The sequence below is a fragment of the Athalia rosae genome, chromosome 1, assembly GCF_917208135.1.
Source record: "Athalia rosae chromosome 1, iyAthRosa1.1, whole genome shotgun sequence".
Taxonomy (NCBI): Eukaryota; Metazoa; Arthropoda; class Insecta; order Hymenoptera; family Athaliidae; genus Athalia; species Athalia rosae.
In genome coordinates, this window is record NC_064026.1 from 14,452,432 (window position 1) to 15,562,709 (window position 1,110,278).

Below are 1,110,278 nucleotides of genomic sequence, written 5' to 3' on the forward strand. Positions count from 1 at the left end.
TCCTGTTTCTTTCGATTATACCACTAGGTAACGAACGAAATATAGGTACATTTTTCGGAGAGTCACGCGATTCTTTGAATGTAAGCTTCACTAAATCTTTTCATTGATAAATTTTCCACATCATAACAAATCCGAATATTTTACAGCCCTAAACATTGGCTTGGACTTTTGTTTGGCAAAGGTCGGCGATGCTGAGGTGAGTAACGCCGAAATATCTTATTGCATCTCTTTCGTTCCGAACTAACACTGATTTAGACCGATGCCGTTATTCATTTACTATTACACCCGCACAAGTGTACGTATAAAGGCGTGAGAATTCCTCGTGAATGGATTGTATGCAACTTGTTGCTCCGATATCAATCTTTAACCATCCTGAAGTTTATTCGTATGGCAATAGACACTTCGTACATATTCGAGTTCGTGAGCTGAACTGAACCGGATGGTGAAAAAAGAAAGTCGCTGGAATATCTGTCAGCCATTTATTGTCTCGAGTAATCATATGCCGATAAAAATATCCATCTGATACGCGAAAATAATGTGTTACTCTAAAATGAAACCCGAACGGTCGACGCATTCTGCCATGAGATGAATGGATATGACAAAAAAGAATTATCTGCGCAAGGGCTCCGTCATCCAGCGAAATGTAAGTGAGACACATTTTCCAAATACGTACAGTTAGACGTGTATAATATTGAGTTTATACTCATTTTTCTTTTATATTTTTTTGCGACATAGCCTCATCTTATCATTCTGCGAGCTACCGAAGAATTGAATCGGCCCTTTGAATATGTTGTCCTCACGAGAATGAAACTTGATTTTGGATTTAGTATTTTTTAACCGCAGTTGACTTTTATTCCACTACTTGTGAAGAAAAAAAAAAGGTGGCGTGACGAAATTCGTCCATGCTTTTAGGCTTTTTTCTGTCCACGTTCCAGAATATTTTGGTTTCTCGTGGGCAGCCCTGTATATTCAATTACGCATAACCGACGGCATGATTTATTGCTATGAAATATAGATGATGTATGTCTATCTCAAGAGATGATGAACACGGCTTGAATTTAGCATCATTTTAACAATAGGCTTTTAGCTTTGCTCCACCGATCGATTTTTCTATATTTTAAAACTTGGAACTTTCACGGATCCGATTACAAAGCCATGATATTCTGGTTTAGACACCAAAATGACTCGGCTCTGCACAACGAAATCTCCAGGACATGATCCCATGGATCACTTGTACGCTGAAGGAGCGCCGGAATCATCTCAAAATACAGGCCCTCACAAAAGGCTGGAGTAGAACATGATCGTAATTGAGTTCCGACGTTATAGCGTAGTGATTTTTGGAGACCCAAAAGTTATAACATTTTTACAGCTCATCTTATCGTGACCGAGTGTATCGTGATGTGGGTATGTGGTAGACGATTTCCGATGAACTTGTCAAGTTTTATTAACCAAATTGATATGAGTAATCTTGCAAAGTATTAAGTTTGCGTTCCAATAAATTCATTCATAGTAAAAGATAATTCTTCGTATCTATGATCTGATGACAGCAAATTTTTGCTTTCATTCAATCGATGAAATTACATGAGAAGATAAAATAATTTCTCACCCCGATAACTATTTTTTTAAACCCGTTCAGTTGAGTTTTTGTAAACAGAATCCAGAATAAATCGAGTGATCAGACTGAGCTTTTCAATTGGGATGTTACAGAGTATTATACCGTATCGAATTTTGAAAAGCCAGGCGGTGAATAACACTCGAACGTTATTGTACCCAGTTCATTAGTTCGATTCTGTAGGCAAGTGGAACAGCTAGCCGACAATAGAACATCGTAGACAACGTCATAAATTTGTCGAACGTTCGACTCCGCAATTCGAAATCACTTGAACTGATCGCAAACCCCGGTGACTAGTGGCTTTATTGCAATTATCGATAGAATGCGGCATGTCGTCGACGCTGGTCTATGTACATACCATTCCTCAAACGAACTGTATCCTCACTCGCATTATGCATCTCCGATACGTCAAATCGGATAACAAGCTTCCTTACGTACTCCAAATAGCTTGTTTACCATTGTCCGCGAATTATCGAAGACTAAAAAATAAATTTTTACGAACCTCACCCAGTCATCACTCAGCGAAGCGAATTTAATAGATTCCTCCAAACATTTCGAATAACTGTCCATATTCTCGTGAGTAGATATGATGTAATCATTTTTAAGCGAGACATAATTCTGACAAGATATATTCACAATGCAATTTATTGAATCTAGATACACATGAAAAATATCACGTCTCGTGAAGATGAAATGTTTTCATGTTACACAGATGACAGAGTGACATTAATCTCAACTAGTGATCGTCTTAAACGCCGCTGTTCTCTCGGATCCAATCACGGAAGAATGAAACTTTGGTGTAGACACCGGGACTTTTGGGCACTGCACAACGGAAGCCCCATGAAACGAGTCCGTGAAGTTCTTCGCCCACGACGAGAGGGCCACCAGAGTCACCCTGCAAGGCAAATAAATACAATATGAGATCTGAGCGATGACGTTAGTAAAGTACCGAGACATAAGTATGTATCCACGACGAAAAACATTATAGTTATGTAAAAAAACCGCCATGCAGGTGCGAAATTGTCTCTTCCCGACAGATATCTAAGGCTCACATTTAGGGAATGTCGACGGTATTCCATTGGACAGTGAATAACACAAGTTCACACTGATCCTGCGAAAAACGAGAACAACTATCTGATAGCAAAACCGAAAACGTAGCGATAATCTCCGTTGTGAAATGAAAATCAGCGCCAATTATTAGAACTCAATCAAACGTATCGATTGTGACACCGATTCCTATTCCTTTATAACTCGTGTCACAGGTCATTCGACGATGGTTGTTTTGCCGCCAAAGTGCAGCCCGAAGAATGCCTGTACCTGTCCTGGTTCTCATACTTGATGGACATACTCTGTGACCATAACCCACCGGGTGTTCAAATGGCGAACAATAACTTCTTTCCGCGCATCTAATGAAAATCGTCGCGAAGAGGCAATAATTTGTTATGGATTCAACGAATTTTACGAGCTTCTGCTGATAAATGTTATTTCAAAAAAAGTGAAAAGGACGATGGTACATACGTTGATCGATAGGATACTTTGTTACTCTCCGAATCAGTGCGATCATTTTCATTTTCTCTTCGTAATGTTAATACCGTGACCAAAAAAATGTCTGAAAATGGTCCCCGAAGCAGAAAAGGAAGAAGAAGATCGTGATTTTCATCAACTTCGAGCCCTCATAACCCCGGAAACGCTGGCCAATTTTGTTCTGGTTTTTCGTGGATATTCGTAGGGTGATCACGAATAATTTTGGTCCGAACTTCCTCGCGAAATTTTCAGCCGTCCGCGAGAAAAAATGCCCCCGTTCCGAATCCAAAGAGTAATTGACTTGAGAAAAGATTGCTAGCTAGCACTCGCCTACCCACGATACTCGCGGCGATTTTTTGCCGGAATCTTGATATGAGACACGATAAACACGAGTAACAACCAAGCGATTTGATATGTACTCGAATTAACGGGGGCGAAGTACAACATGATACGTTCCACGATAGAAGATAGTGGAATTTGAGGAAAGATAAATCTCAGGATTCAAACCCACCTGGCAAGCGTCGATACCACCTTCATCAGTTCCGGCACACAGCATGTCCTGGGTTATTCGTCCTTCACCGTAACCGGCGCGGCAATATTCTTGTGTGGTAATCGGAACTTCAACGATTTGAAGAGTTGTGGCCGATGGTCCCATATACTGAAAATGACGAGATGGTGAAGCCGAGATTTTTTGAGGGGAATCAATCCTTTTGAGCGATAAATTGTCTAACGCTTGAAATATTGGAATTCACAATTACGACGGATGAAAAATAATTACTGTGAGAGTTCCCCATCCAGAAATAGTAGAGATGGAACCAGGGGCTGGTCCCTCTTCGGACTGCGCGGGAAGACGGATCGGCTGAGCCTGAGCCGAGAAGGTAATTGGCTCCACCAGCTGTGACGGTCAAATTTTTAGTTAATTGATCGAAAAATCAACAGTGCGGTAACATGGCCAAATTACGACATTCACGACGTACACTGGACAACCATATACACCATATACCTTGATCAGACTGATGTCATTGCTGTGCGTGACAGGGGTATGATGAGAGGGGTGGCTGATAATTTTTTCGACCTCATAAACAATGCCACCTGCATTTTTCACCGAGCTACCAACACGTACGCTGAATCGGTTTGGAGCGCTGGAAGAAAATAATCCACTTTGGAATCACACCATATATCTTTTCCTGATACTTATCTCCGCAAACTGAAATTCGCTTTTTCACTCACGAAGTAACGCAATGGGCAGCTGAAACGACCCAGTATTCGGAAATGATAGATCCACCACAAGTATGACGACCATTCCGCAATAGTGATATCTATGCCAACGTAAAATGAAATAGACTAATTATGAGTTATTACCGTCAGTTGGGTTGGTGCAGTATTATGAATGTTCGCATTATGTTACATAACGTCATGGCAATCTCTTGTAATGATGAAAATGAAAGAGTATTTTCGAAAAAAATCCTGATCTGTTGAAGGTATGCTCTGGATTCAAACTGAATAATTTTGTAAATTGAATACCAGCCTTGTATACCTATGAATGAATCAAATTGCGTCAACTCGGTTTACCTGCCATGGAACTTCTTCAATGTCCGCGTCCCTGCCGCCGACAATTCGTCCACCAGGAAGAACCGGAGAGGCTGCACAAAGAAAGAATAAAAAAGAATTCGAAAATTTTTATTCAACAACGGATCCGAACTTGGCGTTGGGCCAACGCGGATATTCAGCGTTATTTCATTTTTTAAATTGTCTCGAGTATACGTGGTGTGTTGGTATAACACTAATCACTGTGCGACGGTAAAATATCATTCCACACACTTTATGAAATTGCCAAAAGGAACGCTCATTACCAAAAGCAGCGCTAACGCCGAGCAGCAGAATGACGGAGGTCAACATAATTATGCTTCAGAAGAAAACTGAGCTATGATTGTTTTGTCAACAAAGTGATTTTATATGTACGTATAAGGGTCGTTATCGTCGCCGATTTTATCACACCGGATCTTATAGATCGTCAGTCATGATTTTCCAGTGATTGCTTCGAATATCATGACAGTTATCGGCCCGCATCCAGAATCAATTTTTGATTAACGATCTCTGCCTTGATCCACGGAAGATTTAGGACTATGATAATTACAGATAATGTACACCTTCGTATTATTTTATTTCGCCTCGTATTTCTCGCAAAATAACATTCTTAACTCATTATTGAGCGGTACTGTGCACAAATTGTGATTATAGAAAACGATTCTTTCCTCACAATTTTTTCGTACGTTGGATCGTAACGAATAAGAGCGTCTTTCGGAAAATATGATGTGATGAATAACGTGGCGTATCTATGTTTCTTTGATGATATTTCCGATCGTATTTCTTGGATTTTTAATCTTAGGAAATTCATATATACACGTGTATATGATGTATCCGTTTATGTCGAGATTACGCTATCTTGCTAAATAAGAAATCAGAAAGAGTTCGCGTACATCTGCACGTCAGAAAACTCTGATAGCCGCATACTCGACTCGCGATTTGAATTTAAACCCTCTGTCAAATCGGCCCGATCTGATCAAACCGCCATATTAATACACTATGTATGCATGTATGTACATTCAGGCGATGTGCAACGGGAATATTTAGACCGGTAAGGGGTAGCGCTAATCTGCAAGCCCTTTCTATAACAATGTTGGGTGGAATACTGACTATGGGGTGGACGTCATCATGAAACGCGGTCTCCACCTATGGATTTGATTGTGAGCCAATGAAGCGAATTTCAGACCACCATCATAAATCGAATATGAGACTTGTCCTCAATCGCTGCAGAATCTGCTTCTTTATCATCTTCTCGAATTCGTTCATATTTTTTATTATATATTACTTTCATAGTTGACTCTAGATTTCGTTCGTTCGGAAATCGATTACAGAGTAGAGAATATGGAGAAAGAAGATGCTTTTCTTAATTTAGTTGCAAGTTTGTTTCTCTGAATGTATGTTTTAATTACTGGTATATAGCGCTGGATTGATAATCGAAAGCTCTTTTCGATGCCTCGCGCTTGATTTGTTTTTGCTCTATTTAATGCAAAAGAGAAGTGTCCACTGATCTCTTAGAGATCTCTTAGAGATCAGTGGAAGTGTCACGTTAATTGTAACCATACAGTGCCGCTGTCGGGTGAAGATTTTACCAACTACTTCGAAGGTGGCGGTGGAGGAGATACCTGAGGCAAACGATATCTGTCTAGGTCGTTGCATGTACTACCGACTGTAGATTAACAATGTATAAAATTGCGATTGTAACATTTGTTTCCCTCTTCTTTATCATTTGTCGACCAAAAATGTTATAACTAAAGACATTGCAAAGTCAACGCTTTTCCTGGATGTGGAAATGATCCTATGTATACATATAGCTGACTGTCTTTCATACGATTTATTTCTATTTACTTCCGATTTCCATCACTGGACGCCATCATGTATAGTTTAACCAGAAACAGCAACAACCGAAACCAAAGCTAAATATTCATTTTATTCGAGTTTGTTGCATTTTTCACGTTTGTTTGGACCGAACTTTTACCGTGTTTCAGGCTAATTGTAAATCATCCCTGTTAACAATTTGATTTGTGATCAATTTCTGTCATACTCTGTTCAATGGTGTCACCATAGGTGTCACTCTTCGGGATTGATTCGAATGTACAACTATGGAATATACATATGTGTATACTGGGCAACAACAGAAAGTAGGGTCTTACAGTAATCGACTCGATGGACACCAACAATTGTATCAGTACAACGAAATTTTGCGTTGCTGTCAATCCTTGATAACAGAATTATAATTATATGGATATCAAATGAAAATTCCAAATTCGCATACTTAACAGTTCATCATATATTGAATACGAAATATTGCATACAAAATATTGAATATAATATACATTTGAATATGGAGTAAATAATAAACCGCCATGAGTAGTGCGCGCCCGTTATTTTGAATGTACTTGGCGCGAGACTCTATACCGAGTCTCTTGATTTGTTATCAACCACAACTTTTTTTTATCAGTCATGTTGTGGAAAATCTTGTGGAGGAACATTTTGGTCTGATGCAAGAAGATTGTTGGTTTCTTTTCCGGGGTAGTCAGGATCACATGTAACCCAATTCGGAGGTTGGAACATTTTACCAGTTGAGTAAACAGTACATGAGCTTGATGGAAATATTACAATGACATCTTTTGAGTTTCCAAGCTCGGCCACCGGATTTTCTGAAAAAATTCGTGTTGAATTAATTACGACTGGTACAATGATATTATTTTTCTAGCTCGAACAATTTTCAGTATTCCGCTCTTCAAATACTGCGGAATGAAAGAGTTAAATGAACAAGTACGTCATAAAGACTCATCGAAATTGATACTTGCCAACATCCTCCGATTTCACTGTATCAGGCGGTAGTGCATTCCGACTTTCGAACCAATTGACAATCTTAGCTGAAAGACGTGAAAAATCTACGACGTAGAACGTGGAAAACATGTGTACTTTTCAAGATGTTGTAAAAAACTCTCGCAAAAGAAAACAACTTGATAAAGCGAAAGACTCACATTTGACATACGGTGCTCCTCGGTCGAAAATAAAATCTATCAAGCCTCGCCAAACACGTGGATATATAATTTCCCAGAATACAAATTTGCCGATAGTCTTGAAGCGATTCCAAGGTTCCATCTTTACCTGCAGAGCAGATAAAAACGCCTATTATATGCACATGATCTGCAAAATACTAGGATCAGACAAAAAAAGAAAAATAATCTATTTTACAAACAATTTGTATCGTTACCAATTTTCGAATTATAAAAAACAATAATTTCGAATCGGGCTGTGACCTGCCTCTGGTTGCTTGTCGGCACCGGTTAAGGGTGTCGGCCTTTATGCGTGTACGTGATCACTATATCGTTTACGTAACCAACTCGTTGACTTCAACGCTAGTCGGTGGTCAGCATTGGAACTAAGCCCCACCGGACAAGCGAGGCTATGTATAGAAATCAGATGCGAATGATTCGCCTGATCGAAGGTTCAATTCACCAGGCAAATTGAAGAAGAAAGAACAGAACAAAGTATAAGCATGTAGACAAGGCAACCGATATAGATCACATAGAGTGGTCCAATTAGTCTTATTTTTCCGTATATTTCATAAATCTGAGAACGCAATATTATCATTACAATGTCGAGATTTGCTGCAGCGAATCGCCGCCAATAGTGTCAGTCGCTAGCCAAGAATATATCTGTTACTAGTCTATTGTATCTCGAGAACTATTCAATGAAATCGAATATATTTTGTAATACGGAGAGTTCTCGTACGGAAGACCTTACAGGCAAAATTTGATCCAGATCTGTCGAGCGGTTGTTGAAATATCAATCGTCAAAGTTAGTGAAAAAACAATCTTTTTTTCCTTCGCATACTCTAGCTTGGGACACTGGTGTCTTTCGAATCGTAGCACGGATTTCTTTCAAATTTGATACAGAGATTTTTGCCATCGTACTTTCGAAGCCTATTGATTTTCGTGGAAATCCGGAGTCGCGTTGATAAGTTTGAGCAAAATTAATAATTGAGGTGCATGAATCTATATGTATTGTATCAACGAATTCATTATCGTATGACGCATGGTGTTGTGTTTCTACTATTTGCCACCAGCAGACGCCACGCATCGGTAACTAGCGGAGTAGAGACCCTTTTCAGTAAAGGGTCTTCATAGCGGACCATCCTCGTTAACGATCGGGTCGTTATTTTGTAACGGTGTCTGCATCGTCAAACGTTGTCGCAATGCATGTTCGTGAGTATCTGCAATCAATATCAACTATTTATTGGTGCATATTTTTTGTACTTGTACTTTTTTATTTTCTTATTTACTTATCGCATTGCTGTAAGCGCTAACATTTCTGTCGTATCAATTCTCCGCTCGTAACGGATAACTATTTTTGACGAATAATACTTGATTTCATTATTGTGAAATTGCTTAAACGCGCTATTTATGATTCGAATCATGTTTGAATCTATTCATTCTCATGCTGGTTTCCCAAATATGCTATTTGAATAGCACAAAAAAATAGTAAAATAAACGCCAGAAACTTACCAGAGGCAAAAAAGAGCCGCCAAGTATCCTTGGAGGCTACTCTTTCAAAAACTTGCGATCTATATTTGCAGTGAAGTATAAGAGGCAGTCGTAAAGCCAGGTTGTCTGAAATCTTACGAGTAAACACACGCAAACTTAGCGTCACATATTCTGATTTTACTGCAAATATAGACCGCAAGTTTTTGAAAGAGTAGCCTGCAATGGTACTTGCAACAACTTTGGTAGTCTTCAAAGCACACCATCTTGCAGTAATCATACTCTAAAGCTTACTGGTATATCATTTACAATTTTCAGTTTTTCCGTTTTCCGAACATGTTCTTAAGAAAATACAAAGTAGATATTAAGACGCATGATCGTTAGATTTTGATCATTTCGACTTGCGAAATGGAAATGAGAAAAGTTGTTCATGATTCTGAATTTGGGCAAATTGTAGATGGCGGATCACTCATAGAACGTAAATTGTTTAGAATGCATAAATTTTAAGATTGTTTTCGAACGAAATAAAAAAGTGTACAATCATGTTAATTAACAATTGATTAATAAATCATTTTATATCAAGTACAGTCGCTGTACAATTCAAGGGGTGGAAAATCGGCATACAATCAAGGGTCAAATATTGTGGTTACAGCACAGTCACGAGTATTATTTGTGATGTTCAATTAAATAATGTAGTCTTAAACCATATGTAACATTCTTTAATATATGATAATAACGTCAAATTACAATTCACGCGTACAATGAGTATCGCGATGTAGCAATACTCGAACACTTCCCACCTATGGTGGGTTCCAAATTTAAGATTTAAAATCGTCTCGTGATAATACCAATCACCGACTCTATAAGCATATAACAATATCGCTCTTGTGTTTCCATCCCGATAAAATTTTATTTTATTTTAGAAAATATGCAACATAATTAATCCTTCGATAAATGAGGACGAGATATATAAAAATAGTCTGCATGATTTATAATTAAGACTATGATTACATAGTGAGGTTCGCTTCGAATTAACAATATATTTCATTCTAATTGTAAGTGACATTATATCCAATCTCAGTTGAACATTTTAAACATAATAAATATGATTATGATTCTATTATACAATTTCTAATAGTATAAATAATTACTATTTGATTAATAATTGACGGCGATCACAAGTGAAATATCAAATGTTGTGAAACATTTGTTCTCTAAATAGATCGCACGAGATCGTTTTGTTTCGTTATTATTTTAGTGATAAATTTATAACTACGATCAATTCACAGGTTACGCGGCTGGATACGACGTAATAATATATAATACCAATAACAAGTGTCTCTGATTGTGAAAAACAGTAGAAAAAAGTAGGACTATATGTATGAAAGTACAAAAATGTTATCAAAGTCATTTAATAGCTAATACAAAGAGAGACACAATCCATCTATAAGTCAAGTATCCAAATCCGCGACAGAACTCTCATTTGAGCAAATATTCGAACTTACAACTTCTACTTTCACGTTTCCTTGATTATCATTACAAACATTCTCACCGTTTTATCAGGAATAATTTTCGTAAAATACATGAGGGATGCTTCGAATGTTGAGAAAATTAGTTTATGATCGGTTCAATTGATTCTACAAATACCAAAAATAAGGTTTCTGAAAATATCAGGAGCTTTCCAGAATTGTACAGAGTGATTATCTAATTACAATTGCTCAGGCCCGATGTCTCGAAAACTACTAATTGAATTAAATTTAGCTATACACGAAAGGAAAATCTGCTGTTAAGGGTAAAACAAAAACTCAATCACGCAAGTTACGATCAGTGGTGGAAATGAACGTTTCAAGTAATATAAGTTAAACGTAGGTAAAACCATCTGTGCATTTAGGAGAATAAGTCAATGATGCAACGCCTACCGTACGGAATTGATGAGTTCAAGTAGGTTCTGATTCTGTCAACTATTTTATTGTGTGAAATGTGATCGCTTTCATATTCACCGGTTTCAAGTAAATCGCGGAGAACAATTGAGCGATTAGAAATCGAAATTATGATGATACTTGATCGCAAAATTGGATACTTCCAATCATTTATTGTCGACAATTTTTTTTTTATCGTTATCAATGAAATCTCCGTAAATTTAATCTACAATTCATCAACAACGATCCGACTTAGCAGACCGAACTGCTCTCTTATCCTCATTAAGAATAATCATCAAACAGAATATACATAAAAAAAAAAACATGGAAATAATGGTGAACGTTAGATAAAATTAGCGGTAATTGTGAAAAAAATAACTTAATTGAGTAAAGCGTTTAACGCTAATAGGAAATTATCCTGAATGTCGTAATACTATTTTGTTTCCTTGATGGTCGATATTGATAGACAAACGAAATATATGTTATGCGAAACAATACAAATCATGCATAAAATTTCATAGAAAATTTACGGCACCAAGCAAAATTGAGACTTGATGCTGATGGTTATTTAAGTATTGAATGCCACTATCAATTGTACAGACCCGGAGGAACTTGCAATCGATCATATCACTCAACGAATTCACACTTACGTCGGAGAAGAGGCTCTCTGTTAAAATTGTTTTTGAAACCTGAAATCTGAAGTTCGATATACCCGAATCTTGCCCTAATTGTAGATTTTAGCTTGAAAGCGATGTAGAGGAACATTTCTGTTCAAAGAGATACGTTTCTTCCAATGAAGACATATTTCGACGCATGATTGAATTCGTGAGTACCGGATCTCGAGTTCGTAGGTACGTAAGTACACTTGGCTCAATCATAAGTGATGTAGCTAGTCATTACGCGATGAGATTTAGGTTGGCACAAAATATCCCTAGAGGAAATTTACAGCAGTGCGCAGCGAAGGTAGCAATCGCGAGCGGTTCGACCCGCATCGATCGTACGTCAATGTCATCGCGTAGTGTCTAACCATGCCACTTATAATTAAGCCAAGTGTACATACACTGATGCGTCTAGGACTTTTGACAATTCTAGAACTTCACGTAGCCATGTGCTGTTATTGGCTAGTTACTCGTGATGTCTTGCAAGCTCAAAAATTAGGGGCGTACGGTTATAGTTATATCGATGCAACAAAAAGCTCAAAATTCCAACAACTCAAGAATCGAAAAAATCTTTGGCCTGAGTTATTTCATGAACAGAGAAATTCATAACCAGTAGAGAAATAGTTATAGGTTAGATGCCAATAGTCAATTATGATTAGAGAAATTTGATTGGTTGATATGTTGGTTGATTGAAATATTTATCTGTTGGAGATGATTTCCTCGTCTATCAGCTGGGTTTGCGTCATTGAAGTTTTGCCTATCTTCGTGATTCGCTTGGCTATCTGTGGACGGTGGGCAAACAAGTCTGTCTAGGGCCAAGTTAGTGGTGTTGTCATGTTGTTCACTTGTGAGTCCAGAGAAAGGCCGATTGGATACAGAGACTGTGACTTCTCTGAAAATATATATAATTGCGATACTATGATTTATCTTTTTATCTTAACGACATTTTCGGAGAATAAAAGCTTTTTTTGTGTCGTGGAACTGAATGAAAACAAAAACAGAAGAAAATAGTGGTATCTTTACCCAGGTGTCCATGAACTTGGAACAGTGTCTTCGTCATTTGAAGGCGGGTTATTGTGCGCGGGCTCGATCGCGAAATTTCCCTCTCTGTTGTAGGTCGGATCTGCCTGAACCCAGTCCGGATTACAAAAAGCGCGAGCCTTCACCGGGACTTCTGAGTTGACGGTGTACGTTAACGGGACACCTTCTTCCAGGTTACCGTAAGTGAAGGGATAATTGTCTGAAAGCAATCGTTTGATTAGATAGTTGATGATAGTTTAACAGCACCACCTCAACATTTACAGATCTGTAATTTAATCTCTAACAAATCTGAAACACTTATGATATGCTACTGAAAAAATGACTTCGTTTGCTAAGGCATTTTCATTGAATAAGCTATCGATAATTCGAATTTTGGTGGACAATCGCCCTTGGATATTCAACTCACTGTTATTTTGGCTCACAGAAAGCGGAGGTGCGCTAGCCTCGGTAGGCGTCTGTGTGATACGGGAAGAATTGCTCTCTGTGTCAGCAGATAGGTCCCGATTCTTGCACCGTGAGAAGAGCTTTACTGTAATAATCGAAATAAATTATTAAATCAAACATGAAGATCGAGATCATTTTCGTAAAAAAGATCAAGCAACGTTACACTCGTGCAATGAGATATAACAAAAGACTCACCAAATCCGCAAGAGGCTGCAGAAATGATCAAACCGACGAACAGAACAACCAGCCAATGATACTGAATCTTTTCCATGACATTATCGCCGTCCTGGTTGTTTCCGGTGTTCCGATCTAACGAGAAATCAGACGACTTTAACTACATAACTATACCTATAAAGTAAACTACGATTATAAAATGAGCGACGTTTCGACGGGGAGCACTGAATGGCTCCAAAATTCTTGCCTTATTTTTTACAGTGATAAGTTTCATGTGTCTCATCTTATACGAGAGTCTAAATGGTTTTATTACCGTTATTTTCGTTATGAACAATCGCATTCTTGGTGCAGCTTTCTGCTTCCAATTGATTGGATTCTGTTATTTTCACCGCAGAATACCTGAAATAATTGAAATCATAACGTTACGTCTCTGTAGAATTTTCTGTTTACGTTTTATCTACTAAGATCTTCGATCGAATGGTACCGGTAAAATCCAACCGCATGATGCCGTGTAAAAATGAAATTCTGTATAAAAAATTCGTAAGTATACCTGAGGCCATATCTATGCTGAGGCTATTCTGCTTTAACTTACCCCTCAAGGCAGGCTCCGCACTGGCGTCCATGGCGCGCTGGTTTCGAACCCTCTAATCTATTGTATCTCATGCATATCGTGTAATTTGCACACAGTTTACTAGCCTCGTAGCAGTACTGATTTTGTAAACAGTCTTTATCGTCGTTACAGTCACTTTGCGCAATTGTTGTCGAAATCTGTAAATAAAACACATTACGGTTAGGGAGTTTGTTCAGAACAAAAAATGAAATAACACTCGTAACGTTGCACATAGTTATGAATTTCAAATCAACACCATCGCAAGAATGCGGGTATTTCACATGAAACAATTATATCGGTGCATTGGAAACATTTCTTTATTTCGGTGCAGTATTAGGTATATATTGATACGTACTTATACAGTAATTTGTAGATTGATTCGAATATTTTCAAAACCGAAAAAGTTCTTGGCAGCAGATGTCGTGTATCGAATAAGCCATCCATAATCTCGAACTGCTGATTTGAAGAATATGGAAATAAAGCTTCGGTGCGAATCTATAATTTACCATGGGTAATAAAACTATTACACCTAAAACTGCAAAAACGACATGGACGCCAAATTTTTTGACGTCGCCATTAATGTACACGGGGAATTCCACGTCGTTTCGACGAATCTTGGTTCAAATCACTTTTGCGATTTTTTTCCGAATTTTCTCGTCCAGCCGTTTTCGAGTTTTGAATTTTCGGAAACTGAAAAACTCAAAACAGCGCCGTGATCGATTTCTTCGAGAAAATTCTCGAAAACACTATGGCGAACGACAAACATTTTGAAACCAAGTGGAGATCTTTTTGTTTCGTTTTTGGTTGTTTTTGATATCACCAACATTCTTCCTTCCAACAGGTCAGTTGAGGACTTATTTTAGAAAAGGAATGGAAACAAAGTTGAAAGAACTCGAAAACGGCTTGACAAGAAAATTTGAAAAACTTCACAAAAGTGTTTCAAGCCAAGAGCCATCGTAAAAAAATCTCGTTGGAAACATCGAAGAGGGGGACTTTTTTTGATTCGTCGAAATAACGTGCAATTCCCCACATATATTAATCAGTTAGGGACACAATCTTCAGACGCCTCGGCGAATTCCAGAACTTTCATCTCATCCCTCGAATTTTATATACGGTATCTAGTATGTTCTTAATACATGTTTAGGGCGCCGCAAACTTTGGCACTATTCGCCAATTTTCATGAGGGCCTAATGTCCAAGAATTTATAAAATAATCGATGAAAAATAATTATTCTTATCTTCTCTGTTATTGACGTATAAAGGTACATACATCTGTACCGCTTCTCTTGATCATGGAGAAGGCCCAAACTTTTTGCTTGAGTATATCAATATTCACAGTAATACTAAAAACCGTGAAAATCCTGTATGAGATCAAGTATTTGGAATTTCAGGCAAAAGAATTGTCACCCTAATGTTATACGTACAATATTGATAAAAATAATAATAATTAAAAAAAAAAACTATACGGTTACCAATATTGTGATATTTTTATCATACAATTACCTATACAAGATCAACTAAATCGGAGGACTCATGATAATACGATTTTGTGTGATTTGTGCTGTGCGTAAAAGGCGGATCGTATATGTAACAAATTTCCGCCATGGCGGGATAGTCTATATACATATGTATATGCCGTTATAACGTGAGAAAGAAGAACCATATCATACATTAATAATGCATCCATAAGATACAATAAAAATGACAAGTTTTGCATTAGGTAGTGGCCGGTATAATTTACATATTGTATTCAGATAAGACCATTAAGTTTCTCATTCCCCCCCCCCTGCCCTAAATTCTGAAGTCAGACATCTGCACTGATAAGGATACAATCACTATTGGATATGCCGATCAGGGATATAGGTACTAAGAAGAATATACCAGAAACGTCATCGTAACAAGATAGTGCACGTGTATTATATGCATTAATCGCCGCATCCGAAGGTCAAGAGACAGAACATGACGCGAAGTAGCAGCCTTAATTAAAAGCGCATACCCTATTATACCGAAATGACAGCCATATATATCCATGTTTATATACATATGTATACATATGCAATATCAACGTACACAAGTATACACATATGTATAATATATAGTGTAAATATATATAACACTATCTTAAGTTCGCGTGCCGCTTGTTCAGTATACATACAGTTAGATAAATAAGGAGTTGTATTATACCTATAGTTGTCATTGCTGCCATATTCTGGTATATTATACAGAACTTTATCAAACTAACAAAACCTGCACACAAATTATAATTGAATTGCTCCGATGATCTTCTGATGCATTACGTCGTGACGTATAAGCATATAGACACGTTGTCCATCGTGATGAGACATTTTTTAATGTTCTCTGCTGTAATCTTTGTGATACTCGTGCAAACATTTGTATTTAATATCGATCACTAAAATTACTTAACGTGAAGTTATCCGCGACCCATGTCGCAGGGTGCCTGACGCAGATTTTACGAGTGGAATAGTTGATTGTATTGGATAAATGAATAATTCGAAGGAATTGAAATATACTGTGTAGATTAAATATTTAAATTGGTGTATAAGGAGTCCGAAGAGAGCATACATGCGCATACTTGAATGATAACAACGAACCACATTTCTTGTGCGATTAGTGTAAAAATATCATTATTTCCCGATGCGTCGCGCGTTTATAGTCTTTACGAAGAAACGGATCTTGTCTGATATATGCGATAACGTCACGCGCTACGCACGACACGCCGTTACGAACAAGAGGGAAAGGGAGGCACGCGCGTGCGGAAAGAACACGACGAGAACAATATAAAATAAAAGGATGTGCAAACGAAAATATAAATATGTGTGTACATATATGCGTTGGTCGTACAATCTATTGCGGAGCACGAGCGTGATACATCCGATGCGATGCGACGAAACGCGGTGCCCCAAGATCTATGCATGGCTGTATAATATAGGTAATCTAAATCGTCGTTATCGTTATTTGGATATTGTTTATCTTTGTATATTTTGACCGAGCGATCGTGCGCACCGCTCGTATTGCATATTATCTGTGTTGAAGTACGTCCATCAGTTTTATGTAAAGTTGTGTGGGGGAATCTCGAAGCTTGTACGTACGTAGTATAAGTGTATGAGTCACGACGCTCATCCGGGGCTGCGTGCTCGATGGTGGTAGGTGAGAAAAAAAATTAAAAAAAAAGGACTAACATCAAAGCTTTCCAATTTTTCACCGTCAGGTGAAACACGGTGCAGATGATTATTGTATATAGCGTCACAGTCATTAATATCACTATCAGGTAATATTCACATATATGTATCCATACGTGATATATTTATTCCAATATATTTTCAAATGAGATTGTATTTCTCTTCAAACTTTAGACAATGCGTATAATGGGCCACGTTATCGCAATTTAAAAATGTGCAGTTCATGTGCGGTCAGTTCGTCCCAGTTTAATACATCCGCCTGTATTGAGACGTATAATTATATCTCGCCGCAAAATATCTATCCGCATAATGTGATTTCGCACGACTTCTTCATTGTGAATTTTTAGGATTTATGCGATGCGCACGTAAGTTGCGGTTTAGTCAACTATGAAGTTTGTACCCTGAAATAATACAAAAATCCAACCTACTTCTTTCCCTGCATCTGATTTCCCCCGTGAAAATCTTCGCATTTTTATTCGCATTTCGTTGTCCCTCAAATATTTGTGCATGCGCGATGTTCTAAATGATACACTATTGAATATATGTATAGATGTATCTATACTTCATCAAATATATGTATGTAGATATCTACTACTACGTTCGTCTAAATGATTGGAAAAATTGGAGAATGGATATCTTCTTTCAGTCAATCAGCATCAATTGACAAAAAAAGGAATTTCCGAAAATAATAATGTTCACCGTTTTTTTAAGTATTTCCAAAAGTAATTGCAAACACTTTTTTCAAGTTGTACATATCTACTTACAATTAATATAATTCTTTCAAATTTTCAGAAGTTTCTTTCGTTTTTTAAAATTCGTGAATGGTTGGTGATAATCCAAGCGTATTTTTGAAATAAAAGTTCAAGTACATATATATGTACATACATAATGTAAACGCATACATGCAGGTATACGATATCATGCAAATATGGACTTCATTCTTTTTCATCATTCATATACGCGATGCGCCGCGATGAATCAAACGCTGATATCAAACATCGAATGCTGATAATCAAATGTGTGTTTATAAATCACAATCACGACTCGATCGTTTTATATCGTTCTACAGATATTATTGAATTTGTCATAACTGCTATTTTAATGATACACGATTAGGATATAAGAGGAATAAATATTCGTCTTTCTCGCCCGCGGCGTTATAGTCAAAGTGTGTAAAATATTCACGCGCATAACGCATACCGGTGCTCTGATATTCCTTCGAGAACGTTCTCGTAAGTTCTACGTCACAATTGTACCGCGTAGCGAATACCCGCGTATAATGAGGCATCCCATGCCGAATCAACCGTCAAGATATGACTTTGAGAAATGTATTATACATTTGTTTTAAATTTCCTAGATAACAACACTCGCCTCAAAGACCACAAGAAAAAAAACTAAGAATACTTTTTCCCCCTTCCTTGCAAACTGCATTCTTTACTACCGAAGCAATCCCAAGCCTGCGATAACCCTCGATAAAATTCATGAAAACTTTATGCAATGTAAGATGATCAGCTTAGAACGATACGTGAGTTTTAGAATGAGGGATTTATCCAATTTTCAAACGGATTTCAATATTATTACACAATTGTCGCAGTGAGTGTCGCACGAATCAAAGTTTGCAGTTCAATTATCAAGTATGAACACCCAGGATTAAAAAAAAGACAAAGGATGAGGAGAAGTAGAAAAGAATAATAAGAAGCGGGAATCGCTACGTCTCGTTTCGAACTTTCGATCAAAATCATCGTATTCGTTTGTCGTAAAAAATTTCATGTACAGAATCCTATCGAAAGAGAAGAAACCAGTTTTTTGAACAACTTTAATAGTTCTCTGAAAAGAATAAAACAATATTGGTCGATTTTCCAAGGTTAAAAACAGTATTACAAAACGCATATGTACGAATGATGATCAAATGTGACATGATAAGGCTCGCAACAAGGCGTAAGAAAATCGCGACACGGAATACGACCCATATGTATCATAATCAGCCGCGAGGACTATACAGAGCGTGTACGGCGCTACTTCACAGCTTCCGGTAACAAGACGCATGTCCACGGTGTGTCGACGTATGTCCGTTCGTAGAAATTGTCGCTCCTCGCGCGAGATGCGACAAACAGATTACAACGTTTTAGCGCTGTTATGATATCCCAATTGGGTCTTTTGAACGACAATCTGACGGTTTTGGAGGGGTCGTTCGATGATCTTGATGCGTCAAATATTATTCGTCTACGTGGTCAAAGAATTTCGTGCATGGTGCAGAGGTACTGAACAGTAAACTGTATATTATATAGGTATGTGATTCGAGTGAAAAACGTATTCTCTGTCTTTGTACATGCGACGTCATTGTCACGACGAAGCAACGATTCTCCGATTTCTGACTATTTAAAAAATTCAAAAGTACCATCTAACATTCCGTGTCCAATGAGCGAGGAATTTTTTCTTTATTCCGGAACGATATCGGGACCATGAATATCTTGTTGGGAGATGAAAAAAATCATCTACGTTTTCATTTAATATGAATAGAAAATTATACTAATAATCTCGCAATAGATCGCGCGATGGACAGAATGACGAATTGATTGCACCACAATCGTATGATAACGTACTACTTTATACTGTGAATTAGTCGTTCCGTTGTACAATCTATAATGTGACACACTCGTCATCGGTGATGTACATATGTATACATACACTGCATTGTACGGTATAAGTAGTGCACCATCGCCACCTCGGGCGAAAATGGTAATCAATTCATAAATTCAATAAGATTAGGCTTACCAACTGCATGAATACCAATACGGCATTAGTCCAAATCATTACTGCCCGCATGGTGACGGTTGCCTGCAACAATTGAATGGAACTTTGAATTATAATTATCGATTCTAATGATAACTGCTTCATTCGGTACGATAATTAAATTGCTTCGCGCACTGCGATGAATTACGGATCGTGTAAAATTATAACCCGTTATCTGTGAGACATTTAAAAAAATGAAAAAGAACGAATATCTGTGAAGAGAAATGGTTACATGCGACCGATACACTGAAAACGAGAAATAGTGAAATGAAAATCATTCAAATTTCACTGAATTGAATTCTGCAAATCGAATGAAATCGTTTGTGCGAAAAATTACATTCGATTAACAAAAACCTTGTAATATACATCGATGGATATATCAGTGAGAGCTATAACATCCTAGAAGAATAGAGATCTTGTTTCAAAGACGTAACCCACAAGTGGAATCTAAACTATAAGTTCGTTTTTTTTTTTTTTTTTTTTTTTTTTTTTTTTTTTTTTTTTTTTTTTTTTTTTTACTTCTCTCTTTGTTTTGTTCGTTCTCGAGGATCATGTCCTCATTGGCTGAACGATAGCTCACCACCGGAAAATATGGGATACGCGCGCTTCTGCGGTTTTTAGCCTTCGATATAATAAATGATTTGAAAAAGAAAAAATTCGGCTCATGTGTGCGATATACGTGTGTTACGTGAACCGCAATATACATGAAATGTGTACATAGAGTAATCCCGAGTTACATTTATAGTGCGTATTTTGATTAAAACAACTGTAGATATGCGTATACCATTTCGCGTGTATTATACTGCACTCCAAAATGGCTGCCGCTCAAATTTCAAAAGATTTTCAGCAGCGCAATTCAGATTAACATTGAGAAGACCGGTCCCGTTCTGTGTATATCTTTCGAAGAATACCGGAGAACGGAATCTCAAGTCGCTATTCGGAAATTGCTCATTTCGATGTACCTGAGCCGTAAATAAATGAGTCATCGATGGGAACGGTCGCGACCGAGTCTCCATCGTTTGTCTATAGATATAATATCATCTTTTGATGCTAATGTATAGATATACATATATGATGTTACATCTTATCGGTAAGTTTTCCCACGCAAAAACCTGACAATATTATCATACCTTGAAGTGAGAATAAACGATTACCTGCCGGTTAATAAAAACTCGTTACAACAGAGGTCGAAGTAGAGTGACGTCAGAGAAAAAGGAAGAAAGGGTTGGATATCATCAAAGGGCGAATGCGATGAAATAGGGAATTTTATACCATTCAAATAACATATCCACGGTCATCTGTAAATTATAGCGAGGTCGCGTGCGAGGTGGGAATTATAACACGTATAAAAAAGATAAGATTGGGGAAAAAAAAGACATTAAAAATCAAAACCGTAGGAAATGATTATACGAGTAATTAGGTACTTACACGTATGCCTACGCGACGAATCTAGCGTTTTGTAGATAACGTTAATAAAATAGCGAAAGAGAATTGAGGTAATTAAACTAAAGTTAATCGCATTATCGCAATCTGGCTACCGGGAGAAAGAAAAAATAAATAAATAAAACAAATAAAGATAACCCATTCATGCAAGGATGCGACGAAAGCGAAAACGGCAATGCAGGAAACTAAGGCAAGTTGTTGCATCAGCAATTGCCTTTATTGTTCTTCGGGTTTGCAGGGGTGTTTTCAATAATTCTGTGAGCTGATCGCGTAATGGTATATAAACTCAATCTAATTAAAACTATATTTGTTATTGGAGTAATTATCCCGCACATCGGTTATCATATTTTTATTAATTCGCAAACAAACAAAACAAAAAACAGCGACTTAGAGATCGAAAACAAACGATGGGTGAAGATGACGTCGTTAAACGTCCTTGATATGATCGTGATGGCTTCGCATAGAAACGAAAAACTGTTCACCCCAAGGTCATCTTTCCTTGTTATCCTCGTTTATCGGATTATGCGAGCGCCTTTAACTGACGTCACGAGCTCGAAAGCCTGACGGACGCTGTCACACGTGCGCAGCTGTTGAGTTGTCAAAACTTCTAAATATTGCAATATTCCTGTATGAAAATATCATAGTTTCTAAAAATCTCAAGGGCTACGGGGATCGTTCTCCCTTCCTAAGATGATACATGTCACGACTTGTCGGAAGACGTGTCAACGAACCGTATCCTGTACAATGGTGAAAATTCGAGAACGTATCAACAACGTTTCAAAAACCACTAGATATACATAATTAATATGCAGGAAAGTACTTCACCTTTTGGAGATTTCAGATGAAACTTCACTATCCAATCACTACGTAAACATTTATGTATATATATATATTTTTTCAATTTTTTTCTACAGTTTTTCACGAAAAACTTGAGCGCGCGAATAAACCCCATGCACTTGTCGTTGATGCTGCAGGCAGACTGTATGTAAACGCGACGAAAGCGAACGCGAGTTGTGACTCATCCGGACTTGTTGGGACTTGCTGGTTGCAGGTGCGGTGTGGGGGAAGTGAGGGTGTCTCGTGATGCATTGACCAATAGGGTGAGAGAACGGTCAGAGGGATCGACCGCTGGCTTCGATCTCAACGATCCACAGACTTCGATCGTGCGGCGAACCCCCAAAATCTCTGTCTCCAGGTGCATGGTGGGGCGCGCACCGAACATTTCGTTATGTCTTCCTCGTTCCTTGAAAAAAAATTTTCAAGGTTGTCGGTACGCCGGCTCGTCACGATGACCTGGATACCATTCTCCAAATGGAGTAATTTCGCCGTCTTTCAAACGCCGAAAAATTATTAGGAAGCGTTATCATTGACGTCGGGTTCATTGCCAAATAAAATGCCACCCCAAAACTACTTCAGCAGCACGAGAAAGTTCCGAGGGAATCAAAGAAATCAAAAGTAATTTCAGTTTTTTTTCCTCCATGCGCGTCGTTGAGATTTTTGTTAATTAAATGGCCGAACTAACTGTAAGTGGGTAAATGCTAGTCACGTTAATGTAAGCATCTTACGAAATTCGGTGAAAGTTACTGTCGGAACTGACGGATCATCGGTAATTACCATATCTACATTCAACGGTACGACCTTGACCGACCGCGAGTGTTCTACAGACTCCTTCGCTATGCACGCGAGATAACAACTTGGTTACGGATGGTAACGAGTAACCGACGGTCCATAACGTCTCTGGCGTTTATCGGTAAAGGCTCACCTGGCCTGACGCACAGCTGACCTGAGGTAACGGAGAACGCTCTCAAATGATCTGCGATTGCGTTCATTAGTCGGTGCAGTGCACGGACTGCATCGTTTATCCACAAAGTCACGTAGATCAAGGACATCGGTACGCTGATCAAAGTGTAGATGGCGTTGATACGATATTTGAATAAAAGAGCGGCGAAATCTGTAAAATAGAAATCAAAATATCGTTCAAATGATTTTTCATATGATTAACGACGGCAAAATTCAAGCGAGCATCTACATCGCAACTTCATTTTCGATCGTTAAATAACCTCCCATTCCAACGGGTAACAGAATTCAATAGTAACGCAAGTGTGGGGCTGGCTGATCAAGACCCGTAGAATGCAGGTGGGAAAATCTCCCTTTACTTTTATCAACGGAACTGAAACCGTCCCAGTTCGGTACAAGTGGTTCTTCGTATCGATCGATTGATTCCCAGCTTCTGACCGCGATTACCGTTCAGGCAGACTAATAATAATAATAGTGAAAAAAAATACCATCATAATAATAAATACCACTTCAAAATGTATAATTCAAACGTGCGATTGGGAAATTGGATGGAGGATATTGCTCTTTCGGAGGTAATACTTTTGTAAGATTTATTACGTAATCAATGGGTGAAACGAATTCCGTTTTCTCTGTTGGTGTGAAACGGAATTTCAAGTTTTAATGTTTTGCATTTTCATTGTCTGCTTTGAGTTCAAAAGACAATTTAATACATTTGAACAATACCATTCGTCGTATAAATCCGTGATTAATCTTTAATAACGATAACGATAATGACAAACGCAGGAGGAGGTGAAATTATACATCACGAAGCGAGAGCGAGAAGATTTGCTGGTACAACACACGAGAAAAGTATTTGCAAATGTATTTCGAGAGGTGCAGCTGGCAAAACCAGGGGACTTCATAACTTTTGGTAGTTCGGTGCAGCTCCGAGCACCTGATATGCCGGGCTTCCGACCCCAGAGCAAACACAAAAATTACGGTGTTGTTCTTGCCGGCACAATGAACGAACGCGACATCGACAAGGTTCACCATTTCTTCGACGGGTGTTGCTTAGTTTGCTCCCCGGTATTGACGCCGCCCTGCGTCAGAAATACATTCGTAATCAAATCTGCGGATTGTCAAAATCGAGATGGTCACAATCTTAAATTTGGACAAGAATTTCTTCTTCAGGTAAATTTAGCGCATGATTGGAGAACTATCGAACGCCCAACGATAAGAAATTTTCTACTATACGACCGTCGAAATAATTCGCATCTTCCGGCCGTGATGATTTCACACCAGTCGACGATCCCTCGAGGATGATTTGTTAATTAAATGTGTTTCGACGACTTCAAATTCACGCGACTTTTTCTCGCTGTCCTAACTAACAGCTAATCGAGTCAGGTGAAGAACCCCTCTACGTTAGGGCCGAAACTCCTTGCGTGGACGCACCGCACGGACCACTGGGACATAATCCGGTAAGACTGAGCAACCGAGCAGACTGTTATTCCAAGTGGAAGGTTTTATACTGGGATCCTAATATGAGGTTTGAGACCGAAGGTGCTCCGTTTCCACCCTCGACAAGGTTAATTATTATTTGCGTCTTGTTCGCTGTTTATCCCTACTTGTTTTTCGTCACTACGTTGGGCTCACTTGTTCATCTCATTCTATGTCTTTCTACGTGTTTAACTCGACAGGGTGGTCATCGGTCACGTGATGACGGGGCTCTGCTTGGCCGTGGAGTATTCCGAGTGGTATTTGACCATCTTTGGACCGGATTGCGGGATATCTGTTCACACTTACGCCGACGTTCATAAAAGAGAGACCGCCGAATGTTTGTGGATGTTCGTCACCGATAATATATCTTCGGAAAACGCCGATTGCCCCGATTCGAAACAAGTATGAACCAAAATCTTCGGCTGTATGCATGAAAAAATACAACCACTTCTCTTACAAAATATCTACGGACATCTATGAAGCGGACTGAAAACGTTTTTTCTTCTCAAACTATTTCTAATATTCCAACAATTTTTTTTTTTTTTTTACCATCATGGAATGCGGTGTATTTCCTTTCTGTGCGTTCTATCACAACCCGTGGAGAACCCCGGATAATTAGCCCATAAGGCATGAGCCACGAGTACGTAATAAATGCTTTATTGGTACCATATAATCATATAATCAAACAACAACAAAAAAAAAAAAAACAACGAAGATAGAAAGGGAGAAAAAAGAATATCATCGGTCGTAGCTCGTGCGCGCGTGTCCCCGCAGTCAACGGTTGTGTAATTACATTAACGAGCTTACACTTACAATTAGAAATTTATGGTCAACCGATGGATGATTTGAAAAATTTGAAAACCCGATTCCGATTAACGTTACATACATTCGTTCGCGTCGAGGGAACTCAAGGTGGACGACGCAACCCCTGATTCGTTGATTCCATTGACGAGAAAATATCGTCGATGCGATATCGACTACTTACTACATCGTTGATTCGTACCTTCCTCGAGGAGTTAGCGGCGTAAGAGCAATAATAAACACATAAATAACTGCGGAGGACGGAGTCGGTTAGCTTGTGCAGGTGGCGTCACCAACCCTTAATTACTCGCTGCAGCCAGTACCCTGACACGCTCAAGTTTCGTCCTCCTCGAGGTTGATTGCTCGTTCAACTTTATTGCCGCCAACAACAGCACCTCACCTCATAGTAATCGAGGGAAGCTACCTACTCCGACAATCGGTGGTAATTAGTTGGCTCACTCTACCGCCGATATTTTCAATTCCGTGTAGTGTTCCCGTTCGTCGACGTGCAGAGATATCTCGTCAAATTATTTGCGGATCGAACTTCCATTGGATGGGTATAAATGACGGACTGTCGGCGTAATTCGGTATTCATTGGGGCGACGATATTTGGAACTTTTTACTTTTTATTTCAACGCGAAAATAAAAATTGTGTTAATGAGTATGAAACGTTCAGCGTGAGAGTCGCATTAATAGAATCGAGCTGAAATCGTTGCTCGCCGGCACCATCAATCCATGGATCATTTGAAATTGTAGGTGTGCTCACTGCAGAGGAAAGATGAAAACTTGGGAATAAATTTGTTAAATCTTCATACAACGAGGTCGAGATTTCAATACCAGATTATACAGAGAGGGGGGGTGGGGGTGGGGTATCCCAATTCTCGGGCAAAGAAATTTTGAATGATTGTCGCCGGGGTGAAAGAGCCCGTGATGCCAGTCGGTGACCTTGTGCATTGTAGAGAAGGGTGAATGTATATCGAGACGAGTGTAAGACGCGCTGGGGTAGGAGAAAGAGAGAGAGAGAGAGAGAGAGAGAGGGGGGTAGAGAAAAGGCGAGGACGCCGGGCGTCGTCACTCGTCCATCTTACTTATCAACTCTTCAGCCTTTAGCGGGGTGCAGCCCCCCCCCCCCCCCCCCCCCCGAGTCCACCCCGTAACCACCCTCGCCACCTTAGAGCCACCATCTTCAACGGAATCTCGGGAAGCAGGCGTCGCACCAGCCAGCCAGCCGTACGTCCGACCAGGCAACCACTTTACATATTTAAATCCGGTCGTTTATATTGTCTGTCAAGCTTACGAGCAAATTGGATAGCCTTAATTTAACTTTTAAATCTAACCCCGCGTCACTAGATTTCTCGGATTGGCTACATTTGTTACATTTGTTGAGAACGGGGGGGGGGAGGGGGAGGGGGAGGGGGGTTCCCCGGGGGACAAGCCACGCCGCAACTTGTACAGCTTCGCTTCTTTCTTCGGTTGCGGGTAAATACGTCGCGGTTTAAGCGGTGGAACGATTCCGCTCTATATCGGAGGGACCCTCCTCCGACTACTCGTAAAAAGCGATATCATCTCACTCATCTGCCTCGAAAACCCCGCGTATATATATATATATATATAAATATATACGACGATAGTCTGCATCACTCGTCTTTCCGATCCTGTAAATATACGCGGTGCTTTAAACTTTTTATCTTCTTCACGGATACGTGCGACAGGGCGTAACGGATCAACGAATCTTTTCGCCTGTTTCGGCCGGCCGTACGGAAGGGAAGAGACGCTCAACGGAAAATAAAAGGAAGGGGGATCGGGTCCCCGAAAGTGATGCGGTTTTTTTCGCCAACCATTCCGCACTTCATCGCTACGGAAGCTGAGTGCAGCGGGCGAGTTGCCAACAATTTTGAGATTCTCTGCGGCCGGCGAGTACCGAGGGTGAGAATCGGAGAGCGGTTTAAGTAACACGGTCTCGCTGGTATACCGCTGCAACTGCGAAGAAATACTGCAAAGCGCCGCGTTGGCGTAATCTAATAAGCGTTGAAAGGCACATTAGCCGAAATTTACTTTGAGAGTAGCAACCGAGAGTGGTCCACCGCGACTACGACGTTCCGGGGAGTGGGGGGGGAGGGGGGCCTGAGAAAAGCTCTGGAGGGTACGGGGCGACGTTCGCTCCTGAAGCGGTGTCCTGACGAAAGTAGTACGGTAATTCACCGGCGCCTCGACGTTAACACGACGTTAGGGAAACTTTATCGGACCAATTTGCAAAATTGTAAACCACGAGGTTGTACGTGTATCCGACATCGAGATATATTATGTATATATACGCGTTGAACGCGAATTCAACGACATCGCCGGAACTATACGAATAAGTTTACGCGCGGTATACTGTACGTTCAACGTTTCGCACTGTTTACGAGCGGCAATCTTGGTGGTAATAATTTTTACGGTCTATCGATAATTTTGGTCGACTTGACGGTAAACGTCGGGCAGAGATACGATAATCCACATTTCGGGGTGCCTACAAGTTTTCCGAGTCAATAAGTTTCTCTACTGCACGACGTCCGCGGGGCGCGGGGTCTCTATAGCTTCTCACTTCGGAATTGTTCCCAGTAAAAGTATGGAAGTTGCATCCCGTCGTTCGTTAAATCTCGTCTCGTGATTAATCACGGGATTCTCGGCAGTGGAACTGTTATACGGTAAAGAAGAACGCTCCAAATCCGCTTGACCCGTACAAGAAATGAGGCAGGAAACTATCTCTGCCTCAAAACTTGTTCGGTTTCTTCACCTTATAACGAGGTATAGGTATGATCTGTACAGCGATAGAACGGCTGCAGCTGGGGCACTATTTCTTGCTTCAAAGTCTCGTCTGAAAAATAAAGTTTAACAACGAAAAATTTACACGCAATAAACTGTAGTTACGCGAAAAAAATAATTGATAACGATAACCGAAATTCGAAAAATGTTATTTCGCTAAAAGAATTGTGTTGTAAGAGTTGTTTTCGCGTTTAGCCCCAGATATACCATAATTTTTCCGATCAACCCGTCCTTGCAGGGGCGATCGTCCGCACGATCTGCGTGCACACGAATAACGTATAGACGCCGGACACACGTATAGGACGGGCGCGAGAGGCTGACAGCGAATGAATCCGTTGGCTTGTGAGCCGTATCTCTATAGTATGATTTAATGGTAACCCGCATGTGTCGAATAGCGTTTTCCCTAAAGTGTAAAATTTTATATTCTGAAAACGGACGAACGCGGTGATCCCATAATCCCTCAACCGCCGCGGGTCCCGCTCGTGGATGAAAAGGTATAACGGAAGAGGCCGCCGCCGCGGCGGTGCTCGACCCGTGTCCATGGGCGGCGATTCGACGACGGTAGGTGGAGAGGAAAGGATCGAGGGATGAAAACGAGGGCCGAATACCGGCCGGGAGTCGGGTATAGACGTTGCGGGTTCGTTCGCCGTGAGCTGATCCTGGAAGCGCGCGGTCATCGATATCACTGATACATCGGCGATACGTCGTCAGAAACATCGGGAGCACCGCCCGCCACGGTGATTGATCACCGATGCGGTCGTCGGCTCCGTCGGCGTGTACAGCGCCCCGGGCTTTCGCTACCCGGCGGCTTCACCTTACGGCGTCGGGTATAACCCGCAGAGTCCCGTAATGTCCCCGCTTCGTACGGACAACCTGCACGGGCGTAGTCGCACGATATCTATAACAATTTCGTACAACGATTGTTGCGATAACTGCTGTGCGTTGCTGCAAGCGGTGGTCAGGTTCCAGGTGCAAGGTGCCGGATGTGGATACGCGGCCGCTTAATCATTCCCTGACTGCTGCAGCGACACGACGCTCAAAACGCAACGGAACATCTCCGAGAAAGGATCGTTCCGATATCCACCTCGATGGTATGGAATACGTGGAATTGCCGCGCGACTAGGTGATATTGATTGAGGTTTAACGACGCAACGCGGATTCACCGGTACTGAAAAAATCTCTTGCTATTTTCTAGGAGTTTCGATATTACAGTCTGTACAAATGCGACCGTCATTCGATCAATGAACGCTGGATATGAATTGTAGGCGTTTACCTCTGTTGGGATAGGCGTAGATTCAACGGAGATTCGGCATCGGAAAAGTAAGACAGGTAGGATTGCGGAGCCCTCGGTAGAGGTAATTGGCAAACTCGCTGAGATAAATAGCCTTAATTTTACCTGAATTATACAATTATTGAAAAGACATCCGATCCGCACGTGTAATTTCAGCGCAAAAATCGATATCCTGACAGACAAAAACTTACCTACTACAAAATTGGGAAACAAATTAATTGACCAGTAATTTGAAATCGAATTCACTAAATCTCCAAAAAAAAAGAAACGAGAATCCTTCTATCATTGTTCCTCGAAGATGCGGAGTTACGATCCGAAATTCATGGAATTTTCATGAGAAATATTTTCGCACGGGAGCACTTCGATCACAAACAGTTTCACTCGAAAGAAAAACGAGTCGACGGCATTCATATTTACATACATACGTATTTTTTTCTTTTTTTTCTCTTATTCAAAACTAGAAACCTTAGAATCCGAACGAGCTTATAGAGTGATAAAAGTGACTGGCGTGAGACATCCTGGGAAAAACTTTTACAAGGATCACGTAGGATATTATGAGTGAATAGAGGAGCCAATTATATCGCGGCGTCGTAATTACCCGAGGCATGGCACACATTGCCGCGTACACAGGAGACACCAAAAGTCATTGTGGAAAGGGATGCTTTTCTTATTTTTTATTTTACACATCCATTTCTGTAGTTTTTATTTTACGGGAAACCTTTATAGGTCTATATAACTCGCTACAAAAGTTCCCTCTCACAATCAGTCGCAACGACATCCACACATCCATCCAGGAGGACGCACATACATCCATCCAGGAGGACGCGGACGTCGCGCAGGTTCTGGCGAAGGTCCACGTAAATGTCCGTGGAAACGGTGAGAGATATCAAGAAGACGACCGAGTGTCCGTCGTATATTATCTACCGGTGCACATGGATCGGATGCGGGGGTGTGCGGGGCCGCGCGGAGAATCGCCGCTTCATTGAACCTGACAGACGTTGTAAAACATTGGGAACGGTAAGCTGACCATTACTCTTAAACCATTGAAAAAAATCCCTCAGCGGACCGCCTCGTTCCACGTCTGTATTGTATTTATATATCTATATAGTTTTTATACGGCACCCATACGTCATTCAAATCACAGCAGGAGCAGTCCTCAAATTACGATATCGTATATCGGTAATAGGTGACCAGGTATGCGACCGGTCGCCATAAAAATTATTCCCCAAACACATACACTTGTACGTATAATGCGAACACGGGAATATAGGTTTATGACGTTATGACGCGTACACGTGTGCAGTGAGAAAAGGGTGAGTCTCGACTGTAGGGACACGCGAGTGGATTTTCTCTCGAACAGCCGGAGCGAATTCAATTTTCCAAAACTAATGCCACGCCTCATCCTCGCTGTAACGTTGATTCACGTTTAGCGGTAGATGACCGTACATTAGGGGTAAATGAAGCGTATCGGACCACCGGGTAAATTGGAGGCACATCGCTTGCCGCCTGCTTTATTTCTGTGATAAACACACCATTTCCGTGATACGTTTGTAACGACGTCGTGGTTATATTTTCGCGCGAAATCGGATCATCCCCAGTGATTGTTTGTCATTTAGGAATGTCGCTCGATTCATGAAAATTGTCGTCTCACGAAGTTGCAGCGTCCGGCTATCGAGACTCGCCGAATTCGGGCGTCGCTTGGTTCGCGGTGAATTTCTTACTTCGGTCGGTCGGGCGAGATCCGGAGAGAATCTTATTCGCTACGCGATATATTGAGAAGATTTTCCTCAAAAGCTCCGCAGTTATATTTTAATATTGACTTTATAGAGGAAGATAATGCCGCATGTGTTACCCGGCGACCCGGGGCTGCGTTGTGGAGTGGCGCTGGAGTGTGATATACGTTATACGATAGGTTATATATATGTATATGTAATACACGGTTATATAGGTACGTAAACGTATACACAAAACCATATTATACATCTCGCATAAATATGGGACTGGAGGAGATATACATACACATAATACGCGTAGGAATAATTTCAGGAGCTTTTATTTTCACCGTGCACAGAACCGCGCCCAGCCGTCTTGAATATGAGAAAACGATACGTAAAAACGGATCTCCGATGTACTTCTGTCTTCAATCAATTCACCCGTCTAACGAGGACGGTGAGATAAAAATTGATCGTACAGAGATGTAACTACGAGTCGATAAGAAATAGGCGATGGTAAATGGAAAGTAAGGGCGAATAACCGTTGCACGCTTAGAAGAGGAATGGAAAAACAAAAAAAACAACAAAAAAATAAAATAAAATACGAAAGTCGGGTGTCGGTGTAGCGCGAGGAGGGTTTTTAGACAAGGTGAAAGTATGGGGTGGCTGAAGAGTGGAAACGTGGATAAGGGTATCGGAGACGACGGTGGCAACTGGCTCGTGTCCGGTCCGCGACTTGTCCCCGCATTACCATATCATTGAAACTTGTAAGAATTCAATTTGTATGGCACACGTGGCCTCCGTCGGGATGGGTCGAGATGAAGGGATATTTGCAGATGGTGCCTGCCTTCCCCCGGGGGAGAGAGAGAGAGAGAGAGAGAGAGAGAGAGAGAGAGAGAAAGAGGAGTGGGGACTCCGTCAGGACGGTCCGTCGACGGAATAAAATCGTATATACGGAACGCGATCGGTGAAGCCTCGCATCTACTATCCGCGGGGCTACGATTTTCAAGGGTCGCCCGCCCTTTCCTTCGGCGGTAAACACCGGACGCGCGTCGTTCACCGCGCTCAATCGAAATGAAGCTAACCGCCGCGACTAATTGTAGGTACGAAAACAAACGTAGTACAAATTGAACACCATTCTGCGAAGAATTGGTCGATCGGCAAAAACGATCTCGATATAAATTTGAAAATTTCGAAGCGAACGAATTGAACAAGGCAAAGATAGTAGTGTCGGGGATCCGTCGACGGTGTCGAAGATGCGGGCGTTAGTAAGATTTCAATTTGAAATATTTTTCGAATATAAAATTGAGATACGATATCGAATATAGTATACAGCTGCCGCAACAGCAGTATATAATTTGAAGGAGATATTTTTATGTTCTCCTATCGTATCTCTTTCTATTTCTTCGAAGTAAGTCAATTCTTTCAATCAACGAAGCCGCACACGTATCTCACCGCGCATCACGGTTAAATTACTAATTGGAATCTCGTTGATGTCCCTCCATCTTATACCGAATATCGGATCAATATTTTTTATGCTCCCATAAGCCCGAAACTCACCGGGTCCCGATATAGCTGTAAAGATTAAGAAAAACCCCTTTAACGATTTTATGGCCCGATCATTAGACGACGCTCACAAATATTCACTTATATATATGACTGACATTCGAAGGGTCCGGCAATGTGTTGGAATACTTCTGAGATCTCCGCGTCGCATCCTTCTCATTTCCGCACAGGCTTTGTTGCCGAATATGAATCACGCGGGAGACGATAAAAATTTTCCAAAAAATCCGGTTTCAATTAGTCCACCCCACGATCAGCCGATCCGGATTCGGAGTACCGAACGTAGGTACTTGTACTCCGAATGAAAGTTACAACTAAAAATGGCGGACGTACGGAGTAACGACGTCTGCGGGTATTTCGTAAATTGTTATAACGGTGATCTAACAAGTAGTGGAAATTTCGAGTCTCGGGGTTATTTATAACTCTGTAGGTAGAGCCCGTTGGAAGTATAACCGAAATGAAAATACAAGATATTCGGCGACAGGTGCAACCACCATAAAACGGTTCTGTATCCGCGCCACGGGATAATAGAAAGCACTATAAAGCAGTATAAATCCGGTTGGATATTGAATGGTTGCTATTCCGTGGCCTCGGTATGTAGGTATACGTACATACGTATATACCGCGTATCTACGTATCCGTCACACATCGACGTCTACCCCCCCCCACCATACACTTTCGCGGCAGTACGAACGTCAAAATCCATACGCACACGTGTATATAAACGCGTATAAGGCTAAAATTGGTTTAGCCCATACCGATGCCGGCGTATAGGTGTATCTGCCCCATCGACCCCATTATTATAATCTCTCGCGGAGCCTGCAGCACGATCCGTAGAACCGCTATCCACTTCCTGCACCTATAATACAGCTATCTCTGATACGGAGAACCGACCACCTTCTGCGCCGAATGGTTTCGCGTAGCCTGGCTTTACGGTTTTAAGCTATCGAACCGCGTACGTATGATTTTCCTTCGTACGTCACGCCGATATATCAACTCATCTCTGTACCGAGCAACCGGGTCACACACGATGCCTTCTTTCCTCGCACATTTTATTCATACACCGGACGCGTCTACGAGCATTGGATCAAACTATCCTCGAAAGTTTTAAAAACTCAACGATCGTCGTACCGGTTCAAATTATGGGGTAACCCGTAGTCAAAATAATTCCGATATAGGTACGCGGGTAATCCAGATCGTGGACGCAAGATCAGCTGTGATTTACCGATGTGTTCGTTGTCAGTAATCGTCGTTGGTCGTTGTACCTGATTTGCAACGCTCCTGACGAGATACTCTCGATGTTTTAATAGGGTGTTAATTTTTTTTGCCATAATAGTTTTGATCGAGAGATGATTTTCCGTAACGAGGAAATCGTTTTCGTTGTCGAGACATAGGTGCGGGATATGAGGATAGCAATGACCGATACGTAGGCGGTATACCTATTCAAAGATACCGGCGTAACAAGGCTGCATTATTTATACGGATAACAAGGCTTAGGCATCTCAAGATCTCATTAGGAAAGGCAAATCCGTGCGATTGCGAGAGAAGCCGGGTGTAGCCGGGTTCCCAACGACGGCCCCCCCGCTAGGCATTTAGCATATTTAACCCTGTAATTCAAGCAATCCAACTCCGGATCCAGATTCTGATTAAGCGAGGGCGTCGACACGCGACCTGATTTATAAACCGACAAACTTCCAACACCCCCCCCCCCCCCCCCCCCACTCGTACTCGCTATCCGTCGAAATCATTTTTGTCCTTCGCGTTGGAGATACAATTTCGATCTCCTTACGCTCTTATGTCCTTTTCACGATGATATTGTTTCGTTGGAAAAATTCACTTCGCCGATACACGTTGCATAAAATGAGAACTCCCGAGAGTCTGGAAACAACGTCGTCAAGCGACGTGAATCGAGTTAACGGAAGACATCAAGAGGCGACTTCGAATATTCGCCATCTTCGAGATTGAAAATCAATTCTTCTTTCGAATGTTTGAAACACCGTTCGGAATGTCAATCGGCGATCGCGCGAGCGATGCTTGTCTATGATATAATATCCTTTAAGCATGTGTATATTGTATACCCGTGTATACATGTATGTGAGCAGCCATAAGTAAGGCATAAAAAGTATTATTTATTGGACGTATACAGCCGGACAGGTATAAGAAAAAGAGACGCATTCACCTCTTATATAGGTAGGACTAATAACGAGCTCTTCTGGCAATAAAAGAAAACGATTAAAAATCATATGATGCACCAGCGATATATTACAAGCGGATCCCATGAGATATGCTCTGCAGTTCATACGTGTGTTATACCTGTAAGCGTGAAATAAGAAACTAATATCATTCCGCTTATTTAATTTATCAAATTTAGCGCCGGTATGACGTCCATGGTCGCGATGCAGTTATCACACATATCTATGTATGACTTTCGATCGTTATTCGAATTTGGATAAAAAATATCTTCAACGGCGTATTCGCATCAGCTGATATATTTTCCAGTATACATACACGTACGTATATAACGTCGTTCGTTACACAGTTTCTGTACCACTTACAGTCAACTTCGCCGATAATTTACTACCCATTTACTGTAAGGCGCCTGTTAAGAGTTTCATATCCACGCTTGTTTATTACGAGGACCAAGTAAAGTGGCGGTATTAAATTTGTCCGCTTTTTGTCATCCGCGTCACTCTTGAAATAACCATTACGTTTAACGTAAACGAGCAACAACAACGGCTACAACGAATCCTCGTGTCGCGACCGAAGGGTGCCTTAAAATTTTGTAACATCCCGACATCGCGACTTGTGTTTCCAAAAATCAAATCACACCACACGTGTTGAAACAGGCGACGACACGTCGAATTCCGGCGATTTATTTTAACTTTACTTCAAAAACTACAACGCGATCGGTCATATGAAAGAAAAAAAAGAAAAAAATCGTTCTCACATGGCCTAACAAGACGTAAAAGTTGTCGTTATTTTCGAATCATCGAATCGCCGAGCTCCTCGAATGTGATTCTTCATTTTTCCGATCATCTTACAATTCTGGTGAAAATATGTGACATTCATGCGGGAATGATATAACTTATTCGCATACGTCCGAATACACAAGTGCATACGGGTATACGGTTGCAGCAGCGGTAGAGAAGTCGACGGGAGCACAGCGTTTTCACAGGCGTGATTCTCCGTGTCGGTCGTTTACACCGCGGAGAGTGGAGGATACGCAACGCCTCTCGCAGAGAAACGTTAGGACGATAGGCGGTTGTGTATAGGTTTCCACATGTACGTAGATGTATAAAATGAAGAATGAACGGCTGCACCGTAGCCGCAGGGCGAAGAAAGAGGGACGATATACGATATAAAAAGCGAACGGATATGACGGGCAATCTCCTAGGATAGCCGCGGCACGTTTCGCGCATACAATTTGTTTCGTGGTCGGAATATGCGAATATCACGTTTCCACCCTCATAGTACTCTCGACTTGTTTCTTTCCCTGTTCCCGCGAACGCTCGCCCGTGATACACGGGGCAATTCGATACCTCGTCACCCGCCGATGATATCTCACGCGCATCGGGATTCAGTTATATATGTATGTTCAACGGGAATTACAAAATCGAAGTGATTTTTTCTAAAGAAAGCTGACCGCGCTCGCGATAATTCGAAGGATTTTCAAAATCCAGTGTAACCGAGGGGAAAGATAAATGCAAATTCGGGGGAAGGGGGTGATTAATTAGGATCTTTCCCAAATAATCTCTGCGTATCAATTGCTATATATTCTGACTCATTGTCAGCTTATGATCATGTGTTACGTCATCTTTTAATTTGGACAATCGATCTTATATACGGTTTCCAAAGATGAAAAGTCTCTCTCAAATACAAGGTAACAATTTCGCCGGTCCCATCGCAGGTGATGGTAACCCTGTACTTGTCACAGGTGACCGCATCCCTGTACCCGTCACGTCGGTCAAGCTCTTCCGAGTAAGGGAGGCGAAAAAAAAAAAAGTTCAATCCCCCCCCCCCCCACAAATGACAGGGCGGGAGAGTCGCGCCGTCGAGAGTTGCAGGGAGTATAATCGAGGGAAAAAAAAGACCCGTGAAAATTATTACAGTCGAGTGTGGAAATAATGTACAAAGTAATTAAGGACAAACGATGTTGGGAGGCGGACGCGCACGTATAAAGGACCCTTCGCGCCCGTGGCCGGTGTCCGGGGTGCGACATTTACATAGTTATTAAATCGTGCGACCACCGGGGTCCTCGTCGCGGTAGAGCCGCGCGGATGGGGAAGATACGGGATACGGTTCTCACTGGCACTTCGCCGTTGCAGCAACGATTTCGTACAGATCGGGCGAACCGAGTGGAGGGGAAGGGATAAGGGAAAAGGGAAAAGGGAAAAGGGAAAAGGGAACCGGGAACCGGGAGAGGTAGGATGCGGCCATTAGATGCGCGTTAGATGCTGGATAAGCACTTGTTTATGGCCAGAGTCGGTCCATTGGTCCATTGGTCCATTAGTCCCTTCGCAGCAGCCACCAGCCGGGTCCGCCGAACAACAACGGTGGAAAATTGCGACGTCGGGTTAATTGTTGGTAAATTACGAACGAATCATCGAATCGAATCATCGCACGGAAAATATTAATTTTGATTTTCTCGTACCCGTTAACGATATTGATCGAAGGAAGAGGCGACTAGGGTTCGATAGGGAACGAATCGATCCGATCGGCACACGAATTCTTTCGACTTAAAAACCTTCAATCGTCGATGGCGAAAATTGTTATTGAAAAAATGAGAAATCAATCGTTCTTCAATTCTCGACGAGATCAATTTATACGATTTATACACGAGTATACTCCGTTAAAACAATCGAGCGATATTATTGTAATTTAATTAAAGTTTCAGGGAATAACGCAGAGTCTCTTAAATCACCCTGCATGACCTCTTCCGGGCGCGTAGATATATATATATATATTAATCCATAAGCTGCGGAACGGGTCGCAAATCCAGAACCGTGTACTGATTGGTTAATCTGATAAAATCTCTCGGTGAAATTTATGTGGAAAACAAAACACTGTCTGCATCCGGCTGAGTCCCTACAAAACATGATATCACCATCATGTACCCATGCAAACCATATTATATGTATACACCATATTGCCGTGTACACGTTCGTATACTACACATACATATATACAAAAGGTGGACGTAATGAGTTGGAATCCGTCACTGCAACCTCTTCCCGGCTACTCTTAACATCTGGAGAATCGAACACGTATAATTTGAACTTCAAGGTATCCACGTCGTGGAGACGTCGATTCGTTAGGATGAAAATGAGGGAACCATCGGCCACATATAAATTGCGACGTGACCTCTAGCTTTCGGTTTTTCATTATTTTTTTTTCATTTTTCTCTTTCCCATCGTCTCGTCTTGTGCCGATGCAATGCGAAGATGTGCTTGATTCGAGCAGCCAAAGAGTTGATCATAAACAAAATTTTCAAAGTTCTTCAGAGATCTCGATATCCGATCCGTATAACGGACGAGAAAATCGAGAATATCCTTCTATCAAATTTTGGTGCTTTCCTGCGGCGGATCCTCGAGGATTTTGGTGAATTTCGCGAGGTTATTCTTCCTCGGTTGATCCAACCAAAAAATTCCAACAAAATTCAGTCGGATCTACGGAATTAAATCGTGGTTTTTGTTCGGACATTTGGCGGAAGTGCAACATTGACCGAGGGGTACGTGTATATATATATGTAAATACAATCGGAGCGCATCCATCACTCGGCTGGAGATTATAAATAATCGTTATTATCCAAAATATGATCGCCCTGCCGATTCTCTTCGGTCGAGTACACCACGCTACCTCGGCTGCTGTACGGTCGCCGCATTTTATCCGCGGTGTCGGACTTTGATTGGCCAATCCGATAGAATCCGCTATGAATTTATGACACCGCTGGTTCGGATGCGGATCGGCACACCAAACTTCCCGGTATCGATTCCGAGTGATAAAAAATAAATAGATTAATAAATACACAAAACGACACTCGACCCCCCCCCCCCCTCCGGCAGCCGTGTACCTCCCGACCGAATGTAGATCGACCGACTCGATATACGGATTACTAGAAATTTCCATTTTTTCGTTCCTCCCAATGAATTTCGGCTTTCGCAGTCCCGTGAAAAAAAAAAAAAACAAAAAAAAACAAAAAAAAAAAAAAAATCAGCTGCACGTTAGGTCGCATCGATCGGACGATGGAAACAAAATACGCTCTCTTCTTCTATTTTATATACGTGTACATTTTAATGGCGGCTACACGAGTGTAACATGTGTTTCCGAGGTATATAAGGTAGTTAAACATTGAGAAAGGACAACACCGCTCCGAAGGTATTCTCGTATACTAAAATGGCTGTTGCGTTAATTAAGCAATGCGAATTTATCTCACTTATTAAGTCAGGAAGCCGCACACCCTCCCTCACCCTCGCCACCTTCCTCGTTTTCCCTTTACCTTCCTTTACCCCGTAGCCCTTTGCCCCCGCTACATCGTAAATCTCTCGCGGCCCCCGCAACACAGGGACAAGCCAACAACGCGCCGAACAAAGCTCCCGTCTCTCCGCTTTCGCTCGGTATTTTCACCGAACGCGAAAACCGCCGTGACTCTGCTTGTATTCGTAATTAATATGGGGCTTAAAACGTCAAGATACTCCACTGGTTATAATGCCACCCGCGGCGGGCACACCGTATACACTACACCTTACTCTCCATCTAGTGCAGAACGCGACTACATATCTAGGTGTCCCTACTCCAACCCCGCCCAAGCCCTTTTTCATAAAGTAATAATTGTTTGTCGCCCGCTGGTATCCAACGACCTGCAACGCGCAACTTGTACTCGCGCGCCCTTACGCCCCGCCGCCGTCGCGTCCTGCGTTATCGGGGTTCGCATCACCTAACTTACCTCGTAATATTTGTTCATTTTATCCAACGAGTATACCTACGCTAGGTGACGTATAGATTTCGTTTTCTCCCGTAGACCGCGTGACTTTTACCCTCCAATCCGTCGCGTTGCTGCACTTGTAGAATTTTTCATCTCCTTTATGTACTCACTGATTACAGTTTCCAAAAATTTTCTTCACCCAACGAATACGGCGTATACTGTCTGTGTGCGCGCGTGTCGTGGGATCGAATCAATCGAGAATTATTTTTTAATGAATTTCAACAATTCGATCGCCCTCTCTTTGCGCCGGAGCACGAATGCGCTTGTCCGTTGGACGACATGATAGCGAGATTATCGCCCTCCGTTCATATATGTATATATGTACATACATACATATGCGCACGCATTTATATGATCCATTAAACAGAGCTGTTAATAGTGCGCTCTGACGTAGCAGCGCTGAAGATAACGCTCCGCATATCTGATTAGCTGCTCATTACGCCCGAATCTCACTTCGAAACTGCACGCGTTTACCTCGCTTACCGCGCCAAGACTCGATAGAAATCAAATCGAATCGTCGTGCAGAGGTGGAGGTCGAAGGGATGCGACGATCACGCTTATTCCCTTTTATTTATTTATTTATTTATTTATTTATTTATTTTCTTCGTTTTTCGTCAGACGAGATAATCTCCACTCCCGTGAGTCCGTGATGCGCGCGTATTTGAGTAATTAGATCGCATTATTTTCACCGAAGCTGTTGAGATGCGGGAGTCCCGGACGCTTTTACCCAATTACAGAGAACCCATGCATAGTGTTGCTGCTACTACCGCGTTACGCGGCGTAGTTCGACCGCCGCCTCAATTGCATCGTGGGCAAGTTTACCTCATCGGTCATCATTAGAGTGCCCCGTGTAGGCCGCGTCCTTACTACCAGGTGCAGGTCGACCCGGTACCGGTCGTTTTATTCTCTCGTCTCATCGCATTCAGAAGGGATTATTCAACCTGGCGCGTGAAAAAGAACGCGCTGCTTGGCTCCGGTACCGGTACGGTATAGTCACCGACGAAAGAACGGGTGGATAGCTGCTTTTGTACAAGGATTATCGCGATGATGACCGCGCCAGGCTCTTTTACACGGTAATGCGATTTTAATGTTTATTAAATTTACGAGCTTTGTAGCTACCAGCCCCCTCCCCCCACCTCCCCCCCCCCCTCCACCGTACTCTTCTCCCCCTCCCCGCCACCCCTTTTGTCCGCACGCTTCACCAAAACGACCGCGACTCTCAGTCTATTTTCGTGGTTAAATTATAAAATATGGCGAAGGACGCCTGACCTTGAACCCGACCAACTTCTCGATACGACCGAGCGAGCTCGCCCATATTATTACCATTATGTTCTCTCGTTTGTTTATTTCTCACTCATTCGGTTACAACAGGAGGTAGGATATGTCTCCGCACGAATCTGTGGAGATCAGCGATCCCCCCCCCCCCCCCAACCGAATATTTTCATTCCTCGTACCACGGACAGTGCAGGTGGAATTTCGAAGTGATAATTGTACGCCACCTAGTCGATCGATTCGATCTCGATGATAATTTCTCTTGTACAAAAATATTCACGTTTCGAGCCCGCGCGGGGTTTTAATTTATTCGCGATAGCGTGACGCGAAACGACGTCGATACATCTTTAATCGTTACGTACAAGTGCTCGCCAAACGAGTAGAGTGCGCGTCGCGCGCGTCGATCGTTTTCAAAGTTTCGTCGGTTCGAAAATATTCCGAGGGATGATAACCCGTGTCTGATCGTTCGCGCAGTTGTAAATCGTACACGCGTTACGATACTCTCAGCCGTGAAATATACGAACGCTCGTTTCTCTCCCCTCACATTTATACGCTATGGCGGATAACAAAACTGAAAGCGAACAACAGTTTAATCTCAATTTGACGCAATGAAAACAGCCGCGTTGTGTACGGCGGTCGCCGATCCCCGTCTCCTCACCCTATATATGCCGTGAACGTATAGCTATACATATATATCTAACTTATACGTATGCGCGCAATCGGGGATCGGCCACAATCCCGTGAAATCTTTAGCCGCGCGATAACACGTGCCGTCCTACGTGTAGCGTGCGCTCATCGTGTAACGCAAGGATCCTACAGTTTACGGACGTGTATACTGTACATTATACTAGCGAGCGAGGGTGTCGCGAAGCGGCCACGAGCCACGTGCCCAATGACACTATCAATTTGGTATCAAGGGATGGTATTATAAGCGTGGAACTTGTTGTGTGTATACATTGTACGTATAGTACATACCCGTGCAGGGCATAAAAGTGTTTGGCGTGGACGCACTCGAGCGGGATTGAGCGTCGCACGTATCTGGGTATAATACCGACGCGTACCCGTATTTCGCCGCCTCCGCTGGGGCCGTCGTGTAATACGAATCGTGAACAAGGGTGAGAGCAAACAAGGGTAAGTCGGGAAAGCTTCGAGTCACGCCTTCGGGCCGCGTGCCGACGTAGTTCGGCGACTGCACGCACGCGTTGCTCAGCTTCGCGATTACAGTTGAGAACCGAATTGCGATCTCGTGTAACTGCAGGGATGAGACGAAGCCCGTTCAGGATCCTTGTACTTCACTTCCAATACAAGGACTCGTCCCCGTAAAATTGAAAAGAGGACGAGGCACCGTTTGCCGAGATTTTTTTGAGAAGTCGTTGCGAACGTTTCGAATCACTTCAAGTCAAATGATTGTGATTTTTTTGGGTTTCGGAGGGTTCCGTTTAGCCAGATCTTCGTTATCTCTCGAACTATAATTGTAAAATAACTCGGAGGTTGTCCACGGCGTCTGTGCGAGCAAGAAATCCGACTGTACGTATGTGACGTTGAATAAAAAAAAGAGGTATGCAAACGTCGCCGGTATATTTCCACTTGGGTATAATCTCGGTTTCTCTACGGGGAGTCGGGCGGCGGCAGAGGGCTGCGACGTCGGAATCGGATTGGTGTAGAAGAGAAGAGGAATTGGTTGGTTGGTTTTTGCTAGTCATCGGCTAGATGACTTCGGGTTTCCAGAGATCGCGGGGGGTGCATTAGCGCGAGGAGCCAGAAAGCGATCGCTTTCGCTAATGGAGTGTCGCTCCGCGTTATCGTTCTCCTTATCGGCTACCTCGTCGTCACACACACGTCACAGTCGGGAAACGAAATCGGAGTTACAGTGACGACGGTTAAATCCCAACCCCCCAACCCCCCCCCGCGGAGCTTCGGCATTTTTCATGCAGATCCGAACCTTGTTATATACCGGGGATTCGAAAAGCTTGCGGATTTCGAAGGACCAAACGCTCCAAATTATCTGACTAGTTTCAAGCTTTAATCGCAGGATCGCAGATCTGCAACACTACCGATTTTCGTTGTTTCGCTCCTTATTAAAACAATCGCTGAGTGATTCCTCGGTTTTTTCAGCCTCGTGAACGTCTCGTGCATCGATGCGAATGAGTGGACTGGTTTTCCGTGTGTGAGGACCTTGTTGAATCAGAGTTTTACATCCGTATCTATCGATTAAAAATTTTTATCACGCGATTTTGAAATTGATTTTGGGAAAATATTTGAATAATTTACCGGAAATTGTCATCGGTACCAACGTACAGATATTCGCGACGACTAAATTTTTACTCCTAAGTTATAGTTTGTGGTACATACATATATTGTTTGTACTTTTCGTGCAATATTGTATATACATATTCCCGTACGACATGTTGATGTCGAGGGTCCCCGGGAGATGAAGAAGGAATCCTAATGATCGCATTAATCATTCTCAGCTTGACTCGTCCGAGAGGATTAAACTGACAATGAGTGTTAATTTTATCCATATTAAATTTTTTTTTCATCTGTCCAAGCGGAGATTTGCAATCGGTGATTATTCATTAAACGCGATGACACATTTTTGAGGAGCAAACCTTTTCTCCTCGAAACGGTCGGCGCGTATCTTCCTCCTGCGCCAACTGCAGCGGATTCGCCCCACCGTGTGAATTACACCTCGGTGAATTTAACTTTGCAATACCACCGGCACGGGGTAACGCGCAACTCTAATCGCCACGGTGCCGCGGTTCGTCGTTTATTTTGTCGGCGTACGGCTGCTCGTACAATGAAACATGCGTTTCATGGAGTGTCGTCATTGCGCGAACATCTACCAAAGTCGAGTTTAACGATTCTACCGAACGATTCAAGAATCATTAGTAGACTCGGCGGAAGTTGGGCCTTGCACGAGAAATAAGTACGACCCCCGGGGTAGTACCGCTGGCGTTAGGCGTCCGGAAAATGGCGAGATCCTTCGGAAACTGGTGGCGAGGAATGAGGACGGATATACTGCCGGGGCTTCACCACTACCGGCACCAAACTACGTAACGCCGTCGAGGCTCGCAACTTTGGCCCAGCTGCCGCTGCCGCTGCTAACTTATATATATATACGCTCACGAATAGTTGATGACATGGCGGCAGTTGTTCGACAAGTGTCTGCATACGAGTTATTGAATATCTCGTACAAAGATTGAATATAGATTTAGGCTTATCGAACAACTTCCGTCGACGAGGAGCGAGCGGGACCTTCTCCGGATCGAAAGTGTTCGGCTATTTCATCATCGTCGGACCGACTCCGGCGAACGCGATATTTTCAGGATGAGAAAACATTTCGGTATAGGGTGGCCCGGTATTCGGGGTCGCTAGTTCTCAACTTCCGGTTCCCGGCGAAGTTCACCGCGAAAGTGTTCTCGAGCGACCTTGAAGACAAATAAATACGATCGTCGAGGCCGACTCGGATACCGGTACAAATGGGATTTGCTATTTTTTTTTTTTTTCTTTTTTCAAATCGAATGTCGGAAATCCGAGGTCGAAAGGCCGCGGTACCCGACCGTGTACGTAATTAACCTTCCGCGCCGCCGACGGAACTCTGGTATCCGCTGTATTCGTCGGCTACGCGTGTGCAATAATAATTATTGCTTAATCGATAATCGCCGAAATATGATGGAGCTTTCCGCGTTTACATTGGTATTATTGTACCTGTAGTTGTGCAGTCGGCGTTACCGGCGTGCAAATCAATTATTACAGAAGTATGCCTCGTCTATAGGGGAGGGAACGCGTATGACGTGAACGAGATCAACGGTCGAAATCAGCGCATCAGTTCGGATCCGATTATGATAATTTCATTATTATCGCTAAACGTATTATGAAGATATTGAGCTAATTGAATCTACCAAACTGCTGTTTTGGCATTAACTTCCACAGAGATTACATACATTTTGTCAAAAACACCGACACACCGCAACCAGCCTCGAATAACGCCGGTCGCTTTTCGGCGTATTCTACCATCCGTATACCCAGTGATACACGTACACGGTGGGCAAAAAAGTAACAATACGAAGAAAGCTGAATATACGTATCTTGACAATTTCTCTTTCCCTCTTCGATATTGATGTATTCTTCAGCGTCGACTGTCGGGTCATTTTTACAGAAACTTTTCAAAAAATGTCCCGCACAAGGCGCTTTTTTTTTTTAGTAAAATAAATGTGGAGAGTCTTGGAATTTGTCAAAACTCATAAGCTTCAGATTTTTATATTTCGTTTGAAAGAAGTTTTTCCAAATTATTCGACGAGTACGGCGGTATTTATTTACGTCGGTTCAAACAATTATCCGATTTCCGGTGACACCCTGTGCGTTTACCGCTATGTTCCGCGTATGTTCGTGCAATATGACACGCGAAACCCGTACATGTATAATATACAGGGGCGGTTATGCATCGTTGGTGGCCCATAATATTAGCATTTGAAATTCTGCTCGCGCAAGATTCGCACAAAATAGTAGCTACGTTATATTATATATATATACGTACAAGCCATGCGCTGCCTTCACTTCTCTTCTCCATTTAATGTCACTACACAGCTATACGCAATAATTCTACATCCGCTATATTCGAAGTACCAACTGCTCCGAACACTCCCGTATAACAATTGGTGTCGAGTGCAGATTCTCGTGCTGAACCACGAGTTGTCAGTCCGGTGAATCCAATGTAATTGGTGATCGCTAAATTAATTCCTAAACTTGGAGGGATGTCGAATGATTTTGTAAAAAAATTTCGAAACATCTTCGAATATCTCCGATATAGATGAGCAATGCCTATACCGCTTGCGGGGTGTCGAAGAATTTTTCCGGAACAGGAACATCGTCGCCTGGCGTTTCGACCTTCGCGAATCGATGGATTTCCGTTGACGAAGAATCGATGTTTCATCAATTTTTTCTAACGCTAACGCTGATTGTTTCGTTGGATAAAAAATTTTCGCAACGGCCATCAGATTTCTCTGAGAAATCTATATCGCAATTATACCGTAATTCTTTCCTCGAAAATATGTAGCCCGGACGAACACGTACTCATAAAGGACGACGTAAACGTATATAATACATACATATATATATATAGACAATTTATTGATAAGGTTTTACAAACGACTCCGTGCTGCAGTAAAGACGGAAAGTATAAGGTGGAACGAACGGAGGGTGGTAGCGTCGCGAGAGGGCGCAATCGAAGAGTTAGAGCTAGTTTTAAACTTTGAAGTCTACATACCGGGTGGCCATTACTTCGTCGCGAAAACTTTCAAGTTAACTTGGTAAAATATTTATTCGTTACATAAAATCTGACTATACCAATCGCGCAGGGGATGCGGCGAGAGCGATAAAACTAACAATGTGTATACATATTCATAAGCATACATCACTGCACCCGTAGAGTCGTATCCGCGTATAAAACTGAGGTTCGAATCGTTCGGACTTTTTAGCAAACTCAATATCCGATCATATATTTTAATGGAAAACTTTTTCTCATTTCTCTTGTCAAAGTCCCGCTAAGATAATTTAATTTCTGCCCCTTTGCAGAAAGTATATACATACACGCGGGCTCGCCGCCCAACTCCCGATTTCTCTCCATCGGTACATAGGTCTAGGTACCGCTTGCTTCGGGTTAGGTTGGGTTATTTCACCCACTGCGACTTTCCTACACCATTCGACTTTATCCCCCCCCCCTCCCCCCTCCCCCCCGACTTTACTCCGTTTCGCGTTTACGTATATAACGGCACGGGTCTTTGCCAACTTTTTTCATACCTATTCCAATTAGAATATTTTCCATTGATTTAAAGCCTGCGCGAGTAGGTATTAACGGTTTAATCTGGCTATAAATTCAAGGCGTCGATGCCTACGCCGTTTTCTCCCCCCCCCCCCCCCCCCCCCCCACCCTCCATATACAGCTATATATACCTTTGATACTCACTCTCCATTCTCCATTCTCCACTCCACGTTCTCCGTTCTCCGTTCTCTCCACTTTACACTTTTCGCCCACCCCCGCCCCCGGTGGGGACCGCGCCACTTGGCGACACCCCGAACTCTATATTAAGGGAGGTAACCGGGGGGTATTTCGCTGGCGAACACGGCCGCTACTACTTCCGACGACGCCAACTTTACGAGCGTGTCGCAAAGTATTAATCACGGCACTCATCTTAAATCGCTCGATGGTATATCGCTCGTAAAAATGGCGCGCACGCCTATTTACGGATGCTTGCCAGGTTATATTCGAATGTCGAAGAAAGCTTGCACAACGAGAGGAACGCGGAACTCCTCGCAGGAGGGTGGAGTCGGCGCCCGGCGTCGTCGCGAAACGCCTTCCGCCGTCTATTCCCCCCTCCGTACCCCCTCGTCCCCCCTCGTCCCCCCCACCCCCCTCCTTTACTACCCCCTGCTATTTCTGCTTCAGTCCTTTATAATTTCCGGTTCCAAATTAACTTGGAAAAAAAAAAAAAAAAAAAAAAAAAAAAAACACGGAACCGCTTCAATTTCTACCACGCAACATCGTCGTAGACGTGTAGGTGCGTCGTGTGTATATGGGGAACGACTATCGTCCTTAGGCGAGCATGTAAATTGTACGAGTAATTTGCAAACACCGGGCGTACTTTTTCACCCCATTCTTACGAGCGTCTTTCATTATACTATGCATACTAGAGTGGTATATATTTGCGGTGTAATGATGCGCGGTGACTTTGGGAGCTAAATCTTCAGGGAGGATTTGGAATTTTCGCTGGAAAACATCCACCTACGGGTACCTCGGCTAACGGTATAACGAGTGCGATAAGGTTGTGAGAAGCGTAACCAAAAATCCTACGATATCTGCCACGTATCGTATCGAATCTTCACCTAGCTCGTCGATCGTCAAGTTTTTTTGAAAAGAAATTGAGTTATTTTCAACATTCGAAATCTTCGGAAGAGATTCAGAATATATCGTGTATGTTGTCGGTATCTTCGGTCAAAAATTTGACTTGCCATCCATCAAAATGTTCCGTTAATCGTCCGATATAATTAATCATCATAGCTACAAAAATAATCTCATCAAAGATGCGCCTGATTGAGATGAATTTGAAATCATTGCGAATTCGAGCTTTGATTCCTTCGAAGTCAACTGGTCCCGCGAAAACGTTTCACGCTTACCAATTGCTCAAGAGTCTTTCAGTTCTTTTTCCTACCGAATCGGTTATATAAACGACGCCCGCAATGTTCGCTGCGCGTTCTACCGATACACATAGGTACATGTACTGCACGGTGTACGTGTGTACTTATTATCTACGTACATAAATACAATACGTACATACAGCCGTTTATATATAATAAGAGATTTCCTAGGGAGCGCGCGCGCTTATTCGCTGTACCGCGTAGAGCAAAACAGACGAAGGAACATCGCTGATCATAATAAAAGCGGCGAAGAAGCTGGGGGGGGGGGGTCGGGGGGTGGCGGTGGCGCAGGGGGTGCAGGGGAAAGGTTAGCAAAAGTTGTTCGTCGGAGGGGTGCGGACGCGAGGATGAGGATGAGGACGAAGATGAGGACGAGGATGAGGGGAAACCGAAATGGGGGTGAAAGATAAAAATGAATGAGAATGATATTACGGCGGGCTGAGGGGGTGTGGTGTAGGTTGCTCGCTGTACGAAATGGAACTGGGATTGGCGGGCGAGTCGACGAGGTATACGTGTAGTACATAAGCGAACCAACACGCGGGCTCACGAGGATATTTCACGTATACACCTACACGCGGATCGACCAGAGATACATAAAACTATGTATAGAGTTGTGTAAAGGCTGATTTTCCGCGTGTTGCGCGCAAGAATTTCGCGGGGTTCTTTGGTTTTTTGCTAGCCGTGCTGCAGCAACACCGCGGGAAAGGACGGCGGCGGCGGCGGCGGCGGCGGCGGCGGCGAGGGAGGGAGGGAGGGAGGGAAGGAGTCGGGGGTGAGGCAGGAAGATAAACATGACGGGATAGCAAATGTAGGAGCGATAAAACGATATGAAAATCCTGCAGCCGGATATAAAAGTGTTGTTCCTCGGCTCCCGCGCGGGCTTCTTCTCTCTTTTTAGCTATTTTCTCTCTTCTGGCTGCGATCTCCCATCCTTTTCTCGTTTTCTTACTATCCGGCTCTCCTCCGTTCGCAATCGTCTCGAACAAGCAGATCCTTATACGTACGCAAGTATAGGTATACCCACCACCCAGCAGCGGGTTACGCCGCCGTTATTGCCAACCCCGGAAATCTTCATATTCCTTGGTTCGTTTCACATCTTTTTTCGAGTAGCGTCAACCACTCGGAACGCCGCACGTCCGGGTGAATCTTGTTTTGGCCGCTCATACATTTCACCGATTTCCCGTACACCGCGACATCCGAGCCTTTTTTAAATTATCGTATTTTCCCACCCCAATTGGGTAATCATATTGTCGGCGAATTAGAGTCGAATCGATTCGCGATCGTTCCATAAGCGTGCACAACTCGTATACCGCTGGAAATCGGCATCGGTATATCCGCGAGCTAGCTCCGGCCAGCCCCTGTTTTGTTTCAAGAGGTGGGGAGACCCGGGCCACACACGCGACGTGTGATTCGCTCTGGCAACCATCTATCTATCAGCTTTTATCGGTTTTACAATAAAAAGTATAATAATGCGGAATGTTTTCCGATTCTCCCCGTATGATATACCAAACCACCCGCTCCGCGGACGCCGCCATGTTGGAATCACCCTCCGTCGCCCCCCCCCCCCTCCCCCCCCCCTCTCGATCTCTGCAGTTCTTCCGCGATACTCGCCTCGCCGCTACGCTACAGCCCTTCCGCACAACCGGCACTAAATCTTTTCACTTTCCCTCTGCGCCCCTCTCGCCCGAACCCGACCTCAACCGGCACATAAAAATGTCGCATACCGATTTCGGACCGATAGAGGATCACCCCGATCGCAACCCGCAGATTGTACACATTCCGCCCCGCTGTCGAATTCTCTTATTGAATTCGCAAAATTTCGTAACGTTTAATTCCGCGCCGCGTCGCCCGTCTCACCGCGCGGCTTTTAATTTATCATTCTACGAGCCGGAAATATCCGGCGAAATAGCCACGCGTTGGTACGTAAAGTTTTAATTGATCGCCCCTGAAAATAATATCTGGAAAAAAAAAAATATGGGGATAGCTCGAATTATTATGAGGTAACGAATAATTACGCGATTTTTCACAACTTTGAGCCGAGTGATTTTAGAGATTTCCTACAGCTGAACGGAATTTCGAAGCATCGCGGCGAATCCAACGTTTTCACAATTTTATCGCCATCGAGTGTAGAGTTTCGATGGAATTGAAAAATTTTTGCACGGGAAACGCTATCGAAAAGCGAAATGTTTATCACTGTATCATTATACCTATGGCATATTGAGACGATTGGGTTATACGATATATGCGGCAACGCGGTTTTCACTATCGTATCCTAGAAGATAGTTTCCATATCTCACGAGCTTTAGTTCCACGAACACGTTTTATTATACGACGGTATATACATATTATAGTTATTGTTGGACTTGTTTTTATACATTTTTTACAATGCTCTCGATGTGGACAACGTTCCATGCAAACGATACGTAGCCCGTCTAGAAAAATAACAAAAAGTAACGATCCGATCGCACTCGAGTGATTACGGTGATCGGGGGTGAGCCGAGCTACTTTATACGGTGGACGCTGAATATATGATAATTAGTTTTACTTTGTTTCATAGATAACCGCGCGGAGCTCTCCTCCGTCTCATTTACAAAATATATAGCGATAGACAAAAAATAGAGAAAACACTTAGTTGGAAAACAACATAGCGTTGGAATCCGTGGGTGAATCTCGGGTTGCCTGGTGGTCACGGGGTGTAATTGCAGAACCCCACCGTCGCTTCCTTTCTTCAATCAGGTGCCGCTGATGTCAGATTGTTAAAGGGTTTTTTTCATACGGAGTCTTTCCATACCGATAACTATCATTCGATGACTGGATGAGTCACCGAGTCTTTGGCAAAACTTGACGGGAGCTCGCTCGTTCAAATTGTGACGATAATCTACATTCACGATGTGATACGAGTCGATATAGGAGATACCCGAACTGTGAAATACCAATTATTCGCCCATGAAACGTCGAGCGATACATTCAGAGCCATTTAATTGCGATCGTGTTTCGTTAGCTTCATTAACTTGAGAGACGAGCGTCGCGTTGTTTGGTCGTACAGGTACAGTCGTCGTGATATATATGGGGTTATATATATCGCGGGCTGTAACTGCAGGTGCCACATAGAGGTATGAATAGGCGACTATATTTCCGGAGTCACGATTGACTGGTCATAACTGTGTATTATATAATAAAACCAAAGTTAGACAACCACCGAAAAACCAGTCGCCTTGTTTCCGAGCGTGTACCCTGAGGGGCTCCAAGATCTCAATTCAACGCTATGCAGGTATCCGGTATGGCATGCTCGCGGGAAATCGTTCGGCGATCGATTGTGACAAAAAAATCTATCACGTTCGAAGGTATTTTCTTCGGGTGATGTGTAGTTGGAAATCAGTTATGATTATTCGAAGAAATAAGATAATTAGAAAAAAAATAATCAATTTATTCGCTTCGCCGAGTAAACGAAGAATACGTGTATTGGTCACCGATCGCGATCGCTCCGCACTCTCGCATCGAGCGATTATATTTTCATCGATTGCGTTTGAGTAATAAAACGATAAGCGCACAAACAGCACGATACCAGGCGTGTAATATCTGTGTACTTTGTACGTATTACGCTAGAATTGATTAAACCCATAATTACTAGGCACGCGCTGGTCGTGAGCTATAACTATACTCTTGAAGAAACTGGTATCGTGGTTAGTTGCCAAAAGGAAATTAAAATTTCGGATAATTGAATTTCTTTTCAACATACATGCGGGTATATAGATTTTTTTTAAACGATTATTACCTTTCATGTAACCCGCGCTGAATGTACAGCGATTGATCTCTCTAACTGGAAAACGGTTAGCAGTCTTCTAACTCGGTCCGGAGAGTCGGTCGCCGCAGCGAACACGCGAGTTACGAGTAGTACGTAATATCCGATTGGATAGGTTGTGTCCACTTTAAAACCACGTGGTCCGAAGCGGTCGATCTTTCGATTTACCAATTTCTCGTATCTTCTTCTATTTCTCATTTCATTATTTATTTATTTCTTCATTTTCGTTTCTGAGCGGCGTTCGCCGTCGAATAACATATTAAATGCTCTTCGAGAAATCTACCTAATAGGATGATATAAGATGTAACTCATGAGATGTTACGACGATCAGAAATGTTAAGTACGTACGTACCCCCGACGTAAGGCAGTTTCTACCTAAGGGATGAATTTTTTCTTCAGTCTTTTAGTTTTCAATTTTTTGCCTCCCCCTTTTGTTCGGCTCGTCGATACACCCGTGTTTATAGACATGTTACAGTTGAAGTTCTGGCGATTCGTAATGTATGACCTCGGCGTGCAAAAATGTTATGGCGGGGATTCGAAGTTCTGGGATTCCGCAGTCGCGGTGACACATCGTTCCGTAGATGCGCGTCGAATATAAAAATACAATATCACTTAACGAATACCTACCCTCTGTGTACATATCCATATGATGCACACATGTTTATTTCCACTTCAACGGTAGCTTATATATATACATATATATTAAATAAAATAAAATCAATTCGTACATAGAAATGTTTACATACCCAGTGCGCATAAAATACAATGACGTAAACTATCCGACAGTTACGTATAGTATAGGCGTAGCTAAAAAGAAATAAGAAAAAAAGTGAAAAAACGGGGGCTCATATTCCAAAGGCTTCGAGGCGATCGTTTTAGGTGAAGATTTTATGCCGCAGCACTTATTGTCGGCTATTATATACCAGTGTAAACATTGATACAATGTGGAAAAACGGGGGGTGGGGTGTCGAAACGTCGTAAATATTCCCCTCGATTGAAGAGTTTTTATTTTCCAGATACAAATAAAAAAAAAAAATGGAGATAATTTTTTTGATTTTCCAACGATCCGCAAATTCGACGCACGAATTCAGAAATCCGAAATGTTTCTTCGGAGGCATAAAATACGTCACATCGATGAATGTATATATATATATATATATATATATATATGTGGACTGAACTGTTATACGTACGTACATATATATTTAGCCGATTTCCGACCGAAATCCAATTACGGCTTGGCACGCTTTTATTTGGCAAAGTGACATCTGATGACCGAGTAAACGGGGTTATATCGCGACTATGTTCGTTTCACGGATAATATGCGCTCGTGCGGTATACGGATAAATTTCCGACGCAAATACGAGCGTCGCGAAGGTGTGCGCAATTTATAAAACGATCGACGACAATGTTTTTGCGTGCGTTCTTTACGTTTCGTGTACTCCTCATGATTTATACGTATACGTACGCGTGTATGTTTGTCGAATCTTACACGTGTGTTTGTACGGGCGCACTTTGGCGGAAATGACAATGAACATCGTATTGACAACGACCCTTAACACCGGCTCCGTCCCACCATTCAAGGAGATGAAACGCCACTAAAGAGAATCGGGCGTATACAGTGACGCCCGTAACTGCGGGGGGTAAGGATGGGGGGCGCATAGTACTCTACGTTAGAAATGTATCTACGAGTATACCAGGTGACTCGAAAAACGAGTTATTCTTATTCTTCCCGAAGAAATCCGTTTCACGATTCCGCTCTCGACTCATCGTCGCGAATAGAAACGTTTCCACGAGGTATAGGAAATATCGAAATTCGGATGGAATGAAAGTAGAGCGAAAAAAAATTATAGCTTCACGATTTCGGCGACGAATCGTTAGTTCGAAACGATCACTACCTGCACGTCGCAGTTCCATGTGTAAGGGTGAATAACCGATTCAAAAGAAAAACCATAACGTCCCAACGTGCAGTCATTTCGATTCGTTCGATTCGTTCGATTCGTTATCATATAATTATAACCAATTAAGTATAGATTGTTTGAACTGCGATAGAATTCAGGCAAATTTTCATCGTGTTCGAGCGATACGCGATCGATCGTTCATTTTTGGGTCACCCCGTATAGACGAGGCGCGTATGTCGCCGTCTCCGACTGTGTCTATTCGTCTCCCCATAGAGCTAGGTACGCGTGGATAAGCCAAGTATGTGGTGTGCGAGTAGCTAGCTGGCTCTACGGGCGGATGGTTGTTCGGGATGAGGAGGATCATGGGGACGGCGTGTTCCATCCCCTCGCGCAAACTTAATCATAACAGCCTGTTAGCTAAATGAATAGCTGCTACAGCCCCGTAGTGTAACAGTTCAGCCTTCTCTCTCTCTCCCCCACCCCCCACCCCCCTCCTCCCTTTTTCTCTTTTCCTCTCCATCACGCGCATATCATCCCCTTCGCCGAGGATCCTCTCTCCACCATGACTGACTGACTCCAGGGGTGAGAACTGAGAACCTAGTTTCTAACTATTGCTCGAACGTTTTACCCTTCGTTACGCTCCGTCTGACTCCCCGGCTGGGTATCCGTTATTAAATTAATCTATCGTTTAGTAAATTGATCCCGAGTATCGTTCGGGTATTTATCACTTGTTCCACAGTTGCTCGTTGCACTTGTTTCTCTAATGGAACTTCGACCCCCAGTGCCGGTCCTTAAAACGTTATTCGTACGCTATCTTCGTGGATGATGTCATTTTTCACATCGACTGATTTTTTCGAACGAAATTAGATAGGCCAACAGAAAAAGAAAAAAAAAGAGAGAAAAAAACGTCGCCTCGCAGGGATTCGTCGCGAAATCGATATCCGAAATGAATAAAATTCCTTTTTTCATTCAACTTCACATTAATCTCGTTTCAAATGTACGACAGATCATGGGTGGGGAGAAGCCTACAGTTGCGCAAATTTTGAATTGAATTTGACTTCAGCGGTATGTGGCGAAGAGAGATATAAATTCGCAATTTGATTTTCGCAGTCAGAAAAATATAGGTATAACAAATCTCGGAGGAGGCGAGGGCCTATTTCTCGAACGTGCAATCGGAAGCTGGTGTGATCAATCTCTCAAGGACTCAGTGATTCGCTGAGACCCTCGTAAACCAAATCTTTTATCCCTCTTATCCGGGACTTATTGAAAGCCGAATCGAACCCCCTTGCAGCAGCGGATTCCTCGAGATTTCTTACGATTTCGTGCACGGATCTTTACCGCGCATCTCTCCGTTACCCCGGTATCGTCTCTCCCTCATTCGTTCATCTCGCATCTCCCCTCCCTCCTCTCCTTTCTTTCTTTCTTTCTTTCTTTCCTCGCCGCCGTATCCATTGTGTCATTAAACTGACGCCCAAATCCGCGAACATTATACGTATTACGTATAGATGTACCTTCTCCTCAACTTTATCCATTCCTTGACAAAAGAAAGTCGAACATTTTGTCGTCGGTAGCCCGAAACCGATCCCTCCCTCGCCCACCGTTTTCTCCTCTCAATTCAATTAGACGCGCCGGTGATAGTTGTAACCCCATGGACTGTACGATCGTCAGACGAACGCAGTTAGTACGATTTTTCACGATTTGAAAATAGGTAACCGCGGTGGTATTTTCAAATCAGACAATTATCACGTGAAATATTCTCAATGACTCGAATGTTCTGTACTACGTGGATTATTTCGTCGAACTTATATCGGTGAAAAAATTGTCTCGCGGGTCACTCGGGAACAAAATAAAATACCGATTAGATTTGACTGAACGTCATTTTATTATAGATACAATATTGTATTGGCCATTTATTAAATCAGAGATATGATACACAAGCAATTATAATATTTATAATTTATACAATGCTTTATACAAGTCCTTCTAAACTTATTTGTAATTGTTTTTTGTATTTTGTTGTTTATTTTGTTGTTTTTTCTCCTTTTCGTTTATCCAATTTTTAATCTTCATAAGTATTCTCTTTTCTTTTCGTCTCATATCAATTTACCTAATACTGTACAGTGATTATATAAATACTCGTGTGGTAATTCATTTTATTACTTTTAATTAATACGTAATTATAACTTTAAATTTAATAATTACCTATTATATATTGGTGTGTACGTTTCGTATTACAGTATATTCATTATAATTTGTTAGTGTGGTTCAGCATACATACTATGTGTGTGTGTGTGTGTGTGTGTGTGTGTTGTATGTGGCGTTGTGCAGTTTTCGTGTGTGTGTTTTACCTTACGAGATCAATAGAATTTTTTAGTTTTTCTGTTTTTTTTTTCCTTTACTTTTCCTTGCTTTCAATAGATATAATATATTCATAATATAGGTATGTACGTACGTAATTTTGTGTATTGTATGTGTGTTACCCATATCATCAACTCCGCATTTAAAACGCCAAATATCACATTTACGTTAATTATATATATCTACATATTATACAAAATTCTTTCATCGGATCGTTCCGATCACTTTTTAGTCATTATTTTGGTGTAATTATAGTTGCGCGCGGTTATCGCCTGCCAATCATAATTATATTTTGCTCGATACGCGGCACTCGCAGTCGTCGTTCGAACTTTTCTACGAAACCAATATAATATACGCAAGTAAATAGGGACGTTCGATACGGCGCGATTGCGTAACGCGAAACGAGTGCCGATATATTAAATTGTTCGTACACACTCGCAATACTATTGAATTATTTCAAACGAAATACGCGTACTTTCTCTTCTCTCGAAGATTGACTCGAGCCTACAAACCAATACAACGGTCGTTTATGCAGTCGCCTAATTTAAGGACGTTTATTCGAGTCGCCGATCAACGGAATGCAGCGACGTTCTCTCATCTCTCAATGTCAAAAAGCTACGGTCCGCATCATACAATCAGAATTTGCACTTTTTCTCAAATCCCCTCAGAAGATGGAAGTATCCAAATTTCAGAACCTCATTCAGATGCGGCGTCAGAAGAACTGTTCCACATTGCTTTACGTCCGACGACGTCTCTACTTTTCGACGTTTTTCCCCCTTCCCTTCCCTCCTGTTTATTTCTATTTTATTTTTTATTTTTTTTATCGTTCCTCGGACGATCACATAACGACGATTCGCGGTGATACGAAAATCGAGTTCTACGGTGGGAGATTTTGAGTATTCAGGGCCCGTATTGTTGCTCGAGTTCTCTCCTGAGTCTCTTCGCAGCCGTGTCTCCGTTTCCGTCACCCTCGCCGTCGCTGCATCCGTCGTCACCCTCTCCGCCGACACCCTCGACTTCCTCCTGACGTCTCTTTGCGGTCGCCATTTCCGCCGCGTGTTTCTTACGCCACTTTGTCCGCCGATTTTGAAACCACACCTGTAACAGAACAGTGAGAGAAGAAGTTTAGAAAATGATTCGTCGATTTCGGGCAAATTGACGAAGGTAAGAAAAAAATAAACGACCCTGTCGTTCGTCGGTAAACTGTCGCTTCGCTACAAATGAATTATTTTTTTCCATCCGTACGTGAGCCAAATCTTTCCGATCAAGTTCACCGATTTGTCATATGCCTGGAACATGGCGAGTTTTCTCGAGCCAATTTCGTAACTCCCGAACGACGAATCCGCAGTAGATTGAATACACGTCACGAGAAAGATCGAGTTACAACGTGAGAGCCGGAATCGATTAATTTTCCGAAATGCAGAAGCGGGGTGCATTCAATGGCTCACTGGAGACGATTAAAAAAAAAAAAACAAAAAACAACTGAAAAAAAAAGTTTAGCGAATAAATATAAATACAATGGAGAGAGAAGCGTTAGAATTTGGAGCGAGTGCGGCGAGGATCTGGAGCGTCGATGGCCCCCCTACGCCTATAAACCTCCGAGGAACATCTCCTATAGGTCGGGCCGCGGTCGGAGCTTCGAGACTCTGTGTCCCCGCAACAATGTATTTAATTAACGTAACTACCGTCGAGGGAGGGCACCGACGCTCCGACGGTAGTGATTGCAACCCTACGCCGCCGCGACGCCTCGACTTCTCGACCCCGATTCCGACCGAGGTACGTACGTAGGTATACGGGATATAAGGTATACGCTTACGCCAGCCGACCGTGCTCCGAACGTCCGTGCGTACTTGTGGGGTTGGATTGAAAAAAAAAATATCCAACGCTAAGGAGCGGGCGTCGTGTCGCGCGGGATCCTCGCCTCGAGCAAATTAAAAAACGAAAAAAATGGCGACTCCCGACGACCGTAGCGCTCGTAAAAGCTAACGGATGTTTTGGATGAAAATTAAAAACTCCGCGGATGCAAGTTTCGAGGGGTTATTAGAAGGAGAGCGAATATCAGATCAAGCAGACGGGGTATTCAAAAAATATACAGCTTCGTTTAGATTTTGTTTTCGCATAAAGCTAGATGGAATTCTTTCACCGCGAACCTGCGGTTGTTTTATTTCAATTCTCGTTCTACGTAAGAATTTTCGATCTTCCAAAGATGGGAGGAGGATTTCTATCTCCAAAAACTATTCCACGTAGATTTAATAAATCTTTAGTTAAGTGTTCCTTGGAGTTTATATTCAGAATGGTATTTATTCTGATGTATACGGCAACATATTTGAAGACGAATAGGGCAGTTCGTTCAGGAACGATCATTTTTAAAAAGCGAGAGACGATCTTCGATTCGAAATAATCATTTTTCCCGTACGATAAGCTAAGAGTTTGCGTGCTGCGATGTAGATAGAGCGCCGAGCGGCCCTATTACGTCGTTTCCGTTTCACCCAAATACCAGTCCGCCACCAATTGCGGTTTCTTAAGAGTCGACTGCAGGCTCGGAACCAAAATTCAACAAACCAAATATTCCCCCTGTAACACGGGGCTCATATTTGCGCGGCGGTTTTGCGGTACGGTGAAAATCTAATCTAGTCGATTCGGTGTACGCTTGTAAATACGTATACGTCGCGTCTATTCTCTCTCGACAAGGTCAAACGAACCCCCCCGTGTACCGCGCTGACGGATAATTTTGTCGCCTCTGGAATTCGGCCGCAGGCGAGTGATTCGAGCACAAAGTGACGAGGAAAAAAAAGAAAGACTCGATTCGCTGCATCTGCAGGGTTCCGCGGTAGCGGTCATTAGAGCGCGGCTGCTTCAATTATCGGTAACGGGTTTCTTCGAATTTCACCTCATACTTGCGAGGAGAGAAACGTTCGATTACCGAGCCGACAACAATTTCGGAGTCGGTATCGTACACGTTAACGATAAACCGGAAATACGAAATTCCGCAATATTATTATATTATGGTGAGAAAACGACACACACCCCGCTGCTCCGTCCTCGGTTTCTCGCCTAAAAGTATAAAAGCAAATATACGGCGAACACTAAAATCCGAATGCGTATTTATTTATATAAATATAGAAGTGTCGTATTCTTTCGGGGTACCACAAATTGTCGAGTTATACGAGAGAAACCGTCTTATATTGGATATCAACGTCATTCGTATATCGGGGTATAAAAGAAGTTTATCCCTGCCGCTAACCGAATTTCACCGTAAAATGTCCGCCGTATTATGTGCGGCGGTGGTGTGACGTAAAGGAAAAAAAATAGAAACAAAACGTTCGGATCTGATCAGAAAATTTGACACGGTCGGAACGTCGTTCTCCTTTTAAGAAAATTAATCGTTCAACTTATCCGATTCCGCGCGACGACGATAATTTTCAGTTATATCTGCATCGATACATATTTTTGATTCGTCGCGGCGTCGTGCGTTTCGATTCAAAGGGTCATCGCGCAGCCCGCGCGTGTATCGCGGTACCGACACGATCTCACATTCAGATTTCAAGTGATACGAACTATAATATAATTTGATATCTTATCTATCGGCTAATAAATCCCGACGTGCCTGGTTGCCCGCACGCTTATGCTATAAACCGCTTTGAAAATTTTTTAGTTTGTTAGGCGGTTAATGTACCAGCAGTATATCTTCGCCCCTTATTACCCTCTTTACCAAGCCGTGTACACACCCCTGCGTATCGTATATCTGTGTCTTGTACGTATACCTATATGCACGTATATATAAGGTATACACACGGAACCTTTTGTCCCGGGATAGCTGCGGTTTTATACTTGGCTTTGCAGCACAATACCCAACGTTTAGATAATCTTGATTTAATGAATCCAACAGTTGCAGGAGGCATGTGCGAATATATATATATAACTGTATATATATATGTATACATTAATGTACACGTACACGCCGTACAACGTACGCGTTACGGGGTCGCCCGTTTTAACTCCCCTAAACAAGGGACGAAGCTCACAACTCCCCGTGCGGTAAGACGATTCGAAAAATTACGTAAAAAAAAAAAAAACGATTCTTCAAAAAAAAATACAATCCCGAAAGAATCGGTACTTTTCGTCCGGATCTATACAGCCGGACGAGAGGACGTGAAATCTGGTTTTTCAGAGATTCTTGCAGACGCCTAGCCGGCGAAAATTGCGATATGGAACCGCGCTCGTTCCGACAGATGCGTTACTTCGATTCGCACCGTTGAAAAAACAACAGCGATACTTTGGATTTTAGGTGAGGGTGCGGGGTATGACGATTTTCTCTCCATCCAACGTGTGTATCGACGGTGACGAAAATCGTGGTTGAGCAATCTTCCCGGGATAATCGCGATCTACCGCGCGTGACTGATCGTTGCGTGTTTGAAATATCGCTTCGCGTTACGTACCGCGCGATTGTATATTTTAGGGTGTTATCCGAATTCAACCCCCGCAAAAAAAAACTCCCGCTATTTTAAACTGTGAAACGTACCCCGTGTATACGCCGCGTGTGGAATGTCGTTGTTCGCGAGTGAACCGCGACGATATTGTCGTTGATCCTAAAAACTACCGAAACGCTGCACTCGATCGAGTGATGTCGTTGCGGCGCGTACGTGTATATAATGCGCGACATCGAAGCCTAGGGACCTTTGAATCGTGCCCGATGATCCGTGCGTCGCGCTTCCACCGATGGTAAGTTTTAAAACTCCTTCCGTGCCATTTGCTGTACGTTTTATTCGAACGTCGCGACTCGACAAATTCAACGATAAATCTCGTATTCCTTGTATGCCTCGTTCAGCTCACTCTATATTTACACGTTTTCCAGTCGTCGATGTCCCGGGGAACGAGTTTACGCCCGGATATATTCCCTGCTGTTAGACACTCGCGTGTGACCTTTTTCAACCTCCTCGTAGGCTACGGAATTTCAAAAATTAGTCAATCCCTGCGGATCGGGCTGAACCGCGTACGTGACGAGGATAATACGGAACATTCGTATAATTTCTGTAAATTTTCAGAATTTCCAATTCTTCGTCGAAATCCAGGCGATATGTACCTACAATAGTCGACGGTTCGAGATTCGGGGAAATATTGAAAGAGTCCGAAGAAGAGGCGGTAAGAAGGTCCGGGTGCGAGAGAGAAGAAAATTGGAGGGGTTTCCCGTCTTCGGCGATAATGCGCATCTCTGTATTCCGGTCTCGTCGCGCTACGCCATATCGATATGTTTCAACTCACCCCCGTCTTATACTTCGGTTCCCTCCTTCCCATTTGTGTTTTTTTTTTTTTCTTTTTTTTTCTTTCTATTTTTGGTTTTCCATCTCTCTTTCTGCTCTCCGCCCCGTTCACCCCTATCGCCGATCGGATCGCCTCCTCTCATTCGGCGGCGAAGGCACGCTCTCGCTTTTGCTCGACGAGATCAAATGGCTTCACCGATTCCCGTTATCCCCCCATATATTCAATTTTTATACAGGAATCAAATTTTGCACGGCGGGGAGAAAATTTTATAACTCCAGTATATGAACGGGTACGCAGGCGAAGCGTTTTACCATGACTTGTTTTTCCCAACCACCGACTACGTCTGGATTCTGTTTTTCCCATGTACCTATATACTCGCCCCTCGTTTCCCTTGTACGATACCTCCGACTTCTACTTCCTTGCTTCGTCGACTCGATCTTTGTTTTTTTATCTCTCTAGTCGCGTCCTTAATTCGATCTGATGCGCCGCCGAACCCGCGAGGGAAAACTTCCGATAGGAATATAAAAATATATTTCAACCGTAGGTATAGAGACTCGCAGTCGGATTATTCTCATCTCACGGAATATTCGATGTATCCGTATCATCCCTGTACACCGAGATGTCGTTCTCACGTGGTTTTTGCATCAGCGATCCGAAATCCATCATCAGAGTTTTTACGCGACTGATCTTTCCGTCTTCCGTTCGTTCTTGACGTTTAATTCTAGTAAAAGCTCGTAACCGTAACACGTCCACCGCAATCTATAAACGGGCGCGTGCAATGACATTTCTCTCCTACTCCCTCAACAGCTTTGAATATATGTACGTTTAGAATCGCCAAAAGGGGGATGGGACGATGTAAAAAAACTCTACACTCCTCACTTTCAAATAGTGTAGTATATAATGACCTTAATGAATTTGGGCAGGTATTCGCATTTTTATACTCGTCTCGTTTACTCCACTCATTTTTCGAGGTCAAACGTCATTCGTTTTCATGCGGTTGCCGGTGATTTCCCGGCGTAACACCCCACCCCCGAGTCACAGGTCCGTGAGGATAAAAGTGTGTGTATAACACCTTGTACTTTTTTTAATTGCTCTGAGTGAAAATACAGGTAGAAACGGTATCCGCGTCGAATGAAGAATTTCGCCGGTTCGCATCCGTGCAATACATAGGTATCGGAATGTCGTATCCGTATACCTATACGGGGCTGAATACGCTAGACCGGAGCTACGCACAGCGGCGCTACAATACTCGTGAGGCGGGCAATTATAATGGCACGTTATGGAGTCAAGTGCATGTGCGGCAATTTTGATGGTGATTTGGTGTTCGGAGAGCCGAATATATCGCGTGGGTGGTGGTGAGTAGAGGAGGTGAATGAAGGACGCCGCCTGCTGCCATGATTTATCACGGGGGGGTGGGGGAGGCTTCCACCCCCCCCCCCCCCCCCATCGACTGTACCTCCTCTCTCGGGTACCAATGATACATGGGGCGGACGCCTGCGGCACGGTGTATATATAATGTTACGGTATGAAACCGGCGAGGGGCTGCCTCGTTCCTACTAATTGACGTCATTGATATTGATATTCGTCCACGACGCGAGAGGATTATACAGCCGTGGTAAACAGCTACGCGTACCCCACCCCCCCCCCCCCCCCCCCCCCTCCCCCGCTTCCTATTCTCTCTTCCGAATACACCCTCCTAAGCGACAAAATTTAACCCCCACCCCCTCCCCCCCCTTTCGACTATACGTACCGCACCCCCTCCTCCGTGCATTCGCGATATCACCGACGTATTTAAGCCGATCGGTTTTCATAGGAGTTTGTGGGTTTTCGACCATATGTACACTTCAAGTTTTGGTGCGGTTTGACCCGGTCAGACCTTGACACGTCGCGTAATCGTGGTATAATTAGAATTGATATTCGTCGACTTTCTAGGTTTCGTTGTTCGATCTGACAATGACCTTTTCGAGAGTCCCCCCCCACTCCGAGCACTTGTTACCCCGCAATGCGTCAAGATTTTCCGACGAAAAGTTCAAAGTTTCGTTCGTATTTTTTTACTTGATTTCATCGGGAGGAGGATAAAATTTGCTCATTTCGAGAAATCTGGTGATTTCTGTTGTGAAAATACCTGAGGTTCAGCTTCGATTCGCGCGTCAAGATGTACCACAATATCGAGGTCGTACGGAAGATTTAATAATCGACTCATGTAAAGTGAATTCGTTTTGAATAATTTTTCGAGTGCACGATTCACGCGGAATAAGATGCTCTACCTACGGGAAATCCGGCGGAGTCGTTTATCTTCTCCAAAAATCGTTCCAGACCCGAAGATTATATTTTGTACCGCGAGGGTGCTCTATAATAGATACAACGGAAGGAAGAAGAGGAGAAGAAAGAATAAAAAAGAATAAAAGAGAAGGAAGAAAGAAAGCTGGTACGGCTGCGGTGCATATACCTATATACCTATATATATATATATATATATATATGTATGTATGTAGGAGCTAGTGAATCGGCATTCCCCGGGTAAAATCCGAGGTAATTGAACGCCATCCCTTCCTCCGTCGAGCGAGCGTCTTCCCTCTCTATATTCCCCTCCCTTCTTCATCCCCCTCTCCGCGATATTCCCTCGCTGCGTTTGGCCCGCGCCATCACTCACAAACACAGACTTGTAGCTTTCAATAAAAATGTAAATATGGCCGCGCTGAACGAGCCAATGACAGCGCTACATCGGCGCGGCAGCCGCGACGCGCTGCTACCACCCTTACCCAGGGGGTTTTCGGACTAACAGGGGTGGTCGAGGCAGCGGCGTCGCGACGGCTGTGTAACGGAGGAAAGAGGAGGGCGTACGTCGCGCGTCTTTCCCTCGAACCTACGGGATTCCCTCGCGACCGACCGTACGGGACGCGGTCGTACCGCGCAGGGCGCAGGTGCCACGGGGGCTTGTCACGTCCGCGTTCACGTCCTCGCTGCTTTCGGGGCTCAACTTTTTCTCTTCATTCTCCATTTTATCCAATCTCTTTTCTTTTTTTTTCTCTCTTTCGTTCGTTCGTTGTTTTTTTTTTTTGTTCTTTTATCACCGGAAAGAACCTCCCTCGATCCCTCCACTCCTCACCGGGCGATCGTTCGCCACGATTTTGATCGACTGTAAACCACTTGTCAACCGACCTCTTTCGCTCTTCTATATACACATCGAGTAATCGATTGTATTAATCGGATAATTTTATCATTTAACCAACCGAACAACAATCAATCAACGACCGATACTCGATTTATTGCAAAATTGGACAAACGAATGACAGTTCATCGTTGTCTTGAATATTTTTCGAACTTCGGGGGGGGGGGGGGGGCGCGTCTTTGAGAATACGAAAATTCTTTTACCTTGACTTGTGATTCGGACATTCCGAGTGCGTAGGCTAATTTTGCGCGTTCCGGACCCGCCAGGTATTTCGTTTGTTCGAAGGTCTTCTCTAGGGCGAATATTTGTTGACCGCTAAACGTAGGCCTGGTGTGTTTCTTCTTGCCACCCTCGTGGTCCCCGAGGCCACCGCCTCCCGCGCCGGTCATCGCTTGCTGACATCCGAGCTGTTGCGAAACTGCAACAAAATATATCATTCGATCGTAGCCAAATTTCATTCGAATCCTGCAGGTGCGTGCAACGAAGCGGCGAGGAAAACAGTTTCGCCGATCGAAAGGTGGGAAAAATCGAGGCACGCAATCGTTGTTGTCGCATAAAGTGTTCAGTGATAATGTTGTGCGAGGTTTCGTATATAATCAACGCCGCGCGAGCAGAGCGAAAGGCTCGGAAGGAACGGTAGCCGGAAAAGGGTCAATCGAAGGGCGTCCCAAGGAAATAAAGGACAGGGCCAAGGCAATAACCGTACAAACGCGAAAACAAGGAGAGCCCATGAAATAAAGCAATCATCCCGAGGGGCAACAAGCCGTATAGCGCCCTCTTGTCTTATTTATTTTACGAGCGGGATCCGGGCGTCTGTATGAAGCAGCGACAGCTCATTGGTTGGCCCGGAGATAGACGGAGAGAGAGAGAGAGAGAGAGCGAGAGCGAAGAAACAGAGATTGCCCGCGACGAGAGGGAGGGAGAAAGAGAATTGGAAAACCGGCGACGCATCCTCCACCCCCGGAGGACCCAGGGGGTCTCGCCCAGCCCGCAGTATAAGGTTCCTTCAGGAGCTACGAAGACGTTTTCACATACATACGTATAATGTACATATATGTACAGCTGCGACGGATACGCTACCAGTTTCTAGAGGCACGTACGTCGTACGAACATCTGGAAGTCGGTGCGTGCCGAGAGAGCATCTTCGTTCAGCTTTCAACGTCCCGAGGGAAAATGTCACCCGGTATCTCGAAATCCTTCGCAGGTAATCGTCGTTAAAACCGGACAAGCGACGTTATCCAGTCAGACCTCTCTCACATTTGTCCCCCGGGACCGATGATCGTTCGTCTTTTCATCCGATTAATTGATGAAAAAATCAACCACATTCACCAACTACAATTTTTACCTCCTATATAACGACAATCACCGCTCAACCCCTTCATCTTTTCGCGCAAACTGATGGAAAAGAGCCGCCCTGTTTTTTTTTTTTTTTTTTTCATCGCCTTATCGTATCACAAAATAACAAACGACGTTGTCTCGTGGTTTATTCGAGCAGCTGCACGCCATCCCTTGTAAATGTATATAATCTGAATTTCTATGCAATACATGTAAACGTGCATACGTCTGTACGTATGTACCCTATACAGAGACGAGGCGTCGCGGCGCGGCGCGTTCCGTTCAACCTTTTTCTTGCGTTTTTGTTGCCAAACTTTTTTTCTCTCCGTTAATTATCATAGGCAATCGTTATCCGGTGCGTTGGGCGGCCGTAATTAAGAGCGGGCAACCCTCCCTCCCCGCGCTTCGGGCTTTGGGCGCCCAGTGGTTGAGAGTGGGGGTCGGGCGATGCGGGGGGTTTGAGGGGCAAGGGGGGAGGGGGGAGGAGGGCGAGGGGGAAGAGAGGGGGTCGGGGGTGGGGTATCTCCGTCGTGGGACTTTAATTTAATAAAGCAATTTGTAACGGAATACAGAACGAGGCTTTAATGGCCGCACGGCGGAGCAGCTAGGGGCTCTAACGAGCTGCTTACCGCACACTCTACGTTCGCCCCGCTCACGCCTACACAAACGGTACGCGTCCAGGGCGCACATATTACACATATAATACACACGTGTGTTGTGTAGGTGTAGTACTCTTGTATACGTGGTACCGTAGATGTACGGGATATATCGAAGCGGTACCTTGACGCCGAGAGCTTACAAAGATCCGAAAAGAAAGCCCGAACTTTTATTCACACGCCGAAAAGTAAATTACGACGGACGTTATTGTACAGCTCCATTGTATATCTATGTATAACGTGATACTCGTTGCGAGAAAATTAAACCGTATAACGCGCGTGTGTATATCGCGCTATTGAAATTTCGGATTTTCGACTTCGCGGAGAACTCGTTACGATGATCGATTTCGAAAAGATTCCTGTATTCCATTCGAGAGAGACGGGTATATAACGTTAGCGACGTCGTCGACTCGGAATACGATATCGGGTTGTTTGTTATCCCGGTGGACCGACGGATAGCACGCGCCGCGTCTAGCTACGGATCGCCAAACAAAGATTGGCCGGTGGCTGGTCAGCAAATTTTTTACTACGCGTCTCCCAATTCCCCATCTCTATCTCTCTCTCTCTCTCTCGCTCGCTCTCTCTCTCTCTCGACCCCTTCATTTTTCTCCGTTTCCTCTTTTCCCGTTTCTCATTTTCTTATTGCTTGTGTACACACGCGGTACTATGGGCACCTGTGAATATGTCCGCGGTTCTCTTTTTTTTCCCTTCATACCCCGCGTGCCTCTTGTCACCCCGAGATAACTACTACGTCGTGCAGCGCGGGATCAAAACGCGGAATTAAAGTAACGGGGGCGATGTAGTTATGCGGCACCTTTTCTCCTCTTTCAGCTCTCTTACGTTTGCCTTGTGTTTTATCGGGGATCGGCGGGCGTAACAGGCATAAATAAAAGGATCGGTGTGGTTCCCTTGGCAGTCATTTGGCTAACGTCTTCAGTCCTCACGAGACCCGTCCGGCGATCATCGTACCTATATAATATATCTGGATATACGTGGGGGTACCTTATCCCCCGCGCGCGCGCGTGTGGAGCCGAACAAAATATATAGGTACATACGTCCGTAACGGTGTAAGATATCTTCTTTTTTTTTTTTTTTTTTTTTTCTACGTTTTTTTACACTCCCTTATCCTTTTCTTTTGCAAAACGTGAGCTCGGAGCTATATACGCCGGCCGTAATACGATGCAACGTCCAGAGGAACCGACGGGGTGTCGAAGGGGAGCTATACACACGGTTAAAATATTGCCAGAGTTATATTCCCTCCGAAGCCCGGCGTTGGCGGGGAATGCGAAATAAAAAAAAAAAAAAAAGGGACGGAGGTGGAGAGAGAGAGACGCCTTTCCACGCCAATATTGAATATAATATTCCGGTAGCGTCGACGACGCGAAGAGGAACAGACACGCCGTACGCGCTCTATATCTGTCTCTTATACTCCATGTATGTATATACACATATGATGTCTAACACCCACACAGCTCGCGCGGACACGCGGAGCTCGTGGGTGTATCATGAATGATGTACACATCTTTACACGGGTGGGTACGGTGTGTATGTATGTATGTATTTGGGTATGTGTATCAGTCGCGGGTCGAGGTAAAACCGAGCGCCGAATTTCCGACCACCGAAGCCAACCCTCTTACACGCAGCACCCCATATCCCGTTCCGCGCTATATACGCTTTCTGCAGCACTCGGATCCTGAGGCCCTCCTCTCCTTACGCCACATGTGTTACCGCGAGAGTGATCTATGCGTTTAAAGGGAGCCGCCCGCCTACTGTCACGCGTGTTCTTTTTTTGGTGTTATATGTGATTTTGCCAACAAGCATTTATACGCGGTTTTCCACGTTCGGGAGTGTATAAATTATTAACTTTGGAAATTTGTCGACGACGAGGGTGGCTCGAAACTCCCTTTTTTTTCTTCCTTAACGCCGATCTTGTCTCTCTTCCGATTTCATTCACCCGAACATCGTTGAATTGAAACGCGCTAAGTTCGGTACGTGTGATTACAAGTATCCTGTATCGAGTTAATTGATGATTGAGATTTTATCTCTAGTCGAATTGGATTTTTAATTTTTTTTTTTAATCGAACTTTCTTCACCGGGTAATCGCTCGATCGACGAATGCGAACTCAAACGATTCGCTCAGTGTATCCGATCGAAATCTTTTTTTTTCTTTTATTTCACCGAAGGGATATTCGGCCGGTAGGAAGAAAATATTCTGTTTTCTTTTTTTTTATGCTTTTCGAGCACGCGATATTTTGTTTCGTTTTTAATCGACATCGACGAAAGACTTGCGACGGTATATGAAAAGAGGATTGAAATTTGTGAAATCAATTCAATACTTACGAGAATGTAATCTGGCTCGCCATGCCAAAGGATCGCTAACGAGTCCTTGAAGTCCTGGCCAATAAACGGCCGGATGCCGAGGTTCCGTCCTCTGTTGAAACTGTCCCATACCTGTAACGAAATTACAATTAACCACGGGCGATCCATTGAGCGATAATCGTCGGAATAAGGGGAAAATAAAACTACAAACATCCGCACGATTCGTACAGATGCGTTCGGTCGATCGAAGCAATTGTAATTCAATTTTCTGTTAGACGATCATATTTGTGAAGCGGTATAATTATCAAGCAATCATCGAGTCACGTATCGTGGATTAAATTATACTGTACAGTGTCTCGTATCGAAGCAGGATGTGTAATATTCATAAAAATTATCCATTCTTACGTGTGTCTCTCTCTGTATATGCGTAATGTGTAGGTATATACGCACACGTTCATAGAACGAAACGATTGGCGTGTTATTTCGATGGAAACGCGAGCCGCTTTCGCGTGTTAACGGGGCGTTGCAGCGCGATGACGATCGCCTCGCGTCTCTACACGGGTATACACATATGTATGTATTGTACCTCGATGGAATGAAGTAATATTTTACTTTCGTGTTCCCTCGCGTACATCTTCATAGATATAATAGTCGTATAATTGAACACATTCCGACGATGTTATTACGAATTGGAAAAATCTTTGGTACAAAGGTGATCGATGTATACCTACACCCGAATAATTGAACACGCGATACACGCGCGTAAGTAACGCGTTTAATATTATTTGTAATTAGAGAGATGGATCGCAACGAGAGATCACGTTGTGTACGTATAATAATTGGTTTGCGGGTCCTCTATGAATATTAGGTAGGTATATAATATACCTGTGTAACTGTATACCGCACGCCTGCAGTCGGCGGTAGAAAATATAATCGACTATAGGTATACACGTATACGTATACGGCGTGCATGCCGGTATGAAAATTAATAGACGGAATACAAATGATTGGGCTTAACAACTCGTATAACTTTAATATAATAAACTAATAAAGTTGTTGTTTTTTTTTTTCATTTCCTTCTTACGCGTCTTTCTCTTTTTTACGACGAAGATCATTAGTCAGTCGTGATCAAATCGAGCGTCGCTGTGTGCGATATGATACGTTGATTTTTTATAGAATAACTATTTATACGATCTGAGATAGTAACGTGTATTGTATGTACAACCTATTACAGGCGCAATAATGAGCAAACGTCAACCACGTTTGTAACAAGATACACCTATTTACGAATAAGTAGCTTGGATACGTTAAATTTAATATCAATCTCGGGCAAATTTACAGCTGCTGGGGATTTGTGAATTTTGTTCTTCCTTTTGGTTTTTTTTTTTTCTTTTATTCTTCTTCAAACGACGCGGCGAGGTGTGATCGACATCAATCGAACCGTTCGTTATACCCCCGAATAAATAACGCACGTTATTATTCACTGCTATAAAATGATACGAACGAATAACCATCGAGGTATCAAAAGCGCGCGATGAATACATCTACCGTAGGTTCATGTAGTTTCAAGCGACACCGTTTTCACCGCGTGTATTACACACACCCGTGGGAAATTAAAATGAACAGCGTGCGTATGTGTACGATGTACTCTGAAGAAGAGAGAAAAAAAAAAAGAAATTTGTTTGAAAAAACTTCTGACAGATGCGGTGTAATTCAACGTATACGATACGTCGATATATCTATGACCGATCTATCACGTCGTTTCGATTGACTTTCCAGAAACCCAAAAAAAAAATTTATGACACGGTTGATTTTCTACATTCTGCAGCGAGCGACAGTCGTCAGTTCGTGAAAATATGCTCCATGTCTAGACTCGGAAAAAATGCTACCAAAAATTATTGGAGCGATCTTCACATCGAGATCGATCACGTAGAATAGTTCGTCAGGTTTTCGTAAACGTCAATTCCGCGTTACATCGAACGTTGCGCGTACAGTAAAATTGACCGACCGAATGATTGAGAAACACGTTCCAGTTCGCAGAAATTTCTAAGACGAAAGTATAACATGGTATCGGCGTTACGGGAGTTATCTGCCGACAAAATTGCGTTCAAATTGATGGCCAGTTGTCCACAAGTCCATCGACCTATATACGGAATCTTTTAATGGTACATCATCGGCAACAGAAGTATCCTCGTTTTCCGATCATCGCGACTTCGTGACGCTCTTACGAAAAGCACACTATTCGATTTCTGCCTACGTGCTATAGTCGAGGTAAGCTGTGCGATCGACGACCTACCAGCGGAGGCGGTGAATCCCGTGTGCATCGCGTACCGCGGTGCGGCCAAGGGTTGAGGATGAGGTGCTGGCGGCAATCCGTGCGAGGTGGAAACCGGTACTTGAGGATGCGTCGCCGCCGGTCTCGAGAGAATGGTATCGATGCCGTGCGGGTTGCTTCCGACGGACGTAATCGAGGTGGCGGGACTTTGTTTACCGCTGCCCGTTGGCGACGGTTGTCCCTGCGGCTGATTCGCGAGTTGCGCGGCCGAGACCCCCGACAATTGCAGACTCTGTTGTTGGTGGTGTTGTTGTTGCTGATGACTTCTCTCGGCCATGGAATGTAGGGCTGCCAACGGTTGGCTACCGAGCATCCCACCGCCAGCGGCACTCAGATTTAGGAACTGGAGAACGTGCGGCGAGGCGGCCGCGTGAAAATCGTGTAGCCACGGAGGTCTGGGGGGCGGTGGCGAGTGGCTGGAAGGCGGCGGCGGCGAACAAGAACCGAGGGAAGAGCCCGCGGAGGAACTCCGGTCGCCGTCCAAGTGGCTTGCGCTCCGACGATGAGCGTCGCTCAACGATGACATGTCTGCACCGGGTTCGCTATTCTCTAAACTACCCACGTGTACCCCTGATCTGATCACTCTCAAATCCGCACAACCTTCCGCACTTTCCCCCGCGCAGCTCGTCTTAGTCAAGGAGCACACCATTTCGCACCATGCATAGTTCAGGGTTGGCCTGAAGTTATCCAGGGGACGCGAGTTTTGTTCCTTTTAGCCCAGCGTTACGGACAACCGGCCGTTAGCTTCGCAGCTTTACTTCTCGTCGATGTCACCCGCGGATTGAGATTGAGTAGTTTGTTTTCAACCTGTGCGGTCACAATTACGACGCCGCACGAACACGATGACCTTCCATCACGTTAACGTACGTACGACAGTTTTAATCCACGACTGAATTATTTCACCTAGTTAATTTTCCGACAATCCGACGAGAATACACCCCCGTTTCGACGAACACTCTCGGGATCGTCGGTATCGTTGATATCGAAGTTTTTTGAGACCGTGCACTCTCGGTCGAAGGCACTCGGAACCTTACCACGGTGATTTACAACGTGGACACAAACTGATGGACACTCTTAAGCGAATGAACTAGTAATTCCAATGCTTTGTCGTCCGACAGTCCGGCATCCCTCCTGGTACGGTCTCGTTGACTTCTGCGATCGCGAGTACGAGGCGCGGTTGTCTCTGAACGGAATACCGTCCGGGAATGTCGTCGTCGAACTGACCCCCTCGAGTCGAGTCGGGTGTTGGTCCACGTCGGGGGTTCTACTCGCAGTCTTTCCTCTATGCCGAGGAGAGATACATCGAGTGTAAGCGAGTCGGATGTGAAAAAGAGGAGGACGGAACGGAGAGGGAGAGTTTCCGAACGACCGGAGTGCGCCTGTCCGTATTTTGTGGGCGTTACCGGAGCTACGGGATTGGACGTCGCGTCGGGTTACACCGGAAGGGAACCCTGCCGTAGGCGGAGCCTCTCAATCTCGCATTAGCTTCTTGTTAAGCGTCTTTCATTGTGTGTTTAAACCCGTAATTTATGATCCTGACTGAATAAAACAAGAGCTGGTTCCTACGGTTTGTGACTCGCCTCGGCATCGCCTTGCCCGGAGCGAAAGCGGAGCTTCTGGAAAAACCTTTTTATCTCCAAACGTCGGAACGAACGCTCTTGAATTCCACGTATATAATGTGCTCGGTGTCACTCACCGTACACCCCTCATACAAGGACTTTTTCGGACATTTTGCCCATCATCTACGGTTCACCTTACCCGCTGCAACGCTCATCCGATCTCTGACCGACGCGACGTCCCGGCGTAGTGGTATTAAGATTAATTGTACATTTCTTGTTTGCTCTTTACGACAGGGACTTGCTTCTGGCGAAGACCATTCATCTACCATCTGCAACCGGGACACTCTCCTTCCTCTTCATATATTCGTTTCTATACCTAATACAAAATGGCGGGATCTAACAATATCCTCGCGTGGGTGTCGTTCGAATCTATTGTACCGTACGAATAAACAGCACCTACGTAAACTACTACTAGGTCGTTTCGAGTCGAGTTCACGTCCAAATTGTCACGGAGTAAATTTTTTTTTTTTTTTATTTTTTTTTCTTTCGTTTCGTGACAAACGACGACATGAGAATTTTGCAAAAAACGCTCCGCAGTCGGTATGTATAGTACCTACGGTTAAATACTAATTTTTTTTTTTCTCATCCCATTACACCGTCGTATACCTACATACATTCGGAAAAAGTAAGTTTCCCATGGCCCGCTGGTTGAATTTTTCCGTACATACGTATATATATACATACACGAATCCACACGTGCCCCGAGGACATTATAGCCGTGCAGAAGTTCGTAGGTGATATTAATCGGTAACATCGGCCGCGTAATTGAGATGCAATTTTCCAGCACATCAAATTTTATTAATGACACACGATATGCCGCGAGTGGGGAAAGAGAAAAAAATTGTATAGAATGTACGTAGGTATACCGACGCGGGATCGTTGATCGTTGGAACAGATCTATAGAAATAGGTATGTGGGTCACGTTAGTTTCACCGATCGTAATAACCCAAGCTATTTTCATCGATCGTTGTATATAGTTTTGAAACGTGACGAGGTGCTGAGGTGTCTAATAGAGCGATGAAATGTTTCACGCGTTTTATTTATTGGCAAGAATCGTCCTTACATCGTCACGATTCGAGTTGCGTTGGTATTGACGCTCCGTTTGGGTATATATATATATATTTATATATATATACCTAGTACGTATCACGGTGGCAATTGAATCGGATTAGTTATGCAGTTAGTCGGGCGTGGATAATCCGAAAGCCGACGTGTCAATCCGCACGCGGGGATTCCCTTTTTCCCTTTTCATAAACCGTACGTATATATACGCCATCCATAAAAGACTGACCTAACGTAACCTTTTCATTTTAACTGCAGTCTAATGACGGCATACTGCAACGACAGACCCCCTCGCCATGCAACCAAACTAGATTTCTCTCCGCTGCGATCCAACATCGCGTTATAATATAGGGGCAGAATCAACTGTGCAGTACGGCAGTGAACTCAATTTGCATAATTGTATCATACACCTAAAATTTCAGTACCTATACGCTATTCATTACCGCGTAACGCGCACTGTATATCATATATATCCTAAGTATGTATATACAGGTACTCGTATAGACGTAAATCGGTGATCATTCGTGTCCGTCGTATATTCGTGGTGTCGATGATATTTTATCAAACCAGTCCAGAGGTGATTTCAAGACATTCGAATTTCAGATAAGCCCATATACATATATATATTGAAGGACGTTTCGATATCGAATGCATTTTGAAAATAATGCGAATCATGAATTTCTGCTCATTTTCGAAACGACCTTGTTCCGTCGTTGATGAGAATGACGAGATTTGTAGAAAAAGCTCCGATACATGATCCGCGCTTATATTCTCGACATTTCACGCCAACAAAATCAGATCCTAATCACGGTCGGTATGGGTATAAGCCTCTGACGTCTGTCTCGTACAACGATACGCGCTTTCCGCGCTGACGAAAATCCTCGAAATTATATGGAAACGGAATATTTTGTGGAAATATTATACTCCCTGACGTTTGAATGGATACATGTTAAAAGCTAAGGGCGGCGTTCGTCTAATTCTATCGTCTAATGCTCCCCAAATGCGACAGCTTCTTTGACGTGATTTCAGATATAATTTTCTATTTGTGTGTCTGTAACGCGCTGTTGCACCGTTGCACCGCACTGCTCGGTTTCACACACACACACACTGTAGGTATCGTCTATAGTTTTGTGCGCGCGCGACCATACCCACGTACAACGTTACTCACCGAAACATCCCATCACATGCGAACGGCAGCTGTAACGTATACCTATAGGTGTGAGGTATACGTGTATCGCACAGAGATACCTATACAGTTATAGGTAAAGTCGGCGAAGCAAACGAGCAGCTCAGAAGTCAACGATGATTCTCTTCTCTTCTCTCTCTCTCTCTCTCACGAACGATCCGTCATCGCCAGGACCAAAGGCGTCCAAGCGTTATATTGGGGCCATTGAGGCGATCTGAAAACTCTAAGGACTCGTTGGCACGGGCCCTGCAGTCCTCGCTCACAAATTCTCACAGCTTATCCCGATCCCGATTCGTTTGCCATTGCAACAATGTCCGCAACGATCACTGCACACTTTCAAAAGGAACCTCCGATAAATGTATACGTGGTCACGGACTTCCCTCTTGTTCTTCGATTTCGCTGAAACACATCTTTTAGCAGTTCGTGAGAATCGGTGGGCGATTGGAGAAAAAACAAAAAACAAAAAAAAAGAAAAAAAAAGAAAAAATTAGCAAATCTGGAGTTCGGTAAGGGGGAGCGTCAGCTATAAAGAATCGGTCGTGTTCGACGGAACGGAGATACGCGATGAAAGGAATTGGCGCGAAAAAATTGGCTACCACGTTTTGCAAACGTGTGCGGCACGCGGTAAGTAGTAACTGTGGGAAATTACGTGATCCGCGATGCGTCAGTGTCATCGCAAGCATTGTCAGAGGCACGCATTTGGGTTTCGGTATCTTTTACCTAACGCGATATTAATGACGTCAAGTTTGTGGCTTAAATAATAACTGGGCGATGATGGATCGGCGTTGTGCGTGCGTCGTAAATCGGTAACATTATCATTATTACGCAGTCGCGTTGTTGTTGTTGCTGTTGACGTCATTGTTATACTGTCGCTCCCGCGGTTAATAATATTCCGTATACGTATATACGAGCCACCAGCCAGCCCCGACCATTACAATACTGCGTACCTATATACCTATAACACTCCGGAGCTATACATGTATATATTATCGTCATGTAGTCAGAAATACTCGGCAGATGTACGGTGATCGCGGCGGGGTCGCACGCTGCAAGAATTATACTATCGTGTGTAAATTTTCAAAATAATTAAATGCACAAATTTCGATGATCCAGGGGAACCGTAATTACCCGCCAGTATATAAAACCGAATTACTTCATACCGAGGATATATAATCCGCGAATGACACGGTCGCGAAATCGACCCTCGCAATAAAATTTACACCCCCGCTTAGTGAATCGCGTATACCCATAGGCGGGTTGACGTTTGATACGGACACGCTCGGTATAAGGCGTTCACCTGGCGTGCGTGATTTTTCGTCACGTTTGAATGTTCTTCGTTGAATTAATACCGAGGTGCAACGAATAGAATCTAAGCGTAAGTATAAAACAAATGCTGATATTGTTGAATCGGTATGGCGAGTCGAACGTCAAGTTCAGCCCTTAATTGTGTTCCGTGAACTCGAATCACGACATTTTTCCGCCTCGTTATACAACCGCTATCGTATAACAACCGTGTTAATCGGGTACGAAATTTATGCTAAATTTTCCGCTCGAATGATTAATTTGTCGCGGTTAACTCGTAATTCGTAATTCAATTTCAACGGTACAAAACTCGACACAACACAAACAAATAAGTCGGTCGAAATGATATTCAGATTTGTGGACATAAATTCAAGACTTTGATGTTAACTAACTTCGTTCCGAACAATCACTTGTTCGGAACAAAGAGGCGAGATATTCTCGAAACGGTGTGACCGGATATAGCTATATTATACGCCGCTTTTCGCACGACATTTTTCAATCGTACTGCGCGGTGTCCAATAAAATCGACGGTTGAATGGAATGTTTGAGGGATGAATCTTATAGGAAGTCAGAAGTTCTGAATGAACTCAACGTCGGGGATCATTCCGGTACAAGGATTGACCGTAGAGTTTCAAAGCTATGTAAGGTATTATGAGGGCATGCATTGTGACTTCCGAAATCGATTCTGTAGTTTGACTTTCTGTGGAACCCGACAAAAAATTTCGAGTAATTGGACACAATAAGGTTTCCTGAGGCCCGCTACGGTGGGGTAGGCGCACGTATATATACACACTGCACGGGGAGAGGTTCGCCGCTTCGGACACCTATGTATGGCTATATATTATCTGGCGGGCTTTGCGCACCAATCTGTCCTTCGACAATGCGTAAAGCCGGCAAATTAGGTGGCGGGTCCCGGGACAGTAGCGACAGCGGCACCGGTAACAGTATAACTTATACATACCTATATACCGATGCGTGACTTTCAGCTGTGCTTAGCACAAATAACGCCGTTTGAAATCCTCGTCCGCAGGCAGCACGACTCTCTGTACCACTCCGTTCATTGTCAATTGGTGGTCCATTGTTGCCCTTTCTACTTCTACTTTGCTGCAGTTTAGCGCTGTGTATTATGAGGATAAATTTCTACTGCCTCCTCCTCCTCCTCCTCCTCCTCCTCCTCCTCCTCCTCTTTTTCCATTTCTTTTTTTTTTTTTTTTCTTGTCTTTTTTTCGTCAACCCCCCGTATCTAGGTTTTCTGTTACAACTGTTCTGATTATTCGCGAACGGTCGTAGACGATTCGGATATTCGTCGAGAGCTTTTCCTGTACGGTGAGTCGATGGAAAAATACTAATTAGCTAAAATTACGACGATCTTATATTGGAAGAAAGTTTGAAACGTGAGGGTTTTCTCAACGCACCCTTCTGCCGTGTCTTGGCGGATCTCACTTCGCAGTCTTTTGTTCCGAGAGACTGCAGTAGCGGGAGAACGCCCGCCCCCTCCCGGTCGCGCGTGATACGGAGGAGAGTTATTTGTTCGTCTGTATGTATATATATGTATAAATAGGGGCGCGCGATGATCCGAATATTATATAAAAGTAACGGGCCACTAATTTAATAAGGGACGTTGGAGGATCGCGACGTTCTCTCCCTATATTTTATACGTATAGATATACTCCGTGGGATATATATAATACGGCGCGGAGCCCCGAGCTCTGTCTGTCATGACACAGATGTGTCCCCGAAACTCTCAGCGCGCGTTCTGTGCTCAAGCGCAGGCTTAACGCGCGTTGCAAGGCCGCTATATTTCACCTAGCATTATCATCTCTTTTTTTCCAAGCTCATTTTACGACCTGTCGACTAAGCATTAATAATGCCAACCTATAATAATACGCGCCGGTTGTAAGAGGAATTGCTTTCTTATTTTTGTTTTTTTTTTCTCTTTTTCTTTTTCTCTCTTTTTTGCTCTCGTCTTTTTTTTATACTTCATTTTTTTATCACCATTCCTCCGCCTCCGCTAGGCTTCCGCTAATTGAATAACTCTGAATCAACATTCACGTGCGACCGGGACAAGTTAGTCATATCGTTCGAAAATTGTCAAACTTCTAATTAATATTATTTCTTTTCCTTTCGTTCCGCTGCAGCCTGTTGGGGTGCGGAGTTGAAAAAAAAAATAAAAAAACCAAAGCTGGTTCTGAAATCGAAAAAATGGTCGACTCACGTGAGTTACCAGACCGTACGTCACTTTTTTGCCTCTTCAAATCGATCAACATTTCTTCTATCCGTCGCCTACGACGGATCCAAAATCTTCGACGAATCTAATCATGTACTCAACGATTGGACAACTTGGAAACGTGTGTTGGATTCAAATATCGTTGCTCAAGCATCCGAAGATCTCTATACGTATAATATCGACTATTAATGATTCGATCGTTTGTTCCATGTGTACCGTATAATTCGAGCGAAATTCTATGTCCAAAATGTACTTTTCGCAGTTTCGACAACTCGCTCGCAAGCGACGCGACGGTGTGTGAGAAAAAAAAAAACAATTCTTCTCGATTCGAAAATGCGATTCGAGGGTCGTCGGCCGTGCGACAGATATAGCCGCAATTTGTTCACCGTTCAGAGAAATCGCTTCCTAACTCCTCGTCGGCTGTGCGTTCCGCCTGCACCCTATACCGTAGAAATATATTTGTATTACCCCCAACGACACGTACGTACGAACCGATGACGTCGGCTGACGCAGGGGTACACCACGTGCGTCCTCTGTACTCGAAAACTGCGCGAGTTTAAGGGCAATTTCATATCGAAGCTTATAAATAAACGAGCGTGTTTTTTTAACGTTGTTATTTCTTCGCAGGTTTTATGTGGGCGACGGCTATATAATACGGGATTTTATAGCGTGTTCTCCATTGTACAACGACTAATCGTTTGACACGAAAATTTCGATTCGTCGATTCGATCGCTGTACGAAATGGCTGTCAAAGTATACCCTTAGATACAACACGTCCGTATAACGAACGGGTGTTATATCTATAATCGCAAGTACATATATACGTATACGTATACGTATATGTTTCGAACCCCGAGGATAGACATTATTATACGCCGGTGACGTTGAAGATTAACAAATAAATCTTGACGTATGATTTGAATGAAATGATCGTGTATATGTACAGGTATAAGTATATACTCCAGTAAACGCGGGTCCGGTTTTATCGCGTCGATCTAAAAACCTTGTTAACTTTTATACCTTTCATCCCCGTATGGACGTGATCCCTGTGGACAGCCCGAGGATCCGCCCCGCCTCCTCCTTCTATTCGTAATTTTTGTTTTTCTCTCTCTCTCTCTCTCTCTCTCTACTTTTCTCTCCCTCCCGCCCCTCGAGGCTCCGGGCTTCCCCTTCACTCCCTTTTCCTCGAATTTCCCATCGCACACCTGAAAGGCATTCCTCTCGCCACCCTATTGCTGCGGATCGTGAATGACCGGCACATCCGGTCTGCCGCTTCTGAGTGAAACTAGCCGGCTATAACGCGCGTATACAGAAACTCACAGTCGTTAGAAATCGCATTACCAGATGAACCTGACGGTCAACGAATCCGAGGACAAATATATATCGTTCTCTATATTTACCTTTGACCTGATCTGTACTACGAGACGAGACCCTCGAATACTCCTCTTATAGCTGTATACGGTTGAAGCGGTCTTTCGTGCGTACGTACAAAACAAACTTTTCTTATTTCTTTTTCTTTTTATTCATTTGTACTACATATATATAATGGACGTTCACGTGTATCCTATTCCTAATTTACCTCACCTTTGTTGAATTTTTATTATACATTTATCCCCGCATCTTTAGTCCGCATTGATGAGAAATAATATTTACTCTTCTCACGGCTCCCTGTATACCTATATAACCTTGCGTAAGAAGTTTACATCGAATGAGTACCGCGTGTAGGTACGTAACGGGTGTTGGTTTAATTTAAAGTTTTTTCAAACGAAAATGTCAAAAGTTCTTCCCAATTATCATTCAATGCGCGTGCGATCGCAGCCGATCGCAGATCACAACTTGTATACCTGTGGTTTTCAAGTTTCCGGAAAATTTGAATGGAAAAAAACGTGATTTTTGGAATTTTTACAGCGAAGCACACCCCCCCTCCCCCCCCGTGCATTACACGGGTGTATTACGCCGTAGTATAACGCAAACCGAAAGGTAACATGCAAGCGCAAATATTTGCGTTTACCGACCGTATGCGACGTTGATTTATCAGAGTTTTCCGCTTGTAATACGAATTTATTGCCCTCGATTTTTTATTCGCCCGGTTATCGGGAGCTCCGTGGTTCGCGCGATTTCGGCCTATAAGTTCTCCTCCCCCCCCCCCCCCCCCCAATTTCCCAACCATTCGTAAACTTGACAAAGAAATGACGCGTAAGTACATGTATATCGTCACCGTTGTCATCGTTGCGTACGAAGGAGGATAGCGACGATGCACACGTCGATTACGCGGTCGAATGAACTTCCGACTAACCGACTTGTGTGAGACTGAAACAACATTTTAGCCCCGTCTCGCGAATCTCTTTGAAATTTCAGGTTTCCGATTTATTGTATGTACGTACGTACGATGTTTTTACGGCGTGTCGTCGCATCACCGCGCATTCAATCGTTAAACGCCGGGGGATACGAAACGTTTACTTTTCCCCGGATTCTGGTAAAAATCTCTTTTTCCCCAAAATACCGATATGTAGAAGAAAAGCGAAGAGTGAGCAAACATTTCGGATTTCGGTAGTCAATGTTACGTTATACCCTCGCGTTCTTTTCGCGGAGTAGATATTGTATATACGTGCGGCCGGAATAACGTCGCAATATGCAAGTCGAGGTCGGGTACGACGTCGGGAATGGGTTGGGAACGATAGCGGGGGTCGAGGAGCGCCACCCCGAAAGAGAAAGAGAGGGGAAAGGGGAAAGGGGAAAGGGGGGGAGAGAGAGAGAGAGAGAGAGAGGATCGTGTGGTAAATCCGTTGACTATAATTGTGGGATTACCGAGATAATTGAATGTCGCCTCAACTCACGGCCGACGTAGCCGTCTACCCGTAGACTTGTAAATGTTTTTAATAAAAATGTAAATATCCCCACGCGACAAATGAGCGAGTAACTGCAATGTGCACCACCTCCTCCTCCACCGTACCGTCCTCCTCATAGCTATATTACCGTCGCGACGCGGGTAGCCTTCTGCTCGAACGACCGTATCCACAAAAATGGCGATTCAGTTTCTCTGATCTCAATCGAATCATCGCAACAAGTGACATAGAAGAGAAAGCGCTAGAGAAAAATCAACTTTCTCAACCTCTTACATGTACCGCAATTGTGATATAATTCGCACATCGTATCGTCCATATTTTATTCATCTTCACGCATTTATTGGTGCGTATACGTTGTTCCGTGTAATCTCATTGCCTGCAGTAGTCCTGCAATTTTGTTCTACAGAGTCCGTTCTGTGACCGTGAGCGAACGCGCGTTCGCATTTATAGGTACAGGTGTGGTATAGTTTCGGCCGTATGAAATTTGACGATAGAACATTCCTCCTTTCATTATTCAACGAACCTGCTGCTTCTTCACCGCGTATAACATCCGCTTCGGTTTTCTCCTCTCCCCCTAGCCCCCCCCACCCCCAACCCCCAGCCATCAGCTTCTTCTTCTCCTTCGCCCTATAAACCGCGACGAGTTCACCGCGATCCCCCTCCACCTCGTCCCCCGCCGAGGGAGACAACGGCTAAAGATTATCTACCCCGCGATTCCATTGTAATCCAATGAGATATTATGCGAAGCAAATTGCAGCCTTGTTCAGTCTGTTTAATCGTGCAATTAATTAGCGCGGGACGACGAAGCGGTTACCGCGAGATCCGACGTGGAATATAGTCCTGCAGCGAACGGATTCTCTTCCCCTTCTCGAAATTTTCCAAATTCCGCGGATCGAAACGCGGTGTCTCCCTTCTTTTTTTTTCTTTTTTTTTTTTCTCTTTGGCAAATCCTTTTCGTCAAAACAATTTTCAATGTCCGCACAAGCATTATGCATCTGTACATTTTTCTGGTGCGAGAAAATTTCACTCTTCTTCGCGATCGGACTTCAATCTCATCGTCAGCGGAGCAAAAAGTTCCTCGATGAAGCGTGTACCGCTTGTCAGACAAAAAAAACAGCGAAATTTCAAGTCTGAAATATTCAAAGGGCACATCTGACACGAACCCGGAAGACGGATGAAAAATCGCACGCGGTGACGCCCGCATATGTATGTACGCTCGTGTCATTTTATTAATTATATTTTTTTTTATTTTTCGACGGGAAACAAACGTGAGCTACGAAACAAGTTACTACTGGAGTAAGATGGCCGTGTGAAAAAGGGCGCGAAACTCCCCTAAGCAGCGTTTTGCCGCGCTACCAGCGACACCCTCGTGCGTCAGCGCTATACGGGGCGGCGGTCGCGATGTAATCCCGGATTCAGCACTCAATTTGGCGCGTCGCACAGCGGTTTGTCCACCTCCCTCCTCCCCCCCGACCGCCGCCTCTGGATGTTCCGTGCCACCCTGTATACCTATATGTATACGTAGTAGCTCTCGTTCTCTCGCTCTCGCGGGAGGGAGCTTCGACTCGGTCGGTCGGTTGAAGAAGCGTATAAACTGTAAACGTGCGGCGGGGTTGCGCCCCTCGTTGGCATTTAAATTAGATTAGATAAGTTAGTCAATGCGGTATTCGAAGTAAAAGCCTGGATTTTACGTGGCATTCGGAGCTTTCTTCACCCCTCCCCGGGGGATATCGTCCGACCAATCGAATCGAATCTTCTACAAAGCTGCAGCACAGTCGTTAGCCGCAACACGCGCGTATCCGATATACGTCCGCACTTTATTTTACACGCGGGGTAAAATCTTGGTTCCCCGAGACTATATATGATTCACGAACGACGTTGCGGACGGAAACGCACGTCACACGAGTCGAACGACGATATCGACGATTGTTTTTCGAACAAAAAAAAAAGAAAAAAAAAAAAAGAGCTCCCCGTATAATTCCATTATACGAAAGAAGAAGCATAGCGGGCCGTTTCTCACACCCCGTGGTATAACTTTGATATACGTACGCATCGCACTTATCAATGCAAAAACCCTGCATATTACGACACGACTCACAACAAATATATTATAACAACTGGTACGATATTTATGGTGCGTTGTTTTACACGTAAATAGGTGAAGCTATCCGCGTAACTCAAGAGTGCGAAATATATCAAAGTCAGTGTATTCGGTATAAATGACAGTATATATATCTCTTTTCTCCGTGTATAGACGCGGACAAAAAATATCAAGAGGCTGTTCACGGGGTTTCTAAAATTTATAACTTTTTTCCCCGCGAAAGTCGGAATGCATGTTTGTCACCCCGTACTCCCCGTACGTCGTTGCCCCTGATATTTGCTTTTCTATACAACATATACATAGAGCCAATTTATCGGGACTTTTCTCTCGCAATCGAATTATCGCGATTAGCAATTAATGGATATCGTATTCGTTTGAGATGGAAACCAACACGTCTATCTCGAAAATTCGAGTAGTTTGCACCTCATGATTCGGAAGTGTGAAGTCATTCCGCTCCCGAAGCAACTTCGAGCCAAAAGTTGGGAACTTCATTTTTCAGCGGGGGATGTGCGGTACAACGATCGGAGATAAACTCAAGTATTTCCGTACATTACAGCGCGATAACGCATCGATCGCTATCTCATACACAGCATTTAACCCTAAGAGAATCAAAGTATTGTACATTACGGTGATTGATTGGCGCTGACGGTTCACCGTAGATTTACCATAAACTGTCAAGGTTATATACCTCTACGGGGGTGGGGGGGGGGGGGGGGGGGGCAGCGGGAAACGCAATTCCCGGAGAGGAGGGTCGACTTCCGTATACTTCGGGGTGGGGGTTAGAGGCGTCCTCCTTCCCCCCCATAAACAAGTGCTTACCGCAATCTAATGCGTCTGTAATGGCTCTGGAACCCGTGGAGGCTGCGCCTGTATCTGGGCCGTTGTTCCAGGCCGGGCCGCAACGGCGGCGGTACGAGAAGGTAGGGCGTACGGGGTGAGGGGGGGAGGGGATGGAAGGGGGGGGGGGGACGGAAGGGCCCGGTTCGTACCGCGATTTAATTACTATGTAAATGTCGCATTCCCCAACCTGCCCGACGCCCCCGCGTTCTCCGCACTCCCCTTCATCCTCCTTCCGTCGCGGAACGCCCGGTGTCGCCCGATGTCCTTAATTACTTTATACGTTATCATAGCCCCGGTGTCGTCCCGCACCCCCCGACCCGCGGAGGGAGCGGGGTAGCGGGGAGCGGTGGCGATACCGCACCCGGCAAAGGGACCGTCCTCACTCCATTGCGTTATACTAACTACTTTACTCTCCCGCGGCCCTCCGAAACCCACTTCCGTTATCCCTCACTGCACGCCCGCCGCTTACCACTCGCGTAGGGATTACGCTCCGTTCGTCGCCGCGCGGGGCAACGCCGGCTAAACCTTCCACCATTTTGTAAACCCCGTAGCGAGCGTAATATCCGCATCGTATGTAAAGAGTGCCTGTGTATATATATATATATATATATATATATATATATATATATATATATATATATATATATGTATATATACCGATAGGTATTGGTGTACGAATTGCTCGAACCCGGCGAGTACCCCGTACCTTACAACTTTTCACCCTTTCCCTCAAATTCTAATGGAATATCGACGAACGATATGAACTACGCGAATATTATTTTGATTTTCATTTTTATTTTTTTTTATTTTATTTTTCCATACCAAATTTACATTGCTTTATGTACCGTATACACTGAATCCGAAATTCTTCGCACAGCATATAGGTATATACGTGGAAGCGTACTCCACATGCGCGATCCTAAATATTCCAAAGTTTTGCTCCTTTTTGTTTCAACAATGATTCTCACCCCGAGGATTAAACGAAAAGCAATCTTCTCGAATCGAGTCTTTGAGCTTTTTCAAGATTTTACGGTTCTTTTGAACCGTTTGTAATTTAGATAAAAAAAAAAATCACACATCCTATCCATCGCTAGCATCTCAATTTTTGCTCCTAAAACAACAAATTTCACCTGATTCCCCGCGCGGTGACCGGTGGTCTCCACTCCGTTTCGCTTTCACCCCATCATTCTTCGAGTCAGTCTCGTGCGTTGGTGATTACGGCGAAAACAAAGGTCATCGACCGTTTGCGATCGCGGTTTGCTACGGCGCGGGAAAACAATTTCGCCTCCTAAGCTTCGCGGTGTAAGTCGACCGCTCCGCGGGACAGTTCAGTGATACGGATGACCCACCGGGATGTCCGAAGTGGTCGGATAATGTGGTAAGGACACAGAATGGAAGGCGGTCGGTGGCCGGTTTGTCAGACGCTGATATGCCGCCGCGAAAGGGGTCGCTCGCGCTCGACGAGCTCTCCATTCATCTTGCGTGCGCCTCGATCCCGCGTAGAGAATCACCCCGAGACGATACCGATTCGTAGACTTCGAACGCGCGGCTGATTGTGAGACCAGAGAAATAAAATAAAACAGACCCGGAGCAGAATTCGAGTGAGTTGAATTCGTTTCAAGAATTTGGTGAACGAAAAAAAACAAGAGGGAAGAAATATCGAGGAAAGAAAAGAGAAGAAAATAAAATGTTGAATCGGAAGTGCGATCATCGATCGTAATTTGTGCAGGTATCAATCTTGTTTTATCTACCGACCCCCCGTGAGAATCCATGCAAAAAGCTTCGAGGGTGTTTTTATCCCGTATATATACGGGCTGCAGCCGTCCCCTTTCGGTCATGTTTTCCCCTCAAACCGCTAACTTTTTGGACACATCCCCGGCGTGTATAGCGTCTGACTCGCGCACGGCTAGCCACGGGGTGAACCATTCCAAAGATGTTCCTGATTAGATTGGCGAAGAAAGGGGGAGGGGGAGGGGGGGGGGGGGGGGGGGGGAGCCTATGGTATACCGTGGTACGGATCCGACCGACCGCTAAAGATGTCTTCCCCGCCATCGTGGTATTATACTACAGGAGCAATTGAATTCCGAAGAATGGATACTTTCGATAAACGAGCTCCGGTTCGCTGAGATGACCACTCCGTACAGGATCTTGATAAACGCGGTATATCCAGCCGATATTTACCTCACCGAATCTATAAACTAGCACAACCACCCTTTCGCTATTTTCAAATATCCGATGAAAGTGGAAAATCTGTTGTCAGTTAGGGCACGAAAAAAAAAAAACCGGTCCAAAATTTCACCCGTCAAGCGATCGACGATATCCCATCGTTCGTTGCGACGTTCGTTGGATCTTTGCGAAGATCGACATAGGTATAGATAGGATTCGGATAAAAGAAGTTTCAGCTCGAACAACATAATTGCACTAGGGAAATAACTGTAGCGTAGAAGTGCATGGAGTTTACGACGCAGTCGGTAATTATTATTATTATTATTTCACGTTATGGTTTTACACCGCGCCGTTTTAATTATCGCTATTCCGATTCAACTGATAAACAACGTAGTAGCGTTCTATAAGGTATACAGAGCTGCGTCCATTCGGAGTACCGGTTTCATTAATCTCAAAGTTAAAACGTAATCCGTTAATGAAAGTACAAATCATATCGAGCACCGTAGTCGTATTATATACATATATACATATCGCGTTACGGTGCAGTGCAGTTATTGTAACGTAGTACAGTCGCTCCGCTGCGCCAATTCCAACGGTGAAAACAACAGGAAGCATTCATCTTAATGACGTCATCGTGATGCTGCGATTAAAAACATCGGCACGATAAATCATCGCGCGGGGACCTGCCGAGCCGGACGAAAGGAGGGAAAAATGGTAGGGGTGGGAGGGGAGGGGAGGGAAGGGGAAGAGGAGAGGGTTTATCAAACAGAATGTTGAACGATAAAGTCTCGTTGTATACGGTGTGAAAATTCGGCAAACGATCCACGCTTCTGTGTCTCGGAGAAAATTCATTCGAAATAGGCTAAAACCTATACACACACTCGTCACACAATTGTATACGCGGATGTATGTATATTTTGCTTGTATCGAAGTTCGCCTATACAGAGGGGAGAGACTGAGGGAGTTTTGAGTTACGAGTGCTCTGTGATATCAATGCATCAATTTGGCTAAACGAAGGATTAATTTAATAACAAGTCAGCAGGGGAATCGCCCTATGATCTATAGATGGGGGGAAAAACCAGAATCGGGGACGCTTCTGCAACCATATACATAGCACGTACATGTACCTATATATGTATGTATATGCCTTCGGTGTGTACTCCGAAAAAAATTAGATTGCATTTTTTCTTTTCAAGTTCTGTCGTCTTCGAAGTTTCGTTTTTCCGTACGAATAACATGTAATGTATCTATGGTGTAAAATAAATTTTTTTTTCTTATTCGTCAAATGAGACTTAAAATAAATATATTCTTCCACTGTTTTGATGGGCATGATGTTGTAGGGAATCAAATTCTCTACAAAAAAAAAAAAGCTCTGACGAAGAAATTTCGTCGCTTATTTTCAAAACGCCCGATTATTGTCAGCAAATTCTTTACAACTTATACCCACTTAGTTGCTGGTATTCGAAATCAAATGACTTTTCATTCGACAGGTTCAAGAGAAATTCACATCGGAGCTTTTCCGATGAGAATTAAATTCCCTATGAATGAATGTCCATCGTGATAGTGAAAGAATTTTTTTTTCAAGTTTTATTTGACGAGTAAAGAATAAATTTTGTTACATGCTGCAGTTTATATGAGAAAACTAAAAACTGTTGAGCGTCGAGTAAAATCATAGGCTTGCGGGAGGTTTTTTTCACATCCACTGGAATCTTTTTGAGATTATAGAAACAAAACGTTCTTTTGGAGCACTTCAATACATCGACTGATCGGGCTTTGACCATTCCTGATTGGGCCCGAATCATGACCCGATCCGGCTGGCCGGGTCAGGCAAACCGGACAGATACCTTAACCGGCCCAGACATCAGGCCAACTGATTAATTTTCTGCTCGGGATGTAGCTGCCGCGCTTGTATAACATCCATTTTTATCTGCATTTATCCATACATACGCAAATCTAATCGAAGCCTATTTACAATTAGACCGTGTAATACAACTTTGGGGGGCGGGGCAATAACCCCCAGTTTTATTTTTCATTATCACTCTTTCGAGAGCAATTTATTTAAAATGGAACAATTCGGCGTTGATATCAATTTGCATTAGAAATAATTAACCTGTTGAACTTCGGGCATATTCAAGTCATTCCTCCGATACTTTTTCAAAACGAAGTCTTTTCTTAATTTCACGAGCTGATCGTCATCCGGAAATCGGTAAGCGTGCAGAGTGTTTCTCGTCACACACAGCGTATAAGCTGGAACGATACGAACTTCGAGAATCGGTTTATCACGACCATACGTAACGTATGACCGCACGTATGTTGATACTCGCGCATATCGTGAGGTGAAAGAAGAAAAATGGAAAAAAAAAAAAGAGAAAAAAAAGAAGAAAAAAAAGAAATCAAGAGTAAAGATGGAAAAGATTTTCCGTTCTTAAGTGGGTAGCACTCGTACAAATCGACGGTAGAGTGTTCACGTGGCTATATATGTGTGTATAAAGCTGGTTGTACTTTATAGCTGAAACCTTCCCTCCGCCCCCTGGGGCGCCGCTCTTCTCGACAGTGTTCCAGCTTTTCTCTTTTCTCTCTTCTCTCTTCTCTCTTCTCTCCACACTCTGAAATACGTTACGGTGCTGCAGTATCACTACCAGCTCCGCTACGCCAGCAGCAGCACCACCACCACCACCACCACCACCACCATCAGCACCGAACGAATAGATGTTGGGTTTTATCCCCCTCGGTATAAACATGACGGGTTTTACTGTTTGACGTTTGTTATCTAATTGGTCGTTACTCCGGCCGCGCCACGAGACCCATCCCATCGCTGCTCCCGGTCGGGCGTATTCCGCGTTATTCCAACGCTGAATACTTCAAACCCTCCACGGCCCTCGAACCGACCCCGACACCCCCTTTCCGAACCGTTGTCACGCCGAACGTGGGATGACCGTATATATCTGTAATACATCCGGACTCTCGTAATATATAAATGCGGCAAGTATGTGCCTATAACGCGTAAACCCGCACGCGTTATTATTTATCGAGTGATGCCCGATGCATTCATTGTCTTCTGCTTCGCGCCAACTTTTTCAGAATTGTGCGATAGGTGTTGCTTATTTTCACCCCTCCCCAAAAATGATACACCGAGAAATTCGGGGAGTTGGAAAAAAATCCGAAACTTTGCGGAAACGCGAGCTTTCTGCAACGTGACGGAGAAGGGGTCTTAAGTTTCGTCGGATTCGGCAACTTCTATACGGACGTGTATATGAGGTGAGATTTCCAAAAAAAAGAAAAAAAAACACGCGAATTTGTCCCACATTACGCGATCTATACATACCCGCTGAAAAATAAGTTTGCGTGTACATGAAAATGATATTGAAAAAGAAACGGGTGGTCCTTACACCCCCACCTACCCTCGGGTATCAAGAGTGAGTCGGTGGTATAAGCTGGTGCAGCCGGTTTGTATATACGTACATTTGTATATATGTATACGTATGTATGGGATAGCGAAGGTGGGAATAAGTTGGCGGTGGTGGCGATCGTGCCCGGGAGAACGTAACTGAAAAGAATAAGAGCTGATGGTGGTTCGCCAGGGCGGGGATTGCTAAGGGGGGGAGGGGGTGTGTGTAGCTGGCGAGAAGGAAGCGGGCAGCAATATCATAAAGTAAGTCTGTGGCGTGGATGGCCGCGGCGCGCCTCGTAATGGACAATAACTACGATATACTGCCTCATCCCGACTCCCGGACCACCTCACGACTCTCTCAGTTTCCTCTCCGTTTCCCGCCCCCTCCCCTCCCCGCTACCGTTACCGCTGCCGCTGCCGCTGCCGCTTTTCGCGCATCGCCTTTACCAACCAACTTTGAACCTCCGCACGCCATTCGTTTCACTTTATTCTCGCGAAAGGTTGAACCCCGCGCGAAACGAACGGGCGAATACCGCGGAGAGCTGGATGTATATTTTATAGAATTCACGTTTACGTTACGGGGTGTCGCTAAAAGAACGGTCAATTACGAAGCGTCCCTCACTCCGCCTTCACTTTGATTTTATTCGAAAAATTAATGGAAAATCGCGCAAGTTTTGACCACCCGCTTCGGTCCACCGTAGAACCTTGATATATGGACTTTCCATTATGTAACGGCAGATGATGTTCTCCGCGCGATGATTATTAGGAGGAACGGTGAAAGATTGCGAGCCGCCAGAAGTCGGTCGCTACTACTACTCTGCTGATGCGAAAAGTCGCGTAGCTGAATACATTAGGGTATAAGAAATGTCAACGACGGATACCAACAAATAAATCACAACCACCTCTTGACGCCGCCCGCTATGGAACTCGACGACAAACTTCTTCGTAGATGACTTCTCCCGTAGGGTGTCTTATATCCGCCAACGGTATTATATACGTTCTCCTCCTACAACCGGAAATCGATTGACCTCAGCGGCAAACGCCGAATACACGGTGGTCTCAAGTTTATCAACCGTTAACGCTTGTGCATGATATGCTTCAATTCGCATGTCCCACGAATTCCTCGTATATAGCCGACAATTAGATCCGCTTGCGTTTGTCTGGGATAAAAATCGTTCATTTTCTGTTTCCGAGTCTATTTCGACGAAGTGTGTCGAGGGCTGAGGAGAACCAGGAACGCTAATTATTCGAAGTTATCTGCCGTGGAAATATGAGCATGAAAATATTTGAAAAATCTGAATGATTAATATTCTGAATCACATCCTTCCTCGATTGACATAAGTTCGTGTTTTTTCGATTCTGGCAACAACTTTTGCGGCAGCGATGCAACTGAATAACCGTCATTCCGATTTTGCAGCCGTTGATGTATCGCACGATAACGCGGGAATATCGAAATGGATTTTCCATTTTTGAACGGATGGAAGAGAATTAAAACGGATCGGCGGTGCGCTATAGTATAATTGCAATTGCTCGTGTTCGGGTAGACGCATGGACGCGTGGGCGTAATAAACGTGAATATATGTTACACCCACCTATAACGCGAGTAATTCTTCACTTCGGGACAGAAAATTGGGGTGGGATGGAAGCCGGGAGTCACATCGACGTTTGATATTTTTATGCGGTGGCGCCACTGCGGCGAGATTTACGACGCAGATATGTGATCACAAAATGGCCGACACTAAATCAAATATGGTGCATCGGAAAACATTCGACATTATTATTGGGAATTTTATTGGTGCAAGAGCAATAAAACAGACGGACACCACGTGATTTTACGAGCATGGATATTATGTATATACTTCGGGTGTCGAACTGCTTCCACGTGATGCACTTCGATCGATTTTCTAATGCGCTAGAACATTAAAAACTTAGGTTATGTCACTCTGAACTCCTTTCGTTTCAATTTTCAACGGCTCGTACACGATCACCCGGCCTTATAGAGCCAAAGCGAAACAAGGTGACCGTAAATTCTCCAGACGGAAGGAGACGATTTTTTCGTCGACAAATGTAACGTAAATAATGAAGCCGTATATAGCTGCGCATGAATACCGATGACTATGTTGACTCGAGGAAACGTAATATTTCCTCCAGATTTCGAGTATCATTTTCTTCTCGAAGAGATAAAAAAAAAAAAGAAAAAAGAAAACGGGGGTAAGGTGAGGTGCGAGGAAGAATATAAAAAGTAAAGTGAAAAAAATTGGAGACGGCGGGGTGGATGCTTTCCTACTTCCTCTTATTTTTTCACTTTCTTCCCTCATTTCTCTTTCATTTTTTTTATTTCCCTCTCATAGCTCTTGTTATTTTCTTTATCGACGACAGCAATATCAGCATCCTTAGCGAGGGGCCCTGCGGAGACGACGACTGGGTATCTCTTTATTTATTTTATAAACAGATCCCGGTGACGTCACAACGTCGTCAACTCAACGGAATACCAGACAAACTGTCTGGCACTTGGCTCTCGGCTGTTGTCTCAACAAACACGATCCCAACATCGCGTGTATAGCATCGCGTACAAAACGAACCACGCGGACGGATACGTCTATATCCCATGAAGACACATACACACGCATACATTTACGAAACCGTGCAACACACCCCATGAAATCTACAGGTGCGTTTATATACGCCTATCGTTTCTTTCTTCTTGTTATTCTTTCTTGTAATAATAAGGGTGACAAGTTACAGGAATATATCCAGCTATAACGAAGCGGGATATCGTATTGTAGCAAATGACGAATCACGGTGTCACGAATCAAGTCGAACGACTTGATTTGAGTATCGACTGTTCAAAACAACGTCCTCCATTGTGCATATCCAACCCTCGCGCGATCAACGCGATGAATTATTGTTCATTGTTTTTAGAGGCTGCAGGTGCTCCTCAGACCGGTGCATGTGAATCAATCGTTGCAATTTTACGAAAGAAGAAATTCACTGCGAACATTCTGACCGAACAAAAAAAATATTCAAAGGTCGCTAAACGCCGCGAGAATCCCTGCTCTTCGAAAAGAAAAAAACCTACTGCTTTTCCTCCCCATTCCACTCGCTGTTTAATTCAATATATGTTTTTTGATCCTCATCATTTTCGGGAGGTCGTGAGCGAAATTTTGCACAAAAATATATTGATATATTGAAGCCGAGTTCGTTCATTTTTGAGGAAAGAGTTTCTTTTTTGTCTAGAGATTTGGCACTGATTTCTTCATTGGTAATAATAAATTTGAATTTTTCGGGTGAAAACCGGAGTGAAAAATAAAAAAAAAAAAAGAGTTAAAAATTTCACCACCCCAACGTTGTCAGGGCCGCTCACGGCCCCTACTCGGATCGGATAGAGGATTTCGGCTGTTGTTTAATCCGGGCTTTTCTGCACGCCGAATGATCCGCGTGCAGTATGGTGTTGTGCTGCTGGGTATATCAAAAGAGCGCCGGGCCCATAGAGAGACGACCTCGAAGACCCCGTCGCCTAATAGGCTGATGGCGAAGCTGAATGAAGGTTTCGGCTTAAATCTTGGTTTAATCCCTTTGTTGGCAACCCCGCACCCGCCACGCCCGCACACCGGAAATACCATTCTACTTTTACGGGTCGCTACATAAGTCAGCCAAAGAAGTCAAGAATTCCATTCACTGTGGAAGTTGACCGAAGACCAAATATCATTGAATACTTCTTCTTTTATTTGAAAAAAAAAAAAAAAAGAAAAAGAAAAAAAGAAAAAAAAGATTTCTTTTTTTTTTGAGACTTTTTTCTCTCGGAGTTGTGGGGAACAAATGAACGCCAATCGCCTCACGTTTTCGCCATCGGCATTGAGCGCTATTTTTTAATGTAGATTGAATTAACGTACCGCGAGTAGCGATATACACGGTTGATCGATCGCCGAGCGAGAGGATCGGAAGGGTAATCGGGTGAGGAGCATATATATATATATATATATATATATATACATTTCCGGCGAAATGGGCGGGAGAGAGGAGTGGGGGATAAAAAAAAAATCGGATATAGAGATTTCGACGGTATATAAGAAGAAAGGTAGATCCGGTTATACCCCATACCCCGGCACCTATACGCCGTGGCGGACCCGGTTTAATAACAATAACGAAGTCGAGCTCTCGCCTGCAGCGGAGGGCGGCCAACTTCGGGCCCTCCCCTCGATATCCTCGGAGAACACTAGCCCGCGAACACCCCCCCCCCCCCCCCCCCCCCGTCCGTATATACCGGTAGAATTTTCTCTCCTTGGAAGAAATAAAAGCGGAGTCGTAAGAGCCCGGATGATTAATATCCAGCCGACAGTTTGTGAAGCGAGCGCCCAATAAACGGGATAAAAATACTCGTGAAAAATAGCGCGCTCATTAGGGGTACAGTCACATCTGTGACTCTGAGAGGAGTGAGAGGGGGATGACGGGGGCGGAGGTGGAGGTGGAGGTGGAGGTAGAGGCGGAGGCGGAGGCGGAGGCGGAGGAAGAGGAAAGACCGGGGGGGGATAGGAAAAGCGGAAAAGATTTATTAAAGTAATCACGGATTATTTTAATATTCCAATGGGCGCGCGTCCCATTCGTTGTCTCGTTATGTGGAACCATGACGCATAACGTATAGATCGTCAGACACACACGGGGACGTTGCACCTTCGTATTTATTCCGAATCTCGCAACGTGCGCCATTCCTTTTTTCTACGTGCTCTTACTATACGGCGAATAACCGTTGCGCTCGAGTTTTACATTTTATCGCTCACTTGCAGAGATTTCCGGTCGTACTTTCTCGCCAAGGGGAAGTGAAATCGAATATTCTCGAACCACTCTGAGGAACGCGCGTCGCGTGTGCAACCGTGAGCGGGAAAATCGTTCTTTCGCAATCCTCGAAATATTCTGAAAGCGACCCCGCACCGCGCCGAGGCGTCATTTCCAAAGATGACTTCGATCGGATCGCGAGTCGAAAATCCCAACTGCCGATCGCGTCCTCGCTCGACTTCCGGATTGTATTATACGAGTCAACCCTTCACCTTCACCTCCGTATACTCGTTAACACCGAAAAACCCGAGTGTTCGGGGATCGAAGGAGTCAACAGAAGTCGCAAGGCCTTCCTTCCATTTCAGAGTCCTCAATGAACCGGGCAAAACGTACCGGTGTATTCATGAATGAGTTCAGACGTGAACTGCAGAGCCCAGCGGGAGATGCGCCACCGACAAAGCCGCTGCGTGTGTACGAGTATATATATACATACGTACACGTGTACGAAGCTGCTTTTCCGAGCTACGGTAGCGAGGGTGGGCGGGGAAACGTTGCACCTGATCTTATATACCGTAGTACTATTATACAGTACGTACGGTAGCTGTGGACACGGGTACGCGGTGAACCCACGTAAGGAAGGTAAATGCTCGCCACGACTCCAAAGAACCTTTCCATGGCATTATCGGCGTCGTAATTGACGCACCGTTTCACGCCAAAGGCACGTCCGGTTATAATTTTCTTCGTAGAAATACGACGCTGTTTCAGGATTACGCGCACATCCGATATCGATACCTGGGAATTCGGAGAGCGAGAATTCCGCATTCGTTTTTTCGCGGTCCTCGAACGACCGAACGCTGGAGTCCGTTGGAGAATCGCTTCGTGTGCGGGTTGTCGGTGGATTTTTTTGATTTTCTTGATCCGTCGATTCATTAACGTGTGGGATTTAAAACAAATCCGATAACCGCCCCGTATCGACTCCACGTGTACCTGCAGACGTAAATGATATGGATGCGGATATTTTATTGAGCTCCGCGTATACGGACAAATGATGTTTGCTGAAAAATAATCCGCGTAATTAGTACCAACAAATTATATGGAAAATGTTTAATGGGAATAATAAGTAATGGAACGAGAGGAACGACGTGAATAATTTAGCATTCGTGTTTCGCTCGGGATTATCGCCGTGATGCGCGGGGCGCGATATAATCTTAATACATTCCAAGATCTATTTGAGAAATTTTAACAAACGACATCACATCGGTTACATCGTAAGCTCCTGAAATATTATTCCGCGGCTTTATATTTGCATCGTGCCCCCCCCCCCCCCCCCCACCGCGCAACTCGAATGGAAATTCGTACGGATCAAATTAACGATCTTTTCCAAATTATTCAGCGTTAGCCGAAAAACAACTCAACTTTGTGGTACGTACAGTTACTGGGGAAATAGGAATCATTACTTTCGTCCTGTAAAATGTTGTAAAAATCGAAAAAATGAAAAAAAAAATTGAAAAAAAAATGAAAAAAAGAAAAAGAAAAAGAAACAAGGCGAAGGCGAATATCGAACGAACGTTCGTACATACGGACTTTTCTCCACCGCGGTTCTGACGTCTGATTCTCATCCCGTTTTTCGCAGCGATCGGAAGGGGCGCAGGTGTCTCGGGTTTTCGCTAACAGTATCCTGCAGTTTGCTCCTGTAAACAGAGTCTCGCTGTTCCCTCTTCTCCTTTCGTTCGCCCCTTTCAGCCGGTACAGCGTCGCTATACCGTGATACTTTTGTTATTCAGAATCTCGTATGATTGCCTCGATTTGTCTTTAGGATAGCTAAGGGGGACATCAACCAATGGAACGCTGAGTTTTCCGCCGTTCTCAACTGCCGCAGGTTTCCCGAGGGTTGTCGTTGTATTACGCGACAGGGATAAAGATCGGGGGCTTAGAAAGTAGACTTTTACTTCTCTCGCGCGTACAGTCTCTTCTTCGTCGGTTTCTTTATTCCCGGCAAGTTTTGCAGACGCTGCATATACACCACAGCTCCTTTACCTCGACCATTTATGAGGTTTTATCGTTCGTCGTTTGTTATTTTCAGCGATTCGTTTGCCGCGAAGCCCGCGGTAACGTCGATCGTCGTCCGCGTTTGTCAAGCTTATCGTCGCCTCGATTTTCAGAGATCGTTCGACGCCTCGATATTCTCATCGCGGTCGTCGTACGCGTGTTCGGTTCACGCGTTTCCGATCAACGTACTCGGACACTTCTCAATTCGTATCGCATCTAACGTTGACGAGTGATTCCATACGCGCTCGCTATTGTACAACCATATGTATATCCGCGCTTCGCGATGTCCGTTCATTTCGCAGGTAAGTGTACGTGACCTTTTGTCGCGATATATTTTCAGTGCGCAGTCACTCAACGCGCTCGCTACCATTAATCAACTCGACGTTCAAAGCGCTGAATATATTAGCAATTGAATTGGAATTTGTCCGACTCCTATAGACTACCGTTCCCCTTTCAAACCATTCGAATGATTAACTGGTTTTCGGCGTCTCGTGACAAATCCTGCTTCCGTTTCTTTATATTGGGTGAAAATGTAACGTAATTGGCGAATGAAGAAAGAAGAAACGACGCGAAACGAGTAGCCGAACGTTAAAAAATCAAATAATCGACGGATTAATATACAAACACACTTTCCATTCGCTGTGCGCAGATAATTGTGATATGTATTTTCCGGTGCTTGAATTCGAAGCTGAACGTCCGAAGACAACTATACAATGCCGCGTAAAGTTGTCCGCATATAGTTGGGCGAATGTACAATTTTTATTAATTGAATTCGATCGGTTCGCGGTATCGATGATATAATCGTACATCAACTCGATATTATAATTCACAAGGTTATTTACGCGTAACGTATAGTTATATACCCCGTAATGACACTGTACCGGACAAATAGATATATCGAGATAGGTGCAGATGCGGTTATCTTTATCAAACTAATTATAAGGCAACAATATGTTCTGCGCTCGCGGTTGTGGTTACCACCGTTGTGTATTAGAGTCGGTATAATATCGGTACGGAGTGAGTATAGTAATAATGTAATATATTGTGTGATCGATGAGGGCTGATTGAGTCGTAATATCGCCTTGCCATCTGTCGCGTGCCTCAGTTATTACACGCTGGTAAACATATAGCTATCGATTCATTACACTAGGCAAACTAATAAAACGACCTCCTTATGCCACCTAAAACTGTACAATCAAACCTACAATTTTCCTCAAATCCTTTCGTTCGACCTCGACTCGCTGCTGACGTACGTTAAATTCACTCTCTCCGTATCCGCGTCGGTTCTTTTAATTTCACGATTCTTGCGAGAATAAAAAATTATCTTCCACGGTGTTTTATCCACATTTTGAAATGGCCCGGTCAAAGAGAGAAAAAAAAAAAACGAAAAAAAAGCCCCGTGTCTCGGGAGAGGGGAAGTAACTCCATTCGAACTCACCCCGCGGTGTTCGTGCGTATGAGAAGAATAATGTGAACCCGTATCAATTTGTTCGTACAAAACGACAAAATCACGAGAAGAAAAACTTTATGCAAAGAAACAAAAAAAAAACAACGAGTGGCTGATGCAACGTCCGATTTGCATCCACGGTCGAAAGTCGGCTCGCAAAAACCTTTCGTTGTTATATATATGCACACGTAAACCAACATGCATAGAATATCGAGGCTCGTGTTTGGATATGATAAAATCTTTCATTGCCCCCCCCCCCCCCCCCCCCCCCCCCGTGTCCTCTGTAACAGCAGTATACAGCGGCAACTGCTGAATTTTACCGTGCCAATACACGTGCGTCCATATTACGCATGTGTATGTACAACTGTGTACCTGTGTGCAGCCTGAACTGCGTGTGTGAATTTATATATATATATATATGTATGTATGTATATATTTTTATACGGTGTTACGGTGGTATCCGTGAGCATAATGCGTTATTATAGGTGGGATGAGGAGGAACGGGGCGCCTTTTGACGTTGGTTAATCATATATAGTGAGGATTAGGGCTATTTAACATGCTCCATATCCCTCTTATTTGCTCGGGACAGTCGCTACGGGAGTCAATACAAAGCAAACACTGCATCGGGGTAGAAGTGGGCCGCGAAGGGTGTCGTCGTCGTAGTCGTCGTCGTCGTTGACTGTTGTCCCTCGTCGGCTCCACCACACCTCATCTCGCCCCGAAGTGCGGTACGTATGGGTTCCGTGACGCCGACCGTCTACATAGCTACGTTATACGTGACCCTCACAATGGAACCCGAGAGTCGAACTTATATACCGACGCCGTAGAGGTGATCCCGCGTGTTATTGTACAGCTGCCTCTTCTCCGTCGCTTCTCTGACGCTCTATCCGTGTACATCATATGCCGGCTAGACTCTGTATGCCGTACATATGTGCGCCCTTCGTCCCACGGCTTTCATTCACTTACCTCTGATACATTATACGCAATAGTTCCGTGTACCGTATACCTACGCCGTCGTAACGTCGGGAGTAGGTGCAGTCAGGCGTTATATTGCTACTAAACTTACAACTATAAGGTACGTAACTATTCGTAACCGTATATACCATTGTATGTATTTACGTACACGGGTGTACACGTACTGTATGCATCGTACCTATGCTAAGCGCGTGCCGATACTTTCGTAAAAATGTCCGACCGAGTCGATTGGAAAAGTTTACGTATCGTGCGATTGTATACAAAGAGACTTTGGATATGGATTCGTTGAAAGTTGGATTGATTCGACAAAATTCCGTGCGATCTCTAGTTTTCACAGTATTGTCCGCTTTCGCCGAAAATAGAGACAACGATGAGAATAGAAGGGAGACGAAGAGATACGACGAAAAGCCAAACGATAAGACGTCCAATTATCATGGGATTCTTCGAAAGCTCGTCGCTGTACACATCGATCGATAAGATCGATTGATCGTCCGTACGATGGAAAATAAAATTGATAATACTTCGCTAAATACTCTGTACTAACTTACGGGGTGCACGTGTACGTCCCACGTACATTTACATAAAAAAAAGTGGGTACGTGGGCTCTAACGAAAAAATTTTGAAAAATTTTCGTCCAAAAAACGAACCGGGAGACCCTAATTAATATAAATTACACGGCAATAAGTTGGCATTAATGTAGGTTCGGGGGGCTATCCCTCCGTATGTACGAGAGTCGGGGTTTACTTATTGTAGTTTTTGTACATATATATATGAGACCGGGAATCTGGCGAACGGGCGTAACGTGTACGTGCGAATATGGGTATATTATACACGTATATATCCTATACGGTGTGTACATTCGGTCCCCATATTGCGTATAGCCCTGTATAGGAAGTCGAATTGGGCCGGTCCGGACCCTCCTCCCTCTTGGGCCCGTCACAACTCACAACTCATGCAGTGCAACTTATAACGTAACACTCGCGATAGCTCCTCTCTCTCTCTCTCTCTCTCTCTCTCTGTCTCTCTCTCTATTTCTTCTTTTCTCTCTTTCTCTCTCCATCCACCGTATTTAACGCCGTTTGCCACATTATTATTGCCCGCTTCATTCCTAATTTATTGCCTCGGCGCCGCGTATAGACGCTGTATAACGCTCTCCTTTTCCGACCCCTCACTTTTTTATTTCTGAAGAGCTCGCGTCCATGTAATATGTATACACCTAATTTCATTGGTATACCTATATATATATATATATGTAGCTGCGTTTATAGAGGACCATTAAAAAAAAAAAAAAGTAACTTCTCTATTCAACATTTTACCATCGTTCCAACTGTAACAAAGAAAAAAATACTCCTTCTATCGGACCGATCGAGAAAAAAAAAAGGCACAAATTTCCGATTTCTTAATTGCTCTGCAGGGATTCCGGTGAATAGGTATGTATTGTGACTCTCTGAAAGAGATATTTTTACCGCGAGTTCGCTGTTCATCCCTAGAAATGGTCATGAATGAATTAGGGTAATTAATAGTATTCATCGTATAAACCGCGTAGGCTGCTGTTGAGCCAATAAAATTGTTCCCGGGCTGTTGCCGTCGTTTCCCTCGTCTTGCACTTCCTATAGACTACAGACACCAGGCACCACCTGACCGGATTTCGTGCAGCGTATTCCGCTGGTGACGTAACAAAACGCTAATTGTAAACGCTAGCTTCGGTTTGCCGTTACAACTGTATATAGCTATGTGAAAACTCCTTGTATACATTTGTGTCGTTAAACTCGGTTGGCACGGAGCTACAATTATTTGACTGCCTAATTTAAAGCCCGTTAAATAATAATATCTACTGCACGGAATTATAGGAGTCGGTGAGGTAAAATGTTCGCGTTATACGATACGACGTATACGACGTTCTTCGGTCGTACGGCGCGGCGTGCCGCGGCTTGTTACACCGCTGCCTGGGCAGGTTCATTTCTCTGCTACCAATTTGACGCCGTTTAATTAGCCAATTTATACGCAATTTCCGGTACTCAAAAATTCTCATGTATACTCACGAATTACGAGGGTGATCCCAACCAAAAGGGTACATGCTGCGATAATTGTACGCGGTATACGTATATATATACATACATATATATATGAATTGAACTCGATTTTTTCACCGTTTCATTTCTTTTATTTCCATTGCGATTTGATCGTTATTACACCGTATGCGTGATGCGGTTTAATTTCATGCAGGATATATATACCTATATATGTACGTACATTTCCCGTTCGCGTGTAATTATATTGCCTTGTTTATCAATCGTCACAACAATTCGAGTATAATTTATGTATCACGTGGTTGAAATGTTTAATAATCTCACATACATCGTGTTGATCCTTATCTCACGCTGTTTTACGAGATTTAATTATACGTACGTGATACAATCATGAAAATTCAAGGATCGAAAACGCATGATTAATTGGCGTTTGTATATATGTTTCATTTCAAAGCGAACTGCAAAATATACATGTTACAGGTTGAACAGATATTATTGTTATGAAAAACATATACAGGGGTAAGGAGGGACAAAACGAAGGCAACGGGCAAAATGGGGTACCCCAAAATTCTGTAAAATTTTTTTGAAAAACGATCGAAAAGAACTTTAGATTATTATTTTAGATTTATTGAAATTTGTTTATCCTTTGATAACTAATTCCAAGAAGAATATTGACGGTAATAGTTTCGAATGTTAACATACACCACGCACAAAAATTAGCGGGCCGCCCTGTTTTCGCTCCAAAAAACGTCCGACTTCGAAGCCTCATGACTGCTCGAGAAATTGGAGTAGAACGCTGCAAAAAAAAAGCATTTTGAAGCTTGAAGCTTCACCTTTCAAATGCTTTCGGTCAATTTGAATTGTGTTTCTTCGTTCACTAGTTACACTCACTTGATTCAACTCATGTCGAAAAGGCGAAATCTACTTTCGACTTTGAGAAGGTGTACCGGGTGCCTGAATCTTCGGATTTGAATTTTTTTGATATCATTTTGAAAGTTAAAGTTTCCTCTTTAAAACGAATTCTCAAAAAAGTTTTTACGATTTTTTTTACTTGAGTTAGGCGACTCTAAAGCTGCGCAAAAAATGCATTCACAGTCGCACACGAGGTGTACATCTTACCAAGCAACCCCCACGTGGAACACCTTCGGTAATGCTATTGCCGAAGGTAATGGTAAAATCTTCTCTTTGCGTTCTGAATTGAATGACGCGATAGAAAAAAAATAAAAACAAAATGGCTGGTACGGATTTAGTAGGAGACACTTCGAGCTTGAACTCGGTGCCACGGGCTACTTGTTCCGCCATTTTTACGCGACCTACAAGGGGTCAAAGCTCAAGTTTCCGCATTGAGATGCGGAATGGGTGCCTTCGAAAAGTAACCGAGCTTCAAAAATTCAGATGAGAGAATACTGCAATAAAGTTTCGTGAAGTCGATGTTTCGGGCTTCAAAATCATTTTTGAAAAATCTCGATAAGATAACTGGGTCGGTCAGGGCATTCGATCAAGGATTTGTGGACAATAATCGCTTTGGAGTTACATAACTCATGCAAAAAAAATCGTAAAAAATTTTTTGAAAACGCGTTTCAAAGAAGATACTTTAACCCTTGAAATTTCATTAAAAAAATGTAAATCCAAAGACTAAAGCACCCGGTACACCTTCTCAAAGTCGAAAGTAGATTTTGCCTTTTCGACATGAATTGAATCAGGAGAGTGTCAGTGGTGAACAAGGAAAGGCAATTCAAATCAACTAAAAGCATCTGAAAGGTGAAGCTTCAAGCTTCAAAATGCTTTTTTTTGCAATTTTCTACCTCAATTTCTCGAGCAGTTATAAGGCTTCGAAATCGGACGTTTTTTGGAGCGAAAACTGCAGGGTGGCCCGCTGATTTTATTTCCGAAAATCTTCCTCATTCGCTTCTTACACAAATAAGAGAAAGAAGTTTCGTCGTATTGGAGTTTCACAGACCTCGGGTTTTCCTCAAGTACCCCGTTTTTCACCGCCTTCCCCTGCAGATACATTTTTTCGAGTAGATGCATAAAAAAAACTCTTCCGACATTGTTTTTTTTTTTCACCTGATCACGGTGCTGTACACATATACACGGGTATATATCCATTCATCTACGGGTATCCCGTCCTCCATTGCCGTGCAGGTAATATATCTGCGACTACATCAAAATCTCCAAACGACGCGTTTCCCCTCGCTGATATAATAGACATTTTCAACCCCGTGAATTAGCTCCCGTTTGTTAGCCGGTAACACATAAATAACGCGTTTAAAAACAAGCCAATGAAAGACGCCCGGTCCAATACCCCCCTGCAAAAGTGTTCCCCGTGTCGGTTAAACTTCCGGTTTCCCTCCCTGGTGGAGTTTTAACTTTCGGAGGCGGAGGCGAAACCAGTGAACTACTCTACGGAAAAATAGTCGTAGCGATACACGTGCAGCTTACGCGCGTACAGATTTTCGGTTACTCATACGCGATTGGTCCCACCAAGAGTCGCTGAAACTCCAAACCTCGAGAATTCATCCTCCCTACTCCTCGTCTCGCAGGTAGCGATGTACCGTCGCCGCTTTTTCCATACCAACAATGAGAACCGATCGCTTTACCGATTGTCGGGAGCCACTTACACATCTACATCGCGCACCGGAGAGCTGGCGAACGAGACTTGTTAAACGGGAAGAGGAAGTGTTCCCGATCCGGTAAGAGGGGACGTAGCCCCGCCCAAGTTCCCCCTCGAACGGAACGGAGGAATCCAACAGGAAACGCCCAGAGCCCCGACGCCCGGTAGACCGGGAAGTGAGGGCTAGACCCTTTCCGGTGGCACATTCGAAATCCTGCGGGACGAGAATCGAGCCGCTTATGCTCGAGCTCTGGATGGCTGGCGCATCTTTGATCATTCACATTGGATAACGAGAGATCGGCCCGTTCGTTAATTTTCGCAGTCCGTTACATATTTCACGGATGGATATTGTCGGTTGTACGCCGTGTCGCCTGATTTTTCCGATCCACGTGTAAGAGAAGAGAACGCGCGCGTATAACTTTCGTCACCGTTCGAGTTGAGGTATAAAAGTGGTGACAGCAGCTTCCGCGCGGAGGGACTTCGTACATACCTACAATACGCGGTACTACACTCGGTACATCACGAGAACATAAAAACCGACGGCGTGTCGTAAGGTGGTTATTGTAATTTCCGGCGTGAGAGTTTGATGTGGTGGGAATTGTATATCTATATTAATATTATATACCTACTTAGGTTCACGGAGGATATAGATATAATGTATATATATATACGATAATAATAAATATAATACGGTAGAAGAGAAGTTCACGTAAGAAAGATTTAGGTATTTTCACTCTGGCTGGCAACAATATTAAGCTGGCTACATCCTCGTTGATTTATTACCATAAAGTTGGTATTTATAAACGCGCCTTGCGATAAAGCTCGGCTAAATCCCAGCTAAAATATAATGTTGATACACTGCCGAGGATATCTTGTTCACTTCGAGGAGAACACATACTACTTACGTTATATTACACCTATACCCTAACTACATATAGGGTACGCGCATATTAGCAAACGTACGTACGTGCAGTGCGCGTATACCTACTTCGTTATACCCGCAATTCGTAGTTACGTTGATTCGAGTTAGCTTCGGTTATTATTACACACAGGTGAAATCGCGATCCCGCGACCACCCCCGCTGAATCGCACGACCCGACTATATGTATAGGGTTGGTGTTTTTGTTTGTATATGCCTCTGTGAGAATGTAACCTGGGCAGATACGAGCGGCTATATAATAACCACCTTAAATTTGCTCGCAAACAAACGCGTTGCAGTCTAGCGATGTAACGCGAGCGCGTATACACGCACACATACATGTATGTATAATGTAACAGTAGGTATTATTATTATCTTCGTAATATAAACTCTCGTATAAAACCGATTTATAGCGGCTCACTTTGTAATTTACCTGTATTCGTTTATACAGAGCCAAGTTCAAGAGAAATTAACACCGGAAATAGTAAATCATACCTCATGCGATCTTACATACATACATACACGCTTTGTTATACCACATGTCATATCAATAGTTGTACAACGACGACCTCATGAAACGATCATGTCCAATTGTCCAATTGACACTCGTAATTTTAGGACGCAAAAACAATGCCTATACGTTTGGAGAAAATTCAAATTTTCGAAGGGCATCTCGAAATCACGATGAGCAATATACGTAGAATCTATGACGACTCGATCGTGAGCTTCGTCGACCGGTACCGATAAAATATCATCGCGCGAGTGGATAACACCTCGTCCCGTACAATTGGCTGCACTACGGGGATATATATTCGTGCTTTCAGACGGCGTACACCTCGTATAGACGCACGCGCGTGCAGTCGGAGGTTCGCGCGAGTGCGGGGACGCGGGCGCTTCGTCGCGCTCTAGTTCGGTGGTAACGGTGACGTTTTTCCCTCGACGTGTCTACTAATTGATACTAATGCTGCCCTCGAGCTCTAGCCCGCCACCCCCCGTTTCGCCCCCCCCGGTCCAAAAGGGGCCAAGCCGCAGTCTGTAAGTGCGTGTTTAGCGCAGCCACCCCTCCCACCCCACTCGCCAGATGCCGCAGTTAAACCCTCGATTAAGTGCCCTTCGCAATCCCTCTTTTCCTCCCGCCCTGCGTCCCCTTCCTCTCTTTCTTCCTACACCTACCGACGAACCCCCACCCCCACCCCGACCCTCGTACTACGTGTACACCGCACCTAACCCTCTTGTAGGTAGATACCCGGCTACTGCGGAATCCTCGGCGCCCCGCCCGAGAACTCGATGGATTGATAGCTGGAGCCTGTGGCCTTCTCTCCAGCGTATAGCGCCTGCTCTCGCTCGTAGTTCGTGGGCTTCGTGGCTCGTGGCTCACCGCCATCCGATTGATCGCTACCCTCTTCAAACCCCCTCGCTTATATACGGCCCTGCTGGCCCCAACTCCATCCGACAAATATTACAGTATATGTCCTAGCTGGGCGATACGTTTCTATCGCTCAATTTTTATTCCACCATTTCCATTCCCTGGATGCGATGAAATTTTTTTTGCGCGATGCGCGGCGACGTACGAATTTAGATATCGAATTGAAATCTCGCCTCAAAAAATCGATCCTCGTTGTTCGAAAAAAAAAAAAATGATTTACCCGATTTTTCCATATATATGCATATATATGTATGTATAACGCGAAGGTAAATCAGTTAATGGGTTCGAAAAATGTTCTCATCGTCGTTAAATCTGCTCTTTCATCTCGCTACGTGTATATACACGTACATATATTTAATTTTCTTCGGAACTTATGGCGTAATAGCGGGCGTTACGGAATCCCCTTGTTCACAGTGCTTGAAAATAAAAGGGAGTTTAGCGTACACGATGTATTCCTCCGAAGGAGATCAGCCCCCGTTGTGTACCCTTGGAGCGATCGCGCTCAGAGACCATTATGTCGAACGAGGGGGCTGGGGGTGTTCCCGTGTTGCAGTGACTGGCGTCGGCGAAGCGGTCGAATAAATTGATCCCCCGGCTTATTAGGTCGGTCGAACCCTTATATTGCGCGAAATGTCAGCGTATAACAGTGTCGTAGGCCGGTGCATAGCACGCGACCACTCCCATGTATTATCGCGCCATATGATGCCTTATTACATTAACATAATCCCATAGCCGACAAAAGTTGCCTTCGGTCGAGTCCGCGATTCAATGTGGAATCCAGCTGAAAACCGAATAGTAATAATCGGATACGATTCTCGTCGTGATATCGCGCGTACCCACACCTATATGGTATACAACCTCGCGAGCAGCAACAGCGCCCGATGTAATACATCTCGATAATAAATAAAGCAAAGTCGACCGTTCGCTGTGGTACCCTATACATATATATATATGTATATATAGGTACGCGTTATATGGTGTGGCTGGCAACAAAATCAATATCAAGGAATGGCTCGCCCGACCGCCAGACTCGCGCCTTCCTTTCTTCCTTCCGTTCCTTGTTCCATTCTTTCCTTCTTTCTTACTTTTTTTTTCTTTCTCTCTCTCTCTCTCTCTCTCTCTCTCTCTTTCATCGCGGCTCATAGTCGAACGGAAATCGCATTCTTCGCGGAAAAAATCCCGTAAGCGTTAAAGCTTACGCCTCTGAAAAACTCGCGGATTGAGAAACTTTTTGAACAACCCTTGCCACACCATCAACTGTACGTATACATATATATATATGTATATTGCGCTCCAGACTCACCGCCGAACAACGACACAAAATCTGACACCGCACAGCCGTCCTTGGGGAGGTGAACGGAATCTCCGTTTCACCATCGTTGCGATCCCTGGAATCGTACGAACCGTATGAGTGGCATGCGTGATGAAATGATCCGTCGTTTTTTTTTTTTTTTTTTGTTTTTGTTTTTTTTTTAGTTTTTCCGTTCGCCTCATACACGCATCGCACGTGCACGATCGGTTACCTCGGGATCAGATTATTCATGGGCTTGAACGAATCCTGATAGGAAAAAATTACATTCAGTTTTTGGGTGGTAGGAAAAAAAAAAGAGAAAAAAGAAAATTTCGCGGACTCTGCGATGCTGAAGATTGACGCGAAGGTTCCGCGGCGTACGATCCAGCTATTTCAGATTTATGTTACCTGCAGATATGAAATTGCTTTACATATTACAAAATTGCCGCAATAACTGTATGCACACCTATGCGTCCGTGTATACTATGGTACAGGTGTGTGCAACGTGTGTATACGAGAGTTACGGGAAACGCAAAATATTTATAGAGTATACCACAGAATGTATCGTACGCTTCAAACCCCTGCGCGATTGCAAAAATATGAACCCATATATATATATATATATATATATATACGTATCGAAAACGTTGTCCAACAACGTTTTTCGTTACACCCTTATTTTATAAGCCAGCTCAGTTATTTTATTTTTATAGCTGTACAGCTGTAATATCTACGCATAGGTATATCGGCAATTATCGTTTGTTGTATTACGAATTTTCTAATTTTCGTACACGCAAAGTTCGACGGATCCAATAACGCGATTCGTTGAGGAAAATTAACACCGCAACATGAAAATCATGCAATTATGATAGAAGCTTCGAAAGTACTTTAACCTGGTCATGTGGTTGTCTGCCACGTGGTACCAGTTGGATAATAGATTAAAAAAAAAAAAAGAAGAAGAACATTCTCGAGTAAACTCGTTGTATTGGTAAGAGTGCGATGTCATTCATGAATTCTTAACGCTCGGTAAATCCATTATTATTGCGGCATAATATGTGCATATCCAATCAATCGAATGTGGTTCCTTTTCAGAGGGCGAGGAAGCTTTCATTTCGTTTTGCTAGTCTGGTACGAGACATTTGTGAAAATTCGTTACGAAAAGCACACGCATCGATCGACTGTTTATCAGTCATTATTTGCTCAGCCCATTTTGTATTCAAAAGGTTGTCGGTCGATATTCCCAACGAACAAAATCGAGGCTCACGCGACCATTCTCGATCCGACCGCTCCTCGGAGACGTTCGTCAATTTCATTCGAATCGCGAAATCTGCACGCGCGTGAATAACCATAAACTTGTTCGAAAATGAATTCGAAGTTACGCGAATTGTTCGATCCGAGAGAAATTGTCGCCGCTCTCTGGCCGTACAGATATTCCTGTTTTCTCTACACTCACTGTAACGCCAGTTCGAAAAACTTGCGAGCTCTCTACGCCGTATTTGTAACGTCGTTTTATTTGGTATCGTTGGCCTGTTACGTGATATACGCCAAGGACGATTACGAGATGGCCGATGTTTTCGCCGGTTACACGGCAATCGTGACCCAGGGACTGTTGATACCAGTTAACACCGTCGTCTGGTTCTTCGTGGGTCACGCGTGTTTCGTGGAGTCGGTCACGTCGTTGACGCATATCGACCGAGAACTCGTTGACGTTTGTTCGAAACGAGCGAACTTCGATGCGACGGTCATTAGACAAGTTTCTCATTTCGTCTTTTCCGTTTTATTCTACTTCCTGCTCACTCCGTTGGTAGACGTTCACGATTTGCAGCTGCGCTCGGGATTGGGTGAAAGGATAAAAAATTTCTTTTTCATTTACTACAGCGTGATGGTCAACAGTCTGGTGATCTTCGTCTTCGTTGATTTTGTTCATGCGATTGGCGATCGGTACGAGTTGATCAATTCCGCATTGGCAGACATTCGCGATGATCATAATTCAGAGGATCGGACGAACGAGCGTACCTATCGAAGATCAGCTAACGATAAGTGCGTCTCGGAGACGATAAGTCGACTAAGAATTATTCATCGTAAATTATTCACCGTTTCCGAAACAATAACCAAAGGATTCTCTGTACAATTTCTCATTTTTCTTCTATTCATTTTTTTCACAACCGTGCACAATTTTCACCGTACTTATAAAATTTACACCTTGCATTGCCGCGAGCCTAATGCCACCGGTATTTTGATCGAATTGTATAAATTCATCACCACTGTCGGCATAATGACCGAATCGCTTTGTGTTTGTCATCGAGCTGTAAGAGAGGTATGTCAAATTGAAAGTGGATTTCTTCCCTTGCTTGTCATAATTTCAGATGAATAATAACGATCGTTACGTTATTACAGGCAAAACGAACCGCGAATCTGCTCGATTCATTGATCAACCGTAGCGACGACGTGTACTTAGAGGTAAGAGTTTTCCTATTTCCCGGTGGTAATGGACCACCGGTAATTCTCTTCGACTGAACAAAAAAAAACTGTACAATAGAGATGTAAAATCGCGTGAGTTGAAGCGTATACAGCGTTTGCCCAGGTATCAACTTTTCACCACCAACTGATACATTGCGAGCTGCAATTTTCGCCGTTTGGATTCCTTCGATTGAATCTCTCGACCCTCCGAAGCGTGAGTGCAGATTTTCCTTTTCTAAGAATCTTACGGATAATCGACGAGGTCCACGGTCTGACATATAATCGCACAGCGGCGTCAAAATTTCCTTACAGATCGCCGGCGCCGTGACAACTTACCTGGTATTTTTAATCCAAGCGGATCCTAAATTCAAATGCCCAAGCCCACGATGAATGGCGGTAATATTCTCCCCCCATCATTCGAACTCGGAGCTTCCTCGATCAAAAAGAACGAACGTTACGGCCGCAATTGCGAGACGTCGAAATTCACTGCAAACGATTGTAAATTTTCATTCTCGTCACAACACGTGTACCGGTAAGATTCGAGATGTGAACTATACATTGCTGAACTCTTGCGCTGTCTTCCCACGAGCTCCGATGAATTTGGATGGCGCGTATTGTCGCAAATTTTTATAATACTTCAACGAAACGGGGAAAAAAGTCAGACACGTTGCTCGGAGACATCGATGGAAGTGGACAAAAACGAAATGAGATGTATAAAAAAAGGTACAAATGTCGGAGCATAGAAGTGGCGCGGTATACTTATACGTATATATAATACATAGTAGAGAAAAGGGGTGAGGCAAGGACTCGTTCGATGCATCCGCCGCTCGCCGCGCTACGCCTCGCAACATTAATTAAGAGCCCTAATGACGCCGTAAAATGTTAATTCCCGGGCTCTATTACAGGCTCTTATAGGAAGTCGCTGCCCCTCGCGTGTCTCTTCGCGACTGACTAAATAACGCGCCGCACACAAAACAAGGACGCGTCTCTCTCTCTCTCTCTCTCTCTCTCTCTCTCTGATACATCGCGTGTGGGATACAAGATCGAATGAAAATCGCTCTCCGACTATATCGAAATGATCGCAATCGCGTTATCTGATCGTTAGAAAAATTTGTGTGTAGTATAGGTTGAAGAGAACTATAAAATCCCACCGAAATTACACACCTATACACAAAACATTTGTCTCGGCGTATTACACAGTCCCTGATATACCCATCCCTCGACTCTAAACGGCAATGAGCGATTCTTTGCAACCTGCAGAAGAGGAAGAGAAATGACGACACGGAAGGTTCAATAATAACAACAATCGTCGCAATAACTATAATAGTTATAATGATAACAATGATAATAATAATAATAACAATAGTAGGAAGATCAACAAAAAGTATTATACATCGTTCATATCTTTGTATTCCGAATGAGTTTTATTTTCCGCCGGTTGGCTATTAACTTTTACGCGGAACGTTTACTTTTTAATCTCGAGAAAAAAAGAAGAGTTGCTCGCTTATATTTTTAATTTAATCCCCTTCCCTATCTACGGCCCATCCTTTCAATCCACTCCGCGGCACCGACGCAAGCCTTCATTTTCCCTTTATGTATATGTATATGTGTATAACTATTACTTCTACACGGCTTACGTACACATTTATATATATGTATTGTACAGATAGATGTATGTAATATGTACCGCGTGCAACGCAACCCAATCTCAAAACAATCTAGATTGCGTATATATATGTAATGCAGATGACTTCTCGATGACAATTATACTGGCTTAAGTAATGTATGTGAAAATAATCAAGGATTGGGATAAAAATTTTTCGATATATATATATATATATATATATATATACGTGCGATTCACATTATCAGCGATGATGATAAAAATGTATCCAAAAAGAGGAGTTGATTGCGGAAAACCAAATCTCGGAGAGAAGAGAAGAAAATCCGTGAAATATTATGAGTGTAACTCGTGTAAATGAAAGCCGAGTACGAAAATGATCTGTTTTTAATTTAAAAACAGGATCCTCAGCTTTTATTGCTGGCGAAGGAAGAGAGTCGCGAGCGTGGTAGGAGAATACTGGCCCTCGTCCCGCGCGCCGCGCGCCTCGAAGTAAAATCGCTTGTTTTTATACCAGGGTAACACGATGCCACCATTACGTTTAATCTGGCGCAAAAATGCTGAATATAAACCTTAATATAAAGAAGGTTGCGAGCGCGGCCGATGGCCAGGGGTAGAAAAGTAACGAGAAGAAGGAGAAAGAGGAAGAGGGAAAAAAAGGGAGGAGAGTAAAAAAGGGGGAGTGCAAATGAAGCTCCGAGGATTACATTCACCCTTCTCTATATTTTCCCTCACTTTCTTCCTCTGTCTCCACGTCCCTCTCTCGTCCTTATATCCAGTGGGTACAATACCGGGAGTTTTCAGCTCCTGCAGGCCATACCTATACCTTTATATCTCGCCGACGATCCCGCACCGCCGCAACCTACGGGATGGCTCATCGCCCACCCCGCCGCACCTTACCCGTGATACCTTCGTAATTTTGAAAACTCTTCACTGCTGATTTTTTTTAGTTTTTTTATTTTTTATTTCTTATTTCTTTCACCCGACCCTTTCTTTGTTCACTTTCTGTTTCTTCTCTCTTTTATTTACCTCTTATCCCGTTTGGCGCACTCACCGTTTATTCTGGTCATATAACTACGGTGTATAGGTATACCGCATACGTACCACTGGTCTATTTCTACTGCAGTCAAGCTAAACTCTTATTATTTTAATAACTGTTTCTGTGGCGGCAGCCGCGGTATAATACCAGCAACGGCAGCGTGGCGTTGCAAAAATGTGGACAAGTTTCACCACCCTCGTCCGTACAATTGGCTAACTAGCGGAATTTTTTTATCTCGCCTCGGTCGAGATTATTTCAAAGAACGTTTGGATACAAAAGATTTTTATATGTACATATACACCGACTAGTTTAAAGGCGTCGTCCTCGCAACAAAAGTGACAAACACTCGGGAAACTTGGTAGATCGAAAAAATTGAGCGGTCCTAATTTTTTCATTCGCATCGTGTGGTCTGAATCACGTTCGGCTTGTGCCAGCGGTATAGGCCTGAAGAGGAAAAAATCGCGAGTCACACCCCTCGATCTATATCGTCAGTGGATTTCATGGTTTCAACGGAGATGATATGGTGAAAAATTTGAGCCCATGCGTATAACGTGAACGGCGAATCAATGGAGGGTAATTAACAACAGGTGGAATCACCCACACCACATTTTGACTCGACGCAGCAGCAGCAGCAACAGCAGCAGCAGCAGGGTTTGTATCGGTGGCGAAATTTGCACGGGCTTTGGGCTATCGAGCGGCGATAGGTTTATAGCACCGGTGAGCCGGCTCCCAGGTTACCCCGAGCTGCTGGTCAACGTGTGGCGCAGCTCGATCTCTCGGTATTTGCTTCCAATTGTAACTTGCAACCCCCCCCCCCCCTGTACTTACTCTACCGTAGGGGGACAGTGACTCTCCGTTTGTTCGACACTTCACTTTATACCCATGTCATGGTGTGCGACGTCTTGTCTCGCTGCGTGGTAACGTAATTCCAACAACAATAGCAACACGCGTCGCATTCAGACTACGATGAATTTAATTCGTTAATCGGCGGCGCAATTGACTTCAAGGTCGAGTCGAATCAAAGGCCACCATACAGGTTTTTGTACATCTGAACGTTCATTATTCCGGTTGAAATTAGAGGAATTCGAGCTCTCGTTTACAATTAATGATAAGATAATTGAATCGCATTGTTGCGACGGCATTTTGAGGATTGCTGGCAAAACGACTGTGCACCATGTTTCTGGTATCTCTCGTTTCTGATAACTCCGGGCTTGCTGTTCGAATCCTGCAACGGCTAGGAACGTTGATCCCCTTGACTTTATGCGAGTCTATAATTGCCGCGGTTGACGACCGATCGTTCGATGATCGGGACACCGAAATCCGCGGCGATCGTTTCTAATTGCAGGAATCCGGAATACGGGAGGATCAGCTTCGCTGGCGGTTCTCTATACCTGCGCGTCGAACTTTTTGCACCAAACACATAAGAGACAACCTATATCGCGGCATGTGACAGTAATTATTGTATATCCTACACTATTATGGATATATCCTACGTGGTTGGAACTAACCCGTGCGACGTTACGTACAGCTATCCTAGAAATCCCATCAGATTAAACCCGCGTCTCTATGCTGATCCTCAGATCAAGGTTTTGTAAGTTTCGTGGAGGACCTTGCAGAATAATTTGGCCTTCGCGCGCGTCTCGTCAAAACTGAAACTATGGATGTACGTACACGTGTAATACACTTACCGCCGTTTGTGTAACACATCGAGATATGTTACTTTTTTTTCTTCGTTCGGTTATATATATATATATGTATATATTTTCGAAGGGCACATGTGTAGCGTAGCGAATGCTAATCTAGCTCGTCACACGTCGTCGACGACAAGAAATTTGAGAATCTAGAATCCGCAATGCGTATAAGTAAAGAAAAAGAGATGTAATCGAAATTTGTACGTACTCCGTGAAAAATGATGTGTGCAATACGTGGGTGAAAACCACCATACACACAAATTCTTTTTATACCATTAATTGATTTTTTGAGGAGAGAGGAATCAAATCCCCTCGAGGGAATTTTCCTTAGGATCAAATATGAATTTTACGACAGAGGAATGGGAACGGAAGTTGGAACGCCATGAATATCCGAGCATTAGAACGCCCTCTGGGACATGAAAAACTGCGAGGATCTTGAATAATAAGGCGACTCCCGGCGTGATTCCCAATCGCCCGAAAACCCGAAGGAGAGCGCGGGCGGAGACCAGGTGCGTCCAACGGTCGAATCGTTTTATTCCGTGCCCCGAAACTCACGCCGTCTGCACCGCTACCGCCACCACCGTACTTTTTGCTCCGTATTCTCATTTATATTCCTGTAATACCAATGGCTATTCATTTTTGAACACAGGGGCTTACCCGACCAAGTAACTAGCGAGAATCCCACTCGACCGCGTATACCGTTTTACTTTCGCTTCTTTGTTTTTTCTTTTTGTTTTTTTTTTTTAACTTTGCGATTTCGGTAGAACGAAACTTGGAATTGAGAATGACCCCCAAAACTGATTTCTAAGTTGTCAAGGGTAAATAATTGAAACTCTCTACTCTGAAGAAATACATTAACATATTAACATAATAATACGACAATATACATATTATAAATGACTATTATATATCTCGTGCATTGAGATTTATCAGCAACCGTATCGATGGACTGAATGGTATTATTTTTGGATCTACTCGAATAATGTAGTACAAGCAGAGATACATTTCTGTGGCACGAATGTTAGAAGAATCGCCGTCGTTCGCCGGCGAATATCAAATACCCGAGTTTTATCAACTGGTATAATTTATATCGCGTTGACTGAAAGGCGGTCAGCCTTACAGGATTCTTACATCCCTCTCGCACATAACGCACAGGGTATACTTCCCATAGGTACTTATAGCGTTTGGAAGAAGTTTGTGGAAATCTGCAAGTGTGTCATCCTAACCAGATACCTCTCAGAGGGGGCCGCGGCTCGTCGTCAACCGTGTTGTGTAAGACGCTGCATAAAAGTGCTCGACTGCAGCCACATCCGCTACCACCCCTTTGACGGTCCATCCATGAACTCGCGCCAAGTATCTCAACGATGATTTCACACACCTTAGCTACTGGTCAAAATCGACCCGCTTGGGGTCGACCTGGTGTTAATGATTTTCACAATCGTATGAAAGTCGGTACTTTGTAGTCATCCACGCAAGCAGTATGGATTATCTATGCCAGCAGACTGTAAGCCAATCAACTGAACCATCCACATCATGGCTTTCATGCAATAACATCACATTTGCTCCCACTCTCTCCCGTGCGATTTAGGAAACTTCTTGCTATTCAATTATTATTGAAATCCAGTGCACTGTAAAGCAATGCCCACCACGAATGGCGTGTAAGCCAGAATATAGTAGAAACGCAATCGAGATGTGACATGGAAAATTAAAAGTAAAAGAATTGTAATATCTGCTAGTTTTCTTCTGGTAGAATCTGACCTTGTGTTCCGGATAATTTGAAAATCCTAGGTTCTGTATAAATACAACAATTTTGTAACATTTCAAATCAACTGCCGTGTTATTCTTCATTGTCGAACAATTGTTGCAATTGTTGTTACTCTTCAATTATTCACCGGCTGCTGAACATTTGATTGTGAGCTCATTGCCCATTGTAAATTTTGGGTGCTAAAACAACCTATAATCAACGTACATAGCTTTTTTACAATTGAATCTTTTTTCTTTCAAACTGCGCCCATTGATTTTTCGCTCCAGTTTTCGAACTGATCTGAAACGAGCTAGCTTTCGAGTTGGCTTAAAACGTCCTCTTCTTCATCTAGAAAGTGCTCTTTTTCGCTCGGAATCGGAAATATACTATTCTTCGTATCGGGCGTCTCGTCCCAGTGCCCAGTATCATCTAGTATCCATTAACGCGCTAAAGTATTCCCACGATCTCTTCGGTCAACGTCGCGTTGCTGTACCGAGTCGTCATCTGTGCCGCAGATTCTTGCCTCGGCTCCTGTGCTCCATTGATGATAATGAAGCTCACTGTATTACGCGACCACTTTGAATCGTGACGTTGACCGAAGATAAATTCGCCCTCGGGTGATTTTCACATACCAACAATAAGTAGCATCGCTCTGTATGACCTTCGTATGACCATCTGCTGTTACCGGTCTATACTATACCTTTCTTTAGAAAACCATTATTAATATCTGAAAATAAAATTACAGCTTGAAAAATAGCTCCTGAAATACTCTTTCATGATGCACCAGTAATTAGTTATTCGTATTTGAAAAATCAAATTTTATTCTTCAAATATCTCGGAAAATAATGATTTAACCTAATCATTCGAAATATCAGATAATTGCACCTCCTTTTTTCTACTAGGAATGATCGATTTTTTATGAATTAAGAAATTGATAGTGATAATTTTTATTGTTACCGGGACAATCGGGATTTGTTTTTTGGACAGTCAAGGTGATCGACTGACGATAACCGCAGTTATGACTTGACGAACGGATTGTCCCGGTAAAATAGCAATCATCACTATTAATTTATTTATAACTATTTATCCATGAAAAAAAAACGATCATTCCTGGTAGAAGAAAAGAAGCAGCAATTTTTCGGCACCCCGAACGATCAGGACAAATCATAATTTGCCTAGATGTTTGGAAAGTAAAATCCGATTACCGATTATTTATTTATGTAAAGCGATTGTGTATCTTGAAAGAGCATTTCGAGAGCAATTTTTTGAGATATAAGACACGGTTGTTGACTGACAATAATCGCAGTTATGACGATTTGTTTTATGGACAGTCGAGTATATCGACTGACGATAATCGCAGTTATGTCGTCACAAACTGATTGTCAAAATTAAAATAATGAACAAATCTTTTCTCTTGATAAATTGTCCTCAACCCCATAATTCACAAATCAAGCTCTTGCCACCCCCGTTCAGTTTTTCATTAAGAAACATCACGAACATTCTTTCCGACGGAATATGCGTCAAATTTTCGAAGAGCGAAAACTTTCGAAAAATGGCCACATTGGAAAATTCGTATGGAGACCGTTAGCTGGCTCGCTCAGATCACCGTTCTTGTGTAGCAATACCACCCGACCTCTTACATCTCTCTCGGAACATACCCCCCGTGCACCTTCCGATACCTCGCACACACATACCGCACAAGGTATGCTCTTAGCACTTGGAAGGAGCTTGTGAACTCCTGCAGGTGAATCATCCTCTCCTGGTGCCTTCCAGGGTGCCGTGGCCTTCAGCGATTTCACGACCATCCCTTCCAGCTCATCTACTCGAGATCAATTGACTCACCGTACAGCTTGAGCCTTCTCAGCCGCTTATTAAACCACCCCCTCCTCCTATCCTTGCCATCGGCACCATATCTTTCGACAGCAACTACCCCTCCTGCCACCGACCTTCTCCCACTGCCGGCCTTTCCATGAGCTCGCGCCTCAGCCTCAGCGCTGACTCAGCAACCCTCCGATGTTCGTAGGGATTTTTCAAGCGTGCTTATCCTGTCACACGTTACCGCGGAGGTAATTCTCGAACTTTTCAATTCCCTTGCCATTATCCGGAAGGGGTACCTAAGCCGTCCACCCTTCCATATTCTTAACTCTTTGGCGAGGTCCACGCGCCTTCTAAGCTTTTGGATGACTTTGTTACGAAACCGCGCTCATTGTCAGTCACCAGACCGGTTAGTAGCGTCAAACACTGCTAGAGGGCCAATGCACCGGCCGTCTCTCACTACCGAAACATCGCGCGTAAGACTTCAAGTTGGTCACTGCCGCCAAAGATCTCTGATCGGCGTGATACAATGCCGAATCTCCAACTGCATGCTCAAGTAGATTAGATCAATTATTGTTTCGATATGTTAAATATAGTACGACGCACATCAGTGCTAGCATGCCGAAAAGATTACTAGAGCTCGCAAATATAGCCTGTCGGATAGAATACTAGGATCTCGGGATAAAGAGCATATGAGCATAAAATAGCTAATAAGGATAGCGTAAGATAGCCGATAAGTTAGCAATATAAGTACATCCAAAGCTAAGAATAAAATAAAATCTTATAGCTCGCGTGTTTGACTATGTGTACAGTGCATTACCAGCTATCTCACCACTAGAGTTCGATGCTGTACCAGCCAGAATAAACAAAGAAACTTAATAATTCGACACCAACGTCAAATATTTCTCTACCGATGAGCCCAAGAATCTGGCGGAGGGGGACGAGACCCCCAGACCCGTTTACGGACTCCACCGGGTGCCTAACCCCCACGCTTTGGCTTAACTTTACGCCTTCTCCCGTGCAGCTCCTTCAACTAGACTAAACCCTGCAGCATATATCGCATTCTTCGCCTTCTTCCTCTTTGCCTACGATGGCTGCTCAGCCGCCTCTACTTCTTCAAGCGTTTCGCGCAAGGGCGCATCCATTCATTCGTAAGACACATCAGGATCTGGCCGACACTCTATTCTATTTATTTTCCGCCTAGTGTCCGCCACACGCGACCACGACTCATGAATTTCGCCCTTAGGCCATCATCCCTAACTTACAAATGTACAACAATTCTTGGCACCTCGCGTTGAGCGCCTTCGTTGCAAATTTTCGGTCCTATTCAAGTTCGCGTTCTCAGCGGATCTTGCTGCCATCTGTGCGTGATCACCATCATCATCGGCAACACGACCTGCCGACCGGGCATTGTGCACCTGCGCTTCGCGTTGTAGCGCACGCACCAGCTGCGCTTACGCACTCGCTAATTGTAAGGAGAATTCTCCCTCAATTGAAACGACTTCTTTTTGATTGCTGCAACCGATCTTTCCGTTAACGTTGCACTAAGGGCTCCATATGGTCCTCTGCCCTTTCCGGCCCTATCCGCCCTCCAAAAAATGGTTCAATTATCGCTATTTCTGCGGATCTACGCGCGGCCATCTCTTATCGGTCAATCACCTTGTCCACGTGCCCAACAGCGACCGTCAAGCCACTTGCCCTGAAAACTGAATTGAAACTCCTCACGCAGATACACGGAGTCTTATCGTGTCTTTTCGGATTTCCCGGCTTTCTCCCGCACTCGTGTCTGATCTTACGGGACTTTTTCGCTAGCTAAAACACCGTAAAGATTGACTTTCCAAGCCCCGTTAACGGATTCCACGTATCGCCTTCAATAGCCGTGATCGTCTAGTGGTTAGGACCCTACGTTGTGGCCGTAGTAACCCAGGTTCGAATCCTGGTCACGGCAATGTGCAAACATTGTCACGGCGGAGGTGAATTTTTTTTTTCAATTTCAGATTCTTGGTTTTTTTTTATACGCTACGATGAAAATCACCAACTGAATACAGAAAATGCAACAAAATATTTGGATCGACAAGAATAATATAAAATAATTTACGCAATGGAAAAACAAATTATGTAATTCAATCAGTCGTAACGATCATATTATCTGCATTTTGTAATAGTTTAGGATTTTTGCCTTACATATATTATAAATGAAATGTATTATTCAAATTAATTTTTGTACATCCTTTACCCAATGGTGTAAGGTCGTAAGTACAAAATACAACTTCTTTCCATTGTCTCTTACTGCTCATAAAGATGATGGATCGTACATTTTTTTATCTTTTTTCAGAGTACGCTGAAAATGTTCAAAAAAGCGTTGAAATGCTAAATTGATGATTGTTCAAGTTCCGCACATTTCCAAAACATTCGCAAAACAAAAAGAGATGTTAACGATCCGACCTGATCAAACACACAAACTATCAGCTTTGGTGTCTTCGCAGGCTCATAATTCGCAAGAGTTCTATGTGCAAATAGTAAATGCCAAAATGTGAAAATGGATGAGTGCGCGAACTTCAGTACCATCGTACCATCAACATCGTATTTTTGGTACATACGACCTTATAATAATAAGCACGTGACGTATTTTCCAATTAAAATCGAGGTCGCATAACTTCAATTTCCAATGCGACTTTTGTGTGGCAATACATTATTTACGTTGGAGACTCAGAGTCAGCGAATTTCTAAGTTAATATAAGACTAAAGTCAGGATTTATTCCCTGTAGTCCATTATTTCGATCGAAACTGTGATAATACATGGTAATCCAGCAACGCGTTAACGTTGTACTTCAAATTGGAACTCATATAGTACTTTTATCATAATTCATCAACACAAATTCACCATAACTATGATATTCACACGGTATTTTTTAACGTTGCTGGGAGTGATAGCTTTGCAAACTATTGGTACGTATGTATTACATATCAAAAATTACACACGTATAACTCAATGATCTTGATTCTTCGATCATGGGCAAGGAATCGCAAGTTAAAATACAAATTCGAATAAAAAAATTGTAGACTTTACCATCGAATTTTAGGCAGAGCTAATGAAATACAAACCTGCATAGATTTGTGCAACAGTTGCGGGGGAACCGCGATTTTTGAAGATAACGCCTGTAAATGCCACGTTGCTGATGATAATCATCGAGGTATAAGATTGGTGATTTACAATAAGTATACATGTATGAAAAAGAGGATACACCCTGATCAAAGAATCCTGATCTAATTGTCAAACGAAAATTCTTTATTCGTCGGTCAAAAATAACACTGCGAAAGAATTCTGGAGTATCCGTTGAAGAATCGAAAATATCATATCATAGTTGATCTTTGTTTAACCATTTTACAGGAGCCGAATGCATCTGGCGAATAAAGAGACAAGCTGGAGATTTAGGAATGGACGTAGTATCATGCGATCTTGCGGATGCAGATATTAATCGACCTGCTCGATGTCTTCTGTCTCCGGGAAGCCGCAGCTTCAGAACTCGGAGTAAGAAAGCGCAATTTGAAACTTCGAATTGATCAGAAATTTACTTTGGAAATTCTTGCAGGCGACGCTGATTTGATCGCCAAATATTTTTCGGGAAACGGTTACGCGGGTGGTCTGAGTTCGTTGTTGGGATCCATGAGTCCCCAATCAAAAAATGATAATTCTCCTGGAGAATATGTGAGTTCAAGTGTAACCGCAAGCGAAAGTGATTCTAATACGGTCCGTAATATCTTTGGACGTTTCTTTCACAATTCACAAATCGAAAGATGATTGAATGATTTTATTTCTGATCAGGTCGGTGCGCCACACCAGGATTATGTTGGAAATTCTATGCCGACGAACGCATATACTGTTTACAGCATGCAACCGGCTGAATCAATCCTAGGTATTTCACCGTACCCATATTTAGTTGGTGCACCTAGCAACTCCTATGTCGACAACTATAACACTATGGTGGGAGCGCAGAATCCACAATTCATAGAGCATTCTGAAAGGAATCGTCTAGATTCACTTATTGAAGAAGATGGTAGTCAGATCACCGGTAAAGTTGCTGCAGAGAGCGGTGACCTCGATGACGGTGGTTTAATGAATGCTGAGGAGACGAATCTTGGTGCAGCAAAAGACTCTAATATTCTAGATGTAGCTGACAATTTGGGTGATAAAAATGAGGAGGGAATGGTCGTTGGCAGTGAACAAACAGAATAACAGCAGAACGATGCTCTCGATTCTTTGAATTTTAGTCCAGCAGAAAAACCAAATATCAATGAAGCCGAGGAGCATGTAGGTATCAAACGAAAAAATGCACGTTTGAACAAGAGAGTGATTAGATAAGAAGCAGGTGAAAAGTGCTTTCAATCGTTTTGTTACGTAATTATAACATTGAATGTTAGTAAGGTTTTATATTGACAGATAATTGTACACTAGTAAATAAACGAATTCTTGCCTCCTTTAATTTGAACAGTCCTTCATTTTACAGAGTTACGTGATATCGAATTATGTAAGAAAAAATTCAATATTGAATAAACAGGTCCAAGCAATTTATCTTCACCCTTCGCCATTTCCTTTTTTTGACAACGATGAGGATTGCTGGAAAGATTGATCATAGATATATTGAACTAATCTGATGACCGAACATCATTTCAATTTTTCCAATCATGCGTGAATTTTTATTGTTATATTGACCAGTCTTGAATTTAACATCATCACTCAACTTTTCTCATCTTTCCGTTACCATCTGTTATTTAGCTACACTTAAATATTGAGAAAATACTGGTCACTATAGATATTAGCCAAATGATTACTAAAATTTATATTTACCATGAGGCAATTTTTCGAACCTAGTGTTCGCAGCAATGTTTATAAATCGTACAGAGATCGAAGTTCATGTGATTTTCGTTCCTTACCGTACGTATACTCAAATGCCTCGCACGCGACCTCCACTTTTCGTAGTTCCCCCATCTTTTCAGATTTTTACTCTCTCTTGAGACACAGCTGATAAAAGGCACTCTTGAATGTAGTTCGGCAATATCCGACCGTTACACAATTAAGTATGTTTAATTTAACGAAAATGATGGAACTAAATACTAAATAAGTTAATTAAGAATATTTAGTCAACATAGTTTGTATTCTTCACTTTTTGGCGCTGCATGTTCATTATACAAAAGAGTAATTAAGACATTTTGTTCAGTAAAAATCGAGGGAGAGTCGATTGGTTTTTTTGTTGCCAAATTTCTAAGGCTGGATTTTTACCAAGACTCTGATTCGACATATTTACGCGATAAAATATGCATTTGAAACAATAAATATCTGTACTGGGAGTATAAAATACCGATGAGAATTCGGCTCACATGTCGTCGTCAGATCAAAAACAGGTACTCGTAGTGCTAGATGATTTTCTTTGCGTCTATCTCGATTCCGAGCAACAGTCTTTTTGTTCACATCTTTTCATCGACATTTCGAACAATTCGAGTCCCTGACTTCCGCTGTTTGGCTTCTCCTATTCTCGCCGCTTCAGAGACGGTGTCTGGAAGCTTCACCCCCAAAGTTTCAGGAAGGATCAAAGACAAAAAACTTGCACTAATGGCCACGACGCCAAAAGACAGTAGTGGTAAAGACGGCATGATTCTCGCCTGTGAATATAGAGAAAATTTTCAAAAATTATAATAACAGAATTGTTAAATGCAAATAGCTGAAAAAGTATTAATGTTCCGCGTCTCATACGCTAAACTCCGTATTTACCAGCAACGGCGTTTGCGGTGCAATCATAGAGCCGATACGACCGATCATGCTACAAAAGCTGAGAAGAGAGTTCCGCAGTGGAGTGGGAAACATTTCCGTGGTAAATATGTAGACCATCCTATAGGACATTGTGATGCAGAATTTTCCACTCAGGAAAATGATCAGCGGCAAATTCCACGTACCTAAAATTAACAACGGGAAAATTTGTTAGTCGCATATTTTGGATTCGACAAAGGTTCGCGTGAGACAGCTTATTTTTCGTGGATGAGAATATAGTGACCTGCAGGCACGTATACTGTGAGTATACAAAATACACCGCTCAAGAAAAATGAGCCACTCAATGTCGGTTTACGCCCCACAAAATCAGCAAGAATCCACACGAGAAACTGAGCTGGTAATTCAACGGTGGCTGTCAACATAAAGTTGATATACTTGTCACCCGGTACCGCTACCGACCGCAAACAAAGTCCGTAGTATACAAAGACATTGGCCAACCAGCAAAACGTACAGACCACGAGTCGAATAAAAAGAGTTTTGTTGCGAATGATTTCTCTTGCCACAGAAATCCGAGAGGCCTTTGACTTACTGTCCTAAAAAATATGAAATAAACGTGAGTGGCGTAGATGGATACATGACATAAGTTGCTACGTGGCAATATCATACGATATAATCATACCAGAGAATGAATAATTTCCTTCTTCTCACTCCTCAGGAGTTGAATCGATTTTTCAGATATCGGAATTCTATTTCCGGATGCAATTTTACGTAGGACTTCTTCTGCCTCTTCAACCCTACCGCGGCTGAGCAGCCACCTTTGTGGGATACAATTGTTACGATCTTTGTCTATCACAAGAGTATTTCTTTAAAAATGATGATTCATCTTGATGTTATTTGTATTTTCACAAACCTCACTGACTCAGGAACTAAGTAAGGTATAAATATTGCTAATAATCCTGGTGCATAAAAAACTCTGAGCAGATTCCGCCAGGATCGAAGCCACATCGCGAATGCGCCCAGCAAGATATACCAGATCACTGCCAGACATGCTGGCAGATTACCCAACACTATTCTTTTTTCCGGTCCTACAAACTCCATACCTGTGCAATTTAAATATTGTCATTTTCTACGTGGATTCAAATGCACAGCTGGACCGATAAAAAAAAAACAATTATCTCCGTATTTACCCAGAACAAACATGGCGCCCCAGACTCCTGATCCTGCCATCGCATCTAAGAACTCAAATATAACAAACATTTCATAATTGACCGAAAATGAACGAATCAGCCCTAAAATCGCACTGATCACGGTGCTCACTGCCAACAAATTCCGTCTACCGAATCTGCGAAAGAAAGTTTCACTTGATAATTGAAGTTGCAAAATGATTGAACGCATTCACAGACTATAATTACCTATCTGACAGATAACCGGTAAATATCATACCGATGAATTGTCCCAGATTATTTATCGACCCTGGCAATGTGAGCTTCCACAGATTATTGCTGCATGTGAGATTAAACTACAATAAAGGAACAAAAAATTGTCAATTATAATACTCGAAATGGTCTGGCGATAACAAAGATCCCTTATATGTATTCTTCATTCACTTCATTAAGAATGCTGGATTCGTGCGGTTCGTATATCCATTCATCGCATTGTTCAGTTTCTGTGCTGAACTTCGTCGTCTCGCACGAGTCCGTTGAATTTTTCACTACGAACCGCGTGCATAATTCAGGTTCATCGTTGGTGTATGGAACAGCATTCGATAACCAGGACGGATGGAGAGTCGTATTCGCGGGATCTTCGCATTCTTTCACCGAACACCTACAAGCCAGATAAATCCGGTCACAGGCCAAGTCACCCAATCATTGGAAGAATTATCTGCATTGTGGCCAATATCACGTATCATTGTTCATTGACAATATGAATTTATCAATGTATTCGATTATGGCTACGAAAGCGTAAAATGTTGATGTCCGGTCAAGGTCAAGATCTAAGCACTTTTGAGACGAAAATGGGAACGAGAAGATTCGTAAACGTTACGGCCGATTTCATGGTAGTTTGAGGAAGACTGAAGAACAATAACACACACCTGTAACTCATTGTTCCCGTAGTAAAAGCGTAACTCATACTGCGACTAGCCGAAAGTATCAGCGGCAAGCTCAGTAGGAAAAAGATGGTCACGGTATAAGGGCCGAACTTGTCAATTTCCGGAAATTCACCTGGTATCTCTTTCTGGCTCTGGTCTGGTTTATGCAATTCATTTTCGTCCGTGGGAGTCGGACTATATTGTAATTTTGCCATTAGAATTATTTACAAATTAACAGAACATACAGGCTCACTTCCATTCGATATGATCAACACTGCACCGAGATGACTCGAACGCCTCATTTATACTTTATTTGAGCCGCAATAGGCGTAAGTCGAGGTAAATTTCAGAATTTATTAAAGCCATGTGATGTCAGTTGCAATATACGACCATAAGATTATTTGTCAAGGTCGGAGCAAAATTTCACGAACTGAAATCCTCCGTACCGTGAGTAAGATTCTTATAATATATTGGATCGCATTTGCTTAGCAAAGTTTGTTATCAGATATTGGGGAAGTAAGAGGATAGTAATAAATATTTCCATTTTCTGAGATAACGTAATCTCATACGGTAACTGCAACACGGTACATGGCAAACAGCACACGCGTTGGGGCAATGTTTCTCATAGTACATGATGGTACACACACGCAACGTACAATTAGAAAAAGGATGACTATTTGCAAACTTCGCGTGTGATGTTAGAAGTTTAGAATAATCATTGAATGAGCTGGTGAGGATGCGAACGTTTTTACTTTTCTGATTGCAATCAAGAGCTATATTTAGATCGAAACAAATATACGTATAACGACGAAAATATTGTAATTGCATTCATCATCGTGCGATAAAGCATGCGGAAGATCCAAGTTCCCATTGTTTTTCGGTAGGAGCAAAAAAGTGAAGGATCAGAAGTCTCAAAAATAGTTTACCAATCGTATTCAAGCTTTTTTTAGTTTGCGCGGCACTCATCGGTCAACGATCATATAGCGATAAAAGAAATGATATTTGTTCATTCATCCATAATACTTATAAATAACTAAAAACCAAAATATTTCTTTTATTTCACAAGCAATAGAAAAGAATTGGAATTGTTTACAGAGAATATTCATTTTCAGTATGATTAATTATCAAGGTTTGACAAGCGTTGTGTCTTGTGATAGGCAACCTAGGTCGCATTGTGTACCAGTAGCGTTTCAATTTCAGATATATTTGAGACGTGAGGATCTAAAGATAGGGAATAGTGAATTGGATGAACGAGATTAAGAAAAAAAATACGAAATGTTAAATTTTATGAAGAAAACAATCATTCGAATTACATCGATCAAAACAAATTCACAATCACATCAGCGGATCATAGATATATAAAAATACAATAAATTAGGCTTGCAGTACACATATGAATATATTTTCTCTATATAAATACAAAAGTTTTGTACCAAAAACCAATGAAAGAGAGAAGATTTTTAATATTCAGATTACAATAACAATATTAGAGCAGGAAGTTCGCCGCAATGATGACAGGCAAGCTTCGTTATTTTGACAGATTAATTTTCGACACACAGATGTTCTGTTCTGTTAGAAAATTGACGTGGTTGTCTGCTGAGATAAAACACAATTTTTAAAAGCATATACCAAAATCGTACTCATTCATAGCGCATAATCATATCGTAATCAAAATTATTATCGTCACATCGTTATCAATACCATTTTTCAATCAATCAATATATTATAATATAATCAGACTGTAGCCCACGTCGTTGATTAGCTAAAGTTGAAATTCGATGTACGCCGTTAAAGGTGATTCTAAATTACTCGGAAGCCATCCTGCAAGATGTAGCCGTTATAAAACAGTTGCCCAACTCACTCGTCAACAAGTTCATTCATAACGCTCCTTAGTGAACATTCTTACAAGTGGCAAAACTAATCGCGAGTGATGATGTTGATATAATTATCACTTTTCACACACTCCTTTCATATCAACATGATAGATGATATCATTCACGCAGAATACCTTATACAAAAATATTGTGACGTATTCACGTCGAATACATCACATTTTCAAATTCATGGCTCATCGCTTTAATCACGCTATACATTTCAGTTATACTTAGAATTATGTCACATTTAATTTTTATAATATAGACATAGTCGCGCGACAAACAATTAAAAATTATATGTATATACTTGGCTGATCGTGGTCAACGCGTCATGGTATTTGTGCGAGGTAACTTTCTCGCATCGATGTTCGTTTCTTACTCTAGTAAACATCTCGAATATCGAAGTAGTTAGATCAATCAGAATCTCATCGTACTACGATAATCATTATTAACTGCTTACTCCACAGTAAGCTGTAAAATTGGTTGTCCTCATTTGCAAAAAGTTCAAGTTATAATTACGATAACTGGATCAACGCAGCTCTCGTGCAATCCCACTTTTGAACACGTTCGATGATAAAAACATAGGGCCTCATGAATTCCTGTTTAAAGTCTTCTTTTCATTCAAATAAGTCGCGCTTGATGCAAATAAACGGAGCCTTTCGACCAAACCACCCATTTCTCGTTTTATTTCGAAACCCATCTTAATTAAGCAATTTATTAAATCAGGTTCAGGTTTGGAAGACAAAGATCTAGTTTTTTCTAGACGATTATCTAATCCAATGCGATAAAAAATACATCAGCCCTATAAAGGGTTTTCGAAACTGCTCGCATTTCGATACGAGCGATTTTTCTAATATTTGTATTTCTATACGTGTACCCGGGTAGAGGGGTTTTTCAATTTTTCTAATCACAGCCTTTACATGTTTAGGCAGCGAAGTTTTTTCGGCGGAACTCTGGAAGTGAATTGGAAGGAATCTTGTCTAACGACGTTCTCAAGATTGTCGTTATCCAGTCGATCGTCAAGGACGCCATCTTCTTGGTCCGCGTCCTTCAAATCTATCACGAACTCCTTATTTCCCATCAACGTAGTCAGGCACATTTTCAGTTCTTTCACTCTCGCTCTCACCAACATTTCCAAGGAAAATAAATGTTCATCGTTAGCTTCCGGAAGATATTTATGCATAAAATCTGCTAATCTAAAAGAACAAAAGACCGCTAGTAATTGCAAATCAATTTTGCGCCATTTTCATAAACAAATTATTTTCAACCAGTGTTCAAACTGACCTAAGAACGTATTCGACGTTATGACCGCTAGGACCAGAGCATTCGGTAATTTGCGTTGCAATCGATGTGACCGGAGCATCTCCAAGCCAATGCTGATTTGATGTTGTAGCGATATAAACGAGGGCGGGAAAACTACGGGTACCGTCTTTCGAATAAAAAGTTGTAAGTTGTGTCAAATAGCCACCCAGAGCACACTCTCTTTTTTCCAAATAAGGAAGGGCTGTGCTGCCACGAATTTCAAATGCTCTCCCCCACGCTATACCCTAGAAATGAAAATAAAAGAAACACCATAGAATCAGTGGTAAATTTTTTATTCGCAAGTAAATCAACATGACAAGTCAGCAATCGAGCTTCTGTCGGGGGTACTGTATTTTTAACAATGAATTCTCACCTCTTTGTCTTCGACCAGAGTAGCTACACGTGCAGGCTGAAACAAAATAAACAATCAATGAATGGAAGTACATCCCGAACTTCGATAGGTAACTCAATTAAGTTTGCAGCTTTGCGGAATCCTTTAAAACATATAAATAAACAATTGTAATTTTCCTAAAAGTAGATGAAATTAAAGTAAAAACACCATGAATAGTAAGCGCGGGCAATACCAGTTAAACATTTTAGAACTTATAGTATATACATCTACATCATGTTATTATTATTTTTAGAACACATTTCTCCTTGTTTTTTTTTTTTTTTTTTTAACAAGAGAACACGATACGAAAAAAGTCATTTCACAAACATTCTCTAATAAAAACTTAGAATCAATTGAAAAGGTGAAGTAAAATGTCGGGGAGCAATGTAAGGGAAACCACGAAACACAACACCTAGTTGATATCGTGATTCACGCGACGTCTACAAACAATTGTCGATGAAACTCAAACAACAACGGGAACTATATAGTGTGCACGTATATCAAACTAACGTATTCATGTAATACTGAGATAGGAGTACTACAAAATTAATGAAGTCCGGTTATCAATAAATGCAATAAAAATTAATAAATTATTAACAAATGCAATCGATCTCCAGTTTATTCAGAGGACTACAACCCAATTATTGACAGGTATGAACAATACCGATACGGGATATCGAAAATGAAGTTCGCAATCGTCTCCCATGGTAGGTTTTCGGTTTATTTGCACTTTATCACCGCCGTATCACCCCAAATTATCTGCTGTATATTGCTATAGGTTGAATTGCGAGACACTGGAAATGAAATCGATACACTCGTCTGGTTCAACTGGTGAATCGCATGGTGAATTTACCTCTCATTCCTCGCACGTCTTGTTTCTCTTTATAATACTTGATGATAAATTAGAATAGAGTAAAAGGAATCACGCGAACTACAAATTTTTTTTTTTTTTTTGTTTTATTGCAGAAATTTTTGAATTTAAACCACTTTTGCATGTCTCCTTTGCATTGAACAGAATTATTATGTTTACCATAAACCGAACGTTCTAATAAATTATATACAATTACGGCTCGATCCTTCAATGATTTCAGATGATCAAATAAAATGTAGGGCAGCAATCTATGGCAAGGTAACTCGAAACTATATCGGTCTGAATCAAGGCGATACCATGAGCAAAAAGCATGCGCCGATCGAACTTGTATCGTCTATATTTACTCCGCGGGGTCTTTTAATATTTTTGAGTGAGGCTAAAATTATCTTTGAATACGTAGAAATACTCAATAATAAACTTATGCGCTATTCGCGATCTTGGCATCGGTCAATCAATCATCTGATGTTTTAAAAGTAAAAATTGAAGTCGGATCAACAATTACGTCTTCTTTCCAGATTCGATATCCGTAGTTTGATGAACCCGAACGTCATTTTGAAAAAGCTGCTGATGATTTCAAATTGGCAACCAAATGCTTGTTTGTAGATGATCTTCGACCAGGTCAAATAATTTATACAGAGTGACCAGTGATCTGTCCGTATTGTTGCAGTGGTAGTGTTTCCTCAGGACAAATATATAGCAGACAGCAGAACAAACGAAATACAGACTACGCTTTCACAAATAAAATTGAAAATGATATAGGTATTTTGATGGATGCGCTTCGTCCGAAACTCCGCGTGTGTGTAACAAATAGTACCCTACGTACTATTGCATGCTACACGATCAAGTCCAAAGAACAAAATGATTCACATTGTATCGATAATATCGATAACGGAGCAGGAATTGATCGCCTCGGGTCTATGTTTATGAGCGGAGAAGAAGAAACGTAAATTTTCAGAGAACCACGAAGATAACGTCACCGCACCGATCAAGTTTTACTAGTTTTTGCTGAAAGATATTGTGATACATCGCTCGTTCGAATCGATGATCACGTCGGGATTTGCAATAACGATTTGTTAGATTGAACGCAATAAGCGAAACGAAAGCAATTATCGTGATAACGGATGATACATTCCATCCACTCGCGATCAAACTGCACGTGCCAATGTCATGGCTTATTTTTCTTTTGCAATATCGTACGTTGCACACGTGAGATGAAATTTTATCGCTAAGATACAATACATGTGTAATGGCCTGCTTGAAACAAAAGAGACAAAGCGCTTCCGATCCGAGCACAATATGGAGAACGTATTTCCTCGAGCTTTAGGAATATAACCAGATGAAAACAAGTTTGATTTATAAATCCCGGGTCGAAAGAACGTCTGGCTTTGGTGGGCTTCTCTTTCTTTTTTCTTTCAATAACTAACACCGCTCTAATGATGGAAATAACGCTGGTAAAAGATCAACGAAACAAGATAACAGAAATACTACGATATGTACACGTTAAATTCTTGTATAGAATTCTCTCGTTCTATGTATTATATCCGCTATATTCCTGTTATTTGTTTTTGAGGAAATTTTTTTATTTTTTCCAATACACTTGTGGGATATCAAATTCCGACGTTATAAATTCCATCAATGTTTTTCAGTTGTTCGTAAACACAATGAAACAGCTGTGATTACTTCATTGTCGTTTCAGCATTGATCGGCAACGAAAACAATCGTTTCATCGTGTCACGTGTGAGTGTACGTGTAAATTACGATGCAAATGAAATCGTAATTTACATATATGATAGTTGAAAATTTGACGAGGTACATAAAGTGGTTGAGATTTGAGCCGGCCTTTTATTCTCCGTGCAGCCGTGAATGGTTCAATCGTCTCCTACCGGAGCTTATTAGCTGCGGGTTTAAGCTTTGAAGCAATATTCGCAAATTGCTCCCTCATAGAGATGAATTGACATGTCATGCGAGTAGCGGAGAAGCGGAGTGCGCTGCTAAATTCATCGCACAAACTCTGATTGTAAATGCGTCCAACTTATAAAACATACCCAGAGAATAGTATTCTAATAACAAGTTGTAGAAGTCCAGCGAAATGTGACCCGAACAACACGACTAATAATAAAACCAAGCTAACCGTGGAATTTGCGATTTGAAAACAACATCATTTTTCCTAACGATTTTCAAGCGTGAGGTGTGCAAAAATCACAGATGCTATTTGGGAAAACAGATGTATTTATAGCCCGTTGAAGTTCTTTGAACGATTCGCGGAGTTCTAATACGTCGGTTGTCTGAAAAAACTGTACTTTGTTTTTTCAAACAAAGAATCAGCATTGAGAACAAAGATGACACTGACGTTATTTCATAGTGCACAATTGAAAATCAGAAAGAAGAGTCAAAAATAAAAATATAACATTTTAAAAGTAAAGCTATATTCGCACACACGTGCCATTCGCGATTTATGTATAACAACGCATATACTACGCATACACATTCACTATGAATGTGCGTATGCATAGAACGACAGGTCGTAAAAGACGAGCCAAACACACACGTGCGAATACGTATACAGATTAAAATTTGGTTGAATTTTCACCAATAGATATTTACATATGATATTACGTTATTTCGACCTCGAACTGAAAGAGGAATGTTTCATGTCTGTATTTATTTAGTACATACGGGGTGTCCTATTTCGAGTGAAAATTTTGATCAGTTCGAAATCAATCAAAAGACAGTTCTAATCCAACTCGTAGGGTTTCGAGGGTAAGTAAGTCTAATTGTATTTGGCGTCACTTTTGACCAATTCGAATGGCGTTTATTACTTCAAATGGAATCAGATTTTTTGCCGATATCAATATTGTATCTAACTGAGTTCAAGAAGATTCAGCAAAGAAAAAATCTTAGCTCGGAGGACCCGGCAATTAAGATTTTGAAGTTCCAGAGGCGCACAAGCTGAGTACCGCTGTGTGTTAAGTTGCCTGCAAATAGGCGCACAACTTTTGAGCACTTATGTGGACGAGAGACCGCGAACAAGGAACAAAGATGATAATAACAATATTGATAATAGTAACAATAATTTCCCCTAAACTATGAGTCTCGCTGTTGGTGTGCTATCGGTACAAAAAATCCGCGATTATGGAATATAAAAATTAGATAATAGAGAGCCCGTCACATATTGCGATAAAACGTTGCCACGCGGATTATTTATCATAATCTGCTGCGTATTCTCTACACGGAATGAATCAAAGATTGATCCATATTTTCTATCCGCACTTTTCATTGTATTTATAATGGTAGTAATTGCGCATAGAGAATCAGAGCCTGGGTGTTGGCCATTTGGCATCCGCTCAAGACGGATCTCCGCATATCATCGCGAGGAGGCAATTCGCACATATCGGTCGATAAACTACTACATTTGTTTTGTGTAAAAAAAATTCTCAAACTCCGTCGTCGTCGTCGTCGTCGTTGACTCTCACATTCTAATCTCCGGTGTTAATTTTTCGCAACACGCCCAAGGAATCTGCTCGATTGAAATGTAAATGATACCTGGTAGAATCCTCGTAATTTTTATTAACTATTTTTCCGCGATTAGTTTGTTTGATTCGAGTATACATATTTATGACAATTGAATATCGTGTTAACAGATATGATTGCAAAATCAAATGCATCGTGATTTATATGTTTTTTTTTTTCTCTTTGTTCCGTTTGCGGTTTTTGGCACGCAACGAGTCATGAAAACCTTTCCTTCTTTTGTTCGACGTGGTGACCTTGATCGATTAACCTGTTGACCCAATGAAACTAATAGACTGCGTTCTCTCTTATCAAATTTCAATTTACTAATTACCTTTTCAACAGTGCCTCGATGCGTGACGTTTCCTTGCCAAAATCTCCTGTTAAATCCTTTTATGTGTCCGGTAATGCTTTTCTCATATTCAAATCCAGGGTGCCAGCAAAGTGATCCATATCCAAAAATCCAAAGTCCCGTCAGTTCATCCATATCGATTATATTTTAATACTTTTTCTCAATTTATTTATCCGGTAGTGTTAATACTTTTCTCTATACCTCCGTAAAATATTTGTACAAATTCACGCACAATCTGTTCGCTTGCTCTATATTTTGCTTGGCAAATAATTCACAAGTTAATCAACTAAAAGTATAAATCGCTATCTAACTTCCGTCGAAAAAATAGACGAGTTCAACAAACGCTTGTTATAATACGCGTCAGTTTCCTCGCTGCAAATCGAGCTAGGTAATTATTAATAAACAAAGGGAATCCTTCGCTTGGAATATTATCACAGTGAGCTTTATTTATTATTCTACGATGAAAATTGATGATCAGTGATTGGTCTTGTTATCTTTTCTCCTCAAATTTTCCATTTCCGCATATACTTCGATCAACTGAACTCGGTATGCGATATCTGTTCCGATTCATTCAGCATTGTATCAACTAAAAAGACAACGGTAGTTACTGATATCACAAACGGTAAAGAATAGAATACATCCATCTAATAGCTGCCGGTTAATGTTCCACTAACTTCTACCAATCTTATATTTTTTATTTTTTTTTTAACGATCAGTTTCTGATCACCAATCAATCACTCCGGAAGAAATGTGTGCGACTGACAACTGTAACCGGTAGTTGTCCTACCGGCGTATTTATAACGACCGATGATTCGTAATCAACGCTCTCGTCGGCGTGAAGTTCTGTTCTATTAATCGCATCGGGCATCTGGGCGATTATATACAGCTGTCGTTCGTCAACAGTCACTCGCGTAAAGGTTTCCGTGTGCGGTGTGTGCTAATTGTGAGAGTGGCGAATTTTCTGTGTGAGAACTTCCGACGATTTGAGATTATGGACCTCGCGGTGGGGCAGATTGTAGACTGATTTCGTGGGCGGTTCATAACAGTTGGCCGGGTGCGCGGAGCGAATTTATAGTATCATCGTATCGCATCAAAACATTCGGACAATCACCGGTCCCGGCAGTTCACCGACCGGAGTTAGGAGGGACTGATCGGTCTGACGAACGGGATCCTGACGGACGAAACGAGGCCGCAGGTGTCCAAATTTTTCACCAGTCCTCGTGTACTACTGCGAATTTGCACTACTTCAAAACCAACGACTACTTGGTAGTTGTAGCTCAAGTTCCAGGTGAAACCACCGTCACGACGGGACGTCAAACACTTTCTGGGGACATCGCCCGTCGAACCGTCCAGCAACGTCAAACCAGTACGTGCCTTCCTTATGCGCGCGCGCTTTGCTCTGCGCTGATCGTTGCACCGCCGACGAGAAGAGAAACTTTGGATGATGAAACACCCGCTGATCGTTAAGGCAGCTAGGGTTGTAATTCCGAATTGGCTTCTCGGTTATCATATTTGAAAATTGATGTTTTTCGCACGAGTCACTGGTAATCTGCAAATAATGATTAACCGACGATAAACCTATAGGTTTATGTTTTTCAGTTTTAAATCTGCAGTTTTGTAGACCCGACGAAGAATAATAAATAATAATCGTATGCGCAAACGTTGCGTCGCTTTTCGTCATCTGGATATCACGCTTCCGTTGATCTGGAAAATCAAAGATTTGCAATAAACTATTTGATAATCGTGATGGAACGATTCATTCATTCTCTGTAATTTTGTTATCAAAATACGGATATCGAGACTTGTTATTCTTCCTAATTGTGGGTTGATTGACATCCCCCTATTTGGAAATATGATTATGTTCATTAATGTAAGCCAATATTTTCCGCTGATTAAAGTAAGGTAGATAAATTTTGTCGGTTTTCCAAAGGATACTTGTGGTTGCTTAACACGTGAGCATGATAGGAAATGGTCAATTCTATGTACCTTTGGAACATCAATTTTCAATGAGGCTATCAAACGCCAAATCAATGGGCTAATTAGCATTCTTGATGATTTTGTGGGACGATGAAACTGCAAATGTCATGGCCACGAGACAATCGCGCTTGTTACGTCTTCGGTCCAGGTACACGATATGATAATAATATATATACATACACATATTTTATACTCCGAGGTGAAAATTTCAAACAGAAGTCTGACACCCTTCTTACGTAGCGTATCATATTTCCCTACAATCCCTACATCTTTCCTGCACAAATAGTCTACATTACAACCAGCACGGATGGGCTTACTGAATTAACTGCATTTACTTCTTTACATTAACACGTCTTTGAAGGAAGAAAAAATAACGTAAAATTACGTGTAGAGGAAGAAAAAGTTTCAGGAAAAAGAAAGGTATACGCAATAGACTGGGCTCTTCTTTTTATGCTCGGAAACCCGCGAAGAACGACGAAGCTCTAACAATATTAGAAAATTATAAGTGTAATACAACACATGTAATACGCCGAAAAATTTTAACCGACAATGAGATATGCAATTATATAATAATAATTATTATCATAATAGTTACTAAGGAGAAAGTAACAAGCAGGCGGGTTACATGCTTCGTTGTAATGTAGACGAACAATATTCTGCGGCGAAAGCAAATGTGGGGATGTACCTACGATTTGGATTTCAAATTTTTTTTTTCCTTCAACGAAGCCCCTACCCATAACGTGATCACAGGTGCTTCATTTGATTATTTCATATACTTTATGAGTATTCAAGTTTTACTCGATTCTCAAAAAATTTCAAAAAAGTTGAAAGGATCGTTGTAAACTTCGAATATCAACCAGAAATATATGGAAAAGCTTTGCGACCCCGCGACAATAACGAATTCTGCCCTGGAGTGTCCGTTGGGGAGGTGGTTTTACTTTCTGAAATTGGATCAGCCGATTGCCGAGGCAAGAAAGGGCATTGCATCAGCTTTCAAGGGCTCTATTTCCAGTGGAAAGTTACCACGGGAGTTGCCTTTCCCTACCCTAATCCAGTACTCCGACGAGAACAGACATCGCGTGTAGCAGCTGCGAATGCTGGTGGAATTTTTTCAGCAAAAATAAATGGAGTGGCTTTCATATTATTCTCGAGATTTTTCGAGTCGTCATCTCTCAATATCACACCGAACGCTATGCTCAATTTTAATTTCAGTTTTTGTTTTTCAAGTTTACTATGCAATCGGGTTCACCATTTTCAAGTTCAAAATGTTGACCTCAGATACTTATAATTAAAGCGACCAAAAGATAAAATATTACAGAAGCCTTGACTCGGAAAAATAATTTCATAAAACGAAATAACATAGAATCAGCCACAAAAGAAACAATCAATCGCGTCGATTCGGCGCGAGCCTCGCGAGCTTGTTTTAGTATCGTTATTCGTTATTTATTGTCATTTTGAAAAATGACGTCGCGGGACGCGCACCCGCGATCGTACGCTCGATAAAAGTGTAAATATCAGCGAGGAGACGTTGAATGAGACCGCGAATTTTCTGATCGCGAGAGCGACGCGAAATTACAGACGCACGCTGTGTAATCGCGAATATGAAACAAACGGTCAACGTTCTCACTCACAAATTTAATCTTATCATTATCTTGTGAAATAATGTTTAATTAGATGAATTTCGCTTGAGCAGTTGTGTACGCCGCGTCTATAGCTACCCGAAAATATTCGATGCTATACGAACACGCGCATTCGTGCAATACTTGCAATCAGGTCTGCTCGCAATACTTTGGCAGACATTTGAAGCTAGTGAAGTATCGTGAGGTAGGTGAATAGCGAATTGATGCAGATATGTGAGCAAGGGATTGTCCCTAATCTTCGTTCAAGATATCGACGATAATTATTAGGCGAGCGTATCAAGTCTTATGTAGATCAATGGTACTATTCACGAAGATCCCAGATGGGAGGTGGCGATAACAAATATTTTTTAGCCCGATATCGCGGCATCGGTGTACAACATTTGAATTATAAAATTATAAAAAGAGCTTATACTCCGCGTCTGGGATATTATCCAAATGAATAATTATGTATTGCTCGAGGTAAACAATTATTATCATTGATTCGATTTGTGTCTGTAAATATTATGCGAATGTTGGCATCCTTAATAATTTCGTACTGTAAAATGCACGATAAGAACCAAATGAGATATCAGAAGAAATAACATGATTATTCACGTAGCTTTGGCCTCTGATTTACGTATGCCGCGCTAACGACGATAAAAATCATTTGGTGAATCGTACGATACATCATACATCCGCAAATACATATATGCAACTATCCGTTATCGCGTGGTCGCACTAAATTGTCCGATGTCTGAGAAAGAACTCGGAAAAAAATTCACAACTATTCGGTGTTTGAGGAGAAGCTATGATGAAATTCGACCGTTGATCGGATCGGATCTTATGGTAAAATCGACTAAGAAGTTCTACGTGGTGCGAATATTCGTCAGTTGTGAAGGGTGGATCATATAAGTTCACAAAAACATCAAATCAAAATGAGCGTATGCAGAAGTAGAAAATTTTTATTATTGAAGCACGCGGTAGTATCAGAAAGAAAAAAAATCATAACACAGCCGTGTAATTTGAGCAACGTTACGAATTAATCAATTAGCTACAATTCGCTGCCGATCGCGTATAATTTTATAGACAAAATCATATCGGCCGTACAGCCTGTCGTGATAATTCAAGCTTCGCCAATCGGTCGTTTGTACAATATATATTGTTATTATTATTAAAAGACGTCGCGACGGACAAGTGCACCAGCACGTGCGTCTTCGTCGTCATCGTGGTCATCGCCGCGTATGTTACGTAGGAAACTTGATGACATCGTCGTATGTTTTCCGTATTTACTTAATTTGATCAACAAATGAACGGAAGATAAAAAATGCAATTACTTGATTACAATAATGTTCCGTTCAAGTGTATTATTACAATAGAAAATTCCGGGTTTATTCGCTCACGTAGAGCAACCGACGAGGCGGAATATCCGCATTTCGTTGCGCCGATACAGGTGATGATGCTGCATCATCTGATGGATTTGGGTTCGTCATACATCCTGCAAATAAAACCGATCCAGATTCCGAATCCCAAAGCAGGAAGATGAACGGCCGATCAGCTCTAAAACGTTGGACTGTGGAACCCATCAGCGGAATAACTGCAACCCCTGCAGTAAAAAATAATCATTGTATTTTACGGAAATCAATATCATTTGCGAAAAAAGTAGTGATGCTCCGTCAAAGAAGGAAGGAAATAATGAGAAAAAGTTTATGGTATTAGCCGCTGCACCGTCGCTTGAATATTATAACGCATAAGTCGGCAGAATATGACCTTGTTAGATTAAAAATATACCGGCTACAATCGGCTTTGGTGGTGTCTGGAAATACAGATTAAATCACCGGGAATAAACCTAATTCCAATCATGTTTTGAGATATTACAATAGCTATATTGGAAGCACGTTTTCATGTACTAGAATTATGATACTGGCCACGTCAAGCTACGTCAAATAGATCTTATCGATCTAAAGGCTTCCTCCAGACGTGTTTGATTGTAGGATCAATTGAAAGTATCAATGAATTGAAAACGTTTCAACATTTATGATGATATTGGTCCAGATCCATGCATATTATTCGGAATAAAAAGCAGAGTTCTAGAAAACGATCGTAACGTCCAACAGCCAAAAAAGCCTCGCCATGAAATCCTTGTACAACAAAATTGAATTTTCCACGATGAATGCGTATGCGCAAGGGACATTTTTCAATTCCGGGCATCTCTGCCAAGACCTCAATTTTAATTAAAAAAATCTGGGACTGCGCGAACGCAAGTCCCAACACTCAAAAATTGTACGCACGAGTGCCCAAATTGGAGCAATCGCAAGGGTCAGCCCAACCAAAGTGCAATGGATGAGCCTCGCCCTGAAGGAACAGCCTTCCTGATCACGGTAGACCTTTGCGCCAGGTAAGTTTAGTTCAAGCGTAGACGGATGGTTAATCATTATTCTTTCGACTCAATATTCTCGCGAGTTTCTAAACTATTCTACTCCATCTATCGGCGTGTATCGCAACATCCATCCGAGGCAAGTTGGCGGTGCTCCGTTGTTTTTATCCAATTTATCTGGTCTTATTGCCTGTATGAGCGGTGTGAAGTTTCTAATATCTATTTGATCTTCACGTCGCATGAACATATTTACAGATAAATATTGCAATCACATGTTAACGATCAATAACCACGACCGTCGAATTACTGTGCCAAATTCGCTGTTTTGAGCCTCGTCATGGTCGGTTATTGTAAATATTTTGACGAATTATTTTCGATTACCGATACGTCTGTTTGTTTTTCTATCATTATGACCTGCACGCAACGAGTTCGCAGAAATTCGTTGCGTGCACGTGGATACCGATTTTTTGCTTTTGTAAATCGCCCACTTGAAAAATGAACAGAGTAGTGCACTTATTGAATTATCACACACCTGTAACCGCTGCCGCTATTGTTCCTTCCTCGTTCACTTCAATCTTAGCATTATGGAGAACATTCCCAATCTTTACAGGACTGCTTATGATTCCCGAAAGATTCGCGTTCAGGTCAAACAAGTCTCTGAGTCCCAGCTGGATAACATGAAATCATAAAATAAGTCGAACAAGGTCGAATGCTGAATGGTAAGAAAAAAAAAAAAATCAAACTCTGGCGTACATTTTCCAATGCTGGTCTCAGATCCATTTTACTTTCGATGGTAAATCGTGGTACGGAAAGAAGAACTTCGGTGTATTTCAAACTTTGCATAATAAGTGACAGCGGAGTGTGTGACAGATCCCTCGACAGTCCATTAATCCCATCCTCTTTATCAGGCAGTAGAAAGAGCATCGAAAGTTTGTCATCCTGAAGAAATTCGAACGTAGATTGAGAAAACCAAAAATAAAAAAAAACAAGTAGTAAATTCGGCTGACCTCAATTCATCAGTCCTGAAAACTCTCGCACAGTTTTTTTGACCAGAAACAAAATTAGAACAATGCATTTTCACTAAATGAAAGAAAATGCAATAATTTTTTTTTGCCGATGAACAAAAAATCTTCCAACTGATCGCTCAGAAATTTGCATCCAATCAATATTGACTTGAGTCAAATAGCATAATTTGTTCCAAGGGAAGCCAAAATCTACGCCTTTCCTCCCGTGAATATACACCTTGGAAAGATATGGTCAGACAAACTATTGATAATCAAGCTGTAAATGAATGTTTGATGGTAGACCTCAAACCGTGGAAATCGAGCGTAAACCTTACTGTTCGTTTTGAAAGTGATTATAAAGAGACCTAATGGATTGACCATCTGCAAATAATGAACATTAGAGACTCAATTTTAATCCAATTACCGCATACGGAACTTGGACCACGTCAGCGTCCAATGATGGAATATACGCGTAAGGATAATAAGCGAGGCTCTCCATAAGGTGAACATTCCGGCATCCAATGTTTGGTACTCTGAAGCATCTTTTAGCAGTTAAACTCCGATCGAATGAAGTTTTCCAATTTCCTTTCATGTACAAAGCGTTCGTCAGCAACAGCCGAGTTCCACCGCCCAGACTACCTGAGAGTACATTTTATTATCAAGATATTATTATTAACTGCATCGGAAGGTCTGAATGGAAAAAATATCTTAAACAAAATTTATTTTACTATCCACTAACGCACCAAAATTGCACTCGAACGATTGCAAACTTCCTGGAACGTTACGTAAGATAATTATGGTCGAAATTTTTTTTCAAAAACCGGTTCCTTATTCTACCATAGCCATTTACAATTCCCAATAATTCATCATTCATAAACAAAGTATTACTGCTCAACAAACGTTCCCCTTTTACAGTGTGAACATACTTCAGCCAATTTGAGTACACGCATACTATAACCGCAGATGTTGTGTACAAAATGAGTTACAGGATTGGCTCATCACGGGACGCATAACTGATGAGTACAACACCTGTCTGCCGAAGGTCATATTTTAGGCGGAATGTGGAACGTGCCGAAGGATTCAAATTCGACGATAATAAAATAATTATCAGTTGATGATATTGTGCCTGACTGATCCGAACTGATCACAAGTGGCATCCTCATGAGCTCTAAGGACAACGCGATATCATTTCTACTTTGCTCTCTGGAAATGTCTTTTTCTGCTATTGATTTCGTCTTTTCAAAATTGTGCTGAAATATTGAAAGATCGATAAATGTAGAACGAGATACGAAAAACAGGATCGCGCATCGGCACAGTTCCGAGGCCGATCGGTCGGGTCGTTATTGAAAGTTCTAATTGTTCGGCGTTGCGTTTTGACAGAAAATGAATTTCATCGTGAATACCACAGTTTATAATATTTTACCCGGATCAACGATGGACTGAATGTTTCCTCTAGTCTGTTTGCGGACCCATTCGTTGATGAGATTGGCGGAACTCGGAGCGTCAGCAAAGTTTACCGTCTGAATATCACTGTCGTAGTTCTGCCTAAGAAGTTCGCTGTATCTCTGATTGATTCCGATGTCATTTCCGGTCCAGAGGCAAGTCGCGAGGTTCAGTTCAACGCCCGCTTCTCTCGTCGCCTGTAACATTGTCATCGAATGTGATTTGGAAAATTATGACCAGGACGCGGGGCCTATATCGTTGTCCTCAGCTGACATTGAAATTTTTGAAAATTTATCCCAATGTATTTCTTCAAATTCGTACATGAACTTTGTGACTATGATAATTGGTCTGTTCAATATTACATCAATGTGCCCAGTTATTACAAAAATACAAAAAAAAAAACACTATTCAAGTTTTCTGTATTGCATGACGAAAGTTTTGTATGATCATGATTTGTTAATCAGTCTGAATTTAGAGATTCATATTCCAAAAGAATTCACAACGTCCAACGGTTGTGTTAGTCAAACAACGGCTCTTTCTTCGAACGTCAAAATTGATCGATTACTTTGAGCTTTATTTTTTTCATCCATTCATGCATCGACCACAAAGTTACGTTCATAGATTTACTTTGAGCTTAAACTCGAAGTTGACTTGGAGGAGATTAATTCCAAGCTAGTTTCATACCTTGAACGACGCCAAAGAACGTTTTGCCGCTGATCTTAGGCTAGTTGGGTCCGAAGGTAATCTCAATAATGAGAGAATTTCAGTTCTTGTACGTCCCCCAGTTCCTTCAATTAAAGCAGTCAGCGCTGCCTTCACACTAGCAGGTGATATGATGATATTGTCGACACTATCCTCTGTTAGACTCTGTCAATGGGAATAATTAGTTGTGAGTTCGAAATTTCGCATTGTACAAGTGAAGTTTGAATTCAGAGAAGAAAAAAAAATTTTCAATCGGATATTGAGCATTCTCGAAAACTATTAGCATGTTAATCATCGTTTATTGAACAATGACTGGAATTATTTTTAAATAGTGCCCACGTCGATCATAAGGTTCTATTTTTACCTGAAGCAGTTCAATGTCGAAGAAATTAAATCTGTCATCAACTTCGACGGCTTGACTTGGCGCCGCTGAAAAAAAATGAATGACAATCAAGTAATGTATACACCGCATAATGCTCAGAAAGAATAAATATACCCAATAACAAATGTAATGAATTCTTTTCATGATTTCATATTGTTTTAATCAAATTTGACAGTCGCAGTATGTGAGCTTTCATTTCGTCGATCGAAATATGTATCGTATAAGAATTGAAACTATTTGAAATGTGCAAATAACAAGTTTAACGGGATGCGGTCCTGTTTGTAGCGCTTGCTTGCCTGGGAAAACCCCAGTCGATTAAGCAATTAGCGATTTGTTTTTATTCAAGGCTGATTGCTTCGAGCGTCGCTCGATGCACTCGAATGTCGAGCCGAAAGCACATGCACAATATCTATATGTATATGCGATTTTATCCATAAGCCATTTGTTTAATTGACTTGACTATTGTAAATCCAAGTAGAAAATCCTTTGAACTATTACACAATTCTGTGAAAATTATTCAAAGTTGTTCGTACGATAAGAAATAATACAAGCAGAATTTATAGTTAAATTTTGCGTTGATCATAACGTAGTTATTTGAAACAAAAAATCACAAGAGAACTCGAATCAGCTAAGTTTACTAGTCTGTTTCGCGTAGAAGTTGCTAATCGCCGAGTGCGACGTAACGACGATCGACCTTAAACAACCGTTGCCGTCGAATTTGATAAACACTAGAGAATTTGGATTGTTATCAGTCGCCACCTCAGATTCTTGATTTTAAAGGATGCAAGGACATGCGTTGAGCTATCTTTTTTTTTCTACAACTTCCTGAATACCGATCTCTTCTGAATAACATCTAGAGATGTCGAGAGTACAAGGTATTTCTTTAGCGATCACAGTTTTGAACTTGTCAGTCTCGAGGACACTTGGGGCGTTGTATGGTATGAGATGAATTTTGGTCATTTTGAAAATCAATTGGAACAATTCTGATCAGTTGTAATATTTTCACGTTGTAACTTCCACAATGAATAACGATCCACGGATGTCATTAAGAATGACGAAATAAAAAGCTCGTTACTGTAATAAATAATAATACTAATGAGCTCAACAATAAAAAAAAAAGTAAATCCGGGCCATGGTCGTATCTCGCGTGTTGTACCTGTTATACTCGCGAGGAGAATTACGCTGAACAATAGAATGCGGCGAATCATCATGCTTATGCTCACAAACTAATTCCTTTATTATATCACTTTTGAAAATATTAAGCGCACTTTTTACTTTTTTTTTTTTTTTTTTTTCAAATATCCGTGTATTTTAATATTATGTTTAATATTGCTTATCCGGCACCGCAGCGTCTACCCGCGAAGAGCGATCGTTCGGAATTCAACTGAATGATGGATGAAACTATTTCCCGATCGCGAGTCAGCTATTCCCGTCGAAACTCCCGGGGCGATTGAACGAGAAGAACTTCATCGGCTTGACGAGATTCCCGGTCGCCCTCAGAGTCAACACGGCTGGCTGGACCCTCCCGATAAATGACAATCCCGACGATGACCTTTAGCTGTTCTTAGGATCCCCATGATAAATAATTTACCCCCACTGATTCGAGTAGAAGGCTCAGAATCTGATCAGCCATTCGTTTATTCCCTTTCCCATCGCCATCGCACTTGCGAATTGAATAAATCTTCAATTCTCATTCGGAACGTGCAAACACGTCAACTTCTCATCGGTACGTCGTTAAGTTCATACGTCATTACTATACATATGTATTTCTGATCAAGTATATCCCAATTTGCATACCTGCACACGCACTTCATATATGTTAATCTCGCAAAAGCAAAATGTAGAACCGATATTACATGAACTTCGTGTACTAAAATTCATAGTTGAATATTCGATGAAAGGATTGCAAATATCGATTATTCGAATTCATTAGATAGATTTATAGTCGCGGGTCTTCGAGTAATGAATTACGTAGTAGAAGAAAAAAAAAAATTTAATTTTAAGCCACTTTACAGGTTGGCGGTTTATTGAAAGTAGTATAGTAAGGTAGATTCAATAATTTCTGGAATTCCCTCCGAGTGAATTTTTTTCGTTTTTTTTTTTTTTTTTTCTGGAACGACTGTTGCGTACGTTATATTTGACGAAGAATTTCTGACATTCGCTTCTTGTTCAATTCCTTTCGGCTTTGAGTGATAACCGGTTTATGCAGAATTACGTTATCAGAGTCTGTTTTTCAGAATTAATTCAGCTAATATTTACTTCGATATGTGTTAATATATACCAAGATGAATTTACACTTCAGGTTCTCATTGTATATTAATAATAAATACGCGGGATTTCCGAATTTGGAAATACGGTGAATGGATCCGATTGTATCGTCCGTTAAGAACTCATCTGTACGAAATCGTTTCGCGGACTCACTAAACGCGCGTCACATCTCTGGATAACTCATACATATCTTGTCCTCGATATGGATTAGTCCCGAGTAAATATACCAGAATTTTTGGCATTTGCGTAGCCTATGTTACATGCAGTGAACCGTTGTTCCTATGCCCTAACGAGTTGTTTGTTGACCAAAGTAATTAAGGTCATAAATGAATGGGAGACTACTCGACGAAAATTCTGGGAGACTAGGTGTTACGTAATACATTTGGAAATATTCGAAATGGTAATCAACAGCCGAAAGTTTAGTTAATACTTTAGTTTGTTAATTTTCACAGTAATAATTCTAATGAAATTGAAAAAGATATGAGAAAAAAGTATGAGAATGAAAGTTTGGTAGATGAATTTTTTATTTAATATTCTTTGCCGAAACGTACAGAATAAGGCAAATGAAATGAATGAATAAAAGTAGATTTTTATGATAACAAAATAATCTCAAAATCAGAAGTATTCATCTTCTGTACATTATCGTACAAATAATATAGAAGCGAATTTAATCACCAGAAGATAATGATAATGATCTGAAATCAAATAATTGATCGTCAAATCGATATCAGATAGACAAAAAAAGATGAATGTACAGTCTGAGAATTAGAGAGCTTTTATTTCGGGGAAATAACTGATTTGATTGTGAGATTAACTCAATTCTATTATTGAAACTATGAATTTTAGGAAATATACAAGCCCACAATTGCTCACTTGATGATAAAATAAATGACAGTAGAAATAGACACAACTAGGTATATTTACAATTACACAGTAGTAGAGTTAGTCGGAATCTATCGGATTAGACTTTTTTATGAACGAATCTAACAGAGCCCTGAATTGTTTTTGATTTGTACCACTGGCAGGGCTTCAGTTATTTAATACACAATGACCCGCACGGTGCAGATCAGCAGATCGGAAATGATTAGGTTTAGCTCTATCGGACGGATTGTCAATCGATCGACAAATTTCTTATCCCTTTGTTTTACCGAAAGTAGGAGCTGCGGGAGGTGAACCGGATGTGTCCTCTCCAAACCGAGAGGGGAAGGAAACCTCTACGTTACTTCCCGTGGTCAGCAATGGATTTGTAACTTTTCCAACAAACACGACGGTTCCTGTCGTCTCATCTTCGATGAAAAATAGGAACGGGTGACGAACGTGGAATGTTCTGTCGGATATCTTGTTCCCGATTTGAACCTCTGTAATCATTGAATAATTGATAATTATTTTGATGAAAAAAGAATTTCGAATATGAACCTTCCTTTTCTTCAAGTTAAGTTAAATTCATGCAGGTAGTGAAATATTTTTTACCGGTAGCAGCGTACGCCACGGTTCCAACTTCGTCTACTTGAAGACCTGCCTTCTGCACGAAGTCGGAAACCACCAGACGTTGTGCCATTTCTTTCGCACGGGCGATTCCAGGGAGACTAGCTGTGTTGTCAAATATGTCACGGATTCCCATCTGCGATCGATATTCAGAAAAAAATAGATCACAGTGTGTGCAGTTCATAGATCGTACAACACGGTAAAACTCTGTTTTGTTTTTTGCTCCATTTACGCGAAAACAAAACATACAAATATATCTCCCGACCGACCTTCTGATGTTCGAAACTACAGGAAATAAGATCACGTTAAGGAATTACAGAAGGTCGTAAGCGGCATCACACGATTTTTCGTGATCATCGTTGAATGTGAAAAAAATTAATGACTGATCAATCAAAGGCAAAGGTGGATACTATATCCTAGCTAGAATGTTAATCGAAAAGAAAAAGTTTCAATGTCAAAAGGTCTCATCCGTCAACATACGATCATTAGCTATCGAGTTCTTAACTATTGTTAATTTTTATCTATAATTTCATTTTAATAGCAATTAATGACTTCGAAAATATTAAAATACGGAGCGAGATACGGACTGACATCGTACTTCTGGCGCATGCAACGCCGATAATACTTATTGTTAGACGATAAATTTAATGGATAATTCACCTCGCGAAGCACTCCTTCCAAATGAGACGTATAATCGAATTTAAATTTCGGTATTATAAGATCAACCGGAATATAATCCATCAGCCATAGCTGTCGTCTTAGAACGAAGGGGTTAATGTCCTGAGTGAGTTGCTGAAGACCGGTCCTCGCTCTGGGCAAAACTATGAACATAGCGAACTTCTGACCCTATGGTAGGAGAAATTCAAAATCTTCATTACTTGTGGTTGTTGTTGTTGTTGTTATTATTTTTGTTGTTGTTGTTATTGTAATTGTTATTGTTGTTATTATCATTAGAGAACCAAATAAAAACGGGCATTGTGATTATAATTCGCATAACCGAAGAACTTTGTCCCAAGCAATGGTTTGTCAATATTATGCCATCAATTATGTTTATAAGCTGCAATAAATCTTTTAAGAAACTGTTTTCTTCTTTCATTACATCTTTCTGAATCGGAACAAGGAAACCAGGCGTTTTTGACTGACAAACCTGTTTTCGAGATGTTAAATCAAGAATATATGTACATACACGTATACATACATACATATACGGTACTATACAATATGCTGACGCAACCGATCTTGTGAATGAAGAATTATTGTATTAAAAACAATATTGTTATCTTTTGTCTGGTAGTCGGTGACGTAATTATAATTGTCGTTGCTATATTGAATCTGTCGTGAAAAAAGAGAAACCTACACGGTATGGTAGTCTGAGTATCTGGGCATCCAACTCTGGAGATTCCGAGTAATAATAATGTCCAACGTTGTTCATGTAAGGGACTTGAATGGTTTTATCGATATCCGTGTAAAATACTCCGTTCCTGGTTAAGCTTGGTGAAAACGGATAACGCCACGAACCCATGAAATACAATGCGTTTATCACCAGAAGAACTGAATCCTTCAAACTCGCCTCTGTGTAGCAAGAAATTCAATTCAAATAATTACTCATAACTCTTGTGATTGATATAATTCACACATAACGTGAATTTCGATCCAGTTAGTACAGTAAGTGAATGGTATTTCAAATCGGACTCACCATCGGTAATTAGGTCTTTAATATGGCCATGCGTCACGTTTGATACCCACGAGTTTATGTCTTTTGCGGTGTTGTGTGAATCAGTTAAATTTGCGATTACTACGTCGGTTGAGTAAAATGTTTTTAGAATAGCACCGTATCGTTGTCTGGGCTTAATCGACTGGTCGACGACGAGACGAGTTGAAATGTCAAAGGAATACTCCGGCCGACTCGCCTGTACAGAAATTAACAGAACATTAATTAATAACCAAAACGATTTACATTTTCAAGATTGAAGTAGTTCGAACGTAAATAAAATGAAAAACCTGTAAGGACCGGAGGACGCTAGAAAAACGATCCCGAGTCGCTGCTCGGCCACCAGGAAGTTCCAAAGCACCGGCAAGTTCGTGAGCAGTTTGACCTTGAGCTCCTTCGTAAAGTAGTGCAAGGGTAAGTTTTATCGATATCGGAGATATCAGCATATTCCCCGTATATTTCTTCGCCAAATTCTGTCAATTACAGGTATAAGACACGAATAAATAATTTCAGAAATTAACATGGAGGTTCTCATGTAAAATCAACAGGGCAAACCTTTCCGATTGATTTCATGATTATTTTTAGCTTCCTCACGACCTCAGAAATAATTCGGGCATTTTTTCATGTTCTACCCCTCTCCCGATGCCTCAAAAGAAACTTTCAGAATTTAAAAAATCGCATTCAGAAACGTTTTCTCTTGGTTCCGACGTTTTCGAACAAAAATTTAGGCTATCGGAAAAAAGGGTAAAATTTTCACAGAACCGTAATCATTTCTGAGGCTTAAAGAAAACTGAAGAAAAAAACATGGAACTAATCAAAAAGAGTGACCCTGCCGATTTCACAAAAAAATCTGGTTTTCTTTTTAAGTTTTACCCTGCAGAGACCCCAGTCGAAGACGTCGAATCGTTCGCCTTGATATGGAACGTAATCATCATCGTCCCAATTATTTGCAGTATTGTTGCCAGAAGTAGATGCAGGAGCAGATGCGTTGCTTTTCAAAGTTTCCGCAGCCACCATAGGAACCAAAATGGCGACCATGCCGAAGAGCACGACCATCACGGCTGGAAAAAAAACGATGCATTACATCGAGCATTAGATGGATATTGAATAATTTGAAAAATTTTACGCCATTCGGTGTAATTTTGATATTTCTTAGCACGATAACTTTCGTGCAAGGAAACCTGCACCTTGATGGTATGTAAAATTAATGAGGACATAGAGGTGTGAATAAGAAACCCTCTGTTTTTCAGTTCTTGATATACCTAACGATAAACGAGCGATAAAGCCCCAGGTTTTGATAAACTTGCACTGATTGTTTGATTCGTATACGAAACAAATATCTGGAGACCATGGAATATCCCGTCATTCGTCAACCTCCCGGATACCGCGGGTAACCATTCCCGCCGGGCACACACGTAAACTGGCATATATTTGCTATGCGGTACATGAATATAATACGAATGTTTAACACGTTTTCATAAAGGTGTATGATATTCATACAGAATATACGGTGACAACCACACTTTTGAAATATACTTTAGTTCATTTTTTCTAATTCAGATTATACGATCCAATTCCGCATATCCTGGCCCCTAGATATATTATATTATATTGGTTGTAATTAATCGCGTGTCTACAACAAAAAGTAATTGTCAATAAACCGAGCTTTATATTCAACAAAGCTTCTGTTTGATTATTCGATATATATAAGCAAACTTCGATTTGGTGCAATATTTTATTCATGTCAAGTTTAGTTGCATTTCACACTACAAAACGTCGTCGTATGATCAGTATTGTAGATTTCAACTATACAGTACAACAAGTAGGTCTATAAATAATTTTATTTCACTGCATATAGCGCTTATGTATTTGTATAGTATCAGAAATCACCTGGAATATGATGCTTATATTTCATAAGATATATGCATTATCTTTTGTAAAAATTATAATATCGCTATCTGATACAATCGAAAGTTGGTTGAATTATTTTTTCATAAATTATAATTTACTTTGATGTGTATAGGAAATATTCGAAGATACAAAATCAAAAAAATGTAACAAATGGAGAATTAGGTGCGTCCATTGGCTCGTGCAGGATTAAATTAATATAAGATATATGCACAAAGAAAACCTGTCCTTGCAACAACGGGAATATCCTGTATATGCATGTAGGCGGAGAACTGCAGGAGGAATGAAAATAAAAATGAAGGACTTGAAACCGGGCCGTTGTAAAAACGTTGAAGATCAGCTTATCGTTTGGAAATTTCTTCTTATATTCGTCAGAGAATTTAACTTACAGTTTCTGTTGTTATATTGGATCGGTTAACTTACGACGCGTCAAATGGATCGGTATAAAAGTTTAATTGGTTTTCATAAAATTTGCACGATTCTTTGAGGATACATTTGAAAATGTTATGTTGGGTTCAACTCGTGATCTGGGGGTGGTGAGAAGACGCGACGAAAATTTATCCGTTAATAAATGGCTCCCAAACGCGAACGATATTTTCGAATCCAAGTTTAAACTCTCCCCACGATATAGGTAAAGCATAAATTAAGTACCTGTTTTTTAGAAATCTGAATCGTCGTGGTATAATTAGGATCTAAAATGGATTGTTTCATAATCGCACCCAACAACCCAGTTTTTCGAATGAGAATTCTTGAATATAGGATAGAAATTTACGGCGTCCTATTGGTTGTCAAATGATAAAAATCCTGAATGAAAGATAACATTTACAGACATTTTTCTCCGGACACGATAATAATTAATATTCAGCTGTAAATAAAGATCATAGGTCAAGTAACTCCAATAACATCGGTAGCCCGTGGCAAACACATGTACTGGGAAATATTCCTTTTTCCATCCACAAACCAAAAATTATATGTATGTTAAATAAACGTGGAGGGATGACATATTTATTTTAAACACGCGAACACTTTTTTTAACAATCCAAGATTTTCAAGTCATTTTTAAGCGAAATTTGGCGTGCCAAAAAACCAAAAAAAAATTATGAAAAATGATGTGACCGGTGGAAATTTATTGTTAATCAATCAAACGAAACTCACTCGCACTCGAAGACGTCATTCGGATCTTCTCTTCCATTATTTGAAACGAGGAGATGACTGTATCGCGATAATCTCCTCGATTATTGAAGACGGGAACGGCACTGGAACAGCTCCGCGATCGCCGAAGGTACTCACGAACGGTGGTCGCTTCTAGGTCTATACCTGCTGTCAAACCGGTGCGCAGAGAAGTAATATAACTTCTCCAGCGATCAAGTAGATATGTATGGTATAACACAACTCAGTGGCATAAAATACGTATAAAATATCCGTGTTCCCCCAAGCTACTCGCGAACGTGTTCGTCACAAATATCCATTAGTCTGTGTATAAACTATAGTATATATGTACGCATGCATAATACACAAAAATATATCACGACGATGACGCTCGTACGCTTCCTTGGCCGTGTGAAAGGATGATACATAGGTTCACCAACTTATCACAATGTTATACACATATCGTAGCTGTGATATATATTAATCAGCTGACCGCTGGTTGGATTTCCTCAACTTATGCCGAGGAATTCAGGGGGTGCAGATTGCTGAAAGAACTCATAGGGTACGCGGAAGGACGTTGAAAATCTAAATACTAGCTCGTTAAAGTATCAATGGCAACGTCCGAAAATACCCGGGTTACGAACCACGTAACCTTGTGCGACCTTTAACTCTAAGTTAAAACCTTGGCCTTGATCTTAGCCCTCGTAATACTGTAACGACGGCAACTTTCTAGTGCGCGTTTCGTATTTCTGTTTCTGTACAGAACAATTCAATTCGATCTAATCGCGTCTGCTTACCGTATCAGTTGAGAAACATCGCCCATTTCGATATAATAACTATGTTTTATTAATGGTATAAATAGCGTGGGTGATCATTGTTATCAATAATTATCACAAATGTAGGTTTGCAAAATTTCTGTTAAAATCGATTAACTAGATTCATCGTCGGCTTTTTCTGCCTCATCCTTGATCGGCTGCTTCTGCATGGCGGCGTATTTGTCGATTGCTCTTTTAACGAGGCTGGTAGCAGCGGAAATCCTTTCTGGAGTCATATAGGTCCGGGCCAATTCTGTGACTGATTCCTTAACCTGGAGCAGAATAAAGTAGATCAGTGACATTCATGAGAAGATAACTCAACTTATAACACAATTATAATTGTAAGTGAAATGTAAGTTTCCCAGATAAGTTACGATCTCAAACTCATGTACCGCTCTCACCCGCCATTTTCTTTTATATCCCAATACGAAAAGAAGAGGCAATTCGAGGCTGTTACAGAGTTTATTAATTTTTCAAAACGCACGCGTAAATTCCTGAAGTCTTTCAACTTTTCACCCACTTGAACCGGATTAAAATTCATGTGAGCTCCATTTTAGTTAATAGAATTTTTCCCCCCAGCCAACTGAAGACTCTTCAAATTTCTCTGCAGATGGAATGATAAATAGAACTTTTTCTCTTACCTGTGACTTTCCCAAACCGAGAATGGTTATCGTGCACAAAGGGGTGAAAGTGCAGACCGATGTGGTAAAGATTCCGCCGAGAAACAAGAGCAGCAATAAATTGAGCAAATATATTCCTGCGCGGGCTCCATATCCAAGAGCAAAGCTGGAGACCGGGGAAATCATTGACCATAATCCAGAATTCCAAGTTGATTGTGGCACTGGAGTGGCAGAGGGTACCAAATATCCTTCGTATCCCGACTGCACCGAGTACCCAGGATCTTTGTACTCGGGATACGTTGGATAATAAAATTGAGGTGGAGCAACGCTACTCTGAGGTGAACTTCCTGCCGGTGTATTTCCGTATTGCGAAACTTGCTGAGAACCTGGAGTTGCTCCTGAAGAAACGGCGGCGAATTTTTGCTGAGGGGAAGAACTGCCTTCGAGTGGCTGCAATGTGGCGTTACCAAAAAGTGCTCCAAACACCATCGACATGATTACCAGGAAGCGAGTCATTTTGCACAGAGCCTGTTGGGTCAATATTTTATAAGAATAATGAAAATTTGTAAGAAAAGAGTACGAACAATGTCACTAAGACACGTTTCATTTGTCATCTTCGAACACTTCCAGTTATAAAAATTCCAGATTTCCGGATTTCCAGATTCGCAAATATTGATTAATTTAAATGAATTTCTCATCTGACAAAATGTTAAGAAATAGCAAATTTATATTACCTGTTGTAGATCGTATTTATGTTCACTTTTCTTCTTCCAATTTTCTCGCTCGTAACACCCGAACCAAGTTTGTCAAATTCACGACTAACGTTTGGATTTGGAGAGTTGGCCTCTTTTATAGATGGTAGCTACCCTTAACGGTTCAGCGGGTGGCTCATTAGCTAAGCATAGTCAACGCCCTAAGTACAGTGCCCATTATACAAACGGGAACCGCTTATCCATTGTATCGTATTTACTGCACCAGTCCCCTCGGCCGAGGTGCATGTTTGTAAAGGCGCGGTACCCTCGCATTCTTCTGCAATATTTGAACAAGGAGGAATTTCTTACCTGTTGAATTTGCCTAGCAAGTACGGTGAAAAGCAGAATAGTGGATGGTACCCTAAATGTGCAATAAAGAGATTATAGAAGATAGCAAAGATTGTTGGGGAGATGCAGAAAATGCGAGTACCTGGCGTACGTATTTTTTTGGACGCCCGATGAAGGCATGAACAAGCAAGAAATACGCAAGCGAACAACGCCAGGCATCTTTTGTATCACCTGTCTCAAATTTATGTTATTAAATAATTCTGGTTTATAAACATATGTATGTAGGCAACAACATTTTTATCTTTCCCATTTCAGATTTCCCTCACGTTGTACTCTGTGGGATTGCTTTTAAAAGAATTTTATTGACAAGGAAAATACATTTGTATTGTCATGTATTGCAAAGTTCAGGGATGGGAAACTTGCTTTAATCGGTTCGGTAAAAACCCAAGCAAGTAGATGTGATAATTCCTTTCATTTGTTATTGTTACTTTCGTTCGTTTTTTTTCATCTTTCATGATTATTCGCCGCGGCCCATAATTCTGTCTAATCTCTAAACGCATGGAAACTCCCGTATGACGGCATTCATATTTTTATCATTCAATTAGCAAATGGAACACCGATGAATGAGTCACAATAACGGACAATTCTTATTGAAACATCGGTAATTAACTCAAATAGTTTGTGAAAGGACGCAGATGCAGATGTAGGCCACGCGATAAATATTATATGGCCTAAAGAGCTCCTAAAGTCGCATTAGAAAAATCAAGAATGCTGAAACTAATATTAGCAACATACAAATTTACGAAGCCAAAAATTGGATCGATATATCAATGCGACATTATGCAATTATATATACATGTTATATATTATATATACATGTATATACCTTATGCTTTCATATTGAAAAATCGGAATTCTTCTGCAATATGTACTTAATACAGGGGGATCCGGAAAGAAAGAATAATGGACCCATGTTTACATTTTTAGCTCTATAGCAAGACTCTCAAAAAGAACAAGGTTACATAATTTTTTATAGGTACATACAAACCAATTTCTCATTTATTCTTTATTATCGAAAAAAAATATAGATAAGGATTTTTACTATCTATACTTTCCTAGCAGCAGGATGTGAATAACAGGAAATGGAAAATTGAATTTTATGCTGGAATGATGGAGTCATTCGACCTTCAAAAACATTATTCACGTGGCTTTCTTATCACCCCAATGCCTCAGACATATCTCTGATCGCTACCATACATTTATCGAGACTATAATTCATGCAAGAGGAAGGATCGACAGACCTTGTTCTTTGCTTTACATGTATGCATGTGATTACTTTCCGAGAAGGAGCAAAGTGTGCTGAGTGCATCTCCCATTGGAAATTCCTGTCTAGTTTTTGTGGTGTTGCACGTGAACGTACGTACATACGTTCTATAACTCGGAAGTCCAAGAGCTTCATATTAATTCACGTTTGTGATTTATTTTGAATAACGAAGTAATTTGTTTGTGAAGCGAATTGATAACATGAAAATATGGAATCAGTTTCATTATAGGTTTCATGGTTTTCGAAAAAAACAATCCTCTTTCAATATTCACATATAAACGAAATGGCTTTAATAGATATCACAGAGAATAGTATTACATTTCTTTTCATAAATAACCAATAATAATAAGCACTTCGATCACTTGGGCTGTAAAATATCTAATAATCAATACACATTATCTACAAATACTGTATCTTGGAGGGCCCAGTGGTTGGTCCTTCTAGCATGATTACTAATTTTTCCGCCTCCTCAAAATCATTGATTCTTCAAGGATTTGTTTCCTTAATTTTTCAGTTTCATCTTCGCTGCTGCTGCTATCTGATGATTTACCCTTCAATTTTCTCTTCTTGGTCGAAGATATTTTGCCATTCGTTGGATGTTTTCTTTTCTTACCATTCAATATTCTTTCGTTTGATTCAAGAATGGTGATTTCATCTGACCCTATGAGACCATCCTCCTCGCTGTTACTTACACAAAACGAATCCTATAAATTATATAAAAGTAAAATAAAGTAAGTAGTTGGAAGTAGTTTCTTCAACATCAAAGGTACAGGTAAGCATCAATGAACAGTATCAAAAATTCTTTAATATTATTTATTATTGTTATACTCACATTCAGATAGGTTGAGTTTTCTTTGTCCATGGACTGAGAAAATACTTCTTCATAAGGGATAACACGTTTGGGTAATCGGAAATGGAAACCGCCTGTCTGGACTTCTTGGATAGATTGTAAATAATGTTTTTTCATATCAATCTTCTCAGGAGATGGCTGAGTGTAACTTATGAAATCATCTAAATCATCATCAGCCCCTGAAGATCCGCTTGATGTATCAGATAGTATTTCAGCTTCGTCATCCAAAAAGCTAGATTTCTTACGATTTCGTACTCGAGATCTTCTACCATTATCCGAGCAACGATCCTGTGCCGCAATTTTTCGCCTGTCTGATACATTTCTGCCTGCAGAACTTGATAGTCTCAAGTTTGGATCAGCATTTTCCCCAGAACGAAACGAGTAGACCTGTTTCTTTGGCCGTGCAACCTTATTATGATTTGATAACATGTGATAGATGTTGAAATCACAATTTTTTTTAACCTCAGGTTTAGAATCAATCCGACAAAAAATATCATCTTTAAATTCGAAATCATCATCAAAATGGCCCTGGCTTGTGCCTGGCTCCAGTGTTATATTTTTTTTACTGTCTAATTGCTTTTTTGTCGACATCTCAAGACTCACCGGTGATTCTGACCGCTCAAATTTTTTAACTGGATTAGTTGGGGATATATAATCCTTTTCCCACTCGGAGTTATCAAAATCTGAAACTAGTGAGGTCTTTGTTGAAGATTTCTGGATTCGCCTATTACGCAGTAGGAAAATTGGCGATCTATCAGCATCAATATTGTATGATGATTCGTTTTGGCTCAATAACTGTGGCATATTTCCATCATTTATCAGTGGTCCAGGTTTTACCACTGAAGATTGTTCATTGAATTGTTTATTTATCTGGTCAGTTACAACGGTACAGTCTAAACGTTTTGGATCCTCTTCAAAATCATCATCCCATTTGAGATCGGATAAGTCTAGATCATCGAACTGTGGTTGTGCAGCTTCAAGGGATCTGACGTTATGTACATTTTTGCTTTTCTGACTAAAATAGGGTGACACCAAAATGTTCGTGTTGTTTGAATCGTCCATGGCAACTTTTTTGCTACCTAATTTTTTCATTGGAGACACTGCAGCTGTATTAACTTGCTGGATTTTATCCATTTTAGCCAATTGTTTCAAATTCATTCTCTTAACAGGTTGATTGCTTCTGTCAAGTAGTTCAAGAATTTGTGTTATAGTCGATGGAGTGCTATCAGAGTGCGATTCATTTGCATCTATCAATTCTGATTTTATATCATTTTGTTTGAATGATACGCCGTCATTTTTCTCATCCCAATTTTTATCTCGCAACTGTTTTTTACTCACGGTATGCCTCGGTGTGCTTATCTCAGCCACAAAGAGTACATCGTCATCCTCATCCATTAGCTCTATGGAATGTTTGGTTACACTTTTCTCATCACAATTCATTTTGCTTGCTGACGTATTCACTGCTTTTGTCACGGTAACTGGGACAGTAGGCTTGTGATGAATGCTAATACTCGGACTTAAACAGTCTTCTTTTTTTGACACAAAGAATCGCGAATCCCGGATCAAATCTACGTCGACTCTGATACATTTGTCGTCCGCGCCGCATACAGATGAAAGATTTGTGTCATTAGCGTCACGTAATTTACCGAAATTCAGAGATTTGCTTATGCCGTGGTCTGGTCTCGTGATTTGATCCTTTTCAGATTGAGATTTGGGTTCATGGGATTTATTCGAATTACCATTACGCCTGGAACCTCCCAAATTCTTATGCGTCCTTAATCGAAAATCTACTTCACCCTGGCTTGAAGGAACTTCACTGTCGGAAGAGTCATCTAAGATACTTTCGAAGCACCCCTTAGTCGAAAGATTGTTTTGTTCTTCAGATTGCTGCTCATCATCATCCGAAAGTTCATCCAACAATCTCTCAAAAGTACCTGGCTCATCAAGGAAATTTTGTACTGGTAGTGAAGTATGACTGTTATGATCTTTATTGTGTATTACTTCATCTGCAAGAGTAATCAACATGTTATAACTTTGATGTTCGTCGTCAATTTTCAGCATTTCCGGCAGCGAACAATTCGACATAGTTTGTTGGTCATTGTTGAGAATCATTGTTTCATCCGATCCACATGAATCATCGAGTAAATCTTCAAAACGACGTTCTCCAGGTGTTGTAGAATTATCGATGTTAGAATTCTCAAAATTATAGACTTGATTATGAACCGTAGCACCTACGTGATTGTGCTCTTGATCAAAGTCTAAATTTTCAGTTTCTTCAAATGTCTGATCTTCCACAGGCTCTTCTAAGAATGCTATACATTCTAAAACATCTAAGCTAGGTACTAGATTGTGAAAAAAATCTTCGATTTTGTCATCTGTTGAGAAGTCTAGACCAGTTTCATCCATTTGGTTCGACTTGTCATATGATTGCTCTAATTTTGATGCTTTGATTGCGCATAATGTTAAGAACTGTACTGCGACAGTATCAGAAGTAAAAAATTTTACAGAATCTGTTTTTGAAATTTTCTTTGTCGAATAATTTGCTGAAATGAGTTGTGTCACATCAGCTGCATTTTTCTGAGTGTTTTCATTTGTTTCTGGTTTCTCCAAAAATCGCAACATCGACAATTGAGTAGACCTTCCCTTCTCTGAACTAGTCTTCCCCTTGTCTTGGCTGGACTTTTTTTCATCATTTTGAACCTGTAACACTGCAAAAGGACAAACATTTGACACAAACGGCCCAATTTATAATTATACTTTTACTGACCTGCATTGCTTTTTGCAGTGGTTGTTACTCTCTTGATCTGAGGCTGTACATTGTCATTCTTTCCATTGCGTTTCCGCTTATTCGTAGCTTTTGGAGTCTTAGCTTGTAACACGATATGCATTTTAGTGCACACTGGTTTGAAATCAAGAGGTACCATGCGGGGACTTTCTTGAAACATGGATGAAATTACACTACTTGAATGAAGAACTTTCTTATTTAGGGAGTCTCGTTTAGCTATGGTTGATTTCAGCGACTAAAAAAGTATGAAATTACAGAACTTGATCTCATCGTTATTTCACAAGCTATTAACTTACAACTGTCTGAACGAACTGATTGCACTATTACCTGATGTTCTCTACCATCAGTAACCAACATAACAATGCGTCCATCCCGCTTGCGACCTGTACGACCCATTCTTTGAACCAGACGAATGGGAGAGCTTTGTGATACATCAAAGCAGACAATCAAATCTACTTCTCCAACATCCAAGCCTTCTTCACCTGTGACAATTATTAGTTTGTTTTGAGTAATGTGATTTGAAAACATGAAGACATTCAGGATCAATTTCTACCAACCAACTGATGTAGAAATAAGAACGTTAGCTTCATTATTTCGAAATGCCTTCATTGTTTGCATTTGTTGTTTCTGTTTCTGACCTGCTTGGCCGACAAACATCTTGGGCCGAAGCATTGGTCTCAATTGCAACAGCGCAACGTATACTTCAATAACGCTATCTCTGTACTGGAATTGATAGAAAAAAAGATGGTATGTAAAATCTATGTTAAACTGTCCGCAAATTTTGTGTACAAAATACGAACTTCGACAAATACAATGGCTCTAGTCTCTTCGTTTTTCATAGCAAATGTGTTAAAGTGCTCCAACAAAATGTTCTTCAACTTGCAAACCTTGGTATGACCGAAAACTAAGTCTTTCGGAATCTGAAATAAACAATTAGTATGAAAAAAATTGTACCAGTTTCGAACAATTCAGATAAAATTTTATGGCAAAAAGTAATATACGTAAGCACACACTTCTTTTATGGTACCATCTGGTAAAGGACGAACATCCGGGAATGGGCCAAGAAATGATTGTATTTCTACAAGTAATTCTTGTAATGCAGGTTCTTGGGTTACCCAGACATCGGTAGAGTGGGCTGTTGAGTTGAAAGGGATTCAGATATCGCTGTGATTAGCAGATTTTCTGGTTGATATGGTGCCAAGCCAAAAATAGTAAATAAATAATTTCGAAAAACAATAAACATACTTTGACAAAATGCAATAAATGCACGAAGGCCATGTCGTGTCAATAAATCATAAGCATGATATAAAGACATACACCTGCATAATGCTTTCGTAATTTGGCCATGGTTTGCTGGCTTGTTGGTTCTTGCTTGAAATTCTTTATATACATAAAATATCTATAAACAAATAAATAAAATAATTGAAATAAGAATGGCATACTGCATAATGAAAATCGTTTTCAAAATAGAAATCGAGTTTGCATAATTGGATATTATTACAGTGCTGTGTTTATCAATACTTACTCTCCCTTTACTCAGTGTACTTGCATTACCCTGCAACACATTATACTGGATGAGGACTCGTACATAACGATCCATAATCCCAACATACTTTTCTTTAAATCTAGCCAAGTCTGCATCCAATTGAACCAGTATAATATCCATTTGCCTATTATTGAGGTAGGGCTTGATGTCAGGTGATGTTTCATCGCGTAGTTCTAAATTGGAGATGCTTAAATTTTGGATAACCTGAAACACGAGATGTAATTTACGTGACATCAATACCTACTCTAAGCAGAGAAGTCTATAGAAAAGCTTTATCATGATTTTGATGAATCCCTATTAGATATCTTGTTGATTATTTTTATATTCAACTCAATGTATAACTTCAGATATAATCATTTCAAAGTTTACCTGACAAACATCCTCTACTCTACTGCCGGGTGTAGCTGATAGTGCAAGAACTCGAAAGCAAACGTTTTTTGTACGTAAAAGGCGGAGACTCTGAAATTATGAGAAACCTTATGTGATCAACATTCTATTCCTGCTACTCTGATGTTCAATAAGTCAATATTGTCCACTCAGATATTTCTATGATTCAGTCAATGAACATACCTCGCAATAGGCATGTTTTCCCATAGCCTTATGAGCTTCATCTATAACTACACATCTAACCAAGTCACCAGGTGCTATCTGCTTATCCAAATCGTTTTGAAATACTTGAGGAGTTGCAAATATTACTCGTTTAGTAAACCATGCTATTTGTCGATTCTTTGGGTTCATTGAGCCTTTAACAGCATAAATGGTGTGGTCAGAATTGTTGACATGGTACAGATAGCTATTCTATCAAAATTCATTACAGATTTACTGCATTACCTGTAAGCTCAATTGTGTCAGAACTAGGGATTCCCATAATATCATGGCATGCAGATATTTGTTGAGACACGAGCGGCTTAGTAGGAGCCAGAAAGACTATTTTTCCTCTTGGGTACCATCTCCAAAAATTATACATCACCACAGCAGCAATGAAAGTTTTACCGAGTCCTGAAACAAAAACCAATGAAGATTCAGCTACCAAGTTAAATCAAGATGCTTATCGAATTTCATGATAAGATCAAGATCTTTATCATGTTTTCAAGCCATTAAACGACGTTTCGCTACAATTTACATTGATGGTATTAACATAGTACCACTGTGACATGGGCATTGATTTTGGATTCAATCAAAAGTAAATAAAGTTATGTCAAAACATGTAATTACCAGTCGGTAGACAAACGAGGGTGTTATTAAATAGCGCATTTTGCGTTATGCTATATTGGTACTCTCGCAATGGATAATTCAGTGGATAAATCCAATTTATGCCAGCGGACAAATCGAATCCCTTTGTGTCAGGATCTGAAGAAATTCGCAGACCTTCCTGTGACAGTTCCATTTTCACATCAACTGTATCTAGTATACTCAACGCTGTAAAGAGGCTCATAGATAATTTCGCATTGATTCCAGGCATTCATATCCAATTATCGGACAACTCACTTTTCGGAATAACTTGCAAACATAATCATCACGGTATTTTTTTTTTTAGAGTAATATCCTTCTGAACTCGTTTCATTTTTTCAGGTTATATGATCACACTCTCAACCCATTTGTCGCAAATTTTGAAGCCAGTAGTAGCGGCGTTCACAGCATATTAAAAGTTTGGATTCGTAGTAGCACCTAACCTCTCTTTAACGAGGTCCGTCTTCACGATGCATCAATGTTAGTTATGCGGTTTCCATAAAAACTGATCCGACAATTGTGCTTCAAATATTATTACTGACTTCAAGTGTTGTCACTAAAAGTTTGATAATTGCTTCAAAACAAATATTTTAGGCTTCTCCAAAAATGGACTTGGCACAGATAAGAAATGTTAGTATCTTCTGTCAAAATTTTTCATAAAATCAACACTGTGAATAACTCGGTTCCTCGGTTCCTCGATCAAGCAGATCTTGAGTGATTGCTTTTATTATTTGTTTGCAGTTTAAAGACTTCCTCTTGTTGTACAATCAAATTTCTGACACGTGCTTCAGGCGATGCACAAACACATTCAATTCTAGAGATATTAGCTTGGACGAGGTGAGATCAACAAAGATTCACTTGGTTTGATATTGTATCTCTCTTAAGTCATCTCATACAAAGATTTTTTCGTAGGAAGCTTGCATAAGTAATTGCGTACAAAAACATATTAACGCCAACCACAAAATAATGGAAGTATATGTGCAAGTACAACCAATTTTAGTCAATAAAAGAATAAAGGAAATGAATGCTGCAGCAGAGGCACAGCAACAGCAATTGCAGCAAGACACGCAAGTTCCAGAAACAAGTCAAAGTTTGTGACAAAATCTTCCAGCTGTATGATACAGATTTCATTAGTTAATTACATTGTAAATATTTCAAATACAAACTGTTGAGATTGATATGTTCAGTTATTGAATTTTTCTCATAATTATTCACGTAAACTTCCTGAATATCTAACTAGCTCTTTAGACATGGAAAAAAATTTTTGAAAAGTATATTGAAAAATTAGTCTGTGACAATTCTTCTTCAGGAATTGATTCGTTTATTTGGATAACATGTCTTGTCATAAATACATAAGCATTAGTTTATTGATGAGAACGTGTATGCACAGGTATACTATATGTATGTTCTCCAAATATTATTGTGAGGTTCTCACAATCCTGATTTTTAAACATATTTGTATTGCCCCCAAACGTTTTATATTGCAACAACTTATTTTGCTTGCCACAAATGATAGGAGAAAATAATCGAGACATACGAGATGCATTTTAACTAAGCATTTTAATTAAACAGTAGTTGCACCACAGTAAAACATCCAGCCAATCTTATGTGATTAATATAATTACACTTATTTTTGACTTTTATTTTTTAATACAGATAAATCGTGTCATATTAAAGTTATAATTCACATCTTAATGTTCTACAAACACTGGTGTAAAAACTTTGCAAACTTCAATGCCTGCATTATGATAGTAATGTTCTTGTCACTGAAATCAACAAACTTCAAACTATACATAGTCCGACTACTATGCCTGTATTATGTGAGATCTGTAATATAATAATCCATACTTATGCTAGAAAGGTTCAGGGTTAGCGGCATGCCATCTATGATCCACTCCATACAGCAGAGATGATTTGATGAAAATAATGAATAAATTCGCTTTGATAATTAGGTAAGTTATTTCTTTGATATATCTTGAATTGCTAGTGCTCGAACATTTGGTTTCCATATTTCCTAAGGATTGTGTTACCATTCCGTAAACGAGTGACGAGCCATTTATAAGCTCTTTGTTTTTAATAGCGCGGACAATAAGTTGTGTTTGTCGATTCTCTATCATCTAATATGGCAACTGATCGTATAGCAATTTTATGAAGTACCTAATCTGAACAATAAATGCAGTATCATAATTTTGTCTTGTTAATCTCTCTACTGATGGTATTAGAATTCAAATTGAGTAACATTTAGTTTTTCATCGGAATACCGGACTGTCTTGGCACTCCTAATACGATGCAAATAAATAATTCTAAGGTCAACAAAATATAAGTTATTTTACACAGCACTCTTATAGTTAATGGGAAATATAATAAATAATTATCACTAAATAGTATTTTAAAAATCACAGAAGTTATAACGAAATGATTTGTTACGACACATTTTTAAGCGAGATTATTATTTCTTACTCAGAATATATTCGAGTATATTTTGTACTTGTATTATCCATTCATATTATCTGGACGACAATTTATAGATACCTACGCATGCATTCATTTTTTTACAGGTAATGAATTTGATTTATATTATTCAAGTTATTTATTTTCTAATACGATGACTTTTTTCCTCCAGCTATGGCCGTACGAAAGTAATAATTATTCTTATGTCTTTGCCAGTAAAATATCAATCACGGCTACATATCATTATGATGAAGAAATAATAGTCCCTATTTGAACTATGATCAGTGCCATATGAGTGCTGTAGTAGAAATATATTTCTTTTTAGCAAACAAGACAACTGTAAGAAAGATGAGAATATAAGTATAATCAACGGTATCAAAGTTCTCTACTCATACGCAATAATCTGACTTGCATTGTTCTAATTATTCTTTGCCTGCATTTTATCATCTACTTCAGTAACTACAATATACATTGTATACTAGGGTATAGTGACTAGGCCCGATTTCAACATACAATTTTCAAATCTATAAACAGTTCTATCTAAAGTATCAGCGTAAGTATTTTTATTTTCTGAGTCAAAAGGATAAACCATGTTGATCTACATAGCTAATTGAAAGTGGAAATTCTGTGTGCCATACACACGATGCTCTCAGGACTTACATTAAGTAAATGGTCCAATTTTCTTATCGCCTATTGACCGAAACTCAGGATAGTTGAAAAAAATATCCTAACGTTTGCTCCTGGCTTTGGCGGTTCAGAGTTCTCTGGAAAACTCTTACGTTTGTTTACACTCGATATATCTTTCACGCGAGTACAATAGACATAAAATAAATATTCCAAATGGAAATGTATACATTGATTATTCATTAAGTTAATATCGATTACTATTGTCATTTCTTGAGATATGCCAGCCCCAGAAAGAAGTCATCAAACCCAGATTAAACCTATGTTGACTACAATTGCTGGTCATTCAATGTCAAGAATTTAATTGTTTCCATCAAGTGCCTTATCATCTTGATAAAAATCATGATAATCTTAGAAAATTCTCAAAAGTGTACGTCGGATATGACTGCATACCTAGCCAAATATCGCAATTGTGTCTTGTCTTTCCAAGATCCAATAGTTCAAACGACAATACCTAGGATACAGATATGACCATAACGTTCTAACAGTTCACAGGGCGAATGGATACCAATTTTGGTGAAAATTCCATAAACAGATTAGTATTTTAACTTAGAACAAAGCATTATATCTACCAAAAATCATCAGACTCACTCAGCTTAATGAAGATCTCATATTCTTGTTCTGCAAATCTAGCATGAGGACGTCATTGTATTGGCGTGGCACAGATTTTAATTTACTTGACTGACGTGGCAAGTGGAAACATACCTCTACATCCGGCACGCAGAATGCTGGTGTAGATGTTTCATTTCTAGGCATTAATGACTGGACATTTTCATGGCTGAAAACACAAATCATTAAAAACTATATGAATGTAGGAAGAAGAAAACATGCTTCAACTTTATCAGAATTTACAGTTTTGAAAATGGGACTGTAAGATATAGTTTAGATAGTATCAACAGACAATTTACACATCAATTAATAAGTCTGGTTTACAATCGACCTGTCATATTTGCCTTAAGGATTTTGTAATCCGATCAAACCAGCGTTAACTAGGGCATCATATGTCTTGCTATTCCACTTGATTACTTGACAATAAGAGATCAATACAATAAAATGATAGATTTTTAACATGAATTACAACATACAGCATTTCTATTGTTCTAGCCAGGACGGTAGGGAGGAGTTTGGCGATTTAACTTTGATGTTAAACTGCTTCAATGTAGCCTCCAATGCTGTGTGGTTCCCGGAAAAATAGGCTGACACAGCATTATGAAACAGAAGCAGCTGCTTATGCATTACTTTGATCTAAAATCAGATAACGAATAAAAATTGATAATTGATGCTGAAGATGATAAAAAAAAGTGTTTCAATGGTAATTTGTCCATTTATATGTATATGAACATAGAAACTGAAATTTTTCATACCCTATTCTCATCCAAAAACTTAAGTTTTATTGAAACGTCAGATCGAAGTTTTTCAAAATTTTGTTTATGTTGTTCATAACTGGCTTGAGCTTCTTCCACTCTAGATGCGCTACTAGCATCTGTTTTCGCAGCTTGCGCCAAAGCTTCTAGATCAGTTCTGTAAGCGTCATATTCTATTCTGTTGAAATTGAATGACAATTAATCACTTCGTATTAAATACAGTTCCACCAGATCAGATACTCAAAGCGTTGAATAATTACCTAGCGGTTTCATACTGACGGACAGTCAACAGTGTATCCTCAATAGTCTTGTTACAGAGAGTGTTAACAGACGAGACAAAGAAGTTTAAGGCCCCCAAAAGTGTTTCCCCATTTTTAGTAAGGTTACGCTGTGTTTCTGAATTGTACAGAAATTCTTCTTGCAATTCAGGCGATTTCTGTGCCAATTCTGAAAATGCTTCTCCCAGCGCATGCTGAGTCTGCACCACATGATGAAAGTGGGATGCCAGGGCTCTGGATAGCCGTAATACGTTACAATATTTCCGCTGTGTGTCTCTCAAAAGTTCAATCTGAGCCTCAAGCTCTGCAATGTAATTAGTCAATAATTTTAATCATACCAGTCTTATGGATAGTACGTAATTCTGTTGGGTAGCAAAAACGGAAGTCACAAGATTTGCAATAACATGTGAGATTTTCTTACCAGAATCTACAGTGCGTGACGTTTTACCAAGCTTTTCATACATCAGTTGCTTGGTACATTTATACGTGGAAATGCTCCAGTTCCTAATACTTTCAATCTTGCTTTGAGCAGAACGCATTGTCTGAGCATCGCCATTTGAAAGTGGTGTATTTGGGGTTGTCACAGTTGCTGCCGACGGAAAATATCGAATTATTGAATATTTATTTAGATGAATTATATGACGATTAGAAAATAAACAAACTTGATACAATTCATTGCCTAACCATTCTGTGATGTTGGACTGCCAGCAGGTAGATTCATAGTAGCAGGTCTCGATGGTCCGCTACTGTGATTGTTAGGATTGTGCGGTGGTGGTGTTCCAGTATGTACTGCATTTTCGCTCTCATTTAAGGATGGAGCATCCTTGAGCATTTCGTGTATGCTACGTTCCATTCCGCTTGGTGCTACAACAGTCTGTGACATCTCACCTTAGCAGGGTGGAAATAGTACTCGTTATTGATGAGGATTGAAAAACAAATTCATGTAGTTCATTATTTTGTTGAGTACGTTTTTCAAATTTCGTTCTATCCAAATTCAATCTTCAAAAGCAAGAGAGAGCAATGGAATTTAAGGGTTAATATCATATTTTCTGTGATCCCTTGAGATTTTTATATTGATTTGATAGACCATCAAGTTACAAATACAGCTTATCATTTAGGAAAATCTGGTAATCATTTGTAGATCCAATACAGCTATTTATCGGATGGTTTTTTTTGATGAACACGTAATTTATTGTTGTCAAATTATAACCTACTGGTGTACATCCTGAGTATCATACTACTTGTTTTAAGACCCCTGAAAACAGTGTGTTTTCTAATTTCTTGCATCCACGCATGCATTCGAACAAACAGTTTTTAGTTTTGCACAAAAGTAAAATAAAAAATGATGCAAAGCATTATGTTCCGGATATTCTTATGATTTGATTCCACTGTAAATAACTCAAAAAGAAAACGTTTAGACCACTGTTATTTGTAAACAAAGGTATTAGATGGTACGTTATCTAATCGATCAAGAGTATGTATCAGCTGGAAAGTTGAATGGAACTTAATTTTGCTAATATCTGACAAATTGTAGTTGAAATTAGGCACAGCAGCAGAATGAATCTCATAACTAGTCATAAGCAAGGTGATTTTACAAAACAGATATACCCTCGGAAAGCGAAAGAGCAATTATCAGAATGCTTACAAGAGAATCCGAGATAGTGCCTAGAAGCATTATTGTTGCAGCAGTTCTGAGATTTAATTATTATATGATTACTAAAACAGGACGTATATCACTTAAACAGATGACATACTGATGATATAAAGTAAACGATAAAATTTTTTTGAGCTGAACATAATATCTATACATTTTATATTATATGATGCAGGCTTACATACACCAAATGTTAATATTTATAGTATTAGACAAGTAGATGTGAGCATTTAAACAATACGTGAATCCAAGTGATTTTCATCAATTAAGCACATTTGGTAACACGTACAAGTATAAATATATACGTCGGAAAGTAATGTATTGTTAATCGTGTACGAATTATAGTCGATTATTGATAACAACTCACCGCTGAACCGTGCTCGCTGTTATCGACGAGTTTTTACTGATTTCGATACTTTTATCATATACATCCAGTTGTGGTTACAATTCGGGTGAACAATTGTTATGACGTCATTGTAAAAAGTCAAAAGGGGCGTAATGCACTTGTCATTTCACACTTGCAGAGAAATTCGTCACTTCGATTTTTTTCGATTAAATCTGTTATAAATATCCGGTGTCAGACAAGAAAAAACATTGTACTTGATAATAAATGGTCACAAATTATTTTCGACTTTTATTGGAGTTCGTGGACACCAACGAATTCAGAGCTACAGTGGGCACTTCACGAAAACCTGCCTTGAACGTACATACGTACGCACCAAACAAGCTGTCATGGAATTTACACATGCATGCTAAAATAGTGGTTGACTTCATGGCTGTGGTGAAAACTACCTCAATGAAGTTGGCCGAAGAAAATTAATGTGTGAACCAACTAGGCGGAAGAGAATTCTTCGTTAACGTTTTTAATTACGACGTTGAATAGCGGTAAAAGTCAGGTGGTCACAAGTTTAAAAATATGAATTCGGAGAGGGATTTGGACTCTGAAGACGAAATAGAGACAAAAAAAGTTCGATATTCGTCACCCGCTTGTGATCGAAGCAGCGAAAAATATCCTAACGAAGAATTAAGAGGTTTAGTTAAAGGTGAACATCTATCTTGATGATTCTACATACATACTATTAAAATTTTTCGATGAAATTATCAGTATTTAGAAACAAACAATATCATGGATGTTACTTTCTCATCAGGTGTAAGTGCAAATTATCTTATGAATGAAGAGAATTTTCTCTCAACTGGGTGTCCACATCTTGATGTGATTTTGAAAGGTGGTTTTCCTAATAGAGGAGTCACACAAATTTATGGTACAGCTGGTACTGGAAAAACTCAAATTGCTCTGCAACTCTGCTTGACCGTGCAGCTTCCAATTTCAGTGGGTGGTTATGATGCTGGTATAAATATAATACGTCTTTCCTTTCATAATACATTTGCTTCGGAACTCGTATCCATCAAAGAACTTACTTTCGTTTACACATAATAATGGACAATCAAAAAAAAAACATCTGTATAGATAATTCAGATAAATGCCATTTCAGGAGCAATCTACATATCTACTGAGGGAACATTTCCAAGCAAGCGACTACAGGATCTACTTCGATATTCGAAGTTAGCTGCACAATTCAACATCACTGCAAATAATATATTTGTCGAAAGAGTGATCGAATCAGTAAGCACTCTTGGATTCAAAATAAGTTTTAGTAGGAATTCTGCAGTTATTGAAAATATTTTTATTGCTCATCTATTTTTATATTATTTCTTCAGTCTGAACTGGAGAAATGTCTTCTTCAAAGAATTCCGTATTTAATGGCATGTCGCAAAATAGGATTATTGGTATTAGACTCGATTGCTGCACCATACAGAGGTGAATATTCTACCACAGAACTGAAGAACAGAGGAAAAGACTTATGGAATATTTCACGTCAATTACATACATTAGCTAGGCAGTATAATCTCACCGTTGTTTGTGTTAATCAGGTCAGTTAAGTTCAATCATAATTGAGTTATCATAGTAATATGTATATAATTTATTTTTGTATAAGCATGAGAGGCTTTTAGTCACCCATTTATACAAGTATCGTGTTTTTAGATTTAGTTTGCCTCTAATATCATGTTCCCGGGACATTTATTTACAGGTGTCTGCAGTAGTTTCACCTAGCAAATATGAAGCTATTTACGTTGACGAAAGGCCAGCGCTTGGTATAATATGGGCTAACATGATCACTAATAATTTTTATCTTTGCAGAAATGATACTCACAGATATTTCCATGTTATGCAGTCATCATATTTGGGTCGCAGTAGTATTGAATATAAAATTACTAATTCAGGTGTTATGGGGGTTGCATAACATTCGCGACACAGTTTTTCCAGTTTTTGGCAATAAAATATAAAAAGATAATTCAAAAACTATCTAATTCACCCCTTACTTGATTATTATCCGTCAGAGTATATATATACTTTAGACCTTAGTTTCTGTTGGCTTGGCTAATGCTTGTCCATTTCAAAAATGATTGCAATAATTGTGAGATGTAGTCAGGGGTGGATGTAGTGCACAATTGTGATGTGATTGACAATATGTCAGCACAGATTTAATGTGAGTTTGTCAATAGCTGTAAATGCACTATCATTCAACACTTGCAATGAGTTTGTGGGTACCCACTGATTAACGGGCTCTGAACTCTCGAATGGATCTGGTGCGATGACGTCTAGATTTTCCACTTGATTTTGTAGTATTAGTCTAAAATGATAAAGAGTAAAGTAGTATCAATACTCTGACAAAAGACTAAATATTAATTATATTGTAGCTCACAGTTCAAATTGGATGAATTGAATTGATGAAAAAAATTTTCTCTACTATGAACAAAATATAATTATTTTGCCTATATGAGTGAAGAAATGTTCTGTGCGGTTCTGTGTCCTGTCTCTCACTGTACGTATAATCTCCAATGATGGTATGACCTATGTGTGAACAGTGTACTCGCAACTGATGTCGACGACCAGTCTTGGGGCAAAGCAGTACTTTGGTCGCTGGCTTCCCATTTCTAGTACCTCTTTCAAGTACCAACAGTGCTGTGTAGGAATTTCGGGGTCTTTCGCAAAAGGCACTACCTCCTGTACACATTTTATGATTTCCGTTCTTCTCACGTACATCATCTCCTATTTCACAAAATACAATGAGATTTAAAAACTCTATGACACAAAGTCAATCCTATGTATAACAACCTTTTCTTTCCCTTTAGAAATTCTGACCAACGTTTATAAGAACAAATCCTACCAACAATGGATCTACTTACCCATGATGTACTTTGGGTTTATGCTAGTGAATATTTGTTATTAGATATCTGCTTCATATTATTGAAAAAGCTTACAGTGGAGTTCATTTGAGTCTCATTTGAGTTTGAATTACAATAAAAGTTCGGTACTAACCAATTGGTTCTGAAATGATAACGTGTCTCTTATTAATGTGACCATGAACTAGGGCTAGATAATATTTCTTTGCCTTTCTTTTTTCAAAGGCATTTGTGGCAGCCTTAGCAGCATATTTGTTTAGAGCCAAACAAATGACTCCACTCGTGGCATAGTCCAGGCGGTGAACAAAATGAAACTCATGGCGCAATTCTGGGTTCACTAGTTCAGGAAATATGGCTTGTACTTCCTTTTGTAAAGTTGTCTGTAAGTAGACAATACTACATGAAATAATCATAGCTTTACAAATTACTCAATTTCTATCAAATTCATTACTTTCAATTCAGGATTATTACTGTTTATGACCAAGTCATAAGGCTTGTTTACAACCAGAAAATTATTGCTTCGATATAGAACATTGACAGTATTGTCCTTATTCTTCTCCATTGTGTATCTATTGGTTGGAAATTTTTTTCTAAAATAGCACAGTCAAATATCCATAAACATCAATAGTAATCCGTTTGCAGCAGTGAATTCATTTCCTTTGTCCTTACACACATGTTCTTCTCATAGACATGCTTTTATTTGAACTCAACCAAAACCCTGCACCTGAAGTATGGGTTCGGATAGCCAAGGCACTTGTATTAAACTGAAATATCGATTTGCAACTGAATTTTATTAAAACTCTTCCCTCATTCCGGATTAACGTTTGAACATGTTCGATTAATTTAAAAGCCGAAAATATATCTAGTTCGTTACTAAAATAACGATTTGAATCATTACCCTTGCAATGAATTTCTTTTTCATAGTCGGAAATGGGTTGGCAGTACTGGCATTCTTGTAACGAGAAATCCGTTTGAAAGTGATGTGCACGGGGAGGCGGCGGTGCTTACTGCGAGTTCTGTGGTATTTTGGATCAGTTTTTTAAGAAGAAAGTATTGGCTTATATTATACGGAACGGCGCAACTGGGAAAAGGAATTCGCAATATTGCGGAATCATGTTCCACGATAAAAAGAGTGTCGATCGCCACGTACAGGAAGTATTTCGGAAGCTGAAAGAGGAAAATGAGGTATGAGGTTAATAACGTGCTAAAATTACTGCCGACGCCGTGTCGTCCCATGCCCATACAATGTGGATGGTCCCGCCAGAAGTCATCTTCATGTTCTCTTTCCTAGCGGCAATACTGCTGAATCCCCGCATTCTCCTAATTCTGCAACTAACTGAGCCATTTTTTATTTATTTTTAGCTATCGACTTATACAATGTCACATGTTTATGTCTTATTATAATCTCCGAAGGCCTTGACTCGGAACCACACACAAATATAGTAAATGCATAACCTATATATTCCCTTTAATGCCGCGTCAAAATGCCCAAGATTGGGTCTTGGTAATTTGCACAATTCAAAAAATGCTACTTCTGATCATTCTGACAAAATGATGACGTACGTAATAATAAATAAAAGTTGAATGCCGATCTCAATTTAAGGTAGAAAGAATCCATGCAAGATCGCTCAACGTATCAATTTAAAGCACATTATATTTTCTCGAGTAGAAAGTCCTGCACAGCGAATTTTCTGGAACAATGTCCGTTTGTTATTTAATCCGAATTTTCCCTAACTTATTCATCTCAATTGGTTTCTGGTATAAAATCTTTATTGTTAAACACAAGCTGACATAACAAAGGTTCTTTGTTTGTTGAACTGTTGGTAAACTAAAAAAGATTCATACCGAATTTCAGAGAAATTTAAGAAGTTACAATATTGCCAAACTTTATTACCAAGTGGGTGATTATGAGGCAGCCAGGAGATACGTGTCCAGTTATTTAGAAATACGAGAGGATTCCGCTGGCGCACACAAACTCTTGGGTCAAACTCTTGAAGCCTTAGACCAAAAAGAAGCTGCTCTAGCAGAGTACAAATGTTCCCTTGAAATTGAGGGTCGACAGGACGACCTTGTATTGAAAGGTAATTTTATTCCTTGCGACCAACCAATAAATGATATTTTCTGTAATGTTAGGTGTTAATAATTTATACCAGAATTCTTAGAAAAAAATTATGTTTCAACTTTGGTTTATTATTCCTGATCTTACTAAAAGGTTTGCCCTGACCAGATTAAATGTATGACGGATGTTTGTCAAACTAGAAAAAAAATTTAAAAGCCTTCTGTTTTTGAGAAACATGCCAAGTTCAACTACGTTACACAAAGTCAAATTACTGCTGCGTATACCACAAATGTTATGATTTTCTTGGTATCAAAACATCCAGTTCATAGCTGTTATTTGTTATGAAATAGTCTGCGAGCTTTTGGCTGATATCAATGTGGGCATGGATGTGAGCCGAGCGAGGTACTGGCTGGAGCGAGCTGACAGACAATTTGGACACCACCCCATTATATTTCAGCTCAAAGAAAAACTTTTGACTGCTGATAGACCTAATGATAATGCCGAGGACCTTGAAGCTCTCATAGCATGTGAGTAAATCTGTTGTTTGATATTATGTAACTTGAATGAAATTTTTTTTCCAAATCGATTCATGATATTTTGAAGCAGAATCAACATAAGTACCTAATTATTGTAGCCGAATTAGCTGTCAGACCAATGGATGTAACGTTGCGTGTCAAATTGTTGCGCCACTATATGGAAAAAAACAGACTAGAAGATGCATATAAACATGCTGTGGATGTGGAAGCCACCTATGCCTTTAGAGACAATATTGTGTGGTATCAGGCCATCTGTGAGATGCTTGCAAAGTGCAAAGACAGTAAGCGTTCTGATTGGGCATTTTGGGTTCTGTATGTTTCTGCTTTGGAACGGTTCGCAGCTCTTTCCCTCAAAGAGCAGGGGGATGGGCCGAAGAAAACTGTTCCTGAAGCTGCACAAGCTGTACTGAAGTTAGTAAAATGACGATTACATCCTTGCAAAAAAATATCTAACTGTCATGCAACATCAAGTAAAAACAGTATATCTCCTGATCTCTAAAAACATTAATTTCCATTGATACAATGTGTTTTTACAGTTTTGACCAAAGCTTGACAGAGGCAGAACTTCACAAACAATATTCAGATGATCCAACATTTGCCGAGCATCTATTTGCCCATGCGTGGGGTCAACTCCACTTACACTTGGCATGTTTGTTGCTCCGAAAAACTAAACGGGAACAGGGTAGTTGGAGCGAAGCAGGTCGCCTATGTTCACCACTCTTGCTGTGTGCTCTACATGCAAATCCTCCTGATCCTACAGCACTCTGGGCTGCAAGACTCAAGGATCATCGTAGAGCTCAAGTCAATCTGTGGTATAGGGAGGCATCGTACAGGTGCAGTCAAGCGGGTGAGTCAAATTCACTCTAAACTGAAAAAGAAATTTAGTTTTTCTGGCTAGTTATACTGGTACACGCTCTAGTGTTTCTAGTGTTGGGACACAGGACATCAAAGTGTCATGAGTTCCCTACGCTTTCTATTGCGGGAACGGATTGTTTAACAAAGGGTACCAGTTGAACAGCTATACTACATACCCAGTGGCACACTCAGTGCATACTAGCTGATACAAACTCTAAATTCAGCACTCAGAAAAGTTCAATAATTTAATAATAATACAACTACGGTTTAAATTTTAAGGACACGTACTTCAGGACTACGCGAGGGAGGATACAAAAAGATTCCTTGACAAAATTGATAAATTTTGCACAGGAACTTGGAGGGTGCGTGTTTACCAGGTAAGCAGATTATTCATTTATCTTCGTGTGTTCAATTGAAGATATTTTCAGGTAATTGATTACACAACAAATCATTGTTAAGGCCATTATCATGTCTTTCTGGATTTATAATTGAAGAAATTTACTTGACACTTTTGTAATTGCAGAGGATATTTGTTAGCCGAGTTCAACAGAATTTGATGAAAACATCATACTTTGCTCATCATCCTGCATCCAATCCTCCACTCAGATTGTGTACACATAACGAATTGAAACACCATGACGAAGGTGCATATATTGAAGTATATAAGTATGAAGTAAATTGAAGTATATGAAACTTAGTGTTAAAAAATACCCGTTGTCAATATCAAACGAGTTACTCTATTTTATTTAGAGCAGAATTTGAAAAGGAATTGAATGTTTCATTTTAGTGATGACGAATTCATGTGTTACAGTCTCTGAAGAAGTTTGGCCAGCTTCCTTACACTATCAAGTTTGGTTAGGTGTTAAAAGTCGACCACATCATAGTCAACGGAATATCTCCAATGGTCCTCATCCACATCAATATTCGCACGTATTTCCTGAGCTGCAGTTTTCTGTCTACAATCTGAATCATGCAGCTGCCGATAGTCTGAGTCGTTTGGATATCGATGCTTTTTTGAATGCAGCAGGTCAGTAACTTAGTCATTAAGTAGTCTCTGGCAGTGGGATGAAAATGTGGCGGTTAGTAGAATGTGTGGCATATACGTATATATCCTTTATTCTTATTTGCAACTCAATTCTGAAATCTTGGCACTAACAATATAAAGTCCAGTTAATAATATGACTATCCCTCTTGTAACAATGATGAGTCAAATTCAGACTACGCTATATCAAACTGTAATGAAAAGAACCGAATGTGAAATCACTTTTACTTCCCACACAAAATTATTAAGAACTGTTTCACTATATTATTTTTCATTTCTATGATAATTTATTGACGCACATTTAGAATTCACAATTAGTTTATCAGTAAATTGAACTAAAGGTCAATAATGCTACATATTCATAATATTTCCGTCATCTCATATGAAAGAGCTTTTTAATCTAATTTTTTTTTAAATATCAAAAGTCGACTCATGTGAACATGGTGAAAATATTGAACGCATTCGAATTTTGATTGTATTATTTTTGTGGAAACGCATGGTTGTATGTGTATGTATGTGTATGATTGTGTGACAGTTTTGTGCGCCTCTGTCGTTATGGAGGAACAACAGCGGAGTGGGTTCTTCAGTCCTGACAGGCTGCCAACTCTACCAGCTGACATCACCAACACACTTTGTAGCAGTGCTCAAGAGAAGTGGTGGGTATTATAAATGTTTCTACATCCAGCCGATTTCCCGCATATTGAGACGACGTTTTATAGCTTTACTTGAACGAATCTTCCTACAACTTATCATAAGCATCCGTTGGATCATACACGAAAGAGATTGTACCACTTGTGTTTTTAATTTTGACAATTTTACAATCAACATTCACTGATTGTTGTTTCAAAGTTTTTTGAGTCTCAGTTTAGTTGTATATAAGATTCACGTAACGAAGTTCATAGTTGCGAGCATATATAAAAGTAGCTATTAAAAATGATCAGATTTGTTATTTTATCAATTTTCAGTCAACAGAATGTATTACAGTATTTATTAATATCTAGAATACTAATATTTGCCACCTATTACGACGTCGCAATTAATACGATTGGATTTAATTGAACTCTATTCAACTCTACATACAAAATTTCAACCTTCATGGGTAATAACAGGTGGACAGCAGCCTACAAGATGTATCGTGAACAGGAGGGTCTTGGTAGTGAGATAGGAGAGATAAGACAAATTCTGCAACGTGGTCTGGAAGTTATTCGTTGTATAGACAATCATGGGTTACATCCTTGTCTTTTGGTTCATCTGGCACGTATATTCCAACACAGGGTGCGTATTTGTCTACATCAAAGAGCACCGTTTGAGAAATTTCTCACATTCAAGGCTTTTATGAAATTTTTATGTGGATCATTTTAGGTCAAAGTAACAAAAGAGAAAAATGAAGAGCACAGCAACATACCAGCACTTGAAGCTCGTAGTGAGCTTTATTGGTCTGCTGCTGTTCCTCTTCTGGAAAGGCTTCTGAATAATCAAGCAATCCGCAGCACGGGTACCAAGTTGTTCGATTATCAAGGGTTAATATTAATTCGTCTTTACTTAATCTAGAGAATTGGAACATGAATCATTACATTGTATTTCTTCCAATAACAGAAAAGGAATGAATAATGTGGAACTAACGAATGCTCTGGATGAAGGTAGATTGCTGTTAGCTCAAAGATATCTGCGAGATAAACAATACGAACAAGCAATCGCAGCATTACAGGTGTTGAAGTGTCCAGAGGCTTCCTTCCAGCAAGGACAGGTTGGTTTCATGATAAGTCCCCATAATAATGTTGCTTGATAGTATTATATTTTAGGAAAGTATATTTTGTTCTATCATTTTTACAGATCTATCAAACACTGGCAAATGATCTTGTGAGTTCTCTACCTAGAGAAAGTTTAACATCGGAAATGCGGTCGCAACATATTATTATGTTATCAAAAGCACGAGATGCCTTTTATTTGACTCTTGATCGCTTACGCAGTCCAGTCACCAATCCAAAACATCCACTCAACTCGGAACTTTGCACACACATTGCTGGGATAGAAAATGAACTCAAACGCATTGACCCCGATTTATGGCGCAACGAACGTAAGTTTTTCACTCAGCTGAGTGTTAGTAAGTTGTGAAAAAAACGACGTATTTTACTCTGTTAAATATTCTTACATTTAACCCTCTCTGAATGCATTCGCAGTGAATCGGAACGAGTGCGATGAAATATCTGACGAGAGTTATTCGTCTGCGCACAGTACAGAACATCCAGTTATAAATACTTCTTTTGGTAATACTACACACAAATTAAATACACCTCAGAGAGGTACCCACCGCACACCAAACCAGTCCAGTACACCTTGCAGGCCCCAACATCAAGATATTATAGATTTGTCACGTCAACGAACTGTAAGTTATAGTTTTAAAACAGTTTGAGGTTTATACTTTGATCCAACCAATTTGACGATTCCCATATGATGTTACTGAAAATATCGCACGTTTTTTAAGTCTCCAATACTCATTGATTTTCATTACAATTTAGGAAGCAAGACCAAGTCCTGAGCGGCTCGATGCCCAAATTCGTCAGCTGATACACTCGAGAGATAATGTAATCCAAACAATAATGGATCAAAACAAAGCTCTTCTTGAAACGAACCAGGTTGTAGTGAAACAGTTGGAAGAGTTGAAAAAAGAAGTGGCGGATTTACGGAAAGAAACTCAAAAGCAACGTTCTCAAGTCCCTGTGAATCCAAGTCTTGAAGAGGACTTGTATGTACTAGGCGAAGAGGATTATGGAGATTTGAATTATGGTGCACCTCCAGCGTCCCAGCCCCCAGGCCCAGCTTCTTCGTTCCCAGGAAATATGTTTGCGTCGGCACAAAGACACCCAGCTTATTCTACTCTCGTCTATCCTCCTGCTGCATTGCAAGGATATTATACAGGAGCGATACCATTCGCTGATCCTGCAGCACATATTCCTTCATTATATCCACCGAGTGTTTATCCGATGCCTGCCTTGTACCCTCGACCTGCTGTTGAGCCAAAAGTTGGTTCCATATCAAAAATATCTGACAATGTACTGCAACCAGGACTCTTCTCTGGCAGGTTACCAAATCAGATGCCTGACCATAGTAGTAATCCCGATCAACCATTACCACTGCAAACGCAGAGACTGGACTATTCCAAGAATGATATTAATGTCAAGGATGCACCACCTAGCAAAGCTCCTCCTGTTAACGTAGTAATTACTACCTCCGATACCCTACCGACTACTGCGCCGACTGTTCAACCAACACTGAGCGTAACTATCCCTGCTCACCACAGACTTGGTTCAGGCTCTCAGGCTGCTAACGTTCCACATAATTATCAGATCTCGATGCCTCTGCAAGCGACCATTCCAACTACTGTTAACTTACCCCCATTATCTACTACATTGACAACAACCATTCCAACAAATTTGTCTGTTACTGAAAAAAACAGTAGAAATTCGAGCATCCTGTCAACTGGTGTTGCTAATGATTCCAATGAATGGTATGTCGAGACGGAGCACGACCCAATTCCAGACTTTGTTCCTGTTGTTCCACTACCTGCTGAAATTGAAATAACAACTGGAGAGGAAGGTGAAACGATGTTGTACTGCGCAAAGGCTAAACTTTTCCGATTCGTTGATAAGGAATGGAAAGAACGAGGTGTTGGTTACGTCAAGCTGCTTCGTAATTCTGAAGGGAAAGTTCGTCTACTTATGCGCAGAGATCAAGTATTGAAAATTTGTGCTAATCACTTGCTACGACCTGATATGGAGCTTTCTAAAATGCCAAACAACAATAAAGCACTGATATGGGTTGCTAACGACTTTGCTGATGAAGAGGTTAAACTAGAAAAATTATGTATCAAATTCAAGACTGAAGATGAAGCTGCCAACTTCAAGCTTTGCTTCGATAAAGCTAAAGCTAGTCTACCAACGTCTGTTGAAAATATTGTAGAGGCAGGCAGCAAGACTGACAACAAATCTAACAATTCGGAAGTTGCTCCGGTAGTAAGTGCAACAAAAGAAGTTGCGAATATCCCAGTTGTTGTCGGGGGATTTTCTTTCACAACAAAACCTATTATTCAAGAGAAACTACCGACCGATTCCGTTAAATCTTCACCAAAATCTAACGAACCACCAAAGCCGAGTCCGTTTGCTGAGTTTTCTTTCACTAAACCTGTATCAACCAGTACGTCGATTGGTGTGACAACCACAACTAGTACTGTATCTGATGGAACCAATTTTGTACCAAAAGTTCTCGATTCTAAGTCTACTGGGTTTTCGTTTGGTACCTCGAGTGGTCTGAGTACAACACAATCAGCCAGTGTCTCTGATAAAGTCAGTTTTCCACCAAAACCAATCGATGTGAAATCTACTGGATTTACGTTCGGCAAACCAAGCTTACCTGTTGCCTCAGCTACCACTGCATCTGATGGAATTAACACCGTCAATCAAGCCGTTCAACTATCATTGAAGAATTTCGATGGAACAGGATCACCTAAAAATGGTATGTCCTGATGGATTTTGATGTAATCAATAACTGTCACATACTCTATATACATGCTTCATATGTTTTTTTTTGTTTTGTTTCACCTGTTCCCACTACATACTCATGCTCAAATAATGTCCGAGAGTAGTTAAAGTACAGTGGTTCTTGTATTTCAAAGAGATAAAGGAATGAATAATCAGTTTCGAATGCAATAACTTGCGAATGTTTGCTTGTGTTTTATAGGTAGTACATCAATTGCACTATTTCCCTCTCGAATGCCGTTGAGGCGTCCTCATGCCCCTGCACCGAATGTTTTGGCTGCAGCAAATATTGCTGGTATGTGAAAACGTTCACAAAGTAGTAGTGTTTTGAGTAGATCCATTTACTGTGTTTGTCCAAAATCTGCCTACTTCCATTTGCTCCTTTTTTTTTTTTTACTAACAGACAAAAACGGTCGATACCTAAATTCCTAGGATTAATTCACAATCAAACATCACCATAAAATAAAATGCGCAAATAGGCCAATGTCATCCGGCAGGACATTGTCTTATCTTGAATTTCCGCAGTGAATACCAGCCATAACTACTTTATATACTGAGTGAACTGTTGAAAATACATACGTTATAGCTTTCAAATCTACTAAAATTGATATTCTCAGATCATAAATTTTTTTGCTTGTGGTCATTGCAGTTTCATGTGTTACCTGTTTTGCCTTGCCTGCAACGCTTTGTGTTTAGTTGGTATTGTAATCCGCTCTATTACTTGTTCGCGATGTGTTTCTATCTCAATCGATGTGTTTCGGTATTATTTGCAAATTAAAATGACTCATCATTCTAACAGATTTTTTGTTTCGTTCAATCAGTAGAAACACCTGAGAAATCGAATGAAAGTTCTCTTCAGAATACTACCAAAGATGATGATAAGGTGGAAGAATTTGTCCCAACTGCTGAATTTTCTCCGGTTATTGCTCTTCCGGACATTGTAGAACTCATTACCGGTGAAGAAGGAGAAACTGTTCTTTTTGAGGAACGCGGAAAATTATTGAGATACGACACTGACTCTAAGCAATGGAAAGAACGAGGAATTGGGCTAATGAAAGTGAGAATTTGATAGTTTATTATTGTAATTTGAGTTGTTTGGTAATGCAAATAATGTAATATGAATATCAGCACATTATCTATTGTTCAGAAGGTTACGAATCATTCTAATTAATTTCCAGATCTTATTGGAACCAACTTCTGGAAAAATTCGCTTGCTGATGCGAAGGGAACAAGTTTTAAAAGTCTGCTGCAATCACACACTTTTGGCACAACTCAAATTCTCATTCATGACTGGTAACAGCAAAGCCATTAGTTGGTGCGCTCAGGATTACAGTGAAGGGGAAGTCAAACCAGAAATGTTTGCTATACGTTTCAAAACAGCTGATCAAGTGAGTTTAAAACAGTCACTGATCAGTGGTTTATGAGAAATTGAATATTGTAGTTGGGCATTTTCAATATGTATTTTTAATCAATAATGATGAAACTTTTTCCTTTTAGGCATCACAATTCCACGATGTCATAACAACCCAACAAAAGAAAATGGTGAATGATCGCATTCCGGCAACAACACAGACCAATGCAAACAACATAACAGCCCAACAGAAAGTCGATCTCAACAGACAAGAAAAGTCATTAGCTGAGATGTTCAAGCCTGCAGTTGGTTCCTGGGAATGTGAAGCCTGTTACACTAGAAATGACGCAGCGAATAATAAATGCTTGGCTTGCGAATCACCTTCACCTAATGTCGCTAAATCATCATCTCTACAAGCACCTGTAACTCTTAAACCATCGATACAAGGATCATTTGAAAGTACCACATGGAACTGTAACAACTGTGACACAAAAAATTATGCATACAACCAGAAATGCAAAGCTTGTGGTAATGACTCACCAGCAATAACTACTCAAACTGAGGTTTCGCCAGACAAACTGCCACTTTCTCAGCTTTTTAAACCTGCGAGTGGATCCTGGAAATGCGAGGGTTGCTATGTTGTTAACAGTTCCTCGAATAATTATTGTGTTGCTTGCGACACACCAAAAGATCCTTCTATGCCAACTAAACCAAAAACAGTTGGATTTAATATTGTGTCTTCATCTGTGTCGTCACCATCGTTTTCATTCGGTATTACACCAACTGTACCGAAAGAGTCTACCGGTGGGTTTACGTTTGGTATGCCCAAGTCTGACGTTAAAGCTGCTGGTGATTCTACTACTCCTACTCAATTCAATTTTGGAAATCAGCCTCTCAACGGCAGTACCCCTTTCAGCTTTGATGGATCTCAGAACTTAGGAATTGTACAAAATTCTGCAAAACCCTTTACGTTTGGATCACCGGGAAAATCATTTGATTTTCATTTCCAAGCTAAATCTCCGGTAAAATCACCCGGTGGTGGTGAAACAAGCGAAGACGAAGTGGCTGAAAGTGAAGACGTTTATTTTGCTCCAGTTATTCCGTTGCCTGATAAAATTGATGTAAAGACTGGTGAAGAAAACGAAGATGTACTTTACAGTCACAGAGCAAAATTATTCAGGTATGAGGCCACTGGAAAAGAATGGAAAGAACGTGGACTGGGTGATATAAAACTTCTCAAGCATAAAGACACAGGAAAACTACGATTATTAATGAGAAGGGATCAAGTCCTTAAGTTATGCTTGAATCACGTTATTACTTCAGATATGGAGTTCACCGCAAAAGATGATAAGACCTGGCTTTGGTATGCTGCTGATTATAGCGATGGTGATATTTCTCATGAAAATTTCGCCTGTCGTTTTAAGACACCTGAAATAGCACAAGAATTTAAAACTGCCATCGAAAATTCCAAAACATCCATAGCGACTCCTTCGGAAAAGCCTATTCCAAAAACACCTTCAAAATCGCCTGTCACCATGAAGAAAAATTTGTTTAATCGTTCCACTTCATCTTCAGATGTTGAAATTGTTTATGAAGCATCGGTCACGCCTGAAGAAAAAGCTGCAGCGTTGGAACTTCAGTTGCCAGAAAACTTTTACGCCTATAAGAGAAGACCTGATTGTCCTGGGTGTAGAGGGTGCAAAAATTCAGAAACACGCTTGGCTGAAAGAAATTCAGAGGCATTTGAATCAAGTATCGAGACACTTAAGCCATTATCAAATACAAGTGCATCCGGTACCAAACCCATTATATTTGGCATTCCAAAATTGACAAATGTGTCTACTACTGAAACAACGTCGGCATTAAGTTCTGCTAGTTCAGGAGATGGAAAAGTATCATCTTTAGGTTCCACTGGAAGCAGTACACCAACATCAACCAGTTCCTCTAGCACGGTTTCTTCATCTTTTGGGGAGAAGCCAGTGAGCAATGTCTTTGGAAAAGTCAGCTCAACTACAAGCCTCTTAAATACTGGAACACTGACATCTGGTAGTGGCTTCTCAACTCAAGCCTCTATACCCTTTGGGCCTCCTTCGTCTACTAATTCAACAAATATCTTTGGAGGAACTTCGACTGCATCGTCGCTAATATTTGGCGGAAATACTCAAAAAACTGGTGGTTTTCTGTTTGGCGAAGCTTCTAGTCAAATCAATTCTGCTACTACGTCCTCTATACCAACTCCAGGATCTAATACAACCAGCGGTATTATATTTTCTTTCGGTGGTACAAATGATAAGAAAACAGATTCTGGATCTGACATAAAAGCACTTGAAGATCAAGCGAGCAAAATTTGCACTCCTGCGCGTCTCACTGCTGTAACAACTGCATCTATATTCAGTGGAACAAAATCATCTGCGCCAATCTTTGGTACGCCAACGGTATTTGGTAGTACCCAAAACTCTACAAACACCACATTCACTAATATCTTTGGCGGAGCTCCAAAATCTAACGCAACAACTGTGACAAATATGACTGCTCCGGCTGATACAAGAAATACTCAAACATCGGAAGAATCCTATGCCAGATTATTGTCACCACCAAACTGCATCTCATTAGATACTCCAGTTACTGGTTCCATGGCAAATGCGAGTTCACCCCAATTTGGATCCGTGGCAAGCAAACAATCAACTTTCCTCAATAATGGTGCAACGACTGAAGCATCTTCCACTGATGTTATTGCAAATTCCATATTTGGCACTAATAGTTCAGTCACTCAAGGTCTTGGAATGTTTGGTAGTAATAAATCAATTACTCCAGTTTCTGGAGGAACGGCGAGCAAAGAATCGCCACTAGGTCAAATTGGTTCAGATTTAGTCGTGTCCGAGCAAAAAAAAGAGGATAGGTTCACTTTTTTACCAACCGAAAATGTTGCTACTTTCTCTACACTTGCGGCGAATCCACCGCAACAGCCAGCATTTCAGAAAGGTAAGTTTATTTCATACCTGCTGTCTTATTTGTGTATAATCATATTCAATGTATACTTACGTGACAAAACATACCTTTTTAGACCCTAACTTTTCATTTGCTGGGGCGGGTACTTCAGTATTTGGTTCAAAACCATCTCGGAATACAACCACTTCAAAATCATCAACTCAGCAGAATGTAGTTCCGGTAAAAAGTAAAGAACCTGATGAACAAGAGGAAGAACATGATAATGGCGAAGAACATGATCCCCATTTTGAACCAATTGTTCCACTACCTGATGCTATTGAAGTTCGTACAGGAGAAGAGGATGAAGAAAAAGGTTCGTAGATCATGGATGGAAATATTTACATAGAGAATTTTCATCAGCAGCAAATCGCCTTGATAAAATTTTAACCACATCTGTTATCATTTTAGAATTTTGCCAGCGTGCCAAACTATATAGATATGTAACTGCAACTAGGGAGTGGAAAGAAAGAGGTGTTGGTGAAATGAAATTATTACACCACCATGGCCATGGTTCTTATCGTCTATTGTTACGCAGAGAACAAGTGCATAAAGTGGTTTGTAACTTTTTGCTGACGGCTGATCAGGAATTTCATACTCTCAATAGCTCTGATAGAGCTTGGTGCTGGGCAGGCATGAATTATGCCGAGGAAAACCCTGTGCTAGAGGAATTAGCAGTTCGATTCAAAAACCCGGAGCTCGCAAAACAGTTCAAGGATGCCATTGATAAGGCTCAACAAACCTTACGAGAGAAACTGAACACCAGCCAAGGTAGTTAGTCTATTAAAACCTATAAGGCACTCAATCCAAGGACTTTGAACATTTATTGCTTCAACCTGTATCGTATTCATAATTCTGTATGTACAATTTATATTTAACGTGCTTTATAATTGACAATCCGTACGTTTTTTTTTTTTGTTTTTTTTGTGTTTTCTATCTCTTTTTAATCATTAATCAACAATCGATAGTATGTCAAGGGGTGGTATAGAAATAATTGGTATTTAAAAATGTTCTTAGATTTTATTCTTGCTCTGTTTTACACCACTGATGTTCGGTATCAATATACCCTCTTTCATACTATCAGCTTTAAGTAATCCCATTGCTAAAAATATATTGCTTTGTGATGTACCCAGCTTTATAAGAACTAGTGTTATTTCACTCTAAATAAAAATTTGCAACACATCAACTTATCCTAATTTTCGTAATTCGCTCGAGTAGTTTTATGTATGAATTTGTCTTTTACAAACGTATTGAAATTACACCGCACACACGTTATGTAAATGATTCAAAATAATTAGATATCTAATTCGAAGATTAAATGTGGATAGTGGAGATTATTTTTCCATTTGCACTGAGCTTGCTGTTTGCTTTATGATCAGGGTCTATAGTTTATTCAAATACTATGTAATTTGAATGTGAATTACAACAGCAAATTTACCCGAAAAGTAACACCAATTTGCTACAATTCTTCCGTTCTGTATGTCAATTATATGATTGTTTCTGCGATTTAGTCTATAGGGTTGCGTTATAGAAATGATAAAGTCACGCTATTAACAATTTCATTTGCCTGGCCATAATGAGTAGATTAGCAATTCAAATACTCTAAGCTTGATCGCAAGAAGAAGAGCTAATGCGTTATTACTTGAAAGTATAGGTGAGTACCTATTATGAGTAACTATTTACATTTCGAACTGATCCAATCGACAGGTTTCCATATTTCGATTGCAAAGCAAATAGGAGCTACAGTAATGCGATATAGCTTGCGAATTTCACTAGCGCAGAGATCTTTTTTTGATTCGACTCAAGAGTTCAACCTAACATGGCTTCTTTCCTGTCAACAGTTTTAAAGTACGAAGAAACACAGGATTCACCTGAGGATGATGAACGTGATGAGGATGAAAATGAAGATGAGGAGGGAGATGACCTTTACGCAGAAGACGAGGAAGAGGAACATTCAATAATGTTCGAAAAACGGGCAACTTTGGTTGCTCAAGAAGAAGGGGATATCGCATGGAAAAATATAGGAATGGGGGATCTGAAAGTTCTTTATGATCACAACATTTTCGGTTCAAGAATTGTCCTTGAAGCTGATTCTACAAAAGAAATCGTCAGTAACACAGTAATCAGTATGCAAACGGAAATGCAGGTAATGAAAACATGGTTACTGTCGCGGTTCAGAAAGTATTCTGTCGTTATACCTTTGCATTATTTTTTGTCATACAGGAAAATGGAAAAGAGTGCACATGGTCAGCAATAGATTATGCTTTTGAACCACCTAAAAGGTGTAACCTAAAGGCCATCTTCTCATCTGTACATGTTGCACACGATTTTTTCATGGCTTTTGAAGAGGTAAGCATCCTTGAATTCTATATTTAGAGTTTAATGAATACAGCTTAAATTCAGTTTTCAACTGACAGACTTTGTTTTATAGGGCCAAGGTTTTGCTAATGAGTCAGAGATCTTAGAACCGGAGTACTACATACCCAAGGAAGAATAAAATTAAGAGAGAATAGAATTTTCGGCATTTTTTTGCAATGCTAATAGTCAATCATGAACTGAAAATACGTTTTACTCTACCATTGAATTTTTCAAGTTTATAGATTTATTTGTATGATATACCTAGTTGTTTCTTATACATTTCGAGTATCACATCATTGTTAATTTTAAGATAGGATTGAATTCTAGGATGAGGAAATTATTTGATCCATCGTTAATAGACAGGTACTGAAAAATGTGAATTTTATTTCCAATACATGAGATTTCACGATCAAATCATTCGTAAGATTATTTCAATTACTACTCTACCTATACCTTTTCTTGCTACGTTTTTAGAGTCCGTGAAAAATTACCATTATTACGGTCTATGCGATATTCGTCCTAGCTTATTGTGTTAGCTGTAAATATAACTATACGTATGTAATTAGCATAAAAGGCGATACGGGGTTTCAAAAATACTTGTATAACTTCACAGGCCTTTGGCTAAGAACTGTATGGTAAATAGATACTCAATTATAGCGTATTGTCGCTATGAGGAATCGGCATATCACCAGTCAGAGTTCTCTCAATATTTACATTCACAGAACATCACACAATAGATGTCTTCAAAATAACTGTACAACTCTATTTACAATCAATCTCGTTTTCTCGTAATATCATTACTTCTTTCCTGAATGATTAATATAAACCTGTCTATTTATTGTTAAATTCTATGAAAATTGCTATAGTAGAAATATGATACAGTGGGCTAATCTATGATATGCATTCCTGGTAGTGAATTCAAGTAAGAGATGACTGCCATAGCTACCGTTGTAGCCAAAGCAGGATCATTGGCTAGATTTACTGCATGATAAGCTACATCTTGAATTGGGAAGGATCTGATAGTTTCAAGGACTATTTTTTCAAGTTCTTTTTGCTGCTGTGGTGTAAGGTCATGTATAATTATATCAGGTACCGATCTAAACTTATCTTTTGCCATGTAGGCAGCTGTACATCCTCCAGCTGCGCCTCCTGCAAATAGAAAATATGAATACACAAAATATCTTTCAAAATTCTACATTTACTTCAACAAACTAGAATACCAATGGCTAATCCTATGGGGCCCAGAAAAAGACCTCCAACAAGCGTTGTGACTCCAGCTATAGCAGCACCTTTGAAACTTTCTTTGATTGAAACACGAACAGTTTCAAGTTCTGTGAGCTTAGAGACTGCTAGCAGCAGATTCCGTCTTTCTTGCCTCTCCATAACCTGGAAAATAATAGAAGTTCAATACATTCAACTAAAGAATAGTTTTCCAGTTTTGAAGTTACAAGTTCCTAGACAATAATATGGTATATGTTAGTCGTTAAAATGACCAGAAATTTAATCCATTTCGTGTGAGGTTATGCATGTGTTCGTTAATCTTTTCTATCCATAACATTGAATCAATGCTTGCACCGGTAGCAAGTACAAATATATACAAGTGACTCGCACTTTTACACCGTAAGTTGGGTTATCCTCCTCATCTGCTTATTCATAGAATAATTTCTTTAAAATTTGAATTTGACATACCTTGACCAGTAGTGGAGAAAATAAACTCTCAAAGGACTTGAAAAATAATTCCAATGAATGATGACAAAAATGTAATAAGTATAAGTATAATAACTATATCATTGACTAAAGACTGAATATGCACTAATAAAAATGTGATTGCACTGATGAATATGAACCTGCAGAGAAGCCCGGGGCTTCCCAAAGGAAGGGCCGTGGGTTTCGACCCGATTATCGTTTTATCACGGTCAGAGCCCTTGTAAATCGAACACTAATCTGGACTGTGGCACGAGCCGACGAGATAACGAGAGGTCATTTTAGAAATTTTGATTGAGAAAAATGAGAGATCGTTTGTCGAATTTTAATACCTCATCGGTTCTTGGCAGTGGTTCTTGCCAAACAGCGCGGTATTTGGACTTGTGACATTTTTGTTACCCATACACTATACCACAAAGAAGCTATACCACAGAAATTTCATCCCCTCTCTGGTATAAATACGTTCCACAGGTCCACGTCAGTGAAGTATTCATGCACGAAGAAGCGGATTTGCGGTGTTTCAATCCCAACATAGTTTCAACGTAGGACTTCGGCAACGACGCACGTAACATAACCTTTAGAAGAAGTTGTGTAGTACAGTATTGCAAGCGCTCTAACTTGACAATCACCCGAAATTCATATGCTAGAAAATTTTCGCAAATCATAAGATAAAAAAGGTAAGTACGTATTTATTCTACTCTGATATTTGCTAAGATATTGTATCTACCATCAACAAGATGTAAAAAACTAGGCCGAACATTGATTGTGAAACATGGATCTACTACCAGCTGTTACCCTAACAACTAGAATTATCCGATGATGTTATTGTTCTTGTTGTTCTAAGAAAGAAATGCTAATATTTTGCTTTCAGATCATTTATCCACAATGAAATTGATAGTGTTAATATGCGCTATTCTATTAGCTAAATGCGGCCTGACGTATTCTCAGGGTCAAAGAGTTGCACCAGGAGTACCGCCCCAACATTATCAACAGGTTGGTAATAACCATCGTTATTATAGTCCCTCAATTTTATTCTAGACATCACTTAAATACAACATTTATTCACCTGATTTAATTCTGAAATGTAGCCTCCTCAACCGCATCAAGTTCATCAACAGCAACAAGTTCATCAACAGCAACAAATGCACCACCAAGTTCATCAACAGCCTCCAGTTCATCAGCAACAACAACAACAGCAACAGGTAATGAGGATAGGTTTCTCAGATTTAGACGAAAATTCTTGGGTTTCACTTGATGGCATTTACTCCACATTTATAATTACTTTGATACACTTGGAGACTTTTATATTTTCAATCATCCATGAAGCAATCTGGAGATGAAACAGTTTTTTCTTGTTATAGGTATTTACTGTCACTAATGAACTGTGTTACAATCCCATTTCACTTTGAATCGTTGTCAATGAGAGATATAAGTCAGAGTTCTATGGTATTGAAAGTTTATAGAAAAAAAGTACCTACACTGTTTGTTATCTTGTTTTACTCATTTATTAATTGTGAATAGGTACAAGATAGTTTGTCTTTTCAAGTTCTAAAATATTACAGTTTCAGCAAGTACCTGTACAACAAGTCCCAGTACCACACCAACCTCCAATGCAACATGCCCCACAGCAACAACAGGCGGCACATGGACATGGTCATCATCACGGGGCACCACAGCCAGGACAAATTCTCAATGCTGCTAACATTGAACATGAGAAAGCGTAAGTATGAAATAAAAAATTGCAATGTTAATAACAATATAAGTTTGAAAATTATTTCTTACATTTAATTTTCTTCTGTTTCAAAATTCTAATGATATTATTGTTTTCTAACAGTCACATAGCAGAGCACTTAGACATACCAATGGATACCAGTAAAATGACTGACCAGGAATTACAGTTTCATTATTTCAAGATGCACGATGCTGACAACAACAACAAATTGGATGGCTGCGAACTTATAAAATCACTTATCCATTGGCACGGTATGTAGATTGATATATTTTTATATGTTTCCAATTGTTAGATCTTATGAAAAATTTGTATCTAAACAAAGGCTTTGGTTCAAGAGGTATAACGGTTTTTAAAGTGTTGTCAAGTGTTCATCACATGTTGCATGTTCAAACATCTCATCGATTATTGATTTTACATTCAACGGAGTACTAAGTATTCTTTCATTCATTGTTCATCCCATACAGAAAATTAAATTCGTTTAGTTCAGTAATTACGGCTAGCTGCGTGGTATACTTGCATTATTTGAACTAATTCTTGATTCTGACTCAATTTTAATCCGCAAAAACATCGAACGTGGATATTATTATTTTCGAATATTGGATATTTTCAATTCATTTCGTCATTTATGATCACTGTACAAGCCAATTTTCTAAGCAATTTCCAAACTAATAGTGCACGTGATCGAGCTTGTCATTCACCATTAGATATCACATGTGAATCTGTGTTTGTTGCTTAGCTACAACTACTGTTATCAGCTTTTAAGTGATGTCTAGCATTGTTTCGTATCTTTGTTGGTTTCTGGTGCGCAGAGCAGGGCAATAAGGAACCTGGAGCACCTCATGTTGAAGAAAAGCTCTTCAAAGATGACGAACTGGTTGCTTTAATTGACCCAATTTTGGGTATGGATGATACAAACAAAGATGGTTTTATCGATTATCCTGAATTCATTCAGGCACAGCAAAAAGCTGCTGCCACTGGACGACCATAAATTCGTTCAGGTGAGATTGGGATTGTTAATTTCAATATCCCTTTATATACAATTATTATGTCAAGCCGTAGATTGCCTGACTTTAAAATCTGAAGGTATATCATTCAAAGATTATTTGAACGCAAATAAAAACCTTCCTTCCTTGAATAAAAACGAAAAATATCTTAGACTTTCACAGATGAATTTCTAAGTTTGTTGCAAAATATTACTGAATACTGAAAGGATTGAGGGAAATACAATGGTCAAAGTAATAAAAAGTAACAAGATAATGAATTATATAGTGTGTTATAACAAGAAATAATGTCAACTAATTTTGGTTCACCAATTTTAGAAGAAGATTCAGATTTGAAGCGGGAGGCCTACACCGACTCTGAACTGTCAAATTTGGTCGAATCAGTTTTGGCTGCAAATGATGTTAACAAAGATGGATATATCACATGGGCTGAGTATTATGCCACATACATCTAAACAATTACGGTCACATTCCATGTAAATAATAAAAATTAAAATCTTTATATTTATGAACAAATAATGAGTGTAACAAATTTGAAATTATTTTCTTGGAATTTACACACTCAGCGTAACACAGTCCAAAAGTACATTTTAGAACATAGCTGGATTAGCAGAGATCACGATTCAGGAATCAAAAGTGCTTGGTGATTATAAAACGGTGCTCAAAGTACTGAATATGTACTTCCTAGAACCTGAGGCTAAATTTAGAAATGAAAAAAATAATCGAAAACTCTGTTATTTAGCATTCTACCATCAGCATATGCATATAGAACAGGTAATTAGTATTTCTCTGTCAATCAATACTGCAATTTCACACCTGTACATAAGTATAGTAGTAGCCTAACAAAAGTTGAACGCAACAATCTGTATGTTATTTTATGGGATTGCTTGACCCTACCGTACGAAATATCTCAATACACGAAATTATTCAATCATGTTGAATTTTGAGTAAGCTAGTCTCATTTTTTAATAATTTGCTAATTTATGAAGATCTTTTTCTGATATACTCTCTGCAAATATACCGATGCTCGAGCTAAGTTATCAATATTATTTTAATCTACTTTGTAAACTTGGGATATGATAAATTATAATTGTCACAACTGTTAAAGATAGACATGATTTCGGATTGCTAATATATGTGTACGGTAGATTGTAAAACTAACTTCATGAAGTCAAAATACTGCCAGCTGAATGTGTAAAGCATGATGCAGAATAATTAAACTTAGATTGTTGGATAGATATGAACAAAATGAATACCGTATTGTTGATCTGCATGATTTTCTATCAACTTGTTTACTACGTGCGGAAAAAAATTGTAAATAAGAATACATATGGATAAAATATCTTGAAACAAGTACTATTTTATGATTTGGGTTGTGCAAATTTTATGACGAATATAATACTTTAAAACAGATGAAGATTTTATGAGTGGGTGAATTGTTTTTGTGTGTTTTGATGCATTTATATACATAAGTATATTTAAAAATAAAAATAACAAAGACTAAAATAGCTAGTGTACTACTCTATACTATGTAACACTTGATACGTTACAGACAAGCTACTGATCGATTGACCAAAACCGTAATTGCTCAAATGAAATGGCAATTTGAAATTGGAACGTATCAAGTAAATATTCTATTTTATATAAAAATATAAATCCTTGTTATTTTTAAAGTTAAATCCTTGTTATAATTCTTCTTGAATTTCTTTTTCACATGTCCTATCAATCCATTTATCTTTAGATAAATAATGCTTCTTTCTTTTCAAAGCAACGTTTATCATAAATCATAGATAATTGTGTACTTCTGGTAGACAATTTAAAGTTTGTGATTTTTACAACTAGATTTCTAGCAACACATCAATACTCCCGATTCACACGCTGAAATACGCCTAAACTATCGGTATGTATATTTCATTGTCAGTAATTTTACAAACCTCATAAAATGACGTATTTCGAGCACGTGGCTACCTCTTTGGTGGGTACAATCCTGCCCAATCAAATGAAAGTCCACGGAAGTTCACTGGTGGAGAGTTTGGGGACACTAGTTCAAATAATACATTATTCGAAGAAGCTTTCAGAGTTCATTGCAGTTTACTATTAACACCATCAGTGACTGTAGTTATTGTGAGATACAAATGAATTCGACGAAAGACGATGAAAACTATTGGAACACTAGTGACAAACTAGCCTTCAATTTTGAAGATGACGAAGTAGGAATTTACCACCATCTGTCAAACTGAAATTTCAGTATCATCTTTTGGTTTGTTGTTGTTTATTGATCAATAAATTCGTTTCACAGGAAGGTCAATTATTTGGAATATCAAAAACAGGAACTGCTCGGCTGCGAGCTGGAATATCAGATATCGGTGACTCCGAAAATTACTTAAAATCAGATGATACACACTCTAACCTCAAACCGTTGCTTTCTGTTATTTCTGAGCAGACGTTGACCAGTAGTACGTACTATGATTTATCTATTCCAATTCTTAGAGTTACATCAATACAATGTATCATTGACACCATCAGAGTCATACCAAGGGATTGGACACTGATAGTCGAAACAGACCCCAAAATTCAAATCCTAATTTGAAATAGGCAACTTCATTTGTTTCTAGTTTTGGCAGCAGATAACTTGCAAAATACTCATGAAGAGAAGCCTATCGTCCAACCAGAGATAACTCTGAGAAGAATACTACTGGGACAGCCATTTATGCTAGAACAATACAAATCGCTTGCCTGTAAATCAGAATTACTAGATGCAGCTATTAATTCTGGTGATGGAAACGCCATTCTAATTGTCCGTAATGATCCCCAAGCAAAATTGTAGTCATTTCGATATGCCTCTATAAAGTAAATTATTTTTTTCTAGGTAATTATATTTATTGCAAAAACACTGAAGCGGGTGTTGATTCAAAGGCTACTTGCAGCCAGACCTGAAGCAGTTAATGTATACATCCGATATCTTGCCATAACGTTGCGCACTAACGAGCTCACTGATCTTTTAACGTAACCTTCTTTCCTATTGTTTCTCATCAGTATTTGAATCGAATATTTGTTTTTATACATATAGCTCTGCTAGAGTCTAAAGCTAATTTAAAAATGTCTCATGATTTTTCAGGATGTTGGGGCGCTCTAAAGACGCAGCTGTGAGTATCAAAGAATGAACAAATAATATTATGCTGATAAGCATAAATAAATCTTGTAGTTTTCAGATGACAAATTTACAAATTGTTACAAAGAACACACATCAATTCGAAAGGCTATTACAAAAACTGCAGCATTGTTACAGAACGCATTTTACAGCTTTACCAGAGTGCAAGGAAACCTGTTACGTACAGAATTACATCAAACTCCTTGGTAAATAATCAAAGTTTTTATAAATATATTCTTTTACCAAACGTCGGTATTCCAGTAATCTTTGTGGGCTCTGATTATATGGATTTTTCAGAGTGGCAGGTTGCAGTAAAGGCTACAGAATTAAGCGAACCGTTGAAAATGCATTCTTCAGTATTAGATTGTCTGCAACATGCTTGCCAGCATCATTGGGGAGCTTCTGATGGAGCAGTTGTATCAGCTGCAAATCTCTCAAAGGAGCATGCTGTTTCTCCTCGACAATTTCAAAGCGTCGCACTTAGTACCAGGGCATCATTGCAAGCCTGGGATGATGTTGAAGCTCTACTTCTGACTAAGGTACTTTTGAATATAAAGTCAGTGTTACAATATACTTATCTTTAGTTTGATTCTTAAAAAAGTAATTAGAACAGCGTTAAATGGGTACATCAATGAGTGTATTTGCAGGGTTGGCTTGGCAGTAAAAAATTGCAAACCACCCTCTCTATAGAAGATATTTCCAAAATTCTCCATCAAAATCAAGCGCCGTCTTCTTTGCTTGCCAAGTTTTTGAGCTATGTAGATAACTTAGATAAACGACTAGAACTGGCAAAAAAGCTTCAGTGTCACCGAGCTGTTATCGATGTGAGTAAATGCAAATATGTGAGAAAGGAAAAATAAAAGATCGTTTGAATAATTACACAATTTGACTAATTTCTATAGGTATTTGTACTACAGAGAGATCGAGCAGCTTTGATGGACTACAAATCCAGTCTCCACTCGCAATCAGAGCAATACTTTTATGCTGAAAATGCACTTCGTGTTTCCTCAACAAAGTGGAAAAATTGAAGTTCTGCATAAGATAATAAATACCCGATACATGCATCACACACATCGTAATCAATCAAATCTACTTCCTCCAAATCGAATCTCTTGACACCCGAATTATCCATTTTATTGCATTAAGCATTGTTACTATTGTTATTATAGACGCTTGAGCCCAACGCTTCGGTGAATTGAACGCCTGCTCACTCACCTGGCTTAGATTAATTATGGGTTGTAGAGCTTTGAATTTCGAGTTATTGTTGTCACACAATCACATATAATAATACAAGCTACTATTCAGACTTCAACTATTTATATAGGTGATTCGATTCAAATCTCACAGTTCCTCTGTCAGTCGCAAGCAAACAGCATCTTGTTAAATCTTAAACATGCTTTTGCCCCAATTTATCTACGTATTGGGCATAATTGGGATTGTCACAGCAGATAATATTATGCAGAAAGCTATAAAAGCATTTGCTGATTCAAATTTTGTTACCTGCCATATTCTCCTTTTCACATATTCTGATTCGTTCAGAGAGCAAAAAATGTTACAAGAGTTTTACCAAGTAGCAATTCAAAATAACTTCATACCAACTGCTCTGGAAAATATGAATGATGACCAAAGAAGAAATGGTTCTACCTCTATTCGAAGAGATTGTGTCAAACCACTTCGATCATTCATTATGGGAAATGTAACATACATTGCAGAATACATGGTAAGAACTAATGGCACTTGATAACAAAATTCTGATTGAACTGTACGAAAACGGCCAGAATTCAACTAGTTAATATCAAAATCTTATGCATTGACTTAATTTAATAAGACCTTGTACGCTTAAATATGACATTGCCATAAATCGATTTCGACTTTTTTGAATCATTAAATGACCCCCTTCACGTATTACCTGAAATACTTTTGCAGATAGCAGAGAAAAGAAAAGGAAATATTGCAACAGATATATGGTTGTTATTTGTTGCAAATGACTTTGATCAAGAATTGATAATCTCTCAAGTAGAACTCTCCATCAGCAGTGAGGTCTATATTGTGAGAAGAACACCCAACGGTTATAAGTTTTGGGAAATTTATCGCCCTACAAAAAATAATCCTGTTCGAGTAATCTACCATGGTGATTGGAGCTTTGCCGGAGGTTTCAAAACTACGCAACAAAGCAAAATACAACGACGATGGGATTTTGGGGGTGCAGTTTTTCGCGCTGCAGCAGTTGACATGGTATAGAATGTAAACAGAATTTATTAACATTAGTGGTATCTCATAATATGATGATTTTCAGAAATCATATAAAAATTTAGACCTCATTAGAACAGTTAAAGTACTTGCAACTTTATGGCAGACATTAGAAAAAGAATTCAACTTTACGTGAGTAAGATAGAAAAATTTGTTGGTATGGGGTGTGACAATGGTAAAATATGATTTGTTATTTCAACAGTACAGAATATGTAATGGTACCAGAGAGCAGTTCAAAATCTTGGTTCCGTGATGGATTGCAGGATGTTATTAAAGGAATACTCACCAGAAAAGAAGCTGACGTCTCTATCGCAGGAGTTGCAGTTGAATCATCGGACATAGATCTCATAGACTTCAGTGAACATATCATGGAAATTAGGTAATTTCTCCTTAGGTTAAATATGATACTGTAATGAATATATGGCATCAGTAAAGTGTCACACTTCTACTATACATATCTGCAGATTTAAGGTATTCGTAAAAAAATGTGGAAGTCAGTGTGACGAGTGGTTTCATTTCTTAAAACCACTGAACCCAATGGTATGGTATTACGTAGGATTCGTAATTGCAATATCTCCGGTGACAATATTATTTGTGCATCGTATTGGTTGCAAACTTGGCACTGTCAACAACCAGTGCAATTTTACCGATGTATGTGTTATGGTACTTCAAATGTTATGTCTACAAGGTATGCATCAAATGAGCATGAACGATTTTTTAACATTGGTATATGCTACATCAGATTCCAGTAAGCTATAAATCTTTATTATTGCAGGAGGAAACGTGGAGCACAAACTGCTCTCAATGGGTCTGTTGCTGGTGTCTTTCAATATATGGGCATTTATGTTCCGCACTGTGTATTCAGCAGCATTTACTTCTACGATAGCTGTGAAACAGTTTGTACTCCCTTTTATATCCTTCAGGGAAATGCTGAAAAATCGTCAATATGAACTTGGTGTTGTCCCTAACAGCAAGGAATTCGAACTTCTTTATGTAATCAATTATTTTCTTTAATTCTGGACGTAGATTTACATGTAGTACTACTAATCTAGAATCCAAATCTCACTTTCCGATCAAATGAAAAAATTTGAAAAGCAAATGAATTATCTAATTTTTAACCATAGTTCTGTGCTAAGAATCTGACTTTTTCAATTTCAAAAATATTTCTAAAATGTAGCAAATGTATATCTGCTTAATTTGTTCAACCATTAAGAATCAGGGTTTGAAATTTATTAAAAAAAAATGCTTGCAGCATGCGAAAAGTGAGTTTATGAAACAGCTGAACAAGGCTATAATGGAGCAAAACATTACCAAGTTACCAACATCACACCTAGAAGGACTACAGTGGGTTTGTTCGAGAAAAAGATACGCATTTTCGGCGAGTGTAGCAACAGCTCTTGAATTACAATCAGCATTATCTTGTGAGCTTTCCACCTTGAGAATTGAACACATAGAAAGAATTGCGGTTGTGATGACGAAAAATAACGAATACTTGCCATTCATCAATAGAAGGTGAGATTAAGAGAAATACATGACACGGCTGTAATGTAAGCACTCTATTATTTCTAAATATTTAATTCGGGAATTGAACGGCATTTCTGACAGAATACACGAGTTGCATGAAGGTGGAATTATTGGAAAATGGATCCATGATGTAACAAAGACCCATGTACATGCCTTTCAGAATTCGCAACCTTTTGAAAAGACAGCAGTTGCATCCACAAGGGTTATACAACTAATATTGCTCGGTGGTATCTTGTCATCTATTGTACTACTTTTGATCGAAATATTTTATTATAAGATAAAGAAAAGCACACGAGTATAGCATTGATAATCAATAAATAACGAGAATATCTTTATAATTTATAATTGGATGGAAAACAAAATGTTTCAAGATAACAAAGAAGCCTAGATATTAGTTTTACATCAAGTAGTCTCAAATATGACCCCCAACGTGGACAAAATCATTCGTTCGTTCAAACGTTCACTCTCTTCTCAGCTTTCTGAAAAAAAAAAAAACACCATTCACTCTCTGTACTATAAAACAATTATTTGAGAACATTGTTTTAATGCTGCTAAAATTTTGCAATATTTAGCAATAATCTATTTAAAACTTGCAAATTGAAATAATTTCTCACCTTGATTAGAGAAATATTAATTTCCTTCCGTCATATTATTTGCTGTAAGATCTAGTTATATGAATTGCAAAAAGTTCTGCACTATCAATGCTAAGTTACTTCGAGTGTTACTGAGATTTATTTTTTTTGGCTTAAGTGATTTAACTGTACGCTTGTTGGGTTCATACCTTTTATTAAAATAATTTTTTGCTAACGGAATGAAAATTAAGCATTAAATTATGCATAATAGTAGGTAGTAAGCTCAAAAACTAAAACTTATTGTATTAATTCAAAACACTACTAGAACGATACGCCTTCATATGTGATATTAATGTGTAGGATAATGTCATATTCTCAAATTTCAAACATACCTGCCCAAAGGTGGCTCTTTCAAGTTGACAGGTGCTTTCACTCTTTTGGGTCGATAGGGCTCGCTTACGCTACAAGTACTGTTATTGCTATCAGTGACTGGTTCTGAGTTGTGAATACTGGACATCTTCTGACTTGTATTGCTGATGAAAAATAATAACCCATCAGTTTAAAACTTCAAAGTCAAGTTGTTGCCTTTATATGCTCAGATATAAGCGTAAAATTATATTATACGTACGTGTCATGGGTGCCATTTTGCTTGCTACGATTTGGATTAGTGTTTGGATGGACGTCATCGAGTTTCTGCAAAACCACTTTGGCGCTGCTTGGATCTTTGAGCTTTTTGGCCCTACTCAACTTAACCGACTTTGATTTAAACTTGGGCGAGCAATCTGAATCACTAGAATCAGTTTTAGATGTTATAGTTCGTTTTTTCTTTTGCTTCTGTTTCACTGTGTGTTTTATCTGAGCAGTTTTTGGAGAGTCTTCGAATTTCGGCAATTGCACACTGCAGTTATTTGAAAGTCTATCATCAATTAAATTGTGCGGCTCTTCTGGCAGCTCAGTAACCAGGCCATTGACAACAGGTAATCGAAATTCATTTATATTAAAACTAGACGGTTGAACCGGTCTAAGGCATCGCAACATCAGTGTGTCTTCATCTTCATCATCAGTGTCGAATCGCATTCGGCGATCGGTGACAAATTCAGTTGAACGATTGATTGTTATGTGTCTGTAACTTTCATCAATATCTTCTGATAGGTTTGAAGACTCATATGTCATCTCGGTGTTGGTAATGGAGTTTCTGTTACTATTTTCTTCAGCTAGATTTGAAACATGAGGTCCAATATGCTTTTGATTATCAGCAACTCTAGATGACGCGATTTCTGGTGCTCTCAGACCATTTATGCATTCTGTAAATTCCATCGAATCATCGTCGAAACATTTTCCCAGTTTATTCTCAGCCTCTGGTTCAGAGTCTGATGAATCCAACTTCCTAACATTGCGCTTCTTTCGACAAATATCTGATTTCCTATCTTCTCCAGCAATAACATGTCCTTTCCAAACGTTTACACTCTGTTTTGTACTTAGAGTTTCTCTAATCGTCGGAGAAACTTCACTGTTACCAAGTAACCAGCTTGGTCCTTCTAAGGGGTCGTAAATTCCAGAGTGGTTATTCGTCAGACTCATATTCTCTATCTTTTTCTCTCGCAGGCCAACAGTATTTGCTGCACAGACCTGCAATTTTTTAGCGGAAGGTCCATCTGATTCTTGTCCTTCACGTGCAGTAGTATCCAGATGCCATGAATCTTCCTCATTAATTTGCTGTCGAGAATCTCTTAAAACATTTGGTCGTGTGGTTAATTCTTCATTATTTTGGCAATCTTGCAGCTGCAATGTATTTTGGTATGTCATAAGCACAGAATTTTCAATAAGATTTCAGCATAATACTAAAAGTTCAATGTATTTGAAGAGACTGTGGTGAACTTTGGGTGAAATTGGGTCATTAGATATGTGTCTAATTTTTTTTAGACGAAATTAAATTCACGTACCATTCCAATGTTTATAGTTTGTAAATTGTGTAGTATCTTAGACACGTCGCATAGAGTTACACTAGGGATTCGTGTCTTACTGATGGGTGATTTTTCCGAGCATTTTTTTGTCCTGCCCGAAAGTTTGTCAGAAAATCTTCCAGATAGTCTCAATTCGGGTCTGGAAAGTATTTCCCCATCTTCTTCTGTAGAATAATAATCAGAAAGTATATTTCAGTTTTGGAGTAGGAAATAACGTATCGTTTTTGTTGTTGAATCATAATAGACTTGCCATCAGCTCCGATGTACTCTACTGGTATTATTCTCTCTGGTAGTCTTCGCCTGCGTTCACCGTCCTGCTAATAACACGTTTTCAGGGTATATATTCAAGGTGCATTGCCTAGAATTGCTGCAGATTTTGAAGCAACAATATGATTACTACGTACATATTTGGTCCTTTTGGTGTTTAAAAATGTTGATACTGTTGATACTCGTGGCAGATTACTATTGAGTGTTGAGTTGAGAACACGGTCAGGAGATGCCTCTTCGACGACACTGAGATTTGTGAAATTGTTCAGCTTCTGCATGTTTACCCTGCGCAAGTTTATTGTCGGCTTGGTGATTGTGTGTCCGCTTACCATAGGTTTGACCATTGCTTTTGTTGGAGACTTCATTGAAAGCCTTTTCATTGATTCCTTCTCTGAAAAATCGTGTTTTCTTCGTTCTCTGTTTCTGTACTTGAATATGGGATACAACGAATGCAAATGTGAACTAAAGGTTTTTGACATTTTTGGAATGACTATTGATGATTGATATTTACAGATATTGCAACTCTGTATGGCGGTGAAACTCTTGTTATATTGACAGTCAAAATAATTGACAAAGCTACTCACTAGTGACTGAGGCAGGGCTATGTTGTATGGCAGTTTTGGATGATCCCGAAAATTCTTGACAACGCATGATAGTGTTTGTCACATAATTCGTCATTGTTACTAACATTGTCAACATTTCCTTGGCATTATTTTGAATGTGTCCAAATCCCAGCTGTAAAAAAATATATGACAGCGCATTAATGTGTGCAAAGTTTATATAACTCTAGAGAAAAATCTCCTCTTTTATCTTTCAATGAATTTATGAATATGGAAATGATTTTACATTAAGAAACTGATTCGTATTACTATAATGAAAGCATAGAAATGTCATACTTACATCTCGTTTATTACAAGCTATATTTGCGGACTGTAGTTGGCTTGTGAGTCGAATGTTTTCTTTAAATAGTAGTTGGTTCTCTTGTTTTTGCATAGATAAAGCCTTGGCTAATGAAATATTATTGCTTTTTAGCTTCCCACATACTAAAATATATCATAGTCATTAAATTGTTAGCCTCATCTATTGCTTGACAAATATCCTAAAATGTTTGTAACAATGGGTAACTCACGCGGATTGAAAAGCTTGACTCTAGAATTTCCTCCAAAACGCTGACTTTTCTTAACAAGTTTCCTAGCTTTATTAACACGTCGTTGCTTCAACATAGATGGCATCTTGGCTGTATCTATAATTTTTTTAATGAAGATTTACAGGTGATTTTGATTCTTCTTCAATTGCAAGTAATATCAAGCATTCTCCAGAGCAATGGTTCATCAGCTACTAGCTACTAATTCTGTTATCGGTGGCATCATGGTCCAGTCCAATTCAATCAAACCATGCAACGAAGATAGCTTTTTTTTAATTTGTGAGTTATAAAATTGATGGAATATTATATTTATTTCCGGAAACCCAGTCGCCTATCTCTCCTGAAACTGTTGTTACAGTTACGTTGTTGGTAAAGATTTTAGAACTAGTCGTCTATTGAAAATATCCTCCGGTGGTATACGTATGAATTTAATCATGTAAAGATAAACGTATCTTGTAAATAATCCCTGTACATCCAAGCGTTCAAACGCTTCTGAATTTGTGGGTATCTCCAAACTGCAGCAAGTTCTTTTGATGTCGTTTTATTTATCAATATTTGAAGTTTTACCTTGTACACGAATTTACAAGAACAAATAAAGGACTCGTAAATAGACACTTGATCTAGAAGATGCTGGACATATTAAAAAATCAACGGCCAGGGTAATTGTGATCCTATCGCGTTGAGACTACCGCGCCAGCTACCAGTTTTCAAAAGAAACACGTTAGCACGTCCTGAAACCATCATTCAAATCCACAAGCAATTCAATTTCCTTTTTTTCGTACAAAGTGTATGGAAAAACGACACCTATTTCACGTTTTTTTGTATCTACGTCATATGTGTACTCTTTAACGCTGCTAACGGCTGCTACCATTCCTATTCCTACCCAGATTAGACCCAGATTACCGAATAAGCGCCACCTGTGACTAAAGAAAATGAAATCAAGTATGTAACGACCAACAACGTCGTAGACGTCATACCGATGAGACGAGGGTATAATCAACGGTCACTGTTCGGAAACAGAAATTGTTGCCTTAAAGTTGCCTGCTTTTTTGATGGTGGCTGGGGTGCATTTTACAACAAATATTCGGTGTGATTAATTAATTACAGTGTACAGCTGTCATTGCAGCACAAATAACGTACTGTTTAACAATTGCGTATATTTTGGTGAATGTATAAAAGCCGGCTTGATCGTGTGAAGATAGTTGCAGCTGCGTCAAGATGCAAGTAAACGCATAACTCCAACATTTGAGGTTTCCAGCCCTGGCGGCGCACGGGAGGTCAGTGCACGTCACGCAGTTATTGTCTTTAGACGAGGAATATTTGTTGGATTCTCTCGGCTCGGGGTGAAATACGTGAAATTCCTGGGAATCTCTCGCGGTTGAACATTGCCAGGCAGTGCGCGAGAGCCTCAGGTAAAAAAACCTCAGTGACAAGGGTGGACATTTGATTTCCCCAACGAATCAGTTTTTCTCCGGTTAAACCGTTCTTGTTCATCGTCGGAGCCGTCGTCTTTTCTTCGTCTTCATCGTCGTCGGTCTCGTCGTCGTCGTCATCATCGTCTACTTGTGAAGTGTTGTGTATATCACTAAAAACGCTATCTCTCGGTTTACTACGTCGAATAAACTTGCTCCATCCTCTGGGACAGACAGATTGTACAGCAGGTTATGTCAGCTGGATTGGCAGGAGCTGTTTCAGATCAGGTCAGTCTGTTGACACGCTACCAACTTATTTGCCATTCATCACCCTTTAAGTCGAACCAGTGACTTAAAAAATTGTGTATTTTTCCATGCTACGGGATGCAGCGGATGAAAGGACAACCCAACAATCAGGGTAAGTATTCAATTTCATTAACATATCGTCCAAACGTTAGGTGGTACCTATTTAGTTATATGACATGATAAGATATACCAGACAAGGGCCATTCCAATTTGCAAATGCATCGACTGTTTACTTGCTATTTCATCTATTTTCTAGCAATTAAGTGGCACTACATGTAAGTCAATGAATCAAAATGTAGTGTCAAAGTTATCTGACTATCAATCTACCGTCTGAATTTATAATTCCAGCTATATTTTCTCATTCATGATTGTCTCTGGATGAGAGTATTTCCCTAAATCTTCATAGCCAGCCACAACTACGTAGCAATCTCAACCAATACTTGGAGATTTTGGGTTGATGCAACTATATGTGAAGATTCAGCTATATTTCTCTTTAGTGCAATGAAAAAAATACCAATTCACTTATGTTGTGCATTTCATACTAACAATCGTATAATAGAGCAGAATAATAGATATGCATGTCTGCATATTGTACAATGGCTCTGTTGTCAAGGTCGCTCCTGGTACACATAATTCAAGACTAAATTTACTAGACTTGCGCTACCGTGGTATATAAATTTATCAATGAATTTTTATAATGAGCTTAATGAAGAATCTATATATGTAACAGTAAGCAATGGTCCCAAGGAGCACCAGCAACAACAGCAACAGGCGGAACACGTGGCTGGGGAAGACACAGGGTTTGATTCATGGAGAGGAGGAAATAATGTTCAACATCACTCCAGCTACCCGATCGGTACAGGTGACCCATATACACCGTATTATGGCACTTCATTCCCCTACCAGGCGTTTGGAGCGGGAGACGGCACTTGGTCAAACGGAACGGACCCGGTCGCGTTTCTCTCAGGATATGGAGGACAGATGGGTCACGACTCGTACGGAATGGATGGGATGTTTTCAGCAAGCGCAGGTGGAGGATTTAGTACTTTTGGCCAACCAACATTTAATTACTTTCATGGAAACGGGGACTATAGCACATGGGGTACGCCGAGAAAAGCACGTTACGAAGACTATTACCAAGCACCAAGGGGTAACGAGAATTACCCGACGCCTGGTGGGGCGGAAATGAAATCTGTAGAACAAAGTGTACAAGGTTTGTCTATTGGAAGTGACACATCACGACAGGAACAGCAGTTACCACCTAATCAGCAACAGTCTAACAAAACTGAGTCTAAAGAACCCAAGAAACTGACATGGGCAAGCGTAGCCAGCCAACCTGCAAAGCCTGTACCACCTCTTTCTGCTTCCCAGGGTATGAAGAAGAAGGCAGGAATGCCTCCACCTCCAATGGTCCCTGGAAAACATAATATGGATATTGGGACTTGGGGTGAGGGAAAAACCTCAGCTCCACCACCAAAAGCCCCTCCCCCACCTCAAGTACAACCCCCAGTTCCATCCCCACCTCCTCCTGTTCAGAGACAAAGGCCACGGCCACTTCCTTCCTGGGTCCAACAACCTACAACCCCACCTTCACCCCCTCCGCCGCAAATGCAGATCCCACAACAAGTAGCCCCTCCTCCACCGACGCACCCCGTTTTAGATGAGTTAAAGGTAAAAAATGACTATAATCCCACAGAATTTGACCAGTCTGCACCAGGCGCTAGGTTTTTTGTCATTAAGTCATACTCCGAGGATGACATTCATAGATCTATAAAATATGAAATCTGGTGCAGTACGGAACATGGCAACAAGAGGCTAGACCAAGCTTACAGGGATGCTAGTCGGGATGGAGCTCCGTTGTATCTATTTTTTTCTGTCAATGGATCAGGCCATTTCTGTGGAATGGCACAGATGGTGTCTTCGGTTGATTATCAGAGCAACAGTTCTGTTTGGTCTCAAGACAAATGGAAGGGACAATTTAGAGTGCGTTGGATTTATGTAAAGGATGTTCCGAACGTTCAGCTGCGACATATTCATTTGGAAAATAATGAAAACAAATCTGTTACCAACTCAAGAGATGCCCAGGAGGTACCCCATGCACGCGGTCTACAAGTGTTGCGCATTTTGCACACTTATCGACACTCTACAAGTATTTTCGACGACTTTGGACACTATGAACGAAGGCAGGCTGAAGAAGATCAACGAAAGGCACCGCCTAATCCTATACAACATCATCATCCCCCTCCCAATCACAGGGGTAGGGGCCATTCGGGTGAACCTCCTCATCATCATCATCATCACCAGCACCAACAACATCAACATCAACATCCACACCAACAGCACCCGCATCAGCATCAACGCAAGGTTAGTTATCTTTGATTTTTGCATAGCATTATTGTACCAAGTATTAAAGCGCTAGCATTATATTCCATGCAGAATTTGATATAAATATACTGTTGGATTCAAACTAGCTGCAACATTGTATAACTGTAATGTTATTGAATCTGTTTAGGAACGTGAGGGTGGTCGAGGAAGAGGACGTGGAGGTCCTCGCCAGTAGCAACGATTACAAAAGAAGCATAATGATAATAACAATAACCACCATGAAAGAAGGACGCTCCGACTAATTATCAAAATATTAATTACCCCTTCGCTTATTCCCCGGACCTTCAAAGGGCTTTTCACTGCTGTGGGAGGAGTCACGTCTTTAAAGCTAACCCCTTTTGTTAAACGATTGATCTGTACGATAATTAGCATTGCATTGAACATCCCAATTATTATCTCATAAAGTTTATTGTGAACGAGATTATTCTATTTCATCGGATTATGATAAACGTGCACACGTTTAAAAGTATAAAGTGTAGTGTATCGTGCAAATGAACGAAAGGTGTTTCATAAACGTACAAATTAAAAAAATATCTAACAAAAAGTAAAACGCAGAACTGACAGAAAACCCAAAAAAATATAAAATGATAATAAAACAAAAAAAACTATGATGTGGACTAACATGTAAAAATGCTTGAACGGACTTTTGTTAAAAATCAAGAAATGACGATAGTTTGAGCAAGTGCCGGTTTGGATTACCTTTTTGAAACTGCAATGAACATTATAATCTGGTGCCTGCAACTAAAAAAGCCCTCCCTTCTTAATTGAAATAATACTGTGCGGAGGCTCCCCACGAGGTTTTATGTTTTCTATGTAATTATGCTCGATCAATGGATAATAACAAATTATTGCCAGCTGGTTGTTTTAGAAATATAAATAATTATCTATTGCGAATTATAATATTACCAATTATTATATTAGTCGTGGACCGCAGCAAATGATTTAAAATTATTACACGAGCAGATGAAATAATATTACAGTTACTCTATTGTGACATGAATTATGATTGTACTATTTGATAAGAATTCCATGAGATATGGTTCTCATTGTTAACAGTATCAGTTTGTTTTTTTTTTTGGCGAACGCCAATGATTACCATCCATCCTTTACTCTATAATCTTTTCATTACGATCCCAAACTCGTTGATGTTTTCATATTCGCTGTAGTATTATCGGTGACTGGCTTGACAGGAAAATCAGTGATGATACATTTAAAAAATAATCCAATTGATTGATGGAAAAGACAAATAATTCGAGGTCTTGCTAATGCGTTATATTTTGTTGTGCAGATGTATTACAACCCTTATTCATCATAAGAAGATTAAGCACAATGCTTTAAGGTGGATAGGGCCCTCTGCAACTGTTGCGAAGCATTGTCATAGTTCGCTGTCCTGGTTCTCTACCTATCAGTGGGGGTGATGAAGGAATTTCTGGTTTTGGGGGCTCCGTTGCCATCTCATACATCAGTTGACCCACCTGGATCATTCAAAATGGTATGCTACCAGTATTCTGTTCACAATGATCCATACTGTGGTATACACACATAATACATCGTTATTTTATGGACAACGGGCAAGTTATAGCAAAATTGTATCAGTATAGATGTATTACATTATACAGGGCGAGGCATTCATAGTGATCCGGCTGATTTTCTCTCAAACGAAGCGAGATATGGAAAATTGTTTTGTATGTACAATAGTCTCATGGTTTCAAAGGGGACACAAGATAGTGTTGTTTATTTTTTTCTTAGTCGAAGTATCAAGGTCATTTGGAGGTCAACTTCGTTTCTTCAAATGAAATCGCGTATTTTTGCCTGCATAAATCGAAAGGGTACTCAATTCTGAGGTAAAAAGTACGATATAAAAGAACCAATAGGTGGAGAGATATTACATAAAGAAGAATGAAGAATCAGTTGTCTGCATTTGCCGAAATCGCGCAGAAGTTGCGTGAGAATATGATTCTCTGCATAGATGAATTAGTGTCTGAAAAATTTTCCATATCTCACTGTGCTTGAGAGAAAATTGCCCTGATCATTTTAAATGGCCCAACCTGTATAATTAAATATGTATAGCGAGAACTATGATCCCAAAAGAAATAATAATCCTACTACGAATTCAAAAAAGTTACATTGAAATTTATTGAATATCTAGCTATGGTAGGCTAATGGGATAAAAATGACTCTAGTTTGCTAGGTTTACCTCAAACCTGTGGTCTCGATCTTTGAAGTAATGAGGTGGTATACATTCATGAGGAATTGTTGTTTTACACTCTGGTAATTCCTGCTGGCATGCGATAATTGGATGGCCAGCTCTATCATTCTGGATCTTTGATTACAAAAAAATACAAACATCAATATTGCATACAAAACAATACCGCAGAACTTTATCAAGCCTAATGAATTAAAACAACTGATCTGTTTGCAATTTAATATAGTTGATTTTACCTGGTCAGCCCATTTCAGTTCTTTTTTAGGCTGAGAAAAGAATTTCTCGGGCTCATCTTTATACTGAAGTGCACAATAATTATCAACTGGTATAGGTTCTGTAACAGTTGTTAGGCCTGGGCATAGTTCTTCTGGAGGTGGTGTAGGTTGTCTTAATTCGCCATGTTCACCTTCATATTTACGTAGAGCCTGTTCTGTAAACTGTTCAACACAAGGAGCTGTATCAAAATCATCTTTAAATGGCTCTCCGACCGTTGGATCCAAGTCTCGCTTGCTGTCAGCTTCTTCCTGAATCTTTTTAGCTGTTGCATCTATTTCATCTTGAATAAGACCCTCTCGCACAAAATAATTCCGGATATTATCTCGTATCTGTTCACAGAATTTTTCTGGGTTTGCTTTTATGTATCGATATACATACAAATCAGCTCCAGTTATGATGAAACGATGATTAAAACAATTGATTTTAGCTCCTATCAAAAAATCTTCGGGGGTGTAATATATTGGGTTGTCTCTACCAGTGCCTGGCTTAGGTACAAGCATTGTACTTAAAAATGTACCACCTCTGCGTCCAGAGTTACGCTTTTCTGGTTCTGAAATCTGTATCGTGCCGTTGCTTAAACTATACTCCAGAATAAATTCACGCCCTTCGTCTTCGGGGTGGACAGCTTCCATCTTCATCGAGTAGCGAAGCTTTTTTGGAAAGTTGAAAACTTGGCGAATTACGTCGGTCCTAGGTGGTTTAGGAAGCATGCTCAAACATCCAGCCAGTGTATCCTCAGGTGTGCCAAATTTTATGTGTGGTGGAGGAACATATTCGGGCAAAGGTTTCTGCTTTTCACTTGGTGGTTGTATTCTCTCTGGCTGAACCAAACCAAGCATTTCTGAATAATATTTTCTGGTAAATGGATCGCAATCATAAAGGAAGAAACGACGTCCAAAAACAAATATCGTATCGCCTATTTTGAGATCTCTTGGTGTATAATACTCTATCACTTCCGGATCCCCATATTCCATGTAAATTGCTGGGTATGTAGATGGCTTATCCTTCCAATTTTTTGGCAATTTGGTTCTTTTCAAGAGCATTGCAGTTGGATCTTTGCCATCATTCGGCTGATGAACTTCGCGGACTGCAATTGTGTCATCAGTCAGGAAGTAAAGGATTTGATAGCAATCATCATTCCAAGTTGCATAAAATTTAAGGACCATAGTGTCATATTCTAGAAACCGCCGTCGAGTATCATCTGCCACTGGGGTTAATCTAGTTGGCACTTTATTTTTCAATTGACGTAACTGCGTATAAGGATCAGGAGGTGGTTCTTCTTTGTCACCGACATCTACTCCTTGGCTGCGCAAAAACTCTCTAGTGAACAAGTCACAGTCTACAGTATGGTATACCACACCATAAATTCCTGAAAAATCAACATGTAAAAATGATGAATGAGAACTAGTTTGTCATTGTGTTGAATGGATTGAATGCTTCTATTTATCAAGGAAAGATATCACATCCACTCCATGCACGTAAATCAACTGGCCTGGTGCTGATAATTGTGTACAAGAATTAACTTTGTATTTCAAACAGCACGCACCCAGATCTATACCGACGTTGAGATCTTTCCAATGGTACGTATTCCCTCTGGTATTTTTAAGTATTTTTCCTCGTTTTACTATTCTGCCTTGCTGCAAACCCGAATTGTCTATAGGGGGCTCCATGACTGACATTGTGTCATCTTCCAAGAAATAAATTATATTGACGTGTCGTATGCGAAAATGTTCATTTGGCGAGTTGAATACACCTTGTCGGAAGAATGCTTTGAAATTCAAGCATTTTTGTGCAAAAAGTACATAGTGTGGTATAACTTGTCGATAACCATATTCACGCACTCGACCATAAGTCAATGAAGGATCGTACCTGTATCAAAATGTGTATCTTCTATTTACATGAAAACTTTTCAAATTCAGTGTTTGATTTACCGTCCCCCACAAAATATACCAGAACGTGGGGTCTTCAAGATTCAAGAAATCACTAACAGAAGGCCATATTGAACCCTATAGGTTTTGTAGAAAATGAACTCAGTTGCATGTAAACAAATCTACTGCTACTTTTATTAGAAATCTACATACTCTATGGGATTCTCAGGTCCAGCAAAAGCGCTGGAGGCAGTATCAATGGGTCTTCTCCCAATGCCAATGTTGCTGTCACGTAGTATACGGAATCCATTCAAATAATCAAATTTCTGCTTCAGTTTGTGATCCTGGATCTTTAGAAGCGAGTTGCATTTTAGTTTTTATGATGTCCATATTCTGTATATTTGATTTTTTATAGTGTACTGAACACACATCTGAGAATACTTACTGTTGCATCTCGAAAAGTATACCCCGGTACAAGGGGTAGACTTTCCATTGCTACAGACAAATCTCTAATACATACGCTTATCAAAACATTATTATATGACAGATGTTATAGGTGAATGATGCTTCCAAGAAAGCCTGAAGTAACTGAATGTGTTTCTATAGCAACGCTACTCTGTTTGTACTATAAAAACTCATTCTGTACAATACATTGATTGTTTGGTTCAAATATTATCCCTATAGGATTCTTGACAAGCTTGCAAGTTGCAGTAGAGTGAGTGTTGTGAGGAAGAGAAAAAATATGAAATTTCAATTACTGAGTTTTATTGCACTGCGAAGAATATTTTTATGGTTTCTGGGCTTTCCTACGCATTTTGGTGACATTCTACTATTCTACTATGTCACTGTATGAGTCAAACATCCATTATCTTGTTATTTGTTGCGTTTGGAATTAAACATATTTCATTACAGACTATTTGAATGCTATCATCCATCAACAGAAATCCATTCGAGATATTTTGAGATAAATAATTTTTTTGAGACGAAACATTGTAATGGTTCTGAACACCTTGAGTATGTATTTTTGCAAGACATCATTTCTTATTTACCTACCTTGGCTCATTCTCACAAACGTCCTGTAGCTAAGTGCAATTAATGCCTACTTCACAGAAGATATGAAACAATATTAGAAGAAAAATTATTTTGCATATATTTCAGCTTCCATTTCTTTATTTCCTAATAACAATAGCTGTATTGGATGGCTTTCACTTTTACTAACAAGCTAAGTCTAGTTTAACTTTCGATTCAGACAGTGATTACCTGCCTAAATACAGCCATACAGGCAGCAGACAATAAGCCTGCAACTGGTACAGTGATTAACCATGCAAAGGCAATGTTACGAAATAGCGTCCAAGATACGCCACCTCCACCACGAGACACCCATCCGACACATACGATTGAACCAACTTTGCAGTGTGTTGTTGATACAGGAAGACCAGCTTTACTTGCCAACAGAACTGTTAATGCTGCACCCACCTGTTATAGTTATTCACATTTTATTGATATTAAGATAGTATAAGAAGTGGGAAGAATGGACATTGTAAAAGCATCATAAATAGCGATGTTGAAGTAGTCATTTGAAACTAAATTTGATGCGCTATCCAGAAAAGCCAACCTGAATTAATAATGCGACATTGTAATACATGCATGAAGCCCTCACCTCAATTGTAAATCCGCTAGCTGGTGTAATACGTGCTAAATCTTGCCCAAGAGTTCTGATAACTTTTCTTCCCCATATCCAGAGTCCAATAGATATACCTAATCCTCCGTACAGAAGAATGAGTAGTGGAGTTTCTGTTTCTTGGCGTACAGATCCATCAGCATAGACTGCCCACAGGGCAATCAGAGGTCCTATAGCATTGCTAACGTCGTTCCCTCCATGAGCGAAGCTTCCAAATGCAGCAGTTAGAACTTGGAGAAATGAGAACAACCTTGATACTTCTGGTGGTTCTTCTTCATCCATGCCAGACTCGATATTGGAACCTTCCACATCTGCTCCACTGGCCAATAATAAGGGACTAGCACTTGTATTTCCTCTGAGTTTTGGAGTCTCTTCTTGATTGTTACTGGCCGAGGGGGCAGGGGAAATGACAGACAGTGCAGTTGTTTCCTTTCTATCACAAGCACCAAATTCAGTGGTTCCTTCATTAGCTTCACGAGCAAGTAGTATCCGCTTCTTCTGCCATGGGACTATGAATATATACACAACAACAGCCGACAGCAAGCCACTAGATACTGCAGCTGTTAGGCTACCCCACCATGGTATATTATCCAGTTTCAAAACTGTGAATAAACGATGCTGATAAACATGTTTTTACATAACATTTGTATGTCATTACATTACAATACATGTAGGTAATAGACTCACGTTTTGGCCCGTCATGTGCAACAGAAAGTACATTTGTAGCAATAGTTAGGCCATATGCTAAGGGAAGAAATCTGAGACCTTGTTCAAAGGGTTGGTTGGCTCGTAGCACGGCTTTTCTCAGTAGCAGAAAAATAGAGACTGAGACTAGGCCACTTAGTACCGGACTAGCAAACCATGAGGCTGCTATGCTTCCAAGGGCCACCCACTTCACCTGAAAGAAATAACGAGCTATTATTGTACACATTTGACATTTTATGGTAAAGTAAGATAATTGATCTGTGGCTGTAGATCAAATGATATAAGTGCTTGTTTATTTCCTAAGGTGGGATGAATATTTTTGATTGCAATATGAATATGAGAGGTAGTCAGTAAACGTACCCCTGCAGTACCTCTGCATACAAGAGAAAAGCCAACTGTTGCACCCACGATGGAATGGGTTCCAGAAATAGGGAGACGCAAAGCAGTTGCGATAATCAACCAGATGCCTGATCCAGCCAGGCTTGAGAGTGCACCCAGCATTAGTTCTTTTTCATGTCCTTCATAAAGTGAGACATCAAGTATTCCTTTACGCATTGTATCAGATACCTGAAATTAAGTGGAAGATACCACAATATTAATTAGAAAGCCTATCTGGTACATGGTATTTAGTGAATAGATGGAAGTATTGTAACTTTACCTTATATCCTATCAGTACCGCTCCAGCAATCTCAAATATCGTAGCCAACACACAAGCTTGTACTATTGTCAGAACACCTGCACCTACGCTGGTTCCAAAACTGTTTGCAACATCATTTGCTCCAATTCCAAATGCTAATATGAATGCGACAATGAATCCAACTACTACTATCCAGATCAGACTCTCGTCGTACGGTATGGCCATTTTTGAATTACTGTATTCGAAATCTATTTTTTCACTTTCAATTCTTAGGATATTGTAACCCTGCTATCACTAAAATTTATAGCACATCTACGTCCACTTAGTTTTGCTTGTTACTATATTTATATATGTGTATAATTGTAGTATGTAGTGCATGTATCTGTAACTACTGTTGACAGTTTAGGAGACACGTGTTGAGGATGAAGGACTATCCTATTAATTGAGTATGACTATATATCTATGTTGTATATAAATACCTGTCTATATCAGAATATATATTTCATTTTATACTTAATAAGTTCAATTCAGTTTTTATAACTTTGTACACATAGCGGAGGTAGAATTTTAGCATAGTGCTTGATTTCTCTAGCATTATGATAGAATTTATCATACTTATCATAGGTCAATAAATATATTTTGATTATAATTCCAAGGAGCTAGTTAACAGTATTGTTTCTTATGTCGCAGACTTTGGTAAGATTTAAATGAAAAAAATGGACTTTACTACTTTTTTTTAACCACGTCGTTCTGGCATGGAAGCAAGAAATAAGCTTCTCTCCCCACATCTGCAATGAATAAATTTCAAATTCAATTAATACCTTTTTAATACAGAAACATCCCTTACCCTGTAGTATGCATTAGATAATCACAATCTCCTCAAATTTAGACTTGTTTTAAAATACTTCAGATAGAGATTTTATCTGTCTGCTGCAGTATCCGAGATTTGAACAGGACGCTCTTTTCTGAATCACTTATCTATTACCTGGCAACATTGTTGCGCTAAATGTTGCAAATATGTTATTGATCCGAAAATATACCCTGATAGCATACCATTTCCAATAGGCTTCGAATTATACACCCCACACAAAGTTAAGAAAATTTGTGTTACCCAATCACACCACTTTTGTGACAAGTTTGAGTTTACGGAGACACTAATCAACGAACAGTATTGTTTAATTTAAAAGAACGTGGTGATTGTTCTACTTCTACGGGGTATCATATATTTGAATTTCGAACCGCAAGTTTGAGATTTCTACTGCATCAACGAAAGGTCAAGCTAGAGGTGGTTCCTATAGAATCTTCTACATAGATCTGCAGGCTGATATTAAAGGCAAATGTATGTTAATTATTTGACCGTTAATTTTATTAGATAATCAATAGGCGCGAAACGTACTAACATTGATCTCTAAATAGGTATGTGTATCTGATTGTGAGAAAAGAGACAAGACGGTTTCGATTCGATCATCCGAACACGTTTCCTCCGACAATTGGACTCGTTGTCTTCAACCATTATTTATTCAAAATGCCACGAAAAATAGAACACACGATTCATTGAACCAATACGCATCACATTCATATATCTATATTCTTGAAGCTAAAATTAGTAGACTAGGAAATAGCAATAGGGGACAAAAGAGGGTGAAATATTGATCCGTCCGACACATTGCCTGTATAGTCTTATGTCGTATGGTATGGACGAGTTTTGAAGATTTAGTTGTTACTTACAATATTTCATCTAGTCTGTAGAATTCTTTAATTATATCAGCCACTTATAGCCCGTTATTTTCTATTTTTAATCGATACAAATTTCTCCTTTTTTTTGATGATAAGACAACAGACTGCGAATAAACTAGCGGCGTTACACGCCTCGGATGTCATATTATGCAGTCATGATTGTATATGATTTTGATTTTTACCCCCGAACGAATCGAACTAATTACTGTTTAATTTGAGGTTCGACAAAGCTGTCAGTATTTACCTTCACAATTAAATATCTTGGTATAGTTTATTTGAGGGATTGCACTTTGAACGTGATTTTATTTCACTTGAATTAAATATTCTATGCAAGTATTTATACATTCGTCAGTTACACAAATGCACCGTTCGATTGCCTCATGCGTTCTTGACGCCTTTATCTAGGCTACCAGACTTGCATTTGAAGTTTCCAGCTGACTTGCGAAGGTCTCTTACCTTCAGTTAAAAGCTCTTACTAGGAGCTCTGTGGGTAGGGTTTTTTTCTCGCTCTTTCCAATTTCCACAGTGGATTATCAAGTGCGTTTTTCACAGAGAGAGTGCGGCACAGACCAATATCGGCCATATTCAGGTCCCGTAAGCGCGGTATTCGAAACGAAATTCAATTGAAAGGTCCATAACATACGTCGTTGACTGAAGAAACGCATATGCGTTGTCAATGGCATAAGTCAAACGTTGACTCGTTACGTTGACTGAAGAGACGTTCACTGTTTAAGAAATTTAGCAGAGCTTAGTGTTTAGTCAACTGTTGTTCGAACGATTGTTGACTGAAGACGTTGACTGAAGATTTTTACTTCATTCAGCGCTGAAAAAACGCTGAAAACGTACGGCTGAAGATGTTCAATCGCTTCAATATTTGCGGTGCATCTACTGGTGCAAATTCAAAACTTCCGGAAGTTTTTCCGAAAATGGCGGGACCAATCAGCAGAATCACTTCCTCACACCCTCGTTTTTTCAATGAAGTGACACATGACGTCCACGTTACAAACCTTGCGCCGTCAAGAGTGTCGATTATTGTTCGATTCGGTTTATTGTATTTGAGAAAAGTTGAGGATAAAATTGTTGAACCGTTGTAAACCTGTGAATACTCTGCAAGCAAAGAGGTGTAGATTAGTTGCGAGGTTGATTATCGTACGTGTACCATACATCTAACCAAAACATGCTGATTACCTATTTGCAAATTAGTCATTCATGTCGACACGAAAGTGATAGTTATTTAAAGTATATCTAACCGAATTAATTCTCCCTAAGAAGGAGGCTATGCAATTAAATCTGTGATTGTGATCGACAAATGTTCTAGGTTATTAATCCACAATAATAACCCCGCATTCGGACAGGCGGCTTTGCGCAAGTTCCGAGGTTTGGCTCGGCTCGGATTTGCTACACGTCATTCATTTTCAAAGGGATTTATTTCAAAGACTGAATTTTAGTCAAGTATGGAGGCGTTATATCATCAGACCAATAAACTAGTACAGGAAACCCAACATTTGTTTTCTCAATTGGAAAGAAAACATTCAGATTTAGATCTCCAAGCAATTGAGTATGACATACAGTCAAAGATAAATCTGATCAACAGGTAGATTAAATTTAAAATTACCTCGCTCATTATTTTGATACCAAAGAGCCCAATATTGAGTGACAGCAATCAGGCTAGTCTTTTTATTCTTTTATGAGATTTTCAGTCCTTGTACAGAGAATTTCAAATTATTTCATAAATCTAATTAATTATCACTGGTTCTTATTTCAGCAATTGTGAACGACTCGATATTCTGTGTATGAAAGGTCCTGTATCACAGAGACAAAATGCCAAAATGCGAGTTGATCAATTGAAGTATGACGCACGTCATCTATGTGCTGCTTTAAACTCATGGAGAAGTCAACTTATGCGCCGAAAAAAAGAGGAAATCGAACGAGAAGCATTATTGTCTCAACAGTTTACTCCCAACGATCAAATAGACATAATGATAGATCACAATCTTCAACATCACTCCAGTTTGCGAAACGCCACCCATGGTGTAGACGACTTGATTCAGCATGGTAGTGGGATTTTAGATGGGTTAAGATCTCAAAGATCTACTCTCAAGGGTGCTCATAAAAGACTTGTTGATATCGGAAACACTCTAGGACTCTCTAACACTACTATGAGACTTATTGAGCAGAGAGCTCGACAAGATGGATTAATATTAGTTGCCGGTATGGTTGTGACATGCTTTGTTATAGTGTTGGTAATAATGTACCTCACATAATTAACACTGCACTCATCACATGTAAATATAATGATTATGGTTATGGTTAACTATGATTATCAAAGACAATTTCAAATAATGTCGAGTACATTGCACGGAAGCTGATCATCTGACAAATTTGATTGTTATTCTGACATAAACATTTATAGAGACAAAGAACGTTGCTTTTTGTTGTTGCTGACAGTAGTACAGTTTGTCTATTTCTCTTCGAAAATATTGTAACTAAAATTCATCCAATGTGCGATGTAATTATTTTATTCCAAGAATAATTTTTATTTTAGTTTGTCATTGTTAAAACTGTTTCATCTGGCCTCTCAATCTAACTAATTTTGGTAGAGAAAAACGCATCGCAAGAATATTTATGCTATGATAGCTTTCGTTTCATACGTTCATGGTACAGTATCGCGGTGGTAGGCGGTAGAACAATGTAATATAAAAATTCTCTACTAAAAAGATATTTTGAGATATCCGCAGTCATTTTGTTCCCGCACTGCCCGAACTCGGAAACTCGTTCTGGAATTAAGGACAATTCGATTTTTATAAAAAAAACCAGTTGATATTCGGTAAATCAAATCAGTCCAATGAGTCGAAGTCGTTTGGTACTAATACATCTTCACATTTTGAATCGCCAGTGAGTTTCTGAAGGCACTGACTTCAACTTACTATACTATGTATAGACCAATGAATTTCGTTTACCTGCTGTCATTGGGAAATGGGTATTATAAGGAAAGAAAGAGGGGGTAGGACCCAAATCCCCTCTCAGTTCGTGCTCCCCTCTCCCAGAAATACGCATCCCCACCAGGTTCCTCTCAAGTAACGCGATTTTTTAAACGCGCATCATTTCGAAGGCTGCCTTTCCGGCGTCAGGAGGCTGTGGCTGAGCGATGAGTTGTACCTTCTGTTTGTTATTAAATTCGTAATTAGTCAATGAAGAGGATAGTGGAGACCGCTGTCCGGTGGCCTTGGATGAGTTTGAGTTCAGTCCACGTTTCGATTCTTTATTCGTGACTAGATCCACACTCATCCAAGGATGCTGGACCGAAGCACTGATTCAGAGCCAAACTAAGGTGACCCCCTAGAATTACAACATGCGTCCGAGAAAACGCGGCAGCTGCAAGCTTGTGTTTGTTGAACATTAATGAATAAATATAAGGGTATCGTTAAAATATAAGATCCGTAATTGTTTTATTCGAAATCTTGTTTTGTACTCGATCGTCCAAAAATTCTTTTTAGTTTCTTTGTGCGTGAACACCTGCCGTTTCTTCCTCCCTCCCCTCTAACCGTCCTTCTCGGGTAACGGTAAAATTCCAAGCCCTGTGAGGTTTCTCAGGCAAGGCACTCGGCCAAAACCACCCTCGCGTCCGTATTTGAGAGAGATGAACACTCAAATAGCACAAAAGATTTTAAAGCATGGATTCACGGTCAGTTCATGCAAGCAAAACCACTACTTTTCACGAACGACCTTACTAAATCTACCTTTCTACACCGTGCGAGTATACCTGTATGTATGGGATTTCTCTCCAGGATAATTACTAAATTGTTAGGTATACATGGGTATACATATAGAGACATAATGGATCGCATGCAATGAAAGCGGTCTTTGAAATTACCATTAAATTTATACAAGCAAAGCGAAAAATAACGGATGGAAATTTTCTCGAGAACACCACTACTACTAAACTTCTACGAATCTTATAATTTTTCGCCAATTTTCGAATCTCTGTGACTCATCGAGAAATTAAATTTACGCTCCTTTGAAAAGTTGATGGTCGTAAGTTCGGTTGCCTAGAACATGGCGCGTCATAATTGTAAGCATTCTATGCATGGTTTGGTCTCTTATTGAATCTGCAGGTGTTAGAGCCGTTGAAAGTAGATATTGTACAGAGCAAGGGCGAAAAATGTAGACATAATTTATTTGCATCGTGCATACATCTATATGCAGGCATTTATTACCTCGTAACGTACATAATAGAGATTATGTACGTACATGGTATAAGAGACAATCATTTGAATAAACTGGATTTACAAATGGTCGTGTGGTATAAATATTTCAGTACACGACTAGTATAAGATTTTGTTGGTAACAATATATCTTTACAACAACTATTTACTCTACATATATAAATTATACTGAACTTCATAAACATGTGACAGTAGGTTTTCAAACTTGAGCTTACTCAAAATATGATAGCACATGAGTATAGCTGTAGTATCAAATCAGTGATTATGTAGTGGCGATTGAATGATTTGATTATGTTTATACAATGGAGTTTGTTCCATTAGTTTTTATCAGACTGACAACTTTTAATCCACGCAACATGATATTCATGTGATCGTGCTACGGAATAAATAAGTTTTAGTACCTTGTAGCTTATTTTACAAATACCAAGTAACAAGAATACTATGCACCTAGTGGATCTTCTTATATTTTCGTGGCTTTGTTAATGTATAAGAGCTCGTACCTTCGTGCACAGCCACACATTTATTGGTACAATATGGTACAATGATTTACCAGATTTGTTAATCATAGGACAATAGATGGAAAGGAATATAAACTGGTTACTTTATCACAATATTATTGACTCTGATATTGTAATTCTGCTCTGTCCTATGTGCCAGAATATCTAAGTAGGAGAAGAAATTGGATAAACAATGCTTTCCAAATAATTCAGGTCGTTGACTTTGATGATATTATCTTCATCAAGTGCTCTGAGATTCCAAATTCAACTGAGCTAATTGAATATGCTCTTCTACATCCTCTGTCTGGTAGGAAGAATCCGGTTGGGAGCTGAGCTCTTCGATTCCTTTTCTTATCTGTGATTGTAACTGATGAGCAATTTTTCTAACTGCTGAGTGATTTCTTTTGATGTGCGATGCACATGCAAGTATGCCATCCCAAGGTGCAGCTGACGTATGACCGAGATAGAGTTCCATCCACAATTCTATACTGACTGGTGCGACACTCGGCCAAATAACCCCTGGATTTGGTTCGTAGAGTGGATTCAACCATTTTTCTAAAGACTCTGGCTGATTTATGTGGGACCACAGACTAGTCGTTCTTTCAGACAATCTCAAACGAATACGTTCCGCCTCTGAATCTCCTAAGAATGTTCCATAGCTCGAACAATAGGCGTGTCTACAAAGCTCGATAAGCAAATCTGTTGTATATTCAAAACTGAACTGAAATTGATGATGAAGTTGGTAAAGGCAATCCAGAAAAAGTAGAAAGGTTGGAGCATGTGATGGATTTTGCGAATGTGGTGAATGATAAGGGCCATGACGAGTGCGACTAAAGAAGGTATGACCAGCCTGCAACCATTCACGTTCGACTAAAGCTTGCAAACCTCTGACAGTCCGACAGTCAGGATTCAAAATTGCTTGGGCTAAACTAGTCACAACAAGGGTACAGTCTCTGCCAGCACCACCTATGAAAACCCAATGTTTATCTAAGTTCAAATATATAACTTAATATATGTTCTAATAGAACAATAGTAACTGTCCACCATGAACATAATGAATGGCATTGACAGTTCCTTTTATGAGGTACCACCATTGAGCGCTATTGTTTAATAATTATTCAGATATTACATGATCCATAAATGTGTATGGGTGTTCAGTTACAAAAAGCTCAGAGCTGGGACTACCTACCATGGACTAAGACCGCTGCAGCTTCTTGATGAAGACATTGAGCAGCTACGCAGGCTGCGTTGAGTGCAGTTTGGACTGCAGTCAGCCAACCGCTGCTTTCTAGTCGAGAAAGCCACTGCGATGTGGAGCATTTCGTATCATTGCAAGCATCAATCAGTTTACAAAAACTTTCTGCTAAGTCCGCTGAACGTGGCACAGGCTTGTGAACCTTGCGCCATTGTGGATAAGCAGTTTCTGATTCTGTGCCACCCCCTCGATTTCTAGCTGCCTGAGCCTGAGTTACAGACCGTGTATCGACAATGTATCTAGAAAAATATCTACAGTAATACTAGTGTCATTCGAATTTGTTGTAAGGCAATAAAAATTGCCTTGATTTGCCAATTTTGAATCGCTTTTTAACAGGACAGTGTTAAAAACTTTCATAGTGCTTCTAGATCTTTAACACAAAGAAAACAACAACTTTTCTGTAATCTTTTTCAACAGTATCGATATCAGTTCATTATCTTGTGAGTTAGTTGTACCTCATTGATAATAATTGAACTACTTAAATATAAGTTGACAAACCCTCTCCTTCCTGGCCCTAATACCGCGTTCAGAAGTCTTTCGTCTTCTTTGCATCGTTTCCCTATGGTCCCAGACATTGGCTGACTACTTCTCATCAGAATACTCTGTAATAAAAAGTAGTGGTATTGTATTATAGCAATGAATCGTATTCATTCAGTGTAAAGATTTTGTACCCCTCCTTCATGTCTGTAGCACAGAACAGGGAATCTGCCACCATCTCTAAACTTGGCAGCTAAGACGATAACTTTATCTTCTATATGTCGTGGGACAATAACTGCTGATGGATAGGAATTACAAACTTTGTAATCACGATTTAGGTAACAAATACGCCATTCATCTGCATGAGTTGCTAATAACCTAGACCATTCTGAAACTGGTGCAAATGCGGTCCATCCATCTTCAACTTGTGTCGTTGAATTAGTTACAGATTGTGGCCTATAGAAGAAAGGGTACTGCAGTGATTGATCTGAAATTTAAAATACATGTGCAATTATGTTATAGTAAGACTTTTGCTTGATATATTTTCCCACAAATGTCATGAATGGTTATTCTTTTAGACGAATTTGATGACTCGAAAGCCATAATATTTTTGAATTCACAAGTCCCAATGCATCCTGTGTATTACCTAGACATGCAAGCTTTTCAAGCGAGAGAGCTACATTATTTAAGTCTTCTGTAGAGTTAATATCCAATTGATAAATACGAAAATCCTTGCACTTCAAAATGATACTGCCTCCAGGGTTTTGGTTATTCGACTTTTTCTCTATGATATCAATGTTGCGGTGCAATAGCTGAAACACAAATAGATCAGTGATGTTCACACCCAGTGAGTCCTGAAACCAGATGGTAACAATCATGATGTAGGGATGATATTTTCATCACAACTTTAACGTAAAATCATCAGGGTTCCATTCATTTCAGATGGATGATAGTTTTCAGAACAATCATAATTCTGAGACAGTATCACAAAGTGGAAACTGTAACATTTTTGATATCATATTGAATCTTTTGTTGAACCCTTATTCTAAATACATATTGCAGGTTGTTTACAACGGTTGAGCGGTAAATATATCTTGAAATTAGATTGGTCCAGTACCCAGAGCTCTTGTGAAGCCACCTGTCTTGAAGACAGAATGAGATGGTGTCCGCTAATACACAGCGTTCCATCTAAGCTAGGATTCCTATCAGTTTCATCACTTTTATCAGTGAGAACGACGTTATCTACTTTAGGCACCAATATCAAGTCGGCGAATTCCATTATCCTAGTCGTTGGTTTTCTGGAAATGACAAGACAAACTATCATTGACTCAAAATACGTGCATTATTGACAGATCGCTGTAACCTCAAATTAATAACTTACGTGCTGCTGTTTTCTTGAATTGTTATTGGTAAGTTGTTTAATCAACTCTGCAGAGTAAATTGTCAAAATATTCGGGTCACATATCCTTTGGTGCAGTTTAATTGAATCTTTTAGTGACAGCTGTTTGTACTCTTGAGAACAAGAGAATAAATCTGTGCGCGAATATTTACGGGTGTATAAATCACCTGATTACAAATAGGAATTTGCAAAAAAATTCTACTAATTTCTAATTGTTTATAGGGCGTATACTAAAATCTGGACATTCTAGGAGGCAACATTCTTTAGCAATATCATTGTGAGGTTTCAGATTGACGTGCAATGCATGGTTTGACACTTCTTTAATGGTATACGTCACTTGTGTATATTACCTTGATTTGCATAATCAACTACAAATACAATAGATACAATACCACTACACGTGCATCACCATAGATAAAACGACCACATGACTTGAAAGTTCGGGTAGGTTCCGAGGGATGGCCCTATTAGTTTAGTATATTATATAGGTATAGTGAGAGCTGAGAATTGAACTGGGAACTTGGTAGAACTTCAGAAGGAAAGCCGAAAGCCCCGTTCAGCGCTCGTCGTGTGGTGGGTGCAGGGAGAGAGATATTTCCTAATATTTTACAACGATTGTTGGCTTCGCCTGGCATGTTATTGAAGAGAGAACCACCGTATTGCTGACTGATGCGTCATCTGCTGAACTTTCGTCGATTAGAGATGAGTACATGAACGTAAACTAATTGGTAAGATCCTGTTTGTGTTTTTATCAATTACAATAATACATCCTCTACTCTATTCATTACCATTTCACACAAGTGCAGCATCCATTCCTGCTCTTGTCAGTTATGCCACCTATTGTTCTGATAGTCTGAAAATATGGATTGACTCTTAGCCAGCTAGTTCATTTCAATCCATACAGTAGTCCTTTCTCCCGATAGAATTTACACAAATATGTATGTCTCTTGAACCAGTATCCGCTACATCGAGCTCCGATTCAGATTCTACTTCCTACCCTTGTCACAGCATTGTTTAAATTGCATTCCACATCAATACAGAATGCTCAATTTACAGATGCTTTTTATTACATAGAATTTTGTACTATTCAGACATTTAATTGATTTTCACAATCTAGTGATGTAATGCCTAATTATTCTATTTTTAATTCTTGTTTGATCAGAAACCCAACTGGATTTTGTGCTAGCTTACTGATTCGGGAATAGCATGCGCTAAGTAACAATAATTTAGCTGGTTATAGTACAACACTCTTAGTAATCAGGTACCATAAGATATAGTTTGTAATCTCAACTAACAAAGCCACTATTTGTTAGTAAAGCATAAGTTATGAACTATCTTCTCATTTATGATAGATTCACATACAGTTACCTGTCATCAAATGCTCAATTCAAATATTGTAATTAATCTCTACTATACCTTTACCGTCACACTATGTGAAAGTAGGAAAATTAAATCCTTGTGAAACTTCCAGTTATTATGGTTATTCAAGATATAATATTTACTCTTTTTATTTAGATACTTTTTGGTACATGATTGTAATCAATATGGAGACTTTGGAAAATGGAGAAAATGCAATGCAGAACTCAGTTGATCAGAACAAGTTGGATCTCACAATTACGGAAATGGATACAAATGCTGATGAATCTGAGACAAAATTAGATGAAACAAGCAGAACTGAACCTACTGATGAAACTAAGCACCTAGAATCAAAGACAAATTCTAATATTAGCGATGATGTCAAGGCTAAACAGCAAACTGAATCAAACAGGAAGGAAACTGACATAGAAACAGTAAAACTTCAAATAAGTAAACTTGAAGCGGAACAAAACATTGATGAAGCAATCGATGCCAAGAGTCCTGCCAACGAAACACGGAGCACAGAAACAAGATCCTCATCATTGTCTGTTAGCAAAGACCTCAAGATCACCGAAGAAGAAATAAAAGGGGAAAGTGTCTCTAAGGAGGGGAGGAGAAAACGTAGAATATCAAGGTTGGTGGAGCCTATTATACAGACATACTGTTTTTTTTATGTTCGCTTGGTTTTACGACATAGGCCTGATTCTTGACAAGAAAATTATAAACCTTTTCCAAAGAATGCTTGAATTACTTCTTGATCAGAATAGACTTGAATATGATTTACAAATTGAACAACAGATCTCTTTCATCCTGTAGCGATTTTATATTGGTTAAACATTCCAAAAACCAATCTTTAGACTAGTTTTTCGAATAATCTCTATTGGTGTTTCTAACAATTTGTATCACTATTCAATTCACTATGACCTTTGAGAATTAGTATAGTTTTGAGTTTTGCACTGAATATACCTAATACATAGGAAGAATTAGAAAGTTCCAAGATCCAGATTGTTCTAGAACAGTATCAAGTCTTACTCTTCATTGTGCTTTACTTCACGTATTTTTCTGTCTACTAGCTTGTCAGACAAATGTGATTCATTATTTGGTCTTCATTGGGGTTTACACCACAGAGAGGGCAAATATTTTGAACCCAGTTTCAGCTCTGTAGACTTAGAATTAGAAGAATGAATGACACTTATGCTTGTGTATACCACAGAGAGTTTGAGACACATATTTGAAATATTAGTACCATAGGATAATGTAAATATATTTTCATCTCCAGCATTGTAATAAGTCTTAGTTTTATCCATAACTCATCCTCTGCATTCCTGCAATCTCATCATAATATTATTGTGTTATTTATAGAGTTACTGTTCACAAGACTGTTATTAAGACTGTAAACAACTAGAGTTTTTAGTAATCCAGTCATACATATTTTAATCTCAATAGTGTCATTGGAAGCCATTAAGTTTTGACGGAACAAGATGCTTTAGCTCATGATTTTCGTTTCATATTTCATGACATACGCCACTTGTTTCAAAGTTGTAACACAATCATCAGAAAGTGTCCTTGACCTCAATAATTGCAATGCCCTTATGGCTATCATGTAGACAGTAAGACTCAATAGTATCGAACTATTCAGGAGTTTTCATTCTTATTACTTTCTAATTTTGATTTGGCTTAACTGTAGCTGAATTGAATAGATAGAATAAGTCAAGAAATGAGAGGATTAGTGTGTGCTGTGTTTTGAATTAATTTGTGACTGACATCTGAAGAAAGGGGTCTTGAATAAATGTAAATTATAGAAATTGGGAAGTCAAATTGAATAGGATCAAAAAGTGCATAATTATATTGTATGATTATTGGATAGAATTGAATGATTTTCTGTTTTCAGTGTACAAGGAGGAGACTTGTCTGCGGACAAAAATGAGCGAGTTAACAAACCCAAACGATCTAAGAGTGATTCAGACAAGTTTTGTTGGCGCTGTCATAAAGAAGCTGTTGACAGCCAGTGTACAGCCTGTCCTCGTTCATGGCATCGTAGATGCATGGGTGGAGGCCCAGCACCAACGTCTGAGAATTGGATCTGCGGGGAGTGTGCTGCGATTTTAAAAGCTGAAAATGCTGAAACACGTTCACCTGCTATGACACAGTTATCTGTGGAGCAGCTCTGTACCCTTTTGAAACACGTAGTTGGAAGAATGCGGGATTATCCAGGGGTATGCGCACTAGCATAGTGCCATAAAATTTCTAAAGTACCTCTGTACTTTAAAAACGCTTTATAAATCCTAAAATGGCAAGATGATACTTGCTCGGGAGATTGAAGTAATTGCAACTAATAAACAACTTTTCTTTCTTCTGTACAGTCAGAGCCATTCTGGAAGGCAGTAGATCTCACTGAAGTTCCCAACTATTTGGATTACGTTGTTAAGCCAATGGATTTGAGTTTGCTAGAGTCCAACGTTCGCTCAAAGCTCTATGGAAGCACCGAAGCTTTTATGGCTGATGCCAAGTGGATTCAACATAATTGCATTGTATTTAATACTTGTACGTATTTTTATACCCTTTAATTATTGTATATTTTATAGTAATAATGGAATAGTTCGTCTCTTTGTTTCGTTGGAGTATGATCTTTTCATTTTCAGGTGGTGGCGTTTACACAGATACTTCTAAATTAACGAATGCTGCAAGGCAAATCATAAAAGCTGCTAGACAAGAGGTATCTGAAATTGAAGCTTGTCCCGATTGTTATGGACATGCACGAAATCTGCCTAGACCTCAACCAGCATGGTTCGTCGAACCATGCCGAAGACCACATCCACTAGTCTGGGCAAAGCTGAAAGGATTTCCTTTCTGGCCAGCAAAGGCCATGTCTCGAGTTAATGGCCAAGGTCATGTAGATGTACGTTTCTTTGGAGCTCATGATCGGGCTTGGGTATCTCCTCGAGATCTGTACTTATACTCTAAAGATCCTCCTGTCCCATTACCACGCAAACGAAAATCAGATATGGATGAATGCGTCCGTGAATTAACGCGACATTGTCGCAAGTTGGAAATGGCCTTTGGACAATTCAAATTTGCACCACCAAAAATACAATATAATCCCAGAGATTTATCTCAAATAACGTTAATGCTGCCAAACTATGACCCTTTTGTGCCCGGTAATTTAACAGCATCTTTGAGTCCTCCGCCACGCAGAAAGGGACCTTTGAGAAAACGGTCGCTGATTCTTAAGAAAAAATCTCCAACCAGGGAGGCGCTCATGAACAATAGTTCAGATTCTGCTAATGAATCTACACCGAGAAAAGATTCTGAAAGTGATTGTGACAAATTCATTGAGGCGGCCAGAATTCCACTAGTTCCATCCACGACTGAAACTAAAACAGACCAATCCAAACCAGTATTGTCCAGTAAACGTGCTGATCTTCAAAATGAACCTCAAAAATTACCTGCTAATGGAATTTCTCATAAAAACAAAAAACCTGGATTAAAACGTGGGAACATTATTAAAAAACAAGGTGTTGAAATCCAGATAGAGAACAAAAATCACTCAGTAAGTAAGGGTAGTGACGGTCATAGCAGTTCTGAAAATGAAATTGCACTGGATATTAGACAATCCTTGAAGTTGGTTGATGACACCTCACATGAAGAGAAACCTTTACCATTGGAGATTGAAAAAAAATCTCAGAAATTACAAAAAAATGATATTGAATCACTGCCGGAATCAAAAATCAAATTAAAAAATAATCAGAAAATAAATAAAAACCAAGCCAAAGGCTATAAACCGAAAACTAGAATGGTTAATCAGGTAATTGCGGAACGAGCCAAGGCTACAGCTGCCAACCAGCCACAAGTGTTACCCGAACCTATACAAGATGAGAATTCTTACAGAGATCAAACACCAGTTGCTAGTGTATCATCAAGATCAATCAGTACTGATTCCTCTGCCAATCTAACCGACACCATAGCTAATTCTTCATGTAGCTCGAATAATACAGCAGATGCAATTCCTAATACTATTGTTAATACAAATTCATTAACGGCTATAGCTATGACTGCGTCAGGTTCGATTCCTACAATTGTTAATGCTGGAAATACTGCTGAGTCTGTAATGACTTCAATTTTATTAAGGAACAACACTCCATCAGAGGCTGGAAAAAGAGCGAAATTAATCAAAGATTCCTTTACAATGAACGAAGCATCAGCCATAATTAAACAGGAACCTAAGGAACAACACCAACACCAACCACTAAAGAAGGAGTCCAAGGCACGTAAATCCTTCCTCAATAAGCCTCCAGTTTTCCCTCAAATTCCAGCACCGTCCCCACCAAAAGCTCCAGCAAGTCCACCTGATGCGATGGTTTACATTCCTGGACATAGAACAGAAAATGAAAGTGATCATTTGTTACTACCTCCAGAGGCAGGTCCTCTCAGTGCTCAGCTTCATCGTGGAGGTCAGGACTTAGCTAGGCGAATGGCACAACTGATGGTAGAAGCTCTTGCCGAGGCAGCTCAAGTAGATTCAAATCATCCTGATAATTCTGAAATTAATCAACGAGCAACAGTACACTATCTCAAACTACAGATAGAACGAATGAGATGGCAACATCAACAGCATCTAGCTGAACTGAAGCATAATACAGGTACGCTAACTTCAAAATGTACGAATAAGTAAGTAATTATGTTTTTTTTCACACTTCCAAGTGTGAAGGTGAATTGAAATATCTACTTATCAAAATCATTTCTCAAAATTTGTTTCAACAAATTTTTCAAGTAATTCTATGAATTCTAAAGTTGAGGATAGTATGTTTTTGAGCGTTTTTTTTTCAACCGATTCCCAGATCTGAAATTAAGGGAAATGAAAGCGAGCTGGGAGGCTGAACGATATAGAGCAATTGAAGAAACTCGACGTGAAGCAGAAGAAGAGCGGTTAAGAAGTATTGAAGAGACGAAACGAAAACAATGGTGTGCATTGTGCGGAAATGAAGCTTTATTTTACTGTTGTTGGAACACGGCATACTGTGATTATCCATGCCAGCAAGCTCATTGGTCCAGCCACATGCGGACTTGTGCTCAAAATCCACCTCCAAACACCATTATTACTGCAACTGCGAACGTCAATCAACAGCAGGTGATGCCAAGGCTTGTGATAACTATGCCGCATGCATCACCTAACGTATGGGGGGCCTAGAGCCAAGATTGGTGTAAATCTTTGAGGCTTACTTTAATGTGTGAAACAAATTCATGCATAGCTAAGAAATATTAGGGTTTATATAGTTTTACAAGTGGAAGGCAGTGGTTACATTACTTTATAGGTGAAAATGATTCTGAAAACTTGACTGCAATTTTGATTGGAGCGTTTACAAAATTTTGATTTTCCCCATTTTGGGTTGTCTCCTCGCGATGATCAGTTCTATAGGTCAAGACCGTTGTTCACATACTTTCTACATTTGACAAATTGTTTCCTCCTATACAAGTTCAATATTTTTTAAATAAAATGTTAATTCCCCTTGGAAATAGTCAACGCAATTTATTCTTGCACGTAGAACATTGAAATATAAGAGTAAAACATTCATGGATTTGACTTACACTATTCATGCTCTGGACCCTTCATGCTATGAAGAATTGTGTTATTCGCTAGCATTTATGTTTCGTTCATTGCAAATATTCAAAATTTAAAAATAACTAATATAGTGATAAATATAACGTCATAATAAGTATTCAAAATTTAAATTGAAACATATGGAATTATATAATTGAGATTTGAAAGTCTTGATACAATAAGAAAGACAAAATAAGGCAGTTGTTTTCTGTCATGCAAAATGACTTCTTACATACATATATGGCTATATACGGATATAAAAACCACAAAAAAATGCGTATGGTCCTTATTGAATTGTCAAAACATCTGAGTCACAAATTCCGATACTGTCATGCAATACTAACATACTACTTTGTAATCTATGTATATGCTATTGTCCTCATAAAATGCTGTCATCTAAGTACTAATGTATATCTTCTTGTATTTACAGAACGGTTTTATCAAACCATGTGCTCCAGGTGGTAACATATACACTCTCCAAAATGGTGAGTTCAGACTTGTGCCAACTACAATACCATGTCCAACAATCAAAGCTATTAAAGTACAGCAACACTGAAATACCGAGGTATGTCGTTTGGTCATTGACGAGATATTAACATTATGTTAATACCACAAGTAAGTGGCAAAGTGGCAATTATATTTATATTATTATATTATAATCGATTTAACATTCTACGGTTGTAAAATTTCTGTGGCAGCAAAGTATGAGATATCATTTCTATATCTTCATGGTATTTTCGGTACTCTTGAACGACCACGGCATGCAAAAAATTTTGTTGAAAGGGCAAAGATTGATAACATTTTGTACTTCTGACCCTTCTAATATCGGCTCCGAGTTTTGGGCTGAATTTGTTCTTATGAAAAGCATATGAATTCGCAGCAGATAAGTTTTGAAATTATAAGGGATTGGAGGAAATTTTTCGATTTGGTTAATTTGAGTGATTACAATCCACTTGATGAAATATCGGGAAGTTCTTGCGTGTGCTTTTGTAAATGAATTCCGGACGCTCTAATTAGCTCATAGTTTACCTGAGATTATGAAATGAAATTTATTTCAAGCTAAACATTGTTATCATAGTCATGGATTATAGATCATTACATCGTAAGTGAATATGATCATAGCATCGAATAACCGAATTTCTACTTAATTGAGAAGTAAAGCATATTTATCTTGTATGGCATCAAAAAATGAATCTGCAGCGAAACGTAGCGGTGTATCTATTTAAACTTTTATTATTAATATCTTAATTATTTATTAATAAGCACTCCGCAATCTGATTATGGTAGACAAACAGAAAGATTATATATCTTTATATACATATGTATGTATATCTATTGATAATTTGAAGCTCGATCACCTACGACAAGAGCGTGTATTTTTACAATCTTGGAAGTGATGATGTTTTGATTACAGCATCGTTAAATGCGTGGAGAAATTATCTCTCGTATTGAGGATGTATGTTATCCAGTGACTTGCTGATAAATTTGCACACTATGACAAAAATTCGTCCCTTAAACACGACTTGCAAGGTAACTATGTTGAATTGTGTCGACCGTCACAAAAATATTTTTCGTTTTAAGGGGCAAACCATCCTCGTGTGTGTGTTTTAAAAAGTCACGAGACGGGAATGACCCGAATAATGCTCCTCTTATCCTTTGTAGATAAGCTCTTTCATTATAAGTGATTCATGTAGAATCAATTGTTAATACGAACATTATTCAGTAGTTTCAGGGCCTAGAAAGATTTCTAAGCTTATACATTCGTTAGTACACCATACAACAATATAAATGTAGTCCATTAATTGTTATGTACCACATAAGTAAAACAACAATACATTTTATTTCCTAAAACTGGGCTACACATTTCATTCTAATAAAATACTATTTCTTTACCATATAAATAACAACTCATTTGTACCTTTAAGCACCAGAGTGTATATACCGGATGTTTCAAATTTCAAATAGTCAGAAGAAAAACTGAACATTTTGCAGTTTTTTGTAAGCAATAATTCAGAATATGATGTCACTTTTAAGGTCCACGTACAAAAAAGTATGTTCGAATATGTAAAATTTGTATGTGTCCAGGGGGGGAAGCGGCGTTTATTGGGAGCGCAATGAAATGGGATTGTCGATCAATATTATATGCATTGATTTGAAATCATTTGGAATTATTGGGGTGGTTTGGCTTGTCTGAAGCCCCCCCGGATATATCATCATAGATTTCAATACCATCGGTATTGATAAATCAGCATACATCAAACTTTTTAAATCTTACGTAATACATCGCGCCAGTTTTGAAGGTCAATTCGTAATCAGTGGGCCAAAATACATCGTTTCACTGTAAAGGTTGTTATCAGAAAGGGCTTTTCTTACTTCTGCACCCGCATTTTTTCCATCACGTATTTAGATGGAATCAAAATATTCCTTTTCTTCTTTACTGCCTTTTCACCTTTTTACATCTAATTTTTCATAATTACTATTCAGTTCCTATCTACGGCGACGAACGACGGTTGCCATAGTTTGAAGTGTATACCATGCTTACTTTGCTGCACCATTATACGTATTGCCATTGCCATGAACACTGTACCCAAAATCATAAAATATCCACCATAGACGACGTACTGTAATGAAAAAATCCTTATCCCATTATTAAGTAGAATTCAACCATGCATGTATGTTACATCTGAAGCACATACACAATTTAATCGTAGACAGAAAACTGTGATCTTCGCTTATACACGGAGAGATTAGAACATTTATGCCAATAGATAAAATTTGATCAGCTTTGGAATAAAACAGATTTCCATATCATGTCTTGAAAATCTAGCATACGAGATTGGAAGAGACGCGCATCAATATCTTCGAGGGTACGTTAATGATGGGCGTATAGGATCTTTATAAATTCTAATTATGAATTAAATTTCCATACCTGTAGTCGGATGGATAAAGCAAACACGCAATTTCCAGTTACTGCAAAGGCCAACAAGCTTTGTAGAAGTAATGCCACCAACATATTTATACCGAATATAAATCCATAACTTTCATCAGACAAGTTCTTAGCGACTTCAGAGCTGAAAAGTTCAGGATTAACTACCCGTTTTTTATAACTATTAAAAAAAAATGCTTACCTTACTACTGTGATCATTGCCTGGTATAAGGCTACAAACGTAATGTAAGAAATGTACGAACACCATATATTTTGTGTCTGAGATGCAACGATGAGTGCAGCACCTTGGATTAATGCAAATACTGATAAAACTGCCTCTCCGACGACAGACCAGTTCAGATTGAGCTTTCCAATCCCAAACATAGACAGGGCAACTGCAACGATATGAAATAATTGAAATATCTGCTGTACAAGTAAGATGCAAAATGAAATTCACAAAATTAACTGTTGCTGCTTGCCAATGACTGTAAGGACTGCTTCGGCTAGCCCATTGTAAACATTGTCCGATTCTTCCATTGAATTTTTCCAGAGAAATTGTATGTAGTTGCATACTTGGAAATAGCCGCAAGTAGCAAATGCCCACCATACAGACCATTTGAGCTGATCAGGATTCGAATATGCGAGCAAAAAATCTCGCCACATTGAACGGTACACATTTTTAATTTTTCCAAAAGTACCCCGATTTGCGTCGGACTCTTTCACAGTCTGGATTTTTAGCTGAGTCTGGGATGATTCGTCAATGCATCGCTCTGCTTTGATCTGTATTGTTTGTTGCGACTGTAAACATTCTTCGGCACATTCAGACGTCTTTGAACGATGAAAATAAATAGATTGGGACACAGGCGGTAGAAAAAAAGCCCAAATAGTTGCAAGAACTAAACCTGTACAAATAGATATTGAAGCTAATTTAGGGATTAAAATTATCGGATCTATGTTGAATATACGTATGTGATAAAAATTGGCGCAATTACACATGCACACTGTTTGCATACCGGCCAGTGTGAGGTAGAGCAGCTGATGATAATCAAGAAGATTAAAAGATACTATTAACTGCGCTACTACACTTGCAGTGAATCTTCCCAATGAAAGCGCAATCCTGGTATGACTGGTCACTTTTTGATAGTGAAGTTTGCTGATTTTGGTATATATGTATGTCAGGTACGCTATTTCTGTTGATTGAAATAGACCGAAAAAAACTTCATGAAATTTCATATCTTGTATGGTACGACCCCAGATCGTTATGATAGCTGATGAGCTTCCCGCGATACCACATAATATGATGACCGGTTTGTAGCGAAGGTAATCGGTCAACAGAAGCACCGCGAATGACGTTGTTAAATAGGAATACGTACCAACTGGAAATATCTCTTGATAAACCTGGAAGATATATACAACATTTGATGATTTCGCGAATGATATCTAATTCCTTAGTCCCAAAGACATTAGAACTTTCATGAATGTGTTTGATCATCCGACAATTTTCAAATTTCAGATCGCTATTTCAAATTTATAGCTCTGAGTTTTTTAAAGCGAACCTCGGATCGACGATAAATTTGGCCCAGCAACCTTTGGGGCGTTTCCTCACGTATTTTAACTGTAAAACTAATTTTTTAAGTCGATGCAATAATTAACTGCAGAGCGATGAGCCCTTTGTCACTGTAGTTCGGCATTAGCGGGAAAGATGCAGTTCATGATTCTTATCCGAAACCAAAAAAAAAGCAAAATCGTTCTGATCAGAATTTTTTTTTTCAAGTGAACTAAAGAAAGGTATAAATAATCATAAAAGCATAACTTTTTCAGATTTGAAAAGGAAAATGTGTATTTTTAATACAAAATAATCAATTTACCGTGCCGTAGAAGTTATCTACAAAAATTTTTTAACAATTTTATTAGTTTACATGAAGGAGAATTCAATACTGACGAAAACGAACTTTGATTCGAGTCGATAGGATTTTGTGAATATATTCCTGGATAGTTTATCCATCCACTTAGGCAATAAACAAAGAAGAAATGATTTTTTCTGGATCTTCCAAATCAGGATTTCCCCCTTAAAATGTTCAGACTGGAATCAAATAATTGAAAATTCCGTGTAAAACTTATTCATAGATTACTTGAATCTACTTGCCTGTTCTTTGGTAAAATTCATCCACTGTCCGGTGAAATATTCAACGGAAAATGGGTCAGACGGTCTGAATTCTTTGAAAAATCCAAATACGCACAACAGTAAAGATATCCTCGTATAAGACATTGCCACTTTCTTTTGAGTATTGTTAGCGACTTGATTACCAGAACATAACAATAGATCTTTATTGAATAGTAAAATTATAAGGATATACCCGCCAGGACCGCTGTACATCCCCACGCTTTTTCTCATCTATAATGCGGTGCGCGCACACTTTTCTTTCCAACCTTGGGTCATCTGGACAATTCTTTTCGCATCCTCTTCATCTATTTGCTTTTTCTCTTATTCTCATAAATTAATCGCTAACTGCTAATCATCCCGCTTTTCGAATGATTCTTTGTATTGATTTTACGGTTTATATCACAGCAGTCCACACGGCGAGCCACTTCGTAGACACTTCGTCTCATTAGGCACAAACTAGAGCCATTGCATAGAAACAGGATGATTTTTCTAAGGTATCGTTGGAAGTTTCTTCGTTGGTATATTTGGGGCAGTTGGGATAATCAAAAATGCAGAAAATTCGACACTATAACTAATAGTATTATTTCAATTGGAAACATTTTTCACAATAACTAGATAGACTCTAAAATGTTTATAAACAAACCAGTAACCTCGATAGAAAAATTATTAATTTTCTTTTACAAACTACGCACTGTACATACCTATCAAATATTCATCACTAGTCTCACGTATGTACATACAAGGCATGACTAACAATAAGAACATCTCATCAATACATTAATAATAAAAATGATGAAAACTTCTCCTGATACTGAAATTAATACCTGTTATTTTCTTCAGACCTATATCGAAAGTATTATTATTTGAAAATGAAGTTATGCGTTAACTATGAAATAGATTGCCCAGGACAGATCAAGTAACAATAAATATAAATCTACCTATTTACATTTCCACAAAAAAAATTCAGTCTAATTTTAGTGAGTTATGCGAACCTCAGCAAGTTGCCAGTGTCTACACTGTATAACAATGTACAAACAGATAAAATTTTGTAGATCTGTATAATATTATGTTTTGTTACAGTTTAATTTCTACTACGATGAACGGCGAATATCCTCACATACTTGCCACAGTTGAAACCGTTGACCAATTCTCTGATTTTCCACTATGGTAATTATTGCCATCAGCATGAATGCTCCACCCAAAATGAGGAAATATCCTCCATAAACAAGGTACTAGAACAAGAAAACTCTTGTTATGGCCATGGATGGGATTTGAACTAGAATAAGTATTGATCATAATGTAGTGCCAGGTAATATCTAATTTTTGAAGTCGCTAGATATTACGCATGGGGTTTACTGCTCGAAAAGATTTCAGTCAACACTGAGTTTGATCCACTTCTCGTCATCAACAGTTTCCATTATTGTGACATAATTAACTAACAAAGTTCATGATAGGAAACAAGTTTAATGGCAGCAGAGTCTGAATAGTGGTCTTGAGATTGTGTTAAACTGCACTCATTTATTTCTGAAGAGGAATGCGCGATTACCGTTTATCAAAAGAAAATGAATTTGACATGATATTCTTACCTGTAATCTGATTGTCAGATTGAGAACCTGGCCACCGGTCACTACAAAAGTCAGTGCACTTTGCAGAAGAGTGGCCAAGAACGTGTTCAACCCAAATATCAATCCATAGCTATCCTCCGATAATTTCTTAGCAACTTCAGAGCTGAAACGGAAACAAATAGAGGTTTGTTATATAATCCCGACCTTAATTTTGTTTTTGAGAATCTACACTGGAAAAGATTGAATGCCAAGCACTCCCAAGGAATCAGTTATAATAATATGCTTACCTTGCAACCGTGATCATCCCTTGATACATGACTCCAAACAAGATATATGCAATGTAAGATAACCACAGGCTGTATGTTTGTGCTGCGATAACTAGCAAGCTTCCTTGCATTAATGCAAAAAATGATAATATTGTCTCTCCAACCATTGGCCAGTTTAGTTTCAGCTTTCCGATGCCAAATGCTGCTAATGCACCTATTACAATGAGCAATACTGGAACTTAACTACACATCGATACGAGAAATTGCTTAGTAAAATTGGAATATAACATTGCGATTTCACTACGGATGGTATTACTTATGAAACTAATTCTGCCAACATCTTACCTAGGATAGTCAGACTTGCCTCAACGGCTCCATTATAATACTTGCCTCCTTCCACTATTGAGTTTTGCCAAAGTAATTGTACATAGGTGATGACTTGCACATAGCCACAGGTAGCAAAAGCCCACCATATCGACCACTTGAGTACGTGGAAGTCTGAGTATGCTAACAAAAAATGTCTCCAAAGTAGATGATAGGCGTTTCGAAATTTAGCCCTGAGGGTCTCGTAAGGAACTTCTTTAAGATTTTTATTTTCTAAGACCTGATGAGGATTGGATATTTGTTTGTCCTCTAGTTCTAATTCACTTGCTGAAATTCTATGTCTATGTGTGGACGAGACACTTGGTAGAGAATCTTGTGGTGGATGAAAATAAATAGATTGAGCCACTGATGGTAAAAAACATGTCCACAGTGTTGCAGTAACAATACCTGTAAGTAAAATCGTTATGTATTGTTCGTCACATATGTACCATAGTCCCTGAAAATAGTCACTCTGAAATAATAATGAATTTGATCATGAGAAAAAAATATTTTACCTGTTATTGTGAGATATATGAGCTGGCCATAATCAAGCATATTGAAAGATACTATCAGCTGTGACGCAACGCTTGCAGTAAACCGTCCCAATAATATTGCCATTCTTACATGACTTGTGACTTCTTGATAATGAATTTTGCTAACTTTTGCATAGATGTATGTATAATAAGCGACTTCTGTTGCTTGGAACAGACCATAAAAAAATTGGACAATTTCCATACCCCATATAGTTTGGGCTGAGATCATTATGATGAATGTACAACTTCCTGCAAGCCCACATAGTATGATGACGGGCTTGTACCTCACAAAATCTGTCAATAAAAATACTGCAACCAGCGTTGTTAAGTACGAATATGTACCTACTGGATATATTTCCTGGTAAGCCTGAAACATGAATGTTTTTGGACATATTTGCAATGTTGCCTGAATACTTTAGATGCTATGACTAAGGCCAAGTTTGATACGTACCCTACTCAGGACAATATATAGTTTTATAAATCATTCTTCAGAAGATGAGTAGAATATTTATTTAAGATATGTACATTTCCTAGTGAAAAATATATGCTTGCCTGTTGCTCGGTGAAATTCTTCCAGGGTCCAGTTAAATATTCAGTGACAAATGGTTCAGAGGGTCTGAATTCTTTCAAAAATCCAAAAACGCACAGAAGCAACGATATCCTGGTCCAATCCATTGATGTAATTTTTAATTATCCTTTTGTTTAATTCAATATCATTTCTCAAACATCTGATTTCGTACTGCTCGCAATCACAGCGACACTTCATGCATCGCGCGTTAAAATGCGCGATCATGTGTAGTGCTTGAGAACACCATGCGTGAGAAGGGTATAAAGATAATCTTTATTCACTCTCAACAGATACGGTTGATAATTCAGCCATTAACCGTTGTCACTCGATTCATGTATTACGAGTGCAAAAATGCGATGAAGGGACCTCAAAGAGGAGAAAACCTTCATCGCCAAACCACCGCACTGTAGTTCGCTGTAATCCGCCATTATGGTACTCATATGTCATATCCGTTCCAATCCATTCTTGACCTCTCGAGTTGGGTCGTCGATGTGAATTTAAACAGCGATTAGGAAGTTCCGAATACAAATTTTTACACGATTTACCTGGATCACCTATATGCGCCGTAACGTCGACTATTTAATCTTCAATCCTCTATCAAAAATGATTTTACTGAAATCTACGGACAGGTTTCTTTTATTCCGAACTATTTAGCCCGATTGTTATAAAAGCCAATTGACTTGCTTCCTAGAAGCAGATCCAGAAATTCAGTAATATTGAGAAGCTAGATGGCACATAAATTCAGAAAATGAAAGATAACATGAAATAATATCCAGATCTAATATTTGGAAATAAATAATTAGAATCATGAAATGAATTATTGTGATAATTTAGATTACCCAGGCAGTAAGAAAGAAGAGCTAGGTCAACTTTTAAGGTCAGCGTAGATTGAAGTTTTTTGATCAATGATGTCAGAGCTGACTAAAAAATACCTTTTCAGTCGTGGATCGACGGATATTCTTTCTTTATAAACGAAAATCTTCCACTATTACTTACGCATTGTCTCCCACTATCGCGATTTTCTAGTATTGTAAGTAATTGTACTATCCTAGATTGAGGTAATTATATTTGATTTTGTGTAAAGTAAATGATAGCTACGTGTAGGTCATCAAGATCGAACGGTTGCTTATAAAGGCGCCATATGAGATACTGTACTAAATATACTATACAGTCGACGTAGTATGGCGTTCAGATTAAATGTCTTACCATTAGATTTGCAATCATTTTTTACGATCCCACTAGAAATGAAACGTAAGTTTGGCATATAACTTTTATTTAGCATTGTGGCATTTGAATTCAGAACAAGGGCCTATTTTCAGAAAACTTTTGTAGATCATACCACAGACTTAATCAAATGCAGTACACGATTGATACGGTATCCTAAAACGAGTATGTAACTCACTAGCCAAAAGGATGGGAGGATTTACAAAGGAAATAACAATTTTGTGACCTAAAAATGAGGATACATTTATTTTGTCTTTTATAATCAATGCAACCTAGGTCACCAAATACATTATTAAATAAAGACTGTGGAGGAATTTTAATTTAATATATAATATATATTACATGTATTATGACTGATCCGATGGTCTTATATCGGCGTTGGTTAAGTAACATTAAGACGTGTGATGGCTCCAGCCAACCAGTCTGTTGCACCATTAACCGTGCAATAGTCAAACTAGTGCCAGAAAGTGCACCGATCGATAGTTCGAAAAGTGGTGCTGATGTTGTGCAGTGCAGTCCCCGTATCGAGGAGAGGTGTGTCGTGTTCGTTTGTTTGTCTACAAACATGTTAAATGTTGGTCAGGTCAGGTTGAATCGAGTGAGGGTGTTTTTCATACAGTCCGGGATGAGAAGGAATGTTAACAGGGTCAGTCAGACACGATCCCTGTGTGTCCCCACTTCCTTTTACTTTACGTGGTGGTCGTTATTTATGGTATTAAAAATTAAATATATACTGTTTGGATAAAATCAAGTGTTAATTAACAATGTTTTTTTTCTTCGTTACTTTTCTCACATATTAATTGTATAAATTAAATTATAAACCAACACTATTTTAAATTACTATTAACCTATTAATGGGTCGCGATACATTCCTTTGTCTCATTGAGCCGAGTATCATGCCACAAATTGTTATGTAACACGGACTTTCAATTTATCAGAATGTGATTCCGTTAAGAGTTTATAATTTATAATACTACGGTACATAAATTTCAAATAATCTCTCAAACCATGTTGTTTTTTTCCTTTTTTTCTTACTATTCTTTTTTCCCATTAAACACGGACATGTAGAATTAAAACAAGATACGAAGGGTGAATTTCAGAGTTATTATTAATTCAAACACAATACCTGAATATATTTCTTAAAAAAATTACACAAACTTTGAACAAAATTTGATGATTATCGCAAATGTTCTACAGTACTTTACTTATTACTTGTAAATTACATCAAACTTTATTCAAAGATCTACTCCAACTTTTCATGATACTGTTAAATATTTCCAATTCACGATGTATTAAGACTGGAGAGCAGAAATGCAGTTTCAATATTTATACTCTTAAGATTTTGTTGCCGACGATGAAGATGGTTGGTATTAATTATCTTTATTACTTATTATTATAGTATTATGTTAAGTGTTGATGATAGCTTTATATTCTGGTATCCACTTTATTATCAACACCACTCCTAGTTGTGAATTATTCCAAACCATGGTTTGTATTCACTTTGATGTCATCATTGTGACGAATTCTGGAAAAATAAAAATATATTTATGGCTACAATTTTTACAATAGATTATCAGTCAAACTTTGATAGCAATAATTCATTTTTTTTGTTACTTTGGAATATCAATTCTAAATAAAAAACATTAACAAACAAATTTTTGCACAACACAATCAAAAAACATTCATTTAATCAAAGATACTATCAATTGCGATGAGTTAAATGAAAGATGCTACTACAGAACTTTGACATCAAAGCTCAAAGTCATTCCAAAGATGCAAAAAAATATGTCAGGTAACTATTTCGTCATACATGTTTATTATCATAGATATTTCTCCACGGCCCTGAAACTCGATTTATAAACTAGCTGGAATTGAAAAGCGAGATTTACCTTCGTAATTGACTTGACCGTCACCATCGATGTCAGCTTCTCTTATCATCTCATCGACCTCCTCGTCTGTAAGCTTCTCGCCAAGATTTGTCATAACGTGTCTCAGTTCAGCAGCTGAGATGAAACCATTGCCGTCTTTATCGAATACCCTAAACGCCTCTCTGATCTCTTCTTCACTGTCAGTGTCTTTCATCTTACGCGCCATCATTGTTAGGAATTCGGGAAAGTCAATCGTTCCGTTACCTGAAATATTTTCACAACGCTTAAAAAATCTTCAGATTCCCCAACTCCAGATGTTACAGCAGTCATGGAGCTTCATATGTATATATCCCTAAATTGTCTTGCTAGATATTCTGAAAAAATTTGTCTACGAAATTTTACGCACCGTCAGCATCTACTTCATTGATCATATCTTGTAGCTCAGCTTCCGTTGGGTTCTGACCAAGTGACCGCATCACTGTGCCCAATTCCTTAGTTGTTATCGTACCGTCACCATCCTTGTCAAAGAGTGAAAACGCCTCCTTGAACTCTGCAATTTGCTCTTCTGTGAGTTGGTCAGCCTAAGAAGACAATCAATCAATTTTTTTCTTGTTAGTACCTGCAATAAGGCGATACATAAATTTTTAAATTAAAAGAATATTCAATGAATTCTATATTCTTTGGCCCAACATGAGGGGAAAATGTAAATGTGAATGTATGCTCCAGACGCCAAAAGTTTTTATCTATGGTATCAACATATGAGATAGTATTTTATGACCGGCACAGTAGAATACGCAATAGTCATGATTAGGTGTGTAATCATGCACATGAATGACTTCATCATGTTTGATTCTATTCCGAAAACCTTTTATCTCCCAAATTCCAAGTATTTCATATTCTGCTTCTACTCAAGATATTGGATAAAACATGAAATATTACACATGTACAATCGTTGCAAACAAGCAAGAAATATGGAATTAATAAGGAATATTTTGAATCATGAATTTCAGACTAAATAAAATATAACTACTGAGTCACTGCAGGTAACCTACACATTATGAGTTTATATTAAATTCATGTGGGAGTATTGACGCAGTTGTAAGAGTGAGTAGCTTTACACGTATACAGGAGAATATGTGTAGTATGTGAGCACAAATGGCAGGTATATGTGTGAATTGCTTTGACATAAAAAATAATAGTCTGCCACTGCACATGTGCTTGATTGCAAGAAAATTTTTATAACAATAATTACATGTTAGTCATATATCAGCTTATTAATAGTAAGATAAAAATTATAACGATCTATGATAACATCAGAGTTTCCGGCAGATTGATAAAAAATATACAACATACGTACACTAAATTTTATACGCAAAATTTTTGTGAGCTAGAACCAATAAAACATTCAGAATAAAAATGTGTCGAAATTTTGTATTGAACACAATAGAACACACAAAATGAAATCTTGTCGATTACAGGTAACCATCAATATCTAATCTTTTCACGATAATTGTGACGGCACCAATACTAACATTATTAGTTTTTACGGTCAGTGATTAAAATTTTCAGTTATATCAAAGGACTAGGGTTGGAGCTCAGAGATACGATAATTCTTAACTCTTTGTATTAATCATCGATAGGCATTGGATATTGGTTCAACAAGATCTTTGAGAAGCATACCCTCTCGATTATGAATAGTTCACAGTATCGGTAATCATCGGTATACCTCATATGGTCACGCCTCAAAGATAATGTATGTTATCCTTATTTATTGATTTATTATATTTGGCCAGACTGAGTCAGTGTTGCTTCAATATTTGTCAGATACTAGGAATAACATGAGTTTACTTCATAACGTAATGAGAGAGCGAAACGAAAAAAAAATCAATAATATTAATTTTAATAAAACGTCGATTGAACAATAAACTTCTTCCAATAACGCACAGTATCCGGTGATAGAAAACGGTAATTTTTTTAAGATCGTGAAGAGGAGCTCTTTCTTCCAGAATTGCCAAGCATGGATGATGGATCATATAGTATATATACATATATATATATATATATAATACGTCGTTTCCACGGTACAGTACAGACTATGCTGAGACTTAATCCCTTAATTAGATTATCCCCCAGAGCATAGTCGTTCGAATAACAATATTGAATTGCAAAAAGTTACTTTCAATAAACGGGTAAAATCCACAGATTATTCTTAGCTCCCTCTGATACCTCTATTCATATACATACACATACATTTACAATTCTACAACCTCCTGCTATACACCGCGTGTATAGTTTATTTTAATTTGAACCACCTACTATCAAGCAAGCCAAAAAAGAAATGAAAAAAAAAAATCAATAAAACACATTAGGGTAACCGAAGCGTGAAATATCCAGACGTAGGATATACAAAATGTATTGAGAATTTATTTTTTCTCGTTTTTTTTTCCACTTTTTATAAATTAATGAATAAAAACCTCGAAGAATATCCACGTACCATTTCGCAACTGTTTGTCGACCTGTGGCTCTCTCAATACTCGTTAGTACGAAATTAAAAAAATAACCTCACTACTTCACAAATCGAAGGTTCGAACGGTTCTGCTGCCGTTTGCGGCAGAACGCTGCAGGTGAACCGAACAACGTCGCTCTGTGGCAGGTTCGCGAATTCTCGGGGTGGCGCCGGCCAACGGATCGAGGGTTGTAGGTACGGGGGGATGGAGGGAAAGAGGTCCGCGGGGGCGGGGCAGCCGGGGAAGCTGAGGGCGAACAGGGTCGGAGACGGGGAGAAGAACTACGGCACCCGGGGGGAGGGAGAGAAACAGAAGAGGACATGACAGAGCTGCACTGAGCAACTACGAAAATCAATAGCGGGTGTATAAGGCCGCCATAAAGGCTGCCGTGCTATTACCGGTCTTTATGTTGCAAATGTATATAGACCAAGAATGTTGTTTATGATAATTTATATCCCATAGGACTAGACGTAAATTATATTTGTATTTATTTAATGGAATCGAGTCTGCCGACTAATTGATATTGTTATTATTATGACGTTGATTCATACATGTAATATAGCTGTATGTATCTTAATTTCCGCTTACACGTGGTTAAATAGCCATGTATATAAGTACGGTGTATACGTATAGCTACATCACTGCTGATATTATAGTGGCTGATAAACGAAGAAGAATTGAAAATTAGCGAAACAATGAGGCACGATCCCGGTAGTGGATCGTAAACGAAACGGCGTTTAAAGTTTTAAACTGGTAATACTAATTGTAGTTTCAAATTGAAGCGTCATATTTGACTAAATAATTTAACCGCCTAGTTCATTCGCTGAATTTATCGTCGAGAATGGGTAGCTCTAGAAACCAACGACGTAATACGAATAGAAGACAGGCCCTTTGGGAGTTTAAGATAAAAGAATTCAATAAAAAAGAAATGAAACAAAAGGACAGTCAAAAAGATCAGTGGAATCTAAAAATGGCATGATAGTTTGAGATATGAGAAAAAATTTGTCGGCATCGATGCGAATTTCTAATATGCATACATAGAATCCACTATCGCGGTAAGAACTGTCAAAATAATATTCCGAAAAGTTTGAAAATGTACATCATATGTTCAAAGTTTGCCTCGTAACAAATTCACTTTAGCTTCCATACCTAACAATTCATATTAAATTCCTTCTGAAGATGTAGTTGCGTTAGTAGCTTGCCCTTCTATTATCCTATTGAGACGAGAAAAGTGATTAAAAAATATAATTATCGGGCTAAAAATTTTGATTTGATTAGTCAATTCAAATGCGGGTAATTAACCGTTAAATTTAAACCGAACTCGACTAGTCATATTGTAACGGAATGTAACGCACGAGTTCTGGTTAGGATGACGAATTTGTAGAACGGCAACATTACATTAGGATATCCATTATCAAGTTTAAAAAGTCCGTAGAATCAAATTCGAACTTGTATATTTTATTTGTCTACACGGTTTAATTGATGTTAATATTTTAACTTACCATCGCAGATTCTGCTAGATATTACCGGCACACTACACAAACTCCACTACGAACCAGCGCTGCTGACACGAAATACACTTCGGACAATAATGGAAGAGAGTCTGTCGTCCAGGGCAATACTGTGTTACTACGCCACGATAGTGTAGTTACACTGCATAACTGTACGTATCAGAACAAAAAAAAATAACATCCGAATTAATTGATGTACGGTTAAAATGAAATGAAAAAAAATTTTTAAACACTTTATTATTATAATTTATCATACATTTATCAACAGTTGAACCATATATATCGAGGTCCGCCTTCGGATTAAGTTTCAGCCGCGCATGTGAGTAGGCTTTATAAGCGCTGGGTGCGGTCTTGTTTACAAGACTTCCTTGTCGACTCGTCTAACGTCCAAACTAAGCTCAATTCTGATTGGCTGCTACGCACCTGCAATGCGTCAACCACTGGAGCCTGTGTACAGTTTGCGAACGGGTCAGAGTGGTGCTGGCAGGGCTGGCTGGCTCTGGGGTTGCAGCGTGCGCTGCCAGCCTGCCTGTTTCCCTACATTTTCCATCCCTCCGATCCTCTACCTACCCTGTCCTTCGTTTCTTCCATATTCTTCTTTCGGCCCTTTTCCCTTCTCTATCCGCTGTATCCAATTTATGTACCGCCAGCATTTCGCTGCCCCTGCGCATTATGCATTCAGATATTGTACACCTGTCTAATAATTGTTAACGTCATTTCATACAGCTAACCTGATTTTCATTACATTATCGTACGATATCACGTACGAAGTCAACGGATTTTTAACGGTTTATTATTCGTTGGGTTCCTATCGGTACTCTTACCTTTGTTTTTTCAATTACTATTTATAATCATCCGATGACCGCTGTTATGTTTCGCTGTTTCCTACCATAATTTAAGCTGAAAATCTATCGGTCGTTGATAGTAGTGATGACCAACTACCCGCAGGGTCTATGTAATAATCAATCGTTCGCCAGTCAAATTTTCATTACATCTAAAGCCGTTCTCCGTTCAAACCGCATAGAAATATATCCGTTGCGCATTGGTTACGCGCAGGCGGGCGCGCAATGCGACACAGGACATAATCTCGTTAGAGATTCCTGAGAAGTGAACTTAAATCTTAAAACAATTATCTTTATCAATGGTCTAACGCACGAACAAGCTACTCCTCCGCTTGTCGATGTTTATTATTAAACTTTCAAAGATCTACACTGACATTTTCAATTCAAATTACCGTTAATATAGAACGTTCATATTGAAAATGATTATGTAGCGAAACGGTTTTCGGGGTTTCCGGGGCGCGTCTCGTACATCATATCATTTTATTTTGAACAATTTCATTTATTTTTGCGCTATTTGCTCTTCGGAATAGCAATAATTAACATTCAACAATTTTGTATTCCACTTTCCATTAATTTATTTCCTGTTCATTCGAAGAAGGGAAATAAGTACATATAGATAAAATAAATAGGAATAACGAAACGTAGTCGTCTAATCATCGAACGCCAGCATTCCAAGGGCTTTACATAGAAAAATCCCTATGTATTATACATATAATGCGCTTTGAGTTGCGAGTCCCCATTTCATTGGCTATAGTACGATATCAGTTGTCACGTATCATACATACTAATATACTGCGAACGTATACATATTAGAATGTGGTGTACACGTTTCTCACGTAACGATTATGCTCATGAGTATATACATATAGATATACAGGTATACGACATACATCATGTATGTATACATGGAAATTAGCGAACACTTATAATCATTGGGGCTTTGACGTTGCCTGCTGCTGCCGCTACTGTCGTGAAATTTTTGTTACAGAGTAAATATATTCAAGTCTTTAATACCTATGTTTCTATAAGACGTGTGAATCACCATTTGGAACTGTACAGTTTTTTTGTTTCTTTCAAGTATAACAATTACGTTACACCAACTAGTATAGGCGAAAATAAGTCTAGAAAATTCAGCCTCCAAAGATAAATGAAAAAACATACTTGTACACGAGCTTTCGTGGGTTCTTATCAGACAACAGGATATAATAACACACAAATGGTATACTCGTATGATCGTAGCAATCGCCGTGTTAATTTAAAAATTAAATACATACTGATTGTGAAATGTTTTTTGTTCGCATTATTAATTTTTACGGTGTTATACTTAATGCTACGGTGAATCGAATCTTTCGTGGTATAATATCCGCCAGGTAATCGATGTTGTGAACCTAAATCAAGCATTATGAGTAACGACATAATCAGAAATATCAATATGATCTGATACCATGCGATTTTAGGTTCCGGATATACCTGTATCTATAACGTGGCCTGGTTTTAACTGTGTCACCGCAGAAAACAGCTGATATATTAAGGATTGGAGCAGGTATAAGGATTTGCTGTTTTATTCTTTCATCGATGAACCTATATAGTCTCTGATGAACATCGATTCAAATATTATGTTTCAACATATAATTGTAAAGATGATGTTCATCGTACGTACGTTACGTACGTACAACGGATATCGCTGGCGTTTAGCGTGGATATAACACGCTGCCGAAGTCGAAAGTAAAGATCAATGTTGGCCTGCAAATACGTGTGCGGATATGTAGTGACTACAACGTTGGAACACTGAGGCATGGAAAAAAAAACAAAGAATTCCGTAATACTATTAGATCATAACCGCGATTTAATCGCAGTGCAATCGTAGCGGAAGTCAATTACTTGCAATGCATGTCGTAATGGAAATCAAACTATATCTACTATAAGTATACTGCGTGTACAGCTCACCGAAGAATGAGAGAAGAAAAATTCTAAACGTACGTCGTAGGAAATCCGAGAAAAAAATTGCTTGTAGCTACAGAGGTAACGGATATTTCCTGCTCGGGGGCTCGTGGAATTAATTAATATTAATTGGTAGGCGATTGGGGTGGGTAATCAGTCAGAGCAGCGGGAGACAACTCTCGAGTCTTGACAGACAAAGAATACCCGTACACAACGATGAATACGAATAGCTTGTTCTACCTATTGTGCAGGGCTTCATTTCAGGGGATGTAAAAGGTGCTACGAAATTAAAGGCGGAGGTAGTGAGGTGGCCGAGGTCATCCAGGCCAGCGGTTTTACCGCAGTGAATTCATCTGATTAATAAAATCTGATAAACCGCTATGAACTTATCTTTCCTATAGTAGTTTCTTACAGGTACAGTACAGCATTATTGTTGTAATCTGGATTATATTTTTTCATTGTTCCAGAGCTTTACTGTTGTTTGTTTTTGTTTTGTAGTCTTTTGAAAAAAAAAAAGATTTGAATTTCCACTGTTATGTATGTTTATTTTTCAAGCTTCTTCTGTGATCGTCAATTGATCACAACCATATCTTCTGATTTCAATAAATTAATCGAAATCGGTCATATAAGTCGACGGAGTTAAAGGTGGACCATGAATTTCAGGCAATTAATATGAGAGAAGGTAATTGAATCAGGATTATATTAATGTCAATTGTAGCCAATTCGCACGTCGGTCGATTTCTTATTAATTGTAAGTTATATCCAATCCACAGATTATCAGATTATACAGATTAAGACGAACGTAACTTTTTACGTCGGACATAACATAATTTTCTACAGGATGATACCATTAGCGTACATCTATAGGTACAAAACCCCTGTGATGTCTTCAATTGATACATATTCATACATATGTATAAGATCAAATTATTCACCAGTTTATAGGGCAATATTACAGAGTACATGTATGTACGTACACCCGGCTTTAAAAGCAGCTTTTTTACAGTACTGCAATTTGTAGTAAGTAGATCTTATTTGCACCATTCCTATCTTTCGAGCAGTTCAGGGGGCACATTATTAACATGTAAACTGTTTCTTTATACAAGTTTGAATTAATCACCGGCGCCTAGCGTGAACTTTATTACAACGTGCTAGAGAATTTAGATCGTAATTACCTCAACCGTATTAGTTAACTACAGCACGCCAATGAAGGAACCTTATTTCCTTATTTCTTATTTTTGTTCTTTTTCTTGTACTTGATAATCCTCGTATTTTACCATAATTATTGAAGCTAGAGATTACATGGCATTGGGAAATCATCTCATAGACATTGGATTATAAAAAAAGAATCGAAATTTTCCGATAGAGTGAAAATGATCGAAATTACTTTAGATAAAATTTTATTATCGCAAATTAGGGAAACTAACGAAATTTTTTTAAATTGTATATCCTCCACTGCAGATATGCGGATAGCACGTGGCATCAAACGTCACATGCTGCAGAACTCTTGATCTAATAAGTACTCCCTGTTATGTAACAGAAAAATATATCACACGTTCCTCACTTCGCTGTGACCGCGTCTACTCGGTATTGCATATTTGTCATACCATAGATATATGACGACTGACTGAAACGAATAGATAAGCGCACAATTATGACGGATCACAAGGTATTTGAAATTTTCAAGTCTCTGATAATTAAGTCATGTTCGTGCAGGGTCATTTGGTGCACGACTGGTTCATTGATCAGCACATTATTGTATGATTTAGTGTCTTATTTTGATTCGTTGAATCACAGTCATAAAAAGCAAACGATGTGATCATAGATGATAAAACCTAATGGGATTAGAATTATGGGAAGAGAGATGATTATTGAGTAGTACGCATCACGCAAGACATTATCAATAAAATAATCATGAGATTTATACGGTTGAATTCGGTATTGTATTATTTCGTTTTTATTTACAAGGTAATCATTCATACCTGACGAATGTGATGTACATTAATTACATATTATATCTAGATAAACAGGTCACAGAATATATAACATGTATATTTAATATATTTATATATATATATTTATAATACTTATATATTTTTATGCACGAGAGGCGTATTTATTTTACAATTTTTTTTCCAATAATCTATTCAAACGTTAATGGGATGGAAAATATGGGTAAAATTGGATTAGTCGTTTCAACTTCTAATGCTGTTGCCATACAATCACTTGCTGCATCCACTTCCCCCAAAGATTCAAGCACTTTTCCTAAATTGTACCTGGAAGATTTGATTGTTATTTGCTTATCGCTTGCTCCCATAGAAAACATTTTGAAAAACAAGAACGACCCTATATCGGTGATAGCTGTACACAATTAAAAGGGCATGTAACAGTCTTACCAAGTTTGATGAGAATTGGGATCTATTTTCGCCGCTTCTCGGAGAGTTTTTTCAGCAAGCCTCTGACTCCCCAGGTAGTGATAAATTAGCCCCTATAAAAAAAATGTATATTTTGTGTTGAGTTGGGGAAACACAAACACAACATATAGCTTCAAAATATAATTTGACAAGGGGTTCTCTTTTGAACTTGACAGATGATCTGATTTCACAAAACTTAAATGGCTGTAATATTACCAAATGTTGAAGGCTCTTTATGTGTGAAGGATTGATCGAAACTGCATTCTGAAAACATTGCTTGGCTTCAATGTATTCTTGCTTGTGCTCGTGCAGAAGGCCTCTCTGCAAGGAATGGTAATAATTTTTTACTCCATGAAGTTTCAGCGAATCTAATAATATCATGACAATGCTGATAATTCTTAACATTTTTCTTTCAAGTTATAGATTTTTATATCAATAAGAGCATTTTTTGGTACATTGTCATTATTCGGTACTTACAGTGTACATAATGTGGTGACTGAGTGGAAATATATTGCTTGCTTCTTGCAATGACAATGTAGCTGGCGTAGGGCGGTCCAAGTCCAAATAAACCTCAGAGAGCAACAGCCAGACCTGAAGTTGCAGAAGCCAAGCTCTCTGTGGTCCTGGTCGAGGCGTAAATGAACTGAGAGACGAAGCAACTTCGGACAGTGCTTGCTCGACCCTGGATGCTGCCAACGAGTGGGCATGCAATGAACCTAGTTAGATAAAATTCTTGATTACATATCGAATCGAATAACACTAGAGAGTTAAACGAACATTACTAACTTGAATCTTTGTCTGACATTTCAGAAGTGTATAATTGAAATACGCTTCGTGTTTCGCTACGCTTTTCACTATGTTGATCATTGCAGTCTACATTTGTTTGGTCCTCGTATAAATTCTTCCATAGAAATAACATATGTTTCACAGTAGTCAGGGCTTCCTCCCCTCCTACACTATGCAATTCTAGATGTGCTTTGACATAAAGTAAATTCAAGTTGTCTGGGTACTCGTCCAAAGCAGTTTCTACAAGTGATAATGCTTCGGCATACTGCTTATGCGCAGAAAGCAGCAAGGTTAACAGGTGGAGGGACGGAACATGCTCTGCATGTAGATTCAATGCAATTTTAACATGTACCATCGCCTCGTTTATCTGCCTGTTTATCGCGTACTCATGCGCTAAGTAATATTCCGCTAGATGGTCATTAGGATCGCACTGCTGAGCCCTGTTGAATAAAGTCATCCATTAACCAATTGTAATGCGATTACAATGTTCGTATCACAAATTATGCACAGGATATAATATTACTTATGGAAACAGTCGAGCGCTGCGTTAGAGTGATGTAACTTGTCCTGCTTGATGTTGGTCGTCGATGAAAGCATGCTGTGCCCAATTCCTATGTATAAATGACAACGTGACTGAAGTGCTTGCGGGCTAGCAGCTTCTTTCAGTAGAGCTTTGTGACTCCAGTCAATCCCTTCTTGAATCTGGAACAACATATGTTTAGATATTTGTGAGAACTGATCACATGACATTGCTGTTATAGATATTTACCAAATTCAGGTGCGCATAGCAAAGTCTGGCAGCTAAGAGACACGGCATTACTTTTTGTGGTGAGAGTCGAGTCACAATTTTCAGAACTGAATATGCCAAAGCATGTTTACCAAGGCTGATAAGACACAGAGCATGTTGCATCCAAACATGAGCTTCACCATGTGAAAACTTCATGGCCCTTTCGAATGACTGCAATAATAACATTGTTTAAGGTAACGGAATACAGCTTGCAACGATAGATTTATCATGAGAACTGTTCTTCTGAGCAACTATAGTAGCATAATTCTTAGCAATCAATATGAAACATGCGGTAAAATTCATCAACTACCTCGTGTAAAAGTCCGACTTGACCCCATCGCACAACGGCAATGGTGAGCAGATCATGTACAGCTGTTGCATTCTCAAAGGCGTGTATTCTAGCTTCTTTAAATTCAGGTGACTGACTCAGCACTGTATCTCGTACTGCCATAGCCTCACTGATCAGTAGGAGCAGAATTATCTCCTCGCACTCGCTCCTTGGGTCGAATAAATTTAAACCTGTATATTTCTTTGGTTTCCACGGTGACTCCGTCAAGTTGCTATTGGAATGATGAGCTGGTTTACGGTTTCCTTAAATTTCAGAACAATGTAAATAAAAAACTGGGATCAAAAAATCCTACATTCCTGAGTAGTTTACTTAGTTATTTCCGAATGAATTATAAAAGAATTAGAAATAAATATTGAATTAACAACGACTAGAAAATTATAAAATTATAAAAGAATTAGAAATAAATATTGAATTAACAACGACTATAACTATATTAAATTGTCAGAGTTATTGAATACATCCGTCTGATCTACGATATATAGAGTGTGAATTTTGTAGTAGTACCTGATATATCTAAATTGCCTTCGGGTCTCGTATAAGTATTGCCTGTGACACCTCGCAGTAGGACTTCAGCCAGCTGTCGGGTCAAAGTTAAACGAAGTCTCTGGGTGGCAGTAGCTTCCACAGCAGACAGCATACTTCTACATGTAGGATTATAGAATTAGTTTCGTGACTGTGAGAATGTAATATAGATATGCTCAAGGCTTACCTATATCGGTTTATAGCAGCTTGGATGTTCATTGCTTGTATGTAAAGTATAGGAGCTCTTTGTAAAGCTGTTTCTAAAATTGGACCAATTGATTTTGTAGAACTTGGGGGAGGTTGAGGAGAATAAGAACCTGCGGAAAACGGTATATTCGGTTTTCATTTTGAAATGGTGGTTTGTACAAAATAACAAGTTAATTCTTTCTTCACATAAATAACTGCAAAACTGGTATGCTTACCTATACTATTGGAGTTTAAGGTACTGGTGGTGCTGATTTGTTGCTGGAGAGCAATCTTGTCCTGTTCCTGCAGGTACAGCATAGTTAAATCTCCGGCAATTTCAAAACACTTTATCATCTGTTCTTGCCACTCTGCAACCTTAAATTTCGACTTCAAATTTGGTGGCTGCTTCTCGAGGCAGAGACCTGCCATTATGCAAAAAAATCAAATTGTCTGTCAAGTAGATGAGAAAACAGCTGTATTGGCACTTCATGTTCTGAATGTACGTGTGAGTGTTGTATGACAAAAACTAACATTAATGGTAAAAAGGACAGTCTAGTAATGAGACCAAGAAGTGCCAAACCAGTGATTAGGCATAAAGAATAACTAATTACTACCTTTTATTGCGTATGACTCAGCTATAATACGCAAACTCCTACAAGGTAATTGCTTCTCTGTTAATGTATGGAGTTCGGCCTGTTGATAGTGGTAAAGAGATTCTTCATACATTCCCATTGCATAGTGCAGTTTTCCTAGCAGTAGATGGGCATCCAAAACAACAAGCGCCTATGTTTGAATTAAATAATGTACAACGATCAATTTAGATATCTACTTAAAAGATTTATAGAACATAATTTCAGTAAACTAGATGTACCTTCTCTCCTTTCTCATTGGCAGCCAAAAGAAGATGTTTTTTTGTTTCTACTAGTCCAGCTCGAGCTTTACCTATATTTGCCTCAATTGGCGGCGTCTCTTCTAAAAAGCTCTCCAACCTTCCTTCTCCACATAAAAAATTTGCTAGACATTCTGTAAGGTATAAAGGTTGGTTTCACTTATGTAATTTGATGGTCACGTCTCAGAAGTAATTTTTTCAATGCTGTATTATAAGGAGTTACATTTTTACAGGTGATTGGAGTTGGCTTACTGATAATCAACAGTTTATTGCATGGTATAACTACACAACTAGCCTGAGAGATAATGAATGAAAATTATGACAATTAATTCACTAGGTATGACTTGGTGAACTTTAGTTTGCAGAGCAAAAGATAGTTACATACAGTACCGTTAGATACTAATAACTTTCTGAATAGAGCTAGACACATGAATATTAAATATTTCTTGTACGTGCAATTAAAAGGGAGATTCTGAGATTTTGAAAACGAAATTATGAAGTCATGCATGTGATGAAGTGTACGAACCAAAACTTGCTTCTTGACTCTTTAGAGTTTCAGCCAATTCTATAACTTTTTTCCAATTGCCATCCTCCCGGTTTTTCTCGATCTCTGTTTGAATCCGTATCGTATTGCCCCTTTTACTTGTCATTTTGTCGGTTATCAAGACCACATCGATGCAGCTAACTACCAACGTCCTACACCACACTGCATCACACTCCCTTCAACGTCCCTCCACAAACTGTCAAATCAGACCAGACAACCTGTCAAACGCCCATGGATTACGCACCCACATAGTCCCTTGCTCTCCTGTCAATTGGTCAAAATTCATCACTGCATGCCAAATTCCCTTCTAGTGTTCGCAAACGCATTTGCAGGCTCTATTTTTTCACCACATGCGAATTCAACCACTGCACATCTACATCATGCATATGCTCAATGGATTATGTTGCGATTTATTCCATGTCGTTGGTGAAACAATATCATTTGGCGGGAAGCCGATTTTACTCCTGGAATTACATTCGTAAGGGACGAGCCTAAAATCTGTGCTCATTGTTATAATTGTGAATTCCTTTGAGAGGGAGCAATTGAATATTAGGGCCCTGAAGGTGAGCAGCAAGAGCGATACTCAGTTGCTAAAAAAATTGTGGAATAATTTCTATTTTCTTCCTGTTTTTTGAGGAGCTTTTTTTTCGCTTTTGTCATTCCTTGCTCGTCGTAAGATAGCGTAACGTATTTTCATATTACATGCCTTTGCATTAAAATGTATGTAGTTACATTCTGTACATGCCACCTCCTATCATAACCTAGGATTTTTCTGCTTTAATCTACTCTTCGTCCTCCAACGATTTAGAGTATTCGTCTTCTCTGGATCAAAACGAGGTTGTCAATACACATGCTCATTAGTTGCAATCTAATAATTATTAGATAATATTGCAAATCAATCTAGTTATACTTTAACATTAGCCATTGCAGCAGTCTATCTGGTCATTAGTTATAGGGACACATGTTGCTGTGATCAAACTTTATGTTAACTAGTATGTTAATCACTTTTATTGTTGGTTTCAGGAGATAAAATGGAAGACGCTATAACCACTCGTTTCAAAAATTTGATCATCAGCAGCAATGATGCATTGGAATTCAAATTGATAAGGAAACCTGATGACGTAGATGACGATAAACTCATCTTTAAACCTGAAATGTCTCATCAGGTTTTTGGCGATAGGTACATATCAATGAGTTGTAGCTTTCTCAAAGATTGCCATCATCAATTAATGGGTGAACATTTCCACTGTAACCAATTTATCAAATCCTAATTTGTTTCAGCGAAAATATATTTGGATATCGAGACTTACGCATTAAGCTATATTACTCAGCTGGCTGCTTAGAAACCTACCTAGGAATGACATACACTGAAAAAGCAGATAAGTCAATATGCGAGGGTGTTGAAGCCGATGAAGTTTTGCCGAAAGTCCGTGAAAAGTTAGCATCCGAAGTGCATAGCAGTATTGACTCGTTTCTCGTGGCGCTTAAAAATGATGAATCTTGGGCACCGCCAGGAACCTTGATTTATTCTTTTTCTGTAAACGGTGAGCAAAATTTTAATGTACAATATTTGATACAGATTTACTGCTTGTTGAAAAAACTTTCACTTCGAATTCGAGATTTTAAGAAAGGAAACAAGCAGTCATTATTATATGTTATTTTCCTTTCCAGACAAAGAAAAAGGCCAGAGACATTTTGAAGTATACAAAGCTGACATGAGCTGTAAAGGTTTTAAGGAGTACCACGAACGCCTGCAGACCTTTCTACTCTGGTACATAGATGCTGCTAGTTTTATTGATATCGATGATGACCAGTGGCACTACTTTAATATGTAAGTATTGTAACGCTGCTTGTTGAAAAGTAATACGCATTGTTTGAAATATTCTTGGGGTACAAAAGTGGATTTTGTAATAATGATGGGTTTCTTGCGTATAAGGTTTGAGAAGTATACTTCCACTGTGGGATCATACCAGTACGCAACGGTCGGTTTTGCAACAGTCTACCAATATTATGCCTATCCACGCCATGCGAGACCTCGAATTGCCCAGGTTCTTGTCCTTCCTCCGTTTCAGGGACATGGTGTAGGGGCTCAGTTACTTTCTGCCATTTATAGAGAGTATGTTGGGCGAAGTGAAGTAAAAGATATCACCGGTAATACACTACCACCTGTTTATCCTACTAATGCTTTGGATTTTGAACTGTCCGCAATGTCATCATTTTTGTCAAATATTAATATGTTTTGATATTTATTTTTCATAGTCGAGGATCCTTCTGTAGACTTTCAGCGTTTACGAGACTTTGTTGATGCAAAGAACTGCCAAACTTTAGAAAGTTTCAGCAATAAAAACCTGATACAAGGCTTCAACAAAAACATGGCTATAGAAGCGAGTGCAAAATTCAAGATAAACAAGGTAATTAGGTGAAGTAATGTGATTGGCTGTACCATTTCTTATTAACCGTACATTAATAGCGATTAATTGTGATAAATTTTTTCAGAAACAAGCTCGTAGAGTTTATGAGATATTGAGATTACGCATTACCGATGTATCAAATGAACAGCAATACCAAACATATCGATTGGATGTTAAGAGAAGGTTAAATGTTCCATATCAACGAGAACAAAAGAACTTTAAAAAATTACAGAGAGTCTTAAAATCTGTGGAGGGAGGGGCAATTATTGATGGCCCATCTGCCGACCAACGAATGCAGATACTTGATAAGCAATACAGGCTGCTGGAAGAGGAATATAAAAGAGTCATAGATCGAATGGAAGTATCTGATTGACTTAACTTGTTAAAGCTTGTGAGATTTTGATACGAGACTGCAAACATAACAGTACATTAAGTTTATGCATAGAGGAAATTATTTTTCCAAGACATAGTTCATAAAGTTAGATTTGTTTCAGCAAACGTGTTGTATGAACGTTTGCTATTGAATGCTATGAAAGTAATCATGGGTTAAATAGTAAATTCAAGAGCTCGATACGATTATTGTTTCAACGAAAATGAGATCGCTTTGTCTGCTGTACATCATTACGTCTTATTACGGAGTTCACTTGTTTCAAAGTTCATGATCACAGTATGATTGGCAGTGGTTTGCAGTTCTCATATACTTTTTGTGATAAATCTTATTCTAATTTAATATTTTTCTACAATCTTCTGTCATTTAGAAATTACGATACTTGAAACCATGAATGTAAGTATATTAAAATGTGTATGCAAGATATTAGGTTTTATTATTTTTCACAGTAGTTACTCGATACGTCAATTGAAGCTATGTAAAGGTGTTCAGCGTCATAGGAGACACTGATTCGAAAGTTGGGAACGATAGCTGAGACATGAACCTACCTATGATATTCTCTACGGATCCAAGATTTAACCGATGTGTATAGGGTCTGACATATTGTTAGCCGCGATTGTTAAAAATATACTAATTGAAATTATCAGTTTCGAACACGGTACGATATTAGGTGGCTGAACTAGGCGCCTGGATTTCAGCCAAATTCGTAGTTCGCAGTTCCAAGTGATAATACTACTCAATGTTTTTCTCATATCGAAGTCCTTAATTTGTTATAACTTTAATACTAATGAATATTTGTTCGCATGCTGTTGTCTCTGGCTACTAATGCAATTTACTTTATCAATCTGCCAAAGTTCTGTGATATGGGTATGCGTTGCGATCTCAATATGTATACATACAGTATACATAGATACACAACACGGAAGTAGTCGGAGAAGCGCTCCCTTCCCATTTTCCAAAACCGTGAACTGATGTGAACTGGTGCGAATCGGCTGACGACTCTTCGGCTTGAAAAATGTCATAACTAATCGCTTGTGATGACATCAAATATGATGGATTATGAATTCAAAGTGAAAACTCAGAAGGATCGTACTAAAGTTGAAGATTTGTTTGAGTTTGAGGGGTGTAAAGTCGGGAGGGGGACCTATGGACATGTATACAAGGCGCGGAGAAAAGAAGGGTTAGCTACTCTTCTAACCTAGTATTAGAGTAGCATTCGTTTGGAGATTTTCAGTCAATATGAGTTTTAATGGTTCATTTGTGATTGCATGCCTAGCATTGAAATTGAAACAAAAATATTTTGTCAAACTTAATTCAACAAATAGTCTAAGCATCGAAATTTTTTTACTTGTTGGTCGCTTAATGTCATTCTTGCAATTCTTTTTTCTGTGGTACCATTGTTGGTTTTCCATGCTATTCTGATTCCCATCGGCAACAAAAAATATTTCTACATGTTCCAAGCTGTGTTCCATGTGTAAAATTGTATCAAAATTGCTACAGAGTCCCTGATAGCGAGTTGAAGTCACGCCCAGATACAAAAGATTTCGGTCTGAAACAAATCGAAGGCACTGGACTTTCTATGTCAGCATGTCGTGAGATTGCAGTAAGTACAAGTTTTGCTCCATTTATAATTATATCAGAAATTACTTCAGTAAGCTGGTAACCTTTTTGACCCATAAATTGTTGTATGGTATGGGTAAGTGATTCACAGATTCACTACTATTAATTGACTATAGATTAGATTCTAGTTCATTTATTGTATTATTGTCATCATTTTGAGTTGAATGAGATTATTTGCTGTTGTTCGAACTAAAGCTCTTTCAAGTTACTATTACCATATGGGTTTTTGCAATGCACTGCAAATGATTGAATAAGAATCTAAAAGCAATGGATCGGTTATAAATGACTGAAGCTCTAGAAATTGAATTTAGTGTATAACAAAAGTTCTGACTTAATTTTAATAGCTTCTGAGGGAATTGAAACATACCAATGTGATAACATTGATACGAGTGTTTCTATCTCATAATGATCGAAAAGTGTGGCTCCTTTTTGACTTTGCAGAGCACGATTTATGGGTATGTTCTCTTTCTATAGAATTTTCTATAATTTAAATATTCCAAATTGACAACCGATAATGAAGAATATTAACTGATATTAACAATTTCAGCATATAATCAAATTTCATAGAGCTGCAAAAGCGAATAAAAAACCTGTTATGGTTCCAAAGGGTATGGTGAAGTCACTTTTATATCAGATTTTAGATGGAATTCATTATTTACATTCAAACTGGGTTCTTCATAGAGATTTGGTGAGATAATTTAAAACTAATTACATTTCATTTATAATGTTTTATAATTGCAAAGAACTTTGTATTATTTATACCATAATACTGCCTCAATTGTAATGCAAATAGCTGATTGTAACTAAGAATATTCTCAGAAACCAGCAAACATACTAGTGATGGGGGAAGGTGTTGAGAGAGGGCGAGTGAAAATAGCTGACATGGGATTTGCACGTTTATTTAATGCACCATTGAAACCTTTAGCAGACTTGGATCCTGTTGTTGTAACTTTTTGGTATAGAGCTCCTGAGCTTTTACTAGGTGCAAGACATTACACAAAAGCAATTGGTATGATTTTCAAGTGTGGATAATATTTTCATCATAATAAGGTGTATGTTCAACGGTGTATCAATTTCCTTTAGATATCTGGGCTATCGGATGTATATTTGCTGAACTTCTGACATCAGAACCTATATTTCATTGTAGACAAGAAGATATTAAAACTAGTAATCCATATCATCATGATCAACTTGATAGGTAAGTTTCTGGGAAGGAGTGATCAATATTTTTACCCATCTATAACTCTGTACTGCAAGAAAATTGAGTAATAAAATCATCTCAATTGGTGGTGAATATATGGCGGTGATCTTTCCACTTGCAGGATATTCAACGTTATGGGTTTTCCATTGGAAAAAGATTGGGAAGATATCAAGAAAATGCCAGAGCATCCTACGCTCTTGAAAGACTTTAAGCGGTCAAAGTAAGTTTATCGTGATTAGTGCAAGATTATTTGAAACCATATATTTATGAACGTAACTTACATGTTGTGACGCATAGATCCATGCTGATGCAACATAAATTAATTTTTTTATTCTTACAGCTATGCAAATTGTTCACTAACCAAGTATATGGATCGCCATAAAATTAAACCGGATAGCAAGGCCTTCAATTTGGTGAGACTTTGAACTGCATATTTTGTGTAATCATCGAGTGTCTACATTAATGAGCCAAAATATTCCCAAAAATCACATTGGTTATGCATTTCAGAGATACTGATATCTGAATGTACCTTCGTGATAAAATTAAAGTTTCATGCATATTAGTAAATATGAAATTATCTACCTCAATTTTAGCTGCAAAAACTATTGATGATGGACCCTAATAAGAGGATAACATCAGAACATTCCATGCAGGATGCGTATTTTCAGGAAGAGCCTTTGCCAACCCAGGAGTGAGTTGTCTCGTTTGAATACTTTAAATGTTTCTCAGTTCCCCATTCTTTTTTTCCTGTAGTATTCATGATTAATTTTTTCAGTATTTTTGCTGGTTGTGCTATCCCATATCCAAAAAGAGAATTTTTGACTGACGATGATACCGAAGAAAAAAGTGAAAACAAGGCGAGACAAAATCAACAACAAACAGTAAGCATATCTTTTGAACTATCGTCCAGCCATGGATTGAATTTTGAATTCTTACTTTTACATTATGTGCTCGCACCCAGCTTTGTATGATTTTATCAATTCATTCTTGCATTATTGATTATTTTTATGACAAAATGCTATCTAGCATTGAATTATCTCTCAGTAGTGATTACTCACGATATTTTTATGTTCTGTCAGTGATTTGTTTCAAACTTATTAATTATTTTCATCATTTAATTTGAATCATTGAATTATTCAATTACGTCAATCCTTTTATATTACATAGAACTGGCATATATCAAATTTGAAATGGTAGTATTAGAGGTCGGTTGATTCAATTCTTTGTCTTACACATTCAAGACTTTTATTTCTGCCCACCGGTTTGCTATGTTTTGTGCTATGCAATCAAAGATGAAGACGATTAACGAATCACTCAATATTTCTAAACACTTTTGCTTCTTCATCTATCTGGCTGTACTGTGAGAGATTTACTTAGTCTAAGCTTTCATAGGACATAGTTTATAGGAGTACACTATTGAATACATTTAAGTTTGACGAGCGACGAAATATGCAGTGACACCTGGACGAGTCTTGCCATGTATAGTTATAAGTCGTTAAGCCGGAGCCCGAGTGCATATCCGGTCATTTTTTACTGCCTGAGTGAATATTATGCGGATGAAAGTTGACCTCGCGAAGGTCAACAGAGGTTTTGTGCCTGTACGGTGCTTTGCGAACTCGCTGACTGAACTCGGCGAACCGTTCTATTAGATCTGCAAATGATAAGTGTCATTAGTTTTAATGATCAATTATGCGTATAGGGACAATGCGAGAGAACTTATTTGCAGCAACGACCCAGTATTGCATTAGTGGATCATTTCCATCTTCGATCCACGTTATTAAAAGTGATGAAATATGGGCGTGCAAATGTATATATATGTGGCGTATATTTGATCTAATGCAGGTAAATACAATGATTGTAATGATGAGGAGCGGCAAACTATTGAGAAAGCTCACATAGTTGAAAGATGTCATTATCGCTGTTAATGAGTGCAGTGTCGCATTTTCAGATGTACGAACAAAAGTAAAACTGTTGCTGCAAATGGCAATTCCACTGTATTGTCAATTTAATTGAATATATTTCGTTCTTCGTAGGTATCAGCTAAATGTTAAAAATGTGAGCTGTTTACTGTGAAGATTACGAGATTACATTGACTGAATGTACAAGGTCAGCCTGGTCGTCTCAATTTTTCTAGGCTTACTAACATCAACCTTGCTTGTGCATGCACTGAACCTGTAATGAAGCGTTGTAGTCAGAAAAACATGACTCACATCGGTAAAGTACATAATTAGTTATCGTGCAGGCACTAGTTTTAATATTTGCCATAGAAAATATGATAGATTCCACAACATTTTCAGCAGGTATGTATTAATCAAGACTCCAAATAACTGAATTTTCATTTTTATTATGTTAGGTCCATGAAGATATCCAGATATTTGTTGTGTGAATACAATTAAAAAATTTGAATCATTCTAAAACTGTTTCTAAGTTTTCAGAATATTTCAGTTAGGGAAAGTTTTACGTCTAGGCATAATTCGTGTGAACCGATGTACATGAAAATTGCACAGACATAAGCGAAAACTTGGTCAGGACGGTCTTTTGAAATATTACAAAATTCTTCTTTGCGTTACATTGAATATGGTGGCCACCAAATTTAGTTGTAAGAGCAACATGTTAAATTGAAATCGTTCTTTACTATATCATTTACACAAGTGTAACCATTAAATGTTTCAGACTGATTGTGCCAACGCAACAAAGGGAGGTACGTGCCAAATTTATGGTGGGGCGCCAAAGCTGTAGGTGAGCCAGCCGGTAACCGTATTTTTAGATCTTAAAAGTGTTATAATTGTATCCAATGATATTGATGTTTACTGTATTCTGTATTTATTTTTTCAGAGGAAATAACATGCAGATTTGAAGCAAATCCGAACTGATTAAGGCTGGGACTTGTTAAGACTGAAAAATTATTAAATAAGGTAATTGAAAACTTCTATGGCTACTATTCTTATCTTCGAACTTATACTTATGAGTTATGATGTATTTCAGATTTAAGTGATCCAAGCTATTCTGAGAGTAAACGGGGAAGTATTTTTTTTCAACCGTAATCAGTATCATATCTTTGTTCGGAATAGCAATGACCCGACTTGTACTGGAAAACAGGATTACAGGATTACTGATATGCCACTTGTTTACAAGTAGGCCTGTCCAAAATTTAAAAAAAAACCGAACATATTGGAATCAATTAATATACTTGAAAATATTCCAGACACCAACGTTTTCGAATGACCAAACCATCTTATCCCCGAAATTACAGTGGTAATTTCATCGATATCGACCTCCTTCAGATTAGATCTGTCAACCGTTTTGGCTGAAATTTTGAACACCGCCTTATGCAATATCAAATAACTCAGTGCTATTGGTGTACGCTGACCAAGGCTATTATGTCAAGACAGAACATGTTGTTGCACAACGACAATAATCACCCAGTGAATATTTTGCTATCGACCGTGTTGGGATTCATTTGGCCAGGTATTTAGTTTCATGCATTTCACATGAAATCATGACAGTTTTTGATCTGCAAAAATTTTTAGTATCTGTTTCGAAATGTTCTCTTTCATTAATTTATTATTAGTCATTTAATTTCTGCATTTGACATTCAGCATAGCAGAAGACTTTTATACTGTTAGACGTAAGTATTGTTGATAATAAATGAAGTTTAACAAAGTTAAGCCTTGTATGATTCAGTTATAGTCCCTCGTCCTTCCAATAACATTATTGTTTGATGAAATTATATCAAAAATAGAAAATAAGCAGCCGTTGTTCTGATTTGATTGTAATGAGAATTGATGTTCTGACTACATGATTGTCGGTTATCGTGATTACGATCATTGTGTTACGTTCGGTGTTTGTGTACCTATTTGTTATCAATCACCAATTAGCAATTGACTCGTGCAATAGTTCGATACAAAAATTCTGTTCCTGCAACGCACAATCGACACAACCGATGGGCATTGCATATTCATAATTTTTATTTACATAAAAATTTAGATCTCTTCAAAGTTTAAAAATCACTTCTTGTTATCATTTCAGCAGCAAAACCAGCAGCTCCAGGGGAACAATGAGCATGGTCATGCGCAAAATCCTAAACGTGTAAGACTGAACGGTCCACATGGAGGTCCCGAGTTTCATCAGCACCAGAACCACACTATGACCCACCAGCAGCCAACTGGCATGGTTTATTCTACCACGCAGCCTACTCAGCAAACAAACTTCCACCAACGTTTTTAGAAAATCATTTAACAATCATTGATTATTTATATCATTATATCAATTGAATGATGTATGTACCTATGACATTTTGATTGTAATATTGGAAGTCTATTTATATAACAGTACTTTAAACAATCTGTGTATGTCAAATGAAATTTTAAGGATTTATCTTTCTAAATTTGGTGCACCTCAATTGAACTTGCCCCACAACGATTCAACTAATTTGCACAGTTACCAAAAATAGGAGATATTACAGCACGGAATTTCTGGTTTGCAATCATGGTCCTAGCAATAGCATTGAACAAAGTCCTAATTTTAACACTTGACAAAAGTATAAGTGATAAGTGTTTAATAACAATAATTACATAAATGTGTCACGGTACTTGAAAGTACTATATTTCTCTGAAACGGCATTCAAATTCGAACGTTATCTAACTTATAAAACTGTTATGATATGCCACTAGTGATCCTAAGTAGGATGGTTCTGCAGAACGTTCAGTAGACTAATGTAAGTTCCCTACTGTTCATGAAAATTATACATAATACGCAATATTCAAAGAGACCTGTACTTGGCGTGGTTGGAATTTGCTAGATGCATATGAACGTGGCTGCTGCTATTGTCAGAAATCTTTAGTCCTGATACTAATTCGGAGTTTCACTCTCTGTATAAGATCGTTTAATTCTCTACAAAATGATGTTCTATAAAAAAAGAAGAATCAAGTGCAAATTCAATTTTGACCGATATTCGATATCGCATGTGCATGATTATAAAAACTATACGGATATTTCAAGTAAGTGCATAGCTTGGCGGTGTTTGCAACGACATTGCTATGTGAAACTGCACATGCATAAGTACTCTCTAACGCATAAACACTCGCACTTTAATTAGTCCAATCTATCAATGTCAGTATTTGACCTCCTTCATGAAACTATATGACTTCGAGATAAAATATCTGTGATTTTTTACCTGAAGAGGCGTGTGTGCTTACACCTTCATCAAATGGTACGTTGCGTATGAACCACGTCAGGGTGATATAGTCTTTTTATTTGAATGAACGACTTGAGGTGAGGTCGTTCGTTTTCAGCGACAAATCCGGTCACGTGACACTATTTTAAATTCCCCAGCGCTTAAAAAAAAAACTGAACAGTTGAGCGTCGCGTTGTCGACGTGGGGAATTTAAAATAGTGTCACGTGACCGGATTTGTCGCTGAAAACAAGTGACGAGTGACTGCATGAAACCGCACCTTTCAAAATTCAAAAAATATCGATATGTCGCGGAATTACAAATTTGAATATTAAACGTGGGAATGAATTATCAAAGCGCGGGTGTAAAACGATTAATCGAATAGTTTGACAAAAGGTACAATACATGCGACAATGCATTGTCGACCATATATAATTTTGTAATTTGTTTCTAAGATAGCAAATTACTGTTAATCGGTTGAAATGGTTTTGTTTAAATGATTCGAACAGTACAACCGATCGCTTATACTTGCTGGTACACTCGACCCTCTAATATCATAAGTGGACTCTCTGATCTCTTTGTCGCAGTAATTGTATCGGTAAACGGCTTTGATCGGTGAAGTACGTATCACGTACCTATAGAAAACTACATGAATTCAAACGCATGTACATGTAGATACTTATATTAAATAATGTATAAATTCTAGTCGTCGACTAACGTCGCAGGTGGTATTCAGTGATCCAGAATCCCAAGAGATCGCAATTCGCAGTATGTAGTCAGGTAAGCGGATCACGATGACTAGGACGACGTTTACTGTGACAACATAATTGCGACCCTACCACCATCAAATTGCGTTCATCTTTCATCTTAGTTAAACCTCGAGTATCAAGCAGACTACCGACGAACCAACTAGCAATTCCTTTCCTCCTCGGATTGATCGTCAGCTCTGGGTTGCAGTTGGGGCTAAGTGGGATCGCAATCATTTTAAAGATCAGTACGCAGGCGCGGCATTCTCGCGCGTGTTGCTTGCTCTCCGAAGCAAAACTCCAGGTTTGTATTTTAATGCAGTACCGATGGTTTAAATGTTGTGTGAAATATTAACGAGCATACATATATTTGTAAATTAATTTCAAACAGAATTAGAATAGACGAGAAAGCCAAGTAATGTAAAAAGCGAAAATAAAATAAAAAATTTAATACATCCGAGTTCAAAAAGTAGGATTCGACAGTGCAGTTGTTGTTCCGTGATTGTTCAGTGCAAGGATTTTCCAATTGGATTATTATATTTACCGATCTGCAAACTGACGGTGCTATAAGGACAGTCAACAAGTATGGTAAGAACTGATGTCTTATTTCGCAATATCTTTGAATATATCTAAAGACACACCTGCCTGCTGTCTGCTTTGTACAAACATAATCTATTGCATACGGTAGATTCTAATATTTAATAATTACGCAAAACGTTATATACGTATGCCTAACTAACATCGCCTCGTTTACATAATACTATAATACTTTGCCTGATGTTACCTATTATAGAATAACGTGTTTATCCGTATATACAATTTTTTTCTCATTGCGATTACTATATATTTCCATTTTCTTTTCTACCTACAATCAAGCGTATTTGGAGCATGAATGATATTCATTTAACAACTGAAAATCAGTTTTTGGCATATTCAAATGGACTAAAAAAAAGCACGGGTACCTATAAGATCTCTCGATTGTCAATATGCGATTCATCACATATTTTAACATTTAAATGCGTAACGAACGTGGATGTGGCCTCCAATAGATTTTTTTGAAAACTAACAAAGAAATTTATGAGGATTACGCTGTGGTAATGTTATTTTTTTTTCTCCTCTTTCAAGTATATCTAAATGCATATGTCACCAATGCATATATAAGTTATAAAGTTAAATAAAGGAGTTGTGGGCTTTGTAACCGTGCCTTCCGCGCACGTGCAGCACATGCGCGACTTATAAGGGAATTGAAAAGAAACTAACGCTTCGAGATCCGTGACACAATGAAAGTCATTGGTATAATAATAAGGAAAGTTGGGAAAATTCAAATGTGAGAATAAACTGAAATCGAAATTCACGTGCTCTAATGTAACGCGATAAACTGTATACCGCGGTGATACCAAAATGACCTGCACCCGCCGCCGCAGTTGCGCGTTAATTTTTCGTTCCTATTCCGTTCGCAAGTAATCATTCCAACTGCGATTAAACAAAAAACTATTCAACCGCTACGCAAAATCACACAATCGTTCGAGTGATAAAAATTTTCAAATTCCGAAACTGTACAATTCTAGTTTTTTTTTTTTTTTTTTTTCTTCTCTCATAAGAAAAATAACGTTTCAACGAGAATCCAATCTGCTGTTCATAGAGAAACTATGCGATATTTGTCGCCGTCCGGTTTTTGAAGTTTCGGTTTCAGATTGATTATTATATCAGAACGTGGAACTACGTTGCGTTGAAAGAAAACCTGTTACGAATGCTAATCTAAAGGTTCTTGATTCTGCTAATTAGACTCTGTTTCTTGGTACGGTTGGTTCATATACGTTAAGAAGAAAAAAAATATTTAAATACGACATAACGCATCGGCAGCTGTACAACCGGCGTCCCGATGAAAATATGTTGAATAGATGTAATTAACCGCCGTCCAAACGGATTTTGATGCACCATTTTATTGAACGTTTATTATTACGTATTAATATGTTATACTTTTTCGCAATTGCGTTACGCGATATTCGTATACGTACCTACATAATCATCGTCTTCGTCGAGCGATCATCAATGGGATCTTCTAAAGGACCGATAACGGTATGGGCTTAGCTACCTGCTCGCGCGACGGAAGAGAAAACGAATTCAAATTACGTCCACGTACGTCGTACGGATGCGGTTGATATGTCAAAACAATCCGTGACGGTCATAAAAAAGTCAGGGTATTGACAAAACTCACGTGTATATAACAAATACCCGACTGGACTATCCTCGCGGTATAGCTATTGCGTGTAGTTTTCAATCTTACAAAATTCTACAACCTTCTCGATTCCCGAAATTTTTCGAACTCGGATTCTCTTATTATTATCAATCGTTCACCAATGTCATACCAAATTGATTTCTAACTCTGTACCCGACAAATAACCGGGTAAGATATTGATATTCGAAAACGTTTTCGATCGGCAGACGGATTTTAATTAATTCTCTCAAATCGAAGATCCGACAAAACTTATTCCAAAATGAATTTCGAACAAACGTTGTCGCACGTGCTACGCGACGCACCATTTCACGAATACCTACGTCTATAATAATTGTAATTTGACCCGCGATATGCACTCGCTAAGCGTAATACGAATCGTTTTAATTCCAATCGATTCGTAGAATCGCAATACTTGAGTCTGCGGAGTGCGGACGAAGAACGAGATCTGCAATGTGCGAGGAACGCTTTCGATCGCCACTCTTATTCCTCGCCGCGCAATTACACGCCTGTACATATCGGCTGTCCGTTCGTTGAAAAATTGAAAATTTCGACGAACATTGTGCCTAAATGACAAAAAACTTGAAAAGAGAAACATCAAACGATCCTTCGGCCTTTCAGTTTAACTCAGCTACAGCGGCAGCAACAACATACCTACTTATAACGACAGCATTATAAACCCAAGTGAGTGGGCGGGACTGGCGTTGCAGAGGGTCGAGAGCATGTGTCACGCATTGGCAAAGCTAAAGCTAAAGGCAAAGGCAAAGACATGAGCGACCGGATCAGTGGGCTGATCGGCAAATGTGGGAGTACTTATTCCTCCGGTTCCTCCACGTTTCCACAGTTACGAGGTTCCTTTCGAGTTTAAAATATGCACCAGGCTGACGCCGTGAAACGAAAGAATATCATTCAACAAAATAGGTACAGAAGGGACAAGGAGCTGCTTGCGACGAAATCCAATCGAAAGGCGTAAAAATAATAATAATCATTATCGTTACCATCATATTCGCCTTACGCATAGAACTGCCGGATTTTGGACACAGGTTTTCATCGGATGAAATCCGAATACATAGATTTGAGAATGATAAAAGAAAAGTAGCGTTATATCGTTGAATACATACGTATTGTAGTAAACCTTATCGCGTTGTGACGCTGATAATGATAATAACGATGATCACACGCAAAAAAAAAAAGTCTGTAGTGCAGTACGAGAATACGAGGTTCGGTATTGTAAAGAGATCAACTACTAGTAGAACAATCGCTGCTCGTAGTGCACGGCCAAAAGATATTCGGAACGTTCAATACGCAGATGAGTTTTCTAAAATATTGGTACTTGTGTCCCAATCACCGCGATCCCTTTTGACGGGCTGCAAATAATTACACGCGTACGGGCAAGATGAACCTTGAAAGTTGTGGGAAAAGTGGTAATTTGAATGAAAATTTGATTATATTCAAGCGAGGAGAAAGTGGTGGAATCGAGTATAAAAATTAGGGATACTTGAAAATTTTTATAAAAAAAAAGATCGAGTAGTTGATAAATTTTGGGTTCATCCAGAGAACGGGGTGTCTGATTATGTGGTTTCTTGGGACCCTCATCTTCCCGGTCATCCCGAACATCCTCTTGTAATAATATTTTTTTTGCCATCTTCGTTCTTGCCCTCGCGCTGAATCGGTTTCTTTATATTTTTTAAAACACATGCACGTCGAGGTCTGGTGGGATTAATAACGCGGATTTCCTAGAAGTTTATTCCTTCTTCAAAACCGTTGACGAACCGCAGGCTTATAAGCGTATGATATTTTATACACAACGAATTATTACCATTAGAATAATGATCGGCAAGGATTTTATACCGTATTTGTAAAATGGAAATCTATGACTGTGATATTACGTTCGTCGTGCGGGAAGGTCGTTCGACGGATCGTCGATATATTTCATTTCAAAATTTCATTACTTTGTACATGGCTATAACATTAGAAACGTGTCCGTTTTGATGCCGTGATATTTGCATTGAGGACTGTCTATACATATAGATAAATACACAGATATATTTGTATTGTATGATAGAAAATAGTCTGTACGGTACGTCCTTCATTCTGTAACACCTATGCTCCAATTTTGGCAATGCGTTGGCAATCGCGTTGCCGAAGGCCGATTCTGGAGGTTTTTTCTTTCATTTTTCTCTCTGGTTTATTATTTCGCATCCGAATCGCCGGTAGCCGCATCGGAATCGTTGCACCGATGGCAGTTCGATTGTACGTTGTGGTAAAATTACGGATGATAGAGAAATTTGCAGTTACATCATTGTTCTCGAAGGTGTACGATACCTACGGAGTGAAAGTTTTCGGACTATCGTAAGCACATAGTTTAATATCTGGATGAAAATATCTTCTGCAACATTTTTTATTCAATAATTGTTTTCGTAGACCAACAATCACTTTTACTGCAGAACATTATTTCACGTATAGGTAAAAATCTTCTACTATGAACGGGTACTGGGTACATATATATATATATGTATAATTTTGATTATGCATTTTACGATAATATTACTTGGACGTGTAACGTCTCAGCACACATACGTGTATGTATACCTGTACGGTATATTTTTAACGAAGTGAAAGCAGATCGCAAATTCCTGCATGCTCGAATTTTGCCAAGACATTTTTTTCAATCGAGTATAATATTTAATGATAACTTTTTTTTTTTTTTTCTCACCAGAAAAAAAAGAATTGACAAAAACGCAACCTCAACCGTATATGCACGTAATATTGACATTTCGCTATTCCGCGTATAACGTGAGCTGTAATAAATTTCGTAAATACTTATGTATAATTATAAAGATTTGGTCGAAAAATTTACGTTTATAACGACGTACCTACGCCACTCCTGCATGGAAAAATATGTAAACTAGAGTTCGTATGTGGACGGATGCAAATATCCATACGATATGCGTGATATCAGGTGAAATATCAATGCGCGTTGCATTCGTCGATCATTTTATTTATCATTTATCGCTGTTTCTTCTTCTGGAAAACATGTAGCGGACTCTCTTTTCTCGCGATACAGCTCTTACAACGGTCTATGAATCCCACGTTTAATTTCATCTACGTCTCCGTAGGTGTTTGCTCTTAATAAAAATGATCCAATTATTTTTTCTTTCAATTCGACCAACTTCGCTTTTCCGACCGTTCCGAAATCCGAACATCAATCATTATTAATTTTTCTTTCACGACGAGCCATAGTTTTATACCTCGTATTCAGGAAGGTGCGAAAGGTATAAAAAAAAAAGACGAAGCTAAGCTAACTTGTTGGTTGTATTACAGGAAGTATTGAAATTGGAATGTCGTGTAGGATCAGGGCAGTATTCTTGAGATCCTATGTAGCCTGTAGGCAGCTGTCGAACTTGAAGTGTGACAGTTGAAAATATGGTTTCTGGATAATATATATATATATGTAAATATATTTTTTTTTTTGTTCACTGTACCAACATCTTACATTATATACCTTTTTTTTCAACACCGTCAAACGTATTTATATAAACTAGTTTTTCATCGTTACGTGCTGCGCATGGTGAACATATCTGAAAAAAAGCATAAATGAATAAAAAATTTTAACCAACTAATTAAGCTCCTATATACATATGCGCGCATATCCTGCACGCGTGCCGCGGGCCATACAAGTCTGTGGTTACCAGACACTCATATACGATGTCGCGTTACTTCGAAAACATCTGTATTCTATATACTTGTATGCGTCTATATAAACTAGCGAATATACTATGAAGGCAATGCATTAAATCAACGCGATTCGAATCGATTATAATCAACAATTATGATAAGTCGTTTGACAATATGGTCCTGCAGTGTACGTACGGTACGAGTTCGATCCAATATTTTTCTCAGCTACGCCCATTCTGCAGAAATATTGTTGGACTGAAAACGATTGAAACAAGATTTAACAAAAAACTGTATACTCGACGATCAGATGTACGAGAAAGTCACGCAATTACGAGGATGTAAAAATCAAGAGAGAGTTAAAAAATGCGACAATCAAACGCTCGTGAATTCTTCCCCGATGCCAGGCATCTGATTTGCTCATTCGTTCGTTAGTTCGTATACATTTTTGCAAGATATTCCGAAATAACAAATAAAATCAGCTGAACGCAGATAAACACGTGCAGCATGAAACATTTTACTCGCCTGTAATCTTCGCCATTAATTAAAAGACGAACTCTATTGTCTCGTTACATGTTATTGCGCGTGGTCGTTTTTTTTTTTTTCGTTTTATTATTATCGTCACTTTTTGCGTTTTCAATTATGTCGGTTTTCCAACCGTATTATTTGCGCAGCCGTTAACGAAGTTTTCCGCAAAATGTCTACGACTATTTATCAACGAATCATCCGAATGGATATAATTTGTTTCGCGAATCTATTTCATTTTATCGCTGCACACGTTACACAGCTCAGGAAGCCATTCAAATATCGTGCATATATCGGATTCGAAAGAGCAAAAAAATCAATCGTCTCATTCATTTTTTTTTTATTACAATTCCGCTACCACGTGCATCCGTTACGTACGTGTATGTACGTACTTTTCTTTTGTCTCATCGACGTCATTATTGTATAAAAAAACTTTATACAATTCTCCACCGCTCGGATGATTCATCTGGAGATATTCGATAATTGTTCAATCAATTATATCGATCAATGGAACAATAAACACCTGATTATACATTTAAAAATCGCTCGCATTGTACCCATAATACAATTAGGAATCATTTTGCGTCGTGGTGTGTGGGACGTATGGGTTAATCGTTTTGTGCATACAATATCTTGTGCTACACTCATCGCCGGTAGAACGATGAAAATGATATTAATTGTTGAAAAGAGATAGAAAGAAGAAGAAAAAAAAAAAAAAAAAATTGAGGCAACGAGCCGCATAACATTATACGTATCTACGTGTGTCTAGCTTGTGGTCAAAACGATTTGCAGAGTACTATATGCGAGCTATAGCGTCGAGCACGCGTCCAGGTAACGTAACGGTTCCATTTTTAATTTCACCTTTTTTTCTTTTTTATCTATGATCTTTGTATTTTTCGATGTGATATATCGGTTCCCATGTGACGAAACCCCTCAATCGATCCGTTGAAAATCAATATTAATTATTTCAATTGAATTTTTGACCGCCTACTATAAACAGTTGCGATCCGTTTGCAAAGATCTTATTAAACACGTATGTATATCGAAAGTGTCTCTCGGAATAATTGATCAGCCTGCAGCACGCGTGGGTTAGCGTTGACTCGATCTATATGTATGTATAATGGAACAATTAAATTATCGATCGCTTTTGTTGATCTACATATAGGATTTTTATTACAGAACATAAACTGTCGGTGATTTGTTGACGAGAGTTTGAGAGAGAGAGAGAGAGAGAATATAGAAAAATAATTAGCTCAAATCTGATTCCGGAGATCGCGATACCTGATTATTTTCACTTTTACCACAGTATTATCGATATTTAACCAGAGAACCAGATGTTTTATCACGGTGAATTTTAATGTTTGGTCAAGACGTACACATCTTTCTACGCATGTATGTAGGTATATGATATATCTTGCAGTTGAACTTCCTCTGTGTGGCCAGTGACTTGTACAAGTGTCGTTTCACGGGGGACGTTCAGAATTACCATTGACGTCATTCGAGGGATTTTAACATTTTTACGAGTAACGCTCCACCGATTCCGAAAACTAGAAAAATCAACTAAAATCATTAAATTCAATCGGAGGAACGGCCTGCCTTTTTTTATTGGGAAAAAGGGCGGGATGGTTTTTTTTCTCGAGTGACACGTATATATATCGAAACGTCGGACTACCTGTACGTGTGAGTAGATTTGCGCGCGTTCGACCGAAATGCGGGGTGCGCGAGCGAAGTTGCCGATGTAGAGAGCAACTGCTGATAAACTACGGTTACCTCAAGACCAGGTCAACGATGCCCATAAATGAGCAAGTGTACCTTGAAATTTCTGAAAGGTAGCGGAGTCAGGACATGGAATAAAGGTGCCAAATGTGGCATTCTGTATGAGTAACCCAACTCTGCAAGGTAGACTGATTATACACAGGGAAATGTTTCTGCAGCAACGCTTTCATATCTCTACTTTAGAACCATATTGTACATGTAACACACACATTTATGTACATACTGTATTTTACGCACGTTGCCCCTAATGTGTGCGATGTAATAAAATTTTACCTCGCTATTTTCGAGGTTGACGAAACAATTTTTTCTCATTTTTTACCATATTTCTTTTTTTCTTTTTCTTCCTTCATTCCGTGCGGGGTTGAACGTTTGCCATCATTTTTTTCCCCTCTCTTGTGATTTTTTCTCCCCTCACTTTGGACGCAGATGAATTTTGAATCTCGATATATATCTCGCAAGTTCGATGTAAGTTAGTGACTTATGAATACACCTATGGCAGGTGAATCATTGTGGTATTTGAAAAAAATTCCACCCGTTTCCGGCGGCAGCACATTTAGAATTCCACGAACATCTCGCGAATCAAAAGGATAATTGATTATTTATTTTATATATATAATATATATATATATATATATATATATATATATGATGTCTATATTTGGAGATTCTTACGCGACTTGGCTTATTAGCTTTTCTTATGGTAAAAGTCTTCGCCTATGAGTCATTCGAACGAAAATAAGAAAGAGTAAATGAATTCAGAAGAATTAATCCTTCAAGAGTGCAACGGGGTGGCCCGGATCCCTTTCTTTGTATCCCTTTTTTTTTTTTTTTTTTCTAATTTATTCATTCATTTTCTTCTCGTCAAATCGATGGTATTCCGTATACACATAATTTCGAATACAATTAACGAACATCATAGGAGTGGTAAAATTTTCACCGACACAGAGATGTTAATCGGAGACGTTAACTGTACATCGGAGAAAATGTGTGACATTTATTGATGACGATGATTGTTTTTCTTCTTTTTCTTTTTTTCTATTTTCTACCGAGTTAAATAATAGAAAAAATAAGAAGGGATACGTGTTCAATTGAAACAGGTTTCAATTAAGTCCGAAGTATAGTGTAGTTTTAGTTCGGCCAAGAAGCCTGGCGAGCCCTGGTTTCTAAATAGGCCCATGAATATTGAGGAACGGAGAAACGAATGGCGAGTCGCGAGAGAGTGAGACAGGAAAGAAGATAAGCGAGGTCGACAAGGTACCAGATATGGTTGTCTCCGACCACACTGGCGCCATATATCCACTGCCTACGATTAGCTGTTAGTCCTCCAACATCAATGACCGTTGTTTGCTATACCGCGCATTGGCTGAAAGATGTGGTATACGTACACGTCTTAGGACCTACCTTGGTTTTTCTTCATCTTTTTTTTTTTTTTTTTTTTTTTTTTTTCTCTCTTTTCTGTAACATGTGTAGACAAAACTATACCACTTTATGTAGAACATAATAGAAATTTCAAATTTATCACCAGACGTATAGTTCTCTCTTTTTTTTTTCTTCTGGTTCTTCAAACGATGCTATTCAACTGTTGACTAATTAATTTGGCGGTATGGTTATCTGTTTTCAAGTTTCTTTTTTTTTTTTGTTTTTTTTTTTCTCATTCTTCCAACACGAGTCGCGAGCGAATATTCCTCGCATGCGTGACGAAAATAAATAGAAAAAAAAAAGAAACGAACAAATAATAGAAAAAAAGATTACACCACCCGGATGGGGAGCGAAAGAATCGAAAGACATTTTTGTGTGCACAGGGTGTATGCGTTGTTAATGAATGTTCAAATTTGGCGATACAGTACCGATGATCGGTCAGGTGACTGAAACGGTTGGAAATTTTCTGTACCCGTGACGGGTGAAAAACGTTGTAACCGAATCACGACGTTGTGTCTTTGCGAGGATGTTATTTTTTTCATACACGTGGGCGTCGATCTCCGTTACTTTGCCAACGTTTATCATTACCCGCATACATTTATTCTGAAAAGTTTCACTTTTTGAACTTGCCACAGACGGCGGCCGACCGAATCATTTTGCAATTACGTTACATTGTGAAACTGCACTAAATCATCGGTTCAATTAATTGTACCAACGTCTCTGATTTATCATTTCACAACAGAAAAAAAAAGCAAACGAAAACAGAAAAGATGAAACTTGCAAAATAAGTTCCCGTCGAAGATTCATCGAAGTTCGTTTATCTTTGTGCGCGAGATAATAAGAAATAATGAAAGAACATCTAACAAACTAACGAATAATGTCAATGATTACTGATTACTCAGCGAATCCTGTAAAATTTTTAGTAAAAAAATGAACGGAGTCGAATTTATTTGCGGGTATACAAGCGATGTTAATAATCGGTAATTTGGTCTTCGGTCTGCACATGTGCTGACACGACTGTTATAAGACTTTACGAACGGTAGTGAAAGGTACGACCTATACTCGACGGTATAAAGATAATTAGTTCGCATCGTAACGTTAGAAATGTTTCTCAGCGCGCGTTCGACAAATTTTAATTAATCGTAGATTAATTAGCCATTAAACGATTTGTTTTTTTTTTTTTTTCTTTAAATCATTTTCAGTAGGAAGGAATAATAGACAATGAACGAATGTCGTGAATTTTTCCGTTGGACACGAGGATTGCGCCATGTATAATCAATAATTGTTGGATGCGATACCGAAATTGATAATCATCGTGTATGTTTCGAATTTGTTTTTCAGTTTTTTTTGTTTTTTTTTTCCCTCTTCTTTGAGATCGTCGTTCCAACGATCGCGCGTTCAAATCATGTGTTATTCATTATTACGAACACACGTGCATTCAAATTCTTTAACCGGCACCAGGTTCACGCTTTTTACAATACAACCCGCGCCCATTATCTAGACGATTTTTTTTACAATGAAAATTTGAATTTACGCAGATACCTTTTGTCGTGCAAAAAAAAATACTGCCGACGAAACTATTCCATTGTACACACGAAGAATGGAAAATATCTTTGGTTTCGGAATAGAATCGAATCTTTGACTTTGAAATAAAAAAAAGATAAAATCTCGGTTGCGGAACAAAATTTCTGATCTCTTGATCCCGGAATTTTATGCGTTTCTTACCGCGTCTATCGGATGCTGATGAGAGTGAAATATAACGGGGCCGCTTATCGAAGTGTGATCAATTTCACATTCTCGAAGGAATTTTCAATTTTTATTTATTACGTGCGCATCGGTTAGGTATTCCGATTGGAATTTTCACAATATCATTCGACATCACTGTTGGACATAGTTCGAGATACACGGGCAATAAAAATGTTACAATTCCGACATACCGCAGCGATATGCATTTCACCGGGACATCGTGAAAAAGTTGTGGGTAGAAAAAAAGAGAAAAACAAATGTATATGTATATACATATGAGTGTAAATATGTACCGAGCGTATGTACGAGCACTCGACCACGTGTGATCTTCAAGTATCAATCACAGCTGTTGACATTTGTGATTTGTAGCGACATTACCGGTTCTTTTTGCTGCATACGAATAGCTATTCAAATACGCGATCCATCTGTTATCCTGTCACCATATAATATAACATCGTATAAGCATGTGTGTGAAACACTTATAATTAGTAAAGATATTTAATATCCGACGAGAAAATTCGTCCTCGTTGAATATTTTGAAATGATCATCCGTAGCTGCAGATGCCCGCATCGTCCGCGTTACGTGTAACGATGGATTTCCATCGGTGGCGATCTGCATGTTGGAAATTGTTCAATTCCCGTTCCTCACAATCCGACGTGATCCACGTTTACAGCGCGATGAGAAATGGAAAATAAAAAAGAAAATTTATAATTCACAATTTATATTTATATTTAATATGAAAAATCTCGGAGTATTCCTTCGGGTATTCTATTTTTAACCACTGACTCGAACGCGCGCGGTGATCGTGACGCAATCTCGTTCTCTTGAAAAGTAGCATTGCGGCGAGTATACTTACCATATATGGTAATATCATACGTAACATTGAAACACTTACATTGATAAGTGTAAGCTATGCGCGCACTGTAATCTTCGTCCTGCGGTCCTTGCAGATCCTGCAACCAAAGTTCTTTGAATCATGAATTTACTCTAGATGTTTGCCTCACTGTATCTATACGTACCGACTTCTGCATAATCGTAACTCAGAATTTTACGTTTACAATTATTACCGCTTACTCCAGCTGTAGTCTTCAACCTTTCTCAATTTTGCTAACATTTTTTATATTACATGCTCATTGCAGATTTAGGCAAATTAGTCGCTCGTTTAAGCCTTTTAATGTATGTAAACTTGTGGTCACGAGTTACCTGTTTTTTTTTTTTCTGTTTCTTTTTCTTTTTCTTTTTCTTTTTCTTTTTCATTTCTACAACTGCTATGCTGCCATTAAAAATGAAAACACGTGTTTCTAATTGGAGGCAACGATTTGAATAATCGTCTACTGTTCGTTTCAGAACATTATATCGGTGTAATTAGCCAGAGATTAGCTGCTCTATACATATTAACTGTGCATTATATGAATAAATATATTTGAAAGAAAAAAATAAATAAATGAAATAAAATAAAAATTTGAGAATTGATTTATGCGCGGTGAAAAATGAAGTGAATTGCCTGAAATGTTTTTCGCGTAGGCAATAAAGAGATAAAATCGAAAAATGTAATTTGGAATTTATATTTATGCACAGCTGATAAAAATTTCATGACGAGCCGAACGTTCGCTGCTGTATCGTCGAAGGAATCTCACGGTGTCGAAGAGAAAGAAACAAAAAAAAAAAAACAAAAAAAATGGAATTAAAATTTGAATATAAATACATCCACTCTGATCTGAACATCGGCGGTGCTAAGTCGCGTCGTTTTGAGGAGATGAGATGAGATCTCTTTAGGTTGATAGACACGATGAACTTTAATGCAGTAGAAATACCGGCTCACGTGTGTACGTGTAACGTTATATCGATACTCCTGGAGTAGTCCTAGTAGTATTTTTCTCTCTTGATCACTCTCTTTCTCTCCTTGGATCTCTAGCTAGGGGGCACGAGAGTCCTTGAGCTAAAATTTGCCGATCTCGAGTCTATATTAATTGTTGAATCAACGAACACCGACAATAAGCCAGTGTATTCTTAGGCACTCGTATACGTTAACGAATATGTGTCAGTACTACGACCACATGAAGCGGTCATAAACGTATGTCTGAGCTTAGCCGTGATAAAAATCACCCTTATTAACATTCCATCTTCAATTGTTTTATTTTTCGATAGTTTAACGAATTGTTGACGCAACGATAGCGTATCGAAGTCAAAAATAGGCACGGCGTCGAGATGCGAAATTTACTTCAGCGAAGACCGAAAAGCAAAGAGCTAAGTTTTTTAGAAAACGCTCGCTTGCGGACGTCCGGTCATTTATTGACTCTCAATTGGAACTCGTACTATTTTCTAATTAATTCTAACGCATCGACCATCGATATTGATTGCCTGCATTATTAAAACTGGTAGTGAAATTTGGATACCGATTTATTTATTTTTTATTTTTTTGTTTCAAATCTGTCTCAGGTGTGACCACGTGAAACTACCAATCACAGATGCGGTCGAGATGGATTCGCACGTTGGCCTGGATTACATCGTCGAAAACCCGGATTACTGCAGTAAACTTGCTTCGGGTAAATATCGGCGGTTATTTTTCGAGTAATGAAAATTTTTCTACGAACAAGGCGTTTGACGATTTGAAATTTTTTTTTTTTCAAGCTTTAAACACAGCAAATACTTCGGTAAAGAAACAAGTGGTAGAATTGCTATCAGCTCTTTGCGTATACAGCCAAGATGGAAGACAAAGAACGATCGATACTCTCCACACTTACCAGGTACGTCGTATAATACCGATTATTATCCTACCTGACGATGAGATGTAACTGCGAGTTTTGAATTACCATAATAATTGACATTCAAATTTTACTTGTGATAATATATGTATGCAGGAATTGAAAAGGGAACGTTATCGGTTCCGCGTCGTTGTGGATGAGCTTCAAAACGCCACAGGCGGCGATTACCGGACTGCATTACTCGCCTTTATCAATTGTTTGATTATCTCGACTCCGATCTTGAAAGATCGCGTACGAATACGAAATGAGTTCATCGGTAAGCCGAACATAACTTGAACTGATATTAAATCGAAACAAAGCACTTCGTACCACGGACGATCGCTCATGATATCCGCCGCGATTATGATGTACATGATCGTTTTCCTTCCTTCTATTTCAATGTTGTTCTACGTAGCATTTCGATTCAATCTTTTTTTTTTATCAAAACACCAAGTCACGTAAATATATCGTTCTTCTAGGTCTCAAGCTTGTGCCGATACTCAACGAACTCCGGTGAGTGATGTGTTTCTTTTTTCCTTTTCCTTTTTTTTTTTCTTTTCTCAATTCATTATTGAATCATATTCGCGACTCTCGGGATTAAAGATCGCTCCCGGTAACCCATACCCACGCAGAATATGCTGCCATTTATTTTATAACGTTATTATGTTTTACGGAACGAAATATATATTCTGTTGCCTCGTATTACAAGTATTATATTACAATTATTTATAAATCGCATAACTCATTTCTTCCTAATCAGTGTGAGCGGTTAGGAATCAACGATCTCTCTCGTTGTGAGTTTCTTTTTCCTCTTTATACTGGACCGAATGTTGAATAAATATACAAATCTCTCGACGACTTCTCTACCAACGACATGCACCGAGTTCTAACGGCCGACGATGAGTCATAATTCAGGATCTGCGTTCGAGTCGATGAATATTCTCGGATCCTGATTCTCTAACATTCATTCAATCGCAAGTTAGTTTATGCTTCTCAATGTTTCGGTCAATAAACTCCGGATCGATCGACCACCCATTATATCTTAAAATTCCGAATTTCTGGTCGCTTGATTATCGAAGAAAAAGAGAGAAATAGATTCGGGGGGGGCGAGGCAATTTTCTAAAACTTTCAAGTATCATCGCGCAGGGAATGTAATCGTGCGGATTATGTGTATTCCTATACCTGTAGGTATACAGCCACCCGTGTTGAATTGTGATTTGTGCGAGGGCAGATAATAATTACCGATGAACGGAGTTGAAGAACCTGGATAATATTTCAATAACGCGTGCTACTTAAGCCGACACGCCAATCGACATCCGATTATATTAATATTAATATTTAAAGCTAATCGAATCGTACGTCACTGTACGTGTATGGTATCCAAACATTCCGCACTTTCAATAATCGTATATTTGTATACGATAACGAGTTACGTGTAGATTTTTTATACGGTGCGTGAACTCCTTTATAAATGAATATTTTAATTGTAAAAAAAAATGAGAATTCGAATCAGTAAATATCTGCATTATCGGTATGGACCGAAAGAGGGTCTCTGTAAAAAAATTTCTATCCAGCGTAAAATCGTATGCGGGTGTGAATGATCGATTGATTTTCATTCCTTCGAAAAACGTTTGAAAATGATTCTGTTCCTTCGACAAAGAAGGGTTCGATAATTAGTCCCGTTGAATTTTCAAACGATCCGATGACGTCCTCGTTTGATCGCTCGGTAACGAGCGATAGGGTATAAAATAGATGAGATAAAATTGAGAGACAAAAGAAAAAGCCAAAAAGAGAGAAATTGAACCGATGAGTAGGACCGTTTGAGAGCCATACTGTGCGAGAAATAGAATTAAATCCACTCCACATTCTTAGTAACGTCGATTTCTCTAGTAAGTGTGTACCGAATTAACTCGGTGTCTATGCCTCGTATCGTCCTCGACTTGAAACGTTCCACGCTGGACGTTCGCCGCACGATCTTCGCGCCTGTCCTCCTGCAACTTCGACTGCACCTGCACCACGAACTTTTGCATCTTAAATCTGCAGCGCTGGAAGAATCTGGTGCACTGTTTGCTCTGCTCGCAGCGCTCGTTAGCAATTTCTAGTCGGACGGACAGTCCTATCCAATGTTCGAACGTCCCGAGTTCCGATATCATATTGTACTTGAATTAAGACGAATAGTGCACCCTTGAAACGCAAAGTGCACCACGGAAGGAAAGACTTGAGGTGAATTAATTCCCAGTGAGTTGGTCGTTCCGATTATTCGAGTTGCCGATGTCAAAAATTGAGCTTCCGGTAGTTTTTTTTTGTTTTTATTTTAAAAAAATTGCGCGACCAACTTTCGCCGAAGCTTGAACCGATTGTTTCAAATTCGCGAGTGGTTGAAATTCGTCGTGGCCGTTTGAATCGGTTATATTTTTTTTTAGAATTTTCTGGCAGACAATATTCAGGTCCGCGTGACTCGAACAACAGACCTCGCGATCCGGAGTAGCGTGAAAGGGATAACCGCCTTATTTTTCGAACGTGGGAATTATTGCCAAAGTTCTGTCGATTTTCATATACATATATACATGGGTACATACATAGGACATGAGAGATTTTGACGTACAAGTCACGTGGCTCGCGAGGAGGATGATGAATAAATTTGCAATTAACTGATTAAGACGCTATTTTGCATCTCTGCGGAATGCATACTTTGACCTTGTCTAATTGTTGAGGAGGAATGTGTTAGCGCAATTATATCCGTCCTCGAGAATAAGACAACAGTCTTGCGGAATTTTACGTAGAGAAGCTCGATCGAAGATTCGATCGTGGAAATAAAATCCAGTGAAAGTTTATCTTTTATATTATATACTTGTCATTTTTCTATCTTACCGAATCCAACCTCGACTGATCTATATACACGTTTGAGAAATTCGCCGGAGCGATTCTCACCGTTAATATATAACGTCGATCGATGTACAATGTTCATTTGTAGAAAAGAATCCAGCCGCGTACCGGATTTGCAAGTTCAACTTGACGTTTTCGACGAACAACGAGAAAGCGACGAAGAACAATCTCTCCAGGGGCCATCGGGAATCGATTTATCTTCACATTTAGATATCTTCTACGCTATACTCAAACAGGTATAATGATAATCGTGAAATTTTTTAAATATCGAATGATGTTGTCCACGAGGAATGCAGTCTGGAACGCAATTTGGTTTTTTCTCCTCTCTTTCATAATTCTAGATCGCAGACACTCCACAGGAGATACCATTTTTGAGTATCTTGCAACATTTGCTACGTCTAGATCCCAAGGAACCCGCTAGCGACTTGGCTTGGGATACCGCGGAAACTTTGGTCCATAGAGCAACCCTTCTGGAAAACAGAGAAGACGCTACAAAGCTTCTTAGATCACCGAGTCTGCAGGTATGTAAAGAATTTTCAATATCCACACCTTTGCTCGTTCACATACCGACTCAAAATTTGAATCAAAGTGAAAGCTGAGGGGTTCGAAAATTCGAAATTAGGTAGTACGAATCAGGCACGCATTTGATTTCCATTAATATTCATGTGTATATAATAAAGCGATGTACGAAATTCTCCTACACATGTATAGGTATATACTTCACATCGTAAGACGCACGGTAGCTCACGAGTAATGAGCAGACTGTCATTATAAATAGCAAAAATTTACATGCCAATATATACAAAATGTACATAGTAATAATATAATATCGTCTTCTCGTAAACGAAACATTTCCGGATTTCATTCATACATATTTCACAACCGAGTATGATCAGTTTGTTTTTTTCTGTCAAATCTTGTTCAAAATAGTCGAATCGATCCCTGTGCACCGTTCGGGAAATTATTCGGTGCCGATGATTTTGTTTTTATTTTATTCGCAAAAACCCAATAATTCGGAAGGTTGTGAGATGAGGAGCGGGATGGACCTGCAGCATTATCTGGTTTCCTCTCGTAACGTTCCAGGTGTCTTTCACCTGTCAATCATTCTCAATGCTCATTACTCATTTCTTTGATTTCGCAATCATTGTACAGACGCCACTCCCAGGATTGAATCCCACGACAGTGATCATCCTTCATCAAACATCAACGATGTACCTACCTTAGGATTATAAATGCGCTCGTCATACTCTAAAAGGAATGTTCAAAAGTCTCGAATATACAACAATCGTTCATTCATTTTCAAGAGCAATATCATTGAAAATACTCGACGAATGTCGGCCAAGGTTGCGTCTAATTCTTCGAGCCCCGAACTTCTTTTTATTTCATTTTAATTTCAAGTTTTATCGAAACGGTGTTACGTCTGTTTCTCCCCAGACGAATCTATGCTGTTGGGGTCGCGGTGGCGATCAGATATGCACCGGATCACGAAAAACTTCCGGTCCTCCTTTACCGCCTTTGCCACCTCCGCCTCCACCGCCGCCAATTCCCGGTGCATTTAACGTCGCAATGGATGTCGTACCGCCCCCGCCTATGCCACCCCTCTTACTTTCGGACAATAACGTCAGCCGGAATATCGGCTCGCAGAGACCACCCCCGATTCCGCCCCCGCTACAGGTTCCTCATGTGCAAAGATCAGCGACACCGGAACCGCAGAATTATGTTACGAAACTTTTACCACAGCAAGAAATTCCCACACCTAAAACTAAAATGAAAACAATCAACTGGAACAAAATTCCGAACGATAAAGTTATTGGAAAACGTAATATCTGGTCACTGGTTGCTAATAATCATCAAAATACTCCGATGACCGATCTTGATTGGGCGGAAATGGAAGGTCTTTTTTGTCAGCAAATGCCACCGATGCTTCCACCGGCCGCTCTGTCGACATCTTACTCTTCATATGGGACCGACACGGAAAAAAAGCGAAAGGAACCTTCCGAAGTAATTCATTCACTTATTAAAGAGACTTACTTTTATAACCCGTAATTTTTATGATTTATATACTCGTTTCCGAAATTAGATCACACTTTTGGACGGAAAGAGAAGCTTAAATGTAAATATTTTTCTCAAACAATTTCGGAGGTAAGTTTTTCCTTTAACAAATTGTAATGCGGTAATGTCGTATCCTACTTATTGCGATTTCTATCCTTTTGTCTCGTCTCTTATTTTTTGAAATAGCTCCAACGAGGACATAATTCAATTAATAAAAGAAGGGGGGCACGACGACATCGGTGCAGAAAAATTACGTGGCTTGTTGAAGATTTTACCCGAAGTAGATGAACTGGAAATGCTTAAATGTTTCGACGGCGATCGAACGAAGCTTGGCAATGCGGAGAAGTTTTTTCTCCAGCTCATCCAGGTGCCGAAGTGAGTTTCTTGTTTTTTTTTTTTAAATATATCTATTTTTCTTCGGAAAACCTTTGTATTTTAATGCGCTGAATTTCGTGTTTACATACCTTTGCCTGTTTTCGACGTGATATTAGCTACAAATTGCGCATAGAATGCATGCTCCTTAAGGAAGAATTTGCGGCAAATATGAGCTACCTTGAACCGAGTATAAATTCGATGATCCTTGCTGGTGAGGATCTCATGACGAATAAACCGCTCCAGGAAGTTCTGTACATGGTACTGGTGGCAGGAAATTTTCTCAACTCCGTAAGTTTCTATTTATGTATACGCATTTACGTTTGGACAATATTATGGGTGGTATAACGTTATAAATAAATCCTGCGCGAAAAGAAATCCAAAATAGACTCGAGACTCCGCATACGTATGCATCGTTAGCGCCGCTATGTATTGCTATAAATAAATCGCACTCGCGGCGATTTACGGAATGAGATCATGGCTCGGTAAATCAAAGGAAGATTCAGTCAAGGGTAAATAAGACTTCTGATATCCTTTTGACAGGGTGGATATGCCGGTAATGCTGCTGGTGTGAAATTATCATCGCTTCAAAAGTTGACGGAAATAAGAGCGAACAAACCGGGAATGAATCTCATTCATTATGTGGCATTGGTGAGTTGTTATTTTGTGCAGCAATGATAATAATATTATAACTGCACGGCGACGTTGTGTTTTGAATGAATAAAAATGTTATTCTCTTTAAAGCAAGTGGAAAAAAAGAGGAAGGACTTGTTGTGTTTCACAAACGAAATGAAAGCTCTGGAATCGGCTACGAGGTAAATTAATGAAACAGCTTGCCAAATCTATAATATTTCAGTTAAAACTTCGCATGTATTTTACAATTATCATTTGATTTTTATTAATGTCATATTCAGGACAACCATCGAACAATTGAACAACGAGTTTAATTCGTTAGACACGAAAATAAAGAACGTAAAAAATCAGCTGAATATCCCGAGTACCGATCGTGATATTCAGGAACAAATGGCTCCGTTTCTCCAGGTGATATTACAAATTTGATAAAACACCGTGAAAGTTGTGGTGATTTCCCGCAGCCTTATCATATTGATTATTAACGATTTCGCCCTCGTTTAGATCGCTGAACGGGAAATGACAGCGTTGAAGAGAGACATGGAGGAACTCGAAGAAGTGCGTCGTTCTCTCGCTGAGTTTTTCTGCGAGGATACGAATTCATTTAAACTTGAAGAATGTTTCCGAGTCTTCCAGCAATTTTGTCAAAGGTTCAAGCAGGCGATTGCCGAAAATGAAAGACGGCGTACGCAAGAGGAACAGGCAATGGCCAGGCGAAGACAGAGGGAACAACAATTGACTGCGAAGAAACGTTTATGTAATTTAATCAGCTTCGGAAAATATGACTTTTCATTTGAATTTTTCATTAAATTTTACACTTTCAACCATAAATTTCTTGGCAGTGAGTAACCAGGCCGAGACTCCAGGTTCGGAATCAGAGACGAACATAATTGATTCTCTACTTTACGATATCCACGCTGGATTCCCATTAAAGCAGATTAATCGGGGCGATATTAAGGTAGGGAGGAACATCCGTACATTTGTCATTGTAAAGAATCGCTACTGATTTTCTTTAATAAAAATCAATGCCACTGAATTTGCCTATAGATGAGAAGACTGCAAAATGGAGGGGTCACTTCAGAAGAGGATGTTTCGCTCTCTGGTGCTCAAGGTATCCGTTGCCGCGTTGGTTCTTGCTCAGGGGGACCCGATCAACATATGAGCAAAGAGGATACTTACTCTCCTGGTAAATGACACGAAAACGATCGAAATTTCCAAAGTTCTTCGAACAAAGTTTGTACGAGATTCCTTTTATTTGTTACACAGATATCACGCCCAATGGAAGTTTACGACGTCGCAGAAGTCGAGTACCATCGGAAGAAGACGATGGTAACTTGATGGACTTTTTAAGGACGTCCGGAAACGATAACGTCAGAGATCGAAAGTCTTGGGGAAGTCTCGGTATGTCTGTTGTAATATTTTTCCATTAATGCACTTTGGACTTTTCAGATGCGCACGAATATTTTATTCACGTATATTTTTCAGACCGATCGTGGGCCCGCAGAGCCCGAGGGCAACCGAGACGCGGAGATCTCTTGAATGCAGATTTCTCTGGTGATCGAGAACGACCGAATTCGCCATCACCTCTCGTAGAAAACAAGCCATTTTTACAGGAAGAAGAAACGAAACCGACCGGGTAAGGGTATATTCGTACATAAACAGAGTATAGTCGTGTCACTTCGATGAATTTCACGAAAATTTTTTCTTCGAATCTTAGGAAAGCATGGCGACAGAAGATCGAGGCATGGTTATCGGAAAATGAAAAAGAAGAACGCGCTGGCGAAGAGCTTCAACGTCGGGCACGTCAATTGCAGGCGAACCGTCGGTCTTTCGAAGATTCTGGTAACCAGCAGCACTTGAAAAAAATGAAAAATTGTCATGACTCTACCTTCTACGAATGTCCCTTTGTAAAATTCTTTTTTTTTTTTTCTGAATTCCCTATACAGGTAGCGAAGGCAAAAGCTCAACGATGAATGTATTATTCGAAGACAAACCAGCGCAGCAAGAATATTCAAGAGTTTATTCGGACTGGCGTCCTACCGTAGAAGAAACCGACGTCATGCGTACCATGGAGGCCATTGAAGGTAGGCTGGTTTTCACCGTAATATCGATTAATAAATGAGCGTCAGTTTCAATATCATACGTTATTGAATTGATTTTAATCCGTTCTATTTTAGAAGTTCAACCGCAATCACCTCAAAAAGATAAATCTTTGTGGCGAAAGTCTACTTTGAACGTATCGAACAGCTCGGAAGAAGTTGATCCTCGATATCTGAAGAGGCTAAATTTGAGGGCGAGTATGGAAAACGTCCTTGCGCCAAGCACTTTACAAGTAATTATCATATGATCCTAGTATTCAATTGGTTTTGTTGATGTTTATATTTTACTTTTATTCATAAATTGAACTCTGCTATGCTTAACCGATACATTAATAACTATATCAGGCGATCCGAGAAGAAGAGCGTAAGAAGAACATAATATCGAGTGTACAGGGTCCAGACGACTTGACGATATACATCCGTCAACCCTATTCTACGAATTCCAAGATACCGCAGGAAATGGACACCTTCGAAGAGTCTGCGAGTCCGCAGAACAGGAAATGTTCGATGAAACCTGCAGTTAAGAGTACATCCACGGACGAACCGATAAGTGATAAAATTGAGATCGATTCCGACAACATTGAAACACCACCTGCAACGAGACGAGTATTCAGCCCGCCCCGCGAAGTGAAACCAGTGGAGAAAGAGCCCTGCCGAAGAGAACGTTGCAGCAGTTCTTTGCAAGCCCGCGAATCCAAAGTTCCGCAGTTGAAGGTATCAAACCCACCGACAGACCAGGGAACCGGACATTTCGATCGTTATTCCGCAGCGCGACGAACTCGTAGGTATAAAAAAAGCCAGGACGCCATAATCCACAAAGAAAATAAACACGAAATCGAGTCACCCGCGATCGAAGTTACGCAGGAAAAACCCCAGAGACCGAGATCCCTGCTTTTGACGTCCGAAGACCAGAAAACCGACGATTCAGATTCACTTCTACGCATATGGCAGAACAGATTGAAGCAACGAAGTTCCATTAAAAAAGACGACATTAATACAGCTCTCAAGGAAATTGAGAAATCTGGAGAAGATCTGCAACATCTGGCCCTAACTACGAATACCAATTCGCAATCTCAGAGGAATGGTAATATCCGAGGTAGTCCGGTTGTACAACCGGCGCCCATTATTCCTGTTACCAACACCGTACTGAGCCCGGTTATGCAGGAAACTCGACCCAGGGAACCAACGGTGATAGTTGTTGATCAGGCAAGGGCTATTCCAAACCGTGAAAGAAATCGAAGTATGATTGACCCTAGCCAAGTGAAGGAAGCGCTTCGCATAAGCGCTGAGGCGTGTATGGCGACTAATGAAGATAATAATAGAATAGAAATAAACACACCAAAGCAAACGTCGATGTTTAAAACTAAGTTTATACCGGATATTAGCGTCACTTCCAATACTATGACGAAGGTCAAAGCGGAGCAGGAATTCAATGACGAAGGTTTCGAGGAAACGCAGAGTCTTGTCTCCGAGACGTTGAGTCAGGGTACGTCGTCGGGTGGAAATTATGAAACCGACGCTCACGACTCAGCCAATAATTCATCCGCTAAAATAATGCAGTGCGATAATAACGATGAAACGGATAACAGGAACGGCGGATCGAAGGGGAAGACTCTGAAACCAACTTCGAAGCTGCAATCTTATGTACAAAGGACTTCATCTTTAAGACCGGTTAGAGGCGAGAAGACGCGGTATCCGCCCAAGAGAACGGGCAGTCTCGAAAGAGCTGAAACACCGAAAATAAAGAACTCTAGAAACGAAGTGGAACGATCAAGTTCCAGAAGTAGTTTGCGTAGTTCGCGAAGTTCATTGAATAGTTCTACCTCAGTTAACACTGTAAGAAACATGGCCCCCGGTCATCATCAATTGGGAGGATACACATCCGCGATTCGCGCACTTACGACCAATCTACGTAAAAGCCCGGCTATATCGTCGTCAGTACCACCTGTTCACAACGCTGGAAGAAAACATACGAATCAAAGAAGTGGAACCAGCAGAATTCCGGCTAGTCGAAGCAGCAGTAGCGGCAGTAGTATTGGCCCCGCGATTAGAAATGTACAGAAACCCAATTTGGTGAGTGATTCGACCAAGTTGATGGAATTATCCTGCTGAAATTCAACTCTGCAATTCTGAATTTATTCTGACAATATTCAAATGCTTCTTTCAGGTAAACAACGTTTCGGATTCGAAGTCGGGCAATTTCAGGAATCGGCCTGTCGTAACATCTCGAAGTAGCAGTAGCAGCAGCAGTATCGATCCCCATTCCCAGCAGCAGATTCTTCAGCAGAATCGCTCGACTCCCGAAAGATTGGCGGGAGCTAGTCGTAGTAGATTGTTGCAACCACGAGCCAGTAGCATTGTTCACAGCCATAGTTTCATGCGACCGACCGCAGCCAGTGTTAATAAAGGTTCTATTTCAAACCTACCCAAAAGCATAAGAAACTTGGCAAAGTAGATCGAGTTGCGTGTTACCCCGTAACTGTGAAAAATGTACATTTATACAATTATCATTTTACGTAAATAATAGTTACGCAAAACGTATTCAGACTTTTACTTCTGAATAATTTTTTTTTTTTTTTTGTTGTTTTTAGTTTATAATTGTACGTTGATTATTTTATCCGCCTGAATGAAATTGTGACAGGAATATATAATCTATATTTAGTTATAAAACATTATATCAGACGGTTAAAACAAACATATATATATATATATTATATAAATCGAGTCAAGCATGCAGTAAGAGCATGATAGCGGATCTTGAAATATTTAAGTAGAATAAATCAATTATCATTCGAAACAATACCTTATAATTCTGTAATGAACTTTGTAATTAACACTGCGTAACTCATGTATGCTATATAATCGCGGACTATGAGATGAAATGGTTGTATGAGTATCCACGTATTATAGGTAATTAATAATGGTCGCCTATTATATGCTCAGTATGATTGTACCTGCCCGTGTATAAAGACGATTCATTAATCTGCACGTACGTACATCAATAGATTTTTCATACCAATACATGAATATATCAGACTAGTTATTTGTCCAGCCCACCCCTTTTCACCCATCGTATCTGGTATATTGATATTTCCAAATGTTCCGTCAGTATGGAACATTTTGGTAGATAGACTTTCGGTCCACAGTTTGAACGTTCGATTGCATACAAAATAGCCAGCGATATTTTTATACACATTATTTACTTTGCGCGTAGATGATGCTTTATTTTCCCCAGGGCCACACGAATCGAATTTTCTCGTTATAATATTACTTGATTTTATCTTCCGCGGCCTGCGATGAAATTGACTTAAAAAAAAAAAAGGAAAGCATCCACCATTTTATGATCTTCAGCCAATATACCTGTACTTACCCTGTATACAATTAGTAAGAATTAGAGACGATATTGCAGGAATTTTAACTGCAAGGAATAATATCCAAAAAGTGTTTCCATGTTGGAAAAATCGGATAACCAAGGTCAATGAGTTGCGATAAATAATCTGAATTACTTGTGAATTTTATTAAAACTAGATAACAGAGTACGCAAATTCATAGAAAATAGAAAATAAAATAACAATGATATTATGTGAGAACGAAAAATAATAGATTATATATCGTATAAAATTATCACGACTCAGATTTTTCATCTGTAGTTTCTTCCTTCATCTGAAGTTTTACTGCACAATCCATTGAATTCATGTGCGCCGGGGAGGACATCCTAATGAGCGCGGGGTTCGCCACCGCTATTATGTCATCGCCTCGTGACGCTATCACCTGCAGCGTCAAGGTTTCACGAACAAATTATTTTTTCGTACATCGTTTAATTTACAATTTATCTTACAAAACTGTACAGATAAGTACCACCATAGATCAATATATCTATGGTAGCACAGAACAGAATAATCATACCTTTAGATTGAAATCATTTTCTTCTGCGCTATTATCCGCATCTCCTTCGTCCTGTGAAAAATGAACGATAAGCTGACATTTGTTAGATGGGCATGTATCGCAAACTATGATAGTTCCGATGCTACTGAAATAGTTAACTTTTATGCACGAGTGTTGAAAAGAAACAGAAAAATTGTGAACGAGTCTGAAGTAGCATTCGTTCATAATATTTAGAAAATGAATTCGAAATTAAATATTTATCAATTAAACTCACTTGCAGCGACGGAGGTCTTTCGTTTGAGAAGGAAAATTGGGTGTCCGAATCACTTCCCTCGGGACTCGGGTTGAAAATGCCGTTACTCTTCCTCTGCCAAACTGGACTGAAACGAAATAATCGACTGTAACAATAAACGCGTAGTACGAAGTATAAGATCGTAGTATACAAATTTCAATCTATCAACGCAAATAACAAGGAATTTATGTTTTTTTAAATGATACACATATGTACACATAATTTAAGTTTTTACTTGGTAATAAGACAAAATTTATACATAGATACAAGAAAATTCCGTTCATAATCCGAATACGTAAATTGGTGCTTTTAACGGCAATGGACGCATTTTTTGAATAGACAGTGCAGACATAAAGCAGAGATATAGGAACCCCTACATGCTTCCGTTCAATGGGATATTGAAAATCTGGTTAGAATTTCTTGAACATAAAAAATAAAAAAAACAACATATTCCAGCATCGTAAAATTATTCTTTATTTACAAAATCCATAATCAATAACGAATGTAAAACTAAAAAGAGGTAATAATCAGTGGACGTATGTAAATATGTAATGCACTTGTTATTTCTAGATGTAGCCTAGATACGGATAGAATAATGAGTAGGTTCTTCCCTCAAAAATTCGTTGGATGACGTGGGATTTCGCTACCTTATTTCTCGAGAAATCTTAATACATTTTGCGAAAAATAATATTCAGTAGTGCGATGCTTAAACACTTTTTCAATCTCATTAAAGATGAAGTATAAAATCAGAGAAATTTGCGAGGTACAATATAACATGCACTTACCTTTTCTAGCACACCGCGTACCAATGTTTAAATTTGAAACCGTTGAAAACGAATTTTCTGTAGGTTTCAGATAAAAAACTATACCGCTCTTGTTGTGCCACGGAAATATCGTTTGCGAGGAAGAAAATCACGTGATATGAGAAATTTCTCGAATATTGCTCTACATTATTGTTGCTGTTTCCTTTTTTTGTTTTAATTTGTCATATATAATTTGATACGATCAGCAGCACACATTATGGCGTGATGGAGCTAAGTTATGCATTAATATTTAACAATCTTAAACCGAAATAATTACCTTGATGATCTGCGCCGCTTCGTAGTTGAGTTGCTGGAGTCCAGCAGAGCCTGCAACACCAAAACTGCTATAGGCAATCAAAGTTACCAATATGGATGGCCCACCTAGAAAAATAGATTTGTGTATCCGAAAACAAATATGTTTCGATACGAAATAAACTACACGATATGATTCAACATTAACGATCGAATGCGTAGAGTTAAGAGACATTATTATTGCATTATTATTATTCACCATACAGGGCAAAAGCTTTCTATAAACCAAAAAACAGCCGCCAGCCAATTTGTAAAGCAGGGGGAATGACGTAGAATTGTTAACATACTCCTCCACATGGACTGCAGAAATTCTAATAAAAAATAAGATTTTGCAAGAAATCAAGAAGAATCTGAAAGCAGAGGCGATTTAAATGAATGACGAATAGCTTTCGTAAGGTGAATCATTCAAAAAGATAATTATCGCTAATTGTTTGGCGACCATAGTTTACCGATCAGTTACGCTATAATACTTAATCCTCGTCGTTTGTTTCTACTCTACAAAAAAAGGTAAACTTATCATCGATGCAGTCGACTGAGCTCACGTCAAGACAGTTGTTGCAAAAAAATGGAGATACTTTCAGATAAGGATTACGATTATTTCTGGGCACAAGTCGAGCGACTCGGTTCTTTTACCCTCTTTTTTCATGGTATACGTGTACAGTGATGGTAATAACAGTAACAGATTGTTTAGCGGTATAGATTCAAAGTTTTTAGCAACGAATACGAAAGAAGCGATATTTTGTATCGCGCGAAGGAAGAAATATGTATTTATATAAAAAGAAACGTTACGGACACTGCAACAAAAATTCCCCGTCGATGAACATCGGTAAAAACAAGTCTGTGAGTAATGTGGAGGGCTATTGGTTCTGGTCTAAGTCTTCGTCTTCGTCGTCGCCGTCGAGTGCAATGCAGATGAAAAGATTGCGGTGAAAATAGTGGTATATACGGTATGTATGTATTGTATGTATATCCCCGGTAGTATCTCGTGTTGTCGTGGAAGATAGATTGAGACAAACCGAGTAAAAACTGAATCGTCCGCGTGTGTCGTAAAAAAGTTTCCGTTTGTCGTGAAAGTCGGGACGGGGAAAAAAAAAAAACCAAAAAAAAAAAGTGGAGGAAAAAAACTTGGACAAAAAGTTACGACCAAAAATACTGGAAGGTAGAAGTTCGGTAGTTGTATATCCTACGATGCAAGTCAACCGGTTTATACATATGTATAAGTATACGCCAGTGATTTTACCAAGAATCAACAAATTTTTATGGAATAAAACAATTTATTTATGTTTTTATGTAACGTTAGTGAAAACAAAATTGACAGGGATCACATGAACAATCGATATAAATACTATAGTATTCACAATATATTATATACTTTATGAATCCTTATGAAATGTAACAACAACTGCTTTATTTTGTACGCATGTAATAATTAATTCAACGATAAATATATAGGCATATATCATATATATATATATACATGTGTATCGGCAATTGGGAGCAACTTTTATTCGACAAAGTGAAAAGGTGTGCAAGGGCTACTTTGGCTGATTGCACCGCGCCGCATGGTATGAATTAAGCAACGAACCACTTTGCCGTTGATGAACCTTGATTTATGAGTTGTAACGTTTTGCTAATCCTGCATGATTTTTCGATGTAATTTATTCCCGCTCTTAATATGTATTGCATAGAAAGTTTTTCAGGAATCTCTTCTTTTTTTTTTTTTTTTTTCTATATTAATGCTTCGCGGGAAGTTGTCTGCAAACAGAACTGTAATGTAATACGAACGGGGTTACGCTATCAGGACGCTTTTGAAAGAACTGATAAAATTGTTTCTTTTCGATTACCTGTTAAGCAGTAGTCCTCATTTTCTATGCCGTCAATCTTCCAATTGTGCGATTCAGGATGATATTTTGCTCAGGTTTTCGACTGGAGGATTTTTCTTGCGACTCTAGTGTTACGACGACAAAATTCAGTTGATAGATTTTGCAGTCTTTAAACAAATTGTAATAGGTCGTGGTACTCACTGTTCAGCTGTAGTCACTTAAGTCGACAAACTCACGTGGGTCAAAAACAATTTCCAAAAATGTACAGATGACTCGATTATCCACCGGATTATCAACTGGAGTTGTTTGAACGACGAAGAATCATAGAAAAAGCAATACAACTCGCAAAAATGATGACCTCAAATTTCATAAAAAGCCAACAGCAATCTGAAATGATTCTGGTACGTACTTTGTCTTCTATATATGTAACTAATGCGTTCATTTTCTCATCCCGCATCCACTTTTTTCGTCATTTTCTAATTTGGACGGACAGTCCTGGTCGCGTTTTGCTGGTTAACGTGTCTTACAGTCCTCCGACTATCCTGTTTTTTCTACCAAGTCGTGGTCCAAATAGTTTCTTGTAATCCGGAATCTTCTCCTCGATACTTGTTACAGATTTCCCAATAATTCTCCGCCCCGGTCACCGTCGAAATTGACGTAGTTCTCATTTTCCCAAAAGTCCGCACTCTCAGTGTGTAAAGCTGAAATAAAAACAAAGAATTTTCCACGCAATTTTATAGGATGTATCCCACCATCCGAATGATGTTAATATTAAAAACGGCATAGTTTCAGTATTTCAGATACCTGCACGACGCGTATAGTAGCTCGCATCAATTCTTATTTTCACACATGCACAAAAAACTTGCGTCACGCACATGTAAGCATCACACGCAGTTTGACAACTTTTTAATAATTTTATTTTGATACTGTAGATACGGCATAAAGAAAATAATAAAAAAAAAAAAAAAATTCCCCAATATAGAAATCAGAAGTCGGCATGAATTTTTCCAGGTAATTGTACACCCTTGGAATATTGATGTCAACGCAACCACATAAAGTTTGAATGGTGAAGGTCGTAGATCGGATCTCGATGTGATCATCCGTTAGCTCTGATTGCCACCAGTTTATAGAGACTAGACTAATCTATATACCGGTGGCAGAGAAACAGGATGTTCGTAGGAAATTCCGTAGGCGTGATAATGGCGTTTATGTATTATTAATTTGACATTATATTCACACCCGATTATTAATACACAATACGCTGATCTGAAAAACATGCAACAACAACCGTAGTGAATTTCTCAAAATCTATGAAAACATGCAAAACAAACATATAACGCACACGTTAAACCTGCGCCCAAGTTTTCTATCTCTGTCGTTTGTTTCATCTGTTTTTCAACTTTAAATGAACGCATGACTACGCGAAGATGAGAAGCTAAAAAAATAGAATGAATATTATAATATATTCGTGTAAAGACAACAGTTTTTTTCTGGCTTGTTTTGCTTGTAGAGTAAACATTTGTCGAAATACCTGAACATATACTAGAAGAAATAACGATAATTAGCTGGTCCCAGAGTCGTGCGAAAAAAAACGAATCGTTGGTCGTCTTTGCTGGTTTCGTCAACATCTCTTTTGACGTTCAGAGATGCGAACAATAAGCCGGACCCAAACAACATGGCAATTAATAACAGAAGTTTTCAGTGGATAATTTGAGCAAGCAACTACATTTTCGTTGTACAACTTGATCAAGGTGTGGCGAACTGTGCGTCCGTGATAAGTAAGAGAAATACGAATGATAGAAAAAAACCTGCAGGAGATATTCACTCGTTTTTTAGGATACTCGTGCCCATTTAATTTGATGAGAAGAAGATCATTGCTACTGACTCCAATAACGACAACCATTAATCTCGAGGACAATGTTTTCTTCGCGATCCTGTATCTGAAGCAGCGGTTTTTTCGTCATGTCGTGCAAATGCAAGTGCAACAAAGAGAACGTACTGAAAAACAAATATCATGAATGGGGTGACGCGATGTCGCAGGGAATTCGTAAACGACTGATAGAAAAATATCTATGACAGAAGGGGATGCGGATAACGTATGGGATAATATAAAAATAATCGATGTGAGTATGAAACAATAAAAGTGCAGCGGAAAAGCGTTTAAACAAATATGATAGCATACTTAACCTTTGGTTCAGTCCGAAGCGGTATGGAGGGGTGAGTCATTATTAATGTGCATATGGTTAGTTAGGCATGCTACAAGAGCGATGCATGAGTGATCAGAGTGATCATTTTAGCAGATGAGGAGGGCTAACCTGCGCGGAATCCTCACTCTCACCCTCTAGTTCGAGACGATAACGTTTAGCTCTCTCTCCATCCATATCGTCGCCGTTTTCTCGCGGTCTGGTCATAGAAATGCTGAAAATCATTCGATAGTCACCGATCAATACAGCGGACATTAAGATCAGCGGGACGATTCTGTAAGAATTCTGTAGAGCTGCTGCTACGGTATACGACGGTAATGAGTTGGTTGGCTTGTTTGAATCAATAAAAGTTACTCACTACTGGCTCTTGGAGTAATGGTATCCAGAATCTCTAACGACTTGTCGAGCGAGAGGAAAAAGTTCGTCCCTTCTAGTGAGTAGCGCCGGTACAAATTTACAGATCTGCGCAGCAGCCTCGTTAACGGAAACTTCGTGAAGTGTTAAAGGCTTTTCGGGTTTTCGTTTGCAATCAAACCGACCATAAATAGCCGCGTATTTCCTGATTTCGTCCATGCGACGGGGATCGTTGTCCGGCATCGCCATCACCATCTAATTTCGGAGAAAAATTATTGCGTAAAATTCACCCCATCATTCCGACACGACGAACAACCACCCCGCTACGAACCCCTTGACATCCGGTAAAAGGAATCGATAAATGATAACGAAAATGCAAAGCCGAAGAAATTTCGTGCTCGCATCTTATTCGAGATAGATCGATGACGAGGAGGAGACTGACCTCTAGGTTCTTGCAAATTTTTTTCTTGATGTTGTGCGGTTTTGGGTCAAGCGGTGGAAGAGTCAGTGCAAGTCGTTCGGCCACGTCGGACAATCTTTGTACCTGAGATTGAAGAAGAGCGGGAAGAGGCTGCGACGGACTACCGGGAGCACCACCGGCACCCCCAGGACTCGATGTGGTACCGCTGCCGCAAGACGACTCGCAAGTTCCCACCTAAAATTTATTCAATCTTGCGTTTTCAGACGTACAGAATTATCGATGCCATTTTCATTTAGTAACGGTAGAAGTCGCATAATTCAACGAACGCCCATATGGAAAATATGGACACGTTCTATTCGCTAATTGTTCGGCCGATCAACCGGTCTAACGAACTTCAACTTCGGAAAATTATTGAAAATCGGGTAACTGAGAAAAAATTCTGAACAAAATTACACTCCCAACGAGATTTGAAATACATCGACAAGTAAACAACAAGGCACCGTCAATTGTGAGCAGACGATTCGAATTTTTAAAATCGCTAAAAAAAATATCAAACAGAAGTAACAATACCTGCAATACTCCAGGGCTTTGGGCGCTGGGATACGAAATAGAAGCGCTGGGGCTAGGGGTGTTTTGAAACGTGGTCGAAGTAGTCGATGTGTTGGTGCTGGGCTGTTGGACGACCGGACTAGAGCTTCGACACGGCAAAGGAGTTAGTGGTAATAGTGGACCGTTGTAATTGGGTTGCGTTTGATTGTGAGCGGGGAATTGGGCCCTAGGACTTATGCAGGGAAAATTCAAAGCTACGTTCGATTTACTCGTTGGATTCGGAGGTATTACCGGAGTTTGAAACATCGCTGGAAAAAAAGATAAAAGAATGGTTTAATTGATTCATTTCGTTGATTATTCTCTTTTTTCTTCATAGCGATAGATTTAATCACATGGTTCTATGCGATATAAAATAATAATCGTGAGAAATTGCATAAACTCACAAGGATTTGTATGCCACTCTTGGAGGGCTTTTTGCATTCTTCTGACGTGAAGAGGTTTACTGGCCATGCCTACGAGCGCCATTATTTCTAGAAATTCTTCTTCCCCAGCATCGCATAATTGCTGGAGGTCATCGCCTCCTGTCGGTATTATAATAATATGAATCACAATGCGTTGAACCAGCTAATTAAGAATTAAAGAATTTTTGAAAAAAAAAAATCAAATAAACTCGGCTGCGCGTTTTAATTGTTTCCCAGCCATTTTTACTTCCCTCACTCTGAAGAATAATGAAGAATAACGATGAAAAATGAAAGAATGAAGAAACGAGAACCAGAAGAAATTTGAAATTATTAGCTAAATATTGCATACCCATTTCGAGAAGCGTGTCGTAATATCCTAGCAGAGAAGCACGCTGCATGACACGATACAATTGTAATTCAGCTTCGTTTTGAGGTACCGAAGTCTGCACGACTGTAAAACAAAAATAGAAATATACCCATATAGATTTTATACGAATACACACACACACCTAGATGTATCACACAGTTTCCGTCAATTTCTTTCCCCAAGATTTCTTGCCGACATCGTTAGTGTTTTGTATTCTTTCTTGCATGCGTTTTTTTTCAATTTTTTTTTCTGTTTTTTTTTTTTGTCTTTGTTCGAAAGTGTACAGCGTATATTATACTCGATATCGTACGTATACGCACGTGTATATCTATACATCGTTGGGAGAAAAAGTTGGCGGTTTTTTGCCACCCCGCGGACAGCGTCGTCTCGCGATATGTAATTACTCTTCGTCATTTTTCCAATGCGACTATCGAAATTACAGTATCTCCAAAATTCTGCTAATCTACATTGAACGTTTCGGTATAAATATTACAAAGCGTCTTCAATCTCTGCCACGTGGTGCGGTAAATTCATCGGTATGGGAAATGAAATACAAATTTTTTGTCGGTGTAATGGTGCAAAATAATCGATGCGAAGATTGCTCAACGGCCTCTCCTTCGGAAATGAGAAGAAAAAAAATAAAAACTGAAAAAAAAAGGTTAGAAAAAATTCAAAGAAAACAAAAAAAAAAAAACAAAACGAGACTCTCGAAGTTATAAAAACCACGGACGTATTACTCAGCGATACCAGAGAGCGATTATCTCAGTTGTAAAAATATAATAATTCACAAGGAATCACCTCGAGAGTAATGACGTCCGTCTCCCTCTCGCACGTCATTATACATTCCTATTCTTGACCTACCCGACGCGTTGACTTAGAGACCAAGTACATGAGTCTAGTCAAAAAAACACACGATACATTACAACCGCGTATAAACAATGCCGAAAAAAGTCGATATCCTCACAGCATCTGTGCATGAAATACCGAAGAAAGAGGTGCAGCACGCACACGTTGTTTTTTGTTACTTCGTAAGGTTCGTTTAAAAAAGCGCCGAATGCGTAGGTGCATATATCTATCCGTTGCAACGTGCATATGTATGTTGGTGAACAGATAAATAAATTTCCCGTATACGTATATACATACATATTTACTTTCGTATATACGATGTAGTACACGCGTACACACACATACATGTACCCCGTGTAAGTCGCGTTTTGGTATAGGTGGACACACACACACACGCATATATATATATGTATATATTATAAGGTATCCGCGACTAGTTTCTTGCAAATTTCGTGGAACGGTTGAAAAAGCAGCACGCGGCGGCGTGCACACTCGTACCGCGTATAAATTAATACAAGGTAGAAAAAACTAGCCGTCGGTCTTATTACGAGCCAGTCTCAGTCCTGAGCGACGATGGTCTCACGCTTATACCTACGGGCTTCTTCGGGCTCTGCACAGTATTTTCGCTGCACCACCACTAAGCGTTTGTCGTCGCATTTTCAACATCGCGGAATCTGCGAGCACCCTGCAGGGTTCTACGCCGACTCACTCCCTGGCATTATTCCTTATCCCTTCGTCGTGTCGAATAAATTTAATTATGTGGGGACAAAGAGACGGAACAGTATCCAGAACAGGTCGATATGGAGCTGCCGATAGCGAGGGAATCAAGGGTGATTCTTTGGCGTTCCAAAATGGCGTCCGTAAATAGGTGAATCGGTAGGTACCGGAACCACAATGGCCGATGAACGAGTTCGCGGTACCTCGTGCTGAGGTTGAAAAATTTCAGCGACAAATCTCGACGAATTATCGGAACCCTGTTCGATCCGATGGAACGCGTGCGGGTTCACTTTCCACCGAACATTTCAGAGTTCGAACTTCGGAATATTTCAGAGGGTCATGAATCACGCGATCGTCATCCAATAAGGCGCAGCAGCACGCGGACGAGCGATTAAGAAGAAATTGTACTTTATACATATATATATATATATATATGTATATAAATCGTGTGAGTCGCTTGCATATACGCGAGGTTTGAGTGTAAAAACTAGGTACAGGTACGAACTACCCGATAAGCGAGTACCCGCGAGTCCATTTTCATCGTGGACGTCAATCAAGAGATTCTTGTAGGGGTATACAAAGGTAAAACATTACACAAATAACGCTATGCAGGTTACATTATCGAGATGCGAAGCCAACGGACGGCTTACGCGGAGATCCTTGGTTAATGCAATCGTTGTCAAAAATATCGACGAACAACTGTTTCCATTTACGAAACAAATGGATGGATCTTATATGAAGAACACAATTTTTTCGCTAGTCAACGTAGATACAATAAACACATAGATACATGTTCTGTCAAGGGAGCGAACGATGCGCCCCTAAAATCCAACTGATTTTTATTATTAAACAACGTCGAACCTTTTGTGCGCCGTATAATATTTCGTATAAATAATCCTCCTCTCTCCACTTTCCACTTTTCATCTCCGACTTCTGCTTTTTATTTACCGATGACATTGACGTATATACGGAGAGACAGAAAAAAAAAAACCGATAACTTCTCGCCAAAAGTTCAAACTCGGATAGGGTATATAAATTTCAGGCTCTCACAATCAGATATCGATAAGATTCTTTTTTCTTTTTCAGCGAAGGTGATACCCGCAAGAGAGAAGTCTCTTCGTCCACATTGATGATGGATCAAGTTGACGACTAAAAATTAGCGCCTTCTCCTCCAGAAGTTATCTAATCTTCGTATATTTTCTACCACGTTTCTCTCTCCCAATAATCCGCTTGTGACGATAAAAATGCGGCAGAAACACAAGCAAAATTCATACATAATAATTCAAGTCGTCCGATATATATACATATATACCAACGTGTACTTTTTCCATTTTCATTCCCTGCATTGTCACGTCGTTTTTATCTTTCTCCTTTTCATCTCGTTTGTTTTTTTTCTTTTTTTTTTTTTCTTTTCTTTTTTTTTTTTTTTTTTTTACCCTCCATCGTTCCTGTAAATGGCAGTTTCTTTCGTCGGACGAAAGGCACTTCTTTTTCTATAAGAAGCGCTCTGCCGCTGCATCGGTGTGTATAGGTATGTGAGAAATATTACGAGGAGCCCGATGCACGGTTGGTTACGGGGAGGCGAAAGAGGATGGAAGTTCGTGGGGTTGAGGCGAGCAGCGCGAGGGGTAAAGGAGAAAGGGCGGTACAGGGGGGGGGGTTAGGGGTAGACAATATGTGCCTCTACACCGACCGGTCATTTACATAACGACTTTTTAGGTACGAAGCACTTTTTATCAACGTGGGACGTGATGCGAGCGCGGATGGTCTCCTTGACGGACCTGCGCCACGTAAATCTACGGATGACGCGAGAAAACGAAATTTAACTTTTTGACCGCCAACCCGACGATACCCCGTCCGCGGAGTTATACGCCGAGTTATGTTACACACACCTACTGTCCTTTACACTCTTACGTCCGAATACTACGCTATTTTCTGCAGATCTCCGTTCCACCGCAGAATTTGTATCTTTTTTTCTTTTTTGACGTTGAGCGAAAATTTCGGAATGATATACATTCGCGTTGGAAATGAAAAATTTTCCGTTCGGGTTCAACGAACTTAGCCCAAGGTAGGGAATGGTGCGATCAACATAACGAGTCATTACGCGGGGTACATTTTCACGCGCGTGCACGAGGTATGACAATTGTCAAGAAGGGCATTCAAGAAGTGTTGGTTGAATCGAGGTGTACGTAACTTCTCAGTTACCTGTACAGCTAGCACGTGTGTACGAGTTCGTTCGGTCCCGGAGAAAAGGATATACGAATACCAGCGGAATTGGATGTTGGTATGCATCACGAAGCTCGTTCACAATCGGAGGCGTGAAAAGACGCAATCCCACTCCCGCGGAGAACCATAAACTCATTTGAGTTTGAGATAAAATCGAGGGAACCGGAGATAAAAAATGGCGAGACGACCGGACATTATCTTTGCATCGTGTGTGAATTACACGCGCTACCCCTGCGGTCGAATTTCTGGTGCGTAAAGATGGTAATTGAACGGCGTGTGTAACACGTGTATACGTATTACGTTTATTCATTTATTTTCTACTTTGTTCTCATCATTGTTATCTTATCCGATATTTTCCTCTTGGCAAATAGTCGCCGTTGGCAGGGCCATCATCGGAATAGTGCAAAGAAAGTCCGAGCGGGACACGGTCCGGGCGACCGTACAGCAGTTTGAGTCGCGGTCGTTCGAATCCTGACAGCGGCTACCCGACGACTCAGTCCATCTGCTGTGTTTTGTTCGACGAGGCAAAAACTCACCTAACCCTTCCTTGATTACAATACCAGCAAAAAACGAAATACTAACCGCTGCGAACGCTCTCTAAGAAACTAGACCTGTTTTTGTTATTGGCTGCGAGGAGGTATAAGGTACGACCACGTACACCACCGTATTCTCTCAACCTACGGTATACACCGAACACCACCGTGCCGCACGACTAATACACATCCACGTAACGCACATCTTGGGGAGTCGCTAAGGGAGAGACGCGGAAAAGACGCGAGACCTTTCTATATTCCCGTATAAACTCTGCTGCGAGTAAAATATCTTCCGCGAAATCCCACTATTGTAATTACACCCGCAATTCCGCTCGTTTATCAATATCGAGTAAATATAGAATTTCATTCGAAATTCGGAACTAGACGTTCGTTTGTTCTTTTCCTCTCCTCTTCTAACGACCGTGGGTTTTTTTTTACTCAAAGATTTCAGGATGTCGCGCACTCCCCGCAGCGAACGCGGTGTCGAGTTCCTCAAAATTTTCGAATATTCCACCTCTTAGATCGCTGACCTGATCCATCTTGAATCCGATTGCAAAGGGGGTGTGGGTCAGGCTGGACTTTCGTATACTGGAACCGCGGGGCGGATCGACGAATTCCCGCGCTCCAGAGATGGGTGCGTCGGGACTTGGGTAGGGGAAAAACTGACGAAATAAAATTTTTTTAAAATAAAATAATTGTCTCGAATTTGTTTTTTGGTCCTTTGAAAAATTCTTCGCCGCTATGCTCTGACTGACTTATGCCGTTGTACCACACTTGCAGGCGATATCGACGTGTGGTCACGTGCATGTGCACAAGCGGGAGCGTTGTTTTTTTTTTTGTATTTTTATTTTTATTTTTATTTTTATTTTTATTTTTACCCGACGGAATGAGTGGTTTTTAGAAATGTATATAAGTCACCCGAGAACCGGACGGTATATAAAATGGTGCAGAAGTGAGATGGACATGTGATGCGTCGACCGCGGAGGCTCCGAGGGTATATCAAAGTGAAGATCGGGAACCTGCTGCGGTAGCATTTAGTGACGACAACGATGACCGGTTGATAAAAAAATTTCTTTCATACGGTGCGGATCCGGAGTAGGTATACAAAGAATTCTACGTTGTGCTGTATAGGCGCGCTACACCGCCGTCGTTGCGGACCATCGGTAGCTCGTCCTCTTTTCGTCATATATCACTCTTGGCAGATTAAATTATGGCCATAAAAGCCATAAATTGATATCCGCGGCGCTACGGTTCTGTACGGGTACAGCAGCGAATCGACTGACCCCTGTGCGAACACGGCGGACAATTTGATGCGTTCGTTCTACTCTTTCCACTCCTAATTCCATCGTCTTAATAAATTATATTGCAAATATAATATAAATATAACAAAATAACTCTATAACCGGATCAAGATCGTCGTTAGTCCGATCGTATAACCCGCGGTGGATTCCCCCTCGTCGTTTTTTCGTCCAAACTTCACCGTCGCAGTTTTAGTTTTATCAATTTTCTTTTTCCAACCGACGATCCGGACTTCCACGAAGATGTCGGACTCGGAAATCAGCGTTGCAGTTCCGACGATTCATTATTCGGATTCTGTCGTTTCTTCGTCGATGCGAAAAGAATACATTTCTTCGGTTGTTGTTGTTTTTTTTTTGTTTTTTTTTTTTTCTCTAAATAGTTTCGAAAAATTATGGATTTTATATACCGGGGAACGGATAGAAAAATTCGAAGTCTTCAGAAACCGAATCATCGGAATTTTTCCCGATGCGTTCAGCTTCTGTTTTATTACGTTTCTTATTTCGTTTGATTTTTTTCTTCACCCCTTCTAATGTCCCTTCACTGTTCTCGCGATGCGAATGATTGCGACCAACCCCCTCTTGACCCCCCCCCCCCCACCCTCGAAGGCTCGTTACCCGTGATATTCCTACCCCAGGAAATAACCAGTAACTGTCAAACGGTCGGAGGGTGAATAGGGAACCACCCTTAAAATCGCTAGGGTAGGGCTTAGGCACGGTAGGCAGGTCAGGTACGAAAGTCCTGCCCCAAAAACACGCCTGCTTACCCCGGGCACCCCTGAGGCTCCAGGTACAAGCCGGAACACGGCTTTATATGTACGTATATAAATGTAAAAATATACGTATGTAAGTGTAGCGTACATATGTACGTATGTACAATCGAGTGAATGTACGTTGGGATGTTTGGTGGGTGTGTGAGTGAGGCGACGTATACATATAAAGGCGCGTATAAAATGTTCCTCGTGCACCTCAGGGTTCTGCGGGAACGGAAAAAAAAAAAAAATGGCGCGGTCCTTCCCAACGTGTGTTAGCTACCGACATTTTGTGAAGAGTTCGAATACGTGCAATAATCGAATTCCAATTTTTCGTTCGCTGGATGCGACAAATTGTTGCTTCATTTTTTTCGTTGAAAATTTTCGATTTCATCGAAAAATGAGAATTGAATCCTGCTGCAATCGTGCCATCCTACGAAAAAGCACGATCGAAAATTGAGCCGGAATAATGAGGAGAAATTCTGAAATAATTAGAGTAATTATTCCCTGTATAATAATGTCAAGTATACCGCAAGTCCACTGTGTTTGTTTCAGAAAATATATATATATATATATATATGTATATATAATACGTACACCTGATGTGGTACACACAGCTACTGTACTGTATAAAAGTAACGAGGTGTAATTCCGTTGAACGATCTTGTTATACGCCTGCGGTAACGTCTTTAAAACATTTAGGTGATAAACTTATACCTAAGTAGTGTACAAGGTATAAGGTATAAGGTGGGTACCTATATTATACCTACTATATACTCGCATCAGTTAAAGGAAGCAATTCAAGTAAGCCGTTGTATTTCATTACAGCAATTCAACCGTCTCTGTGGATTTAGTCCTTCACATTTTTCAACATTAAATTATGTCATTATCTCACACGATCGGCGTAAGGTACAAACGTATATAATCGCTGCATAAGTTTTGTACCTACGTACGTACGTCTAAATATAAATTTCATTCTCGATATTCATAAATGAATAAAACTTTTCAACATTCAAGTCGACAATCGTACGCTTGCGGCGAATTTAATAACGACAATCGTTATTATATACATATGAAACGAAACCTATAGTTCCAGATTTTGCCATTTTTTTTTTTCTTTCTTTTTTCATCGAAATTGTTTTCTTCCAATGATACGTTTCTCTGATTTTCATCACTCCGGTACAGGTATAAGAATGTAAGCTGATTGTGAGTACGAAAAATTGATTTTACCGCACCATCGTGAACGCATAACCAAGTGCATCAATTTGAATAGCTATTTTTAGTAAAAATTTAGCATGCGATATACGTATACCTACGTACGTGTACGTTCGAAATTATATCCTTGAGAAAATAATAGAGTGTAAAATAAATAAATAAATGAATAAATAAAAGCATCCAAAAAAAAAAAAAGAAGAGAAAAAGAATTCATACATTTATGCGACTGGTCGGAAGATCGCGGCAAAACAATAAGAAATGGGATTCCATAAGGCAAATAAAGAAACGAGTAAAATATCCCATACCTCTAGAGGACGCCGTAAGGATAATCGCGGCTGCGAAAACAACGAGCGTATAGCGCGTCGCGTATACGTAGTACACGTATGTGTGGGTTTATATAATATATATACATGATAAAAACACGTCTGGTAAAAACAATTAGCGTATAGGTATATAAGGTGTGGTATAATAATATCTGGATTCGTCCGAAGAACTCATCCATCCGTTATAAAAAGCGATTTAAAGGAGACAGACGAGAAAAAATGAAGGAAAAAAAAAAAAGGCAAAAAATCTCGTATTTCAGAAGTATTGGAGAAGTTGGTTCGCAATGCATGATACCAGATGATAATTATGCGATTACAGTTCTTTCGAATTTCTTCTTCTTCTTTTACTGCCACAAATGACATACGCATGATATACGTTTATAACGCTCAATTATATTTACACCAGGGAAAATTCAATTAGTGAATTATTTTAGTTCCAATATTGTTCGTATAAATAAACTGATTTCTTGCTTTTTTATCAATTGATCATATCGCGGAGTTCAAATAATCGATTCGTTCAGAATAGTCGAAAGAATTTTCGAAACAACTACAATTGAATGTCACGGATTTCCTCGAACGTTTGCGAAAATAAAAGAAACGAAAATTCTGTCATATTCAAAATAAAGAATCGAGTAATTGACAATTTTCATGGTTGAAAGAAAATTCCAAAAAAATTAGCATATCGAAAAATTTCGCACGATAAACCTGCAATATATAAATTATAATACACCCTAATATTAAAGCTGAAGACTAAGTGATTCAAAGACACGGGTGAAGCATGAAGATAGAGCGAATTAGGTCAGAAAAAAAAAACAGAAAAAAAAACTGGAAAAAGAAAAAAACAATCCATAAAAAAACGTTCATATACATAAAACCTGTAACCTGTTTCCCATGGACCTCGTACACATAGTTGGGTACTCCGTGTGAATAATATATCATAAAGGATTCTGGTATGTATGGTACCTCGCACGAAAATTTTTTTACTCCATTCTTATAAGTTTGTTTTTTCTATCTATTTTTTTTTACAACTTTCCTTCTACGATGAGAAACCGAGAGTCGGAGGCTGAAGAGGAATACATTAGAGGGCAAAAAAATTAAGGAAGAAAAAAAAGTGAAAGAGGTATAGATGCCCAAGACCTTGCATGACGAAGAAGGGGAGCTGCACCGTATGAACATTAGGGCTCGTTACGCAAGGGTGACATTTTTTGTTCTAAGTATTAATCCGAAAGGGTGATGCAGCGCGGCGACGACGGCCGACCTGGGGGTCAGGAAAGGACTTGAGGGCAGCTGGACGTTATGGACTTTCCCGGACTTGCCCTCAGAACCCCTATACCTATACATCTATATTCGTATACATATCCTGCTTACGTATGCAGATCGTCGACCTTCGTCCGTAGGGTCTTCTTCGTCGCGGAAAAAACACCCTCCTTGCACAACTAGCGACCGCGGCGTAAAGTAAAACAAAAAAAAAAAACAAAAAAAAAATAATACGTGGGGAAAAAACAACCTTAAAGATGCACCCATAAGATCTCGGGATACATTCGGATTCTTTTTTTGTTTCATTACAAAAAAGAGCCTCTTGTTTTTCCCTAGCAACCTTTATCCTTTTTTTTTTTTTTTTTTCTTTGCGTTTCTGATATTCCGTGTGCGTGTGATTCACTTTACCGCCACGATTACGCCTGGTGTGAACAAATACACAGGGTACTTTACATACCTATATGCGTACAGATTTTCACCCGTATCAACCCATGAGAAATTTTCTTTCGTCTAGCTCCTGGGATGGGAAGTGCCGATGCTTCTTGTTCTCAATGACTAATTCTTACAAAGCTCTACACTCGATCATCTATTATAGGAGCGAGTATGAGGTGAGTTCTATTTTATTCGACTGCAGTTTTTCGTTTGGTTTCTTTTTGCTTTTTCGATAACTTTCATTGCGTCGTACTACATTGGATTTGATTATAGTGAAATTATCCGGCGAACTATGATATATGATTTTATATCAGGGAAATTCATTTGTTCTCAAATTCCTCACTCGAAAACCGTTGAGCGATGAATTTTCTCCGTAGACAAAATAAATAATTCGCGCTATCTGAGAAATCAAAAAAATTCAGTCGTTCGTTTCTAATGCTCGTATACTTTCATATGTCAAACATCGAATTTACTCATGCGCGCATTTTATTTCAAAGATGCAGAGAATCAAACGAGGTCCTGCATGCGCACATGACTATTGTCAGCAGCGCGAGGTTATTTACTCAAGTACAATAAAATGAGGTATGTGCATACGCATAGATGAAGAAAAAAAAAAAAAAGAGAGAGAGAGAAAAGAAATCGTCCCTTATTCTGCAGCCCTGACCTCAGATGCAGGCGGCAGGGATACAGCTTCGCGGTCATATAACCCGTTCCTTTTTTTCCGAGCACCCCGAATGAACGTCGTATCATATACATATATGCGTACAACACATCTATGTACATATTATACGCATTCACGAATTAGATGCTATTCGGGCGCAACCACCCACCGTCAGTTGACGGACATTATATAGCATTGTAATGAGCATAATGAATATAATACGCTCGTAGCGTCCGCCGCCACCGGTTTATTATACGCACCCTACGTTACGCGCGTATGTATATAATGTATGTGAATTACACGTGCGGCACCCACGAATCGAATGAAATTATTTTCAAATTATATTTATGTATACCTGTACGAAAGACTCGGTTCGCCAGAAAGTACATGGATATATCTATCCACGTCTTTACATATACATGTAAAAGTCCCGACATCAGATCCTATTATATAAAATTCTTATTCGTCACTGATTGCTAACGCTTGTTCTCGCTGCGCTGAAACGCCAATCGTGAATAAGATATTCTAGATTCAAAAGCGTCGTTGGTACATACACCGTATTCGAGAATACAGTCGCGGCTGCAGTGAGAGCGAAGCAAAAAACGAACTCGAAAAATTCGATGGATTAAAAAAAAAAAGCGAGGTCATTTTGAAGGGTTTTTTTAATTCGGTGTAGCAAAATGAAGCGAGTCGGCGATTGAACAGAAGTTTGTTTTTGATTACCGAACGACATTTATCACCTTAAAATCTAATTACATGCATCCAAAGGTATCTGAGAGAATATTTTACCGCCGTATCAGAAACAACGATTTTGTCGTTCAGTCACCCAGACGGAAACTATATTCTTCCGGTCGGGGCTGCAATAGTTTAATTATTTCGGGGGCTTTTTTTTTTGCTTTTGAAAAATCGGCGAAAAGTGCGGTGTGAAAAAAGGTAGAAGAAAAGGTGGCATCGATATACTTACGAGTTCCGTTCACATTTCTGCTGAATATTCTCGGCGCTGAATTTTGCTGATGGGTTGTCGATTGCGGTAGTTGCGGGGCGTTCGGGCTCGAGACCACGTTTGTGATTGATGCTGAGGCGCTAGTTGCGACGGCGGAAACAACGGAGGCGGCGGGGGTGATGTTCGCCGTGTTCGGGGCTATTGCGGGGGCAGGAGACGGCGTCGCGACGCCTCGGATTATCTCTTCGCCCGTGTTGGAGGAGCTGCTGCACCCTCCGGCGTGGACATCCATAGCGTCTTCTCGGTGTGCGATCAAATTACGAAATCCATGCAATCTTTTCAAAAAAACCCCCACCCCACGATTCTCAAAGAATATGTATCGCGGCGAAATTCAACGACACCCGGTCATCCGTCATCGGGACGGCAAACGGCAGGATAATTTAATCGGTAAAATATCAAATTTGTTGTCACAGTTGGTTATTTCGTTTTTTTTTTTTTACATCAACAGCAAAGGCACAAACCCTCTCGAACGCACCAACACCCACTTCCAAAGTAAGATACAAATTCGTACGGATAACGATACAATAGGTATTGAAAATTGAAAAGGACTACTACGTTCAAAACTAGTGTGTTAATTAGAATATTCCAAACCAAGAGAAGACGAAGAATAGGAGGAAAACTTGGATTATTTAGCTAGCGGGAAATTACTTAAATTCGCACAAACATATCACGCAAGAAGAAAAATAACAGAACCGCAATCACTCACACGCAAATATTACAATAATGTTACGATAATTCAAACAATATATTCCCGTTCCCGAGTACGATGCGAGACACCGTGATACGTATATGGTCAACTATAGCGGGCTATAAAATTCGCGCGCCATAAAATCTAGACGGTGAGTAATCCTTATCATACACGAAAACTCCGTATACATTTACAACGAGCACTTTCTATGAGCAAATTATACAAATAAACAATTGAATGCGTGTATATAAAATTGTTCAATAAATCGATCGAATTCCGTATTTCCGTGCTCGAATGAACTATTACATTCATGTATCGGATCAATTGGTTCCAGAGAACGACGACGTTAACAGCTCGAGTTCGTGCTGCACATTGTTTGGTCTCGGTCTCAGGCTACGTCGACACCTCCGCCGGTTCCACCACTTCGCCGACCGCCGACCGCCGCCGCCGTAGTATCCACCGGTGCAACGAGCCAGCGACTCCTCCCCGGGACTCTTCAGCCTCATCCCCCCATCCTTCCCACCCTTCCGCTACGGGACTGATCTCCACCCCACCTTCACGTTCGCCTCACCCCGCCCCGGCATCGTGACCCCAGCCTCTCCACCTTACCGAACTCCGCAAAAAACCTCCCGCCAGTTTCCCCCTTTCCCCTTCTACGTTTCTCGGGCAGGGAATTCTTGGGGGCAAAAACTAGCCTCCCTCCGCGAAGCTTTTCCCTTCTGCTCCGCCCCTCCCCCGAGCACCCCGAGGAACCGCGGCCCCGTTCTCATCCTCTTCTTCTTCGTCTTCTTCTTCTTCTTCTTCGTCTTCTTCAGCCCTCGCCGGACTCAGGTTGGGTTGTGTGCGGAGACCATGAGAACGGGGGCAATGACGACGGAGACATTTCGGCTGGAGACCGGCGCCACCCCTTCGTACCCCTTTCGGATCACCATATCCCTACCCTCCCTCCGGGCATCTAGGTGTATCTAGCCTGAGATCCGGTATACTACTTTTCGCGCTTCCCCCCCTCTCCTCAATTTTTTTCCTCTCTCCGAGAGAACATCTCCGCATCACCCTATACCGCTTCGCAGACCTTAACTTTTTTGCACGAAAAAACCACCGCGTGCTTTTTACTCGTCGTTTCGCAGGATATATAAGTTTTTTTTTTTTTCTTATCCTTTTTTTTTGCTTTTTGCCTCTTCCCTTTTTTGTTTCACTTGGCATTTTTTGTAGGAACAGTGCCGCACCGTGAGAGAATTCTTCAATTTGCATATTGGATCCCTGATACTGGAATTATTTTTCCACGTGGGATCGTTAGTTTTGAATTAGGACCCCCCCGTTTCTGCATGCGGAAGAGACGACTTGCAGATCTTTTTTTATCGATCATGGAAAATGGTATAAGTGCCTCACTTTACTCGCGCAATCTATTAAAAAATATTACAATAGGTACATTTATAACTTGGTCCAATTCTACGGGTGAAAACCTTCTTTATTCCAAACGGTCAACGTGAAATTGAATTTCATATCAGGTCACTGACACTGGAGCAGCCACAAAATTGCCGTACAATTTGTAAATATACGACGGCATTTACCAATCTATAGCGAAAACACACCAAAAACGATAATATGATTACCATAAGTTACCGCGTTGCCTTGGGGTATAGCAAACTTAATTTGCAAATTCGCAATTGCATTGCAATCATCTCACTGGATAATTCGACTAGGAAATAACGCCGTACCACGGAGAATTATGAAACAACGGAGACGCGGACTGCTGGAATCGGTTTCGGAATTATGGATTTTAACATAAAAGCAAAACCCCAAGCAAACTGGGGCAAATAACGGGGTGGCTCGCATCGTAAAAAAAATTAGTAAAATGGAATAAGATTCGGGGTTTTCCAGCTACTTTTGCCCTACAGGTCACCTGATATCAGGCAAAATTCAATCTCGGCATTATACATACATCCGACAATGTAACCCTCACTTGACATTTTTCGGGGAACTCCAGAAATCAAAGTAAGGAAAAACAGCACGAATAACGGTATCCGTGTGCTAGTAGGTCGCAGAACGTGATTGGATCAATTTTAGTCATCCGAAACACATAGGGTAAGTAGGTAGCAGAACGTCTCCGGTGCGTGAGCCCCGGAGTAATGGGAACGTTAAATAAATTAACAATCGCTTGTTTATTTTTTGTATAATGTTTTATTCACTTGTGGATGGTTACAAGCTTACTTTGCCTTCTTACTCTTAATCTTTCTCATGTAGAACTCGAGTTCTTTGCCTTCCAGAATGTAGCCATCGGCTCTTCCACATTGTCCGGGTCTGCTGGCCACGCAAGCTGTGAACAATTTACGATTACAATTATTATTATGGCCGCCAAATACTCAGTTTTCTACAGGATTTTGGTATTTTCCTCAGAAAAGAGTGTATTAGCCATCATAAACACTCAGAGTAGGTAAGGTGATCATCATATCAGCTCGTTGATAAAAAGCCGACTTTTGGATCGGACATGGTTGTTTTAATAATCTCTTGGTAATTTCACAAAAAATGACCAATAGCATCATCATGCAGTTGACAAATGAAAACAAAAAAAAACTAATTCACTCACCAAGAACACGCCCAGTTGCGAATTGTTCTTCAAGTGCAGGTTCTACTTTGGCAAAACGTTGTCTTGCCTTGTACTTTAGTTCCGTCTTCTTTGATCGTTTCTTATTCAGAATTTCTTCTTCTGCTTCTGTCTGTAAATAAATAGGTAAGTTCTTAGTCCCAAGTTTGAGCTGCGTGTTCAAAAATTCTTTACATATGTTACTCGCTGATGAAATTAAATTGCATTCTAGATGCAGAAACGGTAAATGTGAATAATATAAACACGACGCAATGCAGTGGATAGTTTTTCTTATTTTTAGTAATTTAATTCAGATCTGAACAAATAACATCACATAACGTAACGTTTTCTTCACGAAATACTTGACCAATGGTAATCAAATGATGTAATGTGTATTATTCAACAAGATTGGCAAAGTGCTAATAACTTCAGGATTTCTCTCACAGAAGGCTATTAAAAAATACATACCAGCTTAGCTCCTCGTTTACGTCCCAGTGGTAGAACATAATGCGACTCGTACCATTGACGGAATGGAGTGGCGTCGATGGTGACAATGGCATTCTTGACGAGAGTTTTGGTACGTACAAGCTCGTTGTTGGAAGCATTGTATACAACATCAATAATACGGGTTTTGCGGGTGGAGCCTTCTGATCCCCATGAGAAGTTGCCGGTATCCAAACGGAGTGCTCTGAACTTCTTGTTTCCTCCTCGGGTACGAACCTTATAAACAACAGTTCAGATTTTGGATCTTGTGGAACACAGTAAGAAATTTATCTTGGATAATAGATATCTTCAGAACGCTGTGGAATTTGAGCGTGTCCTCATGGCACTCAGACAAGCAATTTTCTCATCATATTTTAGGTGATACCACAAAAAATTCATAAGTATTTATGCTGTATTTTTTAACCAAACAACAAAAATGATATGGTAATTCAGATTTATGAACAATTTATTGGACATGATATGACATTGAACATGTCCATCCGGTTCTACCCTAAAAGAAATAATCCTTACTGGTTTTTTGAGATGTGGCAATGCATTTTCAACAAGTAACTTGTGGGAATTGAGTAAACTCATTACCTCCAATTCAAATGCCCGCATGCTCAAGGCAATAGCATTGTACAGTAATAAAAAGAACTCACAGTGTGTATACGCTGAGGACCAAGTTTGGTGTTTGCAGCAGGACGTCCTAACTCGAACTTCCTCTTCTTACGCAGAGGCTTCCTTTTGCCTCCAGTAGCACGTCTCTTATGCCAATGATCTCGGGATATACCTTAGGGATAACAAAGGAACTTGATTAATTTCAACTGTTATGCCGACACAAATTAATCCAAATACGCGAACCAGTGAGGTTATGAGGCTCCAATTTTAGCTCTTACGACAAATGTAGAAATACAAATCTAACCGTTCCAGAATGACCAAACAATAACATTAAAGGAGGCCTGAATACACTTGACGAACAGCGACAGTGTCGAATAATAACACTGAATTGAGATATTCCCATCAAAATCACATGTTAAACTATCACAACACTTTGGCAGCGTCAGACAGCAATAGATTATTTCATGAACTATAACCGATATTGAACGCAAATAATTATTGGGGCTCGTAAATGAAGGTCTTTAGAAACGATAAATCGGTTTTGCAGTTTCAAAGAGACAAATTTAGCGATAGATGCATTTTGATTAAGGTCTGCTTCGGAAAAAGTAGGCACTCACCCATCTTGCTAGCGGGCTAAAAGAAGCAGGAACTGATCGCAAACAAATATGTCTGGTTGTAATGTCCGGTATGAATACGATTCAACATGAATATTATGAGTCATGATATCATGAGCTATAAAGCACACTGGTATGATTATGAGTACAAAATTAAGGGAATTCAAAAATGTTTCAATTTGTATATCATGAGAGACAGTCTATTAATAATTTTGGAGAGATTTAGGATGGAATTTTATTGTCGTAGTGGCTTGTTGACATCATGGCAGCGGCCACTGCTAAACGAGAATTGTAAAAATGGCGGATGAGAGTGAGGATCAGTGGTTATATGGTGATTCAGTTGACGGAAAAGAAGCTTCCACTGCTGTTCCGGAATTGGCAAATACAGAAAATGATGGAGCTTCCGACACTCAAGAAGATCCGTTGCCTTTGTCCGAACAATTACCTTTCACCGAAGAACCACCGGGTGTAAGTAGATCTCCTAACTCTAACCTAAATCTTGAGTTGTAATTATTAGTTTCCCTTCGCTCATTTCATTTTCTGAACGCCTAATGACTACGAAATTACTCTACTCGCAATGAAACGAATTCGGTAGTTTATTTCTTGTAACCCATCACACCGTATATCCTTTGTATTCGTTACTACCAGAGTTTGTCAATTATAGGTTAATTCTATTTGCTTAGCATAGACGTATTCACTTGGTTCCTCACTGTAATCTTACATCAAATTCATGCACACTGAAGTAATGTTTATATATACATTGTTGTATTAATTTGATATTACATGGTTTATTGTAGGAATCCGAGCACGCAGGTCCTTTGGACGACGAGCAGTCAGTACCATTGGAACCAGAAATAACGCCCAGTGAGCTAGAAAGCAATGAGAATGGCACGAAAGAAGTATCAGGTCAAGAAGATGGTGACGCAGCCACTGATTCTGACTCAGATGACGACGTTCACGTCGTTATTGGAGATATCAAATCCACCCCTGCATACAGCAGTTTAAATATCAAAAGAGGTGGGCTGCTTGGATCAGCAACTGGTGTACCAGATAAACTGAATAAGCAGCCAGGAAAATTCAGCATTGATGAATTTGAAACAATTGGAGTTATAAATGGAATGCCAGCACATGAATTCAACCTAGACCAACTAGAAGATAAGCCCTGGAGACAGCCGGGAGCTGATATAACAGATTATTTTAACTATGGTTTTAATGAAGAAACGTGGAGAGCATACTGTGAAAGACAAAAGCGAATGAGAAGTGAATCTGGTGTTGGATTAATCTTGAACGCTGGTGGTGGAGCTAATAATCCAGGGGGTGGTATGCGAGTACCTCAAGTAGCAATTACTAATGATAATAGTAAGTATTCAGGTATCATGGGTCCGAAAAGAGCGGGTCCACCCCCTGGCCGAAAAATGGCAGGGACTATAGATGTAATTGGAAGTTCTGGCCTGGCTTCTAGAAGAAATTTAGACAAATCCCCACCCAAAGAAAACGTGATTCAAGTAATGACTGCCGACAGAAGAGAATACTCTAGGAAACCGGGGTTCCCCGATATGAGCGTCCCACCTCCTGGAGCAGGAATGCCACCTCCGTTTGACATGCCTCCACCAGGTTATGCTGGGGAACCACCGCCCTTTTATATGCCAGAAACAGATCCCTATTATCAGAGCTACGAACCCACGCAGGACAGCCAATGGGGAAACGACCCGGTAAGATGCATTAGTTGAAGATAGAAAAGAATCAAGTGCATAATGTTGGAGAAGCCGTTAGAGAACATTTCGTTTTTTCAGACATGGCAGCCAACCAATCTTGCAATTCCATTGACAGAAAGTGAGGAAGACAAAGATGCTGGACCAAAAACTATACCTACAATGGTTCCGCCAATATCAATTCCAACCCTACTGCCTCCCAGAGAGCCCAGGGAAGGAAGAGAACGAGATAGGGACCGCGATTCCGTTGCACGTGATAGAGATCCTGTGGTACGAGAAAGAGATAGAGAACGTGATAGAGATAGAGATCGAGAGTCTGCCCCGAGAGATCGGACCAGAGAAAGAGATACAGAATCTGTCGCTAAAGAAGATGAGAGGGATAGAGATAGGTCGAGATCTCAGCATCGTCACAAAGACAGGTAAGTGATGAAAATTTCTATTCTCATTCATCTTTGAAAAGCCACATTTGTTAATGAAATTGTGTTCATAGTCTAGGCATTAATAATGATATAAATTACTCTCAGCAGGCACAGGCACCGGTCAAGATCGCGTACTCGCCGACACAAGTCAAGGTCACGAAGTCCTACCAGGCGTAAGAAGAAATCTCGTAGATCAGAGCGGGAACGTTCCAAGGAAGAAAGTGAATAGCTTTTTATATTTCCGTATGGCTGTAATTAAGAACATCTAACGGCGTGTATTGAGGTCTGTATGTACTGAAATGCTTCTATTCCTTGACTGCACACTTACCAATTTGTTACTAAAAAAGTTAATTGGATAAGCCGCTGACGATATACATTACCATTATTTGAATACTTCTAAGGCATCAACGTTTCATTGTATTATATGAAAGTATTTCGAAAACTTGTATCTAAGGTCGGTGTATATTTTTCTCTACGCGCCAAAAATGGAGATCAAAATGTACGGAAATTTTCTGAATTTCACGGTACAACAGATCATTGTTATAGAAAGTTGAAATAATAAATCTTGATTCAACAAATTAACCGTGACGACTTTTCCTGTTTTGTTAGTAACAATTACTTATGAACATATAAGTTCAAGTAATAACCAAAACACCTGTTAATTATATTTACAAATAAAGCTAACAAGTGGGTGATTAATACGTGAATTGGTGATCGGCGAATCTGAAAATCTATTCCATTCTTAGTTATGAAACAAGACTCCACCGTAACATGGATTAGAATGAACAAGCCACAACATTACAAGGAAAAAGGTGAGAGATGAAAGCCAAAGCTCTGGGTGATTCCCATTCAATGTATGGTTTTATATCATAATGTTATTACAGAAATGGTATTTCGTTAATAATTAAGAGTAATTATATTTATTGGTAAATCACTTGCGGGTACATCAATTGACCGATGTATCGTCGAAACAATATCGATCATCGCACATGCGTCTTTTTCCCAACTATTCCGTTACTTTTATTTTATTATTTTTTTTTTGTATTTTAGTTTTTTTTTTTTACCTCCAAAACTTCATCATACACAATGGAAAAAAATGTTACATTTGTACAGCCATCATATACATGTTACATTTAGGACTACCGTAATTCATTACCATTTTTTAAAATGCTTATGTGTATATATCTGTGTGTGGAGCGTGTTATGTAGCTATGAATGAAATATGCTGTATAAAATCAAAACAGATCGGCACAACTATTTGCGTTGTTTGACTCTAAGAGAATTCCAGAAACGTTTCTATGGATATACGAAATGTCCGACGTATTGAGAATCGTCTCACGAATTTCAATATGTAATAGACCTTGGCAATTCATTAACTGCTTGAAATTTTTCTTAGAACGGCAAGTCTTCTCTGTCCACTAATACTTTTGCATGCGACTCTCATACCCGGGGAGTACAATTCAATCCAATATTCATAATCACATTAACAAAAAAGAAAGGTTTCTTTGAACAGTCAGAAGAATTGATTTAAATATTGTCACAAAAAAATGCTCTCATAAACTATAGCAGGGATGAGAAAAAATGAAAAAACAATCTCGAATATCATGGTTATTTATAGTATATTCATAGCAACGTCCTCTTTAAGGTTTCCCAACCCAAATTATCTTACGTGCAATTAAGTTTTGAGTTAAATGGTAGGATTGACAATAAATAAGATCTAAGATAGTTAATCATTGCGTACAAAAAACAAAACTAAAGCGATATTAAACGATACAACTAAAAATTATAATGATTAATTATAACTGCATCTACATCGTAATCTGCTCTCGTAGTAAAAACAAACATTATTTATGACTATACCGAAGTATTTGTAACTTGATTAATGGATTATTTATAACTTCATCAATTATCAAATGTGGTTTTTCATATGGCTTACGTGAAGCCTGCACTAAATAACTCTAAGAACTCGATAGACAGTAATTTCATCTAATCATCTGTGTAAAATGCAGTTGGAACTCTATCGGAATAGAAAAAAAAAAGAATAAATAAAATAAACTGAAAATAATATTCGATTATTGGACGCGCAAAAAGCGCAATGTGAAAAGTATGTCTAAGTTTGGCTGCTAAGTAACACTAAAAATACCTGACACTCATGACAGACTAACAAGTGAAATGCAATTCAAATAAATCTGAGCTCTACGATTATAAAAGAACACACAGGAAAACAATGTTGAATATCAATATTATCGAAACGTAGATATGAATGTCGATTCATGTACAATCAGTCAACGAAATTTATTCATGAAATGTGCTAGGCACTCGTAAATTGTTAGATTCAACCAATAACAAATGTTCGAGGGAATTTAATATTTTACGTGTGTTAATTACACCGTGCATTTGATGTTTGAAAAAACTTTCTTCACAAGTTCGCGACGAGGATGATGCAATTGTACTTATAACTTTATCCGTCAATTGTGAAATGCATCATACCGTATTAATAGTACTGTATTCAACACTCTTCTCTTATGAGACACGCATCTATTAGTTGGTGTCAAAAACAAGGAAACGAAAACTCAATAAAATAAAAAAAAGAACGGATCGAATAAACTCAATTATTGTCCATTAAGGGATTGCTTCGCTCTTTGATCATGTAAAAATGTTCATGTTTTAGATCCATATTTTCTATATGCTCGGACATTGACTTTTATTGGGCTAAATTTAAAACCTCCAGACCTATACCAGGTGAGTGAAAAACTTCGCTAGTACATTATGAACTGCCTTTGATTGCTTGTTTTTTTGTTTCTTTTTTTTTTTTTTTTTGAATTGTGACAATAACATATCTACTCACACTGCTCTGCCTGTTGTAAAAAACATTGTCGAAAATGATTTTTGTGGCTATTTCATCTTTCTACATACTATACACTAATATACAAGTTATGCAATTTTCCATATACCTGTCCATCCCACTTATTTATTTAGTTACTATTTCAAATATACTGCTTCTCTCGATCATACATTAAACATTCCTGGTTCATAATTACGCGCCGCTAAACTTACAACCAGTATGCTTGTCGCTCGAAATAACAAATTCAAAAATGTAATTGACTTTTGAAAAAGTTATGTATGTTTAGCGGAACACAATCTGTACAAGTTGTCCGAAACACTATTTTTATCAATTGCTTTTCAGTTGCCAAACACAACAATATCATTGGAAGATTTTGCAATCAAATTTTTGCACATGATCTTTTTCGTTTTGAAGAATTATAGTTACCTCGCTATTAACCGTATACACAATGTATTTTGACATGTAGTTTCGAGAGACAGCAACTACAGTTTAATTAGCAGCATAGAGTGAACCAGTACTGTTATTGATTAGCTCTAAGAGTTCATTTATATGTTGTGTATTGGAATATGTGATTAAGAGAATAGCGCGCTACTGTACATCAGTCTTAACATCAGGGCGCACCATTCCCATACTTTCAAGATTTAAAAAAAAAAAGAAAAAACTTTTTTTATAACTGAGTCCAACGCCATGGCAGACAGACCAGTGGGTGTCTACAAGTGGGAGGTCGCAGATCTTTTATAATACAATTAGCGTGTAGTAAAATCATATACAATTGTTACAATATTTAAATAGTACTTATATCATATCGATAGATTAAAGTTAGGTATAGATATATAGATACATACATATATAGATATCCATATCTACATATCCATATATATAATTAGTATTTATATTTTACTCAATATTTCAAAGTGTTATGTAAGAGTATGCGACTCTTTGAGATGAGAGCACCCGCTACATTCGAGGGTTCGCAAAAAGTATGTATTTTTTTTATGAATCCTGTATCTGGCATGGTGAAAAAAAAACGAAAAAAAAAAATAACATCAATAACTTGTGCAAAGCGAGGCACCATATTTATTAACGAAGAGAGCCTTCAACTTCATTTTCTGAAACTGCCCTGTCACATCTCAACACAGGAAGTCTCTACACTAAAAAAAGCCTTGCGGCCATGAATCGGCAAAGCACTGCTTGCATAAGAAATTGGCATACATACAGCCTGAGAATAATACATAATACTCGAAGATTTTTCTCACAACCATTGCTTGACTAATGCCGCGTTATTAATATGCCATAAGAAGAATTTCATCAGTCAAATTGATTTTTTATAGTTAAAAATTTGGTAAAAATTTAAAAGCAAAATATTAAGACAATTTCATTTAATAAATGCGAAGCCCCTTGCAGAAGAATCAATGATTTTATATTTGCAATTGTAAGTGAAATGCGTTCGACTTTATAGTGAGAATGTACAAGAAGTTTTTCAGTATCTAACTGACTGACATAAAGACGATACGCGTCATATGGGAATCACTGGGCAAAAAACCAACTGAGTATGTGAATTTCAATATTTCGTTTTACACATAATTTATAAACTATACAGCGAACAATTACTTCACACAAAGGCGCCTATCTCCGTATTAAGAGAGTCAAGGTATGTCGACACAGCTGACTACAATACAGCAAATTCAACTAGTAATTTATGTTATAATAAATTTTGCCTAGCTTTAATCGAATCATCATTTTCAATACAAATAATTTCATGGTTCATTGACATTAGTGAAAGCTTAACACCAGAAAAATGATGCCTGATTCACAAGTTACAAGAATCGATGCTCTGAATTATTTTTGTAATGTGAATATCTAATCACAAATCAGAATTAATGTTTGTAGCCTTAGTAACGACGCCACAAAGTCAAAATAGATAATGACTTATGGTTCCATTCGAGGATCAGATGACTACGCTATCTCATTGATTATCCTTGGTTGAATGAAGCTATGGAATTTCGATTGCCAAACACTTTTATTACGTGATAATGTTATTGAAGTTTAATCAGGCTGACGTCCAGGTCTCAGAACGATTGGAAACATTTTCAAATAATGCAGAGTATTTTGAATAACGTAACTAAAATTGATCAAGTTATCGAAAGAATGCATCAAACTGCAGAGGATTTCTTGTTACGTGATGTAACATTGCAAATCAGGCATAAAATAATGAAGAAATTGATGGATTGAAAGGCTGTGTATTAAATGCAGTTTTTATACATGGCCATGCCTCTGTTAGGGTAATGGCCAAAAATTTTTTTTTCACTCTATATAAAAAATTTACACTATTTATACTCAAAATTGTTAGTAATTTGAAGGAGCTTAAGTAGATAAAGACATAGCAATTAGATATTAATGTTCCACTAACGTTCATACTAAACATTAAGTAAGGTCAGGGTGTCTATATTATCATATTTATAAAGTGTTATGTAGTGGGCTTGCTTATGTATATGTATATATATATATATATTCCTAGTGATTAGTAATAGTAATAATGAATAAACAATAGAAGGAGGCATTAATGAAATAATATTTATAACATAATAATAATAATATACTTAGTAATAAGACATGAGAGAGATTTTGCGTTCGATTTTCAGTTGGTTTACTCCGACGAGATAATAATGCGATAAAAAATGCGTTTTTTTTAATTTACAGATGACGCGTGATTTACAAATGAAGGAACTGTATTCCTTATACTATATATATGTTCATTTAATATTTATAATTCGTGTGTTAATCCTGTCAACGAAGGGTGGCTGGAATGTCTGTCAGTCCGGTTGTGGTGTGTGACGTCAAATTCGTTTATGCGCGGTTCTCGAAATGCCCTCTTGGTGAAATATTAACTGGGATCTTTCAATGGATAAGTAGACGGTATGTTGAAAAATTGAAAGATTTTTATATGATGTCTAAGCTTTACCTCTAACTTAATAAGTACCGTCTTCCGGCTACTAGTCCACTTGCTGATTTTACATGACTTGCATTCATTAGTTTTATTATAGTATTTTTTTTTTTCAATATAGATAGCCAGTCGTTATTCCTCCGACAGGAGAGAAGGTACCTGAGATATTCTCAATTTCATGAATTAATTGTTATTTACAATATCTTACAAAGAAATTCGTGATTTTTTCCCTTTTCTTTTTATACAAAGTTCTGGTGCATTGAGTCGTTGGCCTTTTTTTTTTATTTTATCATTATTTATTTTATATTTATATAAATGAAATATCTTACATTTTACAGTAGGCGCAACTCACTTGGGTTTTTTTCGACAACTCTGTCTCTATTGGTAATAAACTAGAAATATTTTATCACCTAAAAGAATCGACGTATGTCTTGTATTTCTGTAAAATTGAAGAGAATTTTTTTCAATGCAAAAATTTAATACCAAATAATTAACAGCAATTCTACGCTTTATTTCGAATACAAAATCGATTATGAAGTTATAAGAACACACTGAGATTCAGTTGCCAATACACGTACGTTTAAGTGTATTGCATAACTTATAGCCGCATAATGCGATGATTATGCATTGTATTGAAAAGACTTGTCCTCTAAAATGATTCGATGACAAAATGATACTACACGAACAAAATTCACCCTCAACAGAAACTACCCGACATTCATCCATTCATCAAATTCCAATAGAGACAATGTTTTTTTTTTCCTTTTTTTTATAAATGAAATATTTCCAGAAATTGAAATTACAGTTTTTCCCAGTTAACTTGGTGACTCATTTTCTTTCACTTTTCAATTTCAACTATAGAAGAGCATTTCGAGCCGTGCACATAGTCATATAATACACTCGGAATAAGGGATGAGGGAAGTACACACACGTTGTGCGAGCTGAATTGTTGATTTTGCGAACGTTTCCATTTATACAATATACAAGTAAATTCAATTATATTCAAATATACCACGAACGATGGATGGGTTTCGAGTTATGTTTGGGGCAGAGGGGAGAAAGTGGGAAAGCAGTATTGCTTTATGCTGAGAGCGTCTCTTGGTCAAAATTTCTTATTTTTACAATTGGGTAGAAGAAGTTTGACATTAGAACATAAATCATATTTAAATTTAATTAATTAGTAATTATTATAATACACAATATTCACAGAGTCCGTTAAAAATGGGATGAAATAAAATAATTACTGAATTTACGGTTTCTTCGCGAGGGGTATTACCTATACACATTCGTTAATTATTTATATCACAATTTACAAAATTCGGCTACTACCATGTTTTTGACTCGAAGAAAAAAAAGGAAGTAAAACAGTGCTGAAAATTTCTGAATATTCCGTGGCTTTTTTTCGCCTTCAAAATGTTATGTTATTTTTCTCAATCTTTTCTTGTTCTCTTTGTTCTAATCTTTTTTTTTGTGTTTACTTCAAGTGATGAAAAAAAATAATTAATGGCGGAATTATCATATATATGTATATAAATATTTAAGTGGGGTCAGGTCAAAGGTCAGGTCAGTAAAGGTCAGTTCAGGTCGGGGTCAGGTCATGTCAGGGGTGCTCAACTTCACTCCCATGTCAAACGCTATGCTAGTTTTAAAGAACAGCTGACTCTATCCTATTGAATTGTCTTCTCTGTCAAATCAATCAATGGGTATTTTTTAAATCGCGCATCAGAATAACAATAATACTACGCTCATGTGGGCACAGCATTCTCATGTTATACTCTACCCATCGCTCACATTGATAATTGCATGCAGCGCTAAGGTCTACCCTAGCTGTCTAGACATTTCAACTTGCTATCGAGGTTGAGTCACATCCAGTGAAATCGACTTCTATCTTTTTTGACATAATCTGAATAGTCATTTTGAATAACGTTTGCACGTAATTTGATCTTTGAAGTTGCGATTAGTCCGACTGAAACTGTGGTTAGTAGTCACATGCTTCGTTCAAAAGGACTACTTTGATTACTTCAATACTTTTCTCCTGAACATGGGGGGAGAGGAAAGAGGGTGAGGGAAAGGAGGTGTTCATTCAACGTGTGGAATCCAGCCAATCTTTGTATAGAATAATGAATGCAATACTAAATTTTCTGCAAAAACGTACAGCCTACGGTACTTTGCAATAACGTTTTGGCATTTCATAAAGGCAATTTCGGATACTATACGAAACACGTACATCCTCTCTGTACTGCACGAAAATGCGCTTCAGTATGTGTCAAACAAAAAATTCCTTTTTTATCAAAACACATCAAACGAATCGAGTGTGACTGAATTGTTTTATGAAGAAAAAATGTCAACTATTATGCGAATATTATTCAGAAATTGCTAAGCAAACATTCTCAAGTCTTAATACTCAAAAATCTAATAGCACACAAAAAACCTTCAAACGATATAAATTATTTAGCGATATTATTCATTCTATCAGAAAGACTGGATCTCATACTTTGCTTGCGAAAAGTCGCTATGGTGTTACAATTCAGAAATAGAAATGTGAATTGCGAATCGTGGAAGATGATATATCACTCAAAGGGTAATACATGATAAGGAAAGCAACATCCAATCAACATTTCTATATGCGTTGATTTGGAAATGAGAAATATGCAACGCGTTGAAATCAGAATAAACATCTTTCATTAGACAAAGAATACTCGTAAACCGCAACTACTGATATTCAATCGCAATCATGATTCAGTCAACTCTTTACGCGTGACAAATTCATTTCTATTTTTGAGTTGTAATACTGCAGAAGCGAAATAGTATTCGATGGGTAATGAATTGTGTTTGGGATGTGCGAAGAATTTGTGTCATATTTATAAAACCTGAGTAGGTTGTTGGGCTGGAGCTGAAACTGAACCGGCAGCGGAAGCTGGGGGGCCGATGGGTCCGAGATCTCCGGCTCCGGCAGATGTATTAGACGGGTTTGTAACACCCATAGCAGATGCAGTTTTCATAAAGAATTTCTCAAGTTTTACAATTATATGCTTTCCATATGTATACTTGCGGAGACTCCCAAGATGTGGTCTTATTTTATGCATCAAGACTTTGCGTTGAGCAGGTTCTGCTACATCAATCATCTTTTGAACCACGTAGTTAGCGTATTGATCTTTCATCATAACATTCAAAGCACTGAAAAATAAAACAGTAGATATCTGTAACTGTTGTACGTGACGTTTGCCATTAAAATTTATTTTTCACACCACAGGCCGTCTGATGCTGGTGTTTCGAAACCGATTGGTGTACTATTCGGGTATTTTTTTTACGAAGAATGGCTATGGTGTTGGAACTTACTTGTCATTGAAGCCGCAAACTTCTTCTATAAGTACGGCTCGCTCTTGCCTAGTAGCATGAGTCACACACTTTTCAACGACATTACTGGCAAACTTATGTTGAGATAGTGCCAACACTTTTCCTCTGACGCTTCCGATCAACTGAGCTTTATCTTCCGGTTTTCCATGTTCTGAAAAACATCGAACTAACTTTGATTAAAATTATCAAGCAACGAACAAATATGTCGTAATTCGACAATGTAGTAAAAATAGCTTAATAAATTCAACCTCTTATTTCTTTTCGTTTCCTACTCATATACATATAACAGAAATTTCAACTAACCGAGCACGTGTTGAATAACGTAATTCCCGTACTGATCCTGAATAAGTTGATCAGTAGCAGTATGTAGTTCCTGCAAGATTCCCTGGGTTTGTTCTGGTGTACAATGTTCCAGTATACGTTGAATGACTCTACAGCCGTAAGGATGAGTGCTTAACGAATATACTTGGCCGGCAAATGCTCCGATAACGAACTGAAGAGCGCGAGGTTCGACACATTCGATACATTTCTGAACAACGTGATTTCCATTTTGGTCTTTCACACATTTCAGGACATGACCATCCAACTCGCGTACTATTTCCTGTTGTTGTTCAGGACCGATTGATTCGAGAGCTTTTTGAATCACTCGACATCCATACATTTGCAGTGCTAGGGGTAGAACATGACCGCGAACCTGAAAACCAGATTAAATTAGTGTTTATGGTAACGTAGTGAACAAATTATTGCATTGCGATCTTGAAACATCATCAGAATACATTAAACAATCATTCGACACCGTCAGCTGACACGCAAAGTTTTTCATCACTCGTGTTAAAAATATATTTGTGATTTTACTAGCGAAAAATCGGAATCGCGATAACTTACCTTCTGGGCGAGTGTAGATTTTTGTTCAGGTGTACCAAATTCGAAGAATTTTTGTATAACATAGTTTCCAAAAACATCAGTCATCAATCCATAGGCAGATGCTAAGATTTCCTGAAATACTAGTTGCTTTTCGGCAGCAGAAGCTCGTTCTAGTTTTTGCTGAATGAATCTTGAGCCATGTTGATCTTGGCTGAATTCCACTATGTGGTTGGCCAAATCACGCAACTGTAGACTTGGAAATCTGAAACGATACAGATGAAACATGATAAGATAATAACGTGAATTTCCGCATAGCTTGTGTCCCATCCATATTTTGGATGAAAATTAAAATTCTCAAGTCAAGCTGTTAATATGTGAGATAAAAAGTTCATACCGGTTGTTCCTGAAATCTTCGAGCAAACGAGACCGTCCACCAGCACCCTTATCTCCAACTCCGGTCGCGCCGCTGCGACCTGGTTTTCCGACAAGATTCGGAAAGAGTGAGCTACTGGATCCAAAAACACCATTAGCTGTCAGAGGAGGAACTGCACTAGCTCGGAACTTTGCCTCTGCACCAGGAGCAGCAGAGACACGACTTGCACCACCTACTAATCCACCCAATGATCCTCCCAGAGCTGGAGGCGGAGTCAGTGATAGCCCAAGGGGACTCGGAGATGCCGTTACCGTTCCTACACAAGTATCATCAATATAGCTGGTTATTGTACAACATCTTTGACACTCAAGTAATACCGTAATTAATTGACTCTCTAAATGGAATGTTTACTCTTCTTTAGAAATGGTTTTGTTGACTCTTGACAAATATAGAAGGAATTTATAAAATTCCTAGAAATAGTCTCGAACGTTAATCGGTTGTAAAATACTTTCACTAGATAAAATTTGCACACTACTATCGATATTCATCTTTATGGAACCCTGACTTATCCGTAAAGTTATTCGTTTATAATTACCAAGCGCGCCATAGCTTTGCGGCCATTTGGCTCTGCTGTATTCTAGACTCGGACTGAAGGCTGATGTGTTTCTATCAAATGAATCTCGCCTGCCGGTGGACGAGGCTCCCAGACCTAATCCTGCGAACAAATCACAGTTTTCTTATCTGACCATACAGAACTGCTCGGCATACAAAAATGCAATAACATAATTAGGGATAAATGGAAATGTACAGTTGGATTTACGTATGAGTAAAACATTGATCATGTACAGATGTACGATTCAAATTACCATGCAGCCTTAATTCGTTTCGGTCTGTAAATGCAGCCATACCTGTAGTCTGTAGTTGGGCGGGAGACCCAAGTGCACCTAGCGGGGACCCGCCATACCCTAGTGCTGCTAAGCCAGCAGCTAATCCAGAGCCTTGTTGTTGTGCTTGTTGCACCGCAACTGCTTGTGCCTGCACCACTGCAGCTGCCGCACTGCACGCCAGACCTGCACCAAAAGCCCCCAGACCACACGCATTCTTAGTTACTAATTAATTAGCAATGTTATTAACCTTCTACCCATTATTAGCTCAGCTATTTAGCACCGCATATACACTAGGCACATTGTTAAAACATGGCATACGTATCAATATGTATTTACATACATATGTGCATGTACACATATACACCGGTGGTTTGTTTCACACTTGCTCATGGACAGTGAACATGAATTTTTCTTCAAAACACTGACTATACACTTACTATAGTAAAAAGAGTGCTCTGTACTTTATGAAAATAGCCAGTAGAAATTTGGACCACCTGATCGATAGATGTACGACCTCTTACTTCTCATTTATCATGTGGATCAGTTTACTTCTCCATTTCAATCAAATTCTGGATAACCATTGTACGTGACTTGAAACATGTCATGAAAATTAGGTAGAAAGCACTCTATATATCTCGAACGTTTCATCTTGTTTTCAAAGATAACATTACATCACGTAGTGCATGGATAGGAATTCTCAAACACTGTCCATAATATGCACACTGAATGAACAATGGGTTAATCTACAGGTTGTTCGTTATTACAATAGACTGTATATGGTTTGGATTCTGACGTGTTTTATAATTTGCAAAACACTAACATTTGTGGAAGTTAGTGCGGGTAACTATAAATGTGGCATTCTGTATATAAATTAAAAAACTTGGAGGTGAATATACAAAATAACATTTTTCTGATCAACTAAAGCAAGATAAACTGACCCAATTTTATGTATATGAATTCAGAGTAGATGAAGATGATTGTGCAACCGATTGGTTGTTGAAAAAATCATGACTGACAAAGGGGAGTAGTTATAGAAACAAATTGGACTCATGCTACTAATGACAGTTGAGAAGGAAATTTGGGTAATGTTGCCAATATTACACAGGACAGCATGATATGTAAGTATTTAGGCCTGTGCGAAAAGGATTTTTATATGTACGGAGTCCGATATCGAAGTCACCTGACTTTTTGATATAGCATTCTACCCAATATGTATATTTCCCTTATTTTATTGCATTCAGCCAAGGCGAATGATTTTCTCGATCAGTAAGAACTGGAAGTCTGTTGGCATCGTTTTGTTAAGCATTTGTCTGACTTTGCTGTGTTCTCTTATGTACAGTTGTGTATCGAGTGCATTTTGGTTCATAACATTAGAAGGCCATTCGCTGACAAGCTTATACTGAAATGATTTTTTGCAATATCCTCTTCAAAAGGCCAAATTTTTTTGACAAATGTTAATTTTACATTACTCACCTAGACATTCTCCTGGTGCAGCGTTGCTGTGTGACGTTGGAGTAGGTTGAGAATATAGACTCGGTGGTGGTGGTGCCGGAGGACCTGGCTGAGGTTGGGACGGTGCTCTGTTGACAAGAACGGGTGCGGGACTAACTAGTCGCATCGGAGTTGCAGCTGACCCCAACCCACGAACGCCTCCCATTACTATGGATCCATTTTGATCATAATAAGCAGGTATCACCTGGTACTGGCCCTGAACCTGAAAATCAGATCTCTGTGAAACCTTTTAAAAATTACTCATAATCAAGCTGGATGAACAATTAAAAGATGATCTCATCATTTTGAAATGACTGATGCACCTTGAACCTATCTTATATCCAAATATGCATAATTTCCTCAGTCACCGTTGTCACAAGGGTTGTTAAATAGCATCATATCGACTGAGAATATTCATGAACATAGTCAGATCAATGACGAGAGGGCGTTTCGGTACTAACCGTTTGAGCCAAGTTGTTTGCTGTATCCTGGGCAGCAACTGCAGCCGCTGCAGCAGAAGAAGGTGTCAAGGGTCTTCTTGGAGGTGGAGGAGCAGCAGCCTGTGGCGGAGCTTGCGGGAGTAAGCCAGCGGGATATACCCAAGGTCCAACTCCATAATACTGGGGAACGACAGGTGCTGCTCCAGTAATCAATGCTCCAACATAAGGCTCCTGTCCACTGATTACAGTGTATGGGGCAGTGGGGAAATTTTGTTGTTGCTGTTGTTGTTGTTGTGCCTGAGATGCAGCCAAGTATTGCTGCTGCTGTTGTTGCTGTTGTTGCTGTAAAAGTTGAATCTGTTGCGGTGTCGCAGCTTGTTGCTGGCTGCGAAACAGTTGCTAGAAAAATGAAAGGACAAAATTGTGACAACTATTTATTTACGAGTAAGTCATTTACAAGTAATTGACATATCATGAAATAATTGAGGTGGCGCGAAATAGCATCAATAACTATTTACATTGTTCGAATCAAAAACATTACTTCCATAGCGCTTTCTTTGCTTGTAACTGAAATGATGATTAAACCAATGTGAAAAGCAGTTACTCCGAGGAAGTCATGATTATTTTTTGTCTTCCTCCCGTTTTCGTAATGGTTTTTTCCGGAAGTTCAAAGAAGTTTTTTATGGCCCCTCGCTCGAGGTGTAAGCAACGTTTTACTTTGGATTAATAATATCGTGAAAAATGTTCGTGGGTCCTCAGCGGTTGAAATTTGGTTGAAAGGTGAGTAGCGCGCTAAAACGAAGGGTGACATAGTCGTCACGTCGATGAACAGAGTGAATCGTTTACTCGCGTACAAAACCATTAGTAGTACGTATTCGGGGGCATGAAAATAAGTCGTAAAATTGAAATAAAGAGGGGCCGGAACCGAGCAAAAGAAAAAACAGGGAATCAACGTTTCGTCGGAACGCGGCGAAACACTGACCCACGAAGAGTATTCCTCTTTCTCATTCTCTTTCCAAGCCGGTGGTTCTCGGCGTTCATCGCGACTCTGGACTCTCTTTATATTTCTTTTTTCCTTTTACCCTCTGCCTCGAGTAGAGAAAATGAAGAAAAAATAAGCAAAACAGAAAGACATGTACTCGTACCCACGTGAAGGAGAAAAATAAGAAACTGAAGAGAGAAAAGCCGCAACGAAGGTGAATCTCCGCAACCGTTGAATTTTCAGAAGTTTCCGCGGTGCCGGAAGAGTCGAGTACCGGCAAAGGGACGAAACGCAGGGGAACGAGGGGGACACTGAGTAGGGTCAACGACCTCCATCGGTCGTTCACCTTCCCCGACACACCGTGGTGGTTGGTTGCGCCATCATGGCAATTGCGGTACCTTCGTACAAATTCACCATTAACCGTGGCGGGGAGTAGCGAGCTGTATATATGCAGGTGTATGTGCGTACACAATGTAGGTAGGTACATCCATAGCGTACGTATGTACAGATATGCGATAAAATCCAACAAGTAAGACCTTGAACGTGGCACCAAGCGGAAGAAGCAAGACAGGAGGCTGCAACAACGACGTTGCAGGAACCTGGAACGCTAGTCCCATAAAGAAACGTCGGTGCTCACCCGTAACAATGTTTTCAAACTTGCGGACAATAAGTTTCTGATTGTTACACGTACACGTAACTTTTGATTCCTTCTGCAGATTTCCAGTTCCCCTCGGATATCGCCGTTAAAGACGGTATCACAAACGGACGGGACGGTGGGGGTCTAAGGGACTTGGTTACGGGGGGCACCTTACTCAAATTACGATATATACGATATCCGTGAAGATACAAATCAGATGTGACTACATCGCATCAATTTGCGGATTTTCTAAATGTAAAATATATCGCGGAATTGTTTCGTTCAACTCTTTCCCAATATCATATTCTACATTGGGATATTCTTTGTCAAATTTAGGGCTACGCAAAAATCCATCTACAAAGGATCTTATTCGCTGTACAGTCAGAAACAAGGACGCTGGTACTCGACGTTCAGTTTCCGTGTGCGTCAATCAATTTACCTCGTCGTACGGTGAACTGAAATTGGTATAGCGCGATCGAGAATGATAAAACAAAAAGAAGAGAAAAGAAAAGTTACTCAATAACATGTAAATGATGCCGTACTCGGAATTCACCGATTCCAATCAGATTCCGGGATAGTTGCATCGTCTGAATTTATAATTCCCGACTCTGGTGTTTCCCCCGAGTCGAAATCATCTCGGGTGGTAGAAAAATTGATTAGCACCGTCTTATCACCGAGGGGTCCTATCCGCGAGAGAAATTCCGAATCCGATACGGTACGGTAGTATCTTGTACCGAGGTCTCACGATCGGTCAAAGAACGAACGATGACGCGTCTCGTGTACCGTACCTAGTTGCCTAGTTGAAGCACACACCTACTTTCACCAAAGGACTCAAACCATATTATACACATGTGTACAAAAATAAATAAACGAATAGGTATATAGAATAAAAAGAAGAACATGCGTAAGTTTCTCGAGGTCCGCTATTTAGGAATGTGATTTATATTATAACCGTATGGTAAATAGTCTGCAGAATGTATGAAAGATTTTAGGAATCCCATAAGCCATCGGCGTGTCGAATGATGATATACGCTGTATTTCAAGACCACGAGACATGAAATAAAAGTAACAACTGATAGCCACGCAAAGTCCGTTACTCAACCGCGGACTCCGTGCGAACCGTTAGTTCACCTGGTTGGTGGTATAGGTATAGCTACGGGTATAAAATATACGTATGAAAATATATGTATATTCGTGTACGGAATACAGGTCGTTTCAAAAAATTCATCCATTAACCGGAGTCCGTGGATTTCGGGGAGAAGTTAATAAGCGTAGCTTCGCCTCTTCCGTCAAGGTTCTTGCATAAACATCTCCGTATCTCTACGAACGATAATAATACGTGCCCGACGTTCAACATCGATGATAATGTACGCCCGACCGTTGTAAGAGATACAAAAGAGAGACCGGCGGAACAGAGACCCGCTCACTTATTGCGAGTCGTGCGGAGCTGTTGCGCTGCGCTTTGATCTAGTTTTGAAAACTCTCAACTACAAACTTTCTAGGTACGGACTTACATATTAACATCGCGTCTACACCGCTGCTGCACCGAGACACTCGTGGGTATTATTATAAAATCATCAGATACACGCTGGTAAAACTGAAACCTATACCAACGATTTTCTGCATAGGTGTAACCCATCCGATACGTTACTTCTTGTCCCGAGTATACCGTACATCTCCCTTACCTCTGCACCACCCTGCTTTTCGCACGTGGAAATCGCCGGTGAAAACTCGTTGGGACAATAACGAGCCAAAATTCATCGTGTGAATCATTTTTCGACCAGATATTATAATTACACGTACGCAAGTGAGCGAAACTGACCGAAACAGAGTAGAGAGGTAGCTAATTTGTGAACTTGCCAAGTTCAAATTGTCATTCTCTTGTCATACACGCGCGCACCTGGTTACGTCATGCGTCCGTAACGTACTTGTTAAATTTGAGAATTCGGCAGAAAGAACAAAAAAAAACAAAAAAAAACCAACAAATTATAAAGAGAAAAACCGGGTGAGACAGTAACTGATAATGATAAAGTTGAAAAAAAAACAAAAAAATAAATAAATGAAATTAAACAAAAAAACTGAAGGGATGGTTTTGACGACATAAAAAGTCGCGCCCCGCAGGGTAATCGCGTGTGGCCGCACCTTGTGCGGGGGGTGGCTTTTAACCAAATGACGAAAGATTTTATTATCGGATGGCCTTTAGGGCGCGGCGACGGTGGTAATGGGGCACCTTCCTCCCTTCTTTTCCTCCTCCCAACTTCGTTGTCAGCCACACCTCATTTTCATATACCATATAATACCGTCCCCGTGTCGTGCATTCCGCTATGAAAACGTCAAAAGAACACGACCGTGTGCGCACGTCACACGATCAAACGTGATTCTGGAAGCTTAATGCTCGAAAAAATTGTTGGTAGACCCGGCAAAATTTTCAGACGGTTTCACCGTTTTTCGACTCCGGGTTACGCAAAAGTGGCAGAACTCGGGTGACTCCGAAATCTATAACGGAGAAAAGAAAACACTCGATGGATAATAAGACGAAGTTTCAGACAATTACCAGTTTTCGCATACCGAGCGGATGTTACGAAAAATTTTATCGAACGAAATCATCAACGGGTTATTTCTTTTTTTCACTATCTACCGCATCTTTCTTTTTCTTTTTGTTTTTTTTCCTCCATATTCTCATTTATCCGCAGTGGTTTTCCTCGGACGTGGTCGTCGCGCTAACAATCGAGGGTGACAAAGTGAAACTGTCAATTTGTTTTATTAGGACAGTGAGATATAACATGTACACCTCGTACCACCCTCTCATTTGACGACACCCTGCACATAGCAGCTTCGTGTTAACGTCTGCCGACCCAGTGAGGTGTACCCGCAAAAAGGAACGGCGGAAAAAAACAACAAGCGAAGAAAAAGAGACAAGATAAAAAAAAAAAAAAAGAGAGAAAAACGCGCAAACATTTTTCAGGGTGATTTTTATTGGACCGTTATCGCGTCGCGTTTGTTTGCCTTTACTCTGTCACTCACGGCGACGTTCGGACGTTCGTAGTATCGTCATGAGCTGTAGTACAGTATACTATATACCTACACACGTTGCAAAGTTGTTTGTTCGGTTGTACGCAGTTTTAACAAACTGTACGAGCGAAACACACATCGAGGCATTTCTATGTTGGGCTCCGTTACACGTAGAGCGCAATAATTTAAGCTCTAACCCTAACGTGGCCAATAAACCGAATGAAGTGAAAGATAGCGGAGGGCGGATATGGCATAGTTCTTTTTACTCGACGTATACCTTTTACGAGCCTAACCCAAAGATTCTCACGATACCGCTACGGGCCTGGTCAACGAGGGAAGCAAAATTGCCGATAGCAATATTATACCCAGATACGACTGTACGAGTTGCTTGCAGCTGCAAAAGGCTGCAGGCTCCAGATTAGAGCCGACGAGAAGCAGACGATATGTGCCGTCGGTTTTTTGCTCCGCTTTTTTCATTATCCCGGTTTATTTTCGTATCCCACATCCGCGGTTTCGGGACTTCCGCGATGATAATATTTCGCGATGAGGTATTTTTTTTACCCCCGCAAACGCACGATTGATAGATGGAATTAGGGTGCACCGACAACGAAAGTAACATCGTTGTCAACAATAATGACAACAATAACGACGATAAGGATAATTACAGGAACGTCAATTCGTTTATGAGTCGCGGAGACGTTTGCGAAAAATGAAAAGAATTAATAAATAGAAAATTTCGATTCAGCGATTCAGAAAATACTCCATTTTCGAGTTTGTTTTTTTTCTCAAAAAACGAATCGGTTGATAGCGTCTGAAACGTGTAGAAACGACACGCGGCGTATGCAGGGAAGGTAAAAACATGAAGGAAAGGAGAGAGAGAGAGAGAGAGAGAAAAAAAAAGGGGGAATCCGAGAGGAAAAATGAAAATAGAGAATGGTAGGAAGAAGAAAGAAAGGGAGAAACGTAGTAGACCCGCAGCACAAATCCTGTCTGGGGCGCAATAATTTTGAGAACTCCGTCAACACCGGGGAAAAAAAGGTATAAGAGACGAGAAGTTAGATATCCATATAGGTGGGAGCATAGTGTTCTCGCCTTCTCGGTTGGATTGCTGGAGGGTGATTTCAATACCCTGAGGACGAGAGAGCGAGAGCGAGTGGGTGAGACGAGGGGTGGCTGGAAGGGTGAAGTGACACGTGTACGTGTATACAAAACACACCCACACACACCACCACCACCACCACCACCACCACCACTACCACCACCGCCACCACTCCGACCTTTATGAAATGCTACAACCTTTGCGGATCCTGATTGCACGTTGTCCTACGGTTTGGGGTTACGTAGTAGTGTGTCGTAGCTGGGATCCCACCCCGCCGCACACTTACCCGACTCCAACGGTGAGGTTTACACCTACTACAAATTCACCCATCTCGTCCGAGCTTCCCCGATATAATAATATGTGGGCCATTGTCTTTTTTCCTTTTCTTTTTTTATATCGTTGATTTTTTTAAATACGGAATGTGACACGAGGCGAAGGAAGGGCGTGCACCAGCGGTACCAACCCCCGCCTTCCTTTCTTTCAACCCCCATCTACACCCCTCGAAGCACACGTCATCCCCCCCCCCTCCTCCCACCCCCCGTACCGACCACACCACATCGACTTGACTGGTGTGCCGAACTCACAGACGGACGATCAATGAACCGTTTCCATTTTAACCACCTATACGTACATCTGGGCGTACATGTGTGCATACGTGGATAAATACTCGTACCTGTGCCCCGCGGATCTTCGCAAGCGAGGGTAAAACCGGAGGACAAGTTTTGCGATATACTCCGTGTGTTTTTCGACGTATATCATTTCTATATACATTTACTCGCGGTTTCGATTGTGCGACAGTGCTGTACATACGGCAAAAATATACGCCGTTTATATATGTGCGCGTGTGTGTGTGTGTACTGCGGTCGACGGGGTATGTTCAGAACTAGAAATATCGATAAAAGACCGAACTGTATAAAAGAAGGGTTTTCATACGCCGTTGGTACACCGTGCGCTAGTTTAAACGGCTTGCATCAATCATAACATACCTGTAACGGTGTTTTACACGTGTCACACAGAATGTGCACTTCTCTTCGTATCGGATATCCGATCTCTGATACTTCCTATCGATCGTCGTGATTTTTTTTTTCCATCTTTGTTTTTTTTTTTTTTTTTCTTTTTTTCAAACACATTTTTCCTTCAACGGTTCGCGAACCTGGCGCGGACTCGAAGCGACCCGAAAATCGCGCAGAACGTGTGAATATCTTCTCTATTTGTCGAGAGACAATTATTCGATATCCGGAATATGAGCAGGAGGCGTGCGGAACGCGGCACTCGGCTGATAACGGAGGTGGAAAAAGATGAAGAAGAAAAGAAAAAAAAAAAAAATTTACAGAAAGTACGTATCATAGGTATACATACACGCATATCCATTGTACACACGTCGGCAGATTTTACTACTTCCATTTCTTTGGTTATTTTGACCGTTGAAATCACGCCGTTTCGTCACGATTCGTGACAAAAAGAAAATGTAGAAGAGAAACGTGGTATGTATAATAAAAACGCACCCGATGGATTTATTCGACGGTACATAACAAGCACCGATCCTCACGATTTTCGTGCACTCACTTCTAATTAATCGCGGTATGTACAGTGCACTCGAGAAACGCTTACCGCACTCGATTCTACTCTCTAATACGATATACCGCGTGAGCTAATACAGATGCATAAATTGCCTTTTTTTTGTATTTTTTTTTTTTTTTGTCGTTATTTTCATTTTGATTTTTCCAAGGTAAAAATAATCGACCGCGCAAGTTCAACGACGCTCGAAAATAACATCGAATGGCTGCAAGTGTTTCAACTGGTTATCGAATGATCAGTTTTTTTGACTTTTTTTTTTTTTTTTTTGTTCGCTAATACTTTTTCCTTCAACAGTAGTCATAAATCGCCTGTAGACGTACTTTGGCGATCGTCTAGCGATCAGATGTTTAGAAGCAAAAACCGGATGAATATCGGAATAACCGTAAAAGCCCTGTTAATTAATCATATTTTTACGATTATAAGGACATGGTTCTTTTCAAATTAGATAATGAACGTACTGTTCGCATAGCGCGTGAGCCTGCGTGTTTCACGTTGTATTAAATAATGATCCGCGAATATGGCCCAGTCGGCACTAAATATATAAATACATATAAACGTCTGAGGTAAGGTCGTTAAATTGACGAGTCCAATTATACGACGAGATAAAAATGGCATTTTTTCGTCGCTCGATACGCGCGTAAAAACTAAAAAGCGTCGGGTGACGAACATGAATTCACCAAGTGTTATCTTATACGAAAACAACGAAACAGAATACTCGTATAAAATAAAAACAAAGAAGCTTCGAGACCGACCTATTATTATCAATTCACAAATTTACGTAGCGAGGAAAACGCTGTTTCCGTTGTTACGCAGTCTTCGTTATTATATTATATATTAAATACCATAATAATAGAGAAACTAAAGCAGAGGGGACAGCAGGAAATCGCGGTGGTCGTGCGGTCGCCGATAAGAAAACTGCGAGTGCAATCCGTCCGAGTGGAGTGCGTATAGAGGCATATCAACAAACTTGTCAGCGCAATTTTTATTTTTCAACGTTGTTGTTACATTGAAATTTCGTCATTCTTTTACCCCGTTTATAAATGGCCAACGTGAAACTTTGCGCACCCTTCGCAGCGGCCGCACCGTTGGATTCCCTTCGAACAAAAAAAAAAAAAAAAAGAAAAAAAAAAGCGAAAGACTCGCGAGATATCGCTCGTCTACCGTACTTCGCCCTACAACATTCGTGATCGGTTCACTCTACTGCGGGCACATCGTCAGCGGAAATCTGAGCTGCAACCTCGAGGTCTCGAGGCCTATACCTACCTACCTACCTATCTACCTACCTCTACCGTACCCGTCGTTTATCGTCAGCTTTATAATGCTCAGAAAAAACTCGCGACGCGCGTGCATCGGCTGCAGTTTTACACATACGAAAAATAACTTGACACCCTTACGCGGAGCGTACCCACGTACGTATCTCCATACCGCGCGTTATTATGTATGCCTATGTAATAACCGCGATTGTTCTTCCTCTTTTATACGATTACAGTGCGAACGGGAAACAGCTGCAATTCCTTTGGAAACATATGCGAGTTCGCTCGTTTTCCAGCTATCTTTACTTTTTCTCAATTTTTTTTTTTTCAGAATTTTGCCTCTCTTTAATTTTGTTCCCTCTTCAGCACGCTTTTGTTGAAATAACGCGATACGTATTACGAGGCGCGTGGTTTTTTATATTTTTCCGCAGGCCACACTGGCCCAAAGCCACCTACCTTACGGAACGGTGGAATTTAATGACTTTGCATGGCCGAGGCGTCGCTCTTCGATTGGATCATCAAAGCTCGAGATATTCGAGTTACTCGAGGTGCGTCCGAGACCGCCCGCCCGCCCGCCCCTCACCACCGGGATTCTCACGAGTCGTATATACATATATTTGAGATTCTTTAAAAGAGAGAAAAGAAGAGAAAAAAAAAAAAAAAAAAGGTGAATAAATCGATTCTAAGAAGTCAATATTACCGATGGCGGTTCGTATAAGCGGCGAATGAGTTGAAACTAATTTCACTCGAATAAAAAGAAAGAGGAAACGAATATTCCCGTTGCACGCCGGCTCGAGTGAACCGTTAAAAAACCGTCATAGGAAGTTCCTCGTAAACTTCTGAAAATACCGGTAAGAAATAATAAAAAAAAAAAGCAAAAAAAAAACAAACAAACTACAATTATAATAAATGAAATTCAAAAACCGTGCCGACATGATATTTAGCGCAAGGAAAAAGCACGTGGTATGTCGTCCGAGTTCCGTACAGAGAATAATTCCCGGAGCAAGAAACTAGAATCGCTTGTACCGCCCGTGAGAAAAATGAGATTTTTTCTTTTCTTTTTTTTGTTTCTTTCTTTCTCAAGTGTGCGAAGAATCGTAGGAAACAGTCGTATTTCCTGCGTACGATTTAGATATGTTATAGAGAATAATTAGACGTATAATAAATGGGAGAAACGGTGAGGACACGTCGCGAACGCGAGGAGTGCGAGTAACATTAATCCCCGGGGCATTTTTCGAGATACAGTTACACGACGCCTGCGTGACGCAATCCGTCAACGAAACCGGAATTGCGCAAATCTTGCGGCTGGTTCTCACGTGCCGGTCACCGGGCACCGGGCACCGGTCGGTCGTTCGGTCGTCACCCGCTGCGGAGCAAAAGAAACGAACGCTCATTGTTTCGGTCTCGGATTCAGTTTTTCCGGATTTTTTTTCATTACCTCCGACCCGGAACGAGTACCTACGTCGTTCGCTGTACACGCGCGTGAATAAGTAGGGGGATAATTTCTGTATTTCGCGCGGAGTGTGAGATCGATTACGGGCAATACCTTGTCGGCGGCGAGTCTTGCGACGAGGGCTTCCTTCAAAGGACCGAGCCAATGATGGGCGCCGACGAATCTTTTGTTTATCAGCTTCGTGTGCGGTGCTACCTGAGCGTAAAGAGCGTCTAATTCCAACACGACCATTTTGCTAGTCGCAGGTGCGATTCCGCCTCAATCGAGGGGAATCCGAACGCTGTTATCGCACCGGTGATCGACGCACTTTATCACTGTTCTCACGTATCTCATTTATCACAAAACGCGTTAGGTTAACGTTGCGACTCGACGGTGGGGATTTTATTCATCATCCATCCGGTGTCTCGGTTTTCTTCCTTTGTTTCCTACTTTTTTTTTTTTGGTCTACCTGTAATTTGACATATTACTTGATCCGGAGACGACGAGCGGAGACGGTCGAAAGGTGGGATGCTGCGCTCTCGAGGTTTTCTATCAAATCGTAGAAGATCGAGGCGACGTTGATTCCTTCATCTTCGGGTTCACTGGGTTAATCGTTAGATCGGCGATGCTCCTCGCGTTGCTAAAACCAGTTGTTACCCGAGCCGATCGGAAACGGGAAGTTCCGAATTTTCAGTCGACGAGACCAACCATTCCGGCGTAGGAGTACCTTCGCCCCCCCTTCTCACTTCTCACTTTGAATCTCGCGCCGCCCGTCAGGGCTGTTCTTAAATTTTTCAAATTTCATCCACGCGCGAATCACCCGCGGGACCGGGAATCCCCTACTCCCCTTCGACGGTCCGTATTACCTCCGTATTATCTATGCAGTTTTTCTCGTCCCTATCTCCTCCTTCTCGAGAGTCCGTAAAACAGGAAGAAATAGGACGACTCTGGTCGAACGATAAAATTTAAAATGGATACTATGAAAGTAAAAATTCAAATCAAAGTACACTAAAAACCGAAGAACTTTTATTACGTATGCTCTACTATTACGTACCGAATGAAAATGATATTCGTCAATTTTTACACCTTTGTTTTTTTTTTTGTTTTTTTTTTTGCTTATTTCATACGCGATAAATCAACGACTTCTAAACGCAGACAAAATATCCGTCATATAATAATTATTACATCGGAGCCGATTGACAAATTCAAATATAACCAGCACACGGTCCGTGTCACGCACGGAGCTTCCTTTATTTTCTGAAACCCTCTTTTTTTCTTTCCGTTCCTTCTTCTTTTTTTTTTTTTATTATTTCGTTCCTTCCGATTACCGACGGACTGTCCAAGAGATTCGGGGCCGCAATGGTCGGTAATCACACGTCCGAGTATGTGTAACACGTCTTTTTACCACCACTATATAAGTAAGACACACACACACACACTCCAATAACGTACCGGACTTACGTCGCGCCTTCCCGGCTACCGCATAGAAAGGCGGTTCAGAACTGACTACACTCGCTGTTTGACTGACGCCGCGTGACGCGTGCATTTCCCCCACCCCGTCGGCCCGCGACCACCCCTGCGGAGTTGTTCGCCATTGCCGTTACACCGCCACTTCCACCCCCTCCGAAGGTAGCGGAGACCGAGGAGGCTTCTTCTTACCCGCGGTGTGTAGCGCGAGGCCTTCGAAATTGAAGGTGAGAATAGGCGGAGGTGTAGCCGCGTTATACCTATATCATCATTTTTTAAAGCGTCGCGGCGCGCATTTCCATGCTACCGAAAAGAATAATACAACAAGCCGCTGTGGTCGACGGTGTGTACTTAACACCCTCGACTACCTTGGCGATCCCGAAATTCTTCTAGGTATTCGCTATACTCCAATTCCCTAACTAAATTTATACAGATCCGAGAGCCCCCCCCCCCCCCGCCTCCCCTGCCTAATAGGTTTCCCTAACCCAAGAACTTCGAGGGGGTTAATACGAATTTCGATTTCGCACGCGTGAACAGTGTCTTCGAAAGTCTGACAAATTTCTATAAACAAAATGGCGCTACGCGTAAGAACGTTCTTTAAAATTGTCGGTGGTCACATTTTGTTCTCAAAGTGTTCGAGGTCGCGTTGACATTTCACTTTGAATATTTCCCCCCTTGTATGATTTATGATTCGCGGTGAGTCCGAAGCGTGACGGGGTTCGATATATGTATAGTACACACGAGGTACTAGCGACGAAGTTATATACGCTATTATATATACGTCCGACGTTATATCGGCGGTGTACAGCCGATTCCGAGGACGCGAATTCCCGACTCAAGAAGCTATTACGTGTAGGGAAAATAGTTATAATTTCAAAACTAAACCCCGATGGTTTATTTTTTTTCTTTCAAGACCGGACGCTTTCGCAGCGTCTGTATGCGAAATCGTTATTACGCCTCGTTGTTCCAACACAACTTATCGGATATACCGATGCGATTTTACGCGACCTATTCACCTACCCCGCGTGTACATTATTCGTCGGCCGATCGGCAAGGGAGGTTAAATATATTCGCGAAGCGATTGGTGAATGTAACAGATACGTGATAAGATCGTTACCGACGTAACCAGCACCGGCTACCACTACCACCGCGAGCAGCGGAGGTCGGGGTTGTTTTCTCTGCCCGCGGGGGCAGGAGGAGAGGAGACCAACTAATTTTGAAGGACGCTGTAGAGGCTGAAGAGCTCCACTCGAGGGCCTACCCACCTATATCTACCAACCAGCGTCTCCGTGACGAGAGCGAGAAAAAAAATGTAAAATGAGAAAAAAAAAATGTAAAATAAAAAAGCGAGAGACGAGAGTCGCAAAGAGGAGAAGGACGCGGGGTACAGGCGACGGGAAGGTCTTTGGTACTACAATGTCGACGTCGTCGCCCGTGGCCAACCTTCCAGTTCCCTATTGTCTAGCTCGAAAGTATGGAAGGTGAAGTTAAAATCACACGGTCGGCAACATTTTTTCGCACCAGATATCGCCGTTCTCGAAAAAGGTGCGGGACGGAGAAAAAGAAAAAAAAAAAAACGAAAAAATTCCTTTTTTTTTTTCTTTTCAACGCGGCGCTGGCGCCCGTTCGCGGATCGAGGTGTTTCCGTCTGCCCCGAACTCATCCGTCAGATGAAAAAAATTGTCGTACGCGGTAGGTATATGTATAACCGGAGAACACGACGCTTCTAACGTACTCGGCGATCGCGGCAATGGCGCAACGTGAGAAAACCCTCGGTTTTTCATTAACCGCGCCGGAGACGTACAAAACGGAAGGATCATGGCTGCTGCTCGCTGAGTCGCTTTAACCTTGAAGAGGAAAGCTCGTGGAACTCGAGACACGGTATCGCTATCCGCTTAGTCGCCGACATATTTTGTCTCACGTCTCGCGTGTCTCACCGGCATAAAGTTTTACACACGCTCAAGTGCGTACTGTATTCGTAATACACACAAGTGGAGTACTCGCTACTTTCGAATAGATTGGCTGGTTGAGGAAGAAAACCTAGAGCCCATACCGAAAAGCGCACGTTTATTACCGGGCGGTGAAAAAAATCCAAAGGATAAATAAATGTTGGTGGCTGCAGCGGTCGCGCCGCGCGAACGATAATATACCTATACATACATACATACAAATATCTCTTCCGCTCTAAAATCGGAGCAAATAATACCCCATATTCGAAGAATCATTTTACGAAGTACGTGAGATATTCAGGCGAGAGGATTTCGAAGTGGTAAACAAAAAAAAAACCGACTCGATATGAACGTGGTAGGGGCGGGAGGGGGGGGGGGGGACAAAAAAGACGCAATAAAACGAAATTAATGAAGGGAGAAGGAATGCAGAAACTGAAAGAAGAGAAGGAGAGAGATAAAAAGAGAGAGAGAGAGGGAGAGAGAAAAAAAGAAGAAATGAGAACCATCGCTTTCGGAGGGATGAACGGTACGCACGCGAGTTGGCGTGTAACACCCCGCCAACCCTTACACGAAACACACCACGCCCCTACCAACGGCTGGCTCGCCAGCCGGAGGAACTTCTCGGCACGCACATCCAGCGCGAACGGAGGAAGGAAGGAAGGAAAGAAGGAAGGCGAACGAAGTCCGAACAACCGGTCCGAAACGAAACTATACGGAAACTAACCTGGATAAAATTCGATTTGTAGCAACGCTTTCCCAAATTATAATATCCCGCGAATAAATGAGGTTATCGGTGGGTACGGGTAACGTAATAAATTGTGCGCAACGTCGCGCGACATCGGATTGATCATATTTTCATCATTTTTCTCGCGTTTATTTTCGATCCGATAAATCGTATAACGAAATTATATGTATACATATACGTTATCGAATACTCGAGAAACAATTTGAGAAAGTGATTGCTCACCTTTGTACTTTGAGAACCGTCGGGCGGAATGTAAGGTGAATTCACATTGTGTTAGTTGCACTTGGTCACGATTTTACCGTTTCTTTGTGTTTTCACACTCGAAAATCGTGCGACTTTGCGCTCGTGGGGCGCGGAACGAGCGCGGCGATGGTAGCCGACGACGAGAGGGGTTGAACGAGTTTCGAAGGGGGGTTGGTTTGTCGGGTGCGGAACGAGTGGGGAGTGTAAGAAGGGGTCAGGGGTCAGGTAGCCTACATTCAGCTCGGCGGGCGATCCATTTTAATTAGCATCATAACTGGGATCGCACACCCGCGGTGTTTGTTACACAGTCTTCTTCAATTTCTCAACATTTTTCATCTACCTTCTTATTTTCAAAGTCCGCGTTTCAATTTCTGTCGTTGAAACGCTTCCTCTCTTCCGCGAACGGAGCGCATCGACCCCCGCCGTGTACTTAGAAATCGTTTCGACCCATCAATGAACCTTTGTACAATGTTTGTAAACACATTTGCACGCCCCTACTTTCGAAGCGTCGTTTATCGCACCGACCAAGCTCAGATATATCTAAACCGAAAACCGAACGGAATACGAACGAGTTTCTAAAGCAGCGAGACGCGAAAAAAGAGATCCGATAAACCGAGGCTGACCGGCTGTTCTTCAAAATTTGGAAAATCGTCGAAGCTCGATTATTTCCGGTGGTTTTCCCCGACGAGTTTGTATTCTGGGTGATTTTTTTCCTCTCGGACTGGTAAATCTTTTATTTCGGATTCATTTTTTATTGGAAAGTCACGAAATTACCAATTTCTGTTCAGATCTGTACCGGAGAATTTTTTCTACAAACGAGAAGATAACGCTGGAGGGGGGTATTCGTTACTTTCTTTTTCACAGCGCCAATAATAATTTTGGCTGAAAGTTCGTACCTCGTATTAAAATCGAGCGGTATAAATTTGTGATCCGTCATGATGATGAAAATGCCGAATAGAAGCGGGCAACTTTTAATAAAAAAACAAAGAAGAAAAAAAAAAACATAGGGAAGAATCGGACGTCGATTGACGACAACCGATCGGATCACGGATAAAATGCCGATATATGTGCTTCGACTGAGCTGATTCGAGGTAGTCTTTTTTCTTTTGATTTATTTATTTATTTGTTTTTCTTCAACAGAGGATTCCGGTGTCATTTTCTTCACCCCTTTCGCTCATTTACGGTGTCCGCGGACCGAGAGAGAAGAAAGAAAAATAAACCCGTTTCATACACAGTTCGCGGAGCATTTTTCGTTACAGGGTATACGAGGGTTGGACGAATAGCTTTGCGGATGAGACACTTTAACCACGAGGTTCGTTACGTAAGAAGCCCAAAAATATCACCAGCTGAGTGACAAGCGTCCGACCTCCTCGGCAAGAGCGTAGTCTCCCCTCTTCCGACAAACGTAACAAACGAGAGAAGTATTATACGTGTACAGTGAATGCGGTAAATATGTATTATACAGGCGTTAGTTTGCAAAAAAAAAAAAAAGACGAGAAAAGGAAGAAGTTTCAAACATTGGGATCACCGAGATCGTCGCTCGAGTAGCTTGAAAATAAATAAATAAACGAGCGCAAATCAGAGGATCCTTGTCTCCGACGAATTTTCACAGGGTGTTCGTTGCCGTCACATATAGACATGAGTTTTCGGGGTCCTCGGATTCCGCCGAGTTTAGTCTCGTGTTCGAGAAAAGATTCTTCTCGTTCTCTCGAGACAGAGCTGGGACTCGAGATTTACGCCGGACGACAAAGGTACGGGGGGGTATATAAGACGAATAAGAATAGGAAGAAAATGAAGATGGCACCGTGTACTCGAACCGGGGAAACTTCCGACTCTACGCCCAGTTGTGTAAGTTCATTTGTTTCAATCCCCCGCCCCGCCGCCTTTAAATCCCCCTTTCCGCCGTCGCCACTCGAAAGTCGTCGAAGCGAAGTCTTAGAGGGCGGTGATACAGATTTTCATCGGAAGAAGTCAATGCTCTTTATGCTCAATGGGCATCAAGTCAACAACCCGCGTCGTCGGCTGGTGCACCTTTGCCTCGCGTCCGTAACGTCCGTTGACCGAGAGTCGAAGAGGGAAGTAAAGGAGGAGGAAGGGGAAAAAGTGTATAAAAAATAAATAATAATAATAATAATATGAGGAGGTTGAGGAACGGGAGGAAAACGAGAGAGAGAGAGAGAGAGAGAGAGAGAGAGAGAGAGAGAGAGAGAGAGAGAGAGAGAGAGAGAGAGAGAGAGAGAGAGAGAGAGAGAGAGAGAGCCAGAAAAGGGGGGAGAATAGGGAGAGGGAGGAAGAGAGGAACGAGCGTGAGTCGCTTCATGCACCGGTGAGCACCAGTTCTCCGACTCTCCTCCCCCGCCGTATTATCTCCGCAACCATAAATGCAATTTTGCCGAGGACTGTACTCGGAGAACGGAGACGTCCGCACGGGCGTCTCGTCGTCGGTTCGTTTGTTTGTTTTTTTTTTTTTTTTTTCTGTTTGTTTGTTGTTAAATCACCGCGTGTGCCGCTTTTTTTTATAAACACCTTTTTTCAACAGGTAGGAAATTTCTGTTGCGCCAAACAGTGTTCACAGCATCCACGTGACCGAAATCCAAAGATGCAATGACGGTACGCTGTTGGAAGATTGAAGGGAAAATGGTTTTGAAACGGTAGCAGTTACGCCCGTAGAAAATAAATTGAATAATTATAACGACGACGACGACGACGACGACGACGAGACGAATGAATGTTAATGTGAAACGTAAACGAAAAATAGAAAAATATCGAAATAGATTTTCGGTACTTTGGTTACCGTGGAAACATCCGTCAACAACGATACGGATTTCTATTGAAATCGTATAAATTTCTTCTGGCACGAAGATGCCGGTCGTTTCTCTACGGTTTAACGTCAAGTTAGGTTCACGTGAATACGTATGTATAATAATAATATCGCGAGAGCGATCGCCGTTCATTGGTTACAATTTCGGTTCTTTTTTCACCGTGTCTCATAAGCAAAATCGGACGACTGATCGAGTCACAAGCTTCCAAGCTTCCTCAACATGGTAACATTCGTAACCGAGTGACATAAGAGCATAAATCTATTTACTTAACGGATCTCGAAAGGATAAGACGGTAAATGTTAAAGAGAAAAATAAAAACTATGCCATCGAGTGCCACGACGCAGCTATGCCCCACCTAAGTATTCCTTCTTTATACCGTTACGGTATTTACAGGCATACACATATACAAACACGGCACGGTAAGCACGGATTTAAGATCCCGAAAACAATTTGACATCGAATAAATCTCAGGGATATCAATTTTCAAAATGACTCACGATCGTATACCTCGCTCATTTCTCTTGCTCATTATCATCTGGCGTCACATCTTTTTATCTTCATCCAGTGATTGAAATTTCTCTATTCGCGTCTGTTCAATTCTCACGCTCTCTAACCACCGGACTTTTGCAAAAATCATCGCGCTGCTAATAAAGAAACTCGACCTATCGCAACAAATATCTACTTCGACGCTCGCGTAGATATACATACTTCCGATTCGTACGGTTGCGGGTATATTTAAAACTACCGAGAATTTCACGATCGACATAATTTACGTAAGTAAAAATAATCACCGGTCACCCTCGATCGACGTGCGTCGCTATACAATAAATCATGCCGCCTAATAACCACGTCACGAGATATAGTTTATTAAAGTTCATTCGATATTCAAATAAAACTATAATAAACAACGTTAGATGTGTGAAACGAGTTGCCCGGGGGAGCGATGACATTTCGTAAACAGTTTCATCGTTTGTAAAACTCGGTTGTATTCATACGTCGCTGGTATAAATATAGTAGATATATACGTGTATCTATACGCGTAATGTATAGTACACGAAACCCACGCGGGCGCGGGATGTGATACGTTTCTCTTTTTAATTCAAATGTATTCACGGGCGATTCCTACCGAGCCCTGAACTTGAACCAGATCTGCTGTGAAACGCGTCGTGCATATACTACACCCTGGTACACGCTGCAAGCTCCCCCACATCTTACTTCTTGTCGGAGGAATTTTTTTCAATTTTTCTTCTTTCTTCCTCCTTTATCTTCCGTACGCTCTTCCGCGAACCATTGACGTGCGTCGTAAGAGAAAATCGGGATACGCGGACATTAATGAATTGCAAAAATGGCGTATATTTCGTACATTCGGTTGTTAGTCCCTTATCGGTGTACCGCGCGATAGACGGCTCCTTATTATTGGCAATTATCGGCATGCCTCTATCTGTACGTAGAAAGATGAAAATGAAGGATAACAACGAAGGTATCTCGGTACTTGACTCTCCTTTGGAATATCTCGTGGGATTAAAGTATGAATAGAAAACAAATTTCAAAAATAACGATGGTTTTTTTCCTCCACCGGCGCAGTAAAATCAAGTTGGATCCATCATCGAAGTAGGTAAGTGGACAGACTGCGCTGGTCGCATTATACAAACTAGTAGCTGTTGTAGAAAACGCTTTTGTCAAGCACTCGCTCTTGTCGGCGAGCGTTCAATATACACATATATATATATATATAGTTTTCAGATTATCACTGTAGAACTAAAGCTCGTGCAACGAAGCTTCACGTTCGTATACGCCTACGTCACGAATACACACGTGTACACGGATATGATACACGTATCGGTGTTCCATTTTCCGAATAGATTCAAACCTGCATAGAGTAGAATGGCAGGGAAGAGAAGAGGGGCAGGGGAGGGGGGGATGGAAAACCGTCACTCGATGATTTATGCGCATAGGCGCGCTGACGACGAACACGTTCGAATTACCCGCGCAAGTGCCGGCCCTCTCACAGGTTGGTTTGTGCCTCGTAATACAACGGTGGATAGACAGAATTACACAGAATTACTCGTACATTTCCAGAAAAAAACGATGATCCGAAATTACAGAGTGAAAATGTGTGACACCAACGGAGAGCGTGAAACGAGAACCGAAAATATGGATGAAAATCAACGACGTAAGCTCAAAGTAAGGACTGTGCGTTGTATCGATTTGGCCGGAATAAGTGCCGAAGATAGACGCCGCGCGTATATCGACTACTTCGACGAACATTACTGCGATCAAAAAATGATAAACCTTTCGTCGAATATCAGGGAATGATTGCACTCGTCGAGATGTCGATGATTTAATATGAAAATTAACGACCGTTCGGAATAATTGCTAGGCGAATAATTATTAGACAAATCAATGATATTTTCTCGTCGAAGGAAGACGAATAAAATTTTTCTATCGTCGTTAAGAAATATCGAAAACTAAACGAGATTACGGCCCCACCTTCTTAGGCTACCTTGAAACGAGTGACTAGGTACCTTTCACGAAATAACTATTAATCTCTATAGATTGAATGGCCATCTGTTCGTCCAGCTCTACGAAGTATCGAATTTTATTCGTATGTAATACGTGGATGTATATTATTAAACTGAACCGCCAAAGATCAAAGAGGATTCGTGTATTATCATCATTGTTATGAAGATATTTTGTCCGGCTTTGGACCTAAACTCGACGAAAAAAAAGAGAAAAAGAAAATCAAGGAACGAAAAAATTGGCAACCATCCCGACGATGAATACCAGTGACAATGCGTGCTCCTAGCGGATGATAAAAATAGAAACTTTAGTCAACGTAGATGTGTAATAAAATTTGTCTTTTTCGCTGGGTAACAACTGCGTCTCACGTGTCATTTGAAACAAAATAAAAAAATAAATAAAATAAAACAATCAATTTTCTCATCGATTCCGCATATTTCTCACGGTGTGGAAAAAGACGCGTGTACGTCGAATGAAATTTCTTCGCGTCGAGAACATCGTCTGATCATGCAAATGAAGAATAAAAAACAAGCGAAACGTTCTTCTATATTTTCTTCTTCCTCTTTTTTTTTTTTTTTTTAGAATTCTTCAAGTAACGTACGATCGAAGTGTATAATGATTGAAGAGTAATGCGCGTGTGCAATAACTGAAAACGACTCGTTGTCAAGAGCTTTGAACTTTCCAAGTATTACGTTAAGAATAACTTTTTTAATAGCCGGAGAATTTGAAATGTTGAAAAAGGTCTTTGTTCGTTGAATATTACGATTCCTTTGATTTCTTTCCTTCTTTTTTGAGAGAAAAAAAAAAAAAAAAAAAAAAAATTTCCAGTTTTTATTTTCAAGATTACTCGGTATCGAAGCGTGCGTAAAAGTAACTTCCCGAAGGAAGAAACTGTGAGATGTATTGGGTAGCTCATTAGCGCCGCCCCCTCGTTTAAAAATAACCCTACCTTCAAATTACCACTCGCAAGAGATTCTTTTGCAGCTTTTTCCTCCCTAACTTCAACCAGTTCCTCGTTCCTCGTTCGAAATATTCATCAGTTAGTTATAAACTACTCTACTATACCGTAACGTCTTGACTCTAAATTTCACTATACATTTCGGGACTTCGCTTCTTGTAACTTATAATTCCGTCGGTACGGCATAGGTGACAAAAATTCGTAGACTATCGATGACACGACGGAGGTGGTAGCCAGCTAATGTGACGCCCTGATTCCATTAGCACAAAGCGGTCTTAAAATAATCATCATAATAAGTTCAACAGAAGACTTTTCTTCTTATTTTTACTCGCGCAAAAAGTAGTCCGTTCAAGGAGTGACAAAAAAGACGATACATTTTTCAATACCTTTGCCAAACGTATATTCTACGTATATTACTTTTTTTTTCTTTCAGTATTCTCTTCTATGGAAAACTTGCGACGAAAATTTGCAGACTCGGACGACCAGATAGCGGAATATCGTTTCAATTTTTTTTTTCGACGTATGTAACTTTGCATTTAGTATATGATTATGACCGTCCGGCAAATATCATGGAAAGGTAACGGTATTAAAAAAAAAATGGGGGGGAAAAAAAAAAATTATACGACCAGAACGTGACGTCGAGAATTTCTTTTGGTAGTCGCTAATATGGAATCCAAGTACATATGTCTCGTCGATAATCATTGCTGACCTTTCGGAAAAATTGTGCAAATACGTTGCGGTGAAAATTTATTAATCGAGCATCGGGACTCGTGTCGAGTACTGCCTCAATTTTTCAAAATGAATTATTATACGCATGGTCGAATATTTTCGAAATCCAAAAATTGAATATTTTTATTCGATGAGACGACGAACGACCGGTTGATAAATTGAAAAAAAATATTGATAAAAATGAATGAATAAATAATCAACTGTAGCGAAATTTCTCCGCCAAACGGTCAAGGCGCTACGTATACGTATATCTGTTTAGTGGAATACCCGATATTTTAATTACGTAATTTTGTCACCTTCGTCAAAACAGTATCTCTGGAAGCCGAACGAAGTTTGCCAAGCTGCGCCACCTCAATAATCCCACAATCCCACAAGGGGAGACAATAAAAAGAGAAACCAAAAAAAAAATTTGAAGGAAAAAATGAATCGCTCTCACCTGGACGTCGAAAGGTGTGGCAGTGTCTTGTGGCTGCAATTGGCCTTGTTGTTGCTGTTGCTGTTGTTGTTGGTGTTGTTGTTGTTGCGAGGGTGGAGGTCCTTGTTGGGGGGGTGGGCCCTGAGCGCTGAATAGTTGAGCTGCGTGAGAATGTGGATGAGGTAAATGGTGCGCCGGTGGGGCTTGATGATGCTGTAAGTGATGCGGAGCCGGACCAAAAGCGGCCATGAAATGCTCCTCGCTACCGACTACATCGACCCCCGGTTTGAGAAGCACGACTCCTCCAGCCCCCGTCGACACGGCCAGGGTCGCCGAAACGTTCTTCTGGAATTCTTCCTCTCCCGGGGAAGGTTGTCTGCTACCGGGCGTTCGACTGTCGAGATGAAACGAATCAAGGGTTAGAACCAACGACGATATTCGTACGATATATCTTCGCATAGCACAAGAGCGACTGACGAAACGATACTTTTTCTTTTCTTAGACAGTCTTCTATCGGTCTAGAGCCCGCGTAGATCGAGGTTCGATTTATTGATAATATTTTATTTTATTTATTTTTTTTTTTTGTAAAATTCGCATGCGATGAAGAATCTTATGAGATGGAACGAGGACACCGCGCGAGATCTTTCGAAATTGTTTAAAAAAAAACATTCATAATAATTTCATGCAACGCCACAGTGTAAACCACCGGTAAACGTGTAAACAAGTTCAACGAATAATAACCCATCTCTATAATTATGTATTACACTGTATCATGATACATCGACGTAGTGATAAACGAGTGAGAAATTTTAAGGAGTAAAATCGGGGGTAATTTGATTCCAGTAAAAAACAAAGAAAGAAGAAGAAGAAACAAAAAAAAAAAATAGCATTGAACGAAACATCGTAACTAGTATGCTGAACGAAGCAGGAACAGTAACAACAGCGGCTCATATGCAAATTACAATATTATACGTGTACAGGTATTATATACGATTGCATTGCGGCGCGGCGAGCGTTATAAGTGAGAGTAAAACGAGAAACCATGATATTATTCAACAACGATGACGACGTTGTTAGTCGTTGGATAAAATATCATCTTTTATCTAGGACGCGCTCTCCATACCATGTATTATACGTGTACATACACAATATTACGCACAAATAAATGCATCGCGCACACATTTTTACCAATATGAAGAAGGAAAATAATACATAGGCCGCGTTTGGATAAAATCAACATAAAAACTAATGAAACGCGAACGAAGAAGAGCAGAAAATGCTGACGAAGAAGCAAAATAATGTAAATATAATGCAAAAAAACAAAAAACAAAGAAAAAAACATTGCATATATTTTTTCGCCAGCTTATATATTAGCAATTCGTGGCATGGGGCGCGCCCGATGATAACCGAAGATGTGCAAATGAAAGGTGGAAACCTCATCGGAATTTTTTTCGTCTATTGAATATCGAATAAGTCGTAACGTGAATTACCTTGCATAAATATTGTTCGATCGAACGAACCACGAGGTCGATTTGGTTTTTTTTTTTTTTTTTTTTTTTTTTTTATTAAATCAAAACCCTGTATACTTATTTTATTCTCGTCGTATCGTATCTTAGATCAAGACACATCAAGCGGTGTATGACGAGAATATCTCACGATCTTCAGTCTGGAGTATCAATTCTCGTATTCAATATGTTTACTGTTCACTATAGCTGGACCTGCAATTAGCGACTCACGTATATTACATCCACCGAGTTTCAGACTCGACTTTTTCACGAGGACGCGCACACGGCCGTCTCAAGACTTGACTCGAAAAGGATACGGGTAACCATTGCACAAAGAAAAAAGACAACTACCCCACAAAATGACCTTCAATTTGAGACAACCTTAGCTTTAACATTTGACAAGATTCGGAACTGGTGAAAATTTTTAAGCGAAAATAAAACGAAATGATATTTCCATCGCGTTGCCACGATTTTTCATGAATTTCCAATGCATCCTCGATTGAAAGTTAATTAGCCTCGTTATGCATCGTCGGAATCAACAGCGCCGGAAAAAAAAAAAGAAAAAAAAAAACAAATCTAATCAGAGAGGTTCGACGAAATACGGAAAGATAGATCTGCTTCGATAGATATTTAAAAAATAACGGACGTGAACAATTTATAAATTAATTTATAGCTCATACATCGAATGAAGAACGGGTCGACCGGAGTCCGACTACTTCCTTGATTTCCTTCCTTGATCGGAGAATTCTTGCAGAGAAGGACGTAACTATTCAGCCGTTTAACTTCATGATACCGTAAAGTTTCGAGAGTATGCGGTTAGTTTTTTAATTCGGTCTTATTTTTATAAATTTTTGTTCTACACTTTTGTTTCTTTCCTGGATTCATCGGAGTGCTGAGAAACGACACGCCACGATGGGCGAGACAATTTTCTGGCATTTGATTACGTGATAGAATTATTGAAACTTTTCCAGGACAACTTTCAGTACGGTTTTACCACCTACACTACCTATAGATTTTGCCGTACGACAACAAATTAGAAACTTTGAAAGCGTATCGTGACACTTGTAATTTTTCATTTAAAATAACTGTAGATCCTGCGATTATGTTTAAAGAGGTTTTCGTAATACTCAAAAGTACCGGAATCGTCCCCATTAAATCCCGTAGATCGTGGTGTCTCAAGTTCTCGAGGAAAATTGATATTCTAATAATATAAATTTATTACAGAGTCAAGAATTCAATTACATGGAGATAGAATGACGCGTAGTGCGTGCAGTTGCCTCGGATTCTTTGGTTCGTCTTCATAATTATTTTGTCCTCCTCCACGTGCCTTATATGTATAATATAAATCCCGCGATCCGTCACACGTTCTAACTGGTATACGGTCGAAGGATGATAAATGAATAATTATTCACTTTGAAACAAAATGTCTAAGAATGACGCATAATCCTGTTATGTTTTCTTCATTTTTTCTCTCCACTTTTTATTTTCTCCTCATACCGTAAAAAGAAAAAAAAAAGAAAAAAAGAAAAAAGAAACCAGGCTCGCGTCGATATTACTTCTATATTAAGATAGTGCATGACGTCGTTTTTGTCGACCACCCCGCAATTATAAATGTCAGGGACCTTATAGGTATACAAACGCTGTCAGATTTGTATTCCCAGCGTTCGCCAACTGTATGTATATATATCTATATATATATATATATATGACTCTTCGTACCTCCAATCTCTACAACGTACTTGCTGCTGAAGACGAAACGAAAGTGGTAGCCATCTAAAACGCTAACATTACCCGCGGCAATTTTAAATATAAACGTTAATTTCCAACCGCGAATATCCTTTCTCGTATGAATAAGAGATTTCAGAAAGAGAGAGAGAAAGAAAAAAAAAAAAATAATGCGAAAATGCGAAAATGCATTTCAAACATGGCTAAAGAGGTTCTCACGCGCTGCGCAAAGTGGTTTCATTCTTCATTATTCTGAGGTCACGTGTTTTCTGGTTTTCTTTTTCGCGATACAGTTCACATCGCAATTCCGAATGGAATCTTACGTGTTCGTTCGAATGAATAAATCAATTCGGATAACAATCTGGTTTTAGCTGTTAAAAAAAAAAAAGAGAAGAAAAGAAAAATTCTGATTCAGCCTCACCGGAGAAAAAACCAATTCGCCGACACTGCGGGTTATAATTACGCAACGGTAGACGCTCCGTGGTCACCGCTAATACAAAATATTCTTCAACCGGTAGATCGAACTGGACATCGATACCGACAATGTAAAATGTACTCAAGCGCACGTAATAACAACGACGACGAAATGAGTAATCAGTCATTCTGACGAATAATGAGCAAATTCGGAATTAAGATGGTAACGGGTATGAAGAAAAGCCATTAGTTGTGGCGTCACTCGTGCGAAGAAGGACCAACCGTCGATGTCAATGGTGAATCTGGAAATGTAGTCGTTGCAGAAATGAATCTGAGAATTGAAATTTCACTCAAGTTGAAGGAAATGCAAGGGAAAAATTCACCGACGAAAATTTCTCGAGTTTTATAACTGGGTTCGAGTGAGAATTACTCTAATAGTCAATCGAGTGGTTAGTGCAAAATACGACTAAGAAAACCGAATCGTCAACCCTGATTTCCAATCGGTAATTATTTACGATAAAACGCGCAGGTGGCGTGCAACGTGATTCCGATCGATAAAAATATAATTTCATTTGTATAATTAGATTCGAGTGAAAAATTTTTCTCCTCACTGTATACGCGTACTTGTATACGTCGTTGAGAGCAGAGGTAACGATAAAAACTTAATCGTCAATTTTGAGGACATTCGAGAGCGACTCGAAACGGTTTCCGCCGACCGCATGTGGGAAACGCGCGATCATTCTCATGGTCTCGGATGTAAAATTCACCAAAAAATCAGAATGAAAATCTATAACACAAAAAATCATTCCTATGCAATGCCGTCTAGTGGTAAAGAAAAAACATACGATGAGAATTTTAGGTCATACCGTTTCTCTCTTTTTGTTTTTCATTGTATACTCGGATCACACACACCGCAAGGCCCCTCTGCGGGCAACGGGTGGCGTATGAGAAATTTACTGTACATACGTATATCGGTAATAACGTATAGCCACGTTATGCATATATATATATACCTACATGGGACGTCATGCATCGGTATTGAACAGGTTACGCAATAGAGAATTTGTGTCGATCGATCACTGGGTTACTGTGGTTAGAGCCTATAAATCCTAGAGATTTACCATTATTCATATATATATATATACACACGTTATTTTATACCCCATCGCTCCCACTCTCACTTCTTCGTCACATTTCTTTCTATTTTTATTTTCCTCTTTTTTCGTCTCAGTTCTCTCTCTCTCTCCCTCTCTATTCTACCTTGCATAATTAAGGTGATTGACGTGAATGAGGTAATAAGTAAAAACACACCAACCGCGTTTATGTTGTACCTACTTGAAAATATTTTCAGCTAGAGAAAAAAGTAGAAACGTATTCAGGTATTCATATAGATGAAAAAAACGCGTTATACCAACGTCGCAAGATCGAGGTGAGCTTTTATCCGGAAAGCCGCGTGTGATTCCATATTTCTAATCAGAGGACATGAATCAAAAAACGATTTTTGCCACCGACGCGTTACGAGTCATCAGACATCCGTATTCTGTGGGCAATTTGTGACAAAGAATCATTCAATCGGACTCGTATACAGAAAAAACTTTTGATTGGATATTAATTGGCTACACGAACAGATCGCCATTCGATGAGAATTTCTTATATATTTATCACTTGTATCGCTCCACCTATGTATAATTACGTGTGGTGATAATGACAGTTTTTTTAGAACTATTGATCGTCGATACGTGCGTTCGTAAGACAAAATTCAAAGAGAATATTTTTACGTTACTTTTTTCTTCAATTCAGATAGTCGTTTCACTCCCTGACATTGCTGAGAGATTGTACGTATGATTTTTTTTATTGTTTTGCTGTTCTCCTTTTTTTTTTTCAACATAATCACAATATTACAACGTGTGTCTGACAAGAACGGATAACGTGTCCCGTTAACAGGTTCGCGTGTTTTTCTATTATATGCACGGAGTCTCGCTCGGAGTGAAACGAAATGAATTTGATAAATTGCTGTTAGAATTAGACGATACAGCCGGAGGGTGGAATACAATTATAAATATGAGCTAGTTCACGACATCCGATTAGAAAATAGAGAGAGAAAAAAAAAAAAAAGAAACCACGTTCGACCTACGTCTTCTGGAATCTGCGGAAATGTATAACATTCGTTGAAATCGATAGTACTGAGTGTGTGAGCGAGAGAAAGAGGGGGAAAGAAAAGAAGGCGACGAAACTTTGGCATCAATATTTGAGTTTTTTAGCTATATACCCCCCGTCGCTTTTATTCAACCTTGTTTTCCACGAAATTATCGAAGAAAACTCCGCACGATTCATTTTTTATGGAAAAAAAAAACAACCAAAAAAAAACATTCCCGCATGGGTAGAATATATTTTAAGACTCACCAAGATCGTCGAACCAGTGATCAGCATTGTTAATGAACCGAAAAAAAAAACCATCTCGATCTCAAAATCGTAAAATTGATGGCAAATGAATTTCTCACTGAACATTATTACACGTATTATAGAGATCGTATAACGCAATTGCGTCAAACCTAATCTTGATCTGAATTATAATTGTTATCGTCGTTAATTAGTTATGAAGTAAAATGTGGAGAAATCGAGTTCATCGGCTTGGATGTAAGAAAGAAAATTGGAAAAATAATTAAATAATTAACCAAATGAATACATAAGGTTCCCGTACACATCGCAGAGGCTAATACGTGTGTACTCCACATGAATTAATTTCCGGTGTGACACGAGACCGTGTTTGGTAAGCAAATTTAATTTAATTGACGGACAAGCAGCGCGCATCAACACGATGCAATGAATAATCCAATCGCATGATAGCTGGATGTAGATGCGTAACGTAGGTAATCCACGAACTAATTCATTAACTCATCCTCATTCGCGACGTGTGCATATCTTGTGATTTTTTTTCTCTCCTTCATTCGGTCCTCTACGTTTTGTCATCGGCCATTTGTAAGCTAATGTCAGACGAGTCCTCGCTATCACGTTTTCCCCAACAGTTTCATTTGAATAAATAATTTATTTATTAATTTTCCTTTTTTTTTTTCATTCGTTTAATTGGTATTATCGATTGTGGTTCAGCCGAGAAAATAGAGGAATCGAACGTAGTAAACGAATATCGTGTTACGAATTCCGGCTTTCGCTACACGAGTTTCCAAAAAAAAAAAGAATAAAAGTTGACGGTAACGTGGTCGGGGTAAGGTGCAGACGAGGGCTGCGCGAAGAACGGTAAGCTTTTATTACCACCTAGGTAGGAAGAAGACCAGCAGCAATATAAACGGCAACTCACTTACTCACTGACTGACTTACTCAACATTCTTTAAAGTTTCAACTTTCGAATGATACACATTTGCTTTGTGTCTCTGAACGTGAAGTCTACTCTAGAGAGACCGTATTTGCCAAAAAGCTTAAAGACGAGAGAAGGAAAAAATTATCATAAATAAAGAGAGAAATAAAAGTAAAAACTGAAAATCCGTTAAATTCTAAAGAGACTCGTTCCGGCGTTTAGAAATTCTCATTAAACGATCGTTGAAAAGGAGACAAAAAGTACAAAGCGCAAGGCGGTTCGTACTACCCAACGCGCAATTATGTACTATGCATATATGCCTATACCTATGATGTGAATGTCGGATATTTCCGCTCAACATTTTGGTTTTATTTTTGTATTTTCACTTTTTCGCTGTGACATCGTAGATACCGCGGAGTCCTGGAGAGACGAGAGAGAAGGCAGAGACAGGGTAGAAGGAAAATGAGAGAGATTTTATGTGAAAGCAAAAGAGACAAAAGGTGAAACGAGGAGTGTATTTGAAAATGAAGGGAGAGGAGACAATTGTAACTCACGTTGGACGATACCTCAGAAAAATATACACGAACTCAATTCATTCCGCAGCGGTAAATCCGTACAAATCAAAAAAGATTTTACATTTCAGAGGTGTACATTTGATCCGAACGCGGTATTACCACATCGACAAAGTTTCGGGGTAAAACTTGAGCTGGAAAACTCGCGACGTTAACTGAAATAAAGAATAACCAAAACCGCAGAGAAGCTTGACCCTGTCAAGGTCTCGCAAAAGGGAATGAAAATGTGAAAAAAGTAAAAGTTGAAAACGAGCAGAGACCGAGAGAAAGAAAAAAAAAAACGACGACAACAACGAAATATCATGTACAAAATCTCTCGATTTTGCACCGGGGACCGCGGTCGTTATTCGTTTATAATTTGCGCGTGTAACGACCTCAGTAGCGCAGGGGCGGAAAAAAGAAAGAAAATAAAATAAAATAAAATACAACACGAAAAAAGGAGCATTAACGAAGGCGAATCTCGCAGACCCGATGCAAACCAAATTTAAAAGTTTTCTGAACAATGTACGACAAGAACAAAATAAATATGAAAAAAAAAACAAAAAAAAAAGGTATAAAACGCAGGAATTGTCCCTGCGCCAGTAGGTAAAAGGTGAATAAACGACCGCGATATGTTCCCACACATATATATATATACACACATTATACACATATCGCAAAGTACACAGATGTCGATAACACACGCTACACTTTTTAGCTGGATATGAAGATTCCAGTAGAGAGAGGAGGTTAACGGTTAAATAGCATGTGCATGCAATATAACCAATAGTTACACGTAACACTTAATATTAGAAACATTGTAATCGTTTAATTTTCTCTCGCTTATATTCACTTGTATTTACCCGCGAAATTTGGCTGCTTTCTCTTTTAGAGATATTATAATACCTACGAGAATTACATTCGCAATTCACGTGCGGACGTAAGAATGTATCGAAATGTACTTTATACATTCATTATCTCTGCGTTACAACTGCATACGTATATCTGCTAACGATTACGACTTAATCTCACCGAATCATTAATAATAAAACAGACTCCAACTATCGATACAATAATTTCTTCGCGCCTCAAGAAACTTTTTACCCGCTCTCTCTCTCTCTCTCTCTCTCTCTCTCTAAATATTTGCGCACACAACACCCTGAATTACGATCATATTTTTCATCCCGTCAATAATTGTTATCGAAAAAACGTATTCGGAACGAAATAATATTAATAATAACTGTTATTAGAATCTCAAAATATCTCTTAATCAGATTATTGCAATTGAATGAGCTATATAAAAATTATTCTCATTCCCCGCATGTTATGAGTATAGATTTATGTAAGTACATGATACGCGTCTTCAACCAGATCTCGAAAGAAGCGGGAATATTCTACATATTTTTATACGAAAAAAAATGAAAAAAAAAAAAAATGAAAAAAAACCCGATCGAAAAATTAATTAAGAACGTCCGTGTGCGATCATTGCCTTCGTTCATTAATGGCATGCAAATTCACGGTCGGAACGGTACTATATGCTTTTATAGCCATATAGCGTGAGTAATGAAATGAGCGGAAAAAACAGGACGAAAAAGAAAAAGAACTGCAGATCCCGTCTAATAAAAGTCCGTCGTACGTACGAGAGGTGTTTCCAGTTGATGTTTGATTACAAAATTTTGCGAACGTAGACACGGCCAAGCCTTCGTAATCTAAGTGAATGAATTTTTGAGCATTAAATTAGTTGGAAAATTCTTTTACGAACACAACAATGATTTTATAATTTTCTAGGATGTCGATGACGATGAAAAAACGAATATTTACGATCACAGACGATCCTCTGCGGATATTTCGAGCGGGAGTTATAAATCGAACTTGGGGTATTCGAATGAATTATGCGAGTAATTCGATTGAACATCAAATAGAAACGTTTTTAACGTTTGAAAATGATTCTAGCTCTCGAATTAGGTGTGAGTAATATACATATGTATACAGAATATTGATTCCAATACACAGATATTTTATCGATAAGATCCAATGAGAGAAAGTGAATCTTATTTTGATATCTCGTCGTGAAGATGAGACTGAAGTGGGTGGGGTCCATTGAAAGGTAAAAGGATATAATAATAAATAAATAAAATGCGTAAAGATGAAAGAGAAAAACCCACGAATTGTATCGCTGAGTGAAAATTCGTACAGTGGCTATTTTCAACCGTATGAAAATCCTTTGGCTAAGGGTAAGTTGTTGCAACAAAGGAACTGTATGTGTATCATTAAATTTTCTGGCTCTTCTCTGATATCCGCAGGACGACTTTGAATTTTCAAAGTAACGAAAAGACAAAATTTTCATTATGAAATCTTCGGGAAAAACGAGTACGTGATTTATAATTCTGATTCAATATCAGTAGACAATGATAATCGAAGCGATTAAAAAAACGATAGGAGCCCTTCACGGAGAATATCAGCTGCCGATAAGATGAAGTCAAGTTTGGTAAAACAGCTACCGCTAGCCGCGGAATGAAAACGGGGATATGGGTTTCGCGGAACGATCGCCAGATGGAAACGGAAACCGCGACTAGGCTCCGAAGCGCCGGTTGAACCCAGCGGCGGCGAAAACGAGATAAATAAGTGAATCGAAAAAAGAGAAATACAGCGAGTGGGAAAGACGCGGGGGACTCCAATACACGCTGTCATCGGCAGCGTGGAACGCTATTGCCCGCCCTTGACAGCTATCACCTTCTATTACGTTTACACTCAATGAGTCGCATCTGCTACACTTTTCCCCTTTTCATCCTTTTTTTCCGTTCCGCTGTTCGTTTCAAAATCGGCACCATCGGACGGGTCGCAATCCGTTTTCTCGTAATTCTTATCAGCTTCTTTTTCGAGTCTGTTGATTCAGATGCGGGATTCTATACCCCGACGCGCAAAATATCGTGACGAATTTTCGCGCATAAGATTGTACGCCCCCAACTGACTTTGAGGTATTTCGTCAATTTCCTGCGAGGACTGTCGCGCGATAATATAAATCCAAATAATAATCGAACTGCGTCGAAACGAATCCCGTAATAGGATGTCGAAGGATTAAATCGCAACTTACTTAAATCCTTTGTCATCGTCAAGGCCATTCTGTGGGCCCAGTCCGTTGCCCTGGGGCCCGTTGTCGTCCTTAGAACCATCGAAGGGGCTCGCGGAACCCTTCTCTTTCTCCTTCTTGTCTCCGTCTGCGTTCTACGTGACGAACGGAAAAGGAAACAAACCAGCGTGAGTTCAGTGAGTATGATCCGTAAAATGGAAAATCACAAAGTCAGTAAACCCAGATCAAAAATAGGTAAACTATATACAGGTTACGGTTACGGAATCGCCAACAATTTTTCAAGGTTTTTACGGACCGCTTCGCGTGGCGGACGTTACGAGAGATGTACATGCACAATCCACCCGAGTGGCTTCACTTTTAATTAACAAATAAGACGTGAGATTACGTAAATCATATTTAGTAAGTCAATTAGAAGACGATTTGGTCAGAATCTGCGATTTATTTTTGTTCCAGGTGTACCGGAAAAAAGGAGAAGGAGTTCTTTTTCGTTGAATTTTTAATTTTCAATCGAAATAACGAAAACAATTTCATCTCACCAATCTTAGTGCTCCCATCCGAGGTTCCAAATCCTTAGGGGTTGTGGGGCTTGATCCTAAAACGTATTCCACCATTTTGACACCGAGACCACCAGTTTCGCTGAAAAATAGCCCACTTCAATGAGACCCATAAATCACATAAATAATCATCTCGACTCGCACAGATACCTATCTACACTGGGATAAATGTTTTTAGTATTACAATCGATTTTCGTCAACCGAACTCTTCAATCCCGCGATAACCACTGTTAACACGGAATTCGAAGAGATCGGATATCAAGCTGGATAATCATCTCGGATCGACAGAAGTTCGAATCACGATGAGAGAGACTTTCTTAATTTTCTTTTTGAACATAAACGAGCATTTCAGTTGCTAAAAATGCTTCAAAGATTGCAATGCAGGCGTTTTGTACGTCAGAAATTTTAAGGGGGAGATTGACGTTTGAACTGTACATGAATACAATATAATATGTACAAACCTGCTCCTGGGACTGAGAACCGCCCCAACTTCTGAAGTCTGATGGTGGTAGCCGGTCCCAACACCAACTCGTCTTCCGGTCCCCATCGAGATCGGTTGTGAGACGGCATTGTCTGTAACAAAACAAATGGAATTTGAAAAATGGAAAACCCGTTCACCCTCAAGTTTCAAATACAGGTACCAAAAGTGGAAACTCCGCTGACGTCACAAAGTCACTATTGTTTCTCGCAGCGACAAAATCAGCTTGAGAAAAAAAAAAAAAAAAACGAAGACCCTCGAAGACCGCTTCAGCTAATCGGAATCTTTTTCACAGGACTCACGGATCGATCATTTCGAGACGGAAAGAGACTCGATCTTCGTCATCGGCGAATTAAGGGGTAAATAATAAATTCGAATCGCTAAAAACGAAACCCCAGTGGCCCCAATCGTGGGTGGTCGTTCCTGGTAGGCGGCGGGACGTTGCCCCCACTTTTCCCTACGTCTCTTCACCTCCGACGCTGCTGCTAACAAGCGTCTGTCGCCATGGCAACAGCCGCGTTGCACCCATCCCCAGAACCCAGGAATCGGAACTCGCCTACGCGCTGCTCTCACCTTTGCGGATGACGGTATATCTGTATTGTACGTTATAGGTGTACCTATATACGTGGAATATATCGATATACGTTTACATAAGGTATATAGGTAGCGATACACCATTAGACAGGCCACCTAGTAAAATATGGCGAGCCAACGACCAAACGAACGATATTACGGTCGGTTTGACCGGTGTGTCGTGTGTTTTTGCCGCACGTTACTTTATTTCATACCGGAATGGAATTTATTGTGGTAGTAGAAATTAGGGTAGGGTATTCCTTCTGTACGCACATACGCAAAGGTGTGATCTCGCCGTACAATCTCAAGATTTTTGTGAATCAAATCAGATCAAACCCGTTTTTCGAACATGTGATCCCTTTCATTCGCATACATTATTGTAAATAGGTGTATTTATGCGGTTTCGATCGAACCGCGAGATGTAGATTATCCAAATTTCATTATGCAACGAAATAAAACATAAAAATTGAGTCGAAAGTTCGCCCTCATACCTGCGAACGATTCCAACGAATTTTATAAAGTGAAAAGGGCGTCGAAAAGACAAGAAGAAAGGCAAAAAATAAAGAAAACTTGTCTGTACGGTAAACGGTATTTTTTAAATGACGAAAACACATTTCTAGACGCAGTCGACTCACCCCGTTGGACACGTGTGTTACAAACTAGACTCATTATATCATACCTGACGTTTCACCTGCCACGACCTAGCCCAACATTTTCACAATTTTAATACGAATTTCCGTACGAGTTCACCACTAGTCTGCATGGTGAAAAAAAAAATGAAAAAGATAAAAATAAAATGTGAGGAAAAAAAATGAATAAACCACGAACTATACAACCTGCAGTCATCGCTGTATAGTTTGTCGTTCGTTGTCTCGCTAGACTGAATCGCTTTCGTTAATTAAATAGATGTTTTACGAAGGCGAGTTTTTCTCATTTTTTTTTTTTTTCTATTCTTTTCCTCTCAAACATATCTGAATACAAAAAATAAAATTGAATCCGCCGACTGTCTCCTCTTGTGATTCACGATTCCCATAAAAGGTTTTAAACTTTGACTTTTCGTTCATTTAATTTTAATCCGTCATCTGTCGTCTATACGACGTGAAATAAGTTCAGGTATATCCATATTTCGTTAACGCTACTAAACAAACTTCTGCAGCGGTTGGATTTATCTGAACTCGAAGTAGCCGGATCGTCATACTTGAATTTCACTTCAAAGTTATCTCAAGTAAATAATGATGTTCTTGAAGCGTGTCGATGTAAACGTTCAAGTTCATGATTTCCGCGTATTTATTGATAAGAAATACTCTCTCTCTCTCTCTCCATCACTGATCCAATCGAACTCTCCAACGGTGCACTTAAAAATTACCTGAAAATTTTTCCGGTTCTCCAAAAACGTTCGACTATGCACGGTATCAGAAAACTGAAGTATTGTGCTTTTCTTCTCCTACTCCAGTCTCAATCGATTGTCGAAAAAAGTCGATTAAATTTAACAATTCGGTAGATAAAACCTTTTCTATTTTATGAAACTAGCTGTAGAAGAAACAAGAAATAAATATTGACAGCAAACAAATTCATAAGTAAAAATTTCATTATTTTCTTCCGAAGGTAAAAAAAAATTGATGCAAAAAGGAAAGAGATAAAATGAAGAAGAGTATGAGTTAATTATCAATAACGATCGAAGAGAAGTAGAACAAAAAAAAAATTCGCCCACCTCGTTCCGCCCCCGTTCGTTGCCAATATTTTCGGAACTTTTGCTCGTGTCGATGACATCGATATCTAAATTACTTCGACGTGGTTATTGAAAGAGGAGGAAAAAAAAAAAACAGAAAACTCTTGGGCTGAATTTTGATCGCACGTAAACCAAAACTCGATTCATTTGGTATATCTAGTACACGTAACTTGATCTAAGAATGAAACAGAAATCCTATAATTGGTTGCGAGAGTTCGTGTGTTATCTGTGATACAAACGAAAAGAGGGTCAGAAATGTGGGGGAACAAGGGATATGACATTAATTAAATATCGAGTATTGATAATCCAGTGAAAAAGATAGGGACGCGCAATATCGTTCACCGAAATTCACTCTGAAATTGAATGGGTCGGCCAAGATCAGCTCAAACGGACTTTCGTAACTTTTCACTCATAATTATAGATCGAAGCGTGCTGATTAAAAAAAGCAACTGATACCATTTTTCAAAACCCTATATTTTACTCCCTCCATCCTCGTGTGTAACTACATCGCAGAAATAAATCGTAGGCATCTAGATAACAGCTGTTAATCAGATTTCAAAGTGAACTGGATCAACGGAATAAAGATGAGTCGAGATTAAAAATAATAATAACAATAACAACAATGATAATATTGGTAACAAGACAGTGATAAGCGATCGACGAAACTTTTATCGCAGGTCAAGAACCGTTTAATTATAGATACATACTTGAGAAATCAATGTCGGCTTCGAATGGAAAATTTAAAAATAACTGAAATACAAAACGAGTAGAAATTTTTGCGCGAAAATCATCGCAGAGGAAACTGAAAGTTGATCGTATTCGATTTTCTTATTTTTGATTTTCTCTGCTACTATTTTTTACGTAATAGGTGTCTCAATTATATTCACCTGACGTACTCCACGTAGAATCCCGCCACATCTGGTGATCTCCCAAGTGAAGTATCCCACCACCTTTAACACCCCCATCATCTTTGGAACCGCCTTCGTCTACGCCCCAAAGTTTTTTTGCCGAGGGTGCGATCTGTAAGAAATAAAAAAAAAAAAGTATAATTCGCGTGAAAAATAAATTCAATATTTGTAATTGTCATCGTTAATGTTACACGTGAACGTGAAAATTATACCGATTGATTAATTGTTGGTATATATTGTTACGAAACGACGAATGTCTCGCGAATCAGCTGTATTGAGGCAAAGTATGAATGAAATTTAGGGCGCGTCGATCATTGCACGAACAATGCCTCGAATTATTTCACAATGATATCGAAATACCGTGATAGATTAATTCCTCGTAAGTCCCGAAATTTAGCAATATGTGATATGTGTTTCTCGAGGTAACATAGTCGAGTGTTTTTCTCTCGATTTTTCCATTGCCGGTAGCAGTTGGGAGCCAAAAACGCGATTTACGCCAAATTTATTGCTGTAAAATCAAGAATGATGTTGAAAAAAAAAAAAAAAAAAAAAAAAAAACAATTATCGAGAAAACGCATTTCGATTCAACAGTTCAGATGATCCAGCGAGGAGTTGACACATTGTTCATCGCACATGTTTCCGAGTCGCCTATGCGGAGATTTGCTGTCGCCGGTTGTTTAACGATGTTTTCTAATTTCCCACCTAAAATTCGAAAAAAATCGGAGGCCATGGCTATGGAGAAGCGTCGACGAAGTAACGCCACGATGCAATACCGGTCTTCGTAACCGAGGAAAGTTGCAGCGCAATAATCAATGGAGATCGTTCGAATGAAATTCGATTACAGATTCGAGCTGCGAGGGAGGTATGTGTTATATGGCGCGAATAAAATAGCACATAATTGACTACCTGTTGAGGTGCGCGACGCGACACGAACATCGACCGATTTCGATTGAGAAGAAATAAAAAGAGATATGAAAATTGAAAAGAGCGATGCGTACAGGGATGACGCTCGATTCGAGGTAACGGACGATAGCCCGGTAAAGACAAACCGCAAACCCACAAGATCAATCCGCGATCGTCCGTTCTCGAATGGCGATAGACCACGTGATAGAATTCGATGGATGCCTCGTGTGAAGCGGGTAATCTATGATTTTGAAATTGATTGATATTTTCACAGCTTTTCAAAACACGCACAGCGAAGATTAATTCCAGTAACGACGTCAAATCATTTTTTTCTCTCATCTTGTAATCGAGTCAAATTAATCATTCGAAATCGTGACGACAAAAAATCAATAAATAAATAAATAAACAATCGAACTAACGTAACGATATGATTGGAATTAATCAATCACCAAAAGTACATGATCAGGTCATCGGTCAGACACCCCTGTGATTTTCATTACGTGTCACTATTGATATTTTTGCACGAAAGAAAGTCAGGCCGCAGTTTTTCATTATCAATTGTTGAATCGATCGACTGTTTTTGATACGCAGAGATAAAGCAGCTACGCTGACTGTGCATCGATTTCCATCTAAACGGTGATATCTTTTCATTTTATCGCAATGCAGGTATACGAAGTCGAAGGCGAAAAATGACGAAGTGCATAACATTACGAGGAGGATAATCGTCTGTAAGGTGTCCAATGAAACACGTGTACCTTTAGTATAATCGAAAATATTCGCACATTCAACGAATCCGGCAACAGAGAAACGATAATTTCTTGCACGCATCGACGTACCGTAACGTCATCCCATTGTTTTTCAGTTTCATTTATTTTCATTTTCGCCCCGATTGCGGCATTCGCAGGGCAAATAAAAATAATGAAAAAAAAAAATAAATAAATAAATAATCACCGACCCCCGCCCCCCCCCCTCCATCCCAGAATTAAGAACAAAGTACGAGTCACGTAACCTCGCATTACGTCAAGTCAACTCGAGTCAAGTCAAGTCCAGGGCAAGGTTGGCGGGGACGGGGGAACAAGATACCTCGCTCACCTATCGACCGCGCTTCGCGTCGATGCATACCTACCGATGGATGTATACATGTACAAAGAGAGAGATGAGATTCTAACCTAAAGCAGAGGAAGAACCGAGAGAGCAAAGTCCGCGATTCCGCTGCCGCTAGACTGTCTCTAGAGCCTTAGTCGCATGCACCTATAACGCCTGTGGGGCAGCGACCCCTCCCCACGCGCCCACGGGTCACGGTCAGTCCCCCCCCCCCAGCCGCGAAACTCCCTCGGACAAGCGGCGTGTTTCGGGACCGATTTCAACCAGAAAGGTGCAGCGTATAACCCGCCTTCCGCCCCCTTTTCTTTTCGCACCTGGAGCGGCGCCGATAGAACCTCCTTATCGTGAATTCGGGACGTACGTACGTACGTACGTACCTACACCGAACGGTGAAGTGAATCGTGCTCACGGTGTTCCATTGTTTAACGAAAATTAATCGGTCGTATACTTTCAAATTCGCCCTCCCCGCGCCTCGTACAAACGTCGCGTCGATTATCACCAAACAATCTGTACGGATCGACGGAATTATTACCGAGATGTGGATGTGGAACTCAAAAAAAAAAAAAAAAAACAACAAAAAAAAAAAGGCGAAACAAATAAATTCAACGCATAATCGTTTTTGAAGATATAAACTAAACACTGGTGAAAAAACTGCAGGCTACAGTTTAATACCAACTTTTTCGAGAGCGTGATTCGTGCCACGTATTCGAAGGGTGATGAATCTTTTATGATATTACAGATTAATTTCACACGGTGCATAAAGTAAAATCTCAGTGTCGTATACTTAATTACATTCATCAATCGATTAACGGCACAAACATCGTTATGTGATGCGACGTTAGCCTGGAGTAATTATTAATTTTCTATGTACGTACTCGCACGTATGTGCTCGGTTTTTAATAAATAAATGAAATACGCCAAGGTACGCGTATTGAATATTACGCTTCACGTATGCATCTACGTAAAAGTCGTATTCTGGAAGCGCGGAGCGAGCGGCGACGCGATAGCAATATTTATAAAATATTTCTACTCGATAAAAAAAATTCTTCGTGTACGAACATTATAGGAAATCAGAATCATATGTTCAAATGAAATCGTTAATATTTCCACTATCGGAATACTCATTTCTGTGATAAGTCGAACGTGCGAATCAATTGCTCCTGCGTAAACCGAATTATACAATTTCTTTGAATTAGTCTCGATTACTCGTTCATTCGTTTGTTTTTCATGAAGGTTTCCGAAATAAAAGAAGAAATAACGGAACGGGATGATCGTCGACACTGATTTTAGAATATTTAGGCTTTCCAATGGCGTTCACGGAATCTGCAATTCAATTCTATAGAATCGGGTTCACGGTAACGATCTCCTTCTCTTTCATATATTTAAATCTTCTCCCCTTTAATTTTCATTGGAATCATCCCCCTTTTGTTTTGTTGATTTTTTTTCCTTACTTCTTAATTACTCCTAATCCGATCGATAATCTGGGAGTATTGAGAAACGAAATACATCCTACCTACCAATAATTCCTCAATATTTCCCAACTATTAACCGCGCGATTGGCGATTATATATATACTGGCATTATTATGAATCGGAATACGTTTCGCGAGATAACGTGGGGATCATTAAATGGGAACTTAAACAAAATCGCGTCTAGATATGGTCATTACGGTTGCGGTGTAAGCTCAAGGTGTAACCGGTTGCCCGAGTATTGCATGTATATGTATGTATAAATGTATAATATGTACAGTCGGCGGAATCGCATCGCGTCTCATCAGCGGTACCATTACCTTCACCCGTACATGCATGTGTATTACGAAGTACCCGCAGCGGCAAAAGCAAAAGCAACAGCAAAAGCAGCACCAAAAGTAACCAGCAACATTTCCAACGGACAATGACACACAATATCCCGAGAAGTAACCGTATAACGATAACTGCTCATCGGCATCGAACGTAACGAGCTGATATTTCGCGGCAAAGTTTTAGCGATGAACTTTTACCGGTAGTACGTGTAAAATACAAAATATAAAGCGTAACTTTCTACGCTTATTATACGTAGAAATGCATATCATTTCTATAATCCTATGATTTTTTTTTTTTTTCATTATTATCATTTTTTAAAACTACGTGAAACGCGATATACATCCTTCGTATGAAAAATGATTACGATATACCTGAAGCGTGTAGATAAATATTCAGGTAAAACTGCGAACCAGACTCATTAGAAGGGAGAATAATGATAATAATAATAATAATAATAATAATAATAATAATAATAATAATAATAATAATAATAATAATAATAATAATAATAATAACAACAATAACAATAATAACAATAATAATAATAACAATAATAACAATAATAATAATAATAATAATAATAATAATAATAATAATAATAATAATAATAATAATAATAATAATAATAATTTAATTCACAATAGGATAAAGCAAGCCGGCTGCGAAATTTCATATATTCGTTACACGCATACAAACGTGGCGAATCATTTTATTGTCAACTCGATAAATACAGGGTTCGAAAAAAAAGGGCTCGAAAAACTTGGACGAGGGCGCAGGCGTTTCTCTCCTAGCAACAAAAGCTCCGAGGTTTCGTATGTGCCTAGGTATTATAGATAGAGCACACCGGCATTTTCACTGGGGTGGTTTCGGAGAACCGATAAATCATCCTCATTGCCGGCTTATCGTATCCGTCGAATGATAATATAATATTGAATGTTTCCAACGCGGAGACATCGTGTTTATACGTTGAAAAAATCGACGATCAGAGATACATCGGAGTTTGGGCGTCGGTTTTTGAATTTTTACCAAAAACCAACGGACGGCTGACCGATGACCTGAGAACGCCCAAAAAAACGAACGAATAGTAAAAAGTAAAAACGCTTTGAAACTGATCCAATGGTTTTTTTTTCTCTCTCTCGTATCGCCACGGGGCTAACAAATTATCGGGAAACGTTCGGATCGCCCGCTCGGTAAGAGGATTAAAAAAATAAAAAAATAATAAAATAAAAAAAAATAAATAAAATCATCGAGGTGATCAGTTGCGTTCGCCTATTTTTTCCTCCCCTAGAGCGATATAATTTTACCGCATCCGATAAGGTGCGGATACACGTAGTATACGTACGTATAATGCGATCTGGGTTTTGTACATACGGCTACCGTCTTCGGAAGCCGGAGTACTGCACCCTACGGGCTGCAACAGATTTTGGAGCGGGAGAGGGAGAGACGCGGCGGGACTTCGGTCTGCGACAAACGTACGTGTCGTACGCTACAGGGGGATGATGTGCAACGGCCACATGTGTGCGGATTCATGCTATACTCGAACTCGCTGCAGAATTTTACTATACATATATAGGTATGCATACGCGGTCCGCATGAGGCTTTTTTTCCAATGTTTCTTCCCGTATCGGTTTTTCTTTATTTTCGGAGCGGAGATTATCCAAGCGAGAATGCAGCGCTGGTACGCGGCATGACGAATACAAGCGCGACGAAGAATCGCCTCCGTTTTTATCCCTTGTATTTTACTCGGTTTTTTTTTTTTTATAATAAAGTTACTCCGTCAACGGCGAACAATTACCAGCGTTGTAAAATTTCAACTAATAGAAACTCACCCCGCGATCATGTAACGAGAAAATAACGTTGGTTTTCAAATAATCTGTGAATTGAAAATTTTTGAGAATATTCTGTATACAAGGTGAACTTAGGGCGATGAAAATGTTGAACGATGTGTACAGCAATATGTTTATGTTGCTAAAAATTTCAAATTACATAATTACAATTGATTTGCAGTGGGGGAAATATTTGAAAAAATAAAACTTCAACATTCCTCGAGATGATCTGTGAATTGTAATCATTGAGAAAACGTTGATATCAAGAATTCCTTGACGATATTATAATGAAGAGGTTTGAAAAGTAGCGTAGGTAATAACCAGATGATAAAGTTAACGATATAACGAAAATCGTTGTGGAAGATTCAATTGTCGTTTTTCTAAAGTTATCTCACTGACCTAAATGTGACATCGTGCGCATGGGCTGCAGATCCCGTACGGTGCGATGGTTGAAAAAATAAATAACTAAATAAATAAAATAAAAATAATCGACCCTCGGAACTAGCGAAGAGCGGGTATACGTATACACGTGGTGAAGGATATCACCTTGGATTGATCGAATTTATGACGCTGCGCTCCTTCGGTTCAATTTTCAAAGTTCACGTGCGCGTCGCAGGTAATCCACGCCTCCGATTCATATTATAATAAGTTTAAAAATATAATACGTCCGTGTGCAGCTGACTTTTACTCGCCCATGGAACATCTGTTGTCGGTTACCCCGCAAAGATTAAGCAAAATTATTCAACGAAGCAGATACGTTAGGAAAGAAATATATAAATAACAAGAAACAAGTCACGCGTGGAAAGTTGTGTCATCTGATACACCGACGCAAAATGGTAATTACTTTTTAAACACCGCTTACATCGAGTCTAATGAAAGCACGCCTCGAACGCGACCCTCGGGTGGAAAATATAAAAATATAAAAATATCGGAGCAGACCATATGAAATATGCAACAAAAATTGGATATCGTATACGAGTTTCAGAGGTTGTGACTGATAGAAGAGTGCGCACGAACGGCTCAGGGGACGGATGGGGAGGGGGTCCAGAGAAAAGCGGTTTGATGAGCTTCTTTTTTCTTTTTCATTTTCAATTTCATTTTTCTGTACAACGCACCCCAAACTCCGAGGCGTTGAAAGGTACGACTGAACAAAGCTCATGCAAATTAGGCAGAAAACGCCCCGCGGCTTTCGCACTGAAATTGCAGTTAAAAACGAAACGGATTTTCTTTTTCCTTTCTTTTCCTTACTTTATGTTACGTTACTTTACTTCTTTTCTTTGACGAAAACCGCGTCTACGTATGTAAATGCAATGAAAATAAAAGCTAACTCGGCAGCAACACGATTCGCAAAAGGTGCAGGAATTCAATGTGCGGTACGTTAAGAGATTATTCAACATGCTAGCTCGCAAACGTTACACGTTAGCGTTGCGTGCAGAAGAGTTCAGAAATATGGGAGTTCAAAGGGAGGAAAGGAAAAAATATATATATATATAAATAAATACATATAAAATTATACACCTTCTGGCATAACTTGAACGGTAACCTCAAATCTTTCAATTACCATTTTAATTTCATATTTTCCACCTTTATTTCCTCAAAAAGTATAGTTTCATAGTCATACGTAATTGGTCCCTCTCGATTGTCAGACCTGTTACGTATTTCATCGCGAAACAATTTCTACCTATACCTGCGTAATGTAATAAGTGGCAATTATTTTCTCATAAGTATCTTTCTTTACCAAACTAATTAAAATGTACGAAACAAAAGAATTCAGACTCTCGCAGACCACGATATCCATTCCATATTGTTCGAATTGTTATCCCCCCACCACCACCCCCTGCCGGGGTTTCATATTTATTTTTCATTGCATTGATCGCGCTAAACCACGTTTCATCATTAGATTGATTCGCGACTGGTGAGGATGTGTCAAATTATTCAATCGACCAAGCGGATCCTTTTTTCGTGATAACATTTCGATTCGGTATCCATGGAATTGAATTGGAATTGAATCGGCGTGACGCCCTTATCGGGTGAATTTGCATCGCCGTCGATTTCCATGCGTCTCATGTCGAAATCCGAGACTCGTAGCGTTGAGACGTGTGACAGACGCTAAACGGCACTATCCTGTTCGAATATAGATTGACCACGGTCAGATCAATTATGATAGAAAAAGAGGTGACCGGTCGATCGGACGAACTCTAAATTATTTCGCTCTGCATTATCATTTCACGTGCAGGAAACAACGTCTGCAATGAAATTGAATAACTTAAAAGTGGGATCCGCCTATCGTAGCGCCGGCCCTGGACCTCTGAGCCATGGGAAGATGAAATGACTCATGCGAATCGATATTCCGAGACATTGTTACAGCTGGTGGTTGATTTTTATTCAAAATTCCCCTACGTACCAAGAGCGACCTCGCTGTAGGCGAATGAGCATATTGAATTACCACTAGACGCGCAATACACACTTCGAACAAGGAAGATGAAGCGTTTTCCATTTCACTCGAGGTTCTGCTCAGGTGTCTTTTTCCGCCCTGCGTTGTCACGCACACGTAGGTATGAAAGCATCGCTGCGTAACATTCCGACGCGAGCGTAAACATTTAAAAAATAAAGATGCGACACCGTGGGCGCGAAAAACTTGAAAAAGCGACTTGGCCGTTGTTCGAACGAAACAATACAGACTAACGAAGAATCTTAAGACCCAAGCTCGACGCCACCTTTGATCTTAACGGCGAAGGAGAAAAAACCGCGAAGAGTGTAGAGTAGCTTAGAAGAACCGCTCAAAGTTTCCAATTTCCAAGCTCCAATTTTTGCGAAGGAACGCAAGGTACGACGCGTTAGAGATACGTAATAGAGTGTGTTGCGTGAAACGATTGCATAATCACCGATCGTCCGCGAAACTATTTTATAGTATGGTTATCAAAAGTTGTTATAGGCGGCAAATCATCGCGTAAAATACTTCCGCTTTCGAAATGGATAAGAACTAGCATCTGCTACTAGAAAGTTTCCGCGAAAATACGCCTCGCGAATACAGTTCTGATCTATCCTCTAATTTCGAAAACCGAGTATTCTTTCGGGAAAAAAAAACAACCACACACACACACGCACGTAAAACGAAACAGTACATCGTTGATTCGATAGATTTTATTTTCCTCTGAGAACAATAATAACGTGCGAGAGTTTCAATGATTTATAACGCGTTTGAATACGGTGCGGATATCTTTGCATACGGGTAACCGAGATTGCCGGTGAGTCTGATAAAACTAGAAAATTACACGCTATATTCCACACAATTCTCTGCCCCCGCAACTTTTTGACCGAGAATTCCGCTCGCCGTTGATAAAAGGTGAAAGAGAGACGAAGAAAATTAAAACAAGCAGATGTGTTTTCTGAAAGTTTTTGGATCGACTTAAGCCTGACCTTAGAAACAATGATCCAACGAACACGGCATAAAATAAGAAGTTGAAAGGATAGAACGGACCGGGTACGATATCCGGTTTGTGGGCAGGTATACAAGGTCGAAGGCATTAGGTGGATTTTACACTTTTGACTGTACAATGTCATGTTAAAGTTTAGACGTCCGCCAAGAGGAGAGCAGTAGCACCGTCTCCGTTACCACCACCACCACGCCGTAACCATCCGCACGAGAATCGTGCGAAAGGAGCAAAGGACTTTATTTCTCTTCTCTGCCTCTGTTCGAAAACGTGTAATCGCACCTTGCCACATAAACGCAAACCACAGTGGTATAATTTCAGCGGAAAATATATTTCACGGACCGTTTCGAGTTAATTATTCCAAGGTAGATTGGAGTACAAACTCATTGTCAGGTAACTAGATCCAACATAATCGTACGACTTCGACACCCGCGACCGTGACTTCTCTCGAGACTCAAAACAACTCTTTTTTACGCAGCGTGATTTAGATTCATTTCTCCTGTACGAACGAAACTGCAATTATCGTACACGTGGTACATTGTATCTGATTTCTTCGTTAACGAATACGCGTACAGTCGGCATAATTTTCCTACAATAATAATGGCGATGACGAGTCAACAAAAATTATCAATAATTATGCACTATCCTCGCCGGTGTATGAAGGGACTTTAAATATAAACAATGAGGAAAACCGTGCTCCGTCGCGTGTGCGTTCATATCATGGCAGCTTTTCCTTCTCTACATGTGTAAGGTATGCACTTTCAGCGTTGAAAAGAATCGACTTTGTAAACATCTCTAGCAAGCTGAAGCAGCAGCACCAGTAGAAACAGCAGCAAAAGATAGGTTACATGTACAATTCTTTACATTAAAACGTAAACTCATCTGCACCGACACATAGCTAACCAACTACTCGGTTACATTATCGCTGTTACGCTGTCATTACACTCGTTGCATCGTCTGTTTTATTCAATTCTTTTTTATTTCAATTTTATTTTTATAATTTATTTAATTTCGTTCGTCCCTCGGTTCGTCCGAGAAGACGGCGATGCAAAGACTTGGAGACACGTGCTCGGAATGATTACAACTCCGCATTGTTACGGTTGTATGGTGTTCGATGTTCCGTGTCAGCGAATGGGCGATCTCTCACACCGATAAAATCAATGGCATGAAGAAAAAAAAAAAAAAAAAACAAAACGCCAATCAGATCGCAGTACGACCGAAGGGTGTATATCGAAAAATATCCTTCTCTATTCTCCGTTACATCGATATTCCGTAGACGATTAATAATCAAGAGTACGGAACTACCTCCAGAATATATATTTTATACGCGCGCACACAAACATCGATCCATTTCTAGAACATCGACTGGGTACGTAGACGTTAATTTTAACTCACTACCGCCTCCACTTCCCCTCAAATCGAATTAATGAATATTCAATCGTCGAAATTCTTTGGATAAAGACTCGCTCCAGTAAAAAAAAGAACAAGTTGAAGCCTTATCGCGATTATCTAATGCTCGTCCGAAAAGTGGAGGCAGAGAAAAAAGATTTTTGAATAAAGAAATAAAATAAAAAATGAAGATTGAGATTCGGCTTGTCACTTTTGCAATTCCAGATGCATGAGATGAAACTACGAGATTTAATCAATTTTGTTCACTTAAATCGCGTGTGTGAAATTTGAGTGATAAACTCGAATGCGATTTTTGTCGTTCTTCCCTATTGTTTTCTGTTTTTGTCTCGTTTTTCCTTCTCTCTATAATATAAAATAGGTTTCATCGATCGCACGGAGAGATACACGCAATCACGCAACAACGGCACCAAGGAGAAAAAATAACAATGAAAAAGTACGAGGTGAAACGACAGATGAATTTACAATGAATAATAGAAACTGATTCGTCTGATTCGACGGTTGATGATTTTCATGTATATGTGTTCTTTTTTGAATAAATTTTTTGTACCATATCAGCGCCCAGGTCTTTCATGTCGCAGTAAAGAAATAGGTCCCCCGGTGGCTTCATCCAGTCGCCTGTGTTCGCGCCCTGGCCGTATCCAACACCGAAACTCTCCACCGTTTTGAGGGTTATTTAACTGCACGTTATATTATTTTTACCAAGTATTGGTATTTTATTATGTAAACCACTAAAACCGGTGTAAATTCGTGTTGAATCGCACGTTCGAAACTTGATCTCAGTGACACGAGGCGGTTGCGTCAACTCGATCACACGAACGGACGGCGTTGAGCCGTCAGTGTATTTTTTTTTCTCTCCGTCTCTCTCTGCTTATACCCAACGAGACGACTCGCTCGCTTGCGTCTGTCAAACCCCGAGACTAGACGCTTCGAATTCAAACACTTACAACACTGATCGCTTGATATTTACACACTTATTGAGGGGTTGTTCACTTTTTAAATTCGTTTAAACATCGCGACGGCACCTCGCGCTAATATTTAGCGTCGAAATCGTCGAATTTACAAGCCGGCCTGCTGGGTACTGCTCAGCGAAACAAAGAACGACGCTAGAACTGAGCGACGCCAGGCGGCGCTTCGATCAACTAGAAATCCAATTCGCCACATTCACGTTGATGTTTTGTGTTTGACACCGCAACTTCGACTATGCTTTTTCCCCCCTTTTTTCTACATATTCCTAATTTTCATTCAGTTTTTCTTCTCTGCTCAATAACATCTCTGATCGTCGGCGTGGCTTGGGATTCCTTTCGTCATTGACAACCGATTCTTTTATTACCTTTGTTTCATCTCCCTTGGATTTTTTAAACATCCATTATAGGTTACGAACGATACATAAACAACGCGCGCTTTCGTTTCTGTTGCCATTTCGTATTCTACCTAATGACAATGCGAATTCAAACAATTTATTCATGTGCCAGACGTTGATTGTACGTAAGTCAGCACTTGAACAACTCGATCACCCTCTGAAATCTTTCTGCAAAAATTCATCCCTTTCTTTCCCTTTCTTCTCGCGAATATAATTCGAAACGAAATGCCTAGTTTCATGTTCAACTACACGGACAGCACTTATTTGCAAGTGACGGCAGTATTGCCGTTCGCTTTTTCGGTTATCCGAGCGATTTAATTGCTATAGAAATAAATTTGACAGAATACATTCAATTCTACTCGTGACTCCTTCGACTTGACGGAATTTTTTTGAATTGTTTTTCAATCAGGCTTGAGGTGTGTAATCGTGGAAGCACGAATATTTTCCACGATAAAATTCGTTATACTAAATAGATTCGTCGCTGGGACACGTGGGAGTGCGTGAAAATATAAGTAAAACAATTTTCGCATTGCCGTAGTGAAGGTCACTGTCTCGCGGTAAGTTTTGGCTTGCCAAATGGGCATATTATGGCCCTGACATCAATTCGCAAAGACCCCCAAGTTACGCAGCCTCGGACGTGATTTATCATGGCTAAAGCTATACCAAAAATCCAGCCCTAAGGTCGCGAGCGATTCTCGACCGATCTTACGCGCATTGACTGATAATGAAACGAGAGTACGTTGATACAAGAATTACGAAATACAAATCCATATGACCGTTTAGATACGGAAATAAGTTTAAAAATAACAGGGCTGAGGTGTGCTGTTTTACCCTAAATATTTCAAATGGAGATCAATAAGTGCAATCAAAATTAACTGGATTCGCAATAAATTTGTTCTTTTACTGATCATATTATAGTCTTTGGAATTGAATATTCAATATTATAAATTACGAAGCTATAAACAAACAGAAGCTTTGGAGAAACACAAAGGTATCCACGTAAGATTATACTTTCAGTATGAGAAATATAATATTAGTTTACCATAGATAAAGAGTACTTCGAATAAACTTCAAGTGGCAACTTGATCCTTTTCTCCATTAATCAGAAAAAAGAAATCGATTCTGAATTCTGCATTACTCTTATAGATTTGTAAGTGAAACTAATTGAAATGTTTCAATACCGATTTGTCATTTAAGAACATTATTCTGACATATGGAAAAAAAAATATTTATCATACTTGGATACACGTGTAATGGATCATGGAAGCGGAAGCACTAACTTAAACTTGTACTCATTCCGGTTTCTCAGTTGAATTGCAAACGGTTAGTGCAAGAGTGTGACGTTATGTTTTTACACAACATAATACACCATGGACTGTTGCAGTAAAAACAGATTTTCGTGGGCGGTTTGAAACGTGGGTTAAAACGCGTGGGAATATGTCAGTTACATACGAGTATAATCCTACTGTCGATCCTCACTTTGGTCAAACTCTGTATTTTGGCCTCGTTCATAGAAATTCAATCAATTCATCAATCGATCGTACAGAGCATCAGATTTCTCAATGCTCAACTAACAATTATAACATGCAACAGAGTTGAAACATGATACAATTTTCACTCATATTGTTTTCCTGCTTATGTAAATCTCTGGACAGTTACAACTGTCTGGGAACTAGAAGTTTCGGCAAGGTTTGCATCGAGTAATCGCAAGGGATTGCATCACGGTGATAAGAATTCGAAAATTTCATGTCCAAAGGTTACGAAAGGAAAAATAATTACAGAGAATTTAATGCTGCGACTTACCTGCCCATTTCTATACTGCTGCTGCTGCTGCTGTTGCTGCTGTTGCTGCTGTTGCTGGTGATGAAACAAAGCAACTTGATGCTGAGGCGTCATTTGATTGTTGAGGTAAACTAGATGCTCTGCTCCTGGACCTCCGCTCTATAAAACAAATATCAAAAGCATTTTAAAAATTTAGTCTATGGAAAATTCTAACTAGAATAAGTTCAAGTCGTTCTTAATTACCATCTTGTAAGAAACTTGTAAAATACAATAAAATGTAGCGGAAAAGTATTTATTTCAAAGTGAATCACGTGATCATTTTCACATATCCTGGCTCTCTTTCTCTCTCAAAAAAAAAAAAAAAAAAAGAATTGATATCCTTCCAAGCTAATTTGAATACATGAGTGAGGAAAAATGTATGGAAGAGGTAACAATGAAGCAAAATATTTCACAGAGGTTGCGATGTATACCTTATTGTTAGAAGGGGTACATGATGTAAGTCTGGGCAACTGCTATTATAATCTTATTGCTCATCAAGATTCTATTATCCGGATATTCATTTTTAAACGATTATCTCTACTTTGATGTAATTCGATTTGATGAAGATGGAATAAAAACAGGTCTACTCGACTATAGGATTTTCATGGAAATTCTGCTAATAATTTGACTCACTGAATAATGGCCCTTTGTGCTCTGATTTGAGTGAAAACTGTGGAACGTGTAAACTAATTCATAATAAATTGCAGAACAGATAGAAGAATAATTTTACTAATGAAATAGATGTCGCATTTAAACAGCTACGAAATAAACATCTATCAAAACTATTATACTTTGAGGCTGGACGTCACATTTCGAGAGCAGTTATCAAATGAACATTAACAAAGAATTGACATTCGTTGAAGTGAATAAAAGAGACTACATAGAAATCTATGAATCCTAATCTAGCACAAACTGAGAGTGAAAATATGTATAAGTTCTATTGACCTTTAATTGCATCGGATGTAATTCATAGGGCAGATGAACGTTGTTCATTGCTTGCAAACCAAGTTGCTGGGGTTGGCTTTGTTGTGGCACACCAAGCTTGGTCATTGGATATTTCCACTTGTCATGGTTCTGAAATAAAAATTGAATACAAAACTTAGACTTTTGTGAAATCGTACCGTGATGCATAAACGAATGTATCTTGCAAATTTGTATGATAGGTCACAGATTTTATTGTATCCGGGCACAATTCTGGAAAGTGCTATTGAATTAAAAATTTGGGTATATAAGATTATCGATACGCAGCTACTTGTTATGCATGTTTCCAGCATAAATTTGTTATAATTACCTTTGATAGAAAGATTGTGTCCGACTTTTTGAATTGTACAATTAAACATTAGTATTCGATTGTCGAAAACTTTGATTGTTAGCATTTCGACAGAGTGAAATTATTATGCATTAAAAGTGGAAGCATCTGTGGATTCTTACATTATCGATGATGGCATCATCGGCAAGAGCCCAAGCTCTAGCTGGTTGTTTTGTTTGATAACTCGAAGTCTGAGCATTGTAGTCTGACTCCGTTGGTCTTTGAAGTACGTATCCGACCATAGCGTCATCCTGAGCTCTGCCAACCCCCATTTGGGGAGTCTGACCAGACTGTATGCGCACCCCGTCTCCACCTGCCATGATTTGCGCACATTGTTCTGCCTCCTGGCAACACAATATAATAAATGCATAATTAATATATAAAAAAAAATACATATCATGTCTTGAAACGTGTGGTACACAAGTGATGGTCTGAACAATGCAGGATTCATAAAAATGTTATGGATGCTCAAAATAAGTTTTTTTCTTTTTTTTATTGTTTCATTTTGTTGTCTTCAGGTTTTTGATATAACTTTGGTGATATTTTCAAACGTCGCCCACACGATAAAACATAAAATATTCATAACCAAAAGTATCCACATGCAGTAATTGAAATTTAATTAGGCTCATCAAAGGCAAAGAGAAGAGGATAGTTGAACGGATGCAGAGGGAAAAAGAGAAAGAGCAAGATACGGGAAAAGAGGAGGGGAAGCAGGTGAGAGATGAATTACGCATGGTATCGCATCGTAAAAAATTAATACAATTTCTGTATGTAATGAAAAATATACGAACGGTGGGTATGTGGCCATTGGCAGAGGGGTGGTGTAACTGTATGGGGGGTGCCGGTTCGCCCCCGCCTCCTGGTAGCCACTTCATAGCCTTGTCAAACACTTTGAACGTGATTTGTACACTATTTAAGATTGAAAAACCGTATAGACAACGTGCACGAGTATCTGTTAATTTAAAACCATTATTTTCGCGGCTAGCATGACATTTCCAACAGCGAAGGGGGTACAGCGGTAGCAGGCAACCAACCAGCAATGGCAGCCCCGACTAATTTTTGACAACACGAAAACACAAAGAGATTTTTGAGAGTTTAGATTTTCCGGTTGAATATTCACTTATTACCAAATGCCTCGATGGTTTGGGAGTGGAATAAACAGGGGCACGGGTTATTATCGGCGTATATTTAGCACGGTGTTAGATGAAACAGTTCCGGGATACGTTAGATAGACGCTATGCGGAAATCCGCAACTCACAGTACAGAATTTTACGCGGTTTTTTTCTATCGCTTAGCGGCACGTTGTCGTAAAACTAAAACTAAATACACTATTCACAAGTATTTACAATGACGCCGGAGGTTTCGGCACGCGTGATGCGGCATTCGCGTGCGAGGATGCACCGCGATTTTAGCCAGATCTTTGTCGGTCTTCTCGGCTAGAAACGGCGGCTGCCAACTGCCGACATTTTTCTTTCTTACTGTTGCGCACGCGCAAGCCAATCGCAGTGCATGTCGGAACCCAATCCAAATAGTGCGCGCGAATCATCGCGATTATTACCCCGCCAACCATTGATATTTGAATTTCTTTCAACGGCCGACGCCAGATAAAGGCAACTTCGCTTTCTTAGGCATCTCATTAACGTAGTAAACGAAGTATATTGTATCATTTTTCAAAAATGAATAACCGAATTCGTAATACATAGCAACTTTCTTACAAGGGTTTGTCATGGGAAAAGGTAATGTAAAAAGGAGATAATGACAGCCAAGTATTTTTGCATCACGTTACACAAGGGTATATTTCATAACATTCTGTTCTGGTGTTCAGCAAGGTATGGCCGGGAGATCCGACTTTCGGCACACTAGCCCGTTGGTACATTTTGGTGTATCAATTATTATGCTTATTTTTCAAACCGATTGTAAACTGCAGTCTGTTAAACGATTTAGCCAAATACCATTCACGTGAAGAAGAATTGTGGCGCCCTACAGCATTTCTCACTTCTTTTGGCCTCGCTGTCCAAACTGCAGTTTGACAAATATGATGTGAACAACACAAGACTGTAGGCCCCAGCGAAATCAAAAATTAAATTCCATGTTATATTTACTTTCGGATACATACTTATGGTTCCATTAGTCATGAACGAAATTCAAATCTCAGCTCAAGTTTCAACCTTTCGGATATTTAAAAAAAAATATGTAATCCATCCAAATGGTTCATGAGCAGCTAATGCCATCAACGATCAAAGTGAGCAACCCTCGTGGCAGTTTAGAATATACCAAGTTAATGTTTTAAACCAATCTGATGTCACGTGTTTCGTTTAACTGAAGCACTTTCTAAGACAAATATTTCAGAACAGCATAAATTTCAGTTAATAGATAATCTGCATCGCACGTTCATGAACCATAAAAGTCTTACGTATTATTAGGTTTCTGAACTAACTCTCAACTTCATTCCCGAAAAAAAAACAGAGGTAATATTGCAAATTAAGTACGTTGCATTGAATCTTCCGTGTCGTTAGAATGTTGGGAACAAGAGCTTCATATTTGAGAATCGCATTATTCGTCGGTCAGGTCTGACTAGACTTTTCCAAAACCATTGATGAAATTGTTTAACAGACTGCAGCACATAGTATAAATATAGCGTTAGAAAATATCTATTGAAAAAACCAAATCAACATTGAGAATCAATGACGACTCAAATGACTGGAGTAAGGTGACAGATTGCCATAAGAGTCACAGTATGTGCTAGATTTTAGTCGCTTCAGAATTCTCAATGGTAATTTTGTAGATAGAAAACATTTCCGGTCATTCACGGGAAAAACGGAGAATGCCTGTCGTATATAGTACTTATAAAAAAAGCGTGCTCATACTAAATATGGAAAAAACTTATCTAATTCTTTCCATCTCGTTGGAGGTACAGCAAATAGTAGTATAGTGTGATACTTGACACTTCCACGGATAGGGAGAGACATGACTATGGCTATTCGATGGCTTAGTATCATATGATATACTAAATAATTGTACTGAACCACCTCTGCCGTGTTCAGTGTTATAATTGAACGCCGAAGTTGTAAATCTAGTTTTGTCTCCTATCTTAATTAGCACCGGACTCCTCGAAAATGTCCTGTATTACCCTTCATAGCATTTGATTACAGTGCAATATAATAAGTAACCATATAAACTAACATTTTTTTTATTTCGATAATGATTGTAATAATTAAAAATAACTAATTAATATATATCCTATTATAACCATAATGAAGAGTCAGCTATGTTTGTCTGTCTGTCCTCTTGACGTCGCGATGTTGTTATATTATGTTAAGTATTTACATTCTGAGAAATGTGTGATAATTGTTGTGTAGGCACTATGGCTTTGGACGTACGCTAAGTTCTACGTTAGTGTACATCCGTAAGAGGCTTCTAAAGAAGATGTTTCTCTATGCACTTGGTAACACATACTTACGGGACTATAGAATAAATATTTTCCTGGATTTCCACAAACATGAGACCTGTTCATCTGCGAGTAAAAGACCCAATCAACTTTGTGGTTCAAGATTTCTATTCGCATTCCGAGTTACGCAGTAAAAATCTTTGTACAGTAGCTCACAAATGTAAGATTAACAGGTAACTCAGATTTGCCTCTCAATTCGGCAACTTAGGTAACGCAAACTTTATTGTGCTAACATTTCTAGTGATGTTGATGTTAATTCCAGGCTGATTCACAAATCAAGTGATCTGAATAATTAACTGATGCTGGTCATACTCTCTTTCATTTCCTGTTAATAAATGTGTACGCCAGTAAAATCTTCATTTTATCCCTCGTTATTTTTGGGTTGTTGATTAAATATCTTGACACAAATGTGCACCTTAATTTTTAACACACGTCGCCCATCACTTTACTATATTACACTCAACTTATCAGTACAGAAACATCTACTTTACAAGCTTCTTATTTGGTTCCAGAATAGTACATTATCCTGGTAATATCTAAGATGATATACTAGTAATAATAATAATAATAAAATAATAATGACAATATGTTTATAATAAAATAAAAATAATAATGATAATAATAATAATAATTATAATAATGGTAATAATAACAATATAAGTATTAAATATGCGTTTACATGTGAGAATAACCTACGGGATTTCTTGTACGATGCACGAGTCCGTCTCCATCCATTACAGATACCTAACAAGTAATAGGTCATCAGATAATAGTACATTTTCAGTAAGGATATCAAATCTTGTAATCAGTCGACATTGTTTTCCTTTCCTTGTTTCATGGATCTATATCATGTACATATATATCATGAGCTAACTTTCTTAATACAATTAATGAAAATCTGGAAGTAAATTAGATATTTGAATAGAATTTTTAATTTGTTTTCAGTAAACTTGAGTGGTTGCTCCAAGGCAAGCATGGATAACAGAGAAACTCCAACATCCAGTATATGAACTTATTATAACACAGATATACACACAATAAAAGTCTTGCAAAATAATACAATGAACATTTTCTTTTTCTGACAAGAAACCATTCAAAAAAAAAAAGTACGTTTGAAACAAATACAGACTTTTTACAACCGAGAATATAAACGAAAAAAAATTTCTAAAATTCAAAACAAGATAAAATATAAAAATGTAATATGAAATCATTTCTTAAATGGTACGTACATAATCAACGTCGAATTGGACGCTGATTAATTCTAAACGTAATAAACAAGCTTCAAAGATTGCGGATGGTTGTTTTTTTTTTCTTCTGCTTATGAAACTTTAATTTCGTTTCGCCATGCATATATTCTGAACTTATCATGCACATGTAATGGGCACATACCCTCCTTCCATTTATCCTACTGCACTTTCTGTAACGGAGAGCCACAGAGGTCCAATTCCACTCTTTAAGATGAACTAATTCACTGATGATGAAGCCAATACAAAAATCAACGACCCCATTAGAATTTTTGTATTTATATTACCGTTAATTACACTTTGATTCTTGAATTCTGAGCTCTGCATTCAGCGATACTAAGAATGTTAATGTTTCTAATACAAATGGGATCAATCTATAAATTGCATCTACCACGTTTCCTACTCATTTTGTGATCTATGATTTGTATAAAACCTGAGATGGTAGTTTTTATTCCTAACAATTAGTATTCAGTTTTGATGTTCATTTTTGAGGTAGGGATAACTCATGATTGGCCTAAAGTGGAGTTAGAACTCCATGGTTTTCAGGTACAGAGTTATATTTATAAATCCTAAGTTTGACTCGGAGACGAACCCAGAATAAAAAACTGTAATAATAACGGCGTTCCTAGAACTTGAAATCGTAGAGATCTGACAAGCCCTCTCCTACGTCTAACGAGAACGAATAGTCATTCTCTGAAAGAGGTGGTTCCAACGAGAGTAGCGGTTCATTAAAATCGAGCATGCTCACATCTGAAACAAATAATCGATAAAATTTTAATATTACACGCTAGATCGACAATTGCGCATTGAATGTTCCATACGATGAAATCTATCAGTATGATCACTTTTTACTCTCAATCTGTGGAGTATTGTTAATGGCCTCATATACTCATCATACAGAGAACTTTGTCATGCTATTACTGAAGTCATGTTCAGATCTCTAAATATCATGCAAGCACACAGATTGTATTATCATACTTGCTAAAATTATGCGCATGCGTTAAATATAAGTATGGGTTAAAAAGAATAAAGAATCTCACAAATTGAGATCAGTTTTGTAGCAGTTCGATGTCGGTAAAAGCAAAGGTTAGCATGCACAAAGATTGTTCAGATGAAAATGAGATTCAATTTGGTTGGCGATAATCCATTTTTCCTTGTAATTATCAAGGGATCGTGTACTACAGTTGATGAACATTTATGAACCCTTTGCTTTGCCAGTAGATATTCAAAAATAGTATGAACACCAAATCTTCGGATTGCTCAAGGAGCTATACAGATCTAAAATATGATGGATTGCCCATTGGAGAATCATATAACAAAACGCCAGGTGAAGTGCCTCAGAATATTTTCTAGAATGCAAGAATATTTTTAAAACGTACCTTTGTATGACATAATTTGCTGCACAAGACCGTTACCTAACTAGAACTCAGCCTGTGATGTGACTTATTTAGATTACACACAAGTCACAGCCAGAGCTCCAACAGGGAGCGGCTACCATTAGCCGCCAGATCAACATGTGTATCCAAGTAAAAATGTAACCATAATATTTCTTTACATGAATCAGGAGTCTGTTTGCAGCATTTAATCTGATTTTGTATGTTATTTCCAGATGGTCATTATGGTTACTATCTTTCTGGATTTTTCAATTCTGCATTCTAAATCATCCAAGTATTGCGTTATCTTACTTTCATGAAGAGGAACTGACAGAAACAGGCGATGATATTGCTAGACTTCATCTCAAATAATACAAAGACATGCAACTAATGTTTAACAATGGAATTTATTAAAGAATAAAGAAAAAATGTTAAATCATACAATAGAGGTTGGGTTAGCATAAAAAAAACAATTTTTGCATAAAATTCCATACTAAAGAAAAATAGAAAAAAATGAAACAATAACAAATTATCTGGCAAAAGTATACGCTTACAAAATTATAACACCAGAAGTTATTACTATACATATATGTATAATAAAAATCCCATTCAATTCCATTGCCTAGATAGAAGATGATCGTGTTCAAGTGAGCAGAATAGTGTAAGCAAATAGAACAGAATGCCATCAGAATGGCATAAAAGCAATGTCTTGAAATAATGCTGCGCAAAAATGAAGTTTCATGGCATCACGTTCCGGCTCTTTTTTCAATAAAAATGTATATTGAGCACGATATTGTTTGAAAAAAAATGTAGGTTTACAACGTCAGATTCGACGAGTATGAAAAAAGGATACAAGAGAAGAGCATACATATTTTGGTTTGCATAAAATTAGAGGGACTGAAAACAAAAAGCAAAAAAAAAAAAAAAAAAAAAACAATGCAACAAAAAGCATACATACTACCATAGTTATTGAGTTATAAGATTACTGGATTGCCAATAAAGTTGTAAATACCTGAAAATCTATATCAATAAATAGACTACCCAGCTACAAGCTCATTGCTCAATAATGCACATTTACTTAATTACAGATTTTTTTTGTTGAAAGAGTGCCTGGTGAACTCTAATCCGTAAAGAAGAGGCTGGAGAGAGGATAAAAGCAGGAAGCTGTAAATATGGTGTATTGTACCTGGTGCAGCATTCTGATCCTCTGTCTGGAGTTGGAATCTGCCACCTCCCATTGGCCCAAAATCGTCAGACTCGCACAGAAGCGCATCTCTGAAGCCTGTGGAAGTGATAGGGATAGGGGAGGGAGGGTTGTTTGAGGTTGTGGTGTTTCTGCTAGTAGTGGAGGATATAGAGTCAACCTGTTCTTCACCCCCACTGACCAGCAGTTCAGGAGGTAGAGAGGGCAGTTCAGAAATTTTTGGTCGAGGATTCGTCGTCGAACGACTAGGGCTATTCAGAACCTTGGATCCCGGATCATCCGGACATAAGAACACTTCGATTTCACCGTGCGAAGACCTCATATATATTTGTAGCTGAAACACAGAAATAAATACATTCTGACATATAGAATGAATTCGAGCACTCTGTAGGATTATGAAAACAACATCAAGTCAGTGATTGTTGCAAGGAAAGAAATGAATATCAATACAAACAATGAATTACCCTTGGTTCTCCGAACGTACTCAATGGCTCAGGCACGTTCAGAGTAGCTTCAGGCGGAGCCTTAACTGCCATTATAGCTTGCTCTCGATAAGCACTGACAGAACGCAAATCGTGGTAAGTTACATAAGCGTATTCTCTATCAGCGCATAATTCACGCAGATTTTTTTCAGCCCCATGAATCAGACGATCTAATGTGTTTTCTTTAGCTTCTAAATAAGCTACTTCTCTTCTGAGATCAACTACGTCCTTCTGCTCACCTGGTAATTGACCACCCCTGAAAATTTATAACAAATATGATGCATATTTTTGTAAAAAAGTGAACGTGGGAGATATTGTCGATTAATCCTATGGAAATGGGGCTAGAGTTTATCGTGAATAGCATGTGAATAAGTGTCCAACACTCACTTCCATTGAATATTGTTTTTGCTTTTTTTTTCGAGTATACCAATTCCTTCCAGTACATTCGTGATGTCATATATACGTCTTTTTTGGACCTCCAATTTTTCAGAAGCTACGTTCAAGTCCACCACACCATCACGACTGTTTTCAACCAGATTTATAAATTTTTTGGTCAGCAAACTCAAAGACGTATCGTATCTAGTTCTCTCAACAGTCTTATCTGCAATGTGAAAAATAAAAAAATTAACATTCTCTGAAAAGTAATCATTTCAATTTCACAGGAAATCAAGTTGGTATAGATAATAAAAAAAACCAAACAGGATCACCTGACACTATTGCCCTTAATGTCTTGCAAATTATTTATGTCCTGCAATTCAACGAATAAGAGATAAACAGTCTCATAGTTGATTATTTAAGAAATTAAGTCACTTGCTTTTAGTCGGCGTGTGTCCAGTTAAAGAATTTGATGCAGATCGTCTGCGTTTTCCACGTGGAGCTTTAAATGCAGACTGACTAGTCCCTGTAGATCCCACCTCCAAATTCAGTCTTCTTTTAACTGCCTGAACTGAAATCTGTGAGAAGAATGAACCGATCATTTATGAGTATAATTCACAAGATCAGAGTTCTAATGAGCCTTATTAAAAACTAAACGCTCAGTTTATTCCATCCGTAATAATCGCATGCCAACTGTAAATATTCGGCTTGCTCAACTAGTCATATGATACTCCCACAGTTTGTACGGAAACATTTTGATCAGGGTTACTGAAAAAAATTTCTTATAAGATTTCCAAATTCATTGCTGGAGTAACATAAAGTTAGCTAGATTTAACAATCTAAGATGACACAGATTTAGTTGCTTAATGAGTCAGTATTATTAAAAATCAACAGGCTAGTAGAAACAGCCTTTTAATGAGTACTATTTGTAACATGCTTTTTACAGATCTGAAAGTGATTGATTTTTGTAAGTCAAAAACTGCCTGTACGTGCTAATTATTATTCAATTCAAAACATCGAGAAGAATTTTCAAACTGGATTAGAGGGTGACCATGTACAGAAGAAAGTAAACTGAATTATTGAGTTGGTTTAATAAGATTGAATAATGAATATTTTTCCATGAGTTTTTGATTATCAATTGTTAGCCAGATAGATGTGACATAAGTGAACAAGTGAAGCAATCTCATGCAGCTGTGAAGGCAGACTGGTCGAAATGATAAAATGGCAGACATGTTTCCAATGTTGTAAGTGAGAAGGACATGATAAAGAGGTCATAAGCATTAAACTTTTAAAAAATGTAGATGTTTACTGAATACCAGATCGCAATGATATGAACTTTCGATAAAAACTTTGACTTTCCAAAATTCTCCAGAGCTATTTTGTTTTCACTCAAAAAAAGACATCTGAACATGTAAAAACAAAACAAAATTCTAGGTCATTGCACAGAATATGCTTTATTTACTAATAAGCATGGAATTATGTAGAGAAGAAACATGTTGAGATCACATCAAGGTAGTAACATCTAATGAAAGCTCGGTTTTAAGTTCTAATGAGAACAAAACTGGGTGATTGCCAAATCGTATGGAATTTTTAGTTTGGAGTGAAAGATGTCAGATTAATAGTAGGTTTTCCTGCACACAGGTCAATCTGTAGTATTGAAGATGTTGATGCATAAATTAAGTGGTACAGAAATTAACTACAAGGTGCTCAAAATTAAATGAAAGAAGTATGACTTGATCACAACGTTACCTCTGCACGTGGGGGTGGTTGTGGGGGTCTTCTTGATATTTGATAACTAGGTGTTTGACCATACTGATGGTCCTGCAGATGAGGACTCGGTGTTTCCTCAGATATCCTTTCCGTTTGAACTTCGTCCATGGACCCTTCGTCGATAAACAATGACTTTGATTTAACTGTGAGCATTATAAATGGCATTGAATTTCCACTGAACACCCCCGATTCAGTTTTAAACATGATTCCTCCAATCAAAAACAAAACTCTCACCGATAAAAAACCAACAAATTTCTATTGAGGACAAAATAACACGCCAACATTTCACATAACCAACTCAAATGTTATGAGCTTGTTTGAAACAAATAAAAAAATTCATAAATATTAATAACGTCTGAATTTGGGGGAACTCTCAATAAGGGCCCAGTAAACAAAAAAATAAACGTTATATACAACTAAATGTTGGCATAATGCTCATTGCAGCTGTTGTAAAAGCTCGTAAGAAGATAGTCTGGAATGAAATTTGGGTCGATGTGAAGTTATTAGAAGTACAAAGTGTAAGCGTGTCCTATTTATCAGAATCGTCAAAAGAACAAGGACTGTAAGGGTGGAGTTATGCAAATCAACGTTGAACTGCTTACCTAATTTGGCGTGAGCCATATCGGGAGTAACAGACCCAGCTGGGTCTTCGAGGACCACTTGTCTCCTAACACGAGACATTGTGACAGTTCTGCCGCTGTGTAATGAAAGGGTAGTCATTTTTAGGCACCCTTATGCACGAGGAGAAGAGTTTGCAGTACATTAGAATTATGACAAGAATAAAGAATGAATTGAGCTAGTCAATTGTTTTCCAAAATAAATAAATGTGCGTGGGGGTTCTTTCTCCCTATTTTCGAATCATAAAAACCTAATAATTTTAATAATAATGGAATTTTGAAGAGTGATAATAATGATAATAGCGACACATTGCAACAAATTACATCCTAATCCATGACCAAGCCTGATATGACTATTGGGTGTTACCCTTGTGAAATAATTTTATTTTCGAAAGTAGATTGAACGGTTGAAGCAAGACACTTAAAAGCCGGAGGTTTAAAGACCCTGTAAGATTGCCAGAATTCTTCAAATTCTGACCGTGATGCTCCCAGGGCATTTTCGGCGACACGTAGTAAAGGGCGGCTGCCCGTGTGATTTTTTCCAAACATATTTTCCACGGGTAAATGAAAAGTTTTATTATTAACTATATTTTTTCCAGTCACTCCGAGGTCTGATCTATTGTTTTAAGATGACTTAGGCAACTTCCGACAAATGTTAATTGAGTTGGAAAAGGGATTGTTCGCCGATCAGCAGTTCGGTGTTGTAAAATTTTTACTTACTTGGGTTCGGAGATGTGTGTATTTTGAGAATGTCTTCTTCCGGAGAGACACGTTACAATATTCAACGACTTTTTTTAATAGTCATATTAATACAACGTTGCGTTCGTCGCACGTTTTTTAAATGAAAATGGAAATAATAAGACGCTTTAATGCCTCAAAGGATGTATAAAATCTTACGGGCTCGCGGCCAGGCTCTGGCTCTAAAGCATTCGAGCGGTATCCATTTTCTACCGAGCACACGGCCCTACAATTTTCCCTGTAACTTTTGAACACGTTGGTAGATCTAGGCTAAAAAAATATCAGGGTCCGCGGGATACAATGAGGCTTAATACGAGCCTACTTTGATCATATTTACTCTACCAAATGGCAAGAAAATAATTACTATTCAAGTTCGCACACGAGGCCGGCTCGTGAGCTGGGTCGCGCTGGCAACTGGCTAAGCTAGGAGACTGAACGGGACGCGTGTGTGTGTGTCGGCAAGGGCCATCTGCTGGCTGCTGGCTGAGGAGAAAGCGAATGCGCGCCAAAACAGCAACTCGTATTTCCCGCAATCTTTGTTGCCAACAGCCCTTGACGATTTCCCTTTGTAACTTGGATAAAATGTTTATCAAACGATACGTTAACACCCGTATCTTCTATCACGAAGAACTTCACTGTGCAACGCGTTCCCATTTCCCGAGGTCACCCCTCTTTAAGGGTTAACCGGTACGGCGGTTCGTACGTTTTAACGTTAGGTTGGCACCTGATTCCCCCCCATAGAGAGATATACGCGCAACGGACGTAAAAAAGATGAGAGAACGAAGTAACGATACGTAACAACAACAAAAGTTAATTAATAAATAAACATCCAATCTAACAAAAATATCGTCTAAGCAAACACCGGGACTGAGTTCTACGCTTTCGATATTATCTAATTTTACGTCACTGATATAACGCAACCGATTATTATACGTATTGCTTTCGAAGGGCTCTCGACGCACAGAGGGCCGAATGCATTCGGCATCAGTCCCTTTGCCCAACTACCAAGCAGCTACTGCTTCTTACGAGGGTAGGGATGGTATAACGTCAGGACCGTCTGCTATCATGCTATTTTTAAGTGTCTTCATGGGGCTCCGAAGAAAATTAACTAGCTATATGAACGACCTAGTTGTAGCGCTCTTTGCAGCTATACTGCAAAGATTATCAGTATCCGCATATTCCTCTAATTCTACCGCTCGCTACTGTGAATGAATTTCGATAACACTATAGAGGCGATAAATTACATATACCAGTACATTGTAATCTGCGACCTCTTGAAAAACTCCCTAATTATTACGAGCTACGCTACAATGTATTCCAAACGAATTAAAATTTGAAACAAACACCAAACATTTATTTAATCGTCTCGAGAACTAACAACCGGCGTTGTTACCGTCAACGAATACCGTTCAAAAATAACGTATGAAACCACAATCAGGTTGCTACTTTGTATATACTGTAAAACTACATTGTTTCATTTTAAAATGCTCGAAAGGTCGTTGTATGCGATAAATTGCAACAATGAAGAAATCGTATCTTTCGTACGACCTTTTTCATATGGCGCCGCATAGTTACAATTACATATCAGAGATTACATCACTCCCCACTACGGAGACAAGGAAATTAATCGTTGGAATTTCGTTACTCCTTGAAAAATTTACTTCTCCTGGACAACGTCGTTTCCGTTCAGATAAACTAGACTCACCGATAATATTGCAGCTCACAATTAACCACGATTTACATAGAAAGTATAATTATCATCATATTCCTTGTTCAGTCAACAATATGAATAAAGTAAGATTTCACAGCAAGAATAAAAAAATGCTAAATATAATATGTACAATACAAAATTTTTCAATAAACAATATTTTCGTTCGTACAATAATTCTTCCCAACTAATTTGATGCGTAGATGCTACAATGTCAGTGAATACATGTTAATGCGATGGTGACGTTTGATTCTTTTGAATTGGGGTAAAGAGGTATGGACACAAAAATCTATGAATTAAAAATCGCATGATTAAACCCCAAGGAATACGGATTCCAGGAAACGGGTTCGGGAAGAGAACGCAAAAGGGGGAGGGGGAGGTCCGAGGTAATGTTGAGCCAGCCCTGCGCGTGAGGCTAAGAAGGGGGCCCGGTGTTTCTTTCGTAACGTATTTATTCGAACCCCACGTTCTACAAAAGGCCTGAGGAGGAGAGGTAATTCTCCCTCTCTTGAAATTAAAGTATTTCCCAAGGCAAGGGTCCAAATGCCTTAACGATGGAAAGGCCACGGAAATAAGGCGATAGGAAAATTATTCGGGTTATGGGGATTAAATATCGATGATTACAAACACTTCCGGTCTCTCGTTAACAGGGCGATCGTAAATTTGCATTGCTGAATAAGTGATAGCCTTAACTTCTGTTCCTTGAGGATGTTTTCCAAGCGTGAATTCCTCTCCTAACGCCATTGCTTTTATCTTGAAGTTTTCGACGTCGAATTCCGTGATCTTCACTTTCTATGGTGGACGAAAAATATCAGTTTTTCTCGAATGCTTGAATGGAAAAATTGAAAACTACACCCTCGTTCTATTTTAAACATTTCATTCCATTCACCAAGGGGTTGGAAAATTCGGAGACTTGTACACAAAGAAAATTGGGACCTCAGAAAGGGAAAAAGGACAGATGCAACTGGATATGTTTATACTTAAGATTCTAGGCTTGATAATCGTAGTCGTGAATTTGAACTGCCAGCTGAGTGCCACACATACGTGCAAGGTACCCGGGCGTCATGTGCAACGTAAAGTGGAGACACATGTTGTACAATTTCGTGTACATTCAAATAACGGCCAGAATCAACGGCATACAGGGTGTATTATTGTTTCCCTCAGTTGACAAACACTTAGATATTTGAGTCTATTTGAATGTCATGAAAATAGCAGCCGCAAATCAACCAGAAATGACAGATTGACAACGATACGTATTAAAACGGCGGCGATATTGTTACAGAGATGGGTTTGAAAATAAAAAAGATAAGCAAGCGAGAGATATTCGTGCGTTTCTTTCCGTATTTCGGCGACCGCATTTTTTGTCGAAATTCAATTATTGCATTGCGGCTGAGGGGGTTGGGCGATCGTTAGTTCGAGAGGCGTGCAATTTGCCGCGAAATTTTAGGTATAAGCTAAAATTGACGTACCCTGGCTACGAGAAAATGCTCTGCGCTGAACATAAAAAGCAGTTCGTCCAAGAAATGAAACAGCAAACTCTGGAGGTCGTGTCCCTCGGCTTCCAAGTGGTGAATCTCCTTCATTTCCACTTTATCCAAGTCCGTCATGTACCCGAACATGGCCATTGCGCATTGCTCGAAAGCCTCTTCTAAGGTTTCGCCCCACGCGTGCAATCTATAAAATAAGATCAAGTTCATTACCTATTCTTTATATCGATACGCCGTACTTTTCATTGGCTTGTGAAAATTTGAAAAATTCCCTCGACGATGCATCACTTCTTACGAAATTTTATCGTGAGAGAAGTTTTTTTTCAACAATTTTTTGAAGACGAAACAAGAGATGGATTAAAAATCACACCGATATTTTTCAGTGGATAACTTATCACAAAAAAACTTCACAAATAAATATAAATTAAAAACAACTGATTTACAAATCATTTAAAAATCTTAGGCCCTGAAGTATTTTTGTATAAAATAATGTACTTACTGAACATCGGCTGTGTGATCCAAATCTGAAACAACAAAATATTGATGTACGATTATTTTTGTGACCATTGTTTTTAACAATATAATTTTTCTGCACATATTTTTCGAGAAACAATCTATTTTTAATGAATTGGAAAAATACAAATTCAACTGGATTGCACGTGAAAAAAGATGATGAAAAATTCGTTTTTTATTAATAACAAATGAAAGTATTGTTCGTGACAGGACTTTCACACTCAATTTTGAACATATTTCGAGTGGTAAGAACTTCATAAACGAAAAGCAAGCGTTCAATTCAATATTTGTATAGTTGATTGTTTTCCCGCCAAATCTTATCCGTATGCATATATGAGCTCACACTTGCCGGGAGTGTTGAAATAATAGAAATGAGGATTAGCAAGGATATTTAGTCAGTGAGATGGTCAAATTTTTCGATAAACATTCGTAACATTTCTTACATTCGTACTTAATTGGCGGAATCGCCAAGTCTTCTGCTGATAAATCTTCCATCGTGGTAGCTCACAGCTGATTGCCCACGTGAAAACGATAATCAGCTGTTCCTCCGTCGCTCACTGACAGACCAGAGTGGACCGAGTCATCAATGGTTCGTTAGTTCAGAAAGATTCGATGCAACGCTCAGAGGACGCTACCGTGCAGCCATCCCCAGCCTCCCTTAGTTTCCTGACGATTCAAATCCTTGCGCATGGCAGCACCGAACGGACGCCGCGACTTATCGACATCTTAGATCTTCGCTCGCGGTTCTGAATTCAGCCGCCGCAGCCTCGTCATAGATCGTTGAACGGTGGTTTTCTCTAATTCGAATAAAAAAGCCGACACGTGCAAAATTTAATCTACTCAAGTGGTACTCTGGGTTACAATGAACTTAACTCAAGGTCGAGTTGATTATTCCAGTCTACTATTCATTTCGGAATCCGGCTACTTTTCCCGATGGATTTTTCTTTGCATCGTTGGTTCTCATTTTGGTCCTCGGATGTTGAGAAAGTTCAATTTTTCAAATAGATCGGATTCGGAGCATCGTATGAAAATTTTCAGCTTTCTTCGGATGCAAAATTTTTTATTGCGTATATGTGATAAACCAGGATGTTCAATTTTTCATCCGATCGAATCGTATCGTTTGGTTGAATTTCATTGAAGTAAAAAAAAATTTTTAGGTATCCGAATGTCGGATGTTATCGTTCGCCTGAGGCAAACTCCTTTGAATTCACTGTAGATACTATTGAGAGATTACAAACTTTCCAATACACGTACTATACCGACAATTATTTTTGTGCCACATAGTCTCAAAGGATGAAAATGACCAAACTGCGTGTATCCGTACAGTCTACGTTATAAGATTTAATAATCTGCGAGAGGGAATAAATAAATGGCGGCGGGTATAAACGTGCAGGGTAGATGAGTATAAATGGCCACAATATGTAATACTATTCTACGATCTTGATACATGACGGCGCACGTACTAAGGAGAAAATGAGCAGTATTTATCCTCTGAATCGACATAAAATCGTCTCTCGCAGCGTTCAATCGAAAGGCTAGATAATTAAAAAGTGAACCGACGGTTCTCGCGTCTCATGTATGCATATTTCCAAAGTCATGTTATTGTCAGTTGTTCATGCGAGCCCGAGGCAGTGACGTTGGTTGTAGACATACCTCGGAATCGCTCCAGCCTGCAAGCTTGAGAAGCTTGGAAAAAAAAAAAAAAAAAAATGGAAATCGTTAAGAAAAAACCAGATAAATGTCTACTTGTTTGTTGTCCGCGCTCATATGTGTATCATTCAATCGTCATGAAATAAATAGCAAAATTCATAATGCGTTCTATACACGCGAGAACCTTAAATCGAAAAAATGTTAATTGGTCACTGTTGTTGTAGCCAACTCCAGATCGGGCCGTGTAATTTTCGTACTACGAGAATTGCGGAGTGTTTTATTTAAATTATATCAAACTATATCTCGATAATTGGTCATCGTATATTATTTATTTTCATAAATTAGCGCTTATTTGATCAATTAATTTATCATAGTATATATCATTTCCAAGGTTATTCGCATAATTATACGTATCGTTTGCTACTCAACGCTGAATGGATGAATTTTTTAACTCAAAAACGTACACCTGAAGTCTATAGCTGGTCGGATTCTGAGACAACTTATACATGTACGCGGTGGTCCGTTATAGTTTTATGGCGTGGGATTTCAACTAATCGAGTCTATACTTCTACGCAATTATCTTATTTCAAGCCTATTATGACCCTTCTAAAAATCTTGAGTCTATAATTTTTGTGGACACATTTTACTGAAAACGCGTATAATCAACAGTACGAGAATAATGTTTGATGTTACGTTTCGTGATGATTCACAATGAAAAATAATGAAAAAAAAAAATGCAAATCGTAAATCGTCAGTGCAAGGCTGGCGTACGAGATCACGGATAACCACTATAATGTGATGGAAATATTTTTTACGGAATCTCAACTGTACATATATGTATAAGACTAGGCTTACAATGAGATACATGATCACGTAGGTATAATAACGTAATTTCTGAATATATGCAGAAAATTCAATTCTTCCAATGATGGAAGGTTGATATTTGAAATTTAAAATAATGAACACCTTACCCAGACAGATGCGGTATCGCAATGGAAAAGATGAAACGAGAGAATTGCGAAAAATAAGAATTTCAAAAAGATTTGCGCCGAGTACTGTATGCTGCATGCATGAATTGTAAATTTTCCGAAGGTTAAACAAACTGCAAAAACCAGTTTCGCATTTTTTTTTTGGGTTTTAACCAAAACGCAGTACCAGCAAAATTTGAAGAGCACGATAATTGTCGACTTGAATAAACAGAATATCATTTTTCACACCATCCCGCGACTCCCTCATACTTGAAGGAACAGAAAATCCCAGAGGTTTTCTAGACGACGAGTTTTTATGAGACGAAATAAATTGCTCGTATGTTTTTGTGTTACACACGTATGATTTACAGCGGAAGATTTACACGCCGGACTTACATTTACTGGCTAAGAATTCACAGAGTTCACATCTCTGTTTGTAGCATCTGCTACAAAACGCGCAATAAATTATTAAGAGTTAAAAAAAAGCGTATCTTTTTCAATTTGATTAGGTATTCGATTACAAGACACAGAGTTTCATTTGAAAAAATTATGAAGATCTAGGATCGAAGTCGAGTACAGTAGAACGCAATCAGCTGATTGTAATTGGCTCTCTGCAAAATTAGTGTCCATCAGTTGATGAAAAATTCGAATCAAGGACATCAAATTCTATTCGACGGTTGACCATGAATAATTATCTCAAGGTGTTTAGGTAAAACCAAGAATAACTTCTGAAGTAGTGATAGTATTTCGAATGTAGGTCTATGTTTCAAGAATAATGGTGCGATTATTGTTTCTTTAGAGTGACAATTCAGTTTGGATGATTTTTTCGGCATGCATGAATCGAAGTATGGCGTGTAGAGGAAAACATCTTCAGTATTTCATCGATCTATGAAATTCATCTTACCGTATCTCCTTGTATTTATTCGTTGTAATCAAAGTCTCATGTTACGGTATAATAAAAAAGCGCCAAACCAGTCCTAACAATATTCACATACTACCCAAGAGTACACCGTTGAAGACTATACGTAGATTATGTCTATGGTAGATTGTAAAAATCTTCTCTGAGTGTTAACCGTCTGAGTTTAAAAAATCACCGGAATATGTTGAGAAGGCAATTTGCTTTGTTCGTTTTTCGCCAGGGTTATTTTCTATTGGAGATTTTATAGTATTCTCATAATACTATAAAATACCGATCCCGAAGTAAAAGTTTAAATAAATCCAACGACCTATAACATCGCGACCTCGATAATACATCCTTGAACTTAGATTTACACATCGTTGATAAACTTTGAGAACAGATCTGATGAGATTCGGTTTAGATTTTCAAAATCGTGGCGAGGTCTTCGCTTTCGTTTTAATGTCATCTTTAAGATCATCGTAGAACTTGCGAATCTTCACGGTTAATCCTTAAAACGGAGAGCGTTGATCCCGTGTATTTCTCGGGAAACAATTTTGATGAAATAATTCGATCAACACCTGCACTGCATCGGTCCTTCTGATTTCCGCAATTTGCTTCCAACCCCTGCACTCGAGGACACCATTGATCAGTGTGTCCATGTTGAATACTCACTATACTCTGTAAAATTCGTCATCCCACAATTGAGAACGTAAACGCCCATCCTGATCAAAACTGTTTTGATGAAAATCGCAAATTATTTAACAACGAAAAGTCAAACCTGACGGACAAGTCCTTGTAGATTTTCATGGTTTCCACGTTCGTCTGGGTATACCCATCAACTGCAGGCACTTTTTTCTCTTGTCGCTGTAACGCGTGATGTAAGGCAATTTCAAAATATCTGTGTTGTTGGTATCCGTGGTCACGGAATAACAACATTATCCCTTTATATATATATATAAAAGAGAAAAAAAAAAATCCTGTCTACATTATTGAGAAGGCTCGGTCTGAATTGCCATATAGTGCAGGTACTTTTCGTCGAAAGATTCCACCGTGGTACCCGTAACGGTATCGGTGATAAAAAGTGGGAATGATTTCACTGATTTTTGCTTTCAATTTTTCTTGCATTATCTGTTCGGATCTTTTTATTTTTACAGCGGATCGGGTTACCAACACTAGAAAATGTGGGCGATGGGCACGTTATAGGTGCACGAAACTGTTTCAGACAAATTCGACGATCCCCGAACGTTTGTAAGATCGGTGAAACAAGTTGGCTATGAACAAATAATCTTGCCACTCCGGTTTTACAAAGTCCTTGGCACGATAGTATATAAAGAGAATGTTGAAATGCTCCTGAGCAGTGATTTTCAAACATAGCAATGAAGAGAGTAGCAGTTACTTTATGCGCGGTTTTATCCGTTGCACTAGCGGCTCAAGAAGTTGAAATACGTACGGTTCAAGTTATTTTGTTTCACTACATTTAAACAGTACGTTTAGTTGTGACAGTGATCGTCATGTTACCCGTAATCATTGTAATCGACATCATTTGCAGACGTTGTCAGCCATTTTGGAACGCGCTGCGTTAATCGTATACGCAGTATATTACAGCGTAATTTTCATCAATGAAAATTAACGACCTTTATTTCCGACACCGGCGATTCGTGATCACCGGAAATGATTTCGAATCAATGTAGTCAGCAGATTTTTATTTCCGGGCTTCGAATATGTTGGGATAACGTACGGAAAAAACTACTCAAGTTTCGTGTCCCAAATTCGAGTAAAATCAAAGTCCATTATAGTCCTTTGAAAAATCTTGATTTTCGGCCAAAAATAATCATTCTCTTTCTATGATAAACGTCATCCCAGAAACACGATAGCGACGACTAAATCAAACTATGACCGAAACCGATCGGGATGTTTCGATTTTTTTTTTTCTGTTTTATTATAAATAAGCAGACGAGTTGCCTTTCGCACGATCTGCAATGTTTTCGCTCTCATTTCGATAAAACACTTTCGAATTTTGAGTGTTTTCGCAGTAAAAATGAATACCACGAGTACGTGTACAAATCAGCTATACGTGGAATGGCAATAATTGGTTCAGGGCTTTTGCCTGATTACCAGTATTCTTGTCGTCGAATTGACGTTGTCTTGCTTGCACGCGTTTACCGTCACCAGAAAAATTGATTGCGAAAACGCAACGAACAGAGAAAAAATTGTCCTGGAACTCGAGTTCCCAATGCAGCAATATGCAGTTGCGATCCGTTTTCATATTTGTTTCTTTATTTGCCGACCAACGTCTCGGTCAATTATCTCTGATTGAAAAATGCAAACTTTACAATTAAGCGTGCATCGAGTTACCGTGGGATTCATACTGCGATACATCGAGGGAGAATTGCTGTAGACGTTAATTCATGCATCTGAATATTCATTATTCATACTACGGTATTGTAAATCAATCGCGGGGAACTTTTTTCTCAACTTTGTTCATTTATCAAAGCAAATAGCGCGTACTCTGCGCACGAGATTTCTCGACGCATTAATGGCAACGAGAACAGGTTTCCGATCACCATCAAATGAAAAAGAAACAGAGTTCAAAGTTTTCTCGTATACTGGTATATTATAATACGAGGTCGTAAGGTTTACCGAGCCCAAGGCGATCGTTGGACTCGCGATTCGTCGCCGCGGTTATTCGACTTGGAAATCATTATAGACTCGAAATTTTTCATCATCCGCAACACCCATCGGCGCACCAAAGACGCACGCTACCTGTCGGGAGAGAAGAAGTTCAGATTACTTTTTTTCGTTGACAGTTGATAATTAATTTTTCTCCTCCTTTTCCAATTTCAGCGAGGAACATCAAACGCTGCACACGCGACTCCGACAAGTACAACGAATGCCTCAGAGACGCTATCCAAGATGGTATATCGAAATTCGCCAAGGGTGAGTTAAAAAATGATCGAATGCCTCATCGAGCGTATTTGAGGATTTTTGTTATCGGAAAATTTGGAATATAATTCGACGATCAATTTTTTCTTCGATCAAATTCAGGAGTCCCAGAGCTCGGTGTACCCGTTCTGGACCCTTACCTAACCGAATTACACGAAGTGACGTACGGAAATGGTTTTATCAACGGAAAAATGACGGTGAAAAATGCGAACACTTACGGTACGTCCAGGGCTCGAGTTTTGGGCGTAAAGGCGACCGTCGGTGAGGGTAGCCATCGTTTAGAAATCGACGTCTTGTTCCCCAGAATATTGATCGAGGGTGAATACAAGGCAGAAGGTAGACTGAACGAGTTCGTCATCGGAGGAAAAGGTACTTGCCTCGAACTTACATACAATATCGGTCATAATTATTATTCGCTTTGGAACTCTGCGGTGCGACCGCTAAATTTTTTTCTTTTCGCATTACGAATTTCGCCCGGTGAATCGCGATCTCGATTCGATCCGATGTTTCGAAAATCGCTCTGTATTGTACTCTCGAGCGCGATGTTATCAACGAATGATAAAATTTCAGGCTTCTTCAACGTGAGTATGGAGGGAGTCAGAACCATTTGGGACATCACCGGAAGCGTCGAGGACGACAGATGGGTCATAAAGCACTTCCGTATGCTTCCGGAAGTCGAAAAGATGAAGGTCTACTTCGACGATCTCTTCAACGGCAGCGAAAGCATCAGTAAGTTGATTTTGCAACGCAGCGCAATATTTCAATAATTTAGATTCGTTGACGCAGAAAAATACCAGCTAATTTGTTTCGCCGTATCAAGTGGTAAGTTCGAGGAGAATATTCGAAACGAAAATTTATTAGCTCGCGAAGATATAAGAAAGACAGGAATATTTGCTCACGTCCACATCCGAGAAATGCCTTTTGCCCCGAGGCTCGATTCGCAAAACAGATACACGAACTAGTTGCAGAGATTTCTAAACAATAATCAAGCTAATTTGCATCTCGTCGAGTATGAATATTAGAAGTGAACGCGTACCGCGGCTAGCTGTGGAGACCGCAAAACCTTATTCGATCACCCACAGTCGCGGTCGCACGGTTTAATGTGAAAGGCCCCAAGAAAACGTTCGTTTTCAGTTACGTCGACGCGAAAGCTTCTCAACTCCAAAACTGAACCACGTCCTTCTTTTATCAATTTACAGATACCGCAGCACGTGGTTTCATAAACGAGTACTGGTCGCTATTCTACAAAGAATTATTGCCCGTGACCGCCGTCGAGTGGGACAAGCAGATGACAGCCTTCTTGAACGTAATCTTCTCAAAATTGTCCTACTCAAAACTCTTCGCTTGATAATCGTGTGTGTAACGAGAGAGTCGACGATACGACCGGTACGAGGTGGTGAGAAAATTGCGGGCGGAGGACCAGTTCGTTGGACAAATTTCCAGAAAATTATTTATTTCGAACCGCGATCCGATCTAAGCAGCATTGATAATTCCTTAGCCGTTATATTTTCGAATAATGCGATACGTCGATTGTTCTTCGTTGTTGTTGTTGTTGTTTTGCTCATAATTTATTACCGGTAGATCAATGGCTGAAATTGTCAACCCGCAATATCGTCCTCGCCGAGTCGTTTACGTTCTTCTTTCGCATACATGTTTTGTTAATACTTAGATATGTAGGGAAATAAAGTTATGAAAATAATTCAAATTCGTCCATTGATTCACGCCGACTGCCCGTGGTGACCTCCCAATCAATTGGATTAGCTGATCTCGGAAACGACGAGACAAAAATCACCAACGTTAATCGCGAACAGCTCCCTCGATACGCGACACGAGTCGATGTGACGCAATCCGGTAATTAAATGAGAATGTTGACTCGACGCATTTATATGGTATCGTGCATATTTGTACGTAGGTATAATATAATGTTATAATAACATATGGCGGCGACGCAACGCGAGGAAATGAGTATACTGCAGCGTTATACCGCGAGGTACGCTCATTTTAATAACAGCGATTCCACCGCAAGGGTAATTTCTTATTGCCGTATGATGATCATTCGCAACAACGTAATTTGCGCAATATTCTCATCACGCAGCGCGCTTTTTTCCATATCCGATGACTTCTGGCATTCGTATGGCGGAGCGATCGAGTATTTCGCCATTTTCAATACCCTCATCCCCGTACGATTCGACGAACTCGTAAAAACTTCTGTAACTTCGTTGATTCGTTTGTTCGAAAACTTATGTTTATTTTTCCAAAAATTTAATCAGTTTTGTTCGAGACGATATATAAGACGATCTCGATCCCTATTTTTTGTTCTTTCTATCGATTGAGCTGATCGTTCTTCCGCGGGATGAACTTCGATCGGTTGAATCGTACTCTCGTAATCTCAAATCGTAGCGACCGATTTTTCAAAATACGACAAAATTTCGATCGGGAGAAACACGCGAACGGTTCAGCTGTATCGATCTGATTATCCGTTCGAACGATTCGTCGAACGTATCGCGTCGAGAAACGGGTTCCGTGCGGACGAACCTTATCCTTCCAGATAATTCAGGGCAGCCGGTTATGGGCTAGAAACGAATTTTCACGTATCCTTACGTAACGATGACGATTATTTTATTTACTATTTTTTACATAACCATGTCTGTAAGCATATTCAGAGGCTATATTACGCGATAATATATAATGCTCCAGTTCCCGTCACCGTTCGTAAAACCCGCATCGCCATATAATGGGCGAGAAATTTCACCCACTTTTTCCATTCGGGAATTAGCTGTGAAAAATGCTCTGATTTGTAATATTTTTTTTTCTTTTTTTTCTTTTTTCTCTTCAGAAAAAAAAATAAAATTGAAATTAACAAATTAACTCGGAAAAATTCATACGCGATATTCGTTCACCGTTTGCGCGGACAGATAAAAGATGTTCCAACATAATTCCGTCGATAAAAGCAGCTCCGTTTTTGAGTTTCGAATTATTCATGTAAATGGTACGAAAATTTCAACATCAATCTCCCACTTTTTTCAACAGATTGTTTGTACTGTACAACACGTTCAACATATTTGAGATTTATTGATCCGCAATCTAAAAAAATTATGTATCTTCGATCGTTAGAACTTTGTATAGAAGTATTTCTGGTTTCATTGGCCAACGTGTATAAGCCGCGCGTGTTGTGTAATAAAATTTTAACACTCGAAAGTCAACAAACTAACTTTTTCTAGTCGCTTAAAGTTTCGGTGATATCAAATTTTACGATTACAAAATAAGCTCTGATAGTTTTTGAGCGGTGTTCTTTTTTTTTTTGTTTTTTTTTTTTTTCTATCTCATCTTTTCCAACACGACAGTTACGGTCGTTCGGATCGAAGAATGGAGTATAGGTTCCGGGATCGGTAGGAAATTTTCTGTATAGTTACGGCACAGTACCTCGTATAAGGTATAAATTGTTGCACCGAATGAAAAAAAAAAAACGAAACAAAAAAAAAACGTCGGATTCAATAATTGCACCTTTCTACTTCAATACACTTTATGTATAATTACACGTATGATACAAGAATAATGAGAGATTTTTACTTTTAATCAGTATTTCATATACCTATATAACATTTGGCGGCGGTAAACATTACTCTATTCTATTGTATAATATCCTACACGTCTAGATTCTAAAATGCTAATGAGAATACATTAATAAGAAGAAAAAAAAAAAAAAAAAAATAGAAGAATCAGCAAGAGAAGAATTGAGTAAAAAAATAATCATAATGAATGGTTGATCTGCTGACTAATACTTCGTCGTGTTACATACCGTACTTAAATTAGCGGTAATCATCGATCATGTTATAGGTGGAATAGATATTACCTGGGTGCGCACTGGTACGTATATTATTCTCGCGTAACTTTCATTGAGCCGTACGTACAGCGTCGTTTCTTCGATCTAGCCAACTGGAATTATAACGCGCATTAGAAAGTGAATGCAAGAAAATACAAACCAACTACTTCACTCTCGCGTGCAGATTCTTCTTAAAATCTCAACGTACGAAAGCGATAAAACTAGGGCCAGCAGCCGCCGTCAACGGTATTTTTTTGACGGGGGAGGGGGGTAATCGGTATAGGTACACCCGGAAATGAGAGTTTGGAGAGGCGAAAAAAAAACAAACAAAAACAAAAAAAAAAAACAAAAAGGAAAAATGAAAAATGAAAATAAAGATCGGAACAGACGGACGATTCGCTGCTGTAATTTTTCGAAGACGTCCTGAAACAAGCTTCGCGAGCGTTTCAAGGGCTGAGAAACGATTGAACGGGTACGTTCAACAGCAATTGGTTAACTATAGCTGAGAAAAGTACGGACAATTCTTTCTTCAATTGCGGTTCCATCGCCTTCAGTACCTCCTGCCCGTTCTCTCGGAGGAAAAGATTTATCGCCTCGGCTGAAACATGATTAGTGGATATTCGTCGTGAGTCGTCGTGCGGGTTAAATGTCAAATTTTGCGCAGCGCGTCTCACGCAACGGCAAACGGTATCCTAGGCCGCGGACTTGTCGTTCTTCTACTCACTCAAAATTCGATTGTTGTTGAATATCTTGAAGACCTGGAGATTGACGACCCTCACCGCGAGCTCGATGTTCAACCTGTCTACGTGCATGTACGTTCCGCCGTTACGGTCACTCGTGCTGACCGCACCCGTTACGACCGCCCGGACTCCGTCGAAACGGCCGTGAAACGTACCGTTACCACTCGCCGGTAGTATTATCAAAATCCCCGAGCTGAAATTTCGGTATACCCGGGTAAATCGTTGCGGGTAATGAAAGGAGGGAGGAGCTGAACTACGTGCGGAAAATATTCTGACCTCGAATAATGCGCGTCCAAAATAAGCGCCGGTATTTCTATTAGCGCCTGGAAGGTTGAACCCAGATTGATGTCTCTCACCGTGAAATTACTCGCACCCAGGATGTCCATCTCGCGGAGTTGGATCTTGTAGCCGTTCGGACCACCCGTCAACGACAACGTTAGTTCGTCTATCTGTTTGGACAAAACGAATACAGACGCGGTGCGGTGTTTGATTTGTTGATTTTTATTTTTTTTCTTTTTCTCAAAATAAAAACCCGGAAGTACGTGGGTGGTGGAACGAACTCCACGGCGTAAAACAGTTCAGGGAATTTCGTATACCTCGGGGACTTTTTTCCGAGACGTTAAAGTCGTTGGATGCGTCGTTTTTCCTACATTACATTAAAAACTCACCCTGAATGGCTCGACGGGGGGTAATTCGATCTCGGGTATTCCGTTGCGAAGGTACGGGCTCAAATGATGAAGGGCATCGATGAGACATTTCTTGAGTTTCGGGTCCTTTCTCGAACACTGTTTCACGTAGGGTCCTGAACAATCGCGTCCCCCAAATAGATATGAGTTCGGTATTTTTTTCCGCTTCGTCGAAGAGTTTCTCTCTATATCGATGGATATAAATTTTTACTCACGTTTTTCGTCTATCCCTAAAGCGATGACCGAAGTTATCGCCAACAGGAAGCAAACGGTGACTCGTTCCATGGTATCGTTCCGGTTTTCCTCGTTGGGAAAATTTACGAACAAAACAAAGGGTAACTTGTGCGAAACGGTCTCTGAGACGACGTTGTCGCGAAAGAAGTAGCTCTCTGTTTCTAATCACGTCCGACCCGTTGCTCCTCAAATACAGATTGTTTCTAAACCTAGGACCGCCGCTTGACTGAAGTTATGGGGTTATCGGCAGATGCAGTTTACTTGGTTACTTTCACTGCTACCATACGGACGCGATCGCTAGACCGTTCGTTTGATCGTTTGATACCAAGTCAGGGATATTATGACAATTCCTTGATCCCGGTTTCTCGTGACATAAGAGCAACGTGCGCTCCGAGTGGACGGAGGGACGGTGAATCGCCATCATTATATTTCCCGTACCGTAAAGATCCGATTGTTCCCACGTACGTACGTACGTAGAATTTGTCATTGCGCTCGTGAGTACACCTCGCGTGCCTCTTGTGTGGGATATTTATGAAAAGTGACGAAATGCTAGAGCGAAGGTAACCGTACTCATATCGTAATAACCATCCGACGAAGAGTATATTCGAAACGAGATGGGGAAAAAAAAAAAGAGGATCTTTTCTTTCGTTACGAAAACTTCGCGGCTACTCGTACGCCTGTACGTCAGCTCGCTGATTTTTTTTTTTTTTTTTTTTGCCGCGTTAGTTTTGGAGAGTTAGAAGACGGGTTGCGTGATGTAATTCACATAACTACGTCACGAGCCGACGTATGGCCGAATCTCGTTTTATATTATGTACCGGGACATCGCGAGCCCTCGAGATCAAAAATTCTCAATTTTTTCATCCTCCTCGAAGAACGTGATTACAGCCGAAATACAAATCGACTCGATCGGCGTCCGAAATTTTGTTGAAGATTCCTTTGTTTTTTTTGTTGTTGTTGTTGTTTTTTTTTTCATCGAATAGCAACGCTTCCGGAACACCCCCGTTCGAAATGGGATGGAAAAAAGAACGGAGATAAAATTACGTCAACATTTTTGCGAAGCGAACGTTCGAAGCTTTCGTCATTTTTTCACCTGGTTTCGAATTTCCGTAAGAATTTCTGAAAATTTCACAACTCATACGCGGACTACCCGTTATTATGGTTGTTTCGATGGGACTTTTTGACGTATTCGAGCGCGTTCAATGGTGAGATCTTAACGCAATACTTCGGTGCGTTGCGAATATCGTGTACCTACACGCTCACGATAAAGTACTATCTGAAATTAATATGTTACCCAGTGTTTCGAAAAAGCAAAGGACGTATGAAACGAATGAACGAATAAATATCGATGGTACGTTCGACAACCTCGTTTCAATTCAACTCGAACGATGAACTCAACATCCCAATATCGTGACGGCGTAGTTTACGCAAAGAGCCAAACTTTCTGGGACTCCTTATCGATATCGGAACAAAAAATCACCCAACCGATCGACGATCCCTCGTCGATCGTTCGTTCAACGATTTTTTCGCGAACGCGACGAACCGATTTTGCGATTTTTTCATCGACGACGAAAAATCGGAACTCGGTAAGGAGCAATTTTTGGGGGCCCGTTAGCGCTGCTTTACTCTGTTACTCAACGGCCCGCTGAGAAGCGGGAGATTCTCACCCGATTATGTAACGGCGGCGGCAGCAGCAGGAGCAGCAGCAGCGGCAGCGAGTTACATTCTACAAGATAAACACGGTAGGTGGTGGAGAATGTGACGAGGTATCGAATGTACGCGAGGCTAGGCCAGCCAGCCGCCCCACTGAGATGCAACGCGGAGAGTGAAAGTCCCGTGGCAAATACCACCACGCGTGGTGGTGACTACTGGCTAAACTTCGAGTCGAGGTTTTATTTGTTCGAAACGAGACGGCTAAAGTTTCGGAGGAATCGATTCGTAAAAAGAACTCTCTCGGAGCTACGGTAGGAAGACGTGAAACGACGATATGGAGTCACCTATTTTCGTTATCAGTGCGATTCTCCTCATTTGGACGACGGCCGCCTCCGCAGAGGAATTCGGTGAGTAAATTTACCCCTGTCATCGCATTGGTTTCCCCTAACAGCTGCCGATCATTGAATCCGCGACGAAGCGGGTCCGTTTCATATCGTGGTGATCTGTGTCGCGGGTGACGGCGGGGATTTTAATTATTTTCGGTGTCGTTAAATTGAGTTGATTTAATCGATAGGATCGTGAATTCCTGAAAACTCCGTTCGAATGATCCCCTTTTTGGGAGGGAACGTATATAGGTCATCGGCGATTGAATAATTCGCTCGACTTTGAGCACGAAAATGACCGGGTGAATGGTGACGATTTTTTTTCTCGCGAAACTGCGTGAATAATAAATTCCATTCGCCGTGAGTAAATCGGTGTAATTGTACCTCGGCAATAGTTCGAGCTTTCCATTAATTGAATGAAAAATACACGCCTTCCAAGTTACAGCAGCGTTGTGAAATCGGCGTACGATTTGTGTCGTTGATTCGTGTTTGTTTTCAAATAACAGTACAGCAAATTTCACGAGGGTGTACGTATACCTATCTCCGAAAATATTCACGGACGTCATCGCACTCGATGCGAGGTCGAGTGTTGTTTTTACATAATCGTCGACCGTCGTTTCGTCTCATCTTCAAATTACGCATATTCTTCATACGACACGAAGGATTGCGGCAGTTTTCAGCGCAATTGTGATTCGGATGATCGGTTATCCTGGGCAAACGTTCTCCAGGTTGATCGACCGATTTTCGAGGTAGAAAAAGACGTCGTCACGCGAGACGCGTTTTTAACTTGGTCCCGCGTATCGTTATTTTTCGCAATACGAACATCGAATATCTCAAATGCGATGGAGAGCTGATTCCACGTACGTCGACGCGGGACTCGAGGACTCGGCTGATCGAAGAACTTCGACTTTTCCATCGTTGGAAATTATAATCAAACGACATATTCGCGTCTCGCGTAACATTCTTCCGTAACAGATAATCAGGTTAACTGCAGAATGCGTTATTCTGATGGCACGTGGTTCCGACGAATTTCGTACTTCACGGAGAAAGTCGTTCTCAGACTTTTACATCATCCTCTAAACTTGTTTCTCTTCTTCATTTATTAACGACAATAAACGAAACACGCCCTGATTCTTGCCTGGGACGAGTGAATTTTATTTTCTCACTCTCAAATTTCATACCACGTCGAGGCTTTTGACGTGCCAAACGATTCGGAGAACGAATGTTTGAAAAAGCGTGCGTTTCTTGTTTTTTTCTTCTCGGTCCCTCCGTCCCCGCCGATCGCAGAGGACAACTTCGCCAAATGCCGAGTGGGTCAGGCGGGCTTCGATGTCTGCGTCAGGGAGGGATTGAACGCTATACGGCCGTACTTCAAAACTGGACTTCCCAAGTACAATATAGATCCCTTCGACCCGTTTTTCGCTAGAAAAATTTCGGCGACCAGAGGCAACCAGTTGCTCGGATTCAGCCTCACCCTGAAAAATGTCACCGAGACCGGATGGACCGCCAGCAAAGTAACGAAATTCGTCAGCGATCTCTCTAATTACAGGGTGAGTATTTATTCCGTAATTATATTTTTTTTTATTTTCAAACGGTAGGAATTCCTTTTACACACGTGGATTTTTCGATAGTTTGAAGGTCACTTCGATGTTCGACTCGAAGTCCATGCCGCTTGCGATCGGCGGTCAGATAAGGTCGTGAGAAACCGTAATTTTTCATTGAATTGCGTTTTGCCCCGCGGCTTCATCTCACAATTGCATATGGTAATCGTGCGGTCGCTACCACGATCAGTGATCACTTGTGGTCCGAGTGATTTATGCATTATTTTTTCAAAATTAACAACAACCGACGAGTCGATTCGTTATTACGAACCGAAATTTACATAAAACACGAAAACTTCTACGCATGAAGAAAAAGGTGAATATCGAAGCGTGGAACGATGTGATCTTGCAATGATTTTGCAACTGAATCACCCATACAAGACTTGGCGCCCGACGTAGGCAACTCCGTACGTACTCGCGGTAGGCAGATTGCGGTAAAATGAAAGTAATTTTTATGCGAACGGAAAAAAAAAATGAAAAAATGAAAAAATCAACGAAGAGAATCAACGACCGCGATGACTCGTGTCTGAATATTTTCTGTTCTCGGTTTTTCAGAAGGTATTTAATATTTCTGGTCGGTAGACGACGTTCAGCCTTCGGTCGCGGATATCATTTAAGACGCGAGGCGCACAGGCGAACCGACTCCGGAAACTGCAGAATTGAAATTAACGTTCGTTCAATTTTCAGGTCCAGTACACGCAGAGTTTTCCCGAAAAGGCTCTAGCCGGAGATTACGAATTCACCGCCCAAGTTTTCGGAATGAAAATAGCCAACAAGGGAACGTTCACGTTGACTTTATGTAAGCATAGATAACAGTTTACCAAATGTCCCCGCCGTTCCCGATATCGAAAAACGTCACGAACGCCCGAATTATTTCGAGTCCGGAGAACTCAGCGGTACAGTTTCACGACTGTCCGTTGTCCGTTGTTTCGAAAATCGAACGGTTCGCGGACGTCGCCGATATCGGGTGAAATTATAAATTCACCGTTATCCGTGAATATTTCGAATATTCCACGCAAATTTTGGAAATCCAATCGTTTCGCGGAGAGCGAACCGAAAAATGACGAGTTTCTATTTTTATTTATTTTTTTTCACGCGGCAGACGATCTCGTGCAGACGACAACGACCTCGAGGATGCCGGGTGCCAAGTTGAAGACGAACGTGGACGTCCAGACGATAAGTAACCTCGACCTCCACATCACGAATCTCGTGCAAGGACGGAGATTGATCGAGGGTGTCCTCGACAGGATTATAAACACCATGTGGCAGCCGGGTTTCGTGGTGATGAGGAGCTTGATAAACGAACTGGTATCCACGGCTTTTACGGAAATATTCGGCAAGGCCTTCCAAAAGTTTCCGTTCGAAAAACTTTTCAAAACGAATTCGAACGACTTTTGATATATCGGTAAAATTTCAAATATCCCCCCCATATTCCATGTTTCATAGTGTACATTATCTGTAAATAACACGTGTACCTGCGCTTGTAAATACATGTTTTCAAAAAACTACAACAAACGAAGTACGCAGTTCCGTGACCGCGCCGATGCGGGTAACGAAAATTTTTTCAATTTTTCCGTCTTACGTTTTTCAAGTCCGAAAATAACGGATATAAAAATTCACCGGACGATCCGGCGGGTGTAACGCGATCACGTTTTACATACGATTCGCTTCGATGTGCGTCATTCGAGCATGACGGGAATGAAATTTCGCCGAATAAACTACTTGTCAGTTAGTCGAGGTGGAGACCACTCGTTGAGATAAAAAGAATTATTAGCATCCCGGTATCCCTGGGACGTGCCCAACTTATATTACATTCGCGAGGGGTTGAGCTGCGCGGTTTACGCTCGGCGGTTTTATACGTATAACGTACGACGGATAATATCACGGCCGTAGTTCCTAAAAATGTCCCGTTTTTGCCTCTGGATATCAAAAAACATGGCCGCCTCCCGTCTCGTTTCTTACGTCAGGACGTCGTCTGCCTCGGGGCGTAATTCCCTGTTCTCCTGACTACGGGATCGTTGACCCTGCATTCTTACACTCGACCGACACTTGACCGTCGCCGTGCGTATACAGGGTGTCAAAAATGACCACCGAGAAGATTCCCCAATTTTCACCGTTCGAACGAAATATTTCAAAGGGAATACGCCGAATTCCGAGTACCGATGCGTCGACGGGTTAGCGACGTTTTGTGCGAATTTTCGCAAATATCGCCGGAATTTTTTTTTCTCTCTTTCTACTTTTTTTTTTTTTTTTTCAAACCTGGAACAATAATCCCCCCGATTGTCAACCGTATGGACACGGTTGTTGTTCGACGAAAGATTTACGACGTTATTTTTAGACGGAAAATTTTCATTCCGCCAATAACGCCCCGTGCAACAGCGAAACGTATAATTTGTCATCGCTTACAGCGTGGATTTGATATGCCGGATCGGTCGTCGTCGTTGCTAAAAATTCATGAAATCCTTCGTCTTATTATCCCGATGCGGATATGTGCGGACTTTGCGAGTAACTGCGTGAAAACGGAATGAAACAATCTTACGATATTGTCCACGGCCCGCGAAAAGTAAGGGTGAAAATTGTTCCGTTTCACTGGCGATAATTCGATGACAAAAATAATAAGAGATAAGAGAAAATGAATAACGAATAGGCGGTCAAGTTCCCCGGCGAATATGATATGATAAATGTATCTGGAACGTTGAGGAGTTAACGATTTCGTAACAAGGAGGAAATAATAACGGGTAATTACGTGTGAGGCGAATATTGAAAACGTTCTAATGACGTCTCGATTATACTTTTAAAAAACTTTTTTTAAATCGATTCATTCAACGTGACGTATATACCGGATTGGCACACGGAGTCGTTATGGAAATTATATTAGAAGTTATGAACGCGTAATCGGTTGCATGTCGAGTGTGTAGCCGGGAATCGAATCGCAAATCAAATGTACAGAACGAACGGCCGACTCGCCAATATTTGCTCCCCCTGCCGGGGAACGGACTCCATTTTTTTTTTTTTTTTTTTTTTTTCTATATACAGCAGCCCAGTTTCGGGGTTGCGCTACGGGACGTCGATCATATTCAAAACCCGGTGGAGATTTGTAGATTCGTTGCGCGCCGCGGCCGAAGTCCTCGTCCCGTTTAAAATTTCCGAGTCGTTACCGAGTCTGTAGGGGGTAACGGGGACACTCGAGTTTGTCGTACGTACGATCGCGTCGTACGGTAACATTACAGCGCTGTTTAATAATTGAGTTGCGGTCTGTGACGTCTGAACCTAACTCATACACTATTATACCGGGGCGAGCGCTTTCTTCTGCTATCCCTTACCAATTTTTATTGCTCATTATGAACAAACTCACGGATTATATTCCATTGTCGTTGTTCTCCCTCTAGCGTCAACGGGGATTAAAAATCTCAGCGAGTACGTTCTCGCTGCCGAGGTTTTACGCGCGTAGGCGGTTACTACGTGCCACCACGAGTCCTTCGAGTCTACGGGGATCCGAAGATCCTTCGCGGTAAAATCGCGAGGGCTCGTAATCGCTGTCGTTTATTTTTCTGTCGCTAGCCTATTTTGCGCGACCGGTTTTTTGCCCTCGCCTCTCCGGATTTCTGTTTTTTGAAAATTTGTTGCGCGTCAGCGTTCGTCACCCGCGGATCGAGATTTCCCGCAGCCGGAACCGCATCGGCTAATCCGATCCGGAGGATTCGGAACAAGAAGAAGTGAAAAGGAGAAAAAAGATGTCCCGGCGACGACCGAACCGGTAGAGAGTTTGACTTTCATTGAAATATTAGCGGAGTTTTCGGTGGCGGTAATCCGGCGTCGAATGCGTCACGCGATCGAGGAACAAAAAAATCGTACGAATCGAAAGAAGAAAAAAGAGGTGAAAAAAGTTGAAAAAAAAATGGCGAAACGGCGTATAGACAAGCCGCTCTCACAGCCCGAAGAAAGACTCTCTTGGTATAATTGGCTAGCTAGACTTTAGAGCAAAACCGACAAATCTCTCTCTCGTGGATTTCCGAGTATAGTCGCGAATGTACGGATGCTAGTGTGTTTGTGTATAAAGTAGCTACGGAGAAATGAAAATTAATGACGGGGCTGCCCGGGATGAAAACAAAAAAAAAAAAACAAAAAACAAAACAAAACAAAACGACAACAAATACGAGAAACGAAAAACACAAAAAATACCACGACGCGCCGTAATAATTTGCGAATTTTTCTACAGCGGAGTCGTTGGTCATTAAAATATTTCATAATGACCAGCAACGTCGAACAATGAAACTTGACGACTTTAGGAGCCGAGGGGTATTATAAATTATTTATGTTTGGGAAGAAAGTCTTTGCCCCGGGATCCCCCACTCCTTCGTCCTCCAGCGGGGGCAATGTCAAGGCGATATAAGTCGGTGCGTCCCAACTGTCGGTCGACATTCTTCGGGAAGAACCCAAGGGAACTGTTAGTCAGGTTCGAAATTGAATGTAAAAAAGATATTGACGAACCAAAAAATTAATCGGGTCGTCCGGCCGAATTTTCATTTCCGATATCGAGTGACGCGAATTTCGTGTAAGCCCGAGAATATTTTGAGTCTGCGATAAAAAAAAAACGAGAAGAGTTCTCGAAGCGTAATAATCGGAACATCGAAGAATGAAGGGTGCTCTAGTTTTGTGCGCGAGTTTGGTGCTCTGCTCTGTCGGGGTCGACGCTATCGGCAAATATCGGGGATTGGAATTCCTCGAACCATGTTCGAGAAGGGATCCGCATCTAGAAGCTTGCTTGGCACATTCGGCTAACGTTCTCGCCGAACATTTTAAACACGGTAAGTGAAATTTCGTTTCAAGGTCATCCGAAAACGCACCCCTTCCGGGCCCCCCCCCCCCCCCCCCCCGGTCGTCGTCGGCGACCGAAGTTTGAATTCGTCGATGGAACGAAATGAATAAAAGTCGAACGTCAAACTTGAGAGTACATTTTTTATCGCTCGTACTCATTTCACCGATGTGGACGTAGAGCCGTGGATTCGATGAATATCTGGTATTTAGACTAAATAAATAATGGAAGAATAACACAGGCGGATAGCCGAGAAAAGAAACAAAAGAAAAAGCAACTGGTTTATAACGGTGTATTCGAATGGTCACCCACTGTCCTACATTCCAAGTGCTAACGATACTTACTTACTCAGGCGTTGAACGATCGCTTCTAGACGTCTGCTTAGGAACTCGATCGGTCGGTCGTCATGTAAACGGTGTACGGATATACGTACAGAAGTAGTTCTTCGAAATGTACGCAATCGCTGGTACCGTTCATTCTTACTTCGTTTCGAGTTTCTTGTACGCGTGGTCTATGGCGTGGACTCGGTCGCCGTTACCGGATGTTAGTCGTTCGGAGAAGTAGAGTGTAAGAAATTTAAAAAAAATGCCCATCAGGTTATTAATCAATCGGCGAAAATCTAGGCTTACCCCAGCTCGGCTACAACGAAGTCGAACCGATAATCTTGGACGAACTCCACATCGCTCTTGGCGGCGGACCCGACGGATACAGAGCGCAGTTCAAGGAAGTCGAAGCTAAGGGAGTCTCGGCGCTACGCGTCACCGGACTTAGGGCCAGGATGACCGACGACGAGGTACAAATTCAACTCGCCCTCAGCATACCTCACATAAGGGCGAAGGCGAACTACAGATCCAGCGGGAAGCTTATTTTGGTCCAAGCGAGCGGCGCCGGTGATTATTGGGGCGAATATGGTGAGACGCCTGCACACATTTACTCGCACAAAAATCTTTCGAAAAAATTTGAAAATACGCAAATCACTTACCTCTCACGAGGTGTACGATCGGGATCGCGTCGATTAGCCGAATCTCAAGCGGCGCACGTTCCAGTCGGCGTTGACCCGAAATGTATTGAAAAAAAAAAAAAAAACAACTAAAAAGAAAAATATATTTAACGACTGTTTGCCGAATGTCGGAAGTTGGCGCGAATTTGCGTTGGTAACGCGTCGCCTTTCGTTCAACTTTCGCCAAGAATTGGACAGCTTAAAAGTTATCCGGTGAAATTCTTTGTTTGATCAGCGCTCGGCTTCTCGATAATTGTTCGAAACGTCGTTGGTCGGGTAGGCGCGACTCTCGTTGCTTCTCGTTAAACGGGACGCGTTCGAATGATCGTCATTTTATCGCGATCTATTTTCAATTCGCAGAGGGAGTGAAAGCCAAAGTATTCATCAGAGCTAAACCGACTCCGATCGGCGGAAGGAAATATCTTCATCTTCAGCAACTCAAGATGGATTTCAGCGTGCAAAATATCCGTATGGGGGTCGACAACGTCCACGACGGGAACACCATACTCCGTAAGTGGCGCGTGGTTTTTCACGAATATTCGAAGTTATTTCCCCCGTTGACGAAACTATTTTATTCGCTGCCGCGCTGAAATGCCGATTGTCATCGTTATCTTCTTCTTTTTCTTATATCCGCAGAAGCAGCCCTCAATCTTTTCATCAACAGTAACAGTCAGGAACTTCTGAAAGAGATGAAACCAGATCTACGGCGCAAGCTGGTTCAAGTTATGACCGCTTTTGTCGAGAAATTATTCGCCCAGGTACCGTACGACGCATGGATCGAAGATTAAACGGGAAGTGGAAAAGTCGGAAGTCATCCCAACAACAAAACAGAAAACAAACGAACCAACCAACCAACCCAGGAAAAAAAAAAAACAAACAAACAAACAAACTAAAATACGGGAAACAAAAAACGAAATGAAGCTCTCAATTCCTACGAAATAAAAGCGTATGTGTTGCGACGCGGTAGGGATTCGTCAGCGCAAATCAACCCTTATAGGAATCGAGCTGGATATTGAGTGACGTCATAGATACATTTTATGCGCTACACGTTGGGTAATTCTAACAATTTGAAAAAGGAAGATTCGCGTTCTCAGTCCCGGACAGGGTCTCTTCGTTAGAATCACCGTATATCAGCTGCTGGGCGGTATTGCCTCGGAATGAAAATGGTTATCCAGTTCCAAGATGGCGCTGATTTTTCTGCACAGCTGTTATCGTTGCGAAGGAACCTAGAATTGTCGTAATTATGTTCGTGAGGACGTTCTTCGAGGGGAAAAGAAAAAGTGGAACATCATTCGGTCCCGCTTACCGTAGAACGGAAGCTGTTCAATTAGCGTCCGTCTGTTTCCGATTTTCTATATTTTTCCACAGTGGACACAGCTCGCGAAGCCCGTCGTTGACCTGCGTGAATTTTTTCATCATACCGTTCGGTGTGACGCACTTAACAAAGCCTTGCCAAATTTACTCGCGATTAAACGCAATTCCTACAGGATCAGGGAATCAGGGCAATCTCAATTTTTCTGTTATTTCAATTTCTTTGTTGTGATCTTTTTGTTATTCTCGCTCGTCGATATACATTTCACCTTCGTGTGATTTTCGCAGTTCAATTATTTTATGAATGTACGCGTGTATGTTGCCGCAGTTTCTGAACGCAAGTTTTTATCGCCTTTGGAATAAAAATTTTGCATTTTTGGTGCGCAACGTTAGAATAAGGGGAAGCTTTATTATCGTGCTTGATCATTGTGCGATTACCATGCGAACATGACGAGCACGCAATCTATTCGCTGATTACGTATCAACTCAGAATTAGCTCATCTTCAAAATATTCATTTCATTCTTCGAATGTCAGAATCATCGTTTATCACAAATCTCACATTGTCCGCATCAGATTCTTGACAAAGGGTGCTTCTCATTGATCAATTTTTGAAAATTTGCAATCGAGGTTGAAATGAAAAATTTCGTACGTCAATTTTCACTGTTGCACCGATGAGAATCACCACTCATTGCCAGTGTATTTTTCTTATGATTAAAAAAAAAAAAAAAAAAAAAACTTATCTCGTTAGGATCATCACTGTGTATCTAGCATTAGGGCGATTGTATTTTTCTGTAACTTTTTGTACGTGTGTATTTATTGAATAAATTTTACAAGAAAATTATATCCACTCGTTGATTATATATATATGGTATGTCTGCCGGGTGAAAATTTTCCAAGAATTTTTATGATTTTGGGCGACGATCCTCGAAGTAAAAAATTCATTAACCCAAAGAATATATCACTAGAATTTCATCCAGTTTCCACGAAGTGAAAAATTTCAAAATTCATCAAGCAATTTTTGGATAAGAAAATAAGCCCCACGAAAAAGGAGACCGGTGACACCTCATCTCGTCATTTCCGCAAATAAATCTAATTTCCAAACCCTCGAACGACTTTAAAATCGAATTACTCAACGTACATCGGTCTCATCCGAGATGAATAAAACTTCACCAAATTCGGTAAAAATCAAGGGAGTTAACGTCCGGTCGGAGAGTACAATGATTTTTTTTGTTTGTTTACGATCTTTGGCGCGGTTGGATACTTGCCAACTTATACGACGCGTCATCGTTACTCGGAAGCCATAGGTAATAAAAACAAACCAACAAGTATAACGTACCGTCATGATTCATTTTCAAGAGGACATTTGCATTGCGATCACGTTTATCCCGTCAGGAATTTTCTGACGAATATTGTTCAAAGGTTTTGCTTATCGACCTTCAAGAATTATCATCACGTGTACATAATCGTATACTCGAAATATTTTAAAACGCAATTTGAAAATAATTCATTTCAGCCGTTCCGCCTTTTCTCGTTCTTACTTCATTTGAAAATCAGCCAGTTCCTCCGGCTGAGCAGCGAGTTATATGCATCGTGCAGCTGTTGACAGCTTATCTCAATTACCGGTATTCCGAAAGGAAAACCGTCATTTTTTTAACCAGCAATGAAGGAATAAGAATCTACCATTATTCCGCTATCTTTAACCCTTCATTATATCAGCCAGTGAAATTACACTGCATTTTATATCGCATCGTAGTTCACCTGTCGTCCGCGCCCCTCGGTGTATCTCATGGAAAATAAACCTACGAGGTATACGAGGATACGGAGAATTTGGAACATTTCTATAACGTCTCATTAACGTCACTCAACCGTGCTATAATACCGCGGATATTTTTCTCCATCAACTTCAACACGCTCGATATTTTTCCCTTTTCTTATTCACAATCCGGGCGTTGAGGGTGTAATTTTTCGAGCAACGAATCAACTTCGAACTGAGCGGACAAAAAAAGACAGAAGAAGTTTAAAAAAACAAAAAAAAAAAAAACAAAAAAAAAACAGATATCCGCAGAGATATACCTAAGATGCGGCGAATAATCGTTGCGCAATGGCTGTCCGTTGCGCGACAACTCGTACGGATCATTACGCCCGCATAGAATGACAGGGTCAGACTTGGAAATTATCTGAGACGCGGAAATTGCACGGTAATAGGAGACAACCGGCGTACCCGTCGAATTCCAGATTCCTCGATATTTTAGAATCGCGATTTAAGAAAGCAATCATTTGCCCCTTCGCGTGTGTCATCCGCCGCGTCTCCGGGGGTGCGATATCGTTGATTTTTCATCGAGACGTACATGGAACGCCCACGCTGTAAATTACCGTGCATCACGAACGCAACTTCGTGCCCGTCGATTATCCGATATGTCAGTTCTTAGCGAGCGAAAATTGTTACATCGATCTGCGAACCGATACTTTGTTCGTAAATATGAGGTCGTCGGGTGATACGAGAGAAAAGGAAACGAAGGAAAAACAGGAAGGCCGATATCAGTCAACGTTCGGTTTCCCTAATTTTCTGACCAAAGACTCCGTGAATAATTGGAACGACGGCGGTTCGAGGTCTCCGCGGGGTCTAATTTTCCGCTTTTTTAGTTCTCTGTTTTTTTTTTTGTTTTTTGTTTTTTGTTACTCTTCGCGTGTTCGCGTAGCATGGGCAGCTTCCGAGGAAAGGGAGAGCTTGCGAATAGAGATCACACGTTTCTCACGAGCTACACCATGGCCGAAGCTTGGGGCAGGAGACAATGGCGGATTTAATTGTACGTGGTGGAGGGGGGTAGGTTAGGTTCTATAAGGTCTTCGAACACAATTCATGATTCTCATTTGCAACGAGGCTGTCAAAAACTGTCGTCGAGATCGTCGGTTTGCTCTACCGAAGACTAATTCGCTGGAAAACTATTTATTCCCTCGTTACTCGAATCTTCATTTTTTCTCGTCCTCCGATTTCGCGCGCTCCTTCGAGATGCTTCCGTTCAATATCGTTCTGCTACTGACCGCCACCGCGATGACTTCTGCGGCCGAACTCCGTGAGTGAAAAAAAGCTTTACCTTTATTTATTTATTTATTTTTTTTTCTGCTTCCTCCCGAGTTAGGAACGGGAAACCGAAAACTTCTCGTTTTCAGGGCCGCCATTTTTCCGATTCCGGATCTCTAACGTTCGCCCCTCACTAAATAACTCTACTTATATCTCACACAGCCGACTTTATTCACGTCTGCAAGCGGAAGGATCCGCAAGTGAACGATTGTATAGCGAAAAGCGTCGAATTTCTGCGACCCTATCTGCTGTCCGGAGTTCCCGAGCTGAACATACCATCCCTGGAGCCGTTGTACTTGAAGGAATTGGTCGCTGCCGAAAGTACCGGATTGAAAATCACCGCCAGAGATATACGAACCTACGGTGCCAGCGATTACACCATCAGAGGATTCAAGTAAGCTCGTCCTCCGCTTCGATGAAATCAACGTTTCGTTGAGTAACGTTTATTTTTTTTTTTTCCTTCGTTCCACCACACAATCATTCGCGATGGATCGTCGCGGAATGCTCGATATTTTACATTTTCAAGATCGAATCGAACGCCGCAGATCAGCGCAGCGTTTAATTTTTGACAAAGTGCATTTCGCGAGCTACGCGGTGTTTTCGCGTTGCGGCTGAATATCAATGGTTTTCCTCGTTACAGTCCGAACGCGTTCGCGGTAAGTAATGTAAAAAAATGAAAAAAAAAAAAATGAAAAATAAAAAAAAAAAAAACAATTGTTTGCGAGGGGTAAACGAGTCGTTTGTATTCCCGGAGCGTTCGAAGTCGCGTGCCGCGTCCTTGACACAATCGCTGAAAAATTTATAGAGGAAAAAATATATGTACAGAAGAAAATACAATCGAACGAACGGTGAAAAATTATCGTATATCAACACCGTAAGACAATGGGATATTACGAACGTACCATTTGGCAATAAGACCTCGAAACTCGGCGAGGTGTCGTTTGGTCAACCATTGCCACTTCGTGATCTTGATAATCGATTCGAAGCTATCGGCAATAGATGGATTCGATTAATTTTACTACGTTCGCTGTCTTACGCGCCTGATGTCGAATCGATTCAATTTATAGTTTAAGACCCATTCGCTTTCGAAGTAATAACTCCAAATGGACATAACTGCCGACCGATTCGCCATTAGAATCCGATAGATCGAATTCGAATGAGGAGCAGCGATTGTCAACGCGGGACGATTATGCGCCATTTCGATGGTAATGAATCAACTGATTGAATTTCAATCGAACAATTAGACTCGTGCTGGAAACGGACCGTGAAAAATTTTGCAATTTCTACATGTGCGCTTCGCCGCTTGTTTCGCGTGAAGTTTTTTTGTTTTTTTGTTTTTCTGTTTGTTTTTTTTTTGTTTCGGGACAACCTCGCGTATTTCGCGCTTGTCGGTTTCGTCCTCGCGCGATACGTTCATCTCGTCGAATTCACTTGAAAAATTGCATTGCCGCTCAATTTCAGCATCGGGAGAATAACCGAATTATTCGACGCACGAACGTATATGCGTTCTGGGAATTAGTAATCCGACAAAAATTCTGATAATGGAGTACGAATCTTCGGTATTCCGAACATAATCGCTGCTGCGTTTTGACATTCAAACCGTTGACGGAATCGCAGTAGCGTATTTCGCTATACCGCCGCACCTGTAACTCGGCGGATCGAATTTCCTTCTCATAGAATATGCGAATATCATCGAACGTTCGTATCGTGTCAATAATTCGCGGAAAATCCGCAGTCGTCTCGCGAGGAGCAAGTTGACGAAGAAACTATTGTTTTCAATTGTTGTAACTGGGGTGATATTTGGACCGTAATAAGCAAAAACGTCCGAACCGACGACTAAAATTTACCTCAAAACTATTGCGAAAACGTGTTAACGCCTCCCACATCACGCAAACTGTACAGATTGAGCGGTTTTTTCGCAAAAAATATTTTTGCTCCGAGAGTTTGTGAAATTTGTATTCGAGTAAATAATTTCAGCGGCAAAGTAAATATTTTCGCGATCGACGAAAAAGTTTTGCGCGAAAAGCGGTCGCGTTCTAAAAATAAGAAACATTCATCGACTCTCGAGTAAAACGAATCGTATGAAAAAAAACACAAAATCTCAAAAATTCAATTCTTCACGTCGTCTCCCGTATTTTTTCAAATTTCCATATTCGCAGGCTCGATTTCGACACGATGCACTGTCAATTCTCGATGGACCTCCCTCACCTCTACATCGACGCGATGTATCACGTGGACGGCAAGGTGTTGTTGTTGCCCATCGCAGGTTCGGGACCGATGCGCGGCAATTTCACCGCTTGTACCGGATCCGTGGACCTCAAGGGTGAGGTGAAAAAAGACGCGAACGGCGAGGACCGTCTGCGTTACACGGATTTCCACGTCAAGTTCACCGTGGGCAACGGCTACGTCGAGCTCGAAAATCTCTTCGGCGGCGATCGCACATTGGGCGACCTCGTCAATTCGGCGATAAACAATAACTTCGATGTATTTCTCCGTGAACTTCAGCCACTGTTGGAGAAAGCTTTGTCGGAAACGTTTCAAAGAATTGCCAACAATATCGTCGAACCTTTTACCTGGCAACAATTGTTCCCGGATGATTGATCGGTCGGTAGACGTCCGACGTACGTTTGGGGCGTTTTAGAAATAATGTTTGTTTTTTTTTTTTCCCTCTGTACAAATCCGAAATATTCGGAAAGATTGTTAGCGAGTAGAACGAAGAAAAAAAACGAAAAATAAAAATCACCCGACGTAGGGAGATAAACTTATTAAAAATCCATTCATATTTTATGAATATTCTAGGGCGTATCTGTTGATCGTTATAAACTGTATAGTGATTAGATAAGCTTCAGCAGTATGAATAATTCCAAGACTGTTGTGAAAATTATTCCGCCGGTGCGCATGCGATGGAAAGTTTTTCTCATTGTTATTATCGTCACCCGATATTTATAATTTACGGTAAAATCAATTTCGCGTATCCCTAATCGTGCATAAAGTAACTTAATTTATAGTAACTTAGCATACATGTGTACCGAATAAAAGAAAGAAAAAAAAAAAAACAAGAAGAAGGTGTTTAAATTTAGTTGAAAAAAAAAAAACATTTTTTTTTTCATTACGAAATAATATATTATAATCGATGCCGATACTAATTCGCTTGTCTCTGTATAACCGTTTAAAATGACGATATAATTATAAAGCGTATCGATACGTTGTCCGATTACACAATTAGCTTGTCATTTTTTTTTTTTGTTTATTTTTTCATTTTTTTTTTTTCTTTTTTTTATCGCGCGTGCAATCCAACTTTGCATGATTTTATTTTTCCTCGTTTTTCTTTTTTTTTTTTTTTTCTAAACCCGTGAGGCTGATCAGAGTCCATTCGCGGAACATCAACTTTTACGTTACATGGTTTCGTATGCTGTGCGGACCGCGAGAAGTTTGCCGACTGTGGCCAGTAACGATGTGATATTCAATCATTGAAACGTATAGAGACGTCTATCGTTCGGATAGGTATATACGACGCGTTAATTAATAATCAGTGACGTTACAAAAGCGGCGGGGGGGGGGGGGGGGGGAGGGGAAACGGGGCCTGATTTCGTCCGACGGTTGTGTTGAAATCGTGCAGCGCGTCTAGCGCAACGGCGATGGCAAGGACGACTAGTTTCACGGTACAACAATTATATAGGTACGTGTATGGGTACCTATGTTGTTGCGGAAGGTGAATAATGGTATGCTTTTATCGTTTACAGAAGATTTATATGTTGGACCTCAGCGAGGCCTATATATATTATTTACAACTTTATATATATATATATTTACATACATACGTACAGTGCATCTTCAAATATTACATAATACTTACAATCAGATCTTTGTCTTTTACATTTTTTTTCCTCTTATTTTAGTTTATTTTATTTTATTTTATTTTATATACCTATACAATAATTTACGACGGCGATCGCCGGACGAGACGATTAATTTTCTTCGGTCAGCCGTATTCGAACGCGAGAAATTAGGAAATCCGATTCGTTGAAATTTTTCTTTCCGACTTACTCTTTTCGTTGGAAGAAATTTCCGCTCTGCACTCTACGTGTTTTACCTCTACATAAGCAAGCGATCGAATCTTCCTACTCGCGATCGGGGAGTATCTCGTCGTAAACGAAGTGCTTGCAAATTCTGTTGGTCATGTGAAGTATGCGCTCGGAAACAACCTTTTCCAAATTCGGAATGATGGTCGCCAATATTTCTTGTCGGCTTTGAGACAGAGCGGCGTTTATTCCTTCGGCCAGGGCTCCGTCCGATCCCTCTCGCGAGACGAAATGGGATGTGTAGTCCCTGATGTTCAGTTTCGTCACCATCGTCGGGAAGAACAAATATTTGGCTCCCTTGTGATCGATCAGTCGGTACTTCAGGGTTACTTTGGCGTCGACGTCCTCTGCGCGAACACAAGAAATGAAATGAAAAAAAAAGAAAACAATTACTTCAAACATTTCGTTCGGACGTGCGCGCGATACGCAACGTTCATATAGATCCGACGACACGCGATTCGAAATGTAGAAAAAAAAAAAAAATAAATAAATAATCACCATTTGCAGAGAAATAAAAATCGAATAAACAAAGTAAATGTTTCAGTTTCACCACCGATCGCATGCATGCATCAAGGTCGCGTTCTCGTGGATCTATGCCACTGTCGGAGGCACCGAAATCTCTGCGACAGCCGCACCGGTCCCTTGACCTGAATTTTTATTTTCTACACTATTTTTTGCGATCACTAATCGCTGGTGTTCATACCGGTTTGCGAAACCCAAATTATTCGCGTTGTATAGATTGTTCGGGATAATCGCTTTCCGATTCTTATCGTACCGGCTAAATTTTCGTTCTCAACGCAGCTTCTATAACGATGTCGCGTGAAATATATCGCTCGCGGTTGACTCGGTTGACGAAAAGCTCCTCGCCGTCCAATAATTTTCCATCGACACGCGAGCCCCATTGTTCTCCGTGAAAGGAACGCCGGGGAAAGTTTGATCGGGATCGCGATAAAAATACTAAACAGCGACCCGCGATCGTGCGAAGGTGAGAATGACGCTTCGGACAATTTTCGCGAATTTTCCGTAGCGAGAAAAATTTTCATCGAACGACACCACCGCGCGCTATACGGGACGGTCGTCGAGCGCGCGGGAGATTTCGACGCTCGAAAAAGCTGCGCAAGACAGTAGTGTGTGTACATAACGTTGCCTGGGGTCAATCGATTTTTAGTTTTATTTTTACGTCAGAGCTGCCGCTTGACATTCAACGTGATATATCTACGTTGCGCAAGTCGCGTAACCGCTGACGAAACTAACTGTTTGAGAATGAGATATTAAAAAACTGAAAAGGACTAGAAAGAGAAAAAAAAAAATAGAAAAATCAATAAATTAACGAACGATTCGAACGTTCGACAGATTTCGCTCGCTATTCCCCATAGATTTCGGTGTTATTTGTCTGAACGGCGCGCGCGTCTCTAGTATACATGATTACAGTATATACGTTGCATAACTGCAGTCGATCCTTGGTCGATGAAGACCTCGACGATCTAATCATCGCCGATGCGATTCACCTTACGTGATCGGGTGTTTAGAAAATATTGATTAACGTACGCGTCGTCAGATGGACGGATAGATAAATCGAGGGATAGATGCTTTCACAAATTATCACAACGGAAGATCACGCGTAACTCATGGGCTCGATGAATACGATATTCGAAAATTTCCGAAATAGCGAATGAAGCAACCGTGGACGTTCGTATGTGTGAGGATGATCGGTAGGTACCTGCGATGATGTTGATCGGTCCTTTTCCAGCGATGGGAACGACGACTCTGGTCGCAACGTCGTACTCGGCACTGAGATTGATCCTCTTGAAAGAGACCTCGATGTCGAATCTTTGGTTTTTCAAATCACAGCGAAGAGATTTTACTTCGAAGTCCGGGAACCCGTAGAGCTTGACGTTCTGCGCGATCGCCTTGAACGAGGGTTCGTCGGCGAGACGTATTTCGTCGAGTGTCAACGGTTCGATCGACGGTATATCCAATTCCGGAATACCGTTTCGCAATTTGTCTTTCATTTTGACAACACTCTTCAATACGCAATCGTTCAGATTTGGATTCCTACGACCGCAAACGTCGAAGTAAGATGCTGCAACAAGGTAATCACATTGTAGAAAATTTCGCACGATGATCGTTGCGAAAATTTGAAGTTGAAGAAAATTTGAAAAAATTGATCTACGCGAAAACGACGACCGCGCGGTTCGCGGTGTACAGGGGGTAAAGCTTCACTTACGGACTTCGGCGATGGCTAGTCCCGCCAGAAAAATGGTGAGGACGTATTGCTGCAGCATGATTATCTTGTATGCGGCACTCGATGTTCGTTATATGAAATATGAATTCAAAAATTATTCATATATATATATTCGCATGAAGTGGATGAAAAGAATGTCGATAAAACTAAGTCCGGTAAAGACTTCTGCAATTGATTGCAGCGAAACACCCGACTGACGTCCGCCGATCAGGGATGCCTCATTTATACATTCGACGGCCGAAGCGACCTTACGATTATTCCGATTCTAGTAAGTTCAGGGCCATGGCCGATCGCGTTTTACGTCCCCCGCGTTTAAGCTCCCCCAAGTCACCCGCCCCCACCACCGCTTCTCTCGGACTACAAGCGAAACGCCGCATCTGTATTACAACTGCTTCGTAATAAAGCCGCCAACTACGGCAGAATTTGAAAAGAAAGAAACGAAAAAATTAACATCACTCGAACGACACATGAATAGATGAAGTCGAAAGAGAGGGGGAAAAAAAAGGGATAAAATAGTCGCGTTCGGGTTTCCCATGTTATTTCGATCGGTGTGCGCTACACGCTGCGACCGCGTTCGCAAACAAGGGGACGAAAAAATTCGAAAAAACAAAAAGAAGAAACATATAATTAGGTAAGATCCGCAAAGGGTAACGAAGGTGAAAAATTTTCGTGCTGTACGCATACCCCGGCTACGATATTTCGCGCGTAACGTTTGTGTGAAAAAATAAAAATTTCGATGTTATTCGAGTTATTTTCGAAAGGCAACCGCGCGCGCGGTAGCCGATTAATCCGACGCACATGTACGCGCTGGTGTTCAATAACTTCATGTATACCTGTATATCGTAAACTGTTTTTTTCCAGCGGGATAATTAAAAACGATCATCGAGGGTCAAGGTTTGAATGATTCGTCGTCTGTGTGCTACCGGTAGGTGGATACGTCCGCAGTTTTTTTTTTTTATTTTTTATTTTTTTTTTTTTTTTTCATAAAACACGCCGCATCGTAACGCTGAAAACCGCATGGAAACGCGCGCATGCAGCCGCGTTGCAGCCGATACGCGGCTGCTAGGCAGACGATGACTCGTGGTTTCGCCAAGCGGGTGACAAACGTTGCGAAAAATGAAAAATCCGATGATCGGGTACACGAATGGTCGTTGAATACACGCGAACGCAGTTGAAGATAATCGAAATGAATTTGTACATCGGTAACCACGCTTAAAAATTAGTCGTTCGAACGAACGACCTTCGCGCATCTCTCAGTTGGAAGAGACCGACGAATTTCGTCGTTGGAACGAATCGGTTTCGGAAAATATCGAGGGAACGAAAAACGCCCTGCCAAAAATAACGCCGATTCCAGAGTAACGGGTTTCCGGAACCGATAGATCGAAAGAAGATAACGATACACGTGAACGTACGTCGTAGATGGATATGTACGAGCTCAGGTATATAATATTAGAATTTCTATGACCTCGTCTCACAGGTGGATTGATGCAGGAAATCAAGAAGAAGTATAACCATACGATGTATGCGCAAGGACACCGCTGTCAGTTGTAAGTATATTACACGTACTTACGTAGTGAGTAAGCAGAGTGGGTAAGCATAGGAAGTTATGGAAAAACAATTGGTCATGCAGAATGCAGCGGTTGTTTATCTCGTCGTAGATATATCTTTGTGGATGCATCGCTCGGGTATAGGTATAACGAATCCATCCATCACGGTCGAGTCTACGCGTCGTTTGCGCGACGATTATACATACGTATACACACACGCCGAATGGGTAAATATGAATGAAAAAAAGATTCACGAGGCGAACGAATAAATAAGGAGAACAAAAGATTAACTTCGGAAGACGAGAGAAAAATTTGTTCCAAGTTGAGAGAAAAAAGACCAGAAGAAAGAAAATAATAATAATAATAATAACAACGAAAGAAAGTAGCTAACCGATATCTACGACTGCTGCTGTTATACCTGGACGTGAATATGTACATGTTCCCGATAATGATTCAAAAAATGATAAAATAAATGACTACCGATCGAATGATATTTAAACTTTACCTATCGCCCTTCTCGAATCGCGTTGTAAACTTATACGTTATACAGTTTCGGAAGACATCACGTAACGTGGTGTTACAACGTGTTATACATAAATGTAAAACGAAAGAGAAAGAAAGAAAATATTGCAAAAAAAGAAAAAAAAAAAAAGGAAAAGGAAGGATGATTTTTCTTTTGCGAGTTTGAATCGCGCGAATGATTTGAAAGGACCTTTGATTTTATTCCAAGTAGGTAGAGAGTGTTTAGTCGTGTACCAATCGGTAGGCTCGCAGTTATATACATGCTATACTCGAGGAATGATCGATCGCGAGGATATCGAAAATAATGAAAAATTTAGTTGAATAAGTTCTTTTTTGTAAAAAGTCGAATGACTATTTCGGTCTCTGGGCCGAAGATCGGTTAGCATTTTTATACAAGGCATTCGGTTTCGTGCTCGTTGTAACAAACTCGAGATAACGAGAGGAATAAAAAAATCAGAGGCAAATGAATAGTTAAAAATTACGTACGTATTTGAGAAACGAAATTAAAAAGAAAAAAATGAACAAAAATTGTCGAGTTTCGCTTTCACTATTTACCTTCGCATAGGAGCTTGTGTCAGTTAATTTTTATAGTTCAATTCAAAAACCAGTTGTTATGTATATCCCCTCGTTTATGCATAATATCTGTATACTCGACATCGGGAATAGAGATTACTTAATTTTTTTTGTTAGAAAACTTCCAATGAAAAATTTAACGCGCTGTACATCACTCTCTGTTGTCAAATTTACGGTACGTTGTACTGCGCGTCATTCAATAAATCAGACGGATGTTATTCGCAAGGATAATTACGTTTGTTGTTCATCTTGATTTTTGGTATAGCTCGGGGTTATCGCGCTTTTACGACGAGAATTCGTTCGTCTTTTTCTTTCTATTTCCTAAATTTTTTTGCTTCTGTTCAATTCGCCTGATTTTTTGTTCACTCTGGTCAATTAAACGGTCGAGTCGAACGGATCAACAATCTCGAGGATGTAAAAGTCGAAACACGTGACGTTGCAATAATCTCTGTGCGAGAACTATGGGATATATCCAGATGCGAATTGACACGCTGTAGCGTAACCGTCATAATTTTTTTTTCATTATTTATCCTCACTTTTGACGGAGACGGAATTGGGTTCAAAATTGTTTTTCTTTTTTTTTTTCTTCCTTTCTTTTTATTCGAATAAATTCCCTAACGTTTTCGAAGTCCCATCCGCGACCTTGATCTTTAACGAATTCGTGTTATTACCTAATTGCTTCTAAGATCATCGAAAACTATTCCGACGGGGAGAAAAACTGAGGTACCCGATGACGTCGCTCTCGTTCCTCGGAGCTCGACAATGAGATGGAAATTTTTTTCTCCCGATCCCTCTCGTCGAGTAGCTGTTTTTTCCGATCGAAAATAATTTCGGTACATCCGATCCGAAGAACGAAGAATAAAGAAGAGGAAGAATCGAAGGCTGAAGAACCTTCGCTTCGATTGAAACAAACGAATGACAATGTCGCGACATCAATCTAACGATCGATTGTTCGAATTAATTTCAATTTACCTCCGATTTCGGGACATGTTCGCACAAATATATGGCGACAAGACGTGAATCGAATCGAATAAATTTCGAATGGTTCAGGCGAAAAAAAAAAGTACTTCATTTCGGAACGGTTGCCGAAAAGTTGATTCCGATCTCGCGAAATACGGAGCATAGAAATGCGGGGTATCGAATGATATTCGGATCGCTGAGGTGATTGTAAAAGGGAAGGGATCGGTAATCCGCAACGATCCCAGGTGTGAAACGGTGGTGAAAACTCCCATGTCCAACGTTCTCCGTATAGCGGGAGTGTTTTAAAAGCCGATGAAAACCCACGAGCCAATGGCTGCCAAGTGGAACGAGGTAATCAACCGATCGAGAAATCTAAAATGCAAGTACAGGGCTTATAACACTTTGTATCCGCGGATTAAGTGCATCTCAATTTCGAAGAGCGACGCGTTGAATAAACTAGAAGATGACCGGCGCGAGGAATTTTAATATTTTATTACGTTTATGGTAGGCGAATTGAAATTTTATCCACGTTTCGAACATCTCGACGTCTCCGTTAAAATTCACGTTAGAATATTTATTTCTTTCGCATATTTTCTCAACGCCGTTGTAACACGCGAATGACGTAAAAAGAAAAAAAAAAAAAAAAAAAAAAATCGCCCCCGTTGAACGATCCAGTGTTTCGTTAAAAAAAGATTGATGAAAAAAAAAAATAATCCTAAACCGTCTGTACTAAAAGATAGGGCCTAATAATGAAAATTGACAGTGCGTGACGTTACTGCAGGTGTTTCGATATTCCCGTAGTTTCTGTTTACATCGCTTTATCTTTATTTTTTTCGTGTCATTATCAGCTATTCTAAAAAGTTCGTTTTCCTTGCAGGCTGACTGTATTGTTCGCTGGATCGGCGATCGCCGTTTTACGTGAGTATTTCATTCGATATACTTCTATCGTGAGTACAGAGTATCCAATTAAAAAGTCAATCGTTCGATATTCGAACAATCCGTCGATTATAAATCGGCCAACAATTCCTGTGCCCGTGGTCGTCGAAATTCCTGAAAAATTTTGAAAACCAAAGCCCCAAAGTTCGTCGTAGTTTTTTTTTTACAGAGAAATCTAATCTGCACATAAAATATGATAAAAATTGAATGAAAAAAAAGCAAAGAGAAAACGAAGTCGGGGCCGATGGTTTTTCAACAGTGTTTCGTAGATATTTTGCCGTACTTTTTTTTTCGAAATGAAACACGTTATTCCATAGTTCTTGTCCGCACTGAATCATTCGTTTTGGAATACCTGCATCCGTGACACGATATAAATTTACGATTGGTATAAAATCTTTCCACCTCGTGTAAAATATACCTGATCTCGATTATGTAAATAGCTCTCTACATACGCGGTATTCTAAACGTTTTTGCCTCGTATTTTTTTTTTTTTTTCTCCCCATTTTTATTCCTATACTTTTGCGGATCATAGCGAACGATCTCCGCCCACTAATTATATTTTATACTCTCCGCGATGTTTAATGCCCGTTTGGAAAAATTATTCCTTCTTCCTTCCATTCCGTACGCAGGTGACGCGGGAATGATTTCGTTTTTTTTTTTCAGCTCCTTACATCGTGGCGTGCAAAAAAAATGAGCCAAAGTTCAACGAGTGTATCTTCAATACCATCGAAGGCCTCAGGGAAAAACTTATACCTGGAATACCGGAATTAGAGGTGCCCCCCTTGGAACCGTTCGAACTGAAGAACATCCGGTTGTTGCGAGGTCCCGTGGGAGCTAGACTGGACGTCAATTTGACGAACATAGAGGTAAATACCTACCGGACTGACAACGTCAATCCGACAAAGGGCGTATTCATGAAAATCTCCGTTTGCACGAATACTCAGGTCAAGGGTCCTTCTTCGTTCAAAGTTCATAATCTGAAGTCGAATTTGAAGGACAACACGTTCACCTTCAAACTCACGTTCGACGAGCTTAGTTTCAAGGGAAAATATCAGATGGACGCCACCGTGCTGCTCTTGAGATTATCCGGGAAGGGAGATATCAGTGGAAATTTCAGTAAGGATTCCTAAGTTATTATTATTTGATCGACGTTTGCCGTCTATGCTAATGACGACCACGGATACGTCGTTCTCTTAATTTTACAGCCGGTTATTCGTCGGACGTAATCCTGCGGGGGGAAAAGGTTCTCAGGGAGGGAGTCGAGTATTTGAACTTCGAGAGGATGAAACTCAACATAAAGATCGGGGTGGCAAAGGTTCACCTGACAGATTTATTCGGCGGAGATCCCGTACTCGGTAAGTTTACAACGAAACTATTCCCTCGCTTGTTAATCGGAAGAGGAAGAGATGCAGAGAGAGAGAGAGAGAGAGAGAGAAGACTGGGGTGTCCGGATAAGTGAAAATTACAAATTAAAAATCAAACCACGAGCCTCGCGAGATGGCCGATTAAATTCATCGGGGTCTAGGTTCTCCGCGCTCCGCACGCGGTTGAATAATCTCACCTTCTTCGACCAATTGGGAAGACTCGAGGTCTCGATTCGTCGAAAAAATTATTAACACTTCCTCCACGACTACGACCGATCGGGGATGGAGAACAATTTCACACACATCCATGACTCGCCGACACCCAATACGATACGCACTACCATTATGCGATTTCGATCATTTCGTCGTTACGATCAATTTACATATTTTTTTTGCTTCGACTGAAATCTGTTGGAAATGAGTTGTTCTAAAACTCAACAAAAAAAACAGCGGGCGAACAACGACTGGAAATATTCGGCTAAGATTTTCCGGCTACTCCTTATCTCAACACATTTTTTTCCCCCATTTTTGGCTTCTCTTTCGATGCCTAAGGAGCCGTAATTTTCCGAATGGCGTTATATCGGGTTGGCAACGTCATGTGATGAAAAAAATTATTCCTAGGAACGACGAGGGCAGAGTCCCTGTCGAGCGTAGTGTCATTGTGGATCTCGTATTGTTTCGCTGTCCTCGGATCGACCTTGGAGAAGAAGAAGAAGAACATTTCATTTCCAGCCGATGGCATCGAAGCCGAGTAACCCTCGTACCTAAGCTGTTGCCGCGTGACCGTTGAATAGCGCGGAATTATCAACAGCAACGGATTCCAACGATCGGATAGCAGCTGGGTACGGCAATGCCATATTCCAAGACTCGCGTTGAATGAAGAGATCCAAGATCGTTGAGCCGAAGTACGCGACACTTTCTCCGTTGCACCTGCACGGAATGAAAAGCAGCTAATTTCAATTCTCTAACACCGACTAGATTCGATTCGCATACCATATATGCGTTGCGGAACGTCGGATTTGGTCGTAGCCAAAAACTCGACGCTGATAGCGAGTGCCGTTCCAAAGACGTCCCGAGTTCCGAGGCGGAATTCACCAAGGACGACAAAAAAACCCCCCAGCCTTGTGACTTTTGAGACGCATTTCTATAGTACTTCGAACCTTCGGCCTTGCGTCCTCGCGACCATTCGCTGATCGCAGGGGTCAAAGAGCTCGGTTTGCGGAGAGGGATTCATAAAATTTTCGTTTCACCGTCAGATCCTCTTTCCGGTACATACGTCGTGTACGTCGAGGTGTTTCATTTCATTTCGTCGATTCGAACCCTTTCGCGAGACGTTTATATTTTACGCTCTTACGTTTTTAGACAACGAACGAACGAACGATCCGTTCGCTGATTTTATTTTTTTTTTCGCCTTTCAGGTACCGCTACCAACGAAGTTCTCAATGCGAACAGTGCACTGTTTTTGGAGGAGATAAAACCGGTATTGGAATCATCGCTGGCCGATCTCTTCACCGAAATTGCCAACAAGATCACGCGCTCGTTCACGTACAAAGAACTTTTTCCAGACAAATGATCCGGCTAGCCGATGTAGTAGCGAGCGAGATGTGAAAACCGTATCAGGATTACGACTTCGGTTGCCCACCGAAAACCGATCAACGATCGATTATCCATTGATCCTTGACCGCCCCCTCATCTTATAACTGTTATCGAATATTTTAACGAAGAAATATATTTTGTAATAATTTTTATTTGGCGCACGTAATTCAACACCCTCCTACCCCAATACAAGGCAAGATATACCCTTGTCCTGAGCAATCGTGGCGCGTAATTCGTAGAATACAAAATGGAGAATAAAAATTTTCCTAACACGTTCGAATTTGTAACGTGGATTTTCGGACTTTAGTGTAAAAAATGTCGGAACGCGGAGCATGTCCGTCGATCTTCCGATCGCGATTGTCGAGAGGCAAGAATTTATTCGCTTGTTACAGATGTGGCAACAATTGAATTTCCGAATGCTAGGCGAGTCTCCCGTCATTTCAGAATTGATTGAACCAGCCTCGGGAACCATCGCTGTGCCCTTTCACTGTGACCTTTTTTTTTATCGACGTTGCCAATAAGGTTGCGCAAGATATGCAAAAATGAGGTTTGCTCATTTCAGCCGAAGTACGCTCCGATCCACAGACGACGTCTGAATCCGTGAAATATAAGGCGAGAGAAGAAAAAAAAATATGCAATAATATTTGAAAGAAAAAGTAAAAAAAAAAAATATTATTGAGAAAAAATCAGATGCAATCGTGTAGAAAGTGGGTTATTATTTGGTATAAGAGTACGTTATAAATCTATGTACAGTATCGTTCAGAAACTTTCGTATCTGAGGACGTTATGTTTGTTCGATGTTTCCACCCTAACATCGAACGGGGGCGCTTAAATAGATTCTCTTCACGGAAGAATTTCCTGTTTGGTGAGAACGCCGAGGGCTCGCGCAGCCAGAGCCTTGCTTATGGTGACGGCGGTGTCTTCGATTATGGGACTGGCGATGTCGAGTACCAGCCTTGGGTTCGAGTTGAAAAAAGCTGCGGCCGCGTCGGCTGAAATTAATACAACATTACTTTACCCATAAATAATCGTTATACCGTAGACGGATTGTTCGAAGATCGACTCTCAACGTCCGGAAGAACTCAATTGTTTTGCAATTTTCCTTGACCCGTCCAACGCCGCTCGCGTCCTGCACGGCGTTACGTAACGACGTCGAACATTTCCTATTGACCGAATGACGCGTGGGCCGACATTGATTCGAAGATGCAGAGGTCGGAGCACCGCGGTGAAAAGTTAACGCAACCGACACACGGTTCAGATTGCGCAAAAATAACCTACGTCCGCATTCGACGGCGGTAATAAATAATTTGTCGAGGTATTCTCGTTGCAAGGTGATCGTAAAACGTGTCGCCATTATACCGACCTGCTAACGTGTGCCTCGGCGGAGCTTTCAGTGTCAATGTTCCGTCGCCAACGCGAATTTTCAATTCGATATCGTCTATTTCGACTCTTTGGATTCCGTTTTTGTCCGCCGTCTCTTTACCTCTGGCCATAACGTGCGCCTTGGTCCCAGCTGCGGACGAAACGAGAGAAAATAAGACAAATTGCACGGACGAAATGTCAAAGGAAGGAAAAAAATAAATCGTCAACGCGGACTCACAGAAGTTCCCTTTGAAATTTCCCACGCCGCTGAGCGGCAGTAGCAAAATTCTTCCCTGTATATCGTAATCGCCGTTGACTTGGAGTTCGGGCAACGACAGGGTCATCTCTACGCTGAGATCCTTCGGATGGGCCTTGAGTTCGTCGATGAGGAAGTTCGATACTCCGTAAACGTGAACTTGGGTCATGTTGGCCTTGATTTTCAGAGCGTCCAGGTTTCTGTCGATCGTCAGGGAGGGCAGAAGCAGAGGATCCAGAGCCGGCAATTTCAGGGAAGCGATTCCTTTGGGGAGATAAGGTCTGAGCACCGCGACTTGTTGCAGAACGCAATTGTTGTAGGTCTCCAAATCGCCGTCCGTCGAACACGGCATCACGCCGGGAGCTGCAAGAAATTGTTACCACATGGTAATCGAGCCGAGAAATTCGACAAAAGCCATACGATACACTAGTCTCGGCTTTGCCCAGTTGAATCAATATCGCGGTGCAGTCGACGCTTTGTCACAGCCTCGTATCGAAAATTCACGTTGAAATCGAAAGCGTACCAAGCGAAAGTGAGACGACGTCAACGATCGTCGCCTCGAGTCGATCGAGTAACGAGTACGGAGGATTCGCACCTGGGGTAACGACGACGATTAACTGGGAAGGTATCGCGCGACCAGATCGCTGAGCGAATCCGCGAATACCCGAGATCACTCCCAACGAGATTGTTAGATTTCGACGGTTGCACGCCGGTGCAGCCGATATGGCGGAAATAGTTAGCGAGCGGTTAGAAAAAATAATCGAGGAACGTCGTTTACTCACGCAAGGACGCCAGCGCCGTGGCAAGGACACTCAAAAATACCAGCGATTCGACGAGAACTGACGACACCGTCATATTTGCAATTAACCGATAATATCGATCGATTTAGAAGAGCTATAGTGGAAATGCGCTCGGTTCTCCGGTCGTTCATGTATTTATAAAGTTGGTGCACTTTCTCCGTAGCCCCCCTCTGTCGCCAAGTTATCACGGTAGAATGCCCCCTTTTAACCCGATCAGGGCCGCAGTTGTGCGCCCGTCGAAAATCGCCGGTTGTCTATATATTCTGCAAAAGTTCGTGAAGAAAAACGGTGCGTTCCCTGCGGCGGCCCTGTACTCCCGAAGATCGGTCAGAACTTCTTGCGCATTACAGCCCGCACCCCCCTCAGTCGACACTTGCAACGAAAAATATACACTTTCGATTCCATTGATCCGATCGTTCTCACCTCCGATCGATACAGATCCACCGGACCGTTGGACGCTAAGAAAAACCCGATAATCGCCGAAGGTTCTCACGATGCATATTATTTTTTCAACATATATATATACACATATGAATTCTGTACAATCGTTGGACAGCTGATAAATAAATAAATTAAAGGTTGCTCGAAATGAGGTAAGTTATCATATTCCCGTTTCGGGGGCGAGATTCGCGTCAATCTTGAAGGGACGCGGGGTCGTTGGAATACATTTTGTAAATCATTGCGTCAGTCGCCGGTTGTTCGCCAAGTGCTTTTGTCGCCAAGTCATCGGCTATCATGGCGGCGACAGCTTCGGCAGCCATTAGACCTGTAAAAGAAAGTGGAGAGTAGGGTTGGTCAGAAAATCTAGGCTGAATAATCAAGGATTACGTTGACTCCGTAAGCAGATTGACTGCCTTTTCAGATATATGTCGATTTTTAACGGCAATTATTACGTCGGTTAATGTGTTTCGTCGGTCCACGAATACTCGCAAACTTTACCTAATTAGAGATACTAACGGGCGTTAGGGTGTGTCGAAAATTAACACGGCGAATACGTGGGAATACCTTTTTTTACCACGTTCACGTTTTTGGGATTTTGGAGAGAAGGATTTTTATTAGAAAAATTGTATTTTGGATCCTCGTCGGTCGGGCCTTTTTCACGAGCACGATTATCATTCAATAAATTTTTCTAATTGAGAATTCACAGTTCGGAGGTATCGATTACGATAATAGAAAAGTAGCTATTATAACTATGACTTAAAAATATCGGACTCCTTTCGGTTTCCTAGCAGCAGGTCGTTGACTCAAAAATTTCAAGAATCGCACGTACGATGCTCTATTCAATCGAGTCATAAGTGATTCCGAGTATCGTCAACTCTCTCCGTGCTCGGCAATTAGAACGTAATTTTCGCGTTACTTCGTTATTGCGTTTGATATGATTTTAAAAACAATCGAAATGGCGAGCATAGACAACAATCGATGGGCGATATCTTGTCTCTCGCGAAAAGTGGAACGCGTTCCGATCGGTTCTCTCGTCTATTTGAGATTAGAATTTCTATGTTTCTCAATTTTTCGAAACATGTATTCCCAATTTGGCAATTCGCTACATAACTATGAATGACGAAACGTGGATGGATCGGAATCACTGCGAGCGACGTTCTCGACTTAAAAAGTCAATTGAAACATCTGCCTTCGACGGCTGTTGTATTTTAACGTATTAGAGAAAATACGCGCGGATCGTTTCCGTCGTGCCGTTCAAATTCGAGGACTTTTCTTTTCTTTTTTTTTCGTCTCTGATCAAGAGACTCTCCACATCCCATGCAAGCCCTCGATGGTCGATGTAAAACGATGTCGATTCGTTGAATCGACCGACGTGATTTTCGAAAAAAAAAAAAAACTGAAACAATTTCAACGATTCTCCAGTCGACCCGGCTGACTGGCTGACAACCGAATCTCGAATATCGACTCGATGGTTGATTCCGGGGCGAGTCGGTTCCGTTTTTGATTTTCTCGAGTGCTTGCAACCGCAAATAATATTATTCTACTGCTCGATTCGACTCTCCGAATGATTGAGTTTTTTTTACAAAATTCCTCACCGTGTACCAAAATACTTTGCACCGGTCCCTTTTCCTTCATCCCTTGGAGCGTTACTTTTCGCCCATCCGAAATCAATCTTGCCCTCGCTGCTCTAACGACCAGTTTTTTTTCACCAATTCTCTTCAATTCCAGAGTAAAATCACCGGTCAAATTAGCTGAAAGAATACTCGCAATCAATGCAAAGGAAATGAACAAGCTGCAAAGAAAAAATTGTGTCAACGGAGGTGAACATATTCGAAGTAAAAGGAAGATGAAGATACGCTGGTCGCTGCGTGCGACGAAAGTTTTACGCCTGAAGTAGCTACTAAGGATACGAATTCGAGTAACTCGAGTTGCCTGATCGTTGGAACTGTTCCTCGAAAGTGAGATGAGAAAAATAGAGAGAGAGAGAGAGAGAGAGAGAGAGAGAGAGAGAGAGAAAATCCGCCAAGGTCCCAACGGGCAGATTTGGAGCGAGAAAATCGAAGACTCGAAAATTGACTCAAACGTTACAACGACCGGTAACTACAATTTTGCTATTATATATACCCTCGTTAGAAATGCATTACGACGTCGTACTCACTGAAGTTCCCGGTCAGTTGGCCATTTCCCCTCAATACTTCCGGTCCAACTTTCCCGCCGAGAAGGTAATCCGCCTTAACTCGGAGCAACGGTACGCGAAGTCTCACTATTACGTGCATGACGTCGTCCTGGAAGACATATATATATATACGGGTAAGTAGTGTGCGTAAACATTGTATCCAGGTGTAATTTAGTTTTATGTAACCGGTAAGGTCGGGGCAGCTCACTTCGTCCGTTAAACTACTTTCTCATAAGTTTGAAAAAACAAACGTATCCGTATGAAAAACCGCGAACGCGACTAACTGTAGCGTTAGAAATACGTTCGGGGGCCAAACTTACTTCCGAGGCGTCGACGAGGTCGTGTTGGCGTTTGCGACGTTTCGCTTCGTTAGATCCGACCGGCTCCACGGGACTGGGATCCTCCGCTCCACCCAGGTGATAGATCAGCCGCATTCCCTGTTCGTAGTAACCGTTCTTCTCTTGGTAATTATCGGCGTACCTGATCAGGTCCTTGATCGCCTTGCTTTCGATAGCGGCGCGCGTCATGTTGTTGCGTTTCTGGATCGCCTCGGTTTCCGTAAAATTATGAACGAAGTATCGGTTGCGCCGTTCGATCTCCTGTAAATAAAATTACGGTTCAATTGCCGGCCGGCGATCGAGGGTGACCGAAAATTGACGATTTCCCACGTATACATCATACCTTTCTGATCTCGTGGAGCCCGCGAACCCCAACGTCGCGATCGTCTTCTCTCGGAAAACCACCGAAGCGCCGGATTTTCCGATCGTCCATGTCCGCGTAAACTATATCCACGTAACCGGGTGGTGTTCGGTCGTAAACTCTCGTATCGTTTATCCTCCCCCTCGCGCCTTCGTCCCGGATCTTCGGATCGCCAACGTTTCCGTTCCCGCGATGTCCGCTATTCCTCGACTCCGGAGTGCTTCTCACCGCACCGCCGGGTTCTCCGGTTCCGACGAAAGCTCGTTTCAGCTCGAAGCTCTCGCTCCCGGAAGTCTGCGCGTCTCGGTTCCCGAAGGCACTCTCCCCTTCCCGATCGTTGAGCTCGTCGCGTCTTCTCGAATTCCCGTTTCTTCCTCCTTCACCGGTGAACCCCCTCGAATGAGGCCCCCCGTTCCCGGTGTCGCAACTCCCGAAACACACGATTCGCGACGGAGCCCCGTCCGCCCTGTAGTTATCCGCTCGTTCCCGATTTCCGCTTCTCGTCCGATCGTACGGTCGACGCTCCGCAGCGTAAACGACGTCGACGAGTTCTTCGCGGGTACGGAAAGCGTCCGGACGAACGCGAGGTGGATTTCGCGAGGCCGCCGTCGTCGCTCCGTTTCCGGCGGATGTCGTTGGCTCTGGTTCGCCGACGAAATCGGCGTCCTCTTTCGGAAATTCGTCGGTACCGGCATTGACGTTCTTCGGCTTCCGCTCCTTGACGAGGGTGTGAAATCTGTATCTGATCGAGTCCAATTCTCTCAAATCCGCGTAGCTTACGTAGCCGGCTTCGAGTTCGCTCAAATTTGACTTGAGCCTCCCTCGAGCCAAGTGCACGCTCTCGAGAGTCGATAAATTCAAACCCCTGACTTCGACGTTTCTAAGGACTATTCGGTAGCTGGTGTTACCCTCGGATTGGTCGACCTTCACCACCGGAATACGGAGCGGGTCCAACGGGCCCCCTTTGATCAGTCCACCGGCCAACAGCCGGCTCCACAAAACCTGCGACATTTCCAACAACGACGAGCAGTCCGCCGGGACGCCGAAAGCGAACAGCGCTATTATGAGAATCTTCATTTTCACCGCTCCCTCGAATCGTCGCTGAGATTTTTCAATTTCGGGAGTCGGCGACGCGACTCCACGCCGAACGTTGACAGGCGTTTCTTTTGTCTTTAGTCGGAATTCTTCAATTCCCATACAAAGAACGGTTTGTAAATTAACGTGAAAGTGAGCGCGGTGATAACGAAGATCGTCAAGAAACAGGAAATCACGGCGCACATCTAACTCACTGAACAAAAATATCACAAATCACGGACGAAATAAATATCATTTCGAACGGCTCGGAGCTGACACGGAATCAGTAGCGATGACGCGGAGATACACACCTATCGGGGTTAAAGAACAGTCTCGAAGTGCAAGAAAATGATGAACCTCGGGATGATTTTATAGCAACCTCCGAAGGGCGAGAATCTGGGCCATGGACCGATCTCTGACTAACTCGATCGGGTTTACCCGGGCGTGAGTTTTTTTTATTTTTTTTTCATTTTTCATCTCCATTTATTTACCCGAGTCCGACGTCGCCTCGGATCAATGGGGGGCAAGGTTACCGAACGGCCTACTGCATAGTTAAAGTCTTCGAAGTAGTGCAAATATCCACCATATACAACGCACTGTACTCGGACAGTGCGTTGGTAATCGCATTCTTGTTACTCCGAACGGACCTCGGGGCGTCCAATTGTCGATTCCCATACGTAACGCGAATCGTTTATTCATTCCGTCTGCACCGATCCTTGAATTTTACAATCGGCGCGTACCCCCGTAAACTACCGAAGCTCGACTCCGTGACGTAAGACAAATCGTTGGCGCGAACGATAACTCGGGCATTAATGGGAAAATAGGAAAAATCTGACGAGTTTGTTTGGCCGCGAAATCTGGATGGAAAATTATTCATCGATACCCGCGTAACTGTCCTCACTATTGTTTGCGCCCAGTTGAAATTTTTAGCAATAAAGAAAATGGAAATTATACAATACAGTTATTGGGTTGCGCAACCGTATATTATATATATATATATATATATAGTTATTGTTATTTCTTTCTTCTGTAAGGTAAACTCATCGATCGCTTCGTGTGCAATTCTCCAAAATTTTATCACACCATAGCTATTTACTTTTTTCTTCTGTATTGGCAAAGCGCAACAAGTGCAACAATTGACAAACTCCAATGGTCAGCGAATATCGCGCATAGTTTGCACAGCGGTTTGGTCAGCATTATTCCAACTCGATTTTAATTATAGTACGTGGTACTCGACGCACCACCTCGCCGCAGACATGACGTGTCGATTCCTCTCTGCATTTTCCATCGTTGCACTGGTCCTCTTCGGCCAGCTGCCCGACGTTGAATCGAACGCCGACATACGTAAGTTCCGAAGGTTCGGATGGATTTTTCGAATCGACGATCGAACGTGAAAACCGACCGATTTCCGATTTTCACTTGTTATCTATTCTCGCAAACGTTTCAGCCGACTTTCTGAAGATCTGTCGTCGCAGCGACCCGAAATTGAACGAATGCGTACGAGATAGCGTCGAGAGTCTGAAACCTTATCTGAAAAATGGAATTCCGTCGCTGGACATCCCCCCCTGCGAACCGCTTCACGTTCCTCAAGTCGAGATCAAGCAGGGCGCCGGACCGGTATCGATAAAATCCACCTACAACGACATCGAAGTTCGCGGGGCCACCGATTTCCTGCTGAAAAGTGTCAAGTGAGATTATCCCGTGCCAGATATCGTCGAAGCCATTCGTCGTTCGTATCATTGCCCGAGCTCCCTTCGGATCGTCGAGTAATTTGACATTTTTTTCCCGCAGAATCGACCTTGACAAGGAGCGAACCAGACTGAAACTCTTCCTTCCCCGGCTGGAGATGACGTCCGCCTACACCATGGAGGGAAAAATTCTGATGCTCCCGATAGCCGGTGAGGGAAAAGCCTGGGGCAATTACACCGATATAAACGCCGTGGTTACTACGCAGGGTGAAAAGTACGAAATGAACAAAGAGACCTACTTCCGGGTAACCGATTTTTACGTCGACTTCAACGTCGGACACGCTAGTATACATTTGGACAATTTGTTCAACGGCGACGAGACCCTTGCCGACGCCATGAACTTGTTCCTCAACGATAACTGGCAGACGGTTGCCGCCGAAATAAAACCAGCTCTCGAAGACACCGTAGCCGAACTCTTCAAGGACTTTGCCAACCGAATCTATTCGAAATATCCCTACGAGGTACTCTCACCCTATTGATTGTATCGATCGAATGAGTACGGCTAGAATAATAAGAGACCAGCGATTCTGGTGATTCGTGTGTATACATCTACATTTCTTCCGATCGTCCCGATTTCCATCATCCACGTAGCGTCGTAGAACTCGGCGGAATTCCGTCGGTACGATCGAACCACGTTCGTACCGTGCGGCCGGCGAATGAACGGGAGACTCCGACGCCGGCACGGCGAGAAAGTTAGGCGATCTTCCATTCTGGTCCGTCTGTACGCATGTAATTCAATTCCGTCGTATCTAATGCATAAGTATTACGCAAAAGGAGCATTATCTAGCGCGGCTGTAAAACGGCGTTCGTCGAACGTCGCCCGAGGTTAGGAATGAGAAATCCTTTCGAAAACAATCCTTCCTCTCCGTTATTATAGCGCCGGCCAACCGGTGTAACGGATCGTTTCAAACGCGGATCGTCGTCGGCAACAGAAAACCACGTTGCACGTCGACGACATTCACGCCTGTTGCTATGAGACTTGGAACACCGCTGGGAGCGGGAGGCCGTCGGTTTTTCAGGCGATCGAACGGTGCCTCGATTAAAGTTCAAACGTTTTTCCGCGAGCCTAGCTCGTTTTCGCGTACACCTAGTTTGCGGGGTGTAACGTGAAAATCGACGACTCGACGTTTTCTCTGAATTCAAAAGATCTCGCCCTCGCGCTTGATTTCTTTCAATTTGCCGTTCATTCGAACACTATTCGTTATTGTTGTCATCGAGATATTTGGATTATCGAGATTTTCTTCGTTTCTCGCCTGACTTTTCGTCCAGGGCTTTCGGACGTCTGGCAATAGATTCGAAGAGTTGTCGATGGCGTCGACTCCGGACATTTTTACCTCCTAACGGACGGACTTTCGAAATTGCCGTACTCCGCGCCGTTTCGAACTCGTCGATTTTTTTATTCGTCGAGTTTGTATACCGTCTAACGATTTGTTTTTTCCGTTCCATTGTTACGAATAAAGTGGCGATTCGTCGTCGCGAAAACTTGTGGGATGAACCGAAACTGTGTCGCAATGATGGAATAAAATATAACTTGGTAGCATTGCGAACGCGGTGACTCAACCTTTAACTGAGAAACGTAATCGCGAGACCGGACATTTTGCTAAGACCTTTTCCTCGCGATACTCGGCGACTGTAGTCGGGCTATACCCGACCGTTGTTGGGTAAGAGTTATAACCGCTGCCATTATTAGAGTACTTGTACGTTAGGATACGCTGGATTTCACCGAACCGTACACAACCGATTCCACAAATCGAATGTATTCCCTGAGAGGAGTTCGTTCGTGAATAATCGAAACGAAATAATGCGTCGCGCAGCTCCACATTTGGAATGTCTCGCGCCGGATTTTCCCCGACGGAATTCCGCGATCTGCGGGGAACGCGTGAATGAAATCACGTTCGTTTTCGAAATTATTTTTTTTTTTTCTCTTACTTTCTTCTCCCCATCAAGTTCCGCGCGTGCTTACATTTAACGAACGAACGTACAGCGGATGAAATACAGCGAAGCGATATCGTCGATTCGAAGAATCGTCGGCGCTACGCTTTTTCAGCTGCAGAAGGAAACGATTCTCTTCGAAGATAACCGCAACGTGCGCGGAAAATTCAGTTTCAATTGCAATTGTAACTGAAATCGCGAGCTACGGTGACGCGATTGAATTCGTTTAGGAAAATGTTTCAAAAGTCTTCGAAACGACGAAATTCGCAGGGAATCGAACGCTCGATCCGAGCACGTGACAGTTTGCGCAAGCTGGAAAGGACACGATGAAAATTATTCGTTTTTTTTTTTTTTTTTTTTTTTTTTTTTTTTTTTTTTTTCACTCGTACAACGAGTTCGGTGGTTTAAATTGAAAATTATCGAACAAGCGCAGAAACGAATTATAAAATAAGGTCGCCTATCGCGGGGCGATACGATAAGTGTAATCGGGTCTACGATGTGTAATTCTAGCTGAATAATTTGTCACGATCTAGGGCATAATTCAGTCTACGTGAAGGTAAACGTTACTCACATACACATATGTATGTAGGTACACCTGTACGTAATTGAATCAAAAAATTTCAATTCCAATTAGCTTCCTTCCTCCCAATGAATTTTTTCATCGATTGTCGCGGGGTAAAGTGAAGGAGCAATGAAATTCGGGGAGTGGGTGAGTTCACGTTTGCACCTGCAATGCTTTCGTTTTGTAAGACTGACACTGTTTCTACCGTAGTATTTTCAGACCGTGTCGTACGGTTTGAATTTTAAACGGACATCGGTAACATTCGAAGTACCTACTCCGCAGAGACGGAGATTCGCAACGTGGAACCTTTAAAAACGTTGTTATACTATCAAGATGGTTTTGCAACGATAATTCGAGTCAATAATCAACGATTGTATCCTGCGGGATATCGAATGTCTCGTAACCGATCGTTTAACCGAACTTATTTTTACGGGGTAAAGGTCGGGAGATTTGCATCTCGATGCGACAACAGTTTGCGAAAAAAGAAATGTGAAATTGCACGTCCGCTTATTCAACGCGTACACACGTATCGTAACGTATCTCAACGGACGATGTGTACCGAGATACGTGACTCGCATCTGGGTGAAATTATTCAGTTTTCAACGACGAAAAGCAGCGAGGTGTTACTGCGACGACAAAAAATAATAAATTCGTGTAAACATACCTTCGTTTTTTTTCTTACCGGGAATACTTACATAAACCGTCGAGTTTCGAGTATTCGTCAAAATTTCAACCATCCTTTGTCGTCGTACAGGGTAATCTGCGCAGTTTTTCGCTCATCGGCAAAAATCGGTTATATACATATATATATAACGGAATTTTTTTTATCCCCCTTCAAATCCCCAAAATCTTCCTTTCAATTCTGATGAATTATTCACACGGGATACAAGAGCGATTCGTCCAACGAAAATGCGAGTCTCCGAAATCCGATTGTTTTACCTTTTTTTTTGTTTTTCACGTATACATAATATAAGAATTGCAAAGTAATAGCGTGGCAAAAAGTAACGGAGAATCGATAAGTTTTCATGAAAAATGATCAAATGATTCAAAGGTACGAAGAATCGGAGGAAACTTTCGAAAACATGGCTTTCGATTTTCCATTTTTTTTCAGTACCCCGTGTGTCATTGCGCGTTCGAATTAACGGCGATGATTGTAAATCAACGTTCGTGTCGGAATGGAAAGATCGGTTACCGCGGCGTTTCGAAACGTGGATGAAACAAAACAAGTAAAGACCGAGGTGTCGCGTTTTAGAAAAATGTGTGCGTATATGCATGACCGAGTAGCCAGGGATTATGCCGCATGATAAATTTAACGCGGGCCTATTATGTACAATGCCCGTGGTACGTACTCTGTACCTACATGCGAACGTAAGCGCGCACGTGTATCTGAAAATAAAAATTTCGGTACAGAGAAGTCGGTTGAATTAGCAAAAGTGACGTCAACGGAATAGGAGATTTCGTTTCGTTGTAAGTTGCAAAATGTGTCCTGAAACTTCTGCTGCCAATTGGGACTGTAGGGTCGCTAAGAAAGAGACGGTTTTCTGTCTTTGACGCCAAGCAGACTGCAGAGTAGGGGTGATCCCATATAAGAGAGACATTGAACCGGTCCCGACTTTAGTACCACTACACGGCGCCGCAGAATTGTTTATAAATAATAACAATAAAAAAAAACAACAACAACAACAACAACAACAACAACAACGAGATATAACAAGATCTGGAACAAAGGAAAAACCTATAACATCGATAAAAAAAATATTATTCGTAACTCGAACACGACCGATAATACACCCACCACCCTCCGTGACAAAGAGAGTGAAAATATAAATAAATTGAAAAACAAAAAAAAAAACGTGTAACAAATTTCACAAATCCTCCACTCAGTTTTTGGATAACGCATGTCCAACGTGATTCGTGGAAAGCAGAACGAATGACCCAAAAAAAAAAAAAAAAATGAATCGTTGATGTCACTTTAAAATGCCGGAGTACTTTTCGCACGTGCCTGTCAAGATCGTGTCATTTCCAACATAAATAAAGAGTTTTTTTTTTTTTTATTTCATTGGTTATTTATTTATTTATTTATTTACTTTATTTTCTCTCTACTTTTATCGTGACAATCCGAATCGTGGTAAATTATGTGTCACCTTCGAGAGGAGTTTTAAAAATCACAGTAATTCCGTCATTAAAACATCTGGCGTGAAAATAAAAAGCCAACCGGGCGTTCGTTCGTTTGTATACGAATCGCGTGTCACCGGCGATTTTGTCTGAAAATAAAAGTGATCGATCGGAGAACAGGAGGAGGAAATATTTGAGGAGACGACAAAAAAAAAAAAAAAAAAATGAAGGAATTTTTTTGTTTCTCCAAAATGACTCGTGCATCGCTGATTGTTATCGCTGGATACTTGACCTTAGTTTTGGGCCAAGACGCCGCGAACAAATCGTCGAACCTTCCAGTGTTGAATGAACCGGAATTTTTCACTCGTAAGACTCGTATGATACATTACAATTCCTAGAGAGAGAGACAGAAAAAAAAAAAAGAATCGACGAACTGTAAAAATATTCGGCAGTTCAGATAAAAAAGAAAGAAAGAAAGAAAAAAAAAAAAGAGAGAAACAGTCGATAATGACACCGATAAAAAATAGATTCGGAGGTCGGGATCACCTCTAAAATGCACGATAATTCCGGACTCGGTTTAATACCGGCAAAAAGAAAAAAATAAAAATAAAAAAAAAAAAAAGGAGATATTAATCGGCCGGTCACATTCCGTTGCATTTCGTTTCTTTACTTTTTATCTCCTGTTCTTTTTATTCGAACTCATAGTAACGTAGATTCCCATTGAGATTTAGTCCCGCGTCTGTGTGTTCCGTGCTACATCTGCGCACGTGTACGTTCGTTTCGAATTATTTAGCAGAGTTTATTGCGCGCCCGTTGCACGTTGCAGTTCGATGTGAACACAATGAAGCGTGTACACGCGCGTTACGAGGTGTGCTACAGCTCTTACACCTATACAAATGTCGCAACCTGCCGTGCGGTGGTGTGGCGAAGGTTATATCAGCGATTACACAACGCTAAGGTAGTTCGGGAGAAAGTTACGTACGCCAGCGGAGTCGCAGCTCGTCGTAACGAGAGTCCAAGACTTTTCTGAAAGAACGCTCTCCGGAGCTTACGATCCGCGCGAGTGAAAGCTAGATTTACCCGGTCTCGCTTTGCGACCGACTTCGTGACGTAGTTTGGTCCAAATACTTCGCATCTTCGGCCGGCGACGCCCCGCGCGTCCCCTCGAATTGGGTCAGGTGGCCACTTTACCGCGATACTTGACGTCTCCTCGCCCCCCCCCCCCCCCCCCCCACGGATCGGTCGATCGATTTTCATTTTATTTTCATTTTCTTCTTTGTTTTCTTCCTTTGTCGTTTCTTTTTTCTCTTCGCGGAGATCGGCGCCGAATTTTCGCGAACGCGTGAAGTAAATATTTCCCGATTGTTTTGCACGCGTGAATAATTATCGCGGCTGGTGCCGCGCGTTTGCCCGTAAGAAGTGAGAGTCGCATAACGCGTTGTATAATATCATCGATTCAAAAACGAGGAAGACTAAGTTGGGCGATTCAGGAACAAACACCCAACGGACGAAGTTCTGTTTCATAATTTGAATAATTAACCGACGAACGTGTCGCGTGCGCGCCGCGGCTGCAGACGTTAGACGCGAAACGATCGGCCGGCGCACCGTCTGCCAAAAACATCAAATTTTGTCAATCGATCGATCACATATATATATATTTTCTCCATCTCGTTTCAGCCGAGTACATTTTACCGTGTTCGAGGGGCGACCCCGCAATCGACCTGTGCATCCAGAAGGCCTTCAACCATTTGAGGCCCTATTTGGTCAGAGGTGAGAATTTGGAATCGCCGATTTTTCGCGTTTAAGTCGAAATAAAAAGGGAGGAAATTCAACGCTTCGAAAACGAACGACGAGCTGGATTTTCAAAGCCCGTTGAAAAGTCAACGCGACTATTGGCACACACGGACCCGTTCCCACGAGAGTTTTTCCCCCCCGCCCCCCCCCCCCCCGTTTTCTTCTGAATGCGGATAAGCGCGCTTCCGCCGCATAATATTCACCTTCCACCTCGACGCGATGATGTGACGCGTCCCAATTACTCGCGGACGGGAACGGACGGAAAGTAGTTTCTAACAATAACATAATATCCTACGTACAATACAACTTTCCACAATTTACCTTAGATACACCGCATTACGTGCATGCTAATGTAACAACACGGAGCCCTCTTAGATTCATCCGGTATACACACGTCGTCATTAGCCGCATGCACGCATACGAAATTGCGCAACGCGTTACATGTGTCGTAAATTAGAATTTGTCCAGAGCTCGAACTAACGCCTGTTTTCGCGCAGACCGACGACGAGATTTGTCGAAGCTACTATACCCATTCTAACGCAGTCTAAAAAAGGGAAAAAAATCTTTCGAAATTTTTTGTTTTTTTTCACTCAACGTAAACGCGGTTTCTTGCCAAATTGGAAATTGTGTCAGCGTAACGAATTTGCAAAAAAAAAAAATTAATTCGGTTCCGTCGATAAACTGAGGCTCGCGGTAGCGGCGCGATATTATTCATTTGCGATCTGTAGCAAGATCGCTCGATTACGCAACGACTGATCGATGCAACGACCCCCCGCAGGTATTCCGGAACTGGAACTCCCGCCGATCGAGCCGCTGACCATACCGGAATTGGGGATGCAGAATGGCCAAGGCGCCGTAAGGGTCAGCGCCCTGTTCAGGAACATCACGGCCGTTGGACCGGGTAATTTTTCGGTGAACAAAGTACGCGTCGATATACCTATACTGAGAATCGATCTTCACCTCACCATACCGAAGATTGAACTTCAGGGACGTTACGAAGTAGCAGGAAATGTTCTACTCTTTCCAATTCAAAGTCAAGGCGAATTCTGGGCGGTATTCGGTGAGTTGCGTAACGCAGTCTTACAAAATTCACCAGACAAGGATATTCCTCACGTCGCGTTGCATTACGTTGTTGTACGACTTGTTCGAATTTCGTTGGTAATCGCGAAACACGTGGTCGTATACGATGCGGTTACGCCCGATCGCCCGTGGTTCACGTTTCGCCACGATCAATTTCGTGTCACCGTAAGATCGAAATCGAACATTACGCCGATTAACGGACGACGTTCGATTTTTCCAAGGTTCAATTATTACGGATATTATCCCCGTTTGTATTATATTATCAATATCGCTTAGCGCAGCGAATAATTATTGATCGTAAATCGATCGGCGCACATCGGGGACCTTCGATTTATTTCTTACCACTCGGTGACTCGGAGGAATTCAAGAGTTATTCAATATTTACCAACACTCGATTATCCGTCGTGATTCTTTCTTGTTTCATCCGAGTTCTGTAGTGGTTCGACGGATATTGATTATTCCGCCATTTCAGCACTCCGATGAAATTCCATTTTACATATCGTTCCACGGTGACTCGCGATTATATCCAATCGTGTGAGAAAACAACGAAATTCATCCATTTTCTCACTTATTATTCGTCAGTTCGAATGACACGCTTTCGAAAAGACGATGACGTCATTTGGTTTTATTTCATACAATCTTGTTTTACTTTATCTCCGTTACTTCGTTTCACCATCATAAAAAAATCACGATCGGAACAGCGCCGCGAAAAAAAAAAACAAATCGTCGAATCCCATATAAGGATCGCAAATCCTTTGTAATCCGAACCGCAGGCCCGATACGTCGAACGTACGAATCGATCGAATCCTGAGGTGCGAATGTTATTTTTCCAGGCGAGGTGGCGGCCATCGCTCGAGTCCAGGGTGTTGAGGAGATCCGCGACGGTGTGCGTTACATGAGGATATCTCAGCTGGTGGTCGACTTCAGTCTCGGTCGGGCTCGTTTCCGCGTGGTCGACGAGTTGAACGGAAACAACGTGATCGGACAAGCTATGAATCAGTTCCTCAACCAGAACGCTAAGGAGATCATCGAGGAGATGAGACCGGCTGCCAGCAAGAGCATCGCCGAACATTTCAAGGGATTCCTCAACAAAGCGTTCACCAAAGTACCCATGAAAGTTTGGCTACACGACGCGTAGATATTCAAGCTTTTTAGCATCGAAGACTCGCTTCACCGATTGTTTGTTAGTTTTTTTTTTTTATTGTCAATCAACGATATACCTTATTATTCTACTTGCACGCATCTACTACGGAGCTTCGGGTCCCTATATGCTTCAAGACTGCGATGGAGAGTGTGTTCCGAAAGCACTTGTGCTTTTCTTTCTATTTTTCTTATTTTTTTCTTTTGTTTGTTTTTTTTTGTTTTTTTTTGTTTTTTTATCTCTCGAAGCGTACAAGCCGCGATCTTTGTTCTTAAAAATGCATTCCAGTATTTGAATTTGTTTTATTATATTCCATTTTTCAATTTATGTTAATAATTTGATCAATCACGGATTGTAAGTTGTACGATCGGATCACATTGCGTATTATCACTTGATCCTACCGGTTACTTTTCACCTTATCGCGTAGACTAGGTTTTATTATTATCATTATCATTTGTTACTATTATTATTAATACCATCCTTATTGTAATTGGTTTTTGTTTTTTTTGTTTTTTATTATTATTATTATTATTATTATCGTTGCGGTAGAATGAAAACCATTTTTAACGTATATACCGTAGCGCCGCGCTACACGTGTAGCGCGCTGTAATTTGAATTGTAATAAGTGGAATTTCACAGTTTTTATCTACGAATAGTACAGTTATCTGTGTGTACTCGAGAAATGAATTTCTACCGGAATTTGTAAATATAAATATAGAAATTATTATAGAATCGATGAATAAATAACGAATATACGTACATATACCGTACGCACACGTAACACAACATCCAAGCGGTGTCACGTAGAAACATATAATTCAATTTTACGAATAAATGAATTTAATACGTTGCTGTTATGTGGAGTGAAGAAATAAAAAAACGAAATATGAAATAAAAAAAAAAAAACAAAAAAAAACAAAAAAAAAAAAAACAAGAAAAAATCATTGAAAAATGATAAGAAATTGCGAGTAATATCGCTGACAAATTTACAATTTACAAGTAACGTTTATAAGTAACAACATAACCAGAAATTTGAAGTTTATATTCCGATAAGAAACTAAATTTTAAATTAGAAGTCAACCGACCGTTGTACTCAATATAATTCCGGATAGTAAATATATGATGTGTGGGTGATGACCTCGAATTAAAACGCCAAAATTCTGTCATCATTTTATTTTTGTTTTGAACGGAGAGGGTAGAGTTATCGGGGCACAATTACGATATAAATTGAAACGATACCCTCGATTGTCTCGGGCGAATTTTTCTTACCGCGGCTGCTCGTCTATTGTCTTTCGTATAATTTTGCGTCATCCGATTCGGACGGATTAGAGTACGCTAATCGTACAAGCGACGAAATTGATTACGCCACCTGTAACAATGTCTCGTCGATTTCGGGCGAATTTCAATTCATCGGATTATGATATATTGCCGCATGCCTCTTTGACATTGAACTCCAACTCTTCGGCGCGTACCGTCCTTCGCGCCGTGCAGAGCGAGGCGCGCTCAATCATTCGCTCAACTCGCTTTTTAATGTGAGAGAAATTCTACGGACCAAATCGACGATTATGATTTATCTGCGTAATTATTCAGTTAATAAAACCTCTCAACCTTCGCGATGTACGTTAATATATACATATTATGTACGTATACAACGTACGTACGTAGCGGCGTTGAATGAAATTATATCGCGGGCACGGAGACATATACACGCGTGCAAATTATATCTGCGATATCGAGTGAGAGTGTATGCGAATACCGTACATTATTATTATTATTATTATTATTATTATTATTATAAATTATTAAAAAGTCCAAAATAATTGAATCAGAAATGATTTTTCGAAAACACGTTCGTTACGTACGTACCGGATGACGCAATCGGATACCCCCGTTATCTCAGGAGAACGCAGAAGTCTCGTCTCGTCTATTTCCCTATTCTTTATTCCTTCTCTTGGTTTTCCACCTCGGGTCGATTCGAAACGCGTGAGAAAATCGAAGCGGAGCTGCGCCTCCGCATTTTCGCGCTATTACACGACGCGAATCGCTACGGTTGGCCGCGAATCTTCGGATCCAGAATAATCGGCATGGGAACCAAAAAAAAAAAAAGAACAAAAAAAAAGATAAAGAAAGATCTGTACCATGCGCAGCGTTCGAAAATGCTATTTCTAGAATGTTGGGCTGCGGCGAGCGCACACTGACCGCGTGTTGTAAGGCAATGTTGTGATAATGAATCAGCGTCGCAGTGGGACGTATCTTGTGACCTTTGAACCCCGCCGTTACAATTAGACGTATACTCCTCACATATGTAATGGTAACGTGGGTCCGTAAATACGTACGTATTTACTAGAATTTACTACCCCTATCGGTTGTCGCGGTAGTCGGTTCGCGGAGCTTAGTGTGCCACGTGCCCAAGGACCAACATCGTGCTCCGTGGTAATTGGCGAGAAATTGTTTTTTTTTTTTTTTCTTCTTCTTCTCTCGCCCTCGTCGATCGCAGGGAGTACCTCGCCTCGTTCTCGTTCTCGAAACGGACCGCTTGCGGATTCTCTCAATTTTTTCACAACACTCGCAATGGTCAGACAATTCACGAGGAGGCAATGGCTCACTCTGATCGTCATAAGCATCGCCGACTTCGCGAATGCAATTTGCGTGTCTCTCCAAGCTCCGTTCTACCCGCAAGAGGTGAGTGATATATTCCATTTAATTTTTTCCCCCATTCCAAGAATCACACGCGAAACACACGGACCTTACCGTCTCCGCCGGAGACGTCGCCGACAGGTATATTTATATCACCTGAAGACTAGAGAGTCAGTCGATCGGACCGATAATTCCTCCGTGTAAACACGATCAGCTGACTCGTCGGTGAAAATGAGAAGGTCGTTCTTTCCGCGGTATCAAGTCGGTCGAACAAGTTCGATACAATTGGCAAGTTCGCGTCGCTCTCGATTTCGACAATTGAATCAACGCGTCACGTTTTATCGATGAATTTTTTTTATTAAAACGTTAAAAATATTCAAGAGTTGATCTTTAGGTGGCGCGGGTCGCGTGGACCGATTGTTATCGTTATGTTTTGTCAATCGATATCTCCGGATTGTAAAGAATTGAAAAAAAAATATCGATACGTTACAAAGACTCGGTCGACGGAGAAAAATGTCCTCCTATATAGGATGGTTTCCCATTGAACGAAATTTATTCGATCGAGCTGGTTTCTTATCACGATTTAGCTTAATTACCATATTTATGATTACACGACGAACTAATTGCGTCTTTCACAGTTGTTATTTTATTTTATTTCAATTTTTTTGTCTATTTTTTCTCTCTCTCTCTCACTCTCTTTCTCTCTCTCTCTCTCATCTCGTTTGTAAGTAACTAATTTCACACACACACCACGATTCGGCGCACAGTTATTGCCGCAGATAAGAATTCGAGTATACTTACCGTAATTGCGGGTGAAGAAGAAAATGTAAAAGAAAAAAAAAACAAAACAAAATAAAAATGAAACAAATAATAATAAATCACTTTTCTTTTATTTCAGGCGGAAAAAAAAGGTGCGTCGGCCACGGAATACGGACTTGTCTTTGGGATTTTCGAATTCGTCGTGTTTGTCATTAGCCCCGTGTACGGTCAACATGTGAGTATAGAAACGTCTCGACGGGAATAAGATTCGTTAAATTCGTCCAATCGTATCTGTTCGATTCGAGTAACGGTGGCTGATATTTCAAGTTTTCCATCACTTTCGACCAGCCGCGTATCGCGCACCGAGTATACCCTGTACAACAACGTGAATGCGTACGTTTGTACGCGGAAAAAAAAAGATAGGAAAGTAATATATTTATTTTCGAAAGAAACGATCGACCATCGAACAAGTGTGATTGACGATCTTCGCAAAATTTGACGCCGATTCTCGTCGCCAGCGCCTGATCTCGTCAACTTCCGTTTGGAGAATCGGTCGACCGGGTTCTGTCGACGGGCGAGTCGTCGGGTCGCGAGTCATCGATCGTCGTCAACGAAAAGAACGCGGACGTTACTTTCGATTTTACATTACTCGCAATTAATTTCCCCCCCGTGTTCCCCCCTCCTCCCGCCGCTCCGTCGTTCGATTCTTCCAATTTTACAAACGCGTTGCAGGGTCACACAGTGCGATAACCGACACCGTAATTCAAACTCTAATAGAAATCGACCCGACGAACGTCACGGTTTTCCACATTTCTCCTATCTCTAGCTAACGCGCGCAATTCCGCGTTTCTTCTTACAGCTGAACAAAATTGGTCCGAAATTATTATTCAACGGAGGCATACTGACCACCGGAACATGCGCGATATTCTTCGGTCTCCTGGACAGGGTGGAGGGTCACTACCCCTTCATCATTTTATCCTTCGTTATACGGATAGTCGAGGCGATGGGTAACGCCGCATTTTTGACAGCGAGCTTCGCCATTATCGCCAAGGAATTTCCCGACAACGTGGCCACGACGTTCGCCAGTTTGGAAACGTTCTTCGGATTGGGACTGATCGTTGGGCCCACGGTAGGCGGAGCTCTCTATCAGGTGAGTCGGAGATATCATTTCGTCGAAACGCGGAGCCGTCGGCCGGGCAGGCAACTCCGCATACTCGAACGCGACGCGGTACACCGCGAAATGGAAAAACTTGCCGCGCTTTACCGCGGCGCGATTCGAACGTGGAGTGAAAATTACGCGGTAATCGACGTTCGAACGTAATGGACGGCTGTTAGCGCCTCGTTAACTATACCCGGAGATTCGTCGATTCCGATCGGCCGGATCGGACGCGATGATCGGTAATTACCTTATTTACAATTACGGTAAAACCCGTTCGCGCATCAACCGCATAATTTAATATAATATCCATCCGTCCGTCCATCCATCACTCTATCTATTTACACGTGACACCTGTGCGTTGTCTACCTCCGTTATCGGGATATCGTTGCCGTGATAATCACACACGAGGAGCTTTTAATTTTAATCGGTGGATAAGAACGCGTAAAACTTGAGGTTAAATCGCTTGACATTATCATCGAGACGAACGAAGGAAACTTCATTACAGACGTTCGATAATCACCGTTCGTTTTAATAGTGTTAATAGACAGTCCGAACCCATAGAACTCCGCGTCACTGAAACTTTCGTTTCATATTCAAAAATCGAACCGTCCCAGCTTTTCGTTTCGAAGTTGAATCAGAGTCTTCAATTGTGCTTCGGGGTTCCGGTGACCCTTTTTTTTCAACCGACAGTTTAGCGAGCACGTTTCCGGCACCGATACCATAGGCTACAAGGCTTATCTGCACGATCTGTTATCATCCGTCGATCGCCGGAAGATCTTTGAAATTCTTTTCAAGTTTAGTTCGGTTTTTCTTTTTTTTCTTTTTGATTTTTTTCTATTAGAAAGTATGCATAGTTGCGTCATTTCCGGCGGCTTACGTCAGCGTTGGCATAGTCGGGATGTCTCGGAGCGATTTTATTATTCTTTTTTTTTTTTTTTTCTTCTTTTTTCTCATCAAAGTGCAGATATTTCGAAAAGAACTCGAAAATCGTCAGCGAGTAAAAGAAATAGGTGAATCATACGAACGATGAATGAAAATCACCGAATTTCTTACCGCTTCTCATGCCCTCTAACATCAGAACAGCTTGTACGAAAATATAAAATTTCACAGATCGGCGGCTACACGACACCCTTCGCTATTTTGGGTTCCGCACTTTTCTTGGCTGCTGTGATGACGTCCTTCGTACTACCGACTCACGGACCTGGCGGAGAGGACACCCAGCTGGCCGGAAGTAATGTCATGCGAACGAGGCATTTTTTGGAGAAGAAAAAAAAGAAAAAAAAAAAAAACAAAGAAAAAAAGGAAAAAAGGAAAAAAGGAAAAAAACCTGGCACGAGTCGATTAGCGTTAGAATACACGGCGAATTTTCAGAATTCGTGAAAACGACAAAGAATCTCATTCGGTTTCGCGACTCGCCGCCGACGACAATTAACGTCGGTTAGAAATTGACGGAGTTTAAAGACATCCCATCCGTCACGGTAATCCACGCGAATGTCATTACTCTCGGTTTCTTCGCCCGGGTGCTCCCGAACAATCGGTGATTACGATGACCTTGCGTTAGGTAAAAGGTCGAGTGTGTTCACCGGAAGTGGGTTACTTTCAAGTGTAACCGGGTGGGGTACCCCTCGCTCGACGACGTTGCCATTTTTTTTTTTTTTCTTCCTTTTTCGTCTCTCCTCTCTTCGTTTTTACCGCGATGCGGAATTCTTTCTTTGTTTTTTTGTTTCTTTTCCTCACGCCGTTCAAAGGAGTCAATCGCACGGCGCCGACCTCGCGTTGATCCGTCGCTCGACCAATCATATCTTACGGACGCGACAATGATCGTAATCGCTTCGTTGTCCCGCAGGTTTTATGCGAGTCCTGAAGATCCCCGGAGTAATTGTAGCCACGGCATCGATAGTCGCCACCAGTATGAGCATCGGATTTCTTCAAGCGACCTTGGAACCTCACCTGAGACAGTTCAATCTGAGCCCCGTAGTCCTCGGTCTCATGTTCGTCATAAACGGCGGAACCTACGCCCTGACGGCGCCGGCGTGGGGTTGGATTTGCGACAAGCGTTCCAAACCGCAGGTCGGAAAATAATATCGCCACCCCCCCCCCCCCCCCCCGACGAAACTCCCACGAACTCGCCAAACGCCATCCCCCGACGGATCTGATCCTCCATTTGTTTCAGGTCTCCACGATCATCGGCTGTTTCCTAGTAATGGTGGGATTCGGACTGGTTGGTCCAGCGCCGTTCATTCCCAGCCCTACGCTCGTTTGGCTATCGGTTCTAGGACTCGTTATTCACGGCTTCGGTATGGCCGCGCAACTGGTCGCCAGTTTCACCCTGGCTCTCAAATCCGCTATGTAAGTCGATACGGATAAGCGGAAAAAAAAACAAAAAAATTGAAAAATTGAAAAAAAAAAAAAAAAAGAAAAAAAAATTAATAGAAAACACGTAACCCGACTCACCGTGAGACGTACGACCACCGAACACACCCGACATAACGTTCCGCTGTACGAACTTCGGAACGACAAAAAAAAAACACAAATTCAATTTCACCGGCTCGGATCGTTCGTTCGATCCGAACGAAATCCGCGACTATTCGCACTCGTTTCGAACGTCATCGAGCATTTGTTTTTTTTTTTTTTTTTTTTTTCCTTCGACCCCAACCGAATCATGTGTTTTGTTTTGTTTTTTTTTTTCTCTTCACCGACAGAGAGCAAGGATTCCCCAACAATCTGGAGACATACGGTTTGATAAGCGGACTCTGGACGAGCACCTTCGCACTGGGTGCGTTCATCGGTCCCAGTATAGCCGGAATCTTGCTGGACACCATCGGCTTCCGAAACGCGTCGATGTTCGTGGTGATCCTTCACTTCCTCGTGGTAAACACCGTTTCGTCATCTTTATCGTCGTCACCGGCGACCTTTTATTCGAACGTTTTTCTCCCAATTTCCAGGCGATCGTAGCGAGCTTATCACTCAGCTGTTGCTCGGGCGGTCCTAAACCTTACACGCGAGTAGGATCGGCCGACGACCTCAGAACGTCCCTGACCATCAGCGGGACCCGCAACAGCCCCAGCCTACCGCTCGACGGAAGAGCTCAGGGTGTACCGATAGACAGACCGAGCGGCATGAATTCGCTTATCGCTTGCAACAGCTACTCGAACAGGGCTGGAGCCTGGTCGAGGGCTTCGTACAGCGGCAGATATTCGTACAGTTACGGTTCGGTGGAGCCGAAACGATACCTGGAAAGTACCACGTGATCATCGGTGCGCCTCACGCTATTGTAGGGGAAATTCAACGGAGCTGCAGTCGTCATGTTTACAACGAGAATTGAAAAAAGGTGTACCACCACCACCGCCGCCACCACCACCACCACCAGCGAAGGCGACATTTAACCATCGACTACAACGCGTCGCCTCGTTCGTTTTATTTTACGGTATACCCGGGCCGTCCGAACGCACCCCGAGAACAACGATACAGAGAGGACGGATGTATCGCTAAACCTTGGGATACATTCGTAACGACGATAAGCTGGACTTTTTCTTGTGTTTTTTCTCTCTCTCTCTCTCTCTCTCTCTCTCTCTCTCTCTCTTCCAATTGCCCTGTCATCGATCTTACCGATTGTAGCTTTTTCACATGAAATCCACGCGCCGAGTAGCCCCGGAATTGTATATATTAATTGTATCCGCATGTGCAGTTTAACCGCTATGGTAATTAGCTTGTTATACTCGTTACACCTCTCATTGCATAATTCATCGAACAACATTTATTTTCGCACTTTTTATCATCATATTGTCGCGGTATACCTGAGCACCGAAACAATTTTACCTTTGTTAAATGATCTTTTTTTAATCGATGATTAGTCTATTTTATGGATTGGGATTATTTTCTACTTCGGTATATCGAGAAGAGTGGTGGTCAACTGTTTTCTCTTCTCTCTTCTCTCTCTCTCTCTCTCTCTCTCTCTCCATTACGAACCGAGATTCTTGTGCGTCGATCTGTCTGGATATTCGAGAGAATGAATATTTTCCTATCTTATTTCGGAAAAATTCAATCCCGCAGATTACGTGTGTGCGATGCGTATATACATATATTTACACAACATTGTACACGTATGTGACCATGAAAATTATTTATTAACCGATATCTTTGAGAAAAAAAAAAACTAAAATAAATAAATAAATAAATAAATAAATAAATAACTTCCACGAGCTGTTCATTTGTTACGATACGGAAAAATCACGGCGTAAAATATTTCACGCCGCTGCTTCGAAATAACTGCACAAATCGTCGGGTGGCTCCCGTCCCTGTAAAGTGAGTTTTTTGTCTACCTTTTTTTTTTTTTCGTTCTCTTGTATTATAAAAATACAGAATTTCCAACGATTCAAAGTTCGAATCGGGTGTTGACGTCTTCTCGACGACACGTCCGGTTGCCATCGAAACGTCGAACTAACAAGTTAGTTTCGTTCGACAAAATCAGGGAATTCTAGTCCGGCCAAACACGCTTCGAAGGTCGACCTTTTGCCTCGCTTATAAGTTCAAGGTTAACCAAAGTCGGGTATTCGTACGCGTTCGTACTCGAGACCGACATACTTCGCACGGATAACTGCTGCAGTTTTTTTTCGTTTTTTTTTTTTTTTTTGTTTTTTTTTTTTTCAAAACGACCAACGATCTCGCGATTGAAATTCCGTCGAGAGCGGCCACCGTATCCCATATACCGTTCCGAGTTCGGCGGTACGTATCGGTAATTTTTCCACGTGACTCGACGAATTTTCAAATACCATTTCGATCGGAACGTTTAGCCGGCGGGACCGTGGGTCGGAGCGGCTAATCGGTTGCTTGCGTTGTCTGTAATCGGTTGAATTTTTCCGAGTAGAAAAAAAAAAAAAAAGGTTCCGCCGACGCGACGCGGCGAAAATTCCGCCCGCCCGACAACGAGATCATCTTCGATGAAAATTCGTCGCGCAGCGGTGCCACCGGATTCCGAAGAATTCACGGAATTTACTTTCGAACGGAAACTGAAGTCCGAATCGAGCGATTTTCACTTTCGATCGAAAGCCGAGGCGTCGTTGTACGGGTCGCCCGGAGCGTAGGTGGCTCGCGTCACGGATACATGATCAACGCCCACGCGTCCGCAACGATAACATCCCACCGCACAAATACGTCGATTTGGAAAAATTCGGGCGTCTGATAAAAAAATCCCGGAATCCGACCTGCACACGTTGCAACGAAGTTCCTGAGAACGTCGGCCGGCTACGAACCGTGGCCTGCACCGGACTTCGTTTCGAGGAATTTTTGACCGAAACAAGCGTACGAGCCCGAAGCACACGCGTGAAAATCTCCCGTTTTTCGTGGACACTTCTGTAACTCGATCGAAAGTTTCCTTCCACGATTTTGATGCGGGGCCGCACGAAGAAGGCGATTATTTTCCCGCCGAATGTAAGCGAGGAGTTCGGGCCCCCGTTTTACCGAGGATACGCGAAGTACAAACATCATCGCGCAAAGGTGTGTTTTGTCGGCTATTCTTTTTATACGCGTTCGGTGGTCAGCGATGTGCGTCCGCACATCCGGAAGTAGTAGTTCATCCGTTCGCTTGCGCTTAAGTGTGAGTGAAATAGATTCGTACGAAGCAACGTTCTACGGCTGGTGGAATACCTGTGCAATCTACGTTACGTTACATGTACAATACGACCGGGTCGTTCTTTGCATCGTTAACTTCGGGTAGCCATAAAACGGCGTTGTTTTAAACATTTGTTGTCGACATTCGCTACGTACATTGAACATATTTCGAACTATTTTCCGACTCGAACCCTCCAGTCGCCGGAGATATGACAAGAGTTGGTTACATGACAATGAGACGGAGCGATAACAGATACCGGTCTCGATCCTCCGTTACGACGTTGCGTCCTTATCGATCCCGATGCGCTACCGATGTTTTCACCGATCTTCCCTCGCATTGTTTGCCGTTCAATGGGTGATGACACGCATCGATTCGCGTTCGGCGAATCTCCATTTTGAATAAAATTTCGCTCAGCGTGTGACGTAAATAAATTGAAACGCGTTATATTTTTACACAAAGCGAAGATATTCGGGCATCTCGATCTCCGAACGTGCGGATCCTTAACGAAAACACCGACCGGGTCATCGACTCGACACCTTCCGGTTTATAACCGTAAAACAAATTCACCAACATCATCTGGTACGCATGAAAGAGCTGAAAAAAAAAAAAAACCAAGAAGGTCCGAAGTACCGCGACTCCGACGGTTTCGAGCGATCGAAAGAAAAAAAATCGAAAAAACGCTGTCGACCATCTCGGCGATATGTATGAAAATAATTGACCGCGTTCTGCTCTCTGTACCGCAATCCCGACAGGATTACAGGTGTGACGTTCGTCCTTTCCCAATCCCACACCACCGTCTCGATGGTGACGGGCGAATTCCGGCGATATTATTCGGGAACGAAAGTCTACTCGGATATCCACATCAACGTACACGTTCGCGAATAAAATTTCGCCCACGTAAACACTAGGGTGATATACAGGAGTGTGCGGAAGGGTGTCGGAAAATCCTTCGTGAGGAGGGAGGGAGGGGAGAAAAAAAAGAAAAAAAAAGAAAAAGGAAAGATGAAATAAAAAGGACGGAACGACGAACGTCGGGACGTGCCCGGTGTACGACAGACGGCGGGTGTACGGGGTGTGCGAGGGGGGTACACCTGTAACGAAGCAGAGGGTTCGTGTCATCGTTGCGCAGGTAGAATATGAAATAATTCGAGGCGAGGCGGTGGCGGCGGCGGCGGCGGCGGCGGCGGTGGCACCTGAGAACTCACAGGTGAACGGGGAACAGGTCGGAGAACCCGTCGAGGGGTTGGAGGAGGGAAACTCCCACCGTGGTTTAAACCACGTAGCAAGGCAACGCGGTTCTATCGTATTACCGCGCAGGCGCGAACACCACCGTCGAATCTTTTGCGGCTGAAACGGACCCGTCGCAAGGCCCAAAGCACAAAGTCCCGAAGTCCGCTTTCCATCGGAAGGCTACGCTACGCTCGTCCGCGCCTCGATTGTTGTACACGGTGCTGCGTTATCGACGGTTCTTCTGTTTCGTTTGTTTTTTTTTTTTTCTGCTTCCTTCCATTTTTTTTCTCATCTCCACGTACTCGCGGCAACGGTAACGGATAAAAAAAAACAAAAAAAAAAAAAAACAAAACAAAAAATAGGGAAACGAAAAACGCGTTCTCGAGTTCTTCCAAGGAGTCGTCGAGTCGTCGAGGATCCCGACATATAATAATATCTCGACTCACCGGTTGTGTAAACGATCGGCTAAACACCGAGGTATTCGAGTACACGAAAATCCAAGGACAAAGGTTTTTATTTTGTGACGGTGTGTTGCACAGTGTCATGGGGATCTGGGAATTTTGAGGTGAGTCAACCGCTCTCGAGTTCTAATGGAGATCGCTAACCTGCCAGCTCCCGATCCTCTTCTTTATTTCCCTCTCCCCCGTATTCCTCGCTAAATTCTCTGTTCGGCGCTCCAACGATCGACGGCGTTCGAAGCCTTTGCCTAACGATTGCGATCGTCGCCGATCGTTCGGTAACGATCTAAGCGTCCCGAAGTTCGTTGGAAAGAATTTGAAAATCTTTCGAACGCAAACGCGACGACCGGTAGACCGTTGAGCCCCGCCGTTCCCAACGTCTCCTGATGTGGAACCCACTCGATGTATATTTATGCGTGGGTGTATCCTTCGGGGAATCTCAAGTGTTCCTCGAGTGTTTCAAGTCGACTCTCGGTGCCAGAAGTTAGGCTGCACCGAGTGAAAAGTAAAATGGAAAACTTCTCACGATAATAAAATTCCCGCGCATAAACCTCCCTTCGATCTTTCAACTTTTCGATCGAAATGAGAAAAACTGACGAAAACGCATCCGCTAATACGATACTCCTTACGAGACCCGAAGCGACGGATCGTAGCGATCCGAAAGAAAAAACAAAAACAAAAAAAAAAGAAACCACTCGCGAATCCTGCGAGATAATATCCGCGACGGAATGACACCGCCTCGATCCGAATAACAACGATGTCGAAACGATGAAGTGGCGATTCGGCGATGGGCGTGTTACCGTACACCTGAAATCGATCCAAAAGCGATCGCGAAACCGATCCGAGGCTCGCCATTCATACCCCCGTGTAGCCTAGGCACCGGCGGCACTGCATACGTTATATTCCGGTCCAGATCTTACACGACACGTTATACGCACTCGCATGGGTAACGCAAAGATTGCACGTACACGTAATACGAGGGCGAACCGAGCCGGAGCTCGGTGGGGAATCGCGTTTCGATATGTGTTTCGCATCTGTTACACACTTTCGGTCGGTACGGGTGTTGTACCGATGCCCGTGTAAAAAAAGACACGCGTTCCGCACGGTACGCGTCACACGTGTGCCGCAACCTACGTTTCACCGTATACGTGTGGCCACACGTACGTGTAAAATTCTACCGTGTGTAACGTACGGAAAAGGACCAGCAGCGGGGGAGGGGTGGGCTGGGGTGGGGGGGTAAGAAAGCACAGCCGATACCGGGGGCGTTCGCGCGTACGTGTGCAATGGTAGACGGAACCGGGGTATATACGTATATAGACAGGGTCGGTACACGGACGCGATCGTCCGACACACACTTGTGAAAATGCAGTCTGACCGGCTGTGAGCAGGGGAGACCCGGGAGCCCGGGTCCCAGCCCGTACCAACTCAGCGGGCAGAGACTTTGTAAAAGCTTGTCTCGAACGCGCGGAATACGTTCGTTGAATTTCTCATTTTTGGCCGTACCGCAGCAGAGTCGATGGAAATTGCGATCGGGGGGCGATCGGGAGTTCGCGTATTTCTAGGATTTCTCGGATCTCGGAGCGCCCGCGGCTTTTGTTTTACGAGGATGTGAGGTGGACCACACCACGGCGGAACGGCTCGCTTGTACCCGCGAGTCCTGCGAAAAGCGACTCGCGAGAAGGATCGTTAAACTCGTTGTATAGCCGTGAAATATAGGTATATATGTATACTATACATGTATGTTTAGGTAGGATATACTCAACCGTTCTGTACGACGTGCAGGCGTTTATATTAGACTTGAAACGTAGCGAAGGAAGGAACAATGGCGGCTGACGTCACTTGCAACGCTGTAGAATTTTACCGCTTGCATCTGGAGAGAACTGAACGTGTATATATACCTGTGTATTATATATATATATATGTATATGTATGTACAGCGGAGAAGAGACGTACGAAAACGCAGCTGTGTGTATCGCGAATAATATATCTACATATATATATATATATAAATACATAGCCATGTTATTTACGAACACCTAAAACGTACACATTGCTCTATGTATTTACACCGTGTTTTATATACATGTATGCAGTGAGCCGTAGGTACGTAACTACCGTGGAAGTACATGGGGCGCCCTAGACGATACTACGGGTCGGTGATCGGCTGCACGCTGCAATCTGGCGCAGCGTTCGCTCGCACAAAACACCTTCGACGGAGTTTTTTCAGACTCGAACTACTTACCAGTTGCGCAACGCGAAGACGATTCGATAAATTACACGTTGTGCGTCGACTCCTTTTTCTTTTTGTTATTTTTTTTTAACAAAACTGAGATCTTTCGGAGCGCTGTCGGCCGGTCGGGTCGTGGAAAAAGAAAAAAGAGTCGGAGGAATGCGAAGAAACGCTCGTTGCGAAATCATCGAATTTTCGCCACGTTGTAACATTCGACTCGATTTCCCGAGCCGCGGCTATCGAAAAGTGATCGGGGAAAAAAGATTCCCCGTCAACCTACCGCGAGCACGAAGCTCGCCATGCACCTCGCAATAAGTATGTCGCGAAAAGTAAATATTGGGACTCCTCAGCCTCCGTGTATCGAAGACCCGGCGTTAGTTTCTCCGATTTCTCGTTGGCGGTGCGTGATGTATTTCCATGTTTAACAACCCTAGATATTTCGCGAAACACGAGATCAGCACGGTTGTTATAAATTTACGAGAAACGAGCAGAAATATACGCGCGTTTCCGCCTCGAGGTAGCATAAAGCCGAAGAGTTCATTGCCTCGTACGTATATTATACATAGCCAGCCGTGTTTATACCTTCTGCATATCTCGAAAGATCGTTATTCACCGCTGCTAAACGGAGCCGGATTATTCATCGGTTTTCTTTCTCCATTTACACCCAGTTGTCAAACGGATCGATCGCTTCACCGAATTACCGTACGTGGTACGGCGACCGATTGATTCTTTTTTTTTTCTTCTTTTACAGCGTTGTAATTTCTCTCGCCGATTTTCACAATTTTTCCAACGTCGGAACTCCAACGACGAGCGATGATTCTCACGTCACAAATTGAACCGCGTCGTCGCGAAAGCGCGTTACGACAATGACTTTTTATTTATTGTCATTGAGTTGTTGTTGTTGTTTTTTTTTTTTTTTTTTTTTTTGCGCCGATTAAATTCGTTAAACAGTCGCCGATCGTGAATATATGACGCGATACTTCTTCTCCCTTTCATTTCTTTCTCGTTTCAATTTACTCGGACGAGTGTCTCTACGGAGGCTACACGGCGATCCGATTCAACCTGCAGCTGCATTGATTGAAAGTTGATTTGTTCGAGGAAAGTTTACTCGGTTAGACTGGTTTGGTTAGTTAGAAAGTGAAAAAAGAACTTTTCCGTTTTCCGCGATAGGGAGGCGGCGGGGGAAAAAAAAAAAAAAAAAAAAACTGAAAAATTGAGAAAAACAATTGGTTAAAATCGACGAAAATTAGTCACCGATTCACTCATAACCGGATCGGTGTAACTCCGGGCTGACGAGCCGCGGTACGTCGAAAGATTAATTGGTCTACACCTGTTCGCACGTGAGATTAGAATCCAGAGGTATTCTGACGAAATTAATTTCGTTACACGTTTCGCCTTGGCGAAATTTTAACGGCAAACTTTAGCGAAATATGTAAGAATGCGTGAAAGACGACGCCGGTTCTTATTATTATTATTATACGGTTGCGATATCATATGTGATTTATCATTGCGCAGCTCCGCTTCTATACATATATTTATTCAGCGTTGCTAAGCAGATTCTAAAGTGTAATAATTAATGCGGCGTGATTCGAGTAGGTGAATGAATTCCTTATGAACGCAAAATTTTTCGTGCCACCGATTCGTGTTGCTCGTATATATATGTGTACATATGTATGTATGTATAACGTGTATATATGTATGTATATTTAATGCCAAGTGTACGAAAATACAATTTGCAATAAACGAGGGGAGTCGCCGCTTCTTTTTTCCGAAGAATTTAACCGCGTACATCTTTTTTTTTTTTCTATTTATTTTCCTTCATTCCGTCTCATCGTTCGCCCGGTAAAAAAAAAAACAAAAAAACAAAAAGCGGTGAGAAAATGTTGCGGTTGCGGCCGATCGCTAATACAATATGATATATATACATAATAAAAACGGATCGCGAGTGAATCCGTATTCGCGACGATTCGTTGAAAACGAGAATACCGCGTGTCGTTTAACGGACGGTCAAATATCTGCGGTTATAAAGCGAGCCGTTATCGCGTTATTGCCATTTTGCAAAACGATCGAGCAAAATCGCGTTAAATTAAAACCTAGACGCCGTGGTTGTTTTTTTTTTTTTTTTTTTTCGTTGTTTCCTTTCCTCATTTTCTTCGCACGCATTGAAGTCTCCCGAGCGTTCGGTCGCGAGAATATATATATATATATATATATATATATAGGAGTGTACATAACCCGTACCGGTTATGTTTGAAAATTTTTTTTTAATCACGCGAACGCATCGATTGGGTATACAGGTATATAACACTTATCGGGTTAGCGGTCTTTCGGATCGTCCAAAGTTTATCGAACGAAGTGAAAATTGTGCCGATTCGGATGCGACGTGTACAACGGAGGCGAAAAAATATTATTGAATTTAAATGGTCGACGATGATGAGGGGAAAAAAAAACATATCACACGGATAATGACGAGCCGAATTTTTCTTCGTTTACAATAAATACGCCGCGTTTTCGTCATTATCGATAAAATTTGATCGGCGGTGTAACGACAAGAGAAATTATTCTATTCGATCGTAAAAATCGTCGCTTCAGCGAATATATGTATACGCAGCACACGGGTATAACAATTGTATTAATTTTGTAGTACTCATATTAATTTTACGAAGATCGATCGGTGAGTGTAATAACAATTAGCGAGATCGAGGGTTAAATAATTTTTTTTGTTTTTCCCCCCGTACGGTAAGATCGTCGAGCGACCTTTCGAATAGAGAGAGAGAGAGAGAGAGAGAGATACCTTCACTCGTTCAAGTACTCTTCGATCCGCGTGTACGCGCGGAGATCGCACGTCGTTACTTCTTCTCGTCTTTCAGCTTTCCATTAAGTTTCTACGGCTCCGATACCTACTGACTGCATTTTAAAGAGGTCGCCGAATAAAAGTTACGCTCGTCATTCCGCTTCGTGTACGAGTTCGGTCCTTTTTTTTTTTCCTGTTTTTTTTTTTTTTTTTTTTCTTCGTTTATTTTTCGACCGCACGGGAGGATCCCTATGTTATTGTATACACGGGGTCCCGCGAACAGGTTCGGCTTCGCACCCCAACCGTCTGCGCAAAACTTCGCCGCCGCTCCGGAATTATGTACCGAACACACGTATACACCTACGTGTGAACGCACGCGTGTACAACGCATCAGAATTTGCGGCTGTGGACTCAACGAGAAATTAAAGAGTTCCGAGAAGAGGAGATCTGGTTTTACAAAAATCCCAACCGGGTTACATCCATACATACATATACGATATATCGAATATCGCGTAATTCTTAGTCGAAATCACGATCAAATATTTACCATACTTTTAAAATATTTCATTTCCATCGTACGTCAAAATCGAAATTAATCTCCAGTCGTTAGAAAATTGATCGGAAATTATGGAAACAGTCTCTCAATTTTCGTTAAATAATTGAGAACGTGGAGATTTTTATTATCACGTGTCATCGTGACACAATTACGAATAATGAACGTGGGGGCACGCGATGCAGCGAGGATATAATTTACAGGTTTAGCAAAACTGGGATGTTTCGCGTCAGAAAACATTGCTTAAGTTTTTTTAACCGTGCGGTCAAATAATATATGCACAATACGGTCGATGTGTCGTGCAGTAGCTTTACGTAGAAATTTATTGTCAATATTCCTCCCAACCCCCCCCCCCCCTTCCCCCCCCTCCCTCACTCTTTCCGTTATAATCGGTTTTAAAACAGACTTGTACAGATACGCGCGGAGAAAATTGTACGTATGCATATGTATATATATATATATATATTCGCCGATGATCGGGTCGCTTCGAATATACGTGTAACGGTAAAAAGTCAGCGATTTACCAAAGCGCGAGCGCTGGCGATCTTTTTTAGCACAAGTGGCGCGGAATCTTTGGCAAATTCTTTTATGGAAGCTGATCGAAACGGTCGCTACCGCGATCGCGTATCGCTTATATTATATACGTATCTCAACGACGCTCACCGACACCCTCGATTTATCGAGCATAACGCACACGCGCGTGCAGTCGTTCATTTGGATCATCGCTGTGTACGTCGTCGGTCCGAAACCCGCATAACGATACGAAGGATCCGCCCGCACCGTCGAAATTTACTTTCCGAGTTATATACGTACGATGTTCCATTTATCGTTACACTTCTCCCATTTGTAACTTTGGATGAATTTTTGTTACCGATCTCGCGAGAGGCACGATCGTCCGCAGGGGGGGGGGGGGGGGGGGGGGGGGATATGGAGAATTTAATTTCAATTAGAAATGGAATATAATCGATTACGATCAATCGGATGATCTTCATCGGGGAACGAACGAACGAGCGCTGCTGGAGTCGATAAATTTCGTAACAAACAAGAAAAAAAAAAAAAAACCGAGGAGAAAAATAAAACATTGTCTCACGTCCGGTGAATGGGTTAAATTTCCAAGGTTCCGTCGGGCCTTGTTTCATGTACTACACATACGTATGTATTGGAACAGCGGCTGACCGGTGGACGACGTTGGGCTGCTATCTTAAAATGGACAGTGGACAGTTAGATGTTTGTGACGTCATACGCGGGCGGTGTACGGGAATCGACGCGACGCGTTTTATATCGACGCCATTTCATTCCCCCCCCCCCCCCCCCCCCTCCCCGACGCGACGCATCGAATACGGCTGCACGGGAATTACAAGGGACCAACGACAACCGACGCCGGTCCATTTGGTGCTTTTTTTTTTTTTTTGTTTTCATTTATCAACGAACGGCGATACGAATGCCGAAACTTTTAATTTAACATTCTAACATTCAAACGCGATGTATATGATCGCCTATTTCTCGAATTTTCACTGGACAATAGGATCCGTTGACCAATCGGATCGCGCGACAACGAGACGAACCTTTCGATGTGCGCTCCCAAAGCCGAGAACTATAACTCGAGCCTTGACCTTGATCCGAATCGTCGCGTCCTTAGGACCGGTCGCCGAGCAACCTCCATTCGCCCGACGAAATTCAGAAAATATATTTACCATCAGCGTCGAATAAAACGGTCGTTCCGGAATTCGGACACGGCCGTAACGCGTCGCGATCTCAATAACCGAAGGCCCGTCGGCACCCGCGATCTACATACCGGTCGGTCGGTCGGTCGGTTGTTGTTGTTGTTTTTTTTTTTTTTGTTTGTCTTTTTATTTCCGCAGTCTTCGGTACCGCGGTGGGCGACGACCGGAAACGCCGAATTGTATCGCGACTGTTACACAGTCGCGCTCCGAGTCCGAGTCGACTCACCGGTAAAAGCTTCTACGGGGAAAGGAAACTAGCTTTTCTCCAAATCGAAGGTAATAATTCATCGGTATCGCTGAGCGTTCCGAACGTCGACTCGGACTCGATAATACCGAGATTAATGACGACGAACGACCGAACCACAGCCGAGTCACCGATGTGCCGGGAGGATATCCCGCGGGGCTCCCGGTAGTCGTTAACGAATTCCAGGGTTGAAAATGTTTCTCATTACCGCACGCCTTCCTATACGTACGCTGCGCCGCGTACGAGCACGGAACTCGTTCGTGGCGCAGTTTCCTGGAATCGTGAGGACGAGACGCGCCCCCCTCGCGTGTCGTGTCCTCGAGCGTCGCAGGGAAAATTCTCCGATATCGACGACGCGTCGTCGACGTGCAGGCGCGTGAATTACTCATTGCTCGTCGCGCTCGTCAATTTTTTTTACCACCCGCAGGAATCACCTCTCGCTCCCCGAGTCACCTCTGCAGCGGCGACTAGTCGCGATTCGCCCTAAAAATTTGTCGAAAAATCGAGCGAAATCGTTGTCGCCCTGGCGATTCCCCCCGATTTACAAGGCGCGCTTACACGTCGTCGAAACGATCGTGGATCCGCGGCGATCGGGCGACACTTTCACTCGCTGCCAACGTCCGATCGAAAAGTCGAGATCGAGATCGAGATCGAGATCGACGCGCAACGTGACAAAAACACACCACCGCGCGCGCGTACGCGATCGAACGAAACAACTCGTTATACACGTCGCACGCGCACGGGATTAATTCGATCGACTCGATATAACCGCACGCGAGCGCGTCACGGAACTATAAAACGAGCTCTTCGCACCCGCTCGGCGAATCTATGCGTGCGTGGCTGGAAAAGTCAAAAAAACGAATAAAAAATATTCCACTCTCGACGTTCGAGGAGCGGACGTAGGAGAAGGTACAGATATGTCGTACCGGTGCTGAAACGGTCGGTCGCCCGTTGTACGTAAACGAAAAAAAAAAACAAAGTCCGGGTCTTCTGGAAAATAAAGAGATTGGGATAGAAAAAAATGGTCGGTCGCGGACACCCGAAACGACGACCGCCCAAGTATATCGTAGCCGTTTAAAATTCCTGCAATATCCGAACGTCCCGACGAATGTCCCGTCCGTACATTCCTACGTTCGATGTACGACGGACGACGTTCTTTGTACCGTCCGCAGCTTTAGAGTGGTGAGGAAAAATGGAGAGTGAAAAGAGAGAAGGAAGGAGCGCGAGTCAGGTACATAATATACCGTACGATATAAGCCGTAGCCGTACCCAGTCGGGCGCTCCTCGGCAGCAACCCTTGGCACGAAGCCATATGGTTACCCGTCGTTGCCGGACGTGGATTCGTTTGCGCGCATGTCTCCTCCGTAGAAAGTAAAGGTGGCCCGTCAGACTCGCTAAGGCGCTTACACAAAAACCCGTAAAATTCATTCCGCGTCCACGGTGTGTATACGTACATACATTATACGACAGAATTGGACGGTCCGAGACCGGACGCCGTCGGCAGTTATTTCCTGGGTTCCGAAAGTGTCGGTAAAAACCAAAACGAGGACCTCCTCCGTCCCGCTGCGGTTCGCTACCTGAGCTGGGAAAATGGAAAATGGATTCGTTTGGGCGAGTGACATTCGCTCGTCCGACCCCAATAGGAAGATCGAATCCTTTTGTCAATTTTTAATAAAATTGACGCTTCGACACGAATTATGATCAGACGAACCCACGACGCGGTGGCGGTCCCCCCCCCCCCCCCCCCAGAAATGATTCACGGGAGTATACGATTCGATCGCTTATTGCGATGCATCGAGATGGTCCCCGTTCTATTTTTCATCAATTTTACGCTTCACTCCTGTGTTTTGAACGGAACGGAGGAATTTTTTTTTATCCCCCCCCCCCCGTTAGCGCGTCGTTTATTCGCTCGACCTTTCGCGAATTATTTTCAACCTGCACAATTTTCATCGCCACGAGCGCGCAATATTCGAGGATACGCTGAAACTCGACTCTTTTCTACTTTCTGCCTCTGGTGATCGCGCGCCGTGTCGTCGGCGCCGTTCAATTTGACCTTGACCATTTTTTCCTCTCAATTTCCTTCCCCCTTCGCGATTACACTACTTATTTTCCTTCGGTTTCTTTTTTTTTTTTTTCCGCTGTTGCGATTTCGTCAGTCGCACGGCGCGGACGGTGCCGTTGAACGGTGTGCACACAGTGCGGTGGTCCGTCCGACTGAACTGAGAATATTATGATTTGATAATTAATGCTCACCCACTTTGAAAATTCGGGTAATTACCGCTCTGCCACGCAACAAACAGAATTACGCGTGCAAATGGCAAGTTAGTTTAATAACCGCCGCTCGGAAGCATGCGGGAACGTCGCAATGTTATTCCAACAAGGCCGCTCGTTCTTCCGTAACTCATCGCCGGCCAGAGAAAAAAAAAAAACAATATTTACAATTCACATAAATTTGAAAGATTTGTCAAAAAAAACAAAAAAAAAAAAAACAAGAGAATTTGACGATTTACTTATTCGTAACGCGTATCATGTAAATCTGCATCGCTGCTCACGTCCTTGGTCAAATTGTGAACTGACCTTATTTTTTTTTTTTTTCCCCCTTTGTATTTGTGAAACGTAAAAATTCTTCTCTCAGCGAAGTGCAACGGACCGGATTCGATGGAAAAGTAATGACACCTTGTTGAGATGTGAAAAAATTCACGGTCCTCGCGTCTGAAAGGGGAGGTGAAACAACGTGATAATATAACCGCAAGACTTGTACCGACGCGCGCCTTACTCTTCTGTTACATTCGCACGGCGAATGAAAGAAAGAAAACGTCGCGTTGTTTCCCCTCGTCTCGTAGAATCCAACAACGAATGAAACCGAAACTCTGTTTTTTTTTGTTGTTTTTTTTTTACGTAGCTACTGCGCTTCGAAACAACAGTAAAAAAGGTCACGAACGCAGTCTCCTGTAGAAATCGATGGCGGAAAAATTAATTTGTTCGTGAATTTTTCTCGAAAACCATGGCGAATGACAGCTTCGTTTCGTGTCTGGAGAAGCCGAAGAGAGTCGAGAAAAAGGGGCTGACGGAAAATATTGTTTCTCCGTTTTCGATGTTTGTGCTTTTTTTTCTCTCTCTGATATCAGATCAGGTCACGAATCGACTTGGCGCGTTCGTTGGTCGACGACTTTTTTCTCTTTCATTTTTGCGAGCTCACTTCGTATATTTCAAATCAAGTTTTTTCCCCGATTTTCAATAACCGACCACTCCATTGGAAAAGGCTGCGTTGCTAGTGCGTACTTGTGGACGTATGACGTATGCCGCAAGTATCCCCATTACATTACGCCGGACACCACAGTTTCAAGCTTGGCTAATCTAGACAGCTTAGCTAGACTACCGCAAGGTCGTTCTTGTTGCTGACCACTTTCCTTTCATTTCGCGCTGCCTCGCTACCTTCGCGGCTTCACGTCTTCGTGGTTTCATGGCTTCGTATTATGTATACATATACATTACAACCAGATATTACCCCGTTCGCACTATACGTACGGAACAACCCGGTGGATTTTAACGCCGAATTACGCCAAAATCGAACGTCGTCCTTCCGCATACATATGTCCCCACTCGAGGACATCGAGGCATCGATTCCGCGTAGACTCGATCTACGAATATTAAAGTATACATTAGGCTGGTACTTGACGGGGTTGTTATCGAATTTCGATGCTCCCTGGGGTTCGAACGCTTTCAAATAAATTTAAAGAAATTCCATGAAAATCTGAACTTTTAATATCAACAATAAGACAGTCCGCATCGCCACCGAAGTTTCTTATGGAAATAACATGAGAATAACATGAAATTGAAATACATATTTTAATGGACAATTTAACCGCTCTACGAAAAAAAAAGTCTCTTACGATTTTTCGCTGAATCGACCGTTTCAAAATTTCCTCGAACGATAATTTTACATATAAATTGAACTTTGACCTCGAATTCAACTTTCGAACCAGTGGATTATCGCGAAAAATCATTCTATTAAAATATGTATTTACATAATTTTCTATACATCTGTCAACGAGCTATATAAAATTTCGAATAACAAAACATGTTGTTCTCATGTTATTTCCCCAATTGGTCGGTTATGTTCAGAGTGCGGCGAATTGTCTCACAATTATAGAGTTGATATCAAAAGTTCAGATTTTCAGGGAATTTCTTTAAATTTGTATTAAAAGCGTATTTAAACCCCTGGGAGCATCGAAATTCGAAAACAACCCTGTCTAGTACCACCCCAGTATCCATGTGTGCAAAACAAATGCAATCGCAGTGGTCTAGTGGCCTCTCCGGAGATGCAATGTTGCTTGCTATTTCTATATCGCAAACTCCTTCCGCCGACCCAGTCGGCCTTCCCGTAAGTAACCGCATCTCTGTAGTAGGTAAGACGTACGTTAGGACCGGTGTTAGCAGGAGCAAATTTCACCTAGAAAAACTGCACATAGCTCGTAGGAAAAGCAACCTGAACGGGAAGCATTTGCGGAAAAAGTTCGTTGCGGTTGTACGGTGGTACAAATATAAATAAACGGAAATATACGATATACGGATATATACATATACATACGGGCGTTGCAGGACTACGTGTGGATTCGTATAGGTATTTACGTACCTGTAGCTCGCATTCCGGTATAAATAAACCAATTCAAAAGTCGTTTTATAAGGTATATTTGTATATACATATATATAACTGCGAGCGAAAAGGCATGCGATTCATTTATATCAACTACGTCGACGACTGATGGAGCGCAGTCGCGACAAAATAAGGTGAAAGGAGATCCACTTTTTGCCATAAGTATAAAATACCTACACACATTTGAGAAACTTGTACGTCTCTACGGAAAATTCAGAGCGCCGCAATTATAAATTGGTCTCCGTATAGCTTATAGTAACTAATCTGTACGTACCCGATTTATTTAATTCCTGCACATTACGTAACACGGAATACTTCTCTAACGGAATAATAATTGCGCTCACAATTTTAGCTTCCGGAAGACGAATTCGATAATTTCACGATCCTCTCGAGTAAAAGTGCATGAGTAAAAACTCGGGATGATCGAACCATAGGGTGAATAACTTTCTTCGCAACGTTTCAATTCGCATCTTGGTGATCGAATTTGATCGTCCCCGCTATTTCATAATTCGTCGTTTAACGTTCAGATTGTGACAAATAATCGCGTATCTCTTTCGGGTGTAGGTACTACGTGCGGTATGAAATCTGGACGTCGCGTTTAAAAATAATATCGTTCTTTCGTAACGTCTGCGCATCTGTATTGTTATATGCATTTTCGCGGAGAAATATACCGCAAGGATCGTTGCGAGTCCGATACGTTAACGATCGGAGGCGTCGTCGGGGCCGGCGATCGATCGCTGCGGCAGCCACCTCTTAATGTTACGGTAAAATTATTCCTCATTTCAAACGCGGAGATACGGAGAGAGAGAGAGAGGAGACGAAGACTTTTCGCAAATAACGCCCAATTTTTTTCCACGATATCCCGTTGCTGTACTTCCGTCTGTGGACATCCTCTTCGCGAGGAACGGAACCTCTTCGGAGAAGATATGAAAAAAAAACGTCCGAAAGGCGACGATCGAAGAGTTCGAAAATTTCTTCTCTCGCTCATAATTACCTCCCCGCGGAAGCACGAGAAGAACAAAAAAAAGGTGAAAATTACTCGCGATCGGATACGGAGAAAATATTTTGCCATTACCGGACGAAAGTATATAAAGAGAATGTTCAAAAGCTGCGTTCAATGGTTTCTGAAAAGTTATTGTCCAGAACTTTCTTCGTAATTTTTTTTTTTCTTTCCCCTCCCCCCCCCCCCCCCCCCCCCGACCATGCGACAAGCGTCGACCGCTGCGCCGAAACCAGACGAACGCTGAGAAGAACGAAAATAAAGTTCAAAAAGTTCGCTATATCTGGCGCGGTGCCGCGGCGCATACCGCGGTGCAGTATACATGTAAGATCTCCGCGAAAGTGCGCACCCGTTGGTCAGAGGTAGAGATATTCTGCGTTATTTTTTCCCTCTTTTTTTTTTTCGTTCTGTTTTTTCTTTTTCTGTTTCCTCAATGAACGATATATGTCCGCGAAACGCGCTCTACACCGGGTTCGAATTGCAGCGGTCAGGAATGTCGTTGGCTCGTGCCCCCGTCGATCCGGCCTCCGGGTATATCTATATACCCAGGTGTATAATACACACCTACATGCACATATTCATACGTACGTACGTAACTCATGTATCCATCGTACGTGAAACTACGTTGAAACAAGTGTGGGCATTGGAGAGTACGTACGTAAGTACGCGCGGCCTAGGTTTTCTATCCATATAGAGTGCCACCGTTTCAGTAAACACATTCGCACATACATACATACATGTATACATATGTATATAAACATAGGTCCGTGTATTTGCCTTTGTGTAAATCGAATGTAAACACATTATCATGGCTAAAGGCATGACCATGTGGAACGATGGATCGTAGAACATATACATACATACACACGAGTAATAGGAATATACGTCGGTACCCTCGGTGACAGTCGGCTACTTCTCTCAAGTACCGAGCGCATATTACCTACTTGTGCAGAGGGGAGGGGGGGGGGGGCCTGGCCTTATGTAAGTGTGCGGGTTTCGCAGGTCCCCGGGGGCTGTAGCACGAGCTGCTGCAGTTTGTCCCACTTTCTAATCAAACCGATCCGGCGCGATGTGGAACCCCGCTAAGTGTCGACCGTTTCTTTCGTTCGCTTCGAAAAATATACTGGGGTATATACACATATACATGTATACATTACGCGAATGGGATATATGCGGCCAGCAGATTCGACGAACGATCGTTTCGAATTAGTAATTTTCTCTGGCGCATAGATGAAAATCGATGAAACGTCAATTTTCTCGTCTCAGCTTTTCTTTCCGTTTTTTTTTTTTTTTCTCTTTCTTTTCTCTCTCTTTTGGTTCGAGGGTTCGATGTATCACGATCATCGTCGGTAATTACCGCAGATCGATCGAGTGGAATCGAACGAATGACGAGGGGCTGTTTTTCCGGTCGCGTTATCTCTTGTTTTCGAACGAATCGACAAAATTCTCCGCTGTAACGCGACGTTCGTTTTTACGAAACAGAAATAAAAAAAAAATAGGAAATATCACACGCGAGATGAAAAATGGATGCGGTGACGCGAATTATTTCTGAACGACTGAAAATGTGACGCATGCGAGTTCCAGCTTGTATTTTTATACGGATGATATTAATCCATCGATACGCGGGAGAATCCGCAAAACGATCGCACGAATCTTTCCACGTAGTACCTGGAGATTTCCTCGTTGAAAGAATCACTTCTTGTCTGTATTTTCAGTCGGGAAGTTACCTGACGTAGACATATTTTTTCAAAGTTCTGCAGTGCGGAGCTGTTTTTTTTTTCAGCGTTAATTACAATTTCGTCAACGTTCAAATTATTTCAAGGAGTAACAAATTGAACGCATCGTCACAGACGTCTCGTCGGACCTGACGAAACGTGAAATAAATTATTCACCGTGTAATTGCGATGTATACCTGTGGCGTATACCCAAAATATTTGTCACACGATTATACCGCGTTGTCAAATATTTCGGATGCGATTGGCATTGAGATTACATTCGAAGCATGCAACGTCCGTATTACGGACATATCTGTCTACCACTACCACAGATATTTATTCGTACCGATACGTGCTGTCGCACCTTGAATGTAACTAATAAGTATGAGAATAACAGTTGCAAGAAAAACCGCGAGATAAATTAAATTACCCGTTTATTGAGTTTGTCTGAAGTGCGGTCAATACGTCAATTCTATTCCGGAGACGCGATAAAAATGACGATGCGATTGATGATTATTAAATCTGTGCAGGCTGACAATGAGTTTGAATGAAAAATGTGAATACATGAGCTTCGCAGACTACAGATTGACTCTGTATTATTTGTTCCATCGTTTACGTAACGTTCGTTGATTTCGAGGTACCGAGGTCAATTTCAAAAGTGACAAAAAAATAAATAAATCAAAACCGAACAGATAACCGTAACGAAATGGAAACAAGGGAAGGCGGAACGGAATTCCATTGTCAAAGTAAAATGACAAATGAAACAAAATTCATCATTGACCTTATACGACGTAACGACGTGTGGACAGAATTCGAATGACCGATAAATAATTTATAAAAGAAAGGAAGTGTCTGCGGTACATACGCGTAAAGCAGCTTGCAAAAATATGTCGCCTTTTTTTTCTATATCATATACCGTACATTCGGCATCTATCGACATTTTCTAGTATCTGTGTATAGGTACGCGACACGCCCAGTAATAAGGTAGACATATAAAATAGTGTCTCCTCGAGAAAGAGGGTTTGTCACTGTACGCGTGTACCTATTCCTGTATGTACGCGTACGTCGGACAAGGACGTGCAGAATTATTTTTAAGAATCGTTTCCTTGATCACGAGGAATTCGCTTTTTTAAAACATACGGATATACCATACGGTGGCACGTAGACATGACGCATGTGCTACGTGCATATGTATACATGTGTGAAATCTATAAATACTCGCGTACCTCGACTATGAATTATTTTCTCGATTGAATGCGCGAGCTTTTTTAATTGGAACCGCGCTATACGCCACGTTCGGATAATTGTTGAGAATTTATCGATAAATAATTCATTCCGTTTGATTGCGGGCTAAAAAAAAATGACGTTACGCGTAACCGCGATAATTGTCCGTTTGTGATGCACCATACGATTATATACTCAATTACCGGCCAGGGTCCTCCCCGCGCGTCGATATTGCAATTTGAAATGCCGTAGTTGAGACGATGCGTCGCGCGAATCGCTCACCGCGTTACGCGGGAGACTTCAACGCGTGGATCAGCGACGCAGGCGGCAGCGGCGCAGGCGCGTGCGTTCGTCGTTTGACTGGATTTTCTTGCGGTGACTTCAACGCCCGCATAAGCGACATTCTTCTCGGTTACAGTCCATACGCCTCTACGAATGTGTGTGTATCTACCCTACATATACAATGTTGAACGCGCCTTGGACATTATCGTAGGTATAACGAAATAACTTTCGACGCATGACCGAACAGACTCTGTATGCCTGTGTACAACAATATATATATATATATATGTATATTGATATATGTAAATGTATATTATACATGGGTATATACCGCGTGACGTTGACACATCCAAAAGGAAACCGGTCGTACGGAATTATAATATCACAAAATATCGCTGCAATATTTCGTAACCCATGCGCGGATTATCGATAAAATGAAAGATCTTGAAAAATTTTCGTTCTATAAAATAACTTGGCTAATAATTGATCGCCGTATAACTTATATGTATGTGTAACGTAATATCTGTATGTATAGATTATAGAGACGGAATAATATCGAATAACGCGCTTCGCGATTCTTTTCCTTCCATGATTATTTTTATTATACCTATTCATGAACCCGCGATTAAAGTTTTCTTTCATCGTCGTTGTTATTCTCCTGCGTTATCAATGTTCGTACACACGTTCGCACGTAGCCTAACATTTCGAATTACAACAGATCCGCGATTCGATCGTCCAACGAGACGAATGTACTTACACCAATTTTTTTTTCTTTGCATCAGGGTATGCGTTTTAACCGTGTATGTAACGTATACCTATACCGTACCCACCTTTCTATGTACCACCGGGGTAATATTGTCTCGCGCGGAATGTCTAGAAAGTAACTTAGGTAACCCGGTCGGCCTGCAGGCGAGCAACAGCCGGCATAAGGACGCGTCTTATATACGTGTAGTCGCAAATGAATAACACGTAGGTGCACACACGTGAATGGATTATTATTGAACGAGCCTGTGTTCATCGCCGAGGCCTTTGCACACCCGAAGATGCTCTCCGCCTCCATCAACCCCCTCCCCCCTCCCCGTGCACCTCTGCAGAAAATGCAGGCATAGGTCATCCGAGCGTTGCATGTTACGGTATGGAGCGTTCTTTGCATTGTTTTATATATGTATGTATATTTCGCGACGGCGGCTGATGAATCTCACGCACGTCGTAGAGACGACCGCAATTTCCGTCACTATCGCAATTCGGCCATACGTTACACATGTGAGGAGAAGGTACATCGTGTACGCCTCATCGAGACTGCGTGATATACGTATACACACAACACTCGTAAAATACATACATATGTATACGTATAACGTCGGTATTTTTGATCACAGATTTTGTAGGAGTTTCGATAAAAAGTAGTACAATACATATACGAGTGCTCGAATATTACATTCCGTTGCGTGACGTGGTGTATCATACATGTATATATGTATGCAACATGTCGCGTTTGAAGATAGGTATTACATATACGTAGGATTATAGTTATATCGAAAACGAGTTGTGTTCCCGTAGGCCGCGCGTGACTGCAAATAAGAGGCGGGAAAAAGGAGAGGAAGAAAACAAAAAAAAAGTGGATAAAATTGCGTTCCACTCGTCACAACGTGTCAATTAATTTATGTATATTAACGACGTTAGAATTGGATTTCTGTTCGTTTTTTTTCTTTTTTTTTTTATAGGGCCTAATAAGTGTACACATATATGGGTAAAATATGCCGCAAGTTTGGTGGGTCCGAACGGTCATTTTCGACACGTTACATATGTTATTATTATTATACCTAAATATGCATTGTGCGTACACATATACATACATACATATATATATATAAAGTTACATAACTTGTACGCGTATACCTATAGTGTGTCGTGGCAACCGGATAAATCCCAACGTTCTCTCACCGCGTATAAAAATAATATCATTATATATATATATATATATCCGTGCCCAAGGACGAACGGGGTTTAAAAGCACTCGCGATTTGGAGATACGACGATCGCATCGCTATCCACGCATGGTATTATTTCACGACTCGGTCATCTCCGTACGATGGCATACGGGTACGATCGTTCTCGCATATACATATAATGTGCGTACTCGAAAGTAAAAGGAAAAGATCGTCTGCCCTGTATAATAATTTCCACGGACAGCGAGCAAGAGTCAGCCAATTTCCTTGCAAAATCGTCGACGATAAGCTCGAAACTTATCAAATTTATTAACGCAGTGGTCGCGATGATTATTATTTGATTCTGATATTCGTTATTATATTAGACTCGACAGCGTTGTAACCAGTTATTTCTTCGATTCGTTGATTTCTCAATTCGTTGACAAATGCCCGAGACTATCGATTTTATTAATCCTGCAGTGTATCTCTGCGCGGCTATCGGTTCCCTTAAAAAAAAAAAAAAAAAAAAAAAAAAAAAGACAAAGTATTTCAATTAATCAGAAGCGAAAACCCGAAAATGCTAGATATACTTATTCCAAAAGCGAAATCGTAATGCACGAATTTATGTGTTGTATCGCGACTATATAGCGCGGACTAAGAAGTTAATTACACGTTACATACCTACACGTGTGCGTATACACGTATATACCTAGTTGAAAGACCTCGCGGTGCTTCCGTCTTTCGGTAAAATACTTACGCGGATTTTAATGAAAATTTACACGCTCTTCGCGATCGTATGGGTACAATACCGTCGTTGTACACGGTACACGTAGAGATAAACTCAGTGCGACATGTGTATGTATGCACGTGCACACTTATAATCCCGTTAATGAGAACGTGTGGAAGGCAACGACTTCGAACGGTGCAATTCCACCGACAATTACGTTCATCTCTTTTTTATTACACAGCAGTGTATTTATTCGCGAGTCTGTTCGCGATTCTTTTTCATTTCTCGTTTCATTTATTATGTACGTACCTATACCCGACACTTTATAATACATCGCCGCCTTGCTCTACATTATATCCATTCATATCGAGATACGACCGTGATCGGGCCACCGAGAATATGTAATAGGTGCTCAGGATATAATTGCCGTGACCTTTAACGAGATGTAAAAGAGAGAAAATGAAAAATACCGTAGAAAAATTAAGCGAGTCAAACTCTTCCACGGGAGCATTTATAATCCATCGAATTTATTGAATTTACCTGTCGCGTACACGTATGTCGCATGTACATATGTACAGAGACGGTGGTATTAAAATTGTAGCCTGAATCGTGAGCAACGTGTATTGTATGAAAATATATGAGCCGGCTCCCCGAGAGAAGACGTTCGTTCTCAACGGCGGGTCCTTATATCAGGACCTCGGTGAATCAGTCCTTTGTGGTTGTTTCAGGGTCAGCCGGTTTTAGTACCGCGGGGGCTCGCCGCCCGGTTCGGCGTCTCTCGGGAGTCGAGTCGCGCGAGTCGGTTGCGGGAATATTGTTTTTTTTTTTTTTTTTTTTCACTTTATTTTCCCTTCCTCTTTCTTCCACTCCCTTTTGTCTTATTCGTTCCAACGGCCCGAATCTTCGGTTTGTTGTGTCGGCTCCCTTCGCCGCCGCGCTGCCGATGCAACCGAGCAAAAACTATCTGAGAGTAACGAAACGAAAAATAGCACGATACCGACACCTGGGCTGCGACGATCGTTCGAATTATAGGATTCGATCGAATCGCTTGTCCGCGTTGACAATGACCGTGGATAAATTTACTCGTCCGAATTTTGTGTCGCAAATGTCGCATTGTACATCCTTAACGCACGTTACAAGCGCCATTCCATTTTCGGTTCGGAGAATTGTTGTTGACATTTACGCGGGAACACCGTTCGATTTGCCGTTTTGCATTCGTGATTCTTCTTCGTATACTCGAAGATATTCTATTCTATGTTATACCTCAGATCGTGATTATGACTACATAACTCCTATATATATAGCTGTAATTTGCTTGTGATCGATACGATTTCAAACATCATCAACTTTCACGTTTTTATCTCTGTTCAGCGAACATTTTTCTCCCCCCCCCCCCCCCCCACCCCCCGTTACAATAATTATATAAATAATTCTCGACATGTGTCAATTATGGGCCTCTCTCTCTTTCTCTCTCTCTTTCTCTCTCTCTCTCTCTCTCTCTCTCCCATTCATACCAAATCAATTCCGTCATTTCCGGTTCTTTTTTTGTCTTATTTTCTTTTTTTGTCCGGTTCTTTTTCGCGTGATATTTAAACAGTGGTTTTAGGAGACGACGATGTATGCCGAGGATACAGAATGATGTTTATAATAACAACAATTCTCAGCCGGATTCGCTTATAATTGATTAGAAATTGCGCCGTGAGATATATTCGGTGTCTAATTTTTGTAACGTAATTTTTTGATCGTAGAAAGGACCGTATGACAGAACCAGGAAGGGGACGCGGTGGTCTGGACTCTGGACCTAGAGATTATTAGGGGGAGAGAATCTTGTAAAAATGTCAGACGGAGGAACGGACAACCCGGCATTTTCGAATGACGAATGCCACGTCTCTGATAATTCGAATACAACGCACGAGAATAGTCACACCGAGAGCTTGCAGAATAGCCAGATAACGGTGGACAACGATTATAAAACTCCGATATTAGACGAGCAGGTATCGTCCGGCGCAGATGAGAATATCGATAAAAATGGCCATCGACAATCATTCGTGTCGCAACACTACGTGGAACCGATAAGAACCAGCCCCGAACCCCGTTACACGACTGAGACGAGGATAGAATTGCCGGCGGAAAATCAAGACAAGGTTCCAACGCCGACGAAATCGAACGGGGTTCATGGAAACGGGAACAATAACGACGCGAGTTTTCTCAACACAAGCACAGCCAGTGTTCAAAATAACGGTAACAGCGATCGACCATTGTTCTGTTTCTCGATCTGGTGTGAGCAAAACTCGAGCGATTCTATCGTTTGCATTTTAATCGATATCGGGAAACCTGGCTTCTTGCAGATGGAAAAAAGGAACAAGTGGAAGCCGTTAATTTGGAATTGGTGTCGATGAGGCCATACAGCGGTCCAAATGCTCAAACTAAGGGACAGGAAGCTTGCGAAGTCCCGGCAGACCCGTACGAAGAATATTTTGTACCAGTAAACGAGCACAGAAAGTACATCAGGTAAAGCAGACGAATTTTGAACTATGACATTCACGTATAAGTGTATACAGACAATAACTTTTCTGCTTTGACTATTTATTACTATCCACATTATTTTTTAGTTCGTTCACGCTTGGGCTTAGCTATTCGTATTTATTCATGTCTTGATAATTGGGTTGACAATGGTTTTTATCGTGTGCTTCGAATGTCCCGTTGAAACGATGAATTTCGTTCATAGGTAATCTCCACAAATGAAAAGTATAACGTTTCTCTCGTCGATTCTCAAGTAGCTTGATAAAGTTAAGGAACAGCATAGGCACAAGAGACGATTACGCGATGACGTATTCATCGATACGAACATACGTATACATACAACGATGGGGATAACTTGATAAAGAAACGAATGCGATTTGGTGATAAGGGGTTTATGGTTTCTATGATCTCTCCTAATAACAATTATACTCATTTTCTCATTCCATTAGGACGTATTAGCATTGACCGCCGCGCGTTGATCGCCGAGGTTGCGTCTGTTGATCAGAGAATGGCTAAGAAAAGAACGCGTTTATAGCGAACCGCGATAGATAGCTCGTTGGCTTTGAGCTGAAATTAGTTAGAAAAAATTTTTTGGTCCTAAACACAGCAGAAGTCCTGATGCTGAAGTTGAAACGACTGTCGCTGGGGTTCGTTTCGATTTGGGCCCAGGACTGGGGCGCGAAGGACTTAGCCTGAGAGATCCCGCTGCTGGACTGGTTGACTATTCCCATTGGCTGACCGCCCTCAGGTACTCAGAGGTTTCGTGGAGTTGGAGGAAGGAAACGCGTGGGCACGTCCAGACACTAACAGCTTGGGGAGAAAAACGATATGGGATTCAGACACCGCACTAAAGATTCTATTGATCTCCATGTTTAGGTCTTAGATTACTTAGCCCTTTGCTTTTTTTTTTAATTTTTTTTAATTTTTTTTTTTTTTTTTTTTTCTACCTCTCTCATAGATAATAATACATGTGAATAGGTGCTTCTATAACTACGTGGCTGTTTGCAGATGATTCGATCGTACGATCGCCGCTGTACAAAAAATGCTTTGTAAATTTCAATGACCGTCTATTAGCAGTGATTTGATTCTTAGTTTTTTCTGTTGCAGAGGAGAGAAATTGTACGTCACAAAGGATAAGAGATCCAGAAGCTCGTATTGGAGACGGATAGCTTGCTGGGGATGTGGGCTATTGGTATTGGCCATTGCTATCATCATTGCAATACTAGCTGCCAGTGAGTATGACAGTAATACACATAACTTTTGATATTACGAGAGTATAATCATGACGATGTTAGAGAAACTTGAGGAAAGTGGTGAAAAGTTCTCAGTATTGTTTGGTCGACAGCTAGATCATTTCAACCGATAACTAATTCACGCGGCTCATTTTCAGCGGGTGTTATTCTTACGCAAGAAGCTACGCAGCCTTTGGAAAGCCACGATCACACAAGTTCACGGCAATTCGGCGATATCAAAACATCAGGCAGTCAAGAATACATGAGAAATCCACCGTCGAGTCCTCCCCCGGAAGCCACGAGTTTTTCACCGTGGCCGACGACTGACGAAACCGTTTACGAAATTATTCCAAAAGCCCTGGAAGGTTCGCTTACGTTGGACGATCTTCAATGGACGGACGATATGAACGATCCCAAATCCAGAGTTTACAGAGATGTTTCGGAACAAATCGAAGAAAATTTGAAAGACATCCTGCACTTAGCGGAACATATGTCCGTTGTAAAAGTGTACAATATCAGTCAGGACGGCGAAGTTAAATTCAGAATTAGTTATCCACCGGTACCAACACCCGAACAGATGCAGACTAGTATCGAAAAAATGTTGCAGAAATCCGGGAGCATGATTGGCAAATACCATCTGTCGAAACTTAACATCGCTCACTTAGTCGACGACTGTAAACACGGTCAGCTGAACTGCAGTGAAAGTTGCCGATACGATTATTCCGACGGAATTTTTGTCTGTTCGTGTTTCCCTGGTAAAAAGCTGGAAAGCGACGGTAGAAGTTGCGTGGATGAAAATGATCTGAGTAATGTTGATATGGATGATGAAATTACGTTCGGCCCGAGTACGGAATCTGGCCAAAACGGTGTACAAGGAAGAAGTCGAGGTCCGGAAACAACATTCAATCCGAGGCAGCAAGAATTTGCTACCGTTAATCCCGAACTCGGAGAAACCACTGAAATCATTCAGAGTAGAGTTAACGTCCCTGAAATTCATGGAGAGCCGGAGCCCGCATCGGAACCCAAATCAGTACCAGAACCAATCAGCGAACCAAATTCAGAACCAGAACCATCCACGGAGCCCACATCGGAACCAGGTCATATTGTAGGTCTGGGGCCAGTACTTGAGCCTACAGCTGAACCAGCATCGGAACCCGAACCAGCTTCGGAACCCGAACCATCATCTGAACCCAATGCGGAGCCTGTGCCAGCAGCAGAACCCAAATCTGAACCACAACCGTCTTCCGAACCCGAGCCAAAAAGCGAACCAAACTCCGAACCCGAACCTGCGAGCGAACCCAAATCTGAACCACAACCGTCTTCCGAACCTGAGCCAAAAAGCGAACCAAACTCCGAACCCGAACCAGCGGCAGAGTCCAAGTCAGAACCAGAACCATCCGCTGAGCCCAAATCAGAACCAGAACCATCAGCTGAGCCCAAGTCAGAACCGGAACCATCAGCTGAGCCCAAATCAGAACCAGAACCATCAGCTGAGCCCAAATCAGAACCAGAACCATCAGCTGAGCCCAAATCAGAACCGGAACCATCCGCTGAACCCAAGTCAGAGCCAGAACCGTCCGTAACATTAGTACCATCCGCTGAACCAAAATCCGAATCTGAACCAGCTCCTGAATCCAAATCAGAACCAGAATCATCCGTGATATCTGTACCATCCGCTGAACCAAAATCCGAATCTGAACCAGCTCTTGAATCCAAATCAGAACCAGAACCATCCGTGATATCAGTACCATCAGCTGAACCAAAATCCGATGCGGAACCGCATGCTGAACTTGAGGCAGAGCATGTTACCACAGCTGAGCCAAAATCAGAACCTGAACCAACAACCGAACCACAATCCGTACCGCAAGCGTCTTCCAAAGCTCATTCCGAACCGAATGACGAATTTAAAGTAATCGCCGAACCAAATTCTGAAGTCAGTTCAGCTGCTGAACCATCGTCAGAACCCGTCGCAACTGTTGAGCCCATATCGAAAGGAAAGCCAGATCCAGAGCACGTACCACTTGCGGAACCAGAGCCTGAACCTGGCATGGTAGAAAAATCAAAGATCGAACATACTTCGATTGGTCAATCAGAGTCATCAAGTAACATGAACAAGGATGGAAATATGTATACAGGCATTGGAGATTATGCTGGAACCTCTACAGTCTCACCAGAGCGTTTCCCTGGAGAAGTCATTCAAGAGTCAGATGTAACTAAAAATTTCAGGGAATATGAGTCAACGAAACCGACTGGTAACTTCGAAGGACAGCTGTTTGAACCGACCGTACAACCTGAACCAAATGTAGACACGGCGAATAAACTCAATCAAACAACATTACTGTTTCCAAATATCGAATCAATATCTGAACAGAAACCTAACGAAAATGAGCCTGAACATGCCGACGTTCCAAAAATTGATTCAGTCCATTATGTCACAAACAACCAAGGAATGAGCAGGGGATTCAATTCGAACGAAAATGAAACATACCTACGATCACAGTCAGGTGAACCAATTGCTGACAATTCGCAGCTCCCTAATGGCATGCTACAGCCAGAAGTTAATGCGAGATCTAAAGATATTTCTGATTATGACTCCTTCTTCGGATCAGAAATCGAAACTACCACAACTGTCGAACCTGCAAATGACGTTTCAAGATTTGAGCCCCTACCAGAATCAGTTCCCAATTTGTTGTCTCAGTCGAATGCATTAGAGAATACGACCCATCTTCCGACAACCAAAGAGGCTGGTGAAATGAACGAGTCTAACAGCGACAGTGATAAAGAAATTGAAACGAAAACTCACAGAATTGGAATCGAACCCGAATCGACAGCAGAACCTGTGAGTATGACCGAATCATCTCAAAGTGCAGTGGACGGTAGTGATATGAAACCAGATCAAGAACCTCCAAACATGTTTGATGAAACACTGCAAGAAACGACCGAGCATAACGTCATAGAAAATATGCCTGCTACGGTACTTCAATCGCTTCCAAAATTAATCGGGGCAAATATCGAACCACTAATTGAACCTGTTAGCAATGAATCATCTTCCGAAGGCCAAAATATCATGGTCATCGCGTCCACTACAGACTCTCTTCCACACTCGGTGCACAGTATCGTTCCAGAATTATCGCCCGAACAAATCACTAATGCTGGATCGAAGGAGAATTCTGTTCAGAATGATTCTCGAGTCGATAATGTTGATATTGAGCACCTCACCGATACGAATACCGATACCGATACGAATAAAAGACAACAAGTTATTGCGAATCAGACTTCGACTCAATCAGAGAATGGGATAATTCACGAACACCCGTTGTATCCAGTTGTGTTTGCAGAAAATTCCGTCGATCATCACGTGGGAAAAATTGAATTCTCCGAAGAGAAACAGCTGGATGATATGTCTCCGTTTTTACCGGACATTCAGCACGAAAAAGAAACGTCGAAAAAAGCACCGAGATTAGATAAAGATGAACAAGATGTCCCAAATCCATTTGATACGCGGATACCGGACGTGGTTGCACACCACCCTACTATTAATGCTGATAATAAGACTAACTTGCAGAGCGATGCGAGTAACACGGGAATTAGCGCTGGCTCATATGAAGTCAGAGAGACATTAAATGACACTGATTTTGAATCGGTTGTACCGATTAAAATCCAAATCAGTAACGAAACTAATTTAGATCAAGGTACCGACGCCATGGAAGATAAAAGGAACCAGGTGCCAATGATTATGACCGGATTATTTGCCGGAGAGACAGAAAAAACTACTCAAGACCATGTAGAACACGCGTCGCATGTCGATAATGGCACAAGTCATGATACAGCCAAGGATGATAACGATTTTGGCGATGAAAAATATGATTTTACGCAAGCGATGGATAACTCGAAAGTTTTAGTGCAGAATTCCAGTGAAAGTAATGTTCTCGGTTCTGTAATTGCAAACGGTGTGGGCAAACACGATTCCCAAAAAGAAAACGAGACATCGGTTGAAACAGATATCGTAACTGATTCAGCAGATTCTCTTGGAATTATAAATCAACGCCGATCGGAAGCAACAGTTCCTTCCGGATCGAAAGACTCCAACAGCGGCGAAGTCTTGAGTGTTGTGCCGTTGGAAGGAGTGACCGAAAAGTCCGAAACCACGTCGCCTTCTACAGGAAGTCCGAGTGACGCTCAGAGTTCCACAGATAAAGTAAGAGTTTTGACTCTACCTGAAAATGACGAGCATACATCCGATAAACAGAAGATTGGCTATGCGGATGAAACCAATAACGATTATACAGAAAGAAATTTTGAGGATTTGTATAATGATATCGTGGATGACACCGAGCTGAATAACCTACCGAAACATTTCAAAGGAGATAGAAACGAAGGGACCAACGGCGGTCTGCTCGCTTCAAGTAATGGAAATTCTCAAAACTCAACATTGGAACTTACAACAAATAATCAAAGTTCAGCCGAGCAATCTACCGAACATAACGAAGTCTCACACTTCGCTCATAGCGAATCAGACATCCAAGCAACGACGGAAATTAACTTAAAGGACGTTCCAACCATTCTAAACGTCACGGAAATCCAAATAGTTACTGGATTAGATGAGCACGAGACCACAACGACAACATTGACTTCGAGTCCACCGACAACTATGCAGCCAGAAGAAATCGTGCACGACTATTCTAGTGATGCTAAGCTGACAACTGAAGTCCCCATTCTTCCGATCGAGATAGAGCACTCACAATTGTTGCTTGAAACTTTCCAAAAGGATGATCATATTGCTAGCTCTGAAAAGCCCGTGGATCATCAAGACCATAACGCCCATGATTCAACCACGATTGTTAGCGACACAGAAGCAAGCACAAGCACTTTCCAGCCGGTTGTAACGATTCTTGGTCTTAGTTCTGAAAGTAATACTACTGCTCAAGTACCAATTTTACCAGACGAGCTTGAAACTACGGAAAATGGGATTCCTACCACGACTCTTTCAGGAAAGATAGCAGGTATTCTTTCAGATGCTAGTAGTGAGGGCCATACAATTTCTCCTGTACAAGACACATCGTCACAGTCGGATATTCAAAATGTTCCTGTGATTGAAGTTAAGAATCCGCAGTCCGAGAGTAATGTTGAACCAGATATTCCAGGAGCCACAGAAAAAGCGTCGAAAACTGATGAGTCGGGGGATATATTGCAGCCCAATATAAAGCAGGATGAAAATAAAACTATAACACCGGAACAAAATGTGTTAACAAATTTGGAGTATCCTAGTTCAAGTGCAGAAGTTGAAATGCAGCCAAATGTTGATAGACAAACGTCTACAACGCTGAGGTCGATATCAGCGGCCGACGATATCAGACCGGTGTCTGAGGCAGTGATAGATGATGTAACTCCATTTGAATTCGATTACAAGTATCTGTATTCGTCAACTGAAAAAAATAAGCTCGATTTTGTTGGGGAATCCGATGAAGATCTGATCATGACAGTTACGCCTTTGGAAAAGCAAGACATCAAGAAGAAATCATTGGAAAAAAAGACATTCGATAAATATAAGTACAAAAAGGAGAAAGAGTTGAGTTACGAAACTACGGGAAATAATGAAAAGACTGCACCAGATTCTTGGGTCCCCACAACAATGCTATCTGCTGAAATTCCTCCAACAATCATCACTGAGACCATGCCTAACGAACCGTCCGTTGAACTGAACTCTTCCGATACTTCTGGCGGCTCTAAATCGATTGCAGAAGGTCCAGTACCAGCGAATAACGCAAGTGAAACATTACCTCCTAAAACCGATTCGGATGTTGACCTTGCGGACAATGAAACCCACACACACGTGGAATCACCTAGCGATCTCATTCCTCAGACCGAGGATATTCAAAATTCTGAAGATAAAATGGTCAAAGAATCCATCCTGGAGAATCAAAGCATTTCAACTCCCGGTACCCAGCTATTCAATGAAACAGACATACGATCTGTTAACGCAAACATTCCAAATGCGACAGTCAGTTCAACTGATCCTGGTATTGAGACCAGTGAAAGACCAACCGAAAATTCAGGCAGTACGCCGAATAATGCTGATAAAGCTGTCGAGAAATCGACCACACCTAGTATGGCTTCAATAGAAACTCCTGCTTCATTAGCTGAGACTGTTGACAAGCCTCTTCCAGATATCTCTATGCATCCACCAAACTCATTCTTCTCCAAATGTACTACCGGACAGTTCCAGTGTGTGAATGGTACTTCGAGAGATGGTGCATATTGTGTAAGTTCAGCTGCAAAGTGCGATTCGGAGAATGACTGTTCTGATGGCTCCGATGAAACAAATTGCGAACGAGACGGGTGCCCGGGAAATTTCCAGTGCGCCAGCGGGCAATGTCTCAAACGACACCTGGTCTGTAACGGAATCGAAGACTGCGACGATGGTAGCGATGAGAAGACATGCGAGGCTTGGAACTGTCAGTTTGACGAATTCCAGTGCCCTAATGGTACGTATAACATGCTTCAAGAAAATTCCAATATGTACCAACTCCATCATCAACGTTTCAGGCAGGTGTATTCCATTCTTATGGAAATGCGATGGTCGCCCAGACTGCGAGGATCATCGTGACGAGTACTCGTGTGCTGAGAGCTGCGGAAACGATGAATATTTATGTCCAACAGAAAAGTGGTGCATTCCTCTCACTTGGCACTGTAATGGAATACCCGAATGTGCTCATGGGGAGGATGAAAAATTATGCGACTGTGCATTAGATCAATTCAAGTGCCAGACCGGAGGATGCGTGCCTTTGAATCTGGTTTGCGATGGTGTAGAACATTGTCCAGATCATTCAGATGAATGGGACTGCCTGGTAGCAAACATGACCGCTGAGCAAGATAACATAGAAATCCAAAAAGAATATGATCATGATGGTCATACAGATTCTGATCTGGTCGGGCATGCGATAACATTGAACATCAGGTAAGTTCATAAGAATTCAGTGGGATTCTGAGAGCACTGTGTTCTCTCGAATTGAACCACACAGTGCCAGTGAGATTTCCATACATCAGCCAATATCTGATTTTGTTAAATTTCACAGACAACCAAATGGCGAGCGTCGTCTTGTATGCTCTGATAATTGGACTTCAGAAGTTAGTGACTCGTTCTGCAGAGAACAGGGATACTTTTCATCCGAATCTACAAACATGTTACAGTTCAATGAGGGCCTGAAACTCTTCAAACTTAAATCACAGCCAAATCTTAAACTACCATTGGTTGCAAATTTAGAGCATGCGGAAATTTGTGAGGCGGGAAAAATAGTGCAAGTCTCTTGCCAAGACTTCTCCTGTGGTTCTCACTATCCAGAAGGACCCACAGCCAGATTAGCTGGTGGTACACCTGCTGGTGAAGGACAATGGTCAAGCGTGGCTCTTTTGAAAGAACGAAAACATGGTGTGGCTTGCACAGCCAGCATTCTGAGCCCGATGCATGCACTCGTCAGCTATTCCTGCATCCATAAGTAAGTACCGCAAAATACAGCAGATTCGTTTTTCGATTGAAAAAATTTGATCAATTGTTCCGGGTTTGAATGCACAAATGTTTACATGATTAATAAATATTTCTCTTTGATGTAGATACCGGCAGAGTACCGAGTGGCAGCTGTTTACTGGTGGAGATATGGTAACACCTCATTATATACGAAAGATCATGCCATACCCACAAGTTAAATACAACCAGTTCTTATACAATAATGATATGGCCTTGGTCGAACTTGAAGTTCCTTTGGTCTTCTCTCGCAACGTTAGCGCGGTCTGTCTTCCTCGACATCCAATTCAGGTACACACTTATTATACAACATACACGTATTCCAATAATAGAATAGAATAAGCTTCAGAATTCCTGGTAAATATTTCAGTTACAGCAGTTATACATTTCAAATCATGTATTTTTAATTCTTTCCATTCTTCCCGTAGCCAAGACAATTGTGCGTAACAGCAGGCTGGGGTTTTCCGACAAACGGAGAAATCAATCTGCAACAGTATTTGAAATTCTTGCCTGTTCCTACCCATGACTCTGATGATTGTAATGCTACGAGTCACTATGCGGGCTTCATAACAAAGGACAACATTTGTGCTGGATTCACAGACACAGATAAGGGACCTTGTTACGTAAGTATTTGTAATCATCACTGCATCAAGTTAATGAACTATAAACTTATAATTTCAATTCTTCAGGATGATGAAGGAGCACCGCTCATGTGTGCTAGCGAAACTGGCCGGTGGGAACTTCAGGGACTCTTGAGCCATCACAGCCGCTGTTCTCGAGGCCATCCAGCTATTTATTCCAGTTTGGCACCTGTGCTATCCTGGCTTCATCATTCGGTACCAGCCTTGCAGGCTCGACCTTGAGTTATGACTACCTCCCATACAAGATATTATTTTTCGAATACATAGAACTCAGTACGCAGTTGATGGTCACTGCGTGTAGATGTGTTAACACGTTTGAGAAAATGCTGATGTAAGAGAAAAATATTTTTTTCGGTTCATTGATTGAACATGAATGGAACCGTGCAAGCTACTTAGACTAAGGAACGAAAATGTATATATTGTATAAAGAAACTGTTTGATATGGTATGAAAATCTTTTTCTCGATATCTATAAAGATACATCCAGGTGACAGGGTCCCTTACTGATTCATCATCTACAAACATACAAGAAAAACTATTCTGGCAACGCAGTCAAACCTGTGCGACTGACCGCTACGTGACATTTGCTCAAATACCGTGCAAAGAACGTAACTAACAATAAGAAGTTTTTTTCTATTATCGTGTCAAGTTTACGAATCATTCATGATTTAACAAAATTTCCCGAGTAGGTCTAGAACTACATTTTATTTATAGAAAATTTGATGTGATGGATGAACATGTGTGGTGTTTGTGTGATTAAGGGGCCCTTAGCCTCATTTCATCATATGAATCGTATGCAGGAAACGATTTGTATAGATTTTTTTATAGGATTTCCGAAACAAATGTCAGTGGTATAGTTAGAAGTTACATTATACATGCGTTAGGTATAGATAGGATAAATGTATATAATATATAACTATTTTAATACATTGTTATGGAATTATAACGTCAATACACGTTTATGTATGCATATAGTCAATGATGAGTGCCTAAGTATTTTTATATCTTAAGAAAGAAAAATCAGTAAATTTAATAATAATGCAATATTTTACGGCTTGTTATTGTTGTTAATTCCAAATCATGATTTGACATCAAACAATGCAGGATACAATGAAAATTGACAATGCTTCATTATATCCAATATGAAATAGCTTCTCTCCACGTGAAGGTAAAATTGCTAGATACCTCCGCAAAAATAAATGATATATCCTCAAAATTAAGGACATTTAAATACGTTTGCTGTACAAATGAACTTATAAAAAGTTTTAATCAATCTGTTTGACGGGCATTGCTGCATTCTCTACAGCCGTTACAGTAGCATCTAGTATGATTAGGGATTTGGAGATACTATTGATGATAGAATTATATTTAGCAAAAACTTCACGAATTTCTGAAGTCAGCTCTTCTGATTCTTCATGCAGTTTAGCGTACGCTAGTGTCAGGTTATTCAGCTTCGTAGTAGCCTCTGGTACATTACGATACCTATCTGACTCTAATATTGGCAAGAGCTCTTCAAGTTTTGTTAACATTTGCAAGTTCTCTCTAAGTTCTGGCTCCAAGGTCATAATAAGTTCTACCTTAGCTTCTATTTGCAGATCCGTGTTTTCAAAATTGGGATCCAAGTATGAATTTAGTTCTTGAATTCGTTTCAAAACAGCATTTGCTTTTTCTCGACCAGAAAATGCTGATGAAATGAAGGTGTATGCATGTAGCACATTATCAACAACAGAACTTTCAGGAGGTGGATCGTCAATTTTAGGCTGATTTTCTGCATTGAATACTTGACTCTCCAATGCCGCGACTCTTTCTTCCAGTAACTCTATACTCGACATCCTCTGCAATAAGAAATGCATTAATTGAGATGAAGCGAAAATAGATGTAACAACAGAACATTGAGCAACAGCCCCTCTCATCAGCGTAGAAATGCAAATGGTCAAATGTGAGATACGTGCAAAAAAAAATAATTTAAAGCGCATGAGAGACTATAAAATAAATAATGTCAGCGAATGTCCAGCAATGAACAAGCAACAATGCAAAGGCATCAGAGGTTATGACAGCAATGGTCCAAGCTGAAAAAGGGTATACTCACGTTATGTTTTAAATCGATCCGACAACTCTTGAAGTTTATGGCCTTGTTGCTCGATAAAAAAACTGGGATTAAAAAACTAACCCTTCCGATTTCAGGAATGTCACACGATCATTCCGCAAATCTGACACCTGTCATCGACCTAATTGCGATCAACTGACAGATTTGGTAATCGCTAGACCAAAGATGGAGACACACGACTACAGGCTCAGGATACATACATTTCAGTGGTCAGGAGACCCTTGTCAGTGAAGGGTCTTTAGGCGCAGCTCAGAGGCAAATATGATAAGCGCAGGTCATACGTATGAAGAACTAGAAAAGAGGAGACGTAACTCCAAACAGTATTGTATACAAAGAAATTATACATAAATTACAAAATAGTAGGCACTTGAACGTACCGCACATAAATACAATAAGCAGTTAATTTTTAACGATACAGATAACTTCAGTCATGCGTTTGAATCGTCAGTTTGATTTGATTTCAGTTGTTCTACGGTATAATTGTGAATTCCCGCCCTTTCGGTGAATTTTGTCACAGATCACCCGTACACGTCGGAAGTTCAAATATCAATTAGGCTAACGAGATTGAAAACGCTTTTCAAATGAGTACAATAGAATCAAACAATATTATGTCTTAATTGTTGAAAGAGACTAGTTAAAATTTCTTTCGGTCTGAACATTAAAAGGTTAGGATTTTCGAGATATCGGAACAAACTGAACCGGTGTAACCCCTGAAAATCAATCCGTGCTCGAATACTGTGAGAATGTTTTGATCGTGTGGTTCTACGAAACAGTTATTCACTGTTATATCAAATTAGTCTAGGTGTCATAGAATCTGATGGATTCAGTAATGAATCATCGAAAGTTGACCAGTATTTATGCATTTATTGTAAAACTGAACCGTTAGTGGATGGTGACACTTCGAACTTTTCTTAGACCATGAAACAAAGGTCAGTTATGTTAGATCTTACCAGTAATTTTGGTAAAAGAATTTTTATTACCACATAGTGAACCTCCTGTTTTCTTAAACACATATTTTGAGGTATGTCAAATTACTGAGCACATAGTCCGCGTATTCCAGATTTTGAAATGCCTCGTTGATTCGGTACCAAGGTAATTCTCCCATATGAAATGGTTGAATGTATGATGTAAACCTATGGTGAGTAGCAATTCTTTTCAGCCTGTCTCTGCTTTGGAGTTATTTTATGTAAGAATTTAAATAATCATTCAAAACATAGTTTTTACTGGTCAATTTTTGGTATATCTAGCAAAATGTCACGGCGAAGATCAAAACGCCTATCTCAAAATCCAGACAAACTTATTTGTCACTTTTGTGGATGTGATGAAGAAAACGAAATAAAATATGGGAAGCTTTGGAATCAGGATGGCATCATTACACACTACTATTGCTTGGTAACAATTCATATCTTGGATAAAAGGACTATTATAAATTTGGACTCTGTTAAGTTCAATTGTTACGGCTCTTTGAGCTTTTTGTTACTTACACTAATAACGCTGAGGGAGAAAATTGAATACTTACACAAATTATAGCTAGTTTATCATAATTGGTTTTTTAGTTATTATCATCCAATATGGAACAGAATGGCGAGGACGACCAAGGTATTTTGGGATTTATGCCCGCAGACATACAAAAAGAACTGCGCAGAGGAAAGAAACTCGTAAGTTACATTCGCTGTCTACTCAGAACTCAGACGGAATCTTTTCTATATCTGAGGAATATTATCACTACAAATTCCAATTGGCTATTAAATACTTCTTTTGTGCTTAAAATTATATTTGACTAGCAAAATTGAAGAACTTCAATTACAGTCTCAGTCATACTTGAAATTCTATTCTATTAACTTCTGTAATGAAGTATAAAGAAATTCATGAATATTCTCTTATCACAGTCTTGTTGCTATTGTAAACGAAGTGGAGCAACTTTAGGATGTTGTCACGCTAGATGTAAACGAGTGTTTCATCTTCCCTGTGGACTGCAGGCAGGTTCACTACATCAATTCTTTGGTGAATTTAGGTAGGTTATTGCTATAGCTTTTTCGATTGTTGTTCCATGGTTACATTTGATAAATCCTTTCAGATCATACTGCGTAACACATAGAATACAGCAGAAAATAGATGAACACATAAAGCAGGAAGCTGCAGCAGCAGGGACAGTAATTTGTTGTATTTGTTATGATGACGTCAGCCCCAATAACACGATACGAACTTTATGGGCTCCGTGTTGTCGAAAAAATGCGTGGTTTCACAGAGACTGCGTTCAAGTAAGTTTAGATGTCATATGTATAAATACTGAAGATGAGCCTATTGAGCAACAGTAGAAAGTGTCAAATCAATGCATATTACTTTTAGCGCCTAGCATTGAGTGCTGGATACTTTTTTAAATGTCCGCTTTGTAATAATAAACAAGAATTCCAACAAGCGATGCTGGACCATGGAATCTTTATTCCACACCAGTGAGTATAGTAACATTTACATTTCATTTTGCACAGATTACACCAATCATAAATATCTCTATCTTGATATTCTCACTTTTGCCTAGGGATGCATCGTGGGAGCTTGTGCCAGATGCTTTCCAAGAATTACTGCATAGGCACAATTCTTGTGATGCCGTTGAATGTCTTTGCCCAAAAGGAAGAGACCACACAAGTGTTAACGCGTGAGTAAAACGATGATGATTTTGTGAATATTTCAAACTCACCGATGTAATATACTCCTAACAGGAAATGGGAACTAGTTTTATGCCAGTTGTGTGGCTCTCAGGGTATTCACAAGGCATGTGGCAATTTAAAATGGTCTAATTCTACATGGGACTGTGCTCAGTGTGCCAATATGTTGGGTATGTATAAAGGTCATGGCAATAAACCACTGTGTTTCACCAGGATACCCAAATTGCGAATTATTGTTTCGATACCAATCTTGACTTTGCAGATAAGGCCTCTGATGATTCGTCTGCTAAAAATGAAGCAACAGAAGAGTAAGTGACATATCTTTGCATCGATGTTACAATCATGATCGTTGTTAATTTAACTACAAATAGAAAAACGTAAAGATCTTCCGTATTCTCATTCGTTCATTGAATGAAAAAAACTGGTTGTATTGAAGGCCCAAGCCAGAATTACGCTTTTCGATCATTTTTAGGACAAAACTTAGTACAATGCCGGAAGATAGTGACGGTGATAGTGATATATCAGTAGTAGGAGATTCTTCACCAAAACCCGCAATCGAGGATAGGTATTCCCCGCCACCTGTAATTCTATCTGGTGTTATTCGACCTGGTCCTCGATCATTTAAATTGAAGCAAGCAGTACAAAACGTAACAAGGTTTGTGTTCAATGGGTATGTTAGCAAGAAACCTGAGAAATTATCAGTTACTTCCGTTACAGTACTGAATCTGCTGCATCAAACATCTCTGACACACCATTAATTGAGGATAGGGTTCAATCTCCATTGAATCATCCAGAACACATCGCCGATGCTCTTTCGAATGAAACAGACGACGAGAGATCATTGACAAATAATATCTCTGGAGAAATTGATATAACAGACAAACAACCTAGTTCTATAGAACAAAACAGTGAATATTTACAAGCAAATGAACCCTCACCAGAAAATACGCAGACGATGAAAAGCTCCGAGCAACTTCCATCTGAAATCATTTCGCTTGATAGCGATGATGAAGTAGAAGTATGTATTGCCATCAGATTTATGAAAAAGTAGTAAATAGATTTTATCTTAGTGAATTAATATTCTATAAATGTTTTCATTGTTTTTTGTTTCCCTCCAGATAATCAATGTTCCACAACTACAAAACGTATTAACTACAAAGAATGGAATGAAAATTGAAATTCACAACTTGCCAAAACTACCAGCTGAATTTGATAAAGTTGAGGGAGATTTGAATGTTATCAAGTCTAGCCCGCCGCGAAGAATTCCCTCACATCATGGTTTGATTTCAACGGAAAAATCTGACAGTTCAGTTAATCCCTTCAAGAATTCTACTTCCCGTCCAACACCCAACTCTGATGAAACAAGTATACACAGAACTAAATTATCTGTTACTCGTAATGCTGATACAATTGCAGTAAAATTGATCGAAAATCTAGATGATTCAGAGTTGATCGTATCGCAACCCTCGGAAATGAACATTAAAATCACTAACGTTACCTCACTTTGTCCGCATGTTATACCGGCATTGCCGCTGATTATAAAAAAAAAGGAGTCGATTTCTTCCAAGCCTCATCTATTAAGAATTGACCTCAAAAATAAATCATCACATAACGATGATCAGCCAATTGAGTTGGTGGAAACAGCCAATCAAATCATTGAGGCATCAAATACATCCACAAATGGTTTTCAACCAAATGCGACAATAGGGGAATTGGGTTTGAAACGAAAAGACAAGTTTTTTGATCATTCGGATCCTGTCACTGGTCCGTTGAACGACGAAGTTGGACTGCATAATAAAAAGGCCCGTATTTCTCAGTCTCCGAAATCCCCATCTGCACTTCAAAATACAGACGACGGAATACACATGTTGAATGACGTGGGTGGATCCATTCCGAAGAATAGAACTTCCTTAATACCTTCTACTAGTCATACCAAAATGTGTGATTCAAACCAATCACAAAGAAAACAGCACTGGAGCCCAGCCGATATCAAAACTAGCAAGAGTGGTGTTTCTAGCACACCTCATAACACAGATAAGAATAAAGAGAAGAACAGACTTTTCGGATTTTCTAGCTTTACCGGCCCAACAAAGTCAGTTAAAACTGTGGATAACACGAATCGCAGAAGTGTTTCGCTGAACGGATATTCTCCAATTTGGCCAGAATGTCATGCAAATGGATCTGAATCAGTTTCCACGACACCTCCGTCCCATGCACAAGGAGGCAAGACATCTAAGCTCAGAAAAATATTACCCAAACCAAATGTTCAGAGAACCCTGCGGATCGATGACAATGCTTTATTCAATCTTCCACAAATATTAGAAACTTCGGATAAATTGGTGCGTGCACAACAAACGTCTGAGCAGCACACCTCTAATCACAGTAAAACTGGGGATTCATCGTCTCACCCAAGTTCTCGATCATCTGAAATTATCAATGGAGAAATGTCGGTGAGAAATAAAAGTAAGCAGACTACGCCAACGAGTATGTTTACATCTAGTAGCAGATTTTGTTGTCCTATCTCGAACAACGTGTTGAACACGAGCAGTTCTATAGCGCAAGTAGCTGATGGACTTTCGATCACTAGTGGTGTAAGTAATAGTTAAATCAGTAATTTCGGATGTAAAACGTTTGAAGAATCTGTAGTACCTGAAAAATTAGAAAATTAGCGCAATGAAATAGTTCACATAGAATTTAATTTACGTAGTAGACTTGCAAATATCTGCAATCATGAAAAATGGGCCTATTGCTGTTATATTGAATGTACATAGTAATTGTGTAGATACCTATGTGAGCAAGCATGTCCGGTAGAGTTATACCTTCTGGAAGAAAAAAAAAAGCAAGCATGTTTCCTGGACTTGAATTTGCCTGTAATTTCGATTAAAGATTGGGTCTTACAAGTTGCATGTTATTATATATATGTTGCCGCCGGGTATGTTTTACCGCAAATTCAATTGACAATTTTATCTGAATTCAATGATGTCCCATTTATACCGTAAATTTGAACAGCTTATCGAGCAACAATCTTGCCATTTTTTCATTAGAATATAAAATAATATAGTCGAACCTGTAAAAATTTGTTAGCATGTCTAACTAGCATTTTTGAGGTAAATTAAAAGTAAACACATCAAGAATTCACTTGCTGAGCTATTAGATGCGGGGAGTGCTTGGATACAAACTATCCCCGTATCCCCCTCTTCAGTGTAATTCTTGCGATTCTAACAGTGTGACGGGGGTGGTGCAGGCTCCGATCGTGGTGCTGAGGCCAAATCTGGTTTTCATGGAGCGAGATCAATTCCGAACGATGCGACAGCAGAATCAATCACTGGCCAACGTGAACCCTGTGCAAAATCACAAACGAAACATGAAGTCTGTCATGATCCCAGCGTGTGAGTATTGATTCACACAACAATATTTTCAATTTTCCAACAAACATTTTGATTATAATATTCCGCATAAAGTTTTACATTATTCGTAGCTGTTCCTTTAATTCTATTTTAATGCGTTATCAAACATGGGAACTTTCAAATTGGTGAGTTCTAAATGATCGCACAGTTCGTAGCAACTGTACTGCTGTCATAGATTGTATGCTGCTATTGTTTGAGTACGACGAAAATTAATTTCAAGGATAATATTGATGCCTTATTGTTCAACAATTATTTTTTTTTTTACTCAGTTGTGTTACGGCCGATTCTTCCGACGCGCAACATCACTTCAGCACCTCAACCACGAGAAGAGATTGTAATAGACCTCGACTGATTCCTAGGTCTGTTTCTTTAAGAGATCTAAAATTTCGTATTCTGGAATCAGGAATTGTTCAGGTAATATTTGTTTCAGAAATCGTTTCTTATCCGTCAAATAGTGTCAATGAATTACATGCAAAATCAAATTTTTTAATTTACAGATTGCTGTCTCCGATACCCTCACATTGAATGTCAATACAAGCACCACTGACGTCATTGAAGAATCCCCTGCTAAGTTTACTGCTGTCAAAGAATGCGATTCTGTAAATAATTCACGTAGTACTAAGACCATCGATCTTAGCAAGGATTTTGTGAGGAAACCTTTGACCGATCTTACAGCATTTGAACATTTGCTCGACAGTCGAAATGTGCAGGATAATATCGCAAACGTCAAAAATAAAGCCGATTCGTGTATTGGGCTGAAGTCAAATTGTGGCATCCAAAAACAGTGTTTGTTTTCGAGTTATGGCGAGATCCAGAGTTCTCCCAGAAATCCGAGTAAAAAAGATTTCTACAGACGAAAGTCAGTTTTCACATTCGGACATACGGATAAGAATTCTAATGATCTCATGAATGATGTACATAAAATCAGTGCTGTTCCAACTGTGGTTGAAGAACTTAATGAAATTGTAGGAACAGTGCAAACAGTGCAAACAGTGCAAACAGTGCAAACCAATAAAGAGTGCCATGGTGTATACGTTTCTTCTTCAAATGGGACTCGCAATTGCTCTAACAACCAGAGTAAAAACAACTCTGTCGACAGTTTAACAAATATTGCCATGAAAAAATCTCAAGAAGATAAAAATATGAACGATCCTAAACCATGCTCAGTTGAGCCGCGTCTTAGCATTAAAGTTAAAATAGATCTTGATAAAATTCAAAATTTAATGAATAATAAGCCACAATTATTCAACAAAAATAACTGCTCAAAAAGAAGGTTTGAGGATCACCGTGAGCCGCGAAGTCTACCAGTTTTAACGCCACTGAAACAATTCTATAATTCAAATGAAAACAGACAAATAAATTCTTTCAAGACTTTGATCGATGAAAATGTAAAAAAAGTAGATAATTCAAATCTTAGAAAGAAGTTTAAATATTCCAAATTTTTCCGAGACCACTTGAAGAGTTGAAAAAACAAATTCGCGATGTAATTTTTGACAAATGTGAAGTATAATTGAGATCACTAAAAAAAAAGTTCACATCAAACATTCTGAATGCCTGCGAATTACATCACACCCCAAATATTTATACCATTGAACAATTTCAATTTATATATTGGGTGATGAAGTCTGTCCAGATTATTCTGCAAAAACAAAAAACTCCCAGTACCTCAGAAATTCGAGTTATCGGCTGTTTCCATATGTGATAGTTATATGTATGTATAATGCTGGAATCGGATTAGGAATTTAGGTAGTCATATTACATATTTCATAGTGGTATCACATAACTAAAGTCAAGTTGACTTTTAACAGTCACATATGTATATTCATATTTTTCTAATATCCACAAGTGAATTAGATAGTTTTTATTGTTACCAGAAGAAATATATGAAATGTTAACGGGAATGCTGTAGCTGAGGTTCCATAACGTGTTTTGATATTCACAAAAATAAAACTTTTTTATGAACAACTTAGGCTGGGGCCGCACGAGCGTTTTATCAACGTCCGCTTCTACGTCCGTCGTAACGGACGTTGTAACATCTTCGTGGATTCTATGACGAAACGTACATGGACGTTCTGCGTTACGAAGAACGTGCGTTGTAACGTCCGATCAAATCTCTGTATCATATTTTCGCTACGACGGACGGTCAAACGTGTCAACGCGTCGTAGGAGTATACATTGTTTTATACGAGCATCTCCACGAGCGCTCGAAAAACGTTCAGCGAGCTCAGTTTTCTCCTAGCCAACAGTGGGAAAAGACGTTTCTGCGAAACCAAAATGAATATTGATCCCAAAATTCTGTTCAATGAGGTCCAAAAAAAACTTGGATTCCTCTCTACGAATCCCTTTATAAAGTGTATGATAGTGCCCGTATTGAAGACGCGCACTATTTATTGGATGAACCCTTAGTTTTCTTCAGGTTTATTTTTTTTTTTTTACATATGAATTGACTAAATAAGCAAACGTTAATTAATTCTTGATCATTCATTTTGAATAAACCGCGAAAGGACCGATCTGAACCGAACAGTGTTTTCGTCGCAAATGAATCTGTGGTAAGAATGGAGATCAAAATTAGTAGGTTCGATAACGGACGTCATTTTTACGTTCGTATTTTCATTTCAGTACGTCCGTCAAAATGAACGTCCGTCGTATCGGACGTTAAAAAAAACGCTCGTGTGGTCTCAGCCTTATGTGTAAAAATCTTTCTACTCGTTTGACCGTCAAATAACATGCCACAGGGTATTAAATCCGCCACTTTTAGTGTGCATATTCGTATGCATTGATTGACCTCATTGTCAGATTGTTTGGGAACTAAAGTAGAAAAAAAAATAATATTCCGAGCTGTTACTAATATTTTTTTCTGAAATATAAATCAATACTGGAGTTTTATTCAGTGATGTTAGTCTTATAATAAATTATATACAATAACTTGTTGTAGTTGTTGATAAAATTTGATCCTTGAATTTGTAACAAAACGAGATAATCCTAGGTAAGAAAGAATAATGTGGGATAGTGTAATTAGGCTTTTGGAAACTCCTATTAGGCAGCTTCCTCGTCAAGAATTTCTTCATCTTCGAATGCCTCTTCGTCATCCGCAGTCGCTTCCTGTAACCAAAACAACATGACCGTATGAACTGCATTTCAAAAACTCAGATTTTGAACTTATTTTTCTTCATCATTCCCATAGTTATTACAAAGTCTCTACCAATTTATTTACCTGGTATTGTTGGTACTCCGAGACAAGATCGTTCATGTTACTTTCAGCCTCTGTGAATTCCATCTCATCCATACCTTCACCGGTATACCAATGAAGGAAGGCCTTACGTCTGAACATAGCAGTGAACTGTTCACTGATACGTTTGAAAATTTCTTGGATGGCTGTGGAGTTGCCGATGAACGTGGAAGCCATTTTGAGCCCCTTCGGAGCAATGTCGCATACAGCTACCTTAACGTTATTTGGAATCCATTCTACAAAGTAGCTCGAATTCTTGTTCTGGATGTTGAGCATCTGCTCGTCCACTTCTTTCATAGACATTTGACCTCTGAAGATTGCAGCCACGGTTAGATAGCGTCCATGACGGGGATCGCATGCGGCCATCATATTTTTAGCGTCAAACATCTGTAAGGATATTCGATAAATCCATTAAATGCGATAAAAGTTTTTACATCACTTAAAACTTTGATGAAAATTATACGACTTAAACCTAAAATTCGTTACAATACAATTAGCTATTTTACCTGTTGTGTGAGTTCTGGGACCGACAGAGCACGATATTGTTGGCTACCACGAGCAGTGAGTGGTGCAAATCCAGGCATGAAGAAGTGAAGACGAGGGAAAGGTACCATGTTGACAGCAAGTTTGCGTAAATCGGCGTTGAGCTGACCTGGGAACCTCAAACAGGTCGTGACACCAGACATGGTGACCTAAACAAGAAATTAACATTGTTAAAGTGCTGAGCGATTGAAGTTAGTTTTCGCTTCGATTCAATATGGTAGAAAAATACTTACAGAGACAAGGTGGTTCAGATCTCCATAGGTAGGGGATGTGAGTTTAAGAGTACGGAAACAAATATCATACAATGCTTCGTTGTCAATGCAGAAGGTTTCATCTGTGTTTTCTACCAATTGGTGAACCGATAGCGTAGCATTATAGGGTTCTACTACTGTGTCCGAAACCTAGAATACATTTAAAAATAAGATAATCAGATAATGAATTAAGTTACAGTTCACAACCATCTGGTGAGATGAATGAAAATTGATCACAGTTCACTTACCTTTGGAGATGGTACGACACTGAACGAGTTCATGATTCGGTCTGGGTACTCTTCTCTGATTTTGGAAATAAGTAGAGTTCCCATACCAGATCCAGTTCCACCTCCCAAAGAATGGGTGAGCTGGAATCCCTGGAGACAGTCGCAACCCTCCGACTCTTTCCTAACTACATCTAAAACGGCGTCCACTAATTCTGCACCTTCTGTGTAATGACCCTTGGCCCAGTTGTTTCCTAATTAACAAGACAGAATCATGAACATGAAAATACCTGAAGTACTTCTGGTCTCAAAAGCAGTGCTTCAATAAATTAGTTCCAACTTACCAGCTCCGCTTTGTCCAAAAACAAAGTTGTCAGGTCTGAAAATTTGACCAATAGGTCCGCTCCTGATGGAATCCATCGTTCCTGGTTCCAAGTCAACCAGTACCGCTCTTGGTACAAATTTACTACCTGAGACAAGACAATTTTTATCGTTGTATCACTTTATATTTCATTGAAAATTAATTTTAGAGACTTTTCTAAACAAATTAGCTTCAAATTCGATCAGCGACCAGCATGTCACTGTATACATATATTCTATTTCTGACTATTCGAATTAAACAAGTTTGAGAATTTCACTCGATGTACTCACTGCTTGCTTCATTGTAGTAGACATTTATACGCTCTAGTTGGAGTTCGTTGGTTCCAATATAATTTCCACTCGGGTCAATACCGTGTTCATCTGAGATAATCTCCCAGAACTGTAACATCAAATTATAGCTGTAAATATACGAGTAGTATGTGGGCAGTAGTTAATTTATACATCAATATTTTATGCAGCAATAAAAAAGTTTGATTTATTCAAACTTCAATTGTCATCATTTCTACAAACAAAACTGCGTCTCAATTATCATCATTATTAGGATTAGTATGCTATCAGGAAATGTACCTCTGGTGTGACACAGCATCTTATCACCTCTGACGACACAGCTTTACGATCAACAACCAAAAGGAAAAAACAGAGAAATTCAATTTGTTCTATTCCAATCGAACCAACGATATTACCACACCATTCTTACTCTGAATAATTAATTTCAATTTTACGCGCCCCTCGAATTCCATTCAACGTTTATTATTCAAAGATTAAGGATGCAGCAAGCAGGTGGATAAAATCACGTGTGTCCATTTCGTTTTACGACAGAACGTTTTTTCCATTTGAACTTTGAGCCATCTGGTTATTGAAATTTGCAGAAATTTCATTACGGCATACATTTTGTGTTGTGAATCACAAGATGTCATGCTGATTAAACCTCGAAGTAGAATGACTTCAAACCTAGTCCAATCCTTCTTTTTTTTTTCGACTAATTTGATCGCGTGCAAGACGATGGTTATATCTTCTGATTCGTGAGATATCGTCTGAAATATTTTTTTTCTACCTTCCTTTCATCTTATAGAGAAGTATAGTATGTATACACTTGTATACCAATGTACACATGCATAAATCGGAATTATTTGAGCGTTGAGATCTAGTTAATACGTTATAACGGTGTTACGGTTATCCGCATGTTTACACGGTATAATAACTATTTTAAACGCATGGTAACAGTATAAATAATTAAGTTTCTAAGCTTCAGAAGCTGTACCATAGTTAAATTATATGTATAGTTCTATGGTACACGACGTACGTACAATACACACCGGATACCAAAGTACAGATAACACGACTCTTAGAAAAGACAATCTCCGGATATTGTGGGAAACTCGGGGAGGGAATTTTACATGGCTTTGTAGCTCCTGAGAACAAACAAGAGTAACTTTAACTTTTTTCTCTCATAAAACTATAAAGTTAGCCTGCATTCAGAAAAGTCAGAGGTATATAGTTTAACAAAAATAATAAAATCAATAAAATACATTTTGGGTAAGAAAAAAAATCAAGCAACGTCGTGAAAAAATGCGTTCTCGATTGTCGAAATAACATTTGTAATTTCATTACATTTTTCAAACACACTTATCACCTACTATTGTCACAACTGACGATAAGTTTTTGCTGTAGAAAATTATGTAATAAAAGTGTATTAAGTATAAAATTGTCAATTTTGGTTTGGTTTCGACGAGAATTTTTATAGACCGTTGTATCACAGACGAATATAAGCCACCTACAAGTGCAGTATGAGAAGCACTTGTGGATGGAATAGAGGGTATAATATTACAGAATTATTATTGTTGTTGTTGTTGGTATTATTATTATTATTATTATTCTTAGTATCGCTCGAGCTTGATGACTTTATTTTCCAAGGTGACTCCGAACCTCGCAACCGATACAATTATTGAGTCAATATTCCATATCGATGTACTTCTATGTATACAGTAAACTACACGAGCTAACTGTGAACAAAAAAATAAGAAAAACTCAATTTGTAATCTAATCTCCGAAAGATATACGTACACATGAGAGATGAGTATGCAGAGAAATGTATAATAAAAAAGAGAAGTGACTCAGAATAGAAATATCTGATTAGAGCAGTTTTAGTTTCTACGATTCGAAAACGAAAAAAGTAACGAGTAACGAGTGAGTAACGAGAAAATTGACGATGAAAGAGACAAAAAAAACGCTTGTATCGATTTTCTTACTTCTTTGACAACTTTGTATACATACGCGTTTCTAATTAGAATAAATGAAAAAACTATATCTATCAGACTTTTACAAGCCGTGTAATTTATATCCACTGCATGGATTGTGATAACTTATCAGAATGCGTTGTATAAATATATGTATATATACATACATATACATGTGTGTATTTACTGTTAGCTTTCTTGATAAGAGTCATCTAACAAATTTTTTAAAAACGCGCCTAGACACTCGTGATCGAGATTGAACACTATCGACGTCACGTCGATGAATCATAAAGAAATAAATGAAATTAGAAGAAAAATAAGATGCGTACTTTGATGCAATGTTTCAACGCACAGTAAATTCATGTGGATCGAACTAGAGCAAGCGGAGCGTTTTTCTAAACCTGCAGCTGGTCTCGAAAGCCTGCGACACACGACGCAGTACGTCATACCGCGTTATAGAATGTAATTCATAATTGTAATCGTTACAACAGATGTGGGGGCTTTAAATTCGTGCAGTTACAGAGCTGATGTTATTAAATAATTGTCGGTCGACGGGATAGAACCGTAACGAATTCAATTATTCTGAAGATTAAAAAAAATACAGCTACATAATTATCCGTTTCAAGATCCGAACATAGCGATTTTTTTGTTTTTTGGTTTTTTTGGTTTTCTTTTTTTTTTATCTTCAACAATTCTCGATAATCTATTAATTATCACATTAGAAAATCTCAACGAAACGTAGACTGTAAAAAAGAAAGCTTAAGGTTCTATTCTATGAAATTTATAATTGCTTTTACTACAATCTATCGTTCAAGCATGACACGCACGAAATATTCCATAGAATTTCCTAAGAGTCTATGGATTCCCGCATGGGATTACAATTCCACGAGATAATGGATTTTCTCCAACACCACGGATCAGTGTAAACGGGAAACAATTAAAAGCGGTTGATCGCGAATTGGTAATTAATTAATTGAAATAAATGTAAGCGCACAGAGGAAAGTCTGCATGAAAACGTCTGCACATCCTCGTCGTCGATTCTTTCTAACAAGATACACATAAGTTGAGATCTGCAAAGGATATTTGCGATCGCGATTGTGAAGTTGATAAAAAAAAAAAAAAATAAAAAAAAAAGAGAAGAAAAGGAAGAATCGAAGAGTATACGGAATGCAGTTCTTCGCTTCTCGAGTTTCCATGTTCACCGGGTTGCTGACCCATACGGTCCACGAACCGCACCGCCGCTGCAGCGAACGCGCGTTTTTCCTTATACCTGCCGTACTTCACGACGCCGGGCAACCGGTCCGTTTCGACGAATCCGTCAACGACGGGCGTCCCTCTCGAGGTCCCCCGTGGGATTCAATTTTGGCGTGAGTCTGCGTAAAAAATTTGTAATTCTTCGCAACTCCGTTTAGTTCGACAAATGTTCTTTCCTGCTTTTCGATTCCATGGCTGAAGGTCCGCGTATAATAGAATAGAATACGATCCTCAGAAAGTTTCTCGCCTCATTCCCCAAACCTTTTGTTTATATTAAAAAAAAATTAACGCAATTTTTGGCATTGCAAATAAATCGATCACGCAGCGAGCGTCGTTCTTGCCGTATAATGCAAGTGCGCGCGCCAATGCAGAGCGACACACAGGCCTAGTGTAAGGAAAATAATTTTTCTTCGAATCCCAATGATTTCAAAAAAGGATAAAAACTTTATCCTCGATATTGATCGGCATCGTGTACAGTTCGCCGTTGCCGTCTGCATTTTTAACTGATGAAACGTTTCCGACGACGAAACAAAAATGAGATCCGCAGTGGGAAATAACGAAGTGTTCGGTACGGATGCGGCTGATTGTAAAATCGCTTTGAAATTAGGTAAACAACCGTTTTAACATCGAGTATAATTTTTCTTTTATTTCAACAGCGAGTATGGGTATGTAACGGTGCAATAAAATTTACCATATATAGAGAAAAACGTACGCGTATATATAGTTTTTTTTTTTTTTTTTATATTTCAAGATCTCAGATTCCATACGATCGACGTCTGTATCGCCATAATAAGTCCTAGATGTGTACTCGGGTTTGAAAGAGGTCGATCCTTATAGGATTTAAGCGTTGCATCGCGATTCGAATAAATTAGAACGTGCCGAATATTCGCTCCGAGCAATTTATCGGCGTTGATATTACATCGTCATTCATTTTATTGGTTTCGAAATGAACGAATTGTCGGACCTTTTTTGGAAATACTCATTTCAGCTCGCTGTACATTCGTTACTAACTTACAGCTACCGATTATTTCTTTACATATAGAGTTCGACGAAATGATCAGTTGATCATTTTTCAAGTTTCCATCTTACGTGCAAAAAATATTTGTTAGATTCAATTTATGATTCCTTTCTCCTGATATCCTCTTATAACTTAATAACGGACTCCCTTCTACTGAATCCGAATCTTTATTTTTGCTGCTAAGGTTTCATTACGTGGACAGGTATGTGTGTTGGGTGACAACTATCGATTTCGTGTACACCGGCCTGCGTTGCAGAGAACGATAAGTGGATGAAAAAAATTGTATTTCATCATTCACTTATTCATCATCCATTCGTTTTATTTTCGAATAATTTTAACGAGCCGAAAGTGAAAGCGGACATAGTCGAGATCATACCAAAAGCGCAGCTATAGAGTTGGCGTACGGGTATATTATTGGCTCGAGTATTCTTACGATGCATTGTTGGGTCGGGTCAAGAACCGGTCGAGCGCAAATTGTTCTTAGTTTTATAATTAATTACAACCTCTGTAGATCGCTTTGATCCGGTGAAAAATTCCGGCCGCGTTCCACCGACGTCTCAGAGTAAAAAAAATCGATGGAAAAATGAAGAAAGAAGATCAATCGACGAATAAAAATAATCTCAACTTTTCAATATTTTGTTTTAGACGCAGCCGACATCGGCCGCCATTTAGCGGGGGAAACAAGAATTGATAATCAAATAATCTCCCCCTTCAAAATTCGAATCCCCGCGGTGCTCTTGCAACGAACTACGAATAGATTATCTGAGATACAATAGGCACCTATATTATTGCATGCGAACGAGTTTCCAAGTTGAATGCTACCCAAGAATTTCATTTAAAACTGGCTGCCGCAGCAGCCGGCTTCTTCTATGTAAGCTTTTCAGCTATAAAGAATCACGATGCGAACAGTTACCGAGAAAATATATCCGTGCAAATGCTCCCGTTATACATACATACGTATACATGTATATTATGTATGTTATAAATGATACGTGTACTAGTATACATACAGCGGAAGTTAATTATTATAACTCTCGAACCGTGGAAAAAGTGAAAAAAGGAAGGAAGAAATGAAAATATATTATAACCGAGGAGCGATAAGAACGCGGTGTACAATAATAGATTTGGAGACATCGGTTGGAAGACAAAATGGGTGATAATCCAGACGACGAAGAAACGTTGAAGCAAACGTCGCTCGATGGTATGCCTATGCGATCCGATGCGACGGGAACTTCATACGCGAAGACCTTTAACACTTTTCGTTCTCTCTCTCTCTCTCTCCCTCTCACTCCCTCTCTCTTTATAAATAGATCGACGAATTACGTTTATTTTAAGCGCCGATACCGACACTCTCCGCTTTTTGAAAGCAGCCAGGAAGAGAATTGAGAGAAAAGAAATGGCGCCGCGGGGGAGGGGCAAGAAACACGTGTGATAGGAATTTTCTAATAATTTTTTTTTCCATTTTTGCCGGCTCAAAATGAGGAGACTAGCCATGCAGTATTCTCCGCCGCCAGCTGGTTCACCTTCGTGATTACTCATTTTCAATAGTTTCTCTATTGTTAAAAAACGATAGTTGGTAGCCGCCCGATTGGTGAAATCGTTATGAAAAACCCTCGGAACCGATAACGTATCGTAGTATCTGACCACGTAGTTTGTTTGGTAGGTAGGTAAAGATCTAATTCCATATAATTCTTACTCACGAAAAACCCTAATTATAACGTCACGATATTATCTACGACAAATTGAAAATTTTTTAAGAATACATCTCGCGTTGAAACTTTCTCGATAATCACTTATCGTAATTGTCTTGTATTTCTATGCGGTACAATTATATGTATTTCGCACCTGTTGACTTATACAATACATTGTATCTGATTCACTATTGTTCGATATTCTGCGCAGCGGTCGAAAGTCAGGATAAATCCATGTTCAAATTTCCATTCGAATATTTGGGTTCATTATTTAATTTGATAGATTACCGGTTCACGTTGCCGAGATTACGCAACATTCTGGTACACCATTTATTTTTATTCATGCAGGTTCGCGATATCATTTTAACTAGGACAGTGGCTCCCCACGAAAATCGGAGATGATAGGGAAAAAGGAACGGGACTAACGAAATCGCAAATATTTATGATGACCTCGTGAAGAGATTTATAACGAATGTGTGAGGCGGCCATTGCGTAGCACATGGCCGAGTGCAGTTTCGTATCATGTTTCCGATGCACATTTTTTGATAATGTCATATGGTAACGAGAAACATTCGTGAAACATATCGTACGTGAAACAAAGATATCTCAGGAACATGATACACATTATAACTTGATAACGCGGAACCAGCTAGAATATCTAACATCCAATTTTAAGAAGAAAAATTTTCAACGAAGCCGGTTTCCGCGAAAAGATGATTGAACAAAATGCATTCGTAGCAATAGAAGGAGAAAAGTTAGTAATACTTTGACACTTTTTTACCGGTAGATGTTTAGAGTATGAAATTAAGATGTCAATTTGAGTTGGGTAGCAACCGGGTAAAGATAAGGATCCGTATTGGAGATCTACGGATGAATCTCTGAAAATCCATAAGGACAAGCTAACGTCTTAGTTTGAAAATAAAAATTATTCGAACCCCTTTTGTAGAGTTTACAGTTATTTTATTCTAACTGTATTTCAATGGGTTCTTGATTCTAATTCACATTGTTGAAGTTGGGATCCAACAATGATCGAATTTAGGTACATCGCAAAACACGAATAACAAAAAAACAATCATCCAGACTTTACTGACCTTTGATCCTATTTGATTACCGCATTGGCCGGCTTGGAGATGTACGATTTCCCTCATGGTTGTTTTGGATTGATAAATTTACGCTGTCTACAATATTTGGACCTGGTACTCCACTAACGTTCGCACAGCTTACTCGCGATGACGACTGCGCTCGAAAGACTGACTGCTCTGAATGACGGTTGTCTGGATGGTTCTGTGCCACGATCCCAACATCCGAGATCAACCCCCCCGGATCGGACCGGATCCTGTCCATCTCGATCAGTCGGTTTGGCACCCGAGAAACGCCGAGCATACCCGAGGTCGCAAAACGGGACTACTATAAGTTTTGAAAGTTTTGAAACACAAAGCGCGGCATAATTTGTCAAACGCTGTCTCCCCATTCTTCAGTCAACAACTGTCTTCTGAGCCATGGATCTAGTTTTTCCACGGGATATCCTATCGTACCTTTGTTACGGGATCATATCTCATTGGCCCCTCCAGAGTTCTGTTTTTTAGATATTTTTTGATAATCAAAGGGAAATTGTGATTAATTCGTATTCGAATTAGAAATTTTATACATTTACAAATACATAACGGAATTCTTAGAATTAAAAAATACTGGCATCAGGAAAATAACTGTTTAATTTAGTGATTCCATCCTGGTATCGGTATTCCAGGAATCCAGCTTCTCCCCGATACTGCAAAGTAAAATCGCTAATCAGACGAGTTATGCTGCGAGATATTTCACGCAATAATTTAACGAATTTCATTCAGTCTCGTAGGTGTTGACAAATTAAGGTTACAAATAAGTCATGTACGAACCTCCTGCAACGGCATTCAACGCTTGGGTTTCTTCGGGACTTAGTTTGAGTATAGTATTAAGTACAGGTATAAGATGACTGCGTTCGTCTCCATTCTTTAGAGTCACAAACTGAAAAATAAAAACATCCGATAAATGAAATATGTTACAGATTAAAAATTTTATTACCTGTCAGATTCAATAAATATAAAAGCATTCAAACTTCAAAAAATCATATCAGTATTAATTGTTACCTTCAAGACAATATTTTTAAGATACTCAAAGTTGTTTCCATGTTTTTCCCTCTCTACGCTACGCTGTTGGCTACGAATATCTTCCTTAAGAAGCTGGTTGAGCTGAGTTAATTTAGCTATATCTCTTTCCGCATCAGCTAGCAAAACCGTTAGATGTTTGACACGTCGTTCGCAAGCTTCTAAAGTTTGGCGATCCACAGTTTGTGACACAGGCTGCGACACAGAGCTGGGGTAATCATCTGGAGAATTGAGTAGCTCGTCTAGAGGCATCAATGGAGGCTTACGATGTTTTTCTGCATTGACTACTATTGACGAAGAAGAATCCACGCTTTCAGATCCCTGAACACGTAAACAAAAACTCTTACATACGTTCATTGGACTCTTGAGCCTGAGAGCTTCCAGAGCTGAGAAGCTCTCAGATACTTCATAAGTATGTCATCGAACAGAAGTTACGATTACCTCGCCTTCCTCTCTCTCGAGAAGCGACATTCCTAACATTCTAGAACTGTGTTCAAGTTCCGAAACATGTTCCCCAGGTTTGTCTACAATATTTTGAGAAATGGGAGCATCGTTTTGACCGCCATTCATTATTTTCTGTTTTTCCAATTGCAAATGGTGGACCTCCTGCCGATGCTTTTCTTGTAATTCTAACAAGGCACTCTGTAAATATAGACACAATTAATGTTTTCTAAAAACTGAAATAACTGAACATTACGTACGTACAAAAGTACAGCGGACATACTATCGTCAAACTTCCGTGTCCAAAACGTACAAGAAGTTTTACTACCTTATGCATAGCTTGCAAAGAATCTGTTGCTTCTTTGTGCTGCCTTTCCAATTGTTGAATTGTGCTGGCATTAGAACGTAACTGTTCCGTTACAGATATGAATTCTTGACGGAGAGTTGATATCTTTTCAGCAGATTCTTTTTCACTACGTATTGCATGATCTCGTTCTTCTTTAACCACAGCAATTTCTCTTGTCAAAGTTTCCAGCTGCATTCTGCAATTTTATGTCAATCACATTCAGTTATCAGCCAATTGATTCGTAAATTAAATTGTCTAAAAATGGAGATGATGAGGTATTTGGCCTCGAATAGATATAAAAGCGATTAAGTCAACTCAACATCTACTAACGAGTATGTTTCCAGCTTGTCACGAAGAAGTGCAGCATGTGTTTGAGCATGTTCTAGTTCTTCCTCAGCTTCCGCTATACTTCGTCCACCATCCTTACCCTGACTTTGCTTGGTTCTTAAAACACTTTGTGCCCGTAATTTGTATCCTGTAAATTCCGCGAGCAATGCTTCCAGTTCTTGATTGCTGCTTACAACAGCATTATTTAGCCTCGTTACTTCAGATTCCAAAGTTTTAATCTGAATAGAAATTATTCTTTCATGAGGCAGTTACGATTTTGTCTAATTATACCAAACTATTATCTATTAAAGTGTAATAAATAGTTACATGTGCATCAGAATTTTTCTTCTGATTTTTCATGTCGCTTGTAACTTGATCTCGTTCCAATGCTAGAACTTGTAATTTTGCGGCTATCTCATTTCTGTCGCGAGTCAGAGTAGTCAACTCGGTATTCAATTTATCAATTTGCTTCTTCTCTTCGTCAGCATTTCGTTTTACTTCGCAAAGTTCCTGCTTTATACTCTCATTTTTCTCTCCTAGGACTGTAATTTGATTAGCTTTTGTGAGGCAAGTCTCCTTCAACTCTGATATTTGTCTTTCCAAGTTTGAGATTGTTTCCAAATGTTTGTCAACTACTTTCTGCAAACTCGCGCGTTTATTGGATTCATCGTCAAGTTTTGTCTTAAGGTCTTCCACACTTTTCTGTAAAGAGATAATATGTTTTCGAACATAGTAAAAAATATTTTTATAATAATGATCTACATGCGTCTTCTTTGACCACCTTTAGAACATAGATGACGGTAAGAAAAAGAAGTATTTGAAAGTTTAACTTACCTCATAATTTTCCACCTCCAATGAAAGGACACTTTTTGTACTGCATTCTTGCTTAGTGGCCTCCAGCTTGGCTTTTGTCACTTTGTGAGCTTCTTTTTCCAAATTTAAGCTAGCTGTCATCTCTTCATAATCTTTATCTCTCTGTTCTCTTATCAATAATTTTGCCTTTTTCTCATCTCTCAATTCTTTGATGGTATCCTGGCTGTGTTTGATAACAGTTTCCAATCTAGACTGTTCTTTGGACAAGCGTTCAATTTCACCAGTCAAGCGGGCTATAGCATCTTTCTTCTCATACAAAGATTCCTTCAGAGATGCGTTTTCTATACATATACTTTCCAAATTTTTGGAAATCTTCTTGTTTTCATTCTTTTCTTGTTCCAAAGCATCCTGCACCTTGTCGTACTCTGACTGTATCGTCTATAAATATAGGTGAACTGTAGGATACTTTGTTTTAAAAAACCTGTAGGTGGACTACATTGGTAGCATCAAATATCTTGAAAAAAAAATAGTACCTGTAATCTCTTGGCATTATCTGAGATTTGAAGAATTTTATTCTGTAGCTCTTCCTTATCTGCGCTTATTTGATTCTTCTCTGCTTCAGATTTTGTCAATTGTTCTGTGAGGTCAGCTACTTTATGTCTTAATTTCACAGCGTAAACGCGAAACTGTAATAAGCAAGTATTCATTACAATTTGGAAAACAGTTCCATTTCTAAACTCTACAACTAAAAATGAAAAGCCATGATTTACAAGCTTCTTGATGAAGAGTTATTCCTACATCCAATAAGTCCAATTTTAGAAAATTATCATACCTTGTTATATCGATCTTCGAGAGATTCTTTTTCTTCAACTTTTGCAGGAGTCTCAGTTGGAGTTGGTGCTGATGTTGTTGTCTATGAAGTTCAATTACCCAAGGTATAATCAACAATTACATAAACATGCATACATCGATAATCGTTTGACAATTAGTTTATTATAAATAGTTAATTTTCACGTAATCGTTAAACTATAAATCAACTATAAATCGACTGATCTTTCATAGACAAAATAGCTCAAGTCACCTTAATTCTACATGCAAGTAGCTAACAATTTGCTGAGTAAAACCATTCGTATCTCCTTCTCATGTATTGTAAGCAAAGAAGTATATTTATTGCCACGTTCTAAGCAAAAATTTTAATTGCGCGTATACTTCAAGTAGAAGATATAATTACTTCGCTGTTTTCGGTCTTCGGAGCTTCATTTTCCATCGTAAGATCTGTCTTAATGCGTTTCCACAGTTTCAAAGTATACCATCAACCCGTAGAATAGAATAATCAGGGTTTATTAATTCTCATCACAAAGTAAACTTGAATCCCTCGTCGTTTGAAGCCTCCCATTTACATGTCAATTTATCACATGCAAGCAATCTCACCCACGCCACCCCACGCATCAGCTGATCTGTCAGTGTGTGGCGGGGATGTTATCGAGGAGTGTATCGAGGTACCGAACTTCCGAGGATCGATCTTCATTGTTGCCAATTGTTAGGCGCTGTGATTTTTGAATTCAATAACCTCATTTTTTGCCGACTACGAGCATGGATTGTAGAGTGTAAATATAGGACATTCGAAAAGACCTATTGATTATTGGAATCAAAAGATACAACGATATTAGAATGTACCCTAGCTTTTAGTTTATACAAGTAGTGAAAATATGTCTGTGATATGTTACATTGGCAAAACTTGATATGCTAATGTTCGGGAAAGTGAGAAAAGTCGCAAAAGCTCTTACCGGCGTCCTTCACTGCGCGGTGGCGTAAATTGATCGCACCGATAGTCCCATCGGAAAATGTGCAGTTTTGTGTCAGGTTGATACGAGGTGGTTATCAAATAGAAGAATTAGCTAACATATCAGTTTTCTCAGTCAATATTCCAGCACTTATTAATCTGGTTTTTGGAGCTGCTATCCTTGCAATCAATTCATGTCATAAATTAGCAATGATTGGGCTTCATAAAGCACGAGCTTTTCGTTTACTCCAGTTATCGGGTTTTTATTTCGATCAGTGTTCAATCAGCTACATACTTGTTTAGCCCGTAAATATCGAAGTTTTAAGACATGCTTATACCAAAATACAACATTGCATAATCGGTGGTGTTTACTTTCTTCTGTTTCCTAATTGACATTAATTAAGTTTTTGCTTCAACACCGCAGAAAGGATTCACAAGTTATGTAAACGCGACCTTTTGCCGTCCTGTATATTTTAAGTCAACATTATCTCTTTGATAACGAGTTCTAAGAGACTCGAACGCAATTTCTTCAGAACAGTACACTTTCACTGATAAAACGCTGATAACTTCCAATTCACATTGATTTTCAAAGTTTTAAGTAACAATTGAAAATTCACAAACGTAATTCACTATCCTACCTTGCAATTCATAGTCCTAATTATTGATGTTTTTTTTAGCATATTGCCGATCTGTCAGTAAGTGACACGATCTGATACGTATGCTTAGAAGCATTGTGTTACGATGCTTCTAACGTTTTTCTACATGGTTGCAACATGGGTTCAAGCCTGGAGGTTGTCATCACTAAGAGCTCGTTTAGCGGCTCTATTACAAAATGCCAACTCTCCCACACCAACCATAGTATTCCACAACAATTCCTTAGGCTGCGTCAAACAAGGTAGGAAACAAAGAATTTGCACAATGTTCACTGAAACAAAGCTTCATCAAATAGTGCCCAGAAATTAGTAAGCGTTGACAAAATTGATAAGTGATCCATGTCACAGATTCTAATGCAGCCAAAAATTCGTCAAGTCAAAGCTATGGTACTAACGAGAGTCTCAGTTCAGAATTGTGCAGTAACAGAAGCCTCGCCAAACTAGGCGATTTGATTTGGTACCAAGGCGATAAACAGCTCTGTACTATATTTCCGCAAGTATGTACCAACTTTGACCATTTAGGGAAAAGGCTGTTCTCAACAGGTTCCCGAATGACGTGATGCAACTGTTATCACATTACAATATTTATTTCCAGCAAAAAATCAATGTTTCGCAGTGGTTGAAATATCCCATCAGAAAAACAATATTTCCCCTTCATATGCACAATTACAGTCGTACCGCTACACTTAAAGACTATAGAATGCATGTAATTGTTGAGGCGGAGTTGGATGACTATAATCCTACAGCATCTATTAAGGCAATAAAGGTGAAATTTTGTGCCCAATGTATTCAGTCAGTATACAGTAAGAATAATTAGTATTTTGATGCAGCTTGAGGATTATGGTACAGTTGTTGCTTGGACATCAGAAAGATATCTTGCTCTTATAATTGAAATGGATTTAGACTACCTCACCAAATTGTGCACAGCATTAATGCATGGACAGCAATACATTAATAATGGACTTCTACTGACCCGTGTGCAATGTGAGTTAAAAAATTCTAAACTGTAATTACTGTGAAGGAAATTGAGCGCTAAATCAAAATTATGGTCATTTGGAGATCTTTTAAGATGCTATTAACTACCTACTCATGTTTTAGCTGTCATGGTGGAGGGAAAACCGTGTGTTTATAGCACCGATAAACTCGAGTTATTTTACAAGACCAGTAAGCGAGCACATTACTCAATTTGCTCAATTCATGTTCTTAGTTTAGTGATCAATGAATTATTAACATTACATTCCAGAATTAATTGGAAAAGCACAATGGAATGCTCAAGTAAAAAAGTTGAGAACGTTTAGTAGTACTGCCAGAATAGTATCGCAGCAAGGCACACCAATCGAAGTAGAAGAAGTGCCAGGAATCGTCATATCACCTGGGAGTGAAACACTCACGCTTTGTGCTCCTACAATATTAGAGATCACTATACCTTCGGATGCAGGTAAGATTTGGCGTGGTTTCTTAATATAATATAATTAAAGTGATTATTTTTTTTTTCTTCTATCTTGTAGCTATCCAAAGTGCATCGGATACACCATTTCCTTCAACGCCACCACCTACGCCAGCTTCTGCATCAGCAATCATTAACGGTACAGCCGCCAGGTTGTCACAAGAACTCAATGGTTCTTTGGATTTAAGTCCTACAACTTCGTTCGACGTAACACCAGTTCTGTCTAACAGCCCTAGTCTGTCAAAGACGCAGGACCGGGTATCACCCGATTCTATAGAATCAAATCTAACAAAATCTGTAGTCGTGATTGACTCAATTCCATCAGAATGTTTGGATGTATTACCAAATGAACCTGTTTCCAAAACACCATCCCCTAAAACACTACCGCTCACTAGTACAGCAAAGTAAGTTGTTTTGCTGATTGAAAGTACGTTACTACCTCGTACCACTGTACTTGAAAATATGTTGAACAACAGCTTGATGATTCTATAATTTTAGCTACTCACCATCGAAAAAACCTGTGACTGGATCAAAAAATTATGCCAAGCCGCCCAACATCCTGATATATGCTGACAGTACAATCGCCGTTGATAACGTGAAAAGAGTGTTGGAATCTATTCTTAACAGAAATAAGTAAGTTGAAAGTTATATCAACGGAAAGTTTTGCTCTCATTTTTGTCAACTGATCCATGACATTTTCTTCATAGGTACACAATGTACACGTTGTCTAACGACGAAGCACGCAGTGATGTCTGGATGGATCAAGCTAGACTAACAGTCGTGTGTGGAAACGTCGGTGTTGATGTTGCCTCACAACTTGTTGAGTACATGGTGCGAGGTGGAAAGTTGCTCGCGTTGTGTTCAGACACGTTGCATACGTTATTACCCACGTTCAAAACAGCCGAAGTACGTGAGCATGAGCTAGTTCGATTTTCGTATGGAAAATGGAAGCATGTTCGCATGATGCATCACATCTTTTGCTATCAAGCATCCCCTGCAAAATCGAGGTTTTCACAAGATCACGATGACGTCAAGTAAGATTGATGTTTTATTTCTATACTATGAGTGATGAATGTTTACTCAATGTAGGATTCATGACAGAAATTAACTCCATCAGGGTTGCAGCACCTTTGACACCTGCATCAGCAAATGTTCGTGATAAAGCGGGAAAGACGCATACTTTTCACGTCAGAGTTTTAGGGACCGAAGAAACATGGCACACTCCGAGTCTTCTACTCGCTAATCTTCCCGCAACTGGTGGCAAAGCTGTCTTCTCGCAAATCCATTTAGAAGTCGATCCATCGCAGTATGAGTTCGAAGAGAGTAAATTCTCAGCTTTGAAACAAAGTGACTCAGCAAGGCTTGAAATATTCAGCGACTTGTTGAGCACACATCTGGGGATGGATGTTTCTTCTGAGCCTCGTGTAGTTCCGGCTTATAGTCCTGGTTTTTTCTTAGGACGTCACGAGGTATGTACTTCTCTTTACAAACCCCAGTTGTAATATTTTCCATTTTTATTCATTACAACTTCTCAGCCTTTGCATTCATTCCAATACTAGTTTTTCTCTGATTTGGCTCGATTTCTCACAAACCAAGTACAACGCAGTCGCGATAAAACAAAAACAATTAACTGCTCGACATTCAGTAAGGGCAGTTAGCATAGTTCAGAGGCGTGAATGACGAATTCCTGGAATAAGGATTATACTGTAACAGCATGTGATTCTCTTATTGAATTTTTATTTAATTTAACGCAAGCCTACGCAACGAACCATTAGATCATAGCCTGGCCGAAATAAATCACGGTAAAATGTAATACTGCCAGCACTGCTGATTCTCATAAAATCTCTCATCATCTTGCACGGTTGAAATAATTGGGAATTATCGAGCAAATTAATGTTAGCCTAGAGAATTTAACCTGTCCGCAGATGATGCACTGGGAGATTGATAATACACGGTACACTTAGTGAATTTGTGTATCGGTAATGAGCCTAAATAGTTTTACTGTAAGCATGTATTCCAACCCAACGCACCAAATCAGTGTAATCTACATTGTCCATTATGCAGCTAAAGTTAGAAATGCTGGAGAAGTTGAAAGATAAGATGCAACCAAATCATTTGATAAAAACTGGAAAGCTAGAGATTCAGTTTTGTGGACGAACTACCAAAGTTATTACACCCTCTGCGTCATTGTTACCAGTAATGATTCACCAGTGTCCGGATAATTTTTCTACCGTCGAGTATTTTGAGGTGAGTCCCGTCGATTTCGTTTGATTTTGATTTTCTGTACCCCGTTAAGTCATGAATCCAAATGAACTTTGAGTCTGTTCTTCAGAATTTGAGTTCCGAGGAATTGGGACGATTAGTGATATATGCCGATGTATTGACTTCGTCAATGGACGTTGTCGCAGATTGTAAACTACAGCATGGTCTTGCTGTTATTCCATGTCAACAGGTTAATGGACAAGGTATTGCCTTTAGCTATACGTACAGAAGTCATATTTTACCACAAAATTTTGTCTTGCATTGATCGCTTACCCCCCTGATATTTAGGGAGAAACAAGAACGTCTGGCTAAGTCCAAAAGGTTGCGCAATGTTCACATTGCAGCTGCACATTCCATTAGACTCATCGTTGGGGCAACATCTGCCACTACTTCAGCATTTAGTTGCAACTGCAATTGTTTCTGCTATAAAATCAATTCCTGGTTATGAGGTTTGTTGACAAGATTGATTCAAAAATTTATTACATTCTAAAAATCGATTCTTCAAAAGGATGATAGCTCACATCCTGTTTGTGTCTTCTCAGGATATTGATCTGAGACTGAAATGGCCCAATGATATTTATGCAGGAAATACGGCAAAGATCGGAGGTCTGATAGTAACAACTCTGGTGGAATCCAAAACAGCAATTTGCAATATCGGTACCTATCAATACTTTAATATGCGGGTATAAAATGTTGGTTGAGAGAAGATAAATATTATTAAACTTTAACAATCTGTCCAGGTGTTGGGGTAAATTTATCTAATAGCGAACCAACTTGTTGTATCAATGATCTGATTTCTCACTACAACAATGAAAACAAGACCAACTTGCCAAAGTTATCCCCTGAAAAGTACTTTGCCCTAGTGTTTAGTGAGCTGGAAAGAATGCTAAACGTCATACAGTCTGGAAACCTGAATCATTTCTATGAGGTCTACTATGAATACTGGATGCACACGTAAGTGAAAATCAGTTAACTATTTGACATCTTTTATGAAACTTGTTTTTTTAACCGAACAAAGTTATATTCATAAACCACAATCTTTTCAGCGATGCAGATGTGATGGTAGTGTCACCGGAGGGAACGTCGCAGGAAGCTAAAATATTGGGAATCGATGATTACGGTTTCCTACAAGTATGTGGCGATGGCGGAAACATTTTCACTGTACACCCAGATGGTAACAGTTATGATATTCTAAAAGGATTAATTGCTCCGAAAAAGTAGATCGTGTCATCGAACCGGCAAGGAAAAAAGAAAGAATGAGACATATTGAATGCAGCTTATATTAGTTATCATTAATTGGTGATAATTTGATTCCCGAAACCGCAAATGATTAGATGTTACCTTTATCAAAACTGAAAATAATATGTGTTTGGTATGTGTACGAAGTGAAACTCACGAAAAATCACTGTTCAATTAATGATGGATGAAAACTGGAATAGAAAATAGCTGGTCTATGCAAATAAAATTAGATAGTGAGAAACCCAAATACGTGATTGAAGCCAGGTTAAGGTTGTGAAGTCCAAATGACAATTTTAAAATATGACAAAATTCGCGCTTGTTTAACGGGTTGGTGCATTTTTACAGTTTTGTATAGGTGGGCTGTTATGAATTTTTATGAAATTTATAAATTACTGACACAAGAAAATTTCTTGATCAGAAAAAATTCGAGCACATTTATTTAGTGTTATATTTGCAGTATGAGTCATATTGTTCAAAGTAATCTGAAATTATTGAATCTATATCTGTGGTACGCCGGGGATTTCGTATCGCGCGAAGCACAAAAGCACAATTAAAAAATGCGGCAGTGAAAAATAATGAAAAATAAAAATTTCGTTTTGCTTTTACTCTATCATATCGAAACATTTAATTCCAGGTTCCTCGTGTTTGCCACTGGTGTTTAAAAAATAAAAATCCATGACATATACCAATGTAATCGTAGTTTCCAATTGGGTAATAAGAATTGGCCCTTAGGTGTTATCGGTGATAGGAACGTTGACCTTTAATCTTCCATTTCCATTCCACATTGTTTACCGGAACTCTAATAACAATGATAATGAATATTAAAAAAGTCTTATGTTGAATAATAGAGGACACAATTCATGCATAATATTTCAAGTGATATTAGGTAAAGAAAAATCTAGTACCGAAAATTGTCACACACAGTAATTTACAGTAATAGCAAAATACACATTATTAATATAGTAGAGGACAGGAGGGTAATATGGAACCATATTGCTCTGATACTGTAATGGATGGAACTGTATCAAGGAAGTGTGCTCTTATTCATTTTTGGAAAAATTTTTTAGATGTCCGCTAAATTTAAAATTGTACGTCCAGTTCGAAAATTGATTGGATATTTCAAGACATTCGCCGGTTCCATATCCCGCTCTTTTCCTATATTTCTATTGAAATCAAGTCGTGTGTTTCAAATGCTGCCTATAAACAAATTTATGAGCCATTTATAAATGTGATTTATATTATACAATTAAGGTAGTCGATCTCCGAGATTTCACGCATTGCTACATTTATGAATCATTAATCATTGTTTGTATGAACTGTACACATTAAATTCTTATCAATGTTATCTAATAAAATAATATTCTGTTGTTACATTTTTGTGGAATATTATTCAGTGTCTTAAGCCCTAGCTTCTGGTGAGCTAACAACAAGTTTATAATTTTTTTTTAAGGTCTTTTATTGTGTTAAAATGCAATTTCTGTCACAGAAAGATAACGCTGACGAGTTGAACCCGTCGTAAATTATAATTCAACATTTGTAATTGTAACGAAAAGTATCGGCTGGTTTCCTACAGTTACAGTATCTATCAATGATTGAGTTGTCACCGACTTGAATGATTTGGTACAAGGTAAATTTGGTGTTTACATTAATTTGTAGAACGTAGTAAATTTGAAATGGCTGCGTGCCAAGACCAGATAAAATCTTGGCCACAACGAATGGCGAGTAGAAATAAACGGCTGGTAAAAAACTCGTATCGTCAAAGGTATTTCAGCAGAGAGGACAAGGGTGAATACTGTTAATTATGGTGGGATTCTACAAGTGAAGATATAAATTTGATGTGTGAAATTTCAGCTTGACATTATCGAGAAGTATATACAATAATAATTTGCCTGTAAGTTGTTATATATCATAAACGTGATGCCAGTACTGAGTAACTGACGATTTTCCAGAGTTAAAGTTACACAAAACATATTTTTTATGCATAATAACATGAATGGCGGTGGCTTGATATTTGAAAGAATATTAAGACCACATGCACCAGTCGGGAACATAAGTTGAACATACGTTTATCTATCGTACTAATTTATTTGTTTCCTAAAAAATGAATAATGTATCAGGTAATTTCTCGTAACCGATAGAGTTTTTTTCATTTTTTCACGCCAAAAGAATTATTTTGTTCTTTAAACAATGTATACTGGATATTAATTTGCACACGGCAGCAGCATAATTTGCTATCATGGTGGGAGAAAAGGGGTCACTCTTCTGCGCTAAGTATATTCAGTTGACATTACTTCCTTGTACTCGACTGCAGTGATCAGTGTAATAGAATGATCGAGGCACAGTGCACAATTTGCTTCCATCAGAGTTGATATTGTACTAGTTTTTTTGATCCGCTCTGCTGCCGAATAGTAAAGTATGAAATATATATTTTTTTTTTTTATACATAAAATATGAATTATTTCATTTCACGTAAATTAAATTTTTTAAAATACCTGAAGAATAGATTAATTCGACTAAACAGTTTATAGTATGAATTATTCCCTAATTGCATTGACAGCAAAAAGTTACAATTATTCAACTCAGGAGTTACCAAAATGTATGAGCTTAGTAATTTTGAATGAAAATCACTTTAACCCTTAGCAGTTACACTGGGGTGATTTTTCCCCCCAGTTGAAAAAAAAATAGGTCTAAAAAGATTAATATACTTATTTTGTAGAAATAAATGATGAAAAATAAGAAATTACAAAACTTAAGATATTGTATAAAGTAATGCCAAAATGCATATTTTTCAACATATATACGTATATGAAAATTAAATTTAATTTGGCCTGGGGTACATATTCACCCCTACTGGCCGCTGAGGCTTAATATCTTAATTCTTTTGTCATGATAATGGGGGCCAGGCAGAAATATACCGGTAGCGAGTTATTGTATTCATTATTTTGACCCTAAGTATGCATCGGATATAGCACTTGCTAGCTATTAAGAGTAAAGAATTGAATTCTTCTGACTGAACTAGTTACTCTAATCTTATTGATCCGTTAATTCAATTGTCAACGGACAAAGAGTTTTTGCGTCTTAGCATAAGGATATGCAACTGTAACTAGTTCACTAAGAATTATTAGTTAGAGATTGCGAATTGTTTTCGAAAAATAATTCCAACATTTACTTTTGCTGCTAATGTTGCACAACAGTAGAAAACTAATTATTGTCCGACGAGGTATATAGATGGTGGAACACTGTTCTTTGGAAAATGAACACATTGTTTATTCAACTGTAATAAATACGTTTCTTCTACTCGATCGTTCAGTATAATCATTCATTCATAGGATAACAAAAGAGTTCATCAAGAGTTAGTCATCGGATGTTTTTACTGACTGGAGAAAACTTGGCGAGTACCTTGAAGTCACTGTTATTTTGCTCCCATATTTTCAAGACTTGTACGTACCCTACATTACAGAACTGTGATGGAGATAACGGACCATAATTTAGGTTGAAAAATAGCAGATTGCAGATATTAATTGTTGATCGTTATGACCACAGAGAATGAACCTGAAATAAATACCACTATTTATAAATAAATTTGATGATTCACATTATTCAAGCACTCGACGATCTAAATTACTTTTAATTGATATCCTCAGAAATGCCAGAAACGGTGCCAGTAAAGGACTTGGACAGCCTGCTGCAACAAACGCTTGGTCCTGATCTCAAAGTTCAAAATTCAATATGGAAACCGCTCACTGCACCAGGAGAGAATTATGGCAGTTTAATATATTCCGTGGATGCCAGCGTTGAACGGAATAAAGAAATCGAGAGTCTACATCTGGTTGTAAAATTGCCACCACCGTCGGCATATCTCTTGGATCTATTTAACAGCCCACTTTGTTTCCGGAAAGAGCTGGTTTACTATAGAGATATTGTACCCGTATTCACGGAACTACAATTTGAAACTAATATAGAAGACAATAAGATTATCAGACTTATGCCACAATATTACGGCGGAAGATTGGGATCGGAAGATCCGAACGTTTTCGATAACCAGGCCGCTATTGTTATGGAAAATCTGATTTCAGTGGGATACTACGTTAGAGATAGATTGCTGGGATTGGACTTGGATCACACGGAACTCGTCATTGAAGGACTAGCAAAATTACACGCTATTGTAATTGCGTTGAAAATTAGGAAACCTGATTTTTTCAGGGAGACCGTCATACCTGCCTTAGTGCACACTGCAAATGAAACAGCTATGGAAGCCGTAAGAGGAATGCTCAAAGAGGCGCACGATGTTTACAAGCAACTACCCGAAGCAAAGCCATTTTTGGATCGTATCGATAGAACTTTAAAATATGATTACGAAACCGATTGGAGAACTTTCAAGTCAACAGAACCATGGGGAACAATGGTGCACAACGATTTTTGGTCCAACAATGTGCTATTTAAATACAGCGAGAAAGGTAAACCGGTCAGTATAAAAATAGTTGATTTCCAGCTGGGACATTATAACTCAGGGGCCCTGGATTTGATATTTTTTTTATTAACAAGTGCGCAAGAGGAAGTCTTGGATAATCATCTAGACGATATGCTTGACTTTTATTATAAATCATTTATTGATTGTCTGATGACATTGAATGTTGATACCACAAATTTCACCCGAACAGATTTTCACAAGGAAATAAATAGGTGTGCACCATGTAAGTTTGGGCAGTGTGCCATGATGACGAATATAATCAAGGCACCCAGGGGGGCTGTTAAAAATATAGAAGCTATAGACAAAGATGTATCATTTTCTGCAGTTGGAAATGGCGAGGGGGTTCAAAGGAGACTGTTACATATTCTGAGCGTTTTTGTTAAAAAACGCTGGTTGGCTGACTAATTAGCAAACACTCCTTCAGTATTCAATAATCATTAACTAAAATTAGCTAGTGAGGAAATATAATTTTAAATAAATGGATGTAATTTACTGCTAAGCTAGTGCCTACGTATTGTATCAGAGTTTTAGATTTATGAAAAGATCCCCTACACCTCTTGATAATGAGCAATGAGGCTGTGGAAAATGCCAAAGAAATTTTTCTCGTCATTTCACCAACTGGTTCATCAGCTTGAGATGGTAAAAATACTTACAATTAGAGAATTCGTGTTAGAATTAACTTTAAAATCTTTTGAATGAGTTGATTTTTTTTTACTTACAATCAAAATCACGACTTCGAGGAAAACAAGGGCTTGTAAATAAGACAGCGTAGTTATAAAAAAGTAAACATCTTATTCGTTTATCTTCATGCCCTTGGGACAACTAAGCATTCATTCAGAGTCATTCACTCGACAACAAGTTTCTCGCTGAAAAGGACGAGTACCGAAAAGAGGGAACCACTCCGGACCCACCGTTAAAGAAGTCGACTAAAGTCACCTGAAGTATGGTTCCCACGAATGACATCGCTACGAAATTGCCGTGACCAATAATTGTATAAATGTGAAACATTGTAAATAACTTGGACCTAAGCATAATTTATTAATTGACGAATTACTGATTCTGAATGTATGTTAAGACGTTCCAATGGTGCCAGAATAAATGAACAAAATGTATACTTTTCATAAGGAGGTGTTTTTTTTCTCGAAGCCGATCCATCACGCCCGTAATTTAATCCCGCCTTTTCATTCTATCATTGTAATACTTGTATATTTATCGGTCCTAGGTCTAGTATTTGTTTCTATATGGGAATGTGTCCTGGACTCACTCCAGAAGGAAACATCGAATCTTTTCATGTGCTTACTCATGTGCGGTAAGTTTTTCCGCACTCCGTCTGTCCACCGTAGAATTCCTTAGGAATCAAGACCTGAAAATAATTGCCTGAACTTTAATCTAAATCAAACCTAATGATTATCTTCCGTCCATTACTCACACTTTGAAATCTATATCTCAGGGGTTCAGGCTGCAACGTAGCCAAACAGCTATAAGTTGGTCAAGGTGAGATAACAAAAACTACGATCTCATCCTCAATTGAAGAATGATGTGATAAAGACTTTGAGTTAAATATATCCTTTTTTTCAATATCGGGTATTACAATATGTACAGATAGCATGACTCAACTTTTGCTGTGCATGAACAATATAATGATTGAAACATTAATGATAAATATAATTATTCATAATATTGTTATTGTTATTTGGTGTACCAATAATTCGTCATAAACAACATTACGTGAAACCATAATTATATTTAAGATTATAATAGAACAATTTCAACTTGATGTATGGCAAATTAATTTTACATACTTACATACATATTATACATACATACGTAAAGAAAAATTAGACAGCCAGTTTACCGCTCATCAGTTTTACAATAATTAATAACAACGCAGTTAGATAACGGAATCAAATATCGATAATCCATGTAAAATTCACCGTAGTCTCACCTGCGGAAAACTCCGATAAATATTTTGGTGTCATCATAATTTACAGGATATTCCCCACAAGGAGAAATAATAGTAACGTGAGAAGAAAAAAATATATATATTATACGTATAAATTGGAATAAATTGCACTACGAATGTGTACATTTGCTCTAATAATTTTCAGTTGGAGTTAGAGTGTGTGGGTATTTATACATTCCCTCGACCCATGTAGCTATAATCATAGAATGAAATTATATCAACTTAGGATTTACAATCATACAGTAGTTCACCCTCAATAATGAACACCGCGAGAATGATTACTTTTCCAACAATGATCATCAAAGTACCATAAAATCTCATGAAAAAATTACTGAAAACCAACATAGGTACAATACATTCTAAAGGCGTAATACAACAGCATAAGAGTCAGAGGATGGATGCCGTTAATTCGTATGAAATCAGTAAGTAGAGTTAAACGAAGATTTATATCTAAGAATCGTAAGAACCATTGTGAAGGTAGTTTTTTAAGATTTGTAAATGTTGGTTCAACTCATCCTATCTTGTGCTAGTAAAAGAAGGTTCGTTGTTGTGGATCAACCATGGAATGCATTATAAGAAGTCTGGTTACGATCTTTTCGTATACATACGCGTAAAACGTGGCTAAGTAATAAATAATAACCGTTTATTTTATATAGTTTCTTAATTTTGTATTGAACAATTAAAATATACAGAGTGCAACTAGGTATATACTCAGGATACAGTGATATCGGTGGAAAAATGAGGCCTACATGTAAACCTAATAATTTCTAAATACGATTCTCCACCACGCACAGGTGTCATAACTCCGTCGCTATAGATTATATTATGAATAAAGGTATGTACGGGGTACGTGCATTTTACACATTCCTTTTTTCTTGACAAACATAAAAATAATGTAACAAGTTATAACAGACATTTCATGATTCGTACGTATTGTACCGGCAGTATTAAAATTGTTCATGAGGCTGGCACGTCGATGCAGTTTTTTAAATAAATAATGACGGTGATGAATGTGGATTATTTGACGATAGCAAAAATTAAAAACACTTTGCTTATACGGGCTGATCTCTCTAAGAACTCATCAACTTTCTACAAGCCCAGATGTAGCCAGAAATATCTGCATATCACCTTGCGTGCAATTTTATTTCTTACCACCAGTATCTAGATTTAAAAATTGTCACGGCTCGTTCGTGAGCCTCTGAATAAGTTATCTCTAATTTGTGCCTAAATACATCTATTCATACGAACATAACATACAGTATAAGTATCAACGATAGCTAACTATATACAACTTACGATTGGGTGTCTTGTAATTCGTTAATTTGGCGATGAAAGTGAAGAGAATATTTGAAACAAGTCAGAGGTTCTTGTGGCAAATCAAACAAAGATTTTTGAATTACAACTTGTCGTATTCCAATTTTCAGCCAAGGGTCGAGATATCAAATTACGCCATTACGGCATTTGTTTTGAGAGTTACAGCTACATCGTTTCTATGTCTCTCACCTGAAAGTCTTGCTGGTCAAATGTACACTTCAATAAGCGAGTATATTGATTGTGAAAAAAAGAAAATGTAACAATAAGTGAAAAAATCACAGAAAAGTAAACGATTCCTTTTCTTTTTTTTACGTTACACGAGTATAACTGCACTAGTTAGATCACTATTCAGGAGAACGGAGACTAAAAGATATAAATCTAAACAGATAGTTCATTTTTCGATTCTTAAGTACGATCTCCTTAGCTAAATTATCTTAAACCCACATTTGAGTTATATTAATTACACTAAGTTATGTACAATCCATGTTACGTACCTGAACATTGCTCTTTAGTATTTACATTAAAATTCGAATTACAATGTATCTCTCAAAATTATGTTTCCACACAATGATGAATTAAATGTGACAACGCTCATATTGAAACATGTACAAAATCTAGATATATTTTATCAACCTTAGGAAACAATTTTTCTGAACGATTTGCCAATGAAAAAAAAAATTTATATATATACGTATATATATAAAACAATAATTTAAACGCGAAATAAAAAAATAAAATAAATGATATGATAACGCAGAAATATTTGATAAATCACGTCCATGTTCAGTAAGTGCTGTCTTTCTAATCTCATGGAGTAGAAACATGATTTTTGTGAGGTTTATGAGTAGTTCCCTCTCTGATAGACTAAAACTATATCTAGTCACTATGATGTAGAACGTGCTGGAGATACATATGGGATTTAGCCACTGGATCCTCAAGATTAATCTTATTTTACATGTGATGTGTATGCCGTCGTGTCTCCAAAAATGTGCCCCTTGGAAAATCAATATATGTTGCTCTTGATATGGCAATAACTATTCAACACTATGATCATATTTGGCAGGTAAAGTTGTCGATGAGATTTGTACGACGATACCAAATTATTTGTAAGTCATGGCAAAGTTACAAAAATTTATGTCATACACATGGAATAAATTTATTGTAACTCATTATTAATGGACCTATTATTCAAACTCTCGATACACACGAAAAAGAAGGAAATATTTACGAAAAACTTTGTCACGTTAGTTAGAACCAGAGCACCAGGGTTTGCTTGGGTGAGAATTCTTTTACAAAAAATAAAATCAAAATAAAAACAACAAACAATCGTTAAATTGATCGACTCGAAATATTATGAATAATAAATTCAAAGAGCTGTAACAACTACGTGCCACCTAATATGAATATGTAGTAACGACCGATGAATAATATAGATATTGAGTAATATAAAAAAAAGTTGAATAGAACGTTCCATGATTGAAATTATAAGTTATATGTATACAGCCTACTCATCTCTCGAGATAAAAATAATGTTTGCAAAATTGCAATTGAAGTATGGCCATACGACGATGTAGGTAGCGAGTATACGATGGGCAATTTGAAAATTGATTCTATAACAGGCAGTCTAAGATATGAGTTCAAAGAACAATTATTAGAAATATTTTGGCAGACTATGCGGGATACAGTCTTACTTTTTTTTGTATGCTTTCCGTACTTACTGACTGTGATTTTACATACCAGTAGTCTACATATTTCGTTGGATCAAGAGTCATAAGCGTACTGTTAATAAGGCATCTGTTTTAGGTTTCCACTTCACAGTGTCCTACCGATCCAATTCTTAAGTAATAATCCTAAAAGCTAATTGTACATTTGTGTGAACGACAGCATGCTTATTTGAGACTTGCACAAATTTTGCGCTTCTTAACTTTTATGCTTGCAACCACGATAATTACTGTAAGACTTTTCCGATAGTGAAACAAAAAAAATTTAAATAAATAGAATGGAATCAATAAATAAATAAGATAGTCAAAAAAACTTTTAGAAAAAAAAGGAAAAATTCCCATATCAGCGCACATCTTCTCACACCGTTATAATTTCTTGCAATAAACAAGGTAATTTGAATGAACGAACAAAATTCACCAAGTACTTTAGAACACAATCTAATTTTGTGCTGCCTTTTTTGCTAATAGATTGATGAATCTTCTTAGTAATGGATAATACTGAATTGATTCATTAAATCTATGAAGACGAAATCAAAATGTAATGTGATTCTCTTATTTAAGTTTCAACTACTTTCATAGACTACAAGTACGTAATTTCACCATAAAATAATGTAATTTTCACTTAATTTTGTTCGTGAGCTCTCAAAAATCATAAAATAAAGTGAACGAAAACCGAAAAATAATTTCATCTCAAAACTACATCAATTTAATTTTCATGTCGAGCACATCAAGTGCGACAAAATAAATATCAGAGATATCAATAAATATGACCGATAAATTTGATAAGCAACTAACACGGGGGAGGAAAATAGAGACAACGGGCTCACATCGCATCAACGATGGACATCTTATATCTGCTAGCATCACCAGTGTTATATATACTATAGTCCACTAAAGTTAAGTGGTTAGTAGTTACATTGGTCCGATACAACTGACACCCAGTTCAGGTCATCAGGTAATCTACCTCCGTTGCACAGTCTTCCTGTAAATAATGTCACATTAAATGTGAATCGCTGCATGGAAATTAACTTAATATCTCAATACAACGACAGATTTCAATCTATTTCCGATGGGCACACTCCTAATTGAAAATGGTCTCCAACAACATTCACCCTGGTTTCTCATCTGACATAATTATAATATTATTATGGGAAAACATTGAAATATGATAAATTTTCTTACTTAGCACATTCTCATATGAACCGAGATGGGCCAGTTCCTGGACGGTGATGAGCATAGGTCATGCGAGGAGGGCCAGGTAAACGTCTTTGGCGTTGAAGAGGAAGCAACGGATGATGGGGCCCTACAGTTCCTGCAGAAACTGGAGCATGCTGAAGCAGATGTGAAGCACCATCTCCAAGGTCCAACTCTAGCTCCTGCTGCTCGGCCAATTGGAGGGCACCAAATGATGCAGTTGCCATAGCGACGTCTGGCATTATGTCCGACAAATGTCCGTCACTGCATGAATTATTCTCAGGCTGCTATGTAAAAATGAAGAATAAATATTTGATTTATTTCAAACCGGAACACAAATATGATCGAAGAAAAGACATCAAATACCTCTCCAGGAAGTCTATAGTTCTCTCCTTCGGTAACAATTGCTGGAAGTTCGTGTCTGTGGGAGTATGTCGATGCTTGACGCGGAAACGTCATGTTCCTACCATAGCAAACCGGTGCGGCATGTCCCGCGTTCCCTCCTACTATTCCAGCTTCTATCTCTTCCACTCCTGTTATATTTTCATCTGGCTCACCAATACGATAACACGCTGCATTCTAGAAGAATGCGTGAACTTGTTAAGCACTATCAGAGACGGATGAGGTATGATTCGTGAAATAAACTGGTAATCAGAGAGCAAGAAAAATAAGATTATTCGTACACAACTTTCAATCAACTCCGTTATCTCGGTTATTATCAAGTGCAGTATAACAACATGACAATTTTTATCTCTTCAAACCCAATTGCATCTCAAATATAATCCTGTCCTGATAGAAGAATTACTCAACTGCTATTCATAGTTGATTCAGAAAATAATTTTAAACATAAAAAAAAAAAAACAACAAAGACAGTTGTTAAAAATTTCAAAAAAATACTGCATGGGTTCCTCAATGTTTAAAAAAACAAGAGTTTGAAAAGTCATATATTTATGAACTGATCAAGAAATTCGGCAGTTCTCCGGTGCAAGAAGCATTCAACAGATAAAGAGAGCCACTTTCCATGGTAATAGCGAGATAACAGTTCTCAATATACAACGGCATACATATCTTTCTGTGCTCTGTGTACTGAGTCAGCCTTTGTGGTGGGAGGAATGGGTTTCAATGCATCACAAGCACCTACTAACTACATTTGCACCACAATACTTTGTGACGTTGAGTCATCAGTTGACATTTTACTACAAGTTCTCTTCGAGCGGCTGCACAGGTATTTAATATAGTCATATGCAAAATATATTGATCTACCCATCGAAATAATCGAGTTGTCGTCAATTATTCGCTCTGGAAAACAGTCGTTTGCTATCTAATGTGATTTTCATAATTTATTTTTTTTGCTGCAAATTCAGAGATGCCCTCAACATCGCCTGTAGAAAATTTCAATCAGCTGATAAATGAAACGCTTGGTCCAGGACTGAAAGTGGAGAATATTCAATGGAAACCCCTCACAGGTCCAGGAGAGAATTATGGAAGTACAATTTATTCTCTGGATGCAATCATCACTAAAAATGGCAAGACCGAGACTCTACCTCTCGTTGTTAAGTTGCCTCCCCCATCCAAAGATCTTCTAACTATGTTCAATAGCCCGGTAACTTTTTGGAAAGAATTAGTGTTTTATAGAGATGTTGCACCTAAACTCATACAATTACAATTGGACAACTTTATAGAACAAAATGAAGTTATTGATCTAACAGCAAAATATTGTTGTGGCAGATTAGGGCTAATCGACCCAAATGTATTCGACGACCAAGCTACAATTGTAATGGAAAATCTCATTGCGTCAGGTTACACTATGCGAGACAGATTATTAGGGTTAGACTTTGAACACACAAAGTTTGCTATTGGAGGACTAGCTAGATTACATGCTATGGTAATTGGGTTGAAGTTAAAAACACCTGAATTTTTCAAGAACATTGTTATACCGATGTTAGTCGATCCGTTAAATGAAGCTGCACTGGACTACGGTCGTGAGATGATAAGAGAAATTCATATCAGCTATAAAGAAATTCCTGAAGCACAACCATATCTGGATCGACTCGATAGGGCTTTGAAAGTAGAATATGAAATAACTCAGATAATTCCAGAACCATTGGAACCATGGGGAACGATGACACATAACGATTTTTGGTCTAATAATATAATGTTCAAGTACAGCGAACAGAATAGACCAATCGGCATGAAGATAGTTGACTTCCAGTTTTGTTATTACGATTCCGGAACAATGGACTTGATTTTTTTCCTAATATCAAGTGCAAATGAAACGGTTCTAGACAATCATCTGGATGAAATGATTGACTATTATTATGAATCATTTATCAATTGTCTAAAAACTTTAAACGTTGATACAAAGATATTTACTCGAAAAGATTTTGACACGGAAGTTAGTAGATCCGCACCGATTAGATTAGGACACTGTCTAATGATGATAAATGTAATAAATACCGCACGAGTAGACAGTAAAGAGCCTAAAGAAATTGATAAACATCCAAGTGTGAAAGATGATCCAAGAATAGTCAGAAAATTATTACATATTTTGAAGATCTATGACAAGCAAGGGTGGTTGGTACAGTAAAGCTTGTCGCGATTTAATTAAAAATTGCATTATTGCGCAGTGTGTTCTCAAATCTATAAAAATAATCGTAATTCTTGCTAGTAGAATAATCTCACACTTTTTTAGGTCAATAACATTAAAAATAAAACTTCATCTAGACGTTATGTGTCTTATTTCACCCGAAAAATATCGACTCGGATTTATGAATAGCATTATTTATATTTACCTCAAGAAGATCTGCAACTGGATCCGGTAGATTGAATTCTCTGACAACACGTAACCGAACTTGTCTATTGATTTCATGACGCGAAGACAAAGGCAAGCTGACTGCACGCTGACAACTGGGAGATTGTCTCAACTTTTGTTCCCTTTTGAGCATCGCGGACATAGTTGCAGAATCTGGAACTGAATAGTTGATTTAATTATTGAGTAGGGTTTTTCGCTTGTCGGAAAATTCATATGTTGTTATTACCCAATCATTAGAAGTACGATATTCCAAAATCTATATTGATACATACCTGGAAGAGCTGCGGCTAGAATGTCTACACCAACAGCACCCATTGACCTTGGCTTGTCTTCGACCATATAAAGAGTGTCAGGTATGTCAGGAATGTACCGAGCTCTTCGTAACCTAACAAGTTCAGCCTCTTGAACTAGTTGCTCTTCAACCAAAGCCTGATATAAAAATAAACCGTCACAATGATAGGAAAAGAACTGGTTTTCACAACTGTGGTCATATTGCTGTGACTTCAACATTTTCATGCAACATTTTTTCACCTTTATCTCTTCGTAATATGGCATAAACAATCGAGGCCTAACAAAGAGTCCATTGTTTTTTCCTCCTCTAATCCACGCATTCACTCTCAAGTTTTCCCTCTCATCTCCTATCATATGACTCGGTGGTGTGGATACCAGACCTCTTCGAATAGCCTGTTTGACATGAAACAATTTAGGGGAAATTTATTTTCTCAGTAATCTCATGGCACACCGCCAGATATTATTAACTATTTTTACCTGAGCCAAGATTTCACTGCTCGGTGGTAAAACGTGATCCATTCGAACTAACGGTAACAGCTCACTTAATATTTCCCGCAGTTCAACGTCACTCAGATCTCGTTTTTTAACACCTTTTCTCGTGACTGAGTGAGCAGTATGACTGAGCAGATTCGGCTCTCGATCTTCCATCCTACGTACCAACTCCTGTTCACCCCATCTAAGGACTGCCTGCAATACCTCTAGTTCGCTCGCTTGTAGAAAATGACTTTGAAGTATACTAGTCAAATGAACACGATCTAACTGGTGAAGCACAGGAGATGACGCGATCGGTTGAAACTCCTCTCTCAGAAAATGCAACGCCTGTCTATGAACCCATGCAGAACCGTGCGGCTGACTTCCCCATCTGAAATTATTAGTAGAGATTTATGAAGAGAAATTCGATCGAACGATCTGTGAAAATTAACTGCCGATTTGTCTGCATGAAAATTAACGTCGTTAATTACTTGAGCACAGTTGGAAGAGAATCTAAGGTGAGCCATTCCAAAATGAGATCTTCACAGCCTTGAGACAGTATGTCGAGTTCGAGAAACCTGCCGATTTGATACAGTTCCATGGCTTCTTCCAAAGGACTGGGCCGCACTCTTCCTGTATGCGTCAGTGCCTGCACCTACGATAAGTTGAAAGTATTAAAGTGAACAGTCGCGTTTCTGAAAGATAAATAATTACGTGCAAGAACGTACAGAAGACGGATTTGATGTATAAATTACTTCATCCCTCACCTCTCCTAGGCTTCCAGCACTATTTCCACACCCACTGCCTCTCAGTATCAGTGATAAGTCAACGGTATCTAGGTAGACAGCATGAAGTAATACTCTTGCATATCTTTTGGGTATAACACATTCGTCTAGGACTATTCGCGTTGGTATATGAAGAGCCCTTTCTGTATGGTCTTCACCTGATCTAGTGCGGCGTTGTATCAAATTTCTAAAAAATGGAGATCTGGCGGAGAGTATCGCTTTGTGACAAGGTAGTTCTAGCTTTGGTCGAAATCCATATTCTGAACTGCCGCTGTCAGGCCTTTGATAATCACCATCTGAGGTGAAAACTAACGCAGCATCTGCGTAATCACCAGTGTCTAGTAAGTATCTGAGATCATGTTCGAGGGGATTTGGGGTACCGAACTCTTCTCCTAGTCGCCGAAGAAGAGCTATATCTAGCGATGCGTCATGTGGACAAATATCTCCAGTGTATAAATATCGCAGAAGCGCCGAAAACATCTGTACGTCTATCCCAGGGGTCCTTAATTCTAGGCATATCCGAGCACCATATCCTTTAAATCCAAATGAGAAAAATTAGTTTTCAGGTGAAACTCTGGCTTGTTTGGCTCTGGAGACTCAGGTGATAGAAATATGGTTTACCGGGACATCCTGTTAACAGTTCCCTAAAGTATGGGCATCTAGCGGACAAGAGCGCCCTATGTACTGGAAAACATGCTCCTCTGTAAACAAGATCAGCATCGGTACAGTGCTTGTAATCGTATAACGTAGACAGATCTTGCTTAAATGTCGCAGCAGGAGGTCTTGCAAGTTCTGCCTGTACATGTAAATCCTTCAGGGCTGCTAATGCTTCATATTCTTCCAAGAGTGCACCAGCTTCAAGAGGACTCCAAGTTGAAACCAACTCTCTAATAACTCTTCCGTGGTCACAAGCTTTCGACGAACGTCGTCTCCGGATAAATTTTTTTCTCAATGTTGCAAATCCAGTTACTTTCTTCTTTCTTTCCCTGTAATGATTGATATCAGAAACACGTACTGTTATGTCTATAACATTGGATTAGATGCTTACATAAAATCAAAGGAGATTAACTCAAAGTCAATTATTTGACACGATCATATTCTAATCTGATAAGATTAAAAATGATGAAACAGTAACCTGAATTCCTGATTGCTTTCTAGACCGACTGTGAAATACACGTTTGAATCGTATCTTTGAAGTTATTCGAAAAATTGAATGCGTTTCAAGTAATTCTTGTTTGAAGTTGGCACAAGTTCGACTGTCAGTTGAAAATTCAGCACTGATTTCATTGACATAAGAAGCTCACACATTCCAGGCTCAAAAATAATTTGATCACGTATATTTTTACCATATCTTCAATTTGGTAAAATGCCTAATGATCATAATGGATATAATGATGAGAAAAAAAATTCACCAAAAGATAAACTACCAGAATTGTTTCAAGAAGTAGATAAAAATAAGCAGCAATTTGTCAATGATCTGAAAGCAGCGGTGGCTATTCCTTCTGTCTCGCATAAGTCAGAGTCCTTTTCCGATATACTAAAAATGGTACTGAAATTTATAACCGAACTAGTGACATCTTCATACTTTTACAGTATTTTATAGTTGAAAAATCTTCAACTCCACTATTTATTGGTGTTCGCGATTATATTTGCTATTATGCTTTAAATCTCCCAGATAAATTGGTGCAAAAAGGAATTGGAAAGTATTGGCTTGGTTGTTGAAATTGTTGATAACAAAGCATTGAGTGCTGATGGCATCGTGTTACCACCTACTCTCCTGGCAAATCTATTTGTAGAAGACCAATTAAAAACCATATGTGTTTATGGTCATATTGGTCAGTTTTTGAATTTTTTATCATAGAAATACAGAACTCATCAGAAGGTTGAGTGTTATAAAAAGAGAACTAACGGAATATGTATAGTCAATTATAAAAAAAGTAGCAACCTATGCATTCCTTCTGATAAAAAGATTTGTGCTGTCACATCAATGATCCCAACAGTATTTCAAATTAATTCCAGATACCCAACCAGCGACTAAACAAGATGGTTGGGAGATGGATCCTTTTGAGTTGATAGAAAGAGATGGAAGACTACACGGTCGGGGAACATCAGATAATAAAGGCCCTTTAATATGTTGGTTCAATGCACTCAAAATATATAAAATAACAAAAACCGAAATGCCAGTTAATATTAAATTTGTCATCGAGGGAGCATCGGAGCTACACAGTGCTGGATTTCAAGATATTCTATGGAAGAAACAAGATTTTTTCAGTGATGTGGAATATGTTTGTTGTACGATTGACAAAAAACTCGGGCAACGGCCTTGTTTAATTTATGGCTATCGAGGTGTCTGTCATTTCTCATTCGATGTGAACTGCGGTGATAAAATGGTTGATAGCGGTACATTTGGTGGTACATTTAATCAACCACTGATCGATGCTTCTACTGTTATTGGATCTTTAATCGACAAACATGGCAAGCTTGCTATTCCTGAGGTGAACTGAAAATATTCACTCTATACATCAATTGAGATTCAGTAGGGAAAAGGATCTTCAAATCAAGTTCTGAAATATTTCTTCAACCAGGTACTGAAGAGCGTTGCCCCGATTTCTATTAGAGAGAAGATGCTGTGCAAAGAAATCGAATTTGATCTGAAGAAAATGAAAGCACGCACAGGTGCAACTCGGTTGCAACATAAAGAGGATGTTATCCGTTTAATTATGCATAAGACACGATTACCCAGTATTACGATACATAGTTTTGATCATGAGTTACACCCAGATGATGAATTGGCTTCATATTCTGTGCCTAACAGGTATTTGGTTTCTACATATTCCGATGCTATAATTAGATCCAATGATAAAAATGCCGTTGAGACTTCTACTTTCAGCTGTATATCGCGTAAATTATTTCTAGGGTAGTTGCAAAGTTCTCGATTCGGATTGTACCTAATCAAACACCAGAAGAGATTTACCGACACCTTGATAACTATATAAAAAAAATATGGAATTGTTGCAAAAGCGTAAACCAGTATAGTTTTAAAATGGATTTTGGAATCGAACCCTGGCGAGATGATCCTTTTAATACACATTATCAAGCAGCAGCAGCAGCAATTAAATACGTGAGATCTTATACAAGATTATCTTTGATTTACATTCTCTAAAGAGAATAAAGAGTGCCAATCTGATTTATTTCATAAATTTCAGGTGTACGGCGTGCAACCTATATACTTATGTCAAGGTTGTACAATTCCTGCAATTGCCGCACTCCAATTCATATGTACAGGAAGTAGTATTTTGGTACTGCCAATTAGGTATGTCTAAAGGTGTTATGAAATTTCGAATATATGGTCACCCATAAGATAGATAGTGGATCAGATGTCTTAGCTCATGTTCCATCTTAATTACCTCAAGCCTTTATCATTAAGTATCAATTCAAACGTGTGCGTCTAATCTCATGATAACAAATCAGAATTTGCTTACATTTTGTAGTGGACATGATGATACCCCACATAGGAACTCAGAGTCTATTTCTGAGAAGGACTACATGGATGGAATAAAATTGGTCATGTCTTACATGTGTCACATATTTGAAATGAAGTAATAGACTAGTAATACAGGTGACAATATACATAGAGGTACGCATAGGGTCAATTAAATTATGAAAACTTTGACTATAGTCTAATTACTTTTCATAATCAACAAAATATTCATTTCTCCGATTCAGGCCTATCAAAAATTTTTGTAGATAAGAATGCAATATACTGCAACAACGTACCGAACAATGATACCCAATTGATCTGGATTACCAGTGGATGAAAGCCTAGCTGCCTGGATTGGGTCTCCACCTAGAGGGGCGGGACCAGAAGAAGCTGAAGCTCCCATCCTCTGGGTCACGCGTGAATCATCCCCTCTTGTGCTTCCTGTCAACCAACACCCTCCAGCGCCGCCGCCTCCTTCGCTCTCGCCACCACGCTGCAACGCACACGGAATCAGGATCCGGAGTATGTTCATCGCTCGCCCAGACACAAGCCTGAAAAATTGTACAATGTCATAAGAATTCGTGTTTTTTTTATGCAAATAATTTCGAAATTAAACTATATCTTTACATCAAACGTTAACATGCTGGGTTTTTTAGTACACTAATAATGTTATGTACTATGTAGTATTGCAAATTAATGGTGGCCTGAAAATACAGATGATTCCAACTACAGTATGAGGTAAGTAAGCACTTTGGTGCATGAATATATAGTAAAAACACTACTAATTCAAATAATTATTTTTCTTAAATACCGATGCATGAACAACAATGTAATTGTTGTGGGTTTACGACTCAAATCATGTGGTATGACAGAACTGTTATATTTCAATCTCATAAAATAAACTATAATATTTTTAATCATTGTGTTCTGGGTTCTTTTCCAAACTTGAATAGAGCTATGGATCTGTGTTCACGTGTCAATTTACATGTGTATGAAATAACAAATTGATTTGAATGCATCAGAATTACTTGTTTAATCGCACATGCTATTCAATATTTATATTGAAGAATAGTCGATGTTTCTTTTGAAACTAAATGAATGTATTGGAAGGTTCTAAAGCTAGAAAAGATTGTAATTTCTAAAAAAAAAATGACGCTTGCTTGTTACCATGTGATAATTTATGTATAATTTAAAATAATCCAGTGATAACAGCATGAGATTAATGTCAACAATTTATTACGAAGCAAATCAAAGTAGACAAAACCGAAGTGATACACTTCACGAATTAAACCAAAGATCAAGTAATACAATAAGCAATAAATACTATTGAGCAAGAAACAAAAAATACACTCTATAATAATACATTATCAATAAATTTTTTATTACAGTGGAAAACAAATTTTCCAAACATCACAGAATTCGGACTATTTTTCATTGACCCTTTTTTTTCTCTCAGAGGGGTTTATAGGTCAATCACTAGTCAGCTGAACCACCTAGCAACCCAGCTGTTCAGCACCTCGGTATCAAGCTGCGAACACTTCTGATTACCAGAATTAATTGAATCTTTAAATTCATCACTTCGAACCACTTTCTTTCATTGCCCGAGAAAAGTCGGCCTACATAAAGATGCTCAAAAAAGTCGTAATTTGCATTTCGCAACAACAACGCACGGTTCACTTATCTCTTGATATTCTTGAATTGCGGTAAGGTTAGCTGGATCGTAAAAAAATGTACAGCGTATATTATTACCTGGGTCTATTGTGCACATATTTTTTATATTATTAATTATGCCCTTGGCATAACATTACTCGTCAATCACACACAAACACCCATCAGACAACACAGCGGCGGCCATGTTTACATTTCAGATGCACCCCGGATACGCTTACAACGCAAATTTTTAAAATACGATATTTGATCCAAAAATTTGCAAAGATTACTCGGTAACTCATGGATTATCACTTATTTTGCGTAGAATGAATTTTCCTAATGCGGAATCGAATAATTTGTATCGACCGATCCACACTTGAATTTACCCTTCTTTTGAACGACCAAGTCAAATCAGCATAATCAACGGAATTTTCCGATAAATTAAACCATTTTTTTACTTTGAACAACCTAATAAAACTTATTTTTTGCATTAGGCTAAATTGATATAATTGTGTTAATACATCTGACAGAATAATATGTTTCAGTGTCGTCACTGACTTTGGGAGCCCGAGGGCTAGACGTCCAGCTTCCGGGTATTCCGCGGGCAGACGTCTTTTCGTTTCTGCAGAGTAAATCTTGGGTTGTCGTTGATAAGAAGGAGAAAAAGTACCAAAGGTTCAAAAATGTTTGGAGTGCGAACAGTAATACAGACGGCACCTAGAATTTGTCGTTTTGCCGTTCCAAAGAGAACACTCGTCAGCGGTCCTCCGGGTATTCGAATTCCATTTCCCGTAAGTTATTCGTCCTCGCAAATTTCTTGTTAATCTTATGTAATATGGATGTTCTCTACGATTGGTTTTTGAGGTTTTGTTTTTGCGTCACAATTTCAGTGATCTACTGACAGACTTCAATCTCGAAACAGTGCAAGCAAGATTTTCTCATAATAGTCAACTAACATACTGTTTAAGGTCAGGAGACAGCCTCATGAAGGTGTAGTTTTATATTAGAAACTAACCTCTCCAAGGTGAAAGTAAATCAGCACGATTGCATTGATAACTTTGTACCGATGGTATATGGATTGCACCCGTCGAGTTCTAACATAAATGTCTAGTAAAAGTTCGTTTTAGCATCTGAGACCAACTTGGAATTATCATATGACATTGTAACAGAGAAAATTTAATAGACGTTATCTACGTGATACCTTAAACACCTCAATGAAATTATTTGAACGACGAAACAGGAGCTTGAAATCTAGATGTCATTTTTGCTACTATCATTTTGTAGTTTGCATAGACTATTCAGTGACTATAACTCGATGTTCATGACAGCGTTATTATTTTCTAGGAAAAAGTAGCACACGGTCTTGCAATTGCTGTGGGTGTCTGCGCCACTCCATTATGGGTCATGCACCATCTTAAAGACTACAGAGGAGCTACCGAGGAAAATGAGGATGAAGAATAAAAATTAATATAATCTGTTTTGCTCATAGATATGGTCAGCTAGTTGACTGGATAACTTATTGAAATACAGTATATGTAAATTCTGAAGAATCTCTGTGTTGTAGCCTACGAAAAATAAATAAAACAAATGTCATCGAGGTAAAACAATATGTTTTTGTTTGGCAGCGCCACGTTGTTTGTATAAAACTCGGTAGATGTAAATTCCTGGGTCTGACTAATCAGAAAAACTGAGAGATCGGCATTTTGTAAAATATCTAAATTATCATCTATTCTTCATCACCTAAGCGTTTGAATATCTCTTTCAGATTCGTCAGGAACCCTACCTCGAAATGGTCACAATAGTATGTAAACTGGAGAGTCAGATGATCGTAAATGTAACTCACCATCAAGATATGACTATCACTGCAAACTTCTTTGTCCAAAATCATTATTTCTGAGGGCGGCATCTTGTTATACCTGAGAACGTTTCATACTCCATGTTACCTCGTTGATGCAGTCTACATTAGAAGGTCTATAGTCAGAGCTGCGCGCACAAAAATGAATTTGGTACTTTCTTTTAGAATTTCTTCTCCGTCAGAATATCCTAAAGTCTAGCAAACAAATTCCACGCGTTACCCGGAGGAATACTAATACCACGTATTTAGTGATCACATGATTTACCGTTTTTTCGAACAGCAACATTTAGTTCGACGTCCAAACGATCACTGAGAAAAAATATTTTCCGACGTAACCACGCAATGATCGAACGGAAACCTCTATCTACCCTCCTGTGCGATACGGAATTTCAGCGATAGCGACCATACGTTTACATAGTCAATACAGGTAAACCGAGACGCCTGCTCAATCGTCACAATTGAGCCGAGCTTCGACTTAATCTACGAACCGATCCCCTCTTCGTAATATTAGTATTAAACATATCGATTGCAAGGACGCTGGTTCAGACCATAAAAAAGTTTCAAAGTGAAAAGATGTTGGCTGTCGTCGCAACAAGTCGTCATGTCCTTAGGCCCCTTGTTGGCGTTCTTACGAGGACATCTGTACGCGGAAATAGCTGGGGAAGAGTAATTTCTGGTCCACCAAGAGTCAGAATATCTTTTGCCGTAAGTTGAACGGTTTGATTTTTGTACATTTGAGTGAAAGTGTCGGAGCTCCAATTTAAGTTATCTTTGGTTTCATTACGAGCACAGAAGGGCTGATGCAGTGAAAATATTATCTTAAAAAGTTCGAATGGTTTATATTCGAATTCACTCGAATGTGAGCCACTCGTCTGATCATATTCGTAAATCGCGTACAAACGTTATCGAGTTTACCTTATCGCTTTTATCAGTTATATCCAGGCAGTATCTCTTGCGTAAGTGTAAGACTAGACTCTGATGGCAACGTCATCCAACACGCAACCGTTCGAAAGCATTCTATTTGGCTTGAGAATGGGCTTCATTTATTAAACAGGCAATTGTAATATGCTAGAATTTTTTTATTTTTCAGGAAAAATTAGCTCATGGCGTCGTGATGTTCGTTGCTTTTAGCTGGATTCCCCTGGTAGTCTCGAAAAACATGTCCACGTATAACCCACAGAAAGACGATGAAGAAGACGAAGAGTAGAATGGTGAAGCGCAAAAATTGAGTAACGATTTTTGAAGTACCAGTAGTAATTGAAATCTTACTATGATTTGTTGACATAATATCTTCCATTGTACTTGTTGCAATAAAATTACGTTTGAATCTGAAAAACATGAGATCAATCCCATAAAGTGCCCGTTTGAAGTATGTATATTGAACTTGCACTTAATTTTCTATTACCTAAAGGAATTATGCTTGATATTCAGGGGGAACAACAAGAAATAGCTGGTCTTACGAAAGAATTGGAATTTTTTTATTACTGTACTATACGAATTCGTTCGGTTCCCATTATTCATTAGCATGCTCGATTATACTTAATAGTAAGATAATAAATTTGTAGGACTATGGTAATTACATAAATACAATAATTAATAATATCAGTCAGTGATGACATCAATACAAACTAGACTCGATTCAAAACTAAATGCCTGGGACATTGCTGACGTCGGATGTTGTAATTCGCCGGTGAGTCAAGAATTCAGGCTCAACAATCAGCAGTTCGTGACCCTTTTCAAATTTCGAATACCCCGCGGCAATTTGAACGTAACAGCGACTCTGGTGTACTTTTGTTGATTAACCCCATAACATGGCTACACCCATCATGGCGCGAGTACCAAAAGTGCAGTGAGCAAATCCCCAAGTTGCAGCAGCAGCAGCGCGACGACGACAAAACACACAAAACAATAAAAAAAAGACAGTCGCGTCGTTGGTTCTCGTGCCTTCAGACGGCTTTAGATCAGACTAGACTCAGTAGACGGCAAAGAGCCATTGTCGGTGGTGGGTCGTGTGGATCTCTAGTGTCCGGAACAGTTTCGTTATTACGTTTGGTTTACGTCATATTTAACAAAAAGTGAAAAGGTGCTTGTGGCGTTTGAAAATCACCGTTGGATGTGTGAAAGATTAAAAAATTACCAGATTGTATTGATTAAATAAACAAACAAAAATGTCTAGACCAGGTGAAAGACAGAGCTATGCTCAAACGTACAAATTGGTTGTCGTAGGCGGAGGTGGTGTCGGAAAATCAGCTATTACGATACAATTCATTCAAGTGAGTAATTATTCCAGTTATGAAAAGCTGTAAACGTCTGCGCGGGTGTATAGCCTCCGCTTTTCCAAAGTCTGACCATTTTACGTGCGTTTTCACAATTATACACGTATTACCTATGTGTAGATAGACGTGCATAATACGCGCGTACTTCGCTTCGCAATCTGCATAATAAAAAGAATAAATAAAAATTACTATCGAAAAACGTCCGTCTCAGTAACTGGGAGATATCATAGGATATGGTTCATTTGTAATTTACAATTGAAAGATAGTGTTTCCCACCCACGCGAATACAGAACTATTGTCATTATGATATTATAAAATTTCAATTCGTAAAAACATCACGCCCGAAATTCATGCGCGGCCACATAGACAGATAAGTGACCGCCGATTTCGAACGCGTCATATCAAATACTTCCAATGCGATTCATAATTTTCATACAATTTAATCGCTCAACTTTTGCACATTTAGTCACTGAATTATCTCTAATCTTTTCATGTTTTACAATCGTCGTTACACAGTCATTTAATCTATGTACTTATTTCTACTGCTGCGTTAATTTGTACTCTACATTCCATACGAGAGACGAACCCGCGTCCTTTTATTTCTTTTGTCCATTTTTTTTGTAAGCAATTCCAAAAAATTGTACAAAACTTACGTAACCAATTCATAAGCCGCCGCCCTTAATTGTCAATTACTTTACAACACCCTCTCGCAGATTTCTAATAATAACAACAACATTAACGTCGTCGTTCGAAGGCAAGCCTTCAAATATTAATTAGTTGATTTTTTTTTTTCATGCGCAATTTGCACGCTAGCTCGGATTTGTGACGATGATAATTTTCTCGTATCGTCGTGTCGATGGATTAATTACGGCAAATCGCTGAACAGACCGAATCTGAATTAATATTCTGGCTGATCGATTATGATGGTCGTCGAGAAAACTAATTTCGAAGCGTTTCTATGATACCAACATTTCCCATGCTGATGTAATATTATTGGCGAAGTAAGTTCTCGTTCGGCAATCGTGAAGTTTTATTTTTATACCTACACGTATATTATTTATTCATTGCTTCGCATAAGATCACTGTGCGTATTTGGCATTGGCATCGAACGTCCTACGGTTCTCTCGCCTACACAGTTTTACCGTGGACGTTCTATTATAGAAACTTGCTAGCTCTTAACACATCGGCCAGAAGTTGCCTTCGCAGTTTCGAATTTTCGTCGTTTTTGTATTTTCATTTATCTTCCTCACCCTTCTCTCTCTCTCTCTCTCTCTCTCTCTTTCTTTCTTTTTCCTCTCTCGTTTTCCTTTCAATTTCACGCCACCCTTTGATCATATAACTTCGTACCGAGCATAACAAATATTACGTCACGTTATTCGTGGAATGTGAATTAATTTCACGATAAGCGACTACAATAGGTTTGGAATTTTTTGAATTCTAATTGCGGTTTACGGTACGCTTACTTTGTAAGTGATGACTAATTAATTATTTTCCTCTCGGAATTATAATTCATCAACGGTATAAAAATTTCTCTTGCACTTTTTCGATAGGAATTTTCTAACCGCCGTACTTTTTATATGGAAATTTTCTCTATTTGCAATGAATGTGAAATATCTACATACGTAATCGCGTGATTCGTTCCTCTATTTTTGGCGGTCCAACTCCAGCTCCTTGATCCACGATTTTTTTATTATGTATTTCGTACCGCGACTCTGATAGTGTGATAGAAAATTTTCGTTGACCGTTGTTCCTTATTCTATAATATTGTAATTAGTTCTTTTAACGAATTATTCTCATCTGACGTAACAATCGAAGAATTAATTAATGCAGTAGACTACACAAGGCGGCAAATAATGGAAACGAAAACCCACGGGTAATTAGCAATGAATATCGCCCAAATGAGGAATAACTTGATTCTTTTTTTCCTCGAACTCTATTTTCCTTATATCATATTGTGAAATTCCAATGATAATTACACTCCAACTCATTATTGATATACAAATAATTAGATCCTTCTTACATCCCGTCAAGACGACATATTAATTAATAATAATTGACGCGCGATCGGCGATGTAAACAATGGGATGCAGAGAGCGAACAGATATAATTATATTTGCAATAATTGACTACCCATGCGTAGACATAAGATTCCAGTTTCTTGTCGCGATACTTATCGCGTGCTGTAGTGTCGTGAATTCTGTAAAAATCAATGCTCGGATAGTGTCACAAATTTTCAATCAACTTATTTCAAATTCCCGCACTCTCGGAAGAAAATTATTAAAAGATTGAGAAACTTCTTGGGAGAAAAAAAAAAAAAATAGAAGAGGAATCAATAAAGTCGAATTTCTATTCGTACTGAATTATTTCTTTAATTATTTCTTTTTTTCATCGTTTATTCCGGCTTGTTTTTTTAATTGTTCACAATTCGCCGACGTACATTCAAATTTCCGTGACGGTCGATGTGAAACAAAAATAAGTACATAACCGACTCGAATTTTTTGATTTTTTTTTTTTAACGTTGAATTTAATTACCGATAAAATTCCGTTTCACAAGTCGCGTGTACATATATTACAAAATATTTATCACGGTACCCTGATTGACATTCTGGCGAGGAAATGAGGAAAATGAAAAAAATTGGTGATTAATTTTTTTCTACGTTATCGCAATGATTGTGGTATACGTATCGTGAAAATTCACAATATAATCAACGTTCATTTTGATGACGATATAAATGACACGCGTTGCAACGCTCCTTAGTCGGTATTGTTCTTATATATTCGCGGAATATAACTGTCTCATGTATAAGTCTACATATACCCGTATAATTACATGCGTATAAATACCTATACGTATAGCGTTACGCTTGTTTCAACCGCGAAAGGAAATAATAATCGGGAGTAAAGAAAAAGGAAGAATAAAAATTATGTACGTAGATACATACATGGGTATTGATAACGAAACACTGAACTCCATATCCTCGTATTTTTCAAGATCACGACTTCCGTTCGAATAGTATCGCAAGAAATCATATATGATCATTACGTCACCTTGCGATTATCGGTATTGCGTTACAACTCTATGTAACTTTATCATCGTATTTTCATACATGGAGATTATTCTCATAATAGCACGTCGCGACGCACGTAGGATGGAAATTCGATTTGATGCTGAAAAAATTGAAATACAAACGAATAATCATATAAATAGAATGACAACAGGTTTTTCATATTTCTGCGAGAATTTTTCTACTCGCATTTCTCGACATTGGTATACAGATAATAACGTGAATGTATAATAGATCTCCTTATATGTGTTCGTGATTCTAAATCTGCGTCATATACTCATATCATCTCGGTAGTTTTAATAGAGACTGGGTTATATCGAGCACGAGGTGATATCACTGCTGCTTTCGTTTCAATGTCAGACTACTAATACGATGATTGTACGCGTACAATATCGCTAGAAATATTTTTACCCCTGTTATGAATCTATGAAAATTTTGAATGTACGATCATGTCGATAACGTTGGTGCCCGTTCAGCGTCGGGAGGACGAAGAAGATTATCGCGGAAGATGATCCCGAAATTGAAAAAGTTCTAAATTCGCTCTTCGTCGTACCCGGGAATCGAAAGACCGTCGGAGATTTTTCGTGATCTTCCTCGAAACCGTTGGCGTCTTTCCGAGCGCTCGATGCCTCTCGTCTTTCATTGCATCGCAGCTTTCTCGATATTCGATATTTACAGCGGTATTCGCAGGTAGCGCAAAATTGGAGTGAATTTCAGTTCGTTAAAAGTTTAATTCTCATTGTCAGTTGCAAGCGGTATTCAATTACGAACGTACGTATTCGTAGCTGTACCCGGTGTAAACGAGTGTCCTCGAAATGTGTACATATGTGGCGGTCTTCCGTCGTCCAGGTCGCGTCGTTGACTTCGGGCGATGTCGTTGTCCTTTGAGACACCATCGTCATCGCCACCGTCGTCATCGTCCTCGGCAGAAGCTAGCTCGGTACGGTTGAACGTCAAAGACGGACGACTATAACGTAACAAGACAAACATCGTGCTCTGAACACACTCGCCTTTATAACCTGATCTAAAATACCGGATGTTGAAGCCCAAACACGGACGAAGTATCATTGAACAGTTCGTTCGTTCTGCGCTTACTTGTTTGCTTGCCTTTTCTCCTCCTTCTCCTTCATCTGCTGCTGCTGCTGCCGCTTCTTTGAGTTTTCCTCCGTCTATCTGCACGGACGACGGCTCAAAAAGGCCCTTGAGATATCCCGCATGCTGTTGCCGTGGCTGCTGCTCCTCCGGCTGATTATTGCTTCGCTGCAATCTTCCGACTCAAAGACCACCGGAAATGATACCCCATGCCCTGTTTTCACTGCGTTCTTTATTGCGCCCCTATACCTTTGTGTAACGCTGTACCTCGAGTATACATACGTACCTCTTCTACACGAGTGGAGGTACGCGATATCAACCAAAGAGAAAGACGGAAGGCAAACGGTATTCCTTTGTCCCTTCATGCGTCTGCAGCGGAGCCACCTGAAATAAAGAAATTTTCAAATCAGAAACCCGTAATGTATTTACGTACACATATTTCAATGACGCATAATCACCGGCTCGGGGTCAATGGGAGTTTTTATACATACTGTATAGCTCGTGTCGTTTTGACCGTTGAAAAAGTTCCCCCTGTCCCCATCGCAAAGTTATCGAATCAAAGAATCGATTAAATCATTTTCAAAATTCTCACATCCCTGTCAAATGCTATTGAACGTCGGTGAAGAGCTCGGTATGGCAACATTTGCTTTTATCCTAATCGAGATAAGAATAAAACGCCTCTACGTTTTAATTCGACAGAAATTTAATACGACGTTTAACGAGCTTTTATTACAAAAATGGTTGCAATATACTTTAACATATTGGATCCTCCGGCAGCAATATAATTAGTCGTTGATTGAATAGTTCTTCGCCTAGAACGCAATATAATGATATTATTAGCTTCTGTTGTCTATTTATAAGCTATTACTTTCACTCGGCGATAAAAGAAAGCTTAATATATTTTATTCGGTTATTGTCGATACGTTTCTGCCCATCCATTGAATGCCAGCGAAATAATGAAATTATTGCAGTCTCGTTGCAATTCCGATGAGCTTCCACCCATGCAGACACACCCAGATCATCGTAAGAGATTTATCGAAGTCTATCGATCCGAGTTTATCATATGGAGCAAAAAAAGCTCGTTAAACAAGGCGGGACAACCATATTTGATATTTATATAATTAGGAGATCGAATATCGATCGATATAACCAAGAACCGCGTGTACGAGCAGAAATAAAACTCAATTCGGTTGTTGTTTTTTTTTTTTTCTTCTTTAACGAGTATGACTGCATCGTTTTTTTTTCGGTACCGAAAGCGAAAATTATCTGTTCTTTTTTTCTTTCTTCTTTTCCATTTTATTTCTACCGGATGCAATTTAAATCCCAGCTTCTCGTGTTTCAGAGCTATTTCGTCACCGACTATGACCCGACCATCGAAGACTCCTATACGAAACAGTGCGTCATCGATGATACACCAGCCAAACTCGACAGTAAGTATATACCATGGTATATTTATATATGTATATGTAAACATCAAAGTATGTAACAGCGTATACATATAAGACGGTTTCATTGGTCTCTCTTTTTTTCTTTCTGTTGCCGCGGTATTTTTATTACCAGTCGGCCCAGCTGTCGCGGCTCGATTTCCATGGTTTTTAAAAAACGAGAAGAAAAGTTTTCATCGAGTTATCATGTTCGGAACAATGTTAACCGGCGACCGAAATACGGGGGAAATTTCGGGAGCGCAATACCGCAACACGTTACGTGTGTAGCATAACATCTGGATCGGCGGCTCACACGTTTCAATTTTTTTTCAGTTTTGGACACTGCCGGTCAGGAAGAATTCAGCGCCATGCGAGAGCAGTACATGCGTAGCGGCGAGGGTTTCCTTTTAGTTTTTTCAGTTACCGATCACTCGTCATTCGAGGAGATGTTCAAGTTTCACCGACAAATTCTCAGGGTCAAAGACCGTGACGAATTTCCCATGTTGATGGTCGGCAATAAGGCTGACCTCGACCACCAGAGAGCTGTAGGTTCAAAGGCTGAGAATAATTTATTCGGTGGTGGATATTAGAGCGAATAGAATCGAAGAACGAACTCACCCACGTGGCTGTGAAATATTTTTTACAGGTCCCCGTTGAAGAGGCTCAAAATTTGGCTCGACAATTAAAAATTCCCTACATAGAGTGCAGCGCAAAGCTGAGGATGAACGTGGATCAAGCCTTTCACGAACTCGTGCGGATCGTCCGCAAATTTCAGCTCTCGGAACGGCCGCCTCTGAAGCCAAACTACAAAAAGAACAAGACAAAGTGTTGCGTATTGTAATAGTATTTATCATCTTGCACGTTCTATCGCCGTAGTGCTGAAACAGATAATTAAGTTTAAGACGAACTAACGAAAGAAAAAGAGAGAAAATCGTTGCAAAAGCGATAACAACGTAGATAATCACTTGCCAATAGAATTGCGGCAGCTGTCCACGTAGATCAAGGATGGAAGTTCGCCGATCGCGATTTTTACTTTAAGTTATGCTATATACGATAGTAGGTACTCATATACATATACGTCATGTTATTCGAAAACGTAATTCGTGATATTCCCAGAAATTAGCAAGTAATCTCAATACGTGGATTAGACTCGTCGCCAAATCTCAAGTAGACGATGGCATCGAAAAACACTTGTGGCGAGTTATATTGATTGAATAGTAGTAATAACAAAACCTATTTGTTGGTGCCTACGAGGAATTGATTATCCAAAAGATAATCAACTTTTATAATTTTTTTTTTTTTAAATTAATATTTATGTACACAATTTTATTGATCGTTGTTACATATTTTTTGGTTCGAAGTATTTCGCCTCGATTGAATCATCAAACTTTTCACAAGCCTCGATAGCTGAAATTCTTCATTTAATTTGGACGATATCAACGTTATACATTCGATATTGCATTGGATCAAAATCAACACCGTTGATTAGATGTTAGGCTTTATAGTAATTCAAATAAAACAAAAAAAGCGAACATTAGAAACAACCGTCTCTGGGGGTACGGTTTTACAAAAAATAAAATCAAAAATCAAACGGCGATAAATTTACACAAATAAATATAAATATATATACATTTATATATATATGGACAATATTTAAGTAATAAGTAAACATGTCGCGGAGTCATCATCTTTTATCATCAAAGTTATAGGCATACCCGTACTTTGAAAAAAAAAAAAAAAAAAAAAAAACATTTGGGCCAGTCTCGGGAATTTCGGAGTCAGTTGGCGAAAGGGAAAAGAAACGTTTGGGGGGGGGGGGGGGGGGAGGGGTAAACTGTATTTTTATTCACCTTGATGTTCGCCAGGAAATACAATGTCGGAATTTCAATAGATTGTTCAAATTACGAAGTTACGAGGTAGGACAACGTTTCATGTGTTAGACTAAAGTGTTGAAAGATGTTTCAATCGTTGCTCGTTGATCGAGTGAACATAAAATTAATTCATATTTGGAACTAAACCAGAAACTATTTCCATGGAATAGTTGGAAGGAGGGGGGCGCAAAAAATAAAATAAAATAAACAAATAAAACAAAACAAAAAAGAAAAGAAAAGATGAGAATTTCATAATTGAGAATAATTTTTATATATTTTTTATAAACGTTTCGGAAGGGTTTTTTAAAATGCTGGGTGAGGATAATAGTTTAAAACAACGAGAAGTTCAGATTTTTAATACGATTATCTATTTAAAATACTTTTTATCTCTTCGAGTGCTTTGGTTCGAAATATTTTTTATATGCACATACATACATATATCGATATAATATGATTATACCTACTTATACGGAAAAGTACCTACCAAAATAAACACTGCAGGCACTAATAATAGCCTCGTATGTTAAAAATGTGTTCTTAATTCGTACGAGCGATACATATTGTGCAGGAGGATAACTTGTCATCAGGCATATCTGGACGAAATTATTCATTTTGAAAGAATAAAAATATTTGTATATATTACCGCTTACAACAAGATAGGCGTATAAGGTTTCACCATGGTTGTCAACCTTGGAGGACTATTTACATTTAGAGTATGGCGTCTGATCATGATTCTAAATTTTTCTTATTTTTTTTCTTTCTTTTCAATTTTTTTTTTGTTATTCTATAACTTTCATTCTAGTACCAGAATTTATAAAATGCAGCAATTTGTACGGTAGACTTATCAGCGATTTGAAGATTAGTTCAAATTATTATTTATGAATGATTTAAGTCATAATTTATTAAATTTCCTACAATCTCAGATGAGATTTTTATACGGATTTTTTTTTTTGTTTTTTAAAAAAAGTAAAGTAGGAAACTAGACAAAGGATTTCAATATTTCAGTGTTGCAGTGTCGAAATTTTTTGGCATACGGTCGTATCTTTTTCAATACAAATATACCGACTCTCGTTAAATTTAATCTGTACGCCAGTACTGGTTGTGAATTTATTAATAATACTGAAGACGCTAGCAAGATCTAAATAGTTAAACTCAATATCGTCGAATTACACAAAACGCGAATTTTTTTTAGAGAAATTAGAATGCTTTTTGTCAGAGTATCGCGCTAATATAATTCCTCGATGCGAAAAGCTGTGTTTTAATTATTATTCTTTCATTTTCTACACCGCTACGAACATTTTATTTTATAACGCGTACCACATTTGTTGTCGATATGAAATTATTATTGAAACACGTAAAAGAATAATAATAGCTAAAATGTGTTAGAGTTTTAATTGTACATAATAAGTATCAACGTTCTGTAGTTATTATAAACAATGATTGTTTATTTAATGGATACGAGAGGAAAGAAAAACAAAAAAAAAAACAAAAACAAAATGTAAACATAACGTCTTAACTGTGAATTAATAATGTTTATGAAATATTTACATTTTTAATGCCACCAATGACTAATAATCATCATATGGAAGTTTTAATTGTAAAAATAATTGTGCTAAATGTATAACGAAGACTAAAAGAATAATGGAATTTATACGCACTATACAGAGATTTACGCAGACTCATATTCGCACATGTCAAAGGCATCTCATTTTCTGATTAATTGATTAGGGACCGCATGAAAAAACGATCGACTACTTCGAGTAAGTGTCCCGTTTGATCAAAATTAAGCGCGCGGTCATTCAATTCATTATTATTATTCGAGGTGCCTATATGGCCGGTATAACAGATGCAATCGATGTGCGTTCTCAAGCTATATTCATACATACATAGTTATACATATAGGTGCATTAATGTAGGTTTAACAATAATTTCATTATACTGCCAGGATTACTTCATCAATCATATTAACGTTCAATTATTGTTCACATATACACTAAGGATACGATTATTTAATTGAATATATAGTGTTCTGAGGTCCAATTGATTATCACGTAGTCGATAAATTCCTGACATTCTAATACAACGTATGTATTACGCACAACGGTTGATTTATATAACGAGAATTACTGTTTCAATGACAAATAATGTACACCAAATAACACCAAAATAAACTAATTATTACAAAATCTTTTACAAAAAAATGGCAGTTCTCATTCTTACCCGTTTTCATCAAGTACGCGTTCCCGTGGACCGTGTAATAGATTGTGACAACCTCACCGGGCTTGCAGAAATCCCCCGCCCAGAGGCGGACGACGAGATTTTATGGAATACGACGTATTCTCATCAGAGTCTTCGTTGTCAGCTCTGTCTTTCCTGACACAAGGAGCTTTACGCGGTTTTATAATCTTCGTCCGATCATCAATCTCCTTAATTTTTTCCATCGAAGTTGCGATTTTTTCGAGCCATGCTCGATGATGGTCTTGAAGTTGTTTCATATTCTCATGCACCTCTGGATACATACGTAGACCGAGGATACTTTCGAACTTTTCGAAGTAATTTTTAATCTCTTTCATTTTCATCCTCCTGGCCCGTTTTCGACCATATGTTTTACCGATGTTTGATTTTAATTTATCTAATTGCAGTTGTCGCATTTGAACGGTTCTGAATACAGACTTTCGCCTAAGTCGAATCCATTTCAACTGTCAAAGAATACCTTTACGCCTGTTCGACAAATTCTGCGCATCTATTTCTTTAATTCTCAATTGGTATTTGAAGTGAAAGTTTTCAGCCTGTAGTCGCTCGTAATCCTTCTGGTCCAAATCTGGTGTCAGGATCTTCAAAGTGTCGAAAACGATCTCCTTCTCGACCAACTGATCTCTCAGACGGGCCTGCAGCATGTTTACAGAATTGAAATGATATTAGATTTTAGCATCAAAAATAAAAACTTACATATCGAATACGATTCTTGGATATCTCTTTCATTTTAGCAAGCTGGCGATTAATCAGAGCCTGGATTTCTTTGGCGGCGAACAATTTTCCGTTCGCGTAACATTGACCACCAGCGGTTCGTTCTTTCGCGACCAATTCCTCCAGAGCAGCATCTGCCTCGTCATTTATTTTGCTCAAATTGTCTCGCAGTATCGTGATTTCTCCTTTGAATTCTTCCTCCCCAGATTCAAGTTCTTCGCGCAAAACTTCGTAGTTCGATAACTTTTTTAAGTAACTAGTTTCCAAAGGATGTGCTTCGTTCGGCTCTCCGAAGACTCTCGTCATCTGTGGATTGAAATTACAAAATTAATCACTCATTTATGATCGTATCAGAAAAATTGTCCTTTGATTGATTATTCACCTCTTTTCTTCTGAAGTGTTTGACTAGTTGATCGTGGAAAAAATCGTTGCGCTCAACGTGGACTTTATTCTGGGCTCTGGCTTCTAGAAATTCTTCGAGTAATGCACTCCTATCTATGGTATTCGATTCCAGGAATTCCTGCGGATATCCCAGGCTGCTGTCAGCGTCCTTAATCGATCCAGGGCCTGACGAATACGATGAATTCTTATCAATGGCTAGGGCGTCTTCTTCGAGAAGCACACTTGGCGATAATTCCAGCCGATCCAAGAGTTCTGAATAATTATATTTTCGATCAATTCAATTTCATTCGAAATAGGTTTGAGTCTCTTCCTATATTACTTCTTAGTAATTTACCTGCTAATTCCGCGCTGATTTTTGGCCCCATTGACCTGGATAACTTCATGATAGGTCATCAAAGACGCCGGACCACTGACACATTCGTAATCCTGATTCGTCAGCAATAGCATTTTTAACTGCTAGGATAAAGTTTCTATGGACGACGATTGATCAATATCAAATCGCGCATGAATACCGTCACTATAATTTGCATCGTTTTTATGTCCTGTGCATTTACATTCTAATCAAAGGTTCAAATCGTTTCAGACTTTTCTGTCGCACCAAATAGCGGCGTCCCCATTATAGTATCCCTTGGCCATGTGATTTTTATAAAAGTCAGAGGTGATCATCAAATTTTGTCATTTCGTTCCAGCAGTAGTGTGCTTGTGAAAAAAAAGTGTAATTTGGATGGCCTACAGTCAGGAGTTGGACGAAATATTGAAAATTCAGATAGTAATTATCTATTCCTATAAATTTAGAAACTTAGTTCTTTATTGTACTAGATAATTCAGTGACATATTGATAATCGTCAAAGCGTAGCCTTTACAATCATTTTATGAGTGTGGCGATCTTTTGACGCTAAGGTAAATTAAAACATGAAAAAACTCAGAGGTCACATTAATTAGATAGTTCATTTAATGCAAAATAATGTACGTAGATAAAAATTTCCGCAATTTTTTACTCCTGAGATAATCATCAGTCGTCACTGGGCGTTGGAGTTTCTGTAGCTGTTCCTTTTCGAGTCGTTGGTTTCCTTCTGGGAATGTCCAGCTTTTTTCTTATTACGTCGGAGAAGAGATCTGCTTCTCCCACCTGTTCAATTGCAACAGTCCAGCGAGATATCAACTGGCCCAAACTTGCCAGCGCATCGTTTAGTTCTTTTGTGTCGTCCTTTACCGTTGTCGTATCTTGCCCAGCAACTAAGCCGACAATTATTAGTAGCAGGCAGAAGCTTGTGACACTAAACTTGGCCCACATATTTCAAGTTTATCGAATGAAGTACGATTGACTGGTTGAATGATGTCTGGCTGACGGTAGATTTATTTTACCTGTAGTGCAAAAAAAATGATTACAGTAGTCTATGACGAATAAATGGATTGAAAATGATTTAGCTCTTTCTTAATAAGTTGGATTTCTAAATAAATATGAAGTCTCTCACCTTGACCTAAATTGGTACCTGCTGATTAAGACGATCACCTAGTATTTAGATTTTGTTAGTAATTTGCTTCTCACAGATTAATTACAAGGCCAACTTGCGAATGAAAGAGACGGAAACGTGGTATGCAATGGAACCACAGAGATAAATCTGTTTGCTTGACACTAGGTCTTCGATAATCATACAAATGGGGGGGAAAAAAAGAAAAAAAAAGAAACAACTTTTGCTTACGTAGATTGTAACGGCAAATCAACACGTGAAGAAATATAGTGAATCGTTCAGTTTCACGGAGTGACAGGCTGACAATCTTTTTAGTTATCTTTAATTTTTTCGAAAAGCAAGGACCTAATACTGTTACGAATTGAATGAAAATTTCGAGAAAAATATTAGGAAATAGATTTGACTAAGAAATGCCGATGTCCTTGGAGCTTTCTCCTGACGACAAATCTTGTAAACAATATTCGGGTTCATCTGAAATTTGTCTGCATTCCGAAAGTTTTTAGAAAGAAAATTGAGGTACTAATTCAACAAACAGCTAGCGCAGAAAGGAATGAAAAATAAACAACAATAATTTTATTTTTTCTAAGGAGTGGTTGTAGTTTTCACAGGATCGTTCTTCGAGTAGCTATTATCATCTATCATGCATCGTCGATAGTGGAAAAAATATTTTCAATCACGATAAATATTAATCGTTAAATGAAATCTTAGGCATGCTTAGCAAGAAACTTGGTTTATTACTCTTTGAATTTTATGTTTTTATTAAAGATTATTAAATTTGTTCATTTATACAATAGCTGAATTTCTTCCAGCTCGAAGACAGCACAAGAGTCTGCAGGCAGATCTGAAATCAGAAATAAATTTGCACCAATTAATTATGGAATTTTACAGAAGCATCGTAATACAGCATGGATTGATATAATTTTTTATCTACTTATAGAATATGAATTTATTTATTTTTGTACCTGTAGTCAAGGCTGGGATTGGTGAAAAGTGGTGGGGAGATGTGGCCTGTTCTCCAGCTTAGTGTAGTCTAAATGGAACTCTTTCGCAACCTTCCGCCAATTCTGCGCATCAAAGTAGTAATAAGTACCCCGTTCGTACGTTGACGTCTTTTCCACAGGACCCAAACCTGGTGCCTGCGTGATCCAAACTTTCTCTTCCATGTGGTACCGCCATTCCCGACTGTACCTGTTTCACATGCCAGATGGAATATATTCTCATTGACGATAACTTGAGTATATGTAATTTTTTTAATTGCTCCAGAAAGTTATATCACAATTAGGGACTGATATATAGTACTTGGTAATAATTACAATTCTGCTGCGGCCGCTAGCTGCAACACGTCTCCAACGTTCGTGTAAAACATATAAAATAGGAGATCATCTTTATACCGATTTAGTTTAACAGGCGCCAGCTTATCCCTATTGCAGAAAATAAAAACAAGTGTTAAAAAATTAATGAATTTGATTCGAATGATGATTAAATTTACAGTCGACGATTCAAGGTGCGTGGAGGTCCAATACTAAATCATCTAATACAACAAATAAGTCAAATAAGAGAAGAAAATTTATCACATCAAAGGTAAACAACAGGTAGGACATGAGAACGAATTGAATTAGAAAAGAAATCTAAAGTTTGCTCACTAAAATCATCAAAACTACCTCATTTTCTATGACAAAAAAAATAATCACCTGATGGAGGCATTGATGAGATATTCTGGTGGTACGTGAAAATCGATATCTTGGGGTCGACAAGGCGTTTCCGCCCAGGGTCCACCAAAGTTCTGGTAAAGGTTTTCGGGTGAATTAAGATTAAGTCCAAGAGCGGTGAGGTCCTGCCCCAGCGCCAGTGATACGAGATTCGGATCTGTTTCTGCTGCTCTGATAAACGTCAACAGTCCCACCATCCCGAATTGGTCTTTCACCATACTTGCAGGTATATGCGTCACTTTACCTGTAATCATAAGTGTATGATACTCTAATCTAGGCTACAACTAAAAAAAGCTGTGTAACTCACGAGCTCATTAGTCTGTGGTTTATGAAATATGTTTTAACTATAAAACGAATAACTTAGATTGAACCGCTCACCATCGGGTGATGTTTGAATGCCTCTTTTCGACGCCTGTGATTTTTCCGAGCCAGGTGCTCTATTTACTTGGAGTACATCCTGACCAATTTCTGGACCAAGTCCCACAACCATTCCTTTATCCCCAGAAATACTACCCCCAGGTGACGGCCCTTCCCTGCTTTGTGTGCCTGGTAACGCAGGAAAGTCTTCCGAGCTCATGGTAAATTCACTTGCTTCGGATGTTGGCTGTTTTACCATGCCAACTGTAACAAAATATTTTTCATGAAAGCATACGTAGTATCGAACGAAGGGAATCAGAAAATTGGTAGATTGGGAAATTGAATAAAACAAGATGTTCACCCTTTGTAGTCCAAGCTATGCGACCAATAAAATAATTTACTTAAAAATGGATGCATTCAATTAGGATATATGAAAAACGTATGTAATTGTGACTTTGCTGGAAATATTTTTGCAAATTACAGTCAACATCGGACCTGTAGAAACAAAAAGTGGAATTGGGCCACACTCAAACAGGACCGCAAGAGGTAAATATTGCTGGATAAGAATAAATATAATAGCTCAACTGTAAGAGAAAAAGGGGCAGGGAAAAAACATGGATCTTGACCTGTGCAGGCGTAACTGAAGTATGACAAAACTATGAGACAACAATTGTAACAACAGACACGATGCATGTTTCTACAACATGTAACAAGAAGAACTGCAAAGTTCTTTAGCCAGTACCACGAACAATAATGGCAACATTGAATTGGATTGCAAACACAAATATACAACTTTTCCATCACTGTGTACAATGATAACAAACGGGATACTATTTTTGATTGGATATCGATTGAAAGGATGGAGAATTTTGTCAATGTGTATTTATGCATCATCGAATTTACGTATTTGTTCCTGTTAATTACTTGGAATCTCTTCAAAAGTTAGTAATCTTTAACATTCATTCATGCAAAAATTTGATGGATCAAAGATTATTAACAAATTAGATTTATGTTAGACACATACGTATAAATGCAGTGCATCATTGTTTTGCATATCTAGGTAAGTGAGGGAAGAATACTGGGTAACTGTGTTTTAAGGTTTTTCGCAAACAAATCAAAAATAATAAAAATAATAAATACTTTGCTGAGCATTACTACATCTCTGCAAGAAGGGCAGATTAATTTTGAAATGCATATGTTTTTGTGCCAGACACTTATTACCTTATACTTAACACCCTGCATAGATATTTGTTTCAACAACTGAATTTTTGTCTGAGCACAAATATCATAAGACATGCAGCGTCTTAAAAAATATGGCAAGCTATCAAGATAATGATCACAATATCTATGAAGTTTCATTGAAGTGATACTATAATTAAAGATATCTAAAGGGCTCAACTGTAGGATGAATTTAAATAGTGTATCAACAAATGCACTAAATCCTACAGGTAGTCGGAGTTCTATCAATGAAATAATCACCCTTTTTCGTGGAACATGTTTTCTACAATTGTGCATGGGACAATCGGAAAAAGTTCTGGCTAACTACCAGTATAGGGATTATCTAATGAAAATTCGAGAATACTTCTACGATCAAAGCAATTAAAAAATTATTTAATAGTTAGTGGTATTTTTAACATGCTTGAAAACAAATCAGTAATAATATTATACTGTAAAAATTTGAGAAAAATATCAGAAATTAATGTATAGCATACTGAAAACTCCTAGCTCATTCGCCCAGCGTGCTTGTCTCGCTTAATTTAAATCGATACAGTTATCGATATCAAGTAATATTTTCTCTCACGAGTTTTAAGTTATTTTTATATTCTATAGTTTGTCCATTGAAATTCAATGTTATCTCATTATTTATCCGGTGCAAATTCGTAAGCTGGATGAAGAACCGACATAATAAGATGCAAACAGCAAGTAGCAGTAGAAACGAAGATAAATTGAAATCGCTTCTCTCGCCATAGTCGCATAGGACTAACCATAAGGTTGCTTGCCCGGCATAGGACTTGGCTGAGGCATAGAGTCACCCTGACCTCGGTTCGTCAGCGAGGGGAACTCCGAAAGGTCCAGAAGGGGAGGGGTGCTGGTGTCTCCCCCGCCCCCACTTCCAAACACAGAGTGGAAATTGTTGATCGCACCTTGAGATCCGTAGCTGCGAGTTTGAGGTATTCCAAAACTGCCCATGCTACCCATTGGGTTCGAGTTCCTGCAAGAATCGAGCAAATTACTGCCATCTGTTTATACTTGATTGTCTCCCACCCATTGTTGCAAATAATGCCTACTTAAGATTCATCTTTGGCCCTCAATTGTCACGACTAAGTACTTCAGATATATTGTTTTATCAAATGCTACAAGATATAAGCGTGACCAATTGTCTGAGTTTAATTTTTTCCTTTCAATTGAATGATTCTTAGTTATCATGTTCATTTAATACTTTCACATGACTGTAAGGATTGTATTCTAATCACGGAATTGAAAGATCAAAGGATAAGGTCAGCTTATATAAAAATCGTCCAATGTTTTCTTTTGTGTTTGTTATGCCCCCAATTTGTGCAAACAATACACTTGGGATGAAGCTGAGCAGAAAGCCAACGATCCAAGTAAATTATTTGTCACACAGATATTAGTCTGAGTTGAAAAAAGCAGACATAGACATTGTCAATAGATTAAATTCATTTACCTTACCCTTCGATATAAGGCAAATAAATGCCTGAACACAAGATCGTACATGATTATAGTCCGTACATAAAATTCACTCAAATTTAATCATATTCTTTACCAAGAAGATTTCAATTATGCTTTCTTCATTTCATGTAATGTCATAAAGCACAAAAAATATCTGTTAGTGCATGAAGATTTTATGACAGTTAGTAGGGTTACTATTGAACAGCTGTTTTCAAGAGTAATTCATTTATTTTAATGGAACATAATGGTTTATTTCCCATGATTTCAATTCAGAATCGCAGATTTTTTTTCGCTTCATGTTATTTTGTCATAATATTATAATGGTAATTTTTTAGTTCCATAGCGTGTGTATGTTTTATTTCAATAGCCAAACAGTCCATGTTAAGACAAAGCAAGTCATAGCATTAGCAGAAAATAATCATTTGCTTAGTATTTTGCTTCCAACTGTGAAATTTTGAAAAGAATTCATTTTCCATCAGCCCAAAATTAAAAAAGTTGTTTGAATTTCTCTGTCATATATTGAACTTAGTTCTCTTTTATACCATAAACTTGATTCTGGACTTGAATTCATTAATTGTATAATTTCAGTAGTGCCTCTGTGTGTCTTGTTTTTTTTTTCAGCTCATGATGTGACCGACTGATTGAATATCGAAAGATACACTAATTAGAATATTTATACAACAAATTCTCTTGATAGTTAATTTTTTGGTGCACAACAGCAAGAAAGTAGTACAGCAATGTTAACATCTATAATCTTTTACAGCATAAAGAATAAAATCCAACAACACAGCTTATGTATTGTTGACTAACAATTACGCAGAAAATATATGGTAGTTTGATTCGAGGACTGACCCAATAGCAGGCATGGTTCGTCTGTCGGTGAAAGCTCTCTGCCCAAAGAGCCCTCTGCTCCCCATAGGTGACAACTGCTGTTGGGTAGGATGCACGGTAGGTTGTGCACCTCCGGCACCACCAGGGTAGATGTTGGCTCCAACAGCAGATGAGTTCCCCGTACTCGACGTACTTGCTGATGACCCTGAGAACATGCCCGAGGTAGGCGTGACATGACCCGGAAGGGTCGACGAGCTTAAGCCCCCCCCACTGCCCCCACGCGAGGTAAGGCTTGCGTTCGCTATACTGCGTGGTGGCTGCTCAAAGTTCAGGTTGGCCATAGCCCGATGGCTCCACTATAAAGTACCTGCTGGGGCACACCAATACACTTTTCTTTAAGTCACAACTAGACGTATTCTTTTTTAGTAGGGTAATCAAATCACTAATGTATGGAATATTTTTATAAAATAAGTTTAAAAGCGAGACGCTTTTTCTGGTGCATGGTAAGCCAAAATTCGAAATTCATTTATAGTATTAGCTCGAAGGATTAGAACAATAACAATCCAAATGTCAATTACATTATAGAATTTTTTATGCGAAGAAAGTACCATGATAATCAATCAGTTGTTTGGATTATTGGCATAATCTCTGCAGCAACTGAATGCATGTAATAATGGAATAAACTGGAAGCAACACCTTCAAAGGTAAGTATTATGTTTGATTTCATGTAGTAATGTATTATAAATGATGATTCCCGATACTGCACTAACAACGTTTCTCATTATCTATGTACATGTTAACTTGTGAACATTTGCAGCACGTTGAAAGCGAAACAATTGGTCGATTATGTTTACAAAAAATTTTATTCCAGTTATTATTAGGTGTTATGCTGACAGCACATTTGTGCTGGTAACATCATAGTCAAAACATTCTCCATGAACAGTTTTGAATTGAGCTTTCAGCACACTACCAGCGCTGTGCGTAGAAAATATTTCTCATAGTTCATTTACGCTGGTCATAAATCTATGCAATGTACGAACATCATGCTGAAAATTATCTGAGTAGAATTATTTGCAAAAGATAAATACAGAAAATGTTTTCCTGCAATGTGGTTTGAAGTGAACTATAAAAAACTTGATACGTAGCAAATCGTCATTGACCTTTGTCTCGTAGTAAGGAAAATCCACCTGTGGCAGATTTTAAGTGTCTCAGAGCATTTGTATATTTGTACTCGTGGTTAAGAGTCGCAATTTTTTCTCTAATTTAGAGTGGTTGAATGACATTACGTGGTGAGAATCCCTAGCCAATGGCTGGGTAAACATTGGTTCGATGCGTGGCTTGATGCGATGCGCAATCGAGCAATGGGTAACCCTAGTAAAATTTTTGATTTGTCGTTGAATAACAAAGGAGAAAAGAGGTAGCCTAGTGAATTTGTGACTAAGTTAGGAATAGGATGAGCACACGGGAATAGCCAAGAAGATCCTGTTGGTGATGAGTATGACGTTACACAGGCCACAGTCAAGTGACAAGCATAAGGAAACGAAGGTTATAATGCAAGCGTTTTTTAATACGAGACATTTTGGGAAGATCTATTTATTATTACCTATTTTATTAGTCCCCGCTGAAAATCACTGCAGTGAGTATTGAATTGAATTCATGATAAACAAAGTAGATGAACGTCAAAAAAAAAACACCAAAAAGTCGATGTTGTTGACTTGGAATGAACGTGTTACGTTGAAATAGTTTAAACATACAATTGTTTGCACACACGGAGTCCAACTCGCGATCACACTTATCAACTAAACCCACGATTTCACGTACATTTCAGCACAGTTTTAACCAATATAAAACCTACTTATACCGTACAGTTTGTCGAACTTAAACAACACTAGAGACACAGATATCTGCCATATTAACAATTTTACGAACGCTTTCAAATCAGCAATGAAATTATGTTATTACACAAAAATAATGACGCGATGATATCAATCAAAATATGAAATTCAATAAATCATATAATTATTCATATAGAACATGAAAAGCAATATTATTTCCGTGATATTTGTTGAACGAAAAATAAGTTGCGATGCTTTTGACTAAGGACATCAGCAATATTGCGTGCGCATCGATCATATGATCGCGTTCACTGTCGGTCGGACGTTCATCGCTGATCTCCACTGGTGCTTTGTAGGCGTTGACTTCTTCCATCTACTTTGCACTTGTGTTTTTAATATTTTCGAAGCGATCCGCTGGGACTTTTGAGATCCTTTGAACGCCATAAAAATAATTCACCATGGCTCTCAGCGACGCCGATGTCCAGAAACAGGTGAGTCCGAAAAATCATTATTTTCGTTGCTAATATTCGCTGTTTCTATTCTTGGTTCAAGAAGAGCTCCGCCTCTTTTCGCAACAGATTCAGATTTGGCGTGCAGAATATTGCCAACGAAACTGCGTCCATCGTTTCGGTTGTTTCCCGATAACTTGTTTTTTTATCTCACAGGCTAAAATCGATTTTTCATACTGATCCAGGATCAATTCTATCTCTCTAGCAGACGACTTGACGAGATCAATATAGCACATATGTCTGGATTGGAGTGCATTACCCTAATTTTAGAATTACAGGGAGAATGAATAAACTACATTACGATTATGTTACAGATCAAGCATATGATGGCCTTCATCGAGCAGGAGGCAAACGAAAAGGCTGAAGAGATCGATGCAAAAGCGGAGGAAGAATTCAACATCGAAAAAGGACGTCTTGTCCAACAGCAACGACTTAAGATTATGGAATTTTTCGAAAAGAAGGAAAAACAGGTTGAGCTGCAGAAGAAAATGTAGGCATAAGAATATGTTATTTCAATTATCTCAGTACTGTCTTAAGTCAACCATGCCTAAGATGTCACATGTCTTAAAAGTGCCACACCCACCTTTTTGCCACTTAAGTTCAAATTGGCAGTTCAAGCTGCAAACCCCATTTGTCAATAATCAAGTGTCCCAATTAATCAATTTGCTGATACTATACTTTGAATATTTTTTTTACTTTTTATAACACGTCACTTCAAACTTCACATAATATTATGTAATCAATAATAGAGCGTGCAGGTTAGGTGTAGTTTATTTGTTTTGAGTCTTTCGTATAATCTCTAAGATCACAATCTTCAGTTAAAACTGCAGCGCGCCAATTGGTGTCCAGATCACATTGCCTCTGCATATTCTGTTCTAAATATTTTTATTCCAATTTACTTTTAATTTAAAGTCAACATGACACTTCATTCAAAGTTTAATTTATCACAGGATAATGTGCAGTTTGACAGGTGATTGTGAAATTGTTTCTTCAGTGGGTTTTGTTTCTTGTAATTGTGTCAGTAATTTTATTTACATCAGGCGCAATCCACAAGACAGAATCTTATTCACTTATTGTTAGTGTTGTGTTTTCAACTAAGTGAATTGACAACAACAATATCATGAACAATAATCATTATTGCAGCCAATCTTCCAACATGCTTAATCAAGCTCGTCTGAAGGTCCTGAAGGTACGAGAAGATCATGTACGCAACGTACTTGATGAAGCAAGGAAGAGACTGGGTGAAGTAACTCGTGATCAATCTCGCTACAGTCAAGTTCTCAAGTCTCTTATTGTCCAGAGTTTGTATCAGGTAATTATTTTTATCATATTTTAATATCTCATCCTGAACTCTTCCTAGATATCATTAGATGATCTGTAGTCTTACGAGAAGTGTGAAAAAAATTTATCCTTTGTTATAAAGCGATATTTACTTGCATTTACAGCTGATGGAAGCAAACATCGTAGTCCGAGTTCGCCAAAATGACGTTGCATTAACGGAATCCATCCTTGCAACCATCCAAGATACATACAAAGAAGTCTCTGGTAAAGATACTGTCATTAAGGTAGACAAGGATAACTTCTTACCTGTTGACAGTTGCGGAGGAGTAGAGCTGCTTGCTGGTAGAGGTATGTAAATTATTACAACTTAATTACCACCATAGCTCCACAATTGTCCTCTGTCTTTTGACTCAAAATAATCCAGGGGCATTTCAAGCGATCAAAAGTTTACCAACCCGTTCGTAATATCAAGGAATAGTGTTTAATGTTTTTACTGCTGATTGCGTTTGATTACATGCAAGGACGAGAAACCGTTTTCACAAAAAATTCTTGATTTATGTGCAATTGATCTCATTTATCGAAATCACAGAGACCGATGGCATCTAATGTTGGATTTGAAAATGTTTCCAGGACGCATAAAAATCAGCAACACCCTGGAGTCTAGGCTAGAGCTTATTGCTCAGCAATTAGTGCCCGAGGTTCGTTCAGCTTTGTTCGGGCGCAATCCCAATCGCAAATTCACCGACTAGGTGCCCATCACTCAGCCCACATCTGTGTCTCTACAAAACATTCCCTTTTTCGCAACTAACAACTATTAAAATGTACAGTATATGTGGAATCAGTATATGACAATACTTCCGCTTGCATCAAGAATGTATCACGTTAAAAAAAGAAAAAAAAATACACGTTAAGTAGTTTAGTAAACAATCAACGTGCAACGTTATCTGAATAATCTTTACCCGCCCAAAACCGTTAAAATATAGTATACATAGATTTTGAATTTTAATTTGTGTATGGGGTGGGTCAATTTCTTTCTTATCGTTGATAACCATCAAACCCGCCAAGCTAAAAATTGAAAAGTTCCAACGTGTACACTGACTGCAGGATAGGTACTGGACGCAAACTTCTTTCAAGCATTTAAAATTATGTTCAGCACAAGTATTGCTAAATCTACTTGATAATCTAAATTCCATTCTGCGTTTTACTTGCCTTTAAGCGCGAGCTGATTAATAATTAATAATTGTCTTGACAATTAATTGATTTGATCAAAGTGCAATAAATTCATTGTTACCGGAATGTTTATCTGAAACAATGTCATGTGGTAGCTTTACGTTGGTTATTATAGTAATATAAATTTATTCGTTATACTCTAAAAGTATTTGTGTCGTAGAGAGCAGTATTGTTTTATCGATGCACCCTACAGTTGCACAGATTAGAAGACATCGAGTACTCAGACACACACACACACTCATACATTTGGCTTCACTTTTGTAGATAGAACTTGATTCTTTGTGGAATACATTGATAATGATAAATTATAACAATTCCAATATTAAGAAATATTGAATTCTTTATCGGTATGGTATCGGGTTTCTTGAACTTCATGTCATAGCACCATTGTTGCTCTGAGCAATTTAACAATTAGACATCGTTTATCATTACTATGTATCCAGTACCAAGAGCTGTACACAACCATGATGTTCAGAATATGTATCGTTAGTGTTTCACTGTAAATATGTATGTAATTTGGTGTATTATAAACAGCTAAAAGAATTACCTAAATATATCTAGAACAATTATAAACCGAAACGTCATTTGTTTTCGATTTTTGATTATTGAACAGACGAGCCTATGAAATTTCTCTTTGTAATGAGGTACCGATTCTTAATTCGATACAAGTCATCTCAAAATAAGAAGTAACGGCATATATCTATGGTAACGGTACAAACACGGAATTATTATTCTTATCTCCACTTGATAACCACAGAAGAATTACAACAAGATATTTGATACTTCTAATACATCTGAGACGTGTATTTTTATTAACATTGTTTTTTTTATCATACACATTTTAACAAATAATCAACACTGTTACGTAGATCAATTAATAATAAATCTAATATAACAATACTTCACAATGAAAGTCATTTACCTAATTTGTTTGATTAATTTTTCTCACAGAATTGACTGCTCAGGGAAAATCAAAATTTGATTATTGTGGACTAATTAGGATACATGTTCGGACGTACATTCATTTCGAAATTCATCTAATCGAAAATTCGAATCGATCACTATGGCAATAATGTACTGGCAGCTGATTATCACCCTGAGTTTTTTTACGCTGATATATTCAATTTGCAATAAGATCTCTTATGTGGTTGAATTTGAGGTAAGATCAGAGGGCAGTGAATTTAATGCGTCTGAATTTCGTAGCTAAGTGATAGTTCATGTGAGGGAAACTCATCACTCTTAGAAGACATAGAATCTATTCAAATAAGTTAGAAAAAGTAATTGTAGTATTAAATAGTGCACATGGCCATTGACAAAATATATTATTATTCCCCAGAAGGAAATTGCAGCCATCTCATATTTCGTGCGCAGTACATAATTGTACGTACATCGATAAGTTGCATCACATAAATTTCACCTCAAGAGATAAGCGAATAAATCTTTGAAAGGAAACAAAAACAACGAACTAAAAGTTGCGAGAAGGTTAAAATCCTTACAATTATCGATTCTTGTACAATGCTATCGCCTTATCCATACGTATTTACTCCACTAATCTCGAATAGTGGCTGTACAAATTTTATTAAAAACATTTAGTTTAAAAAAACGATAAAATTCTTGTAATAAAAAAAAATATATACTACAAGGCTAACAAAGATATGCTCCATCTCAAACTTATCACAAAACACTGTTTTTTTTTCTATTTCTTCTTTTGTTAAATTTTTCAAATATTATTTCTCTTATTTACGGCAATTTTTTTGAAAAGGAATTTGACTATTTTTTACTCTTTATTCACACATGGACGTTTTACACATCTGTCAATCTCTAACTTTATTTCACATAACTTTCCAACATTGAGAACATTTCGTTCAATTCACCGGCGGTTGAAGTGCTGTACATTTGTTATATTAAAGTATCGTAAGATTAATAAAATTTAGAAAGAAATCGTAAATGAAATAGTAAATCACATTTGGTGCCTTCGTTTATAACTATTGGTCAATGGCCCTGGACTTCCAAATGATAAAATTTTCGTGTGAAAACATTTCAATATTCTTTCAATTATTTACAAATTCATAGAATGAGTAATAAAAAAGATCAATCGTTCCATTAAAAAAATTAAATAAAGTAGACTGAAACCAAACAGGTTCAGCAATTCTAATCAAGTCAAATACTGACTCTCTACATTCTCCGTAAGTATAATTGACACAAAGCAAGGTCAATAAAGTTGCTCCAATATTGTGCCTCAGTTTTATTCCTATTCAATGACACAGATCCATAAATCCAATTTCAATTGGGTGTAATGTGAAAATTGCAAAACATAAAAACTTACAATTATGACCCGTGAATATTTTATGCGCATTAGGTTATTGCCATGTGGGTAATTAGAAGACCACCTAAATTTAAAACTAATGAAAAAAAGATCTTCGCTAATCGATAAAGAGTTTCTACTAAGTCGTTCAGTTGTTTTTATATAATTAACTAGACCCATCAGAATAGCACAAAAGACCACAAGGAAAATATTTATAAAAAATATCTTCTAAAATCTGCGATGATTTTAACGTTAAAAAAAGATTTCGTTGATCAGAAGCACGTTAACGTAGCATTTCATCAATTTTTTTCTCTTGTTTATGCTCAAATATCTCGTTACTATCATCAATGGCCATTTGTGCTACAATTATTACTATACGTATAATTACTTTCGCTAGTCCTAAGAATACTTGAGGAGTTATTGTCGGCTTATAAACAGATACATCGAAGAATCACAGCGAATAGAAAATTCTTTATTTTAAACCCATGAGGTACTCTGCTACCCCAAGGTAATAGACAGTTTGCGCTATGCCAAACAACGGCGCTATTACTATCATCCTGCAAGCACCACCTTTGAAAAATGCAGTTGGTCCTTCGAGCTGTAAAGTTTTTCTGAAAAATAATTATAAAATTTACATAAACATTTATGAACATTTTAGCAATCAACGCATGGCGCTATCTGCCACAAAAGCGATTTTTCACATCCACCATCAATCCAAGTATTCTGCTTACAGAACAAGCAATGTTATTAAAAATCTTACTTTATACAATCTAGGACTCCGTTGTACGTTGGATCTCCAGGTGCTTTTTTGATAGCTTGTAATCTCGTTTTCACAACGTCGAATGGATTAACCGAAAGTGCAGCAGCTGAGCCGGCCACACAACCGGAAAGGAAGGAGCACCAGAATACGGCTGAAATTGATTTCATTTCGTCATGTTTGGGAGTTACGATCACAAAGACTTTGTTCACACTTATGAATTCCAGGAATAAATTTATACTCAAAGTTTCTCATATACGCAAAGATATTTGCATACTCACACGAGCCATCTTCACGTTTAGGGCCCAAGTCGTTCAAGCGAGCAAACAGAGGGAAGTAAATGACAGAAAAGGTAACATCTCTCAGTGCTGTTGCTCCTGTGCCTTGATAGAGACCCAGGATACCTCTCTGTTTGAAGAGATCTCTCGTGAGGGACCACGCTGATATTTTAGGTACTTCTTGCCCACCTTCAAAAGTCACTCAATGTATCTCTCCAAAATCTTTAACCAAACGACAAAGACGGATGAGAATATGTACAGGGGTAATTTTTAAACTCACTAGCTTTAGCCGCCGCAGCCACTCTGCCAGCATCTTGCATTTGAATTTTAAGTAGTTCCATGGGTGTTGTAATTACTATTTGACAAGCTCCTGCGCTTCCTCCAGCGAGCATTTCTCGCTCTAAGGGCAAGGGGAGTCTGTAATGTCGGATAATTTTTAGTAGCATTACGCGGGAAGATCCACACTTTGATTACCATGATGACTAACATAGTTGTAGGTATCCGAATCTGAAATTCGTTTCTCACCCAGGTCCAGGAGACAACTTATGCCGAAATAGATCGTTCGCGGTTAATTTGATCGCTTTCTCTGGTGTTATCAACAAAATGTTGACTCCAGATCCTTTATACATGCCAAAGTAACCTTCGGCTCTATAAGTCTTCTTGAAGCAGTCGAACCTGAGTCATAAGAACAATTTGTCCACAGTAAACGATGCTCCAGGAATTATTTCATTATGATTTATAAGTAAATTGAAAATAAAAAAATAGATTCAACAACTTACATGGATTTGTACATCTTCTCGCCATTAGGGCCGACGACTTGATTCTGCAATCGGGTCTTGACCAAGTCCAGTGGAAAGACCACGGACACTCCGATGATTCCTGCGATACCGCCATTTATGACTTTTGGTAGCAGCCTGAAATCATGTTGAAACGTTTGTGAGCTCCACAAAACAAATATATCTTCAAACGATGCCAACTACTCTCAAATTGAAAATTTCATTGGCGTTTCGTTATTTTTGAATTAAAACTGAGCTCAATATCATCAACCCACTTGAATGATTTGATTAGAAACACCAAATAATTCAGAATGATTTTTCATCAGTCGGGATATCATTAAGAAATGTAAAATTTATTTCTATACGGCACTAACATTGCTAGTAAATATTAACTATTGCGCAAAATGGAAGGCGCTTCAGGCATCTCTAAATTTAAGTATATAGGTACTTAATAATTTGGCCCACAGGTCATGTTATTTTTGAATACGTTTTGTGTTCCCCACGTTTTGTGAAAATAATAGAAGACCTCTGTTCGAAATTCCGTACGATATTTTTTTTTTATTCATACTGCATCTAAGGAAAAATAAATGCAAATGATGGATAAATTCACACGAAATGGTAAGTTGTAATTATTGTTTTAATTTATAATATCCAAATCAGAATCGAATAGGTATTATCGACCACCGTATAAATATAGCGAAATATTACACATCAGGGTACTCAAGTATGTCAATAAAAAATAGATAATTATAGTTCAAAATCCTAGATACACTCTTGTGATATAATTAGTATCAAATCATCGTCTACTTACTTCACTTGATTACCCAGTGGAGTAGCTCTGAAAAAAAACGAAAAATATTGTTATTTCTTCTTTAAAAAATCGCTCAAATAAGTTCAAACAACGAATTTCTGAATGTTTTTGAAACGGCTGTTTATGCTTGTTTAAAAAAAAAACATCACATGTGTCTCGAGCAACACGCTTAACATTTTTATAATTCGATCACGTTGCACCAGTTATGTAACCATATTTAAATACAAAACTATCGTAGTAGATAGCAGCGGACGAGTGAATATTTTACTTCAGTAATTCTGTGCCTGTTGATCGTATAATCGGTGCGGCAAAGTATCAATTTTTTTTTTTCAGACTATCAGCAGAATATCTTGATTTTCTCTTCTCATTCAAAAACTACGATGCTCGAAAAAACAATCTACCTAACGATATGATGACAACGTGGAATTTGTTCAATTTTCCGGCTTAGTGATGAGTTCAACTAGGTCATCAAATATTACGTATGTACGTACATACATCCATCCAAAACGAATACGTCCTTTGGTAGCACTTGTTTTTTAACGTTTTATTTGAAACCGTTCGCGACATACGGTCGTTTAACAAACACTAATTCTAAAAGTGACGCACGGGATGGTTGTACAAATTGTATCTGATCAAGTCGCCGTATGTCGTTTTCTCATGACTTCGTAAATTTGTTCGTAACACATTACACATTGATCTTGAACTTCAACAAATATTAATCGGATTGCGTTTAATGTAAGAATTTTTATTTGTGACAGTGGCTAATCATTCAATTAGCTTATTTCTCGGCTTTTTTATTGTACTGGCGTTAACAACAGTTGTCATATTTGTATAAGTATCAAAAACGCTCATCATAAATTGCTACTCTACTTACATTATTTTACTGATTTATTATCGTATGAGAATAAACAAACAACCAACTGTTATACGGAAGTTGGATTTCTTCAATCTTACAAGTTACTTATCTTACTTACAGTAGTTCGTTACTCGTTTTGCGTAAAGATCCTGTGGAGGCCATGGGTGCTGGATTTTATTATCCTGGCTGAAACGAAAATCAGAAGTTTTAGTAAGAATGCAAAATGTTTTTGCAGAGTCAATCTTACAGGGAATGATTCGATAAACTCATTTAGAGGTACAATTTTCGAATCAAAATGAAAGATTAGTCAACAATTTATCATTATTAGTCTACAGTTATATGCCTTAAGAAAATTATCAGGAAATGTGACCGAAAGGGTTTAAGAATGATAAAATATCGAGCGTTGTTACTCAAATATGATTCGGGAGTTATCGATTCAAAGTTGAAGGCCGGTGGTGGTTGACTTTGTGCCAAAGGTGCGCACCCCACCTTCTGAAACGATCAATTCACTCTACCTCTTCCGGTATCATGTAATCATCGAAGTCCAATCCCTAATGAAATTGATATGATAATCACAAGGCTCGAATACAGTCAGGTCAAATATTCTTTTAATTTCGTTTCGACGGATACAGTATGCTCAAAAATCCCCATCGAGTTACCGATGTGCAAATTTCGCAGAACTTTGAGATCTGGAGAGACTGACAATAGAATGTTGCTGATCTATTTCACAAATGTGATACAAATATCGGAACGTCATCTGCCAGCCAAACATAAGTGGGATGTGTCAGCGACCTTGACAGTGACGATATATTTTTTTATTTTGTTTCTATAATTACCTCTGTCGAAATCTGCAGACAATACGGCCTCTGAAGAGGTTTACATACGAAACTATTATGAGATTTACAAGAGATAACGAGATTAACGCGTTCGTAGACCAGCTGGCGTGAATAAAATGATTTCATTTTTCACACCCTTCACAGTTGAATGAATCTGATGAAAATGGTATCGCGTTAGAAAATAAAAGTAGTCGGTTGTCAAACGTCAATTATCAGGACCAGGAAAGCCACTTGAATTAATTGGATATCAACCATATAAATTTATGCGATCCGTAAGATCGTGAATTGCTACAGTACAGCTTTTTCGTAATTCATGGTCACATTTATTGATAATTGTGATAATAAAGCTTTGGCGAAAGCCTTCCAAGCTCTGCAAATGCTCGTAATCTTCTCGCTGATATTACGTACGTAGACATGTACGGACGTATTTACGTATTACGTATGAAATTAGGAAATAGTTAGACCTCCGGGGAAGTTTACTCTGCTGGGACGTTGGATTACATGGGTAAATGTGCAATTTTTATCCGTACAAGCTCCTGGATTCATATGAATTCAAATTTATTGATACTTTTTCGTTTTTTATTCACCAGAAGGTCGAGAAGATGAACACTCTAAGAAATTAGGCGCAGCTGAGCACGTTCCAAAGTTTAAATCAGGGGTGATTATTTTTAGAGAATAGTTTATCCGTTATTCGCTAGGAATTAAAGAAAAGTCAATTCTAAACCGAGGATATGTTTCAAAACGGACGGCATCTGTTATTACTCATGAAAATCGTGGCAGTGCATTTTGAATATACGTGTACAGTGAAATCGTACAGTATCGACCTGACAACCTTCAGTCGGTCTTTCGTATTTGAGAAGAGTTTTTCGTCCGAAGATGATACATAGCGGAAATACCTTGCGTCTTCTAAAATGGAATCACGACACGACTTCCTCTTTTTTTTTAATTCGATGGTTTTGTTAGTTTTTCTTTGAAAACCAGGAAATAATACCGGCTAATTGAGCCCGTAATAGACGAGAATTGTGAAGGAATCTGAAAGTTTTCATATTCAATTATGTACATGTTACACGTGCAGAGGTTACTTGGAAGATTTTTTTATCGCTAATGTTAAAGAACTAATTTTCTTCGACCTGGAGAGATACTAGCATGGGAAGTATGTATGTTATAACTCAACTGTCAACCCTACCCTACCCTATCATTTAAAGTACCTGTGTCAAATGGCCCCGATCTTACGTGACCATTGAATCGATTAAATTCGCACAATTTTTTCCAGCTGAATTCATTCCTACAAGAAATTAATTATGCGCTGGTTACTGGAATACAATATACATAATTTTCAGGCGGTGGGAGGGCATGCATATGTAACCTAAGCGAGTGCTCGACAATTCGTAATTGTGCAGCATATTTTTCTTTTCTACTTACAATTGTAGGACGTGTCACTCAAATTTTATGGACCTTATATTGTATCGTTCGAAACACGTTAAAACAGATGAACTGGTCTAGAATAATCCTGCACAAACTTTGAATCACCACGGCCTACTTACTAGAAACAACCCTTCAATCACACGATCGGCAGTCGCCAACGGACACCGAGAAACTAAAACATATTTGTGGCCACCAGCTTTAAACGAGATGAATTTTGGGCGGAGGGCGATCTCTGTTGGACGAGATAGACAAACATAATTGTCAGTCTCCAGAATCCAAATGCGAAACATAACGCCATCATTCGATAAATCCGAAAATCATGGAGAATATCGTGATTGTTTTGCTTTGGTTTTGCCTATTGTTTACGTTAGGTTATAAATTATAGAAAATACGTTGATACGTTAACAGTTTATTGTTGTTTAATTGTTTTCACCTGGAATTAGCTAGTGAATTACCTTCTGAAGTTTGAAATTTACAGGATCAGTGCGTATAAGATTCATACACATACAGAAATATAGTATACCTACTTAAATTCGGGGTAAGGTAGATGATGAGTAGCTGTCAATTAACGAAATATTATCTAAATAATATGTAGATGTGAACTACGAACCGTCAAAACGTGATTTATTCAGATCCACATTCTTTGTAAAGATGGATCAGAGCATCGGAGATACCAGTACCTACACTCTTATTACCGAATTATGTGGGCACTTGCTAAAAAAGCACTGCGTAGCCGAACAACATCCTTATATTCCTCAAAAAGATTACTCTGGATCTTTAAAAAAATTAAGGTCTAAAGCTTATGGGATATTGTTAAATAAGTCGCCGGAAACACACGAATTGTACGGTGAGTGTGCCCACTTATTATTTGTTTGAACATGCAACACTCTTCAGTCTGACAATTATTATTGTTCTAATGTTTGACAAATTTATTTATTATCTTCTGAACCATAGATTTATTTATCTTTACAGTTTCGCAGAGGAGCAAAGACGGCGATCCAATAGTACAATTATTCAAACATTCTTTTGTATTAAAAGTAGGAAAAAAATTTGTGGCAAAGGCTGAGGAATTGGAATCTCTTTTAAACGAATTAATCAATACAGAGAATGACAGAGATTCAGCTGTCTATTCAACTTTGCAATTGTTGGTTGGTCTGAAACAATTAGAATCTGAAGAACAAGAGCAGAAACTTGTGAGTGTAGTTATAGATACCTGTGGTCTAGCATTTTTTATGTCTGCTTAATCTATTAAAATACTGAAGCAGATAAAGTTATTTGAATAATCTATTTCAGAATGTTTTTCACTATGGAAAAGCTAATCCGCTACTGCCCGGATCATTATGGAACGGCCGAGGTGTGACACCCTTTCAAATTTATCCAATGGAGTCATTTGTCATACCTCAGATATTCGAGAATATGTTAGGTATCCAGCACAGTTCTGTTATACAGAACTGTGCAGTTGAGCCTGGAAGCAGGCTCTTGTTTTTAGGAAGATTTAAATCTACAACTACAATGGCAATTGAGTCCATTCAGTGAGTCGTGTTTTTGTTCTAATTTTACGTGCTACAATGATGCCATATTCCAGCGTTTTTAGAAATTTTATATCTTACTTTCAGAAGCGGGAATCCATTGGTTTCTATGGCATCTCTATCATCCAGAGGAATAGTAGAGCTCGCCCCCTCGAGACATTATAATATGCCATCACATTTTTTTCCCAATATAGTGGTGAGTTTATTTATTAGAATACAATAACTCAGGTATTTGATTATCGCTCAAATTTTTTTTTCAGGAAGATGTACAGGAGGTAGAGGACGATTGTTATGTAGAAAACGAAGATTCGATATCAGAAGAGGCGTCGTCTTGGAAATGTGTCAATTGTCCACAAACAGATCCCAGCAACTCTGACTCTTGGGAGGCCCATGCATCTGATCAAATTTTTAATGAAAATTCAAGTGCTTCTCAACTCGAGTTTTGTGATATCTGGGAAAATATGGTTACCATACAGCCTGTTTCTAATTATCGAACGTGGGAAACCCTGGGTCAATTTGACCCTCCAAAGCAGCCCCACTTCATTACAGAAACCCCCCAAGCCATGTTTCATTTAAGAAGAATAAAACTGGCCAACTTCCTACAAATGACATCAGTAAACGTTAGTACCTACGCTTCATTATTTCGATTTGCTTTGCGTTACGAATTTGGGCCAAAATTATGCGTTTCACATCACCTTATTTTAGCCACGACAATAATTTTCTATTTCCCAGGATGAAGATTCTGTGAATCTGATCAAAGAAATCCCGAGCAAACAGTTTTTATCAGATCTGAAATTGTTACTACTTGGAATTGAGTCGGAGTCTTTTGTCTACGACAATTTGGTAATAAAATATTCGGATTCTTTGCATCACGCCTGTCAAAACATCACAATTTTTTTTTTTTTATGGTAACTAGTAGCACTGAGACTTGTTATAAATTACTGATCAAGTTTCTGTACAATTTCAGTTAGGGTTTCAATTGCAGCCAAATTTGGCCATCCCAGGACTGAGCATTGAGGGTTTGAAAGCTGTTTGTGACCCTGTTACTCAGTGGGGGAATTGTTTTAAGGCGTTGACCATTCTAACATCATCGAATTCACAAACAAGTGAACTGGAACAAAAAGGACTGATTTTCAAAGTAATGAAAACGTCCTAATATTATAGAATATAATTTTTCATTTTGTAGTAACTCAATCAGCATTCTTTGTTATACACGACGCAAATATTCCAGGCAATGTGTAATAAAATCAAAGAAGTGCTCCTGCGCCATCGCTTGGCAATAGGTCGACTATCGGTAGATGAAGGATCCACCGGACTGTTAGCTTTACTGGATAAAGTTCGTCCTCTGTGTGTTATAATCACTGAACTATCTAGGCTTTGTCGTTGCGATAGCCAAAATGAAGTAGAACTGGACAACGGGCTTGGAATTTTGACTCACATATATCAAGAGGTCACAAAAATCACTCAACCAAGGGTGGCGTTTGTGTTTTATTCTATCCTAAAAGCTTGTTGCGAGGTTTATTTTTGGTGCGTATAACAGTGGTGATTATTTTATTTAAATTTTGTAAACTTTTTCTGTAATAACGCTGTTTCATAGGTTTTTGCAAAAATGGTTGTTCGAAGGTGTCTGCGACGATGTATACGGAGAGTTCATGATCAAAGTAAAACCGCAATACCTACGGCAACGCGGGCATAGATTCTGGACTAAGGGGTTTGCGATTAATCAAAAGTCAGTACCTGGTTTCTTAAAAGAATTGACTGACGCCATTCTGCAATGTGGAAAGGCCGTCAGACTTTTGAAAGTCTGTGATTCTAAGGTAACCATTCTACTTCCATTTTAATGTATTTGCTCATCAATGCTATATCCGAATAAAATAGCTGGTAGTATTGCAATTTCAGTTCACAATATTCTCGGAATATTGGTTATTGGTCATATTTTAATTTGCAGAATCCACTATGTAGTGTCCTTGCAACTTCTTATCCTGCAGTACGAGTTTGTCTGAGCGTAGGACAGCTTCGAGAACAACAAATGCATTGTAACGAGTACCTGGCCAGAGGTAGGTCATCTTGTGGGCCGATTATTTCTCTGTGTTCAGCGCTCCAAGAAGAAAGAGAAATATTGAAAAAGAAGGCACAGATTGTAAACGTTGTACATCAGGAAATGTTGGTGCGAATTAAACGTGAGTTATCAATACAATCAATTCTTTTTATTCCACGTCAGAGTTCATCGCATATTGATTATCCGTTAGGTGAACAAGAAGAAACGGCCCGACAAGTAGCCCAAGGAAAACGTGAATTACTAGCAAAGTTGAAAGATCAGGCGGAAGAGGCAGTGCTTCGGAAAGAAAAAGCAAAAGAAGCTCAATTACATGCAGATCAATTACTCATGGAACGAATCAACAGGGAGCAAAAAGAAGAAGCTGAAAAATTACAGCACGAAAAGTGAGTCTTTTATCTTGATGTAGCGTTCTCTAGATGTTTGTTGGATTAGTTATCTATCAATCAAATATTTTCGAAAACTTTTATCGATCTTATACCTTTTCAGAGAAAATGTACGGACGTACTATAACGAATTGGCTGCGGAAGCTGACAGACGAAAGTTACACGCGGATTGGCGAATCAGGCGAATGCAGCTATTTGATGAGAGAATCGCTGCATTGTATGCAGCTAAGAACGAGTTATGGCAAATCAAAGATCCGTCACGTACACCTGATGTTGAGGACAACGCAATCTCGGATAAAGAGTTTCCAAATGACGATTGTGTGAACGCCACTGACAAAAATGCAGAAAAAAATGTCGATCCACTTTCTATAGAGAATTCGGATTGCAATTCTGATGATATCCGGTTGCCTGCTGAACCTGATGAAACCGAAGTCGATGCTAATGCAAACCAACAGGGGGATGAAAATAGCAACGTGCCACCTATCCCAACGGAAAAACTTTCTTCAGAAAATACTACCGAAAATATGGAGGATGAAGAGGTGACCGAAAGTATTTCAGTAAAATCACCACGGCCTACTGTACTGGAAATAAAACCAATTAGTTTATCTACTGAGCCAATTGAAATAAGACAGGACCTGTTGGCGAAAGATACATTACAGAAGAATAAAAATAGGATAATGGGACATACGGTATTCGCAGGAGAAGATTATCGCGAAGATCGAGGAAATACTAAGAATAACATGCGAAATTTCCTATTCGATAGAACCGATATTACAAACGAGGCGCTGGCGAACAGGCTGCGGAATACTGGAAACTTAGACGCGTTTACTGAGTTGGATATAGTCGCTGATAAAATAATCGCAAACAAGCTGGACCTTGATGAACTAGCTGGTACTGATAACATGTCCGAATTACAACGCAACAAACTTAAAATATTACGTGAAGAATATAATTGGACACCCAACAACAACGAAATGAAAGGCATTATCTCTGAAAACAGAAGAGGCGCTACATTTGGACTAACGGATCATGAAAAATGCGACGAAATGATGATTAGTTCGACTACCGAAGATCCTCTTTCCGAAATGGAGATAAATAGAAATCGAAATGTTCAGCACCGCACTGATCAGAGTTGCAACAACGTTCCAGAGAATAAGGTCTCGGTCGATCGTAATTTAACAGATGCTGAAAAAAACAGGGAAAAAAGTATGGCGCATCGAACAGGTCAAGAAATGCCGACGATGGTAATTCCCGAAAATATCATCACTGAACTAACCGATGCACAAAAAAACAGAAACAGGAATATGCAACACTCTACCGATCAAGGGATGAATGATGTGCCAGAAGAAATGGTCAGAAGTCAACCTGGTATCTTGACCGACGCACAAAAAAATCGCGCCAAGGTCATGGATCAAGAATATCACATTTATGGCAGCGCTCTTATTGAGAAACTTGACAATGACAATGATCTTGGAATATCTTTTCCAATTTCAAAGTCAACTAGCTCTCATCAAGTTGTTTTGGACACGACTACTCCGATGTCTTGTACGACGGATAATTTCCCACTGTCTATGAGCAGCAGCACGTCTCAGTTCCAACAGTGCATGGATACTCCTCTATCAGAAATGAGCAGCGAAATGCGATCCGTATTAACGACTGGTGAAATATTGACAGCGGATACTGTACGATCCGACGTAACGGAAAGTGGTTTTAAATTTCCAGAAAGATCTCCGATGTTCCCTAACTTTCTGGGCTTTGGTTCAGCCGCGATGACACCGACTTCGGAATCAACGTTAACTATTGCTGATGTGGAGATGATAGATAATACCTCACTTCATGTTTACTTAGAAAAATCCGTCAGGATACCTTTACAAGTTCAAAGCAGTCTTGTAAATGACGCCATCATAAAATATTTACTAGAAGAACACAAATTCTTATCTCATTTACACAGCCTCAGAAGTTACTTCTTTTTATTGAATGGCGAATTTGCAAAGAACTTGACTAAGTCACTGTTCACAAGGCTTTATGAGATTTCATCCCCGGCAGAACTGTTAAATTCAGCTACGCTGAACAATCTACTTGTCAAGGCGCTCGTTGCCTCATTGAGTGGCAGCTATGCAAATTCAGAGCGACTCAGCCTTTCCGTCACTGATGTGCCTGGCCAACTGCAGGTATTTTATGACAGTCTGATAATGATAAAAAAAAATTCCCTGGCCAATGAACTTGCTTTTCAGATTAACACATGTTAATTTCAGGTGTCAAATCCCGAAGCTTTAGAATGCCTTTCTTTGAATTACAAAATTTCATGGCCTCTGAACATTATTCTTGATGAAATTTCAATGCTGCAATACAGTAAAGTGTTCAAATTTTTGTTAATGGTTGGTCGAGTAATGTGGGTTCTGCAAGAAGATTTTCACCTTTTAAAAATTGAAAGGAAAGCTGCTAACTCTAAACAATACCACGCGGTAAGTAATTCTCTACGAAAATATCGCCGAATCAACATCTAACAGTAGCTAAATAAATACCCATATTTCGTTTCTGCCACAGATACAACTATTCAGACATTCTATGATGCAGTTTATGACTGCTCTGCACAATTATTTGACATGCAGCGTACTCCATGCCAGTTGGGCAGAATTTGAAAAAGATCTTGAACACGCTTTAACAATCGATCAGGTTTATCTCACTCACGTGAGTTACATAAAGAAGATTCTTTCTCGGTAAGTAATATGAGTCATTTCGAGATTCGTTGCAAAAAGAAGAATCACCCTATTACCTGATTTTTCCATTTTCAGGTGCATGCTGAACCCAAGAGGAGAAAAAGTGCGGGCATGTTTGCATAATATCTTCAAAGTTATCTTGAAATTTCATAACAGAGTACGGTCACAAAGTTGGGTCACAACTTCCAAAGGATCGGTACATCCAAATTATGTAAAACTCGAGCAATTGTACAAAGCTTTTTGTGAGCTGCGGTCGTATATGGCCCACGTAGCTGAAAAACTAGCTAACAGCGGGTACCAACCTCACTTAACACATTTTTTGAACGCGCTAAACATAAATTGCCTTTATGACTTGAATGTTAAAAGGAAAGAGTGAGTTACGCTAAATGAAGAAGAAGATCACATTTTTGCATTATTTACGATGCAGTTTCGGGTACATTAGAATGATAAGTCCTATTTATTAGATTGAAAACAGATCTCAGTATTACCATCAGTTCCAAAAGTTTCAGAACTTCTGTGAATATTAAATTATTAGTGACCGTGATCAGTATTCAAGTGGCTTTTTTTAATATACGTGTCATAAGGTTTGGATCAACTCTGTACTGATATGTCACCTTATTGCTCGTAGATTTTTATTTGTTTTCAAAATTCGTTGCTCTCTGCACGTTCTGTCAACTCATCTACTGATAGTAACGTTGAATTTTACGCTTCAAAATTAGAATTCAAACAATGGTGCTTGTTAATTCAAATTTCTAGCCATGTATTTTTGTTTCTACTACGTACGTACAATATTCTCAAAATATGAGAATAATTACTTGTTAGACAATAATTAGTCATTATTATTAACAAGTGTTAATTAGCTCTAACGATAAAATAGGGTCTTGTTATAAAGTTTAATTAGCCAAGAACGCGTTGGTGAACACGTACTACTGTAAATATTAGCTGCTTGCAAAGATTAGAGAAAATATATATTTTGGTTTTTTGGACTCATTCAAAATGTGATGAGACATATTCAACGTATCGGCTCGGCTACGTTGAAATATAATTTGCCTAAGATTCTTTCAAGTCAGGGAAGTATGAAACAGAGCATTGCTAAATAACCGGCACAAGCCTAGTACAAAGACAGAATTAATTTATACTCGCTTGGATCAACTATATTGAATCTTGATCTAAAAGAATGGTACTAAGTCACAATAAATCTTACCTATGCTTCCACCAAGTCCGTTGAAAAATCTGTAGAATCAAACTTCCGAGATCAGTGTTTTTGCCAACGCCTAGACAGAACAAATACTCAGTTAAATTATTGGTCATAATTAGGATCACAATTTCATGGCCTACGCCAATCAATCCCTAACAAGAATGATTTCGGAAGAAGATGATAACAGGGTGCACTCACGGGATAATGTTCGAATTCAATGATCTAATCAAATAGTTCATATTACTGTTTGTGTTGCCGTAAATATTCGTTCACCTTTGATGCTTTATCGCTGTATTATGTATTTGCTGTTACTGAATATAAGAAAAATATATTAACACAAATGTGAGTTTTATTAATCTTTTAGTTTATCTATGTACAAAATTGATAATTAACTTAATTGAAATGCATGTGACTACGGCGAAACGGAAATTAGAACGGCTTCACACCGCGCACAAACTTTTCCAGGGTACGGTTCAGGATGTCTGCGACAACGTGGACAAAGCGACTTTTCAATCGGATGTAAATTGATATGTGCTTCTTCAATCCCATCTTTTTGCTCCAGTGTAATTGAAGATAGTTGGAGCAATTCACATAATTCAGACGTGGAAGATTTCCGATCATTTTGCAACACCTATGATATCGAAATTAGCAAAATTTATTGAACTCGCACTAGAAAAATCTATATGTATTTTAGTCTTACCGAAATCACTGAAAATTGGGTTGGGCTAAGCGTTATCGTCGCATCTAGTTGCCATGTGTTGATGGTGGCAATCGTTTTGACTGCTGAGTTAATATTCAATGCATCTTTCACCACCGACGCTATCTGCGGTTGATTCCAATCTTCCGGTAACTTATGAGCGCTGTGGAACAGCGGTACAGAGGCTGTGATATAAAAAAATCAGATGTATTTAATTTACATGGAGTTGATGAGAAATTTTTTCAACAATTTATATCCATCGTACCAAGATTATCCGGATGGTGTAACCAAACCTCCTCTGCTAAATGGGGAAGTATCGGAGCTAAGGATCTTGTCAAGACGGCCAACATCTCGTTGATAATATCCAGCACGGCTACTCGGTGAGGTGAATTAGTGCTACTACAATACAGTCTATCTTTGATCAGATGACAATACACCGCAGACACAGTGTTTGCTATAAAATATGTGATAGTTCTGCAGACTTGATGGTACTGATAAGTGTTGTACAATAATTCAATCTGAAACAAAACGGTTGGACAACTCAACTCGGGTCTACTGCGCCTAAAGTAAAAGAGAAATTGACCGAGGAAAAGTACCTTACCTGTTTGTCGTAGTGGTAAAGTTGATGCAGTAGATATTTATCTAAATAGTGGTATTCGGGTTCTGGAGAATTATCACAAACATATGGATGGAGAGCACCTAACAAGAAACGAAAGATCATTCTGAGCCTTTGAACAGACGATGCGCTTGCTTGTAACAAATTCTCTGTAACTGGAATCTGAGCGTGCTGTGTACCGTGGCTGGCTACCCACCACCTACAATCAGAAGATCAAATGCAAATGCAAAAACCGAGGCTGAAAATAATGGCTTGGTAACAATAAGCAGATTCCACTTTGATCCAATGCTAAGTTTAATGTTGAAAACATTTTGCTTACCGCATTGTATCAATGCCATATGCAGGTGACTTTCGTGGATCAGAACCACCTTGAACAATTTCAATGGGATCGATCACATTTCCAAGTGATTTTGACATTTTATGACCCTTGTCATCGACTGCAAATCCGTGCGCAAATAATGATCTGAAAGAAAAAATCGCATAATTTATTTAACTAACAATAACTCACTGTCAAGATTTGCAAATCTGTCATTGACATACTTATAAGGAGCTGTGCCCTGGAGTGCCACGGATGTGAGTAACGATGCTTGGAACCACCCGGTAAATTGATCGATACCTTCAAGGTAGAGGTCAGCTTTTCCATTGGGCAGTACTGCTGACCAAGATATGCCGCTGTCAAACCAAATGTCCAAGATATCCTGCTTACGCAACACATGGAAATATAATTTCATTTTTCACAATGGTTCAATTTTCAATTGCATATGAGATTCCTGACACAGTATTCTCACCTCGCCTTTCTCCAAGTCCGAGACGTCAACGTTGAACTCCTGTAAGAGTTTTTTTCCAGCTAATTTTTCTATGGGCAATTCCCACCAAAAGTCAGGTCCATTTTTATCCATCAAGTAACACAACCTTTCGATCCATTCTCTGAGAAATATATTCCATTGATTCAATGTATATCAGTTTCAACAGTTTTCAATTATATCAATTACTCGATTCAAGGAATATACCTATTTGTAATTACATTTCCAGTATCTTTATGATACAAGACTGGAATTGGAGTTCCCCAGACTCGCTGCCGGGAGATACACCAATATGGTCTTTGCTGAATTTGTTGCAGTAATCCATTGGTGGAAGATATGCTGTTGCATTCCGGATACACCCGTACATTTTCCAAAGAATCCTAATACGCCGGTTGAATAAAATGGATGAATTCAAAGTAAAAACAGAAAGTGAAAAAAGTGAAGTTTCCGTCTACCTACTTACTAGTGCCTGTTGCTTAAGGGCGTTCGTATTAATGAACCATTGTCGGCTTGCCCTTATAATGACTGGTTTCTTAGTTCGCCAGTCGTATGGATAACTATGTACATAAGTCTCAATATTGACTACATTATTTCCTAAGTGACTCAAGACTGCCTTGCCACCTTCGGTTAATACATTTAATCCCGCAAATTCTGAACCTGCTTCAGAGGTGTAATGAGCATTTTCATCGACTAAAGAAACCTGAAACATTCAAATATTCAAATATTATCGACTCATCTGCGCGAAATGCCAGTGAAAATGAATTGAATAATACTTAGACTTACCACTGGTAATTCATTTGCTAAACCAACGAGAAAATCTTCCATTCCATGAGCCGGAGCAATGTGCACTAATCCTGTTCCTTTGGCAGTTGTTACCAAACTCCCATGCAGCAAAGGTGAGCTTTCACCTGTTATTGGATGTGCATATCGTCCTCCATTGAGTTGGCTCCCTATTTAATATTGGGAAGTAATCCGTAACGTCATAGCTAATTTGCATCCCTTTTTTATTTTTATTTTCCGTAATGCTTAGAAAATGTCTGCCATACCTGGTATTGATATCAATGGCCTGAGAGCACCGATTTTTTCCTGGGTTTCTACCAATAAATCTTCAGATACAATATACAGATTCATCTCATTATCCTCTGCGACGCAATAATTTGCATCATTGGAATATGCTACTGCTTGATTCGCGACTAATGTCCACGGGGTGGTCGTCCATATAAGCGCGTATACAGAACGACCTTTGAAATTTTCCAAAGCCGGAGGCAGAACATTCAAAAGCAATCTGACTGTGGCACATGTACTTGAATGTTGCTTATTGTATTCCAATTCAGATTCTGCTAAGGCTGTTCTAAATGATCGGATGTTTTATAAATAATTACACAAAAGCCCTAGGCCAATATCCAGAGTATTAATTTTGATTTGGCAAAGACTAATGAAGAATTTTCAGCATATTTTGATAAAATAATCAGTGTGGGAATAAATTATTTTGCAATTTGACTGGAAATGCAGCTGAAGCAAGTATCCCATCTTAAATTTTGTTTTTTCCATGAGTAAAGACACTGTACCTGGATGACGGTGACCAATAAACAGGTTTAAAATCCTTGGAAATGAAATTTCTCTCATATAAAGTTATGAACTGACGTAGTTGATTTTTGACATATGATGGGTGGTGTGTAAAGTAGCATCCAGATTCTTTCCAATCTGCCATGACACCCCAGGATGTAAAGACATCGCGTTGTTTGCTAATGGCGCTCTCTGCATATCTATGAGCTAAAAATAATTGCTAATTTATATGTTACTCACTTACATAAGCAAAAATTACTTGCTACACATGATACTGAATACTACACCTTCCTGTCGTATTTGCACCGGGTCCAAGTTATTCTTATGATTTTCCGTTGTATTCAAGGCTTTAAGTTCGATAGGTAAACCATGGCAGTCCCATCCTGGTACATAGTGTATTCTTTGCCCTCGGATAACTTTATTCCTAGTTGTAATATCTTTGAGAATCTGTAAGTTGAGCAGAAGGTGCAATCATAAGCTATCAACACTTTGATTCTCATAAGAAAGAAACTATCAAGATTTTTTTTAGAGATCTTATGTGTTGTTGGCAAGTAATTGAAATCTGCACCCCTGGAGCGATCTCGACAATTTTGGTTGACAGGTTCATTGGTGTTACCTTATTGGAATTACCTTATTGATGGCGTGACCCATGTGCGGGCTCCCATTAGCATACGGAGGTCCATCGTGGAGTACAAAATCAGGCCCAGAAAGATTGGCCCGCTGCCAACTATATAGCTCAGAAAATCCACACTTCTACAATTTGGAAATTTTCGTTTACAAATATGTGCTACGCACTAATTACATTGACAGTTGATTCGATGAAGCACAACGGATGACAGGTAGAGAGGGAAAACTCGATGATGAATGAGAAACATGCACTTAAATACAACATTTATTGGGATATTTGGAATAGTTATTAATTCTTTGAAGTAGCCATAAAGTAATCAAATAAGTATTGTTTGAAACTTCATATTTTAGAATGTGCTCTAAGCTTCAAACAGTGAGATAATACCTCTAGCAAATAATTATCCATCTCCACTCTTTTTTTCCCATTTAAACGATTTGGAAACTTTGTTTGTGGCAACAACAAAGTAGACGTATATTTTTTAGCTTTGACATTTTCATCAGTCTGCACATATCTTAAAATCAAACTTTTAGTATTGTATGAGAAAACCTTCTTTGTTTTCGCTAATATTAAGCTGAGAGCCGCAGACATTTCTTACAAAATACGACCGTGCTTACAAAGAGCGGCTAACCTTATATTTCAAAGTTCACACGGGAAAGGCGCAGCAGCGGTATAAATGGATTGCTACAGCCAATCCGCTTGAATTCATCTTAACCCAACTTGACCCGACTACAATCGCCTCGAGATTTTTAGCGGGCTCATATTCAAATGATCGTGACCGTCAAACCTTCGTGCGCTTCGTGGTTTCGTGTTTACATTTTTTGTGATCTCTTTCATTTTCAGCTGTCAGATCTTAACGCAAGTGATGTGTGAGCTGTATGGTACCCGAAGGCCCAAATGCGCAATATGAAAATTAGAACTGCTTTGATGACTCGTATATCCACTGTACATTTTCAATATTTTTTGTACCTGTAGAGAATTAAAGGTGTCAAAATTGATGTTAAAACAAGGACACAAATCATTAGTTATATTGTATCAATACGCCAAATACCTTTTCACATACAGCGTATCGTCGTCAACGAATTACTACATGAATTTGTTGATATATCATACACAGTGCAAAAGTTTTTTACCGCGGTGCAAGAATAAATAAACAAAAGAAAAAAAAACATCTACCGCGTCACCTAGGCGGGGGAAGCCCAAGCTTGTTCTAAATTGTTGCTATTAATTTCGCAATACACGCTCTTGGGTAGCCAGCCGTCAAAGATACGTCAAAACAAGTTCCGGTACAAAAGCCTTCGAAAATTTCCGACTGTTGCAACATAAGTTGCAACTGCTCCTGACCACCGGTGAAATACGAACTGAAATATGTAGAATTCTGTCTTCTTCACCATTCACCATTCTTTATGTAAGTGTCTTACAATTCTGTCAGACGCACGTTGTTCGGTAGGTATTAACCTAGCTTACGATTCACAGAGCTACAAGTTGGTCAACTTATCCCATTATCCGCGAAAAGTAATATACCTTTCAGTTTGTCCATTACACATATACAATTTGTTCGATAATTATTTATAATTATTTATACAATTGGGTGTAGCAATTATAGTTGAATTATTTTATGATGACAAATACAACTGATAGTAGGTATAAGGTTAACAATTTGATACAATTTTAATAAGATATACAAAATTTCTTTAATCACATATCAATATTCTACCAATAGACAGTTTCAACGAGAAAGGCCTATCGAACCACACCGATATGCGAGAACTACCCCGTCTTACACGTTCGCTAAGAGCCTTCACAGACTTAAGACGTACAAATAGATTAGACAATGAGAAAAATAATCTTGTCGCCAAACAGTTAGAAAGGGCAGCAAAAGCAGAAAAGTAAGTTGTTATTTTTTGTCATTGCATCGATAGATGCATGTTATTTCATTTGTCCGATTATACACCAATGTTTGATTTCAGAGGACTAACCTGGTTACAAATATGCAAATCTGTAACCCCAGATGCCGTACCGTATTTGAATGAGATTCACCATGAAGCCTCTAGCTTCTGTGGTATGTGGTTACTTGCCATCATTTTGTAGACCGTTATCGGGTAACAGTTAATTTGATTCTTGTTATGTGACTAATTATTGAATTCCAGAGGATCAAAGTTCAGAAGTAAAAGATGATGCTGCACTCCTCATTTTAAAGCTCCTAATCAATGAAAATAACGTCAGTCAAAAGAATCTGAAGATCTTGCGTCAAACATTTGGAACTATAACGCTAGAAACAGCTAACAAAATCATGCAGGTATTCAGCAAGCCAATTAAACAAAGACCATTGTTTCGATAACTCCGTTTCTACGCTGAATTAAGGAAAGATTTTCAGATATTTTTAATGGGTTTATGTTTCAGCTAATAAAATCTGTACGAGAAAGGATTTCAGAAGAAACTCTAAACCTTATCCTTAACGTAGAGGAAGAAACAAATAGTCCCTCGAGTTTCCCACCAAACATGTTTGGTCTTCATATTCCCTACTTTCCACAAAAAATTGAGTGGCCAGATACAACAAAGCTCCAAGATATGTCTGCAAAAAACCCATTGAAAATTACCAGCAATTTCACAATGGCCTATCATGCAGATCCGGTTACTCAGAAAAAAACTGAGGTATAATATGTGCGCCATTATTGACTACAAGAAATGCTGACAAGTCTTTTGCTCCGTAGTTTGAAAAATCCCGATTCACAAGAGGCCTTAAACGGTGTTATGAGAAATATTCAGCAGAAATGAAATATGAAGATTTTGGACACATGATCATCAATAAACTCGAGTGTGGTGGTGACAATCTTCAGACTGAGCTATTCGATCTTTTGGGCTACGAGAATATTGAATTTATTGAGTATGCTCTTGAGCATCAGAAAAGCATCATAGCTATATACGCCATTCAAAAGATCTCAAAAAATGGCACTGGTGAGTAACCCTAACATACTTCAGCTAATGTGTAGATATTTGAAAGAAATGTAAACGTCTGCAGAAGAAAAGGTGCTGGATCACAGAAAAGTGATATTCTTGATCTCAGATGAATTTTCTTTAATAATGTTGGAATTATACTTTTCACATTTTGTTTTTCCTTCCATAAAAGCATTGCAAAGACCTCAGGTAGGATGTCAAGTGATAGTTCAATCAGAAAAGGAGAAACAACTCATAAAACAGTATCGAAAAGAAGAAAAGAAGTTGAATAAAATAACAAATAAATTAGATAATGACGACGATGATGAGCAGGACAGTTTTGATCCAGTAGAGCTACGCCTGAAACGGCAAGAAGCTTTAATGAGACAAGCTATGCAAGCTCCCATCCTTACCAAAAAAAGTATTCTTCCATCTAGTCTTCAAATGGAGAAGTATCCATTTGTATTCGATTTAAAACTCACGGCCAAGTCCGCTGCGGGTAAGTTAATCGATCGGAGACACGCATAAACTGTTTCTATACTGAAAATCTCAACCAACATGAATTAACATGAACCTACAGGCTTTGTCTCTGGGCAAAAAGTGATGCTGCCAGAAAATGTTGAGAGAAAAGATTCCCAGTTATGCGAAGAAGTTCACATACCGGTGCCCCCTGCTGCAACGTTGACTGTTGGCAATGACCCTGTGATGATATCATCTCTAGATGAAGTAATATACAAGATGTTCAAACGGATATTGAATGGAATATTCAAACTGCTATCATCTAATACAATTTTTGCTTTCAGGTAGGTCAGATGGCATTTCAAGGTATAAAATCACTGAATCGTATTCAGAGCATAGTCTTCGATGCAGCATATCACACCAATGAAAATTTGCTGATCTGTGCTCCAACTGGAGCCGGTAAAACGAATGTCGCTATGCTGACTGTAATACACCAGCTTAAATTGCACATTGTACAAGGTGTTTTAAAAAAAGATCAATTCAAGATAGTCTATATCGCACCAATGAAAGCTTTAGCGGCTGAAATGACTGCCAGTTTTAACAAAAGATTAGGCTGTTTGGGTGTCTCCGTACGGGAGTTAACCGGTGACATGCAATTAACAAAAGTTGAAATACAGCAGACGCAAATGATCGTAACTACACCAGAAAAATGGGATGTAGTAACGAGAAAAGGTACTGGAGATATCGCACTTACAAGCATAGTAAGATTGTTGATTATCGACGAAGTTCATTTGCTACATGGGGATCGGGGACCCGTCGTGGAGGCTTTGGTCGCTCGAACCTTGAGACAGGTTAATGTTTTTCTTATTGCGAATCAAAATTTAAATTTGCTACGATTATTTGGAAGAAATGACGGGATGTTTGTTGGGTTTGTGTATATGTAAAGTTGATTCCATTCCCCCACAGGTTGAATCATCGCAAAGTATGATCAGAATAGTTGGTCTATCGGCAACTTTACCCAACTATACAGATGTGGCAAAATTCCTGCGCGTCAATCCGTATAAGGGATTGTTTTACTTCGACCATCGATTCAGACCGGTTCCCCTCGGTCAGACATTTATTGGTGTAAAAGCATTGAGACCTCTACAACAGATGAGTGATATGGACCTCGTATGCTATAATCACGTTGTCGACATGGTTCGAAAGGGTCATCAGGTCTGTATTTCACCTGTTATTATTTTTTTTACTCAAACAAAGTGTTGTTTTGATCAAATGTTAATGAAATCGTTCCATTCATTCCATACAGGTAATGGTATTTGTGCATGCTCGTAATGCTACGATCCGAACAGCGACGGTTCTAAAGGAAATGGCTTTGCAAAATGGCACTCAAAAACTATTCATGTCGGATGGTAACACCGGACTTGCTCAAAAAGCGTTAGCCAAGTCTCGTAACAAGCAGCTCGGAGAGTTATTTTCCTATGGGTTTTCCGTACATCATGCAGGCATGTTACGTACGGACAGGTGAGCATTACTTTCATCAAATATTCTATGCACTTCAGATATTATCAAAAAATATCAATGCAATATCTCGAAATTTTTTGTCAGGAATCTCGTTGAAAAATATTTTTCCGAGGGTCAGATAAAAGTTCTGGTATGCACTTCTACGTTAGCTTGGGGTGTTAATTTACCAGCACATGCCGTTGTCATACGAGTAAGATTTTGAAACTTTGTTGAAATAATTAACATTGTGATCAAATTTTAAACACCGAATAGCACCTTTTTCATGATGTTGTCATAATGAAATGTATGGTCATCAGGGTACAGAAATATACGATTCGAAGCATGGATCGTTCATTGACTTGGGGATCTTAGACGTTCTACAGATCTTTGGTCGAGCCGGTCGACCGCAATTTGATACCTCTGGACATGGAACAATAATCACTACTCACAATAAACTCTCGCATTATCTCTCGTTATTAACAAATCAGTTCCCCATCGAAAGCAACTTCATCACACATTTGGCTGATAATTTGAACGCAGAGGTGAATAGAAAGTTCATAATCCAGGGTGTTTCCAAACGCATTCATCGGATAATTTCTTACTTTTTTTTCACCTTGTCCCAGATTACTTTGGGAACTATATCGAATGTCGAAGAGGCCGTAGAGTGGCTAAGTTATACGTATCTGTTCGTACGAATGAGATTGAACCCTCAAGTATACGGTATCAATTATCAGGATGTTATCGAAGATCCGAATTTGGAACTCAAGCGAAAACAGTTGATAGATACAGCTGCCAAAGCTCTGGACAAAGCCAGAATGATACGGTATATTCCTCGAACGGGAGATCTCAGTGTGACCGGTATGTGGCATGAAAATATCAAACTGAATAATTTCACTTTAAATTTGCAAACAGTTTTATTTGCTATAATTGTTATCTTTTATTTGGAATTTCAAAGACTTGGGTCGGACTGCGAGTCACTTTTACATCAAATATGATACCGTTGAAATATTCAATGAACATATGAAACCTATTATGACCGAAGCTGATATACTAGGAATGATATCCTGTTCCCAAGAATTTGAGCAGCTTAAAGTAAGTCGTATTTAGTTTTTAGAACTAAACAAAAGATTCAATGATTCGTCACCTTATCCAATAATCATCTATAGGTCAGAGATGACGAAATGGATGAATTGGACGATTTAACCAGAGATTATTGCGAGGTATTGGTACAAGGTGGAGCGGAGAATATTCATGGAAAAGTGAATATCTTAATACAAACATACTTGTCACGAGGTCGTGTGAATTCATTTTCTCTTCTCTCAGACATGTCTTACATTACGCAGGTAAAGTAGTGATCAAAAAGTTGTCCCAAAAAAATATTCTACGAATTTGATAGTAAACATTGCATTCCTTATCCATTAACCCATTTCCTGAACAGAATGCTGTACGTATTTGTCGTGCACTATTTGAGATGGTACTCCGTAAGAACAATGCAATCATGGCTGGACGTTTGCTTGGCATGGCGAAAATGCTGGAACTGCAGCAATGGGATCATATGAGTCCAATGCGTCAGTTTTGCTGCTTACCGCACGAAATTATCACTAAAATAGAAGAACGGCATCTCACGATAGAAAACCTCAAGGAAATGGACGTCAAGGAAATTGGTGAGTGAAGAATAGTGCCTTTGAGTTGTTATTTCAAACGAACTATGTGTCACTTCATTTTACGATTATCTTCATAGGTGACGTTCTACGGAATCAGAAGATGGCTAGTCTGATAAAAAAGTGTTGCAGTGAATTCCCTGCCCTGGAATTAGACGCAACCTTGCAGCCGATTACGCGAACCATACTTCGAATTCGTTTGAAAATCTATCCGGAATTTCATTGGAATGATAGGGTGCATGGTAAAAGTTCCGAAGCTTTTTGGATCTGGATAGAAGATCCGGATAATAATTTCATTTATCACCACGAATACTTTCTAATTACGAAGAAAATGGTTAATATCTTATGTCCGCAACTTTCGCTTTAAATAATCCATGAGTTTTATTTGATTATATATCTGGTACAGGTTTACGAAGGAGTAGATCAGGATCTTGTGATGACTATACCCCTTTCCGAACCATTGCCAACTCAATACTATGTCAAGATCGTCAGTGATCGATGGTTGGGATGTGAAATGATGCTACCCCTATCCTTTCAAGGTTTAATACTACCCGAAACTCACCCACCGCATACTGGTAGGTGGTTTATAAGTTGATCGAATTCTTATTGTGAGATTTAATAAGATGACAAGTTGTGTTCCGTTGATGTGTTTAGATTTGTTAGAACTACAGCCACTGCCTGTAACCGCTTTGAAGGATCCAAGGTTTGAGAAGTTGTATAAATTTTCTCATTTCAATCCCATCCAAACGCAGATTTTCCACTGTCTTTATCATACCGATAACAATGTTCTTTTGGGGGCACCGACTGGCTCCGGTAAAACAATTGCTGCGGAAATCGCTATGTTCAGAGTCTTCAGAGAGTACCCCGATAAAAAGGTGATTCCCTCTACGATGTAATCACCGATGATTTTATTTACAGAAATTCCATATCTCAATTTTCATTGCAGATAGTATACATAGCTCCCTTGAAGGCGTTGGTCAGGGAGAGAATAAACGACTGGAAAGTCCGAATAGAGGAAAAATTAGGAAAAAGTGTCGTAGAGTTAACCGGTGACGTTTCTCCAGATGTGCGAGCGATAGCCGATTCGAGCGTAATCGTAACGACACCCGAAAAATGGGACGGTATTAGCAGAAGTTGGCAGACGAGAAATTATGTACAAAAAGTTGCGCTCATCATAATCGATGAAATTCATCTCTTGGGCGAAGATAGAGGTCCGGTGTTAGAAGTGATCGTCTCCAGAACAAACTTCATCGCTTCTCACACTACCAAAGCACTGCGAATCGTTGGTCTATCCACGGCTCTGGCTAATGCCGTCGACTTGGCTAATTGGCTTGGAATCGAAGACGTGAGCAAACGTACCTTATTGAGGACTTAAAAATGACGTGAATAACGTTATTCTCATTTTGTAACTTTGTTTTCCAGATGGGCCTCTACAATTTCCGGCCTTCGGTTCGGCCAGTACCACTAGAAGTTCATATCAGTGGATTTCCGGGAAAACACTATTGTCCTCGAATGGCGACGATGAATCGACCGACCTTTCAAGCGATCAGACAGCACGCACCTTGCAGTCCATCTCTCGTCTTTGTGTCTTCGCGAAGGCAGACACGACTGACGGCATTGGATTTGATTGCCTATCTTGCCGCTGAAGATGACCCGAAACAATGGTTACATATGCTCGAAGATGAAATGGATAACATATTGGTCAATATCAAAGATGTGAATTTGAAGCTCACCTTAGCTTTTGGGATCGGACTCCATCACGCCGGTTTACAGGACAGAGATAGGAGGACAGTCGAAGAATTATTCGTCAATAACAAAATACAGGTATGAAATACCACCGTCGTTGTTTCATTCCAAACTAGGTTTAATCTTCATCTTGGTTTTTATAATTTTTTCCCTCAGGTACTGATAACAACGGCCACGTTAGCATGGGGAGTTAATTTTCCAGCTCATTTGGTGGTGATAAAAGGCACCGAATATTATGACGGGAAAGCAAAACGCTACGTTGACATGCCGATAACGGACGTACTGCAAATGATGGGTCGAGCCGGAAGACCACAATTCGACGATTCGGGTGTTGCCGTGGTCCTTGTTCATGACATAAAAAAGAATTTTTATAAAAAATTCTTGTACGAGCCTTTCCCGGTGGAATCTAGCTTGTTAGAAGTATTGCCCGATCACATTAACGCCGAGATTGTGGCTGGTACGATAAAAAATAAGCAAGAATTTCTCGACTATTTGACGTGGACGTATTTCTTCAGAAGGTTAATGAAAAATCCACGATATTATGATCTGGAAGTTTTGGAACCTGAAGAAGTCAATCGCTATCTATCTGAACTGGTCGAAAAGACTCTTGGTGTACTGATAGATTCGTATTGTATCGATTACGATGAGGTAAACACCTTTCGCTACTGTTATTCTAACGTTATCACTGCCGGCTTTTCGAACTATATGTCATTCAAATTCTAGGAAGAGCAATGTTTGACCCCCCTCTCAATGGGAAGAATAGCGTCCTTCTATTACCTGGCGCATCAGACGATGCAGTTGTTTAGTGACAGATTGCAAGAAAATCTGACACTTGACGAACTTTTACGAGTTGCATGTGACGCTCATGAGTACAACCAATTACCAGTGAGACACAATGAGGATTTGCTGAACGAGTTAGTGATTATGATAGTGATTCAGTACCGTCTCTGATTGAATCAACTATGACATCTTAATTTTCTTTAAACTTCTCAGAGAATTAGCAAGAATGTGTCGCCACGCAGTAGATCCACTGACTCTAGACTCTCCGAACACAAAAACGTTTCTGCTGCTTCAAGCTCATTTCTCAAGGTTGCCCTTACCCTGCGCAGATTACCTGACGGATCTCAAGTCTGTACTTGATCAGGCAATCAGGATCCTGCAGGTAAGTTTTTCAATGTAAATCTTAAGTTAATTTTGAATCGCGAAAGAAATTCTCTTGTGACAACCAAACAAAATACTCGTCTGAATGGATGATCAAAGTTGTGACTTTTTGTTATTTAACGTAGGCTATGATCGATATTGTTGCCGATCGAGGTTGGCTCAGAGCTGCGTTGCATCTGATGCAACTTCTCCAAATGATTATTCAAGGAAGATGGGTCGATGAGTCTGCATTACTGACTCTACCCCATCTGGAACGGGAACAATTGAGTTTGTTTTCATCACTACCCAAATGTTTGCCCATGTTGTGCGCCGTTACTCAAGGAAATTATAGCCGCCTGTCAAACGCATTGAGAGAAGAAATTTCCGAAAGTGAAATTCAGCAGGTTATTTTTTATTTCAACTTACGCAGGAATTAGTACGTTAAACGAATAACATCGTCAAATTTTTGGTCCACTTTTAGATACACCAAGTTTTAAAAGAGATGCCTGTGCTATACGTAGACCTAACACTGCAGGGCTGGTGGGCCGATGGGAGCACAGAAAAGAAAATCCCCCAGCCTGCCGGTGCTGATTGTTGGATCGACGTACACGAGGATAACGATTATACATTAATTGTAAGAACGAGGAGGAAAAATCACTCCTCTAATCTCAAAGCACATTGCCCTAAATTTCCAAGAGGAAAAGATGAGGGGTGGTTTCTCACATTGGGAGATCAAGAACAAGGAGAATTGTTAGCGCTCAAGAGAGCGGCAGGCATTAAAGGACAAAAAAGATCTAATCAGTTATTCTTTACGACGCCGCCATGTTCAGGTAAATATGTCTGTATAATTAAAATGCAAAATTGGACGAACTTATCAATGGCTGTTCCTAACTCTGAATTATCTTCTTCTGTTTTACAGGCCACAAGAAGTTGACGTTTTATTTAATTTCTGATTGCTATCTTGGACTGGACCAACAGTATGATATATATTTGAATGTGATACCGTCCCCCAGTATGGACCAATAGCTCTCATATTTGGTACGTCTCAGTATAAAACTTGCCCTACGCATTGTTGAGCATATCTTTTAGTTCATCGGTAACCATAGAACATGACTAGTGTTTCAAATTAGACATGCGAGTTAGTGTGAGAAATGTGAAAACGGTTAAAAATACTAATAGAATTAGAGTGCAGCTAGGTTGAAAATAATGTGTCAGATATGTGAAATTTATAAACATCTCGTTCGAATTGTAGAACTTCATTCGTTTCGTAATAAAAATTCTAATAGTTTTCTTGTTATGTAATTATATTTTTTAAATTAAAAAACAAAAAAAATCATCTCGCTGGCGGAGATATTCTTTTTGGGCGGTGGTTTTTTTTTCCATAATCAAAAATCAAATTCAATTATACTCATATTTGATTTATTCATACTTAGAAATTCAGAATGCAACAATATACATATGCATACACAATCGGAAACACATACAAATCAGGAAGTGCTAACAGATCTTTGAACATAATTTACAAATTAATTATTCACTGCGGACCATCTAGTCTGACAGGACTATTACTATAACATTATGTACCTATAATACTACCTTACTACTATTTACATTCGAAGTTCTTATCGGTCCACAAATGTTACAGTTTTCAGAACACACATACAGGAATTTTATTAAATTCATAGAGAAAAAGCAACATCGGTGGTTGATTTTAATCACATAACAGTTGTTAGAATGGCAGATTTTCTTTGGTTCATCCATAAATTTATGATTATACTGTATTATAGAATTGTTAAACATATATCAGCATTAGCAAATAGTTATTCAATTGTTTATCCGGTTATAATTGATGATTCCCTTGAAAAACTACGAATGTAAATAGTATCGAAACGATCTCAATTTCCCCAAGATCGAAAAGAAGAATGGTGCTTGCTAATCTAACACAAGATGAAAATTTGAATTTGACTTAAATTTTTTTTATCATAAATATTCATTCATCAGAAAAGATATTGGTAATAATATCGATTAACATTATGTTTATAAAATTTTGAGGTCAAAAATGTTGTGGACATATGCAGTAAAAATTTCACTAGATTTTCAGACTTGACGTGGGCTGGTACTTTTTCATCAACCGTAGCAGGCAGCGAACTTAAAGTTGATACAAATGTTGATAGGCATTATTCATATAGTATACATGTATATAAAAGTCTGCTATAAAGTTTAATTAATTGAATCAATACGATTCAGTGCCATGATAATTTTCCAGTCGAATAGTCTATATATTCAGAGACAATGTTAAAATTAGCTAGAGAAAAAGAATTCTTTTTTACAACTGCCAACAAATCATGATCGTTGTTGAGTTTGTTCAACTTATGTATAAAATAGATAGGATTTGATTCAAGTCTATTTTAATCAATTTAATTATAGAAAAGTTTTTTCATTATTGCAAACATGAAAGATTGCTACGATATTTCAATTTTAATACAAAAACAAAACAGAAAAAAAAATACTTTTCTTAAGGATTTGTTATGGCTTCTCTTACTCTCATTGCGGAATGGTGCATGCAGCCAATTTTTTTTAAATATTCTCTAGCAATAAATACAAACTTCATTTTGTGGTCAGATACAATCACTATAGCAGACAGAATTTTTCAACCCATATCTTGCAATATTGTATCCCTAGTTCTCTGCCAATTCATAGAATCAACAACCCCTAATTATACAATGTTAATGCCATACAAACGTACATAGCTGTTTATAAGTTTCCTGTAATCGATTATTAGCACAGTGGCAATAAGACAAACAGAAGGAAAATCGATATCTTAGAGGCATAATATTATTATTTACAAGATCTCATATCAATCATAAATTATTTATCACTACTTACCTCTGCCATTTTTTTTAATTTTTTTTTTTATGAAAATAGACTAACTTCAAAAACATCAATTTTCCTTTCATTTTTCTTTTGCGTTGACACATTTCAAAATTAACGCATTAATGGGCGGATAGAGATGAAATAATCCATTTTCTGATGACGCCAAACGCAGCATTTATCAAGAAAGTTTCATCCACAAGTACGGCGAGTAATCCTGCTGATGCTTTGAATCATTTATCACTACAGGCAAGACTAATCAGGCGAAGAAGATCAACTGCTATAAATTCATAATTAATCCTATGCCCAGTGTTTTGTTTTTCCACTTTTTTCCTCCTCTTTCGCATACTTAGTACAACGCGTTCAATTTATTTACAGACAACATCTTTTGTACTTCCATTTGACTAACAAAGTTGTCAGAAAACGGAGAAATACGAGTGATGTTGATGATAAATTCAACTCAAGATTGAAACTGCTTGATGTCGTCGAAGTTGACCAATTTTAAATATCATTTATTATTCAAAACAAACATTAGATCCCGAAATACAAACAGTAATCTAACAACGAAACAGCCCCTCTCCCTACGACAGGTAAACCGCTGCAATTTTTGATACTATGAAATCATTAATATTTTTATTATTAATTAGATAAACATAAATTTTGATTTTTAACAACATAGATTCAATCCTCACATGCTTCTCAACATTTGATGAACCAGCTCGCCGTCGCTCATCAAGTGCGGAAAAGGTAAACGACATATTATCGTCACATCTATCTTTGTCAATAATTTAGATGCAATTTGTCAATAATTGCGATGCTTCAAAGCACTCGATATTTCTCTCAAAACGGATGAGGGGACGAAAATTTATGTCAAATAGAATAAACGGATATTGAAATCTAGCATGAGATAAGTAGTTTGTTTCTATTTATGAAAATATATTAAATCCTGATAATTTATTAGCACATTTGAAATTTTTCTATTCCCTCCAACTGATGTGAAACCGATCTAACAGAGCGTGGAAGATACACAATATTGCGTACCGATTCATAAACTCAAGCTTATACGCATCTCAAGTTTGATGTTTCTGAATTCAGTAATATATTATAATATACCTACATATGTACGGTATTTTTCTCGGCAAATATCTGCGTTCATTGGTCATGTGGTCAGATAAATTACGTGGGTCCGAGAATTTCAAGTGCCACGAATGTAACGTTGAAATCATTTTCCATTTATACCAAATAAATTACCATTAGTGCAATCATGTATATAAGTAATTTGCGTGTACCAGACCCGTTGGTGGTTAACTCGGTTGATGCAATAATTACTTTGGTGAGCTTGTGAGTTCTTTTTATCGATTTTTTTTCCTTATTTCTTTGTTTTTATCACAATATTATCTTTTATTTTATGTTCTATAATATCAATGTAGATAAATAAAAATGATCGTAATTGCAAACAGTAACAGTAATAATTCGAAAAGAATAATCGCAATATTCAAGAGCTCAATTCGTGCCAATAGAATTTACAATTGAATATTATTTTCACCCTTGATATGGGCGGGGGAAATATCAAGATCTTGAAGTTTTCGTAGCTAGGTAATTGACTTGATGCGACGATCAGGTTTACGTGTTTCTTATTTTGCCAGGAACATAGTTCTTATCTATAACCGGCTCTTGCAGGAACATATGCAGACATCGTTCGTTTTGTGCCAATGGATGGCCAGCTATTCTGCAAATTCACATTGATTCCATGTAACTTCATCGAATTTGAGAATACAGATCCAGCCAGTGGATCGTGAAACTGAATTTTCATATTATGAAGAGAGAATTGCTGAAAACTCACTTGTTTACAAAAACTTCAAGACCTTTCCGACGATCCTCGATAAAGTCCTCTTCAAAGATTCCATCGTCGCCGCGAAATGGCATCTGCCGTTTCCATGCTTTACCTGGCAGAGGTGGTACCACTATCTGAAGTTTGTAAACAAGAGTTGATCCAGTATGACAAATGGTTATTAGGCTCAGGATTTGGCAGATGATAAGACGAACAATGATTGGTACATATCTCTTCATCCAAAATATATGGTAATAAGGTTAATAATAATGCATTAAAATAAGGTTACCTTGCTATCTCGTTCCAATTCGTTCCTGAGCCATTCAAAGTCGCTATATCGTCTTCGAACACTGGATTCTTTGACTTTGAATACAGGGAGATTGGTCTGTAATATATCAGCCACATATGTACTGCTGTAGTGGGTTTTAAGTATTCCTTGCTAAATTGTGTTTGAAACTCTTAATTGGTCTGTCAAGATTTCAGATGAAAAGTTACCGGTTTTCACTAATGAATCAGTTAATTTATGTCAAAAAATTATATACTCAGTTATGTTTCCTACTCGGAAATCCACTCGGATATCCACCAATGCTCGTTATCTACATGTTCAACACGTATCACTTGACCAACATACACAAATACTTAAAATGTATTCAGATATCCTGTGTCAATGTTCTAGAAAATTTAATCAATGCTTTATACTGTAATGAATCATCTCTGATTGCTCCATAAAAAAATTTTTCAACAAAGCTTGATAAAACCAACGATAGAGCCAATGCAAATATAATGATTACGACTCAATCGTGCACTGATCAATTTTTTACTAAGGTAACTGAATTGATCTTTTTGATATGTAGAGATCAGGTCGGCTAACGGTATGAGAGATCCAGCCTGATGCATGATAGATAGCTCGAGGTAGTACTAGTGAAGGATATTTCAAAAGAACTAAGTAGTAAGTTGGTAGTAAGTCAACGAGTGAAAAGTTGAATGGAATTAATCATCATTTGGCATAATGAATCTGATCATATCTATGACTGAATGATTCATTGCATTTCGAGGAAGTGCATTCCATGTGAAGTTTGCCAAAGTTATGAGATTTATATATTGAAACATCGGTCTGGTGTTGAAAAAAATTGTTTAGAATGTAATGCCAATATCACAATAAGGCGTCAATGATTAAGTGATCAATAAATAACGAATGATAGCCTCTAGTATAGAAAAACTTGTAATTTTTAGGAAAACTGCAAGGGCAAAAAATAGACGTTGAGAAAGCCTTTCAACTGATTTGACGACACGTTGTTATGTCGTAAATGAAATACGCTAGTCGCTAATTCGATTTTGAATGGATTACAAGGGTTCTGTTGGCCAATCCACGGGTTGGGGGAGTGTGAGTGTCTTGTAAATTGTTCGAACGAAATAGGATTGATGTCAATAACGAGTGTTATTTCGTTGATACCATTATGATGAATTGACAGGCAGAGTTGAGATGGAATTGTGGTACTCACCCTCATTCGAACCTCGTAATCGGTGTATCGTTTTTTGCCGACGCCGTGAGTGATCGGGTTGATCACGTCGATTTCGAGAAAGTTTGCAGGCGCCGCATACGCGTCGTCTAGCGTTTGTTTTTTAACGTTTAAACGCCGCGTTGCATCCACCGTCGTGTCAGCCATGATTCCCCTTTAATTTTAATGATCCACCTACCGAACCAAACTGATAAAAACGATAACAGTGTGAGGAATCTCTCAACTGACACCGCAAACTTGACACATTTGATGTCACTGCCTACGGCGACTGCGCACGTCCTCAAAATTCTTTACTAAATGACACGTGACCGCAAGTCACCTTGCTTATTGGATACCATTTACTATCAGCACTACCGAAGGAATGGGAGATGAAGCGGTCCATGGGGATTACGGGTTGGCTCTTTTTCAAATTTGATTTAAGTCCAATTTAGCAGGACCCTTTTTACGTCAAAATTCAGTAGCGAATTAACTCGAAGAACTGTCCAGAAACTTTCATATCTGTACCGTAGATTTCAGGAAAAAAGTATGAATTTCAATTGCATAATGTAGTTATAGATTGTCATGGTCTTTAATTATCGTGCATTGAAAATGAAGCTGAAGTTCAATGGAAGAACTCCTTTGCCAACGATAGCATCTACAACGTAATTCCATGGGTTGTAGTACTTTAAAAACAGATTATTAGTTTCGGCACTTATCAAAAATAAAAATGAGGTCCATAGTACTCAGAAAATCATTCAGCAGCGATATCAGAAAATGTTTATACAGGTAATAACAAAGAACATAACCCTACTCAAGTTTTGCTACTAATGAAATGTCACAGTTACCAACTTCTCTATATGAACTAGACAATCTTTTAATAAAATCAGCTGGTCTCACACCTGGTCCTAGAACCTGGCGCTGTAAGTTTAATTGCTCATTTTCAGTACTACACAATCAATCAAAGGACCAAATGAGCCACCGGTGTCCAAAAACACAACAATTGATGCAGAGAATGTACAGCTCCATGGAAAAATGAGTAATCAATGGTGGAACCTTGATGGAGGATTAAGGGCTTTACATGCTATGAACACCCTAAGGGTGCAGTTTATTCGCGATGGCTTAGCAAATACAGGTGTGGCTATGGGAACTCCTAGCAAACCTCTTGATAAAATCAAGATACTCGATGTGGGTTGTGGGGGTGGTATCCTCTCTGAACCATTGGCAAGAATCGGCGCTGATGTAACTGGAATCGATGCTTCAACAGACTTGATAAAAAATGCTACCGAACATGCAGCAATAGATTCGGATCTTGCAGATAGATTACGATACATAAATACCTGTATAGAGGAGCACTCCGAAATTGATGCAGAAAAATATGATGCAGTTGTTGCTTCCGAGGTATTGGAGCACGTCGCTGACCAAGAACGTTTTTTGAAGGTGAACCTTTTTTTACAATGACATGCCCACACTTTTCAAACAATGTTCACACTTATCACACTTATCTTTGTCTCCTGATTGTTGAACTCCATATCAAGGAACCATATGATGTGGTCCTCAGCTCGTTTTTTAAATAGTTATGACATTGACGTTCCAGTGCTGTACTCGTGCAACTAAACCTGGCGGCTCGTTATTCCTTTCTACTCTAAATAGAACATTGCCATCCTGGCTTGGTGGAATTATCGCAGCAGAGTATTTACTTAGAATAGTCCCGATAGGAACTCATGATTGGAACAAGTTCATCTCTCCCAACGAAGTGCGACGCCTAATAGAATCGCGTATGAGATTGTTACGTTTTAATCACTTGGGAACAGTTTAAATCTACATTTTCAACCAGTACCACCTCACATTTCCAATGCTTTTTCTTACAGAGGGTTGCCAAACCAAATTGATCCATGGGATGTGCTATAATCCATTAAAAAATAAGTGGTCTTGGACGTCCTCGACTGCAGTAAATTACGCTTTACACGCAGTGAAGAGAAAAGAGCCTAGTCATTAATAGTAATACATCGTTAGCTCATTCTAGTATCCTGGAATGTTGTCTGTACAGCTAATAATTTTCTGCGGTAACATGTAAATAAACTCCGACTTTCTTCGATTGTCTAATAAAATTCTGGAAAACCTTGAAACAGATCCATTTTAGCAAAGGGCGTTTTAGGACACACCAAATTGTCCCGCATGAACTCTATCGTAAAAGGTTTGCCCGCATCGAGGCGCAACACGAAAGAGCGCCTGCGCAAAAATTTGGTGAGATATAGTTCCCGCGGTTTCCGTGATTCTGCAGACGATTATACGACGAGTTTATAGATTGATTATCTGAAATCGAATAAAGACTTTCGGTTTTTAAAGAGCTATGGGAATGAGTAAAATAACCGTGTGGGTGTTAATTCGCAGATACGATCGTCTTGGTGGGTTAACCTGATCGTATGTGGCAGGAATGTCAACAGAGTCACATGTGTCGTCTTGGAATTTCAGAATCTGAAAATGACAAGCTGCAAGCTACTTTGGAGCAAGTTACTCTAGAGCCAGAATTGACATTTGATGATCTTAAAATGACACTTTTCTGTTTGGTCGGAATAGAAGACGATGGTAGTAAAGTGCTTAAGATCAGGAGACACGATAATAATTTAATCCCATTTTCCGCTCTGTTGGATGGCTCTTCTGAGGACAAGTAAGCGAGTACACGAGTAGAATATTAACGATCACTTATTCGCTGTACCTCACAATAATTATTTCAGCTAATTATTTATGAACCTTTTAACCTTTGTGAATATTTAGTGACTATTTTGAATTGATTACAGACCTTTTCTTGTAGATGTGGTACGCGTTCATCAATACTGTAAGTGTTAGTTGATTATTGTTTTGGAAGAATAGTTATTTGAAGTTAAATTAATTCTGTTGCTGAAACTTTACTGCCTATAGGTTCTCCAAAGGAACGGAGCATTCCTCCGGGATATGTTGAAGCTCTGGCACTCAAGTTGAACAATCTTGAGAAAAGAGTGAGTTCTCATTTCTCAACAGCTTTGAATATGAAGTATTAAATAATACCACTGACTACTGTTAGGTAATTTTGGTTGAAAAAGAAGTGCCGGAATTGGAAACTTTGCAAATTGCTGCGATAGAAGATGCTGCAAATCAGTTAAGTAATTGTGTCAGTTTTTTGGACCGCAGACTCGATGAGTTGTCCCCACCTCATTGGAAACTACAGATTGGGTCTGGCATTTAATCGCACAAAAAAACATGATGAAACCAAAGAAGAAATAGTTTTTAAAAATTAGACAGAAGTTACTTGCACCTCCCCATCTTTTTAAAGTTCTATTTTCTAAAATCATTGGTAAGTTGTTTATCGTATTTATTTTCCCCAAATACTTTGTGATATTCAGATATTTCTACGGAACAATGATAATTACAGGTAGCAGTAATGGTTATCAATGAATCTCAACGACTTGTAGTGATTAAATGAGAAATAAGACGTATTGTTGAAAATGGCTCCAGGCTTATTAATTTTCATTTTTTATTATTAAAATTATCTTTTGTAGTGTAATTACAAAATATCAGACTAAATACCACATATGAAATTTTTAACAAGTGATAAATTCTTCATATAATATACTATTTTTCAAGCGTTTCAGAAAATAATATGGATATTTTACAATGCATAGCCTTTGCGTGTCAAGGATAGTGTTTTTCAAAATACCCTGAGGTTTAACAATTATTGAAAGAATTTTAAGATATGTTGATGCATGACGAATAATCTGTCAATCTCACATCCTAGACACACTGAATCTACGGAAGATTTTTTTTTGTAATTATAGTTATTGGAAATAACAATCCTGCACAACCTTAGTTTTCTTAATAATTTAAATAATGAAGAAACAGTGCATTATATTATAGTCATTTCTTTCTTATCAAAATAAACTTGACATCTCATATATGCAAGCTAAGCACATATAAGTAATAAATTCATACTTAACAATAAATAACACGATATAATAGAGATTTGAACTTTTAGTATCAAACAAACTAACGTGGTCGTAGCAATATACGCTTGAATGAGGTGATGTTCAATTATTCAAAGGATGAAATGGTACCAGTACCACGACGTAGAGTCTCAACTATTTATGTACCATAAAAAACTGTTTTCCATCATGTAAAAAGTTGAGCCTGGTATTTACAGCCTATTCTGAAATGCTTTGGGTGATTTGAACAGCTTATGACCTACATTTCAGGCACCTTAATTCTAATGTTATGTTGCATTTACCCTTATTACCGTACGATCATCGGATGTATCATGTAATTTTAACCTGCCAATGTTTTCATACAAGGCATTGTGGTGTTTCTCAGTGTTCAAAAGGGAAAGTTCTAGGTTACAATCAGCGTCCGGAGTTGTATTTATTGCGACATTGTAAGTGTTTGCCTGTCACAAAGAGAAAACAAAGAGGGGTTGGATGAGATCGCACGAAATTCTGAACCACATATGTAATACCAGTTATTCGTAACAAACAATATGCACTCATTATCAGAAAAACTCATTGTTGATCAGAAAAAAGGACATTACATTTTCAAATGATACGTACCAGCTGTAAAGAAGCCAAAAAGTATCGAGCAACCTCAGGTGCAGGCTGGTGAGCTACCACATCACGGAAGGGCACTTTTTTCTTTCTTGAACTCTCAAGAGTTTTTATTATGTTAGAGCTATATTCGTGGATATGAAAAGGTGGTCTGCGTCCTGCAGCAACGAGTTCTGACTTCAATGACTTATGCCACTCAGCGACTCTTTTTTCAAGGTCCGACTGTTCTCTAGACGCCTCACGAATTTGTCTCATGCGGTGTTCAATAAGTTGTCTGTACGTAAGTTGATGATTAGCTGCCTCTGGCGTGGGTGGAGGTGTGACGAAAGATTCTGGTACACTTGATAAATCAGACTCAGTCTCAGCAATGGTATTTGAATCTGTAAATGAATCGTCAGCTACATATGCGGATTTGCCCGTCAACAAATCCATTCCGAAATTTGGCTGGAAACCTAAAAGATCCATCGACGAACCAGTGGTCACTGCTTCGTACTGACACTTTTCCGAACTTTGCAAACTCTTTACGTAGTTTTCTAAAGATTTTTGGAATTCTTCAAACTCCTCTGCAAACATATGGTCACAGTAACGAGTTGAGAACGATAAAACGAAATGAGTGATTTGTTAATAATTACCATTTTTAAAAGATGCTAAAAGCTGCTTAGTTGGGGAGTATGTCGTCGGCGGGTTATGTACCTGTTCATATTTATTCAGCAACAATCTGGTGAGATGTTCTCGCCTCTTGGCTGGCGAAATATATTTTCGTTTGCGCTGTAAATTAACGTTAATGTAGTTTCAATTCATTAATTAGTTATTTGCGTATTTTTTGAATGAACCTACCGGTTGTGATTTTAGTAAGGAAAAGTGGCATGGTAATCTGAATTCGGTTCTCCGCCTTGGAATTTTTTCAGGTACGCAATGCTCAAATGGAATTGGTTCTAAAACCTTTTCCCCAATGTCGGCTGTATCTGGGGTTCGTTTTAGCGACTCAATTCTGAAACACGAACATTGCAAAATATAATGATTCTTAAAACCAAATTAGAAATATGACCGACAGTTTTGCAAGTTACCTGATTAGCCGCTGCTCATTGTGTTCCTCAGCAACTCCACCAGAGGTATAACCGGCGTCAGTTTCATCTGGAATGTTACCACTATCGGCCAGGTTTGTATCGTGAGAAATATCTGAATCGATTTCTAAATTGTTAGCAATACTTTCATGGCCCATCAATGATCCACATGAATCTAAATCGATCCCAGAATCATTGAAGAGTACTTGGGATGAAACGTTGACGGTAGAATCATGGATAGACGTGGACGTGACCTGCTCTCTGCAGAAGTCTAAATGAGCATAAGAAATTGTTAGAATAACAATGTTGTTCTAGAATATTGTATGAAATGCAAGAGCAACAGTCATTGAAGGTCATCATGAACATGATAAATAGTAATAAGACTACTTACCAATTGGAGTGAGTTCATCGACTAACATGCCATCTTTACTAAGTGGTTGATTACACCTGCCCAAATAAAGAATGTTATGCGGTCAAAGTTTACTGACGTCAAAATTGAAAAAATTATTTCACCTACACAAGGGTGAACTTTTTGGTCTATACCAGCTTGACGTTATTTATCACCCACCTGAAGTCATATTTTTTCCCAATGACTTCACCTTGAGCACTCAGTATCTCAATGGGAGCTGATAATTGGGATAAATTGGTTTCGAGTTGGGTGAATCTGCGGGTGAGTAGTTTTAAAGATGTCTTGTGTCCGTTTTTCAAGTCGATAGACCTGCTGATATGTTTGGTGAAGTTCAATGATTCAAAATCATTAAAATCAATCACACTCTTTCCTGGTTGTTTACGTTTTTTTTCTTTCTTTACCTCGTCCGCAGCTTGTTCATTCCTGGGAATGATTAGTTATTGTAGGATAATCGAGTAATCGCCGATGAATGAGAAGTTGTCATCTAGTCTATACATTAGCTTAATCATGGCTCCACTTACATTCTACTATTGAGAGATTGATTGAGAGACTCAGTCTCACTCCACAGGTATTCAACTCGGCGTGCATAGACATCGGTAGATTTTTGCAGCACTAAACCAGCTTCTCCAAAGTTCACACTGGTGCCTTCTCTCAGCGAACTAGAATACTTTTCCAAGCTCTGAAATTTGAACAATAAATTTCTAGTTTAGGTAATTTATGACTATAAATATCTTGAAATATATACATGAGAAATAGAAAAACCGAATTACAGTGTGCATCTTATACTGCATGTGAATTAACAGATACATTACAGTCTGTTAGTTCTTCGGTGAATAGTATTCCAGAAATATTTTATCATATAATTTGACATTAGGGTTCATCTGTAATCATCATATTGCGCAACATTGAAGCCTTATGTAATTGGCCATAAAAATGCAATTAAGGCATCAAAAATAGAAAATAATTCTTCCATCTCTTGGAAAATGATATCACAAATTTTCAATACTACATACCAAATGAATTTTACTTTTGATCTACAACAAATACCAATTGCTTATTAGATTCATAAACTTATGCTGTTCATACACGCATATGCTTTGTGGATCATTAATACTTCAGTACGATTGATACCGGTTGATATCTCAATACACTATGATTAGATAAAGGAGTAAGGTATAGCAGTTTACTTAAATTCATAAGAGAGTTCTTCTCTCTTTGAACTCTATATTCAAGTATTTGTAGATAGATTTAGATCAGGAATTAAGAGTTGATTCCTAACTCACCTCAGCAAAAGGATAATTCCATTCTGCGAGCAGCTTAGCTGGCTCGCGGAGTGTTTCCATATTCAACCCTAATACGTTGAATTATAGTTTGTTCAACGTTGAGAATCTGGCAACAGATAAGAAATGTATGAAGTAAGTATGGCGCTAGCACGTTAGCATACTTAAGACAATTATTCTCAGCGAGTTATTCAAGATGTCAGAAATATCCCCAAGTTTGAAGACACGCTTAGCACACACTGTGCTTAACTGGTGGTAAAAATTATGCAATATCGAGACACATACACGTACGTTTCGTTTGTTTAATGGTCCTGTATGTTTAAGCCGAGATGCCATTGAACTAATCGCACGTGTATACAAAAAGTCTAAATTAACATAAGATTTCGTAATAGCCTCGTGGTGAAGTAAGACAAATATTCGGCAGATCACCTGTGCAACTAAAAATTGATTGGCTCAATGTTTTTATTAATCATAACCATTCGATCATTCAAAAAGAAGCGATCCTACGAGAAATATGAATCAAACCACACCTCGTTACTTGTACTCACGCATCCTTGATCCCCGCGAAATAGGTTCATCGCAAAAAAGGTGTAAACACAACATGTGATCCAGGGACAGGGACCAAAGAAATTCGAATAAGTGGTTGGATGCGCTGGCGTTTCAAAAGGCGACATGGCAAACTCGAGCCCGCGCGAGGATTTCTCTAATATGAACGCTCGTGTCTCTGATTTGACGATAAGGACGGATACGACAGTGTTCTACAATTACTCAATAATACATTTGAATCACTAAACATAACACTGTTATTTATTATTAACCAGTACTACCGTGTTACCTTCAAAAATAGACGAATCGACGCGCAATCCAAATCCAATACGCCATTTTCTCTGATCTCTTGTTGTGGGCGGGCTGGACAGAACCCTCAAGTTTTCAGTGGTTCGAGCGGGAGCCACGCACAGCGATGATGTTCTTGGAGCTGTTTGCTGCTCGCCTGCCGAGCTCGCATACAAATGCCTACCTATCACATAAACCTACACATGAGCGAGCTCTCTTTTCGTCGCTCTTCAGATTCATAAGTTCGATAGACTTTTTGGATACATGTAACATACCATACGCCACGCGCAACGTCTGCTCGCGTCAGAATCTGAATGAAAATTCCAGAGTTTTTAATCATTGCTGAAAAAAAAAAATTAGATATAACCGGTGACGCGTTATATGTATATTTAGTGTCTTACTTTTTCTATCACGTGAATGGTATACCTAATAAAAATTAAGTGTAATTCACCATCGGCCCAAAGTTGAGATGTTGAGGAACAAGCAGACGAACTTATCTGGTATATTTTCAATAGCCACGTTAATTTTTAGTGTCGCACTACCGTCACGTTCACACTTGTGCCTGGAATACCTATGAGCGCATAATAATAGGTCATTGAAATTGTGTGGTCGTGGACTCTACAGGTATAAATAGGTAGAATAATAATCTACAGCCACTTGTAATTCTGTGTCGTGGGTTAAACATTCCAGTCGATTGCAGCGGCTATCACGTCATGCCTCACGAATCACGATGTACGGTATTCAAAATTTACCTTCCCACGCACGGTGCACTTCGGAAATCAGAATTTCCTATACAATGACAATACTCAATACGAAACCTTCTGGATCTTCTGGAATAACTAATGACTCGGTCTCCGCAACTCGTCGATATCCAATTCGCGATCCAAAAATCATTAGCTTTAATCGATCATCAATAACTACCCTAATCCAAACGATGCGGCCGCCGAATGTCAACAACAAAGAATCCGATTGGCGATATTCATCGACACTTTAACGTGATTGGTTTTACATTATAGGTTCAGCGTAGCTCCACCCACCGAGAGTTTGGAAAGCAGCGCGTTGCGCGCAGCTTGCAGAGCTTTCCATAATATTCTGTGACCGTTCGCCAGAACTCAGTTGCTGGGAATCTCCCGTTCGGTACGGTCAATTTTAACGCCACCGAAAACACGGAGCACGCCGATTAGCCCGTTTCCAAAATAGCCATTACATCCCGAGACCTTTGTCATAAAGCGTTGTTCGAAGGTGATCGTCTTCTCAGAGTGTTATCGAATTACTGTGTCGTGCAATTGTTCTCAGTTTTAACATAATTAGAAAAAAAGAAGGGTTGCATTTCAACCGTTGCCAGTGATCAGCGTCAGAAGAAGCACCGAACAGCAATGGGGTTATCCGGTTGTTATGGGATCATCAAGTACCTCCTCGTTTTTGTGAATCTCATATTCTGGGTGAGTCTCGGTTTGCCAAAATCACACGCGAACTCTCCATTCATTCAACCAGATTATACGGAGAGCGTCAGTTTGAAACTGCGAACAATTATTCAATTTTTTTTAAATCAACCGCCCCGCACTTCCCATGATTTTAACTATCATCTATTTTGCCGTGAATGTTGAACTGTCAAATACTTTGTGCAATTTATGAAAAATTTGCTCACAGAGTTTGAAAAAGTTTTATTTTCATTCGAAATATTTTTGAACGTAAATAACAATATACGCGTATTACCAATGACGTGAAGGTATATACGAGTCGTTCTAGAAAAAAAAGCGCCTGTCGTCGTGGATCGAATTATTTAAAAAAAATAACAAAACACCGTCAGGCTCGCAGATTCCCGCGCAACCTACTTAAATCGTACTTTCCATATTCCGTATGCCTGTAGGCGTCGTGATAATTTCATGATAATTCATTAACCGAGCGAAAGTTTTCCCTCGTCGCAAAAAAGTTTTAAAATTTGTTATCATGTATCGGCGACGAGCGTTCCTCTAAATTGCGCTTTATTACTACGTTACACGATGCAACAAATGGCAGTGTGTGACGTAGATTGTATTCTGGCGGTATAAACGCAGCTGTATCGATTGCATCTGGGCGCAACTCCCCCGATCTTTCCCCCTCCTCTCATCCAATCTCCTCTAACCCCCTCCCTCAGATGAGTTTTCACGACACCCTTTCACGTTTTAAAAAGACGAATAGATTTCAACCCCTTCCTACAGATGCCTGCAGTTAACTACGACAACGATAATAATACTGTGATTTATCAATTTATTAACGCAGGGGACATTCGCAGTTTCTACGACGCAATCACATACTCCTTTTGTTCTTTTCTAATCTCGTTTCTTCCCTCGTCGACGAATAACCGAGTGGATTGTGACCGGCGAGAGATGTTTATTAATCCAAAGTTCTCCTCGAGACGGCGATAAAGTGTTTTTTTTACAAAAAAAATTGAAAGATTTTCCTCGGCTATCGCATCCGATGCAGCATCTCCGGCGGCTGTTAATAGTAAATCTTCGTTCCATTCAATTCGTGGGTAATGTATAATGGGAATTATTTCCATTTATCGCGTCTTCACTCCTGATGTACTATGAGCTATGCTTTTCCCAAGCTCACCGACTCGGAAGCTGCGTTCGTTCGCTCACTTCCTGATTCACAACTGTGTATAATGAGTAGTGCTTGATCATAGTGCAATTACGCAACGTGTCACACATGCCCGACGAGGCGTAAATGAGCTCATACTTTCAATCGCGATTCGATGAGTAAAGCGACGAGGTATTGTATGTACGCGGGTACGGCGATTGTAAATTAGTTTTCCCGGTAAACTTGATCACCGCATGATATTTTGCCGGCCGACCCAAAGCGACGCGGCGACGGTACTTCGAAAACGTACACGACGAGATCAAGGAACTCACCAGTTAAAACATCTAATGGAGCATGGAGTGCGTGGGCCTAGAAATAGGGATTGGCTTCGAGCTACGGTTCGACCGGGTTTGCCCCCGATGATTTAACGCTCCCTGGTACTCGGTTCCTTCGATGCACTTGAAACTCACAGTCCTCCCTACCTACCACATACGTATACGCATCGTCTAATTATTTAACTTGCAGCGTGTTACGGTTACCACGAGAGTTAATTCAATGAACGGAACGAAACTTGCGAGGTCCAGCGATTTTCTCTAGTTTTTCTCTCCCTCGTTTTATTCTCCATTTCATTTCACCCGTAGCGTGATACTCGCAGTTAACGCCGGACCTCCGACGAGATTCATTTAACTACGTCTATTTACATGCCTCGTTCTATTTGCTCTGATTGTCATCCTGCGGGATAGAGTTGGGTTTAAATATAGTCACGCAGTCACATGGCTAGAGTACATAGTATACGGAAAAATTTATACACGAATCGTCTTCTTCTTCTTCTTCTTCTTATTCGTCTTCTCATGTCGTCGTCGGCTGAAATGCAATCGCTCAGAGTTCACGGTAGATAACGGTTGCCGTTGGTGCGGCGTCGGAAAAAATATGTTGCCTGCGATTTCGGGGTTCGGACTTTTTTACCTATCCCATTACAATCATCTCTCTCTCTCTCTCTCCCTCTCTCTCCCTCTCTGTAGGTTCTTTACTGACCAGAGTTAATCTTACAAAAATAGTTTCACTCGGATCGAAGAGCGTTTTTTTTTTTTTTGTTTCCTCGGACGCGCGTGTGTGCCGGTTTCCTAGTCATCAACCTATACGCGTACCATTGCGTCTGCATACCTGTGTAGGTATTTAACTATGAGCCACCAGTTCGAATAGTGACGTAACTTCGATTCTCAAGTTGACGCAAATCTATTTGTGGCAATTGTAGTGCGGCCTCTCTTTCAGCCGTTTCTCAGCACTCCTATTACTGCCTCCGCTCCGTTACTGTTATACCGCCGTTTCCTCACCCATCGCTGATCGCAAATAAAAGAGGCAAAAAGTACTTTGGTATTTGGCCCAACTTGTCCGACCTACGTCCTTTTTGTGTAGCTTATTCAATCGGTTGCAACTCGAGAAAAGAAAGAAGAAAAATAACCATAGGCTTTTTGTTTTTTTTTTTTTTTCCAAATTTGCCACATTTCTTCTCTGTTCCATAATCAAATGACGAAGTGATACAAGTAACACGATTTACCGGTATTATTATAATTGTGAAAATCGCCACTTCGGGACTTATATAGATTATACACGTGGGTATATCGTTAGGTTACTATTAACATAAACTACCCATGCGAGCTACCTTATCCGTTTTTGTACAGTATTAACGCGCAGCGCGCGCGTGTTTAATCCATCAAAACCGAACTCTCCTTTGAATTATTTATTGCATTGAATATGAAAGGGGGGCGTTGCCTGCTGCGGAATAGAATCCCTGAGAGAACTTATGTATTATATATTTCAGCACTTCAGATATTTCTAATTTCCCGTCTCTTTTGTCAGAACTTTTCGAATGTATACAACCGCTGGCTAGGGCTTTTCCATTTGGTAAATTGTCACGTCGTCGAGCTGACTGATTTTCCGTGATAAATGAACGTACGAACGATGAATAAAGTAACGCGAATCGACCCTCGTCATCGAGCTTCCATTTCACGAGACAAAAAACTATCCAAGTATTTCCTTCGTACACCCTTATTTTTTTTTCATCCAGCTACGCCATTTTTGTCGCTTTTCACCCATCGTAACTCCACCGATCCCACGGAACGAATCGAACCAATTAAAGCTTGCGCGTGTAACTTTTATAGTTTTTTTTTTTTTTCCCCAAAAATAATGATAAATTTGTAAATGGTAACGGAGCGAAAGTTTTCGGTTTTATAGTTTGCAGACACGACGGGTCTCCGGTTTTTCTCATGATCTTTCTTCTATTTAGTTCATCGCGCACCCTCGTTAAGTACGGTAAAAAGGCCTGTACCACGTGGCCCCTTTTTTCCGAGCGACCCTGGCGAGTCTCCTCATCTTATCTTATGGCAGCTATCATTCACTTCCGGCCATGGCGCAGCGCCGGAGTCGTTTCTACCTTTTTTTTTTTCTTCCATTTCTTTTTTTGTGAACTTCGCATTGAAAGCGACGTAAAATAAAAATACTTGACGCGGTAGTGTTCGGTTTCTTTTTAATCTCCCCCCCCCCCCCCCCCCCCCCCCCCCCCCCCCCATGTTGCATTCAAGTAGACGTGTGTGCGATGATTTGTATTGAATACGTTGCTTTTCCTCTCTCTCTCTACCTTTTCTCAATATGTCTAGACATCGTTAATCGGATGATCATCGAAAAAAAAGCCGCCGAAATGTATATGAACGCGAGTCCCGCGAGACGCACACTTCGTTATCGAGTACTTGCACAATGCTGCGATACGTGAAAGATTATTTTTTTTTGTCTTATTTCATTTTCGTTTCGAACTAAAAAGTTGAAGATGAAAAAACGTGATGCAGTGACTTCGTTACAATAATAAACGTATTATGCACGTATACGTGTAACGCGCGACTCGTGCGAAAGGAATAGGGCAAAACGGGAACTTTCTACACGGTGATGTCGAGGTGAGGTGAGGGCGAAGCGTGCAAAATCGACAGATGTTTCCTTTCTGTGCTTCACCCCAACCGAAGCACATGCGCGCGGCCCAGCCCTTAACTTTTCAACGTGTATTTTTACTGCCAACGTAGTCGTATTCAGGGTATTCAACGCTACAACGCACTCGTTCACACATGGGAGTATAACACGTATAAATGCATACATATATATATATACTTTGGACATTCACGAAATAGGTGAGAAAGTCTCTCCACTCGCACGTGTTTTCGAATAAGCACACATAATAGAATTCGTCACGTGACCCTTTTCCGCTCCGCCATCCGCTGACCATAACGGGATGAATTTCTTTTACCTCCTCCGTACTACGTGCACGCTCACAAATCGAATGTCTGAAATGTGCTTCTCTTTATATTCTTTATCATTTTTTTTTTTTTTTGTTTTTTTTTTTTGAAAATTCTTCTTTTTCGCCACCGCAGCGCGCCTCGATTTTCATACGACGCGATGGACAATCCCGTGTCGTGTATATGTATACATGGTGTGGTTTTTGTACGAAATAAACCTGTTTCGCCTCGTGTATATCTTACATGTGTACATACATGTATACCGCGTCAACCCTTACTGCGGTACTATACTTTTGCCCATGCCGTATAGAACCAACTGTCACTCCGTGTGGTTGGTTTGTGATTAGTTTGAAATTATGCAGCGAAGAAGACTGAAAACCATATGAATATATGAATATACAGCATAATAAGTATACATACATATATATATATATATACAATGAAATTACCGATCTTTGAAAAATACCGCCGCATATGTGCATCTGCAAGTGAAACGCGTGTGTGCGTGCGCGCGCGCGTGATGTAACATCCGCGAAGATAGTATGTTCACGAAAAAGCGTGCGTACAAGAAATGTAAAATAAAACAAACCATATGCTCGGCGCATTTCATAATATTCTTACTCCCCTTGTGCACGTGGATATCATGCAGGCGGGGGTAATGCGGATATTCCTATGACCGTTTTTCCTGTTTTTACGTACCCTCACCGGATTCGGGACGCAGATCTGTAATTGAATAGGTAAAATAGGGGGTTCAGACTTTTCGCGTCAGTATTCAACGTCCATTTTTCGCGTCTCGTTCGTTTCGCGGTTCTGCACGGAGCTCGGAGTAATAACGATTAGATTTAGCTACTTCCGGTCGATCGCGTCTTCCCGTCGCTGCGAAGGGGTCGCCCGCAGGACTCTTCGATGTTCTTCCTCGTTTCGGAGCGCCTATATCGATTCGTGGCTGCTGTGTGGGCGACCGTAGGAAATTGCTATTAGTTTCAATATAATTTCCGTTCGTTGCACTATGGTATACCGTACCTCCCGTACAAACTTCTATTTCCAAAAAATGTGCAAGCACTCTATACGTGTACGAGGACGTAAACCACACGTGAGTCATGTATACGTAAACACGAATATAGGCGTAATAGAGCGGTGCGTAACTTGTACATTTTTTTTTTTTTGTTTGTTTTTTTTGTTCTACACGTGAGTTCAACGCGTGACCGTATACCGTGCCTATAGTGCAGTATGAATGCGAAACAGACGTACGATAAATGTGTAGCATACGAATGACCTAATGTATCGATTTAACGAGACGTGTTTATAATGTACGTCGTTTTTTTTTTAATCCCGTGCGCACCGTACAGTCCTGAACTCCCGATATTTCGTGCGTTGACGGGGTTGTTGTTTCACGTTGCGTTGTAGATTCGTACGTTTTGTGTATTGTTAACGTCATCGTTTTCACGCAGCGACCAAAAATATACTCAACAAGGGGTCGAAAGTGGCCGACTACGAGGTAGAGACGCTCGAGGACGAATGAAGAGCCGCCACTCGATGAAAGTTTAGCCAAACAATACGGTGTCACTCGCGCGTCTCTATTGTGCGGCGTATAAGACTTGGCTGCGATCCATCATTGAAATCGCCTTTGTAGATCACCGTATCACACGTGTAACTCCGTACCTATAGTTTACTCGCCTCGTCTCTTCTTCGATGAATATGCCGAATTTCATCCGCACAGATAATAAGAAACGAGTGAATCGCGTTCGGAGGAAAGTAGATCCGCCACATGTTTCTTTGTTTGTTTACAATTTTCCATTTTCTATTTTCTCCCTCCCTAAGTTCTCCGCATGCGTTACAGCCGAGACAACGCACCGTGAAGCGGAGCTGTCGACTGCCGGGGCGGGGTGGACCGGGAACCGTGAGCCACCGAAGCGGTTTAAGCGTCAATAAATAAGATAAGAAGAAACGCAAGCGGAAAATTGCCTCGAGGCACGATAGATAGTACCTATAGGTATAACTCATTGTGATCAAAGCTTCCTGGAGACCGACCCTCGGGGCATTAGGTATCCAACGACGTAAGTGTACAGTGACCCGAACGTCGTACCTTTCGATATTTTCTTCCACACGAATTTTTCACCGTTCTCTCTTTTATCTCATTTTTTTTTTTTTTTCTTTTATTTCCGTAAAATGTTCTGCAGTTAGTGACCGCGTTCTTTGAAATTAATAGACGAATGTGTATCAGACGTACAGCGGCCGCTCCAATTTCGGCTGCATCGTCGTCATCGCGTCCCTCAGCTGATCCCACTTGAGAGATTGGTTGAAAATAATTAACAGAGCTTTTATTGATTTTGATTGTCAATTATTTCGACGTCGTTCCCCATGTATTTCTATTTTACTTCGTTCCTTTTCCAATCTGTTTCCATCGTCTGCTCAGGGCGCCGGAAGGTCTTTTTCTTTCTTTATTACCTCGCACTTCCTTTCGAAATATTATCGCTCAATTTTTCCCAATAATCACGCACTCCGCGAGTATATACCTGTAACAGTATTTTATGCTCTTTAACTTTTCAACGCTATATAAGGTCGCCACTTTACTCCTTCCTGTTATAGTTATAGGTAACATATACGTACGGTACGTGATCTCGACCTCCTCCACGGGGATTACTTGTAACTCTCTAAAGTTGCCTCCTTATTAGATGTTTCTTTTCGTTCTTTTCTTTTTCATAGTTTTCTTCTTTTATTTTGTCGCAACGACTTTTTCTCCCGACGCGTATCATTTGGGTCGCGGCTGATCGCCGGCTCGGTGGCGGCCATTTTCCACGAGCTGATGCATCTTTCCACTGTACAAAAAAAAATTTGTCTACCAATTTTCTGTCTTCTCGCATATAACTTTCATCCGTTCGAAAAATCCTGTTATTTTTATAGCCTTAGAATTAGGGTGAAAATTGAAGGGAAAAAATTTATATACCTAATTCGTATCTTTGAATATCGGGTGAAAGTTCGTACCGATAACAATTGCGCGGCGTCATCATCGTCGTCGTCGTATGTCGTCCATCAGTTGGGATAAGAAAAGTCGAATAACAAGATAATTTTTTACAGCGCTTCCCATCGCCGGGGAAAGTCGTATTCGTCGAATGCGCTATACTTATACGTACATATGTACCGGGAATTTTTTTCCTCTTCTTTACTTTTTCATCTTATTTTTCTACCCCTGTTTTGTTCCTCCCCCCCATGTATTTACTTTTCGTCGAAAGCTTTTCCAGCTCGTAGATTACCGAGGGAAGTGTGAGGCACATAAAACCTATGTGTGTGACGTCTTTCGATATGTGTACGTAGTACCTAGATGGAAGCTAGGCAACGGCGAGCACTTTTTAGTATCTCACAAGGGTGGATGCAACCGACGAGGCGAACTGTATACACGGATAGTATACAATAACGTATAGCGTATTTCAACCTGGAGCTTCGGGTTTATGGAGATTCACTTTAATTGTAAGATACAACTTTATCTGCACCGCGAACGATGGACGGTGCATAGAGAACGTCTGAGTGCACCCTTCAAGGAGACCCTCGTACCCCCGCGTGGCTGCGTTCATGAAAATCATAGATTTACTTGGGAAAGAAATTTTTTTTCTTTTTTTTGTACACAAAGTTTGGTAGCCCTTCGTTCTGGGTAGCTTTTTGTTTTAGTTTTCGTACTCATTTTTTTTTTTTTTTTTTTATTTCCTCGCGACACTCTGTTTTTCCCTTGTACGTATTCGGTATGTACATAACGCATGCGGGAGGGTAAAAAATGGTCGCGTGTGAAAACTCCTTTGCGGGTTGTTTGCGACGATGGGGAAATGTCTGGACCAAATCGATGATAACCGAAGCTTGGAAAACCCTAGCCTCGGAAACCATGTAATATATAGGTTCAAGGGTTACGGAATCCACGATCCTTTTCGAGATCCTCTTTGTCCAAAAATTTCACGTCGATGCTTCTAGGCCGTTCATCGATTTTATTTACTTTCCCCCCTACACTTGAACGCACGCGATTTTAATAATCTCCTGTAACACTTTATTGGCGCATTGGATTCCATTCGTTTTTCTTGTAAAATATCTTTATTACTACATCTGTAATACATACTTATAATTCTCGCTGTCTCTCGGTATTGTAAAAATCAATATAAGAAAAAAGAAATGTGCAGTTTATTTATTATTCATTTTTTTCTTTGGTTTCTTTTTACCGTTCTTGTGAAAAAAATGTTTGTTAGAGAGAACATTGATAATAATTAATATTTAATTAATTGGCTCGTTATAAAAAATAATTATCCGCGAGAGTTATACGTATGAATATGTTTAACGAAGGGAAATATTGATAAGATGTATATATCACGTGTATATATCACCAGACTATGTGCAAAATTAAGATAACGAACGTCGATCGAACTAATTAATTTCAATTGTTATTCTTTATATGTTTTTAGTAAAATTCATATCGCGTTAATTGAGTTACAATAATTGTCTTGTTAGCGGAAAATTAAACATGTACGTTGAACAATATCTCTGTAGACCAAATAATGTGTTAATTATACTGCAGTATTAGTTGCAATCGTCGTTATGAGCTAATTGTTTATTCATTAATTTCTTCTCCGTTTTGTTTTAACTTCGAAAAACTCCGCGAACGGTTCGCTCTTACCTCTGGAAATTAGAAGAATATAGATGAAGAAGAATTAGTTTCGCATTTTTAGGAAAAGATTGTAACAGAAAAATTATACGTAATGAATCCGGCGTTGAAATGAATTTGATATAATTCTTACATACTTTATAACGACTAGGTATAGTACGCGGTTTTAAACTGTATGATGTTACATGGAATTTGAAACTCAAGACAGTCAACTTTTTCATCTTTTTATACGCAGCTGCTCTTATACCCATATAAAGTCGGAGTCTGTATGTGACTAAGGTAAAACCTTTGGGTTTAAAGTATCGTCTTACGTCATTCACCAGCTTTGTGATGAACGCGTTTTATTGTTTCCTCTCATACATACACCAAACTTCATCTTCTGTTTCGTACAACCCGAAGAATTATCTCCTTGGCTCCTGACCACCATAACTGTAATATTTTATCGGTTGCGGTTGATCTGGAGGTTTTGTCTGCCCGGAAGTGATCTATTTTAGATAAACCATAGGAGGGAATGGACAACGAATGGAGGGAGAACTGTGCCAATTGTTATACATTTAAGAGAAATGAGGAAAATGCAATTTCGGACAAATTTACTTCACTAATAATACCGATAATTCGACAGCTCGATCGTTAACTGGCACCGGGGAATACAGGTGATAATTGGATCTCCTTGATTGCTCAAGGTGTATAAGGACATCTCGTTGCTCACCATTTGCCCAATTTTTATTCACGGCTGCTGAAAGCACGAATCTGTACGAATGCTTCCAGAATTTTAGTGAGATTCATCTTTAAAATTATTACTGGTGACACGGTAATTAACTCTTGGTAAGCTCGAAATGTCAGGACATAGCTGTGTCTGATTTGCAGTTGTGCATTTCATTCGAAAACCTTGTAGAGTCGAGTATGACGTCAGAGCTAGGAAGGTCACGAATAATAAAAGAGCTCTGCTACTTCAGCGGTATTCAAGATCATATTTTCAAAAGGTTGATGTCATTTGAAAAGTAATCGTATTAACTGGTACGAGTCGCAGCCTTCTTTTCAAATATTTTGTAATATCTTGGCTACTTTAGATTCCCTATAAACTTGACCTAGATACATTGTTGTTTTATTAATAAACTGACATGGTGGTGGGTGCAGGCAGGAAAGATAAAAATAGTTTTCGGTGGGCTTGGAGTTTCATCCTCCTCAAAAGTTTCTTTTAGACTGCCTCTTCGTTATCATGTACGAATTTAAAACTGTTAGTCATCTATGAAGATGAAAATCCAGTGACGTAATCCCATATGAACATTTTCACGTTCGTACGGTCATGAGAAATTTTATGCCATGCAAATGAGATCGTTCATTTCTCACCGCTGCTGCAAATCGCTCAGATGCCATGCCCCTCGCTCACCCGGTTAACATGTACAGTCTGTGCAATCTTTTTCTTGGTAGTATCTCAATGCGCCTATCTTCTCATTTTCAGGCTGTAGCATTAGCAGCAGTTATCCTAGCAATATGGATGCTGACTGATCCGACCTTCATTGTGTCATTGGCCCAAGAAGAACACAATTATCATGCCGGATTGTACATTCTGCTGGCTGCAGGAGTGCTGATGTTGATCGTCGCCCTCTTGGGTTGCTGTGGGGCCTTCCGCGAGTCCCAATGTATGCTCGTTGGTTTCTTTAGCTGTCTTCTCGTCGTGATCGTTGCCCAGATCGCAGCAGGAGCTTGGCTATACACCAACAGCGATCGATTGAAACAGCTGGTTAAATCCTCCGCTGCTAACACCATCAAGGTAAGGTCACTTGACACCTACGTGTGGTTTGCTGCCAAGTTGCCAAATATCTTCCAATCATCATAGTCTCAAACATATTTTTTGTAGACGGAATATGGGTTGATCGAGTCTCGTACTGCAGCAATGGATGCTATTCAATCTGAATTGGGGTGCTGCGGAGCAACTGGTCCGGCAAACTGGGCGGGCAGTCAGTACATGCAAAAAGAAAGACCCGGTGTTATCGACATGGCTGTTACCGCAAGTGATAATGTCTATCGTGTACCACCATCTTGCTGCAAAGATAAAGAAAGCGCCAGCTGCAAGCTGGAGTTCAAAGTTGGAGATCAGATAAACCCAGCAATTTATAGCGAGGTGATTTATTTATGATGAATGTTGAAAATTTCTAGGATCATTCCTCGTCAGAAGTTCTGTCGACACTTGTTATATTCGTCTAATTTTTCAGGGTTGTGTGAACAAGCTCGTGGATACACTTGTCAGTCATATGAGCATTGTACTAGGAGTAACTATTGGGGCTGGAATATTGGAATTGCTCGGTCTGATATTTTCGTTGGTTCTGTGCTGCGCTATCGGGTCTTCCGATAGATACAAAGCTTAAAAGCTTCTTCCTTCTTGTGCCAACCTTTTAGACATCTCGAAAAAGTCACATGTCCTACTAGCTGATTCGTAATTTCAGTTTGTGCCAAGATACACGAGACTGACTATATATAATAGTTACTTGTCGTTATTTTGTCCTGGTAAAACAAGCAACAAGTACACGTATTCAGCGAATAAGATTCGAGATTGCCACAGTTCGGAATCGTTACCATTTCACAGCTTTAAAACTTCTATCGTCTAATTTTTCACATGAGAATTTCAATCATTTGGAGGCACTGACGTTATACTGCTCTAGCAGGTTTCTAAATCGGAGGTTCGAAGGCTCCTAAAAACTTGAATGTTCTGTTCCAGAGGATCGTTGAATTTGAGTTTTAAGGAACAGTAATCGAAATACATATATACTCATACCATGACTTTTATTTGGTAAGAATTGCTATCGAGCTCTCTGCACAAATTGGTGAATCACCATTGATCTAGGATCTAGTTTTTCTCTGACTACATCACACCGTAACGAAGAGTCCCTTTGGTACTTAGCACCAGTAATTATAACAAAGGGGCTTGGCATCGAACAAATGTTACAATTGAACAAACATATATGTTGAAAGAAAGTACAATTAAGTTGAAAACTAACAATAAGAAGAAAAAATATAATACTTGATACACTCTAAGTACATTAAGAAGTGACCAGATAACTTAAGAATCATCTTTCTCTCGGTGATAATAGCAGTCTGTTCTCTTCACCGTCTACACGGATACATGTATGTGTAAAGACCTCCTATTCTGTAAACCTTTGAACCAGGAACTAACTAATAATACTTGTCCAAAAATAATCAATTCTCCTGTATCAAAGTAATATAATGTTTACATGTTTAGTGTCTACCGCTTTAAATCAAATATTCCAAATGGTATATTGAAATAAAATTTAAATAAAAATAAGTATAACAAATCAGCATGCCACGAATCATTTTCCGGTAAATATTTTGAGAAAGAATTCTTTTTCAAATCCGTTCGTACGTTTTTACTCGGACACGTTGATGCCATTGGATACGGAGAAAATGATTCGTGAGACATTGAGACGAAATTTGAGGCAGCGCGAATTATAATACTGCGATATCGATTTCTGTCCCCCTCCCTCTGAATTGTGTTCAACAACATTTTGGAAAAATATTTAAACTGCGCAAATCTTTCATAATATTAGATAATGGTGGAAATGTTACTTTTACAAATCTTGACACCAAGTACTGAGCTATCATTACGTTATCGATTTCACTTGTGATTATTTTATTTTATTTATTTAATACAGTCAGATACTGTGACATCCAGATATTTTGGTCTCCGTACCGCGGGTTCTTCGCTAATTGTTTGGAACCTTCTCAATCGGCGAAATATTATTCGGGGTTGAATCTCATCAGTAATAAAGTGTAATTTACGCCACACGTATGCATGAGTACGTAATATTGTAATCGTCACAAAGATATTACAGAGAGTTTGAGAAAAAAAGAGAGCAAAAAAAAAAAAAAAGAAAATTAAAAAATATAACAAATATTGAAGAGTAAATTTAACTATATTAATAGATTAGAGAGCATCTATTTTACTAGAGCCATATTAATCTATTATGTGTAATAATATTAAATTTTATTGATTACATTTATCGAATCATCTTTCAATAAAGTCATTTTATGATTTTGATATTAATGTAACCATTGTGAAATTTTTCTATCATTTCGCTTCGGAAGTATATTCCGTTCTATTACCATTATATATATTATATTTATATTTTTTCTGTTTATGAATATGCGTTACTACCAAAATCATTCGATTTCACGCACGCGCTAATATAAATATATATGTAGACATATATATATATATATATATATATATATATATATATATATATATATAATTTGTAAATGATAAGTATATGGAAAATTATTTGAAAAATAATTTATGAATGTCGTTTTATAACAATGTACTAAGTCACATTTAGTTGATACGGAGCATATTTCTTTTGATTATTATTGCCAAACTTATATACAATGCTAAAGTTAGTCAATTTATTACACACAAATATTGATGTATATTATATAGGTTATTATTATTATAATTAATTTTTTTTTTGTGTCTGCCGACTATATTAATATATCGTTTGAAGAGAAAATTTATCATGTAAAAAGTAGCCTCGTGATAATATTAAAAAAAAACCAAACAGAAAGAAAATTCACCAAAATTATATTTTCGTATTTGGGAATATATATATATACATATATATATATACGCATTTATGTTTATATAATAATATTATATTATTCTATACGAAGAGGCTACTTATTTTATAAATCCGAAATATATCTGTTTATTCAAGTGTACGTTGCACTTATAATAATTAAATTGCCTTCTCATTCATCGTCCTTAAAGGGATAAGTTTACGCGCGAAATACATTTGCACATATATTAATCGAATTTAAAGTTGATATGTCTGGTCAATGTACACCGCAAAGCAGGAAGTAACAAAGCTCAAGAATGAATGGAAGTGAAAATTGAATAAGGCATCAATATCTCTCGCCGTATCGGCCTTTACATGCCTCAAGCGGCGTCGCGCCCTGCATAGTAATCGCAGATTTTGCCTTGAGACATCATCGCTGAAAACTATACAACTATAACTCTCCGAACGATGAAATATTCACTTTTCATCGATATTGACATAAAATCGCAAAGTTTCTTTCAAAAGAGAGTCAATGAAGACCGATGGAATTCCATCGAGTTTGCCCGCCCTCGCAAACGCGGATCTCTCTTCAACTTCCCGTGCAAGGCGCGTCATCTGCGAATGCGGTCGTTTTTTGTTTTGTTTTTGTTTTATTTCGTTCTTTTTCTACCTGAGATCACGAAACGAAGAGGAAAAGAGGAGACGGACGCAGGTGCGGCTGCAGAACGCCGGTACAATGCGTCTCGGTGGTGACCCATCGTGTGCCGTTGGCACAGGTATAATAACGCCTATCCTACCAGGTAGGTAGATATAGGTATGTTGTACACGAGTGTAAGTGAGTCTCAGTAATAATATGAGCGGGTATGCCTCGTGCCTCCGGTTCGGCTCACAATCAGCCTACGCCTGATGCCCAGAATCCACATTGCCCCGCGTCCAACGCGGTGTCGGTCGTCTCTCCGGGCGGGTCAGTCGTTTTACCTGCAGCGTTGTCGATCCGATTTTCTAACCAGTTGCATTTTATGATCGAAAAACAAATAGCGCGTGGTTCAATTGTAACCGATAAGTTAGCTGGCGTTGCAAATATCCCGTAAGAATATACGTACAGTAGTTTGAAGTGTTGGTGGTGTTAATGCGCGCCGAGTTCCACCGTTGCTAGAGCAAATGCAGATATATAATTTTTCAGTATTCTACAGGTGAACGGTGGATGTGACACGTGCCGTGGACTCCGTAAAGTTTCCAGTGGAATGACGAGAAAAATTACGAGCGGATTCGTTCCTCGCAGACACTGATCGGATATTCATTTCCAAGGGATCTACGGAGTTTTCATCGGTACGTCCGGATCGTTTGCAGACATTGCAAATTATTTACGATGGGAGATAAATCTGAACGATAAGAAAGGACCATGAGACTGTCGTGTGCATGACGTAAGTCACGCACGGATCTGAATCGGCAGCGGTGATTTTCTCTGGGGGAAAAAAAGAAAGCGATTCACGGTTGGGAATTTTTAACAAGAAGTTCAACGTTATATATCGTTATTATTTTGGCGGTGAGCTGCGGTTGATTCCACCGTTATAATTCGTTAGCTTTTCAATCTCGGAATGAAAAATTCAATTAAGATTGACCGCTGACTTCGTACGTGTTTTGTCAGTGGAGAAACGTTGCAATCGCGCTTTAATTAAACAATGATAAGAAAATACGTTTGTTAACGTGGAGTGCTCCAGTTTCATGAGTTTCGCGCGTTTCACAATTTTTTTGAATTCCTTGATAATGTCCGCTAGTCAAATCTACCTCGATGGTCAACTTTTTACCGGGACACAAAACTGCACCGCGAAGCTTCCGGTCTTTTGACGAAAGGTATATGTATAAAGTGTACCGTTATCGCTCGGAACACGTTTTATTATAGGCACGCATGTGTATGAGTATATGTATGTCATTTTTTCGACGCGTCGACGCATGATATCGCGATAAAGATGTTCCGACGTACGTACGTAAAGGGCCTCGCGAATATCAGAGAAGAAAATTCTCCGATAGAAAAATGGTCGCGCATCACGGGTTCGAAAAATTCTGTCGCATGCTTTCATTCATCTCACCGCGTGCCCAACGTTGCGCCGTTCACGCGATGATGTCAATGATAACAAACGAGCGTTCTATATGTATAGATGGGCGTGCAACTTTTACTATTCAAAAAGAAAAAAAAAAAACATTCGAGAGCTGCTGAAAATAAAGGAGCCACGATTTGAATTTTTCAAAAAACTTGTACGGGATTGTTTTAACCTGTAATTTCGATAATCTGGCAGACCGTTTTCTCGAACTCGAGCCTCGCTGCATCCTCAATTGTACCACGAATCGTCGGCGTGGGCGAAGACTTTTCGAGGACACGCGTGTAGTACGCATTTCAGTTTACGAAATATGCAGCGAAACGGTACTTTAGCCCTGTTTCATTTTGTTTTTTGTATGTTTGTCACTCGCGTTCACAGACTTCTTCATATTTAATATGTCAGGGATATTTTCACGATTTTCCACCGTCATAACCGCTCGTCTGAATATCCAAGCGCTATTGGGGAGAAATTATGACGAATAGATACAGGAAAGTCCGATCAATTTTCGGCGCATTTATATTTTTCTTTGGTTTGATTTTATTTTCATGCAATGTGACAGCGAATACTGATAACGCTTCAGATAGTAGGCATATAATTCGGAATCAGAATAACGATCGCAATATTCGATCCGTCTTGTCAAATTGATTATTATAATATAGAAATTGAAACTTCATACGACGATACTAAATCACACCAAAAAAATATCCCAAATAAAATAGGAGTATCGAATAACGTCTATAGAGCGTGCTGTAAAAGATGTTCCGTGACTCATTGAACGAGATTTCAGAGCCGTTGTTCGCTTTATATTAATTTTTTCTCTATTTTTTTTGTGTTTGTAAAAACTTTAAAGTTCGCTAGAACCGGTTCCATCGTGTATAATACTACCCACACATTGTACCGATACTCCTAACGCACTTCTTCGCAGACTTAAAAACCTTATGCTAGTAGTTTTTGACGTCTTCCTAGTATGCGCAGGACATAGAAGCTGAAATTTATTTCTCTTCAATTCAACATTTTAATATTAAAAAGAAGCTCCCATTTTTTTTATTTCTTTTCACAAGTGCATCGCGGCCACGTGTAAGTTTTAGCGTCGAGTAAATATAATAAAAACGTAGGAACGCTTAGAGAGATGTAATTGGATACTGTTTCGATAACGCTTGTGTGAATATACATGCATAATGTACAGAGAATCCAACTGAGATTTGACGCAATTTCATGTCTACACTTTGAATTTTTTATAGTCGTGCAGAGGATTGCGTGGGGTTGAATATCTTATCGTTATATAGACTTTGATTTCTACGTGTAATTATTGTGCATATTTGCTTTACATCTTGCATAATCAATGTAGAAATGTTAAACTTATATCAGTCTAATGACGATGGTAGAAAACTGTACAGACAGCGTTGACAGCTAATCGCAAATCGAATTCTGTCCCGTAATTCGGGTGTGCTTCTTTTGATCGAAACTCGAATAATGTAGACTCCGATAATATCGGTGAAATCGTGGGTTGATTTTTGTTATTTTTAATTCTGCTTGAAATCCTACAGCTTCTCTTTGTATGCACAGCGAAGTAACGTGATTATCTTCGCTCCATAAATGTCGTCGCACGTTGACTGCGGGAGTCGCATACTGCATGTAACCATCGGGTAGAATATGTATATCCATATGATATCATCCATAGCGAATATTATTACAGACTGTGAGAAAGTTGCTTTGTCCATAACCCAAGCGTAGAGTATTTTTCGCCTTGATTTAGATCGTACGAATGGAATAACTGACGGTTCGACTCACGAGCACGTCGAAAGACAACCCTCATGTTTTTCAGATTTAATTATAAGAGCAAGATGAGGGTGAGTGGCGAACGATATCAGCAGGATATTATTGTAATACGCGCACAACAGTTTATCGCGCTTAGTAAATCTGCATCGACAATCTCGAACGTGTAGCGAAGGACGTGCCAAGAGTTTTACTCGGGGTGTGAAATTGTTTCGAGCTTGTTTCAGAGCACAAAGCACCCTTAAAAAACGGACCGTAAGTCAATTGTTTGACGAATCGAAAGAATTCTTATTTTCGCTTACGCAAAGAGATCATAATTTGAACGTTCGATCGAGAGCCCTTTGAGCTTTTTTCGTTTCGCCCTGGTGGAGCAAAAGAGGAAAACAATACGTTCGAACAACTTCAGAAGTTATGAATTTTTGGCGTTTTTCAGGTACGGAAAATACATCGGAATGACGCTACTCGTTGGCTTGCTATTTTTCGTCGTGTCGTTGTGCGCAGCGCAATCACCGAACTTCAAATGCGATGATCCAAATTTCCACAGTCTGGAAACGGATTATACGAAACGAACCGCCTGTCATCCTTCGTTTCAGAACAAGTGTTTCTGTCATATGGCCTGCTACGAGGGTCTTTATCAGCACATCGTTAATTGTACCGACGCCGGGTTCACCGACACCAAACCTCTCGAGCACCTACCGAACAATACAAGAGTACGGCAGTCTTATTAGCCACCGATTCGTCGTTCTTTGTAAAATTTTCTTCACCTCTTTATCTTTTAATTGTTCTTCAGGTGCTGATATTCGTCGGAAATGATCTGCCGGAGCTTTCTTGGAACATTTTTGGTACCTTGGACGCCTTGCCTGAGCTGCGTGTGATCGATATGTCGCGCAATAAGATCAGAGAAATTAGAGGAAAAGCATACCACCACGTTAAAAATGTGGAGCAACTTTTCTTAGACTTTAACGAGCTCTCATTGGACCCCGCCAGAAGCCATCCTCGAGTTTTTTCAAATTTCATATCCCTTTTGGAACTACATCTGACCGACGCCTTCGAAGATGGCTCGCCGAGAGACCTCGCCGAAACTCTACATGATATTTTTGTCAACAGGTACGAATAACGAAATTTTCTACAAGATACGGTAGATGGGAAACTTTTTGAACTCTCTCGTTTGATAACATTTCAGCAATTTAACACAGCTGACGAAGCTGCACCTCGAGCAGAACGAAATATCGGAGTTTCACGACGCGAATGTTTTCTGCGACCTACCGAATCTACTGCACCTCTACATTGGAAGTAATTCACTGAACGCTCTACACTTCAATCTCACCTGTATGCGTAAACTTCGTTTCCTTGACCTTGAAAGGAACAAATTTACCCGCGTACTTGAACACGATCTCCGCGTCCTCGACTCCATCGTCAGGGACAATATTCCGATGATGGTTGACTTCACTTCAAATCCTTTCGAATGTGGCTGCAAATTGAACCCGTTCATCCATTGGATGAACAAGACTAAAATAACCGTTCGAAATCCGCATCTCCTCCAATGTACAAAAGGTCTTTGTTTTCAATCATTCGTTGTACCCGTATATCGGTGATCTCTATGAATATAATGTACAACAATTACTTACCTTTGCAAATTTTCAGGTAAGGAAGTTCACAAATTACGAGAAGAGAAGCATTGCGGAAACAAACTCGGCGCTTCTTCCTATCACGGGAGCACCGTCGTTCTTTGGCTATTATCAATTCTCCTAGTCGTCCTGATAGTCGCTCTGATTTACATTCAGAGAGTCGAACTAGGTAAGAAAATTGAGCCCGTTATAGACTCCGTCAGTAAAAGGGTGCGATACAAGTCGATAGCTACCGGAGAAACCCGCGAGATGGACGTCTGACGAGGTAAATCAAGGTGAAAAAAATGCGGTAGCACAGGTACAGGTTGGGGCTGGAAGATAGAAACGCGTTAAAGAACGAAATTTAACATTACTACACCCGACTGCGGTTTCAAAAATTTTATGGATACGCGCGGGCAGTGTAAGTAAATTCATCGGCATTGTGATGTTATTATTCCAAGCGGCTCAATGATTTTCTCCCATCGTTATCGGATCTCATAAATATATGCCGCAAATGATCATTCCTTGTATTATTTTTTGCGATCATCGATACCGCTGTGCACCGCCTCATGTAAGATTTTCTAGTCGGCGTATATGTATAATAGAAGAGGACCAAGGATACACAAACCTATAATTATAATGATTTGATGGGCGTAAAAATTGATAGCCGAATATGCATGAATTATATTTTCATAATATTCGAATGTAAATTAAACGATGAACGTGTCGCATATTATTCATACACAAGACATTGTATGTGTCCCGTTTTTTTTTTTTCTAATTTGCTACTGTTTTATACTAACGAAAAAAATAATATGTGGAGAAAAAGGTTACAAGAGAATATATATAAATATATATTTACATATATTGTAGCGTAGGTATGAATCTATCTATAAAAATATTACTGAAATATATATTTTATTCTAGACTTTTATTTTATGACTGTAATGCAATCATCCGTGACTTCATTAAAACTGAAATGACATTACATTAAAGATTTGCCTATTCTTTCATTTCTAATGCATTCATTTTTTATAACAAAGGAAAAAAAAAGGAAATAGAATAAAAATTATTCTACGAGTCTGTAAAGACCGAGCGGTGGTAGAAAGATAAATAATTATAGGTAATTAAACTTTCAAGTCAATGCACACCCAATTCGTTCTGTTTGCATACTGTACAATGAAGAGGCGCCACGATAGACCCAAATCGCAATTTTCATGATATTGACGTATACATATGTATACAAGATTTGAGGGTTAAGTGAAGAGCATTGTAAATATTTTCGAAAGACCACCACAGATACATCTTTTTTGTCTTTTACTCGTATTTGGTGCAACCATAGAAACATAATGACGAACTTATTCGCAATTTTTTATGCTCACGTCTCTTGAACTAAATTGAAATAATTGGCTAAATGAAATTTACAATTGATATATCATAGAGAGTTCACCTCTGGCAGTGTGTTGTAAATAAACAATGATTAGGAAAAACCGAAAATCAACAATAAAAATACTTCAAACTCAAAACAAAAAGAGAAAAAATAAACCAATGCTGCCGGAAAAATATGGTACAAAGGCAAGATTCGTTATTCAGCTTCATGACCTGTTTAGTTTAGGTTCCATTAAATATGCAATGAATATAAAATACACTTAAAAATTTTTAAAACTAACACAAAAAAATTCGACAAATCAAGGTAAATTCTATTTTTTTTTTGTGTGTTTAATCTTATGCTCTGATTAAGTAGGTATAAACACCTTACTCAAAATTATTTGATGAATAACATAATTAATTGATTGCTTCACACAGTTATAAAACACAACTTGCAACTGTGCAATAGTTTTTTTTTTTTGTTTTTTTATAAACTAAATTTCAAGGATAACAAACGAAGGCACAACGTTATCAGTAAGATTGGTTGCTAAAACATAAACATAGTAGATGAAGCATTGAAAATGAACACAAAAATTAAAGGTAAAGAGGTATGCTATAATATGCTATTGTCCGTCTGCTTCTTCTCTTTGTAGTAGATAAATACATTTGTCGTTTATGAAATGTGTGATATTAGATGTCACAAGTTTACAATTATCATCGACAACAAGCTGCCAACCAGCAACTAGTTGTAGTATCTTATTTACAAATTTTCTGTATATGTCTATGTAGAATTGAACTGAGCTATTTTTGCTCAAATGTTATATCACAGATTCCAGCTTTAAAACTGTTACAGTTACCTATTTAAACATATTTCTAATCTTCAATCATGCAGTCTTCTCAATATAAACATCGAGGCAATGTCAACCAATTTTACTGACATCGGTAGATATTACATCGTGTAATATATTATCCGAAATGATCAATTGAATCCACTAAGGTTTTGATCCATCATGAATTACTGTCAGTATAATTCAAATAATAAATGTAAGATTACACAGTTTCTGTGCGATATTTACAACTGCCAATTCTGTACACGATAATTCATTGAGTTATTACATGGCAAACTCCAAAAAACAGAGAATATTTCAGTTAATATTAGTCATTGCATGAGTTGCACATATTCTTGTACCTTCGAACCGAACGTAAGAAGGAAAAAATCACAATGACAGTTATTCATGATCTACTGGTATAACCGCAGGTTTTGAATCCGACAATCGATGCAGATGGATGTCTTACCTTGCTGCTCGATTCATCCTTTCAGATAAAAGGTTATTTCTGAACTCGTCGACTAAAGCCGCCGGAGATTGCCCAGCAAAATTTGTGATGCTAGGTGATGCACCATTGTCCAGCAAATAGAATGCTATTTCAATCTGTCCTTGTTCAAGCGCATGGAAGAGCGGGGCTCGCCCAGATTTTGAGTCGCGTAAGTTGACATCAGCACCTGCAGAAATGAGCAGCTTGACTCCATTAAAATTCCCCTCTTGAGTGCAATAGTGTAAAGGTGCAAAGCCTGGAAGGTATAAAGATGAGATTATTTTTATTGATTTTATTGACATTGTAATATTGGTGCGACTGAGGGCAGAAATAATTGAGAATTTGAACTTACCTTCGATATCTACAAGGTTAAGCAGGTGTGGCTGATATATGGAGCTGATGAGGTCAGGTAAAACGTCAGAAGACAATCTGCTGGCAATGATAAGCGCTGATTCGTGAAGTTTCATTCCGAACGAAGGTTTTGCTCCCTCCCGTAGCAGCAGTCTCACTATACTTGAGTCGACTTCATGAGAAACTGCGAGCTCCAAGCTTGTCTACAGAACAATCGTATTTTTTGTACATTTAAGAATAACGTTCACAGATAATCGAGTCAATAAAGTATACACATGTAAATCTCACCATTCCATCATCAGTTTGCACGTCTATACTCTCTTTCAAAGCTTTAAGAACTATCAGTTGTCTTTGAACTTCCTTCATGTCCCCGCTGACAACAGCTCTGTGGATTCCCATCCTTCCATTGTGATCCGATGTTGTCGCAGCTTCATAATCTTGTTTCAGCAGATCGAGTATGGGTGCGATAGTCGGATTTGGCTTGGAAAGTATATCTTTAATTGCAGCGACTTTTGGTGCTGGAGGTTCTGAGAGCAGATCTTTCAATAAGATGTCATCGAAATCTATCTGAGATACATAAGGTAAAGAACTAGACCCAAAAACTGTGTTTTCAAAATTAGGCAATGGTGCACAGTTGCCATTGTTGAACTGCCGGACTGATGCCTCATTTCCATCAACTACTTTTAATGTAGTCGGATTCGGAAAGTTCACATCGTATTCTACCAAGTTGTCAGGCTTTAGGAGACTAAAAACAGTTGTTTGCGATACAGAATCACATACAGATTTCGTGGGCGGAATAGGTACATTCCTTTTTATGCCTATCCCACATTGTTCAAGAGCTTTTAAAGCCTTTTCGCGAAGATCTTGATCGGTCAGGGTGCTTAAGGCTTTTTGAATAATATCTATCTCTTGCAGGTTCGTCGCTGCCGTTGAGTCCATGTCATTTTGCCGAATGCAACTATCGGAATGTGACAATTTTGAATCACGAGCTGGGATCCCTACATTTCTTGTGTCATTATCAATCTCCATATTCGTTGCCTCGTCATACGTACTTCCAGCCTTTGTTGACCCTTTTTTACGGTTCCGCGAATAGTCTATATTTTCAAGTGAAACGGCCTTGGTATATTTAGGATAGTTTTGATCGCTGTCAGAATTTTCGTCAAATTCTTGAACATCATTGTTGGAACCAGTTTTACCTTGAAGCACTGATGTGAGCCCGAATCGACTTAGGCCAGTCGTATTTTGTTCAGTCTTTGATGAATTTGGCATGCTCTCAGAATTCGGTCTGGCAACCATTCGGACTGCACTTTTTGTCTGTGAGGATGTTGGAGATTCAGTGTTGCTTGTGGGTAATTCTTCGCTGTTGTCGTTACCTTTTGTGCTATTCGGACTTTTCTTCCCATACGTTTTAATGATAGTCCAAGACCTGGATCCAATTGGTGACTTGTCTGGGAGAGTGGTGGTATTGGGAGCGATGCTTTTGTAAATAGATCTCTTGGGATGAACGCTCATGGATTGACCATTGTTGTAGAGTTTTCCCTTTTTCAAAGTAATACATTGATCAGGAATCTCATAGACAGTTGTTCTACCTTTTCGGTGAGTTGTGTTAGACGTCAATTCCACAAGTTTGGCAGAAGTCAATGCATCACTCTTTTGATTTCCTGTATTTGACTTTAATTGGTTTGTTAAGGACACGGACTTTGCGCCTGTCACATCCTTACTTAATTTGATCGTATGTAATACGGTATCTGTATTCGACAAATTGGTGTTTTGACCCTCAATGAGAGATTGGTTATTGTTAGAAACCAGCTTGGATTGTGGCTTGGGTCGTATAGGAGTGAAATTCCTAGCACGTCCATTTAAAATGTTCATGCTGTGCACCTGATTCTGCTTAGGGGCATTTAGAACAAAAACTTTAGGCCTGCACAATGCAGGTGCTGAGTACATTGAGGGATTAGGATTTTTCACTGCCGTAGACACTTGCTCTGGATTTATTTGCTGACTGACATTCAATACTCTGGTTGGTGGTTCACTTTCTGCAATTGGCCGTATAGTGCGTACTGTACTAAACGATACACACTTATTCCCATTTTTTGTGACGGTTCCAGCAGATTGTGACGACTGTTCAAAGCAGGGTAGATTAACCAACATTGGTGAAGTTTGATCCACAGGTTTTAAAATAGAAACAGCAGATGAGGTTTCAAATTTGTTGAACAGACTGTGCTTTTTTAAAACGATGGTTTTGCTACCGATTGATTCTTGTTTCTTGGGAAACAACTTAACCTTTATTTCTCCCAAATCTCGACCATCTGGAGTCTTCAGCTTCAATCGTTGGAGCGTGTTAGAAATATTCATATCGTTGTTTGGTACAAATTTCATGTTTCTTGCAAATGGCATCGGATCATTACTGTTTGCCACACTCTGTTTCATTCGCACCACTTTTGTCTTTTTTAGAGGTTCAGATGATTCCATGTGAGTCCCCAGATTGTCAGATAATCGAGCTCGTTTTATAGGCAATGGGCTAGTATAGTCCATTTGTAACCTATTGTTTAGAAACAGACAGAATTATTAGTTTATTTGTCACTCGGCAAAACGAGTATCTTCTATGAAAAATTTTGTCTTGTTGCTAACTTAGATATACTCCAAACACTGACTTAGCGATTTTCAGTGTTATTGGCATGCGTCTGTAGTAAGACTAACCTCTCAGTGGACGCCTGCCCATGTCTTTTCATGTTTAGGAAATCAGTTAATAAATCTGACAAAGTGGCGTATATGCTTTTACCGATAAATCACCGAACATCTGCTGCAAACGATCGATTCGAATGAGATTCATTCGCCTAAAATTGATCTTGACGATTGAAAAATACAAAAACATTCCCAGGAATCACCGTAAGTATACAGCTATAGAAGACGGGAGATCCCTGAAGTTCACGATGTACCAATTTCACGATCGCTTCTTGGATAATTATGGCAATAAAACTTACCGCTATCAATTAGAAATTCTCCGTGATCCGATGTATTTCCTATTGATTCCTTTTAGATGCACGGACCACGTTTAGTGTAAGCTATTTCACGGTAATTGTTTCGAATTACATCCTCAGCTTGGTTGGAGTAATAACTCAAACGCAGCCGAAGACTCGAACTTGAGTTGCGCATGGGGAAAGCTTGGAAAGATTAGAAAGGAAAAGAGCCTATTCAACTAGCGAACGATAGTTCCGGAAATTATAACAATCGCCCTCTGTAATTTCTTGTCCACCTCACTGGAGGGAAAACTTGGGGAGATATGACGTATTTAGTAATTTTATAGTGAGAAATAGCAATTTCATATTCTGTAATTCGTACGGCTTATCTGAATCAATCGTTTTATGTGTGAAATGATTTTGCGTCTCATGGAAAGTGCAAGATCTCAAGAATATAATTGAACTATCCATGGTCGTGTGCTCTTCGGTGTTTCCAACACTCGTGGCGCTGCATTATTCGATTTTTATAGAGGTCGATTTGAGAATCCGAACAGCGATATATCGAAGATAGACTGCGATATGACTGCGATTGACATTTTTTGAATTTTGAACGCGGTTAACCCGGTGGCAGGCAATCTGTAGGGGTTAATCGCGAATGTGATTTGGGTTACATATTAAACGGCGCTGGAAAGATCGGACAAAGTTTTTTATTGCGTTATTTTATTCCCGCCAATGAAAGTTAATCATAATAATTAGGCTAGCATGAATGTTGATACTACGAAAATCATTAATCAACTGCCTGTGTTATTCTTTGAGTTGCGAATTACATTCATTTGTATTTACCTGTTGCATCAGACGGTCATTTTTATAATAACTCTCAATATAAATGCTTCAATTATTGGTATACAGTACGTGCAATTCAAGCGATTCGAATGTTAAAAGTTTCAGGGTCACCGATTCAACTTCAGTGCATATCAAGGCAAATAATCCGTTATACTGACATTTCACTTAATAAGTGAGCCGCGATCCTCACTCACGTTATTAAACCGTAAAAATCGTGACCTACTTGTTGAGCTACGGTTGAAAATGTAATTTTTTGTTTTATCATAGGTTTTATCATTTATTATAGATCTTGCAGTTGGATATTCCGTCGAAGAAGTTTTTCGTTCTGGCCTACAGCGATTCGCGAATCACCGCGTATCCATTTAACAAATTACATAGAAATATTACGTCCTAATAAATGATTACGTGATTTTAAGAATTTTAATTCATATCGGTAACCCCCACGATAAAATTATTAACATGTGTTTCTTTATCAGATGAATTGATCTACAATTCCACAAGTCCTTCATGAAGAGTAAATATTTATGAGCAACTCAATCCAGAATTATTGGCGTGCCCGAAATCGGACGTTTTTATGAAATCTCTAACGATTACAAGTTGCGGCGTTGTTCGAAGAATCTAAATTCAAATGAATATTAATAGATAAAAAAAAATTGTTCAATTATCGCCGATTCCTCATATCCCTTTACAGACGAGGGTCATGATTGTCTTCGGAAAATTTCAAACATGAGACCAAAGAATATCTATGATGAGACGACGGTTGCAAGTTCGAATCGCTGAGACTTATAATTCTCATTCACGTTGTTATTACAAAAAGAAATTCTCCATTATGTCGTCGTAACAACATTTTATCCTCATCTGGCTGACAAAGTTATAAATAACTTCCAAGAACACAATTACATTTTTATCGTTATACTTATATATATCAGAATATTTTGCCGAATAAATAAGTCATTAGAAATTCAAATTACTAACAATAGTAATAACATTTATAATGATGATGATAATAAATGGCCAGATAATCAGGTTAAGGCAGGTTAAATTTTTTTAATTTCGTTTATGTTTTTTTTTGTTTCCATTTATTCTTTCTAGCATGCATACGCAGCAAACCCTCTGAGAGATATTCGGACCCGAGATCTTTTAAAATTTTACAACGTAAGATAATAATTTAATTGTGAAGACATGAGGATATCTCTACATACATAGCGTTGCTCGTTGCGTGATAACATAAAACACATGTAATATACATACAGTATAGGTATAAGGTATGGACGTTAAGCACGTGCTCGCTATAAAAGAGGATCAGGCGATGCGTCTCTGTATATAATAAACAAGTGTACATATAAATTATGTTTATATAAAACAGCCAAATAAACTAAGTGACCCGAAACTGACCGTATTATGGCGGGGCGTTTTAAGATGCGAGTAGTATACAATAATAATAATTATCAAAGTACCAAAAATCAGGCGATATGACGCGACGATTTTCTTGCCTAACAATCATCTTCGTATAATACAACATAATATCTATACTCATCGGTATCGGTGTAGCGTTTTACAGATAACGTTCTCATGAATGCTTTTCATTGAAAAAAAAGCAAACTAAAAAGCAAAGAGAAATAAAGTATCCTAATCGATCTATGTATTACATACGTACTGCATTATGTACAATTCGTATACTATACATATGCACGTAGGCATAGGGTGACAAGGGCATCGGTAATGCGTTGGAATATCTACTTCGTATAATAATTTTCGAAATTGCATTAAAATTGACGCAAAGATAATCAGAAAAAAGGAAAAGAAAAACGTATCGAAGAGAAAATAACAATAACGACAATAACGTCGATAATAATAATTGATTTAACGATCGTCACGAGTAATTACAATTTTTCACACGAATGATATACATATGTAGAAAATTTTTGTTTGCGCAGAAAGTTGTTGTATTTTTTTTTTGTTCTTTCAGCATCCCCATAAAACTTACGGTAAACATTGTAAGGAATATAGAAAAAAAAATAAAATGAAATCTTGCAGCACGTACGAAGATTTGGCTAATTTTCATTGCAATTAAATAAATCTGAATGCGCATCGCTTCGATCAACCGGAAATTCGGGTTTCGCGATATGAAAATCGAGGCCCGTTTGCGGAATATTTTACGGCGAATCATCGACCAACTGATAAAAATTAAACAAATTTTTAAAGTTCTTTTTCTGTATTTGCGATGATGTGATTTTGGAGGTAAAAATATTTCGCTGAATTTTGCCGTAAAAATAGCGGTTTTGAGGTATAGGTTCGTCAATTGACGATTCAAGTTCGTAGAATATTTTAATTCGAATCAACAATAATTACGACGGTGCGGAAATGAATAATTTTCATAGAATTTAACCGCTATCCGTAATTATATATTTTCGAAAACGGAAAGAAAATAATCAATCGCTCCATCGATTATTTGACGGGTTAATTTCTTGTTATTGCGTTTTGTTATGGAAAAAATAAACCGATTTTCGATTAACGCCTTCCCGATTTACCACAGGTGTACCAACGATATAGACATAGCGACGATATTTGCGGAATCAGTTTACCACGTCGCGTCTCAAAAAATGACGAAAATCAGTGCTTGTATAACGAGGCAACCCCTGGATCACGCGTTGCACTCGACCAGCCATTGTAATAAATTATACGTGCATACGAGATCGTCGAACGGCCTTGAGAATTCAGTACCAATTAAGTAATAACTCACATCGCTTATACTTTTACCATGATGCAATTATTCGGTGTGAAGTCATAACACCATTTTGCCGTGAGTGTGTGTGTGTACAATAATAACCGATTGACTGGCTATGGCACGGTTAGATGGAATAATATATCTCTCTTATCGTCGTACAAACTTATTTTATACTTGTAAACGTCCAAGTTTTTCTCGTCTGGCAGCGATAACGTGATCTACAATACGGGGAGCGCGCGCGAGAAGCGCATCCCCCCTTTAAAAAATTCAATGGTGGTCGTACACGCGGTCGTACGTAATCCCCATATTTTAGGCGCCACCCTGGACAGTTCTGTTTGTATTTTCTTAATCACCCGATTCGAGCAGGAAGTCAGATATATCTTCCCGTCACAATAGGTCATTCGTATCAGATACGAGTCTGATGCCCTAGATCGGCCGCTCGAGGGTAGGAGAGAAAAAAATCATCACCTCAAATTTTTCCCTTCACAGATTTCCGAATTTTCACTTTTTTTTTTCTTTTCTTCCAGTTGATCGTTGGGCACGTGCACCGTTCAATGGGATTGATAATGTGCATCGGGGGAATAACCTTACTAGGTGATATTAATTGCGGTAAATATTTTGTCATTATCGTAATTTTCTCAAAAGTGTTTCGAAATTTGCTAATTAATTTTGATATCATTTCGTTAGTTGTTCTTTTTGTTTTGTTTTTTTTTTTTTTTGTTTTTATTGATTAATTATTTCTGTATTCACAGGAATTGATTTTATTTTTTTCTTCTTATTTTATGCATTCTTTTACATTCCACTTTTGCTGAATCGCGCGCATTATGGTTCAATAATGAATTATGTATCTATACTTATCTGTTATATTATTATGTAAAGAAAAATGATCGGCGGCTAATTGAGTTGAGGTCAACACCAACAAACGATCAGAGGGCAAAATAGGATCGAATGAAAGCTAAGAAAATTGACGAGATATAAAAAATGAAAAAAATATTCAGGGGTGGAGTAAAAATTCAATGTTTACGGACGCTACTAGCGAACTGATGATTTTCTTTTTTCCCCTCTTGATAATCCCAACGACGATTCAGCGAATTCCTTCGAGATGAAAAATTGTTTTCTAAATCGTACGATGCATTTAGCAGCAATATATAAGTGTGTGTACGTTAGTCATACCGTCGTAGATTATCATCTTGGATAATGAACAATAATACGCATGTGTGCGGCGGGATGAAATCTCTTTGGTAGCGCGACCGCCTCTGATGTCCGCTACGTATGGGTCGTCGAGGTGTTCGTCCGTCAAGGGTCATCCTGACGACGACGGGGTTATCGCGTTTGAGGAAAAAAGGGGAGAATTTTAGTTGGAAGACGAAGAGATTTGTACGAAGGCGCACGCCGCTGGATACGCCAGTCGATTCAGAGTGGTTGATCGGTGATCTGGAAGTGTGGAAAAAGATTAAATGAATAAATAGATGTACAAAGTAACAACGAACGGAGGAACAGCGTGACGGGAATCGAACAGTAAAACCCTCGCGATCAGAAGCGCAAGTTCTTCGTTCCCGTTGAAAAGAAAATACCGTGAATTTCGAAAACCCTGCGAAACGGAGCACACGCGTCAAAGATGAAGGATCAGTTCATATTGAACCCGGCCGTTTTCGACGTTAAAACTATGAAGAAAGAGAGAAGTAAACTCTCCAACATCCTGCTGATATTCTTCTTCGTACTGACAACGATAGCTAGTTTTTCTCTGGTGATTGTATTTTGGTTTACCAGCGTCTTCGACAACGCCATACTTTCGCAATTGGTGTTAAAAAATGGCACCCAGTCTTTCTCGTGGTGGGAAAACCCGCCGGTAACTCCATTGATTCGCGTGATGGTGTTCAATTACACGAATCTGGAGGAGTATCGTCTCGGTAAGGCGGCGAAATTACACGTCGAGGAATTGGGGCCGTACATCTACAAGGAAACGTTGAAAAGAGTGAACGTCGAGATACACGAAAACGGAAGAACGCTGAGCTACCAGGAATACACGACTCACGAATGGGTCGGCGGACGTCCGGACAGCGAGATAATATGCGTGCCAAATTTGCCGCTCATGACAGCGGTTAAAAAATCAAAGGGGATCAATTTTCTCGCACATCTCGGCATCACCGTTACCCTGGGATTCATGCAGGCCGAACCCTTCAAAGTGCTCACCGTCGAAAAGTATCTCTGGGGTTACCACGACCATCTCGTCGACACCGTCCACGACGTCCTCGCTGTCACGGGACCGATTACCCCCGCCGAGACGTTCGGGATGCTGATGGGCGTGAGTAGATTTCATCAACCCTCGACTCGCCCAACTTCGATTGCGATTTTAACGCGGTTTTTTGTAATTCGTTGATTTTTTTTTTCCAGAGATCTGGTCTCTCGAAAGATCGCATAACCATCCAAACCGGGTCCGACGATATAAATCACCTCGGTTTGGTCGAGGAATTGAACGGCGTGAAAAAACTCGATGTTTGGGACGACGAGGTGTGCGACGGAATCAATGGCACCGACGGAAGCATGTTTCCCCCGAATCTCGTCCGAGACCCTCGAGCAAAATTGAACATTTACACACGCGATATGTGCAGAAACTTTCCACTGGAATTTTACGGCTACGGTTCTTCCTTCGGGATCCCAAGTTTGAGGTATTTATGTAGCTACGGAATCAAAGAGAGAGAGAGAGAGAAAGAGAAAGAGAGAGAGAGAGAGAAAGCTATCACCGCGCGAGCGATAAGAAACGGCTGTATGTTTTACCTGATATAATATTTTTATCGATGCATTTATTCACCATATTCGACAGGTACAAACCGTCGAAAGATATTTTCACGGCAACGAGGGAGAAAAATTCTTGCTTCTGTCAGAAGAGTTTGGACGGTAAAAAAATCGAGAGTTGTCCGCCCGTAGGAGTTTTCAATGCATCGGCGTGCAATTTTGGTGCACCGGTACTTCTGTCGTTCCCCCATTTTTACGGGGGAGAAAAATCCCTGCTGAATCACGTGACCGGTTTGAATCCGAAGAAAGAGTTGCACGAAACATGGGCCGACATACATCCGGTGAGTGAAACGATTCGATTGCATCCCCTCGCGCGTAATCTCTTCTCCCCCCCACCCCCCGATCCCCATTTTTTTCTTCTTTCGGCCAAGGATCTTGCGAATTCGACCGAACACGTGCGGTATGAGTCGCGATATCTGAAAGACCTTCGCATAATTTGTATTTCGACTATAAATAGTGAAAAGTTTCATCAATCCATCGGCGATCTTCCTCTTTTCGTATGATGACCCCGCGACGATGTTAATTAGGCTGATGTAAAAATATTTCCGGTACGTTATAATTAGAGAAGCCATGACCCTTTTTTTTTTTTTTTTTTTTTTTATTCTTGTAAATTTGATTAATTTCTGCTCCGAGATCACGGTCATCCACTTTTTGCCGTGAAAAATATTTCAACTGTCATCGGGAGATACAGATATATACAGACGGTATGGGTTGGTTTGTTGAATGCAAATTTTCGTTACGAAGAACAAGAAATAAATGAATTACGATTCGAATGCCATCGAGTTTGAATCTTACCGGTCAAGGAAAGAACGGTTATTATAGTCCGCTGAGGCTAGACGTTTATATCGGGCCCATAAAAATGTACCGACATCCACGAACCACTTGACAAAAATTGAAAAAAAAAAAAAAGAAGAAGTAGAAACCAGACAACAGAATACGACTCAACAACAATTCAGTCAATCGACGTTATCACTGTTTCGTAAGAAACGTTGATCGTTTCTTTTTTTATCTCTTTTTCTTATCTTTTTTTGCTTTTTACATCTTCGGGCAAAACTAGAACGAGGGCGATTTTCACGTGATCGAAATTCCGATGAATTTCTTTTCTACTTCCTTTCAAATTGTATGTTCCAATTTTATTTCAGCGTCTGGGGGTTCTGATCGGAGGTTTGTCACGTTTGCAAATTAACGTCCAGGTGAACGTCGTGCGTACGATTCCGGTCCTCGAACCCCTAAAAGATGGAATGATTCTTCCGGTACTCTGGCTTGAAATTGGCATTGATACCATACCAGATCAGATTCTGGGGATGTTGAAGCACGCTTACTTCACGGCTAGCGCCGTTGAGTGCGGTCTTCAATGGGGGAGCGTTATTTGTACGCTTCTTTCGATGTTCGCCGCAGCCTATATGGTGAGAAAATACAAGAGAACGAACTGCGTCTCTTCTCTAAAATTTCAGATACAAAAGAACTTGATAGTCGAAAGCCAGCAGTGTAAGCGATAAGGTTTCGAACTTCGTCTCGATTGTTTCATTTTTTGAAAAAAAAAAAAAAAAACTTCAAACGTTCGTTTTCGGCTGTAAAAAAAAAAACAAGTTTGGAGAAAACGTCGGTGTATTGAAAAATTCAGTCGCGACGCAACTGGCGTTATAGGTAGTTACGCGCGCGCGTTCGAAAATTAAAAATCGAAAAGATTCCTCATCGTTGTTAGATGGTTCGATGAAAATTGAATTCACACCATGCAGACGATGGAAGGACAGAAGAATAGCTCGCGTTCACAAAGCACGAAGTTCGCCTTCAACGAGTTCAAAATTAAGCAGGGCACTCAAATGCGTCCGTGCGGCTTAAGTATGAAAAGTATTAATCGTTTGACAGATGGAACAGGTATGGCATGCGTGTATGTGAAATGTCAGTAGGTTATTATATTGAAAAAAATCATTTTTTCAATTTTTTACCGATATTTCTTTTTTGTCGGTAAACGAAATACAGTTTTCCATTACTCGTACGATGTATATGTGGTATACTATATAGTATCCTCTACGACATGTAATACATTAAATCAGCGAGGCAGGATTATTAATTCATGATCAAGTTAGAACAGAGTAGGTACGATCCTCGCTACTAAAATTTAAAAAAGGAAAAAAAAAAAACTCAACAGAAATCAACAATTTTTGTCTACATTTTTTACGTAGGTACAGACGTGATGATCGTAATAACATCACGTCTCAAGCTAGTCACTCGCATGCAGATTGCACCACGTCTATTCCATATGTTCAATTGAATCTTAATGAGAATCACATAGGTGTTTACTTTTTTTTTTTTTTTTTTTTCGTTTTTGATAATTTTTAAACGTTATTTATTTTTATTCTTTTTCTTTTCCTCGTTTCCAACAGACTCGCAATAATTCTCACGTTTAAAATAAAATTAACGTTGATGTAATTATCAACGATGTTGTTGATCTTGTATTATAAACTTGTTTCTGTTTTTTTTTTTGTTCATTTTTTATTCGTATGTATATGTAGGTGTATATATATTTTATAGAGGCGATATAAGTGATATTTACGCCAGTTGTTTTCACGGACTCCAACATATGTGTATGTGCGTACGGTATAAATTGACAACGTTGCATAAAATATCAGAATTATTATAAAATCAGCAGGTTCTTGATTAATATTTGCGTGGACAAATTCACTGTACAACGAATTTTTCCGATCAGTTACTCCATATTTCGTAACATCGTTAGTTTTTCTCCTTTTTTTTCGTCTTCTTCTCAGCGCCATTCTCCATCTCGTACGATATTTGATACAAGAAACAAATTTTTTTTTTTGTACCACATCGAACCATCGTGAACAAAACTGAGCGATAGATAACCTTTACGACATTAAATATATAAATATATATATATATATGTGTGTATGTGTGTGTGTGTGAGTGTGTGCGTGCGTGTTACCCATGCAATGCGATATAATTTCCGAGAATTATAAATGAAGAATTTTTCATTCATTTTAATATGCTATAAGGTCAGTGCACAAGTTCAGTCATTTAATATTTAAGCGAATTACGTTATTATAAAATCGTTAAAAAAATATTTATATTGAATGGTTTTTTTTAATTTTTACTTTCTTCTTAAAGTTAATTGTTCATAATCGTTCGAATTGTCGTTGTTTCTTTACTTTTCCACGTGAGCATATACGTATGGTATACATACATGTACAACAAGTTTCGTTCAAACAATCGTGTAGAGTAATTAATTCCGTTATGCAATGATATCGATGTAGATTTGAAGCCAAAAAAATATTCGCGAGAGAGAGAGAGAGAGAGAGAGAGAAAGTGGGAGAGAAAGTGATAGAGAGGGAGAGAGATATAATTGAATACAGATAAGACTATACGCATAATAGAAATCGTCCCGTTTTGAATATGATAAAAATTGAACCGAAAATAAATGCGATTTTTATATTCAACTTGTCACAATTCCTTTTAATTATAATATATCTTCCATAGTATACCGGATGATACACCTATTATATATACATAAGTATGTGTACACATGTGGGTATATATTCGTAATAAACAGGGTATATATATATACATATACAAATTGCCTGCATACATACACAACTATTTGGCATATTTTGATTTTTATTGTACAAAATTAGATATTATAGATTTATGTATAATAGAATACCTAAAAATATTCTACCGTCTAAACTATATTATTAATCTATGTATATATATATATATATATATATATATATATATGCTTAATAAAAATTAAAATATTTTAACAACAATTCTATTTATAATAAAACATGTACAAATAAAAATGATATTACTGAAAACATTAATAATGCGATAATAATTTTTTTCCTTCTTCTTCCTCTTTTTTCTCAACAACAACAATAATAATACGACAGTAATATCAATCATAATAATGATAATGGGAATAACAATAATCATCGTTTCATTATTTTATATTTTTTCTAACGAATTAATCGCTGCGCGATTAAAATTGCAGCTATATGATTTTTACTGAATAATATATGGGTCATATATTTTAATTGTGGTCAAAGAATTTTGTGTGAATAAAAACGTATTGATCATATAATAATCCGTAACTAGAGAATTGCCTTAAACTTTATCGCGGACGGATTAAAAATTAATGTCAGTTTTTTATGCGTCCGATAATCCGTATACATTCATCGTTGTAAAGATTTACCGTATAATCGGTTGATTATGTATTACTTCATTTAATTTTTTTTTTTTTTTTGAATTTTTATTTTCTCACTTTTTATTGAATTCCCCATCTTTCCATATACGTAAATCTAAATTTTATTCAAACGATACAATGGTGTATACGATCGAAGATGGTAAATTTATTTGTCCGTGACAAAACGTAATGTATTTTATCGGACTACCAGCTGATGTATTTACGTTACGCGAACATTATACATTCGTTGCATTTTGAGCGCCATTAGATTCGAAACCTAAGAAACAATCTTAATTTTTGAAAGAATTTATAATCACATGATCTGATACCGAATAATATATATATGTATGTATATATTCGACTCGCATATTCCCGGTCGGATTTGGACGATGTATTTTTTTCAATTTCGGGTTTTTCTTCTTTATTGATCGATTGATAGTTTGATTGATTGAAAAATGTAGATAAAAAATAAAAAAGTATTATCGATTCACGATTCTGCGAGGACGATCGCAAACCAGTTCCAATTTTGTCGGTGTAATTCCGTATCTATGAGTGAATTGTGGCAATCAATAGCAGAACAGAGAAAAAATATATTTCTTACGACGAACAATTTTAAGTAGCATTGCCATCTATTTTTCGCTTCACAACGTCAAATTATTACTCCATCTTGGTTTTTTGTCGTTGTTGATTTCTTACAGGAAGAAACTTCACCGACTCACTTGCGGATCGATGCACGTTTAGGTTCAAAATCACGATTATTATAAACGCTAATTAAATTTCCTATATTACGGTTTACGTATCACCTATACATAACGTAAAATTTCAAGGCACGACTGGTAAGTTGTAAGAAATTCTGTTTTGTTTTCATTTTTATTTTTCTTTTTTGTTTCTTCTGTGTCTGTTCCAAATGAATATTCGATCAATTATAATAATCTTTCTTTTTCACTTCGTATACCTATACATATAGATGTAATTACCTATACAACTTATGATCCGCAAAAATATTCGGACACTCGAAACAAGAAATAAAAATTAAAATCAAGAACGAAAAAAAAAAACGATAAGGGAAATAAAAAAAACAAAAAAAAACTTTACCCAGTCGATCGAAATTTTCAAAAAATTCATGCAGGTATGTATTACCGGCCAGTGGAGTTTTCGTATGTATCCCGCCGATGAGCATGTCGCATAATTATACAAATCTAATCAATACATAAATATTTATACTGCATCTTCGGGTCGATGCGATGCGAGAGTTACGAGGCTGATGGATTTTGGAAATTCGGACTCATTCCCTTCTTTCCGTTCGATGGCAATGGGTTTGTGAGATGTAATTTTTCTTGACGGCTCGCCGCTCTCGCCAGGCATATCAACGCTCCGATAACAACTATGAGTCCGATGGCCCCCAAGGCGCCGGAAATCGCCGCTCTAGCGATCGGAGGTACGTCGACGGCCATCTTTAATAAGGATCTCATCTCGGTCGGGAGTTCATCGATACCCTGAAAAAGAAATGAGATAATCAACGAAAATAAGGTAAATCCCGATAAGCGAGATCCTTTGCATGATTGTTGTTATTATTATCATACTATTATCATTGTTTATTTATTTTATTTTATGTTACTTCCTTTTTACAACAACATCGAAGCGATTTACGAGTCGTATTATAAGTGTAGTAGGCTGATCGTGTTCACGAAGGCAAACAAGTTTTATTATAAGCGTCAAGTTACTTCTCATGTACACCTATAACTCCGAAGTCAGAAGAATCTTCTGGAAGATCGCGTTAAGAATGAAAAAAAGTCAACGATCCAACCGAAACAAAAATATATATATATGTATATAATAAATGAGAAGATATATATCCGCGATCATTTCGGTTATAAAAATTTATTCAAAAAAGAATCATATATCATCAGCCTGAACGTTCGACTGATAAACTACATATATAACGAGTGATAATCTCGCGCGGGATTTTGAAAAATATTCCTACAGGAAAGGATATTGGATTCCATCGAAAATAATAACAATAACGATATCCCCTGTTCACGGGGCGATGTGAAAGAATTGTTTATCGATTTTTTTTTGCTATTCTTGATATGCAGAGAAAAAAAAACAAAAAAAAAAACTGTAATACGCACATGTGTACAAAGCATGTATTAGGTTCATATATCCAATGATCGCATGTTACAACAGACATATGTAAAGGTCTCAGCTTCGAGATATCAATTATATTTATGCTTTAAAATTCCAATCACCGTCGAGCACGCTAACGAAACAATTGTTACCCGATATTCTTTGCCGTAAAAATAGGATATGTACGGGTATGCGCGGTTATGTACACGGAGATCCGCTTATTGTACATAATATATCATGTATTACAATACCCACTTTCAAATCGATACGTACAAAGAAATTCAATTCTTCCCTGCCACGTACGTATATCGTATTTGTTCGGTATCTATATTTAATGACTCATTTGCTCTATGTTAATTATTTGGATATATTGACTCTTTATAAACTGTACAGAAGATAAACGTATAACGTCACAACGGGATTTTCTACGAATCGCGTGGTTATGGAACGTGAATTTTAATTCAAAACAGATCCGCTATATACCTCTGTATACCTTCTCTCATTTAGAATTAAAATTCTTAGCGTAAAGAATTTTCTCGTTAACTCGTATGATGAGCAATTATATAAAAGATCAGCTATATAAGATCTGCATGACGCGCAAACAATATTATAATATATGTATAAATACACGGACACGTATACATATAATTGTAATACAGGGTACACATTCATTAATTCTCATGACTCGAGTTCGAAAACAGTAAAAAAAAAAAAAAAAAAAAAAAAAACGACAACTTGATCGGATTGTGCGATCTGTACCTATTTCTTTTTTTTTCTTTATGTACAAAGAAAAAAAAAAAACTTGTCATTACACGTTTTTCTTTTTGTTTCACATATCGAATAAATGATCTGCACGCAAAAATTTATGCAGGCATCACGATCTCGTATAACTACAGGTAAATGAAGTTGATTACCCGACGCTCAAATAATGATAATAATAATAATAATAATAATAATAATAATAATAATGAAGGTTATCATTATTTATTTATTTTTTTGTCATCATCGCAATGACCATTTCGAAGCAGGTATTTCAGTTCATTCGCTGCCCAATTTTGGGCCTGTTGGAAAATGTACCGTATCATTAGACGTGAATTATGTTTGTATACTTACAGGATAGAAAATTTATGTATGCTTGAATGCATGTATGTATTTGTAGGTATGTATTTTTGATGACCGTGTAAAATACAAATAGTAGGTTATATAAGAGATTCCCCATTAATATATCAAAGAGAAGAATTCTTATGAACCGAATAATGAGAAAGAATTTCAAGCGAATTTTTATCCGACGATTATCAAAACCGCAAAACCGCATATTCACCCTTTTTTGCATCATATACGTAGATACACGTTATTATACATATATTACCGCTATAAACTTTGCGGTACGTAAAAGAAAATTCACGCTACAAATATCATAACAGATACCACGTATGCGTGTGTTTTTTTTTTTTACGATAATAAATGAAAATACTGCAAAGTGTTGTACATTTTCCAAAATATTCCATTCGTGTTGTATTTGAAAATGGCGGGAAAGGCGAGTGTAGCGCGATTATTTGATTTGTTAATTTTTCCGGCGTCGCATCGTTAATTCCTCGAGGGTTCACACTGTACATCGATTAATGGTTTCTGTATTCTGTACCGAATGTATCGACTTTTGCGGTTTAAATAACCGCTTGAATCTGGGTTAGGTTAATTCACCTTCGACATTACTACGAAATGTAACGGTCTCTATTATAATTTTGTCCCAGATTTAACGAACGGATCGAATGCAATTCATACGAATCAACGATTATTCCAAACTCGAAAATCCTCCGACAATAGGTATAACGAACGGAAATTTTTTTGAAAAATTCTATTCGCCGATTCGCCTCTCGCGGCGAGTATTTTTCCCGAATCTCATCAACCGGACAAACGACCAGTAATTGTCGCGGCGAGTCGTTCGTCTCTTTTCATTGGAATTTCACGAAAATTTCACCGCGAGTTTTCTCGCGCGGTACGTCGGAACCGCTGGCGTACCTTGACCCGGAGAAAAAAATTTTGGAGGAGGAAAAACACGCGCGACGAATATCCTCGGTGAAACGAACTCTGCGAACGTAACAATTAGAAATGTACACCCATTTTCGACTCACATCTTCGAACCATATAATCGGGAATACGATGTCCGGGAAAGATGCGACCTGCTTAATGTCGCTGACCTGGCTAACGGCCAGATTGATCTGGATACGTGCTCTGGCTCTCAGGGCCGTACCCATATTCGGTTGCACGTCGATATACAGTTGATGTTTTTCTGCGTCAGGTGGAGAAATGCCGGTCACCGCCTCTCGTAACGCCGGGTCAGCTGCAACGAGGAAATAAAAATTATTTTTTCGACACGCGCACGTTGGTGCTACAGATTTGTCTACGAGAGACGTGCGTATGTGTAACGTGTATAGGTATACAGAAATGATATAAACTATGTAACGCGAAGACTTTCTAATTCTCAAAAAGTATGCCTAATGTTTCGTCAAGAAAAAAAATTACTGTAATTTATTACAGCACGCCGCGAGATGATCGCGAATGACAAATCAGAAATCTGATAGAAATCGTTCGCGGTCATTTTTTTTTTTCCCACCAAAGCACACGCGAGACAACGCTGATTAGCGATTCGCTGCTTATTTTTTATTTATTTATTTTTTTCTTCTTTCTTTCCAATTCCTAATGTGCAATTAACGAAACACACGTGTCACTTGTACGAAATGTGAAACGAGCCAATCGTGATATTACGTTGATATTCGAAATTTGGGTCAGCAAAATATACGTAATATTATATTGCGGTAGCTTCGAAATCAATCGAAAACTGATAACGCACCCAAATATCGATTGATTTTTCCATACGGGTGTCCCGGGGATTTTTAATCTTACGGCCTTTCGTATAATCCAATTTCGAAATCGCAATTCCTCGTGAAACACGCTTAACACGTGGTATAATTTTCTAACAAATTTCTAATCTTGGTTGTAACATGCCACCTCAAAACTGATATCTTATTATTATATAATTTAATTATTGTGCCGTTACACGGATTGTGCAACCTACGTAGAAGCGGGTTTCTTTTTTTTTTTTTTCCAATATTTTGCTCTTTTTTTCTTCTATTTCTATTTCTAGTCTCCATTTCCATCCAAAATCGAATCCAACCGATATCCGTATATCACCGTACAGTTATACACCTATAACATCAAAAGTTACGTAAACAAAAGTGACATAAATATATAATTTGATTATTTTACAGAACACATCTAACCTCGCATCTAGCACCCGATGTATTTGCAATTTTTTGATTGCGTAAGATTTTACGATCCGATTGGGTAACGTAATTTCCGGATTCAATAATCATTCATTTATTTTATACGGTTCCTCTGAATTCTCAAACATTTTATTTATCGAGCGAATCACTTTTCCAACAATAATTTCCCTCCCCCCTCCTCTGCCTTCGATAATCTTTGCAATTTAACAAAGAAGAAAAAAAAATTGTTCGACGAACGGAAAAATATCCTACTTAATAAACTAGACACGATTTGTCTCAACAGTTAGCGACTCACCGTCGTAACGAAGGAGAGAGAGAGAGAAAGAAAGAAAGAAAAAAAAGACAAAGTTGACGCCACGGTGAATCAGCGATCGGCGATGACCGTTGCAGCGTATCGTTTTAATGTTTAATCGATTCAAATGTTCGTTAACAATGATGATGAGGACACGTCAACGTCGATTGAATCGCGTGCTGTACGTACATCTCATTGACAGAGTTTCGTGCGCGAGAGAAGATATCACATTCCGCGTAGATACGGGAAAATGTAAACGCGCATCGACCGAGGTATTTTTATTTCATGTCACGTGTAGAAGAACTAACAAAAGATCGGAAAAGTAAAAAAAAATAAAAGAATTGTACGAGCAACGAATAGTCGGCAACGATTTCTTTTTTTTTTTTTTTCTTTCACGTCCGTTCTTTCCCGTGACTGTTTCGACGCCTGCGAATTTCCGTTTAACGCGAATTGCATACGGCACTTGTAAAATAACACGTTACACACATCTTTGCGGTAAAATGAAATTCGTCCAACGAATTCCCATAGTTCCGCGTTACACACGCTTCGTATACCCTATATTCACGCACAAGTTGTACTCGTACGATCGGGGACGTGGTTGAGAATTAGAAAAAATTTCTTTTCGTTCATCCGCGTCGTAGGTACGATGTTATAAATTATTATAATACAGAAAAAAACGATTTCACCGCGATAGCGACACACCGCAGGGGGCACCATGTCAAAGAAACGGTTTATAACCTGCGTACATACGTACGTACGTACATATAATGGCTTGCGTCAAGTTAATGAAAAGAAAAGAAAGTAAAAGTAACGCGCTAATTTAAAAATCTTTGCATAAAAATTTTCTCACAATTAAAATTTAACCTACTGTTCGGCATCGCAACGCTTGTACAAGCACTCATTGTCGTATACTAATATCCGTAGTGTAAAAAAAGGTACAACATCTTCGCACGTATGCGTGAAACACGCGTATACCTGTACACATCCATATCTTTGCACCGACGAAAATCCCGCGGTAATATAAATTTATGAGGATAATATACGTTCCGTCCATCATACATATATTATACATACGTACAGGCACCATTATTCAGTTCCCACGCGCGAAAATATCATGAGACTTGACGTATCATTTTGTTTTGTTTTTTTTTTCCTTTTTTTTTTTTTCATCATCATCATCATCATCATATTTGTAACATTAGACTGTTTCAGTGGTGAAGAAAAGAAAGGAAATGAAAAAGAAGAACTTCTATTAGTTTGGTAATTAGGTTTTTCTTCCAGTTTCCGAACCGTCGAAAGAGTAGGTTTGACCTCTGGCTCTTGACCTACAATACCCCGGACATTGCGAGAGTATAAAACAAAACTCTCACGTACATACGCTTACAGGTACGTCAACGGTCATCCGTTGGACCAAAAATCTTGGCGATATAATAATAACGGACGGGATCGCTCGATGATTGCGTGGAAATATTTCACGTTAATACACAGGTATACCTATACAGGTAACACAATAACGTTACAGAGCGCGTTATGTACTATGATATTACTGTACGATATCTACATCTAAACCTACTCCGCGAGAATCGAGGTCTGCTTTCACTGGTGCAGGCAGGTTTAACGTACATTACGCGGAGACGAGGTCACAGCCCTCGGATAAATGTGTGTATATAGTATTTTTATTTATTTTTTTTTTTTTCACGTTCCCTCTGACGTAAGAGAAATCTTACCATGTGGAGCGAATTAATATACCCCCCCCCCCTCGACTCGTTCCGTTCCAGTGATAAACCTGTAGAATTTTCGGCACCTTTTTTTTTTTTGATTTTTCCAACTCCCTCGCCATCGAATCGTTGCAGCAGATTTCCACGCGTGATACGCGAGTTACTCAGAGACGATAACGAGAGTGGAGAGACGAATTCAGGGGAAAAACTCACCGAGATAGAAATGCGGGAAACTCAGCAATATCGGCGAGTCGTATTGGCAGAGTGATGCGTTGAAGGTTCCCTCGGGTGCGCAGGGTGGTCCGGACGGACAGAAGCATTGTTGCGAAGGTACGCGGTCGGGGGATGCGAAGACGTCGGCCGGTGGTACGAATCTGAATCCCGGCACTCCACCAGCCGTGGTTACCTCTTGCTGCGAATCGACAGAATGGATCAGTAAAAAATGAGGGGAAAATTGACGCGAAGTAAGGGCGTCGGGTCGAACGGGCGATTCGATACGGACCTTGAACACCAGAGGCAAAGCCCTGCAGAGGTCCTTGTCGAAGACCTTGAGAACGGTGTGCTTTGTTATGTGGGGTGGAAATATGCTGCCGTCGCTGGCGAATATGCTGTCGCAGTGGGGCGTAGACCAATGACCGAGTCCCTTTTTACCGTTCCATTTTTCAATCATTCCGTACTTGGTGATATCGTTTTGGCCGGTCCATACCGTGTAGAGATCGGGCGCTGTACCGTTCTTACGGTACATCAGACCGAACTGATCGTAGGGGAGTTTTTGCTCCTTGGGCACGACGTCTTTGGCCAATTTGAGGAGCGGGTCTTCGTAACCCCATAACAGCTGTCCAACTGATACTTCCACGAACGGTTTTATCTTCAATATGTCCATTATGGAGGCCATGGCCAAACGGAGGAAGCGTGCCGCGTGCTTGGATTGACTCGTTGCCGATAACATGGGGACGTTTGGAACTACGACGACGTCGTCTTCCGAACCCACCGATAGTTCCTGATCAAAACAAGGGACGATTTGAAGTAAAAATTGTTGTCGTTGTTTTGTTCGTCGATCTTTTATTTTGGTTTCGTGTGTTCTTCGAAAGTATTTTCGCTCGCGTTGAATAGAGTCGAACTCGAAGGTTAACGAGTTTTCAAAGTCGAATTAAAGGAGCTGTAACCGTTGAATGATGTTGCAAATTTGATCGTTGAAAAACTGCTTTGTAAAATCGACTCGTGTATACAAGAAAAACGAAACAGTTGAACGACGTGAAAATGAATAAAAAAAAAAAGGGCGATCGGAAAATCTGTGTAAAAATTTATATTTAAAAACCGGTATAACGATCACGGATTTCTCTTCGCGGAACCTGAACATTTTTTTACAACCAATTAGCTGGCGTGGAAAATAATTTCATATTCGGCCGTGCATTTACGTAAATGTGAGACCAGGTTCAAGGTTCACGAGTGAAAAAAAGAAGCTGGTGACTTTCCTTTTTTTTTTTTCTTTCTTTTTTGTCTTTTTAAATTAGGTGAAACGTTAAACGCGGTATTCGTACCCGTTGTCCTTTGTGGTATATTAAATTTCACGTAACCGATTAAGCCTAATGTGGACGGAATTATTTATCACTTTTCCCCGTCATTCGTTACTGAGATTAAATTTTGTTTTGAGAAAAAAAAAAATTATTTGCATACCGGAGGATTGACGCAAACGCGCGTATACATTGAATAACCTTTCGCCTCCTTATGCGAATGTATAAAAACTTTACGAGTACGTTGCGAGTATATGTATGTACACTACACAATTTGTTTAGAACTTCCGCGTGAATTTCATCGGGACGTGACTCTTCGCCTATCGTATAAGGGATCCTCGCGCGTTCCTCTTTTTTCCTTCGCTTCATTCTAAATAAATTTTAAATTGTAAGTGAAAGAACCGTGTACACGCGAACGCATGTAATGTAGTCCCGCTGTATGTAGGTATTTAGGTAGTAATTCACGGAACAATGAACGTCGACCGTTCGTAGTACCTATATGTGCACGCTGTATGTACATTATATACATACAGGAGCTGCACCAGTAATCCAGAAAGTGAATCCAGGAAGTGAAGATAAACTCTTCATTATCTCACAACGACGTCCATTTATATTACTGCAGAAAACTCGTCTACGTGCAGGTTCAATAATTACACGTATATGTATATACACATACGTGTACGTATATATATACTTTACTTGACAATTCATACGGACGACAGAATTCTCCTTGGTTTCCATTACCCATTTTTCACCGGTCATTAGTTTTTTTTTTTTTTTTTTCTCTCTTTTTTAAACGCGCGCAGGTATGCACGTACAGCGCAATTTGACGAATGTATAATAAAGGCGACGGAAAGATTCCCAGTCTCGATAAAACGGTTTTCTTTTTGCTGACACAACATGGGCAATCATGCAGCACTACGAGCGGTCGTTCGGTCGGTTTAACGGAGGCAGGCAAGAGAAAAAAAAATAAATAAATAAATATTATACGTTGTACGATAATGTTACGAAATATACCGAGGACCGATGTGAAAATCGTATTTTAATCCCGTGCAGACGAGTCGTTATTATAGGTAAAAAAAAAAAAAAAAAAAAAAAAAACAGGTGACAAGACAAAAAAGACAACAACGAAAAAAATTAGTGGTCATTAACGAGAGAAGCGAGTAACCCGAATATAATATCGTCCGAATCGGGGAACACATCTATACAGTGTGCATAATTATCGTATTTTTTGTATCACCGATTGCTTATAACTGGACAGATTTCTGATCCTTTCTCCGTACGTCGACGATTCCCGAATATAGGTGTATAAGGTTGTACATCGTAGACGCCGCGAAGACAATTGAATTATACAACAATATCACGGAGAAGCGAATGCGTAGCGTTCCCGCGTGCGACGATTCAAATTTTTCCGACCCTTCGAAAACGGGACACGCTGTGTAAAAATTGTCGATAGGATAACAGGGCGGGTAATGTACAATTACCCCGCCATCCAGGCGTAACCGTTTATATTTTTTATCCTCAACCTATGGAAATTTCGAGAAAAATGAAACGCAACACGCGCAGGTGCGTTACGAAACGCAAACGATCTGAGACCCGGTGTAACGTGTATCCTGTGACACAAAAACAATTAGCAGCGAATGGAATGAAAGGGGAGCTAATGTTCGACCGTGTGATAAATTCACGGTAGATGCGGTGCGCGTCGCACAACTTACCAACGAGAAAACAAATTCCTTCCTCTGTTTGTAGGTGACCGTATCGTTATCGTTGAATTCCACGTCGACCTTGATCCATTTCTCTATGTACACGTAGGGACCGATCTCCTGGAGCGCCGGTTTTTCCCCATTGTTGAGAAATGCGTCGGCATTGGTAACGTTGTAGACGTAAACGTGCATATGCGGTGCCACCGGGGGTTCCTTCCACCATCCGTAGGCCCGTCCACCGTCTCGAAGGGCGACTTCCCTGTCCACCAAAGCATCGACGATCTTTGGAAAGAAAGTCGCCAATATGGCGGCCACTATTATCAAGAAAATACCGACGAGTATCGCGGCCCCTGAAACATGTAAAAAGTTTTGTTCCTCGTTAATTCGTTATCCAGTTTATTGCACTTTTTTTTTTCCCTCATCTTTTTCGCCGATAGGTTTCCCCGGGCCTAGAAACCTAGAAATCATCGGACTCACGGGCGTGAAGTTTGGGTCGAACGGCGCCGCGACCCGTGCCCAGGGAAAATGGAGCCGAGCCGATAATAATTATTGTCACGGTGCGTTTGACGGCGAGAAAAAGGTGACGGAGGTAACTGAGAAATATCGCAACGACGGCAACAACAAGAGCAACGAAAAAAGAAATCAAGGCTCAGATCCGGGGAAAATCTAGGCGACGTAAAACTGCGCCGCAGTTTCATTTTCGAGGTGGCGCATAAGGTGAACGAGTGTAGGTACGACAAAGTGGAGAGTTTTCAGTTTTACGATTTTCAAACTTTTACCGCGCGCGTCGGTCCGCATTAATATCGCATCCCGTTTAGAAATTTCAACCAGATAGAAACGCGATGGCGGATGTAATTTTGTGCCACCGAACGAATGCGACACTCCAGTTTCCCATGAGACAAACGCGAGCCGCGCTCTACCGCGGTTCTGTTTCATTTCAAACTGACGTTATTACCGCACGTATATATATATATATATATATATATATACGCATACGTATGTATATTTGTACATACTACAGCGTAATTACTGTCACACGCAATCGCGTAGGAAAATACTGAACTTCCCGCTATATAATAATAAGAAACGGTACAATAACCCATGTGCATGAGCGCGTCGCGTAACGTGTTCCTATTATTGTCCGATTATTATTTTCCCATGCTAGAAAAAATAAAGATGTAAAAAAAAATAAAAACAAAAATAAAAAAACAACGTGTACACATAGGTACGCGTAAGCGCGTCCGTCGTTGGCAAATATTTTGGCGTAAAATTTAAGTAAAATATTTACGTGTAAAAAAATACACGTTTTTCATTCAATTCGTATAACTGCCGTTTCGAATCGATTTTATATCCTCACATGTGTAATTCCTGTCTATTAATACGATTCTGTCACGATGTAGTACCTATTTGTCAATGATTTTTATTTATTTTCTTTTTTTTTTCATAATTCAACGCGGAAACGAATTAATTCTCGCAGCCGATAATCAAGTATAAATTATTCCAGTATATGTGGGCGTATATACCAGTGTTTGCCGATGTGTGTCAAGTGGACGACAAACCTAGACGACTTACTAGACGAAAATATTTACCGAGAATTTTGTAACATTGTGTAAGATCAATTAGAGATGATTAGAGTGGAGTTGTAGTACAATAGTCATTTGTGTCCGAGGAACGTTTCCATGTGCGTGCGGGTTTGAAAAAAAAAAAAAAAAAAAAAATCCGTGGCCGCCGAAACGTCTTAAAAGAAAATTTCGTTTTCTTTTATTCAATTTCACTTAGACATGATTCGACTCTGATCATCGGTATCCTAATTGAGTCGATGGGTCGACGATCTACGTCGTGAAAAAAAAAAACACAATTATACCCATACGATTAATTCCGCAATAATTATCAACACTTTTGAACCATTTCGTCCACTATAAGTACGTGTTTAACGTTGGAAGGGCAGCGAGTGAAATATTTCTATATGCGTGGACGATTTCGACGACCGAAGAAAATACCCAGATATCCTGATGAAAAAAGGGAAAAGAAAAAAAAAAGTTCTCTCCCTATTTATCGTCACAATCATCGCAATCCGGATACCCCTCTCCGCCATCTTCTATCTCAGATTAATGCATTTGATGCTTGAGAATTTTCAAAAAGATAATTTCGATCCTCCGCACAGGAAATGCAAGATGTATAGTGTAGGTTCACGATGTGTGCCGACGATTATAAATAAGTATACGTTGAAACGAATGACAGCGACGAACGAGGATCGATAAGAATGAAGAAAAAATTAAAAAAAAAAAAAAAAAAAAAAAAACGAATACGGGCGCTGCACAATTACTCACGTTACACATTCTGTATATGGTTTCGTTATTATAATTGTGTGTCGCGATGCGGTTAATTTTTTTTTTATCTTTATTTCCATTCAACGTTCAGTAATTATATCGTCCGTTGACGAATTGATGAAATATTTCTTCGTTCACGTGGTAGAAAAATTGGAAAGAACGAACGAAAAACTGAACGAGAAGAAAAGAAAGAGGATATTATAGAAAAAGAAAGATAGTAAAAAATCACCGTTTTACATATATTTAATCATGAGCGCGTTGTAATAATTTATAGGTAATTACCACGAGACGTGCATTTCATTATTTAACTCTGCACTTGATCGAATGAAAAATTCCCGTTTGGATAAAACGAACGATGATAAGAATCGCGATCGAATTGTCGCTGACAATGGCTCATGTATATCGGCGGACGTTTTCGCGACGAGAATTCTCGAAGCACTAAAAATTCAATCGAGGATACTCGCGTGAACCTGTAGATGGTGATCGGAATACATAATCGTTTAAATGAAATAGAAGGTTTTTCTACGGTAGATATATACGTATACGTGTTATACACAGTAACAATAATGTAGATGTATAAATGTTCGATTGGGTAAACGATCTTTTATGTAATTGATCTACAGATTTCCCAGCATAATACAATTCTTCGGTGGCAGTTTTATATACCTGTACAGAGACAATACTGTATAGGTACACCGTGAACAAATGATGCCGGATTGCGGCGATGGAGAAATCGATATTGACGGTAAAAATTGTATCTTATTTTTCTTACGTCCGTTAGAATCGGTTAGAGCGAAAACGAGGAATGACTGCAATTAAATAGACGAATTTATAGAAAATTTCGATCGATTCTCGAAGGCGATATGGTGCAACGAGCACATACCCATAGGTAATTTATATTTAGCGCACTAACGCTCTGACGTTTTCGTACATAATAAAAATATACATACAATATATATATATATCTATATAAGTATGTACAATTACGCGTTTGGAATAATTTACGTAAGCCCCCGTACAGTATGTGAAATCATTCGATTGAAACAAAATATGTGTGTCATAGATGCGACATAATTTCCATGACGCGATCGGTATACATATGTAATGAAAATATATTATTTCGATGTTGTATATAGTCACTTAAAAATGAACCCTGAACGCTCAAAAATACGTATAGGTAAGCAATTATTTTTGGAAAAATACCTGAAATTAATATACCGTATACACGACACGGTCTAAGGTCTAATAAGTTCTTTACGTCACCGAAATTCGTGTGTTATAATATAAAAGCTATAATTAATTTTCAACCGTTATATCATCGCCGCGACGATTACGCTATCGTCGTTATTACCGATGAGTTTTACACCGGCGTAAATAATTTTTTTACAAAAAAATTTGCAAACTTCGCTATGCTCCTACATAGCGTGTACACGGATCGTTTTTAGGTCATCTCGACGATGAAAGAAAAAAAATAATAATTACAATTATCGATAAATTGAATATCAATGAGATGTAATATTTGTCACGAGAATTTTTATGTCACGTTGCAATTGGACAAAATTGCACGTCCGACGATTAGAAAATAAGATATTATAATACGTCGCGAGCTCGCGGATAATGTGTATTAGATTGATCTACGATTTACAGCGATTATAAAGTATAATCTCTTCAATTGCATCAACACGGGTATCCCCGCGACGAACGATTTGGAAGAAGAATATAAGCGAAGGAAAATAGAAAAACATTTCTTCGCGTCAGGCATCACGTGTGTAATACGATTTTCGCAAATTTACCCACGGAAACTTTTGAGGCATATCGGTGCCCGAATCGATCGGCCCCTAATGCAACCACGTGGTACGTACGTACGTATGTACACTCGGTTGGATCGATCGTGGATCGCTTCGCGGCCAAACGCGCGTTTCCGGACAACTTTTGGTAGGCGGCAGAGCTACACGAAAAAATTGTCCGGAATCGCGCGCTTGGTCGCGAAGCGGTTCACGATCGACCCAACCGAGTGTACGTACCTGTACACATGTACATGTATAATGTATAATTATATGCTAGTGAGATAAACGTGCGCGCGGCACGAAACTGTGTACCATAAATGACTCGCTTACATACAGTATTGCATAGGCGCACGTAATATTCGTAGCGATCGTGGTGTATCTCAGATCCCTGGACGAATCGTCCTCTCGGACAAAATGTCCGGGGGGATATTCCCGCGTCGCGATATGCCGTCGCCATTTTTTATTGCTTTTATTTATTTTTTTTTTTTTTCTAACGGCAACAAAAAAATCGATTCTCTTTTCTACCCTGATATATAATACATATACCTATGTGTACACGGGTATGTGTATTCCCGTGTGAATTATGTTCGGTTTCCGGTTGCGAGACGAGCATAAAAATGATCGTTAATCGAACCGATAACAACGTCGTTTGTTTTCAATAGATGATGATCGATCGGGCATTGAATTCTCTCGCATCCGGTGATGAATATAAATTTGCCAATAAATAATTATTCGCGATCTAATTTCGGCAATAATTTTATCGATATCCGAACTCGATTCGTCGGGTGCGCAGAATTTTCATACCCTACAAGTCGAACGATTCTTTGCTTTTTTTCGTTTCAGTTTGAAAAATTGATAGTTGCGAAAGGATCACACGGCGTGCGTACGGACCTCGGTCCTTCGTTCATTTCAATTTTTGCTTTTCTTATTTATTCCATTGTTTATTTATTTATTTTTCGAACCCGATGCGCGCCGACCGTATTGCGCGACTCTACATCAATCGGTTAATAAAATCACGTATCTGTTCGATATTACGACATTGAAACCACTCGTGAATCAAATGATGTTTGAAAAATATTTTTATTTTTTATTTTTTTTTTCGTTCACTCGTGAAAAAATGTCACCTCTCGCAATCCCCGTGTATTACGTATACGTACGTACCGACGAGGCGAACCTTGAGAACTATCGAAATAAAACGTATTGAAAAAAGTGATGGACGAAGAAAAAATTCATTAAACGCGTTGCGAAATTGTAACTGCAGAACGCAATTCTACGGTGGACGTGAAAAAAAAAAAAAAAAAAAAAATCAAAATAACTTGAAAAAATTAACGAATTTCACGCACACGCAGTCGTACGGGAATCTCGGGTGTATATCTAGCAGCCAAGTAAAATTCCCATGCGGTTTGTACCCGAAGTGCATATGCGACGATAATATAATAGGTATGTGTGTGGGTCTCCCTTTTGCACGTGCATATACGCGTTACGTTACGTATATAGGTATATATATATATACAGATTTATATACGTACTACATATAGTTATGTGCCTAATAAAATTTAAAATGTGCAATGAAAGGTGCACTTCGCAATGTATCATGAGGCAGACGACGACTCGTCGCGACTCGAGTCAAGGTTGTGTACAAGCTGCTTCACCTGCGGAGTGAGAAGGTCAAGAGATTGTAAAAATTACCAACTACACACACACACCATGATAAAACTATCGAAGAGACGAGGTAGAAGAAAGATATTTTCTAATCGGTAAAAAAAAAAAAAAAGGAAAATCCGAGGTGAAAACGAAAACCAAAAGAAAAGAAGATGTCGAAATTACACTTATTGTTAGCTATAATAATAATGATAATAATATTTTCAATTTACTTGGAAAAAAACCGTCAAAAATATGACGAATGAATCAAAAAACTCGAAGGTTGTAAAACTAAAATCTTTACGATCATATCAATGTACTCATACGTGGATACATAAATATAGCATAGAAATAAGACGGATGCTGACCCCGTTATAAAATTGATATTTCTTTTTTCGTCTCATTAACTCGATAAAGTCATGAAATCAAAGTATGGATTCGTGAAATTTTTTTAGCTCCGTTTTTTTTTTTTTTTCTCTTTTCTTCTTTTTCTTTTACGCAAGATCGTATTATTTCGTACACGACGTATATATTTTATATTTCGGCTATATACATCTAACTATACATAAATATACCATACGGGTGTTTCTTTTTTCCAACGGGTAATATACCTATAGACTTGAGTTTTAACATCGTCCCACGTGAGGTGGACGCGGATCCGTATGAGAGCTCTCTAGTCGTCGCGTGAAAGTCTTTTGAAAAATCATCGACCCGCTCTCCTTTTTTTTTTTTTTTTTTTTTCTATATTTCTTCTCCTTCTTTTTTTTTTTCTCAACCCGCCTCTACCGCTTTAACGGCAGCGATATAGGTTCATTTCTCTCGGTTCTTTTAATGCCACCGTTTAGACTACTTTTCATTCAGATTTGTGTGCAATGTGTCTTCATCCACGGCGAAACGGTGCAGGGCGCGATATTAGTAGTGCATCATATCGACGAACTATTCGGCACCCACGCGGGGCTGACTTACAATTAGTTACAGTTTTCTGGGGAATTTTGTTTTCTTCATCTCAATTTCGATCATCTTTGTCTTTTTTTTACCTCGCATTTGACCGGGGCCCTACTTTCTAAACGTGTAAACGCGGCTCGCGTATTGTGTCCGCATACGTATGTATACGTGTCGCGCTGCTGCAGTCTCTCGAAACGCGGATCTGGTATGGTCCGTTAAAAAATGTATATGTATAATCCGCGTGGAAGACGGCGCGATGGAATTTTAAAATCTCGTCGCAAAATGCAAATCCGATAGATGCGGGGAGATCGTATGTGTATAAATTTTTACGTCACGCTTAACGTCAAACGAAATCGTCGAGGTTTTTCAGCAACAAGCAAAAAAACGCGTGCGTCGAAATATCGCACGAGTTAGACCGATGATCGGCCTGCGAATGGGATATCCGATTATTCCACTCGACGTGGAAAATACTCGTACGTCCAACTTATATAATGAGGTCGTTAGCGGATCGTTCGTATAAGCGGTGATCGGTTCGTCGAGTCCTCGAGAAAATAGGATGATTGATTACTTCTTTTGTTTTTTTTTGTTTTCATCAGAGGCATCTATATAGTCTCCGGCGTTATCCAAAATTCGAGAAAATTCCTAAGCTCTGGCGAAACGCGCGAAAATTCCATGACAAAATCAGTATCGGAATCGACGTAAACTCCCCTGCGTTACGAGTGTCGAGTAAATGTGTGCAGAGCGAATTGTATAGCTAAAGAAGGAATCTCTAAAGGTGAAGCACACGCTTGTTAGTCGTTACACGCAAGTCAGCCTTGACGGAATGCAGCCCGTACCCTCGCCGCACGCGTGTACGTGTACGTGTTTAATTGTACGTACATGTATTTAATACATAGGCACACACACACGGTGTACGACGTATCGTAGGTACATACGCGCATACGCATCGTCGCGACCGGCTATGTGGTTCTTTATTTTTTACATAGGTACTGTACCTGTACACTTATCCGTACATATATATTCTGCAATAAATTTTTACCAATCGTCGACCGTCGAGCGAATCTTTTTGCGAATACCGTTCGATTCTGATTCGACGAATATTGCGAATGCAGAGAAGATGATAATTTCGAAAATAAAAAACAGCTCCGATCAATCCCGCGTTATCCCTGATTCGGTATTTTCAAAATACTTTATCCACCGATCCTATTTTTTTTCTCCTTCGCTAACCACCTGTATCGATGGAAGAAAAAAGAGAAAAACAGAAAAAAAAAAAAAAATTAATACCAGACTGCATAATGACGATCGATTTGAGATAATCTATACCTATATAATTACGCGTAATGATAAAACAAAGTGCATGAATTTTTCCCCGACGTCGTAAAATATGAAAATTGCAGTATAAATGAAACGACGGTTTTGTGGTTTGTTCCCTACTTTTTGTTTTTTTTCTTTTTTTTTTTTTGTCTCTAAAGCCCCGCCGTTCGTCGTATATAGGTATAATATTTGTGAATAATACGGTTTTCGCCTCTATATTTGTTGATACTTATGATTATTTATGGAAACGTTATCGGTGGTGAAATTTCTCGCTGGAAATTTATAGCAACTGGTTTAAAACGTCGATTTTGTATACGCAATCATGGAAATATATCTGACACACAACCACAGCCTGGCTGTATCGCTTATGATGATACGACGGTTGTGAAAGGTGGGTTTTTATTATAATCAGCGTATATAATTTGATCAGAAATTTCGCTAATAGTTTCTAATATTTAATTCTTACGCTTTTATCCGCGCTCCGAAAGTTTTTTTTTCCCTCTTCTTCTCTTTTCGGTATTTTCGAGTAACCGGCGACGCGACGAAAGTAGGCGACGAAATTTCAAATGAATTTTTCTCTTCCCGCCGCGGAACGCGCCAGCGAATCATTTTCGATGTTCCGAATCTAGACCGCGTTACACTCTCTGAATTTATCCGTCACACGTTTTCCCCCCCTGGAACCGCGAAGTTCGAACGTCACCGCTCTTTCGAACGTTCATTGTTCACCACGTGTCACACTGACAAGAGGGAGAAATGTTGGGCATAGAAACAACGAGATGTACGCGATCGATTCGTGATCACACCATTAATCGCGACTGCAATCGTCGAATGCATCTTCCGCAGGGTGTAATGCGTCGAGGAAAATATGAATATACTCGGTTTGTTACTTACACCATCGCCTGAGAAATCCACTCTGAAGTTTGCCGCATATCCCTCTGTGCACCCTCATATTTAGCCGGTTTGATTACCGTTATCGGTTCGATTAGCGCGAGCGAAGAGTTTACTCGTTTAATTTAAATTTTCCTAATTTTCTCCTACTCTTTCCACTTATCCCGTCAGCACTGAATTTCGCCTATCCAGCAACAGCGGCCCCGCGTATATTCCGTCGTCGGGTCAGTCTTTTTTTTTTTTTTTTTCAATCGAGGGCTTCGCCAGGCAGCACCTCGAACGTAATACTCCACCGTTACTCGTCGTCAGAAGACATTTACCGGCTCCCCAGGTCTCTGGAGAAAGTCGACGACGAACTACGACCAGCAGCAGCAGCAGCAGCAACAGCAACAGCTACGGCAACAGGCAGCAAGTGAGTCGCGAAGGTGTTCTCAGGACTTGTGAGCCACACTTTTCTCCAAAGAATTAAGTTCACGCTTTTGATCCGCCTCGGAATCCGCACCACGGAATTTAAACGGTTTGTTTCTCGTCTTTTCTCTATTTTTTGTCTTCTTCTCTTTCTTCTTTTACTTTTATTTCGTTCGGAAAATTTTCTCTTCTCTCCCCCGTCCGTCAGACGAACAAAATTCTTTGGCTTATAACGCTATTTCGCTTCAAATTATTCGACGAATAATTTTATCACCTTATTTCTTCTAGCTTCTGTCTTCCAACCCGCCCGCTTCTTGAAGCCCCCGGTGACTCGATATTATTCAAAATAATTACCTCACGATTTTACATATCGTAACGCGCACTTTTGCCTACCAACCGATTTCATGTAACGCGGTTAAAATGTGTCACGTATCTCGTTCTTCAAATCGTTTCGCCGTTATTTTGTCGTCGATGATATTGTTTGTTTGTTTTTTTGTTTTTATTTTTTTTTCGTTTTATTACAGGTGAGCCCTTAATTGTTTATCCGACCGCACCCGCGCGTTGCCGTGGTTTCGGGTTTCCTTGGATAATTTGAAAAACTGCGGCGCAGCGGCGGCAGTTTCCTGCGGATGATATTGTAACGAACGAAAGGAACGAGCGATCGGAACGGAGGTGGCCCGGACACTAGGTAGTCCCGTAGCTTGCGTGTACAGGTGAACAATTTACGATTTCCCCCACCTGAATATCTCTCAGCTGTTTCTTTCTCTTTCTCTTCCACATACACACGCGTATAATGTACTTTGCACACGTATACACCGCGGGTCAAATTTTTCTAACGTTTTATTACAAACGTATGTACTTGGGAATATTTCTATCTACGGTCTCCTCAGGCTGATCTTTCGTCAATATCTGTACTCGCGACGTCGATTATTTCATGGTTCGAATTCATTGAAATGATGTATTTCGGTTTCACCGAAAACCTCAATTGCAATCAAGTCTTCAATTAGCTGGGTGACCAAAGTTGTCCAAGCGAACTTGGCCACGCGAAGCGATCCACGATCAACCTGACCGGGTGTACATCGATTATTCATTTGTTAATTTCCTTTGTTTGTGTTTTCTTTTGTTTCCGGGGAGACGTTCCAAAATGTACGTTACATATACTTTCGTTGAATTAGTTTTCGAAAAAATCATCGTAATTTTTTCAAAACATCATCGCTGCAGTCGCGAGGGGTCAATGGCGCGAATTCGGTCAAAATCGAATACGCGCAGAGAATAGTTTTGATTTAACCCAGAAACCTAGAGCATATCTAGGTTCTTCTAAGTATACAGCTATACGGACAGCCTCCCAGCGGCACCACTTACGAGAGTCGGTGATCTGTTTCCATTATAGAAAATCTCCTTCCTCGGATCATTTACCACCAAGCATGTTTCATCGCAAGCTGTACGCGTTGCACTCGTCGCTCTAAATTCTCTCGCCATTCGCATGTTCGATTGGGACTCGATGGCGGTGGATCTGTGCTCTAAAATGTCATAATTCCACAATTATGCAAATGGCGGCTCACGGGTACGCTTAACAATTTACGGTATCGAATAGATTTTGTTTCTCTTTCGACCGCCACCTCCGCACGACGGGGGTGGAGGGTGTAGCCCGGGGGGAGCGTTTCCCTCTTTCCCGGATAACGAAGACGGAGGGAGAAAAAATCGGTCTTTGGGAAGATCGAAATCGCGGTGTTCGCGCTCTACACTTGCGCATGTGGTGTGTGCGATACACGTTTCCAATGAAAGAACGTTATTGTGTCTTCGTGTGTTTTGAAGGTGATACGGCCTGCGGTGCACGCAGAATACACCTACTGCAAAGTGTAGCTTTCATCGGTGATGTAACTTCCGCCCCATGACTATAAGCGCATGGGAAAAACTCTCACCTCAAACGTATACGTACGCGTATGTCTTACGTACATGGATTATTCCGACGTAGGGTACGTACTATACTGTACGTGGTAGTATATCGTGGAAATCTGCAACTTCGATCGATCATTCGTACCAGCTCTCGGAACTGACCGAGGAAAGGGAAGCGTTATTGTGCGAAAGGAGAGAATTAGCGGCAAAACCATATGAACGTTTCAAAGTACGTCGAAATTCATTCTCATCGTCCAAAGTTTTTCACTATTAACACATCGTTATAGTTCGTATCTAGATTCTCAAGTTCATTTCCTGCATAGTTTTATCCTTATTTTCATTTAGTTTCTTGCTTTTCACAGAATGAACGGTTCTGCCATAGCGTACACCGTCTTACTGTCTTTTCTTAATGGAGTTTGGTGCTAATATGGCCGCCTCACGTTACGCATACTTCTTATTATAAGTACACGCTCGTAATAATCGAGTGCGTACAAGTATGATAATAATGATAATAATGACGACGATAATGATGACGAAGATTTTAACGATGATGATGATGATGATCTGCATTATGCGTCAACGAAGTGCAGCAGCCCATAGGAGGGTAGGAAAGTAATAAATATTTGAGAAAGAGCGAATAAATAAATAAAATAAATGATCAAAACGAGGAGGGAGAAATATGGATGGCGATCACAAACGCATCACGAACCCGTCGTTAAAACTCTGTGTAAGTTGCATACTCACGATCGAGTGCAGAAATTGTCGGCAAAAACTATTGGACAAGAAAAAAAAAAAAAAGAAGAAGAAGAAGAAGAAGAAGAAAATCCATAAGAACAAGAATATTCAAAATCATTTGAAACATTCCACTTGTTATGGTATATTTTTTATCCTTGAAATTACCAACTCTAATTATACATGCACGCGTCTGTATATCAGATCAGCGATGACGTGAGTTGAGTCGACGTTGAAAAAAAAAAAACAAAAAAAACCCACCAAATGAAAAAAAATCTATCATTCATAGGCCTTGTAATTAACCAGATTGATAAGTGTTACCTCGTTCCTGCACATACGTAATCCGTAAAATTTATTACATTCGATCTCACGGAGGTAATGCACATGAAGCCAAACATGGTTGAAATTGCGGTTCCAGCCAGTCATTGAATGTGAAAAAAAAAAAAGGAGAAAAAACACAAAAAATACTGTTCGTCGATCGAGATCACCTCGTGCGATCTTATTGTGAACCACCTTGATCATCGACGAGCGATCGGCACGGAGAAAATTCCACAAGGTTTACTCGTTTTATCGTAAGCGTTGGATTCAAGGTCGCTTTAAGGATGTCTGCATTATCGTTTCATTCGGTTCACCGTTAACGAAGGTTATTTTCCAAATAATTTCAGGTCCTTATTCGTACGGCGGTCAAAATTTTCTGAACGTATCTAGTTATATATTATGCATAATATAGAGAAAAATTCAAATTCACCCTTGACCAATAGGTCGGACACGGTTGTATAATTAGACAGGTAGGTATATATGCATAATTTTAACGATCGATGTTCCTAGTTTGCAATTTTTCTATTCATAAATAATAAATAATACAGATAACGATCGGGTGTTATCGGAATTCCGCAAACAATTGTCAACAGCGTGTATATACGGTGCAACCTACGCATCGTCTTTTTTGCTTGTTTTGTTTTTCAATTTTCTTTCTCCTGGACTTCACGCGGCCATTGTTCTATAATTGAAGAATCGGAGGTATTTATAGCCGCCTATCGAACACGCATAAAATACCGACGGTGTTGCTTCGTCGTATGTAACAATAATGGATAATGACAATGATTATTGTTATTGTTACGTTAAGTGACCCCATTCTTTTACAATGCGTCGGTCGTTTAAAGGCGTTACCTATACCGAACCTATACACCATGCAATAATGCACGCTGCAGCGTCGCGATAATCGCTAGAGATTCACCATTCACGATTCGTTTTATTCGAAATAATTCGACGCCCCGTGCGGATACGCAATGTCAACCTCGTCTCGTACTTCGTTTATCTTGTGCAATGTCGTACAAAATCGTCAACGATGTATCGACAACCTTTAACCACGCCGTGTATACGCACATGATCGATTCCCATTCGAAACCGAATGAACCGAGTGAGAAAACCTCCGTCCATGTACGATGGTCGTTATGTAATATCTCATTGTTATGTTTATGACCATCCGACATTTTTACCTTGGTATCTAATTGTTGCGTACACATATATATATCTATAATTCGCGTAAACGCGAATATAATGCTCTTGAGCGAAAATAGGAAAGAAAAGACATCGGTACGGTTGGTAATTGAATTAATTAATCGGCTATCAATTATCCTTGAATGAGACGAGAAAGAAGAAAAAGAAGAAGAAATTTGCGGCACAGGTGTGTTAGTTCGAAACGAAAATTTTACAATAAGCGTCGATGATGCGCTATTATTTATAAAATCAAAATAGATCGAATGATTTATTAAATACGCGATTAATTTACAATGCAACTACGTCAATGGACCGGTTTGACGAGAATCGTTTTTACCGATCGTTGAAAGGTTTTTTTTCGGTTTTTTCGTTTTGCGGGGGCAATTATCGTTTGAAATAACGTCCGAATATAATTGAGATGAAAATTCCTCGATTTTTCCTTCTTTCGTTAATCTCTCAGACGCGGATTTTCAACGCGGAGGAAAAAGATGGGAGAAGCCGGGAAAGATCCACGGTGTAATTAAACGCGATTTATGAACTTGAGCAACCGCGGGAGCGGCGCGCGATATTATGCAGATTGGACAAGCGCGAGAGAAAATTATCGCAATTCTCGTGCCGCAAGATCTGCAGCGGAGAAAAAAAATACACTTATCATACCCGCGTATACGGTGCGTATAGACGGGTACGCGCGATGCAATACACGACATCATATGGGAGAACTGCAATAATATGCAGTCAAGTAATTTTTGCTAGCGATACAATTGAGCAATAAAAATCATAATTTTCCATGGCAGAAACGTTGTAAATAATGGTAAAATAAATGGACAAGTAATAATAACGACTAACGCCCACTAAAATAAATTCAAATTTACAAGATACACGTGTAAACCGGGTGTATTAAACTCGGCATACGTATGGCATATAGCGAGACGATTAGCGCCAGATCAGATTTCGCAACTGAAACGAATAATCATGACCCTCTAAATCTATGAGCATACAAACTACGCTGACGATGATTTTTTATTCATATAAATACCCCGTATTTAAATGAATTTATAAAATAAACATCGTATACCTACTCGCCAATTTTCAACTAACAAGTATACCCAAATCCAATATGCGTGTACTTTTCTTTTCGGAGTCCATGATTGTTCACATGGCTAATTAACCGGTATTCGAGGAATTCTACAATAATTATAATAACAATTATATCGGCTGAATCGTATATAGTTACTCTACTGCAACGTAATTGGTCGTGAAATTTTCGCAATATCTACTTTACAATTTTGACAAGCCTTTGTACTCGTTAAAACATTACATTATACCCGTGCTATGACGCCCGCGCGTTCTCATACCTGTGCGAACTTTCAACTTTTAATTGGACACGCTCCAGACGAAATTAATAAGCTCATCTTGAGTTAACTCAAAATTGTGTCTAACTTTTTTGTCGATTTATTTATTTTTTTCTTTTGTTTATTTTGGTCAGAAGAGATTCGTGACAAAAAAAACCTACCGTCTTCACTACCAGGTACCACACCTTCGCTTTATTTATAGAAATAAAAGAACAAATTTGACAAAAAAAAAAAAAAAAAAACCCATATACTTGTGGCGCGCCATAACCTTGATTAATTTTACGTCGTCTATGCGACTGTAAAATTATATTCTCCTCGAACCTTGTCGTCCATCGGTCTTATAAGAGCCTGTTGCCCAACAACCTGTACGTCTAATACACACGTGTAGATTTTTTAAAGTTATTTTCACACCACAATTCGATTCACGCGTGATCAGCTGATTTTACATACCTCATCGCGTGAGTCGACTTGTATTATTTCTTCCGACTTTGACTTTTTCTCTTTCGTATTTTTTATTATCGTATTTTCACCCGAACATTCTTCGAGAAACTGTTTGAAGAATAGGGTGAATCGGAGGGTACCGGTATTTGGTGAAATTTTTTATTCTCGGTTACCCTTTTTTTTTACCGAATTCAGAAGAACGGTGTAGTCGTCCCTGCGTTGTGTTTTTTGTGAAAAATTTGAAAACGAAGATGAAAAAATTGGCGAAAATTGTGAACGCAGCCTTACGACGAAATTCAATTCGGTATGCGAGTTTATAAAATGCATGTTTCTTTTGGAGAGAAAAAAAAAAGAAGAAATAATCACGAACAACTTTGGACATCGCGTTCGTCGGCGGCACACAATGAATACTGCGATTGTGACCCTGACCCAGGAGACAAACTTGGAAGGTATGGCCACGATTTCATCCATCAGCTAGTACCCACCGTCCATCCGTCCTCATTGTCAGTCAACCTGCCACACATAAATAATGTAGACTACGAAGGTTTTATCCTCTACTTACTAACTCATTTATTTTTCTTCATTCTCAAGTGCGGTTGATAAAGAGTGCACACGCACGCCCGCTAACCACCGATCTATTCTGCGCGCGGTTCAAATTTTCAATCTCCCACACATCGTGCCGGTCACGATTCTCTTTTTTTCGACGCTGCAGCGGCATCGTAATGCTGCATTCTTTCGGTCAAGTTTAAACCAAATTTGACACATTGAAACCTTGAAGCGAATGATATTCATCCTGCAATTATTGATCACGCAAACGTTAATGAAAATACGATTACTTGTAGTTTGCTTTTTATTTTTTATTTCTTTTTTTCATCCTCTCTGCCCATCGAATAATATCAATCCATAAAATGAATGGTTCCATACCTTTATTTGTTGAAAAACAAACAAAATTAGACTAGAAATAATAATAACAATAAATGAATAAATGAGCAGTATCCATATCTCGTCGGGACGGGAATATGAACTTTTTGCGAGGCCAGGGACAAATTGTTTCGCGAGGTCGAACCGAAAAAGGGGGAGAAAAAGTGAAAAAAGCCAAGAACAAAAAAATACAAAATTCAAAATGGAGAAAAAAATTTCGAACGCTAATTATTCGAAGGTTTTCGTTGGGGCATCGAACCACCGCGTGAAAAAGTTTAAAAAAAAAAAAAAAGGATTAAAAAAATCAACCGGTTTTACCGGGGGATTTTGAGTATATTAATATTTGAGTAAGAAAAAAAATATCATTCCAAGATCATTGAAATTTGGTTTTCCCTTATCGTTTTTTTATTTTTTATTTTTATTCTCAATATAACGACGGTATGTAGAAGCGAGGCAAATTCTTTTCAAACATTCAATAATATTGTGAAGTTATACGTCGAGTCGAAGAGTTTATTTATCCACCGTAGGCACGAAATATTTATTTAAAATAAATCGGTAAAAAGAGAAAAAACGAAAAATCTAAACATCGTTCACTTCACGGTAAGGTCTAATTTTTGAATGACGCGTTTTTAAGATGTATCATAGGTAGGCAGACATACCTATGTAGATATAACTTCCATAAGTATATAATTTTAATGGGACAACGCAGAATGACGAGTTGTGCAAACGATGACGAACCGAAGTTATATTCGAGTCATTATAAATGCTGCGTGCGTATAATTCGCGGGGCGGATTGAAAAATTGTGCGCTTAAGAGACAAAATATCCCGGCCGGAAAATGACTAACCTTTACTCGACAACTTAGGACGAAGGTTCAACGTATGGTACGACCTTCGGTCGCTCCTGCCGCCGCTGCCGCTGCACAAATGAAAACGTGATTTAGCTCACATCCATGGTGAATTTCGCGAAAAAGCAGACCTTCTTTTCGTCACGTATACCGCAGATAAGATTTTTTTTGTTTCTCAACGTATCTCCGCGGATGCCTTTCTTTTTCGAGGTTTACAAATATTCGTACAATGTACGTACGTCACGTGCGTATACCAGGGAATCGCATTGCGATGAGAAAATGCTAGAAAAATTTACCTTACCGCGAATATCAGCGCGCGGATATTCGGACCAATGAACAAATGAGATAAAACAAAATGGACGACCATATGCCCGATCATCGCCGCGATAATCTACGACGTTTATAACGTACGGTAGGTTAATTCGTTCGTTGCAAATTGTAAATCAGGGTTAACGGTTCGAAAATTTCGACAAAGTATTCGGGGCAAAACCGTTTGCGCAACTCGAGAGAAAAAAAATTACACCACCGCCGCGTATGTATTGGTATACGAGTGTGGTCTATCCGCACTTCTATTTGCCGAACCGGGCGCGGTGCGGATCGCGTGTTTAAATTTGAATTTTTTCCCTTCATGAATTATAAATTAACGATATATATATATATATAAATTTTATTAATCGGTCGACTCAAAATATGACGTTAATGAATTTGACACGAGCGACAATCATCGAGATCCGATTCGATCGATTTTATATTTTCTTCATTTTTTAAAAAAAAAACAAATTTGAAAAATAAAGTCGCGCGAATACGGAAAAGAGAAGATAAAAATTATTCGCTGCACGTACGAATAAAAACAATGATAAATCGCTTTCAGTTGACCAACAAATCAATAACGAACAGACACGCACACACCGAATAGCTCTTGGACATATGCAGGTAAGTAGGTAAATCGCGACCCGTCTCCATTTATGTACCTGTGTATGCGATATTATTTCTCGCTAGATCATGGAAGCTGTTATTCATAATCAATATAATTACCCCCCTTCGAATCCCCGGAAGAATTTTTTTTATAGGTGCTAAGTGATCACGAATACGCCTGAAGTGAGAGAACAAAGATCAAGGGGATCGGATCTTCGATAGTTTAATCCTTCGTAAATGGCAATAAAAAATTCCAGGGACTTACAAAAACTTCACCCTTCCTATTCCTGGACAATCGTAGTCCAAGAACGACGATAAACGCGGGTACGTCCGGTTGGGTTAGGTCATTTATCCCGGTTCAGAAGTAAAAATTAGAGAAAGCAGGCCTCCGCCCACTTCAAATAGTTATACCGGTACATATATACCTACAGGAATACCAGAAACTGTTTCACCCAGGTACTTGGAATTCAAGAGTTTTAATTCCAGGTAGGCGTTTATTATATTTTTAGGATCGATCGTTGAACCCTCAGCGTAACAAACGGAATATCGTGGGCGGATAGGATCGAGGATGTGCACCAACATTGTCATTTTATGGGGACAATGATCGAACGAGTAAATCTTGTATTAAAAATTCCGCTTTTATTATCACCGCGAGTTTCTCCCTATGGTATACAACTAAAATGCATATGGTATATATATGTATACATATACATACCCGTGTACATACGCTTACAATACATAATATAAATAATTCCCTCGTTACTCATTCAATTTATGTGCATAACGGATCAGCGAGCTGTACATGAAATTGCATGCAAACCGATGAGAGAACCGCGACGTGCGATGCAGAATAACGTGAGATTCGCACCTATGACGTTATAAAGTTATAATTCATATAAATGAAAGGAAGATTTCACGCTGCGTGCCGCATCCCGAGTATACCTGGTACAGTGTGTATGAAAAGTTAGAAAATTCTTTTATTATGAAAAATCTCATTGCGGCACATTACCGTATACGTATAACTATAAACACGTGTGCATAACGAAGCGGTGATCGGTTGTGCAATGTAATTGTTACAGAAAAAATAAAACGAATGAAAAAGAAAAAAAATTTATACAATTGTGGCAAGTGACAGGTTCGGTGTAGTTGAGCTGCAAGCGGTAACGCAGCGTACCCAAATTAGAAAACTTCTGACAAAAATTTGACGAGAAAATTGTACGTTTCTTCGTTGCACCGGGCATATCACGACGGTGATGCAACGACCGATGGTTTTACCTGCCGGAAATTTTTTTCAACGTCGAAATTTTCCGTTACTGAAAATGTGAAGTTAATTTATCTGTTTATTCACGTTGTTAGACGAAATTTATTCTGAAATCGAACGGAAGAGCGTACGTAATTCTTACGGCGAACGGAGAAGTCCTTGGCCAATAACGATATCAAGTTGGACGTTTGCGATTCAGGGAAAAGAAGTGACAGATTTTTTTTGGGTCAACTAAAAATCTCATGAATGAATTCGACGACGGTTACGCTAATTAGTCATATTTGCGTTAATGAGGAATTAATCTGACCCCGCAATATGCCCCAAAGGGATAGATGAGATGGCAGCCTTATAAAAACATCGCGTTCTTCTACTACGATTGTTGTGTACGTGCATCGTTTCAATTCAGATGAGCTTCAGATTCGGATTGAAGTTTGCCCGATTTTGCCGAATCATCTGATGCCTTCTTGCGATCGTACTAATATTCTCGCGTGTTTATGCGCCCTAATGATCCAACAATTTCTCAGAATTAATCACGGATGTGATATAATTCTAGTAATTGTAATGTTTTCTATTTATTATTCAAGATTTTTTTATATTTCTTTCTCAGCGGAGAGGGCAACAGCTATTGACGAGTAATTTGGATGAAGAATTATTTGTGGAAAAATAGTTCGCGGTGTAACTCAATTCATATACCTATATTTCGTGATCATATACGTACATTATATATATAAACCGTAAGATTGACCATTCGCCAAAATTGCATTTATGTCGGCAATTTAGATTTTATTTTTAATACTTGATTAAAATAAATATGGCAATTTTGCTATCTTCTATTATCCATTTTATGTGTTTTAATTAAAATCCGCCGGGCGAAATAAAAAAGTCGAAAACAGTTCGATAATTATTTCGATAAAAATGTTTTTGATATTGTGACATAAACTCGTTATCTGCTGTCCAACTATGGAATTGTTGCAAACCTGCAGCTCGCGCAATGTTTTAGATAAAATCCATCCTTCTCAACATCAATCAAATACAATGTTTTGAGCGAGAGAGATCAATAAGTAGTTTCATTATTATTATTTGTTTTTTCACGGAATGTGCTCGATTGACTGCTTTCTGATCAACAGTAAATTTTATTACCATAAGACAATTATTTTAAATGCATCGAGATTCTTCGCCGGTTAAAGCACGGTAATTGAAACATCATTAATGGCGATTGATGATGTGAGCATATGTGAGTAGAACTATAATCGGCGGGATACTTGAAACGTTGAAGATTTTGAAAGGTCAAATTTTTATTTATCCGTCCGAATTAAATTCAAAATCGCAATCAAATATTGTTCACTCGGTGCAGCAGTAAATCGCGCGGTAAGATAACCACATTTATTTCTGGGACGCGTGAAGATGGTCGTGCAGCTTATTTGTAAAAAAATGTTAAACACGTCAAATTAGATATTCGAAAACTTGTCGAGTTTCATTTGCTCTTATTCTGGGGTGGAAGGATCTCTTATACAGATAAATGTACAAGGGTTTTCAGAATTCGTAAGGCAACAAGATGCTGAACGACGTTTTGGCTGCCCGATTTTTATCGGGATAAGAAATTTTTCAATAAGTATAAGTAATTTATTTTGCGGTCTGTCGTCGAAGTGGGAAATTATTCGTTGCAATGAGATATTAAAATAATGTGCTAATGTACAGATGAAAGGTTCGATCATATTATTCTGAAATGGACGTGTCGCAACGAATGTTCCATTCGCACAGTAATCTGTATTAGTATGGAAAACTCAGTTTTAGTATGTTAATACTTAATTAGCCGGTATATGAAGGCGTAAATATTTTTCATTTGCAAGGTCCTACAAAAGACATTATATCGGAGTAATCAGTATCCCAACTGGAACCTTGATTGCTACATTCCACTTTAAAACCAGTTCAATTTCAATAACTCGATCTGGTCTGAAAATTACGTACAAGATTCGCCGCAACCTGTTATTTGAATAGATTATAAAATATTGATCATGGATCCTTTACACACTGGAAATCTCATGCCCTCCAGGTATTTGTTGAGCGATTTGAATCATTTATTAATTGAAAGATAAAAAGGTAGAAAATATAATTACGCCTTCGAATCGTGTCGAAATTCTAATTACCCTGCACATGCTTACCAATCGAGAAGTTGAGAGCGGCTATTCGATCTCGTGATGGCAGCACCATACGGGCATAACGCCAGTCGCGGCAAAACGATTCGAACGGAAAGCCGCGAATCTGGCTCCAGAGGGTCTCCAGTCTACCGCGATTCCACCACATCAGAGTCACCATCTACTGTCAATTACATTCCTATGAAGAGAGTGAAAATTTCAGGAAATGGTAACAGAAATTCGAAATTTTCGACACGAAGTAAGTTTACCTGAACATTGCCTCTTAAAAACCAACATTTTTTAGGACAATATCACAGGTATGGAAAATTATCGGAGTATAAAAAATAACGTACATCATCATATCATTTACCTACAAAAAACATGATCGGTTTTTTCTTTTTTTAATTCATGGATTTAGTTACTGGTAATTTTCCAAATACATAAATTACTCGTCCACTGTATCGAACTATATACAACTCAAGTGGACTCATCGATCAATTTCGCCGAATACTACATCTAGGGTACCGATGATGGCTACAATATCCGCCAGCATGTGCTTTCTTCCGATCATGTCCAGCGCTGATAAATGAGCAAAACCAGGAGCTTTGATCTTGCAGCGGTAGGGCTTGGAACTTCCATCGCTGACGAGATACACGCCAAACTCTCCCTTAGGGGCCTCGATAGCTGTGTAGGTGGCACCCGGAGGTACCTGGTAACCCTGGCTGAAGAGCTTGAAATGATGAATGAGTGCCTCCATGCTAGATTTCATTTCGGCACGAGCTGGGGGTGCTATTTTAGCATCGTCTGTACGAATTTCACCAGGTGGCATCTGGTTCAAACACTGGTGAATGATGCGCAGCGACTGCCGCATCTCCTCAACACGGCAGAGATATCTGAAATTTTCACAAAGAGCATTGTCAACTCCTGAAATGATTGAAGCTCGAACAAACAAACGGACATTTGGTTACGTACCTATCAAAACAATCTCCTTTTGTTCCGATTGGCACGTCAAAGTCGACCAAATGATAAGCGTCATATGGTTGGGCCTTTCTCAAATCCCACTTTATTCCAGAGCCCCGTAACATGACACCACTGAATCCCCAATTCAGTGCATCTTCGTACGAGACTACCCCAACATCTATAGTACGCGCGGTCCAGATCCTATTTTCCGTTAAAAGATCCTCCACCTCATCTAAGCGTTGTGAGAATTTAGAACTGAAGTCGTAGATGTCATCCAACAAGCCTAATGGCATATCAAGAGCGACTCCGCCTGGTCTAATATAGGCTGCATGCATACGAGCACCGCTCACACGTTCGTAAAATTCCATCAGCTTCTCCCGCTCCTCGAACAGCCAAAAGAAAGGCGTGAGAGCTCCAACATCCAGTGCATGTGTACCAATAGCCATGATGTGATTCAAAATACGTGTGATTTCAGCAAAGAGAACTGTTGAAAGATCAATGTAATAAGTAATGAGGATCAACAGAGGTTCATTGTTGTCTTCGAAATGTAATGACGCTGTCAAACACTCACCGCGTATATATTTGGCACGAAGCGGAACATCGATGTTAAGCAATTTTTCAACAGCTAGTGAATAGCATTGTTCGTTGCACATCATTGACACATAATCGAGTCGATCAAAATAAGGCAACGCCTGAGTATAGGTCTTGTATTCAATTAATTTTTCAGTTCCACGATGCAAAAGTCCGATATGAGGATCAGACCTGACCACGACTTCTCCATCCAGCTCGAGAACTAGACGCAAGACACCGTGAGCGGCTGGATGTTGTGGTCCAAAATTCAGGAACATATTCTGTACTGATTTTTCTAAGGGAGGTGTAAGCGTGTCCCTAAAGGTCAACGGATATTGCGATGTAAACTCATCTGGATACATCACAGGCCCACTAAATTTTTTCAGGTATTCCGCATCAGGACACCACTGATGAGCATCTCTCTTTCGACTGTCAATTAAAAAATGTTATCATGAACTCCTCGTCTATTATGTCAGGTACAAAAAAACCGATAGAGAATACCAGTAATAAATTTAAATCAGTAATCTCAGAGTCCAAGAGGTATGATGTGAGTGAAGATATAGAAAAAGAGAAACATAATAGCAATCATAAACCAAGAAACACTTTAAGGTTATAATTGGGTTACATAATACTTAGTCGCAATAGAGAAATATCACGATTAATTTCAGGATGAATCTTACTTCGCAAAGTTAAGCGGAGCTCCATATTTAAGTAGGATATTTCCAGTTGACGGAAAACCTGCTGATTTTCTCAAGACGGTCCCCAAAACCGCGGCAGCCATGTTTGTCGAGGTCCCGTCTGCTGCATTGGAGTGACGTCGTTACGACCGTCTGCTAACTGCATTCTATCTCGAATTTACTCGATCGGCACGTCAACTCTTCTATCGACTATCGTCCGTGAATTTGAATTTTGATTTAATGTTTGCGGTCAACGACGCCCGGTCCAGCGAATTTTCTGTACGTGATTGAAATATTCGGATATAGCCAAGCCGAGTATCGCAGAGAGACGAATTACAAAAGATGACCTATTTCCCTGTTTGGTGAAAAAAAAACGATGCTCAATTGTTTAATTGATTCCCATCTCATCGGGGTCGCCATGGGGATACTCTGGTGTTGTTTCGAGTGTATAGCGCAACGTAAATGGTTCTCCCATTTATCGTGTTGCGATTCTTCGGGAAAGTTGATTTCCATACGATGTCCTCAGGACAAAAATTGGTTAATTTGAGCGGGAATTCAATACCGCAAGAATGCGTACCGGAATGGGACGAAAAGAGCACCACAGCACTGATCCAGATGTATAAAGAAAGAAAGTGTCTGTGGGACACTACCCATGAGTTTTACAAAAACCGTCGATTGCGCCGGGAGGCTCTTACCGAAATGGCAAATAAGTTCAACTGCTCCTTGGCTGACGTTGAAAAAAAGTTATACATGCTGAGAAGTTCATTCCGAAAAGAATATCGCAGATGGAATTATGCGAAACTCTCAGCAGGCCCAAACAACTCAAGTTTGGTGCGGAAACCTCAGTGGTTCGCGTTGGACTTGCTCATGTTTTTGAAGGACGACGTTCTTAAGAAGTCTTTTCAGACTCCACTCAATCCAATCGACCCTTTCGAGAACAGCGTCATTAACGACATTAATAGCACGGTAAATGTAATTCTAGATTTTAATACAAAAATTCCTATGGTGTACGATTGACCGTTTATTTTATCGTCCATTTTCAGGATCTTCAGAACGTATTCTACTACGACAGTGAGAACAGTACGTTGACTCCATTGGAGCCCGGAGAGGTAGCCTTGGATTATAATTTGCAGCAAATTCAAGTCCCCGAGACATTGAAGCAATCACCGGGATCAGCTGTAAAAAGAAATTCGAATAACGGTGAACCGACTCTGCTAGAATTAACAAGTAATAAAAAACCGAGAACACGTGACGCCGAGGATCCAAGGATACGATTAATAAAAGCCAATGATGTTCAGGAGAAAGACGCATTTTCTGCGTTCGGTAATTTTGTCGCAGAAGAACTAAGGAATATAAAAGACAGCAGTCAAGTCCAGCTGGCCAAGCTAAGAATTCACCAAGTGCTATTCGACGCTACACGGAGTTTTTTGAAGGTTCCTATTCCTAGATTATTGTAAATGGCGTCACGAATTTCAACGACGATCGGCCTGCGCTTTATTCACCAAAACCCCGCACTTGTATCTCAGTGAATAAATGATATTTTAGCACTGTTGCAAACTTAAACCTCGCTAACATTCAATTTCAACCACTCCTCGGAACTTGGATATTGGAAGGTAATTTTCCAATCCATTGCAAAACTTTTCGCAGCGATCCGAATGAGGTGCAGCTGTTCTTTTGATTTTCCGTCGATAAATTCAAGATACTACCGTCATCTGGAGGCCACAAAAATCTATATGCATCAACTCTACGATGGATATTCGCTGGTTGCACCTGTATGATTTCTACGAACGCCCACGCGTCACGCATAAAGATTTACTCATGGGCGATTCCGTTTCTTCACTTGTCGAGGGTACTGCCAAAAGTTTGACGTAAGCTACGGTATTGGGGTTGCTATTTCGAGGTAGAAAAGAAGATTGTCGCACCACGGTCCAATGGCATTTTACCGGGTCCGCGCACAGCTGGTAGCCAAGTGCAACACATCCGATCCAAAAACCAGAAGCGATCGCGTGTGACTCTGAAAAAAGCGTGTAATTGAAACTCGAATCGAACACCAGGTATTACGACGATCCACACTCTGTAGAATTGGCGCTATAAGATCGTTGATTACTTTTCTTTTCGGACTTTTGTTTTCTTTCAAAGAAGCTTCGAATACCAGCCAGTCATATTTCGATGATGCGTCACTTTTTTTCTATCGTTTGAAGTAGCGTTATCGCTAAACGGTATTACGACACCGAGGACGTAACGTAATGACGATAAAAATTCTTGCTATTAATTTAAAATTGATATTTATTAAACTAATTGTTTGCGGTTTATGTACAGGTAAAAAGGTAAAAAATTAAATAGATTCGTTATAACACCGTGATTGGTAAATTACCCGCATACTGACTGATTACGTCGAATTACAGGTCGTTAAGCGGATGCAATAATTTGTCGCACCTATATCGTGTAAGAGCATGTTACCCATCAACGAATGCAACTATCAAACATGGCCGCTAAAAAATACGAGCAAATATATTATGCATGCAAGGATAAATTCTTCTTTTTTTTCTATCTTTCGTTCAATCATATACGATCTCGGAAATAGTAAAAATAATCAAAATTGACAGTCTAACACAGCCTTTTTTCATCCTCAGTGGGACCATGCGAGGGGCATCTTGGCTTACAGGTAGTGTCCTCGTGACACGCGAAGCTTAAGCAAAAAGGTCCGGATGAAAGTTTATAGTATTAAAATTTCGACCGACTGCCGAGAAAAAACTATAACGAGAATGTAATTTATAAATTCTTGGTGTTTTCTCAGGTACGGGTTCGACGTTCCCTCGTTTCGTATGCCTATACTTCGTGACAGTCGACAATTAAATTTTAAGCCCTCGGCAAAAATCGTAAAGTAGATAACGATGAAGTGACTGTGGAAGTTGGAGTCGGCGGACTATTTTCGGAAGTCCTGGGCCGCACAATTTCCGGACGATTAAACGAGCCTGATGCGTCAGCGGGAGCGGCGTTTGGGCAGCTTCCATGACCAGGGCTCTCTGGGCGTCCGTGAGGCTGCTAGATCTGCGAATCATGCAAGGATCGAAGCTCTCCGCAGCTTCCAATAGTGCGCGAAGAAGGAGCGGTTTGTCGGCGGTATTTTGCAGGGAATTTAATATGCCGTGAGGATCGCGGTACTGAGTCTTTATCACGACTCTGGCACCGTATTTCAGAAGCAGAGCGACCACCTCCACCGATGGATTTTCATTAGACGCGACGTACTCGGCGAGAACGGGGCGAAGCGCCGGACCCTCGTCGCTACGGATCACCAGATTAGGATCTGCGCCACGTTCCAGCAGCATGCAAAGAATTTCCAAACGATTTGGGATATTGTCGGCGCAGGCGACGTGCAGGGGAGACCCTATGATCGGCGACGATGCGTTCACGTTTGCTCCTGAAACAAAAACGAAACAGAAAAATGCGTCGTCCGAATAATTTGCTCTTCCGTTACATCGACCGCTTCCTTATTATTTCAGTTGTTGGATCCTCTTACCCGTCGCACGGGAAGTATAAAAAGTTAGGCTGCAAAACGGAGGGTGGGATGTGAGTATTTTTAGACAACACTTCCGAGCAAATTTTGCTCCTGTGTACGTCGAGAAACTTAGAAACAATTAGAAAAAGTAATCCGTGACTTTTCAGTTGATCAATCACCAGTGTAACGAGTACGGCGTTGATACCGAGCCAAAGTGGACGAGAATTAACGAGTTGGAAACAAATTCATTGGCGGATCGAGCCGGTGCAAAGTAACGAACACCATCATAGATTTGGACCTATCGAACGCTCACCCGCATCTAAGAGCATCCCAACAATACTCGGGTCTCCCTTAAGTATGGCGAGGTCCAAGGCTGACGGCTTCTGATAATCCGGTCCCAGGTCTAGACGAGCGCCTTGCTTCAATAGCAGATTTATCACATCTGGATCACCTCCAAGAATGGCGTAATGTAAAACTGTCCGATAATCGTGTCTAGCGTCGGCGTAATCGTTCACGTTGGCCCCGTAGCTCAGCAAAAGTAACACCGACGTCACTCCCTGAAAATAAAATGAGGAGAAAAAACGCCAAACTAACAATTGTACATTTCACTTCTCACAGCCGTCGAAGCAATAATTTTCGATCCCGGCGTATCTCACCTGCGGCAATCGGGCGGCTTTCATCAACGGCGTAAGTCCAGCTCGATCCCTGGTGTTCGCAAGAGCTCCGAACGTCAGGAGGAGCTCCAGACACTCGAGGTCGATCGGCGACACGAGATTGATCTCGGAACCGAAGAAGTATCGCTTGTTGGGATTAGCGCCGTGTTCGAGTAGAACCCTGGCCACCTCGATGTGCCTGTTCCTCAGGGCGAGTCTGAGAGGTTCGTCGCATAGCATCGTCCTTGGAAAAAGTTCGCCGGTGTCGAGGCGGTGATCGACTTTTGCCCCGTGTTTCAGAAGGAGCTTGACCAAATCGAGGTAGCCATGTTCGGCTGCTAGGTGGAGGGCCGAGTATCCGCACTCGTCTATGGCGTCGATGTCGGCACCGCGTACGAGTAAGAGTTGTGCGGCTTCCTCGTACCTCTGCCAAACAGCGTAGTGCAAAGGTCGAAGACCCTGGGTTACGGGCTCGTTTGGCTTTGCACCACACGCGAGGAGGATTCGAATCTCGTCTAGTGTTTGCATGCGAATTATAGAGTCGGCTAATTCGCGCTGCAAAGGGTTGGCTATGCACTCCGCCGGCATCTGTGGATTGCGAAAAAAAATATTGCTTCATTAGATTAATATGGACCGTACAGAAGTGGGGAGGGGGGGTGGGGTGGAGATCAGAATAGCAGTGATGACGATTCAGGTTAATGCCATTTTTGGGCCTCCCCGGGGCGGCTGCTTCGTTTTAAATTCATTTCATTCAGCCGACAGCGTAATCGAAATGTTCGTGACATTGATCTTAAATGCATATTAGAACAATGATGAAACGCGGTTCGAATGATCTTGTACACTCGGTGAATTTCTATATTCTTTCATTGAAGATTCGCCGTGTTAAAACTTTGGTTAAAACAACGATAAAGAAGTAGAATCGATATTTTGTTATTGAATGTAAAAAATGATTTCTCTGGCGATAAGTGCGATAATGATGATGAGACGTATTAACAATAAGTATGATGTACGTGCGCGTTGATTCTAGCTCTCTGAGTTAATGATCATTAATCATTTTTCAATACTCTGATGTCAGAGCATGCAGGCATTCGTGCATTTTATTCACTTTCCAATAAACAGTATACGCACTTTGATATACTTATATATTCCTATCAACCGCTTATTCACGTAAAAACCAAAAGATCTGAAATGTCAAATAGAAAGTACATTATTAGAAAGAAAAGAAATAACAATGATGATTGAATAAAATTAATCCAGTCTCGAGTACCGATCGAATCATTTCATCCTTTGTAACAACAAAGTCACCCTCCATGACCCACCCGCACGTGTAAACAAAATCATCTCCTCACATTGTCTACGTTAGCACTCGTCTAAAAATAAGATACGCGGAAAAAAGGAAGACGCAAAAGTGCAAAACAATATACAGGTGTGGTGGGGGAAACTTTCTGCAGACAAATCGGCGCCCAAGTGCGTTCAACTTTTTAATTTTTGTTCGCTGTCAAAAATAAATTAAAAAAACATACGCGCTAGACGGAAAAAACTTTAACACAAGATGATGTCCCCGGAATTCATGGATGTCTACCGTACGCACGGATTTCGACTCGAAAACAAAAATAGTACACGTACAGCGTATTTATAAAATCCGAGGGAATCCCCGAAAGTTCCCCTCCCCCCTGCCCCCCCTTTTTTTCATCACGTGCGCGAGGAGTGCAGTTTTTGTGTCGGTCGAGTATACAAGTTGTTTTGTTTTGTTTTGTCTTTTTTCAAATAACGCTAAATCTGAAATTTGTAAACGTACGTTATAAGCAAACCGTGAGATCGTGTCGCTCCTTGACCCTTGTTACTGAAATAAATTCTTATTCGCGGGAATCACGAACCGCTTTCGCTGTGTCTTTGGAAGCTTTCAGCTTTCGGGTTTCAAGTCACAACAGAATCAAGTGCCAAAATCATACGGCCGCCAAAAAGAAAGACCGCGTAGCTACCGGAAACTCCGAGATGCGGTAGATTCACGTCGCGATTTAGTAGAAGCATAGTTATAACGGTCGAAGCTTTTTTTTTTTGTTGTGTCTTACTAATTTCCATTTTCTCTTCATCGTGTTATAGCCAACAATGAGTAGACTTCTTATACCCGCGGTCGTGGACATCCACATGCCAATTTAAACCTGCCAAAAACGCACATCTTAGCCCGCTTGCGATTGACCTCCGGCGTATTTGCAACCCCGCGGATTTTTCTACGCGTCCAAAGGTATCGACGACGATCAAGTTTTACGTAAATTATTCACCCGAAGTAAAACTCGATTCGAAAGAACTTGAATTCGAAAATATTTGCTTTGAAAATTTTGCAAGAATTTCTTAGACGCGATCAACGTTTAGTTTATTCGGTCAACAATTTATTATCATTATTAACAACGTAGTTTGAACGAACTAGATTCCACTTCTGGTCCCATTTTGTCTGTTTCAAATCCTACGATGATATTTTACTCAAACACGTTGCACGTAAAATCTGTCATCCCTATGTTCGTAACATGTGTAGGGAGCAATTTGTCACAACGATTGTTGACATAAGAAGGTTCGCACAACCCGGTAAAAAATAAATTCACATTTCACATCTGAAATTTTTTTAAAATTATTCGAATTAATAATTTATTCGACTGTAACAATAACAATAAAAACAATAACGGCCATTATATGCTTTATATACGGATTTGACAGCGTGCTAAAACCAGAAACGTCGAAGCAGATTTTCCACGGGGTGAAAAAAATGAGAAAAGAAACAAAAAAAAAAAAACAAGAGAAAACCAGACACAGCTGTAAACGAATCGACTGACTGAAGAAGGTCGAGGTCATTGCGCGCGGGAATCGATCACGCAACCTGGTAGCAGGTATATAGCTAGCTGATTATTAAATATGATTGGAATGATCTTTTGTTTACTTACATCAAAGATAGTGCGATGTTCCAGCATGAAGAATTAATGTTATGAACTGCCTTCTTCGGCGGAAAGTCGGTCCTATTTAAAGCTTTGAACGGCAATTCGTCCGAAAATAACACAAAGGGATCACGAGGGCTAAAGAGCGGTGGAGCCTGCGCCGCGGCGCACACGCGCGTCGCGACGCCCCTGCTACGCAATTTTTCGCGCGCAATGTCTTTTTATTTCGGATTGAGGCGCGCAGCGTTTCTTTCAGCTATTGAGGATCGCGCGAATATCGTTATTGTTTTTCAGTTGATTTTTATCCTTCGGAAATTTTACGTTTAAAATAGAAATTGTAAACAATGCGCGATAGGCCGATGTGCGTCGCGCGATCAACATCGTCTATGAAGCGCCATTCCATTACGATACAGCAAATTTTATTTCAATCAATTTTCGTTGATTCGTTCGCGAACCAACCGAGTTTCATAAAATAATTTCACGAGCCGTACAACTGAATAATGAAACCACTCGGCGATTTTCTTATTGTTATTTATCCTACGAGGTGTAAAAGTGATTGCGAAGTTAAAAGTTTCATTGCGATGTACCGCGAAATAAATATTATCTGTTTATCATTCCAATAAATTGATTTGAAACTTTCGTAATATCTTTCTATCCGATTCGCTGAATTTAATAAGCTTCAGATATCAATGACCATCTATAATGTATCTTCAAAATCGAAATCCTATAGTGAAAACAAACGTTGTTTGTTCACTGCACGATTTCATGGATTAGATAATAATACCGCTCAATAAATAGATTTGACAATTTTAGTGTTGAAATATATTATTTTATACATCGCATATAATGCAGTCAAGATGACAATCCGCTTGGTGACGTCATTTCATTTGTTTAATTGAACCTTTATTAAAGCTACTTATGCCGTATACTGTCTCTATAGTTGAACCACTTAAGGTTAATTTATTGTTTCGCGTGGTTCGTAATGAGTTAAATATACGTGAGCCTGATGCGGATCATTAGATGCAGGGAAAACTTCTGGCTCTGATAATTTTGGAGGTGATCGGTGTTTCGACAACCACCTAGTTGCGCCTGTGAAAATATCCTAAGTAGTGTCCAAAGTTCAGAGAGAGCAAACGCAATTCTTTGAACTCCCAAGGCCGCCAAGGTCGTCATACCTCGCTGAAAATGCAACTTCATGCCACGCTAGAAAGAGTATGCATTATAAGTTCTCTTTGTTTCGGATCAACCGGTCGAACAGACCTGATAGATAGACTCGAGGAAATTTAAAATACACGTAAAATTAAACAAACAATTTTCAAACTGTTCTTGCGATTACTTTTATTAAGAAATACTTTTGCACTTAATAAATGCCTTAGTTTATAATTATCGATAACCATTATCATCATCACCATCATCATCATCATTATCGCGTTATCGGTATTATTAATAATTAATATTATTATTATTATCATTATTATACTGCTGCTCTAAGTTTCTAATTAGAAGCATGCTTCACTAACACATCTTACACGTCCTTAAAATTAACTAATAGTATCCTTAAAACATGAATCATTTCACGAAAATGAAAACAAAAAATACTTTGATTTTAAGAACCTGGCAATTATTGTTATTATTATTATTATTATTATCATTATTTCAAGCTGCAAACAAATATTGCTGGCAACTTATATGGCGGATAATAAGAAAAGAAGTAAAAAGATTTTTCTACTTATTCATCTTTTTTTCTTTTTCATTCCTTTCAAGTAAATATACACTTAGATAAAAAAAATTCGATTGTAGAAAATCCATTTGGACAAAAACTTAATATATTCATAATTCTAACTCTCGGGAACTGTTGATATAACATGTGTAGCATGTGTTCATCAGAATTATCATGAGCAAATGAACATACGAACTATTAACAAAGTAAATTTTTTCATACACGTATAATATGATTGCTCGAAAATTGTGTCGGAATAACAAGTTACACGATTATTGTTGTATGTTTAACTTTAGGAACATACTCCCTTTAATCCCGCTTATTTCTCTTTTCGAGTTCATTTGTTCTGGCAACTAGAGGGAAAAAAACAAAAAGAAAAAACTTGTTCTCAAAAAGCACCAGGCTCGAAGAAATACGCTTCGCGTCCTTGATGACAATTAATCAAGATTCGTAACGTTATTTTCATATAAAGATAAAGTGCAGTTTTGTTTGAGCTCACACTCGGTTCGAAAAAACAAAATTCAATCAGACAAAACCCTTGATTTTCGTATTTACAAGAAAATTTGATAATTGCCCTGAAAAAATTTATTGATAGGCTGAGGTATCGAGATTAATATCATCAGCTGCCAAATATTTCTATAAATAATAATACCTGGACAGAAATAGGTGATAATTGATAAATAATAAACGACAGAAATTGAATACAGTTCGCATTCAGGGGCGAGAACAAAAAAGGAAAATGCTTACGTTTTAAATGCTAATAGTGGCTAAGACAATATAATGGTTAAGTATTTCTCACACTCCTTTGATTGTTATTTAGTTACAATTTATGAAATATTATTATACACATGAGTATGATGAGGACTTCCGCTAAAAAATAAAGATACAAACACCGATAGCCTTACGGAGGGCCCAACATTTTGCTCATCTTACAAACGCATCGTCGTCAAAGAATTTTAGCATTCTTCATTGGTTTGAAATACTGGGTTCAATAATTTGTATGAAACCTCTCTTGATTGGAAGCTTAGGACAATTATTTGTACCTAAGAGTATAGAGAATAAGTGCTGAATATCATAACATGAATAAGTCGGACTTATTTCACACTGACCACGTTCAAAAATAAATTTTTACTCTCAAACTAGATACGCGGTCAAAGCTGTCGATGTGCTCCGAAATGTAAAGTTCTCAGCAGTTTAACGAACCTATGCGCGGCCGATGACGAGATTGAATATAGTTGATTTGTTAGAAGGAGATGAAGCGATACACATTATTATGTTGTCCAGCACTATTATCTGTAGAGCACTCTCAGTTTATACGGTACGATTTTATATTGCATAGTATGGAAAAATATGATTCTATCAAAATGTTATTTAACAAAGGCAATACATCGCTCGACTACTTCATATACACATTATATGCATAGTAATTATTGTTGTCTATCAGACAAAACTTCTCTGAAAGGCCAAACCAGTTTAAAAAAAAAATGATGAAATTAAAAAATTATCATTTTGTTTCATCATTTTTAATAAAACTGATGTTTTTTTTTTTTTTTTATTTTATTTATTTTTTCTTTTTCTTCTTTCTTTCGATTATTATTATTTCATTATTCATCTTTTATCATCTATTTAAAACTTCACGTTTGTACACTATTGCGTAATAAGCATTATTTAATTTACTATAGTATAGGTATACGTATGTCATGATTTCTCATTATTTGTGATGCCTATCAAAGCTAAACAGTAATCTCTGAAAGAATATCGGTCTAATTGATTATTACTGTGTATAATTTCACAAATTCATCGGTGTATTCGTATGGTTTACAACGAATGGCCAGAAAGAACTCACTTTTCATGATAAAGTGCCTACAAAAATATCTGTATAAGGAGACGGGGCCGCAGATACTGAGTTATTACTAGTTAATTAAGTATTGCCAGTTTAATTCAGTCTCGAACTTAGTGATTCTGATCAATAAAATGTAGTTTGAAATTTTCACGATTCTGATAACACGATAAAATAATATTAACCGATCATCGTTGTGCCTGAATTCTTATGTTATTTTTATCTAGAATTCATCACGTCTTTTTCAAGCTGCTTCATTGTACAGAAAAGCTGCCCGGGCTAAGTTATATCGATGTAATGATAAATTACAATTCTGGAAACTAAGTTCAAGAATGAAACTGGACCAAAATGTACCGTACAAATATTTCTCAGACTAATCGTGAACAAATCAATGTTAGATTATGGAATATATCTACTATTTAGGCACCTCGGTGTCGAGAAGAAGGTGTTCATACAATCTGTGAAACAGTTGAGCTAAACGCCCATCGACATGATCACGAGCACACCAATTGTGGCAGAAAACTGACCGCGTAGCATAGAATTTCATATGGTTAATCTGAAAAACATTTCTAAGGTAAATATGTACATAGGTCGAGCTGTTCGAGACATAGAATAAAATGTGATAAGCATATTGTGTTCGATTATTTTTGGCTCCAAGCATGAACTATCAATCAATAAAATCGCCTTGAGATGTTAAAACTGCGCTTGATTATTTTTCTTTATTCTACGGATCTAATCTACAAATCGATATAAGATGCGAAAGAATTTGCGTAAGCATTATTCTTCCCCGAAATACATAATGGTGCGCACAAATTACTTCTACTTGCGAATAGTAACTCATTTGATAAGGCAACCTTTGATGATGTCATAGCTAAGACTTAAAAGGGGGGGGATTGACTAATTGGTCACGCTTACTATCTAATAATTTCGAGTGAAAATTGAGATTTGTAATAATGACTTTCTGATTTACAATCAGGGGGAGAAGGAAGTAAAAAAAAATCTAGGAAAACAATATTCTGAGTAAGTACATAAATTAAAAGACTGCATCAATAGCAAGGCATTTTTCAAATTCTGAGGGCTTTTATCAAAAAACGCCTCTAAGTAACTATTTACCTTCAATACGCGTTAATCGGCAATATTCACGAGTATTATGCCAAATAGACGTTGATGAATTTCAGAATTGATTCCGGACTTATTAGTTATTGTTCGTTTGACATAGGATGAAATGGCTAGAGTTTGATGAACGAAATAGTAAGTATACTTCCGAATTGCAAACTCACAAAAGCAAAATCCTAAAAATCTACATTTGTAACATAGCTCATGCCTGACGCATAATGATGCAAGCTTTAATCCGATGGTAAACGAAGTTCGGTAGAACATCAGTACCTGAGTTCAGTGATCGTACCAATGCTCATTTCCGTTCCATGATCTTAGATTTGACTATTTTAAATTTGTATTCGGGAATCAAAAAAACGAGTCAGAATCTAAAGTAACGACGAATCATCATCACGAAATTAGTCTGGAACAGCTCTAAGATGGTGCAATTCAATTGTTTTCACTTAACTGTAATCTATGATCTCACTACTGTTTAGAATAGCACTACGGTAAACTAGTATTTAGGCTCTCTGGCAATCGATAATTCATCATGTGAAAAGGTGGGCTGGCGGGGCTACCTGGTTGGCTGTTTAGACCGAGAGTGTTCGATCCACGTCCTCGTTTTCTCCTCTGCAAAATCCCCTTGCGTACCATGTAGAACCGAATTGTGCTTATCGGGATGTTATACTTTTCTGATGCAACTTGGAACGTCATACCACGAGTAACCATATCCGAGGCTTGTTTTAACTCTTCTTCCGAACGGCGCTGTCGTCTTTGGTAACCTGGATAAAATATTCAATATAGCATTATATTTGGCGATGCGCAAATACATGATTAAAGTGGATGAGTGTGAAATTAAATTAGCGCACCTTCTATAGCTGGAAATGGGCTTCCCGGGGTACAATTTGTGCTGCGGGCCATACTAATAGTGTATGGTTTAGGATCCTGATTAAATTGTTCGTCTGGTTCCATTTTAACAAGCCCTGGAGTCTCGGTGAGCGTAGCTTCACAAGCACTCAGTGCCTTCTCGAGATGTTGCAGAGCTTCGGTGTGTTCCATGCTAGCTGAATTTTGAGTGTTTTGAGCCACAGTCGGAGTAGTTGAAGGAGTATTTGTCGGTGTTCCAAAAGTCGGCGTGCACTCGAAAAAGCTTCCATTGCTTTCATCGATTATAGACGCGTCCTCTTTTTTTATGTCCAGCGACAAATCTTGTTTCGTTGGTGACGTTGGCGTTGTTGGGGTGCTCGGTTGTTGGGAGATAGATTCAGCATTCAAGTCGGTATTGTCTTTTCCTTGATTCGATAGACCACGGACCTGTATGTGACAACGAAAAATCTTTAATTTCACTAACAGAGATTCACAGTGAGTGTTGATGATTGTTGAGTTATGTTTTGTCATATCATGACGGGGACAAAGGTTGTCATATCAAAAGTGAAATTTAAAATTCTGTGGAAAATATTTTTCTGTAGAGAGGTGTCACAAAAACAAATTGTCTGAAGCGGTAAGTGTTAATATGTTATTACACCTGTGACCACTAAACAGTGATAAGACGAACGTATAAAACCCATTATGAACAAAAGATAAGCATCTTAACAATATGTGAGATTAAATCATAAAGAAAAGATTATAATATTTATTTCTATCAGCAAGAATCAGATAAAAAAAACACTTTGAAACTAACTAAGCTTATCAAATTGAATAGAAATAAAGGTAATGTATTGAAAGTTTAGTAATTTGTAAGTCTATATCAATGAATTTCTTTATTTAGAGGGTAGGACATTCGAAAATAGTGAATCTGAATGAATGAAATTATATATTGTCGGAATAACTCACCTGTAAAGCCACAGCAGCCTGCATTAATTTTCCCAATTGCTGTTGTTCGACGTAAACCTCTCCTCGATACATGAATTCAACGAGAGCCTGGAGTTCCCACATCCTCATATCCCTCAGGAAAATAATTGGATGTGTGCAAGGAATATCCAGTAACAAACGTTCCAGATAATCGCTACAGGCAGACAGTACAACCTTGTGGCACTTTATGGAGCCGCCGTCACAGGCCAATGTGACATCAACAAATTGTTCCGAGCTCAACAATTTTGGAAATGCATTATGCATATTAGATTGATGAGAATTCCATGAAACGCAAAATTGCTGACGATCACCACCAGGATAATTACCGTCAGTGGGTAAATTGTTTCCAGATTCCATTTTGCAGCTGGCTGATAGGTCGGAATATGTTTTCCGTACGTCACGTCAGGTCTAGTAAAATGAAAACAACCAACATTTTGCTTAGATATTTATTATATTATTTTAAATATACATAATACATAGACCTCTACCTACATGACATTGCAACCAAAAATACTACTATACAAATAATAATAAGAGCCTGTTAAGCAAGAATGTTTTCAGGGTAAAAACATTAATCATCGAGATGTTATGATCCGCTATTGAGAAATTCGTTCATTGAATCTGCCACCAAATCAATGAGTGAATGAATGGTAATGTGATAAAGATAAGGCTTCTGATCGTACGTTAGGAGGAAGATTTGATATAAGTGGAGACAGAAAATTTTAAGGATGTCTGACCAGAATAGAAAATAACTTCCAAATTCATCACGCATGAGGCTAACCGTACTTACACAGTGCCTAATTGATTACTTCTATTGGAAAATTGTACTTAGATGATCACTTTATTGCTAAACAGGATCTGATGTATTATTTTAAGCATTCTAAAGACTGCAATGTTTGCTGTGATTCTCAGTACAAATTCATAGGAAACATTTTCAGGAAACAACAAACTTTATAGCGCTGGAATTTAAGCATTATGTAACAACAAAAGAATACTACAATTCATAGGTAAAAATATTGTGACCGAGTGAAATTTGACGTTATGGAATTGAAGATGAGAGGACAATAGAACATTGATCATGAGCTGAATTGTTATGCCATGCATGCGACAAACACATTTTTCTAAGTGATGTTAACGCAGGTATTGACTATGACCACAGCAAATTTTGCTCAGTATATATACCACAAAACATGCACACTCTACCTATGATGTGTAGAATGTCTAACGTAAGTATTTTTAACTAACTACCAAAATAAATAATTTGTTTAAAATGGCTTACCTACAAGACAATATTACTATACGATTGTAAATGAATTAGCGTAACTGCCACGCGGGGAATAGAAAAAGAAAAATTACCAACGATATTTTGGTTAAAGAAATTTGCTTCTTAAGTAAAAACTTTTGATTGTTAACAGAATCCAAGTTGAGTACGGTAAAATGATGACTCAAAACATAATCGTGTCGGTTTAAAATTTTTACAACATGGCTGTCACGAATTGAGATGCCTCTCTCTAACAACAAATTGGCTAAGCATATTAAACTCACTTGGATATGATTGATGTTCGGCGATAGAGATGTGAGGGAAATACGTAATGTCGTTATCGATTATTAATCAAAAATTCGTAAGCCGAACGCGGTGATTGTAGTGACTCAAGAAACATATAAGAAAAATCTATAAGAACAACAAAATGAACGTGCAACAAAACAAATGACTACTCGACAAAGGTATACGAATACCGAAGTGGCTAAAAATATTTACGAACACCAGAAAAATTTGACTACATGCAATATTTTCTAAACATCACGTGCTTCGTAATCTGGACAGGTTAGTTGAAAGCAATTTGACATGTTTTAGACAAGACAAAACATTTTTATCTATAGAAAAATGGTGAAATCTTTGCGGGAGACGCTGTCGGCATGAAAGCCATCACCCCCCCAGGAACGCCTTGGACACAAGTTTCACATTTCTCCTTAATTTACACACGAAACACCACAAGCACCGATATTTCAACGATAAATTAATTAAACAGGCTTTGGAGAATGATTTGTCACTCACAAAATTCCAGGCTTCACTTTATTCTCTCCAATCTCTCACGTTATATTCGGCAAGAATCCCTTAAGAAAACATGCGTCCGTCGAGATTTGCACTGGCTAGGGGAGCTGGGATAAAAGGGTGGGGGTAGTAAGGCTGGGGGTAGCTTAGGGGAACACTAGCGCATGCTTCGGATTCTTATCGAACTATAAATTATAGATAATTGTCTCGCACCACAATTGCTCTTTTTACCGGGTCCGATTCAGAAAATCGGTATCATTCATTTATCCCGAAATCGCATGCGGTTTTTCCCGTGCACAAGTACGGTTATAGTTTTATTTGTACCGTATTGTATCCCTTCTCTTCGAATTGGATCAAATATAAATATTTGAACAGTAATCTTCCGCGCATGGAGTACTGCGCAACTAATGAAATTAGTACAATTTATAGCACAAATAAGATGATGCTTCTTCATTCAAGATTTCCGAGCGCATATTGGCCGGGACCCAATCTGCTTCCTGGGTATTGTCTCACCAACGGAAATCATTGCGGGACTTATTGATTATCCATTTCGGACATCTGATAGTTACTGCATGTACAAAATATTTCTTTAAGGGCAGTTATCAGCCAGACAATTTCCAAGAAATATTGAATTCTTCGTCAATTCTTTATTGTCTGTAATTATGCATGCAATTATTCCATTTCTACAAATAAAACACCATTCGTAATGGATAAACAGATATGTGCAACGTAATTTTAACAATTAACCGAATGACAAACTACACCCAGATTATTTTTTCGGTCAAATAAGCCAAAAGGGGCGACAAATCGTCAAAAATCTTTTGGAGTTTAATTTTTGGAACTCAAAGATTGTGGCTGGGAGCAAACGTTCAAGAATTTAGACAAAGTAGTTAGTCGGGTTTTGGACTATGGTCCGATTCAGCGATCGTTGCGGTTGTTTTTTTTTTTTTTTAATTATAATTTTTTTTCTGGTTTTGTGTTGACATAAGACGTAAACAAACTTTTTGGGATAAGAAAAGGTCAGTGGATGAAAAATCTCTTCTCAAACATCATACAGTGGATTTGTAAAAATTTTCGAATGAATGAATCAACGCATCCAGAGGGATGTTCCATCCCTACTTCTTGTTTTGGATGTCCTAACCTTTCCGCTATCGATTTATATTGACCACAGTTTCTATCTTCCCATGATCAGATTTGAATAACGTTACACTTACTTGAAATACTCGAAAAAATTGGACTTGTATATAATTCAAGCAATTGAATTGTAACCGATCTATTTATATGGTTCCATCCTTACACATATCAAATAAATCTAGCACATAGTCAGCAAAGAAGGAATAAAGACGTATCTAAGTTGAATTCACCATGTAGCAGCTTTTCTGTAATTTTATTGGTGATCATATTTTCATTCATAGCTCATTGACCGACTGTATTTATTGAAATATCCAGCCATTAATTTTGGGTCTGACTATGGCTGGAGTTCAAGACATGGAAATCATTGAACTCGTTTCTGACGAGGAACAACATGCTACCAGAAATAAAAGGGTCAAATCTAAAGGCTGTACCAACAATTGTATTAATTTCAAATGTAAATCCGGAGTGAATATGAAACCAGCGCCTTCGTTCGCTTGCCTGTTTTACGGATCAACCTCAAATAAAAAAAAAAAGCATCAGATATGTGAAGAGTGTTTGGATGTCGTATTAAATCATCAGGAGGTGAGTTTCGTACCTCAACTTTTTCAAAATAGTGAAAATATTGCTCAGAAATTTATCAAGTCGCTCTTCTATTATAAATTGTTTCACTCATAAGGAACTGGCAGATTGTCTGGTAAATCGAAAACCACTTCTCGAGTGTGAATTCCCTGATCATACCATGGAAGTGGAAATATCAGATAGCGACGATTCAAGCAATGAAGAAATGAATGGATCCAATGAAGAAGGTAGCATTCAATGATTCTTTTTTTTGATTCATCACAATTTTACAAATGTGTCGTTGAATTTTCATTCCGTGAATTCCTGATTGTTTAAAATTTATTCTATTCTACAGATGATTATGTACCTGAAGATGTTGTACTTGACATCGAAGAAAAAGTAGATAGTGCCCTGACAATGATTTTTGAAAAATATGATATTGATTTTCAAATCGAGCAAGCACATAAGGTGTTGGAACAACAGTGGAACAAAATAGATGGTGCGTAATAACTTCTGCACATGTAACTGAATTAGAAAATAATTCACGAAATATGATTACAGAAAATAATCAAAGACTGGACAAAGACTTATCAAAAATGATCTCTGAGATGGATAGATTGCGTAACAGTTTGTACGATGACTTTAAGCCCCAGATTAGGATGCTTCCAGAGTTAGACGCAGACGTCGAGACAACGGAAACCCTTCCCTTCCCTTTAGTTGCCACAAAGAAGGTTACACAAATGCGAATTGTACCACCGGCTTTACCGGATAGCCAGCCAGAAATTTTACCTTGCGATGAAATCGAAGCTCAAGTAGACAAAGTAGATTTGCCACCTGCTGGTTTACTCAAGAAGTCTACACCAGAAGTTTCTGATGCGGTTTTCGTTATGAAACATCCATTAATGGCATGGGTTGAAGCTAGGGTATGTATAGATACATAAAATGGTTTCAACGTAGACATGTTCCATTTATTATTTGGGACATGAAATTCTTGTACAATATCTCGAGTGAACCATTAGAACTGATTACTGCAACTTTCTTGATAACCATATTCAATTCTGTGTAGGTCCAAAGTGTGGTTTCAAGAGCTCCATCGCAGTACAGAGTAAAAATAACGTCAAAAAAGAGTCAATCTGTGACAAGGGTAGTGCGGGGTACACAATTGGCTCTTGCAACCCCTAGTCCGGTTCTGATTCCAGTTGGTACGCGAGTTGTGGCCATTTTCACTGATATTTCTTGCCAAGGTGGTTACTTCAGCGGAGTAGTTGCAGAACCACCCAAATCGACAAATAAATACAGGTGAAACTTTGTTCACTATGTTAATTTGAATCAATAATGTGCAAGTATCTGAGAACTTTCAACCATTTATTTCATCCAACCATAGGTATTTGATATTCTTTGACGATGGTTACGCTCAATACATCACCCACAAACACATTTTGATAGTAAACGAGTGGTCGTCTCGTGTTTGGGAAGACATTCCAAAAGAGTCACAAGATTTTGTGAAAAAGTACATGGAATCCTATCCCGAAAGACCTATGGTCAAACTGCAACCTGGTCAGTTGGTCAAGACGGAATGGAATGCAAAATGGTGGATAGCAAAAGTTATAAGCATCGATGCTAGTTTAGTGCAAATGCATTTCAACGCGGATCGCCGAACCGAATGGATTTACCGGGGCTCTACCAGGCTAGGGCCGCTCTACGATGAGCTACTCAAGGCAAATGCTAGGCAGCAAGGCCACCATGCCTTGCTTAACAGTGCCAGTCATCGTTTCCCATCTGCAGTAAATGTAAGTACTTCTTTGAATTTGCCTCGCATGGCCCGAACAAGGATTTTTCATCTTCACTCAATGATAAAATGAATTTTCAGAGAAGTAGTCTTCCTTATGTTGAATACACATCAAACGTTGAACCTGAAGAAGAACTTAAAGCTGAAGCAGATAAGTCCCAAAAAGTGATGGAATTACGAACGAGTTCAGGCGCTACGAGTATCTCCATAGGTAACGAGGCTGCAGAACCAGCCCCAACGCAATCACGAGCCGTTGCAAAAAAAAGTACTAGTAAAAGGCAATTTTCTGTTGAAAATACCAACTTCAACACTATTACTACATCTACTAATAATACTACTACTACTGCTATCCCTACTATCACCAGTAGTATCAGTACAGGAAGTAACACTAAGCCGTCTCACAGCATCGTGGTAAGTTTTGACTAAGTCAACTTCCTTTACTAAGCATATCCCTTAGCGACATGAATTTTTTGAATGTTTGCATGAACTATTATGATGAAAAATAATTATTTCCACAGTATTACCAGACACAAAACAAGATCCAAACTCGCAAATTCGTACCCCACAAATGTAGTTCAAGATGTGTCGAAGGTATATCTTTCACGCCTGATGATCTACGGGGTTATTCGCCACTTTCAATCCCGCTTCTTTGTGGTTGGAATCGTCAGTTGTGCAAGTTCCCAAAAATGAAAAAAGTCATACTGTATCAAGCCCCATGTGGTATCCGCCTCCGTACAATAGAGGAGTTACATCTGTACTTACGGGTGACCGGCAGTCCGATGTCCGTAGACTTGTTTGATTTTGATTACTGGGTTCATTGCCTGGCTGAGTTTGTACTGGACAAATGTTTTGTCAATATCAAGGTGAGTTGATACAAAAACTGCTTGAAAAATTTTGTTAACTATTTTAACATTAATTAAAAACAAAATTCAGGATCTTAGTTATGGTGTTGAAAATGTTCCAATACCCTGTGTAAACGAATTAGATCATGCCTTGCCAGACACCATTAAATACAGTACACAAAGGCAGCCGATGGAAGGTGTTCACTTAAATTTAGATCCGGAATTTTTATGTGGCTGCAATTGCGAAGACGACTGTCAAGTGAGTGGGCATTTTATATGATCAGTCCGTCTTGTGTTGGAAGATTTTTAGAGTAATATCACATGGATTGAACTTTCTTTTTCAGGATAAAGAAAAGTGTGCATGCTGGCAACTGACCATACAAGGAGCTACTTTGGGTGGGCGAATGCCCGACACTGCCGTTGGTTACGTTTACAAAAGACTACCAGAAGCTGTGGCAACTGGTATCTATGAATGCAATTCTCGATGTAAATGTTCCGTAAAAACTTGCTTGAATAGGGTAGTTCAGCACCCGCTTACCCTCAAACTACAAGTATTTAAGACAGGACCCAGAGGTTGGGGGATCAGATGTCTCAACGATATTCCGCATGGATCATTTATTTGCATATATGCCGGCACACTACTCACGGAACAGGTAAATGCATGCGAATCGCATTCATACGCTCAATGAGAGACTTCAAGTTCACTCCCGATGCACTCATTCATTTTTTGTTCACCGTTGTCCATCAATTTCATAGGGCGCTAATGAAGGGGGAAAAAACTATGGTGATGAATATCTTGCGGAATTAGACTATGTAGAGGCAGTAGAGGGCATTAAAGAGGGTTATGAAAGCGACGTTATGGAACCAGAAGAACCGGAGGAAAAAGTAGCTGACGTTGAAGCACAACCGCAACCTGTCAGCGAAGATGAGGATACAACGAAAGAAGCACAAGATTCTGACGAAGATTTCAACATCGGTAAAAAAATAAATCTCGATGTTGACCCAGCCACATCGATAAGGTAACTATCTTTAAAGCAGTTAAAAACTGTGGTAACGCGTTATTCACTTTCACTGGATCATCTTATTCGTATTTAATTCTGTGAATATATGTATACGAAAAATGTAATATTAGAGTATGAATTGTTTCTGCAGAAAACGGCTGAGAAAACGGAAGAAAGATGAGAATGATGACAGAATTGGTTCTGAAGACACTAGTGAGGATGGCAGTTTGACTAAGGATTCCGAAAGTTCATCTGGAAAAGCTACCTCTACAAATCAAGATGACCGGAGAGTAGATTGTGATCTGATTACTATAAGTGACGATGAGGATGATGGGACTGTCAGAAGAGAACCCAGCAGATTTGAACCTACTGTAGAGCCAACCCAGTTGGGTTCAAATCAATCCAAATCAGTGCGAGAATACTTCGGAGAAGATGAAGCCGTATACATTATGGACGCAAAGACCACTGGAAATATTGGACGCTACTTAAACGTGAGTTGCTAGCTATTTTATATGTTCGTTCTAGCTTGTGAAATGGCGACAAATGTTAATGAGATTTAATGTATTTTCAGCACTCTTGTGATCCGAATGTATTTGTGCAAAATGTATTCGTGGATACCCACGATGTCCGGTTTCCATGGGTTGCCTTTTTTGCTCTGAACTACATCAGATCAGGTCAAGAACTGACGTGGAACTATAATTATGACGTCGGAAGCATACCAGGAAAAGTGATTATCTGCAGATGTGGCAGCTCCAACTGCAGGGGACGTCTCTTGTAAATTTTTTTTCATACTGCATACTGGATCTCGATAAGTAGCTCTTTTCAATTGTAAGATATTTTGATCAATTTCAACAATTACCTCGGCAAGGTTAATTTGTTTTTTTTTCGTGCGACAGTGCGATTGTAGCTATCATACCGTGTGTTTGTTAATGTAGGCGAATCGGAATCTCATGAGAAATATCACTCAATGAATACCGACTGCGATTTCGCAAAATAAATAACAATTCCTGCGTACATGTTTTCAATTTTTCTTGTAAAAAGACACTCAATATTATAGCGCAAATATCTTCTTTTTTTTTTTATTAAAAATACGAAGTACATCAATGAAGCGTACTGTTATAAATCGTCCACATTGCTAATTACTTGTATATTGGAGCACACAGGTGGTAGATACGACTTACGAAACAATAATTTTAGATAGTTGCATGGTCCAACAGATAAAAAATCTAGCCTTATTCAACAACACAAATTACTATTATTAAAATTTATCATCATTCTGTAAGTTCATCGATAGTGGGAGAGTAAGATTAAAGGTTAAAATTTAATATTTTTTCAAGAATTAGGCAATGTTCGTAAGTATACGAGAATTATTGAGAGCTTTTTGAAACGTCGTTGTAGATATTCCGATCGACTCTACTCTATCACATGAAATAATATATTATGTATTCTACCGTTAGCACTGATCTACTTTTTTTTTAGAATACACGAAGTAATCTAATAAGTCGACATATAAAAAGTAAACACAAGCAACGGTAATCTCCTATCAGGAACGTTACGGACTAAAATTAAAGCTGTACGAAGATTTTGATTCAATGCTAGCGAGCTTTAAGCAATTGTTTAATTTCATCCTTTTCAGCTGCGTCCAGGTAACTCATTCCATCTGGTGTCGAACCATCAGGTTTTGCCCCTCTTTCCAATAACAATTTCACACAATTCGTGTGGCCTTCCCAAATAGCTGCTAAAAGAGTTGTGATTCCGTGTTTGTCTGTTGCCTGCACAATTTTTTGTGATTATGGTTTTTACTAAACTACTTTTATTTGAAGTATGCGCAACACCAAATCATCTTAAGATGGAAAGTAAGGGATACAATCATCGTGGTACCAGAAAATATTGTCATTATAAACTCACATTTGCATCTGCCCCTTTTTCCAAAAGATATCGCAGCACATCGCCCTGACCATAGTCGGCAGCGTAATGTAGTGGCGTTCTTCCATCGATCATTTGATTGACATCGATATCCTAGAATAATAAAGTTCAAGTTACAATTAAAATACTGATCAAATATTGGAATATTTGTGAGTGTAGTAAAAGTTTTGAAAAAATTCTTTCAGGCAAAAGTATGGTAGCTGAGATTGTGGGTAAGTAATGAAATTCCAAATCTCTTGATGTCTGAATAAGTATTTCAACTATTTCACATGACTCATCGTTTTTCTAAAAAATGGTAAGTAAAAAAAGTCAACGGATTTCGTTCAATTTCATCCGGTTTATTTGAGTCCGAGTCATAAGATATGTTGAGGGATATTTGCGAATTGAAAAATGTTGAGGTGGGATACGGAGTTTATTTGAATGATGATGTCTGAAAACCGCTAACCGACCTAACGTCACGGATCGTGATTTACGGTTGCTGATAATACAGACATAATATTTGCGATGTAGGTAGGTTAAAATATGTAGAAATAAGAAGAATCAGAGGCGTGGGAAAAAGATCTACGGATATTTAAATCAATACGAGATATGGTTCTGTCAGATTCAAACACCAAGATAAATTGACAGTAGTTCAAGCAGAACGAAATAAATAGCTGTAATCATCTCTTACCTTATTCTCGACAATATCCTTTACTTGGTCAAGATCCCCGTTCTTTATCCCCCAAACCAGTTCACTCATTTTGACGGATATTTAATAACGACTATTCGAATTATAGCGAGTTTCTTACGAAAAGTTATTTTTCCGCAGCTTACTCTTGCTGTCCGAAAAAATTGCTCGTGCTCGAACGTCGACCTCTAGCCTGAACATAGACACGAGTCACGGATATCATACGGTAACCGACGCCAACATGATGAAATGAAAATCAAATCTGACTTTCGATTACATTTTTCAACGTGTGGTACGCTTGCTTCATCGCACGAACAGCTAACGCGCTCAGAATTATTCAAATTTCTTTGGCCATGTTTTTAACAATAGTAATTGCAGTGTTGGAAATTATTGGCGATTACTGAAAATTCAATATTCATTCGTTTCGTTTCTCTAACCAACCTTAGCTCTACCTTGAATTTCATTAATAATATTATTGAATCTAAAAAATGATATCTAGTGTTTGCATAAAACTGTATTCATTTTTCGGTACATGTTCGCCGAAACTTCTGCCAGGAACTTTTAATCCAACCAAGTATCAACGAATTAACGATGAATTTACAATATAAATGATATTTATTTGTGTCCAGATCTAACGATTGGGGAACATGAAAATCTGTGCTTTCTAACTGTGGATTTCCTATGCGGAAGGAACGGAACGGAGGGAAAACTGGACGACATAAAACGATTACTTCTCGTTTTAGTAATGACTAAAGTAATCAATCAAGGTTCAGCCTTGATCTGCCCAACTAAAGAATCGGTACGCTCCCAGAAGTAAGAGAAATAGATAACAAAGAGGTGTGGTTTGCAATAAGGAATGAGGTTGAAGTGAATGCTGCTCTACCGGTGAGTGGTTCGCTATATGATCAATGAACAAAAATGAATAAAAAAATGCGTCGTATATTTTTTCGTTGCATTTTGTAGTAGGGCGCTCATATTATACCAACTGCGAGATGGTAGCGACACTCACCGATCATCTGATAAATTTAATTTTCAAACTTGCGATATTTTTTACTTCCTCATACCTCGAATGTATTCTTATCTAGACTTAAAATTATCATAACATTCAACAAACAATATCTGCAAATGACTCGATCTGTCACAGATATATTAACATATAAGATCGAATGAGTCATGCTCAATATAACCATGACATTTCAAATTTACATACAGATCAATTCTGTAACATTTTTATTATTATCATTATCGTTATTTTACCGGTTTTTTTTACCCCTTTTTTTGTTTGTTATACAGGGCGTGCGAAAGTTCCGATTAGCCGATGAATCCATCGACTGAATCAGGCCATACGACTGTAACGAAACGGTATATTTAAATTTATTTGCTCCGGAAAACGAAATTGACGACAACTGGATCGTTCCGATAGAAAAATCAATTTGTATAGCAGATTCGGATTCCAGGGCTTAAAGGACATCGGTATAGGTATACAAAGAATGTATTCATATGTATTTTAACTTTTAACTCCAAAATTGACAACTAACGCGACAATCCAGTTTATAAAATGATGTGAGGGAATTGGGAGTTGCAGAGTTGTTTTTATTCACTCGTTTTGACGCCAAGCCCACGCTCTTACACCCCCGTACATACAATGCATACGGTGTACGTACATGTTCATTGCGGTAGTTAGATCGCTTGGTAATCGTATACCTGGATTGAATAATGATTAATCTATAAACTTTCCCGATCGATTTTACAGTACCTATATACACATTGCGCGGATGTATATTATTACAGTATAGTTACACACTTATCGGTAATAACAGATGCAGACTGCAGTTTTCTTCACCTAATGCAGTAATTGCAGGTATTATAGTTATAGTTGAGTACAGTAAGTTTCTCTCAAAGAGATATGCGGCGATAATTTCTTACGTTCAATTTATAATCATTCTTTGTGACCGCATTAAATGACGCTGTATATACATTGTATACACGGTTCGCATAATCTATTTACATTCATAAGCAAATGAAACGATGGTCTTCATTGGAATCGGGAGCACTTCCTTGACTATGTAATCATTCCGCTAATTTGAAATTGAATATCCTATGTAATATTTAGTTATTAAAACGTCGCGTGCACAAATAACGAGTTGGATCTGATCTGATGTGATTTATGAATTGTCAGAAAAAAAAAATTGTAAGTAAATCTCTAGTGCTATTGAAATTAGGTGATTGGGACCCGTGGCTTTCTGTAAGATAGATACCTAAGTATTGAATCATTTCGTCTATTGTTTGCAGGCCCAGAAGCGGCAACAGTAGCAGAGACCGTCTTCTGATCCACCTTTAATATACGCCCAAGAACCACGTCTGGATTTGCGAGCGAAGTGACGAGAAACCTGAGAACTCTGACATGATCTATAATCCAGTTGGTGAGTGTGGAATATTACCCGATGGTTCGAGGTAGCAATAATAATTGGCGATATTTTCACTCCTCTCATATCTCTCTTTTACCCTTTCGATTCGCAATTTCTTCCATCTCTTTTTATCATCGCGCCTTCGGTGTTAAAATCTGTATAGTTAAGTATGTAGTGGTCGTAGTCAACTGCTTGTATATTATATACTTTCAAAAATCAACAACGCTTGTACATATACTATACCCATGTATCGCAAATTACTCAACTTTTCTAATATTCATGAGATTTAAAATTATCAAAATTCATAAAAAAAAGTCACTCAAAAGCGTCGATACATTTTGAAATTAGACTATCGCACACATGGCGTTCTCGCGTTCTCGAAACGTGTGGTACATGATATCATATTTTTCATTTAAATGTTCCGTACAGTACATAAGTACATCCAATATGTAACCATATACCGTATACCCGAGCGTACGTATGATGAGACGGTAACTTTTACTTGCTCATCGAAAGGTGAAGCGAGAAAAAAAATTCACGGAACGATATTCCGTGCAGCACTTTCGATTCCGGGTAGTTCCTGTCGCCGCAGACGCGTTCTATATTATACCATACGTATAATGTACAGTACGCTTACTCGAATAATAAAATATCCATACCGTGTATACTTCAGAGATACTACAGAGATACTCTGAGTAAGTGAGTGACGTTGCTTTGTTTCTCATGCAATAATATTATTATTACCTGGTACCCTGTGCATATTGCCATACATACACAGTGGTCCATTTCAAGTTAACTTTACGACAGGAAACTTTTGCGCAATAGGTGCCTCGCACCGGCCGATATAATGTAATAATTATATACGTGGAATAATAACCGATTCCTTTTCCTTCTCGAATTACCCAGAAATCGAGATACCGCACAGTTCACTCACTTAGAATTACAATAACAAGTCCGTTCAATCCTCGATTCGTCTCCTCTCTTATCGTGCGGGAATATAATTAAATTCAGCTACTTTTCGGTAGTCTATAAACATTTTTATACCCTAATAATATAGGAATCTAGATCACGGAACGTCACGTACGCTGTAGCTGCTATAAAGCCGGTTTTGCTTACAAAATTATAACGAATAAAATGAGATAATAATAAGAAAAAGAAAACGATAATAAAAAATTAATTAAGGTCATCCAGAGGTGAAAACTTGGAAGAAAAAAACACACACACACACACACACACTTTGTTCTATCCGGTTAAAATAATTCGCGTGGAGTTATTTGTTTGAGCAAAAAAAATGTGCGGCGAGAAAAATGTTTCATCGGGAACTTGAGGAATATGGTACGTTTGGTAAATTTTTCTTTCGTGAACCTACGATCAGTGATCAATGACGCATGGCCGTGACCATGAGTGGTAAAATTTTACGCCAGGATCTATGCGTCAGTAATCGGCTTTTTTTTATTATTTTACCTATATTGGGAATAACGTTCCTCCGAGTTTTGTTATTTTTTTACCAAGAATCGATATCGTGCAATCAAAAGACGCTGTCAGATAATTTTAGCTCCTTTTTTTCCTTTTTTTTTGACACGTCCTGTAGCAACGCTGTCATTGCAAACGAATTAATCGCATAAGGGGATTCGTAAAAAATTGGGCAAATGCGTTGACGACATATTAAATAATAGGTATTATAATTTAATCAATCACATATAGTTTACAATCACACATGTTTACAGTACACATCAGCGTTTATATTTTTTTTTGTATTTTTTCCTCCTTTTTTTTTCAAACGCCAACTAACAACGGGATCAAGATTTCTGACAGTTACCTCTGAATATGGAGATGATTTTTCTTCGTATTATGTATACATACATACAGCTGTTTTTACATCAATTGTCAATGACTTTTTGTGGATTATAGGGCAAGGTCAGTACTTGGAAACTGCAGATTATCATGAAACGAGGTGTTCTGATCTGGGAAGAGAACAAAAAGCGAAACGCATATTCTCAACCCTTGTGCAAGGTTACATCGATAATCCGAGGACCTCACGACGATCACGTTCTGCACTGCGGTTTGCGGTGCGAATAGTCGATAAAGAAAAACAAAAAAAAAAAAAAAAAAAAAAAGGTCACACTGTGGTGGGTAAAATAAAAATACATGACGTAATATTAAGAGGCAAGTTCGAGAGTGGCTCAAGCTTTGGGGGTGGTAGTGCTGGCGTCGCTCTTTTCGGCAACTTCGTCATCTGCGGAAGCGGCAGGTGGTGGGATTGTCGGGATTTCGGGGTATTCCAACTTCGCGCCGTCTTCACATTCGAAGATCGGACAGCAGTCGGGAAAACTGGCGGTCTTGTTGGTCTTCTCGGAGAGCTTGCATTTCGGATTAGCTTTGGGTAGGGGTCCGCAGTCCTCGACGAGCTCCAAGAGCGAGCCATCTTCGGCGGCCACGCAAGTTGAACGACCGCAGAACGGCGCCAATTCCCATGATTTACCCGGCTCGATCGTCGCGCAACGAGTCGAAGCGAAACACATGCCAGGGAAATCTGAAATAACCAAAAACAAAGGATAATATATCACGGTCAGTTCTTTTTTCCTCGCAACTCGTTATATTTATATTTGTAACAATAAAATACGCCCAAGAGCCGTCGATCCTAAGTTTGAAGTAATTCGATACGATCTACAGCTCGGATTGCGCGGGATGAAAAGGAAGGCACTGCAACGGAGTCAGACTTTATGCAGTTGCACTAGAAACTCAAGGAGAGACACTTTCACTGCCATGCAAACGTTCGTGCAACACGATCGCCTGCCTGCAGTATTGCAATTGATTGGGTTCGACCGAAGTCTGTTGTGTCTTACCGCAGATTACGTAGGTACTTGTACATATTTACTTTCGTACTTCACCGGGAACAGCGGCGGTACTTAGAGCTAATAAAACCATGCAATGTATGTATACGTAAACGGAAGGTGCAGGAAGCCGTGCGTTGTAAGCCGATTACATAGGGAAGTAAAAACTTCCAAGAGTATAATAACGTCGATGAAAGGAGGAGAAAAATCTGGAAGAATTTTAGCGACGGATGAATTCAATTGACGATAAGAATCCACATTGAATGACGTGAAGTTGACGTTCATCACGGTTTTAGCGCAAGTGAAATTTAATTCAAAATCTGCCGCAGAGCGGCAGCCAGCCGGCACATGCGGGCGTTGATGTCTCTCAACGTCGCGCGATAAACTTTCCGTACAAAATTCATCGTCGACTTTCAAATTCGTAGACCGTGGTTCCTGTATATTTAATGATATTTTTTATATGCTTTCGGAAAGAAAGAATCAACGATGATGATTTATATGCATTACGTAGCGGAGGAATTACGACACCTGCAGAATTGATAATGAGATATACATATAACGATTCGAGGAAAATCAGCGCGATTCTTATAACCCGTTAGTATTCAGTAATCGTTCATCGATGGTTCTTGATATGATTAAAAATGAACAAGAAAAGACTGTGGGTAACAAAAATCGATCAATGTTTCAAAAATTCAATGCGATTGACCATAGGCACGTAGGAAGATCGGCGAAAGTGTGCCGCGCGGATGATGGACAAAGAGAAAATAAACGGTCATTATCGACAATGAATTTGCATTAGCTTTTTATTTGTATTTTATTTATACTTCTTTTTTCTTCCTTTCTGTTAACCATAACCGCTTCTCATCGAGTGCCCACTTTCACGTGCAAAAAAAAAAAAAAAAAAAGGAATAATAAAGAGGAGAAGAAGGAGCACTATACTCGATTACGAACTATTATTATTTTGTCGCGCGTTTGTTTTAAATCGACTGCATGACCGATGCACCGTGATTCCATGATTTCACGTCCACGCAAAGTAAAGAGATACTTGAGAAACTAGGTCTGACCTTACGTATAAGTATCGTGTACCTGATCGGACGAATTACTGCATCTGGGTCATTGCGATTCACCCAAGTGCAAATACGTGTTCTGGAATGACAAGGATCTATATTCATTTATGTTACCATTGGTCCAGTTGAGTCACAACCCTTTTTTTTTTTCCATTCATTCTTACGGAAAAATGTCACACCTTGAAAAATGTATGCGTGCACTCAACGACGCCGCATTCAATTAGTCGGGTAACAATAACAGACGATTCTTCGTACGGTGATTCATCGGTACAAGATATGAAAAAGAGGTGATAACGTACGAATACAGGATTAAATGTTAATGATTTTGATCCAGAAGAAATAGAAAAGAAAGAAAACGCAAATTGACATGATATATTCAAAAGCTTGGAGAATGCGTGGTCAGCATTACTATGCTCAAATCTGTCAAAAAAGTTCTTGAAAATGGTACTTCTTTTTATTTCAGAAATTTCCAGTAGAATTCATCGGACCCAGGAATGTATGTACCTCTACATTTCGTGTACCAAAATGCTGCACTCGACTAACGCTCGCCACCATGGACCGTTATTCAAACTACCTAAGGCTGGCCCGGTTCACATGCGGCGAGTTAAAATATCCCGCTCAATGTAGGAAGAAGAAAAATATTTACATTTTCTTCTCGCGCTACGATTTGGGGGTACGTTCGATTGATTCGTTTATTCCACATTCGATATTTGGCTGATACAATACGATAGAAGGAGGTAGGTAAAGATAATTTTGCGAAAAACGAATACGTACCGCGAAGAACGTCGGCGGGGATGAGCCTGCGGAATGTCTTTGGGCGTTCTTCCTCCGGTTTTTCGTCCGTAGCGGTAGCGTAATATACCGCAATAACGAGGGTGATCGCAATGACGAACTTCATGATTTTAATTCTATACTCTGCTGTCTACAGACGAGTTAGAAATGAGCGGTCGACTCGGAGGCCCAAAGTCAAATACGATCTCCGTCCACACCGATTAACACTGGTGGGCCCGATCGGCGTCCTCACGTTTTATAGTCGAGCCCTGACCGACGCCTCTCGATGCCCCCCAGGACTCCCCAAGTCCCCACCAAATCCATCCTCTTACCCTACCCTATTATGCGAGTAAAAACATATACCTATACCGCACAAAATTGTCCTGAAGAACGAACTTCACGTCGTCTCGACGAACTTACCTGTGTCGTACCGTTTCTGTAATTTGTTGCTGAGGGGATTACATGCCGGAATTTTCAGCACAACTATATATACCTCTACGTGAATAGTTGAGAGATTTTATTGCCCTGCAGTAGAATTTGGAACGTCAATTCGATCGGATCCGAATCAAAATTACGCGGTGATCTGCAGCGACGAAACTTTTCTCGGGTTGTTGAGAGAATTATTTGCAAATTATTGATTATATTGTGCCTGCGGCTGCGGACGTCGATTTTGACCAGTCGTTCAAGTGGGTATTTATAATCACAATGAAACGAATATGGATGTTTCAAAAATAGATGAGCTGGCTCTGACTAGCTGGCGCGTGATTTTCACATCGTTGACGATTTTTCAAGCAGATTCGCTGAAGTGAGCGAGAAGCGATTGAAGCTTCATTCGGTCCTCTTAAGTTTTCGAATTCCCCACAGCCGCATCGATAATTGCAGAGGAATGGCACCCGGTAGCCGCTTCGATGAGAGTAATAAAAAATTTTGATTCCAACGCCCTAAGACAAAAATAAGGTCAACTGGCTCATCGAAATTTGGCTTACAGTTTTTTTCTATCCACGCATAAGAGAATGTTCTCTCCGGGCCGGGGTGATAAATCAAGGTTGAAGAAAACAGAAAAGAACAAACATCGTGCGAATTGGTGCAATTTTTCACTTTACGGTCAGCTATAACAAAAGCCGGAGTTGAATTCATTATTTTGAAAAATAAATTCCAATATTCGAAGATCAACGTTTGATTTGAATACTTCTAACGCAGTAACGAACTGCATAGATTTTTCTAAATTTAAATCTGTCGAGAAGAAATTTTCATCACGTAAATAGATGAACTTGGACAAGAAACTCTAAAAAACTATCTTCAAGAAATTACTCAATCCGAATCCGACGAACCGCGGCATGCAATCCGTCTGGTTTTGCGAATAAAATCAATTTATATAAAAAGTGGGTCGATAATCTGCAGCGTCGCGAAGTTATGATAAATCAACGCGAATCTTTTTTTTCGCATTATTTATTTAATTAACACGCGCGACAGCGATTTCACGCTATCTATAGTTTACAATACTTTCTTTTTTCCTTCTACAGATAAAACGGAAATTATAAATCCAACTAGGATGCCTTAATATACATTCTAACGATGGACAAATTCAAAGACTGCAACCGATGACGAGGATCAAAATTTTACAATTTCCAATCTCCGATCAGGTCTCACTTCTTTCGATCCGAAATTGCCTGCAAGTATATTTCGACTATAATTTTTTTATTGCTTCCCACTGCGCTACTTCGATACCATCTCTAGGCATATCAAGCTGTGAAAGTAGACAATCTTTTGTCCGGATTTAGCGTTAGTTTCTGGCGTCTGCAAAATGATGATACTGTTTACTGTAATTCCGCAGCGACTGAGACGTACATTCGAGAAGAAAAAAAGAAAGAGAAACACAAGAAATGACGAGGAAACGAAAAATTAGCACATAGTGAAAAAAATAATTACAGATCAACCTGCGGATGCATAAGCGTAAAATAACAAGATAGAAAATTAATGGTCAACACTGTCACTTACGTCAAGAATCTGAAAAGTGAGAATTTAAAATATACCACTCTCTTTTTTCTTTGTAGATTTATCTTAAAAAATTGAAAAACAGGACGTCATAATGGCATTGTAAATGGAGTTTGAAAATCATGAAATTATACGATTTTTAAACACGCGAGGTAGAAGTAATAATTGATTTGGGTATAAATTTATAGCCGAATTTTAGCACCCGACTTTGAGCGACAACTTATTTTATAGAGATGAGGAATTTTTTGTGATAGTTTTTTTCAAGTTTCCATACCTACGCGATTGGGTTAACACTTTCTTCGCACCTCCAACGATCATCCTGATTCCATTTTAGACTTTATAACGATTTCATGGAAGGCGAAGTGATATTATAATATCTAACTTCAAATCTAACGCAGTACATAAATCACTCGCTGCTGGTCAAAGCGAGACATCAAGTAATGTATGTACGTACATACATAGATACGTGTTCATAATGTACACGTATACATTACAGTATAGCTCCCTGAATTTTAACGAAGTATAACGAATGATTCATGCGTGAGCTGAGATTTACGTAATACACATGTGTATACAATATCTGATGCCCGGCGAGCCGCACATGTCCACGATTCGAGGAGTTCTTAGTATTCGAATTATCCCGCAAAGATACAGATTTCACATTTGTCATCCGCGTCCAAAAAGTAGGACAACCGGTGCGAATAAAAGATTTCAAAATTCATTGTCAACACGGTATACGTACGCGTTAAATATTTATTATTAACATCTAAGAAATCGGAATATCACGACGATCCGACCTACGAAGGAGAAACGAACAGAAAAGAAGAAACAAAAACATTTTCGGTCGCCCGGTAAACAACAACAAATCTATTTATTTGTTTAAAACTTTTTGCACTATAAATGCGACGGTGCAGAACTCGTAAATCGTCTACTAATTATACCTATCCGTTTTTAGTATCAAAAAAGTGTATCGTCAAAAGCGATCATCATTAATGGTATAACATCATTCTAGATGAATCAAAGATAAATTGCGAGTGGTGCGGCGGTTTGTGATAAATGAATTAAATCTCGTGTAAAATGTCTCTGCATTGTTGGGATTGTTGGATAAATTTTGTTGTAGGATGGGATTTCATATTCCGTGACCCGGTCAGCCGGCCCGGTCGCTCGTGAAATAAAGGTGAAAGCAGATCGAACGAAAAGATGATCAAAAGCTGTGTAGTTCTTCGCACGTCGAACAAGTATGGCCAGAGTATAATAAATACCCTTCCACCCACGTTCTCCGTACATAGTAGGTACATAGCTTGTATATTTTTCCTTACTTTATTTTATCCATTTATTAATTTTTTTCATTTCATGTTGGCACTGCATATTCACGCCTCGCAGTTCTCCGGACTTGTAATTTTTTTCAAACAATCACACTCATACTGCAGTATTGCATCCGTACCGGTGAGTATAAAGTATATTGTAACAAGCGCAGCTGCTAACTAACTCGCTATTCAAATATTAATTAAAATCGGATGAAGATGGATATAATGGGATTCGCGTTACTACGGCACTTACCATTTTCAAAGTCAAATTATAGACGATAATAATTGAGTTGTTTACACGTGTAATTAGTGTATAAGATTTGATTTACCAAGTATTTTACTTACCAACACCAAATGCTTGTAACAACCTTGATGCAGAAAGCGAATAAGAATCTCTTGAAATGCTTTTATAATAATATTTATCTTCCATGTAACGTCGAATGCATTGGGATATTTTTTTCAGCGTCAAATTGTATGCGCTTGGTTGCGGTAAACGAAATCGGTTTGTAGACTTGGCGATTTGATATAGTTATGCTGTGCTTACATCGGTCCATTTTTTTGACGAACTAAAATATCGGCAAATAATCAAGATCATTTTTTTTCTTTACAAATCTAATGACTTCGTTATCATTGTAAAATGATAATGCTGTATACGTATATCGTCCTGTATGATCTTACGTATAGTTACCACGGAAATATACAAGTTCTGACGGTGTGAAAGTGCCGCATTATTTATTGACTGTTGATAAAGAGAAAAAAAACTTGAAAATAAAAAAAGGACATAATTAAAATCAAGCAAAATATCAACTTCCATGAATAAATTCTTCGACGTAGATCTAGTATGTATGTATTGTAAAAGGCGTGGTGAGGGAAGATGAATCCTGAAAAAGCTCACAAACTAAGAATCTGCTTTACATATATAATCAGATTACAAATATGGTTAGGTAACACGTTATAATTGATTCCACTAGCAGTTATACTCACAAACAACTTTACATCTGTGTAATACACATATGAGCATATACCTATGACCTACTCACACATCGGAATGGAAAGTAAGAGTGAAACTTGGCGAGTTTATATTTTCGATATTTTTCTTCTTTTTTTTTTCTTTCTTTCGTTCCTCGTTCCTGCTTCTTCAAATTCCGCTTCCGATTCGACGATCGCACGATAATTACCACGTATAGACAATTAAATTCTGTATCAGCATTATTTGCAGTGAAAAGTGGAAAGTTCTCTTCAAATGCAATTTGGTATTCTTTTTCCCCCTGTAACACCATATAACGTGAGAAAAGGAGGTACACATCTGATAATTTCATATTTTAATTTGACAATGAAAATTTTTTATGCGTACATTTATTTTTCGTTGTTCTTAAAAATACAAAAATATAAAAGTAAGGGTGTTATTATCGCGACGCGTATACATGAGGATGTAATTGGTGTTGTATACCTATAGAGTGTGCGGTGTCAAACATGAGTGAACACCAGAGAAAGGATTTTAACCAGAAACTATGGATTCGTTGTCTCTGTAATTATACCCATACCATTCTCTCTATAGATCGATTCATTATTAACAGTCAATAACAGCCTTGCACCAACCCACAAATGTACGGCTATAAAGCCACCGGTGCAACTTGTATTGCGATACAACCGACACAACTTGATTAAAGTCCATGCCCATCCTCTTCCTGTTCTCTCGTTTACTAATACTCCTATAATTCTATTAAAAAACTCTCTTTTTAAGTCGCTGTTAAAACCCAACTCATCACTTACACACCTACATACATATACATATCCGCCATTAAGTACTTCACATTAATCAGATAAATTATTTAACAAGAATTTATTATCCATTAATGATCATTTTTTTTTTCAAATTCAATTAACGATCTTTACATACTGAAGCATTCGCGATAACAGTTGAATTTTCTTTATTTGAGAAACGATTCTGTTTTTCACACTTACAAATTAAAAAAAAACAAAAAGAAAATTCAAAAACGTGATATTCTTACAATTTTATGCGAAAGATTATTATCGTTGTCAAGAATATTTGTAATCGTTGAAGAAACGCGGATGTGAATCACTTGTTCATTTTTTTTTCTTTCTTTGTTACTTTTTTGTCCATGTATAAGGCCTAAAGCCGATAGCCGCACCCTGTGCCCGGATTGAGTTTTTTTTTTTTTTTTTTTTTTGTACGAATACGCACATGAGTATACGGTGCACGTATTGTATGTAGGTATCTACGTGTGATTTGACATCTGCATTTTGACCCCGGGGTCAGGGAGATTTTCAGTTTTCCAACAATCGAACAATGCACGATGAGGAACGATGATTACCTCGGCGCATTGCACGCCCACACGATAATTATTCGGTCCAGCGAACACCGAAGTTATGAAGAACTCTTCCCCGCATTGATTCTACGTTGGTAAGGTATATTGTTCATCATCATTGATACAATACCATACAATTATTAATATATTCACACATCGCGTATTTATAATATGCGGCATCTCGCATGCGATAGTGTAGCGATACTTTTTAATTATCAATGATTTTCGTTCTTATCCTTTTGTTTTTAATACATATGTATATTTTTCTTCGAGCGTTTGTTCTAATCGTGACTTTATATTATTATGTATAATAAAATGCCCTTGGCATAGTAACTCTTAATTGGAAGTTGCCGTATATCAACGCAATTGACAAATTGTGTATGTATGAGAATTTTTCCCCTAACAATAAGTATTACACCGTACAGTCGAACCAATGAAGAAACACAGGAGCTCGTGTTCAACCACCACATCACCGGCGTTGCGTAATCTGCAAAAGTCCCCTCAAATTATACATATGTATATCTCCTATGCAGGATATTATGTCTGTAAACCTCGCACGAAATTTGTCACCATTATATGGGTGTTAAAATTCATTGTTCGTAGAGTCTCAAAATATATTTAAAAAAAATTCTAATGAAATTTTACCTGCGATGTGTTTGAAAAAATGTTGTGTTATTTTTTTATTATTGTTCGTTTTTCTCTTACGCTCGACATTGTGAGACGTGAATCTATGAATGATATGAATAAATAGTTTTTCTACCGCAGAGTTATCGGAATAACACCGACAGGCTTCGACTGCATTACGACATTCCGTTATCATTGGTACGGTAATTTATCGAAAAAAATGTTGTTCCCAGCTGCGGTGTGTTGAGAAAAAAATTTGACAAGATTCACGAAATTAGTAAAAACGGCGTTATTCTGGTTGACTGATATTACCAAGCTATAATCAGCTTGTGAAAATGACGGGAAATTATGCGGAGGAAATATCACGTGGCTTCTAGTGAAACGATTAAGCTGGAATTAATCGGTTGAACTTAATTGATATCGCCTCGTATACGAATCCAATTAAAGAGTTAAGAAGTTACGTTTATATTCTGGGACCAATCCCAAGATCTTCTATTGTTACTTTTATTCCCTCGTCTTATGTAGACAAAAATCCTTCACCTCAACGACAACCTTGAAGCGGACACCGGGACACTTGATTATTTTTCCCCGTCGAGTACGTGAAGAAGAAAAACCAGAAAAAAAAAAGAAAAAAAGATAGGCGTGAAAAATAAAGGAAAAGTTATTTTCGTGCTATAGGTGAATAATTCGTCTATTTGCTGTCGCACTTTTTTGTTACACCGAGCGACCTTCTCGATCCTCGAATATTAGGAACTAGAAAATCCAATTCCATAAGGACGTTGCTGGAATCGTTAAGTGTAGATTGAAATGACCATTCCCATGTAAAGAAGTACATTTACATCACGCTCGCAAGAAGTTTGATAAGTACAACACTTTTGTATAAGTATAGCTACTGATTTGATATATTTAACGCACGTTTATAAGGTGATGGAAAGCAAAGAATTATTAATACACATACGATTAGATTATAGCTATACGTAAAGGCAAAAGTGGGATTTACCATTATTGTAAACAAGACAGGAGTTGAATTTTCAAATTAGAATGAATCAATTCATTGAAAATTCTTCGCGTCAAGTTCCGCACGTTATACTGTATTATAAATGTTTTATTGTTTTTTTAAATTGATATACGTGAACGGTATTAAAAATTTGATCTGTGATAATTGAGAATGAGTATAAAGAACACTGTAAACGCGTTGTAAATTCTGAATGACGGTACTAATTTTTTTCTTTTTTCCCGATATAGAGAATATATTTATGTACTTTTACATATATATTAATTTTTATTATCCGTAAGTTGTTATATTTATACAAGATATTATCAATTACATTCACTTCTTCTTTTCTCTCTTTTTACAGCAATAACTGAACGTATGCAAATAATGTACAGCAATATCCAATGATACCAAGAAATATAGCTAAAGCCCTAATCTTATCACTATTTCATCCTTCAATAATAACTGACATTAATAAGATACGTTCGATCCGCATTTTAAAGTTTAAGCTAAAGTTATTATACAGCTTGAATTTACAGGTTTTTGCAGAAGCTGATTGGAATAAACTTTGGTCGTATATTATCATGTCTGAAAGAAGAACTTATACATTTACAACTAAATTAAATATCTTAAGAAATGCACAGTATTGATATTATTTGCAACAATTCTTTCATCACTGTACCTCGTAGTCTTGGTTTTAACATGCTATATAACATGATTTAAAATTTGTACATTGCATTGATAATTTTTTCCAGACGAATTAATTCATTCATCATACTACGTATATTGCAACTAAAAACTGCAAGTTTCAGGAAATTGTCAACCGTACCCAGATAAGCTGGACACGACAGTAAAACCATTTAGGAATATCAACGAAGATAACCGAACGTTGGAGAGCAGCATATTGATTCCAAAGCTACAGATGCATCTCACTCTCATATCTTAGTGCTCGACGTTATTTTTGCCTGCCTTCTACTTTTTTCAATCTTTGCGCCAGGATACATACAACATGTATGTATATTACATAGCGCTGCTTCAATAGTCTACTGGTAACAGCAGAGGGCTTAAAAAACGTGGCTCCATTATCACTGAATTATATGAAATTTAATAATAGGTAACTAATCTGACTAATTGAATATTCAAAGTATGATATTGCTGATATAGAGTTGTATGTATATTATATGTATACATCTTATGCCTCGATTACTGCAATTTATTAATTATAGTTTTTAAAATCTTATTCTCGTCAACACCAATCGTTTTGAGGTGAAATAAAAAATTAAATACACGCTGTTTATTTTTACGAAAAGTAGATGTGTGAAATCAAATTGAATTCGTATAAATGATTGTTTTCTGCAGAAATTCGAAATTAACCTCATCTACCTAATACGTGACATCAACCACGGAACAATTACAAGAGATTCAAAACCACATTTTAAAAGGTGTGATTCATGCCAATACATAAGCTCCTCGTTCCGAGAAGATGATTTGTGAAATATCTACTTCCGTGGATTTCAACACTGAAAGATACAGAAAATAAGCTTGAATCTAATAACTTAGATTACTGAAGTTGGACCCACTTTCAGGCATATTTACGTACATTTTGAACGATCTCTTGATGTACGGATAAAGTATACATGGAAGTGTGTAATTAAAGAAACGATTAAAAGGATTCTAACACTGGTTTGCTGGTGATAATGGAGATCATGTACAATTTTTAACCGTTGACTCTCAATTAAATCCAAAAAGAGCAGAAAAAATCTATAACGTCAATTTTATTCACCGTACTTTATCCCACGGCTGTGCTGTACGCAATAACTTATTTTTTTACACAACAATTTCTGACCCTGCTATATTTCCGCGGCAAAACGATGCTGCCAAACTTCAAAGCGATGTTGAGGCACTAAGATAGGATCAAGCACTCGGGCAATGCAATTTATCCGACTTTTAAACCGTGCTCTGTCCCGAGCTATTTGTTCCCATGGACCTCTCCGTGCAGCTCGATATGCGTAGTCCCATGTAACCATCGTATGGATCGTAGGGTGTTGTGAGAATCGAACCTGAAAGTTTACAGAAATCATTACATTTTGATGCGAGCGATGAATTGTAGATAGCAAAAAAAACTATATCTGAATAGCATTCTCAATCAATCTCCATAAGTTTATGGAGGTTTTAACTTTACATTGTTAAAAGTATTTAGGGCTCCAACCCAAAATTCACCTTTAATTTTGGTCTTTGATCACCATTGTCTTCGTCTTCTTCCTCATCTTCAGATGTAGTGTAATCGTAATCAGTCTCAAACTCCGAATCGGAACCAGTTTCAAAAACTATACAACAACTGTCTTCAGAGTCAACCGAACGATCAGACTGCAACCTCTTTCGATTTATTTTTATCTCTGATTCAATGTCCTCGACATCGTCATTCCGTTTGCAAGTTGTAATATCAATGGGACATTCAGGTACATATCTAACTTTGCACTTCGATGAAATTGACATGCGATTTTCATGACTATTTTTGTTTTGCTGATTACGCTTTCTACTTCTCAGATTACAATATATGAACGAAAATGGGAACTTGGAAGATTCGGTCTCCGTCTCTATACCATTAGCGCTATATCTTAAGGTTCTACCATTTTTGTCAACCGATGGAGTACTTGGGAGATCGTCATCATTCTCTGGATTTTCAAACTCTCTCAAGCCGTTTAGATCATCCTGAATGTCGGCAGACAGTCTTTGTCTGATCCGTTCTTGTCGATGTCTAGTCTGACTCACACCAGAGCGACGAAGCTGAGATCGCCCCCGACCTCTTCCTCGTCCTCGTGCAACATCTGTCGGTGTATGTTTGGTGTGATGAGGCCTCGGTGAATAAGGTCTTTTGGCTGGAATTTCAGAGTCTGGCGATTGTGATTGGAAATTCAACATTTCTGATACACCGTTCATGATTTTTAACGGAAGCTCCATCAGAATAGATATGCCAGTTCTACACGATGGTAATATTGTCTCGAGTTGACTGGATTCCAGATTTTGTAAATTATTTGAGTTCGACCGATGGATTGATTGGTGATCCGTGTCTAAAAATGGATCGTTATTCAGCCCATTTGAGATGTATAAATCTCTGAATGCATCCTTTGATAGCTTCATAGGAAAGTCGTCTATGTGCGGGTCTGTTTCTCTTATAGGATTTTCCGTAATCATTTTAATAATTTGCTTTCGTTTTTACCGTCTAGCTTTACAAGGACAACCCTCGCCCGCGTGACAATAGTAATCTCTGAGCTTATGTTCACTACCGTATGACCCTTGATTTTCAAAGTATCCTTCGTGATTATTGTTGATTGCGTATTCAAAAGCACTCTTCCCAACTTCGATCACAACCTTTTTAATTTTGTCGGCGATAATTTCAACGGATTCCATGGTAGATGAAAACATTTTAACTGCACTGGTATGTCGTACAACTGTTAGACGGCCATTTTTTTCTGAGAAAATGACCAAATGCCATGGCGCATCAGTACGTCATGAATTTCGATATATCACTTCACTCGTCAGATAGATCAGACTATCGATATGCCTACATATGCCCGCGATTGAAATTATAGAATCCCGGTTTTGTGGGTTTGGATTTGTTCGGGACTCTGGTAGCATTCGCATACTCTATCTATTTTCTACGTTCACAGTGATAACGGGACAACCTTTTGAAAGTTGTTTCTCCAAACGATGAAGAAAAAAATTTTATTCGTTACGGTTGAACAAAAACAATTCCATCGTCATATTGTCTCTGATTGCATCATCGGAATTTTCCAACTTTGTAAATAAAAATATTACAGTCATTGCACCACAGCAGTAACTATACCCGTCAGAAAAGTTGTAAGTGAGAAAATAAAATTATCGATAACTCGATTCATTTTTATCTGGTACATTTGCGTACGCGCACCCCCGAAGCGCAATCACTTACAATCACTGATATATGTGCTCACAATCAATCAACTTTTAACTATAGTATTTTTAAATGTACACCGATATTCATTCAAGTGGGGATTGAGTGTACGCCCCTTTGTCCATTCCATGAGATGCAATATCAACGAAACCCCTGACCATTTCGCGATAATGAAACACCAGTGTTCAGAATACTGCAATCCATGGTAATCCTCATTAAGGGTCTACCACAAACATAATATATGTAGTCGTCTGTTTGAATTCTTAATTTTGAATGATGAATTTAATGAATCGGTCTGGTGGATTGATAAATTTGTTTGCAAAACTTTTAATTTTTGAATATGTATGTACGTACGTACGTACATATGTATGTCGACTTATGTATGTCTCCACTTCACAAAGTATTATTGATGAATCTAGTCTTGTCTAATGTTACATAATCAAATGTCCATTGCCTAGAAGGCAACTATCCACATGTACTGCTTATGTAATATGAAGAATAACAGATAAAAGTTCTTATATTAATAAAAGAAAATTTCTATCTGATACTAGGTTTTCTATCAGAGGATTCCTTATATTGAAAGTTGTAGAGAAATTTATTGCATCCAAGTGTCATAAGTTAGCAGCTACATTTAATATTCCGAACAAGCAAGAATTCTAATTTCTCATTTTTGCAGCATGTATTATATGATGTTTGTTAACAATCCATCACTGCATATTGATTGTTTTGTGCATTTTGATCAATTATCCAAAGGGAGACACCCTTTTTAAGACTGGCACCGGCATAATATGACAAAATGAGCTAATAACTTAAATAAATATTATGAACCGAATGATACTGCTATTACTGTAGCTCTGAGCTCATGTATTTTAAAAACTATACAGACACATCATCTTGACAAAATCATGAAAAACTTGGAGGACAGTGGTTAACTTCATAGTACGCAGCGACTTGCTTCACATCCAACAACAGGTATAGTAGTAGTATTTAAATGCTATCAATTATTAACAATGTACAACTCTATTTTCCAATTACGATATCTAGAGGTAGTGCAGTCCAATTCCAAATTGAAATTGCTGCAGCAAATCACTCCGAACAAAAAGCAAAGGCATGATTACATTCAACTCAATTCTGGCCATATTTCCAAGTTTCATTGCGATTCCAACACCTGTCGTACATCTGACATCTTGTGTGAAGATCTTAAGGTTGTCTTTGTAGTCGCCATCTGAAAAACATGGACCAACATATCATTTCTCTTTCTTTCAAATTGTGACTTTAGAATAAAATAGAGGAACTCACCAAATTTGAAACTGAGTTTTGATAAATTGCCGCCATTAATGAAGCTATGGAGTCTGAAATTATCACCAAAGCTGTTGCGACCTGGCCTAAACGGTAGCGGTGTATAAAGGTGAAGCGCTAAGGCCCAATAAATATCTCCCCCAATAAAATCACCCTCATGGCGTGGACCACAACCTCTCATGCCAAATCCTCTTAGATTTAATGGACCCCCCAAGAAAAAGTTGTCGCAAATGCTTATCTGCATGTCGTTACTTATTCCTCGTAACAACCCTGACTGAAATCCTAATTGGAAGGTCTGAAATGTTAAAAATTTTTTTAAGGATAAGATATGTGAAAATTGACACAGTCAATGTGACTTACAGCAAGTTCATTTGGTGACCAGTTACTCTGCATAACAAAGTCGTGTTTAACAAATCCGATATTCCCTCCTAAACCAGCCACTTCGGTGGTGAACTGTACTAATGATCCAACTGTTGGAAAAATAGCATTGTCTCTCCTGTCCATCGAACAAATGTGCCTGAGTGCTGACTTTAGACTTGGGCCAGACTGTTCACGAACCAAAAATGAGCCTTGCTTCGAAGTACTAATGTGTCTGTAGGCTCCCTCGTATTGAAAATTATGCTTCAATGATGTACCATCACCTGGGTTCAGAGCTAAATCCAGTAGGAAACCAGTATCGTTCTGTTTATAACTGGACCATGGTAAATCGCTTACGGTACTGAACACAGTTGCTGTCAAACTGTGGAAAACATGGGAGATCCTGTTAATTGTAATTGTAGGCGACTATCAAATGGTTGATTTTTACTCATACTGTTGGTGATATACACGCTAATTTTTGTCAATAGAACAGAATCTCCCTTACACTTTATGCAGCCAACTGTCTACGAATGGTTTGACAGCTGATATGTTGAGACTTGATGATTTTTTATTGCTGTACGAGTATTCCATTCGAAGCCGTTCACCTCTGCCAAATATGTTGGGTGCTCCAGCTCCGATAAGAAGAGAACCTTCGTTATTACCAACCATGGTGTTGATGCTTCCGGTCAGACGTCTCATTTCTCGTACTGTAAATGTCACCTGCATTGAAACGCGTTTAAATTATCAAAAATTAAAACCAACATCGGGAATAAAATATTTGGAATTAGATTTTGTTAGTAATCATGTGGAAAAACAGCCTTGCCTCAACACCGTCAGGCGTAGCATCAGGACCATTACTAGTGTCGATGTAAATTCCAATGTTCTTAAAGCAGTCCAGTGCTTCCAATTTTCCACGCACTCTATCTGCTTGAACAAGAACATCTTGAAAATCCTTAGCTTTGAATAATTCCGTAACCTGAGCTTTGACGATATCGTCTTTTGTTCTTATCAAGCCATCTACATGTACCTTGTCAACCCTTGCCTAAAAGAAATGAGTAGCTGATTTGAGGAAAAGAAACTACCACTGTTTCAAAACCTTACTTTACAGATTTAGTAACATTGTGTTCAACCTCAGATCGTTACCTACGTTTATTTTCAAGAATAAATGGTTTCAATGGACCTTTGAATCCTTTCCGCAATTACCTTGACTCTTTGCCAATTTACTGGCTCAGATTCAGCTACAGGTGGTGTTCTTGGTAGTGCATTACTCTCACGGTCAGAATAAGTTGACTGGAAATAAAAAATGAATTGCATCACGTTCTTGAAAGCATTGCAAAGGAAAGAACATTGAATGAGCAATATTGGGCATACTTACATGCCCATTCTCTCTTGAACAATCATTATGTTTTTCCGTTTTTTGATCATGGGGTAGTGTTCCAAAATTACGTGGTTTCGTTGGCTCCTGTAATTATAAAGTAACATATTACGATGTGAATTAAATGATTATACAAAAACGACACAAATTCTTTTCTCCTCGATGTTCACAATAACAAGTGATTGTGGATCGAATATATTATCAAGTAAAATAAGTTCAACCATGAATGAATTTCGAAAGGACAGCTGTCGCAACGATAGCAGTAATAGTTTTACCAAATGATTCGTACTCGCTTAGGTTGGAGGATATTGTTAGCGATTACGTTATTAGCGTCTTTTCGGAGCAAAAATTATCGAGTGAAAGGATTAGGTTATATCACTACAGCGATTCTTACCTTGGCAAGCACTGTCCCCATTGTCCAATTGATGAATTAAATTGTATTTTATCCTATTTCATTAAATTCTCATGCCGAACTGTCTGAAGATTAGGCGTGATTATTATTTCTTTTAAGTCGCTAGCCAAAATTTTGCGTCAAAAATACGAGGTAGTGAACAAGCGAGGAGAGCCGGTACGCTGCTGCCAACCAAAAAGCCTCAACTTCGTTCCACCTTTTTTTTCATTCAAAAATATGTTTTTACCCTCCCATTTTCACATAGTTACGAAATGAATTCTATTTAGAACATGAGTGGAACATGACCAATCGTAGAAATCGGTCTATCATGAAATGGATATAATATAGGGCAAATAAAATACAAACTGTAAATAGTTTTGTTTAAATTTTTTCAACTAGTGTTCGATGCAGATTTCACAATCAGTGGCAGTCCTTAAATATATCAATAAAAATATATTGTACAATTAATATCATTCGTAAATATTGAGTATCGATTTGTCTGGATGTAATATTTCTACGTTCTACCACTTGGTGACGTTATTTCTACAATAAATCAGAATCAAACTTAACAAGTTATGGTATAAGCGTTGACTGAAAATCATCGCATACACAGTTATAATAATGTCATAAAAATATACATGTACCATCGGCTCCAACATTTGTATAATTTGTAAATTACCTAGAGCCTGTATTTTTTGTACTACTCCAAAAGATATTTTAAAACTTAGACTATCATGGAGGATTGGCAATGAGATTATGATTTGAGTCGAATTATAGTTCAGAATAGTCTGTGTATAAAATATCAACTTCATTAGTATGTACCATCCGAGGTATAAACTGAGATCCAGACTAGACTTCTGCTACAGAAAACGCATGATTGAGGTGAATGATAAGATGAAAAAAAGTTCATAGGAACAAACAGTATTACAATATAGATTTGAAAATCGGATTTAAGTACGCATGAGTTTTTCGTAAATGCACGTGCTCCTATCAGATGATTGTAACAAAATCTAAAAATAACATAGGCCCACTTTTCAAAATTATGCTACGTGCATGTATATCTAGGATTTGCTGCAAGTATTCCAGAGTCAGAATGATAATTTCTTTTAATTTCCTGCTAGTGGTACGCCTATTGTAGCACCTACGTAGTAAAAACTGAAATTTTTCCATTCCAAAACTACACTATTGGAAGATCCGCTTTTGAATGCTGTGGAGGTGGAGATACTGGACTACCATGGACTTCCAAGTCAAATTCAGAATTTGATAACGAACTTTGTATTACTCTGTTCAACCTCTGTGTCGTCTCTGTGATCGGAGCATTTTTTCGAGTTATATTTTCTTCTGTAGAACATGGTCCACAAGCACGTGATGCTTCTTGCTGAATTATTATCTCATTAGTGATGTAGATTTCACGACGGATTTGATCACGCAATTTTTTACTCGTGTTTGGAATACATCCACGAATTAGGATCATCACGAGAGCTACCACGTTCTGAAAATATGGAAATAAGTCGTTAAGTGAACAGCAGGGCCAGGCAGAGTTAACTTAACTTAACTTAACCAACTTAAAAAAAAGCCTGCTGCTTACTTCGAATACCACAACAAAGGCAAGACGGGCAGCAAGAACATGCCAATACATAATGTTATGTTTATATCTATTTGGTGATGATGGTGGCTCTCGATAGTCAGGATATCGACAGAATTGTACAGAGTCGTTCAATGTTGCCATACGAGTAGGGTTTTCCCACTGGCTAGTATTAAATACAGAAAGTGAATGGTCCAGAAATCCTTTCAAAGAGGTATCTTCGGATTCAGTCAAGACATAGACTAAACGTGGGATAAAATTTGAAGTAAAAGCTATGATGAAGCCCTGAAAAAAAAAATATTTAACCATTGTAACAAGATCTGCTTTAATATATTCGATTATGAGTAGAAAAATGTTACGTACATTTGTGATAACTGATAATTTGGAAATAGAATCAAGAATCCGATACCAAACACCTATATCTCTGACTCGTTGCCCAACTGGTCTTCTGTACATGACCAAAAGCTTTTTTGCATCTAGTCGCATTTCAAGTACATTATTTAGTAGCGCAAAAAATGGTGCCAAAGGAAAAGCCGCGACAAAGATTGTTACAAAACCATACTGCAATACTGTTTGAAACATTAATTATGTGACAACATTCCAATTATTGCCTCCGCAAATTAGTAATTGAAACTAAGCCAACTCACCCATTTCCAAATATTCTGGAAACAAGCTCCTCGGACCCCACTGTACCAGTTTGTAATCCTTGACCCATTGGAGAAATATTTTAGACGTCGGTTTCCGTTTTTTCTTACCTTCCTTGGCTCCGACATGGACTTTTAAGGTATTCAACCATTTATAAAATAGTGGAAAAACCATCTCCAGAACTGAATTCATTGCCTGCTTGCCAACCATAATGATACTCAATTGTATACACAGATCCATCAGACACCCTCCGGGTCCACATTCTTCTTGACGAAAAGTAAAAAACCGTGTATATTTTCCCGGATATCCAACAAATTTGCCTTTGAAAAATGCTATGTAAAATATGGAAGCGTAATAGTTGACAAACTGTAGTAAATATATTTTCAGAGTTAGACTGTCGTCGAATTCAGTCTGTGTTCGAAGAAGTTCAACCTATTCAGACAAACGGAAACAAAGATTGGTAACAGATCAGTGGTAACGAATCGTGCAAGTTTTTCAATCAAATTGAGTCTGCCAATAACTACCTCAGTTAAATATTCTGCGAGCCAGACATACATCCAATTGAAAATGACAATGCAGCACAAGTTGATGCAAGCTGCGGTGGCAGTGGTGAGAAACATGGCGTAACTCGTTATCACAGGATTTTTATAGAAACTTAATGCCGTCAGGACTGACATTCTGTATAATACAACAGCCAAAACTGCGACCATGGCAATAGTTATCTGCAGAGGTAGTAGATTTGTTATATTCATAGATGTATCATTCACAGGAGACTTACGTAAAAAATTATCTCATTTCCCAAGCTATTCCTTATAATCGTATTAGGATTAAATCTGCTACTGGTAAACTAACCAGTAATAAAACAACAGAAGAACTCAACATGATTGCTGGAAATTTCATTTTCCAAAACGGAACGTGCGGCTCCACAGTGTTTGTAACCGTATTGACAGACTTTCTTTTCACATGAGCAAGTCGAGCTAAATACTGTGGTCGAGGATGCTCTTCTTGAGCGTCTAGTCGAGTCAGATCCCAACGGTGAGTTATTTCAGCTGAATAACGCTTCCATAACTCTAGGAACAAGGCAGCTGGAAAAGAAGATTGTTGAATTTTTGGAGCTCTGAAGTTGAGTAACAGAGTAAATATATGGATTTGACGAACTTACCCCACAACGACATAAACATGGCAAAAAAAACAGTCGATGGATTGTCAAAGAGGTACGAGACTCGTGCATGTAGACATGTTTCCGTAAGATTCCAGTACCCACACAGTCCGTCGCATAGGGGACACATTACTATTGATGTATTAGGATCACAAATGTCACGACTTGGCTGATCTGAATGTAATGTGAGACAACTGTAAATGAAGCAAAGTAGACCGACTATGCTGGCTGGGACCAACATGTGAGTGTAAAAACCTAGCCAAGCAAAATACAGGCCAATTTTAACGCCAAAGTATTCTTTTATGTAATCCAAGGGCTGATAGTGAAGACATTTCCTAACACTGGCCCATTCTGTGTACAAGAGATTCCGCATAGACCCCGGGTTGCGGAGATCACCCTAAAAGTGAGAGCCGATAGTGAAATGATTTTCATTGGATGGAAATATTTGTAAAATTGTTGATGTAAAAATCACTGAAGAGTTATCTCAAGAAATTTCATTCCAGGAAGTGGAGTGAGTGCGAAAAATCTTGCAGCTCTGAAGAGCAGGTAGACGAACTAATAAATGTAACCAGATACCCAGAGGCATACACCTGATTTTACAACACCTTTGTATTAATAGGCTTATTTATACAACCCTATCTATCTCATATTGTTTGAATTACTACTGAATGAAGTAGTGTAGCAGGTGGCCATATTGGCAGGTGTGTCCCTATTGTTCAAAAATACCTGCTATTCTAACACCTTTCTGAAGCATTGAAACAATGGATGTCAACTGACAATAGTCCACCTGTAGTGATATAGTATACTGAACAGGTGCTGATTTTGCAACAAAATTTGAATTCATACTTACATCATGCAACGGATAAGCAGCAACGTAAGCTCTTTCAGCAATGAGTCGTTCCACTCCAAATGCAAAGTCATCTTCTTTATCTTCGGTAAATCTTGTCCTGTCTAATATGAATTGTACTATTCTCGAATGTGTAGCTGGCGTGAAAAATTCTGGTGTATCCAGATCAAATAAGTACTCTTTATCTCTGCTATAGACTGCGGTGAATCGATGCTTCATTGTTGGGAACATAGTTGTGTCGACATAATATCTACTCAGGAGACGTCGAAAGACAGAATTCACTTCCTTCACGATAACATTAGTAGAGCTTTCCGTTCGATGCAATCCAGGTACTTCCTTCATCGGCATTCTTAGCTTCAATATCTCAGAATAACGTCGTAAAACCTCTCTCGGAGCATGGATTTTGATGAAATGTAAGCCATTGGAATCGGGGCGTTCACATTCCAACTCTAAACCTTCTCGTTTCAAGTTCTTCTCAAATACCTGGGAGCACAAAAATGACAAGAGATCTGAAAAGTGGAATAATGCCTATCAATTGATCTTTTTTAAAATCATTGTTTCCTGAATCAATTCTGAATTGAGACAAACCCTTCTCAACTCCACGCTCTTGTACGTCGTTGCTTCATTGTCAAGTTCATCCCAGACCAGCACAAAGTCGATAGATCGTACTTCATCCCGAAAATATAAACTGGAGGCTGTAGCATAGTGGGAGAGCTGTAGAGAATTAATTATGTTTCCACTCAGAAATCTAGGAGTAGCCTTCTTATAAAAAAAATCGTCAACAATTAAACTACACATAATTTGATCAGTCACCTACAGTATTAATCTTGTAATCCATATTGAAACCTCTGAGTTTACTATACAGAACTAAAAATATAAGAGACTTTCTTGAATAGTAGTTACCCTAGTTAAGAGATAACAGGTAAAGATTAGCTATCATAAATTAGACAAAAATAAACATGCAAAATCTTGCAGGTGATAACAGTTCTCACAGAATCACATGATTATGATACATGATTAATCCGATTCTATACTTTATATTCATTATACTCGCCAGTCTAGTCTTCCGACCTGGTTGGTCTTCCTCAAGCTCATCAAAATTTTCACCATCAACCATTGTAAAATCATTGTATCTTATGGTAACAGAATCGCCGCTGCAAGCTGAGTGGATGCTTCTTGTAGATGCTGCACTTTGTAAACTATTCATACTTATTGCACTTTCATATAATGTTCCTCGAACGCTTTGGTATAAGCTCAGTTGTGATTGACGGCTCAGATTGGTCTGCGTCGATCTGTATATACTTGGCTGCGAGTAGCTACGACTGCGGCGCTGTTCTAGGTAAGCGTTCTCATCATCTTCCTCCATGATTAATTCGAACAATCAAATCTCACAGCGTCAACTAGTACAATTTTGATGAAAAAAAAACAAAACAAAGAACGTAAAATGCATGCCAATAATACAAGCAATTACGTAATGCAAAAGAACTTTTTATGCAATAAATGACGTACAAGTATATACAATAAATTAATAAATTATCTGAATTATCTAACGTTTACTAAAAAATAAAATTAGTTTGCCAGCAGAGTATGGTCGTTATAAATTTATCGAAGGACCTTATCAAAAATGTTGAGTTCGCTGACCACAAAACAGGAAGAGCTAATTTGGAGCAGTGTGCGTTGAAAATGAAACTAATCAACAAGAGAGTAAGGATTGATTACAGTTCAAAGCAACCAATTGAATTCTACTAAAGAAATAATAAAATTATTAAACATATTCAACCTCATCATAAAAATTAAATCAGCTGTTTGAATCGTTACCTGCAGGGTCCACAGATATTCAGCCGCGATCCCGTTCCCCTGGAAACAATGATTAAATATAAATATACCGCAGCATTTTTATCGATGATTTTCACAATTCTATCTTGAATGTCACTTTGATCTATTAGTCACTGTCAATTTCGGGGATGATCATTGTCATTCGGTATATGGTTATGACATTTAAGCAGAGTTCAGCGCTATACCATTGATTGGTGCAAATTCTGAATGATCCATCGTCTGCTGGACGGGCGCGAAGCTAACTTATTTCAAAAATTCGAGCGATTATACGAGAGAAAACAAAGCCAGGATACGTACGTTCCAGAATTCCAGCGATTAACAACTAGAAATTTTCTCTTGATCTCTTATTAACACAATGTCATTCCACTATGACTTTGTTTTTCGAGTACGAATTAATTATTTAAATTCATGAAGTACTATACGCGTGTGCCCTGCCTGATAATTATGCAAATCAAGAACAAGTCCTATCATCTCACCATTCTCCAAAATTCAAGGTTTTGTAAAACTGGAACTGTAAATGAATGTAAATTTCCAATGTCATACCACTGTAAATTTAAAATGTCATAGGTGGTAGGATATAAAATATTCGAATTCTCTCCACACGAATTCGAACGCTTGGAACGCTTTATTGTGTGTGCCCAGCGCTCTTCGAAGGGGCGGGATGGGGGCGGTAAAGGGTGAGCAGGTGTGCTCGATGCTTACCTTGAAATCCCTTCGACAGTCCTATGGTTATTTTGTACTCTTAGTTCGTCCCTTCTTTAGACATGAAATTTGAAGCTATCAATCCGCAGTGGGAAAATAATAAGATATGGATGATACAACTCGTATACTATAATTACTATTTCGAGGATGTAATTAAAATTCAGATTGAGTACCATTAATGCTTTGCGAGTAATTTGTATCGCGTAATGAACAATTACTGGACATCCTTCAAAAACAATATTCAATTGCAGGGCACGTCTGGCGCTGCGGCAGCTGCTGTGTATGAAATTTTGAACGAAAGTAATTTAAAGGGATATCGTATAATCCCTTCAGTACATAACACCTATAGTAGGTATAAAGCCAGGTATTTAATAAACGCATTACCGTACGGAAGGTTTTCAAAAAATTGCTCGTATAGTAGCGTAGTATAAAATCCGACGTGGTAGAGCTTGGGTATTTAAATTTTTCGTGGAACAATTAAATGGGCCCTACGCAAAGGGCAGGCAGTTGAAAATGAAAATACTCTAAATGGTAGTACCCAAGAAATAATCTGCAAAATCCATACGCGCCGGATCGACCCTCTCCAATAAAACTTTGTTTATTCAGCCAGCCAAGAAATATCTGAAATATACTACGTTACAATTTCGAGGAAATCGCAGGTATCGTAGGTAAAACAGTTATGTGAGTCAAAAAAAAAAAAAAAACAACCGTAGATTTTAGGTCAAACTTTCGACGTCGTCAGTTATGAACAATTTATCGAACAAAGATCAAAAGTGACGGTGATAATGTAGAGGTTTTTTTATGCAATATCGAGTAAGAATATTCTTCCGAAAAGCTTCAGAAATGAGAAAAAACAGACGGTTAAGAAATAAAATTTTTTGAAACTGTAATCGAGGAATGACGGAAAATGAAAGCATTATAAGCATATCTCGTCCTTCTCTTATTGTGAGTTTTTTTACCTTTCTTTTCCCAATGATCATGGCGTGTACTAAAAATATGCAACGCTCCGCCCACCCCAACCCCCATTCGCCCTTCTCCCCACAATTTCTAAGGGCCGATCGTACTACACGCACGGAACTCCACAGGTTGTAGAACGTAGCGTGGCTGGAAGTTGCAGCTGTCCCGAAAAATTCTTTTATTGCCCGAAGCTCATGACAAAAAGGTAGAATCTTCCTATTATCGAGTCTTCGTTTTTCATGTTCCTAACACAAACGGCGACTTTCATTCTGAGGCAATATTCATCTCGAAAATTATATTATAGTTTATAAGAATTAAAAATTATTCGTTATGGTCATTCATTAAATGCCCTTCCATGACTGACAATCTTAAAAAAGATCACAATGATGGAAAAAATAGCCCTGTCGTGGAGATGTAAATCATTTGCTTTGAATATGGGCTAAAGTTGGACGCATGAATAAATAAATTTACTCACCCGTGTATCTATGGACAGTAACATGCATAAATTGAACGACACGAGAAGGTGAAATTATGGGATAATGTAAGAACACCCCTAGGCATGCCTAGAAATAGTATAGGTGTAATAAAAAAATTATTCTTCATTCAGATGTTGAGCAAACGCTAAAAATAAAAAGTTTTGAGTATTTATTTTAGTCAGAAACAAAGCTAACGCGAGATCTTTGTTGGGAAATGAGAAGCCCTTTGCTGCTTGCCCAAAACCCCCGGACCCCCCCAACCAAAAATAAAGGACACAGATGACGCCACGATCCGAATTTTCGTGAGGAGTGGGGAACCAGTCGGATTGGACGTTACACGAAAATACTCGGGTGTGGAGTTGTAACGAGGTCTCTGATTGGCGGAAAGGCTGCTTGCCATGATGCACCGTGCCACCCGCCATAACGACATAGCGTGGTACGAGTAATTGCATTTGAATGGACGTGAAGCACTTGAATAAAAGAAACTTGTTAATTATTATCAGTATAGGTGAAGTTTTGAAGGCCGATAAGTGTTTATTTGTTGGCCGACGACCAATGGTGACAATTTGAAACAATGGAGATCGCTCAAAAGCTGAATTTCGACGCTTGTGACATCGAAGACGAAGAACTCAACATCAGCTGTCGCACGAACAGTTCAGGTTGTGATGTTGACGACGTATTGAATTCCTCAGCAGAGGATTTTGAATCCTCACCTTTTCATCAGCCAAGAAAATTATCATTTAGTGCGGCAATGGATTGCGGCGATTCTGATTCGAGGCACAAAACTCCTACAGTCACAGTTACAGGTTAGACATCAATTTTTAAAAGCATTTATAACGTTTCAGAGAATGAAATTTCGTCGGGTAATATCTGGCAGTATTCCATTATCTCGGTAGCAATAAATTTGTTACACCAAATAGCATCACTTTATCAAAAATTCCCGTTATATATACGAACAACTTTTAAAAGGATAACAAACTACTGGCAATTATACTTTACTATCAATGCCTCAATGGCTAACGTATTTATACTATACAGATCTAGTAATGCTTCAAAATAACAGTATTTGGACGTCTATGTAATGCATGGAATTATTTCTCGTGGTATGTGACAGTCCACTTCCTCAATATTGCCATCAATCGTTTAGTTCAACTCAAATAAAGAACAACAAAGACTCATCTTGGTTACAAACAATGAGAAAGAGCCGGAATCAACTTGGATAATATGCACCCGTTGTATATTCCTCTTTGAAACGTTTGGTATGAATTTATTATTGAGAAACATTTGTTGGACCAATTAATTCATACTTTCATCAATCTTGATATCACAAATACTTTCAATACAGACCATAATTTCTAACAGTATATTTAATATTTGGAGATCACTCGACTGACTTTGAAACATCTGTTTTGAATTTGGTGTAAATTAATTGATGACAAAATTATCGAGACAATTTTTACACTCTTAAATCAAAGCATACTTGTTTAACACCTGTACATACAAAATAATCACTTTTTCATCACAGAAAAGCTTTTGGAAAAATCTAACGGTGGTTACACTGTGCCACGATAATACTGAAAGTTTTGTGTACTTCTGAATTTATTGTTTGTAAAGCAATCTACGACCATATGACTTAAGCATTGTGTGTCCGTAAATAAGTACACGTCTGTCAATGACAGTAACGCGAATTATATCATCTGTTGAACACATGTACATATATTTTTGTTCACATGTGTACAATTTTCATAAAGAATTGTATCGTTCAAATCTTCAACTAGAATATACAATCTCAACAGAAAAAATGTACCAATTGCCAACATGTTAATGTACTGATTCCGTATTTCAGTTCATAATATTTCATGGTCAATTTTGTAAATTTGCACAAAACTGATTGATTTTTTTCAATAAAGCAACACATAATAATTGAATATACTGCCTTAAATATTCAATACCCATATTGAGCACACAATAGAACTAGGATCCTTGAGAATTTGATTTCCGCATATTGAATCTATCCTGAGCATGCCCTACAAGAAACTAACTTTATAATCCAGGTACGAACGGGGTAAAAATTCCTCCACGCGAAGGAGGACCTCCTTCAAGGATGGCGCTTGCCAGTAGCCCTCCCTACAAACGTGTTCGAGCACTTCGATTATTTGATTCACCAGCAACTCCAAAAACTTTAATAGAAAAAAGCATCAGTCATACTCCCTTGCCATCCAGATGCTCCAGGCTGTTTCACCTGGAAAAACCGAGGGCTGTAGCTTCGTGCTACCCAACAAAATCTGACAAACCTGCTGCCAACGTTAACCCTTTTACTCCCAATGGGATGCTGCTTACTGCTAGAAAGAGAACTAGGTCAAAACGTAGTCTTAATAGGTGAGTATTTGAGAACAACAATCGTATCTGTTCATGGCTCCGTGAAATTTAATGACAGTCTGCAAAGTGCTTGTTGATTTTGGAAAACTTGAAATTTTCTCCCATGTGAAATTCGCCCATTATTCATGTACACGTTTTGTTTCTGCAACAGCTCTCCGGACATACGAATCCCTAAGTTTGACCTCCCTGATTCAGAAGACTCGGATAACGAGGTGGAACAACCAACAAAGCGCGTCGCCCTCCATGAATCTAATATCTCCAGATACCATCAAGAATTCCATGAGCTTGAACTGATTGGCATTGGAGAGTTCGGTTCTGTGTACAAATGCATCAACAGACTAGATGGCTGCATTTATGCCGTAAAAAAAAGTATCAAACCCGTAGCCGGAAGTGTAAATGAAAAAAATGCCCTTAACGAAGTATACGCCCACGCTGTGCTTGGAAAACATCAACATGTAGTTCGCTATTATTCTGCGTGGGCAGAAGACAATCATATGATTATCCAAAATGAATACTGTAATGGTGGCAGTTTGGCGGATGTGATTTCCAACCTTCCAGCGGACAAGAGGCATTTGTCCGAAGCTGAAATGCGCCAACTTTTATTGCACGCTGCGGAGGGACTGAGATACATACATTCCATGCAACTAGTCCACATGGATATTAAACCAGGGAACATATTTATTTCCAAAGAAAAACGACTACATGCCGTTAATTACGATTCGGCAGATGATGGATTTGACGAAGAGGAAACTGTGGAGGAAGAAATCACCTATAAAATTGGCGATCTGGGCCATGTAACTTCGATTAGTAACCCTCAAGTTGAAGAAGGAGACTGTCGTTATCTACCAGTTGAAATTTTGCATGAAGATTTTACTCACTTACCCAAGGCTGACATATTCGCATTGGGATTAACTGTTTACGAAGCTGGTGGTGGCGGCGCGTTACCCAAAAATGGTCCTGAGTGGCACGAAATTCGGAATGGAAACCTGAAGGAACTTCCGCATTATAGCAGAGATCTTAACGAACTTTTAAAGGTAATTAAATGAACGTATTCCTTGTGATTTTTTTTTTTTATTATTTTTTGTCTCAATACTAAAGTTTACATGCAACTACTCTGGTCGACAATGATTGTTAACGCGTTCTGTGTTGTTACAGCTCATGATTCATCCAAATCCTGAAATGAGACCATCGGCAGTTTCGCTGATTCAACACAGGGTGCTGTGCCCTTTTGGGAATAAGACAAAGGCTCAACTCCGTCGAGAACTAAATGCTGAAAAACTTAAAAACGAAATTTTGCTGAAACAGCTTCAAGAAGCAGCAAAGTGCCTTAAGACTATTGCACCAAGTATGGGAGCAATTAATCTATCTACGAATTCTGGAGGATACAGATTGAGGCCCACCACCACTAGAACCTCATCACGGGCAATTGGCAAAAAGGTTAACCGTAGTAATAGCACAACAAATTTTTGACTATCGTTTATTAAAAAAAAAAAGTCAATGCTCGCTTAAAGCAACCACGGCACCAGGATGATGGTGCCTTGATATTGTGATATCCAAGTAACCCTAGTTAGTAAGTAATAATAAAAATGAATTTTTAACACTTAATGCTTAGTATGCAGAGTTGATATATAATGTGCCACTAACTAAAGAGAGATGAATTGCTTGTTATAATCGATGAGTTCCATGTCAAGGATATATTTATAATAAAACTGAATTTTCCTAGCGGAGACTTTTCTATATTTCACGATATTCGAATTCACACCTTGAACGTTACCTTTTTTGTTGTTCTGTTGTTCGTGTCACCTCTATGGTCTCAAGAAAACCATATCCAATTTACTTTCATATGATCGGTAAAATGAGATGATTCATGAATACGTACGTCTCAATTGTTACATTTTTCTTAACAGTCTATTTATTTTGGTAAGCAATCTATCGTCCTTGGATTCCTAACTTTTTTTTGATTCGTCACAATTTGACTCTGCATACAGTCTAGTAACTCAGAGAAGAAAAAAAGTACTCAAAAAACTGAGTTTGTTAATTGAGTTATCCATGAACTAAAGTATTTTCTATACTAAATTATTTTTCTGATTTCAATAAGTATAAGTTCAATAAGTATATTTTTAGCATGTGTCGAATATCCTATTATACATACATAGTATACATATATACATATATAAATATTATATAGATGAAAAAATTACTTCGTAGTAATGGTGCGTCAGAAAACTTTGTTTTCTCATTAAGTTTGCGATACAGAACACGAAGTTGTTTTCTGTTTATTCGAAACGCTTCCCCTTCTTTCTGCTGGAAATACAACCCAGTTAATTCTCATAACACAATCCCAGTTTTTAATTCAGCTGGAAAATTTATACGGAATTTTTTTTTTTTTATACGATGTATAAAAATCATACTGGTGGCTGTTAACTTTTTTATGGTAGCAAAAGTTGAAGGTACGTAGTGGGGTGGAATTTTTTAATAAATAATTTTTTAATTTTTTTCCTAATACTTTACAATCGTTGAGGTGGTATGATCAACCTTCGGCAAATGATACAGGTACAACAATATTCTCCCAGTGACGTCTGTGGCCTTTCTGTTTTAATTTTTCAATGATTAAAAAGAAAAATTTGAGAATTACTACCCGTATGTTTCATACCTCTATTTACTTATCTGATTTAATAACACTGTTGATTGAAAAAAAATTAAGAAACGTAAGCATGATTGTTTAAAGTTTTCATTCAACTTGATAATTCGTGACATATTTAATGAGAATGTCTAATACTACTTCCTTCAAATGTACTAGGTTACATTTTACAAAAATATTCCTTGTGACGAAAAGTATATCTCTGAATCTGTGACTAAAGAATTGTTAGTTTTTACTAAATAATAATACTTTTTTGGAATAGTCTTTATTTTTGAATTGCTCATATTGTTACATACGCAGAATTGATGGAGATTACCTAGAAACGGAATGTGTTGGTGGAGTTCTGAATGAATTTTTTTCAATGTGTGATGAAATGATTCTCACGTTACTGTGATTTACTTTAAATGGTAAAAAAAAAGAACTCACAATGTTTTACAATCGTTATTATTAATTTCTTTCTCGTTAGTTGTCTATTCTATTATTTCGTAAGCTAATTTGTACATTATAATCGTAATAATATTACACTATAAAAGAATTCACATGAAATAAGAGACCAATGTAATTGCTGAAATTTTCCAGGCAACTAGTTATGTACGTCGTAAAGTAATCCTTTGTTGTATTTTTTAGCATGAAAATGATAAAGTAACCATGTAAAAAAAGATAGAAAGAACAACATTTAACTAATAAAAAAGAAAAACAAAACAAGTTAATTAAACCTTATCCCTATACTATACAGACTAAAATCAGTTGACTGCCATTTTTCACATACAATATAATAATTAGTTCTATAATATTGTCTATCAGAATTTAAATTTTGTTTGCCTCTAATATTTTTTAATGGCCCTGCATATCACCGATAAATGTATATTGAAAAAAAGAAAAAATATGTCACAGATTGTACGTAAAATGATCTCAAAAAATTTGATAGACACGAAAAACCAACAATCACTTTTCACCAAATTTTCACCCTCACTTTCTGGTTGCCATCGACTCGTGAGCGTTCGTGATTATGATATTTGTGGAGTTCGCGATCTATTTTAAATCTGCCGCCACTGAAATAATGATTCGAAAATAGTTCCTAGTACTTGCGCTTGCGTTGAGAGTAAAGAGTACTTTTTGAATGCTTTTGGTTCCGAATGAGCAATTTTGTTTTTAGCGACATCTGTGGCGGTTTTTGCAAGAGATAGTTTTCTATCTGTGTGATCAACTGTTCGTAGGATTAGTGAGAGCGAGATTTCAGAATGGCGACCGTCTCTGCTTAGGAGAGCACGCATTCCCGCCGAGAAATCGAGTAATTTTTGAGGTCTTTTGACAATTTCTATGTGGTTAGCGTCGCGCATCTAACGATAATGATTATAGAAAATCCTGATCAGTTTAAGGTGTGGCTTACGGCTGTCCTGGAGCCACTGTAAGTAGGCCAGCTTGTCTCATTTTAGATTCATGTGTGTGTGAATCTGATATCGTAAATGATCGTACATGTGCTATATTATCGCGACTGTGTGAGGGGTGATAATTACATGTGTTGTGTCCAGCGCCTCCACCTGACCCCCGGGACCCCCTGGTGCGACGCCAATTTTAATTTCAATTACTCCGTTTTAATTGGCTACAATTTTAGGGATTCTCTACAATATCAATAAATCCTAGCGAATATCCATGATTCTCTCTTCTCTCCACTCAAAATGTCAAATCCTTCCACTGCTCCTCACCCTCTAACATTCTTCCCTCAAAACATCACTTAGTTTTTGCAATACATCCATTCCCAACCGGCACACTTTTTACTCATCAATTTCTGAGATCTCATGGTCACCGTTGTATGAGACTCCGTTATTGCTATTTAGCAATACTTTGGAAACATGAATTACCCTGCCGATGCTTTTGGCTAAAATAGTCACGGGGCTGAACCTGATTTTTATTACAACATATCGCCATTTAGATTTCATACCCAAAAAAATAAATTGCTTCCCTCGTTCCATTATCAGTGTATCTACACCAATGGTTAAAATTGTTTGAATGAATTGCGCGAATGGTTTGAATGTACACTTTGCTATGATGCGACCTTAATGTGATATTTCTCAGAAATTATCCATTGTCTACCTCCTTAAATATAAGAGGAGCAATACATATTTTTTTAGTAGTCGAGATGGAAATGTTTTGCTTGTACCATGTATTTGGCTTACTCAAATGATGTTGCTATAAAAATCACATTTACCTATGTATGTATCATAGATATCCCTATGAATGCATTTTGTAATTTTTGTATGGGCTGTTTGCACAGATGCGATGCAGATCCTGCTGCTCTAGCCAAATATGTCTATGCTTTAGTCAAGAAAGACAAAACTCTGGAAGAGCTGCGTGGAGGCATGGTTGAACAACTAGATGTATTCTTACAACAAGGTGCGTCCATTTGACACTTGATCTTTGTCCGTATCAGTTAATTTTCTAAGATGAAAACCAACTCTCATCCTTAATGTGAGCTGATCAAGTTACTGATTTATTTTACCTTTTGATAAAGTACTTCCTTCAGAATCTGGGTGCTATCACATCGATAATTTGAAATTTTTCGCTCGTACAGAAACCAAAAATTTTGTTGAACTCCTTTTCAAAACATTGGAGACACAGGAGTATGTATTACCCCCTCCAAAAGGAGCACCCGAGGGTGGTGGGACGCCGCCTGGTATAAATCCACCACCACCAGTAGAAAAATCAGTTGAAATAATTATTCCTCCACCCCCACCTGCTGGGAGCCCACCGCAGCCAACCCAAGTCAATGGAGCTACACCTGCACTAGTGATTAAAAGAGAAACAAGAAAATCTGATTCAGAAAAAGATGTCTTGGACAAAGAGAAGCGCTCGCGAAGCAGGTATAGTTCAAAGCTCAAACGACAAATTCCTAGAAACTTTACTCCAGATTTTAAATGCCAAAATAGTAAATGCTCCGAGGTTTGTATTGATAATGTTCCTTTAATGATAAAGAAGTGGGAGGATGAGATCAAGAACGAGATCGCGGTCGCGATCTTGGGAACGTGACCGTAGGAGATCCAGAAGTCGGGAGCACATTCGTCGGGACAGAGAACGTGATAGGAGTCGTCCGTGGAGAAATAAGTCACCACCACTGAGTACTAGGAGGCAGGATAGGAGGTAAGCGCTCGAGTCCTTCCACTATGTCGAAAATAATACTGGCGCGATTGAATTAATTTGAAACATCTGAGGCATACTTTTTCCAGACGGAGCAGAAGCCGAAGTACATCACCGTTACGTTCACGAGTTCGTGACGGACCTGAGCTTCGTGACCACAGGGCTCGTTTCCGAAATAGATCTCCAACGCCCCTACGATCCAGATCCAGATCAAGATCTATGGATCGTAAAAAGGTGGATAGGTCGGAGAGAAATGAACCTGGCCGTCTAGAACGACCCGACGGAAGTCCTGGGGGTGGAACCCCCACGCAGGACAGTAATCACGGAGATGTAGACATGAGACTTTCTACTACCAGTCAATCTATCCAAAGTGTTGTAGCTGTTGCTGCAAATCCACCGAATAGTCAACCGGGTACTTTCCAACCCAAGAGACGTTGCAGAGATTTTGATGGTCAGTGTGATTTCCTTGAGCAGTCTTTTCATCGATTGAATACGGAATGACTATTTAATCTCAATTTGAAATTGTGTGTGTATTTGAACTTTCAGAGAAAGGATATTGTATGCGAGGTGATCTCTGTCCGTACGATCATGGTACGGACCCGGTAGTTCTGGAGGATGTCGCTTTAAGTCGTGTGTTAACTTTTGGGCCGCATGGACCACAGGCCCCGGGCACGGTACCTGTTTCCTCTATTCCTGAACCCCCTACCGGACCAAATGGCAATGCTCCACCTCCACATTTACCACTCGCAAGTCTACCGCCCCCACACCTTAGGAATCAGCATCATTCTAACATGGGTAAATAGTCTTAATTTATACTCAGTTCATTGAAAGAGACACACAACATTCTAACGCTCACTTAACCTCGCCTAGGAATAATGAAGATACCAGAGGTTTTTTTTAAAGCAAATATCTTAAACAAATTATGTTAGTTGCATTTGCAGAGTATAATCCAGATGCTCCTAGTATGGAGCCCCGTATGACATGGGGCCGGCATCCGCCTCCAGGTCCAGGAATATATGGCCGTGGACAGCGTGAACTTATCAGTGTACCTGTCATACCCCATACAAATCCGAGTGAGATGCCACACGCTCAAAATAATCCATTGAAACGTAAACAGGCGTTTGATTTTAATCGCCTTGGACCGAAACAACGAGTAGTTCACAATCCTGCTAACTGTTCTCTTGAATTGAAGAAAGTTCCACGTAGCTTGAATAACATAACTCAGTTAAATAATCACTTCTCCCGTTTTGGTAAAATTGTCAATATACAAGTTAATTTTGGGGGTGACCCTGAGGCAGCCTTGGTCACCTTCCAAATACCATCCGAAGCTAAGGCTGCCTATAGAAGCACCGAAGCTGTGTTGAATAATAGATTTATCAAAGTTTTCTGGCACGTCAATCTCAACAATAATACAACCAGTGGAGCTATAGAGAACGTACCTCCAGGTGAGGCATTTTGTCAATAATGATTAATATCGCAAATGAAAAGAATAGCTTTACCGAAAAAGTATTCCATGTTTTGATGAAAAAACTTAAGAGTTTTGTTTTCTGTAAATTTGAGCAGGTAGTCGTCCATCGGTTAAGGAAAGACTAGGCGCTGCCATAAATCCACCGGTAAAAACTGAAGAAAATGAATACGTTCCCACTCGTCGTTCTACGGAAGAGCCAGCGACACCTACCGCAGTACCTGTGTCGCCAAAAGCACCCCCTACGCCGTCTAGAGAAGATAAAGTACTCGCGATAAAAAAATCTCAAGAGATGTTGGCTGCTAAAGAAACATTAAAAAAGAAACAGGAAGAGAAGCGGAAGGAGGCTATAAAGTTGACCGCAGATTTGCGCAAGAGGAAACAAGAGTTACTCGATAAACAGCTCGTTGAAATTCGCTCCTTGATCGATCGTGCCGAAAAGAATCCAGACCAGAAGGACGCCATAATGGCGACGATTAAAATCATGCAGCAATCTATCGACAGTTTACGAAAAGATCTAGCCACCAATGGCCAAGTAGGACCCAATAAATCTCAAGTCAAAACCAGGGAACAAACTCAAAAAGAAATTCTAGACGCTGAATTAGATCTAATGACTGCGCAACAGGAGGGTCAAGATGCCGGTGAACTACAAAAGAGATTAAATGAATTGCGAGCTCAGGCAGCTGCGTTAGGCTTGAGTGCTGGAGTCGGTGTTGGAAGGGGTACGAGACCTGCAAAAGTGACGCGAGGTAGTCACGTTTTGTCTTATCGGGGGCGGGGTCGAGGAAGCTATGCTCATGTTTCCGTAGATCATAGACCCACTAGCCTTCTTATTTCTGGTTACGAAACTGAAGAGAAAGAGGAGGTTTTAGCACATTTCCAAGTAAGTAGTACTACGGCTGCGTAAGAAACTTTAAATTTCTCTCTATTCAAAGAGCAGAATGGGAAAGAATCAAATTCATCTCCTTAAAAGAGTTTTATGACATAAAAATGCCCGGCTAAAGCCATTCACTTATCATATTTTTCAGCAATACGGTGATATAGTTAATCAAATGGTGGACGATGCAACCCCATCGATTGTAATCAATTTCAAATCAAGGAAAGAAGCGGAGGTCGCATTGGTGAAAGGTCGTACGTTTCAAGACAGGTTATTGTCCGTGACCTGGGTCACAGGGCACCACTTACATCGTGGAGGTGGGGCCAACGCCAATGTCAACGTACCCCAACCCGCTCGTTCCGAACAAGCACCGCCCACCGCTGACGAAGAATTAGAACTAGAAGTGAGTCTGCTGAACATTTCTGATAGTAACGTGCGAAGCTTTCGTGGAGATATGGTGTACCATTTTCAGAAAGCAGTTTCTTAACGAACTTTGTTTTTCGAATTTTCAGGGTGCTGCGGAGGCTCTACTTTTAGAAGAGAATGAGGAGGAGGAGGAAGAAGATGGGGAGCCACGGAGTTGGAGGCGATAGCAGCGTCAATGTCCTCTGTGACGAGATGTCCATACCACCTATAAAGTCACAGCGGAGCCATATGGCAAATTCGGTGTACGTTAAGCACTAGTGCGATCACTGCACTGAGATTTGATGTACTCGATACCTTGATTTTGGCTAAAAAGAATCAGGCTGCAGACATTATTGAGTGTTATACTATTTGTTATATTAAATATACTGTGCGCACCATTACAGTATTTACTGTTACTGTAACACAGGCGCACCCAAATAGACTACCACTATGCAAGTTTTCAGAAAACAACTAACCAAAATTATCCCATTATTTGTAGAATAAAATCGCTATGTTTTGTATGGGAAACTCCAAACAGTGTTGTAATTTCTGATAGTTTTTTGTTTAAACCTTGCCCCCTTTGTGTGGGGCTTATACGTACGGTAATTGAATAGACAAGTCAAGTCATCGCAAACTTCTATCATTCATCAATACTGTTGAACATGACTAGCCAACTTATTAGCGCATTATTTTACGTCGGTACTTCGTGATTTATACATGCGGCCTGCTTTTCATAACAATGGCATCTCCTAGAAACTATTACCGACGAATCGAATTTATTTTTCTATTTTAATATCCTAATTTTATAACTTTTTATGTTAGATACTTCGATAAGTTTCAGAATAATTATTTGTATCATTTTAATGAGACGGTAGTTAAGGTATGATACAGAGTAAAGGTAAGCATGATGTAAATATGATGTAGATTAATTAATTTATTTTTCATATCTAGAGCTAGATTGTTCGGAAAATATCACAAAGGATGTCAAGACTACAGCCGTTGACCGTCTTTAGCCAACGCTAGAGTTAATGCTTACGCCTCATTAATTAGCGAAATACTAAAATACTTGTATCTAAATAGCTTATTCTGGAAAATTCTAAATTGTCAAATACTCGCCTATGTAATACTAAATAGTGCTTCAAAATTCTCGGCACTTTAAGGACCTTTGGAACCGGACTTCGAACGCGCCTCTTGCTATATTGGTAGATTGCCTTATCGCGTATGGGCTTATTTCTTCTACACCAAAAAGTGATATAAAACTACATCAGCACGTATCATTCTGGTCCTCTCCATAAAGTCTGGACACATGAGCAAGACCCTTGATAGCAAAACGAATCACCGATGCTTGATCTTTCCACTGTACACTAGATGTATCTGTTGCAAAGATCCTTTAATAATAGTTCTATTTAAGTGAGTAATTAGTTCCTACCTAAAATTTAATAAGATGTAAACTGGAAAAACTTCAATATCGCATACACTCACCATTGAGAACTAATTATTTAAAATCGACGAGTCTCTATCGGAATTGCATACCTATATCATAAATATTTGTAAACTTGGTAAACTTTTTTTAGTAGATTAGATATTTCACCTCTAACAGTATTAAGCCATCGCCGGATAACTTCAACTTCATCGAACAATGAAATAAGCAAAGCTGTGTTACGCTACGCTATTGTAAAGAGTTTTGAAATTGTAAATTACGAAATGCATAAATAGTAGTGAGCTAAGTTCATTACGTAAAATTATCTATTATTGTATTACCTTTGCGTATACTGATACATGCTACATTTGATCGAGGATACTTATATTATTCTTACAAATTCATGATTCTGAAATTTCATCGATCACTTCGGTTGTAGTATGTTTGAGCAAATGCGTATTAACTCACAGTAGAATAACCATTGAAATTCAATTAGTCCACTTCTACTGTTTTTGCTTTGTGGGTTTGAATGGTTTGCTTGAATGATAAAAATTAAACGACGCCTGGAACAAATTCGTATACTACTGGTTGTATTGATTGTGGAGTTATGCAGATTTTCGAAGACGTGAGGAGAGGTACTCTTGCATCTAACCCCTCGCCTCTTGCCCTTCGTCAGGGTGCCACCCAATTAGCCAGAAGACTTCCTAGCAAAAGTTGTGCAACTGGTAAAACTGAGAGTGGCAAAGTGATCGAGGGACCATGAGCTGATCCGTGGTAGGCTCCTCGGAGAAGCCATCCTCCCAATCCAACGGACTTATGTGTCGTAGTGAACAAGGCAGCCAGAAGAACACGTCTTGGTAACCATCGAGAACACAGTGCCCAACAAAGCCAGGCAACGATGAGCTGCTGTATGCAAGCTGAAAACCACAAGTGTTAACAGCTCAACATTTAGGATCGCGAAGTAACTAAATTAAATATTTCGTGCATTTCTTCACCTATGAGTACGCAGAGTAAAATGTCAACCGCCTGAAGAGATGATGCGTCTGCTGATAAGGCATCGCAGAACCAGTGATATGCAGTTAACAATAAAGCTGCTTGCGGAACCCATGCTGTCTGTAGTCCGTAACAAATGTTCAATTTAGTAAGAGTGGGCTGCAGAATAGCACCAACTCCCAAGGGTATCACGGTACTCAATAATAACTCTCTCACATTGATGCCAACAAATGGTGCGGTTGATGCACCTAACTGAACATCACAATAAATTTGGTTGTGTTCTTTGTTACGCTTTATCATTTGATTCATGATAAATCACACATTGTTGTCTCACCATCATGTATAACAAGAATGGCGATAGGAAGAATCCAACAAAATATGATATCAACGTTGTAACTATACTGGTCGGTAGATCTGCATCTGCTAATCGACTCAATACAAGACCTGTACTAAACGGGGGTGGCATACAGTATAATACCTGGAATAGATCATTTCAAACACGTTGAAAAATTATTAAAACGTGGCACTGGTATACATTTATTTTATTGACTAAAAAAATTGAGCGCTCAAAGCAGCATTTAAACTCGTACCTCCATCCCTTTAAGGAGCCAAACGTTGACTCCAACGTATGTTAAGAGGCTTGTTCCGACTCTGATCAATAGAGGCATCAAAATGTACACAAAACATAGCACAAAAATTAGAAGGTATCCGTTACTTAGTGCTATGTAGAGTGAACTTGGACTAAAAGATAGTCCAGCTTCTAGGTACGTTAAAGGCACAGCAAAATACCAAATTGCCAAGTTTCCATTCATCACTCCTGTAATACATACGCTTCAAAATCGATTGAATCTATCTAGCTAGGTGATCAAAGCATCAGATGAAAGCAGCATTCGATGAATGAGCTAAGATTCGTCCATTTAGCTGTACTTGACCATAGAAGGGTCAAAATATCAGGTTCTGATTGAACCTACCATTTACCCCTCCAAAATCAGGTCTGAATGATGCTAACAGCATACAAAGTAGCATCAATGAGAAGAAACCATAGCGGAATACAAGCTCGTTCTTTTTTTCACGTTTACTCATTGTAAGATACTTCTTGGAGCATGTAGTGCTGCAAAGCTGACTCTCGCATCTCTCGTGCAGTTAATATTAGATGCAAAACGTTATTTGACGCCATTTACCTGAGAGCAATCAACGATTCGCAGAATAAATGTTGAATAAACCATGTAATCAATGAATGGATTTTCTAATTTAGCAGCAGGGAGATAAGTATAACACATTTGTTACCCATGTATGAATATATTCTATGTATCACTACTATGTATAACTATAGCTATAGTGCATAATAATGAGGATGGATTTAGATAAGGAAATAATAATGAACGACGAAGAATTTCAATCGAACTTTAGTCAATTGTATATTTTACAGAATTGTAGTACATTCTTAAACAGACGTGATAAATAAATTATATAGCAAGCAGGGAATAGTTAATACTAAATATCCTGAGAATAATAGTAGCTTAGTGCGGAATATGATGTATAATAAAAATTGCTAATGTAAAACTAACGTGTGAATAAAATCTATAAAAAGTGATTTATGAAAATATGTTCTTTTTCTACAAATCAATGATTGCACATGTACCGTAATCAGCACCTCGGGGTTCACATTTTTTGAGCCCGAACGACGACGCACCAAGTGCACATCGCACTACTGTCACCTGTCAAAAGTGTGAATCGCATTCCTACCATGGATTCCTACTGTGACGAAATTCTTGTAATGCGGTGATAGAATAATTGCAGATCCACTTTTTTGTTCAATTACTTTTATAATATAGAGAATCGACGAAAACCAGGGCGAAATCCAACGGTCTCCATATTAATTTTTACTATTTTTTGGAGGTCGCTGATAACCATCGCGGTGGACGCGCCTGAGCGTAGAGCCGCTAGTCGCGCACATTGTTGGAAAGGGATGAAATTTGAAATACGGCCGAAATCCCATTCAGCATCTTGAATTGTCGGATCACTGTTGTTAAACATGGCGGCCGCCGTTGCTCCTAGTACGACAAAAGATGTCACATCATATTTGAGCCAAAAGCAAAACGTCCCGGATAAAGAACTGGCCGCGGAATGGGCACAACTTGAAGAACTTCATAATAAAAAGTACGTAAACACGGTTTGTCCTAAACAAGAAATAAATGTCGAAGAAATATTTTAACCTCTTGTATCATCCCGGTGACTTGCAGGCTTTGGCATCAGCTCACACTGAAATTGGAAACCTTCGTAGAGAATCCCGCCCTACAGAAAGGGGATAATCTTGTACAATTGTACAACAATTTTTTATCAACTTTCGAAAATAAGTGAGTATTGACACTTTTTAACGATCTCATCATATGGGCTACCATAACCTCAATTCAGTCACAGGTTAATAACCTCGCAGTTGAACCCATCCAAACTCACGTATAATCACTCCCACCTAAGACGAGTTACCATTTACGGGGAGATGAAGTTTAATTTCATCTATTTTGTATTTGCTCATACGAAGGACTAACCTTGACAAAGTGCATCTCGGCTAGATCAAAACTACCACAAATAAATACTGCACTTATAGTTCCAATAATTTTAAAGACATACTTTCTCGCTTACCTAATCCAGGATCAACCCATTGTCGTTGGTTGAGATTTTGGCACATGTTATACAGCAGTTCCAAGATAAACAGGAGGCCATCACCTTCTTGGAAAAAACAGAATCGAAAATAAAAAATAATAATGAAGCGGTTGCTCTCTGCAAAGTTCTCAGCGGACAAATTCTCCTTGATAAGCTCAATGATCAGGATAGAGCAAAGAAGGTCATCGAAGACGTAGAATTAATGCTCGACAATGCTGATGGCATCACGACTGTTCATGGAAGATTCTATTTGTTGGCCAGCAGGCTGTACAGACTGCAAGGCAAACACGCAGAATATTACCGAACGGCCCTCAGGTAAATATATTGGCTCATAAGTTGTAATAGTCCAAGTTTCATGAAATTAAAATATTTCCAAATTTGTTTATTTTTCGACTTTTTCCGTGACAGGTATCTTGGTTGCATAGAATTAAATACCTTGAGCAAACAAGAGCAGGAACAACACGCATTTTTCCTTGGCCTTGCTGCCCTATTGGGAGAGGGCGTATACAATCTCGGTGAGCTTTTAGCTCATCCTGTATTAGAGTCTCTGAAAGGGACCCCGAACGGCTGGCTAGTTGATTTGCTTCAAGCCTTCAATGCCGGGAATATTGCGGCCTTAGAGAGAACCAAACCTCAATGGAGTAAAGTGGCCGATTTAGCTGCACAGGAATTGAAACTTAGGCAGAAAATTTCCCTCCTGTGTCTCATGGAAATGACATTCAAACGGCAAGCGAATAACCGGTAAAAAAAATTTCACGGCCATAAACGAAAAATTGAAAGTACCTCCAATATATTCAACTGGATAGTCCAGGATTGCTGTTGATAATATCTTTTCTCCCATTTACCAGACAGCTGACTTTTGCTGAAATTTCCCAAGAAACGCGGTTGCCTATCGGTGAAGTCGAGCTCCTTGTTATGAAAGCTCTTGCACAAGGCTTAGTTCGCGGGGCCATTGACCAGGTGGCTGCAACAGTAAATATGACTTGGGTACAACCACGAGTTTTGGATCGTGTGCAGATAGCAGGGATGGTACAGCGATTAGAGGGTTGGTGCAAGGACGTCAATTCGATGGAAAGTCTTCTCGAAAATCGAGCATCTGAGATTCTTACTCTATAATGTTATGTACCAGAACTTCACCGTATTCAATGGGAAGACACGCAATAGCAAGGCTTAAAACTTGATGATATAATTGGTGACATTACCGTCGAACTGATGACAGTTCGGTTCATTCATTGGCCATTGATTCTAGTAACAATTGTAATAACGAAATTCTTTCATTACGTCTTCAAATATTCACGGCTGTCTGTGCGTAACAGAAGTCCAGTTTCAGATATCTCAATAGTAACACTGCCATCTGTTATTTGTCAAATCGATGACAAGTTTGGTGCACCACTGAGAAACCCACTAAATCTGCTATTGAACACGGTATATCTGATAAGTAATGCTAATATAATGTAAGTTGATGCGAATGCAAAGCTGCAAATATAGTGATGCGGAGTGATAAACGTAATAAAAATTTTCAACGTCTTCGATGTATTGCTCGTACTAGGTATCCTTATTTTTTCTCATGTGTGAAGGTTAATTGTGTGTCAATGTATGATGAAATGGAGTTAGTGCCAAAATCATCAAGTCTATTTTATAACGATGGGATCCCCCCGTCAGTGTCAGCTGTTCATGATTCATTCAAAATGGCTGCCGCGCTTTGACAGCGATGAGCTGTCCTCAATGGCTGGGCCGTCCGTTTTGCACCAAGTTCTGCACTCGTAGTGGTGATAGGCCGAGGCATGTGCCCAACGGATGTCCTGTGAAATGAACAATAGACCATTATTTGTATGAATCAAATTTGAAATCATCTGTCGAGAGCAATTGACGACGGTCTCATGATTTGGTGACATCGATGAATGGTACGTGATCTATATTTATACCCAACAAGAATAATTGAAATAAAATCCCAACGTAGCTCTGTATTTGTTTACAAATAACCATTGACAAGCAAGTTCGCATTCGTTTATGTTCTTCAGCTGATTTTGATTCGATACATTCGTGTTTCATTTTATTATCATTACGTTGAGAATATGATTCGCATCTTTCCTCCTGCCATATTTCTATATAAATAAGAGATTCTGACAAATCATTTTCGAAAAATGAACAAAGAAGGTTATATAGGCTTTGTTTGATACCCCGATTGACCTCATGATGCAAAAGGGTTCTTATTTGAACACATTTTTTGTAAGTACAGGTGAAAACATTCTTGCGATGCAGAGCAACGGCGCTCTTGTTACGGTGCTGCTACTGCTGCTCACCGTTGAGAGTCAAAGCCAGGACCCAACACCCATGCCATTACAGCCTATTGTTATTCATGGCAATTATTCAACAAACTATACAATGCACATAAATACTTCTATCGAATATGTGTTCCTGTACAGTGAAATTGGCAACGTACGTGTTTAGCCTGGATTCAATTTGCTATCACAGAACAAAAAAATTGTTATTCAATTTATAACTGTTGCAGCATTTTGCTGCTTTGTTGCTGTGATTTTTATCGAGCTGTTATTTTCAGGTCACTTTAGACGGTGCCCGAATAAAGGTAGAGAGCAATGCAAATTCCGATCTTCCTCTTATTGTAGTTGTTCGCCAAGCAAAAGGAATATTATCTTGGCAACTTCCTTTTAGTGTAAAAACGGCTGGGGATTCAAATGTCACATTTAGCACAACAAGTAGAACGTTATGTCCTTCGAGCAGTTATCAGAACTTCCAAAGTGGCGGTAGAAAAGAATTTGTCACCGTTAGCATATCTACCGCAAGTGAATCAAACATAGAGTTTAGTTTGAACGTCTCACAAGTCAATGATTTTTACATCTTGTGAGTATCCAACCATGCAATCTACTCTCCTATTAATAGCATGAGATGAACGAAATTCTCTTTCAGGGCCGAGGAAAAAAGGACTGTAACAATTTCCCCTGCTGAACCCATTTATTATGCATATAAATTCCCAAATCCTGGAAAAATGGAAAGCTCATCTGTGTTAATGCGAGTCGAATCAAACAGTGATACTTGTATGACAGTTTCGATTCAAGATCAATCGGTAAATTGAAATTTTCAAACTCTGTACGTGATCTGATTACTCTTTTGATACATACTTAAAGCTTGCCTCGTACGTTTCTAGTGTCCAGTGTTTGATTTGGAACGAAATATTCAGTTTTCTGGATACTGGCAAACTGTTACTAGGAGAGGTGGAATCACAATACCAGTGAGTATTTTGTCTAGAATAACGTTCATTTATGTGAATTTTCGAAATCCAACTCTGGTCAGAACTGGTTGTGAAATTCACAGTTAAATTTTTAGAGGGAAGCATACCCAAACGGCTTTTTTGTCGTGCTTGTCATGAAAGGAGATGATAGCGATTGTTCTGGTAGCATTACCCCGGGTTATCCTGGAAATAAAACGGTGACCTTATCAATACAGCCGAGCATAACGAGACGGGATTACATATTTGCTTCTTCTGTAGTTTTATCAGTTATGATAGGCTTCTGCTTATTCTATACAATCGGTGTTGTCGCACTGAGAATTAGAGACGGAAGGAAATTGAGAGAGCAATTATTGAGTGATCAGGATGACACCGAAGGAACGGACGGCATCGGTGGCCTATCTCCAATGGACGAGGTATCATTAAAATTAATACCAAACTTCTTCGCATTGTTTTAAGCTTTGCTAAGATTCATCTTTCACCAGTGCTTGGAACTCTAGGTCGGTCCGAGCCAATGGGCTTCGGTTGACGAGGACTCTTCCCTGGATGAAGATGACATTGACATGTTAGAGGATGCGCTTTCTGACAAAGAGGTCATACGGACTAAGCGTGTACTATCGGTGTGTGATCTTGCTCGTAAAGATCCCAGAATTTTAAGGCACAAATCCCGGTTATACTTGTACTATCTAGGAACAGTCGCAGTGTTCTATACCTTACCCGTCATACAATTGGTGATCACTTATCAACATGTGCTGCACGTAACTGGAAATCAAGATCTCTGCTATTATAACTTTTTATGTGCCCATCCATTGGGTCTGTTATCGGACTTCAATCACGTCTACTCCAATTTAGGATATGTGTTATTGGGTTTACTATTCATCCTATTGACATACAGCAGAGAGCGGAGAGAACGGGACGAAGAAAAGAATAAAAGTTTTGGGATACCGCAACACTTTGGTCTCTTCTATGCCATGGGTGCCGCTCTGATGATGGAAGGTGTACTGTCGGGCAGTTATCACGTGTGTCCCAATCACAGCAATTTTCAATTCGGTGCGTATCCTATGCATAAATTATTACAAGCTGAAGGGAAGCTAATGAAATTTCCTTTCACCATTTAAAATTATACGCTCGATACAAAAGATTGAATTTTATCTTTGACAATCATATTTATTTTCAGACACAAGTTTTATGTATATAATGGCAGTGCTATGTATGGTAAAAATTTATCAAACACGACATCCTGACATCAATGCTCGAGCTCCGGTCACATTTGGTGTCCTAGCGTTTGCTATATTCCTGGGATTAGTCGGGGTTTTAGATGGCTCCAAATACTTTTGGATAATTTTCACTATATTACATCTTAGCGCTTGCTTGGCATTGACAGCCCAAATTTATTACATGGGTCGTTGGAGATTCAACCGAGGACTTTGTCATCGGATTGTCATGGTAAGAATTTTTAATACTTGGAATATTTTTATCATTTTTATTCGTCTCCAAGAATTTTCTTTTTTTCTTTATTAATATGCAATTTTATGAGCAGATAGTAAGACATGACGCACGCACAGGCGTTATGAACATACTGCGACCTGTCTATGCTGGACGAATGGCGTTACTGATAATTGCAAACGTGTGCAACGTGGCCCTTGCAGTAGTGGGAAATATGCATCATGAAAAGGACTTTGACACATACTTATTGGCAGTATTGATGGCCAATCTACTCCTTTATACATTCTTCTATATTGTAATGAAGGTATGATTTATCATTAGAATTGAATCATAAGTTTTTCGTTTCCTTTTTATTGAACCAACGAGTCACGTCACGTCGCTGTTGCCTGATGCATGACATGGAGAAAAATCAGAAATAGCGTAACTTAACCAGTGAAACCACAAATTGGGCGTTATCGGTCAAAGTGTGATTTTCTTTTATAAACAATCATCAAATTCGGGTAGTCTACCGAATGGTATAGGTATATTTGTTTAGTTCTTTTCTTTTCTCATTTCAGGTCTGTCACAAAGAGAGGATTTTGATTCAACCAGCGATCTACATCATTCTATCTTTTATGACTTGGGCAGCGGCGATGCACTTCTTTCTACGCAAGTCAATATCATGGGCCTTGACGCCGGCACAATCCCGTATATACAATAAGCCATGCGAATTATTGAACTTTTTTGATCCCCATGATATTTGGCACTTCCTATCCGCTTTAGCAATGTTCTTTTCGTTCATGGTGCTATTAACATTAGATGATGACCTAGTCGACGTACATCGAAGTCAGATACCAGTCTTCTAGTTATCGAAGATCACTCATTTTCACTAGACTGAATTGTTATTTCATGTGATATAAACAGTGTAAATATTAACGTGTTTTAATTTTAATATTCAAACAATTATTGGTTGCACATCGCCATAATTGTACAGATTGAAAGAAAATAGATAGTTTCCCGAAGCTGCAAAGTTTGAACCGATTGATGATAGCCCACCAAACAACCTGCGTGTTGACGCAGGCGTTGGAAAAGTTGGAAAAAAAGTTTTTCTATTAGGGCTTTTTTCTAAAAATAAATATATAATCTCTCTATATTCCCAAATTCTCGTATTACAATACAGATAACAAACTACCATATTAAATACATGGCAAACATGTACAACACTCCGCTTTCTCACTTCAAAAGTTCAGCTAACATGTCGACGAAATAGTCTCGTTACATGGCGATACAAGTAATAGCTATAATAATTGAAAAGGTTTTACTAGCAACTTTGTGGATTTTACTATAATATTAATAACAATGGGATGCATTACGAGCGTATGTACAACAAATTAGGCCTAAAAGAGCTACATACACCAGGTACGTCGGCATTTCAAATAATGATATGAATCAGCTACGAAGATGCACTCGAATCATTGTGATGCTCTTGACCCGAAGTTTCGAGCTGTGACAGAGTTCGCAGAAGTTCAGCTCGTTCACCCGCTTGCAGCCTGTGGGCAATTTCTATAACCGCATCCAACCTCACTTCCGGACAACATTCGAGAGCCTCTTTAACGCGAATAAGAACAGCATTCTTTCTAACGCAATTTACGTTACGACTAACAACACTGCCTTCAGTTTCATTTTGGGTAATCAACCATTTGGCTACGGCCTCGTCTTGGTCCCACAAGTACGATTCGGTAGCGCCTCTGTCTTCGACGAACCAGCGTCTCAGCATAGAAACTACAGTTCCAACACCCAAACTAGGCTGTGTCGAGAGGACGTCTTTTGTCACGTCATCCTCCAAAAGATTTCGTCTTAGCCGCCAATATAACATGCGGCGTGCCTTCTTCCACGGTATAATCTCGCTAATCACACCTTTTTCCAACATTCTTTCAGGGGTGTCGTGTAACTCCGCAAAGTGAACGGCTACCTGATGGTACATCGGTTCCAGAGCCTGTTCTCTTTTGCGAATCTCCGTGTCCAGGCTGGCACGCTCTTCAGCGGAGGTCGAAGCGGTAGCTCTTTCCTGAAACAAAGTAACGTGATTCGGTGAATTTTCAAGTTCAGGTAGGCAAACGAATTATTTTAATTCGTCCGTTGACTTACCTTCAAGTTGCGTATGACTGGGTCGACCCGATGCATCGTTTTTACAAGATCCTTGTGTCTGAATTTGATTTCAACGATTCCTTCCGGTTCTAGTACACCACCTCTGCCGGTCGTGTCAGCGAACATTTCCATGTACCTAGGATTAATGGACGGATCAACGACTGCCCAGGCACCGCCTCTCAGTTCTCCGTTCGGAGGGATGTATACTATGACTGGCCTGGAGTACTCTCTTAATGCGTCAACGATGTAAGCGCCAAATTTGACAACTTGTTCGTACATATCTGTTTGGGGAGTCGAAAAATTGATGAAAAGGTAATCAACGCATATTTGATTCGATTTTGCATGACCTGAAATTATGTCTCACGACTTACCCTTCATGCCTCCGGAAAATCCGCGCCAGTTGGCGAATATGAACAAAGGCAGTTCCTCTTTACCGAAATCACGAATAGCTTGGGCAGTCTTGTATGCGCTGTCTGGGAACCAGACTTGACCTGCCTGAGATACCGTCTTTGCTTCAGAATCCAAATTTGCGGGGTCTGCCGGCAAATGTAGTTCGACTGTTCGTGTTTCCACCGCTATCACACCGCAAGGAATACCTCCGAGCCTGGCGCGACCCGTCACCACCGTTTGTGCCCAAGGTCTCATAATTTCCTACGAATGATTGATAATTGAATTCAGTGATCGTCTCGACAAAAGGTGTGTTCAGTGGTCAAGTACTGATTAAGTTTCTGCTCTAACCTGCCACGAGCCCCGATCGAAGAAGCCACTTTCCCAAACAGAGGAATCGGTGGAAGAATGTCTTCCTTCGAGCATCCATCTGGGGTCGTACGGGGCCTTTGTTGGAACGTAACCAATTTCTCTGTCAATTGGGTCAGGATGTGGTGCGGACAGAATTGGAAGCGGCCCCCCTTTAGCTTTGGGTACGTAGCTCAGCCACCGTAGAACAGTAGCTATTCCATCTAAATCTCTCGGTTCGGTCGTGTGTGAAACACCATTGTTGTGCATTATTTGGATTCCACCCAGTTGATTGTTGCTCGCGTATACCTCACGACCCAGTACCGTATTCAGTGCTCTATACCCGGTCAATATGATGTGCGAGTTCTCAATTTGTATCACTCGTTGACCCAGACGTAACAGATAAGAACCAATACCGATCGCGCGGCATGATACAATGGATATTGTGACCACCTGTAAAGTTGAAATACAATTTCGAGGCCTTTCGATATTTATACATAAATAATTTACGATTCATAATAACGTACGGATAATTATGTACCTCGTTATATGCTTGAGATGTTTCGCCAGCAATCATACCGGCGTATTTCAAATTTTCAACACCAAGTCCGTCATCTTTACCAATTATATCTGTTATCTTGTAACGAGGCTCTCCGTTGTCCTCGATCAATGACGCTTTGATTGAATTGTACGGTGCTAATCTTGCGTAATCGTCTGGGGTAACGTAGATGTATTTGAAACCTTTCTCCGGTTCGTTTTCGTCTTCCCATGAAATTCTGAACAATGCTTTCACCTGATATCCGAAGAGAGAAGAGCAAGACATTGATTCAATGATCTTTGAATATTTGCTATTGTATAAATTTTACAACTGTGAAAAAATCAACGTTCATACCTCTTCGGCCAGGCCAATTCTGGCACCAGAGTTTGCAGAAAAGTAGATTCTGGGTATTCCAAGCTCACGAGCTCTCTCGGATGCCTTGCAAAATACTAGATCTTCTTTTGGTGCGAACGACCCTATTTGATAAGTCAGATCATTCGAAATGAGGATGATATCTCTACCGTCTGGAAACTCTGGTGTGTAAAGGCTGAGTCTCCAAGCAACCATTCCGACGTCGTTTTCGCCGGGTAGCCGTTTTTGTTCCACCAAATTGTCACCGTCCAGAACAAGCTCAACGCTGTCCAACACCGGACTGGGAATCTTGATGTTCTCTGCTTGAATACGTAACTTTCATTATTTTTACACCGCGTAGATCTAAATTTCATGAATCGATTATGGCGTCTAGTGACTAAACAAGATTTATTCTCCGGATCAACCACCAACCTGCAGTAGGTCTCTCCTCGATGTATTTATCCCAGAACTTTTCTATCTGTTGTCTGAAAATATCTGGCAAATCATATACATAAGTTGTTCCTGAACTCTGAGCTTGGAACCGTTTAGCTTGAAGATAATCTTTGGTCAAATATGGTGTGGAAATTGGCAATCCGTGCATTGGTCCTGGCCGCCAATTTGCATTAATTGCAGTGGACCCATAAGACTCGAAACGAATAATGCCAGTCTTTGGCTCCGTAGCCTCGGTATAAAGATGCAGATCAATGCTATACCCGCTGTCGTTAGCTATGAACAGTCGAACATTTGAGGTCGGTCTCCCTGGTGCCGGACGAATAGTCATTTTTATTTCAGCCTGTAAGGTGAAAATTATGAAATTAAATAAATCTGTCAAGTTCCGTGTTTTGATCCGTGGAAAATTTTTAGCTCACTTGTCTGACTCGTAATTTCCATAATCTTGGACCGTATCTGAGTACCATACTAGTCACACTTTCTTCGATCCTACCGGGATCCATTATGACCGTGGGTGCAAAGTTCAAAAATATGTGGTTGCAGTCGGTGCGTTTCGCCAGGGGGTGGGAGAAGGCCACTTCGAGCTCGTCCATCGCCTCCAGTAGGACGCGTTCGCCCTCGTTGTGCAAGTAATCAAAGCTAGCTTCCTTAGTAATGAGATCGGAATGGCGAATGATTGACCGAATAAAGAATCGATAATCAGTAACTTGCTGGCCCTTGGCAACCTGAATGAAAAATCGAATGATACCAGATAAGAATCTAGCAAGACTTGAATTTCGAAATTCATATTTTCGAATTTCTAGAAACCTTACGTTCGCAACAACGTACCTTGGCTTGTCCCAAATATAGATGCATCTTCTGATTCGAAGTAGGTAGAGCCTCAAGGTCGTACGTCCTCATTCTGTTGAGTTCTAACTGGAAGGCACATCCAGGTTCGAGATGGCGATAGATACGATCTTCGACAAATCCATCGCGTTGTCGGAAAGTAAAGAATTTAGGGAACTGCCTCTTCTTCAAGGCAGCAAAAGTTACTCTCCTGATTCCGCGGGACACAAGCTCATCTTTGTTGGTTGCGCACCAATCCTCGAAAAGTCTCGACATAACCGTATCGTCTTGATTCCCAGTGTCTTGTAACGCGATACTCAGAATGTGAACAGGCTCTCCCGATGTGTCACCTCCTTCAGCTACAGCAGCTTCGGCGGTACTCAGAGAAATATTTATAGATGTACTGTGTCGAGATTCACTTCCGGCAGTCTCCACTGCTTCCAAAACTTTGGCGGAAACCGAACTTCGAGACGACAGATCTTCCAACAGGTCGAGTACTTCGTCTGAATACTGGCTGAATTCTTGAAGATCTTTAAACGCGGCCATAGCTCCTGTTCTGTGGTTCACGAGGGTCTGATTTTGGCGGTTCGGATGGTTGTTCGGCAAAAGAAATTGGAAGTGAACCAAAGGTATTTCTCCAGATAATTCCAGATGCTGCAAACAAGCCAATTCGTAGCTGATGTAAGCTCTCCTAACATAAACTTCTAGCGCCGCATTGCATACCGCCCGATTTGAGTGGTAAAAGAAATCGTGTAAAATATCGAATATAGAAGTCTCCGATAATATTAACTTCTGCAGATTTTCCGGGTGGAAGTCATGCCCGTACATATCAACGGCGGATAGGAATATAGATTCCATTTGATTGTGTCTCAATTCATAGGCGGGCTGATGAGCTGCTATCAAAACTTGTCTGGCCCTCAACGCGACACGACTGTGTTCGGTGCGATTCAAGCTCGTCAATTCCGTCAATGTGCTCGCCAACTCATCTGTGAGTCCAGGTTCGTTGGCCCACAAGTGATCGATGAGCATTGTCACCAAAACGTTCTTCTTCAGGACGTTATTATGGCTGAAAATTGTAGCGGTAACCATACTCATTTCATCTTTGTATTGTTCTCTCAGTGCGGATACACATTTGTCGTAGTGTCCTTGCTGGAACTGGCTTTCGACCGTATAATATTGTCGGAGAAGTTCGTGGACGGCAGTCTTCATTCTTCCACGAATTCCGTTACGGTACCTTTGCACGAGCTGGACGATGCCCTGAGTGGTTAAAAAGAACACATCTCTATCAGTTCGTTTGGAAAGTGTCGCGGCATGTCCGTCGATCACGGAAGCAACTTGCTGGCTCGGAAACTGTGCCAAAACCGAAGTGATGTTTCTTTCGTAAAGCGTCATGTACTTTCTAATCTTTTTTTCAACGGAAACAGGAATCCTTCCTGATATGGTAGCGATCACTTCTTGAAGTTCCAGTAGAGGTAAACTGGGATCACGCAAAGAATTCATAAACTTCTCAATGAGCTCTCGAAGCCTCGGCAAATGGTAGGGATCGGGCAGGCAGTATCCAGCTAGGGTATTTTCCAAAGCACTTCTGTACCTTGCGTGAAGTTGGTTCAGTTTTTCCGGTACAATCGGTGCCACCGGTGCCGGAAATTGACCCGTGTATTCCAGAGCTTTGCTAACCAGCGACGGATCATCCAATTCCAAGTGGGCGATCAGAACACCTGCCTCTAAAATGGCGCCAGGTCGTTTTACGTAAAATATGCTACCTGCTTCACCAGCGGTCACGGTCATAACCATCTTCATCACCTCGATTTCGGCATACGCTTGGCCACGGTCCACGTGACCACCGTCTTCTACTAGAAAACTAATTAGCTTTCCAGCCGAAGGTGATCTCAACAAAGATGGGTCATTGTCCTTTTCAAATACACATGTTTGATTGCCGATCACTATACGATAGCGATCGACTTCCTCTCTCATGTACGTCGTGAAACTGGCACCGTCCATAGAAAGCAAGAGACCTCCGTCGGAAAGTCGGTGAATCTCCACTTCTTTGTAGGACCCGTTCATAACGAGGAAGTATGAATTTGGGCCCGATTTCGCAGTCTGTACTTTATACTTGTATCCATCGTTTATAAGTTCAACGTCGCACACGTTGTCCAAATCGTTACTGGCTTGTATCTGACCCTTCTCCAGAGCAGTTTGGAAGCCCGTAAACGCCGCTGTGATGGTTCTGTCGGCTATATGAAGTGCTCCGCATGTAACCGCCAGTAAAACATCCGGTTTGTCGCTTTGTACTCGTTCGGCGATCAGCAAATCGAGCCACGCAGTGTCGAAGCTGTTCGACTGAAAGGACTCAGTTTCGAGAAGAGTGATAAGGTACTCTACGGTTGTTCTGAAATCACCTCTGATGCTCAATTCCTTCAGAGCAACGACCAAATTCTCGCTAGCTTGATTACGATCTTCTCCCCACGAGAAACAGTGGCCGAATTGAGAATCGGCAAATTCGTGTAAACCCCCGGACGCTCCGACCGAAAAATATCCCCACACGTTCTTCGATGAACGGAAATTCAACTCCTGAACCGTTCCGGAACTTGGTTTGAACCCTGCGACAAAAATATCAATATCAGCCCCTCTCTCGTCGATCTCAACGATATCCGCAAGTTCCAAAAAAAAAACTTTGAGGAGTCCCTACCTTCGTCGGGATTTTCACTCGTTATTCTGGCTGCAATCACGTGACCCCACGGCTGAGGCTTGTGTCTCGGTTGATCGAAATCGATCGGCGTATCACCCCACGGACTCTCTCCGTACAACAAACGGATATCTTTTATGTGGTGTAACGGCAGGCCCATGGCGACTTGAAGTTGGGCGGCGGGTAAATTCACGTCGGAGACCATCTCCGTGCAAGGATGTTCTACTTGCAAACGAGGATTCAGTTCCAAAAAGAAGTAACGGCCCGACGTATCGTACAGATACTCCACCGTTCCCGCGCTCACGTATCCTACCATCTTCGCCAGTCTCACCGCAGCCTATGGGAGACGGACGAATGAATTGGATTAGTGAATTTTTATGGGTAGCGGCGAGCCACTCACTTTCTCCATTTCCTCGAAGACTTCCGGTTTCGCGATGACCGCCGGTGCTTCTTCGATGATTTTTTGATGTCTTCTTTGGATGGAGCAGTCGCGACCGAACAGCGAAATAGCATTTCCGTAGTTGTCCGCCAACAACTGTACCTCCAAGTGACGGGCGCATTTAGCGAGCTTCATAATGAATATCGGAGAACCTGGGATTTCCGTTTGAACTTGTCTGCGAAAAAACAATTCGTCAATTTCGAGATGAGTATCACGTGGGATTTGACGGGGTGATCTGAGACTTTTGTAACACCGATTACCATTACCTAAAAAGCGAGGGTAATTCTTCGGCGTTGTCGACTTTACGAATCCCCTTGCCACCACCGCCCTCGCTCGCTTTCACCATTACGGGAAATCCAATTTTGCTAGCTGCGGCGAGACACTCTTCCACGGTGGAAACGCAACCTTTTTTGAAAAGCTCCGAGGATATTTTTATCTTTTTACCGCTGTAATGAGCCTTCAAATCCGATCCGGACCACGGTAGAGTAGGCACGTCTGCGGTTTGAGCTACGATACTCGAGGCAATTTTGTCACCCAGAGCCCACATCGCTCTCTCCGAGGGTCCTGAAAGATCGTAAAAAGCTTACAGTGATCATCCGGTTGTTTTTTTTTTCAATGGAAAATATCGACCCTAGTCGTCCGCACGTACCGATAAATATTATGTTATTTTTATGCAAAAGTTCGGGTAGTTTTGGATTTTCGGATGCGTGACCCCATCCAGCCCATACAGCCTGAACTTGAGTACGGATTGCGATGTCTACGATCAATTCAACGTTCGCATAATTGTTGTTATTTGTTCCTCCGGGAACCGGTACGTACTGATCGGCCATTTTTATGTATTCCGCGTTAGCTTTTAGATCCTCCGGTGTGACCATAACTACGAAACGAATGGCTCTTTCATTTTTAAACATTTCGTAGGACCATCGTCGAATCGATCGCATGCATTTCACCGCGGCTATCCCATTGTTCGCGATCAGAACCTGCGAAGAAAAATTAAATTTTCGTAATACAGTCTTTCTTGAGAGTGATAAGCGAGGAAAAATTGCGACGTAACGCGTATACGGCTCCCCAACAACGTAGCTTTGACCTAATGAATAATCAATCATTCTGAAAGACGTCGGTACAAACTATTTGAATTTATAATCCGATTAGTGATTATAAATTCTGAGTACTTGCATTAGAGAGTCTTACATCTATTTTTGAACTTTACATCTCTGTTATGCAATCTGACGACACCGAGTAAATATTAATCGTTCGGAGTTTCGAATCGGTCGAGCCTCGTGACTCGACGCGCAAAAACAACAAACAAAAAAAAAAATACCAAAAAAAGAAAAAAAAAAAAAAACGAATCACTTGGGAATCCAAAGAATAACAACGTCATTAAACACAAGGTCGACCCCCTATTTATGCAGGCGAAGATTCGTCAAGAATTTTTCTTCACAATACGAACTGCAACTTCCATTATTACAAAAACCACAAGGTATGAATTATAAAATTGTTCAATCTTCGATCGTCTTCTTACTTTGTTTATCACTTGGGTTCCGCCGAATCTCCGTACAAATTCTTCAGGCGTCGCTACGGTGAAATCCTTCTCCAATTGACGACTTTGGGCCTGGATCATCACCGTACCCTGGGACATGCTGGGCCTGCGTGGATAAAAATAAATATATATTTCATCTTTTTTTTTTTTTCATTCAAAGTTCATCTCGACAGTTTGCACACATACTCGCTTACAATTATACAAAATTCGCGAGTCAACTTTCAGTGACCCGGAACTTGACGAAAAAATTTTTGTCTGAAAATAACTAACGGTGATAATTAGAAATTCTAATTACTCGTTTCGGAAAATAATAAATTCAAATCAAGATATCGATTAGCGAGGACTCGTTCGAAAAACGAGTAGAAAACAAAAGTAGAATAGCGTATCGTTCTAATGACCTCGTTATTGTTGGAGACAACCGTTTGGAAACTAATATTTTCAATTTATAATAACTATCAGCTGTACCCATGCGCACGATAACAACGTATATTTATGTCGAAGCTACACGTAGTTATTGTATATCATCGATGATTTTCGAGTTATTGAAAATATTCTCGAGATACGTACGGATGCGTGATAATTAGTGTCATTGCGTTCGTGTAGAATAATATTATACAGTTGGCGGTATTACGGACATTTTTTCACGCACTATTTTATCTACATAATAGGGAACTGCGAATCGATTATCGAAATAGAGAAAGTACCGCGTCGCAAAGAAGAATGAACGCAAACAAATGTAATTGACCGATAAACGAGAAACCGGGGATGACCCGTAATCGGCGAGGTAAATGGGGTGGAATAAAAAAAAACTTCCACCGTCGTGAACCCACAGCCGCTGAATTGTTTCGACGACAACGTTATGATTTTCCGTTCCTTCTTTTATCAATTTATTTATAGTTCTGCGACGAGATTTTTTTTTCCGCCTTGAAAAAAAAAAAAACTATGCGGAACTGATGATTACGAGTTAGGACCCGTTGGCAGAGAATTTTCGTATCACTCACATATTCGAAATGTCGATGACTCTCGCTTAGGCAGAGTTACGAAATGACTTTCAGGTGCAATTTGAAGTATTTGCTTACGCGAGACACCATTACGGAGAAAGTATAAGACCGACCGTAGACAACGGTTTCGACGAGTAGAATAACACAATGAATTTCTGGTAACGATATTACAAGAGGTAACAGTATTCCGTCATCTATCGGTCCCATTTATCTCACTATAATTAGTAACAATGGGCGGGATAAGAAATTTGGAATTTTTATCTAATTGTCAGATTCTAACGGCAAGATATCAACCGTGACGCGTTTCCGTTGCGACGGTCGCGGGTGGATATTTTCTAAAGTAGATTAACGCGGATGATCATGATAATGACGGTACAGCGATTCTCTTCGAAACGAATAAACGAGAGATTCCCTTTCGATCGATTGATATGATTGATATGCTATCATTACGTCATAGTCAGCCCCTGATCGTCCTCGGCATCTTCGACGTCGTCGGCGTCGGCGTTGCACGTAGTTTCTACCTTTTCCGTGTTCATTTTAGCGACCCCCGCCAGCAGATTGTCGGAGCTTTTCCAGATCGGATCCTTCTCGGTACTGTGCGCCAAAACGAATCTCTTCATACGTTTCATTCCTGGCAATCGGTGCCACCGTATTCGGATGGTATTGCAAACCCACCGCAACGGCGTAGCGTAGTAACTACTCGAACAGATAACGCGAAATTGTTCGAAAATCGTGGTCAACCGCTCTCCGTAAAATCCATCAGTTTTCTCACAGCTATCCGTATTATCCACGCTGCCCGTGGGATTTACTCCTCGATCCTCCGTTCGCTCCACCCTCGACGCCCGGAAATTCGGAAAACCCGATTTTCAGAACTCCGGGTGACCTTCGGCGGACAGGATTCGCGACGAGTCGTTCGAGTCTTTTATCAACTGATTTGTAACGGGATCGAGTGCGTTTGTTTTTCTTCGAGGTTTTTTCCCAGCCTTTCTCTGCGTACAACTGCTGCGGTCCACGGTCCAAGGATCATAATACACGCGCAATCGGCAGTTCCGCGTACCTGTCGCGTGTTCGTCGATCGATCAGCGTCGATCGATTTAGCTCGATTGAAAAGAAATTCGTTGAATAATGTCAGCTTTGTTATTTCGTAGTTCCGCACACGACGTGGAGATCGTAGATTTTTCAGAAATATTCTTCAACCCTTCGCTCGCGTTCGGTTCAAATTTTACGCGCGAAAATAACAATGGCGATTGCGTAAAATTGAAAACATAGCTCTAGGAGAAAGAAAGAAGGAAAATGAGCGTTCCGAATTTCCCCTTATGATCCACCGTTCATTTATACAATTCGGAATGGCGATTTTCGGTTTTGTCTGCGGCCGCAATTATCGTCGGCCAATTTTTCTTTGCGAATTGAGTACGCGTCCACGCTGGACAGGCGCCCGATGGTCACTGACGACACGCGTTTCTTTGAGGTCTTGGTTACCAATTTCCTTCTGCGGATTACCGAAGGTTCCCCACTATACGTCCTGTACAATGTTACATCGTATACACATTCGTATTGTATATCCGCCATTCATTTGAGATCCTTATAACGCAATGTAGGTAGTTAGTATATAGAAATAGTTTTTGTACAAACGAGTTACGCTCGTCATATACAGCGGGTATACTATGAATTATACCAGTTTCACCGCATCGACTCGCCAGATTTCTGTACGTCCGAAACCCGTGCGGTTTAAAAAATTTTATGTACCGCGCACCTATTATGTGCATAAGTACGTAGTACATATGTATATATATATACCTATATGTACAGAATTAAGCACCCTACGGACTCGTTACTTCCGGTCAAGGTCGTTGACCGATGCGGAAGGTTTAGAAAATCTTTTGAAAAAAAAAACAAAAAATATTCGTAAAAATTCAAAACGAATCAGCTACGGGTATCGTCAGGCGTGACGTTTCTTCGAGTTCTCTGAAAAAAGGTGCACCAACGCACGCGGCTCTCGAGAATAATTTGAAAAGGAGAAATGAAAAAAAAAAAAAAAAGAAGAACAAAAAAAAAAAAACTCGTTACCGCAAAATTCGCGTGCATCGAGAAAATAACGCGCAATGCGCGGTACGGCGTGTGATGTGATTCTTCGGTGTGTGTTCGAAAGTCTGTTACAGACGTGATCGTAGGTGAAGAAAATTTATTCGACGTTTTTGTTGGTAGCGCACGAATAATAACACAGGCGGCGCAGGTGAAGGGTAACCGCGGGGGGACGTCAAGTTCGCCGCACGCAAGTAGCAATTTTTTCACCTAATTGCGTACAATATTTGCCGCTTGTATGGATCGGTCAGCGTTATTTGATCGAACGAAGGAACGACGATGTGACGCCCGCAAGGGCCGAAAAACGCGAAAATAGGCGTATACACACCTACGTAACGCGCGTTACAAAATAAGCGGAGATTTCAATGACCGGTAGAACACGAGTTGCAACTCCGTGTAAATTATTCGACGCTCCGCGCGGTTCCCGCCGTTTTTTGTTTTTTTTGTTTTTTTGTTTTTTTCTTTTCTTCAATTTTTTCCACCGTGACGTATACCCGTACTCTATTTTGGTATTGTAATGGAGCCGCGCTCTCGGGAGTTTCATAATTTCTTGAATAATTGTAGAGATAAAAAGAGCGTGTTGACAAAAAAGTTAAAAACAATAAATTGAAAGTGTGCACAGTTTTTTTTTTTTTTTTCAAAGGGTTAAATTATCGTTCGTAAATATGATGAATCGTCCACATTTCTCTGGTTTGTAACAATTTGAACTATTTTTTATTCGAATACATTAGGTACGATACTCTTCTTTTTTTTTCTTCAACTTTTCGAAGTTCGTTAAACCGAACGTCGCCGCGTCTCGACCACCTCATTTCTAATTACGTACATAAAAGTCGTTACACATGTGCACGAGATGAGCGTAAAATCGAACGAAACGTGAAGATGTAGGTAAGTAAAGTAAAAAAAAAAAAAAAAAAAAAATGTTCAGTGAAAAGAGACAAAAAATCATACGCGTATAGTATACATAACAGCTATGTAATTCTATTCCGAGTTTCGCAAAGTTCATCTCTCTTTTTTTTACCGATTCTATATCTAATAACGAGGCTAGAAAAACGCTGATTCGCAGTCTAATGAGCCGTTCGCGACTAATCATGAGCGTAAGCTTTCAATTGCGACAGAAAACGAAAAGCAATCGTCGCGGTATTTTCTATCGGCCTCCAAATAATGACTACGGGTATACCGGGTCTATATCTATCTCATCGCGTCGAATTACATAGGAGATGATTTTCGCCGAGTATATAACTCGTGGGAGTAATCTTTGCGGCTCGTAACTATATGTATACGTGGTAAATGAGTTTCCATTCAATTTTCGTATATACATATATGTGTATATAGGCGGTGTACGACGCGGCGGCGAATATTTGAATAACAAAACGATCGGTCGCATCCTACGGGGTCAATGGCTCCCGTGTATACGGGTAGGTATGTACCTAATAAAATAGAATATCGTACGATAATTCTCATTTCGCGATCAACTTTCTACGGGTGATAAACTCCGATTGTTATACCACCTTTCGATTCCTGTATAGGTTTGTCCTTAACAAAAAAAAATAAATAAAAAAAATATCGAAAGAAAAACGAAACTCGCGCGTCACGCTATATTCGACGATATGATGTACGATAGTATACGGAATTATGCAATGTATGCAGGTCTATTTCTGACGCGATTCCACAATCTATATATGTAACGATTATTTTTATAAATACACGCATATATGGTACATATACACATGTATACTAATTGTAAGAACGATTATAACGCCGCGGTGCATCTTATCTGCACGCGTAATAACATTACATACACATACATACATACGTATGTACGAAAAAGATGAAACGGCGGGTATATGTATAAAATTATCGTTACGTCGTTGATATACATGTATGTATATTATAATTTTTCAATGGCAAGTTTAAGCGAGTAGATTTTTATTTCGAGAATCGCCGAAAACAACTCCATTGTATTGATAATAATTCCGAATGCGTGCAGCCTGAATCGGTTTACGTATACATATATAATATCATATTATATATATATACACCATTCGTTTGTCGCGTCTCGCGTTCAGATCGAATAATTTTCATCTCGTTGCAGTTGGTTTGATATTATACAATACGCGCGTTGAAAAATCGAACGGATCTTCGCGAACGGATTGACATTGAATATAAACGGTGGGAAAAATTCAATACCCCGTGAACCGTTGTCGACACATCATGTCACTTATTTATCTCTCCGCTTATATAATTAACCGCTGCAATACGGTTATTGATATTTTGTCAATTAGCGATAATTCATCGAAGTGCGAGTCAATAATACGGGTGGAGATAGTCGAAGTATAACTAGTCACGGTACACGACCTTGACTATCGCGTCATCCTGCACGTAAATATACGTAATATTGATCGTTATATGTGTATACTGTTGTACGCGTATGAAACGGGCGTATAATATGGGCGATTTTGGATCTCGCAAGCGGATATCAGTCGCGGAAGAATCTCTCTCCCGTCTGGTCATCGGGACGCCCACGGATAAATATTCGTCGCAATTGTACTGTAAAATTTGTATTCGATGATCGCGTAACGTTGCATTGCATGTATGTATATCTATGTATGGCACGTGACGAAAGATGCAGTTTATTCTTTCGATAATTTTTCGACAATCATGTGACCCGTTACACCTACGTGCGGTGTACGTATGTAGTACACATACTACCCATATATGTATACGTCATGCACATTCCGCACGCAACACGTTCCCCTCGATTATAATAAATCTATTTTATTATTTTCCATTTATGCTTATCGGTATTAATTCAATTACATATTTATAATTATGATGCAAGGTCATTAGTCGATAACGGTATACGCATACATTCGATAAGTTATTTATTTTATATAACAGATTACGTCACATGCCATAATATGTAATAAGGGTTAATATAATACATATGTATCGAGCCCCGACCAAATTATTAAGCGTATAAAATATGAACGAAGAAAAAATAAACCAACGAACGAGAAAAAAAAAAAGAAAAAAAAAAAAAAAAGACGAAGAAAATTGAGGTAATATAATGGGTAAATTAAAATGAAAATAATATCTTAATCACCTGAGGCGTTTTCGGCGCTCAGCAAGTCCCGGTACAAGAGTAGCAGGTTGAACGACTCCGACAACATCGTGTTCCGATCCTGGAAATCGATCTTCGGTTTCTAATTCTTCGTCAGGATCCGGATCACCGACAACGAAGCTCACCGGTTCCGCACCACTCTCAGCCATTTTTCGCCGCGACTTTTGCAGGCCGGCGTCCTTTTCCTCTGAATTACAAAATTCGACCCTTTGTTTTCAATTTTATATACCGATCGATATATATTATACAGCTATACAGTTGCGATGCTGGTGACGAAGATGATTATCAATTGATTAATTAATTAATTATTGTTGTTGTTACTGTTATTGTTGTTATTATTATTATTATTACGACGACGATTTTGTTCACGGCGTCGAATCTACGTGATCCTTTTTCTTTCCTTTTATTTTATTTCATGTACTTCTCTCTCTCTCTCTCTCTCTCTCTCTCTCTCTCTCTCTCTCTCTCTCTCTCACGTGCCGAGATTCATGCATCATCTGCAGGATGCGACACGAACAGTAGGTAAAACAATTAGGAGTTTACCTGATTCGAAAAGTAATGTAGTATAATAAATGATAATTGATTAATCTGTTTTTTTTTTCACGAAGTTTATCCATATAAAAATTCAGATTTTCGAATAAGGGGTTGGTTAGAAAAACAACGACGGAGAGAATGAAGAAAAAAATGATTAAAAAAAAAAAGTCAAGAATTTTTAATCAAGCAAAGCTGCGTATACGGGTATGTGATGTATAAGGGGACGGGAAAAAATTCTGCAAAATTTTCTCAAGTGTAAAGTACCGACAAAATTCTCGTACACATGTGTATAAGGAAGAAGAAGAAGAAGAAGAAGAAGAAGAAGAAAAAAAAAACAACAAAACACCAAAAAAAAAAAATGGAAAAGTAGAAAAAAATATGGCGTCGAGAATGAGTGAAGGCGAGTATTACCTATTGCACGTAGTTCGTCGCGTACCGTAGAGTTATGCGGGATCGAAATTTTTTCGAATAAAAATCGAGTCAATAAAAAACAAAGTAAACAACAAGAAGACGTGGCAAAGATCAAATAAGATTCCATGATTGCAGCGTATAGCTGCGTCAATCTAGAATTGAACATCGTCTCATTCTTTTCTGATTAGATTATATTATAGAATCTGCTTTTATTCAATAGGAATAAATGTAATGGAGCTACGCGCGGTGATCGCATATTGGATTAACCGCCGCGTGACTTTATATAATATTACGAGTCGCCGGGGTTATTACATATGGAAAATAGTGCGCGCCGTCTCCAAAGGCCAAAAGGTTCACGTACCATATGTAATATATTATATGTATATTGTGTAAAAAGAAATTCCGTTGCAGCGCATCGAACGATAGCCGATAGAAATTTCTTTTATTTCACGATCGTCTGTTTTTTACCATTATCTTTGCTTTTCTATCGCAGATCAAGGGCGTACAGTCGGCCGATAAGAAATTTTGTCTATCATAATCGTCGCGTCGTTATATTGATTGCGTAGAGAATTCATATCGGTGATATACACGTACGGTGTATCAAAACAGGATAAGCCTTTGCGACAAACCGATGCACTTGACAATGAGCTAAAAAAAAGTAGAAAAGGCATTTAAAAAATCCGAGAATTCGTATTCGAAATTAACAAGATCTCATGTAAACGACGGTCCGTTGAGTGCGGACCAGATTATTTATTAACTTTTCTCTCCCACAAAACTGTGAATTATTTATTTATTATTATTTTTCGTTTTTTTCTCGTCAAAAGTTATACGCGAAGAACGAAAAAGTAAAAGAGACGTAAAACGAGACGAATTATTATTGATGAAATTCAAATCATGCGTATACATATGTAAAGCCACAACCTTTCACACCATAATCATAGTACATACATATATAGGATTTTCCCAGAGGTGAATTTTTTCCCCACGAATTACGCGTGAGATGTAATTTTTCAATTCCCATGTACATGAACTGAAGAAAAACCGAAAACGAAAGAGTAAGAAAAAAAAAACAGGAAAAAAAGGAAACGAAAAACGAAAAACTAAAAAGAAAGTAAAGTTTTTTTTATTTTGTGTATCGGTGTGACAAGGATGGAAAAAAAATCGTAGGACAGCAATTTTTTATTCATTCGTTTTTTCTCTTCCTTTTTTTTCCGTCGATTGAAAATTCAAAAATAAAGAGCTTCGATATCTTCGTAAAATCTTGAAACCCTGTCACAACTAAGACCGATGACGATATCGACTCGAGAAACACACTGATATTATTTTTGTTTCAATTTTTTTATTGGGGGGGGGGGGGGGGGGGATTCGTGCAATTCAATTGTACCAGTTATCGCAGAGAGAAGACGACGGAGCATTTTTACGATGGTCGGATGGGTAGATCTTCACCTCGTTATCGAATCTATCTACAGATATTATTATATCCTCGAAGACGAAAGTTAGACTGCAGCAAATGAAATTCGACCGGGGCTGCCCGGGGTAGTAAATTTTTTTTCTACGGATTAATAACGATTTTACAAAATTACGTCCCTCGGAGATGATCGAATGAATTTCCTTTATTATTTCTCGCGCGTCCCTTTCACGTTATTTTCATCTAGACGCAGGTAAGCAGACGCATGGCACACGCATCGCAGCATGCGTTCACTTAGGTACGTACGTATACAATATACATCTGTGTATATTATTTTATTTATGTATATATACGTATTATATAGCGACAATATGATCTACACACCACACCACCGCGCGTTTCGTCAACCGCGCGCACCACTTTTTTCAACGTACAAAACGTTCCACGACGAGCTCTTCAAAGCGTAGACTGATTCTGATCGCGAATGTCGACCGTCGAATCGCCACGGCTGTTAAGGCCCGAAGAAACGGCGTGTGTCGCGTCGTCCGATAACCGGACGCAAGTTCAAGGGTCGCGGGCAAACGGTGATTTTTTTATTTACTTATAAACTCGAGAGCCGCGAGTTCGATCGTACGCGTTAATGACACGTCGTTCGATCGAAAGTCGGATCGCGTAACGATCCACCGTCATAAATAAATACGAAAACGTTCGTACGCGCGATTTTTCGTTCTCACGGGACGCTTTCCCGCGACCATTTCGTCCGTATCACGGCGTTATATGTTGGATGAGACGTGAGAATCAACGGCATCCGTATCGGGCCCGTTTCCGCTTTCGGCTGGACATTTCGAGCGCGATTTGGTTTCCCGCGCGCGACGATCGACGCCGATCTCCGGCCCCCGAATTAAGGGAAGGAAGAAAAGCGAAACTTTTTTTTTTTTTTCAGAAATCTCCGCTGGCCGACGAAACGTCATGCTGCGGTTCGCTCTCCTTTCTTTTCCACTTTACACGCGTTCGAGAAAATTCGGAATGAAATATAAGGGTGCAAAATACGAGGTTATTACATGCGCTCACGTATAAATTACGATCACACGTCAGAGATCGGAGGTGCTTCGCGTCGAGTTCTCGGCTGCGAAAAATACGAAATACCTCCGGCGAATCCCCCCGTTCGCCATTCGACGCTATGGACGAGAAGGATATACATGTAACAACGATCGTCTTCCGTCTCCGTGAGTATAAGTAGGTAATCCCTAAGGATTTCATCTCCTCGCACTTTTTCACTATAATTTTAACGGATCCGTATATATTTATTACAATTATATATCAAAGAAAAACAAGTTCCTCGCTCTTCTCTTTTTGCTTTTTCATTATTTCCATTTTTTTAATGATTTTTTTTATTTTTAGTTTCTTATTTTTCAATACTTGTCACTTATATATAATATTAATATTCGATTCACTCGATCGAAACACTAAAAGATTTTCTTTATAGTTTCATTTATTTACATTCATATATACCGAATAAGTTTTTTTGATTTTCTTTTGACTGTTTTTATTATTTATTCTTTGACGACGACGACGACGACGTATAAAAATTATACGCGATGCCTCTGATGCGGATTCGTATTTATAATAATTAATGTTGAAAATTACGCAACTGTTTTTTTTTTTTTTTTCTGTTTTTATGGTTTTGGTTTTGGTGTTTTTCTGTTTGTTTTTTTTTTCTTTTTCCTTTTTGCATATTATATATACACCGTATTAATTTATCCGTATAGAAATGTAGAGTTAATTTGAATAATAAATTCAAGATTGCGTTACACACATATATAGGTATATAGGTATACAGGTATACAGGTATCTATAGCATTTACATTGCAATTAGGTATATATATATATATATATATAAAATATATTAGTTTTATCAGTAAGCGAATTAAAGTAAAGTAAGTTATTCTTTTTTTATCATTAGTTAACATGCGCGTATACAATACATGCGTTATAATTATGTCAGCCCCATGTACGTAAAGACTATATATATATGTTAAAAAAAAAGTAAATTATACATATTTATGTATATATAATTCGCTATTAATCCAGATTATTGAAAATTTACACTCGCTCGCTATATACATATATGTATGTACGTAGTAAGTACATATATGTATGTACATGTACATAGGTATTGTTATATGATATAATCTTCATAGCGTATATGATTGACTAAAAATACCCGAAAATAGCGAATCGGAGCTATCGGCTGCACGTGAGAGAAAAGAGAAGAAAAAATGTGAAAAAAAAGGAATAGAAATAAAAAAATGAAACAAAATAAAAAGGAGCACGTGAATTACATGTAGGTATAAGATCGAACGAATGCAATATATTGGAATAATATTAGTAGATACCTGAAGCATCGGAATCGGGTCTGCTATAAAGCTGATTGCCGCGTATAATAATTCGTCGCATATTTGTTTATCTTTGCACTTTTACAGTGACGATACACACCTCGGAATGATTTGAAGAGAGCGAACATCACCCGTTCGTAGCTGAACAACGACTAAATTGACACCCGTGGCCAGATTTTTTTCACCATATCTTAAATCCATAGGATTGATCTAAACCGAATCTAATATTATGCTTTCTTGACGCGCGGAATTATCGTTATTATTTTATTTTATATAAATTAAAAAAGATGAAAAGGAAAAAAATTATTCCAGTTTATGGTGACGAAACTCATGGCCAACGTCTTACCTCGATCAATGTATATCTAAATTTCGTGACGCAAAATTAAAAACTATTAATTACGAAATAATCTATGAAAATCTACCTAATGACACGTACGGTGCTCGTGTGTCGTTTGAGAAAGGAGATGAAAAATAAAAGTGAAAAAATTGTCGACCCGCAACGTGAGAAAGTATTCGATATAAATACAAAAAGAAAAAATGAAAGAAAAAAATTTTAATTTTTATAAGATGCAAATCGTGGTTCGGTGATGGAAGAAAAAAAAAAAACATCAACAATTTCACTTTCTTTGCGGTTGGAGAGGAATTTCGTTCACGTTCTATTTGTTGAAAAAAAAAAAAAAAAAAAAAAAACAGAAATGAAATGAGATGAGATGATACGGAATGAAATAAGAGAAGGATATATTGATAGATAAATAGCGCAACTGCGCTCGACGTATCAGATGACGTGTATAGGATAGCGATAAGAGAAACCACTTTTTGGAGATTGAAACTCCGGTGAAGTGGGATAATCTCGATATGCGATGCGCGTTGATCGAGGCGATGTATTTTTGAATATTTGAAGAAAAAAAAAGGTGAAGAAAAACAAAAAAAAAAAAAGAATAAATAGATACGTTAGATGTGGAATAAGTTATTCGAAAATTTCAACGGCAGTTTCTCGCTAAGCGCGCTCGGTTCCATAATCCAAGGTCAACGAAATGAGTGAGTGGTCGGTGAAAAATTGTTCTTCGCCGTCGTCATTATTCTGGCGGATTAAACTTTGAGCCGCGCGATCTACTCGGCGACCTTCTTACAGCCAAAAAGTTCTGTTTACTTTTTGCGTATCCTTCGTGTTATTGATCGAACCGCTCTCCATATGCTACTCGCTGCACGCGTTCTGTCATAGGACCGGACAACGTTGATTCGCCGCTAGACGCGAAAAATCGTAAAGTGAAGAAAAAAACTCGCGCGACAATCGCATAAAATTTATCGCGCCTTAATTACGCGTTGTATATTACGAAGTGTCCGTTATCGGCCCTACGATTCGGAAATAAATCCATTTCATTTTTTCCAGATCCAAACTTTTACCGTATGTTTTGTTTTTTTTCTTCCGTGACATCGATCGTGCAACAGAGATAACACCTGCCGTCCACCGGACAACCCGATTCGAAAAGTGCCGCAGCGGCTCGATCACCGGTGTGAGTAATTGGTATCTTATTGTTAAATAACTTGTCATCTGAAATACGGATGAAATTATCGCGGCTGCTGCGAGTGCGAGTACAAGTTCCATTATTATCGTATATGGGGAACTCGTACATCGATGTTACGTATACGGTTAATTTTTCAAATCGTCTCAACGACTTCGTTACATACACATTTGTATAACGATATAATATACGGTTTTCGAACAAAAAAGAAGAAGCCGCAACACGCGTAAATGAAGAAAAGAAAAGAATTCGGAAAAAAAAAAAACAGAAACGTCGTTACAATTATCGTTATTGGCTGAGATTTTCTGACCATCGTATGACTCCGAGGGTTTTATGTAATAAGCTCTGCATTTTTTAAACGCGTGTTCGCGAGCTGACGACGAGATGATCGAGCTATGTATGTACACACACACACACACACATCGTGTACAAGTAGGTATGTGCGATGTCATCTGTTTATATCAATGCCAATTATTTCATGACTTTTTCTTTCTTTTGTTTTTTTCGCTAATCCCCGGTATCGATTGCGGTATCTATTGACGGTAAGAGATGATAAAAAATTTCTCGCATTATAGCTTTCCTCGTTTATAAATCGGCGAAAATTGCAATAATCGCCGAAATTAATCACGCGCGCTTCTGCAGTAAACGTTGTTCGGTATACACGACGCGCTGCAGCATCTCGAGTTGCGACGTGTGTGGAAATAATTCCGTTAGTTAGTTCCTTTTTTATTTTTTTTTCTTTTTCATTTTTCATCACCGAGATTTGCCTACTTTCACCGCTTCCACATAGCTGACTGACTTTCGATGTAGAAAATTAACCAACTCACGTTCGGGAATAACTTACACGTTCGTATGAGCGCCTAAAACAATGCAGACGTTATCGACGTTCAATTTTGACGCAGACAACAAAAATAAAAGGGAAAGGTCGAATCGAAATTGAAATATTTTGACACCATATCCGAAGCGTGCGTCTTCGACGAAAGTCGGTTGAAGATTTTTTTACGACGATCGATTTCCGTCAAACGTTGTATACTGTATACATACATACGTATGTACGAACAATTGTGTTTAGGGAACTCGCCACTTCATACATGAAACTTTACACGTATGACGTCCGCTCACGCATACCTCAAGATCGCGATTTACATTTGCATGATACAAACTACGCGGCAATAAATTAATAATAACTAATGACCTAGTGACGAAATTAGAAGGCTGCCGTTCGATATCGATCTCTCCCTCTCTCTCTCTCTCCTCTTTACTCTCTGCAAAACACAGGGTTATATCCATCTGCATTATTTATCGGAGATCATCAATTTTAAATTCACTTCGATCCATGACTCGTTTCGAATGCACGGGTCAGGAGGAGATTAGTCGGAGTACGTGCTGCCGGTACGAAAGCGTTTTTTTTTTTTCCCCCCCCCCCCTTTTCTTCTCGTCGCTGACAATTTAAAGAATTGCAGGCGTCGTGTACTTTTAGACCAATTGAGATAAGCGGATCGTTAATTAAAATCTTTAGGTCTATGTAAGGCATCCGAGTTAATTTGTGAACACATGACAATTAGTGAAAAACTTTGATTAGGAAGGCGACGAACGCAAGTAAATCAGGTACTCGATTTAGTATGCGCGGTAAAATATAAGTTGAGGTACACGAAACTCGGGATTAAAAATAATTTTAAAACAAACGTGAAATCGAAATTGTTGTTTTCTGACCTGTTTTTTTTTTTTTTTGTTTCTATCCGGTTCTCAATAAACAAAAGTTTCCCAACTCATATGAGACGGGAATCGGCGTAGGTTCGTGCCGAAGTAGTAGTTGCGAGATTCAAATTCGTAACGCTGAAAATTCTTACAACCGTTAATTCGGACGGGAAACTGTGGCATTTTTTTATCACAGGTGACAGCAAATAGTAGCGGTACTATCGTCGGTTTAGGTGGCTGTAAAGTCTCGTTAGATTTGATTGGAGAATAGTAAAAACTGACGACGATAAAACCAGCAAGGGAAGATCGGTTATCTTAGATGTTATCTAAAAATGAATTACGCAGTAGACTTTTAAACGGAGATGATAATGATACATAATCGTGTGTACGGCATTATTACATGATATAGATTTTCACATGGTAATCAAAAGATTGACAGAAGTACCGGATTGGCTGAAACGGGGGTCAGGCCACTGCGAACGTTTCCCATTGGTCGGTTAAACGCGTGTTGTTCTGTTTCCTTGGAGCACGCGTCATCAAATTAATGAACAATCCGAGAGATTTTCTCGGCAGTCGTGACATAAAAATTTACGGATACGTTATAGATCAATCATGCGATTTCCGAACGATTTCAAACGTGGGGTAAGATCGTTTTAACCCGAACTTACCGGTGACGAATCTTCCGCGGTGGGGCCGCAATCGCCTCCTGGAGGTTAGGTTCAGCTTTTCTTTCGTCCCCTGACATTCGACTTTTCGGAGTCGCAAATTTTTTTTAAATAATTACCCGCCCACTTGTTAATACTGTTTAGTCAACGCCAAAGATCCGATGAAATTTTTCAATGCCCAAAACCCGATCGCTCACTGTCACCGTTCGCACATGAGTTTTATTTAGCACGCCAATAGTTTATGCGCGATTACACCCACGGTACAATGCGGGTATAAATCTTTAGTACGAATTTTACCAACGATCCCTTTTCCGTACACATGCATTCGATCTGTACCAACACCACCCTGTGCAAACGGTACATGGTCTCTCTACGCGCAATCGTCGCTGCCCTCTCCGAGTTATCGACGGAGAAATTTTTCCATTAGTTTTTCCCACTGACCTTAGATGTCCTTGGCAGTTCTACGCGGGCTCGAACCTCAATGATCGACAACAATGGGGGGGTTACTTCGAATTGTGTCGTTCGAAGCTCGGCGGTTTATCAGCCGTCAATTCCTCCGATCAAACTGTCATTGTTTCCTACGACCTCGATCACTCCATTATTCTTAGCCAAGCGTATGGTAGACGATAGCTGGGGAAATGTCGTCGATAGGACCGCCGAAAAACGAGCGAGTATTTCTGGACGCAGATTCATTCGCAGACGTAGTGAGAATGGTGAGTTCACAGCGATGTTCGGCTGGCGTTCGTTTGATTCGGTAGACTTTCAGGTACTCAAGAGATTCGTGAGGATGTTTACCCCTGGAAAACCGTTTCATCGTGCCGGATGCTTAGTCATAAATGTCGAGATCGTTGCCGAAGGTGATTGGTATTTGGTAGAAATGACGCATTGCGGTGGATGGAGCCGTCGCGGAGTGGAGAGTTTGTTTCGAGAATTTCATCTCTGTATGAAAAATCGTCCGCTGTCCGACAATAAGGTCACAACGCACGCTCACGTATGGACCAGATGCAACGGGGAGGGAAACGAGATATTTTACGACGTCCGAGGTGCGTCAGATTTCGTCAAACGAAAGACAAAGTTAACCGGTGGTTTCGTTCACTTTCCATCCTTCAGGAACTACGTTTTGATAAAACTGCAAGTGAGTCCACGATGCGTTCCGCGATACCTACAAGCGAAAGAATGACTCTTTCGTTCATATTTTAATACATTCATTATTTTCAGTACAAACTCCGAGCTCCGCACCTGACAGAATTCAAAGACATTTTGATCTGCGAATTTCTCAGTATGAAAGATACCCATCCCTGCGTCAAAGTAACGTTCCATTTGGAGAAGGAAATCTTCCACACGAACCGAGTCCCTTCGGACGAAGATTTTGAAAACTGTCAATCATTGTATGGACCATTAGTAGCCATAATCAAGCAAAGTATGAACAATCAATTCAAAGAACGCTGCTTGGAGACTCTGAAGGTCGACAACGCATTCGAAGCACAGAAGGTCCTTGGGAGAACGTTGTTTTCAATGACACATGACAATTACATGATACCCTAAAAGGTGAGATAAACAATTAATCGCAACGGTTGTTTATTTTTTTATACATTTATTCAATAAATTGTAAGCTGATAAAATAAACGACAAGTTGTTCATCTCGATCGAACCGTCGTCGACTCTCGTCACGGTGATATTCAAACTTTGCCGGTTAGCCCGCGTTGAATGACGGGAAATTTTCATCGGCCTATCGCGCAGCTCAGGCGGCGCGGTGTCAAGAAGAGCCTCATGTATTTTTCCCAGTCGCACGACCGAAACAGGTCAGGTTGGGCAGGTTCACTGACAGCGTACCGAAAACAGCGTCTATTCCGTTGAATGAATAAGAGTCGCCTCGCAATGCTCCGTGTGCTGGTGCCTATTGGGAAAAAAAAATGTGCGCCGAAACAGTGAATGATATTCTCGAAACGAAAGCAGAAGATCTGAGGTTTTCGAGGCTCCGATAATCCCTCGATTAATCACCAGGCTCCCGTATAAATGTGTGCAGTGGACGTTCGTTACCTCTGAGGTTTGAGGTTGTGTAGCCAGTGGTTCTCAATTCGGGAGTGGTAATTTCACAAAAGTACGTACGTACGTGTATACTACAAGATGGTATTGTTTATTAGCATGCCAGTACAGTTTCAGTTTGCGTTATGTGGCCTTATTTGCTCCCCGAGTTTTCAGCCGTACCTCCGCAACCTCCGTATTGTCTGAGCCGAATAAAAATTGCGTTATTTTGTCACGTCCGAATTCGTTATTCCGCATCACCTCGGCTACGCCGTACAGTTCCTTTCCTCGTCCCTTTTCAGCGTTCGTTACCCAGCTGCACGTAGTCCTCTTTTTATCCTACCGGTACGTGTTGTTTAAAAGCTGCGGTAAACGCACCAACGTGAATAACGTACGTACGTAGATAACGAGAGGCGTGTGTAAAAGTAACTAATGCTGAAATGCCCCATCCGCACCGATGATCCCTTGCAATCCATTGAGCCGCTCGCAGTCCCTCCGCAGCCCACGTAATTCTCTTCACAATTACACGTATAGCTATAATTTTCATCGAATCGGTCATGCGAGACGCAAAAGCGCCTTCCGTCGATGCACCTCGTACAAATCTATTCCCCGTCTATTCGTCACACGAAAATATTGCGCCGTTATAATTTCGGACAGTGGTTTGATAGATCGGGAGAGGAGCACCCCGTTAGCGAGGTGGGTTTTCAGAGCCCAATATTTCACTCGCTCGAGGTTCTTATGTTTTTTCTTGGATTGAATAACCGGATGCCCTCGGAATCCAATACTTTGTTTTTTTTTTTTCTTTTTCCCATCGTTTCTCTTCTTTATTTTATTGATTCAACGTGTCTGGTCGGAGGTTATTCTTCCCTATTTTGTGAATTGTTTTCATGAAAAATGAAATCCCTGAGTTTTCTACGCGACCATAACCCGTCGACGAAACTATGGCGAGAGAAATAAGCCGGAGATTAAATGAATTTATAATTGAATTATTGATATTCAAGTTTCACGTAATTGAAATAGCGATAACGTTTTTAATCAGGCGACGTCCTTTATTGAATAAAGAAAAAAATGCATCGCGCTAGACGAGCTAACGGAGTTGACAGTTTGTTATTTGTTATCTTATTTTACTTGAATTATTTGTTTTTTAAACATACTTATGAATATAATTACGTTTATAAATAGATCTTTATGCTCGTTTAGCAAGACTGTCGTCGATCCGTACGGTTTAACAATCTGTACTTCGTACGAAATGTCGTTGAATAAAATTTCACCAATACATCAATGACTACCGTGGAAAACTATTCGTTCGGTAAAATTCTCTTCTCTTTATGAGAAAAAAAAAAAAATAAAATAATCGATTTTCAAACGATACAGAATTTGACTTTTATTTACCACTTCAATTCTACCGCGTTATGAACACCTGTCGGTAGGTAAAATTAATAGAATCTTGGATCCTATTACAGGAGGCCCACCGAACGAATAAAAATAACTATAGCGACCAAAGAATTCCCGCTGAACATTCAAAAAGTTGATAGAAATCAAATGATCTCTGTTGAGACTCCGTTAATCGATATCCGTAAAATACCAACGAAGTGATATTCTCACAAAACTAGATGATTGCCTCAGATGAATTTTTGCATCGTCCGGTCGAGAGGTCTGCGTTGGCCAGTTTTTGACGTACAAAAGATTCAACTAGAGTATCGTCGACGTAGCGTTGGCTGGATACACATTGTACGTACGTACAGTACATAAAAATCGTCTGTGACGTATTCGTGCGGATACGCGGAGGACTTTTTGTTGGTGGGATTGTTGTCTTTGTTGTATTTTTATACGAGAGACCCCGCATCTCGGAATCAGCTGCAGCAGAAGGAGGCGGGTGTTCGGGTGGGACGTGTGGTAGATGAGAAAAAGTGGCGAGAGACCCGGATAAAAAATTAAACCGTCACCGCGTTGTACGAGCGGGTTAAATTTTCTCAGAATATACCAGAGCCAGAAGGATGTCTGAGTTAATTGCACCGAGATAAATATATATAATGTATGCGAATACCCAAATGACGCTTGGACGCCCAAAGTTTATACATTTAATAATATGCGATTCGCGGCCTCTTATCTCAATTTTCACTTTTAGCGATCAACGATCCCGCGGTTCCTGAACCTGGAATCTCCAACGAATCTCATCCGAGATTCTAGGTCAAACGCTGTTGTTTTAGTTCATTTTTCTCAATTTGTCCGATGTCATTCGTAGATTTTTTTTTTCAATCTTACGACCGGTTATTCGAATATTTACGTCGAAACCGAAAATTTCTAGAAAGTGTTTCCGACAGACCGCACGAGAAAATAGGCCGGAAAAAAAGTTATTCAAATAAAATACATCTTCGGGCTAAATTCAGTCTATACGGTTATTAATAGAACTACCTTCGATACATTGGCAGGAACTATATGCGTACAGACTTCTTTTTGTACCTACATGGAAAGCACGCGCGTCGCAACGATTTTTGTAGAGGGCAAAGAAAAAAAAAAACACGAACAAAAAAATAATACATATTATAATAAGAAATAAGTTATACTTGTTAGCCAAACAAGGAACGCCTTCTTGACGGTATAACAAACTCTTTGTATTTCTGCTCGTACACATCCTCCGATCAAATTTTATTAAGAATTACAACCGCGGGAGTACTTAATGCGGACAGACAACATGATTATATATATACCTACGTACACATACGTGCGTATGTACTTACGTATCTATGTACCTAGCATATAGCCATCGCTGTGCGCAATGTTGTTATTACAGCATGTGGTTTTATTATTGTTATTAATATTATCGTTATTATTATTATTATTATTATTATTATCGCAAGAGATCTCTCGACCGTCCGAGGAGCGTTTACGCACGAAATATTATCCTTGGAATTTATATTTATTTGATTTATTCATTTTTTGTCAAGAGAACCGAAAAATGGTTCTTTCTCTATGTATGACATATACCTACGCTAAGGTGTTCTATATAGCTTATGTTCTAACTCATTGCCAGTGGAATTAGGAAGGATTTGTAATGAAAATGAAAATATCGGCTTTTGCGTTATTTGACGTTTATTCGAATAATTTTTCTTTCGAATTGTTTCAGCCCCCGGACTGCAGGTGACAGCGATAGGCTAATTCGGGTGCCGAGACGTGGTTGTGCGAAAAAAAAGGAAGGAATAATAATGAAAAAATTAAAATGCTGGTCATTCGGTGGTAACGATCAGGAAATGAAAAGCGGCGCCGGATATTTCAGCGAGAAAGTAATGCTCAACAGCTCGACGGACAAGTGATAGGTCACCCTGGCGTGCAGAAGGACGGGGCATCGTCGGCCGGGGTCATCTTCGTCTTCGGCTTCGGAGAAGTCGCAGAGGATGCCTGGACCGACATCGGAGAGACCTCGTGCCCACAGGCTGACGGATATCGAGCCTCAAGCTGCAAAGGTCTGCTCCTCATCTTGCGCGAACGTTTGTTTACACGATATTCTTTCTTCGTTTCCTTCATTCTGTTTTTTTTTTTTTCTCCCTCCTCTTTGCCATGGACATTTTTTTGAAGGAGTAATAACTTGTTCAAGTACTCGTGAGCCGCTACTCGTTCTTCATCTTCCTCTCATCTTCTTCTCTTCAGTTATTCATTACACTCGTTATCGCACGAGTACCAACGATGTATACAACGTGAAGTAATCGTACGAAGCGGGCAAAGTTTATACCTATAGCCGCTGCGCTGCCTACCGCGCTCAACTTGTGCGGTTCGCGAGTTGAACTAGTTTATTTTTACAAGTTTTGTTTACATTTCTCAGTCGAGGCTCTCTCGATGTAAGTAAAGCGGAAAAATGAGCCGTATTGGTTTTTATCCTTCCCCCCCCCCCCCCCCCCCCCCCCCTCTCTTCGATTGCAATATCTTATCTCAAAATGGAGTTACGTTTACTCGCCGTACGACAAAAAAATAAAAAAATAAAAAAAAAATGTCTCGCAAGTCTTGTCTTCGATTATATTTCGATTTTTGATACCGGAAATGGAACATTTTTCAAAACGTTAGAGCGGCTGGTTCCTACGGTATTTTTACCTCAGGCTCAGGAGTATCAGGCACACGAATTCAATCGAGGCAACTAAATTTTGTCGATCCCAGAAGCGGAAAAATTGAGGATAATTCGATCGCTTGAATCGATCAATAATTAATCAGGGGAAAAATCGTAGGAGAGCAATGAGGTGCAGCGCGCGCTAGTCTTCGTTACAACTTGTAGTTCGTCGCGAACTGCGAGCTTCGAACGTCTCGTCTGACGAAATTCTATTCTATTCTCTTCTATAGCGGCGACCAGAATTCCGATATTCGTATGCAGTCCCGTTTGTTTCGTACCTAATTTCGAACGAATAACGATATTTTCGGATCGCGGAAGTCTGTTCTATTTACTATCTTTCCCTCAACCGTGTTCATCCGTCCGAGTCGCGGGGCTCGCGAGAACAAATCGATAGACTCAACTTGCGCTCTATGCCAGGAATCCTCGACGTTCCAGATGCAGCTGTCAAACCCGTCCGCCCAATAAAACGGCCGCTTTTGTAATTATTCTAGAAATATACCGTAACGCGTGCCATTTGTTTCTCCGCCGGTGCTCTCCGCGTCATTATTACAAGGTTTTTCCCGCCGCCAGCCCATGAGAAATTCATCGAGGCGAATTCAATTCAAACACGGAATCTCGCCATAGCTTGCCCGGTATTGAAGTAAGCGCACTTGAGAGTGCGAACCCTGGATATAAACCGTTACCTTTAATGAATCCCGCAAGGATCATTTGTCGAGCTCTTAACGCGGTTAGAGATCACGAATAAAAAGAAACACAAAAAAAAAAAAAAAAGAAACGGGTATTAACTATTAACTGTTATAATGGCGATAAAACGTGAAAAGAATATTGCTCGCCGAATGAAATGATTTTTAACGGCGTCGCGACGTAGGTACTCGTAACCGATTCCGGGTACACACACATATCTCTCGGTTCACCAAAACTGGACAACAACAACGCGAAGAATTCTGTCAATCTTCGGGGTATCGATGTAATAGAATAAAAGGCGTTTTTTTTCAAGTGACATTCGTGTTGCAGAAAATTCCTAAATACATCGACACGGATGATGGATTGCTAAACCGCCCGCCGAGCCTCCCGAGGGATATACTGTATAGTATAATATCGGTGTTCGTACACGAGTATAGGTTGTACGTACGTAGGGACGCGTTGGTGCGGCGATACGTTGTGTCGGGAACATACACTCGAACACTCCGATACCCGGACACCCGAAAGCTGCATGACCTAGTTTTCATGCACCGAGTCTGGATACATTTTGAATGTTCACGGAAGATGATGCTCCAGTTCCTACTACTCTGCCGCTCTCTCTCTCTCTCCCTCTCTCTCATTAACGAGCAATAGGTGACGCGTGGAGAATTGAAAATGTGACAATGTAACGGAGAAGCTCACAATCGGACGTGGAAGGCGCAACTTTGTTAGCTGATTAAATATGAAGTTGGAAATACGTACGACGTTATATTATAATAAGCATAGCTGTGTACGCTTTGGGAATAGGATACGCTTACGCCCCGCGACATATTCAGATCGTCGTTAGCAGCAGCTGTTCTCCGCGCTGATCTAGCGAGAAGATGTTCGGAAAACGTATTTCGCCTGTATTCCGTATTCCGCGCACATTTCGTCATCTTTCGTCCGCGAAATATTAACAAGCGATTAGCTACAGCTGTTGCAACCTTAGGGATACGACGAGCAACTCCCGAAAACTAATTCTTGCACGCTCTTGAAAGTTTCATGCTCATTCCAATTGCGTGTACGATATAACAACTGCTGCTTTATAGACGTTCGGGGAAATTTATTTATTCTATTCGAAACCTGTAGCTGTAGCTGTAATTCGATTCATCTCTATTCGTTTATCTAACCGGTAGCTCTCTTCGGTTACAATTTACGTGTGAGATAAAAAGGCAGTGTTCTCTACTGCGCACATTTATATGTATAATAATTGTCGGAATATATCAGATAACAATAGGAAGTTTTTCTCGTCTCGTTATTTTTTCTTTGTCGAACGGTAATGATTGTTTCGTTACCAAACTCGTGTCCGTGCAGATGAGAATGACGTCTTTCGAATGGAGCAAATTACGAGAAAATATATTTACTCGATTAAAAAAAAATCTTCGAAGCGTTATACGTGCATGATAATTCACCTTGAGACATTTTCGAATAACTTACGGCGATAAATTAAACTTGCAGCATCCTAGTTTCAAATTTATGAAAGCGGAAACAGTGCAACGTTTTGCTCTGATCGCTTTCACTTTTTTTTCTTCAATTGTTCTCAAACATCTCATTTGAAATACACGCTGCACGTTCGCACCTCGAAGAACGTTGATGCGGTTCAACATAATTTTAATTAACCAGAATTACTTAACGCAAAAAAGGAGAGTAATTCGATAAAGTTACGTACGTACTATGGATGTATTTGAATAACCTATTGAGAACCGTATGCATATAGCTGTTGTAATTGTGTATACGACCACTTATCTTTCAAGTCGATTTTTTCGATATATCAGGTGTGTTCTATTTGTTGGCATAATTGCGACGATGCGGTGCATAATAATGCCCTAGTTTTCGCATTGAAAAATAGGAAAGAAAAAAAGAAGACGCAGAATTTGCGATAACGTCATAGCAACGATGCTCGGCGTATGGACAAGTGTATTATGTTAAGTACTCGGGGCTATAGCTGACTCACTGGAAATGTCACACTTGACCAGAATAATCATACAGACATGTTTTCAGGTTTTTGTTACTGTAACATGATCCATTGTATCGTTGGGAGTGTCTACCGAGTTGCTTCGACGAAATACTCTTTGTGACGGTGCACCTTCTATTAGTGTATTGATTAAATTTTCAAGACATATTTTGTTACTTATGTGTATCAATAGTCGATCACCGTATACCAGCACCTGATTGCGAGCCTTTCGTAACTGGGAGTTCCTGGTTGCATGAATTTTATTTAGAGATAATCTTAAAAATTTCGCCTCGTTTATTGATTGTTGATTTATTTATTGTTTACGGTAAAATAAATAGCAGCAGTTGAATGAAAAAGACAGTTCACTTACCGATTCCATCGAATTAGTCATAGTCTCTTCAATTATTAGGCATTCAAATGCCGTCTCTCTGAGTACGTCTTTATAGTTGATATCCTTCTCGACTAATGAATCATCAGAGTCCGTCTTTTTAATTGTGCAAGTCAAGTCGAACCCCAGGCACTTGATTATTATTGAGATCTGGGCGTTCGGCGCTCGGTATTTGAGCGAGAGATTTTAATCTGATGGAATTTTGTTTTCTGCTCAGGGATTGGGAAACAACAAAACAGACGACTTGAGTACGCCAGGAAGTTCGGGGGCTAATATGGGCAGCATTGCGAGATTCCCAAAATTAGACGAATGCGCCCACTTTCACTATGAACATGTAGAACTCGGTACATTGGAGGTGAGTTGTAACTCAATGGTGAGGATTGAGAAAAAGTGTTTTGGAGCACCGGTCGAATTGAAACTTCTGTTAATAAATTATGCAGTTTTAATAATTATAAAATTTTCTCTATAATTATAAAAGATTTCAATTGAAAGTATAGCATCTTTAATAAAATCGACAAATAAAATTTACAATTATAATACTATTTATGTAACCATAGAAAAGGCTACTCGTTGCTTTCTCTGCAATCAAGGCACGTTAACTTCAGTTAATTGAAAGCATTCAGAGGGAATGTCTGTCGTGCAATTGCTACGCCGAAGTAACTATAAACAAATTATCGTGTTAAGTTGATCATATTTGAAATCCGTTAACTTCATTGTTTCCAATGTACAGGATTTGTCACGTTTGATTCGAAACTGGACTCGATCTGCTCGCATAAGTTGATTCCTATAAATTATTGCCGTTTTTGTTTAAGGTTTCGGTTAGTGAAGACCCAAATGACGATACGTACGACGTAAGAGTGACTTCTGGAGACGCTTGTTGGACTCTGCAGCGATCCTATGAGAACTTTGTCATGTTCGACAAACAATTGCATCGGTGTATATTTGACAGGAAGTTTTCCTCGCTAACCGAGCTTCCGGACGACCAACCGGAGAACACCACTGGGGTGCTAAAGGATTATTTGTCACGATTTTCTCAGCTAAGTCATGAGGGCTTAAATTGTGGGCCCGTTCTAAATTGGCTACAACTGGACAATAGGGGAAGAAGAATTCTTGTCCCGGAGGCTGATTCGTGTCCAATTAACACGCCGGCTGTAGCTGCCGCGTATGCTGTTAGACCCTACACCGCTCAAGCTCAAGATGAGATTTCTTTCCAGGTGTGTAACGATTAGCTCTAAATTGGTCATTTTCTCGAAAGTGGAAGTTACTCGAAAAATCAATGTCCACCGTGCACGAATGAAAAATATGAAGGAGATTATCCAGGATGGTATTGTGAAATGTTCTTAAGGCCAATCAAGTGCGTCGGTTGATCCTGCTGTTGATGAGTCACTGCGTGAGAAAATAATACCGTAACGGGATAGCTACTAATTAACTAAAGAATGTTATGAAATAATGTAAAGCATTGTGTAAGAGACAAGAAACTATGATATCTACCGACAGATGTGATAATTATTTACTTTATCTTATTATCACACCGCATTCCATACAATGGGGAAAAAGTAACTATGGCAAAAGAATGAATTTATTTTGGTGGAATCTTTAGAGCAGACTGAATTTTTTTTTTACAGGTCGGAGACATGATTTCGGTAATTGATATGCCACCTCCTGGAGAAAGCACCTGGTGGCGAGGAAAACATGGTTTTGCTGTTGGATTTTTTCCTGCGGAATGTGTTGCTGTTATTGGCGATAAAGTGCCCCGGCATTTAACTGTATCTACAACAGTACGCTCGAGACTTCCAGTCAAACCGGTGCTTCGGAAACATGGAAAACTCATAGCTTTCTTTAGATCATTCATTCTCAATAGACCCTCAAGAAGGAGACTGAAACAGTCTGGGATTTTAAAGGAACGAGTATTTGGTTGTGACTTGGGGGAGCATTTATTGAATTCAGGTCAAGATGGTGAGTTTGTTATTTGATTTCATTCAATTATATCGCAAAATTTATGCAGTCTCACTTCATATTCTTCTAACTGATATCGCATCTATTAACAAAATCGCTTGCCTCCACTCATCGTCAGCACTGATATTGGGATGTAGAGAATTCATGTGTTAACTATTCGACCATTTTATTGTTGAATATTAGTCAGCAAGAGCACCTATAATTATAGAAGTACAAAAATCTGAAGATTTCTTCAAAATGCCAGCTCTAAAGAAACTATTCATTATGTGAAGCATGACGTTGGGATCGGTAGATGGGATTTGCTGTACGTCTGAAAGCAATTGATTGTTTTATTTTCGTTCACCTAGAAAAAAACCGTCCATTATTGTTATTTAAAGTCTTCATTTTGTAACTCTACTCCCGTTTGTGAGAATACCTATTTGTAAGATGTCACTCTATTCTATTCTTAATTTCTATTATTCAGTGTCAAATTATCGAAACACAATTTTCCTATTTTCAATCAATCCACGAAATAATTGTATAAGAATTTTTCTTTAGTGCAGTATTTTTTCATACAAACCATATTATTTTCATGACAATATAGTACCAACGGTGCTTACCTGCTGTGCCAAATTCATCGAAACCAATGGCCTGGTCGATGGCATTTACCGTCTCAGTGGAGTTACGTCAAACATACAACGATTGAGGCATGCCTTTGACGAAGACAGGGTACCTGCTCTGCATTCCGATGAAAGCATCTTACAAGACATCCATTCGGTTGCTTCGCTACTGAAAATGTACTTCAGAGAATTGCCAAATCCGTTATGCACGTATCAGTTGTATTCCGCTTTCGTCGGAGCAGTACAGGCCGAAACAGATGCTGAGAGATTAAGATACATGAGAGAAGCTGTGAGAAAACTTCCCCCACCACATTACCGGTAAATATTTATTCAAATCATCTATAGCCTAAGGCGTTAGACACCCATAGAAGTTTGATAAATTGCTGCTTTCCTTACCATAGAACACTTGAGTTTCTAATGCGACATCTGGCAAGAGTAGCAGCCTGTGGAAAGGAGACTGGTATGACTTCTCGTAACGTGGCTATTGTATGGGCTCCTAATCTACTCCGTTGCAAGGAACTAGAAGTCGGTGGGGTGGCGGCTCTCCAAGGGGTTGGGGTGCAAGCAGTTGTGACTGAATTCCTAGTTTGTTACGCTGAACTTATTTTTGGCGACGGTCCGGTGGGAAGGCCCAAGTCTTTGGCCATCACGACACCTGCTAGACTTCTGAGTCTTGAAGAAGCTAGGAGTAGAGTTCTCCGAGGAGAATCCGATTATATCGAAGTCGGAGCTGGCCCAGCTGGCCTACCTCTTCACTATCACACCGTCATCGAGCTACCGAGGAAGCGACATGGATCAAAGCGGTCGCCCTCTCTGAATTGGAGAGCGTTGTTCAGTAGAGGTGGACTCGGAGCACGAGGAAAAACTAGGCAAGCAAGAACCCCCCCACAGGTCGAAGTACCAAGTTCATTGAACTCGTTGAGAAGGTTACGACCTGTTAAAAGTGCTGATAGTTTGGATGGCGAGGATAGCCTCGGACCTCTTCTGGGGCCACCACCTATCAGGCCTTGCGGTCACAGTCGCTCCGTATCTCATGATTCGTACTTTGATCATCTGGCTGATGCGCCAAGTGCTAATTCTCCGTTAGACTTGTCCGAAATACAGCTGAATTTTGATCTGGAAGAACGGGAAATGAGGATGTTCTCGGAAGATGAAGGTGGAGGTATAGCTTCAGTCGAAGCTTCTCCGAGAAGGCAACGAGCCGAGGGGCCACAGTGTGCTGTTATCACAGGGGGGTCCAAGAGAAAGAGATCCAGACTGGAAGAGAGATTGCACTGCGACGTCGAATTGAGATTCATCGATAGTCAAAGCCCAGATCAAGTAAGCTCTAGTAAATCCACGAATTAGATAGTATATTTCACAGAATCGATCGTTTTCCACATGAATCATTGGACAACACAAGGCTGTTATAAACCTGTTATAGCAATGTTGTTCGCTTTTGGTTGCAGGTCATGGTTTCCGCAGACGTGCATGGTACAGAAACTCCTTCCCCTCTACCCACGCCAGGGTACTTACCGCTACTTTCCGAAGCCTCGACACCTCTGACACCGGCAACTTTACCGAGAACTCCGCCATCTATATCACCGAATCCAGCTAATAGTCCTAGAATAAGTTTCCGAAGCTTTACATTACCCTTAGATCTTGGAGATGAGCAAACCAATCAGGAGAGATTGAAGAGAGTTACCGCGTCCTCAGACAGAATCTCTAATTCTAGTCACAGACTATCTGCAAATTTCAATACCGAAAACGACGTCAAATTGGCTGAAAGAATCGCGACACCTCTTTCGGACCAAGACATGACGCCTTGCGAACGAATTACTCCCACTTACGACAGGCTTACAGAATCTTACGACAGTCGAATAACAGCTTCTTCGGAAGGACAAGAAATTTCAGATGAATCTTGTCACAGAGTATTGGATTCACCTGATCAGGAAATGACACCGTGTGACAAACTGACGCCTGCTACTAGTTGCACGAGTTACGATGGAATCACGTTGCCGTCTAATGAAATCCTTGAATCCAGCTCGAGCTGCGAACGAATATTGCCACTAAGTCCAATTAAAACGAGTCATGACGAAATTCCTCAACAATCCGAATCACTAGCAGCGCGCCTGGGTAACGCTACACGCGAAGATAACAATCTCGAATCTCCCGACTGTCTGATATCATCTGAATTGCAGGACAATACCGAGTCGGAGGAGCGTAGCGACTCCATTCTGCAGAGTCAAAATCTTTCGCAAAGCACATCTCTGAGTTCGCAGACTGAAGAATTGATAGCTGGTACACTTAAAACACTGGGCAGCGAACCTAGTAAGTTACCACTAACTAATACAGATCTGGATTCGCCAATGTCTTGTGAACAGACTCTAGAAGATTTACCAGATTCCGGATTTGTCATTTGCGATAGTTCCGACCGAATGCTCACAAATACAGAAAACCAACCCCACATGACGTCAAACCCCAACGACTCTGGCGAGTGGGTGATGGTTGAAAGGACCTCGGAATCTGGAGTTTCGCCTACTAGCGTTTCTGGCGATTTGACCGATCATTTGCCCGAGACTGTCGATCCTGCATTAGCCACAGACGCACCACAGGTGCAATCTTTGTCAGAAAATAATTCTCGTACGTCGCTTGACCTAACAATGGCCTCCACAATTGGTACGGACGTTGACACATCTTGTATGGGTGTTAGTGATTTCACAGAAAGTCCCGTTGTACAAATTCAAGATTCTAAAAACTCGGCGTTGCATGCAAACGAGACTAGGGAGAGCAAAGAAATGATGGAGCATGACGAGCGCCTTGAAGAAAAGACAACTTTCATTCCCAACGATCGTAGTCAGGGAAGTTTTCACTCTATGGATGCCAATAACGGATTGGGGAATAACGTGCAGTACGTAATGCACGAACAAACTCTACCTTCTCAAAAAGACAAAGCTTCCGGGGACACAGAAAATGGACAGATTACCTCGAGACATCAACTGAACTTGGATTTGAATTATGGGAACAAACGGAACCCGCAAGCTACGAAGCCGCAGGAAACTCATTTTGACGATTCCGAAGCATGTTCGCGAGACCTATCTTTCGACGATCATTGTGAGAACAAGAGCAACACGACGCCCAATGAAAATAAGAATTTCGATCAGCAAAACGATTTCCAATTTATTACATCACAAGATTGCGAACAGCCACAGCAACAATCCCAGTCATCTCCAGATCGTGAGAATGCTTCGTATAATAACAAAAGTCCGGAGCACCGAAAATTCCACAGTCCAACGTCCGACGTTCGACCGAGTTATAGGCAAACCCCTAAAGCGCAACAAAATCACGGCGCGCAGTCGACGTACCATTCTGAACACAGACAGGCAGACGATGACTTTTCGGATCTAACGCACCCGAACAGACATCCCCATGTCAATGTCAACAAGAAGTCGCATCATTTGCAGGACAATTTCGAAGTAGTAATACCGTCGGAAAATGCTGCGGAACCGTGCGAAATAGCTCATGCTCCAGAGGGGGCATCGGAAGCACCATCTTTGGACTCATCTTGCACGTTCTCCAACGCGTCGTCACCGGTCGATGATTCCGTGGTGCTTCGCGACACAGCTTCGATTCTGGAAGAGTTGGCATTACAGAGATTATCTGGAGGAATGCACGATATGCCGATAGCACCCAGGAGGAGGTACGACTCCGAAGTAACGAGGGAGCGCAGAAGTTTCGACGCTGAGATAGGGCGAGAAATTGTCAGAGAACGTAAAATGAGGCAGGAGCTGGATTCTGCTCGCGGAAAATCCGAGGAACCGCCAAGCAACGGATCTCAACATTTACCACCGTGTTTGCGAGCCAGGCAAGCCAGAGCCACCCGCGCCGCTCTGAGCCGGTCTTTGGACGAAGCTAAGTTCAACAGAATGACAGGAGGTTCGTCTTTGCCGCCGAGACAATCCTCCGAAGATTCTCAGCACAGTTCTACGCCAAACGTCGGTGCGCAATCTTCCATGATTTCTTCTAATAGCTCGGACCGTACGTCGCAAAAAAATTTAGGGGGCATAGATTTGGGAGATCCGAGATGCAGAGAACGAATAGAAAGGTACAAAGAAGAGAGACGAACATTTCTCAGAGATAAGTACAGATCGGAAAGCTTTCGAGGGGCGCGATTGAGAGCAGAAGACGAGGGGGAACAAGCTCTGTTGGCCAGATTGAAACAGAGAGCTTCCAGGCCATCCCTTCATTGACCAAGTGATATTTATAAGCTCTATGCTTTTTGTCTTTGTGAAAGCAGATGCCTGTTATATTTTACGAATAGTATGTGAAAGTAGGTGTATTATTATTTCGTCGTCGAATCTCAATACTTCAACAGATTTTATTCTGAAAATATTCGTACAATATTGCTTGGCTGTTATTTCAACTTTGCCAATCGCTGATGCAGCTGATGATACTTGTAGGGGGAAAAAAACTTTCTCCGATATCGGTCGCTGAGCATTCGCAAAAAAATAATCCATGATGTGTCGCGGATAGAAGGAGCGTAATTTACGTCGTTTCCGGATCTGCTCAGTCGAGGGGCTGAAGCGTCTGAGATGTACCAGAGCAAATAACATGAATCTTATATGGATAATCTGAAGTATTGCCAAATTACTTATTTTCAATACTGCTACTTCTCGCTCTTTCAATTCTGCCGTCGTCTGGTCCAAAGGTAAAACGGCTTTGAAACATTTCAATATTACTCGAGGGCCAAAGGAACTGGTAAAGTTAACGGTTCTGCAAGCAATTCATTCCTCGTATATTTTGGTTGAACTAAATAAAATTTTCACCCGTGTTGGATTTTTTTTTTTTTTTTTTTTTTTTTAAATTCTGTAATTCATTTTACCTGGCTTATAATCCTCCAGAGTTTCGACTCAGCACGAGGGTAGATAACGGTCTGTCTGCTACATTCAAATGACTGAAAAGTTCGCAGTGTCTATCAAGGGGGATTTTACCACGTAAAAATAAAAAAATAATATTTTGTTACGTTGTGTTACCAATTAGATTGATTATCGATGATTTTGATGTTCGAAGCCCAAAAGGTTGTGTTTGCTTACATATCTAGTAATTTTTAGGCAAAAAAAAGAAGAAATCTGGCAAATTTGTCCAGATCTGATTAAAAAAGTTTGTAAAATCTTATTTTGTAAATTTTTTGCTACGTGAAATTTTTATTTCTTGGCATTTTATTCATCTTATTACATTTTATACTGTGAATAGAATCTATAGCTCTGGTGCGTCTCGAAAATACCAAGATTACAAATTTCATCAGCAATTGAACTAATGAGCCACGATTCCTTTTTTTCTTTTTTCTTCTTTTTTTTTAAATATTATTATTATTTTTCTATAGTTTACTTGTAACGAACTGAGTATTTTATATAACGTAACGCTAAAATGTTGAATCACTATTATTAAATATTTTTTTTTTTTTCAATGTGGACAGGTCCATAACATGATAATATAAATGTGTTTTGTACATGCTAGCTTTTAAGTAGGTAGATTAGGTAATATATTAAGTTGATATGATCATTGAATCGATTGCTGGTGAAAAAATTTATCCAAAATCAAGATTACTATTACAAGTTCGGCAACACGTTTTTTTTTTTCACGTTAGCCTAACTGTGTTAGTCACATATATTTGAAACAACATTAATTTAAGAAGGGAAAAAAAGCAAAAAAAAAATCACCATTCGAAAATTCTTAGCAACGATTATCGTGTTTATTTAGTCTTACAATAAAATCTACTAATACCGTTTGACAATTACTTGAAAAATGTAACGACAATATAATGTAATAATTTTATCTGATAACGACATGCGTACGTATACTTACAATTAGAAAAGTGAAATGTTCCAATGGAAGAAGAATCAGTAAGTAACAAAAACCGGACCATAAATGTTAAGCCATTAAGTCTCGTAATTATACAATATATTATATTATATGAATATATCGAAAATAGCAGATAGTTTCGGAAGACGGGCCATCCATCTGTCTAGAACAGCTTTAATTGTTGGAATTTCGGCCTGGTTTCAACGCGATGTACAAACTACTATTTTCCGATTAACTGTTACCTCCATTGTTTTGTCATCGAAGTTTCGAGAGAAGATCATATAATTTGCTCTGAGAATGTGCTCTATGTATAATCGGAAGTTCGCTGGATTGTCGTTATCGCAATTATTTCGCCAATGAAACAACGTTCCAAGTTCCGTCTTATTGATAGAAAATAGATATTCGTTAGTTACATGCATCAGACCTATCTAATCAACTGATTGTCGGCCAAATATTTTAAGAAATCAAAAAAAAAATAAATAAATAACTAAATAAAGTTTAAACAATTTATCCGCGTATCGAGATACGTGACAATGCATGACTTATAACTCCAGCGCAATAATATACCATGAATATTTATTTTTAACAATTTGAAAATTCACGATTACAGTTATTGACTATATAGGATTATTATACATATATACAGAAAAATATTATTACCCGGTTCTACGATAGTCGATAGATATATTAAAGTATTTGAAAAATAGAGAAAAGAGTTTAAAAAAAAAAAAAAAATTCAAACAATAAGTGGAAACTTCTCTATACTTATATACACAAAGTTATAAATTAAAATAACAGAATAGATGAAATAAGTTGAAGACTAATATCTTAAACTTGTATTGTCTAATACTCTAATAGTAATCTTGTGTTTTGAAGAGGGGTTATTATTAAACACCCGAAAAATGTTTAACGGCCTCGATAAATTTTTCATTGCTTCATTAACTAGCTTATAAATGTTTTGTTATTAATGAACATCTGTTTCGCTCATCGCATTATTATTATCATTATTATTATATTATATTAAAAAAATTATATGTAAACTATTATAAATATTATAAATATGAAGATAAATATTACATCCTATTATTGTTATCGTTATTATTATTATTATTATTATTATTATTATTATTATTCTTGTTGTTTTTATTATTTTTTTTATCACCTCAATTTATTGAAAATTTTCTCAAGATCCATAAGTGATATCAACGATAATAGAAAAAAAAAGAAGAAGAGGGACGAAAAAACTTGACAACACCGAACGGTAAAGTATAAATGAGATCGAAGGTTGAAATTTCCGTTCTTTTCTGACAAATAACTTGATACACGTTTAAGTGACCATTTGACTATAAAAAGAATCGAGAATCTCGGCTAACCCGATATCACATCGGAGAGATGAATAGATGGATCGTCTAGAGATTTTTTTTTTCTTTTTTCATTTGTTCCAAGTATTTGACGGTGTCTTTAGAAATTTATACTTAAAAAACTATTGAAAGCCTTTAGTCTTTACTTCTTTAACAACGATGATAGAGAGTGGTTGAAGGTGAGAGAGGACCCCTAAGAACCTCTGGAAAATCCAAAGCCTTTATGTCGGGGCATAGGTCTTCTGAAGGGGGCACTCGAGGTGGTACTCGACGTCCACTTTTGAACAGGAAGCTTAAAGGTGACTGCTGAGTGAGGACGCCTTCGTGACTATCGTGGCATCTCACTGGGTAATTATTTTTAAACACGTCGTGGAGATACGAATCTTCCCGCTAAACAAACACTGAATTGTTTTGTTTATTTATTTTTTTTTTTATTCGACTCTTCTCTATCGTGGACGTGCGATATACCTGTAACTCGTAACTGAATAACATGGCTAATTGGTACACCTGAAAAATAAATAGGAAAAAAAAGTTAATAAATCACTCTAAACGTGACCGAAGCTTGGTGAATTTCTTACACGGATCATCCTCGGCGTAGAGAAATCGGGTAACCCGATCGTCGATTTTCAGATAAGAAGAAAGAGAGTAAAAAAGAAAACGAAAAAAAAAAAAATAATACCCGTGCTTCCCTCGAACGTATAGTAATAACAGCGAAGATAACAATCGCTAATTATAAACGCTGGGGGGAATAGTTTTAGCCACTGCAAATATGACGTGTTACAGTGTGAGGGAAACTCGAATCTATACGGGAGAAAATATGACGGAATATAATAACGACGGGTCACGGTTTTCCCACCCGTAGATCGTCGCGTCGCGTCGCGTCGCGTCGACGTCGTTCTCGTCGTACTTGCTAGACGGTTGAGACGCGCGTAGTGAAAATTGAATCAGAAACCCCACACGCCACGGACAATATTATTTGTTAGCAGAAGCGATGGTGGAGTAACCGGAGGTTCAAATGAGTACAGATTGCCCGGTGATCAAGTTAAGCGGCACGTGAGTTGTGTAGTCGAAACGGCCGAGGTTCTCCGGGTTCTAGAAAATTACCGATGCCGCACCGATGGGGTGCGAACTCTATAGGTATATTCCGCGTCGGAAATCGAGTTCCGAGAGCACAATTTATTCTACACTAAAGTGTTTTACTCGGTTGTTGGTTCCGTCTCGGACGTTTGGGGTCGAGATTCTCCGTCTATATCTGCAGGGGGTTGCTACTGCTACTGCAGGTTTAGACGTCAAGTGACACGCGCCGACATCTTGACAGCTTGTTAGGCTAACAGCCGTATTCTATAGTCCTAAAGTTGAGCCTCTTTAGCTTAAAATTTTGTTTCCCACGTAGTAATGGTTCGTACGTATAATACGTGGGCTGGGCCGACTCGCACGTTTTACGTTCGCCGCAAATAAATTTGTCAGAGAAAAACGGGAGGAACGAAAAAAGAAACGCGGACACGCCATTTTTATTTTCGAATATTTGGCCCCGTTTTCCGGGGTCCCATTGTCCGAGCTGAACGAAAATTAACCGGCGAGTAAATTTCCTACGCTATCCGCGCTTATTTGTCTCACGGTCGTAATTTCTTTAATTTTTTCAACAATTTTTTTCATTCCAGAACGATCGTCTAGACGAATTTCGGGGGATCTCACAATTGGAAGAAGAAGAAGAAGAAGAAGAAGAAGAAAAAAAAAGAGCGTCGATTCTGTTCACGTTCAATATTTATTAACTACGATTATTGCCGAGTGGACGCGCACCTATATACATATAATGTACGCATTCAAGAATTCTTTGAAGTATTTGACGAGATGGTCTCAGTTGATGAAATTATGGGGCATTATTGTTGTTTATTAAATCTGTAAAGGCGCTATTGTCGGCATTTATATAGTACACGGGTATATGTAAATAATAATAAAATGAAAATTCTCACCCCAGGATGAAAATGCAGTAAAAATAATGAAATAAAAGACAATAGTAGAGCAGGTACTCACAATGGCAGCTTCTCTATGGGGTTGAAGTGCCTAAATGTAGTGGGCGTGTTCCATTACTTTCATTATACTTCGTTTCAGTCAACGGGGGTCGTCGAAATGATACGCGGGACTAGCATAATTTATCCGTGTATGACACACGCATACATGCGAACGCCCATAACTAAATTCATGCGTATACGTACGTTTTAAATTCTCTACAGTATGGGTGCTCACTCTGGAATACAATATATAGGTATCGAGCGAAGATCATAAGGATGAGGCGGTTGGGTTGGGATTCCGCTCGCTTCCTATAAACGTGGGCGGATACATCTGCGTATAATAATATTAATAATAAGCTCACAGGCATCACAGGGGACAAAAACCCCGTACCATTTCACTTTTCCTACACTACATGGGTACGTACCTATACGTGGGCTTCCGTAACGGTGTGAAAAAAATTCGTTTATACTTTTTTTTTCTAAATACTGTGAGATGTGTCCGAGTGAGTGTGTTTTTCCTTTTCGAAAATATAAAATATTTCGGTATCAAAGTGACGGACGTACGTACGTGAGGTGAAAATTTTTTTTTTTTCTTTTTTCTCTTTTTTTTTTCTTTCAAAACAAAAATCAAACACGTGCATCGGTACGCCGTGGCGTGGAAACACAATTAGAAAGTGTAAACTATTTTGTCTATATGAAAGCTGCAGCTGATGAGTCTATTATCCAGTGGATTATTGATGTTATTAGTTACATCCTATTATAATGTTTTACGCGTTTAGTATCCGTGTATACACTGATGTTCCAGTTTGATGATATTATAAACGTGCTCGTCAGGAGTTTAACGAACCAGGATAATTGATCTCATTACAGCTATTTATCGACCACAGACCAGACGTATAACCTCCGAAATTGCCTGAAATACGGATTCGTGTATATATATCTAAAAAAAAAGAAAAGAAAATATATTTTCCAATAATTTTCGATACATAGACGCTCGGTCAGATTTCACTCAATATTCCGCACCCGTATATAATATTTCCCTCGGTGCAGCTCGACAAAAGTTTCTCTCAATCGTCGATTGATTATAGAAAGAAAGAAAAAAAAAGAAGAAGGAAAAACGTTTTGAAAATTTGTCGCCCCGCAATTCCGGCCTTTTCACAATTCTTTTGACGTTTTTTTTTTTTTTGTCTTTTTTTTTTTTCAATACACTCCGCCCGCAAAACGCTCGCTGTCGGATATTATAACGTATATACAAGCGAAATAAACAACGGCGAGAACGGAGGTGGTGGTGCGTTCGTACAAATATATATACCGAACTGCACCGCAGTATATTTGAATCGCGCGCGTGGCGTGATTGCGCTCTGCAGATAGCTAACAGTGTTACCCCCTTTTGTTCGGGTCTCCGCTTCGCCCCTGGCCACCTCGCGTCTCCGGTCGCTCCGATCCCTTGCAATTACTCCCCATTATCTGGGTATTAGGATCCACCCCGAGCGTCGACTGGCCCTGGAGTCAGGGACGAGCTGCTGCTATATAGCTTCGTTCCGCGCGTCAAATGCGCGGGCTATATGTATACGGAAAATCGGGTGACATTTCTACCGGGTCTTTCATTCCAATATAAACAACGCCTTTTAATCATATATATATATATATATATATCTCTCTCTCTATATATATATATACATATATATGATATACATGTATATACCTCTCGCCGAACAATTTTCGCGAATAAAAAACAAAAAAAAAAAAAAAGAAGAAAAATAGAGAGAATTCGATTCGCTTTCGGGTGAAAAAATTCTTGCTCTCAAGTTCGCGACAGTGATTTTATACTCGGCTCGTTATTGTCCCGCAGTCGAGTCGTCCAATGATTATATTAAAATGTCAAACACTCAATTAGTGGGACGGTAACGATATATGGGGAGACCAGCTGGCGTCTGTGACCCATGATATAATAAAATGTCAATCCATGTTCCAACGTATCCATTCTACAGACCGCCGATATCGTATCAAACGTCCCGTGTACCCGCGTCTGTAAAACCGCGGCCGTTTGCATCAAGCGCTAGGTCACAGATGAGGAGAATAGCGAAAAAAATCGACAACGAGAAGAAAAAAAAAAGTAGAAGAATTCCCTTCGATTGAGAAAATCGTTTTGTTCGTCGGTATAAAGTTTGATCGTTAATTGGAACGTTTTGTACGATTATTCGATTCCTTTAGTTGTTTTTACAAAAATCGATACCGTTATTGACACGAAATCGCGATCGGGTGAGAAAAAATAAATAAAAATAAAAAACAGATAGATGAAGAAACGATTAATAAAAGGCAATGAAGTACATAATGCTGTGTAATTTATGGTATATATACATTATTGTATTATGTATCGTGTTTATATCACTTTACAATTCGTGTCTTATATATACGTTATCCAAGAATTTTTCACTTATACGTTACAATATACTCTCTAAATGATAAGTTACACAAAATGGATGACTGTATCACGTTTCCAGTGAGTATAATAGAATACCGCGCGCTTTGTCGCGTACGGCATATTTTCACTCGCGGTTAATTACTTTTTGTTCTCATTATTTCTTCTCTCTATATCAATTTTCACGCTATAACGTACGTCGCGCTACACCGTCGAAAAATTTTTGGCACAATTTACCGTACGCCGGCTAATATCAAGTTAATACGCAACATTCGCTGACGTAGCTACGGAATTACAGGTATCGTTAAATGATAATCATTGCAGGGATTGAAGTTTGAAAATTTTGCGATTACGTATACAGGGAAGAAAATGATCTTCGACGCGTTTCGCAATACCTAATGAATAATACGCGACGATTGTTCGACCAAAGAATTCAACAAATGACCAACCTTGACCGGAGGGACGTGCAGGATGCGGAGTCGGGGGTCCGATGCGTCGTTTCTCCCTTTCATCTGCACGCGATATATCCATACACACGTGTAGCGGTGCGGCGATCGTTCGGCGATAATATTTTTAAGGCAGAGGAATTGACGGCGCGACCGTTTCGGATTTTCAGCGATGTTGTTGGTGCTGCAATTGGTGACTGTGAAGAACTTGGTGATGCGAGGCGGTTAGATTGACGGAATGCGAATGCGACGGCGGTGGAAAGTTCGTTGGCGTCGCGGTACCACGACGCGAATTAACGCTCTGCTGGAGGTTCACGATGTTCCGACCCGCCGTCGGCGACGGCGTCTCGTCACCGAGAACGTCGATCTCGTCCTCGTCCGAATCCGGGGCGTCGCTGCTCGCTCGAGAATCCCGTCCTCCTCCGCCCAGTGAAAAGTCTACGGGGCGCTCTGGAAGCGGGAAAATAAACACGGTAAAAATCATCCGAGCTGCGTGACCCGACTGGCGACTTTCGTCGAATAATTTCGAAGAGCGATCGAACGGGTGGCGGAATCAATCGAATGGATGAGTGGTGCGAAAATTTGCGACCGATGTACGCGAAAACGTCGGGGTAGGTATACGCTGCGTGAACCGGTATATTATTGCAATAACGGATGATGCGGAAATATGTATATGTCAGACAATAATGACTCGCTCGTATAATTATGAGCGGAAAGCGGAGGTATATCGCGGCAGCCGGGCACTTAGTTGATAATTGAGTAATTTCACCCCCTCCCCACCCCCCTCCACCGCCCGTCCACCGCGAAGACGTTGAACAAGAACGACCGAAGTGTATAACCCCTCTCAAGTCGTAGCGACCACCATCTTCTCGTCTTCTGAGAAACCTTGCCTCCCTATATCTTCGTAATTTAGTTATATAGCCCACGGTGCCTGCCGTATATAGGAGCCATCTTGGTTCCGGCGAGTAACTCGAATTACTAAAATGTTAGCGGAGAAGACGTTGCTCTGTAACCCACCGCGAGTTAACAAAGTCGATAGAAATGTACGTACAGGTACCGCTATGTACTCCGTACCGAAGTGACGAGTGATCTAGTCAACTTCATTTATGTACCTGTTACTGTTTCATTTGCGATATCAACCTGTAACGTACGTAATACTCTGAATGCCGCCTATTTAACGGTTGTAACAAAGCATTTACAAGCACTCTGCCGTACCACCGCGATCTTCCCCGTTCTTCCGGATACCGAAAATATATTTCCGCAGCCTATAATACCTCCGCAGCCGCGCCGATTCATTTCGCCTCACCGACTCGAACCGCCGTCAATTTTTATCCGGAAGAATCAATCGTTGAGCCGCGGGTATAGGTACGTATTCGGAAATGGTAAATTTTCAATATCTTACCGGCGGGTGAAGCGGCGGATAGCGACGGATTCCCGGTCTGTTGTTCCGCCGAAGAGTGGCCGCCGCCGCCGCCGCCGTTACCGGAGTTTGTGTTAATTTTTCTCAGCTGTTTTTTGTGCTTCATACGACGATTTTGAAACCACGTTTTCACCTGGGTTTCCGACAAGTGCAACGCCGCCGCCAATTCCACGCGTTCGGGGGTGCTCAGGTACCTCTGGGCCTCGAACCTCGCCTCCAGTCCCGCCAATTGCTGGTCGCTGAAAACCTGAAACGGTCATCGTGACCTCAATCGTGATCGCGAAACCGATCGGAGTGATCGCCTCGATTGCATTCGTCGTCGTCGCCGCGATTCGCTGCACTTACAATTAGCTAAATATACCTGTATTCATTCACTTACGGTTCTGGCCTTACGCCGTCGGCAGTGTTTCAGAGCAGCTAGATCGTTAACCCCCGGAACCACACCCACGCCTACACCAACGCCGGCGCTTCCGAATAGTGGTCCTAGAAAGAATGCGGCCGCCGGCGGGGCGGACGAGTATCCGGGCAAGAGGCTAGCGAATTGTTGGTAATGATGTTGTTGGGGGTGAGCCAAGTGGTGGTGCAACTGGTGATGGTTGTGAGCTGGCACTGTGCTCCTGCTGAGGATATCCTCGATCAAAAAGGAGGTACGACTCGCCGAGGAACCGCCGTTCTGGGCCTGCTGCGGCTGCTGCGGACAGGTCGACTGCATCCTTCGGACGGCTCGCGAACGGCACCGAGTCTATACGCGCGTTTTTCAATCGTTGAAAACTTCACACAAGTTTCACCGCTGCCGCGATTCACTTTTCGACGATATTTTCTTGTTTTTTTTTTTTTTGTTTGTTTGTTTGTTTTGTGTTTTTTTTTTTTTTTTTTTCTTCTCCCCCCACCCCCACCCGCCCCTTAGCAAACGGAGCTTTCGAGAGCGTTCTTTATCCTCTACTTTTACATGGATGAGGAAATTTCACCGCGATCGGGACTCTCGCGGGGGTTTGCGAAAATCGAGGGCTTTCAACGCCAAGTCGTTTCAATGACAAACTTCTCCATATCAACGATATTCACCGGCGCACAAAAAAAATCCTCCAGATTTTTTTATCCCTCCGTCGTAGCCGCAACGCGGTCAACGCAATGTATGATATATTTCACCACCGCGTCGCGTAGCGCGGATCCTATTTATTTCGATATACAACCGAGTCCCTAAATTGTGCGGTCGGGTGTAGCGAAATCATATCCAAAAAAAATTCGTTCGCCGCTTTCGATCACTTTTGAACTCAAATTTTCTATTTTCACACCATCGAAACGATCTCGCCTCGGCGGAAGACACGTGCAGCTACCCCTGAGCAATATCGCGAGGTCCGGCGACGCACGGTGAAATACTGGGGCGATCGGCGCCCCCGATCGGTCGGTCGACCCGCGTTCGTTGTTCAATTCGCGACCCTCCGGTTGTCTCGGGGAGGGTTCACGGGGTCGGCGACGTCGCATTGGCGGGCGTCGCGACGCCAGACGTCGCCGGGGTTGGATCGGGCGTCGCGGGGGCGGAGACCCGATCCGCCGTCTCCATGGTCACGGGGCGCGCACCCGGGGAGCGGGGCCGACGTCGAGAAATATATACGTATACGACACGGCGTAATAAGACGTGAATCCGAGTCGATCCGCGGGGGTGGCGAAAACTTCGAACGTTTCGCGTTACCCCGTGAGGTGTATCGCGGCGCATAAGTCGCCGTTCTTTCGATATCCGAGCGGCTCGACGCTATTTAATGAATACCCGAGAGGTTTCCGCGAACCAACTAAATGCGACGAGTCAAACGGCCGTGTACCTACACCGCGGGTTACCCTCTACACGCGAGGATCCGCGATCCTCTGATATTCCGTCGTATATCATTGTGTTGTATGCATACCGACGGTGATTCGCGATGCGCGGACCAGACGCGACGAACCGCAAGAATTCCTTCGCTCTTTCTTCTCCTCCCTCTTCTATCTTCTATCTTCTGTACTACGGTATTATCCGTATATTCGCGGGTCTGTCGATACCGTTCAAGATTCACATTTATGTATTCGATTTTCGTCATATTTTCTTCTTTTCTTTTTTTTTTTTTTCATTCTTTCTCTCGCCCGGAAACCCGATCACGGCGTAAAAGTATCATCAGGGACGTTCGGGGTGAGTCTTGAAAAAAAAAAACAAAAAAAACAAAAAAAAGGACAGAACTACTCTTTCGAAAATCCAACGTTCGTCCAGTGGAACCGAAATTATAATATACCGTTAAAATCCGCCGAATTCCGTAGGTACACCGACCGTGATCACAAGTGAACTATACATGTTTGTAAACACGACGCTATCCGATTTAGGTTCTCGCAAAATATCGCTAGTCGAATTTACAGCAGCGCCACAGCAGAGGTGGGGGGGGGGGGGGGGGGGAGGATCGCATCGACCGGTCACGATCTGTTGTGATCCACCCGCTGTTTACCGAAAATATTAAAATATCGGGATATTTGGCGAGAACCCAAATCGGATAGCGTCGTGTTTACATATAGTTCACTTGTGATCACGGTCGGTGTACGTCGGCTATATAGAGGAAGAGACGCGCATCCCATCGATCGGAATTACATACACACATGTGTACTTTATATTTTCGGCGTCCCTTATTTCCGTAATGCACCGGATATACCCCCCCCCCCCCCCCCCCCCACTCTTGTATAACTCTTGTTATACGTATCCCGTGCCGCGAATCGAGGTACGCGTCGGACCTCTCGTGGACCAAAAAGCCCGTGTACCCGAAAGTGCTCCGCGTACACCGCAGCGGTGTTACGTACGTATTATATATATATACATACACGTACGTATATCCAGTCGATATTATACCGTATACAAGCGAGCGTAGTTCGGAATCGAGCTAGCGATCGAGCAACGGGTCGCGTCTTCGAAGGGATGCGCGCTCTGCACGGTTATTTGGGGGGGGGGATGAGCGGGAATCGACGGGGCGGCGTGCGCTACGCTCTAAGAGGTACGGTATGCCTAGATACGGATCACGGGGATAAGGGATAGGGGTATGCGAAAGGAGGCGCCTGCAAGATTGAATTACTCCTATATGTACCACCACCAGAAGGAGTTTGCGTTCGCTGAAGCCACGCGGGCCGGGCGACCACCTCAGGCTGACAAGCCGCGCAACGGAAGCCTTCGCCCAAAGGTTACATACATACATATGTATATGTATATGTATATGTATGTATACGCGCAGCGCGTATAAGTGTGTATAGGTGTGGCTTTGTACGTATATATATGTATATATAACGCGCGCGTACTACCGCATCGTCCTGCGGCGTGTGTCGAGCTCGCTACAAAGGATCTCCGGGTTATACGCGACGATTGACTAGCTTGAGCGAACGAACCTCGAGCGATAAAATAAAACAAAGCGTCAATTACCTCTATACGTATAGCTCCGATTTCCGATCGGCTCGATTCACGCACAGTACGTATGTACGTCCGTCGAAACTGCGGTTGCTGCACTGCCGTTCGATGTACGTCGTGATCGTAAAATGATTTTCCCGCACTTATCCGAACTGTGCAGGGCGTACGTTCGTAGTTTGAAAAAAATTCATCGCAAAGTTCGATCAATTATTGTATCGAACGACAATTTCTTCGGCAGCTGAGAGAGTAACTACTCTCCTCCTCTCCGTATCGCGTAAATCCACGGGGTGGTGGGGTTCGACGTTGTACAGATCATTAGATTAATTTACTCGTGTACACCGTGTACGTCTACTAGGTACGTACGCACACGGTCGTGCGTCGTGCGGGGGTATAGGTGGATCGACGATGAGACGCGTGTCGGCATTTAAACTGGGTGGTTCCTGCGATTATTGAGTGAATTAGCGTCGGAGTAATTGTGTTGGGGGCGCGTGTCTAACCCCTGAAACCGGCGCGGAGGCTCCGCGTGGAACGCTGGGAAGGGGGAGGGGGGGGGAGAGAGAGAGTTCCACCCTTTTCTCCCTCCCCGCTCGCTCTCCTCACTTCCATCGGAAGAAGACACGGAGCCTTTATTATATATATATATATATATACGTATATAACCTCGGTGGGGAAACACGCGACACACACCCTCCCCCCTGGAGACTTGTTAGCAAAATAGCGGGGCTACTGTTTTGGTGTACGGTACCGCCGTCGTCTCTACCGCCCGACGATAATTCGCCGAATATACTCGACGCGGCGGTGATCCGGACACCGCGCGGCGGACGGGGCTACCGGGAATATCCCTAATGCGGATAATACGCCAAATGAAAAGTAATTTGTAACAAGAGACACCAGGACTCATCCACGGGATTAACTTGTCTTCGCGCGAAATTCACCGATCGACGACCGACGAAATTTAACGGCAACGTACCCAATTTTCTCCGCGCGTTCGGATCGTCGCTATTGTTTTTCCTTTTTTCTTTTTCTTTTTTTTTTTTTTTTTTCTTTTTACAATTTTTTTTTTAGAAACTCCTCATTTTGCTTCCCCCTCACTGGTTACCTTACAGACGTTCTTATAAAATCCCTGCAGATTCGGGACTCCGTACGTTTAATCGGATATCTTATAAAAATAAGGGAAAAGCTCTTCACGTTTTCATTTGCATTTCGATGGATTTATTTACAAAAAACAGAAATATATCATAAAATTGTTGTGATTTCTTATAGATTCGATTATATAATATATGCGACGTGCCGTGTACATTGTTCGAAATTTTTTTACAAATTCAAAAGTACAGATGCATCGGTCGTTCGAATCAGTTGATCATAAATATTTTCCGTTGAGTAACCTGATCGCCGCGTGCGTATCATACTATATTTTCTCAATTTTTTAATCGAATTTTCGCAAACGGCGCCGAAATTAATCGGGCTAAATTTCACATATCGGTTACGTATATATAATATATATACACATCTGCATACACACGTCCGATTGATAATCGATCTGCGATTAGAGTTGGTTTTCGACGATTGAATAACAAATAAAAAAAAAAAAAAAAAAAGGAAAAAAAAACAAACAAACACATACATCCGCGTATTTGCTGTATGCGTATAAAAAATCTAAAAGTCATCGCCGCGGTCCGCCCGTTTGTAGAAAGCGCGGGAGAACGTTCCCGGACCCTGAGGTCCCAGAAAGAAGAATCCTCTCCGCCATAGTACGAATATGAGTAGAGTCAAGGGAACGGCGAGAAGAACTCCGATAAGAACGCCGACCAGTACGGTGGCGTCTTTCTCCGGCCTCGCGTTGTTCAAGTCGAGACATCGGAGATGGCGTTTAGACAGGGAGGTCAGATTTTTACCCTTGTGTTCGGGTGGCGCCGAACAAGTCAGGGCGTTCACGGCGTCGCCCATCAGAGTTTTTCCGAGTCCGGGAAGCAGCGATTCGACCTGTCGTGAGATATTTTCAAAGGTAAATTGCAGGTGTATGTACACAGATACGAACGAACATTTGTGCAAAACAGTCGCCGCGCCGTAATAACAACGGAATGAAATTCCATATCCGTACATTCTTCGTACGATTAATCATTCGCCGAACGGCGACTGCTGATCTATTCGGTGAAAGAAAAAAAAAAAAAAAAAAAAATTAATTCCACCAGACGAAAGAGGAGAAAAAAGGTTCATTTTTACAATCGTACAAATGAATTTTTAAAATACCCCGCGCCTGCGGATGGATCATACCCGTCTGCGCTGATTAAATTAGAAGTTATATGAAATATTTTTTCGTGTAATTTGCGACGAATAAGTGAGATGGAATTTTGAGTTGAGTTTTTTCTTTACGCGTCGTAACTTTCACGGCGTTTCCGATACCACTGTACATTTCTCCCTAATTATAGATACGTACGCTCAATGTAATTTACATCCAAACATTTCGAAATACCCACCAAGTATTGGTTGTTACAGTCGCAGCTCCAACGATTGTTGCGGATATCGAGAACGGCCAGTTTGTCCCATCTCCCGACAAGCCCTGCGGGTAGATAATGCAAGGCGTTGTCCCCCAGGTAGAGATTTTTCAGAGGTGGCCACTCGACGGTGACTTCGCCCTGATCGAACGACGAAAAAATTCAGGTGGTTACCGATCCGGTCGTTCATTCGAGTGAATTTCGTATCTGACAGTTTTCTAATTCAAATCCGCTCACCGGTGCCACCAGAGCATTTTCGTCGAAATCTTCGAGTTTCGGACATCCTTCGACGCGCAAAGTTTCGAGGCTGGTCAATCCGGCCATAGCGTAAGCGCTGATTCTCGTCAAATTCGGCATGTTGCACAAGTTTAGTACCTTCAATTTCAGCATTATAGGGAAGGCGTTGTCGTTTAAAAATTTCATGGGATTTTCGCTCAGTGACACGATTTCAATAGCCTTGCCGTCCTCCAGGGCTAACGGAGGCGAGGTGAATCGGTTACCGGTCAAATTGACTCTTTTCAAGTACCTGAAACGGAACGGGTTTATTACGATTTTGCGACAGCGAAATATCGTCGGGATAAAATAGCGTTGAAAATGACGATTCAATTGGTACTTGGGGGTGTGGAATATGTGCTCGGGTAGATCGGCCAGGTCGCAATAACTGAGATCGAGTTCCTCGAGTTCCGCTAGAGAACTGATTGCGAGCACCGTCGACGTGTCTATAACGTGAAACGGGTTACCGACGAGCGTTAAAATCTTCAGATTTCCAACGTGCTCGAAGAGATCTTGGTGCAAACTGTGGAGTGCGTTGTCGTCCAAATTCAGATCGATCAATTTGGCGAGGGGTAGATAATCGACGGGTGAAAATCGACCCTGAAAAATCAACGTACGGTTATTTTAAATCTTGATCCGATTCGCGACCAATAATCGTTAATTCCATTTAGCGCGCGCTCAAAGATAACGGAGATACTCTCCACCTGAAAAACGTGGGGACCGAGATTCGGCGTGGTGAGTTGATTGTGACTCAAATCGAGGAGAGTTAAATTTCTCAAATTGTGGAACGCCGAATCGTCTATGGTTGTTATCCTGTTATGACGAAGTATCAGAACGTTGACGACGATCTCGGGGAATGCCTTCAAGTGTACGATCGAATTGTTGGCGAACGATACCTCGACGAATGATCCCTTCGGCCAATGATTATCGTCGAAGTGGCCCTCCAGTCCCTTGCTGGCGCAATCAATTTTCTCATCTAATTTACGTTGAGAGAAAAATCACCGAATCATTAATTTCGCACACAATTCGCTACACTTCGAATGAAACGAGAAACAAAAAAGACATGTATTCGCAGACTCAGTTGCAAAAATAAAAAAATAAACTACGTTCGTTAGTTTCGTAAATCGAACGTACATGTACCACATCGATCGATTCCATCGTCACAAAACGTGCGGTGCGACGTTACGCGTATTATGTATGTTACTATAGCGATAATGATTGGAATACTCCTTTTATTTGATTTTTTTTTTTTTTTTTTCTTCTTTTTTCTCTCTCTTTGTTGAGTAACGACAGACCCATGCCTAATACGTACAGCTATTGCTCCACTTCGTTGCGAGTCACTCGCGTTCTCCGTGGAAATTGAAAATAATAATAACAATATGCGATTCAGCATTTAACTAGACATGATTCGTGACTAGAATATTTTATTCTACGTACGGTAAAGAATTCGGTTGATTATTCGACGTAGTCGGTGAAACGAGTCAGTTAGCGAATGATTTTGTTCGAGTATATTTTACGCGAGGTTCGCGGGTTATCGGAGGGGAATCGAACGGTGAGAAGAAATAAAAAATAAAGTCAGTCGTTGGAAGGAGGAAGAAAATTGTTCGAATAATATTCGTTTGAAAATAAAACAAGTGGGCGTCGAGCGATTTGATTCAGCATTTCGCCAGCTCGCATGGAGGATGTTAGGTGTGTGATATTGTCTATAGTGAAAATCGTACCTTTGCAAGAACAAACTTCGCACATATTCCCCTGTATCGTTGGCGCCGTGACGTTCGACGGTGTATTCGAATCACCGAATACCCAATTCGACAACAATATCACAAATACAATCTGAAAGTTCATGATGTTTTTTTTAGAAAATTTGACACCGAACTGTTGCGAGTTGGAAAACGAAATCGACTTTCTATCAAGTCTCGGCCCTCCCTGATAACAACTTCCGATAAGATACCATTTGCCGTACACGTTACTCATCGAGTGAGGCGTAAAGCAGATGGAACAATTTCATGTTACATTATCACACACCTGTACACGGGGCCGCAACAAGCGGGCCGTACGCGCAAATTGTACACTACACATTGATATGCTTCTATCGTAAAGGTGTTCCGAGTGATCCACATTCGAGAGAAAAATTAGAGAGAGACTCGACGACAACGCGATGAGTCAATTTATATAAACTCTTACGAGTTATTCGCTATCTGCAGTGTAACAATTGGGATATCATTACCTTGATTATTTCACGATCGACGTATTTTATCACATGCGTAGACTGTTTAACTCAATTATTTTCGCAATCCCCCGGCGCCCGGTATTTCCTATACCTAATATGTTACATATTATAATACCACACGAACGACGCTGGGGCAATTCTCGCGCTTAGATTTTCTCAAACAAAATCACGATCGTGATTCATTTATAATTATCGCTGTTAATTCGCCAGCAATAAATTATGAGATAATTCGATTCATTCTCTAGGAATTGATTACAATAAGGGCGATACGTATATACACGGGAATTCCAGTTTTTTTTCTATTACCGTATTTCAATTTAAACATTTTAAGGAAAAAGATTCGTACCTATTTCGTTGGTTTTAATGCGCTTTATTTATGAATTATTCTTAAAAATATACTCCGAGGTTTTTTTCGTTTCGTTTTTTTGCCATTGACGCTTGTAATCAGCGTGTTGTGTTGTCATTCAATGTGGCCCGCCTCTTTATTACCGATAAGGTAGAACGTTTCGAATTACGAGATGCCAGGGTGCTGCTATCTGGATCTACGACGGGTTAGCTAACAAATAAACTTCCGATCGTCGTCGTCGTCGTCGTCGTCGTCGTCGTCGTCGTCGTCGTCGACTCGTCGAACTCCTCAAACGCAACGAACGAAAAAGTATCGAGTCTGTGACGTCACAAAAGGGAAGAGGAGACGGTGGAAGTGGCAGCAGCAGCGGCGGCGGCGGCAGCAGCAGCAGCAGCAGTAGGAGGAGGAGGCGATGAACGACGGATGTTGAGATCGAATAATGTCTGATTATTTTAATTTATTGTCTCTCCGTGCACAGTAATGAACGTGTATGTGATTATGGCGGTGTGAAGAGGACTTTTCCTTTTCTTGTTCACGTGCGTTTACGAGCCGGGTTTCAATCGAAAGAAAACACGTGGGCTAAAATTAAATTGTCCGAAAAACTTGCGGGCCGCACTCAACGACAGTCCAAAGCGAGAAAAAAGGATTAAAACGAGGAAAGAAGAGAGGAAAATATATACCTACTGGGGGAAAAAAGAATGACTTATAAAAAAAAAATAGAATAAAGAGAGAAACAAGTGAGTCGTGTTGTGTTGTTGAACGGAGCCTGACCGAAGAAATCAACTCTCGTAGTTTCGGTAAGTCCAATTTGTAGTAATTTACGCCATACGCGTCGTAGTGATAATCAAGCAATTACTCGAATGTAAATGAGTACCGTGTGCGAGGAAATCAGCGGAACGGCTGTGTGGAGACGGATTAAAAATTTGAGGTTATGTTTTCGATGGTACAGAAACGCTTCTCGAAGCGGTCAGCCAAAAGGATAATAAAAGACGATCGGTTTCGGTACGAGGATCATTTTTTACGGTTTACGCCCATTCGTACTTTTCCCACCTGTTTTAGATTGAATAATTTCGCCAATAATATGTTGCTACGTGCGACAGCAGGCGATGCGATCGATTTTTATTAAATCGAGCAAACATCGCTCCGTACACGACGATCGCTCGGGTTTCGAATCCTTCTGAATTTCAAATCGCGAAATATTTTGAAAAAAATCCCTCATCATTGGCGACGATTCTAACGACGGGCGTCCGATGAGTCACGAATATTCGATTACCGATTAGTGATATCTGCAAAAACGGCACATCCCCTATTCAAAATATTCGTAAAATTTTAAACGCATTACGAATTGTCGAGGATCAAATTTTTCACACCGAAAACGTGTGTCGGTGATTTTTTTTTTTCATCCACAAATCGCTCGACAGCTGCTCCGTTTTATCGTTACTTCGAGTTTTGGATCCCGCGGACTTTCGTATTTTCCAAAGTCCGGAAAATGACAGTGGGTACCAACGATCGGGGAGGGGGGGGAAAAAAATAAAATAAAATAAAATAACACGACGAGTGATGAAATTTGTTACGAATTTTTGCGACATATTTACTCTCTCCTCGTCTCACATTCGTAACAATTCAAACACGTGTTTCGAATTAGGAATGATTAATGATCACTGTCTCGTACGTACGTACGTACATACCTACCATTGGCATACATACATACATATATTCCTCATGAAATTATAGGTTAGTTTAATTCAGAATGCGCGTTCTCTCGGATCGCGAAAAGTCAGGGGCGCGCGCATTCTTATTTAATTCGGGGGTGGGGATAAAATACAGTACCGTATCAAAAAAAACGAAATTTCGCGTACCCGCGGTAGCCGAATGTCCCCTCCTCATAATTAATTCCGCACCTTTTATTACATCATCCGAAAACGGGCGCTACCCTCACTTTTTGTTCTTCTACCGGGAACGCGAATGGACTTTCGAAATCTGTCCCATTCCGTCACCGTTCTACGGCGGAGATCAAAAATTTTCCCCAGACTCTTTCGACGACCTTTCTAATCCGGCTGTCCGCCGTTATCCGAAATTTTTTGACCCGGGTGAATACGGACGGAATTTGCGAGGGAGCCTGCGACTCCCGAAGATCAAATCACCACTTACGGCCCTCTTTGCCAAGAGAGCAGCAGCAGCAGCAGCAGCAGCAGCAGCAGCAGCTAGTAGCTCCGTAGTTTTTGCTCCGCCCTCTTCGCATGAAAATGATTGTTCTGGCTGGCGGCATAGCGGGGAGGGACTTCGGCCATTATTGACGTTTGAGTGACAGACTCCGCCGCGGGTCTGTGAAAAATCGACAGCCATTGAAGGTTCAGGGTGGAGGGGTGTCGGTCTGACTGACAGATAGTAAACACCTAGCACGGTGCCCCGTTGATTGAGCGATTCAGCTAAAAACACGTGGTATCCAAAGATAATTTCTACTCGCTAATAATATACTATACTTCCATTGTCCCTCCGATAAAAAAAAAAAAAAAAAAAAAATTGAAAAAAACAAAAAAATTTCAAACATTTCATTTTTCCCTCTATCATAGTGCGGGATTAATAAATGCCCCGCCTAATACTACCCGCTATGGAGTAGGTATGTGCATAATTACAACTGAATTACTTCCACACCGGTGAAATATTTTTTCTAATTTGCGACCAGTGCTGTAATAAAAGTGATCGAAAATCAACCAGAGGATCCGGTACGACCGTTGAAGATAAAAAAGAAAAGGACATTCTTCATCATTATTTTAGAAAGTGTTCTGACCGATTGAAATCTTGACATGATTTTTTATTATACCCAATAACAATAAGGTTCGTAAAAATCATTATCTCTTTAACGATTTTATCCCGCGATATATCTTTATTTCCATACGACGAATTATTCGTGTTACCTTTTTATTTGCGATCATTTTTCTTTTCCTTTCTCTCCCTTTCTGTTTTTTATCCTTCCTCCAGATATATCCAATTACTCGGCATTTTTCTTCTACCAATTAACGTGATTCACTTGAATGAATAATTCCATTAAATTTGAGATATCTGTTCGAATGCACCGCGCAAAGATAAAAAATTAAAATTCATAAAAAAAACGTGAAAGGTACAAATGCGATAACGCTCCTATCTTTGGTTTCGCATTTTTTTTTTTTCTTTTTTTTTCTTTTTTTTGTGTGCATGTCAATTGGTTTTTTTTTTTTTTTTTATTCATTTATTTATTTATTATTTGTTTTTTTTTTCGTACTTTAGATATATTATGCAACAAAGTTGATAATTTGGTAATTTTTTTTTTTAAACGATTCGCTATCGTATTGCGAATTTTTTTTTACTTACCATACCATTTCAGGGTAATTAATTCACGCCCGCCATTTATTTCTATCGCCAAAGGCAAGGCATCGAGGTTCTCCGATCCTCGTGCGATTATTTCTAAAGAGCGCAAGTTCTCGGTGTCTGTCGTAATTATTAGCAGTCGGTCTACCAGTGTGTGCAACACAGTGGAACCAGAATAATTACTATTTTAAAATAAATTTCCTGCCCACAAATATATTAGCCTCCAGTCTCGCGTGCATCACTAACGATTCGACAGGGAAGCCCAATTTCGTATGAAACTTACGGAGAACGTCAACAATATTTTTCTTTCTCCTTTTTTTTATAAATGAATTTTATTTTTTTTCGCTGTCGTGTACTTTCAACTTTTGCATCGCTTTTTCCGGTCATATGAACTGCCGCCGTCCCCCCCCCCCCTTTCCATTTTTTTGGGTAAACTGGTTCTCGCAGATTTGAATTTGTTCCGGATTCTTATCGATGTAACATCGACGAAACTCGAACAGGATATGTAACACGAGTATTAGAATGTGGAATAGATAAAATGAAAGGAAAAAAAAACAAAAAAAATTGAACCTTGTAAAGGATCAATTCCACTCTGTATAGGAAACATACCAGATGCTGTTCCCTCTGACTTTTATGACAACTTATTGAAGTGTTAATTGAATTTTAAATAAATTCATCTCATTCTATAAAACGTCATTCGTTTAAGTGGTATACATATAGGGTACGGTTTTTTCTCTTTACAATTTTATACTTTTATTGCTTTATTCCCAAGTCATTCTCGGATCTGTTCGAACCAATATTTTGATATACCACAGTATTTATAGAACCAGAATCAGGATATTTTTATTTCGTAATTACACGCAGGTATATCATGTACATTTATTTCATAGTTTTGTTGCGTTTTGCTTTTTGATTTTTTTTATCTCCCTTAATTCGACCCTGTCCTTTTCAAATGAACTTCTTCGTTCATCTTGTTTGATTTTTTTTCACCTACACACTGTTTCTTGATCAACATTAATTAACAAATGCTCGCTATTCTCCTCGTTTCTTTGGTTCCGTTTTTCGTTTCCAATAGTTTTTTTTTTTCTTTTCTTTCTTTTTTTCTCGTTCTCATTTCGTTTAACCCTTTGTACACTTTTGCCACCTGAACTTGTGCAATGTCCAGTTGGGAATTGCGGTTTTCGGGGGCGGCTTACGAATTGCCTACCCAAAGTGTCCGCAAAACCACCGACCGATCCTCTCTCCCTTCGTCCTTCTCTCTCTCTCTCTTTTCTCCCTTCCTTCCTTCCTTCCTTCCTTCCTTCCATCCCTTAGACCTTCTCGTCGCTCGGCTACGTGTCGCGCAGCCAATTTCCACATAATTTGACACGAGAAGTCAACGTCCTTACTCGGACGTTAAATCCTGCGGAATTAATTATACACCTTAACGCATGTAACGGTTTTTTTTTCTCGTTTGTTTTGCCGAAGGTGGTTTCGCGTATAGTCGCATTGTAGCGTAATTTTTCACTCATAACTTCGTTGTATACCCTCTCCACAGTTCCGCAACTCATTCGATCGTTAAAAAAGCGGAAATCCCATAAAATTTGGGATATTAATTTATTTCCACGTGATACGTTCTTATCGCGTTCGCGTGTAAGAGCGTGTTATGTAACAAATGGACTCGGGTGTAAGCAATGTAGATAAGGAGAAAAAACAAAATATATCTCTCAAACAATAACCCGTGTGATTTGAAAATTGAAACGGTGGTAGAAATTGGGATAGCGCGGGATGAAAATTTCTTTCGCTCTCGCACGGGCGTGTATACGATATACATATATCTCGTTGGGAAATGTTGAAAGTTCTTTTAAAATCTCGAGGAAGCCAATATTCTCGTAGCCGACGAAAAAAATGCCCAACCAATCTCTTCCGTACAAGATCTCATTTTAGTTTTACCACGGTTTTTTCCGGCTGCACGTGCCAGTGTTATAACGTATACCGTACACGCGTTATACATATATGTATACGTCTTTTTGTATCGTCGGTGTGCAGGTGGATAAGTAAGGAACGTGTAACGCGAAAATCGTGAAACTTCGTGAACGCGTATAATAGTGATATGGGACCTCTTGCGGGTTTTCCGGTTGGGGTTTTCTTACCATATATAGCTGTACGGCAATAGGACCATCGTGTCAGCGATAATATTTTAAATGAAACCTTGGCTGCGGGCAAAACTGGGGGCGATAAATATCGGCTTTGTCGGAAAGATGCGCTCCGAAAGCGCCACTTGCAAGTAATGGCGCCTGTCCCCTTTCGTTTCCTCCCCCTCTCCGAGGCCCCGACACCCTCGCTTCCTCGTCTCTCTGTCCGCGTGTACGTCTGTCTTTTTTCCCTCCCCTTCGCCCCTCGCCCCTCGCCCTCTCTCGCGATCGAGCTTTGCTCTTTTCACTGTTCTCCGCTTCCCTTCTTCCTCCGTACTCCATAGTAGGTGTACGGGATGTATCCGTAAGAATGTCTTGGATCTCGGAAAGAGGTGTCGGGCGGCGCGGCTCCCTCTTCTGTATCAAGTAGCGACGGATTCGAACGAACCACTAGCGCGAACAATATCTCACACCCGCGCCCGGAGTCAAGTATTTTCCCTCCTATACAGGTTTGTTGTGTATTATCCGACTGGTTTTTCTTTTCCGATGGTTCGACACAGATTTTGCGAGGCGAATGATACGGAGTAGATATAGATTACAGATAACGGATAAAATAAAAATCCCCTAATAATTGCGGTGTAACGTGATCCGTTAGCGAAATATATATAGACGATACGATACCCTCCCGCGATATGGGCGTACAGACGCGTAATTTGTACTTGTATAATTCCGCAGTGTTGGGGAAAATGGGATGCGCAAAGCGTGCGCCTTTTAAAACGCCTCGTTCCCGTATCCTCAAAGGATATACAGCTCCTGTCGTACGATCGTGTTGAGGAATTATTATTTCCTTCCCCTCGCCCCGACATTCTGGAATTCGTTGTACGAGAATTGTAACATTTTTAACGGGCTGTTTGAAGTTTAGCAAAATAATAACAATGACGATTGTAAATGAATAAAAATGAAGGATGTAGTAGGATACGTAGTACGTCGTGAATGTTGGACCGGTTTTATCGGTCTATAGTTCGAACTCTCATGGAAGTTTCGCTCCGTTCTGTCATTTTATAAGTGTGGTTTTTTTTTGTTTTTTTTTTTTCGGTTTTCTGTTTTTTATCCTTTCGTTTTTTTCCGCCGTTGCGCTGCATGCCGCGAGGTGTTCTTACAGCGGAGCGAGTTTTCGCTGGTGCTAGAATTTTGATTAAAAGTTTCACGGACTCCTCCATCTTTAATTAAGGCTCCGAGCAATTCCCGATTGCGAGGCGACGAAGCTACAATTTTATCAGTTCTCGTTTCGCACAAATACCTATACCGCTCCGAATGCGTGTAGTGTAGGTACACATGCAAATACGTCTCTCGCCAGATTCATTATAACTCGATCACGAGTTATTGCGTTTTATTCTCGTTGCGTTCGATTCCAACCCCGCTCCGATCTCGACTGCACTTTATTCAGCAGTTATGAACGTAACGATTCTCATTCTTATCCCCAATCCCGTGTATCTATTTATTTATTTATTCTTGCAATTTTATTCGTTTGCAAATATACGTGTACTTCTGTTTTTTATTTTTCATTTTTTACAAACATTTTCGCATACGTTGTCGCCGTTGCGCAGTATTTTATTTATTCATGCGGAATCGCGAGGGGCGAACCGGCACCACCAAGGGTTTGGTGGTTCGAGAGCCGCCGGGTGAAGCTTCTAATGATGACATTTAAATGCAGTAGCGCGAGTCTCGTGCTGCTGCTGCTGCTGCTTCTTCTTCTTCTTCTGTTCCTCTGCTGCTGCTGCTGCTGTTACTCCGCTCTGCTCGGCTCGGCGTGTAGGCGACTTTTCGTTTGGTCGTGTAAAACTGAAATTCACACCGAGAAGCTGTGTTATAGGTAAAAGAGACAGCGAGCAGAAGGGCAGCGCGGAGGAGCTACGTTAGCGAATAGCGAACGTTAGCAATCGACCGTATACTTCTTCTTGCCGTTATTGTATGCGCCGTCTGCTGCCGCTGCCTATGCCGGTTGAGAGACTGTAATGTACACGGCTATATATATATATATATATATATATATACATATATATCCTATAATATGCGAATAACGAAATGTCACGAACGTAATAAAAAACTGTGTTTTGCTTAACAATTTAATGAGGTGTACACCGAAAAACAGAGTCGAGAGATTCCTTAATGGTATATTAAGAAAAGTTGGTGACATTTCATGAATTTTTTATAAGGGTTGTTTTACATCCGCTCGGTTTCGGCGAAGCTTGAGAGTGCCGTTTCTAACGGGCGAATAATTCTCTAAAAGATGAACTGATACCGCACCTTTTTTCAATGCGATAAGACCACACTGAACAGGATCACCAAATCAAACTTTTATCGACTCCTTCTGGGTTTACTCGCATTAACTGTACTAGCGAAAAAAAAAAAAAAAAATGATTAGCATGAGATACCAGCAACAAAAAAAGAAGTCAAACCGCTTGACATCTATCGGCGTAAGCGTTACTTTTAAGCACCTTCCGAATATCCGTCAGAATCCGGCTAGAAATATTCATCCAAATTTATCTGGGGAAAGTGTCATTACGGTGAATTTCAAATGCTCGTAGGAAATGTTTCCTCAATTGTGATCCGCCAATACGTTAGGAGATTTATTGTACGCATAAAATAAAGAGGCTGTTATTATCGATTTCGTAATCTGGTTATTTTTCTTTTATGTTTGCAGCAAAATCAGCGGCGAAGAACGCTTGTAGAAAGTTTTTTTTTTTTATTATAAAGCGTAACGGGCCCCGGAGGACCTGGGTGACAATGGCGAGTTCGAAAGTGGAATGATAGGATGCAAGAAGGTAGCACCGCAGTGGCGCTAGCAATGGTCACCCCTGGCTACGATCAGGACCCTGCAAGCGGGGTAGCCGACTATACGACACACCAAGACCAGGCTCAGTTTGAAGCGGACAAGAGAGCTGTCTACAAACATCCATTATTTCCCTTATTAGCGTTACTGTTTGAAAGATGCGAGCAAGCAACGCAAAGCTCAGACAACTCTACGTCGGAAAGTTTCAACATGGACATTCAGGCGTTTGTCCAACACCAAGAAAGAGACCGAAAGCCGTTCCTAATCAATGACCCAGAGATTGATGGTCTGGTTAGTACCGGTTAATTTGTATATGAATTCATACCACGGTCCATCCGACATCAATAGTTTGCACACTGTGGTAGAAATATCAGTTGCCAGCTGATTACGTTTTTTTTTTCATTGAGAAAATGGATGGATTGATTCTCTTTCCAAACAAACATCTGAATAGATGAATGTCTGTTCACCCCGACGTATTCTTTTTCTTCGCAGATGATCAAGGCCATACAGGTGCTGCGAATTCATCTCCTGGAATTGGAAAAAGTTCAGGAGTTGTGCAAAGACTTTTGCAACAGGTACATAACGTGTCTGAAAGGCAAAATGCAGAGCGAAAATCTTTTACGCAGCGACTACAGTCATCAGGGACACGACATGGGTCCGTCGAGTGGCAGCAATGGAAGCAGCCCGCTTCAGGTTAGTCGCATTCTTATGCGCAGGGATCCCTACCCTGTTCCTATACCTAAGTAGATATCCTTATAGTATTAGAGGTGTGCAAGTACTGTCAATTTTCCTTATAGTTTCAATGATGGATAGATATTGCCCCCGTTACAAAGGCTGAAACAAATTATCTTCTTTCTTTTTTCTTTAAAGGCATTTGTGTATTGTAGATATAAACTAAACATTTCCAAGCATGTTTCTATGGCTACTGTATAAACAGCGACTTTCAAATTTTACCCGATGAATTATCAACCAGATAACCCAACTATGTTAAGAAACTTACAGAAAGCTCAGGTAAATTGTAAAACGATAAGGCGATTGAAAATTATTCTGTACTTTCACACCTCTTAAAGCATAATAGTATCCCACCCCTGCTCTCTGACGGCTAGTTGCGACATATATTTGCCAGGTGCTGTCATCTACAGGCAATGATGTTGAGCCGGGAGCTAACGGACTCGGAATGAGCGGAGGAGATTCACTGATGGAGAGTAGTGCGGGTATTTTGACGGTGCACGGTGAGGGGGGAAACGACCGTCCCTCCTCAACTCGATCATCATCCGCCACACAGCACTCTAACAGATCTAGCAGCCAGGACAACGATGATCCACCATCGCCATCGATGGTCCATGGAAGTACGCCCCTTTCACAGATCGGGGCTCATCCTAGCGCATCTGCCAATGACATGTATCTTGGACAAGGTAGGCTTGCCTAAAATCCTGTTCCTTCTATACGGATGATAATTCTCTTTCCTGGCCCCGCCGTATCGCCTATAACTGGTCGATGCTCGATTGATTTGTAACCGAGTACTTTGAATTTTTGCTCGGACTGGAATAGCCAGAGCTGTTGTTTTCTTTCAAGAATAATAAACACTTATAAGTTACGTTTATAGAGGATATTGACACAGTGATTACTGAAGACAGAATATATTTGGAAGAAGTTGGATACTGGGGTCTTCTTCCGTTGCAGCAACGTGAAAATCAGTATATCGATGTTGGCGATGCTAGCGATGAAAAGTATTGTGGTTAGAAGTTATGACTTATTTGCTGCAAATTTCTATCTTATGAAATGCTTCTTCATCATCCAATATTTCGTGTGAATATCAATCCAATGATCTCTGCTGCTAGACCAAAACTTGATATTTGCATTTATTCCAAAGAATAGAACATCGTACGAATTATTTCAGAAACAGCCAAGCATTACTGTTTGGAGCAAATTTAGAGAAAAAAGCCTCAGGTTGTCGATCTCGCTGCATCTTTGTGCTAAGAATGTAGTCACAGACTTTATTGTTAATTTTTTTTTTTCTGTAGAAAGTATGCTAGTAATGCCTGTTTGTTTGATTATATGAATGAACGTGGCTTAGATGTTACTGTTGCAGGCTCCCCATCCCCAGCACCGAGTGAAGATGAAGATGATGGTTGTGGCACAACGATTTCTGGTCACAGCGGCGGTCACAGTAGCGCTAGGAAAGGAAGACAGAAACGAGGAGTTCTACCCAAACAAGCCACCAGTATTATGCGAACTTGGCTTTTCCAACACTTAGTCGTGAGTATAAAATTAATCGATTGGCGTAAAAGACTGGATTCATGACGATCACTTGTGACAAATTAAACAATTTCAGCATCCGTACCCAACGGAAGATGAAAAACGTCAAATATCGAGTCAAACAAACCTAACACTTTTGCAAGTCAACAATTGGTTCATAAACGCCAGGCGTCGAATCCTTCAACCGATGCTAGACGGGGCAGCAGAGGCGATACCTCGTGCTGGTAAACGACACAAAGTTGCTAAGCATATCGCGCAACAGCAACAACAAACGCAACAACAACAGCAACAACAACAATCGGGCTGGCAGTCTGAAGATTCAGGGAGTGACTCAGGTACCAGCGATGGCGAAGTAGATGTTGATAGAACTAAGGATGGCAATGACAGTGACGATGACGATCTTCACTGACCTCTGTCGACCGATAAACCGTTGACATCTCCGCGGTACCTTCACACTCAGTTGCTCACTACAGTATTAAGGCATTCGACGTTATATTTTGCTTTGACTGTCCGATACGTAATCATTCTCGCAAGTCAGGGACACGTGATTCGAGTATATCAAGCTCTTCTATTACCATGAATCCTAATATCGCAATCAATTTGTTAATTGTTCACGGTTACTAGCGATCCCATAATTAATTTTCTCCTCGGTATTGTTCATTTTTATTCTTCTCAATTCGAATCTTCCGATTACTCTTAAGATTCCTCCATTGTTACCTATGAAGATTGTTGATCCCATAAACATTTTGCCATATAAGATTTAAAAAAAAAAAAAAATACCATGGTTTTTAGTTACAGTCTTTATATTCCGACGACAGTTAGGGATAGACTGATGAATTTATGTCACTGTAAGTTAACTCGTAAGTGTGCCATCGAAGAGCGTGGTTAACTTGCGCACCTGTCTCGAAAACCAGCTCTGCATCGTCGTCACGTAGCAAAGTGCTGTCCCTCCATGATAATGATAACTACTTAAATTAAAAATATATGAGTATATTTTTAAACTCTAAGTGTCGTCTCTGTGCGTGTACCACAGCTTGCGGGCTGGTACTGCTGTACATAGTTAATACATACTAAACTAAAAAAGAAAACCTATTACTAAGTGATAATGTTAAATGATAATTATTAGAAATTCTTAACAAAGATTCAATAAATATTACGCTGCATAACTGAAAAGACATAACGACGTGACGACGCGCACACGCCATGCATAGAGAATAGAGTTACACCGCTGTCTACATATGATAATTACGTTTCAATAACCGTTAAATTTGTGAATTTCCACTTCGTTTCTTTCATTTTAATCCCGTACACGAATAAACCTATGCACGTAATATTTATACCACGGAAAACATTTCTGTACAGATGTCTTTCTTTTCTCTTTTTTTTTTGTTCTCGTTAACGAATAATTCCAAATGAGGTGGTGATAGGTTGCGCTAATAATGTACCCCAATTCGCTTTTGTGAATCCTTGTAACTTACACGATGAATATATTTTGTTACTATCGGCAGCACACTGCCAGGTGTTGTGCGTTTTTTGGCCTATAAAAATATTTCACAATGACCTTGTGTTTTTATAAGGTGCGAAGCAAAGGTGTGAAACTTCTTATAAAATTCCATACCTGTATTTCGATAAAAGAAACAAAAAAAAATAAATAAATACTAATAACACTAATACTAATAACAAGAATAATTAGCTCGTAAATGTACTTATATAACTCGAACGCCATCATCAGTTGCAGACAGCACTATAAGGTATAGCTTGGTATAAGGTTTACCGAATAATGTCGCATCTTTGGTAAAATTACAGCCGTGCAATGATATTTTCTCATTTACGGGAAATTATTATTGCCAATAGCAGTAAATCTCGTACGAGGCTATATTATATATAAATATATATACATATATATATATATATATATATCTTAATAATATTTTACATTAAGAGAAAAAGAAAACTAGGATATAAGAGGTAGGTTGTAAGGCTGAACCACGTATACGTATGTGCTGCGGCACCAGACAACTGTGATAACTCGGTGGGCGGTGCCCAGCCTCCTACTTCATACTTGTATACTGAATACATACTAATTAATAGTAAATACTTAAATTTAAGAACTCAACTATATAGTTCGAACATACGCAACAATATTGATCAAATGTATATTTGATTATGACTCCATTATTTCATCAAAACAACGCATGTGCATAGTTATACATAATACACAAATTTCTAAAATACCTACCCACCTACCTACCTGTATTGTGTATGTACGGACCTTCAGGATGAATTCTCACGTCAGTTATGCAAGTTAGCATGGAAACGTGTATATTTCACTTTATATATTTCACAATTATCACCGAGCTGAGGATGGCTTATTCGATAAAGTAACGACAATTATGATTGTTTTTTTTCCCCCCAACAAAAACCGCGGCAATCGCACTTTCTCCGTACCCTTAAGTACAAAAGGGATTATAGCTAGTAAGGAAAAAGAGGAAAAAACCGCGGTATCGCTACTTTAATCGGATGCCTCGAATAAATTATACCTATCTTGAGGATTTCTCAAACACGTTTCGAGCAAGAATTTTCAATCATTATTTTGAAACTTCAAAGAGATGCAATTTATGCTCGATAAGTCAGACGTGTAAAAAGCACGAGTCAATATTTTTTATTCGCGTCACCCATCGAGTTTTTATTTTTTGAACGGGTTAAAGTCGGAAACAAGTTTGAAATGAATGAATTTTTTGTTGTTGGTTTGTGTTCTGTTCGAGTTATTCGCGACAATTTTTTTTCTGCAATGATTTGACTGTCAATGATACATACATTTTAACTCATCTCGATAATGCTAATGAATAGTTGATTTCATATCAGACATTCCCCTGATCTCGTTAAAGCTATAATTGTTTAATCGTTGATTTAACGTTGTTTATAAAGGATTAAAATTTCGTAATAATGGTTGTCGTCATGTTACTACGATAATGCAAACAATTCAAGTTTTTATAACCCGGGAGTTACTCTGGACCATTCTGAGCTCAGTTATTAATGAAAATTGAGAGCTACACGTGCTACATACTAAACTGCATCGCATACTGAAACAAAAAAAAAATGACTACTACTCTCTCATGTACATCTACGCTCTGTTAATTAAGTTTATTGATAATAAATGCCATCACGCTTGCAAAAAAATATATATTTTCGATGTTTTTCGTTTTCAACGTTAAATTACAATAAGTGTAAATGCTTAAATTACAATTACAAAATAGTTTTTCAATTCAAATCATGCCATATCCATGGTAAACGTGATGATTCAATATCCTGTTGACTATTATTTACTTGCTATAAAACTCAACTGCTCGAGGCTGCGACGCTGCACTTTGTCGCTACAATTAATCTCGATGAGAGATTATAAATATATTTTTTCAATTTTCCCTGATCCGGAGAGTTACCTGCAAACATCATTTGCGCGTGAAGTCACACACGTTAAGGTGAACGAGAGTAGTGTCAACAAATGCGACCTAGTTACAACGGTCCAGAATTATACCATATTTTTTTGCGATTTTTCAATTAATTTTTCAATCACCGCATCTTTCCTAGCTCCTGGAGGTGCGTCATGATCTGCAACTTGAGGTACGTCATCCCAAAATTTTCCCTGATTTTTTGCAATTTAAAACCCGGGCAAGTTCACATCGACTCACTTACCCCCATGTGAACATGCCTGGGTTTGCAAAAATTCCGCCAAATAGCGCTAGTTGTCCTTCGTGTAATGCGGTTGTATCTAACATTAGTCGCCTATCAAAGGCAAGCTCACACGGGGGTAGGTGAGTTGATGTGAATTTGCCTAGAGTTTAGTTCGTGAAAATTCCGCCACATAGCGCTAACTGTATGATCACATGATGAGGGGCGTGGCTTAGAGAATAGGGCTGTACGATTAATTTCAGGGGCCAGCAGTGGCACGAATGAAAAATAATTTTTTAAATTCAAGAAAAATCGGAAAAAATTAGAGAAACATTGGGAACAAATCTGGGATGGTGTAACTTGAATTGCATATTTCTAAGATGCCTCCAGGAACAGGGAAAGTAGAAAAAATCATTATAAAATCGAAAAAAATAAGAAAAAATAGGGAATAATTCTGGAATGACGTTTGCAGGTATCCTTCTGGATCAGGGAAGATTGAGAGAGATCATTCAATTTACAATCTCTAACGCGTGATATTCGGCAACATGCAGAGATTGCAGCGTACTCAACTCTCCTTCTCGAATCTTGAAACATTTTCTAAACAGTGAACACAAGGAGTGCAAGTTCGGTTTGCCTCAAGTCCAACAGGTAAGCTTAGAAAAGATTCACTGGTCAGTCGAGAGATGAGGATCTGGTTTTTCTTCTTACCGATGTGATTCTCTTCATTCCGATGCCGTTTTCAGGTTACCTGCATCTCGGAGTCCTGTACAACATGGTGCAATTATTCATTGGCTCGAGCAGACCGAGGAAATTTTATTCTACGCTTAGAATACACAGATTGAACAGGACTCATACCATACGCTACCAGTGAACTCAAAGGGGATCTATTCTGGGCTGGAATCCTCCCCGACAAAGACCCGACAAGCTATAGTTACGTTTCATCATATTTCCTCACCTTCTCTTATTTTTATTTTCAGGAGAACATTGGACAGTCTCCGAAGCGAAGGTGCCACCGCACTTGCATAGAAAATACGAGACTATCCTCGATGCATTTACACCACTGGACTATATGTATACAATATCCTGTGGCTCGGTGATTTAAACATCCAATCATATGTTCCAAGTAAATAATTTCGTAGAAATTAATGATAATGTATACGTCTCGTATCTCAGAGAACAAGAAATAAATAACAGAATGTTAAATGAAATGAAACTATCGTCCATAATCTTGTAACGCACTAATCATAAGTATACAAAAATGAATTTATATTGTCCATTACAAAGTCTCAATATGTATTCTTGACGATTAATTTATTAATAAAAACTCCCTGTAACTAATACGTCAATTATTCATTTATTAATGATTACATCCCTGTATGCATCATTAGACGATATCCGTTGTTGGTGATGTATTCATGCGTAAATCAAATCAAACATCATGACATGCATGCATACGTCTCAGATCACACTGTCAATGAATCACAACCGGAATCGATAATGTAGATCTCTAGAATACCGGCCCTGAAAATTGAAAGTTGGCCCAAAAGTAGAAATTTGTATCAGGAGAACAGGAAACCCGAGGAGGTGTTCCGAGACCCCGTGTGCCTCATCATGTGCATGCCTTCAATCCTGTATATTTATTCCTGATATCATAGAGCGAGCAACTGATTCGTTGCAGGACTAAGCATATGCCTCTCTATGCATTCAATCATTCAATCATGCTTTTACACACACCGGAACCGATAATGTAGATCTCTAGAATACCGGCCCTGAAAATTGAAAGTTGGCCCAAAAGTAGAAATTTGTATCAGGAGAACAAGAAACCCGAGGAGGTGTTCCGAGACCCCGTGTGTCTCATCATGTGCATGCCTTCAATCCTGTATATTTATTCCTGATATCATAGAGCGAGCAACTGATTCGTTGGGGAACTAAGCATATGCCTCTCTATGCATTCAATCATTCAATCATGCTTTTACACAAACCGGAACCGATAATGTAGATCTCTAGAATACCGGCCCTGAAAATTGAAAGTTGGCCCAAAAGTAGAAATTTGTATCAGGAAAACAGGAAACCCGAGGAGGTGTTCCGAGACCCCGTGTGCCTCATCATGTGCATGCCTTCAATCCTGTATATTTATTCCTGATATCATAGAGCGAGCAACTGATTCGTTGCAGGACTAAGCATATGCCTCTCTATGCATTCAATCATTCAACCATGCTTTGACACAAACCGGAACCGATAATGTAGATCTCTAGAATACCGGCCCTGAAAATTGAAAGTTGGCCCAAAAGTGGAAATTTGTACCAGGAGAACAGGATAGGTGAGGAGTTGTTACGAGATATCATCTTGTATCATTCTTCATCACTTGCTTGCTTACTATTCGTTATTTAGGACCCTACATGTCAATCAGTGATGGTTCCAGGGGTGTAAATAATAGGAAACAAGTATTCAGTTTGAAAATAGCCTATCATTTATTAATGCCTTATGCAAGGAATACATTCAGCATACATACATTATTCAAATAATTATTAAAAACTTTGCAATATTATTCAAGAGATGTATAAGGTTCATTTCAATGATACAATATTGCCCCGTAATCCAAATGAATAGAACTTATGAATACATTGCATAAAGACTTATTCGCATACATCAACTATCCGTCGCTATGCATATGTATGATAATTATATTGCAATTTTTAAACTGGCAGGTGTAAGCGCACTTCCTGTTGCAGGTAAGGTGCTGCTTGTCAGAAAGTGCTGATACCGGATGAATAGCGCACAGAAATCGGTTTACCATCAAACGCGAAAGCTTTGACTCTTCTTCGCTCAAAACTGGAGAAGTATTGACCCTTCTCCGAGCGAAAAATGCAAAAGTTTTGACCGATCCGTGGCGTGAGTATGGGTCGGTCAATACTTTCCCGGTTTACCCTAGCGGATTTTCTGGGGGTTAGTTCACCGAAATTCCGCCACATGGCGCTAGCTGCGCGAAATGCGCGGAAAATTCGAATCATCAATTAAAAAATCGGAAAAAATTAGAAAAAATTAGGAATAAATTTGGGATGGTAAAACTTCAGTTGCATATCATAAAACGCTTCCAGGGCCAGGGGAAGATGCGGTAATTGACAAATTAATTAGAATCGGTGCATTTTGTTGGTTCCTCTCGTTCACCTTGACGTGTGTGGCTCCACGCGCATATGACGTTTGCAGGTAATCCCCCAGGTCAGGGAAAATTGAGAGAATTGATTTAATTTCTAATCTCTATCACGTGACATTCGGTGACATGCACAAAGTACAGCATACCCTACTCTCCGCCTTGAATCTCGAAATATTTTCCAAACCGTCTTACAGAACACAAGGAGTGCATGTTTGGTTTGCCCCGAGCTCAACAGGTGAGCTTAGAAAAGATTCACTGATCAGTTGAGAGATGAGGATTTGGGTTTTCTTCTTACCGATGTGATTCTTTTCACTCCGATGCCATTTCCAGGTTACCTGCATCTCGGAGGGCTCCATACAGCTCTGTGCAGCATGGTACAACTATTCATCGGCTCGGGCAAACGAAGGAAATTTTATTTTACGCCTAGAAGACATGGATCAATCAGGACTCGCATCACATGCTGCCGGTAACCTCCTAGAGGATCTATTCTGGGCTGAAATCATCCCGCAGAAAGACCTGACAAGGGGGAGACCTGTAGGTCCTTACTTTCAATCGAAACATCTGGAATTATACAAGTAACTATTCCAATATCCCTTTCGTTAATTTTAATCCGCCTGTTACAATCTTTGATACTTCTATCCGTTGTAGAGAGGTACGGTCTTTGAATTAGTAAATTCAGGGCGATCGGATTCCATTGTATGATCTGAATCAAAGAAATTCATAGTCATGCATGGGTTATTATTATTAGAAAATTTTCATCATTCAATTTCAACACACTGGTTGCACAACAAAATCCCCTTGGCAAAGCAATGTTCCCGATCACATATCGGGTCCAGGCGTAGAAGCATAACTGGATTCATCGTACAAAGTACTTTATTGCAAAGCCATAATTATACAAATTCAATTAGTAGTGAAAATTAATGTTAGTCGCATGATTACTTGGCTAATTGTAAAACTGACTCGGGAAGTTTGTGAAGTATTAATATGTGAAAGGAAAGATGAACAGGATTTTTACAGCCATGAATAATCATGCAATAACCCTAGTATGAACCGTGGTATGAATACAAAGTAATAGAGAAGCAAAATCTCTGGTCCGCAAACTTGTAATTCAGGCTCAAGTTGGCCTACGTTTTAGTTGATTTTACACATGATCACAATTGCAAAATACCGCTAATTTGAGTGCGATACAGTTCCCCCGAATCTAGTCCAATGTATCAGGAGTGCATGAAAAGCTCTTGAGCAAGTCTATTTATAATTCTGTCCTTTTAATCCTTATTCTACGATATCGTCGATCTTAAGGGTCTATTTCTTTGAATATTTCACGCAGAGTGCAGAACACGATTTACCCGTACAATGATAACCTTGGTGCTACTTTAATTAATTTTTCCTATTCAGATGTGAGTCACTGGAATGTATCAAACAACAGGCTTCTTCAAAGCTGTATTTGTTTTTCGAAGATAAAATCAAATACCTCTTGGGTGCAAAAATCAGTCGAGATTTTAATGAACTAGGGATATACACTTTTGGTAAAATTGTTACAATCGAATCAATATGCTACCAGTAACCATTACAACGTTTCAAACCAGCAACAACATTTCTAAACGTAGATAAGTTTACATTGGGGGAAGTGGGGGCGGGGGGGGGGGGGGGGGCGAGGAAATCGTGATCAGAATTAAATAGAGAAAAGTCTCACCGGACTTGTTCGAATTAATAAATAAAATGATGCAGGTCATTAATGTTAGCAACGAGAAGTCATGGATCTATATGACATTGGCCAAAGATATCAAGGCCATAGTGTTACCCCAGAGCACTGGCATATTTACATGAAAATTTCTAGACCCTAAATTGCCAAAAAAAAAAAAACAAGAAAAAAAATGTGATGTTAAAATAATTGATCCGAGGGCGTAACCACACACATACTGAATTTAAAGACTAGTTACTGGAACGTTACGTTCTCGTCTCATATCTAGCCTGCTCATTGTCATGTGGTTCGCGGCGTATCCCTAGCAATCCGCAGTCGCGCTGAAAGAATTTAGGTTTTGATGAATTCCAAGTTTTCATTACAGCGTAGATTGAACCACAAATCTATACCGAACACCACATGATCTTTCGCAGATACGAACATTTGCGGAATGTTTGAATACAAACGTCAAAAAGCCACAAAAGAAAAAAAACAGACATGTAGTAAGTAACGAGGTGTGAGATTTGAAAAAATAATTTTTAAATCACAACATACATGTTAATTGCAACAATCCTGAAGCACCATTAAATAAGTATCAGACATCGGTAATTTTTTGATTGAAATGTGGGCCGCTATTTTCCCGATATATATCGGTGGTTCAACTAAACTGACTGATGTGTTGGTAAACTTTCACTCATTCAGGTATTCAGTATTTATAATTCAATACAGGTGTCTGATCGAAATAGTTTTTGCACACACAGTTTGAAATGCAAGCACTGATTAAAAAATACGTACTAAAATTTAACTTACATTGGGTAGAAAAGCAGATCGGCTCGGGATTGAATGAACCAAACAACAAAGAACGAAGCGATTGCCACTATACTGCCAATGATCATACTCAGACGCTCCGTCGCTGCCGCAGGCTTCAAAAACATCCTCATACTCAATCCCTGCCATACGGATTCCGTCCATGTAGAATAGAGTCCGGATTTGAAATCGTATCCTATGACAGATGCAAGACATACATTAAGCTACAGTTAACTCCTCAGGAATAAATGACAAGACGATAATACTTGCCATCTATCAAGAAAGCGGGACTAATCGCCATGCTGTAATTGACTGTAGAGTTGATACATATTCCTTCGAGCAGTCTTCCTGCCATCCAAATCAAGTTATTGTCGTGACATGTGGTTATATTGTACTCTGTCATATTTATGCCTGTCAACAAAGCCAAAACCTGTCCAGTTAAGCTGGTTGCTGGACTTGCCCATCTGTTGACACCAACATACAGTGGCAGGGCATTATTTGGTAATTTTGCACCCGGAGAAGACGCGGCCTGGAAAAGGGGGCACTCGGCATTTTCCAAATAACAATCCAACATTTCCAGAATGAGCTTTTGCCCAACCTCCGGAAAAAGCGCAGTTGGATTAGTTCCAGAAACAACGAAGAACAATTGACTGGCTAACGTGATGGCAATTCTGTTCAAACTACTGGAAAGGTTGTTTTGGGCACTGTAATGAAAAACAGTAAGGAATGGCGATCGATGAATAAAAAATAAAATCAAAAAATGAAAACTCAATAGATCAGAGCACGTACCTTTCAAAATTAAGATTCAGCTTATCGTCGAGTATGCTGTTGTAATACTTATTTGTAAACTGTTCACCATGATTTGCAATGACAGTTGCACTGATGTTTGGATTCCCGTTAAGAAAACTTTGTATGGATGCTGGTGGTAAGCTGCCTTTCAAAATTTTTGCAGACAATACTGCCCGCAATGAGTTTACAAGAGTATCATTTTCAAAGTTAGTCGAATGAAAATAGATGTCTCCTACACCGAGCTGTCCGAGTTCAATAACTGTTCGAATTTGGTCAAGCCTCAAAATCTTCCCTCCTATAGCATTGAAATTCCCTTCTTTCAAGTCATAAACCAATCGACTAGATCCTATGTAGTCAAACGACTCGCCATTCAACAGCGAGAAGATGACATTTGTTTCTGAAAGATAAATACGTATTGACACTTAATCTATAGATATTTTCATTAATATTTTTACGTCTTAACGACGTACTCACTTCCGACCGATGGTTTCATGAGATTTAGATAGTTCGCGGTAGTAATTAGGGTGATTAGGCCTGTAATCACACTTTGAGCACCAGGCGCTAATCCATCAAACATTGACAAGGAATCAAGTCGCGCTGTTACCAAGATTACAGATTCCATATGATCTTCCAGAGGTGCCAATGGCCAGTGTATATTTCTGTCACCCAGAGGGTCGCAAAATTGAGGTGGGTTGAAGTTTATCCTTGGCATGCTGCGTCTAATGCAAGTTTCAGAATCCACAGCCGAATACATGAACGATCTCATTTCTATTGCGCAAAGAGAGCGTTGGCTCTGGGAATCCAGATCGTGCGCATTGAAGGTTTTGAAACACGATTTTACATCGTCTAGCTGGGATTGATTCTGAAAATTAAAATAGATCCGAATTCACAACTACAAAGTACATCGACAGATCCCTTGGATATTGAACAATAGTAATGTTCGAACTCAAAATTACCTGTAAATAAAACATTGGGAATGGCCAATCTTCCAAAAACAAGGCAGACCCAAAAGGATTCCAGGGTCTTTCGCATTCTTTGAACCCTGAATATCTATTAGGGCATGTATCGTCAGGGGAATAATGAGATGGGCGTGTTGAGGTAGAGTTGCTTGATAGTAAGATCCCATTTATATTGTTTGTGTCACGTAATCGAACTAGAGTATCTCTTGTGAACATTGAAAATGGTACAACTGCCGTGTACGGCCCGGCAATGCCTTGCTTCTCCAGCCAAGCGAGATCTTCTTCATTTTCTACAAGGTGAATAACGCCTACACTTCCTGATCTGCTTGCTATTGCAGGAAATAATTCATGGTTCAGTGTTCTGTTATGTTTACTCAGGGATGTCTAGAAAATTTATACTCACATGTACAACCGAATTGATGGGTACCATTATGTCGCCGGAAACATGCTGCGAGTCCATCGAGGGGCATGTATATCATATCTTTTATTCTTTCGGTGCAAGCTGAGACATGAAGAATTGAATTTGGTCAAAACATGATATTTTATAGTGGGTGTTCTGACAATCTTACCGGCATTTATCAGAATAAACAGCAAAATGCACCTGTGGTACATGAGCGCTGCCATAGTTTGACGAGAGACGTATCTAATCTAGCTGTCAAACGATATTATTTCAACATGCAATCGCGTTGTTTGCGCTCCAAATTTTTAATATCAACACTGTGACGGGAGAGTCTCTCCAAAACTAATACGGCCGCCGGCGATTTATCAGCACGATGTAATACCCTTCGAATTTTTCGAACAGATATCAAGATTGCGGGCACCGCGCACAATCGATCTACCTTAAGCTTACGTAAAATTTACTTATAAATATTTCTCCTTGTTCTCATGAGCCACTAAATTCAACAATCACACCATTTCAGACAACAATTCTGACGCATCTTCATGCGTTAACTGAGGATTTGTCAGACCTTAAGTCTAGTTTTCGACAACATGACGTGTTTTTGTAGGAATCCAACACTCTCATTGGCGGTCCTTTTTCGTCTGCCCGCTTCGCTGCCTTGTGACAGCTGAATCATAAATAGGTTATATTGAGAAAAATGGAGCTCTTGGTGACTCTGATATCTGTGCTCCTAATATTTTGTCAAATCAACGATACATTTGCTGAAAATGAAGAAGAAGTTTCATCCGATCTATACGTTATCGAAGGAAAAGTTTTTCCTCCTGAAAATGCAGTTTTGAATGGATGGCAACTCATGACCCATGTCATGGTGAACGGAGGGGAACATTTTGGGTACCTTAGGTAATTGCGTTCATAACAATTCATAATAATTAGTTGGTTAAATACAATGTATTCTGATCAAAGAACACATTTGATCGTATTGCTAAATATTGTGAGCTGCACCTGATTGATATATGATTTCATGTTGCAGGGAGGATGGCTCATTTGTGATTTCAAATGTGCCTTCAGGATCTTATATCGTGGAAGTTGTTAACCCTAACTATGCTTACGATCCTGTGCGAGTTGAAATTAACTCAAAGGGAAAATTTAGAGCTAGGAAAGTTAATTTGATTCAGACATCACAGGTCCTTCAGGTGCCATACCCTCTGAAGATGCGGCCATTTGCACCATTCCGTTATTTTCAACTCAGAGAACAGTGGAGAGTAACGGACTTTTTGTTCAATCCTATGGTAAAAATGAAAGTCTTACTCTAAAGCACTTTATGTGACTTACTTCGATATCCTAGATTCCCATCCTACGTTATAACCACAATTACATAACCAAATGAGATTTTATTATGAAATAATATATTCGTTGAAGTGCTACAATATTTGTTTCGAATCACCAATTACAATCACGTATGTTTCAGTTGCTAATTCCTTCAAATTACCATTTTCCAGGTACTCATGATGATTCTGCCACTTTTATTGATTATGGTTCTACCAAAAATTATGAATGACCCAGAAACAAGAAAGGTCAGTGATCAAGGAACTCATTTCATTCGAAAGTTTTTCTGTGGAGAAACGAACATTTATCTGTCATTTTACCGGATTATAATTCAATTGATGTGTCATAGCTAAAATAAATTAGCGTTGAATTAAGCTTATGCCTCTATTTAATTGCAGGATATGGAACAGTTAAATAGCCTAACGAAGTATGATATGCCAGAGATGTCAGAGATGCTAACGTCATTCTTCGCTGGAGGAGAAAAGCAAAAACCAAAGGCTGTGAAAGCTGCTAAAAAAAGACAATAGATAATAAATAAATAAACGTCAAATATATCGTAACTTGTTTCTGTACACAAAAGAATTGTAATTAATATTAGTCGGTTAGGTCCTGGTCCCGATAATCACAGTCGATTTTTAGATTTTAGTTCTATCCGTAAGTAAGAGTTACGTGTTTGATAAAGCACAATGATTAATTATTATTATGACAAGATTATGCGAAGAACGATTTGGTGCGACGCCAAATTATTTTGATAGATTCATCGTCACAGTCTCTGCTTTCAGTCAACAAACCGATTGTGCGACGATTTGGCAACATCTTAATGCAGCACTCATACAAATAAATTTTACATCGAGATTACAAAAATAGAAAAAGTTTCGGACACCTTATTGAACATGACTCACAACTTGGTTTCTTGAACAGTTAAAGACCGATAATGGTTTTTTGACCATAGAGAAAATCTAAATCCCAACCATATATCTCAATTCATCTCGAAATAATCGTTTGATTGAACCTTATTTCGTGACTAAGAAGAAGGAACAAAAAAAAGGACAGAAATGTCATTGGTAGTAATGTGTTTTCTTTTCTTTCAATTCGTTTTTTGGTTTTGTCCTACAATGTACGCGCGGTGGCGGTACTAATATAACAAGTACGTAACAGGTATAATCAATTATTTTATTAAGCCTAAAATATATTACAGAGATATTTTATTTGCAAATCAGACGTTTCTTATCAGTTTTGTTCTCAGTTTTAGGCGAATGTAGAACCTCAGACCACTCGCTCGTGATAGAAAGTCATGACAAGATGACTGATGTTCAACCCTATAGCCAGACTGATGATGTATGTCAAAACCATCAGTGGCAGTGGAGCTAATATCAAGTGCGTTTTATGAAGGATCTGAACACCTGATAAAGGAAAACATTAATTAGTCTAAACTACTTGGGCATTGACACGTCTCGTGAGCTACGTAACAATACTCACTAGCATATCCTAGAAAGGTAATGTAAATATAGTAACTGACAGCTATCAACCAAAATGTATTGCCAACGAATCGAGAGAAGAATCCCTCGTGGCTTATAAGTCCTGCGCAAAAATGTTTGAATAATTTTATTCTCAAGTATAGCTAAATATCATGCATAAAGAGTTTCTTTATAGTGTACACCACTCACCATTGTACAAAAAAAGTTGAATAAAATGTAGAATAGTCAGAGGTGGGAAAAATGCATTGAGATGAATGTCGAAAGCATAACCCCACTCAACGTCCTGAGTATTATTTGCTCTTAAGTAGCGGTTACTCACAAACCTATGGATGAGTATTCTCGATTGAAACTTATTATTAACGGTATGCCCCAACTGATGTAATAGATTTCAGATAAGACTAATTATTTTATATTTCTTTGGTCAAATTGAATAAACTCTCACCAGAATAAGGTGGCTACAACTAGCCCTGCTCCAATGCAATCAACAAGAATTACGTAGAATAAGAATTTCAGAAATTGGAAGAACCCAAGTCCTAATACTATGGCAAAACCTATCGACGAGATGCATAACCAGCAACTTAGTAATACCAAAAATGCAGGGTCATCCCTTGCAAATTGTGATTTTGTTTCTGAAAAGATATTTCGAAATGTCTTTCGATAAGTTCACAATACTTTGCACTCTCGGTCCACTGACGATTGTTCAATGATGTTATGGACATTTAAAAATTCTAACTTACGTTTTCTGCTCTGAAAGTTTCTGTAAACTTTTTGGGGAGCTGCAAACAGATATATCATTTGCCAAAGAGCAAATTCGAAATCCATTTGCTCAAATTTTAATAATTTCCTCAGATATTTGTAGCATTTTGTTGCTGCTCCCATACAATCTTGCCTGTGAAATAATTAAAAGTTATCGAAGAGTATGATCACTATTTACATCACTGTTACAGATATTTGATCTGGTTGACTTTGTGTTCAGGGAAGTTAATGGATGTCCGAATCAGCTACATTTATTTTACCTGTAAGTGACTGGCATTGGTAATGGAGACCCCGACTTAAAGGACAAGGGTGATGTGCTCCGACTTGTCGAGGGAGAAGTTGCATACTTCATTTTTCCAGGATTATTGAATCACCCTTCAAAAGGAACAACTAATCAATTTTACGGAACTACTGAACATCATCAATAATTACTTAATAATTATTCTCATCTAAATCTGATAACCAGCATCAAGAAAACACACCTCAATAGCGAAAACATTAAATTGTCAATTCTTAGAGGTTATATTAGGTTATTGCTGGGTAAGTGTATAGTATGCGATATATGTACGTATGTTAATTCCTGAATCATGGAATTAAAGATCACTAGTAAAGTTATTATTTTGACGTTATCGTTATCCACCAAACCGACACACTCCCACGGTTATGACTAATAACATTTTTTCTCGCTTTTATAGCCGAATTAAGAACTTGAATGACACTATACGGGTGACGTCAAATGTGCATACATGACATACCGCCAGTTAGTATTCAATGGTATTCAACAACAATCGGCTGAACCGACTAGCTAGACGGAATTAGTGGACAATCGCGGTATTTGTTTTGCAGTGCACCGAGTTGACCGTCTGGAGGAGTGCATTTTCCAACAAACCTATGGCGCTGGTGCGTCTGTCAATGTAGTACGCGTGTAACTTGTAATAAATTAAAAAACTCAATTATCATTGAGGTACATGTTCGTACATACGTATGTACATACATACGTACTAATCGCACGTTAACAGTGGGAATTCATAACATTATAGAGTCTTGCGTGTAATGGACAAAAATAGCCGACAAAAAAGTTCCGAAAAACGGTTAGCGTTTACACATTCTCGCGGAGTAACCTAGCAGTGTCTAAGAGAAAATTTACATCTTTTGTCGACAGATAATTGTTCTGCAAAATATTTACTTTTGATGGTCATTACCCAATACATGAGCCTCATCCAGATATCCAATGAACACGTCAACGCACTATTGAATCTGAAAACTCAATTCCAACGCACTTCTCCCCCGTATTCTAACCATAAAAAACATTGACTCAACCTCGTAGCTATCCCTTTTTTACACAAAAGTGCCTACCAGTGTTCGATGTAAATTTATTCTAGATATTTTTTGATCACGTCTTAGAATCTTAATTACGCGGAATTTCGTATCGCATCTACTTATTAAATTATTGAATTTATCCATAGCTTTGATATGGACGACGATTCAGATTACGTTATGATCAAAAGAATAAAGATGGAACCAGAAGCAATTCTGTCTCAAGAAGATGACATAATGGCTCAGCTTCAACAAGATAGTTCCGATCTAGAAGTGGAGCCAAGTTTTGCATTAGATGGGGTCTCAAACGGGGAAGATGCAAATGAAGGAGTATTAATGCAGCATATGGACATACGAGAGCCATTATCGACGCTAAGAAATTTACTGGAGCAAAGACTCGGCGTCGAATTGACAGACTATTCTTTTTGGCTCCAAGACGCACAAATGGTAAGAAGAATAGTTGACTTTATCATTGTGGGTCAGATAACCATCTTCTGTCAAACTTCTATTTCAATTTTGATCCAAACAGCTTGAGAGTCACAAAAATTTGGTTGATCAATGCGTTCAAGGAGAAGGATTAGTGCAAGTCAATGTTCAAATAAAAGCGAACCAGAGACGCATAAACATAGTTGATGTCTTGAAACCTGCGGAAGACTACATTGAATTGGCTGAAAATACATGTGAGTCTATTATTTGTACTTTATTTGTTCCCACTACGAACCGACGTGAGAAAAATATTTGAAAGAAGGTTCTTTGGATGCTAAATGTTTTACCCTCCTGTCATACAGCAGAACAAAACTCAGCAGCTGCAACACCCAGCGAAGAAGGGAAGCAAAATGTCATCCGATGGATGGTTGATGCACAGTATAAAAAGGAACAGGTAATTCATATTTTCGATCGATACTTTTGTCAAATTAGCTGGACTTTGTCTTACAAATTACCTACTTTCATAGGAACGTCTGAAAATACCAGCTGATCCAAAGGACTGGTCACAAGCGCACGTAAAACATTGGCTCCAATGGGCGGTCAGACAGTTTAATTTAGTTTCTCTGCGGCTCGCTGATTGGAACATCACCGGTACTCAACTCTGCAATTTAACCCTGGACGAGTTTCAGGGCAAAGTTCCGCTCGACCCTGGTGATGTTTTTTGGACACATTTGGAGCTGCTCAGAAAATGCAAATTTGTCGGTAAGTGGATGAAAAAATTTAACGATCACTTCGCGTGAGATCCGAAATTATTTGGAATTCCCAAACCGTCAAATTGAAACATTTTTCAGCTGTCGTTCAGAAAGACGCGCCCAATTCGTCGAGTGATAATTCAGATGACGCGAGGTCTGCGAAGGTGAGGAGTCAAAAGGTCCCCAAACCTCGAACTGTGAATCAGCAAGTGCGCCCGTTAGTCAGCGACCCTTTAGCGATCATTGATTCGCCTCCGATAACAATCGCGACGTCAAATCGGACAGGAAGTAACGGTCAAATTCAGCTGTGGCAATTCTTGTTGGAACTACTGACTGATCGGGAGCACCGAGGGGCGATTCAATGGTTAGGAACGGAAGGTGAATTCAAACTGAACCAGCCCGAGGCGGTCGCTCAACTTTGGGGAGCCCGTAAAAATAAGCCGTCAATGAATTACGAAAAACTAAGCAGAGCGCTCCGATATTATTACGACGGAGACATGATATCAAAAGTCCACGGAAAAAGATTCGTCTACAAATTTGTTTGTGATCTGAAACAGCTGCTAGGGTACTCCGCGGCCGAACTCAGTCGGCTCGTCGAAGAAGGAAGAAGATACTTTTAAGCAGAAGTACTTTTCCGTAATCTTTTTAACACATGCACGTTATTAGAATCGAAAATCTTCCCAAAAAAAAAAAAAAAAAAAAACTATAAATATGGTAACATTTCGGGATCGGTCTTCGTGTAAATTAAAATCACTAACCGAAACGAGTGGCTATGAGACTAGAGATTTGTTCGATACATGTCTTTGAAATAAGCTTTATTTTCTATAAGAGTCAAGATTTAAAAAAATAATATTACATTATACAGTTTTTCTGGGACCTATAAGAATTTTAAAATCGTGCCTATGTTAGAGATTATTTGTTGATACTAATTGTTTAATTTTAGTAAATAAAACGAATGGTTATATAATAATAATTTTTAGATTATACTACATCGTTAAGGTTTGACAACATGGAAACTCTGTATTTTTTTATATCGACGGGATGTAGATATGTATAAACAAAATTCTACCAAATATTGCAAGAATGACTAATCCCAATTATTTTTAATAATATATGTAAAATATAGTGATACGCATACAAGAGATTGTATACAGCCAAAACGCTAAAAATAATAATAAAAAAATCAAAATGAATAAATTTTTTTTTAATAAAATCAAATGTAAAAGAGCTGAGCTACAGATCCGATAGAAAATTTAACGGTCTAACGAATGGTGGTATACGGTTGAAACAAAAAAATAGAAAAGAAAAAGAACAGACGGACAAGTTTTCCTCGTCGATTATACAATGCAAGAATATAACGAAAGAGTATAATTTCCTTCAACAATTAACTGGCAAAGGCAGTACTCATCGCCAATACCAGAGAATCTAGCCTGTGAGATATCGGATGCGACGTCACAAGTTAGGGTCTCAGGGAATCGGTGACGCGGCAGGCTATACACGCCCGCCCGCCATGCCTTCAGTTTTCCTTATTTCCACCATCGGTTCCACCATAATTTTCCCTTCTCTCTTCGTGTTCAATCCGCCTTCTTCCGTTCCTAGTTGACCGCACCTCCTTTCTCTCCCTTTCCTCGCCGTTTCCCGCGCGTTGCCGCTGATCTCCGGAGCACGAATTTAACGATGGGTTCAGCCATGGTCCAGCGTCGGGGCGCCGGCGACCGGGAAAGTTAGCAAGCTGTACAGTGGACTTCGTATTCTCGAATTTTCATTCCCTACTATACAACCTACTACCTCACCCAGGCGCCGCCGCAAGAAAACTCAAATTTCATTCCATCGCTACATTTTGAATTAAATTTTTTCGTTTTCTTACTCTTTCTTATTGTTCCGTTTCAATTAATCTCCAAATATCAGTGGAATGAATTTTTTTTTTTTTTTATTTTTTTTTTTGTCACAAAAAGAAACTGCGTCGCATCGGCGAATGTACAACGCCAAATTTGGAAAAACGAAAAGAATAAAAAAAAAAACGAATTAACAAATTTTTAAACCAAACGAAAAAAAGACCATAAAAAATTCGTTGACATAAATATGGGGCGCATCCAACGTAGGATAGAGGTGAGTGGAAATTCACGAGGTCGTCGTCGACGGTCCGCACAAAAATTTCGTTGTCCTCGGTTCGATATTTTGCAGGCGCATAACTGCAAGTTGCGTATATAACAACCAAATCGACGGCCTGACTACATGTACCGGTAGATAGGAGCTTGCGGTGTGCAAATAAAATAGCCCACAAGTTCGGATCTACGGGTTAGTGTCATCAAGTAACTGCAGCTGAGATAGTGCGTGTTGAACATTGGCAGTATTTTTCTGCAGCTATGTAACTCGTCAAAATTTTTAAGCTCTTCTCACTTATAGTTCTCTAAGAAGAAGAAGAAGAAGAAGATAAAATATTCTCGCTGTCGCGGGCTTTTTTTCGTCCCCCAATTCCACATCGTCCATATTCACATGTACACACAGGTCTATGTAATTTCTTATACATAATATGGCACGTACGCGTGCACCATTGAGAGTAGATATCTGCTCGGCGTGCGGTGAACCCTGGAACAAGAGAAAATGAAAAAAACATTTCAAGCGTTATGTATTTATCGGGATATACATTCGGTAAATCGATGCACGTATGTATATGTATACAGCAATATGCTGGGGGCTGGGTACACGCTCAGGTGTCCTTCGTTTACCTAGTTTTTAGCATATTATAAAACGTTGATAAATCAAAATGACATTTACGATATTTGCAAACGGCGCTGACACATCCCTCGCACCTCGATTTACGCGTTAAGGAATAACTTCAGAGAGTGTAGCCCGAAGGGGATCGAAGGAATAAGAATTAAGAATCTACGAAGGAGAAGAAACCGTTCGCATGCGGGAACCTTATACACGAAGGGAGAAAGAAGGAGAGAGAGAGAGAGAGAGAGAGAGAGAGAGAGATGTGCAGGTGAAAGAGAATGTAAATGAAAAAGAAGATAAAAATAAAAAAGCGATCCGTTGCAGAGGTGGAGGAAGGGCCCGGCCGGCCTTCTCGTTGATTTCTCTTTGGTAGACAGTTTAATGGCCCCCGCACGCATGCAGCTATCTTCAGGAGCCTCGCTGCCAGCGCCGGGTCGCTGCAGCGGTGCAGACAACGACCGCGCTCTAATTTCGAATGATTTCCCATTCATCTGCTCGTGATATCCGGCGATGGGGTATATCAAAAAATTGCCCGCACCCCGTAATAGTATAATTTGCGCAACGTGTGAAATTATAACTCAAAATAATGACGGTTTGATCGCACGAATTATCATAATCCCTCAGCGGTTTTGATTAATTTTCTTGCACATACGAGTGTGGTTGTACATCGGATTGCGCGTAGAACAGATATATTGCACCGTAAATCCGACAATCACTCAGTATAAGGAGTATTTGTCCCTCAATTGGCGGTAGTCAAAGAGGGTCTTTCTCTTCTTCTCCTTTGAGTCTGTCTGTCCGTCTCCCCGCAGTTTATACCGTCAGTCATCCCCATCCCCATCCCCATCCCCATCCTCATCCTCATCCTTATCCTCGTCCTCGTCCTCGTCCTCATCTTCGTGCGAAGTAACGCGCAGGCGCCAGTTCGAATTTCGAACGACGTGCAGTTTCGAATCTGCACTCGTCGCAGAGTATAACTATAACTCGTAGTTCTAATTGGTTGTAAGCAAAATGACTAATTGGAAAAAGTAGAGTTTCATAATTTAGTAGTAATAGGAGTTTAAAATTATAGATAAATAGATAAAGTTCTAAATTTGAAAAATAAACTACCGATTTATCTATTATGTATAACCTTTCACCCCATGTATATATATACATATACACATAACATAATGCTCGTATGGTATGTAGCATACGTTGATACAATTAGCAATGTGTACATTATCTATATATTCGACGAAATAAATGCTGGATTTAAAAAAAGGAAAAAATTTAAGTAAATAAAAAGGATAACGTATCTCATTAATTCCACGTTTTTATCTAACTTAAAAGATATTTCAACCATGTAATATACGTCTCTGTTCGGTGTGGTAAAATTTCGTCGAGAGAGAGAGAGAGAGAGAGAGAGGGAGATAGAAAGGTGGATAGGAAGAGAGAGGAGATTTTCGTTCCCGCCTGGCTGTTTCGAGCGAAGTGAGAGGAAGGGAGCTTCGTATTCGGTGGGCGTAGGACTGGAGGGTCCAAGGGGAGGGGAATGTCCTGGAGGAAGGGGAATCGAGTTAGGGGGTGGGGTTAGGAAATAAGAAGAGAAGGACCATACATATATACATATATGTATATGTATAAAAAAAAGAGCGAAAAAAAAAGTAAGAAGAAAAAAAAATAATAATGAAAGAAGCTCGGGTGAAAAGGGAGGGGGGAAAAGGAGCGAGGAGAGGACCGCTTGCAATCGCAGGGGCGTTGGATTAGGGGGACTTTCGTGGTCCGAACCCCGCACACGTTGCTTCGAAAAAAAGTAGTGGGGGGCGCCCAACTACTACCGCCATATTATATTTAGCGAGCCCGCCGTGTGAATGAACTGCGTAACAGGGACGCACTTTAAAGGGGGAACAGGAGAGGGGGTACCCCTACCCGTACTACCATATAAAATATTCTGCACGGGCTGACGCGCCTCTTTCTCTCTCTATCTTTTTCGACGTCCCAACGTGCGTTTCGCGTTGCGTTACGAACGTTACTGCACCGCTAGATCAGCTCTTTTTTTTTTCTTTCTTTCTTTCGTTCCTGATTTGTTTTTTTTTTCGTTTCTTCATCTCTCTTTCCTTTTCCCAAAAATCGTACATGCGCGTATACTCGCATAAATTCTGTTTTCAGAAGTTAAATTTCACGAAAAGTCGTCGCATCTTGTACGGATTCATCACGAAGTATATAGAGAATAATAGCGAGGAAATGTGAAACAATGCAAACTGGGGCAAAAATTAAAGAGAAAAAAAGAAAAAAAAAACAACGCGCAGGTGCATTGATCTACGAGAGCTGAAGTTTTAGTTTTTCAGAATAAGTCGTAAAAATGCATACATATATATATATGTAGTATATATGTATATACGGGAGTCCATATAACTATTAGTGGACACTGCAAGGGCATATATACATAACATGCATGCCTAGCGAGGACGGTGTATAGAGTAGGTGGTACCAGAAGCTGCTTGTAAACCGATGTCGTTAAAATTTTTATTGCACCTGATCCTCTCATATATATATAATGGAATATTCAACCAATATACATATGTATATACATATATCGGTAAAAATCCAGAACATCAGATCAATCGACTGTATATTATACATATATGCATAAATGTCGTAATAATTCACATCTATAACATCATTCCCTGCATTTAAAGGCATGCATGTAATAATATGGGATACGTCAGCTATACATATATATAATTTATATAGAAATAAAGAAGGAAAAAAATCAAAAAAAATTCGCAAGCGTTTAAAATTTCAATACATATATGTACGTATGTAGGTATATATATAATTAGTAGTCCATGCCTGATATATATATATATACAGGACTGAAATTGTCACATATGTGTATATTATGTATAAATGTGGTATAATACATATACATACTGCACCAACTTTTACAGGAGAGTTCGGTTAAAAAAAAAAATTATAAAAAAAGGGAACTGCTGGCGTTGTAAATATATGTATATTATATATATATATATATATATATATATATAATACACATATAGTGTACATGTATAACTATTACATGCAGTGCAGCAGTTGCATGCATCGCGGGGCAACAAAACTTTATATATATATATATATATAAAGCTTATATATATATATATATACGCGTGCAGGGCAATTTTTCCGTGAGAGAGTGCATTGCAGCATGCAGTTCGTGAATCCGGACGACGAGAGAGAGTGTGAGAGAGAGAAAGAGGATGGGCTATACGATATAAAAAAAAAAAAAAAAAAAAAACAACGAAAAATAAAAAATTGAAAAAGAAAAAAAATAAGGGAGAGAAGAGAAGCGGACCGCTGCTGCTGCTGCAATGCTGCTGCTGTTGCAACACAAGCGAGCTGCCTGCATCGGGACGCTGCTTGCGAGAGAAACTCGTCCCCATAGCAACACGCGAAGTTTATATCTGCAGCTTCAGCATCCCATACAGCGCATCTCGCATTATGGACTTTTGCTTGACCAAACCCCATCATCCGACAACAGTTCATGGGATACTTGATAGGTCGAGATACCCTAACCGCGCGCATATACTGGATCTACATGTATTATCTATATCTACGCATGTATGTATACACGTTTATATACCGCGTTAGTTTAATGCCGAAAGGGCGTATGAAAAAAAAAAAAGAAAAAAACTACTCCGATATACTTGAATACACGAGTAGAATGCATAAATCTGTGGGAAAAATGAGAAATTTTTTTAGATCGAAACAAGAAAAAATTTGTACAAAAGTATAGTAAAGATATAATTCTCAAACGTACTCCTCGCGAGTAAATTTATTTAGAAAAAAAAATATTCATTCCAATGAAAATAAGAAAAAAAAAACAAATAATCGCTCGTGCGATTCCGATTATATGATACTTGCATTAATAAGTTCTGATCGATTATATAGGCTCAATCGCGCAAACTACGATAGTATTATAGACAGCAAAAAATACAAATCAATTTTTTTTACTGAAAAAATAGACTACTGATCAATTGCGCACTGTATTTTAAATTTTCGAGATTTCATTCTCCTGTACCATCCACAACGAATTTCAAATTTGAGGTTGGCGGTTATTTAGAAATTTATTTGTGGAGAATTTTCACTACTCTTGTTATTTTTCTCTTCCTCGTTTTGGGTCTAATAACCAGCAGTAATGAAAAAAACGATACGCTCTTTTGGCTTGATAAGAATTATTTTTTTTTTCCTCAAAGTCAAAAGGGCGTATTTCGAAAAACAAAAAATGTTTCTCGTATTTCCCACACATGTATGTGTTTTACTCATGTTTAAGTTGATTGAAGATTTTTTTTTTTGTTTTTCTTTGAAACGTCCTTTTGGCATTATAAGTGACAGATGAGGTACGACAAAAATTTTTGGCCAGAAGACCACCGGCGACCCGATGCATTGTGTTACATACGGTATATAAGTATGAGATATTTACCATATTCGCAGTATACGACAATCTCAAGAATAATATCCACCACCGCAGCTTATATAACAGCTAGCCCGCCCTCTTTTGTAATTTATGTAACACAAATTATTGTACGTTTACGCATACGTCACGTGATAAACTGAAATTACACTCATATTATATATAAACTCAAGTCACGCCGCTTGTAATATATGCAGATTTCGCAACAATGATATTTTATTATCATATCATATGTACAATTATTGGTACGTAGCCCGCGATGCAAAAGTGAGCAGACAATTCTTTTGATCGTGTAGAAAATTTTTTTCAAAATTTGCCCGTATGCGCAGCTATACCTATGTATAGGTATAATATGGCGTCTTTGAATATGCGTAAATACTTCATCACTAGAATCGTAGAGAGTAATATTTTTATTGATATCTATACGTGACTCATTACTTCGCACGTCGTAAGTTTTTTTTTTTCAACCACTTCCCGGTTTTGTAGACAGTCAACTTCCGGCAGCAATAACACAAACAAAAAAAATAATAAAATGGCCGCCACGTAAGCATTATACCGCGCGAAGATCATACGTATAATAACCACACAATTGTTATACATTGTATGTACATATGCAGTATGTATGTACTCGTGTGGGTAAATATGTTCAAGCAATATTAAGTCATCGCGAATATATATATACATAATATTATTGGTCTAATCGAATAAAAAATAATACGTAATACCGGAATTTACACTCATTTATCTTGACCGGCAGAATAATTATAGGTTAAATGGCGTGGTATATACATTGTATAAATATATATTATATAGATACGTATATACTTGCGTACCGTACGCGTATGCACATAATATCATAAGGTATACATACATGGAGAATGTGCTGCAGCAAACGAGCTATAGCGGATCGTTAATGGCATTGGAAAACTCATTAACCTTGCGGAGGTGCGAGAACCGGTATATAAGACGCCATTTTCGTTTATTCCTGATTTTGATTATCTTCGAATTTTATCCAGTCACGCGGTCCGAAAAATGAACACCTACCCATACGTCAGCCAATGATACTACAAATTACGTCTACGTATTTTGAATAAGGTTATACCTTCGAATAATAAAGGGTGACCAGATGTGATATAAACTGAGAAAAAAAAATGGCTACTTTTGTCCTTGACGTAAATAACGATGCGATTCGCACGCTCGCTGCAGCAGGGTACGACTAGATTTTCCTGATCATACGACGCGAGACGTGGAATCGTCCTCGCTTGCGTTCGTTCTTCATTCCAACAACGATCGGCAATACAATACGGCCATCCGATCCTGCATGCGCGGCACAACATTTGACGACGATAACGATCGTCGTCGTCGGGTAGCGAAATCTGGCCAACTTTGATCCCGAAAGGATTACGCGGATCGCGTCGAGAGTTCGGTAACGTCAACGCTCCGACGCGTATATGTATGTACAAACGTTGCAGCACGTGCGATGCGATTCGTGGTACCGCGCGTGCGGAAAACACAGGTCCGCCATTTTGACCGTTTCTCCGATACACCGGTGCGCGTGTACCCCGTGTACACTATACCCTTACCGGCGCACATCGCGCCCCAAGGGGCCCCCTAGACCCGCTGGGATATCGGCGAGGGTCCGTCGGCCGGCGGTGCGGCTGGAACATTTCCTCGCTGTTCCTGTCGCGGTCCGAGTCGCCGGCGGGGTCCCAAACTCTACGAGACTCTACGGCGGAGCGGCCGTTTTCTCGCGCCTGCGTCACGCTGTACGTCGTGGGTCGAGGGTCGCCGGTTTCTATGCACCGCCCAACGAGCGCAACGCCACGTTTCGGTGCAGTTGCATCAACGGTTCCGCCATGGCGGAACTGCCGAGCGTGCCGACCCGCAACACCGCCGCCGCCGCGTACGCCGCCTCGCTTCCCGACGGGACGCGCTCACTCGGGTCGCTTCCCCGACGATTTTCCACACCGGAACCCCATGGGCCGAAATTGCCCCGACGATTCGTATGCCCTATTCCCCGCCCACCTTCCACTGCGGTCTACCAATGGATGACCGCGTTGCTCTATTAGAGGTAGGCGCGGTGCACCGTGTCATACGCTTAGATCCTCGTCAAAAAATCAAATCCGTACGGATCTCGGTGCGGGCGAACCGGTGTCGAGTCGGTCGTTCTCCTCCGATTATCGTTTGGCGTAATTTTCAATGGGGGATAAAGAGAACGTGATATATGGACGGAAATTCTGTAACCGCGATTATCTATACCGTTTATGTTATATATTCGTCGTTTTCTTTGCACGCGTATAAATTAGCGAATTTCATTCGACGTTCGGTCGTATCGAATTCATCATCGCCGCGTGCGCCGCGTTCGATAACGATATCGTTTTTTCGGGATCCATCCGTTTCGGGAATATAATCGGACCCCCGGTATACTAACTTATAAGATAGAATAAGGAGAGAGCTCGAACGAGAATCGTCAAGGTGTACATAAGCGTGATACACATGTACAGTTTATCGAAACTTGACTCTACCGAACATACGTATAGTATACATATAGTATGTATGTATGTATAGTATATGTATGTGCATACACGTGACTATGTGTTTTGTTGATACGGAACCAGGTATATGTATGTGACGTTATACATATTTGGCGGTATATAAGTTCTCATATAATGTATGACAGACATTCCGAAACTATACACATAATCCTCAGAATACGTAATTAACCGTTTTATTTTAATTGGCTCATACGCGTTTCAGAATAAGAAAAAAAAAAAACATCAATGGATGATACCAAGTCATGCAGTTTTCTATTCAACCTACATTATATACATGTGTATCGGATACAACAAAGCAATCTTCGCGATGACTTCTATTTAGAATTGAATAAAAGTGAACGGACATCGTCGCGACGTTCGCTCTGCTGGGGTCGAACTTAAATGTACGCACAGCGAATACACAAAAAGTATGTGCTCGCAATGCTTATGCATAAAAAAAAAAAAAACAGACAACGAGTTATACACAGGTATATATGTATGTATATGCGTAACAAAACGTATGTGCAAAATATGAAAGAAGATGGACAAAAAGAAATCATCGGAAATCAAGAGAAAGAACCAGAAAGCATACACCGTCGTATAATATCTATACATATCCGTCGTGATGTATAATTTTCATATCCGGTTTAGCCATATTTCATAGTATGCACGCACGTTACGTACACCAATCTATACCGATGTACACGTACACACGCGTCATATGTGTATATAAGATGTATATATATATATATCGCGCGCAAAACTGACCTAGAGCACGATGAATTGTCGGTGAATTTAATTGTTCATATATATATATATATAGTACGTATATAATAATAACATGCGCGACGTGCTACGACGGGAAATTATCGGTTCTATATGTATTATATTATATCGGTGAGGATGAGGCGACGCCGCGTCTTCTGCATCGTTTCGGTACCGTGTATCCGGCGTAATCGGAACGAGAATCCTAAGGAGAAGTAGGAGGAGGCATACGCGAATCGGTGTAGTGCACAGAGTATGTTGGTTGGTCGGTGTCGGTCGATTCGTGCAGGTATACATATACATACATATATACGGCGCGGAGAGACAGTCGTTGCACAACGTTGGGTATTGATCTTGGGACGCGGAACTAGTTTCCGTTTTCGTAATTTTAACCCGACGCAACCTCTGGCAGCAGATCGCGGTGTAACGACGGCATATACGGTAGCCAACGTGTGTCCGGACGTTAGATTGTAGAATGAGAAAAAAAAAAACAAAAGAAAAAAAATAAATGAAAAAATTGGAGAAAATCGCCAATTCGATCCATCTGTATAGGTGGAGTAGTAATAAAAGATGCGACATTATTGGATACGGAGAAATATGAGGAGGTGAGAAAGTAAAGGGCATTATGGAATTGGAACTTTGATAGCCGAATATTATATATACATATATGAGGAGAATGTAAAGTACAGGGGGAGGGGGGGGGGGGGGGGAGGGGGAATCGCAGCGTACGCGGTTGGATCTTTGTGATTTTGATCTTTTTACCTCGTTACACAGTTTTCTCCCGTTCGTCTAGCAGGGGCGCCAGACTAGCGCCGGTGCCAACGACTTTGGGGTGGAGGTCGTTGCCTCCGAGTTCGCGCCGGACCCGATCATTGTCGTTTGTTTCTGCTCTCTGCTTTCGCCATAGGCTACGTATACCGTACATATGTACTATACGTATATGTATACCGTACACGTACATGTACTATATATATATACGTATGTATACCGTACATGTACTAAATGTATGTATGTACGCCTATGTACGAACGATATCTCCATTTTATCAATTATATATCGTTTATATATACATCGAGGTGTGGGTACTCGAGATCGGATTGGGGAGCGATGACATTCACCTGTTTTGGTGGAAGAAAACAAAAAGTGGAAAGAATTCAGTTCTTTCAGTCACCGAATTATCGTAACCTAGTAAAATTTTCTCATCCGTAATACATATGTATGTATATCGTATAGGCATATAAAATCGAGGGAAAGAAATAATAATTCAGGCTCGTGTATATACATATATGTATATGCATCGTGGATGTACATATAGTCTGCGTTATATTATAGAATATTAATTTTCGCACACTATTGGAGTCGTATCTTATCGAATTTCACATTATGCACATAAGTATATGCATACGTATAATTATTCTCATTCAATTCATATGAGATACAAAGTGACGATCGCGTATTCGTTGCACAAAGGAATCCGTTCAATTCGACGAAAGAGATGCAGCGGACGTCGTCTCCGATTCGAATCTCGTTTAAACGAAATTTTGATTCATTTCTCGATCGGATGATATATGTATATATGCATAGATTATGTATACGTTATATATATTTTTGGACTCGTCGGATCGTATATATATATATCGCGTTATCACTCATGTAATTTATGTACATACATATATATGTATACGCGGGCGAGCAACAACGAAGCTCGAAAAAATGAAATGAATATAGGTTTTTTTTTTTTACGGGACCCACAAACACTCGCTCCGACCTATAAGTATATTACTAATTTTGAAAATATATAATATTCGACAATATAACTGCGTATACTACCCCTAATTCCTTTGACAATGCAGCATATAAATACGTCATCCGAATGTTCGTCGATTGAAAAAAAATAAAAAAATTGAAAACAATAAGAAACAAGAAGGAGAAAAAATATTTGTCACACTCCCACATATTATCCAGAAGATTCGGGTGAAACTATGGGGTATACAATAGATAATATTATCGATAAAATTTTCAAAAAAAAAAAAATCAGCATAAACTAAAATAATATTATCACGGTAATATATATATAGGTCAATCAATTACCTGGACACACGCGGATCTCCGTTATTACTGGGATAATTGAGATGCATGTGTAACGCGTATAACTTCATGCTGCTGTAATCGCGGTATTTCTCCTTCGATTTCAATTATTTGTATATTTTTAACGCTCCACTATAATTGTAACAATTCACTCGCGAATTTATTTCACTTTTTCAATAAAAATTAATTACTCGACACGATTATTTCGTCGACAAAGTTTCGGCATCGATCTTCATGTAACATACTTTTATTTCATTCAATTCCATCAATTTTCTATTTCCGATAAACCGGAAGTCGCTTTGCCGCATAGCGAACGTATACATCGCCATAATGTTTCTCAGACAATTTCGATAAGAAATGTTATAAAAATTTGTAAAAAAAAAACCAACACGCGTACACGAACTTCTCTCACGTCCACTGTATAGGGTGGTAAAAAATTACGCGAATTTTTATACGCCAATATCAGGGAGAATGTTATTTTGGAATAATTAAAAAATCGATCGAATCAGAGAAAGATTATATTATACGTCTCGGACGAATTTTTTTAATATATATATTCCTTCGTTGTTGTTGTTATTTTATTTTTTTTTTCTTTTTTATAATCTTTCGAAAAAAATAAAGATTTCAAAATGACGATGCGGCAGTTACATACATATACATTACAGCTGGAGTAAAAATAGTTGTGATATATTACAAGTTCGATTATAAGTGAAACCGCGCGATTTGTGTACAAACGTGTGATAATTTAATTTTTCTTCGATGTACCAATAGTTCCATGAAATTGATGCAATTCTTTTTGCTCATGTGCAGTAAGTTGATAGCAGCGGTTATCGCAAGTATTGTGAGAACGTCGACTCCGTCGGCGTGTCGTGAGTCATACATGTATATTCGTTGGCGATGCGACGCGGCGCGGTGCAGGAGACACGTAGAGAAATTAGGTATGCAAATGTATCTATAACGTCCTCATCATGTACATCGCGACGACGATAGTCGCCGTAATCGCGCCTCGCTTATTGTATGTACAGTAAACGTATACATAAAACAGCGAAAAACTTCAGCGAAGAACTTCGCCATTTTTCTTACGATTTTTCTAAAATCTCCGTTAGAATCGGAACGAATCATTTCTCCACCCGGACCAGTCGGGATAGCGATTCGAAAATCGGATCGGCGGGGGTCGGTGTAGCCGGGAGGAGGAAATGAAAAAAAAAAATGAAAACGAAAATGAGAATAAAAAAATAACCACGCGCCACCCGCGTGCGTATATTCTGATGTTTTTCGCGTCGGATGCACACGATACGGTTAAATTTCTGTATATTCACTATCAAAAGTATGTAACGCACGCAATATCATGGGGACGCGCCATCGCGCTATATAGTCGCGCGACACCCCGCTACGCGACTCGCGCTTCTCTCTTTCTTTCTCCCCGCGAACGACGAAAGGAGCGCGCACTGCTTTCACGCGTGCGTTGTATAGGTACGTACACGTACACCGAATAAGATCCCGGTGGAACGCGTAGGTACTCGGTAGAAACGCATTGTAGCTAAACGCACGCCGCTGCAGAATCGGTATATTAGCGTATATATCTATTAGCGGACGACTGGCGCACGGGGAAAATTTATTGGTTTTAATGGAAAAAAAAGGGAGAGAACGAAGTAGAAAAAGAAAAAGAAAAATACAAAGAAGAACGGTGAAGAAAACGAAAAGTCGCGAAAATTAAGTTTCTCGCCGCACGCACGCACGATATAATACTCGTTACATCTCCGAGTTACGTAACGTGCGAGTGTACATCGGATCAGAAGCGCGAAAGGTCGGCGAGATATACGCGTCGGAGTTCGTCGACTGCACGCGTACATATGAAAGCGGGAAGCTTTCGATTCTCGCGGGTTTTTCGGACGGCGGAAAAACGGCGGAAGAAAAAATGGGGTATAGTAATAAGCGCGGGCGTTCGGGGTCTTTACGGCCGCGCGCGGATACCGCGAAAAACGCGTCGGGGCCACGTATACATGTAATAAGTAAAACCTGAAATCTCAAAGGAACGGGGGGGGGCTCTCCGCGTCGCGTTTCCCCCGGCCGGTCGAGCGACGCGGTTCACGACGCGGGTTATTGTCTGCAGGGTATCGGGCGGCGCAAAACCAACCCACACGAGCACGCCGCGAAAGAGCTATAGTACAGGAGGTGCACACGCAGATCCAGGGCCGCCGCGCACGTGACATTTGCCTAGCGCAAAATTTTGTGCACCGGTCAATCAGGGGCGGCGGAGGCCCACGCCGTCCCCGGGGCTGGCTTCCCCCCCCCCACCCTAGGGCCGCCGATCTTCAATTTTTCGACGTTCCTCGTACACACGTTACGGTACGTATACCGCACCGCACTCCGCGACGGTTTATTTCCTCCCCGAATTTCGTTCGGGCGCGAGGCGCGACACGAGTCCGCGTCCGTGGCGTCGGAGGGGAAGATACGCGCGGGCGTGAGCTGAGGTGCGGCCGGCGAGGAGCCCTAGGCGGACCCGAGGGTCGGGAGATGCACTTGCAGTTTAAGCCCTCCGAGTGAAACGCGGTAGGTACGGGGCTGCTGTTGCGGATCTTCGCGAATCTCCGTCGCCTTTCGGCGGTTATATTGATCACGCGACTGCACGATATTCGAGAATATGTTGTGAAGACTCTATTCCTCCTCGTGAACGAGCTATAGAATATAATGGCGAACGAACTCCGCGCCAGACCGAGAGGAGGCCGACGACGCCGACGCTTATACCGAATACCGTGTGCCGATGCTGCACCCGACCGAATTTCCTAAGCGTCGTCCTCCTCCTTCGCCCGAGGAACACCACCGCACTCGATTTATCCCCGTTTCTTTGTAACCCCGATCAGACGATTCGTCGATTATACTTATGAGTGGCGTACTTTTTTACCCCCCCCACCACCCCCCCACCGCCACCACCACCCACACCCCGGTTCATACGACTCCTCTGTGTAACCTGATTCGCGCGATTCGAGTGAAACGAATTTGAAAATAAAAATAAATAAATAAATAAATATATGAATATAAGGAGGGAAAATTGCATCCAATAATTCCGATCATCTCGCGCCGTGCGGGAGTTGAAATAAAAGAAAAAAGAAAAAAAAAAAGTGTATCGTATGTACATGTATAGCAGGAGGAGGGAATCCAGACACGGTCGAACGTCTGCTAAGTTTTGCGGAGGCTGCTGCACAGCACGAGAAAAGAGGGGAGAGAAAAAAGCCAAAGAAAATATTATATAGAGAATTCGCTTATTACGGGACGTGAATTAACACGTGGGAAATTCAAAAAAAACTAAAATAACGCAGAGACGTGTAAGGGGCGAAAAAAAAAAAAAAAAAAATCAAATTTTCATTCGCAATCCGCGGTGCGCTGAAGATTGTGGGAAAAATTCTAACCGCATCTAGAATTCGATCGGTGAAAATTCGGCTGTAGCGCGCTAAGCGAACTGCGAGTATATAACGAAGAAACCGAAGAAAGGAAGGAAGGAAGGAAGGAACGAGGAGAAGAGCGGCTGCTGCCGCTGCCGCGTTATGTACGTATAGCCACACGGGATTCTCGATCGGCGGCAGCATCCCTCTCTGCACATATACGCGGTGTCGGGGGGGGAGGAAGTGGCGAGGGGAGAGGGGGGGAGGGGGGGGGGGATTCGGTTGGGCGGCGCGGCGCGGCCTAAGCGGCAGCGACCCGGGGTGAGGGAGGGAGGGAGGGAGGTAGGTAGGGAGGCTCGCGGAGGACCTTGGCCTTTTCGCTTGGCAAAAATAAAACCTGTTGATACGGGTAGTGCAGCGGCAGCGCCTCGTCGCTGCAGCCCGACGGACCGACTGGCCTATAGAAAACACGCCGGCGTAATATACGGGACGACGAAAAATTCAAAATCTCCCTATATATATATATATATATATGTACACATAGATATATACGCATACATATACACCCCGTATCTATATACCGACGGTGCGCGCATCGGCGGCCGTTGCACCGTGGAGAAAATCCGACTTCGTTATTGTGTATACGCGACGAGCTTATTCTTTATTCTCGCACAGCGTGGTTTTCCAAGAAAATGCGAGAAATCGACGAATCGACGAGGAGGGAAGGTTAGGATCGCGGATGGTGGATGGTGGATAATACACCGCGGAGGTCGCGGTGTATTTTCCGCGGCGACGCGTTCCGCTCGGCGGTCCGCTGCAGGAGCAGGGAGGGCCAGGTAACGTCCGGCTCCTCAGCTCGGCCGACTAGACGGACGAGAGACAGAGGAGCGCGGGGTCCCCTCGAGCGGTCCTCCTCGGTATCCCTCCCGCCGCCATCCCCCTGGCTCCCTTGCGCTACCGCCCGACGTCCTCGTTCGGGGCATAACGCGTACGCGGCTTATATGCACGATACGCGCGCGCTACGCTTCGAAGTTCCTCGTAGGGTCCGCGTACGTACGTACGTACGTAGGACACGTCGTGCGGACCCAGCTGACGCTCGAACGAGAGGAGGTGAGGAAGAAAGAGGCGCGAGGAGCGGAGGATGAGGAAAAAGAAAGAAAAAAAAACCACAAATAGGAGCGCGAGTTTTACGGGTGTGCGAAACGGAGGGATAGCGTGCGCGCGCGACGTACCCCTACGTTGTGTCGTCGCGTCACTCACACACACCGACACTGCACGTTCCTCCTATACGTATACAATGGAGGGAAGCCTTGGCCCAGAGGCCTACCGCAATATCGCAGACGACGGTATAGAGACGAACGCGACATGGTTACCACCTATATATATATATATATATAGGTGTAGTTTATAACTACAGGGCATATTGTACGAGAGCCGCTGTAACGCGCTCCTTCTTTTAGGCCTCGGTGACGACACGTCTGCTCCGTACGTGTATCGCCTCTCCCTCCCCCCCCCCCCCCTCCCCCCCACCGGGTGTCCGTAACGCGCTCCGAGGGTGCTGCTCGCTGCTCCTCGCGAGCTAAATATCCCCCCCGTTCCACCGACGCCGAGGCGTTGCGATTGTGCATAACATCCGCACGACGGACCGGATTGTTCATCTCGACGGGAAGAATATTGGGGACTTTCGTTTAGAATTTTCGTTCGAACCGCCGCCGCGTATATCTGCTCTTCCTGCACGGTGAACGCAGGGGAGATGAGTGTCGATGATTAAAAGAGCATTTGTTTCAATGAATCAACCGGCGCGTTAATCGGTCGGGTTTTATTCGCGCTTTGTTTCGCGTGTGCGCGCGTATGTACGTAGAGACCGCAAAGCGAGGAATATGAACCTCGGAGAGAGAGAGAGAGAGAGAGAGAGAGAGAGAGAGAGAGAGAGGGAAGAACAATACCATATTTATATGGGCAATAACGTTACCTAATTGTATACACGCGCGGTAAACCGTGCACAGAAGTATACAGAGTATACGCAGAGAAAGAAAACGGATGAAAAAAGCTGAGTGGAAAGAAGAAAGCGACGACAACAAACGATCATATGATTTTGGACAAATATAACCCGGAGTCATTTCAGACACGTGCTCAATAGAGTTTCTAAAGAATTTTATATACATATATATATATATCTAGCGAAGACGAATATATACATATATACATATGTATATACACGTGTGATATTTAATTTTCGCAATATAAAACTGACCTAACAATACTAATTTTGCACAAGGCGAACACTCTGCAGGCGTCGTTATTGTAGTGGCGGTTGTATTGCGCGGAGCTGCTTATAGTAGGCCTAAAATTCAACGACGTGATAAGTGGGGATCGCGGCGCGCGGCTCCGCGTTACAATCGCTGCATCGGGACGTTAAAAATGAAATTCACAAAAACGCGAGCGGTACACGAATAGGGGAAAAATTTCGAACAACCAAATCCGCGTTCCGATCGAGTTTGAATATTTTGTAAAATTTCCGTAAGCGCAACGCGTGCCTCAATAATTACGGACGTTAATAACGCGCATAATCGACCAAGACATTGGAAAACATAAGGGTAAAAAACAGACGAAATGGAGCCACGTATCGTTCAAGTATCCGCTAATCGTTCCCCTTTTCTATCTCCTTTTTTTACCCTATAGACAGAAAAAAGATAATTTGCGTGGGACATGAATCCGTATATAATATATAGAAACATGTACATGCGCTTATTGTATGTTATTAAAGCCTATAATTCACAGCGTGGCCTGCGTAGTGAAATTTTGCACGCGTGTCAAAAGAGACACCACACACGTATATATGCCGACATAATGATACTCCACGTATAGATATAGGTACACGCGAGTTATATATGCGTATATGTATATATATGAGAAATTAAAAACTCGCGCGGGAACGATTCGGCAGATTTTTAATTCATAATAATCATAAACGTATCACGTGTACGTACACGTTATATGTATACACACATGCGGTATATATATACTATACATCCGCAGCTATACGTATAGCCTGCAACGAGCGTGTAACTATACATATGTATCTATACACAATGTGCACATACAATATATATATATACGCGATATATATACACATATATGCGTAATATTGATTTTTAACGACACCCAAGACTCTGACGAGATACATACATATGTATTTATCCACATATGTTATACACGTACGTTGGTAGATACCTACTTATGTATTAACTAAATGATGATCACATTATAAGCAGTGCCAATGTCTGCCACGGGATAACGCGAATTATGAATTACGTATATATATATATATACACGTCATACCGTCCCCGCATAAGTAATCATAATTGGAACGACACGTATATGTATAAATGGTGATACGACTGCAGAACCAACTATATATATGTATTTCGTACGTACGTACACAAAATACACGTACACCACGTCTACATACACATATCTAATGTACACTGACGTATATATATATGTATATAACGAAAAAACTGTTTTACGTATATATATAACAGTTTTTTCGTTTTGTTCTGCATCATTATTTGTTATTATTATTATTATTATTTTTCGCCTCATTTCTCATCTAATTCGCATCGCTGATTATCAAGTAAATGGTATTTATCTTCGTACGTTTGTTTGTTAGTTTTTTTTAGCATTTTGTATCTGTTTTTTTTTTCTCGTCAACAGAATTGTTTTTATTCGAATCAAGTTTCGGTACGTTATATACGTGCACGTGCCGTAGCTATACGTTGTATTTTCTCTTTCTTTTTTCGTCGAGCTTGGCCCAAAAAGTTTGACGGTTGATAGAGACATCGTCAGAAATCAGGAGGTACATAATGGCGGAGGAAAAAAAAAAAGTGAGAAAAAACGGTTAATTGGAGGATAAGATTTTTCATACGTGTACTATACACGGCTATAGTTTGATCGAATATACACGTATATCCATTCAATTTTTTTCGGCACTACGTTAAAACGGGGCGTGCGCACGTAAAAGAGAAACGTACAGCGTGCAGCAGGGCTGCATAAGATATTGCACTGTGCAGAGCTGCACGGGGCACACGCGTACACCGATGCACGAGGAAAGTGGTTTTAAAATGGCGGCCATAAGCGAGCTGCCGAGTTTTCATTCTATGTACATCGAAAATCTATATATATGTATATATAGATTTTCGTGCGGCGGTGCCTGTACTCTACGGTATTCGTTCATTTATTAATGACAAATAATTATTTTTTTGTAGATATTCAATGAGTAACGAATTTTTCGAGGCCTGCGACAGAATATCTCATTTTTCGTATACGCAACGGATTCGTCATTTTCCTATTTGCTTCTTGTTTTTTTTTTCTTTTTTAAACACTCGAAACGTACTGTACGTACAATAATGGATAGTAAAAGAAAAAAAAAATGGAAAAAACAAATTGAAATGAAAAAAAGATAGACAAAAAGTGAGAAAACTAGCAAAGAGACATCAAAATTTCTGAGCTCGATTTTCTGAATCTTATTATTTGCGGTGCCGACTTTGTGTGTATATATATATATACATAATATAGTATGATATTCGCATAGATACTTATATATACCTATATAGAAGGTTGAACGTTAGTTATGATAGTAAAGCAGAAAATATTCTTTGACCAGCAAACGGTTGTATAGCGGACTCGCAGGAACATGTTAGATAGGTATTTATAAAACTAGGAATAAACTAGCCAGCTACTTAGGCTAGAATTAGTGAAACCACATGGATCGGTTCGTAGAAAAAAAATGAAAATGGAATAATCACATATCTGCAGTTATTAGCAAAATCTTTGGCGTTTTGAGAAATTATAAACATACGCAACGATCGTCCGCCATTGTGATATGATTCTTCGGAGAACAAAAGAGAGAAGATAAAAACGAAATGTGTGGCTAGGCCTGTAAAGTAAGACCGACTAGGATAGAACTAAATCAACTCTGCGAAGAAAAGAACGAGTGCGCGTTGTAATTAATTTTCACATTAATTATCAGCAATGAGTTTCATTTCATTTCGATAAGCAGCAGCACCGACAAAAGCCAGAAGCAGCGTTATACGTCGGCTTAAAAGTGTTCGCAATTAAGTTGTATATAGATTATAAAAAACAAATTTTTCCCCCAACACCCATCCAAATTACACCGTATCAAAATAAGAACGAAATTTCACCATTTGCTAAATAAGGTATATTGTATAGTTCCGCATAACATTTAGTCACGTTGATAGCAAATCTTTCGTTGTTATGGAATATCGCCACGTGACAACGTAAAGTTATACGTTGAACGAAGAAAAATTTCACCGAGTATATTTTCTCCCCGTAACGATCATCGTCGTGGCGTTACATGTATATACGTACACTACGCAAGATATTATTCGCGTGGCACTCGGTTGGTCGGAGACGACGTACAGAGGAGCTCCTCCACCGACACGCGTTGGAATTTGATTATAAAATTTCTTTTTTTTTTTTCTCTCCTTCTCCTTCTCCTTATTTTTATTTTTCTCTCACTTTCGGCAAATCGAGGCCCGATGCTCTCTCGCGTGGTTTTTAGGCCCCCAACGATCCTACTGCAGTTCCCACGCGTTTCCTATACAAATTCGCATTCCTGTTACAATCGTTCGTAAAAATCATGGGAGCTCAAATCGCGATTCACTTATTCCAACGGGGATGCGACAGCCGAGCGATGAAAAATCAACCGTCGATTATCAACGATCGAATTTCAGCTGCGGTCGATCGATCGCGGTACGGAGTGCGAAAATTACGAACAACGTGAAATATCCCAAAGGGATAAAAAGGCGAAAAGTAACGTACATGTATGTGCATGGATCAAATAGAACATGTTAATAATAGAATCGCCGGAATGTGTTGAAATAAATGTTGTTGGTTTTTTTTTTTTTTGTTTTTTTTCGTTTACCTCTTTAGAAAAACGCCGATGATCTCTGTTCGAAGACCGTTGAGGTGACAGCGTAAGTTGACGATGCAGTATGTACGCCGTTTATATACCATGCGTGTGTCTCTATATATATATATATATATAAATGTATATATATGTATATATATATGTATATCTGATTGCGATTTGCGATTGTGAAGAGTAGAGTAGAGAAGAGAAGAGAAGAGAAGAGAAGAATCCTTGTCCCAGACTCCAGCCTGCAGAGAGCCAGAGAGCCAGCGGAATCGCCAGTCTGCGTAGCGATCGAGGAGAGGATATCCTATATCTATGGTTGGTTCGCAGGTCGCCGCTCCCTGAGAGATCAGTGCCCTCGTCGTCGGTAGCCCAGACCTCTCTTCGTTCTTGGTTTGTGGAGAAAATAAAATAAAATGAGGAGAGAGAGAATAAAAATAATAGTAATAGAAATAATAATGATAACAATAAGGAGAAAAATAGAGGAGAGAAATATATCACATATACATACACACATACGTGTATATATACATATACGCACACACACATGTATATATACATATATACCTAGATTTATATTTATATTTAAATAAACTGAAATAAAAATAATTATTCTCCTTCGGCACTGTGCGACTATATACATGAGGTGTTCGAATACCGGCGAACGACCACGGACAAAAACGGTCTTTGACCAAACGATTATATCGTAATGCGAATAATTGATTGCTATAATAAATAAATAAATAAATAAATAAACAAATAAACAAATAAACGAACGAGTTACCGAAAAATACCGGACGAAGATAAAAATTACCTTATTTTTTGCGCTCCTAAGTATTTCATTTTCTTACTCTTTCCGCGGTATATTTATTTTATTCAGTTATTTATTTAATTTTTTTTTTTTTTTTTTTTTTCTTTTTTTTTTCACCCTGCCCCGCTCAGTTACCGTATTCAAGCGGTGTTTAAAAAATTATTTAACAAACAACACGTACGATATTCCTCCCTTTAAACAGTACTCTGTATTTCCGGCGTACGGACCACTCGGCAACAGAGCTTATAAGAGCAGCAGCAGCAAGCAGCAGCACGCGAACTGGCAAAAAATACGGCACACAACGAAACGGGTATCTCTCTCTCTTTCTATTTTTTTTTTTTTTTTTACCGTCTCTCTTTTTCTCCTCCCCTCTCACTCTCTCTCTTTTTCTCTTTTTTTTCTGATTTTTCTCTCCTTCTACGATCGGCGAGAATCCGTTTGGATGAAAAATTTTATCTCGTCAAGTTCGCGAAGATAGATGATTTTTTTTGCCCGTATAGGAATTGATTTTTCGAAATGTGCACGTAGCCGGTACGCGGGGTATAAATTGAATTGTTTATTCATGGAAAAGTGGATTCGAGGGTTATTAATTCGATCGTCGTACGATAATTAATCACAAATAACGCGAACATTTTTTCGCGGGAGGTGTAATCGCAGACGGCCGACGTCGGCCGGCGAACCGAACGACACTCGCGAAATCTCACTCCAACTGAAATACTAACACCGACGCACAAAGAAAAAATGCCGCACGCGACGTGTGCCGAGTTCCTCTGTGTTCTGCTGCTGTAATAACCGCTGCTGCTGCTGCTCTCGTTGCCGGTGCTGCTGTCGCCGCTGGTTCCTGGTGCTGATAGGGACTAAGTCGCCATCTGGATGCCCGACGAAGGACTTAAAATTCGCGAACTATGCGCGATTTCGCTAATACAACCGTCAGACGCGCGATCTTCGGAAGCCGATGCCTCGCGGTGCGTTTGACTATTATTATTTGTTTCCCCCCTCGATTTTTCTACATTTTACAACGGTTTTTTTCGAAAACGTTACACGCGATTATACCGGCGATATAATATCGGTTTGTCCGAATCGTCGTTGGGCGAGGATCTCGTTCGATTTCTTTCAACTATTCGTTGGACACAGTGACGTAATCCTGACCACGTGTTATATCCTAGGCGGATCTATTATGGCTGTGGTACGTAAAATTTTGCACGTTTTTTTTTTCTCTCTTTTTTTTTTTTATTTCGGTTTTATCCGACGCGATCGATCTCGTTTTATACACGTTTTAATAAATAGGCGTGATCGTTAAACGGACACGCGCGATATAATAATGGTATATATATATATATATATATATATTTTACAATTCGATTATTTTCTCAGCGAATTGTCGTCAATTGTAATTATATTATATCATACCCGTGCATGTAAGTTCACTTGTTTTATGAAATCGACAGACACTACGTACACATGGACCATGCGATTTTTATGCACCTCAATTGAACCGTTCCAATTGTTACGATACCCGCGAAACGATATAGATATTATTAGCCGTAAGGAAATATAAATCGACATGTGAACCCGACGCCTGATCGATAAGAACTATCGTTACTACATACATGTTCGCTAAATATAACACGAGGCGATAGAAAAAGCGACTCGCGACTTCCGCTTTATTTTGACTAATTTCGATCGCTTACAAATTTTCGGTCGGCTAGGGGGGGAAGGAAAGGAAGGAAGAAGAGAAAGAAAAAAAATCATAATTAATTCGTCATTTACCGTCGAACGACGCGAGTCCGATGATATTGAAACTCGATACACGTAGACGAGTTGTGAATTTTTTTATCGCAATATCGATCGGGGGATGTACGCAAAATTCGTTACGAGTCATAATTCCCTTCGAGAACGCCATAGCTGCGAAATAATGCCGCCCATTTTCCGACCCTACGGGAATTTTCCTCCCCGAGTTTCCCCGCCTCCATTTCGGCCTCTCCGTTATGGCTGCTCGGGTCCTCGTAGAGTTTAGTACAGTATAAGATGTTCGAACACGTTCCTCTACGCGTTAGTTTCGATTCTCGATTATATTCGTTATTATGTATACATACATACACGCACATAAGCAACGGTGGATATCTCAATGGAAGAATTTTCTACGCAGATTATTTCGAACGGTAGAATCCTTGCGCGTGTCATTATACCGAATGAAATGGAAACTTTTAACGTCAGAAAGTATTGAATCGGTATTATTTACGGAATATCGCAGCCGGTCGAGCCGTTGTTCGGCGTTAAGTTTTCATTTTATCGAAAACAATCTTAGAGGTAAAGGACAAAGCAGATTCGAAGGCAGCCGTGTTGATATTCTCCGAGTTCATGTTTGCGTTGCAAATTCGATCGAAGCCCCGCTTCGTTAAACTCCTCTGAATAACAGACAACAATGTTTGAAATAACCGTTACAAAGAGCGTGAAGAGTGACAATGGGTTACATAAATTGCGGTAACTTTGTTGTTGGACGACGGTATCAATTTCCGCGGGCCGTCTAACAAACGATTTCTCTGTCTATTCGGGTATTCGACCGGAAGAAATTAGACAGATTCATTGTACAAACGATTTCGCTGAAGTGAATGGACGTTCGAAAAAATTCACCCGAATCCCCGACGAAGTACAAAAGAACAGAACTTCAACAAGAAATGAACGAACATTGTGCCGATAGCTTTCCACGTTTCCATGGTAAATAATTGCGTGGATACACACAGCCGCCGCATCACCGCTACCTCGTCCTCGTAGAACTTCGTCGAGTTAAAATCTAGTACAACTCGGCAATTGGTCTCCGTATATTGTTTGACAAACTAATAGGTAAACAATAATATTACCTATTTCTTATTGTACACGAATAACTATGTATACCTACGGTGCACGTATGTTCTCATTCACGTCGGTTGAATATTCCGCGTACGACCGATGATCGGTTATGGGATGCCGAACGCTCGTTTTTTCTTTCTTTCTTTTTTTTCTTTTCTTTTTTTTACTTCTTCAAAAATACGTAATTTCATCGTGGGTATAGATGTTTTGTAAACTAGTGCCGATATTACGGATCGACGTACATATGTGAAAATAAATTTCTCATAAATTCAACAAATCAAACACACGTACAATGAAAATTGACGGTAATTTTTACATCACGTACTCGACCGCACGTTGAAAGTCAATTTTAAAAACGATCTCACGATTTCCACGGCTCCGCGTATCCGAAGAATAAAGAAAAATAATAAAAAAAAATTATACGGTGTAATTCTTCTACGATTATTCTTCCGTTTTATCCATGAACCTCCTCTCTTTATTTGCGTAAACTTTTGTTAGCTTTATTCGTGATTAATAATGTATAATAATATATATTATATCAATAAATATCGTATATATATTAATGTTTTATTCCATCATCATCATCATCATCATCATCATCATCATTATTACTATTATTATTATTTTTCATATCTGTTTCCATCGATTAATTAAATAAATAACTCTTGACTGTGATAATTAAACAAAATATTTTACAAAAGTAAATAGATAGCTGCGTAAGTAGCTATATGTGAGTGTTTGGTGAAAATGAGGGTAAGGGGGGACAGAAGCGCTATGTCGTCTGTTTTAAGAGCAACTTGCACAGAGATACCGGCTAGAGAGGTAGGCAATCGAATAAGTGCGTAAATTTTCTAAATATAGTTTTAAAATGCGTGACACGTTTTGAAGAAAATTAGGAGATCTGACGAATCGTTGAAATAAATGAAATATAACTTACGGCGAAGCGTCGTTTCGTCCCATTGACAAAATAGAAAGTTTCAAGGAACGCAAACGACACTTCCGGATTCGAAAATTGCAAGCAAATATAGTAGTAGCTCCAGTTCGAGTTTGTGACGCTATTCGAAGATCTCGAAATCATTCTACTACGTTTACGTATAAAGAAGCTTTTTTCTCCGATTTTCAATGACAAAAGGGTCGAGCGAATAATAAATACGGGCCTTACCAAAGTTTTTTCGTAAAATAAACATACTATCAATATGATGAAAAACATGCGCGATTCTAGCCGATGTTCAGAGTCACTTTTAAAACCCAACGATCAAAGGGTATCTATCGGTGGTTAAGTTGAGGTACTTTGAATGAGAGGCAAGATGGTTCTAGGCGTAGCGTAGTGTTACAAATTAGAACTATGCGGTTGTTGTTCGTAGAATAAAACGTATCCCTCGCTGGAGACGACCGATCTCGCCGCGATCGTCGATACTCTGCTGTCGTTGTACTCGTGCCACTCGCCCGAGTAGGGATGTTTACAGTAGGCGGTGTAATGACCGGAGTAAGTAGTCCCCGAGTGATTCGCTACTCCGTACAAGTTGTAGGTACAACCGGCAACTCTGGGAGCGGAAAAGGCACCCAAGTCCAAACCGGTTAGCGGGAAATCGACCAATGTGTTCAGTTTACCCCGAAAACGTTCCATGGGGGAGAAGCGCTTGAGATCTGGTGATAGATGATATATAGGTTCAGGAAAATCGCACGATCTGTGTGACCTGTGGACGATCGGGGAAGCCGTACAAATATTGTTCAAAGGCTTTCCCGTGAAAACGGAATTACGTAACCGGTGGACGGGTGTTGCGCGATACGTGATCCGGGAAACCCCGAATCGGCCGATTGTAAAAACGAACGTTGTAAAGCAGAAATATATATACATCTCGAACGCCGAAATCCGATTGGAAAGGATACGTATTACCAAAATCTTTGGAAATTTCTGGATGCTGAAACTCTTGGTGCATTTTCTTCTCATTTGACATTTGGAACAGGTCGGCTTCTCGTCCCCGTCCATTATCTCCTCTCTCGTGAAGTGTTCCAGGCACTGATTGAGCTTCACCGTTCCGCTCCTCGTCGGTATCGGCAAACTCAAATCCCAGAAGGGATCCAGGGTAACCGAAACGTGACCGCAAGACGTACAGTGCAACGACGATCTCAATTGACCAACGAAAACATCGACGATAGTACTGTCCTCGTTTCTCAGATACCGCTTCCAACTTTCAGCTGCCTTCTGGCTATCCCTGAATCGAGAAAATTGTGAAAAAAAATTGATCAGCTATCGCTTCGGCGTCAATTCATCACTTGTCGTTTCTAAAAACTTTGCAAGCTCGATGCGAGGGCAAGACTCACGAGTAATGGTCGGGTATGTCGGTGTGTATGGGTTGTGGTTTGACGATAACCCTGTTGACATCTTCGTGGAGGCCCTCGAGCAAGTACCTCAGGAATTCCTGGGCGTCCTGTTGACTGTAGCCCATGAAACGTGGTGCGAATCTCTGGATTTGAGACTTTAGGGAGGCGGTGTTGACCACGTGGTCCCCGCCGACCTCCCAAAGTTCTTGAATGACTTGAGAGAAGGCCTTTATGAGGGCACCTTTCATGCTCGAAGTCGTCGTGTTGATGTCAGCTAGATACTGCTCGTTTACCAAATACTCCAGCAGGGGTCTCGTGTTGCTCAGACATTGGATCACGCTGTTCATAAAACACTGAAATACAGTCATTGATATACGCTCATAGTATTTTTATCACCTCGCGACACGCACGCCATGCGACAAATTCGTCTTTCTATTCGGTATCATGCGTTAGCTCGGAATATCGACTCATTGATTCCAAATAAAGGAATATAATACTGACTGTGTTTCCAATGTTTCTGAGCCCGTTCAATCCACATCGTTCGTCTCTAGGTGTCTGCAACCGGTTGCGTGGGGCCCGGATCGTTGGACTTCCTTCCTGCAAATGAAATAAATTTGAGAAAAAATTAAGCGAGTGAAGAACCCCCCGCGATTGAGTGTTGTTCCACTCTCGTCCATTGACATTGACAAGAGTGTAAACCCCGTTCGTCATTTTCAGTTTTCAGTTCGGTGAAAAAAAAAAAAAAACAAAGTTTGTAAAGCCAATCCGACTTGCTCGGATCGTTTCGAGGTACGTACGTCGAGGGGATATGGAGGGTGGTAACGCACCATGTTTTCGTTACTGCGTAAGCGGTATAGTGTCGAAAGCGTGATTAATCTATAATTGGTGATAAAAAAATTGCATACCTGCTGCTACGAAAGGAACTTCTTGAAAGACGACTCGTTTCGTAACATTTAAATTTCAAAGATATTGATGTCAAAACAAAAGGGCTAAATTTGCGGATTATATACAGCTATAATTTTCACTTTTTCACGAAGGTTTCAAATTCCCATGCGGAGAGTTACCTACATGCAGTACGGTATTATAGGTAGGTGCGAAGCGCACCAGAAGCAAGAAAGCGAAGCCTTCGTAGTTGCGACCACGTTCTTGGTAGGATTCTTCAATTTTATGAAAAGGATTAGCTGCGGGGCTGCCGGTTGAGTTGATATAAAAATAAATAAAAAAAAAAAAGAAAATAATAAAAACCCTTTCCACCCACGCGCACCGAGTAAACGGGGTTCTTTCAACTTCGGTAAAAAAATCAAATCTCCACCCCCCGTCGAGTTTCCGCAAATTACGCAAAAATCAAAAGAACGAATTAAACGTGATTTGCGGGATCGCGCGAAAAAAGTTTGCCAGTAAACCCTAGTAGTTATCCCTACGGACTTACCTTCGCTTTGCGGGCGTTTAAAAAATGCCGGTCAGCGTTGTCGTCGGCACGTGTTGGGGTCGTAGCGACCCGAATACCGTCGTAATTAGATCTTACGTAATTGCAGTGGTCGGGAGGACGGGCGGCCGCGGAACGGGCGACAATGATATTTTCGCTAATATCGAGGGGCGTCGCGACGCCAAGCGCGAAAGCATAACCGACGCCAAGTAACGTGGCGGTCCAAACGCACCACAGACCCCAACCCACCAGTTGTGCGTAAGCCACTTTCGAAGGGTTCCGGATCGATCGACGCCGAATGATCTATTTAAATTTCGCTCGATATCCGCTTTCGAAATAAAACTAAGGGATGCGAAATCAAACGCTAGCCCCTCCCCTCCCCTCGGCGAGGAAAATGAATTCAACTACTCCTCTTCCCCCGCAGACGGAACGCCGAGTTTAATGCTTCGCTCAGCTGCGAGAGACTTACACACCTGACTCACACGTTTATAGTATAGGTATGCAACTACGGTGTAGAAATAGGAACCGGGCGCGGGGATCGAAAAATAAATGATAAAAATCAAAGGCACGCCACTCTACCGTACACACAAGCTCACGATTCATCCGACGCTACGACCAACTAACGAACGAACCACCAAGGAACGGACTCGCGTTCGGCTTAAAGTCTCGACTTCAACGACCAGCGGCGAAGTATACGGTCTATTAATAATTTGTACCACTTGACGGCAAGACTCCGCGACGTTCCGAGCGCGGAGTCTCTAGAACTCGCTCTACAAAATTCCTCTCGCTCTCGAAATTCAAATTTTTCACCGCTTAACATCGATCGTATATTCACCTACATCTCGACGTCGATCGAGCCCCTCTTTTCTATTTCATTGCCAGTCACTAATTTTTCTTCCTATTTTCGGTCTACCGTCGCTACACCAGCGACACCCCCCCAACCCCCCCCCCCCCCCCCCCCATTGAACGCGCGCGGAGTCACCGGAGAAACGTGTACGGAAAAAAAAAAAAAAAAAAAATAACGTGGAAAACAAAAAATCGATCATCGGTTGTAAAAATAGGGAAAAAATTGGCAATTGGAATTTCTCATCGACGCAAAAAAGGTCGCCCTTTATCGCGAAGGTGACATCAATTTTTCACCACTCGACGCCCCGCTTCGACTCTCTAGTTATCGAATGGCAGGTTCCCACGCCGCTGGTATTCCGCTATACTTGACCCAGTGCAGGGGCGAGTTCCGAGCCCCGTCCTTCCGTCAGTTACGGTTTAAAAGTGGATGTACGTACGTACGTACCGGGTGTAGTTTCTGTAACACGAATGTGCAAGTTCCCTCGTATACGGCGGTGCACCTATACATAGGGTATACCGGTAGCCGTGTCTATATCTGTCCGGTACGTAAAATCGGTTGGCGCGAGCTGCAGCGGTCTAAAAGCTGTAGGACAAATACCGTTCCGATAGTCTACTGTTCTAGTAATCTACTATTCTTCTTAACTCCGATGAATCGTATACGCAATTCGAAGTTTATTCACAAAATAAATCATCTGCACCGTTCACGATTCAAGTGAATTTGAATAAATACCGGGAGTTAAAAGTTCATCGAACGAACGATTATAAGAATTATTATTATTTAAAATAGAATCGGATCGGGCCGTTATTGTTTCGTGATATCTCGGGGAATATATATGTATGTGGGTGTATAGAGAAGAAGGGAAATAAACCATTCGATCAAAACCCGTACCAACCTTAGCTCGTTGAACCGAAGCGATCGGGGAACCTCGGAGATTTTAGTTAGTTAAGAATACACTTTGTATTATAAATACCTGAAACTGTTCAAGCTGTATCGTTACACCGAACTGTACGAAGATTCCGTTGATACGCGCGGAACGGAACGACGATGAATCGCGGGGGCGTTCGGATGACGACAACAATTCGACGAAATTTTTGGCCCATACTGGCACGGTACAACGTATAACGAAATTTATTTTCGACACATTTTCTTCGTGGTTTTCTTTCGTCTCTAATTGCGTTGTATCGTTTGCTTCAACCTTTCTATTTGTCTACAATGCGTCCATTTCACAATGGCAACGAAATGGAGAAGAGAAAAAAGTGGAAAGGAAGATAAAGAAGAAAATATTTACTCACGATTTGATCGGTGATACCGCGATAGATGTTTTGATGCGCCGTCGCCGATTGAGACGTGTTTCCAAGTCCGTTCGAAGAACCGTTACTAGTACTTCCGTTTCCGGTATAAGTATCACCCCTTCTCGAGGTCGAAGGTAGCGTGGTATCGGTATTGTCTCCGGTCTGATTACCGCCAGGTCGCGAGACGACTCCCTTATTTCTCAGGGTCGAATGAACACCGCCGGAAGTCAAGTCCAGGGAATTGAAAGAGTTGTCGGAAACCGTAGGCAACGGAAGCGGCGGATTAACGTCGCCGTGGTTATTTAAAATGGCCGAATTTTTATCACCGACGTTATCGACGTCCCCGTTAAACGAATCTCGTACGGTCGAGTGACTTTCAGCGAAATTATCGGTAGCGGCGGGAATCCGATCGTCCGCGTCGTTTTGGTCCTTCGAACGATCGGCGTCGATCCCGTCGGAAACGGCGTCGACGTCGGTCCCGCTACCCTCGTTACTCGAGTTCAAATTGTTGTTCGACAGTTCGATGTTAGTGAACAATAAGTTACTGTTATTGGCGGTAGAAATTTTAGTGAAACCAGAAACCGTGTTATTTACGCACACAACGGAGTCAGAGTTATTGGAGGGTGTTACGGACGAGGCGTCGTTCCTGAACAACGTTGAATTGACACCGGATCGGCAAGTGAAAATTCCAGCGTCATATTCAGGTGGGCAGTCGTTCAGGTTCGAATTGGTCCGGGCGGAGGAGGCGGCTGCTTCGTCGTCGTCGTCGTCGTCGTCGTCGTCGTCGTTCTCGTTATCGTCAACCCCGTAATAGCGTTCGTAAAATAATTCCTCGTTTTGAGGCCTGTTGTCGTCGTCGTCGTTGTTATCCCTATCGTTACTGTTATTGTTATCGTCGTTCCCGTCCCCCTTGAGGCGAAGGAGATGGAGCCGCGTTACCTCCGTGGCCACGCCGCTCTCCGGCTGCAGCGCGGCATGGCTGTTGATCTGCAGCGTGTTTAACGGCGATCTTCTCGTCGCCCTCGGAGGTCGTCCCTGGACCGCGTTGCTCGTCGTCGACGACTCGCCGGAGGCGTTGTCCCTCGCGAATGCGGTGGAAATAGACGTCGGCAGTTTGGCCGCGTTCGCCGAGTTACCACCGAATATCGCGGTAGAATTTCCGCCGCTCGGCGAACCTCCGTAACCGTTGTAACTCAGGGGCGACGACGACGACGATGCTGATGCTGCTGCCGCTGCCGCTGCCGCTGCCGCCGCGGCGTGACGTTCATTACTCGCAATGATATTTGGCACGTACTTTGCCGGCGAATATTTAGCGATAATGTCCGCCGCCGAGGTCACCGAACTACCGACGATATCGCGGGACTCGCTGCGGTCCCTCGACGACGACGTCGAATATCTGCCGCCGCCTACGCTGCTGCCCCCGCCGATTCCGCTGCTGCCGCCGCAAACCGCGTCCGAGAACGACGATGCGGACGAGACTGACGACGACCTGCGAATAAAACGGAGTGCGCTTCAGAATATCGTTGCACAACCCGCGGTGACAGCTGCTCCGCTGCCGCTCTCGACCGAACGGATTTCAACGCACGCCCGCAGGCCAGATATCGGCGATGCCGCGGCTCGCGGGCCGATGGCCAAGGGCTCCCCGCGAGATGGCCGTCCGTTTATTGCGTAACGTGCGATTCGCGACCAACGTCGGAACTCGCGAAGGATAAATTGAAAAGGGAAAACAAACGATCGGTTCACTTAAATATACATATATTATACGTATAGCGCGAATAGCGAAGAACGCTGCACAAAGTCGAACGAATTTTGAATAATTATAAAAGAGGAAATAAGTGGTGAACTTTTATTCGAGATAGAAAGCGCAGGTGTGGCACGCTATAACTAGCTATAACAATAATCTAGATCGACGCGGGGTGATGGCTCATCAAAGTTTACTGTACCCGAAACTAATGCAACATTATATAAGTTCTCAGCTGGCACACAAATCTAATATATATACTATACCCGGTACGGTGTATTACGTTGAAATTTATACGACCCTGTAATAAATAAATACAAACGAGTGAAGGAGACTCGCAATCTGCAGAATTTTTTCTCCGTAAAAAAAAAAAGACCCGTTAGAAATAAATGTCGCAAAATAGTGCAAGTTTCAATTTTTGCAACCCAAACGCTATACAATATCGCGGATATCAATCTCTGTCGGACCAACCGATACGGTTGCCAAATATTTTCAAACCGGAAGATGAAAAATTTACAAGGATTCAACGGCCCTGCTGCTGAAAATGCTCGGGAAAATTTTATACAAATTGCAAAAAATCAGGAATCTATCGGTGCAAAAATTTTCTACACGTCATACATTATAGAAGCACATTTTTATATTGAAAAGGACTGAAAACTCGTCCCACCTCCCTTTTTTTTTTCCTGTATTTTTATATATAGGTACTTTCTCGATTGGTACATAGGTATACATGTACACTGTACGCATGCATGCGGTATGAAAAGATCTATATGTAGGTATATATGTATATCGAACGAAACGGCTGTTTATCTAATCACAACGGATTCAATGAACTTAGAAATATTATAATGGAGATAGAGCACGCCCCGACTCACCGAGAGACATCGATTATATCGTTTAATATGAAAAAGCCTCGCGTGAGCCTCGTGACCTAAATTTAACAAGCCCGCCCAAATTCACGTAACGCATGTACTACACGCGAGAAAGACAGTCAAATTTCATCTTCGTCCGTACCTAATTGTAAGACGAAATTTGCGCACACTCAACGTCGTATACGCGTCGAGTAGTTCGATACATAGGCAAAGATCCTCTAACGATCGATCGACCGGACGTTATTATAACTCGCTCATTCCATAGTAGGTATAGCGTACATTTTTATCATCTCCGTTTTCCCCCCGCTGCATCGACTCGAACGAACTCGCGCTCGATACCCCGTGATCGACGGATACTTATATACCGCGATACAATTTCCAAGGTGACAAAAGGTGATATAAGGGTACGGAGATACGCGTTCCGAAAAATATGTATATCAATTTCCGGGTCAGGGACGACGCGCGAATACAACTTGTGAAAATAATTCAAATCGCTTGTTCGAGGTGGACTGATGTAATCTCGAGATGCGAGAATCGCGAGCCCTTGACGACTGACGATCGCAGAGTGTTTATTCCATCACCTCCTCAAGGCCACGCTCCTAACTCATAATTCCCGCGGCGGCTCTTCGTCTTCGTAGTCTTCGTTTATTATCTGTCAGGCTGCACTCGTAGGTACAATAGAAAGAATCGTGTCGCGTCTTCCGGGACAGAGAAATTATAAAATTCTAATCCTGTGAGAAACAAAATACGGAGACAAGTCAATGAATCCCGTCGCTTACCTAGCGGGCGAGTAGAATCGTTGATAGTCCGACGACGAGTAGCTTGATCTGTGCGATCTGTACCCGGAGGAGGAGGAAGAGGAGGCGGAGCCGGAGCCGGAGCTGTAGTAACCGGACGATCGATCGAAGGAACCGGACGCCGACGATCTGTAGGACGACAGTTTGGTCGTGGTACTTCCTGAAACACCGGAACTCGTGCTACCGGTACTCCCGCTGGAATATCGGCTGTTGGGTGACAGGGATGTGGGCATTGCGCTGGTGCTGTACGAAACCGCTACCGCCCCGGCGTGCCCCCCTCGATGGTACGCCATCGCTCCTGATGAAAGGTCAAAAAGAAATTCAGTCGGTTACAGGTACCTGTGTGATGAAAAACTGAATAAAATAAAACGATGTGTAGCAGGCGGTAGCTGCCCAAGTTCGGAACACGTGTGACAAAATACATACATACATACGTATGTATGTGCAGCGCGCGGAGTTTGACGATAAAATTTTAACGCAAGTACGATACAGGTATAAGGAAATTTTGCCATTCTTGTTTACTTGATTTTATTTGATTTTATTTATTTTTTTTTCTCAATTCTTTTTTTTTTTCTTCGTCTTAATTTCGACCAGCCGCGATTAATCAAACTAAACTCCAACTTCCGGTATTATCGTGCACGCTCGGCGTCGTTGTAATAATGCTATATGTAATGATTAAATCGCACTTCCCGACATGGTTATATATATGTATGTATACCTATATTCGTACATATGTACGTACGTATGTGTCTGAGGTTTGACGAAACGGTACACGTATATGGGAAACACGCGCGCGGATTCGAATACGCGATTACGTATCATACTATACGTATGTGTGGTATACTCGGGACACGACTATAATGGCGTATACACGCGAAATATTCGCGAACAAAGGTATACTATATGCGAAAAAGAGTTTGGAGCGGGAAGAGATATTTGGAAAACGAAAACGTTTGTGTTCTCCAAAATTTCTAATCCTTTTTCCGTTCGAACCGAGACTCATGTAATACAGCTTCTGTTCAATTTCCGACCGTCGTTTGATTTTCTAAATGAACTGGATCTAGATTTTTTTCAAATTGGCAAGATTTGAAAATCGCGCATAAAACTTTACGGCGTCAATCGACGTGTTACTGCATAGTCTATGAATTTTTACGGTCGCTGTCGCGCATATATATATATACAATATAGACACTCGTGCTATAATAATCGGGATAACATTAGCGTCCATTTTTATAGACATATTAAATCAGTCGGGTTGTTTTTTTCAGTAGCCAATTGAATACTCGTAAAACTAAAATTTTTCTTCTTCCTTTTTTTTTTCCACTCTTTTGTACGTAACGACGAACATAAAACCATTATACATATATGTATATGTAATGAGGATCACGGATCGGCACGTGTCTATAGAATTTATTTGGAGGAGGAGAAAAAAAAAAAATGTTCGACGAATGACTCGACATTATATAGGTATTATACGCACACAACCTTTGTAACGTTATACCGATAAGACGAAATGATCGGACGAGATGGAAAATAATAATAATAATAATGACGATAACAATAATAATCGTAATGAAAAGAAAAACGATAAAGCCTAAATGACAATGAAAAAAAAAAAAAAAAACTAAATAGCTACATATAAAAAAAATGCCCCACGTATATGTATATTAGGTACATCCGCAGCGCCGGTATCACAATATACATATACATATGCTATATACGTGGTGGGATTATCGATGTGAGGGAAATAGAGATAACCCCATCGGACGACGTATCAATAATTGATTACCGCATATATACTATAATCTTTCTTGCATAATAGAGAGATTGAAGATCGAATGAAACGCGTTGGAGAATTTCTATTTACGACATAATTATACTTCTATTTTTACACGTGAATTTAACAAATGCATAGGTACGCCGGCCACGTTTTTATTTTAATCGTAAGTAATTAATATACATACTTTAGTAACTGTGTTTGCATAAGTATGTATCGAACATTTATAGAACACGACATGCATGCATTTTCAATAAGCGTCTAGACAATGAAAAAGCGATTCAATTATACATCGCGTTGTGTGTAATTCTGTACTGCTGATACATTATTTGTACAATGACTTTTATATCGCGGCAATAATGTAAAATACAAGTATAGCTATACAATGACTGATCATTATTTCCGAATTACAAGTGCCACATGTCTACCAATTATATAATCTCCACCGAAAATTTTTTTTCCGTTTATTCGATTAATTGGGAAACGAACGTAAAATTATCGTCGATGTAACGGCAGCTTTATTTCTTTTTTTTTTCTCATTTTTTTCTTCTCGGTCATTATGACGTAGATGTATTTATATATGCACACGTTATTATTCAACCGGTAAGTGGTGATTAACAATTTTAATTATAGCACCAATGTTGCGATGTCAATTAAAACCGAAGCGATCGGCACCTAACTTCCGGTCGTTACGCTGCAATGACAATGGTAGATAAATATCTTCTTGTTTTTTTTTTCTCCATCAACTTTTAACGCCCTCGCGATTTTACGGCGGTTTGAATGGAGTCTGCGAATTCTGATTATACAGGGTGTAGTAATACCTCTATACGTACCGCCTATACGTTTTTCAATGTCAATCGTTCGAGCTTTGTAAAACGCGACGTGGTAAAATAGCATCGAATCGCAAACGTATTTGAACTCTGAAGCGATGTTATTTACCTATACTCTATAGCTGGCACATAACATGGGAAGAAAATAACAGCGGGAATATAAACTTATAGAAGGAATGTCTCGAAAATTTTCACATACTTTTTTGGCAAACAGCCATTTTGCATTTTACACATACCTATGGATGCGGCGCGCACGTATACATATAATATGTATTACTGTAATGTAACGACGAGTTTTCCGCCAAGTTTATATGTATATCCACCACCGCGCTATGTTCAGACTGCAAAGATATATTAATATTATTGTTATTATTGTTATTATTATTATTATTATTATTTTCCTTCTTTTTTCGGATTCGGTTACTCCGGTTATTTTACATCGAAAATATCGCTTCGTGTGACGTATGGAAGTGCGAACGATGCAAATTTCGCAATTGAAAGAGAAGCTGGCGAAATTTTATAGATACGCCTACCTAACCTGCGTACGTTCATTTCTATTTCGAAATTAAATTACGGTTTCACGCTCCGGCCACCCGATCTTCTTCGACCAATTTAGGTGTAAAAATATAACATATCCGCTCTCGGCGAGTGATTCGATTGTCTGACGCGCCAAATTCCCTCTAACGAGTAAAATGTAACTCGCCAAGCCCAGCTGCGAAATAATTTTTTTTCGTTGTTTCGCGCGACTCGCGGGTAATAATGTTAGAGAAATATATTTCGAATCGTAGGTTCATCGCGCTGAACTGACAACGAACGGAGAAAAGAAAACGACAAAATGGAAAGGGATTCGACACGGCGATAAAGAGCGTCCGTCGATAACTGGACAAAGGGACAGGTGAACAAATGTTCTTAACTAATAACAATCGCAGGATTACGCGATACTTGTACTATAAGGTCATTGTCGTTAACATAATGTAATGGTTACGTAACGGATAAGCAGGTTATATTATTATACATATGTATATCCATCGATTTGTTTCAGCTTCGAAGCACGATGATCGGGATTCGGCTACAAGAGAGAACCGCGTGTCAGAAGAGGCTGTGATCAAATCAATGGAATCGATGAAATTTCGAACAATTGAAACGGCTGGAGGTTCGAGTTACGTGGTATATCACGGGGACGGCGTCCTACTCTGTGGATAACGTTTGTTGGATTACCTATTTACCTCGTTGTTTACGTAACACTGAATAAAATTAATCGCATTTTCATCTCTACGTAGTTCGTTCGTTTACCAATGTCAACACCATCCACCTCCGTGAAGGGGAGGGGTTTTCTCCGTTTTATTTGCAAAATTAGAGCTACGGATCACGTTGTTACGTGAAGTTTCTAAAAAACTAACCGACAGCCAGGCGTCGCCGTCCGGAGGCTCGAAGGACGATTGAAAGATGATATTCTCGTATAGATGTCTCGGATGAAAATAGACTGATATTTATTGTCCGTAAACGTTCATACTCACTCGTCTGGTATTAGAAAACAATTACTTCGTTGCCAAAGTATAAATCATTCGTCCGTCGGCTCACGTTTTCTACCCACGTGGGTGGGCCCGCATCAAGGGCCGAACGCACGCATGAAGGATTCGTCGAATCGTGTTTGATTTTTTGTTCTCTCTTTTTCTTTCAAACTATTCTCGCTTCACGTTTTTCGAAAGCCTCAACCGCGGGATTCGCGACCACTCGAGATGATAGGTATCCTTTACAAATTAATAGAAAAAAAAAAAAAAAAAAAAACACACAATTCGTTGCGCACGGGGTTGAGTCCCGCGGGTTACTGAGGAGAGAAACTCTCGCGGACCGCTAAAGTTGCCGACGTCAGTTACTAACCCGATGTCGGAATATTTAGCGAAATTCTATACCACGGAGACCGACATGCGTCGACTAAAGTTAAACATCGTAGCAGACGGAGTTTTAGCCGCAAGCGGAGGGACTATAACCTATACGCCCACTTTATGTTGCTGCTCTCGCCGCTAAAAGGGCACTGAGAAAAGCGACACGTGTGTCGGTGAAAAATACTCACGGAATTTAAGGGAAATTATCGGAGGTGTAATTTGTCGGTTGCTTTCTCGGACCTGCCTGTCGGATGATATTTCCACGGCGATTAGGATGGTAGCTCGATAACTGTGTGGCACATATCCAAGATTATTTTTACATGGCGTTTAGGGTTTTAAAATTTTAAAAACGAGAGAGAGAAAAAAAAAATGGAATGAAAACCGAGCGAATCCACGTCGCAATGATAATATTTATTCACTGTGCAGCGGCGACGGTCAGTTTTCAAACTGACAATGGGGACGAAGCATGACGTCATTGTGGTAAATGGCAAATATTTAGATTCTCATGCGACCCTGAGGTGCAAAGAGAGTGTGGCTGTGGTGCGCTCGCTGCTAGATTCGATCGATTCACACAACCATTTTCACTAATTTCACTTGATTACGATATAAACCGCCGACACCGCGTACTCGTACGTTTCGTGAACACTTTTGACGGTTTATCAACGTACGACACACTTATTTTTACCCTTATATTTACCTTTTTTCGCACTCTCCGAGGCCTTTTAGAAACCCTAGTTAAAAGGAGACACCACCACTGGGTCGTCAGCAACGTGTGTGCAAACAATATGGCCGGCTACAAGGTTGTCGTTGCCGATTTCCGTGTTGATAATCTCTCTCGCTCTTTTCCACCACGCGCTAGCGCAGAAAGTTTACAATTCCAGCAGTCACCGGCCGCTGCTCCGACCACCTGAAAGTCGCCGTACCGACTGTGAAGAACAGACCGCGACGTTTTCACAAGAGAACCCCCCCAGTGAGAGAACTACTCGCGAAATTCCCGCTCCGTCCTCGATATTGAATCAAGTACGGCGCATGCGCAATGGCAACTTTATCAAAATTCAAAAATACAACGTACAAATGAGTCTGCGAACATGGTTTATTTGGATATTCTTGATGCACTTCCAAATAATTCTGGTAAGTTATACGTCAACCGCATTATTAATTACAAAGTTTTTTATTCATTGATCCGCAAATTTATTTTCAACGTAAGTTCGGGCCATTTGTTGAACGTTGGCAACGTTCTCCGGCGTCCCATACTTTTCTTCGAATGTAATAAACTTCTTGAATATCGTTTTCATTTTCCTCGCTGGTAGAGTTTGGGCACTCGCTCTGTCTAAAACTTGTCTGAAAGGAAAAACGAAAGGTTATAACCAATATTGATTTACTTCCATTTAACCTAACCAAATATGAAATGTGCACCGTACCTCGCAATTGGTATGTCACCGGATTTAACTAAAGAATCAACATAAGCGGACCACACATCGACGCGTTTGGGATACGAGCTCAGTACTTTTTCAAATAATGTTTGTGCTCTCTCTTTATCTCCATGTTTATTTTCCAATTGCGCAAATCTCACCATCAGGTCAACATCTGAAAAATCGAGACAAGATAGTAGATAAATATTTAAATTCAAATCTATGAAAATTATTGACTATCAGAAAGCAAATGTGGGCTGAATAGAGTTTGAAAAAATCTTTGATTTCGCTTAAATTTTATTCAGAATATAAGTTTACTCACGCTGGTGCGCTGGCAGAGACTGCAAAGCTCTTTGCATTATGTGCCTGGATTTATCTTTGAGTCCTATTTTCAACAACGCAGTACCACACTCGATCCAAGATTGTGGGTTTTGTTTGAATTTCCCTGTGATGGTCGTAATTGTTTTTTCCAATGCCGATTGTCTGTTGGCATCGGCGTGAAGTGTTAACATGTGCACGTATATTTTAAACGCATCATTGGTTCGCACTGCCTCTTGAAAAACTTCGTTCAATGTTTCTAACGTACCAAATCTGGACTCCAAATTCAGCCAGGCCTGCCAGACATTTAGTTTCTCATCTTCCTCTCGGAAATTGATAGTCCTAATTGCTCTTTTGGCAACAGCTCTTGCTTTTTCTATCTCTGTTGCTTGCAGATGGTAGGCCATGTACTGTACCCAAATTAAAGAATTGTCCGGTGTTGACATAACCAGTCGATCGAATTGGTCTGGCGAATTTGGGAGCTGATTACTCGCTAACGCTTGCTCTCGCTCCCGAATTTCACGCTCTTTTTGCCTTTCTTGTTCTCTGCGTTCAGCGGCATTCAATTTCTTTTTTTTCTGCGGACTCTTTGATTCCTCCTCACTATCACTGGATGATTCTGCAGGTGGTGGTTCTTGTGGGGTTGGAGTCGCATCCCAATAAAATCCACATTCCGGAATGCTCGCATCATTCGTTTCTAATTTTTTATCCACGGTTGCTTTTTTCTCTTTCTGCTTTGTCTTAACTACAACTTCGTTTTCCACTTTGGCTTTTGATTTCCTAAACTTTTTTTTCACAGATTCCTCCGTTGTCTCCTGCTTGGCATGTTTTACCGACTTGATTTCTGAATCCTCTACTTCCATCGATGATGTGATCGTGTCAGGCTCCAAATTGTCCAGTTTTGCCTTCTTGTTTGGTACGGTCTGTGCATTTTTCTCAGATGCGACTCGTTTCTTCCGTTTTTGTTCAATATTTGCAGGTTTAGGAATCGATTTCAAATTGCGTCCTTCAAATACCGATGATAAGACGCAAATAGGTAGCAGACTGGATTCTTCGGATTTCAAAACAACAAAGCATTTCAGTTTACATCCGATACCATAAGGTTTTAAATCTGGCTCAACGTCATTCAGGTGCCTCCGAGCAGGCAGAGCTGCTAATCTTCCATTTTCCTTCCCTTTCAGAACCACAAGCACAAACCAATTCGTGATCAATACAATTTCAGCCTGTAATTGTGTTCCCAAAATACTGGAGGGTAAACTGGCCTGTTTAGCAGCGATACGATTCACCACTGTGGATTTCAGAGTTACTTCCACAATTTCGTAGACATAATTTATCCAGAGAATTGTGCCGGTAACGTTATCTCCCACTTTCAAATCCTTTTTGGATTGATCCTTGCGCACTGTACCTCGCAAATCATTGTTCAAACATAAAACGAGACCATCTTCTGTAACTTTTTCAACTTTGCCAGTTACACGCTGTCCTAAAGTAACTTTCGATATCGGCCTACTTTTGTAGTAGTCATACTCTGGGAGCTCACTTACTTTGTTCAGGTAAAGACTCAAAACATCAACCGCATTAGTCATTTCGGAGTTTTGTTTGACAGAATCTAGCCACAGATCATATAAGTCGGTCGTTAGTTCAATTTGTTTATTAATTTTGTTAATGTTAATGATTTTACCAATCAATATTTGATTGATGTGAAGTATTCCAACATAGCTTGGACGACTATTGGGAACAATACCCAATTGATCGTAATTATTGATAGGCAATAAGACTTTCAGACTATGTTTAGAAATCTCTGTAACGGAGCATGGCAGGTATTGTCCAACTTTGAGGTTCTCGAAATTCGTGAAATCTTCTTGTGGCGTAAAAGAAGTAGTTAAAATAATCTCAGGGCAGTTGGAAAACACTGTGGCTGTAATTTTATCTCCAGGCGTCAGTCTAGCAGCTAATAAACTTGCCACCTCCAAACTCGGCGCCATATGTCCAGCCGGTAAATATCCCGATTCTGTATCCTTCTCATCGTTTTTGTGGATGTTAACATAAACACCTTGTGGAGAAGATTCTGTGACAACGCATTCTACTTGCTCACCAACGCGTAGTGAAATTTTTGGTTTCCGTTCTGTTTGGTCTTTCAGATCCAATAGACTCAGGGTCATTCTATTCTCCTTTTCATCTATTTTGACAATCGTTGGGGCTTGGACTTGACCGACAGCAAAACTACGTTTAATTTCATCTCTGGCACAACCAAGTAGCCTCGGTGGCACCCACCCCTTCACATCTCCAAAGAACTGTATCAATACTCCTGTGTTTCTCACTTGTACCACGGTACCGTGATGTTGGGAGCCTATGGTGGCTTCTTTAATGTTCCTCAGTATGGGTAAATTGCTTTCAACTAATGACTGCTTCATTGTACACACTAGTCTGTTTCGTTCAATATCGTTCCTCAACACTCTGGCCTTGACCGTCTGACCAGCTTGTAGTATTTCAATCATATTTGCACCGGTGTCACAAACATGTTCTGGAGGAACATATCCCTTGATTTTATTAACCAGTATAGTCACTGATCCATATTCGATGTCAACTTTAATGATTTCTGCAGTAATCAGTTCGCCGGGAACAAAACTAGTTAAGGTGAAATGTTCCTCCTTCATGACCTCTTTTTGCATAGAACAAATGTAAACTCTATCGAACCAATCATAGTTCAATACACGACATTTGTGTCTTGTCTTGGGAGCAAATGTTGAGTTTATTTTCTGAAAGTCAACTTCAGTTCTGCGCATTGGTACGAATCCACGTAGGTTCTTTGGTAATTTCAAGAGAATTCCTTTTTGCTCTATGCACAATGGAACAGCCGACGTCATAATATCGCCGATGTTTAAGGTGTTAGTTTCACCTTCTTGACTCATCAAACTAAAATATGCGAACTTTACAGTTGGCAAAATGTACAATAATGTACCACGTACGGTTCCATTTGTTTGGTAGGAAGATAAAGGTTTATCCAAATAAATCTGGTTGATGTAACCAGTATTGTTCTCATTAAAATTGACTTGCAATCCATTTGGCAGAATCTTAGTCACAGTAAGTACCAATTTGGTACCAGGAATCAGGGCATCTAATAATTGCGTGTCAGAAGCAACTGCTTGATTATTGTGTTTTGTCTTTGCTGATACGGTTATCGTAGATGCTGAGTCCGAAGTCTTTACTTCTTTTATCATGAGAGACAGCTGTTGTCCTGTAACTATAGAAGAAGTGCAAACTATGAGAAAAGTTCTAAGAAAAAAAATCAAATATATGATTTGATCCTGATCTTAATATGAATAAACGATACCCATCATCAAAGATGATGTACTTACAGTATGATTTGTCCTCATCGACATCTTTGGAAGCCAAAAACACCCTCAGATTAGCAACTCCTGAGTCGATGACATACCCATGTTCTTCTATGCTTGAAACAGAGCCAATAATTCTAGACCTTTTGATCATACGAGTTCGGTCCAAGTTCTGGTTGACTAACTCTGGCTCTAAGGATAAAGAGACCCTCCATTTCTCCGTTAAATTCAATTGCTTAACATGACAGACCAGGTAGTCTCCTGGTTTGAACAACTGGGACAACGGTCTGTAGTCATGTGGTCTTCCATCTTGTGCATTTATCATATTTTGTAATAACTTTGTGTATCCTTCGCTTATATCTGTTAGCTGCACTCGACCAATCAAACGCCCAGGAAGGGAAATGATTAAGTCGTACTCTCTAGCCTCTCGGACACGTCCCAAGACAACCATGCCTTGTGTCAAAGTAGAATAATTCAAACAGTCTGCAGTTTGTGCTACCAAATGTGCGACTTGAAAATCTTCGGGTTCGGCCGCTGTAGAATAATTCTTTGCATCTCGTGACTTCGAGCGTGATTTTTTTCCAATTTCCTACAACATTTTTATTCACAAAAAATTAATTAAAATTCAATCAGTCAACATTCCGCGAAAATAAACAGAATCTGAATTTTTTGTTGACTCACGTTATTTGAGGGTACATGTTTTTGAGGCTTACGTCCTCCTCGTGGAAAACTCTTTAACGTCATCTGAAAACTGCATAGGTTACGGAAAATAGATTGAAGTTACATTACACATGAGAATCTCTAAGTGAAATAGTTGTGTTCTACACTTTTATGAGAGACGTACCTTTTGTCCTCGGAGAAATACTTTTCTATGTCCAAATAATATGCAAGTGCACCAGAGTAGCGGCAGGAGCTCGCAACCGCGGAAAGCTTGAATTTTAGGTTATATTCGGCAACATGTGCTCTTAGTCGAGGCGCGCACGGTTTCCTTCAAATTCGCGCACCCACTGACCTCTTCGCAGATGCGCGTTGAATTTGAATGTTTCAGTAAATAAATTGGCTGTGTTCAATTATTTTTTTACAATTATTAACATGGCATTGTTTTTACCACTTTTGTATTGCCTAACAATATTTTATGAGCATAAATTTGCTATTCAGTATTCCTGTTGATATCACAGCAAGATATAACCTGATATGTTCTGTCAAGGCTACTCTATTGAGATGTTTTTTTTTTCTGTACATAAGCTCAGATGAACCTAGGAAATAAATAGCTTTATTCTAGAAATTAATTACGAGAGCTATACAATTCTGTACACTTTTAAATCACAGAAGATTCTAGTACTTTTACACCGTCGGGATGATCCATTTTTTCATGATGCATCAATTCACTATGGTGAGGTGGTAATAAAGCTGCAGCAACAAACCTTCCCTCTGCATTCAGAAAGTTAAACATTGCACATGCTTGATTTGTTGGAACAACTTCCATATTTATGTTAAACTCTTTCGAATATCGCAGAATAAATTTATTAAATTCTGTGGTACGTTCATAGTTGCCGATACCAATTACCAAAACGTCCGGCCTAGGTTCTAGCACTGCAAATAGAGACAGCGACTCTGCATTTATTTCAGCTATTCCACTAACCCTCCAATTCAAGATAGATCGTGGGAATAATGCTATAGGCCCTAAGATTCGAATGCCATTATTTAATGTGAATCCAGACTGAAACAGAAATTTCAATGAAACAACTAAATGTCTATCCCAGCTATAAAAAATAGTCTCAACTCAAGACACTCGAAGATTAAACATACCTCACTATATGAATCTATCATAAGTCCATATACAAAGTCCTTGTTGAGGATCGAGAGTGTAGTTTTACCATCCCCTTCATAGGCACCATCTCTTACAATTGGTGATCCGTGAAATTTCCTGAAGAAGAGAATACAAGACGATCTCTCTATTATGATCGCTTGCTTGCTGTACATCAACAATAGTTATTTCGCAGTTTTAGTCTCACCTCGTGGATTGTTTTATATTCGCCGAGATTAGGCGGCTGAACATACGAACGGCCTTCATTGTTTGAGAAGGAGAAAATTAAATCTCCCCCGGGATTAAAACATTTCAATCGGGACGCAAGTTGGGGTTGAATGGTTAAGTTAACTCCTCACGTTCTTGCAGGCAGTCGGAATAATCGGAGATTTTACGATATCTTACTACTCGTTTTTATCCGAATTTACCAGTTCGATTCTCGATACTATCGTAATCGTCGTACTATACACTAGCGCTGCCATACATGTGTGGGTACGAATGTACGATTATATTTTTTAAATTATTACGAATCGTCAATTATCCCTGACTTAATAACAAACCACAACCACTATAAAATTGCAATAATTGAATCGGAATCGCTTCTTAATAATTCTGTGTCAAAACCCAATTGAATTGACTGCCGAATTGTGATCACAAATTCGTCGGTGGCTTGGATTTTGGAGGGACTCAGATGTAAGATGGCGATGACTCTCGCGAGTGTATTCATGGGACGTTGCTGATCCGCGTCGTGTTGTCACCGTTGACTAATACTTCGCACCGGTTGACGGTTGTAAGTCGTGATATTAACGCATTATTGTTGAAAGAAACGACAGTGATTTTCGGTCACAAAAATGTCTAAGACAGAAGAGACTGCCGATACGGTAGACGCCGGGGAGAATTCAAATGATTCCTCGGCTGAGACAACATCTTCGAGAGGTGGTGATTTCGAAACGAAACTCGAGACCGATAGAAGCAAGAGGTTTGATTACCTTCTAAAACAAACTGAGATATTTTCTCACTTCATGACGAATAATCAGAAAGATAAAGCCGCTAGCCCACTCAAAGTTAAAGCAGGAAGACCTCGTAAGCAGCCAGTTGAAGTTCCTGTTAAGGGTGACACTTCGGCTGATCTTAGACACCGTAAAACCGAACAGGAAGAAGATGAGGAGCTTCTGGCTGAAAGTAATGTTAGCGTAGCTCCAACAACCCGGTTTGAATCTTCCCCACATTATATTAAGTCCGGAGAACTCAGAGACTATCAAATACGTGGTCTCAATTGGATGATTTCACTATATGAGAATGGAATCAATGGTATACTTGCTGATGAGATGGGTTTGGGGAAGACATTGCAGACTATTTCTTTGCTGGGGTACATGAAACACTTTCGGAGCATCCCAGGACCCCACATTGTGATTGTTCCAAAATCAACCTTAGCCAATTGGATGAATGAGTTTAAAAAATGGTGCCCTTCGCTCAGAGCAGTGTGTCTTATCGGAGACGCAGAGACAAGAAACACATTTATCAGAGATGTGATGATGCCTGGGGAATGGGATGTATGCGTTACTTCCTATGAAATGGTCATCAAAGAAAAATCAGTATTCAAAAAGTTCAATTGGAGATACATGGTTATAGATGAGGCTCATCGAATCAAGAATGAAAAATCAAAGTTGTCAGAAATATTGCGTGAGTTCAAGACTGCGAACAGACTTTTATTGACTGGAACACCGCTACAAAATAATCTTCATGAACTTTGGTCACTCTTGAACTTCTTACTTCCGGACGTGTTCAATAGCTCAGATGACTTCGACTCTTGGTTCAATACAAACAGCTTCCTTGGCGATAATTCGTTAGTCGAAAGACTGCACGCAGTATTGAGACCATTTCTTCTTAGACGTCTCAAGGCTGAGGTGGAAAAGGGACTCAAGCCAAAGAAGGAAATCAAAGTTTACATTGGATTGAGTAAGATGCAAAGAGAATGGTATACTAAGGTACTGATGAAGGACATAGACATTGTGAATGGAGCTGGAAAAATCGAAAAAATGAGGCTACAAAATATTTTGATGCAGCTGCGAAAGTGCTGTAATCATCCCTATCTATTCGACGGAGCTGAGCCAGGTCCACCATACACAACTGATGAACATTTGGTTTACAATTGCGGTAAGATGGTCATCCTTGACAAACTTCTGCCCAAGTTACAGCAGCAAGAGTCTAGAATCCTGATATTCAGTCAAATGACAAGAATGCTTGACATTTTGGAGGACTACTGTCATTGGAGAAATTTCCAATACTGTCGATTGGATGGTAACACGGCACATGAAGATCGACAGCGTCAAATAAACGAGTACAACGCACCAGGGAGTGAAAAATTCATTTTCATGTTGTCCACCAGAGCTGGAGGTCTCGGTATAAATTTAGCTACTGCTGATGTTGTGATCATCTATGATTCCGATTGGAATCCTCAGATGGATCTGCAGGCTATGGATCGAGCGCATCGTATCGGACAGCAAAAACAAGTGCGAGTATTCAGATTCATAACCGAGAATACAGTGGAAGAGAAGATTGTGGAACGAGCTGAAGTCAAGTTACGTTTAGACAAACTTGTTATTCAACAGGGAAGATTAGTCGATGCGAAACAAACTGCTTTGAACAAGGATGAGATGCTGAACATGATCAGGCATGGGGCTAACGAAGTATTCGCTTCCAAGGATAGCGCTATAACGGATGAAGATATAGATACTATTCTCCAGAAAGGAGAAGCAAAAACAGCAGAAATGAAAGAGAAGTTAGAAACTTTGGGTGAGTCTTCTTTGAGAAATTTCACTGTCGATGCTCCGACGGATTCGGTCTATCAATTCGAAGGAGAGGACTACAGAGAGAAACAGAAAATATTGGGAATAGGAAACTGGATTGAACCCCCAAAGCGTGAGAGAAAAGCAAACTATGCGGTTGATGCTTACTTCAGAGAAGCACTGAGAGTTTCAGAACCAAAGGCTCCAAAAGCGCCAAGACCACCAAAGCAACCGATTGTACAAGACTTTCAGTTTTTCCCGCCGAGATTATTCGAGCTACTCGATCAGGAGATCTACTATTTCAGACAGACTGTTGGATATAAAGTTCCAAAAAATCCTGAACTCGGCTCTGATGCGGGAAGGATTCAGAAAGAAGAGCAAAGGAAGATCGACGATGCACAGCCACTCACCGACGAGGAGTTGGCTGAAAAAGAAAAACTGCTTACTCAGGGTTTCACGAATTGGACAAAAAGGGATTTTAATCAATTCATCAAAGCAAATGAAAAGTATGGAAGGGATGACATCGAGAACATTGCTAAGGATGTGGAAGGCAAATCGCCGGAAGAAGTGATGGAGTATTCCGCAGTATTTTGGGAACGTTGTCACGAACTTCAAGACATAGACAGAGTGATGGCGCAGATTGAAAGGGGAGAAGCAAAAATCCAGAGACGTGCCGGTATCAAAAAGGCTCTTGATGCCAAAATGGCGAGATATAGAGCACCTTTCCATCAGCTGAGAATAGCCTACGGAACGAACAAGGGAAAAAATTATACAGAAGAGGAGGATAGATTCTTAGTATGCATGTTGCATAAGCTTGGTTTTGATAAAGAAAATGTCTACGAAGAATTGAGGGCAACTGTGAGGTCCGCGCCTCAGTTTCGCTTCGATTGGTTTGTCAAGTCAAGAACAGCTTTGGAGTTGCAAAGAAGATGTAACACATTGATAACATTGATAGAACGTGAGAATCTGGAGCTAGAAGAAAGAGAGAGACAAGAAAGACGGAAGAAGGGTGGAAGTATTGGATCGAAACCGGCGTCTAAACGGAAGCAAGAAAATCTTCCAGCACCGCAAGATAAGCCTAGAAAGAAGAAGAAGTAAATCAATAGAAAAATGCAATCATCATGCACAATCCCCGTAATTATAATATCCAGTGTCACTCTAAACAGTGTCAGATAAATTAAATTTTTTAAATTGTAAATGTAATGCAATGCTTCGAAACTAAGATTTATAGGTTTTTTTTTCTTCCAACTCAAGGTGTTCATCAGTATTCAAGGAATTATTCATCCCATTGTATCATCAGCATAGAGTGACTCGTTTGAATTGTACAATTTGAATATTCAGTAGCGGATCAATGAGCTCGTTGAGAATGAAATTTTTCTCAAAAAGAGTGAATTGAGTAACAAATACTTAGCTTATCTTGAAACGAACGATACTTGTCCCTTATTTTATACATCAATGTAATATTTGGAATCACTTTAATCAATGCGCAGTCTGATTAGACCGGTTGCTCGTCGAATGCATGTAGAATTCTATTATTAAGTATTTAAGAAAAAATAATAAAACCGTTCATTGTTTGCATTCACAATACTTAGGAATGAATGTCTCGTATTTTCCAGCTCACGAATTTCTGCTAGGAAACTCTCACTCATTGTTAGAATTAGACACTGTATGCTGTGAAAATGGTCTCGGGAATGATATTTATAATTTGTGTTTACTATCACGTTTATTGAATTTGAGAATCCTCAACGAGGAGCAGAGAAAAATAAAAAATATTAAACGAGATACATCGTAGTATTTGATTTATACCTAAAATTAATTCACAATCAATTATATTTCTACAATTATATTTATGTATATATGTATAATAATAATACATATTTTGCGTTAAACGCACGTAATTCGTACGTACGTTGCGTAGAAATTTTTAAAACTATTTAATCATTCTTGTATTCGACTCAATCTAAATACGATGGAAATCAACTCTTCGTATTTCACACTTGAAAAAGGATTCGGTACATCTTCTCATCAAATATACTTCTTATCTAAGAAATCTTTGAGTCACACTTGCTCTCAGCCAACCGAACAAATCATTTCAATGACTACCTGGAAAATTTGTTGGTTGATTTGTTGGCTGTTCGCAACCTTTTCGTTCCAACTTTGGGTTCAGAAATGCCTGAAGTTTCGTTCAATGCATTAACAATCCAGCTATTTTGAAAACCAGGATACTTCGGGATCGATGCAGAAGCATATCGGAGAGTATTATGGTGATAATGATATTATCTTAAACAGTAATAATGCAGAAATTATTTGATACGGTATGCGTATGTATACTGAATATCTGTAATATAGATTTAAATATATATATATATACCTATATAATATACATACGTATATACATATTGATGCATATATACATTGTGGATATATATATATATGTATATATGAATATGTATGTTTTTATTAACTGTCATCTTAATCTTATTTTTCATATCTTATGGTATTACACGTTTAATTAATAGTAGCATGACGAACTCCCTGTTTAAGAACGCGAGTCAGAACGTCATTCGTACGAATGTAAAACTGACTTCTAGCTGTTTTTTTTTCGAAATGCTTACGTGTACCGTTCGGTAAAACGGTATCGATTAATGATAATAATTGAACTGATTTGCTAGTGCGTTCGCTTCAGCTCATCACAAATTCAGTTTATATCTAGAATTTCATTTCAAATTCCACATACACAATATTTAATTAGTTATGGCAAGGACCGGCCCTTATTGCAACACTTTTAAAACATTGCAAGACGTTTTGATGCGCTAATGGCAGCAAAATCTAAAAATGGAAATCTTTCCGAAATCATCAAATTCGTAATCAAGTATTCTGCTAACTACAGGATTGCAAGATTTCCGACCTCGAATGTCACGTTATGACTCGTTACTTTTTGTTAAGTAAAAAATCCACTTCCAGATTTTGACACACTTTAGTAGATCAACTATAACGAAAGAAAAACATACGTACGATTTATAAACAATTTGATATAATTTTTGAATATACCTAATTACAAAAGGAATACAGATACTTATAATAAAAGAATAAAAAATACGATCGCAGGTTAAAATATCTCATTGCATTGCAGTGTTTCAATTTGTCGAATACAGATCACTGTAAGTGCATTTCGTAAGATAGATCACTTCCGATGCTTTGTCACATTTCTAATGTTTAATATGCAATGTGTTATTTATTGATCGAGCATCATATCATGGATGTTCTATTATAGATTAAAATTTTTTTTTTTGTTAATAATTAATAACAACAATAGTAATACTGGTACAACGTGTGGCATGGTAAGCAAAAAATTTATAATTCAGCCTAAATATATTATACGCATTTTATTGCCTACCTAATGCCTACACCAGAACTTGAATTCATCAATCACTTTCACGTTCGGTCATACAACGTCAATTGTACATCTACCTAATAAATAAACACTGGGAACGATATCTTGAGAGTCAAAAGGTCATATTTCCGTTAAAAAATCCAATATTCTAATTATGATTGAAATCATGTCGATTTTTAAGCCCTTAAATAATTCCGCAAAACTGAATATGAAAAATTTCGACCGATAATCTGTAATGAGGAAAAAAGAAACGAAAACTATCCGATCGGCAGGACGTGTCTGATAATAATTTTCGAAAAACTCCAACATTATTTCAAAATGTTCTACAGTCGAGTAGCGAGAGTAAAAAATAATCGGCACGATTTTCTTAGATCGACATAATAAAAGAATCGAAAAGAAGTAATTAAAATTAATAATCGAAAATTGAATGGTATAGCTTAAACTCGATAATTTATCGACTAGAACACAAAAAATAATTTCAATATTATCCAAAGACAGCTAAAATTTATGTCACATTAGCGCATTATGGCTTCCGGATAAATTTTAGTAATCGCTGCAGGCTAATGAGAAAAAGTTACTACAAAACTAAAAACTAAATAATCGATTGGGTGATTACTTTTGTTGCGTATTTTAGTCATTTGCAAATTTTAATTATAAGTCTTATTACTTAATATAATTCATGATTCTCAGCGGCTAGAACTACCAAACCGCCGCTGTCTATATTTGAGAATATTTCTAGGTTTGATCTTACGACTTACATAACTAATAAACAATACGCTATAACTGTATACGTTCGTCGCGGGAGTTGTGTGCCAGAGAAAAAAGGAGCAAAACAAAAAAATTGGTCATTTCATCTTCAAATTGTATACTGCACCATATTGGATACGCGGTAGTATCTCGGAACCGCGTATTCAACCCCCTTGCGTATTAAAATGCATACCACAAAATAAACCGTCAAATGCTCGCTATGGACAAATTAAAAGAAAAAAAAAAATTTCCACGTGGAATTTTTCATGAAGTGAAAATAAAAGCAAATAAAAAAAAAATGCTCGCAGTAATTATGCAGCGGTATCCAAGACGAATAACGATTTCAATAATTGGGAATATTTAGCAAGTTCAGATCATCACAGACGTTCGTGAAATATTGGGAAATATTTTACCGTACTTTATAATTCTCTATATCGACGGTGCCAATGCTCCCCTATTCCGAGTGTAGGATCTTAGCGTATTGAAGTGAACAGAAAGTCGGTTCGAATCGGTTGTTGCTGATGCAGATTAAATTACCAGGTGATTAAATTTATTGTGTTTAGCGGCTTCGAATTGTCACTCACGATCAACCGATTGATTGGCCTATCATGGGTAGTTGCAAATTTTTGCAGCTGCCGTACGTTTTTTTTTTTTTTTTTTTTCCAACTTTTCGAAGCCATTGCGCAACGAATATCATACTGTGCGTGATACATGATTTATGTCAGCGCAATCAATGATAAACTTTATGCCACGGCGTGCTAATATAGAAAAGTTCGCGATCTATTACGCTATATTTACTTTCGATACTACACACACTGTATTAGTTTCTGAAAAAAATTGAGATTATTGGCAGCAATGATGTTGATTATAACGACAGTAATAATGATCGTAATAATAGCTAATAATAGTAATAGTAATAATAGTAATAATAATAATCATCATAACAACAACAGAAAATGCCGAATGTATCAAATATTTCTGTTGCAACAAAAATGTATTAGAATTATTAGGTTCACAGATACCGCAGTTGAGGTTTGAAACTAAAAGAGAATAAGTTTTTTGATCGAGTCAACGGCTCTTATAAACTTGTTCGGTTTATAATGGCCAAAGAAACGTAGCGTTGTTCGAAAGCAGGTCTATTCTTGACACTTTCTACATTCCTTTTGGTAGTTGAGATGTCTATTTCGATTTTAATATATTAACGATAATTAACTGATGGCCATCGCGAGCTTGGTCTAAGAGTATAAGTCGAGCTGCTGGATAATAACAAAACTGTGGTTGATTATCGATGAAAATTAACACAGAGGCAATCATATTCAAACAAATAGCAAACACACGTTGAGAAATTGTTAAAAGAGAAAAAACAAAGTTGTACCATTTTTATTATTATTTAGCATCGTCAGTTGATTATACTCTTAAGTTCAGCTAAGAAGGGCTTCAATTCAAGTAAGATATAAAATCAGATGCCTCCAAGGGGGTGGATCAGGGGGGGGAGGCAAAGGGGCTGGTTACGGACGACTGTGCCCCCTCTTTCTACCTCCCTCGTTCCCCTCATCGTCGTCCCCTCGTCGCACTTCCGTATATCTTTCACCTTTCACACTTACTATTTTGTTGTCCAAATAGCGAACCATTTTTTTTGGTTCTGTCTTGGGAGCCACAGGGCGATGCTCTCGAGCGGCATTGTCACGATCCACGTAACTATAACGAGCAATTATGCGAGATTTCAATTCTTCGTCATTCACTCGCGCCTTATTGCGAACACTCGGCTGAAAGAAGTTTGAAATTCGTCGTAGAGTATTCCTATTGAATCGATTAATTTGTGTAAAATATTTATGTAACAGGATTTGACGTACTGTGAGAAAAGTAAGATTGCCAACGAGACTCTGTCCAGCCTCTTGTCTGTGCAAAGCGAGTTGAGCTGCCTTTGCAATATCACCACCAGCAACAGCCAGACAATGTCGAGCTTCCGCTGGACTTGCTCCGGGAAACATTTCCTGGAGAAGTGCAACCTGATGCCACGTTGATTCCTGCTGCAACAACAATGGATATCAATCTCCATCGAACGCATCTGCAGTACGGTAAGGTGAAAAGAACTTCTGCATCTGACTTACTTCAGCAAAATATTCGCCGCTAGAATCACTGCCAGCATCACTCGTTTCCGATAGATGATGTACCCTCGTTCTCTGAGCTTCGGGAGGCAAAAATGCCGTCAAACTAATTTGACTCAATGGATCATGAGGTTGAGAATCCCCACCAGATTTATTTCCTCGTCTCAGTTCATTTTCAATCTCTGATAGCCATTTCGATACCGCATCTTTGTCAATTGTTGAGAACTCAGGAAGGCAGGCAGAGACCATCTCGCACAATCCCTCAACGTCCAAATCCTCTTCCAAAGCATTTTCTTCAACCATGCTCACGACATAACTCAGAACTATGTCATCTATCAGACTGCAATTATTGTAACAAGATCAATTAAAACTCCGAAACAGTTTCACTACAATTGTTTTTCAAAATTCTCTGCATTACACGTTTCAGCATAGGATGGCAAATCAGTGAAATGGAATCTACTTAGAGCCAAAATCTATGGTTCAATGGCTCTGAACATTGATGGGACGCACCGTTTAACCGGTTTTGCTTTATTTACATAAAAACAAAACAATACTTCTTGAATAACTAACAACCGATAGTAGGTAATTATACCATACTTGGCGTATTATTATTTAACCAGCCAGGTGAAGAACAGAATTTTTCAACTATACGGATGCTTATAGAGAATACATGTGAGGAATGTTCACTGTTCTGTCTATTGATGTGGAAAGATTATGACCTGTGATGATCATGAATTATTCCCCTCATGTATGCATTTATAAGATAAAATATAAAATAACAGTGTAAAAACTTTTTTTTTTATTCTCTAATTATATTTAAAGTTATTAATTATAATCTATAGACGGCTCAAGTTTATTTTCAAGTCGTACAGAGGGGAATTTAAGTTCTTGTGTCATCTTATTCATAAATATAAGCATTGTTCCACCCTGATGATTTAAGGTAATGAGGATCCTTACCTCAATTGAGCAGTTGGAACTTGTTTTCTTACAAAACTGAAAAGCGACTTCTTTACTAGCTCCTCTTTCTCATCCATTGTTCGATTCATTCTACAATAAAATAACAGTACATAAATTCATATGTTTATCGTAACACAGTCATCGAATATCCGTAGCGGATAGGTTAAGTAAAAGAGAGAAAAAAAAAAGAATGAAAATTGTATTTTCCTAGAATATTCTTAATTTGAAGGGGATTTTCAGAACGATTTAACCCCGAGATTGTTGTGAATTATTGATAAATTGAAGTGTGGCAGAATTAAATCAAGCAAAACCCTAACAATAAAGAAAAAAAATGACAGCTCTACACTCCACAAACATCACCGGTATTATTCAAGAATAACTAATACCAGATAAGAGTAGAGATTTCAATCAACAACAAGCATTGCTTTCATTTATACTAACCCGCCACTGTCAGATCAACACACTTTCAACCGATTGACACTAAATACCGATAAAAATTTCGTATACAAACAACGTTTCGCAATTTGACAGCTACGTAGGAGGGGTGATGCGAAGCTAACGCCACCTAACGACCCAACCACGCGCAAGGCATCACGGGAATTGGGGCTCTTCAAATCTACAACCCCTTTCGGGTCACCCTTGTGAAAACACGATCAATACCTACCTGCGTACCCACCTATCCTTATACAAACGAGTGACTAGGGTTTGCCGCACAAATAGAACGCAGCGACCGACGAACTGAATAGATGAGTTACGAGTAAACAATGCGCAATATATTCGCGGCTACCCTTTTGATAGTTAAGTTACCATTTCTTAACGAACGATTATAATACATATGACACGTCGTCAAAGGTGAGCTTCGGCGCGTCCCGGTTAACTGATCGTGAGGCAAATTGAAAATAAACAAACACACAAGGGAAAGCACAAGGTGAAATTTCACCGAAGTAGGGCAAATTTATCCGCGCTACGTTTGATCGTCGAACTTTACGGAGGGGCGAGGTATTTTTCATTATTTTAGTAACGAACCTGAAGTGCTTGATATCGATGTGCGAAATCATTCGTAAAATTCAGGTTTTTTTTTCCTCATTCTGTACCGGTAAGAATAATATCTTACACTCAGCCTTGACCGGTATACGCGGGATATCGATTGCCGAATGTTGTTTATTTTTCAATTTATTTTAATTATTCAATTTATAAGGCGGCGACTTTCGGGCTCGCGCGAATATGGTCAAAAGCTCTGAAAATTCTCGGCAACCAATTTTGCGATGGGTGGTATATCTGATGCGACCCTATGGAAATTGAGGATTTCATAAATGTTGGAAAATTTGAATCCAGCACGAAGTTCTCGTTTATTCTTTATAATTCATACCACATACTTCAAGATGTACAATATACATATTAACTCTATATTAATAACTCGATACCTGTCACGATAAGAGGCTTGAGTGTGAAAGTATTTTATGAACTTCACTGTAAACCTAAATGTATGTGTATTTTGTTTATACGCTATCGATCTGTAAAACTTAAGTGTATTGACTTCGGCACCGGTTTAGCGTACGTACGATTAGGTCCTTATCGGAAGTGCATACAGAATTAATAATTTAAACTTAGTTTACTTAAATCCATAATGTACACTATCAGCTAATTCGTAATATTAGAATGATATAAAACCTGGTAATATTACGGCTTATATTCTGCTTTGGATTCCGCACTCAATCTCCTAATTTTCTTTACGTAATGACTATTATAATGACTCGATCGACAATCGTCACTTATCGTTATGACTAAAATTATATAAATGCATCGGTTTCGCTACGACGACGATGATTTTATTGTAACAATAAAACAACGTGAGAGATAAAAAAAAAAAAAAAAAACAAAAAAAAACCCATATTAAAAACTAATAAAGGATTGAAATACGTTAAAGAAACGCAACGAACGGTGTAAAAATTCGAAATACTTTTTGGTGTCGGAATACGATTGTATGAATATTTGCAAACGTATATTATGTATAGCTATTGTACGGAGTAGATCGGTGAAGCGGTCGCCCATATCCAGTCTCGTTTGCGTCACATAGTTCCGACAACGTAATCCCACGTCCCGCCGCATCACTACGAACAAGAATGCCGGCCGAAGCGATTACGTCGTGTTATTCTCGTCGGAGAGTTTCTCCGAATATTCGCAGTCGTTCTCCTCGTCGTCCACCTCGTCCCTATCGTCGCCACTCCTTCGCCCCGGCATGTCGTCTTTGTCGTTCGACTCGTTCAATTCTTCGCCAATGTCATCGTCGTCGATGTCCTCGCAATCTTCCCCCTCGTGGTCACCGTCTTGTTCGTCCAAAATATCCTGTTCCTGTTCCAAAAAGTCCGTCGGTACGAATTCCATTTGTTCCTCGCTGTCGTTGAGGTCGGGCGGTCCCGGTATTTCGCAAAAGTTTATCTCCCGCTCGGTGCTGCTGACCTCCCTGGTCCCCTCGGAGCCCTCCTCGCCGCGGAAGTCGTTCGGAAGGTTTCCGTACCGAGTAGAAGATGAGGAGGGGTTGTCGCGCTCGTCGGCGAACATTTCCGTAGGACTCAGAGGTATGTCCAGAGGCTCGAGTTTCACCGTGACCACCGGTGAGACCGGACTGGCGGGGCGTTGCAGTCGAATTTTTGTGAACGGTTTGTGGTTCTCGTTAGATTCGGAGAGTTGACGTTTCTGGCTGCGTTTCGGGGGCGTAGCGACGTTCGCCGCCCCGGTAAAATGGTGCTTGGAATCTTTGGCTTCGGTGGTCAATCGCGAGATAGCCGGCTGCGACGTAGACGGCTTCGGTTGAGGAATCAGCATCGGCGGCTTCGAATTCTGAGAACAGTTGAGGACAAAATAATTAGCGATCGAAACGATTCGTATGAGTCGGTTTACGAAACGCGCGAAGACCAGACTCCGAAACTGGATATTCACCTGCGACGAGGGGCTGGGACCGGCCAGCCCTTTCACCTGCAGCGCCTCAGCGGCGTTCAGAAGTTGGGGGAGTTTGTCGTGCGCCACGTTCACTTCCCCTCTGTACATGAATTTCACAAGAGCTTCGACCTCCCAGAATTTCAGATCTTTCATCAGGATGATCGGATGCTGGCAGGGATTCTCGCGCAACAGATTTGCCAGATAATCGCTGCATGAGGATAGTATCATTTTGTGGCACTTGAGAGAACGGCCCTCGCAGGCCAGGGTAACGTCGACGAATTCCTCGGAGTCCAGCAACGACGGGAAACTGTTCTGCATGTTACTGTGATAGCTGTTCCACCGCAAACAGACCTGATAGAAAAAGAAAATTCGACAAAAATTCTCACTTTCGAAAATCCGATCGGCCCTACGGCCCGACGGTCAAATTTTCCTCACCTCTGTCGGCTGCTGCGCGGGTGCCGGATTCTTCGGAATTTCGGCGGACGTCTGACGTCGCGCCATTTTTATGGTGGTCGGCGAGACATGTTTCACCTTCAACGGGATCGCCTTCAAAACCAGGGTCTTCGGTTGCTGCTGCTGCTGCTGATGATGTTGATTCTGCGTGTGCGTCTGATGGTGTTGCTGCATTTGCTGGGACTGAAGGGACGACGAGGGTACGATGGTCCTGGGCCTGATGAGCGACTGCCCTATCCGTATACCTTTGCCGGCTGAATTCGTCTGCGACACCGTGGGTATTACTGAAAGAAGAACAACGACACGAAATTCATCGGGCGGGTCTTGATTTTAGTCGACGGTAGCCACGGGGGGACGCGGCCCAGCGTCGATTCGGCGACGGGCCATTCCACCGTTAATAGATCCCCGTGCAGGTTACGGGTAAATTCCTTACGATTTTCGGTATCCGGTTGCGGGATGCCTCCCCATACTATCGGCGTGAACGTCGTGTTATTACCGTCGCTGAGCGAAGATTCGCAGTTATTCGGCGGAACGCCCGTCGACTTTTCGTCGTCGACGGCGGACACCGCGGAACGGTGTTCCGGCCTCATCGGTGCGAATCGATTCTCCGCGGCGTAATCTTTGTTCAAAAGAATGTCCAACACCGCTCTGGACGTGGGTGTTCTGCCGGGTTTGCTCGTGTGTCTCGCCTCCCACTTCAAGTAGGTCCATTTCTTTCTACAATCCGACTCGCTCCTCTCAACGCCTTCCGCCGCGGAGACGGCTTTCGCGACGGATTGCCAGGCCTGGAGCCACCCACGTCCGTTGGCAACGCTCATCAGTATAGCGTCCCGATATTGCCGCACCATGGCCAGCAAAGTTTCTACCTCCCGAACGGAAAAATTCACTTTTCTCTGCTTAACGTTAGCCGGATACCTTTGTATCATTGACTTGAGATTCGACAGTCCCTCCGCCCCGCGAATGCGATTCACGTTGTTCATCGGTAATCCTACGTTCATTCCTCCCGGAGGGCCAAGGTCACCGCCGCGTAGCAAGGACAACGCCAACAAGCTGCGCAATTCGTTTCGAAAATTTAATATGTACTTGAAAAATCGACGGAATAACAATATCGGTCCGAGGTTGGGAATATTCTCGGTGTTTTTTACGCTACCGCGATTCCGTACCCATGATCCAACGATGGGAAGAAAATTTCGTCAAAAACTACCTGTGGGGGCAAAATCGAAATTCCGGGGGCGACTATGTTTTTTTTTTATTTATTTATTTTTTTTCCTTCAGATCCTAGCGTTGAATTCGAATTGATCGACGAGAGTAATCGAGCTCCCGGCGAGGACGTTGAAGCGAAAAAAAAATTCTCGTTTTTCCCTCCTATGCGCTCGTTGATAATTATCACTGTACATGGGTATACGCGGTTATTTTGAGAGGCACGCAGGGCAAACACCTGCGTTATATCTATTCCAATGTGTCGTATGTACAGATAATAATCCCGTACGTCATTCCAACGTAGTACAATAAACTAAATTTCATCGAATCGTTAGTCGCGCGTCGTCGGGTCGAGTGTAGGAGAAAAAAAAAAAAGAAAAATTCGTTTCAGGCGGTGGGGGTGTAAAATTTCGGTGTAAACTGAAAAATTGGCTAACAATAAAATCAATGGAACCGAGACACCTCCAGGACGACGATGCGTTATACCTTTCCATGATGCCCTTATCGGAAAGACGCGACGTAGCCGCTGGGCGCACGTTCGGGGTAATAATAATAATGAAAATCAGTAATCGGAACGAAACGGAGTAACGAGAATTCGAAAAATCGGGGTAACGCGTGGCGGGTTTCGCCGACTGGCGTTGAAACGTATTATCGCTATCCCCCGCGACCAGTGGTTAAGAAGGAAGGAGCTTATATTATTTCCCCGCACCCGCGTACGTCAAACCCGTGGAGTCGCACTACTTGGCGCCGACTATCTTTTCAAATCCCAACCGCCGTGTGCTGCTACACCGACTGCGGCAGCAAACTAAAAAGATCCAGAAGGAAACGACGACGCGACGCCGGGGGTTCGCTGCACTGCGCACGTTCGAATACAACAAACCCCCCCCCCCCCTCCCCCCCCCTCCCGCCGCGCCACGATCACACCCCGTCCGTATCTCCGTACACGCGACAAATAACGTGAGCACAAACGTTTTGTTCAGCGAGTATACGTATATCTGTAATATATTCCACCCCGATACGTTTCTCGTATTTAACTTTCGATCCCCTCAATTTTTCCCCCCCCCCCCCTACCTGCGGACCCCCGCGAAAATTTTCGTCGAGATCAACGTAGCTTGTTATTATTTGTATCTCCGGTATCAGGTACTACGTCGCATACGTCCCCCCCGTTCGTCCGGAGTATAATTATCGAGCGATACATAAATGCCCTTTATTCGGAGACACCCCCCCCTTTATTTTCTTTCTTTATTAATAATTATTTCACGGTTTCGATTCCCATGGTTATCGTATAGTTGGAAATTTCTCCGTCGAGACGTATTTTCAATTTCTTAAGAAAATGAACGAGGATTCGTACCACCCTTAGTTAGTCGGGGGCGAAAAATATAACGAAATGATCAGGGTGCGTCGAGAATTTGAGGGAAAGAAAAATGCGGGAAATCCTCTTTTTTTCCAGGGCGTTCGAGCCGCGGAGGCGCACCGAGGGTAAAAAATATACAAATATATATATCTATATATACATAAATATATATCTATATAGATGTAGGTATTCGCATCCCCGTGGTAGCGAGAGGAGCTTCGTCAATATATTTTTTAGCGTCGTAGTGTTTTACATGTACATACACGTTATATACAACGAAATCCGATAAAGCGGGGAGAGGAGAATACGCGGCTTCCAGCGCATATTCATAATGCTGCAATATGAAATGAACGAGTAATTTCGAGTGGAGGCACCGCCCTTCGGTTCGTTGGGAATAATTAAATTTTCAAACTTCCCCTCCCCGGTAGCCGAACGGGTCGCGCGGCGCCTACGATGCCGCAAAAAAACCGAGATAGGGGAAATCTAGGGGTGCTGAAACCCACCCCCCCCCCCCCCCCCCCCCACCGGCTAAAGCCTCGCTAATTTATACATTTTTTAAATTATTGATCAAAAGAAGCGAAAAACCAACCACCCCCAGGCCATCCCCCTTCTACTTCTTTACACCCCTCAAAGTTTCGCCGGTCCCGCGAGCCCTCCCCCTTTATACCGCCATCTTTGATGTCTGCGAATTATTATTACTATTATTGTTGTTCTCGTTGTTGTTGTTGTTGTTGTTGTTGTTGCAATTAGCATTCTCCATCGGACGATACGGATTAGGCGGTGTTCTGAACACATATAGCGCAAAGTATTTTCGGGATTTCCTCTCCCTCTCTTCTCGCCGTTGAATAAAGGTTACTTTTTTCACGATCCTGCACATAATTTTCGTCCAATGCGCGTACGTAGATCGTACAGCGGTTGGACCGGCGCGGAGTAAGTACACATATATATATATACATGAAGTGAATCATCGTTTGAATTAAAAACATTTCCAGCATAGACGCGGTACGTATAGTATGAGTATCGCGGTTTGTTCATCCGGCCAATTGGCGACCTGAAAGAAAGGGACAAAAAAAACAAACATCGCCCTCTTCGGCCGCGTACGACGCATGAGCGTAAAAAGTACGATTGGTCCGAAAAATTGAATCTGGCAAGACACAAAGTGACAACCAAGCGCATACGTTGTACGTACGTTGTATACATTGTATACATACATAGTTATTATACATATACGTATAACCGTGCAATCGCGACGTATTCGTACATTTTCGATCCATAGGGCGTACGTCCCATTTCGTAAATCTTCTCATTTTCTCTCTCCACTTCTGGCTGATGGAAATAAAAAATCCGAATCATCGGATATCGACGAACCGCGGTTGAAAAGGAGTCCCCTGCATCATCGAGGCGAGGAAGGGACGCGAACGCGACACGTACATATATTCTTTTCCCTCCAAATTCGTCGAGGGGATGAAAATAGTATAAAAAATTAAGTACGTCTGTCGTGTACCAGTAGGTAAAAACAAAAACAATAACAAAAAAAAAAAATGCACCGCGGAATTGAAAAATTACCCTTCGAAATTCTGTAAATATATCGCGGACGTTTATTTTTCTCCCTTATTTATTTTGACGGGAATAAAAAATTTTCCAACCACATTTTTTGGATAAACAAACGGGTAAGAAGTAATCAATGTATATTTAGGTCTTTCGGACGAGCTCTTGACCCTGCGAGTGGAGATGACCTCACAGCCCTTGGAAGTGACGCGGGGCGAAAAAGTCCGTATACATATGTATACATATAACTACGAGTGTACGTGACAAAATGACGTAGGTATACGATGTACGTTAAAGAGACCGTGCATTTGATTCGGTGTAGTACAGCGTTCGTTCGATCGCACTATACCTTTAATTATTCACATGTAATTATTGTATGAATATTGATACGTCTGTACGATAAGCTGCGGTATTCTCGGCGCGATAAAAATGAAGAGCGTTTATCGAGTTAACAGAAGGCAAATAACGAAGAAAAAAAAAAAACAAAAAAAAAAAAGGTGATCGTAATCGATCGTAAAAGGTCGCTTTTTTCCTCCCTCCCTCCCTCTCTCTATCTCTCTTTCTCTCTCACCATAATCGATTCTCATCTACGACGTGGGTATATAACGTCAGATGATAAAAACGACGTTTAATACCAGTCGGCGGAGTGTCGTCAGACTTCTCGCCGTATAACAGGAGCGTAGACCAGTTGACACGAATTGAAGAGAAGAAACAAAAACAAAAAAAAAAAAAAACTCGCCTTATCCGGCCTACGAAGGTCTGTCTCATTCGTAACAGCTGTTTTCGTCGTCGTACGCGCATATGGGGTACCGTTCCGCGGACGCAACGCCGCAGCGTTGGTCACACGTTCGTGGAGTGATCGGTGAATTTCACAGATCTTCCAAAATTCCGAAAAAAAGAAGAAAAAAGAAAAAAAAAACAAAAACAAAGATCGCATCTTTCCTCGTCATCGAACGCATAGTTTCGACGAGGAAAGTAGTAAAAAACGACGACGGCGATCGAGAGAAGTGTCGATAATGATAACAATTACGGCGATAATAACAATATTATACGACGTTGAATGTGATTACCGTGGTAACGTCTGCCGATGAGTCTGCCGCCGTGGTGGACGCGCAAGTGCCGATGCAAATTCGTAGTTCCACACTGTCTGGGGTTGGTACCCCCCCTGACGACAACCGAACCGCAGATACGGCACTGCGCTCTGAGGGGGTCGTTGGAGCACAGGTCGAAATGGGCCCAAACGGCACTCGGATTAGCCATCGCTCTCAAACTCCGCGAATGCGATCTCACCCTGTTACCGGCGGAGTGATGACCGGATGACGTCGTCGTGTAAGATGTCGGTGTTACGTCTACCAGGCATTCCTCCTCGCTCTTCGGTTCCTGTTTCATGACGCTCCTCACAGCCCCCTTGTGCAGAATCTTACGTGCCCCGGAAATTTTGACGCCCTTCTTTCCAGCTCCCGGCCGCTCCTCCGTTTCCCCCTCCTCGCCCCGTTAGTCCGCGCTCTTTATTCTTCTCTCTTCTAGTTCCCCACGTTCACGCGAAGCGCGCCAACTTCGAAATATCACGCACTTTCTCGTTCGATTTCACGTTTGTTTTTTTTTTTAGTTTTCAATTCAACGTTTTTTTCACACACACACAAGCACGCACGCACGCGCGCACGCACAGTTTTCAACGTGCTTCGAAGACACGCGTGAATTTTCGGTATCGCGTGTCCAACGGCGGGACGAATCCTCGATATCGTCGACGATCAACGGTATTCGGACGGCTAGAATTCATCACCTGTTAGAAAACCACACGCGAGAACTACGCGCGGTGCCAAAAATCAGACAAACAAACGGCGAACGAATTTTTTCACCGTTGTTTCGAACCCGGTGAAAAAACCTATAATCCCACCGCTTACCGCGCGCGTTTGTACTTTGTCAACCTATTCCGTTGCCGCGGATCGACCGTACGTGTAATACCGAAAGAAACGTTGACCGAACACCTCACCAGGTCGACCTAACCAAGTACGAAACGCACGCGAACGTTCCAGGTATAGCAGCTCCCTAGGAACCCGAAGTGGGGAAAAGGATTCGCCTTAACAAGAACGGCGGCAAGTCCGATCTATTGTGTCCCTGTCCCCCTGGTGGATTATTTCGGGACGGGTCGTGTCCTCGAAGGACAAACGTTCCCTCGTGTCGTACACATGTGTATATATGTATATTTATATGTATAGCGTACGAATAGGCGCGTTGCGATATACTCGAAATTTTTACAAAGATCGTGCGGGCTCATTGAATTGGCCCTAGTTTGATTTATTTTTCTCTAATTTACGACGCTTGAACCGAAAGCTATAGCTGGAAGACGTCAGTTTTACGAAAAAACCGTCGGCTGTTCGCCTGCGAATAATCGTCAAAGCGAAACGTCGTCGCGGAGTCGTTTTCTCGGTTTCGAATGGTTCGTGAAAAAAAATTTTTTATTGCCGAAACAAGGGACGAGAAACAATTGCGAAATTTATCTTGAAACGTAACGAGAATGACGAGGTAACACGTGAGGCCCTCCACGTGTCGTAGCGGCCTATAGGATTTGGAATTTAGAAATTTTATTTTCAGCGCTCGGTCGACGGACCACCTCATAAATCCGACGGTCGCGGCTCCGGACCTTCATCTTTTTTTCTCAATAAATTTCCCCATTTATTTGTCTCACTTTTACTCGTCTCTGGTTAATTAGTTTCATCGGATTTCCCCGAATATCCTATACACCGCGATCGTGACGGTTATTTTTCTCCCTCCCAGTTTTCGACCGTCTCGAATTCCAGATCCGTTATTCGCCCCGTCAGTCGAGCCCTCTTATCAAACGGCCACGTGACTCGTCGAGACGATTATTACGGCCACCATGCTCGTACACGCACGACCATTGATAAGTTGTAATCTACGATACGTGAAACAGAACGACGTGCCGGCGAACGTAGGGCAACGTGAATCGTTTCGATTAGCGACGGACGTACATACGATTCGAGGGAAGTCGATTGAAGTGAGACGGACCGCTGCAGCAACGTTTCCCCCCCCCCGTTTCAAATGCGACGGTTATTTTTTGACTCGAAATATTCGAATCGCGGGGGGAAAAAAAACGAGAAAACGTTGCGTAATCGATATCGCGCGCGGATAGTCACGGGGGTAATTTTTACCGTTGGCGAGGGTAGGGAGGGGGGTGAGGGGAGGGAGAGGGAGAGGAAAGAGACGGGAAAAAATAATTGATCGTCGGTGACGCGGGCGGTGAAAAATGAACGGCGGCGGTGAAATCGGCGCGCTCGGCAATGATCGGGGGGGAGGGGGAGGGGGGGTAGAAATGAACGCGCAATCGATCGATCCCGTCGGATGCAGGCGCGTAGGGTCGGCAAGGTAAAAGAGAAAAAAAAGAAGAAAAATTCGCTCCGACGGTCGCGGCGACGTCGAAAACGAAAACGACGTCGTCGAACGACGAAGCGCGACGCGTGCACCGCGCCGCGCCGCGCTCTCCGGCGTCGCAAGGGCGTACGATTTTTTTGGGGGGGGGGGAGGGGGCTCGCGAAATACGCGATGTTCGGCCGGTAATCGAGGAGGAGGTTTTTTGTTTGTTTTTTTTTTTTTTTTCTTTTTTGTCGTCAGCGAACGGCGTTCGTTGGATAATATCGGGGTGGAACGGGGCAGGTGAAAATCGTTAAAAGTTCCACGGTTTTTCCGACGATCGAATGAATAGAATCCGGAATTATGCGGCGAATATAATTCTCGTCGTTGGTTTTGTTTTTGAAAACGGATGCGTGTTTCTGTAAGAGCGGAATCACGATTCCCTGCAACGACGTTCGGTCTATAAAAAGGAATTATTATCTCGCCCTGACGCGGTGTGATAATATATATATATATATATACATATATACGTGCAAATGGTGTACATGTATAAACAATACCTATATTTATTTACCAGTGTATGCATACGTATATATACGTACAAGGCAGAAGAAACCCTCTGTATTATAAACGAGATTTCGCGCACTCGGTATCGCGTCTACGGCGAAAATAAAGGCTAAAATTTTGCTGGTTTAGAGTCAAAGCTCAATATTAACGTGGTATCGTACTTTAATGAGATACACGGTCGAGGGAAGGGGGTAGCCGAATCAACCGAAGAAGATTATTTTTCAAAAAAACGTTCGATCTGTCGTGAAAGTTTCGTTAGCCGCCGACGTCGAGTAAAACTATTAATATACGCGTGTGTACGTTCGGTGGGACGGTGAAGTTTTTTTTTTTTTTTAAATAAAATAAAAAAAAAAAAAAAAAAGGAAGAAAAAAAAAATTCGATAACACGCACTGAAAGTCACTCGAATTAACTCGGCGTCGAATCACAATCACGACCGCGCGTAGAATCGGACACTGTGACGTTCCTTTATGTTTTTTATATATTTTTTTTTTAAAGAAAATTCTTTTCTTTATTTCGCTCCTCGCGTTCACCCGTCGCGCGGAGCTTACGAAAAATCTACGTTGAATTTCCCGGATTCGTCCGTACTCTTCTCCTCGTTGTCACCGTTATTATTATCACGTTTCCTTCGGCGTCGATTTTTACGGTGGTTGGTCGGAAACGTCGGTACGAGTCGTGTGGAAAAAAAAATTAAAAAATTAAAAATAATTAACGATCCGAATCGCGGTGTCAAAAAAATACGCGTGAGATCGTCCAGGAAGAGCTTAGAAAATGGCCGATGTGCTTTGCACCGTGCTTCGGTGGTAACGATCCCCCCCGAACCCAGGAATGACTAAAATCGAAATCGGTGGCCGAGGGGCGTCGGGACGCGCATGTGCGACGGCGCCGGTCGTCAACGCATTATCTGTATCATATGTGCGCTCTACTGTCCGACCTGATTACGTTGCCTAAACGTCGTACCGCTGGGGCCATCGATTAACGTGTTACAATGTATTGTACCTCGCGTATTACGTAATATTTGCTCGTAGTGTGTAGCGATTTTTTTTTCGCCACCGCGTTCGCGGACGCCGATGCCCGGTGGAATAATCGAGGGAAAATAAGCGGGCGCACGGCGAGCGTCGCGACGACGATTCATTCCTCCGCTCCCGCGTGAACGCTTTCGGCTTTTCCCGCATACGGCGACCGACGCGCTAAAATTCACGAGCGTGTTGTACCGCGGGTATGACGGAAAAATGCGTACGACGCCGCCGCGAACTCGACAATTACGTAATTCCGTATACGTCCTCTACCGCTACCTACGTACTTTTTCGTACGATCCAACCGACGTCGTCGATTCCGCGGGTTTGTTTCGAAAAACGATACCTCGTCACACGTGTCCGCGTTAGCGCGCGGGCGGGGAGGGGGGGTTGGTGGACTCGGCAGAATTATTAACGAACGAACACCCCGCGCCCCGGACGAAGATCGTTACGTCTCGCGACACCGGCGTGTCCATTGGTCGCGATCGATTTACGTCCACATACATTGCGATCGGTATAAACAAATCCTCCCCGGAAATACGCTCGACGATCGATATCCGACGGCGCGACCGATATTTTTACTTCCCCTCTCTCCCCCCCCTTTCACGTCGGCGAGCACGAAGAATCGCATTCGTCTTCAATTCGAAATTATTCGCCATTTTTTTTTCCGCTCACTCTTGCGGTTGAATGAAAACGAATCGTGACGAAAAGTAGAGCGGGAGCTTCGAATCAGGAATCGTCTTATCGAAGTGAACGGGAAGTAGTCGCCCGCTACGACGAATAGCATTCGGTGGAGGTTCGAGTCCGGGGCTAGTTAGTAGTGCGCCACTACGTATTTCACGCGTATCTACGTCGAACGTGCGGCGGAGAACGTCTTCCGCCGGTGCAACTGGCGTTGCATAATTCGCAGGCGCCGGAAGAGGAGCAAAAAAAAAAAAACTATGCCGGGGACAACGCGAATCGTCGATCGCTCGGGGGGGAGGGGGGGGGGGGGGGGGTAAATAATTTCATTCGAATCGTCGAAATATTCGGATAATCGCTACTCACCGTCCGTCGGAATAGGTGAAAGTTGTTCCTGTCGGGGCTCCTGCCGGGCGATGGTCGGCCATTCGGTTGGCGGTGCGGCAAATTCGCCGCTGTTCCCGCTCGAAGATCGCGTCGCTCGTTTCGTCTCATCGTCTGCAATAATTTACGAATGTCTGTTACGGTGCGAAGAAATAAGCTAACGAAAGGCGTCCCCTTCTCGAGTGAACTCCAGTCGTTTCCCGGTCACACAAATCTATCTACCTTTTTGGCAAGAGCTCGGGGACGGGGTGTCTCGATGTTGGGACGACGGGGGATCATCAGCCGGCCAGTTCGCCCATGAGACGAAATCGTCGCGTTTCGCGTTACCCGATCTCGTCGATCCGGACCTGAGCTCGTCTTCTGAAACGACGCGGATACGTTGCTTTTTATTTCCTGGCGAATGGAATGAATCGATTTTGGAAATTTAATGTTTTTTGTCGTTTGTTGTTTTTTTTTTTATTACCAAGAATCACCGGCGGTTGTCCGAGAGCGATGTACCGTTTTCTCGCCAGTTCAGCCGCGACGAAGTCAGGATCATGATTGTGTTGCATCCGAATTCTAGGCTTCTTGCAGTCGGCCGTCGTTATCAAACTTCCTCGGCAGTGCAACGTTCTACCGACGCATCTCCAGCGGATGTTATTCGGCTGTTTCTTGTGCAGAGTATACATGAAACCCCTGTGAATCACCTTGGGACCACCTTTGTTCGAGAGGACCACCTGAAGATGCGACAACGACGTGAAAGAAAAAAAAAAAACAAAACAAAACAAACAAAAAAAACGAACACGAACGACGATCGAGTTCAAGGGGACGCCGTATACCTCGGCCACATTGGAATCGTCCTCGTTCAAAAATCCTTCCATTTTTACGAGCGAAGTCCGATCAGCGTGCGGTACTTCGGCACCCGACATCGATGTCCTTGATTCCGTTGTAACGATGCAAAAGATTTCTTCCACCCACCGATTCGCTGTGGACGCCAAACAAAAAATTAGGTCAATCTGTCGGTCACACCGATTAGACTCTAATATTATGAATAACCGATAAAATTTACGTAACAATTGATCCGTCATCGGTAACAAAGGAAATTCTTGTTCGTCCTTTTTTTCTGTGGATTTTTTTCACGCTCTCATTCGTTTGCTCATAGGAATCGCAACGACCTCCTTAAATCGTACTGAACGATTCGTTCGAATACCACGTGTACGGTCCACGCATCCTCGCGGTACTTTCAAAAAATAGTACGCTTATACGCTACGGAAGGCAGCACCATGTGGACGTTGGGATAAAAAAAAACAAAAGCACAAAAAAAAAAAAGATCACAGTGTGTGGCAAATGATAGCAATGAGCACGGTGACGAGATAATCACGTTTTCCGAAACCCAAAGATTCTGCGTGCAATGCACATTATACGCAAAATGATTTTTTTCTTTTTTTTTTTTCCTTTTGTTTTTTAAACTTGGAAATCACGGGGGATGATCGTACGAAACGGTTGTACTTATCGTACAAAAGTTAAGGAGAGGAAAAGAAAAGGAGAAAATTAAAAACGGATAATCGGATTATAAAATTGATCGCGGAAAGGATCGAATCTAACTGGAATTAATGACATGCGCGCGGCAATGATGATGCGTTGTCAAGTGTGCGGTGAATTACATCGTATCATGTAAATTTTTACCTCAAACTGGCGAGATGTCTGTACGGGTATTTGAAATCTTTTAGGAGATCAACAGCGGCGTTAGTATGAATAATTGATAAGTTTCAATACGGATAATTCACTTGACGCAAATGACAATAAAAAGTTATTGTACGCGTACGGAAATTTGTGGGGTATTGATGATTTACCACTTTTATTTCACTGGCTTGCGTTCGCCCGCCTGAAATTAAATGCCCGGGTGCCCGGTGCCCGGTGTTTACGATCGTGACACCGATGCTCGAAAATGGAACCTGCCAGATGCGGCTGATACCGAAATGGCCAACTCGCCGCAGCGACTGGAGACGGCGACGTGACAAAAGAACTTCACGAATATGGCACCGTCGCGCGTCGATCAATAAACGGCACCGCGGTTACCGAGGGGGGTGAGGAGCTTTCGTTTTTAGGGACGAATAAACGGGACTTCTTCCCAGATTTGGAGGGAAAAAAAAACAAAGGAAAAGAAAACAAAAGATAAAACCGACCGCCCGTATCACCGGCAGCTTCCCGGGATATTTTCGACGGTATTTAAAGGTCTCTCGTGAATTTTGACGAGTTATTTCCAGCCGTATTGACGTCACATCGCTCTGGAATAGCGGCGGTAAACAAAAGATTCATCGACGGTCGCGGGATTCCTCTTCTTGCATAGCTGTTGTTTGCTTCTCTTTCATTCGCTTTGTTGTTCGGAAACAAGAAACTATGGACAATCGAATGAAATTTTCGAGTGTTCAAATTTTCAAAGAGAATCACCTATATCGTATTCTGTATATTGCAAGTGGAGAGATGTTATAGCTGTTCGCGCATGTCGTTATAAAATTATTTAAAATTTAAAAAATCGATCGTTTGTTTGTCGGTGTCATTCTTCCTCTATGATATCTGTTATTTGTTGGGTGCGTAACGTAAGTTGCCCGCGAATATCCAATGATTAATAATAATTGACGAGGCAGGCTATTTTCGACGGCTACACGTATACACAAAACAGAGGCATCGATTAAAAATCCTAAAAAAAGGGTCACTTTGGCGGAGGTTTATTATTCCCATTATCCGGACATAGACTTACAATTAAGTTTATTGTTTTCTCTCCGATTGATTCTCTCCTCGGCGCGGCGTTAAAAACAATCGCGATTGCGGGCCACGTGTCGAAAACTACGCTCGATCCGAACATCTCTCTTTCGATTATGTTTGACTCTGTTAACAGGTTTTCAGAACTTGTTGCCTCGGTGCGAAACGCCTTCCCAAAAAAAAAAATGGCACTTGACGTACGATCGGTATCGACGCTCGAAACAAATGACTCGTCCAATTATTTGACGAACGCCATGGACGCTGCCGTTGCTACCGTGTAAAAAAAACTACTTCAACCACTCGCCGAAAATACGGGGGTAGATCGTCGGCCGACGTGCGAATCGGAAGAAAAAAAATAATACGGCCACTCGAAACCGGCTGGCCGTAATTTATAATTTTGTAAACGATTCACGTTACGTTTCGCAACTCGAAATATCGTCAACGTGGCCACGAAACGATTTAGTTCGAAATATCCTTCGCTCTGCTCCCTTATACGTCTCTCTCCTGCTGGAGGTAATATGATTCTTTTATTTCTTCTAATTTACGATGGTAGGATGTAGGCGACGATAAGGGACGGATATGGCGATTAGCTTTTGACGATGAAACTGATTCATCCATATTCGGTAGGATTATTCGTTGTTTTTTTTTTTTTTTTTTTTTTTTTTTTACTTTTCATCTTTTATTACATCTATGTAGATCATTACGTTATGTGCTCTACGATTGAGGACAAAAATAGAACTAGATCTCCTTGGATTCCATACATTTTGCGTAGGCACGTACGTAGGTAATCGGCGTACGACATCACCGTCATAAAATGCACTCCACCGTGGAGTGGCGGTATAATCGTTTCACCACCTCCGATCATTTATATTGATGAGTTAGTTCAAGATTTTTTTGCATAAATTATCTATTTACGAGTCTCCGTTTCTGAATAAACTTATAAAATAATGTGAGAAAAATATGACTCGTGATGCAAGTTACTCGCGAGGGGTTTCGCACTTTTACGCTTATTTTTACTCTGAAAAGAACCTTTGTCGTAATTCAGTATTCCCGAACGTCACGGTTTCACTCAATGATCATTCGAAATTAGTATACAAGCTCCTTATTCATCTCGCGAAATTCATCAACGCTCGCTCTTACTCGGAACAACAACAAGAAAAACAACAACCACCCGAAATATGGAATGGAATAACATTCGATACGACGAATAAAAATATCACGTAGCCATTTCAAGATTTCTTTTTTCCTTTTACCAAATTATCAAATTGACTTTACGATAGGAAAAAATATGCGCGTCACCTATATCGAACCGCTGCGTGAAGAGAATAACGCGATTGTTAATTTTTCTAATTTTTCTCTTCAATTATCGCACCGATGAGACGGATTCGGTAGACAATTGTATATTAGCACCATAATATCCGACCAACAATATATGGTAGGGGTAAGCAAAACAGAAAAATATCCACACGCGTACCAGTACTTCTATACGTGTTATTGACGACGCGTTTTAGACTTTTAGAGCGTGTTGAATTTTTCCCCCCCCCCCCTCCAAAAGTTTGACCTACCTGAAAATGAATTATAAATATTCGTACACGGAGCAGATCGTGGGAGCATTGAATGGATCAGTCGTATGGTGACCACGGGAACTTTGATGTGTTTTGTATCGGACGGTTGACGGAAAGTCGAAGATTAAATAGTGCAGGAGTAGAGAAGAAAAAAAAAGAAAAAAGAAAAAAGAAAAAGAGAGAGATAGAGAGAGAGAGAAAGAAGAAAAAAAAACGGAATAAATCAGAAACTATAATAACAAAAATAATAAAAATCAGACCTACTAAAGAGCGAAGAGAGATCTGGTATTCTAATCTTTGGGCCAGTAGCGTTCAAGACACCGTGCGTTCGACATGGACCGCGATTCCGAGATATCCAAATGGTTCCGAGGCCGGTCGATTTTCGTTACCGGAGCGACCGGATTCATGGGCAAAGTGCTCGTTGAAAAATTACTGAGATCCTGTCCCGACGTTGGTACGATATTCGTGCTGGTCAGAAAGAAGAAGGAGGTCCTGTCGAAGGACAGGGTAGAGGACATGTTCAAGTCGCGTTTGTTCGATCACCTTCGCGCGGCCGGTATCAATCCGAAGGACAGAATAGTGGCGATTTCCGGTGACGTAGCCAAGCCGAATCTGGGCATATCCGCGGACGAGACGCGTCTCCTCCACCAAACTGTGTCCGTCGTTTTTCACGTAGCGGCCACGGTCAGGTTCAACGAATCGCTGAAACTCGCCATCGAGATGAACGTCAACGGGACCAAAGCCATCCTGAATCTGTGCGAGGGGATGGTGAACCTCAAAGCGGTCGTTCACGTATCAACCGCCTACGCCAACTGTGACATACCTCTGATAAAGGAAAGGGTTTACCCGCCTCCGTACACCGTCAGCAAAATCGAATACTGCGTTTCCGGTCTCGACGACGATCTCTTGGATTCGATCACGCCGAGGTGAGCCTAGTTTCTTTGACCCGTATAGATTCGCGATGTACACGGTCCGAAAGTCATGTCGCCTCCGAACCTATGGCGAATTCGGCTTGTCCTCGGATTTTTTTTTTTTTTTTTTTTTTCTTCTCTCTTCTCATTTCGGTAACCTCGTTTACCCGAATTACCGATAGTTGGTTTCTATTTTATAGAACCAGCTGCCGCCGGATCTGTCAACGACCTTGCGTCACATTGACCCAGATCCGCAGCATAGCGACCATCGAGATTCGGATGCGAAAGAGCGAAGCTCGTCGAATTTCCGCGATGTTATCGCGTTGTTTTGATTTCTTTCTTATATTCGATTTTATACTTACAGATTGATCGGCAACCACCCCAACACGTACACATTTACGAAGGCGTTGTCGGAGCACGTGGTCGCCGGATATTCGGAGAAGTTGCCGGTCGTCATCGTTCGACCTTCGATAGTTTCGGGCTCTTGGAAGGAGCCGAGACCCGGTTGGGTGGACAGCCTTAACGGACCCACTGTGCTCATTATCGGCGTTGGAAAGGGACTACTGAAAACCATATGGGGGAAAAAGGAGATGGTCGCTGACCTTATACCCGTCGACGTCTGCATCAATTTGTTCATAGCCGCTGCTTGGGAGATAGGTGAGCCAGCTGTTTTCTCCGCCGGAATGCATCCGATAGAGCCTCGAAAATATTCAAATAAGAAATCCGGTTTTGCTGCACGATAAAACACGTTGTACACCAATTTTTTTTTTATACGGATACCGTTAGCCGCCCGAGAACAAACGGAACGACGAATAATCTCTATCCACGCGGGCGTGCGTACCACCGCGTGTAAAAGCGTATTTCGAAAATTTTCTCTACCTTTGTTTTTTTTGTTTTTTCGTCACCGGAAATCCGCCCGTCAATATTTCGCTGTGTATCAGCGGTAAATTATCGCGACACGAAACGTGCCAACGTCCACGTTGCATTTGGCGCGCGCGATTTTCTCAACTTCCTCAGACCCGATGAAAAACGTTCGAAGCGGGGGGGCCCCGTCTGGTTTACATAGTTTCGGCGGTCGGCGATCCGGAATCCGGATGAATCGGACAAATTGATCGCTCGAATTTTCCGGCCGGGACGTTCGTTAAACTTTAGCTTTCACTCGCAGGGAGCAGAAAGGAGTCGAGTTTGGTACACGACGTGCTGGTTTACAACTGCGTCTCAAGTCCGTCGAATCCCATCAACTGGAACATGTTCACCAGAGAAATTCTCGACTGTTCGACGCGGTACGCTATGAGCGATATCGTTATGAATCCGGAGTTACTGATGACCGATTCGAGGAGCACCCGGGCGTGGAGAAATTTCTTTCACCAGGACATACCCGCCGCCGTCGCCGACTCCTACGCGTGGGTCACGGGGGGAAAACCGAGGTCAGTGACCGACGGGGTGTTTTCACGATTCTGGAAACGATCGTTCGGTTCAACACTCGTTAGTAGCGTCTAGCCTAATTCTCTCTCTCTCTCTCTCTGCGATATTTCCAGATTCAGACGGTATCAGGAAAAAGTGAAGAAGGCCGCCGAAATGCTCGAGTTTTTCACGACCCACGAGTGGATATTCGAAGCCCATAACGTGGAGAAATTGAAGCAGCGATTGTCGCCGGTCGATCGTGAGATATTCAACTGCGACGTATCCGATATGGAGTGGAGGGAGTACGTGACCAGCTATTTTATGGGCATTCGGCGCTACGTGATGCTCGAAAAAGACGAAACGTTGAAGAAAACTAGGAAACAGGTCATCAGGATGGCCTTCGTTAATAAAATTCTACGCTTTGGTCTGTTCTCGGTTGTCGCCGTCGGCATAAAACGCCTCTACGAACTTTCGTTGACTAACTTACTTTGAATCGACCCGGTCTATTATAGAGCTAACTGACTAAGTTTGCGAGGTTGTTATCGGCTGTAACCACGTTACGGAATACGAGTTATCCTTCCGATCGGCGCGGCCGTTTCGAATCGGACGAATTGGAGAGGCCGGGACCCGGAGCGGAAATTGCTATTAACCACGGGCAGAATATCCCGCAACTTGCGGTACACAACGATTGACCGGACCCCATATTTTACACGCCCCGAACTCCGGCCGACGAGTTTGTCGAGATTGCGGTGATCGCATGGATTATCAGTTATAATCAAAGCTAGCGATAAGTGAAATTATTATTTATACTCTGTAGCTGTTATACTATATTGGACGTGCAATAAAATTCACGATTCTAATTAAATCCAATCTCGTTGTCGGTGCACGACGTAGATACTTTTTTCCGTCCTACCTTTTTCCGGGGTGGGGAAGGGGTAATCATCTTTTACACGACGAGGCACTTTCGGCTAACGACTTTTTTTTCTAAAGGTACATCGTCATCGCCCGTGCGTCACGAACTACAGGGTTGGATAATACGAGCATAAGATGATTACAGGTTTTCAGTAATTGATATTTCCTAATACACAACATTCTCCATAGACAATTATCCTAGCTTCGCAATCAGCCGCACGAAATATACTCTCGATGGAATAAGAAGGGGAGTCCCGAACGGTGTACCAGATCCAGATGTATCCGTTCAACTGTCGAGAGCGAACGCGGCAAGGCGCGCGAAAAATCCATCGATTCGATCGCGAGTTTGAGAGATTCGAAATTATCAATATATTCCAAATACCGATCGAACGTTTCTAACGACATGGCGGAAGAGGGCGAGGTCGCTAAGTGGTACCGAAATAAGGTGATCTTCGTCACCGGAGCTACCGGATTTATGGGTAAAGTCCTCGTCGAGAAGCTCCTGAGATCCTTCGAGGACCTCGGACCGATCTACGTGCTTGTACGACCGAAACGAAGCGTCCGCGTCGAAGAGCGGATCGAAAAAATGGCGGACTCCCGAGCCTTCGAGGAACTCCGAGGGGCGAGAGCGAATCGTGAGAACTGGATTCTCCCGATAGCCGGAGACGCGGGTCTCCCCGGTCTCGGAATTTCGGCCGAGGACAGAATTCTACTCCAGGAGAAGGTGTCCGTGGTGTTCCACCTCGCGGCCACCGTGAGATTCGACGAACCACTCAGAAACGCGGTGGCGATGAACGTACGGGGAACTCGCGAGTTGCTCCGACTCTGCCAGGGAATGAAAAATCTTCGCTCTTTCGTTCACGTCTCCACCGCCTACGCCAACTGCGATCGACCGATAATCGAGGAACGTTTCTACTCCCCTCCCCTGGATCTGACCGATCTGGAGGACCGTCTCGCTAATATCGACGACGATCTTCTCGGCCCGCTTACCCCAAGGTGACCGCCGATATTCCTATAGCTTCATTCGATCCCTCCGAACTCCGTAAACTAACCGAACTAATTCCGTTTGAATATCAGTTTAATCGGCAAACACCCGAACACCTACACATTCACCAAGGCTCTGGCCGAGCACGTGGTCGCGGAATATTCGGCCCGGCTGCCGGTCGTCGTTGTTCGACCTTCGATCGTCTCACCTTCTTGGAAGGAGCCGAAACCCGGATGGGTCGATGCGTTCAACGGGCCGACCGTGCTCGCCGTCGGTTCCGGCAAGGGATTGCTGGGCTCCGTGTACGGCCGTGGAGATTTCGTCGCCGATCTCGTACCGGTCGACGTCTGCATAAATCTTCTCATAGTCGCTGCCTGGGATACCGGTGAGTCCTCGGCGATAGAGATAAAACTGTATTATTATTATTATTATTATTATTATTATTATTATTATTGTTCGTACGGTAATCGGATGTCGGGTTCCATCGCAGGTGCTAAATTCGATTCGAAACCCGAGCGGAACGTTCGCGTTTACAACTGCGTCTCGAGACCGTTCAATCCGGTGACTTGGAACGACGTCGCCGTCGTTTACGACGAATGTACGAGGAAATACGCGATGAGCGGTACCTTCATGTGTCCGAAGGTCGGCATCACCGATTCCAAGGTCAAGCATGCATTGATCAAGATGTTCTGTCAGACCGTACCCGGTACGGTGGTCGACTTTTTAACGATGATTTCCGGCGGAAGGCCGTCGTGAGTGTCGATTTTATTCATCTGTTGTTTTTGATTAGCGTTAGACTCGAATGTTCCTCTCGGATACGGAAGGGTGAAACCCGTTTTTCAGGATCAGGCATTACCAGAGACAGTTGGAGAAAGCGAGTACGGTCCTCGAATTCTTTACAACGAACGAATGGGAGTTCGAGGCTAAAAATGCGGAGCGACTGAGGCGCCGCATGAATCCGGCTGATCTGAAAACGTTCGATTTCAATTTGGCCGATCTGGACTGGGCGGAGTACATCGACAACGGATTTTTGGGAATACGGAGATACCTTCTGAAAGAAGAAGACGACACCATTCAAGCGGCTAGAGAAAACATCGTCAAATGGGCTCTCATCAAAAAGACCGTCAGGATATTTTTCGTTACCTGCACAATTGCTATTTCTGTAATCGGACTTTTTACCGTTTACTTTAACCGGCCCCACTTCTTCGGATAACAAAGAACTATTCAACGACCTCGTTGTTATTGCTCCAGAGTATGAACAAAGTAAATAAATAAATCTATTCCCATACGTCGTCCGAATAATACCTACATTCACAAATCTGATTCATCGAATTTTCAACGTATGTTAATTAGCCAGGATTATTCATTTCTCTTTTAAATTAGCATAAATTCCGATTATTTTATTTTATTTTTTTTTTATCCAATTGGAACGCGACGTCTTCTTTTCCGGTGAATCATAACTGTGCTTTGAGTGGAGTCGGCGTGATCTTGATAAAACGACAAGAGAAGAGAGAAAGAGAGAAAAAAAAAAAAAAAAACAGATTCACGAACGAAACATTCTCCGACACACTTTTGTATAATTATCGAGATTTCAGCGCAGCGCGGACAAGTAGTAGACTCCCGAGTAAGGGCTGGCAAAAATTAGCGCCTGAACGACGCGCGACAATGATGTGTGTTCGGTAGCGAGTCGCCAGGGAAATTATCACTCGAGGATTAGCCGAAGAGGCGGTGACTGATGATATCTTCAGTCAACGGAAGAGGCTCGTAAAACTGCGTAACAACCGCGTTGAAATATCGAAACGATGTCCGCGATCGAGAGGCGTTCGAAAAGCGGATGAAAATAATGCGTTCTTCTTTCATCATCGATTATCGTCTCTTTCGGTAGCGGCGTCACCCGCAACGCTGCAGATTACGTATAGGATGCACCTTCTGACGCGAATCGTTAATCCGCCGATTAATAAACTAGCGGTGCCATAGATATATTGAACTTTTTTTCGTCGGCGGGCACTATAACCGAAAACAAGACATTATCGTAAACTAGTTTTGTTCACCGACTTGATGGAAAAGAGACGAAAAAAAAAAAAAAATAAATAAAAAAATTTCTTGCCCGATTACCGCAATGACTAGCGTACAGTGAGCTTCGTCACAGGCGCATTTATTTGTCTGTTTTTTGATCGTTTGCGCGGGATGTTATGTTCACATCGCTACGTGTATTGAATACGATTGTAATACACAAGAGGCAAGAAATAGTCTGTACACACAACGAATTATAAACCGACCCGGCGGCGGTGTAATCGACTAATCGACTAACGCATAACGAGATACGCGAATCCGAAATCGGCGTCGTCGCCAGCAATCGTTTTTCTCTTCCCATCTCACGTGTGTACATCCGTTATCGGGCGATCGTGTGATCCCAGCCGGATCCCGGGGGGGGGGCTGAAAATAAAGTCGACGATTTCAAGGCCGGACTGCACTTTTCGAAGATCATCGTCGCGGTATAAATGGCTGCCGAGATTTTTCGCGGCGCTATTACGGGGTGTACGGATTCGTTTCGCTTAACGTAATCACGTATACGATGATGTTTTCGGCCCGCGTACTTTCGCCGTCGTGTCGTTTCCCTTTCCCACTCCGATAATCCGAACATCGCCACTATTACGGGACACCGCACTTAAACTCCCATTGATGAACGCCGCGTCGACACAACGTGCGAACATTGAGCTGCCGACAGTCGGAACGACAACGCGCCGCGAGGACGGAACACGTTCGAAGAGTCGAGGAAACGGATAAAAGTCTAACGAGGAAATACCGCGACCGCAAACGGCATGTCGGGTGCATCCGAAATCCGCGAATGGTACCGCGGTAGGGCCGTTTTCATAACCGGTGCCACGGGTTTCATGGGCAAGGTATTGGTAGAAAAGCTGTTGCGCTCGTGTCCGGACGTGGGACCGCTCTACGTCCTCGTTCGGGAGAAAAAGGAGGTCCTCTCTATGGACCGCGTCGAGGATATGGTGACGTCCTATCTGTTCGACGAGTTGCGCGCGGCCGGCGTTAATCCGAGGGACAGAATCGTCACGGTCCCCGGGGACGTGGGACTCCCCGACTTGGGAATATCGGCGGAGGACAGGCGGGTACTGCGGGAAACGGTTTCCGTGGTGTTTCACGTCGCGGCTACCGTGAGGTTCGACGAACACATGAGACTGGCGGTAGCCATGAACCTCGAGGGCACAAGGGCTGTGCTAAATTTGTGCCAGGGAATGACCAACCTAGCGGCGGTCGTTCACGTATCGACCGCCTACGCTAATTGCAATCTTTCGACAATCGAAGAACGCGTCTACCCGCCACCGGCCGATCCCGATAAAGTTACGCAGTACGTCAGCGGACTCGACGACGACGCTCTCGATTTCATTACTCCCAGGTGATTGTTTTTTGTTTTTTTCTTATATACATTTCCATACGATGTGAATATCGCATCGACGCAACGTGCGGAGGTAACGGGGACCGTTGCCCAAGTAAATTGAAGAGAAGAAAAATTTTCGAAACAAACGATCCTCGTCACAGATGGACGATAAAAAATGAACGAACGCGAAGGTGCGAGTAAGTCACCCTCTGAACGACGGTTTTCAATAATTTTCAGACTGATATCGGGTCACCCGAACACATATACTTTTACAAAAGCTCTGGCCGAGGATCTGGTATCGAAATGGTCGAAATCGTTGCCAATAGTGATAGTTCGTCCTTCCATCGTGTCGGCATCCTGGAAGGAACCGCAGCCCGGATGGGTGGACAATTTCAACGGACCGACCGCCCTGGTCGTTGGCACGGGAAAAGGACTTTTGAAAACGATGTACGGACGGGACAACATATCGGTCGATCTGATACCAGTCGACGTTTGCATAAACGCGTTCATAGCTGCAGCTTGGGAGATGGGTAAGGTCGTCGATCGAACGCTTGTATTTCAAATCGATTGAATAATCTCGATTATTTCAAAACTGTGGCGACGCGACCGAACCCTCCGATCATTTTACGAAATTTCTGTACTTTCAAAATTACATCGTTGCGTAACTCGCGTTCGTGCATTTTTTTTTTTTTTTTTTTTCCACCACAAAATACTTGATAGGATCGCGTGCACGTTTGTGTAAACTCGCACCGTAGAAAGTAGATCCGTTGACACACCTACTACCGTCCAAATAATATTGCATAATTGTTCGTTGCAATTTTGATATATTTGTCGTTGTTATTATTATTATTATTATTATTCACCGACTCTCCGATCGGATTGTCGCAGGGTCGAGAAAGAGTGGTAAATTAAAATCGGACGTGTTGGTGTACAATTGCGTCTCGAGTCCGTTCAAACCGCTCACCTGGAATGGATTCATAAATTTCATGTCTCCCTACCTGGTGAAGTACGCTATGAACGACGCCTTCATGGCCCCCGAAATGACCATGACGACGTCGAGGGTGAAGCACGTGTTGACCAATTTTGCTTATCAAGCCGTACCCGCTACCATAGCGGACTTTTTCATATGGTTCTCGGGGGGGCAGCCGAAGTGAGTGTTTTCCCTGTTTCTTTTTTTTATTCTCCGATTCCCTCGTTCCTCTGATCTATTTTTTTCGTTCTTCAGGTTCAAGCGGTATCAATCGAAATTGAATCAGATGGTGGCGATGCTGGAATTTTTCACGTCCCACGAGTGGGTGTTCCGCGGCAACAATCTTCAACAGTTGAATTCGAAATTGAGCGCGTCCGATCGGGAACGGTTCGATTTCGACATGACGAAAATGGACTGGGACAGCTACGCTTCGAGTTATTACCTCGGTATCAGGAGATACGTAATTAAAGAGAAGGACGCTACGATACCCGCAGCTCAGAACAGGATAAAAAAATTAAGAATTATGACCGCGGCTGTGAAGACCGGACTTTTTGCTACCGTCGTTATTTGGCTATTGAAATATTACGTCGCGGCCAAATTGTCGAGCCGAGCCAACGCTGGTCAATTTTAATGATATTTCACGTGCTCGTCTATTGCAGTATTTTCATTGAAATAATTAGCATTGTGCGCGCGCTCCACTTCGTTTTCTTGTTACTTTGACTTGGGACGATAATTATTCTCGCATATACTCATGTACATAAATTATACGTCGTACGAGTAGAGCAAATATTAGCTAAGTAAGTAAATTTTTATGCCGTAGGTATACAATAATGGTTGTATGCGGCGGTCCAAAATCTAAGTACCTATAAACTTCGTTTCCGTCGAAATTGATTGATCAACTACGATGCCCTCGGTTAGACGTGCGGTGTTCATGCGCGATGCGCGCATCGCATTATTCGTTGTTTACTTTCAAAATACGCGTTAGTTCGATATTACCGAATCCTGCATATATGACGTTACGTATACCTAATGAGCATACCTACTTTTGTTTACACGTCGCCTGCACTCGCGTTCGTCTTACCGGAGTAGATATCTCGTGATTCTGGTTTTGTCTTGAAAAAGAGCCGGGTCTCATTCGGTTTCGTTTCGTCTCTTTGCCGCGCTGCAGACTCGAAAATTCCAACTCCCAAATAATGTTTCCGTATCCTAGCGTACTTCGAGTTTACATAAGAATCAAGGAAACTAAGAATTAGAAATATTTTGAAAAAACACAAAACCAACAAGCAAAATCAGGTATGCTAATCAAACTTACCCGCTAATTCTCAAGTGTTATTAATTTATTAATTTCTTAATTTTTAGTGACGTTATCTATGAAAAAAAGGTGCGAAATCCTTACCATAGAAATCATAAGTATAGTTTTACGAATGAGTCATTGTACATCGGCTAGTTCAAGGCTAAAAGATCCAAAGAGATCCTTCAATTATCATTGTAACCATTTTAGGAATAAAGTTCGTAGAAAAACTTACCTCATCGTGACGTCTTCTAGCACCTATTTCATTTTGAAAATGTTCGATTCCGCATAAGTTTCGGATATACATTACTTGTACGGTATAGCTATGTATATTCGCACCATACGGAGTCTGTTGGTGAAGAAACGAAAAAAAAAAAAAGAAATACAAAAAAAAAAAATTACTTCGGGCCTGCACATTCAGTCTGTCAGTTGCTGTAATCAAATAAAATTAAATCCATCGAGTCCTTCCGCAAATCAGGTTTTTTATCCCACGGCGGCCCCTGCGATCAACACTCCTGATGCCCGAAGCGATAGACACGTCTATTACATACCTATTCATATTTATGATGATCCTTTGTCCTCACAGAAATCTGATGTTGAATATGAATTATTATAGGAGTGTCAACTACTAGATCGATCGTTCAATGGAATACAGAAATTTACATCTAACAATCCAGCGATCTTGTAGCTAGTTTGTTTTTTAACATTTAACCTTTTCCTTTTCACGTCTTCCCTTGTTTATGTCTTGTTTTCCTTTTTATCCCCCTTTTTCTCTCTCTCTCTCTCTTTCTCTCTCTAATGAGGTAGTAAGATGAGGTACTTGCTAACACGAGAACGTGATATAGATATTTTTTTTGTCTCGTTTTTGCCGCCTTTCATGAAGGTTATTTGTAATCAAATCTTGACAGAGCATAGATATTTCCTCCAACATTCATATGCATCAATTAACCATAGGTAACAGAAAACAATGAAGAAAAAACCAAGAAGTTATTCAATCGCAATGTAAGAATATCACAAATGATAATAATATGATTAATTAGTCTCTTCTACATACTTGAGGGCAATCAATTACTTAAAGTCGTTCAATTTTACAACACGCAATATAATATTGACGATAAGATTGCAGCAACAGCGTACTGTACGATGCAACATTTCGATTGGTACTCTTCTTCGAATGAAAGAAAACAAGGGAAAAAAAACAAACAACGAAACACGATGTGCTCGTATAACATGCAACCGAATTTCACTTCAATTATGTCGCGTTCTCCAACTTTTACGTAAATAGAAAAAAAAAAACACTGACAATTACTGAATAAATAAATAAAAAAATAGACGTACCACGTAATTTTTGTATATATTTGAAAACAAAAAAATCACATAAATAAATAAATAGACATCAGCGATCATTTGGAAGGTCACTAATTTTCAGGCTCAACAGCGCGCATTGTATGGCGAGAGCGTGAACATCGTATGCATAATTACTATACACCATATTGCACTTACATTATATAGACATTGTACGACTATTGTTACCGGTACGTAAGTAAAATGAGGCAAATAATGCGGTTTTCTTATTTCATTTTTTTTAAATGTTTCATTGATTTTTTTCTCTTCTGGTTTGTAATAGTACATTATAATATTAATTAAATTAATAATATTAAATATTATTTTGTTGTATGCATCATGTGATTGGATAACATTACAGATGAGACTAGCTGGTGATGACCTTCATGGCGCTACCTTTTTAAACCTTGGGCTCTACATTATCATTATTCAACATTTTCCTTATTATTTATTAATTAATTTATTATATCTTATTTTCATTTCGCTTATTTATTTCAATGAGTTTCTTGGCAGCGGTGAACTATGGGTCACCAAACAATGTTCGTTTTTTTTGTTCTTTTCGTTTTTTTTTTTTTTGGTATTTTTTATCATTTCTTATTTTTATTATTTTTCATGGGAAGCCCACTTCGAAGTGCGTAACAAACGGTTACTTGTTGTTTTCTCTTATTATTTTTCTTTATCATTTTTATTCGTGTTTCGTTTTGTTCTCTTTTTTTTCCTTTATTATTGGTCTTTATCTCAAGAAACGATTATTAATTGAATTACTTGCGATCTAATAATTTCAAAAGGCACAGGCAACTGAAATAATTGAATTCTATAAATTTGGGATCCTATAAATATAATTTTTATAAAGAAAACATTGTGAATTTCTCGTCACAAATCTCTAGGTATGATACAACACGTTAAATATTTTATTTGCACAATGCAAGCTTTAGTTTCATAAGTTTTAATCGACTATACATGTGAAAAAGCAATTTGTTTTTTATTCGAACAGGTTATAGTTAGTTCCGCTGTTCTGTGTTGGAAAGCAGTTATGAGTTATATAGTTTATGAAACTATCAGTTCGTTAAATTCTTAATTTGGCTAAGAACCACTTTGATACCGCCCTCGCGAATTCATCGTTCCATCTTTTTCGGGCAATCGACGCAATTCGGCAATATTTACAATCCTATTTTTATTAATTCCTACACGCAGAGCTGAAGCTAGAACGGCGATAGTTTAAATTGTCAATTATAATAATTGGACTTTAGATTATAATACATTATTTAAAACTACTACCAGAGTACGATATATGCATGTATAGGTATGTATACATATACATATAATAGGTATACAACTTATGTGAAGAAAAATGCACAATTCCCTAGGGTAAACTATAAGGTTAGGTTGCCAATGCCTTTAAAATTTTCAAGACTTCACATGCTACAATAATTATGATAATCCCATAAGATGAATTGGACATGTTCGAACAAAATACACCTCGTCAATCGACTTTGATCGGACATAATTTTATACAGAACAGAAATAGCAAAATTTTCACACAAAAACGCGTCGGGGTACTTTCAGGGTTCGTGGGTATTCAAACGTCTCAATCGACGCCTTTACAGTTGAGTAGTAGCGGCTCTAAATCGCCACAAGAGTTTTGTGTGACTTGGACGATAAGCTATTTCAAGTACCTGAATGAAACGAGTCAATCCGTCACCGAACATCAACGTCGAATCGCTTCAGGGCTGAAAAAAAACCCTTTCGAAAACCGAAATATTTTCATCGGAACCATTGCGTTTATCTACGCGAGCGAATTTCGCTTCTTTGCTATTGAGAATGTCATTTTTCAACGGTTCTTCGTTCATTTTTGTGGCTAACTGCCTCCATTAAAACCATTCCAAAGTATCTATTCGAGAGCGAAGGAAAAGAGTGCTGGATATCGTATAACAAAAATTTCTCATTCGTCGAGTGTTTGTTTTATTCACAAGTATCCATTATCTTTTCAGAAGTGAACACTCCGAAAAAACGTTCGAATAAGGTATATCCCATGTTTCATTGCGTTCGCGCAATTGTTCTAACATGCGCAATTAGAAAGCTTCTCTATACGAAGTGTGATTGCGAATTTTCTGTATCACAAACGTTCATAGTTTCAAGCTTCTACGTCTACGTTACGGTGTGTAGCTTATATAGGGATGCTCAATCGGCGTACTAATTCATCCGTCCATTCGTCCGACCATACATTCATCCGACTATTCACCCGTCACCCGTCAAAATGTTTTTTCTTTTTTTCTATTTTTTTTTCTTTTTTTTTTTTTTTTCTCTTTGATCCAGAAATTCCACCACTCTTTCCTGCACGATACTCTAGCCGTTGCTAATATTTATAAACGATTACCATAGTTAAAGTGGCGAACTTGTGGGAGTCCGTATACCAGCCTTTCCTCATCAGGGTGGCCGAGCATATCGGTCGAAGGGCTATCCGTGCCTTGATATTATGCTCAGAGTAAAGCTTATGCTTTTTATTATGCTTATCGCTATCTTCGGTTTGGGTTCTGAGCCGTCAAACAATCATGCGGCACATACGCAGTACGAAAGACAGCAATGAAAACCACGCGGAACGAGCCAATGTACTGCGCGAAAGTAGAATCCGCATGACCACCAACAGTGCGCCAAACTGCACCGCTCTGTGAAGCCAGAATAATCTGAAAGTAGATAATTATATTTTATCGTCAATCGGCTGTCGCGCTTCCTCGGGCGGAGGGGGGGGGGGGGGCGTACGCGATCGGCTAAAGATCGTCACCACTCACTTGTTGATGTAAGAACGTGCGGCCGGCAATGTTTCCGGTCTCTCTTTAAGAATGAAGTGTCGGATACCCAGTATGTACTGTTCGAGGTACGCGGGCCAATCGATTTGGCTTACATCGAACATGAACGTTTGTTTATCTTCGACGCTCAGCTGTTGACCCAATCTCCTGACGTTGTCGTCCCGGAAGTTCCACTGCTGAGTGCTGAAGTACTCCAAGCATTGCGCGGCCTTGCCCAGTTTCGCCTGTACCCGCACCATTATCGGCCGCGATCCTCTAAGCCTGGCCATAAAGTCCAACATGTGAGCGGGCAACGTGTGCTGAAAGGTACTGCACACCGCGTTTATAACCGCCGAACTCCGGCAACAACCGTCCGGATACCAGACCGCGTCGTTCACGGGATGCAGCCGGCTGAATTTGAACGACAAGTCGACGAATTCCTTCCACGTTATGGGATTCTGCTGGCCGGAACAACAATTGTACACCGTGATGCTGTCCGAACGTTGCGTCGCCGTTTTCCAAGCGGCGCATATCATCAGATTGATGACTATGTCGACCGGCACCAAGTCCGCAACTTTGTCGCCGTGACAAAGCATGGTTCTGCGCGCGTCGACGATGACGAGGGAAAAGAGAGAAAAAAAAAAAAAAAAAAAAAAAAAAGAAAAGGGGAAAACGAAAAGCCATTAGTTCGACGAACCTGTTACCGCCTCACCCTTGAATATTTTCTCTCAACGCTCTGAATTCTAAGGCAACGTTACCTGAAGAAACCTTTTCCTGCCGCCGCTATGATTCCTGTCGGACCGTTCCAGTTGTCGACCCAACCGGCGACGGGCTCTTTGAACGAAGACAATACTATCGAAGGTCTCACTATGGCCACCGGCAACGAACCGCTCTCTCTGAGCAGCATCCTTTCCGCCAACGCTTTGGTGAACGTGTAAGTATTCGGGCGTCCGGCTATCAGACGAGGCGTCAATTCCTCTATGAGTTTGTCGTCCATCCATTCCGTGCAGGCGATCACTTGTTCCGGTTCCTGCGGTGTCGGATAAATCTCTTCACCAACGTCGTTTCTGTCGCAGTTGCAGTAAGCGGTAGAAACGTGGATAACGGCCTGAACGGACACAGAGAGAACAATAAGTGGAAGCTGGTCAATCGACGGAGAGTCGAATTTTCGGTCGAAGAAAGGAAAATGTTGACGAAACCAATCGGAACGAGTGGATGAAAGAAACCGGGGATCTCTCCGGTTTCTTCGCGGATATCTCGAGACGGTAAAACGAGTCGCTAAGCGACAGGGGGGAAGTGAAATGATTAACGCACACGTATTAACTCGGTATGTAAATCTCCTCGAGTCGATTGCGACGTTGTCCAGGTGACACAATGATTATTTGAGGAATGCAGCGCGACGTATAACGTCATTTTTTCATCGTAAATTCGCGTCGCCTGTCGTTCGACGAACGACAAACTCGACGTTCCCGGTACAAGAAGGCCGCCATGTGTACAAACGATAAATTCCTGGTTCGATCAATATGGACTTATTGTAATGATTGACGCAGTCGTTCGAACAAAGCATTTTAACGTCGCGCATAGCGAGGATGCGGCGACGTGAAACCCAAACATCTCACTTGGGAATGTTAATTTCGGAATACCTTATTAGTTCTGTAATTCTTATGAAATTTCAATTGAATGATTGAGTGAAATTTTTTCAATTAGTTATTATTCAACGCGGCCCCCGTGCCCCGTGGTGATTTGTACACATCCGCAGTAGACTTATGTAAATAATTTCTATTGCGTTTATACTCGTCTTCGACGCACGGTAATTATTGTGGTTTAATTACCTCCAGATTTTGCATACGATGACAGAGTTGAATGATGCGTTTCGTTCCGAGCATGTTTATGGTCACCGACAACTTCAGAGCCTCGTCGAATTTCACCGTTGCCGCCGAATGGAATACGACCGAGACGAAACGAATCAGGGTAGCCTGATCGCTCTCCGAGATGCCGAGTTCCGGTTCCGTCACGTCACCGGCTACCGGTATTATTTTGAACAGTTCGTGCGGACAGTCGCGTCGTAGTTTCTCGAACAACTGAAAATCGGAAAGATGACGGGGGTTAATTTTTTCCACGATAGCGTAATCGGGATCGAGAATTGTTCGATGCGACAACGGAGGACTTACCGGACCGTTCAGGAGCTCTTGTAACCTCTGCTGGACGTCCTGTCCTTTCTTCGGTCTCATAAGTAGATAGATGTTCTTTATTCCAGGACACGACCGTAGCAATTTTTCTACCAGTACTTTCCCCATAAACCCGGTACCCCCGGTTATAAATATCGACCTATCCCGATAGAAATCCTTTACGGAAGTATATTCGCCACCCGCCATTGTGGCCATTTCCCCGATTGACTAGATTTCGCGTGGTAAGAAAAGGGATTTTTTTTTATTTTATTTTTATTTTTTGGTTTTTTTATTTTTTGTTTTATTTTTTTTTTATACGAAGGAAGCCTATGAATTATAGATTAAAGATGGATCGTTTTGTCGAAGACTCAAATACGGAGGTCGCTACTACACGACGGAATTGCAGCTTCGTTTCTACTTTTCCTGGTTCTCAGTGTTGCGGTTGGAACTGGCCTCATTTCGTGCTATTGACGATTATTTTCCTAAAACAAAAGAACAGAGAAAATATTAACGTCAATTCGCTCATCGCACCGGAATAATTCTCATCAACGTCAACGTTACGTAACGAGATTCATTGTTACGTTTCATAGGTAAAGCGATACTCTATTTTCATTTTTTTTCCTCTACCCCTCTCTCTCTCTCTCTCTCTCTCTCCCTCTCTGTATATCTCATAATATTCACACGCGCGGATATCACACAACCGTAAAATAAAAAAGTTGAAACAATGAAAAAAAATGCGTTTTGCGTGAACGATGAATTTTTATTCGATGAATCTATAGGTAGTCCGACGATGATCTCATTTTCGTCTCTCCTATTGATTCATATTCGCCAAGGTAACGTTAATCCAAAGAACGCGGATAACTTCCGAGTGTTTGTAAAATTTTCAAATCGGTTGCCGTTGTAGCACGTTTAAAAAAAAAACCAAAAAAACAAATTACTGTACCATGACGACACTGTGAAGTAAGATATCGTCGATGACGAGTCTCATTACGATCGTTTCACAAAAATTCTTTTTCCGAATTCGAATTAGTGAAATAATTTGATAACCTTATCTCCGTGCAAAGATTCCGATGAATTTCATAGATAAAACGAAACCACGTAACACACCTGATCTGATAACGAACGCATAATAATTTCTTTACGTACGGAAGTTACGACCGAGAAAACAAAAGAAGAGAAAAATCAAAACCGACGAGAACAAAAATTATGCGTATAAACGACTGTAGTTTCATTGAATCGCGATTTCCATTTTAATCGTTTCGTTTCTACCGTATGAGCGAAAGTATGATCGATCGAAAGTTATGAAATTTCGTCTGCTGAATTTCAGGGGGCCTTCGGTTTTAGCGCTCGCCATCCGTTCCGGTAACGAGTAGTGGGCCCCATTCATCGTTTTCTCTACATAACGCCGAACTCTCCGCGGCGTTTCATCGATGTATGTACCTCGGGGCACCGTATAGTATACACGTCCGATGACGAATGTAAACCTCGACCTCGTACAAGTGTCGTCGATCGTGTACGTCGCGTCTCTCCGTCACGAGCTTCCGAAGAAACGCTCGAGTGCGTCTCAAGAGACTAATAATAAAACGGAAAAGCCGATGTGTTCGTAGTGCACGTTATACGTACTACACACACGGACGTATCCCCGTACATCAAACGTCGAGGAGCGTCAGAGGCCGGGCGTAGCGTCGATGACCCGAGTTTTCGAGACCCCTTCGCGAAAACGAATCGTCCGACTCGAGTCGGACGATTTGTGAAAATGTTTCTTTTTTTTTTTTGGATTTCTTTTTTCTTTTCTTTTATTTCATCGCCAATCGCGTCAACGACTCAGTTTCCAACGATTGTTGTTGTTGCGCGCGTATACTTTCGCCTTGTGTAAGACGAATTTACAAAGAATTTCAAAACACGCGTATACGTATGTATGTATACGTATACGTATACGTATACGTTGTGTGAGTCGCGTCGATATTTCGATGACGAAAATTGTGAAATTAAACGTGAGTGAAATTCGGATGTATTCGTCGCGCACGATAAGTCCGGTGTTAATCGCAGAACCGGAACCTCGTTTACCTGGTAAACCGGACAGAGTTGGTCTCAGCCGCCTTTTGTTATTCTCCGTGCGTAACGCGGTATGTACGTACGTATAACGTACGTACGCGGGAACGTGTCGCGATGATACACGTGTAACGGAACGTTACACCGGAACTATGAAATTGTAAAGTTTTATCGAAAAACTTGAATAATCGTTACGTAAAAAATCTGAAAACCGGGCTTCACGATGTCCATACCTTGAAGGGGTTTAACGATGCGGTACGCGACGCGCGCTACGGTTTGGTAGCCAGACGCGACGCGCGACGCGACATCGACGCAATGCACGTTTACCACCACGCGACGAGTAAGAGTAACACAGAGAGAGAGAGAGAGAGAGAGAGAGAGAGAGAGAGAGAGAGAACCGACCGACGTGACAATTATTCCATATTTCTGGGTCAGCCAAAACCGGAAATCATACTCTTCGTTCATTCGTATAACGACGTGTAGCTCGGGACACGTAAGTATCGCGACACTTTTCGATGCTTCCGACGGAGGAGATGAAAATTTCCACGTTTAAAAGCTCGTTGGAAATTTTCTTCTTTCTATACCGTTTCCAATCTCCTGCTACCGACGCTCTTCCGTTTTTTCTATTAAAGAAAACTATAAATAAATATTCGAAAAAAAATGGAACGGAACAAGCGTGTGAGGACATTTTTGTAACACCTGTACGTGGAATATATATATATATATACATAAGAAACAAAAAAAGGTGAGGAAATAGCGAAAGAAAGGGGGACGAGTAGTAGTAGAGAAAAAAAACAAAATAAAAACGGAAACATTCGTAGCCAAGAGCGGAGCACGTAGGGACTACGGGACAAAGTTACGTACAATAGAGGAAGAGAATCGATATCTCAATTGAGATGCTCTCGCGCGGACCTTGCAACCAACCACCCATGCTGAGCCAGCTCTCGTTACGTATCTCGGCTTGATTAAAGAGAAAGAGAGAAAGAGATGGAAAGAGAGAGGAATAAATAAAAAAAAAAAGACTAGAAGAGAAAAAAAACAACTCTTTCTCCCCCCCCCCCCCCCCCCTTTATTTCTGTTTTGTTTCGTTTTTCAAAACTTGAAAAACGTAGTAAATAATAAACCCGAGAAGGAAAAAAACGTGATACGGGAGGGTCGGGGGGACGGACGGAGAAAAAAAAAAAATAAAATAAACATCCGAAACTTCGAAAATCCAGGGGATAAAAACAGGGCGGTGAGAAATTTTTTTTTTTTGATAAAACGGAGGAGTCGGAGGATCGTACCGCGAGGATTCGAGAGGGGTGAGGGTGAGGGGTGGGTGGGGAGGGGGGGGGGGAGCAAAAGTGAGGTAAAAGGGGGCGGGGGGGGGGGGGGGGAGGCAGGGTCAATGTAGCGGTTGAGATGGCGGGGGAAGCAACGGACAATGGGATTCTGGGTCACCGTCCCGCCCTAGCGGTCACGGAGGCATCGAAGCGCAGGAGGAATCGACCCCGTTCCACGGAGAACCCGTTACGTTGCGAGAGCACCGACTCCCGGTGTCGTGGATGCCGGGGGCTTGAAAACCGGAGGGGACTCACGGGTGTGTGAATAGAGCGGGATATAAAGAGAGAGAAGGAAGAACGAGAGAGAGAGAGAGAGAGGAGGGGACACCCCGGGACGTTATATACGCCAGAAATTCCAACACATTCGCTGCCGTTGCTCGGTTTACTCCTTTGACCGAAACTGTACTTGACCGACCGATTTTTTGTTTTTTTGTTTTTTTTTTTTTTTTCCTCTCTCCCAGCTGCACGCTACGATCGCGATCCCCGAGCAAGCCACGCTCACCGATCTCCCGAAGCTTTATTCGGGCACCAAAGAAGAACGAGCGAGATCCGTCGAGATTTTTTTTTGGTTTTTTTTTTTTTTTTTTTTTTTTATATCATTTTAAGATTTGTTTCGATTTCCTTTCAAGACCGATTCTTTGCGAAAAACCGACGGAGATCCGCGCTCGCGTTTCGATCCGCGCAACGTAAGACGAGCGAATTGACATTTGAGCGTACTGCAAGGTGACCGTTTGGATGATAATTTTGAATGTGTTTTTTTTTTTTTTCGTTTTAGCTTATTCATATTTTTCTACAACGATAATCAAAAAAAAAAAAAAAAAAAAAAGAACATCCATCCGATCGAGAGTGAAAAAAAACATTTGCATAACTCGATCTCGTGTACACCTAAACTGAACACGACCGGCGCTTGTGTATACAAATATGAATGATTTTCATTAGTATAACGTCTAATTAAATTAACCTTCGTTCCGTTCGGTTCTTTTATTTTTTTTCCTTCTCCATTTTGTTCTGAATTTTTCTAGTTCGGGTGAAAGTATTATTTTATTATTCGGTTGTTGTTTTTTTTTTTTTTGGTTCCTTTCTTTCTTGGAACCGTTGCAGAATTGCGTACTATACATACGTGGAAGATTATAATACGACAACAATATAATATAATGACGGTGATTCGGAACGAGAATATAACGTCACAATTCTCGCGTACATACATACATAATATCAGGATTTAAAATTCCGTGTGTAGCGAAAGAGTGAAATCCTTGTTCACGGAAGTCCGAAGAATTTCACTCTCCTACTTTTCTGGAACGTTAACATGCGCATCCGCATTACGGTACGTGAATCATATCGTACGCGGTAGTTTTACGCACGTTCGGAAGGGTTTGTCTTTTATTTTCGTACTCTCTTGTTGTTGTTGTTGTTGTATTTTTTTTTTTTTTTTTTTTATCGCTGTTTTCGTTCATCTCTCGTTCAAAATCGCCACCGCTCGATAAAAACGTTTTCTATCTTATCGATCCTGTCAATTTTTACCATTCACGTGCGCCCGATCCGCGTACACACGTGCTCGCCACCCCCCGTCCTTCATTTTTCCATATTTACTTTTTTACCGCCTCGTCGCACAGGTAGAATATTTCCCCGAACAGCGTAGTCGTTGCACGTCTAACCTTAACCGCGGCGGCTACCCCCCGACGTCACTTTGCATCCGACGAAGGAATCACGGTCACCTAGTTTATCCCGTGATCGTGCGTATACGTAGACCGTATTCACTCATTGGTGGTCACGAACAACGTACTTGTTAGCAACGAGAATGGGTCCGATCGATTAGCGTCGTCCTCTTCCGCACGTCGTTCGCCGAGGAGGCCCCCCCAGAAATCGCGAGGCTAGAGAATATTTTTCGATCGACGAATTTCTTCGGCCGACCCGGTGAGAGTAGGTACAGCGAGGAGCGGTGTGCGGCGACGATTTTCTCATTCGGAACGCGAGCGTTTTTTTTTTTTTTTTTTTTTGCGCGCGACGGCGGTGCCAACTCGTCCTGCGATGCGATTCTCGCTTTTTTCCACGACTTTTCAATGCACACGCACGTGATTCGGTCGCGTTCGATTGTTTTTTCATTCCCTCGCACTCGTACAGCGAAATCCTAAAAAATCCGCGTGTACACTCTCGTGTGTACGCGGCGCAGCGGTTGGAAGTACATGTTAGAAATTTAGAGCGGACCGCGTACGTACGTACTTACGTACCTGTGTATTTACATTTATACGAGCGTGGCGAGTCTCGCGAATGATCTGCACGTCTGATTAGATTAGGCGCGAAGCCGGTAACGGGATAAAGTAGTAGGTATTGCGATTACGAATTACACGCGTTTCATTTCCCGCACGACGCCGGCAACGGGACGCGAACCGGGGTCGAAATCAAGGCCGAGTTATAGGAAAGGGATCGCGTGTGTCGCCCGCCACCCTGCGAGTCCGCCCAATTCATTGGATTTTACCAATTTTTTTTCCCATGCACGGGGCATCCGCACGTCCCGATCCGAAGTGAGTTCGATTTTTAACATGGACTGTACTCGCCCGGTAATCTTGGTTATGAATTACAAGAGAGAGAGAGAGAGAGAGAAAAAAGAAAGCGAACAATTCGCTGAATTTTGATCGTTTCGCGACACCTTCGAATTCGATTCGATTCCGACTGGCAATTGTTATCGCAGAAGAAAATTTCGTACAAATTGACGATGTGATCATGCGATCTTTGCTGTACGCAGGGGACCTGTACACGTACGTATGTAATTTGGCGCACGTGACGATCGACTAATTCCGTGGATCTTTGACAGAGTGCAGGAATTATAATTACTTGTTTTTTTTTCTTTCTTTCTTTCTCTAGCTCTCGCTCTCTCTCTCTGTCTCTCGCTTTTTTCCATTTATAACAACTGACAATTTTTCCACTTTGCATGATATCTCGAGTCTCGAGACTAGATTTATTTATTAATTCATTATTATTATTAATTTCGTTGGCCCTCGCAGCGGTTCGTCCTTGGGATTTACATACTATATATTTTTATCGCGAAAAATTTTCGATCACTATAAAAAATCGATACGATTATCAGAAACTCCGTATACGCGCGTGTGTGTGTGTGTATGTAGTACGTATATGGTATCTATATACTTTAGCTTCGGCGCAATAGGTTTCATATGATATGATATAATCGCAGGGTATTTTACATAATTAGACAGTTGGATTTATCAGCTTTACATAAAACGTAAAAGGGTAATAGGCAAAAAAAAAGATCGCAATGTTGATTTTCCGAACGAGTAATACTGTCGCGAAATTTTTTCCATACATCTCTTCGATTACATATACATATGTATACACACGATACTCGCTTCCTAATTGAGTCGGTACACGGTGTGTTTTGATGCGTATATTAAAAGAAATGGCAGGATAACGCGGAGATCCGATATACATATATATATATATATATATATATATATATATATATATATATATATATATGTATCGATACGGGGGAAATCGGATCACGGCAATTAGGGGAAATTAATTCGAGGCGCTAAAGCGCGATCGTCTTTCACCCGCCCCCGCGTGCATTACCGTAAAAAAATGAATAAACATCGAAAGGTCGCGGAGGAGTCGCGAGCGGCGATTTTCGTCTGCGGGCTTTTCCTTTCGTTATTTCGGTGGCGGGATATTACGCGATAATATATGCGCGCGTTACATTCTCGATGTTAAAAAACCGGAAGAATCCAACACGTGTACACGCGTCACACGCGGTAAAAATTATCCGTTCTAACGCACACCTACACATATATGTATATACGCGTATCGATTCAACGATCTTGCCCTAATCCCCGAGGCAATTACGAACAGTGAAAACATAAGTTTCGACCCGATAGTTATCATTATACCGATCGTTTTTTTTTCTTTTTTTCTTTTTTTTTTTTTCTCTTTCAATTCGTTCCTCACCTATGTCGAATCTGCGCTACTTCGTTCGTTCGCCAGAAATAGAATTCAAGAAAAAAAAACAAAGATAGAAAAAAAAAAAAGAATGGATTGAAATTAAAGCGAGGATCGACCGGATCATCACAGGTGCTGCGATCGTCTGCGCGGAAACAGGTGAGTTACACGTTTATCGTTCGTTTGATAAAAATGATTCACGGCGCCAATTATCGCGAGTGATTCAGCTACGTACGAAACACCCGTTAAATACCGAACGACGAATTGACATATATATATATATATATATCTATAAGTTAGACACGATGCGCATGATGTACGCGCGGTTGAATGTACACAGTAGATATTATAAAAATTTTCTTTCACTATTGGCTTACATATCACCGCGTCTTGTGTGTGCGTCGAATGTACGTAGGTACGTGTGTGTGTGTAACGGAGAGACGTGTGCATGAGAAATAGGTATCGGAATACACGTGAGATTTGACAAGCGGGTTGAACGCGGGGAACGGATAAGAAAGTTGCACGGACGTGGGACACTTGTAACGTGTAATACGGCACAGCCAAAGATCGGGGTCTGCAACGTGCAGTGTACGTACGATGGCAAAACAATTACGTGTACGCGTTATTAATATATATATATACACGTATATAGGTATTATAAGGATCGTGTAACTACATACGCGTCCTCAGATATCCCGTTGCGCCCCTCCGCAATTCATTCGTCGTCGTTACATACACTATTGCTGTATGAAATAAAATAAGTATGTGTATGATATATATATATGTATATATATAACGTACACATACAGGCTTACAGTACCTACACTATGTACACATTCGTACGTATGTGTACTCGCATGGTAATGAACGTCCTGCGAAAGAACGGTGCATTAAATCCTCCGCCGGTGCGATCGAACGAGAAAATATGCGTTACGTGAAGGGAAAAAAAAAAAAAAAAAAAACGAAAAAAAGAAAACGATAAAAATTTAGATAATCTTGGCTGTGCGATCCAAGCGAGGATTCGTAACGTTCGTATTTCCTTGTTCGATGAACGGTTGTTTGTAACAACAATGATTATTTTTCGCTCTAAATTCTTGTTGAGTTTTTTTTTTGTTTTTTTGTTTTTTTGTTTTTTTTAAGGGGAAGATTCACGAGACGATCCGATGCCAGGATATGCATTGCGAACCGGGGCGAGATATATGAGGTGAGAGTATCTATCTGCTCGATTTCGGGTGAAATATAATCAATTATGAGGCTGAGCTGCGGCCGCGTAAGATGAAAAATCGCGATTTTATATTACCGCGAACCCCACGCGGTTAACGCCGCTCAATGTACTTTTGCAAGTATTTTATAAGCGAAGACCGGAAGAAGTAGGCGTCACGGTAACAAACGAGTCACGATTGACATAAACTGACTAACCGACTAACTCTATCTTAATACAACAGTCAATTATCGTATTTTCATTTCTATTTAATTATACAATTTTATAAGTTTTTTTTTTTTTTTTTTTTTTAATAATTTTTTAGTCTTTATTACTTTATTCACGTGAATCAGCGCGATTCGCGAGCGTCGCTCAATCATATCGAAGCGCTCAATGTAAGAAGAGAAACCAATCGCGATATCGGTATCGTCGCGTACAATAATTGAAGAAAAAAGCGAGAAAAAAAAAATTCATTTTTTACAAATATTCAGGCACCGAATGTTGTTTTTTTTTTTTTTTAGGTTTTTTAATCATTAAATTTTAATCGATCCGTTAAGATCGATGAAATTATTGGACGGATCCGCGTTTGAAGAAAATATAAATGTAAATATTATTTCTCGTCAGTTTTCGGTATATACATACATATGGTTTTTCGTTTTCAAAATTATCAATTCTTACCTACATGATAATTCACGAGTTGCACGTGCGTCGGTGTAATTAGAATTAATAAATCCAGAATCGTACAACGAAACAGAGCGGCGAAGATGCATTCAGCGAAGCGAACGACGAAACAGACACGATATCCAATTAGCGTTTATTCTTCTTTGATTTTTATTTTTCTCCTCAGTTTCTTCGATTTCGTACAGAGAAATTTCTCATTTATCCAATGATGAAGTATCGTTCGACGAAATCGGGATTCGAGTTGCGGTGAAAAGGTGGTGCGTCGTCGTACATACGAGAGATAACGATAAGTTGCCGACAACGAAACTCGTGAACTGAGCCAACGCTGGGCCCACCGCGGGTCTTATATCACCAAACAGAAACCGGTGATGCGCTCTTTCTCGGCCATCGTCTCCCTCCCCTCAACCCTATCCCTCCCTCGCCGCCACCCCATTCCCATTCCCCATTACCATTCCCATTACCACCGCGATTCGCGATGGTACGCCCGATGATCCCCCGCCGGCCGAGGGACCGGAGACCGAAGACCGAAGAGACGAACAACGAGGTGAACGCGTCCGTACGCGTTACGGGCGAACCTGCATACACCTGCATGCCGTACGACGGGACGGGCGTCTCGGGTGCAACGCAATTTAGCGTACGCGTTTTGTAATAGCGAATTACAAAATTCGCCGTCGCAACGATTCGCGCGGGCGCGCGGTTCAATTTTTTTTCAAAATACACACCGCCCCGCTCTTTTGTTCCCTCGCCTCTTTCGTGTTTCTTTTTTTTTTCTCTCTCTCTCTCTCTCTCTACCTCCCTCTTCTGGTTTCTCACCCGAAGCTATTCTAGTTTCTTTCGTTTCTTATCCTTTTCTCTCCGTTCGAGAGAAATTTCGGAATTTATCTATTCCAGTCACAACGCTACACCGTAGCAGGTACAACGTGACGAAAAAAAATGCGGTTTACGTACCGGTGGCAGGTATGTACAGGTATATATTTAGTAAGCGTTCAAAGAGTAGAGCTCGGCTGGAACCGCAACCGGATCAGGACTTGGCAGATTTCATCGTTCGTTTGTTTCTAAGCTCTCTTGCGAACGAAGGAGCTTCCGTTTTTTATTCTCATTTCATTTCGCGGGCTGCCGGATTACTTCCCTTCGGAGTAATCGATAGATCGCTCGTCGTTGTCATAATTATATTCCTCGTTTGACGTTGTCGTTGTTTTGAATTTCGACTCTGTATACGCGGTTTCTAAAACTCTTTACTACCGCAGGTTTACGACACGAATATAATACCGTATCTATGGAGATGATATAAAACAAAATTATGACAGGTTGAGTTTTACGACAGGGCTGCCGCATAGGTTGTTAATAAGTTAATATATATGTATATATATATATATATATATACATAGGCGGGTAAGTATGCGACGTACACATGCATACGCGAATAGAAAATATAACTACAATGTACTATCTGTACGTGTTTGTGTACGTATACACCGGCGGCGCTGCGTGATATGCACTTATAAAGCCTATAACCGCAGCAGCAAAAGAGCGTTACGTATGTGGCTTCTCATATTTGAACTTTCATGAACTAGGTACGTATATAACTAACCTACCCTATATAACCGTGTACATCGACGGTACAGAGAAGGAACGGAACTGCCCTCCGTTCGTGAGAATTGTGGCTTGGCGATCAACGAGAGAATGAAAAGTCCGTATATGGATTGGTTTGTTTTTTTAGTATTTCTATTGTTTTTTCTTTTTTTTTTTTTAACCGTCTCTGGTTTACAGAAAACCGTACGTACGTACGAAGTATTATACGAAGGGGAAGAATAAGAATAAGAAGAAGAAGAAGAAGAAGAAGAAGCCCCGGTGATGGAGAAGCTGAAGCGGGAGCAGGAGCGGCCCGAGGGGTGGATTAAAATATTAACCAACACCTGCGTACGGTGAGACGAGGAATGAAAAAATTGAATCGAAAAAGAATAGAAGAACGTTCAAACTGAACGGTGTCTATGTTTGTATAGCTGCGGCGCTCGAGGAAAGTCGGTTAAAAGAATGGAGATTATACATATATATATACTGCTGCAGCAGAGGCACACGGTGAACCGCAATCTCCTTCTCGAATTGCGATAACTCGTGATTATTTTATCGTACACTCTGAGCTTGAAGAATAGAAGGAGAAAAACAGGGGGTAAGATGGGGAGTGAGAAAGAGATGAAATTTTACGAAACCCACTAATCGGCGAAATTAGGGGTGCAACGTTATTTTCGTGTACGTATTTCGACGTGTAAAAAAAACGAAATAAGACTTAGTCTTGAAATGATTGATAGGAAATAGAAGAAGAAAAAAAAAAAAGAAAAAAACGAATGAAAAAGCGCAGTAAGTAAATGGAATGCTCTTGATGTCATTTTGTCATAATGAATGGTGCGGTAAATAACAATAACTATTATTCGATTATTATAAATCAAATCACTTCGATTGTCACTTTTTTTTCCTCTCACTATTTACTCGTCATTTTTAGTCAAATCTCAGAATTAAAGGGTAGGATTTGTTCGAAGGTTGATCGAATTTACGCTCGTTCTACCCTTTCGAACGTCATCGGTGATTTGAATTTTCCTCAGCGATTTTTCGAAATATTTCGAGGGAGTGATGTACTCTACCTAGTTTGGGTGGTGGCTTATATCTGGTTAATAAAATTATCGAAGTCTGAATAATCGAGTCCGCATAGTGGGGTGAGATCCCCCGCAGTGGGCGGTGGTGCACCTAAGCAAAAGCAGACCGCCTCGGCGAGGTAACGCGCGTCTCGAAATTCTTAGGTGGATTAAAATGTCTTCGAGCGAAGGGCAGGTGAAGGGTTCGATTCGATAATGTAAAAAATGAATCGATCTTCGGGAATAACGTTGGATCGGAATAGGCCGGCGATTAAAGGGGTCTTAAAAAATTAATTTAAAATAGATACGGTCAGTTCGTAGCGGAGAGAGTACCTATGTAGGCGCGGCTTATGAGCGTAAAGAAAACTGGCTACGGTTACAAACTTTAGACTACGTATCTGATATCTGAAGACGTACCTAGGTCTGTTTAACGTAGTTTGCCGGTAACACGGTATTTCTTTAATCTTGAGGCACTGCCAGTAATAAAAGTTTAACACAGAATTATAAACTTAATGTAATTTTTGCACTTTTCGTCCAGTGCCCGTCGCACGCCAACCGAGTCCGCCATCTTGGGACAACTGCCAAATCCGAACGCACCCTAGCGGCGGGGCGCCACGATCAATTTTTACGGCGGTTTCGCCAAAGCTCTCTTCTCTTCCTAGCTAACTGGGGAATTGCGCGGAGCCACCCGACGGATCAACCCAACGCGGTTTTTACGTCGCTACGATTTTCGCATCACTCGAAAATCTCCGACAGAAATTTTACCATTCAAGCGAAGAGAAACGCGCGCCGACCCCTGCCGCTTTCGACCTGCCCTACGCCTGCCTGCCGCGCTTGCATCGCGATCTACACAATTATTTTTAATTCTCTATCGTGTCCAATATTGCCAAATTATCCTCGCCTCGACCCCTTCTTAACGGTAAATTTAGACTTTTAGATGCAGGTATTGTATTATACTGCACCAACCTCACCGCTCACATAATATCCATCCTCGAGCACGCGCCCTGAGCTTCGCAAATCGCTACCCCCTCCGACCTTAACCCGCAGTCGCGAACCTATCGCGAAACGGGCCCTGCGAATTTCGAGGAGATTTTCGAATATGGCAAACGACCGACTTCCGGTGATCCCGAAAAACCTCCGTCGATCGGCATCGTCGGCTCGTCGATTTTTATTTCCTCGAAAAACTGCTTTTTTCACCCAGCGGTTTTCATTCCGAATGATAAACGGCAAAATTCCACCGACCCATAATTCCGTATGAGATGCCAATTAAAGGCGTGTTTCATTTTTTTCTTTTTTTTTAAGGATTTTTGCCGGAAGTTAATCGGAGCAGAGGAATTCGGCGGCGGTAAATTTCGCCGGAAAAATTTCATAGAAAATCAGCACCGAGTTGTTATTTTTTTTTTATCGTTGTATACGTTTCAGTCGAACCACCTGATTCAGCTGAGTTATTTTATTATGAGATTATCAGCGGTCCGTAACCGTCGTTATCAAGGAGAAAAGGAGGTGAAACGGAAGAAAAAAAGGACAAGAGGCTGCGTAGAGCGAACAAAAAAAAAAGAAAAAGAAAAGAAAATGAAGCGAAAAGTAAAGAAGAATGAAAAAAAGAAACGGGGGGAAAAAAAAAAGAATTACTCGTGTGCGAAGAACGAGGGACAGCCTCGAAATTTATACATGTAGGTGTAACGGTCATATACCAACTTTTGAAGAAATATAACGCACGAGATGGATAGGAATGAGTAAATATCACGAGCTGTTGAATTCTCTTTGTAAGTTTTGTCGAGGTGTGTTTCGTGGACAAAAGCCTTCTAACATAATTTGCGTAATAACTAATATGCTTATGTGTATTATTATGCCATATGCGGATAATTCTTCAGATATTCTCTGTACCGAGTGTGACGATTTTTCGTATTTACGTACATGTAATATTTTGAACTTCAACTCTTGAGAAATTATCTTCGTTCACTCGACGTCGGGAAGTTCGGATATTATATGTATACATATATATATAGTTACTCGCCAAGCCCGCGAGATGCGTAGGATGTTCAACGTGTGCGTACATCGAATACTAAAATAACCAAAAGTGAACAATGAAGATTTAAAATAAAAAAAGCCTAGCGTACTTTTATCTTTCTGCATCGCAAGGAAGGGGCGCCCGGGGGGGGGGGGAGGGGGAAGGGGGGTGAAAGAAAAGATCAAAATGGCGCTGGAAGTGACAAGGGTTGTGCACGGCGCGACTTGCAGTTTCGCATACATGCGTGATACGTGTAAATTAACAATTCGTCAGGACATGCGATCACGTGACCGCTGTACGCGGATTTCCCTTTTAGCGTGCTTTTCACGTATCCGCGTATGTACGTGGATATAAAAAAATCATTTCGACAATTACCTCGTGCGTCATTGTTACCGTATGAAAAATGAGAGAGAGAGAGAGAGAGAGAGAGAGAGAGAGAGAGAGAGAGAGAGAGAGAGAGAGAGAAAGAAAAAAAAAAAACAATAAATTATAAAGAAAAATAGAAAATAGAAATAGAATGACAACGCCTTTCGTCGCAATGCAGAGCGTACATATACATGCGAACAATCGTGTACACAACCCTGTGAGAGTTTTGCAACTCTCGACGTAAAGTCGAATAAAAATCACACGAAATAAACAAAATGAAGCACCTATTCATTTTGCAGCAATTACGTATAGTTACCATGTTTCTATTTATAATCGTTGGGATATCAATAGGTGCGTATTACGTATGAAACGAAGAAAATGACAAACAAGTGAAGTCGTGTCCGTCCGACATTTGTTTTTTGATAAATCGTTCGATGCATATTCATTGGGTATGTTTACGTCGGTAATGCGTTTCGTCGAGTCCAAGTCTCGCGCGATCCAATCGTTATGTAGAACAGAAAAATCAAAACAAAACAACTAACGACCTTCCGGAAGAATAGATGGGAGAAAAACGTCCCTCGGATTTCTAATAAGTTTCCTTAAAAAAATTTTATTTCACTTCTTCTACACTTCTAAAACGTCGGAGCTTTCAATTTGTTACGAATTAACGATGACGAAACCATAACGCAGAGTATATTACGCGCTCACTTCCGCTTAAATGATTCTGATAAAGAAAGTTGTCCACGCAACGTAACCGCGAACCCGGTGAACAAGCCCGGATAGGTACACCGACGTATCATGGCGTTCGTTCGACGAATTATCCGGAGCCGCATGGTGTCCGACGTGAATAAAGATTCGTGAATTTTCATCGCGACCAAAACGCCTCGTCAGGTACAGTTGCACGCGCGCGATATTCCTATACTTCGGCACACGCGGTACTCGTACCACTTACACGTCCAACCTACCTGTATGTAAGCGCGTGGTAAAATGCATGGCACAACGTATCTATGCACATATGTATCAGTTACATACATATATATACGTATGTGCCAGAATCGGGCCGAATCGTTGTTACGTATAGGAACAGAGCTCCCTCCGGAGCTCCGATCAATGTTTCCCGCCATAATCAGCTCCTTTTTATATTCCATCCAAAACTAGTCTACGACTACGTAGTTGCATATACACCTACGTATGTACGTATAGCCTATGTACGAAGGTATACGTATACGTTTTATACCGATCGACTTCTGTGCGTAGAAAAATAAAGGGGGTATATAAATTTTGGAGAAAATCTTTGCCGAATGACGATTGATATATATATATTTTTTTTTTTTCTCTTTTTTTTTTTCCTCGTCCCGATACGTTGAATTCATTTTTTATAGAAATTTTTTTTTCCTCCGATTCCGCATCCGCAGAATATATTTATACACGTGACGGGCGTACGTGTGAGTAAATTAGCGTGAACACGCTGCACGCGTGTATATTAGAGGAGGCATATAATTTCATAATAATCTTTGGGCGATGTTACGTGTATTATGCGAGCGAAGAAAATTTCCTTACGCAATCCCCACACTTTCTACGCATACACGACTGTATACCGATGGGGTATCGGTAGGTATGTGAAAAGAAATTCCGGTGTTCTTCATTTACTTATATTTATTCATTTATTTTTTCCACTTTTGTTTGGTTTTTTTTTTTTTCTGTTCTCATCTGTTCGTGAATTTCCGACGAGAATCTCGAGCGAAAATTGTCGATTGATTTTGTGAATTTTGATTTTTTTTGATTTTTTTTTCTTTCCACCGAAATTGCATAACCATACATATACCGAGAACGCTCGAACGGGACTGCGCAGAAAGTGATTCCGGAATTATTTCGGCAAAAAATAATAACAATTAGAAAATTGATTAATAAATACATTGAGAAAAAAAAAAAAAAAGGGGCGGGGGGGGGGAGGGGAGAAGTACGTGTCGAATGTGGAGCAGCAAATAATAAATAATTACGTAGGTTCAAATGTCGTTGCACAATGCGGAGTCGCGATCGCGAGAACTGCAAAAATATATAGGTCATCCGCGACACAGCGCGCTTTTTGACATTGACGATTCGTCAACGCGATCTTATAGTTTATATTCAATTTGATGAAATTGTTTGTTTGTTTTTTTTTTTTCCTCTCTCCTAAGTGTGAATCGTTTTATGTGTTTGCAGAATTTAACCACATCGTACATTATTATTTACTCATCTGTACGTACACCAATCTGCACAGAGTCGTTGAGAAAAAAAAAAAACAAAAAAAAAACGTGTGAGAAATTTCATTGAATTATTTAACGAAGTTCAATGTTAGACTCAGGTCTCTTTTTTCTTCTCGTTCTTTCCATTTTCTTCTTCTACCAGCAATTACAACATTTCGTGCGCAGCTCGATATACGAGAGAAAGGAAAAGTCTGAAAAGTGAGAACGAATGAAAAGGAAAAAAAAAAAACACATTTCTCTTCGTTCGCATTTTGAATTCGATGTATCCGTTAATATTTATGTACCACCAGTCGAATTTCCTTGGACGCGTTCTTTTTTTTCTTATCTTTTTTCTTTCGTTTTCATCGGTCGAGTTCTTCTTGGTCTCATCTTTTTTTTTTTATTTACATTCATTTTTTTCAACCGGTCAAATAGACGAGATGATGTTAATTTCACGTCAAATATTTACCGGAATATATTATTAACAATGAAATACAATAATATCGAGAATAATATTTATCGAGAAGTTCGGACTCGCGCGCCGCACCATAGGTCACGTGTCAAACGCACTCGGGACGATACGTATAGAACATACATACATACATCCTGATGGAATGTCAATATTTTATTCACTGTAGACATATGTACCTATGTAGTATACATGATGAACGCATGCTGTTATTATCATGATTTATATTATTATTGTTATCGTTATTAATTCAAGAATTTTTAACACCCGTATGCACGCTATACATACTGTATAACAGTATAATAGGCATATAGAAGGAATCGATGACGGAAACGAATCGAATTAAGAATTTGACAAGTGGACGACATTTGTTGTACATGCATATACATGTATAGGTATATGCGTATGTGAAAAAAACAAAAAAAAAATACGTCGATATTAATAAATAATTTATTAATCACGTGTCATCGGCCCACGGCAATAAGTATATATGTACATATATAAAATAAGTATACACGTATTATTTGACATTGCAAAATATATATATATATACATATATGCGACCGTGAAATAGCTCATTGGTCCGTGAAAAGCCGAAACGGTGTGCAGCGATTTAATGTACACATAATTAATGATCACGGTGACGATTGAAAAATCGTGTTTCTCGTTTTTTGTATTTTTTTCGTTATTTGATTTTTTGTTCGATTCCTTCTACCTTCCTCCGTGGCGAGGGCATCGACTCCTCGAGGTCTCTTTCCATTCCATCTTAATAACCCCCCAATCGACGCATAATCGTGCGTATATTTGTTTCATATTTTCTCATACCCCCTTATCTGGAGGTAACCCTATAGGTATATTCGATGTGTTATACGCGTACGTCGTTCGACTTTTGACGCGAGTAAATTATTTGTCGGTTGATTCGACGTTGTTTTTTTTTTTTTTTTCAATGAAGGAAAAATGAAAAACGATCGAGAAAAAGGAGAAGGAAGAGAAGAGGTGAAAAGAAAATTGTCCGGATCGTGCGACCCGGATACGCAAAAATAGAAGTCGAAGCGAACGAGTTTCGAATTATTTCGATTATCGGACGTCTCGCGATCGCCGCGTGCCGAAATTCCACACGTTGACGACACGCGCGATAATATTGTATGGATATTATAAATTTTTTTAGAAAAATCGGATCTCGCGCTACTACGACCGCGGTCTGATTTACGGCAAAACGCGCGAATGTGAACGGATGCGTGTATACGTATATTTTTCTCAAGCATATTACATGAATAATTTCTGAAAATCGGTTCAAGGTATCGCGCTTATCTATCGACAACAATCTCCGATCGCCGATCGGCGCAGACGGCAACGACGGTATATGTAGTACCTACGTTGCACATGCGACGTGTTTCGTTATACATATATATATATATTGTATATTTCACTCTATGGTGCAGCAATCTATATTACGCGTAATCATTACTGTGCGCACACGTCGATTAATCTTGGCTAAACAAAAAAAAAACAAAAAAGAAAAACGTAGGTGTTCGTAGACCCGAATTTCGCAATGCGCGAGGCGAGAACAAAATTCCCTCAGCAATATCTGTTGAATATTGACCAACGATCGCGCACCTTTCGAAACGAGGATAACGAATTACCGCACCCCTACAACCGCCGACTTGCAATTTGAATCGCGCGCCAGATGAAAAGAAGAGAATAATACGCCGCGGAACCGGACGTTTTCGATCCATACCGGTCCGAGTACCGTGTTAATTTTTTAATCGCGATATTATTTCCTCTCGCCCTCGTATCGCCCTTGATTCGTCGAGACAAACGCCAACGCCATGCACGTACATCGCACGATGGATATCCAATGTACATACATCTGATGGACGTTATGGGGTCGCTTGCCGATTTTCCGCTTTTCAATTTAAATTCACTTGTCACATTTACGAATATATCCCGCACTGCAACCTCCGTTACCGAACAATGTAACGTCGGGCGCTCGAATCTGAGAGAAAAAAAATAAATAAATAAATAATAAAATAAACGTAAAAAAAAAAAAAAAAAATTATACACATGAATATCTATCATGATAAAAATCAAAGTTGCCGCAGTTTCGCGTTACATAAGTAATCTAGAATAAGAAGAGAGTAAAAGACATAACGAGAGGAAAAAAAAAATAAAAAATAAAATAAATAAAAAGGAGGAAAAAAAAAAATACCGCTAAAAATCCGTACAGATTGTGCAATTCCGGTGTGACCATGTCTGCGGACCGGTTATCATTCAACGTCCCGTTGGAAAAAAAAAGAGAAAGAAAGAACGAAAAAAAAAAAACGAACGAACGAATCGTCGTCGTTTTTTCTTATACCATCGTCGAATTTTACGAATAGCTACACATGTATCTGTACGGCGATTCTTCGCCTGATCGTAAGATGGAAAAATTAGAAAGATAAGAAAGAAAGATAAAATAAAATGTGAGAAAAGGGACATCGTTGTTATCATTATTATTATTGTCGTTTTGTATCACAATTGTAAGCGCACCCGCCCGTTAAACATATGTGTTAACTTTCGGTGTAGCAAAAATCGAATTTATTTACGTACAAAGATATTTCGATCTTCGAATACAGTATATCAACCTGTCGATCTTGAGTGAAAGTTCATCAGGACATTGACGCCATTTGTAAAGGTGAAGGAATATAAGCGCAGCTGTTTCGCGCGCGAAGGTAGGTATGGTATACGTACGTACGTACGACGTATACCTACATAATATACACGGGAGCGAAATGAGCGTCCGGTCGAAAATCGGAAAAAAAATCGTGAAAAAAATATAACTCGGTTAAAAATATTTCTAACAATTTTACGCGACGGTACGTAGTCGCGAACGTTGCGGTAATGAGAGAAAAAAAAAACCAAAAAACCAAAAAACTAAAAAAAACTAAAAAAAAAAAAAGCAGTCGTTGAAAAATCGATCGCCGGTCGTGATTGTAAAATACAATACGAAGTTGTGTACGTACGCAGAGGTAAGCGTTGAAGTAAAAGTCTTCTGTGCGAATGACCTTCGACGTAGCGAAGGTGGACATCTCGCGATATAATTAACGTTTCATTTTATAAAGTACCCGCGGCAGTACGTAGTCGCGATTGTTCGCACACAGTGCAGAGAATGCCGAGGTTCAGTGTTTGCACTCGTAGTAGATATTGTATACACATACGTGTGCACATCATCGTGCCCGTGTTACAATAAACATAACGATAACAACGACATAACTGTGAACTGGAAGTTTGCCGGCGTTGCAGCCGCAGCTTTCATTCCATATCACGTCGCGGGAATATAGAAAACCCGGGATCGGAGAATGACAAAAGAATACGCCGCGATCGGGGGTGGTGCTCGTTAGCGATGCGGCGTCGTTTATTCGAATAAATTGTGAATTTTTTTTTTTTTTTCAACCGCGTTACGTGCAGGATCCTACGATTCGAAGTCGGAGGAGGACACCAGAAATCCGTGATGCCCGGTTGCGTGTACGAGGCAACGCGGTTTCCGCGTGGGTCATAACCGAAAGTCGTGCCTCGCGGAGCGAGAGATGTACAGTTACGTGCCCCGGGGAAACTATCTAACCGAGAGCCGTGGAAGAGTATCAAAAGTTCCGCAGCTGTGGTATCGAGGAAGGAAAAAACATTTTTCAGTACCGATTTAGCGACTATAGATATAGCGTGCGCCTTCCTATCGTATACGGCTCGTCCGCGTCGTACGACCTGTAACACAATACATCGAGGTGCGCAACGTACGTACATGCGATAATAATAATAATAATAATAATAATAATAATAATAATAATAATAATAATAATAATAATAATAATAATAATAATAATAATAATAATGATGGACGTTAAATACGCGAAAATTTTCTTTCACAATATAAGACGCGTACGATCGAACACCCACCGCCGCCATCCGATATTCTTGTAAAATCGGATGCGTACGAATATAATAATAATAATAATAATAATAATAGTAATAATAATAATAAGAAACGAGCACCTAATAATCGCACGTCGTTAACGCCAACGGTTTACGGGAAACGACGAACCGCGGCGACGGCGGCTGCCTGTACAGTGTTATTATTAATCGTATACACACGTTTGCTGCCGGAATTTGCTGACGTTTCTATATATCGTAACATTTACGTGTGTATAACGTGTCACAATGCCGCGGTGAGGGATCCGGCATAGAAAGAAAATACTTTCAACGCCGTTAGCAGGCCAACTTTATTAGTAATCGACCGCAACTCCGACCGCTACTCGAAGGAGGTTGCAGAGGCGCTTGAACGCGGCGGACCCACCCCTCGACGATAAATACGTTACAGATACAACGGGCGCACGACGCCGACTATAATACGACAACACCGCGACGACGACGACGACGACGACGATTTTATACCGCGTTTATACGGCGATAAATAATTAGCGGCGATATATAAGAGAGCGACGAGGATGCAGGAGAGACCGAATTCCTTGAGGGATCTTATATCGGATAGCCAGGTATTTTTGACCGGTGCGACAGGTTTCGTGGGTGGTGTACTTTTGGAGCGTATACTGCGGGCGGAATTGCCGCCGAAGAAGGTCTTCCTGTTGGTGAGGAAACGGAGGGGAGCCGACCCCCGCGATCGAGTGAAGGAGATTTTTTCATCGCCGGTAAGTACGTCGTTCGGTTTAACGTTTCTTTATTCGTTGTTGTATGGATGTTGTGCGTCGTTGATTGAAAAAATTATTCGAATTTTCGGGTGCGCGTACGAAACGAACGAACGAACGACGCGAAGAAAGTCACGGCCAAACGAAAAAAATTCTTACTACGTTGTTACGTTTTAATTTTTCCATCATTCCCCTTGTAACGCAACTTAAATTCATTAATGCATCGCCGCGATCCGTTCGTTTTATTTATTTACTCGTTCACTTGTTTCCCATATTATTTGTGTACACTATACCCGTGGAGCGTTCGTCGCTCGTGCACTTTACGACGAGTTATTGGGTTAAAATGCAAATGCGGCGGAGGGTTCAGGGTCGCGCTGCGAAACGGTGCAGCTGTTCGTCTATTTATATGGTATTAAATATTCGTTCGTATTTTTAAAAAATCTGACAATAATTGCGATGAACAACAAATAAGGAAGGAGAGTGAAGAGAAGACGAGAAGTGAGGTCAAGAATTATTTCGATCGTAACAATGGTAAGAGGCTCGTAAATAGCCGCGGAGTATAGGTGTCCGATAATGAGGAGGGGAGGAAACGGGGACGAAGAAAAACAGCCGCGTTGTACCATCCGGGTAAGATTTTTAGAAAAATCACCCGTACAAAACCGGCGTACTTTCTCCTTGTCGGCGCGTATTCTTACAACCGTTGTATTTTTTCAATCTCCTTTTTATCTCGTTGGATTAACGAATGATTTCAAATTGCTCGTGACGTCATATATAGGGTATAATCGGACGATATGTAATATACATAATGTAATACGTGGATATATACAGCTCTTCGAATAATATTTACACCTGCGTTAATGTGGTCTCTCTACGGTATACGTGCCGTGCGACTCCGCTATACAGTCGCACCGTGTAACGACTTGAATAAATATATATACCTATATACATGTGTGTGCCCGCTATGACGAAATAATAAGATCGTTAGGAGAAATTTTGCTTCCCTAACGATCATTTACGTGATCGTATTTGCATTAGAAAGCATTTAATGCTCCGCAGTAGGTTGCTTCGTTCGATGCACGGCGCATTGCACATGTATACAGACCTAAATATATACGGGCCATTCCACGTGAACCGGATCAGTCACCTCTCAGATATTTTTTTAATTTGGCATGTCGATTGTCCATGGGGAGTTAGATTTTTGTGCCAAAGGATTTTTGAATGAGTGCAAATTTCGATTTATTATGAACAATCGAAAAATTGAGAGGCGGTTTCTTCGAAAAATCATAACTTCGTCAAAAATGATGTAAGATTTAATTTTTTTTTTTAAATTTACGCGGATGAGGCTATAGATTTATGAAAAAAATAAATGGTGCCGAAAAAGTTTATTTGTCATTTGTTTATTTGACAATGAATTTTTAAATGATTTTTAAAACACTGATGGATAGCACCAAAAAATTTGAAAAAAATGCTGACATATACTTTGAACTATACTACAGCCTGTGAATTAATTTCAGAAATGCGTTCGGCTTTGTTTTCGAGTAAAAAATCATCGAAGTTGGCGGCGCGCATGAATTCGAGCTCGTCGACGCCTATGCGCGTGATGACGCGCGTCGAACGACAGAGACCCTATCTACTCTCTACGGACGCTATTTGGTGTACGCTCGGCGGCGGAATTCACGAGTCATTTTCGCGATGATCGACACCGTTTAAAAATCTGAAAAAAATTCCATAGCTTCCCCATAACACGGCAAAGCCATAGAGTAAGTTTCAGAGATGTGTTATCCCTCGTTTTCGAGATATCCGGACGCATATGGCACTCCGCGCTCGCTACTTGGTAGACACTCGGCGGCGGAATTCACGAGTCATTTTCGCGATGATCGACACCGTTTAAAAATCTGAAAAAAATTCCATAGCTTCCCCATAACACGGCAAAGCCATAGAGTAAGTTTCAGAGATGTGTTATCCCTCGTTTTCGAGATATCCGGACGCATATGGCACTCCGCGCTCGCTACTTGGTAGACACTCGGCGGCGGAATTCACGAGTCATTTTCGCGATGATCGACACCGTTTAAAAATCTGAAAAAAATTCCATAGCTTCCCCATAACACGGCAAAGCTATAGAGTAAGTTTCAGAGATGTGTTATCCCTCGTTTTCGAGATATCCGGACGCATATGGCACTCCGCGCTCGCTACTTGGTAGACACTCGGCGGCGGAATTCACGAGTCATTTTCGCGATGATCGACACCGTTTAAAAATCTGAAAAAAATTCCATAGCTTCCCCATAACACGGCAAAGCCATAGAGTAAGTTTCAGAGATGTGTTATTCCTCGTTTTCGAGATATCCGGACGCATTGGGACTTTCCATGCTCGCTACTTGGTAGACACTCGGCGGCGGAATTCACGAGTCATTTTCGCGATGATCGACACCGTTTAAAAATCTGAAAAAAATTCCATAGCTTCCCCATAACACGGCAAAGCCATAGAGTAAGTTTCAGAGATGTGTTATCCCTCGTTTTCGAGATATCCGGACGCATATGGCACTCCGCGCTCGCTACTTGGTAGACACTCGGCGGCGGAATTCACGAGTCATTTTCGCGATGATCGACACCGTTTAAAAATCTGAAAAAAATTCCATAGCTTCCCCATAACACGGCAAAGCCATAGAGTAAGTTTCAGAGATGTGTTATTTCTCGTTTTTGAGATATTATTGTGGCTTAATATGTCCAAGTAGCGAGCGCGGAGTGCCATATGCGTCCCTATATCTCGAAAACGAGAAATAACACATCTCTGAAACTTACTCTATAGCTTTGCCGTGTTATGGGGAAGCTATGGAATTTTTTTCAGATTTTTAAACGGTGTCGATCATCGCGAAAATGACTCGTGAATTCCGCCGCCGAGTGTCTACCAAGTAGCGAGCGCGGAGTGCCATATGCGTCCGGATATCTCGAAAACGAGGGATAACACATCTCTGAAACTTACTCTATGGCTTTGCCGTGTTATGGGGAAGCTATGGAATTTTTTTCAGATTTTTAAACGGTGTCGATCATCGCGAAAATGACTCGTGAATTCCGCCGCCGAGTGTCTACCAAGTAGCGAGCATGGAAAGTCCCAATGCGTCCGGATATCTCGAAAACGAGGAATAACACATCTCTGAAACTTACTCTATGGCTTTGCCGTGTTATGGGGAAGCTATGGAATTTTTTTCAGATTTTTAAACGGTGTCGATCATCGCGAAAATGACTCGTGAATTCCGCCGCCGAGTGTCTACCAAGTAGCGAGCGCGGAGTGCCATATGCGTCCGGATATCTCGAAAACGAGGGATAACACATCTCTGAAACTTACTCTATAGCTTTGCCGTGTTATGGGGAAGCTATGGAATTTTTTTCAGATTTTTAAACGGTGTCGATCATCGCGAAAATGACTCGTGAATTCCGCCGCCGAGTGTCTACCAAGTAGCGAGCGCGGAGTGCCATATGCGTCCGGATATCTCGAAAACGAGGGATAACACATCTCTGAAACTTACTCTATGGCTTTGCCGTGTTATGGGGAAGCTATGGAATTTTTTTCAGATTTTTAAACGGTGTCGATCATCGCGAAAATGACTCGTGAATTCCGCCGCCGAGTGTCTACCAAGTAGCGAGCGCGGAGTGCCATATGCGTCCGGATATCTCGAAAACGAGGGATAACACATCTCTGAAACTTACTCTATGGCTTTGCCGTGTTATGGGGAAGCTATGGAATTTTTTTCAGATTTTTAAACGGTGTCGATCATCGCGAAAATGACTCGTGAATTCCGCCGCCGAGTGTCTACCAAGTAGCGAGCATGGAGTGCCATATGCGTCCGGATATCTCGAAAACGAGGGATAACACATCTCTGAAACTTACTCTATGGCTTTGCCGTGTTATGGGGAAGCTATGGAATTTTTTTCAGATTTTTAAACGGTGTCGATCATCGCGAAAATGACTCGTGAATTCCGCCGCCGAGTGTCTACCAAGTAGCGAGCATGGAAAGTCCCAATGCGTCCGGATATCTCGAAAACGAGGAATAACACATCTCTGAAACTTACTCTATGGCTTTGCCGTGTTATGGGGAAGCTATGGAATTTTTTTCAGATTTTTAAACGGTGTCGATCATCGCGAAAATGACTCGTGAATTCCGCCGCCGAGTGTCTACCAAGTAGCGAGCGCGGAGTGCCATATGCGTCCGGATATCTCGAAAACGAGGGATAACACATCTCTGAAACTTACTCTATGGCTTTGCCGTGTTATGGGGAAGCTATGGAATTTTTTTCAGATTTTTAAACGGTGTCGATCATAGCGAAAATGACTCGTGAATTCCGCCGCCGAGTGTCTACCAAGTAGCGAGCGCGGAGTGCCATATGCGTCCGGATATCTCGAAAACGAGGGATAACACATCTCTGAAACTTACTCTATGGCTTTGCCGTGTTATGGGGAAGCTATGGAATTTTTTTCAGATTTTTAAACGGTGTCGATCATCGCGAAAATGACTCGTGAATTCCGCCGCCGAGCGTACACCAAATAGCGTCCGTAGAGAGTAGATAGGGTCTCTGTCGTTCGACGCGCGTCATCACGCGCATAGGCGTCGACGAGCTCGAATTCATGCGCGCCGCCAACTTCGATGATTTTTTACTCGAAAACAAAGCCGAACGCATTTCTGAAATTAATTCACAGGCTGTAGTATAGTTCAAAGTATATGTCAGCATTTTTTTTAAATTTTTTGGTGCTATCCATCAGTGTTTTAAAAATCATTTAAAAATTCATTGTCAAATAAACAAATGACAAATAAACTTTTTCGGCACCATTTATTTTTTTCATAAATCTATAGCCTCATCCGCGTAAATTTAAAAAAAAAAATTAAATCTAACATCATTTTTGACGAAGTTATGATTTTTCGAAGAAACCGCCTCTCAATTTTTCGATTGTTCATAATAAATCGAAATTTGCACTAATTCAAAAATCCTTTGGCACAAAAATCTAACTCCCCATGGACAATCGACATGCCAAATTAAAAAAATATCTGAGAGGTGACTGATCCGGTTCACGTGGAATGGCCCATACGTATATATACATACTATGTACACGTATCCTATGTGTGTACACGTATACTGCGTCGAGAGTGACCGACTCCGCTGGGTTTCGTTGTAATTCATTTTTCGCATAGGCGTGAGATGGAGAAAAAAGTTGAAAGCAAAAAAAAAAAAAAAAAACAAGTAAAGAGAAAAATATTCCGTCGGTTTGAACTGGATGTAGCGGAGTTCAGATGTCCACCAGGATGCGGTGTATCGCATGTTATGTATACTACAACTGGATGAAGAGGGGGAAGAAAAACAGGATCGTTAGATTACCGAGCGATTACCATTTGTCTCTATTGGATCGTTTCAATTTACTTTGTATCGGTAATTTATCTATGAGGTCACGGTGTAGGAAAAAAAAAAAAAAAAAATTACCACACCGTGTACGCATACTTCCGGGTATATTATTACAAGCGATCGCTAAGATTTCATTGTCACTGCGATAAGAATGGTGAAATTTGCGAGAGAATTATCAACGGGGATAACAACGAAAGATTTTGCGAGAAAAAAAAAACAAGAAAAAAAAAACAAAAAAAAACCGAATGGAAAGACGTTCGTCGTCAACGGGGACGATCTTCTGACGTGAGAAACAGGAAATTGGGTCAGACTTAACAGGGAAATGTTACGATCGGGACCTTACGCAACATTTTATGCGTACGGTGTTGTGGGTCTCCCCTTGGATCGCGATATATTTGATTACGTAATCGATCGAGATAACATGTATCTAAATATACAGATGTGTGTAAAATAGTAATACAAGTTTTTTTTCTTCTAATTTTATCTTTTCCTTCTTCTTCTTCTTTGAATTAATTAAACTTTAAGCGTGTGTATAATGGGCAGTTATAAATTATGTATATAGAAAGAGAAACCTGTAGTATTACAACACTTCGAAAAAAGAGAAAATAGAAGAAAAAAAAAAATAAAAATAAACGCTTCACAGTTGAGGCCCAATAAACGGAATGAACCTTTTGACGCGAGCGATTAAAAATTATCGAGCTATTATCACTTGCGTGTACGTGTTTTTACATTTTTGTGTTTTTTTGTGTTTTTTTTTTTTAACATAGGTAGCCGGAATTAAAAACAAAGAAAAAAAAAACATCTCATGTATATTCACCGAAACCGTGGGCCTTGACATAGTATACACCGAGTTGTTGCATACGTCTAGTTTTTAAAGTCAAAATTAATAAGAAATAATATAGAGAAGTCAAGTCTTGAAATGGATTTGTGAAGGATCACCGATCGTTCATCGGAGACACGAAGACATAACGAAGTTTCGAACGTTTGTTAGTTTGTTTAATATGGACATTGTGCCCGACATTGCGATGCGTCGTTTGGTACGTTGATATATATATATATATGAATTTGAAAATTAGCTGTTCTCAGATGTTCGAGCTGACCGACTGAATTTGATACAAGTGATCGAAGGTGACGTTGGCGAAGATGGATTGGGTATATCGAAATCTGATAATGACCTTCTCGTCTCAAAGTGCACGCTGGTATTTCACGCAGCCGCTTTTATATCCTTCGCTGCTCGTCTCGATATGGCCATCAGGATTAACCTTGAAGGTTCAAGGCAGGTTTTGGACCTCGCTAAAAATATGTTGAACTGTAAAGCGATGGTTTACGTCTCAACCGCCTACGCAAACTGTACCGTGAGGAACGCCATTGTGGAGGAAAAATTATATCCGACGCCGTGCGACCCGATTGATTTTTTAAAAATGGTTAGTAACACGATTGTCAAAATTTCAATTTTAACGCTCTCGAGTAATATTCTCGCAGCGTGGGAAAATAATATAATTTCCCGGCATATAGGCATATTATCCCGTAGAACGAAGATCAATTTTTTCTTCCTGGAAACATGCATATACAGGCGTATTTACGCGCGTACACATCGAACGTACGTACGTATGACCTGCGAATGTAAATTTCTTGCAAATATAGACTGAACAAATATAATCAATTCACAATGAATATTACTTTGAGTCGACTACGTCGTACGATAACTAACATGAGTTTTTGACTCATCCGCTCAACCGTCGTCTACGATATCTTTGCTCTTCAATGTTCTCGCTACTTTGCAATAAATCGATGAATCTTCCTAATCAGCGTCACCGACCCCGTCGTAAATTACAATCGTAAAATTCACGCGTGCATCATTAGAGGCGAGTGTGGTTTTTCTACGTACCATACATATTTATCGCTGGAATCGTATAGGGGTAAAAAAAATACTAAGGATATCAACGATTGCCCGGTTTTTTCTTCGAGGTCATCGAATAACGTCATCGTATATTCCAAAGAAAATACTTGAAAGACGACGGAAAATAATGCAAATAGCAAACAAATATTGCACACGTGTAACAGCGCATAAAACACTGTAACAGCCACTCCTGACGTTCGCGCTAAGAAGAGCAGAGTACATAAAATGATCGTGTTTATTGTTTCCAAGTGATTTTTTTCTATTAATTTTTTTCATACCTCTACCGAAGCGAAATGAGCGATTACAGGTACATCAATGTCCACTCCGATTGTATTATGCAAATTTTCTTCACAATGATTTAAGGTAAAAAAGTTATCACCCGAAGAACTGGAAGCAAAAACGAACGAGTTGATAGGAAACCATCCGAATACTTATACGTTTACAAAACAAATGGCGGAAGCGTTGCTGGCGAAAGAACGCGGCCATGTCGCCCTTAGTATCGTGAGACCGAGCATAGTTTTGAACACGTGGAAGATTCCAAAAATCGGTTGGGTAGACAACGTCAACAACGGCGCCTGCGGTTTCATAGCTGGAGTCAATAAAGGCATTTTTCGGACGTGAGAATTTCTGGAAATATATATAAAAATTATCTATTCAAATACTCGCTCGCCTACGTAACAACGATAATTATATTTACCAGAATTCCAGCGCGCCCTGGGGCCGTGACTGACATGATTCCTGCCGATATGGTGGTCTCCGTGATCTTAACTTCGGCTCTTCAGGCTCTTCGGGATCCGGACAACCTCCACGTATATCACTGCACATCGGGAATTGAAAATCCTGTAACTTGGGAAAGATATTGTAGGACCGTTGTGAAGGCGGCTCAAGATCATCCTTGCAAAGATGTGCTCTGGTACCCCCAGGCAAAGACTAGTCTGAGCGCCTTCAGAAATTTAGTTGTTATCTGGCTGTTTCAAATTATACCAGCGATATTCGTCGACCACGTATTGCTCCGTGGAAAAGGACCCTCGTAAGTTGATCACATCCGTTGAAAGAAAAATAGTTAAAAAAAACAAAAAAAAACAAAAAAAATTCAAACCATTCGTCATTTTATGGCGGGAATTCTTTTTTCATAACGAAGAAGATAAAAATATTTGTCATATTCACGATCGGTACGTTGCGTTTTACCAAAAAGTCGCAGCAAAACCAGCTCCTTTTTTTCGTTCAACAGACTTTACGCGATGCAGAGGAAATACGAAAGGGGTTGCAGGTACACCACTTACTTCACGAAGAGAGAATGGTCGTTCGATACCGCGAAGGTATCCGCGTTGGCTTCGATTCTACCGGAAGAAGAACGGGCCGCTTATCCGTTCGATCCGAAACTGGTGGATTGGGACGAATATCTGGAAGACTGCGTTGTTGGAATGCGTCACTATTTTCACAAAGAACCGAAAACAACAACTGAAAAAGCTCGCAACAGTATGAAAAGGTAATCGACAACGTAATTAGCGGTATTATGTTTATTTCATTTTTATCGTTGAGGTGATATTCGTATGTTTTTTTCGTTGATCATGGTTCGTTTCGAGGCTCAATAATTTGAGATGCCTGATCGATTGTAACTCAGGGACGAACACACCGTAATTAATTATTTGGATTGGAGAGCTGCAGGCGCGTAAAGGCATCGGCCTGACGATCACTGCAGCCTTCGGATCCAAATCCGGTATTCGTTCCGGTATAGTTATTACAAAATAAGATATATTTTGTTTATCGTCAATTAAATTTTTGACGGTGGCCTAGAAACAGTTTTTTGTTTACGGTCCCTTCGAAGGGTATTCAGGTGTAATGGTATACCTTGGGATGTTATTGGGGAAATGACGAAATCGGTAAAACCACTTCCTTCAACAAAGTTTTGTTTTCTAACGCACGATCTTTTTTTTTTTACTGTTTCAGGCTGAAGACAACCGCCACTTTAACGCCGTTTATCTGTTTTTTCATTCTCTGGGGGATTAATCTACTCCTTGGATGTCCCATGTGGGTCGCTGCATTCGTCGCTGCTTCTTTGATACTGTTTTTAGTTTGGGTTTAATTATAACGTATTTATATGCGAAGTAAAACACGAATCGATCATTACTTGAAATTAACCTTTCGTTTAAAAAGTCAACGACCATAATACCGGAAGACTGCAATTGTTCACGAAAATTTGTTACGATAAAAAAAAAAACAAAGAATATTGCATAATTTGTTATTTGTTATAATCAAACCTTATGCTGTGAGAATGAACTATTTCTGATGTATGGTTGAAATTATTTATACTATACATTCTAATTCTTGTGGACTGTATTCATTCATTCGGTACTATCAGTGCACGGATTTCAGAATTAATTAAATTTCTTTTTTTGTTTTCACGCCACCGGAAACCGATGGTTGATTTTCTCGACACGATGCAAATTGGCCGTAATTACTTCGTATGTAAATTATTTATAGATACACGGGTGTGTGCATTTCCAATGCGACGGACGGTATTTAAAGTGGGGTCATTAAATTGATCGTGACGTAGAATAATCGATTAATTAATTTGATCGTATGCGCCAACTGAAAATAATTTTAAAGGAATAGTGTGGTTTTTTTCTTTTCTTTACTGCCTGTCGATTCCGACTTCGACGGATTTATATGAAATTATTTGGATATTCGCATAATTGATGATGGCGGTATTTCTGGAGGCGGTGTTGTGCTCTCGACGGCCTTGAATTTGCAAAAAGAATTGACATTGTTGGTAAATTAAACGTTTATAAATATAGCGTTACTACCTCTTGAGACCATTGGATTCATGGAGTATTCGAATCAGCATATTCAGTACCCAGAAGTGCATCGTGACCCTGTTAACGTCATATTTCATTTATGACGCATCAGGGACGCTGATCCTTGCAACGAAAATCGTAGATTACCTCATATGTTATTGAACTCTAAATGTGATTGCGCAGTGGTGGATTACGTCCTACAGCATCTTCTGGAGACACGAGCTAAGTTATCCTTATCGTATATTTCTACTTTTTTAAAAATCCGGAATGGTCGGCCATCTCTTGGACGTTCCGATAAACAATTGTCGCTTCTCAGCTGTTGCCCCTGCTCAATATCCGTTTTTTAAACTTTTGACGCGTCGGAGTAACTCGCGTTGCCTATTTACTCAACGTTACTTCGTCCTTGTTCAACCACAGGAATGTTGAACGAAGCCAGGTCAACCGCATTCGTGCCGCGGCACCTGAATACTGTAAAACAGAAGATGTCATTTACGTAGGTTCGGCTTCAAGCGAACGCGTAGAAGCGATTTGAATGTACGGAAAGAGTCGACGTTTGAACTGTCGGTAGTTCTCGGCGCCTGATGGTTACCGTGATCAGGATTGCGTTGTCTAATTCAGTTTTTTCAATTTTTTATTAACGAGTTAGTATCGTCATCAGTCCCTACCACGGAGTCCCGCGGTTGGTCACGGTCGCAAAATAACATTTATCGTTCGCGAGCAACCCATAAGCGGGACAGCGCTTTCCTGACGTCATAGATTTCTTAACGCGTAGAGGTGGGGATATACGTTTTCAGGCGTATTTCTCAAACATTTATTCCAAGTGGAAATCAACCTGTACCTCCGCGGCGTTGACATACGTCGTTCACACACAGGATCTTCTCTTCTATCGTCCGAAGGTTTGCTTCTTTGACGGAGGTGAAATATATAAATTATGGCTTCTTCGCCGGTGACGGAGTTTTACCGGGGCAAAACAGTGTTTATCACCGGTGGTACGGGATTTCTCGGTATCTGTCTCATCGAAAAATTGCTGAGGGCCTGTCCGGACATCAAAAATATTTACCTTCTCCTCAGACCGAAAAAGGGAAAGAAAATTGAGGAGAGGTTAGAGGAATTAACCAAAGATCCGGTAGGCATCGCAAAATATTTTACCATTAATTGCACGTACATCTCATCATCCTCGGATAGATGAGGTTCTAATAAATGTACATGCTCCGTCTTTCATTTCTCGGTGTAATTTCAAGTTTTGTCATACAAATTGAAATAAACCGGTTTTCACCGTTAGCCAAGGCTCGTTCATTTTTCACTTTGTTTATTGTTTTTTATTTGGATAACTCCTGGGTCACTACCACTTCGAATGCATGTATAGTTTTTACTGTGGAAATCAAGTTACAATTAACTGTTCATTACATAGTCAATATTTCATAATCAATGTTCAAGGTTTTTGAGACCCTCAAAGAAAAAGGTAGCTCTGATGCGCTTCAAAAATTAATCGGAGTCGCCGGTGATGTTGGCGAAGAAGGATTGGGGTTGAGCGCAGCTGATCGACAGACTCTGATCAACAATGTTCAAATTGTCGTTCATTCTGCAGCTACATTGGACTTTGAAGCTACTATGAGACCCACAGTTAACATCAATTTGCTAGGAACACGCAGAGTCGTACAACTATGTAAAGAAATCAGAGGTTTCGAGGTGAGCAGGAATTTTTTCTTTCATTTTTTATTGCAGTAATGATACAGGTAAGATTCACGACTGTACAATTGTTTCCAAGGTCATTTCCAAACTGTTGATCATATTGAACTTGAGCCTGAATTTCTTAATCACATTGGTTAATCTTACTAAAGATCCTCTCACTTTAGAGAAACCGATACCACTCATAAATTCCAATTAGCCAAAATAGGTGGATAAACCTAGATTGAGAAAATTGCAGGAAACTTTTGGTATTTCGGATTTTTGGGTGATTCATTTGTTATGAAATGTTTGTTCCCATATAAATATGTATGGCACCAACAATATATCAGAGGAAAATTCCACTTGGTAGAGTTGTACTGGACAAAAAAACTGACAGAGTAGAATATTTATTTTTACGGAAAAATACATGGCAAGATACATGTCGTCCAATTTAGAACCAGAGAAGATTTCTCAGCCCAGGGAAACAGTTGGATTGGACCCTGAAAAGCTGAGAAATTGTAGGAACGATTATTTGTAGATTTGTGGCACCACGTATCCTCATGAATTATAATGCAAATTAGAGTCAGAATCTTTTTGTTTTTTCAAAGATGATTTAAATATCAAATACTATTTTTTCTAATTTTTAAATATTCCAACTCTATTTCATGCTAATTATCTGTACAGGGACTTGTGCACGTGTCCAGCGCATATGTAAATTCTACGCTTAGTGAACCGACTGAAAAAGTTTATCCCCCACCTGCAGAAGTTGATAAGATTTTGAAGATGGTCAAGGAATTAGACGATAAGGAATTGGACAATGCGACACCTGGAATTTTGGGAAACCATCCCAATACCTATACATTCACGAAACATTTAGCTGAGCACGAAGTCCTCAATAGTTCATTACCTGCGGCTATCGTCAGACCATCTATGAGTGAGTCAACATAAATTTTGCCATAATTTGTATGTACATTGAGCATAAATTTGAATTATCGTAAGAAGAACTTTGTACTGGATCAAATTATGCACACCACCTGTTCACTCTTCGTTACCCACACAAATTAGCCTTTCATCAGAGCTATACAAAATTATCATAAATTGTTGGAACAGTTGGGTTCAACTGAAGAAATTTTGTCTGATATGGTCCTAAGTTTAGGTTAATTTTGATGTATAGTAACTGCGGCATGGAAGGAGCCCGTTCCTGGATGGACAATCTCTAAGAATGGACCGCAAGGTTTTATAATGGGAGCTAGCACTGGAGTACTGAGACGACTACCAGTAGCCTCGTCTCTGATTTACGACTACATTCCTGTTGACATAGTCGTCAACAATCTTATTGTTGCTGGATACAATATCACGCATGACCGGTAAGTGTGGACCCGAATGTAAAGATGTGTTCGATCCAAAGTACCTTTGCGGGTAACGACGTGTAACGTACTTTCATTTCCGTTTTAGTGAGCCAGGCGTGAAAGTTTATCATTGTACGTCGAGTACCTGCAATCCTTTCAAGTGGGAGAGCATTGAAACAAAAATTAACGAGTATCTGCACACTTACCCCTTACAAAGAGCTGTTTGGTACCCGCACATCAAGCTTCTGCCTTCGCTGTTGTTGTATAGAATCTCCGCCATTTTCGTTCACATGATTCCAGCATACATTCTCGATACAGTCACTCGCGTATCTGGGGGAAGACCAATGTGAGTAAATTATATCTAATGTTTACTTGATTTTCTGGTCGAGCGTAACTGTTTCGTACAGTCAATGTTTTAGTTGGGAGGGCTCAATTGTTTTCAACGACATTTTAATTTACAGCTTGGTGCGTTTACACACAAATGTGAATAGATCCTTGGGTCGCCTTGAAAAATTCATATTCACCGAATGGAAATTCAGCAATCCCCGTACGCTTGCTCTCCACGAATCGCTGTCGGACGTTGATAAGGAAAAGTTTTCACTTGACATCAGACCGTTGAATTGGCAACTTTACTTCATTGACTTTGTCCAGGGAGTCAGGCGATATCTCAGCAAAGAAAATCCAAAGAATTTGGATAAGGCTCGATCAAAGGATAAGATGTACGTAACTAGGGTGTTTTAGTTTCTCAAGCAGTTGTACAATTTTTCTTCACTTCCGCAGACTGATGATCGCGCACTTGGCTCTGCAAGCTGGATTATTGGGTCTGACTTGGTGGATAGTGAAACTCTTGCTGGCCACAACGTGGACAAGAACTGGATGGGTTGTGCCTTTAGCGTACATGATTTTTGGTTTATTGTAGACAGCGGACATGTGTAACAATGATTTGATGACATCAATGGATAACCCCATCGAAATCGAGGAATTTTCACATTACGAGATTAGAAATTATCCAGTAGAGTGCAGAGTTGGATTATTAGTTCCGCAACTGGTGATTGAACCTTACTGGCATTTAATTAAATTATAGTATTATAGTATAACAATATATACAAGTTATCCAGAATGAAGACGGATATATGCCGACGAATATTTTAAATATTTAAAAATATTTTCGTACCCATAAAGTCTTTGAGGAGAGATCTGTTAATTTTATAGAAAATAGGCTAATTACTCTGATTTGCTTTTATGGTACTACCTATGTCATAGACCATCTAAAAGTTCAATCAGTTTGATAATTAAAACTCATCGGATTACACATGTGTAAGATATTTACTTGGGTTAGTTTTTTGTGGTGTCAATAAATGGGTTCTCAATTTAATTAGTTTGTGTTATTACCTTGTTGTGATTCTTTTTTTATCGTCATTACGAGTACGCGGCTGATGAGGTACCACGATGTATCGAATGGAAATGATTTCAAATCGCACCCTACCGCATGCGCTGTTGAATAGTTGGAATTTCAACTGCAAGATGCAGCCACCGCCGATGATTACGATGGTGATTTTAAAAAATCGAGTTCGGAGCGTGGCGACAATTCAAACAATTATGACTGCGGAAATCACCGGAACTAATTTTAGCGCAAACAAACGAGCGGGAAGGTACTTAACATTTTATCGTTGTCTTGCACGTTGCGAGAAAGTAACGGAATTTTTGTTACCGTTCCGTTGAGCGACATAAGTAAATTATCGAATCAACCGAAATTCTAGACGATTCTCGAATGCAGTTCTTGAAATTAGCGTGATCGTAAAAAATCAACGGTATCTAAAAACCCAGACGTCAAATAAATGGCCAAAAAAAAAAAGAAGAAACGTACTAATTATTTCGCGCGAACACATGCATTCCCTTGCGTACATAGATCAGCAAATAGAACAACTTATACCCTTGATAATTTTCAGGTCAATTTGCGAGGAAAAAACTTGATTTGCCGGTTGAAAACAAGCATCACAATGCCCCATTTTTAGCTCGATAGAATCGAAACATCCTGTCTTCTGGCAGAAGTAAACCTGGTCGACCATGGGAGGGAAATACGCGATTTGGATGGCCCCAATGCGTCAATGAACATAATGATAAATGTTGAATAAACTTTTTCCTGGTGTATGACTGCCGAAATTGACACAACAATGCAACGCGCTTGCAGGTGCATCTCATCAATGGAGATCATGAACCCGTTGTGTTTTTTTTTTCTTTGCGGTGAGAAAAAAAAATGCCCGAATCAGAAACTTGAAGTTTATATTCGTAGAGCAAGTCATCGCGCAACGTGTGCGATTTTATGTAAAAACGGTTTATGGTAGCCAAAAGGAGGCTGCAGCGGCTAAAAAAAAGTCTCATCACTTCCTTTTATTCTCATGCAAGCAGAATGTAGCTAAAAATACGAACAACGTTACGAGTCGGAATACTTTTCCGAGATCGATCGAGAAACCGGTAAAAATCTCCCAATTTATTCCGAACACGGTCCAATCGGTTCATCCCCTGCGTCTTACCGTCCCTTTGTTGGCTCCGGTTTGAACACATCCCAAACTTTATTCTTTAATCGAATCGCGAAACCAACAAAGTCAAGTGTAACAGGAATTCAATCGCGGAGCTTTCAGTTTTCCGATCGCGATCGAAACATCTCATCTGTTTCGGAGAATTATTTCATTTGTTCGCCTCTGAAACACTGCGCTCATTTTCATCCGCAGTTGCGCAATTTCAATTCAAACATCGAAAGGATGATATCACCGTCCTCTGCATAGAACTTTCAAAGCGTTTTTTATTGCTCAGCCGAAAATGAAAAGACGATCACGATTTTCATATTTCTTTTCCATCCAAAAAAGTCAGCGTCGATCGTTCGATCAGTTACGGTATAGTTAAAAATATTCTAGAACGGCATTTTGGTGAAAAGTTGTAATAATTTTCTATTCGTTAAGCGAACAATGAACTTGTGCGGCGAAATTTTGGTTTCGGCCAATCGGGGCGAGGCAAAATCCACCACTCGAATTTAATTTCTCTTTGTTTTTTCGAAATTTTTCACCGGTGCAATTGAGTTTCATGCGGCGTTGAGTTGAGGCGATGTAAATTCCCGTCGATTAATTATATACCGATTATACCTGAATGAAAACAATTCTTTTGTACATATTATGTATTTTGTGTAGTTGTGATTTTTTTGTTTATCCAGTGTTTATTCAGCAGTGTTGGCTATGCATGCGCACGTGAAACGCGCTGCAATGCAGTTGGTCGCCAATAATAATTCCCATACAATAATACGTATACATATGTAGGAATCGTCATCGAGGAATGAACGTGTCCCTGATTATGAGTCAGAAAATAGGAATATCGGGGTCCAAACGTCCCACAAAGAAGCTTATAAATTGTTCTCCGGTCGAAGAACGGCATCCAGTTCCGAACGGCAGGTCACTCAGGTGACTCGTCAACCGGTCGATCTATATATTGCAATATCTCCACAAAGAATCGCAAAGATCCGAATTCTTTTTTGTTTCTTTCATTTCGAAATTTCTCCTGCATCGGCACCTCGTGGATCAGGATAAAACGGTTGCGATCGCACGAAGTTCGATTAAACGTTGCAGTGACAGTGAGTAATTTTGTCGAAATTTTTTCGTTCGTTCGACGAACAAACGAATTTTCTAATTTCACTTCTGCGCTAGCGAACGAATGTCGGATATTCACGATATCGTGAAAAGTGTGAATTCAGCGAAACACGAATTTCAAAATCGAACGTTATTTTTCGCAGATAAAAAATGGCCGACGTACCGTCGATACCGAAGTGGTTGGAGGGTAGAGGGATACTCGTTACGGGAGCGACCGGTTTTGTCGGTAAAGTTTTGGTGGCTAAATTATTATCGGCTTGTCCTCGAGTGGGAAATATTTACCTACTGGTCAGAGAGAAGAAGGGTGCCAAACCAAATTCGAGATTACATGCTTTGATTCAGGTAAAAAAAAAGTACAATAATTTTCAGCTACGATCCGTACCTCGGATAACGTGTGTGTTTTTCGCTCTGTGTCAAGGTGAATTTCAGCTTCGAAATTCTAAATGACGGTATAAAAAGCTGCGCGCCAATTCCGAAGAGAAAACGAACGGCTCGCGAAGACGATTTATCGGACAGCAACCGAGTTTACTGTAGAAAATCGTTTGACGAGAAAACAATTTCGATATTTTCTTTGTCTGGAGTCGTTAGAAAAATCGAAATCTTCCAAAAAATCCCAGTGGGTCAAGGCCTGCTCGAAATACGGGTACAGACGATGGGACAAAAATTAACCGCGTAATGTCCACTTGATATAGCTATACGTGCGCGTTGAATTTACAAACACGGGGTAATAAAGGCAGGTAATTCAGCTGAAAATTTGCAACAGCGGTTATAATATATCGCGCTATATGATGTAAGAAATGATTGATGTTCAGTGATACGTGAATTCCAATCACTGTTCAAAATTTCTACACTATCTCCCTACGCGTAATTCATAGGATGTAAGACGTTAGAATCTTTTTTCCTTCTCATTTATTAAATTTTTTTTTTTTCTTTATCTTGACGCGCACATTAAAATCGAATAATTGTCTCATCTATCGTGAATTTACACCGGCATGAGCGTGCCGTACAACGTACACGTTGATTGTTAGTCGAATGTGAAAGTTTGTGCGCCCTAGGACATCGTCATTTCGGTTGGTCCATAGAAAAAATAAATCAGACTTATATCGCGCACGTCGTACATCGTACTCTCGGTAATTTAGCCGTAGTAAAATTTTCATAGCGCAATATTCCAATGATACAACGATCCTTCAAAATTTTTAGTAAATTTATCATTCGTATGGATGCATTATGCATCTGCAGCGCATGACATACTATAATTATCCAAACGTTTCCAAAACCTAGACAGTTATCCTGCAATTTTCTGAACAATTTATTCAAAATGTGTACGATTTTGCAGAGAATTAAAAAAGAATAGTGATTTTTCTTTTCAATTTCGTGCGCAATTTTCATTTGAAATTAAAATTTAGAATTGCGATACGTTACATGCAATAGCAATGAGTCGTTTCTCTAATCGTTAGTGCATTGATTACAAAAATTCATGATTTATGATGACTTTTTTCTATTTTGTGTGTGTGTGTTTTTTTTTTTGCTCATTTATATCAAAGGGAACGTATCTCTTCATTACTTATAATATACAAGTGAAAGCTGGCGTCGGGAATGAAACTGAAAAATTATTCTGGATACGATTCTTCATTCGGATATTGTAACTCCTGGTTCGCTTCACTGAATAATTGCACAACCCGACGTACGCAAATCTCCATGAATGTTATAATATAACTTGTACACTGTATGTCCGCGTCTATACTTTTATCGATTATATATCATTTTACTTATTTATTCGTTCGTTTGGTTCATCCATTTTTCATTCAATAATTATGAATTAACGAAAAAAAAAAAAAAACATCTCTCCGGTGGTGGTTGATTGAAAAAAATTGTCATCCGATCCTAACACTCTTTTCCATTTTTTTTTATTTTTTTTTCACTCTTCTATATGCCCACTTCCACGATTATTCTAACGATACGGTGTAGAATCTTATATACTGCAACATGTCCGCGTTACACAATTTTATTTAAGTAGCAAGAAAATTAAGATCACGTGATACGTAGCCGTAAAATATTGAAATTATCACGATTATTATAAATAATCACCAGACGTTCACTTTGTTATTATACGAGGAGTAACAAAGTTGTTAAAATTTATCCGTTATACATCCACATAAACATTCCTCTAGTTACTTCGCGTATAACTGCGCTGTGGGTAAAGAAATGATAAGAACGATTCTTTCAAAGGAAAAGAACAGATGAGAAACAAAAAAAAAAAAAAAAACTATCGCGCACGGGGTGATTGAAAGAATAATTTCAAATTCCATACTCTCGACTGGTTATAAACACCCACATCCCGCACGTAGTTGTACATGGTTGTACGCATGTGTACATAGGTATATCATGTAATTACGAGTTATAAGATGAGCAATATATTGAGAAATAAATTTGGATATGTGTACGAACAAGAAACATCGGAACGTACCAGGTGCAATGTGAATCTGAAACATGAGGAATGCGTGCCATTTAAAATAATTGATACTCGCCTTAGAAAATTGCCTCACAAATGGCACGATGAATATTAAAAATGTTACTCGTAACTTATCTAACAAGTAGGCATACTATGTATGTTCTAAACGTGCGCAGAGTTCAGCGCACTTAATACCCGACCTCTCGGCCTTGGCACGCTGAAAATTATCCTCCGCAATTCTTAATGCACGTTGAATTTATCGTTCGTTTGTTCATCACCCCCCTTATTTTTTTTTTTGTTGATTCTGTTTCACAGCAAGAACCGTTTCGAAAAATTCGAGAGAATCACCCCGAACGACTGGAGAGATTGGTCGTAATTTCCGGCGACACGACCCACGAAGGTCTGGGTCTTTCTTCCGAGGATAAGAATCGCGTGACGAACGAGGTCTCCGTAATATTTCATATGGCGGCTAACGTGAGGTTCGATCTTCCGCTGCGAGTGGCGGTCGCATTGAATACCAAGGGTACTGCAAATCTGATCGCGGTTGCGAAACAGGTGAAAAATATTTTTTCAAATAATTACGATCGCGATGATAATTTGGAGGCAGTGAATACGTGCGAATGAAACAACCGTTACCCGCTTTGTGACTACATCCTGAGAAACTTTCTATGTATCGATTCCTCCAAATTTATTACTCGTTATTTATACTTTTTCGGATTTTGCACGTCGTAAATCGATGTTAATTTGTCGAAAGAAAACATACCTGAGCTTATGAGTAGATTTCGCTGGCTTTTGATATTCAGGATATCCCCGTTAGGTGTTTGTTCGACATCGTTCTTGAGGATCTATCAAAACGTTTGCATTTTTTCTAGTCGTCGATTCACCGGTTGCGAAAGATAAGTGTACGTAATTAAACGTGATTTTCTAGACGAAGGTCGATCGGATTGTTTTATGTTTATTTTTATGGAAACCTTGCACTCGCGAGACTTCAAAAATTCATAACAAACACGCGAAATCGAGTCGACTATTGGATGCGATTTGGTATCGACGGTTCATTCATGATTCCTAGATAAACTAGATGAAACTATAGACAACTTCGTTTCGGAATTGACCGTTGAAGATTTTTTTCACAACGCTTTATTCATACCCAGCTTCCGAAGTTGAAATCGCTCATTCACGTTTCGACGGCCTACTGTCACTGTGGTCAAACAATACTGGAAGAAAAAGCCTACCCTCCAGCTATACTACCGGAAGATTTGATACCCGCGATCGACGCAATGTCCGACGAAACTCTTCAGAAAATCAGAGGAAAAATATTGGGCGATCAACCGAATACTTACGCCCTGAGCAAATGCCTAAGCGAAGACCTCATGGTGAATTCGGGACTTCCGGTGGGCATCGCGAGACCTTCGATCGGTATACTAACTTCTTTTCTTTTTTGTAAATAACGTAAAAACCGAGAACAATGAATTGATAGTTTTCTGGCTTTCTAAATTTTCACAGTGGTCGCTTCTTGGAAAGAACCGGTGCCGGGTTACGTGGATAATTTGAACGGACCAACCGGATTGGTAGTCGGTGCCGGTAAGGGTGTTATTCGTTCGATGCACTGCGCCGGAAACTATCTGGCGGATATAATCCCATGCGACATCGTGGCGAACGCTACGATCGCGTTGAGTTGGAAAGTGGGTTTGGAAAATCCGTGTAAACCGATATTTGTCAACGTGTGCGAAGGCGGACGTAATCCGATAACTTGGGAGTACGCGCTAAACGAAGGCAGGAAACACGTATTCGCAAATCCTTTCTCAGGTTTGTTCAAATCGATATTACCGTACGCCTTCGTTCGATCTTTTGCCGATCCTTCGGTCGGCTAGATTCCTACCTAACCGTCCGTTGAGAAAATATCTGCGAAGATCGACTCCGAGGTACCGAGCCTGCGTATTACCATGTTGAATTAATTATCACCTGCATCTTTCTTACCTGTCAATTTGAATTTCTCGTTCTTTTTCACATCTTTTCAGGTCCGCTCTGGTATCCGGGTGGCAGAATAACTTCATCCGCATTTCTTCATTTGTTAGCTGTTATTTTCCTGCACATGATACCCGCCTATTTTCTGGACACCGTCATCGCGCTCTGTGGAAATAAACCATTTTTGGTCAAAGTTCAGGCGAGAGTTAACGCGGGTTTAACGTTACTCCAATATTACACTACAAAGAAATGGGTATTTCTGTGAGTATGGAATTTCAAATAGACGAACTTTGGGGCATTGAACTTTCGTGTTATTTTGCAATTTTATCGTTCCAAAAATACGAGGTCCTCATTTCAATTCATGTAAGACTCGATCTAGGTCGAAACGATGATATATAGAACAAGACAGAAACGAAACAAAAAAAAGGAAACGGATAAAATCAACCATTGAATAATTCAGTTTCGAAGACGCGGTACAGAACTTCGTAGTTTGACTCACAAACGGAGTCGCGAGGAATTTTTTGCTTCTTTTTTTTTTTTTTTTTTTTTTTTTCCAAGGTAAAAAAGGTCAAGTTTTATTGATTCTTTTTTCTCGTTTCTCTCCTATTGTTGTTATCGACGAGGCACTGCTCAGCGCCGGAGATCCATCGAGTGAAACAACATTATGAGTAAAAAGGTAAAAAAGAGAAAGACAAAAAAAAAAAAAGTAATACCAAAATTAGATGCGCGCATCGCTATACGACTTGCAACAGCGATCTGAATTCACCGCAGGAATTCGAATCCTTGGAAATCACAGCGCGTACGATGTTTATCGCGAAACAGACGATTGAAATCGGTGAATCAACCGACGTCAGCCTCGATTGGTTTAATTTTCTTATTAACCGCTGATTCTTTATTATAACAAATGTTCGCAGAACCGGTGGACTGGAGGAGTTACAGTCTCGATTGTGCCCCGATGACAGGTGCGCCTTTTTTATGGACACCCGAGAAATATGCTGGAGCGATTATCTTCTGTCATACGTTTTGGGCATAAGAAAGTTCTGCCTAAAAGATGACCCGTCCACGTTACCGAGGGCCCGACAAGTTTTCAAATACTTATACATCGCCGACAGATTTCTACGATTGATTTTCCTCACTTTTGTCGCATGGTTTATTTACTCGTGGATTTCACCTGCCAACACGACGGCGACGTCGATAATAGAGATGAAAAATCTGTACGACTAATTACCATGTACGTTAAAACGTAACTTATGTAATTTGGATGAAACTCTTAACTGATTTTCACTCAATTATAAATTTCATTGTAAAAACTATATACCCGTCTCACAGTCCAACTTTGACTCTCAATATATTTAATAACCATTACCTCCGTACCTCGCAGCAGAGCGAAACGATGAAGTTTCGAGGGACGGGAGGCGGGATGAAAAAAAAAAAAAAAGGATCAAAAGAAACTTGTTACGTGCAAAAATCGAACGAGGGTAATAATTACTATATGGGTAATGTATCTGACCCATTTAATACTCCAAGTTTGGCACGATTACGATATCGGCGCACCGAATTCCGGACCTTTTTCTTTTTCATTCTGGTGAACGCGATCGCTGCGCGGTTGATTGAATTCGGTCTCACACAAGCGGACGGATATTGTGGAATATCGTTTGAAACGTTGTTCGGAAATGTCGTTGCTTTCAATTTAAACGTAGAAATTTTTCCTTTAGAATTTATATTCGTACACCGAATTCTATGACACGATTATATCATAATCATCTGACTACACTGGTGTGCGTAATGTGTACCGATGGCGAAAATAAACGTGGTGTAATTCTGCAAAACGCGCTATATATATATATATATATATATATATATATATATATATATATACAGGTCACTTTTCACATTTACAAAACGAACCGAGGATTCAACTGTTTCACTGCTATGTCTAATTCACCGAACCTGTATAGAAATGCTTAGAACAATTATCAGGTGAATTCATTTCACACGTGTTCATCTTGTGTCGCAACACCGCATAATACCGAGCTAGCGTTCGCTCCGCGTTATTTATTCTTCTTCTTCTTTTTTAATTCCTCTCTTGCTAATTTTTTTCTAGTTTTTTTACTTTCGCCGCTTCGACGAAAATTTGTCCCGTCTTTGTTGTGGAATAAAGCGCGCCCGCGACCCACTTGAATCGTTTTCGAACTCATTCGTGATCGTTACGAATGTATCGCGATATTACCGGTGAAAAATTATACACGTTCGTACAAGTGCTTGAGCAGCAGTCGCGTTCACGCGCCCCTTTCCGAATCGTCGCGAATTGACATTCACCCGACGTTCCATTTCACCTGGTCTAATTCGTATCGATGAACATGAGATTCTTTTTCCTTCTCCGTTGTCCTTTTTTTTTTTTCCTTCTTTTACAATTCATTTATAACACTCCTACGGATATTCGATCGGATCTACTATTTCTATCGTTTTTCGTATGTACGTACTCACGTACATGAGAAATCATCATCGCGTTACGTCAGAGGCTGCAGAGACGCGGGCCACATGCGATGCTGCGTGAAGGAAAAAATTTTTTTTTTTTTTTTTTTTTATGAAATTATGAATTACCATGCGAGATCTAGCGACAAATTGTGTCAATGAGAGGAGGAGAAGAAAAAAAATTTTTTTTTAACAGTTTTCCCGTTTGTTTGACGACGGCTAATCACGTGATCGACGGATCCGCTCGTCGGGCGTATCCTCGAATATACGGAGACTTTCAAAAAATGAACTCCACGTTTTCTTACCGAATACGTATAGGTACGCGTAGAGGCTGATGTTGATTTAAAATTCTTGTACTTCTTTTACGACAATAAACGCTGCAACAATAACGATGCTTCGTCGAAGAGACTCGTTACATCCGCGATTCTTCGAGATTTTTGAAGCGCGCGATATTACATGGTGGGTATAGTTGCGAATCGGAATTGAAAGTAACAACCACAACGACAAGAAGTATAAGATAGTCGGTAATTATACAATTCTATAGTCACATTATGACCTATGCACGTGCTGCAGCCCGATCAATATTTATTTACACTCCATTGTTACTCTATCCGAATGCGATTGAGAGAAACAAAATTAATTCGCAACTAAAAATACTCTCGAATACTAAATCAACGTTGTAACGCTATAATTATCATATTCGAACATCAACTTTTGCCATTAACGAACGGTACGTAGACTATTTATCGACGGGCATTATTTTTGCCGCTGCAAAATCTTCCGAAGAATATTTGAAAAAAAAAAACAAAATAAATAAATAAATAAATAAAATAAAAATAAGTAAAAGAAGCCGATGGAAAAAGTGACCACGTTCAAAGTACCCGAGCTGGTATTCCCCAAGATTATCGAGGCTCCGGCCACGTCGAAGGTCTCAAAATACCGTTCGTTTAGCATATCCGGTCACAGAGATAAAAGCGAGATGATTATGTCATATTTTTCTTTTCTTTTTTTTTTTCTTTATTTCCATCAATCGTTGGAATAGGTACAGGATATACCTGTGGGTATACAAAACCCACCTGTGTACAGGTATATATATATATAAACTCGATATAAAGTCGGGCAAATTTTAAGCCAGTTGAAATTCTTAGGTATATATCCTAATTCTTAGAAAGTTCTATGATGTAAGTCAGGGGGACTAGTTTTAGTTTAAGGGGAACCAACTCCATCGAACCATGAGGTAAGCCAAGGTAAAGTCGCGAAGTAACAAAAATTTTTACAAGATATCAGGCGTCAAGAACCCCGGCGTTGCATTAAAAACGCAACGCGTGCGTTAAACAGCTGTGTATGGGTATAGGACACGGGTTGGACGGCGTTTGAGAAATTTTTGTTTTTCGTTTGTCGTTATTTTCGATTTTCGCCCGTCTTTGGTTTTGGTAATTCTCAAACGTTCAGAAAACAACATTATCGTTTAGTCGACCGCAGAGCTCCTGGAACGGCTCGAGTCGTCGGCATCCTGACGTGTCGAAATCATTCACTCTCCAATTGACTCGGTGTTGGCTAGCCGCCGCGTCGCGCACGAAAGTAAAATTGCGTCATTGAATGAATAGAGGTCGGACAACTTCGTACATATTATACACACCAAGCTTCGCTTTTACGTCGATCTTGGAAAGTAACGAGCCGAACTGCCAACCTTAGACATACTTCAATAATCCCGTAAACCCGTAATACGCCATATAAAGGACGACGAGCGTCACGCGCCGCTCAGCGAGAGAATCTGCTCAAGTAGAATGAGAAGAACAAGAGCATATCACGCCGCGTCAAATCAATCCTACCGAATAATCAAATTACTTAGCTGCGTCGCGCGGCAATTGATACCCCGTTATTTCTAACCAGGATCACCTCATTGCAGCTATCGAAATTCTCTTCCAAAAATCCGAAGCGCACTCATTACACACGGTACGAGTGTACAGGTAAAAGTCTCCGCATCCGTGACGACGTCGTATCAACCTAGTGAATCCCGTGTATTAACAAGTTATTCCCGGAATTATAACAAAAAAATGTACAAAAAAACGAACAAAAAGAAAAAAAGGCAAAACGAGAAAGAATGAAATCGTAACGTTGTAACGAGAGGTAGAAGAAGGAGACGGAGGAGGAGGCGGGAGTCCCGAGAAGAAATTTGCGACTCGCGGTGGTGAAGGATTCTAGATAGGAGAGGTGGAAGTTGGGCCTTACCGAATGCACGGCCCTGCGCGACCGTACCCCGATCACAATGCCAGTTTTATGTGCTCAGTCTGCGGTAGGCTCACCATCTGATCAGATCAGGTGGACATTGTGATTTATCAGAATTGTAGAGCTGTAAAAAAAAAAAAAAGAAATAAAAAAAAATCCGTTCCCGTTGTTGTTTGTTGGTTTTTTTTTTTTTTTTTCTCATTCTAAATTAAAGTTTTCGGTTTCGTTGTTGTTTGTTTTTCTGTTTTTTTTTTTTTTTATTTCTCATACTTACGAACGAGTTGTCCAAGTTCACCGCAGCGCACCCCACTCGACAGACCATCATCGTCCGGTTTTTGGAAGAATCTGGACCGGCGTAAACGGCATCCTTGAAAGGGAGGCAAAAAAAGAAAAAAAAAACGAATAAACTCTCGCGATATTCCAGAGGGATTTAAATACCATTCGGTAAGTGTACCGTAAAGAGAAGGAAGCGAGGTGAAAATCGACGGGAAAATAAAGAAAATATTCGACGTATAAAATCGTACATTGGCAAGTCGAAGGGAAGAGAAAAAGAATTTTCTTTGAAATCGAATCAAACGAGAGGTAAATATATAATTAGCCGCAAAAGAATGACGACGATGATGATACCGTAACTTGATATTCGGGACATTGGAATATTATAAGTCGGCTGTATGAAACGGATGAAGATTATTTTAACGAAGTTTTAATAACATAGCGAATCGCTTCGACGCTGAGTAAAATCGAAAGATGCGAAAAAATGGTGTAACGTACCACATCGCGTTTACATCCGTGTGTGTGTGTGTGTATAGTATTTTGTGTCAAATCTTACGTAATTTCTTCAAAGTATCGTAACATTGCGGATTCACGTTTTCACGATATACCGGCGACCGTTGGCTGCCTCCGCCACCTGCACCGCCGCGCACCAGTAAAAGAGGCGGTGGGAATACGCGTATATACATATGATATTTCGTCATATTTATAAGTTTTATTATTCAACGTTCGGCCATATATTCCGTTATAGCGATATTATGTACCCGGTACGGGTGTACGGATAGATGATTTCTCTCTCAATTGGCAAAGGGGAATTAATCCTACCCGAATATTTCTTTTCAAAATTTATCATACGCCGGGATATCGTCGGCTCATTAACGAATTTTTTTCAACGCCTCGCCGATCGAATTAAAGTAATTATTCAGCTGCACGTGATTAACGATGACGAATCATTGTTATTGTTATTATTCTATGCAGCGACGGAAGAACCTAATTCCCCTATCTGCAGTGCACGCGGTCGCTTCGGATGTGATTTTTAAAAAGGAATAAATCAACCGTCTTAATTTACATAGTTCGAAAGACGCGTTTTTATAACCGTCAAATATTGACTATTGTTTGTTGTTTTTGTTCTAATCTGTACAATATTTTAATGGGTATTGAAACTCTAACGCATCAGTCGAGGGGGTGAACGATAATTAAGGCAAAGTTGAGAATGAAAGTAAGAGAAAAAACGAAAAGTAATAATTCTGGTTTCGAGAATCCGGGGATGATCATCGGTACGAAATATAATAATAATTATGTGGCGTAACGTGCGTGCGCCACAATTATCATATAAATTAAAGTAGCTCGGGGTCACGGGTTGCAAGCGAATATTGTAGTGCACGCATGGAGGTATACGTGACATTTGTAAAATTGATTTTGATCAGATCTGTGCTTTTCCCTTTCTCCATAGTCTGCACTCTCTTCACGTGGTTCTTTCTGCACCTCTCTTATCTATTTTTTTTCGCTCTCCCTCCCTCCCCGTCTCTCTCTCTCTCCCTCCCTCTATTCCCGATTCATTTCCCTTACTCTTTCTGCACGCTCTGCACGCACCAGCTCACGCCACGCCGTCCGTAGTCGCGTGTCACAATAATTCCAACCGGTCGACCTCCACCTCTACAACCGCGAACAACCGGTTTCTTTCAAATCCTGCAATTCAAACCAACAATGAGTGGGAAGTATAGTATTATGCGCGAGTAAGAAAATATATAACTTCAGTTACAAGAACAGCTGACGGGCGAGACGACGATCTCTTAAACGCCCGCATATGATAAGAACTTCGAACTCGCCGAATCGTTTGAAATTCATTTTCGACTCCCCTCCTGTCATTCAAAGAAACTCCGTCGTTGCCTGAAATTTGGAGTATTTGAGCAAGGGGAGAAAACAAAAAAAAAAAAAAAAAAAAAACAGAAATAGAAAAGGGAGAGAAGGATAAATAAATTCGTTCACTAGACGTTAGTGAACTGCGCAGCAGCAGTCAATAACATCGACTGGTTTGTCAACCAGTTTAATTCTGGGACACGCGAATAGCATAGACTGTGCGTTACACCGATAAGCAATTATGTAAGATTAAAAAAAAAAAAATCAAATAAATAAGTAAGGGAATTAATGCTTGACAGGTGGCAGTGAACCACGCGAGCTCCTAGCCATGTTATCCCATTGATCGTTTGATCTGATTTGAAAAATTTCTCCTCGCTGAAATTTCTATACTCAATATAACGGGTACATATATGTAACAATAACTATTCGTTGGATAATCGATATTTCAATCTTTATTTTCCCAATTCTTCCACTCGTCGTTCGACGGCAATTCAATCGACCGATTAACATTGACTTTGCGACGTTGTTAGCACACGGATAGTACCGATGTTCGTATCGGTTGAATAAAAAAATTAGAAAAAAAAAAAAGCAATAAAACCGTTGACAATTATCGGTAATCCACGTCATCTAATTAGACACGACGATCGAACGTTTTATATCCATCCGTCACACCGTGTCATTACATTTTTTCACTCTTTTCGCATTTGCGTTTTTTTTCTTTACAATTTTTATTCATTCGACCGGCGGGGGATTCCGTCCCGTGGAAATGACCGAACGTGTAATTGCGCTGTCGTTTCAATGGAACGCAACGATGTCTGGAGGTTGAATCGCTACGATAACAAACTATACATCGCGTGTTTTTACCTCGGAATTTATACACGTCAAAGCGATGGATAAAACCCAGCTAACAATAAGAACGACTTTGTGGAAATCAAGTTCGTGAAATTAGTCATCTTTGATGTTCGCAGTGGACACGCGATCATACGTTTGGATTTATGAATTTTACGATTAATCGCTGATCTAAAATAAGAACGAAACTTTTCATGATTGTTTTCTCGTTCGATTTCAGCCGAGACAGGAACGATGGCGGAAACAAAGATGGAGGGTATACCCGACAGGATCGCGGAAACGTTGAAAGGTCGACACATCCTGATAACGGGGGGAACGGGATTCTTGGGCAAAGTCATGCTGGAAAGATTGCTGCGTTGTATGCCGGATATTGGCACGATTCATTTATTGGTTAGACCAAAAAAAGGAAAAGATCCGAAACACCGTTTGGACGAAATATTCAATTCGGCGGTAAGTTTGTCAAAATTTATACGCTATTCGTAACAACGATCCAATTAAGATTCAAGCTGCAGTCGCACAGGCATAGGGTATAATACGGAATTTAAATTTTTATATATTCATTGTTTCCGCGAGGTTGTAACCCAATTTAACATGTCTCGCGCGAGTGAATTAAGCGAAGAGTATAACAGTATGACATTATTATTCGTTTAAAATATAATTAAACGTACGAGACGACGATGTTTTTATTTGTTTCTATTTGAAATGAGTTCCCAGTTCCCAGGGTTGGAATAACGTAACATAAACTCCGAGAAACCTTCTACCCTGGTAATTATCGTGTAATTCTTTCAGCTCGTTTATCACGTCTCCTGTCTTTCATTGTATGCCGAGTCGCTTGATATGTTATTTAAAACTTGATAAATTGCGACGCGGTACCGGGGAAAGTTTTTCAAAATTGTCGCGTCATGCCCAACTGTTTCACTAAAGATATGCGAGCTTCCGGAAGATCGCAAGATAATTTCTAAAGACGTTAAAGGGTTTAACAATCCCGAAGAGAATAACTCGCGTGGAAAATCATCTAATTTCAACATGAATATCAATAGAGACCTATTCGTACAGTGTAATTCTGCGATTCTCACGCACGTTGCACATCCGTTGCACATTTTGCAAATTCTACGTAACGACCGACCCGAAATTTTATTTGAAAACAACGTATAAACTTGGAGATCTTTATTCTCCAAGTTTCTTCAATTATGAAAATCGAAGATCGAAGAGAGAGAAAAACAAAAAAGAAGAGAATAAAATTGAAAAACTGAGAAAACAAAATAAAAGTCAATCGATGCAAATAAGAAAGTCGAAAATAATGTTTGTTTCCCATTAATTCAACGCGTCAAAGTTGATAACTAATAAAAACGTGGACTTTAATGACATTAGTTAACAACGTCATAATAGTATCGTTGCTCTATTATACGTACTTATATATCTTCCGTTTCTCGTGGAGTCCCCGTTCCTTTTTTATACGAATCACCACGTCACATGGCCTACCCACTGTCGTTGCAGCACCGCTGCACAACAGTCAAGATCGCGGAATCAAGGACATATTCGTACAAACAATCGCACCACAATTAAACTCACACCAATTTGTCAATGGGCAACGTCCATGTTTTTCTTGAAAAATTTTTTACCCCTCTTCTTCTTATTCCCCGTAAATTGCTACTCTCGTATTCCACTCCGAGGTCGACACGGTATACTATACATGTATGTCTGCAAAGAAATGAAATAACGATTTTCCAAATACAAATATACACGTAACCAGAGTCGACCGAATAATTTTCTAAAGCTTACTGCACGTTAATTATCGTCGACTTGACAAACGATTTTTAGAATGTCAAAATCATATTTCGTATGTATATGAGAGAAATTTGCATACCTCGATATTAGATAATATCAGCATCGTATACGTACCACATGCTGTTAATCATAGTCAAAAAAACGGACCACCTGACCAATAGCATAATATTCTCTCGTCGAAAATTTTCATCAGAATCGATTAATTTCTCTTTGTGCGCGGCCTCGTCGTTTGATTATTATATGAATTATTCGCCAGCGTTTTACATCCTCGTGATAAACTGTTATGTCACTCGTACGTATCGCGAATACACGTGTAACATAAGTAGATTGAAAATAAAATTAGAAATGAGCCTAGGTCAGTTGAAATTTCTCCCGTGACCTCAGCCCACGGGATTAGCGGGTATTATACGTAAATAATGTACGCGTGCAAGACGAACGGTTGGTAGTCAAGTGAGTCAAGGCCGTTAAAGAGAGAAGGAGAAAAGTGAGGAAAAAAATGTCTGTTAGTGAAAGAGAAAGTTCTTTCCGATGCCATTGCGTAATATTCTCTCTCTCTCTCTCTCTCTCTCTCTTTCCTAACGGTGCGTGTGCGGACGGATAAATATAATGTATACGTACACCTACGGGTACAGCAGCAGCAGCAGCAGCAGCAGCAGTCGATCCGATGGATCATGAATACCAAGGTCATTTGGTCGGATAAATTGAGGTTTATGACCGTCATATCTTCCGTAAATTTCCAAGAAGTATTCGAACCCATTATCACACGTTTCTTAAAAGAGAAAAAAAATAACCGAACAAAATCGATTAACCACCCAAATCAAATTCTCTAATCTCAATCTACCGATCATCTTTATTCTCGTCATTGAAGAGATTTTCTTTTTTTTTTTATTTTGATGAAGAAAAAAATCAATGAATAAACGAATGAAAAGTTTACGTATGTACCTATATACTATACTGCACGTGTGTCGGTTAATAAGATGGTCCACTTTCTCACAAAATTGAATCGGCGGCACCGTGTGTGTGTGTCCGTGGGTTCGGCCAGTAGGTTACAGTTATGACATTATTTCATTCTCATCGTCAGCCATGATGGCCGAAAGGCTGGTCGGATTCGCTGGAATTTCACATTATAAAAGCCGAATGTGCAGCACAGGAATACTTTCGGCGTTAAGATCGCGGCTACGAAGTCTCGTTTTATGATATAACATCACCGCCATCACCGTACAGCCAATGGCCATCGATGTTGCAGCGTTTCTTGTCCAATTTCTCATAAATATTGTACAGATCACGCACTAAGTTTGTTAATCCTCAAAATATTACTCAACTGTATTCTCACCGCGAGGATAAAAATTATATTCGAACCTACGTCGAAAATCGAACCACCCTTTACTCTCTTCCTCCTTTTTTTTTTCTTTTCTTTGTCAGTTAAAACAATGACAGGGATGTATCATTATAGCATAATAAAAAAAATAAGAAACAATTCTCTTAATGAAAAATGATAATTCATTTTACAAGAAAACAAAATAACAACTAATTTGTAACACGTGTTCGAAAAACACTTGACACACCTAAAGTTATGCCAAGTATGAACCGGCAAGTTCGAAATAATTACGTTAACAAACGTGTAAGAATATCGTTACCCAACGTACAAACCGAAATAATAAAATATCGTCAATTTATTAATATTCGAAACGGTAAGGATGTAGGTGAACCAGGCAGCTAGACGAGGAATTATTATACATGAATTCATTTGATTTGGTGAAAGATTTTACCAACGTATAATATCTTCGAAATGTTTGAATTCTGATTCACGACTCTGACTAATGTACTACGTTTATGTATATCGATAGAAATCGATTATTTTTCCTTAAAATTCGTCAGTCTTTGATCGGCACGTGGGCATCCGTTCGGTGACATAATACGGTACACCTAGCTACTCTTGAGAGTGATAAAAGTATTGCCTAATCTCACGAAACCGCGCGGTTTCGCGGCTACTGCTGCTGCTGCTGCTACTGTTGCTGCTGCTGTTGCTTTCTCTCCGCTGGATGTGTGTACACAGCTACATTTGACAAGTCCGACTAAAATCACATGTAATAATAATTGTTAAACAAATTATTGGGCATTCGTAAACAGTAGGGTTACACACGAGTCGTGCTTACGTCGAACACACGTAATTAAGATATGTAAATTATTCAGCCATCGCGACCGACTGAGACGTTAATTGTTACATAGCCAACTCGGTTGACGGATCATATTTTACAAGCGACATATCGTTATTCTCCCGCTGCGGTATCGTTCACCGATTGACAATCGATTTTTATTCGTCGATGTACCGCTCGTTGCGAAACCTCGTCATAATTTGTTTGAACGAACAAGAATAAAAAAAAAAAAAAAAGAAGAAGAAGATAATTCTCAGAGTTCAGAGTAGGGTGGGTATCGGCGTGGATGTGAAAGTTACGTGTGTTGGTTTTTATTAAATAATTATTATTCGGGTGTCCGGTTAGAATTGGGTTGATGAAGAAATGAGAAGAAAAAAAATAAATAAATAAAAATAAATAATATATCTGAAAAAATCAAAACCTCAATTTGACCCAAATATTTTACCGTACGCACACGGGTATATGCGTACGCGATTGGGTGCGTTTGAATGCTGTGCGTTAGAGACACGTATAATACACAAGTTGAAGGTACGACGTGATTTTTCAAGTTCGGTTTTGCCGCCATAGTCAAGTATAAATACGAAGAAAACCAGTTACATAAACTCTAGTCACCTAGACCGCTAGAGAATTGCCATCCAAATAAAGTCAAGACTTCTGCAGCTATGCCGATAGCTATTCACCTATTTACCTATATGTATATATAAAATATAACCATACCCCGTTGTAATTGCGGGAAAGCTATTAAATTTTACGAAAATTATTAACAATCGTCGATAAGTTTTTCTCTATTCTTTTGTTTCCCTTACGTTGCAGCTCTTCGAACAAGTCAAAGCTCAAAGGGGTGTGGCGGCCCTCCATAAATCTGTAGCGATAATAAATGGAGATGTGTCGTCGATCGGTCTCGGTTTATCACCGGAGGATAGAAAATTGTTGTGCGATAAAATAAGCATCGTCTATCACGCGGCGGCGACCGTAAGGTGAGTAAAAAAGATTCCACGATAATACGAATTTGTAAATAATATTAAAAACTACCAATTTCTATGATTTTCTATTTACCGTAGGCTTGCCCAATTTCCTGTTTTTTTTTTTTATCTCAAATGCAGCCCTCGTTTCCACGAGAGCGGCGGTACATAGCCAGGCTTATATATACGTAGGTATAATACGCGTAATTGATGCAAACATAGATACGCATTGCCTACTTTTGTGGGACGTACAAACTTGCCGTTGTATAATTGGTCAAGAAACGTGAGGTGTACTCGGGGTAAAGAAAAAATTGCGTAAAGTTGTTTCATTATCACCCCCTACTTTCTCCCATATATTAATATACAGGTATACGGACGCAAATGATTTCTATTCGGTAGTTATATGGGTAAATACATAGAGTTAAATAAAATCAGCATAAACAATTTTCACACATGGATAATTTTCAGTTTTGTATATTTTCTCGTTTATTTGTAGTTGGGCAATTTCGAGAGTTGAATTTTATACGATTTAATTAGGTATTATAGGAACTCGCAATAAGTGAATACGCGAAAAATGCATCGCGTCATATGCACCTAATTATAGACTCATTGGCAGTTTGAAGAAGTCATCGGTAAAATATTTACATATGCGTACGTCTTCTTATTCTATTTCAGATTCGACGAGTTGTTGAAAAGAGCTGTTCTATTGAACACACGTGGAACAAAACTGATGCTGGAACTTGCTAAGGAAATGAAGCAGCTAGTTTTATTCGCTCATATCAGCACCGCTTATTGTCATCTCGAGGAGAAGGTGAAATTTCTCTCCCTCTCAATTTTTTCTTTTTCTTTTTTTTTTTCGTCATTACGGTTCCATACGATCGATTAGACTGCAAAATAATGTGGGCGTGTAATAATTATGCATTCAAATCCCTAAAGGGAAACTGGGCCGGATTAGCTCCGATATACACGTGCGATAGATTGATTGACGGTACCGAGAATATCGGGGGTTATAGTCTAGAAATCTTTCATCGGACAGATGTAACACTGTCGCGCATTTCGATCAAATTTATTTTCTTAATCGCGTTAGATACACGCGTTCGATTCACGAGCCGTGTAAAGGAGGTGTAAATCTAACGCGCGCTATTCCATCTACCGCGAATGAAATTTCTCTAATTTCGTCATTACAAATTTACACACACCTCTGCGTATAATAATTCCACTTTTATTATCCCGCTCTGTTTGGCTCGGCGAGTTCAAAAAATTCGGCGTGCGGACACGATTTTTGTTCTATCCATTGTTTCTCTTATCTTAATGAAATTATAATCGGTCGCGCTGGTTATTGCACGCAAGTTTATCACCCGTGTGGATCCTTGGTTACGAAATTTGTGTTCACAGCTTTTGGGAGAGAAGCCGTACCCACCGCCCGCGGACCCCCACAAAATAATAAAATGCGTCGAATGGATGGAGGACGAAGTTGTCGAAGCAATGACGGATAAAATATTGGGAAATTTGCCGAACACTTACGCCTTCACGAAGGCACTTTCGGAGGGTTTGGTGGAAGAGGCGATGCCGCACATCCCTGCGATAATTCTTCGGTGATTATCGTCGATAGTTTGTCGTTGTATTTTACAGATATAATACCGGTGCCACCATTATATTGTGGGCATTATTACACGCTGTGTTACGTCAGTTATATGCTCTCCTGGCGCGCAACCTTAAACGGTAGGATAGTAAGTGTATTACCTGTCGGTTGCCGCGAGTTGAACATTTCGTAATTTCGACTCGATTACAATCCACCGCAGCGCAACTCCTCGGCTCCAATTTTCACGGGCCCCCATCGGGCCCCTGCGATAGTCGTCCGCTGATGGAAGGAAGGAGAAAAAAATGCCGATTAACAAACTAAATTTATTTCGCATTTGCCCATTTACGGTCGAATTACTTTGAATCTTTCGTTCGTCCTAGGCCGAGCATAGTGATCCCAGCCTGGAAGAATCCGATTCCCGGATGGACGGACAACATCAACGGGCCAACCGGTCTCCTGATTGGCGCAGGAAAAGGCGTTATCAGGACGATGTACTGCAACCAAAGTAGCTACGCCGATTACCTTCCGGTGGATATCGCAATCAACGCAATCCTGGCTTGCACATGGAACTTCATTTACAACAAAGATCATGAGAAAAGAGTCTACAATCTCACCAGTAGCAACGAATTTCAGGTGGGGTGTGAAATTTATTTTTGATTAACGCGATTCCGTTTTGTTTCAAAATTTACAACCGCGACCGTGTCCCTCCACTCCGTTACAGGTGTCGTGGCAAGAAATTATCGATCGTGGACGTCGAGCTACGGATAAGATACCTTTGAACGGTATTGTCTGGTACCCGGGAGGCAGCATGAAGAGCTCCCGTCTGTTACACAACATTTGTGTGCTATTCTTCCACATGCTTCCAGCCTACTTTATCGACGCTATGATTTTCCTAGCCGGACACAAACCGATGTGAGTGTTCGGTGTCGATGAGATTTTTCTTTTTTTCCATTCACCCTTTGACCGATCGGATGTACGACACTTAGCTACTTTTATGAATTCGCAGCATGTGCAGAGTACACCGAAGGATTCAAAAGGGCTTCGAGGTCTTTGAGTACTACGCTAACAACCAGTGGGACTTTGAGAATGCGAATATACGCGAAATAAGAGAAAAGTTCAATCCGAGAGAACGAATAGCTTATTTGTTACACGGTGATGACATGGATTTGGACGCTTATTTTGAAGATTGTATCAAGGCAGCTAGGATTTACATCCTCAACGAGTCACCGGAAACTCTGCCGGCTGCCCGCAGGCACATGAGAATGTGAGTCCCTAGTTATTCGGAAGTTATACGAAAGTTCGAATGAACAAAATATTATTTACCTAAGAGGGTTGAGTGACATTTGTCCTGATCTTTGTTTTTTTTTCTTTTTCAGAATGTACTGGGTGGACATAATCACGAAGGTCCTATTTTTCTTGTTGCTAATCTACACTGCGCTTTCATGGAGTGATAGTTTTCGCGCGTTACTTGTAGGGGGTTGGTCGTTGATAGCTGAAGCGTTATCTCTTTAATTGTTCATACACATACCTATGTATAGTTTTTATAAGTTTTCAATACCTTTGTATTATATATCATTGTACCAAATAGAACATTACAAGTCTTGACACAAAAATTCAAGCAGTACCATTTTCATTTCACATTTGCAAGGCGAAGTTAATTTACCTTGAAAATTCGAGGTCTTGAGCTCAAAACACGTTTAAAACGAGTCGCAGAATCAATGATTTGATTTTCGGGGCCAGAAATAATGCCCAAATAGGTGGCATGAATTTCTGTGCAAGGTTGGCCTTAGGGAGAAATATTAGTTACTTAACCTTGCTGATCATCTGAAACTTTGTTCGGAAACGGTGTTTGAATTGATTTTGTCTGGGAGTCACACTGAAAAGTGGTTTTTATTTTTATAAGAGATGTTAGAAGTACATTTTAATTAAACGGACTCCTGTACGGGAGGTTCGTAACCCTCGGGCCTGTCGACCTTCGAGCCAGTTTCACCACCTTCTCCGGTCTTGCCACCACCTCCGTCACCGTGCAACTCCAGAAGTTTGCTTAGCTCGAATCGGGGCTTCTTTAGTACCTTGACCTGGAAGACAATTTGAAAAAGTTTAATTGAAGCTCAATTGTTGATAATGAAACAAATTTCAGCCGTCAAATGTCAGATACGAACCTTGCGAATGTAGACGTCATGGAGGGGGTAGATTCCTTGGCAGGCCTTCTCAATGTCCTTGGCGATAGCGTCGGGCAATAGCTTGCTAACTACGCCCTTAAGGTCGCTCGTAGTTATGTCTTTAGTGATGATTTCGACCATCTTCTTACGAATGTTGCGCACCTTTATTTGAAATATTTATTATAAGTTGAGAATCGTGACAGCTGAACACAAAAATCTTTCAAATCAGTTTCACACAATTACTTTAAACTAAATTTACCTGAGCGTGTTGGGCGTAGCAGGTCTTTCTGGCGCTCAGCTGATCTTTGTTGGTGAATCCGATGCAGAATATTCTGAGGAGATATCCATCGGTGGTTTTCACATCGACATTAGCCTCGATGAGAGTTTGCCATTTCTTGACCATTGAACGCAACTTGTCGGTGGTCAAGTCCATTCCATGGAAATTGGTCAGGACGTTACGGCCCTGTACATCCTCGGCAATGAGTCTGAACTTACGGAAAGACCTCTCGGCATCCTGGTCATTTTGAAGATCAGCCAATGACACTTCAAAGACACGGAACTTGAGACCCTCAGAGGCAATTTCTGTCGGATAAAACATTTCAACTCAGTTAAACGAAAACAGTACATTTCTTATTTTCATCACATCAAGTGGAGAAAAATCAATGAATTTGTTGCAGCATATGATTTCACCATTCTCATTAACCGAGGGATGGCGTGGTAAGCGTCTGCTTTACTCTGCGCAACACTAAACGTCAGAAAAGTCAGAAAAATAACTAATCTGAAGCTGGGGCTGCGCCTTAACGATCGAAAATATTCTTCTACAAATTATATCTGTGGTCATTGACGAACAAATAACAACAACTTACTGGTTCCCTGAGTTCTGTTCACAAGGGTCTTGCCCACTTGGCGAGTGGCAAACATCGACGGGGCCTTAACATCGTACCAATCTTTACGAGTGAAAGGGTCCACACTGAAAATATGTCAAGCTAGTTGAATCACAAAACAAAATCATGCTCACCTACAAGTCCGTATGATAATCGAAAAATAATTCGCTCAGCGATCACATAAACTATGCTATTAACTGGCCACTACTGATGTGTAAATCTGCCAACAACTGGGAAACGTCTTCCGACCAAAACCCAACTTCTGAGAAGATAACCGGTCGAACAGTTGATATAATGAAACAACTAAAGCGATAAAAAAAATACACTATGCTCTGGAGAAAAGAACTGATTCTATGATTGAAATTTCGGTAACTGATTCACTAAGAAGGCCGAGTGTAAAGGTTAGAAAACCGCTCAAGGACAACACCGTGAAATTGGTGGAGAATTTTATAATTTTTGTGACTTATAATGGAAATGAATAGAAGACATGGATTTTAAAATAGTTATAAGAAATTGGTTCTCGAGGCGAAGCATTAGCCGAAAACAGAGCATGGGATGTGTCACAGGATGGAGTGGAATCCGTTCGAATCACAAACATCACTTGCTTTTTAATTTAATAACCAACGATTACTGGCACACAAAACTAGGCCTAACACGAAGAATATGAAATATTTCACTCACATCTTCTTCTTAACTCCTTTCTTGCCTCCTTTTGATAGCCCCTTATTTTTCCCCACCGCCATGATTAAGGAAACAAACGGAAAGAGGCAAGAACGATCTTGCACTTTTAACGGAAGTCGAAAGCGCTCAGGTCGCGATCCAATACAGAGACAATCGTGCGATGATTGGCGCTCAACAAAATATCGAATGCGATAGTCGAAAACGTTTAGATAAAAGTTCCGAAATTCAAATCCTACCACCTTAGAGCATATTGCTCTAAGCCAACCACACTGGCACAGAGTAAGGACCAGTAGATACTGGCTTACTGACGGATTAATTTTTTTTTTAAATGCATGTACGATTGTAATGAAATTCCAGGCATTGATATCCTTACCTTAAATTCCATATCCTTGTTCCGATACGAATGCAAGCGACCGTAATTCATCCTAAAGAACCGAAGGTTGTGTTCCGAATGACGTTTTATCTGAATTAAAAATATAAATTTCTCCTTGCAAATGAGAACAACAAATTCCAGTGGTATGCGCATATAACTATGCAATAGAGCAGAGTCATGCTGGAATTCATCATTGAAATTGCGAGATCATGACTGGGGATAAAAGGCTCGCGTGGATGGACGCGCCAGAAATGATAGCTCGGATGCATGGGAATTGTGGATAGTGGATAGTCCGACGACAGCCATCGGCTAGGTTCAGAACGGTTCAGGTTATTCGACGTACGCTTCATTTTTTATTTAGATAAATGTGTGCTGTCGTGCTGTCAGTGTCGTGGTTAAGAATTTTATAATCTGCGGAGGAAATAACGTTTAATATCTCTGTAATGAATGTGTTTATGAATGATTATCGTGTCTGGTGAAAAAACAAACACAGTCGACAATTTGTCGAGCTAACCATGAATCTTCAAACGTTATTTCAAGACTTCAATCCGGGGTAATTTTCGTAATTTTACTGCTCTACATTTCCCTAACGAAATATTTTATCAAGATTCAGATGCTGCGATAACTTCAGTAAAATAATAATCTAAACATCATTTGTAACCCTATCAATTTTTGACATTACCTACTTTATCCTTCAACACTTTGATGGTAACATCAATTTTACACTTTCACCGAATCCAAATCTGTGTCAAAAAAATAGTCCAACAAATATTTGTGAAACTCAATAATATTAAGTGTAAGCTTCGCCGTACTTTCCATACTAGCAAAGGCAAATCCAATTTCATAAATCGCATTATATTCTCGATCTGACACGTAGATGTTACTTTATTAAAGCCTGAAGATTATAAAGAAAAGCTCGAAATCTTTGAATGAATATTTTTTTTCTGTATACTTTATAACTGGGTCACTTATTGGTATCTGCGATTCTTTTTTATTTTTTTTACAGCAAGTTCCTGGTACATTGCTGCCTGATGGTATTTACGGTGCTATTTGCCTTAAGATTGGACAAGATCATAGAATGGAGTTACTGGTCTGTTTTTAGCCCCATATGGTTTTGGAAAAGCATGGTAATTTTGGGGGCCACTATCGGGAGCTATGTATGGTGGAGGCATCCCCATGCAAGGCTGGAAGGCGAGGCCTATGTACACTATAAAGCGATGCTAATCACCTTGGCGCTACACCTTATTTTATTAATGTTTGAATTACTTGTCTGTGACAAACTAGAATCACGAAGACATCTGTGGATTTTAGTTTTCATACCACTGATATTTATATCCATCGTATCGATAGCTGTAAGTGCAAAATCCTATCTTCTCGCACAAATTTCTTTTGAGCTGTTCGTCTATCCGCTAAAAAATCGTCTAAATCAGATGAAAAACTCCGATTTCACCAATACAGACTACTTGCATTTTTATCACAGGTATGCATCTGGGCCGTAAAACACGATCGCTCTTTTGAGCTAGAGCTATTCTGCGCAGTGAATGTACTGCAGTTTATATTTCTTGCCTTAAAATTGGATGGTTTCATTTCCTGGACTTGGGAAGTTGTATTCGTACCATTGTGGGCGTTATTATGTTTGTCGCTAGTCGCAGTCTTGTATGCGATAGTTTTTGCTGCAGTATTGCTCAGGACACCACAAATAAATGCAAGGCAAAGGCGGACTTCCCTAAACTCTGCCCTTGGGTACACTTTTCTCGTAGTTCCCATTTTAGTGTTTCAGGTAAATTTTCTTGAGATATAGAACAATGAAAAATTTAATTACACGATTAGCTTCACTAGCTCACCAATTATTTACTGTGATAAAAAGTTCTCAATATCGTTTTCCAGGTGCTATTAGCTAACAAATTAGATGGTGATATTTCATTGAATTACACAACTGTAGCTACGCCATTGCTAATTTCTCATACCACGCTTATATTCATGTCTTTTGGAGCCAAAGGTGGAAACAGATGTAAGTACAATAGATTCAAGTGAACGAATAACATTTGCTTTTATATTCTCACAGCGTGAAATTCATTTTCTGATAAAAATTTAATATTTGTTCATAATGTTTTTATAAGGGTGGTTCGGAATTAGAAAAGATTTCTGTCACTTCCTTTTGGGATTATGTCCGTTACTTCAAGAGTACGGAAACATTTCTTATCAACCAAGAAGCGAACTTGATCAGCCACCTTCAGAGCTGATGGTTTCTGAAAAGAATCAAAAACGTTTCAAAAAAGTTGACTTAACCAAGCCTGTAGTGCCTGTCGAATCGATAGACATGCCTGACTGATTTAACAATCGAAGGTGCTTGCAAAACGACTATACTTTGACTTATTTAATGACTGATTTGCAAATCGGCATCACAACCGCCTGATATAATTACTTACGATGCAAAAAATATCAGTTGTGCGGCTCGGATACCCAGATTGATGGAACAGAACAAATATAATAGTCATTTAAACTTTACTAATATCAGAGTAAATCTAGAACCTTTGTTACAGTTTTTAAACTTTAGCATATCGAGCGCTACAGCTTTGATTTGTTATCATTGCATAGATTAAAGTTGAGCAGTAATTTAATGAATTTAGTTTCTTATCACTTGCATTGTACATTGAACTATGATATGATTCAACTTTTTTGTGAAAATTATTAGAACTATTATTTTATGAGTTATTGTCGAACAAATTCTAGTTCCTTGATCAAATAACAACTGGTTCTTAGGTTATAACGCTACCCATTTATATTAGCTGCAACGTACCAAGTGGACGATGATAAGCATAAACATCTCAACCAACAATAAAATAAGAAAAACAAAAAAATTCCAGTTTATTGGAAAGTATAAAGCGCGACCCGCATAATAAGTATATATTATATCAATCACACAATTTTTCCAAAATCGTTCGTTACGACATTATTGCTTATTGTTGGTGCCGTCCACGTATCAGTCAAATCATAGTAAGTATCAAACGTTACTCTACTCCAATATTTATCACAATGAATATGCAAACCGAACAAAATTTAAAGATAATTTGATTTCAATCTAGACATTAATGAAGTCATACAATGATGATTCAGTTTAGAATCTCATCAAGCCGAGTTATCAACTCTGATGATAACAGGTAAAATTTTAGCTGTCAAGCGTTGACGATTAATAAATATGAATCAGGTCGATGAGAAATCTAGCATCTGACAAGCGTCACTGTGTTTTTTTGTTTTGCCTCAATACGCTGCAGCGCATTCAGTCTGCTAGAATATTTTTTGTGTCTAAATATTTTGGTCATAAGTTCTTTAAACGCAATATATATATTTTAGTGAATTGCTGTTAATCTGCCGGTGAAAGATAGGCCTGTACTAGTAAGTAATTAACCACTTTGAATAACCTTGACGTGTGTCAATTTCTAAAAGATTTGCCAACTTGTTGACTTGATATGGAGTAAGGGGATTGGATAAAAGACTGAGTGCCTCGCATCTTTAGCATAGTATTAAATTGTGACAAAATCGGAATGAGATTGAAATTCACGATAAAATAATGATTCTAAATGGGTCGTTGTTAACGTTACTATAAAATAGTAGCATTATGCGCCCGTAATCATTCGTTACATCATGCTTAGAAGTAATGTGCATTGTTGTATTAAAATAATATTGTATAATACATATTATTATCATTATTATCATTATTATTAATTATTATTAATTATTAATATTATTATTATTGTGTTATATGTAGTATATTTACAATATTATACATTATTCATATTTGCCAATATTACGATCATATAATTATTAAAATTATCCGATTTTATATAATACATGACGCGTAACAAAAATTATAATCCAATAAAGTTTATATTTTTTTGTACGACGTTAATATTGAAAAATAGACTTGTGACTCACAGTATGCAAGACGCACATGATCGCCAATTGAATTCCTCCTGAGCTAACATCAGAATCCTATGATCCAGACTTTTTAGATCGAGCGTTTTACCATATTGGAATGAATTCAGGAGCCCAACTATGTCCTAGCAAAGAAGAAACCCTACCAATTGCACTTGCGATGTCATACTTGGCATCTTCCATCAACGATGATTCCCATACATTTAATTCTCTAAGACGCTCGGCACAGAGAGCTACGAATTCCACAAATCCAGAGCATCTGCAGAAGAATAAGATGAATTTTACTCATTCGATTATCTCGATAGCAAGGATAGTTGGAGGATATTATGCTTACGATAGTTCGCAATCACCGAGTACCACTGTGGCAAGCTGGGGACAACCTTTAGCAGCCGATATCAAGGCTTGATCTATTGGTCCGGGACTAACACTGCTAACCACAAGTTCTACGAGCCTCGGACAACACTCCCCAATTCTTGCAACTATCGCTGTGGATGCCTCCTCCCCAAGATAAAGATGTGTGACAGGTATGTAAGAGGCGAGTAGCGGTGCGAAACCGTCTTCTCCCGTTATGTAGTTCAGTCTATGAAGTATTGTTGCTGAGTCTTAAGATTTCTCAAACAATAACTGCAGTGTCAATTCAATTTTATACTTACAAAACCAAATTAATGTTGGGAGAATGTCTTGCCAGAGCAAGCCATGCCCTGTCACTGAGACGCGGCCAAGGCTTGGGCTCCGGATAAGCTTCTACTCTCAGCGTCTCTAGACAAACATGCTTTTCACTACTGAGAGCAACCAAAAGTTCGTCACTAAGCAGAGAGTAGGACAAAGAGAGTTCCCGGAGGCATCGGCAGTGGTCGGCCAGAGGCAGGATACCTAATTCAAATTTTTTATTTCAGCAATATTAATTTGGTACGGATGAACAATCCATGGGGGAGAAGTATTTTGAAAATATTACGATACTTTTATTATTTATCACCGGGTCGGGAGTGTAAATCAATCTGCAGTAAAAAATAATTCCCAACTGATTTAATAATAAAAATGTTTCAATTTAGATTTTTTTACATACCTTCCGGCGATAACCGAGGACAACTTTTGATTCGGAGAAGTTGTAAAGTTTTAGAAGTGCTTGAAACCAATACGGCTAGAGATGGATCATCCACAAGGGTGTGTTCGATTTCCAGCGATTTCAAGGGAGATTGATCTATAGCGACTATCAATGCGGTCGTAAATCGGTCTCCGTCGACGTCAAGGAAAACCGGTTTTCCTGAGCTCATTAACGTCAACGTCTGTAAACGAAATCGGTGCATCAGTTGAGATTAATAACGTCACAACGCGTGATAATGTCAATACCTTCAATGACGAATTTACGAGTCGGGATAATACCAGGCATGCAGCCTCTGCCGATTCGATGGAAGTGTCCGTTCTCAACGATACCTCTCGCAGGTGATTCGCATGCCGGCGAAGGATGTAGTCGATGAAACGAGGGTTGGTGGCTGACCTGGACAGATTCAACAGAAGGGAAAGTAAGTCTTGTTCAATGTTACATTGCGATAATATTGCTACACGCGGATACTAGACGTTCCACAAGTATTATTAGAACACGTTTAGAATCGTATCCTTGACCCAAATTCGGTGCAATATTTTGCTGCAGCTGCTTGTTGATAATTGTTATTAGTCACATTTTCTTCCTTATTGGTGCAAGTATGGATAAGAAGTATAAGTTTTATAATTACTTGTCGTTTGCTTGGCCCAAATTGAATTCAACGGTCCTCCACAACGATGGGCTGTGAACGGTTGTTGCCCAGTGTTTGCAGACCAGTGAAACTGACATAAGTTGATCGAGGGAAAGATTGCTGAAAATTTGGGCCAAAGTTTCGGGTGGAAGCGTAGACCAACTGTGCCTGTTTGCGCGGTAATTCATCTTCATTATTGCCGCTGGTGCTGGTTATTCATTCCTTGCAATTCTGAGACAAAACTTGCGCGGCTGATTCAGCCACATCATTTAATTACATACATGCGTACAGAAATTTCATCAAATCGAATAGGTTTCTGTATTCAGATTACGGAAAATCTTCAAAACATGTAAACGAGAAATGGAATGCTGGTATAGTTGTGTAGTGTAGTATAGAACCGCCGTTCGCGGTAGCTTTCCTATTACTATTGCCAAGCCACGTGCGCTCGAATCACGTGCACCGACGAACGAGGAATGTTTTTTTTTTCGCGCGGCGAAACCGACAACGAATTTCTACACCGTTCACTAATTTTCTTTTCCATGATTTAACGAACGATCGAAAACGAAAAACATACATATAAATTAAAATAAAATTTAACAAAGGGGTGAGGATTTTTCTGAGAATCATATGCCTGTCATGGGCGAATAATTTCGGATATTTTGATATTTTTTTTACCCGTACGCAGCTTTTGTGATATACGGCTGTTCAAAACTATATTCAATGATCGCGCCGATTGATAAACTGTTCGATTGATTGCCTCTAGTTTTTTAGCGATCATTTTTGGTTTCAAAAATACCATTCCTTTTCTCAGTTCGCCAAAATTTTACATAGTCGATCAGACGAGAGCTAAAATTTGCCGAATCGTCGGTAAATACTCGATGAATATACATGAATGAATAAAACAATAAAAGAAAAGAACGAAACTGTCGAAAGATTTTCTGGAATCAAATCCACAAACAAATAAAAGTATTAATAACGATGTTACCTCACCTTCTTCGACCAATACGGCGTATGTTCTCCGAAAATCGATATATTTTGGACGGTTAATCCCGACTTGAAATTTTTTTTTTTCAATTCCAAAGGTATAACTCAAACTTGAAAATTCGATTTAATGTCAGAAGAATGAAAAATCAGTATACTGACTCTGAGACCTTTTCGCGTCGAGCGGCACTTAAGGACTGATCAAGAGAATAGGTAGAGTCGCACGAAGTACGTACATTTGAAAGCAGGGGTGCGCTGCGACAGGAGAATTTGCGTTCTATTACCTAAATAGCTCCCATATGATTGATGTCAAATTAATATAGAAGGGGCAAAAAGTTAATTTTTGTGACCCAATATCACAGGTGCAAACTAGTGGACGAAGGATTATCGATCAAAGAAATGATGCGATGATTTTTCGAAGAACTTCAAACAAATTGCGGATTGCATGTATAAAATATCACATAAAAAAGCGTAGGAGTCATAATAGTTTGAAAAAAAAAACCGAGAAATTATTCGTCTACCGTGGAGATTATAAACATTTATTTACGTCACATAAGTACAGTTGAACACCAAGGGGTCACTAAAATTATCATTATTTTTTGCTACCCTAAAAATTGTGGTTTTGTGGCTTCGAGCAGGCATGTATATCCATTATATGTATATGTGTTTTATGCCGTTTTTGTGTGCTCACAAATCCCATATGCATATAAATACATACGTACATATTCATATTTATAATAAATATTATTTTGTTTTTAATATATAATAATTTACTCTCAGTTCGATTACACAAAATGCATACTATCTTTTGGGTTTTTTTTTCTTTTCATTATTTTTATTTCTTTAATTTGTTTGTATTTTTAAATTTTGTTCTTTTTCCATCTTCGGATCTCTCAATTATATTTTTACTAAACATTCTAATATTGGTATATCACAATCTTTCACTCACTTCAAATATCATATAATATCATCGACACACATTCGTACATGTTCAACTGAAAAAAAAATCAATAAATAGATAAGAAAACATTATAAACAAAAAAAAAAATATATATATATATATATTTCATATATGTAATGAAATTACCATATTCTTCGTGATAATTGTGATATTTTTATCTGTACGTAAAATTATAGAATAAAATAAACTTTTGATTTCCTTTTCTCTAGATTTATAGGTAATACTTGAATACTGATTTAATATTTATTTATACAGATCTGCAGGTAGTATTAATGGTAGTAGCAGTAGTTTACAAACGGATTCACATTGTTATTTTTTTTTTTAATTTGTTGAGAATTTGATCATTGTCAAACGGATATTATATTCGTTTTGTTTTATATTTTTTCTTTTTTTTGTTGAGAGACGGATCATGTCACAAATTTGTTTTTTAATTAATTGTTGCGTAATCAGATGACACTAATCAATTTCAAGATACCGTAATGATCAGTTTCACAATCAGAGCACGGATTTTTTCGTTTTTTTTTTTTGGATAGAAATTGTCAAAAATCTAAATAAATGAACCTGGGTTATGTACTGTACTACTCGCATTCAGTCTTGGTCAATAAATTAATCGAACGATATAACAAATATTTATTAACTAATAATACGAAATTCAAAAGAAAAAAAAAAAAGGACAAAGAACCAATTAGGAACTGGAATCAGGATAGAAATGTACGTTCGTCATGGGTCCCAAATTGTTAAGCAGCATTCTCTCTCGTTTTAATCGTACCACCTTACACACGAATTCATTCACTCGCTTATCTTTAGTGCTTATAAATAAAACAGTCACGATATAATAAATTTTAATTTCGAATTAAATACCTATATGAACGCTATACACCTGGGTGAACCAGTTTCAATTATAATATATATATTTATATGTTGTATATTCCGGAGCTGTATGAAAAGATTGACGCATTAAAAATATCTCGTTTGTAAATACATAATTAGATGCGTCATTTAGAATTAAAAAATAAAAATAATAATAATGATAATAAATAAATAAATGGAAAGAACAGGAATCAAAGAATATTGGAGAATAACAAATAAATGAATAAATAAATGAAAACGTCGTGAAAAAATGAACTAATTGTTATATGTAATTGTCGATCGATACGCGTTCGAACTATTAGGAATGTATCGTAAAGTGTAAAATGTCAAAGAAATGAAATTGAATTAATTGAAAATGCTTTTTTAGATATCCGAACCTTCGAGAGCACCGTGCATTTTCATAAAGCACCGTAACATACGTTTCCGAATTTTTTTTCTTCACATCGACATTTCACAATTCGTACCACGTCAACCAGGCGATCGAAGTTTGCAGGGCAGGGGGGGGGGATCAACTTTTGATTAGGCTAGGAAACAATATTCACCGTGTAATTCACATGTCCGGTGAATCCTAGATTCTGTTTTGAGCTTCGTCCCTTTGATCTTAATTGTCAATGGTTCATCGTGGCAGTATGGTGATGGCAGCTTGATTGATAAGATTTTCACTCCCGAATTTCCAAACGAAGATTGGTTTCGTTACGAAAAGTCCAGTATAGTTGCGCCAGTTAGCAGCCTTACATCTGTACCAATATCAGACGAGCGTGCTTTTTTTTTCAAGCAACCCTCACAGCCATCATTTCAGTCACCTGACGTTGGCGTCAAGTTGCCGAGCGTTTGTTCAAACAGGCAAAGCGCCCTATGTACAAACTCGTACTGCTCGGCAGTCTGGACCATCCCACCCCGGTCGTACCTGAGATAGTAAAATAATTTCTATTTAGATTTGACTACGTAAATGTGGCTTGTTTCTTTTTTTTCTTTGAACTATTTTACGCCACCGATATTTCAGATTAACGATTAAAACTTGAAAAATGATTGATCTTACCTCATTTGGCATAGAATGCCCAAAACGTCAACGTTTCCATCCCTTAAAAGTTGGACCATTCCTGTGGCTATAGCAATGAAACATCCCGTTCGCCCAATTCCTGCACTGCAATGAACAACCACTGGTCCTGGTGAAGAGTTGACTTCCGCGGCCAACCCGACTAGTGCGCCCGCTGCCTGAGGTACTGCGTGATCCGGCCATGTGTCGTACCTGCATTTGTTCGGCAAACGTGCGACGTCAGGCAAACGGAAAATTTTCAAGCAATGATCTTTTTTGCTAGAATTATTAGAAAAAAAGAAAAACCCACTCACCAATAGTGCTGTACGTGCCTTCTTTCACCTTCGAATCCTAGTTCCAATTCTCTGATCGTGTACCCGTCTTTGGATTCAACTGAGTTTACGACAATTGTGTGAGATCCGGAATGCAATCGGCCACCTTTCTCTAACGGAAAGTAAAGCTCGCACTTGGTTTTTGTGGCTTCGTGTAGCCTGGTCATCATAACGATTGTGGAAACCCTCTCCGCCCAAACCATTCGCCAAAAATCAACTATCGTGTGGGCCAAAGGACCCTGAGTTGCGATGTAACGAGTCTCTTCGCCGTCGAAACCCTGTAGTTTGTACAGAAAAAGATACAAATGATTTCACTCATTCTGATTCCAAAGGGGCCAAGAGGTAATCTACTTTCCTGCGCAGACAAGTGCCACATTTTTTAATCCCTGTACAGTATGAATTTACTTACCCTAATGTAGTTTGCATTGATGTAACTGGCAAGGGGGTCGTCAGACCCAGGCAAAACAACCCTGGACTGCGGATTGGGAAGAACAGAACCGTAACGATTTTTAACTCCAGACCCACAAACATCAACTTTGTGGGGCAGATTTATCGGAACATCCCAGAATTCTTTGTGCAACGCACTCGGATCCTTGATAACTTTGCAAAGTTGTGCTCTCGATAAGACGTTTCCAGCACTTAACAGGAATTCTTCCGCTGTACATTCTCGGGTCGGCGTAACCATAGAAGGAGGACTTTCTGGTGCAGGGGCTAACTCGATTGTTAAACTTGCGCTAGAACCTCGTCGTTCCAGAAGACCCTTGGCTTTTATACGGATCGGTTCCGGTCTTCGCTCCGGTCCAGATAATGTCATAACCTAATAAGAAAACAACGGGTTGAAAAATTGGGCTAACAAACCAGCTTTTGCATTACTGTGCTAGATGTATCGAGTTGAAAGTAGGAAACTTAACATAATTAATAAAGCTGACTAACCGCGGGTCTGACATTTACTAACCTCTGGAAGTGCAGGTGATAACTTAACAGGTCTAGTCGGTTGAACAGCTACGGGTGGTTTCATAACAGGTTGACAAACCCACTGAGCTTCGACGGGATCTCTTATTTCTTTAGCTAGTTTTTCTGGTGGGCCCGCAGCACCTTCTTCTACCAAACCTCGCCTGTCTCCATCTTCCGTGTCTTTTTCACACGACATTTGCTTTCGAAGCCATAACAGGATCTGCAAACATTATGTGAGCTTAGTTAACCAGATTAAGGAGCTTTTGGAATGGACAAGTGGAACAACAGTCTCGCACAAGAAATTGTAACCATATGCTGCTTACCACGAAAGTGAAGAGAATGACACCAACTAGGGCGCAAAGTACTACGAAAAAGGGTAGCTGCCAGTCGAGCCAGGATAAGGTTGCAGTAGAGGCAACCTCCTGTCCAGCCCTTGCACCCAGCTGTGCCGTCTGTAGATCCATTCCAGCATCGTCCAGTCCCAAAGAGGACTGTCGAATCCTAGTACGAAAAATTTATACATATTAATCGTTGGGTTGCAGATCCGATTCATTCAATTCCAAGTCAGATTGAGAGTTTGATGGAAGAAAATTCATCATTCAGCAGGTCTTACCTCTGGTGGGATCGCGCCGTCATACCCTCAGTAGCTGGCAGCAGGGAAACTGGTAGCACCGCGTCTGAGCGCCACCTTTGCTCATGAATTAAGTAGTAATTATAAGCATCGGAGGGATTGGATCCATCTTTGCTTTTGCTTGAGTCACCGTAGGGTACGGCATCACCCGTGTAGTAGTGGGTCAAAGGGGTACCGGTACCTCCTGTAAAGTAAAAAAAATAGGAAAATGAAGTTTTACACATCAAGAATGGCAGCGGATTCTACAGAATTTGCGAGAATGATAAAAACGACGGGTTCAAAAATTCATGGAACATCGAAACAAGAGAAGAAACATTATACTACATTTCTAAAAGCTCGCACCAAATTCCTAGCTGTATTTTTATTCGTTTTTTTTTTTCTTCTCATCGACATGTCGGCGTACTTGAGAATTCAAATACAACGCCTTATCGTAAATAGGCATTGAAAAAAATATGTAATTAGTCATATGGCGTGTACGTCGATGTTGGAATATTCCAGTAAGACACGTAATTGGTCATAATATTCTCAATTATGGGTATTGTGTAAAACGTTGCATTCGAACTAACCCCACAGGATGTACAACACAAGCAGGGAATTACTCAACACAGAAGATAGAATAACCGCGAAATAAATAGATAACTTCTATAAATAGTCATAAACAAAGTTAAATTAATAATTCAACAAGACAAAACCAAAAAAATCAAATCAAAATTTTGGTCCAACGTGACTTTTATTCCACGTTAACCATGTAACCCGATCAATAAATCAGTTTACCAAATGTAACAGCAGTAGCTTAATTGCAGTATATGTATACGTGTTATACGTTTATACGTGTGCGTACGTAATGATACGCGGCGCACGCGAAGTCTACTCGCATATATTATCAGACAGGAAGTAAACATTGAGAGTTAATTTTATGAACGGCGGGCAGACGGAGAGGAGGATAAAAACAGAGCGGGTCGGATGCAGAATGCACCAATGGTGGAGCACGGTCACTGCAGCTGGCAAATAGATGAAAAGAACGATAAAATAAACACATGCCCACCGGGGCGTACGTAACGTAGGTATATTACACCTATACACACGCACGGGTGTCACCGTCGGGTAAATCGTACAAGTATAGGTATACACAATCAACTAGTGTGGGTAAAAGAGTCCCTCATGCACCGATTACACCACCAACACGAACGTAGCACATCCTGTTTTGCGAATGCGGGTTGGGGAAGGTCGTACGGTCGAAGGTAAGGATAATTGGAGCAGATTCGAAAGCTTGGACGAAAACGAAATTACAATTAATTATCGACGACAAAATGTTTCTAAACGCAAGATGCGGAGTGATTCGAGAAAGGAGTTGCCGAAAAAATAGAACGAGCATACTCCGTACAACGTACCTTTGGAAAAAACAACAACGTTCGCTAAAAACGCGAAGAACGCGCTCTGTCCGGTGAAAAAATTCATCTTATTATGTATATTGTCGCGATGACTTTACTCGATCGTATCAATAAATCGTTGGAGATGGTTATCTCGATATCGGTCGCATCGACGCGACCCACCCGTGTACAACCGCCTCGAAGCTTTCGCTCGAACTGTCGAGCTCGGGCTTTTCCGAACCGTTGAGAGCCGAGAGCCGACTGAGCCGACGGGGGTGACTGGATTACCATGGTGGGGGAACTCGAGCGGGTTCGGGGAGCCAATCGGAAGGATCCGTCGGTTCCATCCCCTCGTGAATTTGGCGGGAAATTATCGTCGCCCGTAACGCGCTAAATGGTATTTCGCTCGAAAGTATTGCTGGATTAATACGAGGTGTACAGAACGAAATGGATTCATCGGGTGCAGCCGGGAGCGTCTGCGGAGACCGGATTAAAATTTTTCCGCGCGAACGCGAGGTTAACAAACGGGTTTTCGGAGGGAAGGGGGGGGGGGGGGGAGGAGGGAGAGTTCGGTTCGGTTTTGCTGGAATGTAGCCAGGAATTTTCTACTCAAAACCTTTGAGTTGTTATTCGAAACCGGAGGAAATACTGCCTGCCGGGAATTAACGGACCCTAAACGTTTCTCCTCTTTAACCGTTTTCTCTTATTTTCGTGCTCCAGGACGATTCGAGCGATCGCGACGGTGCAGATTCGAGGGGAATCACGTGAGAAAGAAATTGCGCGCCGATCAATTAACGGCGGCAAATAACAATTCGCGGAACGATCGGGAACGGCCTACCTCGATGCGAATGTAACAAGTGGATTTACGCTTGTAAGGCATCGTTCGCCGGGTACGCGAATAATTAATTCGTACGCGTTACTCTGCAGAAATATTTATCGTCACGGTCGCGATTGCGCGTCGTTTGGATTTTTCATTGACAGCAGTGGAGCGGTTATAGCCCGTACCGCGCACGTGCTCGAAATTAGAAATTTTTATTTACCCCTAGCGTCGCGACGGATCCGCGGAACTCTCTCTTCATTCGCACCGGCCTGAGCTACTAGGGCACCGCGGAATATAGGGCTATATTATTGACCTAGCGGGGTGACTCGAAGATATCGTGAATATAACCGACAGATGTCGGTAGCGAATGTTCGCAAATCTCGTACGTTTTCTATTTAGTTTATGTATACGATATCAATTTACCACCGAGGACAGAGAGGAATTTCTATCGGGTACGGAGAAACCGAACAGAAATTTGAACGGAACTGAGGAAATGAATAAACTCAATAAATAAATAAGTGAATAAGAAACAAACAAATTCCCCCGTATGACATTGTAGTTCATCTACAATTTAGTGAAAATCATCTCGTTCATATACATTGCATAAATGTGCGGGACACGAGTTTTTCAAATTATTACGTAACGGATGGACATGCGTTGCACGTACAAATTATACATATACGATGGATACGATAACGAAAGACACCTATTTGTAAATCAAAGCTTTGCAAGCATGACAACGTGAGCTGCTGATGTATAAACATGTACATCGACGTCTCACCTACGCAAAAAGCTTCTAATTAGAGATGAAAGGTTTTTTTTTATTTCTATCGGCTCTGATGCATGGCGCGATGTAATAGCGAAAATTTCTTGTCAGTATCTAATGAAGGGGGGGGGGGGAGGAGGGGTGTTTCATTAGAAGCGAATTTTTTACCGTGAAATAAAACAGCATCAGCGCACTGCCACATCCCTATTTTAGAATCGATTTGGATTTTTTCTATTTTCAATGGGCTTCAACTTCTCGTTCAAGCACCGAAGGTCATAAATTTCGTCTCCCATTACTCGACGGGCAAAAAAAGTTATCGTTTACGTGTAAAATAATAATTTCGTGTAAACTCAACGACGCACAGTGTATGGGGTAAAGAAGTAACGTCGGCAGCGTATAAAGGTATAATATATGGAAGTTAAATATCGTTGTGATTCACAGAGAGAATATATTAAGTAAGAATTAATTAGATACTTGAGGAAAGCGGCGAAGAGCTTTTCTTCCGCAACAACGTCGCGTTCCGAATGCCCGAGTATTTATCTTTTCTGTTTTATTCTCCTCTTCTTATTTATTTCATTTATTTCATTTATTTATTCATTTTTTCTTTTTTATCTCATTTTTTAATCGGCCCTGGTTGCCATGGTTTTGTCCGTACAACGTTAACGTGAACTGGTCAATTTTCTTCATATTCACATTCCTTTCGCGAATATCATGCGGCCGCACAGCTACAGAGTTCATTTTTCTGCTATTTATTTTATCGCGTGAATATCCTTACGCTAAATACACCGATTTCTGTATACATCTGCAATGAAATTTGATCGTAAATATTCGTAATGTTCCGCAACCGGTTGTTACCGTGTACAAATGTCTCCTTTTGTTTTTCGTTGTTGTTTGTTTTTTTCCTCGTTTTTTTTTCACGCGTATATGTAGAACAAATTCTTGATCTGTCGAGTAATTCAAACACTCAAAAATCCGGGTTCAGGTTCATCGGGAAAATTACAACGATTTTTCGTCGACGCATTGGTAGAAATAAAATTTTTCTATAATACCGTAGGGTACGAGAAACAATTTCGGTGGTATATCTTTGGGCGAATGGAATCGCGTAACGCGTACACACGCGGGGCACATCTTCACCTTGAATGGAAAAGGCGTGGGAGGTTGATTGATACGAGTGATCCGGAAAAGCCGGTATAGATACTCGGATATACATATAGACGGGTAAGTGTGACAGTCGATCGCGACTCGCAGACCGCGAATCGCATAGTCGCCGTCGCCGCCAAATCTTCTCCGATGTCGGGATTGGCGAGCGCGGTAAAAAACGTTTCACGTAAGCGATATTCGGGAATAGTTCGGCTGCATCGCGAGAAATGAAGATGGCCGATGGGATTATTAATCGACGATCAACGATCGGTTAGGTGCCACCGATTCTCCCGTCCAATTACATCAGTTTTCCACGGTCCGACATACATAGTTTTGGAGTATCCTTGATCTGTATCATTTCAGCCGAACCTCACGTACATGTAACAATTATATACCTGAATTACTTAATTTCGTGCGAGCGACGCCCGCATGCCGGCAACATTTTTACGATCGGTATGCACTTAGAAAGTCATATGTTTACGCACAGATGCACCGCCACTGGTCGGTTTTACCGTATCGAAATTGAGTTTGCCAATTATTGTTGTTGTTTTTTATTTTTATTTTTTTTTTTTCTCTCTCTATATTAAATCAAACGTAACGCGGGGGGGGGGGGGGGGGGGGGGTGTGCGAAGCGAGAATTTAGCGACGGATACGAACAGATGTTGAAAATTGCGGATCGAAGAACAATTTTCGGGGCGGTACGGTGGGGGAGAAAATTTTGAAAAATTGGAAATTCGAAGGGGATGAAGATGCTTTCGGAGAGATAGAATTGGAACAATTGCGATTACGATATTATAGTTGCGATGTCACGAAGACGAGTACGCGCTACCCCTTGCTGACGAGCGACACAGATTTGACATTTGTACATCAATGGAAGTTGATCATCGGAAGCGACCCGGTGTGTTTATTGGTTTGTTTTTGCCGTAAGATTTTCGCGATCCGAGCGATTCATTGGACGAAATGATAACCCTGATATCGGTGCACGGGTAAAACATTCAAAATGACGGGTCGCAACTAGCTGCGGTGTTCGCGTGTGAATACTTTAATTATATTATACTGCACGGTTGACGTCGGACAGTTTTCGCCTATGGTCTTTGAGAGTTTTTTTTTTTCTCCTCGGTGTTTTTTTTTTTTTTTTTTTTTTTCTCTCTCAACTCTACGCGTTTCCATGCGACGCCATGCCTCCGGCCAGGGTGGCACTGCTACTGATTTTAGCGAAACGCTGTGCGTACAGCAGCGGGTGACGGTGGCAACGAGCAGCTCCATTCAGCAGTTGAGCTTGCAAAGCTTTTCGGCGGGGGAAGAAGCGGCGTAGAGCGAGGGAGGGATAAGGGAATAGGGAAAAGGGAAAAGGGAAAAGGGAGGCGAGGCGCACACTTGCGTAAAATACGCGCTGCACGATTGGCCTTTGCCGAGCATATGAGCGTGGGCGAGACGCGTCCGGCTGCGTCTACACAAACCCCCCTCTGTTACGGAGTGGCGTACTCGTATAGCCCCCGAGCTTTCCTCGAGAGTCGTTAACACATAGCCGTACCCACGTACGCGGATAGAGAAAATAAAAAAAAAAAGAAAAAAAAAAAAAGAAAAGGAAAATAAGAGGATAACAAATAGAAGAAATTTTAAGAAAGGGAAAAAAATATACGTACACGCACGCACGCACGCACGCACGCACGCAACCCCTACCTTTTATGCCGAAGAGAAACAGAGTGAGCCGACACGCGTTGAGAGACGGTTACTTGGATGTGAGTTTTGTAGAGTGGATATCGTTTTTTTGGATTTTTTTTTTTTTTTCAAATAATATTGAGTAATCTTAACGAAAGAATCCGACCGACGATTAGTCAATAAATACATAGTAGAAGCGGTTAACAATAACGATCGTGCGGATTGTTGGAACGAGGAAAGAAGAAGAAGAAGAAGAAGAAGAAAAAAGAAAACGGTTGCTAGGGCGCGGTGGATCCACGCTTGGGTAACTTGCGTGGGCTTGTCAAAAGTCGGTGTCCCTTGGTCGCGTCGAACATAACCTATACGGACGGAAGATTACGCTCTTACATAAACTGTGCTTCGAAAAAGTAACACGGCAAAGCATTCGTCCTTTGATCATTTTTAATCTTACCTTATCGACAACAAAGCCGACGGATATTGACGACGACGACGACGACGACGACGACGACGACGACTTTGTGGCGGAGTGTTGTCAACAAATATCTCGGGGTTGGTTTTGCGTTTCCCCCGTCGTTTGACCGTCTCACGATGTCGTCTGCTGCGAGCGGACGGGCGGTGCTATCGTATCTTCGGTTTTTTTTCTAACCAGCGAATTTCTTCCACCGAACAGTGGAAATTAAAAAATTTTCAGCCAAGCGGCGCCTCGGTTATTTCATCGGAGCGGAGCGATCTATTCTCTCGAATTCGCGAAACGATCGTCGTTTTACGGACGATACGAATATTTCCCGCGTTTCAACTAACCGAACCCGCTGACGGTCCTCAGTTGTTTCAGAGTCGACGTTCCGAACAGGTTGCAGTCTAGCCGCCAACTGCATTTCTCATTTTACTGGCTGCATCGTCGGCAACGACTACCGACGACGACTACGACGCGTTACAGTCGCGCGCGCACATTCCTCGTCGACCTGGCCCTCGACGTCGCGTCGCTTCTACGCGTTCATCCTCCGCCTCTACCGGCGGCACGACGCCAGGTTCTGGTTTTTTTTTTTTTTTTTCTTAAATTCTTGTTATATACTTCTTTTTTTTTTTTTTTTTTTTCTTATTTGTTTTTCGCTTTCTACACACGTATTGGTATATGCGTCAATTGTACACGTATACACGTGTCCTTACCACCCTGTTTGTCATACGTTATTGCACGGTGGGTAAAAACGAGCACACACATGTGTAACTTGCGATTCTTTTCCGTTGTACAGACTTCGTGTTTCTGAAAGAAATTCATTCACTTGTGGTGTGTAACGCGTAGAGATCGACTCGAATGTATGTAACGTAGAATGGAGACCTCCGCGCTGTCTATGTGTAGAGAATTACACACCCGTGCTACCTACATGTATTGCAAGAGACCACCCCACGCAACTCGGAATCTCCTCTGAATACAATTTGCGCGTGTCGTCGGAGCCTGATCTAAACCATCGACCCTTCTTCAAGTTTCAACCCCCAAAGTGAAACACTCGAGGGTGGCGACACGAGTACGCTGACCAGGGACGTAGAAATCACGTTGTTCGGTCGAACGATTTTTACCGGTGATTTGCGTTGATAGACTCGGAAATTTTCAACGTGTCGAATCGCGCTGGCTTGGGTATTTCGAAGCGTCGTGAAATTCGGATGAAAACCCTTATTCGAAAGAAGATATCGTTCGACGATCGATTCGTCGCTTGAAATGTACCCGTCGACTGACAAATTTTCATCATTGCTCTTAAGCTGATTTGACAACGATGTCATCGAATGGATCGATTTCGACTATTTTAAAAAATAAAACCAAAATTATCCGTTGGTATCGTCGAGTTTTCGTCCCTCCGAAGACTAGAAACTTCGAAATCGGTTCGTCGACGGATTTCAGTATCCTCGACGAACCTCCTCGATCGAAGTTATGGATCGCTATTCGATTCGCTTGTAATCTTATAAGCGATTCAACAAGCCTCGTCAAAAGTCGAATGTTGTGTTTGTTTTACATTTCAGGATTTGTTTGCGGGGCCGTTGAACGTCGAAAGTCGATCCTGATTCACACAGAGAGGCGCGTGCGCTTCGTATCTTACCCTTCGGATGCAGGCAGCTAGCAGCCGGTACCGGTGAGTAGCGCGGGCGAATTCCGTTTTATCGCAAAACCCATGCGTTATATTGTATACCTATAGCTGCAACGCGGGCGGGTAAAAACCGTTGGAGGGGAAATAACGGGGGGCGGTGGCGGGGGGAGCGGGGGGGGGGGGGGTTGCGTCGAGGGCGCACGTTATTGAAAGGAAAGGGAGAATGTTGAATGAGGAGCAGCGGCGCGAGTGGTTATACGTGTGTGTACGTGTGCACCGCCTATATAGGTGGGGAAATGTCGGCCAGAAGGAAAGAGGAAAGGGTCGAATGTAGGCTACTTCCGTCGGCGAACCGCGGTCCCCGCCGCCGCCGCCGCGCGCGCCAATCGATACACACGACCGACCTGAAAACTCGACTCGCACGGTCTCCAATTATCCATCGCGCGATTACCCGTTTTTTGGCCTTTATCCTTTCGATTTCGTCGCGAGAGTTGCACGGAGTCTATGGGAGTCCATGGGATCAATCAATTATACATAATTCCGTTGTCTTATCTTTCGACGATTTTCACCGTATCGCGGGCGCATTCGCGCGTACGGGTGAGATTTTTCAAATCGCTCATCGTCTAATTATCGAACGTGTACAACGATCGATTAATGACGTCGAAGAAACAGTCGAAGAAATTTCCTATTGTTGAATTTTACCCTCGTGTTACGGGGAGCGTATCGACGTCTCCGTCGCCCCTCGCCCCCCCTTCGGTGGCCGACGTCGACGTGTTATAGATTCGTCGTCACATCGGGGAGTCCGCATGTCGTGTTGAGAGCGGTACAAAGTATTGAAATACTAAGGGCACCCACGCGCACTTTCGAATACACGAGGGTGCCTCGTGGTATATATCTGTATATATATATATATATATATATATATACATATATACAGATATATATAAGTGTACGGTATACGTGTGTATATTTACACGCTCATGTACTTACACTTATAGACGTAACACGTATAAGTGCCTTTCGCGGACCCTTTCCATCATCCCCTTGATCGAGAGTACGGCACGGTCAACCAACCAATGCAGCGATGAACCTATAATGTCAAAGTCAGCGTTCATTACGCACGAGTGTAATATAATATAATATTCATCTATCTATATATACATGGATGAATATTATATATATATATATATATATATAGAAATAATGTCATTATATCTATATATAATATATACCACACACGTGGGCGTGAATTTCATACCCGACATAACAACGTCGCGCACGTCAAATTTCAATTATTATAATTATCGTCATCAAAATCGCCTACGTACCCGGAGTCCGAAAAGACCGCGTCATCGATAAATGATCTATCTATCTCATGGTTTTCGGTCCACATCGTACGCTAGCGTATCGTTGATATATCGGTGTGAAAAATTACACGTTCTACGTATACCGGTGCGCTCGTCGTCTTCTTGAAAATCAAGCGGTTTGTTCCATATAAACGTACCGGAAATGTTCGTTTCCGGTGTAGTAATGTTCTACCTACACACCGTCCACTGGGTTCACACGTGAATGTGCGCGTGTAATGATATGACGATAAGATAAGGCTAGGGTTATAATCAAATTCAAACAAAAGAAATACGTGTACATGAAACATGCAGAGTATGATGCGTTTCGTCTCAAGGACGGGGGGGTGGGGAAGGGGGAAGGGGGGAAGGGGAGCAAGGTGGCGGACGTTTCCTTATCGAGATAAGAATTTATATCGGTTGCTGGATACAGTTCATGACATACCGTCTTCTGATGTAATCTCGATCACGTGATTACACGGGAGGGGAGGGGACGGTGTAAGAGACGGGATGGTCGCGAAAGCGAGATATTCATTGGGTAAATTTGAATATGGTTAGAATATAATTATTTCGCCCTCCCTTATCCGCGGGATTTTTTTTTCGACGCCACCGCGGGGCACGATCTACTTACGGACCGGTATATAGACACCTGAAAGCTCAAGTGCGCCGCACACATGTACAGGTATAGGTATACGTTTAGGTATACGGCCATGACGCGCGGTAGCGCTTTGATTTAGTTCAAAGCTTTTAAGTCCGGTGTGTGGGTGAAGAAGATTCATAGCATACCATACGTATACCTATTCATGATCTAATTAGAGAAAAAAAGTTCACCTTTACCCCTCCATTTTATTTCAACTCTCCTTTTCCACACGATGGTAGAAAAGTTCGCAAGAAAATTGACACCCTGTATACCTCGTTCGCCGGCGTATAACGCGATGATTTTATACATCCTTCGCTATGACGCGGATGGCCTGGCTCTTATACGCAGAGAAATGACCAAACGAGCGTCGTTAAACGTAGAAATTTAGCAAACATCCGGGTGTTTATATACTACTATACGTAAGCAACCGCGGATATTATTATGTACTACCTATGTGTGTGTAGAGAGATATGGTGTGTATATACATATGTATATGTTACATACACCTAAAACCGGCTAACTCGGTTACATACATACATATAGAGAGCGATATTGCAAATTTTTTCTTTCTTTTTCGTGTTCGGGTTTTTTTTTTTTTTAGATTTTTATTTCTTTTATTTTACTTCATTTTTCTACACCGCGCGCCGTTAACGTTAACCGATCGCAGACGTCACGTCCGGTTCCGGTCAAGTGTGATTCGCTCTCTACGGTAATTCCTATACACCTATGTAACTCCGCGTATAAGCACGAAACGGCGAACGGCCTTCATTCGCGGACGCGCTTCGCATAAATGCACGACAATCGTTATACCGTATTAATGGATAACCGGATTACACCGCGCGGTATCGCTTTATACGGTGCATACGGCTACGTACGATCATTGTAATAAAAGACCGGAAGGTCGTCCCTTCGGCTCGCTTCTATTACAGCGACCGGCCTCTACTGTTCAACGTACGTATACGTTCCAATTTCTTTATCTACTCTATTTTTCTTTACAATGTACAATTAATCGACCCTTCGGGGTCGGCCGCCGATTTCTTACGTCTTTGTTCGTTCGATCGTTCGATTTATACCTCAGTTTTGCATCCGCGCGGTCCAGATGACGCGCCATTAGGAGGAGGAGTCGTAGGACCTGTTTTCGGATGTTACGTACACGTGTGTCATTTTTGCGATTCACTCCAGTTCTACGTCCGCGTGAATTTATATCCGAATAAAATATGCGAGAAACAGTTGACGACCGTTTCCCGGTAGTGATGTAGTATTATTTTTGTCGGTACACGGTTCAGGTATAAAGGAGGAGTCTTGCAAATTTTGCCGTACGAAAGAGCGGCTGACGTAGCATAAATAAACAGGAATCCCTGAATGGAGCGGAAGCCGTTGGGCCCCCTGCTGCACATCCTCGCTTCTAAGAATAGGTTATATTGCCGGTATTAACGGAACCGAAGAAACGAAATAAAAAAAAAAAAAAAAACAAAAAAAAATCAAATCTGTAATAAAATAAAATGAAATACGAGAAAATAATGGAAGAAAAATCGGTACGAAAGCGCAACGAAAAAAAAAAAAAAAATCAGAGAAGAAAAATATTCCTCAAAAAACGTCATTCGTCATGCAGAACTCGTGAAACAACCATAAACCGACGATTTTATGCACATCTCTTATTTCTCTCGGTTTTCGGATTTATATTCGGAATTCGAGTTCTTGATTTATTAACCCGATTATGTTAAACCGTAAACATGAATGTACGTACGTATGTACATTCACGCTGTCTCATCGCTCGTTTATTTCTACTGCGGCGAGTTAACGAACGCGAAATATTATGATTTTTAATAAGCATCTACATATAAGTACGAATCGCACCCATACGTTCCCGCTTTGTTATTGTTCTTGTACGGTCAACGGTCTTTTTACTTTTTTCTTTTTTTTCTCTGTTCTATCGCGGGAATGAAATATTGCTTAAAAAAAAAAAAAGAAGTCTTTCACGCTTTCGATTTTTCGGTGCTCTGGGGTCACGCGACCCGATTTTTCGCACAAAAAAATCGACGATCATTTCACACACGTACGTGTACAGTCAAAAAACAAATCTACGCAACAGCTCCACGAAATTCCCCCATAGAATAACGGACAATAGAGCAAACAAAGAACACACCGTAAGACGGGCGTGCTGGGATGCCTGCGGACAATAATAAGGAAAGAACAGATTTTAACCATCGGTAACCTCAACTAGGAATAGGAATACGAACACGACTGAGAGCACGGGGTTGGTTCGACCGCCCGTTTCTCAGAACTTTAGGTCCCAAGGGTACATCCCACAGTTGGGTAGGTATGTACATAGGTACCTACATGCGACTCAAGTCTTCACTTCCGCTCCCTAAGATGATCGAAATTTATTTTCGTTGGTTTAGCGTTATTTCGTTCACCGTAATCCGCTGCAGTTTGGCGAGTACCCCGTTTTCTTTTTTTTTTTTTCTTTTTCTTTTTTTCTTCTCCTCCTCTTTCCATAATTGTACCAGGTGTGCGTAAGGCACGGTGTACACGTGACCTCGACTGTCGCTGTAACGCGTCGGATAAAAAAAAAAAGCGAAGAAAAAGAGAGAAACAAAATTCTTCGCATTACCGAGAAAAAATTGTAAAGATCTAGACGATGACGTGGGAACAATCGAAGGAAGGAAGGAAGGAAGGAAGGAAGGAAGGTGGCCAATCGCGATCTTTAGCGATTTCCTGCTGCACGCCACAGTGGCTTCCATTTTTCTTCATTCGTTTCTCTCCAATCTTTCTTTCTTTATTTATTTTTATTTATTTTTTTTTTAACTTTCCTACCATTGTCAACGGTTTTCATTAGCTATTCGCTTATCGTCATTGGATACAATTAGCGGACTCGATTGCCGGTTGGCTCTCGTTTCTCAATTAATTACACTCGGTGTACACCGATACCATTATTAAGAGAAGAGTTTCCTCCAACGGTGAGATCATTTCCGGTCTAACTCCAAACGAATGTGTACAACGTAACGAACGAACAGAGACGACGCGATGCGTGCCAACATGTGGGAATTACACCTAATTGCCTTCGGCTCTTCACTCCTATAAAAATATATGTATAAACCAATGAATTATGTATACCTATATACGTATGTACATACACATATACACGCGTTAAGAACGTGCTGCATATTGTATGCGCTCGTTTCTTTTCTCTATTTTTTTGTTCTTCGGCCGGTTCTCCGCCTACGCGAAAAGGAAGCAAGAGCGAACTAGAAGACGATCTTTACGTCTACGACGAGAGAAAAAAGGGTCGTGGGACAGAATTCTCAATATGCACCGTACTTTGATACGCATGCATGGGTATGTATACACACGATATATCGGGCATTCCACGCCAACCCGACCCAGGAAATGGAATAATTCTGGGTCTTACCCTCGCTGCCTGTTTTTTGTTGTTGTCGTCGTTGGTTTGGATCGTTTTCTTTTTCTTTTTCCTTCAATGTTTCCCGTTCACGGTACATCGGATGCTTGATCATTTTATATGGGTTACGAATTGTAAACTTACCGATGGGAATGCGGATTTGTCGTACACCACGTGTCTATATATACGTATGATATAAAATAATCAATACAAACGGACGTGAACGAGGAAATCTAATGGATATTTGATATTCGACAAACAATACACGTTTATTAGGAAATACCGTTTCGCGAGAAAACGTTGATACTTCACGACATATAACCGGAATACGTATCACAGTATAGTCGCAATTTAGTTACGGTGACGTAATAATTAATCACCGTGTACGACGTACGTTGTACCGCGTGAGCTGTTCGTAACGTGAACCATGACTAAGGTATCCGTACGATTTCCCTTCTGTTCGCGGTTTTCTTTTTTTTTCATTTTCATTTTAAAGTTTTTCGAACGGCGCGGTCGGAAGACCGTCGTACAAATTACATAGGATAGTTGACGATGACCAAAAAAAGAAAAAAAAAAAAAAAAAAAAAATCGAACAGACGTGAAAATAAAGAAAATGCAGCCTCCGTTAATAGAGAGCGATGTCTTAGGCGACCCTGCAGCTTTTACCCGTTGTACGCGATGCATCGAGATAACGCCCACTCGTGCGACGCCTGAATAAATACGGGAAATTCGATAACATATAATACAATCGATATATCTATGAGAGTGCACGCTTTTCTAGGAAAACTAATCCGCATCTGTATTACCCGGGAAAACCAATGCCTATACAACGTAACGCACAATATCGTACGAATACAACGTACAATTCCGCGAATTATTTGTCACGTACGTTTGCCATGATTTAGTTATTTTATAGAAATAATTGCATATCAGATCCGACCTCATTCCCGATGCAATATTTACCACGTTTCGCGAAACCGTGTCGAGGTGCGCGGATCGAAGATAAATCGCAATCCCCGATCTCGTTGGCGCGTCGCCTTTCAATCGTATATCCCCAGAGAAAAAAAAAAACAAAAAAAAAACCGAGGGATAAAAGTTGTAGAATAATTTCGCGGAAACGCATCAATGACGATATGTACATTAATAATGAATGGGGATGCTGTGGGTACACAGAGATCGTAGCGGGTCGGACGTCGTCGCTACGGGGTTGTCGCTTTTCTAAACTTATATCCTGCGCCGCGCGCGCACCCCGGAGTTTCCCCATTGAGCAAGAAACCCATTCGCATTCTGCCATTAACCGTAGCTGTAGGGGTTCCGTTCAGGGGTTGCTGCAGAGGGGAGTTACGGGGGGGGGGGGGGGGGGGCGGGGGGAAAAAGGGAACAGGAAGCCCCGGACATCGCCAACGAACGGGGGGGGGGGGAAGGGAAGGGAGGCGAGGGGGGGGGGAACGCAGGGACTCCGTCATTGAGCGGTGTTCCTGCTTCCGTTTTCCGTTCATATAACCCCGTCCACGTGCCGTATAGATACGGTGGTATATACCGAGGGCATCATAACTATGTCGCACTCTTCCCGATCCTCTTCCACTTCCTATCTTTTGTATGCCCCCGCAGCGCCGCCTCTGTATCTCCGAGGAAATAGGGAGAGAAACGAGTGCCGTGTTATAATCTCTTATTCTTCGAACGCATATCGTACACGTTACGTACCTACCGTGGATTATTGTAACGCGTCTCACGCCGCACCACCACCGGTAGACGCCATTTTGCGAATCGGGTCCTCGGGAGCTCGAGATCGTCGGATGAACTATCGCGAGTAATTATCAGCGACACAAAAATACCGAAATAACTCCGAAGACTTTTGCGCTACGAAAGAAACGTGACTGTAAAATTTGAAGATTTGAAAAGTTGAAAAAAAAAAAAAAAAAAAAACAATTGCCACCGAATAACGAAGCGTCCGTATATCAACCGATCCGCGGCGAAACCGAGATAACTCGTATACATCCGGCACTGTCGTGGCGTTGAAATTTAACTCTCGTCATCCCCGCGATACGCTATTACGGGGTATTTTTCGAACGATCGTGCAGGACACGCCGCGTGCGATACACGTTTACATTGTGTCACGGGCGCAGTGTAGGTATACACGGAGTATTCGTTCTTCGTTGGTGCGGCTGCTGCTGCACCGCCGACGACTCCTGTAGATTATTTTTGCTTTTCCTTTTTTTTTCTTTTTTCTTTTCGTACCTTTTTTCGTTCCGCTCTCGTGTCATCGGCTTCGTCGTTCGCTGTACAGTACGTACAGTCTACGTAGACGTTAGCTCGCGGTAGACCCGTGAATCACGCGGTTGCTATGGTTAGCTGCTAAAAACTTAGACGCTACGTCACCGACGGGAATAGCAGATCAAATGAGGAGAAGAAGAGGAAGTCCAGAAATGTCGGAGGGAACGTGCGCCGATCTATTCGAGGTTGACCGTCGGTGCGGATTCTTTTTCATATTTCATCCCGTTGTTCTCTGTATACTCGTCAGAAATTTCTGATTCACCCGAATGAACGGAGGAGGGAGAGAGAAAAAGAAAAAAAACAAAAAAACAAAAACGAAACGAGGAAAAACGGAGTAATCGCGAAATGTATATAATTATTGAGATATGCGCTGAAGATTGTACGCGACTGGACGATTTTTTAATTCAAAAAATCTTCCGGGATAAGAAAATTGTCTGGTTCGTTGGCGTGCGCGGTGCAGCGGACGACAAACTTCGGGTAGGTCTGTTAAAAACGCCTGAAAAGATTTCATTCACAAATATTGATCGATGAGAGCATCGCGCGAGCGGGATGACTGGTACATATCCTGCGAAAGTAAATAACTTCGATGGGAGTATAGACAAATTATTGTTTTCCGATGAAAGAAAAAAATCAGCTGAATAACGGGAATTCCGTCTACGAACGATGCGAATGAAATATTTCAACGGGTGAGAACGATGAATAAAAACAGTATATAATACATGAGGAAAAGTCGAATTTCCCGGAAAATTTATTATACGCTGTTCTTTCTCTGTTTTTTTTTTTTTTTTTTTTCAATTACTTCTGAACGTCAATTTTTATCTTAATTTTCCCCGTTTGTACCTACATACTTCCTCTCTACATCGGCAATTATTTATGTACGACGGTCACGTGAAATATTAAAATAACTCGTTCTCCACTTCAGACGACTGCAGAACAGCGTCAAACCGTCTGCTGCTGATGTAACGTAGAAAACAAAAAGGAATGGTTGAAAAAATTAATGGAAATAAAAAAAATTGTCGGTCGACCGAGAGGCGTATATAATTGTAACGAACGATACGGTGCACACGTACGTACGTACGTACGTTCACGCGCACGCAATATCCGTGGCGAGGCGTGGTGTAAACAAACTAGATCTCGTCGCGTATACGAATGAATTCATAAATTTCTATGAATGAAATTTCCGAATCGTGAATGAGGGGAATCGTTTTATACTTCGACGAGTATAATCGGCGCTCCAATCGAGTTATCGATACGAATTTGTTTTTTGTTTTTTTTCTCTTTGTTTTTTTCTTCTCCTCTCGTTGGTACAAATGAATCGTAGGAAATCGTATAAACGTGCGGGTAATTCCGATAATTAAACGTACTCTTACCGGGGAAGAAGAATCGTCGATTTTGCATGGTGAAAAAGATCATGTGGAAGCTACGTCGGTTTAAGATCGTCGGGGGATGCCGCAACGGGGGTGGTATCGGGGGGGGAGGGGGGGGGGGGGCGGCGATGGCCTATTTTCGAAGGTATGACGTCAAACGAGACCGTTCACCTTGCATCAAGCGAGCCCTAGAACTCCGGGCCATGTTCAAACTGGGTCATTGGGACAACGCGAAACCCCCCCATGATGGCCGCCGTCGCGACGCACCGCGTATTCACGGGACGCGCCGCCCCATTCAACCTCCAACCCCTCAGAACCGGGCGTTTATAAACTCGTCGTTATATACATTGTGTATCGATACGATACGTGTCGTTCCGTAGGTCGTAAATAACCGGAAACAAAACGGAATTTTCCTTCTATTCTCGCAAATTCAATTCTATCGCAAGTTAATTCATCCCACCCGTTATAATGTCTGGGTATAACATACACGCACTTTCGTTAGAATTTACGATTTCATTCATTTTTTTTTTTTTTTTTCTATCCCTGAAAATCGAACTTAGTCATAATTTTAACCAAGAATACAGTTTCGAATAAAACAAACGTCCACGGATTTTTATTGTTCATTTTTATATATATATTTTTTTTTTTCCCCAGTAAAACCGGTAGGTACATATTACCACACATACCAGAATTTCCTAATTGGAATTGAGTACAGGGAAAAAGCGCGTATGATATTTATAAGTATGTACGTACCCATAAATTATAAATGTTTAAACGAGGAAAAAAAAAAAATAAAAGTTTTAAGTACGAACAACGATGATGGCGATGATTATGACGTGGCGACGATCACAAGGGACTTCGTGCACACGGCACCGTAGATATATACGCGTACGCATGTAGGTGTACACGTACACCGTGAGCGCTTACACATTTAAAATAGAATCCCCCCACTCGTTGAAGAAAAAAGAACGGGAGTGAAAAAAAAAAGAAAAAAAAAAAAAAAACAATAATAATAGCGATACAAAAAGAAAAAGAAAAAAAAAACTCAGCAAAGAGAAAAAAATGAATAAAGGTAGAAGGAAAAAAAAAATTGTATTAATAAGTCAGAAAGAAACACGATGATGTCTAGAGAGTAGGGATTGATGTCTTTAAATACTGGGAGCGAGACCACAGCATCACTTTTACAACTAAATTATTCTATTACTAAACTTCTTTCTCTAGTCGGCTCTTATTCTATTTTTTTTTTTTCTCTTTTTCATCTACGTTCTGTTTCTACTTTTTTTTTTTTATTTATATAGTTTTTTTTCTTAATTTATTTTTTCTTCACTTTTTAACCGATATACTTTTTAATAACGCGAGTCACAGCGTATACGTATATGTGTATAGTATAGCTACGCGTGTAGTTAGAAAACTTTTAGTTATAGTCGTTTAGTTGGCAATAATTATATTATGTGAGTATATATATGTATATGTATATTAATACGTATACTTATTTGAACTCTTAGTTTGTTGATTTGACTTAAATATGTCAAAATTGTTTACTTACAATAATATATAATATATAATAAATTAGACGATTTTTCAATTAGAACTATAGACAGAATGATTGACTGACAGTTGAAGTATAATAAGAAAATTTTCGATCACGTCGGCGATCCACATCTGATGGGGTGTGAGGGGTCACAACCATAGAGATACAAGGCCCTGCACCCGTATAGCCTCGCAATTCCATTCAACCCCTCGTTCGCAGTAAGTTTATCAACATTAATCATCTGTTATTTCATACGCGATGAAAAGTTTTCAACAATTTTTCCATACAACTTAATTTCTCCAATTACATGGCGTACCGAAGTATTTCATCATTTCACGTGCACGCAATAGCTTCTACGCACAGAAATCGATTCGAGTTTTCTTTTGACATGTTTTAAATGCGTTGGAAAATTCGCTCGTCCTTTCGAAAGATAATTCGGAGTCCGTGTTATTTATATCTCACTCTTACTGCAACGCAATTGTGCAATTCTTTTAGCAACATTTTTATTTATCTTTTTTGTTTTTTTTCCACTCGTTATTGGCAAATCGTACCAACGCGCGATATCTGATATAAATATAAAACTCGGGGTAACTTTTACGCAGTAGTCGTACGGGGTGAATAACAACAACAACAACAACAACAACAACAATAATAATAATAATTGAAGAGGAAACCAAGAAAACTCCGAACGACGACGGAATATCGAAGAAGTTTTTATTAAATTATACACCCGCGCCTTCTCTGAATTAATTATATTAAAATGAAAAGAAGAAAAAAAAAAAGAAGAAGACAATATAAGTAAAACTGCCATGCCCGCGTGTACTACGCTAATAGCAAAATATGTCTGTAGAGAAATATAACCTCTTCTCCGGTGTTGAAAAATTCTTCGAAAGATAAGAAAAAGAGAGGAGAAAAAAAAAAAGAAGAAATGAAATACTTCCGTTCTTTGCGAATAGCGAATCGCTTTTTCCCCTCTAGTAGTTATGCGAGTGTACTAATTTGCGTGTTTCCTGGCGCGGTGACGCGACGTCGATAAAATAAAAGTTGAAATAAATAAATACAGGGGGGGGGAGGGGGGGGGGGAGATGTAAAAAATCGTCGGAGCTGAATCAGCGCCGTGACGGTTTTTTTTTTATATCAAACGGGGAATTAGATACCGGTAACCTTGGAGAGAAGTCGAATGAAATGAATGAACGAAGTGAGAGAAAAATGAAATAACTTTTCAAAATCAATATCGACCTTTCGAGAGACGAACAATTTCCGAACGAATCAGACACCTGCGGTATCAAAATTGTACACACAAACGCACAACGCGTCGTAACGCCCCCTAAATTCGTTCGAAAGATTTTTTGAAATCTGTAACAGACGTTTCCGGTGACTTTGAAACAAACCTACTCGAGAGATATACGTGGCATATGTTTAAAATTGAAGAGGAAAAAAGAAGAGAGAAAAAAAAAAAAAAGAAAAAAAATTGAAACGCCTCTCTAATTTTCATAAACAAAAAGGCTCGGAAGCGGAAAGACTTGGAAACAATAATTTGTCGGTGGTGGGCGTTGCGACGAAAAAAAAAAAAAAAAAATTCAACGTCGTATCATCCAAATGTCACATCTGAAAAGAAATTGCAATTTTTTAACGGCTGCGACTTCCCGGTTCTCAGCGTTCGTTATACACGAAATGAGATGGGCGAACTCTCACTTTTTTTTGAATTATCCACACCGATTGTCTCCATTTTTTTCCGAGAATTTCGTTCACGTCGAAAATTTGCTTTTTGAAAAATGAATAACGGTTATAATAATTCATTCCGACACCACGGCGCTACTATGCGAAAATATACATTTATTTACGGAGCTGCGTTGCAAGTATGTATGTACGTACATGTATACGGACCGAGGAGACGTTGCGCGGCGGTTTCCCGCGAGTTGTGGGGGTGGGAAGGGAGATGCACGTTCACCGGGCTACACGGTGCTCAATGAATATAACCGGCCCCGAGAGCATCAATGCGACGATTTTCAGAATGGATGCCGAATCCAACCCCGTATCAAGCATCTCCTGTCGACGTCCCCGTCCCCGTCCCCGTCCCCCCTCCCTCCCTCCCTCGCGGACGAATTTCACTTGTTTTCTTTTTCCCTCGCGTTATCCGTATCCAAAAATACACCGAGTCTGTACCGAGCGTCTAACGCAAAGATCGCCGAGTATTTGTACACGCCTTATAATTATTTACCCGGAGTGAAAAATTCCCCCTTTTCTTTCGTCGGAACAATTACTCGCCGATTTGTGAGAGTTTTATACGCCGAAGAAGAAGATGACGACTGCAAGAATCACCTTTTGTTTTCTTTCTTCGGCTAATTCGCCTTGCCGGTTTCAAGGAAATCCACCCGCGCATGCATGGTTCTCGCGTGCATGCGGAAATTTGTACACACACACATATGTATACAGCATTGGACCGCGACGATAATTATCGCTTGTTGTTAATCCTAGCTCGTGGAGATTGGCGCGTACACGGGTAAGGCCTCGCGGCTTTAGAACCCGGGCGTAATTAATATATGCATGATAACGCTTGCGTCACCGACAAGTCGATCCCTGGTAAGGCACAGCTTCTCCTGAAAATGCAAGGGGGATGAATGCAGTTACGATTGTGTGCGTAACGGGAATACCTGGATATACACATTTTACACCATTATCGAATGACGGTGTGGGTGTACAGTACCCGGACAAAGAGGTCGTTTCGTCGGTGTTCGTCGGTTCGTCCCTGTGACCCAGTTCATCCCCGGGGGTTGAATGAACGGCACTCGGGTCATGACGTCACTCGCGACCTGGTTTCCCGCTAGCCGCTCGCCGCCTCCGGATAGCCGGGAGAACTTTGGCGCTCCCTCGTTCCCTGCCCACCTCCCGTATCCCGGCTCACGATCCCGAACTTCTCCGTCCGACTCCTGCAGGTGAATCAAACGTAATTTTCATCCTCCGTCGCTCCGACCGACCGCGCGCGGTTTCATCAATGAGTTTTCAGACCCGGCCATTCATGCCGCAGATTTAACCGCGATAATACAGCCTGGACTGTCGCGTATTTCGTCGAAGCGGTAAATGAAAATTTTTCCCAATCTCTTCGCCACGCGTATAGTCGCCTAGTCGGTCTCGCGCTTTTCCACTTTCAATGACGACCGAAAAAAAAAAAAAAAAACAAAACCAAAAAAGTCACGCGCCACAAATGGCGCGGAGTGTACACCGGAAGTCGGCTCAGATTTTCCAAAATCGTTTCTTTCTTGGACTTCAGAGTCGCTTCGGTTTATCGAGTTATTTTCACTTTTTACGGAGGCGTCTTTTCGGCGGCAGGGTAGCGAAGAATTTGGGTCGCAAGTTTCGCGTAGTCTCCGCAGTTTTCTACATCGCAATCTCGTTACTTGTCATTTCCACGTTCCGTACACCCGTGCAAACTTCACGATTCTCGAAGGAAATTTCTTCGCAGTTCCGGAACGTACCGCGGACGTACGCGCCACAGATATACAATAGGCAAAAACGGGACGTCGCGCGTACCGCGGATCGACGGATGCTCTCGTTCCGATTCGCGAATAATAGCGGGACATAAATAGCCCCTCGCGGTAACTAAACGACAATAGTTTTTGACGATTAGCGTGTTGCAGAAACGGCCGACGAGTTGTACGAGTTACCTGTGTACGTATACATGTATACGTATAACACGTAGCTTAACCCACTGCCGTTTGTTTCGTTTATCGGCAAACTTCGGGCGGCTCGTATCATCATTCCGCTGTGGAGAAAACCTGCAAAAAAATAATCGCACCTCGAGGTCGCGGTTCCTCGAAATTCCGTTCTTCGAAACAAGCGAGGGATGTAAACGACTCCTGCCTTTCAAACGGAATTTTCGCCACCGTCGTCACCTTCGCATCTCCTCATTATACTCCCCACAATGCGCTGCAGGTAGGATCGGGCTTTTACGCCCGACCGACAATGCCCAACAATTGGGCCTAACGACGGCTATCGATGACTCTCGCTATTATACCGATGCGCAACTAATGGCCGCATCTCGACATCCGATACCCACCCCGTAACGCCGTGACACCTCCTACGCACACCCCAGCGACAGCGCCGAACGGACGTTGGGTCGGTCAACTTCGAGCTTGTTTTGTTTTTTTTTCTTTTCTTTTTTGTTTCGCCATTGTTTGCGCAAATCCGTTCGAGTCCGTCCGCTTTTTTTCTCGAAATATCGTTTCTCTTTCCTCGTTGAAAACTTCATCGGTAAAACAATTTCGGTTCAGCTATTGATCGTACCAACGTTCGGTTCGAATATTTTGCGCGCAGTGTTGTCGAAAATTTTCCTAACTGCGAGAGGCCCCTTTCTCCGCGGCACCCCCGTGATCGTCACGGTTACTCTGTTCGGAAATTGAACGCACTCGAGGTTCGAACTGCAGGAGACGGTCTGGATATACGTATACAGTTTCCCCGTTATATTTTTACACGACCTTTTAGCTCCGCCGAGGTTTCGCGTTCGTGTCTCATTGTGAGACTCGGAATATCGCGCGCCCGAAATCGGACACGCCTCGTCTACGCACACAACGCACCGGGGATTTGTCGAATTTTCGAAATAGATTTATGATGAATTTATTGCACTTTTGGAAGGAATATTTTCGGTCACGTTTCTGCGAGCTGGGTACCGGTGCGGGGCGTTTTACCATGCCGTTGAAGTTGTCGCTTTCGAACCGGGTGCGCGCTTATTAACCTCCGGTTTTCGGGCTTCCCGGTCGAGAAGGACGATTGTTCGGTGAAATTCATACCCTCCAGGTGAATCGGAACCCCCGCAATTCTCTAGAAAGTTTCGCATACCTGCAGCGTCTGTGAAAAAGAGGTATCATATAGAATTCGTAATTTCGCAACTCGACGTTAATGTTAGCGATACGTGAATAATTCAATTGCGACGTCGAACGCGATCATCGTAGCTCCGTACCTACAAACTGCATACGCTAATCAATTTTGCACCGCACACCAAGGATCGCTACTTGACGACCTGTCCAATTAAATTAGCGATTCGCAACTCCTTCTCAATATCAAGATTGCGTCGGCCTATGACAATTGTGGGTCAGTTAGACCTTCGTTAGCCTTCATGCGATAAGTTTCAGTGGCATGGTAGTTTTTTTTTTTTTCTCTTTGTTTTCGTTTTTTTTTTTTCATCCGATATCAACGATCTCCTAGTTCGCGGTTCGTTTAATATTAAACGAGTATTGTGAATGAAATCCTCTTACCGTATCACCGATCGGTTTAATCGTATCTACACACTGTACCGAGGTCTAATTATACATACCTAAATACACGTCACTCGAAAACACGCTTTTTTGCCCCCCTCGTGTTAAATTCGCCGGTATTTCAACTCGATTATTTTCAAAAGTATTTTCCTCGAATTTTCAGAAACTTTTACAAATTTTTTTATTCTTATCCTTATTTGTTCAAAGAAGGTTGTCGATTGTTACGAAAATTAATTTTTTTCCTCTTTTTTTTTATTCGTACGCCTGTAACGAAATACACTTTGCATCTTTGTAAATAAAGTTGCCGGTTCTTAGGCTGAAGTTTTTCTTCATTCACCCGTTTTTTTCGTCTACCGCAATATTTTCGGCCGGTTGAGAAACGGGCGAATGAGAAGGAGGTAGGATAATAATAATAACAATAATAATAATAATAATGACAGGGGAGAATGCAAGGTTCTAACGATAATTTAAAAAAAAAAAATAAAACCCGCGTACTTTCGAGAGGAATCGGATGATGCGTAACCACAGCTTGCACACACCCGTTTCGTAATATCTGACCCGATAAATGAACCAATAATATCGTCGAAGGCTAACGCATTTCTTAATTCTATTTATAGCATACCCTGACAATTTAAATGACGTACTAAAAATAGTGAAGTAAAATCTGTCGTGCGTATTACAACGAGTTTTATCGCGAGTTACGATTGAAATTCGGTCCAGTTTTCGGATCGGATAAATATTTGTTATTTGTTATTTGTTTTTGTTTTTTTTTGGTTTTTTTTTTCAAATTATCATCATTTTTCAGATTACATTTGAAAACTAGAAATTTGGCAAATAGAATACGCGGATGTTACGTTAATCGTGGATCGCGCGTCATAGCGTACATTAATAAATAAGTTACACACGTCTCGTCGTCGTCAGATGCGGATAAGAGATGGGAATAAAAATATTGAAGAAAAATGAGAAGAAAAGAAAGAAAAAAAAGGAAAAAACATGTTTTCGGAACTTTATATTTTATCATTTGTTCAATTGTTGTTTGACACTTATCGTTATTTCGTGTCATACGTGTACGATACAAATTTGCGTCGTTTCTAATGCCCTTTCGACGAGCGAAGAGCTGATCACACACGACTCCCACTAATACCCTCGATAATCCTCGTCGCCCATTCGCTCTCACCTGTCGTACGATCGATCCGAAGGCACCTGACAATTCGTTTGGCTTTCTCCACTTCGGAGTATCCCGTTCATTTCTCTCTTCACCTCATGCGTTTCATAAAAAATCTGCCTCTCTCGTTGAGCGCTTACGCGACTATACAACACGCGGTTACACGATCGAGCGCCGGTTGCGTGGAAGTGGCCCAAAGTTTTGTCAATTTTTAATCAACTCGCGCACTCGTCTTAATTGTATTTTAAGCCGACGTAAAGAAGAAAAAAAAAAAAAACAAGAAGAAAATTAATCAAAACGCACATCGTCAATGGAGTAATTCTGTTCTCTTTCCCTCGATCCCTCCATTATTTTTCATAATCAATCAAACGTTTCCCACGTTACCTATAATACTGAAACGATTTATAACGTGTAAAGAAAAAGAGAAAAAAAAAAAAGAAAAAAGAAAAAAACCACGTATGTAATCTAAACCCTCCGGGATTAGCTTTATCACAATTCGTCTTACCAGTTTACGACTATAATTGCGAGCAAACAAAGTGATGTTATCTATTATAAATTATTTATAATATGATAAATGAGCCACGGAAATTAACCGGGTAGAGATATTTGTTTATTATATTGGTGCTGCCGGTTTCGTGTGATTATTTTCCTATATTATTTCGTACGTGCGCAGGCCCGCGGTTTTCACATTATACGTATATTCCTTATCGTACTCGTACACCGCGGGTTTTTCTCGAACTTTATTCCGAGGGGGGCAAAAAAAAAAAGAAAGAAAAAAAAAAAGAAAAAAAAAAAGAATTCCATGCAACGACGCTCGGTTGCGTAAGTTGGAAAATTTCATCGAAGACCTTCGACGCGAGAGATGAGAAAAAAAAAAAAAAAAAAAGAAAAGAAATGAAATGGAAACGATCGAAGAGAAAAACGAAAAAAGGGAAATGCTATCGCCGATAATTATATCGGGGGAGGGGGGATTCATTGACTGCTGAAGATTTAAATAAGCGCGTATACGTAGGATATTTTTACACCAGATGATGTACACGACTGTTTTCGAGTTTAATTCAGTGCATTTAAAAGATGAGGACGCTGCGCGTACACGAGAGATGAAAACAAATGATTGTTATGACTCCCGTGTCATAACGACGATGATGTACCAATTCTAAACATGTAACGCACTCAGACGTCTCATTGACGTCTTGACCTTATCCAGTGACGTATGATCCGGTTTTGTACATCACATCGGTCTACAAATATAATAGAAACAACAATATTTCGAGAACAAAACCACCCGTATAAATTCGCGTCCCAACCGATTCTCTCCAGAGTGTTTTTAGCTGCAACGAGTCGACGATTTGAAGAAAAAAAAAAGAAAGAAAGAAAGGAAGAAAGAAAGAAAGAAAAAGAACGCCCGAGTTTCCGTACTGTAGACGGTACAATTGAAATATTACGCCGTGTATGAAGATGATGAAAAAATAAAGAATCCGAATAATAGGAGCGAAATACGGACAGACATTTGAAAAGAACCGCCGGCGAGACGTAATAGGTGTTAAATATAACAAGGTATGCCTACACGTACGCCTTCGACATGACCAAAAATCTCGGTTTCACTCGGCGCACGAGAAATTGCATTATTAATTTGATCTATTTTAGCGAGAGTGAAAGTTTTCAACGTAAATGAATATTTACTTCACATTATTTTATCGCACATAACGTGTGAGACTTTTGATTCATTTATTTTGTTCGTTTCGTTGTTAATTTGAGTTTATTTTTTCTCTTTCGAACGAAAACCCGTTGAAAAAAATATGTTATTCCAACGTGGGAAAACAAGAAGTGAAAAACAATTTTTTTTCTCGATCGCACTCATTGTCGTTGCGGTATTTTAGTTTATTTTACAAATAAACTAATGATATTTTATCGTTACGAGAAATATTCCAAGTTCGATTCATATATTTTCCTCTTATTAATTTATGAGATCTCCTCTATATCATTCCTTCGAATGTTACGGTATAATATTGTGCGGAAAATTTACATAAGAATAAAAAAAAAAAAAAACAGAAGAAAAAAGAAAAAAAAAAATAGTTCAATTATCTCGAGAAATAGAGAAGATGGAATGGAACGAGAAAAAAAAAAATACGAAGTGCAGCAACTGCGCTTTTATTTAGAAGATGACCGACGAGCGGGCCGTGTGCATAGTTATATCGAGTGTAATAAGATTCTAATAAAGTTTTTATTTTATTTTTCGATCTTCTTGTCACACTGGTTTTAAATTCTTATGATGTATGAGATACTGATTGCCGCATTTAATCCGCATCGAATAATAAATTATCCGGAGCTAAGCTCTTCCTCATTATTTTTATTGTATCTCCGAGGATTTGTATATGCAAGCTCGCCATGTAATCGGAGTATATTACGTGATTCACCGACAAACATTGTAGGTACTTCGTTAGGTATATATACGCCGATGCCGATCTACATCTCAAATAGTGTCCCCGTGATTTTCATTCTTTGACGTTAACCAGAGCTGGTAACGGTAACACGAAACAACTGCAGCCGGGAAATAGAAAACAATCGAATACGATATCGAGGTAATCTGGTGACTCGATTATTAAAAGTAATTTACATAATTCGTCGAGTTGACGCGTCAGTTGCGGGATTATCGATATATTTCGAAATTTGAGGGAGATGGTTCTCTTTAGATTTTTGATTTTCGTTGTTTATTTGTTTTCTAACGGCGACAAATAAATGCCATAACTACGCTGTTGTGTTTATTATTTATGAGCAGCTGGTGTGCCTTATCAAGGCTACATCGATCAATAACCTTATAATACCGAGTCGAGCAGGTCTCGTCTTATAAAGCATTCTTGCCGATCTGTCTGCACTTCAGTTCATTCGTCGAACCAACTCGTGAAAGTCCTTATAATACTATTTCTCTCTTACATACTTCTGCAGAGTGGCCGTATAAAACTGTGGACATAGTTGAAGAGTTTCTTAAAATGGAGTTTCTCGACTTCGACGCTAAAACCAAATCGCTTACGCTACGAAAGGGTCCGATTCCTGTGCCAGCCCCCGACGAAGTCCTGGTCAAAGTTGCTTACTCTGGAATATGCGGGACCGATTTACACATCATCGAAGTATGCGAAAAAATAGTTACAAAAAAAAAAAAAAAACTAAATCCAATTCAAACCGATCGAATCGTGCACCGAATCGAACGTAAAATTACCTCGTAACGATCGACGTTATCTCGGAATTTTCGATCGAGAAAATTTATTGCAAAAAAAAAAAAAAAAAAAAAAAAAAAAAAAACCTAACTTTTTCTTTACGCCACTCCAGGGTTCCTTCCCCTGCAAACAAGACGGCTCGGTGACACTGGGTCACGAATTTTCCGGCGTTATAGAAGCAATTGGTTCGGAGGTGACGTCGTTTAAGGTCGGTCAAAAGGTCGTGGTCGATCCGAACAGCGGTTGCAACATTTGTGATTTTTGTCACGGAGGAAATTATCACTTTTGTCTTCGCGGTGGTATTCATAAAACGATAGGAATTTATCGTAACGGTGGTTGGGCGACGCACGCGGTTGCCCCAGAAACACAGGTGAGTCCATATTTGCAGTATATACATGTACATATGATATGCGAATGCGAATGCGAAAACGTACGAATTTTTTGTGCAATGATTAATCGAGTCCGCGACGGATTCGGCGATAACGTGCGATAATTGGGTAAAACTGATACAATTCGAAGGCTGTCGATTGCGCGGCGCGCGTTCGCCCGATCGTTTTTAAAAGTGACACCTTAATTTGTGAAAATTATTATTTTATCGAAGCGTTACGTGTAACGTGTCGTACGCTTCGTAACGTTATTTTTATCATTTAATTCTGACGCAACATCGCGCAATAATTTTTTCTCCGAAATATGTAGATTTCGACAGATTAACGAGGGAATGAAGAATGGGAAAGGGAAAAAAAAACAAAAAAAAAAAAATAGCGTCGTCCATTTTGCACGAACATATTGTTACCGATAATTCACATCTGGATCGATTTCCAGGTTTATTTAGTACCGGATGAAGTCGATCTGGATCAGGCGGCATTGGTTGAGCCGTTATCCTGCTTGGCTCACGGATGGGACATAATAAATCCGGTAAACGTCGGATCCAGAATCCTAGTAATCGGGGCTGGTATAATAGGTTCCCTCTGGTCCTCCCTTCTTCACCTTCACGGACAAAGGAAAACCGTCACCGTAAGCGAACCTCAGATCAAACGGAGAGAACTTTTTGAAAATCTGAGTGAGTGCAGTGATCGTTTTTTATTCATTTATTCATTTCTTTTTTTTTGTTTTTTCCTCATCATACTCGACGGTCATTATAATTATCATTAATTGCACACGCACCCGCTTACGGGGTATTACAATAATTGACTATTCAAATTAATTTAACGTTCGTTTTAATATAAATTTCTTGGAAAAAATAACAATAACAATATCTCGGTAAAACCAGAAAGGAGAGAAAAAAAAAAAAGATCTTCAGCGGTTATTTTAAGAACAAATATGTAAATTTAACAACGCGTTTCAGATTTGGGTAAAACACAACGGCGTCGATAGCTTTTCGTGTTAATATGTAAAAGCGAAAAATGAAAAACGAAAAAGAAAAAGTATTGACGTATATAATACACATATCTAGCCCGTGCAGTTCGTGTTTCGACGATACGCGAACGTGTGTGGTACGCAATTCGTTTGAATGTTACGCAAAGAAATTAACATTCTTTTTTTTTCTATTTCAAACTTTTGAGTCGCACGTGCGAAAGAGCCGATTGACACATCGTACGTCCGGGTGCGGACACACGACACGCGGGTCACGCGTACGCACCGAAACTCAATCCATTCACCGCACGCCGCGCCAGAATTAAATACTCATACGTTTATTCGATAGACGTAATATTCGTGAACGCATACGTACGGTGTGCGTGTGTGTACGCCGGTCTCCCGATAACATTGGTCGGTCGGTGAAATTATGAAGAAAACACAAAAAAATAATCCACACACCCCGGTCGCTGAATCGATCTTTGATTTTTTCTCTCTTTTTTTTTTTTTTTCTTTTAACCATTTTATTTCTGCGGAGTTATTTTTAGCAGCGGAGATCGGTTGTTTTATTGGTATATTAGCGTAATATTATCATATCCGTATGAAATTGAAGAATTTTCAACGCTGTATGATAAGTTTTTTTTTTTTTTTTTTTTTTTTTTTTTTTCTTCCAACATACGTAAAATAAATTGTACGATTTCAATTTAAAGTTGTGAAAGTAAGCCTAATTGCGATTCAAGATTATAGATTTGGAAACTTCGCTCTTTCGCTTCACTTTCATTTGTATTATGAGAGTAGGTTGTAAATATTCGTACGTGTGTAGTTTTATAGTCGCTTGCTGGAATCTCTGAGGAAATTTTTTGTACAAAAACGAAGGGAAAAAATCAAACAACAACAATCGTTTTGTATCACCTATTTAATTGGTTGATGATTGTTTTTTTTTTTTTTTTTTTTCTTCTCTCTCTGAACTAGATTTGGACTTCAAGGCCGTTAGCCCAGCCGAATTGAAAGGTCGAGAATTCGATCTGGCGATAGACTGCAGTGGGTCTGGTCCTGCTATAGAATCGGCCATACCGTTGCTGGGAAAAGGAGGTCGTCTTTGTATCTTTGGGGTCGCCAGTCCCCAAACGGAGGTCAAAATCAAACCGTTTGAGGTGAGCCGATACGATCGAACCGTGAAAGGAGCCTAGTAAACTTTGAAATTATACCACGTTATCGTTTAATAATATGAAATTTATTCGTTTCTTGTTTCAGGTCTATATGAAGGAACTGTCCATAGTCGGTGTTAATATAAACCCGTTCACCTTCCCGAAGGCTCTACATTTGGCCACAGCGATGACTGACACGTATCTGAATTACAAGAGATTAGGAATCGGTGTCTACAGTCTGGCACAGTACAAGGAGGCGTTGGCTGCACTGAAGAATGGTGAAATTAGCAAAGCAGTATTCAAATTGTAGATACACCGTCTGCGATAGAAAAGGAAGTACTTCACTTTTCGCATAGGATCCATATAATATTTATCCATACATCTTCTCATTGGGGATCCGATACGGTAACATCGGTTACTCGATCACCCTGTCATTTCCAATATGTATTCAATTAATATAATCTTCAGCTTTAAATTATATACATATACGCGACGATTTTTACCGTCGAACGAATCAAATTACAAATGCATTCAACATGTATTTTGTATTGAACTTATAATCCAATCGTTACACATATTGATTGATTTTGACGATGAGTATTAGTAGTGATTTAAGATTTGTTACGCTCGAATTGGTTTTGTAAAAAATTTTTACGACAGAGTAGAGGAGAGAGTAAGAAAAAAGTAAGAAAAACAAGAAACTGGAAAAAATCAACCTCGGCGCAGCAAAAGTAAAGAAATATATTTAGGTGAATAAATTCTTCGATAATCGCCTATCGTTAGGTAGTAGGTACAATGAAAATTGTAAACAAATAATTAAACAAAAAAAAGAAAAAACACTAAATATCACTAGATATTCAAATGTGTAGGTATAAAAGAATTATAAATAAGTGCTCACATGAATAAATTTACCTGCTGGTATTCGTATGGAATGGTTCTTGAATTATTTACAATCCCGTAATCACAAATGACGTAATTTCCGAAATTCGGGGGCATTTCGAGCGCATGGAAATTAGGGAATTATCGGCAGCTGTGATATCGGGGTCGCGACCTTGTTCCGAGTAAGATAACACGGACAAATGATTACTTCGGTCTCGAATCATTCGAAGGATCAAAGGAGTAGAAAGGAGTAGAGGGGCTCGAAGACTCAGATACATCTTATCGCTCTCGTTATTTCACCTTCGATCTATACCGTAGATTTTACAACTAGAAATAATTGAGATAAATGGTCGCGAAAATATGGCAAACCGCTATTCGAACTGCGTCGCTAAATTTTTTGGAATAATTATCATAAGCTGAGCTAGGAACGGTCAAGTAGATATAAAAGAAGTCCTCGTTGGTCTTTCGACATTTCGGGAGTTACTTTCACCGGAGTCGTTGCAGTTGCGATATATTCAGTTTGCTTTTGAGTGCGCATTAAAAATCCGACAAACTAAAAATGGAGTTTTTAAATTTCAATCCCAGGGACAAATCGTTGAAGCTTGAAGAGGCTCCTGTTCCTGTCCCAGCAGAGAATGAAGTTTTGATCAGAGTATCATTCGCTGGTGTCAGTGAAACCGATATACAGACGATCGAAGTACGTTGAAACTGAAAAAAACTAAAACTTTCCGCACTTTTTCAAAAATCGGCTTCGTAACTTGCGCAAATTATTTCAGGGTAGCTACCCTCGCAAAGAGAACGAGGACGCGGTTCTTTTGGGTCGTGAAATTGTCGGTGTCGTACAAGCGATCGGCTCAGCTGTTACCACACTTTCCGTTGGGCAAGCAGTAGCCGTAAATCCAAACGAGGGATGCGATGTTTGTAATTTTTGTCGGGCCGGCGGTTATAATCATTGTCAAAAAGCCGGCGCGGCCTCGACGCCCGAAATTTGGCGTAACGGAGGATGGAGAACTCACGCTTTGGTCCCAGAGAAACAGGTGAGTCCATCCCGACGACATTCCAGATCAGAAGGTGAAAATAATGTTCGCGAATTTGAACATCTGGCGGAATTCCGCCGATACGGTAGTCGCGTTCGACCGAGTTGGAAATTCGAAATTTGTCATACGATGAAACTTGGTATATCTTCTACGAAGGACCAAAAATCCCAAAGTTTCAGTATCCACGATCGAATTATAATCGCGAGGACGATTGGATGATTCAATTTCCGGTGTCTTTTGGATTCAAGGTTTATTTGGTTCCCGCAGGGGTGACTTTATCTCAGGCGGTACTAGCGGAGCCTTTGTCTTATTTGGCTCATAGCTGGGCCAAGATTAATCCGGTCGAAGTCGGCACCGGGACACTGGTGATCGGCGCTGGTATACTGGGTTTCCTGTGGGCGTCGCTCCTACACCTCCACGGACTGAGGAAAACCGTGACGATAATCGAACCGCGGATCAAGCGACGAAAACTGTTCGAAAAACTCGGTAGTGCCCGGCGCCAATCGCGCACCGATAGTTGAAAATTGAATTTAAGAATCGAAAACTAAGGCTGAATTTTCATACCAGATTTGGGATTCCGAGCGCTGGATATCGATGACGTGAAAGGCGAGGAATTCGACCTGGTGATAGACTGCAGCGGTGCTGGTTCCGCAACGGAGACAGCTTTGACATCCCTCGGTAGTGGAGGTCGTCTTTGTTTGGTCGGCTCTACAAACCCTCTGGCAGAGATAAAATTCAAACCGTTCCAGGTAAATATCGTAGCCGCAGCATTTTGAGCCACCTACTGCCACATGAATACCTTTGAAATTTGTTACACATTTTGTCTGATGCCGCAGGCCACCAGGAAGGAATTTTCTATAATTGGGGCGCACATCAATCAATTCACATTCGGAAGGACATTGTCTCTGATAACAGCGATGGGTGACACGTATCTCGATTATGAAAAGCTTGGAATCGGTGTCTACAAACTTTCACGGTACGAAGAGGCTCTGGCAGCCGTGAAAACTGGAGATATTACCAAAGCAGTGTTCAAGTTTTAAATATCATACGATCAAATTACATCTGACGATCCGAACATTTTTTCTTTCACCTTCGCTTGAACCAATAAAGAACGAATAAATTAATCGTCGGCAATATTTCTTTTTTTTTTTTTTTTGTCGTAATTAAACCTTAGCAACAATTTCGAAGACCCGATGGCTTTCGTTACTCATCATTTCACACCGTTGATAGTCACGTTCTACGAATTAAAAGAAATTCATTATCCCCGACGTATTTTACGACGATAAGGTCATCGTGCTCTGAAAAATGACTCGATAAATCGCTAGAACAAAATTCTATTATCTGGTCGAATGACAATTTGGAAGTGTGATACAAATTAGGGACATTCGAAAGGTCAGTAATTCGGCGTCAAGAAGTGGATGCGTGCTTTTTAATCGTCTGTCTGCTGCAACTGCGTATCTCGGAAATATCTTAATTTATAAAATTAAATAACATAAATATACTACCGAGGGAAAATTGGCTACTTAATTGCACCGGAATTTTTAGCTGTGATACTGCACGACTGAAGATAACTCGCAATGTCTCTTGGGTTATCAGCGACTTTCTGAAATTTCACCGAGTTTTTCATATACTCTTTATATTGTCGCCAGACGTTGATCGAAGTATAAATACCAACCGAACGAGTTAAAATAACCAAAAGTTACGGAGATTGAAATTTCATGACTACATTTGAAAAGAAAAAAAAAAAAATGTCCGATAACCCACGAGTTGCCCTCATCTGACGATGCAGTGGAAGCGCAAGGCGCCCGTGATGGAATAATTGGAGATTATCATGTATCGCATAATTGAATTTCATTTCGACGCTGTTGCATTTTTTATTTTTGACCTGCAGTCCTATCGTAGATCCCCGACGACTATCATAACCATTGACAATGGGGGTGAACTCTCCGAGTGATACCGTAACGCATATAAGCGTTTCCCGGCGGTCCGTCTTCACTTCAGTTTTCATTCGTTCGGTGAGCCAGTATTACGAGTCACCATTTTCAACCGAATCATCCATCATCAGCTATAGCTGGCGAAAGCGCTGTCGATAAGATGGAATTTCTGAGTTTCGATCCTAAGAGCAAATCTTTGGCGTTGAAAAAAGCTGCCGTCCCTGTGCCGAAGGGTACGGAAGTTCTGGTCAAAGTTTCATATTCTGGAATTTGCGGGACCGATTTACACATCATAGATGTACGAGTATACCTGTACCTGAAATAAATAACAAGAAATTTTTCAATATAAAATCAATCGCCGTATTTACCTCCGGTAAAAACGAACATGGAAAACCGTCGACGGTTCGAAGAATTTCCGTCGACCGTTTTGACGTTTGAATTATATTTCTCAGGGTAGTTTTCCCTGCAAAGAGAACGGCCCGTTGGTAATGGGTCACGAATTTTCCGGCCTGGTGGAGTCGATCGGTTCGGAAGTCACCGCATTTTCGGTCGGACAGAGAGTCGTTGTGAATCCAAACGACGGTTGCAACACATGCAATCATTGTCACGGCGGTAATTACCATTACTGTCCTCGCGGAGGAATCCACAACACCATTGGAATTTTCCGAGACGGTGGATGGTCCAGCCACGCCGTTGTCCCGGAGACACAGGTAATCGAATATATTGAAAATATTTGAATAATCCTCGTTCGAAGTACACCGTTTTGTTTTTCTCGTTTTTCCAAGGTGCATCTGGTTCCCGATGGAGTTTCGCTACCCCAAGCCGCACTCGCCGAGCCTCTGTCCTGCCTGGCTCATGGATGGGACATGATAAATCCGGTGACTATTGGAACGAGAATTTTAGTGATCGGCGCCGGAATAATCGGCTCTCTTTGGGCGTCTCTGTTCCACCTGTACGGGCAAAGGAAGAGTGTTATTGTTAGCGAGCCGCAGAGTAAACGGAGACAGCTTTTCAGAAATCTCGGTAAGTTTGCGATTTAAATTGCGCGTTCGTTGATCATATTTTTCATATCGTCCTCGTTTGTTTTTGTCATCGCTTTGCGTATCAGATTTGGATTATCAGGCGGTAACTCCCGCTGATCTGAATGGAAGAGAATTCGATTTAGCGATAGACTGCAGCGGTTCAGCTGCCGCTATGGAGGCAGCATTTCCCTTACTAGGCAACGGAGGGCGACTCTGTGTCTTTGGTGTTGCTAGTCCTCAGGCAGAGCTCAGAATAAAACCGTTCGAGGTCAGGATATTGAAATATACATAATTACATAACGTTCGTATCGTCGCGCCGTTGATCTAGGTGCGAAAGTTATTAGAATCGATGAAAATGAATGATTTTTTATTTTTGTTTTTTTTTGTTTCACTTACAGATCTACATGAAGGAGTTGACCGTATTCGGCGTGAATATCAACCCGTTCACATTTCCGAAAGCTTTGTCATTGGTAACAGCGATGGCTGATAAATATCTGGATTACAAAAAGCTTGGAATCGGTATTTACAAACTGTCGCAGTACCAGGAGGCTCTAAACGCCCTAAAAAACGGAGATATTAGCAAAGCGGTTTTTAAGTTTTAAGTCATTGTTATCAACTTATTATTTAATAGACTCACAATTAGGTATAGGATCGAAGATGGGCTGCATAACAGGTGTGTTTTATTAGTCACTTTTCCAGAGTTTCGAGAGACAAAATGTATAAATGTTATTCAAAATTCCTCACATTTTCGAACTTACTACCTAAGAGAACTATAGTCTAGCATCGGAATGAAATCGCCGATGATTGATATTTTTGAGTCGTAAAGTAACGGAAAATGTAAAAAAGTAAGTAATAAAGAAATGAATAAATAAACGGAATGAAATGATTACACTCATCTCGTGCTCTCCGAAGAATTTGCTAGATTGTTCTGTCACGCTTGAAGATGGACGATTTACATACCATATGTATTACAATCTATTGAAGACTATATCAATGATTCGATCGCATCTTATTAGCGAGTATGGAAAATTTGGGATTGCTCAAAGGTCGTGATATGATTGATTTTGTTTCGTCAGTGATTCGATAAGTAATATCATTTTTGTCACATTGACATAATCGTCTACACTTATCTGTACGATCAAAATTCCTAACAAACAATTTTGAATAAACAGCCGATATAGGACGCACGACCTACGATTTGGTTCGACGAATTTTTCCATTATTTTTCAAGTACTCTTCACATATTGTACCAACAGCCCGAAAACTTACGACAGATTACATCTATCTTCAAATTTATCTTTACCCTATATGCAGTTACCGTCTCATGGTGTACTTGTGTGTATGTACGTATGTACATGCAGACCCTAATATGCACGATATCTTTCACTTTCATGTCACATTACAAATTGATACGGGTATTTAATTTGTTTCAACATCGTCAAATACGAGACAGACGGACGTTTCTATAGTACGAAGTCGTTCAAGTGCCGATGCAACATTGATACTGGCTTGAGGTGTAGCAACGCTGACAATTCGTTTCGTTCATTTACAGCAGACGTAAAAGTAAACGTGAAAAATTATCGCCACTTAATGTCAAAGATGGACGGTAACTGATTTCACGCTGTAGGTAGAAAAAAAAAAAAAAAAGAAAAAAAAAACAACAAAACTTGTCTTGTTCCGAGTCGTTTGTTTCGACTCGTAGAGAAACAAACAAAGGAAAAATACAGAAAAAAAAAAAAAATGAATAATAAAAACTGAATCAAACCTGAAGTGATTTCAAATGCACGGATGTATATGATTAGTGACCAGCGTTATTTTTTTGCCTAAAATGTTCGCACAAACAACGTTACATCCATACTATCTGCGTATTCCCACTCGAGAAATCAAACCTATTGAATCTTGATTAACAAGGTGCCTCTTGAATGCCAATTTATGGTATGACATGATTGTTATCCGGTAGTATATAGTATGTACTTTACTTCATGGAATGTGGTTTCTAAAAACACAAGGCTGTTTAACCACATAGATTACGTGATAATTTTTAGTACCCAATGAGCTTGATTCACTTACGTACTATACCTGTGGGGCTTCCGTTTCAAGCGGATGAGCGTATAAATAGGATTGTGGTAATTTTTGCGTTGTTCCTGTACATTTTTAAGTAATCATGTCAGAAAAATGTCTTTGACTCTGTACTTACTTACATACAACAACATGCATAGGTTCCAGAAAAAATCATCCAGGCGATGAATTACTCGGAAATGGAAGCACATGTGCTGGCGATGATGATTCTTTGTGCGAATCTTGTATGGAAAAAAAAAAAACACGAGACTTTTTTTTTAATTCAAATGGTAATAATAATAACAACAACATTATTAATGACGTTAATAACATATGCGGAATCAACGTGTACAGCTAGAGTAAAAAATAAAGGAAGAAAAAAACAAAAAGGCGTGGATATTTATCTCGTCGGCAATTGGCGCCGGGTATGATTGGTCACGTGACAAAATCGATCAATCTGGGGGCTATCGGTAAACCACCAAATACTGATTTGAGCTGGAAATTGTCTTATAAGGCACGATGGTTATCGATCTGCCAGCACTTCAGATTTATCCTTTGAACTGGTCGTTAAACGCTCAAGTTCTTATATTGCTTTTTGAGTATTATAGACCCGCGCGCGGTGAAGTTACAAAATGGAGTTTTTGAGTTTCGATTCTAGGGACAAATCATTGACCCTAAAGAAAGGAGATATTCCTGTCCCAGCGAATAATGAAGTTTTGGTCAAAGTTGCTTACGCTGGTATTTGCGGAACCGATTTACACATCATTGCCGTACGAATGATTTGATTATTATTTTGTTACGATTCTCTGGAAACGAAGCCATTAAAAAGTGTCGTAAGTCGTGAATAGGACGATGACTACTGAATTTCCTGGACTGCACCCCTGAGCACTTAATATTTTTGAAATTCCTTTTTTATCAAGAATTTCGCGTACCATTTTTATTATGAAAAATTATGATTTCAAAACCGAAGAGGGATCGGGTCTTTGAATTTGATTATTTTTTGTTTCAGCAAGTCAAAAATATTTTTGTGGTTTTTGACACGAGAGATGTTTATAAAAAATAAATTAAATGAATTATATACAGAATAACGTGATCCGATCATTACCTCTGTGCACAAATTCTGTCATCGATCCCATTCATCGTCCGCGGCAATCTATATCCGAATAACAATTTAGGAGGAATTTTCAATTCTAACATTCAACTAATAATTCGATGCGGTTTAAACTAGATTTTGAACTAAATATGACGACATAAACGACACTTTATCGGAATTGATTTTAAATCGCTGGTAAACTTCAACGGCCCATCGTTAAAAACAAACATTGCCTAATATACCTGAGCCTAATTATCCGAACTTTTATATATAGCCCTGGCTATGCGGATGCAACTCTTTTTCACTAATTGAATAATAACTAATTTTATTTGGAAACTCAACTCCCTGATTTTGGTTACTACAGGGCAATTTTCCCTGCAAGGACGACGGCCCCGTGACACTGGGACATGAATTTTCCGGAGTTGTGCAATCGATCGGTTCGGAAATAACAACTTTTGCCGTAGGGCAGAAGGTCGTCATTGATCCGAACAGTGGATGCGACAATTGCAATTATTGTCATGGGGGTAATTACCACTTCTGTCAACGCAGCGGTCACAAAGTTATCGGTATAAGACGCGATGGAGGCTGGGCCACGCACGTCGTCGTTCCAGAATCGCAGGTACCGATCCCATCGCCACAAATATCCGCTGCATATTCCAATCATAGCCAATCATTACTTCCGTTTTATCTTCGTCTCAGATTCACTCGGCTTATATCAGCTTGTCATACTCCTAATAAAACCATCACTCTTGAGAATCCCCGATCGATACGATCATCGTCATCAGCCTTTGCATCTCCCGCTCCGGTGACAAGTGACATGCGCAATCGTCTTACTCGCAATAATATTTTTCAAATTCATTCCGATCACCCGTTTCTTAATATCGAAGGTTCACCCAGTTCCGGATGAAATCGAACTCTCTCACGCGGCCCTTGTCGAGCCGATATCCTGCCTGGTGCATGGCTGGGATTTGGTGAATCCGATAAATATAGGATCAAAAATATTGATTATCGGCGCTGGAATAATCGGCTTCCTTTGGTCATGCGTTCTCCACCTTCAAGGTCACCGTAAAGCGGTCACTCTAAGCGTACGAAGACCCAAGAGAAGACAACTGTTCGAAGATCTGAGTGAGTGCAAGCGAAATGCTATGAAAGATACATTATTCAAATCCATCGCCCTAATCGTAAACATGACTTATCAAAATACGTCGTTGAAATGTTAATCCTGCAGAGCTTGGCTACGAAGCTGTCAGTCCGGCCGAATTGAAAGGTCGCGAATTTGATCTGGCGATAGACTGCAGCGGTTCGGCTCAGGCTATGGAGGACGCCGTTCCGATGTTAGCGCGAGGCGGTCGTCTCTGTATATTCGGAGTCGCTAATCCTGACGATAGAATCAGAGTCAATCCATTCGATGTAAGTTAAGCGTCTGAAATCTATTTATCGGATTATATTAAGTCATTCGACGTCGATCAACCGCAGTTGGATATTGAAATCCATTGATTGATATTGATGAAAGAACAGAGATGACAATTGAGTTATCATTTTTACTTTGTCTTTTTACAGATATTCAAGAAGGAACTTACAATCGTCGGCGTCAACGTTAATCCGTTTACTTTCCCTAAAGCATTGTCTTTGGTGGCAGCGTTGTCCGACGCCTACCTTGATTACGGAAAACTGGGAATCGGCGTTTACAAATTGTCACAGTACAAAGATGCTCTAGCCGATTTGAAAAATGGAGAAATTACCAAGGCGGTATTCAAATTTTGACTCGAATTTCGATTACACCATAGATATATTGAACTACAGTCATCTGATACCTGTATGTCGGTATTTACCTTTCTGGAAGTAATATTACTGCAGAATATACTTAACGTTGCAAACGTAATTATTCTGAACGCGTATACATATATGTGTTTGCTCTACGTGCGATGAGAACAAAAAACATAAAACGATCTTATTGATCACATAAGTTAGCTCTCTGTAAAGATGACTGAATGAACCTGCCTCAATTTTTTTTTTTTTTTTTACCAATTGTAAGAAAGTATTCGGAAAGCCATCTAAGTTTGTAATAAAATACGATAGATGTAATTCATATCGCTATTTTTTTTCCTAGTATGGTTGCTCTAGGACAGCATTTAATAATAACGTATAGCATAAAATTTAATGTATTAAATAAAACTAATGTAACTGCTGCTCGACGCCGTTGAATATATTATTTTTTTTTATAACCATCAGAATTCCTCCTCACAAACCATATCTGAACACAGGGGGGTAAGATAAGAAAACTTTTATCATCAGTAGTCAGGCTGTGAGTCCCGAATTAGAGGAAACAAAATGGCCTCAATTTATCTCGAGTTCACGCATGAAATTCGAGGGAAAATCGTACCAAACTATAAATATGTTGTTTCAAATTGATCTGTACACCTCGCTATATACTATACCTACCCCTTAGCACATGCGGGCTACCGTTTTGTAGAATACATCACAATCTCGACAACAATTCAAGATATAAGTCGAAATAGATATACTAACCGTGCTGTGATTTGTTTTCTTCTCTTTTCACAATTTTCTGCGGCTGTTTTTGATTTTCTCGCGGTCTTGATCAAGTGGCACCAACATGGCGTCGTTATATTGGTTAGCATGTGCAAATTTCACTTGTTTTTTTCCAAGCTGAAGAAAATAATTGCAGGCGGCCGAACTCAGGCGCGACTTCACATTAATTTTTATTATGTATATTAGAATAATTGTGCTAATTCAAATTCAATTCTTCTCAATTATACTCAATTTTAATTAATTCTCGATAACTCCGATTAATTTTGCTTAATTCTATTCAATACAAATTGATTTTTAATAATTCTATTTAATTCGAAATAATTCATGTAATTTCGATTAATGCAAGTTGATTCATTCTAGCTTGAATTAATTTTTCTAATTCGTGTTAATTTGTGTTGATTCAAATCAGTGACTTCGAGTGGACTTGTACTTCGACATCAGCAGTGACGAGGTCTTCGACCGTCTTCATCAGGACACATTGATAAGTCGTAGCGTCCTCTAATTTCAGATTTTCGAGCTTGAATAGGAAAAGAGATTTCATTGAAATGTGACATACGCCATGTTTCAATCTTACATTGCGATAATCGTAAAGAAAAAAGTGGTAATTCAATCATGAAAGCTATCCCAGATATACCTTCAATGTGCACAATGTGACGTTGTCGGTGGTTGTCTTGGTTATATGAGAATCACGCAAAACAAGTGCTGTCGCTACATCCAAATATTGATGATAGATATCATCACGCTTTTTAATCCAAACCACCCCAATGGTCGATACATTTTCCAGCACACATTCCAGGGTAACATTGTCACCAACTTCCGCAATTTGAGTTGGTGATACGCGAATAATCCTTGGAGTATTTTGCGACGACACTGTAGAAATTTAAACGAACAATCTCTTCAGCGCATCATTTCAAAGGCTAATAATTAATTAAATGGAATGCAGCTCACAATGCTTTATGCAATTATTTTTAAATCGGAGCGTGAATTCATTTTCATTAAATTGAAATTCACCCTTTGCTACCGGCATACCGAATACCAAGAACAAATTAAATAAATTCGTGTCTCTCTGATATTGAAATACTGCAGCTGACCACGATAAAATCAGCGCTAAATGATTAAACCCGTCGATGTTGCAGCCAAAGTTTATCGCTGAATCACAGTTGCCAGGGTCACGGCATGGATCATTATAAAATCCTAATTCGGCGAAAGGTCAATCTGCAATCATCGCAGCATTGATGGAAGAGATGATCGATTTTTATCACGAAATTAACGCGAAGTATTATTTTAGTAGGGACACTGTGAGAACATTTGACAAATGAAATATTTCATAAGATGCAGTTTTATCGTTAATATACCGTCAGGCTCCCCCTCAGATTTGGAAAGTGAGGTTTCCGTTGCGTTCCAATCAAATGCGACTTCGCCTGGTTTCGGAAGCACTTGCACCTCAACGTCCGAAGTCAGAACGCTGTCCATGGCAAGCGGTAAAAGACATTGGTATACTCCCGCATCTGAGAAGTCTACATTTCGGATCTGACAATTAAAAACGATAAGTCTTCGTTGGTAACAACGTCTGACGATTCAGCAGTCGAAATTCGCTTCCGGTTTCCATCATTTTTTTATTCCCGTATACAAGCATATCTGTCTACCTCCAATTTGTACGTTGAACTATTACGGTCGAATGTTGAGGAATATCGGTCGTCATGAACCAACAGTATTGATCCCATTGTTAATAATCTCCTCTCCAAAATTGGCCCCCTGGCCCACATGAGGGTATTGGCTTCGTAATTTTCGACCAAACATTCTAGTGAAATGCTATTCCCTACGATGCCAGCTACAGTTGTCGATGCGGTTCTGATCTTTGGCGTTTCTTGCGACGCGGCTATGTGTGGTATTGAAGTAAATAAAAGAGAATTACAGAAGGGCATATTATTCGAGACTTATTTTATGCCGGTAAATTATATCGATGTCAACGTCTGCTTTCAAGATTTTTAATATCTGTCGTCCAACGGATGTCAACAAGGTGTTGTTATTTTGTACCTGATAACGAGATGTCGAAACTCTAGTCACTACTCTACGTGAGACTTTTTTTTTTTTCAATCAAGACCACTTACAATATCACCGGTGATTACGCGATATTGAAATTTTTTCCAGCGAAAAACTCACCCGTCGTTACCAACGCCCCCAATACCAAGCACAAATGGATGGAATTCATGTTAACGCAACAGAAAAACGACGTCAAATGATCGTGTAAGTCGTTACGCCGTGAGCGTTTACAATCTTCATAGATACATAAAAAAAGCGATCAACGCCACTATTTTATAATTATTCAAAAATACCGAGTCATATGCTATCGAACGAACGTGTTACGTAGTCGGCATGCGCAGTGTTACTCGAGATCTTGGAATGTTAGAAAAAAATTTATTACTTCATGTTTATTAAGATTGATTGTAAAATTTGCCAATCGCAGACGATTTGTATATTACAAATTTATAAAAACATTATACAAAACACCTATAATGTAATTATTACTGTGTATACTAATGTTGAAAAATTTTATTATTGTGTTGGATTTCGCTAAAATATAGTTTCAGTTCCAACAAGGTAGTCCGCTTCTTATATGAGATTACTCACTACCTGGGCATAAGGTACTTCTGGGGTACCTTGATTAGGTACTTGAACATTAATTAGCATGTATATTAAGACGTATTTCTAATATTAATTTGTATTGATGCTACACTTAATATAACGTAGGGACCTGGTAAAGATCGTCCAATAAAATTAGGGATATCACCTCGACCCCTTTTTTATGTGCTGTAAAAAGCTGCCCGATTAGAGTCTTGAGTTAGTTGCTCCGTCAATTAATTTGTAAGATAGATTCTATCTCGAGATTCGATGATGCGTTCACTTTCAGTGAGCAGAGAAATTAATATCATAATAATATCAAGTGATGATTAAATACCTTCCACCTTTCCTCCCTTCCTCTTATATCCTACATTCTCCTCTTATTCTTCAAAACTTTGACGAATAATTCAGTTTAACTGACATCATAACGATATGTTTAAGAAAATTGCGTCAACCTTAATGATATAACATTCACAATTTTTTGATTTCTGGATACGTGGAATGACGATTCGTTAAGATATGTAAAAAATTACAACCCTTGTATACTGTCGTTACATTAATTAAAACCTGGAATGAAGTTTGACTTAAAACAACCTACGATGTAAATGGCTAAAAAAATAATCGTGTAAAAACGGTTTCGGATTGATCAAAAGATCAATCAAATGTCCATAAACTGGTAAAAACGACAAGGCTGGCCCAAGCCATCAACCATTTTGATAATATACAGCGCGATGCTGCACCCCAACGAAGTCCCGGATAGTTAATGTTTGGTATGGAAATTTCTGAAATGAAGGAGAAAAATAATTCACAATTAGCGATAAAAAACGACGACATTTGAATTTTGGGCCGAAAATTCGATGTTTTTCTAATTCAGCATTGCCAGTTGGATCGAATTTCTAAACAACCGTCTCACCTATTGGATTGCTGCGTCAATTCCTTTTCGCTTGTCTATCGATAGGTGAAAAATTCATTTTTTTTTCGTCGAACTAACAATAAGCGGATATTATATTGAGGCACATGCAATACCGCGATACTCAAAATTACTGCTGCAAAAGCGGCGTGTTCTATAAATTCACAATCCATACTAAGCAATGTTTCGCATTCCAAATTACTACTTCAGCATTAATGTAATTTCCGAGGCTGGATACTTTGCAGCCACCTTTTGATGAACCTTGCAGCATTTTATAAGATAGATACAATGAATGAAAAGATTCTAGTTCAGCAACTCTTACCTGAAAATAGCTGCTATGAGAACAGCTAAGGCCACCAATGGCCCCGAGGAGAGCGGTATTACAGTTGCTCCATAATGTGCCTGACCACAAGCCGGTGGGCAGACAGGAATAATTGTTTCTGCATAAACAAATAATACACGAGCTACAACATGCTGTCTAAAAAATGAGTATAATAATACTTGTTTGAATTAACAAACTGAGTCATTGAATTCAAAGAAAAAGAAAATACAAAAGTTACTCAAAGTAATATGACCGATTGTGACGTAACTATAAATACTTGCTACTGTCCTTGGACTTTGAACAGCCTAATCTAATTGTAAGTAAAAACAAAATATACATCAAGCAGGTCATGGAGAACTTGAACTATACTTGCGTAATTTAGAATGAAATTAAAAAAGTAACAATTATCAGATACTGCGGCTCTAAGTCTACAGAGTACAAATAAAAAGAAGAGATATTGTACAAACACTCACCGAAAAGTTCCACTCTGGTTTCGGTTGTTCCGAGCTTGTTTGCAGCTCTGCAAACGTACTGCCCGTATTGTCGTTTCTCAATAGTAATAATCCTAATAGTAGTGTCGGTGAACTCATCAGCAGTGGCAAAGTGGGAGATACTGTAATGCTGGTTGTTTGAAAGTTGGACGTCATCTTTTAGCCAAATAATAGCAGGTGGAGGATAGGCTTCGACGTGACATTCCAAATCCATATCGTACTGCAGAGCTTGACCAAGACGTGGACGAGGGGCCGTAATTACCGGTGCAAATTCAACTTCTACAGCAATGTTACGACGGGCACCCTTTCCTACTCCATTTTCAGCCACGCAGTAATATGTACCACGATCTTCTTTTCGGATCGATGATATTTTCAATGTATTACCTCTGCACAATTTGTGAAATAAAATATCCATGAATTTTTTAAATTCTTGCCCACGAATTTTTAAACTTTTGGTGACCACTCACCGATAAATAGAACCTCCTGTTGGTAAAATGGCATTATTTTCTCTACGCCATGAAATTCTTGGATACGGATGTCCAGATGCGTAACACTGCAGCTGTACACTCTGACCCTCGCTTGTCACAAGCGATCGAGTCGAATTATCGCTGATAACAGGCTGCCTGCGTACTTGCAGTTCAACTTCAGCTGAAATTCTGTTATTTAGGGATATCAATACTTGGCACTGATATGCTGCAGCATCAGTTTCCTGTATGTCTTTGATCTGAAAAGAATAAAAATGACTGAAAACTTCTGTCACATGACAGAGATTAGAAGGAATGTGATTTCAACTTTACCTGTAGAGTATACGTAGATGAGGCGGTGTCGTATCTCAAGGAGAACCGACTGTCTCGGATGATTAGGGTTGTCCCAGTTGAAATAGGTAACGGATCTTTGCTAACCTTTACCCAGAGTACTGGGAAATCTTGAGCATATTGAACTGAACATTGCAGATCTACGGTTCCTCCGATGTCTCTAATCTGTTCCTGAGAGATGTAACTTATAGTTGGGGTTCGCTGTGCCGTAGCTGAAATAATAAGAAATGTTGATTTGTGAATAGACTTAGACAAAAAAGGGAGTTAACAAGAGTTACTTGGTTGTAGAAATCGCATGAATTCAACTTTGGTTTGAGAATTGTCATTCAACAAATGATATTAGTGGATCAATTGAGGTTTCAAGATTAACTGTTGGGTGATAGAAGATCTGATTGGCATCATCACCACAGTTGACCCAATTTGTAGTAAAGGTGATATCTGTCAAAAAGCTTGTCACGATTACTTTGTCAGCAATGACTAATCGCTGTTCCATGTGATGATTGAATGAATGAAAGATTAAATGACAAATCGTGAATCACCATCAATTAGTCCGTACTAAACATTATATAATTACGATGGTCGGACAGATTATGATTTCTGGAAAAGTAATATCACATACATCCGATGAAATTTGATGCAAATTCAACAGTGAAGACAATTTTCAAAAATCGTTTGGCTCAGAGGCTCGCGGTGTCGTACATCGATTATACCGAAATCGAAAAGAAGTGATTTAACGAAGATGTTATTTTACTGGACTCGACAACACAAATTGAACAAACTTTGCTGGAGCTTGCGTTGGTTAAATAATGTTGGAACTGATGGTGCAAATTAAAAAAAAAAGGAATAAACTTACTCAGCTGTAGAAATGCTAATAAGAGACATACGCCGAAGGTTTCCATTGCAGCGACACACCCAGTAATTCTGATCAAACGACGCCCAAAATATTTGCTGACACTGGATTGTTTCGCGATATCCTAACTTATAAATTCACTGGACTTAGTTCAATAGTCGTTTTTCAGATTTTCTGTCGAGATTTTATATTCGTTAATTATTGCATTTGTGCGATATTGGACGAGAGCTGCAGCTCTGGCAGCAGTAAAAAAGAAGTTGTCAAACAATACAATTCTGCAACGGCACGCAGGCGTTTGTTCAACGTTTGTTGATCGTAGAAATCGACTGTTTCAACATGGCGGCTGACACTGTCGGTGCTGCCATCATTGCTATAGACAAATTCACAACCTATAATTGCGATTACGAAATTATTATCGAGATAAGTCATTAACATACGACATCAAACTCGCTCTATATGCGAGAATGATAATTTAGTTGAATTTTTTGCTCATTTTATCTTTATCGAAACTATAAATCCGGTGCCTATTTGACCTCGAGGTAAAACTACCCCTAAATCGACAAATGCGGTACGAGTTTGAATTTAAAATTTTGTCGATCACTTGAATAAATGTTCTTGTAATTCCAATTGTACTCCAACGTGATTTCATCCACGGAAAGAGTCTCAAAATTGTTCAGGATATAAACGGCGTATGTTATATTATATAATGATAGACCAAATATATAGATTCATAATTTGCATAATTTTCTACACAGTCTTATTTGCCTCATGTGGCTTAAAATATACTACCCCACAAATCTATAATGGATATAACAGCCAAGGACACAATTAATTTTTTTCCTTTTTTCTTTATTTAACGTAAAATATACATCCGAGCTAACATAATCTCTATCTTTATCGTATATTTCTACCCAATAAGTTTTGTCTTGGAATAGATTGCACCTACGCATTTTCCCTCTAATATTAACAGAGCAACAAGGAGCCGTGCACCACGGCATTTTGAGTAAATAATTTAGTATACATCGCGCTAAAATTGGCATAAATTATTAGAAGAAATTTTCCTTGAAATAGCCCGTGCACCTGGTCTGGTATAACATCAAGAAAATGTAGTTAATTCTAGATTCGGACCGTAAAATATTTACCGTGGGAGGATTTTGCCCTCCGTTCGTATCTACGTCACGTGTGTGACGTAGATGATATGGTTCTATACTTTATACCGGTTCCCTGGTCTAGATAAATGAAACTTGTAATCGAGGTTGACTAACTGATTTTATTCTCATCACTCCTATCGGTTTGGTTCCGTAATGAGATTGTTCTGCACGCGAGAAGTACGATGGATTTTTTTCACGGTTCTCTCAACGCCTACACAAATTTCTGCTGGAATTACGACACCCTAAATGATTCTGTTGATAATATTATGAAGGGTGAAATAGCGTTTCAAAAATTTCATATTTCACCCTGTACGCCCATAGCAGACCAATTATCTAACCGATAAATCATCGTATGCAACCGATTTTCATTATTTTATAGTTATTATTACTCATAGTGTATTTCAATAATTCATCCACATCCGCTAATGCACGCATTAGCGCCAATGCGATTTCGCAACTAGGTATCTTCGAACGTCGCGTGTTTCGTTTTGAAAATATGAAAATAATAATAACAATAATAACAATAATAGCAATAATTTAAAAGATTATAGTCTCATCGATGGTAAGAATTGATTGTAATACATACATTAAAAAATGCATTCGATCATTGCCTAATGGCCTTTTGTAATATCAATTATAGGTACTTTTCAACCTTCATATATACTAATTATTTATATTTTCCGAAAACTATATATCAGCCAGCTGCATAATAAGTAGTTGAATAAAGTGACTCCATTCCTGGCCTGAAAATTTCTGAACACATTCTATATTTTGTGTGTAGACACCCTTATACTCGTCCTGCAACAAGTGTTACAACGGAAGGACGATCCAGTCCTATCTGTATGTATAACAAATGTAGTGTGTTGTCCACTTGGTCACCATGGAAATTTTCGATGTCTCTTCGGCGGCTTCCCTTGCTGGAGGGGAACGGGGTAAGGATGGGGGCAGGGGGGGCTTCATCATATGTATGGAATATATGAACTTACGTTGTTGTACCCTTTCTCGCCTTGTGTTAGTTATCCACGACACCGGGGGTAGGTATCTATTGTGACACCAGTCAGTGTACATCATAAATTTGTGGGAGTATAAGCTTTTCTCGCTCCCGTATGTCCTTCTCATACAAACGCGTGACCTGAAAATTGAAGAGTAAACATTGAACTTTGAATGGGTTTGATAAGACGATCATTTCTCGCGTCTCTGTCCTCTTCGCAGCAAATTGACGATTATTGTCAATTGTTTTTTTGTTTTTGTTTATTTTTTATTTTCGATTATTCATTATTTTATCGGTGCAAGTATGAGTTTGATTTTTATCCCCTCTCTTCGGATTCACCGGAATCCTTCGAAGGATACTTTTTCAACGCGCGTGTCTGGAAAGCTCAGTGTTATAGCTTCGATGATCGGCTTTTTCTGTACTTATTGGTTCAGAAGTGGCAAACCAACCGCGTATTCGTTGCTAAGACTACGACCGCGACACTTGAGATGTCCTCGATTATGTAATATCATAGAAAAGTGATAATCGGAGAATACGGGACCATTAGTAATGTGAGTTATTTCATTTATTATTCAATGTTTGGACAGCGATTGTCGCTACTCGCAATGACAACCTAACGATCTTACTTGACGATATACTATTATCGGCGGATTGAACGAGTGTAATTTGTAGCAATCACAATTTGGAAACGTTTCCATTTCTGTTCCTTCATTTATTCAGTTACTTATGTTTCTTCCATCGTTGTTCGTCGCGAGTACATAATGCATTGTACGGCGAGTGTTTTTAAACGAAAGGACATACGACAAAAGCATTTATTTTTATAGGCTAACTATGACATAGAGTCACCGTGTAGTTCAATTGATTTCATTGATCTCTACAAACGTATGTACGCCAAACTATAAATCCCAGTCTATCAGCGTTACTAAAAAGCAAGCTGGCTTTACAAAATCATAGGGGGGGAGGGGAATGACAAAATGAGCAACGATCGCGAATTCCCTCCATGGAGTACAAGTCGGTTTCATTTGAATCGAGGGGAAAGGGGAGCCTAAAATAGCGCGTGTGATGCATGAATTTTTTAAGTATCATTTCTGCCCGGTGTTTTCTGGCCCCTCTAATGCCTAATCACACAAAGGTATATTCGACGTCAATTTGTTGCGAGGGAACAGACGACGTTGCTACTTCCGTATGGTATGGGGTAGCTAATTACCAATGAAACGTTAAAGGTGGACTGCAGAGGGTCACCGCGATAGGACAGAGAAGGGAGAAAGTAAAGCAAGGTCTGCTATAGACCGTACAGTATAACCATCCCCCCCCGATTCTCCGTAACATTGTTACGCCCTGAGGCTTGCGGTTACAGTCATTTATAATTAAACAGAAGTTGACCAACGCCAAGCCACCACGGTTACGAACGATCAAAATTGATCAATGTCAGTCAGTGGAGAACACCAGAACACAACAAGCACTATCCGCGGTGTGCCAAATCGGGACCCTCTACGGTTACCCTCGTTGCCTATTTCCTTACCACCGTCACCCGGACGTCTTCCGGGTACCAGCCCAAACGATACCTCCTCTGTTTCTTCTTCTCCGGAAATAAAGTTCGATTTCATCGATATTATGGAAGCGGACGCTGTTCGCTTGGAGGATGAAACTCAGGTACCGCAACACGTCTGCACAACAAAATTGGATCTCAATTCCGACGTTCTTTTTTTGTTTTTGTTTCCGAGTGAACAAATTGCAGTTACTTTACTTTCGGTTGTTCAACTTATCGGTTAAACGACGATACGAGGAGTGGTGAAAATTGAAAAAAAAAAAAAAACAAAAAACATAGAAATAGAAATTACATGAAAACGCCCTGAATCAATGAATTGTAACATAAACGAACGACACTCAACTCATCCTTCTACGTATACATAACGAAATTTCCGCACAGGATTCACACAGCCGGAGACCAAGTCGAAGTGCGGAATGCGTTGCTTCTCACCGTCAGGATCAATACAGCCCGAGTAAATCACAAGTGAGCGATTTAGGGCGGACGGTAATCGATTCGAGGGATGCATCTTTGGTTTCATCATCGACGCACACTCCTTGTCCGGACGTGTTTTGTGATCCTGGGGGAATAAATCGTCCCGGTACTCCCTACGACGTCACGAAGCCCGTCCTTCAGGGGACGAGCGAGGCGACTTACGACCTGGCGAAAAATGGAATTCAACAATTTAATACGAACAATGACAACCGGTCGTTATCCGGAAGCCCCTCAAGAGCCGCGAGACGATTTTCAAGGGCCAGCGTACACCCTAGTATCGTTGGTACCTGCACGAGTGGACTAACCGCACGCGATGCTTTTGGTAAATTGATGCAACTTTGTAATATCACGCAAATACTGGGCATAAGAATTTTCACGTTTCCGGGCAATGCAGGAATTAAACTATACAACTTGTTGCGCCTCAAATCTTGATAGAACGGGGAACTGTTCAAGAGTCTAAGGAGACGCGAAGTTTGTTTTAAAGTTAACCGACACGCGAACACGATCGCGATGAGAATCGCATTTTCACCTCTAGATCCCGTTATATTATAACTAAACATTCGTGGATAATCGACGATTTATGTAACTGTAGGGGATGTTCGATACATAATTTACCCGTACAAATGTGCCCACGTGGGATTATTCCTGACGATATCGTGACCCAGATATAGAATATTGTCACCACCTTCAGCGACGTGACGGATCAGTAAAATAAAGTAACGCAATGAGTGTAACGTCGCGGTTGTTGACACGTGCCCAAGATAGCTATACCATGTTACGGGCGACCCAGGTAATCGGTGCTTTGAGAGACCGAGAGCGAGGATTGGTCGTAAATGCAGTGGAGCTCTAACAATGATTAGCAGCTTTTGAGGGTTCGTCAAAACATTGCATGACTCGGGCCGCCGCACTATTTGTTTTATTCAATTACGTTAAGTACTCAACAGGACTATAACGTACACGTAAAAACGATATCGACTATCCCACGACATCAACGAGTGCCCCCCCACCCACCCACCCCTCTTTCCACTGACCCTAAACTGTCACGTGGACGGCGATAATATACGTTCCATTGGATATTTATTTAATACGGAAATATACGTGTATCGACAGACCTTTGGCTCTACACGAACTAAAAGTACTGCCTTTGACATTATTTACAGCTGGAAGGTCGCGTTGCTGCATTTTATTTATTTATCCAGCCGTTCGGGTCGGTCGAAAATTCGTGCAAACACGTTGGCAGCAGTACGGGGAATATTTTTAGCTGGTAGAACATTGTCCTGACCTGATTAAGCGAAAGGGTATATTATAAGGGGCGCTTTAATCGATGGCTAATATTACGCCCTCGTGAAAAATATAAAGTAGATAGAAATTACTCGCTAAATATATACCAGGCGGCAGTGCACATGTGGGAGATGTATGCACGAACCTTTTTTGATTTTATCAGACAGGTTAAAAAATTAACACGTGGAAAATGGATTTTTTCAAGCTTGGAACGGTACAACCTATGTGCAGGCGTATTATACACACGTATATGTATACCACTCAATATTGAACAGCGTGGGACCGGCAGCAAACATTTGTCGATAGTCTCTGCTTTCATATTTTATCTACTTCATGTCCAAGCAATTTATATTCTTGCACTTCACCGCTATACGACCGTCAACCGGCATTCGATTCCTACAATAATCAGAAACGAGGTCGATCGCGATCCAACAAAAAAATGATCATCGTCAAACGACGATCGCCGAGGACGATCCGACCGTGAAAATTTCACTTTTCTGTTCAATCAGGACCAAAATTAACCCCAGCTCCTCCGGACGCTAGTTCATCTTTACCGAGTACCCCGGCACTCCACGAATTCGACAACGAAGCGATGAATAAAGACTCGATTTCCCGAAAGGATCTCGAAACGGAAGGTACAACGATCCCGGACGCTGATCCTGCATCCTTATTTTTTCGGTAAGCATTCGGCATGGGGTTACACCGAATTCTTTTACAGAGTTTATTCGTCGAAGGAATGAACGTTTGACCGCTGTTTACGCATTGCGATTAGTTTCTAAAAATACTCTCCCCTGCGGATTAAAACAGTAGGGGGTATACGGTAGATATATCGTGTTTGAAATCAGGCGGACTCCGCGGGTAAAATGGAAGGCGACTCTTTCAAATTTAGAACGATAGTTTTTTAAAAATTCAACGGGGTCAGTTAATTATCCATGAGAATGCGTACAGCTGAAACTCGTCATTCGTAAGTATAACAAGTTTTGAGTGCAGGTTTTACGAGTAAAAAAAAAACAAAAATAGAAGGTTGGTAGATAATTACGCGTCGCGCTTGGCCAAATAAATATCTCACGTTTTAATCTTTGAATTTTTATTTCTATGCGCTCCACTCGCGGTAGCGCAGGATACACTTGACAGAAATATAAAAATTTGGAAAAGAAAGAATGATTTAATCAAGTTTTCCTCAAACGTACGAGTTGTATACATAAAGTCTACGATGTCTTATGTGAATTTTGAATACGCAGCGACGGTCGTCGGAGGATCGACATGGTTTTGGTTTACCAGGAAGAAAATGAGGGTGTAATGACCGAAGCTGAGGCGAGGCGGATGGAGCATAGGAAAATCTTTGAGCAGAACCTTCTCAAAGAGGGATTGCAAATGGAACTGGAGCCCAAGAATACTTCGTTCGACGGGAAAACGTATTTTCTAAAACTTCATATACCATGGAAAACGAAAATGCAATATGCGGAGGTGATGAACCTTAGATTACCGACGAAAAGGTTCATAACCATCTCCGTGAAAGCTTGGGTGGGTCATCGCACCGATTTACCTCTCACTTATTATCATCATCATCATCATTCTCTATTGACGACATTATTCTGATTTCTAAAGGGCGAGGGGGAGGGCAAAGAGAAACCAAAATACTGGGAAAGATGGTTACCTTGGATCGAATGGATTCAAAAGGTTCACACTTGGGACACCAGCAAATACCCCGAAGAGCCTAGTTTTTACTCGAGCGCTGACCCTGGCGATCGAGAAGAGAGGTGTGAAAAATTTACCCTTTAGCCGATCGAAAATTTCGAAAAGTAGCGCTTAACAAACGTCACTCCTAGCAGAGTCGTTCATTCACTTTAGACATCGTCACAGTTAGTCCCGCCTTGCGTTTTAGGTGTAACAATTACAATTTTTACAACGCGACGTTTAACGCGATTGCATTTCCACTTTTTCTGCCTCGACCCCGTTCAGGTTCGTGGTCAAGGACAGAGATACGGCTTACACACCTGCCCAGAGATCGTTGATAGTGATGCAAATTTTACTGAGGGCCAGATACGACGAGGCTCACGAACGTGCCGGTATTCGCCGACTATTGGCGGACGGGAGTTACATCGACTGTTTCCCTTTGCACGAAGGACCCTACGACAGACCGGGACCGAACGGCGAACTCCTGGACAGACACCTGTTGTACCTTGAATGGGCTCGACCTTCGAAGTGGTGAGTGATACTCGGCGAAGATTAGATCAGATCGGATCAAGTCGCTTAAGTTTCTTTGCGAGACGAGCGATTATGTGCGTTGTACTACTATTTTATTTTCACCGAATCTGATCGGAGCAGAATTAGTTCGAATGAAATCGGTGAATCGCGGTTCAAATGACGCAGGTATAAGAAGCAGCCGTTGTGGCTCGTCCGGAGATACTTCGGAGATAAGGTCGCCCTGTATTTTGCTTGGTTGGGTTTTTATACCAAGGCGTTGTATCCACCGGCTGTCGTTGGTTTCCTCTGCTTTCTCTACGGTCTCGGTAGCATGGAGGGTATGGACAATATACCCAGCAAAGAAATCTGTGATTCTAAAGTGGGCGGTGAGTCGATAGATGACGATACGGAGTCAGATTTTAAAATGGCGATACGAACGAGTTGGAGGATTGAAATTAATCCGATCGTGAGATTGTCATCTGATTGTATTACGTTACGATGATTAATTACAGGACAGATAACGCTTTGTCCTCTATGCGACAAGGCTTGTACGTATCAAACGTTACGAGAATCCTGCCTTTTCTCCAGGCTGACGTACCTTTTCGATAATCCAGCGACGGTGTTCTTTGCGATTTTCATGTCTTTTTGGGGTAGGTAAAGGTCATCGAAGGCAGGCAGTCTTTAAGTTTACCGGATTTAATGATCCGAATAAAATGTATAGCAACAACATTTCTGGAGCTTTGGAAACGACGACAGGCCGTCATAGTTTGGGAGTGGGATCTCCAGAACGTCGAGGGGGACGAAGAACCCAGACCAGAATTTGAAGCCTCGGTTAAAACGTATCGTGTAAATCCGGTCACCAGAGAAAGAGAACCCTATCTTCCAGCGTGGTCTAAGGTGCTACGATTCATGGCGACGGGATCTATGGTGTTTTTCATGGTAAGCACGACGTACGCACGTACCTCGCGGTGAAGATTAATGAATAAATTGAAAAATATCAATGCCTACAATTGCAGATGTGCGTGGTGCTGGGAGCGGTGCTCGGCACGATAATCTACCGAATATCGTTAGTCGCTGTATTTTACGGTGGTGGAGGAGATTTGCTGAAAAATCATGCGAAAATTTTTACTTCCATGACCGCCGCCCTGATCAATTTAACGATCATTATGATACTGACGCGGGTATATCACCGACTAGCAAGGTGGCTAACAAACTTAGAAAATCCGAGAACTCAGACTGAATACGAAGATAGTTTTACCTTGAAGATATTTCTTTTTGAATTTGTTAATTTTTACTCGTCGTTGATCTACATAGCTTTTTTTAAGGTGAGACTCGAAAAGCGGTCCAACTCCCCCTGACCTTGATAACGCTCGTGACGAGCGAGCACCTGTTGATAAGTCAAGGGTAGTTCGTCGTCATTGGTGAATGTAGTCTTGGAAGCGTATCGGAATTATGACGCAGCTTTCTTGCAGGGGAGATTCTTCGTGCATCCGGGTGATGCGAACGCGAGATCCTCGCCATTTTTCCGCATAAAGACTGACGTTTGCGACCCGGCGGGCTGTTTGTCCGAACTTTGTATTCAGCTGGCCATCATAATGGTGGGGAAACAATGCTTCAATAATTTTCTGGAGATCTTAAGCCCGAAATTTTGGAATTGGTGGCGAAAAAGAACTCAAAAAGCAGCCACGAAGGATCGGGACAGACAGTACACTCGCTGGGAGCAGGACTATCAACTCCAAGATCCAGGCAGACTAGCGTTATTCGACGAATATCTTGAAATGGGTAATTACTTGCCATCGGTATAAATTGATATCATTGCGAATCTTCGATACACTGACAATTCTGTACTTCTAGTTATTCAGTATGGGTTTGTCACGCTTTTTGTGGCGGCGTTCCCTTTGGCACCGCTTTTTGCTCTGTTGAATAACATCGTTGAAATTAGATTAGACGCGTACAAAATGGTGAAGGAAGCTCGAAGGCCTCTCGCAGAGAGAGTAGAGGATATTGGCGCTTGGTTCGGCATATTGCGAGGTGTTACTTATGTGGCTGTGGTATCGAATGTGAGTCCATAGGAAAATAGATGTACAGTTCACATACATGATTTATATGGGGCATTCCACGTAACACGGGCAAATATTTTTTTAACGTATTGAGGGACCTCGGAAACCATACCGTTCTTTTTCTCGGGCATTTTGATCTCAGGAATCCGAATCCGCAAGCCAGATTAATTTTTTCTATGAAATTCATCGAGTTACTTCATCTCTCCAAAGTGTGAAAAATCGAGGATATCTCGATTGGATTTATTCCCAATTCAATTTAATGGACGTATTCGTATTCCGTACACAAAAATACATAGTATAGAAGCGTGCTGATATCGATTCTGCAACACCTTCACACTCAGCTCGAGAAAAAACGCCAAGACTATAGCCTTAGATTTCGCTCGAAATTCAAAATATTTTAGAAGAAGTGTGGCTCGTTTTACAAAGAATGTCCCGTATAGTATATTATTGCAGGACAGCCGGTTAACTTTTCAACTTGAATTCTAGGCTTTCGTGATCGCCTATACTTCTGACTTTATCCCAAGAAGTGTCTATGCGTTCGTATACTCTCCAACGAATGATTTGGTTGGTTACATAGATAGTTCGTTATCAGAATTCAATACTTCTGACTACAGAGAAGACATGGGAAGTGACGATAACGATCCCGATCCGCCAACTTGCCAATATAGGGGATATAGAAATGGACCTGATCACGAAGAGCCTTATGGACTGAGTCCTCAGTACTGGCATGTTTTTGCAGCCAGACTAGCTTTCGTCGTCGTTTTCGAGCACGTAGTGAGTATTGTCAGTTTTTCAGTTCCCAAAACTGAGATGTATGTACTTGTTATCGGACAATTGTCAATTACAGGTATTCGCATTGACGGGGATTATGAGTTACGCAATTCCAGCAGTGCCAAGAGCCGTAGCTACCCAGTTACAACGTGAGCGATTATTAGCTCAAGAGGCAAAGTATGAGAAGGGAATAAAAGGTCGCGAAGATGAAGATGAGCTGGTAGCTGCTCTCCGAGAGGCTGGAAGTATGGGGCGGCTACAAGGTGCTCGCACAAGCTGGGCTAGACGTTTCAGTAAATTAAGTGATAGCCTGGATGCCCATATTGACGTGGGATCTCGAGCTCACAGACAAAGTGATTCGTCAACAGTGTGGGAAGTGATGTAAATTATAAAACATTTGTCTACAAAATTGAATTGAATTTAATTTCGTCGATCCGGCAACGGGTTTGTACAGTGGCGTTGAACGCAATGGCGGTGATACCGCGCCGATTTGATTTTAATGATGACTGTGAGATCGCATCGTTGACCGAAGACGATCGCATGTTCATCCCAGCTGGTTGCCCGAAATAGTACAAATTCTCGTCTAATAAGAAACGAATGAACTTTCCGCGTTTTTCAAAATACATTTAAATGTTGCTCGGCTCAATACCGTACGGTCTATAAAATGACGTACGAGCTTTGAGGAAAAGAAACAGCGGATGATTTCAATGTTACGCTTTCCATGTCCGTCCACTGATTGTTAAAATTCAAGCGAATCATGTATACTGTGAATAATAATTCAATTTATATGAAATGAAATGATGCCTTTCTTTGATATGATTTTTTCCTGGTGAATAAGAGCACGCGAATGTACTACACAATATACTCTTTATTTTACACGATTTCAATAATTCAGTTTTTTGTCTTGCGTGCGTCTGACATTATTACAATAACTATCAATAGAATATATTTATAATAATATACATGTACATATTCATTCATTTTTTTTTCAATTGATTCCATTTATATGTATAATTAGTTAGGTATATCGGCCTATCGTTCAATTCTGTACTTATTTCTTGCGTCTGTTTTATCTTTAAAGTCTAAACGTATAGTTACATAACATACATACCCACGTTTACAGTGTATCACAGTTGTGTTGGGGGGGGGGGGGGGGGGGGGATTAGAAAGAAGGGAGAGGTGGAGACTTGTTTATAGCCCAGTTAGTAAATTCTAAAAAAATATTGTTTCTCGAAGGTTTATACTATTCTTTTTTTATGTATCGTCTGATCTGATAATGTTGGCAGATTCGGATACTGACGAAAGTTTTAAAATTGTATGTTCTCAATGTCAATATCGTGAAATTAGATGCGTATGAAGGACTTAGTAATTTACTCGATAGCTACCCGATCGATACGTCACATTCCTTCTTTATTTTACTGAATGGAGTAAAAATAAGCCTCAGGAATTTCGTTGGGAGTAAACAGAAAGAGGAGTTTAGCTAGGCCCTGGAGGAGCGGTGAAATTAAACATGGTCGTCGGTGGTCTTCCAGGCAGTGGCCTTGGCGGTAGCCTGGGTGTAAGTGATCCTGGAGAAAAATAAAATGAATTCAATCAACGCCGACATACCCTAGCAGCTGGTGTAACGATATACTAACCATTGGGCTGAGTAGGAGGGATTTGGGTGGGACTAGGTCCGTTGAAAGACATATGCCTTCGGGGATGGGTGGGAACTGGGCCGGTTGCGTCCAGAGTGGAATTTCGCCTCGCCAGAAGTCCTGAACTAATGGGGTTCAAAGTTGCTGAAATCCGAGGTGGCAGCATCATGGGTGGCAAATCTCTTCGTGGAGGTAACGGAGGCGGAGATGTACCCTCTCGAGGTGGAAGTATCGGGGCATTAGGAGCTTGTCGAGCCTGTAAATGAGCGGCGGATAGTCAAGTTCATCCCTTGAGTTGAAACAGCTGGGACGATGTTACCGAAATTGGATATTTGTTGGGGCCTACCTGTTGCGGGGATTCACTAACGGAGCTGTCCCGTCTCCGGTGAGATCTGGGCGGCAAGGGTGGGGGAGGTTGGCTGGGGGGTAAGTGGCTAGGAGATGGTGGCGGAGGCATAGGTGCCCCGGGACTACCACCAGATGGAAGACCCGTTAACGCACCCACGACACCAATTGTTCCTGAATTAAAACCAAAGTGAGTCGCCTGCGTTTGATGGTACGAAGGGGGGAGGTGACCGGGCGATCCGAGCTGAGGACTGCTACCCGGTGAGCCAAGCGATAGGCCCGACATGCTGAGGGGCCCAGGGGATCCTGGCGGTGGCCCTGTGCCTAAGAAATCGATACGTCAACGAATGATCATGTTCGAATCGATAAGCGCAATTTTCCGCGATGAGTACTAACCACCGAGTAGCACTGGTGCGAACACGCTATGATCTCCGGTATGCGGAGGCGCCATTTGCGAAGTGTGGGGTGGAGTTTCGGGCAGCTCCGGAGGTGGTGGAGGTTCCGTTGGTGGATCGTGTAATCTGACGGTAGATGCGACTGCTTGTAGTGGAGCCGGTAACCTGCCGCTCAAACTCCTCGCTTTTATGCCCGGTGATTTTAGGTTCAAGTCCGGCCACTTGCGAGGCTGAAAAGAAACATAATCTCTGCATATGATGTATCAAATATGATTCACAATGATATCGGATCTTTGGTCGCCATCATTAGGCTGAGTTTTTCTTTATTTTTTGATAACTTACAACTCTGGGTGGTTGCCTGCAACCTCTGGGCTCTACCTCCATACTTTTTTTGTACAAATAGTTGCCGATGTCAGCATCTTTCATGTTGGGTTCAAAGGGGCAAAGGTTTTCAATGAAATGCCTTATCCTAGGTTCAACGATGAGGCAATAGGGTTGATTTTGGTACTGCTGTATTTCACCAGTGATCTCCGCCACTTTTCGCCGCTTACTGAAGTTTATGAGTTCAGGACTACCCGGAAGATAATCCGAATTACCCTCTTCAATATGTAAAATATTTGTCAGGTACATGCCTACGAACAGAGATCGATTGTAGGTATTGAGAATCATCGCTCATTGAATATTGATACTTCTGAAATCATGAATGTCCAGCAACAATAACGCCGAATCGATATTAATTTTCTATGTTTACCAAAAAAAGGTACGCAGGGTGGATTGATGGATCGCAGTTTTTCCTGATACTTTCGAAAGTGATCATTGTTTAGCTCTCGAGCTTCTTCCAATGCCTTTTCCAGACGTGCTGCTATTTGCTACGGGAATAAAGTTTTCCGTTAAGTCATGAACAAATTTATATTATTTGGCAAGTAGTCGAGAAAAATTTAACTTGCATACCTGAAAAGTGAACTTCAACCGAAAGACTGACGCTGAACCCATAGCACTGACAATTGCCAAGACACCATTGAAATTATTGAGATCCTGTAGCACCATCATAATCTCAATTGCTCGAGACACAATAGCTACTCGCTCCTCTAAATTCTCAGCTTCTACGATTGTTTTTTCGAGCCATCTCGTGAACTGTTTCCAAACAAGTAGATTAGGTATATTTATCTATCATTTTTCCGTGCTCAAAAGTTTTCAATTACAGTATACCGAGACTTACATTTGTTGTGTGCTTAATCATTTTAAGTAGATTTGGCGAGGTTTGTTCTTTGTCTTTTTTGGTCCAAACCGAGCCCACTAATTCTGAAGGTTTTACTGTTCTGTACAGTTCAAATTCTAACAATGTCAATTGTCTCGCCAATTCGATTGGATGTAACTGAAAACAAACGATGCAATTTTTTATGAGAAATAAATATTTTCACGACCAATTTCATTATCATCGATGGAACGTACTGTGAGTATTCCCCACGATTCCTCAGGAACTTTAAGATGCCATTCGATCGGAGGTGGAGAACGTTCGAAACTGAAAGTAATCGGCCTCTGTTCAGATGGTTCGCACTTTCTTTGAACAATCTTCATCACCGAATCCACCCATTTCCTCATCGATTTTCCACCAACTGTGTCTAGGAAAGACTGTAATTTTTCCAAAAGTTCTCTGTCTCGTTCAAAGTCATAGAAATGATGGTCTACCTGCGGCGGAGAATATCAAAGATTATTCGTGATCAAAGTTTATTCGTGATCAAAGTTACACATCAAACAGAAAGAGAAAGAAACAATATTTTGATGTGAAAAACATACCCAATGCCTCAACACGTTGAGAACCCTGAACTGGACAGGCTGGCAGTACTCTTTTCTGTACCTTTTCCAGTCTTCTCTTGCCCAGGCTTTGCATCCTGGTAATTTTTCTTCGTCTCCATATACTAACGAAGGCTCTGGTATGTCGAACCTCTTTATGAGGAGCGACAAGAGTTTTTGAGGAGAGCAAAAACTCCTGTGAAATCAATAATACATTCCGCATTATGACTGGTAATATTTACGATTCTCATGGTATCTCATGGTATCGATATCATCAGGTAATTAACAATGTTGAGGTGATAATGGTCATACTTTAATGATAAACATCCGGCTTACCTATACGTGGTAAGGAATGTCCGTACGAAGGCTGGATCCGCATAGATGTGGTAGGTTAATCTTTCGACCAACTTGATTAATGTAGCACCTTTGATTAGCGGCACACCTCCATTTTCTCTAGCCTCAAGAACTATGTTTTCGGAGCAATCTTGCTCAGAAAATTTGTACAGATGAGGCGGAGGTAGCCTCAAGGGATGTTTCGTTTCTTCGTCTAAGAGTATACTATCCAATGTTCGCTCCAACATGCTTTTAGTATTCAGCATTACAAGATCGGCCATCCAGCTATTTTTGTCCTCGTGAGATTTTGCAACGAGTGTAACATTCGGGTGGTCCCTTGGGGCGATCTCAAACGCATTTTTCAATTCTGCGAAAGTCCTTTGTTAGTATTTATAAGTGTTTAAATGTTGAAACATGTTATTGGAAACCATCAAGATAATCATTAATATTTCAAGCCTGATATTTCAGCATTAATAAAAATCTTTGTTCCGACTAACACGTAATAACGAATCTCAACTTCAATCAAGATAATGAACTAATAAAAATCATAATATTTTATTACTCGTTAATCTATTCTTTGGTACAGGATTTGCTTTCCTTTTACATTTAATTGAGATAGCTGTGTTTAATTGCATTCACATTATCTTACAATTAGTCGTTAAGTAAACTGACCATCGGTGTCCTCTCTGTCAATGATTTCCACTTTCCTGATGAAGAATCGTTCTTTGAGACGTAGTTCAACTTGGTGCACCGAAACCCCTCCTCCTACTGCAACTGGTCCGACACTAACGCTAACCCTCTTCCCTCCGGTGGGTTTGCACAACACCAATAGACCGTCAAATAACAACGCTCTCCTTTCTGTTAATCTTCTTCCACCACTTCCAACTTTTCCTAATAAGTCCTCTGCCATGTGGAAATGCAAAGTATATATCAAGTCACGGTTCTAACTCGATAACACAAGAATTTTTACTGTTCAATCACCTCTAATAAACTCATTGCAACATTGTCCAATATCCCTTTGGTCCCATCCATCTACAGTCTTTTGTAATTCGCTTGTCTTTTCAAGTGCAGCTTGCCTTCGAGCACGACTTTGCATACGTAGGCCGTTATCTTTTTTTGGAAGATTGGCTACTGATTTTAAGAGCTCCATTTGCAGCGGTTGTAAGAGACCTTGAACTTGTTCCAATGTTTCACGGTCACTTGAATTTGGAGTCAACTTATGTAACACCTGTAAGATATTGGAAAAAATAAATAAAATAGCTGAATATTCAATTCGGATAGAGATGGTAAATTCAAAATCTCCAGATTAACCATGATTTTCACCCCGGTACAATCTATTCCTTAACAAATCAAAGGCATAATAAATGGTCATCGCTATCAGTCCGATAAGGAGACTCCAATAAATTAGTTTTGCAATAGCCGACGCACAGAGCAGAGCTATAATTCCCATACAGCAGCACAAAAGTCTTTGCATAATTTTGTTTTCTCCAATAAGGTTAACATTTTCAAAACTAGCAAATTTAGACAGCCAAAATAGTTGAGGCATGTTTCCAACGCGAACTTTGTTTTGCTTGAGAACGAACAGACTCACATACATATTTGAATGCAGGTGAAAAATTCACTAGTACATCAAATTCAGCTGCGCCTGTGGCGTAAATATCCAATATCACAGTTGCAAGCAATTTGTAATCTACACCTATGAGTTAGTATGTTATGATTTAGCTAGTAATATGCGAGTAAAATACCGTTTGTACTTTATTTCTTAATTTATGCATATTCATCCATACTCATTAACACAAACGTGGTTCTATTGATACTGGAATACCAACGTCTACTTTGTATGTGTGGGGCATTGTCGAGATTTTATATTGTTATCTAACTGTAAGACTAATTGTCGCACAGACTATCAGGAATGAAAAGAAACGCTGACGAAATAAAATTTTGTGTAATGTTGATGGAGGTTGTTTTACGACTGAAATAACAGATGCACAACTCACCTTAATGTAGTCGAAATACAGAAAGCAGTGCCACACAGGTTGAAGTAAAAGTTTTGGCAAGTAGTATTTTACAGCTTCTTTGAACCCGTGACCTGCTGTTCGTAATGCTTCATTCGACTCCGGTCTAGCTAATAACCTCATCAGCACTTCCCTACTATTTGGACTGTTCATGTCCCTCGCATATCTGCAGCAAGATTTATTCACTCATTATCTATGTTGTGATTCGAAAATACAATATGCTCGACATATTACTTGGATTTAGTCCGCCCGACTAGCAATTGTTATTCAATGTGCTTTCTGTTGGTCGTTAATATTCACCTCCAACAGATGAGATAATTCTTCTGTTAGTTACGACACTTTTGAAGTCCGTGAATTGAAGATATACACAGTATTGACTTACTCTTTATACACATCAAACTCAGCAGCTTCGGCTAACTCTTCAAAACATGATCCAACTGTAGGAGTCTGTTTTTCTTCAGTGATTTCCATTATGTCTTCCAAACTCCCTAATAACGTTACCGTTACTTCATAAATATCCATAATATTACTAAAAAGTGCATCAAGTTCGTGGGGACCTTGAGCCATTTTTTCTATCTCTTCACGGAATACCTGCAAAGAATCAATTGATTAGAAAATATCGCCAAGATCTAACATTCGAGATATGTCCGATGCATTGTTAATCAACGTACTTTAATTATCATGTGAAGATCACGTAAATAGTGTCGTTCGTCGTGTATGAGATCTCGAACAAAATCTTCGTACGAAGTTCGGGGAGTTGGCCCTGGGTCATCGACCGATACAACAGGTCCCAAGCCACTTTGGGGACCTTCCGTACAATCGTCTTGGTAAAACATATCCAAGAGGACCTGTCAAAGAACAGTAATCAGAGAACAATAACGTAACGGTATTTTTCAACGTCCCATTGAGAATAAGAATATTCAAAGTTTGAAGAAATTCACAGAAAAGTATTTACGTAATGAAAATAGAGGTAAGATGATGTCTAGACCGACGAAAATTTCATAAGAATTATAAAATAACTTTTGCATAGAGAACTGACAAAAAAAAGCTCACCTCTTCAATAGTTAATTAACACTGTTGCAATAGAATTAAAAAGTATTGCCTGGTTTTGAAAATTATTCACAAAGACGTATGTGTAGAATGGACTGGTTGTAATAACCGAGGACATGTCAAAGCATATTCACACAGCATTACCTGATACATGTTACAGCCCAATCGAATTAACATTGGTAATCAAATTTGATTGAAAGAATATTTGTGAAAATGGAGATGCCCGATACATTAATCGCCAACATCTGAGCTAAATAAAATAAAATTGGTTACCCAAAAATGTGAAGGCGTTTATGAGCTCTGTACTCTGAGAAAATATACTACGAACTGTATTCACAACAGATTAAAGCGTTTGCAAACGGAGTTTTGCGACCTTGAAATGCAAATTGAAACTGGGTCAAGTAAATAAATTTTATGTCAATTGGTTTTGGGTTTTACTCAATAAGTTAGAATAATGATTGAAAAATTATCTTTTTTCTAATATGATAAGAACAGAAACGAAACATAGTGCCATTACAGGTACTTTTGGAAATGTGTGACAGCTGAGCATCTAAAAAATTCTAAGCATTAGAAGTCTGTTGCGAATGTAAGATCAAACGAAGAATATAAATGTTGAGCATTAGCATAAACCTTGGACAAAGTCCATTCTTAGTGCGCCAGTTTTCATGCCTGGTGTCCCAAAAATGGTCACTCACATGCTGATTTAATGCAAAACTCATACACTGAATTACAAGTACAACTTATCGTTAATTTTTCTAATTACTATCCATCACGAGAGCAACAACGACGGCTAATGAATGTCATTCGTAGCAGGTGATAATCCACTAATCAATACACAGCAGGAACAGGCTCAAGTTGAAGTTGAAAATTAAGATACTTAAATCATTTTAACTAAAATGCTGTCCGAAACATATCAACGCACCATCACTTATTGTACAGGCCAGAATATTCTTCCAAAACTGAGATCAAACTTTTCTTCCAAATAAATGAATGATTTCGATGCGTACATCCAAAAGCTAATCACTAGTTAGTCACTATTTGAACAATACTTGACTACGTTGAAAATTCAACAGTAGAAACTTGATGTACAGAATTGATGAACAACATTCTTGCACTGGTTTTAATCTTCGATTGAATTATTTGATAACATTACATAAAGCATTCGAATTTTCAGCTCAGTCAACGATATAATTTCAGAGATGGTTACATGATCACAAACCATAAATACTGAATGATGTTCTAATAATTTTCTACAGGGGCTTCGCATGTACGTACCACCTATTACAGCGTGAGCAGAGGGCGAACATGGTTGGTGTTGTTTTTAGTTGATGGAAAGCATGTAACCAAGCAGAGAACATTTGCAGCCACAATTACCACTTAGCCTGTGTCTAATCTAGCATAGCCAGTCGGTGAGTATCGAAATACAACATATTGCTCAAGACACATCTCAACCCTCTCCAAAAGGTTAAAAAATTTCGATAAACATTATGCAGAGTTCTTGACGAACCATATTCTTTTATTATTACCGTCATTTTTTCTTTAGCATGACGAATGAATTTCTAAGCCCCAAAAGTTCTAGGTACGGTAATCTGCATTTTTAATTTGAGAAAATTATATTTGCTTTATAAAATCGTCTGAGATGTTGATAACAATAAGCTGGCACCAGTGAACTACGTTCATTTCGAAATCCCGTTATCTATAATAATACTTGTTTTCGATTAAACTCATTACCTAAATCAAGCTTGTTACGAACTATGCTGTGATATTATAAGATACAACACATAGGACTGATTCGACACAAATTTCTATCGACACTCAGGTAAAAATCTTTATACATTAAACAGATACAAAAATTGTGCCTTAGATGATTATGTAGTCGGTCAACGGGAATTTAAAGTAGCCGCAAATAATACTATAGTGGCTCTCTTCCACTATGACGCTACCATGGGATTATTTCGTTCCAAGAGCTTCTTGGATTATTTTATTCAGAGAGCACACCGAGACAGTCTCAAATACAGTCCTGTCATTTATTATTCAAATCGGTCTTACAGAAACACTGAAACTCGACGTTTGATTCTAATATTGGTTACGTTAATAATACATAGACGAAATAACAATGGCTTAGGTGCTAAGATTCTAGAAAATGATATATTACCTTGTCTGCGTACATTGCCACTCTGATGTCTTGACAGGAAATCTCGACATGGCGAATATTTTTAACGTAATTCCCAGCCAACTGAAAAGAATAACAATATCTATCGATTAGAGCAGCTTCTCAGCAGAGAACAGTTCTTTGTGGTGCAAAAATTTGACTTCGACAAACCTTGAGAATATCAGCAGAGATGTATTCAAGGACTGCTACAACAAACAGGCTAACTTGTGAATCGATTTTGTGCTGCAGTACTTCCTGCAATATGAGAAACGTAAATTGTGATTAAGACATTTCTAGATCGTCTTCAAAAATCTCACAAGTATTTTAAAAGTTACGGTGAGAATATTCAAGATTCAAGCAAACTGTAGAGATTTTTACTAACTTTTTGTAACAGCTGATGTATTTTATCAACAGGTAACACAAGAGGTGATTTCTTCTTCCCTTTCTCTAAAGCTTGGTTCGCGTCATTTAGGGCCCACCTATCTATTGGTGTAGGAAAAGTTCGTCTAACGCGTTCCTCGACATCTTGTGGTGTGTGTGGAGGAGGACGTCCGCAAAGCATCCCTAGCATTCGAAGAATCAAGCTTTCCACATAGTCAAGGGCATCTTGTCTTGCCTGTAAACTTGGATGAACTTGTTCTAATACCTAGTAAAAACAAAGTTTATATTTCAACAATGAACATCATCAATGTAATGACTTGCATAATTATATTGTAGCGAGTGAGCTGGCACCTCAGGATTGTGTGAAGGAAAAACAATGATCATGACAATGTTTTTGCATTTGTCGTAATATCCTTTTTCAATTATAAAAAACGAGTCTTGACTTTATATCGCGAGTGGATTTCGAAATAAGGTTCTTCAAAGATATTGTGCAACTTGATTTCGGAAAAGTCAAGATATTTTGTGCTTCTCAGCACCAAAATTGAATCCCACTGTCGCTCGCGGATATCTGATATTTTCGTGACAATGGAAAATATTTTCGATCAAAGTTGGGGACGGAAAGTCTTTACACCGTAATCAGAAACTGTATTAGACGTAATGTCTACAGTATTTTATAAAGATCGATTATAACGTTGGGGTAAAGTACCAGCTGATTGAAAAAAGTATAGGATGCAGGGTGCCCATCACCTGACTTTGACAAGGCTGTACGTGTGAAGGAGTAGTGGTTCGTGGAGGATGGTTCGGAGGTAAACGATCGGAGTGGCGAGGTGTCGGATGATACATTTTGTTGATACTTGGGTGCTTATTGTTCGAGGGTAAGATTGAGGAAACAAACCTTGCGTAGGGAGCTGACAAACACCCCCTTCCACTTGGCGGCGTTCTCTTCTTTCTCAAAGTCGTAGCCCGACGACTCGCCCACCACAGACGCCGGCGTTGAAAACATTTCACACGTAGTAAACTGATAAGTTTAATAGGGTGAAAAAAAAAATTCCGATTGAATATAATTTTTAATTGAGAAACGGATCGATTCTCTCTAGTTCGCGGTTAAAACACGTTGTCGGAAAAATCACAAACACTTGACAGAGACGTTCGTCTGTCCGTCCGTCCTTCGGGGCTCAGACATCTCCGTAAAGATATGCGACAGCTAGACGTTTTCACTTAATTTTTCAACTTTATTTTCTCTTCGTACACTATTTAACCTCGAGATCAATTTTCGGCGGTCCCCAAACGCCTCTGACTCTCGGTGTTCGCACATTTTTTCACCACCTTTTCAACTATTTCTTATCAACAAAACCTCAGAGAGATCCACTACCGTCAAGAACTGCCATTGCGCGACCCGCTGCTGCTGCTGCTACCGCGAGCGCGAGGATGGGATCGATATTTCGATACCCATCGACTTTCGTGTCAATGCGAGGTATATCGAAATCTCGCAAATTACGAATCTGCGAGACTTCGTACCTGACTTCAAACGCAGTGGTTTCAAATCTGCCGAATCTGTCTGAACTGTTTTGACATTGCGGACTGAAGAATATGGTTTTCACACATCTGAACCCTTGACTGAGAATTTTTATCAGAGTGATTCGGTAGCACCTGATTCTTCGTGCGATTCAATCCACTTCATGATCCGCATGTCGCATCCTGTTCATAGATTTAAGAAATAATTCGCTGGCCGGGGTTATAAAACAGATCGATTTGTACTGCTGGTGGTCCGCAGCGAGGCGTAAGAATATTTATTTTTCACCCTTCTACTTACACGAAGTGTAAAAGGACTTATTGTTTGAGGGATCGAATACGTACGAAACGTAGATCAATTTTATTGCGATCACACTCGCATACGGTAAGTTATTTATTTAGTTTTTTTGTTTTCCTAGCGAAAATAAATTACATCGTCGGAGAGCATCGATAAATGAACGGACACAGTTGTTGTTTATTTTTATAATTTATTTTATTTTTTTCTCATTCATTCCTTGTTTTCTTTCTTTCTTTGAATAAATTAGAGAACAAAGAAGTCGACGAGAATAAACACCTAAGTATCACATTACGTTACAAGGTGCAAATAATGATGAAAAATGATAATAAATAAATTTCACTATTAGATTCTATAAAAATATGGTTTTCTCTTTATTTTTCGTGTTCATTTCTCATTTCTGTTTCAGAAAATGATGAAAATCCCATAAATCATACCAAAGAACCATATTTTTTCCTTAGATTAAATTTTCTTTTCTAATACCAGTCACACGCATATCGTTTAATCGTCAAAATACTGCAGCTGCTCATAGAAATGATTCTAACTTCAATTAACATTCCTACGTTTTTTCGTACAGACATGATAGGTAGGCATGTTATTTGCAGTAATTATTTTTTCATCTTCGTGTTATAATAATTAATTTCAATAACAGATCAGATTAATGATTCCATACCGTGGAACATGCACATCAAGTTTATACGAATTATCGTTGTTAATTAGACTATTTAATTATTAAGTGAATAGTTAAATTATTTTGACACAGTAAATTAATTAAAAAAAACAAAATGAAGCAATGATTTAGTTTCCATGATGAATTTCGAATCAAATAAATAAACAAATAAACAAACAAACAAATGAACGAACACACAATTATAAAAATGGCAAGGAAGAATGATTCTGATGAATTAACGACTTTGAATAAATTAAATGAAAAATTAGCGTCACATAAATAAATTAAATAAGTTACTAAAAGGCATAGCTTCGTAAAAAAAAAAAAACGGACAAAGAAGAATACTAATTCAAAATACCGTCCTGTTCTGTTTCTAGTTATACTTTTCGATACTAAAAGTACGAAACACTTTATCATAATGATACGCTAATAGTTATTGAAGCAGATTTTTCTTCTCTGCACATTGGACACTGGAATGTCAATTGGTGATAGCGTATAATATTTAGTTTAAAAAAAATTACCTATTATCGGTCTACTATTGTTACTTAAATAATAAAATTGTAAAAGAGAGGGAAAAAAAACTACGGTGTAAATATTAAATTAAAATTCAGATGGCGGAGTTTCCGCTAATACTGTTGAGGAATGAGAGCTGAGAACCTCTTCGTTGACTTCTTTTTTTTTTTCATGTTTTTTTTTCTCGAACATTTCCGTAAGTTCTTCAATTTATATAAATTGATCCTCCGTCTCCTCCTCTCGTCGATCCTGTATGTCATCCTGTAATCAGAAATAAGTGGAAAATAAGTTAAGATTGCAGTTACGCTGATACACACTTATGCCGTATGCGTATAGTACGTGTAATTGTCTGCCTGATGAAAATCTCAACTAAACTGGAAACTACGCCATCAGCGACTGTTAATGGCCGTCTATAAAATAACTTCGATTTATCGCTACTAACACCCCAATTAATTAATAGGTCGATGATTAGAACCAGATTACACGGATTTAGTGATTCTAAGACGACAGATATTCCTCGATATATATATATATATATATATACATTATCTGCGTGATGAAATTATGAGACTGCAGTTCATCTAAAGCTGGAGATGATCGTTTATAAAATTCTTAGAAATATCTTTTTACCGTATAGCAATAAATATAATAAAGTCAGTCGCTTCGTGATAAAAATAATTTAATCATTGATTTGATAATTTTGTTCGAAATTAAATGGCGCGTGTCACGGATCGTGCGTACATTATACTTTTGTCGGGTGTTCGAAAAAATACATCGCATATTCAGAGAAGATAATACACACGATCAAGGTTGAGATCAGCAGAATATTATCGCGTAGCGCGATGAATTAAAAATTAAAAGCGTCGTCGAAAAGTGGTGTAATACGTAGATACGTGAGTATAGCTCGAATAAGGTCGGACGGCAAACTTTTCGAAACGAGAGAACAAATGAGAACCGAAAAAAAAAGGTACAAAAACAGACGAAGTTTTTCATAAAACGAAACTTACCCAAATCGATGAAGCAGATTCGTCACTTTCTTGGCCTACGGACTGAGAGTCCTGTGCAGCCGCTTGCAAAATACGTTGAAGTCTTTCAAATCCACCTTCTACGCTTGAACGTCGCCTGCGGCCACTGAAACAAATTAAAAGAGAAAAGAAAAATTAAAATACATGATTATCGGTCACAGAATACCAACTCAATGAACCGTTAAAAAAAAATTGGAAAAATCAGCTCTCGTCAAAAAATGCAGGGGAAAAAGGACCCCTGTACAATTTATCGCGATTCGTACTTTACCCAGTAGATATTCCCACTCGCAGCTGCGAATAATTAAATCGGAAATATACTACAGAAGTTACCGGAAACTCTTCTCATTTAAATGATTCAAGATTTAGATTATCTGATTAAGTACGAGTTATTGCTCCGGCGAGAATTGCAGCCGCGTGACAATTGTTTTTGGCCTATCGATTCAAAATTTCTAAACACCGTAGAAGAAAAAAAGTGGAAAAAAGTGGAACAAAAAAAAAATGAATAAAAACAAAGCATCTCGTCGAAGATTATTGTGCTGCAGGACCGTGATAACCGAATTAAATTTTCCATTACCGAGGACATCGGGAGTAACCGACGCAGTCTTTTGCCAGATGCAAATTAAATTAGCGGAAAAATTTCTTCGACTCTCTTTTTAGTTTTTAAAATTCTTTACCTAATTTTTTTTTCTTTCTCTCAATATCTCTCGTATATTTCTCGGTCGATTGAAAGAGCTTTTGAGCACGTCAATTCCTGAACTTCTTTGAAATTCAATCAGAAAAAAAGAGAAACAAAAAAAGATAAATTAAATCACTTAATCTGATTTTCACCGCAAACTGTAGATCGCATGAATTGGGTACGAGACTACCTATAGTGAGACACCTGCAATGACTGACGTGAAAAGATTAAGCTGAGATTAAATCGAGATATTGAATGTATGTACATTGCAGGAGTCCTCGTAAGAAATGATGACGGTAAATTTAATTTTAGGAATTGAATCGTCAAATAATCGTCAGGGTACGATTACTCGATGACGTATGGTCATACTTGCATCACGTACAATTCAAAATGATATGATGTAAGCCTGGCGTGATCATAACTGGCGTAGTTAGACACTACGCGATATGATTTAGGTTGGCGCAAAATATCCCTAGGTGAATTTACAGCAGCGCGACGGCAGAGGTGGGGATCTGACGCCGCTCGACCTGCACACCGTCGTGGGGTAAATTCCACTAGGGATATTTTGCGCCAACTTAAATCATATCGCGTAGTGTCTAACTACGCCAGTTATGATCACGCCAAGCTTACAGCAAATCAAATGTGATCCGGTGTGAAACATTTCATCGGTGCGCTATGATGACTGTGATTATTCTTATCTATAATTAGACGAATGTCACGTATCATCGACGATGAAAGTGAAAATAGATAAACAAAGAAATAAATGGTTTAAACGTTTGAACTGGTCAGAATTGACTCACCGCATTCCCGGTGATCGATTTAACGATATGTCTAATGTTTATCGGACTTTTCAAATCTGCTAACGCGGATCACGATAATCGATGTAATCAACTTTTTGTAATCTTCCTTCGCATTTTCATTTCATCACGATTCATTGAAACGAAGGGAGCGGAAGAACGAATATCAACGCTGGGAGTTGGAAAAATAATTGAAAAAAAAGCAGATGAATAAAAGTAAAATTTTATTCGTTAATGAAAGTTGTAGAAAATTAGAAAAGGAAAAACGGAGACATAGAGAAGAAAGAAACTTCCATATTTGATCATATCGAGTGATTTGTATGGTGTAATGACCTACGCATCTTACGATACAATAATTATTACGCACAGCGGATACAAAAAGTGATAACCGAACCAAAAAAAAATCGTGTCAATGTAACTTGAATTGAAAAAAGATGAAGCACGAATGCAGAAAAACAGAAGAGGGAAAAAAAAAAAAAGATAGCACCCAAGTCGACATCTGCCAATAATTAGACGACTCACATGTGACATCCGCCGAAATCACCACAGATCGCAGCCTGCCGAGTGTAAAAGAGAGAGAGGGAGAAATGAAAAAAAAATCGGTCATCGATAAGCGCCGTAATCTCTTCACGGTTGATAGAGAAAAACGGTCAGATTTAATGGAAGGTTAATAGCGTCAATTACATGCTTGTAAACTTTGTAGCGTGTCGGGCGAACGTTTTATAAATTATGACAAACTCTTAAATCTTTCCAATTTTCTAATTGACCGGAGCGCACAATTGTAGACAATTTATAGGTAGATCACGATACGGTATTGTGATCGGATGCACGTAAATTACAACCGGTTATGCACGTGGCGGCGTGCACGTGCGGCCTAAAATAGCAAAATGCATGGGGGGATTACACCCAATTTGATATTACATACCTATACAACCATGTACACAACGACCTGCAATATTCACACAAATTACCTGACGCAGCTTATTTACCGATCAATCGTATCTGGTTTTCAGTGGTTTCTGTCCGCGCCTCGTGAACTCCGGGAGATAAATTGACATAATTTTCTCTGATTGAATCAATCCCGGCAAAATTTTATCATATTTCATTCCCGCCTGTACCGCCTACCACCTAAAAGCTTTACGTTTCTTCGTTACCGCGGCTATTATTATCGTTACCGTCGAAGTCTACCTGAGGATTTTCTATCTCTTTGAAACCAACGGGAATAATCGTAACTTTTTCTTAATCAGATGAAACAACTGCAACCCCGGAAACCACCGTAGGCACAATTACGTTATAGACCCAGCGCAATAAAAGGGCTTCTATACCAAATTTCGTATACCTATTTCCTGGGTGCTGTCGTGCTGTTAACGGGTATATATATACATGTATACTCCGCATACACGCACTTGTCTCACGATTAAATCTACCTCAATTTGATTGTAATGTTTTTTTATTTTCTCTTTACAGATTTTCTATACTCACATTTTCGCCGGGTCGACGCGACCGAATGCAACGGGAACGGTGACCAACTGTCCACGTATTCTTTCCAGGGCTAACAACGTTTCCAATTCCGCCAGACGCTGATCCGACACGCGTTTTTGTCTGCTGTAAAATCAAAGTTAATAATATATATTGTAGTGTGCACAATTTTTTCACCGTTATTATCGTCCTTTAATTCTACCGTTTTTTTTTCTCGGCCAATTTATTTCTATCGTTCGTTCACATTCGTTACTATTTTCAGTAAAAGCTCTCTATAGTTCGATCACCGAAAGCCGCCATTTTTTCTACTTTTTTTTTTTTTTTTTCTTCTCGACAAATCCGATATCTGCATTCAATTCCAACTGCGCTATAGATAATATATATACTTGTATGCGTGTATACACGTAATGCCGCGACGGATATACATATGTAGGCTTCGTTTATATTTCGAAGTACGATATGATTAAAATAATGAATTTTTTGAATGATCGGAAATTTCAAACTTGTTGCATCATTACTAGTAACTACTGATGGATGGACTTTTACGTCATCGGATGAATGGCCGTAAGTGGAGCAGATCTGCGCGTGATGAGTTTCAGTGTTCACGTGTATAATGTTACACCAGCTATCCGTTGTGAGTAAAATATACGTCTATATATCGATGCGCGTGTGTGCACATTGAATATGTGAACATCTATACGTAAACGTTATTTTATATTAGTTTTTAATATAAATATTAATTCGACATGTATACATACGTACGTACGTTATACTCGAGAAAAAAAAAAAGATATATTACAAAAGTCGTTCTCTTGTAATAAAATTGCGTATTTGAGGAATAATAATATTAATAACTAAGAAAAAAAAAGAGAACAAAAAAAACAATCTTCAACATTATAAATCCGCGATAGTATAAATTTTTTTATCATTTTCTGCGTCAGACGGAATAATTGAGAGTACTCGAATGAAATATTAGCTATAAATTGTGGCGATTATTAATCGTTGGATGAGTTTTTCGATGCGAAACGAGCAACTTTTATTTCAACGCTTTTGATCCGGGCGAGTTTGAATTTCTCTGATTTAAAAATTTCAAGATTCAAGCGGAAGTAGGGGGGGGGGGGGGACTGGAGAACTCGTACGTACGATGGCGAACTGTAGCGGTCGACGCGCTTACGATTGGCGGGAAATTTTCGATTTTTTTCATCGGTGATACGATTTCGTTGCGAGAATATCGAGATGAGAAGAGAGTGAAAAAAATGAAGTTACGAAAATTTTGGTAATCTATTGAATTCCAACGATAATATAATAAGGCACATTCGGTTCCTACCTAATGCGTCCGGAAGGTCTGGCGTCGTTTTCTGCTGCGAGCAACACGAGGACCAAAATTACTGCTCCAAACGTACTCAAAAGGGTCATTCTGCTACCGGCCGACGAACTCATTTTTTGTGTTTGAAAAGAAGAAATTCGGGTTTCTCTTATCTTCAAATAAAATCACTCGACGTTGGGAAAAACTCGACACTTTTTTCAACCCGTCGATCACTTTACGTCACTTGTCGGTTAAATGCAGGTAGATCGATGCTGAGACTTGTTTTTTTTTTATTTGAAAAAAATAATTCAAAATATTTTCGAAATATTTCTTCTTATATATACTTTTCGATATCTCGTTAATATAGATTTATCGATGAAAATTTTGGCGATCGAACAAATTGATGTAAAAATTTTTTATCCTCTTTTAAATAATCTTCAAATTTTTTTCTTTTCTATAATGGCTCAATCCTTGTCGCGTGTCTTTATTTCTCTCTTGTCTCTTGCGAACTCTTGCACGCTGCTTGGTTTACTCGGCATATATACCATAGCGACGCCTGGCGTCCCCCACCTCGACGCCTGTACACCTAACTTCCATCGCGATAGGAGGACACCCACACTCGTCAAGGAACTTTGCCCCGAAATTTCCATTTTTGCAGGATTCCGTTTTTATTGTTTTTATTGTTTTTTTTTTTTTTTTGTTTTTTCTCTTCTTTCATTTCTAATGGAATTATGCAACGTCATTCGAACGGTGACACAATTGTCGCAGGCGCGACTCACTCCGATACCATAGATATTTTTTTTTTAAGTTGATTTTTTTTTTTTTTTTCTTTTTTCGATTTGATTTTTTTTCTTCAGCTTTTCGTTACGGTCAATCGGAAATGCTCGCTATCACGGATTATCCCCGTGTTCGATGTTCCTAACTCATTTTTGCGGAATAATTATTGCGCGACAGGCGTAAAACGGTCGTTATATGTATTATGTATACCGACATAGATATATCAATGTATATCTATGATACTGATAAAGTATTGCAATAATTGGAAAGTGATAGCCCTAAAGCATTAAATTCAGTCTTATCGCCGCAAAATTTATACCGGATGTTCCGCAATATACGCCATGTGCCACTCGCGTCGCTGAATAATTTGCTTATGCGAATCTTGTTTGGTTGGTTATTTTTTGAAAAAAAAAAAAATTTTTTGGGAAAAGCCACCATACGCGAATAGAGTGAAATTGCAAAGATTAACAAGTCGAGGGAATCCTGCCGAATCATACGATCAAAATATACCAATCCACCTTGATGGATTGCTAATTACTTGCGACTCATTTCATTTGATTGCGATGATCAGGTGGAGATATCAATCTCTTCTCTTCTCATTACTGCAGTAGATACGCGTAATACATGCGAAGATCGCCGCGGCTGTGCAGTGTATCCACATGCGTTCGACGGCCATTTCGCGATCGTGTTTAGGCTATTAAATAGATTCACCTGTGCACGCCTTCCTAGAAAGATATAATATTTGATGCAATAAATGTAAATAAAGAGGAAAAGAATTACAAGTAAAATTATTATACTTTTCAGATGTAAGAGAAACTCGGCATACTGTATCCCGCAGTCACTGCTATATATATATATATATCGACGAACGAATTCATTAAAGGAACCGAGAAGAAGATTTAAAAAAATGTAACGATCCAGATCTACATTTTTTTTTTACGGTAGTACATTATCCGTAATTTTTTCGAAATTGAATCATAATGTTACTCGGGAAGAATGATTTTTATATATATATATATATATACATATTTTTTTTTATTTGCAACTGGCCATCGTCGTGCATGGAAGTGAGATGAAAATTCCGAGTAATTTTTACGATCGAAACTTTACAGATACAAAATAATTGCAAGTATAATTAGAACGTCTCGTTTTTATTACGCATTGTTTGATTGTGGGCGTTCGCGCGCCGGTTCCGCAAGTTGAAAAACAGAGGATTACAATTACCGACCGTTTGTGAGTCGGATGAAAAAGTGAATTGCAAAAAGTAAAAGAGAAGAAAAACGAAAGAGACAAAAAATGAATTCTTCTTATTTTTTAAACGGCATATACGAGTGATCATTTCGTGCATGTTTTCCTGAGAATGCAGTCCAGAGAAAAATCAATTATTTAATCGCGATATTGTTTTCTTAGTTATGAATATGTGCGTATTTCGGAAAATATGTTAAAAAAATTTTTTTCTCGAGGAACGCGATAAATAAATTTTTCAAATCTTTGGAAACTGATTTGTTACACAGATCTCCGTAACCGTTCGACGTTGAGGTAGAATTTTAAGTGGTCAGATAAAAAATTTTCCATTCACTTACGATCGATTATTTTTCTGTAGATCGTTACACGCAATCATACTTATATTTGAAAAGAACAAATGCCCGCGCGATCCGCTAAAGAGATTTTTACGCGAAAGTTGAATTGATCGTAATCAACGACTACAACCCGGTTTCCAATGATATGCGATTCGCATTTATACGGGTGCACGTGTTATAAATGCGCTCGGTTATCCTCACGGTGGAAATATTGTACCTGTAATATATTTATCTGAAGAATTTGCGAAAATTAATCGTGCCCCGAGCCTCATCAAATATTATAATGAAACGGAAAAGTCTCTCCACAATGTGGCCGAATCGAAGACTTCGATTAAACAAAAATGAAATTCAATAATGTGCAAAAAATCGGAAATTCCATCGCGCAAGGAAGGGAAAATAGGGTAGGTGCCATCGTTTCCACTATCTTCACTAACTGCATCGCCATACTAAAAAATACACACATTTGTCATTTTTGGAAGCATTCGAGATTTCCGAGTACGTTGGCTCGCATACCACATATTTTTGTTGCGATCGTGGAAAAATTTCTTTCGAGAACATATCGTATTATGCATTTCCAACGAATGGAATATTATCGCACAATGTGAGAAAAATCGGGGGAATCCAATTTTCTCACTATTGTAAAAATGATCGCTTTTATCACGTGCGGCACAACAATCTGTGGACAAGTATTCCTTTTTTTTTTCTTTCTTTTTTTCTTCTTCGGACGTTGATGAACCTGCATTATAGTGTAGACAAATAACGTGAATCGGGGATATTTTCAGTTCGTGGAAATTTTACCCTGGATGAGTATCGAAAACGTATGATTAGAAAACCAATAAGAAATAGATCGTTAGAAAAATGAGAAAATCACGCGCGCGTTAAACGGCAGTGAAAATAAACGGATATGGTGGCGTGTAACAGAACACTGCCCATGTGCGTACGGTGCTTACACCGCATAATTGAACAAGTGTCAATGACGACGATGGTTACGAAATGTGTGAAAAAAAAAAAAAAAAACAAAAAAGAAATAATGGAAAAAAAAAGGTTAGACAAATCGGTATCCGTATCCCGTCGTCATCTCGACGTTCGGAGGAGGCTGCCTTATTCCAATAACGTGGACTGACGAGACTTCGAAGAAATCTAGGCCAAGTTAATGAATTTCAACCAAAAATTGCATCATAAAATCTGATGGCGGACGCGTAGCTCGATATAATTATTGTGTCGAGGCGATCCGAGTTGTCTTTGAGGAAGTGATTGATTCGTTGACTAATCAGCTGGCGATTGTCACGTTTTCCAGGGATATTTCCTTCTTGAATTCAGCCGACGAAGCTATGTCTCTCCTTTACGGAAACTATTTTATTTTTACGAGTCTCTACGTCAATCTCACCTACACGTAATAAATATATACAATTCGCTTTCATCCGCCGTAACTTCGTGTACCCACCTATATTCATTCGTCTTCCGATTTCTCGAAATAATATAAACGCCGAGTCGAATGCAATTACCAAGTTACTCTCCGTCAAATATCAAATAAAAACCTCAATCGATTACAACAAATAACCTTATGATATTACATGTATCATCCCCCTGCACTCCTTCCAAAGCAATATCAAAGTTATAGAATTCTAATGAAGACGTGTATATACCTAACCTAACGTACGATATGATATTTGGAAGATGATAATAATAACAACAACAACAATAATAACAATAATAAATTACTTTATCTTGCGGTAATCTGCTAAACTTTTTGCGAATACTTCGTATGTACCACGCAAGTATTATCGTATAATTTAATTTAGTATTCGTATAAATGATAAGAGAAAAAACCGTCTCTTTTTTTTTCGTTTGTAGTATAGGAGAATAGAGAAAATTACGACTTTTTTCGTACGAAACAAAAAAAAAAAAGAAATAGTAAAAAATTGAAAAATCGATGGAAACTCATTTTTGTCGCGGTGAAATTTCTGTGCAGCACATTACGTAGGTAATATGGATAAAATTTTGATAAAACATCACCATAGTATCTAATCGAGTCAGGGGAATTAGTCCGGTGAAATTTTTTTTCTGTTTTCAGATCCAAAGGTCCGGTAAGTTGAGAGAGAGAGAAAAAAACAAAAAAAGGAAAGAAAAGAAATACATACAAAATACCGCACATCGGGTATCTAATGACCCGTAATAAAATGATACGTACGTACATACATACACGTGCGTATGATTCATCAGACTTTCGTTATTTTAAAGAAGATAAAAATAACGAATTTCACAGGAGCTGACCGCCGACCGCAAACGGCGAAATATTGAACCCCTCCGAGGACCTCGAGAGTTAAAAAATGTTCGACGCAAAGGACGCACTTAACACCTATAGTTTCGTAATTTCTTAATTTATGGACAAATTTACCCCCGACCCAAAAAAAGCGCGCGGATCCGGGCGGCACGAGGAGCGAAATATACCGTCTCATTGTGAGGGAAGGGGCGATTGACTCATGTGGTGTAACAAAATCTGTTAATCATTTCGTCTTCTCTTATATTTTGTCCTTTTCTTTTTTTCTCTAAACATTTTCTTTCTCATCTTCACGGACGTCACCATATTTCGCTAACGAGTCCGAACACGTTTGAGGGGATCATTGGTCTAGTCGGCGTCGAACGCGCTGAAAATAAAACAGAAATCTCTCGGGACGGAGAAACTGATTCACGGACTAGAGAACGGAGCGGATCCGCGTGTTACGAAGCGCACCGACCGTACGTGAAAGTTTTTTTCTCAACGTAACGAGAGAGCCAGAAAAAAAAAAAATAATAACAAATAAATAAAAACATATTAACGTCCGTGAATTAATAGAGAGGAGAACATAAAAAAAAAAAAAAAAAACAAAGAAAACACCGAAATGAAATGAGATAGAAACGACGGCACGAGTCCGTCGGCACGTAGACTGACTGCAGGTTATCCGGATCCTATTTATAGACGCTTACCTTGCGAATAATCCAATTGACACTTGTTCCGGATTATAACTATACGTACGGACGTTCTCCGCAATTGGGTTCTCTGCAATTTTTTTCTTCAATCGGAAAAAAAGTACGGGTAACGGCGAGGGAAGCCTGATTTTTGCGAAACCTAAACACGATGAAAATTTGTTCTCTCATTCCGTATTTGAATTGAATGAAAAAGATTTTCATAGTCATACCGTGAGAAGAGAAGAAATTAATAATTATTTCATTCGATTCGATTCGATAACTGAAATTGGTTGTAAAAAAAAAACAAAAACGAATTCTCGAAAATCCAGAATGACGTCTGAATCGGTTTTTTCGATCATACTGTAAAAATAAAAAAATGTACAAAATTTTTGGGGTACCCCGTTCCGTTCCGCCCCGCCTCCCCCTTTATGTAAATGAATGACTTAATTGAAGGAATAGAAAAAGATAAGAAAAACTGAAGTGGCGTATCATAAATTTCGATGTCGGATCGCGATCCGATTATCGATCGATGGATGGATGGATGGGTCATCGATCGGGGATAGCTGAGATACGAAAAATCGAGACATTCTTCGGTACGCAGGTCTGTATAAGACACGCGTATACGGTCGGAAGAATGGAAAACTGTGACGTCTGATGCAACCGATTACGTAGTGACGATACGCGCGTTATCAGCAAAAATTTTTCAGTTATCCACGCCGCGTCGTTGCCGTACGCGTTGATTTCGACGATTTCTATTACCCACACGTTAGTGACTCGACGAAAATTATTTTATCGAAAAAACCGCGTAAGTACTACGCTACACGGCTATGATACGTACGTGATCACATTCGCACCTCGATTGCGTAAGGCTTACCTGCGAAACCGTCCGTCCACTCCCAGCTTTTATATCCGTTACCGTTATCTTCTACGTGACAGGAGACGGTCTAACGTGAGTTCTATACGCTCCAGCTGTACTCGTTCGAAATTACACCGCGTTCTTCTTATCTCTAAACATCTTTCGTCACTCGCGTTTATCGGTTGATATCCGCGAGTGCGGGATACGACATTCCGACCTGGCGCCGAATTCTAACGATCTCTTCTTTTCGAGAAAAAAAAAAAATAGAAAATAGAAAAAAGAAATAGATAAGCTCCGCGGTCGTTGGAATTTTTTTTTGTTCCGCCAAGTTCAAGAGCGTCCGTGAGTTTTTGCGACGATCGACCTTGACGACTGTACGTAACGATGAATGAAAATGAAAATAAAAAAAAAAAAAAAAAAAAAAATTAGAATAAAAAAAAAAAAACCAGAGTCAACGATCTCTACGTGTATTATTAGAACATCGAACGTTCTAACGAGATTTCGATGATAATTCGCGCGCGTTATTACAGAGAAGAATTCGTGCGATCGTTCAATCCGTCCTTGAAAAGTGAGGTCAGTTCCCGGACTTACGGGGAATCGAAACGGCGGACGAAATTCACGCGTTCGCGGGTGTGTCGGAGTTCTGTTAATGAAATAGTTCAGCGAACGGGCGGGGGGACGCCTCTTTTTCCTCGTTTTTTGGCCCCCCCTTGTTTTTTTTTTTTTTTTTTTTCTTTTTTTTTTCTTTTTTTTTTCTTTTTTTTTTCTTTTACCGGTACTCTTGCCAACGCTCCGCGAGCGGCTCCGTCACGACTCGCAACACGTCGACGACGTGCAATATTCTCGACTACGTCACGGGAAGGCCGCGTGCCACATCGCGGAATTTCGACACCCGCCCGCGTTCTAACCGGCGTCACGTAGTCGTCGTCGTCGTCGTCGTCGTCGCGGTCGTCGTAGTAGTAGTAGCGGCAGTCGATCGTTCGCGCGTTTAAAAATAACCGGATTCAATTATTTTTGGCCTACGGGTTATAAATAAATTTCATGACCAGTTGGACCACTCGGTCAGCTCGAGATTTCCTACTCGACTTTGGGGCGGCTTACGGTCGTAGTCGAAATTTGTATGATGTTTTGACGCACACCTGTAACCATCGAGTGGACGCGTGACGTATTTACCTGGTAGCGGAGACGCGATGCGCGTGGCGGTCGATTGATATTTATGGGGAGAACCGGATAGCCCGGAATTGTAACTAGCGGTAGAAAATAATCCCCGGGGCTGAACACGTTTCGAGTAAAGTTGTGCAGCGGATTGATTGCCGCGGTCCCCATGTAAGGAACCGCCGGGACGATTCTATTCCTCCGATAAATGTATATATGTATATATATATATATATAAATACCAGCCGCGGTATAATCCCCGACCTGTGTCAACATTACCCGGAGGCAATGAGCGATCGCGACTTTGTAAATTACATACGCTCACCTGTTACATCCAATCAACGTCCAGACTTATTAATTTCGCTTTCTTGTCCCCTCTTGTTTTTTTCCCGCCTCCTCTCATTCACAGGGGGTCAAAATCCCGGTGGCGGCTTTTTACGCGTCTGCGATGATCCTCGTGTACCGTTTCCACTGCAGCGATTCTTCGCCAAGCCGATCGACGATCTCAAATTTATTGTTAGCATGTATCTGGTGTATCGTATAGACGACGCGAACAATTATTCTCCCGCCTTAATCCCCCGTTACATTTCTGACGGGCCTGCGGAGATAATCCATTCCCAGCAACCCCTTAGATTTTGCGCTTTCTTTTAGAAAAGAGACGGCAAGAAACCACGAGGTGCAGCCCCCCTCGCGCCTCCGCCATTTTGTATACCTATAACCCTATCTCCGAGAGACTCAAAAATACCCGCCGCCCGTTTCAAATGACTGCAGTTTGTTTTTTTTTCTTCGTTTGTTTTTGTTTTTGGGTATTTCCCTCGTTGTTCCACCTACTTTCCCTCTCCGTAGACGTGAACCTAAATACGCGCAATTCGAACGGGGAAACAATTTCAATTATTCTCAATTCGAACGCGCGTAACGCGAAATTCGTCACACGCGCGGACGACCACACGACGAATAATCGATTCCTAGTCGCGATGACTGGGCTTAAAAATCCAGCCGGAATTGTTCGGTAACGGAGAGAGACGGCGAACGTCGTTTTCTTTCTTTCGTTTTTTTTTTTTTTATTCTCTTACTTCTATTTTTCATTCGTCAAATCTCTTCGACAATAAGATCGCGCGCGCCTCTCTATTTTTGCGAACTTATATCACGCACACGTGTATATTCGAGCGGGGTGTGTCCGAACACGATGACGTACTCGCGCCTTAATATATATTTGAAATCATTGAGCAAGCAATTGCCCTCACTTTGTACCTACATCCATGTACGTACAGCGAGGATCAAAGTCTGATCGTAAAAAAAAAAACTCGCCTACGTACTCACCGACGTACGTATGTATCGTACCTATGTACCGCTCGTACGGTATATATATATACATATCTATATATCTCACAATCGAAGAACGAACGCCCCGAAGCGATTAACCGTGACACGAAATTTCGGGGAATTCGATGATCCGCGCCAAAAATGACGTGTCGCAATATTCGAGGATTGATTTAAAAGAAACGGAGGAAAAAAAAAAAAAAAAAAAAAAAAAAAGGTCGCGTCGGTTGTGCCGCGAAGAGGAAAAGAAGATAGAAAAAAATTAAATGAATGAATAACGAGGGCGACACGTGCAGCCGCGCTTGTAACAATTCGCACAGACGAAGAGAAATTAATGAAGTGTACACAGGTAGGTACGTCCGTGTACCGGGAAATGAGAACCGGGAGAAGTGAAACTTTCTATACGAGGAAAAAAATGAATGAATGAATGAAAAAAACTGTTACCGCGGGTTAAATGCATTTCGTAATTATTGATTCATTCGGTTTTTTGATTTTCGTTTTTTTGTTCGCAATAAACGTGGACTACGGAGGTATTCGTAAGTACGTGTACGTGTCGTGTATTGCAGACGACATGAAATCGGTGCGGTCCAAAAAAACTGAAAAAGCAAACGAAAAACGAAAAAGAAAAGGAAAAAAAAAAAAAACTGCATCGGGGTAAGAAAAAAGATATACCGCACATTCCGTAGTCCGATGAAATTTCCTTATGCACATCCGGTGGAGGAGCGAAAGATATAGACATTCTGCGTGCGCCTATATTATAGCCGCACGGGTTGAACACGCATATAATATATTCCGAGAATTTGCGGTGTTCGAAGTATGACTAGAATTTCCGAAAATCCTTGGGGTATCGTTATACCGATGAAATAAAGGTCGAGTCGAGCGGCGTTTTTTCGAGAAAAAAAAATCTAAGCTACGTGGCCGCGGCGGCATATATCGCGCATAGCATCCCCCTTCGGACTTCTAGTTAATCGTTAAAAAATCGAAGTCGGCGAACTCGATCGGGGTACCGTATGAGAGGGGGAAGAACAAAGACCCGAAATAAGAGAATGGAAAAAATCTACATTCACGCGCAGAGCGATAGGCTGCAGGCCGGAGCTTCTAAGAAGAATGTGGGGAAAGGTGATCTTTGATTATAGAGCGGTGAAATAAAACAAGAGTAAGAGTTTTAGGGGGGGAGGGGGGGGGGGGGTGAAGTAAAATAATAAAAAGGATGATCGGAGAAGGAGGGAAATTTTGTATACTCGACCGAATGGGGTACATAAATCTAAAACCTGTCGTCGTTAATCGCCGCGAAAGGGTCGATGATTTCTGGCTGATCGATCCGCGATGCAGGTGGGCGCCAAATTCCTTTTTCTCTCATGTTTCTCCTTTTCTTCGCGTTTTTCGTATATCTCGATTCATTTTTTTTTTTTTTATTCTTACACGGGTGAATCACGGTCAAGATGTCCCACACGAGTTCGAATGGATACTATAGTATAGGTGGTACGTCGAGCAGAAACGTAAAATCGAATCATCGATATTATATGTATATTACTTCGCAGAGAGATACTGTACGAGATTCGTACGTTAAGATGGTTATAATCTGATTTTCAATTCGATACGCGTAATACATTGCGTATCGTGCCAGAAAACCGATCACATCATATCAATGACGTTATACGTGTATACGTGTATCTTCTTCGTTATTCATTTCGTTCACTTTTCTTTTCCATTTTTCAGTTTCTCCTTTTTTTCGTCTTTCATTTACTTGTTCCCCGTCGTACATCAGGCTGGCTCACTTCATTCCCGGCGGATTGAAAAAAAAGAGACGAAAAAATAATAAATCGACTAGAAAAATTGAACGAAGACGAAGACGAAGACGACGACGACGACGCGATTGGCAACGATTTTCATTGTTCGATTTGCACACACACATGCGGAAACCCCGCGCAATTATTGTTTTCCTTGGTAAACGTGATTTGAAAGAAAAAATAATTTAATAGAATTACGTTATAAGCGAGTCGCATCGTCAGATGGTATGCGGAGTTGCAGAGTTTTGTTTTATTGTAACCATGAGTATGATAAATATATAATTACGATTCCGAGATCGATTTACAAATTGAAATACAGAAAACAACAAGAAAATAATTAAACACTATATCCTAATTCGCCGCATGATGGTTCTTCAATTCTACACGCCTTACGTATGTATAACAATATCATAGGCCCTATTCACCTCACATTTTTTCTTATTTAGCGCTCAAGTTTTTTTTTCATTCCCCTCCCCCCCCTTTCTTTTTTTTGAAAAACCAACTTCATCAGACCTTACGTACGTATGCGATATAATTACAAAAATTAAGCAGGTTGACAAATATTTGACTTCTTTTGACGTCACACAGGTATGTTATATGATATTCGATTCTCTTCTCACCGGTGCATAGAGTATCTCAATTCTTCATTTACTTCTAGAAAATTTATTTACTCATGATTATAATATATATGTCGCACTTGTGAATATTTCCCGGTAATGTATGTTAGTGTGTCGAGTCTAGAAAACAAAAAAAAAAACAAAAAAAGCATTTATCTTTGCTTTTTTTCTACGGTTGAAAAAAGAGAAAAAATAAATAAATAATAAAAAATTAAGAAAAACTAAAAAGCTAAAAAGAATCTAATCGTTTCTCCGCGAAACGATCTAGCCAAGTCAAAGTTATAGGCGCATAAAGTCTAGGAAACTACGTATGTATAGGTGTTCGTACATGCGTGGGGACGGATGGAATTTTTAAGTAAATCAAAATTTTTTTACTGCTCTTCTGAAAAACAATCGGCGAGAAATGAATAGAAAAATAAGATCAAAAGTCGAATATCGAAATGAATAAATAATATTATTGGTTCTCAGAAAAATTAATGGCATGCACCGCCTCGTGAGATTGGGGATGCGGAGGCCGCGGCGGAACCGCGCGTTTCAAACAAAGTTAATCGATGTCATATAAACGCGCGTCCATATGTATACGCGTACACCTAAGACTTTCCGGGAAAGGTACGTCCCATAAATCTATTTGGAATTTGGAACGGTCGGAGGATAAAAAGACGAGGAGGCGAAAATCGCAATAACAACAATAACAACGAAGAATTTTCGTCAGAAAATCCCACGCCCTGTTCCCGTACGCGTTACATCGTCCGTGAGAACATTGGGGGATCGTACGTTCACGTGAATACGCGATGGGCAGTTTTATGGTCATTGGTTTTTGAAAATGAAAAAAAAACAAAAAAAAAAAAAAAAAACGCCGGAGAATGTACCAGTTCCGACGAGGAACTCTGACGGCAATCAGTTGCTTTGTTTACGCACCCTATCTATCCGCGAGGATTAAACTGACGGCTCGAACTTTCAAAGCTGCGCCGGACAATTTCCTACTCCTGTATATGTATATGTATGGTATATTTCATATGGCCAGCTATAACCGGAACATGTGTACAACTCTACGGTCAACGCGACACAAAGCTTTCGAAACTTTCATCGCTCGCGATGCATACCTGCAGCCTCCACTTCATAATCTACCGCATACATATATGTATAACGTTATGGAAATGTACGTCGGAAAATGTGGAAGGATACGTGGTGAAAAAAATTCGACTTTTTTTCTTTCTGTATCCTTGCTTTCGTCTATTCTTTTTCATTCGTGTCTCCGCACTCTCCCTGCACGCGCTCAGCACACGGCTGATGCACGAAGGAGAAAAAAAAACAACCAATTCACGTACATCCGCGGATGCATTTTCGTACGTCGAGTTACGTATGTTCGACGAACCAAAAAATGTCAACCTCTTCCATTTTGCCGGTGATTTTTTTTTTTTTTTTCAAATTTTTTTTATTACAACCCTTTTTAGGATATGAATTTTTCAAAACTCGAAATACCGCCGTCATCGATTTCTCCGAAAAAACCTTTGCTTCGTTTTTTCGGTTTCATTTTTATTTTATTTTATTTTATGTTATTTTTTTTTTTCTACACTAACGAGCTCTAATATTTACAAATTGATTAGCGGATAATCCGAAAATTAATATATCATTTTTACGCCAACAGGTCGCACGATATAGTATATACAGAGATATCTCGTGATTGACATAATTATCTACGCATAGATCGCACTTTAGTATATCTCGATTATTCACCTTACGTGCCAACGTACAACAAACATTAATTAATAGCGATTAATTTCTCAATCAGATACACTGTAATTCCATTAGGACAAATCCGAATAAAAGAGGAGAGGAAAAATCACAGAAAATTTATTCATACATTTAAGTACGTGTTGTACACGGGGCATGTGTGCACCGATGTACCTTGACGCGCCCGTACCGCTCGCGAAAGGGATCAACGAATCCTTCGGACGCGGAGTTGTGGGTGCCGAGCTGCCGCGGTCCCATTAATCAAGGAATCACACGCTTGTACATACATAGCCGAACAAAAAGTGAACGCCTATTACCGTTTTTCCGTCAAACTTTTTCTTCATACATTCAATTTGTTCGACGCTATTGTTAGTACGGCGCTTTTTTCCCAACATTCCCGACGTCGAGAAACCCCGCTAATATAGAAGTTCATCGATTTACAGGCGGTTGAACCCGTCGCGAGCCGTACAACGATCTTCTCAAGTTTTATATCCACGTCTTGTCCGCGACGTCATCGCTGAGATAATTTCGATACGCGAAGGTATCCGTTGTCGATCACTTTTCAATTAAATAATCGATCGAACGCGGAAATTATAATTCTTCGTACGTAAAGGCCGCCATATTGATTTATATACGCGAGCTAACAATTGTTGATCGCCGGCGATCCGTGCACACGGTACAGTCTCGCGTCTGGATTTCCCAAAAAAAGAAAAAAAGCGAAAAAAAAATGAAATAAAATGAAATAAAATAAAATGACGTTTGTACGCAACATCATTACGCGAGTGATTAATTTCACGTCCTTCGCGAAACGTGTCGCATCTCCGCGTACCACCGAGCAAGTAAAAATACAATGACGCAGCTATATTTCGAACTCTTCGGATAATAGTCGGCTGCAAGGGAAGAAAAAAAAAAAAAAAAAAAAAAAAAAAACAAAAACTCAAATCAAATAAATAAACTAATGAGAAGAAAAAAATGACGAGAAAAGGAAATCCCGTAATCCCCAGCGAAATGCGAACATCTGGCCTGAGTATTTTATGCGGCGTATTTCCACCAGTTTTTGGGTTAGGAAAATACGGTCTAGATCGGTAACGATTCTTGGGGTGTAATATACGATATTTATCTGCGACGCGATTATCGAATCACCCAGGTGAAAGCAAACAGTGACAAAAGTACCGTTGGAATAGTTATCTGGTTCTAGGTATTCGCGGTTCATGCCTCTGTATGCACGTACGTACGTACGTGTAAAGGATAGATCTATACATCTGTGCCATTTGTAGCGAGTGTATAAAAATCTGACAGCCGGGGATTATTATTGCTAATAAAGCGTTAGTGTTGTCGTATACCCTATCGTATTATATCTGCCGGGAATTAAAAATGATAATATCGAATCGGAGAAATCGATAGAAATAAAATCAAAACGGAGCAATTGTTACGATCGAAAATTTGCGCGCCTACGGTAAAAATGATTTATGTACAGAAATTTCATCGTCTCGGAATTGTACGTCGTGAGGTTCGAGATTACGTCGACCGAGTCAAATGTCAATGATTTTCGACGTAACTTCGGCACGTGATGGGAAAATCTGTTTTTTTTTTTTTTTTTTTTTTCTCATTTTACCACAAATCTAATTGCGATGTTTCGCGCGTCCGACGGTACATGAAAATTAGACGACGGTATGCGGTGCAAACTTATTGGAGACGGGCGCCTCGAGTAATAAAAACCAATGACGTCTATGTGATTCATATTTCGTGATACACTAAATCACCGATATGCGCAAACGGAAGTTTCGAGTAGATTGTTGTAAATTTTATCCGTCGCACGAAGTAACGGAGAAGCGAAATTCCAAAAAACGAGAGTGAAGAATCTGCTCGAAAATTTCGGATCCGACCCGGAAGAATTTTTGTCGGTGATAATTATGAGAAAAAATTCATCGTTCGTGCGAAAACCGAAGAGAAACACGAACGTAAGAAGAAACGATGAACAGTTGCAGGACGAACAGATTCAATATACCGATAATTGCGAGTGTATATTTTATGTTTAAAATAAAAGAAAAGAAAAAAAAATATTCGAAAAAAGAGAAGAAGAAAAGAAGAGAGAAACAGAAAAAAAATCAAATCACAGATCGCAATTTAAACTTTGTCGAACTTTCAAAGTCTTGATCAAAATCGCAAGGTTCGCAGAAATTCGTCGTGTATAATATCCATGAGAGAAAAGAAGAACAGAAATAAAATAAAAGAAATGTTGACAAACAGAAACGAAAAGTGCAAGATGAAAAATTACGCCGAATCTCGTACTGGTTATAAGATGGCATCGAAAAAAAAAAAAAAAAAAAAAACCAATTTGTAGTTTGAAGAGAAATGGGGAAGAGGAAATAAAAAAAAAAAAAAAAGAAAATTTAAAAGAAAAAAAGAAAAACCGTCGCAATTTCGTACCCGTCTTCATACCGAGTTCTCGATATCAAAACCACACGAGCCAAAAGAGACGGGAAAATATAATTAGGTAATCATGAAAAAAAAAAAAAAAAAAACACCAAGTAAAACTTTCGCGTTACGTTTTACCTGCAATATCTGTGCGCGCCCGTGTAACCCACGCGATCTCTGCGTTAGTTTTTTTTCGGCAAGGGCTACTGTACAGTCGGGTCGACGAAGTTGCTGCAGAATTTATAAAGTACGAACCGTCGTACGGAACGGAAATTTTGCTAAACTTAATATTTCAGCGCTCCGCATACCCAGTATCAGAATTTTAACGATGGGCTAACAACCGATGCTTCGTGAGTAATCGGCGCCCGATTAAAGTGAACATTCACATTTGATAATCAGAGATGTCTACAACGATGACGTTACAAAAAATTAGACCACCGGAGAGAAAAGGGGTAGATTTTTTTTTTGTTTGGCCCGAATCGAAAGAGGCAGCGTTATTTTCCAAAATTGTTTTTCGTTCGTTCTCTGCGTAGAGAGGAGATGCGCCCTCGCGGCACACGCTCGCACCGAAAGTAGTAAGACCTTAAAGCGGTCAGACGTGTTTCCTGACGATATGCAATTCGCTTGGCGCAAAAGTTTACGCGGTTTCTTTCGATCAGGCGGTTGAACAAAAAGCGCCAATGCAAAACGGGAAATTATTGTCCGGCGCGACGGGTACCCTTCAGCGAAGTTTTTCGAATCTGAGGTAAATACGACGAATTTTAAATTCGGTTTTCAACGCAGCGAATCACATTTGACGATTGGCGCGATATACGTTTGAAGATAAATTTCGTCGATCCCGAAGTTTTTTGTCAAGCAACGAATGAAAATAATATTCGCTTTGAACGATCCCCCGCTTTCCGAAGTGAGGAAAAAAATCCACGTTCTCGTTTTCTTGAAAGTGCAATTTTCCGTGTCTGCAGTACCATTCTTTACGGCCAACGTATCTTCCATTGTTTCTCTCCAGATGACAGCACACTGCGCGAAGTTAATAATAATTCTTAATTTTTTCGTCCTTGATTTTGAATATATTCTACTTCGATTCGTGCCGGAGAATGAGAGATGGATTTTTAACCTCGCCGCAACTCCAATGGTCAATAAATTACCGGTAATGGGTCGTTCGTCGGTGAAAATCAAAATATTTCACGAGCAAAAAAGAAATAGGAGAAGGGAGGAGGGAGGAGGGAAAGAGCGTGGAAAAGAAGCGTTGCGGACGAAACGAAACACTTTCGATCGTCTCGACGATTGATCAAACGAACGGTCAATATGTCAAACGATTGAATTACCGCGAACATTTTTATAGCTGCACATCGATGACCAATCGTTGGTCGGTGTGTACGACGTTGAAAAATAATTGTCGATCGACTCGCGAGCGGCGAAGTCGTCGCGTCGCGTTCACTCGATTTTCTAATATTTTCAAGGATTCCGACATCGTTTTTCGATCGAAAGGTATAAAAAAATTGTTTTTCAAAATCGGCCGCTGGCGGCTCCTCTTCGAATCGTTTGTCCGTCGCCGTGAGTTTCGCGCGATCATTTCAAAAGAAAAATTTCGAATCTCTTCGAAACACAGCCGCGCATCACCTCGGTATTTTTCCGGATCCGCGTGTGATCTGGAATGCAAAGGATACGCTGCGTTACGATTCGACCCAATTTACATGTAAATTGACGAATATAAAACAGATTGCTGAAACCGAAACCCGTTCACCGGGCGATACACGGGGCCGTGAACAAGACCTACTTGCCTCATGCGGTCCCGACATTTTTATTTTCATCCATCCCCACAAATTCGTTTCATTTCAATTTTTCCTCCTTCTTCTTTCTCGTCTCCGTAACCGAGAGCGTCGTACACCTTCGGCCGCATCGATAGAAACTAGACGAATAACGGAAAAACAAATCGAGATGACGATAATAATTTTTTGCAATCGTAAAAAAAAAAAACTATCGAACGATATACCCGCATCAGATGACCCAATCGGATTGATTGATTGATTGATTGATTAATTTCGAGCATCAGAATTTTCTCTCCTACATCGCAACGACATAGTGCACCGGCGAACGCAATAAGAAATAACAATTAAGATGAGGTAATTTCCGAGGGGTTGTAAAAATGATTCTCTCTCCTAATGTAACAAAGTTCTTTTCACCTTCTCTTTTTCTCCCTCGTCCCAATTTACGTCGACCCCGCACTCAGCTGACATTTGTCAAAGCTTTTCCTACCACGTTACGTAAAATAATCGAATTCCGTCATTATTTTATTGTCGGAGTGATCTGCATATATTCAAAAGGTCCGAAGAATCAAAGGGCTTCGATATCATACCCGCGAAGTTATACGTAGGTACTTGCATTATGCGCCACGGTAGATTCCATCAGCCTATATCAATTCGTCGCGATAATTAAAATTGCCCCGACGATTTTTTTTTTTTTTTCATTTAATTTCTTTTTTTTTTTTCTCTTCTTTTTCCATTTCACCGTTCTCTCCACATCCCCGTTTATACTTGTCCCCCTTCCTTTACTCAGCGTTCGCACTTTTCGCTTCGACTTTCTGAAAATATACTATATAATTGGTACATATGTATACCGCACATGCGTATATTTACTTAAGGATTTCTAATAAATTCCATTCACTTTGAAATCATTGCTCTATCGAATATCTCGGACGCACGTGCTCAGATTTCCATTTATATTCCGATACGTATAACCTCTATAAATAAATAAATTCTCCAACTGCAGTACGGTATATACCTAACGTGAGTCAGAAAAGAAGGAATGAGAGGAGAAAAAAAAAAAAAAAAACAGAAAGAAAAAATTATCCGATCGTCCTTGATTCGAGGAACATATTTCGAAGGGCGAGATATTATACCGTTCATCGTACATACGTATATATATATGGGTATATCGGGTCGTACATATCTGCAATATTGTAAATATATATGTATATGATCGTAATACGGTAGAAAGCAATATTTTATAACATAAAAGTTCAGTGTTAATTTGCAATATTTCGAATTATGTCAAGTTCATGCGCCACATTATTATTACGTATCGCGTATAAAAGGTATAGTATGTATGCGCTGCAGCGGCGTATGGATTATAGAGACGGGGATAAACGAACATTGTAATAACATCGGAGGTTCTCAACGAAACTTTTGAAACACCAAAATATACCGACAGGATTTGCCTGGGCAGCTGAATCGTCGTCGCGATTGGGCGCCCGCGCAACTACGTCGTCGATTTATAAAACGATCGTCGACGATAAAAAATATTAACAATAATAATAATAATAGCGACGATGATGCCAACGAAAACAATGTAAATTGAAAAGAGGCCCGCTTCGCACACCCGTGCACGCTCTATTGATCAGATATCGGCGTATCTACGAGGTACACCTATACACGTGTATGTATGTATGTATGTACGTTTCGCGTACATATGTAATATAGTAATAATGGTATACCTGGTGGAACGTCGAGAGGTTCGCACGATCCGGCGTTACGTGCAACCGATGATAATCGCAATTGCTAAATAACCGCGTATGGGAAATATTGCAATCGGGACCAAAGGTCGCGAGCGCGATGACTATAGCCGTATATATTATATACATAAATCCATGTGTTAGACGCGCGTCGCTCTATGTGTTTATCAAAATAAACGAAACACCTTCGATCGTATCGATCGTAGGATTGCTTCTCCACCGTCCGATTTTTGGAAAAAATTCACAAAAATTCTTCCGAAATAACGACATGCGTTCGATTTTGCGTTGTATAAAAAAAAAAAAATAGAAAAATAGAAAAAAAAATACGTACCTATGTACGCATATTGATAAATCCAATGATTGAGGGTATTTGAGATTCGGCGAGATAACGGCCTGGGTACAAAATAGAAAACTAACGAAAGCGAAACCAGCGACGAAATACGAACGACAAGTTACAATTATCGGCCGGTC

General features: G+C 39.9%; 133 protein-coding genes, 14 long non-coding RNA genes and 2 other non-coding genes across 324 annotated transcripts; 75 read left to right on the forward strand and 74 right to left on the reverse strand.

The window, feature by feature from the left end:
• Positions 1 to 2,239: 2,239 nt before the first annotated feature.
• LOC105690439 (trypsin 3A1) lies at positions 2,240 to 5,078 on the reverse strand. The gene is made up of 7 exons (XM_048660232.1): positions 4,990 to 5,078; positions 4,709 to 4,779; positions 4,367 to 4,455; positions 4,140 to 4,278; positions 3,915 to 4,031; positions 3,648 to 3,794; positions 2,240 to 2,507 (listed from the first exon to the last, which is right to left on the reverse strand). Exons 1-7 carry the CDS (start codon positions 5,033 to 5,035, stop codon positions 2,361 to 2,363), a joined length of 756 nt encoding a protein of 251 aa, XP_048516189.1. The 5' UTR covers positions 5,036 to 5,078; the 3' UTR covers positions 2,240 to 2,360.
• A 1,912-nt stretch (positions 5,079 to 6,990) lies between these two features.
• Positions 6,991 to 22,961, reverse strand: LOC105690610. Of its 4 annotated transcripts, XM_048652962.1 has the most exons (10): positions 22,324 to 22,961; positions 20,038 to 20,100; positions 14,046 to 14,221; positions 13,767 to 13,852; positions 13,475 to 13,588; positions 13,242 to 13,364; positions 12,818 to 13,034; positions 7,947 to 12,686; positions 7,714 to 7,840; positions 6,991 to 7,380 (listed from the first exon to the last, which is right to left on the reverse strand). In XM_048652962.1, the coding sequence occupies exons 2-8, from the start codon at positions 20,086 to 20,088 to the stop codon at positions 12,440 to 12,442; spliced, it is 1,014 nt and encodes a 337-aa protein (XP_048508919.1). In that variant the 5' UTR covers positions 20,089 to 20,100; positions 22,324 to 22,961; the 3' UTR covers positions 6,991 to 7,380; positions 7,714 to 7,840; positions 7,947 to 12,439. The 4 variants fall into 4 exon arrangements, with proteins under 4 accessions (XP_048508919.1, XP_020710642.2, XP_048509000.1 ...); XM_020854983.2 differs by lacking the exons at positions 6,991 to 7,380; positions 7,714 to 7,840 and adding an exon at positions 14,419 to 14,558 and having other exon boundaries at positions 9,920 to 12,686; positions 22,324 to 22,934; XM_048653043.1 differs by lacking the exons at positions 6,991 to 7,380; positions 7,714 to 7,840; positions 22,324 to 22,961 and adding an exon at positions 14,419 to 14,598 and having other exon boundaries at positions 9,920 to 12,686.
• A 574-nt stretch (positions 22,962 to 23,535) lies between these two features.
• Positions 23,536 to 25,250, forward strand: LOC105690440 (cilia- and flagella-associated protein 161). Its single transcript, XM_048649128.1, has 4 exons — positions 23,536 to 23,867; positions 24,079 to 24,465; positions 24,666 to 24,859; positions 24,963 to 25,250. Exons 1-4 carry the CDS (start codon positions 23,811 to 23,813, stop codon positions 25,177 to 25,179), a joined length of 855 nt encoding a protein of 284 aa, XP_048505085.1. The 5' UTR covers positions 23,536 to 23,810; the 3' UTR covers positions 25,180 to 25,250.
• On the forward strand, positions 23,885 to 24,914 carry LOC125502272. The gene has a single exon (XM_048660391.1). The coding sequence runs from the start codon at positions 24,235 to 24,237 to the stop codon at positions 24,595 to 24,597; it is 363 nt and encodes a 120-aa protein (XP_048516348.1). The 5' UTR covers positions 23,885 to 24,234; the 3' UTR covers positions 24,598 to 24,914.
• A 30,721-nt stretch (positions 25,251 to 55,971) lies between the features above and the next one.
• Positions 55,972 to 72,809, reverse strand: LOC105690441 (homeobox protein Nkx-6.2). Its single transcript, XM_012408222.2, has 4 exons — positions 71,493 to 72,809; positions 69,218 to 69,328; positions 65,090 to 65,304; positions 55,972 to 57,550 (listed from the first exon to the last, which is right to left on the reverse strand). Exons 1-4 carry the CDS (start codon positions 72,178 to 72,180, stop codon positions 57,353 to 57,355), a joined length of 1,212 nt encoding a protein of 403 aa, XP_012263645.2. The 5' UTR covers positions 72,181 to 72,809; the 3' UTR covers positions 55,972 to 57,352.
• Positions 72,810 to 119,454: 46,645 nt separating this feature from the next.
• Positions 119,455 to 122,650, forward strand: LOC105690672. 2 transcript variants are annotated; one of them, XM_012408692.2, is made up of 4 exons: positions 119,455 to 121,115; positions 121,558 to 121,698; positions 121,760 to 121,875; positions 121,993 to 122,650. In XM_012408692.2, exons 1-4 carry the CDS (start codon positions 121,058 to 121,060, stop codon positions 122,401 to 122,403), a joined length of 726 nt encoding a protein of 241 aa, XP_012264115.2. In that variant the 5' UTR covers positions 119,455 to 121,057; the 3' UTR covers positions 122,404 to 122,650. The 2 variants fall into 2 exon arrangements, with proteins under 2 accessions (XP_012264115.2, XP_012264114.2); XM_012408691.2 differs by having other exon boundaries at positions 119,465 to 121,115; positions 121,760 to 121,917.
• Positions 120,043 to 120,114, forward strand: Trnah-gug. The gene has a single exon. It is a non-coding gene; the product is annotated as a tRNA-His (tRNA).
• Positions 122,651 to 123,303: 653 nt separating the features above from the next.
• Positions 123,304 to 126,318, reverse strand: LOC105690671 (solute carrier family 22 member 5-like). The gene is made up of 9 exons (XM_012408689.3): positions 126,026 to 126,318; positions 125,541 to 125,757; positions 125,346 to 125,452; positions 125,121 to 125,275; positions 124,844 to 125,033; positions 124,613 to 124,748; positions 124,217 to 124,526; positions 123,937 to 124,118; positions 123,304 to 123,827 (listed from the first exon to the last, which is right to left on the reverse strand). The coding sequence occupies exons 1-9, from the start codon at positions 126,235 to 126,237 to the stop codon at positions 123,633 to 123,635; spliced, it is 1,704 nt and encodes a 567-aa protein (XP_012264112.2). The 5' UTR covers positions 126,238 to 126,318; the 3' UTR covers positions 123,304 to 123,632.
• A 1,078-nt stretch (positions 126,319 to 127,396) lies between these two features.
• LOC105690637 (glutathione-specific gamma-glutamylcyclotransferase 1) lies at positions 127,397 to 135,932 on the reverse strand. Of its 2 annotated transcripts, none has more exons than XM_012408619.3 (4): positions 134,302 to 135,932; positions 129,572 to 129,607; positions 129,181 to 129,443; positions 127,397 to 129,092 (listed from the first exon to the last, which is right to left on the reverse strand). In XM_012408619.3, exons 1-4 carry the CDS (start codon positions 134,452 to 134,454, stop codon positions 128,813 to 128,815), a joined length of 732 nt encoding a protein of 243 aa, XP_012264042.1. In that variant the 5' UTR covers positions 134,455 to 135,932; the 3' UTR covers positions 127,397 to 128,812. The 2 variants fall into 2 exon arrangements, with proteins under 2 accessions (XP_012264042.1, XP_048516266.1); XM_048660309.1 differs by lacking the exon at positions 134,302 to 135,932 and adding an exon at positions 130,254 to 130,416.
• A 2,927-nt stretch (positions 135,933 to 138,859) lies between these two features.
• On the reverse strand, positions 138,860 to 152,526 carry LOC105690599. Its single transcript, XM_012408535.3, has 15 exons — positions 152,348 to 152,526; positions 150,158 to 150,345; positions 149,575 to 149,757; positions 149,270 to 149,483; positions 148,931 to 149,145; positions 148,234 to 148,419; positions 147,559 to 147,709; positions 147,237 to 147,446; positions 143,803 to 143,867; positions 143,421 to 143,603; positions 142,717 to 142,933; positions 141,718 to 141,932; positions 141,043 to 141,228; positions 140,822 to 140,957; positions 138,860 to 139,518 (listed from the first exon to the last, which is right to left on the reverse strand). Exons 1-15 carry the CDS (start codon positions 152,382 to 152,384, stop codon positions 139,304 to 139,306), a joined length of 2,601 nt encoding a protein of 866 aa, XP_012263958.2. The 5' UTR covers positions 152,385 to 152,526; the 3' UTR covers positions 138,860 to 139,303.
• LOC112695025 lies at positions 140,156 to 140,318 on the reverse strand. The gene has a single exon (XR_003150307.2). It is a non-coding gene; the product is annotated as a U1 spliceosomal RNA (small nuclear RNA).
• Positions 152,527 to 152,671: 145 nt separating the features above from the next.
• Positions 152,672 to 154,590, reverse strand: LOC105690442. Its single transcript, XM_020854947.2, has 3 exons — positions 154,511 to 154,590; positions 153,798 to 154,304; positions 152,672 to 153,428 (listed from the first exon to the last, which is right to left on the reverse strand). Exons 2-3 carry the CDS (start codon positions 154,290 to 154,292, stop codon positions 153,270 to 153,272), a joined length of 654 nt encoding a protein of 217 aa, XP_020710606.1. The 5' UTR covers positions 154,293 to 154,304; positions 154,511 to 154,590; the 3' UTR covers positions 152,672 to 153,269.
• Positions 154,591 to 156,407: 1,817 nt separating this feature from the next.
• LOC105690639 (ATP-dependent DNA helicase MPH1) lies at positions 156,408 to 162,941 on the reverse strand. Of its 2 annotated transcripts, XM_012408622.3 has the most exons (14): positions 162,810 to 162,941; positions 162,537 to 162,740; positions 162,153 to 162,320; positions 161,892 to 162,064; positions 161,691 to 161,780; positions 161,301 to 161,525; positions 161,021 to 161,174; positions 160,789 to 160,910; positions 160,576 to 160,695; positions 160,333 to 160,498; positions 160,103 to 160,257; positions 159,758 to 160,010; positions 156,973 to 159,698; positions 156,408 to 156,844 (listed from the first exon to the last, which is right to left on the reverse strand). In XM_012408622.3, exons 2-14 carry the CDS (start codon positions 162,706 to 162,708, stop codon positions 156,593 to 156,595), a joined length of 4,776 nt encoding a protein of 1,591 aa, XP_012264045.2. In that variant the 5' UTR covers positions 162,709 to 162,740; positions 162,810 to 162,941; the 3' UTR covers positions 156,408 to 156,592. The 2 variants fall into 2 exon arrangements, with proteins under 2 accessions (XP_012264045.2, XP_012264044.2); XM_012408621.3 differs by lacking the exon at positions 162,810 to 162,941 and having other exon boundaries at positions 162,537 to 162,783.
• A 100-nt stretch (positions 162,942 to 163,041) lies between these two features.
• Positions 163,042 to 163,729, forward strand: LOC105690640 (mitochondrial import inner membrane translocase subunit Tim10 B). The gene is made up of 3 exons (XM_012408624.3): positions 163,042 to 163,181; positions 163,293 to 163,388; positions 163,464 to 163,729. Exons 1-3 carry the CDS (start codon positions 163,158 to 163,160, stop codon positions 163,647 to 163,649), a joined length of 306 nt encoding a protein of 101 aa, XP_012264047.2. The 5' UTR covers positions 163,042 to 163,157; the 3' UTR covers positions 163,650 to 163,729.
• Positions 163,730 to 164,092: 363 nt separating this feature from the next.
• Positions 164,093 to 169,488, reverse strand: LOC105690547 (arfaptin-2). Of its 5 annotated transcripts, XR_007280118.1 has the most exons (8): positions 169,350 to 169,483; positions 168,013 to 168,216; positions 167,750 to 167,917; positions 167,311 to 167,632; positions 167,051 to 167,228; positions 166,772 to 166,931; positions 166,278 to 166,464; positions 164,093 to 166,140 (listed from the first exon to the last, which is right to left on the reverse strand). XR_007280118.1 is itself a non-coding variant. In XM_012408399.3 (7 exons), exons 2-6 carry the CDS (start codon positions 168,179 to 168,181, stop codon positions 166,779 to 166,781), a joined length of 990 nt encoding a protein of 329 aa, XP_012263822.2. In that variant the 5' UTR covers positions 168,182 to 168,202; positions 169,350 to 169,488; the 3' UTR covers positions 164,093 to 166,464; positions 166,772 to 166,778. The 5 variants fall into 5 exon arrangements, 4 of the variants coding, with proteins under 4 accessions (XP_012263822.2, XP_012263819.2, XP_048516262.1 ...); XM_012408399.3 differs by having other exon boundaries at positions 164,093 to 166,464; positions 168,013 to 168,202; positions 169,350 to 169,488; XM_012408396.3 differs by having other exon boundaries at positions 164,093 to 166,464.
• A 366-nt stretch (positions 169,489 to 169,854) lies between these two features.
• LOC105690548 (DNA repair protein XRCC3) lies at positions 169,855 to 171,285 on the forward strand. Its single transcript, XM_012408401.3, has 5 exons — positions 169,855 to 170,025; positions 170,131 to 170,331; positions 170,476 to 170,606; positions 170,702 to 170,914; positions 171,073 to 171,285. Exons 1-5 carry the CDS (start codon positions 169,899 to 169,901, stop codon positions 171,283 to 171,285), a joined length of 885 nt encoding a protein of 294 aa, XP_012263824.2. The 5' UTR covers positions 169,855 to 169,898.
• A 31-nt stretch (positions 171,286 to 171,316) lies between these two features.
• LOC105690549 (RNA pseudouridylate synthase domain-containing protein 1-like) lies at positions 171,317 to 173,240 on the reverse strand. 3 transcript variants are annotated; one of them, XM_048660308.1, is made up of 5 exons: positions 172,898 to 173,110; positions 172,680 to 172,797; positions 172,365 to 172,608; positions 171,818 to 172,094; positions 171,317 to 171,675 (listed from the first exon to the last, which is right to left on the reverse strand). In XM_048660308.1, exons 1-5 carry the CDS (start codon positions 172,918 to 172,920, stop codon positions 171,516 to 171,518), a joined length of 822 nt encoding a protein of 273 aa, XP_048516265.1. In that variant the 5' UTR covers positions 172,921 to 173,110; the 3' UTR covers positions 171,317 to 171,515. The 3 variants fall into 3 exon arrangements, with proteins under 3 accessions (XP_048516265.1, XP_048516264.1, XP_020710659.1); XM_048660307.1 differs by having other exon boundaries at positions 172,680 to 172,818; XM_020855000.2 differs by lacking the exons at positions 172,680 to 172,797; positions 172,898 to 173,110 and adding an exon at positions 173,127 to 173,240.
• On the forward strand, positions 173,192 to 188,363 carry LOC105690545 (E3 SUMO-protein ligase RanBP2). 4 transcript variants are annotated; one of them, XM_012408392.3, is made up of 24 exons: positions 173,192 to 173,413; positions 174,084 to 174,309; positions 174,638 to 174,814; positions 174,922 to 175,234; positions 175,360 to 175,670; positions 175,958 to 176,055; positions 176,202 to 176,322; positions 176,490 to 176,705; positions 177,256 to 177,376; positions 177,830 to 177,995; positions 178,083 to 178,240; positions 178,317 to 178,467; positions 178,554 to 178,797; positions 178,901 to 179,106; positions 179,240 to 181,232; positions 181,458 to 181,550; positions 182,077 to 182,312; positions 182,434 to 182,643; positions 182,753 to 185,588; positions 185,671 to 185,907; positions 186,003 to 186,362; positions 187,433 to 187,737; positions 187,815 to 187,940; positions 188,023 to 188,363. In XM_012408392.3, the coding sequence occupies exons 1-24, from the start codon at positions 173,342 to 173,344 to the stop codon at positions 188,086 to 188,088; spliced, it is 9,042 nt and encodes a 3,013-aa protein (XP_012263815.2). In that variant the 5' UTR covers positions 173,192 to 173,341; the 3' UTR covers positions 188,089 to 188,363. The 4 variants fall into 4 exon arrangements, with proteins under 4 accessions (XP_012263815.2, XP_020710656.2, XP_012263816.2 ...); XM_020854997.2 differs by having other exon boundaries at positions 182,080 to 182,312; XM_012408393.3 differs by lacking the exon at positions 181,458 to 181,550.
• On the reverse strand, positions 188,314 to 190,318 carry LOC105690551 (protein C19orf12 homolog). Of its 4 annotated transcripts, XM_020855003.2 has the most exons (4): positions 189,986 to 190,123; positions 189,639 to 189,674; positions 189,170 to 189,335; positions 188,314 to 189,098 (listed from the first exon to the last, which is right to left on the reverse strand). In XM_020855003.2, exons 3-4 carry the CDS (start codon positions 189,330 to 189,332, stop codon positions 188,836 to 188,838), a joined length of 426 nt encoding a protein of 141 aa, XP_020710662.1. In that variant the 5' UTR covers positions 189,333 to 189,335; positions 189,639 to 189,674; positions 189,986 to 190,123; the 3' UTR covers positions 188,314 to 188,835. The 4 variants fall into 4 exon arrangements, with proteins under 4 accessions (XP_020710662.1, XP_048516267.1, XP_012263830.1 ...); XM_048660310.1 differs by lacking the exon at positions 189,639 to 189,674 and having other exon boundaries at positions 190,082 to 190,318; XM_012408407.3 differs by lacking the exon at positions 189,639 to 189,674 and having other exon boundaries at positions 189,986 to 190,122.
• Positions 190,188 to 194,065, forward strand: LOC105690550 (multiple coagulation factor deficiency protein 2 homolog). 3 transcript variants are annotated; one of them, XM_020855001.2, is made up of 7 exons: positions 190,188 to 190,330; positions 190,525 to 190,646; positions 190,742 to 190,855; positions 191,216 to 191,373; positions 191,488 to 191,636; positions 192,195 to 192,383; positions 192,705 to 192,905. In XM_020855001.2, the coding sequence occupies exons 2-6, from the start codon at positions 190,539 to 190,541 to the stop codon at positions 192,371 to 192,373; spliced, it is 708 nt and encodes a 235-aa protein (XP_020710660.1). In that variant the 5' UTR covers positions 190,188 to 190,330; positions 190,525 to 190,538; the 3' UTR covers positions 192,374 to 192,383; positions 192,705 to 192,905. The 3 variants fall into 3 exon arrangements, with proteins under 3 accessions (XP_020710660.1, XP_020710661.1, XP_012263828.1); XM_020855002.2 differs by having other exon boundaries at positions 191,222 to 191,373; XM_012408405.3 differs by lacking the exon at positions 192,195 to 192,383 and having other exon boundaries at positions 192,705 to 194,065.
• A 289-nt stretch (positions 194,066 to 194,354) lies between these two features.
• Positions 194,355 to 196,601, forward strand: LOC105690604 (spermatogenesis-defective protein 39 homolog). The gene is made up of 9 exons (XM_012408545.3): positions 194,355 to 194,596; positions 194,686 to 194,842; positions 195,002 to 195,183; positions 195,256 to 195,392; positions 195,505 to 195,532; positions 195,599 to 195,743; positions 195,835 to 196,076; positions 196,185 to 196,361; positions 196,440 to 196,601. The coding sequence occupies exons 1-9, from the start codon at positions 194,522 to 194,524 to the stop codon at positions 196,563 to 196,565; spliced, it is 1,269 nt and encodes a 422-aa protein (XP_012263968.2). The 5' UTR covers positions 194,355 to 194,521; the 3' UTR covers positions 196,566 to 196,601.
• A 315-nt stretch (positions 196,602 to 196,916) lies between these two features.
• LOC105690603 lies at positions 196,917 to 197,923 on the forward strand. The gene is made up of 3 exons (XM_012408542.3): positions 196,917 to 197,257; positions 197,464 to 197,772; positions 197,834 to 197,923. Exons 1-3 carry the CDS (start codon positions 196,931 to 196,933, stop codon positions 197,921 to 197,923), a joined length of 726 nt encoding a protein of 241 aa, XP_012263965.2. The 5' UTR covers positions 196,917 to 196,930.
• Positions 197,779 to 204,088, reverse strand: LOC105690602. 4 transcript variants are annotated; one of them, XM_048660293.1, is made up of 10 exons: positions 203,826 to 204,088; positions 203,244 to 203,357; positions 203,015 to 203,157; positions 202,699 to 202,849; positions 202,252 to 202,505; positions 202,098 to 202,164; positions 201,827 to 202,011; positions 200,512 to 201,665; positions 200,276 to 200,416; positions 197,779 to 198,194 (listed from the first exon to the last, which is right to left on the reverse strand). In XM_048660293.1, the coding sequence occupies exons 2-10, from the start codon at positions 203,344 to 203,346 to the stop codon at positions 197,978 to 197,980; spliced, it is 2,415 nt and encodes an 804-aa protein (XP_048516250.1). In that variant the 5' UTR covers positions 203,347 to 203,357; positions 203,826 to 204,088; the 3' UTR covers positions 197,779 to 197,977. The 4 variants fall into 4 exon arrangements, with proteins under 4 accessions (XP_048516250.1, XP_048516251.1, XP_048516249.1 ...); XM_048660294.1 differs by having other exon boundaries at positions 202,098 to 202,161; positions 203,244 to 204,088; XM_048660292.1 differs by having other exon boundaries at positions 203,244 to 204,088.
• Positions 198,855 to 199,656, forward strand: LOC125502248. The gene is made up of 2 exons (XM_048660314.1): positions 198,855 to 199,299; positions 199,393 to 199,656. The coding sequence occupies exons 1-2, from the start codon at positions 198,968 to 198,970 to the stop codon at positions 199,610 to 199,612; spliced, it is 552 nt and encodes a 183-aa protein (XP_048516271.1). The 5' UTR covers positions 198,855 to 198,967; the 3' UTR covers positions 199,613 to 199,656.
• A 104-nt stretch (positions 204,089 to 204,192) lies between the features above and the next one.
• LOC105690653 (YTH domain-containing family protein 1) lies at positions 204,193 to 208,419 on the forward strand. The gene is made up of 4 exons (XM_012408648.3): positions 204,193 to 204,958; positions 205,061 to 205,088; positions 205,707 to 207,340; positions 207,489 to 208,419. The coding sequence occupies exons 1-4, from the start codon at positions 204,923 to 204,925 to the stop codon at positions 207,534 to 207,536; spliced, it is 1,746 nt and encodes a 581-aa protein (XP_012264071.1). The 5' UTR covers positions 204,193 to 204,922; the 3' UTR covers positions 207,537 to 208,419.
• A 205-nt stretch (positions 208,420 to 208,624) lies between these two features.
• LOC105690444 (EF-hand domain-containing protein 1-like) lies at positions 208,625 to 212,321 on the reverse strand. Its single transcript, XM_012408224.3, has 6 exons — positions 212,157 to 212,321; positions 211,925 to 212,061; positions 211,390 to 211,712; positions 209,804 to 211,212; positions 209,559 to 209,684; positions 208,625 to 208,836 (listed from the first exon to the last, which is right to left on the reverse strand). Exons 1-6 carry the CDS (start codon positions 212,202 to 212,204, stop codon positions 208,696 to 208,698), a joined length of 2,184 nt encoding a protein of 727 aa, XP_012263647.2. The 5' UTR covers positions 212,205 to 212,321; the 3' UTR covers positions 208,625 to 208,695.
• A 138-nt stretch (positions 212,322 to 212,459) lies between these two features.
• Positions 212,460 to 217,184, reverse strand: LOC105690494 (sodium-dependent phosphate transporter 1-B). Of its 6 annotated transcripts, none has more exons than XM_048660296.1 (6): positions 216,928 to 217,184; positions 214,756 to 215,522; positions 214,458 to 214,664; positions 214,080 to 214,290; positions 213,372 to 213,994; positions 212,460 to 213,187 (listed from the first exon to the last, which is right to left on the reverse strand). In XM_048660296.1, the coding sequence occupies exons 2-6, from the start codon at positions 214,957 to 214,959 to the stop codon at positions 212,957 to 212,959; spliced, it is 1,476 nt and encodes a 491-aa protein (XP_048516253.1). In that variant the 5' UTR covers positions 214,960 to 215,522; positions 216,928 to 217,184; the 3' UTR covers positions 212,460 to 212,956. The 6 variants fall into 6 exon arrangements, with proteins under 6 accessions (XP_048516253.1, XP_012263706.2, XP_012263707.2 ...); XM_012408283.3 differs by lacking the exon at positions 216,928 to 217,184 and adding an exon at positions 216,716 to 216,920; XM_012408284.3 differs by lacking the exon at positions 216,928 to 217,184 and adding an exon at positions 216,463 to 216,702.
• A 175-nt stretch (positions 217,185 to 217,359) lies between these two features.
• Positions 217,360 to 219,923, forward strand: LOC105690518 (Golgi SNAP receptor complex member 2). 3 transcript variants are annotated; one of them, XM_048660313.1, is made up of 3 exons: positions 217,360 to 217,710; positions 217,790 to 218,065; positions 218,237 to 219,923. In XM_048660313.1, exons 2-3 carry the CDS (start codon positions 217,926 to 217,928, stop codon positions 218,733 to 218,735), a joined length of 639 nt encoding a protein of 212 aa, XP_048516270.1. In that variant the 5' UTR covers positions 217,360 to 217,710; positions 217,790 to 217,925; the 3' UTR covers positions 218,736 to 219,923. The 3 variants fall into 3 exon arrangements, with proteins under 3 accessions (XP_048516270.1, XP_048516269.1, XP_012263757.1); XM_012408334.3 differs by having other exon boundaries at positions 217,363 to 217,620; XM_048660312.1 differs by having other exon boundaries at positions 217,360 to 218,065.
• A 722-nt stretch (positions 219,924 to 220,645) lies between these two features.
• Positions 220,646 to 224,651, reverse strand: LOC105690670 (myotubularin-related protein 9). Of its 2 annotated transcripts, none has more exons than XM_012408688.3 (7): positions 224,308 to 224,651; positions 224,044 to 224,243; positions 223,573 to 223,738; positions 223,121 to 223,413; positions 222,948 to 223,051; positions 222,384 to 222,688; positions 220,646 to 222,160 (listed from the first exon to the last, which is right to left on the reverse strand). In XM_012408688.3, exons 2-7 carry the CDS (start codon positions 224,203 to 224,205, stop codon positions 221,436 to 221,438), a joined length of 1,755 nt encoding a protein of 584 aa, XP_012264111.2. In that variant the 5' UTR covers positions 224,206 to 224,243; positions 224,308 to 224,651; the 3' UTR covers positions 220,646 to 221,435. The 2 variants fall into 2 exon arrangements, with proteins under 2 accessions (XP_012264111.2, XP_012264110.2); XM_012408687.3 differs by having other exon boundaries at positions 224,044 to 224,224; positions 224,308 to 224,650.
• Positions 224,652 to 224,870: 219 nt separating this feature from the next.
• Positions 224,871 to 233,131, forward strand: LOC105690609 (protein kinase C-binding protein 1). Its single transcript, XM_012408559.3, has 7 exons — positions 224,871 to 225,053; positions 225,841 to 226,315; positions 227,573 to 227,897; positions 228,045 to 228,225; positions 228,324 to 230,321; positions 230,520 to 230,809; positions 231,711 to 233,131. The coding sequence occupies exons 2-7, from the start codon at positions 225,855 to 225,857 to the stop codon at positions 231,834 to 231,836; spliced, it is 3,381 nt and encodes a 1,126-aa protein (XP_012263982.2). The 5' UTR covers positions 224,871 to 225,053; positions 225,841 to 225,854; the 3' UTR covers positions 231,837 to 233,131.
• Positions 233,102 to 236,557, reverse strand: LOC105690445 (thiamine transporter 1-like). Of its 4 annotated transcripts, XM_048660300.1 has the most exons (7): positions 236,353 to 236,557; positions 235,580 to 235,604; positions 235,220 to 235,396; positions 234,686 to 235,108; positions 234,409 to 234,601; positions 234,210 to 234,351; positions 233,102 to 233,901 (listed from the first exon to the last, which is right to left on the reverse strand). In XM_048660300.1, the coding sequence occupies exons 1-7, from the start codon at positions 236,473 to 236,475 to the stop codon at positions 233,761 to 233,763; spliced, it is 1,224 nt and encodes a 407-aa protein (XP_048516257.1). In that variant the 5' UTR covers positions 236,476 to 236,557; the 3' UTR covers positions 233,102 to 233,760. The 4 variants fall into 4 exon arrangements, with proteins under 4 accessions (XP_048516257.1, XP_048516258.1, XP_048516256.1 ...); XM_048660301.1 differs by lacking the exon at positions 235,220 to 235,396; XM_048660299.1 differs by having other exon boundaries at positions 233,102 to 233,861; positions 235,220 to 235,604.
• Positions 236,020 to 240,260, reverse strand: LOC105690498 (thiamine transporter 2). Of its 2 annotated transcripts, none has more exons than XM_020854896.2 (7): positions 239,650 to 240,260; positions 239,080 to 239,464; positions 238,592 to 238,972; positions 238,223 to 238,415; positions 237,957 to 238,098; positions 236,564 to 237,602; positions 236,020 to 236,289 (listed from the first exon to the last, which is right to left on the reverse strand). In XM_020854896.2, exons 1-6 carry the CDS (start codon positions 239,770 to 239,772, stop codon positions 237,462 to 237,464), a joined length of 1,365 nt encoding a protein of 454 aa, XP_020710555.2. In that variant the 5' UTR covers positions 239,773 to 240,260; the 3' UTR covers positions 236,020 to 236,289; positions 236,564 to 237,461. The 2 variants fall into 2 exon arrangements, with proteins under 2 accessions (XP_020710555.2, XP_012263713.2); XM_012408290.3 differs by having other exon boundaries at positions 238,547 to 238,972; positions 239,650 to 240,242.
• An 851-nt stretch (positions 240,261 to 241,111) lies between these two features.
• Positions 241,112 to 246,922, reverse strand: LOC105690600 (calmodulin). The gene is made up of 4 exons (XM_012408536.3): positions 246,767 to 246,922; positions 243,164 to 243,338; positions 242,779 to 243,021; positions 241,112 to 242,414 (listed from the first exon to the last, which is right to left on the reverse strand). The coding sequence occupies exons 1-4, from the start codon at positions 246,767 to 246,769 to the stop codon at positions 242,386 to 242,388; spliced, it is 450 nt and encodes a 149-aa protein (XP_012263959.1). The 5' UTR covers positions 246,770 to 246,922; the 3' UTR covers positions 241,112 to 242,385.
• A 4,610-nt stretch (positions 246,923 to 251,532) lies between these two features.
• On the reverse strand, positions 251,533 to 256,280 carry LOC105690485 (tetratricopeptide repeat protein 7B). Its single transcript, XM_012408272.3, has 14 exons — positions 256,018 to 256,280; positions 255,474 to 255,625; positions 255,217 to 255,385; positions 254,839 to 255,024; positions 254,604 to 254,733; positions 254,399 to 254,535; positions 253,856 to 254,136; positions 253,528 to 253,716; positions 253,282 to 253,460; positions 252,759 to 253,198; positions 252,450 to 252,688; positions 252,189 to 252,293; positions 251,955 to 252,046; positions 251,533 to 251,834 (listed from the first exon to the last, which is right to left on the reverse strand). The coding sequence occupies exons 1-14, from the start codon at positions 256,139 to 256,141 to the stop codon at positions 251,702 to 251,704; spliced, it is 2,556 nt and encodes an 851-aa protein (XP_012263695.2). The 5' UTR covers positions 256,142 to 256,280; the 3' UTR covers positions 251,533 to 251,701.
• A 174-nt stretch (positions 256,281 to 256,454) lies between these two features.
• Positions 256,455 to 259,258, forward strand: LOC105690618 (histone acetyltransferase type B catalytic subunit). 2 transcript variants are annotated; one of them, XM_012408577.3, is made up of 7 exons: positions 256,455 to 256,598; positions 257,059 to 257,215; positions 257,317 to 257,579; positions 257,707 to 257,866; positions 257,972 to 258,186; positions 258,295 to 258,446; positions 258,532 to 259,258. In XM_012408577.3, exons 2-7 carry the CDS (start codon positions 257,067 to 257,069, stop codon positions 258,817 to 258,819), a joined length of 1,227 nt encoding a protein of 408 aa, XP_012264000.1. In that variant the 5' UTR covers positions 256,455 to 256,598; positions 257,059 to 257,066; the 3' UTR covers positions 258,820 to 259,258. The 2 variants fall into 2 exon arrangements, with proteins under 2 accessions (XP_012264000.1, XP_012263999.1); XM_012408576.3 differs by lacking the exon at positions 256,455 to 256,598 and adding an exon at positions 256,725 to 256,872.
• A 515-nt stretch (positions 259,259 to 259,773) lies between these two features.
• LOC105690617 (cyclin-dependent kinase 8) lies at positions 259,774 to 266,042 on the forward strand. 6 transcript variants are annotated; one of them, XR_007280117.1, is made up of 12 exons: positions 259,774 to 260,014; positions 260,335 to 260,437; positions 260,799 to 260,909; positions 261,002 to 261,142; positions 261,274 to 261,463; positions 261,538 to 261,652; positions 261,777 to 261,875; positions 261,996 to 262,068; positions 262,249 to 262,346; positions 262,431 to 264,254; positions 264,329 to 264,406; positions 264,491 to 264,562. XR_007280117.1 is itself a non-coding variant. In XM_048660303.1 (12 exons), the coding sequence occupies exons 1-11, from the start codon at positions 259,872 to 259,874 to the stop codon at positions 264,392 to 264,394; spliced, it is 1,245 nt and encodes a 414-aa protein (XP_048516260.1). In that variant the 5' UTR covers positions 259,774 to 259,871; the 3' UTR covers positions 264,395 to 264,406; positions 264,491 to 264,562. The 6 variants fall into 6 exon arrangements, 4 of the variants coding, with proteins under 4 accessions (XP_048516260.1, XP_012263997.1, XP_048516259.1 ...); XR_007280116.1 differs by having other exon boundaries at positions 264,329 to 264,394; XM_048660303.1 differs by having other exon boundaries at positions 262,431 to 262,536.
• Positions 262,769 to 266,985, reverse strand: LOC125502250. Its single transcript, XR_007280119.1, has 2 exons — positions 266,832 to 266,985; positions 262,769 to 263,306 (listed from the first exon to the last, which is right to left on the reverse strand). It is a non-coding gene; the product is annotated as an uncharacterized LOC125502250 (long non-coding RNA).
• Positions 266,986 to 267,316: 331 nt separating this feature from the next.
• Positions 267,317 to 292,763, forward strand: LOC105690620. 2 transcript variants are annotated; one of them, XM_048660289.1, is made up of 27 exons: positions 267,317 to 267,449; positions 267,536 to 267,609; positions 267,701 to 267,879; positions 267,967 to 268,163; positions 281,393 to 281,499; positions 281,585 to 281,700; positions 281,815 to 281,974; positions 282,177 to 282,210; positions 284,672 to 284,819; positions 284,925 to 285,104; positions 286,018 to 286,584; positions 286,664 to 286,725; positions 286,822 to 287,010; positions 287,127 to 287,298; positions 287,551 to 287,658; positions 287,752 to 287,822; positions 287,922 to 288,048; positions 288,142 to 288,394; positions 288,480 to 288,595; positions 288,685 to 288,823; positions 288,904 to 289,038; positions 289,123 to 289,273; positions 289,355 to 289,479; positions 289,584 to 289,721; positions 289,815 to 289,969; positions 290,082 to 291,809; positions 291,904 to 292,763. In XM_048660289.1, the coding sequence occupies exons 5-27, from the start codon at positions 281,433 to 281,435 to the stop codon at positions 292,189 to 292,191; spliced, it is 5,229 nt and encodes a 1,742-aa protein (XP_048516246.1). In that variant the 5' UTR covers positions 267,317 to 267,449; positions 267,536 to 267,609; positions 267,701 to 267,879; positions 267,967 to 268,163; positions 281,393 to 281,432; the 3' UTR covers positions 292,192 to 292,763. The 2 variants fall into 2 exon arrangements, with proteins under 2 accessions (XP_048516246.1, XP_048516247.1); XM_048660290.1 differs by lacking the exon at positions 267,967 to 268,163.
• A 579-nt stretch (positions 292,764 to 293,342) lies between these two features.
• LOC105690446 (NGFI-A-binding protein homolog) lies at positions 293,343 to 313,659 on the reverse strand. 9 transcript variants are annotated; one of them, XR_007280113.1, is made up of 12 exons: positions 312,429 to 313,659; positions 301,190 to 301,291; positions 300,823 to 300,960; positions 300,401 to 300,687; positions 299,852 to 300,064; positions 299,414 to 299,664; positions 299,167 to 299,269; positions 297,261 to 297,552; positions 297,053 to 297,147; positions 296,873 to 296,976; positions 294,994 to 295,043; positions 293,919 to 294,001 (listed from the first exon to the last, which is right to left on the reverse strand). XR_007280113.1 is itself a non-coding variant. In XM_020854948.2 (11 exons), the coding sequence occupies exons 1-11, from the start codon at positions 312,697 to 312,699 to the stop codon at positions 293,361 to 293,363; spliced, it is 1,719 nt and encodes a 572-aa protein (XP_020710607.1). In that variant the 5' UTR covers positions 312,700 to 313,658; the 3' UTR covers positions 293,343 to 293,360. The 9 variants fall into 9 exon arrangements, 2 of the variants coding, with proteins under 2 accessions (XP_020710607.1, XP_048516252.1); XM_020854948.2 differs by lacking the exons at positions 296,873 to 296,976; positions 297,053 to 297,147; positions 297,261 to 297,552 and adding exons at positions 293,343 to 293,507; positions 293,643 to 293,693 and having other exon boundaries at positions 293,896 to 294,001; positions 312,429 to 313,658; XR_007280110.1 differs by lacking the exons at positions 293,919 to 294,001; positions 294,994 to 295,043 and adding an exon at positions 296,758 to 296,783.
• A 1,657-nt stretch (positions 313,660 to 315,316) lies between these two features.
• Positions 315,317 to 317,481, reverse strand: LOC105690490 (40S ribosomal protein S8). Its single transcript, XM_012408278.3, has 5 exons — positions 317,458 to 317,481; positions 316,882 to 317,012; positions 316,208 to 316,459; positions 315,743 to 315,872; positions 315,317 to 315,472 (listed from the first exon to the last, which is right to left on the reverse strand). The coding sequence occupies exons 1-5, from the start codon at positions 317,459 to 317,461 to the stop codon at positions 315,363 to 315,365; spliced, it is 627 nt and encodes a 208-aa protein (XP_012263701.1). The 5' UTR covers positions 317,462 to 317,481; the 3' UTR covers positions 315,317 to 315,362.
• Positions 317,482 to 317,720: 239 nt separating this feature from the next.
• On the forward strand, positions 317,721 to 320,667 carry LOC105690501 (pre-mRNA 3'-end-processing factor FIP1). Of its 2 annotated transcripts, none has more exons than XM_012408296.3 (4): positions 317,721 to 317,922; positions 318,252 to 319,166; positions 319,248 to 319,585; positions 319,694 to 320,667. In XM_012408296.3, the coding sequence occupies exons 1-4, from the start codon at positions 317,752 to 317,754 to the stop codon at positions 319,812 to 319,814; spliced, it is 1,545 nt and encodes a 514-aa protein (XP_012263719.2). In that variant the 5' UTR covers positions 317,721 to 317,751; the 3' UTR covers positions 319,815 to 320,667. The 2 variants fall into 2 exon arrangements, with proteins under 2 accessions (XP_012263719.2, XP_012263718.2); XM_012408295.3 differs by having other exon boundaries at positions 317,722 to 317,922; positions 319,691 to 320,667.
• Positions 320,490 to 385,912, reverse strand: LOC105690577 (maternal protein pumilio). Of its 6 annotated transcripts, none has more exons than XM_012408492.3 (18): positions 385,229 to 385,912; positions 384,560 to 384,781; positions 384,074 to 384,202; positions 383,111 to 383,248; positions 369,448 to 369,580; positions 366,242 to 366,353; positions 365,763 to 365,862; positions 365,230 to 365,360; positions 354,649 to 355,021; positions 332,808 to 333,185; positions 332,329 to 332,569; positions 330,877 to 331,038; positions 330,564 to 330,683; positions 329,990 to 330,284; positions 329,617 to 329,857; positions 329,035 to 329,425; positions 328,714 to 328,882; positions 320,490 to 328,551 (listed from the first exon to the last, which is right to left on the reverse strand). In XM_012408492.3, exons 1-18 carry the CDS (start codon positions 385,310 to 385,312, stop codon positions 328,236 to 328,238), a joined length of 3,735 nt encoding a protein of 1,244 aa, XP_012263915.2. In that variant the 5' UTR covers positions 385,313 to 385,912; the 3' UTR covers positions 320,490 to 328,235. The 6 variants fall into 6 exon arrangements, with proteins under 6 accessions (XP_012263915.2, XP_048516095.1, XP_020710724.2 ...); XM_048660138.1 differs by having other exon boundaries at positions 328,714 to 328,897; XM_020855065.2 differs by having other exon boundaries at positions 365,763 to 365,877.
• Positions 360,583 to 362,594, forward strand: LOC125502220. Its single transcript, XR_007280070.1, has 2 exons — positions 360,583 to 361,526; positions 361,992 to 362,594. It is a non-coding gene; the product is annotated as an uncharacterized LOC125502220 (long non-coding RNA).
• Positions 385,913 to 386,204: 292 nt separating the features above from the next.
• LOC105690646 (transcription factor E2F2) lies at positions 386,205 to 396,977 on the reverse strand. 5 transcript variants are annotated; one of them, XM_012408635.3, is made up of 8 exons: positions 395,671 to 396,977; positions 394,936 to 395,030; positions 394,313 to 394,446; positions 393,003 to 393,141; positions 392,576 to 392,789; positions 392,171 to 392,444; positions 391,689 to 392,040; positions 386,205 to 389,879 (listed from the first exon to the last, which is right to left on the reverse strand). In XM_012408635.3, exons 2-8 carry the CDS (start codon positions 395,012 to 395,014, stop codon positions 389,755 to 389,757), a joined length of 1,317 nt encoding a protein of 438 aa, XP_012264058.1. In that variant the 5' UTR covers positions 395,015 to 395,030; positions 395,671 to 396,977; the 3' UTR covers positions 386,205 to 389,754. The 5 variants fall into 5 exon arrangements, with proteins under 5 accessions (XP_012264058.1, XP_012264057.1, XP_048513951.1 ...); XM_012408634.3 differs by having other exon boundaries at positions 394,313 to 394,476; XM_048657994.1 differs by lacking the exon at positions 395,671 to 396,977 and adding an exon at positions 395,429 to 395,659.
• Positions 396,978 to 397,501: 524 nt separating this feature from the next.
• On the reverse strand, positions 397,502 to 404,254 carry LOC105690526 (protein archease-like). Its single transcript, XM_012408344.3, has 4 exons — positions 399,840 to 404,254; positions 399,383 to 399,407; positions 398,866 to 399,070; positions 397,502 to 398,188 (listed from the first exon to the last, which is right to left on the reverse strand). The coding sequence occupies exons 1-4, from the start codon at positions 399,889 to 399,891 to the stop codon at positions 398,003 to 398,005; spliced, it is 468 nt and encodes a 155-aa protein (XP_012263767.2). The 5' UTR covers positions 399,892 to 404,254; the 3' UTR covers positions 397,502 to 398,002.
• LOC105690644 lies at positions 404,203 to 407,554 on the forward strand. Its single transcript, XM_012408628.3, has 5 exons — positions 404,203 to 404,358; positions 405,757 to 405,849; positions 405,958 to 406,224; positions 406,426 to 406,584; positions 407,055 to 407,554. Exons 1-5 carry the CDS (start codon positions 404,289 to 404,291, stop codon positions 407,201 to 407,203), a joined length of 738 nt encoding a protein of 245 aa, XP_012264051.2. The 5' UTR covers positions 404,203 to 404,288; the 3' UTR covers positions 407,204 to 407,554.
• Positions 407,555 to 409,364: 1,810 nt separating this feature from the next.
• Positions 409,365 to 411,556, reverse strand: LOC105690447 (protein takeout). The gene is made up of 5 exons (XM_020854916.2): positions 411,320 to 411,556; positions 411,087 to 411,220; positions 410,695 to 410,867; positions 410,403 to 410,611; positions 409,365 to 410,276 (listed from the first exon to the last, which is right to left on the reverse strand). The coding sequence occupies exons 1-5, from the start codon at positions 411,387 to 411,389 to the stop codon at positions 410,125 to 410,127; spliced, it is 738 nt and encodes a 245-aa protein (XP_020710575.1). The 5' UTR covers positions 411,390 to 411,556; the 3' UTR covers positions 409,365 to 410,124.
• Positions 411,557 to 413,168: 1,612 nt separating this feature from the next.
• On the forward strand, positions 413,169 to 418,688 carry LOC105690448. Its single transcript, XM_012408228.2, has 4 exons — positions 413,169 to 413,398; positions 414,662 to 414,924; positions 415,663 to 415,774; positions 416,078 to 418,688. The coding sequence occupies exons 1-4, from the start codon at positions 413,326 to 413,328 to the stop codon at positions 416,371 to 416,373; spliced, it is 744 nt and encodes a 247-aa protein (XP_012263651.2). The 5' UTR covers positions 413,169 to 413,325; the 3' UTR covers positions 416,374 to 418,688.
• Positions 418,689 to 419,376: 688 nt separating this feature from the next.
• Positions 419,377 to 422,944, forward strand: LOC105690525 (protein takeout). The gene is made up of 4 exons (XM_012408343.3): positions 419,377 to 419,783; positions 420,415 to 420,702; positions 421,152 to 421,301; positions 421,428 to 422,944. The coding sequence occupies exons 1-4, from the start codon at positions 419,612 to 419,614 to the stop codon at positions 421,577 to 421,579; spliced, it is 762 nt and encodes a 253-aa protein (XP_012263766.1). The 5' UTR covers positions 419,377 to 419,611; the 3' UTR covers positions 421,580 to 422,944.
• A 2,010-nt stretch (positions 422,945 to 424,954) lies between these two features.
• On the forward strand, positions 424,955 to 428,244 carry LOC105690500 (protein takeout). Its single transcript, XM_012408294.3, has 3 exons — positions 424,955 to 425,177; positions 425,348 to 425,579; positions 427,345 to 428,244. The coding sequence occupies exons 1-3, from the start codon at positions 424,964 to 424,966 to the stop codon at positions 427,784 to 427,786; spliced, it is 888 nt and encodes a 295-aa protein (XP_012263717.3). The 5' UTR covers positions 424,955 to 424,963; the 3' UTR covers positions 427,787 to 428,244.
• Positions 428,245 to 428,777: 533 nt separating this feature from the next.
• Positions 428,778 to 439,162, forward strand: LOC105690479 (circadian clock-controlled protein daywake-like). 5 transcript variants are annotated; one of them, XM_048658037.1, is made up of 7 exons: positions 431,862 to 432,951; positions 433,004 to 433,059; positions 435,992 to 436,032; positions 436,714 to 436,916; positions 436,995 to 437,166; positions 437,256 to 437,405; positions 438,833 to 439,162. In XM_048658037.1, exons 2-7 carry the CDS (start codon positions 433,031 to 433,033, stop codon positions 438,985 to 438,987), a joined length of 750 nt encoding a protein of 249 aa, XP_048513994.1. In that variant the 5' UTR covers positions 431,862 to 432,951; positions 433,004 to 433,030; the 3' UTR covers positions 438,988 to 439,162. The 5 variants fall into 5 exon arrangements, with proteins under 5 accessions (XP_048513988.1, XP_020710722.2, XP_048513994.1 ...); XM_048658041.1 differs by having other exon boundaries at positions 431,862 to 432,920; XM_048658031.1 differs by lacking the exons at positions 431,862 to 432,951; positions 433,004 to 433,059 and adding an exon at positions 428,778 to 428,864.
• Positions 428,919 to 431,713, reverse strand: LOC105690656. Its single transcript, XM_012408652.3, has 3 exons — positions 431,495 to 431,713; positions 430,988 to 431,350; positions 428,919 to 429,614 (listed from the first exon to the last, which is right to left on the reverse strand). Exons 1-3 carry the CDS (start codon positions 431,550 to 431,552, stop codon positions 429,307 to 429,309), a joined length of 729 nt encoding a protein of 242 aa, XP_012264075.1. The 5' UTR covers positions 431,553 to 431,713; the 3' UTR covers positions 428,919 to 429,306.
• Positions 439,163 to 439,706: 544 nt separating the features above from the next.
• Positions 439,707 to 441,568, reverse strand: LOC105690449 (circadian clock-controlled protein daywake-like). Its single transcript, XM_012408229.2, has 4 exons — positions 441,411 to 441,568; positions 440,611 to 440,991; positions 440,374 to 440,523; positions 439,707 to 440,002 (listed from the first exon to the last, which is right to left on the reverse strand). The coding sequence occupies exons 1-4, from the start codon at positions 441,481 to 441,483 to the stop codon at positions 439,854 to 439,856; spliced, it is 753 nt and encodes a 250-aa protein (XP_012263652.2). The 5' UTR covers positions 441,484 to 441,568; the 3' UTR covers positions 439,707 to 439,853.
• Positions 441,569 to 441,706: 138 nt separating this feature from the next.
• Positions 441,707 to 446,242, reverse strand: LOC105690450. Its single transcript, XM_020855060.2, has 6 exons — positions 446,130 to 446,242; positions 444,727 to 446,032; positions 444,366 to 444,644; positions 444,028 to 444,154; positions 443,465 to 443,620; positions 441,707 to 442,194 (listed from the first exon to the last, which is right to left on the reverse strand). Exons 2-6 carry the CDS (start codon positions 445,939 to 445,941, stop codon positions 442,061 to 442,063), a joined length of 1,911 nt encoding a protein of 636 aa, XP_020710719.2. The 5' UTR covers positions 445,942 to 446,032; positions 446,130 to 446,242; the 3' UTR covers positions 441,707 to 442,060.
• A 20-nt stretch (positions 446,243 to 446,262) lies between these two features.
• Positions 446,263 to 448,107, forward strand: LOC105690451 (protein takeout-like). Its single transcript, XM_012408231.3, has 3 exons — positions 446,263 to 447,162; positions 447,266 to 447,506; positions 447,610 to 448,107. The coding sequence occupies exons 1-3, from the start codon at positions 447,075 to 447,077 to the stop codon at positions 448,043 to 448,045; spliced, it is 765 nt and encodes a 254-aa protein (XP_012263654.3). The 5' UTR covers positions 446,263 to 447,074; the 3' UTR covers positions 448,046 to 448,107.
• Positions 448,108 to 451,651: 3,544 nt separating this feature from the next.
• On the forward strand, positions 451,652 to 457,348 carry LOC105690452 (protein takeout-like). The gene is made up of 4 exons (XM_012408232.3): positions 451,652 to 452,541; positions 453,853 to 453,945; positions 454,748 to 455,029; positions 455,883 to 457,348. Exons 1-4 carry the CDS (start codon positions 452,400 to 452,402, stop codon positions 456,185 to 456,187), a joined length of 822 nt encoding a protein of 273 aa, XP_012263655.2. The 5' UTR covers positions 451,652 to 452,399; the 3' UTR covers positions 456,188 to 457,348.
• A 1,173-nt stretch (positions 457,349 to 458,521) lies between these two features.
• LOC105690453 (MFS-type transporter SLC18B1-like) lies at positions 458,522 to 464,935 on the forward strand. Its single transcript, XM_048657987.1, has 8 exons — positions 458,522 to 458,872; positions 459,726 to 459,821; positions 460,446 to 460,736; positions 461,856 to 461,976; positions 462,592 to 462,815; positions 462,919 to 463,094; positions 463,448 to 463,616; positions 463,691 to 464,935. Exons 1-8 carry the CDS (start codon positions 458,762 to 458,764, stop codon positions 463,994 to 463,996), a joined length of 1,494 nt encoding a protein of 497 aa, XP_048513944.1. The 5' UTR covers positions 458,522 to 458,761; the 3' UTR covers positions 463,997 to 464,935.
• Positions 464,936 to 467,732: 2,797 nt separating this feature from the next.
• LOC105690533 lies at positions 467,733 to 500,085 on the forward strand. 3 transcript variants are annotated; one of them, XM_048648785.1, is made up of 12 exons: positions 467,733 to 468,151; positions 488,871 to 489,363; positions 489,471 to 489,633; positions 490,253 to 490,393; positions 490,753 to 490,877; positions 491,036 to 492,101; positions 492,180 to 497,362; positions 497,424 to 497,835; positions 497,954 to 498,373; positions 498,489 to 498,690; positions 498,828 to 499,022; positions 499,089 to 500,085. In XM_048648785.1, the coding sequence occupies exons 2-12, from the start codon at positions 488,958 to 488,960 to the stop codon at positions 499,260 to 499,262; spliced, it is 8,487 nt and encodes a 2,828-aa protein (XP_048504742.1). In that variant the 5' UTR covers positions 467,733 to 468,151; positions 488,871 to 488,957; the 3' UTR covers positions 499,263 to 500,085. The 3 variants fall into 3 exon arrangements, with proteins under 3 accessions (XP_048504742.1, XP_025602750.2, XP_012263774.2); XM_025746965.2 differs by having other exon boundaries at positions 491,036 to 497,362; XM_012408351.3 differs by lacking the exon at positions 490,253 to 490,393 and having other exon boundaries at positions 491,036 to 497,362.
• On the reverse strand, positions 499,931 to 501,355 carry LOC105690539 (dynactin subunit 3-like). Its single transcript, XM_020855069.2, has 2 exons — positions 501,129 to 501,355; positions 499,931 to 500,874 (listed from the first exon to the last, which is right to left on the reverse strand). The coding sequence occupies exon 2, from the start codon at positions 500,869 to 500,871 to the stop codon at positions 500,305 to 500,307; it is 567 nt and encodes a 188-aa protein (XP_020710728.1). The 5' UTR covers positions 500,872 to 500,874; positions 501,129 to 501,355; the 3' UTR covers positions 499,931 to 500,304.
• Positions 501,356 to 501,370: 15 nt separating this feature from the next.
• LOC105690534 lies at positions 501,371 to 509,184 on the forward strand. Of its 4 annotated transcripts, none has more exons than XM_048648795.1 (16): positions 501,371 to 502,075; positions 502,207 to 502,284; positions 502,394 to 502,538; positions 502,703 to 502,804; positions 503,036 to 503,160; positions 503,224 to 503,407; positions 503,496 to 503,599; positions 503,686 to 503,802; positions 503,867 to 503,982; positions 504,075 to 504,120; positions 504,285 to 504,467; positions 504,530 to 504,830; positions 504,931 to 506,403; positions 507,038 to 507,201; positions 507,489 to 507,633; positions 507,717 to 509,184. In XM_048648795.1, exons 2-16 carry the CDS (start codon positions 502,265 to 502,267, stop codon positions 508,683 to 508,685), a joined length of 4,194 nt encoding a protein of 1,397 aa, XP_048504752.1. In that variant the 5' UTR covers positions 501,371 to 502,075; positions 502,207 to 502,264; the 3' UTR covers positions 508,686 to 509,184. The 4 variants fall into 4 exon arrangements, with proteins under 4 accessions (XP_048504752.1, XP_048504754.1, XP_048504755.1 ...); XM_048648797.1 differs by having other exon boundaries at positions 504,931 to 506,275; positions 507,057 to 507,201; XM_048648796.1 differs by having other exon boundaries at positions 501,409 to 501,471.
• A 900-nt stretch (positions 509,185 to 510,084) lies between these two features.
• On the reverse strand, positions 510,085 to 519,329 carry LOC105690538 (tubulin beta chain-like). 2 transcript variants are annotated; one of them, XM_048648809.1, is made up of 9 exons: positions 514,414 to 514,546; positions 512,415 to 512,455; positions 512,118 to 512,226; positions 511,811 to 511,936; positions 511,491 to 511,720; positions 511,225 to 511,392; positions 510,955 to 511,140; positions 510,434 to 510,835; positions 510,085 to 510,321 (listed from the first exon to the last, which is right to left on the reverse strand). In XM_048648809.1, the coding sequence occupies exons 1-9, from the start codon at positions 514,529 to 514,531 to the stop codon at positions 510,256 to 510,258; spliced, it is 1,446 nt and encodes a 481-aa protein (XP_048504766.1). In that variant the 5' UTR covers positions 514,532 to 514,546; the 3' UTR covers positions 510,085 to 510,255. The 2 variants fall into 2 exon arrangements, with proteins under 2 accessions (XP_048504766.1, XP_012263782.1); XM_012408359.3 differs by lacking the exons at positions 512,415 to 512,455; positions 514,414 to 514,546 and adding an exon at positions 519,139 to 519,329.
• Positions 519,330 to 519,668: 339 nt separating this feature from the next.
• Positions 519,669 to 523,576, reverse strand: LOC105690537 (GRIP and coiled-coil domain-containing protein 2). Its single transcript, XM_012408358.3, has 11 exons — positions 523,347 to 523,576; positions 522,948 to 523,028; positions 522,649 to 522,801; positions 522,137 to 522,553; positions 521,630 to 522,004; positions 521,306 to 521,541; positions 520,958 to 521,171; positions 520,630 to 520,830; positions 520,171 to 520,509; positions 519,940 to 520,048; positions 519,669 to 519,815 (listed from the first exon to the last, which is right to left on the reverse strand). Exons 1-11 carry the CDS (start codon positions 523,380 to 523,382, stop codon positions 519,763 to 519,765), a joined length of 2,214 nt encoding a protein of 737 aa, XP_012263781.2. The 5' UTR covers positions 523,383 to 523,576; the 3' UTR covers positions 519,669 to 519,762.
• A 126-nt stretch (positions 523,577 to 523,702) lies between these two features.
• Positions 523,703 to 530,870, forward strand: LOC105690535 (biotin--protein ligase). Of its 5 annotated transcripts, none has more exons than XM_012408354.4 (17): positions 523,709 to 524,204; positions 524,576 to 524,793; positions 524,900 to 525,048; positions 525,147 to 525,317; positions 525,382 to 525,535; positions 525,650 to 525,715; positions 525,795 to 525,989; positions 526,060 to 526,402; positions 526,497 to 526,631; positions 526,706 to 527,032; positions 527,116 to 527,467; positions 528,063 to 528,245; positions 528,331 to 528,463; positions 528,549 to 528,709; positions 528,803 to 528,917; positions 529,001 to 529,214; positions 529,307 to 530,870. In XM_012408354.4, exons 2-17 carry the CDS (start codon positions 524,640 to 524,642, stop codon positions 529,479 to 529,481), a joined length of 3,027 nt encoding a protein of 1,008 aa, XP_012263777.2. In that variant the 5' UTR covers positions 523,709 to 524,204; positions 524,576 to 524,639; the 3' UTR covers positions 529,482 to 530,870. The 5 variants fall into 5 exon arrangements, with proteins under 5 accessions (XP_048504758.1, XP_012263777.2, XP_012263778.2 ...); XM_012408355.4 differs by having other exon boundaries at positions 523,709 to 523,989; XM_048648799.1 differs by having other exon boundaries at positions 523,709 to 524,793.
• Positions 530,871 to 531,402: 532 nt separating this feature from the next.
• LOC105690572 lies at positions 531,403 to 540,213 on the forward strand. Of its 2 annotated transcripts, none has more exons than XM_048648813.1 (4): positions 531,403 to 531,912; positions 533,144 to 533,956; positions 535,193 to 535,279; positions 540,155 to 540,213. In XM_048648813.1, exons 2-4 carry the CDS (start codon positions 533,146 to 533,148, stop codon positions 540,196 to 540,198), a joined length of 942 nt encoding a protein of 313 aa, XP_048504770.1. In that variant the 5' UTR covers positions 531,403 to 531,912; positions 533,144 to 533,145; the 3' UTR covers positions 540,199 to 540,213. The 2 variants fall into 2 exon arrangements, with proteins under 2 accessions (XP_048504770.1, XP_048504771.1); XM_048648814.1 differs by lacking the exon at positions 540,155 to 540,213 and adding an exon at positions 535,421 to 535,637 and having other exon boundaries at positions 531,404 to 531,912.
• On the reverse strand, positions 535,695 to 551,823 carry LOC105690571 (BTB/POZ domain-containing protein 7). Of its 5 annotated transcripts, none has more exons than XM_020854876.2 (12): positions 551,496 to 551,823; positions 548,299 to 548,553; positions 545,143 to 545,507; positions 544,465 to 545,054; positions 544,228 to 544,391; positions 543,743 to 544,127; positions 543,506 to 543,658; positions 543,247 to 543,403; positions 542,955 to 543,133; positions 540,529 to 540,741; positions 540,151 to 540,449; positions 535,695 to 539,950 (listed from the first exon to the last, which is right to left on the reverse strand). In XM_020854876.2, exons 2-11 carry the CDS (start codon positions 548,532 to 548,534, stop codon positions 540,162 to 540,164), a joined length of 2,730 nt encoding a protein of 909 aa, XP_020710535.2. In that variant the 5' UTR covers positions 548,535 to 548,553; positions 551,496 to 551,823; the 3' UTR covers positions 535,695 to 539,950; positions 540,151 to 540,161. The 5 variants fall into 5 exon arrangements, with proteins under 5 accessions (XP_020710535.2, XP_020710537.2, XP_020710536.2 ...); XM_020854878.2 differs by lacking the exon at positions 551,496 to 551,823 and adding an exon at positions 549,752 to 549,889 and having other exon boundaries at positions 544,504 to 545,054; XM_020854877.2 differs by lacking the exon at positions 551,496 to 551,823 and adding an exon at positions 549,752 to 549,889 and having other exon boundaries at positions 540,151 to 540,446.
• LOC105690573 lies at positions 541,074 to 542,887 on the forward strand. Its single transcript, XM_012408480.3, has 2 exons — positions 541,074 to 541,387; positions 541,527 to 542,887. The coding sequence occupies exons 1-2, from the start codon at positions 541,285 to 541,287 to the stop codon at positions 542,747 to 542,749; spliced, it is 1,326 nt and encodes a 441-aa protein (XP_012263903.2). The 5' UTR covers positions 541,074 to 541,284; the 3' UTR covers positions 542,750 to 542,887.
• On the forward strand, positions 550,236 to 551,256 carry LOC110117245. Its single transcript, XM_020854880.2, has 2 exons — positions 550,236 to 550,443; positions 550,997 to 551,256. Exons 1-2 carry the CDS (start codon positions 550,336 to 550,338, stop codon positions 551,111 to 551,113), a joined length of 225 nt encoding a protein of 74 aa, XP_020710539.2. The 5' UTR covers positions 550,236 to 550,335; the 3' UTR covers positions 551,114 to 551,256.
• A 1,600-nt stretch (positions 551,824 to 553,423) lies between the features above and the next one.
• LOC105690612 (ras-like protein 2) lies at positions 553,424 to 563,436 on the forward strand. Its single transcript, XM_012408569.3, has 4 exons — positions 553,424 to 553,780; positions 559,283 to 559,370; positions 559,698 to 559,909; positions 560,011 to 563,436. The coding sequence occupies exons 1-4, from the start codon at positions 553,676 to 553,678 to the stop codon at positions 560,203 to 560,205; spliced, it is 600 nt and encodes a 199-aa protein (XP_012263992.1). The 5' UTR covers positions 553,424 to 553,675; the 3' UTR covers positions 560,206 to 563,436.
• Positions 562,695 to 566,221, reverse strand: LOC105690455. Its single transcript, XM_012408234.3, has 5 exons — positions 566,080 to 566,221; positions 564,939 to 565,969; positions 564,585 to 564,856; positions 564,185 to 564,508; positions 562,695 to 564,123 (listed from the first exon to the last, which is right to left on the reverse strand). Exons 2-5 carry the CDS (start codon positions 564,985 to 564,987, stop codon positions 563,938 to 563,940), a joined length of 831 nt encoding a protein of 276 aa, XP_012263657.2. The 5' UTR covers positions 564,988 to 565,969; positions 566,080 to 566,221; the 3' UTR covers positions 562,695 to 563,937.
• A 569-nt stretch (positions 566,222 to 566,790) lies between these two features.
• LOC105690492 (CCR4-NOT transcription complex subunit 2-like) lies at positions 566,791 to 573,595 on the reverse strand. The gene is made up of 8 exons (XM_020855026.2): positions 573,268 to 573,595; positions 571,686 to 572,034; positions 570,128 to 570,354; positions 568,164 to 568,406; positions 567,768 to 568,029; positions 567,390 to 567,497; positions 567,039 to 567,264; positions 566,791 to 566,917 (listed from the first exon to the last, which is right to left on the reverse strand). The coding sequence occupies exons 2-7, from the start codon at positions 572,003 to 572,005 to the stop codon at positions 567,045 to 567,047; spliced, it is 1,380 nt and encodes a 459-aa protein (XP_020710685.1). The 5' UTR covers positions 572,006 to 572,034; positions 573,268 to 573,595; the 3' UTR covers positions 566,791 to 566,917; positions 567,039 to 567,044.
• Positions 573,596 to 573,796: 201 nt separating this feature from the next.
• LOC105690576 (V-type proton ATPase subunit E) lies at positions 573,797 to 577,098 on the forward strand. Its single transcript, XM_012408490.2, has 5 exons — positions 573,797 to 573,990; positions 574,323 to 574,498; positions 575,152 to 575,320; positions 575,454 to 575,637; positions 575,920 to 577,098. Exons 1-5 carry the CDS (start codon positions 573,958 to 573,960, stop codon positions 576,036 to 576,038), a joined length of 681 nt encoding a protein of 226 aa, XP_012263913.1. The 5' UTR covers positions 573,797 to 573,957; the 3' UTR covers positions 576,039 to 577,098.
• A 198-nt stretch (positions 577,099 to 577,296) lies between these two features.
• LOC105690575 (mitochondrial glutamate carrier 1-like) lies at positions 577,297 to 584,715 on the reverse strand. 2 transcript variants are annotated; one of them, XM_012408488.2, is made up of 9 exons: positions 584,561 to 584,715; positions 582,421 to 582,488; positions 581,447 to 581,473; positions 580,639 to 580,773; positions 580,385 to 580,534; positions 580,140 to 580,276; positions 579,863 to 580,048; positions 579,585 to 579,735; positions 577,297 to 579,435 (listed from the first exon to the last, which is right to left on the reverse strand). In XM_012408488.2, the coding sequence occupies exons 2-9, from the start codon at positions 582,462 to 582,464 to the stop codon at positions 579,297 to 579,299; spliced, it is 969 nt and encodes a 322-aa protein (XP_012263911.2). In that variant the 5' UTR covers positions 582,465 to 582,488; positions 584,561 to 584,715; the 3' UTR covers positions 577,297 to 579,296. The 2 variants fall into 2 exon arrangements, with proteins under 2 accessions (XP_012263911.2, XP_048504769.1); XM_048648812.1 differs by having other exon boundaries at positions 584,683 to 584,701.
• LOC105690574 (gamma-tubulin complex component 6) lies at positions 581,756 to 592,798 on the forward strand. 5 transcript variants are annotated; one of them, XM_048648793.1, is made up of 16 exons: positions 581,756 to 581,925; positions 585,215 to 585,410; positions 585,536 to 585,756; positions 585,857 to 586,095; positions 586,180 to 586,288; positions 586,353 to 586,712; positions 586,825 to 586,935; positions 587,060 to 587,230; positions 587,324 to 587,619; positions 587,690 to 587,909; positions 588,041 to 588,272; positions 588,342 to 588,534; positions 588,638 to 590,705; positions 590,790 to 590,999; positions 591,082 to 591,254; positions 591,330 to 592,798. In XM_048648793.1, exons 2-16 carry the CDS (start codon positions 585,215 to 585,217, stop codon positions 591,628 to 591,630), a joined length of 5,100 nt encoding a protein of 1,699 aa, XP_048504750.1. In that variant the 5' UTR covers positions 581,756 to 581,925; the 3' UTR covers positions 591,631 to 592,798. The 5 variants fall into 5 exon arrangements, with proteins under 5 accessions (XP_048504750.1, XP_048504748.1, XP_048504747.1 ...); XM_048648791.1 differs by lacking the exon at positions 581,756 to 581,925 and adding an exon at positions 584,726 to 585,101 and having other exon boundaries at positions 585,196 to 585,410; XM_048648790.1 differs by lacking the exon at positions 581,756 to 581,925 and adding an exon at positions 584,726 to 585,101.
• LOC105690456 (isoleucine--tRNA ligase, mitochondrial) lies at positions 592,782 to 597,936 on the reverse strand. Of its 2 annotated transcripts, XM_048648802.1 has the most exons (16): positions 597,811 to 597,936; positions 597,391 to 597,728; positions 596,765 to 596,887; positions 596,422 to 596,581; positions 596,137 to 596,341; positions 595,615 to 595,919; positions 595,352 to 595,518; positions 595,032 to 595,268; positions 594,776 to 594,948; positions 594,554 to 594,692; positions 594,306 to 594,463; positions 594,085 to 594,228; positions 593,751 to 593,964; positions 593,415 to 593,667; positions 593,153 to 593,334; positions 592,782 to 593,083 (listed from the first exon to the last, which is right to left on the reverse strand). In XM_048648802.1, the coding sequence occupies exons 3-16, from the start codon at positions 596,783 to 596,785 to the stop codon at positions 592,865 to 592,867; spliced, it is 2,577 nt and encodes an 858-aa protein (XP_048504759.1). In that variant the 5' UTR covers positions 596,786 to 596,887; positions 597,391 to 597,728; positions 597,811 to 597,936; the 3' UTR covers positions 592,782 to 592,864. The 2 variants fall into 2 exon arrangements, with proteins under 2 accessions (XP_048504759.1, XP_012263658.2); XM_012408235.3 differs by lacking the exon at positions 597,811 to 597,936 and having other exon boundaries at positions 597,147 to 597,652.
• A 63-nt stretch (positions 597,937 to 597,999) lies between these two features.
• Positions 598,000 to 610,030, forward strand: LOC105690560 (activating signal cointegrator 1 complex subunit 3). Of its 4 annotated transcripts, none has more exons than XR_007276670.1 (29): positions 598,382 to 598,399; positions 598,483 to 598,648; positions 598,730 to 598,821; positions 598,910 to 599,058; positions 599,163 to 599,414; positions 599,474 to 599,717; positions 599,890 to 600,195; positions 600,277 to 600,422; positions 600,500 to 601,006; positions 601,122 to 601,370; positions 601,462 to 601,676; positions 601,761 to 601,866; positions 601,973 to 602,197; positions 602,279 to 602,513; positions 602,611 to 602,747; positions 602,822 to 602,998; positions 603,094 to 603,319; positions 603,397 to 603,650; positions 603,723 to 603,891; positions 603,971 to 604,191; positions 604,263 to 604,661; positions 604,739 to 605,140; positions 605,219 to 605,710; positions 605,786 to 605,976; positions 606,056 to 606,224; positions 606,349 to 606,606; positions 606,684 to 607,032; positions 607,122 to 609,663; positions 609,753 to 610,030. XR_007276670.1 is itself a non-coding variant. In XM_048648788.1 (29 exons), exons 2-28 carry the CDS (start codon positions 598,521 to 598,523, stop codon positions 607,226 to 607,228), a joined length of 6,405 nt encoding a protein of 2,134 aa, XP_048504745.1. In that variant the 5' UTR covers positions 598,382 to 598,399; positions 598,483 to 598,520; the 3' UTR covers positions 607,229 to 607,240; positions 609,452 to 610,030. The 4 variants fall into 4 exon arrangements, 3 of the variants coding, with proteins under 3 accessions (XP_048504746.1, XP_048504745.1, XP_048504744.1); XM_048648788.1 differs by having other exon boundaries at positions 607,122 to 607,240; positions 609,452 to 610,030; XM_048648789.1 differs by lacking the exon at positions 598,382 to 598,399 and adding an exon at positions 598,000 to 598,167 and having other exon boundaries at positions 607,122 to 610,030.
• LOC105690565 (sorting nexin-12) lies at positions 607,605 to 612,722 on the reverse strand. The gene is made up of 4 exons (XM_012408432.3): positions 612,407 to 612,722; positions 611,194 to 611,289; positions 610,917 to 611,041; positions 607,605 to 610,802 (listed from the first exon to the last, which is right to left on the reverse strand). The coding sequence occupies exons 1-4, from the start codon at positions 612,569 to 612,571 to the stop codon at positions 610,697 to 610,699; spliced, it is 492 nt and encodes a 163-aa protein (XP_012263855.1). The 5' UTR covers positions 612,572 to 612,722; the 3' UTR covers positions 607,605 to 610,696.
• A 162-nt stretch (positions 612,723 to 612,884) lies between these two features.
• LOC105690562 (ubiquinone biosynthesis O-methyltransferase, mitochondrial) lies at positions 612,885 to 614,533 on the forward strand. The gene is made up of 4 exons (XM_012408427.3): positions 612,885 to 613,189; positions 613,348 to 613,840; positions 613,998 to 614,178; positions 614,272 to 614,533. Exons 1-4 carry the CDS (start codon positions 613,131 to 613,133, stop codon positions 614,397 to 614,399), a joined length of 861 nt encoding a protein of 286 aa, XP_012263850.2. The 5' UTR covers positions 612,885 to 613,130; the 3' UTR covers positions 614,400 to 614,533.
• An 84-nt stretch (positions 614,534 to 614,617) lies between these two features.
• Positions 614,618 to 615,890, forward strand: LOC105690564. 3 transcript variants are annotated; one of them, XR_007276671.1, is made up of 6 exons: positions 614,618 to 614,808; positions 614,876 to 615,071; positions 615,202 to 615,245; positions 615,323 to 615,399; positions 615,465 to 615,734; positions 615,813 to 615,890. XR_007276671.1 is itself a non-coding variant. In XM_048648817.1 (5 exons), the coding sequence occupies exons 1-5, from the start codon at positions 614,754 to 614,756 to the stop codon at positions 615,624 to 615,626; spliced, it is 534 nt and encodes a 177-aa protein (XP_048504774.1). In that variant the 5' UTR covers positions 614,618 to 614,753; the 3' UTR covers positions 615,627 to 615,890. The 3 variants fall into 3 exon arrangements, 2 of the variants coding, with proteins under 2 accessions (XP_048504774.1, XP_020710682.1); XM_048648817.1 differs by having other exon boundaries at positions 615,465 to 615,890; XM_020855023.2 differs by having other exon boundaries at positions 615,202 to 615,239; positions 615,465 to 615,890.
• On the reverse strand, positions 615,875 to 621,449 carry LOC105690561 (condensin-2 complex subunit H2-like). 8 transcript variants are annotated; one of them, XM_048648806.1, is made up of 13 exons: positions 621,311 to 621,328; positions 621,010 to 621,129; positions 620,834 to 620,900; positions 620,560 to 620,742; positions 619,728 to 619,833; positions 618,966 to 619,123; positions 618,604 to 618,867; positions 618,427 to 618,482; positions 618,039 to 618,306; positions 617,809 to 617,962; positions 617,604 to 617,739; positions 616,978 to 617,534; positions 615,875 to 616,817 (listed from the first exon to the last, which is right to left on the reverse strand). In XM_048648806.1, the coding sequence occupies exons 5-13, from the start codon at positions 619,785 to 619,787 to the stop codon at positions 616,647 to 616,649; spliced, it is 1,824 nt and encodes a 607-aa protein (XP_048504763.1). In that variant the 5' UTR covers positions 619,788 to 619,833; positions 620,560 to 620,742; positions 620,834 to 620,900; positions 621,010 to 621,129; positions 621,311 to 621,328; the 3' UTR covers positions 615,875 to 616,646. The 8 variants fall into 8 exon arrangements, with proteins under 8 accessions (XP_048504763.1, XP_020710679.2, XP_012263844.2 ...); XM_020855020.2 differs by having other exon boundaries at positions 621,010 to 621,449; XM_012408421.3 differs by having other exon boundaries at positions 620,985 to 621,449.
• A 194-nt stretch (positions 621,450 to 621,643) lies between these two features.
• LOC105690563 (CD9 antigen-like) lies at positions 621,644 to 635,034 on the forward strand. Of its 2 annotated transcripts, none has more exons than XM_012408429.3 (4): positions 621,644 to 622,000; positions 632,506 to 632,817; positions 632,905 to 633,168; positions 633,260 to 635,034. In XM_012408429.3, exons 1-4 carry the CDS (start codon positions 621,935 to 621,937, stop codon positions 633,410 to 633,412), a joined length of 795 nt encoding a protein of 264 aa, XP_012263852.2. In that variant the 5' UTR covers positions 621,644 to 621,934; the 3' UTR covers positions 633,413 to 635,034. The 2 variants fall into 2 exon arrangements, with proteins under 2 accessions (XP_012263852.2, XP_048504772.1); XM_048648815.1 differs by lacking the exon at positions 621,644 to 622,000 and adding an exon at positions 623,004 to 623,045.
• Positions 635,035 to 636,489: 1,455 nt separating this feature from the next.
• LOC105690607 (phospholipase A2 inhibitor beta) lies at positions 636,490 to 642,091 on the forward strand. Of its 6 annotated transcripts, none has more exons than XM_048648810.1 (6): positions 636,490 to 636,701; positions 636,798 to 637,038; positions 639,923 to 640,199; positions 640,280 to 640,596; positions 640,673 to 641,043; positions 641,134 to 642,091. In XM_048648810.1, the coding sequence occupies exons 2-6, from the start codon at positions 637,034 to 637,036 to the stop codon at positions 641,376 to 641,378; spliced, it is 1,215 nt and encodes a 404-aa protein (XP_048504767.1). In that variant the 5' UTR covers positions 636,490 to 636,701; positions 636,798 to 637,033; the 3' UTR covers positions 641,379 to 642,091. The 6 variants fall into 6 exon arrangements, with proteins under 6 accessions (XP_048504767.1, XP_012263972.1, XP_012263974.1 ...); XM_012408549.3 differs by having other exon boundaries at positions 636,808 to 637,038; XM_012408551.3 differs by having other exon boundaries at positions 636,491 to 636,701; positions 636,808 to 636,943.
• Positions 642,092 to 642,958: 867 nt separating this feature from the next.
• LOC105690608 lies at positions 642,959 to 647,525 on the reverse strand. Of its 3 annotated transcripts, XM_048648804.1 has the most exons (5): positions 646,830 to 647,525; positions 645,891 to 646,671; positions 644,418 to 645,854; positions 644,131 to 644,332; positions 642,959 to 644,034 (listed from the first exon to the last, which is right to left on the reverse strand). In XM_048648804.1, the coding sequence occupies exons 1-5, from the start codon at positions 646,859 to 646,861 to the stop codon at positions 643,757 to 643,759; spliced, it is 2,730 nt and encodes a 909-aa protein (XP_048504761.1). In that variant the 5' UTR covers positions 646,862 to 647,525; the 3' UTR covers positions 642,959 to 643,756. The 3 variants fall into 3 exon arrangements, with proteins under 3 accessions (XP_048504761.1, XP_048504760.1, XP_012263981.2); XM_048648803.1 differs by having other exon boundaries at positions 644,418 to 646,671; positions 646,830 to 647,524; XM_012408558.3 differs by having other exon boundaries at positions 644,418 to 646,671; positions 647,114 to 647,523.
• Positions 647,526 to 651,867: 4,342 nt separating this feature from the next.
• Positions 651,868 to 657,205, forward strand: LOC105690496 (lysosome membrane protein 2-like). Its single transcript, XM_012408288.4, has 4 exons — positions 651,868 to 652,965; positions 653,055 to 653,329; positions 653,485 to 653,737; positions 654,599 to 657,205. The coding sequence occupies exons 1-4, from the start codon at positions 652,279 to 652,281 to the stop codon at positions 654,953 to 654,955; spliced, it is 1,572 nt and encodes a 523-aa protein (XP_012263711.2). The 5' UTR covers positions 651,868 to 652,278; the 3' UTR covers positions 654,956 to 657,205.
• A 481-nt stretch (positions 657,206 to 657,686) lies between these two features.
• Positions 657,687 to 678,286, reverse strand: LOC105690588 (scavenger receptor class B member 1). The gene is made up of 6 exons (XM_012408516.3): positions 677,204 to 678,286; positions 668,308 to 668,645; positions 665,581 to 666,078; positions 665,292 to 665,490; positions 661,917 to 662,125; positions 657,687 to 659,153 (listed from the first exon to the last, which is right to left on the reverse strand). The coding sequence occupies exons 1-6, from the start codon at positions 677,259 to 677,261 to the stop codon at positions 658,911 to 658,913; spliced, it is 1,545 nt and encodes a 514-aa protein (XP_012263939.2). The 5' UTR covers positions 677,262 to 678,286; the 3' UTR covers positions 657,687 to 658,910.
• On the forward strand, positions 678,184 to 688,312 carry LOC110117257. 2 transcript variants are annotated; one of them, XR_007280157.1, is made up of 2 exons: positions 678,184 to 678,321; positions 688,080 to 688,312. It is a non-coding gene; the product is annotated as an uncharacterized LOC110117257 (long non-coding RNA). The 2 variants fall into 2 exon arrangements; XR_007280156.1 differs by lacking the exon at positions 688,080 to 688,312 and adding an exon at positions 679,867 to 684,726 and having other exon boundaries at positions 678,197 to 678,321.
• A 1,657-nt stretch (positions 688,313 to 689,969) lies between these two features.
• On the reverse strand, positions 689,970 to 691,979 carry LOC105690657 (NADH-ubiquinone oxidoreductase 49 kDa subunit). Its single transcript, XM_012408655.3, has 4 exons — positions 691,818 to 691,979; positions 691,139 to 691,566; positions 690,580 to 691,051; positions 689,970 to 690,500 (listed from the first exon to the last, which is right to left on the reverse strand). Exons 1-4 carry the CDS (start codon positions 691,916 to 691,918, stop codon positions 690,095 to 690,097), a joined length of 1,407 nt encoding a protein of 468 aa, XP_012264078.2. The 5' UTR covers positions 691,919 to 691,979; the 3' UTR covers positions 689,970 to 690,094.
• A 211-nt stretch (positions 691,980 to 692,190) lies between these two features.
• Positions 692,191 to 694,290, forward strand: LOC105690457. Its single transcript, XM_012408236.2, has 2 exons — positions 692,191 to 692,780; positions 692,858 to 694,290. Exons 1-2 carry the CDS (start codon positions 692,277 to 692,279, stop codon positions 693,269 to 693,271), a joined length of 918 nt encoding a protein of 305 aa, XP_012263659.2. The 5' UTR covers positions 692,191 to 692,276; the 3' UTR covers positions 693,272 to 694,290.
• On the reverse strand, positions 694,083 to 699,106 carry LOC105690666 (ankyrin-3-like). 2 transcript variants are annotated; one of them, XM_012408680.3, is made up of 5 exons: positions 698,903 to 699,106; positions 697,095 to 697,149; positions 695,970 to 696,554; positions 695,627 to 695,870; positions 694,083 to 695,235 (listed from the first exon to the last, which is right to left on the reverse strand). In XM_012408680.3, the coding sequence occupies exons 3-5, from the start codon at positions 696,552 to 696,554 to the stop codon at positions 694,667 to 694,669; spliced, it is 1,398 nt and encodes a 465-aa protein (XP_012264103.1). In that variant the 5' UTR covers positions 697,095 to 697,149; positions 698,903 to 699,106; the 3' UTR covers positions 694,083 to 694,666. The 2 variants fall into 2 exon arrangements, with proteins under 2 accessions (XP_012264103.1, XP_012264102.1); XM_012408679.3 differs by lacking the exon at positions 697,095 to 697,149 and having other exon boundaries at positions 698,903 to 699,059.
• Positions 699,107 to 700,205: 1,099 nt separating this feature from the next.
• LOC105690662 (broad-complex core protein isoforms 1/2/3/4/5) lies at positions 700,206 to 707,616 on the reverse strand. 4 transcript variants are annotated; one of them, XM_020854888.2, is made up of 5 exons: positions 707,456 to 707,616; positions 705,382 to 705,807; positions 704,418 to 704,862; positions 704,127 to 704,330; positions 700,206 to 703,009 (listed from the first exon to the last, which is right to left on the reverse strand). In XM_020854888.2, exons 2-5 carry the CDS (start codon positions 705,754 to 705,756, stop codon positions 703,005 to 703,007), a joined length of 1,029 nt encoding a protein of 342 aa, XP_020710547.2. In that variant the 5' UTR covers positions 705,757 to 705,807; positions 707,456 to 707,616; the 3' UTR covers positions 700,206 to 703,004. The 4 variants fall into 4 exon arrangements, with proteins under 4 accessions (XP_020710547.2, XP_012264090.2, XP_012264092.2 ...); XM_012408667.3 differs by having other exon boundaries at positions 700,206 to 704,330; XM_012408669.3 differs by lacking the exon at positions 707,456 to 707,616 and adding an exon at positions 706,945 to 707,081 and having other exon boundaries at positions 700,206 to 704,330.
• On the forward strand, positions 707,089 to 713,790 carry LOC105690658 (histone-lysine N-methyltransferase SETDB1). 5 transcript variants are annotated; one of them, XM_012408656.3, is made up of 14 exons: positions 707,089 to 707,224; positions 707,912 to 709,168; positions 709,263 to 709,392; positions 709,500 to 709,643; positions 709,706 to 710,067; positions 710,211 to 710,443; positions 710,529 to 710,934; positions 711,015 to 711,344; positions 711,452 to 711,796; positions 711,867 to 712,034; positions 712,120 to 712,428; positions 712,532 to 712,794; positions 712,928 to 713,267; positions 713,348 to 713,790. In XM_012408656.3, exons 2-14 carry the CDS (start codon positions 708,923 to 708,925, stop codon positions 713,552 to 713,554), a joined length of 3,483 nt encoding a protein of 1,160 aa, XP_012264079.2. In that variant the 5' UTR covers positions 707,089 to 707,224; positions 707,912 to 708,922; the 3' UTR covers positions 713,555 to 713,790. The 5 variants fall into 5 exon arrangements, with proteins under 5 accessions (XP_012264079.2, XP_048516341.1, XP_048516342.1 ...); XM_048660384.1 differs by having other exon boundaries at positions 708,868 to 709,168; XM_048660385.1 differs by having other exon boundaries at positions 708,902 to 709,168.
• A 49-nt stretch (positions 713,791 to 713,839) lies between these two features.
• Positions 713,840 to 715,575, reverse strand: LOC105690522 (myotrophin). Its single transcript, XM_012408340.3, has 3 exons — positions 715,373 to 715,575; positions 714,685 to 714,795; positions 713,840 to 714,548 (listed from the first exon to the last, which is right to left on the reverse strand). The coding sequence occupies exons 1-3, from the start codon at positions 715,439 to 715,441 to the stop codon at positions 714,372 to 714,374; spliced, it is 357 nt and encodes a 118-aa protein (XP_012263763.1). The 5' UTR covers positions 715,442 to 715,575; the 3' UTR covers positions 713,840 to 714,371.
• A 460-nt stretch (positions 715,576 to 716,035) lies between these two features.
• LOC125502270 lies at positions 716,036 to 718,007 on the forward strand. Its single transcript, XR_007280160.1, has 3 exons — positions 716,036 to 716,168; positions 716,663 to 716,848; positions 717,662 to 718,007. It is a non-coding gene; the product is annotated as an uncharacterized LOC125502270 (long non-coding RNA).
• Positions 718,008 to 719,442: 1,435 nt separating this feature from the next.
• LOC105690495 lies at positions 719,443 to 722,687 on the reverse strand. Its single transcript, XM_012408287.3, has 2 exons — positions 722,453 to 722,687; positions 719,443 to 720,310 (listed from the first exon to the last, which is right to left on the reverse strand). The coding sequence occupies exons 1-2, from the start codon at positions 722,574 to 722,576 to the stop codon at positions 719,961 to 719,963; spliced, it is 474 nt and encodes a 157-aa protein (XP_012263710.2). The 5' UTR covers positions 722,577 to 722,687; the 3' UTR covers positions 719,443 to 719,960.
• A 61-nt stretch (positions 722,688 to 722,748) lies between these two features.
• On the forward strand, positions 722,749 to 727,940 carry LOC125502269. Of its 2 annotated transcripts, none has more exons than XR_007280159.1 (3): positions 722,749 to 723,135; positions 725,565 to 725,736; positions 725,828 to 727,940. It is a non-coding gene; the product is annotated as an uncharacterized LOC125502269 (long non-coding RNA). The 2 variants fall into 2 exon arrangements; XR_007280158.1 differs by having other exon boundaries at positions 725,565 to 725,732.
• A 2,024-nt stretch (positions 727,941 to 729,964) lies between these two features.
• On the reverse strand, positions 729,965 to 733,318 carry LOC105690606. Its single transcript, XM_012408548.3, has 2 exons — positions 731,920 to 733,318; positions 729,965 to 731,759 (listed from the first exon to the last, which is right to left on the reverse strand). Exons 1-2 carry the CDS (start codon positions 732,892 to 732,894, stop codon positions 731,550 to 731,552), a joined length of 1,185 nt encoding a protein of 394 aa, XP_012263971.2. The 5' UTR covers positions 732,895 to 733,318; the 3' UTR covers positions 729,965 to 731,549.
• A 1,147-nt stretch (positions 733,319 to 734,465) lies between these two features.
• Positions 734,466 to 737,244, reverse strand: LOC105690605 (sorting and assembly machinery component 50 homolog). Its single transcript, XM_012408546.3, has 8 exons — positions 737,056 to 737,244; positions 736,662 to 736,748; positions 736,490 to 736,576; positions 736,110 to 736,328; positions 735,792 to 736,006; positions 735,290 to 735,668; positions 734,930 to 735,224; positions 734,466 to 734,855 (listed from the first exon to the last, which is right to left on the reverse strand). The coding sequence occupies exons 1-8, from the start codon at positions 737,074 to 737,076 to the stop codon at positions 734,671 to 734,673; spliced, it is 1,488 nt and encodes a 495-aa protein (XP_012263969.2). The 5' UTR covers positions 737,077 to 737,244; the 3' UTR covers positions 734,466 to 734,670.
• A 180-nt stretch (positions 737,245 to 737,424) lies between these two features.
• On the reverse strand, positions 737,425 to 743,450 carry LOC105690630 (anoctamin-1). Of its 2 annotated transcripts, XM_012408607.3 has the most exons (11): positions 743,107 to 743,450; positions 742,343 to 742,688; positions 741,877 to 742,002; positions 741,292 to 741,771; positions 740,445 to 740,838; positions 740,135 to 740,367; positions 739,807 to 740,004; positions 739,285 to 739,714; positions 739,001 to 739,206; positions 738,641 to 738,922; positions 737,425 to 738,544 (listed from the first exon to the last, which is right to left on the reverse strand). In XM_012408607.3, exons 2-11 carry the CDS (start codon positions 742,652 to 742,654, stop codon positions 738,230 to 738,232), a joined length of 2,976 nt encoding a protein of 991 aa, XP_012264030.2. In that variant the 5' UTR covers positions 742,655 to 742,688; positions 743,107 to 743,450; the 3' UTR covers positions 737,425 to 738,229. The 2 variants fall into 2 exon arrangements, with proteins under 2 accessions (XP_012264030.2, XP_020710663.2); XM_020855004.3 differs by lacking the exon at positions 743,107 to 743,450 and having other exon boundaries at positions 741,292 to 741,797; positions 741,877 to 742,479.
• Positions 743,451 to 744,273: 823 nt separating this feature from the next.
• On the forward strand, positions 744,274 to 750,981 carry LOC105690476 (wee1-like protein kinase). The gene is made up of 4 exons (XM_012408263.3): positions 744,274 to 746,065; positions 747,314 to 747,638; positions 747,790 to 748,672; positions 748,794 to 750,981. The coding sequence occupies exons 1-4, from the start codon at positions 745,834 to 745,836 to the stop codon at positions 749,106 to 749,108; spliced, it is 1,755 nt and encodes a 584-aa protein (XP_012263686.1). The 5' UTR covers positions 744,274 to 745,833; the 3' UTR covers positions 749,109 to 750,981.
• A 512-nt stretch (positions 750,982 to 751,493) lies between these two features.
• LOC105690474 (RNA-binding protein 26) lies at positions 751,494 to 756,689 on the forward strand. 3 transcript variants are annotated; one of them, XM_012408258.3, is made up of 10 exons: positions 751,494 to 751,687; positions 752,555 to 752,673; positions 752,852 to 753,140; positions 753,253 to 753,417; positions 753,504 to 753,865; positions 753,961 to 754,209; positions 754,344 to 754,859; positions 754,975 to 755,762; positions 755,908 to 756,159; positions 756,269 to 756,689. In XM_012408258.3, exons 1-10 carry the CDS (start codon positions 751,629 to 751,631, stop codon positions 756,347 to 756,349), a joined length of 2,880 nt encoding a protein of 959 aa, XP_012263681.2. In that variant the 5' UTR covers positions 751,494 to 751,628; the 3' UTR covers positions 756,350 to 756,689. The 3 variants fall into 3 exon arrangements, with proteins under 3 accessions (XP_012263681.2, XP_012263683.2, XP_012263682.2); XM_012408260.3 differs by having other exon boundaries at positions 754,356 to 754,859; XM_012408259.3 differs by having other exon boundaries at positions 751,495 to 751,687; positions 754,978 to 755,762.
• Positions 756,690 to 757,071: 382 nt separating this feature from the next.
• LOC105690478 (sodium/bile acid cotransporter 7-like) lies at positions 757,072 to 760,351 on the reverse strand. Of its 2 annotated transcripts, XM_012408265.3 has the most exons (6): positions 760,217 to 760,350; positions 759,546 to 759,755; positions 759,165 to 759,391; positions 758,909 to 759,052; positions 758,577 to 758,826; positions 757,072 to 758,498 (listed from the first exon to the last, which is right to left on the reverse strand). In XM_012408265.3, the coding sequence occupies exons 2-6, from the start codon at positions 759,655 to 759,657 to the stop codon at positions 758,254 to 758,256; spliced, it is 978 nt and encodes a 325-aa protein (XP_012263688.3). In that variant the 5' UTR covers positions 759,658 to 759,755; positions 760,217 to 760,350; the 3' UTR covers positions 757,072 to 758,253. The 2 variants fall into 2 exon arrangements, with proteins under 2 accessions (XP_012263688.3, XP_020710651.2); XM_020854992.2 differs by lacking the exon at positions 759,546 to 759,755 and having other exon boundaries at positions 760,217 to 760,351.
• Positions 760,352 to 760,595: 244 nt separating this feature from the next.
• LOC105690477 (26S proteasome non-ATPase regulatory subunit 13) lies at positions 760,596 to 762,765 on the forward strand. Its single transcript, XM_020854991.2, has 5 exons — positions 760,596 to 760,734; positions 760,818 to 760,931; positions 761,227 to 761,553; positions 761,647 to 761,979; positions 762,087 to 762,765. The coding sequence occupies exons 1-5, from the start codon at positions 760,610 to 760,612 to the stop codon at positions 762,352 to 762,354; spliced, it is 1,167 nt and encodes a 388-aa protein (XP_020710650.2). The 5' UTR covers positions 760,596 to 760,609; the 3' UTR covers positions 762,355 to 762,765.
• Positions 762,766 to 762,915: 150 nt separating this feature from the next.
• On the forward strand, positions 762,916 to 766,846 carry LOC105690475 (SID1 transmembrane family member 1-like). Its single transcript, XM_012408261.3, has 10 exons — positions 762,916 to 763,142; positions 763,478 to 763,677; positions 763,799 to 764,100; positions 764,167 to 764,323; positions 764,405 to 764,488; positions 764,584 to 764,901; positions 764,986 to 765,535; positions 765,663 to 765,931; positions 766,026 to 766,235; positions 766,489 to 766,846. The coding sequence occupies exons 1-10, from the start codon at positions 763,136 to 763,138 to the stop codon at positions 766,774 to 766,776; spliced, it is 2,385 nt and encodes a 794-aa protein (XP_012263684.2). The 5' UTR covers positions 762,916 to 763,135; the 3' UTR covers positions 766,777 to 766,846.
• Positions 766,837 to 790,855, reverse strand: LOC105690471 (acetyl-CoA carboxylase). 9 transcript variants are annotated; one of them, XM_012408255.4, is made up of 16 exons: positions 790,465 to 790,855; positions 781,809 to 782,013; positions 775,605 to 775,728; positions 774,732 to 775,062; positions 774,349 to 774,646; positions 774,044 to 774,257; positions 773,647 to 773,980; positions 770,961 to 773,557; positions 770,552 to 770,857; positions 770,115 to 770,475; positions 769,686 to 770,005; positions 769,335 to 769,586; positions 768,797 to 769,246; positions 768,430 to 768,709; positions 768,059 to 768,339; positions 766,837 to 767,978 (listed from the first exon to the last, which is right to left on the reverse strand). In XM_012408255.4, the coding sequence occupies exons 2-16, from the start codon at positions 781,973 to 781,975 to the stop codon at positions 767,364 to 767,366; spliced, it is 6,930 nt and encodes a 2,309-aa protein (XP_012263678.2). In that variant the 5' UTR covers positions 781,976 to 782,013; positions 790,465 to 790,855; the 3' UTR covers positions 766,837 to 767,363. The 9 variants fall into 9 exon arrangements, with proteins under 9 accessions (XP_012263678.2, XP_012263676.2, XP_012263677.2 ...); XM_012408253.3 differs by lacking the exon at positions 790,465 to 790,855 and adding an exon at positions 786,576 to 786,835; XM_012408254.3 differs by lacking the exon at positions 790,465 to 790,855 and adding an exon at positions 784,564 to 784,708.
• Positions 784,793 to 792,087, forward strand: LOC110117253. The gene is made up of 4 exons (XM_048660386.1): positions 784,793 to 785,415; positions 787,966 to 788,087; positions 790,908 to 791,596; positions 791,680 to 792,087. Exons 1-4 carry the CDS (start codon positions 785,360 to 785,362, stop codon positions 792,004 to 792,006), a joined length of 1,194 nt encoding a protein of 397 aa, XP_048516343.1. The 5' UTR covers positions 784,793 to 785,359; the 3' UTR covers positions 792,007 to 792,087.
• Positions 785,389 to 809,127, forward strand: LOC105690472 (rho GTPase-activating protein 32). Of its 2 annotated transcripts, none has more exons than XM_048660381.1 (8): positions 785,389 to 785,405; positions 795,614 to 795,950; positions 799,865 to 800,002; positions 800,460 to 800,861; positions 801,273 to 801,603; positions 802,187 to 802,520; positions 802,604 to 803,522; positions 803,651 to 809,127. In XM_048660381.1, the coding sequence occupies exons 2-8, from the start codon at positions 795,882 to 795,884 to the stop codon at positions 806,429 to 806,431; spliced, it is 4,974 nt and encodes a 1,657-aa protein (XP_048516338.1). In that variant the 5' UTR covers positions 785,389 to 785,405; positions 795,614 to 795,881; the 3' UTR covers positions 806,432 to 809,127. The 2 variants fall into 2 exon arrangements, with proteins under 2 accessions (XP_048516338.1, XP_012263680.2); XM_012408257.3 differs by lacking the exon at positions 785,389 to 785,405 and adding an exon at positions 792,258 to 792,562.
• On the reverse strand, positions 808,782 to 818,075 carry LOC105690458 (brain-specific homeobox protein homolog). Of its 2 annotated transcripts, XR_007280155.1 has the most exons (4): positions 816,084 to 818,075; positions 815,687 to 815,951; positions 814,288 to 814,734; positions 808,782 to 809,911 (listed from the first exon to the last, which is right to left on the reverse strand). XR_007280155.1 is itself a non-coding variant. In XM_012408238.2 (3 exons), exons 1-3 carry the CDS (start codon positions 816,414 to 816,416, stop codon positions 814,451 to 814,453), a joined length of 882 nt encoding a protein of 293 aa, XP_012263661.2. In that variant the 5' UTR covers positions 816,417 to 818,075; the 3' UTR covers positions 808,782 to 814,450. The 2 variants fall into 2 exon arrangements, 1 of the variants encoding a protein (XP_012263661.2); XM_012408238.2 differs by having other exon boundaries at positions 808,782 to 814,734.
• Positions 818,076 to 820,299: 2,224 nt separating this feature from the next.
• On the reverse strand, positions 820,300 to 823,855 carry LOC105690515 (leucine-rich repeat-containing protein 15-like). Its single transcript, XM_048649116.1, has 6 exons — positions 823,600 to 823,855; positions 822,583 to 822,854; positions 822,219 to 822,478; positions 821,843 to 822,131; positions 821,588 to 821,746; positions 820,300 to 821,093 (listed from the first exon to the last, which is right to left on the reverse strand). Exons 1-6 carry the CDS (start codon positions 823,850 to 823,852, stop codon positions 820,767 to 820,769), a joined length of 1,560 nt encoding a protein of 519 aa, XP_048505073.1. The 5' UTR covers positions 823,853 to 823,855; the 3' UTR covers positions 820,300 to 820,766.
• A 54-nt stretch (positions 823,856 to 823,909) lies between these two features.
• Positions 823,910 to 838,190, forward strand: LOC105690659 (homeobox protein PKNOX2-like). 4 transcript variants are annotated; one of them, XM_048649118.1, is made up of 7 exons: positions 823,910 to 825,251; positions 832,621 to 833,040; positions 833,242 to 833,442; positions 833,876 to 834,164; positions 834,356 to 834,487; positions 834,827 to 835,008; positions 835,085 to 838,190. In XM_048649118.1, the coding sequence occupies exons 2-7, from the start codon at positions 832,732 to 832,734 to the stop codon at positions 835,415 to 835,417; spliced, it is 1,446 nt and encodes a 481-aa protein (XP_048505075.1). In that variant the 5' UTR covers positions 823,910 to 825,251; positions 832,621 to 832,731; the 3' UTR covers positions 835,418 to 838,190. The 4 variants fall into 4 exon arrangements, with proteins under 4 accessions (XP_048505075.1, XP_012264082.1, XP_012264084.1 ...); XM_012408659.3 differs by lacking the exon at positions 834,356 to 834,487; XM_012408661.3 differs by lacking the exon at positions 834,356 to 834,487 and having other exon boundaries at positions 834,842 to 835,008.
• Positions 828,620 to 833,229, reverse strand: LOC105690660. Of its 3 annotated transcripts, none has more exons than XR_007276739.1 (3): positions 833,075 to 833,229; positions 829,935 to 831,758; positions 828,620 to 829,204 (listed from the first exon to the last, which is right to left on the reverse strand). It is a non-coding gene; the product is annotated as an uncharacterized LOC105690660 (long non-coding RNA). The 3 variants fall into 3 exon arrangements; XR_007276740.1 differs by lacking the exon at positions 833,075 to 833,229 and adding an exon at positions 832,224 to 832,613; XR_001103303.3 differs by lacking the exon at positions 833,075 to 833,229 and having other exon boundaries at positions 829,935 to 832,100.
• An 831-nt stretch (positions 838,191 to 839,021) lies between the features above and the next one.
• On the forward strand, positions 839,022 to 840,012 carry LOC105690459. Its single transcript, XR_007276738.1, has 2 exons — positions 839,022 to 839,325; positions 839,421 to 840,012. It is a non-coding gene; the product is annotated as an uncharacterized LOC105690459 (long non-coding RNA).
• A 1,112-nt stretch (positions 840,013 to 841,124) lies between these two features.
• LOC105690582 (nicastrin) lies at positions 841,125 to 847,030 on the reverse strand. 2 transcript variants are annotated; one of them, XM_012408505.3, is made up of 8 exons: positions 846,637 to 847,030; positions 846,471 to 846,569; positions 846,065 to 846,396; positions 845,583 to 845,970; positions 845,109 to 845,505; positions 844,590 to 845,023; positions 844,323 to 844,515; positions 841,125 to 842,534 (listed from the first exon to the last, which is right to left on the reverse strand). In XM_012408505.3, exons 1-8 carry the CDS (start codon positions 846,689 to 846,691, stop codon positions 842,507 to 842,509), a joined length of 1,926 nt encoding a protein of 641 aa, XP_012263928.2. In that variant the 5' UTR covers positions 846,692 to 847,030; the 3' UTR covers positions 841,125 to 842,506. The 2 variants fall into 2 exon arrangements, with proteins under 2 accessions (XP_012263928.2, XP_012263929.2); XM_012408506.3 differs by lacking the exon at positions 841,125 to 842,534 and adding an exon at positions 842,687 to 843,853.
• On the forward strand, positions 841,927 to 842,410 carry LOC125502207 (probable glutamate--tRNA ligase, mitochondrial). Its single transcript, XM_048660086.1, has 2 exons — positions 841,927 to 842,066; positions 842,162 to 842,410. The coding sequence occupies exons 1-2, from the start codon at positions 842,040 to 842,042 to the stop codon at positions 842,408 to 842,410; spliced, it is 276 nt and encodes a 91-aa protein (XP_048516043.1). The 5' UTR covers positions 841,927 to 842,039.
• Positions 847,031 to 847,102: 72 nt separating the features above from the next.
• Positions 847,103 to 848,659, forward strand: LOC105690585 (ER membrane protein complex subunit 7 homolog). The gene is made up of 4 exons (XM_012408512.3): positions 847,103 to 847,367; positions 847,498 to 847,756; positions 847,967 to 848,041; positions 848,192 to 848,659. The coding sequence occupies exons 1-4, from the start codon at positions 847,165 to 847,167 to the stop codon at positions 848,318 to 848,320; spliced, it is 666 nt and encodes a 221-aa protein (XP_012263935.1). The 5' UTR covers positions 847,103 to 847,164; the 3' UTR covers positions 848,321 to 848,659.
• A 286-nt stretch (positions 848,660 to 848,945) lies between these two features.
• On the reverse strand, positions 848,946 to 850,750 carry LOC105690584 (protein unc-50 homolog). 2 transcript variants are annotated; one of them, XM_048660085.1, is made up of 7 exons: positions 850,596 to 850,750; positions 850,288 to 850,402; positions 850,009 to 850,160; positions 849,714 to 849,900; positions 849,461 to 849,594; positions 849,273 to 849,374; positions 848,946 to 849,196 (listed from the first exon to the last, which is right to left on the reverse strand). In XM_048660085.1, the coding sequence occupies exons 2-7, from the start codon at positions 850,377 to 850,379 to the stop codon at positions 849,060 to 849,062; spliced, it is 804 nt and encodes a 267-aa protein (XP_048516042.1). In that variant the 5' UTR covers positions 850,380 to 850,402; positions 850,596 to 850,750; the 3' UTR covers positions 848,946 to 849,059. The 2 variants fall into 2 exon arrangements, with proteins under 2 accessions (XP_048516042.1, XP_012263934.1); XM_012408511.3 differs by having other exon boundaries at positions 850,510 to 850,746.
• Positions 850,751 to 850,851: 101 nt separating this feature from the next.
• Positions 850,852 to 853,715, forward strand: LOC105690583 (DNA-binding protein Ets97D). Of its 4 annotated transcripts, none has more exons than XM_012408508.3 (6): positions 850,852 to 850,991; positions 851,494 to 851,791; positions 851,874 to 852,024; positions 852,133 to 852,224; positions 852,298 to 852,532; positions 852,622 to 853,715. In XM_012408508.3, exons 2-6 carry the CDS (start codon positions 851,501 to 851,503, stop codon positions 853,140 to 853,142), a joined length of 1,290 nt encoding a protein of 429 aa, XP_012263931.2. In that variant the 5' UTR covers positions 850,852 to 850,991; positions 851,494 to 851,500; the 3' UTR covers positions 853,143 to 853,715. The 4 variants fall into 4 exon arrangements, with proteins under 4 accessions (XP_012263931.2, XP_048516039.1, XP_048516040.1 ...); XM_048660082.1 differs by having other exon boundaries at positions 850,904 to 850,944; XM_048660083.1 differs by having other exon boundaries at positions 850,909 to 850,927.
• On the reverse strand, positions 853,323 to 876,025 carry LOC110117246. Its single transcript, XR_002305923.2, has 3 exons — positions 875,213 to 876,025; positions 874,408 to 874,787; positions 853,323 to 855,111 (listed from the first exon to the last, which is right to left on the reverse strand). It is a non-coding gene; the product is annotated as an uncharacterized LOC110117246 (long non-coding RNA).
• Positions 876,026 to 876,262: 237 nt separating this feature from the next.
• Positions 876,263 to 891,238, forward strand: LOC125502209. Of its 2 annotated transcripts, none has more exons than XR_007280058.1 (3): positions 876,263 to 876,395; positions 890,755 to 890,861; positions 891,009 to 891,238. It is a non-coding gene; the product is annotated as an uncharacterized LOC125502209 (long non-coding RNA). The 2 variants fall into 2 exon arrangements; XR_007280059.1 differs by lacking the exon at positions 876,263 to 876,395 and adding an exon at positions 887,561 to 887,694.
• On the reverse strand, positions 878,795 to 892,687 carry LOC105690622 (ubiquitin carboxyl-terminal hydrolase 2-like). 4 transcript variants are annotated; one of them, XM_048660065.1, is made up of 8 exons: positions 891,484 to 891,911; positions 890,203 to 890,307; positions 887,342 to 887,657; positions 883,950 to 885,438; positions 880,886 to 880,981; positions 880,385 to 880,737; positions 879,950 to 880,275; positions 878,795 to 879,706 (listed from the first exon to the last, which is right to left on the reverse strand). In XM_048660065.1, exons 3-8 carry the CDS (start codon positions 887,650 to 887,652, stop codon positions 879,390 to 879,392), a joined length of 2,892 nt encoding a protein of 963 aa, XP_048516022.1. In that variant the 5' UTR covers positions 887,653 to 887,657; positions 890,203 to 890,307; positions 891,484 to 891,911; the 3' UTR covers positions 878,795 to 879,389. The 4 variants fall into 4 exon arrangements, with proteins under 4 accessions (XP_048516022.1, XP_012264013.2, XP_012264015.2 ...); XM_012408590.3 differs by lacking the exons at positions 890,203 to 890,307; positions 891,484 to 891,911 and adding an exon at positions 892,550 to 892,687; XM_012408592.3 differs by lacking the exon at positions 890,203 to 890,307.
• Positions 892,688 to 892,856: 169 nt separating this feature from the next.
• On the forward strand, positions 892,857 to 908,709 carry LOC125502211. Its single transcript, XR_007280061.1, has 3 exons — positions 892,857 to 892,983; positions 907,493 to 907,729; positions 908,187 to 908,709. It is a non-coding gene; the product is annotated as an uncharacterized LOC125502211 (long non-coding RNA).
• On the reverse strand, positions 892,928 to 897,898 carry LOC105690589 (protein RRP5 homolog). Of its 2 annotated transcripts, none has more exons than XM_012408518.3 (6): positions 897,759 to 897,898; positions 897,596 to 897,665; positions 896,939 to 897,503; positions 893,587 to 896,823; positions 893,274 to 893,439; positions 892,928 to 893,193 (listed from the first exon to the last, which is right to left on the reverse strand). In XM_012408518.3, exons 2-6 carry the CDS (start codon positions 897,656 to 897,658, stop codon positions 893,028 to 893,030), a joined length of 4,197 nt encoding a protein of 1,398 aa, XP_012263941.2. In that variant the 5' UTR covers positions 897,659 to 897,665; positions 897,759 to 897,898; the 3' UTR covers positions 892,928 to 893,027. The 2 variants fall into 2 exon arrangements, with proteins under 2 accessions (XP_012263941.2, XP_012263942.2); XM_012408519.3 differs by having other exon boundaries at positions 897,596 to 897,658; positions 897,759 to 897,856.
• On the reverse strand, positions 898,166 to 899,162 carry LOC105690591 (NADH dehydrogenase [ubiquinone] 1 alpha subcomplex assembly factor 3). Its single transcript, XM_012408521.3, has 3 exons — positions 898,930 to 899,162; positions 898,724 to 898,841; positions 898,166 to 898,634 (listed from the first exon to the last, which is right to left on the reverse strand). Exons 1-3 carry the CDS (start codon positions 898,986 to 898,988, stop codon positions 898,233 to 898,235), a joined length of 579 nt encoding a protein of 192 aa, XP_012263944.2. The 5' UTR covers positions 898,989 to 899,162; the 3' UTR covers positions 898,166 to 898,232.
• On the forward strand, positions 899,189 to 903,292 carry LOC105690590 (chromatin-remodeling complex ATPase chain Iswi). The gene has a single exon (XM_012408520.3). The coding sequence runs from the start codon at positions 899,573 to 899,575 to the stop codon at positions 902,606 to 902,608; it is 3,036 nt and encodes a 1,011-aa protein (XP_012263943.1). The 5' UTR covers positions 899,189 to 899,572; the 3' UTR covers positions 902,609 to 903,292.
• On the reverse strand, positions 904,102 to 909,594 carry LOC105690661 (CUE domain-containing protein 2-A). Of its 5 annotated transcripts, none has more exons than XM_020855016.2 (5): positions 909,393 to 909,594; positions 908,717 to 908,806; positions 907,763 to 908,099; positions 907,505 to 907,681; positions 904,102 to 907,417 (listed from the first exon to the last, which is right to left on the reverse strand). In XM_020855016.2, exons 2-5 carry the CDS (start codon positions 908,803 to 908,805, stop codon positions 907,160 to 907,162), a joined length of 861 nt encoding a protein of 286 aa, XP_020710675.1. In that variant the 5' UTR covers position 908,806; positions 909,393 to 909,594; the 3' UTR covers positions 904,102 to 907,159. The 5 variants fall into 5 exon arrangements, with proteins under 5 accessions (XP_020710675.1, XP_020710674.1, XP_012264089.1 ...); XM_020855015.2 differs by having other exon boundaries at positions 909,381 to 909,487; XM_012408666.3 differs by lacking the exon at positions 909,393 to 909,594 and adding an exon at positions 909,158 to 909,295 and having other exon boundaries at positions 907,505 to 907,678.
• Positions 909,595 to 910,046: 452 nt separating this feature from the next.
• LOC105690665 (longitudinals lacking protein, isoforms H/M/V-like) lies at positions 910,047 to 924,325 on the reverse strand. 12 transcript variants are annotated; one of them, XM_048660071.1, is made up of 9 exons: positions 924,059 to 924,325; positions 923,275 to 923,471; positions 923,009 to 923,190; positions 922,690 to 922,942; positions 922,449 to 922,619; positions 922,209 to 922,340; positions 912,092 to 912,393; positions 911,657 to 912,007; positions 910,047 to 911,557 (listed from the first exon to the last, which is right to left on the reverse strand). In XM_048660071.1, exons 2-9 carry the CDS (start codon positions 923,291 to 923,293, stop codon positions 910,856 to 910,858), a joined length of 2,112 nt encoding a protein of 703 aa, XP_048516028.1. In that variant the 5' UTR covers positions 923,294 to 923,471; positions 924,059 to 924,325; the 3' UTR covers positions 910,047 to 910,855. The 12 variants fall into 12 exon arrangements, with proteins under 12 accessions (XP_048516028.1, XP_048516027.1, XP_048516026.1 ...); XM_048660070.1 differs by having other exon boundaries at positions 923,275 to 923,445; positions 923,892 to 924,325; XM_048660069.1 differs by having other exon boundaries at positions 923,892 to 924,325.
• Positions 924,326 to 925,763: 1,438 nt separating this feature from the next.
• On the forward strand, positions 925,764 to 929,713 carry LOC105690517 (putative fatty acyl-CoA reductase CG5065). Its single transcript, XM_012408332.3, has 4 exons — positions 925,764 to 927,459; positions 927,809 to 928,101; positions 928,610 to 928,871; positions 928,983 to 929,713. Exons 1-4 carry the CDS (start codon positions 926,867 to 926,869, stop codon positions 929,338 to 929,340), a joined length of 1,506 nt encoding a protein of 501 aa, XP_012263755.2. The 5' UTR covers positions 925,764 to 926,866; the 3' UTR covers positions 929,341 to 929,713.
• A 91-nt stretch (positions 929,714 to 929,804) lies between these two features.
• LOC105690460 (fatty acyl-CoA reductase 1-like) lies at positions 929,805 to 932,113 on the forward strand. The gene is made up of 4 exons (XM_012408240.3): positions 929,805 to 930,756; positions 930,838 to 931,130; positions 931,236 to 931,497; positions 931,589 to 932,113. The coding sequence occupies exons 1-4, from the start codon at positions 930,164 to 930,166 to the stop codon at positions 931,956 to 931,958; spliced, it is 1,518 nt and encodes a 505-aa protein (XP_012263663.2). The 5' UTR covers positions 929,805 to 930,163; the 3' UTR covers positions 931,959 to 932,113.
• Positions 932,114 to 933,292: 1,179 nt separating this feature from the next.
• On the forward strand, positions 933,293 to 936,637 carry LOC105690497 (fatty acyl-CoA reductase 1-like). Its single transcript, XM_012408289.3, has 4 exons — positions 933,293 to 934,160; positions 934,380 to 934,672; positions 935,031 to 935,292; positions 935,368 to 936,637. The coding sequence occupies exons 1-4, from the start codon at positions 933,568 to 933,570 to the stop codon at positions 935,741 to 935,743; spliced, it is 1,524 nt and encodes a 507-aa protein (XP_012263712.2). The 5' UTR covers positions 933,293 to 933,567; the 3' UTR covers positions 935,744 to 936,637.
• Positions 936,638 to 938,206: 1,569 nt separating this feature from the next.
• LOC105690647 (putative fatty acyl-CoA reductase CG5065) lies at positions 938,207 to 955,126 on the reverse strand. Of its 3 annotated transcripts, none has more exons than XM_012408637.3 (6): positions 954,959 to 955,126; positions 942,705 to 943,183; positions 942,366 to 942,614; positions 941,292 to 941,641; positions 940,537 to 941,133; positions 938,207 to 940,431 (listed from the first exon to the last, which is right to left on the reverse strand). In XM_012408637.3, the coding sequence occupies exons 2-6, from the start codon at positions 942,915 to 942,917 to the stop codon at positions 940,290 to 940,292; spliced, it is 1,551 nt and encodes a 516-aa protein (XP_012264060.1). In that variant the 5' UTR covers positions 942,918 to 943,183; positions 954,959 to 955,126; the 3' UTR covers positions 938,207 to 940,289. The 3 variants fall into 3 exon arrangements, with proteins under 3 accessions (XP_012264060.1, XP_020710579.1, XP_012264059.1); XM_020854920.2 differs by lacking the exon at positions 954,959 to 955,126 and adding an exon at positions 951,913 to 952,240; XM_012408636.3 differs by lacking the exon at positions 954,959 to 955,126 and adding an exon at positions 951,909 to 952,240.
• Positions 955,127 to 962,323: 7,197 nt separating this feature from the next.
• LOC105690488 (putative fatty acyl-CoA reductase CG5065) lies at positions 962,324 to 973,870 on the forward strand. The gene is made up of 6 exons (XM_012408276.3): positions 962,324 to 964,291; positions 970,756 to 971,103; positions 971,943 to 972,196; positions 972,280 to 972,609; positions 972,811 to 973,068; positions 973,530 to 973,870. Exons 1-6 carry the CDS (start codon positions 964,091 to 964,093, stop codon positions 973,663 to 973,665), a joined length of 1,527 nt encoding a protein of 508 aa, XP_012263699.2. The 5' UTR covers positions 962,324 to 964,090; the 3' UTR covers positions 973,666 to 973,870.
• A 1,069-nt stretch (positions 973,871 to 974,939) lies between these two features.
• Positions 974,940 to 978,769, forward strand: LOC105690663 (putative fatty acyl-CoA reductase CG8306). Its single transcript, XM_012408671.3, has 7 exons — positions 974,940 to 975,503; positions 975,815 to 976,066; positions 976,730 to 976,979; positions 977,220 to 977,412; positions 977,501 to 977,740; positions 977,856 to 978,113; positions 978,175 to 978,769. The coding sequence occupies exons 1-7, from the start codon at positions 975,309 to 975,311 to the stop codon at positions 978,311 to 978,313; spliced, it is 1,527 nt and encodes a 508-aa protein (XP_012264094.2). The 5' UTR covers positions 974,940 to 975,308; the 3' UTR covers positions 978,314 to 978,769.
• A 2,089-nt stretch (positions 978,770 to 980,858) lies between these two features.
• Positions 980,859 to 986,764, forward strand: LOC105690579 (putative fatty acyl-CoA reductase CG5065). The gene is made up of 7 exons (XM_012408501.3): positions 980,859 to 981,016; positions 981,176 to 981,374; positions 983,800 to 984,039; positions 984,636 to 984,900; positions 984,988 to 985,290; positions 985,503 to 985,710; positions 986,364 to 986,764. Exons 2-7 carry the CDS (start codon positions 981,183 to 981,185, stop codon positions 986,671 to 986,673), a joined length of 1,518 nt encoding a protein of 505 aa, XP_012263924.2. The 5' UTR covers positions 980,859 to 981,016; positions 981,176 to 981,182; the 3' UTR covers positions 986,674 to 986,764.
• Positions 986,765 to 990,298: 3,534 nt separating this feature from the next.
• On the forward strand, positions 990,299 to 1,001,233 carry LOC105690578 (putative fatty acyl-CoA reductase CG5065). Of its 4 annotated transcripts, none has more exons than XM_012408495.2 (9): positions 990,299 to 990,597; positions 993,353 to 993,582; positions 997,890 to 998,053; positions 998,714 to 998,849; positions 999,434 to 999,633; positions 1,000,001 to 1,000,253; positions 1,000,342 to 1,000,532; positions 1,000,627 to 1,000,884; positions 1,000,997 to 1,001,233. In XM_012408495.2, the coding sequence occupies exons 2-9, from the start codon at positions 993,367 to 993,369 to the stop codon at positions 1,001,130 to 1,001,132; spliced, it is 1,554 nt and encodes a 517-aa protein (XP_012263918.2). In that variant the 5' UTR covers positions 990,299 to 990,597; positions 993,353 to 993,366; the 3' UTR covers positions 1,001,133 to 1,001,233. The 4 variants fall into 4 exon arrangements, with proteins under 4 accessions (XP_012263918.2, XP_012263921.2, XP_012263919.2 ...); XM_012408498.3 differs by lacking the exon at positions 990,299 to 990,597 and adding an exon at positions 990,624 to 990,735; XM_012408496.3 differs by lacking the exon at positions 990,299 to 990,597 and adding an exon at positions 992,388 to 992,526.
• A 258-nt stretch (positions 1,001,234 to 1,001,491) lies between these two features.
• Positions 1,001,492 to 1,003,503, reverse strand: LOC105690581 (40S ribosomal protein S3a). Its single transcript, XM_012408504.2, has 5 exons — positions 1,003,348 to 1,003,503; positions 1,002,649 to 1,002,752; positions 1,002,042 to 1,002,364; positions 1,001,783 to 1,001,944; positions 1,001,492 to 1,001,698 (listed from the first exon to the last, which is right to left on the reverse strand). The coding sequence occupies exons 1-5, from the start codon at positions 1,003,407 to 1,003,409 to the stop codon at positions 1,001,546 to 1,001,548; spliced, it is 804 nt and encodes a 267-aa protein (XP_012263927.2). The 5' UTR covers positions 1,003,410 to 1,003,503; the 3' UTR covers positions 1,001,492 to 1,001,545.
• A 437-nt stretch (positions 1,003,504 to 1,003,940) lies between these two features.
• Positions 1,003,941 to 1,007,671, forward strand: LOC105690580 (transmembrane protein 185A). 3 transcript variants are annotated; one of them, XM_012408503.3, is made up of 6 exons: positions 1,003,996 to 1,004,273; positions 1,004,727 to 1,004,754; positions 1,004,823 to 1,005,072; positions 1,005,201 to 1,005,500; positions 1,005,608 to 1,005,731; positions 1,005,841 to 1,007,671. In XM_012408503.3, the coding sequence occupies exons 3-6, from the start codon at positions 1,004,845 to 1,004,847 to the stop codon at positions 1,006,050 to 1,006,052; spliced, it is 864 nt and encodes a 287-aa protein (XP_012263926.2). In that variant the 5' UTR covers positions 1,003,996 to 1,004,273; positions 1,004,727 to 1,004,754; positions 1,004,823 to 1,004,844; the 3' UTR covers positions 1,006,053 to 1,007,671. The 3 variants fall into 3 exon arrangements, with proteins under 3 accessions (XP_048516041.1, XP_012263926.2, XP_012263925.2); XM_048660084.1 differs by having other exon boundaries at positions 1,003,941 to 1,004,059; positions 1,004,727 to 1,005,072; XM_012408502.3 differs by having other exon boundaries at positions 1,003,998 to 1,004,273; positions 1,004,727 to 1,005,072.
• On the reverse strand, positions 1,005,746 to 1,006,658 carry LOC125502210. Its single transcript, XR_007280060.1, has 2 exons — positions 1,006,521 to 1,006,658; positions 1,005,746 to 1,005,969 (listed from the first exon to the last, which is right to left on the reverse strand). It is a non-coding gene; the product is annotated as an uncharacterized LOC125502210 (long non-coding RNA).
• Positions 1,007,672 to 1,007,715: 44 nt separating the features above from the next.
• On the reverse strand, positions 1,007,716 to 1,010,750 carry LOC105690531 (F-box/LRR-repeat protein 3-like). The gene is made up of 7 exons (XM_012408349.3): positions 1,010,380 to 1,010,750; positions 1,009,390 to 1,009,640; positions 1,009,007 to 1,009,154; positions 1,008,723 to 1,008,942; positions 1,008,310 to 1,008,529; positions 1,007,991 to 1,008,236; positions 1,007,716 to 1,007,915 (listed from the first exon to the last, which is right to left on the reverse strand). The coding sequence occupies exons 2-7, from the start codon at positions 1,009,581 to 1,009,583 to the stop codon at positions 1,007,744 to 1,007,746; spliced, it is 1,200 nt and encodes a 399-aa protein (XP_012263772.2). The 5' UTR covers positions 1,009,584 to 1,009,640; positions 1,010,380 to 1,010,750; the 3' UTR covers positions 1,007,716 to 1,007,743.
• Positions 1,010,751 to 1,012,952: 2,202 nt separating this feature from the next.
• LOC105690586 (tyrosine-protein phosphatase non-receptor type 5-like) lies at positions 1,012,953 to 1,021,825 on the reverse strand. Of its 4 annotated transcripts, none has more exons than XM_048660079.1 (8): positions 1,021,364 to 1,021,825; positions 1,015,137 to 1,015,338; positions 1,014,847 to 1,015,024; positions 1,014,525 to 1,014,743; positions 1,013,979 to 1,014,386; positions 1,013,552 to 1,013,847; positions 1,013,241 to 1,013,450; positions 1,012,953 to 1,013,108 (listed from the first exon to the last, which is right to left on the reverse strand). In XM_048660079.1, exons 2-8 carry the CDS (start codon positions 1,015,157 to 1,015,159, stop codon positions 1,012,997 to 1,012,999), a joined length of 1,446 nt encoding a protein of 481 aa, XP_048516036.1. In that variant the 5' UTR covers positions 1,015,160 to 1,015,338; positions 1,021,364 to 1,021,825; the 3' UTR covers positions 1,012,953 to 1,012,996. The 4 variants fall into 4 exon arrangements, with proteins under 4 accessions (XP_048516036.1, XP_048516035.1, XP_012263936.2 ...); XM_048660078.1 differs by lacking the exon at positions 1,021,364 to 1,021,825 and adding an exon at positions 1,018,279 to 1,018,445; XM_012408513.3 differs by lacking the exon at positions 1,021,364 to 1,021,825 and adding an exon at positions 1,016,546 to 1,016,767.
• An 11,489-nt stretch (positions 1,021,826 to 1,033,314) lies between these two features.
• On the forward strand, positions 1,033,315 to 1,046,610 carry LOC105690587 (sorbitol dehydrogenase-like). Of its 3 annotated transcripts, XM_020855072.2 has the most exons (7): positions 1,033,315 to 1,033,465; positions 1,033,612 to 1,033,763; positions 1,042,909 to 1,043,090; positions 1,043,290 to 1,043,547; positions 1,044,000 to 1,044,237; positions 1,045,503 to 1,045,684; positions 1,045,785 to 1,046,610. In XM_020855072.2, exons 3-7 carry the CDS (start codon positions 1,042,953 to 1,042,955, stop codon positions 1,045,986 to 1,045,988), a joined length of 1,020 nt encoding a protein of 339 aa, XP_020710731.2. In that variant the 5' UTR covers positions 1,033,315 to 1,033,465; positions 1,033,612 to 1,033,763; positions 1,042,909 to 1,042,952; the 3' UTR covers positions 1,045,989 to 1,046,610. The 3 variants fall into 3 exon arrangements, with proteins under 3 accessions (XP_020710731.2, XP_012263938.2, XP_012263937.2); XM_012408515.3 differs by lacking the exons at positions 1,033,315 to 1,033,465; positions 1,033,612 to 1,033,763 and adding an exon at positions 1,040,957 to 1,041,519; XM_012408514.3 differs by lacking the exons at positions 1,033,315 to 1,033,465; positions 1,033,612 to 1,033,763 and adding an exon at positions 1,042,088 to 1,042,544.
• Positions 1,035,666 to 1,036,395, reverse strand: LOC125502212. Its single transcript, XR_007280062.1, has 2 exons — positions 1,036,253 to 1,036,395; positions 1,035,666 to 1,036,145 (listed from the first exon to the last, which is right to left on the reverse strand). It is a non-coding gene; the product is annotated as an uncharacterized LOC125502212 (long non-coding RNA).
• A 506-nt stretch (positions 1,046,611 to 1,047,116) lies between the features above and the next one.
• Positions 1,047,117 to 1,048,730, forward strand: LOC105690461 (probable D-xylulose reductase A). Its single transcript, XM_020854949.2, has 5 exons — positions 1,047,117 to 1,047,254; positions 1,047,334 to 1,047,594; positions 1,047,843 to 1,048,080; positions 1,048,162 to 1,048,343; positions 1,048,431 to 1,048,730. The coding sequence occupies exons 1-5, from the start codon at positions 1,047,117 to 1,047,119 to the stop codon at positions 1,048,632 to 1,048,634; spliced, it is 1,023 nt and encodes a 340-aa protein (XP_020710608.2). The 3' UTR covers positions 1,048,635 to 1,048,730.
• A 279-nt stretch (positions 1,048,731 to 1,049,009) lies between these two features.
• LOC125502208 lies at positions 1,049,010 to 1,051,330 on the reverse strand. 2 transcript variants are annotated; one of them, XR_007280056.1, is made up of 4 exons: positions 1,051,188 to 1,051,330; positions 1,050,947 to 1,051,110; positions 1,050,149 to 1,050,478; positions 1,049,010 to 1,049,844 (listed from the first exon to the last, which is right to left on the reverse strand). It is a non-coding gene; the product is annotated as an uncharacterized LOC125502208 (long non-coding RNA). The 2 variants fall into 2 exon arrangements; XR_007280057.1 differs by having other exon boundaries at positions 1,049,010 to 1,049,791; positions 1,049,897 to 1,050,478.
• Positions 1,049,545 to 1,051,428, forward strand: LOC105690489 (D-altritol 5-dehydrogenase-like). Its single transcript, XM_012408277.3, has 5 exons — positions 1,049,545 to 1,049,826; positions 1,049,981 to 1,050,238; positions 1,050,314 to 1,050,551; positions 1,050,637 to 1,050,818; positions 1,050,949 to 1,051,428. The coding sequence occupies exons 1-5, from the start codon at positions 1,049,689 to 1,049,691 to the stop codon at positions 1,051,150 to 1,051,152; spliced, it is 1,020 nt and encodes a 339-aa protein (XP_012263700.2). The 5' UTR covers positions 1,049,545 to 1,049,688; the 3' UTR covers positions 1,051,153 to 1,051,428.
• A 1,699-nt stretch (positions 1,051,429 to 1,053,127) lies between these two features.
• LOC105690519 (D-arabinitol dehydrogenase 1-like) lies at positions 1,053,128 to 1,055,896 on the forward strand. Its single transcript, XM_012408335.3, has 5 exons — positions 1,053,128 to 1,053,378; positions 1,054,066 to 1,054,320; positions 1,054,589 to 1,054,826; positions 1,054,930 to 1,055,111; positions 1,055,262 to 1,055,896. Exons 1-5 carry the CDS (start codon positions 1,053,241 to 1,053,243, stop codon positions 1,055,463 to 1,055,465), a joined length of 1,017 nt encoding a protein of 338 aa, XP_012263758.2. The 5' UTR covers positions 1,053,128 to 1,053,240; the 3' UTR covers positions 1,055,466 to 1,055,896.
• Positions 1,055,897 to 1,056,397: 501 nt separating this feature from the next.
• On the reverse strand, positions 1,056,398 to 1,058,576 carry LOC105690635 (lachesin-like). Its single transcript, XM_012408617.3, has 5 exons — positions 1,058,415 to 1,058,576; positions 1,057,898 to 1,058,130; positions 1,057,607 to 1,057,781; positions 1,056,886 to 1,057,121; positions 1,056,398 to 1,056,768 (listed from the first exon to the last, which is right to left on the reverse strand). The coding sequence occupies exons 1-5, from the start codon at positions 1,058,461 to 1,058,463 to the stop codon at positions 1,056,652 to 1,056,654; spliced, it is 810 nt and encodes a 269-aa protein (XP_012264040.2). The 5' UTR covers positions 1,058,464 to 1,058,576; the 3' UTR covers positions 1,056,398 to 1,056,651.
• A 73-nt stretch (positions 1,058,577 to 1,058,649) lies between these two features.
• On the reverse strand, positions 1,058,650 to 1,062,598 carry LOC105690634 (lachesin). Its single transcript, XM_012408616.3, has 6 exons — positions 1,062,265 to 1,062,598; positions 1,061,394 to 1,061,623; positions 1,061,064 to 1,061,320; positions 1,060,579 to 1,060,982; positions 1,060,106 to 1,060,223; positions 1,058,650 to 1,059,655 (listed from the first exon to the last, which is right to left on the reverse strand). Exons 1-6 carry the CDS (start codon positions 1,062,308 to 1,062,310, stop codon positions 1,059,634 to 1,059,636), a joined length of 1,077 nt encoding a protein of 358 aa, XP_012264039.1. The 5' UTR covers positions 1,062,311 to 1,062,598; the 3' UTR covers positions 1,058,650 to 1,059,633.
• Positions 1,062,599 to 1,064,471: 1,873 nt separating this feature from the next.
• On the forward strand, positions 1,064,472 to 1,073,523 carry LOC105690516 (anoctamin-4-like). 4 transcript variants are annotated; one of them, XM_020854890.2, is made up of 15 exons: positions 1,064,472 to 1,064,580; positions 1,065,627 to 1,066,056; positions 1,066,334 to 1,066,748; positions 1,068,217 to 1,068,385; positions 1,068,949 to 1,069,231; positions 1,069,316 to 1,069,467; positions 1,069,670 to 1,069,915; positions 1,070,081 to 1,070,280; positions 1,070,407 to 1,070,544; positions 1,070,616 to 1,070,833; positions 1,070,911 to 1,071,219; positions 1,071,367 to 1,071,676; positions 1,071,749 to 1,071,954; positions 1,072,441 to 1,072,728; positions 1,072,802 to 1,073,523. In XM_020854890.2, the coding sequence occupies exons 2-15, from the start codon at positions 1,065,829 to 1,065,831 to the stop codon at positions 1,073,108 to 1,073,110; spliced, it is 3,471 nt and encodes a 1,156-aa protein (XP_020710549.2). In that variant the 5' UTR covers positions 1,064,472 to 1,064,580; positions 1,065,627 to 1,065,828; the 3' UTR covers positions 1,073,111 to 1,073,523. The 4 variants fall into 4 exon arrangements, with proteins under 4 accessions (XP_020710549.2, XP_020710548.2, XP_048516021.1 ...); XM_020854889.2 differs by having other exon boundaries at positions 1,064,473 to 1,064,558; XM_048660064.1 differs by lacking the exon at positions 1,064,472 to 1,064,580 and having other exon boundaries at positions 1,064,994 to 1,065,680; positions 1,065,779 to 1,066,056.
• Positions 1,073,524 to 1,073,575: 52 nt separating this feature from the next.
• LOC105690636 (protein son of sevenless) lies at positions 1,073,576 to 1,084,245 on the reverse strand. The gene is made up of 20 exons (XM_012408618.3): positions 1,083,723 to 1,084,245; positions 1,082,829 to 1,083,092; positions 1,082,618 to 1,082,701; positions 1,082,450 to 1,082,530; positions 1,079,916 to 1,080,092; positions 1,079,627 to 1,079,835; positions 1,079,227 to 1,079,410; positions 1,078,211 to 1,078,457; positions 1,077,902 to 1,078,132; positions 1,077,233 to 1,077,596; positions 1,076,900 to 1,077,092; positions 1,076,555 to 1,076,791; positions 1,076,322 to 1,076,477; positions 1,076,054 to 1,076,236; positions 1,075,854 to 1,075,971; positions 1,075,445 to 1,075,734; positions 1,075,104 to 1,075,332; positions 1,074,709 to 1,075,031; positions 1,074,363 to 1,074,618; positions 1,073,576 to 1,074,293 (listed from the first exon to the last, which is right to left on the reverse strand). Exons 1-20 carry the CDS (start codon positions 1,083,828 to 1,083,830, stop codon positions 1,074,202 to 1,074,204), a joined length of 4,026 nt encoding a protein of 1,341 aa, XP_012264041.1. The 5' UTR covers positions 1,083,831 to 1,084,245; the 3' UTR covers positions 1,073,576 to 1,074,201.
• Positions 1,084,246 to 1,084,759: 514 nt separating this feature from the next.
• LOC105690530 lies at positions 1,084,760 to 1,092,612 on the reverse strand. The gene is made up of 4 exons (XM_012408347.3): positions 1,091,122 to 1,092,612; positions 1,089,798 to 1,089,920; positions 1,086,825 to 1,086,948; positions 1,084,760 to 1,086,078 (listed from the first exon to the last, which is right to left on the reverse strand). Exons 1-4 carry the CDS (start codon positions 1,091,232 to 1,091,234, stop codon positions 1,086,028 to 1,086,030), a joined length of 411 nt encoding a protein of 136 aa, XP_012263770.1. The 5' UTR covers positions 1,091,235 to 1,092,612; the 3' UTR covers positions 1,084,760 to 1,086,027.
• On the forward strand, positions 1,089,794 to 1,096,681 carry LOC125499933. Its single transcript, XR_007277000.1, has 3 exons — positions 1,089,794 to 1,090,428; positions 1,095,532 to 1,095,644; positions 1,095,724 to 1,096,681. It is a non-coding gene; the product is annotated as an uncharacterized LOC125499933 (long non-coding RNA).
• Positions 1,096,682 to 1,110,278: the final 13,597 nt, after the last annotated feature.

Coding starts and splice junctions, on each gene's coding strand:
- LOC105690494 (XM_048660296.1), bottom strand. CDS start 214,959: ATGGCCATACCGTACGACGAGAGTCTGATCTGGATAGTAGTAGTTGGA. Junction 213,995..214,079: donor TGCACATGACGGGCCAAAAC/GTGAGTCTATTA, acceptor GTTTATTCACAG/TTTTGAAACTGGATAATATA. Junction 213,188..213,371: donor CTAGCGGATTTACAATTGAG/GTGAGGGCTTCA, acceptor TAACTATAACAG/GTGGGTGCAGCATTAACAGT.
- LOC105690448 (XM_012408228.2), top strand. CDS start 413,326: ATGGAGTCACCTATTTTCGTTATCAGTGCGATTCTCCTCATTTGGACG. Junction 413,399..414,661: donor CGCCTCCGCAGAGGAATTCG/GTGAGTAAATTT, acceptor CGCCGATCGCAG/AGGACAACTTCGCCAAATGC. Junction 414,925..415,662: donor GCGATCTCTCTAATTACAGG/GTGAGTATTTAT, acceptor TTCAATTTTCAG/GTCCAGTACACGCAGAGTTT.
- LOC105690587 (XM_020855072.2), top strand. CDS start 1,042,953: ATGGAGTTTCTCGACTTCGACGCTAAAACCAAATCGCTTACGCTACGA. Junction 1,043,091..1,043,289: donor CCGATTTACACATCATCGAA/GTATGCGAAAAA, acceptor ACGCCACTCCAG/GGTTCCTTCCCCTGCAAACA. Junction 1,043,548..1,043,999: donor CGGTTGCCCCAGAAACACAG/GTGAGTCCATAT, acceptor ATCGATTTCCAG/GTTTATTTAGTACCGGATGA.
- LOC110117245 (XM_020854880.2), top strand. CDS start 550,336: ATGTTTGGAGTGCGAACAGTAATACAGACGGCACCTAGAATTTGTCGT. Junction 550,444..550,996: donor GTATTCGAATTCCATTTCCC/GTAAGTTATTCG, acceptor ATTATTTTCTAG/GAAAAAGTAGCACACGGTCT.
- LOC105690563 (XM_012408429.3), top strand. CDS start 621,935: ATGGGGTTATCCGGTTGTTATGGGATCATCAAGTACCTCCTCGTTTTT. Junction 622,001..632,505: donor TTGTGAATCTCATATTCTGG/GTGAGTCTCGGT, acceptor TCTCATTTTCAG/GCTGTAGCATTAGCAGCAGT. Junction 632,818..632,904: donor CCGCTGCTAACACCATCAAG/GTAAGGTCACTT, acceptor TATTTTTTGTAG/ACGGAATATGGGTTGATCGA.
- LOC105690582 (XM_012408505.3), bottom strand. CDS start 846,691: ATGGCAGCGCTCATGTACCACAGGTGCATTTTGCTGTTTATTCTGATA. Junction 846,570..846,636: donor GTTTATTCTGATAAATGCCG/GTAAGATTGTCA, acceptor TTCATGTCTCAG/CTTGCACCGAAAGAATAAAA. Junction 845,024..845,108: donor CTGAATCTTAATTTTGAAAG/GTACGTGCTCTG, acceptor TTTTCATTACAG/TGCCCAAAACAACCTTTCCA.
- LOC105690591 (XM_012408521.3), bottom strand. CDS start 898,988: ATGAAGGCCGTTCGTATGTTCAGCCGCCTAATCTCGGCGAATATAAAA. Junction 898,842..898,929: donor AATATAAAACAATCCACGAG/GTGAGACTAAAA, acceptor TCTCTTCTTCAG/GAAATTTCACGGATCACCAA. Junction 898,635..898,723: donor TGATAGATTCATATAGTGAG/GTATGTTTAATC, acceptor TTTCTGTTTCAG/TCTGGATTCACATTAAATAA.
- LOC105690670 (XM_012408688.3), bottom strand. CDS start 224,205: ATGGAATTCGCCGACTTGATATTGGTGCCTAAAGTAGATAACGTCGTT. Junction 223,414..223,572: donor TGAAAAGCTTGCATGTCTAG/GTAATACACAGG, acceptor TTTAAATTTCAG/ATCAATCACTGCAGTACCCT. Junction 223,052..223,120: donor GCTACAGACATGAAGGAGGG/GTACAAAATCTT, acceptor TTTTTATTACAG/AGTATTCTGATGAGAAGTAG.
- LOC105690637 (XM_012408619.3), bottom strand. CDS start 134,454: ATGGATGAACTGACGGGACTTTGGATTTTTGGATATGGATCACTTTGC. Junction 129,608..134,301: donor ATCGAGGCACTGTTGAAAAG/GTAATTAGTAAA, acceptor ATTTTGTTTCAG/CCTGCACGTGTAGCTACTCT. Junction 129,444..129,571: donor CTCTGGTCGAAGACAAAGAG/GTGAGAATTCAT, acceptor TTTCATTTCTAG/GGTATAGCGTGGGGGAGAGC.
- LOC110117253 (XM_048660386.1), top strand. CDS start 785,360: ATGGACGAGAAGGATATACATGTAACAACGATCGTCTTCCGTCTCCGT. Junction 785,416..787,965: donor TTCCGTCTCCGTGAGTATAA/GTAGGTAATCCC, acceptor CATTTTTTCCAG/ATCCAAACTTTTACCGTATG. Junction 791,597..791,679: donor ACGTTTTGATAAAACTGCAA/GTGAGTCCACGA, acceptor CATTATTTTCAG/TACAAACTCCGAGCTCCGCA.
- LOC105690659 (XM_048649118.1), top strand. CDS start 832,732: ATGCAAGAAGGTAGCACCGCAGTGGCGCTAGCAATGGTCACCCCTGGC. Junction 833,041..833,241: donor ACCCAGAGATTGATGGTCTG/GTTAGTACCGGT, acceptor TTTTCTTCGCAG/ATGATCAAGGCCATACAGGT. Junction 833,443..833,875: donor ATGGAAGCAGCCCGCTTCAG/GTTAGTCGCATT, acceptor TATATTTGCCAG/GTGCTGTCATCTACAGGCAA.
- LOC105690498 (XM_012408290.3), bottom strand. CDS start 239,772: ATGGATTGGACCAGGATATCGTTGCTTCTGTGCGTTTTTGGATTTTTG. Junction 239,465..239,649: donor AGAATTTCACCGAGCAACAG/GCAAGCATATAT, acceptor TTCATGTTTCAG/GCTTACCAGGAAATATATCC. Junction 238,099..238,222: donor GGGATGATCACGGTTGCAAG/GTAAGCATATTA, acceptor TTTCCGTTTCAG/CTCTGAAGTTGCTAAGAAAT.
- LOC105690665 (XM_048660071.1), bottom strand. Junction 922,341..922,448: donor CCCGAGCTCTTGCCAAAAAG/GTAGATAGATTT, acceptor AAATTATTGCAG/ACGATGAGACGAAACGAGCG. Junction 911,558..911,656: donor GTCCCAGCCCCTCGTCGCAG/GTGAATATCCAG, acceptor AACTGTTCTCAG/AATTCGAAGCCGCCGATGCT.
- LOC105690492 (XM_020855026.2), bottom strand. CDS start 572,005: ATGGCCAACCTGAACTTTGAGCAGCCACCACGCAGTATAGCGAACGCA. Junction 568,030..568,163: donor CATTCAAACATCACCCGATG/GTGAGCGGTTCA, acceptor TTATGATTACAG/GTAAAGTGACGCATATACCT. Junction 567,265..567,389: donor CTAGCGGCCGCAGCAGAATT/GTAATTATTACC, acceptor CATGTGAAACAG/GTACAGTCGGGAATGGCGGT.
- LOC105690589 (XM_012408518.3), bottom strand. CDS start 897,658: ATGACGTTAAAGAGTTTTCCACGAGGAGGACGTAAGCCTCAAAAACAT. Junction 897,504..897,595: donor AACATGTACCCTCAAATAAC/GTGAGTCAACAA, acceptor AAAATGTTGTAG/GAAATTGGAAAAAAATCACG. Junction 896,824..896,938: donor CGATGAGGACAAATCATACT/GTAAGTACATCA, acceptor CTTCTTCTATAG/TTACAGGACAACAGCTGTCT.
- LOC105690526 (XM_012408344.3), bottom strand. CDS start 399,891: ATGGAAGATTTATCAGCAGAAGACTTGGCGATTCCGCCAATTAAGTAC. Junction 399,071..399,382: donor GATCACACAGCCGATGTTCA/GTAAGTACATTA, acceptor CTTATTTTATAG/ATTGCACGCGTGGGGCGAAA. Junction 398,189..398,865: donor AGCATTTTCTCGTAGCCAGG/GTACGTCAATTT, acceptor CGTCCACCATAG/AAAGTGAAGATCACGGAATT.
- LOC105690577 (XM_048660137.1), bottom strand. CDS start 385,312: ATGAAGTGGCTACCAGGAGGCGGGGGCGAACCGGCACCCCCCATACAG. Junction 384,203..384,559: donor ATGATGCCATCATCGATAAT/GTAAGAATCCAC, acceptor TTTTTATTTCAG/AACCATGACAAGTGGAAATA. Junction 365,878..366,241: donor GTTCTCAGTCCCAGGAGCAG/GTTTGTACATAT, acceptor GTCTCATTGAAG/TGGGCTATTTTTCAGCGAAA.
- LOC105690657 (XM_012408655.3), bottom strand. CDS start 691,918: ATGGCTGCCGCGGTTTTGGGGACCGTCTTGAGAAAATCAGCAGGTTTT. Junction 691,567..691,817: donor GCTCCGCTTAACTTTGCGAA/GTAAGATTCATC, acceptor TTTAATTGACAG/TCGAAAGAGAGATGCTCATC. Junction 690,501..690,579: donor AAAGGAGATTGTTTTGATAG/GTACGTAACCAA, acceptor TGAAAATTTCAG/ATATCTCTGCCGTGTTGAGG.
- LOC105690472 (XM_048660381.1), top strand. CDS start 795,882: ATGCCTGGACCGACATCGGAGAGACCTCGTGCCCACAGGCTGACGGAT. Junction 801,604..802,186: donor ATTGAATTCAGGTCAAGATG/GTGAGTTTGTTA, acceptor ATGACAATATAG/TACCAACGGTGCTTACCTGC. Junction 803,523..803,650: donor ATAGTCAAAGCCCAGATCAA/GTAAGCTCTAGT, acceptor TTTTGGTTGCAG/GTCATGGTTTCCGCAGACGT.
- LOC125502248 (XM_048660314.1), top strand. CDS start 198,968: ATGTATATCTGCTTAATTTGTTCAACCATTAAGAATCAGGGTTTGAAA. Junction 199,300..199,392: donor TTGCCATTCATCAATAGAAG/GTGAGATTAAGA, acceptor CATTTCTGACAG/AATACACGAGTTGCATGAAG.
- LOC105690607 (XM_020854917.2), top strand. CDS start 637,407: ATGGTCAACTTTTTACCGGGACACAAAACTGCACCGCGAAGCTTCCGG. Junction 637,469..639,922: donor TTCCGGTCTTTTGACGAAAG/GTATATGTATAA, acceptor GGCGTTTTTCAG/GTACGGAAAATACATCGGAA. Junction 640,597..640,672: donor CATGATATTTTTGTCAACAG/GTACGAATAACG, acceptor ATAACATTTCAG/CAATTTAACACAGCTGACGA.
- LOC105690538 (XM_048648809.1), bottom strand. CDS start 514,531: ATGACGTACTGCGTCGTGTGTCGCAGGCTTTCGAGACCAGCTGCAGGT. Junction 511,721..511,810: donor TTTTGGACAAAGCGGAGCTG/GTAAGTTGGAAC, acceptor CTTGTTAATTAG/GAAACAACTGGGCCAAGGGT. Junction 511,393..511,490: donor GTGTCGTACCATCTCCAAAG/GTAAGTGAACTG, acceptor AATGTATTCTAG/GTTTCGGACACAGTAGTAGA.
- LOC105690609 (XM_012408559.3), top strand. CDS start 225,855: ATGATTGTAATCAATATGGAGACTTTGGAAAATGGAGAAAATGCAATG. Junction 226,316..227,572: donor AGAAAACGTAGAATATCAAG/GTTGGTGGAGCC, acceptor TTCTGTTTTCAG/TGTACAAGGAGGAGACTTGT. Junction 230,810..231,710: donor CGAACGTCAATCAACAGCAG/GTGATGCCAAGG, acceptor TTGTATTTACAG/AACGGTTTTATCAAACCATG.
- LOC105690560 (XM_048648789.1), top strand. CDS start 598,521: ATGCGAGAACTACCCCGTCTTACACGTTCGCTAAGAGCCTTCACAGAC. Junction 601,677..601,760: donor GGCATGTTACGTACGGACAG/GTGAGCATTACT, acceptor ATTTTTTGTCAG/GAATCTCGTTGAAAAATATT. Junction 603,320..603,396: donor AATGGACGTCAAGGAAATTG/GTGAGTGAAGAA, acceptor TTATCTTCATAG/GTGACGTTCTACGGAATCAG.
- LOC105690578 (XM_012408497.3), top strand. CDS start 993,173: ATGGATAAAACCCAGCTAACAATAAGAACGACTTTGTGGAAATCAA. Junction 993,219..993,352: donor AACGACTTTGTGGAAATCAA/GTTCGTGAAATT, acceptor GTTCGATTTCAG/CCGAGACAGGAACGATGGCG. Junction 1,000,533..1,000,626: donor CTAGCCGGACACAAACCGAT/GTGAGTGTTCGG, acceptor ATGAATTCGCAG/CATGTGCAGAGTACACCGAA.
- LOC105690519 (XM_012408335.3), top strand. CDS start 1,053,241: ATGGAGTTTTTGAGTTTCGATTCTAGGGACAAATCATTGACCCTAAAG. Junction 1,053,379..1,054,065: donor CCGATTTACACATCATTGCC/GTACGAATGATT, acceptor TGGTTACTACAG/GGCAATTTTCCCTGCAAGGA. Junction 1,054,827..1,054,929: donor ACAACTGTTCGAAGATCTGA/GTGAGTGCAAGC, acceptor TTAATCCTGCAG/AGCTTGGCTACGAAGCTGTC.
- LOC105690550 (XM_020855001.2), top strand. CDS start 190,539: ATGAAATTGATAGTGTTAATATGCGCTATTCTATTAGCTAAATGCGGC. Junction 190,647..190,741: donor CGCCCCAACATTATCAACAG/GTTGGTAATAAC, acceptor TCTGAAATGTAG/CCTCCTCAACCGCATCAAGT. Junction 191,374..191,487: donor AACATTGAACATGAGAAAGC/GTAAGTATGAAA, acceptor GTTTTCTAACAG/TCACATAGCAGAGCACTTAG.
- LOC105690517 (XM_012408332.3), top strand. CDS start 926,867: ATGGACCGCGATTCCGAGATATCCAAATGGTTCCGAGGCCGGTCGATT. Junction 927,460..927,808: donor TTGGATTCGATCACGCCGAG/GTGAGCCTAGTT, acceptor TTATACTTACAG/ATTGATCGGCAACCACCCCA. Junction 928,102..928,609: donor AGCCGCTGCTTGGGAGATAG/GTGAGCCAGCTG, acceptor TTTCACTCGCAG/GGAGCAGAAAGGAGTCGAGT.
- LOC105690490 (XM_012408278.3), bottom strand. Junction 316,460..316,881: donor GTCCTCAGCGTATACACACT/GTGAGTTCTTTT, acceptor GTTGTTTATAAG/GTTCGTACCCGAGGAGGAAA. Junction 315,473..315,742: donor CGCAACTGGGCGTGTTCTTG/GTGAGTGAATTA, acceptor AATTGTTCACAG/CTTGCGTGGCCAGCAGACCC.
- LOC105690565 (XM_012408432.3), bottom strand. CDS start 612,571: ATGGCTGACACGACGGTGGATGCAACGCGGCGTTTAAACGTTAAAAAA. Junction 611,290..612,406: donor ATTACGAGGTTCGAATGAGG/GTGAGTACCACA, acceptor GATATATTACAG/ACCAATCTCCCTGTATTCAA. Junction 610,803..610,916: donor CTTGAAGTTTTTGTAAACAA/GTGAGTTTTCAG, acceptor GTGAATTTGCAG/AATAGCTGGCCATCCATTGG.
- LOC105690635 (XM_012408617.3), bottom strand. CDS start 1,058,463: ATGAATTCCATCCATTTGTGCTTGGTATTGGGGGCGTTGGTAACGACG. Junction 1,057,782..1,057,897: donor GTTCAACGTACAAATTGGAG/GTAGACAGATAT, acceptor TTTAATTGTCAG/ATCCGAAATGTAGACTTCTC. Junction 1,056,769..1,056,885: donor TCACATTGTGCACATTGAAG/GTATATCTGGGA, acceptor TTCCTATTCAAG/CTCGAAAATCTGAAATTAGA.
- LOC105690608 (XM_048648803.1), bottom strand. CDS start 646,861: ATGAAAAGACATGGGCAGGCGTCCACTGAGAG. Junction 644,333..644,417: donor TGCAAACTGATGATGGAATG/GTGAGATTTACA, acceptor ATTGTTCTGTAG/ACAAGCTTGGAGCTCGCAGT. Junction 644,035..644,130: donor TAACCTTGTAGATATCGAAG/GTAAGTTCAAAT, acceptor TATACCTTCCAG/GCTTTGCACCTTTACACTAT.
- LOC105690500 (XM_012408294.3), top strand. CDS start 424,964: ATGATTCTCATTTGCAACGAGGCTGTCAAAAACTGTCGTCGAGATCGT. Junction 425,178..425,347: donor GACTTCTGCGGCCGAACTCC/GTGAGTGAAAAA, acceptor TATCTCACACAG/CCGACTTTATTCACGTCTGC. Junction 425,580..427,344: donor TACACCATCAGAGGATTCAA/GTAAGCTCGTCC, acceptor CCATATTCGCAG/GCTCGATTTCGACACGATGC.
- LOC105690579 (XM_012408501.3), top strand. CDS start 981,183: ATGGCCGACGTACCGTCGATACCGAAGTGGTTGGAGGGTAGAGGGATA. Junction 984,040..984,635: donor TGATCGCGGTTGCGAAACAG/GTGAAAAATATT, acceptor ATTCATACCCAG/CTTCCGAAGTTGAAATCGCT. Junction 985,291..985,502: donor ATTCGCAAATCCTTTCTCAG/GTTTGTTCAAAT, acceptor ACATCTTTTCAG/GTCCGCTCTGGTATCCGGGT.
- LOC105690575 (XM_012408488.2), bottom strand. CDS start 582,464: ATGGCCTCCACAGGATCTTTACGCAAAACGAGTAACGAACTACT. Junction 580,774..581,446: donor CCACTGGGTAATCAAGTGAA/GTAAGTAGACGA, acceptor ACATGATTTCAG/GCTGCTACCAAAAGTCATAA. Junction 580,049..580,139: donor GGCTGCGGCGGCTAAAGCTA/GTGAGTTTAAAA, acceptor TGACTTTTGAAG/GTGGGCAAGAAGTACCTAAA.
- LOC105690515 (XM_048649116.1), bottom strand. CDS start 823,852: ATGAGTAACGTGTACGGCAAATGGTATCTTATCGGAAGTTGTTATCAG. Junction 822,855..823,599: donor CGAAGTTTGTTCTTGCAAAG/GTACGATTTTCA, acceptor AACGTAAATTAG/ATGAGAAAATTGATTGCGCC. Junction 822,132..822,218: donor CACATATTCCACACCCCCAA/GTACCAATTGAA, acceptor GTTCCGTTTCAG/GTACTTGAAAAGAGTCAATT.
- LOC105690518 (XM_048660312.1), top strand. CDS start 217,926: ATGGAGGCGTTATATCATCAGACCAATAAACTAGTACAGGAAACCCAA. Junction 218,066..218,236: donor AAGATAAATCTGATCAACAG/GTAGATTAAATT, acceptor TTCTTATTTCAG/CAATTGTGAACGACTCGATA.
- LOC105690630 (XM_012408607.3), bottom strand. CDS start 742,654: ATGGAGGAAGATGATGAGAACGCTTACCTAGAACAGCGCCGCAGTCGT. Junction 740,839..741,291: donor CTGCTTATCCGTTGCATGAT/GTAAGTATGAAT, acceptor TCTCACTTTTAG/GGTGATCTCCGCAACCCGGG. Junction 738,545..738,640: donor CCTTTGTTGTGGTATTCGAA/GTAAGCAGCAGG, acceptor CCATATTTTCAG/AACGTGGTAGCTCTCGTGAT.
- LOC105690573 (XM_012408480.3), top strand. CDS start 541,285: ATGCATCACAAGCACCTACTAACTACATTTGCACCACAATACTTTGTG. Junction 541,388..541,526: donor CTCTTCGAGCGGCTGCACAG/GTATTTAATATA, acceptor CTGCAAATTCAG/AGATGCCCTCAACATCGCCT.
- LOC105690537 (XM_012408358.3), bottom strand. CDS start 523,382: ATGGAAAATGAAGCTCCGAAGACCGAAAACAGCGAA. Junction 522,802..522,947: donor TCGAAGATCGATATAACAAG/GTATGATAATTT, acceptor TGCTTATTACAG/TTTCGCGTTTACGCTGTGAA. Junction 520,510..520,629: donor TCGAGAGAGAGGAAGGCGAG/GTAATCGTAACT, acceptor TTACGTGTTCAG/GGATCTGAAAGCGTGGATTC.
- LOC105690604 (XM_012408545.3), top strand. CDS start 194,522: ATGAATTCGACGAAAGACGATGAAAACTATTGGAACACTAGTGACAAA. Junction 195,393..195,504: donor GAGCTCACTGATCTTTTAAC/GTAACCTTCTTT, acceptor ATGATTTTTCAG/GATGTTGGGGCGCTCTAAAG. Junction 195,533..195,598: donor GGCGCTCTAAAGACGCAGCT/GTGAGTATCAAA, acceptor TGTAGTTTTCAG/ATGACAAATTTACAAATTGT.
- LOC105690456 (XM_012408235.3), bottom strand. CDS start 597,350: ATGTCTGCGGCTCTCAGCTTAATATTAGCGAAAACAAAGAAGGTTTTC. Junction 596,342..596,421: donor GGTGCAAATACGACAGGAAG/GTGTAGTATTCA, acceptor AATTATTTTTAG/CTCATAGATATGCAGAGAGC. Junction 594,229..594,305: donor CAGGGCACAGCTCCTTATAA/GTATGTCAATGA, acceptor TTTTTCTTTCAG/ATCATTATTTGCGCACGGAT.
- LOC105690653 (XM_012408648.3), top strand. CDS start 204,923: ATGTCAGCTGGATTGGCAGGAGCTGTTTCAGATCAG. Junction 204,959..205,060: donor CAGGAGCTGTTTCAGATCAG/GTCAGTCTGTTG, acceptor TACGGGATGCAG/CGGATGAAAGGACAACCCAA. Junction 205,089..205,706: donor AGGACAACCCAACAATCAGG/GTAAGTATTCAA, acceptor TATATGTAACAG/TAAGCAATGGTCCCAAGGAG.
- LOC105690610 (XM_048652962.1), bottom strand. CDS start 20,088: ATGCGGGCAGTAATGATTTGGACTAATGCCGTATTGGTATTCATGCAG. Junction 13,035..13,241: donor TTCTGTGAGCCAAAATAACA/GTGAGTTGAATA, acceptor GATTGCTTTCAG/ACAATTATCCCTTCACTTAC. Junction 12,687..12,817: donor CCAAGTTCATGGACACCTGG/GTAAAGATACCA, acceptor ATATATTTTCAG/AGAAGTCACAGTCTCTGTAT.
- LOC105690471 (XM_012408251.4), bottom strand. CDS start 782,937: ATGTTCAATTCTAGATTGACGCAGCTATACGCTGCAATCATGGAATCT. Junction 774,258..774,348: donor GAATTACCCTCGCTTTTTAG/GTAATGGTAATC, acceptor GTTTTTTCGCAG/ACAAGTTCAAACGGAAATCC. Junction 769,247..769,334: donor CATCTCAAGCATATAACGAG/GTACATAATTAT, acceptor TCAACTTTACAG/GTGGTCACAATATCCATTGT.
- LOC105690460 (XM_012408240.3), top strand. CDS start 930,164: ATGGCGGAAGAGGGCGAGGTCGCTAAGTGGTACCGAAATAAGGTGATC. Junction 931,131..931,235: donor AGTCGCTGCCTGGGATACCG/GTGAGTCCTCGG, acceptor GTTCCATCGCAG/GTGCTAAATTCGATTCGAAA. Junction 931,498..931,588: donor ATTTCCGGCGGAAGGCCGTC/GTGAGTGTCGAT, acceptor CCCGTTTTTCAG/GATCAGGCATTACCAGAGAC.
- LOC105690496 (XM_012408288.4), top strand. CDS start 652,279: ATGAAGGATCAGTTCATATTGAACCCGGCCGTTTTCGACGTTAAAACT. Junction 652,966..653,054: donor CGTTCGGGATGCTGATGGGC/GTGAGTAGATTT, acceptor TTTTTTTTCCAG/AGATCTGGTCTCTCGAAAGA. Junction 653,738..654,598: donor CATGGGCCGACATACATCCG/GTGAGTGAAACG, acceptor ATTTTATTTCAG/CGTCTGGGGGTTCTGATCGG.
- LOC105690501 (XM_012408295.3), top strand. CDS start 317,752: ATGGCGGATGAGAGTGAGGATCAGTGGTTATATGGTGATTCAGTTGAC. Junction 317,923..318,251: donor TCACCGAAGAACCACCGGGT/GTAAGTAGATCT, acceptor GGTTTATTGTAG/GAATCCGAGCACGCAGGTCC. Junction 319,167..319,247: donor GCCAATGGGGAAACGACCCG/GTAAGATGCATT, acceptor TCGTTTTTTCAG/ACATGGCAGCCAACCAATCT.
- LOC105690583 (XM_012408507.3), top strand. CDS start 851,081: ATGGACAAAAATAGCCGACAAAAAAGTTCCGAAAAACG. Junction 852,025..852,132: donor TGAATTGGCTGAAAATACAT/GTGAGTCTATTA, acceptor CCTGTCATACAG/CAGAACAAAACTCAGCAGCT. Junction 852,225..852,297: donor CACAGTATAAAAAGGAACAG/GTAATTCATATT, acceptor CTACTTTCATAG/GAACGTCTGAAAATACCAGC.
- LOC105690600 (XM_012408536.3), bottom strand. Junction 243,022..243,163: donor CAATGAAGTAGATGCTGACG/GTGCGTAAAATT, acceptor AAAATATTTCAG/GTAACGGAACGATTGACTTT. Junction 242,415..242,778: donor CGGTCAAGTCAATTACGAAG/GTAAATCTCGCT, acceptor TTATTTTTCCAG/AATTCGTCACAATGATGACA.
- LOC105690549 (XM_048660307.1), bottom strand. CDS start 172,920: ATGTCTATGAGAAGAACATGTGT. Junction 172,819..172,897: donor TCTATGAGAAGAACATGTGT/GTAAGGACAAAG, acceptor GTGCTATTTTAG/AAAAAAATTTCCAACCAATA. Junction 172,095..172,364: donor TATCATTTCAGAACCAATTG/GTTAGTACCGAA, acceptor TTTGTGAAATAG/GAGATGATGTACGTGAGAAG.
- LOC105690445 (XM_048660298.1), bottom strand. CDS start 236,475: ATGTCTTATACGAGGATATCTTTACTGTTGTGCGTATTTGGATTTTTC. Junction 235,605..236,352: donor TGAATTTTACCAAAGAACAG/GCAAGTAGATTC, acceptor TATATCTTCCAG/GTTTATCAAGAGATATTTCC. Junction 234,602..234,685: donor AGCAGTCCTTACAGTCATTG/GCAAGCAGCAAC, acceptor ATATCGTTGCAG/TTGCCCTGTCTATGTTTGGG.
- LOC105690531 (XM_012408349.3), bottom strand. CDS start 1,009,583: ATGAAGATGAATTACCGCGCAAACAGGCACAGTTGGTCTACGCTTCCA. Junction 1,009,155..1,009,389: donor TTGGGCCAAGCAAACGACAA/GTAATTATAAAA, acceptor GAATCTGTCCAG/GTCAGCCACCAACCCTCGTT. Junction 1,008,237..1,008,309: donor CCCAACATTAATTTGGTTTT/GTAAGTATAAAA, acceptor AATACTTCATAG/ACTGAACTACATAACGGGAG.
- LOC105690584 (XM_048660085.1), bottom strand. CDS start 850,379: ATGAAGTATGCAACTTCTCCCTCGACAAGTCGGAGCACATCACCCTTG. Junction 850,161..850,287: donor CCAATGCCAGTCACTTACAG/GTAAAATAAATG, acceptor ATTATTTCACAG/GCAAGATTGTATGGGAGCAG. Junction 849,375..849,460: donor TCAACTTTTTTTGTACAATG/GTGAGTGGTGTA, acceptor ATTTTTGCGCAG/GACTTATAAGCCACGAGGGA.
- LOC105690547 (XM_012408396.3), bottom strand. CDS start 168,211: ATGTCACAGACTGTTGTAGCACCAAGCGGAATGGAACGTAGCATACAC. Junction 167,633..167,749: donor GTCACGCACTGTAGATTCTG/GTAAGAAAATCT, acceptor ATTACATTGCAG/AGCTTGAGGCTCAGATTGAA. Junction 166,932..167,050: donor AGTTTTTGGATGAGAATAGG/GTATGAAAAATT, acceptor ATCTGATTTTAG/ATCAAAGTAATGCATAAGCA.
- LOC105690646 (XM_048657992.1), bottom strand. CDS start 395,499: ATGTTTGGAAAAAATCACACGGGCAGCCGCCCTTTACTACGTGTCGCC. Junction 392,445..392,575: donor AAAAACAATATTCAATGGAA/GTGAGTGTTGGA, acceptor ATAAATTTTCAG/GGGTGGTCAATTACCAGGTG. Junction 392,041..392,170: donor GTACGTTCGGAGAACCAAGG/GTAATTCATTGT, acceptor TCTGTGTTTCAG/CTACAAATATATATGAGGTC.
- LOC105690461 (XM_020854949.2), top strand. CDS start 1,047,117: ATGGAGTTTTTAAATTTCAATCCCAGGGACAAATCGTTGAAGCTTGAA. Junction 1,047,595..1,047,842: donor CTTTGGTCCCAGAGAAACAG/GTGAGTCCATCC, acceptor TTTGGATTCAAG/GTTTATTTGGTTCCCGCAGG. Junction 1,048,344..1,048,430: donor TAAAATTCAAACCGTTCCAG/GTAAATATCGTA, acceptor CTGATGCCGCAG/GCCACCAGGAAGGAATTTTC.
- LOC105690661 (XM_020855016.2), bottom strand. CDS start 908,805: ATGAATCGAACAATGGATGAGAAAGAGGAGCTAGTAAAGAAGTCGCTT. Junction 907,682..907,762: donor GCGGCGAATATTTTGCTGAA/GTAAGTCAGATG, acceptor TTGTTGTTGCAG/CAGGAATCAACGTGGCATCA. Junction 907,418..907,504: donor GCAATCTTACTTTTCTCACA/GTACGTCAAATC, acceptor AACTTCTTTCAG/CCGAGTGTTCGCAATAAGGC.
- LOC105690530 (XM_012408347.3), bottom strand. CDS start 1,091,234: ATGAGTTCGTCGGCCGGTAGCAGAATGACCCTTTTGAGTACGTTTGGA. Junction 1,089,921..1,091,121: donor AGACCTTCCGGACGCATTAG/GTAGGAACCGAA, acceptor TTGATTTTACAG/CAGACAAAAACGCGTGTCGG. Junction 1,086,079..1,086,824: donor AATCTGCTTCATCGATTTGG/GTAAGTTTCGTT, acceptor TTCTGATTACAG/GATGACATACAGGATCGACG.
- LOC105690606 (XM_012408548.3), bottom strand. CDS start 732,894: ATGATTACGGAAAATCCTATAAGAGAAACAGACCCGCACATAGACGAC. Junction 731,760..731,919: donor ATCAAAGACCAAAATTAAAG/GTGAATTTTGGG, acceptor GTAAACTTTCAG/GTTCGATTCTCACAACACCC.
- LOC105690488 (XM_012408276.3), top strand. CDS start 964,091: ATGCAGGAGAGACCGAATTCCTTGAGGGATCTTATATCGGATAGCCAG. Junction 971,104..971,942: donor CGATTGATTTTTTAAAAATG/GTTAGTAACACG, acceptor CAATGATTTAAG/GTAAAAAAGTTATCACCCGA. Junction 972,197..972,279: donor AATAAAGGCATTTTTCGGAC/GTGAGAATTTCT, acceptor TATATTTACCAG/AATTCCAGCGCGCCCTGGGG.
- LOC105690640 (XM_012408624.3), top strand. CDS start 163,158: ATGGACTTGGCACAGATAAGAAAT. Junction 163,182..163,292: donor ACTTGGCACAGATAAGAAAT/GTTAGTATCTTC, acceptor ATTTGTTTGCAG/TTTAAAGACTTCCTCTTGTT. Junction 163,389..163,463: donor GAGATATTAGCTTGGACGAG/GTGAGATCAACA, acceptor ATTTTTTCGTAG/GAAGCTTGCATAAGTAATTG.
- LOC105690533 (XM_025746965.2), top strand. CDS start 488,958: ATGTCAGACGGAGGAACGGACAACCCGGCATTTTCGAATGACGAATGC. Junction 497,363..497,423: donor CGAATTCCAGTGCCCTAATG/GTACGTATAACA, acceptor TCAACGTTTCAG/GCAGGTGTATTCCATTCTTA. Junction 498,374..498,488: donor AGCTATTCCTGCATCCATAA/GTAAGTACCGCA, acceptor TCTTTGATGTAG/ATACCGGCAGAGTACCGAGT.
- LOC105690644 (XM_012408628.3), top strand. CDS start 404,289: ATGAAGAGAGTAGCAGTTACTTTATGCGCGGTTTTATCCGTTGCACTA. Junction 404,359..405,756: donor GGCTCAAGAAGTTGAAATAC/GTACGGTTCAAG, acceptor TTCCAATTTCAG/CGAGGAACATCAAACGCTGC. Junction 406,225..406,425: donor GTTCGTCATCGGAGGAAAAG/GTACTTGCCTCG, acceptor ATAAAATTTCAG/GCTTCTTCAACGTGAGTATG.
- LOC105690451 (XM_012408231.3), top strand. CDS start 447,075: ATGACGTGTCGATTCCTCTCTGCATTTTCCATCGTTGCACTGGTCCTC. Junction 447,163..447,265: donor TGAATCGAACGCCGACATAC/GTAAGTTCCGAA, acceptor CAAACGTTTCAG/CCGACTTTCTGAAGATCTGT. Junction 447,507..447,609: donor TTCCTGCTGAAAAGTGTCAA/GTGAGATTATCC, acceptor TTTTTCCCGCAG/AATCGACCTTGACAAGGAGC.
- LOC105690440 (XM_048649128.1), top strand. CDS start 23,811: ATGTATAATTCAAACGTGCGATTGGGAAATTGGATGGAGGATATTGCT. Junction 23,868..24,078: donor AGGATATTGCTCTTTCGGAG/GTAATACTTTTG, acceptor TGACAAACGCAG/GAGGAGGTGAAATTATACAT. Junction 24,466..24,665: donor GACAAGAATTTCTTCTTCAG/GTAAATTTAGCG, acceptor CCTAACTAACAG/CTAATCGAGTCAGGTGAAGA.
- LOC105690639 (XM_012408621.3), bottom strand. CDS start 162,783: ATGCCTGGAATCAATGCGAAATTATCTATGAGCCTCTTTACAGCGTTG. Junction 161,781..161,891: donor GAAAACATGCCTATTGCGAG/GTATGTTCATTG, acceptor TCATAATTTCAG/AGTCTCCGCCTTTTACGTAC. Junction 161,526..161,690: donor GAGTAGAGGATGTTTGTCAG/GTAAACTTTGAA, acceptor CTCGTGTTTCAG/GTTATCCAAAATTTAAGCAT.
- LOC105690571 (XM_020854876.2), bottom strand. CDS start 548,534: ATGAACATACTCCGGATCCTGATTCCGTGTGCGTTGCAGCGTGGTGGC. Junction 543,659..543,742: donor GCAGTGAAATCTTGGCTCAG/GTAAAAATAGTT, acceptor CATGTCAAACAG/GCTATTCGAAGAGGTCTGGT. Junction 540,742..542,954: donor CAGTTGCAGATCTTCTTGAG/GTAAATATAAAT, acceptor GCATTCTTCTAG/AATGCAGCGTGTTATCGTAT.
- LOC105690574 (XM_048648793.1), top strand. CDS start 585,215: ATGGATCAGAGCATCGGAGATACCAGTACCTACACTCTTATTACCGAA. Junction 588,273..588,341: donor AATGTTGGTGCGAATTAAAC/GTGAGTTATCAA, acceptor ATTATCCGTTAG/GTGAACAAGAAGAAACGGCC. Junction 591,255..591,329: donor ATAAAGAAGATTCTTTCTCG/GTAAGTAATATG, acceptor TTCCATTTTCAG/GTGCATGCTGAACCCAAGAG.
- LOC105690479 (XM_020855063.2), top strand. CDS start 432,998: ATGCAGGAAATCAAGAAGAAGTATAACCATACGATGTATGCGCAAGGA. Junction 436,033..436,713: donor ATCGGCGATCGCCGTTTTAC/GTGAGTATTTCA, acceptor TTTTTTTTTCAG/CTCCTTACATCGTGGCGTGC. Junction 437,406..438,832: donor CGGCGGAGATCCCGTACTCG/GTAAGTTTACAA, acceptor TTCGCCTTTCAG/GTACCGCTACCAACGAAGTT.
- LOC105690663 (XM_012408671.3), top strand. CDS start 975,309: ATGGCTTCTTCGCCGGTGACGGAGTTTTACCGGGGCAAAACAGTGTTT. Junction 975,504..975,814: donor AGGAATTAACCAAAGATCCG/GTAGGCATCGCA, acceptor TCAATGTTCAAG/GTTTTTGAGACCCTCAAAGA. Junction 977,741..977,855: donor GTATCTGGGGGAAGACCAAT/GTGAGTAAATTA, acceptor TTTAATTTACAG/CTTGGTGCGTTTACACACAA.
- LOC105690447 (XM_020854916.2), bottom strand. CDS start 411,389: ATGGAACGAGTCACCGTTTGCTTCCTGTTGGCGATAACTTCGGTCATC. Junction 410,612..410,694: donor TTGGACGCGCATTATTCGAG/GTCAGAATATTT, acceptor CCGAAATTTCAG/CTCGGGGATTTTGATAATAC. Junction 410,277..410,402: donor CAACAACAATCGAATTTTGA/GTGAGTAGAAGA, acceptor ATCATGTTTCAG/CCGAGGCGATAAATCTTTTC.
- LOC105690671 (XM_012408689.3), bottom strand. CDS start 126,237: ATGGCAAAATTACAATATAGTCCGACTCCCACGGACGAAAATGAATTG. Junction 125,453..125,540: donor AATCCAGCATTCTTAATGAA/GTGAATGAAGAA, acceptor CCTTTATTGTAG/TTTAATCTCACATGCAGCAA. Junction 125,276..125,345: donor ACCGGTTATCTGTCAGATAG/GTAATTATAGTC, acceptor TTTCTTTCGCAG/ATTCGGTAGACGGAATTTGT.
- LOC105690672 (XM_012408691.2), top strand. CDS start 121,058: ATGATATTCACACGGTATTTTTTAACGTTGCTGGGAGTGATAGCTTTG. Junction 121,116..121,557: donor GATAGCTTTGCAAACTATTG/GTACGTATGTAT, acceptor ACCATTTTACAG/GAGCCGAATGCATCTGGCGA. Junction 121,699..121,759: donor CCGCAGCTTCAGAACTCGGA/GTAAGAAAGCGC, acceptor AAATTCTTGCAG/GCGACGCTGATTTGATCGCC.
- LOC105690585 (XM_012408512.3), top strand. CDS start 847,165: ATGGAGCTCTTGGTGACTCTGATATCTGTGCTCCTAATATTTTGTCAA. Junction 847,757..847,966: donor ACTTTTTGTTCAATCCTATG/GTAAAAATGAAA, acceptor ACCATTTTCCAG/GTACTCATGATGATTCTGCC. Junction 848,042..848,191: donor ATGACCCAGAAACAAGAAAG/GTCAGTGATCAA, acceptor ATTTAATTGCAG/GATATGGAACAGTTAAATAG.
- LOC105690548 (XM_012408401.3), top strand. CDS start 169,899: ATGAATTCGGAGAGGGATTTGGACTCTGAAGACGAAATAGAGACAAAA. Junction 170,026..170,130: donor ATTAAGAGGTTTAGTTAAAG/GTGAACATCTAT, acceptor CTTTCTCATCAG/GTGTAAGTGCAAATTATCTT. Junction 170,332..170,475: donor AGTGGGTGGTTATGATGCTG/GTATAAATATAA, acceptor ATGCCATTTCAG/GAGCAATCTACATATCTACT.
- LOC105690455 (XM_012408234.3), bottom strand. CDS start 564,987: ATGAAGTTATCCAGGTCAATGGGGCCAAAAATCAGCGCGGAATTAGCA. Junction 564,509..564,584: donor AACACTTCAGAAGAAAAGAG/GTGAATAATCAA, acceptor TTCAATCCACAG/ATGACGAGAGTCTTCGGAGA. Junction 564,124..564,184: donor CCAAGAATCGTATTCGATAT/GTAAGTTTTTAT, acceptor AACATGCTGCAG/GCCCGTCTGAGAGATCAGTT.
- LOC105690581 (XM_012408504.2), bottom strand. CDS start 1,003,409: ATGGCGGTGGGGAAAAATAAGGGGCTATCAAAAGGAGGCAAGAAAGGA. Junction 1,002,753..1,003,347: donor AAAGGAGTTAAGAAGAAGAT/GTGAGTGAAATA, acceptor ACATATTTTCAG/TGTGGACCCTTTCACTCGTA. Junction 1,002,365..1,002,648: donor GAACAGAACTCAGGGAACCA/GTAAGTTGTTGT, acceptor TTTATCCGACAG/AAATTGCCTCTGAGGGTCTC.
- LOC105690478 (XM_012408265.3), bottom strand. CDS start 759,657: ATGAGTAAACGTGAAAAAAAGAACGAGCTTGTATTCCGCTATGGTTTC. Junction 759,392..759,545: donor TGATTTTGGAGGGGTAAATG/GTAGGTTCAATC, acceptor TATGTATTACAG/GAGTGATGAATGGAAACTTG. Junction 759,053..759,164: donor GGCTCCTTAAAGGGATGGAG/GTACGAGTTTAA, acceptor GATCTATTCCAG/GTATTATACTGTATGCCACC.
- LOC105690564 (XM_048648817.1), top strand. CDS start 614,754: ATGGGAATGAGTAAAATAACCGTGTGGGTGTTAATTCGCAGATACGAT. Junction 614,809..614,875: donor TCGCAGATACGATCGTCTTG/GTGGGTTAACCT, acceptor TTGGAATTTCAG/AATCTGAAAATGACAAGCTG. Junction 615,246..615,322: donor CGTTCATCAATACTGTAAGT/GTTAGTTGATTA, acceptor TACTGCCTATAG/GTTCTCCAAAGGAACGGAGC.
- LOC105690599 (XM_012408535.3), bottom strand. CDS start 152,384: ATGGAAGAGAAGATCCGAATGACGTCTTCGAGTGCGA. Junction 148,420..148,930: donor TACTCAGACTACCATACCGT/GTAGGTTTCTCT, acceptor CTCCTACCATAG/GGTCAGAAGTTCGCTATGTT. Junction 143,604..143,802: donor TCGACATTGAACTGCTTCAG/GTAAAAATAGAA, acceptor TCCCATTGACAG/AGTCTAACAGAGGATAGTGT.
- LOC105690545 (XM_012408392.3), top strand. CDS start 173,342: ATGTTCCACGATAAAAAGAGTGTCGATCGCCACGTACAGGAAGTATTT. Junction 181,551..182,076: donor GGCTGCAGCAAATATTGCTG/GTATGTGAAAAC, acceptor TCGTTCAATCAG/TAGAAACACCTGAGAAATCG. Junction 182,313..182,433: donor GAGGAATTGGGCTAATGAAA/GTGAGAATTTGA, acceptor ATTAATTTCCAG/ATCTTATTGGAACCAACTTC.
- LOC105690476 (XM_012408263.3), top strand. CDS start 745,834: ATGGAGATCGCTCAAAAGCTGAATTTCGACGCTTGTGACATCGAAGAC. Junction 746,066..747,313: donor TCCTACAGTCACAGTTACAG/GTTAGACATCAA, acceptor TTTATAATCCAG/GTACGAACGGGGTAAAAATT. Junction 748,673..748,793: donor ATCTTAACGAACTTTTAAAG/GTAATTAAATGA, acceptor GTGTTGTTACAG/CTCATGATTCATCCAAATCC.
- LOC105690572 (XM_048648813.1), top strand. CDS start 533,146: ATGCCAGAAACGGTGCCAGTAAAGGACTTGGACAGCCTGCTGCAACAA. Junction 533,957..535,192: donor ATTTAAATACAGCGAGAAAG/GTAAACCGGTCA, acceptor TATCGGTCCTAG/GTCTAGTATTTGTTTCTATA. Junction 535,280..540,154: donor CATGTGCTTACTCATGTGCG/GTAAGTTTTTCC, acceptor TTTCTTACTTAG/CACATTCTCATATGAACCGA.
- LOC105690489 (XM_012408277.3), top strand. CDS start 1,049,689: ATGGAATTTCTGAGTTTCGATCCTAAGAGCAAATCTTTGGCGTTGAAA. Junction 1,050,552..1,050,636: donor ACAGCTTTTCAGAAATCTCG/GTAAGTTTGCGA, acceptor TTTGCGTATCAG/ATTTGGATTATCAGGCGGTA. Junction 1,050,819..1,050,948: donor TCAGAATAAAACCGTTCGAG/GTCAGGATATTG, acceptor TTTCACTTACAG/ATCTACATGAAGGAGTTGAC.
- LOC105690458 (XM_012408238.2), bottom strand. CDS start 816,416: ATGCAGTCGACCTGTCCGCAGCAGCCGCAGCAGGCCCAGAACGGCGGT. Junction 815,952..816,083: donor GACGGCGTAAGGCCAGAACC/GTAAGTGAATGA, acceptor TGACCGTTTCAG/GTTTTCAGCGACCAGCAATT. Junction 814,735..815,686: donor ATCCGCCGCTTCACCCGCCG/GTAAGATATTGA, acceptor TCCCGCTTCCAG/AGCGCCCCGTAGACTTTTCA.
- LOC105690551 (XM_048660310.1), bottom strand. CDS start 190,318: ATGATTTGCGAAAATTTTCTAGCATATGAATTTCGGGTGATTGTCAAG. Junction 189,336..190,081: donor GAGGGGATGAAATTTCTGTG/GTATAGCTTCTT, acceptor ATTATTTTCCAG/GTTATGGAGAGGCAAGAAAG. Junction 189,099..189,169: donor CCCCATAGGATTAGCCATTG/GTATTCTAGTTT, acceptor TTCTATTTGCAG/GAGGCGCAGCTGGAGGATGT.
- LOC105690590 (XM_012408520.3), top strand. CDS start 899,573: ATGTCTAAGACAGAAGAGACTGCCGATACGGTAGACGCCGGGGAGAAT.
- LOC105690618 (XM_012408577.3), top strand. CDS start 257,067: ATGGAAGACGCTATAACCACTCGTTTCAAAAATTTGATCATCAGCAGC. Junction 257,580..257,706: donor TTATTCTTTTTCTGTAAACG/GTGAGCAAAATT, acceptor TTTCCTTTCCAG/ACAAAGAAAAAGGCCAGAGA. Junction 258,187..258,294: donor TGAAGTAAAAGATATCACCG/GTAATACACTAC, acceptor TATTTTTCATAG/TCGAGGATCCTTCTGTAGAC.
- LOC105690656 (XM_012408652.3), bottom strand. CDS start 431,552: ATGCTGCAGCAATACGTCCTCACCATTTTTCTGGCGGGACTAGCCATC. Junction 431,351..431,494: donor ACTAGCCATCGCCGAAGTCC/GTAAGTGAAGCT, acceptor ACCTTGTTGCAG/CATCTTACTTCGACGTTTGC. Junction 429,615..430,987: donor ACCGATCAACATCATCGCAG/GTACCTACCGAT, acceptor GTGTTCGCGCAG/AGGACGTCGACGCCAAAGTA.
- LOC105690444 (XM_012408224.3), bottom strand. CDS start 212,204: ATGGAAAGTCTACCCCTTGTACCGGGGTATACTTTTCGAGATGCAACA. Junction 212,062..212,156: donor ATACTTTTCGAGATGCAACA/GTAAGTATTCTC, acceptor TCGCTTCTAAAG/ATCCAGGATCACAAACTGAA. Junction 211,713..211,924: donor GGACCTGAGAATCCCATAGA/GTATGTAGATTT, acceptor ATTTTGATACAG/GTACGATCCTTCATTGACTT.
- LOC105690561 (XM_020855020.2), bottom strand. CDS start 619,787: ATGGAAACACTCCGCGAGCCAGCTAAGCTGCTCGCAGAATGGAATTAT. Junction 619,124..619,727: donor GGAATTATCCTTTTGCTGAG/GTGAGTTAGGAA, acceptor TTCAAATTTCAG/AGCTTGGAAAAGTATTCTAG. Junction 617,963..618,038: donor AATGAGCAGCGGCTAATCAG/GTAACTTGCAAA, acceptor TTCGTGTTTCAG/AATTGAGTCGCTAAAACGAA.
- LOC105690450 (XM_020855060.2), bottom strand. CDS start 445,941: ATGGGAATTGAAGAATTCCGACTAAAGACAAAAGAAACGCCTGTCAAC. Junction 444,155..444,365: donor ACCTCGTCGACGCCTCGGAA/GTAAGTTTGGCC, acceptor TATGTCTTCCAG/GACGACGTCATGCACGTAAT. Junction 442,195..443,464: donor GCAAAGTATTTTGGTACACG/GTGAGGAATTTT, acceptor TTTCTTTTACAG/GTCTAATGGCTGCCGAAGCT.
- LOC105690662 (XM_012408667.3), bottom strand. CDS start 705,756: ATGGAATCTGGAAACAATTTACCCACTGACGGTAATTATCCTGGTGGT. Junction 704,863..705,381: donor AGGCTGCTGTGGCTTTACAG/GTGAGTTATTCC, acceptor TGTCACATACAG/GTCCGTGGTCTATCGAATCA. Junction 704,331..704,417: donor CCCATTTCCAGCTATAGAAG/GTGCGCTAATTT, acceptor TATTTTATCCAG/GTTACCAAAGACGACAGCGC.
- LOC105690446 (XM_020854948.2), bottom strand. CDS start 312,699: ATGGATGTCCACGCCGGAGGGTGCAGCAGCTCCTCCAACACGGGCGAA. Junction 300,961..301,189: donor CGACACGCTTCTCGAAATGG/GTATGCAATATT, acceptor TAATACCGACAG/GAGGCGATGACCTCCAGCAA. Junction 294,002..294,993: donor AAGCGGCGCAGATCATCAAG/GTAATTATTTCG, acceptor ATTTCGTTTCAG/TCCAGTTTGGCAGAGGAAGA.
- LOC105690497 (XM_012408289.3), top strand. CDS start 933,568: ATGTCGGGTGCATCCGAAATCCGCGAATGGTACCGCGGTAGGGCCGTT. Junction 934,161..934,379: donor CTCGATTTCATTACTCCCAG/GTGATTGTTTTT, acceptor AATAATTTTCAG/ACTGATATCGGGTCACCCGA. Junction 935,293..935,367: donor TTCTCGGGGGGGCAGCCGAA/GTGAGTGTTTTC, acceptor TTCGTTCTTCAG/GTTCAAGCGGTATCAATCGA.
- LOC105690612 (XM_012408569.3), top strand. CDS start 553,676: ATGTCTAGACCAGGTGAAAGACAGAGCTATGCTCAAACGTACAAATTG. Junction 559,371..559,697: donor TACACCAGCCAAACTCGACA/GTAAGTATATAC, acceptor ATTTTTTTTCAG/TTTTGGACACTGCCGGTCAG. Junction 559,910..560,010: donor ACCTCGACCACCAGAGAGCT/GTAGGTTCAAAG, acceptor TATTTTTTACAG/GTCCCCGTTGAAGAGGCTCA.
- LOC105690442 (XM_020854947.2), bottom strand. CDS start 154,292: ATGACTCGCTTCCTGGTAATCATGTCGATGGTGTTTGGAGCACTTTTT. Junction 153,429..153,797: donor TCGGTTTGGGAAAGTCACAG/GTAAGAGAAAAA, acceptor ATTCTGCTCCAG/GTTAAGGAATCAGTCACAGA.
- LOC105690586 (XM_012408513.3), bottom strand. CDS start 1,016,612: ATGAATTTTTTCACCGGACAGAGCGCGTTCTTCGCGTTTTTAGCGAAC. Junction 1,015,339..1,016,545: donor CGTTGTTGTTTTTTCCAAAG/GTACGTTGTACG, acceptor TTTACTTTACAG/GAGGTACCGGTACCCCTTTG. Junction 1,013,848..1,013,978: donor TCAATGCAAACTACATTAGG/GTAAGTAAATTC, acceptor TACAAACTACAG/GGTTTCGACGGCGAAGAGAC.
- LOC105690617 (XM_012408573.3), top strand. CDS start 259,872: ATGACATCAAATATGATGGATTATGAATTCAAAGTGAAAACTCAGAAG. Junction 261,876..261,995: donor AAAGACTTTAAGCGGTCAAA/GTAAGTTTATCG, acceptor TTATTCTTACAG/CTATGCAAATTGTTCACTAA. Junction 262,347..262,430: donor GAGCCTTTGCCAACCCAGGA/GTGAGTTGTCTC, acceptor TAATTTTTTCAG/TATTTTTGCTGGTTGTGCTA.
- LOC105690605 (XM_012408546.3), bottom strand. CDS start 737,076: ATGGGGACAGTGCTTGCCAAG. Junction 736,749..737,055: donor TGGGGACAGTGCTTGCCAAG/GTAAGAATCGCT, acceptor TTATAATTACAG/GAGCCAACGAAACCACGTAA. Junction 736,329..736,489: donor TAAATTGGCAAAGAGTCAAG/GTAATTGCGGAA, acceptor CATTTCTTTTAG/GCAAGGGTTGACAAGGTACA.
- LOC125502207 (XM_048660086.1), top strand. CDS start 842,040: ATGTTTGGTTTGCCCCGAGCTCAACAG. Junction 842,067..842,161: donor GTTTGCCCCGAGCTCAACAG/GTGAGCTTAGAA, acceptor TGCCATTTCCAG/GTTACCTGCATCTCGGAGGG.
- LOC105690495 (XM_012408287.3), bottom strand. CDS start 722,576: ATGAAGTTCGTCATTGCGATCACCCTCGTTATTGCGGTATATTACGCT. Junction 720,311..722,452: donor CCCCGCCGACGTTCTTCGCG/GTACGTATTCGT, acceptor TGGTTATTTCAG/ATTTCCCTGGCATGTGTTTC.
- LOC105690658 (XM_012408656.3), top strand. CDS start 708,923: ATGGCTGGAGTTCAAGACATGGAAATCATTGAACTCGTTTCTGACGAG. Junction 709,169..709,262: donor TCGTATTAAATCATCAGGAG/GTGAGTTTCGTA, acceptor TTCACTCATAAG/GAACTGGCAGATTGTCTGGT. Junction 712,429..712,531: donor GCACACTACTCACGGAACAG/GTAAATGCATGC, acceptor TCAATTTCATAG/GGCGCTAATGAAGGGGGAAA.
- LOC105690449 (XM_012408229.2), bottom strand. CDS start 441,483: ATGACGGTGTCGTCAGTTCTCGTCGAATCGCTGGTATTTTTGAGTGTC. Junction 440,992..441,410: donor CACGGCGCTGGCGTCCTTGC/GTGAGTAAACGA, acceptor AATTTCTTGCAG/CTCCCGGCGTGATGCCGTGT. Junction 440,524..440,610: donor AAATTTCAAAGGGAACTTCT/GTGAGTCCGCGT, acceptor TTTCGTCCGCAG/CTGGGACCAAGGCGCACGTT.
- LOC105690516 (XM_020854890.2), top strand. CDS start 1,065,829: ATGTCAGTCAGTGGAGAACACCAGAACACAACAAGCACTATCCGCGGT. Junction 1,068,386..1,068,948: donor CCTGCATCCTTATTTTTTCG/GTAAGCATTCGG, acceptor TTGAATACGCAG/CGACGGTCGTCGGAGGATCG. Junction 1,071,220..1,071,366: donor TCTACATAGCTTTTTTTAAG/GTGAGACTCGAA, acceptor GCTTTCTTGCAG/GGGAGATTCTTCGTGCATCC.
- LOC105690576 (XM_012408490.2), top strand. CDS start 573,958: ATGGCTCTCAGCGACGCCGATGTCCAGAAACAG. Junction 573,991..574,322: donor ACGCCGATGTCCAGAAACAG/GTGAGTCCGAAA, acceptor ATTATGTTACAG/ATCAAGCATATGATGGCCTT. Junction 575,638..575,919: donor AGAGCTGCTTGCTGGTAGAG/GTATGTAAATTA, acceptor AAATGTTTCCAG/GACGCATAAAAATCAGCAAC.
- LOC105690636 (XM_012408618.3), bottom strand. CDS start 1,083,830: ATGTTTTCAACGCCGGCGTCTGTGGTGGGCGAGTCGTCGGGCTACGAC. Junction 1,082,531..1,082,617: donor TCTCTGCTGATATTCTCAAG/GTTTGTCGAAGT, acceptor TATTCTTTTCAG/TTGGCTGGGAATTACGTTAA. Junction 1,079,836..1,079,915: donor ATCTTCACATGATAATTAAA/GTACGTTGATTA, acceptor GATTCTTTGCAG/GTATTCCGTGAAGAGATAGA.
- LOC105690525 (XM_012408343.3), top strand. CDS start 419,612: ATGAAGGGTGCTCTAGTTTTGTGCGCGAGTTTGGTGCTCTGCTCTGTC. Junction 419,784..420,414: donor CGCCGAACATTTTAAACACG/GTAAGTGAAATT, acceptor GCGAAAATCTAG/GCTTACCCCAGCTCGGCTAC. Junction 421,302..421,427: donor CGACGGGAACACCATACTCC/GTAAGTGGCGCG, acceptor TTATATCCGCAG/AAGCAGCCCTCAATCTTTTC.
- LOC105690522 (XM_012408340.3), bottom strand. CDS start 715,441: ATGAGTGAACTGGTTTGGGGGATAAAGAACGGGGATCTTGACCAAGTA. Junction 714,796..715,372: donor AGGATATTGTCGAGAATAAG/GTAAGAGATGAT, acceptor TTATTATTCTAG/GATATCGATGTCAATCAAAT. Junction 714,549..714,684: donor AAAAAGGGGCAGATGCAAAT/GTGAGTTTATAA, acceptor AAAATTGTGCAG/GCAACAGACAAACACGGAAT.
- LOC105690534 (XM_048648795.1), top strand. CDS start 502,265: ATGTATGATGTAAACCTATG. Junction 503,983..504,074: donor TCAGTGTGCCAATATGTTGG/GTATGTATAAAG, acceptor TTGACTTTGCAG/ATAAGGCCTCTGATGATTCG. Junction 507,634..507,716: donor TGGAATCAGGAATTGTTCAG/GTAATATTTGTT, acceptor TTTAATTTACAG/ATTGCTGTCTCCGATACCCT.
- LOC105690539 (XM_020855069.2), bottom strand. CDS start 500,871: ATGTCGAGTATAGAGTTACTGGAAGAAAGAGTCGCGGCATTGGAGAGT.
- LOC105690666 (XM_012408679.3), bottom strand. CDS start 698,929: ATGCTGGAACATCGCACTATCTTTGAT. Junction 696,555..698,902: donor AACATCGCACTATCTTTGAT/GTAAGTAAACAA, acceptor CGCAATCCACAG/ATGCCGGCGGAGTGCATAGC. Junction 695,871..695,969: donor AAGCCGCCCGATTGCCGCAG/GTGAGATACGCC, acceptor TTTTATTTTCAG/GGAGTGACGTCGGTGTTACT.
- LOC105690477 (XM_020854991.2), top strand. CDS start 760,610: ATGGCGGCCGCCGTTGCTCCTAGTACGACAAAAGATGTCACATCATAT. Junction 760,735..760,817: donor GAAGAACTTCATAATAAAAA/GTACGTAAACAC, acceptor GGTGACTTGCAG/GCTTTGGCATCAGCTCACAC. Junction 760,932..761,226: donor TTATCAACTTTCGAAAATAA/GTGAGTATTGAC, acceptor TACCTAATCCAG/GATCAACCCATTGTCGTTGG.
- LOC105690603 (XM_012408542.3), top strand. CDS start 196,931: ATGCTTTTGCCCCAATTTATCTACGTATTGGGCATAATTGGGATTGTC. Junction 197,258..197,463: donor CATACATTGCAGAATACATG/GTAAGAACTAAT, acceptor ATACTTTTGCAG/ATAGCAGAGAAAAGAAAAGG. Junction 197,773..197,833: donor GCGCTGCAGCAGTTGACATG/GTATAGAATGTA, acceptor GATGATTTTCAG/AAATCATATAAAAATTTAGA.
- LOC105690441 (XM_012408222.2), bottom strand. CDS start 72,180: ATGGTGTGCTCCTTGACTAAGACGAGCTGCGCGGGGGAAAGTGCGGAA. Junction 69,329..71,492: donor GGGATTCACCGCCTCCGCTG/GTAGGTCGTCGA, acceptor ATTTCGTTACAG/GTATGGGACAGTTTCAACAG. Junction 65,305..69,217: donor GCGAGCCAGATTACATTCTC/GTAAGTATTGAA, acceptor ATTTTGTTGCAG/TTTCGCAACAGCTCGGATGT.
- LOC105690588 (XM_012408516.3), bottom strand. CDS start 677,261: ATGAGGGTGCACAGAGGGATATGCGGCAAACTTCAGAGTGGATTTCTC. Junction 666,079..668,307: donor AGGAATTTGTTTTCTCGTTG/GTAAGTTGTGCG, acceptor TGTTTTGATCAG/GAACTATCGGTGGGTTCGGA. Junction 659,154..661,916: donor CGATTATATGGTTCGAAGAT/GTGAGTCGAAAA, acceptor TTTCTTTTTCAG/GGTATCGATGAACTCCCGAC.
- LOC105690474 (XM_012408258.3), top strand. CDS start 751,629: ATGATTATAGAAAATCCTGATCAGTTTAAGGTGTGGCTTACGGCTGTC. Junction 751,688..752,554: donor ACGGCTGTCCTGGAGCCACT/GTAAGTAGGCCA, acceptor CTGTTTGCACAG/ATGCGATGCAGATCCTGCTG. Junction 755,763..755,907: donor AGGTTTTAGCACATTTCCAA/GTAAGTAGTACT, acceptor CATATTTTTCAG/CAATACGGTGATATAGTTAA.
- LOC105690620 (XM_048660289.1), top strand. CDS start 281,433: ATGGATTCGCACGTTGGCCTGGATTACATCGTCGAAAACCCGGATTAC. Junction 287,299..287,550: donor CAGGAAATTTTCTCAACTCC/GTAAGTTTCTAT, acceptor TCCTTTTGACAG/GGTGGATATGCCGGTAATGC. Junction 289,970..290,081: donor TTGCGCCAAGCACTTTACAA/GTAATTATCATA, acceptor TAACTATATCAG/GCGATCCGAGAAGAAGAGCG.
- LOC105690562 (XM_012408427.3), top strand. CDS start 613,131: ATGAGGTCCATAGTACTCAGAAAATCATTCAGCAGCGATATCAGAAAA. Junction 613,190..613,347: donor ATCAGAAAATGTTTATACAG/GTAATAACAAAG, acceptor GCTCATTTTCAG/TACTACACAATCAATCAAAG. Junction 613,841..613,997: donor ACCAAGAACGTTTTTTGAAG/GTGAACCTTTTT, acceptor TTGACGTTCCAG/TGCTGTACTCGTGCAACTAA.
- LOC105690439 (XM_048660232.1), bottom strand. CDS start 5,035: ATGTTGACCTCCGTCATTCTGCTGCTCGGCGTTAGCGCTGCTTTTG. Junction 4,780..4,989: donor CGGCGTTAGCGCTGCTTTTG/GTAATGAGCGTT, acceptor TTCTTTGTGCAG/CCTCTCCGGTTCTTCCTGGT. Junction 4,279..4,366: donor GCTGCCCATTGCGTTACTTC/GTGAGTGAAAAA, acceptor ATTTTCTTCCAG/CGCTCCAAACCGATTCAGCG.
- LOC105690602 (XM_048660293.1), bottom strand. CDS start 203,346: ATGCCATCTATGTTGAAGCAACGACGTGTTAATAAAGCTAGGAAACTT. Junction 202,165..202,251: donor ACACCAAAAGGACCAAATAT/GTACGTAGTAAT, acceptor ACGTGTTATTAG/CAGGACGGTGAACGCAGGCG. Junction 202,012..202,097: donor AGAGTACATCGGAGCTGATG/GCAAGTCTATTA, acceptor ATTATTCTACAG/AAGAAGATGGGGAAATACTT.
- LOC105690647 (XM_012408637.3), bottom strand. CDS start 942,917: ATGGCCACAATGGCGGGTGGCGAATATACTTCCGTAAAGGATTTCTAT. Junction 941,642..942,365: donor ATCGTATGCAAAATCTGGAG/GTAATTAAACCA, acceptor GTGTCCGTTCAG/GCCGTTATCCACGTTTCTAC. Junction 941,134..941,291: donor GCAGGAAAAGGTTTCTTCAG/GTAACGTTGCCT, acceptor CGACGCGCGCAG/AACCATGCTTTGTCACGGCG.
- LOC105690485 (XM_012408272.3), bottom strand. CDS start 256,141: ATGACAAGTAAAAGGGGCAATACGATACGGATTCAAACAGAGATCGAG. Junction 255,626..256,017: donor GAGTCAAGAAGCAAGTTTTG/GTTCGTACACTT, acceptor TATACCTTACAG/AATGTCTAGCAAATTTTTTA. Junction 253,717..253,855: donor AAGTCGGACTTTTACACGAG/GTAGTTGATGAA, acceptor TTATTATTGCAG/TCATTCGAAAGGGCCATGAA.
- LOC105690452 (XM_012408232.3), top strand. CDS start 452,400: ATGAAGGAATTTTTTTGTTTCTCCAAAATGACTCGTGCATCGCTGATT. Junction 452,542..453,852: donor TGAACCGGAATTTTTCACTC/GTAAGACTCGTA, acceptor ATCTCGTTTCAG/CCGAGTACATTTTACCGTGT. Junction 453,946..454,747: donor GAGGCCCTATTTGGTCAGAG/GTGAGAATTTGG, acceptor GACCCCCCGCAG/GTATTCCGGAACTGGAACTC.
- LOC105690457 (XM_012408236.2), top strand. CDS start 692,277: ATGGTTCTCCCATTTATCGTGTTGCGATTCTTCGGGAAAGTTGATTTC. Junction 692,781..692,857: donor TTAACGACATTAATAGCACG/GTAAATGTAATT, acceptor GTCCATTTTCAG/GATCTTCAGAACGTATTCTA.
- LOC125502272 (XM_048660391.1), top strand. CDS start 24,235: ATGCCGGGCTTCCGACCCCAGAGCAAACACAAAAATTACGGTGTTGTT.
- LOC105690453 (XM_048657987.1), top strand. CDS start 458,762: ATGGTCAGACAATTCACGAGGAGGCAATGGCTCACTCTGATCGTCATA. Junction 459,822..460,445: donor GCCCCGTGTACGGTCAACAT/GTGAGTATAGAA, acceptor TTCTTCTTACAG/CTGAACAAAATTGGTCCGAA. Junction 460,737..461,855: donor TAGGCGGAGCTCTCTATCAG/GTGAGTCGGAGA, acceptor AAAATTTCACAG/ATCGGCGGCTACACGACACC.
- LOC105690580 (XM_012408502.3), top strand. CDS start 1,004,236: ATGAATCTTCAAACGTTATTTCAAGACTTCAATCCGGG. Junction 1,004,274..1,004,726: donor TTTCAAGACTTCAATCCGGG/GTAATTTTCGTA, acceptor TTTTTTTTACAG/CAAGTTCCTGGTACATTGCT. Junction 1,005,732..1,005,840: donor AGCCAAAGGTGGAAACAGAT/GTAAGTACAATA, acceptor TGTTTTTATAAG/GGTGGTTCGGAATTAGAAAA.
- LOC105690475 (XM_012408261.3), top strand. Junction 764,489..764,583: donor GAGGTGGAATCACAATACCA/GTGAGTATTTTG, acceptor TTAAATTTTTAG/AGGGAAGCATACCCAAACGG. Junction 765,932..766,025: donor TTTGTCATCGGATTGTCATG/GTAAGAATTTTT, acceptor TTTTATGAGCAG/ATAGTAAGACATGACGCACG.
- LOC105690535 (XM_048648799.1), top strand. CDS start 524,640: ATGCTTCTAACGTTTTTCTACATGGTTGCAACATGGGTTCAAGCCTGG. Junction 525,318..525,381: donor CATCTATTAAGGCAATAAAG/GTGAAATTTTGT, acceptor ATTTTGATGCAG/CTTGAGGATTATGGTACAGT. Junction 528,710..528,802: donor AATCAATTCCTGGTTATGAG/GTTTGTTGACAA, acceptor GTGTCTTCTCAG/GATATTGATCTGAGACTGAA.
- LOC105690622 (XM_012408590.3), bottom strand. CDS start 887,652: ATGGCGTACCATCGAGGGGGGCACGCCGGGGCGGTAGCGGTTTCGTAC. Junction 880,982..883,949: donor GCGGTATCACCGATCAAATC/GTGAGTAAATAT, acceptor TTTCATTTGCAG/GAAGGAAGTCCAACGATCCG. Junction 879,707..879,949: donor TCCAAAGATTTTGGTAATAC/GTATCCTTTCCA, acceptor ATCTATCACCAG/ATCTCAAGCGCTTCTCCCCC.
- LOC105690634 (XM_012408616.3), bottom strand. CDS start 1,062,310: ATGGAAACCTTCGGCGTATGTCTCTTATTAGCATTTCTACAGCTGA. Junction 1,061,624..1,062,264: donor ATTAGCATTTCTACAGCTGA/GTAAGTTTATTC, acceptor TTATTATTTCAG/CTACGGCACAGCGAACCCCA. Junction 1,059,656..1,060,105: donor CTCATAGCAGCTATTTTCAG/GTAAGAGTTGCT, acceptor CCTTCATTTCAG/AAATTTCCATACCAAACATT.